The sequence below is a fragment of the Rhipicephalus microplus genome, chromosome 9 (genome assembly GCF_043290135.1).
Source record: "Rhipicephalus microplus isolate Deutch F79 chromosome 9, USDA_Rmic, whole genome shotgun sequence".
In the NCBI taxonomy this organism is placed as follows: Eukaryota; Metazoa; Arthropoda; class Arachnida; order Ixodida; family Ixodidae; genus Rhipicephalus; species Rhipicephalus microplus.
Window position 1 is genome coordinate 8,124,424 of NC_134708.1, and position 1,143,588 is coordinate 9,268,011.

Sequence of the window (1,143,588 nt, forward strand, 5' to 3'; positions counted from 1 at the left end):
CTTACGCGTATATAACTCTGAGTAATTCCAGCTGTGGGGAAAACAGGCAAGCTTCAGCTACCTAGTTCGAAATCGCCGGCGAATTCAGATAGTGTTCCGAAGTTGTGAGACGTAACCCCCGTCCACCGTGCCCCGTCATTGATGAATATCGGTCTTAGAAAATTAATTTCGAAAAAGGAGGTCGATCGAGCTATCAAAGAAACAATAGACAAGGTTCTTGTGTTGAGATTTGGGGAAGAAGCTGACTGTCTGCGGATTGATGACGTTGTAAGTTAAACTGGCCACTGGTTTCGTGGTGCACGCGTTCATTGAAAGTGCTGCTGCGCGTGAATTGCTTTTTGACCGCACCGTTGTTGTGCAGCTGAACAAAGCGGCGCCTCTGCTGTCTCGTATGGCAGAGGTGTACGCCGTCGAGCCCCACTCCGTGCCAGTCTATACGAGGTACTTCGACGTCACCATCACGCCAGCCACGGTATTTTTCTTCAATGGTCAGCACATAAAAATAGAGAGCAGCAGGTAAGCTAACGGCATGGCCAACATCTGGAAAACTTATTGATGGAAATTGCTCAACAAGAATGTTCACGTACGCCTTATAGAGCTGTGCTTAGACGAATATGCACGCGGCGAAAGGAAGTTAAGAATTTCATAAAAATGAAGAAAAAAAAATCGCAGTTCCTTCTGCAGTTGAACCCAACCAATTATATTACAGCTCTTTCCGTAGCAGTATTTTCTGTCTCATCTCAAGTCTTCGTTGGTTATGTGTTAAAGTTAACACAAAAAATAAAATAAAGCTGCTTCTAGCGATAGCTTTGCCAGTGTGTACATCATAGTAATGAGATACAAAGCACTGAAGTTCCCCATATTCGTTTGAACTGATATGCTGCGAGAAACTCAAGCGCATAGACATTGCTTTGTACAGGCACAAAACTGAACCCAGCATGTCACTATAACTTTTGTTGCCATGGGTCTGTTCAAAAAGTCTGTGCTCACTCTGAGGCACAGTATCTCTAGTGATTCTGAACTCGCCATCCGAGTCATATTTGAAGTCTTTGGCAATACTGGTGTTGGACCTATTCCAAGAATCCAGTCCTTGTTCGTGAGATATCACAGCCGCCAGCATTTCTCATGCATGTCACCACTTATTAACCACTGTTGCCATAGTAAACAATAGCCAAAGGTGCAAAACATATTTGTCTGCTCTTCTACCACCTTTTCTAGCTGAAAATTGCAGCTATTGCTGACTATGACTCAGCTTTGCTGCTAAGAAGAGTACTTGTTGGCTTAGGCAAGTGTGAGTTACCATTAGTGATTATTGGTGCAACTTGTAATGACAAAAGTGGCTTTGGCTTTAAAGAGTTAGTCATATTCCCATATCACATCAATTTTACTGTGAGTGGACTCTTTCAGAAGCTGCCTTGCAATCTTGAAGGAAAAATTTGCTGTAATAAAATTGCTAATAACTTGTGGGGACTGTTATTACAAATTGCAAATGTATTGGGGAGACCGATGAGTTCAAGAAACACGTGAAACAGTACAAGTATGACTGCTGCAACTCGTGCATGGCCATGAATGCCCTTGCTGAACACATGAAATCTACAGCTCATGATGTCAACTGGAAGTTGCATCTAATTTAGTTAAGAAAAAGAATGTTACGTCACATTCAGCTGCATCTGAAATTTCTTGCACATTGACCACTGTGCACATGCTGAATAGAAGCGATGAGATGCTTCTGACAATGTACACGCACTGCTGGCTTGCGTCACCCACTGAAGTGTACTTGAATACACTGTGCATCTCTTATGGGCTTTCATTGTGAACAAAGCTACCCAATGGGAGCCAAAACTTCATTCAATTTTCACTTATTCGTTTTGTCAAGTGTAGTTTTGTGAATCTCAACATGCTCACAGTTGGTGCAAGATGGACCTGTTCGATTTCTGACTTTCCGCTTTCAGGAGTGCCGACCACACCAAGTTTGTGGGCTCCTTCAAGACCAAGCAGGATGTAATTGACCTGGTGGAAGTGGTCTACCGGGGTGCCATGCGAGGCAAGCTCATTGTGACATCCCCGATCGAGACTTCCCACACACCTCAGTACAACCTGCTTTACAAGGACATCTGACCACCATGTGGGTTGCACCTGTGCTGCGAGCAGTGAGCCGCGAGCTGCGAGTGGCAGCGAGGCTGCACGGGCTCAGGTCTAGTGCAGGAACTCTACTGCTGAGGTGAGTAAGTCTGTATGACCATACAGTTTCCTAAAATTAACTAGAGGGGAATCTGGTGCTGCTATTATTCAGCGACCACGGGAATGATGGGTAGTACACAGATTTGCCTAGTATTCATGCTTGTGGGCCTCGAACGCACTTGTGGCTTGATTTATCGGAATGTTTCGGTTTTGTTTCGAATAAAAGAACAAACCGTTTTGAACTTCGTGAGCTGATTTGAATTGGTGAGCCTGAAAGTTTAAGGTGGTGAAGTGCAACTGCTGAACATTTTGCTGATTGTCGTTTCGTGACAAAGCAGCTCCAAGCCACGTGAAGCCCACCGGAGCCGAAAGTATGAAAATTAGGCAAATCCATGTACGGCCCATCATTCCCATGTGTGCTGAAGTGCCATGCATTGCAGCTTCCATACACACTAGCGCCAATGTTCCCTCTACTGTATTTGTAGAAAAACTATGTGAATGACCCCTTCAGTAGCAGTGGCTATGTTTGTGCACGACACCTATTTATGCTAGTTGTGTCAACTTGTAGCCAAAAGAGAGCAAAATAAATTGCTAACTGGATGATTTGAACCATCTGCATAGTCAATATGTCTTGACTTGAGCTCACTGTTCATTGAATCACTGTAACCTATCACTTTAGTGAAGGCACTACAATGTTTGACTGGTTGTTTGACGAGCTGCATTTCAGAACCAATTTCAAAGGTACCTATTACTTTTCTTGAGATGAATGCAACCAGAAAATAATTGTGCATGCAATTTGTGTCTACAATTTCATTCTATTTATGTAAATATGAAAAGTGGCTGGAGGATAATTAGACACCTATTACATGCTAATTATAACGAATTACCAAAATTCACACACATTACTTCATTCTCTTCCCTGGAATGTCATAGCTTTGAATTGTGCTATCTGAGTTTGATGCATGCACAGACAGCGCATCATAATTGCCGCCTGAAGGATCATCATTGGAAGGATCATCATTGGAATGCAGCGCTTATGATCTTGAAGAGAAGGAAACAGAATTATCCCACTCTTCAGCTTTGTCTTTGTCAAGCTTTGCATTGGCCCCACCACAGTGGCCTAGCAGTTGCAGTGCTTGACTGCTGAACCGCAGGTTGTGGGATTGAATCTCGGCCATGGATTTCGATGAGGCAAAATACTAGAGGTCCATGTACTCAGGTTTAGGTGCATGTTAAAGAACCTCAAGTCGCGGAAATTTTTGGAGCCCTTCACAACGGCATCAATGTTTATGGACGTAAAAACACAACAATTATTGTTAAGCCTTGCATTGCGCTCTGCAACACAAAGCAACAAGTGCCTACTGGGCCAAAGATTCTCCCAGACTCTTTCTTTGTTTAAACGTATCAGTTTCTTTGAGCACAGTCTCTTCTTATTGAGTATCATTGATAACAATTATCTGCTGTCACACACTCCATGCCGTATTTTTTTTACAATTTTCTGTGATAACTCCAACGAAAACCAGCTCTGGCAGTAGTGGACGGTGTTGCCGCCGAAATAGTCTGTTACGAACCTATAGCAGCTTATGCTGTCAAATGCTTTCATTATACTCAGTATTTGTCATAAGCAGAAATTGATTTTGTCGCTTGCTAATATCAGTCAGAAAAAAACTCACATGGCCCCTTGTGCACTTACCAAAGGTGCCTCGAAGGCAAAAGCCATCTTCTTTTTCTTTTCTGACGATGTATTAAGCAGCAGCGAACATGAGACCTGGCCTCGTGTGCTACTGCCAAGTGCCATTTTTATTGTCTTCTCCTGAGATTGAGCACTCTCAAGCTTTGTTTGCTGCCCAGAGGAGGGCGCTGCAACGTCGTCATGGGGCGTTACATTATATGACGTCACGCCAGAATTTGTGATGCCATGATGACATCAAAATTTTTTCCAGTTTGTGATGATGTCGTACGGTGACGTCATCACATGATAATATTTTGCATCCCTCATCCCCGTTGCTGCAAGACGGTGACCACTGGCGGTCAAATTTACCATTTCATGAGGCATCCAAGGCTTTCACCATAAAGCACTGTATGTATATATTTACTTTGCTATACCTGCAATAGTTACGCTGAGGTTCAGCCGAATTGTGTTCAAATATATTTTTGTTTTCTCAGGGGTGCCTGCTTGCAGCAGCGCCTTCCCGTGCCATGGCAGCGCAGGGGACTGGGATTTGTAGCCGTGCCTGTTGGCCTGGGCGGCTACCTGATGGCGAACAAAAGCAATGGCAAAGCTCAAGAGGAAAGGTTGTTTCGTGCTGCCAAGCTTGGCAATGCGGACGAGCTTCGACGACTCTTGGCCGACAAGAGTGTGGACCCAAACTGCCGCCACGCGCTAGGCTGGACGCCGCTGCACGTTGCGGCCATCAGTGGACATGGCGACTGCGTCCTGGCCCTTCTCGAAGCTGGCGCCGACATTGACGCTGGCGATGAATTCAGTAATGTCTACCAAATGGCTCGTGAGAAGCAGCTTCATTCCTTAGAGGTAACCGAAGTTCCGTTGATTAACTGTGCTGTAGTTTGGAACTGGGGGAATGCGTGCAAATGAATTAAATCGAAGTGCCATTATTATTAGTAAAGTAGATGCTCTCAATTGAAGAATAAATTTGATTATGAACGCTGCACAATATCGCTGGTTGCCACATTTGTAAAAGAGTTGGTTAGCGCAGTTCCCTCAACACATCAACCCAATGCTCTGCCAATCAATGAAGAGACTAGCATCTGTTTATATAATAAGGTAAAGGAGTCATAGAGTGAAGCTTTTAGTTTGGGATGGCATTGGTTACTGCCACTCAGCGTGCCTGCTAGATTGGCTGTCGCTACTTCTGCAGCCCTGGGCTGGTTATCACAGACCACCAGGAGGCAGGTAATGGTTGATGATTAAGATTTGCTAGTTCACTGTGGGCCACAATGTAGGAAAGAGAGCTGACTTAGTGCGGCAAACTAGCTTGGGGAAACTTTATTTGAGTTTCCACCACGTTCGCAGGTGGCGCTAAGCGAACAGGGTCTACCAACCACTAATCGCATTTGTACAATTCATACCGACAACAGTGTCGTATTTTTACAAAACACCAATAAAGACAATCTAGCATAAAACATGGCCTCGCGGACAAGTGAGCTGGAGCCCAGAAATTTTACTCACATTATACCAGCCTCCGTGCACCGGGCGCCGTCTCGTGAACGAAAGGTGAACATGACAATTTTTCGATGCGGCTTCCCCACTGTGCTTCTGAGCCCATGTGTCACCTCTCCTTCATACATACACTATGGCGAGAGCATTTCCAGGTGCAGGGATATGTTTTGCTTTGCAGAAATGACAGTACGAGGGATATGTGAAGCTTAGAAGCATTAATACTAATAATATTAAAACAATATTATTATGAGGTTTACCATTTCAAAACCATAAACGCATGCTTATGAGGGGTGTTGTAGGGCAGGGATCTCAAAAACACGGCCCGCGACCTGTGCATGTGACTGTTCATAATAAAACGACGTGACTGTTCATAACATTGCAAAATGGTGCTTTGTGCGAGTAAAGCTACAGAGACGTCATAATTAGGCTTTTTTTCTTGAGGCACCCCATGTGGTCGCCTTGTATTAAAAGATAACTGGGAAAAAAAAAAGTATACCTCAGAACCAGCGTCTAAATTTCAGTCATTGTGTGAATCCCCGTTAGAAATTACTTACCCCTGTAGATGGTTTTATGCAGCGATGTACGGGTGCTGCCATGTTTAATCATGTGACTGTAACTGGCTTTCTCCCAGCCAGTTGCCCAGCCCCACGCAACGCATTGGGCCAGCAAAGCAGCTGTGGCTGTAAGACAGCACCTAAGTGCCAGTGGGGCTAGAAACCAACATGGCAGTACCCATGTAGACGCGACCGCCCACTTCGATATAAACTTGCGCTTGCTACTCGCTGACTGTCTTCACTGTAAATAAATGTTGAAATCAGCTATCGCTTCGAGTAATCTCATGCAGGGGCCAAAGTATCATTTGTATTCTGGCTTTATTGCTGAGATCAGAAGTGTTTATTCAGCCTCACCTGCTAATCCTTGTCTCCGACGATTTGAGAATTAATCTTGAAAGCATTGCAAAACACTGATGACTACATTGCTCTCGAAGCTTTAAAACATAAATAAAAAGCCAATGAATACATTGGTCGCAAACTTACGCAGCATGAAGACGTTATAAGTTTGTGGGGGAAGGAAACACAAGTGCAGTCATGTAGACTTTCCCGGCACTGCCGTCTGCTCGCCTTTACTCTCGTACGCAGACGACGCAATGAGCAGCGATGCCATAAGTCACGGTAGGGAGATGGCCACGGTGTGGTTGTGTCATGTAGTTTGTATTAAACAAACCAGCTGGGGAAAATCGTCTATACAGATATGGGAAAGGTCTTTCAGATGGCATCATTAGACGAAACTTTGTTCCAACCTCCCTCTCACCCCTTCCCACTTCGGACCTCTTCACAGTCACTCTGCCGGTTCCTTGAGGGACTGAATTTCATGACTGCGGCCCGGTAGCTGGTGTGAGTTTGAGACCCCACTTGTGGGAGACTGCTTTAGAAACTGACCATCTGGTGTTCTTTAATGTGCACCTGAATCTGAGTACATGGGCTTCATCAAAATGCAAACATTGCAGTCAGAATCCAGTGACTTTTGGGTCAATAGTCGAGCATCGTAATGCACTAGACCACCGTGGCGGGGGATCAATCGGAAGCACGGCTGGCAACTAACTATTTGTACCATAAAAATGGACTACACAGTGAGCAAAAGTTGCAGGAAAGGAGTTTTATGCAAAGTGTGTGAGGTATCCTAAGAATGCTGATCCCATGCAACCACTGCGAAGCAAGCATAGTGTGTCCATTTTTGTGGGCTTGGTTTGTTTGGCAGGTTTTGGTGGTTCGTGAAGACGAGTTCAGCAACCGGCTAAGCAACCGGGCTTCGTTCTGCGGATGCACAGCTCTGCATTATGCAGTCCTGACTGATGACACGAAGCTCGTGAAGACCCTGCTGGAGAAAGGTGCCGACCCAACGCTGGCCAACGACCAGAACCATTTGCCGGCCGACTACAGCCGCAACCCGGTCATGCGCAAGCTGCTCAAAGAATACACAGACGAGCACAACAAAAAGCGCAAGCAAAGGGAGGCTGAGGAACGACGGCGCTTTCCTCTTGAGCAACGAGTCAAGCAGGTCAGGTCTTGCAAACATATTTTTCTTCGAGTCAAGTGAAAAATTAAGTCATGTCAGGACCAATATTGTTTGCCACCGTGCCTTGTGGTCTTCTTTGTCTTGTGCTTTCGTCTTTTGCGCTATGAACATGTGCTTTTACATTTCTCTGGAATGTAGGCCTCACAATTTATGGTACACAATGAAATATGGCAAGAAATAGAGATTAGCCCGAATCGCACAGTAATACGAGATGTAATACCAGTAGTACCATAATACCAGATGCTTTTTCCAAATTTGTTGGCTGGTTTGTGAGTAGTTCCAAAGCGATTCAGGCTATGAAAGACTCTATATTGGAGAGCTCCAGATGATTGAGACTGCGTGTTGTTCTTTAAAAGTACAGTCAAATCACGCAGTGCGTGGGCCTCTAGCATTTTGCTTCCCTCAATATGTGACAACTGCAGCCTCTATTGAACCTACATCTTTTCAACTTCTGAACATTCAAAATACCGGCACAACTTTGTATAAATCCAGTGATGTCCCATCTAATAATTCTCGTTGCTAGAGTGTGGTTGGTGCATTGCATAAAGAAAATATATCCAGCCAAAAAATGGCATGTGAAATGCTTAAATCATTTCACATTGCAAATAATGGCGAGGCATGTTGCAGTGATAGCTCTGTAACTTGGCTCGGGGGTGAAAAATGTTTCCTGCAGAATTTTCTATAATTATTATAGAATAATAATGCAAAGATTACCTACAGTGATTGTACATTAGTTCATTGATTAGTTCATTGTATTTTGCACTGTTGTAAAAAGATTGTAACATGATCGTGTGAGTGCATATGCTGGAGCCACGTGATCGTAAATAAACAGTTGGTAGTCTAGCCACATTCCTGTCTTTTCCGTTTCTTGTGTTCATTTATTTCTTGGCTGGGTAGATTTTTTTGATGCAATGTCACATTGTTTGTTCCTTTCCATGCGTGCAGGTAATCGTGGGCCAAGAAGGTGCCATCGCTCTGGTTGCAGCTACCATCCGGCGCAAGGAGCTCGGATGGTTTGATGACGAACACCCACTCGTTTTTCTCTTCCTTGGCTCATCGGGTATTGGCAAAACGGAGCTGGCAAAGCAGATGGCGGAGTACTTGCACGGGGGAAGCACGGGCCGCTCGTCGTCTGGAGGAAAGGGCTTTATTCGGTTGGACATGTCTGAGTACCAAGAGAAGCATGAAGTGGCCAAGCTCATTGGCTCACCACCCGGCTATGTTGGCCACGACGATGGAGGGCAGCTCACGCAGCGTTTGCGTGAATGCCCCAACGCTGTTGTGCTGCTCGACGAGGTGTAGTACCTTGCTGTGTAGTGTTTACTGGCATCTGCATTTATTTCTGGGGAAGTGTGATTTCAAGCTGAGAGATTCGCACTTGTCATTATTAATGATTTCTAGAAGCATCTTCAAAGAAAATGCAAGATGTTGGTACTTTGTATAATAGTATGGAAAGTTCTGGAGACCGAGGGAATACATGCTGAACGGAATCGCTGCACTCTCCAACAGTTTCACGACTAACTTTTGGAGCGTGTAATAGGCACACGCATTCTTTCCTGCTTTCCTTGCCTGCTTCTTCCCTCGCTTCATCGCACTTGTACCAAAACGTGCGAGGGGGCGCAGGGTGCCAATCCATGCAATCGACATAAAAGTGCCAAGAGATGACACTGTGAGGGTAAGGACTTCATTTGTACAAACGAGGCATTTTCACTCTGATGCTGTCGGTCCGGTGTTTTTATGGTGACTGCAGATGTGACACCTTGTGCATCATCCGATATTGTGGTGGTTACGCATTTGAAGGAAGTGATTAAGGTAGCAAAGGACGCGCATGTGCAGTATGCACTCTGGAAACGAGGGATGACATTGTTAAAAGGCGCTGTGATGCAGTTTGGCACATGCTACCATGGTCTCGAGAATTTCGCTTTTGACATTTAATGAAGAGCACACCAAAACCAATTTGATTTAGGTATTCATTTGCCTATTTGTGTCTCATCGCTCACATTAGTACTAGGGTACAAGTGCCCAGCACAGAATTGACTTTTTTTGCTCAGGTGGACAAGGCACACCCAGATGTGCTGACCGTGTTGCTGCAGCTGTTTGACGAAGGCCGACTCACCGATGGCAAGGGCAGGACCGTTGTCTGCAAGGATGCCATCTTCGTCATGACTTCCAACTTGGCCAGCGAAGAGATAGCTCAACATGCTACCGACCTCCGCAGGGATGCTGAACTGCTTGCCCTGCAGCGCCAGAGTCTGCAGCCGAGCAGCGTCGCGGAGGATGTCAGCATCCGCAGTGATTTCAAGGAACGGGTGGTGCGACCCATTTTGAAACGCCACTTCCGTCGCGATGAGTTCCTTGGCCGGATCAACGAGATCGTCTACTTCCTGCCCTTTTCACGGAAGGAACTGACAGTGCTGGTGACGCGGGAGCTCGAGGGCTGGACTCGGCGGGCAAAGGACAAGCACGGCATCGAGCTTACTTGGGAGCGGCGTGTCGTCGAACTTTTGGCAGACGGGTACAACGTTCACTATGGCGCACGTTCAGTCAAACACGAGGTTGAAAGGCAAGTTGTGAACCGGCTTGCAGAGGCCCATGAGAAACAGTTGCTCGACTCCGGCTGTGCAGTTCACCTAGTGGTCGAGGATAGTGACGACGGAGGTCCGGCCAGGATCGCGCTATTGGTGCGACCAAAGTCACACCGAAACATGGAGCTAGACCTTCCTCTGAGTAACACTGCACCTCTCGGAGGCAGCTGAACTTTGACTGTTGTGACAGGTTGCATGAATGAGAGACATCCGAATCATAGTAAAAAATCGTCTTGTAAATGAACGAAAATTACCCGTGGCAGCTTTGGCTGTGCAGCAGCTACTCACCAAAAGTTTAATATTGTTGGCCAGCTTGTTTGTTTCCAGTAAATAGATTAAAAAACAGACATTACTCGTGTTTCTCTTTCATCATTCATTTAAATAAAATGAATATAGTTGCTGCTTTGGGCAGTAAAACCAGAAAATTGATGTCAACAGCTATCCATAAGCTGACCTACATATAGACATGGATCTTCATGAAGGGGGGGCCAAGAATCACCACTGTGCCCCCACTCGTTAAACGTGTTTGAAAGAAAACAAAGTCTTCTGCGGACAGAAGAAGGAAATGAAGCAATAACGTGCTTTCCTTAATGGCCTGCCATGAGTCTCCGGCTTTTTCGTGGTAAAAGTGCGCAGTAAACAGCTCTTTCAGTGCAACATAGAAGTTGCTAGGCTGCACTTAGTGTAAAAAATTTATGCGGTTGCACTTAACGTGAAAGCCATAGGTAGCACGGAGCAATCATTCGCCGGTCCTGCAGCAACAAACTCGAGGAGCTTATGTTGGGGGGCTAGTTGGCAAGACATTGTTTTGTGAACTCAAAGTACGCTTGGTATGCGACACTAGAGTATACGTTGACAGAACAAATGCAGCCTATGAGCGCTTTGGCGCTCTCGTTCATGGGCAAGCATGCCCATGAACTGTGCTGCCTGTAAGGCCTCCATGGTGGGAACTAAATCATATGCAATGCAGTGGAACCCTCTCCTCCCCCTCGTCTTTTTAACGTCTCTCCTACGCACCCTCACTTTCACGTCTACACTATACTATACACGGCTGTGCTATGCTTCCACCCCCTTTATGCTATGCATGGTTCTGCCTGTCTAATGCCATACATGACTACGCTCTGTTTTACTCTCTTCCTTCCTGCTGTACATCTTCACGCTCAGTTAGAAACTCCCTTGCTATACATGGCTACATTATACATAAATTTGTCTGCATAATGCCACTCATGCCTATGTTATGCTCCACTTTATGTTGTCCTTATGTTCTTTGTCCTCACATCACTGCTCAATCTGACTTCTCTTTCCTCTCCACTTGCGATACACGGCTATTCTTTACATGGTTTTGCCCGCCAAACACTTCACGGGGTAATAGTATTACCTTTCACTTTGTGGAAAACGACGAAGAGCGCCTGGTGCTCAGGCAACTGAGGCTTTCCGTTGGACTGAGCTATATTATTCGAGCGCGCCTTATATCTTTCACACATTCTTTTTCGCTCCGTGCTCTCTGTTGGCGAAGCGGGGTGGTGCCGCCACAGAGAAGAAGCTTGGCATCCGAGATTTTCGCGCGCTGGTGTGCAGCTTGTAGGCCATGGTTAAAACTTTTCCATTACTGAATACCTTGACCGAGCAAGCATCGGAGAGTTGCTGGCGCAGTTATGGTTTTAGCCTTCAGCTTCGTGTTAGCACGCGACAGTTCGTCGTGCAGCTTTCAGCCACACCAACGATGTTGATTGATTGATTGATTGATTGATTGATTTATTTATTTATTAATTTATTTATTTATTTGTGGAGTTTAACGTCCCAAAACCACCATATGATTTATGAGAGACGCCGTAGTGGAGGGCTCCGGAAATTTTGACCGCCTGGGGTTCTTTAACATGCACCCAAATCTGAGCACACGGGCCTACAACATTTCCGCCTCCATCGGAAATGCAGCCGCCGCAGCCGGGACACCAATGATGTTTCCCCGCCGACTACTTCGAGTGTAATAGCACCGGCTTATTAAAGAAAACTCACAATTTATCCACCGTGTGCATGATGATGAAAGGGGCGAAGCGACCGTCCGTTGGCCCGTATTTCCGTCCATGCTTCCGTCTGTCTGTCCGTTCACGCGTCCCCTCCTAGTCAAAATAGAGCACGTATCGGACGGACGGACGCTTCACCCCACTCATCATCATTCACTCCGTGGTTATACTGGCTACACAGGATGGCAGGACGACCGACCAGGTGATGCTATAAGGAGATTAGTCCCTAATAAAACTGCTGCAGTAAGCACTGCAGCGAAGCAAGGATGTCTACGGGCGAATATTGTGCCTTGATGGAGCGAAACTGAGGCCAGCCGGACGTGGAACGCCTGCGCGCATTCGCGGCCCAAGCAGGAAACCTCTGCGTCTTGCGTTGCTGAAGCGCGAGCGTTGATGTAGGTTTCAGAAGTGCACACCGTACTGTTCTCTTCTTAAATGACCATATTTTGCAGACGCGCATATCGAGTATCAGTTGTGTCAATTTTTTGTGTGCTTATATGTCACATGCGTGATTAACGACACGCTGTGTTCAGCTATATGTTAAAAAATCACAACATATCTACAGAGTGCATGATGATGAGTGGGACGAGGCGTCCGTCCGTCTGTCTGTGCGACCGTCCACGCGTTCATACATGCGTCCGGCCATCTGTGCGTCCATCCATGCGTCTGTCCTGCGTTCGTCCGTGCATCTGTCTGTGTCCGTCCGTCTATCTTAGCATACTGAATATCGACCCTAACACTCTGAAATGGATTGAATGCTTTCTTACTAACCGCACTCAGTATGTTACCGCTAATAATTGTTCCTCAAATCCCTGTGCAGTTAGATCTGGCGTACCGCAAGGTTCCGTTTTAGGTCCTTTACTCTTTTTAGTCTACATCAATGATCTAGCAAGTAACATTAAGTCATCCATAAAACTGTTTGCTGACGACTGCGTTTTGTACCGCAGAATAACTAACGAAGACGACAACGTTCTTCTTCAAGGTGATCTTAATCGCGTCTCTGACTGGTGCAATACGTGGCTAATGAACCGTAACGTTACCAGGTGTAAAAGCATGACAATCACACGTTCTTCTATCACTCCGAAGCTTTTCAACTACACATTAAATGGAACTAGATTAGAGCAGGTTTGTAGTTACAAATACCTTAGAGTTCACATAACAAATGATCTATCATGGCATTCTCACATTACCTACATTATCAACAACGCTAACCGGTCTCTTGGTTACCTCCGCAGAAACTTTCGCCAAGCACCAACACACCTTAAATTGCAGCTTTACCAAACAATAGTCCGACCAAAACTCGAGTACGCGTCTGCCATATGGGACCCAGCTCAATCAACATTAATTGAAGCCTTAGAAGCTGTCCAAAACCGATCAGCCCGCTTCATTCATAACAACTATGCTCGTACTGCCAGTGTGACCTTAATGAAATCTACTCTTGAACTCCCAGATCTGGTCACGAGAAGAACAATTTTCCGTCTGTCGCTGTTTCATAAAATTTTCTTTCATAATCGAGTACTTAGAGAGGAATTAATCTCAGGACCTGCATACATCTCATCCCGTGTTGACCATCAGAATAAAGTAGCCATTCCTTTCAGCCACACCAACCACTTTTTGCAGTCTTTTCTTCCGAAGACAAGCAGGGACTGGAACCGCCTTCCCCCCTCCATTGCTGCCACTAAGGATCAAGGGCTGTTCAAATCCGCAGTGTCGAAACACATTATGGCGTAACTGCACACTGTTTTTCGTTTTTCTTGTCTTAACTATTATTTGTTGTATTTCCTTCGCTGTTGTTATTATTATTATTTTTTTGTACCCACCCCCTCTGTAACACCCTCTGGGTCTTGAGGGTATACTAATAAATAAACTAATAAATAAATAAATATCTAGTGAACACTCCAAGTATGTGCCATCTCGCACCTTTTCATCATCTATTCCACATATAAGAGTCCCGCCATCCTGCGTACATTTCAAGGACTAAACGAGAGGTGGCACTCGCGCACTTTCTTGCGACCTGAGCTTCGTGTCTACTTCCCACCTTTCACCGCCTCCAGTTCATGGCTAAATACTAGTTAACCCTATTCATGGCACTGCAGCCCAACCCTCGCTAAACCTTGCTAAAACCAAGGAGGTTACGCCCAGCGAGTTCAACGTGGCAGCCCTTTCTGGTCAGATAGTGCTCAAAGTGCGTCCATCTGATACTAGCTTTTGGGGGGGGTGGGGGATAAGCATCAAATTCATGACAAATTTTATTAGGATTAAGTCACCAATACTCGTCTCTGTAAGTTATTTCATCAGAAACAATTATCCCTTTATTTATGACTAATGTGCGCTGGTTTCCTCCTAAATTGAAAAGGGTGCGCGTGTGTCGCTCCTCTAGTCCGGCTATGGAGGTGGCTACCTACTACTACAACTACTACATACATCGTGGACGCACAAGTCACGGCATAGCAAGCTTCGCCCCCAAAACTTCTGTTACAACAGTGAAATCATGATCACATGGGCGCCCCGCTGCGGTGGTCTAGTGAATAAGGTACTCGGCTGCTGACCCGCAGGTCGCGGGTTCGAATCCCGGCTGCATTTCCGATGGAGGCGGAAATAATGTAGGCCCGTGTGCTCAGATTTGGGTGCACGTTAAAGAACCCCGGGTGGTCGAAATTTCCGGAGCCCCCCAGTACGGCGTCTCTCATAATCATATGGTGGTTTTGGGACGTTAAACCCCACATATCTATCAATGATCATATGGGCCATGTGTGACTGTGGTTTTACCCTCTCCTTCCTCCGTTCCATCCTCCTCAGCTCTGCTTCCCTTTGCTGCCTTTTTCTCAATACGTGGCTATGCTACAGCTATTACAGGCGTGAGGCCGAGTGGCGATCTAAGACAGGACAGCATGCAATGACAGCATATTCCCATCCCATCCTCCTTTTCCTCCTCACCCATATCTCTCCTTTTCAGCCTCGCTTCCTTTTCGGACCCTAACCATACATGGCTATGTCATAGGTTTTGCTTGCGTGACGCCTAGCGCCGATCTAAGATATGACAGCATACGATGGCAGCATATTACCTTCCCACCCTCCTTTTCCTCCTCACCTACATCTTTCCTTATCAGCCTCAATCGCTTCTCTTTCCTGCCCCCTAGCCATATATATGCTACACGCGGTTTGGTCTACGTTACGCCTAGCGATATGGGGCGACATTATACGATGACAACACATAGGATAGCTCTTAAAATTTGCGTGGCCGCAAGATTTAGATGTAACGTGTGAGGCCCGACATTGTAAAAATGTGGGGCTGCATCGGCGCTCCATGTAAGATAACTGGCGGGGGGGGGGGGGGGGGGCTCCCTTGTGCACATGCCTATGGCGAGCAGCATGCCACAAACTACCACCTTGCCAAGCGAGACCAACACTGTATTTATCTTACAAGCCTGTGGCTGTGAAGCAAAAGCATGATCATTTACCATATTCACAAAAAAAAAAAAAACAATGGTGGCCCAACTGTACCTTTTGCTCCGTTTTGCTACAATCTTAGTACTTGTCTGTGCCTATACAATTACAACTTGCGCACAAAGTGCACAATTTTCACCTACTTGAATGAGGTCCAGAATTTTCTGGACCGAGCTTTCTTCGACCGGTGGCAAACTCCACGGCAGCTTTTCCATGCTGGTTGGTTGGTCGGTTCAACTTGATTGCTCCTAAAGGGACACTAAAGGCAAGTATCAAGTCGACGTTGGTTGTTAAAATAGCGGTCCAGAAACATCGTAGTATTACTTTCGTGCCAAGAAAGTGCTTATTTTGAAATAAAATAACGTTTTGGTGGTCTGCATCAGGTTAGTGCACTTCACATTACCCGCCTCAAGCAGAACGTCTTACGTGACTGTTGCTGTGCACAACGTTGCCCGACTTACTGCGCGGCTGCAGCAGAACGAAGGCAGGGGGCAGCGGGGGCCGCACAGCAACAACAGCCATCAAACAATTTCTTGCCATTGGCTCCGAGATGACAGACGTGCTAGTTTCAACTAGCTTTCAGAGTAAAATTTATCTGAACCAATTCATTGTTTGACAATAGCGACGCTTTAGAGAGCCCCGGGGGGTGTGAAAATGAATCACCGGTTTCCACCATGACGTGCCTCATGATCGTATCAGGGTTTTGACGCGTAGAACGCCTCCAGGTATTAAAACTAGTGCCTTTAATTGGCCCACATGACTTACACAAGCCCGCACAGACTTAGCGACTTTATGTGTGCAATCAATAAAACGCCGCGGCAAAAGGCGACCGGGCGCAATCGAAGCGTGGGTTGTCGGAACCGCCGTCCCGTTTAGTCGATGCACACAGTCACGCAAGCACAAAATAAAAGAATATAATCACTTTTATTCTTCAGTTTCTTGGAATGAGAGTCAATGTATTGCGATGGGATCGTCTCGAAAAAGGAATCTTCTTCGGAACCAACTGTGCTCTTGCTTCAAGAAAAAAAAAGTAACAATAGAATTGAGAGGGCGCATCTCCTTCGAAGTGGGTCTCCTTAGCCGGCTCCACGCAGTGTCCTCATAGTAACGATCGCGAAATAAATGCTGGCCGTGTGGATGAGTATCCTCTCTTTCCAAGCAGCGGCACGTTTTGTTGTATGGATTCAGACGAGCCGGCGCGCCAGTTGGCACGCAGCCAAGTCAAGACCCCACTGCCGGCCAAGCTGTCCACAGCACGGCGCCGCCCTCAAAAAACGGCGAGAAAAAAAGCCCGCTGATGAAAGAACCTTCTCGACCGGGTAAACAAATGGGAGACCGGTCATATACAATCGCCGAGAAACGCTTCCAGTGCACCGCCATCCTCCCCTTCACTTGACCGTCAAGAAAGGAACGGTGAAAATGAGTTTACTAAGGCGCCATGAGGATATCGGTGACTGACGCTCGCATCTGCTGCCCGCTGCTGAAGGCGGAGCAGTTGGTGGTGGCGATATTAATGTTACAGGGCGGGAGTGAAGGCCAGGATAGAGAAAGAGAGATGCCTTGAGCTGAGAAAGACGTTTGCACGCGGAGATCTGTGGACATCGTGCAGTCGAAGCGCGCGGGCATGCAGTGCACTCTACACATATTTAAGACACGCGTGCAACAGGCATTTCTACTACACGACACTTTTTTTTGCTTTCGTTTCAAGCGAAAAAATCATGTGTTTCTACGTATATGGTGCGCCTTCCGCACAGTTTGGGAGGAACCAAGTTTCAGGCAGTTGGTGTAGATTATTCAAGCCACAGCGAAGTTGCTCGTAGTACATGCCGCATTTGGCAAAGAAGAAAAAAAAAAGAACAAAAGAAACATTTTTCTCTGATTCAAGATGCGAAACTTGCGGTAACGCCCGTCCAGCGGCTTCCTAGCTAACGCTGTCCTGCACTTCCTGAAAGGAATGGTTTACAACCACAGAGTTTCGTGTATACTCTATACTTTCGCACATCTCTCCGTGTGACATCACGATTTGTACAGTACGATAACTCCAGAGAGATCACTGTCGGAGCAGAAAGTGACGACTGTAAATTAAACGTAATGGTCTAGTCGCTGGGTGCCAGATACTTTCCAGCCGCGGTAGCCTCCTCCCTTACTCTAATACGAGATATTTTACATACACCTGGAATGCGCAGCTGCATGACATATTGTCTTTGTCGATCTACTGCGCCTGCAAGCGTAACCTAACTACTATCGCATCGAGTGATTGGCGGCTTGAAGTGCGGTTTCTCCGAAATACGTGGAGCTTCGTACGTCCGGCTGACTGAATGACCGAGTTCAACGTTGCACAACGCGCGAATAGTGGCGGCGCTACAGCTTTTCACATGTGCGCAGTCATTCACAAAATGGCAATAATAACGAGCGTAACCGAGAACGGCATGATCCCGCGCTTCCTTTAACGCTGTTTCAATGGCAACAAAAATAAAATAGTGTAGCTATGAAGGATAGTGCACACACTCATGCCACATCTTAATATACGTCCTAAGCGGCACCGGTCAATGTGTCACATTCTTGATCACCTGCTGGGGAACACCGTTGAATTACGAGTTACGGTACAATGGAAAAATTTGTAAACAAGGGTTATGTGCTTGAGCAGGCGTTTCGAAAAGTAAACCTGTCTTCTTCAAGGCTAGAACTAGTCTTGAAGAAGACTAGTTTTAGCCTAGTTCTAGTCTAGGCTAGACTTCGAGGCTAGAAGACAAGTCCACTTGTCGCAACGTCGGCTCGAGCATAGAACCTCTGTTTACATATCTTTCCATCGCAAGCGTACATCCTCTCCTTTCTACAGTTTTTTTTTTTAGTTACGGTACGAGTACCACGTAATTTAGTTAACGTCGCAAGATTCACCGATCTTCTCGACAGGCGAATTCCATGTTTCACTAACGAAATTTTATTCCTCTGCTTACTTCGAAACATAGTTAATTTTAATAGGTTTCTCCAAACATGCGCTGCTACGTGTTGCACCTTTACACAGCCGAAGATACGCGCTCTTCATGAATGGAATGAAATTGATGCGACGCCCATTCACGTTTCTTTGCGCTGTGTCGCATGGACAGAAACTCAAGATACCTCGACCGCATAGCAAAACGAACCGGGACACATACGTAACAGCGCGCCACTGAAGATGTGCAGAAGGACGGAAGGAACTTTACTTTTTGAGTGTCAAGTGGCAGGAAACATAGCGGCGGAAAATTTTGCGCAGACAAAAGTGGCTGCGCTGTACACAAAAAGAGCAAGACGAGCATGTCTTAAGCCTTCGAGCTTGACCCCGTAGATTAGCGGGATGCGGCCAAGCATCTATGAAATGCTCGTGCTAGCATTCACAAAGCCGCGCTTACAAAAAGCGAAAAGAGCTTTCTACGTCGAAGCCAGCCCGATGCCGGCGTACACGTAGAGTGAAAAAGAATTGTTGACCCTGTGCGCGAATCTTGTTCCCGTCAGTCTGTAGCATTCATTCCCTGAAATGAGTCGGCCTTCGAAAATTGAATTTCATAGCACCTTTCGCAGCAGGACCCCGACGGATAAAATGCGAGGTGTTAGGTCACGTTAAGCCGAGGATAGTCAATCGTGCACCGCAGGAGAACACATGAGAATACGCGGAGGAAGATCACGTGGTGCGAGTAGATTCGCGAATACGTTCTTCATGCACCAATTATTTTTTGAAGTTTCAAAGCTGCAAGTGTAGATCGATGATACAGCACGTTTCATAGCGTTTCTATGCTCGTCTCGGGTGCGGCGCGATTTTGTCTCCGCGTAGGCGGCGTCCTGCAGCCGTGCCGCCACAGTGCAGACCGACCAACCAATTTCAATGCATAGACGTTGCGGATGGCTCACAACCGGTAGCTATTTCTTCTATACACTTGCATACAACACTCGCGAACACATGCTCAAAAAGTTGCATCGCACCGGAAAAAAAACGGGCTTGTGACAAACACGCTGTGAGTAGCCGGTAAGCGTGAAAGGCGCGGTTTTCAAACTCGCAAGCGCCACCGATATTGTACTGACGAATTAAAAAAAAAAAAAACCCGCGGCAGCAGAGAACAACCCAGCGTAACGTAATCTTTAACGGCATCCATAGTCACCCGATCGGACAGCTCACGAGGCTGCAGACATTTAAATACGGCATTGCAGCGAAAAATGGTTAACGTATGCGCACACTATGTGCAACTGTATTCGCCAACGTGATCGTATAGCAAGATGGCCGTCTTCGGTTCGCCTGTACCGAGTCCTTTGCTAGGCAGCGACCGAGGCACGGTCCGAGACACTCAAAACAACTCGGGCAGTCAGTGGCACGTGGCGTATTAGGCTTAATGAAGATTGCCATTTGTGGTGTCGCTAACGGTGCAATTGAGCTACGTCAAATACAAAAAAAAAACAAAGAAGAAGCACAACATGTCATTGCTGCCAGCAGCAATGTTTGAAGCGCTTCACTGGCGGCCGCTAATGCGAAAACAAGTCGTGTCCGTTCCCCTTTCGGAGAAATCCATCGTTCTTCGTGGCACACACAAGAGAAATGGTTGCGGCGTGACACGAAGGCGTGAGTGAGCAGCGTCGTTATTCGCACCAAGAATGTGATCTGAGAGAAGTCTAGATGTGAATAGAAAACAACAAGACGTGGAAATGGCTTCTGTCCGATGAGGTATGTACATGAGCGAGATGACGTCACACGTATCATCGTCGGTGGCTGCTGCCGCTGCGGCAGCGGGTGTTGATGACGATGGGGGTCTCCTCCGGGAATCCCGGGCGCTCGCGTGGCGCCACCTGGGGCCTCGGTGGGGAGACCCGGAGGAGATGGAGACAGGTGGCGCTCCCCACCGAGGCCCCAAAGAAGGGTCAGGGCGCCCGCGACGGCGCCCGGGAAGCACCGCGAGATGCTGCTGTCTCCTTTACGGAACCTTCCACGCACTGGGCCACCCTGCGAAAGACAAAACAAGGAATGAGAAAGACGAAAAGTATCCACTGGTGCTCCAGACAGACAATACGGAAGTGTCTTTGCTTAAAAGTGACACTGAAGTGAAACAATAAGCTATTTTTGACCGATAACTCCAGTGTCGTCAATTCGACCACCGTAGGTGTATTAATAGATTAGAAAATCGACGTCAAAAGTCTCACGTTTAAAGGAGTGGTGCTTTAAAATGTCAAGGCTATAAAAAGCCTCAGGTGGGTTTCCTTCGTATGCGAGGACACTACACATGAACGGTCGGACACAGCAAACGTTTAGAATATATTTTAATCAACTTCCGTGCACCTAAATGCTCATTCTCTTAATCTAGGTACATCGCAAGCGCGTCAAGCAGTCACGTCATACCACACCTGTAGTGAGCATAGGCGTGCGCAGGCTTCTCCTACAGGCGGGACGAAGGTTCATCGCACTGCCCTCTTCTTTATTATGCCAGTATATGATAATTTGTGCCACTCCACCCCTCCGCGGAGTCGTGGCGTCCTTTCCCTATTATGTCAATGTGCGGGGCTGACTTTCCACCCCCCCCTCTCTTTTTAGGTGACTATGGAAGCGCCATGTAGGGCGTTAACCTTTGTGCTTTGCATCTTTAACAACTAAACGAACAGTGTCACAGTAGACGCATGAAAGCGGTTTAGTTGGTGTATAATGTTCTTTATTGGCCTTATTAATTAACATCGCAACATACAAAAGCAACAAAACGTCGACTTAACAGCCCACGATGGCAGCGCCCATATGCCTTAGGTGAAATGGTCTATAGGTCAGCAATTGAAGCTCACTCATCTACACAGGTATGTTTTGCTCTGAGTTCTCACTCGGAGTCAGACTCTCCAAAATCTTCCCCACGCCGACTCAGTGGGGCTAAGACTAACGGATTGACCTTAGGCAGGGAGAGCATGAGTGAGTCGACTCATCAGTTAATTAGCATAATATTAGCTTCTTTTCATCTTGGTGTTAATGCTCTTTAAAGCGAATACCTCACGTATTACGTTCGTATCACAATGACGCTCAATCGTTCCTTGCTTTGAGAAGGGGAGGTACAGACTTCGTTTTGTAGAAAAAAAAATCAGTCTTGCGATTTCTCAAGCTGATAAAAAATTCTTTGTCTTTCAGAAGACGGGACATATCCAGCGAGTAAATGAATACGGGGTACTTTGCTGAACAATGATATCTGTACAGGCTAGGTACTTTGCTCCCCCCGCACACTCCCATGACTGCTACCCTCTGTGCACGTTTAATACCGTGAAGCTCTCCTCTCCGTCCATGAAGTTTGTTATACACAGTTACTAAGAATGATTTTGGGCATGCACTTGATTCTGTAAAGAACATCCGTTCTCGCATTTAACATGATGACCGACCGATGCCTATTTCCTTGTATGTACGCGAAACCGAAACTAAGGTTTAAGACGCCTCACGAGGGTTCTAAACGTATCTCAAGGTCTCAAAGCACACTTTAAGGACGTCTCCGTAGTCTCACTATGACTAAAATGGTGTGTAGACACGCGTAAAATAAAGCAATGCATACGAAACCTCGTTACATGTACAGCGTTAAATCTTAATATGCTCCTCCACAACACAATATGCAAGCTTCGCCGTATAACGGAATGCCTTGCGGCAAAGCAAACCTTAAAAAAAATTCAAGGTTTCAATCTCGCGCGTGATCAGCAAGCAGCCGCAGTGTAGGCTCGAAGCCGCACCTGGCTATGAGCGCGGCTCTCTTGCGGGGCTGCCATCCTCTTGCGCGGTGAGCAGGGGCGTCCTCTCAGCACGCACGGGCGAACACATCACGTCCACTGTATGCACACACAGTGCGCCCAGGCTGGGCGTGGTCGCGGTTCCCGTTGACGCCGTGGTCCGCTCCTCGGGCTTCTTCAGGATGGACTTGGCTGCTCCGCGGCTCGCCGTTGCCGCATGCTGCTCGGGCCGCATGCCGGGGTCTCCTGCGCCGCCGTACCTGCCCGACTGGCCACCGAACAGCGTCATCACTGCGCACGAAAAGTACGGGAGCTGGCGTACCTTTATTTGCCTTTATTAGCATCATAATTTTCATTAATCTTCAACTGTATCAACACTAGCAGAGGCCTCGGAGTTACCGCCGCCACACGGTGTACGCGGAAGAGACAGGCGGGGCACCTGGCTCTGACGCCACCTCGGAGCCGACGCGACAAGGCGCTAAAGGCCTGACCCCACATACGCGTTGCAGCGCGTCAGAGTGTGGCGTGTAGACTCGGTGTCACGCCTTCACCACGCCTGAGGGGAGTGGGCGAGCGCCAACACGAAGTTACCCACTTTCTTCATAGAAAGAGGGTGCAGGCCGAGTGTACAGGCCACGCGCTGACGCACAACAACGCGTGTGTGTGGTCAGGCCTTGACAGCGGGCGCGCGCGACGGAAGTGCTACTGAGCGTGAGGGAGGCGCAACGCACGTGCACTATGGAGTGATGTTAGCCCTTCCATTGGAATGACGCCTTAGTGTACAGTAATGAGCCGGACCCTGCTGCGCCACACATAACCAGCACTAAATAATAGGGTAATGCGTCTGTTATGTATGAACCACTAAACGATATATATATATATATATATATATATATATATATATATATATATATATATATATATATATATATATATATATATATATATATATATATATATATATATACGTGATGCTCATCACCCATATTACTAGTGCAAACAAGAAACAAAACATACAGCGATGTTGACTGGCGGAAGCGTATGCGTGTGACCAGCTTTTCCCGTGCGCACACTGCAGCGGCGCTCCAGAGTTCTCCGGTGAAGGCCTTACCTTTGGAGAAAGGTGACGCCTTGTGTGTGGCCGAGGGCGCGAAGACGTGCGGCTCGGGCCGCGGCAGCTCGATGGTGTCCGGTCGAAGCGCCCGAGTGGCGTCCACGGGGTCGAAGCGGGCCTTGGTGCGCACGCCTTGGAGGAACCGTGGTCGGACCAGCTGCACTGGCTGCTGTAGGCTGGCCATCGGTTCTTGGCTCAGGTCCGCCTGCGAGGCGAACGGCTGCGTGGCGCAGGACAGGTACGTGTCCGAGCTCTCCACGCTGCCGACGTCCCAGCGGTTGATAGTCTTGAGCTCTATGTTGGCCCGGAAGTCACCTTCGAGGAACTCCTTGAGCTCCTGCGAATCATCAAGTCACGCTCTCGCCGGCGCCCTCAGGCCGTAGCGGCACGAAGCCGGCCGGAGGAGAGAGAAGCACAGCGGATAGAAAAAGAGGGCCGAGGGGACGAGGAGGCCGAACCGGCCAGCAGCGAAGGGACGAGCGCCGGAGGCTGCTGGCGGCGGTTCGGCGACAGACAGACAAGCAGAGCGGCGGGCAGAGTTAGTGCGGCTGGCGGCCAAGTGGTTTGAGTGGTGCGTGCTTTGTTTTTGCGTGTGCGTTTTGTACGCTACCTGGCCCGGTATCCAAGCGGTAGAGATCCTAGCGCGGGGCACTACGCGCTCGAGCCACCTGCAAGGCAAGCCCGCAGCCCCCGGCGCTCGTCCCCGACGCCCCCGAGCCAAGACTCACGGGCGAGGCTGCCGCCAGCGTCTGGCCCGCCGCCTGCTGACGGCTGCCGCTGAGGGAGTTGAGCGGCTCCGGCACCAGCAAGGGGTCGGCCGCGCCCCGGGCTCCGCCTCCGGGTGGTCCCGAGCAGCCACCGCTGGCCGCCAGCGTATGCTCGTAGTTGCGGAAGCATCCAGCGTTCAGGCGGGACGCCGACTCTTCACCGAGGCTGATGGCGTCACCCTGCGCGGGGGTTCGGCGAGTGCGGAGAAGCTCGCCCGATTCACTCGCCGCGTTGGACGCTGTTCCGTGGTCGGCGTCATGGAGGCTGACCACGTGAGCTGGCCGCTGCTCACACTTGTAGAGATTCTTTTCACCACGACTACACTGTCCACGGCATTTTTCATTTGTCAACATGCCTCGACACTGTTTCTAACGGCATCCTTAGGCATTATTTTCTGTTTTATTCAGTATCAAGTAGGAAGAGACGCACGATAAGAATCTACTGATAAATAATATGAGTTACTGCACACTCACTGTTTCGTGCATGAACGCTGTGCAGTAATATAACTTGATTTCATTATATAAGCTTTTGGAAAGTGCTGTTCGATGGAGCAGACTCTTGAACGCTTCTAAGCAATGCTGAGTAATTTAAAACGCGTCCCTGAATAGTCGCCATCGCACAAACAAAATTACGTAGCAAGATAAGAAAAGAAACGGCCACGTTAGGCTAAATCGTACCTGGGAAACACCATGAGCCGTATCCACAAGGACGTCGACCAAGTCCATACTCTTGGCGAAGGCGTCGCGCAGGTTGACGTGGTGGAAGGAGACGATGCTGCCTTCACGCCTGGCACGCTCCAGCGCCTCCTTACGCTTGAGCGCTTTCTCCCGGCGCATCTGGTTCTTGTAGAACTCGGCGAAGTTGTTGACGATGATGGGGATGGGCAGCGCAATGACGAGCACGCCGCAGATACAGCAGACGCTACCGACAATCTTGCCCAGAGGCGTGGTCGGACAGATATCTCCGTAGCCGACAGTAGTCATGGTGATACTTGCCCACCAGAAAGTCTCCGGGATGCTGGTGAACTTGGTGTCGGCCACCTCCTTTTCAGCAAAGTAGGCTAGACTGGAGAAGATCATGATGCCGATCGCCAGGAACAGCATGAGCAAGCCGAGCTCCTTGTAGCTGTTGCGCAGCGTGAAGCCCAGGCTCTGCAACCCGGTCGAGTGGCGGGCCAACTTGAGGATTCGCAGGATGCGCATGATGCGAAAAATTTGCACCACACGACGCACGTCCTGGAACTGGTCCTGCTTCTTGCTGCTCGTCTCGGTGAGGAAGAGCGATATGAAGTACGGCAGGATGGCCAGCAGGTCGATGACGTTGAGCACGCCCTTGAAGAACTTCCACTTGTTGGGCGACGACAGGAACCGTAGCAGGTACTCGAGCGTGAACCAGGTGATGCAGACGGCCTCGACCAGCGCCAGCTTTGGGTTGTCCACCACCTCGCCCTTGAGGTCGCGCTCTTGCAGCTCGGGCAGCGTGTTGAGCGTCAGCGCAATCGTCGACAGGATGATGAAGAGGATCGACAGCACTGCCACCACCTGGGGGAACACACTCGCGTTTTCGCCGCCTCTTGGTTTTTCTCTGCCCCCGCCACCCTGGCCGCAGCGCCAGTGGCGCCTGCTGCATCGGCGACGCGCGGCCTCTCGCGCTGCCCATCCCCAGCAGAGCATAAAGAGAGCGAGACAGATAGACAGAGAGAGCACCTGCTGCGCGCGCACCAAAGGAAAGAAAACAGGGAAAGCAAGCAAACAAGGATAGCAGAACGGCAAACAAAGCAACAGCACAGAGAGACATACAGGCGCACTCTCACCCGGGCAGCCAGGGACGAGGTGGGCTTTTCGAGCAGGTCCCAGAGGAACTTCTGCAGCTGGGCTCGCCGTCCTTCGCCGAAGTACTCTTCGTCCCGTTGCCTCAGGGACTCGGCCTCCTTGCGCATCTCCTCGTGGACGTGCTCCTTGCGTTGGTGGTAACGGTGCTGACAGCAGGACTCCAGGTAGAGCTCGTCAATGCCCCAGTACTCGAGGTCGTCGCTAAAGGCCATCACGCACATCTCCTCGACCAAGTGCAGCTTTCCGGTGCGGAAGAAGTTGAGCACGGCGCCGAAAGAGCGCGGGTGCCGGTCGAAGAAGTACTCGTTGTCGGCGAGCGAGTAGTCGTCGCAGAGCTCGGCCAGCGCCTCGTGCGTGTTGCACTCGCGAAGGCGGCCGAGGCGAGTGTGCGGCAGCCGTTCGAGGGTGCGCCACAGCACCTCGTGGCGCACTCCTCCCACGTTGATGACCACGCGCCGGTTGAGGGCCTTGCTGCGCATGATCATGAACGGCTCCGGCGGCAGCGACGACAGCGACCGGGCACGCTGCATCGCGCGGCTCAGCAGGCGCCGCCGCCGCACGCCCGGCCGATCATCCGCCTGTGCGAAACAGGTGCGTCCAGGTTAGCACATTCAGTAGACACGCCACCGCCGCCACCACCATCATCATCGTCATTCTCAGCCTGCTTTTGTCCACTACAAAACGAAGGCTTCTCCCAATGATTTCCACTTCACCCTATCCTGTGCGAGCTGATTCCGCTTTATCTGTGCGAACTACTTTATCTAACTTTTTGCCTTCCCCGACTGCGCTTCCCATTCCTTGGGAATTATTGCGCTGCTCTTACCCCCGCGCCCCGCCACGGTGGTCTAGTGGCTAAGGTGAGCCGCATGGCGCGGGATCGAATCCTGGCTGCGGCGGCTGCATTTTTGATTGAGGCGAAAATGCTGTAGTGGTGAGTGCTCAGATTTGGGTGCACGTTAAAAAACCCCAGGTGGTCTAAATTTGCGGAGCCCTCCACTACGGCATCTCTCATAATTATATGGTGGTTTCGGGACGTTAAACCCCACATATCAATCAACCTCCTTACCCCCGTATTGAGAAACGCTCCTTGACTTGAAATCGACTTGCCATCAACTTCAATGCAGCGCGTTCCAAACACGTTTGTGCATTTGTGCTGCCTTGGCACCACCCAAAGCAGCGCGTTCAAAACGCATTTGTTTTGTAGTGAAGGTGGTGACCAGTCAAGGTCAAGTCAAGGAGCGTTTCTGAATGCGAGGGTTACTATCCACCAGCCGTTTGTCCCACGCATAACGTGGCCAGCAAAGCTCCATTTTCACTTTAATGACAGGGGTAGATTTGGATACAAAACAAGGTTCCATATTTGTCCTAATATGTCAAGAGACACGCTTCTTTACATCCGAAGAATGCAGGTTTATGTCTTGTTTTCATGTATAACGAAGGCAAGCAAGAGGTGATCCGCGGGTCGATCAGACCTGTCTTTTCAGTAATAAGAGAACTTATCATCATCTTTGCCAAGATCAACGCACTCGAGGACGGTTTGCACGGCAGGACCTTGCAACACTATGGCTGATCACCAATACTGGTTAAAGCCACGCAGCGTTGTGTGCGGCACAGTGTGCGATTCATCTTGGTGAAACAATGTTATAGAAGGTCAAAAGAAAAGAAGTGCCCTTTGAAGGAGGAAATGGTACTGATTTTACTCTTCAACTATTAGTGATTTGAATGACGCATTGGACAAAAATTCATGGAGAACACTCGAACAAGGATTGCGCATGAGCCTGAAATCGACGATGCAGCGACATCTAGCGTTCGGACATACTAGTTAAAAAAGAAAGAAAAAAATATCTTGATCATATTAATTTATCGAATTAGAGACTTTCTCACATAATTGACCCAAAATTCGTTCGTGTATGCGCTCCAAGTAGGAAAGCGATAACCGACCAAACAGCCTTCCGATTCCAATAACTTCCGACGGGAGTTCACATTGAGGCCCTAATGCGATGAAAGTCGCTCCACTAATGTTTTCTAAACACGACACGGTTCGGTTATTTCTCGTCTAGTTTCGCCGCTTCATGGTGACGGTCTTGTAGGCGAAGGATACGCGGGATCGAAACGCGACCAAACGAACCCTTCTTTTTTCGCCGCGTAGGTGGCTCCACCTGCCCATCTGTGCAGGTTGCCCCAGAAGTCAAAGGGCGTCTGGCACTTGACGCCGCTGCGCGCGAGTACAGCGGTGGTACAGAGCGGCAATCAATATCACTTATGTCCTTACACAAACCGGAAAGCGGCGCTGCCGTGGTAGACGTGCGGCTCTGTCGAGACGAAGGGTTGTGTTTAATGACGCGCCCGTGTGTGCGCCCTAGATTATTTTCCGCCAGGAATACTTGTGTACGATTGTGACCGTATAAGCCACGTCATCTCGCTAAACAGGCCTACAAAAGACCACGACGAACGGTTACGCGAGAGCGAACACCCATAAAGCATTATGTTCCGCAGATGAACGTCATCCGCTTTTAGATATATGTGGGGATGGGGACATTATTTGGACACATATACGCCTGCAGTCCTCGTCAATGAGATAGATAGATAGATAGATAGACAGATAGATAGATAGACAGATAGATAGATAGATAGATAGATAGATAGATAGATAGATAGATAGATAGATAGATAGATAGATAGATAGATAGATAGATAGATAGATAAACAGACAGACAGACAGACAGACAGACAGACAGACAGACAGACAGACAGATAGATAGATAGATAGATAGATAGATAGATAGATAGATAGATAGATAGATAGATAGATAGATAGATAGATAGATAGATAGATAGATAGATAGATAGAAGTCGGAGAGGCGCCTAAGTCGAAGTTATGAAAGTTTTGCTTAGCGGGAATCACTAGGCCGTATAAGAGAGGAGAAAGGAAAAGGTGGCCGGTAAAAGGTTTCATAAAGCAACATATTCAAAGGACGGCCAATGTGACTGACATTTATGACGTTAAGGCACGTACGTTAGGAAAATTCATTGTATAGTTAGACAACACAGCCACAAGTACGACAGGGAGGATGCGACGATCGAACATGCCGGAGGTAATGACGTTGGCACAAAAACTTGAGGAGCCAATGAGATATGCTAATGCAAAGCACCAGAGTCAAGATCTGAAAAATAGAATGATCATGTAGCAAAACAAAAACGATGAGAAAGAAATGTGTGAAATAGACCATGCATACCGTCGAAACTTATTACTGTAAGCAAATAGCTTTTTGGTACCACTGAATTAGACGACTAACTTTCAATCGCTGAAATGCATGGGACGAAGCAAGAAGACTGTGCGAATCGCATGTTGAGTACTTCAGTGGTATTAAAATGGGTTAATCACGATACGTAGGGCAATGCTGTTGATCAAGTGAATCCAAATGTTCCCTGCGGATCAATAAAAATATTGTACTATTCTAAAACCCATAGGTACTTATAAAAATGTGCAAACATCTATTGCAGTGCGATAACGTGGGCATCGGCAGAGAGGCACTTGCATTCCCACCACCCAGCCAAGCTTTACAAGCATTAGCTCTCAACCCAAGGCATGCAAGTCCCCCCCCCCCCCCTCACCCCACAGCTATGCCACACGAGTTGGCAACATCTAGACAACCTTAATTGCCGACGACTATGAGTGCTAGTGTTGTTGCTTAGAGAGTTTTAGTCTGTTTGCAAGCATCTTTCTGTTCACGTGTTATACCAGATACCATAGCCGAAAACATCTCAAAGAGGCCGGATAGGTGCTATCATCTGGCGGGGCCGTGATGAACGAGGGAAGCATAGAATTTTTACAGCAGAAACCTTGTGCATTTTACTTTCTGGTGGTGTAAATCTGTGACAGAAGCCTAATATAGACCGAGTTGACTTTTGAAACTTTTTACCACTGAAGGAGACTAGGTGAAAACAAACAAATGTGTCTATAATTGTGCGTGCCCGAAACGTCGCAAGACGTCGGTACCATCAACCAGTCCTTTGCGTATAACGAATTACCGCAGAAGCTTAAAGGTGAAAATCAACACGACGCCTCTCCCTGTGAACGGTGTGCTCCGCGAGCAGACGCGCCACTGAAAGCCACACAGCGGTAGACTTCAGAACTGCGAAGGGGAGAACATGGCCTCCGACATTGCGGGCTCTCGGCGTCGGGCCCGCAATCTCGGAGGCCATGGGAAGAAAGGGGGCGGCCGGCTTATCAAGGACAGTAGACGCCCGAGACCACCATTCCGCGTTAGTTCAAAAAAAAAAAAAAAGTCTGCCGCGTCGACGTAGGAAACGCACTACGCGAATCCAATTGCGATAACCCTGTTTTCTGAGGTGGCCCCAAAACTCGAGACAAGTATCACGGCTGTTCATGCGATGCGTCGTTTCAGACGCACTTCGAGTTGCCTAAAATTGACTTGCTTGCATTATTACCGAGCCTACTGTGCCCGCGCGACACACCCGAAATAGGGACAAGAAACGGATACTCGTTTGCGATATGCACAGTACACGAAACTAACCGACTGTAGCAGAAAGGCTGGACTTCTCGAGCCGGTGACGTATTTTTCAAGCAGTGTGACATTAGTGACATTGATGACAAAATTTTTGCAATAGTACGATGTCACCAAGTGCGATAGTTTGGAAGCATATTTGATATATCATTATTTTCCACGCCAGTGCACTTAATTTTCAGCAACCAGCTCAGACCGCAGAAAGTACAAGAAAGGAAAAAGAGACAAGCGCTCCCTTTGAACTGGGTTGTCAGTTAACCCAATTTCAAACCTGCGTTTAAGGCTTCCATCCTAGCAAGCGCTTACTTCATGTTCTGGCCCACGTATGCCGCACACGCTATGAGAAGGAACGCTCACGGGTGAAGAAATGAAAAAAATAAAAGCAGCAGTTCAGGAATAGTTGAGCGACGAGAAGTCGTCAAACAGAGGCAAAGACGGACTAGGATGTGAAAAAAATAGAGTAATGAAGCAAAACAAGACTACCACCAACGTAGAAAAGTCTTTCACATTGACGAATAATAGCAATGAAAAACTGTGATAGTACATTTAGCATCCCACCGAAAGACGTAAAAAAAAAAAACCGTTGTTCTATCATACAATGTATCGGTTCTACGTATCAACGCTTGTTCCTCGAGAGAACAGACATGAGTATCCGATATCCTTGTTTCCATTAGGCGGAAATGTGTGCCTTTGTGGGCCACATAATCGGACAGATAGCCAATGTTCAGTGAGAGCGGCGGTGTGGATGAAAAACGAAGCCGAGGGCGGGAGGGAGTTTGGTGGAGGAGAGAAGTTGACATGCGTATAGCATGCAATGAGCTAGCGCACGGCATGGTAAATTGGAAATCATTGTGCGAAGCTTTCGTCATGCAGTGGACATAAAGATTGTGATGTACAACCGGGTTTGACAGCAGAGTTTCCTTAAATAATACAAGAGGGATAATTGTATGGACAGCTTCACTGTCGCCATTCATTACGTGGCTTTTACCCCTTGGGGCAAGTGGAAAACGAAGGCAGAAGCTGTGGCCGAGCAAGTGTGCGTCTTACATGCATGGGCGAATATATTAGCACAGTATATATATATATATATATATATATATATATATATATATATATATATATATATATATATATATATATATATATATATATATATATATGATGGTCCAAGAAAGAACAATTACAGCAGGACAGAGCAAACGTAAAGCACGGGACGAAGAGAAACGTACAACGACACGAGCGCTGTTCCATCACCAACGTGATCAGCAAGCTTCACTAAAGAACAAACACACGTTACAGTTCATGCATGTTTCGTTTTTTTTTTTCTGTCCACTTAAAACGTTGTGCTCTATTTCCAGAACTGCATGTCGGCCAACCCACTGCAGAGCCAGTTCTCATACAAATACTACGCGCGTGCACTGTGCATTCTACTCTGCCTTATTTTAGTTTCATCTCGCACACGTGTCTTGCTTTAATAGTTGAAACCACTCGCGTGCTTGAAATAATCTCAAGGACAACTTACCTGCCCAAAGTTTTTTTTTTTTTTGGAACGTCGCCGAAAATCCCGCTAATTTTCCCAGTCCCAAAGGAACTACGAAAATTTTCGTAGTCCCATCATCGAATTAGACACCAACATTAAGGACATCTTTGCAAAACCCGAAAGTGATTACGCAAATACAGGCAGCTGCGAATCGCTTGAATACCAGTTGTTCTCATGGCGATACTTGGAGAGCACGCATTCGCATGATTGGCAATATTCGTTTCGAGTCCGGCAGCTATACGTAATGCACAGGGTGAGTAATGGCCGTGTGACAAATGCTCCACAGTCTGAGAGGGTCGATATATAACGTGTACATTTTGTTAACAAAATTTACGGCGCTGTAGCTGTCCGCGATTCAGAGGGAAATTTCGCAACAGCTATTACAAGAGAACTTGCGCAAGCGTCATTGGTGCACAAATGAGGAGGCCCCCCTCGATCGTATTAGGCATGCTTCTTGAGAGAATTGGAAAGCCATCAGCAATGATACACATCATAATCAGCTTACTTTTCTAGATTACTTTTTCTTTTCTTTACATATTATTATTATTATTATTATTATTATTATTATTATTATTATTATTATTATTATTATTATTATTATTATTATTATTATTGTGTCGACTGCTGAAACCCACACAGCACAAAAAGCTTGGAGTCTGAGCTCCTCGAAGAAGCGAATACAAAGGGTGATCTCTCTCTCTCTCTTTCTAACACACACACACACACACACACACACACACACACACACACACACACACACACAAAGATAGATAGATAGATAGATAGATAGATAGATAGATAGATAGATAGATAGATAGATAGATAGATAGATAGATAGATAGATAGATAGATAGATAGATAGATAGATATGTAGGTAGGTAGGTAGGTAGGTAGATAGATAGATATGTAGGTAGGTAGGTAGGTAGGTAGGTAGGTCGGTCGGTCGGTCGGTAGGTAGGTAGGTAGGTAGGTAGGTAGGTAGGTAGGTAGGTAGGTAGGTAGGTAGGTAGGTAGGTAGGTAGGTAAATAGGTAGGCAGGCAGGCAGGCAGGCAGGCAGGCAGGCAGGCAGGCAGGCAGGCAGGCAGGCAGGCAGGCAGGTTGCCAGGAATAGGTTTCCCATAGCTCTGCATTGAAATCTGGAAGCAGAATGGCTGGGCTAACAGCCGAACGAAGTCGATATGCGTGATTCGCAGTCCTCGTACGCCCGATGAACTTTTCGTGAGGAAACACGGCAAAAGAGCTTCGCCGTCAACGAGCAAACAGAGAAGCGTGTTCGAAGGATTGGACGCGCGTTTGCCTAGCACTCGTCCTTGGCAACGACTCGGCACACTCGCGCGCGGTTCGATGTATGAAGTGACAGCCGCACGTCGGTCGCCTCGACTGGCCGGAGAGCGTTCGTCAAGAGGACCGCGCCGGAGGCGAGACATGCGAGGGCGGCCGGTAAATTGACAGCTCGCGCAAATTTGCGCCGCGCCGTGTCTGCCGAATCGTGTTCCGTATACGGAAGACGCTCCGACACTTGACACCGACGCTGACAGAACGGACGTGGAACGTCTGTATGTGAACTTGGGGGAATGTTAAGCGCCTAAGTGTTTAAATTGGATTCGAGGCGAGAAACATGTAGTGATGTACAGCATTGTGCAAATACAAGCCGAGTTGTGATAAATAAATAAATAAATAAATAAATAAATAACCACTCCATTTTATAACAACAAAGTACCACGCGACAGTGCTGTAACTATGATAACGCACACGGCATTAGTTGGGCTAATCAAAGTGCACTCTCTTCTTTCCTTCTTATAGCGTGTAGTTTCTGTGGTATATACGCGTGTATGATGATGATAGTTGCCTAATAGGTCGCAAAATTTTGTGGCGGTTACCCGTTTGTTGGACTAACTGTTGTCTTGATCTTTCATAATAATAACTGACGGGGTTTAATGTACATCCCAGAAACAAGGCATGATTAGGAGAGACGCCGTATAGTGGAAGGCTCCGAGAATTGCGGCCACGGGGGTTCGTTATGGTGCACTTAAACCAGAAAACCCGGGCCCAGAGCCTTTTCGTCTCCATCGAAAAATGCGGCTGCCGCGGCCGGTATTCTATTGCGCGACCTACGCGGGTAAGTGGTCGAGTACCACTAGACCCCCGCGGCGGGCCTTGAATCTTTGGCGAACCATGCAGTGTTGGGTATATAGTGCAATTCCCCCAATGTGTGCGGTGCATACCAGTTTGTGATACCCACAGGCGTTACCACGGATCCCGGACACGAAAGCCTCGAGTATGTGAACGATTTAAGCGACAATATACAGGGATCTTCCGTAAAAAAATATATATACGAACCTTCGGTTCATGCCATATTGCAAGACATCTGACGTCGTCGAAGGAAGCCGGTCTCAGAGTGCGGGTGGTGGAACGACTGTAAGCCAGTGTAATCTCAGGGAAGGTGCGTAAATGTAGCCATGCCTGTGACAGAAGCGTGTGCCGCAGATAGCCCGCACGGTCGTATACTTGCAATGTGCGTTGCCGAGGCGGAGACTTTCCAACCTGTCCCTAGGATATAAAGGCTTAGTCGTGCATATGTGTATATGTGTAGCTCCGTGTATATGGCGCCAAATAAATATTTCTCATCCTTTTCGGCGCAAGCGCATTTGAGACAGTGTTGGCCATCGAATATTCTCAAGTCGGTCAACGTATACAGTAGGTATGCTAGAAGCACCAGACACTTGAAAGAAAGAAAGAAAGAAAGAAAGAAAGAAGGAAAGAAAGAAAGAAAGAAAGAAAGAAAGAAAGAAAGAAAGAAAGAAAGAAAGAAAGAAAGAAAGAAAACAGCCTTTTGCGGAATGCTATACAGCGGTCCCGGTGGGACGAACATGTCGGCTGCTATAGGGACAGCAACGCAACCGTTGATTCCTGTGTCCGACGCAGCGTTTAAACGATTGACGCTATCGTAGCCCGAGAGAACACGGTATTCAACCGCACGAGCGACGCCGACTCGGAGAACATGCCCCGCATGGTCGATCAGCGAGCGGCACGCGACGATTCGGGGCTAAATCGATGGCGTTCGCAAGGTCGCAGCTGTCTCGCATGTCGTTCCTGAAGGTGACTTTAAATCAGACGAATAACGTCCCCGGCTTTCGACAGGCAAGGTTAAACCATTTAGAGGGTTCCTGAACCACCCCGGGCTGAAAGGCGACGCAGTAGTTTCTTTCTTGCCTTCACGTCTTTTCCTGCAAGCTAGCGCTATCTCCTTGTCATGCATGTCTTCACAAAACACGTTGCATGCCAGCGCTAAACCTGTAGGACTTCGTGCTTTTCGACTGCACGCAGCTATGTCCGCTTGCAGACGGTGAACACGAGGTGAAGTCAGTTCATAAAGCGCGATAGTTGATTGATTGATATGCGGGGTTTAACGTCCCAAAACCACCATATGATTATGAGAGACGCCGTAGTGGAGGGCTCCGGAAATTTAGACCACCTGGGGTTCTTTAACGTGCACCCAAATCTGAGCACACGGCCCTACAACATTTCCGCCTCCACCGGAAATGCAGCAGCCGCAGCCGGGATTCGAGCCCGCGACCTGCGGGTCAGCAGCCGAGTACTTTAGCCACTAGACCACCGCGGCGGGGCTAAAGCGCGATAGTCATGTAATACAGGGCAGATCGGACATGTGACTTTGTGGTGAAGCAGAGAACGAAACGATTCATAGTATAGTGACCAACCGGGAGCTTCCTTCAACATGACGTCACGTAAACTGTTGACGTCACGAACCGTGTCGCGAGAACGGGAAATGCCGGGAAAGAACAGAGCGCTCGTTTTTTTTTTCTTTTGTATTTTCAGAGGCTCCCTTTAAGATGAAAACTTCAGCACAAAACAACACTATCCACAAAAGACAGAAGAGACAAGCACTAGTATACTAAGAAATGTTACAACCTTAAACCTTGCGTGCGCGCGTATACCAAGCCGTATTGCATGCGTGAAAACGGAGACATTTAGCGAAGATGTGCACCCATGAATTCATATTCTGAGAGGCGCAAAGGTATAGACGTATCACTGATACATTACGCGTGTTCACTGTTGCCTCAGCCCAGAACCAACGTCCGGCAAAATCGCAGTTAGTCCAGTAAGCGTCTGTGATTGTCTCTTCTATTCTTCGTTGTCCCTCCTGGTTTGCGCTGATGTTTGGATTATGTGTACCAAATATAATAGACCCAACGGAATTTTTATTAAAACTTACACCAGAACAAATTCACTCTAGTGTGTCCTGCATTTTATTAGTTCTGTGGCGGGTTTGTTTTCAAAGCGCAGCCTTAATGATGAATGAACACCCACCGACCCACCACATAGGTCTCCTCAATTCTTGCCCAAAGTTTTCAAACAAACCACAAGGGTTGCCTCAGAGAAAGTCAACGATTAATAAGTTTGTAGAGGGAAGGTATATAAGTATCACACATCGCACAACAACAAACCCTTAAGGGAGCAGATATTTTTATAGAGTGCACCATTGCAATTCCTTGATACTTGCCATAACACGTTCCCGCAACAGCGTTATACACACATGAAAACTGGACTATGTAAATGAATATTTGAACGTGAAATAAGTTCTAGTGCTCGCTGGATGGAAACCCCGCCCGCCACCGGTGACCGACATTTTGCCACGGCATGTGTGACGTCATGCGCTACCAAAGTTTCAGCCCTTGAAAAGCGTTCAATTTTGATGCCAAGCAGGAAAAAGGTCGAATATTTCCACAACACTGAAAGAAATCATTCGTCGGAATGCGAATTCGCTACAGTTGCCCGACCCTCAGGACAATCGCATGCTGATAAAAAAATATTCGGTATAATTAAGCACCGGAAAAAATGCGCGGTAATAATAATAATAATAATAATAATAATAATAATAATAATAATAATAATAATAATAATAATAATAATAATAATAATAATAATAATAATAATAATAATAATATAATAATAATAATAATAATAATATAGATAGATAGATAGATAGATAGATAGATAGATAGATAGATAGATAGATAGATAGATAGATAGATAGATAGATAGATAGATAGATAGATAGATGTCCTAAAACCGCAATATGATTACGAGCGACGCCGTATTGGAGGACTCCGGAAATATTTCGGTCATTTTCTTGAACATGCACTGATATAGCCTACGGATTAAGAAATAAGACAGATTACGGTCAAAAATTGGGTGTCCCAGACCCTTTATTAATATCGCGGGAGCGTTCACCCTCGTATATATGGCGGTGTCTAATATTGGCGATAAGCAACGAGACCAGCGATCCGGCGAACAGCGCCGGTTTACTGAACACACGGTAGCTCAGATAACGCTGGCAGAAAAAGTGTGGCAGGCGTCGCTGGCACATAAGCGTGCCTTGTGCACTTGTGCATTGCACATCGGACCTCGTTGAATTTTCGCCGTTATGAGGCGTTACCATCACCCAGGGTCAACGATTTCGCGATGCTATTTGTATAATTGCAAGTGCGTACGTAATAGAAACACGGAATTACGTTGCAAAATGAGCCTAACCAAGCCCAATGAAACCAACAGAGAAAGTAAAAACAGCGTGAAATAGACGAAACGAACGAATAATCACACAGGGCTAGTGCCTCGTCTAATTAGCTCTGTGTTTGCTTTTCACAATGAGCAACCAGTTAGTCCAGCGAAACAATCTTTTGAGACAATGAAGTAATCATCGTTGCAATGCAGTCCCCAATACCTTCCTTAATTATTTTCGTTGTCTCTCGGTTTTATTATAGGTTGTGCCTAACGAAGAAACGGGCACTCGATGTCAACCACGCCTCTTTAGTTCATTTGCAGCGAGGGCCTCGGTCGAGCAGACATGTGCCTTAGGTAATAAGCATGGGTTTTTCGGTCAGCTTCCATCTCGAAATAACATCACGTTCTACGTGAGTTCACTGGCAAGAACAGAGTGTTCCACACTTGCCGTCACGGTACCTAGTGGTGCTTGCTAACACAACATAAACATTTATACCCAATAAAGCGAATGGGAAATCAACCCCCGCAGTAGCTCACTTGGTACAGAACATCGGGCCCGTTATCTTAAAGCTGTAGTTTCTTTCACAATAACCTGCAGAAAAGTTGATTTTTCATTCACTTTAATTCATTTTCACCTATATCATTGTTCGTACAAGTGGTGTATCTCTACTATATTTTCATTCGAATCGTTGTCAATCAGTTTTATTTGCTCGTGTTTGTCAGAGAAACGAGGCTTCGACCACACCTCCTTTTTATCTTTATTGTAAAACGAGGCCACATTAGATACACCGGCGATGCTACTTTACGCACTAGCACTGCCACTCGCTGGTTTCAGCCACTCATACTTGAAATTTGCATCCCTCGCCTGACCAGGCCTAGGCGGACCTTAGCACATTATGCAGGTAGCTTGGAAGCTGACACATGAACAGCTGAGCTTTTCGTGCTTTAAACGAGATGAGAAAAATCTCGCACCCCTTTCACTCGACGCGTCCACACAAACTTCAGGCAAAGAGCCCGAACTATTTTTATCGTTCATATGAAAGTGCGCGACCTGCCATATTGGAAATTAACGCATGACTACGCTCTCCTGTTAGCTCAGAACCTTCAAGTCACATCAGAGCGGGCTGCAACGAAAAAACAAAACAAAAAACGAATGAATCAGACAAGAACATTTAATGTTTTTTTTTCTAGGATGATAGCGGGCAGAATTCCCGATGAAGAGTACACAAACGGAAGGAACACAAGCCCCGAGAGGAAAGACACTCAACTTAAGAGTGAATTTTGTTGACGGACGGGTAGCTTCTTCGACGCCTGCTGCGGCGAATGTACCGCAACTTGCACGTGTTTCTGATCAAACACGCAGAAGAAGAAAGCATCGAACGCAAAATAAATAAATGAGTTGTCCTGCTCGACGAGTTGATGGTTTTAGTAGTTGAACTTTCCGCGCCATACCCTCCTCATGTATCAGCTGTGTTGATGCGTCACTCACACCTTATGCCTCTTTCAAACTTTTGAGGTTACAACTCATTGTTACACCAGGCGTCTATATATTGCATTTCGGCTTGTGGGTTTCTCGACATATTGTTATCTCATGATAAACTCCTTCATTTCGTGTGTGTTCTTGCTTTTTTGTTTCGCGCAGAGGCATTCTATAGTTGTTCCGCATGCGCTAGATATGTCCAAGGGATTTCCGCGCTCTCTTAGATAGATATGTGGGGGTTTAACGTCCCAAAAACACCATATGATTATGAGAGACGCCGTAGTGGAAGGCTCCGGAATGTTCGACCGCCTGGGGTTCTCTAACGTGCACCCAAATCTGAGCACACGGGCCTACAACATTTCCGCCTCCATCGGAAATGCAGCCGCCGCAGCCGGGATTCGATCCCACGACCTGCGGGTCAGCGGCCGAGTACCTTAGCCCCTATATAGACCACCGCAGCGGTGCCTTTCCGCGCTCGGCTGCTGACCCGCAGGTCGCGTTTCAATCCCGGCCGCGGCATTTCGGCGGAGGCGAAGTCTATATAGAGGCCGTGTATTGTGCCACACACGACAGATGGTCAAAATTTCCGGAGCTGTTTACTAGAGCGTTACTCATAATGATATCGTTATGAAGAGACGATAGAAGAAGGGTGTATTTACAATATTTAGAAAGCCACCCTAACAAGGGTTAAAAAGAAAACCTAGATGGATACGCGGCACATGACAACGTATTGGTGTTGGCACCTAAAACCACCGATATTATTATTCTTGTCGGTGCCCGCGTTTCTTTAGCCGGTGTAGTTTTACATCGGCGATGCTCCGCTCTTCGTCCTACAGGAATGTCACACAACCCGCCCAACAGTTCACGCTTCTACGTCCAACCTTTTGTCTGCGTATATGCGAGAGCAACTTTTCAATTTTTCAACCGATAATGAATGAGAATAATGTTGCCTGTTTAACAGCAGATATGCAGCGTTAAACACTACCTAACGAATGAAAACACTAGCCGAGATTAGTGATGACTCAGCGAACACTAAACGAGATCAACCCCTTCTAACCACTACAGTATGCGAGCGAAACACGACAGGACATACATAACAACGCTGCTATAAACGTTCACGGTTTACAAATCCCGAGGGTTGTGAAGGTTACGCCGGCACATAAAATGAAAACAGGGCACTCGGAAGCTCGTTCATGAACACGAGACACGTGCACGATGTCGCGGCGTGAATACCAAGCGCGACGGCGACGACGTGCTGAGTCGACACCACACCCACGCCTCTCATTACGCTGCGGCGGCCGGCCTACCGGAAGCACCGACAATGACGCGCCGCCGGCGGGCGTCAATGCGGCGCACGAGCGAAGTCAGCTTTTCGATGAGGCCGAATCGACCGAGATTCCGCATCCCCCATGGAAGCCGAACGTCTATACGACGAAGGGTACACTTGATGGATGGTTGGCAGCGCGATATAGGCTATCAACGTCGCCCCGGCAGCCTCGCAGATGTGTTTCTCGAACTCGATCGTCTTTCGCCGGCTGATGTACTTTTCCGGTGCTGTGCTGAACCTTTTTATCGTCGCCATTGTTGAGCTCTGCACGAGTGTTAACTCTTGCTTGCCTCCAGCCTTCATACTTTGCTAGATTCACGAGGATGCATCGCGTTGAGAGGGTCCACCATCTTTTGACGCAGTTGATTGATGGCTTTTACCGGCAGCTTCTGGGTTATCATGAGCATATGTGATTGAATGTTTGACTGAATAACTGGTTCATTGATTGGCTCATTGATAGACTGATCGATAGATTCATCGATCGATCGATATAGCGGGATGCACCTTATACTACGCCGCGGGCGACGCCGATGTCGGGGCCGCTATAGGCCAAGCCTGTTGGGCAGCCCATGAACGTAAGTGATTGGCAAATAAAGTTGAATTGATGACGGTGATCATGGAATAAAAAGAAGCTTAGTGTATATTGCGGGCAAGTACGTTGAATTGAGACCCTCGTATAAACGAGTATTTGCATGCCTCATCAAGAGGTCATTGCACGATAGTTGATGTGTTGCTACTAATTTTGATGTACATTAAGCCTGAAAACTGCTATATTCATACACGGCTTGCACACGCCGACGCTGCGATTATTATTTACAAGCGACGCTTTGGACATAAACCAATGCTATATATATAGTAGAAAACATCCAAAGCAACCCCCCTCCTTTCCCTGCGGTCTCCTACCCATACGAGCCTCTTCCAGATTCTGATAGAATATTCGCATATTACATGTTGCATCACTGTGGACTATCTTGCAATGTATAACAACTTACTGTAACTTTTTAATGCAAACGTGCTTTTTCAATGTGGTAACCACCTCTCATTATGTAACATGGGGGCTAACAGCGTTTTACTTTGGCTCTCTGCAGCTTTTTATCTTAAATGCAGTTAGCTGAGCCAGTTGGTATACACTAATTGAACGCTTTCGTAATACAATACTGGCGAACATACGCAGAGAATACATTCGCGGTTGTCCTGTGCGGTCTGTGTGTGGTGACCAGTATTATGAAAGCATTTATCTTGGACTCCGAAGTTTTTTTAAACATAGCAATGAAAATAAATAAATAAATAAATAAATAAATAAAAATAAACCGGTGATAAATTATGACAAGGTATATATTGAACTATGTGTGTTGGTAATTTAATTCTGGATGAACGCCAAGCTCCGTTCGCGTTAAATGCCGTATGAATTCTGTTTTTGTGATGCTGGTACATGGCGCCCTCGCAAGACAATACATTTTGAAATCAATCTGAACACGAATAAAAAACAATACAAGTGACCTGCTAATGATGCGACCAGAACCGGTGTTCACCGGAGTCTCTGATGAAAACCGGAACATTGGACCATTGGCCGCAACGCAAAAAAAGTTTTGTGTGGATATATATATATATATATATATATATATATATATATATATATATATATATATATATATATATATATAAACAGCGCGGAACTGTATATCCATGGATGGACGTACCACGGGGGGGTTGTATAGTTAAGTGGTGTTGTGCATTAGGCAGAAACTCGACTCAGGGCTTTCAAGCGACAAATGCACTTTAGTGCAACCGTTTGAGAACCGTACAACTCGACGCGCACCACCCGGGGAAAGAAAGCGAAAATAAAATTTCCCAGCTTCTTCGCTAATGGCAGGTTCCGGCCGGACCCGGCTGCCAACGCATGCCACGGACGTTAACGCTAAGCGGAAGAAGGGAATTCACGCGGTCATTGCATGCTCAACAGTGTTTTTCTTGCGCTATACGGACGAGCACACTCAAAATAAGTAAATAAATGAATAGATAAACAAAGAAAAGAATGAGCAACGCCCCAAGTCAGTGGCGCTAAAACGGCCTCTGGAGTGACTCACCGAGCCCCGTACGACGGCATGCGAGCGACTGGCCGTTCCTATTCTAAGAACTTTTCTCTGAAAAGAGATTTCGTTTTGAAGTTACAACGTTCTTTCACGGACACGCCGAGACTGCAGTGAGGAGTGCATAGAGATTGATTTCCCGTAAAAGCAGAAATAATGAAATAACAAGGCGGCATTATTTTATTTTTTTCGACAACTAAGGAAGAGCTGAAACCGAAAATTCATAACATGCAAGCTTCACTGAAGTAATTAAGAAAGCGCGCCCTGGCACTTGCGCCGAAGATATAATAATCAATATCGAAACATAGGTAGCGATGGAAGTAACAAAATGAGGAAAAACCGTTCGACATCTGTCTGTCTCTTTTTAAATTAGGTGGGGTGACTTTTGTTAAGAGAATGAAAGAGAAAAAATAGTAGCAAAAGCAGCGGACTGAGGTTTTCGAGTTGCTTCCTTTGAAGCTCCACTACCGTCGTATTGCACGTTTGCTCATGAAATTCTCAGACGCCAGCAAGTTCAAACGTCCGATTTGACGTTATATATATCTTTCTCTAACCAGATTCAAGAAGGAATCACCTTCTTGCTTGATTTATGAATGGGGTTTAACGTCCCAAAACCACCATATGATTATGGGAGACGTCGTAGTGGGGGACTCCGGAAAGTTCTACCACCTGGCGTTCTTTAACGTGAACCCGAATATGAGAACACGGGAATACAGCATTTTCGCCTCCATCAAAAATGCAGCCACCGCAGCCGGGATTCGATATCGCGACATGCGGGTCAGCAGCCGAGTACCTAAGCCACTAGACCACCGCGGCGGGGCAGGATTACCTTCTTTGATCTGGTTACTTTCTATAAAGGCTGCCAACCACGCGCCAAGGATCTGAAGTCTGTTTCCTGCTGTCCTTCCTTCCGTTTCAATATCATTTCCGTTTCTATGTTTTTATATTATCCTCGGATCAATTTAGCAAAATGAGGAAATCGTTCACTGCTGGACTTTCTGAACAAATTAAATTTGTTCGTATACCTTTAACACCACATTTAGCCAAAGGGCGAGTTATTGAAGTAAATAAGATATATTGGGTTGGGCCAGGTGATAATTACTAACGGCTAGGAACTCCGCATTAAAATAGAAAGCACAAGGCGAATAAGGAGAGCCGACGAGGCTACAACGAGCAAAGTTATCTTTACAGTGGACAAAAAAAGTGATATAAACCGTGCAAAATTTAATGCACACGCACGAGAGATATTGCAAGACGATTTAATAGCAGCGCTGCTTCTAACCGGAGAGTCTGCTCGCCCCTCAGCAGTTAAAGATCACGTGACATAAGCAAAAACGTCATGCAAGACATCACCAGTGGCATGTCATTGTCGTGCCTGGCTCTGGCAGTAGCCGTGCCCGATTTTAGACCACGACATGACCGGTTATTTAGGCAGTGGGCCGGCTAAGCATACGCACCTAAAATTGGTGATCATTGGCCGGTCTTCTGGCTATCACATCTCGATTATTTATTTATTTATTTTTTGCATTTTATAAGAGTAAGTTCAGCAACGTCTTACATACTAGCTATTCTTTGTCAGTCACCGAAACTCTGACAAAATTTTCAACCACTTACTATCATGTGCCCATAAAAACACAAAGTAATTGACCCTTCTAATTATGTCGACCATTTAACAAGAGCGAAAGATGAACTCGGTGGTTACTTTGGTGCAACACAAACGTAGATGATCCGCCTTTGAAGCGCTGCAGCAAAAATTACGTCGATGCCTGTTTTGAAAGACTAAAGATTTCAACCTGAGAATTAACTCCTTTCCGTGGACAAGATGTGGTAATATTAATTGCTAATGTTCTCAGCCCCGAGTGGAACACATATATGCGAGCGACATTTCTTTTTATGGCAACAGAATGGTTGGTTAGGCCTGTCTTTATTTTTTTTTGCATACGTGTGCATCATGTTGACTTCTGAGTATGCAAACATTGTTACAATACATGCCGTGGCGTGTCAAAGACTGGAAACGGAGTCGTTTTTTTTCTTCCGCATAAAATTACCCACCTGTATAAGACCCCCCCCCCCCCCCACGCCCACTACAAAGACCTGTTTCTTACTTTTTATATTCTAGCGGTAGGGTTGCAACCCTATCAGTGATACAAAATAGAAACGCGAAGCCACACGGCACATTTTACTAGCCCCTCAATGACACGTGTCAAACACTGACAGTGGCCTAAATAGCGATATTAGCGCAACGTCGGGAAGAACTTTGCCTTGTATTCAAGTTGTATGGCGATAAAATGACGTCATGTGTGACGTTCCTGTCAAAGTCACGTGACATCAAGTTGCGGTGCACCCTCCCGCTTTTCGCGATCACGAGACACAAACAAGCGCACAGCAAGTTGCATCTTACAGGAAATGAAATTTGGGCTACTTTGGAGATATTCATCATTGAATAAGTAGCGTGTAAAAGGTGTACACAAGGAGAAACCGTAACACTATATTTGCACAGCGCAAGACTACCATCAGCGCTCTTTTTGTCTTTGTTTCTTCTTCTGTAGTTACGTCGTAACTACTGGTAGTCTTGCGCTGTGCAAATATGTTGATTTCCAATCACCAACTAACCCAAACATCTGTCTTATCAAATTACGTAACACCATACGTCATCGTCTTTAGTTCTACTTATTTAGCTAAGACACACCCTTTTTTATGAAAGTTTTTCTCGAACCTTTGTTGGAAGTCACTAGGCCTTTCATACACACACGTTCCAATTTCAGCGGAAAGACAGTACGCTTACGTTTTTTTTCACTCATACGCTGAACCACGCTGATCACATCTATATGCAGTAAGCGATATTGACTGCCGCAGTTTGCAGCTGTGCCACATACAGTCTTGATGTCGACATCGTTACGAGGTGATTGGTGTAAGTTAAATGAACAGGTTTGTTGCAGCCTAATTTCTCTCTCCAATAAAAATCGTGAAGAGCTTTCGAAAATTCTTGAACAAGTACAACGACTTCCAGTGATGCACTAGAAGCATGAAGCACGTACCCAGCGTAAGTTAGACGACACAAATTACCAGACGCTAGTGTATAGCTTGCTTAAAACTCTTATGACGGTAGAGGTAAGATTTAAACTGATTTCCCACATCCCTCAAGTTGAGACATTTTTAATAGTCCTTCTTTCTTTCATCTTACCCTTTTTCGTTTTCTTTCATTAATTCTATATTCATGAAAAAGAGTTCTTAGATATCCCTCCTATATTTTAATTTAGAGATGCCCCACCGCGGTGGCCTAGTGGCTAAGGTACTCGGCTGCTAACCCGCAGGTCGCGGGATCGAATCCCGGCTGCGGCGGCTGCATTTCCGATGGAGGCGGAAATGTTGTAGGCCCGTGTGCTCAGATTTGGGTGCACGTTAAAGAACCCCAGGTGGTCGAAATTTCCGGAGCCCTCCACTACGGCGTCTCTCATATTCAAATGGTGGTTTGGGGACGTTAAACCCCACAAATCAATCAATAATTTAGAGATGCTGCTGTCTCGAATTAGATACATAGCAGAAGTGGGTCCATATTTTGTACAAACAATAAAAGAACAAACGCTAAAAGTGTACAAACAGATTAGGGTGTGACATGCTCACATAACTTTTCAACAAAGTCATTCACCAGGTGTGATTACATGTTAGTGTGAACAAAGAAAAAGAACAACAGCTAAGATAAGAAAAAAACAGACTAAAACGTGACAGGGTTAGGTGGTTGCTCAACGAACTCATCATCTGTCAATGCGCGAAGCGAACCATCAAAGTTGTCCCTAATTTCAACTGTAAACGAAACAAACGGAAATTGAAAACAATCAATGTGTGTCCTGAAAAGCATAACGGTTAGTCAGTGGCTCTGTATAATGGTACGTGCATTGGTGAATATAAAAGGGAAGGGCGCACAAATTGGTGAGCCCTAACAACGTGAGCTGAGGAGCGCCGTTTAGGCCACACGTAGGCGCGACGCTATTCAGAATAAACTCTCAAACGGACACACAGAGAGCAGCTGGCGATGTTCCTCCACGCCGTCTTCCTTGAGGCAATGCCAAAGTATTCCTGATGCTAGGCGGAAACAACGCATTACTAGCGGCTCGTTTAGCCCTGCCAAGAGAAGCAGCCCGCGACAACTGCGCAATCAGTTTAGCCGAGAGGCAGGCCCTCGAGCAAAGCACGAGCGAATCAAATAAGGCCGCGGCTAGAACCAGGAGTACTCATCGGCGGTCGCGGTAACATTAATGGGACGCCGACTATAAGACCAAAATGCAAAGGAAAACACAAACCAGAGTGCGTTCTGTGTCTTTCTTTTTTGAGCGCGTGCTCAAAAATGCCGACAAGAACGATGTGAAAGTGACACGTCAGCTAGTGAAGACAAGAACACCGTCTTAAAAAACACTTCCCTTTTGAGGCCAGAATGAGGGATGTCAATGATGAATTGCAGTAGGGTTGACAGGTGGGCTAGTTGGTACAAATTCATAATGAAATAATTGGAAGCGCAAACCAACGGGACACAAGAGAAAAGAATCTTGATAGTTGTGTTAGTTCACCGTCTATATCATTGTTAGATTGTGAAATATCATTTCTGGACGACACCTGATCAAGGTGGAACCTTCTCCCCAGTTGTTTCCCTTTCTCATCCTTCTGGTATACAACTTCTTATCTGAATAAACTGAGTTTCAGTCTGCGCTTGTTTGTCCCTTCTCTTGTGTCCCGTTGGTTTGCGCTTCCAATTTTTCCATTATGAATGTCAATGATAATAATATCTGGAGCTTTACGTCCAGAAATCACAATATGATAGTGAGAGACGCCATGGTGGAGGGTTCCGAAAATTTCGACCACCCGGTGTTCTTGAATGTGCACTGCCTTGGCGCAGCACACGGTTCTCTGGTATTTCGCCTGCATCGAAATGCGACCGCCACGGCCGGGATCCACTGCTCTACCGCGGCGGACCAAAGAAATAATAAGCATCGTGCGACTATGTATGACTATTCGCGGCATGTACGCTTTTTGAACAACCTTTCAAAGTGATAGATTTTTTTTTTATTGCGACAAAGAATTGCCTTCAAGGCATAATATTTTTTGTTAAATGTGTGCTGTTAGGCCGGTGTTTTGTATGGAGTGAAGTAGTGTCTTGTGGAATCTGTTTTCATGTATCCAGCGGTTGTAACTGGCTGTGTCACTCTAGCGAAGGCCGGCTTGAGCGAAGTGACGGGGGCGTTCTGGCTGCAATCGTTTACATGTCCATATAAGGTGGTATGCATCTGCTTGCATCGCTGGAGTGGGACAATACGGACACGTATCACGAACTCGTAAATGTGACCAGTTTCCGTGACGATATAACGGCCGGTGTAAGGGCCACCCCTTCCTAAAGCCTTCTAAGCACAACTTCTTCCGCCCTAGTAAGGTGAGGAGGAAGAGAGCAGACACATGGTGGAATGAGAGCACATGTATCCTGCCGGAGAACATTTTTACGGGTATGGAGGAAGTTTAGGGGCTGAGGTGAAAGGGGAATGGCTGGAAGGTCCATGTCTGGAGGGCGGTGCGCCTGCTGGTCAGCAGCAATGTTGTGTGAGTTCGCAGCATGGCCTTGAATTCAATGTACTTTTACGCAAGTAGCCGTATTATGGTTCAGCTTATGAACGCAGAAGGAATACACTTTGTGAACGATTTATCAGCAAAAGGCAAGTGTAACGGGTAAAGATGAATGTACTTATCAAACTATTGGGGACCTGAGCGATTCGACTTCCACGTGTTGAACACGAGGTAGCGGTTTCAATATCCAACCCCAGAGACCGAAATCAGTTGAAAAACGGAGTACATTAACGAACATCAAGCGTACGCGTTAGGGCATTATTCGTAAAGTCTCAGCCATCTTGTGCTTCACCGACTACCGTTAAGCTTCGGTGCTTAACACCCAATGAAATATTCTCCGGTTCACAATATCCGACCAGCCCATAAATTAATAAAAAGAGTTATCAATTGACAGGAACTCGAAGTGTGAAGACAAGACACACTTATTCATATATGTACACATAGTTTGTTGTCATGTTCACATGCACAAGAGAAAATTCAAAACACGTTTAGCAACCAATAAAATGAAGACAGGGCATTCTGGAGAAACAAACGCCTTCTTTTTTTTTCGGCAACTGCAGCCTACACAGGGATATATATTTTTTGTTCTTCGGAGTCAAGACTCTTGCCTCTGTATCATCTGCACTTGTCATGGAGCCTAGTTACATTTGATGTCCTGGCAACCAGCGAGAGACTTTGTCGACTTGTTTTGTGCTGATTCATATATGCATAATTGAGGCTTGCACCGTGCTAAGCAGCAGTCGTGACCTTACGCCCATTACTAATGCATAAACAATGAGATGACATTGCAGTAGTGCGCACAAGAACATATCAGACCCGGCTCGCAGCTTGTTTGTTCAGCAAGAAACACAGCACAGCTTGAAGACAAAATTTAGATATGAACCACATGAACAATTCAATCGAGGGTGTACGAGACGTGACCTATTAACACTGCATGCGTTGCCCAGAGGCACCATGAATAGCGTCAATGTGAACAATACACATCGCCGGCACTAAATTAAACGCTCCCGTATATCAGCGGACCGTGAAGGCGCCACAACGGTAGGCAGTCATCGATAATACAAGACAGCTGATGTCACCACGATACGCCAATACTTGGGTTAGTAAAAAAAAAAAAAAGCACCACAGAGACGAAAAGATGCGCTCAGATTGGATGGGCGGGCCTGCAGATCGCCACGGAGCCAATCATGTGGAACAGGGAGGAAGGCTAAATAGTCAAAGCGCTGGACAGGCAAGTCTAAGAGAGGCCACAGGCAAGTCTAAGAGAGGCCGTAAAATCTGGAGTACCGTCGCTCGGCTACGCGATGTCAATTTCTACGCACGAACCTTGGCAGAGCACGGGCCTCCCACGCGTGCTCTCGACCACGCGTCATCGAAGGACGCGAGACAACAAAGAAGCCGCTAATCGTGCCACGCGAGAGGCTCTTCGCGCGACCGCCAGGGACAGTAGGCCGGCGGCGCTTACTCACCCAGGAAAGAGTGGAGCGGTGGCGCGCGCCCTCCTCACAGCTCCTCGCGTCGGTGCCGAACGACGACTGCGTTGACGGGCGGCCCGCAGCAACGTCGTGCCACCAGGGCCACCGCTCGGTCTAGAGCCGCTGACTCGCAGCAGCCGGTGGTGCAAGGGTACCGCATGGCGGCCCTCCGGCCTTGGGCGCGTCCTGGCCGCCCTACGACGACACCGGGGGCAAGGTCGAGCCAGCCGCACGCGACGCCACAAACGGACACGCTACGGGGATACACCCTCCGATTCGGTGCGGCACGGCGCGCCGGTCGTCCTGTCACAGAAGGCTTGCGTCGCCTATCGGTCCGCCGCTCTCCGCAGAAGCAGGACCCCTCCATGTACGACAGGGCGCCGCCGGTGCGGGCGCCACCGTGGCTTCATGGACGCAAAGAGAAACCACGCCAACTTTTCCAGAGAGTTCTCTCACACCCCTAGTGCAACACGAATCCCGTGAGGCGGCCGAGACAGACGCGGGTCACGAGTGACGACGGTGCAGCGGACGGCCGGCCGTAGGGCCTTCGGTCCATGCTACGGGGCGGCCGAACGGACGCGTCGTCTACTTGCCAGGGCGCTCTCGTACGGGCGGCCCCACCGTGGACTCGGAGAAAGGGTAAGAGAGGAGATGAGCAACAAGGAGGAGGGTCGCGCGAGAAAGCGCTGGTCACGTGGTGGCCGTTGGAAGAACCACACAGCACCACCGCCTCCCCCGGAACTACCGGCGGTCGCCGCCACCCCTTTTCTCCTCTACTTCACCCTCTCCCAGCGACCGCCGGCGCCGAGACGCCGCCGTGCGCCGCTACGGCGTTCGGCTCTTCCGATCATCTGTTCGCGTCCGCGGTCACTGGACCGTGCTCTACGGACGACAAAAGCATTCGTCTTTACGGTGGAAGCGGCCAAAAATGACGCCGACATACGATTGCTCGCGTGATGGAGAAGGTGAACCCGGACCGTCCTCTCCCTCAGTTCTTCGTAACTTTCTCGACGCTCACCTGAGGGCGGCTCGGTGCTCGCCCAGGGGATCGATGGGCGCGCCGCCATGCCGCCGTCGACGACGACGGCGACGCCAGAGGACGCCGTAAAAATAGCCGCGGAGGCAAGGGTGCGCCGACGCCAGCGCCTGGGGTTGGGCTCGCGGCAGCGAACGACCACACCGGTGTCGGCGCCGGCGACACAACAGGTTTCCATGACTACTGCCGGCTGCACACGCACACACCGGCCCGCCGCCGTCGGACCCCGCAGAACGGCCGATCAATCCGCCTGCCGCTCGCCCCGTTACCAATCCTTTATTTTTTACCTTCTTACCCCTGTAAAGCGTGTTTCGCCTGCAGCGCACTAAAGCCAACGGAGAAGCCAAATAAAAAAACTTGCGAAGTTGAGGGCACACAGGCGTGCTACTGTGGCGCCACTGGTGCCCTTTCTGCGTGCCGCTGTTAAGGTTAGAAAGTGCGAAGAAATAGCGCGGGATGCGAGAAGCACGTCACAACAGAGGCTTTGGCGCAAGTTAATGCGTCATCAGTGCACGTCAAGTACTTCGCTCCATGCAGAGCACGCACTAACGGCTGTACAATGCACCACTGATACAGATCTGACAGGGCCAACGCTTGTTTGGGGGTGAGCGAACGTGTTCAGCACAGCGCGGGAAAAGTTAAACAAAGGTAGTTTCCGAAGCACTGCATCACGCGGTTGCTTACGGTTTGTGCTTGCGCTACAGAAGACACGTGCTCTTCGACCAACGCCGGCACAGCGCGCATAAATACAGCGTGACATAAACTAACGGGTGGACAAGATAGCGTACCCTAACTAAAAAAAAGCAACATGCGGCGTAGAGCTAATCCCGCTTTACATTCCGGCTATGTCATTGAAGCTAAAGCAGTTAGAGACCGATGCTGAGCGGGAAAATGGTACTAAATCGAGCTAGACAAGCATCGTGATTGAGGGCGTGTAACCGGCTAAATCACGACGCACTCAAAAATGGAAGACGACGGGACGACGTTGCCTACGTTCTATTCTGCATGGCTATTCACTTTGAATCACGTACAAACTCGCCCAACTTTCCACATTGCTACAATCATTTCGGAGATGGTTGCAGCAACGTCCCAATGTAGTTTGCTCCACGATGACTACCTTGGAACTTTTCTAGATGACTACATTGACTTGTTCATTTCAAGGTAGTCTTCTGCTGTTGCAGGCAAGCAAAAATTTGCTGGTCTGGCATAGTTAGTTTCAAACGCCTTCATATAGGTACTCATGCAAAAAAAGGAGGGGGGGTAGGGGGCACTACAACACGGGTACAAAATAAGAGAACGAATAATATTTTGTACGCTCCCACACCTATTTTTTTATTTAAGATGGATCAATACTTTTTATTTAAGATGGATCAATACTTAAGAGCCCAAACGACATGGCTATTCAAGTTTATCGATAATCAACCTTTTTGAGATTCGACACGATCAGAGTTAAAGGGCTGTCTTCACCTTCCATCTTCGTTTTTGCACTTTTCACCACTATTGTGCAATACCAACACACCCAGTCGTTCACCCCAGCAAACGGAGATTCCACAGAGACAGCCGTTGAAAGCACACGTGGCAGAAATATCTTGTCGCATGTTCTGTCTTGTCACGATTGATGCCACGTTCAAAATACAAAAGTTTCGACCTACGAAATTTGCAATGGGCCTCAGCTGTACGGGCGGACGCCATGGTACTCCAGCTGCACGGCCCTCCCAGTGTGTATGATAATCATTGCAATTAATAATGAAGCAGGGTAATTCGACGTAAGATCGAACAAAGCATGGCTGGTTTACCTCTTGAATTTCTTTCAAAATTTTATATATTGTTGCCTTATGATTGGAAACAAGATATCAACAATTGGTTTTGCTGAATTTTTTCTCGAAGCACAGCAAATCAATAATGACGAAGAGGTGGAATGCCATGCCTACCTGCTCTTCAGTTTTTTTTTCGAATTTGGTGATGAATTACACAAAATAAATTAAGGCTACGTACTTCGAATTTATTTAGCTAATTATATGTGCATTTGCACTTACGTTCAGCTGTTATATGTGCATTGCGCTTACGTTCAGCTAGCCCGTCGAGTAGGGCCCTTGTGCAAGACTGAGCACAACATGTGGATCTGAAGATTGTATGAAATTTGTAATCGCGTACGGCTTTTTCAATTTGGCATGATATTGTATTGAGTAATTATGTCTTGCCGCTGCAAATTAGCAGTGATAAACACGGTACTGAATAATTAGAAATCAGTGTTGAATACGCGCGAAGTTCATTGACGCACTGCGGCACCAAGCTGTGATGTATAATTCGGTAGCTCTGCCAAAGTTTCGTTTCTTTGAAATGAGCTTCTTGTTTTTTTTTTTTGTATGGTAGTCTGCACAATAATTTTGCTAGGAGCTATAATTTGTCGCCATGAAACGCAAAGCAGCAGAGCAAAGCGCAAGCACTATCGGTGTTAAAGTAAGCTTTGGCAGTTTTATAAATAAGCATGCTGAGAAAGTAATGCGGTATTTTCACCATTCTTTTGAAAGCTTTTTTTTTGTAAATAAAAACTTGCAAATTCAGCAAAAAGGCGTTTTCTATATCAAATTAAAATTTTTTCATACAAAAATACGTGAGATACCAAGAGCAGTGAAAAATAACTTAACGTAAGCAAAAATATGCATATAATTAGCTAAATAAATCTGAAGTACGCAGCTCTAATTTATTTTGTTCAATTCATCACTGAATTAAAAAAAACAGAAGAGAAGCTATGCGTGGCATTCCACCTGATCGTCATTAATGATTTACTGTGCTTCAAAAAAATTTTTTTTTCACGCAAAACCAATGCGGATCTCTTTCCACTCATCAGGCGATAATATACAAAATTTGAAAAAAAAAACTTTAGTGGTCAACTGGCCATGCTTTATTCGACCTTACGTCGAATCGCCCAGCAGTTATTTCTAAAAATACTCTGCCAGCAGCTATTGGTTGCTCTGAATATCCACGCGCGTCTTAACATGTCCACTCGCTGCCGAGAATAAATAATTGACAAATAGGTATTCACACAACGCCGTTATCTGCAGCATTAAATGAAGTAAGCGGTGTTTTGATTCTTCAATACGAAATTCTGGAGCGACTCGGCTCTATCGAGCTTTCGTGTTCACTGAAGTGTATCGGCAAAGCAAAACTTTCTTTCAATTCGGAGGCTATCACCATAATTTCTCATATGATGGTCATGGTTATCAATAATGACAGAGATCTATAATATTTTTTCTCGACATTTTTCTTAATTATCTTTGCTGTTGTTTTTTCAGAAGTGTAGCAACATCCTGCATAGAATACGAGCCAGCATGGAACGAACAAATGGTGCTCTATATATAATCTAAAAAAATTAGATTTTCAAAGAGCTTGTCTTTTCGAAATGTCCCGTTTCGGCCAATTTTGACAAAAGTAGCTTTACTTACTTGGAATAAATCGGTCTAACTAAGTAAGAAAGTGTGCGAATTAGACCTACGCGCTTTTTGGCCAGAATTATTGCCCCCAGCTTTCTTCGCAGCGCACCATTGCGACATCCTTTCCAAAAAATAAAAATTAATAGGACGCAGGCATTCGTTTGCGCCTCGTTACGCTAATACGGAATGTCGCATGCGCAACCGAGCGAAGTGTGTAGTTGCAGCTCAGCGGACTCCACTGTAACACGAAAAACAAAAAACAAAAGCCACGTAGTACGCCTCTGCTCGTTCGTCCCACAGGCGGCAGTTTCCCAATACATTTTATGACAGCGCTCTCATAAATAATGCACGTCTCGCGCGTCGACAGAGACGACGCGACGAACGCGATATTGAAGGTGGCGCTGACCGCTTCGTCGCGTTGCACTCGGCGAAAAAGGCCGTGTCGACGTGTCGGACGAGCACCTTCTAGAACACCGACAAAACGCGCCAAGACTTTGATTGCGAGTATTCTTGGGCTACCGCTCGTGCTTCTATTCGTCCGTAGAGTAAGGGGTTACAATAAATGGGACCAGTATAGTGCAGAGCACTGAACGTGTGTCCTCGCGTACCGTTGAGAGTCAGCCGGTCCAAAAGACCAAAGACAAAGGAGACAAAGGAGAGCACAGGCCGAATCAGAGAGGGGGAATGAAATAGGGCCAATCGCTACCCCCTCCTAATCCTGGGTCAGCACCGCCACCGTCTCTCTGGTGTTTGCCGTAGACAAACTATCACCGATCAGGACAAATGAGTCGGGCCACTGTGAGCACAAGTTAACAGTATCTGTGATGTGATGGGGTTCATGTGATGATAGTAACTACTTCTGACTATTAGGTCAGGATCCACCCACTATTTGTGGTTGTACTTCAAGTGACCTCCCCGATACATTCCTTGGTATTATTTGTGAGGAATAAGAGGGAGTGCCGGTAGGCTGGGTGTGAATCTCTGAGGCTGTGCGTGGTTGACGGTGGAGGAACAAGGTGGCGTGCGCGAGTGTCACGTGAACAGTGAAGGGGTCTCTGAGGCTGTGCGTGGTTGACAGTGGAGGAACGAGGTGGCGTGCGCGATTGTCACGTGAACAGTGAGGGGGCGCACGGAAAGAGGGAGAAGGGGACGGGGCGGTCGAAGTCGGGACGGGTGCGGTCGGAGTATGGCACGAGAAATAAAGGGTTGTGTGAGCGTGGTTGCCTGTCGTGAAGTGTATCGTCGTGCGTGATAAGTGGGGGCTCGTCCGGGATCGACATGGCAACCGGAATGGACAGCGTGAATGTGCCGGAAGAGCTGCTGCAGCACTTGCTGGGACAAACAAACGGATCCGCCATACAGCGCGAGCAAATCGCGGCTGCCGTCAGACAAAGGCTTATGACGGCCGAGCCCATGCCTGCAGGCGCCATGACAGCAGCGGCGGCGGCGGCGATCCAGCCGGCGATTGACTGCGCTCCCCGGGCCTCGGGAAGTCAGCCCCCGCGGTTCGCTGGATTCGGCGATGCGCAGTCGCCCGAAGAATTCCTGGACCGCCTCGAGACCTTTTGCTTGGTGACTGGTGTCGCCGCCGACAAGAGGCTCACGCATATCGTGCCCGCTGCGCTGGAGGGGAGCGCGAAGTTGTGGCTGCGCTTCGTCAAATCATTTGCATCCTGGGATGACTTCAAGGCGGCGTTCGTTGCGGAATTTTCGTCTATTGATGCGAAGCGGCGCCTGAGGCAGGAGTTGGAGCTCCGCACTCAGCACCCCGAAGAAAATTTAAAAGAATTTATCTACACGATCGCGGAATTCTATGACAGGATCGGCGGCGAAGTGTCGGACACAGAAAAAGTCGACCGTGTGTTGCGGCAGATGCACCCGCAGCTCCAGGATTTGGTGGAGGGCAAGCAGTTTGCAACTCTCGCGGAGCTGGCAAGGGCCGCTGACGGCCTCATGGAGCGGTATTGGAGGCGATTCCAGTACAAACCACCGCCACCCCCAACCGATCAAGTTGCGAGGGACCTTGCCTTCCGGCCTGCTGGGAATACGGCTGGCCTCAGTGGCCTGTCAGGAGCGCAGCCCGGAGTAATGGCGGCGGCTGCGGCGCCGTTCCAGCATCCGTCGGCAGCATCATACTGGCCGTTGCACCCCGCTGCGATACAGCCGTCCTACTACCGGGACCAGCTGCACAGATCACCTGCTCCACATGTTCTCACGCCACCACAGCCGCAGCGATACCAACTGCTCGACGGCGGGGCAATTACGTGCCACCGCTGCGGAGGCATAGGCCACATGGGTCGCGAGTGCCCTTCGGGTCGGCGTAACGGTCCGCCCCGCTGCTATCAGTGCAACAGAATCGGGCATATCCGCTCCCAGTGCCCGGGAAACGGGAGACGGTAGGTGCTACTCCGGCGAGCACCTACGAGACAGCGCTGCGGATAGCGGCTGTGGCCGGCAACAGGGAGCCTCTCCTGGAGGTGCGGATTGGGCGGACCACATTCCTGGCCCTGCTAGATACAGGGTCCAGTGTGAGTTTGCTTGGTACGCCAGCGGCAAGGGTAGCGGAGGCGACGGGCGCCAAACACCGGGTACAAGAAAGAGCTCTTCGACTGGCCACAGGTTGGTCACAGTCAAGCACATCCTTAAAGTGCAAGATACATTGGGCCTCAAGCAACCGCATCCAACGCTTCCTGTGTGTGCCAGATTTGTGTCGGGACATTGTGCTTGGCAGAGACTTTTTGACTGCAACAGGCATGTCCCTACATGTGGCGTTGTCGGGGTGGACTATTGGAACTGATCCGCAGTGCATTGTGCCATTTGCTAAGCGCGACAAGGATATAACCGCCGCGCTCGCGATAGAAAATAGTGAATCTTATTGCTTGCAGGGCCTATTTGAGGAAGTGCTTCTGGTCCCGGGCATTGGGCACACTATTCCAGCTGAAGGCATACCAACCATGAATAAGGTGCTCGATGACTTCTCTCATTTGTTCACTACCATTCCTGGATGTACCGCCCTCGCTCAGCACTGCATTGACACTGGAGATAGTGCACCTGTGAGATGCAAGCTGCGCCCAGTAAATGCAAAAAAGCAGAAGATCATTGAAGACTGCGTAAATGACCTTTTGGAGCAGCGCCTTATAAGACATAGCACCAGCCCTTGGACTAGTGCCCCAGTGCTTGTTGCCAAGAAATCTGGTGGCTACCGGCTTGCTGTGGACTATCGGCCGTTAAATGCACGCACCCGCATACCTGCCTACCCAATGCCACGAACGGACTGGCTGCTAGCACAATTGGGTCGTGCAAGGTGGTTTTCGAGCTTCGACCTTTCCCAGGGTTTCTTTCAGATCCCTGTGTCTGAGGCCGACATAGAAAAAACAGCCTTCATCTGCCACCAGGGCACATATGAGTTCACGAGAATGCCCTTCGGGGTGGCAGGTGGCCCGGCAACTTTTCAAACCCTGATGGACCGGTTGTTGCACGGCATCAATCACAGCTTCGCCATGGCTTTTCTGGATGATGTTCTCGTCTACTCTGAAGATCTGGAGAGTCATGTTGAGCATGTTAGGGAAGTGTTGCAGCGCATTGGCAATGCTGGCCTTACGATTAACCCTGATGAAATGCAAGTCTGCCGTCAGTCCCTTAAGTTCTTGGGCCACGTCATCTCCCCTGGGCAGTGCAGACCAGATGAAGAGAAAGTGCGGGCGGTGCTGGATTATCCGCGACCTAGCACGATTAAACAGTTGCAGGCTTTCCTGGGACTTGCTGGTTATTACCGCAGCTTCATACCGCATTTCTCACTGACGGCACATCCACTCACTGTCCTTCTGAAGAAAAGCGAGCCATGGCGGTGGGATGAGCGTCAAGAGGAAGCCTTCACTGCGCTCAAGCAGTCCTTGGCTCATGATGCAGTTATGAGCCTTCCAGATCTCAATCGACCCTTCGTGGTTGAAACGGATGCAAGCGGCATTGGCATTGCAGCTGTCCTACTGCAGGCTGGCCCCGACGGACTGCAGCCCATTTCCTTCATCAGCAGGGTTCTCACAGAAGCCGAAGGCCACTATACTGTCCAGGAGTGGGAATGCCTTGCAGTGGTGTGGGCTGTGGACAAATTCAGGGCGTATCTCGAGTTTACAAACTTTGAGATACACTGCGACCACTCTTCCCTGTCGTGGATGTTCAGCACCGACCAAGCTTCGCCCAGGGTCAAACGCTGGGTCCTCCGGTTGCAGGGTTTCAACTGCCGAATCAGGCACAGACGGGGGCTGGCAAATATACCTGCAGATGCCCTGAGTAGAGCCCCCCTTCAATGTGAGGACCGTCCCAGCGACAGCTTGCACGAGAAACTGCTTCCTATTGCTGCACAAGAACCTGAAGGGAAAATTACATTTGAGCAAGTGGCAGTTGCCTTGGAAGATGATATGACTGCCTTAAGTGACACCGCGCAACTCGTACAAGAGCAGGCTCGTGACAGTCGTCTGTCAAAACTGAAAACTGTGGTCCAGGGGGTTATGCTTCCAAATTCAGACCCTGATCATCGCCTTCTCCATGATCTGGCGGAAACAACAGAACTAGAGCCAAGTGGCCTGCTTGTTCAGCAAAGAGGCAACAAGAAGGTACCATGGCTGCCCTCTCACCTCCGGCACCTGGCATTGAAAATGGCGCATGACCATCCCACTGCGGCCCACGCTGGATTTTTCAAAACCTTGAGACGTGTAGCAGCACGATTCGTCTGGCTGGGCATGCGGGCGGACATATCAAGGTATGTGCAGGGCTGTGCTATATGTCAGCGCACAAAACCCAGGCGCAAAAAGCCTGAAGGCCTGATGAGCAGTCAGTGGGCAACAGCACCGATGGAGGAGCTTAGCGTTGACATTATTGGACCCTTGCCGCCTACACCTCGTGGCCACAAATACTTGCTCGTAGTCATTGACAAGTTTACTAAATTCCCAGAGCTATTCCCTCTACGAGCAGCCACCAGTGCAAAAGTACTTGAGTGCATGCTTCAGGTCTTCTGCCGCCATGGGACACCAGTGGCAATCACCAGTGACAATGGGAAGCCCTTTGTCAGCACATTATGGCGCAACCTCCTGAAACACTGGGGAATCAGAGATCGGCATACTGTGCCTTACCGGCCGGCTGGACAGATGGTGGAGCGTCATAATGGCACAATTAAGCAATGTCTACGAGCCTACTGCACTAACCACAAAGACTGGGACCGTCATATACCCGAGATCAGCCTTGCCATGCGTACTGCAGAGAGCGTAGTCACCGGATATACTCCGGCATTGCTTTGCTATGGTCGAGAGTTGCGCACTCCGTGGGAACCTGCAGGGGACAAGGAGGACACGGAACCTCCAGAGGCAGCGCACCATGCCCTTGTTGCAGAACTCCAGCAGTGCCTTGGAGAAGCCCTGAAGTACACCAAGAAGCATCAAGCAGCTGCCTGGCAGACCCAGAGGTCAACTTATGACCGTCATCGGCAGTCAACAACCATCAGAGAGGGTGACCTCGTGCTCTTGGACACTCATACCTTGAGTAATGCAGCCAAAGGTGTTTCGGCCAAGTTGGCACCACGGCGAGGTGGACCTTATCGTGTGGTCAGGCAGGTTGGTGAAAATGACTTCATCCTGGGTGACCCAGTTACGAGGCGTCGTCGAACCATTGCCCATGCTGATCAGTTGGTACTGTACCATGAACCACTGCTTCTCCCTTCCGCCCCGAATTCACGATTCGAGGGGGGGGAGAGTTGTGAGGAATAAGAGGGAGTGCCGGTAGGCTGGGTGTGAATCTCTGAGGCTGTGCGTGGTTGACGGTGGAGGAACAAGGTGGCGTGCGCGAGTGTCACGTGAACAGTGAAGGGGTCTCTGAGGCTGTGCGTGGTTGACAGTGGAGGAACGAGGTGGCGTGCGCGATTGTCACGTGAACAGTGAGGGGGCGCACGGAAAGAGGGAGAAGGGGACGGGGCGGTCGAAGTCGGGACGGGTGCGGTCGGAGTATGGCACGAGAAATAAAGGGTTGTGTGAGCGTGGTTGCCTGTCGTGAAGTGTATCGTCGTGCGTGATATATTGTCTGTCAGATCTCATTAATATTGTGTCTAACAAAGAAAAAAGCACTTAAAATTTCTACTTTCCTTAATTTTCTCCTGAATAAACAAATCAAAAGTCCTTGGGCGTTCTGACTGGTTATTTTTGTTGTTGTTATGTATTAAGTGACCCAGACTTCAACCTCGTTGCCTACCGCGTTTAATCGCATACTATCTACAGATATTTGCCCTGGACACCACCGACCGGTATTTTATACGTTCTGCACAGATTTGGTGTCCACGGTATGGGTCAAATAAATAATATTATACGCCATCATCAGCCCGCGCGTCTCTTTGAGTCTAAAATAACAGTTTAAGGTCTAGAGACAATTTTGCGAGGTCTCGTTGTTCAGAGAGGTACGGCACAAGGGCACGCGCCCATCGCACTCCCACATACTTCAACGATTTACACTACGGCGACTTCCACATAAACACAAAATACCAGCTATAATGACAATTACACCGTATCAGCTTTATTAGAATCAAAGAAGGTGGGTGTAGGATAATAAATCAACGACAAACAAGTAAATAAGGAAGAAAACAATAACGACACGTATACGTACGATCGACAGCATGAAAAGAATATCTCTGTGGGCAGAGTTCAAAACGTACCGGACAGTCTCACAGATTTACACAGATAAAGATCAGTGCAAATATTCTTTACCCTATTACCGATAAAATAATAGCGAGATACCTGACTTCGTTCCACCAAGAGCCGTTCAAGGAGTACTGATGGGAACAAAGAAAAAGAGTGCACAAAATGGACAGCATAAGGAGAGACGACGCATGTACAAACACACCAAAGAGAACAAGTGCGCATGCGTCGTTTCACCATTTTCTTTGAGTGCTGTCCATTCCGCATATTACGATACCTACCACCCTTTCATTAATGCTATAGTGGTCATGTAGGTATCGTAATTAAACCGAATAAAAGATACAAGATGAAAGTGGTACAGGCTTACGCACCTACATCCAGCCATAATGACGCTTCAGTTGAAAGCTTTTATGAAGACGTGGAATCGGCAATAAGTAAGGTAAAAACACAGTATACTATACTGATGGGAGACCTTAATGCAAAAGTAGGGAAGAAGCAGGCTGGAGACCAGGCAGTAGGAGACTATGGCATCGGTACTAGAAACGCCAGAGGAAAGCTACTAGTAGAATTCGCAGAACGCAATAATTTACGGATTTTGAATACCTTCTACCAAAAACGAGGAAATCGCAAGTGGACATGGAGGAGCCCTAATGGCGAAAATAAGAACGAAATAGGCTTTATAATGAGTGCACACCCAGGAATCGTGCAGGATGTGGAAGTGGTTGGCAAGGTACGATGCAGTGACCATAGAATGGTACGGTCTCGAATTCGCCTAGACTTGAAGAAGGAACGACAGAAACTGATACGCAAGAAGCCAATCAATGAGCTAGCACTTAGAGGGAAAGTACAGAAATTCAGAGTCTCGCTTCAGAACAGGTACTCGGCTCTTAGTGAGGAAACCAACCTTAGCGTAGATACAATGAATGATAATCTGACGAGTATCACTACGGAGTGTGCAGTGGAAGTTGGAGGCAGGGTAGTTAGACAGGACACTCGCAAGCTTTCCCAGGAAACGAAGAATCTCATTAAGAAGCGCCTAATCATGAAAGTCTCAAGTAAAACAGACAAAATAGAACTGGCAGAGCTTTCAAAGTTGATTAATAGGCGTAAGGTATGCAATGTGAGAAGGTATAACATGGAGAAAATTGAACACGCACTGAAAAACGGAAGAAGTGTCAAAGCAGCGAAGAGTAAACTTGGGATAGGAAAAAATCGGATGTATGCACTAAGGGACAAAGAAGGCAAAATAACAACCAAAATGAATAGGATAGTTAAAATAGCGCAGGAATTTTACAGAGATCTGTACAGTAGCCGGGATAACCAAACTTTAATACTATAAGAACTAGCAGTAACCCAGATGACACACCACCAGTAATAATAGAAGAAGTCAGAAAAGCTTTGGAGAGCATGCAAAGAGGCAAAGCTGCTGGTGAGGATCAGGCAACATCACATCTGCTGAAAGATATATAAACATCCTGGAAGAAATCTACAGGGGATCAACTGCTACCATAGTGCTTCATAAAGAAAGCAACAGAATACCAATCAAGAAGGGTGTAAGGCAGGGGGACACAATATCCCCGATGCTATTTACCGCGTGCTTACAGGAGGTTTTCAGAAGCCTAGAATGGGAACAGTTAGGGATAAGAGTTAATGGAGAGTACCTTAGTAACCTGCGCTTTGCCGATGACATTGCATTGCTGAGTAACTCAGGGGACGAATTGCAACTCATGATTACGGATTTAGACTAGGAGAGCAGAAAGGTGGGTCGTAAAATTAATCTGCAGAAAACGAAAGTAATGTACAACAACCTAGGAAATGAGCAGCGCTTCGAGATAGGTAATAGTGCACTTGAAGTTGTAAAAGACTATGTCTACTTAGGGCAGGTAAAAACTGTGGAGCCAAACCACGAGGTTGAAGTAACTAGAAGAATAAGAATGGTGTGGAGCACATTCGGCAAGCACTCCCAAATTATGACAGGCAGTTTGCCACTATCCCTCAAGAGGAAGGTATATAACAGCTGTATCTTGCCGGTACTTAGCTGCGGAGCAGAAACTTGGAGACTTACAAAGAGGGTTCAGCTTAAGTTGAGGACGACGCAGCGAGCAATGGAAAGAAAAATAGTAGGTGTAACCTTAAGAGACAAGAAGGGAGCAAAGTGGATTAGGGAACAAACGGGGGTTAAGGATATCATAGCAGAAATTAAGAAGAGGAAATTGACATGGGCCGGACATGTAGCGCGTAGACAGGATAATCGCTGTTCATTAAGGGTAACTGAATGGATTCCCAGAGTAGGGAAGCGGGTTAGGGGCAGACAGAAGGTTAGATGGGCAGATGAGATTAAGAAGTTTGCGGGTATAAATTGGCAGCAGCAAGCACAGGACCGGGTTAACTGGCGGAACATGGGAGAGGCCTTTGTCCTGCAGTGGACGTAGTCAGGCTGATGATGATGATGATGATTCCGCATATTGTCTTACACTGAGACTAAACACCGGCTAGTCTCTCATCAGGAACTATTACCATAGCCATGCGCAGGGTTCCTCTTAAGGTGTGGGGGGGGGGGGGGCAGCGTAGGTTCGTAGAATCACTCCCCCCTCTCTCTTCTGCTAGTGTATGGTGCTGACATGGTGTAGCCCCCCCACCCCCTCCGAGCAGCAGCAGCCCCCCTCCCTATTATGTCAATGTATAGTGCTGACTTGAACGCCTCCACCCCCCCCCCCTTATGTGACTACGGGGCGCTCTCCTACCGGTCCCCCTTCCTTCCACGCTCGACTATGAATGCTACACCGTTAGGGTTTCGAGTATTTTTCACTTGACTTGAGAAACTATGTTCCTTCATTCTGTTTTCATGTGTTCTTTTCCTATATAGACACAATTTCATTCTTATCTTTCTGTCTGATTTTTCGTTATCAGAAAACTAACAAGCTTTTATTTTATCATTATAGTTCAGTCAGTCTAATGATTCGAGAACCTCTTCATGATTTGTTTTTTTTCTTTTACAAAACTGCTGCCTAGACGACGACGACGACGACGACGACGACGACAACGACAACAACAACAACAACAACAACAACAACAACAACAACAACAACAACAACAACAACAATAATAATAATAATAATAATAATAATAATAATAATAATAATAATAATAATAATAATAATAATAATAATAATACAGGATGAGGAGGAGGAGGAGGTACCAAGAATACCATGTAACCAGAGTGACAAGTGAAGAAATAAACTGAACTAAATGATGATGATGCGCGTGGCCTCGCTAGCCAATCACGTACAATATAGTGCACTCACAGCTTCGCTCTCTGACGGTCCTCGCGGCGAGGAACTGGCTTTAAATTTTGTCTTTCTTTAAGTCCCGAGCTCATTTGTTGGTATAAAACATTATCCGCTGGCCTAAGCCACGTCCCCTCTCATAACAGCTATTCCGCTAGACCAGAAACGGCAAACCAGAATCGCGCGCGCCTAATAGCTTTCCGCTCCGACGAGAGAGCTTGGCAGCATCGTCGACGGCGCGGCTCGCTTTATAGCAGCTTATACGTGCTTCGCATGCTCCCGTTGTTCCGTTTATTTTGCCGCGCAGCATTCGAAGTGAAGGCGCTTTTTACACCCTGTTCGCTGTTACAACACAGATTCAAGACGACGGAACGCCTCAAAATAAATCCACCGCCGCAGCTTGTTCGTCATCGGCTCGAAATATACGAGCGTTTTGTTCTTCCAGTTTGGATGGAAGCCGCTATACGGAGCTCACACGTGCTGTGCAAGCTCCGTATAATGAAAGGAACATCTGTATAAAACCGGATTCGGTGGTATATTGCACTCTCTGCAACGCTTGAATCGGTGAAAGTCTGGTGCACACTCGCGGTAACGCATCAAGTTAGAGTAGATTGATTGATTGATATGTAGGGTTTAACGTCCCAAAACCACTATATGATTATGAGAGACGCCGTAGTGGAGGGCTCCGGAAATTTAGACCACCTGGAGTTCTTTAACGTGCACCCAAATCTGAGCACACGGGCCTACAACATTTCCGCCTCCATCGGAAATGCAGCCGCCGCAGCCGGGATTCGAACCCGCGCCCTGCGGGTCAGCAGCCGAGTACCTTAGCCACTAGACCACCGCGGCGGGGCTCAAGTTAGAGTAGCGCTTCCGATTTGGACGCACCAAGTGTCAACCCAATGTCGGTTAGGATGGCATCGGTTATGTTCTTGCAAGACACGAAGAGGCGCTGTGTTAGAGACACGCATTAAATCGCATCTGCGTCCTCAGTCGACTGCACTGTTCCTCCCTGTCCGTGAAGCTACCCGGCACTCACGAAGTTCACAACCTCCAGGGTCGGTCGACCTTTCGACCAATCGACAACGTCGCGTGATGACTGCCTCATGTGACGTCACGATGGTATGTCATGCTAACGGCGCAAATATCTACCGGTTCATCACGTCATAATGACATCGCAAATACGCAAGCGCATTAGGGACTTACCAGAACGGAACCTAATCTAGTATTCACAAGGGAGTGCTTTAGAGTGGCGGCTGTGTAAAGAACCTGTTGTCGTGACGTCATAATGACGTCATAACAAGCGGCTCCATACGCGCACGCCACTCGGTCGGAAAAGGTGACGTTGGCAACATGGGTGTTTTTTTTTTGTTTTTTACAAGTTTTTCGTCTGCCGTGTTTAACACGAGATCACCGCGCAACGAGCCACTTTAGCATAAAAAATATTACGCCTATTCGAATCTCGTCAAGTGGGCGCTGCCGCTCAAAGCAGGAGCATAGTATTTACCCTTTCAGCCCTGGAATTTTCATGTTGGTGGGAGAATTCATTTGTGTGTCTTTGCTTAATGATTAGAACCTCAAGAGGACACGAACAAAATATTGAGCCAGTGGTGAAGGATATTTGTGGATTTGCAAACATGACGTCAAATTATGTCATCAAGACTAAGTGGTTTTGAAACGAGAAAATTACTTCTCGTTCTTTGGTTTTATTTCCAGTCTACACCGGCGGACCAACGTTCGAAGCAATATCTGGAAAACCTAACGCACGAATTGAGATCCTCACAGAAATACGTTTACAAAAATACGGCTTTTTACCTGCCTAAACTATAACCACAAATTCGGTCAAGCTTTTTTGTAGCTCCCAGCTACATAAAGATGCTACAATGGCGGCGTGAATCGCAGTGGGTATTCTTCAAATATTCGCCTTAGAATTAGCAGTTGCGGCTTCATTTCCGAGGAACTAGGAAAAATTTCGCGTGGCATCGTCAAGTGACGACGCCACCGGGCCGAAAGTGTACACGGCTCGGTCCGGCAGAAGGCGTACCATGGATGAGGGAGAGAGGGGCCAATTAATGTTCACGTATGCTTGTCCGTTAGTTTGTGCGTGTGCATGTAAATAAGGAACACTTTACGTCACCCAGCAAGACGACAGTAGTATCCTATCTTCTGCGCCGTTTGCATTCCACCCAATGAAAAAAAAAGCACTTTATGCATACACTTAAGACGACTCCAAGGCAAGAAACATATTTTAAAGAAATGTATTGATCCTGTCCCGCCATCCTTCGAAAGCTTTCTGCACCGAGCGTGGTTTTGCATCACCTCCGATATCGGGGACCCCTTACCATCGTAATACCATCTAACCACCTTTGACCAAGTTACGACGTCACGGGGTGGCCTCACAGTGACGTCAAAATGACGTCGCAAGTTTGGCATGTGTAACGTCACATGATGACTTCGTCATGAGATGATTCTTTCAGTCACTCGTCCCCGACGCCGACGGTCAAATTTCACGTTTGGCGAGACATGCAAGGCTTTCACCTTAATGGCAATAATCATAGCTGGAGTGTACAAGGCAAAAATACGATATGTTAACGAGAGCAGCCGTAGAGGGAAGCTCCGGAAACTTCGACAGTCTCGTGTTCTTTAAAGCACGCTATATTTAAGCCTACGGGCAGACTTCGCATTTGGCTTTGGCGCCCAACGAAATGCAGCCACCATGGCCGGGAGTCGGAACCACACCTCCGAACTAAGCGACACCCCGCGTGCAAAGTTAAGCCGACGGGTATCCACCAACTGCTGTATTTACCTACACCCTCTTCCCTGGGCATCACCGATAGCGTATCACACTCCCCAAGGCAAGCCTATTTCAGCCAGATGCAGGAAAAAAAGATGTCTCCGTACTCTCCGATCGCACACTTACTGCGTTATCCAGCTTTTCTCCACAATATCTTCACTTCACTAGGCCCCCGGATGCACGGTGAAATCTACGCATGCATCTATCTCTATGACAGGTTATACCTTTCAGTATACCACGGTGATATTTGCATCACAATGTTGTATAAGGAATGGAAAGAACGCAACGACAAAGGACACGCAGAAACAAAAAAAAAACGAGCGCTTTCTCATTTTTGTCGCCGTCTTACCTATCTGCGTTCCCCCTAGCTACCCATGAACCAGCTTATCCTAATCGAAGTTTCTGATTATCCAAGGACACCCATTTCTTTTGAATTTGGCTGTCAATGTTATTAAATCACGTCTTCGCTCCCTCACTTACTGCTCATTCACTCGAACAACGCACCATTATTTTCTCTTCTTTATTGTCCGAGCGCCCCAATTTTCCTAATTCTCCACCACACGGTGCTCTCCGCGAACGCAACTTTCCTTTCACCATATTTCCGGACAAGTACAGCCAATAGTCCACACGCGAAAAAAAAAGGAGCGACATCAGCGAAGTGAATCTTTACCGCGGCCCGTCACGTAAGCGTGCCGCTGTAGTACGGCGAGCGAGGCAATCAGACGTGCACCAAGTGTCAAGGCCCAACGCGAGAGTCACCGTCGCTGTTCGGTGCGCTTTTCCGCACGACTCCGAGGTGAGCCGGCGAAGCACGCACTGCGCGTGCACGCGCGCGTCTGCCGCCCCACATCAGCGGCCGCTCGCCCTTTCCTCGTCCTTGGCCCGTATGCGTGCAAAGAACAGGGCGGTGGTTCCCGCGCCGCACGATCGCAGCGCGCTGCGTCAGCCGCGGCCCAGTTTCGGTTTCGCCTCGCAGCGACTGCAGAAGCCTACGACGAGCATTGTCGACTTCCGAAAGGTCGTTGCGAAATTACGGCTGCTTTCCGTTGTAATCGCGAAAAGTTTTCCTGCTCGCTTGAGGATGCAGTTGGCTGTCGGCTAGTGTTGCTGCGCTAGCAGAAAGAAGAAAGATGGGAGGGGGATAGGATAGATCTTCGGCTCGTTCGGTGGTTTCCGGTGGTTCTACGGTAGTTCTCATTCCGCTTGTTCTTGTACTTTACGTTTTACAACTGCTATTCGCTATTTATTTACTTTGCATTTTTTGGTCATTTCCTTAGTTTTATCGCGTTGCCTGTATGCATTATATTGTTCACTTCTAAATTCTATAAGTATACATTACAGTGACTTTCTAGAATAACAAGGGTATTGTTCCACACCTGTTATAGACTTAGACCATAGTATAGATAAATAATATCTATACTATATTATTTATCCCTTCTATATACTTGCACAGAATGTCTGAATTTCATCATAAACCAACCAGTCCGCATTGAAGTATTGGCTGTAGGTCGTGCTATAACAAACAACACAAATGACTGGACATGTTTGTAAGACACGATGGAACTAAACATTGGTTTACTAGAGAGCGTCGCTTTCAAGAAACGAACGGGATAGTTTAATCAGAGTGTTTTCGTATCGCCTTCTCAATCGCTAGCCTGGCTTCCCTTTTCGGTGGACGAAGCAGCCGTGCCGCAAGCAAAGGAACACCTGTGTGGGTGACCTAAGTTTTTTCACGGTATCCAAGAATGCCTACCGCAAGATTAGTAAATCAGCGTTGTGGGCGAGTTTGTATGTCATACTGAAGTTCTATAGTGCACGAAAAAAAACATGAAGTAAAAAAGACATGACACAGACAAGCCCCTGTATATGTCCCAGCTTTCTCAGTCCATGTCATGCGCTACAAAACTTCACCACCACAAGAACAGTTACGATTCACCTATTACGCCACTATTTTTCCTTTTACAAACTTGCGAAGTACTCACTACGTGCAGCCGAAAGCTATTTTGTGCTCTGTATCACGTGATAAAGAAATACAGGTGGCGGAAGGGGGGGGGGGGCACGGTCATGATGTGCTACTTCCTGGCTACGCCATTGATATATAGTATATAGCAACGACCTTGAAGCTACCTAGAAACAACTTACATCACCTAACTAAGACATAGAAACATTTTTTTTCGCTCATCTTTTTCTTGATTATCATACATAGATTATCGCTCCTGATTATCGTCCATCTTTAAGTCGATTGAAAGGTTCAACGGAGGTGACTGAGTTCTCGTATCCAACTCTTTACTTCTCAGAATAAATCCAGGTGAAAATTTTGAAAAAAAAAAATCTGCGGTATGCTTGTTTATTTTCTCTTTATCCCTCGTTAAATGTTCTGCTCGAACGATGTTACATATCGTTTTAAAAAAATAAATAAATAAATAAATAAATAAAAGCTCCGAGTTGCATCCTACAAGCGACCAGTGTACTACAAGGACTCATTTTTCGGTTTTTCACATTTCAACTTCTGATCATCGGTTTCAAACTTCGAGTGACAAATTAGCTGTCTTCAAACGTACTATTCCTAGGAGCCGCAAGCGTTAGTAATTGCCGCGAGTGATATAATCTATCTATCTATCTATCTATCTATCTATCTATCTATCTATCTATCTATCTATCTATCTATCTATCTATCTCTCTATCTATCTATCTATCTATCTATCTATCTATCTATCTATCTATCTATCTATCTATCTATCTATCTATCTATCTATCTATCTATCTATCTATCTATCTATCTATCTATCTATCTATTTGCCGCCTACGTCTGGGTGCTCTCGTGATCACCCCCATTTACTTGGGGTGAACCAAAATTAGTGTACCAGACTAAGATGGTTTGACGAATACGACTGGCTCGTCATGGCATGAATAATGTCACAACCCCATCGCGTACATCGTCAAACACTTCGCACCAGACAGTGGCCCATACCCGCGGGCGAGTATGCGCCACTGGTATGCGGGAATGTGCCACAGGTTATGGACACTTAGTATCTACCCAGGAACGGCTGACAAAACACATGGGTGATTTTAATGCGTCAGCGTTAAGAAAAAGTTGACATCGGCAGCACTGACCCGACAAATGCATAGAATAAATGCTGACCCGCAGGTCACGGGATTGAATGCCGGCCGCATTTTCGATGGGGGCGAACATGCTTGAAGCCCGTGTGCTCAGATTTGGGTGCACGTTGAAGAGCCCCACGTGATCGAAATTTCCGGAGCCCTTCACTACAGCGTCTCTCATAATCATATGGTGGTTTTGGGACGTTAAATTCCCAAAAAAAATATAATGATGAAAGAAGTAATACTGTAACAAACTTGCAAATACTAAAAATAGATGAGTAAAGCACAAGACACTCTAGAGAGTGTGCAGTCATGTACTTCCTGCACTTTCCTTTTTTTTCTTTTTTTTTGGCATATTGAGCTGGCGGCGCCAGCGCTACTCTTCTCGTGCGGCATCGTATCGATTCAGCTCGCATATCGCGTGCCGCCACGGCGAGGCCACCTCGCGGTGAAGCGACCCCCTTCGGCGAGGGTAGTCGAGCGAAAAGCAAATCAGGAATAGCGTATCGTGCACGGGGCACAGGGCGGTCCGCGATGCAATACCCATTGTTTTGAATCTCAAGGTCACACCGCGCCCAGGTACGGCCGTGCCGAGCCCGCGACCACTCGCTTTCTCGTTCTTTTCTCTCTTTTTTTTTCAGGCTTCGTCAATTCGGCGAAACGTTATACGCACCACGGCTCTTTAATCGAAGGCGTTCCTGAACAGGTATGCATAGAACACATACTTGACGAAGCGGTTGCGGTTGTGCTGATGTCAGGAAGGTACAGTTATAGGAAAGATGTGGCTCAACGTTAAATTAAGACTGCGCGGATTTCGTTTCATCATACCCCGAAATACGCGTGTGTTCGGTCAAACAACCATTAAATCCTCACCACTATACTACAACACCTATGCGACTACTCGTGAAAGAGCTGTGAAAGTTTGATCAACGGCTAAAAGGCGCCGGCGATTTAAACATGATTCATAGTGCGCTAGCGCTATCATACATTTCTGAATGCACCATCACATACATACAACCTGGCTATACAGGGGGGACAATCTATAGCTATGGATGGGTGATGACATCAGCGCAGGTTTCTAAACACGAATGTCCGTCTTACGCCAAGCGACAGCATTGTATGCTATAGCGGCTTTCAGAGAGCGAAAATCTGCCGTTGGAAAAAAAAATATAAGCAAGCACACGTGCCGGAAAACTCGTTTTTTTTTACCAGCGACAATATTTAGCAAATTTTTCCTTGTCAACCCCGGCCGTACCAAAAAAAAAAAACTAACAATATCATAAACGAGTATGCTCCAAATAAATTGGGTCAATAACACTAGTCCCCACTTGTTCATTATAAATAAACAAGACAGCCCAACAAACGGGTGTGTATCACAAAAATTTGTTGGACCTATCGGAAAAATATCAACATAACCGGTATGTGCAACAGAAATCAGGTACATCTCTCTACGCGCAACTTTCTCTAAAGAAAGAAAAAAAATCCAACAGTTAGTCCAACATATAGTTCCGAGGCGATGGCTGCGAGCCGAAGATCTTAAGTACGTACAACAAGAAAATACCAGGAAACGGGAAAGACAATGTCGGCGGCGAGAAGACAACGAAGCGATAAAAGGCCTACACCAACGACGACGGACTTGTGTGATGTCTGTGACTGCAGCTGTGATTTTACTCGAAGCTGCCTGACAGAGGGCGTCATATCACAAGACGTAAAGATAATACAAGCCGGTACTACTTTCATCATGTGCACAGGTTGCGCACGCATGTTCTGTCCTTCCTTTTTTTCCCCTTTATTCTTCCGTTTCGTTTGAATAAAGCTCTCGATTGTCAGTCAGCGCTCGTGTTACCATTGCTTCTGCGTCTTTAGTCTCCTGCATTGTTTCAAAACGAATCAGGAAAATGGCATTGAATTGTCCAGAACGTTGCAGTTTTGAAAAAGTAACCAATTTAATTACAATAGTACAGAAAAGCGCGATTTGTTACAAGTAATCACTTACGTGTAACGCGTAAAATACGCACCACTTTGCAGCGTATATGTCTAAATATACGATGGTCAACAGAGTGACGCACGAAACTTTTCCTTCATTCTCAATATCCGCGGGTGTCCATATCATTGCACGACGCCCTCTCAAGCGTTATACGACCGAACATTTCCTCATTCTATACCTCACGTGGATGATTTAAGTTCCTTTTTATAGCCGCTTTTCTCTCCAAGCTACTGTAGCGACGTGCCCGGGTAGCGCGGACGCCGCTAGCCGAGCCAAAAGTGGGCGTGAAGCCCGCGAAGAATGACCCGACAACGCGTAGTTCACAAACAGCAAAAAGCCCCGTTTAATGCCCACCGATGCCTTTTAAGAGTGGGGGCGCCACCTTCCAGTTACTAGAAGCAACAGGTGGCGTCCTCTACATCCCTCCTTCCGGAGCTCTCAAACACAAGTGTTCCAAAATAGCACCACCAAGAAAAAGTCCTTGCAGCAGTCTCACAAATTCAGTCTCCGAGGTGGCACCACGTGCCGGCTGTATCGTGTGTAACGGTGACCTGGCGATCCTGCAGCAGGTGCAGCAACTGGAGTGTCCGATGCGTTATCGGTTGCTGCCCGCTGTGGTCCGGGAGACGGCGCCGATGTCGGGGCCGCAGGGTTGGGGATTCCCGTCTCACCTGAGAGGGCCGACTGAGGATTGCTGCAGGGGACAAGGTGTCTGCGGTTTCTGACTAGTATGCCACTGGGCGTCTGGACGATGTACGAGCGGGGTCTCTGAGCCGGGCTTAGGACCGTCGCCCTTGCCCGCGTGTCACGCACCCAGACTTCCTCCCCATCGTCGAGAGCACGAAGGTCATGCGCTGCGTGTCGGTTATTGTAGTCTCTCTGTTGTCTTCGTGGGCGGCATCTCTGTCATTGAATTCTTTCACCTGGGGCCAATCTGGAACAAGGCTTTGAGCCGTGGCTGGCACACGAGTTCGCAAAGAGCGTCCCATGAGCAGTTGGGCCGGGCTGTAGCCCGACACACCGGGAGTGTTACGGTATGCTAGCAGAGCCAGAAACGGGTCTGTGGCCTTCAGAAACAACTCCTTGATCGTGCGAACCATGCGCTCTGCTTCGCCGTTCGACTGCGGGTAGCGTGGACTGCTCGTGACATGCGTGAAACCGTATGTCTTCCCAAAGTCCTCAAAAGCTTTGCAGGAAAACTGTGGCCCATTGTCGCTGACAACAGTCACCGGGATGCCGTGTCGGGTAAATGTGCTCTTGATCGCAGAAATAACGGCTCCCGCAGAAGTGGACCGGAGTGTGAGGACCTCAGGGTACCGAGAACGGTAGTCGACAACCACCAAGAACTCTTGATTAGCAAAAAGAAACAATTCAATGGCCACCCTTTCCCACGGAGCTGATGGTGTCTCGGTCGCAATCATGGGCTCACAGCGTTGAACGCGTATAGAAGCACATGCTGGGCAGTTCTCTACGGCTGATTTAACCTGGCTGTTGAGACCGGGCCACCACACAGAGCCTCGGGCCACCGCCAAGCACGCTTTTGAGAGCGATCACCAAACTTTTCTGTTACAGGCCGATACAAGCGAGCCTTGGCGCAACACTTTTACAGCAAAGCGCCAGCGCTCTGCCCGTTGCTTTCACAAGCCACACTTTGACCGGCGCGGAACGCAACTACTCGGTAACGGGGAAGAAATGTGTGACCATCATTTTCGCATTAAAGAAGTATGACACATTTTTGGCTGGGACTGAGTCTGTTATTCAGACGGATCATCAAGTACTGTTCTGGCTGAAACGGTTACCTAATTCCTCCGGACGATTGGCGCGATGGACGCTTACTTTGCAGCGCTACGATTATGCCATTGAGTATAAGAAGGGCAGCATCGACACAGTTGTTGAAACACTTTCACGTGCGTCTATTGTCTATTGAAGCCTAGGCCGAGCCGGAAACATTGTGTGTGGTCACGACACCACGTGAAACTAAGCATTCCCGTAGGGGTCCTTTGGTGACGACTAAACAGGAGCTTGTCGTAAAGGGCCAGAAAATCTTGCGGCTCGTGATCCAGCTGACACAGGAAGCGACGAGGAGACAGTAACGAGGCGACGGTGTCACATGGTAACTTGGCCAGGCAAGAAACAGTGTATTACGTTACGCGCGTTCCCGTTCAGTTTGTCAAAGGGTGAAACCACGTGGTGATACCGCTACGCACAATTCAAACAGTTTAGAGTGCGTAGCCTTGGTAAATAGTAGCATGTGGCGTAATGCGTTCGTCTCTCATGAGTCCGCGACAAAACCATTACCTGCTTGTTGCGACGGACCATTTCACGAAATGGGTTGAATTGTTTCCTTTGCGCAAGCTGACTTCACAGAAAGTGTGGGACTGCCCTTCTCGAAACCTTCACCAGGTTCAGATTTCCCGCTCAGATGAACAAGGACAATGCGACGCACTTCACCAGCAAGGTGTTCGCGGATTCCTGTGACGCCCTGGGAATTCGTCACTGTATACCGAAGCCACCGCTGCCACCATGTAGCGAGGATGGTAGTCAGGTGAACATCGTTATAGCAGTTCCGTTGGTGCTATATAAAGAGAAGCGTAACGTAACATGACACGTAATTACGGGTGACGGCTGCCACCCAGTCGGGCTACAGTCACCAGCGCACGTCTGTGTATCATCCGGAAGCCAACATGACGGAAAGAGTGAACCGAAATCTTAAATCGATGCTTGTCGTGCATACCGAAAGTCACAAGGACTGCGACCTGAAACTATCAGAGACATATCCTTCGCAACTGGGATTGTGGATCTCTCACTCTCAACAGGTTTCACTCCTGCACAACTTCACCTGGACAAAGAATTGACTTTTCCGCAGGACAGTGCTTTGACATGTGCAACCACTTCTGCGACCTTATGCAAAATTCGCAGTTTACCCGAAGCAGAGGCTGGCCGACGCTGTATAACAAGCCAGACAGCACATCGATGTATGTCGCATGGAACAGGCCGGACAATGTGATAAGCGTCGGGAGAATATTAATTCCGAGCTTGGCGACTTTGTGTTGACACGCACACACAGTGATGCTTCGAAACGTTTTCAGATTTCCTTGCTAATAGATAGAACGGGCCTTACAAAATCACTCAGAAATTCAAGATTTCGTTTATGTTGAAAGATTTCATGTCAAGTGTATGGCACTATTGATGTCTCCGATATATCTCTCTTTCTCCATCTCTCTTTTTGCACGGTATGATCGAGCTGCTGGGGATCTATACATTCCGCATCAGAGCTAGCAAGTGGTACAATCCACTACAATCTGCGTCCGCGGTAACGTCGAAAAAAAGTTCGGGAAGATGACGCATTTTCATCCTTTGTGGTTGTTTTAATTTTTTTTCTTCTGACAGTCTGAAAACGCACGGATGTTACGTTCGCCTCGTTGTTTCGCGCAAGATGCGTATACTTTTGTTGGTGCCTAGCACAAAATATTTATTGTTTTTTTTTCTTTATCCTCGTTACACTTAAGGGTTGCTGTGGCCGGACATAATGAACCGACCTCCGAACACCCCCCCCCCCCCTTTCCTTCTTAATAAAGAGGCGGGGAGGGGGGAGCTGTGTAGGAACCACGCGCACCGTCTATCCAGAGATAGCGCCACGTGTTGCTCAACGGCGGTGAACGCAGTCCCCTTGCGCTCTTCAAAAGGGGCAGCCTGCACGCTGCCCTGGAGAGCTGTTCTCCTGCTGCCAGGAACGACTGTTGCTGTCACTTGAGCTGGCTGTTTGCTGCTGCCCGGGAATTCTGGTCACCGCGCAGCTGTCTCGGGTCCTTGGGCCGAGCTGACCACGTTATACGCCGCGTTTAGTTAAATAAATCGGTTTTTTTTTGTTTTCCTTTGTGAAGCCTCCGATCGTCCTTGCTTCGACTACGGACGGGATGCAGAAAGCCCGATATCCTTAAGATATAACAACCAAACGCTGGAGTAAGAGAATGCGGCCACTACAGCGAACGATGCAACCTTGGGAATGTGTGTCATTCCAACGCAAACAGGGATGAGAACACATCACTTAGCAAAATTATGAGTCGACCAACTGATTACTGTCAAGACGCGCGCGACCACTTTCGACTAATCGAAGTGCGCCTATCCTACAAAAGCCACGAATTCATTTCCGGGCCACCCAAGCCGCAATCATTGGCTGCCCTCGCACATAGGACAGAAGAGGCACCGGGCCCTAGGATTTCATGGGAATAGGGTTTGCCCGGTAGGCTTAGTTGTAGAGAGGAAGAAGATTATGTGCCGCAGTGGGTCACGCCTTTAGCGAGAGGAGCCAAGCGCGAGCGTTTGCCTCGAGTGTTGTGATTCCTGGGTCCGTTGCTGCCGCCCGCTTTCCGCATCAATAGACCTGCTGTGCAAGTACTACTTGCACCAATAAACCCCGTTTCAGAGTGGTGGAGGTGCGGGGTAACTAAACCTGGAACTCCGCAACAGGAAACTACCTGCCATCCCAGAAATGGCTGAAGTGGATAAACTGTTCAGCTGAGCACAACGCAATATGTACAGTACCGAACGAGACAGAATGAACAATGAGCGTGTGAACGAAAATTTCGAAATTATCGTAGTATGTAGACATATTATCATCGTCTCTCCATGACAAGGCAAAGCGCAGATTTTCGTCACTACTACTATACAAAAGCAAACACTTGTGCTCAAAGTGTGAGAGGTCGAGAGAGGCAAACGTCTTGCGAAAAGACATAGATTGTACAACTCTGAGACTTCGCCCCTATAGATTCGGTAGCGTTGCTAAGCTCACGAGTACGAGGACGCGGGTTCGACTCCCCGCTGCAGCCTAAGAATTCCCACTCAGATAAAATGGGACAGGTTCACATTTAGCTCGCTCAGCATTCTATCCGCCATAGCATTCGGAGCAGCTCTGAAAGAGTATTCAGTTCCGATCCGACAGCTCTGACAGTCACGTACCTACATATACATCTGACAGCCTACGACAGGAAAAACAAAAAAAGAAGCTGGAATCGAAATGCGCGGTCCAAACTGCGTTTACGCAACCAACATGTCAAAGAGGAATGCAAAGAGTGGCAGAGCGAGAGCGGTTACTCAGTGACAACATAACTTGAAATCGACTTGAATTCGACAAGTGCCTCAACAGTTGCTTGAAACGTTTGTGCCAAAAACTCGAAGGCTGGGAGAGACAGTGCTCATGAAATGGGAAAGTGGCACAAAATAGATCGAAAACCCGGTCATTTGTTCTTTCAGCTCCGAAATGCCTGGCTTCGAAGCGCATGTTTTGGGGTAAGAGTAATGTGAAGGCAACGCGCCTGCGACTCTCTGAGAACGCAGCACATAATGCTACCCACCACGGTAGTCTATAGTGGTTATGGCACTTGACTGCTAATCCACAGGTCATGGGATCGAATCCCGGCTGCGGCGGCCGCATCCTCGTTGGAGGCGAAAATGCTTGATACTCGTGTACTTATCTTCGGTGCAAGTTAAAGAACCCCAGGAATCAAAATTTACGGTGTCTCCGTGACGGCGTCTCTCATAGTCGCATTGTGATTTGGGGACGATATGCACCAGGAATTATTATATAATAACAAATTGAATGCTAGCTTAACCCCTCGCGCTTTAGCACATTCGCTATGATCACATCTCCAGTACTGAGTCGTAAGAGTATCGTCTAAGTGTCGGTAAATATCGCACGGAGCGTTGGGTTGACGTTAGTGATAACACATGTAATTAATATTTTTTTAACACGGCCGGCAAAGGCACTCACCTTAGGTGACTTGGTCGGCGTACCATGCTCGAACTGGTCCCATGCTTAGCGCACTCGGCCAATCGACGGGGACATAGTTGACAGTGTCTGGACGCGCTGAACTATAACACCACACGGACGTCTGCTTACTGCACGTCTCACCGCACACACAAGAGAAACAGCACACACGAGCAGTACACACACGCACAGCCCGAAAACAAGTGGCTAGCGATGCCACTTTGGCGTGTCACACGCCCGACATCCTAGCGTCGCCTCGTCGGACGGTCTCGGACACTGGTCAGGGTCTCCTTGGCCACAGCACCGAGCCACGTCGTGCTTGACCGGTCTTGCATGGGACTTGAGAGCTTAGATGATGCTTGCCAGAGAGTAGGTGGCGCTTACCACGGTGGCCGGGCACACGTGTTTTCTAGAACAGCATGCTCCGGGGAGCAGCGTGGTCAAGCCGACTAAGAGAGCGCCGGCTTGGTTGGACGCACGTGAAGTACCCTCTCTGTGTCCACTGACTTCGAAATACCTGAGGCACCATCAAGTTGAGTGGTTCGTGAGTTCCTCATAATCAATACGTTGCGAGCGTTGAAAAGGAGGAAGATGAAGCCGTAACTACTTCGTCTTTCTTCTCCTCGGCAATCACGGGCGGGCCATCACGAGCATGGCGCGGCGTTTCGCGGTATTTGAAACTTTGAAGTATAAACGAATGCCATCCAGTCACCTTGTCAGCCGTCGATGACGTTGATTATATCAATGCCCACGTCACTCTTACCGCATGCCACACGGCGACATGGCTAGTTGACAGTTCTCGAGCACCTCGAAACACAGCGCGAAAACCAATGCGGGCCCGATTAATTGGGCCCACCTGCAGGGGAGCACTTACCGGGATGCGACGCGACACTGATGGCAGAGTCTTAGCACACCTGCACGTCCCGAAACAGAGCTACAGGTGTTCAGAAAATAGTTCGGAACGGCGCGCAAGTGGCCGATCACCGCACGTCGACGTAAATGGATGGCTGGAAAAACCTCAATTTGTCGAAAAGCAGCTGCGGACGATTCCGCGCTAGATGGTCATCAACCCAAGGTCGATGGCTACCTCGGGTTGTGACCTATTCCACGACCCTTGTTTTAACGACTGGGTCTAAGTTAGTCAACACGGCTTCCCACTGTTCGAGAGAGTGATCACGCGTGATATCAGCCGGCGTCGGCACTCCATTCCCACAGTACATGCATGGTCACATGTTGCCGCTGCCTGGTACCATTTGCATTCCGGAATCTTCTTGGGGTACATTTTGTTCAACACGTTTTTTGTTGGCAAAAGATCGCGTCTGCAGTTGTCTCCAGACGCATTCCTGAGCCTTGGTCAACGGCCTGTGGAGGGGGGGGGGGGGGGGGCGGATGAAGTATTCGCTTTATTTTGTAATGATTCGTGATGTCGTGAAAGCACACCACCCATATCTCGCGAACCTCACAGGAACGGGTGGTTCATACGCCCGGCTGACGAAACCTCGAGCATTCATGTTTGTCGCATCGTTCTCAGGGTTTTCGGAGTGTGCTGGTACCCAGACGATTTCCGCCTCCCGAACTGCTCGCCACATGGCTCGATTCAGCAATCGTGCGGAGGGGACCGACATTCTGCTCTTGCCAGACTTCGGATGGCTGTTTTCGAATAAGGAAGAATCAGATCAGACTGATAGACCATTTCATCGAGATCAGCTAAACAGACGAGTCATTGAGGGTCCGCATAGGTGGATCAGTTGCTATAGGGTGCTCGGCTGCCTACTGAAAGGTCGTAGGTTCGATCCCAGCCACGGCGGTCGCATTTCGATGGGGCCGAAACGGTAAAGGGCCGTGTACTGTGCAATTTAAGTGCGCGTTAAAGAACACCAGGTGGTCAAAAGTTCAGGAGGCCTACACTACGGCGTCTCTCATAATCCATCTCGTAGTTTTAGGACGGAAAAGCCCATGCATATACCACTGAGTCGTCCAGGCTTACAGCACTCGAAAAAGGGTGACCGGTGCGTTAGCGCAAGCATTCTTTTAGATGATAGTGTGTTCTTATTTTTAAAACGCCCGATACCTTAACAATTTCTTTGTAGGGCTTGCTAAACATCCTACCGTGTGGCGCAAACCTAAAGCATGGTAATAAAAAGGCAACACGAAACAACCAACTATTTATTGGCGGCAAATGCTGAAAATGAAGAGGACACGCGCGCAGTGGCGTGAAAGAGTGACAACAACATGACAACAAATAAGCAGTCCATTCAAAAAAGATATCTCATATTGATACAGTGCGATTGACGTGTCAGTGGCACAGGCATCGCTTTTTCACGCCACTGTGAATGCGTGGAAGCCTCCTTGGTTTCCAGCCTTAGTCATAGTTCACAGTTCCTCGCTCCTATATTGTTTTTCCGTGTTTTTTTTAGATTTGCGCGAGACAATAATAGTATCTGAGATTTTATGCACCAAAACCTCCATATGATCATGAGTGACGTCACAGTGGAGGGCTCCGGAAATTTCGACCATATGTGGTGGTGTTTAACGAGCACTGACAGTACACGAGCTTCTACCATTTCGATCGCCTCGATTCAAATGCGACCGCCGCGGCCGGTATCGAACCTGCGACCTTAGGGTGAGCAGCCGAGCTTCATAATCGTTGCTCCACCACTGCGGACTAGCGTTGCCAGAAGTAACGCGTTCAGCAAACTCAGGCATTAACTCACCCAAGAACAATTTCCTGAGTCTATGGCTGCACACGTAGGAGCTTGCATTTATTAATTTTTTTTTCAGAATCGAGGTGAATCCTTCTTGACGTCTCTTGGTGACCGAATGGACCATATCAGTATCACGTGTGCATGCAGATTTGCATAAAGTGAAGTTACGTTGTTGTTGTTGTTGTTGTTGTTTTCCTCTGCAAATGGCTCGTACCCAAAGGAGGGGATTGGCCGATTATAAGGTGAATTTGCCCGATACTTTCAGCATTGCGTCCTTCCTAAAAAACTTTTGTTACTCGATTAGGATTTGAAGTGCCAATTGCAAATTTGCAAAAAAAAAATAAATAAAAAATAGTGAGACCGTAATTTAGCGAGAAAATCGTTTAGTCGCAGTGATGTATTCCTGAACGGCGAATAAAACATCCCTGTGGCTGAAACCCAGTGTAGAGGCCCCAAATGAAAGAAGATCAGGGTGCGATAATTGCAAGCCCAGTTTTTGAAGACGTTGTGCTAGTATGCTTGCGTGTAAGTGCTTTCATGTTTCTTCTTATTTTTATCGTGTTTTTTATCGTGTGTTTTGCGCTGTTTCAAGTTGTCATGCAGTCCGTGTCGACAAAAATGTGAGACAGACGCCAAGGCCGAGATCGACATCTTACACATAGCAAAAAAACAAAAAAGTAGTAGGAAAAATAGGGGGAGGGGTGATTGGCTGTTTCGTTGGCTTGCAAGCGTACGTGTTGATAGCGGTTCTTTCGGAGCCGTGTGCAATCACCTTAATTGATGTTCGGCGAGACGAAAACGGGCACGTCACGCATGGCCTGCGACTAATTCATCTTAATCGATTAACAAGCGCACGCACCCATGACGTTCTGGTCAGCGGAGCGGTGCATTGTTTCGACACGATTGTTCGAAGCGTGTACAGAGGAGTGTCAATACGGCTGCTATATACTCATTCCATACAAGGCCATTTCCGAACTTCGCCACAACAGTTTATATTGTACAGTCAAATAGTCAACATAGGCACACGTACGAGGGAGGGGGGGGGGGGTAACAATTAAGAGAGGCGATGCTACGACAAACCTTCGCTTATGTGTGCAGGTTAACGTACGCTGATTGCAGGTGACAAAACTGAACTGCGCTCGTGTCGTAGTCGCCTCGTAAAAAAAAAAAAAAAAAGCGCGCGATGCATCCGTCTGCTGGGAAAGGCGGGGTTTTTGAAAAAGAGTAGACGCTTACGTCACTCACACAGGGTGGCCTGCGTTCACAAGTGTGATTCCAAAATCGGCCACCAATTTTAAAATTTGTTTTATAAAAAAAACTAGATGACTTACTGTAGTATAATTTGGTACATATCACCACAGTAATGACTAGAACACGTGTTCAAAGTGTTATTGAAATTGGTCAATATCGCAAAAATGCTGGAATCCTTGTGTTCAAGCGATTACTAAAGGCAGAAAAATGAAGCGAGACTTACAGCAGAATTCGAGTAGAGCTTGCATGTAATGTGTCCATAGGAGAATTCTGGGTAAAATTATTAAGCGTGCAGCTGATAAATCTTACCAAACCTCCAATAAATTATCGAAGGTTCAACCGGCCCCGTCGGAAAAACTACGAGAACGGAAATAGCGCCAGACCTGACTATAGCTCCTCGAAACAAAAAGTCGATAATTTCAGTTGTTCGGCTATAGTTGGTTCGACATCTTGCTAAGGGGAGCACGGGTTTTGTTTAAAAAAAAACACACGACAGGAAAGACACTCACTTGCAAATTGAATTTATTCGAAAAAGCTTCACGCAGAGAAAGTTTATGCGCAGGCTCACTGAACAGCACTGAGTCGGTGCTTTCGCCCCCGGAGGGAAATGTTATGTGCCGCTGACCAGAGGACGAAGAGGAGAACGGGTTCTCTTGAATGCATTGTCTGATCTGAACGAGTGACAAACAATTGTTGCACTCCTTTCATTCTACCTAGGGTGTATTTTCTTTTTCCTTTTGGTGGGTGGTATCGATAGCGAATATGAAAAAAAAAATTTTGCTGAATTAAGTAATCGATTCTTGGCCGATCCCCCTGAGTGGGTACGAGCCATGCCTGTGGATTCATCATCATCATTATCATCATCATCATCATCGTCGTCGTCGTCGTCTCCTATTTGCTCCATCTTGGTATGGTGGCTAGCCACCATAATCTTCAATAATGTTGCCCCGATCACTTTTATAGTGTAAATACTATTAGTACAAACACATTTATTTTCGTGTCCCAGGAACAATACACTTCTAAGAAGTAAAGAAGAAAGAGGCTGCTCCCGCGAGGAGTAACCAACATGCCACAGCCCTTCCACCCTTCTGGGGGTAACTGCGAACTTTTCTCCTCAAGTGTGCAACAGTTATTTCGCGCAAAATAAAGGTCACATTTTGGTTGACTTAACCAGCGTTTCGAAGTTCGTCGAGGCACGTTATTAGATGTACAATCGACGTGCGAGCATCACATTCAGAAATAAATTTCCGAAAATTACCGCTAACACACGGGATAAGAACTCGCGACTACTCAGTCAACATGCGCGTACACTAACTACCACCACACCACAATACGGCACCGCCTAGAAGGCACCGATGGGTCGTTTGCACACGGCGCGAACATTGCTACAGTTACTTCACAAGGAGAAAAGCGCCCCTCCTTGCCGTGTGCACACATTTCGTCTTTTAGAGGAGCAAAGTGCCCTTTTAGGGGTAAGTGCGCAGTTCCCCCGGAAAACTTTTTTAGAGTGTATGACGTCATAGTACCACCGATTCCGCTGATCTGTGACGTCCCAACTGGAAGCTGCCTCTCCACACACCACTCGCTTGAAGTCACTGGGTTAATAAGACGGAAAAGGTACGGGCGATGTCGTCCTGGATATCGCGTTCACAATGAATTACAACAGCCCAATCTGGAAAGATGCCCAGCCCATCTGCAACGAGGTGAGAAGAAGGAGGATAGCAAGCGTATACTGCACCAGGCGCTCGTAATGAAAGACAGCTAGGAAACAAAATGGCCTCGACGGGAAAAAAAAGTATGACGCTAAGTACAAGCACATACAGTTCCTTCAACGTGTCTCACGCGGTGCCAGATTGTAAGTGTCGTCCCGAACTGCGGAACAGAACTGCGCAGTAAAAGCTCGGGAATGGAACACACAGCGTTCCAGTGTCTCGACGTCGTCCACCACTCTGCGCAAGAAATATATATTCCCCGCTCATGTTGCACACAGTTGGCTGTCCTCCAACTTTTTAGCGACATACTTGTTGTCCCACTCTCGACAGCCACTTTGGTGCGCGTTAACTCTATCGCCAAACAACGGAGGGCTAGATGTGGAGCGCCAAGGTATAGTGTCTTGTTAAAAGCATGTAACCAGTTGTAATCGAAGAGTGGATCACGGAGTAAAATTTATCCTGCGTGTAATTCCGGCCCGCAGACCTTCTAAACAAGCAAAAGTGAAAGTCAGGCGAGTTAATAATACAATACAGGAAAAAAATACAGCAGCAAATTCGGCCAGCTGGAACATACTCGTCGTGAGCGAACAACTTTATTCACTTCCCGCAGGTTACCGGGCTGTTCTTTTCTCTTTTTTTTTTTTTTGCGCTGATCGTGATGAGGAAAGACACAGCACCAGCCACGGGGTGCAGTGGTTATAGTGTTAACTGGCTGCTCATCCGCAGGTTGCAGGATCGGATCTCGACTGCCGCGGCCGCATTTTCGATGGAAGCAAAAAGCTTGAGACCCGTATGATTAAATTTAGGTGCACGTTAAGGGAACCCTACACTACCGAGAGGTCGAAATTCAATTGTGGTGGGGAATTGTGAACGGGTGTGCGACAAACACGGAGCTGTGAGAATTTTTTTGAAACGGTGCCGTAATAGCGGGGTTAGACGCGTTTGCTTATCGAAACGCGGCAATCGCTGCTTTTGCTCTTTCTTTCGCTACCCTCCGTTGATGTCCTCTCTCGTAGCCGCTGTGCCCTCTCGCAGAGCGGTGGTCGTTAGGGGCACTCATGAGATTGTATAAGTGCGGCCTCAATATCTTCCTCATCTTCAGTCACCGATTCGGGCGAGATTCTGGCGGTTATACCTTGGCGATGTAACACACCTCGTGCCTCCTACATACCAACCGATTCGCAAGCGGCATGTCCGGCTTTCTAGTAGGCATTCAAAAAAACTCCCACTCTATTCTCTTACGCACATCCAAAATTGCTTCACACAACAGCCACATCATACACCTGCTCTGGACTCCTGCGGTCATGCCTCACTGTCGGGTAATGAACGTGCTTATGCGGCTGCTCGAGAACTCGCCCTCCGAGCGGCCCCACGCAGTGAGACGGCCAACGCAGAGCCAGGTTCCTCACTTGTCACATATCGCGAAGTCGCACAACATTACGTACGCCAACGACAGCAATACCAACTACCACCAGACTCCTTCACACGCGAGGAGGCCGTCGCACTTCGCCAACTGCAGAACCTAACTCTTTCCAACCTCCACTTCAAGAATAAAATATACCCGACTCGTTATACTGATGCCTGTCCAGGCTGTGGTGCTATCCCCACAACTTCTCACGTTACCGTAGAGTGCTCCGCCGCTTACTTCCCTCTCTCCAATCCTTCGGTCCACCCGTACCCAGTGGGATGGCACCCTTCGCGACGGCGCTCCCGAAATCTGTCGGGCCCTCACTCTCAGGACCTGGGATGTCGCAGAGGTTACCATAGGAGTCCTGGAATAGAGACCCTTCCCGTTTTTTTTTTTTAACTTTTACAATAAAATGTTTTCATCATCATCCATCCATCACGCTTTTTTTTTGCCTCCCTGACTTGACCCCTTACCCACCTACACACTTTTTTATTCGTATTTTTTATTCTCCTCTCATCTATCCTCTTTTACCTTAATTAATTTTCTTCCATCTCACTGTCCCTTCAGTCCCTGTTCTCCCACGAGTGTATCGGTTGAGGTGTCCTGATGTGACAGGCAGTTATCGTGTAGTCCACCACCCATTTTTTCACCTTTCTGTATTTTTATAAAGAATTAACCCCCCCCCCCCCTCCAATTGCACTCACGTGTGGCATGCATATGCACACGTCATCTCTACAAGGAGCGCGAACAGCTGCTTGCAGACTAATTGGTCGCTCGACCAATCGCAGCACGAATGCGCATCGCGTCAGAGTGCGCTGCGTCGCGCTTCAAAATAAGGTGCCTAGATGAAAACAAGTTCATCTAGGGACCTTACTTGAAAGAAGGCCGGAAAGGCCCGGAGAGGAGGAAGGATTGTTCCAGCGCGGCGGCGGCTCGTAGCGCTGTCACGTGTGGCATCGCTGATCATGACGCGAGTAACGGCACTCTGCACACGATGCGCGTGTTTACCCGAAATGTTTAAAAAATTATATCGGAGGTGGTTTAGGGGCCTTTTAAGGATCGCAGGTGGTCTGAATTCATCGAGCTTTTGGGACGTAAAACTTCAAAAGTTATTATTAAGAAAAATACAGCGCGAACGGAAGGAAGGGAGACGAAAACAGGTAACGACACAAGCGCTGACTCTCCACTGGCGATTTATTTCAATACGCAGGTTATTTAAACATACAAGATCTACAGAATGATCATGCGCAGAGAAGCTGGCAAAAAAAAAAAAAAACTACAGCTGATGTCCACCATAGCCAAAATACAGACACCCCTTTCGTAGAAACGAGGGAGACGAAATCACAATTATTGGAGTACTGATAAGTATTCTAGATTGTTTTTCTATTGTTGCTCTTAAAAAGGCACTGGTGTCAAAATAAAAATGTGTATTGTGATAGCTAGAAACACATTCTAAACTAGCGCATGATACTTAGCGAAAATAATTGATCTTAACTGATTTTCATAAAAACAAACGACACAGAGCTTCGGTTACAAACAACACAGGAGTTGACGTCAAGGTGGTTGGATGAATGAAAGAACTTCGGGGTTTGAAGTAATGGGAAATCGCCGAACAGCGAATGTATCTGGAAAGGACAAAGTCGGACAGGGTGTTTTTATTTGTGAGGGGGGGAAGGGAGGGGTTAAGTTAGCATTTCTTAATGTTTATGGGCGCGTTTGTATGTGGTAAAAGTGAACATATTCGACAGAGATTTGTCTGGCTGGGTGAAAATTCATACAAATAAATTAAACTCTCCAACTACCTATATATTCCAAAGCTTCTAAAGTAAAAATTTAAAAACTAAAAACTGACCCGACGAGTGCGTCAATGAATACGCAAACATTGTTTGTTTGTTTTTCATTTCAGCGGGTCTCACCCCCCTTCCCTTCCCGTACGTCCCTGCCTAAGTCTATCTGAGCTGGCGCCAACGTTTTTACAGGAGTACGACCACCTGGGCTTCGATAAACATACGTCAAGCAGTCATGAAAAAAAAAATTAATTGATAAGAAATGACGGCCTGGTACCGGCACAGCCTTGAGCACTTCAATGAAAAAAATGCCAAAAATTCAAACGCGTCGTTATATCCACAACAGTTAATTGAAAAATTCTAGGGGCGTTCACTATTACTAACCTAAGTAGCTGCCCACTTTAGCTAGGCGCACCAAAAGATGGCGCTCCCTCCAATGTTTTCCTTTGATCGTACCACGCTTTATATGGAGCATCACGGCGACGGCAACTTTCCACACAATGTTGCATTAGTTCGCAATATGAAATTACGCTTCTGTTCGCGAGGAAAGTCAAATGTCGTTATATCAACATCTCATTGTTTTCAATACATGAAGGCCACGTTTTCAGGCAGATAATTTATACGAAGCGTTTCCCACGCTGCGAGCTACTTTTGAATAGGCAGTGCAGCTTATGGTAATTAGTTCGTTTCGAGGACGATCTGTAAGTCCAAATTTGTTTCGCCCCCGTGTCCTCCACGCACCGCACTTAGAGAACAGTGGCGATGGTCGATCGAAAAACACGATTTATACGAAGTCGATACACCAAAGTAAAAAAAAAATCGTAAGTTCTGCGAAACGTTACCCCAAAGGAAACAAAACCGCACACTGGTAACATAAATAAATCGCAGCCCCGCCGCGGTGGTCTAGTGGCTAAGGTACTCGGCTGCTGACCCGCAGGGCGCGGGTTCGAATCCCGGCTGCGGCGGCTGCATTTCCGATGGAGGCGGAAATGTTGTAGGCCCGTGTGCTCAGATTTGGGTGCACGTTAAAGAACCCCAGGTGGTCTAAATTTCCGGAGCCCTCCACTACGGCGTCTCTCAATCATGTAGTGGTTTTGGGACGTTAAACCCCACATATCAATCAATTAAATAAATCGCACCAGCGTTTCCACGACAGAAGAGCCGTGTGGCTGAAGCCAGCAGACCCCCCCCCCCCCCCCAAAAAAAAAATGCACAAAACAAACGCAAATCTGCGCGATCCCTACGTCCTGCGATTTCGTCAGACCATCAAGGCGACGGTGGCGCCGCCCTGCTGGCCACATCCGGCGATTAAGGGCGGGTACTTCCGCGCCCCTCGCATTCCCGAGCTACGATTCGGTGAGCGCTTGCAGGCGACTCACGTCCCCGCGTAGATGCGATGCGCACCCTGCGCTGGCGATGACGGAAGTCAACTACCCGTGGCTTCCCGCCAGCACTCTTCCACCCGGGGGCGTTTTCTCCGTCGCCTAGCGTTGGGCTAGGAAGGTTTTCAGCTACTTGTACATGAAGAATGTCGATACAAAATGGAGGAAGCGAACCAGGAAGTTGACTGGTAAATACTTAAAAAACAGCAGGTGGCCAAACCAAAAAGAACTATCGGTTAAGAAAAAACTGAAGGGAACGGAGACCGACATGTCGAGAATTGGCATGATTAAGAAGTCCGCGCTAGAGATCTATCGAACTTTTAAGCAGGAAATTGCCCAGGAAAGGATCTATGCTAATACTCGAGGTAGTTCTCTACTGTTTGAGGCGAGAACGGGAGTATTGCGAACCAAGACATATCGGGCCAAATACGAAGGGGTAGACACGGTATGCAGTGCGTGTGGAGATGAAGAGAAAACTGCCGAACACTTGATAATGTTCTGTGAAGGGCTTGACCCTATAGTTCAGGATGATGGCGCAGAGTTTTTCAAAGCACTGGGGTTTAGAGCCAGAGAGGGCAAAATAGACTTTAAGCGGGTAGAATTAACTAGACGGAGGTTATCTGATTGGTGGCTAAAGTGAAGGCACGAGTGAAAATTAAACCATTCACTGCAAAGTACCAGTCCTACACTCCACTATTTAAAGGGGCAAGAAAATAAATCTAGTTGGCGTTAGACGGCTAGGTGGCGTTAGCCGCCGCCCGATCTAACGGGTACAGCCACATCAATCCATTCATCTATCTATCCATCCATCCATCCATCCACATTGAAAGGAAAAGAGCGCTTAAACCACGCGCTTAAAAAGCGTTCATACCAATGTCGATGCACGCGTTGTCAACACTAACGACATTATTTTTGTGTCACAGTGTAGGTGCAGCCTTTTGATGGAAACAGGCCCGGCGATGCTGCGGGACTGTGTGAGCGCAGGCCGCCGTCGTGACGTCACAAACAGGCATGACGTCACATTTAGCCACACCTTTTGTACACATGAGGGAGACGAATTCATAACCGAGAAAACTTTTCAGCGCCAATTGAACGAGTAAACTAAACAAAAAAGGAACAGGACGGGCGCCAACTCCCAACTAACTTTATTCGACAGAGGAACGATTTTATAGCACAGTCAGTACACATGCACACTTGCGAGCACATCAAATTTTCTTCTTAACAAAAAACAAGCAAGTGATGTGTCCTCATTTTACTCTGTCTTCGTTTTTTTTTTTCCGCTGTTTACCTCAACCATGCAGCTATTAACCAAAGAACCGCAAGGCACTGCTGAGAATAAAGGCTAAACAGATGAGCTTTCTCGGCAGCCCCAGTGGTTTTCTGGTCGTTAACTGTGACGCGCGCTCGTGTGTATTGACTACACTGCAAAATCTTGGTTCCTCTGTGGAATAACATAAGTCGGAAGTTGGCGCCCGTCCTGTTTCGTGTACTCGTTCAATTCGCGCCGAAAAATTTATTCATTTATGAACAAGCATAGATCGAGTTTCATATTCTACGTGAATCAGTACCAGCTGTAAGTCAAACCAGAATTCTGCTAGAAAGACGAAATGACAAGCATTGAAAGGACACTAAAGAGAAAAGCCTTTTTTGTTCTCATTTTAGCAAATTGCTTTTTCAGTGTTCCAAAATCACTACGCTTGCCGAAAGAAGACGCTTCGTAAGCGAGAAAACGCGCACAAGGGAAGCGATTTCGCGACGCCATCTTGAAATTCCCGCTGCAAACGTCATGACGTCATAGATTGACGAAATCTAGTAGGTCTTGCGTAGTTCTTAATTACTAAAAATGCACATTGTCCCCCGAGTTAATGTGGTGTTAACCCGCACCGCACTAACACGTAAAGAGCAAAACGATTTCTCACGTATTAGTAATGCACAAAAATACCACTCGTTGGGTAAGCGAGACCCACCTTGAGATTTCCGCACCAAAAGCCATGACGTCCTACATTTTGAAGGCGTCTACTGGGTCCTACGTACGGTGTAATCGATAAAAATGAAGTACATTATCATCTGTGGGTACCATGGACATAGATACGAAGTTTCAAACAATTTCATCGAGCAATGTTTCGAAAATACGAAAAATTCATTTTGAAAATTTTGACGTCACGTGGGTGACTACGCGCGCGTGTGACTGGAATGACGTCGTCGCTATCGCGATTACTGCCGGCATAGACTACTTTACCAAAGATATGCAGGCGCCGCCATCTTGGGCTGTTGATGTTTTCCTATATTTGTTGATTGCGATGGAAATTAACAAGGCTATAAAAGATCCTATGCACCAACTGAAGCGTTTTCATGGGTTGTTACAAATTGCGTAGAAGGCGAGGAGCGACGTTATCATCCATGCGGATTACACCGGCATTCGGAATACAGAAGAGGTCGACGGGTGGGCTTCGCCATGGGCTGGGCGGCTAGTTCCTTTCCTCAACAATGGGTCTGCGTCTACTGCAACACTGTACGTTAAATTGTCAAAGATGCAAAACACAAAGGTTAGAAGCCCAACATGGCGGCACTAAACCTCCCCGTAAAATAGTCTATAAAAGGCAGCCAACTTATAACACCGAACTCTTTCTTTGTACCCGTTCTTGTTAATTAACCCTTATTGGGGAGATTATGTTCCACCAATGCCGCCATAGCAGGAAAAAATAGTCTCAGAAATCTGCGACGTCACGAGACAATCTAAGCGCGAAATTTTAAATAAAAATTCGAACGAGTTTTTTCGTTAGTAAACCTATGGTGGCAAAACTAACATTAGAGTTCTCATAGTACCACGTATCAATATTAACCAATTCACTGTTCCCCGGTAGTGTGACATTTAATTATTGAGAGTCAATTTCTGTCGCTTTGCAGCGACGCGAAGACTATCTTTCAGCGACCGTGAAAGGATCGCTATACTAGAATATGCGTGGTCAACTAAGCTACAAAAACAGTATACGGAACCCATAATTAGGGTAGCGTAATACATTATCGATACCAACGCCTCCCCATTTCAACACGAAAGTTCTTTATGTCGGCATTCATCGAGACTTCAGCGATGTATTTCCGTCATGGAAACGACGTTGCAAAATACGGATGATCAGACGGCAAAATAAGCTCCATGAACAGGGGTCGAACTTACGACCTGTCAGTTCGCAACATCATACGCCTGGCACGCTATCCACTGCACCATAGTCACAACTTCTGAAAACTCCCTAGTTTTTAGCCTTAAAAAACACTAAAGTCGAAAGCGTCTAAAACAAAAATATTATCAACAATAGTGCCCTACTTACCAAGAAATTAGGGTGAATGCACAAGAACACATGCGCCGCAGTAGGACATTCTCAAAATGCTCCCGATGACATCAAATCGATCTAGCTGCACGAAATAAAGAACCTTCCGTGCATGAAGAGACGCAATAAAATACTGCTTGTTCGTTTCTGTTTGATTCATGGAAAAAAGAAGCGCCGGACGTTACTATGGGGAATGGCGCGAGTGATTCAAAAGTTCAATTTTCGTGTAGTTACACAAGACAAGTGGTGCCATCTAGCGGGCTACAGTTGAACCAAAAACCATCTGCAATCTTGGAGCCAATGGCGGGAAATTGATCAAAAGCCGTTGTTGCTGCTTTGGCTATCTTTGCTTTCGGTCTGCTGCTACTAGCGCAGTAAAGCCGGGCAACGTTGTGCACGGCAACAGTTCGGGCCGGTCGGTCCGCTTCTTGAGGCGGGTAATTTGAAGTGTGCTAACCAGATGCGAACCACTAGAACGTGATTTTTATTTCAAAATAGGTCCTTGCTTGGCACAAAAGTAACACTACGAGGTTTTTGTACCGCTATTTCAACAATCAACGTCGACTTAATAGTTGCCTTTAGTGTCCCTTTAAGTTCGTAAGCTGCGTTTTCCAATGGAGATGGCCGTGCACTGATATTTGTTGCGAGATCTTCATGAAGAGAAAAAAAAAAACATGGTCGCATATCTGCGTGCTTCACTGCAAATGTCGTCGAAAGACGATAGTCTTCTGCCACCTTTCTTTCGTGCATAGCATCCCATTTTCAGCGCAGCCTAAGAAACACTAGGGTTTACTTATCTATGTATTTTCTAGTAAAGGAACCCACCATCCATTACTTGCATATTAATGTTGCACCTCACATATGCATAATATTTGCTTTTTGATCGACAATGTTCACAAGTATGAACGTAGCTACTAGTTCCAAGATGGCTGGACATTCAGAAAGAGCTTAAGCTTTGGCCGAATGGCTGAATTGTGGCAGGCTGACAAAAATTTGTGTTCAAGTATCCCTAGTAAAGGTATCCTCTTAAATAAATTGAGATATGGCGGAACAAAAACTATGCAGGCACATATATGAAAAACAGTGCCATACCTGGTGTGCAGTAGCGAACGCGGCTGTAAGAATGGCAGCATAATCTAAATAAGCAGCATATCTACCGCTTGCTTCCTGAAATCGTTGGGTCAAAATTTAACACAGCGGTTACGACCTTGATCTTGAGTCGTCTGCACATCAATATCACTGCGAACAAATTGTAACCGTAAAATTTCACACTAAAGACACTATTTATGAAAGCTTCCATAGAAAAACATCGCGGTTGGCACATGCCAGTGTCTAGTTCCATTGCTTCAGATATTGAGCGCCTGCACGCAGTATAGGAGGCCATGCCAGTTTTATATCAGGGTGTCAAATGCGCAGTCCGCAGACCTCTCACCATAGCGGCCCAGTCTGCGCATGGCCGTCTTGGTCCTATATTACAGCGAAGCTCCCTTGCCTACCTTGTGCCCCCCTCCCCATCCACCTAGGTGACAGGGGGGGGGAGGCTTCTCTCTGTCCCTCTCGTGCGCACGCCTATATATGGGTGTGACGCACACCGTGCTGCGCGTTTTTCTCTCGCACGCAGCATTAAGCACGAGACAGACGTGCGATTTTCCGTGCAATGCGGCGTGCGGCGTCGCATGGTGCGGCGTGCCGCATGCGACGTTTTGGGACACACGAGGGCGAAGAAGCTATCAGCGGCAGGCTCCACCCACCTGCGGCGCCTCGGCATGCAGGGTCGAACGACTTGGTATCCCCGTAATGAGGCTCAAAACAAACAACTTTACACAGCCACGTGTTGTTCCCCCCCAAAATAATTAATAAATCGCATTCGTGAACGACAAGCACGTCGTAACCACGGCAACAGCCGATTCTTCACGACTCCGACAGGTAGGCCTAGCATCGCGGGCGCCGGCCGTCGCCTACGCCGTTCACACGCGAGCTCATCGTCGGGCGCTTGTTTTTGACAACACTATCAAGCGTTGCGCTCGTATGTAATGCGTTAGCATACATTATTACTTTATCGATGCCATCGATGTGAAGAGCAAAGGTGGAAGCGAAGCGAGCCAGCGCAGAGGCGCGGGTAGCTGTGTTTACCTGCGAAATGACCTTTCATCGCTGCTCACGATCTCCCTAGCAGTTTCAAAACGGGCGTTGTCGTGCAGAAAAGGCACACTTCAAGTATCACTTTATTCAATACGGAATAATATCACGTCACCAGGGAAACAAACGTACTCGATGTTTGTCACACCGCCGCAGTCGGCGATGTCAGCAATCCACGCTCGCACCGCTCCATCGACTCGCCTGGAGCCTTGAAACACGGGTGATGGGAGCGGCGACATGGAGATGGCGCCACTAGCATCGTGACGCCACTCGTATGCTCGCGCTGTGATTGGCTGCTGCAATGCGGCGCTGCGACACTGCGACAAAAATATCTGGCCGGTTTGATGCTCACCGCACCGGATATGCGGCAGTGCGACGCGATGATACGTCACGAAACGTCACCACTCCGGCAGTCGCATCGTCGCACCGCACGCCGAATCGCAGAGAAAATCGCACGTCTATCTCGCGCTTTAGGATTGTTCAGGCCGAGGTGGAATGCTACCAGCGCGACCAAGTACGCTATGCACAGCAGCAGCGCTCGCAACGCTGCTTGTGTTCCAGCGCGGGTGTTTCGCCCAACTTACCCCGTCATGCACAAGTCCATGGATATATCATATATGAGAAACGCCTTCTTTTTCTTTTGAACGACAACATTAGCAGGTGTTTTGTTATATCAACAAGCACTGGTTTCATGAAACAAAGCATGATTACATTTATTGCTCTCTTGCTATATGACAGTCACGTAGAGTTGTGAAGGATCCTGTTGAAGGCATTGTACGAAGATTCCAAGTCAAAGATGAGTTGGCGCACTTGGCTCTCATTCAGCTCATCCGAAGCGGCCATCAAAGACATGGTCTGCAGCCTAGTTCATCACAGCAATGAGCAACAATAACACTCAGTGAGACATCGCTTGGAACACATGCAACTATAACATCCACACATATCAACTACTAGCTTTCAGAGAGAGAAGACAAGGATGAATATAAACAAAGACGGGCATAACTTTCCTTACGTGCATTGAATGTGATAGTGGCACAGAACAGATTAAGACGCGAGCCCAATGGTGCAGCTGGTCAGACGATGGTGTGTCAACTCTATCAATGTCCGTGTCACATGACATGATTCACCTTGAAATCTAAGGTAAATTGCCACGTGATGTGATAACTTGGTTGTGATAACTTGGTCATATGCTATTGTATGGCAAAGTCGATTTTGATAGTGGGCCATTCTATTTGTGTGGGCGTGTATTTGTGTATGCATTTTATATATTGTGTAAGAGTGGCAACGATCCTCCAGTGCATATTTCAGACTAATTTTGTAGTCTTGATGGTGGTATGCAGCGCAGCAGTACAGTCCTATGTTAATCACGCACTATTAAAACATATGCAGAAGATTCCCATCACTGGTCAAGAGCTATCTAGGCAGCATGTTTGAGTCAGTGCACTCCTCTGTACTGTTTCTCTGCATACTATACACTAAACAGGCTGTAGTACCTGGAAGTTCAAGTTAAAAATTTTCCTCACAGCTGCGCATTTCTGAGATAAGCCAAGTGTCATCATCCAATGCTTTGCAGCACCCACCCAATGCAAACGAGACAGAATGCCAGACAGGCAACCGCCACTCCGTCGAAATCAAGGACATTGAATAGTGGTGGGTAACATACACTGCAATCGAAGCATCTCCACTCATACTTATTTATTTTTTTTATATTTTTATTAGGCATTATATTTACTGGATGCATTTAACTAATTTTTCTCCAAATTTCTGACATTTTGAAAGAGGTTGATTCAGGGCCCTTGAACAAGGCACCCAAAAAGACACTACCATAAACATGCTAGTACGGGCATGTCTATAAACCCACGAGATAAGTAAATGAAACAAAAATAAAAACCTTTAGCATTTTTATTCTTAGCCCTATATTGCCACCCTGTCTCCAGGAAGAAGCCATACGATTCACATTGACTGCAAGTGACGCATTTTATGGCACGGAGCCTGCCATCAGGACTATTGTTCATTTCTTTCTTGTTTGTTTTATCTTGTACTCATGCTTTTCAACAGACACAAAAATTTTTGGCTTAGCTTTCACTGTTATTCAGAGCCACCATGCCTCTTTTCCTTTCTTTTTTTTTTTCTTTTAGTGCCATGCTGTAGTGGTGGCAGAAGAGAGCGTGGAAGTTAGCGGCTGTTATGACCGAGTAAACAGCTGTTAGATTCGAGTTCCCATTCGCCGTGTCCTCTCACGACAAAATTATGAGGTTGGTGACATTTCATGGGTACAATAAAACAGTCCAAATACAAAGTGGAGGTTGCACGTGCGTGTGCACGCACATACACACACACACACACACACACACCTGCGTGTCTCGCTAACATGTATTCAACAAGGTTGTTGTATAACAACTGAAGCAGCTTTTATATCCTTGCTTTTACTTTGAACTATATTATTTAGTCTAGGAAAACTTGAAACATTCGATCACATATTTGATACATTGCCCACACACCCTACATTTTCGCTGCTCCTGCATCTATTGGCCACTTAAAGGAACCAATGGTAGCACTGAAAGCGATTACGTTGAGCCACACATCTACGTAAGAACAGTTTTTCTTAACTGGTTTAGGTAACATAAGAAGAGACCTTCTGATCCTCAAACAAGTGGCTTACCATTCATCTACTTTGGCTTTGCCTTCAAAGTTGGCTGGTATGAGGCTGAGCCGGCTCATAGTCTCACTCAACTCTCTCAAGTCTGGTTGCAGCTGCAAGTAGTCAAGCAATAGGCAAAGCGTTCATCGACCAGTTCACCGAAGCAGACAGACTATCACCTCACCTCATCCATAGATTTGATCTCCAGGCGTAACTTATCAATAATTGTGATGAACAGCTGAAAGAAAACAAAGACAACCGGTTTGGACAATAAGCATGGACAAAGCCTGACTTTGACCTTAAAAACAACCAGCCATACACACAAAAAATAGACATGCTTTCTGACTGATGAAAAGCAGCCATTAAAAGAATGAAGCTGGTATTGATCAACACAATTTCACTTAGCCTTATCCCCTTCTAATGGATAAGGCTAAATCCAACTTCGAAACCGAGTGTTTCCTGAAATGGCTTGAAACCACATTCATGCAGGCTTCCCATGTGGAGAACTACCGGTCATTTAACTTTACTGTGCAGCACATAGTTGCAAAGGGTCACTCTGCTAGAGACACCACCATGTTTGGCGATCATCTGATGTGCCGCTTTCCAGGACCAATGTCAAGAGCTTTTTTGCTCAAAACGAATACAACCCAAAAACAAATGGAGCATGAAATTTGGGCCTAATATTTTATTCTTTTTTGCAAACATTGAAGTTGACTGATTGCAGAATACTTGAACATTTGATTACAGGATAATTACCATCAATTAGAAAAACTGATGAAAACAACACGTTCCTTCATTTTGTTTCTTGGAATGTCATGTTGAGTGCCTTGGAATCATGCAATATAAATTTGATGAATATGCCAGGAGTGGATCATAATTCACACCTTAAGGTATTATTCTGTAGAACAGAATGAACAAAATGTCCAAAGTTAATTTTCATATCTACAAGCTACAAAGCTGCTTCAGTGACAAGAGGTCCAGCCTAACAAGACAAGAATGGGGAGATCACATATATCAACACATCTGGTGCATTTCATCTTTGAGAAAGCTGCCAGCACCAGCCTTCATTATGACTGCCTTTATATAGTAACATGAAATTGTTTTTTCAGCAACTCTGTCTATTCTAGAAATGTCTCTTCATGGCATAATCCTTTGTATTCAATAAAATAACCACTAAAACAGCTATTGCATTATCCTTGACCCTGCCAGATCAAACTTTGAGTATGCTGACCTATGTGTCTCCACGCTAAATCCCCAGGTGGCTAAATGTGGTCACCACTATACAGGATGAATAAATGCTGTGTACTACTAATATCTCCTGGATTAGAGCACAGGAGGAGCCTCTAAAGCACACAACTTTATTTCAGCTAAGGTGCTAAAAAACATATGTTAGAGCTGCGCGCAAGCTTCACCACAGTAAGCAAGCTTTTGCTGCAGTGAAGTGCAGAAGGGGGCCTTAAAGGACCAGTTGGTACATGATACTGCAAGAAAACAATGCATAAATGGGACCAAGCTGAACAGCACTTGTGTTGTTTGTTTCTTCAACACGGACCCATTCTCGCACAATTTTTTTGCACTGCAGTGAAGTACCAAGATACTGACAGTGAGAGCGATATAACATGGTGCACTGGCACCAGTCTTACCGACACAATATCAGCAATGCATTTGCTTGTGTTCCCTTTGTCGTCCTTGATGGTAATAGGCCTGTCCTCACGGATTCGTTCCATGGCAGCAGGACAGTCCAGCTACACACAAACCAACCAAGAAGGCACTAAACAATAAAATTGCTAACAAATAGGCATGACGTTTTGTCACCCTTTCCTGCACACAGTATAACCCAGAAGCCTTGGAAATATGATAGCAATGCATGTTTTGGACAAGTACTGCTGACTGGGTAAGTTAGTGCATGAAAAGTCTGTTTTACAGCGAAAGCTGTTATGAGATCACAACTCAGGTCTCGCGCAGCGCCGTAGTTGTCCGCCGCTGCCGGTGTCCATAACCACACCACACGAATTTAGAAAAAAAAAAAAATACCAATGAGACAGTGCGGCTGAACCTGGGTTCGCTGGGTGCAAGTCCAGTATTCTACCACTGAACCATGCCGGTGCTTGGGACTTGGCAAACTTGCCTTAGGCAGGCTAGACGTCGGGAAAGCAATCGCATTATTACGACTTATAAAGCGTTTTAAAACAGCTAAAGAACAACCAGTTGTCGCACAATGCAAATAGCATAACGAGTAGGTCGTCCAGTGCTTCGACTCATTACAAAAGCTTGTCCTTGTTCTACTATTAACTGCGGCACATACCTACTTCAGGCATAATTCCTCATCATCGTCAGCCACTGCATTAACAATTGGCACAACATTCCTTGCAAGTGTTTAGCGAGCCCCGCCGCGGTGGTCTAGTGGCTAAGGTACTCGGCTGCTGACCCACAGGTCGCGGGTTCGTATCCCGGCTGTGGCGGCTGCATTTCCAATGGAGGCGGAAATGTTGTAGGCCAGTGTGCTCAGATTTGAGTGCACGTTAAAGAACCTCAGGTGGTCGATATTTTCGGAGCCCTCCACTGCAGTGTCTCTCATAATTATATGGTGGTTTTGGGACGTTAAACCCAACATATCATCAAGTGTTTAGCGAATACCCCGCTTCACAGAAGAATGAGGAAATATGGCAGAGCGAATGCCGGCCTACTACACAATTTTTTTTATTTTTAATGCCGTAGTGGGTATCAAGCAAGTGTACTTGCAGCAGTTACCCAATGAGTGTTTAGAAAAGGCTCTGAAAGGCCGCTCTTCTAGCTTTCGATGTGACTGTGCTGTGCTTTCTGCGCAGGCCTGGAGTCTTTTTTCCCTATGTTGACTGTATAGCATCTTTTTTCACGATACCGAGCTGCACTAAAGCAATATAAATTTTTCATGTTTTGTAGGTGGCCTTTAACTATGCTTTCCACAAGATTCTGCATTATTTTTGTAAAATGTGCTCTGCATTTCTGTGAACATAAGCTTGTGCACAGAATAGCTGTAGTCCAACAATGGTATTGTATGCAAGGGCTCAGTTTTTTGTTAGACACAACCTAACGAAACCAACAGACATTAAAGCCAAGAGAGGTATATGGCACACGCTTGTTACACTTCCACAAAGTTTTTTTTATTTATCATAGTACCCACAGTGCACATGGGCATTACTGAGGAGGGAGGGGAAAGACAGAACACAGATGTTCAATACAAAACACAGATGTTAATGCCTTGGCCATACAATAAATTAGAAGGCATTTCACTGTGCACTTACAGGGTGACACAACAAACAACACAATAGATTCATAATACAAAATCCATACTCATGCAACCGCGCAAGTTCACAACTGCAGAGCCTGCAGTAAACTTGAAAATACACCATGTGAGGTTATTTCTGTTATATCTGACGATGAGCTGTTCAACCAACCTATCGCTCTGAAAAAAAATGGCATTTTAAATGCTTGATTGATATGTGGGGTTTAAAGTCCCAAAACCACCATATGATTATGAGAGACGCCGTAGTGGAGGGCTTCGGAAATTTTGACCACCCGGGGTTCTTTAACGTGCACCCAAATATGAGTACACGGGCCTATAGCATTTCCCCCTCCATCGGAAATGCAGCCGCCGCAGCCGGGATTCGATCGCGCGACCTGCGGGTCAGCAGCCGAGTACCTTAGCCACTAGACCACCGCGGCGGGGCACAATTTCATCGCAACCGAAATGCGACCGCCGCGGTCGGGATCGAACCATCAACCTTTGGGTTATCAGCTGAGCACCCTAGCCACTGATCTACCGAGGCGCATGGTCCAATAGTAGTGAAACGCAATCAGGTCTGCAAAGGAACAGCTGGGGGTCAAGATGTGAAAAAGTTTTAACCTCAGATATTGTGTTTGCTTGTGTAGAAGTTCCAAACTATGACTTTCTTTTGCTCTCGAAATGCTAATATTTCTGATATAATAATAGCACTCAAAAGCGAACAGCCATGTTTTCAATACTCAACACGTCACGCGCCTTCCATTAATGAAGTCAGCTGATGCCTAATAAAACTGTCGCTCCTCTCCTTCCAGGTGTTTTACTACGGCAAGCAATGCATGCTTAGGTGAACCTTTCTTTCCTTTCGACACCGAGTCTCATTGGTCTACATTAGTCTCAAGAAACTGCTGTCGAGTGGACATTACTTTTTTGCAGCCAGATATCTAGCACCAAAAAACAGAGCAAGAGGTGCTGCTGGCCCCTCCACCAGTGAAAGTAATATGACAGTGCATTCAAGGCATATTACTTCTCAGCAGTGATTCATTGCAAGTGTGTCATTGCTGCCATGTGCACTAGCCATGAATGCTCCGTTCAATCCAACGAACCTCAAAGTTTTAGTAACTCTTCAGTAGTTTCAAGGCATTCTGAAGCCCTTTAGTTGAAACAAAAGCCTTTAAATTGATTTAAACTTCTCAGTTTCCAAGAAAAAATAACTTAGTTAATGAAGGAGAACAGGCCTGCACAGTACGAATGTGTACAGCACAGGGAAATGTTCACACCACCCCCCGTAACAGAAAATGGGTACAATACCAGGAACCTTGACCTAGATCAAAGACATTTTGAGATGCATTCTCTTGATAAGCAAACAGACAGGTTGCTTGTCATTACGATGAGGGACTGCACTAGATGGGGTGTGAACATATGTGTGGTGGAAATACAGCTCAGGCTCAATATTGCCTTCAGTGCATACAACAAACCCTTCTCTTTAGGTATTGTAAAAAACAAAGCAACAGCGGTCACACATTTCAAGTTACACATTACGTATGAACTCACCCGAAAGGCAGCCATGAATGCTTCAACTGTAGAGAACTCTGGTCCTTGCACTTGCTTGAACGCTGCCTTGTACTGGACCAGCAGTTTTGAACAAGCCGCAGTGTATCTGCGTTAACGTTTTCGGTTGTGCATACGCATTCACGTGAGGCACAAACACACGAACACGATCAGCGACTTACTCTTTTGGCGTCACGCAGTCTTTAATGTAGGCCTTCTCTAAGCATTGCAGCGTGTTGATTACAGCATACAAATCAGCCATGTTGTCATACCTGTTGGACAAATAAAAGTATCAGTTTAAAGCACGCGACATGAAATTCGCGTGGTTTCGGAAAGCTCATACGCACAGCTGTGCAGTCAATACGTTTAATTTAGTGTCGTCTAGTACTAATACCAAACGACCGTGTTTTGGAGGTCCGAAGTTAGTCCCATTTAACTTTCAAGAGCTGTGTTGTGAAAGACGCGACCTTCCCAGATCTGTTAAGTCGAAATGAAACTGCTTTCAACGGTTTATATTTTACGGTGTACTAGGCAGCTCGTTTCCAGGCTTTATCGTTCCCTGGGAGACAGTAGGACACTTCACGGAACCAAGGTAAATGCAAAAACGTACTCTGAAGTTTGTTTCCAGTTACGTAAGATGTGAGCCCCAAACGACTGCTAGGATCTGGTCGATAACAGGTTCGTACAGCCGAAAAAAAGAAAAAAAAAACTGAATTGCTGCAGTGCTCACTTCTCGCGCTCCCGCGAAGTCCTCTGAAGTCGCACTTCTTCGTACAGTTCGGGACGGTGCTCTGGAAATTAAACATCGGTGCAAGGTGAATGACTGAAGCGACGTTCAGGGCGGAACGAGAGACGGTACCTTGGTTGTTGGTTTGAGACATGAGAGCTGCGAAGGAAGCCATGATGTTGTAATGCCGCTTGAGTCAGACGATCGCTAGGCTTATTTGGCGGGCAGCGGTGCACGTTCACCGCGTACAGCTATCGTTTATACCTGTCAAAAGCGATATCTACCACAGCTGACATACCATACCTTGCACAACAACCGAGCAAGCGACTACATTCGACTTAGCATTGGCTTCTCTATTGGCTTGACTTGACGATACAAATAGCTCTACATGCAAATAAATGATAACTAATAAATAACCTATAAGTTTATTGTTTGTTGTAAGTTTTAATGTTGAGTTTATTATTTTAACAAAAACTTTTTGTTTATACTGAGAGCATTGCGTACAACTCTACTTCAATAAAGAGCATAGGCAGGGCACCCTAAGGCCTAGCGTCAGCTGCAGTTTTGTTCTTTAGTAAATTTGTATTTCGGTCACATCCACAGTCGCATCCAAAGCTGCTTTCTTTCCTGCCAGCAAGCGAGCTTGTGTAGGCGCTGTTCCACCATGGGTCACGAAAACATCTGGTATTCCCACCCCAGGAAGTATGGACCTGGCTCCCGGTACTGGTAAGTTGTTAAATGAACAATCTGCTACTCTTTTAAACGTTCGTTTGTGACAATACGTGCTTTAATTAAGCGCTGCACGCCTCTCGGATAGCTGCAGTCACTAGGCCTAGCGGCTGTATTATCCACGTGTGACCATGCGTTGTATTCGCAATTACTGTGACGAAGCCGCCGCGATGATAAGTTTCGTGCACCTAGAAACTGGAAACGTATGTTCGTTACCGCAATATGGCCCGTTTTAACACTTCACTGCGCAGTTTTTAGGTATGTGATTGATGCCCGGTCGGCGCTGCCGGCATGGCATTCGCGGTGTTCAGGGTTCGTACTTGACGCTTTCGCCAAAAGCCGAAAAACCTGATATGTAGTCGTGAGGTCAGTTTACTCATATAATATATATACACCAGTTCGCTTTAATAACTCAACGGCTTCACGACAACGTCAATGTTAGCACTCTTCGATCTCTATTGCCATTGCGGCTGTTACAGTGTGCCCGGTTGCAAACTAACGTTAATGTGGTCGCACAGTAACTTTCCATCATTTCTTCTATGCAGCCGGGTCTGTGCCAACCACCACGGGCTCATCCGCAAGTACGGCCTGAACATCTGTCGCCGTTGCTTCAGACAGTACGCAGCTGACATTGGGTTTAAAAAGGTAAGCCCATCTGACCTCGCTGCACCCTACGTTTTGCCTGAGGAAGCACACTTTCAGTTTTTAAATGCAAATAGCCGTGTTGAGAGTTCGTTTATCCTCGGTGTTGGCTTCTGTAATGAAGTAAGCACGTGCCCGACTCGAAGTACATTACTAATTTACGTAAATATTGCGATACGCGGAATCTAAATCTTCTCCGTATGTTTAGACAGTTTATTTGGTAGCATTAAACTGTTACAAAGTAAAACGTGATTTTCGAAAGCCGATTGTAACTTGGCAGCTTGACATTGCATTGCCTGCAATATGGCTTTGGAACTGTTTTCAAAGGCCTATTTATACTTGTAACCATGCTACAACTGTAATTCTCCTTGTGTGTATGCTCTAGACTGCTTTGCAGATTTTTTTTGTTTGTTCAATGCAAAACTGCTACAAATGAGGCCGCACTAGTCGTTCTAAGCCAGAATGTGAGCTTCGGCTGCGGCGGCTGCATTTCCGATGGAGGTGGAAATGTTGTAGGCCCGTGTGCTCAGATTTGGGTGCACGTTAAAGAACCCCAGGTGGTTGAAATTTCCGGAGCCCTCCACTACGGCGTCTCTCATAATCACATTGTAGCGATACTGAGGCAGACAGGTTAAAAAAAAAACAAGTGTATTTATTAGGGCGAACTTGTGCCCACGATTCTAAAGACTATGGTCGTCAAGTCCGAGTAGCCAAGTGGCACAGATCCAACTATCTTCCTTGTAGCCGGAGCGCATGCCTGCCGGGTCTTGCTGGTGCTGGTGCCACGATGATTGTGGCGGGCTACTTGAACGTGGCCAACCTGTCGCAGCAATATGGTGGTTTTGGGACGTTAAACCCCACATATCAATCAATCAAGAATTTATGAGCTTGAGGGGACCTGCACTACCAGGACACCTCAAAGTCCAGTTATTTCGAAGCCATTCACACCGAAGAGTGCTCTTGCTCCTTCTGGCACCTTTAACCAAACTAAATTCCCTCTGGTCAACTTTTACACTCTTTTATACTCGTGACACACGGGCAAAAGTTATGTACTTTAAAGTAAACCCCTTTTGTCACCTAAGGGGACCGTTTGCAGAAAGGAGTGGCGCTGATGACACACGGCACCGGACTACTGCTTTAGGCGGTGCCTCAGAAGAACGCTGCAGAAAAAATGGCGCTGTTTGTGGAAGCAGCAAGATTGGAAATATTAAAAATAATCTGCGCATGTACATCACATTCAGCGACGCCGGAGCATAAATCTTTTTTTTTTTTTTTTTTGTCTGGTGGCTTATACTGCGCATACCTGTAATTTTCTTTCGCTTTTTTTTGCGTTTTTAGCAGCAACTTAAGTTCGTCTGGCAACTATGAACAGTCCGTGTTTTGCTGTTTTTGTTTTTTGTCGTGCTTTTTACATGGCTGCGTCCAGCTGGTTCAGTGACGGCATGCCGCGTTTTATCGTGATCCTGCGATGTCTCAGCGCAGAGACAGAGATAAAGCAACAGTTGAGGTGGGCCTGACTCTTGTCACCCTCGGCTCCATCGAAGATGAGCTAAACGCTGTGAAGGCAATTTCGCTGTGAATTTGCGCCCGTGTACGGGGAATACCAGCGTCGGTGAGGCTCCCGGCAATCGCCTGGTACACTCCACCGTTGTGCTTTTGCCCTCGCAAGGCGTCCAAATGGTCCTCCCATAGCTTTATCAGCGCCCAGGTCTCCTTTTCAGTCCACTGGACGAGCGGTTTTTTCTTCACCGACTGAGCCGACTCCATTGTTACAAGATACTACGTCACCGACACAGCAACTGCCGCTGCCAACCCTAACATGATCGCGCTAGTGACGTAATGCAGGCGTTTGAGAGTATGGACAGACTATACGCCTTCACTTTTCAACAAATCGCACTGCTGCTGAAAATGACAACATTTTCTCAGCGCAAAAAGATACTGACAGGGCACCGCAGTGTTGCGACACGTTTTCTTCTATTGATAAATTATGCACACTGTATGCGAGAGTACTCCCTTCCTGCCAGAAAAGTAGATGCGGGATCTGCTTTTGCAAAAAGGATCTTTGCCGGAAAGGAGTTACTCCTTTGTCGTGTGTCACAGCGCCCGAACGCCTTTCTGAAAGATGTCCCCTTGTCTAAAGGACTTCAGGGTGCCCGTGTGTCAGGGGCATTAATGTGATACTGATCTCCGTGACTGCTATCCTCATGTTGTATCCAATTTGACGATTGAAAGCTAATCGTTGATTGTAGTTGTGCGTGCATATAAAGGATCGTATTCTACGTCCACTGTTAATCAATGGCCCTTCTTAGTGGTCTCTAACATTTGCCCTGTCCATTTTGCTTTTTACCTGCATATTTAATTTTTTCAAACCATCTTTTGGCATCCTCTGCTGTTTCCCACAAGTTGGTATTCATTCATGATTTTGTTGCTCTGACCATCTGTCCTTCGCATTGCATGGCCAGCTGTGGTCCAATCTTTTTTATTAATGTCAACTAGCATACCTACCAACTGTCCAGACTTTTTTGGGAGATTTCAGTATTTCAGTCTTTTCCTAAATTTGTACGGTTGGCTGAAAAACTTCTCAGAAATAGAAATTTGTGTGTGATCTGGCCGCATTAGCAGAATACCAACCAACTCGGATCTAGGCTTCTTGTAAAACTATTGCACAATAATTTAAACGAATTGGGAAATGTTGATTTAAACTTAAGTACAGTGGAACCTCAATGGTACGAATGTGAAAAATTTTCCTGCCGAATTTCACTGTGTGTCCAGTGGGAGAACATTTGGATGTTGCGAACACTTTTGGCGCGTCGCACCGGGTGACACAAACTTCGGTAGCAAACCATCGAGCTATGGCTGAGAGCAACGTGCTTGAAGCTTCAGAACAACATGTGCCGCCTTTGAAACCGCAGTCACTCGATGCTATCGGACAGAACTCCGAAAGTGCACGCACGTCTAACGCTCACCCCAGTGAAAACGACGTTTCTATTTGCAAACTAATGACAAATCAGCAACAGGTGCAATCATTGAAGCAAAAAGCGACAGTTTTGAAGGTACGTGCGTGGCTCGTGTACGCTGAACTACTGTTTGCAGTTTCCCCCTCAAGCGATCACTGCGACGCGATTATCATTAATGACTGCAATTTTTTAAGATCCACGGCTATTGCAGTGGTAGATGTGATGAATGGTTAGCAAAAAGGCATAAAACATTTCTGTGTTTATGTCAGTATTCGCATAAGTTTCGGGTGATAATGATATCTTTAATCCCTCTTGATACGTACATATTATAAGCGGTTATAAGATCGCAACGCCAATGTGCACACTTATGGGACTGATCGTCCCGTAAGCGTTGCCCCCCCCCCCTTTTTTTTTTTCGGTGATCTTTTTTGTTCGAAAAAAGATAGGGAGGCATACCCTTCGTTGCGGTAATCTTGCGGATGCAAAATTCTTGAACTTGGTAGGTATAAACTAGTAAATGGAATACCCCTATTTATTCGCTGGTTTTTTCTGCCATAATCCAATTCTGCCTATGATTTTCTGTGTCCATGCAGGCAGGATACTGGGTTTATAAATTCTGAGCTCTCATTAAGTTTCTGCTCCATATGCAAGCACTAACAAAATGCAATGATTGTATACTTTTGCTTCATTGGCAAGTTGCCCGTCATGTTGTGGAAACGTCTGCTGCATGGGCCCCTGCCAATCTTGTATTTACTTCCCATCACGAGGCTTGTGCATTACTTTTTGATCTGCATATGCATACTGTGCATAGATTTTAAGGCCCAGAAGGGCAAAGGAAGGTAATATTTGTTTGCATATATTTACCTGCACAACACTGAATCAGGCCTATATACTTTACAATGCAAGACGTGTTAAATAAGTGGGCTACGATTGTATCTACAATTAGTTGCAACCAGCGTAATTGGCCACTAGTGTTTTGGGCCACATGTCCAGTAGACTAATTTTATCGCACTAGCAAATATTTTTACATTGGACTACTTGTAGCTTTGTTGCGTGGTAATTGGACGTGGGCCTACACTTTGAAACATAAAAATATGTTTGCATCATCAATTGGCCTTTAAGCATGAGCATACCAAAGGTATACCACTGGAGCGATGAGTCACTTGCTGCCTGCGCATGTAAAAGTGTGATTTGCCAAATATTACCTTGTTGCACTGCTTGAAACCATGCTTAGTACTGTTTTTTCTTTCCTTTCAGCTGGACTAAACTCTGGAGGTGGCAATCGTGGGGTGCTAAAAAAATAAACCACCAGTCTGCCTGAGGCAGTCCTGGGCCCAAAAAAACAATGTCTTGGAGCCTGTTTTATTAGGAGTATGTTTATTGTATAAAAGAAACAAATGTGACACACCGGGACTACACGAGGTACAAGCAAAATAGGAAGGCACTTGTGAGCATGCTTTATGGCCAGCCCCAGTTGTCTGGGGATGACTAGGGGGGTGCCCGTTGTCTACATCTGGGCTCAGGTACATCTGCAACCAGCCAAGGGGGGCCACAGGAAATGGCCCTGTGCATTGCAAGAGGTTCTTTTTTTATGTGAAATATAAGTATTTCTGCACAAGCTCCTTCAACATGAGCCCTTGTCAAGCAAAATGAATTGAGAACTTGGCATGTAACACTATTGTAAACAGCTGGGTCAGTAGTATGAATTTTTGCAAGTTAAGCTGTATTCACATGATGGACATTATTTGGGTTGCTCTAAACCCAGGATTTACACCTGAGAGAATTTGCACAAGGAAGGATATTGGCATTGAGAGGATTGCAACACATTTTAGGCCTGTATAGACCAAAGTGGCCATGGTGACTTGGTACACACAATTCGTGGGCTTTAATGATTTGATCTGTCGTGCGAATACAGCTTTACAAACATAATAAATTCACTTTGCAACATCGCTTGCGTATGAGGCTACATAAAAAGCAGGTTGTCTTTCAAACAGAAACTTGTGTGAATGTTGTGCAGCTATACCACTGACACACTTGAGTGCTTGCACTGTCAAACATACTTGAGCATCTTTGGTTTTGTGCTTGTAAGGCAACTGTTGTGGTACAGTTTACCATTACAGAGACCGGGAGATAATTGAAAAAAATGTACTACATAGGTTATGATTTCTTTTTGTAAGAGGTTGTGTGGCTTTTGTACCACAACTATGTGTAATATACAGCTCCTTCTGAACACATTTTCTGCCACTACTAAATTTAGGAACCATTAATAGCTCGTACGGCTCCACATTATGAGTGAAATGCAAATAACTATGTGTATAATACATTTAAATGCGCATGAAAAACATCAATGTCAGGTCTCGATTTCCAGTTTGTACTAACTGCTTACATGACATTTTAAGTAAGTGATATCGAGTATCTAAGAAGATCATTGCACTGTTTGCGTGTTAAGGAAAGCACAACAAAAATTTCATTCCAATCTGGGGATAACAAGTGCCAAAAACTTGTCCAAACTCGAGCAGTTGCCTAAAGTTGCATCTTTATAAAAACTCATCTTAAATGCAAGCGGACCAGGCAGCTCCAGCCTCTTTCAAGGCTGGCTGTGTGGTTGCAATGCTGAGCATTCCTCTTCAATACAATAGAAATGAAAGCTCATCTATGTCCCAAGGATAAGCTTTTTAAAATTATTTCTTCCATCATGAGAGCTTCACAGCATGGTTATTTTGTGCATGTGGCTTTAGTGAACTCGTGCTAAATGCAGTGGTAAACAGCCATGTGATTACTTTTAGGGGACTTTAGACAATAAGCTCTTGCTGTTTTTTCAACAGCCACCTTGTGCTTTTTAAAAGAGATTTTAGACTACGTTGATATAACTACAATCTTGTTTTTTTTGTCATAAAAGTAGAGAAACTAAACTTGTGAAAGCAAGCAAAAGAATATTTAGGGAAGAGCTAGCATTTTTAGAGTAGCATCTCCCCTTGACTACCCTGGAGAAAATCTTTACGTATAGAGGAAGAGGTGGTTAGAGTGCAACAACAAAGGTGTGAGGCATAACCACCAAGCCTGCTGTTCAAGTTAATGACCACAGACATCATATGCTCCCGACCAAATTTGACAAGTACCTTGTTCTACAGCCAAGTATAGGAAACTAACAGTATTGCATATTTCAACACAAAATTTCGTTAATCAGTTTCTTTTTAGCTTGGTGAAATTCACACCAGTTGGCACTCCTACATATCTACAACACATTGCAACTTTCACAGGGTGATCAAAACAAAGACTGGAAGCGTGCCGGCAATTAAGTGATGCGAGGTTTCCATCTAGTACAGCTCCCATTTTAGCAACCTATGAGAAGCATCTATATCATTCACAGTTATGAACAGTTGCTATCGAACTTGAACAGTGAAAAGGATCTTTGAGTTCCGTACTACAAGCCCACAACTCAATTATTTCTTGCACCAAATCGAACTCAATTCATCAGATGCCTCACTCCCTGTAGATCCCCAGTGAACGTCCAACATGTAACAATCCATTCAGGTACAAAATGTTCCAACTGTCAAGCGCACATAATTGTGCAACATGGTCAACGTGCATTAATTCAAAACTACTAAGGAATAGAACTCTTACTAGTCGGTAATGTATATTTCAGTTTATCGTAGCAGTACTGTGCAAATGGGTACAGCACTATGATTCACCAGATATAAATCAGAAATGCAACTGATTTGCCAATGCCAGTTTTCAACGTTGCCGGGCAAAATATATTAACATTGTGCCAATTCCTTTTCTGTTTAAATGGCGCTCCTGTTAGACCATCAGCATGAGTGATAGAATATATATAAAAATAGTTGCATTACTAAAATAACAAAGTAATCATTGCTACCTCACACCAACTACACACGGCATCATTTTGATCGGTTTGCTTTGCCCTATACAACACAGAAGCATAGACAGACTACGACAAAGGTATAGTTCTAAGTATACAACTTTGAAATGCGTGGGGAAAATGACAGACCAACATAAAATTAACTGAAACGTTACATAAGAAGTAATCATTATTGCAAGTCATCTCTAGTTCACATGGTCAGGTAATAAAGAGGTATCCATCCAAAAATGATTGCAACAGCCACTAATAGATCGGGAATAACTTGCACCACTTTGTTACAAAACAAGAACAATAGCACTAGTGGTAAAGCTGCAGATACAGCAAGAAAATACTCGGCAGCTTATATATTGCATTGTGGGTACTCAAGCATAGCGCAGGCCGAGCCCCCCTTGGCTTAAAACAGGGTGCAGAAAAAAGCACAAAAAAATGAACACATACATCACTGGTCTCGAAAAAGGGGGACACCGGAGTTTCACCGGGAACAAGGGCAGATCTCCCCTGGAGGTAGTCAACACTCGTGTAAAGATAAAATATGCACGTGTGTATAAGGCAACATATATGGCTATATAAAAAGACTCGTAAAATACTTGTGTGTAAAAAAAGAGCTACGGATTAAAAAACAGGTACATTATCTGAACACATTGAAGGTGCTGCGCGAGCCACCTACGTCGCGGCGATCTCCAATTATTTCCGCCTCCGTTTTTTTCAGGGCTTCCCCGCGCCAATGTTGACTCGACTCTCACCGGTAATAATTCAGGTACGCACGAAAAAATGTGCATTGCCATTGACAGGAGTACGAGAAAAACACCGTGCACTCCCGTGGCATTGAACGTCTTGAGGTAGCCGCACATTAAGTGCGTGTATATAGACAGAGACATATTGAAGCACAAGAACTAACGGCATGCTAGTTTTGAACATAGGGATAACTGACACCGGTATTCCAAACTTTAAATGGCGAACTAGAGATGTCCACTAATCTCATTACTGTCATGTGATTGGCACTTGAATCCAGCAAGAATTGCTTGGAATGCTATAGTAAGCGTACATGCACTCGCAAAGCAGTACTACGAGCATTTGTCTTTTCAACCGCCGTGATTAACTCTAGAAGCATATCTTCTGAAGCACATGCAGGGTGGGAATGATGCCCCTATGACTTATATGTCAGTCATTTAGCATGACACACATCGACATCATATAATGGTGACAGAGTGTCAAATGGAGCTAATTCATTTCGCATTCTAACAACTGCCATAAGTAGAGCTTCAGCAAAGTGTACATGCAAACAGATCACTTGCTGCAATCATGCCAATACCTACATACTGGCATTCACATTTTTACTTGGCAGAGTTATTGCAATATGGAAAAAAAAAGATTAGTTCTGACACCAGACAAGGCTAGAGAGATCTGAGAGTTCTGCCGCGTCTCTTGCACCATTACACAGGCCTTGCTATGAATGGAGAACTTTGTTTTGCAAATGTGGAAAGACAGACCTTTCAAACACTGGCACAGTACGCATGCAAGTACTATGCAACATAGTACACATGCGATCCTTTCAAACATTAGCATAGCATGCATGCAACTTTCACTGGCATTACTGAGCAAGTAGGTACCACAAACAGAGAAAATTCAAGGCACTAATAACTAGAGCTTGTGCCTCAAACTTGAGCACTGTCTTGAAATTTCGTGGCACTACTGCAATGCTACATGATCAGATTAATGGCATACTTACTGCCTCAACATCAACATTTGTTTAAACATGATTCTACAAGGCACTGCACCTGCCAGTGCTGTGGTGACATTTCCCAATCACTCGCAACCCACTAACTGCAGCTGACATTCGTAGCAGTAACAGCGTGACTTCTAAGTCACATCATGGTACACTACTTGAGCATTTGCTTAGCGTAGCTGAGTGAAGCTGCTGTGGTTGCAACACAATTGACCCAACACGTACTGAAAGTGAGTTTAGCAGGACAAGACACTGCAGTTGTCAAAACTTTTCAGCAAGACAAGAGACAGAAAAGATTACTTTTAAAAGAGGGGAGGGTGGTGTTGCTTGTCTACAGGAATAACCTGATGGCCAGCACATCCCACAAAAAGGATAACACCATGGGAAAAAAAAAAGAAAGACCAGACAAAAGGGTCTACTGGAAGGCCTGGCTGAAATGGGGCAGAGGTGGTGGAGGCGCTGCAATGCTAGGCCCGCCGCAATAACCTGCCGTTAGCAAAAGTGTTGGATTGGCCGACGGAGGAGGCGGGCGGTGGTGGTGTGGCGGCTCCTCGGTCAAAGTGACAGCTGAGACAATGCTCGCGGCAGTAGTGGAAGGCGCAAAGGCCGTCATCCAGGGGGCAGCGGCCGCTTGGCCGTGGTGCGTCTTTTTGGTGTGGCGGACCAGGTGGTCCTTGCGACCAAACTTCTGTGGGCAGAACTGGCACTGGAAGTTGCGCTGGCCAGTGTGCACCACCAGGTGACGCTTGACATCCTTGCGAGTGAAGAATGAACGCTCGCAACGGTCGCACTTGAAGCGGCGCTCGGTAGGCGGCTTGACGAGCCGCGAGGAGGCCCCTGAGTGCACCTTCAGGTGCAGCAGGACGTCCTCGCGGCGTGCAAATGCCGCACCGCACAGACGGCAGACGGGGTCGCCGGCCTCGGCTGCATGCAGTGCCGAGTGCTTACGGAACGAGAGCGCCGAGCTGTACTTCTTGCCGCATAGCGCACATGTGTGCAGCGCCTTGTTGGGGTCGTGTACCTGCTGGTGCGTCTTAAGGTGGTCCTTGCGGTGGAAGCGGCGCTCGCATGATGGGCACTGGAAGGGCCGCTCGCCGCCGTGGATGAGCGCGTGTCGCAGCAGCTTGAACTTTGAGCTGAACAGGCGTCCACAGCCCGTGGTCGGGCAGCGATACTGGCGGCCCCCCGCCGGCCAGCTCTCGACCTTCATGCCATCAGCGGAGGCCTGCATACATCGGTACTTCTGTTTTCCTCAGATGAAACGGGAAATGACAAAGCCAAGAACTTCAAAAATTGTGAAAACATGTGGTACATGAAAAAGACACGGACCAAAGAAATGATGGCACAATGTACATATTCAAGATATCTCAGCCCATCGTTACATCCTGTCAACTCTAACAAATGGCAGAAAAGTGAAGATAAAAGCTGAAAAAAAAAATCATAAACAGGGGTTGTGTGTTTGAGTCAACGTTTCCACAAATAAACTTGTCTTCTAGCTTTGACGTTCTATTCTTGCCTTGAAGAAGACAAGTTCACGTGTCGAAATGTCGGCTTGCACACACAACCCCTGTTTATCAATTTTTTTTCATAGTCAATAACTGCACTATGGGATGCCATTCATGTGAAAACCTCAAGTACATCAGCACAAACAACGACAATGCCAGAGAAAGAACACATGGTCAAGCCCACAACAGTCGCATGAACATCCTGAGTAACGAGGGAAACATGCTTTATATGCGCTTCGCATCAGCTGCAAGTGTTAGCTGTGGCTTGACAATCCTGGACGGCGGCGGATTTGTAAAATCTTTTCCAAACAGAAGGTTGGTGCTTTAAACACTGCCAAAATGCAAGAAGGCTTGCAGACCCCCACCCCCTACAGACACACAGAAATCTATTAGTTGCAATTTTCGGGCATTACACATCAGTCGTTCATTGTCTAAACAATGAACAACAGAAAGGTGTGGTTTCTGTCATCTGTTCTTGCATCCATGAAGTTATACATGCGGCCTATGGAATAGCTATTCATGAATCTCAATGCCATTACAAGGTCTGTCGACATGACTTATGTGGCAGTTCATGGCTCGAAATCGCGCACTCTCATCGATATCTACTAGTGGGCACATTTTCGAACTTGTATTAACGTTGCTGAACGTGTCGGGGGGCCTCGTCGGAAGTAAGATGTAGGGACCTTTTGTGCTCGGCCTTTGAACGCCAGGTAGCTATATCCCACGGAGCAATTAAATGCATGCTGCATATAATTTAACCCGCTGAAGAGTGTCAGCTGACCTAACATACATAAGTCACGACCTCCTAATTTTATAGAGGGGGTCGTGACATAAATACACGTATCAACAAAAAACAATAATAGAATAAAATAAATCGATGCGTTCGCGTGACAAAAAAATACTGACACCTCTACGCCTGCGCCAAGACATAAAGCGCGCTACACCTGGCAAAATTCTGTACACAGCGTCAAATAGCCCAATACAGCATCGCCACGCACAAGAACCACGTTATATGACCAAAACATAACTGAATATACGAAAAGCGCAACTTAAAAGTAGTTCTAGCGTAACTACTTCTAAGTTGCGCTGTTCGTATATTCAGTTATGTCCTACCAACTTGCGCAAGTTTCCACGCTTCATGACAAAAACATCTATTTAAAACGCGCGGCATCGGCCATTACTAACGCCGCGCACGGCGCATGCGCGTCACGTGATCAGCATGTCCGGTGAAAGTGTTTTGGCTTCCGGCGAGCCGAAGCCAAGCACAAAGATTTGGTGCCCAAAGTGTTAAGTAGGCCATGCCCTAAATCCGAGTACCAACATGTGCGCGGGTTTGCCGGCACTACCACGTGTGCAAGTGCGAAGCGTGCTTAACGCGAAATCTGCCGAACGCAATCACCGCTGCTTTCTGGACGCCGATGATGAGTTGTTCGTCCGTTGTCTAACTCACGCTGATCGGTGTTCAACGGGTTAAATACCTCGCCCCTGAAGATTGCCGTAAGTTCGCCTTTGAGGTTGCTGGCGTTGAACAGATGGGGCGTCTCCTTTGCGCTATTAGTGTTAATTATTGGAATTCAAACAGCGTGTGAATCTACAAGTGCGAAATAGCTTTCACTAGCTGCTAGCGTAGGTTCTGCGTGCGCCAGACACGTGCGAATCGTTCGCGAGCTCCGCCCGATGTGCAGCCGCGTTAAAACCGTGAAACTAGCAGTTTTTTTCCAAGCTGCGATCCATACGACACCAATAAAGCGGCTGATCCGCGCCATACATTATTGTCGTGCGCATGCAGGATGCGGTGTAGCCCTAACTTCTGCTACTGCGGTAAATCGATTTGAGCCACGCGAAGTCCTTGAGCGATCGCGAATAAAACCGTTAATACACTGTTCACTGAATAAGGCTCGAGCATGCACAATGCCATTGATGACATGCAAATAAAGTGCAGTTGTACGCACCAAGCGTGGAGCCACTGCCCTTGAAAATGCTGGGCGAGCAGTGCGCAGTGCACGCTGCGACTACAGTGCTTGCAGCATTTTGATCACGTTGTTCAGATTACCAACTCGAGTACAATTTCGCCCTGTAAATTGTTTTTACGGGTTATTTCACTACATCTGCGCAAGACACTCATACCTAAATAAAGCAACTTTATTTGAAAGTCGCCATAGGCATCATGTGGGGGAAAACATGGCGCTGCCGTGAGAGTTGCCTTGTATCGTGAAGGAATGCAGAAAGCCTCGTGCTACGGCCATAGAGTAATATAGTTGATTTCAGTGCGTAGCCTCGGATCGTAAAATTTCGGCCCAGGCGCGCTGCGTACATCGCTCAAGTGTTGTCGCTCGTAAGGTCAATTTTCCACGTCGTGTCGTTCCTACAGCATGATGACCGGAGCGTCGTCGACGAGGACGCAGTCCTTCGAGAATGCAGCTGAACAGAGAAATAACAATCCCTGTTTTAAGGTGAGCGGCCCCTGCGTCGTTGAATGCGACGTCTGAACAGTTGCCCAATTTATTCGGATGTCACATTTAGGTACACGCGTTGACTTTGCCGTTACAGGAACAGAAGTTGAGCATGAAATGCCTTGAGGACAACGGCTACGACTATGACAAATGCCAGGCCTACTTTGCGAACTTCAAAGCATGCAAAGGGTTCTGGGTAGGCTTTGTCTTTTCTTGCGTGGCGTTTTTTTTTTTTTTTTCATGGTTCGCCCTGAAAAATCCGTCTACGGCGGTGACTGCACTGCTGCCCAGAATCGCCAGTTCAAACTCACTATGTGCGCTCTTCACAGTTGCCTGCAAGCGTTTATAAATGTGTTAACCTTAATACCATGCAAATGTGCAAACATCACACTACCTATAACACCAGTAAGCCAAACGATTACAACTTCAATGTTTTGAATAATTCCCATTTTTCTTTCCTTGCATACCACATCCATTCGCTCACCATACTGGAATGATACTGTCAGGGTGCTCCTTCATAAGCCATCTTGACTTTTCAGAAATTCGTGATAATGGCACAGTTATAACTTGAAAGATGCACTTTTACACAGCTTGTAGCGGTCATCTTGATGTCACAGATGTAGAAAAAAAAAACAAGAAACAACTTTAATGTTGACAGCCGTGTGGGTCAATCTTTTGAAGGAACCAAAGGGTTTTTATAATCCTGTACAAACACGTTGAGCCAGTAGAGCAAATCCTTGGGATCATTAATACGCTGATCTGAGTTCTCTTCGTACAGTGTGTAATTCATTACAAGAATAGAATTTGTGAAGCTTAGCCGATCGTAGCACTGCTGTCTTCAACTGCCCCTGCGGTAGATTTATTGCATGGGTCCAATCTGGTTGGATTTTTCCAGGAAAAAATATTGTTTATAAGAGCTGGAGCATACTATGATGAGCTGTGATAAGAGAAACAACTATAAAGAGAATACAATACCACAATTTGCAACTACTGTCGACTTCTGGCAGCTGGTGAATGACAGCTTCTTGTGTTGTAATGTGCTCCCTGTTTACTATGGTGCTCAAACCTAAATTTTGCCACAATTCCGAAAAACGACTAGCGGCCCTTGAACGTAAAAAGGTGCCTACAGCATACTTTTTACGTGACCGCAGCTTTAGCCTACGAAGATTAGGTTCTCACGGACAGCAGCATGTTGCCACAGATCTTCTGCACGTTACAGCATTATGCTTTGCAATTTTAAGCGAGAACAGGTGAAGGCTTGAATTACTAAGCACATTTTTTTCTGTACTCTCAATGAGCCAGCATGTCTCAAGGCTATCATCATCACAAGCAACAGAATGTTTAGTGGCTGTTTCAGTTGTACATCTTCTATACAAAAGCAGAGCCAATAAAACAGACTGGGAAGCTCTCCGAACCATGGAGAATGGAAAAACGAAGGAGGGAGCATTACGTCACACAACTGAAGTCCCAACATGTTATCAACGCGTCGCAACGTGCGATAGGTTTTAGTACTACCTTTGGCGTTCTGTTTTTGAACTTTCATCACGAGCCAGCCGGTCTGCACTAATCTCGTTGCTTGTGTGATCTTGATGCAAAAGGTCATGTGTTGGGTTGACATGGCTGGCTGCATGACTTAATACTCCCTCTTTTCTTTTTCGTTCCTTTATACTCTAAGCATTCATAATTAGAAATAATCAGTTGATGAGTGCTTAACACTGCAGTATCAAAGATGTTGACCATTTTATTGAGTCACTATGTACACAAAGAAGCAACTGTAGTGTGTGATGATTTCAGTTGGCCATCGTCAAGGATCGACGAAGGAAAGGCATCCATCCCGCAATGCCACCGCTCGAGGAACGCGATAGCATCAAGCAGGAGTACCTAAAGCAAGAAGCGCAGAGACGACGGAGCGGTGGGCGGCCAGGCAGCTAACTGCTCGTTTATTGACTACCTAGCGGTTGACCCAGCGATGCACCGTCTCCTCCCAGTCCGTGTTGGCTGCCTCCTCTTCGTCTTCGGTGCGCACGTAGCTGTCGTCGTCAGTGGTTCCCGGCTGGAGGCAGCTGGGGGACAGCTCCTGCGGACATGCCAACTGTTTTGCTGAATTGTGCAGAGTCTGTGTTTTGAAAGAAGCACCAGGCACAAAAACCTCAGCTTAGAGGGTGTGCCCAACAAGAGATCCAGTGCTAATACCCACAGTAATGTGCACTGACAAGTATGGCATGATCTACACAGGCTGTAGATTCTGTCGCACTGGCAGGTTTTCAAGGATTATAGGAAAAAATAAAGTACGAGCAAGCCCTACGGTATAGCTTTTAATAAAAACTAAATAAGCCCCACATGTACTGTAGGGTTGCTGCAAGTGGTCTAGTCTTACACTCCGCTAATGATGTCACATTCTAGCTCTATGTTAATAAAATGATTTGTTGCCACCTGTTCTGTGTTGACAAAGCAAGAAGAAAAAATATTGGGGGGCTCTCAAGCTTCGCCTTTAAGGGAGCACTGACATCAAATTTACTCGGTGAAGATCTTTGTGTCGAGTAGCTATCGAACCCCTAGAAGTGATTCGGGACCGATAACGCAACTGAAAGACGAATAACTATCACTTTCATGGATTTATGTCACTGGTACCTAGCACGATTGAAAGAGGACGGCAATTCCGCCATTTTTAGCGCTACAAACGCTATCAGTGGCGCTACCTCGTGGTCACCTCCAGATTGCGCCACAGCTGACCACTTCTCCACAGAAAAGAGTGACGTCAAGCTAAGCTGCTCCGCAAGCATTTCGTCTGCTAGGCGCACACATTCAGTCATGCCTCGTCACCTGCATTGTTGTCGTACAAAATATCGACTAGGATTGAATACGACAGCTTGCAATCACCGCGACGTCACGAATCATTTTCGCTTTAATCGACCCTTTGAAGCACAGCGATACCAAAATGGAGGACGTTCCAAGCAGCAATGGGGTGCCCGGGGATGCATGCTTCAGCCACGCTTGGTCGTGCTTCTAAATGAGTTTATATATTCGTGTGTGTGGCGTGCACAGCATTCAGGTCTACGCAAAGGGGTATTTGGAATATCGATATAGAGAATGCGCACCAGCGGAGAAAAAGAATATGTTCCCTGCTTGCCAGGTTCCTCTTTGCACCTCCAGATGGCCCCACCTATCGAGCCTCTCTCGGTGGCGGCGGCGGTGACCCACCCGGTATTACGCAGATGCAAAGAAGTCCACGAACTAAAATTCATTATTAACAATACCTGCGTGTTACTTGTTAGTGACGATATCTGTGTATACACTACTCCACCTCGACAGATTGTCATCGTATTGGCATGTAACATGCGTGTAATGAAAAAACGCCCTCATTTTGCTATTACCGCGCTACGACAAACAACTGCTATTCGCAATGATTCTTCAACATGCTGACTGATGAGCAAATGTCGAATCATGCTCTTTTATTTCATTATCTTTTATGGGTGGTTTTCATCTTGGTAATTTCGCAAAATCATTCAAAGTGGAGCGTCGAAGATCAGACATCACGAGTGAGTGCATCTTTAGGCTTTAGCGCCACGATAAGAACACTAGGATCGGAGACATCGCTACTAGTGCATCATCACTCGGGACGGTATGTGTGAAATGTATCACACCGAACACAAAGCACTAGTGTTGATTAGGCAGTGACACTTCATTCTTCATTAAGCTCTTGTACGGTGTTTGCTGTCAAAATAAAATAACTTCCACGCGATGAACACAATTCACATTCGTCCAAGAAGTCCTACGCACACCGAGCAATAGAATTAAGGGCACATCTCGATCTTAAAATTTGATGTCAGTGCTCTTTTAAGAGTTTAACGCGACAGTGATGGCCTGTCCCTAGCGTGTACCGAGTTCAAAATGACTTGTGTCAGTGCAGCTTTCGCATATGGCTGCATTCTCTGTAATGGTTAGCATGCTCTAAGGCACATGCAATAGTGCACGTGAAAGCTTTTCGAGCTTCCTGTGCACTCACTACATGGCCTTAAGGGAAAAGGCGCAGTAACGTATGTGCCTCTTGTAGTGGGTGGTCCGCTTTAAACCATAAATTCATTATAATCGCAATGTATGCTTGACCACGCATTATTACGGCCATATGACATGTTGCATTGCGAAGCATGTATACAAGGCACGTGTAAAGCATGCAAGTTACTTTCATTGCATTTCCAAGCAAAGGAAGTTACTTTCACTGTATTTCCAAGCAGACACGTAGCTCTGTGGTAGAACACCCACTTTACATCCAAACAATCCGGGTTCAGTCCTCACACAGACACTTAATTCTTTATTTTATTTGCATATTTCTCAATTTTTTGGTCACACACAAGATGATGACTTTTTCGCTCATAACCACTGATGCCGGCACCGGAATTTCTGCGTAACAAGCTCTTCAACGCTACCACATTAAAAATTGTGCAGCCCACGTATAAAAAATTTCAATCAAAAGACCCTTGCACTCATGCCATAACAAAGTAGCTTCCTGAACAAAGTTTAATTGAAATCGTGACTTATCTCATCCTCTCCTCAAAGCAGCAGGAAAAGAATGGTCAAGTTGCATTTGGACATACTGTCAGTAGTATATACTCTATAGAGCTTGCAGTGAAACATGGTGTTGAAATTTTGTTTTCTTTGGGTTTTAAACATCAATGCATACTTGAATAAGTAACCAAGTGATCACAGAGATGTTTGCCAAGCCAGCAAGTTTGGAAGTAGCAAATCACTAAGCAGATAAGCAGACATTTGGCTACATTAAAGGAAAAAGTTGGGCTAGCATAAATCGGGCTTGCTAAGCTATGGCAGACGTGCTGGCCCCTGCTTCAGCATGCAATTCTTGAGCATCACCAACCATTGGCAAACGGTGCCAAGAGCAGCACCAAACTTGCCACAAGATACTGAACCAGTAGTGTTCAACACCTACAAATGCACCTGGTTCAAATGTGCACTTTGTTTATGGCTTTGTGAACGAATTACCTGTGGGCTTACATCTGTGCAGCCATTGTGCTGGCTTCCATCAACATCAGGCCCAGGCTGGGAGGCTTCGTCTTCGGAACCCACACCTACAGAACAACATTCACTGACATACATACTCATGCCAAACCAGCACATAGTCTCACTGTTGTAAACTGGTGCTTACAAGCATTGTCGTAACTGCGTATTTTAAAGTGAAGGTTGAAATAGGCAAATGACATAATACAATAGGGCACTTAAAAACAGCCACAAGTTTTATCCAGCTTTGCCAATGACTGCTTCTCAGCCTCTCCTAATGGAGGTGCTAGCAGACGACTATGTGACTTCGCCCAGCAAGAGATGGTGGGCAAGCACAGTGTTGCCGGAGTTACAAATTGAACACTGAAACTTACTTGAAAATGTTCGTGCACTGCCATTTTGTGACTTTTTGTTCGCAACTGATATATGATCCCCAGTTCTATGCCAGCAGGGTTGCAGTATGTTAAACTATGTAAGTAAATAAAAACACACTGTACTATTCCATGCCGGGAAAACTGTTGGCCAGTTAAGCCATAAATACAAGCACAAGTATATCTGAGCGTAGAATAAGGCAGTTCAGATTATCACAATTTTGTGCATGATTATCTAGCATCATCATTTCACTTCGTTAATTTTTTATTCACTCTCCCCTGTGGCCATGGCACCTGCGTGACACTGAAACAGACATGCAGACAGTGCAGCCTCAACTCTGAAAAGCTCCACCCTCGAAGTTACCTGAATGTAACTCGCGCACGAGGGACGACATAGCGTGGGTGACCGAGTCGGCAGCCACGAGCAAGTGATCGCGCAGTTGCCGACCCTCAGGTGTACGGCCGAAGGCCATCTGCACGTCCGCACCCAGGCCAACCAAACTGTCCGGGGTCTGTAGGTGTGCGGCCACTATTGGAGGGCGCTCGGGTGGGGAGGCGGTGGACCGAGGAGAGCTGCCAGGTGTTGACCGGGGACTTCGTTGATGGTTCTGCATGCAAAAAGTCCAGCTTGTGGCGCCACCTTTTGCTCCTACACACAATGGCAATCGAACTACAAGAGTGGGCTATAATCTAGTATACAAATGTTCGCTATAATCAGGCACTTGTTATAGACTTATCCTGGCCTGAACCTGATGCAACGCCGCTAAGAACAGAGGGCCTCCATCCAATGATGCCACTGGACTATGATTTGTGGCTCTGTGGGTCCCACCATAGGACAATTAAGGTATATAGCAGAAACCAGACTTCATCTGTACATGTGATTCTGTATGACGTTAAGCAAACTTTTAAAATTAAAAAAGAAAACTTGAAAGCGTTAGCTTAGGGAAAAAGTATTGTGAGCACAGTCTCCTGTGGCCGCCTGTGAGAGCACCAATGTCCTCCAGCACTACGTACAGTTGGCGTTGAAAGCTTCAGGAACCCTCGAAAACTGAATTTTAACAGCTATTTCTTACTGTATTCAATCTAACTGTGTACTACATGTTATCCTAATTTAGATTGGGCCAGAAATTCAAACTCGATGGTGCCTGCCAAAGTAGCATGAACATTCAGCCTTTACATACCTTGTGGACTCCAAATTTTTCTTTTTGATTACAGATTATTAAGGAGGAATGTCCAGGCACCCTGATTACTTAATTAGCATGATTGAGTGATTTTCCTCAGTTCTCTTATGCCTGGCTCATTGCAAAGTAAAATCTACACGTTAACAGCTAAGTTGATACCCTGGCTCAATATTGGTGTTATTTCCGCAAACATCATCCATAGAATTTGAACTCTCATCTTAAAACCTGCAACACAATGAGAGTTAAAACCTCGCAGTAGGATGAAAAGCCATGTTCGAACTATGTGAAGCAGATGTGATCACTGTTCAACTTCAAGGTGCACTGACGCAAAATTTTTACATCTGGTTTCTTGGTTGCAATAAGTAGCTAACAATCCACTTATCACGGTGGAAAACCTTGTTTGCTCGAGTGCAGGATGAATAAATATTTTGAGAAGGGTTTTATAGCACCAAGTAAAAGTTACTGTTTCAAAATGCGAACCAAGTGAAGAGGGACCATGAGTGGTTTCCATGTAAACATAGCTGGATATGTGAGCCCACAAGTCTTTGCATGAGCATCATGCTGACAACTCTATGCAATGAATCTGCCCTCAGTGCTGCTATAATCTCCTCTGGGACCTTGTAAATAGAACAAGGACGTCAGCCTTTACACTTCTCTGCATATCCAAAAAGGAAGTGCTCCCTCTTTCTGTCGAAAATGTCTGGTAGAAGAGAGCGCTTGCAAGGATCGTGGCAGCCAACGCATACTGACGATGCAAATGGCTGTTAGCTGTTTACAATAAAACCAAGTTGGCGATGATGTTGTTAGGTGGCGAATTCGACATGCAGTTGGGTGTCACACACTTCAAAATTTATTTTAAATATATTGTAGGTTATATTAGCCGTTGATATATTGTAGATGATGTGTGTGTCTCCATACAAGGCTATCCAACAAGCTATCTCACCTTCAAAATTTCGTGTTACTACTCTTTAACCTTTTGTTGCCGAGTATCACGAATTGACGACATACCGAAAAACTTCAAGCAAGTCACGAAATGCATGCCACCTTTAATGCCGGCTATCAAGCACTCACGAGGAACGTAGCTTTCAGCATGAAAAATCTAGCGTCCTCTCGTCTAAGGTATTTTATGCTAGAACCAATGGTCTGTAGCTGATGCAGCAGAGCGCGAAGCGCCTGCAACAGCCCTCGTTTTGTTTTACAGCGAAAGCTGTTATGAGATCACAACTCGGGTCACGCGCAGTGCCGTAGTTGTCTGCTGCCGTTGTCTGTAACCACATCACACGAAATTAGAAAAAAAAAACCTATTACCAATAACACAGTGGGGCTGAAACTCTGGTCCGCTCGGTGCCAACCCAGTATTTTACCTCTGAGCCACGCCGATGCTTGGGACTTGTTGGCAAACTTGCCTTAGGCAGGCTTGATGTCAAGAAAGCAATTGCGTTAATACGACTTACAAAGCGTTTTACAACAGCGAAAGAACAACCAGTAGCCGCACAATGCAAATAGCGTAACGAGTGGGTTGTCCGATGCTTCAACACATTACAAAAGCTTGTTCTTGTTCACCTATTGCCTGTGTCACACACCCACTTCAGCCATGATTCATCATCGTCGTTAGCCACTGCATGAACAATTGGCACAAAATTCCTTGCAAGTGTTTAGCGCTTACCACGCTTCTCAGAAGAATGACAAAAAATAGTATAGCGAACGCCGTCCTACTACCCAAGAATTTTTAATATTGATGCTGTAGTGGGTATCAAGCAAGTGTGCTTGCAGCAGTCACCCAATGAATGTTTAGGAAAGGCTTTGAAAGGCCGCTCTTCTAGCTTTCGCTGTGACTGCGCTGCGCCTACCACGCAGGCCTGGTGTTTTTTTTTTTTTCTTTTCTTCGCCTGATTGAAACAAGTTGTACCTTCAATAATCTCGTTTATTTGGTGTGCACGCACCTAAGAGGTGGCACACGACATGTTACGTAGTTCTGAAGCATGTTTTTTTGTTGTAAGATCCTCGCTTCTGTGGCATATTGGGAATTAACGACATACATAAAAGTATGGATTAAAGTTGCATTTTGGGCAATTTAACAGCAGAATCATTTAAAAGTTACTATTTAAAGCTGGAAAATGCAAACGCTTTTTAATTTGGCAGTTTCATAATTCAGGCATTAAAGGATTAACGCACATGCAGCAGGAACAGTCTGATGGTGTGTCTTCCTTTTGCTGAAGAAAGAAATGTCCTATGGTGCAATTACTTTGAGCATCTTCATGAGGGCCTCCAGCTGAAGCATGAGGTCCCTGCGGCTGTCCTGCAGTTGTGCCAAATGTGCCTCGAGATGGGCCTTCCGCTGACGCAGGGCCTGCAGCTCCCCGACCAGCGCGGGGCTGCCGGCGCGCATCGAATCTTCTCGCTCCTGCTGCTGCCGTAGCCGCACTATCTGGCCCATCATTTCTCTGCACGTGAATTTCGTCAACATCAGGCATAACAGTTCTATGTGAATGGGTCTATTGAAACCATAGAGTTTCCTGTCAATACACTAGAGGGAACTCTGGCTCTAATGTTTATGAGAATTGCAACGCAAGGCTCAGCAATTCAAATGAACGCCTCGTCAGGAGACATACGAGTCTCCTTTTGCCTTGCCTCGTGTACATATTTCATGTCATGTAACTATGTCCGAAATAAACTGAAACTGAAACTGAAATCAGCCCACAAAGTTCACAACAATCCAACCCTTTATCTGAAACAAATGTCAAAACACAACAATAAACAAAGAAACAAGTGCATTCAAAGTCGTAATAAGCACGAAGATTAGACAAGTCCGTGAACTACCCATTGTTCTCATGGTGGCTTAATAATTCCAGTGCTAGAGTTCCCTCTAATTAATATTGGGGAAACTCCACAATTCAAACTTTTTCCCAAAAGAGACATTTGGCAGTAGTTACTATCAGCTCCGACTTTGCTTTAAACAAAACAAAATTTACGTTCACACAAGCCCAAACAGCTTCTTTAAAAAATGGCCCAGCATTTTACAATCATGGCATGAATAAAATTCTCAGAATTACCGTATTTACACGATTGTAAGACGACCCTTTTTTTCAAATTTGACAATCCAATGTTGGGGGGTCGTCTTAGAATCGAAACCCATGTATTGTCATCTCGAATAGTTTCCCGCTCAACCCAAAGCGCATAGTTTTCCGCGTGCTTATACAAAAGCTTTTCTTTTTTTAGCATCTACTGCGCGCATTACGAGTGCCTTTATGACGAGCGCACGGCTCTTGAGGGAGCACCGGTAATCGATGGAAGAGCCGCCGTAGGGGGGTATTGGTAGTTGACGAAAGAGCTCCTCTTTGTGATACAATTTTCTAAGCGGGCGCGTCGCCGCGTGCTCCTGTCGCTTGTGTCCACGACCGGCTCTCTCGAGTCACTTCTGTCTGACATGAGTGCCGTAGGCTCGAAGAACACTCGGCGCTCGTTTACGGCAGCGTTTAAGCGGGCTGCTATTCTTCATGCGGAGGAAACCAACAACTGTGCAGCAGGACGGAAGTTCGGAATCGGTCCTCTCCGCATGGGCGGCCGTCCCACGCGATGCCGTGTTGCGGTCGTTCGCGAAGTGTGGACTCACACTTGACGACGACGTGCTGTGGGACTGCAGCAGCAATGACGGCAGCAGCACCAGGGAAGACGACTCCAGCGACGATGAATGATCCTCCGCAACCACGTGAATAAATTTCCCTTGTGTAAAATGCGCGCGTTCTTTTGTTTTTTTTGAGATGCGATTTTGGGGGGGTCGTCTTACATTCTAGTCGTCTTACAATCGTGTAAATACGGTAACTGCTAGTATATTGCACGCTTGAAAAGCCACTCAGAATGAGTAGGGTTAAGAGACCATGTGAGTGTGTTGTGAAATAGCACAGTATGTCAAGAGGCAGCGTGACTGAGTAGCCTCGACAGGACATGTTTCGTACATAATTTGTTTCAGCAATGGTAGTACAGTGTGTTGCAACATTGTTTGCATGTTAGTTACATTTACGTTGACAGACGCTGTGAGATTGGTTTCTTTACTACAGTTGAACCCCACTACAACGAACGCCGCTTCAATAAAATTCTTGCTACAACGAAAAATTCACGATTCCCCATCAGCAGTCCATAGGAGTCAATGCATTAATATTGTTGCCACAACGAACACTTTTTCTTCTGTCGTCCCGCTTCAACGAAATTTCACGATGCGATTCCAGGCTCAGATATTTATTGCTGCTTTGCTTTGCCAAAAAGAGGGCAGTCTCATTGCTATCGCTATTGAGCAATGGTGGCGCCCATGCTTGCTGAACAGCAGTGGTTTCTGGTGGTGTCAATGCAAGTTTTAGACTTCGTCGACGTATTTTCAGTTTCTGAAAATGCATCGAAATGTTAAAAATTGGGTTTACTGTATAGCCACAGACGATCCAAAGCTGAAGCTCAGTCACTAAGTTCATGGTTTCCTTCGCGCAGCTGCTGGGTGCATCTGTGGAACGATGCCTTTTCCTATTCCAATGCTTATCATTTTGTTCGTGCTTGGCCAGTGTGGTAACTAATGAGAGCGGCTGTTCGTCTGCATTATCAACAAAATCAGCTAGCCACGAGTGATGGATGATAAGAATGGGATAAAATAAGGCAGAAGTCACCGTTTCACGATACCCTGCTGCCATCTCGGGATTTGGACGGCGGACAGCTGCTGGTGTTAACAAGTTAATGCAACTGTTTGGTTCGTTCACGAAAGCGATTGCAGTCATTGTTTCAGCGTGCTTTTCACCATGGCCTCGCTATGCATGGGTGAGAATCGCGTCGTGACGCTGCCGGGATGAAATAAAAAGCAGCGGACACTTTTTGAATTTTGAGAATAAACGTTCCTTTGTTTTGCTAGTTCGGATCGGCTATAATTTTTCGATTTCACTACAACGAAATGTTCGCTTTAACGAAATTTTTTCCACGCCCCTTCAGTTTCGTTGTAGCGAGGTTTGACTGTACTACTAAGCAGACTCGAAGCTATGCATTAAATACAGAAATGTCGCTTCCGAATCCCATGAGTCGTCTGGCTCGCCACATCCCATGTCGCGCCTGTTGAGCTGCTCTGGCGTTGCCTCCCTCTTACTTCCATTACACGATCCAATAGGCCTTGGCTTGGCATCTTCCATCGTGTGCTGTTTCCATGCCCCTCCATGGTTGCCAATAGGCCAAGTCATGCAAATATCTCAAAGACAAAGTGAATGAGTACTTCATGTGCCTGCAGCCAAGTTTGAGAGGCCATGTGGTATCCTTTGTACCATTTTGTTTAAGGCCACCATTGCATGAAACATACAAGGCTTTTGTCTTAGGGCTATTTTATATGACACAACGCAGTATTTTTCAGACTGTGAATGCACTTTCAGCAAAGAAGAGGGCCGATCGCTCTCACCACAGTGGTAAGCGGCGAGTGACAAATACGTTGAAGATTATTCACTTTGTTCACAGTGGCAGAGCAATTATTTAGTCGACATAGTGCTGGGCCAACTGAACCATTAATATTGCGTCGACATCTTTGTTCTGGTAATGGCCAATGTTGTGCACTTTAAATTAGATTTAGATTGGTTAGTGTTTGTAAGTGACCAGACATGCGTGCTCTTCGTTACTGTTCATAAAACTTAATAAGAAATAGTATCATAACACACAGGTTGTTATATTACATTTCAATAATTTCTGCAGCGCCTGCCACAAAGAATGGCAGCAAGCAACATTGCTCGCCACTCCAGTTGCAGAGTGAATGTCGCGGACCATTCGCAACCGATGAGAAAAAAATTACCATTAGCAGCGCTTGCGAATGGAGTGAACGAAGCCATTTTTTCCGCTGCAATCGTGGCACGGGAAGCAGCCTTTGTTAAGCACACAGAGCCAGAAAAATGCTCCGAGTCAGAGCAACACTTCACAAGGCAAGAGAGAGCACCTGTTTTTCGCCTCCAGCTGTGCCAGCAGCTCCCTTTGCCGTGCCGTGTCAGTCGAGCCAGTGGGCCTCTGGGCGAGGCGAGCAGCATAACGGGCTATCAGTCGGTGCTCCTCGTCTTGCCCACTGTCCATGGGTGGACCGATCAACGATGGGAGGCCATTATGACTGGCCGCGGGAGAGGGAGGCCTGCAAGTACAGAGGCTTAGGGTCACTGCCGAGTTACCGGTGTTGAAAGCAGAAAAGTGTATGCCATTCAAAAGACACTAAAGAACAAAACGCTTTGTTGCGTATTAGTAAAACACAATTTCACAATCCTGAAAACACCACTCTCACCATGTCATGGCACTTGGTAAGCGACAAAATGCGCAAAAAGAAACTGCAGGTGGAGATGCCACCTTGAGACTTCTGCACCAAACACTGTGATGTCATAGAATTTCCAAGGCATCTAATGGATCCTACATAGCGTCTAATTGATAAAATTGAAATACATTGAAATCTGTGGGTGCCACAAACTTAGCAAACAAAGTTTAAGAAAATTTCGTCAAGCCAATGTCGTGGAAATACGAAAAATACACTGCAGCATTCTTTGCATCATGCGCGAAGATTACGGCATAAAGCTCAAAAATGAAGCTTTAATCTTGATTTTCTTTGCAAACAATGAACTTATGACAATGAAACTTATGACATTATGTATAGGTCTCAGAGTGAAGGATATTAATTTAAAACAACGCACTGTTTTTTTTTTCTTAGTATCCCTTTAACCACTCATTCTATTCATTACCGCATGACAAAGGCAAGTGGCAGACTGCAAAGTACTCACGGATTGAAACAGGCCAATTTCGGATTAAGTAACTCGCAGACTTTCGTTTTCACCGTCTACAATTCAAGTCACATCGACGTCATTTCAACTGGAACATGTATATCAGAGCCACCATTATTTTTAGAGACCACATTCGTTGCAACGTGACACAGTTATCTCAAGCGACTGCGCATACCAGTCATCATACTAAAAAAATTTGACGTTTCATTTAAGTTCTTGAGTAATGTACATGCTGCACTTTGGGCATATCTTCTACAAAGATTGTGTGAAAGGCGAGAGGCAAGATCCCTGCTTGCTTCGGTTCTGCCATATTCCTTAACGACATGACATAACATCCTTGTTCACAGGTGCAACTTACTTTTGCCGTTTCTGCACACAAGGAAGATATCACTGAGCTTACGGTAAATTAAATAATCTTGCTACCAAATGTTTCTTCATATTGCTTTTACTACACAGAGCTGCTTTAGTAGATGCAGTACTGTGTTTGACAAGAAAGCCACAAAGCATTACAGCAAGAATTCTGAAATTCTGAAATTTTATTTTTTGCCTTTTTGAGAATGCTTGCTACCAGCAGATAACTACTGAATGCAACGTGAGTGGGTGATCGAAGTTATTTTTATGAAAAATGTAGCAGAAGTGACCATACAATGTATTGTCAGATGATTATATTGTCATTGCAATTTATTGCTATAATATACGCTATCACTCATTCTAACACTTCCACTAGCTTGACACTTATACTCTAGAACATAAGCATCAAATTATGTAAATTTCATACCTTTAAAATCATAATTCATGTCTAAAGCAGACTGCACACTTAGGGCCTTCCATTATTTTGTGGTATTCAAAATAATGAAGGGTAAGTGCTAGACAGTAGTGTTCCCACAAGCAGCAAAGCCAATTTATTTTTGTACGGTATGCCAACTCATCAGTGTGTTTCGCACATTTAAAAGAAAAATTCCATCAAGTGTGTACATTTATGCAATGTCCTTTAACCCTTTGGGTCAGGGCCCAACCACGGCTGTAGTGGTCCGTTGTCAGGCACTGCCAACCAATAGTGTTAGGGGTTTAAATTTTGAGGTTTTTCTCACTGCAATTCGCGTGCATTTTATGTTTACTTATTGAGCCACCTCAAGAGATATGTGAGCTTTGTTGATGTTCAGTGTTTTTCACACTAGGAAGCGTTACAATGTTCACAAAGGCTTCTGGAGCCTAAAGCATTCTCACTTTCATGCGATTTGCAGAGAAGCAAGGCCGCTTTTTCACCACGTGCATTTTAAGACGTTAAATTTCGAGAAAATGATGACAACTTTAGTAAGAAAGAAAACCACGTGCCTCCGTCAAATAGTGATGAAAGTGATTCGAAGAAAGTGAGTAATGAAGACGACGACTGCGGTGGATACAGCTCCTCTGTTGACACACATGGGAACAGTGCCTGACCACGTGTTGCGGGCTGGAAGGTGTATGCGGATAATGAGCCTTCTTTCACTCATTTTTCTTCACTGTAAGGATAATCTGCAATCCTGTGAGTTTTTCTTTCACTTTCACGGTTGGTGTTTTTCCTTGCAGCACCAAAATCTGGCAAATAGTTCCGCACTAGAACAGTCGGTATAAGTTCTGAACCGCACCTGGTTACTTGGCTAAGACAATGAGTGCAGTGTCCATCAGTGCGTGATGCATGGCATTCAAGAGATGCTCACACAATGTGCGCCAAATCCAGCGGGTGCTCCTCCTCAGGAAAATGCGGCAGTGGCCGGCTGGGTCGCTCGGGGACACACCGGAATGACTTGCGCAGGGAGTGACCAAGCTGCTTGCTGGCTGATTTCTGCATGAGAAAACAAAGCTCACTTTTTTTTTTTCTTAAAACTCATACAGTGTGCTTTTTCTCATGTACCTTGTATCTATTTGGTCTTTGCAGAAAGGACCCAACATCTTCTACAGAAGTTCAAACAGGGACAATTAAGGGGTCGACCATGTACCATTCGTTCAGAGCGGACAATAAGGGGGGAGTAGTCCTGTTGGCAAGCTATGATTTACGATTCAACCTCATAGCTGGAGGTAAGAAAAAAACTGACCTGAATAAAAACAGCAAATGTTACTCGCAATGAAATTACGAAAAGACTATAAACTATGACTTTTCCAAAACAAAAAGGGTCATCCACAGAACCCCTAGTAAGAAATAATAACTTTATGATTAGAAGCCGATGATGCTGCAGCTAGCTAATGTGAAAGACTAAAAAAGTAAGGCAGGAAATTATATTAAAAGGAATAGGGCTAAATGCAGCCAAATTATTTATATAGAAAGAACATTTCATTGCAACAGGAAAGAGAGGAAACAAGTGTGAAACATGAGTGGGCACTGCAAGTCTAGTTGCATTAATGAAGAGGATCACATATTGTAGTTCTTTGCATATAACTGGCACAAGATATACAAAAAATGCACTGTCAAAGTGCAGAGGCGGCACCGAAAGATGTGTGGGGCCACAGCCCCCCAAATTCATGCATGACCCCCCTCCTGACCCTTTAAGAAGAAATATATTAAAACCCAAGGAATAATTTCTCAGTCTCCCTGCCGCCCCAAAGCCCCGCCTCCCCGACCCCCAGTAAAAAAGAGGCAGATTTTTTTATTAATTTTTTTCTGAGGAGGGGTATGTTTTGGTCTGTATGCTATAGCGAAAAGAAGTTTCGGGGGGAGGGAAGCATGGGCCCGGCATGCAATACCCTGGCGCCACCCCTGCTAATGTCTGCGTGCGAATGACATGTAAAGTTTGGTGTGCAAGTTGGGTTCATGGCATTGCTTCAAGGTAATGACAGGAAGGCAGCTTCATGGCAATACCAGGAATATTTAAAAATTTACAATTTTTTGCGGTTTGTAATTTGTTGTGTGGATTATTTGCACAACAAATACAGTAATTTCAGTATGTGCAGACATGCTGTAATGTGCTATTTATTATATATGTCTGGCCTTAAGTGAACTCTTGAACTTAATACATGAACGAAAAATTGCAATGCGAAAGCGGGGACTCACATAGATGGCGTACTCCTTCATCTCGTGCTGGTTGGTGTGCGAACCCGAAGTGCGGCCGCGCCAGAAGCAGTCCTGGCAGAGTTGGTAGTTGTAGCAGCGCTGGCACTTGTATCGGAAGCCCAAAAAGGAGTCCCGGTTGCAGCCGTCACACTGCACTGGGTGCAGCACTGCACCACGCACAGTGGGGCTTCACTACACCAACATTACTTGCAGCGCACTTGCAGCAGACATTTCGATAAATGGTGACAGGCAATTAAAAAGGGGGAAAATGTATAACCATTGTATACGAGAACCTACGAGAAACTTCGAAACACTTTACAATAGTCCGCTGTTCCATAGGTGCACCATAATTCAAGCTTAAATATTGAGTTTGTATATTTTAGGGTATCCTTGTTTATTTAATGTTTATTACAAAGTAAAAGGAGTTGACACTGAAAAGTGGCGGTGCCTTTGCAGCAGCTGGCGCAAACGAAAGCCTACATTTAGCCAAGGGGAATGCATGACAATTAAGCATGTGCTGTGAACAGCTGTGCACGAACATGGGTCACAATGTTACTGCTTCAGAAATGGCCACATTTGTTTGCCGGTGTCTAAATGCTATCATACCGAGCTTTGCAGCATTTGCTGCATCAATGGCTTCACAGGTGCTGCAGATAGAAAAATCCTGATAAAACTGTTTATGGTGTTTTCAACGCTACCATTCCATTATTGAAGGGACATTAAAGGCAAATATTAAGTCGATGTTGATTGCTGAAATAGCGGCTCAGAAACCTCGTAGTGCTACTTTTGTGCAAAGAAAGTGCTTATTTTGAAATAAAATTACGCTTTACTGGGCCACATCACGTTAGCACACTTCAAATTACTTGCCTCAATTGGAACCTTTCACGTCACTCTTGCCGCGCACAACATTGCCCGGCTTGACTGCGCGACAACCGACACTAGCCAAAGCCATAGCAGCAACAACGGCCATTGAGTGATTTCGTGCTATGGCCTCCCAGATGGCACACGTGTTAGCTTCAACAGGGCCTCGCTAGTTAACACGACCTGTCCTGTTTATCCACGCAAGAAGTGAACTTTTGAACTACTTGCGCCATTCCGCATAGTAATGTCCGGCGGCTTTTTTTTTTTTTTTCGTGAATAAAACAGAAACGAACAAGCAGCATTTTATTACGTCTCTTGATGTACGGAAAGATTTTTATTCATTGCAGCTAGTTCAATTACTAGTTATTAATCGTAAACGATAATTCTGACGTCATCGGGACCATTTTCCGAATGTCCTACTCATGGCACGTGTTCTCATGCATATACTTTAATTTCTCGGTAAGTAGGGCACTGCTGTTGATAATAATTTCAGTTTAGGCGTTCTCATACATTAAGCTTTTACACTCACGTACATTGTTACTTGGCTTTAGTGTCTCTTTAAACACTCTGATTGGTAGGCTTTTCATTATACTAGGAAAAACAGGTACCATGAAAATTGTCAGTTAGTCCCTTTCATTGCACCGTTTCTTGCTCAGTTTCTTTTGGAGCCAAACAGTGTATGTACAAAAGTAGTTCAATCAAACAGTGGTCAACCCGTACATTGTCAAGACTAGAGCCCCTCACCGTTCTCGACATTGGCCATGCGATGGAGAAGGGGCATCCAAATCAGGCACTCAGGACCTCCATCGCTGGTCAACACAGACAGGAACTCGTTGAGCGTCACGCGGGACTGCACGGAGTTCAAGCCATATCACTTTACGACAGAGAGCAGGGCACTCTCTTTACGCATCTTTCCTAGCACTTAGCTGTGACTGTTCTGTTCGTCAAATTGTATACTTTTGCATACACTAACTCTCTCTCATATTTTGTATTTTAGAAGGCGAATTTGAGTTGTGCTCCCGTCAAGTTAGGAGCTCCAAAACTGCCTAGTAGATGTCAACGTACAGAAACACTTGAGATTTCAGATGCTAAAAATCTTTGGTATCCTATTTTTCTAGCTTCCTGCCCTAATTTAAAGTTCTAAACAGCATCAATTGAGCTCCCATCTCTTCATCTATCATCTCCATGTCGGAAGAATGAGTTTTTTTTGGAGTCAATACATTTGCAATCATAGCAGAGTGTGAAAGGCAACTTTGCTAAAATATCGGAGTGTGATGAGGTGAAGCATATAAGAAATTTTAAGGGGCTACTGTTATTCAGATGTGTACTGCAAACATTTGACTAAAGCAGAACCAAAAAAAACAACTTTGCCACAATACTAGAATGTAGTGAGGTGAAGCATATTGAAGATATGCTTCACCTTTTGAGAAATGTGTGAAGGAGTCATTTTTGATCGAACGTTTTTATGGCACATCAGCCATCACATCATCAGCAGTGGAATTTTGGGGGTCACACTTATCAACAACAGCCCATAGAGGACTATGGTGGCACCCAAAGAGCCTTCGTTTAAGGTGCATACACATGGCAAGGGCATGAACGACCAAAACTGCATCACCGCAGGGACAAGAAACAAGGTGCGGCTTCAGAGCAGAGGGTGGGAGCAGGAACTGATGTTAACTTGACAGCTGCTCGTTGAAACCTGGTTCAGGCCAGTTGATGAGCTCAGTGGTACGTAAAGCTGCCCACCGGCAAACTTGCATCACTGCACTACATGGTGGATTGGTCAGATAGAGGAATAAGGCGTGGTAATTGTTTTTCGAAATGCAAGGTGTGCGTGGTGTACAGCATTGTAATATTCAGACAATGTGGTAGCTGTGATCTGATATACAAATTGACAAGCCTGTTGGGAAGGGTGTAAAAAAAAAGATGAAGCCTGTTTACCGGCCCTTTATGGGTCCTTTACCCTCCTAGAGTTACATACTTAAACCTTGAGCTTGGAAAGTTATACCTTCAGCCGAATTATTATAACACCAATCCTGATCACTACGCTAAAACATCCTTACCCAATATTAAACAGCACTCAACAAAAACATGACAAACAAGGTGGTGTCGCTAACGCCTGACTTACCATGTGGGCCCACCGCAGACCGCCCGTGGTGCCGTCCACGGCAGACCCACCGCTCGAGGCAACCGTCTGTGCTGCCGCCTCACGCCACAAGGGACCAGGTTATTTCTTGCACGCCATCACCAAGGCGTCGCCGCTGGCGCTAACGTTTTCTAACGATGATGATGATGATAGTGGTAGTGATAACATACGCTCGCGAGCACAATGCCACCTACTGCTCAGTAGTTGTGAACCCAAAATGTGGCTTATGCGCAAAACACATTCGCCACGTGGTGCAAACAACTTTACAGGGGTGTCAGCACCCCCGCAAATGAAGTAGGGGAGGCCCTGTCCAGATGACCGAAGCGCGTTAGTCGATCACCTCAGCGATTAAAGAAATACTAGTCCCGCTCTTGCTCTCGGCAACGTCAGGCAGGGTCAACGGCTGTTCGGCTCCTGACATCAATCTGCAGGCTTGTGTGCATTTGTATGCTCATGTTTCTGTAATCATCTAGGTATCGCCCACGAGGACAAACCTACCTGGTGAAAAATGCTGGTTGGCAGTGACTCGCTATAGTGAAAACTGGGTGACTCGAGCACGGAAGCGGGCAGCACAAGGGCGTCTTTCAGGAGCTGTCCAAAACGGGACACGGGTAGCCGTCCGCTGCTATCGGCCAACAAGGAGAACAGGTCTGGGCATGTACGGAGGGGGGCCACAACCACAGGTGAGCGGCTTCAATGTGCCACAGTTTGCAGGCATTTTCCCGGCACAACACCCTTCACAAACCCTGTGTTACAGAACGCAGCCCCATGTTCACTAGTTAAGCTAAATGGGGTTATTACATGAGACTTCAAACCACCAAGCTACGACCAGGCTGCTTCAGCTCCCAGCAACAGCTTGAAGATAAACATACAAAATGCAATGCTGGCAGCTGAGGGAAAAGTAAAAATTTAAGAAAGACTTCGCACTGAGCCAGTTTAAACATTATCAACTTTGTCTGCTGAAGCTACAAAAACACTGGACAGAGAGTGACTGAGACATGCTTGAAATGCTCGCGCAAACTGGTTGAATTATAGGTCTGCACTTCTTTCGAGTTTAGCTTCTTTGAGTTCACAAACAATTTACAAAATATTTGCAGTCGGTTATGTTCAAACACTGGTGTCAACAGTCGCTTGCACCAGGGTGATTCCATGAGAGATAGACACGGGTCCAAAAGTTGATGTTTTAGATTTCATTGAGTATTTTATATTTCGTGCACCTCTCACCAGGTAGCCCGAAAGTCAACTTTGTTTTATGATTAACGGCATAACTTACAAGAAAAAAAAATATCAAACTTCACCAACACGGAGGCACCGATTTCGTCACCTGTCATTTTCGAAAATTGCAGATGCTATAAAAACACAAATATTTTTGTTTCAAGAAAGATATTTTTTACCTGAAATGCATGTCTAATGAAGAATGAATTCATACAATTTCAAGTTTGTAGACCTTAAGAAAATAGCTTTTAAAAATGTCTAATTTTGCGACAGTTTAAAATAAGTTATGTATTCCCCATTTTTTTTTTCTCCGAAAGTAATGCAAGCAGCGTTTTCAAAGTAATGCAACACGTTTTAAGGATATAGTGTGTTCATTAGGTACATAAAATATTGCTGCCGTAGGGCAAATGTATATTTTTATACATTGCCTCAAAATTTTCATATTGGCAAAAGTGTACTCCACTGAAATTTGAATAATAAAAAAAAACCATCTTCGATTTTTCTTAAAAACTCGTAAATAGACAACCGAAGGCCATCATACAGTAATATGGAAAAACATGTTGCATTATTTTGTTTTTAGCAACAATATTCGTGGTACAAATCAGAGCTTTTCGAGAATGCGCTGATAAGTTGAGAAATCTAGAAGTCTGAACATCGAGTCGGATAAGCATCAAACGCGAGTAAACGTGACCGCATTTAGTGAAGAAACGCTGTTTTAGCAGATAGGAGTAACTATTTTGAACACGGTATTCTACAGTATCTGAATTCACTCTTAGACGTAGAGCACTGAGACTTCTAATATGTGGTGCCTCTCCATTACTAACACACAGATGGAGCTGCTGTGACGGCCATGTGTTTGCAACACGTTGGGTAAGAGAACTGAATGTTGAATGAGTTCATAAACGATTCATAACAAATTTTTATCATTTGGGGCACGAAGACTGCCGCATTAGACTGAAGAACACGATTTAGGGCAAATTGTCATCCGTCGTCTGCTCTACAGATGAATTGCTGTGCGCCGCATCTCAGAGGCAATGCTTTAGATCATATGGTTCAAAGTAGGGACAAAGATTACGCCTCCCGTAATTTTATCGACAAAAACATTGTGAAATTCATTTTAACGTACTATACTTCAGTTTTGCGTTCGCACTGCGGATACTTGCGCACACATCAAACTGAAAGTGGTGCGTAACATGGCGCATGCTACAAACATTGGCCAACATCATTCGTTGCACAAGCGGTGAGGGAAGGTAATCTAGCAGCGCTTGTCTACCGGCCATGACTTGTTATCTTGTTTGTCAACAGAGGACGGCGAAAGTGAACGTGTTTTGTTTTGCTGTCGTTTGATGGTGCCACAGAGCATCGGCCACACGCTCATGTGTTCCCTTTCATGAAGGACAACAGTGTAAATGTATTAGTAGTCAATTCCTAATACATCCAGTTTGCCAACTCCGCTCTTTTAAAACCTCTTAATATGCTTTTTGCACAATGCCAAGTTTCTCAATTCACTCCTTTTAGAGACGAACTTTCATACACAACACTTTATGATTATCATGCTAAGCTAAATAATTTATGATTACCATGCATATGATGAACTCGTTCAATCTATTCATTAACCTCTCCAGTTGAAAGCCTAACATATCCCCAAATAAAAGCTGAATTTGTTTCAAACATGTGATATACAAAAAAAAAATTTCAAATTTGATCATAACAATGGCTTATATTGCGTGCCTCCCTCTTTGACCAGCCGCCTTGTATTGCACCTTCCCTAGAAAATTTAGTCCTTCTGTTTATAGTTCTGAGGAGTGCGCAAGAAAGAAAATTATGCGACTCGAACTTGGCCGCAGATTGCGTCGTGTGCATGCATGTTCTGTTGGGCAGAAATGAGTGCGCCGAGTGCACGTGCATGCATTCTGCACGAAGAGGAGCTTTCACTCACAGCGCAGCTTGTCCAGCAGCTTGCCCGCACACAGGATGGCCAAGGCCACCTTGAGGGAGAGCACCCGCAGGCAGCCCTGCTGCTCCCTGGGGGCAGCACAACGGCATCAAGGTAGGCAGCTCGAACCTGACATCAGTATTATTTAGAACTAGAAGACACACTTTCACGCAAAACGCCATGAGTCCTTCCTCTCGAGGCAAGTGAACTTCAGCTGAGACATATGCGCACATATGCGGGGACAAAAGTGCTTAAACCTTATCTTCCCCTATTAAAAAATTTTTCTGGGGGCATAGCGTCTGCATAGAAATTAATGTAGAATAAAATAATGCAAACACTAAAACAGTAGACATAAGTGCTGTGCCACAAGCTAACTCCTTGTCTCAAACATGGCAACACCCTTTAATGAGTAAGAAAAATATGCTATGGATGCCAGTGAGCAGCTATTCAAAGCGACACTAAATAGAAGAACAGTTTTCTCGTACACTAAACCACTCTTTCAAGACTAAAATCACCACACCTACTATACTTGGAAAGCGCGATAACGCATAAAAAGAAAATCCGGCTGGCATTGCCGTATTAAACTTTCTGCACCAGCCACTGTGACGTCACAGATTTTGTGGTGTCTGCAAAGGCCTATGTAGTTCCTAATCTGTAAAAACTAAATACAATGTTCTCTTAGGGATTCAAAGGCTTATTACACCAAGTTTTAAAAAGTTTAATTGAGCCAGAGTCAGAAAAATGTTAAAAGTACTATTTGTAGTCTGTGACGTCATGCACAGAAGTTTCTGCCCGAATTTGAATATTGAAACTCTAACCTTGATTTCCTTCTCTATTAACCTAAAATGGTGCAATCGATGTCATTAGAGTTTTCAGAGCACAACAGACCCTTTTCATAATTGTAACGCTAGCTTTTCTGTGATGCAGTTAGCCCAACTAATGGCAGCTAGTCACAAGTGCAAACAGTGTGCTCGTGCAGAATTTGTTTGTGCTATGTAGCAGAAAGTGTTGACTCAGTTCTCTTGATAAAATAAGGCATAACGGACAGGCCCCAGGACACGCAACTAGAGCCTCCTCTCCACTTGAAAGTAACAGGTGCCAACACTAATTGGGCGAATGTGCAGTGCAGAAAAGCGCACTTGCAAATTGTGAAAAGGGTCTAGTATTTGTCCACATAAGCTGATTCCTTGTTCCACTATAATCTCCCTTTAAACCTTCCAGGCCCAGTGATTCTCATAGGTATCTACAATTTTGTATGACCATCAGCAACCACCCAGTAAAGAAAAAGGGGTTATTCTAATGCTAGATCTCATATTTAGCATCTGCTCTAATTATCCTGCCAACCTGGTACCCACACACAAAAAAGACACATCACTTGAGAATAAAGAAATTACATAAAAATGGTCACACTGTTCCTGCAACTCGCTAAAGCAGCCTCTCTTTTCACCGTGCAGAAGTAGGTCATTTATTTTAGTTGTGTATTGAAAATATAAATTTTGGATATTGGGTATTATGCTATACTATCAAAATGACTTTAAGTAACAAATTGATAAATATAATTGAAATAGTACTAAATATTTAATTCATGAATTGATTAAATTGCCACTTACTCTTGACTAATGTGCAGGAACAGCTTTTTTTGCAGCAACCATGGCCATGCACAATGCAAATTGTGAAAACCAGTAGCTTACAATGAAAAGAAAAGATGATGACTTTGGCCTGAAAGGGCTAACAAAAATGCCAATGCCTGCAAATGCGAATGCCAATATACTGACGGGTCGTAGCTGGCCATCAGCCAGTTGAGTAGCAGGCTGACGCAGTGGGGCAGGTCGAGCTGCTGGCTGGGAGGGAGGCGCTTGTTGAGCTGGTAGTACAGGGAGTTCAGCAGGGCACGCACACGCGTCACTCCGAGGGGCGCTTGCGCATCCATCACGTTGAGTGCATTCTCGCGGAAGGCCTCGATCAGGTTCCACAGGTCCACTAAATGCACTGCACGACATTCAACAGGGTGTTTGCATGATGTGACCCACTAGGCATTTTAAAACTTAGGTTCGAACTTTAGTTCAGTTAAAACTTCAGTTCAGCTGTTTTGTACAGTCAAAGCCTGATATATGTGACATTTTTAACTGAGGTATTTTCTTTATAACTTCTTTTTGTCTACAATGGTCTAGATACTGCAAAAGCTGTTCTTTAAAAGTAAAGATTGATTGATATATTATTGAATGAATATTAGTGTTGCATGAACTGTGTACAAGGTGTTTGGTCTTCTGCCAGACAATATACCTGCAGTCACAACGTCTTTCTGTTTTCTTGTACAAGGACACAAAACAATTTTCGAAATTGAAAATGCTCATCCATGTACGGCTTGTGCAGGCAATACCATGTATAACATAGCCATGTATAGCATAGCCTTGTATAGCACAGCATATCAAGAGGCATAAAAGGCAATGATGGTGATGAGGAGGAAAGGGTAAACGAAAGCGTCTCTCATAATCATATAGTGGTTTTGGGACGTTAAACCCCACAAATCAATCAAGGGTAAACGAAAGCACAGTATTGTATATAGTATAGCAAAAGGCGGGAAAGAGAAGTGAGGATGAGGGAAACGTGAAGGGTAAAGTATAGCACAACCATATATGGCTTCGCTTAATGCGGAAGTCTTGAAAGAAACTTTTTGATTTCTTTATCAACTGAGATGAAACTTGCTGAGTCTATGTATGTCAGTCTACAGATAACAAATATATGCAATCATTTTTCTGGTATAATATGTATCTCATAAAGTATCAACCAATTTAGACACTTTTTGAGAGCAAGAGATTGTCTAAACTGAGAGAAATACAAAGTAAATAACCACGTCAGAGTGACCTGGATGGACTACTGAGTGAAAAAATGGGTGGTGTAAAGCTATTTGAACAAAAGCTCAAAGTACTATGCTGAACAGTCATGAGTGAGTCAATGTTACGCTAAGAGCTAAGCCACAGATGTTCAACATACCATAGCTTTTGCTCAAACGTGTTTAGAACAGCCATTCTTGTCCTCTTGCATACAGTTCTCGTTTGACACTATTCTGATATACTCATTTACTTTGTAACTCTCTCAGTTTACACCAATTGCACCAACCAAAATGGCACATGAAATTGGTGGCATTTCAAAACCACATATTGTATAAGCAAAAATATTGCATATTTGAAATCAGTACAAGGAGACACATAAACTGAGCAAGTTTCATCGAAATCAATAAAGGATTTTTAAAAGTTTTAAAGTGCAGTGAAAATATTTTTAATATTTACAGCCAGGAGTTTTCCGACCAGAGTGTCATTCACTGATACGCTTCTCAACCAACCACTTCAAGAGCACTTTTCATTCAATTCAGGGCAGTTTTAAAATACAGTTGACATTTAAGGACACATATGCAAGTTGTCATACAGTCTAACCCATACTATTTTGAGGCACCACTTAAATAAATGTTAGAAAAGTACATTGAGCACAGAAATTTCCGACACCATTTGAAAGTTTATGTTGAATGAAATATTTATCCATCAGTGGCTCAGAGTTGGTTTTAAGCTACTTTGACAAATCCAGCTGAGACATCAAGAGTGTCCATGTACAAGCAAAAACGTTGGGAATACGAAAAGGCAAGAAATATTTGGTAAAAGTTTAGGAGTGTTACTGAGGTAGTTTCTCACATTGACACCGTTTCTGGATGAAGCGAAGCTTGCAGGCTGTTCGGTAGGAGGCAAACCGGATCACGTCAAAGTTCTGGTTCTCTGCACGGGCCGTCAGATGAGCAGAATTATACAAGAAAGCAGCACACCATACAAAATTCAGTGTATATGAACAGCATGGAATGCATTTCTGTGATTATGATACAGAATGAGCCCAACTTCAAATAAGCATGGCTCTAAATCTCTCACTGCATTAATTGTGTTATCAGCATTACTTATGATATTTAGAAAGGCCAGGACGGTTCAGTGCATACCCACCTGACCAACCTGACCTTACTGATGCCTTCGAGCATACTCTTAAGAAATGCTTGGGAGCATTTCAATTTGCCAAGCTTGTGTGACGCGTACACTTCTAGCGAAAACTCCTCTGCAGAGCAGATTACACTAGACTCTCGTTAAACATAACCTCGAGGCACCAGAAAATTATGTTCCATTCAACAACAAGAGTTTCATTTACCGAGATAAACATGAGTGCAGAATTAAATTATGAACCCAATCATGTTATGGGCAGTTGTTCCTTTTAAGCAGCACTTCGGCATAAGTGATTTCTATTTACTGGTAGTCTATTGTATTTCCGTTACAGGTTGCACACGTGGGAAGAACTCAATTACAAGTGTATAATGTAAAAGGCAAAAACCTTCAAGCACACAATCAGATGAGTGCAGTTGTCACACAAATGCTTAAATGGCTTCCGTTTTCGTCACCGTCCTCATATGGTTGTGCGGTTAAGCGCTTTGCATCTTACCAATGCGCTCAAACAGCCACTTTAGTCAATTTAAAAGAATGGCTGCTGAATATTTTGTTGGAATCATACTGTCCTCATGCCAAGACTACTAATGTGGTGCAGTATGGTGCAGTCCCTGTAAATGGCAGAACACAGACTGCTCACTCATTTCAGCCATGAGCAACTTGACATCTGTCCCTGGCTCTTCGTCTGGGTATTCCATGTTGAGCCCTGTGATCTGGTTTTCCACCAGGAGAGCAGCAGGCTAATGTCACTCGTCAGTCAACTGTGGCCATGTGTCAACTGGCCAGCCGCCCTCCACTGGCCCATAGCACTGCAAAACACAAGTTCTTTTTACTCATCATATGTCAGAATACATCATGTCAGTTAAGGAGATATATAGCTGGCTCTGTACTTTTCTATGTATGTGTTTTCTTTCTTTTTTCTCAATAAAATTGCAGTTGTGAGTATGCCCTTGTTTATGTACGCCCTTTCTTCGACTCTGTTAGAGTTGCACTTTCAAATCATCATAACGAGAGATTTTTCTAGAACGGCAAAAGCAGACATAATTTTGTTCAACACAAGAATTCAACTAACCTGCCGACAAGTTCAAGTCATACAAACAGTAGGTGCTGATGCCAGGTCCACTATCACTTTGTTGTTGCATGAAACCAGGTCGCAGTCATCTGACAAACTATTTCAGGTATTTTACACCACAAATGTATGTGGTGTGTGAATAATGATGTTAAGAAAACACTGACCCTGGTTGCATTTAACAGTGACTGGTTATCTATAGTGACTGCTTATCAGAAAATCAAATTTGAAATTTTGGTACAGGTAAACAAGAATCAGACGCCACCATCTGCGAGTGCATACATCTCGGCACCTGTGCTGTGTGCACAAAAGAAAAATTGTGGATAATCTCTTGGCTGGAAGGTACGACTACGCATGAGCTCTAGTCATAACTTAAGATTCCTGAGTCTGCATGTACAGATTGCCACAATGAATATGCAAGCCCATTAAAGGTATCACATTTTATCAGAGATTTAATACATTTTGATGATAACAGTGAAAGCCTTTGTTTGTCATATTCTTGTTAGTTTACCTTCATGCGTCAATTTTTATTAAGCACACATTCCATGTTTTTTTTTTATCAAGTTTAAAGCTGCAAAGTAAATATGCCAATATTATGCAGGCATCAGAAACATCGATTAACTGTGCAAGAGATTGTGTATACAATCAAATTATCATATCTAACATGCATATGTTCTCAGTAAGTTATGTGAAATGCTGTAGAGGAGAACTATGCTTTAATTTTTATGGAAATTTGTTAACCTCAACTGAGTGCGTGGGAATGAGAGCTCACTTTTTTTTCCTTATTCATTTTTGATTAAATTCCTTATCTCATGCTGAGTTGTCATTAATGCCGTACATCGTTCAAAACTTTAACGCAGGTGATGCAATAGAAATCGAGTATGTTGATGTCTATGCCATGCAAATATTTGTACAAACTGCAGTCATCATGAAAATGTATGACATTTACTTTTGAAGAGCATAACATTTTCTTTTATGGTTGTCATCTACGACGAGTAAACCACCGCACGTTAGCCTGACAGAATCATGCACTATAGATAGTGACTCTTTCTTTCAAAAGATGCGATTTCGGAAATAACAATTTGCAGAAACTTTTATCCAAGGAATGCAGATGCATGCAGCGCTGTGGTGCAGAAAGGTACCTGCCAGCGGAACTTTTTTGCCAACCAGCGGCTGCTGCCAGGGTGGGAAAGTTGCAGTGACATCACGTTGTTTACAAACAAAGAGAGCTCTAATAACCCCAAAAAAATAATGAAACCCACTGTACTGTTTGTTTCTGTTCTTGACCAGCTGAACAGGTTGTTCATTTTCAAATGTTAATGTTTGTGTATTCCATTATATAAACTAGCAGTAGCACAGACAAAAGTCATCTAGCTTTATTGTTTCTAGGCATTTCAATTTCCCAGAATAACCTATTTAGATTGCTGTGGATTAGTGCACATAAGATAAAGGATTGCTTTGGAAGATACCCAGAAGGAGCGCCCACTTGACGCTGTAATCAGATTCTTGGCTTTTATAAAAACACACGCAAGATTCAATTGCCAAAAAATTTCTCTTGCACCAATTTTTTCAGTCACAACTGACGACATCCTTCATTAAACATTTGTGTTTAGACGGTTTGAACTTCAAGTTCATGACTTATAACATAGTAGTTGTTTACGTTAGTTTAGGTTAGGTGGTTTCGGCTAGGATAGCCCGGTAACTACAAATGACTGATCGCTACATTATGCCGTGTCTGCACGCGTTTTGCGACACCATTCACACTTATTTCTCTCTGTTAGTTGGGAGGATTATTAGCGTAAGCTACCAGTACGTACGCGTCTGAAGCAAGCGGGCTTAGAAAGCGAAACTTCGCGACGCAGCACCCAGAGTTCCGCCCGTGATCGCACGCTGTTCTCTGCGACAAGGATCTGAATCACGGCCTTCGAGCGAACTTAATAAGGCTGCTTCTGCACGCATGAGTAAACTAGAAGCCAGCGGTTCGTGACCTGATCGCTGGAGGTTCCAAGTGTGGCGTTTGCGACAACATAAATGTTCCGCGTGTTCATTTGCGTTTTCTTTTTTCTGTCTCGATTCTCCAAGACGATCGGATTGTCGCTGCATTGCAGCACACGTGTTCGAAGCCGCTTATCTCCTGCAATCAGCGAATCTTCAGTTCGCAAGCACCGCAGAGAGCAGTGATTTGGCACCGAGTACGACTCTGATGCAGCGCGACGCTGGAGAAGTAATACATTGAGCGAGTTAAGCGCAACGCGCGCGTCGTGGCGCTAAAGCCACGCCCAAGTCTATCTCGGCGCACTTTTTATTGGGAACTTATCTGTCCCCGTTCACTCAATGCGCGTACGGACGCTAGCGACCGAGCATTCAGGCGGCGGCTGAAAAAAAAAATCACATTTCGCGAGAAGGGGACGAGTTCAGTTTCAAATACAATGCGTACAATACTCACAGGAAAGGTACAAAATCTTCAGCCATTCATCAAACCTTTCGCTGTTCAATAATTTTTATACGAGATAGTTTTCTCTGGTCTAAGCGATTGGCTAACGTCAAACATGGAAAAGGCACGCCATTTTTGCGTAGCGCGGAAAACAAACAATAATTCAAAATTTTAAGAAGACGCAAGGCAAGCTGGTTCCCACGCATTCATATATAAAGTGATTTGTTTTGTTACAATATAAAAGTTAATTCGCAATATTTACAATTATTGAGATATAGTAGTGTACAATTAACATAGCCTTTGAGATTAAAAACTACGTGCTAGCTGATCTTAAATAAATGCGTAGTTGCAATGTTTGCTGTTTGGCTGCGCTACATGTGGCTAGGCTTCAAGCATCAAAGCAACTGCGGTTAGTTATCTAGCTTTGTAAGTAAAAGTTGCATGAATTGCATAGATAAATAGGACAACTAGGTAAGAAAACAAAGTCGCGTTATGGCGACACTAACGTAATTTAACTTTTTCAAGTGAATTAAACACGGTTGTGGCCTTGTGGAAGCCAGTACCTTGCCCACACGTCATCAAGGAACGAGATACCAACGGCGTGAGTGATCCTGTAGCGTTTACCTGCGAGTGATTGCGGTAGTGACCGTTCCTGTGCGCCGACGCCTACCTTGCGAACTGCTCGACTGTGGCGTTTTCCTGTGGCGCCCTTTCTACCGCGAGAAGATATCATTTCCTCTTGTGCCCACGTACTCGATTTCAGCTATGTCGAGAAAACGTTGCAGCGTGGTAACGCAAACTGTCCGTGCTGTGATCTACGTGTAGCTGTGCGCGATCACCTGTGAACGAACGTGAACTTCGTTTTGGAGGTCGTCGGGATGGGTAAGTTGACCGGCACGCCTACTGTCAAAAGTAGTTGCAATCACAAGCGCGTTAGCGCAACCGCTCATCGCTTAGGGTCAAATACGAGCAGCTGTGTTCCGGGGCGCGTAATTCGATTGCCGGAGCCCGCTTGCCGGTTTATAGCGGATGTCTAAAATGTACTGCTGCTTTCGTCATTTGGACATGAGCTTCTACGCTGCTGACCCGCATCGAATGACATGAGTCTGCCAAGTTGAACGTAGTAACTAATGTGATAGCATGTCTGCAGTACTTTTAATTCGCTCGCATGCCACGAGAACAAACAATGCATGTTGACAGCAGCGCAGCACCACCCTGACGTGGAACGGTGGCCCTTGCTTTCGGGTAGCAGACAGCCTGCAGTAGCGTATACCGTGCAAGCATGGCGGACGCCGCCGCATCTCCGCGGAGTTGCCTCGCTTTTAAAGAAGCCCGTGGGCGCTCGAGTTTCCGTGCCGTCGGGAGCCATTGGTCCAAGACCTGGGGCGCTGGTGTGCGTGCGCGTGTTTGTGTGGTTTCGCCGAGCGCGACCGCTGCCTGCGCAGACCCTGTGACGAACGCGCTGTCGGGTCGATACGCGGACGGAGGAGAGGGCTCGCTTGGCACCGCATTGGGAACCGCATCGCATTCGGTGTGCCGCCGCTGGGGGATCCTGTGTCCTTTTAAGGGGATCCCAGAGGTCGTGCCTTGGCGGCTCCAGAAGTTCTGTCGTCGCCAGCTGTTCCGATCGCGCCATGCTTACCCCCGTCCGACGATGCATCGCCTTCCGATCCGGACGAGGCGACGAGATCACCGCCGGCGAGGCCTCGCAGCCTCTCTGCGTGTTTGCCTCCTTACGGGCGGTCTGGAGCTTCGGCCGACTTCTCGGTTGAGCACGCGGCTATGCGACTCGTGCCGTAGTGGTCCGTAGTTTTTTGTTGTTGAGCGCGGTGTATCCACGAACAACATCGGTAGCTGGGCGCTGCTCGTGTATACCGACCGCCATGTAGGTTCGTAGCGATTTAGCTGCAGCAAAAGCACTCGTTTTGGCCTCGTTTCCGATTTGATGCACCTTCTCGTAGGATAGAGAAAAAAAAAGCGCTCAAGAGACATTTCGTCCTCCGGCGGCACTAACACACGCCCTTAGTGTATCCCACCATGTAGGAGTTCACATCGATAATGGAGTTTTGCGAGAGAAGCATTAGTTTCTGCATGTTAGAAGTACACCCACCCCACGTACGGTGCTTGATTGCTTAGGCACTGTTGTAGCCAACTCGAAGCGGCATGTCCTTCCTGACTCCAAGTTTGCGCTGGTGTATGGAAAGCCAATGGGTTGGCTCCATCCTCAAGCAGTGCGAACAACATGACTGTGAGTGCACCCTTTTTAAATTGGTACACGTATCATTACATGTGGCATGCACATATTCGTTATTCTATACCACCAGATAGTGAAGCCAGGGCATTGTACTGTTTTTTTATATCTATTATTGTGTTAATCGTGATGCAGATGCGATACACTTAAAATGTTGTAGTGCTGCATTTGACGAGAACAGGACAGTGGAGAACGTGACAGGACGGGCGCTTTCTCCAACTACTTTTATTGAAAACACACATATTGCACTCAATAGCAATACAAGGCAACGAACGCATGCGCAATCAATCGTAGAACAGTAGACAGTGTGGGAGCACCTCATCAGTATCATAGCATGCCGATCAATATGAGATACTAAACAAAAGGTGACAGTTTGTACAAATCCGTAGTACATAATCCTTGATGAGCTTAACCTGTAGTATGTGATTCCTGCACAAGTTTTCAGTACATGAACCTTGACGAGCAAACGGCTGACCAATAAGCCCTTGCGTACTACCTGAAGGCATCAAGACTGCCAGAACGAGATCCTCACTATGCTACATTAAAGTTTCCTTATGATACATTAAAGATACATTATCATACAAAAGTATGATACATTATGATACAAATTATACATTAAAGTTTCCTTCCTTTGTGCACTGCACATATTCAGTGACGTAAGGTCATTTAACTGCCTTGCAAGGTAGACTCAGTGAAACTCATTGATTTCAATGTTAAGTGATGGTAGGGGTCATCGAAAGTTCAGGTGTTTTGGAGACTTGATAGCCTTCCTTTGAGAAAAATTTCCCATAGTGACAACGGCTCGTTTATTTTCTGCAAAGTACAGCAGCTTTATCGTGAGGCAATTGCTGTAGGGAGACTGCAAATTGACTTGCACAAGACAAGTGGCATCAAAAGATTTTAGAACAGTTAAGATTTGTAAGCAGCCACAAGCAAAAAAAAAACTGTGTAAAGAAAATTTCATATTCAGAATGTTATATACTATGACAAATGATATGGAAAACTTGGTCTTTAATCTTAATCTGCTGAAAAAAGAATATGGGGATTCAGCGTGTGAGTTTTATTGATGCTGTGACGTGTATATGTCAAGTGATCATTCATAAACTACATCTTTATTTTTCTCCTATTGTTAGTTAGCAAAGAAAAAATGAAGTTTTCTTTCCTCTACCTAAACTTGTAATGAGCGGTAAGTTTTAATGCGGAGATGTATAAGTGTTCAAATTCTTTTACCACAGGTCGCTACTCTTATGAGTATCATGTTCACTTGTTTCCACTATTTAAATGCTTAATTTTTTTGTGTTTTGTTTTGTATTTTTCAATTCGTAGGTTGCTGTGGATGCTGTGCAGCATTACGGCCCCGCTACAAGCGGTTGGTGGATAATATCTTCCCAGCCAACCCAGAAGTGAGTTGTGCAACTCTAACCTCTCGCTTGTTCTTAAATTGCACTTGCCCACCAGCAGAAAATTCAGAATGTGGAGCTCTTTCTTGTGTTTTCTATTTTTTAGTGTGCTAATTCAGTCATGGCATTTCGTCTTCTGTTATCGTATTCTGTTAGGTATTAAAGTTTTAAGCAAGAGATGGGCTTTTCGATGTCATTGTATCATTTTCTTTTTCAAGTTCTTCTTTCTCTTATTCTTGTTTTCCTAACTTTAACACGTGCAATTGCTTGCAAGATCCCAGCGTGTGCATTGCGGGCGTTTCATTGATGACAAGAAATTTAGCAACACGTGCGTTTTAACCTTGCGTACCCTTTCATGTTATAAGGTGTACTCCTTTTGCCTCGGCACATAACGGTATAAATTGTTTTCAAGTGTCATGCCCAAGATATTTTGGGGAAAGTGGCTGGACGAAAGAATCGATAATATAAACTTTGCCAAACGCACACATCTTTTGTTTGTCGTGGCAAAACGGATTGCGAGTTTAATCTTTAACACTATCAAACGGCACCACCTTTGGATGGTGGCTGGGTAAACAGCACTCCTTTTAATGGGACAGTTCCATCACATCCGAGGTAACAATCCTTGAATAAATCTTGTAGGCTTGTGTGAATAGTAAATGCTAGGTTTGAATTTGAAGTGAATTTAAAATGAATCATCACCATCATCAGCCTGACTACGTCCACTGCAGGACAAAGGCCTCTCCCATGTTCCGCCAGTTAACCCGGTCCTGTGCTTGCTGCTGCCAATTTATACCCGCAAACTTCTTAATCTCATCTGCCCACCTAACCTTCTGTCTCCCCCTAACCCGCTTCCCTTCTCTGGGAATCCAGTTAGTTACCCTTAATGACCAGCGGTTATCCTGTCTACGCGCTACATGCCCGGCCCATGTCCATTTCCTCTTCTTTATTTCAACTATGATATCCTTAACCCCCGTTTGTCCCCTAATCCACTCTGCTCTCTTCTTGTCTCTTAAGGTTACACCTACCATTTTTCTTTCCATTGCTCGCTGCGTCGTCCTCAATTTAAGCTGAACGCTCTTCGTAAGTCTCCAGGTTTCTGCTCCGTAGCTAAGTACCGGCAAGATACAGCTGTTATATACCTTCCTCTTGAGGGATAGTGGCAATCTACCTGTCATAATTTGAGAGTTCTTGTCGAATGTGCTCCACCCCATTCTTATTCTTCTAGTTACTTCAATCTCGTGGTTAGGCTCTGTGGTTATTATCTGCCCTAAGTAGACATAGTCTTTTACAACTTCAAGTGCACTATTACCTATCTCGAAGCGCTGCTCCTTTCCGAGGTTGTTGTACATTACTTTCGTTTTCTGCAGATTAATTTTAAGACCCACCTTTCTGCTCTCCTTGTCTAACTCTGTAATCATGAGTTGCAATTCGTCCCCTGAGTTACTCAGCAATGCAATGTCATCGGCAAAGCGCAAGTTACTAAGGTATTCTCCATTAACTCTTATCCCTAACTGTTCCCATTCTAGGCTTCTGAAAACCTCCTGTAAGCACGCGGTGAATAGCATTCGGGAGACTGTGTCTCCCTGCCTTACACCCTTCTTGATTGGTATTCTGTTGCTTTCTTTATGAAGCACTATGGTAGCAGTTGATCCCCTGTAGATTTCTTCCAGGATGTTTATATATACTTCATCTACGCCCTGATTCCGCAGTGTCTGCATGACGGCTGATATTTCTACTGAATCAAACGCCTTCTCGTAATCTATGAAGGCTATGTATAGTGGTTGGTTATACTCTGAGCATTTCTCTATTACCTGATTGATAGTATGAATGTGGTCAATTGTTGGGTAGCCTGTTCTAAATCCTGCTTGTTCCTTTGGTTGATTGAATTCTAATGTTTTCTTTACTCTGTTAGCAATTACCTTTGTAAATAGCTTGTATACTACAGAGAGCAAGCTGATCGGCCTGTAATTCTTCAAGTCCTTGTCATCTCCTTTCTTATGTATTAAGATGATGTTAGCGTTCTTCCAAGACTCTGGTACCCTTCCCGTCAGGAGACACCTCGTAAACAGGGCGGCTAGTTTTTCTAACACAATCTGTCCTCCATCTTTCAGCAGGTCTGATCATACCTGATCCTCACCAGCAGCTTTGCCTCTTTGCATGCTCTCCAAAGCTTTTCTGACTTCTTCTATCATTACTGGTGGGGTGTCATCTGGGTTACTGCTAGTTCTTATAGTATTAAGGTCGTGGTTGTCTCGGCTACTGTACAGATCTCTGTAAAACTCCTCTGCTATTTTAACTATCCTATTATTATTGGTAGTTATTTTGCCTTCTTTGTCCCTTAGTGCATACATCCGACTTTTGCCTATCCCAAGTTTACTCTTCACTGCTTTGACGCTTCCTCCGTTTTTCAGAGCGTGTTCGATTCTCTTCATGTTATACCTTCTTACATCGCATACCTTACGCCTATTAATCAACTTCGAAAGCTCTGCCAGTTCTACTTTGTCTGTTGTACTTGAGACTTTCATGATTTGATGCTTCTTAATTAGGTTCTTCGTTTCCTGGGAAAGCTTGCCAGTGTCCTGTCTAACTACCCTGCCACCAACTTCCACTGCACACTCCGTAATGATACTCATCAGATTATCATTCATTGTATCTACGCTAAGGTTGGTTTCCTCACTAAGAGTCGAGTACCTGTTCTGCAGCGACACTCTGAATTCCTGTACTTTCCCTCTCAGTGCTAGCTCATTGATTGGCTTCTTGTGTATCAGTTTCTGTCGTTCCTTCTTCAAGTCTAGGCGAATTCGAGACCGTACCATTCTATGGTCACTGCATCGTATCTTGCCAACCACTTCCACATCATTCACGATTCCAGGGTGTGCAGTCATTATAAAGTCTATTTCGTTCTTATTTTCGCCATTAGGGCTTCTCCATGTCCACTTGCGGTTTTCTCGTTTTCGGTAGAAGGTATTCAAAATCCGCAAATTATTGCATTCTGCGAATTCTACTAGTAGCTCTCCTCTGGCGTTTCTAGTGCCGATGCCATAATCTCCTACTGCCTGGTCTCCAGCCTGCTTCTTTCCTACCTTTGCATTAAAGTCGCCCATCACTATAGCATACTGTGTTTTTACCTTACTCATTGCCGATTCCACGTCTTCATAGAAGCTTTCAACTGAAGCGTCATCATGGCTGGATGTAGGCGCGTAAGCCTGTACTACCTTCATCTTGTATCTTTTATTCAGTTTAATTACAATACCTACCACCCTTTCATTAATGCTATAGCATTCCTCTATGTTGCCAGCTATGTTTCTGTGAATTAGGAACCCCACTCCCAGTTCTCTTCTGTCTGCCAAGCCCCGATAGCAAAGGACGTGCCCATTCTGTAGCACAGTATAGGCTTCATCTGTCCTCCTAACCTCACTGAGCCCTATTATATCCCATTTAACTCCTTCTAGCTCCTCGAATAGTACAGCTAGACTTCCCTCACTAGATAAGGTTCTAGCGTTAAACGTTGCCAAGTTCAGGTTCCAATGGCGGCCTGTCCAGATCCAGAGATTCTTAGCACCCTCTGCTGCGTTGCAGATCTGACCGGCGCCCTGGTCAGTTGCTTCGCAGCTGCTGGGGACTGAGGGCCGTGAGTTATTTGACGTATGCATGTGGGAGGTAGTGGCCAGATACTGCACCAGGGTGGCCAATCCTTCTCTGGTGAGGGAGTGCATTCCCAGGGGTGGTTACAGGTGAGGCCGCACCCCAGGCCTCTTAACGCAGTTCCATTAACACGCGGATTTTTTTTTTTAAATCCGGTTGGGAACTGCGCGGCACCGGGATTTGAACCACGGACCTCTTGCATGCGAGGCGGATGCTCTAATCAATATGCCATTGCCGCACCATAATGAATATTCACAAAATGAATAGTGCTGTTCAATAATTTCAAATTGAATTGAAATGGTATTTGTCACATATAAAGAAAAGTGAGCATATTTGTCATTACCCAACTAACGTGCAAAATATTTATTTAAAAATTGAAAAAAGGCATGTGCAAATGTCATGCTGTTTGGTTCAAAGAAAGTGGAAGCAAAGTTGAATATTAGCAGGATTCGACTTTGGTAAAATGTAAGTGATAACTTGTAAAATATATTACGTTTCAAAATTTTCTATGCTTAGATCATATAAGCCGGTATAACAAGCTGTTAAACTTAAGTGGTGAATAGATGTGAGAGTAATATGTTCGTTTAACCTTTAAATTAGCGCTTCACGTCAGTGCGAATTTTTTTATGGGTGTATTTTCTGTATAGCACCCCTTCACTGCAGTGTAACCACTTTTACAGGCGGTTACATGCGGACTAATGTACACTTATTCGTTCATTTCGAATACATAGAAATTTCCAATGCCTTTTGCCCTTGTATCCAAGACATACACTTGTCTGAAATAAAGAGATGATTGATTGATTGAATATTTAAATTTAAATCAAAGGGAATTCGAATACTGTAGTATTTGCTCCAATATTCAAAGGGCTCGTATATTCACACAAGTATCTCATTTTGCTTATTTTCATTGTTTTGCGTAATTATTTCAGGATGGCCTGGTGCGCAATAACATGGAGAAGCTCACATTCTATGCGCTCTCCTCACCTGAAAAGCTGGACCGCATCGGCGAGTACTTGGCGTTGCGGGTGTCGCGCGACATCTCGCGCCACCGGCTCAAGTACGTCGAGATCTCGATGGAGGCGATGGACCAGCTTCTGGTCGCCTGCCATGCCCAGAGTCTCAACCTGTTTGTCGAAAGCTTCCTCAAGATGGTGCAGCGACTGCTGGAGTGTCAGAACCCGGATTTACAGCTGCTTGCCACTCAGTCGGTGCGTTTTCCTCCCATAACCCCGTCAGGGGCGAATTACAATGGACTGCCTGGAGATGCGTCACATTATGATGGCGAGATTCCAAGGGGCTCAGTATTGAATGCTTGGAAGGAAAATGAAGGAATGTGTTGTGTTGTCTTTGTTCTAGTAATTACTGTTAATTAGCATGAAATTAAATATATGTATGATTATACTGTGATCAGTAAGCTTCAATTCTTGCATAAAAAACAAAAACAAATATTAGGCCCAGAATTCATGCACAGTTTGATTTTTTAGTTGCACTCGTTTCCTGCAACATAAAAAAAATTCTTGTTGCCCGTCCTAGAACGCAGCACGTCGAGCAATCGTGGAGCATGGTAGCGCCTGCAGCAGGTTACGGATTCCCTGCAGTAATAAGAAACAAAATGAAGCTAAATGAGCATTAGCTGTCTACTCAGGTGGCCTCCAACAATGTGAACACTGCATTTCAAGCCATTTAAAAAAACGTAGTGTGTGACACACCACCGAAGTTTCTGGGCACAATGCACCTCTCCTTGTTTGCAAACAGTGCGACGTTGCTGTGAGCACGCCGCCCACCATCCTCTTCCTCAGAGCAGGTAATGGTTGGCAAGAAGTTCCGCCAGCAGGATCTTTGTGCATAGCATTGCTGCGTGTGTAAACATTCTTTCAACAGAAATTTATGTGAATAGCTATTTCCTGAAGTCGTAAGATTTAAAAGGAAGGGTCACTGCCTACAGGGCATGTTCATTTAACATGTGGTAATTTGCTCGTTGTAGATGGCAGTTACAAAAAAAAAATGTTCGAAAGTGAATGTTCTGCATGTTCACGGTGACTGGAGCTTTGAGAAATATTTGTGCAGCATAAATGTGAATGCACTCAATATCCGTCGTGACACGTGCACTGCAGTTTTAAACAAGATACAACATTGGCAGCAATATGGTTTCGAACTGCTGTGCGTGAGGTCACAAGTAACATTCTCACTCACTATGAAAAGCTATGATCTGAGATCAGTGAGAAAAAAAGACAAGAAACACATTGTGCACGTGTGTGTTAGGCTGAGGTTAACAAATGCCCATGAAAATTATAGCGAAGTTCTCCCCTACAGCATTCCTCATGCCCCACAGAAAGTTTGTGGGATCCAAACCCGAAAACTTAATGATATAGGTGCTCTCTTGCGCAGTTACCTCACTGCATCTGATGACTACAACGTATTTGTATACGTACTTTGCTCTTTTAAACCTGATACACAATTTGTATTGCGCATTCTCACTTCATAAAGATCAAGCCATAAAAGGCACCAAGTATATGAGAAACAAGATCTCTCTGCTATTTCCATTAGGATGTATGAGGTCTCCGGTAATACGAGTTATACATTTACTGGGTTTGCATAGTTTTCATGGTGCAGCATATATGACGCAGCATATATGGCCCAGCTTCGGCAATGCTAAAACATGTTAAATAGCTAATGCGTCGCATATTTCAGCTCGGAGATGTACCCACCCGCAGATTATTGTGTCAAACGCATTTTTACCTTGACCGAAATGTTGAATCGTGAAGTTTCATCGACAGCCAGTTACTGCCACCTGCCGGAAATGTGTGTCGATATTTTCCCAAACAATATGCATTGTTATTCACACAGCACACACCACACACAATATTTAAAGTGTCCATACTGATGAACCAATATTGTCCATGTCTTTGAACGCACACTACATGCTACAACAAGCACTGCACATGTCGATGACGATGCTGATGTTCTTAGCACGGGCCGCCACGTGCTTATACTTTATTAAGATAAACAGCCAGCCAGCGTGGCAGGTATTTCGTCACGCAGCTTAACACATACCTAGATGTTCTCTAGCACCTACCACATCTAATCTTGCCACAGTAAGCTGAAGTTTAGGCATTTAAAAAAATAAAAAGCTTGTCTCAGGCACTGCGCGACTGTACCACGCTTAGGCTCCAGCGGAAATGTTTTGCCAACGGCTGCCCTGCATGTGCGCCGGTGGCGTCACGCTGCGACGTACCCTGGTAGAGGTCTATTGTACAAGCGCCACTTGAAGGGCATAAACTGCTAATAGGTGACTGAAGTTGTGTCCTTGACCATCTTTGCCTCTGCATTTTAAATCATTCATCTGCTGTTTTTAGTTATTCAGTGTGATGTTAAGGACAATGCAGTGGGTTATAGCGAATGTTTCAGCTAACTTTTGCCTAGTATTACAAAAACAAGCACATGTGCTATGCGTGTTAAATCGACCCCATTAAGGCCAAACCTCATAAGCGCGAAAATGCACGTGACAGCGACAAGGGACGCGACGTAGATTGGCTTCGCGCGATCAGTCGCTAGCGCAGGCATACCTCATTCACGCGACGGCTTCGGCGAGCGAATTCCACTGTTGCTGGCATGAGGCCGTCTACTCGCACCAAGAAAACCGCGTAGCGAGCGGTATGCAATTTAAAAATAAGATATATTGTTGTGTAATGAAACGGAAAGTGTTTATTATTGCCTTGCAGCACTTTTTTATATGCACATGCGTAATAAACATTGCGTTATTTCTTGTTGCGCATACGTGACTCGGGCAGGGTCACGTGCTCCTATGTAGTGTTTGTCTTTTTCGGTTTTTCGCTATTGGCTGCTTGAGCCCAGCACTTCCGGGCGACGAGCGACGGTTTCCAAATCTGGAGAACCGAGCGATCGCGCGAAAACAAGCACGTGACAGTCGCGGGAACGCCCTGTTTCGTCGCTCGTCGCTGTCGCGTGCATTTTCGTGCTTATGAGGTTTGGCTCTTATTGTTCTGAGCCATACACAACATGTCGTAATATTTTTCCAATCTGCCAAGCTGCCTAATTAACAAAATTTGTTTAATTAAACTTTCACTTACCAACTCTAGCAAAAAACCTTCAATGCAAAAGTTGTAGCTCTTCTTAAACATCAGAATATTTCATTCACGCTAAGATGACTTCTGATCTGATAAGCTGGGAAGATAACAAAGATGACTTAATTAATCTTTAAAGCCCCTAATTATAAATATTCACTATAACAGTTTTAATTCTGTTCAGCAATCGGGGTTAATTCATCCATGCCAAGATAGCTGCCCAGTTTAATTGTCATTCAGCATTTTTTTTTTTTTTTGAATGCGCAAGATCAAAAAGTTCATGTGGCACAATTTAGCTGAAACACCCTGAACACCCTGAATATTGAAAATTGTAATAGCTTGCATAACTTTGGAGGTGCATGTAAAAGCGAACTTGTGCTTTCTTTTTTTGTTGCACTGTTTCCTTGAGCCAAACACACCAGGTTTTGATACAAAAAGATACATATTTTTTTCATTTTAGTCAAGTGCCAGCTTAATTCTGTGCACTTAGCATGTGGATTTGTTTCTTTCCCACGCTTGCAGTTTGTTAGGTTTGCCAATATAGAAGAGGACACGCCATCATATCATCGACGGTACGACTTCTTTGTGTCCAAGTTTTCCTCCCTCTGTCACGACAACAATCCAGATGTCGAGCTGAGGAAACAGTAAGAACTCTTGAACCTGTTTTTTTTTTTTAAGTATTTTGCCTATTGTTAATTAAATGGTTGAAGAAAAATGTGGGGTAGAGAGTCAATCATAGTGCATAAAGGAAAATTGGAAAGGTTATTATTATAACTGTAATATTTCAGTATGTTGAACATTCGCGAGTGAAATTGCAGCCTGACATTGACTCACTTGCGAATGTTCAACATGCCATAACTTTATCTCAGATGGGCTCAGAACATCTTTTTTTGTCTTCTTGTATACAGCACTCATAATAAATTGTCATAATATTCCAGTTTACTTGTTAACTTTCTCAGTTTAGAAGAATACGTGCCAAAGCAGATGAAATTTTTTAAACTGTATATTGTGTTAGAAAAATATGTGCATATTTAAAATCAGTACAGCTTTATACATAAACTGGGAAGTCTAATAAAAATTGATCAAGCATTTTGAAAAACCTTTTATAGAGACCTGTGTTCTGGGCATGAGTGTAGGATGAGAAAGCGACGGCAGAAATGATTGCATTGAGCGGAGCGTTCACTGACGAGGCTTTTGCATTTGTCCTTGTCTTGTCGTCTGATCTGTACACTATTTCTAATGCATGTCCAGGCTAGCAAAGCTTCAGACATTTAGGGCCAGGGCTTTTCAAGACGAGTCCCTCTTGTGTGTGTCTGTAGGCTGCGTCTAGCGGGACTACGGGGTCTACAAGGAGTGGTGCGGAAGACTGTCAGTGACGACCTCCAGGTGAATATCTGGGACGAAACCCACATGGAAAAGATTGTGCCTTCGCTGCTGTTCAACATGCAGGATGCCAAGTGAGTTGTGTAGACAAATGGTTGAAGACTTGCCTCCCAACTGATTGCTCCATGGAGTGTGGCAGGATGTGCACTTGCCACTTATGTCATGGCATTGAACCTAGAGCTAGAAGCTGTAGGCAGTATTGCATAGTGAAATAGTTTCTTGATCTGTTTAAAGCCAGGTCCAAACTAAATAAGGAACAACGAAGGGCTTCAACATGTCGTGGAGCTTTTAAAAGCATCTTTGATAATGGTTACTTCTCATTGTTTGAAGGTTCGATTCGTGCAAAAATGCTGCAATGGCTTACAGGCTGCCACTTTTTGTTTCTGGGCATGAGTTCGAAAATTTGATCCCTATTCATTACAGTCGTAATCTGATCGGGGCAGAATTTAAAAACATCACCATGTCTTAACGTTCAATGCACATTAAAGAAGCCTGTGTAGGTAAAGTTAATCTGAAGCACTGTAGTGTGTGTCTGTGTGTATGCATGTGTGTGTTTGTGTGTGTGTATTCTGATAGCAACATAACAGCACTAAATTGATTTAATTGTTTATAGGCATGCTCTGTATGCAGTTGGGTAGAAGGGGAAGAAAATGTCTGGCTTTTAGCTACACTCAATCATTTCATGAAGCTCAGCCAACCGACACTGCCAGAAAGCTGATACTTCAGCGCATTTGGGTCAAAAAGTTAAAATTGCAGCTTTTGTTCAAGTGTCGCTTATTGCTAAAAGCAATAAATAAGTGTTCAGTACTAGGGGAGCAAAAGGATCTAAGCACCCTATATCACTGCACCTATTGCTCTTGGCAGTACACAACACTTTAACAACGCTGCAGTTTTAGCTTATTAAGCTAAGTGTGCTGAAGTTGCAAATTAGCACTAGGTGTGCGTAGTTTCCAGAGCGCAAATGTCTCTTGCCACACATGATTGGCCAAGGCTCGCGCAAACATTGAGAAAGGAGGATGCCATGCAAACCTCGACCAATCGCTTGTAGCAGATATTTTTGTTTGCTTATAGAATGTTTACAGGATTGTGCCTTGGGTTGAAGGACGTTCGGTCTGTGAACGGTAACATTTTTTCAAAGAGCCGGTCCATTTCTTACGACTTATGGCCAGATGACAAACTTTTTTCCGGAAAGGGCGAGTGTTCCATATGTCGCGCAAAGAGTTGCTGCCAAAAAGAACATGAAGCCTGCGGAATGACCCTTCTTTTTCTGTAAGATCCAAATCTTGTCTCCAGCAAGACAGATACCTATTCCATGGCTATGGTACAAGTTTAAAGAGGGTGTACCACATTTGCTCCATCCGACTCTGTTCACCTGACAGATGTTTCCATGGTCTGGCATTTTACAACTCTCTCAACTTTAAGAAAATATATTGAAAATAAACTGGTTTTGCTAGCCAGACACTGGACAGGTGGTAAGCCAAGCTATGGTTAAATAAGCAAACTTACTATAGAATTCAATGCAGTTACAACTGAAACTGCTATTACTTCAATAGAAATAGTGGGGCCCTCTGAAGATAAACATCTAAATAATAATTCAGCTGCATTTTCGGGGGGTCCTGTTTGATCTCTGGCTGCTTTAAGGCTTCTCTGTTGCCTAGCTTGTAATAATAAGAGCATGGAAACTCATCATGTCTTCATGTTGACATGAATGCCATGAATCGGCAAGAAAAACAGGCGCTACATTTCGCCCTGATTTGAGAAGGTGTTGATTAATCGACATGGGCAATAACTTTTAGGCTGACATAGCTTTATGCTGGCATAGCCTTAGGTTGTATTATGTTTTGTTTTCCTTCTTTCGCGTTATCGTTCTTTTGTGCACCACCGTGCTAAGATATCTTTAGGCCAACACAGCTTTTAGCCTTATTGTTTCATTTTTGTACCAAACTATACTGTTCAGTAACGCTATTTTACTTTGCTATAAGCAGCAGCAAACTATTTCTCTTCATTTCCTTCCAGCTTAGAAAAGGCAAGAACTCCTTCCATTCACTCACATCAAGAAAGCGCAGAAGTCGGCGGCACTGCCAAGACAAGGTTTTGATTTGCTCTCATTCAAATTCTTCTCGCAAGTGTCGTTGGCCATAACGCTACTGTAAGCACAGCGAGAAATCGCCCATAACGCCGCCAGATTGCTTACGCTAACTCCTTTAAGTGCTCTGTAACGCTATAAAAAAATTTCGATGGTCATTTACGCTATTACTAAGACGACTTGGAGGCCTTATTGGTGATGTATCAAAGACTGATACGTCATATCAGAAGCATAATTCATTGGGCCTCATTTACATACTTCTCTGGCCTACTGCTCAATCCACTAGGCCCTGGCTCAGCATCTTCCCGTGTTATTCAACAGCCGTCAGTTGGCTCAATGATATAAACGGCACTCTTTTATACCTTTCGAGAAGCTGACAACACTCTGCAAAAGCTCTCCATGACATCTGCCTTACTAAGGGATCGTCTTCTTTATTTTGTTTATCGCCTCAGCTTCACAGTTTTGCAATGATGAGTTCTCAGCCTGTGTGCTTCAAGACATGCTTGAAAGGTCACACGATTTTTTGTACCGTTTCATGCTCACACTGCTGCCTTGTTCAAGGGCACCTTCACATCAGCAGACACAGCTTTCGCTTTAAGAAGGAAAACAGATTGGTATAAGATATGAGCAGTTATTTTGTGAGAATTGGAAGTTACACTTAAGCAATCTGTACCACTGCTTTCTTATGTTTGCCAGTGCGCGGGCTTCGGAGACGCCAGATAGTCCCCAAGTGGAGACACCCGTCACCTTGGCCGAGAACTGCTTCCGGGAAGTCATGGGGCGAGCCACATACGGTCACATCGCATCTGTCATCAAGCCAGTTCTGAAGTGAGTAGCGATCTTGCACAGCCTCGAATCATCATTGGCCAGGGAACAAAATGCACTTCTCTAAGTAGCTAGCTGCAGAAATGTCTACTAGGCCACATTTTCAAACTCTTTTTCTTTTTTAAAGTTTGAAAACGGCAACTGCAACTGGGTGCTATCCAGACATCTCCAAATAATTAACTGCTGCACATTTGAGCAAACCAGGTTTCTAGCTCTGAAGGTGGGTAATTAATGATTTATTACAAATGAAAATTTATTCTGTCAGGATACTCTGTTAAATTTTTCTAATTATTTTGATAAATCTGCCCAGTTATTTAGATTTCCTTGCATTGTATGAGATATGGGCATGTGTAGCTTTACTGATTATGAGCACTTATTTCTGTTCACTAATTATTTCTGTTCATTCCAAACATCAGAGTGAGTTTGGAGATATTTTATACCTCTGTTCAATGAGCAGCTCTGCACTTTGCTACCAATCAGTCACCTCATGGGCGAACAGAGGGGAGCACTATTTGTTTGTTCTGCTTGTCCAGGCACCTGGACAACCACCAACTCTGGGTACCCAACACCTTCTCTGTGTACACATTCAAGATCATCATGTACTCCATACAGGCAAGTGAAACGCTTGCCAAACTGCACATTATTCAACTGCCCCTTTTAATATGGTAGCGTTAAAAGACCCATGTCACACGAAATGAGGTGTCGACATCAGCGGTGTTGTCCGCAATGCACAAAATCCTGATGGATGCATCAAGTAAATATATCTTGGTTTGAGACCAAGTCGAACTCAGGCATATTGTAGGGCATTTAAGTATCATATCGTGTAGCCACATTACTGCTTGAAATTTTTCGTTAAAAAAGAAGGAACTTACGCAAGCATTATGTCATATAAGAAGTCGCATTAACTGATATCATGTTGCGGGGCAAAAGTGTGAAATTTAATTGGCTGTCATACCTGTGAATTGCGTAACGAGTATATGACTTGAAGCTGCCTACCCATTACAAAAGGGTCATCCGTAATTCCTTATCATCACCATTATCCAAATCCTGAACAAAGGGTGCGAACTGCTTAGGTATGCATACAGCCTTACACATGTGTAGTGGGTTCTCTGCGACTTCGAAAAATGGCGAATTGTGGTATAGTGGTCACTTTGCAATTGGTGTTTCTGTAGGCACCCTGGGAGAGTTCACAACGGGCAGTGTCGTGCATACAAATGCTCCTTCACTAATTAGGCTGCTGAGGTGATATTGATTGATTCATATGTGGGGTTTAACGTCGCGATACCACCATATGATTATGAGAGACGCCGTAGGGGAGGGCTCCGGAAATTTCGACCACCTGGAGTGCTTTAACGTGCACCCAAATCTGAGCACACGACCCTGGGGCTGCTGAGGTGTCCAACAAAAAGTGAAGTATGGCAAGCAAATGAGAAAGCATTGCTAGCATGACCCGACAATGCTATTGCATTCTACTTTTAAAGGCAAGGTCTATTACTAGAACGATGCTTTGCTTTTGATAGAAGATAATGCCTCTGTGCAGAATGTCCTCAGAGTCTGTATATATTTTTTACGTGCATGCTCCCAGGCACAGTACTCGTATGCGGTGATCCAAATCCTGATGAACCACCTGGACGAGATGTACCGAGTTGAAACTGGTGCCAGCACTGTGGACGAGACCGATCAGGACCAGGGTACCCCCGTCTCCAAGGGCCCCAAGGTCCGCACTGGCATTGTCAAGGTGCTCTTCCACATCGTCACCATCGCAGCCGGAGAAAGTGTTGGGCCCTCGGTCCTCGAAGTGTTCCACTCACTGCTCAATCACCTGCGGCATTCAATCACCATCCGCAGGTGAGCATTGGCAGGTGTCAAGAAATGCATTACTTGCACATACTTACATTGCAAAAGTGACAGACTAAATAAAGAGTTACTGGCAAATCATAAAACGCTGATCAAATATTTTTTATTCTGGCATTAAATCATCACATAGACAGGGTTGTCACTGGTGGCTACTTTTCGCCAAATTGGCAAATTTGAGATGCCCGTGGCGACATAAAATCATGATTGACGACATGGCAATGTTTTTGTGATTTTCGGCTTAGGTCTGGACTGAGTTATGTATTTTATTCTCAGCGTCTTCAAAACAAATGGGCGACAAAATTTTTGCTATTTGCTGTAGCTTTAGACTCACCAGTAGGAGGTCCACTTTATGTGCAGTTCAGTACGTCTGTTCTGTTCCTCGTGTGTATTTTCTCAATTCACCAAGATCCTTGAGGCTCTGGTGCATCCACCAGCAACCTCCAAGCACAATTTAGGTCAGTGGACTTCTCGCCTGCCGCGAGGTGGTGGTGTGTACTAAGTCCTTTAGGGGCTTCAAGAGCTTTAGGCTTCTTTAAAATTTGGCTTCTGAAGTGGCTAGGTGACGATAAGGCCGCGTGTTCCGACCACAGCTCCAACTGTTCTAAATAGATTGTCGAGTTCTTCCCGGCTGTAGTACCCCCTAATTTTTTATGTGCAGTTTAAATTTCTTAATAACATTCTTTTAGGGTCGGCCAAGAAGTCTGCCTCTTTGGACAGCCTTCAGAAACTGCACTGAAGGGAATGTTTAGCGTAAGCATGACCGCACAGAAAACGTGTCGCACGCAGGAATATGGTTGGTGAAAGATGAGGTGAGAAGTCAGACATGTTAGATATGTGGTGCAGAGAATGAAGGATGTGAGAGTGTTTAGTGAACATGTGGATCGTAAAGTACATTGTTGAATCTAACACAGTGCTCATTGGTTGTCAGGCGAGGTGGTGTAGTGCACGAGACAAGAAAAAGGGTCGAACACAATGACGCCCATAGAGCGCGGTGTCTTGGTGGCCATTTCTTTGTCTCGTCTTCTGCGCTACTCTACTCGACCCCTTTAAATCTTTGGCCAGCTGCATATAACCTTCTCGTTTTGCATCTTGTGCGTACAGCTCGGATGGGAGTGATGTTGAGGACGAGCGAGAGTTCCAGGAGGCAGTGATTGCCACGTTGGGCGAGTTTGCCAACAACTTGCCCGACTACCAGAAGATCGAAATCATGATGTTCATCCTTGGAAAGGTGCCCGCACCCCAGGGTCCTGACGAGGGCTTTGATGCCCATGACGGCGGTGTGGCACCCAACTTGAAAGACAACTCGGAGGTCTTGCTGCAGCACATTATGCTCAAGTCACTCCTCACGGTAAGCACCTTCTTAAAAAAACTATCATTGCATGTTTTCCTTCTGAAGAAAAAAATTGCAGTGCAAAAAAACACAAGGACAGGCAAAGAACTCAACATAATTCACTTGCTTTGTAATGTTCGAATAAATGCTGAAACTTTTTTTTTGCTATGCGAGTACAGGATCAATGCTTGTATGTGCTTTATGCTGTGTGGGTATTTGTAATATGGGTGGTTTGGGGGTTTTGGGAGCGCTTACTGCCACAGAATTTGTTTCATTTTATTATTTTTGCATGTTTGCCAATGTCAGTGTTTTGCAGTATATTACTTCATGTACTTCCCTTTTTTTTCCTTTTATCTTTTTCTTTTTTCGAGCTTGTGTTGTGTGAATTATTTATGCCCCACTACTGCCTAAGGCCTTCATGGAAGGCTGGCAGCAGGTAACAAGATGGATAAAATAAAAAAAAAAAAAACGCTGGTTCTTTTTCTGTCCTTGTGTTGCCTTGCACTACAATTTTTTTCTTCAGAAGTCATGAGCCAATTAGGCCAAATAAACATTTTGCTAACGCTGTTTCCGGTGTCGGCTAGTGTAGCCTAGTGTAGGCTTACAGTGGTGGGCTGCAGACGACGTGCGTAGGGTGGCGATGATGCGTTGGAGTCACGCGACAGAGTCTATCATCCCGTTGGTGCAGGAATCCTCAAGCGCTCCAAATCATTGGTCTCTCCGAGTAACCTGCAAAGATGGTGTTGCCACACCATAAATAGACCTTTCCAGGGAAAATCTGCTCTGCCACGAAGCCCCACTTCGAGGTTAAATGTCATAGCCTCACATCGACTCATCCTTTTTCAAGTTTAAAAGCTTGTTATACTACTCGCTTATATGTTCTAAGTATAGTAAATTTTCAAGCATAACATATTTTACAGGTTATCACTAGTATTCTGCCGAAAGCCAAATCCTGATACTATTCAAAGTTGCTTCCACTTCCTTTGAATAAAAAAAAAAAAAACATTTGCATGATCCATGTTTCAGTTTTCTTTTTTTTTATATATATTGTGCAAGTTGATTGGGCCATGACAAATGTGCCCATTTTTTTATATGTGATGTACAGTGTTTGGATTCGACTCAAAATTATTGACCAGATCATCAATCCCTTCGAATTCACGCCAAACCTAAAATTTACTATTTGCACAAGCGTAGTAGGAAGCGAAGACATACACGTTCTAAGATAAGCAGTTGCTGCCTTTAAGAAAACGAGACTGCTTGTTGAAACGTTAAAGGGGCCCTGCAACACTTTTTGAGCATGGTCAGAAAACGTTGCCGATCGGTAGTAGAGGTTCCCGAGAACACGCAAGCGAAAAAATATAGCACAGCATGCGGCCTGGAATTCACAATAAATCATCAAGGTCAGCTAAAAATTGCTTTCTCTTCTCTCGACAAATCACGGAATAAGCCCAAAAATCGCTCGTAGTAAGCCCATCTATCAGCTATTGGCTGATTTGAACATGGCGAGCTCGGTTGTTACAGAGATTGCCGCAAGATGCTGTCACTTGTCCACGCGTGCGCGCGGGATCGCACTTAACAAGTTGGGTATTGAAAAAAAAAAGAAAAAAAGTGCTCAAGGTCACAAGGCACGAGTGACGTTTTTTGTTTGCCCCTTCCATCCTTCCCTACTTAGCTTCCAGCGCTTCCGTCGGGACGAGAGAAAAGAGAATACAATTGCAGCATGTGACAAATCTTTGTAACTCCACTCGTATTGGATGGATTCTTAAAAATTTTGCGGCGTTGAATTTGTGAGTGAATACCCTTTTCCAGTGAATTAATTACATGGTTACTCAAAAAAGTGTTTCAGGGCCCCTTTAACTCCAGCTGCACCCCATGTTAAAAAAATTGGGGCACCCTTAAGCTTCGCCTTTAAGAGTTGGAACGATAGCAATATTCTGTTCCTAGTTCGTACTTCAAGCATTTAGGGTATGAAGTATTTTCGAACTTGCTATGCACCCACTACGTGGCCTTAAAGGGAATAGGCACAGTAACGTGGGTGCCTTTTGTAGTAGGTGGCCCACTTTAAACTATGAAGTCATTATGATAATCGCACGTTTTGACACTCGATGGCAATGTGTGCTTGTATTATGCATTATTACTGCATTATTTCATGTTGTATTGTGAAGCATGTATACAGGACATGTGTTTGTAAAGCATGAAAATTACTTTAATTGCATTTCCAAGCAAAGGAAGTTAGGAAGTTGTTTTTATTGCATTCACAAGCAAACACGTGGCTGTGTGGTAGAAACTGCTTGCCACGCAAACGACCCGAGTTCGATCCTCACTTGGACCCAGAATTTTTTATCATTTATTTTATTTGCATATTTCTCAATTTTTTGGTCATGCACAAGATGATGATTTTTTTGCTCACAACCAATGACATCGATGCTGGAATTTCTGCGAAAAGAGCTCTTTAAAGCTATTGCATTAAAAATTTTTTTTTTGCTTTGAGCTTCCTCCATGTTCCCCTCACACATCATGTTTTTGACGCTTGCAGGTGGGCCAAAAGTATCGGACAGTGCAACTGAGCCAGGCATTTCCAACGGCGTTCCTGCAGTCCCTGCTGCGCATGTCACTGGCCAGAGATCCCTCCGTGCGCCTCTTGGTGCAGAACATCCTTCACACACTGCTCGACAGGCATAAGAACCTCAAACATCTGAGCGTCATGCCAAACTGCCAGGTAAAGCCAGAAAGGTGCCCTTACTCACGCTCAATTGAGGATACCTTTTTTTCATAAGCTGTCACACTACATGACAGTCTAAAGGGGCTGATTGAATATTCTAAAAGAAGGCACTGTTGCATCCGCGCCGTAGCAAATTTCTGAAGTCAGCTATGCCGCAGTGCAGAGGCGTAGCCAGGCAGGGGGTGGCAGATTAGGCCCATGCCTCCCTCCCTCCCAATTTTTTTTTTTTTTTGCCATGGCATAGAGAGTGAAATATGACCATTTCAAAGGGGTGCCCACTTCGAAATCAACGCCTCCCCCCCCTCCCTCCTCCAGAAATTATCTGCTACACCCTTGACCCTACGTCATAACGTTGTGCTGCGATAAAGCACACTATAAATTTAAAGGGACGCTTGGGTATGTTGGGGTTGTGGGCAGAGGTTCAGTGGCTTGCCCATTAAAAAACCCCATTAATTTACCTTGCCTTGTGTAACAATTTGATGGAGGTGCTAGGCGCTGTGCTTTCTTTGTTCCATCCTTGGATAAAATAATCGTAGTAATTCCCGCACTATGTCCGGATTATCGAGGAGAATCATCAAGGAAACGCAGCGCCTCATGGCCGAACCAGTGCCCGGCATTAGTGCAATTCCGGACGAACAGAAAGCGAGGTACTTTCACGTTGTCGTAGCCGGTCTCGAAGGGTCACCGTTTGAAGGAGGAGTGTTTAAATTGGAACTGTTTCTTCCTGAAGAGTACCCGATGCTTGCTCCCAAAGTGCGCTTCATGGCAAAGATCTACCACCCCAACATAGACAAGTTAAGTCGTATATACCTGGACATACTCAAAGACAAGTGGAGCCCAGCGCTCCAGATCCGCACGGTGCTGTTGTCCATCCAAGTTTTGCTCAGTGCCCCTAACCCCGACGACCCCTTGGCGAATGACGTGGCCGAGCAATGGAGGCAACGTTGTCTTCATTCTCTATCGCGCTTCCCTTGTTTTTCCTTGTAGTGATAGTTCTTATCAATATATTATAAAAACGGGTATTGTTATAAGTAGGTTCGCCTGTATAGGACTTCCAATGTCAAATTGTCTTGATGAATACATAAAACACTCGGTGAATTTTCGCGGCCCCGCAGGACCCAGTGGGTGAACTGCACGTAGAGAAGTGTTCGCGGCAGGACACAGTGTTCATGAAGAAAAACGGACCTGACTTGCTAAGCCACATCTACGAGAACGCCCAGCTGTCCAACAACCTTCCCACAAACTACCAAGCCCTGTACACCACGCTGGCTCTGCTCTGTGTCGAGCTGGGCAGCGAGGATGTGCTCATCGAGTTGCTACGACTGATGTTTGCCATACAGGTGACTATGCATTGCATTTTTGCATACTAGTGTAGTCCACTAGTAATGTAGACAGATTACTGCAGTGTAATAGGCCCACTGTGAGTGCTTAGATATTTGCGCAAGCCACATGAGCTTTATCAAGTGCTCAGTTTAATTGTACATTGTAGTAACACAAGTGGAGTACTGTTGCTGGTTTAGTGTGATTTTTCTTTTTTGCACTGGCTGGATTATATATGGTAATGATTCTTTAGAATGATTTTTAGTTATGTCTAAGACCTTTTAATACAGAAAGCAGTCTAACCAAAAAACAAAAATCATCAGCAGTTACAATCGACAGCAGCCATGATACTTGTATTTGATGTGGCATGGCTGATAAGCAACCAACAACACACATATGTTGCTCTATTTAGGGCTCTCTTTATATATATATATATATATATATATATATATATATATATATATATATATATATATATATATATATATATATATATATATATATATATATATATATATATATATATATATATATATATATATATTCGGTTAGGCGACCCTACACAGCCCAGCGCTCTCAGCAGTGGTTCGGCGAGCGACCCCTACCCATCTGCTACAACTGTGGCGTCGAAGGCCACATTGCCAGGTACTGTAACTACCGGCAGCCGCCGAGGTACGACTGCCCACCGAGATCCCACCTGTCCGACTTTGCACAAGCACCAACGTTCCCTGGAAGCGCATCTTACGAGACACCAAGGCCGCTGCGAAACCGTTCTCCAGCCTCTGACCGCAGTCTGACACCCCCGCCAGCCCCTCGCTCCAATCGGTCGCCGTCTCCTAGGCGCCGCTACCCTTCGCCGCCTCCGGAAAACTAGGCAGCGCGGCCGCTGGGGGTGAGGTCGCTGGTGATTCGCTGCAAGAAGAGATACCTCCACCGGTGCTTATGTTTAAAAACAAAGTGCAAGTTTTTGTTGATGGTGTACATACGATGGCTTTGGTGGACACTGGAGCCGCTGTGTCGATCATGAGTGCTGCGTTCAAAGCTCGTTTGGGAAGAAAGGTGACCTTTTTGTTGGAGAAAGCGATAACGTTCTGTGGCGTGGGCGGCAACTCGTTGTGTCCGATTGGTGTTTGTACCGCGGCAGTGTTACTGAGTGATCAAGTGTTTGTGACAGAATTCACGGTTCTTCCGCGGAGCACTCATGACATCATTCTAGGCATAGATTTCTTGCGAATGTGCGGAGCCACTGTAGACTGTCGAAATGGCGAAGTTATCATAAGTGACGCTGTTCCTCATGGACTTATCGAGAATTCGGGTACGGAAAGCGGTGCGCTCCGAGTCTATGAAGATACCGTTATCCCGGCCTTCTGTGCTGTGCGCGTTCCAGTAGCTTCTTCGCATATTAACGACAATAAGACCAGTTTCGATGCGCTAGTGGAGCCTTTCCATCTAAGTTGTATAAAGAAGAACACGTTGGTACCCCACAGCATAGTTTCAGTGAGTGAAGGTCGTTCAGACCTTTGGACAACGAATTATTCAAACGAACCGGTGCTACTACCAGGAGGACTTAAGCTAGCGTCGTTTAAAGAATACTCGCCAACAACAGTAGCTGTCCTCAGTGACGTTCGACGGGATGAACAAGTGACCGCCTGCTCAGACAGTTCGAAAGTTTTACCTATGGTTGATAAGGCGCTGACTGCCGACAAGCGCAGAATGCTTGTGGACGTTTTGTTAAAGTACTTGCAAGTTTTTGATTTCTCCCAGAGTGACCATACGCCTTCCATTCCTCCATTTCGTATACGCCATAGGATAAATACAGAAACAGCACAGCCAATCCGACAAAAACCGTACCGAGTATCGCCGTCCGAGCGCAAGATAATAGACAATCAAGTGCGTGAAATGCTCCAAAAGGGCATCATTCAAGAATCATCGAGCCCTTGGGCAGCTCCTGTGATCCTTGTGAAAAAGAAAGACGGTACCTGGAGATTTTGTGTCGACTATCGCCGTTTGAACTCCATCACGAAGAAAGATGTTTATCCTCTTCCACGAATTGATGACGCCTTGGACTGTCTCCATTCGGCGTCATACTTCTCGTCTATCGATTTACGTTCAGGCTACTGGCAGATTCCCATGCATCCAGCGGACAAGGAAAAGACTGCTTTCATAACTCCAGACGGACTTTATGAATTTAACGTGATGCCGTTTGGATTATGTAATGCTCCTGCCACATTCGAAAGGTTCATGGATACCATTCTGCGTGGCCTAAAATGGAATGTCTGTATGTGCTACCTAGATGACATCGTGATCTTTGGGCGCACATTTCGTGAGCACAACGAACGCGTGGACATTGTTCTGGAATGCATTAGAAACGCTGGCCTTGTACTTAATTCGAAGAAGTGTCATTTCGGCGAGCGACAAACCTTAGTACTTGGGCACCTTGTGAACAAAGATGGGATCAGGCCTGACCCGAGCAAGACAGCAGCTGTGAAAGCGTGCAAACCACCTCGCTCAACGAAAGAGCTTCGCAGCTTCCTAGGCCTGTGCTCGTACTTTCGCCGATTTATTCCTGCATTCGCCGACGTTGCCTTCCCCTTGACCAATCTGCTACGTCAAGGTACTAGCTTTGAATGGACACATGACTGTGAGACGTCTTTCAACCAACTCAAGTTCTTACTCACATCGCAGCCCATTCTCCGGCACTTCGACCCTTCGGCGCCGACCGAAGTTCATACTGACGCCAGTGGCATTGGCATAGGTGCAGTTCTAGTACAACGACACAGTGGAAAGGAACATGTCATTGCGTATGCCAGCAGAACTTTAAGTAAACCAGAACGGAATTACACAGTGACTGAACAAGAATGTTTGGCACTCGTCTTCGCTGTACAGCGATTCCGTTCATACCTGTACGGTCGCCCCTTTCAAGTGGTCACAGACCATCATTCCTTGTGCTGGCTTGTAAGCCTCCGAGACCCATCTGGCCGCCTGGCACGCTGGGCCCTCCGCTTGCAAGAGTATGACTTCACGGTGTCATACAAGAGTGGCAGGAAGCACGCTGACGCTGACTGCCTTTCGCGGATGCCGCTTACTACAACACTTTGCGATGCCGACAATTTCGATCACCTAATTGCGTCAGTGACTCCAGTATTCCCGGACAAGACCACCTTTGAAAATGAACAGCGGAAGGATGTCAGCTTGGAGCCATTATTTGCTGAAGCACGAGCGTCCACTTTGGCCGGACGCTTTTGCGTTCGTGAAGGATTACTTTACAAGAGGACCTTCTCGGCCACGGGTTCCCGCTTCTTGCTGGTGGTGCCACACACACTCCGTTCCTCCATCCTGCGCGCCATGCACGACGACGCAACTTCGGGTCACCTGGGAATGACGCGAACACTCCTTCGTACACAGGAGCGATTTTACTGGCCACGCATGCGCCAGTCAGTTGAGCAGTACGTGGCCAGTTGCACTCAATGCCAGACGCACAAATCAGTCACGACTGCTCCGGCTGGACTTCTACAGCCTGTGACGCCTCCCAGCACTCCCTTTGAGCAAGTTGGCATTGACCTCGTGGGCCCTTTTCCACGCTCGGCAAAAGGCAACCGTTGGATTGTAGTGTGCGCCGATTACCTGACCCGCTACTGCGAAACGGCCGCCCTGCCATCTGCGACTGCTGGCGAAGTATCCTCCTTTCTCCTGCACTCTATCATACTGCGCCACGGACCTCCTCGCGTCATAATAAGCGACCGCGGCCGTCAGTTTACGGCAGACGTTGTTGAGGAACTGCTCCGTATGTGTGGCTCGGAACTTCGTCATTCGACACCTTACCATCCACAGACGAATGGCCTTACTGAACGAACGAACCGGACACTGGTGAATATGCTTTCAATGTACGTGGCGTCCAATCACAAGAACTGGGACGACGTCTTACCGTTCATCACGTATGCCTTCAACACTGCCCAACACGAAACCACCGGCCACAGCCCTTTCTTCCTTCTTTACGTTCGACCCCCTCGTTATACCCTGGACACTATCTTTTCGTTTTATGACAATGACGATCCTTCATTAGCTGAAACACTATGCCTTGCAGAAGAAACTCGGCGTCTTGCCCGCCTGCGTACTATAGCATCGCAAGACCGCTCAAAGCTCCGCTACGACAGCAAACACCGCCACGTCACATATGAACCGGGAGACCTTGTAATGGTGTGGAAGCCTATCCGCAAGCGTGGCTTGTCCACAAAACTTCTCGCCCACTACACTGGCCCATTCGTTGTCCTTGAGCGCCTCAGTGCAGTAGATTATAAAATAGCACGACTGACAGCTAGTGGGAGACGATCAACCAAGACCGAGGTTACCCATGTGGCTCGCCTCAAAGCTTTTAGACTGCGGGACGATGCATGAAACGCGCGGTGCGCTTCGTCTGCGAAGGGGGAAATATTACGACGTGTATGTGCCGGATTGATAAGAGGGAATAGAAGTGTGGACTTGGGAAGAAGAAGATCTCTCGCCAGTTTTATCCGGTGCGGCCTCGCCATCCCAGCTTCCGTTCAATAAACCCCCGTACCCCTACTTCAGGCGTAACAATATATATATATGGTGGGGTGAAATTCAATGGATCCGGTGGAAAATGCGGTAAAAAAAGAGGTCGACAAACGTGCGAAAAAACACTAGTTTTACTAACGTTTCGGCAGGTGGGCCTGCTGAAACGTTAGTAAAACTAGTGTTTTTTCACACGTTTGTCGACCTATATATATATATATATATATATATATATATATATATATATATACATACATACATACATACATACATAACATATTCAGGTAAAGGACAACAAACTTATAGGAAAAGTTTATTTACTCAACATTTTTGGCTAATGGGCCTGCGTTCGCCAGATTAGCACGCACCACGATGACCAATTACTCTGAAGAACACTTATTCAAAAAATTTTGTCTTTCTGCGCACACACCTATGCATACAAACATGTCTGTACGTGTGGCTTTACCACGGAACAGGCATCTCTAGCTGTGAAGCCTTGACACAAGTGCTTGTCGTGCATTCCACGCAGGACCTTCCGGGAAGTGGCTTGGTGAGCATGAGCGGCTCCCACATGGCATCCCTGCATGCCCTGGTGGCTGCCTTCATGTTTCTTGCTGGACAGCTCACTTCCATTCCTTCTCTCTGCACTCACGTCACAGAGGTGAGTCGATGAGCAGTGTTTGACATGGGTAGTGCGGGCTGACTGGTAGCCCATGTAAACTGATCGGTAGTGTTGGCTCTGTCGCGTGATGTGCGACACCCAAAAAGGGCGACATAACAGAGTAGGTAAGACCAAGCACTGTGCTTCTTTCAGCTGTCTTGTCTGCCCTGTTTGCGGTGCAAGTCTGGTGAGTCTGTTCACACAAGGAATTTTGTTGGCCACACTGTTAGAGACACTGTTGAAACATGTGTGCCTGTTCTACAATTGCCTGAAGCTCTCACAAAGCGATTTATTATGCACTTTATTATTGTTCTAAGAATACTGACACACCACATGCTCCATCATACACTCGCACCCAGATATAACGAAATACTGGTACGACGAAGTAAATGAAAAATAGTCTTGCGATAAAGTTTTAGGTATATACCTTTGTAACAAATTTCAAATATAACGGGCCTAATTTCGTTTAAGATGCAAGTCTGTTATAATTAGGTTTGACTCTACTATTAATGTGCAAAACACCCAGACTTAGCAGCATGGGAAATAATGCAACAGGCCCCTTTAATCTATCAGTTTAGCAGCAACATAAGCTTTCTTAAATTTATAACAACATATTTTGTGTGGTTGGGACATCGCTTCAGCCATGTGAATTGACTTAGATAAACTTTTGCATCCCCGCATAGTGCTGTATTTGTGCTGTTCAAGCTTGAATGCTGTCCTTCTGTGTTTTATTTGTGGCCCAAGACGCTGTGCTGTACTTTCGAATAATGGTGTATAGAGATGCTGCCGTGTATCCTGTCATGGCCGATATTTAAAAGGCCCCTAAACCATGCAAACATTACTACTTATTTGTGTCGCAGTTGTGCATGAGCCTATGACGAACGTGTAGCTGTTAGAACTTTTCGAAACGGTGCTACAATAGTGGAGTTTCATGCTTTTAGTTATCATAATGCTGCCCTATCTCATTTCACTTTTTCCTTTGCTACGCTGTACTTGTTGGCTCATCTCTCCTCTTAGCCGAATGGTCCTCCACACCGTGTGAGGGGAATAAGTAGAGAGCGTGCATAGCTGCTGATAGACAAACAGATTCTGTCTGCCGTGGACGTGCCGAAATTTACGTGGTGATGTCATGGCCAATGCTGCGAATACCGAAAGGTATCCCCTGTGTTGTGTTTGCAATTAGTAGATGTTTTACTGAACCATCCAGTACGAAGCATTCAGATGTATTTTTTTATCTTCATCAGCTACAAAAGCTTCAACATAATGAGTTTAGTTTCGTGTGTTGCCTTATGGATGCATAGTGGGCTCTTCGCAGATTGGCAAAGGGAAGAGTTATGGCGCAGTGGACACTTAACTACTGTACTTGCAGTAGGCATTCTAGGATAGTTGGAAACAGCCAATGTTACGCAGACAGTGTATTGAGCGTTCCATGTGCAACTACAAACTGCGCATGCGTATCAGCCATGGTGTCTCTTTATATGCCCGAGCCCTGAATAAAGGTCTTTCGTTTGGTCGCACTCGCCTCTGATGCATGGTGTCAGAACGCCTCTGATACAGACAGTCATTTATTTTCTTATGGCATGGGTGAGCCATGCACTGAGAACAGAAGTCAGGCCAGCAGTTGAGAGGGCAATGACGCACGTGGTGCCCAATCATGCTATCGCATTCTGCTCTTATTAAAGATGAAGCTCAAATGTCCCTCTTCAAGTTTTTTTATATGTGGCTCGCGTACAGTTCTGTCATGTTTGGCACTGCTAAACCTGATGACACTCTAAACTCAATAGACAGGTTTACTTGAAATGCTAAAAAAAATTATCAGAGGTCTGTTAAGGGCCCTCAAACATTTGTTTTGAGTGGTCAGTGTACACCTTGTGGGTGCAGGTGATCAAGGTGCGACGAGAACGCACGCCGCAGTTGTTGCCCCAGGGCCCACCCCTGACGATGCCGCTGGGTCAGGTCCCCGAGCAGGCTCTGTTCGACCGCAACATAGTTGCCGAGGCCCTGCGTAGCACGGGGCACGACCCGTCGAAGCTGTTCACCCCGTACGCACCACGCCACTCCAGTGTTCAGGGAGGTGAGTTGCAGTGCTGTCACATGCCGGCATTTACACTACCATGTCGTGCCATTTTCCAGACGCATGGCTCTTTTATTCAGTCTTTGCTGTAATTCTTCAAGGCTACAACCTTGAAGTTGCAACCTTTAAATTGAACTTTGCACCAGAGTTGTAGCCTTGTAGAAGACAGGCCTTCTTGTCGAAATATCGGTTCCGGTGACATCCGACGCTCACAAATTTTTCATCTTTTTCAAGCCTGAACTTCTGTCGTTTATTCATGTCATTTGCCTTTGGCACTTAAAATTTAGTATATACTCGAAATTTGACACTTAAAATTTGACGCCATCATGTAGCGGCTTTTTATGTTTTGGGAGAAGACATGGTTACTCAGGAAAAGAATGTCAACATTGATATTTATGTCCTGGTCATTACCTTTTTATTTGAATATACTGAAGTCATTTGCATATGCCTCACATGTCAGATGGTCAGTCACAATCAACTGCACAGTATTAATTCAAATTTTTTATGGTAATGAGCTTGCAGTGCTGTTCACTCTGCTAAAAATACAAATAGTACACTAGTTCATAAGCAGCCCCAGGAAAGCATTTTCTATTTATGTTTTATGCAATCAGTTATAGTGCGCAGTCCTCCAGGTCATGTCTCGGCTGTTGTTTCTAGCGAAGTACTGCTAATATGTGGGTTTTGCAGTTAATTATAGTCTCCCTGGCATGCATATTTCGCAAATGCATACACAGTTTGTACGTGCATGATATAGTCGAGTTTAAAGACTGAACTTGGACACATCTAAATTGCAAGCCTCGCACGCCAGCACCAGTATTCCTAGAGAAAGCAATTTAGTACACTTGTGCAAATATTCGACCACCTCGAATTTTCGAACTAATATTAAAGTATTGAACTTGATGCAATTCAAGCTTAAAATATTGAAAATTTCTAAGTTTTCTAAATGAAGGAATAGATCTATACTAGTCCTCATGTGACTCCCTGCAAAGGTGTTTTTCACTGCAGCAGAGGTGTGCTGTACCGCAAGTACATTTATCCAAGAGAAATATGTACTGCCATGAAGCCATACTTCAAGGTTGAATGAACATATTACCGTCACATCAATTCATCGTTCTTATATTTAAAAGCTTGTTACAGTGACATATATGCTCCAAGTGTAAAAAAAATTTTAAACATAACGTGTTTTACATGTTATATTTTGCACTGTACCGAAAGTCACATCTTGTTACCATTCGAAGTTGCTTCCACTCCTTCTTAAACCAAAAGGAATGGCATTCCCACATACCCTGTTTCAATTTTTAAAAATTTAGGGCAGGTTAGCTGGGTCATGACATGTGTGCTCATTTTCTTTATTTGTTGTATGCTATTCACATTTTATTCGGAATCTTTTGACCAAATCACTAGTCGCTTTGAATTTGCTTTGAACCTAAAGTTTTTTATTGGAACAAGTTATAATTTAAAAACATTCTTGCTACAATTCTGTGAAACTAGCTCCGCTATATTTTATAAGAGCAATCTCCAATGGTTCATAACGCAATACATAGCGAAGCTATGTATTGCTTTATGAATTATCCGAGATTGTTACTTTTCACCTAGAGCTTCGGTAAGTGTAAGCACATATAACTGAAACGGATGTAGTAGAACGAGAGCTCACTTATGTGGCAGCCTGATAGCAAATGTGTAAGTTTGTGTGATTGTGCCTTAACGCAAGATCTTTTCTTGATGTTTGCTCAGGGGAGGCCAACGTAACTCGAAGTGTCAGTGACCTGAACTCGAACAACATTGAAGTGGCCAGTGTCAACTCCTCTCCTGGCTTTATTAGAGTAAGTAATATGCTAATATGCATTTACATTAGTTGGCAGGCATTGTTTGTTATGGGAATAGAACTCTTTCATTGTGACCGCCAGTGTATGCATGCTTATAAATACAGTTGAATCTCATTACAGTGATATTGCACCAGTGCAAAAAAAAACTATGTTAGATCCAAACTTTTTTATAAACAAACATCTATGACACTGAACTTCACGACTCCTTTGCCACACTCGTTATGACTTACTCTTTATAAGTGCAGGAAATTTACAAAGTTTGATGCCATGGTCCTACAGGCTGCCTTTAAGGTCTGTGGAATCTTAATAATAAATTGTTTTCTATTTTATAGCAATTATTTGTAATTACAAAGTATTTAAGAATTGTTTATTCAGTCATGCCTTATTTATTTATGAAATAGGTCAAACGACCCAAATAAATTATGTGTGATAGTTACCTGAAGGCAGTCAGCATTTTAAAAAGGAACAAAAAGTTATTTCAAAATTCCTGTAGAAATGCCCCACGTCCATAATTTCATTTAGAACGGTGCTGTCTTCACTAATGTGATTGTGTGTAGCAGAATACTTGCCCTATAAGTTGTATGAAATAACTTAAGGTAGCACAAATCTTTAGTTCACCATGAACTCGGTGTTCGAGTTAGTTTTTTTCTGCCAACATTGGCAGTGATGCCAAAATTAAGTTGTATCTCCAAATGAGGATGCTTTGTATCAAAAGGGTTAGAGTCGAGAAATTACAACTTACAATTCCTACAGCCTAACTGTATCCACCTGCTGTTTGCCATGCTTTCTGTAGAGATTGTAGCATGACACTGTTGTCTAAGAGAGCTTCTCCCTTTGTGCAACGCAGAAGCATCCCGAGGAGGAGATAACGGTGGAGGCCCTGAAGAAGATGATGCAGGAGCCGGTCAACTCGCAAAAGGTGGCCGAGGAGCAGCGCTACAAGGTTCTTGAGCGCTTCCGCAGCACACCCTTCCTCGAGCTGCTGTCCAGTGCACAGCAGCATCACCAGGTACCCTCGCCATTTTGGTCAGGTCTTTGAACTGGTCTGAGGCACTTGAATGTCTCACTAGCACTGGCACAGAATACTAGTTGTCCACGATTTATCTTCACTGTATGTGCTTGTTGAGCATACTGTCATTTTTTTTATGAAAGAGAATGCACGACCCTGTAGCGAATTTCGCACAAGGACACACGAGTTTGTTGCAAAGACAACTTTTTATGCAGTGCCGGGGTGAAGTGAAAAGCAGGGCCATTCTTAGTGCTACCTGAACTGTTCTTGCTTTTTCGGACACCCCTCTTTCTGAATTTTTAATGCTATTTTTGTATTTTTATTCTCTTCCCGCAATAGGTAAAAATAGCAGTTTTTCTAACAAAAATGGGTTCACGTATGTTTTTTTATTTCTTTCTTCATGCAGTATTTCCTGTCTTCCAAAAGTTTCTGCCTTTCTTAATTAAGACTGGACTACACACAATAGCAAAGCTTCTGTTAGCCCACTCAACATTCTGTTTCTTGTAGTGTTTCCTTAAGATCAGGTTGCTTTTTTGTGTCTTGTACATACAGTGTTCTAGCAGATTTCTGTGAGCGTTTGTAGGTGAGTTCAGTGCTTTCTTTTGCTGGAACTTTTTATCAGACATGTGGAAAAAGCAGCCAACATTCGTCCTGCAGGCAACAATGCAAGCAGCCCAGTTTTTTGAAGCATACCAAGCTCCACCGGGTGACCACATTGGTTTGCAGCACGAAGGGATTAATCCCAAAGACATTGCGACACTAATAAAATCATCACAATAGCAGCGTTTGGTCTTGTTTAAATTGGAGGTTGCTTTTATTTTCTGCTTTATTGTCTGCCGCTTAACCTTTGGTTGAACATGAAAATGTGGTGAACCATCAACTGCTCAGTAACTGTTATCACTTGTACATGAGCCTAATAGGTAGTGGTATACCAATATTCACTAACTGAATTAAAAAGTCAGCATTTATATACTGATTATTATGATCTTGATAGCTTGTCAGTATTTCAGTATCATCAACTGTGTTTAATCAAATACAAATTTCTATCCAGTGAACATAGTAGACATAACAGAAGTTGCAGAACAAGGCAGACTATGTCACTCAGGGATACAGACTTTACTGGCCAAGTCAGTTATTTGTACTATGCAAAATTTCTTTGCTATTAAAAAAAACGAATATTCATAACACACCTTATGCACTTACAGGAAGCAAGGCATTATAATTTCAATGTAATGACAAAAACTTGCCAAAATAATGATTCAGCAGTGTAAGCATTGTTTTTTTAGAGTGGTGGGTACAGGAGCTTATTTTGCAGAAGTGTGTAGCAGTGGATTCGATTTTGACGTATTAGCTCTAGACTAAAAAATATTGGTTGCACACACACCCCCTAACATTGCAATCACATTCGATTCCTGCAATGACATTAAAGGGGGCAGTGCCCAGTTACACATCTGCCTATTCATGGTTCTTCGTAACCCGCACATTACCTCATGTAGCGATGACTTCATCCGTGACTATTACATGGCGGCTACTATATTTCATTGGTAAATTTTAAATTGAACACAGAAATTCATTATTGAAAATGTATAATTAATAAATACTTTTTTATTTTAACTATTTATGACAGCATTTGATGCTGTCACATAGTGAAACAAAGCAATCTGTTGTGTTGAAAAAGTATGAAGGTTTGTTATTATGACGTATGGAGTCCTTCGCTTGTGTGTTTTCCTTCCTTATCATCTACAACTAACCGATTGCGGCCAGTTGCCAACCGCAAGTTTGTAGCGGGCATTGTTACTCGTAAAGCTTTCTGCTGTGACTATTTGTTTAGTATGAAAAATATAGGAAAGGAGCATAAAGTCAAGTTGGGCTAGTTGGTCAGGATTCATTTGTTCACTCGGTTTCAGCGCCGTGTTGTCCATTTTCCTTCCATTGCCCTCGTAAGTGTTGCACTGTAGCCAAGTGTTAAAAAGTAATTGACACATCATCCCTGGTGTATTTTTATGCTGGAGAACTAATGTGAAAAGAATGAAAATTAACTTGGGAATGTGACACAGGCCTTATCTTGAATTACTAATGACAGTTAATTATCATGGCAATTACTTACGAGTGATGGAGTGCCTCTGTTAGTTGTTGAGATCAGTTGCTGATGCTGGTGTCCGTCCTGCTTCATGGAACTCACATTTAGCAACATGGGAATTGCAAGTGTTGCTAGGGCGTAATCGTAAGAAATATTCTAAGTAGTACGCTAGGAAATGAAATGGCTTTCACTTGTAGGCATTCCTTTTCTGTACAAGATGTGTAATTTTTTAGAGTTGATCACCTGTTGCAATTTTCAGACCATTGACCTCCATGGCAAGCTGAAGGAAATTTTGGGCAAGCTGCCAGGTTCCAATGCTGGCCCCAGTTCTGCTGGCAGGCATGCCACTATGGCAACTGGCCAGCATTCGCTGAATCTGGCTCAGGAGTCTCACGCAGCCCCGGTATACGAGATCAACTTCCCCGAGCTTTTTGTCTTCTAGTTCTCACAATGGATGGGGGTATTCTCCCGCATACGGTGCAATAAAAAGAGTCTGTTTTCTTGGTCTCTTGGTGTTTACCTGGCAAGCAGCAGCATGAAGTTCCTGTAGTCGACTACATCTTGCAATGCTGCATGCTATGGTGGTCTATTGGTTATGGACTACTGACCTGAAGGTCGCACAATGGAATCCAGGCTGTGCCAGCCACATTCGGTGGAGGTGAAATGCTGGAGGCCGGAGTTATTAGACTTATATGCACGTATAAAACGCCAGATACAGTAGTCAAGACTTTCGGAGCCCTCCACTATGGCGTCCCTGATAAGCTAATCGTGGTTTCTGGACTTGAAATTCCAACAATTATGATATGAAGGAAAGTGTAGGTTTAAGGGCTTGTTTCCTTTGTTAGATACAATATTAATGAGAACTAACAGACAATATAATGCCAGGGAAAGTATAAGGTTTAGAAGTAATTGTAGATGTGACGAAATAAAAGTGCACGAAAAGATAACGTTACACTGGCGGGATCCGAACCTGCAACCTTTGAAGGTCGCAGCTTCGGATCCTGCCGGTGGCAAGGTATCTTTTCATCCACTTTTCTTTCTTCACATTTACATTACAATTACTTCTAATATCCCCAGTACTTTCACTGGCATTATATTGTCTGTTTGTTCTCGTTACTAATGCCTCCAACATTCATGATGTATCTTTGACCGTTAGTTTGGTGGCTTAATGAACTTGTCCCCATCAGTATGTACTTGACAATATGAGATGGTTGATGTAACCTCACTAAACATGAACACTCGCTCTTTTGTGGTACTTGATGTAAAACTAGAATAATGACAAAGTGTTATGTTCACTCATTGTACAGAATGCAGAATACAAGCTGACATCCCGAGCAAAAGTACCTTAACTTAAGACTGATGCTAAAGCCATAAAAACATGAAAATTTTAATGTTCTGTCACCTGAGCCTTATGTTCAGGCTGTGGCAAAAATTTCAGGAGTCGCGCATAGTTGAGGACTAGATCTGCTAGAAGGTGCAAAAATTGTAGCCGTAGTGTCACTCACAAGCACAGCTCCTCACTAACCTGTTGCTCACAAACCTGTATCGCAGGTTGCCAAGGTCTGATTTATGGTGCAACTGAACTGATGGCTTGTGCACCTTTTGTAGAACATCTTTCTGAACAATGTTTGCCATGTAAAATTCTACACTGGATTTTGCACATTAAGGCAGTGCACTAGAATGGCTTAGTGGAGTAGTACATATCTTTAGCTTAAGTTCATAAAATCGAAGCTTTTTGCTCGCACCGGCCCCTCCAACGACGCACCATTCGTGAGACCAGAATTTTCGTGTGCACTAAGGACGCAAAGCGCATGTCACGAAGTCCCAGGTTGGATTTGCGTTCCACAGTGTCCATGCATTCAGACGTAGGGACAGGCTGGTAGAATGGTGATGCACCTGGGCGCAACCTGATGCAGTATGGGTGTTCTGGGGAGGGTCGGTAGGACATAATCGAGGAGAGAGCCAAGAGAAGGAGAGCAATGAGCAATAGTAAAACCAACTTTGAGTCTTTATCCAGATGCTCAGTCTTGAGCTTGACTGCTGTGTTGTTGACATCCGACGCGTTGTAGTCCAAAGCCTGCCTTCGGGCGCGCTTTTGGTGGACCCAACCGTAATCAATCTGAAAGCTATCCCGGAGCATTTCGGAAGCCAGAATGGGCTGTGTGACGGGACGTTTTGATGGTTTGGTTGTAGTAGTTCTTTTCCATAAGAGTCTTACAATCTCAGCTGCGATACCAGGACGACCTGTTTTACGCATCTCTGCAGTCGGCGAGGTCTTACTCGCGCCTCTTCGGAGGGGGGTATTTTGTTTGAAGGCATTGCTCTCTATGGTGGTATCAAACGGTGCGGTGCTTTTCTTTCCATTCTTGTCTTTCATTCCTGAGGTTTTGGTTAAAAGATCATCCCGAGAGCCAACTCCGACTTCGACAGTTGCTCCTGCATGTGCCCTTTTGATGAGCTCCGTGATTTTCGTAGGAACGACGCTGGCCGTGCATCCTCTTCGACGAGTCGATAAGCCAGATTCGTTTCCCGTGCTCGGTGAGGAGGGTGGTTTTTTCTTGTTGCGTATAACGATGCTGCTGCTGATGTTAGTTGTCTTTCCTCTGGACACGACTACCGAATGGGACACGACGATGCTTCCATTGTCTGTCCTCTCCACAGTAAGCGGCAGCGCGATCGCGGGAACGAATAAAGTAAGAAGTGCTATAAACATAGTTCACCATGTCTAACCATGACACCGCGCCACGGCTCGGTGCAGGTCTTGTTTATGCATCGGCATGCGACTACACATGCACGTTTTCCGCCCGCTAGCTGATTGTTCCCTCGCACTGGCCCTCACCCACTATCGAGGATTGATCAAGGAGCCGGCGGTTAATTTAAGTGTAAAGGTTAAAGGCAGAGCAAGGGGCTGCTTCTTACGATTGATTATGCAATTCTTTTCTTACATTATTTCTGCTTCACTTCACACCGATCCGTGGTTCAAGCAAAGCAAATGCGCGATTGAAAGCGGTGCCGCTATCGATCTCGCTCAAACCATCGTCTGATAAGTACTTTCGATCGCAATTGAGCCTTGATAGGGATCCACTTTTTTAGCCGCGATTGGTTCTCTTGCAGATCTTGCGCATATGTTTGCTCAAAAGCCCGCTGCTTTCACGACAACGCTACGTCAGCTTCGTTCACAAAGCTTAGAACTAACGTAAAGCGTAATTTGAATGCCACGCGCACTGATGCCGATAATGATGCATGCTGATCGCTATTATAGAGGAAAAAACAACAAGAAAACTACCAGCTGCGCAGACATTGACAGGTCTCGAAGGCTTTGCATCACCTCGCACAATTTACTGCTTCTCTATGTGCGTTACTTCTAGTACGACTAAAACGTTTTTTCTTATTATTTGATAACCTGCGGCTTTATTAAATGAACGAGCCTATCGCCTCACAAACAAACTGGCGCAATAATTTTAAAAATTTTCAACTACGGGTTGAGTTACAGGCATTTGGCGCACGTGCGCTTCAAGTGCTTTCTTCGGCAAGGTTCCATTTGGCGTTGCATAAGTGGTTGCCAGACTGGAAGGATGGTTGTTGCCAGACTGCCGCTAAATTTGACAGAAAATTTTTTTCCTGTAGTTGTGGCTTTTTCGCAAGAGTTTGGTGCTATCCGCGGTGCACTTCTTGGCTGAAAATTTTTCTCCTGTAGTTGTGGCTTCTCCGTCAGACAGACAGTAGGGAACAGCACAGAAGCGGCCGCCGACATCCGAGTGATGGGGAATTCGCAAGGACCTCGGCTTAATTATGGTGACCCACGATGCAGTAAGTCGTCACGTACAATCGCCCCGGCAAAAAAAAAAAAAAAAAAAACGAGCAGACCCACACTTCAGGTACAATGGTTGCAGGAAACAGCTAGCTGTCCCAGCTCCGCGGGACACTCACAATGCTGGGGCAAGGCTCTTTTTTTTTTTTCCTCTCGAGACGTACTTGGTCCTTGCACGTCTCAACGTGAAAGACCTTTTCCTTCGATTAATGGAGGTGATCGCTCGCCGATATCCTGTGCTCGACTTTTGCTAGGCTCGGTTCCTTCCGTTAATTAAAACGGAATTGAAACGGCCTCTTAATTGCACGGCAGCACCGCGCTCGACTTCTGCTAGGCGCGGTATATTCCGTAAAGAAAACGAATTCTGTAATGCGTGGTTCATTCCGTTAATTAAAACGGAATTAAAACGGCCTCTTAATTGCGCAGCAGCGCCGCGCTCGACTTCTGCTAGGCTCAGTCCATTCCGTTAATTAAAACGGCCAGCGTCGCTCATGCACTCGCGAAATTCACCGCGGATAGCACCAAATTCTTACGGAGAAGCCACAACTACAGGAGAAAAGTTTTCAGCCAAGAAGTGCACCGCGGATAGCACCAAACTCTTACGAAAAAACCACAACTACAGAAAAAAAATTTTCTGCCAAATTTAGCGGCAGTCTGGCAACAGCTACCCCAAAGTCTGGCAACAGATTTATGCAACGCCAAATGGAACCTTGCCCTTTCTTCATCTCCTTACCAGCGCGCTTAATGATGTTAAATACTTTGTAGCGACAAATACGGGCTCTGCTATATAACCGACGAAGAAGACGGTTGTTGTGGCGGAGGCTCGTGCTGCTGCAGCTGAAACCGCTGGTTGCTGTCTCGCTGCTGTTAAACCCATTAAACGGTTGCCTCACCCCGGCGTGGCGCCTAACAGTATTTTTACATTTGGTGGAAGTGCTATATATTATTATTATTATTATTATTATTATTATTATTATTATTATTATTATTATTATTATTATTATTATTATTATTATTATTATTATTATTATTATTATTATTATTATGTTGGGCTAGTGTGCGCGCGTGTAGGTGTCATATTCCGTGGCGGACACAGTAACTATATATCTCACGATGCTCAAATTAGCCAATGGCCGTGGACTTTGGTGGTATATGGAGTAGTGATTTGGTTGTATGACAGAGGGATCAAGTGATTTATAGCTGAATTTTAGAATTATTTGTAAATTTTAAGCCATGTGTTTTGCTATAGCGTTTGACTCGCATGTTCTGAGGAGCTTCGACTGCCAATCGGCAGCATTTGTGTTGCTAGGGCCCTTTAACCTTGAAAATTAGCGACAAATTTTAACTCTCTCCCCCTTTCTGGCACCATTTTTCACATCTATTGCTTGTGATCAATCATTAAAGAAAAAATGCACGAGCTTTCACGTGAAGGTTGAAGTTGGTTGCCACATATATAGGTACAAAACATCTGTAAACAGTAAGGATGGTGGAAAAAAAGCTACGTCCCACCTCCCAATACAATAACTGTGCAGCAACATGACAAGTACTTTCACGTGTTGCAATATTAAAATATAAATACCTAGAGCATGCTGATAAAAATAAGGAAGAAACACTCATTATATCGAGACGCAACGCAAGGTCAACATTCATACGAAGTTGTTGAAGCATTCTCAGGAACATTAAGCCATGCATACGTCACAGACACGCTTTCTCAATGTACTGGTACACCATCATGGTGACTTTGATGACGTCATAGCAGCACATAATCACATGACGCCGCTGGAACGTTTGTCACTGAGCATGAACAACAAAAGAACTTACATACAACGTATTGATAACATTAACGTGATTTCAGAAATTTTGCGTAGTACCATGTGGTACTCCAACATGCCGGTTTCAATGACGCCAGCGCAAAAAACCCTGTAATTTTCTACGTATTTGGTTTTTGCATGCTATGATTCCAATTCACTTTATCAATGGTTTATCAGTTGTCGTGCTCACAGGCATCACGATTGCACGTTCAAGGGATTGCACATTCAAAGGTGGTAAAATATTTATTGGTTTATTCGCTGTGTGTCATGTGGTGTGCGTATGTGTACAAAGAATGAATTGTCTTGTCCTAGGCTAGATCAGTGAAGTCTGTGGCTTTCAGCGGGGCGATTTTGTCAGCCAATGCCCGCTTGTACGCCGTGCTGAACGCGTAGGATATGTGCCTCGGCGCACGAGCGACCACTTCGCTTTCGAATTTCTGCACGACTTCGGCGATGTAGTCCATGTTCTGTCCCAGAGGCTTCATCCTAGCTGCAACTTCGGTCACCTGGAAATCCGTAATTTGCGAACCTGCGAGCACATGCGCAGGAATTATGATCGACATTTGAACACACGTCACAGGCATATGAAGAGAGAGAGAGAAAATGCCATTGCGAATGCGCTCGTTAACTTCACTGTGAAAAGAAGTAAATACCGTGCCCAATATTTTCCACACACACACACACACACACACACACACACACACGCATATATATATATATATATATATATATATATATATATATATATATATATATATATATATATATATATATATATATATATATATATATATATATACACCAAAAACAAAGGGATGCTGGGTCCGGGAAATATTATTCGTATAGGAAAGAAGACGCACGTACGAAGTTATTTTATTTGACGTTTCGGCAGTGGGTCCGGCCTTCATCATTTCGGCCGTGGGTCCGGCCTTCACCTGTTTCTGATGAAGGCCGGACCCACGGCCGAAACGTCAAATAAAATAACTTCGTACGTGCGTCTTCTTTCCTATACGAATATATATATATATATATATATATATATATATATATATATATATATATATATATATATATATATATATATATATATATATATATATATATATATATATATATATATATAATAAAAATAAATATGAAAATATAACCAACAGTGAGCACTGCTGGTTATATTTTCATCCACTTTTCTTTCCTCTTATTTACATTCCATTGGTTCTAATAACTTCCCCTGTACATTACTTGACATTACTGTCTGTTAGATCTCATATATATATATATATATATATATATATATATATAGTGCATCCTAGATTAATATCAAAACACCTTTATTAGACGTTTCGACTGGGGACAGATCTTTTCGAATACTCGTTGTAAAGACCAGCTCCAGATTAAACCATCTAATTTTTTTTGTAGGTTCACCTGTACTTCATATTACTAATTAACCACCGCATCTAATGCAAGTGAACTGGTGCATATATATTTAGAAACAAAAAAAATTCGAGCGTTCACATGCATGGGACCACCTATCGCGAGGCTCACTCTCACTCAATGCATAAAGTAGCACTCGACTGATACGTCGCGAAGACGATTTTTCTAAGGCCGAACAAGACTCGGATATGTAATAACACGTTCAAAGGAAATTAGTGCGTGGCGTACATTCCGTGCAGTTTTCCTGGCGTGCCTCGAGCTTGAAGTAGATGTTGCCGGTGTCGACGAGCAGTTCAGCGACCGCCATGTTGGTTCGGTCGTCGACGATTACCTGGACGTCGTAATGCGCGACGACACCGCGCAGGTTCAAGTTGCACCAGAGCTCGACGAAGGGGGCGCCATTTTCCTGGTCTCCACGCAGCCCGCAGTCTCCTACTCGTCGTACCTGCGCCCGCAGACTGGTATTCATGTATGTAGTACATACGCATACCACCAGCACCCTGCCGGGAGGAGCCAACGCCGCCTAGACTCTAGGTGGCGTTGGAGGAGCCCGACTCCTCCAACGGAAACTGACATGTGGAGAGTTGGCATGATTAAGAAGTCCGCATTAGAGATCTATCGAACTTTTAAGCAGGTAATTGCCAAGGAAAGAATCTGTGATAATACTCGGGGTAGTTCTCTACTGTTTGAGGCCAGGACGGGAGTATTGCGAACCAAGACATATGGGGCCAAATACGAAGGGGTAGACACGGTATGCAGTGCGTGTGGAGAGGAGGAGGAAACTGCCGAACACTTGATAATGTTCTGTAAAGGGCTTCACCCTATAGTTCAAGATGATGGCGCAGATTTTTTCAAAGCACCAGGGTTTAGGGACAGGGAGGGCAAAATAGACTTTAAGCGGGTAGAAATAACTAGAAGAAGGTTATCTGATTGGTGGCTAAAGGCAATGCACGAGCGAAAACTAAATCCTTCACTTCAAAGTACCAGTCCTCAACTTCACTATTTGAAGAAAAAAAAAGATAAATCTAGTGGTTAGTTAACCAAGTATTTCGGCTAGGCGGCGTTAGCCGCCGCCCGATCTAAAGGGTAGAGCCACATCCATCCATCCATCCATCCATCCATCCATCCATCCATCCATCCATCCATCCATCCTCCTCTAAAGTTATTCTAGACCATGGTTCCAGACTGATCAACCCAATTCTATCTGCCGCTTGGCTGTTGACCCGAAGGTCGTCGGTTCGATCCCGACCGCGGCGGTCGCATTTCGATAGAGGTGAAACGTTAGACGTGCGTGAATACTGTGCGATGTCAACTAGTGCACGTCAAAGACCACCGGATGGAGAAATTTTACCGAGCCATACAAATCATATCATGGTTTGGGGACATAACAGTCCAGATATGATTACTGTCGACACACATTCCTAGCCCTCTAAAGGCACATCATTCGAAAACCAATTGGTTGGTTGGTTGGTAAGAACTTTATTGGAAGTCCGGCAGAGCTTTCGCCGACCGGACCTTAGGTCTCCCGCGTGTAGACGTCAATCAGTGCGACTATTTTACCACGCACTTCATACACACGTTCAACGTTTATTAATTAAACTTAATTAGTTATTTTTACCTCAATTAACTTCTTAATGACATAATTTGTTATAGTATATCGATTGCACTAATTATGCTGATACACACTTAATCTGCTTTGATATCATATATACGCAGGCATGCGAATTCACTCGATTTCGTAAGGGTTTAACTTTCCTGAACGTCACGTGATCTTTTCTTGATCACTTTTCTCCATCAAGGCTACGCTCGCACAAGGCTTATAAGACTTTCACCTTGGTAAAGGAAATGTACGCAACAGAGATGACGGTTATTCTTTGGAGACGCGATACTCCCAAAAAGGGCTTAAAGAACTGTACTTATCACAGCGGGAGTTCATACTAATCACATACTTGCGGAAGCTTGCCATTTCAAGGTCAATTTCGAGCGTGAGAACTCTCCAAGACGCACGTGTAGGCTTTGGACGAGCAGTAACTCCCCAGAAAGGCAACTAACGTTTCCGTTTTCACCCTGCGGTGCACAATCTTGTCACCCAGCAGATCAACATTCTTTACTTTAACTCTATATTCTGAAGCTTTTGGCAAGGAACAATGCGCCAGGCTATGTATATAAAAAGGCGTAAAAAAAAAACTGACGCGTACACTCTAAAAAAATAACGAGTAAAAAGGGTGTCTTTTTGTCCCACAACAATAATCGTCATCAGGCTTGCGTGCCCTTCCTTTCTTGAAAATTCGGCGCTGGCCACTTTCCTATCGAGAATGCAATGTATCGCTGATGATGGGCATGTCGATCGTGACCGGAATGTACCGGGCGCGGGGCGATAGTGCAAGGATGGAACGCAATATAGATGACAATTATTGTTGTGGTACAAAAATACACCCTTTCTACTCGCTCTTTTTTCGAGTGTATTCTCGCGCATTAAAATCAAAGGGCGTATTAGGGTAGTCTTCTTTACTTCCGCTTTCTTGGTAGTTTGTGGCCATGAAATACGAGAACGCTATCAGCCTGACATAGCCTTCATGACAGGAATGTGGTGTGCGCAGAGTTTTCAGGAAAGAGAGCGCGAACTTGGGTGCGGGGGGGGGGGGGGGGGGGGAGGGGAGGATTGCAGACTTTAAGTACCCCGTCTTTTCTAAAGAGGTAGAAATATCCCTGTTATGCTTCAAATTTTACACACTAAACGTGTATCGTTCTTTAAACTGTGTCACCGGCTACGAAGGTTGTCTATACGTGCTGAAGTCCGCACTCACCCTTCTGCGCAGATTGATCAGTGTGCCGTTCTGCAGGTGGAATTCGACGTAGCCTGCGAATGTCCAGTTGTGCTGGTTGTCAACGTCGAACGAGATGTCCGGAAGCGGAAGCACGTCCACGCCGGCGCTGGACAGCAACTGGTCCAGCACGAAGTCGATGTGACCGGGGCTCGCGTAGGCGTAGACTGCGTGGGGTCAGAGCAGGATAAGAGGTTAAGGTGCGACAGGCAAGAAGGGCACATGCCTTCATGCATTGATGTTTCTTTTGAAATACGGTAGTACATCAATTAATATCGCTAACGTTTATGCGCATATCAGTATGAGTCACCGTTCATTCATTGGATAGTTTCGGATGGTTGATTGTGCCTTAGTGACCTGCCGCAGCCCACCGGGTGGGATCGGTCATGAAAGGGGCGGTACCTTATTTTGGAGATAAAATGGTTTTACAAGCCAAATATGTTTAGAAACGGATGATTTAAAGAATAACGCATTAGTAAAAAAACAAGGATTTAGATATATAATTTATAAGAATGCAATAAAGTGAAATTACACCTAAACTTAACATTCTTTTCATTTTGTTTCCTGCAGGAAATCGCATACGGGTTCGCAAACGCTCCTTTTCATTTTAGTTTCCCCAAAGGAACGAACCACAGGAAGGGATAAATTGCCGACCAGAGATGAGCTCAGTGAATGAAGAGGAGAAGAAATAGCATAGAGAGAAAGGCAAGAATGTTAACCATGACCGGTTCGATACTCTGCACATGGGAATGAGGCCGAAAGATGGAGAGGAAAGAGGGAAAGATAGCACTTAACACCGCGCGCACACACACACACATCACGCAGTCAGTCTCTGGCATGGTATGCGACATCACCGGGGCGGCCACTCGTCCAAGTCCGTATCTCTCGACGTGAATCAAATATTCGATTCTTTTTAAGGAGGACATATCTAGCTGCGCACATATGCTTTACGAGAATAGGTCGAGGCACTTCAGAAGCTGTGCCGATCTTGCATTTTGTCCTTTGTGGATTGTAATGGTACATATGAATTATTCAATTCGCGCTTCACACACCCCGCCGCGGTGGTCTAGTGGCTAAGGTACTCGGCTGCTGACCCGCAGGTCGCGAGATCGAATCCCGACTGCGGCGGCTGCATTTCCGATGGAGGCGGAAATGTTGTAGGCCCGTGTGCTCAGATTTGGGTGCACGTTAAAGAACCCCAGGTGGTCGAAATTTCCGGAGCCCTCCACTACGGCGTCTCTCATAATCATATGGTGGTTTTGAGACGTTAAACTCCACATATCAATCAATCAATCAATCTGGCCCTTCACGTGGTGGCGTCGCCTTTCTTGCTGCGAACACAAGCACGAAGCTCATTACCAACACTATATCTGGTTAGCTGGTTAGCTGAGCGTGGATACGAGTGGGTACGCAGTTTGGAAACTTATCAAGCTAAAAAAAGAAAAAAAAAGAAGCGTGGCTGAAACAGATGGGGATCCAGACAAACAATCGATAAGTAGTTCTTAAGAGCTGATTCTTTTTAAAGAAGCCCTTCGAATATTACTGATACCTTTAAGTCACAAGCAGAACACGTGACAGCGTAGGTCAATGTCTTCGATGGTCAAGCACTTGCTCCGGTGTTTTAGAAGATTGCAACTCTTGAAGAAGGTCTAGGTTTGTGATATCCGATGTTTACACTGGATAAGATCATACATGAGCTTCCGCTGTGAATCTTGTGCTGCGCGCGTGGTGTATTTAAAGAAACGTGATAGCATTATCGGCAAGGCACGGCCACGAGCTTTCTCAGGATTCGTTGAAGTTCGCTCAAGCTAACGCAGAGTTTGACATTTTTCTTTTAAGGGACACTGAAGAGAAACACAATATTCCTCATATTAGTAAATGACTCTTGCCAAAATCACCACGCTTTTTGCCAGTGGATGCCGCTTAATTGGTAAGCGAGAAAACGCATAGAAAGAACGTACGGGAGGCGCCGCCACCTTGAATTCCCCGCGCTAATTCATACGACGTCACTGATTTTGACGGTTCACTAGGGTTTATATGAAGTACATATTCTTCCGAGGCAGTCAGATACTTAGCTCTTAAAGTCTCAGAAAGTTTCGTCAGGCCAAACGTCACGTTCTTACGTCAATCTCTCGGATAATTCAGAGCAAAATTTGAGAATGGGATTGATACGTGGAATGAGTTTAACGTCCCAAAACCACCATATATGAGAGACACTGGGGTTCCTTAACGGGCACCAATATCTGAACACCTGGGCATACAGCATTTTCGCCTCCATAAAAAATGCTGCCGCCGCAGCCGGGATTCGATTCCGGGACCTGTGGGTCAGCAGCCGAGTATTTTAGCCACTAGACCACCACGGCGGGGCTTCGAAAAGAGGACATTGACCTTGATTTTCTACTTTATTATGAAAGCTCTGATTGCCGAATTTCAGGTTTTTCGAGTGAAAATGATTCATCTAAGCTGATTTATCGTTTCCCTCATGATTTGGTTTCCTGAGTGGCCCGTCGAAAAAAAAAAAAAATGTGTCGACAAGGAACGAGAAATTTCGGCAAGTGGAATCTAGATGAAGTCGACACGCGGCCATGTTTTAGGTCATATAAATTTGCTAATTTTGGTACGTACTGTTTTCCCTATTACAGCAGATAATTTCTCCTCGCATTTTAATATTCACTCGACGCACACATGTGGCATTTAGTTATAAATATCTCTGTGGGTCGGTGCTTATCATACGCCATTCAGTACTGATCAAAATGCCTTGAAGTCGCCGTCAGCTAGTGTATATATGCATTTTTTCCCGAATAATTTGGCTTGGGTTAGGTTATTCCCCCAACTTGGGGGCAATTAACCAGGAGAGTACGTGGAACACACGGGCTAATGCTTCCCCCGCAATGTTGCTCTCCAATGGAATTAACAGCATACGAAACAGCGCTCGACAGCACCCGCTTGCTCGCCCCCCCCCCCCCTTCCCCTCGGCTGCTTTTCTAATTTTTTTCTGTTTATAGGACGTTGTCCCTAAGAAGAAAATAAAAACATCCTGCCTACGTCACTGGCAGGTCCCCCAACATACCTGCAAGCAAAAGCACCGCTGCTATGCGCAAGGACATCGTCTCCTGTAAGTGAAGGAACAAGAGGTTAATGAATTTTGCCACAACGCTTTTCGCCCTTTCCGAGGCACTCTGCCCATGGATGCGATGTAAGTCGCGATAAAGAAAGACACGAAATCAGTTTAGACTTAGAAGGTACTAATGAAAACCATTATTTTCAATGCACATATGGTAGTCGGATAATTACAATCGATAAAAGACGAAATTGAAACCGAAAATTCGTTTGTCATATTGAGTTATGAACTTCAGAGCTTCATAGGTCAGTAAATTAAATGTGCGGTACAAATTCGAAGTTTTTTTTCTTTCTTCTCTTTTTATTTGGCCAGTGATTGTGCAGTAAAACGCGTTTTCAAAGCTCTGCCTTCACGTGGTATTACACGAAGTGGAGTCTTTCTGGTAACTTCTACAAAGGAACCTTTATAACGATGATAAATCGACATTATGATGTACGATTGAGCCATCGCAAAACGTTCAGCAAGTTTAACGCTGTAAAATCAATAGCGATTACAAAGAAAACTATAGGTTCAGATTACAAAAAAAAAAAAAACGCCACTTGATCACAGTACAATATAAGACTGTCGGTACGTCCGCTACGGCAAAGGGTATGACTTTCTCGCGAGGAATTGCGCTGAGATGGCTTATACTTACGAGATGTTGAGGTCTAGACGACTTGATATCTACTGAGCGGCGGTGTCTGTGATGCGCTCTCCTCGTAGCGGTTTCAAAATCAGCGTCCGCTGATAGCCGGGCGGACGGTCTCAAACTTGGGAGAAGGCGTCGTTGGAGCGGTTTCCTTTTCGGACGTCGTGCGGTTTTATCTTGGTTACACAAGGTAGCGGTCACTTGAGAAAAGCCCATTGAAGCCGAGGAGAGTCTTCATCCCACGCTTTAGCTACAATGATCGCATCGCGTACCAGTTTGTTCAAGAGCGGTTTGTTTCAAGCTTGAATATGTATTTTTCCCGCCAATAATTATGACAATTGTTGGGGTTTAAAGGGGCCATCTAACACTTTTCACAACCTCGTTGTTTTACTTGTTTTTCCAGCTGGTTGCGCACGCTCAAGGCTTGAGCGATAAGTGCCGCAAGAACAGCAGTGCAAAGTTATTCAGCGTATAGATATATCAAAACACAATGAAATGAATGCTTACCTTCAACTCGACTTTCGTGAGCTCACCTGACCGTGTTCCCCCACCCTGTGAGGTCGGAAGGCTGCGCAATGAAATGAACTAGAAACCCTATACCGTATACTGGAAGCTTCCACGTCATAGTGCCCGTTATGTCCAGCGTGAGGACGCCGTCGCGATAGAAACAATGTGGAACTTGAAAAGGGAATGACACCTGCGAAGCGAGGCAGCTCACGAACGCTTTCGTAATGTTTTGTATCTTTACTGATCTTTCGATTTGTGATAGAGTCTATATGTCAATGCTCTTACATTTTTTCTTTTAGTTTTTTTTTTCAAACAGCGGCGCCTGGGCGCTCGGCGCATTCTTTGACCGCGGCTTTGCAGTTTTCAAGCTGGAAAAGTGAGGAAGCTTTTTTTCTTTCCGCGTTCAAGGAAAGGGTTCGAATCCCGGCTGCGGCGGCTGCATTTCCGATGGAGGCGGAAATAGTGTAGGCCCGTGTGCTCAGATTTGGGTGCACGTTAAAGAACCCCAGGTGGTCCAAATTTCCGGAGCCCTCCACTACGGCGTCTCTCATAATAATTTGGTGGTTTTGTGACGTTAAACCCCACATGTCAATCAATCAATCAATCAATCGCGTTCAAGGAAAAACCAGGCTAAAGAAAAAAAGAAATGTAATAGTAATCCATATTTGATGCAATGCCGCGATAACATTTAGGGTTACATTTAACCAATCACAGGTCCGCGCCTTGCGTTGTCATTTCCGCTCGCAATATAGTTCTGGCGAGCGCCACTGTACGAGTTATGCAGTCAGCACCGATGTTTTCAAGCGTTAGAGGAGGGCCCCTGTAAATGAGGGATGTCGTAGTGGAGGGCTTCCGAAATTCGGACCATCTCGCGTTCTTGAACGTGCGCTGACATTGCGCAGTGCACGGTCCTCGAGCATTAATTTCGCCTTCACTGAAATGCGACCGCCAGGATCGAACCCGTAACCTTCGGGCCAGCAGTCGAGCACCTTAACCGACATATATGCACCACCGCAGTGGGCCACCTATAGGTCTGCCTGCCGTCCAAATACAATCGTGTAGTATAGTTACTTCATTATATGTGCAGAACGTACGTATCTTTTCGGACAATATGACCGAAATATTTGTTCTATTCCTACCACGTCGGAGAGGGAAAAATTCTTATACTAAAGACGGCAAAATGTGATGAGCAGTTAATGGATGAAATAATAATAATAATAATAATAATAATAATAATAATAATAATAATAATAATAATAATAATAATAATAATAATAATAATAATAATAATAATAATAAACTCGAGTGACCGCACTCGCAACAATGCGCGAAACGGCCGAAATTTGGCCTACATCTAAAATATTCGGAGGACTCATGAGCTTCGGCTAGAAGAGAAAGAGCGTAATAGCGTAATCGGCACCCGTACGTGGGAAGAACAATGCTTGTGCGCGTAACACATTGGCCGTTTCAAACTATGCCTGCTGCAGGAACTGTTGCGACGCACCCACTGCGCCGTATTTCTACCTCTTGGAAATTCACAAAGTACACTCGATACGCGCCCGCAAGTTGCCACGCGGACATGCGTAGATTCACACCTTGTAATGGATGGGCAGCTTCAAAGCACCCGCTGGTTGCGAAATTCACATTTTGCTTTCGACGCCGCAGTTACAAGTCTACCATTCTGACACGCAACATTAAAGGATACTAAATAGAGATAAAAAAACAAACAATTTTCCTCTGATTAATAAACTACAACTTCGCGATGCCGAAAACAGCACCACTCTTAATGCTTGAAGATGCTCGGTAAACGAGAAAATGCACAAAAAGAAAATGTGGGTGGCGACGCCACATTGAAATTCCCCCATCAACGCCGTGACGTCACTAACTTTGACGGTGTTTACTAAGTCCTGGGCAATTCCTAATCAGTGAAAATCAAGTACGCCGTCATCCGAGGGAGCCACGGACTTACCATATACCAAGTTTCAGGAAATGTCATTGAGCTGATGTCTCCAAAGATACGAAAAAGAGACTGAAATTTGTGACGTCACGTGCAGAGATTTCAGCGCTAAATTTAGACGCGAAACTCTGACTGATTTTCTCATATATTTATATTGTCATGGTGTTGGGACGTTGACGAAAGCAGCAGTCAGCGTGTTCAAGACTCTTGTCTTGTCTCCTAGGAGACAAGACAAGACGAAGCTCTTTATTCGGGCGAATCCTTTCCCAAGAAACGAAAAGTCAAACTGCAACAATACACACTGTATACACAGATAGCGGCTGACAGAGCGATCGGGCGTTGATAAGGCTGATCTGCGGTGGTAAGGTGTATCGGCATTTATAATGCGGCATGGAACATTCGTGCCTTATCACTCGTGCTTGCATAAGCTCTCGATTAAACTTGACTATGCGCGTAATCTTGACAGCAGCGCTGAACGGCGGATCATTTACATTAAATTATCAGTCTCCTTTATTTGTCTTCTCATTTTAAAACTTTCTTTCCTGTATTTTCAACAACATAGTAGTGGTGTCCTGAAAATTCCCTCGTGCTTCACTTTTTCACACGTGCTGAAAGCTGGCTTCACCACACTAAAAGGGTTAATGTAAAAAAGCGTGCTTTTGTTTCCCGATTCTTTGGGGTAGTGTGGTCGGAAAGGAGAGCTGGCACAGCCGTAGGCGTATGCAGGATTATCTATTAGGGAGGGTAAAGAAGGAGGGGAAAAGGGCACTTGCCCGCTATGTCCTTTTTCCTCCACCAGCTGCGATGCAACACGCACTTACGCACACTCAAGACAAGCGGCAGGCTAGTTGGTATGTTTTTTTTTTTTGGAGGAAAGAATAAATGCGGCAGATACGGTACGTGCCTCCATATTCGCCCCCTATCTAGGCTGTTTATTCCTACCAAAAACGTGCAAAATGCTACCGGCGTCCATGGCGGGGAAAGCAAAAGTTTTATTCCGGCTCCCCCCTTCCCTCGTCCACATAGGTCAAGTCCAAAAGAACCCGTGCTTCAGAATAGATGAAAAACAAAGAAAATGAAAATTTAGTGATCCTGAGCTTTTCAGAAAGGCCTGCATTGGTTCCACCAACGCGAAAGAGTTAGCCCACCTAGCTATCCTGCTATGTCGTGATGACATCATATGGTGACGCCATTACAAGATGAGATTTTTTTCTTAATCACTCGTGTCAATCACGATGGTCCATTTTCATGTTTCACAAGGCAACAAAGGTCTTTGCCTTAGTTAGATCACAGAAACTCAAGAGAAATTTCAATGTTTATTCTTCCATTTGGCATTCAGGTGGTCGTGACTGGGCACTCTTGCGAGGGTAGCCGTCGAAAAATCTTCCGCAGCTGCGCTCAAAGACCTTTTCGGGCAGCAGGAGAGCATAGAGAGATGGCAGTGGCGCCTCCCGTGCTGCTATCCTCTGCAGGCGCAAGCGCAACCTGCTCGCACTAGCACTCAGCACGCGCGGATACTGGCGCACCTGCTCAGCGGTGTAACCGCTCTGGAACAGAAGATCCAGCACCTGCACAAGTCGTTTTGGTAGACAGACCACACGTGTCAGTGTGCCATCACTATTCATTTGTATGATTAAACAAATTTGCAAGTGTATGATTAAACAAATTTAATTGTACACTGACAAATGTGCATTCAACTGAATAGAGACTACCGTGGAGATAGTGTTAAGAACTAAGTATGTACTTTCATTCGGTTTGCGGATATTTTTGGTGTACAACTGCCCTTTGTACTTGAGTGACATGTTTAATTATTAAAGATACTTTTAATGAAAAAATTAATTCGATTTCCACTTCCTTGGGACTTCTTTTGTGATGATTATTTGCTCATTTCCCAGGTAGTATCTGCCAACTCTGGTGCATGTACATATGAACTCACAAAATTGAAAACTATTTTTGGGGAGTGGAGGGGAGATTGAACCCATCCACTACCCCTCTCCCCTGGCTATAGTGATGCCTTCAAAGAATTTTAAGCAGTCCCAAGAAAAACAGCCTACATGGCTAACTCCATTTATTAAACTATACCTCTTTTAGCTTGGGAGGCCGTATGCTGAGCAGACGTGGGTGGCGTCGCACCAGTTCTTCCAGGCTCGTGCAGTCCAGCCTCTCGGCGAGATAGTCAGGTGTGTCCGGGTGAGTGCCGAGCGCGCTCCTGGACGCTCGGCACAGCTGCAAGTGACGCTGAAGAACGCTGTCGGGGCAACGCAGTAGCCACGTGCGAATCGGAATGCCCTGCTTCTGACACAGTGCCACACGGTGGGCTATCAGCGCCTCGCTGTAACGGAACACCCACGGGTCCTGCCACAGACAATGTCGAGATTCCTTCATCCGTAAATGATATAAGTATCACAAAAATGCTAGGCATGCATGAATATTTAAGCAATTCGAATGTTAGAATGAGTATTACAGTATTTGAGTTCGCCTGCACACGAATTCAAATTATTCGAAATGGACAAATTGTCATATATAAGCCGCATGTAACCCTTGTGAAGTCGGTTTCACTGCAGTAAAGAAGTGCAATACGGTGAACACACCTAACCGAAGAAAATTCGTATTTCCGCGAAGCTCCACACCAAGCTTAAATATAATTTTTAAAGCTTAATAGCTAGTTATACCAGTTTCTAAATGATACGCTATGGTATAGTAAATTTTAGACATTCCTTTAAAAAAAATGGCATCTGCTACTGTTTTGTTTCAATATATATATATATATATATATATATATATATATATATATATATATATATATATATATATATATATATTTTAGACATTCCTTTAAAAAAAATGGCATCTGCTACTGTTTTGTTTCAATATATATATATATATATATATATATATATATATATATATATATATATATATATATATATATATATATATATATATATATATATATATATATATATATATATATATATATATATATATATATATATACTGAAGAAGTTTTTCCTATGGACCAAACATACTTGGGAAGAGAAGAAACACAACTTAGCAATTGTCTCAATTTTAAACCTTTTTGTCTTTAATTTAAAAAAATTAAGACAACCGATAAGTTGTGTTTCTCCTCTTCCACACACACAGATATATATATATATATATATATATATATATATATATATATAGAGAGAGAGAGAGAGAGAACAATAGTGTATACCTAAGGGCTCATTTTTCCACGTTTTGTAACAATATTAACGAGATCTAACAGACAATACTGACAAGAAATGTATAGGAAAAGTTATTAGAACCAATGTAATATAAATGAAAAGAAAGAAAAGTGGGTGAAAAAATAACTTGCCGTGAGCATTATATATATATATATAATGTATTGTGCCGGTTTCTTAGGTGACGACAAATTCACTCATTTTTTCCTGCATCTTGTGCAAATAGTCGAAGACTTGGAACAAATACTTGGGTATTCGAATTCACATTTATGGAAAATTTTGAAATATTCAAATTAAGCCACAGTCAACTCACCTATAAAGATGTTTTCACTGCACAAAATAGGTGCTGCACCATGAACGCACCTACTTTTCATCGTCATTAATGTTGTGATATCGGCTTATATGCTACGAATATCGTAAATTTTGAAACTTAACATATTTTGCAAGTTTACACAGGCATTCTGTCAAAAGTACAAACTTGCTAGTACTCAAAGCTGCTTCCACTTCCTATGAATCATAAAGAATAATATCTGTAGAAGCCTTAATCCGATAAAAAAAATATAGTGGAAATTAGTCGGGCCATGACAAATATGCCCATTTTTCTTTGTAAGATGCGATATATACTATTTCGATTTGATTCAAAATCATTCAGTCAAATTACTGTTCACTTCAAATTTGCTTTGAACTTTAAATTAACAATTCACAGAAGCCTAGTAATACGTAACATACTATACCATTCAAGTTCAATTCAGAATCATTTGACCGAATCGCTATTGGCTTCGAACCTAAAACTTAGTACTCACACATGCCTACAAAATGCTCATTGTGTATTGTTATGAGCAGTTGTTTTATTTTCACCGTGAATCACTGGCTAAACAAGTGCTACTGTTTGTTGGAAGCCACACTGGAATGTATGGGAAACTCCATGATTGTTTGGAGAGCTCTGGTGATACTCCCCACACGACTTGAGCAGTTGAGTTTTTTTTTTTTTCTGGATGTAACATGAGTATCAGCATTGATGCTCAAATGTTTGATCATTCATAGACAAAAAAATCTACAATCACATTTTTTATAACTGTTTTCTCTGCTGTGATTGTACTGTGAGTGTTCCTTGCTCATGCTTTTACTGTTGTGTAGGCTGGGTATAATTTCGCCCAGCAAATAACTCAATATTTACTCCTTTCACTACTCGGCTCTAGAAAATCACACCCACACGAAAAAATACACCACTGCCAATATCAAAGGAGCCTCAGATATAGGAACTGTTACTGAGGAATTCTGATACACGAAATGTAATGGAAGAGAAACTGTATCGAGTGGTCACCATGATCTGACAACTTACAAACTAGCAATCAGCGAATGGTGCAAAGTTGAAGAATATACAAAAGCTGTTATGCAAAAAGCGGGAAAGAAAACATTGTGTAACGGGCAATGGCAACTAACAATAAATATGAAAAAAACAATTGCCAGCCATTCAGCTTACAACGTCAGTACAGAGTGCGTGCTCATTGGCGCAGGCTCATGATGATCCTTTCTTGATGAGGAAATGCTGTTGCTTTCTAAAGCAGCGGGAGCAGATGCCAGGCAGAGTAAAAATGTGTGTTTTAAAAAAATCGACAATACTCGCTGAAATTTTAGCCACTTGGGGTCACTTGTATTCAACTGCTCAGCTGGCTTAACTCTCTCTTGATCTCATCAAAATCTTTTGAGTGATTCAACGTATGCATGAGTTTACCGATCTATGGTGACCACTACCAGGAAGGATGCCCGTAATGTCATGCACAAGAAAGAAAGGGAGAGCAAAAAATTCACCAACGACTATGATACTGCCTAATGCGAAGTCTGAGTGCAGCTTCGTGTCGGGGCCACACCAGTTTTGTTTGAAGCTCTAGCTATCCGCAGTTGCAGTCTAACATTCATCACATATTTGCCACAGCAACTGCCAGAGCTCAAGTGCACTGCACACCACTCTGTGCACTGTAGGCGTCGCAAACCAAACGAAATGCCGACAGCCCTGTTACGGCAAGCAAAGGCAGCCACAGTGCATGTGCCAGCCCTGCATGCAAGTGAGTTCCAATTGAGAGGCCAGAGCTAGTGACGAAGGAAGAAATTTAGGTTAGAGGCCAGTAGCTCACGATATCGATAGACTCCGCGTTCGATAGACTCCCTTGAGTCTTTGTCCGATAGACTTTGTCCGATATCGATAGACTCCCTTGAGTCTTTGTCCGCTCTGTCCGTTACACTGATGCCAGCCTACAAAGGCAACGCCACTGAAAGCAACAATAGGCACCTAAGAGCTACGCTCTAAAAACTTAATGCTAGAGCAAGCTGCTACAACTGAATTTTATACTACCTTGAGCAAAGCTTCTTTAGAAATGCCACTCTGCTTGAGAATGGCCAGCTTGCGCTGGGCAAGCTCAAGCTCGTGGCTCAGCAAGCACGGCACCCGGCTTATCATTGTCAAGCTTTCACGCTTGGACAGGCCCAGTTCTTGGCGCAGCAGGTTCACTCGTGCCTTCAAGGTGGGGCACACTCCCCCGTTGTCCGAGACAGTCGAAAGAAGAGACTCCGGACAGGACAGCAGCGTCAGCACAGCTTCAGAGCTCAACTCGGCGCTTTTTTCCTGCGCCAACAGGAAGAGAGAATAAACACACACACATACAAAAGTTATATTCAATTCGAATACTGCACATCTTCCTGTTTCTCCATTAAAATCACTTATCATCGTGGCGATAGCACTGCTGTCTTCCTTTATACAAAACCATTTGAATAATTAATCATGTCCGTGCTTCAATGGATTCGTCCACACGTTTTTTATTAACTTACACTTCACCTACATCGCCATAAGGCATTTTGCAGGAGGAGGGGGACGTGGGATACAACATAACACAATTAGCAACAAGATACTCAAAAAAAAAAAAAACAATAACGCACGAATTATACTGAATTACGCCAAATATAAAAAAAACAGCATTTTCATTACACATTTTAAACATCGGAACGCTTCGGGATAATGAAATATTCTAATTTACAGTAATAACGTTGGCATTGTTGGGAGCTGGTATGGTTGGTGGTAAGAATAGCCACACGAGCACAACTCGTCAATGGCAGGCAAAACAGCTTGCCCTTCTCTGCATCCTGACGAGGAGCTTTTCGGGTGACTAATAAAGATAATTTTACCTCTTTTTGAATAACGGCCATGCGACGTTGCAAGGTGATGACGGAGACCTTCAGGATGGCGGGGTACCACCTGAGCGCCTTGAGCTCTACGTTCTTGTCGAGCAGCCAGCGGCACGCACTGGCCAGCCGGTCGTCCGACACACCGAGGAGAAGATCCTTGTGATCGTGCCGCCATGCCATGTACTCAGAATCACTGTCGAAGTTCAGCAGTGAACACAAATCGTGACTCGCCTTCTGCGTCAACGCTCGAGTGCACAGCGGTGCGATTCTCAAGCGACGACTGGTCAAGCGCGCTTCATGCTCGGAGCACCGCTGCAAACCACTGATTGTCACCGAGTTCAGTAGGCGTTTTGCCGGTAACGAAGGCGGGATGTGGTGCAGGCATCGACGTCCCACAACAAGTAAGCGAAACCAAATAATCCCGCACGCCGCCATGTATGCGGCTATCACACTGGTGAGGATTGGATGCGATTGGCTTTTTCACAAAGTGTCAAACCAGTGCATGTGGCTCAATTGGGCTCAATTTTGGCTCCCAATCAACACCTGCTATCTTATATTTGAGTTTAAAATATTTTACAACAACTTTTGAATTATGAAGTTTTCAAAATATAGTTTGCTACTTTTTGTTAATTTATATTTATTCATACGCGACACTACTAACACTACTGCGCTGCGGCGTGACTGTATGTCACTAGTTGTAAACAAGATGGCAGGCGTGAATGAAACGCGGAAAAGATAATCTGGCTATGTCGACGTGATAGTTAAAGAGTTAGAAGTCGTGCGGACTGCAACGTGTGTGGTTTGCTGTGTCGTCAAGAACTTGCGGGCCGCTCGTGGTCATTCTGTTCGGCACACTGTAAAGCTTCACGCGGCTCTCTGCGAGGCTCGGGCGCGACCTCATTCGGAGCTTGTCGCCTGCAAAAATGACGGCCCCGGCGAAGCCTTGGGAAACAAGCGCCGCAGGTCGACCGCCTGTACCGACCGCCGGCCACGTGAACAGCTCTTCCTTGTGAGTGACCTTAGAGCTGCTATTCCATTCGAAGCATGCAGGAAGAAATCAGCGGTTCCTCTTATCTTGCTGGTTCTTGTTTGGTCTGACTTGGGTTCCAGCGTAAGAGGAAAGTAGCGCTGTTGATGGTAATGAGCTTTCAAGGTGGGAAGTCGGCTGCGCAACATCGGTGATTCGATGGAAACAAGGCTGTGTTCCCAGTGATGCTTGCTCCGTGTTTAGTGCTGAAGTTTCATTGCAGGAAGCAGGCGTTTGAGCGCCATGAAGTTTCGTTTCACGTAGTAACCCTCAGCGTAAGCTATAAGCTATCCCAAGTTATTAAAACGCAATCTCCCGCTTTTGGTTGTGCAGCCTTGGGCAAGTCTGATGAATTTTCGCGAACCTAATTCACTGTTAACTGCTGGTTGCTCCCATCTTGAAGGTATTGTTCGCGTATGATCACTATGAAACCGCTCGGCGGTCTAGACGTTCCTCAAGGTGTGCGCGTTACCGCCTGGGGGAGATTAGGCGACAGGTAGAGAGTGAGTGTGTGTGCCGTCTTGCGTGTACGCCCGTACGCAACGGAGGAGGTCGCGTACCTTCCGGGTACAGCTTTGTGCACACATCGGTCGTATTGCTCGCTGGGCCTGTGTGTTGCGTCACAGTCCGCGATCGTCGCCGTCTACGGCCTTTGGAGATTGATGAAGGCCAGAACTGTAATGTCCCTATTTGTTGAAAACGTAACGGTTCAGTACAATAGACGCACACTCGCAAAACCATAGTGGACCTACCTTCTGTAGCTGCCACCTTGAGGAAGGGACGAAATATTATATTTTGCTGCATACTTATATAATATGACATTCTACAAGTACAAGACGCTTACCTGAGACGTTCAGGTGTCCAGGTTTCTCCTAAAGTCATTAGCGCAATGTTTTCGTTGGTTTTATGGTGAAATATCTTTAAATGTGCAGGAAAAGGAAAAGCACTGTCACGGCACGAGCGAATGGGTCTATGCCACTTTATAGTTAGGTTGTGGTCAACTATAGTGCACAGTACATTATTCACTGTATGGTTGTTCTCATCAGTGCAACCAAGTGTAGTTGTACGCTAGGTACTGGCCCTTATTGTTCTGCCTCTATCCCCTCTGAATATTACTCTCTGTAGCGAAGTAATCAATGAACCGATTTTGGAATCATCTTGCAACATTTGACAGAGCTTGTTTAAAAAATACAGCCAAAGCCTTGCCCTTCAGATTGCCCATATTATAGTGAGCTATTTCGCGACAAGGACAAAGAAGTTAAATTGTAGAGCTTAAGCTCCGTTACTTGGGTATAACACAACACTTTAAGGGAATATCAAAGGATAGATGTTGCACAGGCACCCTCTTTTAAAAGGTGGGACAAAGTTGTAATGCACTACAATATGACACAATGATGAGAGCTGCATTGCATGCAGGGTCAGTTTCTGATGTGTTCAGTCTTCAAAAAAGCATAAGGCAAGCAATTATAGCTTTAAGCATAAAATAGAGCATGCATGGGTATAAAAGCTTGGTACTGCATTGTTGGTTCGGTCAGTGAATGCAGTGGTGACCTAAACGCTCCGTATTGTTGTTGAATAAACAACCATTTTTATATGTCACACATTGAGGCAGCCTGCCTTTAAACGCATTGCAAACCATAAAATATTGCTGCGTCCTTGCTGACAAACATAAGGCAGTTTATATTTTTCTAGTTCCCTTTCATTTATCTTGCCAAGTGGTAAATACAAGAACAAAACAGCAGCACTGGTGCCTTGACAGGTGCAGGTCAATTCAAGGGGAATGGACAGCAAATACAGTTGTGCAATTACTACTCAGTTATTTTTAAAGCATACCGCACAAACTTTTGCAAGTAGCTTGAATTAGATTTTACTTGGTGTCATGTGTGTTTGGCAAGAAAATACAAAGGCATTCTAAAAATAATAAAAATATATCATTTTAATATTTAAATTTTTTGAAGGAACATTTGTGAAGAAGATTCTTCATGTAAAATGTGGGAAGGGTGTTCTTCTGAACCAAAATTGTAGGCACGACCATTCTCGAATTAAAAATTGACATATTTGATGACTAGAATATTAGGGCTTTTTTCTTAGAGAAAAACTTTTTGCAAAAGTAGAATTTTGGTGGCAACAATATTATTTTGCTTCAGAATGGGTGTATGGTATTCAGAAAGAAGTCACTAAAATTTACACTTTATAGCTGCAGTGGTTGCAGAGAAAATGTTGCTTTTCTGAAAGTTGTGTTATGAGAAAATACCTTTTAACGTTCGAGTTTCTACGGTGCAAATGTGGTATCAGCCACATTAAGGGTCATTCTCAAATGCTTTCCACTGCGCATAAGAACTTGTCACTTTGTGGAAGCACTTGTCATATATGCTGGAATACCGTGCTGTGAAAACTGAAAAATGCATTTTCAGTTGATTCTACGCTCCATCCCCCCTTAATGTGAAGCAACATCTGTTTCACCAGCATGAACATCTGAATCGCAGCTGTTCAAATGTGCCCTGTGCTATATTATGGAAGCGTAACAACACATGGTGCATGATACAGATGTAGCAGATGCACATGAGCAAAAAGTTTATGGAGTGATTATTCACAAATAGCGAACTATCTGCTGCACAGCTTCTTAGCATCTGTAAATCTGTGTAGAGTTGTTACTGCTACTAAAGAGGATTCAGGCAAATTTTGACAGGCCTTGAACTCTTTATGCCTCTTGAATTGAATGGTGCTGTCTAAAATGCCCCTTTGCTGAAATGAACGGCAGAAAAAACTTTTAATTAACTGCATTTTTCATATCTTCAGTGTCAAGGTAAGCAGGGTAAGAGTTAAACAAATTAGAATTTCACAACTTTTTGAGATTTTTACAAAGGTTGAATATTGTTCACTGCATGAGTGAACTCCCTAAATTCAGATATGAACAGTGAACTTTGAGAGCACCCATGGAGTCACTCGAACCATATGCCTGCCATCAAAGCACCATTGCAAGCAAGGGGAGACAACCGAATTTACTACACTATGACACACAGACATCCGATAGCAAACACGAAGACATCTAAGTTCCTGACTCCCTTTGCAAGGGAACTTTCCATTTATATTTACAATGACCTTTTCAGGAGTTCCACATTACATGCATTTGAAACTGCAGTATTTTAATTGTTTTTCTTCATTTCGATGTTTACTATGGTGTACCACTGCATACCTGTCTACAGTGGACAGCATGCACTGACAGAGAAAAGGTGCACGAAGGTGTGGTCTCACTTCACATGCTGCAGTTAATGAAATTTGGGTTTAAGTAGCTGAAGCGAGGGCTGTGGATATGTTCACAGCACCATGCTTGGAGTCACGCAGAAGTTGCCGCTATTTAGCTAAAAGAGCTTTCATCATACTGTGAGCGCTAATTTTACCACACCAGTGATGCATGTGCCTGCTGTGCTGTTCCACTCGCGTGCAGATCATGCCTGTCCTTATTTGAAAGGAATCAGCGGTGGCACTCTGCGCTAACACTTTGGGTGGAACATTTCTCAGCTCATGGTTACAGGCTAACACAACTCCACCATACAAGCATTAAATACACTAGTGGAGAGCTAGGCAATGTCAGAGGAACAAATGTCATGTCAATGAAAAGCTACTGTGTTCAGTTTGCAATGCAACTACATTTGGTGTTTCTGAAAAATGCCTCTTGAATGAGCCACGCCGTGGTGGTCTATTGGCTAACGTACTCGACTGCTGACCCGCAGGTTGCGGGATTGAATCCCGGCTGCGGCGGCTGCATTTCCGATGGAGGCGGAAATGTTGTAGGCCCGTGTGCTCAGATTTAGGTGCACGTTAAAGAACCCCAGGTGGTCGAAATTTCCGGAGCCCTCTACTACGGCGTCTCTCATAATCATGTGGTGGTTTTGGGACGTTAAACCCCACAAATCAAAAATCAATCAGCCTCTTGGATGAGTGCATATGTATTACAAGACAGTCTGAGGTGGTGCCTTGCTGCAGAGACAGTTCATGGGAGAATCAAGGAAATAAAAACCCAATACAGACCAGGCAGGTTGGCAACAGTTCATACTGTTGAACACATCGCCTGAAGATTGACCCCAGGTAAAAGTGAGGCACAGCACACCTGCTTTCTTTGTCCACCTCTGACACCCTTAAGATGAATCAAGGCTTATTGTTTGACAGTGACAACTAACCTTAAGACATGCACAATGGTTGTAAAGATTAGTGGCTTTCTCACTCCATTGCTATCATTGTTTTGCCAGGCAATACCAGCAGTAGGTCCGTTCAATAATTCTGTTCACCTAGACTAGTTTTTGCATGCCTGCAACCTGCCTTTTTAGAACTAAAGGCCAACATGCCGTTCATTTCTGGTAAGTTGTTTATAAGAAAGCTTTGTAGACTAATAAACGAATTGTGGCAAATTTATAAATTCATCAACAATCCAATTTTCTTGCCTTCAGATGAGGCTCAAGCAGAAACATGCAGCTGGTGGTTAGCCAATATGACGTAGGACACGTCCCATTTCTTCTTGAGATTCAACATGGTGAGGGTCTTACCCCATCTTGGAGGCCATGCAGAAAAATATGTAATCTAAGTTATGTTACTTCTACTTAATAATAATAAAATTGCTTCTTTTAATTTTGATATTAAGAATGCCTACTTGCAAGCTTTTAGTGACACAGACACTTGTATTCGAAGCGTAAGATTATTGCTTTGAAGGCAAGGCCTCTTATATAGTCCTTATGAATCCTTTTTTATGTAGTCCGTTTATTCGGGTTATATATTTATGAGGTCTTTTATATAGTCTAAAAGTTTGTTACAGTTGGCCTCTTATTGGCACCTAAACCATGTTGGTTCTCCTTGGCTTGGTGAGTGCACTGTTCCCTGTTCAGAAGTGGACTCATTTGTGCTGCATTTCGTTGTTGAAATTACTAGAAGAAGAAAAAAATGGAATGGAGTGCTTTCTTTCTTGCTTATTTTTTTTTTGTTTTTTTGTGTAGTGAACAGAAAATAGAGCAAAAGCAAGAATACCTGACAAATGCCTTTGCTCTACATACAATGTAGTACACAGGTCATCATACACGCTTTGTAAATAAGCTATCAGAAAGAGGGATAAAAGGATTACATATATAAAATAATATAAGCATATAATGATGAAGCAATTGATATGCATATGTCCAAATACACGATACCACACTTGTAGAATATTAGGAATACATAAATGAGTGCTCATAGTACTCAAAGCAAAGTCAACGAGCTTGCTTGCAAGCGTGAAAGTATGCTTGAAAGAAAATAAACTACGTTTACAAATGGTGCCAGGACATTTTATTTATGCAGTAAAGATTAAAAAAAATGCAGTATAAGCAAATATGAAGACAGAACAATGTTCAAGGAAATAATTGTGCTGTTTTTTATTAAAACCATAATCCTAAGCATTTGCTGATATCTGCAAGACAATTAATTTTATTCAGAAAAGTAGCACATTAAAGCGTGCTGCCTGTACTTGTTGCAGGGATGACAACCTTGCGAGTAGCAGTGGGCTGCCAAATGGACCCGTGGGCCAGCCCCACGCAAATCACCAGCCTCCAGCTGTACCTCCAAGGCCGAGCCAACAGCCAATCTCTGGATATGGTTATGGCTATGGATCGGCCATTTCCCCGTGAGTTTTGGGCGGCAGCATTTCTTTTGGTGTGGTTTTTCGGTCACTCACTTTTTTCTGCAACTTTGGGCTCATTAATTTTCCTCCAAATGTCATGGATGTGGTTGCGTGATTGCTAAAGCAAAATAACGTAGAAATAAATTTTCTGTAATTGTTCTGAATGCTACTCATTTGTCATTTGTGAAGTAGTTAATTTATTGGTCTTAAATTATATGCGGCCGTTAAATTTACTATAATACAGCAGCACTTTTGTTTATTTTTCATGTGCCTTTAGAGATGGAGAATTTCATTTGCTCAAACGTTGGATCCTATCAAAGCCTCTTATAGTTCGGCCCCTGTCTTAGGCTTGCACACTGATAAGTTCAGACGGTGCGTGCATTTTTGGCAGCCACATACAAAGGACACCCACGTGCCTAAATTTAAGTGAACATTAAAGACCTCCAGGTAGTTGAAGTTAATCCACAGTCCCCCATTGTCAGTACCCCACCATATCGTAGTTCTGGTGTGCAGAACCCCACCCTGCAATTATAATTAATATATTATGCTTGCAGAGAATCGCAGGCAGTCCAAATTATCGCCCTAGCTCTCTAGCTTCATAACTGCCTCATGACCTTTGTTTTAATGCTTTAGGTTTGAGGCCTGTGACCAGCATTTTTGTTTTGTTCGTGCAGATATTACTCCCGATATGGATATGGAGCTGGCACATATGGAACCGGTGCTTACGGTTACGGTAGCGGCTTATACGGGACTGGTGGGCTCTATGGGACCAGCGGCCTGTATGGTATGGGTGGAATGTATGGAGCAGGTGGTTCCTATGGTGCCGGTTCCTTGCAACAGTTGGCAGATGAAAGCACACGAGGCGCATTTCACTCGGTCGAAGCTGTGGTCCAGGTGAGACGTGACCAGTTCTGCGTACCTTAACCTGATATAGACGAGTTAATTGTATCGCTTTGTGAAAGCATGTGATGACTTGTGTGACACTTCTGCTCTTGTGCGCTCTTGTGAAATGGTTTATTTATGTAGAGTAGGACCTAAATGTGTTTGCCATGTAATAACTAATGCAAGGCCGCATCACACCTAGTTGCTGGCTGAGGATTTCTGAGGCTCTGCTTCGATATCTTCTTAAGCCTAATAACCTTGTGCATTTTAATGAAAATATAATGCCTAATTTATTACACTAAATATTGTTGGCAGGTGTATTATGCTTCAAGTTAGGCTAGGATAGGATAGATTAGGCTTCATCTACATTGGGCTGCTAGAAGCTGTTCTGCGTCTTCGTGCTTGTATTGAATGCGCTAGGCTTTGGTGTTTTTACTGGGCTGTAGTGTCAGAGCAGTGTCAGAGTAGGAAAACAAACTGACAAAGCTCAGAAATATTCCTGGATGCTTTAGAGCTTTGGATAGATGAGATGATGAAGCATTCTCGTGTTTTTAAAAATTCTTGGCAGGCATTTGCCTCCGTGAGCATGCTGCTGGAGTCGACGTACCAGGCCCTTTACAGCTCGTTCCGCGCGGTGGTCGGCGTCGCGGATCAGTTTGGTCGACTGAAGCTGCACTTGGCACAAACATTGTCGGCACTTGCCCTGGTCCGCTCCCTTCGATGGCTCTTTCTACGGGCGTGGTACATGTTGCGAGGCAAGTGGATCGACCCAGTATGTGTTACGCTCACTGGGGAAGTCCACATACAACAATATAACGCAAATAAGTGTTGGCTACTTTTTAATGCAATTCGAATAACTTCGCTTGCATGGCTGTGAAAAAGAGAGAGGGAATCTAATTTTCTGACAGGCTGTGACGTTTACATTCTTACCTGACATGTATCGTATATTTTCTTATTTCCAGTGAAAAATGTGCTGCATGCTGAAAGTGCGAATTGTGGCGGTGCCATCTGGTAGGCAGAAATCATAACAAGTATGCAGTTTCCTGTGGCATCAAGCTTAGAAGTGGCAAAACAAACAATGATCTAATCATCTTATCTTTATATTGAAAAAGTGCACTAACTGATCACAGACACAGCACAGAATTGAAAAATACAGGATACACGACACTGAGCAAGCACCAAGTATCAACATGCCCGCCTTGTAGCTGTACTCAGCTGATCTAAGTAACAGAAACAATGCATAGCAAATACTCTGCGCTGACCATGAGATGAAGCAAAGTTTGTCTTGACAGAGAAGCATAGTGGTCTAGTTGGTCTAGCTGGCCTAGTTCGTACTCCATAGTGCTGCGTGGTCATAGCATGAATAATAAACAGGTATCAAGACAAACAGTGACAAGCACCGACTTTCGACCAAGCTTTTTCTAAATAGACATATTACACAGGTGGGAAGTTCAGTGACATGTGGCACGCGTCACTATGTCCCCGGCTGCTCTGACATTAGTGACCAAAGAAGAGGACAGATTTTTGCCAGTACTGCAGTTTACAGTCAACACAGTAGTAAATGGTGCACATATCTGAAACAAAGGGGCACCAAAGTTTGGAAAATAAATTATACTATGATAAATGTAATGCTAATTTCACCATCATGTGTTTAATAATCAAACTCGGAACATTGCTTTTAAATTTCGCACTGCAATCTCTGTAAGTGATGTCATGTATTTTTTGTTGTTTTACGCATATATTGGTGACATTGACTCCATGAAATTTCCTGAAGCTGGGTATGTTGAGTCTCTGGCCATGTCAGAAGACAGTGTTCTTAATTTTTACAAATTAAGAACTAGTACATAGGCCCTAAGAGATGCTGTCAAAATGTATGACATCACGGCGGCTGGTGCGAGAATTTCAAGGTGGCGTCACCTTTCCTATTTTCTTTTTGCACATTTTCTCGCTTACCAAACGTTTTCTCGCAGCAAGCAGGCGGATTTTGGTATTGTGAAAGACAATTTACTCAGATGAGGAAAATCGTTCTTCCCTTTAGTATCACGTTGACCTACCCGATTCGCATCTTTGCAGGCCGCAATGGCATGACCGAGGCTGCCTGGAGTCAAGCAGCGAGGGCAGGCCCAGCGGTACCCTCCACAGGCCCTCCTCAACCGGGTGGCTCCTCTTGGCCCATTGTGGCTTTCTTTGGCTTTGTTGTAGGTGCACCCTGGCTCTTGTGGAGGATCTTCAGTGCAGCTGCTCATAGGAGTGAGTACACTCATGATGAAGGGAGCACAGGCGTACGCATGAGGGAGGCAGGGTGGGGTAAGACATGATATCTGTCATATATATATATATATATATATTGTAGCGAAGCCTCCGAACTATGAAATGGGTCGAACTCTTGAGTACCTTCTAGTGGGGCTACCCAACAAGGACGCCGCTCGCACTGAGAGCCCGTGCTTGGCCGTTACTGTCGCCATTGTGCTTGCTCGCTGTGGACCGGCTATTAAACGCCTTAACATTTTGGTGGAGAGTGCTGTGCCCTTCACACATCTTCGGTTCACATTCGATGCCCTTGGAGCTTAGATCCCGTACCGTGCCTTCAACCATGCAACAAGACGCCGCCCAGCAAACGCTTCCTCCTGCGCCGACGCCATGTTCCGGTGTCCCCCGCATCCGCGACCCACCTGTCTTCACCGGCGCGGATGGCACCGACGTCGAGGACTGGCTCGTCATGTACGAACGCGTCAGCGTCCCCAATCATTGGGACGAGGCAGGTAAACTCGGCAACCTGGTTTTCTACCTCGCGGGTGTGGCCGGCATGTGGTATAACAACCACGCGTCTGATTTCGCAACCTGGCCCGATTTTAAGACCGCTATCACCAACGTTTTTGGCCGCCCTGCCGTTCGTAAGCTGCAAGCCGAGCAGCGCTTACGCGAACGCGCTCAGCAGGCCGGTGAATCATTCACCAGCTACATCGAAGACGTCTTGGACCTATGCAAAAAATGCAACGACAGCATGTCCGAATCAGACAAGATCGGGAACGTCATGAAGGGCATTGCCGATGATGCCTTCACGATGCTGCTGGCCAAAAACCCAGGCACAGTAGCTGAGGTCATCACGCTGTGCCAAAGCTACGAGGAGCTCCGCCGGCAGCGTTCGATGACCCGTCGCTCCACACCACGAGATGCAGGGCTTGCAGGCTTGGAGGCGAGCTGTGACCAGGTGGCACTGCTGGCAGACCTCAAGTCCTTCATACGTGAAGAAATCGCACGGCAGTTCTCTCTCCTGCCCTTCGCCCACCCACCGGCTGCTCAACAATCGGCCACTACCATTTCCCCCCCCATCCGCCGAGCGATTGAGCAGGAAATAGCGGAGGTTATGCCTGCGTACCACCCACAACAGCTTCCGGCTCCTGTACCCCCAAGTTACGCCCAAGTGGTCGCCAGGCCGCCTCCAGTCGTTCAAGCGCCCGCCCCACTGACTTACGCCGAAGCTGCCGCACGACCTCCATCCTTTGCAGCGGGTATGCCGGCTACGTATGTTGACGTGACCTCTCAGACTCAGCTCCAGCACCCCCTGCAGCCTTTCCAGCCACCGTTCCGTCCATCGGCTCTTGCGTCATGGACAAGACCTACCCCGGCGAACCGATGGCGCACATCCGACAACCGGCCCATTTGCTATGCCTGCGGTTACGCCGGCCACGTAGCACGTTATTGCACTCGCGTACAGACGCCCCATATCTCGTCGCCTGTTGCTGGCCAGATTAGGCGTACCTATCACGAGGAAACGCCGTCTATGCCACCGCCAACTCGCCTAGCTTCATCTTCTCGTAGGTCACCGTCTCCACGACGTCGTTCCCCGTCCCCCATGCGGCCAAGTTCAGCTGCTCACGAGCGGGAAAACTAGTCGTCGCAGTCCCCGAGGCAAGGACTGCGATGCTATCGCATTGTGAAAGCCCTCAGAGCCACCCATCTAATGTCATTGACGTGCTTGTGGACGGTGTTCACGCATCTGCTCTTATTGACACAGGAGCTGCAGTATCTGTTATGGACGAAAAATTTTGCCGCTTGCTTCGTAAAGTGACGACGCCAATTTCTGGATTGTCCCTTCGTACCGCCGGTTTGCATCGTATCCATCCTACAGCAGGGTGCACAGCTCGCGTTGTCGTTCAGGACGTTCTGTATGTCGCCCAATTCATCATCATTCCCGCATGCTCTCATGACGTCATCCTGGGGTGGGATTTTCTCTCCCGCAACGACGCCGTCATCCATTGTGCCGCCGCCGAAATTGAACTCTCCCCCTTCTCGCATTTGACGCCGGAAGACAGTTCTTCGAAAGTGAGCAAGATTCTCGTGAAAGACGATACCATAGTGCCTCCAAGCTCCACGATGGGTGTATCTGTCTACTGCGCTAGACTCTCCGACACAATTGCACTCGTTTCGCCATCCGACCGTGCTTGCCGAAGGAAAGGGTTGCTAGTACCTTTCGCGACCGTGCAAATCACCCAGGGCAACGCCTCTATTTTCGTGACCAACCCATCCCCGTACACTGTTACCTTGGTTCGAGGGGAATGTCTCGGCAGAGTGGAACCAGTGGATAACGCACAAGTCCTGGACGTACCTGATGACTCGCGTTGTCCCAATTTGCGTACCATCAGTGCTGTTTCCACTTCTGATTCGTCATCTCCTGATGTATTTGGCCCTTGCATTGATGACAACCTCACGTCGGTACAGCGTTCCCAGCTTCTGAACCTGTTGCGAGAATATCGTTCTTCTTTCGATGTCGGGCGAAGTTCTCTCGGTCGTGCGTCCGCTGTTACGCATCGTATCGACACTGGTGCCCATCCACCATTACGGCAACGTCCCTACCGCGTGTCGCCTGCTGAACGTCGGGAAATTAACGAGCAGGTTGATGATATGCTCAGACGCGACGTTATTCGGCCCTCGGACAGCCCATGGGCGTCTCCTGTTGTTCTTGTTGCGAAGAAAGATGGTTCTGCGCGGTTCTGTGTAGACTACAGACGGCTCAATAAGATCACTCGCAAGGATGTTTACCCACTGCCGCGCATCGATGACGCAATTGACAGCCTTCACGGAGCCGAATTTTTTTCTTCTCTCGATCTGCGCTCGGGGTACTGGCAAGTACCCATGGCTGATGACGCTCGACCGAAGACTGCGTTCATCACACCCGACGGCTTGTACGAATTCAACGTCATGCCGTTTGGTCTATGTAATGCACCTGCGACCTTTGAGCGCATGATGGACACCGTTCTGCGCAACTTGAAATGGCACACGTGCTTGTGTTACCTCGATGACGTTGTGGTGTTCGCTCCAGATTTCTCTACGCACCTCCAACGTCTGAAAGAAGTTTTTGCACGTGTCAGCGATGCCGGCTTGCAACTAAATCTGAAGAAGTGCCGCTTTGCAGCACGGCAACTCACCATCCTTGGGTACGTCGTGTCCAAGGATGGCATTCTTCCTGACCCAGCCAAGCTTTGGGCCGTGGCCGAATTCCCCAAACCTGCGTCCGTCAAAGAACTGCGTAGTTTCGTGGGCCTGTGCTCGTACTTCCGACGCTTCATACGAAACTTTGCCACGATCATATCACCACTGACGAAGCTCCTTGGAAGTAACGGGTCCCTCAATTCGTGGTCGTCTGAGTGCGACGACGCGTTCGCGAAGCTCCGCCATGTGTTGACATCTCCTCCCATTCTACGCCACTACGACCCTACGGCCCCGACGGAGGTGCACACAGACGCCAGCGGTGTAGGCCTCGGCGCTGTCCTGGCGCAGCGCAAACCCGGATTCCCTGAATATGTCGTAGCATATGCAAGCCGTACGCTCACGAGAGCTGAGACAAACTACACCGTCACGGAGAAAGAGTGCCTGGCGATCGTCTGGGCTCTTACAAAGTTTCGACCGTATTTGTATGGTCGCCCATTCGATGTCGTCACCGACCATCATGCACTATGCTGGCTTTCATCATTGAAGGATCCCTCAGGCCGTCTCGCCCGTTGGGCTCTTCGTTTACAAGACTATGACATCCGCGTGCTGTACCGCAATGGACGCCAGCATGCTGATGCCGACGCCCTCTCGCGCTCCCCTCTGCCTGAAGGTGATGTGCTCTGCTCAGTATCCTCGGCTGCTGTTTCTGCCATTGACGTTGACATAATCGCTACCGAACAGCGAAAGGATAATTGGATCGGCCCGCTGATCGACTTGCTCTCTGATCCATCCGCAACGCTATCCACGCGTGCATTGCGTCGTCAAGCTCGCCATTTCGCCATTCGTGACGGCCTTCTACACCGACGCAATTACGACGCCGACGGCCGGCAGTGGTTACTCGTGATACCCCGCAGTCTGCGGTCAGAGATATGTGAATCCTTCCATTCTGATCCGCAATGCGCGCACTCTGGGGTATTCAAAACCTACCATCGCATTCGACAACGCTACTTCTGGCGCGGGATGTACCGCTATGTTCAGCAGTTCGTTCGCTCTTGCCTCACTTGCCAACGCCGTAAACCGTCAGCTCACATGTCGCACGCCAGTCTACAACCGTTACCTTGCCCTGACCGTCCCTTTGGGCGCGTAGGTATCGATTTGTATGGACCACTTCCTCTGACGTCGGCTGGTAACCGCTGGGCCATCGTTGCCGTTGACCATTTAACGCGATACGCCGAAACCGCCGCTCTCCCTGCGGCTGCTGCGCCCGATGTTGCGTCCTTCCTGCTGCATCGATTTATACCGCGCCACGGACCACCCCAAGAGCTTCTCAGCGATCGAGGCCGTGTCTTCTTGTCGGAAGTCGTCGAAGCCATTCTGACGGAGTGCCATTCTGTCCACCGCAAAACTACTGCTTACCACCCACAGACGAATGGCCTCACCGAACGCTTTAACCGCACCCTCGGCGACATGCTTTCTATGTACGTCGCTGCCAACCACACTAATTGGGATAATATACTGCCCTTCGTCACCTACGCCTACAACACCGCCCCTCAGAGCACGACTGGTTTTTCACCTTTCTACTTGCTGTACGGAAGGCACTCGTCGGACACCATGGACACGATACTCCCGTACACGCCGGATCCATCTGAGTGTACACCTATTTCCGAGACAGCCAGGCTTGCTGAAGAGTGTCGCGAGCTTGCCAAGACTTTTACGACGCAAGAGCAAGAGCGGCAGAAGAGTATCCGCGATGCCAGCACCACTTCTGAGCCCACGTTCCTTCCTGGTGCGCTTGTATGGCTCTCGATCCCGACCTCTGCCGCTGGCCTCTCTTCCAAACTACGTCCCAAATACGAAGGCCCCTACCGTGTCATCGAGCGCACCTCACCCGTCAACTATCTGATCGAACCCGTTGAACAATCTTCGGACATGCGCCGCCGTGGGCGAGACATCGTCAACGTGGAGCGCCTGAAGGCTTATTATGACCCGCTCATAATAACAAGCTGTTAGGTCGCCAGGTGGCTCCCTCTTCGACCCCGGGGTAATTGTAGCGAAGCCTCCGAACTATGAAATGGGTCGAACTCTTGAGTACCTTCTAGTGGGGCTACCCAACAAGGACGCCGCTCGCACTGAGAGCCCGTGCTTGGCCGTTACTGTCGCCATTGTGCTTGCTCGCTGTGGACCGGCTATTAAACGCCTTAACAATATATATATATATATATATATATATATATATATTTATTATGACATCTGGGTTCAGACAGCTTTTATTCAGCCAAGGGCTCAGCAGCAAATAGGCAGTCTGAGACTGAGCGCGCACACACCCAATTATGATTGAGAAAATGAGGACAGGGACCCAGACGGATGATGATGATTATGATAATGCATATTATGGTGACCCCCGCTACTCACCATAGCGGACGATCACCGCGGGTTCACGCTTAGCGAGCCACAGGGCCGCTACTCTGTTCACTCGCGTGTAGCGCACCGCTCCGCGCGCGCTCAACTAATAAGGCGTTTAGCGCGGCGCAGCAAATAGCCAGTGTTCTAGTGCAAAAGTACACAACACTTTATTGCCTCTGGCGGCATCCCGAACAACAGTACAACGTCCGCTCCCGGGACGCGGGTAGCAAAGGCACCCGCACGCGGACGTTCACAATAAGGGGAAAACCGCGAGCACGTCGCAGCTGGAAATGGCGAGCTTTGACACGCCGGTCGGGAAAAGGTCCCTCGCGGCTATGCTGCGCACTCTCACGATGGCCAATGGGCCTGGTCGCGAGGGTTAGGGCAAACCTCGTACGCGTAGGCCTACGGCAAGTGCGGCGCGTTGTGGTACGACCACTTCAAGCACTAGGCACCGCTCTGGGCTTAGCGTACGCTACCGAAGCCAGCACTCAAGTAAACACGCCTGCCGGGGTGCCCAAGGCCCCCTGGGCAGGCTACAGTTCGCGATTCCCAAAGGGGACGCGGACGAAGGAAAAACACGTGCTTACCCGGCGCCGACCCACGGAGAAGAGAACGCTCCTTGGGCGCGCGCGTACCGCGTGCCGTGCCCGCACGTGGCGCCATCTATCGTCACGTGGTGTTAACAGAGCGGGAAAGCAAAAGGGTGTGGCCGTGTGGCGGAATGCCCGCGAAATGGTCGCGGGCGCGCCTCAGATCCCCACATCCTCCTCTCCTTAATTCACCCTATATACCGGTCTGCAAAGGCAGCCGGTCGTCGCCCATACATACAAAGGCGTCATGCAATGAGCAACAGCTAGCCTCAGCCTCGCTCTGCAACTGCTGCTGAAGGGAAAAAAAATAAAACAACACAAGAATACACTCTAGAAATACAATGGCTCCGCAGAAGAGGGGTAATGGGAGTTCATGATGCTCACGCAGGAGCGCGTCCACAGCTCGGTGGAAAAGCGTCACGTAATGTTTGACTTGGGTGACTTCGTCTCGTCGATGTGTACGACAGCCCTGCGAGTCCGACGAACGCCGCCTCGGTGGAGGTTCGGATGGACCTCGCTGCGACAGCCGGCCCTTCTGCTGGAATAATGGTCGCCAAATCCATTGGCTGCGAGGCGTCCTGCGGCGTCGGTCGAGTCGTGCACAGCGTCTGCGACAGCTGGCCTCGTGCAGGAGCCTCGTGCAGGTCTCCGAACACCTCCAGAGTCCAAAGTGGTGTAGGGGTCGGTGACTTCCTAAGTTGTCGCCACACGCACACACACACGCACACACACACCTCCGATGGTCGGGTCTTTCCAAACGCGCACCGCAAGGGAAGCGCAGAGTGTAATTTGTCCCTCTTCCCACGCTAAAGCACCAATTCACAATCCCCTCCTCCAGCGAGAAGAAAAAAAAAGAAAACACGAAAAAACATCAAGTAAACAACAACACTCAAATGACAATCAGCAGCAGTAACTGGGCGGAACAGACTTCTTTGCAAGCACTGGCTGTAAAGAAGTTGGCTAACTGAGACTAGAAAGTAAAAATGAGGGCCTTCGGTTGCGGAAATAAGCCCGCCGTCCGGCGCGAAATCACTAAGGTGACCACTTCCTCACATTACCGGTGCGTGGTCCGAATGCGGTCTGCCGCGCTGGGTGTGCGCCGTTGCTTGCGCGAAGAGCCACTGGGCGCTGGCGCAGGCTCGTCAGACCTCGACGCAAAGGCTTTCAGGTCTGCGATATGGGCACGGCTGAGTTTTCCCGAAAGCGGGTCTTTCAGCAAGTACGCGAATGGAGTCCAAGCTTTTTCCACTCGGCACGGACAAAGCCACTTTGGAGCGAGCGAAGTTGAGAAACCCTTGCTCGCGTCGCTAAGAGCGTGGATGCGTTTCAGGACAAGGTCACCCACCTTAAATGAAAGCTGGCGACGTTTTCGGTCGTACTGGGCCTTTTGCTCGGCCCTGACCGATGCCAAACTCTGCCTCGCTCTACTGAGAGCTCGACAAAGCCTGTCCCGAAGTGTGGAAGCGTAAGCAGAACAGTCTGCCGGTTCTTCCTCGTCTCTGAGCTGGCATTATATGACACTGGTCACCGGATTTGCCAACTCCCTTCCGAAATTAAGGAAGGCGGGAGAGAGACCAGTAGAGCGACTCTCGGAGGTTCGGATTGCAAACGCGAGTTCACTCAAATGGTCTGCCCAGTCCCTTTGACTTTCGGCAAAGGCCGCCAACATCGGTTTGAGCGTACGATTGGTTCGCTCCGTCAAATTGGACTGGGGATGGTAGGGCGAAGTGGTGCAGTAATCTATTCCTAGGGAACGGCACGTATCACCAAACACCCGAGCGGTGAAATACGACGCATTGTCCGTGATCAATCTTTTTGGAAAGCCGAACCGACAAAACACTTCCTGTAGCCTCTCTAGCACCGCTCGCGCTGTCACTTTCCGCAGCGGAAACAGCTCCACCCATTTGGAAAAATGATCAACAACTACCATCAGATGTATGAACCCCTACTTACTCCTGGGGAACGGCCCCATTAGATCGCAGGTGGCTACTTACCACGGACGCTCACTCACAATCGGTTTCATCAAGCCGGGCGGCTTGCCACCCCTTGATTTCACCGTTTGACAGACGTGGCAGGAACAGCAATAGCAAAAAGTGTCACGCTTCATGCCAAGCCAAGTGACAACCGTGCTCAGTTTCGCAAAAACTTAAGAGCCACTCAGGTGACCGGCAATGGGCTCGTCATGAAAGGCTCGCAACAGTGTTGCTCTCAGACTTTTGGGCATAACCACCTTAACGGGTCGATGAACTCGGCGTCAGTGGCTATATAGTTCAGCAGGAGCCCGTCACGGTCCAGCAAAATGAATCCGCCGGGGACTCAGCGACACACGCTGTTTCAGCCCCCTAATCGCGCCCGCCGCAGAACAAGCAGCGTAACGGCGCTCCGCGCCTCTCAAGACGGTTTAACGGCGCCCGCCGCAAAGCAAGCAGCGTATACGGCGCTCCGTCCCTCCGAGGCTCGAAACGGATCACTCTGCTGAGCCTTCAGTAGCTCTTCGCTGCCGAAAGCAACTCTCATTCTCCCAAATGGGGGAGTCTGGTATCGCGCCCACTCAGGACCGCAGCAACCGCCACGTGCACGGCGTCACGGGTTCGCTCTCAACACGGTGGCCTTCGGAAAGTTCCCCCCCGCTCGGCCGCTTACCTGGATAGCAGCCAAGGTCGTCCTCATGGGGACTCCCCCTTTTCGCCGCTGTTTCGCCCCCGACGCTTGCATGTGCTAAGGCACCGCGAGCGGCCGTCGCACCGAAATCCAGGTTCTCGGCAGACAACAGGGGGCATGAGATAGCGCGTCAGCTATCACGTAGGAGTGTATTCACCACAAAAAGGGGCGACGACACAGGCGAGCGCCGAAGGGCGCCCGTTGATAGGGGCGGTGGCCTCTTTGTGCAACGCGGCATGCCACGGAGCAGACATGTTGCGACGAGCCCGAATCGCGCAGGCGAACTGGCTCGCTAAGACTAACCAAAGGCTTAATGAGCCTTTGGTACCGCGTCTGGTGCCAGTGTGGTGGCGCCGCTACTAACTAGGCTGCCAGGTTGCGTAGCAGCCAGCGGGCAAAATTCGGCAACGGCTGAGGCCGCGGTGCCGATTTGCGCTCCGGAAGCTCCACTGAGAGCCGTTTCGGAGCGCTGTGACATGGAACTGCCATGCATTCCAAAGGGAGCAGTAGTAGTTCAATTTGCCCATGGTCACTGTTCGGGTCGGGCTATGGCCCCGGACCCAAAACACGCTACCTCTCCAGTGGGAGCTGATACGTAGCGCCTCGTGTCATCCCGACTGGGGCTTGTGACAAGTGAGGGTGCGCAATTGTGATGCTCAAGGGGGGCACTGGCCCTGTTCTTGAGCAATGCGGTATCTGCTAAAAGCGTCAGCGGACAGAACTCACGCGGAGCAGACATAACGCGGGTTAACACGGCGAGTCTGATTCGCAAAGGCGGGCTGACTCGGCTAAGACTAATCAAAGGCCTAATGAGCCTTTGATACCGCGTTGGGCGCCAGTATGGTGACCCCCGCTACTCACCGTAGCGGACGATCACCGCGGGTTCACGCTTAGCGAGCCACAGGGCCGCTACTCCGTTCACTCGCGTGTAGCGCACCGCTCCGGGCGTGCTCAACTAATAAGGCGTTTAGCGCGGCGCGGCAAATAGCCAGTGTTCTAATGCAAAAACACAACACTTTATTGCCTCTGGCGGCACCCCGAACAACAGTACAATGTCCGCTCCCGGGACGCGGGTAGCAAAGGCACCCGCACGCGGACGTTCACAATAAGGAGAAAACCGTGAGCACGTCGCAGCTGGAAATGACGAGCTTTGACACGCCGGTCGGGAAAAGGTCCCTCGCGGCTATGCTGCGCACTCTCACGATGGCCAATGGGCTTGGTCGCGAGGGTTAGGGCAAACCTCGTACGCGTAGGCCTACGGCAAGTGCGGCTCGTTGTGGTACGACCACTTCAAGCACTAGGCACCGCTCTGGGCTTAGCGTACGCTACCGAAGCCAGCAGTCAAGTAAACACGCCTGCCGGGGTGCCCAAGGCCCCCCGGGCAGGCTACAGTTCGCGATTCCCAAAGGGGACGCGGACGAAGGAAAAACACGTGCTTACCCGGCGCCGACCCACGGAGAAAAGAACGCTCCCTGGGCGCGCGCGTACCGCGTGCCGTGCCCGCACGTGGCGCCATCTATCGTCACGTGGTGTTAACAGAGTGTGAAAGCAAAAGGGTGTGGCCGTGTGGCGGAATGCCCGCGAAATGGTCGCGGGCGCGCCTCAGATCCCCACATTATATAAGAAGAAGTGCATAATGAATGCCCACACTAATTCTCCCCACATCGAAGCGGCCAACCTGGCCGTAGCAAGTCAATGTGGCAGAGAACATCGCCTGAAGGGTTTCATGCGAGACACGTGCACGATCTCTGTGGTGCGGTGACGGCGGTCTGTTGGAAGGACGAGTGGGGTCACACGATAATTAACGAGCGAAGTCTGCTCGATAACTATGTAAGACCCAATGAAGTGTGGCTGAAACTTGTCGCACAGACCAGGTGTACGAATAGGTGTGAACAGGAGCACCTCGTCACCAGGTCGGAAGAGTACAAGGCGATGGGATGCGTCATGAGTGACTTTTCGATCTTGCTGTCTCGCTTCCGTGTTGATGCAAGCACGATCGCGACACCGGGCTAGTCTTGAAAAATGTATTCCTCGCTGGAAGACGGAGACGAGTTGACGTCAGTGTTGAAAAAGGAAATGTCGAGAAAGAAAGTAGGGGAACATCCATATACGAGGTAGAACGGCGAATAACCGGTGGTGCGCTGAATGGCCGTGCTGAAAGCAAAGGTGAGGAATGGTAGGAGAGTATCCTAGTTTTTGTGATCTCGACTGATCTAGACTGCTATCATATCAGCAAGAGTACAGTGAAACCTCTCAGTGAGACCGTTGGTCTGAGGGTGGTAGCTTGAAGCTGTCTTGTGTGTTATTCCAGAGGTGCGCAATACTTCATTTAGCACTTCTCACAGGAACACCCTTCCACGGTCACTCAGCAATACACGAGGGGCTCCGTGTCGCAGAATGATGGCGTGCAGAACGAAGTCGCCAACTTTCGAAGCAAAGGCAGTGGATACAGACTTGTCTCCGCGTAGCGCGTCAAGTGGTCAACGGAGGTCACTATCTATCGTTTGCCAGTAGATGTGACGGGAAGAGGGCCGTAAAAGTTGATAGCTACAACCTCAAATGACGTTGTGGGGCACGGAATTGGCTGTAGAGGCCCGGCCGGTGCAGTTGTCTGGATTTTACGACACTGGCACGGGACACAGGAACCGACGTAGCGCGCGATGCTAGTAGAAATACCGGGCCAGTAGAAGCGATTACGAATGCGATCATGAGTTTTTTTAATACCAAGATGTCCGGCAGTCAAGTCATCGTGGAATGCTTTAAGCACATCAAGTCGAAGAGAGTGTGGTAACACGGGAACCCAGCGTTGACCATCAGGGTGGTAGATGTGCCGGTACAGAACTCCATTCTCCAGCTTAAATCGCTAGAGTTGACGACGATGCCGCACGTTAGGTGGATGGAAAGTTCCTGAGAGCTGGTCCATAATACGCCTACAGTACGGATCAGACAACTGGCAGGAGTGAAGTGTGCGCTTGTCGTCCAATAATAGCTGGTCTATTTATGCGAGTGCGGGCGCTGCAGTAGATGTGATGGCCGAACTTTGACTGATGCTGAGCTGGGTATTTGGAAGGGGCAGCGCAAAAGGGCGTTGGCGTCTTGGGTGTTTTTTACCTGACTTGTAAATGATATCGAAGTCATACTTTTGTAAACGTAGAATCCACCGACCCAAGCGTCCAGACAAGTTCGTCAACGTGGAAAGCCAGCGTAGGGCGTGGTGGTCGCGTTAGAGCAGAACGGCACCTATACCGCTGCCACTAGCGTCCGTATGTAGGATGGTCGGTGCGGCTTCATCAAAGTGGCGGAGTACAGGTTCGAACGTGAGGGCACACTTTAACAGGTCGAATGCCGTTTGACATTCTTCCGACCACAAAAAGGGCACGTCCGAAGCAAGAAGCTGGTGAAGTGTAGCCGCTATTGATGCGAAGTTTCGTAAACGGCGAAAATAGGAAGCGAGATTAAGAAAACTTCGCAACTCCTTCGGCCTTTCGGGCGCGGAAAGCAAAGCACCGCAGCAATTTTGTCCGGATCTGGCCGAATTTCGTCTTTGCTCACGACGTGGCCCAAAACCTTGATAGCTTTTGTGGGGAAACGGTATTTTTTGTGTTGAGTTGGAGACCAGCGGCGACAAGGCGCATCAGAACGTCATCCAAACGTTGCAGGTGCTAAGGAAAAGTTTACGAAAAACTGACGATGTCGTCCAAGTAGCAGAGACAGGTCTTCCATTTAAGGCCGCGCAGCACGGTATCGATCATGCGCTCAAATGTAGCGGGCGCGTTGCACCGCCCGAAAGGCATAACATTGAATTCTTATAGCCCGTCGGGGGTTGCGAATGCCGTTTTCTCTTTATCCTCTTCGTGCATAGGAATTTGCCAGTATCCGGAATGCAGGTCGAGGCTGGAAAAGTATTTCGCACCTTGTAGAGAATCAAGGGCGTGATCAATGCGAGGCATTGGGTACAGATCCCTGCTAGTGATCTTGTTGAGCGCCCTGTAATCGACGCAAAAGCACATGGAGCCATCCTTCTTGTGAACAAGAACCACAGGCGACGACTAAGGGCTAGACGAAGGGCAAATTACCTCTCGTTTGAGCATGTCAGCTGCGTTTTCTTCGATGATTTTTCTCTCAGCAGGAGACTTGTGGTAGGGCTGGTGGCGTACAACAGATGTTCCAACTGTGTGGTTTCGATGCGTTGTACGGCCCAACGTCGAGGAGTAAACATAGAAGGAACTTGCGTGTTTCTCTAACAAAGCAAGCAGCTGTTGCGTCTGTGAAGGTGTCAAGTCGTCGCTAATGGCTGCAGTAAAGGCGGAAGAAGAAGCAGGCTCACTGCTAGGGCTGTCGTTGGAGGAGACGGCATGAAGTGGCGCGACGCACGCAGGCTCAAGATCTGTCACGCAGGCCAATGTGGTGTTCTGGGGAAGTAAAATTTTTTCAGATGTTGTATTCACAGCGGTGACAAGTGTGGAACCATTGAGAAACCGAACTACACCAGAAGCGAGAATGATGCCTTTACCAACGCAACTAAATGATGGTGAGACCAATACGTCGCCATGGTCGATGTCCTTGGAGGTAATAGCTACAATCCGCGCTTGACCTGATGGTGATTCGGTATCTTCCACAGCTGTCAAACGAAGTGGCCTCTGGGGGTCGTCGTTGAGCGTGCAGTCCGTATCGGTGAGGTGGACGAGGCGTTGGCCACAGCAAATAGCCGCGGAAGCAGAAGAAAGAAAATCCCACCCTAAAATTAATTGGTGAGAGCAGTCAGTCAGAACGGCGAACTGAATGTGGTGTCGGATACCATCAATAAAAACGCGGGCTGTACAGAAAGCGGAAGGGCGAATAGTATACCCCTGGGCAGCAACCAACGTGGGTCCATCGTAAGGGGTCATCACTTTTTTTAGACGTTGGCCTAAATCAACGCGCATAACAGAAAATGCCGCACCCGTGTCCACCAGAGCATCCACGTACACTCCTTCCACTACCACCGAAATGATCTTGCACGGGCCTGGTGGAGGAATATCAGTCCTAATTCAGAATGCAGTTTTTCCCCCAGAAACTGCATCACTCAGTTTTCCGAATGACTGGCAGTGACGAATGAGGCAGGCCGAAGTAGGGAGGAGGAGCGGCGAAAGGGTGATGGTGAACGGCGTCTGGAGTTCCGGCTGTTCTGAGGTGCACTCGATACGGGCGGAGAGGGAGACCGGCGTGTAGGTGATGAATGACATTAATCTTGAAACTAAAAAGTATCTCGTTCACGCATGTCGTAACCGCAGTGCTCGTCTTGCTCGCGCTTGCGGCAGAAACGAGAAATGTGGCCGCGATACCCACAGTAATAGCAAATTGGGCGAGATGAGTGCCAGGGAGAAGGGTAGAAACCATGCGGAGTACCAAAAGAGAGTGCCGTCAGGTGTGCAGAGGAAGGGTCAGGCGGGATCGAAAGAAAGTTGAGGGGAGAAGCGGCGGCGACAGGAAATGCGTCGCTCAGGAAATCCTGTGTGCACGTGTCGAATACTGCTTTTCATAACCAGGTAAAACGGTTAGTAGATGCTGGTTATCCTGACAAGGTGATTTCGGCTGTGTGTGAGTCAATGGTTCGGAGCGTTAAGCTCGTGAAACACAGAGGAGCTCAAGAAAATTCTGATAGAAAAAGAAAAAGAGCGGTTTTTTCTTATGTACACAAGTTGGCGCATGGGCTGAAAAACGTAGGCTCAAGATATGGTGTCGACGTTCTTTTTTTCGTCAAACATAAGATAGGTCGCATTTGCCCGATGGTTGATCATGCGCTGAGGAACAAACAGGCCAAAGGGAGATGTGCGGTGAATCATAGGAACAAGTACATCGCATGCGTAAAAAAAAGCTGTGTATTTAACTCCATTATCGTGTGGTAGGGAGTACGTGGGACAAACGAAACGATGTGTCAATGTTCGTTTAAGGGAGCATGAGTTATCTCTTCAAGCAATCGTGCGACTTCATCTGCCGGAACATTGCAGGTCATGTGGTTGTCGTCCCATTTTTGAGAGAACCACCATCATCTTCAAGCATCCTAACCAGCTAACAAGAGAAATCGCTGAGGCATATCATATAAAGATTAGGGGGAGCAAGTGCGTTAGTGAACCATCCGTCACACTGCATGAAAAAGAGTTATGTTATTTAGGCCAATCTTGTTTATTGCCATGAGTGTGATAAGGCTACCTCGGTGCACCTCGTATTCTGCGCATGTTGTGATGTAGGCTGCCAGTACCTATATATACACTTTTCACCCAGTTTTTTCTAATAAACAACAGTTGTGAGCCAGCGCTGTTTTTTCTTTCTCTTTTGCTCCTTCCCTGTCCTGTATTTTTTCTGGTGTTGCGCTGTAAGTAAGTTCACGATGGATCCTAACCAACTGGCCCAACTAACCGTCTTACCATCAGTTTCACTGTGAACATTAGGGAGTTTTAGAATAGCGCACCGCAAGCTTTTGCGGTGGGGTCGCTGCCAGTGCGCATGCATCGCAACGCAAGCCGCAGCTCACGCTTGCGATCTGCCCCCCAAAAATCCAAAATATTGTGCGGCTGGCAAGGCCCGAAAATCGCTGGCGTCAAGGCTATGGTGTAGCTTTCATGCATTTGGGTTTGCGGGGGGGGGGGGGGGGGGGGGGGATAAAGTCGCCATATTTTTCCCGGGGGGGGGGGGGGGGGGGGGGCAAACACTGTTCTAAAGCTTCCAAGGTGCCCGCAATGCCTGCTAACACTATTCTAAATCTCCCTGTTATCTTGGCTATGCTTCCTTGTTGCCATGACAGCTGGGAGGTGCACTGTGGCAATCAATAAATTACAATACCTGCAGATTGAAACACTTTTTTTTTCAGCATTAGGATTGCTATATGAGAAATTCCTTGTGATAACTGCGTCATATTGCTAAAATCTGACGCGTGCACCTTAAAATGCTGAGCAAGCACTCCCCTACAGTGAAGGATAATCCGACCAGATTTGAAGGGTCCCTGATTTGAAGGGACTTGCTCAGTCCCTGACCAAAGTTCAAGATGGCGGCAAGAGAGCTGCAAAGAATTTTTAAAAATATGCCCATCTACATTTTTAATGAAATGCTTCATTTCTTTACATGGTAATAGAATTTCATAAACAACATTAGATATGCATTCAGTGTACTCAGGTTCGTGGTTCTTTATACAGAAGCAATGCTTGTCTCGAAAAAGAGTGGCTGGCTGCAGGAACGAAGGGGTGAGGGGGGAGGCTTGCTCAGTCATTGGCATGAATTTCAGATCTCCCGAAAAAGGGAAGGGGCGCTTCTTCGGGTGGGGGGTTCTTGCTAGGCATTTTTACGATAGGTAATGCTGTCTGGGGTGTAATTCTTTGTCAAAATTACACCTATATGACATGAACTGTAGGCGCCAAAAACGAAACTACTTGCATAACGTAGTCCTCAATTTTCATGTTTCAATGCACGAGTGCTGCGCAGTTGGCAGGTGTCATCTCTGTTGTGCATTGCAGAGGTACTGTGGGCCTCTGGCGAGGAAGAACACCACGTAGCTGTTGCACTGTACGATTTCCAGCCCGAGGCACCGAGCGAGATAGCAATGAAGGCCGGCCAAGAGCTGCGCCTTGCGCCAAAAGGTACGTACTGTGTTAAGCGGATGTGTGACATTTATTCGAATTATATGATACTTGTGGACATCATTCCATGGTGCTAAAAGGAAAGCTACAGGACTGGAGCACCTGTACATGTGTTACTGCTTTTAATCTGGCTAAGTTCAGGTTATGTTTTTGGTTTCTCTGGACAAATACTTAATTGGCATTTAATATTTTGCCTTATGCAAAGAGAAAACCAGACATATAAGCTCAAATTGACATCCAGCATACCCCTGTGCTGTCGCAAGATAGTTTTTGTTGTCTCCTTGCCAGCGGTCAAGAAAGCTTTTAGGGGCGAAGTACCTTAGTGTGTCTGCTTGTCGGTATGTCATGTCATCACGGTCCATCATAAGTGAGTATGCACTAAGAAAAAAAATTGAACAAGTCCTGCTACTCGCGACCAGTCTGTACTGTGCATATTATGAGTGGAAGGTTCACCGTTACTGCTGAAAACATAATGATTGGCTTAGCAGCGGTGTAATAATCTTTGATGAAATTTACTTAGGCACTCAGGTTTATTATCTAAAGCTATAAACAAGCGTCCATCTTTACCATAAAGCCGTCTATTTGAAGTGCCACTTCTTGAAGTATATCTGCAAAGGGAACCACCAGTGTACACAGCTTGCTTCGTCCCTCTCCATGTTTCAACGAAGCTGAAACACCCTTCCGTAGATGCCCCTCTAGCACAATTTCTTTTCTCTGAGGTTCCCGAACATTTCAGGCATGCTCACCTACAAAGCTTTCCCTTTGTTGTCATGGAGTATTTCCCACACTAGTGTAAGGACACCTGTGCCACGCTAGTTTAACTTCTCTTCAAGATACTGGTCTCAACAAGATACTTCAATTGTGGGTGTTCTCTTTTGTGTTGTGTCTTTTCTGTATAGCTTAAGTGGCGAGGATATCTCTTCAAGAGTAGATGCATTCTTATGAATGCATAGAACACGTCTGTGGGATAAGGTAGTGACTCTAGAGCTGTTCAAAGTTACTGACTCTAAAGGAGTTGAAGGCTGCAGACTCTTGAAAAGTTTAAGTGTAGTGACTGTAGAGGAGTTCAAGTGTTGTGACTCCAAAGGTTTTTGAACAGTTGTCACTCAAGAGGAGTTCAAGAGTTTCGTGAAAAGGTTTTGACTGTACTGCTTGTTTCCTACTCACCACAGAGCTGCAGCCTAGAGTGCGTGGTTGGCTCCTGGCCAGCTTGGACGATGGTCGCCAAGTAGGACTGGTGCCGGCAAACTACATCAAGGTGCTCGGTGTGCGGCCGCCCAAGAAGGGTGCTTCCACAGAAGCTGCACCAGCACCACCCTGACTCGCTGCTTAGCCTTATTGTCGCTTTGTATATAGTGTATGGATGCTGTAACATTAAAGGGGTACTGACGAAATTTTCACTGGTCATTTTTTGCATCATGTGAAAGGCCGAACCCCCCAAGCCTAGAAAATGTACAGGAAAGCTTGACTGCACTTTGAAAAGTTAATTGTGGTGTGTTTTAAATGCAAAGTAGCTTATGGCAGAGCTCATTCTGAAGTGCGGCGTGACCACCCTTACTGCACATGCGCGAACTCTCTCCTCCTCGCACTCACACAAGGACAAGAAGAGTTGGCACATGCAAACTGGCACAGCGGACGTTCGCCGACAGCCCTCTCCTCGTGCTTACGCGAGGAGTGGGGAAGTAGTGGCAGAGCTCTGCCTCCACTTCCTTTCTACTCTCTCGTTTATCTTTCCGCCACAGCTGTGTGCCTGTGTATAATGCTGTGCGCGTTCGCACCATTGCACTTTCCTAACAGCCCTGGGTGTTCACTTTGCGGTGCACAAATGGGAGGAGTTGGGGGTAACATAAGCGGTACACAACATGTACACAGCTCCACACACATGAAACGTACACAGGAACGAAAATGGAAACAACAAATGTAAACGCAAGTGAATGCCAATGCTGCTTCGCATTCTCACATGGCTTACTTTAGTGAAAGATGGTGTAATTTTTTAAAAGCTAGTCTCGGTTCCTACTGTACCCTCACGTCGCAACATGTAAAGTGCTTCTCGTCACCTGCTCGTGCAAGATATTGTGAATCTTCCACAGCCGCTCTCAGTTGGTGGTGCACAAGTTGCCGTTTTGGATATTTCAGTGCCTGACATTATAACTAGCCACACCAGTGCGTGGTCACAAAAATCGACACTGTAGCCCGACACCTCACTAGTGTTGATGTGGGTAGGTGCGGCATTCATTTTCACAAATGAACTTTAGTGTCTAAATGAAGTATCTTGCCAGCACTCACCGAGCTTCACACATATGCAAAGCTATCTTCACCTACAGCGGACACTTGTTGAATAAAGCCTGATGGCATCAGGAAAATGTGTTCTTTTAGCAGGAGTTCCGCTTACTAAGAGATGAACAAGGGTACAGAATGCAAGCACAACAGAAAAATTATGCTAGACGCAGTTTTGAAACATTTAAGCAGAAATTCTGTTTCAAGAGATTTCTGTCTAGAGGGTCTTCACTATAGGCGATTGCCTACACATCGCAGGGTTAACATACTTTGAAAATTCATGTAGGTACTATGTAAGTTTTTGGATTCAGGTCATTAAAACCTTTTCACAAATATAAAGTTAGCATTCTCCAGCTAGGTACTGGGTAAAATAATAAATTATGGGGTTTTCACATGTCAAAACTAGAATCTGATTGAAACTTGGGACTTTAAATTAACTGATGACCTCCTTTTTTGTGCTTCAGTCTTAAGTACATGACTGTATTTACATTTTATGTGCCTCTTTGAAACACAGCCGGCTCAACCAGGACAGAAGCCACAGGCTCAAGCTAACGAGAGTCACTGTCAGTCAACGCAGCATAAATGTGCAAGCACAGATTGATTCTATGGCATTTTTTTAGACCACACTCAACAGAAAAGGCCAAGAAACACGCAACTGTCCCAGTCTTCTTATGAACCATGACCACTGCTGCTGCTTAGTCGGGCAAACAAAGTGACTAAAGCCTCAAGTGCAGTTTTGATCTCGTGGAGTTGTAATGTGCAAGGTGACAACTGCCATAGAAGGAAATGTTACTTCTAAGCAGAAAAATTGAGAAGCATTGCACTTTGCATTGCATAATTCAGGGGATTCAGGAAACCAGCTTGCACTTACTGTACTTCAAAATCTCATGGTGGTTTCTGCACATTTTCTTTTTAAAACAACGATAATCATTGAAGGAACCTGGCGCTCTGCAGATGCAATTGTTCATGTGAGTCCCCATTTTTGAGCTGTTATAAGTCACTATGTGCTTTCGCCCACACCTGTGCAGAACCCCATCTGTGCAGAACTCCAGACCTATGCTGATCACACAGCATAGTCGCAGCGGAAGTTCCAGTGGTAGCCCTTCTACAGCAGGTTTTGAACTGTCACGGGACTAGTACTGCAAGTGCGGTTACGTGGCATCTACTAAGCCATTAATCACAATTTTGTCGAGAAACCAGTTCCCCACTACATATGTGTCTGTAAGGCATGTGGACGGTGCCAATGATGAATTATGGCTGAGCCTTTACTAATTAATGCAAAACTTTAAATCACTCACTCATTACACAATTCACATTGTCTGATGCCCGGTTGTTGTTTCGCTCTTCTACCACGCAATATTATGTATATTTACACAATTACTTTCCCGACAGAACTGTATAGGGTCTTTTGACAATGGGGCTTCAAGTTCCGGCGTGGTTTTGCAGTACAACACTGGAATGCCATGCAGACTGTCTGGTTTCAAACCCTGCTCGGACCTCAGTTGCTTTTTCACATTGTGCATAATGGCTGTTACGAATGCTGGCAGTGGGCAACTGCCACCAAAGTTGGTCATTGCTGCAATCTCAAAACAGCTTTCGCTTTAAAACAGTTATGTAACACCAAAGTGTGGCGTAGGCCATTGTACTGCATGTTCAAGAGTTGAAAACACACCGCAATGCACAAAAAGAGTGGCTTTATTTTATACTGTTTTATCCGTTAAGTGAGACAACCGATGGTCGCCATCATCCCGCATATCCGTGTGTGTTAGGAAAGTTGTGCCTCTGCCGCCAGAAGTCTCGGCCCTGATGCCATCCATTTTCCAGCAAGGCACCGAGCAGTGCCCGCGCACGGCCAGGCCACAGTGGGTGTGGCTTACGAGACCAACGCTCGGCTAGTTCGTCGGTCACAGCCACAGTGCTGCAGCCGCGCTCCGCAGATTCACTCAAGACGTAGCGCACCAGGGAACCAATCTGTGCATGAGAGAGAGAATAAAACATTTACTATACTCAAATAGAACCAAGGAATAAATAAAACCTCTGCCAACAGAACCTCAGCATGCCTGCTCTTAAAGGGGCCCTGCAACACTTTTCCAAGTAACCAATCAAATGGCTTCATTTCTCACAAATTTACCACTGTAAAAAGTTTTAGGATCCATCAAGTACAAGGGAAGGTACATATTTGTCACACGCTGTAATTACTTTCTCATCTCTCGTCCCAACGAGCGTGCTGGAAGCTAAGCAGGGAGGGACGGTAAGGGGTAAAGAAGTTACATTATGCGCACGTTACTTTTTTTTAATGTACTATCAGCATCAAATGAAACCCGAACAGCGGTAAACGTAAATAGTGGCATAGTGCACACCGTCCAGTTATCATCATTGACAGGTACGCACATCCGGTTCGGCTGCTCTGCGTATATATGTGTGCCTGTCCATGGTGATAAGTGGACGGCGCGCACTATACTATCTCGAAGGCTTGCCGCTGTTCAGGTTTCATTTGATGCTGTTAGTACAGCTAACCTTCAGTGTGATCGCATGCACATGTCAGCATCCCACGGTAACCCGTGCAGCTAACGATGCTCAAATCAGCCAATGTCCGTTAATTTGGATACATGGTGTAGTCATTTGGGTACATAGCATTTGTAGAAAGAAGAGGGAGCAATTTTCAGCTTACATTTGGAACTAATCATAAATTTCAAGTGGCATAGTGTACATACTTCAATGTTTGGCTTGCATGCTCTCCAGAGCCTCGACTACAGATCAGCAGCGTTTTTCGATCATGCTGAAAAAATGTTGCAAGGCTTCTGGTAATTTAATAGAGGCGGTATAGTTTCATGGCAATATATAGATATTGTGTTTTCAATCTGTTTGCCCTTGAACTATAGACTATTTTCATAAATATACCATTAACGGTGGACTTTTCGTCAGTTTCGATTTCGCTAAAAGTTCTGGGGTTAAATTTGCCATGTTTAGGACAAGGGGAAGTGACTGTCTGTATGTGCATCTGTGAAGTGTGTTCGCGCGTGGTGCCAGACTGCTGCTTCTCGCCTTTTCCAAAATCTGCAAATAAGTGCAATCGTGCCTTGCTTTGAAAAGGTAGTGCAACTGACTTCGGTCTTGTAATAGGTGACCTGTCGACCGGTAGGACGAAAGATTTTATGCGACTGCCACGCCGGGTGGATGCTAACGCATCCATCTCGAACCTCAGTAGCTGGTGATGAGAAATATCACTCTTCAGTGTAAAAATCTGCTGGCAGCTTAAAGTTACACCTACGTAACCGTAGCAGCATCGCTGATGAACAAACTGTGGCTGGCCTGTGAAACAAGGTGGATGCGTCAGAGTGAAGTTTTGAGCAGGCACTCTCTGCTACACCACAGGTTCAAAACTGTAGATGCCAGCGTGGCTTCGAAAAAGTGCATCTGTGCTAACAAATAGTTCACTGTTTTTTTAGCACTGTTTTCTTTTTTCGTTTCATGTAGATGACATACTACATTATGCGGTTTTTAATGTGCTGTCTTATATCGCCTGACATCTTGTTGTTTCAGTATTTCATTTGTAGCCGATCACAATGCCTCATGCACAGGCTGCTGCTTGGCTTACAAGGCATAATTGTTCAGCGCTCCCAGTTCGCTGAAAGATTATGAACTACCAACTAGCCCACCTTTCTATCCTCTCGCAAGAGCATTCACAACTGTGAAAATCTAAAAAAACAGACACACAGATTTATGCATTTGGCTCACCGAATTTTATGCATAGCTTCAACAGCACTGCACTCGTGTGAAACTGAGTGTAGTCAGGTCCACCGAGGCATCACAACAACTTGGCTGACAGCAGCGGCCTTCTCTTCGCCAAAGTACACTGTACCTCCACAGTGGCTTGGTGTCACCGCTGCCCTTGCTACCATGCCCTGACTTCACTCACTACATAAACTGACTGTTGATTTATTTTCGCATGCTTCGTGGGCCCTGAACTGTGCTGCCAGGGATGTACTTCCAATTTTCTCGCAAATTTGGCAATGTTGAAATTTGAAAACACCAGCGTTGAGAACAGAAACCACTGCAATGCGCTTACGATGGTAGATACCACGTCATCCATCGTGCAGACAAGCATTTTACATACAAATCCGGAGCATGCCTACATGGCATAGCGCTTCCACGACCACACTGACAATGACACATGCACTGTGCGCAGATATGCAACACATGTGTTTGTTTATACCGTTCTGCCGCACATACCTCTCTGTTCTCATCGCGGTAGCCTCACTTACGGCATCACAGAACACCGCACCTTCAAAACATTCTCAGTAATACATTTGCGGCACAATTTGCAACACACAGGCTAGCTGTCATGCTCGCAAAATGTCGTGCACCGGCAGTCGCAGTAGGTTGCCACCGCAATCGCAGACAGTGTCTTATATGCAGCGGGGCCCTAAACATGGTGGCTTGTAGTAGTTCACATGAAGGGCGCTTAAGGCACTTATTTACGAAAGCGGTCCATTATACCTACGAAAACGCGACACACATACATACTATCAACCCTCATGTTTTAAAGGCGAGTCTGAATTCCAGTAACAAATGCATTGTTTGTTGCACTGTTATGAGATAGCCACCACTAACCGAAATAGCTAGTATGCAAGTAAATGGACTTATCAAGAAGTCTGCAGAAAAATGTTGCAATGCTGCATTACGCTAGCCAGTTCACAGACTCAGCGCTAGCAGCCAAGTACTGATCCGCAAACCCACCGAGTGTTCCCAATCGCGGCCGAAGTGTTTTTCCATCTCGGGGTCATTCTGCATGCGTCCGTACATCTCGTATGCCGAGCTCACCACTGCCTGCAAAAAGAAAGGAGCACCACTTTACGCATGCGAGCAACACACTTTCATAAGTGTTGAATCTTGACGTACCACAATAACTCACACAGCCTATAAGCGCCGACTACAGCCTCTGGAATGAGGAGACAACCGTGAAAAATGCTACAAGAGCAGCATTAAAAAAAGAAAAACCCATAAAGAAGAGCTAATGAAGCAGTGTTATTGACCAAAACCTCTGGTGCTGCTTTGTTTAAATTTAGTGTGACTTCACAGCAATGCAGTCCATGTTATGAAAAAATTGCACTGTGAGGCAACATTTTTGCTTTACAGTACATTATGCTCTTTGGTTCCAATTTTTCTCTAGCTACACTAACACTCAGAAATGAACAGCAAGTGGTAGTCTCCGATATTCTAGCCAACATTTGAAGGAAAAAATGAAGAGTTTCGCAAAATGAATAATGTTCAGGGAAATAATGTGTTTACATCTCTACAGAAAGATATTGTAATATTAATAAATCACAATATTCTGCAAAGGTGACTTCACGAAGGCATATTGCAGCTGCATTGGAATAGCTGTGAGAAGTTGGCTTGCCATATTGCTGGCAATATCTTAAAATTCTCTATGCCATTTATGAGACACCAGAAGGTAAGCACAAGTTATGCAGTCAGTGGAGAAATTAATAAACAAGCAAATTATGCCAGGTTACACACCATGCGGTTGAAGATGTACTCCGGCACGTAAAGTACACCGTGCTCATCCAAGAGGTCACAGTCTGAGTCTGAGAGCCGCTGCTCGTTTACCGGACCACATACTATCTTGGCCTCCATGCTTGGAATGGTGTCTGGAGTCAGGACCTGGAATGTGACTTCACTGTAAGACCTGTATTCCCTAGGTACAGAAGAAACTTTACGTAGTACCAGCACTATAAAAAAAGTATTTAACTGCAAAGCTACTGCACTTCACAACAATAAAATGGCATGCTACATACCTGCCAATTTCAAGAATTTTGAATATGGGAGATTTCTGCAACAGGGTGGGGAGTGATACGTTTTGCTTTCTTACTAGTGCTTTTCTCTCTCTCTCTCTCACACACACAGAGGCAAGCACGCCTGCACCCCCCCCCCCCCACACACACACAAAACCATTGCTGAAAGGGTACAGGTCCAGAACAGCCCTTTAACAGTAAGCACTGGCGTTGAGGTTTTATCATGGCTTATAAATAACCCAGATGGAGTGTCTAAACAATAGAATCTTGGCAATACGTGACAATTGGTACCAATTTTAAGCGGTATCGTAAATATTCTAAACGCCCGAAGATGGTATAAAAGAAAAAAAAAACTAGCAAAAGTGGTTTACAAACTTTGATATACACACACAAAAGATTTGTTTCCATTGAAACAACTCGCGTGCGTTTTTGTGGGACACAAGCAAACGGACCACTAAGGGACGGCGCAGTCGTCTTCCGTGAAAGTACGCGTCGAATCTTCGCTTGAGGCAAACTGGTAAGTTCTAAAGTTCGCTCCACCATAGTTATAAACAAAGATCGGCACGAACATAATTTCTTGTTATGCCTTCATCGCCTTTAATCTACCGCTGCATTAGCCGCGTACCTTCAAAGCTTGCAGTGACTATGGATGATCGCATCACAGCGATCACGGTTTTGTTTGCAGCGGTTGCGGCAAAAGGTAGTTCCGCTTTTATTTCACGTGCACTGGCCATGTACGTACCTTCAAAACTAAGTCGCTTGTTGCTATCTATGATTGCTTGCAAATGAGTTCTGCTGAAGCCCGCAAGGTGGCGGAAGGGTCAAGAAAGGAAAAGTACATAACCACCCGTTGCAGCAAAAAGCTACAAGAAAGTCCATACGGATTTCTCAGTAAGAAGAGCTTTTTAGTTTCAGAATTCGTCCTGGTCTCGGTCAAAAGTGCTCAAGGTCAGTACGTGACCCTGAGCACTTTTATTACATTCATTTCACGCATTACAGGGATCGCCTCCCGCGACGATCCCTGTAATTCATGAGCACACTATGCTCAAATCAGCCAATAGTTGATAAAAGGGCCTTTACGAGTTAGTTTTGAGATTCCGTCATTTGTCAAAAAAAGAGAGAGCAATTTTTAACCGAATTTGATAATTTATTGTGAATTCCAGGCAACGTGCTGCTATAATATTTGGCTCGCGTGTTCTCGGGTGCCTTTACCACTGATAGGCAGCGTTTTCTGACCATGCTCAAAAAGTGTTGCAGGGCCCCTTTGAATACACGTTGAAGCTCTTTATTGTTGCTTCATAGTGCAGTACATACAGGAGCCATTCCAAAAAATGAAATGAGGATGTGATGTACATACATGGGACATGGCGCAAGGTACGAAGATGTCGCACGGTTCGGCCAGCAGGCTTAGATCACCATGGGGAACACGTGACACCTGTAGCCGGTTACCCAGCTGCACACAGAGACAAAGCATGCCAAATGCTTATGAGACACAAACAAAGAAAAACTATCAGGCCTAGAACAGCTGTACACTAGGTTTCGTAAGCAATGGGCAATGTGACGAAGGCTGTGCATATACTGCAGTCACAGGAATGTGTTCGCCAGCTTGTTTTTGTGGTGAATTAACAGCAAAATCTCATGAAGTTCTCGCTTGTTATGCTTTCCTAGTTCTTAATGCTCTGCCACTCCCATAAGCTGGCACAAGGTTGCGTTTACGACCTTCCCATTTTTACACTTCCTTTCGTAGTGGTCGCACTAAAAAATTGTGATAGCATCCATGTTGACTACTAAGCATTGCCGATAAACATAGTCAGAGCATTTTGAGTGTATTACTGGCATACCTTAACAAGAAACAGCAATATTGTCTTCAACTTTGTCATGTAATTACCACATTGTTTCTATCTTGCCAATAGCCCAAATAATCATTGTAAAAAAACAAGCTCTCTGTCATGTCACCTCATCTTCCAGACAGTTTTGCATGCTGAAAAGATTTCCATGTATGATGAACTTGTCGGATGTTATGCCTTGGATGGACAGGCATTCTCTTTCAGTGGCCCCCTTATAACAGAAGAACCAGTTTAACAACCAGCTTACATAGCAACCGATAAATAAGAACTACAGTTCGACAATGTACGGGAACGTAAAATTGGACATTAAGTGTGCAGCATTTTGCTTGTAGTATGCAGCTGTGTTATGTTTTGGTTGCAAACACTAGCATATGTAGCATTCTAAAGCTGTTTATTTTTCAGAAACACATCACTTTTTCTGAGCTAAATCGGATTACATCTGTGAAGACTTCCACGACGAAACTGTGAAGCATTATGTGGTTCAAGATGAGACCATGTTTTATTGTGTTACATTACTTGTGATTTACATACATTTCTTGGGCACCATTTCAAGCAGTAAAACAACTCTTTCTCGACTTTTTTGCATTGCCTACTACCCATGAAACAGAGCATATGAGAGGGAAAGGCATGAGAGACTGCCATTTACATACTGCACCTAACTGCAGATGGCCACATGACAGGAACCATTAGAGTTCCCTCACTTTTTCACCAATCAATCTGCATTGCAAGAAAAGAGCACAGTGATATTCTTAGAGTGTCACGTGCTGCAATTGACCGCACTCACCCTTGGGGAAAGCAGATCGGCAATGTCGTCACACCGCTTTTGGTGGACATCCGTGACGTGCAGTTGTGCGAGGCCGTGGTCGGCCAAGCTGAGAGCCACCGCCCGTCCTGCATTGCAGGTGCAGGAACAAAATGTCATTTATTAAAATTTTTTTTAACATCGAACCTAATGTAGACTACATGAGACTTAACATTCATTAATGGTTTTTGACAAGGTCATGTTAAAGGAGCCCTGCGACACAATTTTAAGTGTGTCGTTTTGATCGCTTCTGCTGGAACTGTGGGATGCACCGATATCTTAGCACAAGTGGCAGTGTGAAAAATAAAGCCGTTATAATTTTATTTCTATGAAGAAACTACATGCAATTCGGACTAGAGTGACGACATTGGCCAGGGGATTTGATTGGTTTTAGACGACAAGTTGCATGTAATATTCATATGGTCTTAGCTGTGTCACACTATTATGGGCTGAAATTTTAAAAGCACTCCTTACACTTCCCCAATACATAATGATTTATGTCTTTAAATATAGAATCTTGAAAGCAATTCCAAAATTATGCTAGGTGAGCTGCACGAATGCCACCACGAGGCGAGTCTTTCGATATGTCCCTGTAAGAGGCGTGCAATGATTGGAACCGGCTTTTGACATCAGTAGGAGAGTGAAATGCAAAAGGCAAATTTTTTTTCTCGCTGTCTGCTAAGGTTCTGAATTTCGAACACTAACGACTCACCACTGTGCACGAATTTCGATAATTCTTGTTACAGTATCTCAGTATTGAGCACTAAACGCACTCCAGCGCTGCAGAATGCTGACGAAAAAACATTGCAGGGCCCCTTTAGGCATACTCCTATCATTTTACTCAATGAAGAAGAGGGAGTAATAGCAGAAAAAATTACATTAAACAGAGCATTAGTACATGCATGTGCATGTCTAGAAGGCCTGTGGCTAACTCCAATTCAAGCAGCCGCAGTTCCACATTTCTACATAAAGACCACTCTTTCAAAATAACATACATTTAGGTTGGAAAACGGTCTAGCTGTAATGTCAAAACATTTGCTCACTCTGCTTTGTCCTCATTTCCATACCTGCCTACTTTGCAATAACCTAAGGAAGATTACAAAAACTACCTCTGAAAAGGTCAATCAATGATGCATGCAAGTTGCAACAGTGCATAGTACAGTAGACTCATCAAACAGGGATCATGAAAGGGACCACAAAAATTTGTTCTGTTTAACAGGAGTTCCGCTTATCAAGAGACAATATTCAGGTACTAAATCAATGGTATCAGAGGCAGTTGTTTCGTTTAAAAGCTTTTCGTTTACTGAGAGTCTACTGTATATACGGGCATGTGACCTTTAGCCTTATCATGCCTTTATTAGCCGACATAAGTTGAAAGCCGTTACATCCTTGCTATGAAAATAGCTCTTTAATGTATTCAACATACTGGCATCAGAAATGCACAATGATGCATAATGTGTAACTTACACACAAGGATCACCAATCGTTTATTGTTGCAGTCAAGTGAATGCACATACACTTAAGAAAAAAAAATTGCATGCTGTCTAGAGCCAAGAACTTGCCAATGCTTCCAGCGCCTTGAACACAGATTCTCTTGCCTCGCAAGCTGCCCAATTGGTTGTGCTCCAACATGGCCTCCAGTGCGCACACAACTCCTACAAGCAGATCAATCAACCAGTCACTCACTCAATTATTAATTAAGCAATCAGTAAATATGATACAAACAATTACACACACTGTAAGCAGTGCATAGAGGTTCATGAAATCCACAAAAGTGATAACATCACTCTATAGCTGCATTTTAAATATCATTTCGGCAGAGCATGCGTAACTGTACACTTGGTTGTAACAAAACCAGCCTAAAACCTTGCGAATATTTCCAAAAGTACGCTATTTTAACTCAGTTTCATGTTATGTTTTAATTATCTTAACATTTGCACCCGAGAAAACATATCAAATGTTGATAATTAGTGATCAAAATCCTCTGATCTCTGTCATGCTCCAAGCTCAAAGGTCCAAGCACATCAAGACATATTTTCAGCTGGAGCACTGTACCCTGAATTAACAAGGTGAATGCATTCTTTACACTTTAATGGCAAACATATTTGACTGAGATCAGTCTGTCTGGGTAAAAAATTATATGAATAAACAGACTTTCCAGCCATGTTTTGGCTACAGTATTAATATTAAAATAAAAAAAAAATGGCTTTATATTTCGAGACCCACTCTGTCTTTTCATATGGGGGGTCATGACTGTCTGGCCGCCTTCGAAGCTAGTGACTTTCCTAAGTAGTTGTCCCTGTCTTCACTGTCAGTTTTTAATTTTAATATTAAAAACTATAGACTACACTTGGCCGGAGAGACTGTTCATTCGTATAATTCTTAGCACTCGATGTTGATCATTCGAAGTACCTTAAGAGAACAGGCACGAAGTGATGACAAACATCTGCATACAACACAAAAGAAAAGAAAATGCTCACTAAGCATTAGATTCAGGCTCAGAGAGCTTATGGCACCACTATACACCACAGTTTTCTGTAGCTATTATCCAACTCGACAGTTTACCAGTGTCAGTTCTTACCTCGAGCAAGCAGTGGGGCAGCGTTAGCAGAGCCACCCATGTCTCCCGGTACATTGACAGCCCAGTGGGTGCGCACATGAACATTGGCCATGTCCTGGCTATTCACTCCAATGTCCAGGCCTGCCACTGAAAAGGCACAAGTGAAGAACCATATACCTCGTCAGTTGACTCAACACCCACAGGTTGCTCTGCATTGTACGATGCTGGCAGGAGCACGAGATCAGAAGAAAAGAATTTCGTAGGAAGGGTGGCCAATGCAAGTATGAAACTGCAGCGGCTACATAGCTCTCCATCAAATTTCTGAAACATTGCTATTTGTACTGAATTAACTTGAGGAACTATTTTGGTTCCCGGTTCACCTGTAGAGTGCTACCTCTGTACACCATCATCAGTGGTGGTGTGAGCGATTGTACACACCAACTATGAAGGCGTGTCACACATCGCGTGTGTCTTTAAACAGCTTGAAACGCAGTGTCCACATTTGTGCAGGCCTGCTGGGTGGGCAAGTAACTGTCGTAACGCTGCAGAGGATCACTTTTATGGAGATACTACCATTTTCAATGATCATTCAACGAGTCGGGCCGTTCCACGACTAATGTCAAGACTATTATTTCTTTTGGCTCAAAACAATTACAGCCGAAAATTGCGGAACTCTTAAGCTTCACCTTTAAAAGTTGAACACGATAGCGATATCCCGTCCCTAGAGCATATTGCAAACACTTACTGTATGAAATTGGTGCAGTATCGTGTGAATAAGCGCAGTAACGTGTGTGCCTTTTATAGTGGGTGACTGGCTTAAAACCAAGAGGTCATTATGATAATCGCATGTTCTGACACCCGATAGAAATGTACACTAGTAGCACATATTATTACTGCCATATTTAATGGTGTATTGTGAAGCATGCATACAGGACGCTCAAGTTTATAAAGCATGAAAGTTACATTCACTGCATTTCCAAGCATTGGAGGTTATTTTCCCTGAATTCACGAGCAGAGGCATGGCTGTGTAATAGAACATCCGCTTGCCATGCAAACAAACCAGGTTCGATTCCCCCCCTTCCCCCCACTCGGTTTCCATTTTCACTCTGACCCAAGTTTTTGTTTATTTAATTTGCATCATTCTCGATTTTTCAGTCATAAGATGATTTTTCGCTCACAACTAATGCTGACACCAACACTGGAATGTCTGCAAAATGAGTTATTTAATGTTATCACATTAAAAGACAAACTGGGCATGCATTTTGGGAGTGATAGTATTTGATTCCTCTCACACTAGAATCGAAGCTGACTAGCGGTGAAATAATTGGATATTTAATTAAACACCAATGAACATCATTTGCTGAAACTCACACAAAACAGCACATTTCTTCATAATATTTCTTGGAATGTGCTGATGAGTGTGTTGGAATTATACTACATGTGACTTTGACTCATTTGCAGACAATGCATCATAATTCAAATATGTAGGGGATATAAATAAGGCAGAACTTCTGACAAAGACAGAAGTTTAAAGAGACCAAGAATTGGGAGCGCAGGAAAGATACTGCAGGTAACATTTTGACGAGCAGTCTCGTCTCTCTCGAAGCAACAACCTTCAAGGTTGCAGTCTTGGAGGTCTTCTTTAAGGTTGCAGCATTGAAGAAGACAAAACCGCTTGTCTACACATTGTCTCCAGCTTTACTCCCTTGCTCAAGAATGCTTAATCTCTGTATATAAGGCCTTTGAGTGCAGGGTGGATAATTACTACTTCAGCAGCACCATAAGATTCACCTGCTGGTTAAGCTGACACGTACATGAGTCTAGTTAAAACTACAGTAGAACCAGTAAAAAGATGCAACATTATAAGCTTGCCTATCTCTTGTGGACATTATCTTGTGCTGTGTTTTGTTCCTTGGTTGTGTTGTAATCTCCTAGAGTCTTTTACAGGTTCCACTCCAGGTATAATAAGTTTCACTCTGGTGGATCTTTATAGTAGTATTATCATTTTCCATGTGCCAAATGTATGTGCATATTTATGTTCTGCAGTTAGCTAAGTTTACAGTTGAGCGCAATGCACTACACTTCTAACTGCAGTATGCGAAAGTTGTTAAAGCATGGCATAAAGCACTAACCATAGCAGCCATTGAGAGACGACAGGAAGTCTCCGTAATCGAAGAAAAGCGCTTGCCGAAATTCCGGTTGCACGTGCTGCCGGTTCTCAGGTTGTGGAATGATGCCTTTGCCGCCACCCAGCCTGCGTAGGATGCACTTAAGTTGGCACAGAACACTTCTGAATATCAGCGCCAGGGCTTCTAAAAATCTTACATGGTGCTTTCTAGCAAATCTTAAGCCGCTCTTTACTGTCACTTAATCTTGGTTCACAGGCAACGTGTGCTCCTGTAGAGCAGGCTTGACATGGCAAGTTTTGCTTGAGTTTGCAAAATGTGTTTTCTTAAAAAGAATATGCATACTAATACCCCTCCAATGCATTTTGAATGAGAAGACTTGATCCGAAAAAGAATTTCGCCCGCAGACACATGCCAGCAGGCGATCTCTTTTTCGGAAGTGATCTTTTCTGGAAACAATGTTCGTCAATCTATGTCATCGCCCTGATAGAGTACTCTAAAAATTATTGGGTGCCAGCGATTATTAACCGGTGAAAAAAAACTGACAAATGTTAATTCTTTCACCTAGGTTCATATGAATAAATTTAATATACCACAGAATTCATAAAACGTGCTTTAAAACTTATTGTCATAGGTACTATTGTAAGTAGGTCGACAGATTCGGGGTTCCAGGGCAATGCTTGCATCACGTGCACTGTAGCAAGTGCGGCATCGTAACATGTATGGCTGACGCCGGCAACCTAACAGCCCTGGACACACACAAAAGACAACAGCTACAGTAATCAGAAAAGGACATTGTATTTTTTGTACCGATACATGTCATTTTGTTTTGACTGATTCCATTTTGAAAGATAGCATCACACTTTTAATTGGAAGTTTCAAAGAAAACATAGAAAAGAGATTGTCGATGCTGCGTGTCAGCGAGGCAAGTGTGACAGGGGTTCAAGGTCCCACAGTCAGGAGATCATACTAGGACACTGCGTACATGACTGATGAAAAAACTAATAAACGAGTAGAAAAATCTAAATTTAAATAACATAAAACTGAAAAAAGTCTCAAAATGAAGAAAATAAGACTTCGGTAAATGCAGCTCATAGTGTCGAATGCTTATACAGAGATGCTGTTCGAGACTGGGCAAAAAAATGTGCCAACACTGGTTTTCTTATATTTCTGAGCGATTTGTTCTGCGTGTTAATTTACGAGCAACATACACGCCCTCCGTTTTTTTTATTTCTTAAGCTAAAACTTGATGCTTGATGGGCACTAGCATATTCCTGGATTCAGTGTCCAATATTTTTTTCCTTTTATTTGCATTGTTTGCATTTCCTTGCAGGTTCTCTTTTAGAAACCTAAGAAGGAAAAAGAATAATAATAAGACTGTTGGAGTTGAACATCCCAGAAACAGGATATTGTTATGGGGGACGCCATATTGAAGGCCTCCGGAAGTTTGAACCACCTGGGGTTCTTTAACATGCACCTAAACCGCAGTACTACATGGACCTGTAGAATTTCTGCCTTCATCGAAAATGGGGCCACCACAGACAGGATTTGATCCCGCAACCTACGGGTCAGCAGTCAAGTACCATAACTATTACACCACCATATCAGGTAGGAAAAAATTAATTATCAAAATAAATCGGAAATTTTACATGCCAATCACACAAACCGATTACGAAGCCCCATGTTGGGGACTGGATTAAACATGGCCTCCCGGGGCTCTTTCTCATAGATCAAAGTAAACAGTGTTCCAACATGTTCACCACCATCAAAACTTGGCTGCTATGGCCACAAATTGAGCCCGCATCCTTCAGCGGTGTATTGTCTTAGCTGCTAAGCAGAGGGGAAAAGAAAATACATACCAGACACCAGCCAGGGCTGCTTTGATTCCCAAGAGGGTTGACTGGCGTAGGCCGTCCCTCAAAAGTTGCTCCATGCTCGAATATGGTTGCAATCGAATGCCTCCATACTGAAAACACAATGTGTGCAGCAGCAGGTTGTCATTCGACATTTCATAAAGAGTACATCTTTACAATCATGGAGCGAACCTCGCATTCTTGCACACTATTCCGGCAGTTTAATATTTTTAGAAAATACTTAATGGCGTACTCCAGCTCCATGGAATTATTTGGAACATTTCCCTGTATTAAAGAACACTCAGGAACAGTTTTGAATTATACTCTGTCCGAGAGCAAGATTGATATCAAGCAAGCAGAGAATAGGCTCGAGAAGTGAAAAAGCAGCTTCATATAGTCAAATAGTAATTAGATCTTGTCAATAGTGCAGTAGGGTCCACTGTTAACAGAAACACCAAATTTGTACTCTAGGCTTGAATCCAGCTTTGATATGGAGTCTCGAAAAAAATTTTTTTTTACCAAACTTGGTCGAGTAAGAACATTAAGCAACACGTTTTTGTCCCAGGGCACTCGATAAGCTAAATTTTTATTTTTAACACTAATTAGGATGTCCCTATTACATATTAATATTTCTGTAAATGCGACATGAGAAACCAATGTATAGTATGTTCGAGAGAGCCCACGACATTTTGTGATCATGAATGTTCACACATTGGAAAAAAATTTTTAAGGGCATTGTTTTACTAACAAGAACAGCTGAAATATTATTGTGTCTTCATACAGCTGTATGCAGCTCACAGAATACAGCTTACTCATAAAAACATCTAAGGTCTTCATTTTTTTTAAATTTTTTATGAGTTGTTGGCAAGTTGCCATAACCACTTAAAGGGGCCCCACAACACCTTCCCGAGTTGTCAGAAAATGGCCTCTTTATTGGGCTCGCTTGCTTTGAAAATCTGCTGCCACAATAACTGTTAAGTATAAATGTAGTTGACATAGAAGCTAAGCACTTTCCCCTCTTCTTTCATTCTTTTATGTGCACTGAGAACTATACATGGAGGGATTGCAAACGCATGATGCCGCATCCAAAAGTCAAGTCGCTGTGTGCGATGACCTAGCACCATTTCTCTTCTTTCTTCTTTTGAAGCTATCGGCTACTACTTCAAGTTGAGACAAGAACTCCCAAGATTGTCTGACCTGTCCATCCCGCTTGCTGAATAGTCGAACCTGCCAGCTGAATAGGAGGCGACAACATTGAAACAAAAAAAATTAATTTTTGAAAACATTTTTACAACTGCAATTGTGAATTTCCTGCTGCGTGTAGTACGATATTTGACTCCCTTGTTTTCAGAAGCCCCAACTAAATGTCAGCAACATTTTCAAACTGCCCAAGAAGTCTTGCAGGGCCCCTTTAAGGATAACCAATGTTTTCGTAGCGCTGGGATTATTTTATGTCGCACATTCAAGAAGTGTTCTGTTTAGGAGACAGATGACAAGGGTGTAGAGGTGGCAACTGTAGAGGAACACAGACAGACAAGGCTTATGTTGTGAATTCATACACCCAAGTTCACTTAGAAGAAAGGTTTGTCTTAGCTACTAGACACTTGTAAGATACAACCATGAATTGCAGTGTCATGTGAAGTTGTCGAATCATTGGTTGAACTTCATTTCAATCTCAAATAAAAAACTCCAATTCAACTTGATGAAATAGAGAAAGCTTTCTATTGAATTTTGCTTGGATACACTTATACTATCACCAATTAAAGAAGTATGCCGGTATCTCCTTAACAGCTTTGCAGTGGATAGCCGACAGAAATTAATTTATTTTTCAGGACTTCTTAAAAGTGCAATTTTCAATCACAGCTGAACTTGTGAAGGCACACTGGCATTGTTGTCGACTAACTCGCACAAGAGAATGACTTTACAAATTTCGTGTTTAATTAGAATGAATAAGCAGACACAAATTGATCCTGAGCCAATCATTAAATTAGTTACCGCTAACATCCAACCTTACCATAGCAAAATAATGTTAAACAAATTATCCAAAAGTTAAGAAAAAAAATACCATCTTGCAATGTTTTCCAAAATTCAGTACACACTATAGAATGTGCAGTTGCAGTATAGGGTAGGAAAGAGTACCAAGCTAAATTCTATAATAAGCCGAAGACGATGATACAAAGGTTGGAATAAAAAAAATGCATCTGAAAAAGAACAGTGACATAGAATTTTAACAACTTCTGCTTTGGATGGATTCAAGAGAAGTTACCAATATCAATCTTGTGTATCCGATATACACCGTGCAAAAATTATGATGCAATATAGTTTTATAAATACTTCGTGTGTCCTCATTAATTATTATACTGCTTGGCATAACCACCTTACCTAAATAATTGCTTCAATTGGTTTAAAATACTGAAAGTTATTTGATTGTGCTCCATCCTATTTTAAATTTGCTCCTCTAAAAGCCAGCACATTATATGCAAGATAATGCCCCCACAAATACAGCTTCACTTATTAGTAAAACCCCTAACGCAATGCTTCTTTCAAAGCAGAAGCATTCACATTGTTTAGAATACTACATATAGTTATAGTGATACAGTTACAATAAATGTTTCAATTGTTATAATAAACTAGCACAAATGTAACTTCCGATGACTCTACACCAGAGAGTTCCTAAACAGGAAAAGACCTTAACTTTATTTTGTGTACCCGGCAACGATAGAGTTTAAATTGATTAACAAACAGGAAACTTGGTCAACAAATAGCTCACCAAGCTTTTTTTTTTAACGAATTCCAGGCTCTTCATACATGAGACTGTACAAATTGGTCACTACATGTACCTCAATACAGATGGCTTTCCTCCACTTTTTTTTTTTTTTTAGGAAAACAGAAGTAATCACTGTGAAGTGAACACATGGCAGGTGTTTCTTTCTCGTCCATGGCCCAAGTGTACACTTGTTAACATCTGCACACGACGAGGTTTGTGAGTATTCCTCAGCTGCTGTGAAAATCGAAACTACTTTCAGACCTTTATTGATGCACACTAAATGCCAGCAGTTTCTAAGAGATTTGAAATATACACAACAGTAGGCGAACCTTCTACCCAAAAATAAAATTCTAGCCATATCATGGTGTGTCTCACTCATGGAAGTAGGAAAACAAGCCTTAATTTTTTTTATACAGTGCCCCTTACGAATGCAAGATCATTACCCAGCACTAATGGTCCTCTTACGCCAGCCCGACTTCTTAGACAGGTATGTTAATTGATTAGAGGGCTGCATAGTAAAAAATATTGCATGTATCATGCTAGCAGACCTGTCACTTAGACTGCATCATACTTGGCCATGCTAAGAGTTGGCTGGTGCATTAGTTCAAAATACAAATGAGGAAGAGGCCTGTGTGTGGGACCAATTCAAAAGCATTGCGAGCATAAATGCTCGAAATGGCTAAGTAGCTACTTAACAAATTTACTCGTGACCCACATTTTTCTATTTGTGGGTTGTTCCGTAGCTCAAATCAGAATGAAACAGTTCTACATTCGGTCCCTAAATTTACAGAGAAATCTTAATGCCAGTTGCTCTATGTGTTTCTGCCAAGCATACATATGGTTAACAAAGCACTTATACAATAATAGAGTACTAGGCTGGCTGTTACAGCTGTCTAGAGATAAGTGCTCCAGGCAAGCTTTAATCGAAAGTCGTGTTAACTAGCTGGACAAACCCTTATTGTCAGCACTGTCTACATTTGCTCCTCATGTGAAATTCATAAGACTGTCAGAGTCATAATAACACCTTCCGAAAGGCAATTTTTTCTTAGCACAAAAGCCACTGAAATAAAAACTATTGCGTATTTTAACGAACTCAATAAAAAGTGTTAATAATGCAACAGCGGGTGAAAAAACACACGAGATACAGGAAAGCACATCATTTTGATTTAGCATTCTCTAGACCCCTCATGTTAAGTAGCATCGCACTACTATGGCAACAAGGCTCCTGAAGGATAGCGGAAAAACCTTGAATTTTAACGACGCCAGATTGAAACATGGGATCGGTTCCCAGAGCAGATAGCCAGCAATCCTAGGTGCCCAAACCAAACCACATGCAAGGTAACTGGCGCATATTTTTACAGCATAGTGGTTATGGTCGAAGTTCACCGTGTGACGTAGATAAAATAAATATCATCATCTTGAACTGGCACGCGCTCCATCAACGCTCAAGTATTCTATACAGATGATCAAGAGAAGCCGAAACATGCGTGGCCTAGACTTTTTTTCCCCTGAAACTAAGTGCACCATTAATCACGTAGCGCGTAAAAAATGCGAGGCACAGGACAACGAAAGGGACACATTTTTTACGCGTTACCTAATTAGTTATGTATTACCAACAGGCTCAATTTCATTCTCTTATATGCACGACACTCTGACTGCATACTGCCTTTACAAAGCAGCGCAAACTAAACCCCGGTGAAGTGTGTATATATGATCGCACGGCTTGTCCACGGTCGGTGCGCCAGAGGAAGGCGGTCATGAGGCAGCCCGTCCGCAGACCCAGCTGCATGAGAATGGCCTCGTGCGATCGGAACTGCTGCTCGGACCCCGAGTTGAGCCAGTCGGCCAGGTCCTGGAGTTCGGGGTGCGACACGCGCACGGTGCCGCCATCGTCGCACACCGCGTAGCAGCGTTGGATGCCTCGACAACGCAGGAAGTCCACCAGCTCCGAAGGGCGAAGAGAGAGCAAATCGCCGCGACCCTGGGGCGCCGGGTTCCCCGTTGGTGTCGAACCACCACTGCACCAGCCGCGATGGTGCCGAGGTGGCAGCGGCGGCCGCCGCAGCAAGCGCCGAAGCAGCTGCGGACCTCGCAACATGAATTCGCGTGGCCGCCTCACATTCCTCGGAGCCAACTCAGGTGCCCGGTCCCTTACCAGTGCGCGCTTTCTCAAACTTCGCTCGGCGGCGAGTTGTTTACAATTTACGCTCGCTGCCTACGGCTGCGTATCTATCGCGAAGGCTAGCGGGGCGATTTAACGAGGCTCCGCTGCGGAGAGGGTAGCGCTGCGCTACGATTGGTCGCATTGGTGGGTGTTTTCCCTGACGTTGGCGACGGTCAACAAGTTTCGGTTTCGCTTAAGAAACTCTCGGCATAGTCCGTGGCGGTGGCCGCTCGATATCGAGCGGTGTTCTGTGGAGCGGCTGTGGCTGTTCAGTAGAAGTGTGGTTGGGGTGGCATGCAACGTTCCTGAGAGTACATTTTTTTTAGAAAAGTGGTAATTTAATTTCGTTATTGACATATATAATACGTTCTTGCTCACTAGACCTGTTTCTCTTACCACGGATGCTACGTGTTGTGCAATGTTGTAACGTGTACGCTGAGCACGTTCATTTCAACATACCTCCAAGACAGGTTTTAATTTTTTGTCTTGCCACATCTAGCCACTACCGATGAGTCAGAAGCACATGCAGATACTGATCGGAGGTCATTTTTATGGGGGACAGGCCTCGTCAAACCGAACGGCTGACTGACTGGCAGACATCTGTGGAGAGTTTTTATTGAAATAAAATCTGTCTTCTTAATTTACATTGTAATCGCGCATAACACACAAGGCCAGGGCTGTATGCAGAAATTCTTTTCGGAAAGGGAGGGGGCACCTTATTGATCTTTGGGTAAGCAAATGTTTGCTTTGCACTTTGCATGCATGGCGGGAAAAAAATCGGGAGAGAGGGGCACGGGTTTTTGTTGCACTAGAGTTACTGTATATGCTACCTTTAGGTAAAGGTAGCATCTCTACTAGGTAAAGGTAGCATCATCTTCTAACCACTACCACCAGGTAAAGGTATCATATAGAGTATATGCTACCTTTAGGTAAAGGTAGCATATTTTCTAGGTAAAGGTAGCATCATCTTCTAACCACTACCACCAGGTAAAGGTAGCATATACAGTAACCCTATGTTGCACGGGTACGGAGTGCCACCCCGTGGCTATGCCCCTGCACTCAAGGCACGTTGTAGGGGGGGTAAATGCCCATTTGAACTATTTAGAAACCTGAGCGCACCCCACATAAATTCGGTCACTGAAGCTGGGATCGAGATTTCAACAGATGTGATCCTATTCAGATATACTAGCGATGGAGTCACAGGATCGTTAAATATCAAATCTCGCGCCTTTTTTTTGATGGTTAAAGTTTGCATATAATTTTTTAATTAAATTTGTTGCGTTATCATTTTCACATTGACTACATTATTTATTTTATTTTTAGCAAATACAGTGTTTTTAAACTTTTTTTTCAATTATTAACCCACTAGCGCTAGTTTTAGCAAACGGCCAACAATTGCGGTGGCAGCGCTAAGCCTAAAAGATCAAAACAAGGTCACGTGACTAAATGTGCCAGCCATCTTGAGCGTCTTTTCATGACTACGACGCCGCGTACGGAGTCTTGCGCGCCCAGTGCGCATTGTGGCAGTGGTGTTGTGCTTGTGCTGCGCCGATTGTGTACAGCCCGCAAGACCTACCGCGTTGCAAGTTTGCCGCTGCACCCGCCGCCAGTCATGGCACATTGGGTGTCGGTTCTACGATCACTGCCTCTAGCACACCAATATCTTCGTAGCCAACAGCACTGCCCTGCAATGCAAAGAAGCGCGCATCTCAGTTCGCACTGCTTTTAGGCCATGGACTCAAAGAAGAGTCCCAATCGGTGAGTATTTCCGTCTCGGAGCCTCGGCTGAGAACACCCGCGAAGTCGGTTTACCGCAGCGAGTCAACTGCCAGCGGTGCGGCTTCATTGGAGGCCATCTCTCGCTTTGACGAATGAAGAAAGAAAAAGAAAGCCTGTTCGCACGCAAGACTCGAATATCCTCTTGTTTAAGTCTGATACACGCCTTTCCCTCGTCATATTGTTTGTTTTCATTCGTCGTACGCCCGCGTATACCGTTTTGGAAATTGGCGGGATCGTATGCGGTGTCAGCCGTGTCTTTCAACTCTGGCTGTTAATTTGCCCGCGGCTGAAAAGCGCGTTGTCTTGGATGAGCGGCGCATAAGTCACCGACCGCTGGGAAAGGAAACTGCCAGATTTTCCGCGCGCTGGCGTGTTGTTCACCCCGCAGTCGTTTTTCAGCCGCGTTCGCGTTTTTTTTTTTCCCCTACAAGCTGCGTCATCTAGTCAAACATGCCCGTCGTACACCGGTAACTGTTGCCCAACTACTCGTCATCTTGTATATGTGACAGAACGTATTACACTGTTGGCACAGATGACGCTAAGCGCTTCGCGAGAAATCACAGGAGGTGGTCACTGATTGCGCAAAGCTCCCCCGCCGGCGTTTTAGAATTGGCAAGGCATCAAAACGTACGCTGCGCGATAGGTGCACAAATACTATCTGTCCAGTTGTCACGGTAAAACAGGCTAGACAAGCTCTAATCAACTTGTTCGTGGCCTAGTACTCGAAGTTCAAATGACGAATGTGTCTCTTAGTACCTATTCATGTTCTGTATCGAGTGCAGGAGAGAGCAAAAGGCAAGGTTCTGTTTAGTGTCGCAGATAACTTGCAAGAGTGGTATCCACGTCTCTAGAAGTGTATTGTTTAAACTGTTCATTAGTTCCGTTGGGTCTTAAAGGGGCCCTGCAACACTTTTTGAGCATGGTAAGAAAACGCTGCCGGTCGGTAGTAGAGCTCCCGAGAACACGTGAGCCAATTATTATAGCACAGCGCGCGCCCTGAAATTAAGAATAAACCAATAAAGTCGGCTGAAAATTGCTTTCGCTTCGCTACAAATGACGGAGGACGCTCGAAAATCACTCGTAGAAGGCCATCTGGCAGCCATTGGCTGATTTGAACATGGCGCGCTCGGTTGTTACAGGGATCGCTGCAGGAGGCTGCCACTTGTCCACACGTGCTTGTGCGATCACACCGAAAGAACCGCGTATTCGAAAAAAAAAAATGCTCAAGGTCACAAGGCGAGCGTGATCTATTTTCTTTGCCCCTGCCATCCCTCCCTGCCTAGCTTCCCTCAGCAGAGCTGTTATGCTTGGCTTGCTCTGTGGCGTACAAACTTATCATGGATGAACACCCGCTCTCCTCTTTCCTTCGTCTTCCTCTTCTGCTTCGCTCCAAGAACACGTACATCAATTTGTCTGGCATGGGTGCCAGCCATAACTCTGATGGGGAGAGAAATGAAGAAAAAGAAATTTTTGGCAAAAAAAAAAATTCTCAGTGAGGTGAGATTTTAACTCGTGATCTGAAGGCAAGCATTGTAACCACTTGGCTGTTCAGTTTCTTTTTTCCATTTTTTTCTTTCCTCAATATAGACATGGTACTTAGAAACGATTCAATACAGAGAGTTCATATGTTCATTCTGCTTGTATTGCAACACAGACGAACAAGTAGCACTAAAGCATTTGCATTCAACTCTGAAGCGAATACATCAAGTAATGTCCTCTTCCAATTAGTCACTAAAACGGCGGTAAGGAGAAACATCTCGCCAATGCGATATACCATTCTGGCTGACTTTCCATTTGCCCATATACATCTGACAAACCATTCTAGTGAAATTGGTTGGTGGGGAAATTACAGGCTCTTTGTTCTTCTGCAACATGGGTGCACTACTAGCATAGCATAGTAGCCTTGTGTTGCAGAGCAGGTGGGTGGGAAAAAGATGTGAAGGTGAGGAAGAGGTGAGAACTCGCATAGAAAGAGAGTGAAATAAAGGGAAGAGATGAAAAGATTAAGAACAAAGTTATACAAAATTGTGTTCGCTGACAGAGGACTTTACAAAGTTGCAATTGTGTATCCTATACTCCGTTTCAGAAGTTCCCTTCAGCACTGTGGAGACCACAGGGCCCCTCAGCCAATAAGGAGGAGTAGCCCCTCCCAATATATTGATTCGTGCCATTTCGTCTGCTCACCGAATTGTTTGTACACACTCATTGATGATTGATATGTGGGGTTTAACGTCCCAAAACCACCATATGATTATGAGAGGCGCCGTAGTGGAGGGCTCGGGAAATTTCGACCACCTGGGGTTCTTTAACGTGCACCCAAATCTGAAAACATGGGCCTACAACATTTCCGCCTCCATACACACTCATTGCAGATAAGGCGGGTTTATTAACTTAAAGATACAGTAAAACTGCGAAACAAGCAGTCACACAAGGAACTTGGAGCGGGGATTTGTAGCTCTGCTGAAGATTAGTAGACGCTCATGCCGGGGGATAACTTCACTTTGTGGCTGTTTCTCTCTGACGCTCTTCCTGGCTCTTGTATAATTGCTTCTCTGTCGACGTGTTCGTTCGCGTCTCTTGCTCTAATGCTTCTTTTCTCTCTTTTTATTGGTTTCCATTGAAAAAGGATCTGACACGCATGAAACGCTGTGCCATGTTAGATGTCCATCAAAGATGTGTTCTTTGTCTGGTGACCCAGCCCAAGCACTTTCTTAGCGCATTAGTCTTAGCAGGTGCAGCTAAGCAAGCAGCATATCTCCCCAACAACGACAAAACGTACCTGATGTTTTATCCTCGGAGTAAGATGAAGCAAATCGATGACGAACTTCACCATTCATTTGTTGCTGTCAGCACAGTGGGCGTGTAGCAAGAGCAAGTTTGGATCGAAGCGGGCGGGCGCTTCCGCATGGGCGCTGCCGTGTTGATTTGTAAACACAGTTACCGGCGGAAAGTGACAAAAATAACGCGTTCGAACTAAATGCCAAGAGTAAATGTATCCGAAATGGATGTGGTGAAACACGCACCAAACAAATACCCATTTTAAGTCAACCCGGTCAATTTAAAAAAAGCCTTATTATATCTGGGACTAAGTTTTGCTGCGCAAGTGGGGGGCTTTCTTACACACCGAAGCTTTGGTAGCGCTGAACCAAAGAGGTGAAACGGAGTATAGACGTCATTCATTGCATACTGTTGATAATAAATAAACATGTGTGCATTTGTGATGTATGATCTGTATATTTCCTACGGTTCTTTCATAATAAAATTAGTTGGTAGTGAGCACCCGTTCCTGTCCACATGTCTCGTGTGTCATTTTTGTCGCTTCACTTTTATTTTTAGATGATGCACCAACTTGTCTCGCAATGCATTCTGTTATAATACACTGCTGATATTTAATCAGTACCAAACGCCTACATGTTTGTAGTATGACTGGTGGTCTTTGTATCTACATGTAACCTGCCATCGGTGGTGTCAAATAATATGTGTGGCAAGATGTCAGCTTTAAAATACTCAATTGATTTCACCTCAGGTTTATCCATCAGTATATTTTGACTAAAAACTGATGCAGCGGCACATTCCAATTCTTGATATGTAACTGTAACAAGTTCCTTTTGCATTAAAGAAACTTGTAATGTGAACTTGTTCCAAGATTGCGGTGGAATGAGGAACTAGCTTTTATGACTCTTTTAGACGAATGTGTACAACACTGGGTTAATCCAATTGTGATGTGTTCGCAGACGTCCGAAGCGGCAGGCGCCGCCATCCAAAGAGGAACAAGTGTGGGACTGCAGTGTTTGTACGTACCGCAACACGGCCGAGGCCTTCAAGTGCCTCATGTGCGACGTACGCAAAGGAACGTCTACCAGGTGAGTGGCCACTCCTTCCTGTTCAGTTTCTCTCGATGGTCTTCCTGCTCCACGTCTCACCGTCCTGTCAGTTGTTGCTTTGATTAAATGCTTTGTACGACAGGAGGAAAAAAAAATGCTCTGTTCAAACATTCAGATGGGTCCTTACCAGTCTTGAGCGGTAACTAGTTACAGACAGTGCATTACATGTGACCGGTTACTTTTACGAGTGACTGTAAATTTTAACTCGCTACATTTTCATTCAAGTACGAATTCTCAGAATTTCTAGCCTGCCATTGTACGTGGTCTTTCCTGACAACCATGATTCAGCAGAATGGTGCCCCTCCCCTTTTTCTTTTTCACAGAACACCTCTTTCCTTTAGTCTTACCGAATTCGTGATGGTGGCTTCTCAATACCCCCCCTCCTCTTTTGCAATTACCTTCTCCTCATCGTTTGCCTGTATTGAATGGGAGGGTACGAAGCAAATACAATCAAGTGTGAAGAAAATCGGTTGCAGCCTTGTAAAAGACAGTAGAATAGAATTAGTAGAATAGAATTGGAAAGCACTAATGGAACAATAACTAGCACTTTTTATTTCATTTAGTTCGCCTTCATGCATATTTGATTCACATTATGCACTTAATCACCTTAATCACGTGGCACACACTTGCTATGTTAATTCACATTATTTTTGTTTGGGTCATTAACTTTAAAGGGGCAATAAAGGGAAAAGTTTTTTTTTTTTTTCATATTAGTAAATCACACTTCGCAATTCGAAATCACTTTACTTGCCACGAGAGTGCGCTCGGTAAGCGCAAAAACTTGCAAAAAGGATATATGGGTGTTCCCGCCATTTTGACATTCTTGCCTCAAATGCCATGGTGTCATTGATTTTGATGGCACGTATTAGGTCCTATGTAGTTCCTAATCGGTGAACACGATTTGGTGCATTGACCTCTAAGGGGGCCACAGGCATAACATACGAAGTTTTAGGAAATTTTGTTTTGCCGATGTTGCCAAATATGACAAATAGTTTTAGAAGTTCGTGATATCACGTGCTGAGATTTTTGATGAGATATTCGAAAATGAAGCTTGGAGCTTCATTTTGTTTATTGATAAAAATATGGAGGGTAAATTCATTGTTTCACTTTTGTGTCATTTTAAAGGCCATTGATGCAGGCTGCCCACTTTTTTCAAACCCTACCAAGCTCCGCAGGGCGACAACATTGGCTTTCAGCACGAAGGGCTAAATCCCAGTGACATTGCACAATTGATAAAATGATCACAATGGCAGTCTTTGGTTTCCTTTAAATTAGAGATTGCTTTTATCTTCAAACTATCCTCTCTTTAAGTATAAAAACGTAGTGAATCATTATGACCCATTCGGTAACTGTCATCACTAAATGCTGAATTATAAGCAAATGCATATTTTGTTTCTTGTGCTTCTATATAAGCATAAATAAGAAGTTAAGGTCTTTTATAACATTTTTATAGTGCCTAAACTTGCCTATTTCTGAATTTTGAGCTTAAATTCCTATAAGTGCCTATAAATGATTTTTTTCAAAATCGGTGCCTGTATGAGCTTTATTTAACCTCAAATGTTGCTTTCGAATGCAGTTCGATACCGCTATTCATGTTACCAGGCAAAATTGAGCTTTTGGAACCTTATGGGTTGCAATCTGTACTCCATCTCAAAAGTTCCTTTCAGTACTGTCAAGACTGTGAGGCCCCTTAGCCAATAGGAAGGCTAATGCCTCTACACATGCATTCATCCGCTTTGCATCATCTGCTTGCCATATCCCTGATGTCTGCTCACGCGCGTAGGGAACAGGGGGTGGCTTCGTGCAGCCTCAGGATGATGGGAAACAAATGTGAAACCGTGGAATGTCATCTAGGGAAAGTAGAGCGTAGGTAAAAAAAAAAATCTGATGCCCATGTTGTTTGTGTTTTGTTTTTCGTTTACTTCTTAAAGGGCGCTTTACCAAGTCACATGAAAAATTTTGGTTAGACACAGGAAGTTGTCGCGTGCCCAATGAAAAGCATTGTACCACAATATTTTTTTTAATTTTTAATCTATTGATAAACATACGAAGGGGAAATCGCCAACATTACAGTTCTGAGAGTTCAATTAATCAATCTAAGCCAATTAATTCTATCACTTTAGTGTCACTTCAACCCTTCTGTAACTATTCACGAGATTTTCTAACAAAATGACCGATGACGACTATATTCTGTTGACGTCATCAACAAAAGTCAGTCTCGTCCAACACCAATGAGGTCTATACCTGCCATACTTGTGTTTCTGGACGTTCGATGGCCATGCTTGTCCGTGTTGGGACATTTACTTGTGTTCGAACTTTCATTTCATCGCCATTTTTCATTTTTGGCATGCAGTGAAACTACCTTCGAGTTATCTTTACTTGTGCAATTAGTCAAATGAAGGAACATCATCCAATTCAAATAGTGGTATTGTTTAGAGTATAAAGTTGGGCATGTTGGTAAGACATAGTTGATCGACGTAGCGCGTTTAAAAACATAGGACAAGGGAAGGGACAGAAGGGAGCGCTTACTTCCAACAAAATCTTTATTTCGAGGAGCGTACATATATATGCTCACGAAATTCGAAGACAACAGATACCTCTTTCATGCGGTAAATACTACATAGGACAAACTGGCAGGTGCATTAATGACTGGCTCCGCGAACACGCTTGCAACGTAAGAAATGGTCGAGATGGTTTTTTGGCACTACATTGCAGCATGTGTGGCTGCAAACCACTTTTTCATGGTACGGTAATCATAGGGAAAAACAGAAATAAAGTGACAAGGGAGATTATTGAAACAGAAAAGATTAGTAGATTAGGGCTGAACTGCGTCAGCACTCCTTCTCTTGGTCTTTGTGAAAAAGAATTGTCGTTTTTGAGATCATAAGTTTTTAGCACATGGCAGTAGAGGGTTTTTCATCTGTTTATCTGTTGTCTTCGAATTTCGTGAGCATATATATGTACGCTCTTCGAAATAAAGATTTTGTTGGAAGTAAGCGCTCTCTTCTGTCCCTTCCCTTGTCCTATGTTTCTAAACGCGCTACGTCAATCAACTAAGTGGTATTGTTTTATTCAGAAAGAAAAAGCTCTAAAAAATGAGTGGGAAAAATTCTTCACTGTTAAAGGCAAGTTTTTCTCTTTCAGTCGCGAGTGGGTTAATAACAAACGCCATGCGCCATGCAGGAAGCCGCGCTTGAATGCGCAGCTGGTGGCTCAGCAGCTCGGCCCAAGCAGCGGCCGCAGGGGCTCGAGCAGCCGGCGAGGGAGCGGGGGTCCCGGTGGGGATGCCAGCAACAGCTCGCGCGGTACCACCCGTCCCCGTCTCAAGAACGTAGACCGGTCCTCGGGCCAGCAGCGAGCCGTCACAGTCAACAACGTCACGGTCATCATCACCGAATTCCAGCCCAAGCGACTCTCTGATGCCTCCTCCTCAACGGACGGAGCACACTCGGACGGACACGCAGAAGCACGCTAAGCTTCAGGTCAGTGGGATATGCATGGCTTCATGTGGCTCAATTCTTTGAGGCGTTTTGTACTCAGTTGTACGAAGTGGCTAAGGAAGAGTGCGACACAAGAGTTTTCAACTTTGTTGCACAGGATCACTTTGCTGAAGGCAGCACCTCTTCTGACGAGTTCTTTGCATGCCGCTTTCTACAAGCCACTGGAAAAGAACATTTTTCTTTGTTCGAAATCAGTATTATTGAAAACAGAGTAGCACAATATTGCTAGCCTTAGATTTGATTCTATTTATGTGAAAACAGAACTTAAATTATTTTAAGATATTATATTTTATTACACTTTAATTAAGATTAATTACCGTGCTGTACAGCAGTCAGTGCGTTAGAATGTTTTTGTTGCAATAGATTGCAAATTGCCTTGAAATTGGGATTTGTAAATTTGATGCACATTATACACAGTTCTTCATAGGCGACTCCTGAAAAAGTTGAAGACCAAGTGTAATGTTAGACTACACAAAAAAACCTAGATTCAGACATTATAATTACATGGTGGCACAATTTTGAAATAGGATTACTGTCGAGGCATCGGGAAACAATTGCAAAACACAATTCTTTCAATCCTGAACTGAAATTTTGCACATAAAATTTAAGCTACATTGATTGTTACAAACTGAGGGGATATCTAAGGGCTCGTATCTTTGTTGGTGCGACCTTAGAGGGTCCCTGCAACACTTATTTAGCATGTTCAGGAAACGCTGCCTATCGGTAGTAGAGGCTTCTGAGGACACGCGAGCCAAGCATTATAGCCCAGTGCACTGCCTGGAATTTAATATTTTCAGTCAGCGAGGAAGCATTTTTTTTTCCTACAAATAATGCCATATAAACAGCCATTGGCTGGTTTGAGCATCACAAGCTGCATATCGTATTTACTCTCATAATAGGTGCTCTTACTTTTGAGAAAATCCAGCTCCAAGTATGGGGTGCGCCGAATACGGGAGGTAAGATTTTAGACTACAGCATAGACTGATAATAATGTGTGTTGCCAAAGTCGCCAATATCCGCACTACAACCGAAACAACTTTCTTCATATACTAGCGCGAAATGTGTTGAGCATTCAGTCTCGCGTGTCTGAGAGTTGAGGGATGTGATGCGATGTGCTTACAAGTATTCGAATTTCCAAATACTATTATTATGTACAGAAATTAAAGAAAAAATCTGATTTCTTGCCACCTGATTGGGGGTGCTCCTATAATTATGCGAGTAAATACAATAGTTATCCTGGTCACCACTAGAAGGTGCCATGTGCTTGTGCACGTACTAATGAACGCACTGTAAGTAAGGCGCTCATTGAAAGGAGAGAAAGAAAAAATGTGCTCAGGGGCTTGACATGCGTGTGATGTCACTTCTTTTCCCTTGTGCCATTACTCCCTGCTCAGCTTCCAGTGCGCTCCTCAGAACGAGAGAGAAAAGTACTCACATTATGCGACAAATCTCTGTAGCTTAAAGGCGAGTGAATGCTAGCTAGTTGGTATATATTCATTGTTAAAAACAGGGCTGTAAAACAACCCTGTTATGTCTTTTTAAAGATTCTGATAAAAAAAACCCGTCTAACACCCTAGTTATTTTTGCACGCTAACCTCAGTTACGACTAACTTCAGTTGGCCCATGTAATCCTCGAAAAGTAGTCATTATTTTGTGTCTGTGAAGCAGGTCACTTGACACAAAGTTCCATGGTTAACGATACAATCATCTAGTTCACCTTTGCACAATCAGTCCGTGAAATATCCCTTGAGGTGTTTCATCATGTCAATGTTTGTTTAAGTAATGGCTATTCTCCTAACTGTGGACTGAGTCACATATGGGCAGTTGGTGCGAAAGCCAAGACAATTCATTTCTTGATATGTTTGGTATAACTTTGTTGCGGGGTGTGTATTGATGGACTGTTTTAAATGCAAGCGTTTCTGTTCTTGAGAAAGGTCTGTCGCTCACTTTGGGAAGAATTTTTCGGCCGTTTTTGGAGTTATGCTATGCTGCCTTCGACCAGAGACATGAGTGGCGCCATTTTCTTAGTTTTAAGGGGAGACGCGGGTCGAAAAGTCGCGGTTTTCCGGAAAATTTTCGCTTTTTTTTTTTACGGCTGTATTGGCATCCTTGGACTATAATCTATTACTTCTGAAAATATCAAGCTGAAATTCGCACGAGAAATTATGAAAAAATGCTTCCAAGTGGGCAGCGGTGACGCGAGAAATGCGCGAAAGTCTCGAAAAACGGCGAAGTTCGCGTCGTCCTGTCGCGAAAACGACGCTTTGGCCGCCATTTGCAATCATGCACGCATGCTGCGAAGGCCGTATCCTTCATAATCCACTAGTAGCCAGTCTCGTGCCTTCACGCAAAATAAACAAAAAACGAGAAAAACAACGCGTACGTCACGCGTTTTGAATATCGCGGCACACAGCGCGAGGCCGCCATTGGACGGCGGTGCGCTCCACGCTCCTCCCCCTCCTATCTCTCCGGCAAAAGAGCGAAGCCTCGGATGTAGCGATCGAGTTTTTCTGCGTTTCTCTGCATTTTTGCGTCATGGCAAGCCCGAAGAAGTGCAGTTCAGATAATGGAAAGTTCAGAACTCGCCACAAGTATCGAGGGAAACGGCGTCGGACGCTTCGCAAAGCGACAGCGAACGACGATGTCGCCCCCGACCATCGCCCCGACGCTCCGACTTCGGATAGGCCTAACACCGTCACCGAACCCTGCGACAGTGGTTGTGAAATAGCCGCTGCCGTGGAATTTGTCAGTGCATCCCAAAGGAAGATTGGATTCTTCGAGAGTGAACGTAGACCGGTAGATGCTGCTACTGCGAACATGCTGCTTTGCGAAATCGATGCGCTGACGGCACTTGTGGCGGGTGCGCAATGCCCAACCTGCCGCGAACGGAAGCTCGGCGTGCGAGAGGCAGCTGGAAAGCGCAAAGGACTTTCGGCATTCCTCGAACTGTGCTGTCAAAATTCTGATTGCCCTGAATCTGCACTTTCGTTCACGCACGCGTCGAGACGTACTGCTTCGGCCAGAAACCAAGGAACGAGCGCTCGTTTTGACAGCGGCAGCTCGCGTGACAGCTTTGCTGTAAACGTGAAGGCAGTTCTGGCAGCACGTGCTATAGGCGCAGGCCACGACCAACTTTCACGTTTTTGTGCGATTCTCGGTCTTCCGAGCCCGATGCATCACAAGACATTCAACGGCATCTGCAAGAAGCTCCATGGTGCGGCGATGACGGCAGTGAGCAAAAACTTGCACCAGGCACGAAACATCACGAAGGACGCAGTCGGCGGCAGAGATGTGCCAGTCATGTTTGATGGCACCTGGCAGAAAAGAGGTCATAAAAGCCACAATGGAGTGGGCACAGTCGTGTCCCTGGACACGGGGCTCTGCCTCGATTTTGAAGTTCTTTCGAACTACTGCCATGCTTGCAGTATACACAGGGACCTTGGGGAGGATGAAGAGATATGGCAAGCTTTTCATCTTCCAGTTTGCCAAAAAAACACTGACTGCTCATCCCATGCAATGGAACCTGCGGCAGCTGTCAATATATGGCAGAGGACCTTGTCGTATGAAACTCCACTGCGATTCACCAGCTTCCTAAGTGATGGTGACAGCAAGGCCTACACTGCAGTCTGCGAGGCAAATGTATACTGTGACACCCCCATTGACAAAGAAGAGTGCACGAACCACGTTGCAAAGCGCTTGGGAACTGCCCTACGGAAATTGGCAACGCCACTGCCACGAGGCGAAAAACTGAAAGATGTGACAATAATAAAACTACAAACATATTACAAGATCGCCATCACGAGCAACAAGGACAGTGTCCGAAATATGTACACTGCCATATGGGCATCGTATTTTCATTGCTGCTCCAGTGATGGTGCCAGTAGCCACAACTTTTGCCCCGCGGGACCAAATTCGTGGTGCAAGCACAAGCGTGCGGAAGCACTGGGGGAGCCTGCACCACGCCACACCCCACTGTTGACGAAGGCTCAAGGATTGGCAATTATGCCTATCTACAAGCGCCTTACAGAGGAGAAACTCCTTATTCGGTGCCTTCATGGCAAGACACAGAATGCAGCCGAATCGCTGAACAGCAAGATATGGCTGCTATGTCCAAAAACAAAGTTCGCCTCCAGAACAACTGTGGAGACAGCCACCGCTCTTGCTGTACTCTGGTACAACAAAGGCCACAGGGGCTTTGAAGAAGTGCTCGAAGGCATTGGAATTCTCCCCTCACAAGATCTGGCCACACATGGTGACCACTGTGACGTCATGCGCATCAGGAAGATGAACCTGAAGCAAACTGCAGAAGCGAGGGCACACCGTCGCAACACAGCGAAGAGAGCTCGTGTTGAGGACACTGACCGCAAGAGCCGTGAAGGACCAAGCTATGGTGCAGGGGACTTCTAGACACTTGCAGTGCATTCAAGGCAAGGTACTTTTCATTGTGCCCCAATTTGATGCAAAAAGAATGATTTCCTAATAAATGCCAACTTTGCGAACTTTCAAACTTGTTTTTCTCATTTTCATTTTTTCTGACAGTTTCACGTTTTCCGGGCAGCCTTTTAGAAACTTATATTCATTGTATAGTAACGAAACTTGGCACACATATTCTTCAACACATGCAGAATGCAAATATCTACTCTAAATTGCAATGCCTGCCAGCATTAGTTGTGAAAATATTAGCTTATTGTTTCAAGGGAGATTGAAAATAATAAGTCATTCAATACAATTTTTTTTTTCTTTGTTCCAATATTTCTGTGACATATCTATATAGATATTTGCACTGTTCAATCTACCAAGAGTCAAATAAGATCAGACACAGTGCTTTTACTGAAAGTTTAGTACATAAAAGAGTGCCCGCAAAAAATGTAACTTTTTGCTATTGTTTATGGCATAACTCAATAATTATAGCAGCTACACAAAAAATGATTGCATATTTGAAATCTGCATGAAAAACTATACTAATAACAAACTTTTCAAGTCTCTATTACTAGAAATAAAAAAAAAACTTTTTCGAGGAGCGTCTCCCCTTAAGCTTCCGTAAAGGAGCCTTGCGACACAAATTAAGCCTTATGTGTTCATCGCCTCTTCTCAAAGTGTGAAATGCACTGGTAATGTTGCACAAGTGGCAATGCCAAAAACAAAGCTGTTGTAGCTCTATTTACGCGGGTAAAGCACGTTTCTGGACTAGAGCGACACACACAGGCTGTTTCTCTGATCGTGACATTTCACCACATGGGAGTGCCGATGTAGGCTGTGTGTTATGATTGGTTCGACACGACAAGCTGGGTGCAATATTCATACAATCCCAGATAGGCCACGCTACCGTGCACTAAAAATGATAAAAACACTCCTTATACTTACTTTCGTACAAAAGGATTTCTGTTTTTAAATGTGAAGATGTGAAAGCAATTGCAAAATGACGCTAGGAGCGCCGCACTACAGCCTCCACAGGTGAGCTGTCCGGAGTGGATATCCGTTGCTCGGGTGTGCAACTGATGGCAGCACTGCGAACTGCGCTTGTATGATTTCAAAGCGAGGACTCGTGCGCTTTCGAGGCCAGGCACCATATAGGACAAAGAACCAGTTCAGTTGGTTTTCTTGTGTGCACTGGCTGCCGACGCTGTTCGAACAACCGTGGGTCTCTGTTTTTAGTATTAATTTAAAAAAAACAGCACTTCGCTTCATATAATTGTGGCCACTTGTTTCAGCGGCAAGTGCTGTGCAATAGTGAAATACTGCTCTGCGCCTCTGTACGATCGTCTGCCCATAAAAAGGGCATTAGCTTTCACATTTATCTTAAGGACCCTAAGCTGAGGAAGAAGTGTATAGTCAAGCTCAGAATGGGAAAGCGCCCCATGCCTTCATCGACCCGAGTGCAGCAAGCGCCTCGCCGACAGTGACTTCTGCTATGTCCGCTGTACGCATCGCTCTTCGGTAAGCTAGTAACTGTGTCTGAGCCCCTCACCAGTGCTTCGGCCGTTTATAGCACGCACGCTACTAGCATAGGCCACTTACACCAAGTACAGTGCTGTCCTAAAATTTACTATCGTTGCACTGCAGAAAAAATATGCTAAGGAGAAGCGTAGGCACGCCCTTATTTAGGATAGTTATGAAAACCAACGTCCATTTCACGGGTGGACAAAGCATTTTGAGGCACAGAGCAGTACTTCACTATTGCACAGCACTCGATTACCACAGAGAAAAAATATATTCGTTAGTAACACACTGTGTTCAGAGAAACTGAATGAGGATTATTTGTCGTGAAATCGATCCCCACAGAGATGTATGGTGGTTTTGCGAGTCGACTTGTTTGCAGGACCAGATTCGTGACGGTGATGTGATCTCCGTTGACGGTCTCGACTGTGCATTCAGCTACGCGGCCTGCATTGTACACTGCCATGCCATCGATGAGACACCGCGACGTTCCACTTTCACAAGCTGTACCTACACACTTGTAGATGCTGGGGAAAGGCGCACTTATTCACTCTTTCATTACTGCGCCTATTCAAATCATTCAATTTGAACCATGCATTTTTCAAGTTTCAATTCTCATGCGCTCGCGGAGCTTGCCGGCACCTTACACCATCTAGGTAAGAAAGTGGGAAACAAACAACGAGATCCGCTATATTTAGGTTTTCGTTTGCTTTAGGGAAGTTTTTCTTTCACCACAAGAAGTTTCGGGTTGCTGCGTGAGCGCACCGATCATGTTGCAATTTTGTCGTGTGGACGTTTTTCAAAAGACACGTTTTTCACTAATCGAGCGCCTCACCAGTATATTTTGAGGATGTGATCAGTACTGATGTTATGGATGCGTCAAGTCGAGCCGCAACACCCTGCAAGTGAGTGTCGGCTTTATGTGTGGCATACATTTTGTTGTTTAATTAGCAGCTACGGGCAGCGTAGCGTGTACTCACAGCAATTTTACTCATTTTGATAGTCCTAACGTTCTACTAATATGATTCTTTGTTGGCATCTGTCAAGTGTATGCAGTGTCTGTCGAGATGAAACCCGGGGTCGAAGTCAGAGGCGTACTCCAGAGTTTCACAAGGCGCTTCACCCGGGTCGTTGATTTATTCCAGCTGTTTTACCCTGCACAGCTGACCAGCATGATCTGTGAATACACCAACAAATATGTCTGGATGCATATTTTGTAGAGGCAGACGTATGTGGAAAGAGGGAGTTCGTGGAGGAACTTCGCTCCCGATGAAGTGCATTGGAATCCTCATTTACAGTTGCCTCACGTTCACCTCTACTAGAATACCTCAGAGTTATTTTCAGGCCTCATTTCTCCTCATATTATGCCCGGAAACTTTTTTTTTTCGTTCATTGCCTTTGTAAGTGTCGTCATGGACGGACAACACTTACAACAGACAGACCCCATCTGCGTAAGCTGCACTGGATAGCCCATCTAGGGCATCACCCTTGCTAACTTTTTTCTGGAAAGAACAGTTTCTGGCAATAATTTTTGAAACTTGGACAACCTTTTTGCATTATAAGAAGCTACAAATTGTATATCTTGAATTATTTTTAAGTTTTTTTTTTTCAAAACGCTGCTTGCATAATCACTGTATAAAATTTTGTTTATAAACAATTTTTTCTTAATTGGCATAATAAATATATATGCATCATTTATGTTATTGAGCAGACCATTCATTTAGCTGTTTGGTACCAAAGAATGTAAATAAGGCATTATTATCTAGCCGCAAGAAATTTTTTACAATTTGTAAAAACGGCCGCTTTTCCTGTGGTAGCAAGAGAGTTTAAATTTTGAAAGAAACAACCAACAAATTAGTATCGTATGGTGGAAACTGCAGATGACGAGCGAGAACATTCACAGATAGTTTGACTTTCTTACTAACAATGTGGTTGGTGGCTTCAGCGTGCTCATCAGCCATCCAGGAGATTTCATGACCCTGTACAACTAAAACAAGTTCATAATTTCACTCGAAAACATTAGTTGGCAGGCATCAGTTGGATTTCGCGAGGTTGTTCGTTTGACAAAGTTCTCCTCCTGAAGTAGACAATCTGCTTATGGGAGCAGCATGGTTGAGAGCGAAGTCTTCGCTGTGAAGTCACTCTCGAGAGGGCGCCACTCCAAGATCTTGAGGCCAGTAAGATGGGTGCAGTGATTGGAAATGGCCTTTAACATCAACGGGAGAGCAAAATGCGAAAGGTAACATTCTCTCTTATAGTCTGCTGGGGTCTTGAAGTTTGAAGGCTAATAACTTCCGTTACTGGATAATAATTTCGATAATCCTGCTGCTTTCATTTGAGTATTCAGCACTGATTCTGATGCTGTAGAATTCAGATGAAAAAGTGTTGCAGGGCTTATTAAACTGAAGTGGGTAAACCTCAATTTGGTGCAAGCAGGGTTAGTGGGATAACCATGATTGAAAGGATTCCTGACAGTGAAATTTTCATTTTACTTTTTTACTGTAATTTGTAGCCTTCTGTTTGGTAAAGCCGAATTCAAATTGTAAATGCACTACGGTAATATATAAATAATACCAATATTATAATTGAGACAAATTTCTTTATTGAAACTTCAAAACGTCTGCCTAAAATCATCTAAAAGTAGTGCTTCACAGCGAGGGGTGCCTGAGAACACGTGCGCTCAATTTTCGGTGGTGCTGATTTTGTAGATTTGAAATCGGGGGATCCATGCGCAGTGAAGAATGAAACAGTTTGAGTGCTTTAAGTGTGTTCCCGTCAGAAAAAAAAAAAAGCATTTTTGGCGTAAGCAGCAAAAACCAGTTCAAGAGCAGCTTGACTACAGAGAGAGAGTAGCGACGAACAATAGCCCTCATTAGGTGCCAGGCATGGTTTCATGGTTGCACCATGAATGTTCTGTCACGTTGACAGCACTCTCTTGTGGATCGTCACAAAGAGTCATACGTCATACTACGTCATACTAGTGCTGATGTTGCAAGGTGCTGAAAACTCAGATGAGGTTTTGTACTCATTTTAAAATCAAATTACAATTTTTTATAGGCTACACTCGTTACTTATAATCGGTCAAAAATGTTCATGCATGCATGACTAGCAAACAACACAAGCATCTTGAGTTTTCAATGTTTGTCAGTGGTCGTAAGGAAAGTGAGGTTGCCGTAGCTGAGGGTAGCATTCTCGTGTAATTACAGTATAACTACACTTGTACTTGACGGATCCCAAACATTTTGTGACGGTCGGCGCATGAGCCAATAAACTCCTTTAATGAAACCAGTTTATAATTACTTGGGAAAGTGTTTCATGCCCTTTTAAACAGCCCCATGTGTTTGATTCAAACTGTGCAAATTATGATTCGGACACACAATGGGAACACATGACAGCGCTGCCTTCCAGCAATTTATCAGATTATATAATCAGCCGCTTCAGTGCGCATGTCAATTCATTGCGCGTGCCCCAGGTGGTTTGAGTCCTCCGCTATGGCGTGCTTCATAATCACACTAGGTTTTTGTCACATTGAATTCCAGAAATACTTGTTACATTTCTGCATTTCCCTTGTGGTATTGTGTAAATGCTAAGTATAAGAAGGCACATTGAAAGTTTCTTACTTATATTTGCACGTATTTTTATGTTGACCTACAATTAATTGTTAGGGATGGTGGGATACAACCTCGGGTACAACCTGGGCTGTTTCTCGAAAGCACCACTTTTAGCACTTTAGTATGTAATTGTCTGGTGCATCTCTGTTGCAACAACCAGACTCATTGTTCTGAAGGGATGTTGTGGATATTGAAAGCATCATTGCACTCTGCTTGCATGCAGGTGAGGCTGACATAATGGTCTGAACCTGCCAGCTACCTTCGCACCACACTTGTGTTCTCCTTCTGCCCATCCCTTTGTCAGCCCCGAGATTTGGTGCCAGTGACGCTGTTTATCCCTGTTGCCAAGGTGGTTGAGGGTGTGAAGTCAAGCATTCCGTCAGATCCTCTCCGGCCTGTTCAGTGTACAGCGCTACAGTGTCGTGACATTTCTGTTGCCTGCAATGTTATTTTCACGTCAACTCGTGACCGCCTCCTTTCTCGGATTCCAGGGCTGCCCAAGTTCGCACTGGGCTACCCTGTCAACTGCACTCATATACCACCCAGCTTCCCATCAGTGTAGACACTAAGTGTGCACTAGAGATACACTGGGTGGTTGTAGAACAACTGTGGGGTGTCTGACAGAGAATGGTGTTCGTAAGAGAAGTGCTCATACATATAGTGTGGCCAATTCAAGCCACTGGAAAAAGACTATAGTGCACATTAGCATTCACAGTTTGGACTTCAATATTAATGGTGCGTGTGTATGTGTGGCCAGGCTCTATTCCATGCGTTGGATCACTTGCCTGACCCCAACTGGTGTGGTTGTCATCTCGGACATGTGTGTGGGTTAGTGTGAGTGATTCCAAGATGTGTGCCAGTCGATTCCAAGTTGGGGCCTGTATTAGACTCTCTGCTGTGAAGAGGAAATCGCCAGGATTGCCTTGACTGGCGGAACAAAACATTGCGACTCTTCTGTTTGCAGCACGGAGTCTGCCGCTTGTGCTGCCATGTACATTTCTCTTAAATGTGTTCTGACAAAAAGCGATTACGTAATTAGGGTTTTTGAACTTCAATGGCAACGAGAAATGGGTTCTGCATGGGACAAGCTAAGTTGTGAAATTGAGTTGCACAGGTGCTTGCTGTTGTTGTGACGTGTAATATTTTTTTACATGACCAATAAGAAATCTGCATGTGCTTTTCTGCTTTCTTGCATCAATTTTTTATAACACATAGACACGTTAAATACTGAACAAAATTCTTGGATGTTGGTGCATCATTGAGCATCCTTTTAATCTGAGGAGCTCTGCTTGTTTGCTATGTAGAAAGCTTTTACAGTAGTAAAATTTGAAGTCGGCTTCACTTTGCAGTCCCTCTCACTGTTGATTCAGATATTTTTAGAGAACCTGTAATTGAACATGTTCTTATCATCTCCATCGTGTAAAGAAAGACGAGTACAGGGAGAACATTTCTAGTTAAAGGCCAACCTAAATGAAATTTGAGATTGTGTAGAAACTTTAATTAGATGGTACAGGTGTGGAGCATCATCCGGCCAAGGTTGTGCATTTGAAATATGAGTTGCGTTGGGTAAAAAAAAATCTCACAAGAACATGCGTTGCTTGTACTGAAGCCTTAAAAAAAAAAGCAACATTTCTTCAAGATAATGATGTAGAGCTCGGAATGTTCGAAGAACCAGCTCATCACTATGGTGTTACCTACTGCATTGGGCAGTGTTGTTTCGCAGGAACATTTTTAGAGGTACTGGTCTTATGATCTACGTAAGGAAGGATTGGCGTGCACCTATTTATAATAAGCACCATGCCATGGAGCAAATCTGTGCTTTTCTTTGAAAAAAGAAGTTGACATAAAACTTTGACTCGGCTTAGGATTCAAACATCAAATAGTCTTTCCCGGAGCTGGTTGCTCTACCATGCAAGCTAACCAGGAATCTAGTAACTAAATGCACGCATTGCCTGGTGAGGTGCAATTTATATTTGTCGGTTCTCAGCCCTGAAGCTCTGAGGAGGCTGCTTCAACAGCCATAAACTACCATTCGCTAACAATCGGTACAGTTAGTTTAATTGTAGTTTGCCTTCAATGAAATGTTCACTCAAATACAAGTCGTGATTTTATCTTGAGTGGCACACTGTAATATATTAGCAACAGAAGTTGCAGCCACAGTTTTAACTCCCCATCACGACCAGATGAGGATTCCTTAGCAGAGAAAAGAAATCTCAAGCTGTAGTATTTTAACAATGACGTGGGGCGCAACCACTTGTGCGGGGTTTTCGAAACTAATGCTAGAAGGAAGTGAGATGCTAGTGTGCTTGTCTGGCCACACTTGAGCCATAGTGAGGACGATGGGAAGTACAATAACTGGCCTGGCTTAGCTTATTGTTTGTCACCTCATGCGACTGTAGCTCTGTAAATACCTTCCCTGGCAATAAAAGCACTGCAGCATATCGCTGATGTTTTCTTTAGCACACTCCGGCAACCATGTGTGATCAGGATCTGTGCACACCTTTCAAAGTGCGTTAGGTTGCTTGCATGGTGTTTTCACCAGTGGTAACACACATCAGTGTGCCACTGCATCTGTTTTTTAATGAAAATTGTACAGTTCACCATGCCTGGTGCAACTTTGCATCAGTAGAGCGAAAAATTGTGAATTACTAGAAACACACAGGAAAAGGAACTGACATTGAATAGAATCTGTAGCTAAGCGAGGGAGTGAACATATTTTCAAGCGCTGTGCTTCCCTTCATTCCCACTGCGGTTTAGAGATAAGTGCCATTGCTCAGCAATCCTCATTGATTTGGAAGTATTAGTTTAATTCACCCCCCTATGGCACAATCATGTCATTCCATTAGGCTTCGCTCTCACAGCCGTCAAATGCAGGCATGGGTCTGGATTTCGTCGAGGCAGAGTGTTCTCTAGTTTTCTTCTTGAGGGCGGGCAGACATAAAAGTTGAGAGACAGTTTGAGGAAATGACTAAGCTTTGTAATTCGACATTGAGAAGAAGTCACAAATGCCTGTTCTACAGGGCAGCAGCTCGAAAGTGTCACAGCTTGCGAACGGGTCATACAGGTGTCCATTTCGCCAGAATCCACCACTTTGTGTTTGCATTTCACAGCAAGTTGGATATAGGCCAGTCGAGTGGAAATTAGTGTGGCAGAACTACGAAAACGTTTCATTGTTGATGTCTCTACTGCCTGTTCGTAGGCTGTTTCGTCGAGTCTGTGGTGCGTTTTCATGACGGCTGTTTGAACGAGGCCTCTTTCTTTTTATGAGCTAACTAGCACTGCCAAAGGTTTGGTGGCTTTGGGAAGTATGCACCCAGCTTTGCCCTTGGCAGGCAATATTTGTGTGTTCATGTCTCTAAAGCAGCTCCCGCCGCATCCCTTGCACTGCCCGTGTACTTTTGTATTGATATTTCCCCTGCCGATTGTCTGGCTTACGGCACATTTCATCGGAACCCTTTGTACCCCTCTCACCAACCAACTTGCCCCCTCCAGTGAAGTTTTATTTTTTACAAAGCTCTAGTTCTGTTCGAAGAGATGCTCGAAAGAAACATATTTTGCTTGTAGTTAGTAAATTGTTCTTCCACAGTACCAAAAGCATCACCCCTGCGGCAAGACAATGAATCAAGTGATGAAAATATACGCTGCTGCAATGCCTTGGAAGTTTACACACGTACTTGCCACAATGACATAGACTTTTGCAGCTTTTCTCAGTCCTTCCGCAACTGTTTACTGGTTATTCTAGCATATTCATAGACTTGACAGTGCGAGTTTTGGAAATTTTGATTAAGCCAGTGTGGCCAGATACAAAAAAATACTGAAATCCATTTCATGCTGACAATTTGGTGCTGAAGTTCTGAGAGTGGATTAAGAAATTGGATATTGATCTTTATGTCCTTTTCTTACAATGAATGTACAATGAGGTTGACTAGAGCTTTTGGTGATAATTTATCTCTATGAACAGATTCGGTCTTTTGCTTCATGTCCCTTCGAAGTGCTTGAACCTTACATTATGTTGCAACTGTGTTCACTCTAAGCTTAACGAGAGTATTTGGGGAGTCTTGGTCACAGTGCACACACTATAGAAATCAAGGATTTGGGGAGTTTTTCTCCTACACAACATAACAGTCATCTGACTTGCTCATATATCCTTTCCTGAAGACCCGGTGCTGGCCACTTTCCTATGGAGAATGCTATGTCACACTGATACTGCATGTGCCATTTGCGACTATGAACCACCGCTGTGATAACGCATAGAAAGTACTGATGTAGATGATGATTATTGTTGTGTAGCAGAAAACACTCCCCAAATACTAATTTTTTTTTTAATGTGCACTCGCTCCTTTCCTATCAAAAGTTCTACTGATCACTGCAGGCCTTTCTTAAATGAAAGTGCCAGACGTGCAGCAATAACACTGGGAAAGCACCAAAATACATGAAGATATTTGTCATGTGGCAGAAAGATGCCCCAAGTATGCCTTTGTATAATGTGTTGGTACTATTACAAGTCCGTTGCTAGGAATATTAAACTAGCAGCATAGCTTTGCCAGCAATGCTTAGTATGCAGCTCGTAACCACATTAGCGAAAACATAATTTTGTTGAAGTTGACCTTAAAAGGTAGATCCTGGAACTGGGACAGGTCTAGTCTGTGTCAAAACGATTGTGGAGTGAACGTTCCACTATTGCAACAGTAGAATTTCTAAACAATTTTGTTATGCTGCCGAGAAGGAAAATGTACAGCGTTATGTTGTTCAGCTAGCATGTCTTGCATTTCTTGCAACTGGAAATCTGAGCACCAGTTGTGTCCGCAGAGTAGAAGCAAGCATGTATTCCACGGCCTGAAATCTTTAGACGCCGATAACATGCTACGTGCAGCGGCAGCTAGCATCATCTTAGTCAGCTGCATATTCTTAAGCTGTGATGAAATATATTTTTTCTGGCGTACACGTATGCATATGTATTTTTCTCCCAGAGCTGCAGTGTTTCAGAAGTGCAAGCGGGTGTGTGCTCGGTATGAACAAGGAAAGGAACGCCTAATCTGTGTTCAAATTATGGGTCTTGCTAGTTGCTTTAATATAACATCACGCAATGCTCTTTTCCGAGAGACAGTGTGGTAAAACAAAAATCCTGCTCGTAGAATTTTCATTTTAAGCAAGCAAGCATAGAAATTGCAGACCTTGACCACAAATTTGTCGTTCTCTTTTCACATGCAAAAGTCGTGTAACAAAGCTGCCATTAGAAATTGTCCAGGTTACGCTGGTGCATACTCCAGCACAGTATAGATTGAGGTGCACTGGATGGGGGCAAGAAAATTGGTCATATGGACTGTGCACACCTTACAAAGGGAACTGTAGAGGTGATGGTGTGCATGTTTGTTGCTGTCTGTGCTGTATAGTAGCCTCTTGGTAAAGGAGGTTCCACATAACACTTGATATTACGATATAGCTGGCAGATTTTGGCTGTTGTCATTAAGAAATATTGTTTGATGCTGGCTCGTTCGTGTCCAGACTTCGCATCGAGATCACTTTTTGGTCTTTCTCTCTCTTTGTAATTATGTATTGGCTTTGGAGGCCTGCTTGAGTCTATGAGTAGTAGTAATAAAGAAAAAGCTGTTGTTTGGCTGAGCAAATAGAGGCTATCCAGTTGTGTTAAGGGTTTTTGGACGGTCATATATTGTTGCTCTTACTATTGATTTTACTCTGTCTTTTCATCACACAGAGTGGCTAAAAGCAGCGGCATGGTCATTGACAAGGGTTGAAATGAATGGGTATTATAAAATAATTGCATTAGTTATATGCACTTGAGTTCTTATAGGCAAATGAAGCATTTAATCACTGCAAGAACTCTATCATCTGCTTCATTTGGATATAGTGATACTTAGTGGCACTTCAGTATCCATATTGTATTAGATTATCTTGCTCTTTCCTTATTGTCTATTGTTTTGCCGCCGGGGTGTAACGTTGGTGCCACCTGGATTATTTATTCAGTGCTTTGATGTTGAATCATGGGTAGAATGTTTACACTATTGTCACTGTGGTTGCCACTGGAACGTTTTTGTACAAGTGGGTGCCGAAAGTGCGATCTTGATGCAAGGTGTGAGCAATAAGGACGAAGTTGGTTAATAAGAGTGGTTTCTGAAAGTTATTTTGCCGAAATGTGCATGTTAATATTTGCCATCTCGCAGTGCATAGACTGCGAACTGCTCAAGATGGCACGTTGCGGGGGGCCAAAAAACGCATGACCCTGCAGTGCTCTTTTTCTGGTCATGGGGAAAGAAAAAACAAAAGAATGTTTCTCGCTTGCTTGGATATCCTGTTGAGGACCTCATTTTGGTGCGGGATCTTATTTATTGCTCCAGGAGAGACCTTCCGTCTTGCACATCTGATGTGTGAGCTTGCTCTGCTGTGGACCCTTCAGATCGTGCAAGACTAGAGTTTTTAGAAGTGGAGAAAATAAAGTTTTTTTAACACTGCCTGCCTTGCTGCCTCATGTATAGGCATTCTTTCGGCTGCCCTATGCCCGCCTGCCTGACTCATTTTAGGAGAGAAATGTTACGTTAAGCTAAGTTGGTAGATTTTTCACTGGCAACCTTGGGTTTCTGTCCTTGCTTGCAAGTACATCTTTCAATTCTTGCGCATTAGTAGTTGTACAGATGTGAATGGGTCCTGATAGGCCAAGTACGAAACAATAAAAAGTAAGTGCAAGCCAAAAACAAACTGGAGGCAAGCGTTTGCTTTTCCAGTGCTCGTTTACTATCTGACATGAGCAGATGCAAGGTACTTCAGATACAATTCCAACTTGGACTTGCTCAAGCAGCACTTCCACAAGATTCAAATTTTGACAACCTTTTTACTGCAACTTGTAAGTTGGTGGAACAACTGTGATTTAGTAAGGGAATGGGCCATCTGGCAGTAGCGGGAAATGTTTATGCTCGAAAATGTGGAATCTAAATATCGGCATCATGAGTGATGCTGTCCAGGAGGGATTGTAATTCTGGTGTTTGTCTAATTCACATTCAACTTGTGCACTTCACAAGGATGCTTCGTACCTATATAAGTATAGAAATATGTCGCTGCAGCTCTGTAGCACTGGCTCACGAAGATAGCTCAGAAATTGCTAAATTGTACTCAATTATACTCGTGAATGGCGTACTATTTCATGAGAAACATTTCTTGAACTGTTCGCGGTTGTAGTCCGTGGCATGCTTGTGTGGAGGAAAGCAACCATGGTGCCTCTGGTGGGACCACGCGTAGACCCAGTTTTTTTTTTTTTTTTCATGCTAGGGCCAGCTTTTCCGATAAAAATGTTAGATTGTATGTTTACTATCAACAATGAGTTCTTTCTCAGGCCGATGGGCATTCTAAGAGGGCATAGTATCTTTGTCAATGGTATTACTTCTAAAAAAAAAAAAACGCCAGGCCTGCGCTGAACGCGTAGCATAGTCTAGGTGAAAGCTAGAACAGCGGCGTTTCAGAGCCTTTTATTGCGATAGCAATTATACGGACACACTCGGCTGGACTTTGTCGCCGGCGTTACTCACCGTATATGTATCTGTATCTATATATATGTAAACGTAAGAAAAATAATCTAGAAAAAGACTCCGGCGCGTGGAATCGAACGTGGGATCTGAATCGTGAGTGCGCGGTGTTTACCACAGAGAAGCGCCTCTTTCAATGTTCAAACGGCGAGCTATCCACTTACGGCTGCTGATTGGCCTCTCGAGGGGGAACCATTGTGTTTTCAGCATTACCAGCAATATGCCTCAATGAGCGCGCGTCGCCACATCGTCATGGCGCGGCGGCGCGTGCTCTCATTTCCCACGCGTACTTTGCGCCGCGGAGAGGAGGGTGGCGACGCTCACTCGCGCGCCCTTATCTCGAGGTGTGGAGTATCGTATGTCTTGGCTGGCCTTGGGCTTTCAGGAACGATTCTGTCATAGTTACCGAACGCACAAAGGCCACTGCAATCGTTGCAGTCTCCGTTTGAGAAAAGGGCGCGCTTTTCAGACACAGCGAAGTAACAAATGAGACGCTTATTCGCGTTCATCTGTCCCTGTTAGTACGTTTCTTGCGTCATTTGTGCGTGAGAAACGCGGGGCCTGTTTCGATCTGCTTGGCATTCTGCGCGTCACCTTCCAATTTGTTGCTATCGCGTTCATTGCTTCGCCTTTGCGGCAAAGCTGTGCCTTTTTTCTAAACACTTTTTGGGTAACTGCTACAAGCACACTTGCTGGCTACCCACTACGCCATAAATAAGCATAAATTTCGTGTAGTAGGCCGGCGTTCACTATGCTATCCTATACGTCACGCTTTGGAAAAGCGTAGTATCTGCTGCACACCTGTTGGAAATTTTGTGCAATTTTTTTATGCAGTGGCTGACGACGATGAAGAAATATACAGGAAGTGGGTATGCGCCACTGTTAATAGGTGATCAAGACCGAGTTTTCTAATTGGTTGGAGCATTGGACGACCCAGTCGTTATGCAATTCGCATTGTGTAACGCCTGTCTGTCTCTTAGATGTTCTAAAACGCTTCACTACTCATAATAACGCGATTCCTTTTCCGACATCAAGCCTGCCTAAGGCCAGTTTAGAAATGAGATCTAAGCACTGACGTGACTCAGTGGTAGGATACTGGGCAGGCGCGCAGCGGACCCGGGTGTCATTAATGTCTTTTATTGACCGAGTTTTTTTTTTCGATACTGGTTATGGACACCGGCGGCGGCGGACAACTACGGCGTTGCGCATGACCAGTGTTCTGGTCTCGTAACAGCTTTCGCTGTAAAAGTTTGGCAGATCCCACGCACCGTGGCAATCAATGTTACGCGAAGCATGCGGAGGGAAGGCGACTGTGTTGTAAATGTCTTATTGAGCAAAACGTTACGAAATGACGCTAAAGATATGTACAAATGTTGTACGCACAGACAGGTTAAACAGACGCATATTCACTGTTGCGGAACCATGCCAAAAGCAACCAGGGTATTAGCAACACCAGCGGAGGTAAGCTGATATGTAGCACTTAATTTTGTTCCAGCGAGGACGGCGGCCCTTGACACCGCTAGATAAGTGATCTTCAATGGACAGCACTTCACTTCAATTGTCGTTAACCCGACGTGACGTCTGTATGACAGTAGTACGCATGTACTGTTTATAAGATTTTATAGACAGCACTACAACCACAATTGACGTTTCACAAACATTAAACTCAACTTGAAAAGTAGTTCCGAGAACTTGGGTGGCTCTCTGGTAGAATACTTGATTGCAAAGCAGGAGGATGGGGCTACATTCCTGCTGGGACCCTGACATTTCTTTACATTCTTCGGGTCAACGCAGCCAATGTGTGTTCTTGCCGTTTTTGGGCAGATATGAAGCGTCAATCATCCGTGGCACATACCCGCATACCAGTGGCACGCGTATTCCCGTTGGTACGTGCCGCAGTCTGACGGAAAGTGTTTGACGACGTACGCGACGGATGTGCGCAGTCGTGGCCGAGTGGTTAAGACGACGGACTAGACGTACGCGACGAGATTGGGAAATTATTCGTGTCATGACCAGCGAGTTCTATTCGTCAAACCATCTTACCTTCCCGTACTAATTTTGGTTTACCCCAAGTTAAGGAGGTGATTACGGGAGCACTGAGACGTAGGCGGATAAATAGATTAATTGATTTATTGATACGTTGATAGACGCTAAAAGTGCTTGCAGCCCGCAAATAAATGTTTCGCATTTAATATGTATTTAACACTTGAGCTTCACGGATCACAAACCTTCGTTCAGTTACAGGGGGTGGGAAGGCTCGCAGCATCCATCCATCCATCCATCCATCCATCCATCCATCCATCCATCCATCCATCCATCCATCCATCCATCATGTGTGCGCCGTTCTGTCCGTACGGCCCGTCGTGGTGGTTTAGTGGCTAAGGTACTCGGCTGCTGACTCGCAGGTCGTGGGATAGAATCTCGGCTGCGGCGGCTGCATTTTCGATGGAGGCTGAAATGCTGTAGGCCCGTGTGCTCAGATTTGGGTACACGTTAAAGAACCCCTGGTGGTCGAAATTCCCGGAGCCCTCCATTACAGCGTTTCTCATAATCATATGGTGGTTTTGGGACATTAAACCCCACATATCAATCAATCAATCAATCAATCAATCAATCTCTCCGTACGTCTTTTGCTGTAGCAAGCAGGCCACTTTGTCCGTTATGAAGTTGTCCAGAATCACAACGACAAAAAAAAATTACAACATATCCGCGGAGTGTATGGTGATGAGTGGGGCGAAGCTTTGGAGGGTTTTATCGGTAAACCGTGAATTATCTGTCTGTTCGATAGATGGATGTGGCTCTACCCTTTAGATCGTGCGGCGGCTAACATCACCTAGCCGTAATACTCATAGTTAACTAACCACTAGATTTATCTTTTTTTTTTCTTTAAATAGTGAAGTTGACGACTGGTACTTTGCAGTGAAGGGTTTAATTTTCACTCGTGCATTGACTTTAGCCACCAATCAGATAACCTCCTTATAGTTAATTCTACCCTTTAAAAGTTTATTTTGACCTCCCTGTCCCTAAACCCCGGTGCTTTGAAAAACTCTGCGCCATCATCCTAAACTTCTGTTCATCCGTCCACGCTACCGCCACCTGTTGAGTGAGTCATAGAACTAGGTGGCCTCGTACCACGACAACGAGACAAGCATGTGCAGACCCACGGCGTTAAGAGCGTCGCCCCTTCTTAAAAAAATAATACTCGCAGGGTGTTGGTTTTTATGCATTCTCGAAAGACGACTCGACGGTGAAAGTCGCCATCTCCTTTCTGTCTTAATTGATGTATTGGATCCCCCCCCCCCCCCTTCCGTTGGCATTACCTCGGGGATCGGAGGCATGTCGGGCGTTACGCAGCTCACCTGACCTTCGTTGCACTGGCTCCGTGATTGGCCCACTTGTGACCAAACGCCGGCTCGTGAGGCAGTATACTCCGACACTGAGGTCATTCGGTGATTTTTCGCGAAGATTCTCCAGGATGGCTTAAAGTGCTTTGCTGCAAATTTATTTCATAGAGCCATGACATCAAAAAAAAAAAAAAAACGAGGTATTCGTATTGGAACACTTCCTTCAGTGCGCAACCATAAATGGGCAAGGAAACGTGGATACACTGTGGTTATCTGGAGAACTTGCTTATACCAGTTTTAATAGCTACATTTTTACATTGAGTTTTATTCCGTTAAAACTGTACACATTATCAAAAAATACACCTAGCACGAAGGGAAACAGTAAATGAATTGTATTGTGAATTCTCGGAATGTTTGGGATACGAGCCGAAGCATAGCCAGCCACTGATTTCCAAGTTCACGGCTTCATGCCGGCAGATCGACTTTGCTGCCACTGTTATTAGCCGTGTTCGTGCCACTGTAGCCGTCTTCTGTACGTAAGATTCCTTGTGGAAGGTTCAATTCTACAAGAGGCCAACTCGTGCACCGCCCACCCTTCCCAAACCACCACGATCTTACATCTTCGTACATGGACGTCTCTTGGCGATCGATGTGTAATTTTTTACAGAGCTCGCAGAATCCCCCGTCGGCATCAACGTCGAAGTGCTCTTTCCAGGCGAAGTAAGCGGCGTACTCCGTGTAATTTTTCGACAGTCTTACGAGGTACTTGGCCAGATGCTCGGGAGATCGGAAGGAAAGGGCGTTGATGTAGGAATGTGGCGGCGCTATTTCGCTGTACTTTGCGCCGCCGAACACGACTGGTATGATGTCGTGCCTGAGTGCGTTGAAAAACTTCTCGGTGACGTAATCTTCGCATATCGAGTTCTCGAAAGCAAGTGCGAAAAAATAGGTGCGCTGGAAGTCGCGGTAACAGGAATCGTTACGCGACGCGGGGCACTTGTAGTCGCCGCAGAGGCCGTAGACGTCAACATCCACATGTCTTCTCAATTCGGCGACGAAGCGTTCTCGTCCACCTGGAGTGACGCAGTTGCTGACGATCCACACGGCAATCTTTCTCTTCGATTTCCAGAGCGTTTTCAAGTCTTTTTTAGTACGTGTAGCATTGGTCAACAAGCGAGGTGTAATCCTGCCGTAGGGCAAGTACACATCGGAGTCTCTCCTGTACGTCATGGTCCAGTTAAACATGCCGTATGTGAACTTGAAGTCAGCGAATCCGGTATGCGGGGGTGATTCCATCAGGAAGAAGACCCACCTCTGCCAGGTGAGGCGCTTTGACGGGAGCTGTGTGATCTTCATGTTCCGCATATGGAAGACGACGGCGTCGCTGTCTTCAATGAGACAAGGGTCATTTGTGATGAGACACTTAGCTGCACAGTTTCCCACAAAGTCTTCGCCGATTCTGGTGTCGTCCAGTGTCTCGGACCAGACACTAAAATATATGGTCCACATAAGTATCCGCGGCAAGACCTTCGTGACGTTGCTGTTGCTTGGTGAGTTAACGAGAGGGCAAGCGTGATCCACGGCCCCTGGCATCCTTAGATATATTGACTGCGTCACGGCGTAGTAACACAGGAACGATGCCGCCAACAGGAAAACTAAACGCTTCTTCTGAACAAGGGTTATGACAGGGCACCGGTGGTCTGAAGGCTCCCGGGTGAGACATGCTAAGACCTGCAAGCAGCAAAAACGAATAAAAGTGCTGATTAACTTGACACAGTCACCCCATCAAATTATTTACAGGCCATAGAGGCACGCAAACGTTTTTTTTTTTCGTTTTACACACATTTATAACCACTGTGTAATTCCTGAAAGGCCATGCAAGTAAGGAACAGAAGCGTGACCAGTCGAGCAAGAAACAGCTATAGTTATTATTTGGTTTCGATACGTGAAACACACACGAACACTGTGATTATAGGGATAGAAGTAGTGAAAGCAAACAGCTCATGATGCTATTGACATGTCATAATGAAAAGGCTCTATTGCAAATTAGATGAAGTGCGATATATAAAACCTACAGCCTCAACCCACAACCTTGGCATCATCGATGCCGAAGCAGTGCCTTCGGTATACTCCCCGCTAGCGAGCTTTTTCGTCCTATTTTGTCATTTTCCGTCAACCACATTTTATACAACTTGAGAAAACAGCCTACATATCACAGCCAGTGTTTCACTTCGCCTAATTATTCGTTAATTCTATACGGTTGTGTCCCATCAGCATAGGCGTGTGCAGGTTTTCCGCGGAGGGGTTCATCTCCCTCCCTATTCTGCATCGCTCGAGTCCAGCGAACATGCTTATCAATTGACGAAAAAAAAATTCCGCAATATCCACGAAGTGAATGATGATGAGTGGGTGAAGCTCTGGAGGTAAATTTGGCGTATCATGAATTCTCTGTACGTTTGGTCCACTCGATCATCATGTAAAGGCGTGACGAACGTGGGGTTGGTACGAAGCATACACGACATTATGTTTTATTCGTCACTGAAACGGTAGTGACATGCGGCTTCTGTTGACCCTTTATTATAATCGTTTTGTGCTCAGTGAAGGGATGTAACAGCGGTTCTTGGATTAGATGTGCCGCGATTTTTTTTTTTCATTTCTGCTGTACAATGGTGTTGGCGCGGGATTGCTTGTTTCTGATGATGGAGATGGTCAAATTGTTGTCGAACCACAGGCGGTTGCAAACCTTGCAGCTGTGGCCGAAACTGAGATCTAGAAAGTCGATCGCGCTTGAAGCGCGCATCGGCGCCACCTATTTCAGGTAGCGTTCGCTTCAGGCGCTTAGCTGCAGCATCCCTCGCCCGTAGTTCCTCAGGACTCAGGAGTGGTGACGGTGCGGACAAGGGATGCTGGCTCCACTCCCACGTGTGGGAGTGGAGCGAGCGCTGCAGAGCCGTTAGCGGGCGCTCGAGTACAAGCGGCTGGCATAAAAATGACGCGATGACATGCTTCTCACGATGACCTGCCTTTGGCTTTACGGAAGATGGGGAGTAAACAGGTCTTGGAATGCAACATCGGGGTCCTCAGCCACCACTATCTTCAGACGCCTGCTTGACCAGACCCAAGCTAAATGTATGGAAACAGACCCTCACTGGTAGGTGACTTAGAATGTCCGCCCCCCCTCCCCACCTGCGCCCTCGGGCCCACGCCTCCGTCCATCAAGGAAGAGGGCGAAACTTTCATTCAAAACCAACGAAAATGGTTTTCTCGGTTGAAAAAGGCGACGACGGTTAGTTGGCCAGAAACCCCTGTTCCTCGGCGCCTGCCTCTGCTCGGCCTCTGATCAAGACCTGCTCGGTCTGGATCACGGGGCGTCATGATCGGGGATAATCAAGGAAACGGGGCCCTCAATCTTCTTACCCTCTTTTGTTTATTCATGAAATTGTAAATCTGAGCATTTTGAAATATGCCATGTCATTCTTGTTCTTGCTCACCTATTGACCGTGGCGCATGCCCACTGGGGGGGGGGGGGTTCAAACGTCCCTGTATGCATCACGTCTTTTTGCACTCTCGTGATGGCTTGGTGTCATTCAGAAAATGCATATTGTGCTCATGATGTCAAGAGCAGTCATTCTGATTTCTGACATGTCGCCTTAGAAGACGACAGCAATGAAGTGCGCGCATGACTATACAGACGCTGTGTCACGAGCGCGAGCCTTGTGTTGAACGCTGGCCAGTAGTGACTCGAACGCCCGAGCTACGATTCTGAACCTGTTCATGTTTCTTGTAGTTAAATGAATCGTCTAAAGCCACAAGCGGCTGTACAGACGTAACAGTTTCGAATACATCCCATTAAACCCTATACAACACATATAAATGCTGATTTACGCCAAGCTACTAAAACGATCACGTTTGCCTAAGACGTAGGTAGGTAGATAGGTGGGTGGGTTGGCAGGCGCGTTGGCAGGCGGGTATGTTTAAAGAGTCAAAAGGTCAAAATGTGTTCAGTTCACCATAAAATGCTTCGCTTTAAAGCCGGAAAACAGTACCTTCTGATCCGCCCGGTCCATGTGTTAAGATGCGCAGAACCACAAGGCTACCTAGAGCAGTAGTGTTGACAATGGACCTCTACCCAACGTTGCTGGATATCTAGTAAAGTTGACCTCTACCGGGGTACGTCACTGCTTGACGTCACTGGCGCACGGGCAATGCGGCGGTTGGCAAAACCGCAGAAGGGAACTTTATTGGCAAAACACTCCCGCCAGTGGCTGAGTAGAGTACAGTCGCTCGGTGCTTGGGGTAAAGTGACCTAGAATAAGGAAAGTGTCCAAAGCGCCGGCTCCCGCGTGGGCATTTTGCGGTGAACTGCCGCGCCGCGCCGCTGCTGCGCTGGACCCATTAAAGTCCCTACATGAAACAAGTTTCCAAGGTAGCGTCACTCATTGTCCTCGAGCCGTCCTCCTCACTGTCTCGCTTACCCGTCCCTTTCTCTGCCATCCTCGTCTGTAATTGGTGCATTCTTTTCACGTGATCTTGCGAATGGCTGGCGGTGTCATTTATTATTCTGCAAAAGATTCAAAACGAGTACGCATGCGCATATGGCTGGAGCCGGTTTCTCACCGTGACTCTAAGGCGTAATCGTAGCCATGACAAACTGAAGAGGGGGGGGGGGGGGGGCGTTTCATTTGGCGCCAAGTCGGCCAAGATTGTTTCGCGGGGCTCGTTCACTGAAATATCCGAGATTTTCAACAATGCCCCATGGGTTGCCGTAAAACAACAGAAAGTGTTTTCGCTCTCTTCGACTTACCTAGTGCTATCCGAAATAAAACGCCGTGAAGTGTAGCTATGAAACATTTCAATGCACCTTCAGGAACATTTCACGCTTGACCAGTTCGAGCCACTTTCTCTAGAACGCAGAATAAAGGAGCCGAAACGCGCTCTTTCGGGACACCTCACCAGTACAACTCGCTTTTCAGGAATATCCGTGCACCGCACCAGAATCACCTGGCATCATGATGGGCTAAAAAAAAAAACCGTCATCGCAATGCTCCTATTCAAGCGTTCGTACCAGTCTGGCTGTGGCTTTTCCTTGCGTGTGCACAAGCCGGCTGTAATCACTCGTCACAACGTCATGCCCAATGGTCACTGACAGCAGCAGGAAGCGCGTTTACTGTGCCACAGCACGAACAAAACAGGTTCGGAAAACTGGATGCGAAACGCCATGGCTAGTGGTGCCAGTTGAGTAACGCACATCCCGCTGTCTCTTGTTGCACCGTTTATCTTCATTAAGGTAACCGTTTATTCTACGACTAATTTCGCTCTATTTTGTTTTATTTGCATCTATTCAACGTAGCGACTAAACCCAAACATTCGCGTTTTGATGAAAGTTTTGAACATTCTAGGGGGCGCTCCATGAACATAGGCGAGGAGGAAAGGGAAAGGTGCCGCTACCTTGGAAACTTGTTTCATCTAGGTACCTTAGGACCCATGGGCTTTCCGAGCTCGGGAGCTCGCTGAAAGCGAGGGGCGTCTGCGACGCGTGGTAGTTTCTAAATGCCTATGTCTATGTCAAATGGCTGTATGGCTATGTCTAAATGGCTATGTCAGGCATCCGGCGTTGTCCGCAGCGTCCGCGGTGGTGTCCGCGCGCCGGCAGATGTTATCTCTCTGCTCTCACTCGCTCTCCCATAGCAACAGCTGCGAGCGCGTGCTTATCCTCGCCCCTGGCCAGGCGCTGCCCAACAACGCCGACTAAATTTCAAAGCCGAAAGACTGCCGCAGGGACGTCAAAGGTGGGGGGCCCAGTTGCTCAACTGAGCATGCTCAGTAAGACTTTTTTTTCCACATCTTTTATTCGGCCCAATCAAGCCGCAGCAGCTGCGAGAGCGGGAGCGTTGGTTCTCCTAAAACGTGAACGAAACACAGGCTTTCCGCCGCGTTCGTGGCGTAACTGCCCCCCCCCCCCCTCTGACGTCACTGCGGCAGCCTTTCGGCCTTGAAATTTAGTCGGCGTTGTGCCCAAGCGACCGGAGCTGTGGAGCGAGAGAGTGTAGGGAGTGTAGGTTCAGTGATTCGCCGCTCTTTCCATCGCCGTTCGCTCTCTCTCCTCCATGCGTCCCTCTTTCCCGTTCGCTCGCGCCTCACTCTCGACCGTTCGCTGGCTGGGCGCAACACAAGAACCCCCGGCAATGTGTGCTCGAGGCGCCGCAGTGAAACGCCAACGCCGAGCCGAGAAAGCTTTTTGTTTTGTTCACCTCATAGTATTTTTTGACCGAGCATGATAGCTCTGGAAACGCATACCACGCTTCTCGCGACAGAAAAACGCCACGTGCGGTGAACGGTGCTATTGGCTGTATGGAAAAAAAGAGAAAAGTGAGACCCATAACTGTCTACATCAGGGTGCGACACCTCAACAGTAGCTCACAAGGGATGGGGGTGAAGAGGGATTAAAAGGATAGGATTAAAGGTATAGAGCGAGAAAGAAAGGTGCGCTGGGACAGTGAGCGAGGGCATATCGAGGGATAGGAGAGATAGGAAAGATGGAAACACGGTCACAGGAGTCCGAGGACGGGGCACCACTTGCGAGAGCTCTTCTCGGCGTCAGGAGATGACGTAGGGCGAGCCCAGTCGGCCAGAGCTACGCTGACGTCGGAGATCGCGAGCGCACAACCGGTCGGCACGGAATCCAGCGAGCCTCTCGCGTGCGAAATGCCGTTATGGACGATATTCAATGCATTCGCATTTCCTCACGATTCCCTTCGGAAAGTGTGGGGCACTTTTACTTTGGCTTTCTACACAGGTCACTTGAAGTCTACTTAACTTTAATAATGCGGTGTGGAACGCAGCTTACCTATCTTCAAGCGTTGTGTTGGGGCTTGGGCAGCCTGGGGCAGTGACAGAATGCAAAAACTCATGTGTCAAGCGGTATCAGCGTGGCCTAGTTCCAGTGATAGTGCTTGAAAACATTGGTGCATGCGCAAAAATGTGCAAAATGAACGAAGCAAAAACGTGCAAAATGAACGAAAAGAAACTTTTGTTTGCACAACTAATTGCCAATGGCATGCGCAAGCAAGAAGTAAGAGTAACAAAAAAAAAGAGTAAATTACACGCTCAGTGATCTGAAATACTTCGCCCACCGACCGCTTCGCTCACGACTGTATACGAGCCCCAGTGCTCATGGTCACCTGTTGTTTTCTATCTATATGCACCGCTTTATTCTATAATTTGTTAGCCTCGACTAGCACTTTCTTGCGAACAGAGCTCACCGGGAAGACGTGAGGGGAAAAAAAGGAAGAGTAAGGATGGCCGTACGATCGCAAGATTGTCCAATTTTCGTTTCTGAGGTAGTGTACAAGGCTCAGTGAGCGCAAAACTTGAGTCATGTTCCGACATTTGAAAGAAAAGCATTGCCAGGTAAAGTTATATTACTCCACAAGTTCGTGCATAAAAGACGCATTATAGAAAATGGTCTACCAATATCCAGATATATAATAAAAGTTACAAATATCCGTAATTCTACTGTACAATTTGAATAGCTTCCTGAACAAAAATCCGGGAAGTTTACAATTGCGAAAGTTAAATATGCGAATGAGTTTAAAAAATGGCCTCAAATATACAGATACCTTCGTCCGTTCCCGTATGACGAGTCTGATAAGCGCGCGCGCTGGAGAGACCAAGCTCCGTGCAGGCGGCAGTTCGTGGAGGAGACGACCTTGTTTCATCTAGGGGCCTTACCCAACGCGAGCCCGTGGCGCCATCTCGCCACTTATAACGAAAATGAGCTAAAGTTTTGAAGCTCTGAAGACTGCCGAACGGTGTATGTTGTATATAAATGCCTTACCGTTAGCAACATAGCATTCCAGACAATTTACACTGTGGCGAAGTGGTTAGCGCCGTGCGTTGCGAGTTGATATATTTCTGGCTCGATTCCGCGTGACGGATGCTTGCCTTCTGTTTCTAAAGACGATAGTCTTTCTTAGGGACCTTCGATGAAAAAATTTTGGTCTGTCTGTCCGTCTGTCTCTCTGTCTGTATGTACATTTGTCTGTTTGTCTGCCCTAACGATACCCCAAAAGGCACCAAACGGCCAACCCCATCCGCAGCGCCCACCAATATTGCCCAAGGTTTAGCGTTCATAGTTGTGCGATTGTCAATTAAAAAAGCAAATATTGCGGATATCTGAGGCGCCATAACAGCATGGTTATGTTTTGCATGTCTGCCTTTATATTAGAAGAAACACACACAAGTAACTCTAAGGACTGTAGCGTTTAATGCGCTGCGCTGACCGTGCAACGCGATGCTCAAGAAGGTGTTTTCAACGCTTTGCTACGACGGGACGGTGGTGGCACCTGCCAGTCGCTTTCCATTCAACACCTTATCACCTTCGTGACTGGCGCGAATCTTTCTCCGCGGTCACGCACGCCTTCGTTTTCGAAGATAACTGCCAGATGGCACTCGTGTGTGCCTAGATGCATGCGCTTGTTCGCCTCCGTTACACGCTCGATTTTCTTGCGCAAAACGTCAAATAAGCGTTTTGTTCACTCTCTCCAGATGCAAGACTATCGTCTTTCGACGACATTTACAGTGTGACATGTAGATTCGGGCCAATTTTTTGTTTGCAATTTCTTAGCATATATTTTCAACATCACTTCTGTGACGCAAGTACGTCAGTGGAGCTGTGGTGGACGCCGGCACAAAACACTTTCGTGTTAGAAACTAAGATGCAGTGTGATTCTGAAATCGTTGACGTGTGTCTATGCAGATGTTCTTCGTACCCCGTAGATAGAAAGCGTCAGCTGCTATGAGCTCTCGGCGCACTTAAAGTGGACGTCCCGGCAGGATGGCACAATCACCACACCCATTCTGTTTTTCTCAGTCCAGTACACTGCGAACTACAAACATGGATCGGGGGACTACACCGATACGCGCATTCAAGCGAGTAATAGGGAGTGGAGAGGGTCGCTCCGTCCCAAAGACATTTGCAAGTTCCGAGTAAACGCTCACAACAATGTCGGACCATCGCCGCCTTCCGAGCCTTCGTGGGTGTGGTGTGGCACTAACACGGGCGTTCGCCGCATGAACCCCGAACGTGTGATCGCCCGTTGGGACGACTCAGGCAACCTATAGTTGTCTCGCCTGAAAAGCACTATATATATGTATATACAAACCCGCTTTCGCGTACATGGTGATGCACCACGCCGACTTTTAGAGTGACCCGAGCTGAAGCGGAACACTGGTCATAGACCGGAATCAAAACAAGTTGGCCCTAAATTACTTTTGCACCACAAAAGTTCTGGCGCTATCTGGGCGGCAGTAAAAAACGCTTGGAACAAATTGAACAAAACAACGTCCTTAAAACTCAACCGAGGACCATTGCTAACACAATGAACGAGCATTTCCATTCTGCCCAGACTGAAACAAACGGGCTGTTCACGAATGTGACTGATATTTATCCTGAATTTATATCTTGCGAAGGCGTTCTTGCACTTCTGCTGGATATAAATAAAAAGCCGTCAGAAGGGCCAGACCTAATTCCAAATGCTTTTTTGCGCCGTTATGCCGAGCCGATATCGCACATTTTGACCACCATCTTCGTTTATGCTTGCGCCACTCAGTCTTGCCTGATGATTGGCGCCTAGCTCGCGTTGTGGCTGTCTTTAAAAAAGGAAATAGCTTGAAAATGGAAAATTATCGACCCATCTCACTAACATAAACCTGCTGCAAAATTTTGGAACACATAATCGCCTCTTTTATTAACAAATTTCTGGAAACAAACAGCGTCCTTTCCGAGTTCCAACATGGGTTCCGCAAAGGCCTTTCTACCACTACTCAACTTGTTACAACCACTCATGAAATCGCACAAGCTTTAGATTCATCCAGCCAAATAGATTTAGTCTTTCTTGACCTCAGTGAAGCCTTTGATCGCGTACCCCATGCATAAACTACCCACTAAGCTTTCTTCTCTGGGCCTTCCTGCGTTTATAATTAACTGGATCAAATCATATTTAACAAACAGAACACAGTTTGTGGAAGTCGACGGGTGCGCATCTGAAAGACTTGGTGTGACACCTGGCGTTCCACAGGGCAGTGTTTTGGGACCGGTTCTTTTTTTAATTTACATCAATGACATAACATCTGCTATTGACCCGAGAGTTTCCATAAAATTGTTTGCAGACGACAGTCTTATTTTCAAGGAAATCACGGGCACCGATGACCAAGTCTTGTTAAACAGCAGTTTGGCGGGAATTGGTCAGTGGTGCACTACCTGTTGTGTGAGCTTGAACGCTGACAAAACAGTTCTACTTCGCGTAACGAAGAAAAAACAACCCTTTCAGTTTTCCTATTCATTAAATGGTGCATGCACCAGTGGCAGAAAAAAGCCAGTACAAATACCTCGGGATAACGTTCACCAATACTCTGTCGTGGTCAACGCGCATAGAAAACATCTGCGCATCTGCCACACGCAAGTTAGGCCTTTTACGGCATAAACTCAAAGCGTCACCAACTAATGTCAAATTACTGGCCTTCAAAATGATAATACTTCCTAAACTGCAATACGCTTCGGTCGTATGGGACCCCTTCCTTAAAAAAGATAAGTACCGGCTTGAAATGGTGCAAAGACGCGCTATACGCTTCATTTTCAACAAATATAGGACCACCGACTCGCCAACTTCTCTAATGCTGGCGAATAGCATTTCAACCCTGGAAGATAGACGAAAAATCGATAGGCTGAAACTGCTGTTTGCTCTTTATACTGGTTCCACAAAGGTAAATGCATCGGTATACATTCAGCCATTTCAATCGCGCCCCACGAGACATCGGCGCACGCACAATTTGCTTCCATATCGAGCCCACACGAACATGTTCAAGAATTCGTTTTTCCCACGTACAGTATCGGAATGGAATTCACTGCCTGAAGTGGTTTTCACATCTCAGTCTATTTGCCATTTTGAGCGTGCCATATTGTCTGTACTGTAGTCTGTACTCCACTTGCTTTACTGTTTATCGCAATTGTGAATGTATAATAGGGAGATAGACTCATCACCGTTGTTCTGAAGGTCGTATTAACCTGCGTTTAAGCTCACCTATATATCTCTGTATAATGTACTTATCTTCTGTATTTTGTGCACATCATTCATCTATCTCGCTTACGTGTGTTTTTCACTTAATTTTTGTGCCTCTCCTGCTTGGTCTTTTTCAAGACCGCAGTATGTTGTAAATAAATAAATAAATGGTCTGCGCAAGAATTACCCTTACCGCATCTCAGTGGAGGCGCACAACTTGAGAGGAAAAGCACGGGTTGTAGCCAAGGATGTCCTCGTCAGCCCAGGTGACAAGGGGCAGGACGCAAAGGCCAAGTGATCCAGTATCGTAAACATGGTAACATTCGTCCTTGCTGTCATCCCTGAATTTATCACGAGAACTTGTTTGTGGCAACAGGCATAGTGTGTCCGGGAGGCAATGTGAGCTCTGTCGCCATTCACTTTGAGGTCGTTTCAATAATTAGCAAAAAAAAAAAATAAAAGAAAAAACGAGACGATTCACACAGAGAGGATTGACAAGACCGAGAAATTTGAAGTTTTTGGGCTCTTCACTCCCTAATAGTGAACTCAAATAAACTAAAATTAATTCAATTTTACTTTTGCACCAAAATGCTCAACAATTAACAGTATGTCTTAGCGGCTCTTATACCAAACCATCTGTTTCATTCATCCTCAGATGGCTTCTTCGGTCAATTATTAACAATAAAGTAAGCGTTGAACAAATACAGTGAACTTCATTTGAACTAACTTCAGGGGACCCCTGAAAGAAGTTTGTTAAACTGAAGGTTTGCTGGACTGAAATAGCTATGCTGCAACTTGTTATCAACAGACAAGGTAGCGTAAGTTTTTAAAATGAAATAGGAACCCTGCTTACTGTAATGTAAACTTCTGCTATCTAGCTTGTTTTGAGAAACATTTAGTAATCTTTTGCTGCATTTGTGCACTTAAAAGTGGTAATGAATACATACATTCAGAGGTCAGTGGTCATGAATACATACAATCACTGCTACCCAGCTCTCATAAACCTTCTCAGACACACCTGGGCAGCGAAGGGCATTACTTTTTTTTAAGCCTGTGCATCTATTCGTGCTTCCTCCGCAAAGGTTACTTATTCCTCCTGTTCTTCCTGAGTTAAGACGCTCGCTACGATCTCTTGTAGACAGAGTGGCGCGGGTCTGTCTCGACGTGAGAGCCTCTCAGGAGACGTAGTTCCCAAAACGCAAACCGATGTCTGTACCCATGCAGCGTTAAAAAATATGTATGACGTGAGAGACTATAGGTGGTGCCATGATTTTTTCCCCTAAAGCTGAAATGCACTCTGCGATGATATTGTTAAACTATAAAACGTTTTAGCACAGGGTCCAATGGCGCTTCGGTGCGGACCTTCAAAAAAAAAAAAAGTTCGTACAACTGAACAGTTCATTTAAGTGATGCTCGTTTAGGTGGAATTTTACTGTATATCATATGCAGTTCACAATATTGCGCAACTATTTCAAGACTAATTATTTATCAGCACCGTGATAAAATCATCGAATAGTGTTGATTAAAAGGAATTGAATCAAAACTAGTGATGTTATTTTTTTTATGGTAAAGTACTGACAGAAACGACTTTCAAGACAGTAAATTGTGGTTATATTTATAGTAGTTACCAAGGGTATCTGATTAGATTTGAAGGTCGTAGATAAATTGCGAACACCTCTCGAACATCGATCGGTAGAGAAGGCTGACGAAACGTGTCAAAAAGGAGATTTTGGGCAGTTACACACTAATGGTGAGGAAACAGCTAAGCTTGCGGACAATCATTCGTCCTTTCCTTTCCTTCAAACTCGCGCCACTCCCATATCACTCTTACTACCTTTTCCCACCACTTTGCTATATCATGCTATACTTTACTCTATCCCCTTCTTTTCGTCCCCCTCACCTTCACATCACTTTTCCTCACTACCCTTTCTGACTCCGCCCACTACACAAGGCTCTTCTATACATTACCCTCTCCCTTCCCTTTCGTTCTTCTCAACCTCGCATCACTGCTCCTCACTATACCTTCTCCCACCCCCCTGTTATGCCATACAATGCATGGCTGTGCCAAGCTTTACCTTCTCCCATCCTCCTTTTCCTCATCACCTACGCGTCACTGCTCTTCACTACTGTTTCCCATCCTTTGGTACATCATGTTATGCATGACTATGCTTTACTTTAGCCTTTCCCTTCCTTTCCGTATTCCTCACATTCACTTCCCTTTCCCACCCTTTTGCTGTGCTATAGCTAGGAGCTGCTTGGCACATACCCGCTCTCTGTGGCGCATACCCGCCCAATTTCGTGCAGACGATCCCGGACTTTTCCGCACATTCACACCCTGCGTGGCAGGACACCTGCCGCTCGCGCGGTGTAGCAGGTGTCCCGCCACACGCGGTGTGGCTGTGCGGAGAAGTGCGGGATGGTCCGCAACAAAGGACAAATGAGCGAATCGGCGACGCTATCACTTGCGGCAGGTGTCCCGGCACGTGTGTTGCGGCTGTGCGGTGAGCGCGCACGTATAGAACAGCTGCGCTGTTAAAATCGTGCGGACATCGAGTTTTGCATGTTCTTGTTTTACACGTGCAAAGGGATGGGGGTCAACGCCTTACTGGAGTTCAACGAAACTTCGCACATGCGATCCTCTGTTTATCCTCTTCGTTTTCCTGCCCTTGGCGTGGTGTGCTCAGCGCCGTTCTTCACTAACTTATTACAACTCTGCTAGATGACAGCTTTATTCCTTGTTCGTGTGCTGCTCAAACCGTACTGTGAGGTTATGGGCATTCGGTCCGATATTCAAATGAGTGAGCGACCGCAAATTTCATTGCTGTCGACGTAGCAAGCACTGCATGCTGTGTGTGTGTATTAGTGTGTGTACGCGTGTGCGTATGCGCGTGCGTGCGTGCATGAAACGGCCGGGTCAAATGTCACTATAACCACGCGCCAAACGGCACCCCACGGCGACGAGGAAGTTGCCATAGCCAATCAGATTGGTCGTTCTTGAACGACACTTCGCTGCACGTGTCCGCGTGGCGCAAAAAAAAAAAAAGAAAAAAAGGGGAAGAACTAATAAAAAGTAGATGCCGGGAACGCTGGTTTTCTTCCATTACATCTCTTTCTGCACATGTTGCCATTTTTCGCGCTTTTCTTGCTCTTTTTTTCCTTTCTGGATATGTTGTGAGTTAAATAAAAGATAATCCCTCTAAAGAAACCAACGTAAGCTTTCTTGTTTTTGATTTATGCACTTTGCTTTGAATTACCCGACTCTCGACCAATCTAGCTCTCAGGAGTTGGCGTGAGCTGTTAAGTAACAAGTTTAGAAATGCACACCTGTATATTCACACGTTTATAGACGAAGCTGATGGGTGCTAGGAGAGATGCGTTGATCTAGCCGGGTGCATACGTATTAGAGGTGAAAACAACATTCTGGCGTTTGCGTAGTCGGACACGAACGCCCTCAAGGACATCCGGTACAGACGCTTGTCGTACGTCTTGCCAATCGCCGTACACAAGTCTTCGAGCGTCCACCTGACACGTCTCGTCGAAAGCGCCTGCGAGAAGTGCAATCAATTCGTCCTTGTCGACCAGAAGTTGTTATTGTAAGTGTTCTGTTTGTTCATATTCTTTGTAGAGAGAATAAAGCTTTTGTTGAGCCTAGTTGGCACTATATAGATAACATTTGTGCAAACTTAATCTTGACTTTTCGAGTTGCTCATCTTAACTCCTGCTCAGCTGTGGTCCGCGATTTCGCGAGACGTTGATTGTGGGCAGTAGTAAGAATAAAATTACGTGGCATGCCTTGGAAGCGCATAACATCATGAAAAACGGAGCTTATTGTATCAGTGACATGTCTATATCTTTGTACCCCTCAGAATATGAATTCATGGGAGCGCATCTTCGTTAAACATCTGCTTTTTACCTATGAAATATGTCTTTTTTGTGGCATTTATATGCGTCATTGCGTGAAGAACAAATCAGTTGTTACCGCCAGTGCTTCTATCTTTTATTCTCTGTGGTCCATCTTTGTTTGCGCTGAAGCTCTCACCTGTAATCCTTATTGTATAGGTGCTTTGTGTAGCCATTGTACGCCGGTTCAATTGTTTTAGTTTGTTTCCTGTTCTGTGTTTCGATGATTCAGTACATGTTTTCGTGCCACACCGAATATCGGCGCTTGCTAACTGCCATCGGAAGAGCGTGCGACACCAGCCAGCAAGAAAGGTTGCTTTCCAATCCAAATCGTAATAGCCGCCATGTCAGGTGATGACGTCGTTTCCTCTGCACTCGAACGTCTACGACAAAACTCGCGAAAAACCACTCGAATGCTTACTCACTTTGCATACCTGACTTTCCTCTTTCTCTGTCTTCCTAATTTCTCTTCCTACATCTCTGCCCTCCTCCCGAACGAGTATATTCAACTGACAATTATACCATGAGTTGTATTTTTGAAATATTATAAGCATAATCATGAGCAGGATTCGCCTTCGTGGAAGAGGGGGAGGAGAAGTGTCATCGCATGCACCGTACACCGTTCCTACTAAATCCCTGTGTGTACGGGTGAAACTGTGCCGCCCACCCTGGCCCCTAGAGTAGAAGGGGGGTGAGGGGGGGGGACACGCATGCCTATGATTGTCAGAGTTAGTGTATTCAATAGAGACGCTTGTCCTGTGTAGTTGCTCTTCTTCGCTGTCTCCGTGTGGTGTTTCGCTGGTTATTTTTTCCTATTACTATGAACCAACTCTACCAGAAAGCTACGTTACTGAACATCTCTTCTTCTACCCTATAGGCTCTTTTCTACGTGTCTCCCCATCTCAAAAAAAAAAAAAAAAAAACCAGTGCTTAATTTGTCATGTGTAGTTGTTCTTCTTCGCTGTCTTCGTGGGGTTTTTCGCTGGTCATTTTTGTTTCCAATTGAGACTATTCAACGCAGAAAGTCGGGCTCGTTGGTGGGTGTAGAACTTGTGCATTTTACAAACGCAGTAGAATAAGCACAAGAGAAAGAGACACGCAAGCAGGACGGGGGCACAAAATCAACTCAAAGTTCACTGACACATAACGATGAATATGTACAGATATGCGCAGAACCCACATAGACGTGCAGAGGCCGCTATATACTCACGCAGATGCCTGAAATGTCGCTTCAGATACGCTGTTGCTTTCTCATGCAAAACCAGTGAAAGTGTGCTCACACATTTACCAGTTTCTATACTGATGCAATGCCATTATATCCTGACCCATCTTTCTAAAATGTCGTTACATCCCCACAAGACGAGATTTCGTCCAATTCTCGACTTCACTAATGCAGTATGCCTCGTAGATTTCGCGAGCTTGCTGGGCAGCAAAGCTGAGTAAGATACGGGCGCCTTTGAAGTCAGACTGTTTAATAATTGATGATATGTGGGTTTTAACGTCCAAAACCACCATATAGAGAACACCACAAAACCACCACCAGAGACGCCGTAGAGGAGGGCTTCAGAAATTTTGATCACCTGGGTTTTTTTTTTAACGTGCACCTAAATTTGAGCACACGGGCCAGCATTTTCGCCTCCATCGAAAATGCAGCTACCGCAGGACAGTTCAATTGAGACGAAGAATGAGTATTTCGCGTATGGCGGACTCGTTAGCTCAAGCGGCATTGAATGGCCCAATACTTTCTGGCTATACGATATCCAAAATTTTCACTCAGTGCTGATGCCATAGAATCAGTAACACCATGAATTGAATTTAGACATTTAAAATATCAATGAAAAACCTACTGGTGTCATACTGTACAACCGGAAGTTATGTTAACAAGATTACAATGTCGTGTGCCACCTTTAAATATATATTCACACAGGGCTGGTCTGATGATATCTCCCCTGTGCAGCTTTTGTTCAGATGTGGAATCAATACAGCATTATTTTTTTGTCATTCGCTAACCTATGGCTGCCTTTCACCATTGACAGCCTTTGGTGCCTCGGTTCTGGACTACAGCCACAGGAACACCTTTGATGCCGTTTGCAGTTATGTTAATGAAAAAAAAAAAACGAATACGCCTATGAATTCTCAGTTGCATATTTGTTATTATAGTATTCTTAAGCAAATTATAAACATAAATTTATAACGTGTTCGAAATTACTGCAATTTCCATTCAAGATATAGAGTATTCTGTCTGGTCGAAATGGCAAAAAGGAATTATTGCGCTCTTTCTGTTTTTACATTTGCTTTATCCTCCTTTTGTTAGGGTTATGTATAACTTTATAGGATAAAATTTATTGTCACCAAGTCTTGGCCAATCCCCCTGAGTGGGCAATAGCCATAGGGGAGGCATCATCATCATCATCATCATCATCATCATCATCATCATCATCATCATCATCATCATCATCATCATCATCATCATCAGGGAGTTATAGGCAATACAAAAGAGCCTTTATTAAGCTTTGAAGTAGTCAGCGATGGCGTCGAAGTACTAACTGGGTCAGTAGGAGCTGCTATCGACCAAGCGGTACTTACAAAAACAACATCAGTATGAGCTGTCAACGACTCCTCCTTTTCCTGCCAGTGATGAGCGTAGCAAAAAGATGAAAAATTAGACGAACTTAGCCGTCGCGTTATCAACGACGCCTCAAATGGCGCAGCGGCTTGCGAGGTAACAGCCCCTGGATAGTCAACACACGTGTTATGTTTCATTCGTCCTCCTCACACGAGATTGTGAGGCCGTAAATAAACCGTCCGATGTCTTGGCTGATTCGTACCGGGTCTGTTTTGCAGCGGGGCTTACAGACACCGGTGATGCCCTAAAGCAAGAACGGTCTTCCGTGTGACCTGAAAACCGTCCAGCAAGTAAGGAATATAGACTTGTTCTTCCAAATCAAGGGCACCGAGATGTTCTAAACAGTAACCGTATGGAAATTACTCAGAACTGTAAACAGATAGCGAACTTTCCCATTTTTAGTGTATTTTGCACTTGTACTTTGTGGATTTTTGTGGATACTAAGTTGTCAAGTCGTCCGGATTAGTTATTACACGCCTATAGTAAGCGTACTGAAGATGTATTTTGTTTCTGATTGATTGATTTGTGGGGTTTAACGTCCCAATTCCACCATATGATTATGAGAGACGCCGTAGTGGAGGGCTCCGGAAATTCTGACCACCTGGGGTTCTTTAACGTGCACCCAAATCTGAGCACACGGGCCTACAACATTTCCGCCTCCATCGGAAATGCAGCCGCCGCAGCCGGGATTCGAACCCGCGTCCTGCGGGTCAGCAGCCGAGTACCTTAGCCACTAGACCACCGCGGCGGGGCGGTATTTTGTTTCTTTTTTGTTTTGTTTATACGAAGTTACGAAGTAGAGTACTTATCAAAGACGTAACTTTTCAGCTGAGAAAGAGACGGCAGTGAATAATTTATTTATTAGGATGTAACCTATAGGTTTTTTTTTACTTGATAGCCAGTGTTTGTTTTTTTTTTTGCTCTTTGTAAATGCGAACCATTGCCCCGCCGCGGTGGTCTAGTGGCTAAGGTACTCGGCTGCTGACCCGCAGGTCGCGGGTTCGATTCCCGGCTGCGGCGGCTGCATTTCCGATGGAGGCGGAAATGTTGTAGGCCCGTGTGCTCAGATTTGGGTGCACGTTAAAGAACCCCAGGTGGTCGAAATTTCCGGAGCCCTCCACTACGGCGTCTCTCATAATCATATGGTGGTTTGGGACGTTAAACCCCACAAATCAATCAATAAATGCGAACCATTTCGTATAACTTGCAGCTTGTTTTTAGCCAATTCATGCGCAGGAGTCTTGTTGACCGGTGTGATGTCACACAATTACTCCTAATCAGCTTAATCACTACTCTGCAGCGATAAGGAAAGGTTTGATATCTCTGTTAACTGTGCTGCGTCGTGGTCACTTCGTTAGTAGCGTTCCACCGGCTGATCGCGATTTGGTGGGTTCGACCAGCGACGTCACAACTACCACACACAGACGCACACGGACTGCGAAATCACCCGTGTTCCTATAGATTCATGAGACTTGCAACTTCAGAGGTCGGAAACTGCACGGAAAAAAGACAGCCCTCTGCGTAATAGTAAAACCGGACAAGGCATTGAGAGCTTATGAAATGGAAGCACTGACGCTTCGTTACCGAAGTCGTTCATGCTGGTGTAGCGATACGCCGGTGGTTGATTCTTGGAAGCAACATGCCGCGGGCGAAGCATGTAAATGAGTCAAGGGGGTCCTGGCCCACCTTGTGCTCAAGCTGGGGGGACACCCATTGTAAATGCCCCGCTTGAAATTTCTTTTCAAACATAACGTATCTGAATGGCTTGACGGATAAGTATATTGGATGACACTTTTTGAACTCTTTTATTTTTTGTTGCGTGTACCGCTGCTCCGAATACTTTTCAGCTGTGCGAGAATATTGGAATCGCAACTGCCGCTCCATCGGTTTCAGAAGACACTTGTTAGAACACTGTCATTACGGGATGCTGGGAACCATTGTTTTATTTTTTTGAAATTGATTTCGAGGGGCATGGTTTTATTTTTGTGTAAGTAAAAACATAAACCCTTCAACACTCACAAAAACAAAATGGCCGCTTAGGCAAGGTTCCGCCTTGTGATTTTTCTGGATTCACGCCACTGCCAGTTGCTATGTTATCACTTGGAGTAGATAAATTTTCCTGGACATATATACGCTATACCCAGACAATCACTTGGGCCCAGGGACACGAGGGTGTTACTGGAAACTTCTATCAAATACCTTGGTGGCTCGAGGTTTCACTAATTACCGAGCTGCCGGTGGCAAAACCGTAAAGGACCCAGTTACAAATAGATCCTGCAATATTACAGAGATTTGCGGAAACATTACCCAGCACCACGCAAGAACCTTTCGGCCATGGATTCTGCGACGTTATGCCGACTCCAAACTAACGCATACATAAACATACACAGCTTGCATGCGTACTACTCCACAGCATAGAGACATATGCCCGTGGTGCGGAAGCACACCGATGCTCTACCACGTCACCCGGGAATGTATGGCACACACCGAAGAACAGGAAGGGGATAACAGCAGAGAGAAGCAATGCTGTCCAGCCCGCGGCCCTTGAGGACCAGCTGAGGCTAGCCAGGAGGTCTGAAAGGATGGCGAGAGCCAGTGGTGCCTTGGGCTGACCACGTGGAGTTGCCCTGTTTTAGCGGTAATAAAGTCTTTTCCACAAATAGTTTTGCTCTTCTTCAAGGAAACTCTATGGCTACAATGTCCGAGCCAAAGCGGTTTCGCGTGCGCGTACAAGAGCTGTGCTGCGCATGCCCGAGGAGCAGTGACTGTGCGCATTTCGCTGGTCTGCGCATTCCAGAGGAGTGATGTTATAGCCGTGGCAGACGCATTCTGATCGTACCCCATGGCTCGTGCAACTAGAGTCTGCGGCGGCGGGGTGTTTACCAGTATCAGTGGTTTGTCCATGGAGAAGGACAGCGAAATTGCTGCTCAGCGGCGCAGAAGCTTAACTCATCGGATCCCGAAGTAGTTGCCTGCAGCGATTTGCCTTTGAGCGTAGGACGAACAGAAGGCTAAACGTTCCGTATTGAAACCGGGGCAGAGAGAGGAACGTCTAGCCAAGCGGCGTCACCAAGAGGCTGATTGATCGACTACACGGTGAAAGCATCAGTATGACTCGCATACCTTCGAGACGGACTTCGTACACAATCCGTTTGAATATGTGTGCAGATTTTGTGCAGTCTACTGCCGCACATGATAGACTTGAAGCCGGTAATCAGTACCATGTGAAATGTTGAGATTAGCGGTGCCCCCTTAGCATATAGTATACATTTTTTTAGACGCCTGACCTATTGTCAAAGCGTGTGTCATGTCACCAAAAAGGCGCCTATCGAACATTTGTAGAGGGCTACAAACTAGGGGAGATTGTGGTTCTTCTAGTGTATCTTTAATGTCTGCGTGCATAATACTTTTGAAATATAGTATTTTCAAAACAGGTCTAGCCCTCTGTACTGAGATATTTCTTCGCATCTTCGATTATTGTTTGACAGGCTGTAGCTCCCGAGTTGTCCTACCCAAATATGACGCTATAGCCACGTTTTTCATTGTGTCACAGTTTATGAGCAACAATAACTATGACGTTGTGGCATCTTCAGATTAGGGACAGTGGGCGAAAAGAATAAAAACCGAGACAAAGCCTTATAAAATAGAATGTTGTTCTCTCAGACTCAGCATCGCGGTCTGCCGGCGGTAATTAGATACTTCTGTAAACAGCTCAGAAACAGGGCGCCGATTAAGAGGCACAGGACGCACGCGCTGACTTCCGACAGGGTCTTATTTCCCAAATGCGACACGTGTTCTCCTCGAGTTCTGCCTTACCGATAAGAAATCAACGTGAAAGGTTTCAGACAAGGGTAAATGGGTGCGCGTCCTACATTTCGCCCTTCAGGTGAAGGTCTCCGGTTGCCTTTCTCTCTGTACTGTGAATCGAAGGAAAGGCTTACCGCTTGACCCCGTCTCTGGCGCGCACGTGTGCGTCAATCACCGCTGAACGCCACGAGACAGAAAGCATCGTGCTTCGGCCAATCGTGATCTTCTGCAGGTCACACAACTGAATCAATCTTGATTGATAAGTTCATTCGTATCTCAATCACGTTCAATAAGATATAAGCAAATACGTGGCTGCTATAGCCGCGAACTACTCACGCAGGAAGCAGACGAATGGGAGTTTCCTGGAGATACTTGTTAACTTGAGCTGACTTTTAAACTGATGATGACCCAAACGTCGTTGTTATGCAGCTTTCATCCGCTATAGCTTCAATCGAGACCACGTCAGTTATGCGATTGCGTGACCGTGTCGTGTGTTCGATGACGGCACGATAACATATCGGACCAAAGACGGAAGTTGTGCGTGAATCGTTGTAGAAGACAAAAGCAGAACCAGTGATGACAAATCTAAGTTCCTTTGGTTGTACCCGTCCTTACTATTTTCTTGAACGTTTCAAAGACGATGCGTTTCTGTTTGATACTTTCTTCGCCTGCCGTAGTTCATGCGCTGTGGGCCTGTGCAACTCCAGTCTGCCCTCTGCCATTCTATTACAACCCATTATGTTGCATGCACGCAGGAATGACCGTTCCGTCAACGCGGCTGCTGCCACAGCTGGCAGTCCTCCTGCTTGCTGTAACGGCAGCGACCGGTGATCTATCCTTTCCGCCGACATTGGTGAAGCAGCCAACGCGCGAGCAGCTTTTTCGTGTGCCCCACTCTGCGGATGAACCGGACGAGCCGTTTCTGCTGGAGTGCGAGGCCACGGGCGATCCCGAGCCCACTTATCAATGGACCAAGAACGGCGAGAAGTTCGACCCTGTTTCGCTCGGGAACCGCATCACACAACAGCCCCACCGTGGCTCGCTCGTCTTCACAGCCCCCGAAAACACGGACGAAGGGCTGTACCAGTGCCACGCCACCAACGATCTCGGCACGGCAGTCTCCGGCACCGTCTCAGTGCGCAAGACAGAGCTCGGAAAGTTCCCCGATAACCCACCGAAACATGTGCGAGTCCGGGAGGGCGACCCGCTGTCGCTCGCTTGCGACCCACCGGCGGGTTATCCGCGACCCTATGTCTCGTGGGTAATACAACACGCCAACGGTACCCTGCAAGCGCTCAATTCATCACGCATGATCGTAGATCCCCAGGGAGATTTGCATTTCTCGCACGTCGAGACGCAGGACGCTTTTCCCCATGCTGTCTACGCTTGCGTCGCCTCGTCACGCTCTCTGCTCGAGTACAAGCTCGGCAACAAGATCCTGTTGAACGTGGAGTCCAGACCGAGCAGTGAACAAGCGAGATCGCCCACTAAGCAGTATGTGTCACCCGAAGAAATGGTAGCGCTGCAGGGCCGTTTCCTCGAACTTCACTGTGTCTACGGAGGTACACCGGAGCCTCAAACCTCGTGGAAAAAGCGGGGAGGGGATCTGTCGCCTGAACGCGTGTCCTATTCAAATAATGGCAGGACGCTGAAACTTCATTCCGTAAGCTTGGAGGATGAAGACACTTATGAGTGCGAGGCCGGCAATGGCGTAGGCGAGGTACAGACACACGCCATCCATGTTAAGGTGGAGGCAGAACCCATCTGGCTTCAAGTACCGAACTCCGCCATCAAAGCCTCCGGAGAGAGCGCCACCTTTAATTGTTGTTCCTCGGGCTTACCGGAACCAAAACTGCACTGGTTCAGGAATGGCGTGCCCATCGAGATGCTGGAAGGCAACAGCAACATGAGGCTAGGCAGTGATAGATGCACGCTCATTATCGAGCACCTTACAATGCTTCACACCGCTGTCTACCAGTGCAACGCTTCCAATATTCATGGATACGCGTTTCACAATTTCTTCCTCAATGTTATCGGTGAGTGATGACTTGCACATATTTTTTTTTCTGAAGCTGCAGTGCTATGCAGGCAGTATACTGTTATGTAGTCCTCAGCTACAGTGCTTATCATAGCGAGCTATAGATAATTTTGTTATTGTTCTTGCCATGGTCTTCATTTTGATGCTGTACAGTGTCAGTTTTTATGAAAGGGAACACGGGAACGCGTGGCCTGCGCGCTCCGGCGGCTGCTGGCAGCGCGTTCAAGCGGGAACGAGAGCAACCACAGTCTCTTCTCACGTCATCTCGCGGCAAGGAAAACAACCAGTCGTTGCTGATATGAAACCAGCGGCAAGATTGCGACCCCCCGCCCCCCTTTATGGTGATGATAAACGTCTCTCGCGTAATCGCCTTGAAGGGGGAAGGGTTGCAATCTTGCCGTTCGTTATCAGCAACGAATGGTTGTTTGGCTCGCCGCGAGATGACGCGAGAAGAAACTGTGGTTGCTCTCGCTCCCGCTTGAACGCGCTGCCAGCAGCCGCTGGCGCGCGCAGGCCACGCGTTGCCGTGTTCCCTTTCACAAAAATTGACGTTGTACATTCAATAGCTCAGTAGGAGAAGCTTCCGGTGTGAATTGATTACACGACCTTAATGGTCCAGTATTGTTGCGAGATCGTATAGTACAATGCTGGCCCATTAACGCTTGGTTATCAACTTAACGTAGGCTACAACGAGTGCGTATCTGAGCGTCCACGTAAGCGTGCTGCTGATCACACCCGTAACGAAAGGCATGAAATATTTATTTCGAATGAAAAAAAAAAGACATACACAAACAATTTTATTTGAATAAACCATCTCTTCGTTACTGTGAGTGCAGGGTACCCTTCGTTCCGGGCCCTCTCCTTCTCCGCACTGGTTATTGGCTCGCCAGGGCAGGTCAACGATGGCATATTGGTTTCCAAAGTCCATTTAGATTAGCGTTTTATATTTTTTAAACATTAAACAAAGGTTTCTCTCTATTTATCTCATTTGGAGTGTGGAGGCGCAACACTACGTATCAGAGAGAGGAATAATTTGTTAAACATTTAAATCTAATACAAGAAATGTATTGCGTTAAATCGTAATACATAAGAAACAGTACCAGTCGTGGTTGTTTCAAGATGCCTAGATGAGGTAATCTTAAGATGGCTTTGCTTTCAATCATTGATTTTGTTTGTATTTTATCGTAATTTTTCTTCGTTTTATTTCTTTTGGTACCTGTAGCGTTCGTTTGTCACGCTATGCCCTGGTTTGTGTTCTTCAGAGGTTACTCCGCTCATCTTGGAACCGCCCGAACCGCTGACAGTCGGTGTGGTGACGTCGAAGGCGATTCTGCGGTGCCGTGTTGCAGAAGCTGCACGGCCCGAACTGAAGTGGACGAAAGGTTCGCAGGAACTGACCGGAGGCCGTTACCACATCCTCGACTCCGGAGACCTGCAGATTGATGGCCTCACGTTCGCGGATCAGGGCAAATACACGTGCTCTGCCAGTGACAGGTCTCGCAATCACGTGCGCCACACCTCCGGAAGACTGGAGGTCAAGTTCAAGACCCGCATTACCGAGCCACCGCAGGACTACGAGGTAACTTGCTGGAATGTTGGCACGGAATTTAAATATTTTTGGTATGTTGCTCTAAACGAAAATCTGGCTGTCGAGAACCCTTAAAGAGACCCTGAAACGGTTTTGACAATTTTTTTACAAACACACTGGCTGGTAGACCAAGTCCCAAGGTAATTTAGAGACCGATTTGAGCTCTCTGTGTAAACTGCGTAATTTATTACAACACTTTACAGCTGTGAATCGCTGCCCCGCCACGGTGGTCTAGTGGCTAAGCTACTGGGCTGCTGACCCGCAGGTCGTGGGATCGAATCCCGGCTGCGGCGGCTGCATTTCCGATGGAGGCGGAAATGTTGTAGGCCCGTGTGTTCAGATTTGGGTGCACGTTAAAGAACCCCAGGTGGTCGAAATTTCCCGAGCCCTCCACTACGGCGTCTCTCATAATCATATGGTGGTTTTGGGACGTCAAACCCCACAAATCAATCAGCTGTGAATCGCTCCCGAGATCGCTGCAACTCGGCCAAACGCGTTTTCAACTGTCCATACACCAAGCGACACGCTCTGCCCCACTGACGTCATCGTTTCCAGCTGATCAGATTGGCTGTTGAACGCGCAGCACAGACTACCGGTATCGGATCGGCAGCGGGATTTACACATATTCGGTCTCACGCCACATCGTGACGCAGGCGCCGTGAAGGCGGAGCTTAGCTCCGAGCGCTCGAAGGAAGACGGTTGAGGGCAGTGGCAAGACGCAGCTGTTATATACATTCCTCTTGACGATTAGTGGCAGATTACTATTCATGATTTGAGAATGATTGCCCAATGTGATCCACGCCGTCCTTATTCTACTTATTTCACCTTCATGGCCCGGCTCCGTGGTTACTACCTGGCCTAAGTAGACATATTCATTTAGAACTTCCAGCGCCTCTCCACCTATCGCAAAATGCTGTTTTCTGTCGAAGCTGTTGCACATCAGTTTTGTGCACATTAATTTTCAAACCTATTCTTGTGCTTTGCGTGTCCAGTTCAGTAATCATGAGCTGTAATTCGTCCCCTGAGTTACCCATCAATGCAATGTCATCCGCGAATCGTAGTTTACTAGGATACTCTCTATTAACTCTTATCCCTAACTCCTCCTCATCTAGAGCCTTGAAAACCGGCCGTAATCACGCGGTGCATAGCATTAGAGATATCACATTTCTTTGTCTTACACCCTTCTGTATTGTGATTATATGGTTTTCTTTATGGAGAACTTGATATGGAGGCTGTGGATCCGCTGTAGATTTATTCCAGTTTGTTTATGTAGAGTTCGTCCATGCCCTGATTCAGTAGTGCCTGCATCACTGCTGATGTCTCGACTGAGTCAAACGCCTTCTCGTAATATATGAAGGCTATGTACAGGGGCTGCTTGTATTCCATGCCTCTATCACATTATTGATAGTATTAATATGGTCTATTGTGAAGTAGCTTGTACGAAATCTTGCTTGTTAATTTAGTTGATTGAACTCAAATGTCGCCCTAATTCTATTGACTATTATTTTTATAAATATTTCGTAGAGGTCGGACGGTAAGTTGATCAGCCTGTAATTTTTCAAGTTCTTGACGTCTCTTTTCTCATGCATTACGATGTTTGCGTTCTTCCAAGACGGGTACGCTTTCCTTCAAGACACTTCGTATATAAGGTGGCCAGTTTTTGTATCACAATTTCCCCGCCATCTTTCGGCAGGTTCCTTGTTACCTTATCCTCGGTTCAGCGAACTGGGAGCGCCAGTTCGCTGAACCATAATGAATTACCAACTAGCCCACCTTTCCATCCTATTACCTTGTCCTCGCCAGCTGATTTGCCTCTTTTCATTCCTTCTAGAGTTTTCATTACTTCCCCCGTCGTTAGTGGTAAGATGTCGAATTCCTATGGGCTATTATTGCTTCTTCCGATACCATCCTGGTTGTTTTGGATTATGTATAGCTCTCTGTAGAACTCCTCCGCCACCTCAACTATCCTATCCATATCCTTGTTGACATTGCCTTTCTTGTTCCTTAATACATACATCTGATTTTTGCCTATGCACCAGTTTCCCTTCGCAGCTTTTAGGCTTCTGCCGCTTCTACAGCCTGCTCGATTCTATCCATGTTGTACCTTCTGATGTCCGCAAGTTTACGCCTATTGATTAATTTCGAAAGCTCCACTAGCTCTATTTTGTCGGTTGCACTTGACGCTTTCATGGTTTGTCATCTCTTAATGAGATTTTTCGTCTCTTATGATAATTTGCCAGTGTCCTGTCTAGAGACTGTACCTCCAACTTCCATTGCACACTTTATAATGATGCTAGTAAGATTATCGTCCATTGTATCAATGCTAACGCCGGTTACCTCGTTTCGAGTCTCGAATCTATTCTGAAGTGGAGCTCTGAATTTCTGTACTTTTCCTTTCAGCGAGATCATTAATTGGGTTCTTGCGTATAAGTTTACGGCTGTGCTTTTTTTTTAAATTTAGGTTAATTTGAGCTCTTACCGTTCTATGGTCACTGCATCGGACCTTGCCAACTACTTCTACATCCTGTACAATGCCTGAGTGTGCACACAGAGTGACATCTATTTCATTTTTTTTTTAAGTTTCGCCATTAGGACTCCGCCAAGTCTGCTTGTGGTTAGCCCGTTTTTCTGTTCTCAAAATAACTTCCGCTACTGATATTTCGCGCTTTCAAATTTTAGCAGCAGCGTGTCTTTTACCTACAGGTGGCATCTGGCGGGGCTGCTACCTTCCGCTGCAGCGCCCAAGCGGATCCAAGTCTGGAGCTAAGTGTCGATTGGTTGTTCAACGACCAACCCATTGACTTTGAGGTTGGCCGACGATTGGCTAAATTGAACGACAACTCGCTGACCATCACGCGCGCCACCAAGCTCGACTCTGGCAACTACACCTGTGTGGCACGCACTGGGCTGGACAGCGACCGTGCAACGGCTACACTGATCGTCCAGGGTAAGCGGCCAACAGTTCATGCGCTGCAATATGGAAGAAAATATTGCTGAGCGTGCTTAGGTCTGTTATTTTAACGTATAGTCTAGATGCACGCACAATAAGAAGACACGAAGGCCGTCTGCCTTTTCATCATCCTGTGCCCCGCCACCCTTCGAAAGATTTCTGCACATTACGTAATTTTGCACTGCCTCCACAATCGGAGGCAACCTCGCCTTGTTTTGCGTTGCGTCTGTGATCGAACCCCTTTGACCAAGCTGCGATCAAATTGAACAAGTCTGAGCTGCGATGCGATGTGAGGTCGTCATCATGTGACGGGAAGTCGTGGTAACGTCACTGTCACGTCTTAATGACGTCGCATATTTTTGTCTATCTGTGACGTCATCGCGCGATGATTTTTTGCCTCACTCGTCCCCGCAACCACGGGGGGCGAGTTGCCGCCGACGGTCAAATTTCGCGTTTGAAATGCGTTACGAACACTCGTCGCAGGTCGCGCCGTATAGTGCTTCGAAATTTTGCGGTTTTTTCAGACTTTACCAGGGTAGCTATGTGGGCCTGTTGGTTTGTCATTAGTTTATACCTGACATGACATGACAAGGACTTTATTTAAGTCCTGAGGGACGTATGTTTAAAAGAGCCATAGCCCCCTCCCCCTCCCCCAATATCAAGTCGGGACCGGAAGTCGGAAGTTTCGTCGCGAGGTTGTGGGCCCTCTCCTTTGTGATGAGTGGAGAGGCATTAATGGCTGGGCACTACCAGAGCATGTGATCTAAAGAACGTGAGACATGGCCACATTTGGGGCAAGAGGGTGAATGGTCGGGGATACGAACAGATTTGCAGCACTGTAGGTGGTTACTCGCACAACTAATGTTACCGGTAACATGTTACTTTTTTTGGTAACTTAGTAACGTATTCGTTACAATTTTAGACCTGTAACTGATAACGTACTTACGTTACATATTTTAGGCAACGTGCGGTGTCACGTTACTCGTTACTTTTTTTAATCATGTAGGTGCATTTTGTCGCAGCTTACCGCGATGAATTCTTTTGTCGCAACGTCGAACAGCTATCCGCCTGCACGTTTTGACAAAGAAAACGAATGTGGAATCGCTTTATTTTTTCTTTTGTATAAATTACAAATGTAAGTTTATAAAACGCCCCAACTTCAAGAGGGAAGTTTTGGGCCTTCCATGACAAACTGTAGGAATGTGCTTTTCCTGAAGTTGGATTGTAGCAGGTGGATTGCTTGCCCCTTTGCCCTTCCTTGCACAAAAGACATGCTGCTGGGAAGCGCATGAACTGGTTTACTGCATACCACGCGCTGATTGCCAAGTTTTGTACTTGGGAAAAGCAAAGAACTCGTTCGAGTTCCAACGGCAGTATAAAACCGAGTTCTGCAGGTCGCTGAGCACAGCGTGGTGAACGACCACCGCATCGAATTGGCCATGTTTAGCATGGGAGACTGATAGCCCAATTTATAAGCTGCTTTTACAGCGGGTAACTTGACCGGACCACAGTTGCGCTACCGACGGAGCCTGCCTATAAATATAAGTGGAATTCTGCACCTCATGGACAATAGGCGTGCCCTCATGCCAGGAATAAAACTTCTCAAATGAATGCAAGTGAAGCGTGAAACGTCGAATTCTCTCTTGCAAAGAGAAAAAAACTTTTAATTTTGTTCTCGCTACCTTGGTTGGCTCGGTTTCTTCCTCTGCTTCAACGAAAGCCCCTTAATACCGCTGTCACACGAACACTACGGCTAAAAACAGTTACAGGCAGGTACATGGCAAACGTAACCACTGTTAAGTTATCGCAAAGCAGGGGTTTTGGGCCTTTCCACGCGTTACCCGCACGTGTTCTCAGCAGTACCAACGCGTCACCAGATCGTCACAACACGGGGACGCGCGCTCATGCATTCACCTCCAATGCGTACTTTGCCCTGCGGAGAGGGGAGGGTAGACGCTCACGCGTGCTTATATCGCGGTGGGGAAAATCGTACGCCTTGAGCTTTGAGCGGAACGATTCTGTTGTAGTTACCGGGCGCACAAAGGTCACTGCACTCGCTGTAGAATCTCCGTTTGCGAAAAGGGCGCTTTTTTGTGACACAGTGGAGTAACCAACCGAGACACTTATTCTCTTTCATCTGTACCTGTGAGTACGTTTCGAGCGTCATTTGTGCGTGAGCAAGCGGGGCACGTTTCGATCTGCTTGCCGTTCTTCACGTGGCATTCCAATCTGAAACTATCGCACTCATTGGTTCGCCTTTCAAGCAAAGCTGTGACTTTTGTTATTTCCTTTTGTATGTTTTCGTGTATGTTTCATGTGACTGGGGGTTGTGCATACGTTATGTACCGCTTGTGCCCCCCCCCCCCACTCATGTGTGCATTACCGCGTATGTACCGCAAAGTGAGCACCCAGTGCTGCTAGGAGAGGGCTACGAAGCGAGGAAGCGCAGCACTATATACGAACACGCAGCTGTGGTAGAGAGATAAGCGGGAGAGGAGAAACGAAGTGGAGGCAGTGCTCTGTCACCTCCTCGCAACTCCTTGCTCTCACGCGAGGAGAGTGGAAGAGTCGGCGCATGCGAAATAAGAGCCTGTCCTCGCGCTAGCTGCCTACCCGCCCCGCCTATGACGGGACACCTGTCGCACCCAAGCGAAGGATGAAAGAGCACCGCCGGTTTGCTCATTTACCCCCCCCCCCCCCCATGATTAGGTGCGGCAGGTGCCCCGGCACGTGCGTTGCGACTGAGCGGGTAGCGCGTGCATAGGACCTAAGGCTGCTCGCGACACGCACCGGATTGAACTCTGCCATGCACTGCTTCGCATCCAAAAAAAGGTCACTCTGTCCCGAAATTACGCCCTGTGTCGTCTCATCTCGTGTCTGTGGCCTTTATACGCAATTGTACCCTCTAATGTCTCAGACTGTTCAGTAAAGATTGCGCATAGGGCACGAGTAACTAAGGTTATGGTATCCTTAACGCTACAGCAACAGCGATAACGCTGCAAGGTTCGATAATGGATTGATAAATCCCGACACATTTTACAGACGTGCATATGTCGACGCCCGATGCCAATGATTTACGTTATCCTGGTACAGCGAGTGTTGCTTTTACTTTGATTGTTTATTTTATTGAGAACAAGTACAATTGATAAGATCTTTCACGTTTACGTATACTGCGTCCTGCTTTTTTAACCCTCATATCCACGGGGCAATATTCATGGATTATATAAACGACGGCTCTGCATGCTGCAACTAAATCGTGACATTTCTTTTCAATTTCGCTCTTTTCGTAAATTTTATGACATCATCACATAGTCTCTAAGGACTGTTTCTAAGTTCTGTCTTGATGCTTTCGGGATGGTTTTCTTCCGGTCGGCATACAGCCGAGAGTCATGTTGACCATTTCAGCTGAGCAGGGTATACTTACCCTTTGATCAATTGCTTACATTTACCTCCGCATCACCACCAGCACAAACGGAGCCTCGTGTTATTATATGGTGGGCCGAATGATGGAATACTATAGAAAATGTATTTTTCTCACAGCAACAGCTTCTATGCCTTTGATATGACTGACAGCGTTTTGCTTTCAATCCTTCCTGTAGATGTGCCGGGCCCACCACGTCTGGTGCACGTCGAGTGCCATAGTCGTGACGTTCTTCTGGAATGGCAGCCCACCGGTGATGGCCGGGCGCCCATACTCTCCTATTCCATTCAGTATAACACCTCCTTCAGTCCGGACGTTTGGGAAGACTCATTTAAGAACGTCCCTGCCTCCGATACAATGTTTACGCTGTCCATGAGTCCATGGGTAAACTACTCCTTCCGGGTAGTGGCTCGCAACAAGGTTGGATTCTCGCTGCCCTCAGAAGTATCAGAAACGTGCACCACCCACGAGGACGTGCCGTACAAAAACCCTGATCATGTCGCGGGACGCGGAGAACGCCCTGACAACCTGGTCATTACCTGGACGCCCATGCACCCCGTAGAGCACAATGCACCAGGCTTCCACTACAAGGTACTTTGGAAGCGTGATGACAATCCCTATGCCACGTGGAATTCACACCTTATCGACGACTGGAGACAAAACAGGCATGTCGTGACTAATCAGCCAACGTTCAAGCCATATCGCATCAAGGTTGAAGCGTACAACAGGCTGGGCCAGGCAAACACTGTTGCCACGGAATCCATCGGATACTCGGGCGAGGATGTTCCTCTGGCTGCACCAAAAGAGTTCCGGCTTGTAGAAATTCGTGACGGCCGTACAGCCGTGTTTTCATGGAGCCCCGTGAGTCCGGAGTCTGTGCGGGGTCACTTCCGTGGCTATAAAATCCAAACATGGACGACCGACGAAGGAAAAGATGAACTGAAGGAAATAGAACTGTCGGCCAACGTGAGCACGGCCATGGCAAGCCTCTTCCGTCCCTTTTCGCGCAACGTGGTCCAAGTTCTGGCGTACAACAGCATGTACAACGGACCGCCATCAGATACAGTGGACTTCCTCACACCTGAGGCCGTCCCGGGCCCAGTAGCCTCGTTCGAAGGCCAGCCGTTGGGTTCGAGAGCCGCGTACCTCTCTTGGAAGCCACCTTTGGAACCGAACGGCTTAATCAAGGGGTACCGCATCTACTACGAAGAAATTCGGGGAGGCATGGTGGGACCCAAGACTGAGCGGCGGCCGCCTGTGACTGGCCCGCAGAGGTTGCACGCCAAACTGACGGGCCTCAAACCACGCACCAAATACCGCATCACCATTCGTGCGGAGACGTATGCCGGGCAGGGAAGCCCGTACTTCTTCGAGCTCGAAACTCCGAACGAGTCCGAGAATCTTCCCGATGCAGCCGACTTTACGTGGACCTACCTGCCAGGCGACGATGAAAGAGCAGGTGTGAGGGTATGTGATATCAAGTTTTTTTTTGTAATAGATAGATAGATATGCACGCAAATCTCCGAATACGTGCTATAATAATAATAATAATAATAATAATAATAATAATAATAATAATAATAATAATAATAATAATAATAATAATAATAATAATAATAATAATAATAATAATAATAATAATAATAATAATAATAATAATAATAATAATAATTGTGGGTAGTAGACCAGTATTCGCTGTGCTATCCTTCGTCATTCTTATAAGAAGCGTGGTATCCGCTAAACACTTGCAAGGGATTTTGTGCCAATTGTTCGAGAAGTGGCTGACAACGATGAGGAATTATGCCTGAAGTGGGCATGTGCCACAGTTATTAGGTGATGAAGTATGTTTTGTAATGTGTTAGAACATCGGACGACCCACTCGTTACGCTATTTGCATTGTGCGACGACTGGGTGTTCTTTCGCCGGTTTAAAACACTTTGTAACTCGTATTAACGCGATTGCTTTCCCGACATGAAGCCTGTCTAAGCAAGTTTGCCAACAAGTCCGAAGCGTGGCTCAGTGGTAGAATACTGGGCTAGCACGCAGTGGACCCGGGTACGAATCCCTCTGTGTCCATGGTACTAGATTTTTTTTCTTATTTCGTGCGACAGAGGTTACGGACACCGGCGGCGGCAGCGGACAACTACGGCGCCGCGCGTGACCCGAGTTTTGATATCACGGCAGATTTCGCTGTAATAATAATACCGAGTTTTACATGCCAAAGCCACAATATGATTATGAGGCACGCCATAGTCGAGGGCTCCAGACGCTTTGAGCATCCGGTGTTCCTTAACGTGCGCTGACATCTCACAGCACACGAGCCTCCAGCAACTCGCCTCCATCGAAATGGGATAGCCGCGGCCGGAATTGAACCTGCGACCTGTGGGTTGGCAGACAAGAATCGTAACCGCTGTGCCACCGCTGTGAACACGAATATTAGAAGAGATGGTCGCAGAGTTTGAAAGAAAAGGTGCCAGGGGGACCTTCGACGATAACATATACGTGATAATTATAGAAAGAGGTAACTGCACAACAAGAACACTAGTTAGGTAAGCTGATTACACCTAACGATTACATACACATACATATTAACAATGCTAACCACTGGAAACATGAGCACGTAATCATCTAAGGAAGAAACAGAAAGGGAAAGAAAGGCAGGGATTTTAACAACTCTGGGAGGACTGGCATGCTACCCTACACAGGGGAAAGGGTGTGGGGGTGCTAACACTCTTTGTAAAGTTGTTTGCGCCTCGTGGCGCACGTGTCTCGCACATAAGCCGCATTCGGGGGTGACAACTGTTGAGCGGTAGGTGGCGTTGTGATCGCGAGCGTTTATCACCACCATCATCATCATGGTTAGAACGGGGGCGCCGGTGGTGACGCCTGGCGGTAAGCCTGCGTGGCGGCACAGGAGAGAGAAGCGGCTGTCTTTGGCGGGTGGCGGCTGGCACGAAAAGTTTTCTCTTGCGGTGGGTCTGCCGTGGACGGCACCGCAGGTCGTCTGCGGTGGGCCCACGTGGTGAGTCAAGCGTTGGCGAAGCCGCCTTGTGTGTGTTCTTGTGCTTATGTTTTTTAGTGTTCTTTAATATTGCGTAAGGTTTTTTAGCGTGTTGATCACAATTGATGTATATTAATTCGGCTGGCGATATCGTCGATCTAAAAGTAGTTGAATAAATGTGTGTTCTTTTGGTTTGGTCCGACCGTGTCTACTGTGTCCGTTCACTTCGAGACCCCACAAGGGGTTGGGAAGTTTTAAAGATAGAGACAGAGAGAGCATACGCACAAAGCCACGCTTCGCAGTCATCATAACACACTAAGTTTATAATCGCTTGTGCAAGTTTGTTGCCTTCAAGAAGTTGAGCACCGCCGTCGTCACCTTCGCTAATAGTGACCTCTCAGGTCGACACTCTTTAATGGTTTCTGCCTTCATTAATCTCAGATCTATGCGAGCTAGAGTGGCTGATAGAGATGTTCTCTGCTATTCGGAGCGAAAACAGTCGCAGGAGATGTGTTGTAATGTTTCCTCGCTACCACAGTCGTCGCAGTTGTCGGCTGATCATAATCAAATAGTAACAGGGATAGTCAGCCTGATATAAATGACGCAACTTCATTCACCATCAATATTGGCAATTTACGATACAACCGAGTTTAATAATATCTACAATTAATCAACAATTACATAATTGAATAACCAGTCAAATATTCGATTATTCACTTGTCTCGTCCCTTCAGTATAATACCAAGCAGTTTGAAGCATTGGGCTGACACAATGCAACCGTGAAGATGAATGTCGAGGGGTATAACCTTAAGCTGTATTATTTTCTATCGTTCTGATTACGTTATTGGCTGTTATATAGTGGCGACAGTCTTTATAGCGAGCGAAGGCCTACGTGGCCGTGCTTCCGACATTACAAATCTGTATTCAACGAGATCAAATAAAAGCCCGATTGTTTCCTACCATGAACTTGTAGCGAAGCAGCCTCATGTCCAGGTCTTCAGTCCCTTCTACGGTATATGTAAACACCCTAGTGTTTAAAGGAAAAAGGGCCTTGTTTCTTTGTTGGACACAACGGATAAAACCCAGACAGAACGAGGCCAAGCAAAGCGTGGGTGACAAACACCATTTCTTGTTTTTTAACGGTATAGTTTAATGGTTACGACCTGAACTGAAAAGGATTAAACGGGACGAAAAACAGCCCTTTCCACAGGTGGGATCGGAACCTGCAAACTTCGAATTACGTATATTGAAACCGGTAAGCACACGAAGACTACAACAACACAAGTTATGAGGCTAAGAACATGTGACATCAGAGAATCTAATCTCGCTCTTATGCGGGAAAATGAGTGTGACCAACACAATCACTTCCTTTTTTCTTCATATGGTACGTTCACAAAGTTCATGGGGGGATCACAGACTGTACACACACACTCGTCCAACAAGTTTTTATTAACTACGAATCACACGTACAAACAACGAACAATAAGTGGTTTTCGTTTCAACTGTAGTGAAGAACATTATCGTCAGTGATGATAGTTATTAGCATTGAACTTCGTATTATGCATATGTGATCAACGTAAATGCTCACGAATGACCGACGTCGATGGGCAAACGCCGTGGCGACGAGCCTTCAGTGAAATATATGGATGTGATATGCAGGTGACGTGGCTGCCGGCCATGACCAAACACCTTGGCAGGGACTTCTACGTCCAGTACCGACACAAGGGTGAGAATACTTGGCAGAACACCGAGGTTGAGGAGTACGAGGACACCATAGTGCTCGAGGGTCTGGACAAGAATGCCTTCTACGAAGTGCGCATAGTTGTCGTCGACGGAAAGTACCAGAAGTACTCGCAGATCGAAGAGGTGTGGACAGGAACACTCGGCAAGTGTGAACATCGTTGCTGGGGGCTTTCTTTTCCCCGCTGCGGTGGCCTAGTGGCTAAGGTACTCGCCTGCTGACCCGCGGGTCGCGGGATCGAATCCCGGCTGCGGTGGCTGCATTTCCGATGGAGGCGGAAAAGGTCCGTGTGCTCATATTTGGGCGCGCGTTAAAGAACACCAGGTGGTCTAAATTTCTGGAGCCCTCCACTACGGCGTCTCTCATAATCATTGTGTGGTTTTGGGACGTTAAACCTCACGTATCAAACAATCAGTCACCAAAGCGTTACCTCGCTTGGAGCTTCTTACTAATTTGCCAGCACCACTAATGTCAGAATCAGAGCTGACAGTGACGTGCCGCTTTAGTAATGATGTCACAAGTGACGTTTTCTGTTATGTTGCGTGAATCCCCCTTATGTGGCGGTGACTAGAAGTTTTGCTGCCGTGCTGCTTGGGATATTGAAACACGCCGCTTGACATGGCTCCTAGAGCTTTGAAACTGTTCGTTATGTAGCGCAGTCCATTAACCACCACCATACGTATTGGCATCGAAAACGTACTTGCGAACTCTTTTAAAGCTGGTCATTAGGAATATGTACAAGGTCGATGCCAGTCTAAGTAAACAACTCAGTAGTATCCAAGCTGGCAAAATTAGTTCGCTTGTTGTACTTCAAAAGGCAAATGCCGGGTGTAAGACGTCTGACGGTCGTGTCGATTAACACAGTAATTATGTACTAAACGCCTAGTTATATGTGAGGTCTTGAAAATTAATTAGGCTGTCATCTTGCATGCGGATGACTCTGTACTCATCTGACTATCCTGGCATCGTTGAGGTCGTTGGGGTGTGTCCATTTATTTGTTTTGCACTCTTTTGCACTTGTAAACGCTTTCTCGCTTTTGTTTGCGCCTCTTTACGCAGATGTGCCCAGTCCCCCGGAGATAGTGCACGTGGAATGCGAAGCTTCCTCAGCACTGCTAAAGTGGACACCCCGAGGGGACAACCAGGCGTCCACCATATCGTACTCAGTACAGTACTCAACCTCCTTCAACTCTACTCGGGGTTCCTGGCAGGACGTCGCTGCAAATATTCCCGCTTCGGACACTAGCGTCCGCATGGCGCTTAGCCCGTGGGCCAACTACACATTTAAGGTCTTGGCAAGCAACAAGGTCGGGCCCTCAGCGCCCTCTGAACCATCGGCGACGACGTGCGCGACACCCGAAAACGTGCCTTTCAAGAACCCCGACTCTGTGACGGGCCGGTGGAACATCTATGGCGACCTCATTATATCTTGGATGTCCATGGCACCAATCGATCACAATGCACCGGGATTCTTCTACAGGGTGTCTTGGAAGAGGAACGACCTTCCCAACGCCACCTGGAGCTCGCATGACGTCAAAGACTGGACGCAAGAAAGACTCGTCCTACGGGGCCAGTCCAGGTCTACGCCTTATAGCGTCCGCGTCGAAGCACACAACAGCCTTGGCCAGGCGAACGTCTTGCCCAGAGAAATAGGGGTACCGACTAGTAACAAGACGAACCTCGCAGGCATGATGGACGCTGTCCTTGCGTACTTTCAAAGCGTGTTCAGAATGACAACGTGACACTGTTTATTTGCGCCGGTCGATACATGTCCTTAGACAACGAGGAACAAAGCGAACAGCAGGACAATGGGATATAAATGGGTTCTGCGATGGCTTACAGCCAATGTTTTAGCCGTCGACGACGTAAGCTGACTTCGAGTTCCACAAAGAAACGCTTAAATTACGCTTAAATGACGAGGACAAAGAAAGAATGACAGCCCCGCCGTGGTGGTCTAGTGGCTAAGGTACTCGGCTGCTGACCCGCAGGTCGCGGGATTGAATCCCGGCTGCGGCGGCTGCATTTCCGATGGAGGCGGAAATGTTAGGTCCGTTCGATTCACTTGCACCGGTCGGAACCGGTTCACGGCTGTGCACGCGAAGTTCAGAAATTGTGCAGCGTGAGTTCAGCGGTGTAGGCACAGCACGACACCCGAAACAAATGACGATGTGCCGACCAGGTGTTGGCCTTATTTCTTTTCGGTTAATTTACACCGTTCAGAAAACACTGACCTATGGCGAAATGCAAATGCGGACAGTTTATGAGGCGCGAACATCTTGGCAAAACACACCGCATTTGTAGAGGCGGGTACGGCGCCTGAGCCACCTACGTCTAAGTGCTGCGTCTTCTGCTCAGCTGCATGCGCGCCTGCACCAAGCCGGCACCATCAGCGAAGGAGGTGCAGGAAAATCGTGAACCGGTGCTGCACCTCTTCTGCACCTTTCGAAACGAATGGCAGGGTTCAGCGGTCGTCAATGCTGCACCGCTGAAACGAATGGCAAGGTGCAGCACCTCGTGAACTGGTTCACGTGGTGCAGGCAAATCGAACGGACCTGTTGTAGGCCCGTGTGCTCAGATTTGGGTGCACGCTAAAGAACCCCAGGTGGTCAAAATTTCCGGAGCCCTCCACTACGGCGTCTCTCATAATCATAAGGTGGTTTTGGGACGTTAAACCCCACAAATCAATCAAATCAGAGAAAGAATGACATACAATTCAATATAGTAACAATTTGTAGCAGCAAGCTTTGTAAGGCAAAGCCATGCTAGCACATGCGCAGTTTACTTCGTCACGTCAACGTGAAAAAAGAAAGCGCAAAAGGAAAGTAAGAAGAGAGCTAAAGTCTTCACAGATGTGATACCCGTCAGGAAACGATTAAAGCGACAGGTGCACGTGACCTACAATCTAAGAAACGCGTAATTCCTTCCTGCAAAAGGACAACGATGCCGTGCTAACACACGAGTCATCCTTCCTAAGAATTACGTGGCTTCCACAACAAGTCGCAGCAAAAAAAAAAAAATGCTGCGTTGGGTCTTGTCTCGCGTCAGGACGGAGAGGCCTTTTGTTTTCAAGCGGGGACCGATGCCTCGAGGCTGAACTTTCTGGATTGAGCGTGCATCGTGTGCTCCTGATACGTTTCCGGAAGACAATTTGATGTGGCGTCTCGAGGGACGTTAATTGCTTCCGTTCTCAGCCCGGTTTTGGCTGATTCCGTACCTACGAATGAGGTTCCGACCCCCTGTGACCTGAGATTTCACGACACAAACTTTACGTTTCTCTGGGTCATATGGCAATTTTGGGACGTTAGACCCCACATATCAATCAATCAGGCTGGGAACGTCAACACGGATTGATCGGGGAGCGCTCAAAGCTAAGTTCCGCTCGCCTGCACTTCTATTTTTGTCTGTTCAAAGCATTCCTCGATGCAGAAAAAAATCAATTAAAAAACAATGTCAGCCAGCGTGCTAGTCATTCATCAAAATACTTCCCTGTGGCGAAAAATGCAAGGAACTTTCACGTTCTTAGATGCAGGTGCCCGTTGAACAGCCCCGGATGGTCGAAATTATTCAGGAGCTCTCGACTAGGGCGTCCCTGGTTTTGGTGTATAAACCTTTAGTAATAATTATGACTCCTCTATCAAAAGATGATAGTTACTGCACCAGAAACGCATGTCATGCGTGTGGCTGTTTTCATTTACATAGAAAACCGTTGGACCATAGTGGCACTCGTTCTACGTGAACGTAATAAAAAAAAAATATTTGAAACGCACAACTATTCCATACCAGGCACACAAGAGCAATGGAGTTTTTCCGCGAAACATATAAATATTTGAACCACGCAAATATTTCATAAACAGCACACTTAAGCAACACGGTTATTCTTGGCTAGATATGTATGAGAACTCACATATTTATGCCAATAATGACTTTCAGATGGCACTCAGAGGCACGTGCTCCGCACAACTCCGATAGTCAGAACGGCAGCTCAGTACAAAACACTTTCTACCCATCGCAGGGACCTCTCAGCAGTTTGATGTCAGCTTCATCGATGGAATAAAATTCAACACACGCGAACAAAAAAAAAAAGACTTCTGGCTTCAAAAATGGTCACACGTGCCAACAAAAATATCGGCAGCACGCGCGTCACTGCCGAGCGTTCCGCCGAGACGGCTGAACCGCTCGTCGTAGCGCCATCTAGGAAGGCACCGCTGAAGCTGCTAGATAACTGATAACGGCCCGAACTTAGCTGAACGTTCTGGGATGTCGCTTTTTCACGCGTTGCGAGGAGTGTGTCAGCACCTGTATATTTTTACACCGTGGCTTTGAAGCATGCGCATATGCCCAGAGCCATAGCGGACACATAGCTGGAGGGTTCGCACTATGTCATCGCGAAGGCTTGCCGCGTAGTTCTCCAAAATATTATGAATTACTTTGGGAGAAAAGGGCACCGCGAGTGCTGGGTGGAACACGCAGAAAGCAACGGCATGCACAGGCACGGCATCTCGAATTGGAAGTTGACGCAGACGGGCGCCGTAGCCCACAATTCTTTGCATGAGCCACGATTTTGACCGTGGCAACTTGAAGGTGAAAGCTACCGAAATCATCCTGTTCTTGTGAGCCGATATTGTAATATGCCCACCCCTCCCCCGGCCAACCTCATAACATATTTCTGCACACCAAGTGGATTCGCAGTGCCTCCAGGATTGGCACACCTTTGACCAAGCGACGATGTCATGTGAGACTAGCATCGTGCGACGTCATCATATAGGGGCAACATATGACGTCACACAATGTTGGTACATGTTACGTCATAAGGAGTTCATAGAAAGACATCTAACAATGATAATTTTTTTTTTTGTATCACGCGAGTAGACACCGACGATACCTTTTCACGCTAAATATGACGAGGCGCCTAAACCATTCGTTTCGAAAATTTCAGCGTCCACACGCGAACACTGCTAGTGTGAAGGGAAATGGAGCACCAATGACTGCAACTTGTTTGCTTTCTTATATTATTTTCTTTATATTGGTCTCACTTTCTTTGTGCTATGCGATAAGTCAGCGCTCAGCCTTCCACGCGTGCGTCTTCCTGTCGATAAGCGTGGGAGAGTTAGCCGCCGAACAATCGCATGCAGGCAAGCGTGGGAAACAGCTCACGCAAGCCATACGAGTCTCGGCGCGAACGACGCCGCTTACGTTCAGCGCACGCCCTTCCAGCGACCATATCTGAAACCGGAGCACCACTGGCGGGAAAACATTCAGGTAAGACTGCATTATGATAACGCTCGGCTGCTCAACCGAACGTCGCGCCGGGTTCCATGCCGACCAGGGCGATCGCATTTCGGCGGAGACGAAACGGTAGAGGCCCGTGTACCGGGCGATGTTGATTGATTGATTGATTGATTGATTGATTGATTGATTGATTGATATGTTGGGTTCAACGTCCCAAAACCACTATATGATTATGAGAAACGCCGTAGTGGAGGGCTCCAGAAATTTCGACCACCTGGGGTTCTTTAACGTGCACCCAAATCTGAGCACACGGGCCTACAACATTTCCGCCTCCATCGGAAATGCAGCCGCCGCAGCCGGGATTTGAACCCGCGACCTGCGGGTCAGCAGCCGAGTACCTTAGCCACTAGACCACCGCGGCGGGGCTAACTGTACCTAATACAGAAGCAATTTTCATGTACATTTTTAGAATGTCAAAAACTGTAAAGTTCAGTATAAAATAAAAATAATCATTTCAAGGAGTGTCAACTTACCTTATTGGGACGTTTCGTTAAGGCGTGAAAACTGTCACGGTTACATAGGGCGCAACTTGAAGTACCTTCCCGGAAGCTAATGATCGCTCAAACTATGATGAGTGGCGCGCACCTACAAACCCGTCGCAACACTGTTTCACAATCTACCTGTCGCAACTACGCCGCCACTCCAACGTTTCACTAATGAGCTGTCTCCGTCGATGATACGTTTCTGTCTGGCCGACATACTTCCGCCTCCAAAACAAAGGATCGTTGAATTGCGTAGGCTGCACACGGCGCCTTCCGCATGCAGCGGACGGGAAAACCCATATATGGATTCGCTGAGAACGCCATGCAGGGCACAAGCGTTGCGGTGGTCCAACCGCCATATGGCTGGCGGCATGTACGCTGCTCTTTCCTGAAATTGAACCTGTATCGCTAATCACCAATCAAATCGCGAAACTGCATAACGGACACACGATCCACGGTCTATTGTTAGCAATGTTTGCTTCATCTTATGCGTCACTGTAGGCTCACATTCATTCATCCTATGAGCTTGTGCACGCGGCTGGGCATGTGGCGGGGGGGGGGGGGGGACTGCCTTTCTATGTGCAAGCGCGCCAAACTGCACAAATGGCACAAGATCCGTGCTGCCTAGATGCGTGTGCCAATGAGGGGTGAGGTGGAGTGCCACTCCCTAATTATCTCGAGGGAGAAGGGGGTCCAATTAGTTCCATATTCTAACTCTTCAAATTATTTCTTTCATTGGTTAATGTGCAAGCTCATGCTTTCTTGATTTTCATTTTTGCATACATCCGTCCGTTACGTACTAAGCTCAATTGTTTTCTCTCGTACACTTGGGAGGGAAAGGGGTTCACTGCGGTGGAACTTGGCCACGCTTTGGTGAATAACACTGCGCACGCCTTCGGTTATACGAGTAACCGGTCGCATCACCATACGCACTCCTTTATACTTACCCTTGAATAACATGATCGAAAATTCGAAATTGTTATAGTCTCGTTGACACTATATATAACGCAACCAGAGCCTGCAGTTACGAGTACAGTGAATGTATACGTACGTGTTGTCGCCGAGGGCATATGCCCGAAAGAAAGTCTTCGAATTAATTAACCAGTTAATGAATGAATGAATGAATGAATCTGCTCGACGATATGTCGCCCGCCAAAACTAAACATACTTACTCTAAATGCGGTGCATTGATAATTGAATACAGCATGCCAAGGCGCCTTTGCTTCGGACACTGTACAAAAATAAATAACGCGACAAAGTATGTCCCTAAACCACGACGTGATTATGAGACACAGACACCGTAGTGGAGGGCTCCGCAAATTTCGGCAATCTGGTGTTCTTTAACATCCACTTAAATCGCACAGTATACATGGGCCTCTAGCATATTGCCTGCACCGAAATGCGACTGCCGAGGCCGGAATCGAACCCGCGACCTTCGGAGCACCTAAGCCACTGATACACCGTGGTGGACTAACGCAACAACAGTAGTATTAGTAGTAGTAGTAGTAGTAATAGTAGTAGTATACTGAGAAGTGCTTTCTTTACCACCACCACCGCACTGCTGCTGCTACTGCTGCTACTACTACTACTACTACTACTACTACTACTACTACTACTACTACTACTACTACTACTACTACTACTACTACTACTACTAGTAATGTGGTGGTTGTGGTGGTAAAAAGAGCACTTCTCATTTATGCTCGTTATCAGCATTTTAATTGCTCGCTGTGCACAGTATAGCTTATAAGCCGCCGATTTCTTCTAGAATATTTTCTGATTCCAGCTATGCCACTGTTATCCCCTGAGCGATCCAGTTGTGAACCGTACGAATTCATTTGTTAATTTATTGAATATGCGTACGAGCAGGATATTTGCGGCCGAACCGACCACATTTCAATGCTGAACGATGGTAACTAATTGAAAACGATGTTAACTGGCTTGCATCCCTGATTCTAACACCAAAGGGGCAAAGGCAGCATCAGAAATAGATAAGCATATTCATCGCGTACGCAACACATCGTCGCAGAATGCCAATACCTTGGTGACATAAGATGCTGCAACTACGCGTCGATGTATGCCATGTCAGCAGGGATTAAAGTTATCTTCCTTTCGCACCACTCACGTGCCATTCATTTGGGTGTGGCCGACACTTCGAAATATTTATAAACTAATAAAAAACATCATATTTATGTATAGCGGGTATTCGAATGTTTCTCCACCTTTATTTCTTTGCGTAAACTGGGCCTTGGAGAACCGTGTTCGTTGTGATATCATCATCCCCGTGAAGAAATTATTAGAGTATACTCATTAGTAGTCAACGTTGGCAACGTGGCAAAGGAAAGTGTAAATTGTGAATTAGCACCGCACCGTAAATTTTGGGGAAGGCTGTGTTGCAAACGCCACGCTGGGCGTGACCTCTTCGCCTTGCCCCACTGTGCTGCTTTTATTAAAGTGACCTGGCTGACAGCCAATATTTGAGTCGCGCCCACGCCTCGACCTTCACGGGAGGCGTCCTAATTCACTAATAATTAAACGCGCACACCGTCATGCGTGCGGCACGCTATCACAGAAAGGAGCTAAAAGCGGCTTTGTGGGCGCATTAGCATAGAGAAATAAAAAAAGGTGAAGAGTGGACACTCCCGCAGACCCCAGCGGCCCAATCGACTCTAGCACACCTAGTGGTTGATGAGAGCAAGTGGCGTGCGCTTCCGGTTTCGGTTTCACTGGCGCAAATTTCGAATTACTTTGCATAACCGACGTTTGGCTATGTCGAAAGTTCATGATTTCAGACCACTATTCATCGCCCAAATGGATAGTTTTTGTAGGTCGTTTTGATTTAGCGATTCCCTGTTTTGTTTTGTTCAGTGGTTCGTGCGAATCGGTCGTGACGTAATTTTTATTTCGATTAAGTTATAATAAAAAGAGATGCAGGTAATGATAATTCACTACGGTTTTATTCATCGCGCTTGTGTTTTTCATTTGGAACGAGTGATCAATGTATATATCAGTCAATGAGACAGTGTATCCGTAATGTTTTATTCAAAGGCAAGGTAGAGTCTGAGAATATAAAAAGCACAATATGACAAAGGTAGACAACAAATGCATCTCGCCTTACAAATAAATTGTAACAAATACGGAGAGAACACAGACAATGCACACATCGTTAGAGTTGGCAGAAGCCGAGAAGCTGGTGAAGTATGACACACCGGGCCAGTGGGTAAGTAAGGATCTATGGCAAAAAACACAGCGCACAATGCTGATGAAGAAGGAAGAAGTGACATATACACAGCAATGAAGTCGCGAATCACGCCTGGGGTTAACCGAAATAAAGCATATAAAAAAAGAGCACACATAAACCACACGACACAATATAGCAGAAAGGCAAAGGTGCAGTATGCTGGCTGTGCTTAAGAACAGCTAGTCCAAAATGAAAAAAAGCAGACTTGATGCCTGCTTGTCCTCAGAAAGGTAGGGCTTTGCAGCTTGCTCACTACGTGAAAGACAAACTTTATGCTACAACACTGGCAGGTTTTGTGGCTTTTGTTATGCGTCGCCTTCATCAAAAAACTTAAGATCCCAAGTGATTTGCGTCTGGGTGTTGCTGTGACGCTTGCGAGCTAAAATAGATTGTAGTCATCACTTATCCAGAATTGTGGACCTTAATTGGTGCTACGAGAGCGGTATTACAGGGCTAATAAATTGCAGAAGGAAACCACTTTGGCTCATTATTTTTCACAAAGGCTCTACATCGTACGTTATCACTCACAAGCTATATAAAAATAAAATGGCAGCGTCCGCAGCCCCATCAAACGCTACAAGTTTGGGTATTCTTTTGAAAATTTTGATGGGCAAGATGAGGAGGTTGATGAGAAGCTAAAATACGAAAAGCGTGATAACATGAACCGTGCCCACTTCATACTGTGTTCCTTACCCGCTCGAAGACATTTCAACAAGCGGTTTTGTTATCGATATATTACTTGAGCTGGAGAGATAAAGCATACACAGTGACCAAGCGACCCACAGTAAAGTGTACAGTTCGCCCGTATTTGCTACAAAAAATACAGACAGGATACCCAACATTCTTTTTAAGGTTATGCAAATCACTTCGAGCGAATACACAGTGTTCGTACTCCTCATAGCGGGTAACCAAAACAATGAATGCAACGAAGGAGTGGTTAGTCCAGTTGAACTGAAAATAAGCATATAAGACCATAATGAAGTCTGCTGTAACGAAGTAATAACATAAAAAAGCTATTGCAGGATTCGGCTCAACTCGAATACTTTAGTGTAAACCCGCCGCTAATTGCTAACCTTTGAACTTGTCAAGCTGCATGCCCGAGATTGAAGACTGGAACCTAACCCTGTCTAAGTTTCGGTTCACAAAACGCACATGCCAACATAAACGAACCCGTCAAAACATTTTCAGAAACTTAGCGCGACACCCAGCAGAGCAGAAATGAAAATCGCCAACACTTGACAGATGGTGATACAAAACATCGCACACTTTCAGGTGATGTGCAGTGGCCTCAATTATGGCAAGAAAGTGAGATTCAAGTTGTTGTACGTATGCAAAAGCTGCTTCTGATGGCACAGTGAGATTCCCAAAAAGTTTGCTGGGGACGTGGTATGCTTTGAGCATTGTCAAATACTGGTGGGTACCCTTAAGCGTCTCACTGTCGTCTTTCAGTAACTGTGGGCAACTGCAACCGTCACATGCATTCCGAAGGAAGTGTTTGATGAGAAAACCAGCTACATAATATGCAGCGGAGTCATCGATAATATGGGAGTGAATGTTTGTCGCAAGTTCAGAGAGATCGTCTAGAGCGGGAAAGTCGTCAGGCTGTGGCTGTGCACACTCCTCATTATCCACAAGAGACGCACTGGTGAGGGAGAATGGCGAGAGCTGCTCCTGGAGGAGGTCACATTCATCATCCTCGACATTTCCGTATTCTGACAGCTTGAAGAGTTTTCTTATGCAGATATGCTTCAGGCCACAAATAAATTGTGCTACATTGGGGTTGGTGTTGCAACCCTGTTTTTGCCTAATGTGGCCAAATATGTTCTCCAGAGGATCCTGTTGAAGCCTGCGTGTTAACAGGTATTCAAAATTGTAATTTTTGGAGAGGTCGTCCCATAGTTGACAAATTGCCTGAATTGTAATTTGCCAACCTACGATGGTTTGTGGTTGACGTCTGCCAACAAACTGCCATGATGCAATCCAGGGAAGCTGGCCTCGGAGGAAGTCAATCAGCTCTGAATCATTTTTCATGATTGCATGCCGCAGCTTTTGCGAAGTTCTTTTTTTACTCGAGCTGTTCAAGGCATCGAAAATCCTGTCCATACGATCACAAAATTGAGCTGTAGTGATGGCCGAGGCAGGAAGCACCTTCGCATACACCATTGCCGTGATAGCAATCGAAACTGATGCACTGAGGACCTGAGTTGCTCTGCTGACCTTCATATTAGAAAAAGGTTTCTTATGAACGTGCCGTTCAGTCAACTTTGGAGCCAATCGCAACCGCAACTCATGTGAGGATTGGTAAAGGCTTACAATGTGCGACCAGTTAACGATGTCATCCCCAATGTATAACTTGTGTGCTTGGACATTATTGCGCGTTGTTTTAATTAAATGCGGAACATCAAAAATGTAATATACCCGCTCACCATTAACTTCAAAAAAAGGCTTTGCTACAGTCACTCTTAGTTGGTTAGCGAGACTTACATTTGAACTGCCCTGGTCACAAATGACTGCTTTCACTGCAATATTATTGCTCCTAAGCTCCAAAATGAGTGACACCAGCAAGTTATGCATAACAGATGATGGTGTTGATGTGTGCCCTATAGTAAAAGCAACCGGTTGAACCCACTTTCTCGAAACACCAACAAGAAGAAAAACCAGTGCTCGATCAGCGATGGTTGAAGTGCGATGAGTGCCATCATCTGTAAAACCCTGGACAATGTCTCTTGAAGCATCATAGTACAAATTCTTTTTGAGTGCTATTTCGTCGAAAACTAAAGCGCACACTCGGTCCCGTTCATTCCAAGCTTGAGTATTTGTTGCAATGGAAGAAAGGATTCCTGGAATTATGCCTGGAGTCATCTTTACATTAGCTAGCCACCTCCTTAATGAACGCCGGGAGGGCAAAGAAAAATACGGAGCCAAAAATCGGTATGCTCGCGGACCTCGGAAGTTTAAGTGAAGAGCGAATTTCTTGAACCACACGGGAAACCGCTTGCCCTTGCGTTTGGGCCTCAAGTGAACATGTGCAGAAAGAAGTTTAAAAACCTCCTCGGTGACGTGTGGTCGGATAACTTCCAGGGCCTTCGAAGTCGATGACTGTGCTTGGTGAGGCTGTCTCTGCAGTCTTTTGATAGTTTTCCGCTGTGCTGCTACTTTGGCTTGCAGATGTTTAATGGTTTGCTTGTACTTCATTGATGGAGACATTGTCGCTGGCACACAGGAACGCACTGCAATAAACAAAAAAATTGATGTAAAAGCGAAGAACAACTATTCCCATACGAGCACTTTCCTCGCTCTTTCAGACCCAAGGTGCACAACTTTCTGTGGTACAAAGTTTTCGATTCCACTACCTAAAAACAAACCATTCACAATGTTGACAATGCACAAAAAAATTAAAATCACTGAGAGCCCACCCTTACATTTTGTAAGTGCACACGTAGTGTCCTTTTGAGGATAGTTTCCTCAGAATGTCCTAAACATAAAATAGCACACTAAAAACTGCTGCAATAAAAGCATAGTCACCATTTTCTCTAAGGCACTCAGGCGTGGAGCTGTTGGCGGAGACGTCTTCTGGAGGGTCTTGTGAAGCTTGTTCAGTGCCTCGGACAGTGCTGTCGGAACAATCTTGCGAGCGGCCTGCGGAAGTCTCTATATCAATCCACTCTGGTGTTGAAGTGAACATACAACTTACCGGCCACACAAGTTCCTTTTGTGACAGCTGAACGACTGGTTAAGGTTTTCTCCGGCAAGACGAAATCATCAGAAATTTTTTCACCAGCTACAAGGGAGCTGCCACCTGCAGAGGTTTGGTCAACAGTCCATTTGGGTAAAAAAAAAAAGAAATCGCGACACTGAACGCACCTTGTTCATCGGGGCACCTCAATGTGTGGGAGCCGCTTTTTGAAGCCTCTACCGCAGGTCCTGAAGAGATGAAATTACGACAATGTGTCAGTAAGAGGCTTAAAATAACACAAACTGAAGCTCATCCGCACCTTGCAGTGCAGCTTCTGCAGCCATGTCACAGTCACTACTTGAAGCGACGCTCAGAGAACCTGCATATATGTGCAGTTGGTACAAGTTACAAAGCTTGTAGCATGGGGAAACTTAAACAGCTCTTTCAAACGCATAAATTGGTCGAACGTGGAAGAAAAGAGACGGCACCAACTAGGAAACAAGTAATTTGTGATTTTTGGAATTATCAACAGTGGCAGCTTTCACTGATGAAAGGTATACGTACATGTGCACTCAGGCTTGAAGATAACGTGAAATAGCCCTTTAAAGTCTTTCAAAACAAGTTGCGCAGGTCCAGAGCATCAAAAAATGACAGAAATGTAAAGCTGCTGTTAGGAAGGTAATAGCCCACAATTCACAGAATTTAAGACTTTCCAAGTGTTACTTCTGTAGTGAGGTTTCTCCATCGGCTACAAAGATCTTCACGGTTAACTGTCGCCACTGATTCAATACAAGTGGCTGCTATTGCACATATTTGAGTTTCAGTCAATCACTTACATGGTGCAGCTGGTTGCACACTGGGAACAGCCATTCTTGTAAGCCTTGTGTGCCCAGGGTCCATGAAACTTTGAGCAGTAAAATGGTCGCTACAAACCCTGTACGTTGCGTACAATAGGCTGGCCGGCTTACTCAGGAGATCATCGCGTCCAGCATACTGCATCCATGCTTTCATCCTGCATTGGCAATGAACTATCAGCTGAAAGGGGAAGTGCTTGAATAGTGATTTTTTATTGTTACCCTCACTTAGCAAGTACGAACAGTAAGCCTACAGACATGCAAACCATACAAAAGCTTTAACACACCTGCCGTCCCGTGGTACGCGGAAGAAACTCGTCCCAGGCTTCTTGTGGGTTCTGCCATTGTTGAAGCACCACGATACACAGCAGTAGCTGCCGTAGCTTGGACCGCCGGACGGCATGGCGTCAGCGCGGTCTGAAAATGTTAGTAAGTGGATGCTTCGCTGTCAAATTACAAAAAAGATATGTGCACGTCATAAGTGTACCAGCAAACTCCTTTGATTGATTAGCTAATCGATGCACAATACAAAACCAGTGATACATCTCTGACCCATAAAACTCTGACTTACAAAGATATACGTCAAGACCACGAACAAAGATCTTCAGAAGTTTCCAGGCCGCTATCCCTTGTAATGCAATGGTATCGCGGCCTGGAAACTTTAGAACACCTACGTGCGTACGCAGTATCAGCAGTACATTGGGAAGAAAAATCGTAGTGGAAATTTGTGCGGTAAAATTATATTGGAAACGTCAAAAAAATTTGTGGGCAGCTTGCACTAGTGGCACAAGGCTAGCGAAGAAACGAAGATGATGGCCACTTGGCTAGTCCAGATTTGCCTCCGGCACACCAAGAATTATTCGTGTTCCGAGCCTTCGGCAAATGCGTCGTGAAGCATGCGAGGCCCAGCAAACGCTTCTCAATATTTTGCACCGAGCCTACGACCTAGCTGCCCAGCTATGCTCAGCGCACAGACGCTCGCGTCCGTGGCAAACGCAGCACGCGTCGCCTCGGCTTGACGCCGTGCCGCCTTTGCTATACTGCATACGTTGCACAATGTTCCCGTCTAACCACCGCATAGAGCCACAAACTTTCTTTTTAGCGAACCTCCCAGTCCTTACAAGCTTCAGAAAATGGTTACAACTGCGTGAATGAGACGCCACGTAAGAAACAAACTCGCACACACGAAGCGCAACGTGTGTGTGTGCATCTTTCTATGTTTGTTGCATGGTGTCTTTTTCGCGCAGGCGTAACCGTTTTCTGAAAAAATGACCCAACAAGACCAACAACATGTCATTCAACAAGCTTCGCTTGAAAACGTGCCTCACCTGTTATCTCACGCTTGAAAACGCCGACGCAGCAGACGTTGACGAAAGCGACGAAAGCTTCTCGCTGTCAGTCATGCATGGGCTTGTCGCTGGGTAGATGGTGTTTATGACAGTACGGCTGAAGAAAAATAATCGCGTAAGGTGTGTTGAATAAATCGTTTTTATGTATAAAAAACATACCAAATTTGAGCGTATAATTATTAATTTGTGAAAACAATTCTGTTGCATTGATTATAACTGTGTTTTTTTTTTTGCGCTTGCGCCCTGTGACGTTTGGTGGGAGCACTAGTTCGTTACGTAGTCGTGACGCACTTCCTGAGGCCAGGTTTTGCGGAGTGTCCGCTCTTGTCTTCTTCTTTCTCTATGGCATTAGCGAGCAGACGGCGTCTGGAGGACTGTAGAGTGGTTACAACTTAGTGAATAAACCCAAGTCACCACTGCAAACATTGATGTAGAAAGACCGCAAGAGCGCGCTGCTAGCAGGTCTTCAAGTACGTTTGCTCATCCCCGCGCTCATCAAGACACTCTCTCTATATATAAAAAACTTGCTTTCTTTAGAGAAATTTTATACAATTTTTTTAGAGGTAATGGTTCATTTACAAAATGAAGTAATCGAAAAGTTTATAGCGCTGTTTTACAGATAGCAAAGTTCTAAATTGCACTGGGAAGTATCCACATTTTAAACTAAATTTTTATAATGTAGTGTCAAACACACTGAGTGAACAGGGCTTATAAATTCACATGTACAATTTACAAATTATAATACTTAAGCTTTTGAAAGGACTTGATGGTCTCACTGGTTTGATAGTTTTTTCTCTTTAAGCTTCTAAATGCCAATCGTTATTACCAATCGTTGCGCTTCAGTGTACATTTTCATAAATTACATACTGCAAACTCGCACGAAAGTACACTTTATTTCTGTAATTTGGACAGAGTGTGCCGGCTGGAAGTGCTCACAATGTTGCAAAATTATTGCGCGTTGCGACTGCAACGCTTAGCAGAGGTTGGTTTCGTTAAAATTGCCACTTCTTTACTACGTATGGTTCACCTACTGACAATTTTGTTCACTGCGCTAACGAAGCAAAGAGCGCATGCGTAATGGCACCGCCCATTGTTTTGCGTGATGTCACTGGTTCTTGGTTGTATACGTCACCGGTCTGGCCCGTGTTGTTGTGCGTGCGTTTGCCCGTTCCCACGGCAGCGCGCGAAAGAAGGTGTATGTATGTGCGTGTTGCCCGCGTTTCGCTGGCAACGATTCTGTGTGTGTCAAGGGGGACGCCGACCGTTCGGAACTTGTCGTCGGCCTGTGTGTGTGTGTGTGTTTGAGTGTGTGTGCTGTGGACCGTCGTGGAGAGCGCCCGCAAGGTCTCCGGGACCGGGCACTCCTAGGTTCAAGCTAGGTCCGATTCCATTTTCATTTCCTCGTTCGCCGAAGTACACTTTGTAACCGCATGAGTGAGACCCGGGCTGCCGACCGGTGCAAGGAAACGAGGCTGTATCTTTAGGCCTAGTTCCACGGGCGCCCGTCAGTCGTTCTTGGGAATCGGTAGCTGAAGGGTTTCGTCGTGTTCGATTCCTTCCGCGATGTAGCGATAGTCGTGCTCCTGACGAGGCGTATGCGACCCCGCCGGTGCGTTGTCCGGACGAGTGGCGAAGCTTTGCTCGGGGCGTGGCCCTGCCTCAGGGACTTCTAAGCCGATGGGCCTCCTTCTAGCTGCTTGTAGCGAGTTGACCCCATGTCACGCTGGCTGATGCCTCTGATTCGTCTGCCCCGTTCGAGGTACACCCTATAATATGTCGGCCTGTCTCGTCAAAAGTGCGTTATTACTACGGCATGCTTTCTAAACGACGCCTCGGTCGTGTTGCTCGGCTCGGATCACCGGCAGCGCATGACCGAACCGCTCGGTTCAGCTCCTGACCGATCTTTAGGCCATGTGAAACCATCAAAAAAAGGGTCACTATCGCGGACACCGGGCGTAACGATTCCCGGACTATCTGTGCGGCGGTTACATGGCTACTTTCGATCGCAATCGAGCCTGATAGGGATCGAATTTCATGACCGCGATTGACATCTCATCCTTTCACACGCACAAACAAGCCAGTTACTGTAAAAAAAAAAAAACTCGATCGCGATATAAACTGCGTGGGACATCAGTGTGATGTCAGTGTTTGCACCCGCGTGCCTGCAACGAATCCGGAAGTGAACCGTTGATTGAAACGCGCGACAGCGTCCTTGTCAGCGCACTTGTAAATAATTACGCGACCCTATAAATAGCGTCGAGTACTGGCTGTACGCGGGATAGCGATCTCAACGCGCGCATCCTGCCCTCATTGTACTCGCCGGCATTCGATAGCCTGTAATGATGGTTGCACGTTCAATCCATCCCTTCGGCATGTTTGCAGCTGCCCTCTGAGACCGGTTTAGTCTGCGATCGATCGCAGCTCTTCTTTCAAAGACGGGCGTTTCCAAGACGAGTGGACTTGCGTGTTTTGTGCAGACCGCGCCGCACGCTTTTAGGCTGTCTCCCTCATTCATTTTCACGCTGAGAGCTGTGATGGCGATTGGACGCACCATCGAAATTCGCATAGAGCTCTGATCTATTGTGGGCTGCGCGTGCTTTGGGTGCCTAAACTCCTCTTCTGAATGCGCAGTGATGGCTGGACTCGCTTCTGAGTTAACGGAACGCCCTGTACTGTAACACGGAACTGGAATATCTGTTACACCAGTGTTACCCAGTGACTTTAATATCGACCGGGCCTCATCCAGATATAATTCTATCACTGTGACTGGCTGCTTTATGCAAGCTACAGAAAATGGTCAAATGCTGTTGAGAAATTTTATCCCGATCGAGCTTAATAGCACTCCAGTGCACCGAGTGACAACAGTATTAATCTCGTTTCTAAAGAAATCTGTTTCTACGAGTCCAATCTTTCTCTAGGGCATCACATCCAAATGCCTTTTTACATGCAAGTACAAGGGAGTGCACTGATTGCTCATAGTGGCAGTATACTGTAATAACGTAGGCCAGCTTTGGTCTCAACGTCCTCATTTGATGTGTTTCATGTTTGTTGTGGTTGAAAATGTTTGTTTTTCTTCATGCTTCATTTTTTTTTTTATGTGAAGAGGTATTTCACTTTAATGTGTTTGCTGCTCACTCTAACAGTATCTGTTGCTTCAAGCATTGTGTCATTATAATTAACACTTGTCTCATGCTGCTTGATATACATATGCCTCCAGCAAGCAGATGTGTCAAGAAATTTGAGCTAATGCCTGAAGCAGCTCGTGTCCTTTAGTAGTGCTTCAGCTGAAAAATCAAATTATTGCTAGCAGTTTTGGTTTTGCAATGTATTAAAAGCAACACCATGCATATGTGTGGCCTCCTCAGATTTTTACCTACTACGTGGGACCAAGTAGATGCAGTCAAAATTTCTGTCACGGCATTTAGTGTTGAAATTTTAAAGTGCTGCCATTACCAGCATTTTTCTTTTTCGTCTTTTCTCGCTCACAGCATACTATCTTGTGGTAAGTGTGATGATTTTGGAATTGTGAAACAATAATCTACTAACATGAGGAAAACAGTTTTTCTAAGTTGTGTCCCTGTAAGTCCGAAAACACTTGTGAGCCGTATTTTGGGGTGCATGTTAAGGAACTCCGGATTCTGGTTACCCTTCGTGCCCACTACCGGTGCTTTGCACAATCAGATGAAAAACCAATATTGTTACATTCATGAGCATAAAATTTTCACTTTTGAGTTTCTTTCTGACACTGTGGATTTCTCACTCAGGGATGGCACATGTACCAGCACTGCTGCTGCTGCTAGGTGCAGTGGTGGCGGGTGCGGTGGTGCCCTCACCTCCTACGATGGTGAAACAGCCCAAGCATGAGCAACTCTACCAGGTGTCACAGTCTCAGGACGAGCTGGACAAGCCGTTCCTGCTCGAGTGCGAAGCTCAGGGCCACCCAGAACCCACCTACGAGTGGACCAAGAACAACAAAGAGTTTGACTACGTCTCGTATGACAAGCGAATCTCGCAGCAGCCTCGCCGCGGCACGCTCGTCTTCACCAAACCGGACGACGTAGACGAAGGACTGTACCAGTGCCGCGCAACCAACCTCCACGGCACGTCCGTGTCCAACGCCGTGTTCCTGCGCAAGGCTGAACTGAACAACTTTGCAGAGGAGACCACGAAGGAAGTCTACGTGGTGGAGGGCGACCCTCTGTCGCTCGACTGTAACCCTCCCACCGGTTACCCGCGCCCGAACATCTTCTGGCTCATACAGTACTCGAGCGGTGCACTCCGCAATGTCAACTCATCGCGGATCACTGCTGATCCCGAGGGTGACCTTCATTTCTCGCGCGTCGAACTGGGTGACGCTCTTTCCGATGCCGTGTACACGTGCAGTGCCACATCGGTGTTCAGGCGAGAGTACAAGATTGGCAACAAGATTCAGCTGAAAGTTGAGCCAACGTCAAGCGCTGGAAAGGCCGAGCATGCTCCTGTGAAGCAATACCTGTCGCCACCAAACCTTGTCGCACTTAGGGGCCATGAGCTGAAGCTGTACTGCGTCTATGGTGGCACGCCGTTGCCCCAGATCTCGTGGTCCAAGCGGGGCTCTAATCCCACATCACGACGCTTCACCTACTCCAACTATGGAAAGACATTGGAAATCCGTTCTGTGAGCTTTGAAGACGAGGGCACGTATGAGTGCCAAGCCAACAACGGGGTGGGCGTGGCCCAGACACATGCAATGCATGTCAAAGTGGAGGCAGCGCCTTACTGGCTGCGTGTGCCGGACAACACCAACGCCGCGGAAGAAGAAAGCGTCAGCTTTGAGTGTGCGGCTACAGGCATACCCGAGCCTAAGCTGCAGTGGTTCGTGAATGGTGTGCCTGTTGAGAAGGCCGAGCCAAATCCCCGCCGCAAGGTTGAAGGTACCCTGCTTACCATCGAGGCACTTACCAAGCGAGACACAGCCGTCTACCAGTGCAACGCCTCCAATCCTCACGGATATGCCTTCCGGGACTTCTATCTGAATGTGCTGGGTAAGTGCCTGCACGCTTCCTTGTTTCCTTTTGCTATTTTGTTGAGAGAAGCAAGCCATCTTCTGTTGACAAAAAATTTATCTGAGTCAGTGTTGTTATTGCCTTGACATGCATAGGTGAAATAGTTTTGCTGTGTGGTAATCAATCTTATTTTTCCTCAGCATTTCCGTCTTGTAGTAAGTTCGTGCACAACGTGCTTGGAGCTATGACACCTCTGAGGCTGACATGGCTGTGTATCTTAGGTGGTGGGGCAGATGAATGCTTTGCTGCCACTGGTTTGCTAAGATATATGTGGATTTTTTTTTACTGACCGTACACTTATATCTTATTCAACTTTTGAGAGCAACTATCTGCCTGCAGTGCACTTGATGAGCCCTTTGTCTGGTGAAGAAACCTGCAGTGTTTCGTGTGTCTAAAACAAATTAGTCGGTTGTCGCGTAAGCTCCAGCTGTAAACAGTACCTGTGAACCAGCTTCATTTAGAGTTTGATTTCTTTCAAATACCATAGCATACCTTTGTGCCTGTCTCTGATTCTCACTAGTTTGGAAAAGAATAGGTTATCTCGTCCCTAAACTTCATTCTTTCAACCTATCTGCAGCTCCGCTATGGTGCTTGAGTGGAAGCCTGTTTCGCACTGTTCTGCTGTCGGCGTATCCTGCACATTCACAGTCACATTTAAAAGAGACATTGCGGTTTTTGTCATGTTTGGTTGATGCGAAGAATTTGTGCTTTTCAAACAACAGACTTGAAGAATTGCATGGGCATGTTACTAGCAATAGAAAAGCATTTTAGTCTGCTGATGTTTTTTTTTTTTATTGTTTATATATGCGACCAATATAAAAATAATTTAAAACATCTTTGGTAGCTAAAATTTCATAGCTGTGTGGAAGTAGTGTCATGTTTCAGTAAAGTAACACGAAATGGGGCATAGACAAAGAAACTGTATTACTGGACAAGCGTGAATTTGAAACGAAGTATGTTTATTGTATAAAGAACAGCATGCTTTTGCTATATCTTGGTGGCATGTCACCTTGAGTCTACAGTGCATAATTTCTTGGGGAGCTTGCTCAGTATCTGTGGCATCTTTATCTTGTATTTTTCTACAGTCCAACAGTTTGTTGTAATTATGGCAGAGGCTATTCACATGCATTTCTTGCAAGTAGCCTCCAGTCTGTAGTTTTTGGCTGCTATTGAACACGCAATAAAATGGCAAGCCTGAATTCTGACACGGTCAACCATGACACAGTCTGACACGGTCAGACGGAATCAAATGAATCAAGCACACAATTAGGCCAGAGAAAGCATAGAGAACATTAGTTCTCTTACTGTAGTGTGCCAGTCGTGACGGATATTGAAATGAATGGAGGTAGGTTCAAAATCACCCTCTTCATCGATAGAATCTTCACCCAAAACCTTCAAATTACGTGCGGCTTGAGATACAACTGACAGAAATGATGATTTTCATCAACTTCTTGTGTCTATATACGTCACAATTGGTTTATTACAGTGAAGACTTTAACAACCTGTATTCTTTCCCTGGCCACATTGTCTGTTTGAGTGATTAGGTCGTAGTGGACACATAAACAACCTCTTAAAAAAATTCCTTTCTTTCGTTTGGTTTTTGTGCTTGTCATTCATATGGTAAGCTCTAATCCTCAATTCTCCTTGCAGCGCTTCCGCCGACCATCACAGAAGCACCCGAACAGCTGACGCTGGCCGTGGTAACATCGAGGGTGACGCTGCGATGCCGCGTCTTTGGGGCCCCACGACCCGAAGTGAAGTGGATGAAGGAAGCACAAGAGCTGACCGGAGGGCGATATCGTGTCCTTGACTCGGGCGACTTACAGATTGACGACCTACTAGTCACCGACCAGGGCGAATATACCTGCTACGCCAGCAACAAATTCGGTGACGCTTCAGCATCTGGGTCACTAGAGGTCAAAGGCAAAACGCTTATCACACAGCCACCTGAGAATTACGAGGTAACTGAGCTACTCGTAAAGCTTGTATCACGAAATATGAGAGCAGGCAATTGGCCGTGCATTGTGGCTGAGAAATCATGTTCTATGAATTGCAGATGGGCTAGGCTTGTGCGAATAGGGAATTCTATGTTTGAAGTGAATTCCAAGCGAATAGTAGTTTTGGTGGAATAATTCCGAACCGAATTTGAATAATACATATTACATAAAAAGAAAAATGGACATATTTATCATGACCTAACTAACCTGCACAGTATTTTTTAAAATTGAAACAAGGCCGATGCAAATGTCATTCTTTTTATTTCAGAGAAAGTGGGAACAACTTTGAATAGTAGCAGGATTTGACTTTCGGTAGAATGCATGTGATAACTTGTAAAGTATGTTACATTTTAAGACTTGCCATACCTAGAGCTTGTAAGTTCATACAGCGAGCTTTTGAACTTAAAAATAAGCCTGTGTGAAGGTAATATCTTCCTTTAACCTTGAAGTGGAGCTTCGTGCCAGTGCGAATTCCTCTGAACATACTGTAGCGATGCTGAGGCAGACAGGTTAAAAAACAAGCGTATTTATTAGGGCGAACTTGTGCCCACGATTCTAAAGACTGGGGTGTTCAAGTCCGAGTAGCCGAGTGGCACAGATACAGCTATCTTCCTCTTCCTCGTTGCCGGAGCGCACGAACGCGTGGCGCATGCCAGCCGGGTCTTGCTTGTGCTCTTGCCACGATGATTGCGGCGAGCTACTTGAACGTGGTTAACCTGTCGCGGCATTATCCCCTTCCTCAGACGCATCGTCCCGATGCTTAAAACAGTGAAAAGATACATGCGCACTCTCACTCGTTTTTCGACGATCTGTCATGATAGGGTTTCATGCGTACTACGTGTACCACTTCCGTGGGATTGCGGCGTCTTGAAGTCACGTGTCCAGCGGTTCTGACTTCGTAAGTGACGTTGCTGATACGGTTGAGTACTTCATAAGGGCCGAAGTATCGGCAAAGAAGCTTTTCAGAGAGTCCGCGGCGGCGCACTGGTATCCATATCCACACTTTGTCACCGGGATGATAAAGTGCGTCACTGCTTCGCTTGTTGTACCGACTAGAATCGACGTGCTGTTGGTGGCGTATTGGGTATCTTGCCATTTGCCGTGCTTCTTCGGCTCTTTGCAGGAAGTCATCTAAGTTAGGTGGATAGCTGCTTTCGTCCTGTAGTGGTAACATGGCATCCAGCGGGGTGGTCACTCTTCGGCGGACTACTAGTTCGAAAGGAGCTACGTGGGTTGTTTCTTGAACGGCTGTATTATATGCGAATGTTACGTAGGGTAATATTTTATCCCACTGTTTATGTTCAACATCGACATACATTGATAGCATGTCGGTCAGAGTTCGGTTGAGGCGTTCGGTTAAGCCATTTGACTGAGGGTGATACGCCGTTGTTCTTCTGTGATCGGTATTTGTCATGCGCATCAGGCATTGCATTAGGTCTGCCGTTAATGTGGTGCCCCGATCCGTAATAACGACGATGGGCGCGCCATGTCTGAGCACTATGTTGTTCACAAAGAACTTGGCGACTTCGGCAGCTGTCGCACTGTACAGAGAGTCAGTCTCAGCATAACGGGTCAGATAGTTTGTGGCTACGACTATCCATTTCTTGCCTGCACACGATGTCGGGAAAGGTCCTAGGAAGTCCATGCCGACTTGTTGGAATGGGGCATCTGGAGGGTCTATTGGCTGGAGAAGGCCGGCTGGTTTTACGGGTGGAGTTTTGCGCCGTTGACATTGACGACAAGTTTTCACGTAGTGCTGCACTGATGCAAGCAACTTAGGCCAATAGTATTTCAGGCGAATCCTGGCGAATGTTCGGCTCACACCCATGTGTCCAGCTCGTCGTGGCAAGCGTGCAGAATTTCCTCTCGCATGGCTGTGGGCACGACTAGTAAAAACGTTTCACCATTAGGTTCGAAGTTCCTCCTGTAAAGGACACTTCCTCGAAGGCAGAACGCGGAGAGCCCTCTGGAGAATATGCGAGGGACTTGAACGTCGAGACCCTGCAGGTGTTGTATAAGCGCCACCAAATCCGGGTCATCTTGTTGTAGTTGAGCGATTTCGGATGCGTCGACAACGCCTAGAAACGGGAAGTCTTCCTCTTCAGGTACACTTGGATCGACGGGAGAGCGTGACAGGCAGTCGGCATCACTGTGTTTCCTTCCAGATTTGTACACGACCGTAATGTCATACTCCTGCAGCCTGAGGCTCCATCTTGCTAGTCGACCTGACGGGTCCTTGAGATTTGCCAGCCAGCATAGAGCATGGTGGTCACTGACAGCTCTGAACGGTCTACCATAAAGGTATGGTCGAAACTTGTTTATTGCCCAGATGACTGCGAGGCACTCTTTTTCAGTTGCAGAGTAGTTAGCCCCAGCTTTTGATAGTTTGCGGCTGGCATAGGCTAATACTTTCTCTTGACCATTTTGCCATTGGACAAGGATGGCGCCGAGGCCGACAATATGTTTTCACGGCTTAGCATCATGTCGCTGTAGGGAAATGACTTTTGCAGAAAGTTAAATGTGGAGTAACAGACGCTTTGTTAGGTGGTTTCACAGCTTAGCACTCTTTCACTGCAGCCACCTTTACAGGGGTTACATGTGGACTAATATACATCTATCAATTTGTTTCATACTTTGAAGTTTCAATAACTTAAATTTGATTTGATTGTAATTCGAGTACTGTATTATTGTTCGAATATTCAAAAATTTCGAATATTCGCACAAGCCTACAGATGGCAGTTTAGACCATTAGATGGTGGGATTAGGAAATGTTGTGGCGTCGAGCAGGTTAAGTTGCTGGGAAATAGCTGTATATGAATATTTCTTGTGGAGACCATTATTTTTTCTACAGTTTTATTGAAATGGAATCACAGAAAATACGTCTGTTCCTTTGCATGGTAAGAGATAGCTAGACATGACAGATGCATTTGGCAGCCTATATGGGAGCTTTTACTGAAAAGGTACTCTCAATCTGTTGTGAAGGCACCTAACTTACGGGAATATTGTTGAGTATTTCTTGAGACCATTTTAGGGGATATTGTAAAAGCTGCATGGCCAGCTTATGGTCTTTTCATGCCTGAATGATGCCAAACGAATAGTATGGAGTGTCCCACGTCTATCACCAGGACTTCAGGTGGCTCCTGTTGAAACTTTCTTAGCTGTTCTGTAGGTACAAGGTCAATGAAACTCCATATTACCTGTAGATTACCTGTCACGTTGAGTGGGGTTTAATTTGAATACCCCATATTGTTAGTTCGTCTGTCACTGGCCACACCGTGGAAGTGGACCTTAGTTGCCACATGGAGATTGTGCATTTAAATATCGCTTAGTTGCATTTTATCCTTTCCTTTACTTGAACAACCATCTCCTTCATAATAGCCAACCGTAAGACCATTAGGAAGTATTGTTACGTTGTTTTTGTCTTTCTTTTTGCTCGCTCTAGCGTATAACAGTGCCAACTGTTGTTTTCACTAGCTTGCGAGTTTGAAGTGGAAGTTATCAACATAAGTTATAGGATGGTCGCCTGCACAGCTTTTGAATAATCTAGAAATCAAAGTTCAGTTCCAATTTCTCAAAAGACAGGTGGGAGCGTGTTGCAGTTTGTGGTTGCGCTGCTGTTCGCATACCTTTTTTTTATCCTCTGAGTTATGTTTTAGTATGTAGCTTCCCTTGCTATAAGCTCTACGTCAAGGTGGCTACCGACATCTCTCAGTTTTCGCCTCCCACGCTTCCTCCTGTTTGTGTATGAGTGCATCTCATTCTTTCGTGCAGGTGGCAGCAGACAAGAGTGCAACCTTCCGGTGCAATGCAGAAGCAGATCCAAGCTTGGAGCTCAAGATCGAGTGGCTTTTCAATGGCCAGCCCGTGGATCCGGAAGCAGACGCGCGTATGGTGCAGGCGGGTGACAACTCGCTCACCATCACGCGCACCATCGAACTCGACTCTGGCATCTACACTTGCGTTGCACGCACTGAGCTCGACAGCGATCGTGCGCAGGCTACCCTCACCGTCCAGGGTGAGTGTCCACTTTTCCCGCATGCTGGAGGACTTAAAAATGGTGTAATAATCAGGAATACTGACTGTTACATACCGCTTCTGTGGAATCTAGCAAGGTGGTTGAATTGTTAAAGGATCCCTGACAGCAAAATTTTGGTTTCAGCTTCAAACAAGTAGTTGTCGACTTCCCTTTCTTATCGGGATTAGTGTAGGCATCACTTATATGTGGTGGAATTATTGTGGCTACTGTCAGAATGATGGTGATTTATCCAGAGTGCTTCAGCTAACTTGCACCAAACATAAAAAAAAACAAAACATGCTCTGCGCGTGTTGCTTAGGCTCAATATTGTTCTGAGCCATATGCAGCACATCATATTTTTTTCCGGTATGCCAAGCTGGGTAATTAACAAACTAACTTTTTATTGAGCACTTCTAGTCCGACATTTGCTTTACTAAGGTTGTAGCACTTCTTCGGAAACATCGGAATATTTCATCTTTGCTGATATACGTGTCAGCTTGTCTGGGTAATTAAGAAATATTTCTCAATTAACCTTTAAATTAGTAACATTAATAAATATCTTCTGTTGTAAAATTGTACAGTAAAGGCTCATTATTTCACCCCTTGTAAATTTGGCAAATCGGATAATTTGGCTGTTTTCTCAGGATATGCATTGCTTAATGGCATCAAACTCCTGTTCAATCAAATTTGGTTGCAACCCAGTTATTTCGGAGGGCTCTCTGGGCACGCCAACTGCAAAGCGCTACAGACTTGTGACGCAAAAGAGCAAAAGTGGCTTTCTCTGACAACCAAAGTGGGGCGATGCTGTCAGCATCGCTATCTCCATAGGTTACTGACCACCATTTAATTCTCATACAGATGCTGTCCTCAGCACCTGCATTTTAACTTAAAGCGATGCACTTGCAATGTCACTTTGAAAGGGGGATGGAGGGCAAAATTAACTGAAAATGCGATTTTCGACTTTTCGTAGCACGGTAATCTAGCATTACTGGCAAGTGCTTCCAGGAAGTGACGCGTTTTTGCGTGCAGTGGAAAGCATATAAGAACGGCTCCAAATGCGCCCATGTCTGCACCGAGGCAACTCGAACTATAAGTGGCGTTATCTCAAAACACTTCTTTTTGCTAAGAAAGAAACATTTTCTCTGTAACCACACCAGCTATTCAGTGCAAACCTTTGTGACCTCTTTCTGGATAACATGTGCCCATACTGAAGCGAAATAATGTTGTGGACACCAGAATTAAATTTCTTACTAAAGCTTTTCTTTAAGAAAAAAGTCCTAAACTTCCTGTCGTTCTTTGAGAAAATAAAAATAGTAAAATGATATATTTTTTTGATATTTTTAGAATGGCTTTGCGGTTTCTTGCCTAATTCACAAAAAATCTTGTAAAATCTACATTCAAGCTACTTGAAAATTTTTGTGGAGTTTGCTTTACACCTGTCTTTGCTATCCATCTCCCCTCAAAGCTCAGGCAAGGCTGTTCAGGATGAAGAGCTGTCAACTGCGGTCGATAGAAGGGCGTAAAACTCACTTCCCACATTGTGATAGACTATAATGTGCCGAACATTTTACTTGCGAGAGATCTTTACATTTGCGCTCTGGTGGTGGCGGCGGTACATAATAAGGGAGGTGTGCAAATCATTTTTAGGCCTAATTAAACACGAGGTCTAATGCTGTGTTGCATTAAAACGAAATTGCTGGATAATGATAATTGCAGCTTTTACACTTCCGTGCAAAGTAAGTGCAGGATTTATGTGTTCTTCAGAAAAATAAAGGTTTATTGGTTTATTGTTTAGTGTTTTCTTGATACTTCCGATGATTTGGCATTCCACTGATTGGGACATTTTTTCTGGAGGCATGAAATTCAAATGAACAAGCTTTTAACATAAATCCTGTTCAACAACGTTGGATTTTTTGTGTGTGCTAAAGTAACTGACCTGTTCAATTCTCCCCGCCTCCCCCCAACTTTTTTTTTGGGGTGTGCAGAATTAAAATGTTTTCTTGGCGCAAGTGAACTTAAACACTACGTGCATGGTGCTTTATGCGTCATGGGTTAGATAGGGATAGGCAAAGAGCATTAATACATGATATAGTGTCCAATCAGCAATAGTTTAAGGCAGTTGTATAAGGGCTTAAAAGTAAGTAAAATGCAACAACCTTTTAAATTATGGTGTTGAAGTGACAGGAGTGCAATGAAATAAAACTGTACTGTGAACTGGAAAGGTACTGTCAGAGAAGAAAGTGTAATAAAGCTAATAACCTATCAAAGCAAATTGTTTCAGATATGAAGTGAAAGGAGTCCAATGTAATAAAACTCTACTGTGAATTGGAAAGAGACTGTCAGAGAAGAAAGTGTATTAAAGCAAACAACCTATCAAAACAAATTGTTTTCAGATCTGTTTGCCACCCTTCAGGTGCTATGCTCATGCCAAAAATGTGGTCTTTTAGCCTTATTTTTTTCGAAACAATTGTGAAAATGAGAAGTTCACAGAAAGGTAGAGGCCTAATGCTCCTAACAGTGGCCACGTCGGTGACTTTTCCTGTGTGGCCACAGTTTATTATTATAATAATCGGGCACAGCAGTGAATAATCAATGGCTATAATCAAACTTAGCAGTCACTGAAGCCAATAGAAATAAGTGTAAGACAGTTACAAGTGCCAATTAATTTATAGCAGTACATTCACAGAGCAGGAAGGAACGATGACTCACCATAAGTTGGTTACGATCCAGCATCATTCACATGTTGTGTACTGTATCAATGGAGTAACAGTTCTGTGCATAGGTTTGTGACTGGAGCTGTCATAAAGTGCCTTTTTAGCTAATGGATGACATGAGCCCTTGCGTGCATACAACCCTTGTGACATCCTTCCATTTTCTCTCGGGCATATTCATACACATAACACACAAAAATATTCATAACTTTGCTCCATCTTTGGTTTCAGTCACTTCCCTGCATGACGCATGTGACTTGCTTATGTTTCTTGACAAGTTAGTCCATACGCAGTGTTGACATTTAACTTTTTTTTATTGGTTTCCCTGTAGCATACTGTAGATTCTCAGTAAATTGAAATTTGTTGCATGAAACTGCTGAAAGTGAAAAGCTAAATTGAGTATGATTGGTGTTATACTTAAATTGTGCACCAGCAATAATCTCTTGGTAAAAGGAATCCTGGCCCCTTGAGGTGCCTTTTAACGAGAGTTTCTGACAAAGGCTGACGGCGTTGTGCTTTCTTACCATTTCTTTCAGACGTGCCCAATCCACCACAGATGGTCAGGATCGACTGCGACGGTCTCATGGCTCTCGTGGAGTGGAAGCCAACGGGAGATCGGCGAGCTCCAATCTTGTCCTACTCCATCCAATATAACACCTCCTTCAGTCCAGATACTTGGGAAGATGCCTTCGTGAACATACCTGCCCCCGACACCAAGTTCAAGGTGTCCATGAGTCCCTGGGCAAACTACACGTTTCGGGTGGTGGCTCGCAACAAGATCGGGCCCTCGCTGCCCTCAGGGGCATCGTCGAGGTGCACGACTCCTGAAGACGTGCCACACAAGAATCCGGACCGTGTCATGGGTCGGGGGGACCGCTTCGATAACCTGCTCATCACTTGGACACCCATGCCCCCTATAGAGCACAATGCGCCTGGCTTCTTCTACAAGGTGCTTTGGAAGCGCGATGACATACCCGACGCCACGTGGAGCTCTCGGATTATTGAGGACTGGAAGCTAAACCGCCATGTCGAGTATGGACAGCCCACGTTCAAGCCGTACCGCATCAAGGTCGAGGCCCACAACCGGCGCGGCCAGGCACACACGGCAGCCACCGAAGTGATCGGGTACTCAGGAGAGAACGTGCCATTAGCTGCGCCTCAGGACTTTAAGCTGGCCAATGTTGTTGATGCCCGCACAGCGAACTTCACTTGGAGTCCGGTCAGCCCCGAGTCAGTGCGAGGCCACTTCCGTGGCTACAAGATCCAGACCTGGACTCCTGACGAAGGCGAGGAGAAGCTGCGGGAGGTGGTGGTGCCGGCAAACGTGACGACTGCCACGGTCAGTCTGTTCCGGCCGTTCTCGCGCAATCTCGTCCACGTTCTGGTGTTCAACGACATGTACAATGGTCCCCCGTCGGATAGCATAGAGTTCTCAACACCCGAGGGTGTTCCGGGACCCGTCGCTTCATTCGAGGGCATCCCCATGGGCTCGACGGGCATCTACTTGCTTTGGAAGCGCCCTCTGGAAACCAATGGTGTATTGACGGGCTACCACATCTATTATGAAGAAGTTCGGGGCACCCAGCTTGGTCCCAAGATGGAGCGCCAGCCGCCCGTGCGCGACCCCCTGGAATCGCGTGCCAAACTGGCGGGACTTAAACCACGCACGAAGTACCGTATTACCATCCATGCAGCTACTGCGCAAGGCCAAGGTGATCCCAATTTCATTGAGCTGGAGACGGCTGATGAGTCCGAGCGTGTCCCTGACATGCCAGACTTTACCTGGGCCTACTTACCGGACCGCGATGGACATGCAGCTGTGCAGGTAAAGTCCATGCTCGCAGGTTGTTATGTGTCCCTTCATATTTGTAGTGTCATTGGTTATAATGCAGTTGCATAGAGTGAAAGGCTTGAAGGACTAAGAACAAAGAAACAACACGTATGAGAACAGGAGAAGTATACATGTCTCGCTCCTGTTGTCCGTAGTCCTTCATGCTTTTCACTCAGTGCAAACTACATTAGAGTGTCGTACCAACTAGCCCACGTTGAAGCTTTGCTGAGCATCATTTGTTTCAACAATGACATGCAACTATGGCAAATCTTATTTTATTTGAAGGCATGCCGATGCCTACAGCATGTAATGCATACTTCAGACATACTGAAACCACTTTTGAACAGTGTACTTTGAGTCATTGGCTTACTATGTTTATAGTAATCAGTACTGTAAGGATACTTCTTTATGACGGTGTTGAACTTCAGTAGTGGCTTGCTGGGCGAGTTGGTACTCATTTAAAGGTTTCATTTAATGGTTAGCTATTAGGTAATCTGGTTTGGTGGCATGCAGCAAGATAGACAGCCTTGTGATGCATGTTTTTTTTTTTTTTTTGCCGCTTGCCACAGTTGGATCATTGTGCTCTTGTACTCCCTTATAAAGTTCACAAGGCAGAACAGATAAGCCTGTGTAGTAGAGCACCTATTGGCCAGGTACGAAATGGGAAACACATCAGTGTGCACATGATAGCGAAGGGTGCCGCTGTTAGATTCTTGCCAAATCGGTGCTATGAATGCACATCCGCACGTTTAAATAGTTGCTTCATCAGACTAGTCTCCTGGTCTCTTAATTGCAGTTGCAGTAGGAATTCAATCCTTTTCGACAAGGACCACACTTGCATCAGAAAGCATGTTTAGTTGTTTATGCCCCGAATATTTTGAAAGCCGTGACATGGCAAGAGACTTGAAATAGTCAAGCTCAGGAAAAGCAAGTCTTTTGTGTCACCAGGCTGTGTTGTAGTGCCCCATGATTTTTAATGTTTTGACACGCATTCAGTCTGAACAGGATTTGTATAGTAGTGTTTACATGCTAGTCACTTCAGTGGCCAGATATTTTATGTTAAGTAAGCAAATGTTATGCTGAACAAGTGTTGTGAAACTGCACTGCATAGGTAACACAATGAAACACTCATGGAAGGCATGTAAAGCACAAGAACGGGTGGGTAAAAACTTAACAATTGCTCAATCTTTCTTGAGGCGCCACCTGAGGTTGTACTCAATAAAATGGGAGCGGGAAACAAGGGAAGGAGTGAAAGCGTGAGCATGAAGAAAAAAATATATATAACACAGCGGTAAGACAGTTTGTCTGAAAGGGTGTGCACAGCATGCCTCATTGCAAGTGCCAGCACGCATCATTGAAGAATTCTATTTTGAATTGCTTAGCGATGAAGCTTGGGCACATAGGCATGTGCAGAGTTGACAATCATATACCAACTGGGCCATAACAGTGCTTTACTGAACGTTGCATGCAGGTGACATGGTTACCAGCCATGGCGGGCCACCCGGGCAGCCACTTCTATGTTCAGTACCGACGAAAGGGTGACGAGACGTGGGAGACCACCATGGTGGAGAAGAACGAGGACAACATCCTGGTCAAGGGCCTGGAGACAGGCGCCCTGTACGAGATGCGCGTCATTGCCGTTGATGGGAAACACCAACGACCTTCGCGAACCGAGGAAGTCGAGACTGGAGGACTTGGTAGGGGCACGTTTTGCACAAGTTTCAAATGCAGTTTCAGTTCCAAGGAGTTCATGGGTGTAAAGTTGTAGCTTTAGTTTCAATCAAAGGAAGTTTAAACTGAAGGTCTTGGTTGTTGTACAGTCATAAAAGTTGATGTTACAGCTGCATTACAGTTGCAGTTCTGATTCGAGACCTTTGCGAATTAGGAAAATTTAAATTGATAGACTTGTTGGGTGTACAGTTGCAGAAGTTGTAATAGACCGATCTCACTGTGACTTTCACTCTGCCACCGCTGCCGCAGTGCATGCCGGTACTTGGAGTACTCAGTACATTTGGGTATATCGGCGAGCTGCGTCAACGAGCTTTGGCAGCCGTATTTAGATGAATCATGATGGTTAGGTGCTTGTGCTGTGTGCTGAAATGCTATAAAAGCAGCCTGTAGCAAAAGGACTGATATTTCCCGCTTCTTTAAAGGATATCAAACTCGACAATCACCGAAGTCCGACGGAGCGGCAAATATCGCGCCCTTTCAGCGTGTAGTTCAAAGTGCTCATGAGTTCAATGTGCATAACATAACGCATGGTAGTTTAGCAGTGCTGAAAATAACAGTAATATTGCCAAAAGCACTTTCACTTGGGCGAGTTGGTGCATAATTGGATAGGCTTCAGCGCAATTTAGACGAAGACCGTAGGAGACATATGAGAACACCACCCGTCTGTGTTCTGTGTGTCTTTTGTGGTCTTCGTCTAAATTGCGCTGAAGCCTGTCCAAGTAATATTGCATCATAACAAGCTTTCTGAATCGCCGTTGAGCCGATCAGTGACTGCAAAATTTCATGCAACGCGTGCTCAATTCCTTGTCCAGGTGATCATCGTCAGTGGTGGCAAATTGAATACATGTTTTCAGGGCCACACAGAGATCACTTAAACGGGCTTCTCACCAAATCGATGATGACAGTGAAGGTTATTGCTTGAATGAGAGCTGTGACACTAACGACGCTTATAAGTGCATGCTGTATATGTACACAGCTGCACGCCATGCAATGCATGGCGAAAAATCTGCCATGCCAGCATCGTAGCCAATGCCGCTGCCGGAATGAGCCCACTCCTTTCAAAACGTGATATTATGAATGTGATGTAAAGCGCCAACAGCGGAAGCAAAGCTTAGCTTTCTATAGGAGCATAGGCGTACTGCAGTTTCAAAGTGGTAGCCCTATCGATGATATGGGCGCCGAGCTGTCGATTCTCTGAGGCCCTAACATGTAGCTGCCCAGTGGATTACTACTTCTTCGCCGCTATTGTCACCATGGCTTCTTACTGACTGATCCATGTCCTGTGCAGTAAGAAATATTTTGCCATTTACAAGATTTTTTTTTTCATGATTATGAACTTTTCAAGTGTAATGTGGCCAGTTGCCATCCAATGCATGGACACGGTTCCATAATCATTCCCGCTCAATGCATCACTGTGATCGAAGGCCTGCATTGACAACATTGTGTACATGAAAAGTGGTGCTTGGACAGAAAAGATGGGCAAAAGGTTGTTTTATTTTTCGTCCCACTAGTTTGTTCTTGCTCCGTGTTTGGATTGCGCAGCTTGCGGAAGTTCTTTTTTGCATACTGTAACTTGTAGGGCTCGCGGGCCGACGTTCACTGAAGAGTGTTTTTGCTCGCATGACGACAGGGACTGCATTCTCGTTTTTTAATTACTAGTATGGATTCAGCGAGGTGACGCAAGCGCATCAGCACGCCAAGATGACCTGGCCACATCTAAGCACTGTCGACTGCTTTTTTTTTTAAAACACAATGATTTGCGCTGTAACGTGAAATACAGTATCACGCACTGGAGGTCTGCACACAGGTTTTCATGCGTTGAACTGTCTAATGCACCGAAGATTCGTGCCAAACACTAAAATACTTGAAGCACGCTACAAGCAGCCGCCCCAGCAGCGCCCCGAGTACTCCAACTAAGATGGCGGCAACGCCGCTGTCAGAAACCGGCGCACGCGCAGATCATCCGGTGAGATCGGTCTATTACAGTGGCAGCTTTGGTTCCTCTTGTAGACCTTTGCAGATAAGTGAATTTGAAACTCGAGGATTTGGTAGGTGTACATTGGCAAGATTTTGACTATGAGACTTGTTAACCTTCTCAATCAGATGTTGCATTCAAGCTTTTAACCTTGCAGACAACAATCATTCTTGAAAATCAGTAAATCAATGAACATGTCTTTTGAGCATCCTTTTAATGTCTACAAATGAGCATCATTCATTCGTTCACTTGTTATGTATACTTGTATGTTCATTTATTTAGGGTGTAAAGGCATTAAAGAGGGAAGAAGCGTAATGGAGTAGCAGAAAAAAAGAATGATTTGCAGGCTTAATGCAGTGAGAACATAGAAACAGCAAGTGCTTTTACTGCACAAAGCATTGTGGTGTACACGTATCCCGAAGGAGTACGGCCACCAGCGTGGGTCCGGTCTTAGCGAGCCGCAGGGCACGCGTTAACCGTCGCCGTGGCAAGAACGCGATACTGCTCAAAGTCGCAACACTTTATTGTGGCAACACCAAGCGCAGTACAACCCGTTGCAAAAAGGCGCGGCGGGAAAGCAAATAGGCTTATACACACCACGGGCACAAAGTACTACACAGGGTGCCACGAGCACGTCTCCGCGGTAAAGGTGATCCACGGAGACACCGGGACCAAGGCCGGTTGCTCGAGTGAGGGCAAAGGCGCTCGCGTTGGCTTCGGAGGGAGACGGGTCGGCGTAGCTAGGCCACGCACTAGGACACCGTACTGCCCTTCGGCCGTGAGTACAAAGCGGGCCAACAAAAAGTGAGCGTTCGCCTCGGGCGCGAGGCGCCGTCGGCGAAGTCCGATGAGCCCCGAGCGACGGGACTCGACGGACGGAAAAGAATGCGTGGCTCACCGTTTGAAGTCCCGGAGAGTACTGTCTGCTCCTGACGCAGCGCGCGAAAACCTCTCGGGAGCCTCCACGCGCTGCGCCACAGTCAACATGCGCTACCGGGTGAGGGAGTTAAACGTCACTCCGCTCACCCACCATGGCAGACAGCAAAGGAGGGCAGACATGTCGGGACATGAAAACGGCAGAAAAGGCGGCAAAGCCCGCACAAAGGCAGCGAGCTAGCCTCAATTCCCACAGCATGCACACTACACTGTAGTACAGTACTCTCGTTAAACGGAACCTGAAAGAACCAGGAAATTGTGTTCCATTTAACAGGAGTTATGTTTACGGAGAATACAAGTACGAAACCAATCATATTCGAAAGTGCTTTTCTGTGAAAGCTTCAGTTCGATTTAAGAGATTTCTGTTTACTGAGAGTCTACTGTAAGTACAACACAAGGAAACAAGTCCAAGAAAACTTACAAAAAAATTTTATAGCGAGTTTTAAGAATGAATAAAGCCGACGAAAATTCTTATAGTGACTTTTGAAAGGGACGATCAGTAGTAACAACCATCATAAGCTTGCAGTGAATGGGAACCTTTTAAACGGAATTGCTGCTTTAAATGGAACTGCTTATAATACAATTGGTTTCGAATTTGAGTTCTGCGCGCTCTTTCACCGCCCATTAAGCGAAACTTACGTTAAGGATAGAACAAAGTTAAGTGGAACACCCTCAGGTTCCATAACATAGGGAACCTGAAAGGACAGAAACATATTTTTCATTTAATGAGATTCTTCTGTGCATGCCTGGAAATGTGCTTCCACGTGTCAGAACTTTTCTTGAATCAAGGCAACTTATCTTTATAGCATCTCACATTGTCCTCTGAGCTGTTGAACTGCAGAGGCATTTTATAACTCAGTTTTTGCTTGTATATACTCGTAGATCATTGTAATGAAGTTGAATCTTAGCCAGAAATAAGTTTGTTCTATCTGAAAATGTGTTGTAAATGTAACTTTCTAACCCTATGTCTAATGGAAGACTGTTCTTCATATACTTCGTCACTATAGTCATTTTTTATGTATTCATGTTTGTTATACAGAGGTTTGTGTGTAGTGATATCCTACGCATGTGTTTACAGCCATCCGGGCGCCAGGCAGTCCCGATGCCGTGGCCGGTGCAGCTTGGTTCATTGGCATGATGTGTGCATTGGCCCTGCTTCTGCTGCTTCTCATCCTTGTGTGCCTGGTGAAGCGTAACCGTGGTGGCAAGTATTCAGTCCACGACAAGGAAGTGGCCCAGGGTCGTGACCTTGACTATGACGGTGGCTTCCACGAATACACCAAGCCGTGAGTCTTTTTTCACACCTCCGAGACCCTAAGTTTACTAAACACTGTGCAGCTGCGGCTGGTCTACTGGTCATTTCGTTCGGCAGTGTACACACATGAACATTTAGTAAAATTGTAGCTTTACATTGACTCGCAAGCAAATGTGTAACATCCCTCAACTTTTTTTCAAAAGGGGGTGGAGCAAGCATGCTGGCCTTATTGCATACAATTCTTATTCTATATTGTTATGATATGCTGATTTACATGGCAACTATCTCTTGCTCCCCAAAAGGCATATGGAATATCTAAAATATTAATGAAACCCATATAGTATGTGTTTGTCACTCATTGCAGTAACGTAGTGCGGCATCACAATTACAGTTTTGAAAGTAAGACATTTTGGTGCTCCAAGCATGTGAATTTCACTGTCAAATTCTAATGTTAATATGACAGGTGCCTTGGTACTTCTCAGTTCTGAACTTTCAGACCGATTTTGGACTGTCTGGTGAGCCATTGACGCTGTGTAAGAGCTGTTGCTCCCACGTCGCAAAACGTCCATGCACCTACTGTAAAGGCACTCGCTCATTAATTAGAACTTGCACTGCAATTTCGGTGATAACTGCTGCTGGTGATTGAAGTCTTTTGTAACCATACTGTCGAATACGTTCAGAATTTATCGGCAGAACTAGCCTGCTTTGTACTGCTGAGCGAAATTGAAATGATCTTCACACAGCAACAGCCCTCCTCCCCATGCGCGAAGTTGGAATATAATTGACTTTGGATAAACCAGGATTCAGATAAAATGTATTAATTTTGCTGGATTCTCGTAGTGCATGGTAATGAGACTAGACTGTATTATGCTATAAATATGCTGTATTTATTCGAATATAGGTCGACCTTTTTTTTTTTCTGAAAATGTTGTTCATAACGAGCTATCAACCTATATTCATGACCTTAAGAATCTCAACCTATATTCATGATCTAACTAACCAAGAGCACCGAGCTTATGGCGTTCAACTGGCCCGCACCCGCTGTTCTTCTAGCGGTTCCTGCTTCATAAGCACCCTATATGCCATAAAATCTGAAATAAAGACCCCTCCCCCCCCCCCCCCCCCTCCATTTCGACTACCTAAGTCAGTCTTTCTCAGCCATGGGTATGTCGGGGACGCCTTGTGGACTGGTGGAAGTGATGGGGGACTCCTTGCTGCGGAGTGTAGGGAAAGGGGGTGTATGTAGGTAAATTAACACAACTGGAGTGTGAAACAGGGGCCTTTTATTGCTACCAAAAACATGAAACGAATTTGCCACATCACTTCATTTTGGACAGTTCATCAATACGTGGCACAGTCGCACTTAAACAGAGTTGCATATGTGAAAAAAAAGTGTTAAAAATGTAAAAAAAAAGCAAGTGATGGTTTCGCGGATCATAGAAATGGCTTCCCAGACCCCCTAGGATTCGCGGACCCCCATTTGAGAACCACTGATCAAATTGAGAAAAAAAAGTTATTGATGCAATTGTCACATACTGCCTTTTCAAAGCCCCCGCCAAATGCAGTTGCTCCGCCATGTTTGCGATGAAAACCACGATTTCCCTAGGTATAAATCGTGAAGTCTCTAGCCTGCTAGCTGTGCTTCCGGTACAGCCTTCCGGCGCGCAGCCGCACTTGCACTGGCCTGAGGCCTCGCCGCCTCGTGCTTACGAAAGCCGTGACGGGGTGATCGTTCACATTCGTTTAGGTGCTGCGCCATGCTCCCTACCGGGCTGCAAATATTAGGTGCCTTCTTCTCTTAACCACCACAACCGTTTGCTTCTGCACGGTTGCGACGATGTCAGGTCAACAGAGCTACACAGGCGATTTCAAGTGCCAAATGAAACTTTCTGCCGAGGACTGAAGGGGAAAAATGGATCTTAAAGATAACGTGGGTTATTTTTTCACCAAATTAGGTGAAACTGCACAGCCTTGTTCAGTTTCTTGAGCTTGCTTTAACTGTCCAGGTATATTTTATGCAGGTTAACTATTTTGTTGAGATAATTAGTAATTACATTGTATTTCTTGCAGAAACAATGCAAATACATATACATAAAATTATATAGTTATTAACACATATATGGATACTAGAAAGCCTAAGGAGTGCAACGCTGCAAACTGATTGAAAATTGAACAAGTAGTTCTAGAATTACAGCACAACAAATTTTACTGTATGCATGTAACCAAAGCAAAAAAAAATTAATGAAAATTAAAAAAATTGGAGCTGAATATTAAAAATCGAATCTCAGCGTTGCTTTCTGTGCACATTTAACTACATCGTTCAAAAAGAATTATAGTTCTAGCTGCCTTAGGTCCGTTTTTACAGAAGCAAACAGGGAAAGTGGTCAAATCTGTGTTCTGAGAAAATGAGAAAAAACGGTGAAAACTTTTATTCCACCGTTTCGAGTGGAAGATATCATGGCACACATACTCTTAGTCAGTTAATATGCACCGGGCATGCAATCAGACTGATTGTTAGCATGAGCGTGTCGTTTTTATCAAGTTCTGCTGCAAGTTCTCACCGTGTGTTCGTCTGCCGACTTGGCCGCTTATCAGTTCGGTGACAGTACTGACGCTGATGTGCGACAAATGTCCGCACGTCATCCGCGATTCTTCGTATGATAAAGCGATGTTTTCCAGCTTATCCAGATTGAGTTGTAGATGTCCCAAACCGTACTCGTGCACTCGCTTATCAATTTGAAGGCTGCAAGAGTAGCGAAGTGTTAGTTTTCACGTAAGATTGCCACATTTTCGAGTGGAGACCGCGGCGCAATATGTTCATCCTTGCGGATGCGTCGTTAAAAGCACTCTACCTGTTGCCAGAAGCCCCCGTTACGTGGGCGGCGAGGAAGTTCACCGTGAACAGATTGATTTTCTGTTGTTTGTCGACGCGTGGCAAATTCCACTCTGATGACCCGTGACGCAGTTCACACACCAACGAAGTTGTTTCGTCTGACGGGGGAGCCACGTCATCAGTGCGCTTAGCAATAAGACTGCACTTCCATTCAGTCACTGCAAAGATTGCTACCTCTCGTAGCTTCACTTCTGCTTTATTACTTGCCGTCCTGTAATTGTTGAGGCTCCAAAACATGGCCGCTTTCAGCAACGTCGACAACGGGTGGGCTCGTACGTAAGTTAGGCTCACATCGGTGACTCGGCGATTGCCATTGACCGCCGTGAGTTTGTTATCCTCGCTATCCTGAGCCATAGCAGGGCTCTTTCTGAAGTTCACAGCAAATGAACGATCGCCTCACCCGCTTCACAAATTAATCTGGCACGGAACTTCTTTACTGCAGAAGGCACTCAACAGCACCATGACAAAATGGTGCATGCCTGTGCGCATCACGATGAAAAAGCAGACGCCGGAAACGCCACTCGGCGAATCGAATGAATCGGATGCCTAGGTTTTGTCACGTGTCCCAAGCTGCCAATAGAATCGTGCGCTGGCACTTCTTGATGACGCGTTTTTGCTGAAAATTTAGGCGAGCCAGCGGTGGCGGGAAATTGAAGATGAAGAACGACACTTTTAATCGAGATCAAGATGACCTCGATGGCTCGTGTGTAACCGCAACGGTTTGGCGTGGAAAAGGCGGGATTTTACCGTCTATTTGCACTCAGATTCATCTCACAGGGGTGTTATAAATTGATTTTGTGGCAGAAATAATCATTCCAGAAGCTAGAAATTATCAGATAAGTCCAAAAATAGTTGCAGATTCTGAAAATGTCAACTTCAAAAAGTCGATTTCTGCGATTTTCGCGATTTTCGGCCTTTCAAGACCTGTGTCCACCCCCTTAAGTAATTATGCTGCGCAGCGTGAGTTCTGTGTAAATGAGAAGTTGATTAGGGGTTGGGGAAAGCAGCAGGACCGTCTGTTTGCGTGCAACGGGCGGTATAATGCTTTACGCGACCCAGCTATCGCTAGCGACAACAGTGAGGACGAAGTCGTTTGGTAAGCTGTGGATGCTTGCGAAGAATCTCATGACAACATTTTGCACATCTGACAAGATGACGGCCCCAGCAGTGATTAGGGCACTAAGTTATGTAAATAAAGGTGTGCTATGTTTCAGTTTTTCTGTTTCTAAATTGAAAAAAAAAAAAAAAACATGGGTCGCTTTATATTTGAGTGTATATTTTTTTCTCGTTGAACACTATCTGTAGGGGCCGACCTATATTCATGCCCCACCTATTTTCGAGTACATACTGGCTGTGTATTTCAAATTGGTGCATAAATATGTAAAAATGCAACAACATTAATCAAAATCAACTGAGAACTAAAGAAAAGATTTTAATAGCAGTAGCCTACCTGCATAGAGTGAACTTTCTTGTACACTGTTTACGCTGAGTGCCAATGCTGAGCCGCAACAGTATACCTCTCTCATGCTGAACACATATGACAGGTGGTTGGCATCACTACCAATTCAGTCATTTTTGGCATCCAGAAGTCAGATGCAATCAAGCTTTGTCTGGCCCATGCTCCCCACATGTGATTGCTGTTAACTGCGGGCGGCTGGCTGCGAACTTGAAATGAAGACCGCTTTGGTCAGTGGTGAACAGCTTTGTTATGCTTGCTGCATTTTTCATGGAAAATTGCTTTACATTGGTCGGGAATTATGCTATACACTCTGATTGGGACCTATAGGGGGTGCTTTGAAAGTCGTGCGCAGCGCCACTTGTGGTGTGGCAGGCGCACAGCCTTGAGAATCGTATAGCAGACAGCAGCTCCTCATTGCTTTGACATCTATGGCTGGCACGTTGGTTCTTTGAGCCGGATTTCAAGATATCGTAGGGAGACATTCTTCTGCAATGCCACTATGAATAAATGGGAAAAGCTGCACGAAAGTGGCCACGTTTTCCCCGTTAGTGAGCACCTTGCTGCCTGCCTTCAGTACTAACAATAAATGTGTGCGTCAAGTGTATGCGATGCAAAGGGCTTGCTTCATAAGGCTCGCGGCAAGCTGTCATGTTTTCACACTTAGAATATTATGGGTGCGTGCGTACTGCCTGCGTACTTGCAAAATACTCGGAGCATTTAGAAATATCAATGGCTCATGGCCATTCGCCGGGGAAATCATGGCAAGTGTCCGATGGGGTGCTCGTTTGTTGCGGCTTCATGTCACGGACATTTTCAGCCACTGAGTCTCGCGAATTGTTTTGCTTGAAGTTGTCGCGACATCATTCTCGCTCATCATGATCATGGTCTTTACGTCACCGCTCGTGCAACTACGCTAAGGGCTTGAGGCGCGGGCAGTATAGAGAATGGGCTACAATTTCAGCCAGAGAGAATGCCGCAGCCTCGTTTTGTCTTTCTCTTCACCTTGTAAAGTGGCGATCACTTCAGCCACCGTGACATATTTCTCATTCACTGCAACATCTTCTATTGTTTATTTTGCTTTCGAAACAATTTTTTCATCACTAGAGCATTGGCAAAGCTTCGTTTTCACCCTGTAGTTCTGCTGCTCTTTGCCCTGCATAATTTCTTCCCAACAGATTGTTTACCAAAAAAAAAAAAGACTTCCTGATGAACCACTTCGCAGGATGTAATTAAATTTATTACTTCCAGGTGTTCTTTTCTTTGGGGCTTCAGCACTAGGTGCAGCGTTTGCGATGACGAACGTGATTTACTACGTGAAACGAAACGAACTGAATGCCAAGGTTATCTAAACCAAGCTTATTCTTCAACTGTGTTAGTGTTTTTTTTCTCCATATATTAAGCTAATTACTTGTTTCAAAAATGATGTATTGCTAAGCATTTTGAGATTATCAACAAATTGTTTTATATAACAAGGCACCGCAAATTTTATGGCCGATCCCCTGTGTGCATAGGGTGCGCCAGTTTAATAAGAGTGAACCAACCCATCAAAGTTTTACCTTGACCCTACCTCGTTCGCATAGCGCTGCTGGGCGGCTGGTTGTGTTTATGGTAATATTCTTCGTAACTCAGTTTGCCCCTTAACTTATGGTTCTATCAGCCAGCAAAGCACTAATTGACTGCTCATTGCATTCCCCAAAACTGCGAAGGGTAAATGTCGAGTTATTAATATTTAAGGTCCATTGAAGCATTCCATCAGCCTTGAGGTGAATTAAAATGCCTTGCATAACTTTCTTTTCTTACCAGCTCTATGGCAGAAGGAACATCACAAAGGATCATTGCACCTGCAGAGGTGGTGCCTGAGACCAATTCAAGCACTAAGCAGCAGGACTAGAGACGGCAGAGAGAGCGGGACCCAAACACTTTTTGTGTCTCACAACTGTGATCCACTTGATTCGCTGCCCAAAAAAGCAGGGACGATTCGAGAAACTGTAAGACGTCATTCCCGCAGGACGCGATGTGTACCTTTTGGTGCAATCGACTATGCAGCAATCCGTAATTTCAATAAACTACGTGCTAGTAGGCATTGGGAGAGCGTTTGGTTCTGCTCGGGCTCTTGCCTCCTCTGACAGCCATGGGGCAGCGCGTCAGTCGCCATGCACAGAGTGTATACTGCTAATATTACTTATTTCTTCAGCTATCGAAGCACGCCACAATGCAGTATTCAGCTTGACTGTGCATGCATGTGCTCTGTGGTTACTTCAGTTTTGTCATTTTTTCAAGCAATAGGAAGAAATGTCTCAAAGGTATACCTTACATTGATTGTATATCTTGAAGTAGCGAATAGACGCAACAATAATGTTGTCTTTAGGCCTGCCAATTAGCTAGATAAATTTGTAAGAGAAAGAATGAGTGAGTAAAAAAGAAGGGTAACGATATTTATTTGGTAAAACACGACCAAATTCACTAATTGCTGTACAGGTGTGGTACAAGGTTCCTTTCAGCTGCAGCGACTTCTACGTAGGACATACCTCCATTAAACAGAATTTATCTGAGCATAACAGATCGCTAATCGGCCACTCACCTTCTAATCTTCCTTTAAATTGTTGAGAGTGTAAGCGCACACCGAAATTCGATGAATATGCTGTTTTTACTCTCATAAGAATGAAAAAATGTGTCTTATTATCGAGGCATGGGGTATCGATAACAGTGGCAGTGCATGCGTCGCTTAACTTGCACAAAGATGAAATTTAATGCCTTGAGAGTTATCAGTTATCTTTCATGTTATCAGTTATTTTTCACTCACGCATGCTAGATTAGTATGTTCGGCGATGGCATGGGCATACACAGATAAGTTTTCATGCCTTTTTTTATTTACACCGCGCATCTTCAGTTTTCGTTGCCGTTTCTGGTGTCTTGACTTTTATCCTGTGTCTTTGTCTGCCCTAACATGTAGGATGAAAGCTTTCTCAGGCAGGTATGACTGTCGTTCCAATTACACTCATTGAAATTAATGTCTATGTTGTGATCCTTGCAAATTATATTCCATACGTGGGAAATCAGCAGCATAGGGCATGGCCTTGTCTTGAAATTGTCTTCATTGCCTTCCAGTGCCCAGCAGGCCCCGGTGCGTGGCAGCCGGACTTCGCTGCACTCTAGCACCAAGGAGAGCGATAGCGACAGCATGGCCGAGTATGGAGAGGGTGACCCGGGCCAGTTTGGGGAGGATGGCTCCTTCATCGGCGAGTACGGTCCCAAGCAGCGCCGTCAGCTGCAGCAACTGCAACAGCAACGGCCGCCCGAGACCACGTCTCCTTCGGCATTGGCCACATTTGTCTGAAAGCTCTCTTTGGCTTTGCTCTCTCGCTATCTCTCTCTCCACTGGCTGCACCCATTCCAACTGTGCCTGTCATCCCGAATCCCAGCTGAGCAAGGTTGAGAAAGGCGCTAAACGCTGTGGCCAATATGTCAGCCCTCAATTTTGTGGGCATTTTGCATCACTGCCTTTGGCATAGCCAAGTAATTCTCAACAGCAGCAACATCTTTTAGGGTAAATTCATGAAGTTGGCATTCAGACAGTGTTTCTAACTAAGGACTGGCGCTGCGCCGTGACGCTGTAGGTTGCGTTAAACACTTTTAGTGTTATTCCTGTCTGGGGTGTGCTTTTAGCGTTTCGGAAACATACAGCATTTCCTGTGTTCCTCTTTAATGCTAGTGATAGAAAAACATTGGGTATGGACACCGGTGAAAGTAAAGCAACACCTGCTTGAATAAGGAATGCTGTTGAGCACTCCTAGAAAGTTTCGATCGCTTTTTTGTCATGTAGTCTGGTCTTACGATGATAGTTGCTAAGATTCTTGGGGCTCTCTTCAATGGCACTGCGTGGCCGGTAATACGTTGAGCCACACTCCTGTCACCATCTGCCTGTACATAGATAGCTTTTTAGGTAGGTGCGTGTTGAACAGTTCATGTGCAAAAAAACAAAAAGGGGGGGGGGGGCTCATACTGACTTGATTATTGTGAGCCAGAACTGTCGTCTGCAAAAAGTTGACTCCCTTTTTATGTTGTCTTGTCCCTAAACAATCATAATCTAACATGCAAGTGCTTTCTTTTCAACGATGTGCTTATGGTACATTTAAGTCACGAGCACGTTGAACACATCAATATAGTGATCCTGGTGGGAAAGTATCGGGCGTGCAGCTATAATGTAAAGAAGCTGACGAGGCAAATAGCAATCGTTTTACAATGTTGTATTTTAAAGGTTGTAGAAACGTGGTCACCTTGAAAAGATGACACCTGCACAGTGCTTTGAAAGTGTATCGCAACACCACTGTCGAGAACTTAAGGGGTACGCGGACTATCCGGGTGTGCGCTGCATGTGGTGTGGGGTGCAGCCAGTGGGAGAGGGCAGCGCGCTGCTGGTTGGCTTCTTCGCGCTGTTGCCGGCAACCCTGCGCGGGCCCCTGGCACAGAATAAAGTTACCGTCCTCCGCGGTCACAAGACCCTGATGAGAGGAGTGGTTGATGGAAAGGAGGGGGGCCCAAGCACAGACCCGGGCTTCAGCCTCTTGCAGTGCACATTCCATTTTAGAGTCTTCTCTAGATAGGCCTACTGTGTTCCTTTTCATGTCCTGTTCATTTCTTTTACAAGTCCTTAGCATCTTCAAGAGGCTATTTGCGCTGTTTTTAGTTTGTACATAGTGTAATGTGCGTTTTTCATGTTTTTAGATGGCACCACAAACACAAAAAACGTATTGCAAGAAGGCAGCTGCTCTTATGCTAGCTGATCTCTGTTTCTTTGTGCCCAAAGCTTTGAAGAAGGGCTGCCAGTGTTGTTGTGTCGTCCTTATTCATTGCTCGGGAGGGAACTGCGGGAAGGGAAGGGTAAGGCCAGGTTCTTGTAGCTATCACGCTACATCACGTCACCGCAAAGGTATTGGTGTACACGGCGAGATGTCTTTCTCATCAGCTTGTCGAAATGACGGCATTGTCATTATCTGACTCTCTTGCCATTGCTATTGTCCCACTTTTGAAGAAACGGGGTTGATAGAACGTCGTCATGATGCACAGCAATGCCGTGATGGAGTGTTCGATGGCCGCATGAAACCGACCTAAGGAAGCTTGGGTGTATGCTTTGGCTGTCCACTGCAAGCTGATGGTTACGCCGAGAAGGGCGTAATGGCACGCAACTATTTGTCCCAAAGAGGTCAAGATCTGAAGATCAGGAATCTCATTGCAAGATGTTTGTCAGATAACGAAATTTTCAAAAGGCGGTGCTTCTTACAATAGCAGGTTTTCAGCATAACAGTCTCAGTTTTATTCAAGTCGAACAAAAAGGTGACAGCACAGCACTGTTATTAACGTTGAACAAAAGATGAATGCACGAGGTGCGCAGTCACCTGGCTGCTATTGTGTATTACTAGCTATAACTATCACATTGTGTATTATTGATGTGCAGCAGTTTTGTGAGGTATTAAAGCACAAGTGAGGCTTTAAAGTTTATTATCTACCAGCTGAGCAGGACATCTACGGTCACCTACCTCTTCAGGCAGCTGAACTTAGCACATGCTGCCTGAGATCACTGGTTATAAGTTATGTGATTGCGTGAGTACCAGGATCTGACAATATTCCTAAGCTCTGTGCTGTGACTCGGGTGCTCTCTACAAAAGTTTGTTTTTATGTTCATGAGGTTTCAAACAACTTCATTCAGAGGCTCGGAAGTTAGTGAACATGTAGCTTTTGAAGGCATCTAGGTTAATGGCGCGTGCCTGATGGACATCAAGTGCGGTAGACGTACAAAGCAGCACCCATGCCATTCAGTGCAAATGCGCAGGGCAAGCAGCTATGACGTTTTTTCTCACTGCCTAAGCGAAACTTAAAAGCAAGTTGTCACATAGGGCATCTGTTCACGAGCGACATTAAAGGCTAGTGTCGCCGGCATCTTTTTTTATATATACATATATATTACGTTTCTCATGACTGCACTCCTGGCTCATTTGGCAGGGCCTCGTGGTGCAACGGGCAGCTGTGATGGCACGCTGTCCATTCAGTTACCCAATGGTATTCGCACTGACAGGCTGACGAATCTCATTTTTCAGTTGTTTTTTTTTTTTTGCCGAATCTCATATTTTCTTTCATGTGCATGCGTTGTGAGTCACCTGTTTCATATTGGAGTACCTTTCTTGCCTAGTGGTAGGTGTACACGACGCCGCGCCTTCGTTTTTAGATTTCCTTATTTTTGTCCCATCCCACGTCCTCTGTGCGCCAATGATGTCTGCTGTGTGGTAGGTAACTATGTGTCCACTTTTACTATGTGACGTGGTGTACATCGTTTTGCAGATCTGTATTTTGAGCTTTGTGAGAGACGGCACGATTGAAACAAGTTGTGTTATTTTGCTGGAAGAAAATAAAGAACTGGCATTCCGCTACAGACTTGGTGCCTGTTTTTCATTTGTGGACACAGCTATTCGTAATCCCAAGCATCACCCTGGTGGTACTGCCACTGCTGTATATTTTACCTCAAGTTGCATCATACTGCATCACCACACCTCGATGTTGGCACAGCGTGCAACACACAGTGCGCAGTTTAAGGGGTTTGCTTTCATGTTTTCGTTTAGAAATCTTGCTCTTGCAGTTTTGTGAACAGTTGCGAATATTGCCATAAGGACTGAAAGGTGTTTTGTGGTGCTGTCGAAAGACTGCATTACTGATATTTATTTATTAATACTGTAAGCCTTAACAGGCTCTTACAGGAGTGGGCCGAAAAGGTTTCAAATTGCTACTACGTATGTACACATCTACCGAAGAACAAAGTTAATAGTAATAACAAAAGGCAATGAGAACCACAGCAAGAAAGGATAGTTACACAGACGACTAGATGGTACTACATATAGCAGTAGTGTAGAAACATTTGAAATTTATAGCATTGATTGAATGCTTTAAATTTCAAATGGTGGATGTGGCAGCCGCCGCGGGATGACGCCACATCCACCGCGCGCGTAAGGTTCCTAGATGAAACTAGGGACATGTGCGTGTAGTCGCAATCACACTGGAAGTAGTACTGAAAGTAAGCTGCAAGTTGTGGGAATTGAGGCTGGCCCGCTGCCTTTGCGCGGGCTTTACCGCCTTTCCTGCCATTCTCATGTCCCGACATGTCTGCCCTCCTTTGCTGTCTGCCGCGCCGGGAAGGGCGGAGTGACGTTTACCTCCCTCACCCGGTAGCGGATGTTGACTGTGGCGCCGCGCGGGGAGCCTCCCGAGAGGTTTTCGCGCGCTGCGTCGGGAGCAGTGAGTACAGTCCGGGACTTCAAACGGTGAGCCACGCATTCTTTTCCGTCCGTCGAGTCCCGTCGCTCGGGGCTCGTCGGACTTCGCTGACGGCGCCTCGCGCCCGATGCGAACGCTCACCTTTTGTTGCCCCGCTGCGTACTCACGGCCGAAGGGCAGTACGGTGTCCTAGTGCGTGGCCTAGCTACGCCGACCCGTCTCCCTTCGAAGCCAACGCGAGCGGCTTTGCCCTCGCTCGAGCAACCGGGCCCCTTTGTCCCGGTGTCTCCGTGGATTACCTTTACCGCGGAGACGTGCTCGTGGCACCCTGTGTAGTACTTTGTGCCCGTGGCGTGGATAAGCCTACTTGCTTTCCCGCCGCGCCTTTTTGCAACGGGCTGTACTGCGTTTTGTGTTGCCACAATAAAGTGTTGCGACTTGAGCAGTATCGTGTTTCCCGCCACGGCGACGGTTAACGCGTGCCCTGCGGCTCGCTAAGACCGGACCCACGCTGGTGGCCGTACTCCTTCGGGATACGTGTACACCAACGCATGAAAGGCGGGCAGCCTGCGCTGCTCCACCTGAAACCTCCATACACGGACGCTTTTCGACCCAACGTAATGTTGGAGGTGCGGCTCGCAGAAACGTATCCTACGATAACGTAGCGAGCCGATCACGACAGCTCGAAGCTGCTCCGTCTGGGAATACAGACCGTGATGGAGTGCGCTGTTACGGCTGCCGTGAAAGAGGGCACATAGCAAGGGAATGCACCGGATCCAGGCCTCCTGCGAGGCAGGGAAACGGGCTTCCGGGTCGTTCGTGAATGCACGACCGACCCAACCTTTGCTTCTTCCCTCTGCGTGCAGGGCAAGCACTTTTCTTGCTGATACGCACGCGCCGTTCATTCCGGTCACCATTGCCGGCCGTAAATTTTCGGCTTTGCTGGACACGGGCGCTAGCGCCTCGTTGTTTGGCGAACAGGTGTCCCACTTGCAGAAGCACTCGGTGCGCTTGCGGGACAGCCGAACGACATTCACCCTTGCGAAAGGCGTGGCCCATTCGGCAGGCGCTGCAAGGTTGACTGTCCGATGGGGAGATCGAATGAGACGCTGCCGTCTTATTCATCTTCCAGGGCTCAATGTTCCAGTGATTCTCGGTCGGGACTTTCTCCTTAAAACCGGTATCGTTGTGGACATTGCGAATGGCGGCTATCGTGATGGCCCATTTTGCCAACTCAAGCCGTTCATCAGCCCGCCTGCGCTTACCGTCGCCTTTGCGGCAGAAGCGTCGGAAACGTGCCCTGCGCAGAGTTCGGGGCCAAGCCCCCGCTCACCGCATTTGCCCTCTCACAGTCCCCTTTGGGAACGAGAGGCGCGGCACGAACCGTGTCGTGCGCCAACTCCGGGGTCGTACCCTGGCGTTCCGCGCTCGTCGGCTCGAAACCCCTGCTTGGATCGACCGGCACGACACGAAGAGGCACTACATCCTTTGGTCGCCTGCGCGACTCAGTTGGATGAAGCACAGAAGGCTCGTCTGTCGACACTGTTATGTCAGTACGACGAGCTCTTCACCGATCAACCTGGCTGCACCGATTTTGTGAGCCATGTGATCGAAACTGGTGACGCGCTTCCTTTGAAGTGTAACCCCAGGCCCGTCAATCTCGCCAAAAGGCAGATTATCGATGGGTTGCTAGATGACATGCTTGCGGCTGGCATTATTCGCCGCTCGTCTAGCTCCTGGGCGTCTCCAATTGTGCTAGTGCCTAAGAAAGATGGCAGTCATCGCCTGTGCGTCGACTATCGCCGTCTGAATGGAGTGACTCGTAAGGATGCCTATCCGCTCCCCACGATAAACTCCATCGTAGGTAACCTGGGTGATGCACGGTACTTTACTACGCTTGACGCCTCTAAAGGTTATCTACAGGTCCGAATGGGTACCCGTGACCAGTGTAAAATTGCGTTCACGTCCCACAGAGGGTTGTTCGAGTTTACTCGTATGCCCTTTGGTCTTTGCAATGCTCCTGCGACGTTTCAAAGACTCATGGACCGCGTCCTCGGGGAAGCAAAGTGGTCATACTGCATGTGCTACCTCGACGACATCGTGATTTATTCACGAACCTTCGAAGAGCACTTGGCCCATGTTGCCGATGTACTCGAGAGGGTGAGGACCGCCGGGATGACACTTAACCCCGCTAAGGTCCAATTAGCGCAGACCCGTGTTCAGTTGCTCGGGTTTACGCTGGGCGAAGGCTCCATAGAGCCGGATCGGGAGAAACTTCGAGCTATTCTCGAATTTCCCGTGCCCAAGGACGTACGTGGCCTTCGCCGCTTTCTAGGAATGGTCAACTTTTACCGTTCCTTTATTCCGTCCTGTGCCCGACTGCAGGCGCCCTTGAGCAAACTCTTGGGTAAGTCTGCCGAGTGGCAATGGGGACTTGAGCAGCAGGAGGCGTTTTGCCGACTGTCTAACGCCATAGCGGAGACAGCGCAGCTCAAGCTCCCCGACCTGACCAGACCGTTCGTTGTACAAACTGATGCGAGCGATCTGGGTTTAGGAGCTGTTCTCCTACAGGAATACGATGGCTTGATGCAGCCGTTGGCCTTTACCAGCCGCTCCTTGGTCTCTGCGGAGAAAAATTATTCCGTGACCGAAAAGGAGTGCCTCGCCATCGTGTTTGCACTGCGGAAGTTTGACGTCTATCTTGATGGGACGAAATTCGTAGTGCAAACGGATCACAGTGCGCTCAGCTGGCTGATGCGGCTCCGTGAGCCTGCCGGCAGGCTGGCGCGCTGGGCTCTCCTGATACAGCACTATGACTTTTCGGTGCAGTATCGAAAGGGGAGCACCAACGTGGTAGCTGACGCGCTATCTCGTGCCCCACTGTCGGCCGAGGACCTTGATCCCGGTGCGACCGCTGCTAGCGGTGCCTTAGCACTTGCAAGCGTCGGGGGCGAAACAGCAGCTTCGCCGCCGTTCGGCGTGAAGGGTGAGTCCCCATGCGGACAAACCTTGGCTGCTAACCAGGTAAGCGGCGCACCGCGAAGCGGCCGAGCGGGGGAGCTTTCCGAAGGCCACAAGGCCGAGAGCGAACCCGTAACGCCGACTCAAGCGGTTGTTGCTGCGGTCCTGAGTGGGCGCGATACCAGACTCCCCCATTTTGGGAGAATGGGCATCGCTTTCAGCAGAGAAGAGCTTCTGAAGGCCCAGCAAAGTGACCCGTTTTGTCGCGAAATATGCGACGGTCTCAGAGAGATGGAGCGCCGTGACGCTGCTTGTCCTGCAGCGGGCGCCGATAACGACTGTCTCGACGAGACGGAGCGCCGTGACGCTGCTTGCCCTGCAGCGGGCGCGAATAGGGGGCTCGAACCAGCGTGTGTCGCTGAGTCCCCGGCGGATTCATATTTGCTGGACCATGACGGGCTCCTGCTGAAGTATATAGCCACTGACGACGAGTCCATAGACCCGTTTAAGGTGGTTATGCCCAAAAGTCTGAGAGCCGCACTGTTGCGATCCTCTCACGACGAACCCATGGCCGGTCACTTGAGTGGCTCGAAAGTTTTTGCAAAACTGAGCCACGTTGTGACCTGGCCTGGCATGAAGCGAGACATTTTTCGCTATTGCCGTTCTTGCCGCGTCTGTCAAACGGTGAAATCAAGGGGTGGCAAACCGCCCGGTCTGATGAAACCGATTGTCAGTGAGCGTCCGTGGCAAGTGGCCACCTGCGATCTAATGGGACCATTTCCCAGAAGTAAGCAGGGGTTCATTCACCTGATGGTAGTCGCTGATCATTTCTCGAAATGGGTGGAACTTTTTCCACTTCGGAAGGTGACAGCGCGAGCGGTGCTTGAGAAGCTGCAGGAAGTGTTTTGCCGGTTCGGCTTCCCGGAAAGGCTCATCACTGACAATGCTTCGTATTTCACCGCTCGGGTGTTTGGTGTCACGTGCCGTTCCCCCGGAATTGATCACTGCACCACTTCACCCTACCATCCCCAGTCCAATTTGACGGAGCGCGTCAATCGTACGCTCAAACCGATGTTGGCGGCCTTTGCCGAAAGTCAAAGGGAGTGGGAAGACCATTTGAGTGAGCTCGCGTTCGCTATTCGAACATCCGAGAGTCGCTCAACTGGTTTCTCGCCCGCCTTCTTAAATTTTGGAAGGGAGTTGGCAAATCCGGTGACCAGCGTCACTCAATGCCAGCTCGAGGACGAGGAGGCGCCGGCAGACTGCTCTGCTTACGCGTCGGCACTTCGGGACAGGCTTTGTCGAGCTTTCTGCAAAGCAAGGCAAAGTTTGGCGTCGGCCAGGGCTCAGCAGAAGGCCCAATATGACCGCAAGCATCGCGACCTAGTTTTTGAGGTGGGCGATCTTGTCCTGAAGCGCAACCACGCCCTTAGCGATGCCAGTAAGGGGTTCTCAACCTCGCTCGCTCCTAAGTGGCTTGGTCCGTACCGAGTGGAGAAAGCTTGCACTCCACTCGCGTACTTGCTGAAAGATCCCCATACGGGAAAACTCAGCCGTGCCCATATCGCAGATCTGAAACCCTTTGTTTCACGGTCTGACGAGCTCGCGCCAGAGCCCTGCGGCACTTCGCGCCAGCAACGAGGCACACCCGGAGCGGCGGACCGCATTCGGACCCCGCACCGGTATAATCTGAGGAAGCGGTCACCTTTGTGATTTCGCGCCGGACGGCGGACTTCTCCGCAACCGAAGGCCCTCAGTTTACTGTCTAGCCTCAGTATAGGTTAGCTTCTTTACGGCCTTTTCTCGTAAAGAAGTTGACCCCGCCCTGTCTGCTGCCAGTGTTTTTTTTTTTAAGTGTCCATGTGTATTTTATGTTTTTTATGTCTAATATTAAGTGTTATTTGTGTTTTATGTTTTTCGCCAGATGTTGAGTGTCGTTTTGCTCTGTTTTTTACTTTTTTTTTCGTGTTCGTTTCGTCTACCGCGAAGGGATCTGTGTGTGACCTTGTGTGTCGGTGCTTGCCGAGAGAGAGAGACGAAGGGCGCTTTGCGCCTACGCTCGCGCAGCTGTCGGCGGTGTGTGTGCGTGCTTCCGTGCGTGTGTAAGTGCGTGACGCTTCAGTGCGAGCCCGCGAAGAGTGCTTGATGGCTTCCCCCCATCGATGCGGACGCTGGAGGTGCTGGGGGGTCATTGACCCACTGACGTCAGACCGTCTGGCTGTGCTCTGCTCTCAGCCGTCGCCGAAAAAGCCACGCTGCCTTTCCACCATGGCTCCTGCGCGAGGCCAGCTGAAAGCAGCTATATGCTGCCCGCCAACGCCAGGGCGCCTCGCAGCCATTTTTGGTTCGGCCTCCCTGACCACCGGAGAGGCCCGGCTTCCCGCAACATCCAGCTCCGTCATCGAGCCAGAAATGCGGGGCCTCCGAACAACCGAAGCGGCTTTCGTCGGACTCGCGGCTTATCAAGAGCAGCAACAAGCCATCAGTGAGCCCCCTCCCGTACCTCTGACCTCGCACTCGGGCATCGCACCCAGCGGACACTGTCACGCCTTTCCGCCCCTCCGCGCAGTGGACGCTATCCCCCTTCAGCACCACGAACACTAGTGCCACGTTTCTGTGCTCCCTTCCGCAGTTATTTGTATAGTGTCATGTGTTTATTTTGTTATTTATGTTTTTGTTCCTCATTTGTAATCTTTTTTTTTTTAGCAGCAGTAACAGGGCTGGACTGAGGTTAGCTGTCGCTCATAGCAGTGTCATTTTAACTGCATGAGTGACGTCCGGCTGCCTTTTGCAGACCGGTAAAGGGCAAATTTAGGAGAGGGGGATGTGGGAATTGAGGCTGGCCCGCTGCCTTTGCGCGGGCTTTACCGCCTTTCCTGCCATTCTCATGTCCCGACATGTCTGCCCTCCTTTGCTGTCTGCCGCGCCGGGAAGGGCGGAGTGACGTTTACCTCCCTCACCCGGTAGCGGATGTTGACTGTGGCGCCGCGCGGGGAGCCTCCCGAGAGGTTTTCGCGCGCTGCGTCGGGAGCAGTGAGTACAGTCCGGGACTTCAAACGGTGAGCCACGCATTCTTTTCCGTCCGTCGAGTCCCGTCGCTCGGGGCTCGTCGGACTTCGCTGACGGCGCCTCGCGCCCGATGCGAACGCTCACCTTTTGTTGCCCCGCTGCGTACTCACGGCCGAAGGGCAGTACGGTGTCCTAGTGCGTGGCCTAGCTACGCCGACCCGTCTCCCTTCGAAGCCAACGCGAGCGGCTTTGCCCTCGCTCGAGCAACCGGGCCCCTTTGTCCCGGTGTCTCCGTGGATTACCTTTACCGCGGAGACGTGCTCGTGGCACCCTGTGTAGTACTTTGTGCCCGTGGCGTGGATAAGCCTACTTGCTTTCCCGCCGCGCCTTTTTGCAACGGGCTGTACTGCGTTTTGTGTTGCCACAATAAAGTGTTGCGACTTGAGCAGTATCGTGTTTCCCGCCACGGCGACGGTTAACGCGTGCCCTGCGGCTCGCTAAGACCGGACCCACGCTGGTGGCCGTACTCCTTCGGTATACGTGTACACCACAAAGTTCAAAGGAAAAAAATTGAAAGTGTACAAGGGTCACTGCGTGCGCTGACGAATAGAATAGGAGCATCTTCGTGCCCCCTTGTCGTCGTCCTCCCTGCGCAGCTTCTAGTGCGCTCACTTGTATGGAACAGAAAGCGTTTAAAGCGTGCGACTTATCACTGTAACTTTACTCTAAATAAGTTATATATATATATATATATATATATATATATATATATATATATATATATATATATATATATATAGGCAGGCATGGTGGTTGAGTGGCCGTAGCGTTGCATATAGTCTAGTAGATCCTCCGTGAGCGGTCACAACGTGGTTTATTTCGACGTTTCGGCTGATGAAGGCCAGACTCTAGGCCGAAACGTCGAAATAAACCACGTTGTGACCGCTCACGGAGGATCTACTAGACTATATATATATATATATATATATATATATATAAGTTGCAGTTGATTCGTGAGGCAAAAAAATTGAAATACACTTTGCAAATTCCAAATTGTGTTCGGCGAAAGCCTTTGCCCATCGAGACTGGGTCGGTGAGAATGGAACGCGATGCGCCCGTCTGCCTTCTTGCATGAGGAATGCTACGAGCGCGCGACGAGAGCGGACACGCGTCGCATCGGCTCTTTTCGCGAGGACCGGTGGAACCCTGCTTCACACTTCATCAAGATTGATCCTATCTCAAGATACAGCCAGAAAGTTTTTTCGGGGAGGGGAGGGTTCAGACATACCTTATGTATGTGTGTGTGCGCATTTGTATGTGTTCAGTATATACGCAAGCGAAATTTAAAAATCTGGTTTAGCCAACACCCTCTTGGCCACGCCCATGACCCGTATATTCTTCTAGCCCAGAAGTGCGTGTTCAGGGGTGTGGGCAGGAGTTAGATGTCCGCCCCCCCCCCCCCCTATTTTGAAGTTTCCCATGAACATACATAAGGCATGGTTTAACTCCCTCCCTCCCTATCCTCTAAAAATTCTGTTTACTCTCCTGGATTTCACACATCCCATCATGTGGCTACGCGAGAGGTAGCACTGTCTCGATTGAGGAGTAATTAAGTCACGCGAGTGTCTACTGAAGTGGTCCCCTATAGCATCTCCATCTCTCTATAGTTAAAACTGCTAAGCGCGAAAGTAGACATGATTGACACAGGTGAGACGAGAACAGTGTTGCTGTGTTTTCATGCTGAGCTGCCTTAATAGCCCGCTCCCACACATTGTTCCATCTTTCCGTTGTGGGTATGTGTCATAATCTGGAAGCCGTCATCAGCATCATGAAGTAGACAGCCAAAGAAGCATCTAGAACTGTGCCTTGGTGTGCCGGTCGCCAATTATGAGTGAGTGCTGATGTTACTGTCCTAAGTAACTCTATCCACGGTGCTAACATGTAGACTTTATGCTCCGTCCGCTGCCAGAATTCACACCGGTAGTATCGTACATACTTTAACTGTACATGTGACGAAAATGAGTGAAACTGGCGTTGTGACGGGCACTCCTTAATTCTCGGACACACCAAATTCCACTGTGCAGACCCGCTTTTACACACCGCCTGCTGTGTGCAATCGATATGATGCAAACTTAAAAGAAAAAAAAAAAAGACGAGAACGAAGCTTTAGTAAGTACATAGGAAAAATTGCCAGCTCCTTTTCCACTTGTCGCCTAATATCCTTCACTGGAGCGGACTTTAAATTGAAACAATAAATTGGTTTAGGTCAACAAATTATTCTCTGAGAACTCTGATGTCATTAATCCTACCGTCATAAGTTAATAATGAAAAAGTAAAATCAAGGTAAAAGTGCCATTTTAAATTTAGCACTGAAATCTACGCGCGTGACGTCACGAATTTAAAAGTGTATTTGTCGTTGTCTGGTTTCCTGCATATCTCGAACCCCTACTGCACTCTCAAGTAAACCTGAATGACACTGCTCGTTCCCGGGCGCGCGCACTAACCCTCCGCGCTGGAGAGGACGTAGGTCCGCAGGTTGGCAGTGAGATGTTCAGGGACGCTTTACTTGCCTGCCGAAAATAGCTCAGTTGGGAGAGCGTTAGACTGAAGATCTAAAGGGACGCTTTACTTACATTCAGTGAAGTGGCTAAACACTACCAGTTGAGTAGGCGGTCATTTGCTCCACCACACAACAAGTTGTCTAGACCTCAAGCCACCACGTTTAGAATGCTCCAGACCAGGTCCTATCCAAGCCTATTTTTCCTCAGCATAGTCTACTCAGACGCTTTTGACTCTACCTGTCCTGATTGTGGTGAGGTTAGTGACTTAGCACATATGCTCTGGCAGTGCCCCTCGTTACGGGGCCCAAGTCGGCTCACAGAAGAAGATTGGGACTCTGCCTTACGAAGTCCAGAGTTGCTACCACAACTACGGGCTGTCCAGAGAGCCCACGACGCAGCGGTGAGGCTAGGCCTCCCCGTTCCTAGGTGGGAGCGGCCCGCGACGTTGCTCTAAAGGAGCAGCGTTTCTCAGGACCCAATAAAGTTCTTTGTCTGTCTGTCTGTCGTTGTATTCTGTCGAGCAACATTGGCTCGACAGAATTTCCCCAAACTTGGCGTGTAGAGTCTCTGGCCACAGCAGCAGACAATGTGTTTCATTTTTCACCTGTTAGGAGCTTCGTAGGCTTTTGTACACACCGTCAGAATCTATGACGTCACGACGTTTCGTGCAAAAATTTCAGTGACGTTAACACCCGCATTTTCTTTTTGCACGTTTTATCGCTTACCAAAAGTCTTCTCGCGGTAAGCGTAATGATTTTGGTATCGTGAAAGGGAAACTTATAGTACGGAAACTTTTTTTTTTCGAAGCTCTGACCCTCCCCAATCGATCCAGATGTCTATCCAGATGATACTTGCCAATTGTGTGGCTGGGCTCGCACAGCCACATTCTCTGGGAATGTGCAATTTTAGTAGAAGAAAGTGCAATCTCCCCAGATGAGACGGCTGCGCAACTCTAACCTCCAGGGTCAGCTGTGGCCTATCCAGCAAGCGCTTGAGGCGGCCAGGAGACAGGTCACTGGTACTCCTCGGGGCCGTCCTAGGTCCAGGCCACGAATTTGCCGGAGTTAATTCTAATAAAGTTTTTACCACCAACTCTTTAGAGGGCCCCTTAACCACCTCCGATATATTTTCAAACTTTTTAATTAAACTCGCTCATCGTGCGCAAGTGCCACCGTGATCAATGATTCTGTAGACGTGGCAGCGCTACAAGCCACCAGCGCGCCACAAATTCCAAGAAAAAAAAATCCCTCCTTCCCGGGCCTTTCGGGCCTCAGCGCGTGACGCGCCATACGAATATCTCCGACGTGCCGTTCAAATGTTCTAAGTTGGTTCGAATATCCACGCTAGCCACAAATATACTAAAGTGATTATTTGGGCCTGTTGATACACAATCAACGATATTTATATAGGTGATTATAACAGAAGAAAAGAAGAGAAAAGTGCCGACTCGTAACTCACTCTTCTCACGAGCACACCTCAACAGGTCAGCACAGGAATGGAATATGGGGAATAAAACATAGGGAGGGTAAGATTGAGGAAGCGAAAAAAATGGCAGCATATCCACGGGGTGAATGATGGAGAGGGGGGTGAGGCATCCGTCCGTCCATGCGTCCGTTTGTGTGACCACCTGTGCGTCCGTCTGTTCGTGCGTCCGCACGTCCATACCTGCGTTCGTTCATGCGTCCATCCTTCCGTGCAGCCATCCATGCGTCCGTCCATGCATTTGTCTGTGTGTCCATTCTTTCATCTAGTCAACACTCTCAAGTACCACCATCTCGCATTTTTTAATCATATATTCCGCATATAGAAGCACCGCCATCCAGTGAACATTCCAAGGACTAAACGAGAGGTGGCACACTCACACTCATGGCTTGCGCTTCGTGTATACTTCCCACCTTTAATCACCTCAAGTTAATGGTATACACTATACTCCGTTTCATTCATCATGTGCAACGCTGTCAAAGCTAGCGCTTTTGTTAGCGCTGTGTACTGCCGCGACCAAAAAGTAGTGCGTCGCTTGGGGTGTACGAGAATCAATAAATGCTTCTCGGGAAACTTCTAAGCATACATATTTGTCATCGGGTTAAAAAACAAACGACTGTGTTGTCGGATAAACAATCCAAATATGCGAGTTGGTAATTTATGTTTGTCGCTTTTGTATCAGGTTTTCGCTCTCCGCGCGACCCGCGCCGCCGTTTTTTTTTTTTATTTGTTGTGGCAGCTTCGAAAAAATGGCACTTTGAAACTCATGCACTTCAAAAATAGAACCGAAAATGGCAAAAATGGAACCCATGCACTTCAAAACTACGGTGAACTCTCCGGAGCGACGCGTCAGACCACTCGGCTACGAAACCGCGCGGAGCAACACCTCGTGTTTTCTTTACGGACTACTTGCCTAGCCTTCACAGCGTTGCACCTGGTGTATGAAACGGAGTTTAGTTCACTATATTCATGGCACTGCGGCCCAACGCTCGCTAAACCTTTCTAAACCAAGAAAGTTACGCACAGAGAGCCTAACTTAGCAACCCTTTCTTGTCAGATAGAGCTCAATGTACATGCCAATGGCTGCTAATGGGGAATGAGAGACAGGAGAATTCGGCTTTTAGTTAACGCGCACGCTGCGAATTTTTTATTGTTCAACAACGCACAGGAGAAATCTCCCACTGGCACCACCTTGCAGGTCAACGCGTAAGACATGTTACGCACTACTACTACTACTACTACAACTGAGTTGGAAGTTAGCGCTCGTGTCTTTCGTGTCCTTATTGTCTCTGTGTCGTCGTTTGTTCTCAGTTGGAAGTTAGCGCTCGTGTCTTCGTGTCATTCTTGTCTCTGTGTTGTCGTTTTGTTCTCGCGCTATAACTATCGTCAGGCCTTGTGTCGTCAGTCACCAAAGGGGAGGAGGAGCCCTGCTCCTTCTGTTTCGGGCTGCTCTCTTCTACAGAAGTGTTGGGAGAGGAGGCCGGCGTGTTGTGTGACCGCGACGAGGAGGAGGTGGGGGAGGACGTGTCAGTGATGGGGGAAGAACCACTGCTGGCTGCGTCGCTCTTCTGAGGGGAGGGAGACTGCTCACTTTCTGTATTTTCTGGGTAGCCACCCTCCTTGCTGCTGCTGACTTGTATTTCTGCCTCCTGGCACGCAGACCAGTTTTGCCGGATGGCGGGCGTCCCTAAAATGGCGGCGGTGGCTGTCAGCCTTCTTGTTACTGGGCGCTTTTTCGGTATGAAGTTTTTCACCCTTCGTGCCCGGAGCCTTGGACCAGCGTTGCTCGCGGTCTGCTGCGGAGGTTTGGACAGCAGGCTCGTGGCTGCCTTGAGTCTCCCTGCCCTGGTACTTGCGCTGGAGGTAGGTGAGGGATGCGGCGGTCCTGGTCGGCCGGCCGTCCCTGTGTGCAAGACCTGTGCCACGGTTTTGAGCCGTAGGTCGCAGGCCTTGGCTCTTTCTGCCAAGCCGAGGGCATAACCTGACGGGAAGCCCTCAGGCAGGCCGTCCGCCATTAGCGATGACATTGAGGGACCTTCCAGAGTGGTGCCATAGAAATAAAATAAACGATGATAAAAAAAAGGGGGGGGGTGATTGAGAAATCACATGCTAAACCTTGGAGCCCCCTGGCTGCACTCGAGAGTGCTATTCACAATTTAGACGAGAAATAAGGAAATATGCCCTCCGGAAAGGACTGGGGACGAGAAAAAACATGTCTGCTCCGTGTGAGGCTCTCCACGACTCGCGATCAACGAAGCGAAAAAAAAGTGAGTTTTTTTTTTTTTCATCAACGAAGCGAAAAGGCAGCGCGTAACCCAGGACTGCGCTTCGTCCGTCTCTTCACTGTGATGTGCTACACGCTGTTTTCTCGCTTCGTTAGCCACAAATATGCTATGATTTCTCAAGCAAAAGCCCATGGCTTCCGGTTAGTCTGCAAGCAGCTCTCCGTGCAGCTTGTTGTCGTTCGTCTTGTTGCCCGCGTGCGTGCGCACTAGTCCATCGTGTTGGCGACCCTTTGAAGACGTGCGCGCAACGCTGGGTACTTACGGCTGGAGTAACTGTATATGGTCCCTACAGTTACTCTAATTACGGCCGGCAGCGGCGGTTCGCTAACAAGCACGCAGTTGACGGAGTTGCCAAGGAACGCGGCAACCGGAAGTAGGGGGCCTTTCAAGCAGCGCGTCATCAATGACGTTTGCCGCGCGAGATTGGGAGGGGCACTCAGCGAGAGGGCAAACACGCTTTGGGAGAGGATTCTGGTGAGGGCAGCACAGGAGAGAGTGAAGGAAAAAAGAGTCGCAATTTCGACAATCAAACGCGTCTAACGGCACCGTTTCCGAAAATTTGTGCACAATTTCCCCACCACAACTGAATTTGTACCTCTGGGTGAGTCAGGAGCCCGTTAAACTCACTTTAACCTTACCAAAAAAAAAAAAAAAAACCTATGTAAATTTATATGGGACCCGTATGCTTTTACATCAGGCCTGTATAAATGTACGTGGACAAAGGACCCATAATAATGTATTTAGGAATAGTAAAGGACCTTACATGTCTTATACAAAGCTTTATTAGATTAATGAGGGATCTGTAAGATATCCATATAGTGTATAGGATCACCTACGTCCTAAGTGACGCATATGGTGCTATATAGAATTAATCAGCTCATATAAAGTGGCCAATATAGGCCTATACAAACTTAAAGACAAAGACGTGTCCTATAAACAACCCATACTGAGATAAGACCAACATGGCGCTTACAAACGACCCATACAGTGTTATCTAGGATCAAAATAAGACCAATAAATGGTCCCGTATAATGGCATGCAGGACCCAGAAGTTATACTACAAGAACTATATAACATTCATTAATAAATGAATATAAACAGCTTGAGTAAGACTAAATCGGTGCTGAAGTGGAAGAAATGACCCTATAAATTGCTCTATTCTTCTTAACGAAGTCACGTTTTTATATTATTTATTTATTTATTTATTTATTATCAGTGAATGAAGTAATAAGTATAAATTGTACGACAAGCAAATATATCTGCTAATGAATATAACGGGAACTACGAGGGGACCACAAAAAACTGTCCTTTTGTTTTCTGGTAGAATGGCGCAACCGGCCAAGGAATCGGCCACGAAAGGTGCGACAGTATAATCAGTGAAAAAAAAAAAGAATTAGAAAGAAAAGAAAGAGGAGGAAGAGCAAAAACACTTGTGGTAATTATGGTTTCTTTTATGCCTCTTTAACTAATGCTATGTGAATAATGCTATGTGATATTGTGTCAAAGCACGAAAAAACAAGCCTTTAAGGATACACTCATTTCCTTTATTTATTAACGAGGGTCTGGTACTGGCAGACTTGGCGGATTAGGTTGTACGAGGGACTATTGGTCAACTGCCCTCTCGTAATAAGTTCACGTGCTACGTGACGCCACACAGGTTCATAAAGATTGTGCCACACTTGCCGCCATGGCTACAGATGGCGCTGACTGACACTCCCACGTTTAAATTTACATTTATACCTAATAAAGTGGCTGGGATGACAGCCGCCGTGGTAGCTCAGCGGTAGAGCATCGAACGCGTTATTCGAAGGATGCAGGTTTGCTTCCTGCTTAATGCAAGTTATCTTTTCAGCCACTTTTTTTTCTTCACATTTACCTTACGATTCAGTCTAATAACCTCCCCTATACGTTTCTTGGCATGATTGTCTGTTAGATTTCCTTATATTGTGTCAAAACACGGAAAAACGAGCTTTTAAGTTTACTCCTATTTCCCTTTTTCCTTTATATATATATATATATATATATATATATATATATATATATATATATATGTATGTATGTATGTTTCCGTTCGTTTTTTGCGCAGTATATTATGGATCACTACCAACTCGCTCAACTAGCCAGTCTTATGAAGTTCATTGTGCAACCTGAGTGTACCTTTTAGTTGCGTGATGCTCTTATCGCAAGTTCAATATCTCACCTGTAGATACGTTTAAAGAGACTTATGGTAATTAAAAAAACGCGTTTGACATCTTTTGTAACACCACATGTCCCCTGAAAAACTCGACAGGTGGAGAACATGAAGAAGAGGATTCATTTGGAAATGAGTACACGACGAATGACGAGCGTAAGTACGGGATGTGGCCGCAATTTTAACATAGAGAACAAATGCCTCCTTGACAAGAGTAACTGAACTCACTTCCTTCCTCTTACCTATTTAGCAACAGCGAATGAACATGGGGAGGAAGGTATGTATTAGTCATTATGTATTATGTATAATCAGTATGTATTAGGCAGGTGGTCTGCATCTATCTAGCTCATTTGATTTCATACATGCGCTTCAGAAAAAAAATGTTCAATTTCAGCAGAAAAAGATTCCATGTAAGTATATTCTATATTACTTTGATTTATATTCCGTAACTAAGTGGTATGAGGATTGCGCCACCTTCAGTTGTGTTATTAGTAAAGCGATTACGGATTTTACCTAGATCTAGAACGCGCTTGGTTTTTGTCACGGACCTCGGCACTTACGAGTGGTGAAGCGAGCTAAGGAAAAACGTATTTGATAATATCATATCGGAAGTAAACGGATCAGCTAAGAACTGAAGAAAGTGTTGGACGTATTAACAAGCACTAACGAATAATCATGTCAAGAGAAGTATAGGGGATGTCATTAGAAGTAATTGTAGTGTAAATTATAAGAAAGAAGATAGAAGTATAGGGAATCAGAAGTAATTGTAAATGTGAAACAAATGTGGACGAAAAGATAATATTTCTAATAATGATCGAAAAGATTTCAATAACATTCTGTATACTTTACTTGGCATCATTTTCTGTTAGTCCTCATTAGTATTGTGTCCTACAAAGAACACTAGCCCTCTTCTTTAATACACTAAACGTCTATTAAAGTCAGGGGATTGAGCTGGCTCGGTCAGGTCTATATGCCGCCGCACTGAGGTATTCATTTTAATATGTGACATTCATTAAGTCTATAAGAGTTGTGTTATTTCTTGTCTTATGGCTTCTGCCGAAAGGAATAATTTATGCAACTACTCGAGGAAGTTGCCTTTATCTTGAAGAACAATATTCTGAAAAATAACTGGTGTGTGAACGTGGTTATAACGTAATTTTACCCGGAATATTTGTACCGCAATCAGCCATGCAGCAAAGCTGTTGGACATGCTGGGAAGAATAGCTGGGGCAAAGAATCACTACATCCAAGGAGCTTAGTTGTGTTTTTGTCTGGGGCCACCTTGCACAGACCATTAGTGATGTAATTTCGCCAGGATAGATAGATAGATAGATAGACAGACAGATAGATAGATAGATAGATAGATAGATAGATAGATAGATAGATAGATAGATAGATAGATAGATAGATAGATCTTGTTGCCTGTTAAATATAAACGTTTTGTCGCAAAAATATCATTTTTACGGCTGCCACATGCAGGCACGACATAGGCATGGTGGCGTGCGCCGTCTTCAGCGTCGCCGTCTTGCTCATTTTCCTCACAGCCACGGTCGGCCTGCTGGCGATGCCAGAAGGTGAGCTTCATTGGTGCAGGTTCTTGACAGCCGCAGAGGGCTGCTTACCGCACTCCTGCAGTTTACAGCTTGCTAAAGGGCTCTAAACCACCCGACATAGAGGTCAAAATTCAGGTGTGGTGTTGTTGTTGTGCACTAGTCTTTAACGAACACGCGACCGCGAGAATTGTCCGAAACGCTGCCGCGGTTATAGCGGAGTTTATTAGGGCTTACCGAAACGCAGTGGTCACTGATTTCACTCTTTCGTTTGCTACTCTCCATTCGTCGGCTGGTTTCCTCTCCTATATAGCCGCTTTGCCCTCCTCGCTGACTGCTCCTTCCAATTTCACGTGAGCCATGACTCATGAAATTTGCCGACGCGCTCTTGGAAGCAGCCTCGACTTCCGGTTCCGCGACTCCATCAATCGCGTGCTTTTCGTCTATCCGCTGTTGTTAAGTTCGTGCAGTTTATCAGACCACCCTGCACGACTGTTTTTGGCGCACTTACAATTCCGCACTTGCGGTACCGGCTGCTGATGCCGATTCTCAAACACGCACACGTGGGCAACACGACGAACAGGGCGGGCAGCTTATTGACGACTGACATTGTTGCCGACTAACCGGAAGTCGTAGGTTTTTGTTCGACCAATCACAGCATCGATTGATACCACAGGTGTGCAACGTGGCGACGCCGCACACGTCTCAGGCGGGAAGCCGGAAAAGCCCACAGAGGAGATTCGATTGTTTCTTGCTATTTGCGGCGCGCCCGCTGTTTGTAGCGCTATCACGTGCGACGTCATGGATTGTTATGGCATCTGAACACGTCGTGCGTGTTCGCATACTAAAGAAATAACGGAAGTGGCTTAGGGGCCCTCTGGAGGGACAAGCTAGTGGGTAGATTTAAAGAGTGTGAAGAGGGTCCGAGTGCATGCCAGGTGCCTTCGCTGACCCGTTCTCGGCCGTTCGTATTCCCCTCCTCCATAACGTCACTTCCGGATTTTGCCACGTCACTTCTAGGTCACACACAACACCGTCACGTCATGACACGTCCAGTTCGGCACGCCACATCCAGGTTCTTGTAAATATTTTTTTTATTTCACTCGCATTTACCATTCCCTCACCTGACCAGCCCGCTTGACAGCTTGATTACCTCTTGGATTACTGCAATTCACATTATTTATCTGCATTCGCATTTATATACTTATCTCGACCTTAACTGCAGATCGGCTTCACCGTGATCACGATTTTCTTTTCCACTCACGACACTCCTGATGCCAACACGTGATGCTCACTCGAATCGTTTTCTTTGTTTTCTTCTTCCCACTCAGCCGCCGAGCCTCAGCGCTTGAAGTCGCGCAACGCCAGTGACGTCGGTTTGGCTGGTTCGGTCGAATCCAATTCCAGCAAAGCTGACAACGCTTCGACTTCGACGTCAGCGGGTGGCCTGCCGAACCATCCGTCACGTAGGTTTAAGTTATGTGCTTGCGCAACGTGGGTTCGGGTGCAGAGCGTCTAAATATTCAGCAGAGGTTGGCAGCATATTTGCAGACAGCAGTGACTCTGGCGACTCCCACTGACTAAAAGCACGTCACAGGATAGACAGGTTGACTAGTTGGAGGGAGCACGGGAACACACCAAAGACAGAGAAGCGCTCGTGCTGTGTGGCTCTTCTCTCCCTGCTGTGTGTTCCGCGCTCCCAGTGAGCTGAAAGAATATGAAAGAAGTCACAGTTTCAGCCCAATGATGAAGCGACGATTGCAGTATACAATTTCGGATGTCATACGAAGTAAAACTAACAGCTAAACTCTTTTGCACCTGGCCTGGCGTTATTCATTAAGACAATGTGGCAGCTGCAGTCTATAGATATTTATAGGAAGTTTAGCTCAAGCGAGAAAAGAAGCGATATTCGGCCGTCTATCGCTGCCATGCAAACTTGAGGACACCGAACAAGAACGCGAACTCAAAGTAAGTTGTGAGAACAGTTAGATTAACGCTGCCTGAAAAAATGAATGAATAAAACGGTAAACTACAGCACCGCATTTCGGATTCACCCATTGTGCATCTTTTACAAATAACGTGAACTATAGCGCCATCTGTCATTTAAGACACGATGGTGCGTGAGCTGTCGAACGCAGTAGTTCATTACCGGGATGAGCATGCAGCAACGGTTTTAGTAACGGAAACGGACCCGCCCAGGGAGAGCATTCGACCCGCATCTCAAGGAGAAGAAATATAAAATTTTACCAGTGAAATCAATCTGCGCCCCATCTATCGTTGATTGGTGCAAACATACCACATACAACGATACCGCATACAATGCTTGGTGGCGCTGAAATCAGTCGAAGCTTAGAAATAATGTATATGGTGTACCTTCAGGTAGCATATTATGGAGCATACACAGTAATTCTATCGAAGCTGGCCGAGGCTTCGAGGCGGAACGCTCAAGTTAACCGCTTGCGCAATGCCGTGAGCCATCTGCTGATTCCCGTCAAGGTAGGGCGCGCTTGACAGTGCCCTCCTGTTCCAGACTGCGGAATCTACTGGCGGAACTTGTATTCAAAACGAGCCCTTTGAAGGAAATTTATTACGGTGCATCCATTTATTTATGGGATTTTTTTCTTCATATTTTTGGGATATGTACGCTTCCTGCAAGCTTACGTGCATAGCACAATCCTCGCCTGGACCTTTAACTCCGTTCGGCAACTCAGGCGGGACTGCTGTGGTAACAATTATACCAAAGCAGACGCGGGAGTTCTCTTCCCCCTAATCGTTTCCCTTTCGCCTACTTAACTACCTCACAATGCGGAGGAGGAGAGGGCCAAAAGAGCTAAGTGACAAGAATAAATTTTGTTGAGATTTCGATTCACGCAGTTTGGTTGTCTTCCTTCACTACGCGTGGACGCCTCCCAACACCTTCTTTGATGGAAAGTAGTCAGCAAATTAACCTTGTCAGCCTGCAGGCAAGTTTCAAGTAATCGAAAGATTGAAGTTCTGTGAATACTTTATCATTTCGACGCGGAATTGCAAACACACACAAAAAAATCAGTTTTTTCAACACTCTAAGAAATTTCAAAAAAATCGCAAAACTGAATATTTCCGATAGCCATGTATTTATTTCTTCCTTCAAGGCAGCCAGAAAACTTTGTGTGCCCCAAGGCTTGGAAACCAAAGCACAGCATTTAATACTGAATAATGGGCTGCGTAATGTACAGACTCACTTTTAAACCGTGTTGTCAAGTGAGCGCAGTAGCCGAGTTGGTAACGTGTCTAGGTTTAAACTGAAAAGGCGCTGGTTCGAATCACAGTGCCAGTATACTGCTAAAGAAAAAGCGACAAGGTGATGTGCATGGGTGACTAAGCTAAAACGCCGGTCTGTTCTTTATTTTTAATCATGACCAGCCGTAATGAGCAGACCAAGCTTTAAACATGGTTTCCTGTGCCATGCTGGTTGCCGAGTTCGTATAGTGTCCAGTTCATAACCAAGAGGTTGGTGGTTCGAATCACAAGCTGGGATCGCTGTCCCCAGGAAGTCATCCCGATACATTATTACCGAAATTCAATCGTATGTGCTGTCAATTAATTTTCGAAGCTGGACAGAAGTAATGCGGAGAACAAAATTCCGGGTGGGCCTTATAGACCAGGAACTTATGATGGACCTTTTTTCTTACTCAAAAAAAGAAAACGTTTGGTTTTTCGAAAATAGGGGACCCACTCTAGAGCGTCGTAGGACCGTGATGCCCCGGGTTACCATGCCGCAAAGTTGCCACAAGGTGGAGTTTGACAAAACTTCAGTAAAATGTTAAGGGCTCTTACTAATTGTAGTTAGAAATGAGGCTAATACCGGGATTCAAACCACCGACCTCCTGATTACGAACTGAACAGTTTAGCTCTCAGCCACTGTGGCGTGGTGTGATATCCAACCTGCAATGTTAGGCTGATCTTCGTCTTTAAAACATTTCCGAACTGATAGCCGCATATGACCAGCAATTAAACATGTGAACTTCCCCTGAATTGGTAAATCGATGCATTTATAATGGCTCCGACATAGAAACGAGCCATTTAATGTCAACTACAGACTAAAATAATGTGCACCCTATTCGCGTGTTTATATCATAACCAGAAGGACACTGGTTCGAATCCCGCTGTTGTCTCCATTTGCAACATGAATTCGTTAGAGGCATCAAAATTTTATTATTTGAAGTTTTATTTGCTTGAGGTAATTGGAGCCTCACCCTTTGAATTAGGTGACCTCCGGCTGGCACTGAATATCGAACCCGGTACCTCCCATAGTGAAAGCAGACCGTCATACGTATTTTCCGAGTTAAAGGTTCCCTGGTACGTTCACTTTCCTGCAATATATGTCCAAAAGCAATCGAAAAGGTTTAGGCCCTTATCAAATATGATAAGACACAACTTTTGCCCGACGTCACAGCTTGAAACGATGCACCCAGTATGCATATTTTCTGAGCTAAATGTTCGTGGTACGTTTGTTGTGACGTCAGACAAAAGTTGCGTCTTATCATGGGTGATAAGGGCCTAAACTTTTTCGACTGGTTTTGGACATGGATTGCGGAAAAGCATACACACCAGGGAACATTTAGCTCGGAAAATACGCATACTGGGTTCATCGTTTCGAGCTGTGACGTCAGACAAAAGTTGTGTCTTATCATGGGTGATAAGGGCCTAAACTTTTTCGACTGCTTTTGGACATGGATTGCGGAAAAGCATACACACCAGGGAACATTTAGCTCGGAAAATACGCATACTGGGTTCATCGTTTCGAGCTGTGACGTCAGACAAAAGTTGTGTCTTATCATGGGTGATAAGTGCCTAAACTTTTTCGACTGCTTTTGGACATGGATTGCGGAAAAGCATACACACCAGGGAACATTTAGCTCGGAAAATACGCATACTGGGTTCATCGTTTCGAGCTGTGACGTCAGACAAAAGTTGTGTCTTATCATGGGTGATAAGGGCCTAAACTTTTTCGACTGCTTTTGGACATGGATTGCGGAAAAGCATACACACCAGGGAACATTTAGCTCGGAAAATACGCATACTGGGTTCATCGTTTCGAGCTGTGACGTCAGACAAAAGTTGTGTCTTATCATGGGTGATAAGTGCCTAAACTTTTTCGACTGCTTTTGGACATGGATTGCGGAAAAGCATACACACCAGGGAACATTTAGCTCGGAAAATACGCATACTGGGTTCATCGTTTCGAGCTGTGACGTCAGACAAAAGTTGTGTCTTATCATGGGTGATAAGTGCCTAAACTTTTTCGACTGCTTTTGGACATGGATTGCGGAAAAGCATACACACCAGGGAACATTTAGCTCGGAAAATACGCATACTGGGTTCATCGTTTCGAGCTGTGACGTCAGACAAAAGTTGTGTCTTATCATGGGTGATAAGGGCCTAAACTTTTTCGACTGCTTTTGGACATGGATTGCGGAAAAGCATACACACCAGGGAACATTTAGCTCGGAAAATACGCATACTGGGTTCATCGTTTCGAGCTGTGACGTCAGACAAAAGTTGTGTCTTATCATGGGTGATAAGGGCCTAAACTTTTTCGACTGCTTTTGGACATGGATTGCGGAAAAGCATACACACCAGGGAACATTTAGCTCGGAAAATACGCATACTGGGTTCATCGTTTCGAGCTGTGACGTCAGACAAAAGTTGTGTCTTATCATGGGTGATAAGTGCCTAAACTTTTTCGACTGCTTTTGGACATGGATTGCGGAAAAGCATACACACCAGGGAACATTTAGCTCGGAAAATACGCATACTGGGTTCATCGTTTCGAGCTGTGACGTCAGACAAAAGTTGTGTCTTATCATGGGTGATAAGGGCCTAAACTTTTTCGACTGCTTTTGGACATGTATGGCAGGAAAGCGAACGTACCACGGAACATTTTACTCGGAAAATACGTATGAGAGTCTGCTTCCACTATGGGAGGTACCGGGTTCGATACCCAATGCCAGCTGGAGGTCACCTAATTCAAAGGGTGAGGGTCCAATTAACTTCAGAAAATAAAACTTCAGATAATAAAATTTTGATGCCTCTAATGAATCCATGATGCAGATGGAAACTACAGCGGGATTCGAACCAGTGACCTTCTTGTTATGATATGAACACGCGAATAGGGTGCACATTATTTTAGCCCGTAGTTGACATCATAGTAAATGGCTCGTTTCTACGTCGGAGCCATTATAAATGCATCTATTTACCAATTCAGGGAAAGTTCACATGTTTAATTGCTGGTCATATGCGGTTATCAGTTCCGAAATATCTCAAAGACGATGATCAGCCTAACATTGCAGGTTGGATATCACACCACGTCACAGTGGCTGAGAGCTAAACTGTTCAGTTCGTAATCAGGAGGTCGGTGGTGGGAATCCCGGTATTAGCCTAATTCCTAACTACAATTAGTAAGAGACCTTAACATTTTACTAAAATTTTGTCGAACTCCACCTTGTGGCAATTTGGCGGCATGGTAACCCGGGGCATCACGGTCCTACGCCGCTCTAGAGTGGGTCCCCTATTTCCGAAAAACCAAACGTCTTTTTTTTTTTTTGTAAAAAAGAGCCCGTGATAATTTTCTGGTCTATAACGCCCACCCGCAATTTTGTTCTCCGCATTACTTATGTCCAGCTTCGAGAATTATGTGACGGCATATATAGCTGAATCTCGGCAATAATTCCTGGGGCCACCAATCCCAGCTTGTGATTCGAACCACCAACCTCTTTCTTATGAACTGAACACTATACGCACTCGGCCACCATCACGGCACAGGAAGCCATGTTTAAAACTTGCTCTGCTCATTACAGTAGGTCACATGATTAAAAATAAAGAACGGACTTCGGCATTTTAGCTTCGTCACCCACACCGCCTTGTCGCTTTTCTTTAATAGTATACCGGCACCGTGGTTTGAACCAGGGCCCTTTGAGTTTAAACCTAGACACGTTACCGACTCGGCTACTGCGGGCACTTGATAAGATGCTTTAAAAGTTGTTCTGTACATTTTTCAATATTAAATGCAGAATTTGGGCTTACGAGCTTTGGTGCTCACGTAGTTTTCTGGCCGTCTTGAAGGAATAAGTTAATATAACTATCGGAAATATTCAGTTTTGCGATTCTTTTGCAATTTATTAGAGTGAATTGACAAAACCGACTTATTTTTTGTGAATCCCCGTCGAAATGATAAGGTCTTTGCAAAACTTCAATCTTTCGATTACTTGAAACTTGCTAGTGGGCTGACAAGGTTAATTTGCTGAGTACTTTCCATCGAAGAAGGTGTTGGGAGGCGTCCACGCGTAGCGAAGTAAGACAACCAGACGGCGTGAATCAACGAACTTTATTCTTTTCGCTAAGCTCTCCTGGCCTTCTGCTTTTCTCCGTGTGTGTGCCCGCAGACACACGTACACACAACACACACATGCAAAGAAAAACAAGACACAAAATATTTAGGTCAGTGCATATTCGCGAAAGAAGGTTCGTAATAATGTAAAACGTGATCAGCAACAATACGAATACGAAAAATAAGAATAAGACAGAATGTGCGCCACACTGACAACTGAAACCCGGCACAAGAGTTCTTGACAAATCCCTACCAGGAATCCAAAAGCTTTTTTTTTTTTTTTGCATGTTCGTGAGGTCTTTTCGGTTGGCATGTTATAAAGGCGTAGTGCTTTTATGTTCTTGGCACGATCACTCATTCACCCTTACGCCTGCTTAGCACACTGCGCGATCTTTTTAATTAAACCTAATTAGCTGCGTAATTAACTGGAAAGACGCATTGACCGTGCTTTGGCACTATAATAAACTTGAATACCACCGGCTGTCACGTCACCAGTTATTGATAATTTCGCTCAAATCGAGTGCCACAAAAAAGTAGCCAAAAAGGAGCAAAGAGAATTTTTCTCTCACCACCAGCCTGAAAAATCCAGCTAAATTGTTTGAAAGTAGCCGAACCTGGCCCCCCTGCGTGGTGGGCACCCCGAAGCGTGCTACCCAGTCGCACAGCAAAGCATTTGCAACCGTCTCGGCGGTGATGTCCGCGATGGGGACGGCTTTCGCTCCGGCGAGTGGATTTGTCCATGCATGTCAGCTGGGAAGTCCGTCCGTGGCAAGGTGCCAGTGGGCTGACGATGTCCAGGTGTACACGATCAAGGCTACGACGTTGAGATACGGCGTTGAGAGTGTTTCCAGTGCTGTCAATGTGTGGCGTTTAATCTTGGAGCGCTAACAAGCAACGCATTCACCTTCCCAGCGTCAGAGGTTTCGATTAATGCATGGCCAGACAAACCTTGCTGTCAGCGGTCCTTGGGTGGCTCTGATTTCTTGATGAGACAGTCTGGGCAAAGACTTGAACACGTGGCGACGAAGGCTTGCAGGCAGAGGCGTAGCAAAGGGAGGAGAGGAGCGTTGGGGGATTCAAACTCCTTAACTCCCGATTTGTTGTCAAATTTAGCTTGTGTATACACACATGCACACATAAAAAATGCACGTACGAACATACATGAGGTGTGGTTGAAGCTCCCCCTCCCCCCTGAAAAAGATTTCTCGCTACGCCGCTGCTTGCAACCTACCACGTGTAAAAAGAAGCTTCCTAATTGAAGGTTGTCCTGATGCGCCTGTTTCACCGCAATAATTCTCAAAAAGCAGTCGAAAAAGCTGAGGCCCTTATCAGCCATAATAAGGCTCAATTTCGTCGAACGCCACACATTCCAACCTCCCATGCTCCAAAGAGCCTCCCTATCTAAGCGTTCCCATGATGTATACTTGCTTCACCGCAATTGGTGTCGAAAAGCACTCGAAGAAGTTGTGGCCCTTATCACCCATGATAAGGCTCCACTTTTGTATGACGTCACATCTTAAAGCGATGGGCCCACCATGCGTATTTTTGGCTACAGAGGTGTCAGAAACGTTCCAAAATATTTTAGCATGGTGTATGTTGTTGGGAAGCCCACTTTCTCTCACCTCTCGCTTATATCAAGGTGCAGCAAGCGCACCAGGGAAACCTGAACTTCGGAAGGCTCCTGTACATAAGAAGGAAGCCAGACGGTGCACCAAACCAGACACAGCAATAAAAGAGAGGTTTGCTCGATTGGAGAAAGTGTGCTCATTATCACAATCTTTCGGCTAACGACACTCAAATTACGTCTGTCGTTCTACTTAGTAGTTGGGCTCTTCTTAGCATGAACAATTAACGCACCTCAGAGATAGATTTCATGCGGCTAAACAGAGTCGATGAGGTTTCTAAAACGCTTGGGCATTTTTATGCCGAGTCAAAGAGAAAGCTATGTCTTGCCGTCTGTTTCTCAATTACGTAACATGAATTCATGTAAAAAATAAATTAAAAAACATTGTAAAGGGAGCTCATAACTTTAAACCAGAAACCTCACGCTCTTTGTGCGAGCGTCTTATCCACTGGGCTAAACACCAGCTCCCGCAAACAGTGAATGTATTTGAGTCATATGAATGCATTCTAACGGCGGTGTAAAAAAGTAAAAGCGGAAGATCTACTACGATGTCCTGGCTGAAATGTTTCGGGGTGGTCGAATAAAACCCCTCTCAGAAACATCGTATGAAGCCGACATTCATCTTTGCACTATTTCACACTTGAGGTACTCATGCTTTTGATGAAAAAAAAATAATCCAGCATCAACTTTATTAAAAATGTGAGGAAACAATGAACGATAAAGACAAGTACATCATTCCCAAAGATAACAGTGGCGGATTCAGAAGAGTGTGGGGTAGAGTAAGGGTTCTCGCACTACCCCCCTCCCAAACACTGTGTGTCGCCCACCTACTATCCCTGATTAAGACAGGTGAGTGGGATCACTGCGAGCACAAATTAATTGTGACGGGGTTCTTGTAATCATGGCAACTTCCAAAAACAATGAAGTCGGGACCCGTCCCTTTCCAGTATTGCTTTTGCTTCTGAATATATTTTCAATTCCGCTATGCTAAAAAATCACTTTCAGTGCCGATGTTGAAGGGCTGTTTTACACCGACATGATTATGAAGTAGGAACAGCGCGATATTCTACATGGGGATACACAAAAGGAGCGACAAAGACTAGTGCTTGTTTGCGTCACTTTTTTGTGTGGGTCGTGTAGAATATCGCGCTGTTCCTACTTCATGATGCGAAACCAACTAGCCCATCGCTTCACTTTACTGAAACGTCAAGACACCCTGACTTTTAAGTCACGCATTGACAGCAGCTCGTGACGTTCTAGGGACATCTCAGTCGGCTGCTGTCAGTTGCACGTGGTGAACGTCAGCTGCGATGAAGTGTACTAGATGCGTTGAGTAAACAGTCATCGAGTGACAGCGATTTCGGCGACATTGTTTACTCGTCAACACGATATCCATGTGGTGGGGCTGGCTTGCGGTTGCTGAGAGGCAAAAACGTTAAAATCTAACAAAACTATCATATGCGTGTTACCCGGCTGTGGCGTCAAGCGAACGTGGGAAGGAAAAGAAAAATGTGCCTTTTGCGATCCCCAGTATTGTAAACTATGTGGAACATGACAAATTTCGGCGCAACATCTGGTTTGCAGATTGCTTGAGCTTGACGTGCATTGAACCCTTGACTATACAGCAACATGTGGCACAATATGTTAAAATTTCGTTTCGCCAGAAAAGTGCAGCATTGATATCGACAGCGATACATTAATCACCGGTAAAACAGATTTGGAAGAGAGAGAGAGGGGGGGGGGGGTTGCGCGTATCCGAGAGTAACTCTTTCACTTACAAGGCGTGGTTTCCTATGGTCACGCGATTATCTTTAGAGGGGCTCAAGAGATGGCTCATGCATAGCGTGTTACGTGTTGTGCTCTCATCGCAAAGCTTGCGCTGAAGCCATGAACAGCACGACGGCCACCTCGCACATTGTGGCGGCCGAGCTGGCAAAAAAGTGAGGTTGTGTTGCGTTTCACCATATAACGTTTCGATTCGTTACTATATATCGCATTCATTGCTTCGCCCTTGTGGCAAAACTCTGACTTAGTGATAAGTATATTTAATAAGTCAAATTTTATTTCTACTCACAAGAGGCGTACAGCGCAGCTGCATATGACCTTTAGTGCGGGGGACTATGCGGTGATACGGGACAATTTTTTGTTGTTGTTCTGTTGTGAATTAACGAGGTATTATTGAATTGTTTCGCAGCGACAAAAGCGACGAGCACCACCGCGGAAAATAAAAGGCACAAAGGTGAGCGTCACCCATCTCGAGTTTATTAATGTGAATAATGAAACACGCTTAATTTTACTGCAGTTGGTAACAGAGTGCGTATGTGAAGGGGATTCGCGAGAGCTTTTTACATGGAATTAGTAATGAGACAGGCACACTGTAAGACTTACACTGTAAGCCCGTATACACGCATGTAGAATATTGTTACGAGGCATTGTTGACGAGGACGCCACCAAGGACCATCTTGCAATGAAAGAAAAATGAAAAAGAGGAAGGTTACATGTGACGCGAGATGCTCTCAGCCACTCTGTGTCACAGCTCATTGTAAATAGTGTAATATTTTGCCTCTGCTGTTCACTCATGATTTCCGAAACAGTACAAGCCCATACAAGCCTATATAGTATAAGCCTAAAGAGTTCATAGGCTTAAATGACCTTTAGGGTGTACAAAGGATGCATAAACCCATGCACACTAAAGAGTATATAGACTTGTGCAACCTTTATGCATTAGATTCGCAAACTTACCACCTTGGGCGCTACTGACTTGTCAAGGACCTTGTGTTACCCGTACACGTGCATGTCGTTCGTGTGGCGAAACAATACGAGGTCTACAGGTGTACAGCGTTGGACTAATCAAAGGCAGGCAATATAGGCGACATTATATAGGCCTCAGAAAGCACTAACTTTTCTGAGGGTGTATATGCTACTCAGGCGCTGCGGAGTTGTCGACACTCCGTACCTGCTGGCCTCTCAGAATTGCATGCTGCCGGTGTCAGTGTTATAACGTCCCTTATATTCAATAATTGTGCTGAGCCATTGGGGTATGTCATATACTTAAATGACTTTTTTAACGTGATAACGTTAAAGAGCTCGTTTCTCAGAAATTCTGGCGTTGGCGTCGTTATTTGTGAGCAAAAAACAACAATCTTGTCCGTGACCAAAAAAAAAAATCGAGAAAGATGCAAATAAAAGAAGTAATACAAATATTACGTTCCAAGTGGGGTCAAACCCGAGTTGTTTGCGAAGCAAGCTGGTGTTCTACCACACAGCCACACATATGCTTCCAAATATAGTGGAAAGGGCTTCTGCTTAGACATGCAGCGAAAATAACATTCTTGCGACATGAACACTCGCGTTCTGCATACAAGCTTCACAATACAGCATCTAACGTCGCAGTAATATTGCGTGGTGCAAGCGTGCATTGTCATTGGACGTCAGAACAGGCGATTCTCCAAACTACCTTATGGTTTGAAGCCGGCCACCCACGACAAAAGGCACACATATTGCTGCGCGTATTCCCTGAAAGGTACACAAAGAGCGAAACGATTTTTTTATATTAGTAAAGTACAATTTCGCAGTCCTTAAGCCATCATTGTCACCACGAGATGACGCTTAGTAGGCAAGAAAAGGCGCAAAAAAAAAAAGAAATACGCGTGGCGACGCCACTTTAAGATTGCCGCACTAAACACCATAACGTAAGAAATTTCGAAGGCGTCTACTGGGCCCTACGTAGCTTCCAATCGACAAAAATGAAGTACATCGTAACCTATGGGCGCCATAGGCTTAGGATACGAGGTATCAGAAAATTTCATCAAGCCTATGCTACGAAAATGCCGAAAATACATTTTGAAATGCCTTACATCACGCGTGGGAATTTTGGCGCGAAGTTTACACTTGAAACTTCAACTTCGATTTTTTTCCGACAGTAGTGTACTCATGATAGTGAAACTTGTGGAATTATAGAGTCGTCAGAGTGCAGCTTATCAATCTAAACCAAGTCATTGTTGCTCTTCAGTGTCCCTTTAAGACCACGTAGAGGGTGCATAGCAAGTTCGAATACATTTGTCGAGCATATTTGCGCGTTGTTTAAAGCATGCTACTCCTCACACCGAATGCAGACATACGCGAAAGCTTGACTGACACAAGCCACTTTCAACTTTATGGATGTTGTTTGCTCTGCACTATGTCAAAGGCGAAGCTTTTGCGCTAGGAGGAATTAAAATTTATTCGTAGCAAAAGTGCCCCTTGCTTTTCTTTCCAATACTTGCAGGGAAACGAAGCAGCGCGCCTAAGCCGACTGCACAATGTAAGTTCCAATGACAGCAATACACCCTTTGACAACTGAAGATTCATTTAGAGCCCGTAACCATGGGTGCTGATGCTTGTAATAATAAACAGATTGTCCTGTCAAAATAAGTTCATATGAGGCATAAGTACTGTGCGCGTTGCTTGTGCCGAGTTGAGGGAATATACAAGCCCGGTATTGGTACTGAAAGGCAAATAAAACCGCACATTTCAAGTCTTGGAATTTCAGGGCGAGAACAAAAAGCTGAGCGCTCGACAATCACTGAACGTTAAGGTTAGGGCAACTAGACATGATGTAAACTAAAAGATATAGGTATGTGTGTGCGAATAGCACATTTTAAAGCGAATCAAATACGAATCGAATACTATTCGAATAGTTTTCGAATATAGCGATGCAACAATTCTCAAGGCAAGTGTAAACTGGTGAGCTTACATTTTCCGTACAGCCCCAGAATGCAAGAAAATTTTATTTGAAACAAATAGTCATACATATTTAGAAAGGAACATCACTATTGCTTTTAACAAAAAAAAACAAAAAAAAAGAAAACGAACGTATTTAAACTGAGCAGCAAGTATTTTGTAACTGTAGACTGAAATGCAGCAGTGATTACACGCAGTATTCAAGGTCGTACTTTGTAAACAGGTTTTATATAGGACTGCTACTTAAATGTTAAGCAATTTTCTTGCGTTAACATTATCATGAATTTCATAGCAAAAATAGTTCATTGCTGACACTTTTGCTTCCGTGACTCTGGAGTTGTAGGCAAAACGCCTTCATCTTGTGATCCATGTGGTGCCGACAGTGCTGTTAATTAGATGGGCTGCATGCATCTGGGAATAAGATTATGAAAACAAGACAAGTTACCCCTTGCTGTTACCATGTTTCGTTCCTTCTAGGATTTTTCGTCGCTGCTAAATATTCGAAAAACACTTGAAAAGTGTTCGATATTTCGAACGTGCGCTATTCGACCCGAGTACTCGATCGAATAGAATGATGTTTGATTCGTTATTCTAAATTTATGAATATTCGCACACCTACAGGTATAAACTGTAGCTGTAGCTGTGGTTGTGGCTGTGGCTGTGGCTGGGCTGGGCTGTGGCTGGGCTGTGGCTGTGGCTGGGCTGTGGCTGGGCTGTGACTGGGCTGTGACTGGGCTGTGACTGGGCTGTGACTGGGCTGTGACTGGGCTGTGACTGGGCTGTGAGCCTGTGGCTGGGCTGTGGCTCGGCGGGGCTGGGATATTTCGCACGGAAATATTCAGAGAAAAAAGTAAATGTTCCCCTAAAACACGAAACATAAAAAGCGGAAAGTTATGAATTACCAACTTTCCCAAAAATGGTGTTCTCTCTAAAAAAACATCGTTACGTAGTTGAGTCGCTGCTCTAAAAGTCGTACACTAGCAAACAAAATGAGGATAGTTAGTGCACCATTGTTTCAAAATTGTGTTTTTAGCAGTAGCTGCAAAGGTAGACCTTGAAAACGTATCCTTTGTAAAAGAAAGTGATTATGCCTGTGGTACAAGTTAAGGCGTAGCACTACGTAAAAACAAAGAAAAAAATCAAACACGTGTGTTAAACACCTTTTTTTTTGTTTTCAGCTAAAGAAATTACTCGAGTGACAAGTACTGGTAAGTTTCAGTCCAGAGTCATTCACTGTTACAGTAAAAGCAACTTGCTCAGAATTGTGAGACGAAACATTGACGATTTAGCTGGCCGAAGACCTAATCCACAATTTTACCCATGATTGAGGTCTAGCATAATTGTGCTGCACTGTCGATCTGCATGGTGTGGCTTCCAATCCCGATCACGGTGGCCACATTTTCGAGAGAGGCTGGAATGCTTGAGGCCCATCCACTTAGATTTAGGGGCGCCATAAAGGACGCTCAAGGTGGTCGAAATTTCCAGATCCCTGCACTACGGCGTTTATCATATTCATACCATGGTTTGCGTGTGCTGCCGAATGTGCTGTTTCTATCTTCCCTCTCTGCTCTCTTTCATCTCCCCCATCCCTCTCCAATGCACAGGGTAGCAAACCGGCTGCCTATAGGCTGGTTAACCTCCTTGCCTTTCTTTTCCCTCTATTTTCCTTCCTTCCATACCATGGTTTCGAGATGTTAAACCCCCAACAATTATTATTATTCCGCAGGTTTGTGTTGTGTTATTGCTGTAGACCATCGCTTCGAAATGGGGAAATCGAGAGGGAAAGGGAACGCAGGGGTGCGGGAAGGATGTTGTACGCCAAGGAAATGAAGGTTGTTGAAGCCGCTGGGGTGGTTGTTTCAGTAAAGCATATTTGCATTTAACATGAATTTGAACAGTGAAACCGGTGTTGTGCCCTTAAAGTGAGACCGTTTATTATTATCCTCACGTGCAATAGATAAGGAAAGAAATACCACGACCGCGACTACCACTGCGTCTACGACCCAGACAAGTAAGTCGCTTCCTTTCTAATCTTCTTACAAGAGCATTTACTCAGAGAGAAAGAAGGAAAAGAAGGCGCGAGCTTTCTGATCCACCATTTTACCAATGCACATACGCATGCGCCTTTCCCCTAGTGGAAAAGTCGCGAAACGTTCTTTTATCTCGGAGGCTTCGCTTCGGGGAGTACCGGTTGTCTCTGCCTCTACTAAAGCACGACCAGAACGGTAGAAGGTGGCACAGGAAAATGAAAGAGGGAGGTCAAGTGCATGGACCTGCATGCGTACGATGTTGGTACTTTGTACGAAGGTTATAATATATAGAGTTTTTTATTTACAGTGTATTAACCATGCACATACTGTGGAGGCGAAAATGATCGACGTCCGTGTGCTTAGATTTGGGTGCACGTTAAGGAACACTAGGTGGTCTAAATTTTCGTAGCCCTCCACTACGGCGTCTTTCATAATCGTATGGTATAGTTTTGGGACGTTAAACCCCATTGATTATTATTATTGTGACGCCTTTGGCTCATTAAAGATGTGCAGAAACTTTTTAAAAAAGTGAAACGGACAAAAAAAAGAATGCGGACACTAAGATGAGGAAGACAAGGACACAGGGGCGCACGCAGAAATTTATTTGCAAGGTCATCCGCGGGAAGCGTTGGGGGAGGGAGGAAGGGGTATGTAAAGCAGGAGCAGCCAGCTTTTCTTTAACCTACGTGTTATGAGCAACAAGATAAGTTTAGGAAGTATAACTTTGGTTACGCACAAAGAAAACAAGGACATGAAGGACACCGACGAGTGCAAACTAACAAGTGATCTTATCTATACTTCGTAGTCAATAAATACGCCTATCCACCGCGATGTGGGTATCAACAATCATTGCATTATCACGCTTTGCAGATTAAAACAGGTCACACAGGAACTTCATTTCACCATACAATAAAAAAAACGGAGGTCTGGCTAACACATGCATCACCTCTTGTCTTGATATAAAAGACTTCCCTGGCTGTGTTATCGCGAGTTCTGCCCAAAACTCTGATGACTAAAGAATTCGGGGCACCCACGCAATCCTGGACATTCGCAGGCAAATTCGCAGCCTCTTCGCTGATTATAGACAAGTCGTGTTCCCTTGCACTAACGTTGATGCACCATCCAGTTTGCCCTACTTGCGACTTTCCACATAAAAGCGGAAGCTCATGAACAACGCCAACCGCGCAGGCTACATAAGGCAGCTTGTGTTTCATTCCATACTTTCCAGGATTCTTCTTAGCCGAAGAAATTCTCAGGCAGAGCTTTGCCAGCTTGCTCGGGGCCAAAAAAACCACCGTCACATGGTGCCTGCTCACAACCTTAAAGTTCTGAGAAATGCTGAAAAAATACTGTCAGCGTAGCTCGGTATCTTGAGTGGCCATTAAAGGTGAAGCGCCGAACTGGCCCGCTTCACGCTCTGGCTCTTGCTTTTTCAGCGCCAAGAACCGTGACATCATCACCGGCTGAGACAGGTAAGCAGTATGCTGCATGGACACTCGGGCAAAAACACTGAAAATAGATCAATTAGAAAAATATTTTAAAAATTACAATAAGAACTAACAGACAATGATGGCAGGGAAGGTGCGCAGGATATTATTAGTAATTGCAATCCAAATGTGAAGAACGAAAAATGAACAAAAAAGTAACGCCGCGGGCAAGGACCGAATCTGCGACCTTTGAATGTCGCAGTATAGAAGGTCGCAGGTTCGGCTTCAGCCAGCAGCACGTTATGTGCTACCATAGCTCAGCGTGCTTGTACATACTGGTAAAGGGACACCAAAGAGAATATTTTTAGCATTTTAGTAAACTGCAATTTGACAACATCGAAAACACTACAGTTACCGCTAGAAAACGCTTCGTAAGTGAAAAAACTCACGAAAAAAAAAATGGGTGGCGACGCCGTACCAAACATCGTGATGTCGTAAATTTTTAGGGTGTCTACAAGGTTCTACGTTGTTCGTAATCGTTATAAATTAAGTAAATTCTCCTCTCAGTGGGCAATCGATCTAACATTTCAATTTTCAGGAAATTTTGTTCTGCCAATGCCGCCACATCACGAAATACTCACTTTGAAATTCGTAATGTTAAGCGCGAATATTTCGGCGCCAAACTTAAAAATGAAGCTGCGACCTCGATTCTCTCCTGTAGTAATACACACGTGATGGTGAAATTAACGTTATTATAGTTATTGGATGACAATTTATCAACTTAAATTGATTCTTTGTTCCACTTTAATGTGCCAGTCTACCAAAAATTTCTTTGTTGTACGCAGGATATTAATGAGAACTGACAAAATTGTCTGTTAATTCTCATTAATATTGTGCCTAATAAACGAAATGAGCCCTTAAAGCCACACTTAGTATCGTTGTACGCAGTCGCGTCCATTCCATACAACACCCTGATATGCGTCCTGAACGCCGACATGAGCCAGAAGGAAGTGTCGCAGCTACCCGAGGACGGCCTGTGCGACCTAAGCTTCTACCAGGCGATCGAAAAAGAGCACGCCATCGTCAGTGGTCCCGGCGGTCCCTTCAACGAAAGCCTCAATCTCGTCATACGAGCGGCCGCCGCTCACGCCAAGACCGAATACGGCGTCAGCTTCGACTATACGTAAGACGAGAAACTGTGGCACCGGGCTTACGTCAGTCCGGTAGACCATCCTGCATGTATTTCCGTACCCCTCCCTCCCTCCCTCCCTCCCTCCCTCCCTCCCTCCCTCCCTCTATCTTTCTTTCTCTCCCTTCTTTCTTGCAAGCACGGCCGTGGCACTAAAATTCTTTATTACAGGGTTTAGTGCCAGGGCCACCCTAAAAGTGGAGTTCAGGGGCCGGTGACATCTATAAAATGTAGGCCGGCAACCATTCATGCTGCGCAGCAGGAGAGGAAGGTCGACGGTGAGGAGCAAGGCAAAAGTTTTCGCCAGGTCAACCACAGGGCCAAAGAGGTCGATTGCGCCGTTGGTGTGGTGTACGATATTCCTCTTTCGTGTGGAAAACGTCATATGTCCGACAGAGGGGACGTTGTGTATAACCAATAGGCCTATGGATCGCAATGCTTCCCTAAATGAACGCCCATGCTAACCCTTCTTTGTATTGTAGCGAATGCAGCTGCGCACCCTCGTTCGGTGATACGACAGCGAAATCTAAATTCAGGGATAAGGTAGCGTGTAAAACTGAAGAAGCGTATTTCATCAAAAAGCATGCGATTCATGCGTCGCGAAACCCTCGGTCACGGTATACTTGCCGCTGAGGTAGCTTTCCTGGAGACGCGTCATTAATACAGTCTTTGTCTGCTCATCTAATCGTTTCTTGTACGTGTGTTCATGTAGCCGCTTATATATGTCTGTTGTTGCAACGAATTGTTAGAGTGCGCTGTGCTATAGGTGTCTTCTTTTTGTGCTTAATTTGTTTCGCGCACCTCAGTTATGATGAATTACCAACCCATACAGGAGTCCGTGCTTCTCATATGCAATGTAGGCTTCCTAGTACGACGGGCCTACATACTCTTGGAATCTTGGCATCCCAGGAAGAGTAGCCCCGCTACACCACTGCCCCAATAAAAAAAAAAAACTACGTTGGTTCGGCACGCAAGCCTCCTGTGGAGATCACCATTATACTTTTAGTGTCGTGCCCTTCCCCTCCGCCGCCCCTTCTCAGAGAACTGGCTTGTACGACGCTTTTAGTAGTTCGTCTTTATCCACGCATTTTTGTTTCCCACGTCTCGCGTCAATTTATTTCAGTTCAATGAAGGTTACGCAAGAGCTGTTATCGACTGACGTCGCCAGGACGTCTCTGAGAGACCTGTGGATCAAGAGGATATACCACTTCGCCTTCCTCTCGTTGACGTACTTCGATCTTACCATGCGTTCGTACAGGAAAGTCTTTTACTACCTTAAGGTAAGCATGGAAAGTAGTTCTGCCAATTTAAGTCATTTTCGTTTCTTTGTACCTCCGCATATAGTTTTGAATGGTCAATCCACAGCCTTGTTTAACACGTCTGACTGTTGTTAGTACGCGCTTCACCATGCGTGTGTCATTATCTTTGGAAACTTCATCGAGCTCCTGGAAGCACGATTAAGCCATGCATTCGTACCAACAGGGCCCCATAACAGCGTTACTTGTTTTCCATTTACTTATTTCATGTCCACTAACAGCTTAACTTTAATTATGTTAACATGTTCCCATTATTGCTTGCAAGATTATTTTTTGTTATGCTCAGGCGGCCACATTACAATTTACTACGGGGCCTCCTTCTGCAAATACATGCCCCATAATTATCTCCGGTTATTAACATAAGTAAGCTGACTGATTCTTATTGCACGAGTGTTCGTGATGAGAATTTTGTAATGACGTAATATTTACCAAGATTCAAAAAACTGTGCCAGGATCGTCTAAATCGTGGTGGAACATTGGGAGCTATACGTTTTCAGCTATAGCTACAACCTTCGCAGAGTATATTTAGTGTGACAGACAAACGGCGAGACGGATGGGTTAATACAGTGGGAATTCATTTTAAAATGGGATGTGACAGTGAATAACGCCCCGAAGCTTACGACTTGTGATATTATGTGTTAGCTGTCGTTATACCATTTATATCACAACGGCCCTTTGCTGCACCCTTGGGTGTACTTACAAAATTTTCCTGTATTGTGCCTCAAGCACAAAGCTTCAAAGCAATGCGAATACGTCCTCATTTTTTTCTGAATGCTTATTAGGACAAGCTTACAAAATGCAGTTTATGGCAGCTGCACCACTTTCAGAAGTATTTCTGCATTCACATACTCACCATGTGTAAAGTTAGCTGGGTTAACCTGTCTTTTTCGACTTCGTAATAATATTTGTTGGGGTTCAACACCCCGAAACCTCGATGTGATTATGAAAGACGCCGTAGCTGAGGGCTCCAGTAACTTTGACCACCTGCAAATTCTTTAACATGCACATAAATCTATAAGCACGCAGGCCTTGTGCATTTTCGCCTCCGTCGAAGATACGGCCGCCACAGCCTGGATTCGATCCCGCGACCTGCGGGTTTCTCGTCGTAAATAGGGAGGTTTGAAGTAGCGTACGCAAAGCTTTGGTGTAGCATTTGTTGCCGCTTTGCGTGCGTAGTACGTTATACCATATTGCGGGCTTCCGTTATGTGACGGAAATGGCGACCGATGGGAACAGACGCTGTTTTTGCGTACTCCACTATGAGAAAGTTTAATGACTGTACCAACAGGACCAACTGTATTGTTCTAGTTGTATTTTTCGTTTTTTCCTGTTTCTCTCACTCAGCAAGCTTACGTAACATTGCCGTCATCGGCGATATTTTCGCTAACGTGGTTTCAAACAGCAGTCTACTATGCCTTATTTTTTCGATTTAGTGTACAGTTATCTCGTGTTGACCTACGCGGCTGCTTGTCGAATATGATTATTTGAGTTACAGCTTAGGTTTGCTAGTGCACACATTAACTGTCGTGCCAACTGCTCTATAGAGTACTCCATGGCGATTCTTGTCTCAAGAGCTCCAGTTATTTGCCGCCTGGGTAGAAACATCCCGTTTGACGTCATCGGTAGAGCGGCTTGTCGCTGTTGACCCTGGCTTTAAGCTCTGTGATTCTGGCAAAACGATCAGGACCGGTTACAGATCAACTGTAGTGACAAAGGCCGGCGACTTTGCTAGCAAAAGCCATGCTTATGCGATACCAAACAAAATATTGCCTTTCACACAAAGTGTGCGGTTAATATCTAGCCATACGCGACGCTTTAGGACATTCGACTCAAGGCTGTTGAGGTGCATATTCTGTATCTTTTCTTAAAGGGACACTATGAAGAGCCCTTATTAGTAAAGTGACTTCACAACCCAAAAAACACCGATTTTACAACGACACGACCCTTGGTGGTGAGCGAAAAAAAAAAAAAACCACGCGAAAAGAAACTATGGGCGTGAAGACGTCACCTAGATATTTCCGCACCCAACACTGCGACGTCGTCAATTTTCGAAGGTGTCTGCTGGGTCCTACGTATATTCTAATCAAGAAAATTGAAGCACATTGTAATCTGTGGGTGCCGTAAGCTTAGCATGCGAAGTCTCAGTAAATTTCATCGATCCAATGCCGCGAAAATACGAAAAATACATTGCGGAAGTTCTTACGTCACACGCGAAGTTTACAGCGCGAAATTTAAAAATGAAACTTCAACTTCAATTTTTTTTCGCTAACAGTAAACTTTGACAATAAAACTTATGATATTAGAGTTTTCAGAGTGCAGCTTATTAATTTAAAACAACTCCTTGTTTCTCCTAGGTGCCCCCTCAAGCATCTCCTTGCGATAATAATGGTAGTCGTGGTGCTGTGGGTATCTAATTCAATAACACGAAAGAGACGTTCTCTTTCGAGTCCGGGCACTCTTGGCAAAATGATGTTCAGGCTCCTTTACACCAGCGACTATCAACAGCCACGACTATATGTTAGCCACAAAGCGATTGGTCGCAAACGGCCATTTCGGCCGCAAAAGCGTCTGCTTTAGCCCACTTGCTCATTGCCCTATTTCGGGGGCAAAACACCTTATAGAGTCTCGGCTTGTTGGAGTGTCATGTCATCGCTATGGTATGTCATAAACGAGTGTGCGCAACCAAAACTGCGTAGATCTAAATACTCGCCATCGATCGGTACAGTGTATCTATTATGGGTTAAAGTCTCGTCGGTATAGACTATTTTACTTATAGGCTTCAGTGCTGCCATGTTGGAATGTTAACCTTTGTGTTTTGCATGTTTAACAACTAAAGGAACAGTTATATGGGCGCATACACCTGAAGATATCTGAGTTGATGCACGCAATGTTTTACGAACTTATTAATTTGCATCACAATACACAAAAACAGGAAAACATCAACTTCACAGCCCAAGATGGCGGCGCCCATATGTCTGAGGTAAAGTAGTCTATACTGCCTGAAACATTATGTTTGCCTTCGCAGCGGTGTCAGAATCAGCGACGAAGTTGACCAAAGTGCCCGAGTTTCTTATCTAAAACCGAATACACAAATGTTTTGATTGATATGTGGGGTTTAACGTCCCAAAACCACCATATGATTATGAGAGACGCCGTAGTGGAGGGCTCCGGAAATTTCGACCACCTGGGGTTCTTTAACGTGTACCTAAATCTGAGCACACGGGCCTACAACATTTCCGCCTCCATCGGAAATGCAGCCGCCGCAGCCGGGATTTCATCCCGCGACCTGCGGGTCAGTAGCCCAGTACCTTAGCCACTAGACCACCTCGGCGGGGCAGACACAAATGTGCACCTGTGCGAAAAAGTTATCTACTTGAAACGCCACTTCTTCAACATGACAAACCTGAAAGTGATACTGCGTTTAAACGAGTGGCTAGAAAAAAAAATGGTACAGAGTAAAGATTCTGTCGCGACCAACAGCAGCGCACATTGCATGCTTCTTCGCTTCCTTGGTTTCAGGTTAGTGGAGCTCAAACAACTCCATTTGCCGCCACAATTTTTAATCGCACTATTGAAGTCGCTAATCTCTGAGCCAATAATGTGCGCCGTAACATAACCTCAGCTTGTCTTTGCGGGGCAGCAGGCGTGAATTAATTGCGTTAGACGCAGGTGTTAATGAGCCTTTTATGTATAACAGTTGCATTGTTTCCTGTATTGTCTTGTTTTACTTTTTTTTTTAGAACGTGAACACAATTCTTCACAATGGACACCCACCACTGCGACCGTCTTTCTTCCTCATCGGTGAAAGTTTCGCCACCATCACTTGGCTGAACTACGCGTTTAATAACATCAGGTAATCAGTTGCTGATTGATGATTGATATATGGGGTTTACCGTCCCAAAACCGCAATATGATTATGAGAGACGTTGTAGTGGAGGGCTGCGCAAATTTCGACCACCTTCTTTAACGTGCACCCAAATCTGAGCACACGGGCTTAAAGCAAGGTAATCAATCACTGGCGCCCACCTCCGCAACTTAGGGAGAGCCTTGCACATTGGTTGATGCCTATCTTTAATACAGGACTTTTATTAACTACTACTACCAATACTACTACTACCATTACTACTACTACCACTACTACTACTACTACTACTACTACTGCTACTATAGAATCTAGGTGATGAGGGCTTTCGTGGTATTAAAACATGTAAGCTTTAGATTTTAATTCATCGCGAAGGAAGGACAAGTGAAAAAAGTTGTGTGGTCGCTAATCATTAGGCTTAATGAAATGTAAAAAAAATAAGAGGAACCTCCTCCCTGAATGGAAACTGCTTGAGATACGGGAAACATTCGTAAAAGAACAGTCTGAGACTCCTCTTTTCTTAACTTGTTTGTGTTCCTTAGCCTAACGTGTACCTGGCGTTGCGGCTTTGCTGTGTTTCCAATTGCGGTTGTTTGGTGCCAAGTTTTAGAACATGGGCATGGTTTTTCTGAATTTTTCGACTGCCTCTTCATATAACGCGACTTATATCAAAATCAGCCGACGTGCTGTATTGTTTCGCTTGTAGGCGATGTCGTGTACTTACAAGCAGCAGCGGCCCTGTTCCTCCTCACGACTGAAAAAAAATAAAATAAAATTCAGATGACAAAGGGAGATTAAGTTTGATGCAATTTGCGAAGTTTCATGTCCACAAGTTTACTTACCTGTGATAGCTGTGATAAAAAATGACATTCTCGAAGGGTAAATAATCGTTGGAAATTAGTCGCGAACACGATAAAAGCGCCATTGATAAATGCCATTTCAGTCTATTGATGAGTGGTCTAGTGTTTTGAAAAGGATTTTCAATGAGCTGTGGTATAAATAGCGGTTGCACTACCCTGCATTAAAAAATAATATCTCAAGAGCAAAACTTGTACGAAGTTAGGCCGCGCGCTGTCCAAGCAGCTCGCTGCCTTGTTCTTTTGCTTGTACATCAGCCTCCAACTGCTGCTTCGCATATGCAAAAAAACACACTGTACCTCAAAGTAGCGACCGAGTCTTGAATACCACTTGGCAGTTTGTTGCTGTGTAGTTCGCTTGAGAAGTCACGTCCACGAGTGGGAACGTTGAGGACATTGATCTCGATGCTGTAACTCACAAATGACTGTGACGAACTTCTATTCAGGGACAGGATGCACGTCCATGGAGCAATCGTGTACGGGCACATAATGTTCAATGACCGTGGCACTGGTCAAGTTCTACCGCCAAGCTTTTGGAACTCGACGCGTATCGTAAAGCAGAATGTTTATAAATATAATTTGGTAAGTGCGCTTTGTACAACATAAATTAACCTGTAGAAGCTTGTATATACATTCTGTATCTTATCGGTACTTACCTACGAAGAAGAAACCTGGAGACTTACAAAGAGGGTTCAGCCCAAATTGAGGAAGACGCAGCGAGCAATGGAAATGAAAATGATATGCGTAACCTTAAGGGACAAGAAAAGAACAGAATGTATCAAAGAACAAACGGGTGTTAAGGAAATCATAGTCGAGATCAAGAAGAAATGGTAATGGGCAGGGCATGGAGCGCGATGGCTAGATAACCGCTGGTCATTAAGGGTAACTGAGTGGATTACAAGAGAAGGTAAGCGGGTGAAGGGGAGACACAGTGTTTGGTGGGAAGATGAGATTAGGAAGTTTACAGGTGTAAAGTGGCAGCAGCAAGCACAGAGCCGAGTTGACTGGTGGAACATGGGAGAGGCCTTTGTACTGCAATATGCATGGTCAGGCTGACGATGATGATGATGATGATGATGATGATCTTATAGCAGAAGCCGTGCATTACGTTCTTCCATTCCCTTCATCTTGGTTACGCCCTTGGTATAAATGCTCCGAGGACTGTCCAGAGGCACTGCATGACACTGCGTGGCACCAACGCAACGTGTGCGGTGTATACAGTAAGCATGGTCATACGCCTGCGTCTTCTTCACAACCGCCCTCGCAGCGAGTTACAGCTTATATTCCGAGCTTGTATCTATGACGTCCGTCGCTTTGCCTCTCGCGTCTTCCCATCCTCTACTTGCAATAACCCTTGTTCGATGGCCACTAAACCCACTCCGCGAATTGAACTCCAACTGGGAGATTGTCTGTGAAGGCTCCAAAGCGAAGCGCCTTGCTTTTGTGCCAGTACGCTCCAGAGAAAGTGGATTATTCGTGAAACAGCTCTGAAAATGCGACCAAACCAATCGTAAGTTCTACACATATCGATACGCTATCGGCGTAGGCAGTAACTTCTACTTATTCAATGCCTGACATGAAAAACACCCTGATTTCAGGGCACATCGCGACTTTGACGTCATTTTATACAGCGACTCTCAGGGTAAAGTGAAGGTGTAGAACCGTAGTAGAGGTGTGTATATGAAAAGTGTTTAATGATTAAGAGTACATGGTACTCTATTTTAGGAAAGCAGAAAACCATTCCAACACCGTTTAAAAAAGTGTCTAACGATGTGGGATACGTGGTGCTCTGTGTGTTTTGACTAAACTGTGGACACTTTAAGGCACTAGGCTACGCACTCAGCTATAGGCCGTGTTTAGAAAAAGTTGTTAACGATTTAGAGTACGAGGTATAATATTATGAGAGAGCATAAAGCTGTCCCATGGGCCTCACACTTGATGAGGTCGTGGCGACAACCTCTGTTTAGAAAAGTTGTTAACAATTCAGAGTACTTATGGGAGAGCAAAAAAGCCGTCGCGTGCGCCTCACATTTCGTAAGGCTGTGTCGACAGAAATACTACGAATTCCTATCCCTAATGACGTTAGGCAAGTGCTCTGAAGGGCCTGGACAATAATAAAATTCATGTATATTGTAATTTGAATTATTTCTGCAGCGTTTCAGATAGAAGATTTCTTCTTACTGGAAGGCGTTTATGCAGTTTGTTTTTGGTTGGAAACCTAAAAGGACCGGGATCATTCAATGATAGATTCTCACATCTGTGTTCTCCAAACTTGATGTTTTAGGTAGTAACGATTTTCTCGCAAAAGTGTGACGCAGCACTGCAAACAGTTCTTTCTTTGTTTTTCTCGTGTGAAGTAATACGCGTAGTGAAAAGCACAAGAAAGCTCTCGGTACCAAACAGCATAATGTGAGAAATGTTAGTGTAAGGCTTCAATGACAAATTTGATACGCACTTTACAAAGTAATGATGGTGTTCGCACCTTTAGTAGCAGCGAAGCTGACAGCACGGTGTAAGAATATACAGTTGCTGACACACTGCACGCAAAGCGTGAAAAAGCGCAATTCTAGCGCGTACAGCTAATGTTCGGGCCGTAATCAGTTATCCAGCAGCTTCAGCGGTACCTTCATAGATGGCGCTACGACGAGGGGGGTCAGCCGTCTCGGCGGAACGCTCGGCAGAAATGCGGATGCTGCGAATCTTTTTGTTGGCACGTGTGACCATGCTGTTTTGAAGCCAGGTTTCTCTTTTGTTTGCCTGCCTTGAATGTTATTCCATCGATGAAGGTGACATAAAACTGCTGACGAGGTTCCTGCAGTGGGTAGAACGTGTTTTGTACAGAACTGCCGTTCTCTCTGTCGGACTTGTGCGGATGCAAGCTGTTTCTAGTGTGACTATAATTTTACTAGGATGATAAGGTAAGTATTCTGAGTAGAACCGAGGGTAGTTTTTTATATCTAGCTTGTTGCAAGTGACGTCACACTCAGTTACGACAGGCCGCTGATATATTACCGCCGAGAAATGGCGCTACGTGAACGCGTCCTCAAATACTGCAGATATGTCGCGAAGTGCTGCACCACAGCAGGAACTGGCTGTATGAAAATAAATTGCTTGTACGTTATTTGTGGGGCCTCTCGTGTGTATCGACCATTTTCCAGGATACGGCGCACTGGGCTCTTGGGATGCTTCCCCACCAGAAGCTCGGTTACACCAGGTTCTTCCTCTCGACGACAGTCGGCGCCCGATACTACACGCCCGCCAAGGATGCCAAGTACGAGATACTGGCAGCCACCTACTTATCTGACAACGAGCCGCCGTACATTGACATCGGCCTGGTAAGCAGCGAAATATTAAAACACTGTCGAACTTCCTATCGGGCTAGTTGGTGTTATATCCGTGGTTGTCGGCAGGTGGGAGCAAAAGGACTCCCCTCAAGAAATATACACGAACACTCTCCCCCCCCCCCCCCCGACAAAATCCTGCCGATGCCCATGGTTGTATCCCATACGCCATATATTTTTTTTTTTATCGCGAACAGGATAAAAAGAAAACTAGCTGAGAAGAGGACAATGCACAGGCCAAGCGCTATCTCAGCTAGTTCTTTCTTTTTTTCCTGTTCACACTAAAAAATGTGCTGTCTGGCTTGGTGAGAAATTCGTATCACGAATTTAATTGTCATCATTCCAAGCATATTCTTTATATTGTCGCCCCGCCGCGGTGGTCTAGTGGCTAAGGTACTCGGCTGCTGACCCGCAGGTCGCGGGTTCGATTCCCGGCTGTGGCGGCTGCATTTCCGATGGAGGCGGAAATGTTGTAGGCCCGTGTGCTCAGATTTGGGCGCACGTTAAAGAACCCCGGGTGGTCGAAATTTCCGGAGCCCTCCACTACGGCGTCTCTCATAGTCATATGGTGGTTTTGGAACGTTAAACCCCACATATCAATCAATCAATCTTTATATTGTAGTCTGCAATCTACGGCATGCGGCACAGTATTACATGTCCCATGGCACTACATCAGAAACACACCCTCTGTTTTCGTAATCACTTCCGATAAGAAGGCCGATATGGCCATTTTGACCTAAAATGGTATTTTCGCTTGTAACCTACGTTTGATCGTAGCATTGTGACATGGTGTGCTGAAAATAATCATGACTTTGAATTCAGTTTTGTTTTGTCAATTCACCAAACTTTTCTCTTTCCCTGCAAAACTTTTCCCCCTCTCCACCCACCCCATTTGCACCTCGGAAACCCGCTGTGTCGGCTTTATGCAACTCGGTGGTCCGCCTCAGATTGTTGGGATGTCTTGCTTAAAAGATAAATGAAAACTTGATTTCTTTTACATAGCATTTCTCATTGTGCATACTACAATAAAGCTATTTATATAAGCTGCGAAACTTTCAATGTATAACCAGATGAAGCGTAGAGGCTTTTCATAATGGCAAGCTAGGTACGTCTTGTTATAATAGACACTTTTAGTTGGGAGTATGTAGCGAGCCCACGTCCGCAGCACTGCCACGGGAGAGAACTGCGCATGTGCAGTACGTAACGTACCTATTTCAGAGATGCGCGCGTACGCCAGAAAATCGATCATGCATACGTAACGCAACGCTTACTACGTTGCGTTCTCGCGAGACCTCGAAGAAACCAGAACGAGAGTATATGGTGGCAGCAGTGGCGTTCGACGCAGACAGCAGCAGTGGACCAGATGCAAGGCATGTGCACTTCACAATGAAAGACGATGTTGTCGTGCCAGACAGGACGAATTCAAGCGGCGCGTTTCGGCATCCTGATGACTCGGAAGAAATCGTCTGGCGTTTCACAAAAATCCTCGAGAATCGTCTTCGATAGGTTGTGTGCGGGAACGCGTCTTTTTCTGTCAACAGTCTGGGCCAATGAACCCGTAAATAAAACGGCAGCTTGGTACGTACTTTTATTCATGGTGCAACAGAACACGCCTTGGACTTGGTGCGAGCTTTCACTACCTAAATGTGCCGGCAGTAATCGTAAGGCCACGAATACTTGGAGCGCGAACACTTCCTGCAGGGTACGCTATAAGCCTCATCTGCAGCAGCGCTGAATAGAACACAGGGGTTGATCCAGTGTGGCCGTGCCCGATCAGAAGCATTGCGCAGCCAAGGTCAAAACAACAAAGGTGAATGTGCACATTCAGTGCACCTAGGAACGATGCCAAAAATCTTCACAGCAAACGACACGGCCTGAATTGTATACGCTGGTGGCCCTTACCCAGGCCGCCAGGGTGTTTTTTGCGCAGATCACAGAGGCCACGTTGTTACTGGGACATATCATACTTCTAGCGTGGGTGGCGCTAACAAGCATTCAAAACCCTTGCATCTCGAATACGGCTTATCTAGTTGAGTGAAACGCATCAAGGTACGCTGAACTAAAAGTGTCGTTGCACGCTTCACTTGCAGCGTACGCAACGTATAATTAGAGAGTTGCAGTACTGCGTACGCTGCGTACGGGGCGGCGTTGCGTACGTAAGGACGCCACGTTCTGCGTAGTGCGCATGCGCAGACCGCAACGTGAACGTATCGCGTTACGCACGCACGCATGAGATGCGTGCGTGCGTACGTATGAGGTGATCGCGCCGCTCTCGAACAAGTTCGCGACAGCGCGAGACTTCGTTTTGCAACGTTCATCACCAGCAATGCGTCGCTTCGGAAGTTGACATCTGTTGTACCACGGGGCCTAATCAAGTGTGAGGCTCATGCGACAGCTTTATGCTCTCCCATATACTTATTACTCTCAATCGTTAGCGACTTTTTCTGAACACACAATTCCGCTGAGCTAGCCCAGCTTCACCGGAACGGCTTTCTGCTTTCCCATAGTCGGGTACCAAGTACTCAAAAGTGTTGAACACTTCCTGTAAACACAATGGTCTTTTGGCTGAGACCAGTATCAGTATGGCTTTCCTGCGTTGCGTGATCAATGACGTGGTGCCACCATACTAAGAGCACCGCTTCTGCCGTAATGATCTTTTGAGCCCTATAGTTTTTGTCAATACGGCCTCATTAAGTGTGAGGCCCATAGGATGGCTTTCTGCTATCTCTAAACCGTTAAGCCCTTCTTTTTCTTCCCCCCCCCCCCCCTGGCTCTCCCAATAGTGTAGTACTCTAAAGCGTTCGCAATCTATTCTAAACACTAACCTTCCGAGTACAGTACAAAGGAATGACAAAGATTTAGTTTTCCCTTGATAAATTCACACCGTTAGTCTTGTTTGGTTAACAACCACAAGCCCAGCCCTTAGCGTTTCATTAATGTGGTCCGTATACGGACCACCGAGAAATTACCGGGTCAAGACAAATGAGACGAGGAAGTTGCACTCACGGTTGAAGGAAGCGCAGAACATTAAATCACCTGCACATCGGCGACGCTCCAAACGAGCGGCCTGCTCAGCGTCCATGGCGGGGAAAAAAAAAAAACTGTATGATGCCCTGGCGCCCTATCCCCTTCTCCTCACACCACTGCTCCTCACCCTTATTACCTGTACTACCCCTTTATGTATTATATCGTCACGTGGCCGTGACGTTGACGAATACAGAAGTCTTTATGCCCAGGATGAAACTGTATTTCGCTAGACCTGCAGCTGGTAAATTGAAGGTCAGATTACATCAACACACTGCACTGATATCGGCGAACAGAGCATCGGCCATCGACCCACCGACAAGCGGTGACGCGCGTCGGCATTTATACACGTGCCGTAGAATATGTGCAATTCCGCTTAATATCAGTTGCAACGTGTTTCCGGTGATGAAAATGACGCCAACACTGCACCATGTCTTTTGGCTCTTTGCAACTTGCAACGGTTAACTTGCAACCTTTGTCCCAGAAAACCGGGGACTAAAGGCGAGCCGTTGTGTGAACCACGTACGTCATCGCTCCATTTTCGTATTTTGCATATATCAATTTCGAAGCTTGTTTTCTACGATATTCGACGTGTGGAGGGATAATGGGGCATCGGGGATTCCCCTTCCCTCCACCCTTACTGGAGAACTGAGCGCAGGTCTGTGAAATTTTTTCTTTTGTTTTTTTCCTCGTATTATCTGGCACCCAGGTCTGTCGGAACAAAGACTGGTCGGCGGCTTTCCGCGAGGAGAATCCCACCGGTGCGTATTACGCCAACACGAAGATCCAGAGGATCGCCACGTACGACAACGAGAAATCGTTTCGGGTGAAGGTGAGGCCTGGTGCGCATTACGCGCTATAAGCTGATCAAGCGGTTTAGTTCGTTTGACCACTGAACACAAGATAGCTAGACTCCGTAGTTCCTGTATACAGCCGTTTTTCGTTAGTCCGAAGTCCGTCATATTGGGTACGCAAAGATAGTTCGTTGGGTACGATGCTTAATGTGCGCATCCAAGAGGATAGCGTAAAACGTGTGCGCAGCGGTGACAGACACTAACGCTAAGGTTGCGTTGCCATATTCTAAAGCTCTCTTTAGGATGGTTTAAAAAGCGGCTTGAGGTTGAGCTGTTCATCGGCAAAAAAATAAAATAAAAAATAAAGTGGTGGTGGGGGGGGGGGGGAGGCAAGACACTAGAGGAAGTCTGGAACAGGGCAAACACATCAGTTTTACCGCCATGGCGAGGCAGTGGGTGCGATAGCAACAAATTGTAACATTATACAAAATGAGACTGACAGGAAACTCTTTTGAACCCGTCATCACATAACTACAAAGCAGTGGAGTAGCCAGAAATGATTTTCGGGGGTGGGGAGAAGAGCTAGGGTTTAACCGTACCTTACGTATGTTGGGGCGTGAGTCTGTATGTTGGCGTATATATATATTCGCAAGCACAATTGAAAATTTTCAGGGGGCTAAACCAGCCCACTAAGAGGGAGCGCTTGTCTGTGTTCTTTCTTCCGTCCTCGTTCCGCGTGCGCTGTTCAGCCAAGATGATACCACCAAGAGGCGTTGAACTTCCCCTCCTTATGGCTACGCAACCGCAGCAAAATGGTGCCGTATGAGAGCACGCTTTAAAGACTGCGTTGCTGGGCTTGTTGGTTCACAATATTAAAACTAGAATTGCAAAATCGACGAAGACAGGAAGCAACACAGATAGACAGGGCAGGTAGCATTGTCCAGTGTATCGGTGTTCCTTTCTGTCCTCGCCGATTTCGCGCTTCCAAGTTTTAAGAGTAAGAGAACGCGGACGCTCCATGGAGTGATGCTCTTTTTGCACAGTCTTTTCGTGTGTAGAGCGCAGCACCTATAGAAGGGTACAAGAGCCGGGCGCCGATGCTTGCCGAGATAGAGCGCGTGCCAGCGATCGCGACCACGCCTTAGAATCAAAGCTCACGGCGCTTGCTCTAGCGACCCCCCCCCCTCCCCCCTTCCCACCTACGTTCTCAAGCATCGACTGGCTTTTCTGTTTTGGTTCCTCTCCTATATTTTAACGTGATAGCGTTAAGGAGTCCGTTTCGCAGAAGTTCCGGTGTCGGCGCCAGCAGCTTAGCAATGAGTGGAAAGTCAGTTGTACGTGACCAAAAAAAATCCAGAGACGCAAATAAAATACATAATAAAAATGTTTGCTTCTGTTGAAAAACCCAGACCTCCTGCGTGGCAAGCTGGTGTTTTACAAAAGAGCGGCGCCATTCCTTGAAACTGCTTCAGAAAAAAAAAACAAACAAACGCATGCTTTATGAGTGCCATGAAGCGGGAGGAGTCTCATGATGTTGCGCGGATAGAATCGCATCAGGCATCAAACATCTGAATTGCGCAACGCGACGAGTGGGTGTTTTATGATCCACCCATTACAATGCACTCAGACATATCTGAAAACCATCGCCAGCAAAAGTAAGAACATACTGAGCAGATATGAGGTTCGCATGTTGACTTATATGGACGCAAGGGCCCTTCAACGGTTCGTAAAAAAAGAATTGTGGCGCCTAACAACTGTACTTGCAGTAGGCATTCTATAGGATAGCCTGAAACAGCCTATGTTAGGCACAGGGGCGTTCGTTTCCTTGTGACAAGTTCGACGCATGCGCTGAGATGCCAAGAGAGGCTATGGAAGTGGATACTCATGGGGCCCACTATAGCCATAGAACTGCACTCTTCGAGTCAAAGGTCATAGCGTCCTCCAATTTTCAGCTTACCCTTTTTTTATTCAGAATTAGGTTATAGCGTTTACCCATTGAAAAACGCTAGAACACGACGACAAAAAGCGCTGATGTTTTGCCGTATTCGGGACATTAGGCTCGCTCCCGTTCGCGTTTGTCGGTCGTGGTGCTCTGTTGGTGTTCTGTATACAGTAAACGGATTTCGTTATAGAGTTAAAACAAACTTCCCACGATTTTCCAGCGACATTTTTGTTCCGGAGATTCCGCGTCTTTGATGAAAACTGATTTTGATGTGGTACTAGAAACATTTCATATAGTTCTTCAGCGCCATCTCGTAACAACGTACAAGCGGCAGAATTCACGTGTGTATTCATGACAGACGACGCTTGCACTAGAAAAAAATAAAACGAAGGAGTTTCAAAGCTTAAGAAACAATGAATCTGGTTAATTTTGCAGGGGCCTAACGTGGCCTTCTTGGCTGGCGCTAGGTCTTTCTCTGGTGCAGACGAAGTACAGTCGAACCACAGCCTGTCACACACCATGTGCAAACAACAGCGCAAGAACTAAGGCGCAACGCCGGTGGCGGCACCACCACTATATACGAAACTATAAGTAAGCTACGAAACTCGGGCGTTTCGTAGCTTACTTTTGGCTCGCACGGTGGGCTAGCTTATATCAGACAACCGATGTTTTACCTCGAACATTAGGAGCTTCCTGTCACCGCGCCAGGAGTGGGATGTGTTCACGCGATGCTTTTTCACGAGTCCATCTGACAATGGCTCTCCCGTTTTTGTACGCAGCTGTGCAGGGGCAAGAAGCTCGTAGTCGAGGAGAAGTACGGCTTGGCCGTGTACGACGCAAACTTGGACGACCCGGGAAACGTCTGCGGAGACGGCGCCTACTCGCGCGTGCGCTATCTCAAGACGTTGATGAACTTCTTCAACAAGAAGTTTAACACCAGCAGCGCCTACGACGAGTGCTTGTGGCAGTAGCTCTCCTTCTACAGCAAGCGCCTGCTATACGTATTACCCGCGTATATCAAGGAATCAAGAGACTTTGCCTTCAGTGTGTGTGAAACGACCTAGCCTGATATTGACTGCGGAAAAAAATGATTTTATAGCCGTATTTATGTAATTGTTCAGTTATGAATCGATGAACTTGAATACAAGCGGCTCTTCAATTGAACGTTCAAAGTCCTCATATCGTAATTATAGAGTTTGATACAAATTTCCCTGCAGACTTCAGTTTGTAGCATTAATACATATAATTGGTTTTCTAGCTTATTTGTTCATCCATGTGCAGGTTTTATGTACACATACCTATCTGAAGTGAGCAAGTAGATGAAAAGTAGAAATAAAAACGTAATCTTTATACAGAATGCCATAGTTAACGGCTTTCAGATGGGAAGGATTTCTCAGTAAACTGCAACGCACTTTCTATCTATCTATCTATCTATCTATCTATCTATCTATCTATCTATCTATCTATCTATCTATCTATCTATCTATCTATCTATCTATCTATCTATCTATCTATCTATCTATCTATCTATCTATCTATCTATCTATCTATCTATCTATCTATCTATCTATCTATCTATCTATCTATCTATCTATCTATCTATCTATCTATCTATCTATCTATCTATCTATCTATCTATCTATCTATCTATCTATCTATCTATCTATCTATCTATCTATCTATCTATCTATCTATCTATCTATCTATCTATCTATCTATCTATCTATCTATCTATCTATCTATCTATCTATCTATCTATCTATCTATCTATCTATCTATCTATCTATCTATCTATCTATCTATCTAAAGGTATTTAACAAATATATACGACTGTCTGGTCAAGACGTGAGTCACTTGAGAATTCCGTCGCATACGTCCTCAAGCACTTACCTGCAGACACGTGTGCCACATACCCGTATACCCCGAATCGCGGTAGGCGGGTACACGCTATACAGGTGATCGACATCTTATACCTGCTCAGGAACGACGATTTCCCCAGGAATGACGAGAACAGGCATTGATAATTTAAGTGCAAGTGTATGACGGCACAGATCGCCAATGTGTTTATTGCCATCATGACGTCACTAGACGTCACGTTGGGACGTCATGTGGGGACGTTACCGTCGCTTGGCCAAATGTGGGAAGATCGCGGGGGCACGGCGAAGTGCAGGAAGCTTGCAATGCATCTGATCTCTGATATAATGCAAGACAACTTGGGGGGGGGGGGGTAGAGGATGACGAGGATGGCTCTTACCTAGATGGTCGTCCTAATGCATTAACGGCCGCGTCATGACTTCTCATCATGTTTAGGCTTACAGATTGACTTGTGACGCTTGCCTTGTGATCATTACTGATCTGCAAGAAATATAGGCCAACCGGCGGAATCTGTTCCCCTCATAATTGATGGTCTTGACCCTCGCAGTCTCCGTATTTTGAGCGTTGGGTCCAGCCCACTTCTGCAATACCGCTACTGAATCTATCCACACTTGCGGTTTCGATTTGTCGGGTGGTGTGCAACTGCATTAAGCCTAATACAGTGACATCACTACAGAAGTCGTTTGTCCGTATACGTCTTACTGTTGACGTTTTCACGATTAACAGAGCACTTGCCGGTGATGGCACGGCGATGCAGCGACACTCTGGGGCATTTTATCCGACTGCAATCACTTTGTGAGAACGGTCTGTGTTCTCGTCAGAACGGAACAACAGATGTGCTGTGAGTTAATTACTATCTCACTAACAATAACATACACCGGCAGTCAGAGTGAGTAAATCACTGCTATTAGCTTTGTGTGGCTCCGGCTGGTTTCCGCAAGACGCTTCATAATATCTGGGGTTTCACGTTCTAAAACCCCCAATATGATTATGAAAGACACCTTTGTGGGCGGCTACTAAAATTTAACTATCTGGTGTTCTTTAACGTGCACTGGTATCGCACAATACACGGATCTCTACCGTTTTGCTTTTTTTTTTTTAAATGAAGCTGCCTCGGCCGGAATCCATCCCACGACCCTTGGGTCAGCAGCCACTGATGAACCGTGGCACACCACAGCAGCATGCCGACAACGGTGCAGGAATGCAGATCGAGAACATCCACTCTTACCTGGCTTGCTCGTCCCGCTTCGTTATCGGCGATGGCCTAGAAGTATCGCTGGATGGTTGTTCTTCAGGCTTTTTGACACGGCTCTCCTGAACAATCACTCCAGATACGTCTATTGCATAGTATTTCTATCACGTGGTCGCGGACAGAGCTCTGGACGGCTGCATCAACGCTGCTAAAATCTTTTCATTGCCTTCCCGTGCGTGAAAACTTAAGCTTAGCTCCGCTAAAAAAATAAGCGGCCACGTACAGAAAAGAGACGTGACAAGCGCTTGTCTCGCCTGTTCGGGAGATTTATGAAGTGTCCACGATTCATTTCATTGGGCCATCATGTGTAAGCACACCGTCCATCTACTAACCAACTGGAGATAAATTATCTTCGTGATTGAACTTCGCAGTTACATGTACTAGTCGAGACGCACGTGCATTGCCTCCCTTACCTTCGTCTGCCTTTCTGTTCCCCTTTTCAAGGCGTATATATTCGTTCACACGGAATAAACGCTCATGTTGTAAGCCAACGCTCTGCCCTCTTGTCGTTCTGTTCTTTACGATGTGCCATCGGTTTCCTGTCCGCGGCCGTGCGCGTTTTTTTTTTTTCGCACTGTGAACCCTAAGTATGCACAACCAACTAGCCCGGTCAGCACTTTATTAACGTGCGTGCAACTTATGCGCTGTACCAGTGTTGTTCAGGCCAAACAAAAAATTCAAATTGCGTGTTAATGCATAGACATTTAACACGCAATTTGAACTTTCGTCCCAATGCGAGCGCTTTGCAGTGGTTTAAAAGCAGGGCGCACTTACGGCTCTAATATAGTTCTTCTACGGTTAATCCTTGCGGCACTTCAGATCACTCTCTATAGCGGGCTCCCAGGCATCTAATGAACAACTTGCCGTAACATATAGTAACGCATAGTAACGCGGCTACACACAGCCATCATTTTCCGAAGCGGGTGGGAGGGAAAAATAAGTTAGTGCACCCTACCAATTCACTCTTCTCTAGGCCTATCGATCTGAATTGAAGGTCTGTTGACTTGAGCAAAATGTTTTTTTTTTTACATTTGTAGGCGTGTTCTGAACGCAAAAAAACAAGAATACTTACCGCACTTGTAGATTTCGTTGAAATGGAACCGCCGAGTAAAAGGAAAGCCGAAGTACTCGGAATAGTGTAGACCACATAGCAATTCACTGAAGACTTCGATCACTTTATTTCCTTTTCAAACAGTCATTTGAGCTTGTTGTCGTGGAAACAGAATATTTGATAATACATCCAAATTATATGCATGGTTAATTTGAGGGTTATTGTGGCGCGAGCCATGACGTCCTTGTGGCAATGTAGGCGATTAACATACAGTCACAACGGAGAACCTGTCCGACTTGCGAACAGTTGACATGAATGCAACACAAGACAGGTTCACGCTGCGACATCTCGAGGAAAATATGCACTGACCCATGCCCGAGAGAGCGTGGCATCTTTGATAGCAACAAATTCTGCTACGTTCCATGGCGCAAGGACCTTAAATTTTAATGCATTTATTTAATATTGGAGTAAACACACAAACTGAAAAGCATGACACGTCGAAGCAGACGCTTTTCCACATCCATCGAAGCGAAATGACTCGGGTACACTGGCTAAGCTATGCGATCACTACGGGTTAGCACCACGAACCAGTTTTATTGCGAGTCGAAAAATGCTAGCCTTTGCCTTGACGACAAAGTTCGTTGGAGAGGACACCCGCCCCTTCCCCACCTATTCACATTGTGCACTTATGCAGTGGCGTGTTGAAGCTCTGAATTTGTCTTAGCGATATGAAAATAAAGGTAGACCAAGTATAAAAACATCGCGGCCAACAAAAAAAAAAGGTTCATCTGCAGGAAAACAGAAAACGAGTACTTGAACTGATCACACATAAGGATGATTATAGATTATGTCAGTTCAATGGATAAATCACTCATATTAGTCAACCAGTCAAGGCTTAATGAACACGCTCAGTGACCAATTCCAATGAGGGTGTTATATGGAAAGATAGTGACCACTATACGAGTTAGACTACCGCAACGCGTCGCACGACATTGTCGGTTCTTCACCAAAGGATGCAACCCGATTTGCCGCTTGAAACTACATCTTTGTGGGCACAAGGAGAATATGGGAACCGAGAAATTTTATGAAACACTTGCTCTTGGCAAGAGAAGTCCGAAAACAATTTATCTGAATGGACGAAACAACTGCGATCCATTAAACTATTGGACCAGAACTAAATGTCTGCTTCGAACGCTTCTTCACAAAGTTTTTGCACGAAATTGATTGATTGGTTATAGCCAGCCTCAAGGTCAACTACCCAAGTATCAAGCATCGGGACAAAACCAAACGGACTTCTAGTGCAACACGACGAATTCTGTGCAAATCAGTTCGCTGACTGATGGGCAAGTTTCAACGCCGGAAGAAAGCCCAACGGGCTTCGACCTCTGCAACACTTAATTTCGTGCTAATGAGTTCGAATTAAACTTCCCAAGTTTGAACCTCAGGCAAAGGCCAGAAGAGCTACTCATACTAATCGAATAATTTTGAAGAAGTCAGCTCATTAAACGAAAACACCCTGATACCAACCTTGGAAAAATACAGATTCTTTAACCGTTCTTAAGACGTATGCCTGTAGGAAATGGCGAACGATAACTTTGGTGCCCCATACAACCAGTATGGCCGACAAAAAATTCCATAGTTCTCAAAGATTCACTAATTATTTGCCAGGGACACCAAGTATTTAAACCATGATGTAGAACAACCTGCAGTGAAAAAGTAAGTTCGATCTATTCGCAACTCAACAAGACGACTGGAAAGCAGTAGCGAACTTAAATGTAGTGAGCAAACGAAAGTGCGCTATATCAATCACGTAGTCACCATCTGTCTACTCTATAAAAGCACGCAATGTAAATTATTGTCCTTACCCTCTCTATCAAACATTTACAGGTGACAGGAATTTAAAGCACGTGACGTCTTTTTACTCTTCGAATTCCTATTGTAACAGTTATGTGCGCCATCTATTGGTTGAAGTGAACAATTCTTTATAGGGCAGCTTGCTGCGCTGAACTATTTACATCATTTTCTGTAGGTTAAAGAAAAAAAAATACACAGGAGCATTCCATAGATGGTCAAGTGAGGATGACTGCAGCGTTTCAGGAGAACACCCACACGCTGTGGAGGACACCAACCAAGTCCCGTACGAAGGCTTGTCCGGAGATCCCGGTATAGAACCATCAGGCGGGCGGACGAAGTCGCTCTTGGGGGCAGTGGCACACAAATGTTACCGATGTCAAGAGTGGGCCGTACCGATCTTCTGTAGCGCGCCACGAGCGACAACACACGCTGCGATCCTGAAACGACATGCGAAATGCGTGTTAGTACAATGCCGAAAATGCGAAGACACTCAGCCACACTACCATTCAGCCACCGTTTCTGCAAGTGAACTTCAAGAAGGCAGCTGTTCACTTGACGAAGCGTTCGCTCCACGGACATCTGCCATATTTGCCAATACTCTGATTTAGGTTCTTTTTTCATGGAGTATATTGTAAAATTTTACCGTAGTGTACGTTTCTTTCTTTAACATTATTCACACTATTTCTGCAGCTTTACGGTTAATCACATTCACTAACAAGGAGTTTGTCGTTCACTGATGACGGGTTTGTCGATTGTTCATGTTCGGCGTCCAATCTTGCATCTGTTGAGAGCAAAGCTAAGGAGAAAAGCTAAGACGTTGCATTGCCCTGAAGTCACTTAAAAATCTGAATGTTTATAATATATAGGGGCACATGGAAACACGCATAATTAGAGAAAAAGCGGTTACGTACACTTATAGTGCTCTCATTCCAACCTTCAGCTACAGCGAAGAGCACGAATATCGCTAAGCTAGATAACACAGGCGTAATGTTCCCTGCAAGGAGCAGCAAAGAGCACATGTTTGCACCCAAAGGAGAATGACATTCAATTGGTGTTGCCTTGATATACTGCGCCCTTTTTCCCACGCCTTCTCTTATTGTAGAAGTGCTAAGTAGTAAGCAGTGCTGTATAGCAGTTCTAAAGTAAGTGGTTAGTTCAAAGGCTGTCACTAACAAACCCCTAAATGAAAAAAAAAAAACTCGCCTCATTTTTATTTACCAAACACAGACCTTTAATAAAAACGGTTTCAATAAGGCACATTAGAGTGCCAAAATTAAAGTTGTGACAACCCGAGAAACACTCAAGATTTACTAATGACTGCTTAGACATGCAAAGTTATAGGCGATTACTGAGAATATCTAAAAAAAAAGATAATCTGTGAAACTACACTATTCACATCGGATGTGTGGATGTTTCAAGTCGGAACGGAGCATTAAATTACGCGCCTCACGTGTCAATGATAGAGTTGATTTGCAAAATAAAGCCTGCCCCCACCTTTTGCAAGAGTAGCAGCAGTGTTCCAAGTGCCAAGATTACGCCATCGGCGAAGCAGTGCGAAAGTGCCCAGGGGTACGGCCATGTGTAGATTGATGGCCAAGGTGATCTCAGGAACGGATAGCATTGAAAGCAATGTGCAGGATCGAGCTCCTTGGCCTTGCCACGGGTAGAGAAGTAAAAGGCACAGGTAAGCTGCAACGAAACGCGGGAAGTTGTTAAGCACAAGTAAACGCAGCAGCAGTAAGCGTCGCGTGAATGTAACACCTACCAAGGGAATTCCAAGGGAAGCATCCCTTTTCCACCGGCCAGGATCACGCCAACAGCGAAGCGGTGAGAAAATGCCCAAAGGTTCGACCATAGGATTTCTGATGCCCAAGATGATCCCGGGAACCGATAGCTTTGAAAGTAAACTGTAAGGGAGAGCTCCATGTCCTTGTCACGGGTAGCGATGCAAGACGGCAGGAGGAAAGCTGCAACGAGTAGCGGTGACACAGCAATGCAATTGTAAGCACAGCTGTTGTAGAAGTCGTGATGAAGTGCTATTTACCAAGAGCAGGCCGTGAGGTTCATTGACGTGCGTGCTGGCTGGAGCATCGACGGTTGAATGTGGAACTGCTGCGGACACGACAACAGGACGAGTGATGCTGGAAGCAATCTCCCCGTGGACCGAGGCTGGGCAGTCTTCGGTGCACTGCACGTTCAGAAACTGATCTGCAGGCCTTGGCGTACCTGAAAAGGTGCAAAAGTCGCTTGTTAAACACTGGGAATAAAAAATCATTTGACTCACCAGACTAGTGTGCAACGCTCCTCACATGTGCGCGCGGCGGCAGGACACGATGAAAAGCCTGCAAGCAAACCTTCAAAGTGCACAGTAAGCATAGCGCCATGATAACAAAATCAACTTGGGTCGCTTTGTTAGAAGAACAACGCCCTTTCGTGCAGTTAATTAACTGCAGGCAAGGCGATTCCGGATGCCATTTGCTTCCGCGAAAACACATTTCGCTCGAGCGCACTATCTCGCGCGGGCTACTCGACACGAAATCGTGGTCGCTTGACAAAAGACATTCGGAACGGGACCAGTGTCCCCGTCGAAATCGAAAGAGGACACCTGCCATATCCTGCGGCGCCCCCCTCACCCGTACCCAGTCCTCTTCGATTCCGTCACGGAGAAGACCCGATATTACAGCAACAGCCGGCCACCAAATCTGGGGGCTCTGCATGGTTAAACGCCAAAATCAACTAGTCATCGCCTGCCCAGAATATTCATCGGCATCTCTCGTAATAATTGGACAATACTCGTTGCAACGATGGCTTCAAGTGACGGTGGTCGATTAATTCGCCGTGGCCTGATGTATACGGCACACCGCAGGGACGAGGCATCTGAAACATTCAAGAAGCCCTCTTTAGAAACGGGAAAATTGGAGCAACTGGTGTACTCACCGTGGCAAGGTTCGCACGCGTGCGTTGTCCGTGCTTCGAGAACTCGGCCAAAGCGGGCGGAGCGTCCAACAAAGCAAGCGAGGAGCGTACACAACAATAACGGGCAAACGTTGCCCACGCACGCGAATCAAGTGAATGAAGAAAGACGAGAACTCACATTGGCTGCAGACGGAAGCGCTGATCTGCAACCTGAAGTCTTGCAGCACGAACAATTAAAGCTATCGAGCTAACGAGGTTATTCCGCATGCCGTTTGCTTCCTCAAACCACATTTCGCCTAACAAAAAAAAAAAACCAACTACAGTTGTACCACGGGCGAATTAAGTGCGAAATAGTGGTCAAGGTCACAACGACATTCGGAACGGGCAAATGTCACTGACGAAATCGAAAGAGGACGGCTATCAAGCTACCCTGCCTAGTGTTAGCTGCCTGCCTAACCGCGAGCTCAACCTGAAGCTATATATCGGTGCTGCCACACCAGCGACGCGCTCCGTCCTCTCAAATTTCGTCATGGCGAACACCCGATACGCGGCCGCAGCACGCCCAGGCCAAGATTCGGGCTTAATTTTACGACGCAGCTAACCTCGCGCAACTTTAGCGAGCCCCGTAACCGGGATACCTGGCGGATACCAATTCGAGAAACTCAACTGACATACTCTTTAAGCTGCGGACCACCCTCGCGAGCTCGGGGAATCCCTATCTTACTTGTTGATGACCAATCATTCCGTGAAGAAGGATGGCCCCACTGGTCCACGGAGAAGTGTCCACCATGAATCAAAGTTTTGTCCAGGTGACGCTGGCGGTTGGTAAACGCGCACAACGAAAAATAAGTCCACGGCGGGCATGACTTGCAGCCTCACTTCTCTGGCGTCACCGCTGGTGCCATTAGCATTAGGCCTATGGTGACGAAGCGAATTTGCCGAGGTATGAAGTATTCGCTGAGCGTCACGTGTATGCAGTCTTGACGGTTGCACCATGGGCCAGAAGTATCGTGCAGGAGGAACTTCAGAGTCGCAATAAATGTCCGCAGGAAGCTGGTAGCTACTCTTGCGCATGCTGAGCAGTCTCTGGTAGCAACCGGAACACATTGACGGTGTCAGAAGGCTTGCCAGGCACGAAGCTTTTCGAAAAGTTCCTCACTTTTTCGATGCCCGGAGGTCAAAGCCAGTTCTTCTAGAGTCCACGTAGAAGACGCAAGATAACACGGGCGTCAAGACGTCAAGCCGAACCTCTGTCACAGTGTGGGATACGACGGCGATGCGGCGCAAAGCTCAGCGAGACACCGCCACCAAAGGTCGAAAAAAGGAAGCAAAATGGCGGTCCAAAGCCACGGAAAGCCGCTCTCCGACCACGCGGATCACAATCCCATGATGCTTGGCTCACGGTTCGACATGCCTGGAAAATTTTCTTCATTCGCGCATTGGTCAGTCTGTTCTGACGTCACTGTTGCACGCCGCCGTTGTTATCACGGCGATCGGCGCGACTGGCGATGTAGAAAAGAAAATGCCAAGAAAAAAAGTCGCGCCAGCATGCTGCGGCCGAACATGGCATGTTCGAGACGCTTCCCCCGAGTTCTGCGACAGCAACTGCGTAGTTAGCGCTGGCGCCTTCGTTTTAGCGATGTAAAACGCGAACGTTTATGAAAGCGCTGCACTTTGGTATGATTTTAAGGATGGCACGTGGGCATTACCTTTATTTTCAGTGGCCACACGCAAAAAGTGTACTCCTGAAATTCAAGAAAGAGCTGATATTGTGGAATATATACTCATGCAAGGCCGTTTAGGATTTTCGATGGCACTATGACCACGAGCGTTGCAAATCCTTCCGACTTAATTAAATTATGAACTCTTTTACGTTCCGCAATCCACTTATGAGGCCCGCAGAAAGGGACTGCGCCGGGATCAATATTGTGGGCCTAAATCGAAGTACAGCAGATCAAATCTTTGTCTACCGGGCGAAAAGGACAGTTATTTTAATGTACCATCCCAATTAAGTCCCTTCCCACCCCTCACCCCCATAAAAAAATTGGTTTTGTCAAGTGCATGCCCAGAAAGCATTTTTTTTCATCTTCGTTCCATCATATTGTAGCGAAACGTCGGGGTTGTTCAAAGTCTATCTATCTATCTATCTATCTATCTATCTATCTATCTATCTATCTATCTATCTATCTATCTATCTATCTATCTATCTATCTATCTATCTATCTATCTATCTATCTATCTATCTATCTATCTATCTATCTATCTATCTATCTATCTATCTATTTATTTATTTATCTATCTATCTATCTATCTATTTATCTATCTATCTATCAGCGGAGCTGTTTAGGCTTGGCACAAATCCGTCGTGAACCGCAAACTTCTGGGTGCTCTCTTGATCACCTCTCTAGATTGCTGTAATCAACGCCTCTTCCAGAAAGATGCCTGCGACGTGACACGTTTTCCCATGTTGACGGGAGGTTCCTCGTAGTTCAATGCATTTTCCGCGAGGAGCGATCGCAGGCGACACTAGAACTTTCGCTGAATTCGGAAGCGACGCCATCACAGAGGCACGACCGTGTTGCCTCCGGGACGGCAGTAGGAATTGCTTTAATCTCCAAGGCTGTGAGTTTTAAAGTGGCCGCCGCAGCGAGTGCTTGCAGCCGACACTGTTTAAAGTACCTGGATATATTTAGGAAAGTACCGTCTTTTTTTTTTTTTTTTTTTAACAGAGCCGCCGCGCCCCGCAACCGCCTCTCCCGCCTCTGGGGCCGACGTTCGAGAAAGGTCGCGAACATCGCGCGTGTTATCAGCGTGACATGGTGTTTTAGATAGGAAAGTTGCGTGAGCCAAGGAATGGGGCCGGCGCTTCCACGGTGGCCGTTTGAGAGAGGGCATAGATAAGGTTTGGACACTTTGAAGAGGATATAGAGGAGAGTGTCACTATACTTTCTCTATAGGTCCGTTCGATTCACCTGCAACACGTGAACCAGTTCTCGAGGTGCTGCACCGTGCCATTCGTTTCAGCGGTATAGCAATGACAGCCTCTGAACCCTGCCATTCGTTTCGAAAGGTACAGAAGAGGTGTAGCACTGGTTCACGATTTTCTTGCACCTCCTACGCTGACGGTGCCGGCTTGGTGCAGCCGCGCGTGCAGCTGAGCAGGCGTAGGTGGCTTAGGCGCCGTACCCGCCTATACAAAAGGGGTGGGTTTTGTCAAGATGTTTGCACCTCACAAACTGTCCGCATGTTCGATTTGCCATCTGTCAGTGTTTGCTGAACGGTGTAACTTAAGCGAAAAGAAATAAGGCCTGCACCTTGTCGGCACATTCGGCTGTCGTGCTGTGCCTGCACCGCTGAACTCACGCTGCACAATTTCTGAACTTCGCGTGCACAGCAGTGAACCGGTTCTGACTGGTACAGGTGAATAGAACGGACCTTATATTAACACTGTTTGGTGGAGCGGAGGAGGAGAGAACCGGAGATGGCCGGGAACCAGCTCTTCGGCTCACGTCGCAGGCATCTGGTCATGACAGGAAAATTAGGGATAGCGATATTCTGTCCCTAGTGCGTACTTCATACACTTAGTGCATGAAACTTTTTCGAACCTGCTATGCACCCCCTATACGTAGCCTTAAGGGTGCAGTAGCGTGTGTTTTTTTTGTAGTGGGTGATTGGCTTTAAGCTATGAAGTTATTATGATAATCCCATGTTCTGATGACCGACGGCAATGTACGCTTGTACCAGCATTATTACGGAAATATTTCACGTTGTATTGTGAAGCATGTATCCAGGGCTCGTGTGTTTGTAAAGCGTTAAAGTTGCGTTCACTGCATTTCCAAGCAGATTAAGTTATTTTCAGTGTATTCGCAAGCAGAGGCGCGGGTGTGTGCTAGAACATCTGCTTGCCACGCTAACGGCCCATGTTGAGGCCCCACTCAGGCCCAGAATTTTTTAAATTTATTTTATTGGCATCTTTCTCAATTTTTGGGTTCCGCAGGATGATAAAGATGATGAGTTTTCGCTCGCGGCCGATGACGCCGACTCCGGAGTTTCTGCGAAACGGGCTCTTTAACGCTATCGCGTTGATAACCCAAAATATATGTCCCGTACGTCTAACCACCTCCTAGAGACACGTGGGGCACTTACCTGTGTACCACGGGTCACGGTATGCAAGCGTGCGCTACACGTGATTGACAGTTTATGTCTGTATACTTAGTTCAAACGACAAAAACAGACATTGACAGCTTGGATGCGAAAGCGTTAGGAAAAACGGACATCAACAGCTTTGACCCGACGAATGCAAATGGAAATCAGGATCCCAGCTGAAATATAGAACCGTGGCAGCCAGGTATCTACCACAGAGTCATGCCAAGCCTCTAAACATTGAAGAACGCTCTATGCAGGCGATGATGTTGGTGCAGCGTTAACTATGGTTCCAGTGCTGGCCGTGTAACTTAATAAACATTACATATGTACTGCTATGGTACTATTGGCGTCAAATGAAACACGAACTTTTCTGCTTTTCAAATAGGTCCGTTTGTGAAACGTAGCAGTGTCCAGGACTATACCATCTTCGCGAGCACCAGCGCATTATATGAGCCCATCACTTACATAGTTGCTATAGTCATGTTCCTGTTGACATTGCTGCGCAACTGCAAACAACTGGTTATATAAATATCTGCAACACTTGTCTATGCGTGAATGAATATATTTCGTCTCATGCGAATGAATAAAAAAAATAACGACACGGCCACCTTCCCTCCATATGCCTCGCATAACGTCGGTTTCCAGGATACGTGGGATCTGCCAAAAGTTTTTCAACATTACCCGCGATACGCAACGCTTTATCACCATAGATGAGCTTTGTATTTTAAGTATACATTACCTGCGTTCGTTAAATGTTAAAGCAGACAGGCTCGTGCAAAATGGGGGGGGGGGGGGGAGAACAACCCTCTACATCTCCTTGCCACGGGTCTAATCACATGTTCATGATGCTGATGCAGGAGGTGTTTTTCCGTAAACAAATAATCAAAATAGGAGCTTTTCCTGGAATAGTGAACACCTTTAGCAAATGCCCCCACTCTCTTTCCTCTGAAATAGAAATCCTGGCTGCGGACCTGCAAGCGATAGCATAGCGATAGCACCACTGTTCTTGCACAAGGTGGGGACGGATGAAGACTGACTCCTGCAACCAGCAAACGGAGTCGCGTTTATTAGCGCAGCACGTTTCGGGATGGAAAAAAAAAGGCAGATCCCACGTGCAGTGGGAATCGATGATATGCGAAGCACGAATGAAGAAGGTTGATATGTCACTTTAAAATCACCACAACGTTACGAGTTGGAGGTAAATTAATGCCGTACACGACCTCTGTGTCAGAATTATCATGTTTGGATGTGTCGTTTAGCTTCGTCATCTATTCACGTCACGTGATGCCAAATTTAGTATATGGGAAGCTAGCGAAACAGCCGCGAGCACGCTATAAACGTGGTATGTTGCCATGTTCCTGCATGACACGCATCTCATGATTATCATGTTTGCACCAGTCACTTACCTTCGTCATTTCGTCATACATTGACGTCACGTAGTACCAAATTTGGCATATGTGAAGCTGGCTAAACGGCCGCGAGCGCATCATGAGTGTGGCATGTAGTCATGTTGTTACATGATACACATCTCAATATTATCATGTTTGCACGAGTCACATACCTCCGTCATCCATTCACGTACCATAATACTAAGTTTTGTACATATGACGATAGCGAAATGGCCGCGAACGCATCATGAGCATGGCATGTAGTCATGTTGTTACATGATACGTATATCATGATTTTTATGTTAGGGTCTGTCGCTTGTGTTCGCCATACAATCATGTCATACCATACCAGTTTTGCTACATGTCATGTGAACGAAACCACCGCAAGAGCAGCAAGACCATGAAATGTAAATCATGACATTCATGACATACATGTCATGATTTTATTGTTATGACTAGTAAAATATGCTCGTCATAGAGTCATGTTATGCCATACCAAGTTTTGTATCGATACCATTATCCAAACGGCCAGTAGAGCTAAAAGTCGTGGGCGGATAGATAGATAGATAGATAGATAGATAGATAGATAGATAGATAGATAGATAGATAGATAGATAGACAGATAGATAGATAGATAGATAGATAGATAGATAGATAGATAGACAGACAGATAGATAGATAGATAGATAGATAGATAGATAGATAGATAGATAGATAGATAGATAGATAGATAGATAGATAGATAGATATATAGATAGATAGATAGATAGATAGATAGATATATAGATAGATAGATAGATAGATAGATAGATAGATAGATAGATAGATAGATAGATAGATAGATAGATAGATACGCTCAATGTAACTGAATTTCGCTAAGAAATGCTTCGCATCATTTAATAAAGTTCAATACGTTAAACACAACGAGCGTTCCATAGACGCGCGGTGCGGCTATAGTGTTAGCGCCAAGTCCGGGTGCAAGGGCACGAGCTGCACGCGATCAATGTGCAGCATGTGCCGACCACGCACTGCGCGTCAGCCAGGGTTGTCGCCGTTATCCTTCCACACGGGGCACTGCGGCGAAGCGTACTCGCGCGTGCACTTGAACGCTTCGCGGAATTCTTTCACATCGACGAGGGCCAGGTTCACCCTCACGTGAGGTGGCAGGCTCACGCGGTGGCGCATGCGCTCGCCGAACTGCGCCGCCTCGATGCCGGGAACGCAGAATCCGGCCGCGTAGTTGACGAAGAACAGGCGCCACAACGCCCGATTAGAGAAGCGCCGTCCGCCGGGACCGAAATGCGTCGTTCCGTGCGAGAAACGCCGGAAGGCGACCATCAGAGGCTTGACTGCGGCGTTGTCCGCGAGAATCTCCGCGAGGAAGTAGCGGACGTTGCTCGTGGAGACGCGAACCCTACGCAGCTCGCTTTTGTAGCGCCTCAGAAGGCAGTACTGGAGCTCGTCGAACCTGTCCCGCGTCCAGCTGGACCACTTCGGGTCATCGAGTGAGCACGTGAATAGCGCTCGCGTCACGTCGGCCGCAAGTAGCGGGAGCAGCGTGGACGGGTAGGCGGATCGCGAGATCAGCGCCGCGGAGGACACGCCACTCGACGTCAGGTACACGCCAGACGTCGACTCCGGAACCCGCGTCCATGCAGCCTCGAGGTCACCCGAGCGCGTCTCGTGGCGTGCATCATAGTTGTCGTCGCCCTTGCTCGACCTCCAGTATCCCTGCAGGCTTCTTTTCTGCAACTCGCCGTAGTATCGGACAAGATCGTTCGGCCCATACGTGATGTTCGCGGGCACGTAGTAATGGTCAAGTTGTTGTGCGCCCTCGTGGCCCGCGAGGTAGCTGACCTGTATAGTCTTGAGCCGCTTTACGGCATCGGTGACGTCCCGACTCTGCATAAAAACGGTGCCCTCGCGGAAGGTGTGCGCGAGCGAGGATACCATGTTCTTGGTAGTGGTGGCCAACTGACGGTCCAGGTCAGGAGTCTTGGCCAGTATGTTCCGCAGAATCCACCGAATGCCATGCGGGTAGAGTCGGTTCACCAGATGGAAACAACCCTGCACCTTGGGATTCACGCGGTGCTGGAAGCTCGGATAGCCCATGCGCGCCAGCTCTTTTGGGATCGATTCTTGTGGCAGAAGCGGAGCCAGGTGCGCAACGACGGTGAAGCCGAGGAAATTTAGAATCGTCCGGGGAGTGGGCTTGAGCAAGACAGCCGGCAGGCTCTTGACGTACGCTTCGTTGAGCACCACGACGTCGTCAACCTGGCGTTTCCACAAGTGCGAAAGGTACACGTCCACGCGGAAGTTCGGAAGACGCTGGAACTCATCGACGGGGAAGACAGGGTCTTTTTTCCACAGTGGCTTGGAGACGGGCTTGGGCGCCTCTAATAGTTGCGCCTCAAAGCGTTCGACGGCTTCGGCGAGAGCTTCGCTACGTGGCAATGTCTTCCACAGCGTCAAAACTTGTCGGATTATTTCCTTGTAAGCAAGGGACGCATCTGTACGCTGCATTATGTATTGCGGAAAAAGAAAGTTCCTCGGTGCACCCAGGTGGAGGACGTAATCGCCGTCATCTGACAGCTTCCGCAAAAAGACATGGACGATGGGAAACACGGCCATTTGTCGGTCGATAAGGCTCAATATTTTTTCGAGCTGTACAGGCTGCGGGGGTGGTTGGACGTAGGGCCAGTCCTCAAGGCCGACGTCTCTCAGCAGGCCTCTGATTCCGTCCCACTGGTAAACGTCTTTGGGTACCGAGTTCTTCAGACAACCACTCAGCACAATGCTAGAGTGGTCGAGGAAGCTGTGCTCGCCATGAGTAACGTCCTTGGTGATCGTGGTTGGTAAGGAATGGGCGTGTTCCTGAAGGTACCTGGAATGTGTTGTGTGGTTACATAAGTAACAAAGTGAGTTGTGCAACATGTAAATAGACGGCCATTCGACTATACATTATTTCAATCAGCCTTGAGTGCATCATGGTTGTGCGGAACATTTGACGCTGTAGTGCTACATTTGCTTATAGCAGAAACAACTTGCGTTGCAAGTAAATCATCGGGTCTTCATTTTTTTTTTGTTGAAGCAAGTTTTTATAAATCATCAAAAAAAAATAAATTAATAAATGGCGCAGAAAGTAAATCAGTCAGCGAGTCCACTTCAAATGCGTGCAGCGTAAGAGATAAAAGCTAAAGTAAGTGTGGTGCCCTAGAGGAGTTCCGTGAATGTCAGCCGGGGTTTCGGCTCCTGCTTTCTTCTTCCCGGCCCGCGCTCCGGGCACCTTGGTCTCCGTGCGTCGTGTACGACGCACGATCCTACATTTTACCGACGACGCAAGTGTTCTGTAGCCGTGGGTGCATGCAGAATGTTTCTAACGCGCGCAAAGCGATTACAGTTCAAGTACGCGATGTATAGCTGTCAACTTCACGCGGTTGTGCCTAGTTCCATTGCTTCGCCCGATTCTATACTGTATAACGTGTTGCTGCATTTCGTGCGTCTGCATGTTCCGGCATCAGTACGATCGTCCATCTGAGGTGCCGTGCCAGAAATCAGCTGCGTTGCCTTTCAATGCTGATGTAGATGAGATACAGGGTTTCATGCAGGCGTCTGCAGATGATGTTTACGCGAGTCAGCGGAGGCCGTTCTTTCATACATACCACCGTGCCATACGCCGAAACGCCATAAACTTCCAGACCATTTAAAGGTCATTATCGTATAAATTCTGCATATTCTGACCATTCTAGGTACGAATTGTATTATCTCATTTTATTCTGACGTTATCTTGTGCTACTGTGATGTAGCCATTGTTCCACTGCATTTTCTTGATACCGGCGAGGCAACATTCTTCCCGGATCTTCGCGGAGGGGTAGAAGACATACTCTGATGCTCTGAATGGTGCAAGCTCATAGTCAATGTATAAAGATGTCATTTATCACTTCTGTGAATATTATCTGTACATGTTCCGTTGCAGACTTCCAACTGCCTGCATACATTTTTTTGTATAATGATGATCCTTAGTTCTGTATAATAATTCCCTTTCTAACTAGGGAGGGGGCTGTTGTATAATGGTTTGAGTTCTAGCTTTAGTACACGTGTTAGGGGGCGCTGCTTTGTTGTATATATTGTGGTACCCTTGTTAATAGAGGAGTTCCGTGAGTGTCAGCCTTGGTCTAGGCTCCTGCTTTCTCCTTCTTCCCGGCCAGCGCTACGGACGCCCTGCCCTGCGTCGCGTCCGACGCACGATATTACAGTATACAACACACAGCGCCTCACACACATAATGCCACCTGCGGGCTTTCTTCAGCCGCTGTCAGTAGTAAACTGCTTTTGTGAACTCTCCCAACGAATGAGCAATACTTCAGCCCGACCAAAAATTTGCACATGTTAGAGCCGTAGTGTGCACCGGAACAGTGTAATAAAAAAAAAAAAATCTTGAAGTGGTTTTGCTCAAGCTGCACCAAGACACTGTGGCGTATGCTGGAGTGCTTGAAGTAACTGAATACAGTGGAATACAACTTGGAAGCGACGCGAAGGTGACCAAAGTGTGACTGCTGATCGCCTCCGTGAGGTCCGATCGTCTCCGCTCACGGGTCTTCCGACACACGACGTCAGTCTGGTGAGCGCGCCCCCTGGCGCCGGCATTTGTGCACCCAACCTCGAGAAAATGCCACGGAATTATCAAAATGTATTCGATTATATAGTTTATGCGAATTTATGTTTGCCCCGCCACGGTGGTCCAGTGGCTAAGGTACTCGGCTGCTGACCCGCCGGTCGCGGGTTCAAATCCCGGCTGCGGCGGCTGCATTTCCGATGGAGGCGGAAATGTTATAAGCCCGTGTGCTCAGATTTGGGTGCACGTTAAAGAACCCCAGGTGGTCGAAATCTCCGGAGCCCTCCACTACGGCGTCTCTCATAATCATTGGTGTTTTTTGGCGTTAAACCCCACAAATCAATCAATCAATCAGCGAACGTATGTTTGACCACGGCCGGTATAGCGGGAAAGAGATTATCTAGGCCTGGGACACCGCGGCTACGGCGGCACGCAACAGGCCGCACCTCCTTCATTTTTTCTTTTTTTTTCTGGTGCCCGTGGTTGGACTTTATAAGGTTGCTACTTATCTCGGGTGACACATGCCATCGCTTATTTTTATTTTTTTGCGAAAGGGAAGGGTGGCGTGTCCCCCATACATGGGATTTGCACACGCCTATGGTGACAGATATAACATTCTGCTAGCTATTACTTTTTAGCGCCACACGTTCGATGTATACAGATTACAGTTACATTGCCTGCGCCAAATCCTGTTAGATAACAGTATGCGAAAAGAAATTCTTCAGAACTGACGTACCTCGTCACCTCGTTGATCATAAACGCTCGTCCAGCCGCCCTGTACGGAAGATCCTCGCTCAAACGTTCCCAAGCGGACGAGCAGACGTATGCGTAGAAGTCTTTGTGGTATAAGGCGTAATATGTATAAGGTATAAGGCCAAAATATGTTACATCGTGCATAATGAATAGCACAGCATAAACGGAGACATCTTGTTTATTTCATCTTCTTCTTTCTCCCCCCGTGGCGGCCACCGAGCGCGTGCCACCGCACAGCGCTGTAGTCGGTAGCGACGCCTTATACCACATATCCCCTCTTGCAAAAAAAAAAAAAAAAAAATAAAATAAAATAAAATAAAAATAAATGGTAGAAACACACAAAACTGTTTTTGTCTACTTCCTAACGAAGTCCTTCAATTTCTTTGGGGTCTTCTTTTTACGCTTGCTTTTCCTTGCAGGCGCATTAAATCCTGGACTGGTCAAAGCTTGCGTGCCGTCTGGTGGAGATGATACGGGGTCTGCCCTTTCATGACCATCCGCTCTTGATGTGTCCCATTGGGGCGCACTAGATGACCGATCAGATGCAGGGGACCAGTTCATAAGGGCAGCGGTTTCAGGCTGTAATGCATGAGAAGACCGATTAAATGCAGGTGTCCAGTTCATAACAGCAGGGGTGCCCGATTTCATTTTGTTGACCGCTCCGGAGTGAACTGCGATTAACTTAGATGCGTTCCACACACGCCCATCGTCCAAAAGGTACGAGGCCGGTCCCCGTTTTCCAATGATCTTCTTGGGCGCGGAAAATTGTGAAGACAGCTTACCGTGAGCTGCAGTTGTCTTAACGCGCACGTAATCACCAACGACGAAACTGGGTTCCTTGGCTCCACGTTTTTCATCGGTGTAGCTCTTCGAGATCATTTGCTTCTTTTTGACATGCTCTCGTAGCTGTTCAATCGCCCTTGACGGGTCCGTGCTGAAGCATCTGTCGGGCAATCCCAATATGTCAAGTCTGGTGCGAGGTTGGCGTCGATGAAGAAGAACAGCGGGTGTCGCACCAGTAGTCGCGTGAGGCGTACAGCGATATACTTGCAGGTAATCAAGCATGGCTGTTCGTACGTCACGACGTTCAAGCAGGGCTAGTTGAATGTACGACTTCAGCACCCTATTGAATCTCTCCACCAAGCCGTTAGCTTGTGGGTAATACACGGAAGAGTTGTAGTGCGTTATTCCACGCTCCGTGAGAAACTCGTCAAAGCTTGCTGAAGAGAACTGTGGTCCATGATCGGATACAATACTACGTGGGTAGCCTTCTCGCGCAAAAAGTTCAAGTAAAAACTTCTTCACTGTAGACGTGGTCGCATCTCGCACGAACGCCACTTCAGGCCACTTGCTATAATAGTCAATAACAGTAATCGCAAAACGGCAGTCGGCCGAAGCTTGCGTGAAAGGTCCCACAATGTCGATGGCAATTTTTTCCCACGCCGCGTCAGGAAGAGGAACAGGTTGCAGTGGCGCTGGAAAGGTACGTGCGGACTTGTCACAAGACTGGCAAATCACGCATGTGCGCACCAGTTCTTCAATGTGACTATCCATGCATGGCCACCAATAGGACTCTCTCAGGCGAGCTTTGGTACGACTAATGCCTGGATGTGACTCGTGGGCCAGATCCATAAGGCGGCGTGTCAACGTTGCAGGCACGACAATCCTGTCACCCCGGCATAGGATATCACTTACAACAGAGAGTTCAGCCTTCACGTAAAAGTAAGGTAGCAATTCTTTTGACAGTGATTTCTTGTCAGGCCAAGAAGTAGTCGTGAAGTGCTTAACTTCACAGATAATCTGATCATTGGCACTTGCTTCTTGAAGTTCTGGCATGGTAACTACGGGAGACAACAAACAGATAAATTCCTCTTCTGGTGCATCGCGGATTAAACTCTGGACGGGTAGCCTGGAGAGAGCGTCAGCCACGACGTTTTTATTTTATTTTATTTTATTTTTTTTTTTTTTGCAAGAGGGGATATGTGGTATAAGGCGTCGCTACCGACTACAGCGCTGTGCGGTGGCACGCGCTCGGTGGCCGCCACGGGGGGAGAAAGAAGAAGATGAAATAAACAAGATGTCTCCGTTTATGCTGTGCTATTCATTATGCACGATGTAACATATTTTGGCCAAAATATGTTACATCGTGCATAATGAATAGCACAGCATAAACGGAGACATCTTGTTTATTTCATCTTCTTCTTTCTCCCCCCGTGGCGGCCACCGAGCGCGTGCCACCGCACAGCGCTGTAGTCGGTAGCGACGCCTTATACCACAGTCTTCGCACGGGTCGACCGTCCCGTTGAGCATGTCGTTCACCAGTCGGCTCTCCCACCGGCACGACTCGGTGTCGCAGTCCACGGACGTCACGTCCCCGTCGGGCATGCTAGCGTCACCGTAGCCGGCGAGACGGAAAGACCTTTTGCCCGTGGACATAGTCCGCGGGAGTGCCGTGACGAGATCACCCGTTGCCTCTTCTTCCTTTTTCGCCCCATCGGCACCGATCCGTTCCTTCTTCCCTCCGTTGTCTCCCGCCGGACGCAACGATTCGTTGTCACCGTCATCGTGGTGTCGGTCACTGCCTCTCGGAATCACCAGGATGGCCACGATAACGAAGAAGGACACGATCAGCACGGATACGAATCCGAAGACTACGGGTGGCACGTTCTTCTGCTCCTCTTTGAGGCTTCTTCTGGTCCTGGACGAATATTCGAAATCTCCTGGTTCGCTGGAGGACGCAGCTGCACCGTGGAAAAGCCCTGCGGTGTTCTCGAGACTCTCTTCCGACTCGTCATCGCGGTCTTCGGAGCTTTCCTCGCTCTTAAGGTCCTTCGACTCCGCTGTCGTTACTAGGTTCTTCGTGTTCTCGATTGATGAAATCTTGTTTTCGATTGGCGAAGTCTTCTTGCTCTCGACTGATGGACTCTTCTTGTTCAAGATTGATGGATTCTTTTTGCTTTTTACGGGTGAACGCTTCTTGATCGCTGGCTTCAACGGCACCCTTTTCCTGTCTTCTTTCGGTATTGTGCTTCCGGACCGTGCGGGCAGCGGATCGCTTGACGAGTAAACAGTCTTGGCGGCTTGAAGCTTTTCCACTGGCTCGTTCGTCGCCTGTGTATCGACAACAGGAACGTTATTGGCGAAACTCATATCGCAGGTTGCGACGCTTTCCATTTGCCCAGCATCACTTTCGGGCAGTGGTCTGTTGTCCAGTTCGGGGAACCGCGGGCAGTTCGGGAACAGCACGTGGTCCAGAGAGCGGTCCGGCATCTTCAAAGGACGTGGACGCAAATAAGAAAGGTGCTTGTGTGTCCTTTCAGCCATTTTGGGTGAGACCCCACCTTGACTACGGAACTCAGTCCTGGCTAATAGCTCCGATGAGTTAGCCAATCACTCAGCTTCGACTTGCAGGCATTCAAAGATAGATGCATCACCTACCCTGACAAAAGAGGCTGCCTTCGCGCACGACGTCTTGCAGCGCCAGACTCGACAGCTATTGAACCGAGATGGAACAATTATCCTGATGAACGTAGCCACCAAAATTGTGACCACACGCGCGGGCTACACCTAAGAACGTGCGGCTACAAACTTCTTTTGCTTCGCTCGGGACAGAGCCCCAAGCGAAGCACCAAATGTGCTTTCGCTCGGGGCTCTGTCCCTGGGCTACAGTGACGGGGAGGTTGCCGATGCCTTGCAGGAGTTTATTAAATGTTCAAAGGGATTTAAATCGTAGGGCGATCTTATACTCCATTTTCTAAATTGCGGTTTAAATTTCTAATTATTATTTTCTGAATCACGCATCTCAGAGTTACTTATGCATTTACTCATCTATTGGTAGTATTTCCAAGTTTGTTACATTATTACTTCTTTCATTATTACCTAGACGGCGTTTAATCAAATAATTAGGAATTTCTTCTGAAAAATACCTGGTTCTTAGCCTGGGTGCGTGCCACTGTCCAAGGTTCCACTCTCCTCTACTCAGTCTAACACGACAACAGCGGGCAAGTAGTACTCGCTGTTTAGCCTATCGGCGCACCATAAACAAGACGTCAAAGAAGACACATAAAGGGTGCCGACTTTGAACAGCTGAAGACAGTGAGCTAACGAATCGGTTTTACAAGCCACGCACCGTCCGATGCATGGCCTATGGCTCGGAGTGGGTTGCGCCAAGATATTGTTGAGGGACCACCCAACCTGTGTGCGCGGTGCGCGTGAACTAGAAGCATGCCGTGTAGATGAAGCTTCTCGACAAATGTTGGTAAACAATGTGCCATGTCCAGAGGAAAACAACAACAACAAAAAAGCAACAAGCAATACTTCGCGTGTCGGACGCGACACAACAGAGACAAAAGGCCCGGTGCACGGAGCTCCGGCCGGGAAGAGTCACAGTCGTGAAACCATAATTTGATATGTAAACATCATTATACACTACAGTCACTCTATATTAGCATATACAGTAACCCTATTGTACACTAGAGTTACCATAAGTGTAATCTGCCTTTAGGAATAGCGTAATTCTAGTGTCCCGTAAGATTTTATAAAAATACCCAATTCTTGGCCAAAATCTATAAACGTTGTAGTGGGTGTGAGCCACAGTAGAAAGAGAACAAGAATGAAGCGGTCGGGAAGCGAGTCAACGCCGTCAAGGCCCTCCAAGCTAGCGGGCATCCTGAAACCTAGACCGGGTCTGTTCGAGCCACCGAAGGCCCACCCGAACAAAACGATCAGGTTCAACACGGAGTCGCCGCACGTCGAGACGCCACCGTCCGAACAAGAGACCGCGGTCAGCGTCGCCGAGTCCTTGGACAACAGTGACGCAAGCGCCAGCAGCGAGTCGTCCTTGTCAAACTCGCAGGAGACCGGAGACGAAGCGCAACAAGCGACCACGCAGCCGCGACACCACGGCGCCGCCGACCGCGTGCTCGCGCTGCCCTCCTGGTTCACCGAGAACGTGAAACGTTGCATCACGACGTTCACGACGCGCGCCGGACCGGCGGGCGGAGACGAGACGTCGAGCGACGGCGATGCCGGAGGCAGACGTCCTCGTCGCCGGAGAGCCGCCACCGAGAGGTACTTGCCTCAGTCGCGGGACGACATGCGCTGGCGCGTGGCGTTGTCGCGATACGCACTGCTCACGCTGCTCGGCGCTGCGGCGCTCCTGTTGGTGATCGCCGCGGTGCACGTCTTGCGCGGCGACGCGCCAAGTCGAGCCGTCGAGCAGCAGGGCGACGCCGGGACTCTGGAGGCCGGCCAGGACGACGAGAGGCCCCGACGGCGCGCCCTGAAGACGAGCGCCCGAGAGGACACCGCGGGACAGGGTTACGAGAACAACGTGGAGGAATCGGACGCCTCGCTTACCGCGACGGATGAACCTCCGAGAACCTACGAGCAGGCCACGTCCGCCGGTGCGGACTCGCAGGTAGACGGTCAACGGTCTTCAACACCAGAACAACGGACTGCACAAAGCGCGCGCGACTGATGTTCTCAAGCGGAGAACCTGCCGTCTAGAAATTGTTAACAATCGCGCGATTCGAGCAGCTTTTGACAAAATAAACATTATAAAGTACCTGCCTCTAACGTAGCCTCCAACCAAACGTACAGATCCGCATCCTTTCAGTGGAGTGCCATAAAATTTTCTAAGCATAACTACGGTGAGGAAACACAGATGTTGCTAGAGGAGACTTAGCAAATCTATCTGACGTGGCAAACTTTTCAGATCGGATAGATAATGAGAGTTCATCGTACGTGGGAGAGAAAACGCCGATCACGTGTGCTCCTACAGTGAACTACACGACGCTGACACGTAGTACGCCTTCACTTATGCTCAACTCAGGAAGAAAGAAAAAAAAAAAACTTTTCCCCTAAAACATTGATTGCCCTTCGCCTAAGCTTGTCGCTGCCACCACATCGGAGTTAAACGCACACGCGCCCCATTAATAAATGAACGAGTGAAGGGGCCTTCTCTGCATAAGGTTTCATGAAGCAGAGAAGACTGCTTTCAGTAAGGCACTCTTCAAACTTTATATTAAAAAAAATGACGAAACGTGCTGAAATGCAGTGCTTTTCAACGAAAATGGGATGCATATCTCGCCAGTTATAAGTTTACTACACCAAATTACGCTGTAGAATTCTGAAACTGAATTGACTGAAGCTGGACTCAAGGCTTCCCCATTGTGCATGTTTTGCACTGAAATCGAAACTATAGAACATTAAAAAATTTATTCTGTCGTCGCTATTTTAATCAGTAAAAGACATTCCTAGAATCCCCATTTCAGTAGTTATAATTAGCAGTAAATGCTCCAGTAACTATCATTTGGCGGCACCACATGCATGCCTGCTTTACTGTGTTTGAATACATAAAAATAATAAGATTACCGCGCAAGTCTCTTTTTATTTATTCCTATTCTTGCCATGAAGTCCCTCACTATTTCTGTCAGGAAGCTTAGATAGTCGGACCGCTTGTTGAGGAAGCACTTTCATTTATTCGATGTTTTATTCTTAAACTGAATTCCCAGCTTGGTTTACTTTCACAGACCTTTAAAGGGGCCCTGCAACACTTTTTGAGCATGGTGGGTAGTAGAGGCTCCCGAGAACACGCGAGCCAAAAGCGCAGCGCGCGTCGTGGAACTCACAAAAAAAATTTATCAAATTTGGCAAAATATTGCGTTCTCTTCCCTGGACAAATGACGGAAAACGCTCAAAAATCACTCGTAAAATGCCCATCTATCAGCCGCTGGCTGATTTGAACATGACGCGCTCGGTCGTTACAGAGATTGCCGCGGGAGGCCACCACTTGTCCACACATGCCCGCACGATCGCACTGAAAAAGCCGCGTATTCGAAAAAAATAAAGTGCTCAAGGCCACGAGGCGCCATGACGTTTTTTGTGTGCCCCTCACAACCCTCCCTGCTTAGCTTCCAGCGCTTTCGCTGGGACGAGAGAAGAGGGAATGAGATTGTAGCGTGCGACAAATCTTTGTAACTCCACTCGGATGTATTCTTAAAATTTTTGCGGCGTTAAATTCGTGAGGCAATAAGCTCTTCGACTGAATTAATTCCATGGTTACTCAAAAAAGTGTTCCAGGGCCCCTTTCATTAAGCATCCTGCCGGCGCTTTTTGGCCAATCCACCTCTGTGGGTGAGCGCCATCGATACGAGGTCACCATCACGTGTCTGCAGAGTATTATTTTTAAACATCAACGCAACGATTTCTCTCAGACACGGCCGGGTGGATATCTAGTGCTCAGCAATGTTATGACAGGTGCTACTCAGCAGTTGCAGTGCTCGGCTACTGACGTGAAAGACATGGGCTCGACCCCCGGTTGCATTTAAATGTAGGCGTAATGCTACATGCCCGTGTTATGCATAGCTTCACTGCACGTTAATGGTGCAAATCACCCGGAGCACCCTATTATGGCATCTTCCATAGACTGTGTCATTTTTGGATATCATTAAAAAGAAGACTAACTATAATGGTTGGTGTTTACCTTCAAAATAAAAAAAAAAAAGACCGTGAAGACCCAGACCGAGCTTGGATGGCAGTTGACGAAGTGGACCATCTGGTTGATATGACTGCGACCCTGAGAGTAATACGAAATGTGGATACTTTCGGGCCTGGAACCTTTTCTGAGCATTGTCAGAAAACGCAGCCAATCGTCAGTCGAGGCTCTCGAGAACACGCGTGCCATATCTTATAGCACAGCATGCGGCCTGGAATTTCGATACATTCTCAAAACTCAACTGTGCAGCGACGGTGCTGCTACCTAAAGCCTGATCTTGCCACGAGTAACAAAAGTTAGTTCTGCAGGACAGGGACCACACTTTTTGCAAGCTGAAGGCACTCACCAGAGACAGGAGGAGCCAACAGAAACATTATTTATTAGAACACTGCAGGGCACCACCAAAAGAGAGAACGTCAAAGAAAATGGGTGCACAGCTAAAACTGACACTCTGCTTCTGTGGTGCACGTGTGACCAAAAGAAGCCAGGTCAGCTAAACTGCGCTGGATGGTGCTTGCGTGACGCGCTTCTGTCATGCAACGCTTGGCCACGCAGTTGACAAACACATACCTCCTCAACCTCAACAAATCAGTTTCAACATGGCTTTCGCTTGGTCCCCAACACCCCCATCAACCACAGCCATCTCTCTCGTTCTCCACGCCGTACAGAGTCGCCGTGTGTCAGATCATCCCATTAAACACAGTGCATGAAGGGTCATCACACACAGCACACTGCAATGTCCCTCTGGGCATGCCACCAGTGCAGAGCAATGGAAGCAGCTCCCATTGTCAGCGTGTTGGTTAAAATTCACTGGCAGCATGTCCCAACAGCCTAGACCGTGCTAGGGGACACCAAGTTCCAAAAACGTCATGGGGAGCAGCAGGGGTGCTGAGGTCACTGGGCCGAGCCAAGCCGATCCCAAAGCCAGTGGAGGGCCACCTGAGCCTGCTTCTGCATGGCTGTTGCCAACTCTACTGCCTGACTTTGCAATTTTTCCGGTGACCACGATCCCCTGCAAAGTTTAGTTCGATCAAGGAATATCCCATGAGCAGTGATAACAACCTAAAGACACTAAAAAGACATGAAAAAGAAAAGTTGTGAGCAACACAAGAGGGACCATTCAGTTTGTACAGAATGAGTATTTCTGACCAGTGAATAGGTGTAGCAGTTGTATAACCATGTAGCTTGCTACACAATCAGACAGGCCTGGCCTACAATGTACAGTAAACTTGTGATAATTCGAACTCTGATAATTCATACTTTCGGTTATTTCAAACAAAACTAAATTTTTGGGGTTGGCCCTCTATTCTTTCAATGTATTTAAAAGCCTGTTAATTCAAACTGCATCATTTCAAATCAAACTGCATCATACCAAAAATATCTGCTGCTTTCACACTACTATTTAAAAATTTGCGTGCTTATATAATCCTAACAGTCTTAAAAGTGAAAATAAGCACCTCAGGCCTTCAAGGAAAAAAGCTTTGCTAGTAAACGAATGCTTGAGACAAAGCGCACGGACGGTAAACCGTTACGCTTCACAACTGGTATAGAGAGCTTTTTGTTGAAGGCACATACCTACAGCAAAAAACAGTTGGCAATTCACAATTTCTTTAAAAAGTCTGATCTGCAGTAAATGGCCAATAAACTTGTCGACCTTACACCTCTGCTTTCTGTTCATTGCGTGCCCTTAGAGTTTAAAAATACTTCATAATCTTTATTATGTGATAAAATCAATGCCTAATCATAATGTGTGGTTTCACCTCACCCAGAGTCATCTACCTGAGAACTTCTGATAATCCAAACTTCTTAATAATTCCAACAAAATCCAGAGGTCCCTTCGAGTTTAAATTAACAAGAAACGACCTTATATGTCACGCTTAACTCACGTGAGCAAGTTGTCCGTTAGCCACATGGCCGCGATGCGGGCACCGTTGACCACGTGCTCTAGCACCCAGCCCCCAGCACTGCCCACCACTCTCCACGTCTCGTGTGCCGCTCCTAGAACACTTGCCATGCACAGTGGAACCCAATCGTTGCCCTGTTAGGATGAAAATGCATGAACATCAGCGTTCAGTTACATAGACTGCGAAAAAAGCGCTTAGCAGTTGTGTACACAATTGACTGCGGCTAACACAGGTACCCGAGATTTTAAGGCGACATTAAAAGGGCACTACAGAAATTTCCAAACTTCCGAGAGCTTCTTTTGTGCCCCCCCCCCCCCCCCCGTTCAAGAAAATGCTTGGTAGAGAAAATACCTCTTCATGTCTAGATATAGAGCAATCTATGCTGCCCAACAGTAAGCATGAAATTCTGACACTGTATAGTATATTGCCATCACTCTTTACTGCCCGACAGCAGAAACTACGGTTTCTTGTGCAAAACACATCAAGCATGCATCAACATCACATGAATATGCCATCTTCTCTAGCGGATAAAATGAGTTTTGCGAGCGAGCAAAGCATTAAAATGTAACGAAGCCACTTGAACACAAGTGCATGGGCAGGACAAAGGAGGGCAGAAACTGAACTATTTGGAACCATGTGATTATTCATTCATTCATTGATCTTTATTACATAAGGGGTAGATTAACATACAACTGATAGTGTTGTGACAATGGTCAATGTGAAGTTACATTATTATTATAACTAAATATATTATTAATATTAATTTAATGTTAATATTTCTTATAAATTTAACTAACAGACAACACTCAATGTACATTTCATGTAGCAAACAATGACAGGTTGTCAAAAATGTGCTGTAAAAGGAGCTACAATTTAATATACTAGTATTTGTGACAGAAGTCAAATCAAACCGGAAAAGCTGAGCGCCACATTTTAGAAGTAACCATAGTCCCAACAACTGTTGCCAAATAAGCAGTAGATGATCCGCATGAGATAAAATCAATCGTGCTCATTTTCACATTTCAACACATTAACCTGCATGTCTGGCTGAAAAAAAACAAAAAAAAAACAGGTAAATGAGCTATATGCTCAATGTGTCGGTTCTTTTCGTGCAAATGAGATCAGAGCCGATAATGCTGAGTAGTGACACATTCGGATCATAGTGCACTGATTTTCTGCAGTTTCTTAAAGACTTACGAGTCGGTAAATAGTAAAAGAGCATTATTCTCATTCTCTCAGTCTCACAAAGATTACTAGTTGGAGCAGTATAGAGCAGCAATTCTCTTTTGGAGCGATTTGGAGCAATCGGAGCAGACCGCTGTATCTTCCCAAGACGTATTAGAGCAAAATAAAAAACCGAAGAACACGTCTTGGTAGCTTTAACACGATAGCGGTAGAGAGCTCGTGCTGCAGAAATTCTGCCGCCAGCGTCGGCACCGTTGGTTGTGGGCGAAAAATCGAGAAAGAAGCAAATACAGTCGACTCCCGATAATTCGAAGTCGCTTAATTGGAATTATCGATTAATTGGAAGTGGAGTAGGGGTCCCGTTAGTTTTACATGCAGTTCAACAGGAAGAAATTCTCGGTAATTGGAAGCTAGAGGTCTAAAATTTCAGTTAATTCGAATTTATTTTCAATCGAATTCCTGGAGGAAATCGTAATGTTTGTTAAATTTCCTATTTTCGACGTGCTAAACAACAATGCGTGTGCGACCGGCATCCAAGGGCATCGCAGTTGACCACAGCGCCGCAGCTCAAAGCGTCAGCTGATGGCATCGCAATTGCATGCAGCGCCCCAGATCACGAAGCGGCTGCTCCGGCGGTTCCGGTTCCAGGCCTCATTGTTCATCTCGTTACAGTCTTGTGCGGACTCAGCGTTTCCACGTGCGACAAAGCTCCACGTGCATTTACTATGGCAACTCGCGGGCCTTATCAGACGTTTGACTTGGCGTCTTGTACAGTGGGGGAAGAAGACACAAGTGAGCTTGAGGTTGATGGTCCCCTGCCAGCTCTCAGCGACGTCCCTTTCGAGGAGTACATTGCCACTGACAGTTCGGTAGAAACGTGCGGTACACTGTCGGATGCTGAGATCGTGGAGATGGTTCGGCCCAGCTAGCCTAGTCACGAAACTGAGCTTGACGACGCTGACGCCGCAAGTGAGCCACTACTGTGGGCTGCTGATCTAGCCGCAGGCCTTGCTCTCGCGCAGCGGTTTTCCACTGCTGAGAGCAACGCCGAGGAACCACTCGGGCACATATACAGCCTGCAGGACTTGCTTTCTGCTGCAAAATTTAGCAAACAGAAGCAAACGGCAATCACAGATTTTTTCTCATAAACTGCTTTAAAATAAATGTATTTTTTGTTCATTGTGGGCTATTGGAATTCTGCTTATTTCGAAGTTTTTCGCAGTTCCCGTGAACTTCGTACTAACGAGAGTCGGCTGTAATTTAAAGAATAAAATTTTTGATCTTATTGAGGATAAAACCCGGGCCGTTTACGTGACAAGCAGGTGTCTTACCACAAAGCTGCGTCGTTACTTGCAGCTGCTTCGAGAAAAAAACACTACATAAATGACATGTAGTGGAAGGAGTCTCCCTAACGCATTGTGTTCGACAGGTGTCACGACGGAAACGAGCCCATTTGGCAATTTGTAGGCGCATTTGGGAGGCCATCAAACTACGTCGAAAAAGGTCGGGATAGTGCAGCCATCGCCGATAAAAACACACAGGAACTTTCAAACAGCTCTAAAAGTGAATAACTATGTCCATCTAGCGGAAAACATATCATGCTTTTCCAAAGGCGTTGATCAAGCAAACAGCAAGCACTAGATAATGTGCTGCCATCTGTGAGGCATGGTGAGACTCTTTATGGCGAGCGTGTGGCGTATATCTTGGAAACTATGCGATTCTTGCTTTAGATCAAAAACCTGTATCTACCATTCATGTGTGTGCTGGTACAATCTACTGTGCGTGTGTGTGTGCACACGTGTGCAGGTGTAACAAAACATATTAATAAGTATGCATTTAGCGGTTGAAAGGCACACTAGGGGCCGGATTTCGCTATCACGTTCAACTTTTAAAAGCGAAGCTTAAGGGTCCTCCAATTTTTTCTTTTTGTGTCTCTCGGTTTTCATTTTGCACTAATATGACTGAGCCAGACTGCGTACAGAGGGGAATAAAAATTCAAGAGCGGCCGCACTCACCCAGAGAAGCAGACTATGTGTGTGGACAAGTAGTTGCGAGCGGAACGGCTCGCTGGCCGTCCACGCTGTAGCGGTCAGCTCTGCAAGCTGCTCCCACGCAGCCTCCAGAGGAGGTCCGAGACGACGGCTAGCTTCCGCATACCACACTGGCAACTTCTCGGCGGCCCACCTGCAAAAAAAAAAAGCACGCAAAAAAGCATTTCTTCATCATATAAATAGGTACGAGACGTGTAAAACAGAAACAGTAGTTCCCTGCTGGGGATTTGTCAGACACAGAAACTCTCATTAAATCGAACCAGGAGGGATCCGGAAAAACTGTTCCCATTAAACAGTAGTTCTGTTCACTGACAGGTGAACAAGAGGCTAGAATCGAATTGAATTTATTTCACCAGGAGACCAGGTGAAAAAGCTGCTTTCAGCAGCTTGAGAGGAACCTGGCCACCTCACACACTGAGCAGTTACAGGAGTTGAAGTAGAAGCATGCCATATACACTCAAACCTCGTTATAGCAAAACCAGATATAGCAAAATATTGGTTATAACAAAATAAATAAAGAATAGTGTTTCAATATATATAGTGTTAAAAATAAACCCTTATAACAAATTTTCGAATATAACAAACTTATTTTCATGTAAGATGCCAGTTTGTTATAATGAGGTTTGAGTGTACATAATGCATGAACATAACAGTGAAAACAATGAACAACCGTGGTAAGGAATATTGAACAAGGGTATTATGCAAACATTTGAAAAACTAAGAAAAATATAGCCAGTGATAAAGACATCAAAAAACAATAAACAGGTGAACCTATATGAACCTATGGCAGCGCAAGCAATCACAAATATGTCACGTGGTCTTTCTAGCGACAGAGTTCAAGTACGAAACCAGTCATGTTGGCGGCAGTTGTTCCATTTAAGCAGCCGTTCTGTTCAAGGGAGTTTTGTTTACTGAATGTCTACATAAGGTAACCAACATATGTTCCACACAACCTCATAAAAACAACAGACAATGAAGCTACGGAAGGCATAGAAGACAGTGTATGTTTCAACTAATATGCTAATTATAACATAAATGAACAGGAATCAAAGTGCATGACAAATTAATTTTCCACATGTAGGGAGTGAACCTACACTTTTCGGAATACCTGCAACCTAATGGTTTCACTAGGTCACATCTAACGCAAGAATTGAGCCCTCAATCAACCTACCCCTCTGTCATTCCAACACATGGCACCATGAAATGTAATATTAGCCATGCTATCAGTTAGCCAATCCGATTCTAGCAAATAGTACCAAACACTGTCATTGTTCGCTGCTTTTAATAAATCAAGGAAAATTATGCTAATGCATGTCTTTGCACTGTTCTTCCTTATGCTGTCTCTCTTATACACACAGTTTCTTCTGCATGTTTTCAATTTCAACTCCAGAACCAATCTCCGCAAATTTCTACAGCCTGGCCCAACACTACGCTTCTCTGCTAGGCACTCGAGGGACACTCACGTAGAGCCCTGGTGTAAGTAGACGGCCGCTTCTTTGGAGCCCTTCTGCCATGCTGACAGAACGCCAGTGTCCTTCAGCAACACATGCGTTTGGGAACCTGGACAAAGAACACAATCTCTTCTTATTGGTTCACTCATTTATTGCAATATTTATAAAGCGTGGTGTTGAAATCGAGAGTCCCTCGGAAACCGATCTGGTCGGCATGAAACACGATGAAGGAAAGTATGCACATCGACCAAATAAAAGTTCAAAAGAAACGTTTCCGTAAAAAATTCTGTACAACAGTTGAAATGTCCCTTTTTTTCGACTTTCATTCGGTCTGTGTACTTCCTTTTCTTCAAAGTGTGGTGTTACATTTTTCACAATTCTTCACCTGCGAATGTGCTCACTTATTCTGGAAGAACCAACATCCATTCTATCTTTTTTTCTTTCTCTGCTCTCGTCTTTCATCAGCGGTAAGCATGAAATGCAGGGATTATATGGTTCCGTGCTAATCATCTGTGAAACTCAAAGCGAGAGCTGAGAACTAAAAATTACAGGTCCTGTGTTACCTGCTTATTGCAGTCATTCATGCAACTATTTCAACCCTGTCAAGCATAATAATCAAGATGTTAATACGAGGATGACTCGGCAATTATACATGTTTTTCTATTTTTAATTATTCTTCCTATATAAGCGCTTTTCTTTATTCTCATTTACTACTATATAATCTTCCGTACTACAACTCAGCTTAGTTAATGAAACCTCAGGATACACTTATTTCTACAACATCTTGCAGTAAACGCAGCTTCCAAGCAGAGTGTTTTCTAAGACTGGTGTAAAACCAATATTTACATTGTAATGATCACATTAATAAGCTCCTTTATTACAGCCAATTAAATGTATTAAAAAGACTCACGCTCAAAGCGCCCGCCATGCTGTATCCAAATGTCCCAGAAGATAAGGCCACTGACACTCAACACAAAGGTGGTTAGTAGTAGCCGAACCCACGGGAAGCTCTGGCCACCCATCTTGCGTTCAAGTGCCTGTGTAACAAACAGTCCACTTTTGAAGTAACACTAAAGCAACACTGGGACAACATTAGGACAGCGCTTAAACCTGGCCTGAAATGTTTAATGAAAGCACCAAGCACACTTCATTCATGCGTTTGGCAAGCCTTGCCAAACATACTAATATGCCATAATATGCAAATTTCTCAGTAATAATGAGAAAATATATAACAAAATTATCAAGTATGTTCAATGTCATGCTGTCACATTAATTGATTTTGCTCATATATATGACAATAATATTTAATTCCTTTCTCTAGAGTGCTGCAATGAAGGCTTTTTCACAAGTCCTATTGTTATTCTCTTAGTTGCTTGCATTACATTTCAGCTTTCATGTGCATATTCGGCCATTAATTGCTAATGGCTAAGGTAAGTGGCTAAGGTACTCGGCTGCTGACCCACATGTCGCGGGATCGAATCCTGGCTGTGGTGGCTGCATTTCTGATGGAGACGGAAATGTTGTAGGCCCATGTGCTCAGATTTGGGTGCACGTTAAAGAACCCCAGGTGGTCGAAATTTCTGGAGCCCTCCACTACGGCGTCTCTCATAATCACATGGTGGTTTTGGGCTGTGAACCCTACATATCATATATTACTTGCTATCTCTACCACGTTTGGCATCCATGTACTTACACAAAATATTTTCTGCAACTTGTTTTATCAAAAACCACTTAGCGGGAAGGACCACTCTTGAAGATTGCTGCGGTAGCGGGCCATTGTCATTTTTATTGCTGTATATGACTACTAGTGCATATCATATCTGCCTGTGACACCTTGTTCATTATCTTAGTCCCTTCGGTAACAATTGCTTTTCAATTGACCTTCACGGTAAAAATAACATCAATGAGCTGGTCTATCGACAGCAGAGTCAACTGACTACTCAAGACAATGCCTTGGAAACTACGGTAGAAGCTCTTCTTAAAATGATTGATTGGGCATGTTGGTGATTTATGATGCTTTGAAATATGAGCGTGATATGTGACAAGGACAGCTATGACACAGACAAGCACTTGTCCATGTTTTAGCTGTCCCTCTCTACGTATCCCGCTAGTTTTAACATTGAAGTGTTTTAGGAAGGGGTCCACCAAGGTTTCAGTGACATACTTCTGTCACAGAAAAGACGCCAGAAAAATGACTTTCAGAAGGCAAAGAAAAAAGTTTCATCAACACGAGTCGAATACGCGACCTCTCGATCGGCAAAAACAGTGGCCGGGCATGCTATCCACTGCATCAAAGTCAGATACTTTGAAAACAAGTCTTTTATATCTACCATTGCCCTCTCACAGTTCTCTAGGTGAAGTGTAATGTTGAGTCATGACAGTCGAATTGACAATCAGTTCCTTGAATGCGTCAGTTCTACATGTCTGTCCTATTCGATGCCTTTCCAATAGAAGTGCAATTTCACCTACCCCTTAACACACTGCGAGCTGTCGACCTTACCCAAAGCGCTGGCGTCATAGCGTCTATCCATACCAACAATGGTTCTGCAATGCATAGAGTAACGCACTCGCTTTGCCTGGATGAAACTTCGCGTTCTGCGCTTACACTGGTCAAGAGGGAAGACAAAATGCGCGTTGTACTTCCTTCTAATCAGACAGTGGCATTCAATAACATACTGTGAGTAGGTGACCTCAGCTGTTGTTGGTTCTAGTTCACTATAACCTTAACCCAAGTTTGGCATACAATCAGTTGTGCTCTCCTGGCTGTCGCACCACTTTCTTTGGTTCTGCTTTCACCGTTAACTATTAGAGCTACCACAGGCATCCATGACCGCAAGGGTACCTAAAATGGTTGCTTGGACGAGATGGTACGACATTGTTCACATAATAACAAGCAAGGGTATGTTCCATCATTAATAATGAACGTTAGTCTCGAGATGAACATGCGTTGTTAGGCATCAACATGGAATAATTTACAATAAAGAATGGTGCTTAAATTTAGCTGTAAAACACCAACAGACATTGTATAAGCTCTTTCATATCGATGTGCAGTAAGCACTAAACTACTTCTGTAAGGAGACGTTTTACTTTCGTGTTATACTGGTTCGTAAGATGGAAAGATCAACCATGTTTTTTCAAGCTATTAGAAGCTATTCAACACAATCTCGAAGTTTTAATGAGAAAGAAAACTTCCCTAGATTTTGTGTTGCCGTTCTCTCTACACCAATGCCTCCTTGAATCTATCTAGTGACACAGTTGCTCCAAAGTATGGACGGTCCTATGTTTTTTAGATAGGTGTAGACTCACTAACACTTTGCCGGTGGCCGCCTTTGGCTTGCCGTTTTTAGGACCCCCCCCCCCCCCCCCACACACACACACCAAGGGATGTGATGTTGGAAGGGCTACGAAAGCAAGCTGCTGTTCTGTTTAGACAGTTGACAATTGTTATCCCCATTACGAGCACATAGAGAACAAGTCTCTCTCGTCAACTGACGATGACACCATGAGCGAAAAATACAAAAAAAAAATCGAGAAAGCCCCTACAGATGGTAATGACATGAAGGCAGATGCACAGGACAAAGCCAACTTGTGCCGCCGCACCGCTACAATTGGTTTTCCTGGCACAGGCACACACAGCGAATGGCCTTATTCGTTTGCCCGGGGAAAATGGCAAACAATGAATCTACCCAAAGACGAGAGAGAGAAAAAAAAAAAAACAGTGGCTGCAGCGAAAGAAACACCGGAACGAAGGGCACAGCTACGAGTTTGCTGCGCTTGGCTAGCTGCCACAGAACAATTGCACGGACCGCACTGAGGCGGGGCAGGAAGGAAACGAAAGCAAGACATTTTCCGCACTCCGCGAGAGTTGCACCGCAATCCCGCGGAAGACGCAGTGCATGCACTGCGGAGAAGCATCAACACGCGTCCTCACGGAAAACGGGAGAACTATCGGTTCTCTCATTACGTACTTCGATTCGATCGAGGAAAGCGATACGGCCACCGCAGGGTTCGGCGATTGCGAAAAGTTCGTGTTCGCTTCGCGGCAACGTCGCGAATACTGACCTTTTCCTTATTTTCCTGTAGGCATGCGGCGGCCGCAGCTTCCGAAACTCATCGGGGGGGACGCACAGGGCCAAGAAAAGCGGCGTTTCTCGGCCACTCAACGCCGGCGAACAATCGGAGAAACGCTTCGCGGAGCGTACGACTTCGAACCCCGCACCGAACCTCCCCGCGGTGCCGTTGCAGTGGCCGCTATCGACCACGCACTCGCTTGCCGCTGCAGCCGGCGAGCGGATCACGACGCGCTGGCGCCGAGACGGTGCTGCCATCTGAGAGCGCTTGTTTGTTTACACCACATTTTTACCGCCACATGTTTCAAAACCGTAGTCCATAAAACGCGAGAGTAGTTGCAAGTTCCAGGCGTTTCATCTTCCCTCTATACTGCCAACCTACACCGCGAACTGAACGACTCGACGACACCTATCGATCAAAAAACAAAACAATGCCGTTCAACACAAATTATGGCAAAACAAAGCCCCCGAGATCAACAACAATCTTTTATGGTTGTCAAAGCAAAGCCTTTGAGATAAGCACTCACTTTTTTTTTCTTTATAGTTCGCTCGAACAACGACAGGTGCCACAGCGGTCGGTAAAGCCCGCAAGCCGGTTCTTGAATCGTGACTCGAGCAAACAGCCTCTAGACAGCAGAGTAGGCGTTCTGAGTTTACTTTTTTTCAGCCGTGGTCGCAAGCGTAGGAGCGGGGGCGCGTACACTTCGGAGGGCACGCGTAGAGCCGCCGACTGCCGTCGCGGAGGCGTATCGCAGCGCAAACGCACCGAAGGGAAGGACGAGAGAGATCAGAAACCGCCAAGCGAGACACGGACAGCGTACGCCGGGCCACCGCTCGGGTCAGTGAACCGGGCAGTCGTCGCTTATTCGGCGCGATCAACGTGGAGGAGGAAGAAGCGTAAATATCGTCGCTGCTCGACCCAAAGCTCCTTGAAAAAACATGTAGCGTTGGCTCGACCTGTACTCTCTGTCTACGTGGCCAGCGCGGCGGCGAGAAACGGAGCGCGATGAAAAGCGCACCGAAACCGACCCTGTCGCTGTTTCTAACTACGAGACCGCAAATTTGCACTAACAGGACGTTCCACCAAGCAAGAGACCACCGTTTTAATCTGCGCGTTCGGGGCAGCATTTGCATAGGCAGCGTTGTGGATAGAATTAGCTCACTGGCTACTCAGCCGCCTTTTCATTCTTGTTGTTTCCATCAAAGTATCTACATATACGCACAAATGTGGTGCGTTTAACCACCTCATGTGGCAGTTTAAGCATGTTTTGGTAATCCATTTTTAAAATTAAAAGCGCACGGAAAAAAACGGGACAAAAAAAAAAAAAGCACGACAGATTGGGAAGATGGACGAACTGTGGACAAGCATGCCATCGATTGCTCTGACAAAAAAAAAAGAAAAAAAAGAGAGAATTTAATTTTTCCGAGCGAGATTATGCCATTTTGAATGCATCATCATCTGATTGGTGGTGGTGGGGTTGGAGGGGGGGGGTGGGGGCTTCGAATTCCTGTGAAATGGTATAGGCCGATTAGGTGACACTATAGGTAGCAGTGGTACTGCAACAATAAATTTGTTAGAAGTAGCACCTGTTCATGTGTGGGCGTGCATGCCTTTTTTCATCAATGTTTCTGTGCACATTTAGCTTTTTTGTTGTATTACAGTTTTCCTTTTGAATCAAATGAAAGGCCAAGCCCTCAAGAGCCTAAAAAATGTACTGCTAACGCTAGTGCACCTTGTAAGCTTTGCGCAACAAGGTGTCACGTCCACTATGGCCACAAGATAGCTTTCTGCAATTAATCATCTCAGTGTCACACACATCTATTAAACATTACAAGAAATGTGCATCTTTTTATTTTGCTTTTCATAAACTGAAGCAAAGCGGCTATAAGATGCTTTTCATAGTTTGAATTTCATGCTGGCATAACAGCTAGCACACAGCGTCCCAAGGCTGATTTACACGGCCAATAGACAGACATCATGTGATTGATCAACTTGAGAAAGACTTCTTTAAAAGGCAACTGATGATCATGTGAACAAATGGTTGGCTTATGGTGCTTAATTTCTTGGAGCAACATAGGCTATGAAAGCCACAATCTGGAGAACTCTGGATCATTTCAACCAGCAGGGGTTCTTCAACATGCGCTAACATAGTTCAGAACACAGTTCTCTAGCACAGTGGTTCTCAAATGGGGGTCCACAGACCCTACAGAGTCCCCGAAGCCATTTCTATGATTCACAAAACCCTCACCCGGTTTTGTTTTACATTTTTAAAAAAATTTTTACATATGCACCTCTGTTCAAGCGCGACTGTGCCACGTATTGATGAACTGTCCAAAATGAAGTGATGTGGCATGTTTGTTTGTTTTCGGTAGCAATAAGAAACACCTGTTTCACGCTCCAGTTTCGTTAATTTACCTACGTACCCCATCCCCCTCCCTCCCCTCTGCTGCAAGGGGTACCCCATCACCTTCACCAGTCCACAAGGGGTCTTTGACACATCCATGGCTGAGAACTACTGCTCTAGCAGATAGCCTCAACAAAATGCAACCATCACAGCCTGAACTGAACTCTTAATCTTTCAGCCAAAAGCCAACAAGAGTGGCCAGGAAGTCAGCACACCGTATCACTTATGACTCATAAATGATGCTGGTCACGCAAACCCACGTTGTCACTGCCTCATAATAGAAAGATACCTACAGATCTGTGCGGTTCCTGCACATCTTACTAGTTCCGAGACTTTGCGACCACAGTGACATGAGCGAAAAATCAAGTATGGCGAACAATAAAGTGTTAGATCAGGCTGGCTGGTGCATACTAGAGAAACTGGGTAATAGCATAACAGTTGAAATATAGATAGTGAGCATTTGGTTTGTCTCAGTCCGTTCATCTCCTCCTAACGCAGTAACCCAGTTTTCTATGGTAAGTAACTTGAGCAAAACCTGTCGTTTTCGAAAAACTCTGTTGTGAGACCTCTGTAACTCGCCAGCACAGACAAGCTTTCAGTACTCTCAAATGTTCCCCGATTTTTCTTACCTGGCACTGGGCGAGGGCTTCCCTGAGGGCAGCCTCCGACGTTGGTGTTGTGGAGCGCCAAGAGATGAGGGTGGCGTGCAGACGACGCTGCGTCGGGCGAGGCAAGCGACGCCAGCTGTCCTTGGCCTCGAGGTGCTGCAGCAGCAGCACAGACTGGGACGCCTGGCGCTCAAACAGCTGCCGCCACACCGACAGGCACTCGGGGTCATTGCAGAGGCACTCTTCGAGGCTGGTCAACAGCTACGCATATAGGCAGCAACCATCCACTAATTCAGGCGCCATGGGGCAGCACCATGACAGTGTTCAGTGTAGTGAAACTAGTGCACAGACACACAAGAACAGCTATTTACGTGTACAGTTTTAGAAAGCAGCAGCGTTTCCAATTCAAAGGCAGATAAAGCCTGCATAAATGGGTGCACACTCTAGGCTGACATGCCTTCATGATAGGGTTGCAAGATGGTGAGACGAGGGTCCTGTTCTTGAACATAGAAGGTGAACAGCAGTGTTCATTTTGGCATGTGAGCAAACTTTCAGGGCCATCAAGTTAGTATTATTTTTTTATAAGGGTGTCTACCACTAGAATTTTTCATTTCTACCTACAACACATATTTTACAAATGAGCCCACCTACTTGTAACTTTTTCTTCGAAATTGGCCTCTTTAAAAAAAAAAAAAAGGTGACTTCGTCAGTAGCGTGGAGAAAAAAGAAAGGCTTTAAGGACTTGGACAGATGAGAGATGGGTCCATACGTCCATACTAACAGAACATTTGGTTTGGCACACCATACATGAGCTCTCAACTCGTGCCCACAATTCATTCTCTTTTTTGAATGAATATCCAACAGTCCTTATCGACAAGTGGCAATAACTCCTTGGAAACATGATGATCTCAAGCATGAACTTAATGCAATTGAGAACTTAGCTAAATTGGATGCGTAGGCGAGCTGTTTCATGATAACAGCACATTAGGTTTATGTAACTTTGTTACCATTTTTGTTGAGTTAATTTGGAGTAAATCTTTCAGAAATAGACCACCCAAAAGACACAAATGGTGTGTGTGTGTCTTTTCTTGCTGTTCAAATATGTCATAAATGAAACTGTAGCCTGAAATTCAAGTAATAGGCCTCCTTCACGAAGACAGTTTGACTAAGATAAGTACAAAAACTTGACAAGCATTAATCACACAGACACTACGAGTACATTGTATTATACCCTCCCACAGCCACACTATTTCTGTATTCTTGGATATTTAAGCCATTCTGAGTTTCGATTGGAATAAAAGAGACAGAAAATAGAAAAGTGCTGAAGGATCCAGTTAAAGAGGTAGAAGGAAACAATAAAGACGGACACTACAGCAAATAAAAAAGACTAACGGTACATCCACACGTACCAACGTATCGCCATGAATTGCTTTCGAGCTACACCACTGCTCAAGGTCCGAGACCCATCAGATAGTGTGTTGGAGGTCAAACAAGACAAAGTGCACTTGACCTGTTTACCGACTGAGAGTAGGCTATCTATGTTCAGATAGTGCCACGAAAAATCTTTCCTGGCTTTCTATTCACGCTAGCTCTAACGGAGTGAAAACAATGCGATCTAACACCAGTCATGCCGCAAAAAAGGCATTGTTTCGTCAATTGAAATGGTACTGCACTAGATTGCATCCTATATTGCCACAGACGTAAAGCAGTGCACATGCCCTCACGCAGTGTTTAAAAAGCAGTGTGCACAACCTTCACTGAGTTAAATAAATTTCAACAGGGCCTTGCCAGGGACACTAACTATATAGAAGGTAAACAGAGTCGATCTCGCTACAGGAGGAGCCTTCACAAAAAAAGAAGAAGCATGCAGGGTATTGAAAAAGGTTTTTTTGATGAGGCACTAGTGGTGCCAAGCTTGAAACCAGGCATGTAAGGAAAGGCGTTTTCACTTCACTAACGTCGTTGGTATGCAGCTTACCCAAAGGTGGTGCTTCTTTGTCTTCTCTACACACCCGGTTTCAGTTTTCTACTACTACCTACTTCTTCACAACATGTTTAGCTTCAGTTATTTATGCCATGTAGGACTGAATGTTGTCCTCTTCATTTTTAGGGTACCGATTGTGACTAGTGACGTTTGCCCAATTTTAGTGACGTATCCTCGTCTAAAGATGAACCATGACCACATGACACACTGTGACGATATGACACGTCGCAAGCCAAGCCCTTAAGGTTCTCCACACCAAAAGACAGCAGGCAACTTTGCCATAAAATGTTCACAAGTGGGTTATTCAAGGCAACATTCTGCTCTGCCATGTCTATTGCAACCCCTTGTCCTCTCTACTCGTTCTAGAGGGCTATTGTGGCCTGCTTTTCCGATTGGCTAAAAAATGGAGACTTTACAAAGCCGGTAAGTGACAGACTGCCTTTCATTTTGCAAGATAAGCTACTGTGAAATCAATGACAGTTCTGGAACAACAACATCCACGAAAATGTCAATGGTGCAGACACTGTACTCAAGAACAAGAAGGAAGTTCGAGATCAAGAAGGAAGAGCGTTCAGGTAACCGGAAGGCCTTATGTTTATAATGACAAGAAAACAATGATAGTTACAGTGACAACAGCAAATAAGGTCTGTACAAGAAAAAAGCAACAGGTAAACACTGAGGAGTGCTGCAGCATCAAGAAGCTGAGTAAAACATCGACACGGATGAACAACCAAACCACAAGGAACCTGTGTATTTTTTCTTGCAGTTTGGCCAATTATTCCTGTTCATTCATTTCACATACAAGTTGTTTTTTCATTTTTTTTCAATGATCAAAGTATTTCACATCCCTACTTGGCCAGCCTCATCTATGCCTCCATCTACCTATGTTCAGGCATAGCTAATAAAAGAAGTTCACGTGTTTCACAGCAGATCAACTGTCTGATAATAAAATCCAACCGCATTTTCTTGCTCTTTCTTCTGGAGAACTCTGAGAAGGAAACATGTCACTTCTAATAATACAGTAATGCAGTTTGAGAATTACTAACCCCTAGGGAAATTGAACAAAAAACAAAGCAACAGTAACAATAGCTATTGAAATTGCATTAAATTAAGGTTCTTAGAAGAAAAAAATTCGGTAGACAACTAAGTTGTTTCATTCAGATTGAATGATGACAAGAAAGAGAAACAAAGGAAAAAGGCAGGGAGGTTAACCAAGCTTGGTAAGGTTGGCCACCCTACACGTGGGGTGGGAGAAAGGGGAATAATAGAAGAAGGAACTAGAGAAAGAAAGAAAAAACAATGAACGGTTAGTGAGTACACACACAACACAAACTTGCGCTGGTAGTCCATAGACACTCGTCAAGTTCAGTCGCTTTCTGGTAGCTCAGCTGGGCAGCCATTACAACAGCGGATAGCCAAACCTAGATAAAGTATGAAAAAACCAGTCTACATTTACCAGTAATGGCTTAATTGGCCAACACTAACCAAACAAAGTGGATGCTTGGACGTGCTGATACAACATACTAGAAAATGAACAGTGCAAGAGAAGAAGTCTCCCCCTTTACTGGTCCTTTAATTTTTCACTGTTTATTTTGTACTAAGCAACGTTCGCTTGCACTAAACTATATTAGCCATCCTTCAGTCCGCATTAGCCATGCTGGCCATAATGCGTCAATACAATGGTTGAATTCAGTCATGAATATACACCATGCCTCATGACAGAATGTGGGTTAAGACACCTAGAAAAAAAAAAGCAGGTAGTACCTATATTGCTGTTATGTCCGATGTTGTGGTCAGACTAAGGAAGTACACGTGGGGAGCGGTGATCCAAAAAGCATGGACTATCTAGACGGGTAAAAACGTGTTTATTATCACTCGGAGGTGGCAGCCGAACGGGCGTGAGAAACGAGCCTCGCTTGCAACGAGAGGGGGAGCAGTCGATAACCAGACGCCTGCCGATAAGATGAACCGCTTAGATAATAAGGGCTCGCTCGGGAACAAAGGTGTGTGTGGAAGTCGGGACACAACATTCTGGGAGTCATCGTGGGTGCGTTTGGAGAAGCCTGCACTTGCTGTGTGTCGTTGTCCTTGCACCCTTGCAACCGGACGGTGCGGATCCAACTGGTGTGACATGCGAGGCTAGGTGTCACTATGCTTTCGTCGGGGTGCCTGCTTGAAAGGGAGTCACCCTTGGCAAATTCCCTGAACGATGTAGCTGATGAAAGTGGCGGCGCGTGGCCTTTTCACCTATGTTGACGAGCCATGACCGCAAATCTATGCGTTTGAGGCCCATTGGTTCAATTCAGCCGGGTTTTTTGTTGAGCTGGCCTGCATATACGCATTGTCCAATTTCAATTTTCCTGCTACGCGAGAGCTTTTCTTTCCCCGATGGTGTTTCCAATGAGGGTTCTAGGACAATTGCTGTCAGCTAGGTTCTCATTTCTCGTCCAAACATCAATCTTCCTGGTGTATGCTTTGTAGTGCTTTGAAGAGTGTTGTGGTGAACTCTGCCAATGACCACTCCGAGAGAGGAGAAACAATTTAATCCTAAAAGGCTTTATATGAAGCCACAGATGACTAGCAAGGAGAGCTTGTGGGTCTCATCGTTGTAGCAGACCTTGGCACAGCCCAGTAGTGGAAGAGAAGAGAATGTCTGTACCATGTTCTCAGCTGCATTTCGTTTTGTAGGAAAGCTGGTGCGTTATCACTCCAAGCAGCTGAAAAATTGTCTGCACTGATGAACATGCATGCTGCTCCGGAACACAACTCAAACTTGATGGGGCGCTGGTGTACCATGATTCCCGTCATTATGTCTGGTCTCGTGCCGAGGTTTACAACGGAGTTCGAGTCATATAGTGCCGATGACGTAAGAGCTGTTCTGGTTGCGTTCTCTTCTGGCTGGCACACTTATGCTTCTATTTTGTTGTTCCGTTGCACTGAAGTCTTTGGTCGGAGCTGTTTGTGCTTGCTTATGCATGCCTTTTCAATGTGCTCCATTTTTGGCAAAAGTTGCAGGTAGCAGTCTTGAATCGGTACACCTGGGGATCGTGCACGTCATGGCATTGCCGACAACGTTGTATTTTCCTTCTTGAATTAGCCGTAGCTGTGGACTGGCTTGACTGCTCACTGGTGTGATGCACCGGTTTGACGTTCCATTATATATCTCTCTGCTGGTGACCGGTGCTCTCCGCTCACTGAGCAATGTCGTATGCCTTGGTGAAGGTGGGACGCGTCTCCGTGAACAGGCATTATTGTAGGCCTTCGTCGCGCAGTCGACACACAAAAGGGTCGCGCAACATTACGTCTAAGGGGAGTATAGTGGTGTTAGCAGGTGTGGCAGTCAATCCACACTCCTACACAGTAGCTGAAGTTGTCAATGTTAACGTCCCGAAATTGTAGTCAGTCGCGAGCTTTTTGAGACGCTTAATTTTTCACCTTCCAGTTGGTTTTGCCGTTGGAAGCGGGCTCGACTGTATACCTCCAATGGCCTTAGGTCATAGTGCTTTTGTAGCGCAGCTACGACGTCGTCTTAGACTACGGTTGCTGAAGTGAGTGGCTAAATCAGGGCACAGACTGCGTAGTATGTCTTCTCCCCGCACAGCGTTAGCAGGTTGGCACTTTTCAATACTGCAACAGTGATGTTGTTAGCCTCGGAGTAAAACTGCTGGCGTCCAAACCACGATGACCATGATGAGCCATTGTATTCAGGCAGCTGATTCTGGAGCCCGTGCGTAGTCATGACTTGCAGCTTGTCAAAAGCGTTTCATAGCGCAAATCCAGATTCACTTCGCGTTCAACTCTTAAAGACGAAGCTTAAATGTCCCCCATTTTTTTTTTGTTGGTTTTCATTTTGCACTAATATGACTGAGCCAGACTGCGTACAGAGGAGAATAAAAATTCAAGAGCGGCCGCACTCACCCAAAGACGCAGACTATGTGTGCGAACAAACCACGATGACTATAATGAGCCGTTCAATTCAGGCAGCTGATTTTAGAGCCCATGCGAAGTCACGACTTGCAGCTTGTCAAAAGCGTTTTGTAGTGCAGGTCCATATTCACTTCGCCTTAAACTCTTAAACACGATGCTTACAGGTCCCCCAATTTTTTTTGTGTGTGTTTGTTGGTTTTCAGTTTGCACTAATATGACTGAGCCAGACTGCGTACAGAGGAGAATAAAAATTCAAGAGCGGCTGCACTCACCCAGGGAAGCAGACTATGTGTGCGGACAAACCACGATGACCATGATGAGCCGTTGAATTCAGGCAGCTGATTTTGGAGCCCGTGCGTAGTCGCGACTTGCAGCTTGTCAAAGGTGTTTCATAGCGCAGGTCCAGATTCACTTCCTCATCGCCACTGTTATGCCTTGGGTTGTCGTTGGTCCAAGGATGTATGCAGGGGACACGGTGGTTCAAAAAGCATAGACTGTCTGGACGGGTAAAAACTTGTTTATTCTCACTCGGAGGTGACAGCCGAACTGCCGTGAGAAACAAGTCATGACTCGCTAGTAACAAGAGAGGGAGAGTAGTCGAGAACTGGACACATGCAGGTAAGGCATACCACTTAAATTGTCGGGGCTCGCTTCGGTACAAAGGTGCGTGTGGAAGTCGGTGCACAACAACAGCCTTCTTGAGTATGGGCAGAAAATCCTGCTGATTGGTAGTTGAGGCTCCTAACATACAAGACAAATATTATAGCACAGCACGCGGCCTGGAGTCTACAATAAATTTTCAAAGCCAGCTTAAAAACACTTTTTGTTCTCTCAACAAATGATGCTGCATACTCAAAATCACAGCGTCACAGGCCAAGCATCAGCCATTGGTTGATTTGAGCTTGGTGCACTCGGTCGTTGCTGCGGTCACCGTAAGAGGCCGCAACTTGTCTGCGCATGTGTGCACGTATGCACTGAACGGCCGCAAGTTCAAAGAAAAAAAAAGAATGAACGGCCGCAAGTTCAAAGAAAAAAAAAGAATGAACGGCCGCAAGTTCAAAGAAAAAAAAAAAAAGAAAAGTGATCAAAGCCATGAGGCACATGTGACGTTCTTTCTTCCCCGTGCCATCCCTCCCTGCTTAGCTTCCAGTGCTTTCATCAAAACGAGAGAAGAAAGAAAGTAATATTTGCAGCGTGCAAAAAATCTTTAACTCTGCTCGTCCGGATAGATTCTAAGAATTTTTGCGGCAATCAATTCGTGAGGCAATAAGCTCCCTTATTGAATCCATTTCATGCCTACTAGAAAAAATGCTGCAGGGCTCCTTTAAAAAAGAACGCGCACCTATATTAAGCAAAGGCTGCACTCACCTCAGCATTGAGCTGAGCTGAGCCAGTACCCAGCCGACGCAGGTACGAGGGGAAGTAGGCACTGCGGTTGGGTGCAGCCGCATAACACAGGTCGCGCATCCGTGGATATAACCGGTCCCGCAGGGCACGCTCCCGCTCGGGCGACAGCGGTAGACGGCCCCCAACACCGTACACGGCGTCCAGCAATGGGAAGAGGGAACGCACACCGAAATTACAGGCACGGCTGGCATTTGCATCCCCGTTCTTGGAAGCCGGGTGGCGAGAGAGGAGTGCCGACAAGAAGTCGATGGCGTATGGCGCATATGCCCGCGTACCTAACACCGGCATCAGCAGTTCCAGCCACACTGCATATTTGAAATAACACCATTTGAGAGCCTAGTTGGTGCATAATGATTGGTGCATAATTATTCTGCATAAGAAAAGACATGACACTAAAAGGTAGTTACATGCGGGACAAGCACTACTTTCAAGCCTTTATTCCACAATGGCGTCATGAAGTATATATAAAAACAGTTTCCACATACATGCTAAAGAGTGCTTAACAGTACAAACGACAGGAGGGGATAGAAAAGACGAGACAGAACGTTGAACTGCCGTCAATTTATTTCTTGCGAAGGTTTTCGCTTTTATACAGTTAGCAGTTGCACCAGTCGTGCGCGGAACAACTTTTCTTTATCAGTGAGCGCAACAGAAGGGGTGCTAACACAAGCATCTTTCAATGAGCATATCTTTTCTGCCTCTATGATCTCGCATGTGGTGCGATCCCTGCATGTTGCAACAATAGTACACTCTGAAAATATTGGCAGGCAGCCACACGTGCTGCAGTGAACGGACAGCCATCCTTGTCTTCCAGAGAAACTCGGTTGACATGGAAATATGCCGCAGAAGTTCTTGGAGATTCTTCGCAACGTTAACAGGTGTGCTGGAGATCTGTACGTGAGCAAATAAGTACTAATTGTACAGCCGTACTTGTCTTTGTAACTCTTCCCTCAAGATCTTGCAGATCCTTGACCTGTGTCCTTGTGTCGGCCCACCGAACAGGCGACGAACTTCTTCTGAAAGAACATTTTTCTTGATGCAGAAAGAAAGACTCAGCTCCTTCAGCTCCGCAACCTGGTGCCCACAAGATAGCAACCGCCGAAACGACCGACCTACAATCAGGAAGACTTGGACTTCCCTTAGCATGTCTATAACGTGCTTTCGTTGGGACCGAAGTTCGTTATGGAGCCTAAGCGTTTCCCACGCGACCTTTTGGCTACCGTACGACAAGTCTCTCAACGTTCTCCACCACAAGAGCAAGACCGCTGCATAGCGGACGGTGTGGATGTCCTGAGTCAGTGTAAGGCAGCGTTTTGACTCTTCCCGTAAACATCGTAGTAGACTTTATGCAAGAGCAATCATTATGTATGTTACCTGCTGACAAAGAGGGCGGCTTTGCTGTAATGTCCCTTAAAAAGTACCGGGAAAAAGCTTCTCGCACGGTCTCGGCGCCCTCTTTGACTGTCATGCTGAAGTGTCAGCGAAAAAGGTCAAAAGTAAAGCTAAGAGCCTGCTTCACAAGTTAAATCTTGTAAGTGTGCATGAGAACATGTCAGATGCCAAGGAAGATTTTCTTGAAGCCTTCATCAGCGCGAAAACGCATCAGGTCGACATGCCTTTTAGGCTAATAGTATCTGAAAAAGGTGCCTGGCAAAAATGTGTTGTACTCTACCTGCAGAAAACTTCGAAATGCCTAGAAGTGAACAATCTGTTTCTGGTAAAAAGTTCATGTGAAATCCAGAATTTTATTTCGTCACATTGAAATAAGAGTCTCTTTACCTTCTCTGTAGACGTCAAGGAGTTGTATCATTCTATTCCGCATGACCCATTGTTACAATGCATTGGAGAATATATAGATCGGTTTGGCACCTCCAAATTCCAGACTCAGTCTGGCGTCAGTGTCAGTGCGTTTTCGAGCTTCTTAGGTTTTACCTTCGGTTGACGTAGATCCTATAGGATGAAAAGCCTCATCTTCAAAAATCAGGTATCTGTATTGGTTCTTGCATCGCTCCCATCGTCAGTGACCTGTTTTTAGGCAAATTAGACATCCGTTTCGGAAGTTTTCACTAACACTAATGTGACACTCATTTTTAGATACGTGAATGATTTTTTAATGTTTATGGACACCGATGTTGCATCGTATAAGAATGGCGCTCTTGCAGTTTTAGACCTGATGCGAAGTGGTTTCAAACATTTTGAGCTTACTCATGAACTTTCTGAGAATTGTGAAATCAGGTTCCTTGACTTTAAGCTATTCCTGAATAATCGCCGTACTTGCTGGATGTATTAACCGCGTGAAAATAAGCCTGTTTTGCCATTTCATTCTGCGCATTCTAAATTAGTTAAGCGAGGTATTGCAAAATATTGCTTCATGAATGCCTTGCAAAAATCCTGTGTGTACAAGATTACCGAAAGCTTTGTTGAGCAATCTTCAAGGCAGACATCGGCTGGACCACGTGCAAGTTTCCGTTGCCGAAGGCCTTCTGCGTCACAGCTGTCACAGCTAGACAGGCTTTCGCCGTGGTTTCGTATATGCATAATATAGCACACAATCTAAAGAAGTGGCACAGCTAGTTAATGTGAAGGTGGTCTTTATGGTCCCTCAAAAATTGAGTCGCCCGTGCAAGCTGTCCATTCCTTCGTCCAGACCAACCCTCGGTTGCACGAGAAAACATGCAAATAAATTTAGAGATTGTATCTAATGTGGTGTATAAGCTGCTGTTATCGTGTAAGACGTTACGTCGGTCAAACAGGTCATTGTATAAATGAGAGGCTGAAGGAACATCTGTACAATGTGGATCATTATAAACAAGGACGGCTGTCCCTTCACTGCAGCACGTGTGGCTGCCAGCCAATATTTTCAGAGTGTACTATTGTTGCAACATGCAGGGATCGCACCACACGCGAGATCATAGAGGCAGAAAAGATATGCTCATTGAAAGATGCTTGTGTTAGCACCCCTTCAGTCGCACACACCAATAAAAAAAAGTTCTTCCTTCGCTTGTCGGTGTGATGTACTTATGCATTATCATTGTGTTTCGCGTATGACTGGTGCAACTGAAAACGGTATAAAAGCGAAGACCTTCGCAAGAAATAAATTGTCGGCAGTTCAGCGCTCTGTCTTGTCTCTTCTATTTTCTCCTGTCGTTTGCGCTGTTAGGCACTCTTTATCATGTTATACCAGCACCCCCAATCCTACTGTCCTTTAAGCCACACACATGCACTGCATTCGAATAGAATAAATTTAGATACTCTGAAGCATATATCACCTGTTAAATTTGTTTTTCTTGCTCTTGATTTTCATTTAAAACATCTGCACACAAGTAAACCGTGTGCATGTACGGCATGCAATTTCATGAGAATGCTGTGAATTAAAGAGCTGGAAGTAGCACCTGTCTTCTGTGTCACTTGCTTTTTGTGTCGTATATTGTGCTAGATAAATTTGCCTATTAGAAAGCCTAGTGAGAAAATAAGCGAAACTACTTGTGGATGCTAGAAAATAACTTTAAAGGAGTACTGACATGATTGTTAGGCACCCAAAAGGGACAGCTCTCATTTCCATGATGTGCACTATCAATGTGCACAATCAATGATCTCCACACACTGGAGCCAGGCAATGCGCACGAAATATTTTACATATTACGGTCACTCAGCATCTGCAAGCCAGCCCCATTGCATTAGACATGATCCCGATATCAATACAGTTCATTAGTTTTGTAACGTCCTCATCCGGCATACAGCCTAAATCGCAGAAATCGCTGTTGGAGTCACTCGACGACTATGTACATAGCATTGTTTACGTGAATTACACACGAGTGATGACAAATTACAGAGCCGGTGCTAGTGTTTTATGAGTTGCAGTGTTCCCGTGACGTCAGACTTGTGTTGACACGTCCGTGTAAAGCCACTTCGTAGTGAAACCGGAAGTGTTTTTATATTGGCAGTATTAAAAAAATATTCAATATACAGTTAAACCTTGTTATAACGAAATTGGAGGGCCGCCGCTATTTGCTCGTTATAACCAATATTTCTTTATAGCCGTAGCGGGCATTCACCGCAAAAATTATGCACTGTACTTACCCAAAAAAAAATAGCGGGCGAAATAGCATCCCGCCGCATGGTGGTATGCAACAAAATAACCGCATTCCCAAATAAAAAGGAGAAAGCCATGCACCTGTTTTAATGCACTTTAAAATACACAGTGTTGCGTCCCGCTGCCAGTGACGTCTTCGAGGCGAGCGCGATGTCGCCGGAGTCTGTTGCGTCCCGCTGCCAGTGACGTCTTCGAGGCGAGCGCGATGTCGCCGCTACTCAGTTCCGCGAACGCAGCGACTGTTGAGGCTGACCATTGTGTCGCGGGACGGTGCGCTGGCGCCACGGCTGGGCCCTGCGGAATGCGGCGGCGGTTTCGGGGAACGAAAGATTCGTCGCTGCTTCTTGGAGGGATGGGTCCACCCGGAACAACTGAGCATAGAGCTGAGGGGAAGTCGGGTTCCGGGTGGACGATTCACCCCCTTGATCCCCCCCTCTGACTGCGGGCCGCCCCTGCCTTTCGTGAAGTGGACTGATGGACCGAGATAGAGGGAGAGGGGCGGCAACGAGAGGGATAAAAAGGACGGAGGAGACGGCGGGCGAGAAGGGGGAACAACGATGACCAGTTAACTTTTCTTTGAATGCAAATAAATCCTTTTTTTCAAGTTTCCTAAATGGACGTCCTGCTTTCATGACCTGCCTGATCTTGGTCATCCCACCCAATCTACCCCGACGACGCTACAAACTGGATGGCAGCGGTGGAATCAAGAAAAGGCATGCAGAAAACTGCGGACGGAAGATCGACTTCTGTGGATCCGGGATCAGCAGAACGAGACCTCGTGGCTCCGGGAGGCACAACCGTCGCAGTAACGGCATGAAGTTTTGGACGACTCCAGGAAACTAAGGACGAGCAGCAGAAGGCAGACCAGACGATCTGGGATCGGCGGTCCTGTGAACGTGGCTCTGGGAGACACGTCCTTCGCCAGCTCGAGGTTGGAAGTAGCTGCGGACGGAAGATCGACTTCTGCGGATCCGGGATCGGCAGAGCGAGACTTCGTGGCTCCGGGAGGCACAACCGTCGCAGTAACGACTACCGGAAACTAAGGACGAGCAGCAGAAGGCAGACCCGACGATCTGGGATCGGCGGACCTGGGAACGTGGCTCCGGGAGACACGGCCTTCGGCAGCTCGAGGTTAGGTGAGTGCTTGAGCGATCACGTTTTGCCGGACGATAAGAACAGGGTTCTATCGGGCAATTGGCTCTGAAGGGCCGCCACAAGTGTGCGGTGAATATTGCAGAAGTATTGGTTGGCTCTTGTGAAGATATGGATATCGGAGTGTTAAAGAAAGAAGAGCTGTTGCTGTTAGCAGTAGAGCTCAGCTTGGATATCAATAGCAGGTTAAGGAAGCCCGAAATTCGCAGTGCGATAATCGAAGGGGGTTTCGAGGAGGACGAGCTCAGCGAGGCCTGGGAAAAGATATGTGAGGAGAAGAAACAAAGGGAGGAAGAAAAGAGGGAAAGAGCGGAAGAGAAGGAAAGGCAGGAAAGGAGAGAACAAAGACAGGCCGAAATTGAGCTCGAGAGAATAAAGCTAGAGCAGGCGAGATTAGCACGCAGTGCAGATGCGGCGCCGCCGCATACTGAGAACCTGAAGATGACGAGTTTGCTTCAGCCGTACAAAACAGGCGAGGACATTGGTCTCTACCTGATTAATTTTGAACGGATCTGTGAGAAACATTCATTTCACCAGGACACCTGGCCAGAGCGGTTGCTTGCGTTGTTACCGGGTGAGGCCTCGCAGGTCGTGGCCAGACTGAGCGCAGCCGAGGCAGGCGTATACAGTTCAGTGAAGTCGACATTACTCGCAAAATACAGGCTCTCCACAGAGGAATTTCGGAGGAGATTTAGACGGGAAAGAAAGAAGCCTGGTGAAAGCTTTGTTGAGTTTGCGTGTAGCCTGAGTGATAATTTTTCAGAGTGGGTGAAAGGAGCAGGTGCGGATAACTTAAGTAAACTGAGGGATCTAATTTGTTTGGAGCAGTTTTATGACACCCTGCCGGATAACGTGCGCCTGTGGGTCAAGGATAGGCAGGAAGGTGTGTCTGTTAGGAGTGCAGCACAGCTTGCCGACGAGTACGTGGCCAGTCGAGGCTTCAGGACCCCGATCAACAGCGCACATCACTATCAAAGGCCTGCACCACGGCCCCAAGCTTACACTCGAGGACCGCAAAGCGCAACAAAAGAGCGAGAGGAAACTAATCAAAATTCGGCGCGTGCTGAAGGCAAGCTGAAAGAGCCGGAAAAGAACAGAAAGGAGGTCAGAAATCATTTAGAAGAGTTAGAGTCGCGAGCTAAGGCGCTATGTTTCAAGTGCAACGAAACAGGTCACTTTGCCCGAAACTGCTCAAAAGGTAGGCCAGTGTTTGCTTGCGTAAGCGATCACCCGAGTAACCTAGATCTTTTGAAACCTTACACGACAGATTTAATGGTTAATGACAAAAGGTGTAGGGTACTCAGAGACTCCGCGGCCACTATGGACGTAGTCCATCCGAACTACGTAAAAAGTGAAGACTACTTATCCGAATGCGCGTGGATAAGACAGGCCGTCAGCGAAGATTCAGTGTGTTTACCTATGGCAAAGGTACACATTCGGGGTCCTTTTGGAGCGATCGAGACAGTAGCAGCAGTCTCCCGTGGGCTACCAGAGGGCTACCCGTACCTTTTCTCGAACAGCTCGGAGTCACTACTCAACGACAGGGGGTGCACTTTTGCTGATGCCCAGGTCATGGCTTTGACGAGATCGAAAGCACGCGTATTGGCTCAGCAGCTGCGTTACGGGGAAGGGGAAGGTGCCAAAGCGAAAGAGTTAACAACTGAATCCGAAGAAGTTAAGCCCGACGAGGCACTTATCCCTATTCCTCCGACCGAAAATCCGGAAAATGGTCAGATTAAGAAGCCGATAATTGAGAAAAGAAAGAAACCTTCGAAAGGAAAAGATCATAGTTTGCAGGGGTCCGTGTTGGCCCCAATCTCGCACAGCTACGAGCGCATGCTAGGGGTTGACAGGGAAGCGTTACGGCTGTCTCAGAAAACTGACCCTAGTATAGCGGTTATGAACAACGGAAACAGTGAAGGTGTTTCGTCAAGAAACATCTCTTTCGAAGTGAGGAACGGTATCCTATATCGTAAATACCGAGATAGGCGAGGGCAGTGCTACGATCAATTGGTGGTGCCATCACCATACCGCAAGGACCTACTCAGTCTTTGTCACGATCACTCATGGGCAGGACACCTGGGCATAAATAAAACCAAGAAAAGATTGCTACAGGAATTTTATTGGCCGGGGTGTTTCAGGGACGTGCAGAATTTCGTGAAGACTTGTGACGCTTGCCAGAGAGCCGGTAGGTCTAACGACAAATGGAAGGCCCCGATGGTAAAAGTGCCCATTATTTCTGAGCCCTTCCGCAGAGTTGTTGTAGATTTGGTGGGGCCGTTGCCGAAAACAAGTGCGGGGAACAGATACATTCTCACACTATTGTGTCCTGCAACGAAGTTCCCCGAGGCGGTGCCCTTACAGGAGGCAACTTCGGTCGAGGTAGTCGATGCGTTGCTTTCTATATTTTCGCGCCTCGGTTTCCCTGCCGAAATGCAATCGGATCAGGGAACCGTTTTCACGAGTGCTCTCACGACCATGTTTCTCGAGAAATGTGGCGTTGAAATTTTGCATAGCTCGGTTTACCACCCACAAAGCAACAGTGTGGAGAGATGGCATGCTACCCTAAAAAAAGTATTGAGAGCTGTTTGCCATGAAAGGAAGTGTGATTGGGATGGTTGTTTACCGGGCACGCTATTTGCGTTGCGCACAGTGCCACACGAGGGAACCGGGTTCGCACCGGCAGAGCTGGTGTATGGCCGGAATCTTCGAGGTCCGCTGAGGCTAGTCCGCGAACTGTGGGAGGATGATCGGGGGCCTAAATGTGTGATCGAGTATGTGTTGAACCTAATGCAAAGGTTACATAAGTGTCGCGAGATCGTGAAGGGCAACCTAGAGGCGAGGCGAGACGCTTCAAAGCGCTACTATGATAGAAATGCCAGGACGCGATCATTCAACCCGGGCGACAAAGTGATGATATTGAGGCCTAATCGCCAGAATAAACTGGAAGTCCACTGGGATGGACCTGCCGAGGTTATCAGTCGCCTTTCGGAAGTAAACTACACCGTGAGATTACCTGGAAGAAAACGCGAGGACAGGGTCTACCACGTAAACCTAATGAAGCCATTTTTAGAGCGAGCAGCAATTGTTAGCATCGCCATGAATGTTTCAGAAGAGGTTTCTCTAGAGGTACCTTGTTTTCCTGGGAACACGGGCCCTAGTGTAGAAGAGATAATCGCGTGTGCAGTTAACAAAGACGAGTTGGGTACAGCTAAAGTCGAGGATCTGAAGAGCCTTATTCAGGAATATCTGGAATGTTTTGGGGAAAGGCTCGGAAGGACTCATTTGGTACAACATGATATCGAGCTGACTACAGAGGTCCCTTTTAGCTCGAAGGCGTACCGCGTGTCTCCGCGACAGCTGGACTTAATGAAGGCGGAAGTTAAAAGGATGCTTCGCCTTGGCGTGATCAAAGAAGCATATAGTGACTATTGCTCCCCTTTGATGTGGTCGAGGTGCCGGGGAAAGAACCACGGCCATGCGTCGATTATCGCAGGTTGAATGCGATCACAAAAGACCAGGTGTACCCGTTGCCTAACATAGAGGAAAGGGTGGAGCTGGTAAGCCGGGCTACCTTCATTTCAACCCTAGATTTAGTGAGAGGATATTGGCAGGTGCCCTTAACTGAACGAGCAAGTCGGTATGCAGCATTTGTAACACCCTTTGGCGTTTATCAGCCCGTCACCATGGCCTTTGGTTTGAAAAACGCACCCTTCTGTTTTTCAAGGTTAATGGATCGGGTGCTAGAAGGACTAGAAGAATTTGCGGTGCCATATCTAGACGACGTGGCCGTATTTTCTAATGATTGGGAGTCTCATTTGCAGCACACACGAACGGTGCTTGAAAGAATCAAAGGGGCGGGCCTGACTATTAAAGCCGAGAAGTGTCAGTTCGGCCAAGCCCGTGTCACGTATTTGGGACACGACATAGGGCAGGGAAAACGGGAACCAATGAAAGCCAAAGTAGCTGCGATAGTCAACTTCCCAAGACCCGTAAACAAAAGGGAGGTGCGAACATTTCTAGGAATGACAGGCTATTACCAGCACTACATTCCAAATTATTCGGAGCTCGCCAGCACGCTAACCGACAGCCTGCGAAAACCTGAACCGGAAGTGGTAACTTGGAGCACCGAGAGGGAGGAGGCCTTCCAAAACTTGAAGAAAGCTTTGTCTTCTCGGCCCGTGCTTGTCGCGCCAGACTTTAGCCGAGAATTCATTCTCCAATGCGACGCCAGCAACCGAGGTCTAGGTGTCGTCTTGGCCCAACTTAACGAGGGAGGTGAAGAGCATCCGGTGCTCTATCTCAGTCGGAAGCTGACTCCCCGAGAAGAGGCTTTCAGTGCCTCGGAGAAAGAATGTTTGTCCATTGTGTGGGCCATTCAAAAACTAGGATGCTATATTCAAGGCACAAAATTCACGGTCGAGACTGACCACTGCCCGCTTTCATGGCTGAAGCAAATGTCCAATAAAAACGGGAGGCTGTTGAGATGGAGCCTCATACTACAGGAGTATAACTTCGAGGTCAAATATAGAAAGGGGAACCAGAATAAGAACGCCGATGGACTGAGCCGTGGATTTTAGAGTCGAACACTGATTTTCTTGTTGCTGTTTCTTTTTTTATTGATGTGTTTCTATCGCGGCTGAGGTCACGGCATTTAGATTTTTTTCCAAGGGCTGACCACCACAAAAAAAAAAAAAAAGAAAGAAAGAGAGGGCAATCATGGGGTAAAATTATGGCAGTCTTGGCGTCCGGTGGGCGTGTCGCTCGGGCACGCCGACCAGAGTGTGTGTGCTTGTGTTGTGTATCCCTGGAACAGGGTTATTGGTGATGCGAGTGCTGAGGCCCAGAGAGGCCGAGTGTTTGCACATGTCGTCTCGACGCTTCAGGTGACCCGACAGTTGGCCACCCTCGAGTCGAGTCTTTCGGCGGCGGAGGAGTCTGTTGCGTCCCGCTGCCAGTGACGTCTTCGAGGCGAGCGCGATGTCGCCGGAGTCTGTTGCGTCCCGCTGCCAGTGACGTCTTCGAGGCGAGCGCGATGTCGCCGCTACTCAGTTCCGCGAACGCAGCGACTGTTGAGGCTGACCATTGTGTCGCGGGACGGTGCGCTGGCGCCACGGCTGGGCCCTGCGGAATGCGGCGGCGGTTTCGGGGAACGAAAGATTCGTCGCTGCTTCTTGGAGGGATGGGTCCACCCGGAACAACTGAGCATAGAGCTGAGGGGAAGTCGGGTTCCGGGTGGACGATTCACCCCCTTGATCCCCCCCTCTGACTGCGGGCCGCCCCTGCCTTTCGTGAAGTGGACTGATGGACCGAGATAGAGGGAGAGGGGCGGCAACGAGAGGGATAAAAAGGACGGAGGAGACGGCGGGCGAGAAGGGGGAACAACGATGACCAGTTAACTTTTCTTTGAATGCAAATAAATCCTTTTTTTCAAGTTTCCTAAATGGACGTCCTGCTTTCATGACCTGCCTGATCTTGGTCATCCCACCCAATCTACCCCGACGACGCTACAACAGCTTGCATTTCAGGCAGACTTAGGTGCAAAGAAGTCCGTAATTGGACGTTGATGCATCTTCCTGATGCGAACGATGGCTCGCTCAGCTGCGGCCGCAATGTTCAAGCCATCTCATCTTTGCCACCCTCGTGAGCGCCGAAGTAGCGGCGCAGTACGTCCACCGCGCCTAATGCCTCCGACGCCGTCGGCACGTTTGTCTCCTGTTCGTCGACAGAGTCATCGTCACTGGTTTCGTTACGATCACTGACAGCGCGCACAATATCGTCATCCAGGAGCTGCTCCGTTGCCACCACTTCCGAGTCCGCACTCACATAGTCGCAAAACGACTCGCTGTCAGGCACGACACCGACGTCACGAAGTGCCGTCCGTGATGCAGCGACTTCATCTGATGTGGCAAAACCGTCCGGCACAGTGGGCTCGTCTGATGGCTCATCGCTGGCGTCTGGTGCGGCGGCAAATGAGGCGTGTCGAAAGCAGTTTGCGATCATGGTCGCTGTCACACTCATCCACGCCGCCTGAAGCATTTCGAGCGCAGCGTACAAGTCAACATCGGTGTCTCGCTTCACCCTCATTTTGAGCAGGAGCTTGTCTATCACACGCTTGCGGTAACCTGCCTTCAGCGACATAATCACACCTTGGTCAAGTGGCTGTATTTTTGCTGTGCAGTTGGCAGGAAGGAACAGCAGCTCGATGTTTTGTAGCACAGCAGCGGTATGGTGGGCGGTGCAGTTATCTAAAACAAGGCACACCTTGCGGTTCGCCTTTGCCAGCTTCTCGTCCCATTCGCAAAGCCATTTTGAAAAAATCTCCCTGGTCATCCAGGCTTTGCGATTCGCTACGTATTTGACTGGGAGCTGCCTCTTCCCCTTAAAGCTGTGAGGGGATGCACTTTTGCCAATTACGAAAATTGGCAGCTTCTCAGAGCCGGTCACATTTGCACAAAGTAGCGCAGTGATCCGCAGCTTACTTTGTTTGCCGCCATGGCATGGCTCGCTTTTGAGGGCTAACGTCTTGTGCGGCAACATCTTGAAAAAGAGAGCGGTTTCGTCCGCATTAAAAATATGCTCCGCACTGTATTTTTCTAGCAGCCGCACAATGTTATCTTTCGCCCACTTGGTAGCCTCTGCTTCGTCGACAGATTGCGATTCGGTGCAGACCGCTCTCCCGACAATGTCGTGGCGCTCCTTGAAGCGTTGGAGCCAACCCGAACTTGCTACGAAGTTGTCATGGCCCATGATGCAGGCAATGTCTCTTGCTTTTCTTTGCAGCAAGGCACCGCTCACCAGCAGATTCACAGCCCGCGTGTCCAAGAACCATTTAAAAACGGCCCTTTCGACCACTTCAAAGGCAGGTGCCCTCATCCTCTTAGCGCTTCCTTTCACGCCACGTACAACAGCGTCGATGATAGACTCCTGCTTGCTCAAGATGGTTGACAGTGTGCTCGTCCATACGCCAAAGTCTCTTGCCACGTTGCCTTTCTTGGTCCCCGATTCGACGGCTCTTATCATAGCCGCCTTCTGATCTAGCGTTATGCGCTTTCGCTTCCTGCCTGGCGCATTCATGTTGCTGGAATCACGAGCGCAGCACGACAAAAGATAAGGCGGAAGCGGTCGAAAAAGAGAAGAAACACGCACGCAAAAGCAACGCGGCTCACGTCGGCGAGCGACGACACTTGCAGAGAAAGTGACTGTGAAGAGGAAGGGGCAGAAGGGGCACTCTTTTGCGCTGCCCTCTAGGAACCGGTTACTCAAGGGGAATGGGGGTATGTAAGATTAGGAAGCGCGCCTCAGCGCCATGAGAAAGGGGAGGGGGAGAATATAAAGAAGACAAAAGAAAAGGGCGAGACGTTCGCGGAGCTGCGGAGCGCTCCGCTGTCGGCGGTAGCCAAGCGGCGCACGTGCAGCGACCTCTCCTCCGGAAACAGCGCGTGCCGTCTGCTTTGCGCGCGTTGCTGGAGGGCGCGTGGCGGGAGTTTTGAACTGCTAAATACAGTTCTCCCGTTGCGCGCCATCTCAAATTCCCATTGTGCACTGTCGTGACATCGGCTCAAAATTTTACTTCCTAACAAAATTTGTTCGTTATATCCCATAACAGGCAAATTTTGCCTCGTTAAAACGAGGTTTTGAATACATTGGTTTGTATGGGGACTTTCAAGGGGAATTAGTATTTGCTCGTTATATCCATTATTTCGTTATAGCCCATCTCATTATAACGAGGTTTAACTGTATTCCAAAGCACAAGGAAATTGTTTTTAGAGTTTTCAACACCCATGTTTTCATTTAGAGCGACCAAGGCAAAAATATTATATTTTGTGTCAGTGCTCCTTTAAAGGGACCCTGCAACACTTTTCTAACTAGCCATGGAATCAATTCACTGAGGAGGCTTACTGACTCACAAATTCACCCCCGCAAAAATTTTTAGAATCCGTCCAGTAGGAGCTGATTTACTAAGATTTGTCGCACACACTGCAATTGCATTCTCTCTTCTCTCGTCCGACGAAAGCGCTAGAACCTAAGCAGGAAGGGTTGGCACGAAGGAAAAAAATGCGTCACGTGCGCCTCGTTGCCTTCAGCGCTTTTTCTTTTCTGTTCATTTTTCTTCTTCGACTGTGCAGCTTCTCAGTGCGATGACGCATGGACAAGTCGCGGCCTCCTGCAGCAGCTCCAGTAACGACAGAGCGAGCCATGATGAAATCAGCCAAACGCCGATATTTGGAGATGGAAATAGTGATTTTAAGCCGGTAGCCTCATTTGTCGAGAGAAGAGAAAGTGGTTTTTAGCTGACTTTGAGAATTAATTGGAAATTCAAAGCCATGTGCTACAATATAATATTTCGTATGCATGCTCTCGAGAGGCTAGACTACCTATCAGCAGCATTTTCTGATCATGCTCCCAAGGTGTTGCAGGGCCCCTTTAGGACAAGGCGTCCTCCATTCTAACAAGGCGTACTGCTTCCCACATAACTAAGCTTTCAAGACTTAAGTATAGCACTGGATTCGGACAGTCCTTTACACTATTCATGACGCCTTCTCAGGGAAATTGTTCACATCGTTCACGCCCTTTCTAAACATTGCAGGGCAACTTCACACTAGCCAAGACTAAGGAATCAAAATTATGCTGGGGCACAGGTAATGCAAAAAAATCTAGATGACAACTGACCGGCCAATCCCGCTCCAAGATTGGAAAGTCCCGCCTGTGAAGCAGCCCACAGGAGAGCAAGGCACGCCAGAGGACGTCCCTGGTGCTGAGAGCGCAAGGTCTTCAGCTGCAAGTATAGTTTAAGGAAACAGAATTATTGATCACCGTTATACCAAATCACAATAGCTTGTATCTTATACAGTACGATTTTCCTTCATACTATACTCCTGGTAGGCATGGGATGCTTCAGAAGAACTTGAACTTAGTCTTGTTTATGTTTATAACATGGTCTTTGCAGCTATAGAGACGAGAACAAGGAAACAAAATGTGATTAATCGCATGTGTTGCTCATTTCGTCGTCTATGGTTTCTTTCATTGTCATTCGCCCCGCTGCGGTGGTCTAGTGGCAAAGGTACTCGGTTTCTGACCCGCAGGTCGCGCGATTGAATCCTGGCTGTGGCAGCTGCATTTCCGATGGAGGCGGAAATGTTGTAGGTCGGTGTACTCAGATTTCGGTGCACATTAAAGAACCCCAGGTGGTCAAAATTTCCGGAGCCCTCCACTACGGCGTCTCTCATAATCATATGGTGGTATTAGGACGTCAAACCCCACTAATCAATCATTTCATTGTCATTGTCTTTCCTTGGCGGCAAGGCCATCAGGAGTACAACATTTTCATTTTGTTTAGAATGGTTCGCTCACTTGCCACGAGTCAGTGATAAAAACAAATGACCAAATATAAGTAAACGTATCTTTTAAAGTAAATATTTCCGAAGTAACTTTCACGTGCTGGGATGGCATCGGCTGGTTTCAATTTCATCACGTAACACCCCCTTGCAATATTTTTCTTTTCTTCTTGAATTTCTGTCAAATATTCTGTGTATTAAGAAACAGGCCTAGTTCACAATACTACAGCTGCAAAATAAAAAAAAAGTGCAGCTTGCTGCGTGCACAGGTTACAACAGGGAAGATCAGTTTCCTCGATTGCTGCCGCAGCTATGACCAGGCAATCCAGAACTACCTTCAAGCAGGACATGCTGAAAAAGTGAACAAAGTGGGTGAGTCCCCGCCGGGGCCCATTTATTACATGCCACACTGAGGCGTTGTCCAGCCAGCTGGCAAAACAACCAAGTTAAGGGTCGTGTTCAAATGCGACCTTCTAAGCAGCATTGAAGTCACCATTGAGCAAGGTTTTCTACGGAGGACCCAACCTAAATCCAAGTTCATCAGACATTCTCATTCGATTTCAAGTGCACAATGTGGCCATAATGTCCGACATAGAAAAGGCTTTTCTCAAAATTGAGCTGGCAGAGAAGGATCGCGACGCCCTCCGATTTCTGTAGTATCAAAGTACACCAAAGAAAGGCGAAATGATACCCCTCAGTCGAAGAACACCGAATGACAAGGGTACCATTCGGTGCTACGTGCAGCTTATTCCTCCTCCCAGCTACCTTACGTCATCATTTGAGAAGTGTCGAAAAGAAATTCCCCTGCACTGCTAAGATACTGAGTGACAACCTGTATGTCGATGACTTTGTTACTGGTGCTGACAGTGAAGAAGAGGCAGAATAGATATACAAGGAAGCACAGTCTACATACATATTTTAACATGGCACATGACTACGCGGACACAAGAGAATAAGGAACAAACCGATTGTATTCCCAGCAGTACGTATTATGTATTACAACATAATTGCCAGGTTGTGCGCGGTATTCTCGTGTGGTGCACAGTAGTGATGCGTCGATGAAGACGATGACAAGTCAGGCCAGAAGACAAAAACAGTGATCGGAAGCCAAGCCGGACAGGCAGAGAAAGAAGTGAAGAAAGAAGAGGGTGGTTGGGGAACGTGACTGCATTCGCGGGCCGAGGCACTCGTCGAGTCCTGGTCCCGAAGCAAACCACTGCCTGCAGTTTGTCCGTGGGTTGCTCGCCTGGACTGGTGTTTCGGTAGCTGGCGCCGGTTCCTTGTGCTGGGACCCGGGCGCATTCAAGACCTGAACCTACTATTGTCCTTGAGACGAGTTCTCTCTACGACAGAGATTCTGCTGTATTTCAACCACGCCTAGCCTGTCCCTGCTGTCGGCGAGAAACTCCCCCGCAGCAACTTGTCGACCAAGCAGCCTGGACCCACATATGGTGAAACTTTGCCAGCTTTGTTTAGTGAAGTGGGGAACTGCGTTAACTGACTTGTGAGCAGTGCTCATTTTTGTAGTCTTTTTGCATAGCTTAATTACTGCTAACTTCTACGTCATCTTTCACGTCATAAACATCTTTTCCCCCTCGTGTAAAGGCCTTCATCAATATAAGCAACAAGTATTTAAGTTGCCATAATCAGTCGAACCTGACTTCACAATAATACATATTACTATAACATGTATTATTATATTATTAAAACAGGTATTATTAACCTCTATTATTAAAACATGTATTATTGCATAACAGAAGCACAGAATCACACCAGGCATCAAAATATATTAATTGCACAATGAATGGTTGGCTTAAATAAATCATTATCAGCATCAAGAAAGCGTGCAGCTGCAGCAGATGTTGTCTTATGTGCACGTAGTGGGTACTTAGCCCATTCACAAAAGGAACAACTATGGCGTAGTAAGCATTTTATAATTTTACTTGCAGTAGGCATTTTGGGGTAATTTGAGAACTCCAAAGAATGCGTACAGAGATTCCTTTTCTTGCAGCACCATTGAGGTGTCTCTGAGCGGAGAGTCAGTCTAGTGATGAAGAAAGCGATGTGAATGGGGCCTGATTCTGCTATCACGTTCTATTCTTAATGGCCAAGCTCAAGCGTTTCCCAGTTGTATGATGTACCTACAGAGCACATTCAGTGCAGTGACCGTTTGCAATGAATGTATCAGGCAGTATGCTTTGACAACAATGTATGAAAAGAAATTTCTGATACACATGTGTCTAGATTCTTTGCTGGCAAAACTGGATGTTAGACACTTTCTAAGCAGGCAAAATGATGCACCAGGAACGTATAAGTAGGATTACAGTGTAATAAGTGTGTGAACTTGAGCTTGCTGGTACAGATTCATAGTGGAAAACAGCACAATACAACAAATATGAGAAAGACCAGCGCTAGTATTCCTTGTCTTTCTCATCTCTGCTATATCATTCTACTGTGCTTTACATGGAGGTACAGCTGCAATGAGCCGCTGCAAGAACCATCACCTTTGGCAAGGCACCGGTCACAATGTGCGGGTGTCTCGACGCAAGCAGCTGCAAGCAGATCAGGAAGCCGAGCACACTGCTGCTGCCGGCATTCTGACCACCAGAGGGGGCCGCCAATGCCTGCAGGGCTCCGTTCAGGCAATGGTCCCAGAGGAGAGAACGAGCCTCGTCGGTGGTTCCGAGTATCACGTCCTCCAGTTGGCGCCTCACGTCTCCCGCCAGCTCGTTCAGGGGGAACCCTACGTGCAGAAGCGCAGCATTTCATAAGAAACACAGAGAGGCTATAAGAAAGAAAACCATAGAGGGCGGGCCAAATGCAAAGTGACCAACAATTAATAAAGCACCTTGGAATGCAAGTAATGTCTGCTATTTGTACGATTAGAAAGAGAAAAAAGGCAACAGTGTCTCCCAGATCAGAATCCACATAGCTACCCTACGTGAAGAAAGAGAATGATAGACTGAAAAAAAGGAAAAATCATAGTGTGTTCAAGAGCACAATAGCGAATTGAGGGTAACAACAGCATCAACATGCGGCACGTGGTCATAACAAAGGCATAAAGCAGAGAAAATACCATATCGAATAAAGCTAGCCATGTATCCCACAATTCAAAGCTCAATGGTACAATATAACACCAATGCTATGACAATGACTGGTTCTCCGAACTGAATTCTGTAAACTACTGAAATTTATTCATGACCACATAATTTCCCATCGGTGTGGCAGCTTGGGCTAGTTGGTATGGCATGACGATAGTTATAGCGCGAGAACAAAACGACGACACCGACACCGTCTTTCGTGTCCTTCTTGTCTCGGTGTCGTCGTTTTGTTCTCGCACTATAACTATCGTCATTCCCACCGGTGTTTTGGTAGGGTCTTCTGCGCTAAGCTGAAGAGCTGTGAATGACTCGATCTGAGCGACCTTTTTGATGAAAATGCAAACAGCAACACAAGTAGAGAACACAGACATACCTGCTGGCCGTCCTTCAAAGGGGGGCTGCGACTCAGAGGCGGGAGCCCCTTCCAGCTGGCTGTTCAGGTAAAAAACTACATCCTTGGCCCACAAAAGAGGATTTGTCGGGAAGCGCAACCGGTCCTCTGTCACCAGCTGAGAGACCTCAGAAGCTGACACCTGAGAAGACAAGAGTGGACAGGTTGTAGGATGCAGCAACATGACCAAATAAAAATAAGCAAACTCGATTTAATCATAGTCACGATGTGACAATGGAAGTCAGAGCAGACATAATAAGCCCTTCATTTAGTCGAATTGTGCCCAGGAAAACAAAAATGTAGCAGCGAGCCTGGTCATCAGAAAGCTGGCATACAGTTCAAAACATTGGCTCTCGCCACATGCTTCATGATATAACCCAGCGTAATCACTAGCACTCGTTAAGTTCTAGAATGTTAACTACTCATTGATAAAAAGGTGTCATAACAGTTTTTAAATATAACGAGTTGTATGTTCAACTGCTGCGGATAGCCATGTCATGTCGCAGTGAATCTCATGTCCAAAGATAATGTTGCTTCTGATCAACGCATTAGAGTCAAAATTACACCGACGTGACGGAAACTGAACATGGTGTAAATGAACGTATGCGCGTTACTTAGCCCCAAATTTTCTCGTTTCAATTGGCGAGTACTGTACACTGCCATTAGCATCATGCATGCAATCAAATTCGAACCAAGGATAACATTTGTTTGATGGTGAAAACAAGTCAAAACAAAAAACGAACAAGTGCACATGTTATTTTATGCTCCTACATGAAGGCTGCTTCAATTCCTGTAGTTGAGAAAACAAAACTTCGTATATTATGAGCTCATAATGGGACTGCCAACACTCTTCTTAAAACGTCATGCTTTTCATGCAGGTTGGTGTTTTTCAACTATGGATTCAATAAATTGTTGTAAGGCAGTTGGGACATTAAGAATATGAAAATGGTACTCCATGTCATGTCATGTCGCAGTGAATCTCATGTCCAAAGATAATGTTGCTTCTGATCAACGCATTAGAGTCAAAATTACACCGACGTGACGGAAACTGAACATGGTGTAAATGAACGTATGCGCGTTACTTAGCCCCAAATTTTCTCGTTTCAATTGGCGAGTACTGTACACTGCCATTAGCATCATGCATGCAATCAAATTCGAACCAAGGATAACATTTGTTTGATGGTGAAAACAAGTCAAAACAAAAAACGAACAAGTGCACATGTTATTTTATGCTCCTACATGAAGGCTGCTTCAATTCCTGTAGTTGAGAAAACAAAACTTCGTATATTATGAGCTCATAATGGGACTGCCAACACTCTTCTTAAAACGTCATGCTTTTCATGCAGGTTGGTGTTTTTCAACTATGGATTCAATAAATTGTTGTAAGGCAGTTGGGACATTAAGAATATGAAAATGGTACTCCATGTCATGTCATGTCGCAGTGAATCTCATGTCCAAAGATAATGTTGCTTCTGATCAACGCATTAGAGTCAAAATTACACCGACGTGACGGAAACTGAACATGGTGTAAATGAACGTATGCGCGTTACTTAGCCCCAAATTTTCTCGTTTCAATTGGCGAGTACTGTACACTGCCATTAGCATCATGCATGCAATCAAATTCGAACCAAGGATAACATTTGTTTGATGGTGAAAACCAGTCAGAACAAAAAACGAACAAGTGCACATGTTATTTTATGCTCCTACATGAAGGCTGCTTCAATTCCTGTAGTTGAGAAAACAAAACTTCATATATTATGAGCTCATAATGGGACTGCCAACACTCTTCTTAAAACGTCATGCTTTTCATGCAGGTTGGTGTTTTTCAACTATGGATTCAATAAATTGTTGTAAGGCAGTTGGGACATTAAGAATATGAAAATGGTACTCCATGTCATGTCATGTCGCAGTGAATCTCATGTCCAAAGATAATGTTGCTTCTGATCAACGCATTAGAGTCAAAATTACACCGACGTGACGGAAACTGAACATGGTGTAAATGAACGTATGCGCGTTACTTAGCCCCAAATTTTCTCGTTTCAATTGGCGAGTACTGTACACTGCCATTAGCATCATGCATGCAATCAAAATCGAACCAAGGATAACATTTGTTTGATGGTGAAAACAAGTCAAAACAAAAAACGAACAAGTGCACATGTTATTTTATGCTCCTACATGAAGGCTGCTTCAATTCCTGTAGTTGAGAAAACAAAACTTCGTATATTATGAGCTCATAATGGGACTGCCAACACTCTTCTTAAAACGTCATGCTTTTCATGCAGGTTGGTGTTTTTCAACTATGGATTCAATAAATTGTTGTAAGGCAGTTGGGACATTAAGAATATGAAAATGGTACTCCATGTCATGTCATGTCGCAGTGAATCTCATGTCCAAAGATAATGTTGCTTCTGATCAACGCATTAGAGTCAAAATTACACCGACGTGACGGAAACTGAACATGGTGTAAATGAACGTATGCGCGTTACTTAGCCCCAAATTTTCTCGTTTCAATTGGTGAGTACTGTACACTGCCATTAGCATCCTGCATGCAATCAAAATCGAACCAAGGATAACATTTGTTTGATGGTGAAAACAAGTCAAAACAAAAAATGAACAAGTGCACATGTTATTTTATGCTCCTACATGAAGGCTGCTTCAATTCCTGTAGTTGAGAAAACAAAACTTCGTATATTATGAGCTCATAATGGGACTGCCAACACTCTTCTTAAAACGTCATGCTTTTCATGCAGGTTGGTGTTTTTCAACTATGGATTCAATAAATTGTTGTAAGGCAGTTGGGACATTAAGAATATGAAAATGGTACTCCATGTCATGTCATGTCGCAGTGAATCTCATGTCCAAAGATAATGTTGCTTCTGATCAACGCATTAGAGTCAAAATTACACCGACGTGACGGAAACTGAACATGGTGTAAATGAACGTATGTGCGTTACTTAGCCCCAAATTTTCTCGTTTCAATTGGCGAGTACTGTACACTGCCATTAGCATCATGCATGCAATCAAATTCGAACCAAGGATAACATTTGTTTGATGGTGAAAACCAGTCAGAACAAAAAACGAACAAGTGCACATGTTATTTTATGCTCCTACATGAAGGCTGCTTCAATTCCTGTAGTTGAGAAAACAAAACTTCATATATTATGAGCTCATAATGGGACTGCCAACACTCTTCTTAAAACGTCATGCTTTTCATGCAGGTTGGTGTTTTTCAACTATGGATTCAATAAATTGTTGTAAGGCAGTTGGGACATTAAGAATATGAAAATGGTACTCCATGTCATGTCATGTCGCAGTGAATCTCATGTCCAAAGATAATGTTGCTTCTGATCAACGCATTAGAGTCAAAATTACACCGACGTGACGGAAACTGAACATGGTGTAAATGAACGTATGCGCGTTACTTAGCCCCAAATTTTCTCGTTTCAATTGGCGAGTACTGTACACTGCCATTAGCATCATGCATGCAATCAAATTCGAACCAAGGATAACATTTGTTTGATGGTGAAAACCAGTCAGAACAAAAAACGAACAAGTGCACATGTTATTTTATGCTCCTACATGAAGGCTGCTTCAATTCCTGTAGTTGAGAAAACAAAACTTCATATATTATGAGCTCATAATGGGACTGCCAACACTCTTCTTAAAACGTCATGCTTTTCATGCAGGTTGGTGTTTTTCAACTATGGATTCAATAAATTGTTGTAAGGCAGTTGGGACATTAAGAATATGAAAATGGTACTCATTATGCACCTCTGATGTATTCATTTCAACACAAAATTAATTTCGTTATAATACAACACTAACACACAACACCAAAGTTGTAGCTTTATACTTAATGCTTCAATCATAAAGCGAGATGACACCAATTACGAACGTTACTTGTGCTTGCAATGTGCAAGACAGCCTCTAAAATACATTTTTCACAATGTACTCTTGATAACCTCAAGATGCTGCACTGTTCTTTCTGAGCTAATTAAGCTGCAAGGGGACATATGTGGCAAGATTTCGATCGCATGCTATACTTCAAAATAATCTAGCACTGTAGTGAAAGCTGTGCAATGTGCCCAAAGCAGCCAAAGACCCCGACAACACCAAAAGACAGAAGGTCACAAATTTTCAGCATTGTGCTCCTGATCAACTAACAGCGACTTAAATTATGTGATATGATGAACTCGGTATAGTTGGTACGTGACTTCGAGACAGGCAGCACTCAATACGGCACTGAATAATAAGTACACTAAGGAAACAGAAGGACAATAAGGACACAGGACAGCGCAACATCTATACCCTGGGTTTTTTTTTTTCTTTTTTTTGAGTGTGTGAGGCCACCTTGCAACCTTCTAGGCTTTTAAAAGCTGGATTTCATGAATAGACCTTCAAAACGGTGGTCAGTGCACTACTCTGTGCTATTATTGTGTAGCGCTGTTTTCAGTGCTGTCTTTTTCTAGGTCAAGTAAGCTCTCTCGTGATACGACTACATAAAACAGATTGTACACTGCTAGTTACTCATTAATAAGTAAGCTCTCAATTATACTCGGTTACAACCTAACAAGTAATGACAGCTCCAGCCACAGAACCACAGTGCAACTGCCATTCATCATGCCAGCTGGTTTCCGTTCAAGCTATAACTACCTCTTCTCAGCTAATGTAAATACTATGCATATTTAGAGGTAAACATTCGTAGTTACTACATAAGACTTTATTTTTAGTTGAGCAGCGATGTTAGAATGCCTGACGAAATTTACCAGGACGTTCAAGAGGATAAAACCAGCACCAGTAATGTAGGTCTTCATGAGAAATTTCAAAAACAAGTAAGGTCTAATGGATGGAGCACTCATGCAAGTTCTCTGTGTCAGGAACAGAAATGACTGTGGGCACAGCTGACATTTTTCCTCGGGTTGTGGCTGTGTATGGCACTGCTAAACAAAACTTAGCAAAATTAGTCAACAAGACTGGACGGCAGGCTCGCCGGCACAGCGTTGAAACATATTTAATTAGCGCAAACATGAACAATAAGCACAAGGCACGAAAAAGCATGTAAGTGTAGTGAGTATTTGTGCCATGTTTCTTCTGCATTACTAGAATGCATTGCAAAGCCTTCAGAAGCTTTTGAGCACCTGTTTGAGCAGGACACTGAGGCTTGTGGGCCGCTGTGCACCGGCTTCTTTCGTCTTCTTCTTTGGTGGCTTCTTAGCAGGCTTGGGAGGTGGGGCAGCGGGTTTCTTCTGCTCCTCCTTTTCTTGAAGTGCTTCGTACAGTGTGGAGCTCTCTTTCAGCGGGGCTGCATGTGCAAAACATGAAGAAAGCATTTGATACGGATGGCCTACAGTCGTCCTTACATTTTACCCAACAGTGACACTGATTGTGCACAGTAGCCCCCCCCCCCCCCCAAAAAGACAGAAATAGTCGTACAGCGAAACAAGCTAAGAAAGGGCATTACGTGAAGCAGCCAGCCAGCCACTGCCTTTGCTCTTTTACCTGAAGTAGCAGACCTACATTACATATAACTTCAGTACTGGATGTACAAGACTTCGGTATCAGGGGTACATGTGGTTTGAGTATATGGTGTGCACACGACTTCAGTATTGAAACTACACATTACCAGTGCCTAGCATAAAAATGACTTCAGTATTAAAACTACACATGACTTGTTTCCTACATGAACGTGATTTCAGTATCGGATCGACATTGACTTAAATATTCGGCCTACACATCAGCGTCATACCTACACATGACTGCAGTATCATACCTACACGTGCTTCAGTATTGGGCCTACACAGCGTTCGGGCCGAAAATGTTTGCATGGCTGTGGTGCTGTAGTTTCGTCTGCACTGCACATTCACTGTGGCATAGTAATCAGGCATTCAGTTCATCCTTTTTCTTTTTGCTTTAATTGCCTCCTTCTATGCTTTTTCATTAACTTTTTTCCATGAGACAGCACTGTTTCAAGCGCAGTGAGCAGGGCACTTTTGCAACTACTTCATATTGCAAAGTAAAAAAAAAACGAAGGACGCTTGAGCTATACCTAGCTTGCGATAGCTAAATTGGGCCTCGTGCACATAACCTTCTGAACAGCTAGCCTGCTTCGGTTCTCAGTGCATGCCTCAGCCATGTCAGAAGATAACGAACACTGCTCATAACATTGGCCATTTCAAAATGTCATTGACCGCTTGTTGCAAGCAGAGTCATGAAGTGCCCACTACGCCATAATTATTTCTTTTACGAATCAATGAAGTGCCCACTATGCGCTTGTAGGGCAACACACAAACCTATGAAGCCGTTCACTTCTGATGGTTCTGTTACTGATCATAATTAAATACGTCTGAGCACTGTGTAATGGGTGGGCCTTCAAAGAATCCACTCATTGCTCAGTTCACATCTTTAGACACCTAGTGTAATTTTACACTTCTGCCATGCGATATATGATGATAAAGGGACCCTAGGCAACTAAAAAGTCGACACTGATTGTTGAAATAGCAGCTCAGAAGTCTTGTTCTTGTGCCAAAGAAGCCCTTATTTTTAAATAAAATCCTGTTTTAGTGGTCCGAATCGGGTTAGCACACTTCAAATTACCCGCCTTGAGCAGAATGTCTCACGTCATTGTTGTCGCGCACAACGTTGTCCGGCATTACGGCGCGGTCACTGACACTAGTAGCAGCAGAACGAAAGTAGCCGGAGACACAGCAGCAAGAACGGCCATTGAAAAATTTTCTGCCATGGCCTCCGTGATGACAGGCGTGCTCGATTCAACTGGGCCCTGCTAGATAGCACGACCTGTCCAGTTTAACGAGGCAAAAATCGAACTTTTGAACTACTCACGCCATGCCCCATAGCAACGTCCAGCGGTTATTTTTTCAATGAAGCGAGGTGGTCCTTGGTGGACGGATTGGGGTAGAGAATTTGAAAGTAAGCTGATGAGAATAAAATAAAACAAGTGTGCAAACTTGAAACAACGTAAAGTCACAATTACACTTTTTTTTTCCCCGATACTGAGATATGCTCACCTGGTCCATTGTTAAAGGGAGTCCAGGCGACATGCTAACATTGATTTCTAATAATTCCAGGATCCTCAAGCTTTGTGCCAGAGGTGTTGTGGTTCACTACACTGGAATCGTTTTTTTTATGCACCTGGAGAATGATATGACTCCAGAGTGTACTTGCAATTGAAATGCTGGTGTAATATAATAGTTTGGGGCAATTAATAAACTTCCATTATTCAAAAGAGAAGATGATTGCATGTTAATTTTGCCTGGTTACCAGTTTGACATCATCTGGTGCCACTGCAGTGATCATGTCAAAGTATGACATAGTCACCTTTTTACAGTGCGACACACACACACACACACATATATTGATTGATTGATTGATATGTGGGGTTTAACGTCCCAAAACCACCTTATGATTATGAGAGACGCTGTAGTGAAGGGCTCCGGAAATTTCGACCACCTGGGGTTCTTTAACGTGCACCCAAATATGAGCACACGGGGCCTAATATATATATATATATATATATATATATATATATATATATATATATATATATATATATATATATATATATATATATATATATATATATATATATATATATATATATAAACGGGGGTACTGGCAAGGCTATGCTTGCTACCAGAGGAAAGTTTAATTAAGAACTATATATAACAGCAAATGCTATTATGAAAAGCTTGCTGCGATACTCTTTATGTACTCGCAGCCTTTTCAAATACTTAAATACTACGACAAAAATGCAACACAGAATATATTTGAAACATGTGAACAAATAATGCGAAGAAATGGGCAGCGAAACGTTAGATGACTTCTCAATTGCCATGCATATGATACAGAAACATTGACCTACATATCAGATCATTCCTTCACCTACTGCCATGGTGTTTGTTTTTACCGTCGTAACTTTATTGTGCTACGTTCTACCACAGAAATGCTTCGTAGCGCGATATTCAAGCAGTTACGTTCAAGTCTGTGCACAGAGCGTCGACGAGCACTGCTCGCCAAACGTACGTCGTTCATTTCGGGAAACGAGTACTGCATTGTGGTCCTGCTACGTTACTCGGGTGCGGCAGGAAAAGTATGCAGTCGGTGAATGCGAAACTAGCTGACGTGTTTAATTACCGAGCCTCTAAATGTGGAGCACATTCATCCCACATCTGTCTTTTGCAGAAGCGCCTGACTGCATCTGTCAACGCGCTGTCCAAGTTGGTTTAGGAAATCTGCGACATTAACGGTTGCCAAGGCACGCTGCATCATTTGACGGGGTGACCGGCATTTCGGGAAGTCAACAATGACGTTATTCACCAACGCGACGGCCAGAGCGGCGATTGAATTTGAGCGCAGCGCTCTGCAGGGGGTCACGGGGGCACGGGCCAGCGCGGCCGTCGCGTGGAAGTCGCACGTGGGTGACGTGGACTTACCTAGGGGCTCGATTCGCGGCATGTTCTCGGCCAGTTTCTTCTTCTGAGCCTTGGACATCTTGCCGTCGGCGCCACCGCCGCCTCCGGCCGACGACTTGTTCTTGCTCGACTTGCTGCTCACGACTTGCCACTGGCCTGCGGACGCTGACATCTTGTTCTCGTTTTCGCTCCCACGACGCGCCCGTCCACACACGTTCAGAAACTCACGGAGGAGAATCAAAACCAGAAGAACGCGAAGACGACGACCACCGGTGGCCGGATAAACATGTTGCCAGCTGACGCAGCTAAATCGGCCGTCGAGGCTAGTGATCTTTTTTAGTTTCTTCAGCTTCGTAGAGCTGGCGCAACAGTACAAGAGCAAAATGATGATGGTGATAATGCTATATTTCAAAGCGCAAGCGACCGTAGCGTCCTCTTGCCGAACGCGTCGTTGGCGTCATCGCTAGCGCCGGCTAGCGCGCCCTGACGGTTTCGGTCGTGGGCGGCGACTGCTGGGTTTCGCCGCGGTGTGTGTGTCATCGCCGCCGTGCCGCTTCTGATCTGTGGCCTGTAGCACCGCCCGCCATCAAGATGATGTCCCTCATCAACCGTATCCTGGACTGGTTCAAGAGCCTTTTCTGGAAGGAGGAGATGGAGCTCACGCTCGTCGGCCTCCAGTACTCGGGCAAGACCACCTTCGTGAACGTCATTGCCGTAAGCTGACTGCCGCCATGGCCATAGTGGTAGTGGGGGGTGCCACTCTTGTTGAGCCACCTGATCCGAAGCTTTGCCTTTGCAGTCGGGCCAGTTCTGCGAGGATATGATCCCCACCGTGGGCTTCAACATGCGCAAGGTGACCAAAGGGAACGTCACTATCAAGGTAGGAGCACCGCTGCTACCCTTATCTGAGACGAGCGAAAACTCGCGCATTGTCTACCTGCCTTGCTGTTACTCTGCATTTATCGCCACCGATATGTTTTCACCAGGCGAACCCCAAATCAAGTGATGTTCGGGGCTTTTGCGCCCAACATTAAATACGCCTACTTTCTACTACGCAGGTGTTATGAGTTGAATTTGTGCTTCCGTACTCAGCTGTTGTCTAGTTGTTCCCGTGACACATGACGTCTATTGTGACTATGCGCAACGGTGGTCAGGCTTTTCAGGCGTCAAATGAAAGAACAAGATCCCGTTTCAGTTAGGTCTTCCTAAGGCAAAGCAATTGTTGAGCTATTAAATATGCAGCAGTATTTGACGTTTATTGTGTAGTAAACAAAACGTGGAGCGACGGGCAAGAAAGCTAGGTTTTTGTCGGTGGTCTCCGTAGTAGCATCGCCCCTTTTTTTTTTTTTTTTTTTTTTTAGCAGCGCAACGTCAAAAAAACTGTCGTGACCCGGCGCCGGCTAGCACGCGGAAACAGTCTTGACTGCTAAACTTCGTTCCGCCAGACCGCAAGCCTGGGAAAAAAAAAAAAAAAACTGCAATAAAGGAATGTGGCAATGTCGTGGCCATTGCACCGACTCAAATAGGCTAGGGTGCTACTCGTTTCTGCGCTGTTGCGTAAGTTTTGTTTTCATCGACTTAGGGCTCGGGTACAAGAAAAGACAAGTCTTGAAAAAGTCGAGCGCTGCAGATGACTATTTATTCCGTCCACTATCACACCCCCGTGATAAAGCGACACCGGATAACGCCTCGCGGGCTTTGTTTGAAAAGATACTTGCTAACAGTGCAATCTGCAGCCAAACCATTGGGAGGCATTCGCATGAGTACCAGCCATCACTGTGTTATCTAAGGATGCCACATGAGAGATATACTTGATCCCCTGGGTGTTATCCCATGCTGTAAAATTTATTGCTGGCAGCACATTTGCTTTTGCCGGCCGCAAATGCATGACATTGTAATGAGAAGCTTCCGTAATGTTGGTACATTTTCTGTGAATGTTAGATGTCGACAGCTTTTTAGCACCTCCGCACTCTTGCAGTCTTTGCCATGTCATTTTTGCAAGTTTACTTATTTTGCGCACACTTTGCAGGAGACAGCAGAAACCGTTGACATGTAATGTATGTCAGATTGCTCTATTGTTCTTCGTGTGCTTTCTGGCGGAACTGACTGTTGGCTTTGACAAGGGCTTCTTTTTTAATTGCTTGTTATAGTTTATTTTTCTGCCACGAAGCCTTGTAGTATGTGGGGTTTACTTTAGCCATTGTTGGTACACAAGGTTGATCAAGTGGGAAAAATTATGCAGTTTTATTATAAAAGTTCTTTTGTAAATATTGTTCAGAGCATGTCTGTCTGTTTAGCTTGTCCTATTGTAAATGCATCTCGTACATTTACTATGAGTATGAGGTGTGTTAGGTATATGCACTGTGCATTGTACAAGTTGAAACAAAACTTCCATTGTTAGTGTCATTTCATCGATAATTTACATAACGGGTAAAAAGAAAGTTTGAGTTAGTTGACTGGCTCTTTAAACTAGCTTACATCTTTGGCGGTTAAATAACTGTTGAAAGGCTAGTTGAGGACAATTGAAATTGGGAATGTTATGTAGAGTGTGTTGTAAAATGTTTATATCTGTGATAGGGGAAGCGTGTAAGACTGGTAAGTTAGATTTGTGGTCCATTATTCTTCAATATCATGTGAACCTGCTTTTATAGCCTGGAATATTATACGCATGAGGAAGAGGGCAGTGGCACGAAAGACATTGCTGCTAAGTGATTAGACAGTAGAATATACTACTAAGATAAAGCTTGAATGAGTTGGTCATGTGGTATTGGAGTAGATGAATTGGCAATATGTTTAGAGCTACGAAAAGGGTACGAAGGGAACATATACATACCTTGCATCAGACGTCACAGACATGTTCTCTGTGCTTGGGTACCTGTAGATGGCGGCCACATTGACTTAGTTGCTCGCTCCCCGCATTCTTTCGTGCACTCCCTGCTTTCTTCAATTCGATAGCCGCACCAAGGGGGAACAGAAAATTGGAGGAGGCACCGGCACTATTTTCATGTCTGTTTCTTCCTCCGCACATTCGAGCAAGAGTTCACTCATGTCAACCAGGTAGTACCTGAAGGTGGCAATCACAGTAGCGTAAATATGAGTTATGTATAGTGGAGAAACAATTTGGTGTCATAAGACAACAAAAATAATAGTTTGCCGTTGAGATAGCCAGGAACGGCATTTATTCTGAAATGGACATGACAGGCTGATCGTGATTTTAGTTTCCAGAGTTGAATGGCAAGGAAAAGTTCGGGACATCAGGGAAACCACCTTGAGTGGATGCTCTTGAGGGAGTGAACATTGAAGTACGTCCTGGCAGTGGCAATAGATGCAAGCAGAGTCAAAAGTTGTCAGGTTTAATTATGTGGCAGCCCAACATTCTAGGTTGCTGTCAGTTGACTGTGCAAGTTGCAAAACCTGCTACTATAATCACTGCTCCAATAGGGCAAGCCCATCTTTTCTATATATGCGTGGATGCAACGGTCATGATTTATGGACTTCTGATACAGTTAATGCATCTACTGAAAAAAATAAGGATCATAACCCTATCACATTTACTGTGCACAAAGTGGAAATGGCGCTTCAAATCGCCAACCGTGATTTCAATGAAGGCGATAATGCTTGATGCTCGTGTACTTAGATTTAGGCGCATGTTAAAGAATTGCAGATGGTTGAAATTTGGGGAGTACACCACGACAGCAACTCGTAATTGAATTATGGTTTTAGAACAATCAACCCCAAGAATTATTATTGTGGCGTTTACATAAAAGGTACGCACAGCACAGGCAATGTTTCGTGTGCGCCCATAATCCGTCTTGCGATTTTGCACTGTTAGCTCAAGGGCGCCTGGCTAAGTGCCATTTTAAAGGATTATCACGTTCAATCTGCAGAAACGTAAGCGGCAATGTGCTTGTGTGGTTATACAGATCTGGGACATTGGTGGCCAACCGCGGTTCCGAAGCATGTGGGAGCGGTACTGCCGTGGTGTCAACGCTATTGTGTACATGGTCGATGCGCACGATCGAGAGAAGATGGAGGCAAGCCGCAATGAGCTGCATCAGCTGCTGGACAAGCCCCAGCTGGCGGGCATTCCCGTGCTTGTTCTGGGCAACAAGCGTGACCTACCAGGAGCCCTGGACGAGCGAGAGCTCATCGACCAGATGTGAGCCTCTTTACTTATTCACGGTTTTCTGCAGGCGCCAACCTTTTGATTATCGCACAGGGGAAGCTTAGTGTGCACTAAATTCAACTTGATTGTTTCAGATGGTATGCACACAATTGAGTACGCAATTTCGTTTTTGCTATTTGTGTCAACTAGAAGCTTAGGAAGAAAGGTGTATATCATGCTTTGGATAAATTAAACCTCTTACACAATAAATTCGTCCTAGTTTAACTTCATTTTGCAGTGTACTGTTTGATATTGTCACTTTGCTGAAGGCACTTGCATGTTTTATGAGTCGTTTGACGAGACGCTTCCTGCGAGCCATGTAAAAGAAAAAAAGTGGATGCTACCAAGAATGAACTTGCACTACATTTCTAGTCTAAGATTTCATTCTATTTATGCCGAAACAGAGCATCAATTACTTTAGGATAAATATATTTACTTACAACCTAATTAGGATTACTTGCTATGACATGCATAAAGTAATAATTATTATGGCATTGTTTTTTTGCAATAGAATATTTGACTGCATTGAAATAATGTATTGATTTGAAACATGTACAGACAGTTCATTATGGGTGGTATCTGAAAGGGTTAAGGCCGATTTACTTAAATTGAGATGGACATTAAAAAATCATCATATCTTTCAAATTTTCAGAACCCTTCACTACAGAGCCCCACATTATTGTTGCGCTATGATCAATGTTAGAGGGCTCCTAAACCACGCAAGAGGGCGATATTCATCTGTGGTGTGCAGTTGTGCATGAGTCTATAGCAAGTATGTGGCCTAGAGAAATTTCAGAAATAGTGTCGTAATGGTGGAGTGCAATAGGGCTGAAAGCTGGGTTAGTTGGTGGCTTATCATTATAGCGTATCATGAAGTAGCACACTTTTCATCAAGGTATTGTTGTTTCTTTCTGGTCCGCTTTGTCCTTGCCGAATGTATGCTACTTCACCGCAGTGGCGTACATTCAGAAATATCACAAGGGGGAGGGGGGACACACAGCCTGCCATGGCATCCATTCTGTTTATACAAGTGTTTTTTTTTTACTCATGCAAAGTTAAAAAAAATCACACCTTGAAATCAACTTTGGAGACCAACATGTATTGCCAGCTGGCGTAATTGCATCGCGCAATTGTGTTTTCTCTAAAACTGATGAAGCAGCTGTAGCAATTTCAGTAATCTCGCAAAGCTGCGGAGCTTTTAACACCGGTACATTGCAAAAGAAAAACGAGCACTAAAAATGTTGAACACTCCATACTTAGCTGTCCTCTTCGCCTTGTGAGGAGGACAAGCAGGGAGCATGCGTACGTGCAGGCAATCGAGCTGGTTCCTAATTATGCTGGCATGACCAGAATCTCCTGGTGATATCATGGCCAAAATAGGGTTTATGAAAGGCCTGGAGCTCAGAGTTGCCTTTTTTTATCCTGTGATGTGCCCACGGCACGTAGTGCTGCCATTGTTTACAGTTTGGCACTGTTGAATCTGATTGCACTTAAAACACGATGCGTGCATTTACATGAAATGTTCTAAGTAAGATCGACATTTTCGTTATTACTGGCATGAAAATATGAAGTAACACACCAATACATAGTGCTCATGTCCATGTCATTCTGTCCTGCTGCTTCAAGGAACTGAAAATATAAGAATTAGCCAGGGACAGTTCAAGCATAAAGCAAAGGTTAAGCAAAAGAAGTCATTGAAAGAAAGGCAGGAAATATTATTTGACGGCAAACTTGCTCTGCGAAGGAATTATATGGCTTATAGTATAGGTTGTATCTTCTTTATGTACATTTCATTTTTCTTCTGGCATTGTCAATCTCTTGTGAATACTTGTCATTGTATGCATTGGCCAGCTTATTGGCCTGCTGTATTGATGAATAGATCAATGAAAATGTGTACGTAATAATAATTTCAATTAGTAACCATGTGAAGGAGGCCATTTCATGTATAGATGACTTGTGGAAGAAACTAGTATTTAAACACATTGGTGCAGTATTAATATGGCTTTGTATTTTACGCACCTTCGGAGCATGGTGGCAACGTCATAGCACGAAATTGGGAGGTAGAAGTTATAGTTATCTGTTCAACAAAACAATGTGGGGAAGCAGTGAACACTGGCTTGGTAATGTACCAGGCACAAGAGTATTTCGGGTAAAACTGGATTCAAAAAGAACATGTAGCCATTTTACGGAGCCCTTGCACCCATGCATATTTGACAGTTTGCAACATTGCCACATATTCATTATGTGGCATAATTGCATAAAAGCCAACTCAATGTTTGTCTGCTATCCTTTCTTGAAGGACATCAGCAGTGAAATTATGTAGTTTCCATGAGATGGGGGGGGGGTGGTCTGTTTTCATAGTAAAGAAACATCAGACTCGAATTGTTGGTATTTTTTTTAGTGTGCATGCTTGGGCTGATCCGAGATCACTTCTTTGTGACTTTGATGGTCCAAGAATGATTAAGGCTGTTTAAGGAGTACTACTGCAGCCAAAAATGAAGGGTGCCAGTTTTTAATTGACTACGTTGATGAAGAGGAATTGCTTTGTTTCAGGAACCTGTCAGCCATTCAAGATCGTGAAATTTGCTGCTATTCGATTTCCTGCAAGGAACGTGACAACATTGGTGAGCTTCCACGAGCATTGCTGTATCACTTTCTGCACATTCAACTTTCACATTAATCATATTTTACATTAATTCATTAAGTGGACACACACACAGTCTATTCTTACGCACCATTTATTTTAACTGACCTATTGGAATTGCTTTGTTAGTCTCTGGATATTTGCCTCGCACATAATTGTACGAAACTGCATGCACAGTTGTGAATTTTTTTGGCTATTTTTCACAACACATGTGACAGTCACATTATATTGATTGTATGGCAGATAAGGCAGATATGGAAATTTGCTACTTCTTTATTCTTGAAATGAACTTCCGTGTGTTTCTTGTGGGTTTTAGTGCACGATGTCGTCTTTTATTAACCTTATACCCACAGGATCAGCAAGGAAGATGCATTCCGTTTTATGATTGCACTCGAATATTGATATGATTAACACATATATAACAAATTATTGCTTATTACAAGATGAATGAAAAGGGATATAACGAAGTTAGATCTGACATTATAATCAGGTTTTAGTATAGTAGGCTGATGTTTTTACTATTCCTATTACTGTCAAATGTGCAGTTTAGTATTGACAAGGAGCTTTTTTCCTGTATTTCATTTTGCAACTGTTTTTGTTTGGCTTCTACAACAAATCATTTCCTGGTTAACTTTGTTATCCATGCACCCATTTTTTTTGCAGACATCACGCTGCAGTGGCTCATCTCGCACTCCAAGTCGTCCAGTCACTGACGCACCGGGGTCTGCAATGGGCCTTCCTCTGTACATAGACCTGCCTGTGTTTAATATTAATTAATGGGCTCCTCCCTACGGTTGAGGTGCCAGTTTCCCCCCCGCCGTACCGTGTGTCGTATGGCATGAATAAATATTCAGAATTTTTTTCTGGTCTTGTATGTGCCGAGAAACATTTATGTATTGATCGATTGATACCAGGAGGAGGTAGAAAGTTTGGTGTGCAAGTGCAACTAATGGTATCTTCATTATATGACGCTGGTGCCCCCTGGTGCACAGTTTCGTCTGATCGCCATAGCAGTTGGGCACATCAGCGCGTTCTTGTGAGATTGGTTGAAGATGGCATAGGTTTGCAGTCATAACATAGCCGCAGAAAGCACAGCACTTGGTTAATTGGAGAAACACATGATAGGCCTTTGCCCTGCAGTGTAGTCAGGCTGATAATGGTTGATTGAATATTGTTTTCTTTAACTTCATCCACCCACATTCTGCGATGAAGTATCACTTCTGAGTGAAGATATAGGCAGATACCAGAGGTGTTTGTTTTTGGAAATTTAAGTAAGTACGTTAATTTAGTTGCACACTTTCGGCACTCGTTACCATAGGTAATGTTGGCTAACTGATGGCCGATCGGGACAGATAGGTAGTTTTGGCTATCCATTGCTATAACAGCAAATTATGTTCAATCTCGGATTCAATGATTGTGATCTCTACAGATCTTGTACTTGAACGCTTTCAAGGCCTGGAGGAATTTCAAAAAGGAGGTGCGAGTGTTAAAAATTAACAAAAAAAGGCAGCAACAAATGCGGTAAGGTTGTTCCACCCGTCGGACATTCATGGTCCGAATTAGTAAAGGCAAGGAAGTTAGTGTTGCTAGGTGGCCTCCCGACCTGCATTTGGTGACCAAGGTGAGGTGGACTTTAGGATGGGCAAGGAACAACTTATCCAAGCGTTGGATGAGTGCAGTAGCCTTGGGGTCATAAGCTCTGTTTAACCTCGGCAGTTTCACGGCGACGCTTGGGGTAAGTATGCCTCTCGTGCGAGACATGGCCATGAAACAGCTGTGGTGGCCAAAGATGTCTTTACGAAGAGGCCAGTTCGTTTGGCGAAATCGGTAATTGTGTGAAGCATAACTGTAGGTTTGATGCACGGGGCTGCTACTAAACACAATACTCTAGTAGTATATTAATCCTACATTCTACCTGTTTATTTCCCTAAATTTTATTTGCTGAAAAGGAAGTGTTGTACTTGCTTGAGCTCCATAAAACGTTTTCGTCACCTCTCCTAGTGACTGCTGCTTAGTTTGTAGCTACATAAGAAAATACTTTTACTCTGGCCACGGCTAGCCGTTGCTATCTCTACCAAAGATGATTTGTGCAGCTGTGTCGTCCAAGTGTATTTTTTCAATTCAACATCAAGGACCTTCAGAATGTCGTAGGTGGGTATTCTTAGTAGCAGTCATTTGTTTTTCTGAGAAATTTTGTTTTTATTTCCTGAAGAGCAGAGCTTCGGCGCTAGAGGTAAAACTTCAAGTGTCTGACCCCCCCCCCCCCCCCCCCCCCTACGGCAGGTTACCGTTCAAGAGCCACAAAAAAGGGAGAGCTGCGAGTCTAAACTTTGCTTCCACTAAACGGTTATACTACACATCAACCTAGTTATAGCGAACACAATACACACTGGTTGGTCACGCTTCATTTCGGATACGTTTGTTCGCTTCATAACGTTACGGAATACGCGAGAGCCGCCCCGACATCGTCTGTAACGAAGAACTATAATGGTTTGCGCGAGGCTCGAAAGCTGGCATGAAATGCAAAATATGTTTGAAAGCCAATTTACAATCATTTTTTAAAACGTGTTCTTGGCATAAAAAATTTGCTTATGAACGCGATTACCAGAGCCGTGGAAATTTAGCTCGACCAGCTAAAATAAAAGCGCATTTCACAGGTTCAATCAGCTAAAACGTATGCTCACGGATAGTGGTAAGGATTATCTTTTAGTGGATTTGAAGTCCACAATATTGGGTTTTTGTATCTAGGATTTTCGCGCCAGCCGCATTGCCGATTATCTCTAGTACTACCTCGAATAGCGTATATAACGAACCAATTTCTGGTTTCAATGTTAATTTGTTATAGTGAGGTTCGGCTAGAATGGCACTTCATCCCGTACGTGAAAGCACATCAAAATTAGAATGGTAGTTCTTTGTCACTTTTAGTACGTGCCTATCAAAAAGCGAAATACCAGATAAGTGATGCATCTGGAGCATAAGACCTGATTTCTTGTTTCAAACAGAAGCACCCAGTAGAAAACATGGACCGTCATGGAAATCGGTATAACAAGAAACTAAAGCATGCGGAAGGGGATGGTGCGTTGCAGGAGCTAATCACGGAGGCAACGGTCATCGTGCATTACTTGACTTTACTGCTGCAAGAGAGCAACACTACCCGCTCTACTAAGAGCACTGCGAAAGCAAAATGTAAGATAATACCATTTTATGGAGAAGTTTCAGTGCCACCATACATGTTGGGCTGTTAACCTTTGTGTTTTGCATCTTTAGCAGCTAAACAAACAGTGTTACGGTAGACGCATACACATGGACTTCGTTGAGTTGCTGCATACGATGTTTCGTAGGCTCAATAATTCACGTAGCAATCTACAAAAGAACAAGAAAGTATCAGCTTAACAGCTCAAGATGGCGGCGCCCAGATGTCTTAGGTAAAATAGTCTACATGGCGCGTTTGTAAAGCCTTCAGAGTGTGACTGTCGCGCAGTGGATAGCATGCCCGGCATCTGCTGCCGTTGACCTAGAGGTGATGTGTTCGACGCCCATCGATAGAAGTTTTCTTAGCCACTTGATCATGGGCTTTTTTCGACGTCATTCCCGTGACCGAAATACGTCATTCAAGACTTGGTGAAACGCGGCGTAAAACACTTCTGTGTCAGAATGGAATAGGAGCTTCACAAATGTCAGAGAAGTCAGCTCGCTCACCGTCATCCTCCCTGTCCCGACGTGAAGCAGCCTGGATATGCTCAAAATCGTAGACGCTGTGCCGCAAATCTGCATTTAGGCAGTGAATAATGAAACAAAGAAAAATAATTTGCGAGTGCGGTTGCATACTACTCTTTGAGAACACAGCAACGACAAACAATCCAGTCATCAACACCAGCCTGCCAACTACGCTGGGCCATAGCCAGAAACTTTTTCGGGAAGAAGGGGTGGAAGAGGGTCAGTCACCCTTCATGCAAATTCGAGCGCTTTTTGTGTGCAAGTGTATGTTTGTACATGCAAAAGGGAAATATTCATAGCGAAGAGGGTTGAATCTCCAACCCATTTTTTCCTGGGTACGCCAATGCAACTACGCGTTGTAGCGCCGCCAGAACTGAATTTCTATACAACAGTCTTTTTTACAGTGCCAGGGGCTTGCACGGTTTTCAAAGAGAATTTCTCTTTATAGTCGCGTCGCCAACTAACGAGTTTAATTATGTTCCGTAATTTTCGCGAATATTCGCTTTCAAAGAAATCCCGGTAACAGCGAATTACTATTTTCCTGACATTACTATATACAGCGAAATACTGTTTTGCCAACGTTAGCTTGTAGTGCATATAATAGTTGACTTTATGAATGTTCAACGTGTCATGCGCAAGCAAAATCAAAACTGGCGGGATGGAGGCGGGTGAAGGATGATTTCGGACATCCTTCCTGAACCAGATGGCAGGGGCCACGAGGGGATCGGTACACGGGTGTTTTTGCTCGTCGCCTCCACCAGAATGTGGCCGCCACGGCCGGGATCCGAACACGCGTTCTCCAGCTTAGCAGCGCGACAAACTGGGGCAAATGTCAAACATAAGAAAGCGGAAAGAGCACAAAATGAACGCGTGGACCCGTCGGCTAGAGTCCCCTGCACTAATACTACTCGTCGTATTATCTTCATAAAGACATGTACGCTCTGCAGCAGATCGTGTCACTTGCCACCGGTCTGGAGAATCAGGTAGGCCACGGTGAACGTGTAGAGGAACGTGTTCATCAAAGAGAACAGCACCGCCATCTGCATGCTGCGAAATCGGAATAGATCTAAGTGTATACCAGATGTATACTGTTTTTGCGAAATTCTTGCCGTCGCTCGCACAACTTTGCAGCGAAATTGGCAGTTGGTAACAACATATGGTTCTTGTTTGGTCGCTTAGAAGAGATCTAACTGTATATGTTGCATATCATTGCGGGACTTACCAAACGCGGTTCTCCCCCTCCTAAAAAAGTCGTCTTCTTGAAGCGATAAGGAAAAGTTGTCCTACACTTGACGCGACAAAACTGTTTTGTTTCTTCGTTTGCTTTTGTAAGTGTCCAGCTTTCATATCGCATGTCATCTACGATACACCCCGCTGTCTTGTGGAAGTTGTAACCCCACGGCAAGGATCTCGCCACGTCCTTTTCCTGTAGCGCTAATTGAATGTCCTGCTTTCACTAGGCCTGTGCGAAGCAGAAAATAAATGTACGAGGCCGGTTGCCCCACAGCGAAGAGAGGGAATTCTCGCCCCCGCTGATAACGCTCCATCAACTGCAGCTATAACCGCATTGGACCGAGATACCAGGCTGATTGTTAGATTAAGCAAATTATATTAAGATATAATAATAAAAGGAAGCGAAAACAACCCAGTTGGCTACCAAGGAATATTAGTTTACGATTGGTGCTTAGATGTTCCGCACTTTATCGTCAATGTCATACCTGGTCGATTACGTGTGTGCGCCAATCTGGCCATATCCGAGTATTTGACTACGTGGAACACTGAACATTCCCTACATATTGCGGCACTTGCCGACTTAGAGCCTTTATCGTAACACAAACTATGTAGTGTGAGGAGCCCGTAGCCGGAAACACACCGCGTTTGGTGATGCACGTCGCATACTAATTCAGTCAGCAGTTTCCTTCTTTCTGTAGTTGTTAGGAGAGCGAAAAGCATACAGTGATTTCTCGTTCACCGCCATCTGGCTTCATGGCATTAGAAGAGAAGAGAGTCCGCAGGTTGACCTAGAACATGCAGAAATCGTTCGACAACCCCGCTTATCAGCGCACTAGACCACACACTCCGAGCCGTCGCGCGCGAACCAGAATAAAAAGAGCGATGGTTTCTACACTCTAAAAAAAGAGCGAGTAAAAAGGGTGCCTTTTTGTCCCACAACAATAATCGTCATCTACATTGCGTTCCATCCCTGCGCTATCGCCCCGCGCCCGGTACATTCCGGTCACGATCGGCATGCCCATTATCAGGGTTACATCGCATTCTCGATAGGAAAGTGGCCAGCGCCGAGTTTTCAAGGAAGGAAGCGCACGCAAGCCTGATGACGATTATTGTTGTGGGACAAAAAGACACCCTGTTTACTCGATATTTTTTTACAGTGTATACGGTTATACTCCTCGCCCCATGCAAATGTGTGTATTTAAAATATTACGCTGACAAGCCCGCATGATTCGTGAAAGGTTTATTTTGAAAGCGATATGTTCAAGTAAGGCAATACTACACGACGGTTGGTTTCGCAAAATATGGAGATACGTATACACAGTAAACCAGTTTGCACCCTTAAGGGTGCTTAGCGCGTCTATAACTAACACCTTACAAAAAGCGTGTTTTGACAAACCAAAACAACTATGTCATGGGTGTTTTGGTATTTCAAAATATCGATGACATGAATGTTTTGGTTTGTCAAAACACCCTTATTGTAGGGTTTTAGTTATAAATACGCAAAGCCCCGTTAAACGTACAAACTAGTTGACTGTGTATCAAAGGCGTTGCTTTCCGTTATCACTAAGAAGACAGTGGTGAACACCGTCTGAATAGCTAGGTAGGCGCACCCTAAGCCCAAGACAAGGCGGAACTACTTTTCAGAAACCTAACTTCAATGCTTATTGAAAACAAAATGGCTTATTGTTTACACGTAGTCATTAATTGCACATAGTACAGTACAAGAGTAGCCCAGTTCTGCGGCAGAAGGGTAGATAGTGAACGAACGCCTTGCCCTCCCTTTCCCCGCTCTCTCCATTAACTGACGCCATTAGAATTAAATATCACGAGTTCACATAACGTTGCATTAGACAGTTTCGTGTTAAGCTTAGCAGTTCATAATTCAGTTAACGCGTGGTAATTAGCAAATTTCGGAGCTTCAAAATTAAAATAAAGCATTTTTCTCTGGTTATTTTTACCTCAAACTATCAACGGTGCTCTTTACAGTAGAAAGGAGAACATTAATATAAAAAAGAAAAAAAAAACACCGCATATAGATCAACGCTCTTCTTCTGGACCAAGATAAGCTACAATCTAATTCTTAGTTTATGTGCCCCGCCGCTTTCTATGGACATCGAGGAAAAGACGTTACTTGGTCGTAGTATAGGAGGGCGTTCGTACAGTCCAAACACGCAATCTTTTCTCGTCAATGTTCTTTTGCTCTAACGCCAGGCGATATCGACAAAGACTGGCATTCCTAAGCAAATTCAATAATCAAAGCAAAATTACAGATAGCACAAGAACTCACATGCCACCACAGGTGCTGTCCTCCAAAGTGCTCGACAAAAACCGGAACTGAAAGACAAATAGCAAGTCTCCATGAACAGAGCGTTCTGAGCAACGCAAAGCTGATCCATTCTTTAAACCACCGGCAACAGTCTAACTGAGGCACCATTTAACCCACGCTTAAACAATTATTCTATACCAAGTGTAGGCATGCCGCAGCACCTGGCGTGACTTTCGCCTCCTCCTCTTGTCGCTCTCTATCTAGATTGTAACGTTCCTATCTTACTGAAACTTCCCATCTGGACTGTAAAGATGTTTTGGTACTATAACAAACACGATTGTTCTTCCAGTTCAAATAAACATGATTTTTATTCGAGTTTTGCACAAATTGTCCATACATAACTTTTTCCCCTTGCCTGAAAAGTCCCCTCACTCCCGACAAAATAGCAATCTGCATGCACCCCCCCCCCCCCCCTCCCTGAGTGTCGGTCTCTGCTTTTGTTCACAGAGTGAATCTCGTAGTTAAGAAGTATAGAGCTCTCAAAAAGCCTTTGCCCGGTCAGAGTGAACTTCTAAGTTAAGAAGTTCTAGAGCTCTCAAATGTGTTGAACAGCCACTGTGCCTCTGGCATGTACACTTAAAAAAAAATGTATGTGCTACTGTTTTCGGCAAGACACGTTAACTCTCTTTTGGATATCTCGACTCTCCCACTATATTTTGTGTATGTTTGTGCGTACGTTAGTTTGTGTGTATATGCCCTTTTCAAAGTGAAAAAACTTCGCGGACATGTTCGTGGACGCACCCAACATGTAGGCAGAGTAGAGACACACAGCATGAGCCCTCGGACAGTGGACCTCTTCTCAGTCTGTCGTGTGTATTCCCGCTCTCCCAGTTCGCTGAAAGAATATGAACGACCGACTAGCCCTCCTTTCTATACTCTTGCAACGTACTTTGTGAACAATGCTTGAAAGGCGACATGATCTGTCTTCGCACTGAAAATCAGTGAAGGCCTTATTGAGTTTTTTGCGTGGTAGTGGCCTATTGAAAAGACTGTAGCACTCCAGCACACTTTTCTCTCTTTTTCGCGCGTCTATATCGCTTCTCGCTTTCTTTTCCATCTTTCTTCTCCATTATCCCTTTCCTTAGTGCAGTGTAGCAAACCGGATGCTCCAATTACGGGTTCACATCCCTGCCTTTCCCTCATTTTATTCTCTCTCTCCGACCCCCCCCCCCCACCTCACCTTCTTCCGGCTACGCCAGTGCTTCTCGGCTATTCTCAAGGGTTAATAGACACATGGCGTGCAAGTATACATATAAACTCACAAGAGTGTCCTTTTTCCATTTTTCACGCGCAGAAACACTCTTGCAAATATGTATACATAGTGTTCATGTGATGTCATTTCCGCCGTTGTCGCCCTCTCCCGCCATGCCTGGGTACCTACGGCAGTTCGCGTGCTGCAGCGCGGTTTGTGGGGGGCTCGTTATCTGTTGCTGTGTACGATGTTGAAAGGGGAGCATTGTGGTTTTTTTGTGGTCGTACTTTAACGAGCCCATCGGATCAGGAATGCCTCGTTTGTTCACTCGATACAAGATCAGAAAATCAAGATGTGCGACACGTATACCAGCCACTGCGTACACCGGCTGCCCGCCACGACCTATATGAGGGCCCGTTATCTCGCTTTCACTACGAACACCACAAATCGCGTGGTTCAAGAACAAGTGAAAGCCCAAAGTCTCTTGAGCCGCAATTTTAAGAGTGGATGAGCGAAGCGCAGCAGCTCCCATCGAAAACGAGTCGTGCAGAGCTAGGCAAGTTTACAAGAGATATAATAATAATATTAATATTTTGCTGCGGCCCACGCCACCAAAGTAGCAGCGTCCCCCGTCCCCGTCCTCGTCTCCCAAGTGTTTTAAACAGTGCTGATGTTGAGCTTATTTGATTGAAATTTGTGGAAACAGCCGAGGAGAATATTATTCGAGGCAGATAGAGACTTCGCGTGGTGCATGCCGCGGTAATGCCGGTCATCACTTTTTTTTTTTTGCGTATGTTTTGACACCTTTTTCACCTTGTATTTTACTTTTTTTGTACGCTAATGTACAGTGGAGTCCCTGAAAATGATGGAGACCGTGTTAGGGAATTACTTGACCAACTTTTCCAAATCCTGACCCCCCAATCGAACCAATCGGCTATACTTCAAAGTGAACTAATATTGTTTCGCATCCATTTTCACAGTTTGTTTCAATGCAATACCCGAATTTACGCGATAGCCATCGCAATTTTTACCGCCTCCCTGACATGCTGATTGTGCACGCTGTGGTCACGGACAAGTTTGTATGTACAGTATCTTGGTAAGCTATCTCTGTTTGCAGGTAAGTGCTTGGCTATGGCACTTACCCGGAATGAAGTGACACCTGAAGACGCAAATATCACCAAGTTTTTTCAAGTACTTTTTTTTTTGTTAATCCGCGCCAGCCAAACACGCCCGTACTTTTCGGGAAATCGCAATGTGCGTTCTCAATTTTGGGTAAGAACTTTCGGCGAAGAAACACCCCGAAGCTCTGCTCCCTCTTCGGGGGCTACTAAATCAAATTGCCTCACTAGGAGCCCTCAAGCTTGCATCGTGAGGCAAAACTAAATGGGCGCAAGCACGAGGAGACAACACGGCAGTTGTAGGCGACGGAGTCGGTAGGCACTTGGGCATGTAGGTGGCGCATTTCGAAAGTGACGAAGGGGCGCTGCGTGACGCACGTGCACACTATGTATAAATTGGGCTCACAGGTTGTGACGCACAGCCACATAACAGCGCTAAGCTTCTAAACAGTTTCAGACAATGCAACCGGAAGCAGGTTACAAGGTCTGCGCGGGGAGGGTTGCGACTAAATTGAAACTTCGTGCGTGAGCAGCGTCACGATTAAAAAAAAAACGACGCACAAAAAAAAAAAACTTACCATTTTGAACCGTGAAGGGTGGTCTTCTTTCTTTACTGCGGCAACCGCGACGACTGCACCACCCATCTGCCTTAATTTATCACTTTCGGTGGTTCTTTGCTGTGGTGCTACCCAAATGGACTTTAACCACAAGAATATTTGCGCAGCTGCATGCGATTTCCTGCGGAAGACAAGACGAATTGTATGTTAAGTTTATGTATAGCTTCAATTTATTTTTCAGCAATGTTAGTCTGATAGTATTATTCTAGCCTTTATCTTTTAACCTAATCTTTTAACTATAAATTTCTATAAATTTCTAAACATATCCAGATTGTAAAAAAATTTTATCTCTAAAACAAGGTACCATCCATTCAAGGCCAATCACCTGGTGTGGGTCGTGCCGAGTTATTAAGGAACAACCCATCAACCTACGCACGTTCCCACGTCGATCACAGCCTAAGCGTGACGATGCTAGGATTCCCCGTAAAGGGAGGTGCGGGGGAGGGGGGGGGGAAGCGAAGATTCATCACAGCGCCGCCCTACCTGTAATTCCAATGTATGGGGCAGACTTTAATTGTCCCCTGCCCCCCACGTGCGCACGTCTGCGGTCGCAGTAGTGGGTTAGACAAGAAGATGAAAATCTATGTGGCTGGAACAGAGGCGAACATGACAAGTTGTTGATAAATCATCTTTCTACGTATTAAGTTACAAAACGAGCTTAATAATTGTTGAAAATGGGCTAAATAAAATAGAATAGACTTTTGATGCCACTTTTGTTGCAATCCTTCTCTGTTAATTTCACTTGAGTTATGGTTGTTATCCACAGTATCACAGGATGAATGAATGAAAACACGTTTATTCCACTTTGTTCGCGCAGAAGGCGCTGCGGTGGACAGAAACAGGGCACTGTAGTAGAGGGCGGGGGTAGAGCTGCCTCCCTTTCATTAACGGACGTCATGGAAACAGCTAAGTGGGGTCGCTTGAGCGGCTTGAATCTTGTAACTGTCGCGGAGCCGGTCACCGGCCGGTGGTGCGACCGGGTCCTGGAGGAACATTATGAGTGCACGCCAGAACTCGATGGCACGATCTGACTTGATTATTCTGCAGGTTGAAACACGGAGTCGTATCCTGGGCCTCAAAGAACTTGCTAAAGCGACTGACATAACGATGATTATGATAATGATTGGCATACTCCTGGGATGATTGGCCCTACCCACTCAGGGGGGATCGGCAAAAAATCGGGCGGTACCTACACCTAGATATTTTTCAATGCGCTAGAATAAATTAGAGAGACAATTACAATGTAGCGTTAATTCCAATTTTAACTTAGATTACGTTGCGTGACCTCCCAATCACCAAAGATCATTTTACCAGGGATGTAGAATTATAAGCGCAGTGATATTGTCCTACTGGCTCTGTTTCTTTTTCTTTTGCTACATAACTCCTTTTACTTAAGACTTTAGGAGCTATCTTTATACTGAAATAAACTGTTCATTCCTTCATTCATTCATTCATTCATTCATTCATTCAATTCAACCGTCCATTAGCAGCCTTAACATCTGTTTTGTCATGGATATTGATTTTATAAACAAACTGTTCATTCATTCATTCAATACAGCCGTCCATTAGCAGCTTTAATATCTGTTTTATCAAGGATATTGATTTTATAAACTTAGTATTGTAAGATATTGTTTCCTTCCTGTCGTCCGATTTTAAGTCTGTCCCGTGAAGTCCATACATGTGATGGACTTGTAAGTATTGTAAGTATTGTTAGTATTGTAAGATATTGTTTCCTTCCTGTCGTCCGATTTTAAGTCTGTCCCGTGAAGTCCATACATGTGATGGTTCAAAATCATCATTATTGTTACTATATGGCCGACAGCGCGAATACAAACTTGCGTAAAGGCGTGGTTGAGTGTTTCAGAGAAGACACGCTTTCCTGATTTCTGGAGCACTATAGCAATAAATCTTGTTTAATAGTAAATGTCTTTGTTCTGGCCCCTTTTTAATAAAGCGGCTTGTAATTTAGATAATGACGCTTTGTATTAATACGATACGCCTTTGTCTACTTTATGTGGTCACTGCTCAGTATACCTATATTGTGAATTTAGAATGCTTCGATGACGTTGTGTGACACCGAATGCTACGAAGTGGATGTTTTTAATCAACTGGACCACCGTGCCAATCTCAAGAGCTAGTGCGGAAGGCTACACGTGCCCTAAGCTCGGGAGAATTCAGCTTTCTCACAGACCTTGTGCACCGTAATCATCTCAGGAAAGAAAAAAAAAAACGCTGACCTGAAACTCATTGAGGTGAGAGGCAGCACACTTTTTTGTAAACATATTTTCTTCAAGTATTTCTTTTTTTGCTCTACAAGCGGTGCACACTGTTGCACAAAATCAATTTTTCGTATTTCGTAATATTCTGTATATAGCCCAATGTACATATGATCGCTCTTCTGGTGTTTTAGGGAAACACAAGAACTAATAATAATAATAATAATAATAATAATAATAATAATAATAATAATAATAATAATAATAATAATAATAATAATAATAATAATAATAATAATAATAATAATAATAATAATAATAATGATCTGGAAAGCCGTAGGAGAGGGCTTCAAAAATTTCGACCACTCGGGGTTTTTTAACGCGCACATGCAAATGCACACAGGGCATCTGGCATTTAGCCTCGATCGTATTACGGCTGCCTCAGCGGGTTTTCTGTTCCAGCGACTTTCGGCTCATTAGCAGGGCACCTTGAACAACACTAAATGCTAACAAATGCGTGCTTTAAACTAACTGGATGCACTGAATTTCACTTGTGAATGAATGACAGTGAATTTTTTTCTATGTATTTGTTTAATCTGGGATGATGCTACCGCGACTCTGCGCGAAATAGTCAAATTCCGTTGTCCGCTCTGCCTCCTTGCGGCGCTCGATAACGATCAGCGTATACTGTCTGGCGACGCTGGCTGAGCTAGAGAAGCCTGTGCAGCGCGTCGGTGAGCGGGAAGGGCCGTGCGCCGCACGCGCTGCTGGCGTCGTCGGCGTCCACGTCAAGCACGACGACGCCAGCGTTAGCGAAGCGTTCCACGACGCGCGGCACGGTCAGCGCCCAAGGCGTTAGCGCCGCCATCCAGGTGCGGTTGCGGTGAGCGACGACGCACTCGCCCGTCGCGCTGCCGTAGCCCGACCAGCCATGGTCCCTGAAAAAATTGGGATGGTGGCAGTTGAGGCGGGCGCAGCGAGCCACGGAGAGGAAAATGGCAGGTGTAAGGAACAATGAGAGAACAGATTGGATGAGAGCGGAAACGTATGTGATGGACGTCTTAGCCGAAACAAGAAGTAAAAATAGTCACATCATATCCAGGGAGTGAATGACGATGAGTGGGGCGAAGCGTCCACCCGTCCGTGCGTCCGGAAGCTTGGAGGGACGAACAGAAGCACGCACCTACGGACGGACGCACGGGTGGACGGACAGACAGATGGACAGACGGGCGGAATCACGGACGGAAGCGCGGACGGATGAACGGAAGCACGGACGGACAGGCAGGCGGACGGAAGCGTAGACGCACACACAGACGGACATAAGCAAATACGGACAAACGGAAGCACGGACGGACGGGCGGGCGGACACTTCGCCCGACTCATCATCATTCATTTAGTACATATGCTGTGAAAACCACTAACGCCATCTAGTTATATTGTTCCCAAGGACATATACACACAACGCCATCTATTGAGCAACTCACAAACTAGAGATGGCTACTACTACTACTACTACTGCTGCTTCTTCTACTGCTACTACAGAGGAGGGAACGACCCACAGCCTAAGGAGCTTCGCCTATAGAAAGCCGCCCGTATCTTGCCACGGGGGGGGGGGGGGGCGAGTAAATGTGATGCAAAGTGGGGGGAGGGGTATCGCGTGAATGTTGTGTAATTAAGTACGGTTTTGGAATGCTTAATTGTTATTTCGTCTTTATTATTCTTATTTATTGAATGAAGGAGAAGCATTGTCTTCAACGAGTAATGGGGTGCTGATGTGTGATCCAGTGCCACACATACGGTGTGGCCAGTGAACGGTTTTCCAGCACGAGCTGTCTCACATGTCTCACGTAATGCGGTTCGGTGAGCCTTGTAAGAGGTCTGGCTCACGATTGTATAACATGATGCATTACGGAGTATAAAACAGTATTTCCCCTTAGAGAGAATAACATGTTGCCGAACATATTTAAGGATCCCGGATTGAATAGGGGAGGTCAAAGTGGGTCAAAGTATGGTCAAAGTGGGACCCTCAGTGTACTCAAACAGTAAGATTAATGAACAAAACCAATACAATACAGATAAGAATACTCCAATAGCTTCTTTAAATATTATTTATCTCAGCAATTAGGGGCTTCGCCTCATAAAGTGCCCTACAACGGAGAAGCCCACTTTAAAAAGCGAAACTTGCGGTTTCGTGTGACCACTCATACACGGCAACTGCAAGGGCACTTCCTGAAGTATCCGCAAGGACTCTAGTATTAGCAGTTGTTGCTCACAGGCTGTCAGTTACAATAAGCGGGCGAAGATCTCACACTGCACTCTTGCAATAAGTCTGAGCGTTTTTTTTCTTCACGAAGCACACTGCCAAATCGCACATATGCCTGAAAAAAAAAGTTGAACACGTTGTATATATAGTCTCACGTAATGCAAGTCTTTCTCGCTTTTTCTTTTTCAGGCTTAGTTAGAATTGAGATTTTTTCACAAATCCCGTGCTCAGGTGTATATTACCCGCGGAGTAAAGCGTGAAAATATAGGGTTAACCAATGCTCGTACATTTCGTTTCCACCGTCAGCAGTTTGTGCCCTATCAGTATAATTTTAAGGGCGAAGCTCCTTAAAGCGGCACCCGTTCGTCTCTCGTAGTCGTAGTCGTAGTCGTAGTGTGTAACCAGTGTTACATTTTGACCTGCAAGGTGGTGCCGGTGGGAGATTTCTCCTGTGCTTTGTTGAACAATAAAAAGTTCGCGGCGTGCGTGTTAACTAAAAGCCGAATGCTCCTGTCTCTCATTCCCCATTAGCAGCCATTGGCATGTACATTGAGTACTATCTGACGAGAAAGGGTTGCTACGTTATACTCGCTGGGTGTGACCTCCTTAGCTTTAGAAAGGTTTAGCAAGCGTTGATCCGCAGTGCCATGAATACAATGAACTAGTACATACCATGGACTCAAGGTGGTTAAAGGTGGGAAGTAGATACGAAGCGCAAGCCGTAAGAAAGTAAAAGCCGAATTCGCCTGTCTCTCATTCCCCATTAGCAGCCATTGGCATGTACATTAATGACTATCTGACAAGAAAGGGTTGCTAGGTTATACTCGCTGGGCGGAACCTTCTTGGTTTTAGAAAGGTTTAGCGAGCGTGGGGACGCAGTGCCACGAATACAGTGAACTAGTATATATCATGAACTCGAGGTGGTTAAAGGTGGGAAGTAGACCCGAAGCGCAAGCCGTAAGAAAGTGTGCGTGTGCCACCTCTTGTTTAGTCCTTGGAATGTCCGCTGGATGGCGGTGCTTCTATATGAGGAATATATGATGAAAAGATGCGTGATGGTGGTACTAGAAGTGTTGAATAGATGGACGAACGGACACACAAGACAGATGTAAGGATGGACGCATGAATGGACGCAGACGCGGATGCATGGACGAACGCAGGGACGGACGAACGAACAGACGCACGCACGGACGGGCGGGCGGATGGACACACGGACGGTCACACTGACGGACGCATGGACGGACGGAAGCAAGAACGAATGGACGGACGAATGCTTCGCCCCATTCTCCACCATTCACTCCATGGATATGCTGCCATTTTTTTTACTCAAGTGCTTGCACCAAGGCCAAGACTATATTTAGCGGCAAAATATGCCGCAACATAATGCCGTTATCTCGACCAATTACTCACAGAAGTAGTTATACTTTAAATTAGCCGCGTATATTTTTTTTTACTTCACTGCAAATGTCGCCGAAGGACGATTGCCTTCTGCTGGTCTTACTACCCGAGTGCTGGTCTCATTCGCGCGTGATATGGCGCTGCGTGAAATATAGACGCCATCTGGCAGTGTCAGCTCCAGATGGCAGTTCCATATTGGATCGGCAGAGGGGTTTTTCATGCATAGCGTCGCATTTTCAGCATAGGCTAAGAAACACTAGGGCTTTTAGAATTACGCATTCAGGTATTTTTAGTAATGGAGCACACCACATAACACTTACGCATTGATGTTGCACCTCAGTTATGCATAATGTTTGCTTTTTGATCGACAGTGCTCACAAGTATTAACACAGCCACATGTTCAAGATGACTGGGCGTTCAGCAATCGCTCAAAAGTTGTCCGCGTGACTGGATCGTGTGTCAGACAGACAGGCAAAGAGACAGACCAAAATTTCTACTTTCAGGTATCCCAAGAAAGACTATCGTCTGTAAAACTCTCGGCGTCCCATACGCATTCGTCTAAGATGACTCAAAGACGAAATTCGCCTTAATCTTTCCTTCTTAGTCGATGCATTGAGCATGCCTCACCATAGGCCAACCTCCGAAGGCTCTTCGCCCCCACCGTGGTTTTGCATTGCCTCCAAGATCGAGGACACTCCAAGCTTTTTATCTTTCACCTGGTTTTACACTGCATCCGTGATCGACACACCTAACAAGCGCCGAGGTCACATGATCATGTGACGCCACAAATTTTGCTGATCTGTCACGTTGATATGACGTCATATTGTGACGTACTCACGCGATGGTTTTGTTACATCACTCGTGCTGGAGCCGACGGTCAATTTTCGCGCTTGATGAATCCGTGAGTACTGTAGATCGAGCTACAGAAAGGCGGTGTTTAACATCGATCCCGTTTCCAGTGTGGTTCCTGGCCTGCATGGCCCGTGCCAGAGCGACTTGGTGAGCGTACTTAATGGCGAGGCAGACGTCCCTGTAGGCGGCGCTGCTCACGAGCGACGCGGCGGCTCCTTCACGGGTGATAGCTTCGCCGCCCGCAGGAAGCGTGTACCGGACGCCCGACAGCCGGACTCCCAGCATCACGTCGGCCGAGCTTTCGCCGTCATCTAGCACGCGTCGGGCAAGGCCCCGCTGCGCAGAACGAAAACAAAATAGTTGTGGCATTGTAGGAACAACAGACAGTTAGTGGCGTTGAAGCTACGATATCTGCACGTCAGCACCTTCAGAACTGAAAAAGAGGGTAGCATAAGCTAACCTAACCTTACCCCGCCTGACCTAACTATAGCCCCACCTAACATAACAGTTCTGATACAAGTGCGCTGCATAGTGTTTTCAAACAAACAAAAAGAAAATGGTCCATCATATCTGTGTTCACAGTAGACCACGAATAGTTATGCCCATTTAGCACAACCAAATAAGAGGTAAGGGGTCAAAGTCAGCGCAAACTTTCGACTGTTTACTCGTGATACGTTACAATTCAACTCGGATTTATCACTTTCAAAATAGTAGTACAAGATAACAAACATACAGGCAAGCGTATCCAAGTAGTAGAACCTTCGGCTAATCTTGCGAAATTGATGGTAATGACTGACACAGCAAATGTACGCAATTACTGCGAAAATCAAGACCACATATGTGATATCATGCGCAGCCTACTGAAACAATTGGAACGCTCTGCACCCCAATTAGAGCCTGCTGTAAAAGAAAAAAATCTAATTTCTGTTCGCGAGATTATAAGACTAATGTACCTCCACTACATGACGGCCCTCGGGTTTCGATGTGAAACGTCATTAACGATTAAAGAGCCGTGGTGTCCTTGCTTTTTGCCCAGAACCCGAATCCTACCCAGTCGCGGCTCACACGTACGTGAAATTCAGTGGACAAGTGCGCCATTTTCGACTTTTTTAAACATAACCCGTCTGGCCCGCGCGCTCATTAACGCAACTTTCCCGTCTGGCAGACATGTACCTTGCCGCAAGCCAGTGAAGTTACATATACTACTCCGGCGGTACATTTTATGTATGATTTGACGTGATTCTTGCGCAACCACCCTTGTTGCTCGCATCCAAGAATTATATAATACTGTCCGAGGTTTTATGTCCGAAAACCGCGATGTGATTATCGGGGACGCCATGGTGAATGGCTCCGGGCAGTTCTACCTTCTGGTTTCCTTCAACGTGCAGTGGAATCGCACAGCGCACGGGCCTCAACCATTTTCGCCTCCATCGAAATTGAGGCCGCTGCTACCGGGATCGAACCTGCGACCTTCGGGTCAGCAGCCGAGCACCGTACCAACTTATTCACCGCTGCGAACGCTTCCATCAGAGAGTATACGTGTGGGTACGGCTGTTCGTTCAATTTGCCTGCTTCCTTCTTTGTGAGGTTCATCGCTAGAAACTCATAAATAGTGCTTCAACGCGTAGTGCTTCAACGCGTTGTCGCCATTGTACTTGGCGACATCCTTGAGATTGTATACTTTCTTGCCCAGCCATGCCACAATGCAGCAATAGAAGGGATCCTGAACAGAAGGCTCCATAATCTGGGAACCAAACAAAAATATGATGGGCTGTACTATTACTGCGACTACAGAGCGGCGGGTGAAGAATGGAGGTACGAAGCAACGCAAAAAAATTAGTCTAGTACTCATCGTGACTTACAGCACGAAACACCCGGACATAGACTACACCAGGACATAGACTAGAAAAAAAAGGGGGCACGCTACAGCGCTTTCTAGCCTATCCCCAAGTGTTTCGAGCTGTAACCCACGATGAATCTTCAACTAGCCCAGTTTTCCACCTGGTCTAGTTCTTTCTCCCATTTTTTGCGCTAATTGCTATCAAGAAATGAATATGTGCTCTGGGGCATATGCTCTGGGAGTGTAGGTCGCTTGGCCCTGGCATCTACCGGGAACGCTTTGCAGGGTTAATAATGCCGCCTGATCGTATACCCCTCAAGTCCTGCCTGTCCGGCACGTCCATGACAGGGATTGAAGAGCTCTGGTATCAACAAAGCAGGTGGGAACACCCTGTGCAGGACAAATTAATTAAGTTAATTCTTTCCATATATCCATCCATCCATCCTGTTTTTTTGAAAGTTTTCAAGGTTTAGTTTATACCGGACACTGGGTTCTGCTGGTGTTTACTGAAGCCGGTATCAGGACGACCGGACCGATTTTGGCGTCCGCAAACATCTTCGGTCCATCTTCGCCGTCGGGGCACGTCACGGCCACAGTGTAGCCATGGTAGTCCAGACGCTCGTACAGGGCCCGGAAGATGGCGACCTCGTCCGGTCCACCTGCGAGGCGGTTCCACGAAGTCGCTAACATTTAACGCAACCTTTTTACGTGTCAAGCACCGTCACTTGACAGGAGACATCAGGGCCCCGCAGAGTCGTCATAAACGCACAGATACCTGTCGCCGTAGCTGCTTGCCTTTTTTGTTTATTGCCTATCAGAAATAGGAATTCACTATCTTGCTGGCCAATTAGAGAGGGGGGTAGAAAACCCCTTTTCCCCATTTCTGTAATTTCTGAAGGTGTGCTCTCAAGAGGAGTACGTGGACTTATCAAGTCCTCCCTCGGCTGAACCCTTACCTCCCCCCCCCCACTGGATCCATGTTTTGCTCATTTAATGCAATGCCGTGGAATTGTTCCGCCGTGATTTCGTATCGTTAGCAATTCATTATTCAATACATACATCTACGCATGAAAAAAATGCACCATCCAAAAACACACGGATTACGAAATAGCAAACAAGTGAATGGTTCTGATCATTCTGTGCTTTTATACTAATACTTTTCAAACACACTCATGGTTTACTTATTGTTCATTAAAAATGAATGAACAAAATAAATAAATAAAATCATCGGTACCCTGATCCGTATCGCGTCAGTTGACAGCTTCAGGTTGCAGAAATGTTCAGCAAAATATACATGTACCCGTCACCAAATGCACCCCAAATAGACGCATTAAAAATAACGATTCCTACACAAATGAGCAACGTTGAAATAGTTCTGCATATGCTTTACACTTCAAAACAAGAAAACAAGTAAAGAGAGATATTCGCGCCTTAATCTGTACCTTGTTGGCACGTTCAACCAACACCAGGTGGTGTTGGTTCAACTCGGAGACGCGTGAAATAGTATGCAATAAGTTCAACTTGGAGAATTGTGCAATACTATATAACGTGTTAAATGCCTAACCCTAATTTCATTACCAATTGATTGACCTTACAGTGCAGCGTGTAGAGGAGCACTCCGTCGAGCCGGTTGAACTCGACGAAGCGGAGCACCTGCACGGCGAGCCTCCTGGCGGCGTCACGACGAACCAGCGAGCTCAGCACACCGGGATCCTGTTGCGGACCACCCAGGGCCACCATCAGACTCGGTCTGTGGAACAACACGCGCAAGAAACCGTTCCCTCTCGACGGGTGGCTTTCTATGCTTCGCGAAAGGCTCACCGTGCACCTTTTATGTGATCCTTGATGTTATTGCGATTGTCACAAACGACTCCAATTTTCGGATTATCCGCGGGCCCCATCTTCCAAGGAAGGGCGCTTTTGTGTTCGGGGGACGACATCCGGCGACTAACGACCCAGCGTGGCGCCGGCTCGTCTACCCTGCACCTGTACCGAAAGGGGCACCGGCGGTCCAAACAAGGAAAATTACTCCCAGATGAGACGGGAGCACGTGTACGCCCCTGACGTGGTTTGAACTGCATCGGAAGGGCAGTTGACGTACAGCCAGCAACAAGTGCGGTCGTCGGTGTCGCGAGTCTCGCGTAGGCGGCGGGCATGGAGTGACCCGCGCAACGTATTGGGACGGCTGCAATTCCGGGCACCCTCGTCGTCTACCAAGCCGGCGAGACCTTCAGCGGCACCCGTCAACTCCCCTACGTGCACCAAGAGCTGGCCTGGTCCGTATGGAAATTTTTATTGTGACTTTTTTGAAACTGTTAAATTATTTTAACCAGCCTTTGTTTTTAATATTTGTAGGGTGCGCTGCGTCGCACGTTGAAATTCAAAAGCGCCACCATGAGCATTCTGTAATTATTGCCTTGTATCTCCTTTGATTCATGTCATTAGTTTGTTAACATTCCGCTTATTTGTCTTTAGCCTGTGTCTTTTGTAGTGTTTTTTTTTTGCCCATTTTGTTATGTAGCTGTTCTTTCCATCGCGTATCAGTTTTCCTCCTTTGTTATTTTTGTTAACTCCTGCATTTGCCCTTGTTTCAATTAAATGCTAGTTTGTTTTGCATAAAGTCTCGGTGTCTGCTCTATGAGTGCGTCGGTCAGGCTCACACATCACCGCACGTGCAACCCCGCACGGGTCGACCGACCCGCAAATAAATTCGAAATGTGCCACTTCGAGGCCTTTCAGGCGTCGCAGGCCGAAGCGTAAAGTGGAAGCCTGCGAGTCTGCCGCACGTCGACGTCGGATCGGCGGGGCCTCACCCGAAGTGCGTGACAGCGATATATCAAATAATGATATTGTTACCAATTGCTTGCATGTGTACATGACTGTTTTTTGTATTTTTTCTAATGCATATCCAGATGTTTCGTGTTCTACTTCATTTAAGTTGTATACATTTTGTTTTCTACGTTTATTCATATTTGATTCGAAATTATTAAATTAAAATTAATGTGCTCTACGAATACGTCTTACAATGTGCTACGATTAATATGGTAAATATCATGTACAAAGTCGACCACATATAAGGTGAACACTTAATTAGCATTCAAGCCAGTAAACCGGTAAAACAAGAATGTTTATTCTACTTCTCGAGGCAAATGCCGGTTGCATGACGTCTACTCATGATGTCCATAAACACGATAACTGTTTTCTGAATTATGTACTAAACATCCGCTTCTGTGAGGTCTGGAATACTAATAAAGTATTCACCTTATGTGCGTAAAACCATGCACTTGTTTTGTTTTACTAAAAGCTTCCCTGCCAAGAGTAACCAGGGCCGGAGTCCTTTTCAGGATGCTATAAAGCGCCTTCTTGTTGCGCATGGTTCTTGCATTTCGTAGTTCGTGTTTGTAAAATAAAGGTGCAAAAAGCGACAGACGAGCACACAGATACAAACGAGTGCTAACTTCCGTCTGGTTTATTCAAGCAGAAATGCATAATTTACAGCACTGACACATCGCAAGAAGAAATAAGATTTTGTTGTTAGTTTTCCTGTATAATCTATTGGCTGTATAACATAGTTGCAGTTAATAATAGTTGCTTTCCAGTGTTCAATAATGTTCTAGTGTCTTGTCTATGTATTCTTTTCTTTAACATTGTTCGTCAGTGCCCGCTCCCTTCTGCAATGCTGTAAAGCCCTGAGGGTACAATAAATAAATAAATAAATAAATAAATAGTCACAACATGTGCAAAAATTCTTTTTCTTTATGAAGAACTGTTGACGTGATGCTAACGCACCGACTGCCAAGCTTATGGATCAAATCCGCTTCTGCAATTTTCCCTGTGATCTGTTCCCAATTTTTAGACACAACGCTCAATTTGACGTGCAAAGGAACGCAAACGCAGACAGAAGAATGATGAGCTATATTGCTTTGCTTATATTTTTCGACATTGTACTTGTTTTCAAATAACCTAGAGCTGAGGCAACTGCCCATATGGCCTATGAGGAGTTTACAGCAATACTGCGACGTTCAGCAATGTGTACGACGTTCATTGCGTACTATAGTTTCATGCTTACTAATGCTGCATCTTGTTTCTCTTCGGGTCAGTGATCCTGCATTGGCCCGAATCGTTTGAATTGAAGCAGCCTTTCAATAGTTCTTCGTAAAGAAAATAAATTTCTGCGCATAATGTCATTATCAGTCCCTTGTAATGTGTCGTTGCTATAAATTCTAGGTTTCTGCATAAGTAAATCAGTTGGAAGTCGTCGCACTCGTTTGTCTACGCGTGTTCGCCCGTCGTTTTTTTTTTGCACTGCTATATTACGATTGTGAACAGCCAACTAGTCCAGCTTACTGCCGCGCTCTTTTCCGTAACGACCAAGTGTTAAATAAACCATGTTTGTTTCTATGTAAATGTTTACGGCCAGCTCGCTGCCCACCTCGCGTTCCCGTTTGTGTCCTGTAGCTTGAGGAATTCGGCGAATCGAAGGTTGTTCGCCGATGGTTCCCCGGTCGGCGCCGTCAGGGTCAGGCAACAGAGCAACACGGCCGAGCAAAGGTGCAGCGGCAAATGGTGCGACTTGAACCTCGAGTCGCTGCCGTTGTAGGCGCACCACAAGTTCTTCTTGACTTCGGACGCACTTCCCTGGTGGACATCAAATCGAGACCGGGTCGTCGGCACCTGCAGCAAATGTCCTCAACGAGCTGTGCTTGGGGTATGACAAATTGAAACATTCATACTCATGGCTACAGTGTTCTATTATAGTTGAATAAAGTTTATTCTCTAATAAAGTTTATTCTCTCTCTTCTATTATAGTTCACTGTACCCATGGCCTCTGATTTCGAATTTAGCTAACTGAACCTAACTTTCGTTGCAACAAATTTGCGATGTCAGATTCGGATTTTTTACTACATATATATATATATATATATATACTGCAGTCCACAGTCCAATCAGGAGAGAGAGTCCAATCAGGAGGAGTCCAATCAGTGAACATAGTGAAAGAAGCAAACAGGTTGTAATAACCATTACTACTCAAAACAAGTACGCATTAACAAGGATGGTCAGATATGCACTTCTGGAAAATATTGCACAAATAGTAGAAACGATACAGCGGGAAGCCATGTTATGACGGGGTTTTGTTGGTTAGTTGGCACGACTTCATAGCGTAAAATGTACTGCTTACGGGGTGGACTTCAGAATATCCCTGTCATATAAAGGGAAAACGGACGCAGGCCCTGCGAGCAAATCTCGCACAAAGATTTATATCATCGTATTGCGCTAAGTTTGAGCATATGGGAAAAACACGATAGCAAAAGAGGACATGACAGGATACAAGATGAGCGCTAAATTTCTTTCCTTAATTCATTACAATGCACCAACTTTCCCAGTCTGCAGCGCATGTCAATCTTTCCCGAGTTCGGCAAAACTCGGTATCTTTTCAAGCTCTGGCGACACTCCCTTTCGAACGAGAAAGCAGTACGGAAAGATGAATTTTAACCCTTAGCGTGGGCTGAGTTTAATTCGTTTCAATAAAATGCGGCGACTTATCAAAGGTGGTCGACAAAGCTTGGTGGTGTCTCTTTAAAAGAAGTGCAGTAGCATTGCCAGAAGCGCACCAGTTCCGTGCCCCCTCCCTCCAAATTCGTTTTCGCCGTGGCGTACATATGAAATGATCATTTGCCTGCAAAAAACAAACAAACAAGAAAATGCCTAAACTCCGGAACAATATTCATTTCATTTGTTTGTCGTTTCCCTTATAGTGTAGAAGTACACACTTGCAAGATAAGTAACTAAATTTTACTGACGATATTTTTTTTCGGCACGGGCAGTTTAAATTCATTTTCGAGTTTTTAGTGTCTGCACTAAATATCCTTTAGAATAATCAGCATCTAAGATTAGATCCATGGATCTAATCTAATCCGGTGTTGTAATGTGCTTGACTGCAGCCAAGCACATTACAACACCGTGGCCATATATTTGATTGCCAAGGCCATGTGTTTAATCCTCATGGTCCGCTAAGGTAATTTCATGTCCCGTCCTAGCGATATTTTCGAATTTCTGTATGTACCTAACAACACGCATCGACACACTTTTTTCAGTTCATCTCAGGCGGAGGTGGCGGGACTCTGTGTGCAGTTTCTGAGTTATTCGGCTTTCACCAGGCGTAGTCGTCATAACTTTAGTTCCCCAGTCTCGTGAACACATGCACGAATGAGAGAGGGTCTCGATATCGTGAGAATTACCAGTTTACGGCCGGAGTGCGAAGCCGGTGCCGTGCCGTACCGTGGTGACTCCCGCCGCAGCTGCAAGCGATTCCAGGCAGAGGTCACGGCGGCCGATTTGCGCAAGCGGGGCGTCGACTTGGTTTGCTCTACAACTTTAGAACGAACCGCAGATGTCACGGTACTGAAAACCGCAGATGTCACGGTTCTGGGAGGCAAGTGGAGAGTGCTCATTGTGAATTCAGGGTGAACGTACACAAGCAGACGAGGCGCAGGGAGTGGTGGCAGCATAGTTCTTGCATGCCCCCCCTCCCCCACAGGGCCCATCTTTGCCATATGGCCCTAGTGGGTACGTGTTCCTGAAGCTAAAGTTACAGCACAAACGAAGATATGCTCCATAAAAATTAAAAAAATGGAACTCAAAATTTCACCGTGCACAGCACGCTCGCGGCTTACGTGACTGGCCCTAGAAGCTTACCACATAATAAAGAGCTTAACCCGTTCAACTGTGTATCAGTGGCACTTTTTATCGTGAACCCATCTGAATACGGCTTCATCCCTTCACATATCCAATACACTGACTTTGTTTCACTCTTGTTTTAGAGTTATGGCTATGTGCGCGTGTACGGTAAGGTTGCCCTGGACATATATATGCATTGACTTGTAAAGGCATAAAGCAGTTGATAGCACGTGTGAGCTGTGTCTTCTTTGTGGGTCATCTTGTGTGCCTGCACTATAGCCTCAGGATCCCCAACGCATATGTTCCCTCCATTCTTGCCTGCCCCCCCCCCCCCTTGCCGCGAATGCAGCTTGTCATGGGCGTTGTGAGCGCAAACACAGAGACGAAATGCGTGACCGCCCCGCCGCGGTGGTCTAGTGGCTAAGGTACTCGGCTACAGACCCGCAGGTCGCGGGTTCGATTCCCGGCTGCGGCGGCTGCATTTCCGATGGAGGCGGAAATGTTGTAGGCCCGTGTGCTCAGATTTGGGCGCACGTTAAAGAACCCCAGGTGGTCAAAATTACCGGAGCCCTCCACTACGGCGTCTCTCATAATCATATGGTGGTTTTGGGACGTTAAACCCCACAAATCATCAAATGCGTGACCCACGACGCTGGAAATCTAGTAGATTGCAATTGGCACTAAATAGCATCAACTGGTTCCAGCTAGTCCCATGTGTATCACTTCCAGCAAATGAAGCAACTGGTTCCATCTACAAGCCAACTGGAGCCACGACCACTAGTACTGGAAGTAGTTGGAACCCACTTGGGGCTCAACTAACATGGTTCTACATACAGGCCACTTTGCTTGCAGATGGGCTCTAACTGGAACCGTATTAACAAGAGTACACATCTTGAAAACAGCGCAGCGACACGAGGCAGAAGAAAGATACAACGCGGTGGCTGCTTCATGCACATACCCTACAGTGTCTACGGTCTCGTTAGCCACCACTTCGAAGGCTAAGACCCCACTGTCCGGAGGAATAGGATAGTCACTCATGTGACTCGGCGGCGGCCGGACCAAGGTGTCGGCAGAGTGATCCTCCGTGACGTGCATCAGTACCATGGCGAGCCAGGAGAGTAAGAGCAGCAGAAAGAAGATTCCAGACGTCACCTGCTGACGACGGCTGCCCAGGTACAGAGGCCGCCCGTCTTCGACAACGTCTTGCGGAGCGGGCGGCTTCGAGGGTGACACTGCCGTCGGCAGTCCGCACTTGTTGCTAAGCTCCGACGAAGGTGGTATACGTGGCTCTGCCATCGTTGCCTCTCCTTGAAGATAGGTCGTTGAAGATGGCTGACACGCGGCCATTTTGTTCTTGTTCTTGTTCACCTATTAGCTGTGGCACACAGCCACTGAGGGGGATTGATTATGATTATGATGATGATTCCCGAAAGAATGGCAGAACCCACCACGAGAGATCGGCCACGAAAGGTGCGGCAGTGGTTTAGCTAATGTTTATACGGTAGGCTTGATCATGAACTAGTAGGAGACGAGAGGGCAACCCCCCCCCCCCAAAAAAAAAAAACCTGCAAACTAGTAAATATTTAGGTTTGAGATTTATAGCGTGATTATAATACAATAGAATAATTTTGCGGTTGTCTACTGAACAATAATAAATGTTACGTCCTTTTGTATAGATGAAAATACTGTGTGTGCCTTTTGTAGTGAAACGCCGCGGCTTTTAATCCACGAACTCGATATGGTAACATGTCCTGGCGCCCGATGCCAATATACACTTGTACCAAGCAGTATTACTTCGACATTAGATGTTTCTTTGTGAAGTATCCATGATGCATGTGCGTAAAGCATGAAAGTTATTTTCACTGCATTTCCAAGCAGACGCGTGGCTGTTTGGCAGACCTGTTGGCCACGCAAACAGCCTGGGCTCGATCCTCACTCGGAACCAGGATCGTCATTTGACCCCGGGAATGCTTATTTTTATTCTATTTTTGGACCTTTCTCGATTTATCGCCCACGGAATTAGGATGATTTCTCACTCATGATCAACGACGCCAACACCGAAATTTCTTGCGAAACAATCTTTTAAAGCTACGGCGTTAATATTTCTAAACAAGGAGGCGAGCGGGAGAGAATACAGATGAAAGAAACACAGTTCTTATTGAGGATATAAAACAATTTGTCTGGTTATGATAAATCGTGGTGTTTGAACGCACAAAACGTTGTTCAGTTTATCAAACACAAACGAAGTTTAGCCAGCTATTAGTTACACGCCGTCAAAACCATCTGCGAACAGCGACTTAACCACCACCACCACCATCATCATCATCGTCGTCGTCGTCGTCATTTCGAGCATCACCATCAATTAGTGCTAGTTACCATTTTACTTACTCAAGTGGTCATCTGACCTTCATGACACCGGCAGCATTTCAGACGAAACAGGCTTGCCCTAGAAGAGCTTAGCTGATAGCAGTGTGGAAGGTGTCAGTCATTAGGGCTTCAAATGATGTTGCAGCTTCAACATATGGCTTACGCCTTCCACGGATAATGACAATTATGATGATGACTTACAGAACTGACCCACGCCCACCCTGAAGGATTGGGTGATAGGCCGCGACACGTGGTTTGCAAAGTTTATGTCAACGTCCCTGATGTCATTTCACAACATGCCAGAGGCGCATAAAAAGGCGAGACACGTGGTTTAGAAAGGCGAGACACGTCGCGTGTAATCTGACAAGCTTTCATGCCGAACAGTTAGCTGTGTAATTGGGATACGTCCACAAATCCAAGTGCAGATACGTAGGTTTCCGTACGCACGCGCACTAGCCGTGGCGACGATGATGTAGAAGAAGACAGCGCGTGCTGAAGTCCGGTCCGCCCGTTTCGCAGGTCCCGCCAGCCAGAAAGGTCACGTCGAAGCGGCCGCATAACCACGAGTCAGGTGCGTTTTCTCGTATACGTACTTAAAAAGAAGTCAGTCCTGTGAGTGCAACTCCGTTAGCTATGTCCTGTCCGTACGTTCGCACAGCTTTGTCGGATCACCTTCGGTGGCGCAAACGGCCACTTAACGTCACAAAAACAGCCGAGCGATTGTCCCAAACACATTTACGGAACAGTAATTTACGCTCACGTACAATCACTCAAACACAACACGCACCTACGAACGCGAATCGACCACGTAACAATACACAAAATGCTGAGAGTATACGATGTTAAATTGAAAAAAAAAATATCTCCAACGCGATATATTGGAAGACGCTTAGGCTTCTTAAACTGAAGCCCTTTAGCGTTACTCTACGCTCAGTCTCTGAAGCGAAGTGCTCCCTATACGTGCCTACAATTACGCGCACCTGCGTAGCTAGCCTAGCGGTGAGCTTTGTTAATTCTGTATCTGATGATGCAGATGTATATGAATTATCATGTAGGATTCTTTTACATCGATTGGGCGACTAGCTTTTAACCATTCGCTCGGTACATAATGCACTGACTTGATTTGGCGCTTGGAGTGATTCCGCGGCTATATTAACGTGCCTCCTCAACCGATGTGACGGCTGTGTCACCATGTCCACAGTGCCACGGCGCATGTGCTCCTCTGGCGGGAAATTTGAAAACGTTGTAGTAGGGTCTCCACACCCCCTTCGATATCGGAGGCTTTTATCACGATCCTAGTTGGGCCTCCCCGCTAAGCACAGACTCCTTATCAAAACGGCAAAGGGCAGCACCGGAAAATGAAGAAAGCGTGTTGACGAAGCCTTAAACATTTTCGGTGTTTTTCCGAGGCAGCTTTTTTTTTTTTCAGCGCTTTTCCTTTGATACGAGCTCTCCCGTTACTATGGACGCTGACTATTGCTTTAGCGCAATTAATTGTGCACCAGAGCTACGCGAATGACGGGGTCATACCACCTTGTCCCCTGTTGGTGTTAGCCATCCCGTGTGATGAGAATTAGGACAATGTATGAAACACGCCCAGGGGACAATGTTGTTGAGAAGTGTGCGCACATGTGCTGCTACAGAAGCGTAAACATACCAAAACTGTATTAAGTGGCCCATTCTCATTTGGAAAGTGAAGCATTTGACATGCATTGACAGATGCATAACCACTGGAATTCGCACAGTCACTCAACGAATTGCCCAAACTTCTGTCTAGGTATCCAGTTTTATCTACAGGTAAACCATTTTTGCAAGATGGAGTACCCACGCCAGAAATGGGCCAGCAATGTGGAGTTCCTGTTGGCCAGCACGGGGATGTCCATCGGGCTGGGAAATATTTGGAGATTTCCGTACGTTGCCTACGAGAACGGCGGAGGTAAGTGCGTGCGCATGCGCACATTGACGCGCTCTACAGCTGTGGCATTGACATAGCTTCATAGAGCTATAGACTCAATGGTATTGAAACTAGGGCTAGTTGGTATAAGGCCGCATTTTTGCGGTACAGCGCGAGACCGACGAGGACGGAAGACACTGCTGTCTCGGTCAAAATACACAAAATGTCGCATCCGGGGTCGGCATTCAATACCGCGATCTTCGAATCAGCAGCATGCAGTCAAATTTCATAAACATTAGACCACCTTGGTGGCTAATTTTGAAACTTTTGTAATACTCACATTTGTACGTTATGCTTTCTTTGCTTTGCGCGCGTCAAGTTTCTTTTTTCGAAAGCCCTGAAGCAAGTGTCGTGTGCATTAAAGAACCCCAGGTGGTCTAAATTTCCGGAGCCCTCCACTACGGCGTCTCTCATAATCATATAGTGGTTTTGGGACGTTAAACCCCACATATCAATCAATCAAGTGTCGTGTGCAGGGGCGTTCCTGCTTCCCTACCTGCTGATCATGACGGTGGTGGGCCGCTCCATGTTCTACATGGAGATGCTCATGGGGCAGTTCCGGAGTTCCGGCGCCACGCAGGTCTTCGACTGCGTCCCAATGGCCAGGGGTGAGCACCCGTTTCTCATTTTCTTATCAAATAGTTCTCCGTGTAAGCACTGGATGCCCCTATCACGCTGTCGCGAAAAGAAGCTGGTCATTTTCCCTCAACGCATGTGAATCCCTGTTGTGTGGCAACATGCAAGCGCCACATACCCCGTTTCAGCGTCTGTCTGCGCATATAGACCATATCAAAAGCAGTTCTTTCTGGGCAATAAATTTAGTTGAATACCAGCGTTCTTACTGTCCCTTTTTCTCTTCCCTATACCACCTAAACGTTGGAAACGCGTCATAGTGAGGTAACGATCGCGCAGGCGTCGGCTGGGCCATGGTGTACACGTGCTTCGTGATCTGCCTCTACTACAACCTGCTGCTGTCCTACTCGCTCAACTACCTGTGGTACTCGTTCGCCGGCAAAGAGCTTCCCTGGACCCGCTGCGACCCCGCCTGGGCAAACGAGCACTGCGTCGACAGCGACAACATGCTGGTGAGCTCGTCCTCTGTAAGAATGCTGAATTAGCTCATTACAAAGAAGTCGACGGGACAGGTATTCCAGCTTGTTCACTCTCTACTAGAAAGGTGGTATAAAAAAAAGTGGCGAGGCTTGCAGCCAGTCGCGCATGGTTTGAACCAGTGAAGCTGAACCATTCCTGGTGTGATTGCTTCTAGTTCGTAGGTAGGATTCATCTATAGGCGATGCTGGGCTGCTTTATGCGTTGATTCTAGGCTTTAACTATAGGTGATGGTGGGTTTTAAAGGTTGATTCAAAGTTGTTGCTAAGCTTTAGCCAAGTGATGCTAAACTGTTTCTGAGCGCAGAGAGATGTCAGTTAAACCAGAAAATAAATTCCAGACTCGGCACCGATGCCCAAACTCCCGAGATAAAATGGCGCTGAAATCTCGCGTTCGCACTTTTAATCGGTCTACGGGCGTCGTCATTAACGTAAGGCTTCCATCACTTCGAATTCTTAGGAACGCCCCCCCCCCCCTCCCCCAAGACCTCCTAAACCTTTTTTTTTTCTCACAGAAAGCCTGCAGGTACGTGAACAAGACGTTGTACAAAATCTACGTGGTGCTCAACGGCACGGACCTGGAGACCAGCGTGGTGCTCGGAGGCGCCAACGGCTCGGTGCTTGTGCCCAAGCAACTCTACACCAACGCCGTCGCAAACTGCACTGACCAGATGGTCACCGCACCAGAGGAGTTCTACGAGTTAGTTACCGCTTGCCTTAAGTAAACAGTGAAATATTTAATCGGTTCAGATTCATAAAATCCGCTCGGAAAACACTAAAACGGCTATTTTCTTCATCATAAGCATATCAATAGCAGGGAAAGTCAAGGTCGAAGTTCCAGTTTCAAATGTCATGTCCAAATCTTCACGCTGGACTTCAGGGATTTGAAAGCGAATTTTTCGTAATGCCTTTAGAGGATTTGTGGGCATCTCTACGCGGTGCCATCTATCGGTAGCAGCACGACCAAATGAAAAATAGACGGGGAAAAAGTCGTATCTATTGAACGAAACTAGTAAAACACAATTTTGGGATTTATACAGCATGCAGATGCTGGTAATAATAAATGCCTGAATTTAACGTCCCAAAACTACCATATGGTTATGACAGACGCCGTAGTGGATGACTCCGGAAACTTCGACCGCCTGGAATTCTTTAACGTGCACCCAAATCTGAGCAGATGGGCATAGAGCATTGTCGCCTTCATCGAAAATGCAGGCGCCGCCGCCGGGATTCGATCCCGCGACCTGCGGGTCAGCAGCCGAGTACCTTAGCCACTAGACTACCGCGGAGGACGTCTGCGGATGATTAAGAAGTGAGAAGACCACGGAAGACGCCGTCAAAATATGTGACGTCACTGCAGTTGGTGCCAATATTTCAAGGTGGCGTCGCCACTCGCACTTCCCGCGCGTTTTCGCACTAACCATCCACCTGCCAAGCGTCTTTTTGCAAGCGTTTTCTCACGGAAACAGTGGTTATGATGTAGTTACGAAAGATTAGCTAGTACGAAAAAAATCGCTTTTTTTTAGTGTGCCTTTAACATTTTACCAGCGAGAATATCTTTTAGAGGAATGCAATGGGAGGCTCCTTCGATGTTCCTGGAAGATAATTAATAATAATGAGAACTGATGGTGTTTAAAGTCCAAAACCCGCGAAAACATTATGCGATACGCAGCAATGTGGACCTCCGAAATTTCGCCCACCTAGGGCTCTTCAACCTGAATCTAACTACACGGGCCTTTAGCCTTTTAGCCTCTATCGAAAATGCGGCCGTGGCGGCCAGAATTCGATTCTACGACCTTCGAGTCCGCTTTCGAGCACCGTATAACCTACTTGACTATCGTCACGATTCCTTGAAAGATTCTGCGACCTTAAAGGAAAAGTTAGCTTATTTTCTCATTCAAACTGTTGTTTTCCGCACCGAGTACTTCGATTAAATCACTTCAGTGGTAACCTATTAAAATTAACTTCGGCCTCTAATGCACCCTCTTATTGAAATAAAAGTTGGCTCCGACGTCAAGCTTCATTTCACCTTTCACAACATACATTCTTTGGCTAAAGGAATGCGTCGAGTTGCGCTTAGATGCAACGACGGGAATTACGCTTGCTCAATTTTTATAATGTATAGCGAAACCGGTATACAGCTTATTAAATAACATTTGAAAAACGATGCTTCGACATTTGCATTAGTGCTTTCTCACCATACAAACTCGGGGGCAGCATAAGGGTAGAATCTATCGCATGGAAGTAGGTAGCATTCAGGTATAGCGTAGGTTTAAGGTGACGCAGCAAGGTTGCGCAGGCTGTCCACACAATCCACTCACTCTTGCAGGAACTACGTTCTCGGCGTGAGCTCTGGGATTCACGATCTGGGGCGGATCCAAGTGGGGCTCGTGATCGGGCTTGCGCTATCGTGGGTCGCTGTGTTCTTCTGCGTCTTCAAGGGAGTCCGGTCCTCAGGAAAGGTAAGCCTGCCCTTTCATTGTAGAGAGACTAAATAGCGAAACGATTTTTCTAGTGTTAGTAAAGTACAATTTAACGATCCTGAAAAACGCCTCCCCCCACCCCCTTCACGCGGCACGACGCTTGGTATTCGAAAAAAAAAAACGTGCAAAACGAAAGTGCAAATGAAGACCCCACTTTGAGATTCCAGCATCAAGCAACGTGACGTAGTAAATCTTGAATGCGCCTGCTGGGTCCTACATACTCGATGAAAGTTAAGTACATTGTCTTGATCTAGCATACGAAGTTTATGAAAACTTCACAGAAGCAATGTCGGAAAAATACGAGAAATACATTTTGAAATTCGCTAGGTCATACGCGAAGATTTCGGCGCGAAATTTGAAAATTAAACACCAACCTTGATTTTATCCGCTTATGAAAATAAAACTATGACATTAGAGCTTTCAAAGTGCAGTTTGTTCATCTAAACTCAGTTATTATTTGGCTTTAGTGTCCCTTTAAGGCGCAATTCCCATACGTAACGTGGGCCCGAAAGAAAAACCGGTGAGGGAGAAGCGAAGCAATGAATGATCACGTGACGTCTACGGCAGCTACAAGAGTGCGAATGTGCGCGAAAGCACTACTGTGGATATATATGACCATAACCAAGGTTAATTAAGTGATTAGTGTGTTAACTAGTCATAGTTCGCTAGCGGAAGTAGGTGAGTGGAAGTTAGTTATACGATGATGAAGCAAGTTAAGCAAATTAAGGGACAAAAAGAGAGCAGAGTGGGTCAGAGAACAAACTGATGTTAATCTCGGTCGATATCAAAAGGAAATGGGCATGTCATGTAGCGCGTAGGTATTAAGAATAACGAACTGGATTCCTGGAGGAACCAGACGCGTGGAAGGGAAATCAAAAGAGCAGACCATGGTGTTTGAAACGTGGAATGCTTTAACTGGACCGCGCCACATCTTGATCACTTACTGAATTCGCTTTGTACCTTATTAACCACTGATCCTTATGTTCAGTACATCTTGTGTTGTTTTCCGCTTTCTGAATTCGCTACCTCATGTTCTACGACAGTACTTATAGGCTGCAGCATGCTGAAACCAACGCCACTTATAATGTCCCGCAATGTATCGCCAGGTAACGCGGGGCCTCTTCGCTCATGAGACATCTAAAGCTTGGTCTGCAGATGAAACTTTCATCAGCTGCAGACGCGTATTGATGAATGTGTCGCCGCAGGTGTCGTACTTCACGGCCATCACGCCATTCTTCATCCTCGGCGTGCTGCTGCTGAGGGGCGTCACCCTCGAAGGAGCGGGCAACGGCCTCTACTACTACTTCTACCCGCAGTGGGAGAAGCTCAAGCTGTTCAAGGTGAGATTACGAGAGGACCCCGCCGTAAAGACCTTGTGGTAGCCGTACTACACTGCTGATCCTAAGGTCGCGGGATCGAATCCCGGCCACGGCAGCCGCGTTTTCATTAACGGCGAAAATGCTTGAGACCCTCGCACTGTGCGATGTCGGGGAGCGCTGAAGAGCCCCAGGTGGTCTCCGGAGCCCTGCACTACGGCCTCCTTCATAATCATACCGTGGTTTTGAGACGTTAAACCCAGATATTACTATTGTTATTATTAGTTTACAAGATAGAGGTGCAGTAGCTATCTGCTCTGATGGATGGTAATTAAAAGACGTCTCGCTGTAAAAATTAAGAGCGTGGGTTCAATTGCGGCCACTACGACCCCGTTTTAACGGGAGCGAAGAAAAAGAACACCGGTGTACTTCGATGTTGATGCATGTTAAATACCACCAGATGGTCGAATTTAATGTGAAGTGATGTGAACCACAGCATTCCTCGTATTCATATATACGCTGGTTTTGGCAGGTAAAATTGTTAAGGGCAGGACAAAATAACAGTCTACGTATGGTTACGCCATCATCTTAGCGAATAATCTGAAATAGCGTTTGAGGTTCACGCACTATAAAAAAAATTGTATTCGAACATATCGTCACATAATTGGCTGACATATCATCAGCCTAACTCACAGCCTATTTCATGATGATATAACCCTGCCTGTTGTGTTTTAGGTTTTACTCTGTTTGATAATTGAAATCTGATTGTATTCCTTCCGATACCTGGGGCTTACAAGAACAAAAAACAAACTTTCTTTTGCTACAGCCCTCCCGCAGTTTCTTCATATTTTCTTCGCATTTTCGCTGCGCATAGCATAGATGCACCATTACTGAGGCCTACCCCCGTATTCTAGAACGCCCCTTCACTCAACGCTCTATCTTCACTCGAGAAAGCCAATGGAAGCGTCATCTCTAGGCAGGGAGAGTCACTGCATATCAGTAATAATTTGCTGCTATTCTCGAGTAGAGAAGCGCCATTCTCAGCCGAGCTGCGGCGCAGCGCTCAACTCTGTCAAGTGAAGGGTGAAAGTCGAGTCGAGGAGCGTTTGTGAATACGGGGGCTAGAGCTTTTCTGGGCACCTTCAGAAATCAGATACTTCTTTCATACATTTTTGGAAGTGTTTATGAACAGCTCGATACCTTACTAATGGTGCACTTTCTGCTATACACAAAGAACAGAAAAAAGAAAATGCGAAGTAATTGGTACAGGATTGCAGGAAAAGAAAGCCATCCATTTCATGTGTACCTCGATGTCGAAGGAGAGCGCTGCTGCAAAAACGTGGACGACACCACGCACTCTCCCAAGCAAGGCCAATTAATTTCATAATTACCGACAAAGTGTACGCCCACGTGGCCGTCATATTCTATCCAAAACGGGGGGGGGGGGATGAAGTGGCCGGATAGAGCCGTGAGACCGCAGATATTAGCAGCACAAAAAGACGAGACATCCAAGGAAGAGAGAGACACTCATTGCGCTGAACTTAAATAACTCATCACTTTGAACGCAAGGTATTTTTATGGCACGCACCGAAGCCACAGAACAAAAGGTAGATAAAAGAAAGCAATGAAAAAGCATCGTGACAAAAGGTCGGAAAGATACTCAGGCAATGGTGACAGCGCAGTCAAAATTAATACAAAAAGAAAGTAAAATAAATGTACTTAAGCCTCAAACCAACAGGTAAACACGGCAAAGCTTAACAAATAATGGGAGTAACCCGAGGCAAATGTGTTATATATATATATATATATATATATATATATATATATATATATATATATATATATATATATATATATATATATATATATATATATATATATATATATATATATATATATATATATATATATATATATATATATATATATATATATATATATATAGTGACGAACTGCAGAGTGCAACAATGAAATTGGTTTATTCAAAGCTCTAGCGCTACATGACTGGGCAGACGCCCTATATGCATCGCACCGCGACGCGAGGCGAGCGTCCATGCCCCTCGAGTAGATCACGCGCCTCCTGGATACATGAAACTCTCGAAGCCCGTGCCACCTGAGCTCGTGAGCGTCACTCTTTCCACGCGACATCCGGCGCATAGCAACAGTAGGGCATCTTCACGCCGTCCGCTGTTTGTGTCGGGCGTCAGAGATGGCGCTTGTAAGCAAGCCGAAGTAAAGCCGAACTAGGGTGCCTGAATGCTTTCCCTCGCCCGCCGCTCCGTGGGAAAGCATTCAGGCACCCTAGGAAGAAGCAATGAGGTGACTACCGACATTACAAAATGTAAAAAAAAAAAGCTGCTTTAAGAAAAAGCTACTAAAAAGCATGCACTGTAGGTAGTGTACTTAGTTCTTGGAGAGGGTCTTAAACATTAACCAATTCGCCCAAGCAGCAGTTTTAGCGAAGCCGTAGAATCGTATGCGTCCTCTCACGCACGTTTTGTCACGGCCGCTGGATGAACCGATAACCTCTATCTGTCTATGACGTCCATCGAGTTCTTTTTCCAAATTTCGCGCAGACGTGGAGAGCCGCGGCCGTGCAGATCTTCTTTTCCATCAGTCTCGCCCAGGGCCTGAACATGTGCCTCGCCAGTTACAACGACTTCCACAACAACATCGTTAGGTGAGACCAAGAAACTTAGCTTTCATTGACGCAGGCAATAAGGGGGGAAGGGGAAGAGGGCAACGATAAAAGCGTGACCTTGACTTATGTACAAGTGTTGTAGATGTGGTTAGTTGGTTTGTCGTACTTGAACTGGCCAATCGCACCACGATAAAGAAGAAATGGTCGAACTGGCCAAAACAAAAGGACCGTATACCACACTGACAGTACAATAACCAGGCGGTATTCCGTCGAACTCTCGACTATATATTATGTCGAAGGACAGCAGTGTTCCGTCCTTTTGTGTTGTCCGGCTCGGCCGTTTCTGCTTTCCTTTCCCGTGATGCGCTGTACCAATTCTAGATTTACCTACGGGCAGAAAAATTCCGTATGGCAAAAAATTGATCCAGAGTCCTATGCTACGGCGTGTGCGACCTTTTGCGTGGGTGCGCGCAGGTTTCATTAAAGGGAAACCAAATATCACCGCACCCCCCCCCCCCTCACCCGTCCAATGGTCGAGCGCGAAACAGAGCAAGCGTCGAAATGAATGCAAAAAAAATCAAAGAAATGACACGATTATACGCTTCTCACAACGGCTTTCCTATTGTTATCGGCTTTCCCGGGGGTAAGCGCTGGAAGTGAACAGTTAATGAGATGGAGCATCAGTTAATGAGATGCAGCATTCCTCAGATTCCATTATGGTTTAAGACCTCCATGGCCATAACTTTACACATGGCGCCCCCTCTAAATGATTAGGAAGGGGGGGAGGGGTTCTTCCCTACTCCCCTGGTCTTATCCCCTACCCCTTGCGCGTACGCCTATGTTTAGCAATTATATAAGATTTAATTAATTAATTAAATCTTTTACTGTGTGTTCAAAACGAGCAGATGTTTTATGGAATAGAATAAACTCTTTGATGGGCCGAAATTCGAAAACAGAAGAAATTAAGGAGGTACTCCATGACGGAAACTTGGTCAGTGGAGAGGCTATGGTCAATGTTTTTAATGATTACTTCGTTTACAGAGACTTTAGCGACAGATCAACCGCTACTTGCCGAACTCTGGGTCCAGAAATTGCAAACACGTTTTTCTTAGCAGGTACTATCGAACCAGAAGTCCGCACAGTATTTCTCGGCTTAAAAAACAGTCGCAGCTGCGACGCTGATGGCATACAAATAAAACCAGTGAAATATGTTATCGATCAGATCAGTCCAGCACTAATACACATATTCAATCTCTGTATTTCGACAGGGGTTTTTCCTTCGAAAATGCAAACGGCACGCGTAATAGCTCTCTACAAAAAGGGGAACAAGCATAACGTTGCAAATTATCGACCGATATCTATTCTCCCCGTATTTTCTAAAGGTTTCGAAAAAAATATTTTTAGTCGCTGATCCTGTTTTTGCACCAAATATGTCCTAACAAAATCACAATATGGCTTCCAAAAACATAAGTCTACAGAACTCGCCCTACTGGATCAAAAAGAATATATTCTACAACAATTTGAACAAAAAAATAAAGTGGTCGGAATTTTTGTGGATTTCACACAAGCATTTGACTACATTCACCACGGCATTTTATTTGAAAAATTAAACCATTATGGCATTCGCGGGCTCCCACTCATGTTACTTAAAAGCTATCTGGCGCATAGATGTCAATTTGTTTCGATAAATGACTTAGTATCAGATAAGAAAAATATAATTTCAGGGGTACCACAAGGGAGCATTCTTGGCCCTTTATTATTCACTTTATATATTAATGACATAGTCCATATCTCCCCAGAAGTTAAGTTTATTATCTATGCAGATGACACGAGTATATTTGTCACCTCATCATCAGATGTTATTCTTTCTAATAAAGCTAATGACGTCTTACAGAAGTTAGACAACTGGACAAGTAACAATAAGTTAAAAATAAATGCAACTAAAACAAAAGCGGTAGTTTTTCATTCGAAAGGTCAACAAGTGACTTTGAAGAATAATATTGTATTTAGAGGCTCAGATATAGAAATAGTGAAGTCAGTGAAAGTACTTGGGGTACATTTCTCCAGTTCTTTGCAATGGGATGACCACGTAAATAATATTCAAATAAAATTAGGCCGGATAACTGGAATACTCAGCCGTATCCGGTACCTCATCCCCAATTCGGTGAAGTTATTGATATACAAATCGCTGTTTAGTTCTTATCTTAACTATTGCTATTTGGTTTGGGGAACAACTACAGAAACAAACTTAACAAAATTACTGAGAATACAGAAGAAAATACTGAGGCTGATAGACAACGCTACAGCTCTAGCACCTAGTGACCCACTGTTTAAAAAATATAAGATAATCAAAGTGAATGACCTATATCAATACAGACTACTACGAGAGTACTGTCTTAGCTGCAAACGCGCAAACTTTTTGTTTACGGAAATGGCGAATCTTTGCTTAAAGGAAAAGGCGTATGTAACAAGAAATACAGAAATGTGGAACGTTCCGTACTTTCGCACTAATTATGGTTTTCAGATGCTTCGATGTACTCTACCGCGAATTCTGAATACTTATATTAGCAAAGGTATAGATGTGTCTCATTTAAGTGTCGCAGAATTAGCGGCTCTTTTTGTTCTATAAATTATGTAGCAAACTATGTTATATGTTCTATAAACTATGTATTTATTCAGGTGCAGAAGATTGCTGCAAGTTTCTTTGTTGTGTAAGCTATGTATCAACTACGTTTTCAGGTTTCCTTCCTTTGTGGCATGATCTTTACGTAAAACAATGTGAAAGTGTATGATATTGTGATGTCCTTCATCTGCTGCCATTGTTCACAAAGGGGGCGGAGGATCCCTCAAGCCGTCATTACGGCTTTTCCCTCCGCTTCCTGTTACACTGTACTGTGACGAAGCAAATAAAGCAATCAGCAATCAATTAACCTGGAGTTTATCAGCTAAGACGGTTGACTCGTTGCGCAGTTCTTGACCCAGTCGTTCATGTGCAAGGTACTTATATGCGCCTCGGTCACTTGTCGCAGGGATGTATACGTCATTGCGGCGACGGACTCCTTCGTCAGCATCTTCGGCGGCGTGGTCATCTTCTCTGTGCTGGGAAACATGGCGCACCAACTGGACGTGCCCGTGCCCGATGTTGTACAGTCGTGTGAGATGCTCGAAACACTTCCTTTGTTTGTTTGTTTTTCATCAACAGCTGTACTAGTTTGAAAATACACCAAAAGGAAACGCGTTCGATTCCATAATATATTGTCACGTGACTATACTGAAGGACTAAGAACAGTATCGACGACGAAGACGCGAAAGCGGAACAAAGCGACGTATTGGGCTAGTTGGTTTTTCATGACTGAAAAAATTGCGCTATACAGTTGCTGCGGAGAACGAAGTTAGGGAGGAGACAAAAAACGAAGTGGGCAGTACAAGCGCAAGCTATCAACTGATAGTTTATTGAAAGAACTTGGAATGAAGAAGATTTCAGGAAAAAGAAAAAAATGGTTTACGAGGAGGGTAAGGCACGGGAATCTTGCTCGACTGTCTTCAGATGCAACACGTGCGGTGATTACGATTAGCAGATGCGGAGACGATTCAAAGTTTTTACCCGAGTATGCTGAATAAATGGCTATTTAGCGAATAGTTAGCGAAAGCGGAGACTGCCACGCGCTCGGGCACAGTGGGAATATAATCTGAATACACCTTCCTCCTCTTTCGGCCTTAGCACGGCGATTTTGGTCGTATAAGAAACGAAAACTGATTCGCCATAGTATTTCTAGGCTATGGCATGCTAAATATAAAAGCGGGATCCCTTGAAACCCATCAGTCGTCTCACTTCGTTTAGGCCCAGTCGTCAACGTCTGACATTGTCAGAAAAAATCAATAAATACAATTTAAATAATTAAAAAAATACACTAGCCGTGGAATGCTTAATAGCGAAGCAGTTTGTTGATCTTAGGGCCTTAACGTTGTCTTCTTTGCTGATGTCCCCCTCTTTTCTTGGCGCAGACAAAGTGTAGTCGAGCCACAGCCTGTCACAGACAATGTAAGAATGTCCAAACTCCAGCCCAAGAAGTAACGTGCAAAGCTGGCTGTGGCACACCCCGCAGAAGCTCGGGCCTCTTGTCCCTCATAATCGACTCGCGTGGACTGTCTCCGTCGGTGGGGGCGGTTATATATATATATATATATATATATATATATATATATATATATATATATATATATATATATATATATATATATATATATATATATATATATATATATATATATATATATATATATATATATTCTGCGCTCTCTTTAGCGTTAGACAAATGGGCTATAAAGGATAACATTGCACGCAGCGTTCGGCCTGGCGTTCGTGGTGTATCCGCAGGCGCTCAGCCTCATCGAGTTTCCACGCTTCTGGTCTGTGGCATTCTTCGCCATGCTGTTCTTGCTCGCCATCGACTCAGAGGTACGAAGTAATAACCATAACGTCAAGGTACGGGAAAAGTTTTTCAACGAAAATCGCAGAGGCATTCGAAAGTAAGGCTTTAACTTCAAGGGCAGACGTGTGTTGTACATTAAAGTGAAATCACTCTGCCGAAATATGGAATTTCACCCGAGCGATCGGTAACTCGAACTGGATGTATGCAGTAACATTACAACGCCGAATAACTGAAAGCGCCTCTTCTTGCTTCTGGGCTGTGCACTTTCTCTCGTGAAGCTTGTGTGCGATTGCGCCACATATCGATGCGCAACTACATTAAACGTGGCGCCACCATTGTCGGTAAAACGTCTTTGTCCGTTTATTATAGGAACATTGGCACTTCAATCAAACCGACTAGCAGGAGCAACAGCACATCCACAACACGACAGTATATTGTCAGAGGAACAGACTTTCCACTGTGCATTTGACGTTTCCTGACCTCACAAGCTTCCTTAACGGCAAAGCTGTTACGGTAGAAGTTTACCGCATGTCGTACATAGAAAGTTATCATTTCTGTGAACCGGCATGTGCTTATACAATCGTAGAAGCACTTTGTATACAGGTGGTTAACAAGAGAAGCTGAAACGTGCGTCCCCTAATCGGTGTTCGCCGAAAGCGTGTTTACTTGCTATTTTTTATTGCACCAGCGTGGTGTGCAAGTTGCGCCATTTCTGTGGCACGCATTCACTATAGTATTTATTTATTTATTTATTATTTATTTATTTATTTATTTATTTATTTATTTATTTATTTATTTATTGCAGCAGCAAAGCGAGTTTTTATGACAGAGGTCCGCTTACAGTCACAGACAGAAAAAGATGGAATAAAAAAAAAGAAAGAGCAAGGGTTATAGGGACATAGTCGAGATGGTAAACGCCTAAAAAAGTCGGGGCGACCCCTGTGACCACCAGTTCTGTTGTGTCCCAACCTACGCAAGTTTGTGCAAGCTGTGCTAATATTTCTTTCTTTCAACTGCGGAGCAGTTGATATTAAATTAGCGCAGCCTGTACGTCACTCGTGAACGCCATCGCCGCAGAAGAGCTACTTGATCTGGCCAAGCCAGTGAAGCAACAACGAAACGTCAGCGTCGGGAGTTTGATACACCTTTACGGAAGAGTTTATGAAACTGACGTCGGAAGAGAACCAGAGTTGAAACACGAGGTTAGATGCACCGTGCTCGCAGCAGTAAACAGCGGAAAATCAGTACGAAGGATACCGTAGAACAACAACAACGAAAAAGATGATCACAAAAGAAATGAGGTAATCCCAAGAAGTGACTTGGAAAGGATATATCGCACAATCACACGAGAACAATAGAAGAGAGCAGATAAACACACAATAACGCAAGAGCGAATGAAGACAAGATAAACACAATGAAAACGCGCGCGAATTGGGGCTCCGCAAGTCTTACAGCTTTCATTTGGGGTGGAACTGGCTTTGGCCCTCAATGTTATGGTGTCGAGAGCTAGTTTCGCAGAACATCCCTTGTCGGCGTCGTCAGACAGTAGAAAAGGCAATGCGCACCGGCTTATCGTGCTCTACTTTTGAAAGCGAGGCTCAAACGTCTTTTTTTTTTTTGCCTCGTCTTGTTCAGTTGGTCGCTTTTATTGAACGCCTGTCTAACTAAGCATAACGACTGTTGCCAGAACGCAATGTGTATACACGCCGCTGTTCCTCTGCGCCTTCCAGTTCGGCTTCCTGGAGGCCGCCCTGACTCCGCTGAAAGACGAGATACAGGCGTTCCGCATCTACGAGACGGCCGTGGCCACCGCCTCCTGCGTCTTCCTTTTCCTCATGGGACTGCCCATCGCGACGCAGGTACTTGAAGGAACTCATCACGAAAGACAGGGAACGCAACACGAACGCAGGGAGCCAATACATCACAGACGCTGACTAACAACTGACGATGCGCACGGAATGCGGAAAAGAAAAAAAAAAGCAAAAAAACTTGTACCGGCATCGGAATGCGTCTGCTGATTAAGGCATGTCACGCGTGCGTGAGCGAGCCATCGATTAATTTGCATAAAGATGAAATTAGATGCCTTAACAGCTATCTTTAATTAATATGCACAAAACTAAAGTAATGTGCTACAACCTCAGAGGAGAACAGCGCTTCGAGATGGGCAGCAGTCCACTTGAAGTTGTAAAAACTTGCGTCTACTTAGGACATGTAGTAACCGTGGAGCCGAACCACGAGATTGAAGTAACTAGAAGAATAAGGATGGGGAGGAGCACATTTGTCATACATTCTCAAATTATGACTGGTAGCTTAAAACAGCTGCATGTTGCCGGTACTTGGCTACGGAGCAGAAACCTGGAGACTTAAGGTTCAGCTGAAACTGAGGACGACGCAGCTACCGATGCAAAAAAAAAAAAGATCGGTGTAACCTCAAGAGACAAGAAGAGAGTAGAGTGGATCAGATAACAAACCAGGGTTAAGGTTATTATAGTTCAAATCAAGAAGAAAAAAATGAACGTGGGCTGGGCACATAGCATGTAGGCAGGATAACAGATGAAAGTAACAAAGCTACATAAATGATTTTTTTTTCACCTGACTGCTGCGGATATTTAAGCTCGAAGCACCAGCGAGTTGTGTTCAATGGCACCGCCTGGTGGCATTCTCTCACTATTTCAGGGAGGTCTGTACATTCTGACGCTCATGGACGAGTTCGTCTCCAGTCACTTGATCCCTTGGGTGGGCGTAGCCGAAATGATTACCCTCGTCTTTGGATACGGTGAGCGGCATTCTCTTAACTTATTGAAACATGGGACTCTTTCTGCAAGAACACGTTGCTATCACGTAGAATTCAGTAGCCTCGCGGTCATACTGAAAGAAAGCCGTGCGTTCGAAGAACGCAAAGAAAAAGTGTTGAAGATCATCACGCGTGTTGACGAAGAGGCGCATCTTCTTGCAATACCCCTCACTGCGTAGCTTTCTGCAGGGTGGCCTGTGCGAAAGGAGAAAGAAAGCGCCTGACACGTGCCATATATATCCAACTCCATTTGTACTTGACTGGTCCGAAAATTTCCGCGGCAGTTGATTTGATCCCAGGCTTTCTTGTACTTTCACCTGCAACGACTCGAAGGCGAATGCCTTCTTCTTATTCTTCTCTGTCGATTTACAACAAAGAAGCAGGGAACAGGAGGCGTGGCTTAACTAGCAACCGCCAAGCGTCGTCTTCCTTTTCTTCTCTTATAATCGCACGCTCCTCTCTTTTGTTTGCTGCCAAAGTATATGACGTAACGATGACGTCACAAATTCCAGCACTATGTGACGTCTTGATAGTGTCAATTGGTGACGTCATCATGGGCTGATGATCTTTTGCATCACTTTTCCCCGACGCCGCGAGGCGGTTGCCGCCAACCGTCAAATTTCCCGTTTGATAAGGCATCGATGGCTTTCGCCTTAATTTCACTGTAACCATTCCACGTTAACTCGAAAAAGTGTTACAGCCGGATCTCCTAACGATGCACTGGACACTATTCATTCCTGGCTGTAAGTCCAGTAAGTCTGTACGTTTGGTTATATTGGTGAACAAAAATGAAGCCGTTTCCGTTCAAAACAACAGCATAGACGTTATCCGCAAGACAGATAACGTCTTGCGTTATCCGCAAGACGTTATTGCGCACAGTCATCTGTCGCGGCATGTGCCATTGCGTGTCGCTGAAGTGCGCGACGAACACGCGCACTCTATCTGCTGCAGGCATCTCGCGCATGATCGCTGACATGGAGTTCATGCTCGGAGGGGCGCCGGGCATTTTCATGTACATCACGTGGAAGTACTGTCTGCCCGTGGCTGTAATTGTGAGTGCGTCTCTCTTTTTACCCTTTTAGCACGGAAGTGTTTTGTGCCGGAGTCCACCACTACTACGCTGACGTACTTCCGTCACGGAAGTGAAGTTGAAAAATGTACTAAGAGATTGCAAAGAAAAAAAAAATACCAGTCACGCAAAATCGAACCATAGCCCTCTCGATTCTCAACGCACGGCGCTAACGATTATGCCACGGAGCGTACGTCGTCTGGAAGGCTAACGGCATGCCATTTATATAAACCATACACTGTTTGGCAGTCCTCAGAGCTTCAAAACTTTAGTTCGTTTTCGTCATCAGTGGCGAGATGGGGCAACGGGCTCGCGATGGACAAGAAGGTCGCCGCCTAGCTTCTCCAAGCTCCGCCTCCACAGAGCGTGTTCTCTCCTGCGCGCGAGCTTATCAGATTCGTAATTCGGGACAGGACGAAGGTCACTCCACACGCGGCGCGGCCGCGTTTACTAAAGCAGCGCGTTGCTGACACATGGCGCAGGAAGAATTGTGACAGTTCGTGTAGTAGTAGTAGTAGTAGTAGTAGTAGTAGTAGTAGTAGTAGTAGTAGTAGTAGTAGTAGTAGTAGTAGTAGTAGTAGTAGTAGTAGTAGTAGTAGTAGTAGTAGTAGTAGTAGTAGTAGTAGTAGTAGTAGTAGTAGTAGTAGTAGTAGTAGTAGTAGTAGTAGTAGTAGTAGTAGTAGTAGTAGTAGTAGTAGTAGTAGTAGTAGTAGTAGTAGTAGTTGTTGTTGTTGTTGTTGTTGTTGTTGTTGTTGTTGTTGTTGTTGTTGTTGTTGTTGTTGTTGTTGTTGTTGTTGTTGTTGTTGTTGTTGTTGTTGTTGTTGTTGTTGTTGTTGTTGTTGTTGTTGTTGTTGTTGTTGTTGTTGTTGTTGTTGTTGTTGTTGTTGTTGTTGTTGTTGTTGTTGTTGTTGTTGTTGTTGTTGTTGTTGTTGTTGTTGTAGTTGTAGTTGTAGTTGTAGTTGTAGTTGTAGTAGGAGTAGTTGTAGTAGGAGTAGTAGTAGTTGTAGTAGGAGTAGTTGTTGTAGTAGGAGTAGTAGTAGGAGTAGTAGTAGGAGTAGTAGTAGGAGTAGTAGTAGGAGTAGTAGTAGGAGTAGTAGTTGTTGTTGTAGTTGTAGTTGTTGTTGTAGTTGTAGTTGTAGTTGTAGTTGTAGTTGTAGTTGTTGTTGTAGTTGTAGTTGTAGTTGTAGTTGTAGTAGTTGTAGTAGTTGTAGTAGTTGTAGTAGTTGTAGTAGTTGTAGTAGTTGTAGTAGTTGTTGTAGTTGTAGTAGTTGTAGTAGTTGTAGTAGTTGTTGTAGTTGTAGTAGTTGTAGTAGTTGTTGTAGTTGTAGTAGTTGTTGTAGTTGTTGTAGTTGTTGTAGTTGTAGTAGTTGTTGTAGTTGTTGTAGTAGTTGTTGTAGTAGTTGTTGTAGTAGTTGTAGTTGTAGTAGTAGGAGTAGTAGTTGTTGTAGTTGTAGTTGTAGTAGTTGTTGTAGTTGTTGTAGTTGTTGTAGTTGTAGTAGTTGTTGTAGTTGTTGTAGTTGTTGTAGTAGTTGTTGTAGTAGTTGTAGTTGTAGTAGTAGGAGTAGTAGTTGTTGTAGTTGTAGTTGTAGTTGTAGTAGTTGTTGTAGTTGTAGTTGTAGTTGTAGTAGTAGTAGTTGTTGTTGTAGTAGTAGTAGTAGTAGTAGTAGTAGTAGTTGTTGTTGTAGTAGTTGTAGTAGTTGTTGTAGTAGTTGTTGTAGTTGTAGTAGTTGTTGTAGTAGTTGTAGTAGTTGTTGTAGTAGTTGTAGTAGTTGTAGTAGTTGTTGTAGTAGTTGTAGTAGTTGTTGTAGTAGTTGTTGTTGTTGTAGAAGAAGAAGAAAACTTTATTATGTACATAATCCAGACAGGCTAGAACTCCAGCGCCCCGAGGAATATACAGGGTGGAGAGCTAAGTCTGCCCGGCAGGGTGGTGCCCCAATTCCAGGGCCCAACTGGCGCGAGCCATTCGTTCGGCTCTTTGGATCAGTCGCAGCTGACCCACCAGGGCTGGGCTATAGACAGCAGCGCCTCCAATTTTTCCCATGGGCCAATGATGTCGTATTCTTCGTCGTGCTCTGCACACTCCCACGTGTTGCGATTGTCTTGCGTATACTGGTGCGCTTGTTACATGTTTCTTTCCGTTTGCACAACGCGCTTTAAGTGTCGAGCTGTGACAGTCGTTAGTCCGCGCTCATCCTGCGCATGCTAATTTCATTCGTGCTTCCTGCTCGAGGTGTGTGCTGCAAGTTTCGAGCTGATTGTCATTCTAACGTGACCTGGCAATTTGTTGCTGTGGCTGAAACAACAACAAACGCTCGACTAAATCTGTAAAAACACGTTTCACTTTCGTGTTATACCCATACCTATACAGGGGGATCAGCCACATTTTTTTTATTCTTTTTGCATATTTTCTATAATTTTCCTGCAAAGTGTCGCTGGTAAATATTTATTGATGCTGCAAATGATGTGGCGTCATTCAAGCTTGTAGTTATCGCGTAGCGCATGCATATTCCTAAACGAAAATGGATACAAGCACCTACAATGTAAATTAATTATCTCATAGTCATATTATGGTTTTGGCACGTTAAACCATGATGACGATATGTGGGGTTCAACTTCCCAAAAGCACCATATATGATTATGAGAGACGCCGTAGTGGAATGCTCCGGAAATTTCGACCACCTGGGATTCTTTAACGTGCACCCAAATCTGAGCACACGGGCCTACAGCATTTTCGCCTCGATCGGAAATGCAGCCGCGGCAGCCGGAATTCGAACCCACGACCTGCGAGTCGGCAGCCGAGTACCTTAGCCACTAGACCACCATGGCGGGACTGGCACGTTAAACCAGAGTGTTGTTGTTGATGTTGTTTATTTGCGCAGCACACTATTAATCCTGAGGAAGCGTTTCGTTGCCTTCGCTTCATACTTGGGAAAGATCGGGAAGTGTGGGAGAGGGAAGAGAGAGAGAAGGGATTGCGCATGCGCAGTGTTTGTGGGGGGAGGGGATGCCGCGGGAGGGAGTGAGGGACGGACAGAGCTTCTCCATGAGCTGCTTCGCATCTTAAACGACTTCGTCGTACTTTTCACCAGGTTCTGGCTACGACGTCGCTCACCAACTTCGAGCCGGTGACGGTGAAGCGGCGTGGTCACCCGTACGAGTTCCCGATGTGGTCCCAGATTGCCGGATTCATGTTGGCCGGCATCGGTCTGGCCTTGATACCCATCGTCGCTCTCAAGGAGCTCTGGGCCGCCAATTGGGTGAGGGAACTTCCGAGATTTAGTAGTTCACGCACTGATCTCTTCATAAGACACCGATGTAAGGGACAAATGGGTGTGAGAGGCACCAGTGTGCACGCATCGAAATAGGGGTCGGTAAGAAAACGAGAACTTGGTACTGCGCTTATAAGATACAGCTCGTATAAATGAAGGAAATGAGCGTAAATTGAAGAGTTTTATTTGTTAGACACAATGTTAATAGGAAGAAATTCACATATGATACAATTGTTCCCCGGTACATGTCTCTTATGAAGGGGTTCAATTGTACTTCATGAAGGGGTTCAACTGTGCAGTTCAACTGTAGGCGAGGAAAAAGAGTCGACTCTCGTCCATCGAGTAATGGAGTGCGCAAAAAAAAAAAAAGAATAGCCTTTCAGGTTTACGACTATATTTCGAAAATCTGGCGACGCAGGACTTTCGGAAGGCGCTCGCCCCTCTCGACAGCTGGGGTCCCAAGAGCTACGAAGTCCGCCGCCGCTACCGGCTATTCATGGTCGACAAGGGTTTCATGAAGGCCGACGAAGCCGAGCGGCTCAACGAGAGCGAGAGAGAGCTACGAGAGCTCGAAATCAAGGAGAAGGCGCGGGAAGAGGCCAAGGAGGCTGCCGAGGCGCTGAAGCCAGCAGACAAGCCCGAGCCAGGTGCAGCCGGTGAGGCTGCCAAGCCGGAGATCAAGGAGCCGCCAACAGAGGAGCCACCAAAAGCGGTGCCAAAAGCGGACGCCAAAGGAAAAGCGAAAGCAGATGCCAAAGGAGAAGCGAAGGCAGATGTCAAAGGAGCGGCAAAGAAATAGACCAATAGCCATCCAAAGCCTTGTAGGTGTGTTAGGCTGAGATGTGACTGAGTCTGTGAGAATAAACGAGGTTATACGAGGCGATAACTACGAGCAACAAAAGTTAATGCGAATGAAAAAAAAAAGCGAGGCATGTAGGGAAGAGTATCAGCTCCACTAACGTGCAACCTAGGGAAAGGCGAATCATGCAGCGTTTTATGATGAGGCATTAGGGGTGCCAAGCCTGAAACCGGGCATGTAGGGAAGAGTGCTTCCACTCCACTAACTTCTTCGGTAAATTGCATCGGAGTGCAGCTTACCCTAACGTGCTGCTGCTTGCTTCTACATGCCTTGTGACAGTACCCGACGCCATGTAGCGAAGAGTGTTCCGGCTCCACCTATATTGTCGGCTATTAAATTTGTTGGGCCGACTGTGGCTTACTTTATTCTTAGTGGGCCGGTGGCGAGTATTGGGATTTATCCTATTTTTGTGCATGCCCATTTGTATTAGACAATGGCTAAATGACACACTGTGACGACATTAGACGCCGACAAACAAGGATCCTGAGGCGCTTCGCACCTAAAACTGGCACGGTCCCTTAAAAATTCGCCCAAGACGACTTATTAAATGAAAAAAACATGGACATATTGCTATTGTTACCCGGGCATCCCACGTGCCAGCTCGGTATTCTACAACTGAGCCACAATGGTACAACCCATTGCAAAAGTAATGACGTAGTGGGTTCTCTGCAAGTAAGCTTGTTACCCAAAGAGTGCTTAAAAAAATTTCTGAAAGGCCGCTCTTCCAACTTTCGCTGTGACTGCACTGCGCATTCCACGCAGGTCTGGCAGTTTCTTATCAGTCGATGTATTCATCCTACTTCGCGCGGCTTCAGAATCCTTCGCAACTATCGTGGTTTTCCACAACCTCCGAAATCGGGAGCAGTTCAAGCTTTTCACATGACCTTTGCGATCATTATGGCAATATTCGCGTGGAAACGATAAAGTACATACAAGTAGCATTAAGCTGTCATAATCAACATCGAACAGTCCTGAATATTTAAGCCTTGTCTGTTAACTGTACGTGAGATGTTTATAAGCTGACAAGAGGGCAAAATTGCACGCATATTCTATCATATACCATGCCAATTACGTGAATTAATTTTTGTAGGTTCACAAGCAAGCTTGCGAAATTTTGACACATTAGGTCGAGCACTTAAATTATAATCGTATTTTTTTATATATATAAACCCGCGATCGACCCGAGAGTTGGAACAACAATGGCGCACTCGTGATCCATGACGTAACACCATCCTTGCTACGCGAGCATCCGAATTCCGGCGAATCATTGTGTTCCGTGGCAAGCTGCACGTGCATTCGACAGCTTTCAGCTTTGTTCAGCTTGGCATTGAAAAAAATTGCCCGCAGCTTCCCTCGGGGGAACACTGAGGAGGATGCGGACCATATAATTGGTTAACGGGGTGTTAAAGTGCAACTTACTTGGGTCGATGGCTAAATTGGTTAACGTGGTTGTGAAATGGGGTGTTAAATTGCGACTTACTTGGGTCGATGGCTAAATTGGTTAACGTGGTTGTAGGAGGGGGTGTTAAATGAGTGAACACGTACACACGTATGCGAAAGGGCGGCGCTGGTCGAAGGGACGTCGATCATTGTGTTTGTGGATTCGTTGGAATTCATTTCACCGCGACCTTGGACGTCGACGCGCCGTACAAACCAACCGACGAGCGGCAACTGAGCGAGCGAGCGCCGACCTTGAGTATATATACAGCACGACGGCGCATGCACTGTCAGCTGTTGAATGTTCTCGAAGCGCGACGCCACATGCGCGTCCACTGGAGAATCAGGAGAATTGTAGATGTCGAACGCGGTGTGTAGAGGAGGAAGGGTGCACAGATGGTGGAGGAGTGAAGCGCGCGCGGTGTGTAGAGGAGGAAGGGATGCACAGATGGTGGAAGAGTGGGCGACGGCGCGACGGCGCATGCGCGCGCGTCAGCTGTCGAATGTTCGAGAAGCGGTGCGGACGGCGCGGACGGCGCACTACAAGGCGCGAGTATAAGATGCTCCGCATCTAAAAGGGTAGGCATATTTTCGAAGCTACCATCTGATGCTTGCCATGATCGCAATGTGCCGACGATTTTCGAACACATTTTCATAAAACGGTCTATCACGTAATCTAGCTCACATTCTACCGTGTTTTACATCATCCCGAAAGCGAAACTTCGATCAAGGCGCCGAAAAAAGCCGTGCTGCTAGGAACAACAATTATGTAGTAAAAAATGAAACAATTTCGAAGCTCGCCACAAACAATGTTAATTACGGTGAGGTTTCCGGTTCAATGTTAATTAAAGTGAGGTTTCCACTTCAATGAAATTTTGAAAGCGATCAGCACGCCTTTCATAAATCTCGTTAGGTTAATAACGCACGGACACAAAATACATACATATATATATATATATATATATATATATATATATATATATATATATATATATATATATATATATATATATATATATATATATATATATAGTGAATCTCAACATGAAAACAAAAACATTACAAAAGCTTCCAGAGTTTTTCTATTTAGATGTGATATACCACTACACGCTTACAAATATTCACACAGGCAGAAACACACAGACCACTTACTTCTCTAAACGAATGTTTTCATGAATCGAGGCGAAAAAGATGACACTTCCCGTGCCACATACACGGCATGAAATGCACTAGAATAAAAGTGACGAAAACACAAAATAGTAATACGCCGCGACCGCGTGAGACGTCGGAATATTCGTTCAGTCATTCGGGAAAAATTTAGGTTTCAGCTGCAACGTGAACTTTCTAAGAAATCAACCACAAATAACCATTAAACGCGAACACGCTCGGATGCGGAATCTGCAGCCTGAACAAAAATCTAGCATAAAAATAGAATGGTTTACGGAAAGTATCAGCAGTCTTAGTTTTATATTTAGAGATTACATACCACGTCTAGATTGCATTTATTTATACGAATACATTTTCTTCACGAATTAAAAAAGTGAAATGACACTGTGTGTGTAATATATACAGCGAGAAATGTACCACTAAAAGTGAAACGAAAACACGGAACTAATTCGCCTAGACGGCTTCAGACGTCGCCATTTTCGTCGACTCGTCCACGACGTTTTTTAGAGGGCTGCCACGCTCGAATTAATGGCAGCAGATGGCGCGGCGTTCGTGTCAAGCCTCACGACGTCAAGCTTTAGCCGGCGCGCTATTGGGCAGAGGCGCAACAGCTTCCGTCGGCGTGGCAGGCTGATCGTGACTGGCAGTGTTGGCCGACTGCGGCGAAACGGCGCCCTTTTTGGTTCCTTCGCCCAGCGACGGCTGCGCAGGCTGCTTCGGCTCCTGCTCGGTTGGACCTCCCATTCCGCGCTCTTGCAGAAAGTGAACGTACTCCCGGTGGTCAGTGGGGTCCCTGGGTCCCCAGTTGGGGGACGGAAGCAGAGCCTTGTGCAGGTCCTGCGTCCGCGCGCTCGACATCACGAAGGGTCGAAGGTAGCGCGCCAAGGCAGGCACAAATAGATTGAGCCAGTTACAGGCCGCAATAATCGTTGTACAGAGAATCTATAATGATGATGATGCCGACTTTCGATACAAAAAAAAAAATTGTGAGCATCATCAGCATCATCCGATTTTAGTTTTATTTGAAAGGCATTATCATCATTTCGCTATTAGCGCACCCTTCAGTCCATTTACCGCTCACTCGTTTTCTCTTTAGAAGGTATTCAAGATTCGTAAATTGTTGCGTTCTGCGAACTCTACCAATAAGTCGGCTCGGGTATCTCTAGAACCGATGTCACATTCACCCACTGCCTAGTCTCCATCCTGCTTCTTTTCCATCTTGACATTTAAGTTTATAGCAAACTGTGTCTTCAACTTCTTTAGCTTTAGGTTATTAGTTACTAAATGGTCATCATGGCTGAATGGAGCCATGAAGACCTGCCAACGTTTTATACCCACAAACTTCTTAAGCATCTGTCATTTCTGTCCAGCTTTCACGCGTTCATCTTCTACTGGAATTAAGTGTTACTCTTAATGACCAGTGTTTATCTTGCCTACGCACCACATGCCCCGACCATGTCTACTTCTTCTTGACTTTAACTACGATGTCTTTAACACCGGTTTGTTCCCCGAAGCACAGTGTTTTCTCCTTGGCCCACTACGCGCACCAAAAACAACGCCGCCAAGTATGCTGACTCACGTATCCGCAGCTGCGCAGGTGGTGGACGGCGAACGCGGCGATTATCTGGACGGCCACGAGGACGGCGCACGTGCCGACCACGTTCACCCACACCGGGAACGTGTACTCGCCCAGCGTCACCGGCTCGCCGTACAGGAACAGGTCGGCGATCACGATCCACTGAGGGCAGAGCACACACTCGATCAACGCCAACTCTGACGCCCCTTTTGACCAAGTGCACCGTAAGAACAAGACGACCGCATAATTCATTTGCTGCAATTAGGGTTAGCCTTGCGTGCCTCATCGAACACGAAGATCGACCGTCGGGGTCATCAATGAGAGCGATGTAAAAAAAAATTGCTTCCAAATCTGCACGTTACACCGCAAATTTCGTCGAAAGACGATAGTGTTGCGTCTTGAGAGAGTGAACAAAACGTTTATTTGATGTTCTGCGCATGAAAATCGGTGAATCTCATGGCGCTGCGCTAAAGTGCCTCGAACGTGTAGCGGAGGCGAACGAGCGCATAGAGGCACATTAGACACAAGCGCCATCTGGCAGTTATCTTCGAAAACGAAGGCGTGCAGCCTGCGGAGAAAGATGCGCGCCAGTCTCGGAGGTGATAAGGTGTAGAACGCAAAGCGAGGGGCAGGTGCCACCACCGTGACGTCGTAGCAAAGCGTTGGAAACACCCTTTTGAGCATCGTGTTTGAACACTGTCAGCGCAGCGCGATTAAACGCTACATTTCTTAGAGTTACTTGTGTGTGCCGCTTCTAGTATAAAGGCAGACATACAAAACATCGAAGCGTTGTTGTGGCGCCTCAGATATGCACAATAATTGCTTTTTAATTGACAATCGCACAACTATGAACGCTATACCTTTAGCAATATTGGTGGGCGCTGCGAATGGGGTTGGCCGTTTGGTGCCGTTTGAGGCATCGTCAGGGCGGACAAACAGAAAAATGTACAGACAGACAGACAGACCAAAATTGTTTCGTCGAAGGTCCCCAAGAAAAACTATCGTCTTTAACAAAGGAATCATCGCGTGATGACGTCTCCATATAACGTCGAATACCAACATAAATTGCGATATATCATGACGTCACATTTTTCCATCACTACGTGAGATCGTCGCTTGGTCAAAAGTGGGCCAGTCACAAAGGCAACGCTAAACCATATTAATATTATTATCTGGTGCTTAACGTTCCAAAACGACGAAGTGATTATGAGAGATACCGCTATAAAAGGTTCCGGAAATTTCGACCATCTGCTGTTCTTTGCCGTGCGCTGACATTGCGCAGCACAAGGGCCTCTATCATTACGCCTCCATCAGGAAGTGACCACCACGGCCGGATTCGAACCCGCGACCTCCGGATCAGCAGCCGAGCATTGTAACCACTGATCCACCGCGGCGGACACGAGTGCTAAACCAGGTGAGGTTTAGAAGAGCTTGTGTCGGGGCTACTTGGAAAGGCAGCGCTGTGATGTTGAGAATACGAAAAAAACAAAGTGAACCAGACGGAGCTCATCTAATAACTCAATTCAAAACGAAAAGACCAAAAAATTGGCTCCCGCATCTTCAACGGGGGAACTCGAGTAAATGCGTCGCAGAGTGGTTGGGGTATCGCGTGAACGTTGCGTAATTGGGTATGGTTTGAGAATGCTTAATCGTTATTTAGTCTTTATTATTCTTATTTATTGAATGAAGGAGAAGCGTAGCCTTCAACGAGTGGTGGCACACCGATGTTGGGTTGTGTCCCCCCGCTGCTGGTTGAAGATACTGTTGCTTCGATCGCACCTACTCGAGTCAAGCAAAGCGTCAAGTCAAGCGAAAGCCAAGTAAGGACGCCTTTGACCGAATTCCGAGCACGCGCACCGCCGCTCATATACACAGCGCCCGCGTTCGAGGGAGACGAGACACGAGACGAGCAAGCGCACTGACGGTGTGGACGACGCCGAAGCGCGACATCGTGCGACTAAGAAATGCTCGGCATAAAAAAAAAATCTGCAAGGGAGGGGAGAGAAACATGCGAAGGAGATGGCACTGTATACGCAAACAATGCATGAACGTGACTGCAAGGTCGTTGTGTGTCAATTGAAAAAAGAGAACAAACTTTGTGCATAGCAGTATACGTACAAGTGTCCACAGGAATGCAAACAAGATTCGGCCACATATCGGATGCATCTCTTCACGCCGGCGTCTGGAGCCATCTTTGCAGTAGCACACGTGCATTTATTTAATTCAATCTTTACGTTCTCTCTGCTTAGTATTTGCATCAAAGAAGACACTAGTGGTCCAATGAAATTTATATTTGCGTCGCTAAACTTGCCACTTATCTATCTTTGAGTGCTATAAAGGGCGGGCTAACAAATGCACCACACTTACCCGGCATCATACTGTAAGTTTTAATGATAGCTCTTCCAATTTTGTCTTTGATTTTTGACAAAATAGTAGTTTTCTCGAAATCTAAGGTACAATTATAATTAGATCAGCGCTCAGCGAGACTCCCCTCGATTGCGAACCTACTGCGCAAATTCCTGTGGTCCCGAAGCCTTTTATTCGGGCATCTGCCCGTCTTCCCAATGTGCGATACCCCGCAGGTCAAATGAATCCTGTATGCTACTCCTATCTTGTACTCATCACACTTATTGACGTGTCTGACACTACATGCTTCATCTCGAGCATCGCCTCCACAATTTCGAAAGTTGACTTTGCTACACAAGCATACCAGTTTTTGGGGGCGGAGAATACCACGAGCACACCAAACCGGGAAGCAATGTTTTTTTTAATCTATGCGCTACCGTGTGCATGTACGGCAACACTACCGCCGGATTCTTGTTTTCTTTTAGCGTTCCGGGGCTGTTAATCTCTTTTAGGCAGCATTCCATTGCTGCCGACCAGACCCCGTTTTGGATAACCACTCTTTTAAAAGCCCTCTATTTGCAAAATTATGCTTTCACTTGTTCTGCGCTGACACGAGCAATTTAGTCGCCTGCAACGTGCACGACTTAGCAATGCCCCTTTTTATATATTTCGTGTGATTAGACTCAAATGGCAAGATAGGCTTACCACTGCGTGTCTTGTACATGCAAAGCGTGTGCTCCAACCCAGCCCCGATTTCCAAATCTAGGAACCGCGGCTGGTCGCCTACCGTCAACTCGAACGTGACTGCAAGGTCGTTGTGTGCCGATTGAAAAAAAAAAACTGAATAAACTTTGTGCATAGCAGTATGCGTACACGTGTCCACAGGAATGTAAACGAGATTTGACCACATATCGGATGCATCTCTTCACATCAGCGTCGTCCAGACTGAGCTTGATTTGACAAAGACTGAAACTATTGTCGACCCGATGCTCACGCCTTCCTATTGGTTCAACATTTGCTCTTTGAACTGCACGAACGGTTCTTGTGTGGAATGGCCCCTAGGGCATTCTTTATTTCGCTGTCGACGTACACGAGTTCTCTTCGATCCTCCAGGATGAAAGGCACCGCAAGAAATCTTGCAATGCTTTTGATTCTGGAGGCATGCAGCTCTAAACCACGTTAGTTTCAAAAAGCTTTCGAAGCGAAACTGGGTATATGATTGATCGAGAAGAAAATCAAGATGGCTTTCATCTTGAGTCATCTCAGGGACGCATAATGGACGCAGCAGTTTTTTCTACTTGATAATTATGCGGTCGATATTTTAACAATATTTCTCGCGTGTTTCGAAGCTGCCGCTGTTAAAGTATCTTCATTTAATTTTTGTGTAAGAAAAAAAAACAAGGAACAATATCCGTCCAGTATTTTTTTGGACACAATAAACGTGGTAATCACAGCGTCTCAGCCGAAGATGTCCGTTTTTCTCGCTTTCTGTATTAATGAGCAATGTTACGTGTGTGCGTGCAAAACCATAGATCACACAGACAATCGTCTAAATAAAGCCAGCCTAGTCTTGAATATTGTGAAAGCGCTTTCTTTCTTTAGCACGTATGCTCTCCTTTGTAATCGGCACCCATGAAACTTGGTTCGCTGTGCAAGAGAGTGAAAAAGCCCAGCCCTGCAAGCCAGGAGTGCAACAGAAAACATGACGCGAGCTTTGTTTCGGGCAAGGTCGACGATTTATGAGGTTCCTACATCGTGCGACAGCGTTTTCATTGGGCAGACAAATCGATGTGTAAATATCACTTACTTGAACGCTCTAACATTAGAACTAAAACAGGGAGACATTGGCCAATACGTTCTGCTAAATGTGGACGCACACGAAACTTCATCAGATGCCCATAGTGCGCCGGTACCAAGATGATCGCGCCCGCGAAATATATGATGCCTTCTCCCTCAATGCTGCAGGTCATTTATGTTACTGTCGCGTATCAGCTCTCCATCTATCACGTTAACGGACAAGGAGACTAACTATCGCCACAGTTGAGCGTTGCATGCCCTTATGACAAATCCCGGAATATGCGCACGTGCTGTAGGAAAATCACGCTCTCCTCCGCTTTCTTCCCTTTCCAGAATGCGTATATATTTGTGCTGCAAAAATAAGCGCAGTTGTTGGTCTTTCTCGTCTTTGTTGTTTCGCGGTGTTTTTTTTTTTTTTTACTATGAAGTTCAAGTTCAGACGCTTCTCTTCTCTTCTCGCGTCATGTTTTCTGTACGGTAAATGAAAAAAAAAGGAAACGAATACCGTATACAAGGAACGACTCTTACTTTTCTCTGATATGAATGAATGAATGAACGTTTAACGGACGGAATACTGCACAAGACGAACGATATATGGCCATGTCTCCCCTTGTGTCCGTCTCGTTTTCGCCTTATTCCTTCCTTTATATATGCACCAACTAGCCCAACAAAACGTTCCACTCAAATGAATGAACGAATGAATGAATAACATTGTGTTCGGTACTTGTCTCGCGATGACGAGCAACCAACTATAGCTCGAAATATTATTTTAAAAACTATATAAAAACACAGAAAGATGCGCGTTCGTGCGTGTGTTCAAGTCGTAAACGGTGAATAAACCTACGAACGTGCAGACAAAAGCAGAAATCGCAAATGGTGCACGCGAACTGACCGTGAGGCACAGCGGGCAGAGCACGGCCCAGCAGATCTTGAGCGCCATGCCGGGCGGGTCGCCGGTCATGAACTCGATGTCGGTGCAGAAGCGCCGAAGTCCTGCAGGCGGCATGTAGAACACGGCGAGGTCTTAAAGAGGGCGCACGCAACGCCTTTATTTATTATTTTAGGGGCGAAGCTCCTTAGGGCTAAAGCCCTAGGGGCTTTACTTAGGGCGTGGGCTGTGCGCCCCCTGTAGCCTGTATGTAGCCACCTCTAGTTTAGTTCTTGCAGTGTTCACTAGATGGCGGTACCATCCCCTGTATGTAGCCACCTCTAGTTTAGTTCTTGCAGTGTTCACTAGATGGCGGTACCGTCTCCTGTATGTTGGTGGAACAAGGAAATCCGGGAGGCGATCGAGAAGCGACGCGAAGCATCACGGGAGCATAGAAAGGCAAAAAAGGAGAAGCGGCCGCAGGACGAAGTCAAAAAAATATGGGAAATATATTTAGAGAAAAAATCCCTTGTACAGAAATTGGTAGAGGCAAAAATTAAAGGTGAAAGTGAACGCTGGATGACAGAGATACACGAAAAAAAGGAGGCCGCGCCTAGGATTTTTTGGAGCCACATAAAGGCGCTAGGTAGGAAGTCTGTCACAACGCAACAACATATTCTAGATGAAGGAGGAAATCAATTGGAAGGGTACGAAGCGCTAGGTTACATCCAAAAGGTAACAGCCGATTCGTTTCAAAAGAGCGTCCAGGGGATCTCCCCGGTGAGTAAAAGTGTGGCGGAGAAAGCAACAGAGGAAGAGCTAGTACTTGATAATTTCAACTGGAAAAAGGCCGAAGGAAAAATTCCAAAGCACACTGCCGCGGGTTTAGATGGGATTCCCGTTAGCCTCATTAACGAACTAGGACATAACACTAAAGAAGCATTGTTAAAAGCAGTAGAAAAAAGCTTAAAGGACGGACAAATACCGGACAGTTGGCGACAAAGTAGAATGAACTTAATCTATAAAGGCAAGGGAGAAAAGGACAAGATTCGCTCGTATAGACCACTAACCATTACATCGGTACTATACAGGTTGGCGATGCAAGCAGTAAAAATGAAAATAGAAACATCGGCCGAACATAACGATATTTTGGGAGAACTTCAGAACGGATTTCGAGTCGACAGGCGGTTAGACGATAACCTGTTTGTTCTCACTCAGTGTATAGAAATATCTAAAATAGAGAATAGGCCCTTGTACGTGGCTTTTCTAGACATCACTGGGGCATACGACAACGTTAATCAGGAAATTTTGTGGGATATATTGAAAGGAATGGGCATGGGCGACGACTGTATACAGCTTTTGAGGGAGATATACCGAGAAAATACAGTTTGCATAGAGTGGGAAGGAATGCGTAGCAAAGAGAACGTTGAGGTTAGCAAGGGTCTGAGACAGGGATGTCCTTTGTCCCCGCTGTTATTCATGCTGTACATGGTGAGTATGGAAAAAGCGCTAGAAGGTAGCAACATTGGTTTTAATCTGTCACACAAACAGGGCGGCATGATGATTGAGCAGAAGCTTCCAGGTTTATTTTATGCGGACGATATCGTCTTATTTGCGGACAGTCGAGATGATATACAGCAGCTGGCGAATATATGCGGAAGGGAAGGTGAAGCTCTTGGACTAGGATTCAGTGTAACGAAGTGTGGATTGATGGTATTCAATGATCCCTGTGATCAGACGGTGTCCATACAAGGCCAAGAAATACCGAGGGTAAGTGAATACAAGTACCTTGGAGTATGGGTAAATGAGAGTGATAGATACATGGAGGTACAGGAAAAAGCCTCGGCAGCAAAAGGAAAGAGGAATGCGGCAATAATGAAGCACAGAGCGCTGTGGGGATACAATAGGTATGAGGTGCTTCGAGGTCTGTGGAAGGGTGTAATGGTTCCAGGGCTTACTTTTGGGAACTCAGTGGTGTGCATGAGGGCAGAGGTGCAATCGGGAATGGATGTAAATCAAAGGACTGTGGGACGCCTCGCGTTGGGTGCTCACGGGAAGACGACAAACGAGGCTGTAAAGGGCGATATGGGGTGGGCAGGTTTTGAGGCGAGGGAAGCGCAGAGCAAAATAAGGTTCGAAGAAAGGCTAAGAAATATGAAGGAGAGTAGATGGGCAGAGAAGGTGTTCCGTTATTTGTATAGGAAGAGCGTGGACACACAGTGGAGAAAAAGAACTAGAAGACTCACTAGTAAATATACGGCTGGTATTGTAAGCCATATGTCAACAAAGAGCGTTAAGGGAAAAGTCAGGGAGGCGGAGAGGATTTACTGGATGGCAGCTATGGAGAAAAAACCGGCTTTGAGTAACTACCGAAAGGGCAAAAATGAAATAAGGAGGGAGGCATTTTACGATAATTCAAGGGGAAGCGCTTTACTGTTTGAAGCGAGATCGGGTTGCCTTAGAACGCGTAGTTATAAAGCAAGATTCAGTAAAGAAGAAGAACAATGCACATGCTGCGGGAAAGATAAGGAAACGGCGGAGCATGTTCTGATTGAATGTGGAGATATCCACCCAGGTGTACGTTTGGGCACGAGCCTACAGGAAGCCTTGGGTTTTAGGGACAACAATGGAAAGCTGAACACACCCGCGATTGAAATAAGTAAGAGACGGTTAGAGTATTGGTGGCAGAAAATTAGAGAGAAAGGACAAAAATAAATATTGGAAAAATAAAATATGGACAGTGTGCCGTAAATGGCAGAGAACTTAAGCTGAAAATTTACCTTTTTTTTCCATTAAGATAGAATTTATCGAAGTAGAGGCATTAGGCCAACATAAAAAAAAGAAAAAAGGTTTTTTTTTTTTTTTTGTCGAGCCTGGTGGCATACTTGTCACCACCTCGTTATAAAGGGGACGCTCATAGCATCCATCCATCCATGTAGCCACCTCTCGTTTAGTTCTTGTAGTGTTTACTAGATGGTGGTACTTGTAGCTGATGATGAAAAGATGCAAGCTGTTATAAACTAGAAAGCGGTACTCGTAGTTGATGAAAGACGCGAGATCTTATAAAATAGGAATGATGTCACACATGGCGCGTGTCATTGGTTGAAGGCAATCGTTCGATTTAGTGCGGAGACGTACACTAGGGGGAGCGATGTAATAAAATCGAGTGGGCAAAATGTACAGAGGATTCATGGTTTACCAGGTTTACCTCCGGAGCTTCGCCCACTCATCATCATTCACTTCGTGGATATGGCGGAATTTTTCGTTTTTGCGGGAGTCGGACCTATAGTACATGATAATAATCACCTCAAATAATAATCACGTCTCAAAACCACCATCTGCTTACAAAGGACACCATAGAGGGCTAATTAAATTTCGACTTTGCTTGGTGTCCTTGAACATGCACCAAAATCGAATTTACACGGACCTCCTCGATGAAAATGGAGCCGCCGCGGCCAGAATTCGATCTTACGGCATTCGGATAGAGTACGATAACTACTAGACCACCAGAGCAGGTAGGCCTACAGCACAGATCTAAACACTCTGCTGAGGTATGCTATCGTGCGCAGCATGAGCGGCAACGCGCGAACGCGTGGCAAATACCCCCGAACTCTACGCGAGGCGATTCGAGGCGTCTGCTCTCGTAAATAAAGCCTACAGCTTAAAACAGCAGCCGATTGCGTAGCACAAGCCGGTCTCGAGTATATTAAGCCGAGCGCAGCAGTGCGTTGGCTGTAGCTTGGCACAAAATACCGCTTTTCCATTCGTTTGAGTGTGTGTTTGTAACACACAAAAGAAGATACATCGAAACGTCTTTTTTTTAAAAGAACGGTACTGCCTGTTGCTGCGCGTGAGTGCTACGACAGGCACCCCAACATGCACGTTTGATCCCTCTACAACGGTTTCGGTATTTTCATTAAAATACGCAACTGTCCTCGGTCACCCACCCTTGCACTCTACCAAGAGAGAAGTAGCTATTCATTTGTAAACGGCATCGATGGCACTATCTTCAGCAGTATTCACCATAGCTCTACTCAGCACCACTGGGGTAAGGGTGGTGGTGGTAGTGGTTAGAAGATGAGAAAAGGCACCTAATTTCTGCAACCCGGTCGGGAGCACGGCGCAGTGCCTAGGGGTAAGGGAGAGGGGATGTATACGCCGGATGGTTGCAAGCACAACTCCCTCGCACCACCAAAGACGCGCCTTGCCTCCACCTCTCCTGCTGGCCCGTGAAAAGAGTTGGATGTTGTACCTCTACACCTCCACTATCACCCGATCTGAAGAGCGAAATTCGTTGCTACCGGAACGATGTGAAATAAACCCATTTCTTTATCGTAGTCTTCAGAAAGTTTTTATTAACCCTACAGGGCAGGCAAATATGTCAACGTTCGGCTTTAAATGATCCACTGTGCATAACAAAGTTAAAGTAACACTTAATATTCACTGTGTTTTCTCCGCCACCCGTGTTTTCTAACATAGCTCTGATTAAAAGAAAAATCCCTTGCTTTGAACTTCGGAATTGTGCTCGCTCGTACCGTATCCGAAGACGACGACCAGGAGTTCGGCAAGGCCGATCCAGGGGAGCAGGTATCCCCCCAGGTAGGTGTCCATCATGGTGAGGATGTAGAGGCCCCCCTGGCTGGCCATGGGCATGCCGAACACGCACATCAGGGCGCACACGGCGAACGACAGCAGAGGGCCGTACGAGCGCAGCACGGGGAACTCGTCCTTGAAAGGCGTCAGCAGGCACTCGACCGACGAGAACTGTGCGGCAGATTGGAACGCCGTCGTCGGCGCAGGCTGTGCGACGCACACCGCGATGCACAGCAGGGGGCACGCTGACGTGACGCTACGACATAGCTATTAACCAGCAGATGGCGTCAGCACTACTGGCCAGTTACGTACTGATAGCGTCCTCATCAAATCGCAACGCGGTGCGTATCGGGGTGCTATGGTGCTCCGTTTCGTCCAATCATCGTAGCGCCTGGGAGTCGCGGTGCGATTTCTCGAAGAATAGCATAAGGCAGGCATTTTAGCAGCGTTAAGGCGGAAGCCATAGATGCCGAATCCAACGTATCCTCTATTTTCTCACGAAGCGCTGCCTCACCAAACGCTAAAAATTGACCGCCGGCGTCGACACGAACGGCGCAGAAAGACGTGCGATGCGGGACGAGATCACAGGCGGCCGAAATTTGTGACAACATTGAGACGCAAGCGTTACGTCGTAATGACGCCATATAACACGGCGTGATATGATGACGTCATCACACGACACCGTAGTACAGTGGCCTGTAGCCGTAGCGTGGTTAAAGGTTGGTCGCTTCCGGAAGCAGCGGGAAACCATTCTATACCTGCAGGGAGCTCTCGTGGTGATGTGTCAATGCAATGATACTGAGAAGAAAAGGATGGATGGCTTTTGTCTTCGAGTCATAGGCGATTGAATAAAGGACCACGGGCATTTTCCTTTTTATTCTAGCAGTCATAAATGACGCAGCGTGTACATAATAATACGCAATAGCAATAATGCTAAATGGCAGGAACGTAGCATAAGATATAGCAGACCCTCGAGGCAATGTCTTGGCTATAAGTATACAGATCACACAGATTGCTGGGTCCCGAGGCAAAGAAAAGTTAATTATAATTTTTTGTATTTAATGTCCCAAAACCACTATACGATTATGATAGACGCGTAGTGGAGGGCTCCAGAAATTCAGAACACCTGGCGTTTTTTAACGCGCCCCTAAATCGAACGGAAATGCGGCAGCCCCGGCAGGGATGATCCCGTGACCTGCGGGTCAGCAGCCGAGTGCCTAAACCACTAGACCACCGTGGCGGGCAAAGAGAAGGTCAGAGAACTGCTTGAGGCAATAGCAAGTTTACTAATTAGCTAAACCTACCTCTGTGTCAATGGCAAGGAAGAAGAGCATAGCGTAGAAGGCGGCCGACCAGAATTGCGGGTAAGCGATCATGCTCAGCGCCTGCGGGTAAGCGATGAACGCCAGTCCGACGCCTGCGCGGTTAAAGGAACACGACAACGTGTCACTGCTTTGTACGTGGAACGAACTAACGCCTTCTCGACGATACCTGCCCACAGCACTAGCAATTAGAAGTACAAGTGATGACGTGAAGAAGTGTCTACATGCGCGGCCCCTAGAGGTGTTTAGCTCGTGCACACAATGCGAAGTAACATGGAATATAAGCATAAATTCTTCAACCTACGGCATGGCATGCTCATGGTATACCAGTGTCATAGCCAAGTACAGTCAACCACAAAAGTTTGCGGACCACAAGAGCACGTGCCAAACTGCCTGTCCGTGCGCCTTTTGCCGCAGTTCCAGGCCGGCAACGGCTCTTGTTATTCACTGGCCTTTAAATTTTCTACTGCGCGTAGCACATTGCTAGTTCGCAGTTTTCAAGCGAAGAGCGTATCTGTGGTATGGCCGTCACATTTCTATTTTCATGGCGGGATAAAAGCTATCACGGCGTGCCTCGAATGGCGTTCAGTTGGCCATGTGATAAAGATTGGGACTGATAACAGTTACGCGCATAGACTGTTCTCGATGCAGAAGCACGTAGACGCAGATGCCGAAAAAGTGCGTCCCGTTGAAAAATGAATGTGAAAATTATTTGTACTCAAACAGAAAAAAGACATGACATGCATAGATTATGCCAGGGATGCTGCGCAGGCGGTGAAGCGCTGTCGATCACTGCTGGCGTAGCGGAAGTGTCGCCAAGAGGCTCTTGGCCAGGTGGTCACATGGTCCACAAACATTTGTGGTCTACTATACATGTGTATCGAAGCTGACGTGATATGTCCACATGCACTGCAGCTAGAAGCGTTTGGCTTTTTGACTATATATAAGCGAATTAACATACAATATAAGCATAAATTCAGCAACGTATGGCGCGGCGTGCTCATGTTATACCAGTGTCATGGACAAGTACCTTACTTCGCCGTGGCCGGGATTCGCACCCGCGTCGTCGGACGCGACAGCCTACATGCCATGGCGAGTGAAAATGCTCACCGGAAGAGACGACGTCGGTGACGGGCACCTCCATGTTGTACGCCATGTTTCCGAGCACCGCAAAGACGACCATGCCGCCCATCATGCTCACTATGAAATCGGCCAACGCCACCACCAGCACGTCCCTGCGAGGCGACAGGAAAGTGTGACCCGCCTGATTTGAGATAACTGCCGTTCCATGGCTTATCGCTGTAGTGGCGGATGCAGACTGAACTGCTGAATCATTCCGCAAACACGAGACGCGGCTACACTCTCAAAAGTGATTGACTAAAAAGCGTCTTTTTTTCGCAACAATAATCGTCACTTTTCTTGCGTTCCTTTCCTTGCATTCTCACCGCGTGGCCGGTAGTTTCAGGTGACGAACGACATGCGCGCTAGCAACATGACATGGCATTCTTGATGGGAAAGTGGCAGGCAAGCCGGATGACGGTTATCGTTGTGGGACAAAAGCACACCCATCTTACTCGATCATTTTAATTTTAGAGTGTAGGTGCGCCATCGGCTGTCTGCCCGCTGCAGATTACACGCCCCGTTCTTGCCTCTCGAATGAGCAAACTCGGAAAAACAGTTCAACATGAGTCTTTCGCTCAACGTTCAACACAGTATCCGACTGTAGGCAGTTTGTGAATAGGTAATAATTATTAATAGTGGAAACCACGATATTATTATGGGAGACGCCATAGTGGAGTGCTCCGAAAATTTCGACCTCCTGTAGGTTCATCAACTTGCACGTAAACCTGAGTATACACGGGCCTTGAGTATCGGAGTGTGAGTAACAACTTTATTAATCGAAGGGGTGAGGGGTAAGGGAGGCTAAGCCACGAAGGCTGCCAGGCTGTGCTTCTCGATGACTTCTTCCGCTCGTTTCAGGACCCGTGTCTGGATGTCTATGTCGTTGCTGGAGAGAAGGGCCTCCCATTGTCCCTCGGTGGGGGGTGAGCAAAGGAGGTCGGCGGGCGGGGGATCCTCCGGGAAATGCCCCTGCTGCAGCCGAGATTTGATCCTGCAACCTTCGGCTCAGCAGTCAAGTAAGTTAACCACTAAATCACCATGGCGGCTACATTTAGCATATCGTACGCAAAGATAGTGTTATTTTCGGTAGTCCTTTAACTATACTAAATGAACCGAGCTACTGTAGACATGCACGAATGAAAAAGCTTGGGTTGGATCGTTCGACGTTTCTATGGCCCATTTGTTATGTGGTAATACACAAAAACAAGAAAATATTTATTTGACAGCGCCAGGTGTGGCGGCTCTAAGGCGTATTGTTCCCATATTTCAATTGCGTCAGTTGTATCGCATCTCTTCGTCGGGCAATAATCTTCGCGCATACACGACTGTAAGAAACTTCATGCAGAATAGATCAAAGAGAACTTCACTCAAATCTCAGAATTCTGTGCATGTATATGGAGCCCTTCGCGTTCACTTATATTGATCGTGCACTTCAATTGCAACAAAAGTTCAGGCCTCATAACAATTCCTAGTTTCATATAAGAGCCTGCGTGGAATGTTTGTGTCTGAAGTTCGAGCGCGAGCATCTCGAAAAGCTGAAGTGCACTTTTAACGTCAGAACCCGAAAAGAAAGTAATACACTTTCATTACTAAGGTGCACTGGTCCCAATCGACGACTGATAAGCGCAAAACCTAGAACACATGTCACTTCGGCATGATCTCCGAAATGTGGAGCCGGGCCAGTGAAACATCTCGGAGGCGACGTGCAGCGTGGCGTAATCGTGGACGTGGTTCGCGCTGGGCATTGCTGACGGTTTGTGCTGGCGTAGACCAAACACAGCAATAGGGAAATAAGAACAAAATTGCCAGGCTTGCGCCGAACGCTCAGCCCAGTCACAGCGAAAGCTGAAAGAGCGGCCTTGAGCTTCTTTTAAAACACTCTTTGGGCAACGGCCACAAACACACCGACAGGGTACCCACTACACTATAAATCATAATATTTGCGTAGTAGGGTTGGTTGGTCGGTCGGTCGTACTGGCGCAACCCGCCACGGGGAGTAGGTAATGAAATGAACAGTGCCTTATCCTATAATTTTTTTTTACCAGGCGAATACGTTTGGATGTTTTAAAAAAAGAACATGTTGGTAAAGTGTGGATTAAAAATATATTAAAATAGGAAATCGCAACAAGCTAGCGTTGATTGATTTGTGGCGTTTAACGTTCCAAAACCACTATATGATTATGTGAGAGGCCGTAGTGGAGGACTCCGGAAATTTCGACCTCCTGGGGTTCTTTAACGTGCACCCAAATCTGAGCACACGGGCCTACAACATTTCCGCCTCCATCGGAAATGCAGCCGCCGCAGCCGGGATTCGATCCTGACGCGACCTGCGGGTCGGCAGCAGAGTACCTTAGCCACTAGACCACCGCGGTGGGGCAACAAGCTAACAGAGTTGAAAATAAAGTGAATTATTGATTTAGAGTTACATTTTATTCGTTTTGCTTCCCTTAAAAAAACAGCTCTTTGCAAACATTCCTGTGGCTAAACCACTTTCCAGTTGCTTCAAAGGACCACCGGAAGGAATAAATTTAAGGTCATCCTGTACAGAGGGGTTCTTCTACCAGTCTTTTCCTTTGAATCGCAGATAACCTGCATGTGAAGAGGAAAGATGCAGATGCAGAGATTTACACTCGCAGTGGAGGTAGAAGGGTGACCGTGCCACAACAGACCCATCTAGGTAAAAATTCAGTAGGGGAGCTTTACATCGTAGTCTCGTAATTTTTCCACTCTTCTAGAAGAGCAACAGCAATTTTTCTAAGGGCACTTAAGGTGATAAAAAACTCAGATTTTGCCAAACGAGACTCTTCAGAGTTAACCGATGTGGCTAATTTTTGTAATCGTGCCACGGTGACAAATGCTAACGTCGGCAATATCGAAATTATGGGACCATTGTGTGCTGACACTGCAAGTGCATTGCATGTTCATATTCATTGAGGGTTACACCTCGATTACCTGGTACCCATACCAAGCGAATGTAGTAGGGAAACATTCACTACGCCATCCTGCGTCGTCCTTTGGAGAAACGAGGTACCCGATACACACTAAACCCCGGAAATTTTGTGCCATTTTTGATGCTGTGGCTCACCACGATAAATAATTACGCCTAAAGCTATTGTAATGGGCTGGAGCATTCGACTACCCACTCGTTACGCAATTCGCATTGAGCGATGCCTCGTTTTATTTTTTTGATGCTGCTCTGAAACGCTCTATTACACACATTAACACCACTTCTTTCCCTACAGGAAGCCTGACTAGGGCCAGTTTGCAACGAAGTTTCAAGAAAAAAACACAGAGGACCCGGGTTCAAACCCACTCTGTCCTTCGTTGTTTTGCACACTTTATTTTTTATTTCGCGATAGTGTTTACGGCCACGGGCGGCGGTGGGAGACAACCGCGGCGCACGTCCCCCTTTCTGTGATCTCATAACATCTTTCTCTGTAGAACGTGCGTGGCAATATAAACACACACACAAGAACATACCAAAAGGTGCTTGACACTTTTTCATATCTATACCTCCCCCCCCCCCGCCCGTTTCTTAACCCCCTCCCCTCACCACCACCAACAAAAAAAAAATGGCGATGCCCCTAGATAAGCGCGTGAACTTACGTTAAAACAGCCATCGGGTGCATGTAACGTCCGATAGGCGTTGTTTGAAAGCTGATGCTACGAAAAAAGAAAGCTTTAACATGGCTGGCCTCGCGGCTCTGCTATGATTGCTTCAGCTGCACGTGCAACGTGCTCGTAATGAATTTAGCCACGTTGAGAGTTCGTTACAGTCGGCCTTCACATGAACGGTACTGAGGGATACCCACTCGTGAAGGCGGTTCTTGAATTCGTTGAATCCTCCGAAGCAGATGATCATGCCCTCGGCGAGGCTTAGCGAGTAGAAGATCTGCTCCGCGGCATTCTTCCACACCTGCAACGCCAAATCAACGAACGTGATAAACGAGTTCAGCTATACATTGCATTCATACTGATATTGGCAGCCAAAATCAGCGGGAAACAGTATACGAATCTACATCAACTAGCCCGCTTTCAACTTTTCTGCGATAAATTGTTTCACTCCCTTAGTCCAGTTGGTTAGTACATCAATTACCTCTAACGTATGCGTACTTGCAAAGGCATTCATTAAATATACTTGACTGCAGCGCAAAATACAAGGGGGACAGAAAAGAAGAAAGCGAAGCGCCGTCAAGTGTTGGCTGCTCACGCACACACAGAAATTTCTTTTTAGAGCGAAAGTTGTATATATGGCTACAAGAAAAAAGAAAACTGACCGATATAGCTGTGTCATGAGCGGGCAAATACGGCCACCGCAGCCGGGATTCAGTGCCGCAACCTGCTGGTCAGCAGCCGAGTACCCAAGCCACTAGTAGGCTGGCATTCACTATACTATTTTTCGGCATTATTCTGAGAAGCGTGGTATCCGCTAAACACTTGCAAGAAATTTTGTGCCAATTGTCCAAGCAGTGGCTGATGACGATGAGGAATTACGGCTGAAGTGGCTATGCGCCAAAGTTGATGGGGAAACAAGAACGAGCTTTTGTGATAATTTGGAGCATTCGACGGCCCACTCGTTACGCTATTCGCATTGTGCGACGACTGGTTGTTCTTTTGCTGTTATAAAACGCTTCGTAAGTCGTATTGACGCGGTTGCTTTCTCGACATCAAGCCTGCCTAAGGCAAGTTTGACAAGTCACAAGAACTGGTGTAGCTCAGTAGTAGAATACTAGGCTGGCACCCAGCAGACCGAGGTTCGAGCCCCACTGTGCCAGTGGTGCTAGGTCATGCCTGCCCAAGGCAAGTTTGACAAGTTACTAGCACCGACGTAACTCAGCGCTTGAATAATGGGCTGGAACCAAGCGGACCTGGGTTCAAGCCCCACTGTGTCATTAGTGCAAGGTTTTTTTTTTTCTTCTTCAATTGCGAGCGATGTGGTTACGGACACCGGCGGCGGCGGCGGCGGACAACAACAACTGCGCGTGACCTGAAAAGTGATCTCATAACAACTTTCGCTGGAATATAACATAAGGATAGAGAGAGAGAGAGAGAGAGAGAACTCCATGTCTGCAATGTTTTCGCAAAAAGTTAACTATGTACCAAACACCGTGTCTAGCGCAACCGTCACGATGCTGGACGATCTCTGAACAGCGTAACGCAAGTAGTTGCCGGTTCGAAAACGCCTCATGTGTCACAATAAAACCTGGCAGAGCGCCAGTGCCGACCTTTGCGCGCAAGATGCTGGACCAGTCGGGCACCAGGTAGAAACGGATCCCGTCCGCAGCTCCCGGAAGTGTGATGCCGCGCACGAACAGCATGCCCAGGATGAGAAAGGGAGCCAGTGACGTCACGTAGACAGCCTACAGCGCCGGCAATCAAAGGTGACTTTCGTGCAGTATGGCAATGATGAACTACTACACTGTTGAGAAGCTGTCGAATTACTGTCGACAATTTTCGATAACTTGGACGTCATAACCCTCGAGCTCCTTCAGTTTTGTTTTAAATACGGAACCGCCAAGTCAAACCTGCCTGCAAGTTTTGTTTTCCTTCGCGCAAAGCTCCGTTATGAACCCTTACGCTATAGTGCCAAATCAATTGTCGTTTCATGGATGCGCGGTTGCTCATTGAAGATACGTGGATGAGTTTGCAAAACACCTCGAAGACAACAGTGCGAACGACAGCACGAAGTGCATTGATCGATTTATTTGATCGACTGATTTATTTATTTTTTTCGCGATACTCCATGTGCTTTCGAGAAGGTGATACAGTTTTAGTTTTTTTTTCTTTCCCTTGTCAAAAGTTATCAATCAAACAATCAATGAAACCAGTGGAACTTTTTTGAAGACAGGAAATCGCTCATACAAGCATTGTTGTAATACATACGCACTTATCAGGTTGTGACTAATAGCTTGTTATAGATATGCGCTTGTTAAAAAAGGAGACGATGAGTACCAACTCAAACAACTACTTCCAACATGCACATATTTAGATGTTTTGAATTGAGAGAAAAAAAAAAGACTTGCATGTTAGACTGAAATTAAGTTATCCTGATTCTACGCGGTTGTTCGAGATACATATATGCGACAACGAAACGATGACATATCTGTTCCGCACTTTTCCCGACGTCTTGATTCCCTTGAAGACGCACAGGTACACGCACAGCCACGACACCACCAGGGCGCCGGCCAGTCGAGGCTGTAGCGAGCCCAGCTCCTCGATGCCACTGCTCAACCCAAGCACGTTGCGACTGCATCATCATAAGGGGAGGAAGCGGGAGCAGCAATACATGACGTTACAGTCGGCGCGTGATGCAGCACATAGAACAATTATGACACCACGAAGCGAAAGCCTGTTGTCATCTCGCACCCGGGACACTGATCTGTGGCCACGTGTGATTCCTGTCGATATTAGGAACCATGAGTTAAAAAAAAAACGTTTTGGAGAGCGCCAAATTGGTGACCTTTATTTTTTTTTCTTGAACTTGTTTGCCAAGCATCAAATTTCTTTTTGTCTTTGGGTTAGGGAATCAAACTAATTTAGACAACCAGTTATTACAATAGCAAATTCCCAATCCCCGCAATTATGAATAAGCGTTATATTATGGAACATTCTCTGACTATGTCAACATTCGGGAAAAATTAAAGCAATACTTTTTCGGGAGAAAAAAAAACCTCACTTGGTTCGAGTGCTATACCATGCTAACATTATTCTTTTCATTTATTCATTTGTTGTTGTGTTGTAAAAAATATGTTTCCGATTATTGAAGTAGTGAATTAATGAATAATATATATATATATATATATATATATATATATATATATATATATATATATATATATATATATATATATATATATATATATATATATATATATATATATATATATATATATATTTATTTATTTATTTATTTATACTTAAGGGCTCGTTTTTCCGTGTTTTGACACAATGTTAATGAAATCTAACAGACAATAATGCCAAGGAAAGTATAGGGGAGGTTACTAGACTGAATTGTAAGGTAAATGGGATGAAAGAAAAGTGGGTGAAAAGATAACTTGCCGTGAGCAGGAACCGAACCTGCGACCTTCGAATAACGCGTTCGATGCTCTACCGCTAAGCTACCGCGGCGGCTATCCTCCCAACTACTTTATTGGGTATATATGTGAATTTAAACGTGGGAGCGTCAGTCAGCGCCATCTGTAGCCATGGTGGCGAGTGTGGCACACTCTTTATGAGCCTGTGTGGCGTCTCGTAGCACGTGAACTTATTACGAGCTGGCAGCTGACCAATAGTCCTTCGTATACAACCTAAGGCAAAGAGTCTGCCAGTACGAGACCATCGTTAATGAATAAGGGAAATAAGTGTATACTTAAGGGCTCGTTTTTCCATGTTTTGACATAATAATGAAATCTAAGAGACAATAATGCCAAGGAAAGTATAGGGGAGGTTCTTAGACCTAATTGTAAGGTAAATGGGAAGAGGGTGAAAAGATAACTTGCCGTGGGCAGGAACCGCACCTGCGACCTTCGAATAACGCAGGTTCGGAGGTCGCAGGTTCGGTTCCCGCCCACGACAAGTCTGCGCAAGTTCCACGAGGAGAGCACCCACTAGAAGAACTGCTCGGGCGCCGTCTGGGTGGCCGTAGTGCAGCTGTTGGCGAGGAGCTCGTACGCCTGCCTCGGCACGAGCACCACCTGGGCTCCGTGGTGGATCGCGTGCGCGTCGGGACCCGTGTAGTTCGCTTCGGCGTACAGCCTCAGCAAACGAGGCTCGACCGTCCGACAAGGCACCTGCGCGAGCCAGGTGTGTACCAACACTCTTGCGTTGCCAAGGCGTGGAGGGCGCGGAAGCGTCTACAACTATACGCACAAGCTTTGTGCACGTTGTCGCCATTGAACTGAACACACTCTCAGGTACCTCGCAAACTAGCCAAAGCAACCAAGTTGCTGTTCCCATAAATGTTTTCGAGGGGAGTGGGTGATTCAATCACTGTTTCTGTGCGGTCGTTCGTGTGTTTATACGGGTGCGGGCGTACACACATAAGAACTTGAAAAATCTCGAGGGGGTTTCCCATGGTTACGCCGATGACCATGACGCTGAATTCGTATTATCCGGAAAATCCAGGAGAACATCATTTTAGACATGTCCTGGCAAGACGTCTATATCCTCGATATGAGTACACAAAGAGTACCAACAGGAGGCTCAGCTTTGTTTATTTCAGCACATAACTGTGTAATTACTCGTTATCATTGCTGCTAGTTGTTCGTTTACGGCAGGCCGAATGCTTTGCCGAGCGATGTGCAATTATCATCGCCACGTATCGCAGCTGAGCCTGTGCACTTATTCATCTCGCGGTGACGAGAAGTGATTGAACAAGTGTAACGTTGTTTGACCCAACATCACGACAGGCGAAATTACGCTCGTCAAGACTTTTCAGGAAGAAATCTGGCAACTATAGTGACAGTACTTGTTATTTTTTTCTCATCACGTCAGACTTCCCTGCCCCCTCCCCCGAGCTTGTATAATTTTCGTCATATCTCTTAATCACCTCCTTTCCTAGATTTGAGATGAGACCAAGGACCCTCTAACAAGCGACCGAATGAAAACTGATTGGCAAATATAGAGCAGGGGTTCGACCACTGAATACGAGGGTCCTCTATTTATCGACACACTCGCCGTCTTTTGCTGCCAGTTCCTGCAAAATGGCTGGGTAAGGTGAATGAGCGAGCTTTAACGCGCCTACATACAGGTACCCTACTATGCCCTGACTGCCCTGCAGTTATAAAACACTTCTATCCGAACACGGATGGGTGGATACCCACACTGTGGGAAGACCTGTAACATCTCCCACATGGTGTGGACATGTACGAAAAATTCCCACCTGTCCCTTTCTCGAGAGGCATAGGTGACTGCCGTTGTCAGCTGCTCCTCCCCGAGGTCTCAACGGACTCTGGTGAGACGGGCGCGAGTCGGGGCCTCGTCATGCGGTGTCCCGGACTACAGGGACGCCAACCATGTAGCGGGGTCATGCCTTGACCCCCAAACTCCCCTTTTTTCTTCTTTTGACAACAAATGTTTGCATATCTCTCTCCCGCAAGCTGATTCCTTTCTTCCGGTAGACCCCTCCCCTTCTGAGCCCTTCTTTCGCTTCCCCGCCTCGCTTCCTAGAACAAATAAATGTCCAGTATCCGGCCATGGAAGCTGCCTGTGTGGCCATTTCAGCTATTAGGGCAAGAAAATGGGTGTATATCTAGACGACAGGTATTCAAACCGACAAACACGGCCCACGTGGCCTAGAGTTTGGCTATCGTTTCTGCGATTCAAGAATTGGTCTCATACATTGAAGAGAGTCAATTAAGAATGCCTATGCGTGAACTGACGCGGTCCTGATGGCGCGGCCAACAACTTACTACGCCCGGTGAAGGGTTGTAACAGTCGCTGTCGGCCCAGTCGGAGTAGTCGCAGCTCGCCCAGGGCAGCGTCTCGTGGAAGGAGTAGATCAGGTAGAGCAGCCCGTATCCCAGCAGCACGTTGTAGTACAGACTGATGAACGCGCACGCGTACACCATGGCCCAACCCACGCCTGCGCACGTGGTTTGATCCAAGGCGTCACTTGCAATTATACCCGCCGTAGTATCAGTAACCAAGTGATGACGTTATCAACGCCTCTAGGTGCCGAGAGTTTCGCTAAAAATTATCTACTCGATAGCTCCAAGAATATGGAAAGAAACCATAAAAAATGTTTTAGTCTAGCGAAATCCCTAGCTCCAGGTTAGAACTTGATCATGACCGGGGCTCGCTTTAATTTTTAAAGGAACCCAGTAGGAGATTTATTTTACAGTTTCGGGTGCCACTTTAGGGATAATGAAAAATTATTTCAATCACCTTTATTAATACACGTGTGTACGAAGCTGCATAAGTAAGCGAAGTTGAATAAATAAGAAAAAACCGATGACATCATACATGTCAATGCATTCGTTAATGTAAAGAAAAAATTCTCTACTCCAGACGATCTATTGAAGCAATGGCGTTAAAAGAGCTCGTTTCACAGAAATACCGGCGTCGGCGTCATTGGTTGTGAGCGAAAAGTCATCATCTTGTGCATGACCGAGAAATCGAGAAAGATGCAAACAAAATAAGTAATGAAAAGTTTCGAGTCCGAATGGGAATCGAGCCCGGGTCATTTGCGTAGAATGTGGGTGTTCTACCACATAGCCATGAGTTGTTGTTTTTTTTTATTGCTACACAGCCTGTGAATGTGTCTGCATGTGAATACTGTGAAAATAACTTTCTCTGCTTGTAAATGCCGTAAAAGTAACCTTCATGATTTACCAAGCATACGCGTTCAGTATACATGCTTCGCAATACATAAAATATTGCAGTAATGCATTATACAAGCGTACATTGCTATTGGGCGTAAAAGCATGTGATTATCATAATGACTTCATTTTTTAAAAGTAGTCGCCCATTACAAAAGGCACACACGTCACTGCACCTATTCCCATAAAGCTACGTAGTGGTGCATAGAAAATTCGAAATGATTTCATGATCTAAGTGTTTGAAGTACGCACTATATAGGGACAGGACATTGCTAATGCGTTCAACTTTTAAAGGCAAAGCTTAAGGGTCCCCCAATTATTGGCACTTAAGGCTGATGATCTAGCACTCACTGTTAGTCGCCTCGCACACTCCATTAATAAATAATAAATTAAGAGTGATTTGACTCTTATTTACTGCACATGTGACTCTCACAAGTATGACTCTCTTTAAGCCCGTTGACTCTCCCTGCAAGAGTCGTGGGACGCACGACTCTGCGAACGAGAATCTACGCGGCTCTCTAAAAAGAAGGTAAGCGGAAATACGAGTGAAAAGAAAAGTGGAAATTCAAGGGTGTGTGCGTGTTAGTGTGGGTGTGCGAGCGTTTTGGTGTCCTTTTGTGCGCCGCTTCAACAAAAGGGCTCGCTTTTCTTTGTTAGACACAGTATATGATAACAGACAATGATGCCAAGGAAAGCATCATTATATGTTAGTCATTATTATACCTGTGAGAGTCCCGTATGTGGTAAAAGAGAGTCGACGGACTCTTTATTTCTGAGCGTGTGTAATAAATAGCAGGGGCCCATCGGTATTGACGTCGTTAGCTATAGCATCTACAAGACACGCGCAGAAGTGCATCCTCACCCTTGGCAAGGGGGAATCCTCCGAAGGCGCGAGCCTGTGATTCGCTGGCGAATTGACCCAGGACGAGCTCCAGGTAGTACATGGGACGACCCAGCAGGAGCATGAGGACAATATACGGCACCATGAAAGCGCCTGCACGCGGAACGGCAAGAAGATCGCGGTGACTGTGGTCGACCTGAGCATGTGATTAGATCATGATCATGCATTTGGTAGGCGCTTTATTATGTGCTTTCACACGCCATTGTAGGTGGGAAATGCAAGAGGCGAGGACGAGAAACATGCGCGTTCTCCGCAACGCTCAGTCGAACAAAAATCGCTTCGATGCCCGCTGGACATCAGCGGTCAATCTTCGTGATGACCCTTTCTTTTTACAGCTAGATATTACAGTGCTTGATAATGATGACATTTCTCCTCCCCACACTTTGTCGAATTCGAAAGCAAGCAAGCTTCGCAATGGATGCAAAAAGTCAGTTTCGCAGCAAGTCTGAAGCAATTATTGTGATAGCAAAAAAAGCATGTAATAGGAAATGAGGTTGGCAACTAACTATTTTGGATGCTATCTCACGCAAAGACTCTGGTGTAAGAGAATGCGCCCGATCCAGGCACTTTTCGCGCCGTCTCTTGGCATTGGCAGCGCAGCACGTACGCCCACTGATGGCTGCTGGTTAGCCCGATAACGCGCGCGTTAGCCACGATCGCGCTTGTAAAACCAAAAGTCACAGTTGCTGCTCGTGCGCCCCCTCCAAGCGCGTAGCCAGAATTGTTTTTCGTGGAGGGGGGCACCTCTTTGGTCTCGAGAGGGGGCACCCTCTTGGAATGGTCATTTTTCGCTCTCTATGCCATGGCGAAAAAAGCTTGTGGGGAAAGGGTACGGGTTCGGTGTGTCCTCTCTGGCTACGCGCAACGTTCTAGCAACGTTAACTACGCTCCCACTCCCCCGCCTTTGCATCTTTTCACGCTCATTAAAAAAAGGCTGGAGCGTTTCCTCTCTGCTTCAGCATTCAACGGTCGGTCTATAACAGGCGAGGAGATGTTATTGCACGCGCCTCGCAGCGACGGAAACGGACTGGCTTGTTTTATTTCTGCGTCAGCCGCGATCGATGGCATTTACACGCGACATGACGCCAACGGCGACGGCAAGAGCCCGCCTAGACTGTTCATATAATTGCTATCGCAATAAAATGAAAGAGCCCACCTAGACTGTTCATATAATTGCTATCGCAATAAAATGAAAGTGAAGCACGGAAGTACATAGCCTGCCTTCGGTTCCCGGCCTTTTTTTTTTTATAAGATGCTCTGTATGCAAAATGAGAAACAACAAAAAGTGTTGCGCACCACAATTTCTTGTTTATTATTTTTCTTATCTCGCAGCACATCACAAGAATGAATGGATTGTATAATTCTTGGAATTATATATCAGGAGACTTCGGCCGCAGTTATATCGTTGAAAACCTGCATGTGCATAAGCAGCGCATTTGAAACTATAACGACATATGCCCGACCGAGTCGGACAGCCTTGCAGCCCCTCTCCCCTAATAAATGATTAGAGGATGGCGCGTTTGCCTTCACCCTGTGCGCACTGGTGCAAACTGACTATATGGTTAAGGTAGTGAGGAATGTGCTATCGAGTTACCGCGCTGTATTGACATTACTGCAATGAAGTGGCGTAAATAAAAAAATCACAAGGTGATCACACACCTTGCCATGGCGGATTAAAAGCATGCCTTAAAATCATTTGAAAAGCGAACATAGGTTTCCAACTCAATCGCATTGTTCTATTGACTCTTCTCTGAAATCGGCAGCTGCGTATCGCAAAGCTGGAGGGCATACTGAACACCGGTACACGCTACAAGAAAAACGGGCGCTAATCAAAGTTGGTACAGGAGTTATTCACTAAGCTCTTTCCACCAGGCGGCGTCAGCGAGTGAGCCGCCACAGTAGTGGTCCGTCAGCAATCCGGCATATGACAGCGTGATGTTTCGCGGCGTTGTGCCTCACTGACCCGTTTTCTTAGAAAATCACTAACATAACCGAAAACTTTCGTAATGGTCCGGCAGTAGCTGTCATGCCTTTCAGATGTACGATGCCTGAAAAATTGATTTCCATGGGCAACACTTGCAAAATGTCTACTACCCCGTCCCCCAGCCCCACAACCAGACTGAGCACAAGGGGCGGGGGTTGAGAATTAGCACACCTGATCCACCCGCGGTTTACGACTCTGCTACTACGCGTGTACTAATATATACCGACCTCCGCCGTTCTCGAAGGCCACGTAGGGAAAGCGCCAGACGTTGCCCAGGCCGACGGACAGGCCGACGGAGGAGAGGATGAACTCGATCTTGTTGGACCATTTCTCGCGCTGCTCGCCAGCCATGGCCGCGGTCGTCGGATCAAGTACCGAGAGAGCTGGACAAGATGGCGGAGGGACACTGTCACTGATTGTGGCCTACGTATCCGGCAGGCCGCAATGACCGTCGATGATGAAATGGACAGCTTGACTGCGCGAGGCCAAAATGCTGCCAAAAGGGCACTGGCGTGAGGTGCTGGATCGCTTGCCTGCTCAAAATACGGAGGCGAGGTGCACAGCAACCGAACAAGCGGCTGAACACCTCGAGCACGTCTTCTTCTTCTGCGATGCGCGGTGTTGATGATGATGATACTTGTTACTCTGGCGCACACCCTTAAAGGGGGATCGGCCAAGAATCGGGCGGCAGGATCTTAAGTAAAAAGCTTATGGTTTTTCGCACGTATTTATCGCGGTCGAGCATAATGGAAGTGACCATAACCAAACTTCGCTGCTGGGTTACCTTCCTCAACTTCTACCTGCATAGAGCAAGTCAAGCGCTGTCTCCTCTGTGTATCTTCTGTAAGGAGGAGGAAATAATCAGTCATTACTTCTATCCTGTCGCCGGTATACGTCATTGAGATGAATATCCATAGCACCACCTCTTCGCAGCTTGGGTCTGGAAATATCCGAATCAGTTGTTTTATCATTCGGCGCCTCTACTCTGGGCTACATTCACAGGGATGTTTACTACGCCATAGAGGAATTAATCAGTCAGACTAAAAGAATATAGAGCTAAATTCTTTATTATTTTAAACATTTAAATATTATTATTCAGTAATTGCTTGTTATGTAACCTATCCCTAGAATATACGAGTAGTATTGCGAAGAAACAAATATGTATATGTATGTATATATATATATATATATATATATATATATATATATATATATATATATATATATATATATATATATATATATATATATATATATATATTGGTGTGTGTGTTTAACCAAACCCCATTATATTGCAAGCAAAAGGTCTTGCCTGTTTACAGTCCACACCCACCCCCCTCCCCTAAAAGAATGAAACCAAGTTTAAAATTTGTAGCAACGCTCCTGGCAGGTATTCAATATTCAATTCAAACTATATCCGTCTCCTTGTGTGGGTGTGAGCCTCGAAGTAGGGCATCATAATCATTACCCGCAAGTACGGTGCACTAAAATATCTTCCAGTACACTGTGCCGCAAGCATGGCTGCCTACCTATAGGCGTGCCCACTGGGAGAGACGAAGGCTGCCCTTCTCCTTAATCACCTTCCCTTTGTCGAACAGGAATAGCTGATGTCGCATATTCAAAGAATTGCTGACTTTCTACCTTTACCACGTTGAGACGGGGTCCCATTTCAGGGAAGCCTTTATGAAAGCGCATCATCACTACCGTTGCGGAGCTCGTATTCTTTAGGACTCGCCCAACGGAGAGAGGGTTGCGGAGACACTTGGACCTTTTAAAGGAAAGACCTGCGCAAGCCTATAACTTTTTTTTTTTTTCGCGTGCGGCGTCCTCTGGCGCATCTAGTGTCGGAGGTCAGGTTATTCCAATTTCGAAGACCCACTGGAGCGGCAGGCAACACAATGTGGTAGTTTGTGTGCCGTGCGCGCCAGGGCGTGCGACCTGACCTGCCATAGCGGACTCGTTTGAGAGCGAGCCTATGCAAATGAGCATGCCCTTTCCGAACATAGCACGCTTTCGATCATAACCTGAGCATGAGGGGAGGAGGTAGAGCTCCCTTATTCACTTAAAAGGGAGGCGCTGGGTAAGCCCCATACATTGACATAACAGGCAGGTGGTGCTGCGACAAACCTTCACCCTTCGATCAATCGAACCTTCAATCAATCCTCAAGCACATAGCGATATTACTTAACTTTATGTCTAGGTGGCGTGGGCCACCACCCGATCTAAATGGCACAGCCGGATAGATCAATCCATCCATCCCACACTGAAGGGGAACCCTGCGCACGTCTGTTTTCGACCGCACTAGCCACCATAACTACACAGAGAACATGACTCGGTCATAGGTCCTTTAGCCGGTCAACAGATGTGTGGGATGACACTTTTATTTACATTATTTGGGCAGTATCAGTCAGCTCGACCAACTTCAGTCATAATAGGTCTCCTTGAGGGTCTAGCTGGTAAGAAATTGCTACCGATAAAATTACTACCAAGAAAACCGCGATTAGCTACCACTAAAAAATTGATCAGCGCAAGAAAACGTCGTACCTTCCGTGCACATATGGAAGACTGTGCGAGCGGACGTCCCCACCGAAGAGCGAGTAAACTCAGTCCAATCCTTATTTACTTTTTGTCCTATTTGAACTCATGTGTGTTTCGTTAATATTTAGCGCAACTATCTTTTTGTATTTCTATCACCACTCCCTTCTGCATCTCTTTAAGCTTCCACTGTTCTCTGAACAGCTGCCCCTTTTTAAAAAGAATAAACATGGAGCTTAGTTACAAATTAAAGGGACACTGAACATAAACAATGTCTTGGTTTAGACTGATGAACTGCACTCTGAGAACTATAATACCTTATGTTCTACTGTCATAAGCGGAGAAAGTCAATGTTGAAGCACCATTTCAGGCATGATGTAGCAAATTTTAAAATGCATTTGTTTCGTATTTTCGCGACATTGGCTCAATTAAATTTCTCGAAACTTCGTACGCTAGGTCTAGGGCACCCACGGAAAACACTGTACTTCATTTTTATCAAGTGGACGCGACATCACGGTGTTTGGCGCGGAAATGTCACAGTGAAATCTCCCTCCACATTGTCTTTTGGTGCGTTTTCTCGCTCACCAAACGTCATGTCGCGTTAGGAGGCGCGTTTTCGGGATTGCGAAATGGTACTTTACAAATAAGCGAAAAATCACTTTGCTTTTACGCGTCCCTTTGATGTGATGATTATTATTTTCATCAATGCATACTTTCCAGGCAGTGGATACAATCTAACGAAAATGAAGAAGAAAAATAGACAAACAATGCGAAATGATAAATGAGGGATGCCTGATTAAGAAAATGAACAATAACCACATTCCTCAAAGGGATACTGAACAAAAATGGGAAAAACTGACGAAACTTTGAAATTCCAGTCTGAAGGTGCCACTGTTTCAATAAACGGCGTTTGTTTCCCATATTTTTGAATGGTTGTATATTTAATGGATTGTGAGCAGTGACGGCGTACTCACCGAGGCGCATGCAGGATGCACGTGTTTTTGTCCTCCTCTCCCTTTTCTCCAGCTGTCTTCACAAAAGCGCTGGCACTTAGCCCCAGCCGGAAGCATTGTTTGCTCCGTTGCTGTTCCTACCAGTTCTAGGAACCGAAGTGGAAGATGAGCGAGTCGAGAGACGCGGGCCATGGCTGGCATTGTCAACGGGTAGGAGGCGTCGGCATTGTTGCTTTGCCAGCTTCCGGTGAGCTTGACGTCACCCAACGTCACATCCTCTAGTTCACGGCGCTGCCGCTAGGCGCGGCCGTTTGTGAAAAATGCTATAAATTCATTATTTTCCCGTAGTTTCTGCTTGGAATGAAGGTTGTTATTATCGATTTCAGGATCCAGTCTATCGATTTGGCTGAAAATATTGGCGGCAAAAAGTTTGTTCAGTATCCCTTTTAAAAAATTTTTCATGTCCTATATAAAGGTAATGGAGGCAGTGTTTTATGGACATTAAGTCAAAACAGAGTAGGAAAGATTCAGACATTTTAAAATTGTAAATGACGACTATCAAATGTTTAATTGTGATCAATAACAATAAATATATCCACACTACTGCACTCATTTCAATTACATATTTACAACCAAGGAGTTAAAAGTAGGTAATGTGCCATATGCCCAACATAGTATTTTGCATACAAATAGCTCAGATATGCAGTAGTAGACGTGAAGTCTTGGCATAAATCCTTGTATTGTGAACAAGAGATACGTACATATCCTGAAACGTCATTCTTCTTTTATTTTGACATGTGTCAGTGACCTGTTTCTTAAACAAGGCCTTTACCTGACCAGAGGATGTTCTGTCGAACTCTCGACTATATCCTGAAACAACATGTAGGCAGGCCCATTCGCAGTACTTGCAAATTTTCCAGGTAAAAAACTAGATAGCTCCGACTTTCAGGAGCAGAAGTAAAGTTTCTTGAGCATACACGAACAAGTGCAGCAAACTATGACAACCTACTTTTGGTAAACCATGCACACAGCACATACAATGAACCTGCAAGCATGCTTTTCCTTAATATCCTCTCCATAGTAGAGGTTTCTAGATTTTTAAAAGCAGCTGGCATGGGATTATGAAGAGAATTGAGGAAGCCAAGATATTTTATTAATTTGACTTGCCTAACCACGATCCGTGTGTCCTCATGTGTTATCAGTTCTGGGCCCTCAAATTTTTTCCATCTGACTTATTGATAACAAACACTCGCACCTTGTAAACAACGCTCTCCTCCATGCATTACCAATTAATGCCAACATCATCATCCATATATACATCTAGTTATGCTAGTTCAAATAGTAAGTTTTAGGTATAATGATTTGGTCGAATAATTTTGAGTCAAATGTGGATAGTATCTATCACATATTATAAAAGAAAATGTGCATATTAGTCCTGACCCAACTAACCTACATGATATATATATTTTTAAATTGAAACAAGGCATGCACAAAGGTCATTTTTTTTGGTTTAAAAGAAGAGGAAGCAACTCTGAAAACATTTGAATATCTTCATAAGAGGCATGCACTGGAGAAAAATTTTTGACTTCTATGTGTGGTCTCTCTTATAAGCAGGTTGTTATGTTAGCAGTTTCTTATCAGCCCCTATTTTCACACAGGACCACTGGTGTCTCTTATACACATTCGCTTTTTACATCAGTGTCCTTTGTATAGGGGTTCGAAGGAAGTAGCAGGATTTCGTTTTCAGTAGAATGCAAGTGATGACTGGTAAAATATATTGTTTTAAAATTTAGTAAACTTAAAGCATATAAGGCAGCATAACAAGCTTTTAAACTTTAAAGAATGAGGAATCGATGTAAGCATGCAAATGTCAATCAATTGGGAATGATTAAAAATAAAAAAATTATTTTGTCTTCAGCCGTCTTAGGCGAGGCACATAGGATCCCGCAAGTTTTTATATTCATTTACTTCAGTAATTAGTGATCCTGTATGGAGACTCCAAGACTGGGATGGCTTCAAAACTCTATTCCACAGTCTTCCAAATCACGACGAAGGGTGTAGCCAGAAGGCCGTTCCATGAGTTGGTGGTAGTATGTGAGAGTCCCCGGCAGTGATCAGTGCTCTGGTGGCTTCAGTGAGAGATGCACGAAGGAAAATGCTTCGGAAATGACTTAGGGCAAATGTAGATGAAGCAGCAGCCACTTCAGAACAAATCAAGATCATTGTAGAGGACAGGCTTCCTATGTTCAGTCGTGCCACCTTTCTGGTTGTAATTGGATGCTGCAAAGAGAGGGAACAGACAGAGAAAATGTTACAAGGCAATTCATTCTGCATCACGAAAACGCAAAAGGCAAATGTCTTTCACTCAACAAATCTGATAGTTAACTTGCAATTTACACGAATGTAAGTGCTGGAATAGAAGACAGCAAGGTCAATCGTAGGTATAGCAGAAAAAGCTGCCCCTGCTAGATCAACAAAAATGTATTGCCTATACACTACGCAGCACAACCCAATCCATAAAAAACCTCCCATTGTCTTGAACAGAGTGACAACTGGAACTTGCTGCCGTTGCTTAATCAAGTTTGCAACCATAAATGCATACAAACACAAAATTACAAGGTGTCAAAAGCTCAAATCAGTGAAAAAACTTATGCAAGGAAAGAACTTTTTCAATTTGTTGAAATTATGCAATCTGAAATCAAGAGAACTGGGAGCTTGCTAATAGTGCCTAACTGTATTTTGTACTACGCACTTATTAGAAGCAAGTTTGTATGTTAACAATACAAATCATACCTGGCGTCAATTTCTCATGCCACATTAACAATTAACTATGGTAACAAGGTGACAAAATGCACATAAACACTGGCACAGCTAGACTAAACAATAACTTCTGGCCAGTAAATAACATATCAACCATTATGGTCAGTAAACAATTGAGATTCATTTTTGATCTAAGTCGTTGCTCCTTTACAAAAGTTATGCCATCACGCTCAAAATTTTCTGACTCATCATTTCTGCATGCATAAATTCACGACAACACTGCCACGACACACTACACACCACTGGCGATGTACGGTGGAAACTCTATTCAAGCAATAGTTGTAGACGTCGCTGCTTACCCACAGAATTCCACGATGCTGGCGATCCGTCTGACGACTGCGGTATCAGAGGCTGCCTCCGAGCAAAGGAAACCCTCAATTTGATTCCAGAGACTGCAGCTCCGTTCATCTGCAAGACAAAAAAGGAATTTCAAAAATTAAATTTATGCCAGCTCCACACAAGGGGTGCAAAGAGCGAAGGAAGTGCGGAGCTGGGCGTCCTTCTTTGTATTTTCTCTTTCTTTCTCTCCTTTTCTATTTTTTTCTCTTTATTTCTTCCACTTTCTAGCTTCTAGCTTCATATTCTTTCCTTATCCTTTTCTATTTCACAATTGTTTTCTCTTTTTTTGTACTATTTTATACATGGTTTTGCCCGCATTTCCACTAACGGCACTAGTCGTTTTGCTGAAAAGCGACCGTAATCAAGGTGCTCCAGGAACAAGAGAAGGAAGACTGCTCCTTGACGCGAGCGCACGCTCACTCACCGTCATCAAGCCGATTGAAGAATAAGAGGAAGACATCGCTTTTGTGCAAGTGCGCGCTCAATATGCTACACACGAAGCGTTACGCCATGCGACAATGACAGCATACTACGGCACGCGTCAGCTCCGCCCCCTAAAGTGCTTTGCGCTTAAGAGAGATACTGTAGGTTAAATTCTTGTAACTCTAGTCTAGACCACAGTGTTAATGTGCACCTGGGCTTAAGAGATTAGAAAACTGGTGGAGACTAACTGCATAGAGATTGAATGAAAAAGACACATAACTAGGATTTGGAACCACTATATCCTATTCACATCTTTTTTTATTAAGTGCTTTTTGATATTCAAGATGTGAAATAATGTAAATATACAAATAAATTTTACACACCCACCTCAAGAACAGCTTTTTCAGCACAGTCAATCTTCTCAAAGGTGACGAACCCACAGCTAAACAACAGAGCAAAAAGTTACATAATCAAGACAGCAGAATATACAGCATTCTAATGCAGTTCTGCCCTACACAGCTTCATGAACACTCTCACCGCACACTTCACTCATACTAGCAAAAGCTGATGTTGGCTTTTGGAAAATTTGAGGCTTTATTCAAAACCTAGCAGAAAGAAGGATGTAGGAACGACACCAAAGTCAGCGCTAGGCGTTTCTTCACACGATCTAGGATATTTGAAGAGGAGTCACTTGTGCTACAATCGGAAGTATCTGCACACTTTAGTTCCACCTAAAAACCTTGTTCCCAGAGGCAACCGTCAATAAGATGCAGACAACCTTATTTTTACAATGACATGCCGTAGTTTGGCTTGTGTTATTATAGTGTACAAATTTTTAAGAGCAAGTGTCAAGTATAAAATAAATTTAATGATTTAATAATGAGTTAATTACAGCGATCTTTATTAAACTACTCAAATGACCATGTAGAGTTCGTTTAGTAACATTTTATACTATACACAAGCACTGGCTCAATATTGTTTATAACTACAAAAATTTCCTGCCACGAATCCGAGTTGTCACACAACATACAGCTGCCGAAATCTAATCTTCAATAAAGAGGAACAATCACTTCAGCAGGTAGGGGCAGGTTACGTTATCGTATCAGAGGCCTCTGAGCCCATCTTATGCAGAATTCAGCCGATTCTGACACTGCTTTCACAGTCGTATTATTGGAACTCGATGTCATATACAATCCTGTGACTAGACTGGCAGGACAAGCTCAAGGTTTTCATCATGATTTCCTTTTAGGCCAAGCTGTAATGTAACTTCACTGCACCTAAATAACTTATATATAAGTACAGTTAATATGATGTACTGGTGAAGCAATTCAGGCAAAGCTGCAGAAACAGTAATCATTCAATTTTTTTAACCACATCTTTTAAAAAGCACCATGGTGCACTTAGTGGCTGGAAGCTCTGACGAAAGCCCAACACATGACCGTTTAGTTTTTGGCTGATTGTGGCTGGCAGTGTATAGTCATGTAAAAGGAGTACACTTTGTGTCATGAATCACTTTGAGCAAGTGAAAATGTTGGCATTTTTTTTTCAGTTACACTAAAGAGAGAAAGAATGTTTTGTAAATTATGGTTTAACAATTCTAAAATCATTATGCTAGCTGCAAGAAGCTTGGTAAGTGAATAAGAATGCCAAAAAAAATGTGGCTGGCTGGCTGGCTATGTCACCTTGAAATTTCTGCACTAAACGCCTTGACATCGTAGGTTTTGATGGTGTCTACTAGGTTCTATGCGATTCCTAGAGTAAAAACAACATGAATTGTCAGCTGAGGTAGCAAGTTTCAGGAAATTTCATTGAACCAATGTCACTAAAATATAAAAAATTCACTTCAAAATCCATATTGCCATGCGTAGAGATTCCGGTGCAAAACTTTGACCTTGATTTACTTCTATTTCAATAAAGGGACGACAGCGAAATTAACAACATTAGAGTTCTTAGAGCACACTTCATCTGTCTACGCCCATTCATTGTTTCTCTTAAGTGTTTCTTCAAAAAGAAACACGCATCTTATAGAAGAGTCCACACATAATACTCACTTCTTGTCAAGCTCCATCGAGATATTCAAGAGTGCACCAAATGGTGCAAACGCTCCCCGCAAAAGGTCTTCACTTACACCTGCACCATGCACATAAAGTGTATTCTTTTGGCGCGGTTTCTCAGGTGCCGACTCCCGTGGCGACTCCAAGTGTTTTGGATCATCCTCATCCAAATTCCCTCCACTCACAAAACTTTCATACAGCGACTTCATGGCTGGTCTCGATGATGACGATGACGACGATGTGCCCTGTGCCACGCAAAAAACTGTGGTTTAGTTACACTGGGCTTATCGCACATTGAGTGGGCTTAAAGAGAGCCATTACTAACTGGGGAGTTAAATTAAAGTACTTTATTTAAAGTACTTCAATTAATTAATTTATTAGTGTAACCAACATCACCCAAGTGATCATTATTGTAGGGGGGTGAGGAAAAAAACACAGTTGCAGTGCTTTTTATATGCAAAACAATAACAAAACACAGACAATGGGGCAAAGCCCTTTGTCCTGCAGTCATTTTGCGTGGGAATATCCCAGTGGATTCACAACTAGCCCACCAACACATTGGGTGGAACACCTCAATCACGATGACAATAACTGTAACACATACCAATGCATCCTGGAACATACGCTGGCATATGGCCATGCAAAATCCCCAGAACATGGGGTGTTACTGGGCCCAATGTTTTGACAAGTAGACTTGTCTTCTTCAAGACTGGCTTTGGCCAGTAACACTGCTATTCCTACGGTAGTGTGCTGCATATGACTGAACAACACCACCAGCCTAGAACAGGCTATATGTTTGATAAGGCACTGACTACACTCGATCCTGTAGGCAGAGACCAATAAGGTTCACATTTGTCAGTTGATCCGAATGGGAGGGAAATAAGTGAAAATAATAAAAGCATTTAACGTAGCATTGCCTCAGTTCACATTTTCATTTTTGAATTTCCAGTCTGTTGTATAAACACTGCAAAGCCTAAAGGCACAGGATAGCAACCAAAAAGTATGCAAGGAACACACAGTAGCCTCCACGTCATCTTCTGTGGGATGGTTCGCAGCGTAAGGCTGATAACCGATGCCTCCTGGGCGGTCATTCAGGCTGCGCTTGCGTTCCGATGCCTTGGAGCGCTTGAATCCATGCCGCTCCTTGTTTTCAACTTTGATGGCACTGATGGCCTGCAACATAGCATCAACATTGTAGATATACCAGCACATTAAGTGCGCATAAGATGCCTAAGTAATAATGTAAAATTTTTCAAATGTTTTGAGCTGCTTGCAATAGTCTACTAAACTACAGGTCTATAAAAAAACTGAGGAGGAGCGAAATATGTAGGGAAGGATGTTTCAGCAAGAACTATGTGAAACCCGAGGACGAGCAAAGCATGCACTGTTTTTGTTCTTCCCCACAAGCCCAGTTTTTGTTCCGAATCGTATTTAGGGAAAAGTGCTCGAGCTTCACTAACGTTGTCGACTATATGAAGGGTTAGCTGTTGCCTTTTTAATTCTTCGAGGACTGGTGGCAAGTAGTGGAACTGGCCCAAGTTATGTGGCACATACCAATTTTTATGATGAACTGTGACTACTTACATGACACACTGTGACAACATTAGATGCTGCCAATACGAGACTGTATCGTGCTTAGCCATGTCATGATTGCATCACGAACTTCGTCGACCTTGTGTCGTCGTGATGCCGTGATTGAATGACATCACGTGAAGTTAATTGCCGTGACTACATGACACACCGTGACGTTGGGAGATGCCAGTAAGCCAGGCCCCTGAAGTGCTTGGCACCTAACGCAAATGTTATTTTCTAAACGCAGGACAATCAATATCAAACTATAAAAGCTATGTACTTTTATCATCACAGAAAAGCTGAATCCACATGTTCAATAAAGGCAAGCCAAGTGGGTTTCAATAGCAACATAAACAAGTGAGGACGATTCAGATAAACTGCATTTTTTTTTTGCTTTATTAATTCCAATCGTTGAAAGCTAAACAAAAAGTAGCTTGAGATATTTATGGCAGCAAGTTTTTCAATGGTCGGAAGCCAACGAACACTGCTTTCTCAATAGCATTCTAGTCCCTCTATACATTGGAAAGAGTTCTACAGATCGCTGTTTGGACTAGAGGCGCTGCCCATCTATACAGTTTCGTTTTTTCAGCTAAGATTTCCTGTTCATCAGAGAGATCCCAGTTTGTCACATTATACCACCCATGCCAGCTTTGCCCACTGAAGTACTTTTCTGTCGCAGCACATACAAGACGGCAACGCAAAGAAGTGCCGCAAACAGCAACAGCTTAGTACCACTGTTTTGTTTATAATGTGACAAATAAATTATACACTGCCAACTAGGTCAAGTTAAGATACTTCAAAATAACACAAGCTTGATGAAAACCAGCAGAGATTGAAGCCAAGGAAGGATTAACTGCACTGTTTTAAGCATATTCTAATAATCGTGATATCCACACAACAAAAGTAAAGTGGAGGTATAGACAGCTTGCTGCTGGCAGGAACAGAACCAGCAACTTTCAGATTCAAAGGTCACCAGTTCTGTCTCAGCCAGTGGCAAGTGGTATTTTCGCCCATTTTACATATATATATATATATCACAATTATTACAATACACTATTACAATACACGATTACTTGTACTTTTTAAGTACAAGTAATTGTCCCTATACGTTCTCTGGCTTTATCATCCGCTGGTTATCATTAAAGGACTAGTCAACAGGCTCAGACTTTTTTTTTACCCCCCCCCCCCCCAAAGGAGCTCAGCAATTTGTAAAGCAAACTGTGACGACCATGTTCTCCAAATATAACGGCGTCGTGCAGAGCCTCCATTTAAAAAAACACAGCTCCTGCGCTCCTTTCCTACGCCCGACCAATCCTCCTTTCACGCGCAGTTAATGCAAAGTCACCGATCGGCGACTTGACGTAGCATGCACCTCGTCCATTGGTATAAACTAGTCATGACGATGGGCTACAACTTCCCTCACCTATAAGGAAGAAGGGTGGAAGTCCGCATGAAAACTTGAGACCAACTGAAACAGATGTTCTAACCCCTGTAACTTCATTAATATAGCACGTATTTGCAAAAATTTGCAGCAGCACATTCACTAAGCTAAAAGTGGACACATTTCTCTATATAACAATTTTTGTACCTTGGGGTTGTTTGCTAGCCCATTAATGTTGCGTCAAACGAAAAAATGAGCCTTGCAAAATTTTCTTGCTTCAATTAAAAGTAGCATTGAAAGATGTGCATTGAGTGAAACATCCGTGAAAACCTTCAGCAAGAAGATATGTTTTCTTTTAATTTTAACTCTTCCTAATTATTTGTACTTTCTCTATTGTAAAGAACAATGTGTACATACCCCTGATTTCAGTAACTTCTTAGCGACCTCCTTTGCATCTGGTTTAGACTCCGACGCTGCACATGAGGAAAAATAATGTTTATGCGCATGATCAGTGACAATGTGTCCTTACAACTCCACAAGTTCTATAAAGCTCACTGAAGGAGCACTGACACAAAAGTTTCATTTTGCTTTTTCTGTTGTAGTAGGTGGTCAACAAGCCCCTTATCTCAGCTGGAAGGCTCATTTGCTTTTGCGTAAGACAGTTAATTGTTTTGAGATGGTTTTATAGCGTTCAGTTGCAGTTTCGGTTTCTGAGAGCGTCAATGAGGCAGGACCCAGAAGTGTTTTCGTGTAAACAAAGTCGGCTATGTGAGCGTACAAAAGCACGTGCACTTGAGTACCGCGTTAACTATTTTCTATGGAGGCTTCGTGGGTGCTTCTACAATACCCTCTGAAGCGTTCCAAATACGCCTTATCGCCCCACGATACACTGCTAAGGCGAGGACACGAGCCTTTGTACTCGCGCGCAAGTCTGTCTCGCCGTTCCATTGAAATGGTCTACGAGGAGAGAACACTCTCAAGTATTGTGGCGGTTAACACAAACTCAAGACACAGGGGGTGGTTGGTCTTTACACAAAAACCAAAGGTGCATTTTGTGTGCAGAGGCACGACACACTTTGAAATTGACTTTAAATTCATTCCATGCTATATTATCCCTTGATATTTAGTAGATGATGCGTATGTGTCCACACAAATCTGTGCCACAAGTTATCTCACCTTCAAAATTTTGAGTCAGTGCTCTTATAGGTTCTTATATGGAACAAGCCAGTACTTACTTTGGTCATGGCCTTGCATGAACATGCGGTGTCGAGAAAAAAAAAAGAGTAAGACAAATGAGACAACATTCTGGTCTGAAACGACATAACAAGTGTACAAAACAGCAAAGAGTGCGGTACAACCAGTTCAGTACTACGAAATATGATGGCTTACTTTGGGCATGTGAACTAGTGACGTTTGTAAAAAAGAAACTAACTTAGGCACAAATATTGAAGAACACTGCCATTTTAGAGTTGAAAAGCATTGCGTGCGGAAAAACCATGACTGTGCAAGGTTCTTATGTACAAAATTAAATTAGCTTCGCACTATTTTACGCCGACACCACTGAGAACACTGTTAAACAATAGCTCGCCAAAGTTTCTTTACAAACATTGCCTGCCTACTCTCAGGGCCGTGTTTCAGGAATTGTAGACGGGATTACGGCACTTAAAATAGAATGCACCGTAGACAAACCTTTTCGCAGCGTGGTTTGGACCGGTGGCGGTTCTTGCTTGGGCGTTTTGGTTTGCTGCAATGCCTTTTTCTGCAACCACAGGAACACAATCGCGCATTACGCTATATGCACGAGCGACTTTAGCAGCAAGGAACACCTGTCCCGTTATTTCTTATTGTACGACAACTCAGAAGACAAGCGCAAGACGGTAGAGACTATTACCCGCAAATTCTTGGAAGTAGTAACATCCTATGCATGCACCATTGTTTTTCGCTAAAGTGGCTCCCTCGACTGCGATCAAGCATTGGCAGGAGTCGAGTGTCTCGACATCGATTGGCTCCCTTCAGAACCTTGCCGGCTTACTGATCGAATAAGCCAACCACGATCGACAACGCTCGTATGACACACGATAAGCTACAAGTTTCAGTGTACCGAGCTTCGCATCCATCTAAAGCAGGAACACAGGAACGCCGAAGTACTGCCACATAACACCTACATACTACGTACTGCGGCGTTACCGTAAAGCGACAACGCACTCACTTTGCGTTTCAGCTTTTGGTACTTCTTCTGTAGCATGTCCTCTTCCTCGGTGTATTGAGACGGGAAATGCAAGTAAACCATCGCACTGCCGTGTTTTTGGGAAGCTACACGATGCGCGGTATTCAAGCTAGCGGCATATGGGAGAAAACAGCAAAATCAATCGTAAACTTTTCAACCCCGAAGTATCTCCACAGAACTATCGCTGAACTCCGAAACTAGTGTGTGCTCTGATGGCGATGACGATGTTGCTTGCGTTGCTGCTGATATTCATTAGGCCAAAGAGTTTCTTACAAAAAATAACTAGAAAAATAAGGACGGGCTCTGTGTTAATTTACGCACTTAAATTTTCAAATAAGTTGTGTTTAAGTCCAAGCAGCATGCACTTGTGGTTTGATTGACATTTAAAGAATTCATTCTAAAGGCTTCAATGCATCCTTCATTCGACCTTCGCTACCTTTTGCTATCACATTCTTCGTACGCACATGTAGTCCACCTTTTCCAATAATCGGCAATCGGTCAATGCCAGAAGAAGAAGAAGAAGAAGAAGGTGTTTAATGAGAAGCAGGAGGAGAGGTCGGCTTTGAAAGCGGGTTTCTCGCCTGCTACTCCACACGAGGGTAAGAGGAAAGGGAAAGAAGTAGGAGGGTCCGAAGCGCGCTGTCAGGTGCATGTTTAGCTGCTTCCCACAGAGAGTCTCTGCATGGCCGAGACCAACCACAACTATGCAGCCAGTCTCGACCTCTCGATAGACTTGTGGCAGACTCTGGCACTCAGTTCCAGCGTGGTCGAGGCCGACCTCCAAGATGCAGCCAGTATCGACCACCAGATCTACTTCTGGCAGATACCCGGGACAAATTGCAGCATGGCCGAGAGCGTCGGTCGCAACGGGGCAGCCAGTGCCGGCCGCCTGAGTCCACAGCAATTTTTCAAGAGACATCGTGGCGTGCAAAAGAGCGACCAGCTCGAGGAAGCCAGCGCCGTCCACCAGAGACGCTTCCCCAGACCGTCGCTCCATCTTGCATAGTGGTCCGGGCTGACCACCACGATGCAGCCAAGCCTGCCCACCAGAAACTTTGCCGCCAGCTCCGCGCGCGCGCAGTCATGGCCGAGTGTCATGACCAAGAAAGACACTGGGGCTCCGGCGCGCGGATAGCTAGAGCAAGGAAGAGAAGAACGAAGTCAGAATAAGAACAGTTGGCCCAGGATCGGGTGTTGTCTCTTGTTCTCTGTCTCGCTCATCACAATATATATATATATATATATATATATTGCCACGAGGAATTGCTAAGGCGCAGTACAACGCAGACGTTGTTAAAAGAGGAACGCTGACGGCATCGCTACGACTCATGAAGCCCGCCGGAAGGCACGAGCCGGCCCAGCCTGTGCACGAGCTGCTACCGAGCAGCGGAAAAGAAAAGAGGAGAAGAAGAGGACGACGAGCGTTCGCTGCTTTCTCCCAGCTACTGTGTAGTTCTTTTGGCTTTGGGCACAAGTTCGCCCTTATTAAACCTTGTAAATAGGACGTCCCGGTTGTGAGGTTGTTATATCCGTTACATTTTCTGGTGGAGGAGCCTGGGTACATGATTCCGAGCCCCACGCAAGAGCGAAGTCCAAGCACTGACCAGCCGCAACCAGTGGAGCTTACACCGGTGCACCAACGAGTCAGCCGCCGTATCCGAGGAGAGTTGCCAGAATTTGGGCCACTCCCTTCTGTATCAAGGGCATCGGTGACGGAGACAAGCGCCGCCACCACCATGACGAGCCAAGTTACGCCGGCACAACTCATCGTAAGCCAACCGGTCATTCCAAAGGTGTTTCATGGTGACCCATACGAGGACGCCGAAGACTGGTTAGAGCATTTCGAGAGAGTGGGAAATCTAAATCAGTGGAACGAGGAAGGCAAGCTGCGTAACGTCTACATTGCGTTGGAAGACTCTGCACGAGTGTGGTACGAAAACCACGAGGCATCTCTGACGTCGTGGCAAGAGTTTCGGCGGCAGCTACTGAGTACGTTCGCCAACAGTGATCGCCGGGAAAGGGCGGAAGCAGCTCTCCGCACACGGATTCAACGAACGAACGAAACTGTCGCGATGTACATCGAAGACATGTCCCGCCTTTTCAAGCGAGCTGATCCTGGCATGACGGAAGACAAGAAGGTACGCCACCTCATGCACGGGGTAAAGCAAGAATTGTTCGCGGGACTCATCCGCAATCCGCCCCGTACTGTTGCTGAGTTTCGGTCGGAAGCAACAACCATCGAAACGACGCTTCAGCAGAGAGCCCGACAGTACAACCGCGACGTAGCCGGTGCATCCGCAGGAGTCTACTCAGCAGGCGTCGTGGATAATCTTGACACATTGCGCGAGCTCGTCCGGTCTGTTGTCAGGGAAGAATTAAGGAAACTGCAGTCACCTGATGTCACCCCCGAGCTGTCTCTTGCTGAAGTTGTCCGAGATGAAATTCGACAGGCCATGCGGGAGCCGCGGAGTGATGTGCCAGCGACACGACGGGCGGTAACGTACTCCGAGGTGCTCAGGCGACCTACTCCGCACTGTTCGCCGATCGAGACACCAAGTACTTATGTGCAGACAATGCGCAGCCCGCCTGAAATCGTAGAGGCAACACGCACTCCACCTCGTGCGAGAGAGATGATGCCACGGAAGAGCGATGTGTGGCGAGATGCCACACGTAGGCCCTTGTGTTTCCACTGTGGAGAGGCTGGCCACCTGTACCGATTCTGCCGATATCGTCAAGCTGGTCTTAGGGGATTCGCCATCAATGCACCGTGTCCGCGAAACGGCGAAAGACCTTCCGAGATTGAAGAATACCTATGCTCACGTCGGGAATTTGACCCGCCTCGTCGTCATCAACCACGCTCACCATCCCCTATGCGCTACCGCTCGTCTAGCCCACGTCCCTTCCCAAGCACGTCTAGGCAGCGTTCGCCTAGCCCAAATCCGGGAAACTGAAGAGGGCGACCTGTGGAGGCGAGGCCGCTGGCGACTTGGGATATGAAGATCCTCCACTGCGGTACGAGCCTGATAACGACGACTGTTTCCAGGTAAAGGAGTGCAGTACAGAGAAAATTACTTCAGACTTGCCGTTGGTGATTGACGGACTAGAGCTCAATGCTTTGATCGATACTGGTGCGGATTATTCTGTGATAAGTTACGAATTAGCGAAGCGACTCAAGAAAGTTCTGACCGAATGGGGTGGACCTCAAGTACGTACTGCAGGTGGTCACCTCATAACCCCTTCCGGCCGATGTACCGCAAGGGTCATGATACGGGGCTTCACTTACGTCGGTGACTTTGTCGTCCTACCTGTGTGCTCGAGGGAAGTGATACTGGGAATGGATTTCCTACAAGCTAATGGTGCGATTATCAATTTACAGAGGTCGAGCGTGTCCTTTTCGACGGAGCAAGCTTTAAAGGTAGCACGATCAGATGAACGATGTACCACTCCACTGCGCGTCGTCGACGATGATGTGACTGTACCGCCACGGAGCAGTATAATGGTTCTCGTGCATAATGATGCATTCAGCGACTACGAGGGTGTGGCGGAGAGCAACGTGGATGTTTTCTTGAAAAGAGGCGTTTGTGTGGCACGAGGGATTATCCAGCTGCGAAACGGGTGCACAGACATCCTCTTGACGAATTTCGGTAACGAATTCCAGCACATCGCAAAAGGGACGGCAATAGCGTTTCTTCATGAGTTCTGTGAAGTGACAGAAATATGCAGTCTTGAAACGACGTCACCGAATGTGAAACTTCCATCTGATGCCTGCGACACAATATACGTAAATCCTAATCTTTCAGAGATTCAACGTCAACATCTATACGACCTCGTGCGGGAATTTGGCAGCTGTTTCTCCAACAGTTCAAAGGTACGGCGCACGAGCATTACAAAACACAGGATCATAACGGACGAGACAACCAGGCCGGTATGCCGGCACCCGTATCGTGTTTCCCCTAAGGAAAGGGAAGTCATCAAGAAGCAGGTACGAGAAATGCTTGAAGATGATGTTATCCAGCCTTCTAACAGCCCGTGGTCATCTCCCGTGGTGCTTGTCAAGAAGAAGGATAACACGCTACGGTTTTGTGTCGACTACAGGAAACTGAATGCTGTGACTAAACGGGATGTATATCCCCTTCCACGCATCGACGACACGTTAGATCGACTTCGGTGTGCCAAGTTCTTCTCATCACTAGATCTGAAAAGTGGATACTGGCAAATCGAGGTTGATGAACGTGATCGCGAAAAGACTGCTTTTGTTACCCCGGACGGACTTTACGAATTTAAGGCTCTCCCGTTTGGTCTCTGTTGTGCGCCGGCAACGTTCCAACGCATGATGGACACTGTGCTTTCCGGATTGAAGTGGCAGTGTTGCCTAGTGTACCTAGACGACGTGGTCATCTTCGCGGCTACATTTGAGGAGCACATCAAGCGCCTTCGGTCAGTGTTAGAGGCAATCCGTTCGGCAGATTTGACAATCAAGCCAGAGAAGTGCCGATTAGGTTTCGAAGAGCTTCGTTTTCTTGGGCATGTCGTCAGCGCCCAAGGTGTTCGCCCTGATCCTGATAAGACGACCGCCGTCGCAAGGTTTCCGGTGCCAACAGACAAAAAGTCAGTACGGAGATTTCTAGGTCTATGTGCGTACTATAGACGATTTGTGAGAATTTTTTCAAAGATCGCAGAACCCTTAACGAGACTTACGAAAGAAGATGTGCCTTTCCAGTGGCAAAACGAGCAACAAAGCGCCTTCAACGAATTGAGAAAGAGGTTAGAAAACCCCCCGATTCTTTCTCACTTTGATGAGACAGCCGACACGGAAATACACACAGATGCCAGTAACATCGGCCTTGGATGCGTTCTAATACAGTGGCAGAAAGGTGAAGAAAAAGTGATAGCTTATGCCAGTCGGACTCTAACAAAAGCAGAGACAAACTATTCGGCCACGGAAAAAGAATGCCTTGCCGTCATCTGGGCCATCAGTAAATTTCGGCCGTACCTATATGGTAGACCATTCAAGGCAGTCAGCGATCACCATGCGCTTTGCTGGCTGGCGAACATAAAGGAACCATCCGGACGACTAGCAAGGTGGAGCCTCAGACTGCAAGAATACGATATAACCGTGGTATACCGATCTGGCAAAAAACATACCGATGCCGACTGTTTGTCACGGGCTCCTACAGACACACCACCATCAGAAGAAGACGACTTTCCGTTCGTAGGAATTGTCGAGACCACTCAAATAGCCGAACTCCAACGTACAGACAAAGAATTACTCCCGCTTATCGAACACATGCAAGGAATTGACGTACAAGTACCCCGTATATTTTCTCGAAGCCTCGCATCGTTCTGCCTCCGAGGAAACGTTCTCTACAAGAGAAACTTCAAGCCCAACCGCGAAAAGTTCCTGCTTGTCGTTCCAGCAACTATGCGACAAGAAATACTTCGAGCGTGTCACGATGAGCCCACATCTGGACATTTGGGTGTGACGCGAACGCTTGCAAGGATCAGTCTCCATTATTATTGGCCCAAGCTACTAGCTTCAGTGCAACACTACGTCAAAACATGCCGCGAGTGCCAAAGACGAAAAACACCAAGTTCTAAACCAGCGGGCCTTCTACAACCTATAGATCCACCGAAAGCGCCTTTCCGCCAAGTTGGAATGGACCTCCTTGGACCCTTCCCGACATCTTTACTCGGCAAGAAATGGATCGTTGTGGCCACTGATTATTTAACTAGATACGCCGAAACAGACTCTTTGGAACGAGGAACGGCAGCAGAAGTGGCCCAATTCTTCGTACACAAAATAGTCCTGCGACATGGCGCTCCAACGGTTGTAATCACCGATCGCGGAACGGCTTTCACGGCGCAACTTTTGAAGTGCCTGCTCAACATGACTCACACTGTTCATAGGAAAACCACTGCATATCATCCTCAATGCAATGGCCTGACCGAACGCCTTAACAGAACTCTAGCGGACATGATATCCATGTATGTGGATGTCGAGCACAAAAAGTGGGACGAAATTTTACCATACGTCACTTTCGCCTACAATACGGCTGTGCAAGAGACCACCAAAATCACCCCATTTGAACTAGTTTACGGTCGTGCTGTTACCACAACACTGGATGCTATGTTACCAATAGACCAAGATGACTACCCCCCCGATCTTGACGACTTTCTACAAAGAGCGGAAGAAGCCCGCCAGTTAGCAAGATACCGAATACGCCACCAACACCGCATCGATGCCGACCGCTACAACCGAGGAAGACTTGACACGCGATATGACGTTGGCGACAAAGTGTGGATATGGACTCCAGTACGACGACGAGGCCTCTCCGAAAAACTCATTTCCCGGTATTTTGGCCCCTACGAGATCGTACAGCGACACAATGACCTCGTCTACGAAGTCAAGCCTGCAGGCCACCTGCATCCGAGACGACGCAATCCCACGGAGCGTGTACACATTGTACGGATGAAACCGTACTACGACCGATTCCAAACCTAGCCACCCCAATCCCTTGACGTACTGCAACCTCATTTTTACAAACTTGTACACACAAAAAAAAAAAAAAAAAGTACTGAACAGCCTCATCGCAAGCATCGGGGCGATGCCGCTTGAGAGGGGGGATAATGCCACGAGGAATTGCTAAGGCGCAGTACAACGCAGACGTTGTTAAAAGAGGAACGCTGACGGCATCGCTACGACTCATGAAGCCCGCCGGAAGGCACGAGCCGGCCCAGCCTGTGCACGAGCTGCTACCGAGCAGCGGAAAAGAAAAGAGGAGAAGAAGAGGACGACGAGCGTTCGCTGCTTTCTCCCAGCTACTGTGTAGTTCTTTTGGCTTTGGGCACAAGTTCGCCCTTATTAAACCTTGTAAATAGGACGTCCCGGTTGTGAGGTTGTTATATCCGTTACAATATGAAACACAAGCTAGAATGAAGTTTCAAGTTGCCTTTAAAATGGAGTTGAATGCCTACTCTGCTTGAAAACAAAATGAGAGGCATGAAGAATAATTCCTAGCAAGGAATGGTTCCTAAAGTTCTACACAGTGTACAGGATTTAGCGAGGGCCCAGAGTCGAGATCCCCATTGCGACAAGTCAATCCATTTTGTGTGTTTGGTACAACTGAGGTATACAAACAAGTATTTTCTATTCTTTACTACAGTATATGACTGGGAAAGGCCACCAAGTCTTGGATTAAACAGTAATCCAGGTTGAAATGGTCAGGTTGAAATGTCCTTCTCCACCATGTTGTACACTATCTGCAAATAACCACCCCATGTTCAATGGTGATGTGCCTTCCATTTCCCTAGATTTATTGTTTTTGATTGCACGAACTCATCTCTAAACACATGCATGTATTTCTACAATGTTCATTGTTTATTAGTGTTGTATTTATTTGCAAAGCAATTTGTGCAATAAAAGTACAGTTATTACCATGGGTTGGCTCACTCAAATTCATACACACCCACATCAAGCTACAAGTCTGAGTGAATCCAGGTGACTAATAGTTTATTAAGCTCGAGTCAGATAAGTGAGTAGGGGTCGAAGGGAAATATTTGAGAGTATGAGCGAGCTCCACAGTCTACTGCCGAACTGTGGTCACTTCACTGTTACCATCAGCCTTGTATTGGCTTACATTTATAGTCAAATCTAGTAACACATACCTCAATGCACATTCTTGATCAGAGGCACAAGTTGGGGGCGGTGGGCGCCATGGCCTTCTTCCAAAAACTGTTTCAGATTGTTCTTGAACGAAACATGTTGCGAGAGTATCGCATTTCATAAAATGTCCTTACAAGATAACAATTACTGATAGCCTCCATTTGAACATACAATATAAAAAGGTGCATAGTAGAGCAGCAATTTAGAGTTACTGGCATTAAAGAGCATTTACACTACAATAGGAAAAGCTAATTGAGTAATTGTGTTGGCTAGTTTGAGTCCATGCGAGCCGGAGCGAGTTTGGTTGAGGAAAATTTCGGGGAGTCCGAGTACGAGAGAGTTCTCCAAGCGAAATATTTCTTGAGCAAGTGAGCAAGTACCAATGTTTTGCCTATGCTTATTACGTTCAACTGCTACATGGTGTCTGTCCTATTGTTTCCAAATTAATGAATCCTACTTGTGAGGATATAATGCATTATTTCGTTTGCACAATGTGCCAAAGTTTTTTTTTTGTCTTTTTCCAAAATTCCATTAGTTTTCACTTTGGATTATCTATTACATATGATGAACTCCACCCCTTATACCTTAAGGAAAAGAAAGTGTGTTGAACTGAACTGCGATAAGGCTATGTCCACGCGAGTATTTGACCCAATTTGCCATCATATTCCCACTTTGTACAGTTTTGTTCTTGCAGATTTAACATAGGTGTTGACCTAATGTGCATGGAAATTAAAAAAAAAGATCTACGAACAGTCTGAAATTTAAGTACCTTGCGTATAAAACAGTCCGCAGTCTTCAGTTCAACATATTCCGACTTGAGGCTTGGAGTCAACAATTGTGGACCAGTCTGTATTTGCATACAAAATCAACCCCTCACCTGCACTGCGTAGTTCTGGTCATGCCAAATGTGCAAGATGGGTTTAAAATAAATTGAAAAAAAAAATTTAAGGGAATATAGAATGTGGAGGTAAGATCAATCTTTCTGGCATTCCTGATGGTATTAACCAGGTTTTCTCCCCCCCCCCCCCCCCACCAGACTGTGATAGTCTTAGACAGTGGCGGATCTAGAGGTGTGGTGGTAGGGGCGATCGCCCCTACTTCTCCAGACGCCTATGTTGGCACCCCACCCTTTTTCTTCAGTGCTTGTCGTCAAACCCCTATCACCAATTACAACAAATTAGTAAGACCATTCCGAGCATACATTATAAATATTTATGCTATGACGAGGGTTTTGTGCTACTAAAAACAAGAGAGTCGGGATCCCGTCCCCCTGCACCGGTGTTACTTAAAGTGACAGACCCCCTGAAATGAGTCGCTGGAGCTGCCCCTGATAGTGAAAATAGTGATCACATAAACATGCAGTCATTATATAGACTCATCAGATAGGCAGTCATTAGACCCCTTCAGACCATACCTGCAAAACAAATGCCAACAGATCTACGCAGTCGACATATGTCCTCCGATACCCAAGCAGATGTCCTTTGAAGACTTTGAAGTCTGTGCAGAAAATGCACAAGAACACACAACCAGAGACAATCGCATTGAAAAACAATATTTTACTATCAAAAAAACAATATAGTGTTAAACATACACAGGACAAAAAAAAAAAGAAAGGCGTAAGCAGAGCAACCAGACAACAAAAACTGCAACAAAACAGTGTGTACAAGAGTTTGTGTGAAGTTCCACATTCTGCATCTCCTTTCCGTCCTCCTTATCATCTCTTTCACATCTCTCATCAGCAAATTGCTGCAGAAGAGCTCCCAACATTTCGCAAGATGTTGTCCCCGTACGACACCAACCTAGAACTTTTGAGCAACAGCTCTTCGTGAGCTGCAGAAGCCCTGTGGTCTCTACAACTGTCATTGTCTCTGTGAAAGATTTCCCACATAAAGCAGGGAAAAATAAACACAAACAGTAGCAAAAAAGGCATTTCCTCTTAAACTCCCATTTCCAGCACAATTCCTCCCGAAACATTCCCAGAAAAATGCTCGCACCAAGTGGGAAAAAAAAAACAACAAAAAAGCTGCAGACAATGGCACCAACAACTACAAAATAATGTGAAGCACCAAAGCAGCTATCTTTATAAGGATAGCAAATGCAAAATGATAGTACAAAAAAGCTAAAAAGCAGTGTATACAAAGTTTTGCATTAACGTTAAACGCAGAGGCTGTGCGTATTTACCACTTCATATGGAATTACAGTCCATTATATGCTAAGGATTATATGGCAGACCTTTCTCAATACAGCTACAGAAGACAGCATTTGTACATGTACTGATCTCACATTAACTCAACATGGTATTGCAGCTCAAATATTTTGCCCTAGTTGCGGCAAGTGACTCATGGCGTCTTAGTTTGTAAAGACCATGGGTGGTGTTTTGAGATTTAACAATGAAACAGTTGACGCGTGGCTCCGGTAGACTGATTAAGAGCTCAAAACGTCAAACTTATTCAACCGTAACAGAAAGCTTGAAAAACATTGCCCTGTTGGCCTAAAAGGCATTTCAGCCTTTTACCTTCACATATCAATATTATGTGATACATTCTAGACAGTTTAGCTGCACCTGCCTTGTCGCACAGTTCTCTAGTTTATGTTACCCACATTAACCCACCGCATGTTTTGAATTTTCTTAGCATTTCTGTGCAATGTAAGACCATTTAACTTAAGGCAAATGGAGTTTTCAATCAGACCCATTTTGAAGTGAAATTAGATGCAGGCCTTGTCCCTTCTACATGAAACATTCATTGTACAGACAGGGCAGCATCACATTGCTTATTTAGATTAGTTTGGAAGAAAATTTCTGTAGGATACATTTACATCATATTCAAGTCTGCTATAGATACAACTGTAACTTTGCTACTGGCTAATTGCATTGCTGCTTTTGTAAATGAATATAGAAGCAATATTGTAACGAGCAACAAGACTGTATGCTTTCCATCGATGTATTTGCACAAAATCAGAACACACTTGCATAGCAGCAATATTATTATAGTTGATCTTCAGTAATTTAGATTTACAATGCTAGTATGTCTAGTATGTCTCCTATGCTGTAAAGTTTCGACACCACAAAAGAGTTGATAATAATTGCAATTGCCATTCAAAATATAAGCACAGGAGGTTTTAGACAGGAAGCATTCAGTGATGACGCACTGCAAATTAAAGAGAGACTGAACCAATGCACTAAATTCACAATGCCAGAAACTTCATTGGAATAAAAAACGCAAGAAACACCAAATTTCTGCAAGATTTTCTCTTAGAGATTTCACAGTATGCCATTCCATTTCACAGTATGTGAATACCATGAATGTGTCTTAGGTGACAGGAATGGTAAGCAAATACAATTCGATACAACTTCAATAAGGACATATCAGAAAATCACTGAAGCACAACACACTTCACATTCCAACACAAGGCAGATCTCGCATAATGGCAGCAATAAGGGCCCCTTGTGCAATCTTTAAAGTAGGTCTGTGTTAATAAGTAAAAGAAAAGAAGTTTAAAAGTGATCCTAGGTGGCCCTGATTGCAATGTGAACATGAGAATCTCCAAACAAAGTGCCTACTCATTAGGACATCTAATCAATAAAGGGTAATGGAAGCATTAAAGAAATCAATTTTCTGCAAAACACAAGTTCAACTAAGAGAAACATAATTTTTAATGCATGAAATGACTACAGATATTGCATACTGATAACCAAAACCTTTAAGAAGTAAGTGTAGAAGATGCAATGACAGCGACCGGTAAGAGGATGTTACACTGCAAGATTAACAAATAAATGTTACTGGTTATTAAGTGTCAAATAATAGTTTGCTGGTGCCTTGTTTCGTTTTGCTACTTCACCTAAACACAATTGAAGCTTGCAGCAGTACTAGCACAGCTACACCTTCAAAGTATTCCAGGATAAAACCACGGCAGAAGTGTCAGAGACAAAGACCTTAGAGCAGCACTGTTTTTCTGTCACGCGGGAATGTTGTGTTGTGCTTATTTCGAGTGCATTCATGTATATAAAGATAACATAGATAACATTTCAATGAAGCAAGATAGCAAAGCATGATTATACATTGCTGCTAACGAGCGTGGCATCAGCCACTATAGATCAATCGGGACCTTTACAATACAAAGCTCTGGCCACTGTAGTGAAGTTGTATACAAAAGCAATTGAAAATGACAAATTGCTAACAGATGTGGCAATATCTGTCAACTTGTACATTGAAAAATGTTTTGCCAGAATGTGAAGTCACGTAATCGTGCCACAATGGCATGGACAAAAATAAATGCAGCAGTGAAAAAAAAAACTAAAAGCTTGGGCATACTTCCCTTTACAGCTCTTCGAAACACTAAGACCAAAACACGCTTGGTTGTCCAAACTAGAAGCAGAAAAGCTCTATCAATTTTTGACAGTCTTATGCACTACTGGTAAAACTTTCAGAAGAGCTACATGCATGTTAGGCAGCGGTTAAATAGCCAGCCTCAAAAGCAGCAAGTGACCCTTGACCAGTCTTTTTTTTCTTCATTTTTTTAGTTGCCTTACGCCACGTTCTCGCAACAATCCAATCCGTAGCGAACAACTTTGAAAGATGAAAGCCTTCAGATGCAGGGCATAAACTTAGTGAATAAAACAAACTCAAAGCTCAGAAGGTCAGCCAGATAAACTGGCTTACCTTCATTTAAGCATAATTTTTCAAGACTTGGGGACGAAACACTAAGAATTTCGAGCACTAAGTAGCAGAGGGAACAGCCATTATTATCAGGGCCCTACATTTGTAAAATTGTATACCAAGGCACTAGCGTACTACGGGCAGGCAGGCCACTACGTTAGAATGTCACTAAATGTGCGTTTCTGTCCTCCCGTTGGTAATATTTCAACCGATGGGAACTTTCCTGCTCTCTTCAAACCTGTAATAATGCGGACTGAAATGATGCGTTTCTACTGTGTTCTGCACATCACGCAAAACTAGAGAACAGATCATGAAAATCATTTCGTCAGTCAGACTTACAAGGTGTTCAAACTTGACACACGTTCATAAATGCCTGTGTCAACAAGGAGCTACACAATCAAGTGGACGTGGTTCCAATTCTTCAGGAGGTTGACTGCAGCAGATGCACAATTAATCATACTGCCAAAGCCCACCTTTATTTGTGCCGATCATATCTTGTGGGACGGCCTACGAACTTGCCGACAGGCTACAATAACTTGTTCTCCTTTGGCCTGGTTGGCAAGTGTCCACTTACTATGTATCTGCATCTGTCAGGTACCGACATTCAACAATGCTCGGCTACATTTTGGCAGCTGTGACGTATGACCCCCATGTGCAGACAATTTGTTGATCTGTGCTCAATAAAGTCATGGCAACTTTCCTGACTGAGGCCCCTTGATGGGAAAGTAAGAAAGAAGTGATACTGGGCGTGGAACCTTTTCACACGGAAGCCAACGCTTATCATTCACTCAAGCCACTTCCCCGAGGAATCAAATTGCCGATAAAACTGTTCCAAAATAGACAATAGATGTTAATTACACACATTTAATATCTCAGGTGATTTTAATATAAATGTGACGTTTTCAAGTTTCGCCTCAGAAGTTTGAGAATGGTTAAGCAGTAGTACCGTACAAGTCACCATCATGTTTCTTAACCAACTGATTATGAAGATCAAGTCCAAGGACACTGACTTTTCAACGACTAGCAAGTGCACAGATGAAAGTTTATGCAAAGAAATAAGACGCTACACTGGTAGTAAACTCTAAAAACTTCAAACCAGGATTTGTTTGCCCCAGTAATATTCAAAAAGCTGCAAGAGTTACTGCTAGCAATAACGCTGATAAGGAGACATTTGATAAGTGGTAAAGCGATTAGCTCACTACCTTCTAAAGCAAAACAGTAATGCCATATGACTAAGATTGCGCAAACGCACCTAGTATGCAGTAAAGAAGCTTGTAGTAGTTGATAACTGGATTATCCATGTGAATTACTGTTGAACAAAGAATACCCATTCAGTGCCATCAGCTACGAATTGGGGCATAAAAAAAAACGGGTGCTGAGACGTTTGAAGAAAATGCCAATACTGAGACTGCCACAGTCGGCAACACTGGTATCTTGTTATCCGCAATCGTATCTCTCAAGTCTTGAGTGTGGCAGATGCAGCAAAAACTTACACTAAGTCTAAGAAAAATGAAATAAATGAGGATGTTTGCGCTTCCCACGTCAGAAATCCAGAGAAAAAAGTAAAACGAGGGGCTAGCCTCGTTTCGGGGGGAGTGGACGCAAACGTGAAGACAGTCTGACCGTGTGCCGGTTGGGCTACATCCCAAACAAGTGCGGTGCTCGATTCCTAAAATGTTCTATGTATGACCACTAGGATTATCAGCTGCAAAGTGATCTCGCCATCTTGAACAGGCACTAAGAAAGTCTATAAGCGTTTATGTACAAGAGGGAGAGAAGTGTCATCGATCCACGTGTATCTCGCTGTCTCGTAATAGGCACTAAATGACAGAGAGAATCTAGCCTATTTACAAGAGGGACGAACGTATTGAGTCATACTTCTTCCCTCTCCTTTTTGCTGACCTGTTCCAATATTCCCTTTCTCCCTTTTACCCTCAATCTTATTACGGTTGTAAACTCCATTCGCATTCGTTTTTCAACACATGCGGTTTTCCCCTTTTCGGTCAGGTGCGTTCCAAGGCTTCTTTCCTCCCTTCCTTGTTCCGGCTGTGCCCACTGGAATGCTCGGCTGTTCCCTTGCTCTACTGTATGACGACATGGCATTTAGTACCTAGAAAAAGAAGGAGAAACAAGCATTACAGAACACTATATCAATCATCAAAGCTTAACGAAACTCGGCAGCGACAGGGAGACTATAAGATACAAACTACCATGATTATGCAATGCCAACTTGTTCAATGCAGTACTTTATTCTACAGCCTTTTAGTTCTTAAGAAACAAAAAGCAAGAATAATTTTACACAAAAATGCCCCACTACTACACTACCTAAATAAGGGTGAAGGTAGTGCTTCAATTAATTGTTTCTGGAAAAAAACCTACACAGCACCAAAACAGTCGTTGAGACACGAAAGAAGAAAAAAAAAAGGTAAGGAAAAATTTTTACAACTACTCTGTAACTTTGATTATATGTCCCCCGTTACACGACGACCCACTTTTTACTATGGATCAGTTTGGTCCCGGCAAAATCCCCATAAGTATTATGTATTAAAAACCTTGTTGTATTAAACAATTATTATTATTAAACAATTATTAAACCATTATTAAACCCAACAATAATACAACCTTGTTGTATTAAAAACCTTCATAAGATGCAGTTTTATGCCAACCCCGCATCTTGCAACAACTTTCAGATTTTGAAGTGAAAAACCATCATTAGTCGCATCGAACATTGACAGAATCCTCGCAAGTACAAATTATGGTCCTGCGTTCCCCTCGATTGATTATTCGAAAAGTAAAGATTGAGACAGGCTGTCTTCTTAGAATGGGAAATTTATTCTCCTGACAGTTCATGCACTTCTGCATATGCCTCAATTGCGTGTGTACTCGGGGCTGTTACCTTGAGATGCTCTGTTCAGAGTAGCTTCAGCTGGTTGAAGAGCTCAATTCTGAGATCCTGATATTTTCATGTTTTCAGTCTGTGTTGGAAACGTTTACTGGTCGTTGTACAGCTGATCTGCTGCCTTGGTTTGTGGCAGCCACAGTCACAAGCTTGAGCACGGAAAAGGGCGTGATGCAGCTATTTTCACCGTGCAAAATAAGTTTCACTCAGCGTCAATGTTCATTACAACAGCGGGACATCACTGGTAGCACTCCATTTGTCAACAAATTGCAATGCCTCTGTCGAACACGAAGGCATTTATACGCAACCATGTGAAACCGTGTTTCTTTGCCATTAAGCGATGGCGATGACACTGTGTCTAACTCCTTAACGGGGGGCTGTTGGCAAGCCAGTTTAAGTTTCATTTTCGTGCGAAGGCTATTTTCAAATTCAACTTATCAGGAGAAAAATGCACGTTGGATTCCATTTTTTAAAATTGTAGATAAAAATTCTCTCGCACCTGCCTCAGCCAAGTAATGCTGCCATTGGCTAGAATAGTTTAATCCACGTTCCTTGGAAAAGCACACGGTCGTGTTGTGGGCTCATTCAGGCGATTTGTGCCTGTTTTTTTAGCAAGGCTGCGTGCCGTTGCCTGTATTTTTACTTTTTCAATTATTATACGACGGTTTTGTGTGGTCCTATGAAAGTCGTGTAATCGGGGTTCCACTGTATGACCGTCAAGATAAATTACCAGAGGACACACTGGCAGGCTTCAGTATTTTACACCAATCACACAATTTCACATGTAACGACAGATACGCAACCAATAGTAATATCTGGCATTATAGTATGTCCCTAAACCACGGTACGATTATGAGAGACGCCATAGAGGAAGGCTACGAAGATTTCAACTGTCCGGTGTTCTTAAATGTGCACTTACATCACACAGTACATGGGTCTTTAGCATTACGCTTCGACTGAAATGCGAACACAGTGATCAAGATCGAACCTGTGACCTCCAGGTCAGCTCTTGAGCACAGTCGCCACTATACCACCAAGGTCGACTGTTACACAACCAATACTTTGCAACAAAGAAACACAAATATATGCAGAAGTGCACCTGTAGTAGTTGGGCTTGAAAGGCCCAGCCTTGTTGAGGCCCATGTATTTAGCCTGGTCGTCAGTCAGCTCAGTCAGATGGGCATCAAATGTCGGGAGGTGGAGGCTGGCAACGTACTCGTCTGCAATTGGATTTTATTAACATGTAAATGTGCTCGTTGAGTGAGGTTAACACACAGCAGTCATGCTACATTACTATTCGAGTACCAACACTAGGCTTGAAAAGGGTGATTGGACATTTTGCTGAACCATACTAAACTAAGAATAAAATCCTCTAATGGTCAGCTAAGTTCAAATAAACAAATTCCATCATGGTAAAAATCGCACTTAATTAATGAAGCTCATGACTGATGTAAGCACGAGTGACACATATAGTAGTAAAAATGTGATAATGCTCCTCCAGAGTATCGTAACAAATGAAGTAAAATAGGAAGAAGTTTATGAATACAGATGAACAGTAATGATCATTTTTCAGAAATCTTAACACAGGAAACCTGCCGAAGTTGGCAAATAACACATAACACTCAAATAATGAATGACTAAAAAAAATTAAAATGCATAATGATGTTGACTTTTATGCGTACTGACTGATTTCTGTTTTTTTTCTTACTTCTTTTAATGCTGCCGTGTCTCAAGGTTTGTTTTGTATTTCTTAACTCTGAAGTGATTTTATTAGTGTGCAGTATTCTCCCAGCAATTTATCGGCACTTTCAAAATATGTGAACTAAATTGAATTGAAAAAGCAATACTAAAACAGTAGCTGGAGTATTGTTCCGTAACGCCTCGACCAGGTGAAGTCTTTTTTCCTGTACAGCTGCTTAGTGTAGCCTCGTAAGATGGAAGTCAACACATGACTATGAATCACAGTACAAAGTGAAGGGGACACACCCATCTTCTTGGGCAGCAGGTAGACGTCGCTCTTGTAGCGCCCATGAGGGGCGTTGTAGAGCTCGATCAGAGCCAAAGCTTGAGTTGCCGCAGTAATGGACACCACAAAAGAGGGGATACTGGAGCAGCTCAAGTTCACCAAACGTCCCTGCACAGCGAGTTACGTGAAAGCACTTGGCACAGCTGTTTAACACAAAGACATGACACCGCTCTAAACAGGGTTATCGATGACCTCAGCTGAACAGAAGTTTATATCGTACGTAATCATGACTGTTTGGCTCATAAAACGCTCACAGCTTAGAACATAAAGAGCAGGGCTCGTCAAAGGTGCTTTTCTATTCAATACATTGATATGCGTACTCAGTTACAGAAGCCTGTCAGTGAACAAATATCTCAAATGGAATTGCTGCTTAAGTAAATGAAACTGCATCTAATATGACTGGTTCTATAGGTGAGTTCTACACCCCTGCTCATCTCTCAGTAAAGTGTAATCCTGTCTAAACGAAACACATTTTCTTGGTCTTTTCAGGTTTATTTTTAATGGAAGTTTTCTGGACACAAAACAAAAAGATGATTATTTTTCACTATGCAATATTTACTAAGTAATTTCTGCATTTTGAACAATTTACAAATGAATTTAATATGATAAAAAATGGAATAATTATGGGTCTGTTCAACGAACAAAAAAATGAGCCCTGTATCTCCCAATGGTTCTCATATATACAGATCCAAAAACAAAAGATTCCATACATCACTGCCATCTGCATAAAAAATGCAATTTTTGAGTAATGTCATTGTAACACGACATCACCTCCCATCCAACTCTGTATAGGTCGAGAAGAACATGCTGTGCAACTTGGACACAAAGTTCTACCAACCTGGCGCCATTCTCAACATTTCCAAATGCTTTTGTTCACCCAGAGTACTGCAGCTCACCTCAGCGAGTAGCACAATGCGCTTTCCATCTGGCCAGATGATGTGGTCCACCTGAGAACGAACTTTCTCCCAAGTCAGCTCGGGAGTCCGCAGGCTTTGCTACAGGCATAAAGAACATTTGTTTAAAACTGTGGGCACGGGAAGAATGCCTCTGGCAGAGAGAGTAAGAAAAAAAAAATGAAAGAAAGAGGAAAGCGATGCAATAACGAGATACATATAACCGAGCACGCACCACATCGATTTCAGTGTTGGAGTGTCCCATGTTGCAGACGATGCAGCTATTCTTCATCTTGTCCATGTGTTCTCTCTGGACAACATTCTTGTTACCAGTGGCAGTGATGAGAATGTCTATGTTGCGAACAACTTCGTTGATCTTCACCACACGGAAGCCGTCCATGCTGCAAACCACAGAAGAAAAGCGTTTTCGCTCTCCTGTAAGCAACATTGCTTTGCACTAAATGACACTAATGTGTACTGCACCCTTTCACTAAACTAAAAAATGTAAAAATGCCATTGTCAATTTTACAACAGATTATAATGATGGATGTACGCTGCAAAGAATATACATACAATTCACACGAAAAAAAGTGGTGAGTGTCAACATTTGAGCGATGCAATAGTATATAAATGTTCAAAATAAGCAATACAATTAGTACAGTATCTTTAAGTCATATTTTCGTCACAATGGGGCTTGAACTCGTGCAGATGAGCAAGCCGTCCAACATATTTTTGAATAGCAAAATGAAAAGCAGGTCATGGTGAATCGGTGATAGACCATCACATATTGCATTATTGTCTTGTGCATAACATTTACGACCTTGCAACTTCCATAATTCTTGCTCTTGTTTAAAGTGCCAAAAACGAACTTTGAGCGAGTGCTTATCAAACATCTCAAAACATAAGTTCGAACAGCATATTTAAATCTGGACAGAGAAGAACACGCATGCACACAGTGCTGATGTTAAGCTAAGTATGCTTATTTTCATGTGCGCATAATGTATGTATATACACACACACACACCGTAGAAAGGGACGTATAATATGAGGCTTTTTTTTCTCCATATATCGCATTTACTTGTGTAACCCTCGCACTGGCATAGTTCTTGTACCTTCCACAATGCCCAATAAAAATGCAATTTTTTTTTCTGCAAGTAATTATCGAACCCTTTGAAAATTGCAGCCAAGTGCCATCTGCTCCTTCCAACCACTGATGATGATGGCACACTACCGCCTGGCACCATCTCTTAAGGATTATGCGTACTGCCAACGGGCGGATCCCCAATTCAAGCGAAGCCAAGCCGAAGTGGCAAGTGTGTGCTGCGGCGTATTAGTGTACATTGTGTACGTTTTGCGGTTATTTTATGGGGCTATATGGAAGCTACATGGCTGCTTTCAAGTTGAAAGTGAGTAGGGAGTTATAAAAGCGGTTGTTAGCGAAGACGTTGCGAGAACTGCCTTGCTTCAGCATGCAGCAATTTGTGGGAACACGGGTACAAATTCTGATCGCTATTGCACGTCTTATTTGCATACAAAGATGAACGCAAACAAGTGTTTCAATAGCACTAGCCGGAGCGTTCATCAGCTTGAAAAAACAACAAGGGGCACAGTTTACGGCTCATTTTTCTTTCATCAGCATTCAGAGTTTCTGTGTGCAGCAAGGGACGCACTAATACGCCGGCATTGCAATTATCAGCCAATACACGCCTCACATTGATACGACTTACGTACAAACATACGTAAACACACGTGGACTGTGCGCTGAGCCTCTAACATGGTGATATGCACACGATGGCCAACAGATGGCAGCAGTTTTGCATAAGGTCTATTATGTTGCGCCGTTTGCAAAACTTCCAGTTGGGGCAAATCGGTCATGCCGATCAAACGCCAGTTTACCTGGACATGCCATCGCCTCTTACTGTTCATGAGAAGGGCTCAAAAGAAATGTGTTCATACCATCAGCAATGAGAAAACGCATGTCACAGTCACGTTATCGTGCACGTCGGATGGCCACAAGTTCCCACCCTACATCATCATTAAGCGCAAGACAATGCCAAAAAATGAGGAGCTGCTGAAGAATGTCATCGTGAGATGTCACGATAAAGGCTAGATGAACGAGGATCTTGTCCTTGACTGGACTGGATAAAGTCTGTCTGGTGTAGATGGCTTGGTGCTCTGCTGTCTTTTCCATTCATCCTGGTGCTGGATGGGTTTAACTGCCATTTACCCATACAACAGAGAAGATCTTGCGCGGCTGCGGCACGGAACTTGCCGTGAACCTGGGTGGGATGACGTCTTGACTGCAACCTCTCGATGTTTGGGTGAATAAACCATTAAAGGATGTGGTTAGGCGTTGTTATGCGGAGTGGATGCACACAGGTGAGCCTGCAGCCCCGCCGGCCGGCCAGCTGAAAGGGGCATCACCAGCCACGCCATGCAAACAAATTGTGGATGCTTCAGCATCCCAGAGGACCTTGAGTGCCATTTTTTCAAGATGTGCAACATCTTTAACGCCCTAAATGACACAGAAGATGAGTACCTGTGTAACGATTTGTTGAACAGAAACGTTCGAGGGAAGTGCAGTTGAAGACGACAGCAACTGAAACATTGGGTCAGTGTTCTATAAATGTTATCTCAGACCTTTTATGTTTTGTAGTATAATTGGGTAAATAAATATATATTTTTAATCCTGCATTCCCTAAAAATTTGACCTCGTATTATATTCGGGTTCGTATCATACGTGGGTATTCATGGTAAACATACACATTTAGATTTGGGTCTTTGTTCGGCATCTTTATAGATCACCATTATTATTTTCTTTTTATCTGCTCACATAGGTCACGTACACATAAAATATTTTCCATTGAATGTCATTGCTGTGTATGTGTGTATGTTGTTTTCTGCCTGTGTTGAGTTGTACTGCAAAAACATGTGATATCTTCAACCAAGCAGACTGCCAACGCACTTTGGCTGCTAAATGCTTACGTTCTAAACAAGTGTCTTTCAATAACAAAAGAAGAGTGCACTGACCAGGCTTGCAAGGCACAGATGGGATCGATCTCGGTGACGTACACGATGGCGCCCATGCCCTTCAGGGCAGAGCAGCAGCCCTTGCCAACTTCACCATAACCACACACCAGCACCTGCTTGCCGCCAAACATAACATCGGTGGACCGCTTGAGCCTGCGAATGTAGGTGCCATCCATGTGAAAAATGCAACACATGGTTGTCAGCTCAAAGAAGGAGCTGGACTGGGCTGCTTGCTGTATACTGAACTTTTGAAACAGCTTTAAAGTCACAAATGCTGTTTTACATGAAGGAACACAGAATTTTTTTCAATAACTGCAAGTAAAATAATTCTCATACATCTGTACCGGTTAGGTGACTCGAGTGAGTTTAGCTTAGCTTTTAGATCACCAATATTTATGAATTTTTCCAGATTTCTCTCGCTATACTGCAGATAAACTCGTTTTTGTTTGGAAGCTCTGCGATTTTCTTTTCAAGACACGATCTCAAGGAATCGTCTAATGCAGCCAGCAAGAAATTTTGACAGACCTTAATATGCTGCAACACTTTCTTTAAAACAAGGTTCCGGGGCTTGTACCCAAAGTATCGTCCATAATAGTCTGTGGTATTCATAGGCGGAGAATATGGAGAGGAGGGGGGGGGGGGGGGCGCTGGCGGGCTCAAGCCTCTTTTGAGCTGCCTCATTGGGACGCTGAGCCCTCTCCTGGTGCGGGCTAGGGATATCTTTTTTAGAACTTGGCTTAGGCTGCCATCCACCACCAACAAAGTGTTGGTCATCATGTCTTGCAGCTATTCTACAGAGGACTGTTTATGTCCATTCCTTTGCTTTCAAGCTTCTAAAATTTTGAACATGGGGCAGTTACAAGTAGGAGACTGGCACCGTGGTGCACAGAGAATGAAGTCACAGGATGATGAAAAATGCAGCCCTTGTGCAAAATAAGTACGCAATCTATGCGTACGCTTGATAGGTCTCTCTCTCTATGTGTGTGCGTGCGCGTGCGTGCGTGTGTGTGTGTGTGTGGAGAGAGAGAGAGAAATGTGAAAGAGCAAGTCAGGAGCACTGCACACTCTGGGAATATGAAAACTCTCCACCTATGGTAATGTTATACTATTCATATAAAAATGAAGAAAATGTGCTTACGCATCAAGGATGGATTCTCTGCAGCTGTATAGGTTGTCGAACTTTGTCTGCATAAAAAAACAGGGCAACAAAGAATTGAATAAATACGTAGCACAATGACCTGAACTGCCAGAATACAGGTTTCAAATTAATAGGAAGACTCCTATTGCAGAGCATTTTGCAAATGTGATGAAATCATGTTGATATGCTGAAATATTAATAAAGCAAATACAGATGAAGAAAAGTCATGGTGTGTATAAAAAGCAGGCCTTTTTTATAGTATAATACATTTTTTTTGAAAATTTAAGAGTAAAAAATAAAGCACAATATCTACGAATCGAATGTGCATCACATATAATATTACACATTGCAGTGAAGTACATTCATTAATTCTACCAGCATGATAAGTGGGCAAACGTTTTTCTTGCATTAGGAGCTTATGCAAATTTATCACAATGTGGGCACATGTTAGATTTTAAGTAGAGTATGTTCAAATTTGCTTTATATATAGCAGCACACATACGAATAGCATCCACACTAGAAGCATTAGTTGATAGTTTACAATACCGTGATTACAATCAGCCTGGAAAAATTATTTCTTAGAAAAGAAATGATAAAAAAATGATGTGTTAAATTGAAAATACATTTTTACAGTCACTAGATTTGAAATTCTTTTATATCCAACAAACCACATTAAAATTATCTGAAATAGGTGTATCAATTAAAATAATTACTTTTTAAACTACGTAATTACACGTGAGCTCCTCCGCTAAATGTAACTTTTCCCTATAATGTTATACTTGTCATACGAAATGCCGATCTTTAGCACGAGAAACAGAATGCATATCCCTATGCCATTTGTAATATGCTGTAATAGCATTTTATGATGATGATGACGATGATGTGTGGCGCTTTATAGCGCAAGGGCCAATTGATGGCCAAAGAGCACCATTTCAATGAGTATAGTGATGTGGACAATGATATGTTGCGTGGCTGTATAGGGGCCTTAAAATTCCTCTCGATAATGCGGGTAAAAACATAAGTATTAAAAACATGACAGTGACGTGATATGCATAGTAGAAAGGGTGACAAAGGTTTTGATAATAGAAACATGTAAAAATATTTGGCACTAGCACAAGTGCCTCATCAGCGCCCTTGTGTCCAAGGGTTGCGAGGCAAGTGCTTTCTTGTGTAGCCACCGCAGCAAAAACCTCTCTGCAGAGGTCGTGCTACGGAATGCCCGGGTATATGATATGAAAACTATGAATTTCTTTTAAAAACGCTAACAATGATTTATGGCTAAAAAGCAGTTCCCTACCGACGAACATTGCAGGGTGTAAAGGTATATGTTGTCGGTAGGGTAATCGAAAACGTTTTCTTAGAGTTTCTAAGTGTTTGCACTGGATTAACATGTGAAGGACTGTTAATGCTTCACCACATCCGTCACACAATGGTGGATCGCCACCGGACAAAAGATATGTGTCGTGTATGTGTGTCCTATCCTGAGCCTCGTTAGTATTACCTCTGTATGACGCAATTTTGATACTGGCAGCCAATGACCAAGATGTGGCTTAATAATGTGTAGTTTGTTTTGTGTGTGTCTATCCCACTTGCTCAGCCAGTAGTCCCTGAGGTTTCGTTTGAGAGACGGCTTAAGATCAAGGACCGGGATTGATATGGGTGTAGGGGCAGTGCTTTTGTGGACGGATGCAGCGAGCTGATCCGCCCTCATGTTGCCTTGGATCTGACGGTGCCCTGGCCCCCAGCAGACTACAACATGTTGTTTGAGTGTGTAGAGTGTGCACAAAATGGAGTAAAGTGAGACAAGGACTGGGTTTTTTTTGTTTTTTAGGAGTGTGTAGAGCCGTTATCACACTGAGGAAGTCCGCATAAATTACTGCTTTTTTGTTTTTGTAGTTGCTTGATGTGTTTAGCCACCACAAGTATCGCATAAGCTTCCGCTGTGAAGATACTTGTGCCTGGATGTAGAGGACCAGCATCCGAAAAGGATGGATCGACAGCAGCGTAGGACACAGAGGAGTTAGACTTGGAGGCATCTGTAAAGAACTCGGGACGTTTGTATTTGTGTTGAAGTTCTAGGAAGTATGTTCGGATATGGGCAATAGGTACATGTTTTGTAACTTCTAGAAAAGACACATCGCAGTCTATAGTCTGCCACTGCCACGGTGGCGGGTATGCTACAGGAGCCATTAAACTGTGTTCAAGTGACACTCCAGTTTTCCTCAGCTAGACCCTTCAGGCAAACTGAGAAGGGCTGCCTCATCGAAGGCCTGTTTTGAAACAGAATAGAGCTCGACAAATCATTAATAGTGGAGTATGAGGGGTGCTTCTTGTCTGCTTTCATCTTAAGAAAATATACAAAGGACATGCAAGTTCTTTGTAGATGAAGCGACCATTCATTTGACTCAACGTAAAGGCTTTCTACAGGGCAGGTGCGAAAAGCAGCCGTAGAAAAGCGGATGGCCAAATGGTGCACGGGATCCAGCATATTCAAAGCACTTTGAGTCGCAGATTGATAAACAACGGCCCCATAATTTAAGCGTGTGCGAATGAGGCTCCTATACAAATTCATGAGACATTGCCTGTCGCTACCCCACGTAGTACGTAACAACACTTTCAGAACACTCATGGCTTTTATACATTTTGTTTTTAGATACTTAATTTGCGGTATGAAGGTCAGCTTGTGGTCCAAAATTAGGCCTAAGAATTTATGCTCGGCATTAACAGACAGACGTTGACCATTCAATTGAATGTCAGGTTCTGAGTGCATACCTCTCTTTCGGGAAAACAAGACACATGTGCTTTTTTGTGGGTTCAGTCGGAATCCATTTTCTTCTGCCCATTTAGAGACCTTGTTCAAAGCTAGCTGAACCTGCCATTCACACATTGCCAGGTTGCATGACTTAAAGCCAAGCTGGACGTTATCGACATATGTACAATAGAACATATTGCGGGGGATGGACAGGTGCAAGGAATTCATTTTGATAATAAAAAGTGTACAACTAAGTACACCACCTTGCGGTACTCCCGTTTCTTGAACAAATGTTTGGGAGAGAACACTTCCCACACGCACACAGAATGTCCGATTGGACAAGTAACTCTCGATTATGGAAAGCATTCTACCGCGGACACCCAGGTGAGACAAGTCTCTTAATATGCCAAAACCCCATGTTGTGTCGTAAGCCTTCTCGATATCGAGAAACACAGAAAGAAAGTATTGTTTGTGGATGAAGGCGTCTCGAATCTGTGCCTCGATACGCACCAGATGGTCGGTGGTGGATCTACCCTCTCGAAACCCACATTGGTATTGGTCAAGCAGATTGTGTGTTTCAAGGAAATATAAAAGTCGGCGGTTTATCACTTTTTCAAAAATTTTACAAAAGCAGCTCGTTAGTGCAATTGGCCTATAACTTGAAACTGAGGAAGGGTCCTTGCCCTGTTTCAAAATAGGAATAACAATGGCCTCTTTCCAGGGAGTAGGTATGGTGCCATAAAGCCAGATAGCATTGTATAGGGAGAGTAAAGTTTTTCGCGTTTCAAGCGGCAGGTTTTTCAACTTTTCATACATGACATGGTCGTGGCCTGGGGCAGAATTACTGCAGGAGTTTAGTGATGTTTGTAGCCCAGCTAAGTTGAAAAGTTGGTTGTATGCCTCGTATTTTGTACACTTGTATTCCAGTTTCTGCTTTTCTATTTTTGCTTTATATCTTTGAAAAGCTTCAGTATAGTGTGACGAGCTAGAGACCTGCTCGAAGTGTGCACCTAGGACGTTCGCCTGATCTTCCAGGCTGTCACCCTGTGTGTTTACGAGTGGCAGTAAATGCACTTGTCTTCCTGCTACTCTACCAACCATGTTCCAGACTTTAGCCTCTTGGGCATATGAATTAATCCCCGATAAAAACTTGTGCCAGCTTTCTCTTCTGGCCTGCCGATGCGTTCTCCTGGCCTGAGACTTCATTTTCTCAAAAGTGGCAAGATTTACGGCTGTCGGTGAGTTCCGAAGCAACTTCCATGCTTTGTTTTGCTGCCTGCGTGCATTTCGGCACTTTGAGTTCCACCATGGCACACGTCCTTTTCCAGGGTGTCCATTCGTTTGTGGTATGCTTTTTGTTGCTGCATCAATCAGAGACGCTGTAAAGTAGTCGACAGCTGCATCAATCCTTAAAGTGCATATGTCGCGCCAGTTTAAATGAGTGATGGTATAGAACTGTTCCCAGTTGGCTTTGCTTAATAGCCATTTCGGAACCTGCGGCGGGCATTCAGTTGATGTAGGTGTGCTGAAAACTATGGGAAAATGGTCACTTCCGTAGGGATTAGTGATGACTTTCCAGTGAAGTAGAGGCACAAGCGATGGAGATACTATGCTTAGGTCTATTGAGGAATAGGTATTGTAGGTATTGTTAGCAAGGTTATAATAGGTTGGTTCTTTTCGATTCAGGAGACACGCGCTTGAAGAGAGAAGAAACTGTTCCATCAGTTGACCTCGGGCGTCACAACGAGAGTCGCCCCATTGCCTGTTATGTGCATTAAAGTCCCCTAGAACAAGATAGGGTTCGGGAAGTTCATCTATCAAGGACTGGAATTCATGTTTGTGTAGTTAAAAATGTGGAGGTATGTATATAGAGCAAATGGTGACGAGTTTGCTTAGAAGCACCACTCGAACAGCCACTGCCTCAAGATGCGTTTGGAGTTGCAAGTGTTTACATGCTAAACCTTGTTTAACTATAACAGCTACACCTCCAGATGATGCCACGGCATCATCACGGTCCTTTCGGAAAATAATGTAACTGCGTAGAAAGTTGGTGTATTTAGATTTTAAGTGTGTTTCCTGTACACACAGCACTTTTGGTGGGTGAATGTGTAGAAGTTCTTGGACATCGTCGAGGTTTGTGAGAAGGCCTCTGACATTCCATTGTACAATCTGTGTTTCCATATTTGATAGAAAGTGGCGCTGTGTGTACCGAAATGAAGTGGCTGTTCAAGTGGGAAGTTGTAACTTAAGTAGCAGGGCCGTCCTCGGGCCCTGTTATTGGTTTCTTGGTTCTTTTAGCGCGCTCTAGGAAGCCACACCGCATTTCTGGCACTTGAGGTACCGTGTTTGAGTTCATTGCCTCACGTGAAGCACTGGACGCCCGCGTACGCGAGCTGCTGTTGCGCATTTGCGACCTCGCCTGGTGAGACGTGGTCGATCGACCCGACGACCTTGGAGTCGCCTGAGTCTCTGGCTTGGTAGGTGGAGCAGGCTTGGCTGCTTCCACCATGGGGGCGGCCACCAAACCCGATGGCTCACTTTGCGTGGGCCTAGGTAGTGGCGGAGGGTGATGCGACGCTGCCCCCTGACGCGCCGCATCAGCGTAAGTTGTGCCGTGAAAAGCCGAACACCTTCGGCGTGCTTCCTTGAAGGAAATATTTTCGAGAATCTTCAGTGTAATAATGCCTTTTTCTTTTTTCCACTGTGGACAAGAACGTGAATATGACGCGTGGTCTCTGTCACAGTTTACACAATATAGGGTTTCATTACATTTGTCAGAGATGTGGCCTTGGGCACCGCATTTGGCACAAGTGGGTCGACCACTACAGCTCTGAGAGCCATGGCCGAACCTTTGACACTGGTAACATCGGCGGGGGTTCGGTATGTAGGGTCTGATCGGTGTCTTTGTATAGCCAGTATCTATTGTTTGTGGTAGTTCACTGGTGGCAGCGGTCAGTACCAAGTGTTTCGTGGGGGTTTCCTGATTGTTCCTTCGAATGACGATTCGCTTCACATTGGTCACATTCTGTTCTTTTCAGCCCTCGAGGAGTTCAGCCTCCTTCAGGTCAAGGAGATCTGTGTTAGAAACAACTCCACGTGCAGAGTTCATGGATCGATGAGGTGTTACGCTGATGGGAATGTCGCCGAATGTTGCAAGGTTCTTTAGTTTGTCAAATTGTGTTTTTTCACGGAATTCTAAAAGAAGGTCGCCACTAGCCATTTTTGTAACTTTGTAGCCATCACCTAATGTGGCTGTCAGGGACCGCGATACTATGAACGGGACACTGTTCTGGCTGTTTTGTTGGGCTTCTCACTGTGTACATGACAACGAGGGAATACTTCTTTGGGTCGGCTGAGAAAGGAAAATTATTCGGTGCGTACGCGCTTTGAAGCGGCACGATCATTGAGAAGTGGAAAGCTTTTATGCATGATAGAGGAATGTGATTCAGTAACTATGGCGGCCACCCACCACGGAGCCCAACGAGGGGACGCTACAAGATTCATGCAATACGAAACATGCAGACGCCAGCCGTACACCCCTACGATAACCTAATGCGCGTAGGCTAAGGTTGGCTAGTTGCACAAGGTTAACCCAAGCCGCCCATGAAATTGGGGAAGTAACAGAAGAAATTAGAAGACAGGATAGATTTAAAGAGGAGAAAAGATGAAGGTGAGGGGGAGAGAGAGATAGGAAAAGGCGACTGCCGATTTCCCCTGGGTGGGTCAGCCCAGGGGTGCCGTCTACGTGAAGCCGGGGCCAAAGGGGTGTGTTGCCTCTGCCGGGGGGCCTTAAAGGTTCAATCACCCGGCGTCGGCTCAACCCCCAGGATCCCCTTTTCCCCGGGCACGGCACACGCACGGCTAGGCGTGGGAGGGAGTCGTAACTCCCCGTTGGCTCGGGTCAATGGTGTCGCTACACACCAAACGCCTGCTTTCACAGGCGCCCCTGCGGGGTAATAGCATTTTATTCATGTATAGTTTGACTAATTACTACCCAAACTACCCAATAGCTCAAATTTCATTTCAGTATTTTTCTTTCTTTCCACTTCTAGAAATTATAGTGAACATTTTGTTCCTCTTTTCTTCATGGCATTACTAAGTTAAAGAACACAAGAGTGAATCTATGACCGAGTTTAGATTGATTAATGATACTCTGAGAGCACCGATGTTAATTTTTTATTAGAGGAGAGAATGAAGGTCAAAGTATCACTTTTAAATAGTGTTGTGCCAAAATGTCTGTGCGTGACATCATGAATTTCCAGAGTATTTGTTGCATTTTGACAACATAGGCAAAATGAAATTTTTTGAAACTTAGTATGTTATGTACTTTATTACACAGTGAGTGTACATAATTTTTACCAATTAAGAACTACTCATAAATGACCTACTCGATACCATCAATATCTATGATGGCACGACGTTTGCTGCAGGAATTTCAAGGTAGCATTGCTACTCGGATTTTTTCCGTATGCACATTTTCTCGCTTGCCAAGCATAATCTGATGGTAGCACAAATACATGTTACACTAGTGCTAGAAATAAACTTTCAAAAACTAAGGGAGTAATGCTTGCTCGCCTTGGTGACAGAGTCGTTGACGTTCATGGCCGGCACAGTGAGCCTGCCGGACTTTGAGAGCTGGTACAGGCGGTGCACGCCTGTCACACTCTCCTCAACGATGCCCTTGATCAGCTTGAACATGGCCGGATACTTCTTGAGCATAAGGTGAGTCGCATCACCACCATCATCCAAAATCTGGGCGAGGTACAGATGAGAACCCGATGAGAAACACCGATCACACTGTAATCGTGCTTCTGAAGTTGTGAACCCACAGTTACGGTGAACATTAGAGCTGCATTATGTCTCGTCGCTTATAAACATCAAGCCTCACAGAGGCCAAGAAAGATTGAGAAAATTATATTGATGAGAACAATAATAATTGTTGGTGTTGTACATCCTGCAACTGCAGTATGATTATGAGGGACGTCGTAGAAAAGAGATTTCGTAATGTCAACTATCTGGGTTTCTTAGGGTGCACTTCATTCTGAACGCACAGGCTTGTGTTGAATAAATCATTTTTTGAATTGCTATTGAAAACTTTATGTAACTCCTTATTTCAAAGTTTATATTAAATGAGAATACACCAAAGGTATTCATATATCATTCATAAGAGCTTTTAACAAACTAAACAAAATTGCATCCATTACACGACCAATGTGAAATAAAGTACACTGACATTGCTATCACGTCATCACCTCTAATACTCATACTACCTGAAAATTACGTCAATTGCCTTAATGCTCTTACTACAAGCCATAGTGCGCAAACCTGCAAGCAAGAAATGTTCTGTGGATGCACTTATGTTGAACAGCGATGCTACTGCAGCACAAGCATGTCTTCAGGGCGGTTTAGAGGTATTAACTACAGCTCATTACATTGCTCACTTATGCTGCAATGTGACGGCCTTAAAACAGGAATATAGGGATATACAGTACAGCACTTTGAGGGTCTTAATTTTTGTCGCATAAGGTAATGAATCCAATGATTCAGAAAAATTAAAAAACATGTGATTCTCATTTTATAATTATTTTTTATTGTAAGGCAATATATCCAATGAATCACAAACATAGAAAACATGCGAAGAGAGAGATGCCTTACCATGTTTGGCTGCCAGTTTTCTGAATGAACACATCTGTCTATGCACCACCAGAAGTCGTCCTCAGATTCGCCCTTCCAGGCAAAAACAGATATGTCTGAAAAATAATTACAGAAAGAGCACTATTTTGGTCAACCAAATATACAGTGAAGCAGAAGACCATGAATGGCTAGTGTGCTTGGTACTTGAGCCAAGGTGGCAATCATACACATACAATATGTTTTTACAAATACTGTGCATGTTCTACATCCCGAGGGGCTCCTATAGAAGCCATTGGTGACCCACTTTCATTTTATAACAAGAAAAAAATAGCACGTCTCTAAACATTTTACAAAAAAAAAAATCTAACACAGTCAAACCTTTCTATAAGAGGCACTGATCTAAGAGACAAATGGGCATAAAAGAGACAAATGTGCCTACGTTGAAATAGAGATTGATAAGAAAATGCATACGTGTTATCCTAATTATAAGAGACACCTCATATAAAATACAAGAATTGTTGCACGGGGCATGTCTCCTATACAGGGGTTAAAATGTGCTGACACATTATGTTGTTACATGCAGCTGCCCCAGCATGCGGCAGCAAATGAGCGCAATGAGAAAAACCAACCTCTTCATCAACAAAGAAACACAGATGGCTTCCGATAAAAAGACTACATTATTTATATGATTGGCACCACTTAAAAAAAGCACACAGTCAGATGATGAACTTCGATCATCCACCTCGTGTTAAACCTCTCCTTCTACTCTTTCATAGCATGTTTTAGCGTGTTAGTGGGTCAGTGTGTTACTGGGCTGATGAGTATAGTAACCTTTGATGTGATTTCCGGCTCAACTTATCAGTGTGGTACTGATGCCATACATTTACTGGTATCTTGAATAAAAATGAGCAATGCAAAATGGTTAGGACAAGCCACAGATCGTTCACCAGAGGTGAAAAAAAGACAGCCTTTGGACCGAACTTTAATTGTGTAGCACATTGCTGGCAGGTTAATTTCATGCGGCACTGTGGGATAGAAATAGAAGAAACGAAAACTACCAAAGATGGGAACAGAGAGGGTTACTCAGTACAAGGGAACACGACAGAATGCACACCAACTTCTAACAGTAAACACAGAGGATGTTTATCAGCTTGTAACCTTGGTAGTCGGCAAAAAGCTGCTAAAGTTCGCAACTGATGAACGTCTCACTAGTTTGTGTCACTGCCCTCGCCGTTAAGCACACCTTCTTTTCTCCTGTTTTGAAAGATGGAGAAGTTTTGTGCGTGGGCAGCAAATGTTTTTCTCTTGACTTACCTGCTTCAGCAAGAGCAGCTGCAACTTCATTCTGAGGAAAAACAAAGAGCGTGCTGAGAACAATGCAGTCAGAGTAATGCCTAATATTTATTTGAGTATGTTGAATGTGCCCTCACCTGGGTAGAGTAGATGTTGCATGGAGCCCACCTCACACTTGCGCCAAGTGCGACCAGTGTTTCGATAAGTACCTGCAGTGAGGAGGGTCTCTCAGTTTTGCAAAATGAAGGCTTTCAATTAAAATTAGCAAGAGACAAAAAAAATCAGGGGTGTGGACACACAAATTTAAGGTGACAGCTCCGTTTATAAAATCAACCCTTTACTCAACAGCTTACTTATGCAACTGAGTTTGGATACTCGTGTCATGCTTATGAATGCATGTGACTTAACTTGAGCCTCTCTGCACTGAGAATCAACGTAAAAACAACTTAGCATCACCTAGCTAAAGCCTAGAAACAACCCGCGCTACCTAGCTATGGGACTGCTGGCTTTGTATTAATTATGCCCTGTCTGCACACTATTGCTTTTGTTATTTGTATTTGAACTAGGCGTAGAAAGGACCAACTAATTCTGGAATGTTGACACTTTCATACCTTCATCATTTAGTAAAACCTGCACCTAATGACAAACTAGTAACACCCATACATACACAAACAAAAAGAGATGCTAGAACACATTACTTCAGAAACTTCAGAAAAGATGGAACTTGCCTTATATTATGGGATTTTGCTGAACTTTCAAAGTCCTACCTCACAGTAAATGTGGCGTTTATGGCATTTCGCAGAACTAATTTAATGCTAGCTTGTTAAAGCATAGCTTTGGCATATCACTCCCAATGCTTTGTTAATATTGATCAATCATTTCTAGTAACGAGAGAAGCGATATGTGCCCAATTTTTCTAACCACAGCCTTCAAAGCATGCAGAGAAGTTATTGGAGTGAGATAGCGATATAATAGCAGACATCCATTGTTTTGTTAGACCATTATAAGATGAATAGCCAACAGTTCAATACCAGCAAATATGAGTCAGGGCCAGTATTACACAAGTACAAACAGCAAGTTTCATATAAACTATACACTTTTTTAAATAAGTTATTGTTATAATGTATATGTACGCATCATCGCACAGTTGTGAGCAGTAGGGGGGCAGGAAGGAGTGACACTCCCCCCTCCAAAAATCACCTGAGGGGGGGCACATAGTCATCTGCCCCATACCTCAAAAGAGTTGACTGTTGGGCAAGTTGATGCTTTGACATAGAAACCATCGTGAGGGGGCAAGTAAACACAGACAGACGAGAACACTTGTCCTCGTCTGTCTTTTTTCTGTGTGTTGTGTTTAGTTGTGCCCTCACGATGGTTTCTATGCCTCGTACCTGTACTCAACGAGAACACCCTCATCATTTTTTAAAGTGACAGGTTATGACCATGCATATTTTTGACAATAATGGCACAGAAAACCACCCAAAAAGCCAAAAACCAAAAGCAAACCGTTATGAGTAGCACGCCTTTGCATCATTTTCATTGTGCATACACTGCAAAGCTCGTTTCGTTTCAAATCTGACCAACGGAGGGGTGGGGGTTACTGCGTCGAAACTTTGCCTCCTCTAACGGGAAACCCTGCATGTGCCTATGCATAATGATATGGCACCATAAAATAGTTTGAATGTTGTACCTTACATAATTGGAGATTCTATGTTCGACAATTCGAGCTTCAAAAATGCCTTTTTTTTAATACTGCCCCTAAAAAAAACACCTATACCTGCAATACTTCTTGATGTGAAATTTGAGCAGAGCTGAGCGCATGTTGGAATTGCGCATGTGCCTCGGTGGTAGCGGTGATAAGCTTCAGCTTCAACGACCTGAATGCGTGTAATTCCGTGGTGCATACAGCAAACACTGGTGTCACTTCAGTCCCGTGTGGTACTCTGCTTCCCTCCTCACCCTTCTGCCATTCTCACGGCATTCACATTTATCTTTCATTATTTGATCTCACAGTTATGACGGAAGTGCCACGTCAATGCTCAAGGCAGAAACAGGGACCTATGAGCTCGACTCCGGAACTGCTTCTGAAATGCATGGTGCAAATGAATTAAGCAAAGTGCAAGCAAAGTGCATGGTGCACTTACACCACCCATTTTCCACTAGCTAGCTTTGTCGCCGATTCTGCAGCTTCTGCATTGCCAATTTATTCAACATATAATGCTCCACATAATAAAAACCGAGAGCCACACTCACGGCAGTCTGCGCATTGATGTGTGTGCAGCCGACAATCTTGGCACCCTGGAGCGGCTTGTCCTGCTCAGCCCGCTTGCGCAGAGCCATGATGCCTGGCATCTCTTGCTCAGCAATCTCGATCTCGCGTCGCCCGAACGCTGCCTGGGAGATGTTTTTGACACAGAAGTCGCTGAAGCCCTTGGAGTTCTTCTGGACTTTCTCGCGGGGCGAGACGCCTTCATCGTCCGAGCTCGTGTCTGTGTACGAAGCTGCGCAAACCAGAAGACAAAGAATGACTATTAATGCACTGTTGACTGACTGCTACTGGGCAAATTATGGGTAGACTGAACTTATTGAGACAAAGTGAACCTGCCTTTATGCCTTTTTGCACAGGCATATTTTGTCCAAATTATCAAAACAAATTCAACCAGCTCATTTTTTAATTAACTCTGATGTACTTTACTGACCCACTAATGGATGCATAGTATACATAATATGAAAGACAATTTTTGCACTGAGAAATAGAAGAAAGGCGGTCAAAAGTAATAGCTACAGTAAAATAATTTCTGCGAACAACATAAGTGTATAATCGCAGTGGAGTGCAACGATATGGCAGATGGTATGCAAAATGTTACTGAAGTAACATTGTGCATGAAGAATTCTGCTTAAAACATTGTGTGCACAAATTCACACTTCTAGCTTTTTGGCTCATGCTAAAAGCTGCTTTCTTCTGTGGCACTACCACTAGCCTTGTATAACTTTAAAAACTTGGTCTATAGGTTTTGCAAGTGAAGTAGCATCAAAATTTTCTTTCCACTAGTCTGACTAAAGCTATCAGAAATACATACTTCAAGTAAGTATGTTTAGGGAACTGTTTTAAACAAAGTTAAAAAGGCAATAGTCATGCATCTAAACTGCAATTTGGGTCGCATGCTTGTCTTGTTTAGGAACCAAGTTGGAACTGACAAACTGCATGAAAGCACGGAAGCTTTGTTGGTGGTTAATTAAAATAATTAACAAAATGAGGAAATGTAGGAGAGAAATTTGGTACATAACTGCATTTTCCCAAAATAAATATCAGCTAAAGGTTATGCATGATTCATTGCACTAACATTCAATTTCAGTCTGAAGAGCAGCACCTTTGAGCTTAAAAAAATGGTTCAAAACCATTACAATGGATACACTCAGGTCATATCGGTTGATGTTACACACCTGACAAGGCGCAAAGAGTATGCCATGCAAGTCGATGCAGAGAAATAGTTGCATCTGAATAAGCATGCCCTCTTCAGCAATCCAAGAATGCAGAGACTACATTAGTAATCTGATTCTTATGTCTTTTCTTTGCAAAAGCATGCACGATGTAAATGTCTGAAGTAGTTTGCTGCAGTAAAGGCAACAGCATTGGAAAGTGGATCTGTGAATGTGCTTTTGCTAAACATCACTGGAGGCCGGCTGCTTGCACAAGAAGACAAACAGTACGACAGCAACGTCATAGCTGATGTGTGCAACATTGCACTTTCCTGAAAAGGGTATTCAGCATTTTGTGCTTGTGACATGCGGACGAACCATGGTACACGTCGTAAAAGCTTCTCTAATCTGAACAAATCCAATAGAATATTGAATATATTTGACCATACAAGTACCCTTCTTCATAATTGAACTATTTAGTCATATTACAGCCTGCCCTACATTCCATAGTTAATAACTATCAGCAGTAAGAAAAAGTGCAATATCATGGCATTCTTACTTTGTCACCCTCGCATACACAGGTAAGCTCATGAAGGACCGTCGAAAGCATAGCACAACAGGCGTAGGACTCCGATATCTCCGAATGTAACAACGGAGAAGAGTTGCAAGCATTCCGCACGCTCCGTGTGAAGTGTCGGAGGCGATGACGCAGTCACTTACACCGGCTCTTGAGGGCCTAGTTTGCTATCCCTAACAAACAAACAAGCAAAAGAAAAACCTAAATCTTACCACAACGCGTAGCCAGAGGCCCGAGTTCTAATCTACCCGCATACTTTCGCGCTGACAGTTATTCCTCACAAAAGGACGTACATTGGCTTCTCGCGAGCACCTCCGGCACACTTTCGAAGCGCAGCGACAACGCCGACTTCACCATCACGTCTTCCTTTGGAATGCTCTTGCGCCTCCCGTCTGGCTTCATGACGACCGCTTGGGGCGCAGCTACGATGATGATGATGATCATGATGCCTCCAAATATGGCTCATACCCACTCAAAGGGATCGGCCATGAATTGATTACATAGGTTGATTAAACGAATTACTTGAACTGATTACATGAAGTGATTACACGAGTTACATGACTCCGGAAACGAAACGTCACCCTTCTTCCGTCGCGACGAACGGCTTTCGAAACTGATGATGATGGTGATCTCTCCCCGATGGTACTCGCACACATAGGGGCATGGGCCAAGAATCAGGCGGAATAATGTTTAAGGTAAACACCTAAGAATATAAGTGACATAGAAAATTTAGATTAGAAATAAAACACGAAATAAATTGAAATACTTAACGCGCAAGCAATGAGAATATCACATCGGCTTTCCGACGAAAATGATTAAGGATTTCAAACCAAGACTATGAATAGATGAAAATGTGCTAACGCGGTAATCTTTTTGTTCCGCCTATCTCATCGGACAATACAGAGCAGTCATCCCTGTATTAACTTATTCAAGTGCCGCCAAATGATAAAATATTAGCAAGGCAGAAACGAGCGCGATCAGGCATGGCCGCGCGCCCTAGCAAGCATATAGGTGCAGCCCACCCTAACATCACACACACACTAAATAGAAAGAATGATGAAGTAATGTATACTTCTCAAAAAACGTTTATTCGGTGCGCCAGACTTCTATATATTGTCGCGAGAGCAAGGTTTCGCGGAGAATCTTGTTCTTTTACGGCTTACAAACGGAGCAGTCAAGGTCGCCCCCGTTCGGGATTAGAAGGGGAAAGCTTACTAGGAAAAGCATCTAGCAGGAGGCAGGTCCGGCGCCACCGTCTGAGTCTAAGCCATTGTTAACAGGCACGCGTGTCATTGAGAATGACATGGGGACGCGACCACTTAGCCTGACCGAGACATAGTGGCGGCAGGTAAACGACCATATTCTCCCGCGCTGTTGTTAGGATGTCGGGGCGCCTCGCTGTCGCATGTACACCTGGTAAGCAATGGTGTACCCATCGCTCTTAAGGACGCTTCTAGGAAGCAACAGTTAATGAAAGAACTGACGGGGCCCGAGCGTGGGAACGGCCGCCGACGGTAGTCGGCCGAAGGAGGCAGCACGAGTAATGTTGGGCAGCACGGCCTGGTATGGGAGAGAGTGTCCCGTGCGGAGAACCTATCCCTTTGCGTGTTTCATTTGGTAAGGAGGTTTTTACAAATGTAGTGCCTTTTATGAAAGTGTTTCTGTGATTGGTTGTGATGCTGCGAGTCCCAACATGTGATTGGTTTTTGTGAAGACTCTTTGTTCGACCAAGGGTTAAAAAGAGGATGTTTGAACTTGAAAAGTGAGCGGAGTCGGGGTCAACAGCGGTTCTCACCACCGGAGACCAGCTATGCAGGCCGAGGGGTATGCCACCATTTTCTATGTTTTGTCTTTGTGACCCAGTGCATTTTGTAAATTGAAGTTGTGTTAGCTAAATAAACCCCCAATGAGTGCTCCCCGAAATCATCGTGTTGACTTCTCATCGATTGCCTCCGCGGAGTTTCACCCACACTTATTCGTCTCCCTGGTCGTCCGATGCACCTAACTTGAACAACCCCGACGTTTCACTACAATATAGAGCACGAGGTTTTTAGTTTTGCAAAAATGCACTGTCCGGCTGGCACAAAAAGCGTGATTAAACCCATCCATTTTGGTTAGCGTGAAAAAAAAAAAAAACTGGACTCATCCATCTACCTACATACGGGAATCGATATAACACAAAAGGGAAACGTGTCTTTACAGAGGTAGTTGAGGGTTTATTGTGCATTGTTTCAACAACAACTACAATTTGCAAAGTCACGTAAAAAACGGAAAGAATCTCGAAACTTGCAGCGCACACCTCAAGCAGCAAGCACGCACGAAATTAGCGTGCACAGGACAAGCGCGACTGTCAGAGCTCTGTCACAACTTCTGTCGCAGCTCGACACTTAAAGCGCACTGTTCAATCGCAAAAGCGTGCGTAACGAGCGCACACTTATACACAGGACAAGCGCGAACAACTCACACTTCTTCCTGCGTCACGTGTCAGCAGCGCGCTCCTTTCGTAAAGGCGACCGCGCAGCGTGCGAAGTGACCTTCGTACTCTTCCGAATCAAGAGTCTGATAAGCGCGCGCGCAGGAGAGACCACGCTCTGTGCAGGCGGCGCCTCGTGGAGGCGACTACCTTTAGAGCGCACCCAACGCAAGTCCGTCGCGCCATATCGCCACTGATAACAAAAAAAGCGCAAACGTTTCGAAGCTCTGCGAACTGTCAAACGGTGTATGGTGTATACAATTGCCGTTAGCACTCCAAACAGCGTACGCTCCGTGGCGTAGTGGTTAGCGCCACGCGCTGGTTGCTGGTTCAATTTTGCGCTACGAATGCTTGTCCTCAGGTTTCTTTATCTGCAATCTCTTAGTGCATGTCATTCAACGTCACTTCCGTGACGGAAGTGCGTAAGCAGAGCCGTGGTGGACCCTGGCATAAAACACTTCCGTGTTAAAAACAGAAGAAAGCTCGGCAGGGAGCCGGCCTAGCGTGCAAACAAAACCATCTCCGAAGACACTACTGCCTCGCACTCCAAGGTCTCGGCGGAAGTGCAAATATGACCCCCCCCCCCCCTTTTTTTTTCTCATTTCTTTTGGCTGGGATTCAAAAGTGCCATGTGAGCTTCCTCCTAATCTTCTTTTCGCCTTTACGTTGGTTAAAGTAAAAAGTGCAAGTTCACAATGTCGACAATCTACAACCAACTTGGAAGAGATAGGTGAACTATTGGGCTAACTGTTCAAGCGATATACTGAACAAACCGCGGTAATGATTGATAAAGTTCCAACAGAACTTGGATTAACGCCGCAGTCTCGCTCGTATGGCTGAAGCATTGCTGATGCGCAGTGCTTCGAAAGATACCAGAACCGCCAAAAGGCCCGACCTTGGCAAATATCAGTGGAAATGTCCACACTTTCACCGAAGAAGATGCCAAAGCGCTAAAAGGGCCTCTAAATTCGAAAGAATGTCGTACGACCACCATTGCAACAGCAGTATATTTTAGTGTGTACGGCTGTCACTTACAGTAAATATCAGTACTGTAAACCAGTGCAAAGCACCACCTTTGTGCCCCACCCTATCTTCGTCAACGCAGTGCGCTTCAACGCCGACGCCTCGAACATTGCGTTCCCCTGTAAAGGGTACTTCGCCTTTAGCATCATAAAGATGCGGGTAAGCCTCCTGTAAACAAAACTGCCCGTACTGACGAAGGAGGCGTGCTTTCAGAACTTACTAGTAAGAGGAAACGACAGAACTAATACAGTACCCTACACAACGAACCAAAACATGGTCACCGCAATAATTAGTATCAGTTTTACTTCTTTTTTTCTTTCCCTTGTACTGCTGTGCGCGGTTTATTGATGCAAATCTAGAAAAGTGAGCGGTGCGTAATTACTCAGAATCGATACACCAAGGACAGATAGTTCCTGCTTGCAATCTTTACCGATTAAAAGGCAGTGGCCGAAAATGTACTTCTTATTTTCACTTAAAAAGACTGCACGGGCAAATACGGACACAAAGCGAACAAGTAGAACACAGCGGCAGACCACTGTCATCATCAATGATCAGTAAGCGGAAGACTGAGTTAGTTGGTGTATGATCTAGCAGTAACTGGATTGACTGGGGCGTATGAGTTATCTAGTTAATAACTGAATCATTGATTAATTGACTTACTAATTGACTGAAGGATTGACCGACATACTGGTGCAAATTAGCGAGTTATCCAACGATTGCTTGACTGGAGTGAATGAGCGAGTAAGTGAAGGAGCAAGCGAGTTAGCGTGACCTTCAGTTATTTATTAATTAATTGATTGATTGATTGATTTTTGTGTTGTCTTGACTTCTCTCTTGCGTCCGTGTTCGCAACCCCAGTTTTTTTTTAAACACGGATACCTATCAACTAGTTCAGCTCTCTCGTGTTCCAATATTTCCTTTCTAGTCGTTCGATCAAGAGCAATACTCGGTAGCAGCACTATACATGGGCACATCCTCTAACGGCCCGCGTGAAGTGGCACGCACTGCGAAGGTTTTTCCAGCGAGTGTAAGCGAACCGGCAGCGATACTGCCGCCTCGATCAACGGCAAATAAAAGCGGAGCGCACGTCCTACAAGTCCCGTCAAATCACTTCGGAACGATTCGGATGAAAGATGGGCTAGACATTGCGTCTCACTGTCGCGTAACATTGCAGTTACAGACAACACGCGCTGGCATTCAAGTAATTGGAATCCGGACGTCACGGGGCTTCACGTGATAACGAAGCCGAACGCCAGGCTATGTGCTGAGGCAAACATGAATTGCTCCCAGCGGAAATGCGACGGCATGCAAGTGGCGGACAGGGAACAAACGGCACTCAGCTGCAGACCGCTGTCATCAATGGGGTTTGATTCTCGATTGATATGTGGAGTTTAACGTCCCAAAACCACCATATGATTATGAGAGACGCCGTAGTGGAGGGCTCCGGAAATTTCGACCACCTGGGGTTCTTTAACGTGCACCCGAGCCTGAGCACACGGGTCTACAACATTTCCGCCTCCATCGGAAAATCAATGGGGATTGAACGAGAGACAGAGCGGACGATTGTTGTGTTACCAGTGACCAATAAATTGACAGGAGTAGTGAGTGAGTGAGTGAAAGAGTTATACAGCAAATGATCAAACAATAGGAGTGAGCGAGTAGGTGAGCATGAGTTTTCACGCTCGTAAGTTACGCCAACTGTCCAATATAAAAGTGCAGCATCAACCCATGAAATCTGAAAGCTCATTCTTCCATCCATTGCGAACTACTCATCCGACAGGAAGACACCGTCAGAAGTGCTAAATGGCCCCGCCGCAGTGGTATAGTGGCTATAAGGTACTCGGCTGCTGATTCGGTCGCGAGATGGAATCCCGGCCGCGGCGGCTACATTCCCGATGGAGGCGGAAATGTTGTAGGCCCGTGTGCTCAGATTTGAGTGCACGTTAAAGAACCCCATGTGGTGGAAATTTCCGGAGCTCTCCACTACTTAGCGATTCCCCCACCCCATATGTAGTACCATACCGGTCCTTACGGTATCTAAATAAATAAATAAATAAATAAATAAATAAATAAATAAATAAATAAATAAATAAATAAATAAATAAATAAATGTGATATGTAAAAATATAAAAGGTTCCTTAAGCAGCACGCGGTTGCCCCAGCAACGGCGTGAAAAAGAAGAAGCGCCTGGCTTGACTATATACACGCGATGAAAAAAAAATGAGGGGTTTAGATATAAAATTTACTTTGAAAACTCCAATGTCGTCAATCACCCACACAGCTTTGCTAGACGATAATATCAAGATCACAGAGTCAATTTTAAAATTCACGCTGAAGTCTCTAAGCCTGACCTCACGGATTTCAGAGCTGACTTTGAAATTTATTGAGTGAGTGAGTGAGTGAGTGAGAAAGAGACCGGAAAAGTAACAGAAAAGTATCAAGGTGTCCCCTGCAAAGATATAAATCAGTATAGAAAGAGTATTTCCCTCACTCAAAATATAAACTTACGCGGAGAAGTTCGAGTACGCAAACGAAGTTGACACTAAGTAGAGCCGACTTGGTTACTGGAATAGATTACGTTGTTCTTTAACAAAGCTGTGTTTGTGGCATACGTTGCTTTTGCCCTTCAAGCATGTTCCTGGATTAACCACGGATAACCCACATGCTGATGAGTCGACACAGGTGAAATTGTCAAGTGTTCAATGGCTTACAGCGACATCCTGCCACGTGGAAAGCTCAATCCTCGATGTCAAGCGAGCGAGCGATAAAAAAAAGAAGCGTGCACAGATGGCGAAACGAGAGAGCGCGCGTTGGGCGCCGCTGGGAAAGAGTGAGCGAGGCGCCCCCTATCCACTGCTGCGCGCATTAGTCGGGTAGAGAGTGGAGCAGAGCGCCAGGACGGGCGGCCCGGAAATACGGGTCGACGCGGCTGCCGTCCCTGTGTATGCCGGTTAATCACCGAGCCGTGGGGCTAATGATCGATCAGTCAGGGTACGCAGGCAGCCACCCCGCCTCGCCCACCACAATCACTACTATACGGCCACTGTTACGGCACGCGGAAGCAGAGCTCGCGGCGACGTGCACTCTGCCACGGCTCGAAACCTTGTCAGTGTGGTTTCTGTAGGTCACGTGAGGATTAAACTACGCGCTGCTGCTGCTGCCGTTGCTGCCGCGAAAAACTCTCGGTCGTTAATGCCAACGTCGACAGCAAAGGACGCGGGTATGCGACCAATTGACAGGCCATGAAAGAAGGAGCAAATTAAACGAATCTTTCGTAAGAGTGACGCCCCACGATCAACAACTAGGGTTTCAGCGATGTGGCCTGGTTGCCACGTCATGCTTTTCAGCAACAGTGTGTATACGTTCCATCTTTTCTCGTTGTGCTTTTTCGCGTTGAAAACACCCAGATAACCTCGGGAACCTTATACAAAAGTACAAGGATTGCTGACATACGACAAATGTGACCAGACAGCTGTCAGTGCCACGTATTCGGTGATTAACAAGCTATCAAAAGTGTAAACCGGTGTAAGCGGCATCATAGCCGAAATCAAGAAGAAGAAGAAATGGTCATTGGCAGGGCACGTAGCGCAAAGACAAGATAACCGCTGGTCATTATGGATCACAGACTAGATTCCAAGGGAAGGCAAATGCAGGAAGGGGAGACAGAAATTAGGCGGGTCGATGAGATCGGAAAGTGCGCGGGTATAAAGTGGCAGCAGCAAGCACAGGACCGAGTTGACTGGCGAAACATGGGAGAAACCTTTGTCTTGCAGTCAGCGTAGTCAGGCTGATGATTATGATTGTGAAAAGTGCAGATGCATACATAAAAACATATAAAAAACACTTATTCAACGTTTCGAGCAAGGACTACACAGCATCAAGTGTGGTCCTCGGTCGAAACGTCCAATAAATGCTTTTTTGTGTGTTTGTACGCTTTCAAGAGCGGATGCGGCGAGGCAGATTCGTCAACTGGCCCGCAGTCTCGCACTGACTGAGTGGAACACACCAAGCATACGACGTACAAGACTGCATGAGCTCGACCCTTCACTACAACTCCGGCCTCCACCCGGCCTACATCGACGTGCACCTTCGCTTCTCTATCGCCTTTGGCTGGGAGTTGCTTTCACGAAAGCCTATACCACGTTAATCGGAATTACTGACAGTGCGGTGTGCGATGTTTGCGGCACCGACGAAAATATCGAACACCTGCTGTGCCATTGTCCTCGATTTGCCTCAGATAGACAAATACTTGCCAACGCAATGCGGCGACTGGATGATCGGCCTCTTTCTGTGCAGGTGCTATTACAGCAACGTCCACATGCCTCGACAGCCCACAAGGCAGTGAAAGCCCTGCTGTGTTTCCTGAGAAAGACAGGCTTGTGTGAACGCCTCTGACAAGCGGTAGAGTTCTACACGCTGCACTAAAATTACTGTCAGTCTCTCCCCCACCCCCTTTTTTTTCTTTTCCATCTCTTCTCTCTTTCTCGTCTTTCTTGTCCCCTTCCCTAATCCCCCAGTGTAGGGTAGCCAACCGGATGTCTTTCTGGTTAACCTCCCTGCCTTCTCCCTTTTTGTTGCTTCCTTCCTTCCTTCCTTCCTGTACGTGCGCCTGCACTCATTATCCCCCCCCCCCCCCCGAACACACCTCAACACGAAGTAGATACGTTTTTTAAGTATTCTGCTAAACCCCATTTATGCCAATTCAAGGAGAGAAAGCTCTAACAATACATGACCATATGACGACGTAATTCTATCTCTCTTTTTGTGCGAACAAAAGGTGAAACTAAACAAAATACAAAAAATGCAAGGTCCTTTATAAAAAATTCCGCCATATCCACGAAGTGAATGATGATGAGTGGGCGAAGCTCCGGAGGTAAACCTGGTAAACCATGAATCCTCTGTACAGTTTGCCCACTCGATTTTATTACATCGCTCCCCCTAGCGTACGTCGCCGCACTAAATCGAACGATTGCCTTCAACCAATGACACGCGCCATATGTGACATCATTCCTACTTTATAAGATCTCGCGTCTTTCATCAACTACAAGTACCGCTTTCTAGTTTATAACATCTTGCATCTTTTCATCATCAGCTACAAGTACCACCATCTAGTAAACACTACAAGAACTAAACGAGAGGTGGCTACATACAGGAGACGGTACCGCCATCTAGTGAACACTGCAAGAACTAAACTAGAGGTGGTTACATACAGGGGACAGTACCGCCATCTAGTGAACACTGCAAGAACTAAACTAGAGGTGGCTACATACAGGCTACAGGGGACGCACAGCCCACGCCCTAAGGAGCTTCGACCCTAAAAGCACCTCTACCCCCCCCCCCCCCTTAACTGCGAGGAACAAACTCACCGATACCGGAGAGTGCAGCCCGAGACTGGAAATCAAAATGGCCACAACGACGTGTGCTCTGTCAAATTCAATCAAACTGCGCGCACTTCACTTATTGGTTCAAGATTTTTTTTGCTATAGCCTTTCCTCGTAGCTCGTCGGTGATCGAGCAGCGCGAAGTGAAAGGCGCACCGATGCGATTCGGAACAGCGCTGGCATCAATTGAATTTCACTTGGAACGTGGATCGAATTCACACACGCGCCGACTCCACTACGAATACTTGACTGCGGATGCAACAGAGGAAGCAAGAACGGACACATATATAGATAGAGGTGATATATGTTTTAGATAAATATCATATCGTATACAAACACACGCGCTGTGAGAAATATAACTAAAGATAACTTGAAACAGAGAGATATGAAAGATATTTTAGGCAGAAATAAGAGGTAAGTGGGTTGACAATCAAGAGTAGAAGATAAATACAGACAGATATGGAGATTAAATTTAGAGTGTTACATAACGAGCGGACGCATAGGATCGAACTCTAGAATTTTGCGTACCGGGCCGATCATACATATCATGAGGCATTTTACTCCATGAATTTAGATGGCCCACGAAACTCTACAGTACAGACAAAGAGGTGACAATAATTTGAAAGAAGGCACAGAAAGGCCCGTAATTTGTAAGGGCGAAACACCTTATGGTGTAGGCTTGTCCGTGTGTCCATCATGGCTGAGCCCATGCAAGGCACCCACTATACGCCCACGGTAACATTTATGAAGTAGAGAAGAAAAAAAAGGAAGGACAATCGAGCCGAATGTTCACGAGTACACAATAGCATAAGCCTATAGGCGAACCAAATCGAGCTTTTGTCAACAGTGCCGCGAAATCGCTGGTGACGTTCCTGCGGGTAAGCAGCGTGACCCATGCGTGTGTCAGTTGCTGCATGTGCTGTTATGCAATTATCAGTACTGCTATATGTGTCTGAATCATTCAACCAGCGCAGTGGAGTAGCATAACGGGTAAATAGTCAAAGCTAACATATCCAGCATCTCATTAAAACAGTGCTCTCTCTCTCTCTCTCTTTCTTGCGCTAATTTGCGAAGCAAAGGGTTTGTGTTCCGAGTATACACCACGACTGAGCCCAGGAAGCACTGCCTAATTAAAATGCGACGTGCGTCGAGAGTTCAGTCGCACCAAACGAAACCGAGGCACAAGCATTCTAAAACGGCAACAAGCGCCCGGGTAACGAAGGAACAAACGCAAGAGTACACACACGCCCGGGAAAGAAGAGGTAAAAAAAGAAAGAAAGAAAGCGAAAGAACACAAGCGTGACAGCAATGAAAGGACCAGGTAATGAGACGCGAACGCCCTGACGCAAATTTCACAGCGAGCTGAGGTCTGCAAAGGAAGAGCTGACAGCGAAAAGAAGGGACACACGCCGGAGCCGGACGACCGGAATTTGCCACCAACCCAGTGAACGAGACAGAAAACACACACACACACACACACACACACACACACACACACACACACACACACACACACACACACACACACACACACACACACACACACACACACACACACACACACACACACACACACACACACACACACACACACACACACACACACACACACACACACACACACACACAGCATGTTTGCAGGGACATGAATAGCCTAGGGCGGTGCAGTACCCTGCGTCGTCCTTCGAGATCTTTTTCGCTCGTCGGTTCCTTCGCTGGTGCGCGCTCTTGACCATGCCAGGAGGACTTCTTCGCGAGGTGTGTTTACCGAAGTCCGAATGGGGGCAGTATACGCCCGCATCTTCCGATGTGGACGTAAAGCTAGCCCTCAAGCCGAAGTCCACTCAGCACGTTGTCAAAGAGTGCTACACGTTACCGCCTCTCTCTCACTCTCTCACTGTCACTCACTCGCAAGACACCAACAGGAGTGCGCGTGTTACTAGATCGTTCGGCGAGGTAAGGCGATTGCGGCGACTACGGGGAAATGCCGTTCATTGCGTCTTGTATAGTGTGAATATATCCTGTTTCTTTTTTCTTTTCCTTCGCAAGGAGGTCCTGGGTATCACGTTTCCTGCTCGGTATCGTCAGTATCACTCTATTTTTGCTTACCCCAAAAGGCGGACTCATAAGGTACGGGAACTCGATAAGTGCGAGTTATACCACCCGAGTCGGAGCTACCTCCTGCCCATCGACGACGCGATAACATGGTACAAGACATGCTTTTAGCGAAGGAGCGTCTCGATCTTCAGTGAGCCTTTCTAACCGTGTAGATGCATCGGAACTATATTCGTCATTTACGGCTACGAATAAACAGTAGTAGTATACTGAGGGGAACAGCGCAAGAAAAAAACAAAACGGGACAGTATCATGTACCAACTGGCCCTTCAAGAAACCCTTTTGCAGTAGTAGTATACTCGCAGCAAAGATTGTTAGCGTATGTTAAGTATGCATAATGACACTGTCACATAAGACTTGACCATGCACGAACACACTATGTCATAGACAGGACGCATTCTCTGTATTCCTGCGTGACCTTGTTATTGGCGCCAAGTTTACTATCCATACCAACTGTATGAACAGTAAATGTTATGTAATGTTAAACATTACGTAAGGCAAACGGGGCGACGCCTTAATGACCGGCTTAGGGAACATTGCAACAATGCAAAGAATGGCGGCGATGGCTTGTTAACAACACATTGTAGAGAACGTGTGGGTGCGTTCCGCTTTTTCACGAGTGTTCCATTATCTGAAGGCACCCTGCCACAACGGGTAATTAATCGTATAATCGGCAACTATTCATGGGCTGGGTGACAATTGTGTAAGTACGCCGTACCTATCCCTGACAAAAAGAAAACAAAAAACTTGAATGCATTTTTGAGCATGCGTGATTGCTGGTTGTATGCATAAATGTGTGATCCGGATTGAAAAAAAAAATAATTTGTTGAAAATTAGCGCCTGTGTCTTTCCTCTCCATCTTGTCCCCTTTAAAAAAAAATCTGCATTACATCACTTCAAAAAATAACGGAGTAATAAACATAACGTCCAGCAAGCAGGACTCGGACAACAATAACAACAACAAAATGAGTCCTAGAAGTCTTTCACGAGTGAAAAGAACGAAGTAATGGCATCAGCACGGAACATTGCACCTTTTTCCATGCTCTCTCTTTATACCGTTTGCAGTTGACAAGCGACCGTGTCACAGATAGCTCCCATGATCGCTGAAGGGAAGAGTCCCACAGAGAGACGCGCAAAGTATAAACACAGCAAGAAAACTGGACTCTTAACGAAGTGCCACTGGGTATGCAGTTCGATGTAGCCGCGTGCTCAGATTCGACAGTTATGTGCAGTGCGTTCAAAGCAACGGACGTATACTTGCGGCTTGTGTTGAGAGGGCACTAAGTGTGCTCGAAATTACCAACAGTGATAGCGTTGCCTCCCCCCCCCCTTTTTTTTTTTTTGGTGCAATGATAGTTCGCCACCACCATCTCAGCTACCTGAAGGCAGGAGACGCAGGAAACGGTTCGTGAAAATTTCTTCCTATAGAACATCGTATACACCTCTTTTCAGTATTAATAGTGTAACTTTTACTGTTTCAAAAAGAATAGTGATAGAGTGTAGATGTTAGCTCAGGCTGATATCACCGGGTGAAGAGATTGTAGGTGCTTAGTCACAAGGATTCGTTAATCAGAAACTCCCAACAGTGCTTAGCGGATGACAGAGTACCAAAGGTGATCTACTGGCACGGTCGTAAGTCCAAACTATAGTCACAGAGAAACGAAGCAGGCGAATTAATTTCACGGAAAGCCGAACGTGTTGTTCGAGGTGTATGCGTTCGAAGTAGCGCCGTGTATGTGTTCTGCGTCTTCTTCTCTGTCCCGTCCCGGATGCGCTATACCTCGAACAATATGAGTAACCAACAAGCCCGCCGTGCAACCTTCGCCGAACGTATCCGCTCGAGCAAAGCTGTGCGGAACTACAGCTAAAAAAAAAAAAAAACGCTGCGTTACACGCGACAAGCGCTATTATACGCGTGTTTCCCCCACGACTGGGATCCGTTGCTCGCCAGGCGTTTAGCGCACCGCACGCAAAGACGAGAGACGCGTGCGGTACAGGATAAAGGCGGCCCCAGGAGGTATAGAGAAAATTTCGGAAGACCGTTCGGAACATCCCGCATTGTTTGCAGCCCTCGGGGTAAACGCCAGTCTCGGAAAGAGACTCCCAGTGCACACTCGCAAAGCCAACACCAAAATATAAACGACGAGGCAGATTTTTCTGTAGTTCCAAACTGCAAACAAAGGGGTCGAAACCAACACAAAGCCGCTCTTTTTTGATCTGCCTCATCCGTTCGAAGTGTAATTTAGGAGCGAGCCGCGAACAAAGCAATGGCAACAACAATACTTCCAAGCAGCGACACACACCCTTAACGACAGGAATTGTGCGACGTCATGAGGGAGCAGGGACAGCGTTAAAGGAAAACATAGGGGGTGAGGGGGACCGAACTTCCTTGTTTCTCCTCTCTCCCTAGTAAATGATTTTTGTGCGCGCCCGTGGCAGGAGCGCTGCTACTTCTATCATGCCCCGAGAGACAGCAAGGTATAGTACGATATGACTTGCCACGAAGGGCTCCCAATTAAGAAACTTAATGCGCAAGTACAAGTCAACAGTATGTGATGTTCAAGACAGAATATAATATACACTAAGCGCTGTTAGAAGTTGCCGTGAAGTCGTTTACTGCATGCGTATGTGCCATTGCTCCTTCCATCTGGGCAAATGCGGAACATTTCTCTAAGATTAAAAGTTGGGGTTTTACGTGCCGAGACCACGATAAATGTTTATGAGGATTGCCTTAGTGGAGCGCATCGAAAATTTAGACCGCCCGGTGTTCTCCAACACGCACCTAAATCCAAATACACGGGTTAGCATTTCGCCTTCGTAGAAAATGCCACAGCCGCGGCCGGCATATATGATGATACGTGGGGTTCAACGTCCCAAAACCACCATATGATTATGAGAGACGCCAGAGTGGAGGACTCAGGAAATTTCGACCACGTGGGGTTCTTTAACGTGCACCCAAATCTGAGCACACGGGCATACAGCATTCTCTTGTTATATGAGAAATACAGTGAGCATACTCATCTATATACTGACGCTTCAAATAAAGCGGATGGGTCTGCAGGGTCGGTGATCTCTCCTGCAACAGCGACAACGGTGAAGTTTCGTTTATCCCACCAGACATCATCGACAGCTGCGGAACTTGCTGCTCTACGGAGCGCAATTCAAGTCATTAAACACCAAGAAGCCAAGAAATGGAGCGTGTTCATCTGACTCTAAGGCAGCACTACAGTGTTTGATATTCGCCTTACGCCGGGGACCTCATGAACAACTAGTGCTGGAAATTAGAAAGCTGCTTCACCACCTCTTTGACGAAGGACACAGAATCACGTTTCAGTGGCTTCCAAGTCACTGCGGCATATTGGGCAACGAACATGCCGATGCAGCTGCCCGATCAGCACACGAAGATGGTGAAGAAAAATCTATACCATTTTCAAGGACTGATGCTGCAATGACCATCCGAAAAATCGCTAATGCAGAATTAAAATCCCTGTGGAACACCGAGTGCTTACGGCACACGCGACTGCGTAGACTGGACACGTCTCGTCGACTCCGGCCTCCGTCTGGACTCTCCCGACTCGAGACAACGGTGCTTTGCCGACTATGGCTTGGTGTCGCCTTCACCAAAGCTTTCGCCTTCCGAATCGGCATGGAAGACAGTGCTGCTTGCGGTCATTGCGGCAGCGATGAAACTATAGAGCACGTTCTCTGTCACTGCCCTCGTTACAGCGTGCAAAGACAGCAACTAGCTGCTGCGTTAGCTCGCCTTGACGACAGACACTTGTCTGAACAATCAGTGCTGGAAAGACGACATGATTTGTGTGCTCACAGGAAATCAGTGAAGGCCCTACTGAACTTTTTGCGTGGCAGCGGCCTATTGTATAGACTGTAGCACCCCAGCTCCCCACCCCCACCCCCCCTTTTTTTTTCTTTCGCGCGCGTCTATTTCCCTCTTCGCTTTCTTTCCAATCTTTCTTCCCCATTCCCCCTTCCCCTAGTGCAGGGTAGCAAACCGGATGCTCCATTTTCTGGTTAACCTCCCTGCCTTTCCCTCATTTTATTTTCTCTCTCTCTCTTTGAACTTCGCCCCACCATGGTGGTCTAGTGGCTAAGGTACTCGTATGCTGGCCCAGAGGTCGCGGGATCGAAGCCCGGCTGCGGCGGCTTCGATGTAGGCGGAAATGCTCTAGGCTCGTGTGCTCAGATTTGGGTGCACGTTGAAGAACACCAGGTGGTCGAAACTTCTGGAGCCTTCCATTGCGGCGTCTCGCATAATCATATGGCGGTTTTGGGACAATAAACTCCACATATCAATCTTTTGAACTTGGCCATTAACAGCACAGTTTTAAAAAACTTTTTTATGGCAAAACGTGTTGTCCTTTAAGTTTCGTGACCACGTTTAAAAGAGATGGCCGCTAGAAATGACAACTGCTTGAAAAAGACCTCAACTTTTTCCAATAACAAAAAGACAATTGCTATGTTAGCGAATGTAGTAACACCATTGAGTTGGTGCAAGTATTTAATCATTTCAGGACTTCTCCCCCGTTAAGTTGATGTGCTAACTGCACTGACTGAATGGGAGAGAAGAAGATAGAGAGAAGGGTCAATTTCATAGCATGGTCGCTCCCTGATTTAATGAATATATGATTCTGCTCTACTACATTGATCATTATAATCGCAGTGGCGGATCCGGAAGAAAGAAAGGAAGAGCAGCAAAAAAAAAAAAAGACCAGGAGGTTAACCATGCTCATGCCCGGTTTGCTACCCTACGCTGGGGAATGGGAAAGGGGAGTATAAAGATGACACAGAGAGAAAAAATAACATCACAATAAATCACTAATAACCCATTTATGACTAGATAAAGATTATGACTAGAAAATCAGTGAAGGCCTTACTGAACTTTTTGCGTGGCAGCGGCCTATTGTATAGACTGTAGCACCCCAGCTCCCCCCCCCCCTTTTTTTTTTTTTTTGCGCGCGTCTATTTCCCTTTTCGTTTAACCATATGGTGTAGTAGCGCAATTTTCACGGGGACGAAGAGGACAAGAACACACGACACTCTAGGAGTGTCGTGTGTTCTTGTCCTCTTCGTCCCCGTGAAAATTGCGCTACTACACCATATGGTTAAATGATGTCTCACCAACTAGCCCAGCTCTCAACCCTACTGAACTTCATTCCCTTTTCGCTTTCTTTCCAATCTTTCTTCCCCATTCCCCTTCCCCTAGTGCAGGGTAGCAAACCGGATGCTCCATTTTTTGGTTAACCTCCCTGCCTTTCCCTCATTTTATTCTCTCTCTCTCTCTCTTCGCCTGTATCGAAAATGCGACCGCCGTAGCCGGGATTCGATCCCGCGACCTCCGCATCAACAGCTGAGTACCACCTTAGCCTTTATAGACCACCGTGGCGGGGCAACGGCCGGCATTCGGTCCCGTGATACACCGCGACACCTTTACTACCCAGACAGACGTCTTTAGATACCGGATTTTCGTGAAAATTATATATATACATATATATATATATATATATATATATATATATATATATATATATATATATATATATATATATATATATATATATATATATATATAGGTACGCTACGTAAATAGTGTGCAGCTGGTTTGACCGAATCTCTGAGTCAATTTATGCCGACAGCGAGAAGGAAGTCGGGTCTCGGCGGGAGCGAGTTTCAGCCACGTTCTCCGAGTTTGCACAGGCGTCTCGAGTGGACCCTGCGGCGAGAATTACACGAGACAGTACGCGCGACTGAGAAACCTGTGCTCAATCAGGGCACGTTTTCACTGACAGGGCTTCTAATAGTTAATCGGCGGAACAAAACTTTCTACTCATCTGACCCCCCTTTTTTTTGTTTTGCACAAAAAAATGGTTAGACAGTTCTGTGCAGTGACGCAAGCAGCCTTTTTAAAAAGGACGTCTTCTTCACTTTTTTTACTCAAGCGACATAATACAACAAATTCAAGCACGCAACCTTTAACGATCACAAACGCAGGCTGAAAAAAGTGCGCAATACTCTGCCACCCTGACCGAAAATATATACCGTCCATCATTTCATGATCAACTGCGGAAACGTGGTATGAAATGGTATCGTGACGTCATATTTACTTACGTAGCGAGGTCTTCTTTCATGATTTCTATGTGTGTGTGCGTGCGTGCATGCGTGAGTGATCTTTTTTTTTTTTGTCTTTGAAGCATTCATGGTGGTTTTTCGTTCTGCGTAGGAATGTCTGATTCAACTCCACAGACATTTTTCAACATTCATTCATTCGTTCATTCATTCATTCATTCATTCATTCATCCGTTCATTCATTCATTCATTCGTTCATTCATTCCTCAGAGTGAAACGCGGTTTTTTTTTTTTTTGAAGTTTATTCAGACACTCATGGTCTGGGATGAAGGGGCTAAAGGCAGATGCAACTGCCTGACAAAGGCCCCCCTACCCATACATTGCTCAGGGGTGGAAAGCCGTGGTACATGCGCTAATACAGGTAACAAGAAAAGGAAAAAAACAAAACAAAAAAGAACAGGCGCACAGGCGATCAAAACACAATAGGTAGAATAGTTACCTTCGGTACACACTAATGATGCGTGACATGAAAATGTTTATACAAGCCCTGATGATGATCAATGTTACAAAACAGTATAGAACAAAATAGGAAAAAATCAAGAGACAGCGAATGCACAATATAAAAATAAGATTAGGAGCAAATGCAGAATATAAAGAGAAGATTGGGTTGTAGCGATTCGGATCAAATTATAGTATAACAGATACACAGGAATGTACGGAACACGCATACGAAACGGGGAAATCTAAACGTGCAGGTGTTCGAACTGCACGGCGGGAAACGGGGCGGAAAAGACACGGCGAGTACAGCGCGAACGATATCGGGTGGTCCCGGTTTTTAAGGAAACACCTGAGCGACCCAGAGATGAGCAAGTAGGCCAATTGCCGCCTCCACGCGCTTAGCCGTGTTGCGAGCACTGAGAAGATGATGCTTAAGAGAGAAAGGAAGAGAAAAGGGAGCCCCGTAACTGTCTGCTTCAGTGAGCGACACCTCAACAGTAGCTCACAAGGGATGGGGGTGAGGAGGGATAAAAGGGGTAGGAGTAAAGGTGTAGAAAAGAGGAAGAGACGTGAGGTGGTAAGCCAGAAGGAGCGACAACAAACTGAAGGGATAGGAAAGACAGGAAAGATGGAAACACGGTCACAGGAGTCCGAGCATGGGGCACCCCTTGCGAGAGCTCTTGTCGGCGTCGGTAGATGGCGTTGAGCAAGTCCAGTCGGTCAGAGCTGCACTGTCGTCGAAGGTCGTCGGAGTCAGGAGGTGACGTAGGGCAAGCCCAGTCGGCTAGAGCTGCGCTGACGCCGGAGATCGCGAGGGCACAACCGGTCGGCACGGAATCCAGCAAGCGAGTCCGCGAGCCCTGAGCAAGGCTACATATATACTGGGAAGGTGGCGTTGAAAGGCAGCGCAGGTACCAAGGCGGGGAGAGAGAAATTTGAGTGCCTCGATGCGCTAGTTCGCCTCCGCTCCACCGAGGCGCTCTAGAAGAAACCAGAACGCTACGCTTGATGGAGGGCATAGAGTTTCCTAAAATTAACCAGAGGGCACTCTGGCGCTGCGATCGTTCAGCGACCATGGGAGTGATGGTATAGTACACACATTTGCCTAGTCTTCGTACTTGCGGACGGCGAATCGTACTTGCGACTTCGTTTACTGCAGTGTTTCGGTTTTGTTTTGAAACAAAGAGTGAACTCTTTTGAACCTCGTGTCCCAATTTGGAAAGGTAAGTCGAAAAAAAATAGGCTGATGGAGCGCAATCGCTGAACATTTGCTGATTTTTGTTTCGTGAGAAAACAGCTCCAAGCCACACGAACACACACGGAGCCAAAAGTAGCCCAGAAGTACGAAGTTTAGACAAATGTGTGTACTACCCATCATAACCATGCTCACTGAAGCGCCATGCGTTGCAGCTCCCATAGACGCTAGCGCCAGAGTCCCTCTAGTGTATGTTAGGAAACTATGATGGAGGGTACCTGCATTAACGGGTACGCATTCGCGGCGCGCCATACCTAATCCGCTGCATCCTCGTGTTTACGCAACTGCACATGCGCGAATGCCGAGAGCGTCAGCGGGTGTTGACAGGCAAATTTATCCAAGAGTCAGAGCCCCCATTGCCAGGCGTTCTTCCATCTTTAGAGAACTCCAGTTGAATGGTGCAATGCTTACATTTCTTCTGCACAATTCAATGCGAACATGCTGTAATCTCGATGTCACAGACATTGATCTAGCTGCCGCACGGCGAAACTGGTACATAGGTGCAACTATTCGGCACTCTCTCATTTTAAGTATATAGGTTAAAGGGTTAACTATTGCGTAACGGGTTTTATGACCTTGATTGCAGTGCGTGTTATGGCATGTGTGGAGTCGACGATAAAAGTTCGGAGACCACCATAGGCCTGGCAAAAGCTGGAATTTCCTAACGATTCGCGACTGCATTCGATCTACAATTGTATTCAGAGTGAATGTTGCTAGCGCGTTTTGTAACAGGCTGGAAATCTATACTACAAGGTTGGCTGTCGAAGCAGCGGAAATATTCAGCTTTCTCCTCGGGTCTCATGGTCTATGAAGTTATGACGCTCTGTAGCTCCGATGAAAGCGTCATACACGACTTCTCCCTAAGTCCTGTAGAGTGGTTCATTGATGTGGGAATCTATGAATGGAGAACATTCGTTACCATCGATATAGTAGGGTTCCTTATGGCATTGTCTGCCTGTAATGTAGCAAAATCAGTCAGCATCGGATGACGCCATCTCAATTCACAGATGACGTCACGCTATTTTAAGTGATTTTGTGAAGCACGTTGTTTAATGTACACTTCTGTCTTAGAGCGAAGTTGACCTTACATAACCGTGTTTCAGAAGAAAAAAATAAAAATGGAAACACTGAGATAGCGCGAAAGAGATCACGGTACGACGTCAATGCGTCAATTTGAAAAAAAGAAAAAAACCTCAGGTGTTGAAATTTCATACAAGCTGCTAGTGTGAGCAGATAACATAAACTAACATGCGAAATACATGCAACGCTTAATGAATAAATCACTAAATACTGTAATTCTAAAACTGCATCATTTGCGTATAGAATATCACGTTACTTTCTGGATACATTGAATATACAAAAGCACAATTGAAACAACGTTCTTCAATGAAGTCGGCTAGTTCGTTTAAAAAGTAGTTTGACTAAAGCTGTTTATTTTATTTTATTTATTGTATTTTTTCACCGTGAGAGAGTAGCAGCATTTAATAATACGCGGTATTAATAATACTGCTCGCGTTCATTTTGACTATGCCACCCAATAAGAAATGTATTTTGCGCTTGACAATTACACTCCACTCTAGGTAAGTATATTAAGAAAAACTTTAAAAAATACCAACACAAAAGTACATAATCTACAGTTGTAGGTTCTGCATCGTAAAAAGCAAACCACCCCCCCCCCCTCCCCCCTCCAAAAAATATTATATTCGGTATTTTTAGTTGGCGATTTGAGATGCGACTACATCCAGCTCTCTCATATAAAATTCAAATCTCGAAAATGAAAAACGCGACAACTATGAAAGGTCAATTTACAGCGTTAGAGACTTTTAGAGGCACCCGCCAAGTACTAATTATGCTGCAGAGCCGAGCTCTTTTTCAGCGTGATTTTCATTGCGTTTTTTTTTTTAATATTGTCCCTTTCGTTATTTGTTTTCTTTATTACGTGGTAACTGTCTGTAGCTGCCACACCACCGCAAGCAGCTGTGTGATGGAATTGGCCAAGCCCCGCGAATAGCACACGCGCTGGTACGGATTCCACCGCATCAATTAGTGAAATTTCTTTCTCGAAAACCAGGCGGGGTCACGACAAAAATGAAAACAATTAATATTAATTTTAAAAAATGAATAAGGTTAGGGCGTCGGCAAAGATGGGCTCGCGAAATGAGCCGCCGAGTCAGCGGACTGCAGGAGCACGTGGTGAACTTATAACAACCATTTTTATCTTGAAAGTAAGGATTTTTTATTTTTCTGTTATCTCTGACAAAGACGTTGATTATGCAGAGACGACGAAAATCGTTTTTGATGGCGAAAACAGTCGACATTTAAAATGTTCTTTTTTCTTTCTTTTTTTTCATTTTGAAGAAGTGATGCGTAATAAAGAGAGGTTGAACCCAACATGAAAAACTTAGGTTATTGAATTTACTCATAATGGCCTGATCAAATTTATCAGATTTTGCCTATACATAGAAGCGGAAGAGACGGTCGATAAAGTTGCAGCGGCAGATTGTACTTGACGACTGACTGAGGTTCAGGCTCTACTCAAAGTCGCCGAAGTTCGCTAAGAAATGCTTCGCATTTAATACTCGACTTCGAAGAGTGTAGACACTTTTGAAAAAAAGAAAACATGAATACTCAGGAAGCGTGCTTCCTTATAGGTGGATACGGAACCACCAATCACTTTAAACGTAAATAACTAAATTGAAGCAACGGAGTTATGGAGCTCGTTCCACAGAAATTCCACTGACGGTGTCGGCATCGTTGGTTACGGTCGAAAAAATCAGCGTTGTCCGTGACCGAATCAGTGACAAAGATGCAAGTAAGATAATGAAAATCAGCTGTTCAAAAGAATCCAGCCCGGGCGTTCTTCGTGGCACGCAGGTAGTCTATAGTGTAGAGTTGCGTCACTTCTTGAAACTGCTTCGGAAAAAAACACCACACGATTCTCATGCTTAGAAAACAGCGCGAAAAAAGACACAGATTGATTTGTGGGGTTTAACGTCCCAAAACAACCATATGAAATTGATTGATTGATTGATTGATTGATGTGGAGTTTAACGTCCCAAAACCACCATATGATTATGAGAGACGCCGTAGTGGAGGGCTCCGGAAATTTCGACCGTGCACCTGGGATTCTTTAACGTGCACCCAAATCTGAGCACACGGGCCTACAACATTTCCGCCTCCATCGGAAATGCAGCCGCCGCAGCCGGGATTCGAACCCGCGCCCTGCGGGTCAGCAGCCGTGTACCTTAGCCACTAGACCACCGCGGCGGGGCAACCATTTGAAAAAGACACAGGGAACACAGAAAGGGAACGCACACAGCGCTTTTTTGTCTGTCCCGTGTCTTTTCGCGTTGTTTGCTAAGCATGTACAACTACCAAGCCCAGATCGTCCCGCCATATACGATTGCCCTGTATACTGGGAAGAGTCTCCTTAACACATGTATATACTATTGCGTGGCAGAAGCGCAGAGTCACGCCATGAGGCGTCGGAGCATGCGAATGACGCAACGAGCGGGTGTTTAGGAGGCCCTCCCATTACAAAGGGCTCGGGAATAATCATCATTAGGAGCACTATCATCCTCAAAGTGAGCAGCTGTGCAGGTTCACGTGAGCAAAGTGAGCAGCTGTGCCCGTCGGACGCGTACGTAGTGCACGGGGGGCCCTTCGCTGATTCGTAAAAGGATGAATTATGTCTTACTGGGCACCTGTGTACAACTGCACTTGCTGTAGGCATTCTGTGGTATATAGTTTGAAACGACCACTTCACACGCGCACAGACGTGGGTTTCCTCGCGGAATTGTTCAAGCATTCACCGAAAGCTGAAACGAGGCTGCACAAATTGAGAAGGCGGTGCGAACATTACGCTATGACGTTCTACACTCTTTATGGCGAAGACTCTCGAACCCAACTTTTAAACCGATAATGAACTTAACATTACGCGTTCATTAATTTCACGGCAATACCTTTGACAGGCAGGAAAGTGAAGTGTTGGGCTAGTTGGTTTTGCACGATTAAAATACTGCGCCACAGTTACTCGGCATCAGAAGTTAGACAGGAGGCACGCTACGTAGTGGACACGACAAGCGATATCGTGTCCACTTCGTAACGCGAGTCGTCTCCAACTTGCGGTATTTTAATCCAGCTTAACAGGGCAAGTGGCTTGTCCTCGTTAAAAAAAAAAGAAAAAAAAACGCCACTATGGAAGCTTGCGACGAAAAAAACCCTTAAACAAAATTTGTAAACAGGGTTTGTGTGCTCGAGCAGACGTTTCGACAGGTGGACTTGTCTAGGATGGATCGAATCAGTTCCAACCTTGAGGAACCCAATTTCATTAGTCGAAACGTCACCTCGAGAACACACTAAGAGATTTAGAGATTTTTTTTCACTGTCCTCGTTAAAGCGGAATGGTTCATTCGACGAAGTCGAGTCCTGTTGACGAAACACGGGCCCCAGCAACATTCCTTGTGCAGCAGCGAGTTCTCATCACTCCTAAATAACGCTAAAAAACTTGTACTGCGACATCAAGACGAATCGCAACGTCGTTCTGAGTGCGCATTCGACGCGGGGATCATGCGGCGAGCCACTCACCGGACTTGCCGCGGTTCTTGAAAGTGTTGATGCGGGCCACACGGCGTCTCTGGGCGTAGGGCGAGGAGGAAAAAGTGGTCTCCTTGACCTCCCCTTCCACGGCGTGGTTGGCGGTTGCCATAGCGACGAGTCGAGGCGATACCTTCCCGTTAACTGTGCACACCGAAAGCGAAGTACCGCGTCGTCCGTTACGGAGCTGTCACCGCTGCAGATGCCGAAAACTCACCAGAGTGTATGTGCGACTGCGAAGTTAGACATAACAGTCGTGTGCAAGTTGCCAGTTAATACAACAATGAAATGCGGACGAAATCGCAACCCGAGACGGAAGACTTGATGGTAACAGAACTGAAGCGGGCGCACAAGAGATTGCAAGAAAGTGTTCTCACAAGAGATTGAAAGAAGTGGAGCCTTGCTAGGTTGTTTGCGAATTGATGCAAGACCGTTGGAAAAGTGACGAAGTCAATGAGGAGGATGCAAAACCTTAAAAGAACTGAACATATATTTAAGGTGCACGCAAAGGTACATAGGGCCAGTTGACAACACCACTGTATTTGGAGAAGTAAAAAAAAAAAAAAACTTGAAGAGGGTGCTAACACTTCGAACAATCTACCGATACGCTAAAAAAAGCATTTATAACTGAACGAAATGTACTTAGGGTGAACGCACAAGTGAGCCAGCCGGCAACATTGCAGTACGTACCTCTACTGCGCGGGCTTTTCAGATTCAGTCACTGAAACCGATGAACGAAACGAAACGGACCATCAACACTTAAAAAAGCGGCTAGGGGAACCCGAAGAAAAAAAAAAAACGAAGCAAAACAGAAGGGACGCTCAACGCAGAAAAAGCGCGACGCGACCTTCGAAAAGAAGAACGCTTCTTCGCAACGCTTACGTCGGCGTCGGCTGCGCGCTCCTACGCGACGCGAAGCACGGCCGCTAAGTTATACAGTCGCGGCCGCAGGCAGACGCTAAGTGCGCCAAGCGCACGTTTTGGCCGCCGCTTCTTCTCGAAATAGATGTTCCCAGTTCGGACTACGGGCCGGAGCCCCGCGAGGGAGGCACCGATGCGACGCTTAAACGCTTAGGCGAGTCTCGGGCGAGCGCTAGAACGAAAATGCCACGACGCTGGCTCGGACCGCGGGTTCTGGCCACGGTGGTTGAGGCGCAACTCGGCCGGTAATGACTCAACGCGCTAGCGGCTAACTGCGCAACGTTCCAACGGAAAGACACGGCAACGGACACCTTTACGGTAATTGACCCATCGGAAAATGGCAGCGAGGGGATTGGAGAGTGCTTGTAGATTGCCGCTTTAGGAACACTTTCCCAGAAGGAAAGGTTGTCGATGGCGTCCGAGTGCGGTGTAACTAAGATTTCCACAGGCGCGGTGAGAGCGAGAGAGTTAATATTTAATCGTTGGGCCTTCTCGCCCCAAAACCACGACATGAGACGCCGTAGACGAAGGCACCGGAAATTTAGGAAATTTCCACCACCTGGGGTACTTTAACGTGCACCTGAATCCAAGTACACACGGGCATCGAACGTTTTCGCCTCCATCGAAAATGCAGCCGCCGTGGCTTGGATTCTATCCCGCGACCTACGGAAGAGCAGTCGAGCACTATACCCCTAGAGGACCACCACGGCACGTCGAGAGAAAGAAAAGTGGAGAGGTGCATTACTAGTAGCCGGTTCGCTACCCTGCGCAGGGGTGGGGAAATACCAGAAATAGGACGGGTAGATAGATACTGAACAAAACACCAATGCTCTCAAGGAGAGGCCTATAGGGCGCAGCGTGCACATGCTCTGAAGACCGTGTTGTTCTTGCCTTCGCAAGTCCTATACACTCTCAGTCTGCGAGGAAGTAAGGAATACAGATGACGGCCACATAGCTGACCTATTTCAGGGGATGTGCAAAGAAGGTATCTGCGAGCCTTATAGAACGTTTTCACGGCATAATAAAACCAGATATGCGAGCTCTGTTTGAAACTACAGCGTCGACTGAAACACCAGGTGTTAGATGTAGCAACCGAGTGGCGCTCTCAAACGGAGACTTTCAGAAGACACATAAAACATAACAAAACGGTGATTGATGCTTTTTTTTTTTACTAGGCAGGCTACGCAATGGCGTGTGCGAAATCGCTTAAAGACTAAAGCAACGCTGAGAGGGCGTGAAGACAGCAGCCGCTGCCCATCGAGAGTTTGAACGAGTACCGTGAAAATGGCACTGCTCCAATAAACCTTTTGCGTAAGTGGTGCTGATAATGCTGACAATTAAAAACAGAAGAACTGCCAAACCATAGAACGAAGATTTGCGAAGGCAAAACGTGCAAGGCCTAGAGAAGCCAACGAGATCACACTCATCGTGGACAATATACTGGAGGCACAGTCTAGCGGAACCGCCTGCACAACCACTGGTCACCTCTAATTGTAGTCTTCTGCTACGTACCTCGATACAATGCGTATACCCACGTAGACGCGAGCACTACAGGCCGCTATCGTACGTCCCTGTCCTGGCTTGAAGACTTCCAGCCGTCGACTTCGGATGGGTCGCCGTGCGAACGCAGGGCGTCAGTGCTCCACGCGGGACGTCGAGGTATAGAGCGCGTGGCTTGTGCAGCCCGTCTCGTAGCAGCACTGTCCTATTGTTCTTCGGCGGCCCGCCTCGCTGCCGCAGGAAGTCCCCGTGTCGGATTGCCACCGCGAACGCGCCAGGCAAATCCGTCTGCTTGCGGACAACTGACACCGATCTATAGCTGCTGCTATAGCGACATCCCACGATCCCACGCCACGCAGCGCAAGACGCACCTGCCTGGAAGCATGAGAGCGGATGGATGCTCTCGGGTATCATTGCGATCTCACGACCGCAATGACACCCGAGAGCATCCGTTGCCGCTCCCAGGCAGGTGCATATTGCAGGTACGCATCGAAGGAACAAAAAAACAAAAAGCCCCGAGGCACTGGCGCCGACAAAAGTGAAAAGTGAGAACCTCGCAGCATTGTCTTGGACCTTTTGGTATTCTTCGTCACGTGATTCGGTATTCGGGTTACGGATTCATTGTTGGATGAGATCACTTATGCACACACCAAGGAAGTCGATCCAGAGGCATGTCGTGGCGTCGGCTGCTCGTTTTTTTTGTTTTTTTTTTCGTTTCGTCAGATTGGCTTGCGTAATTGGAGCGTGAAATCAACAGAACAAGTCAGTATTGTACGTGATAACCCAAACGCGTCTGTTCTTTGGTTGGCACTCATACGCGCATTGTACAGTGTGACCCGAAGTAGAGTGTGACCAACACTAAAGCGCGCATTGTAGCCCCCCACGCGAGTCCTCATCGGTCGACGCACGCAAACGTTATGCTCAGTGAGGTTAACGAATGCGATGGCTGCTTGAGGCTTATTCTGGTGACATACGAGAGGGCACATGGCTGCTCGGAAGAATGTTTTTTTTTTTATATTAGGATGGTTCTTCAGAGTCCCACCCTGAAGTGACTGGTCAGTTGAGAGTATACCGCGCTGCGTCGTCTTTCTCGTGTCTTTGTGTTGCTCTATAGAAGTTACTATGGAAAGGGACCACCTATGTAGACTGTCAACACATTAAGAAAATATGCGATTCCCAATGTGTATGTATGCGCACACGTTCACTTTGCATGTAATTTCTGTACAGCTATTTTCCAACAAAAACTGGAAAGTTAAAGACGACGCTTCCCATCTTTTCGTCATCAAATTATTATTATTATTATTACTATTATTATTATTATTATTATTATTATTATTATTATTATTATTATTATTATTATTATTATTATTATTATTATTATTATTATTATTATTATTATTATTATTATATTTCCTACGCGTATGGAGTCTGATGCCACCAGCTGCTTGCACATGTCTAATCAACGCAGACAACAAGAAATAATTAGAGTGTACGCAGAAGATCTGTTGTATACTTAAGATTGAATGTTCATTGAGAACTAATGTTTTTTTTCTTTTTTTGTCATTTAAGCGACTGGTCGACACTCGCTATTCCTCCCCTCGAGTCAATAAGGAAGAATTATCGCAAAACTTTTTCCCAGTGTTTCTTGTTTTACTTGGTTTCTTTAAACTGTGTAAGCATCACTTATATATGCATGCGAGCGACACATTGAGCCCGGCGCGGCGTTCCTCCGTTGAATCGACGAGAAGGATGCGTCAATGGCGTCGAACACAACGATCGACATCGACGACAGCATTCACAGTAATACGCCTGTGAATCATCGCATCAGACACTATGGCGTGCGTCAGGTTTAGTTACAGCGCAAATCGAGAGAAGCTGTCGACTGTATACAAAACAAAATCATACGCATATAAACGCGCCGGTTTGTTTACGTTAGCAACGCATGCCAAAATCGACGTCCCCTCGCTGCATTTAAAATGTAAGCAATCGGCACGAACCACCACTTAGTCATCGATGACAACAGCTTCGCGAATCAAGAATAATATTAATTAAAAAACGGTGTCATAACTTCTTGTAGGTGCACGAAACAGCATAAGTGAACAACGTTGCGCCAGTTGATGTTGCACAACGGAAGCTAAAAACAGCGCTAGAGTAATATATATATATATATATATATATATATATATATATATATATATATATATATATATATATATGTATATATATATATATATGTATATATGTATATATATATATATATATATATATATATATATATATATATATATATATATATATATATATATATATATCGAACAGCAAATACTGCTAGCACGGGCACTGCACCTCACGCTGCCGGGACGATGGGTGATGAGTACACGTGCTAGCAGGCTTTGCATTTCCATGTATTGCCTTGCTGCAATAAAATTGTTAGCGCATTCTCTGTCCTCGTCATCTAAACGCTGTATTGCTCTTTGGTTGCACAAAAATATTGTCACCGATGTCAAAAGACGTAGCTGCAGGTGGTGTCCTTTCAATATGTGTGTGCTTTATGATAAAGTTTTATTCAATACAGCGCTGTCATGTCGATTACTTCCTGCCGAATACCCTCGTTTCTTACTCTGTCCATTCAAGATGCATAACTAGCTCCAACACGGCCAAACAGATTCTTGTACGGTCTAAAATTTATAAGGAAGGCGGGCCACGAGTTTTAATAGGTCGCGCCAGGCGCTGTCTACGTGTGTACTACATGGTCCAGGTTATATACGCAAACACACTCACAGGATGAGCAGGTGGAGACGGCGCTGGAGCGGCGGCTGTCCAGGTACCGACCCACGGGGAGCGACATTCGCCGCCTGGAACGGTCCTTGTACGCCGGGAACTCCAGCATGGCCTGGCGGCACGTCACGGTTCACACACACACAAACTCAGTCACGTGGTCGCGGAAACCGCGTCTCTCTTATATGTCATTCATCTATCACCATTGGATACGAATCTGATGGCAGCAGTAGGGGCAGCAACGGCGGCGGCAGCAGCAGCGGCGACTACGTCATGTGACGTCACGATTTGTGTGCTCGCGTTATGCAAACCGATGATCTGACGTCACGTCGCATTATGCGAACCGATCAACGCGAAAAATTGATACAGAATGCAAAGCGCGTTTTAAAGTTAAGAATACAGAAGTTCCGCTGAGTAAAAAAGAAAAAAAAAACGTAGTTGTCGGGTATGCAAGACCTGCGCGGTATTGTGTGGAAACGACTTGGGTGAACTCCAGCTTAGTGCATAGACACTTGGATATGAACATTAAATCAACACAATACACGGCGAAATGCACACAGCGTTGGTGGAAGTTTGCAGTTTCAAACATGTGAGTTGCAGTAGTAGAGGCAGCAACGGTTGAGTGGAAAGAACTTGCTGAGTCTTGGCACTGGTCAGATACTCAAACCTCGGCACTATGTAACGAGAACAAGAGGCGTACTCAGTGCGGAAATCTTATAGGAAAGACGGCACATGCGCGTGCTTTCATCGAATCAAAACCAGCCCCGAAGACTCCAAACAAACATGTGCGCAAGGCATGGACGCTATAAATAGAATCCTTTGTTTGCCTTGTATTATAGTACAAGCATGCTCTGAGAAGAGACAACAAAAGGATTCAATAATTCTATGGAAATGTCTTTGTCCAACCAACTCGCGCAATGTTTGTGTGATCGAATAAGGTGATGCATTGAAAACGCGTCTCAAAACAGTGATCAATAGGTAAACGAAAGTGCGACAACACACACACACACACACACACACACACACGCACACACACACACACACACACACACACGCACGCACGCACACACGCACGCACACACACACACACACGCACGCACGCACGCACACACACAGTTAACCTCTGCGCTGGCGTAGCCGGATGCGAAGGCACAGCGATGGAGTTGCCCCCCCCCCCCCCCCCCGCTCTAAAGTTTTTAATCGCACACGCAGGAGCACGCGCATGATCATGCAAGAAGGCTAGGAGAAGCTCCCCCCTTCCGAGAAAAAAATTTCTCGCAAACGGTTAACTCTGTGCCTGCCGTTTTGTCGCACTGCCTTAACTACACAACCATACTAACTAGCAGTATTGTTTTTCTCCCTGAAGTCATCAATTGTGGCGAAAGGAAAAACACAAGAAATAAAGGAAGCAAGGCACGAAAGCTGCCTCGACAGTGCGCCATAATTATATACCTACGATGAGCTGGACAACAACGGAAGTGCGACCGCGTTCGAGAGGTCGTAATGGACGAACAAAATACGTGACCACAACAAATTGACCGTCCTTCGGGAGAACGGTGCGGAGAAATTTCGTATACGGCACGAAAACACTGATCTGGCAAAGACAAAGAAAGAGAGGAACTATTTGCACCGCAAAAAAAAAAAAAACTTTAATGCGGTAGGTTGCACAATTTTTTTTGTGTCCAATAGAAAAACAATGGTGAGGAAATGCAAAGAAAAAGTGGAACCACTCGACACCAACCCCATTGCAGAAGAGCTATAGCAGCGAAAACATACGGAAAGCGGTGTAAGTCAGAAAAACGACAAGCAACAATACTTATATATACTAGTCAGCCACATCGCAATTCCGTTGCAGTCAGTGGAGCGAATGGTTCGGACAGCAGATGGCGTACCATCGAAATTCCGTTCCCAGTTTCTCGCTACAACGACAAAAGAAAAGGTCGGGGAAGGCGGCGTGCTCAAGCACTGAAACGACAGCCTCGTTCAAATCACGGAGAAACTGCAGGCTGGTGTGAGGAGACCATCGAGCGCGACGTGTTTCCCGTGCACTTCGATGGGCCTCGCCGAAGCCATAAGCGGCATATCCCGGAGCTGAGAGCAGCGCTGGCCAACACTCGCAGGTTTCGTGCACATAAATACTTAATAATGTGTGCCAGGGGACGACCGCAGCCGTAGATCAATCAACCTTTTGCATTACAGAGAGAGAGAGAATAAAATACTTATTTGCGTCCAAGGAAAGAATGTCGGTGAGTGGGATCCTTAGTCCTGGATACCATCGGCACGGGCCGCTGTCCTCGCTCGTCTCCCGAGGGCCTCTTGGGTCATCGGATTCGAGCTGGACAGAGCTGCCTCCCACCCTACAGTGTTGTGTTGTGCTCTGGGTTGTAGAGGTGGATTGTGTAGGCATTCCCATACCATGTGGTACAGGGTGGCTGTTTTATTGACGCAGAACCTGCACTGTGGTGCGTATGTGCCGGGACCTATCTTGGACAGTATGTATAGATTGGGGTAAGACAAGGTCTGCAGGCGACGCCACGCTACCCGAGATTCTTTACTGAGCTTCGGCCCCGGGGGCAAAAGTTTCGGTCTTTCGAGTCTTTGATGTTCGAGAATATCTGAGTATGTTAGGAGCGGTTACATACGCATAGCCGAGGGTGGGTGCGATATGCCGGGGCCGGAGGTCCGGAATAGTAGGGCAGCACATTTTACTGTGCTTCCCTCTTCCGTGTTGCTAGAGGGGCACGGCAGGGTGATGCGAGACAACTGGCCTAGCCAGAACAAAAGCCATCGAAATCGAAAGGCGAGCGGAGATCCCACAAAGGCGCACGCGGCGTTGCATCGCGAGAAAGGCTGATTGGCGAGAGCACCGGGCGCAGTGTCCGAAAGTTGCACGCTCGTTCCCTGCCAACGGCAAGTCGTCTTTTCGTCCACTTTACCGACTTCACATCTATAATCAAATGTACACACACACTTGAAACAGTACAATTAACGTCCTCTGCGCCTTCCATGGCTTCATTATCTGCTGATTAACTTCATTATCTGTCTATTTTCATTAACGTTGCGTAAAACAAAAAAACGAGTCCTCAAAATTCCTCCCCTTCATTCATTGGGGAAACCAAGGGAGGTCAGAACGTTTCGTTCTGAAAAATGATCCGTTTACGGAGGCAATGCGAAATCATACGAGGTGTCTCCAATCTTGGAGGCAGTGCGATATTAAATAAGGTACAGAGAGCTTTCGAAGTGTAGCGGGGCAGGATCAATACATCCACTGAGAAGAGAAATAGTTTTCGTGGTTTCGATTCTCGGCCACAGCCAGCCGTTTGATGGGCGCCAGTCATCTATAAGATGATCATGATGGCCATCTTCATCACACGTATTCATCTTCCGTATTCTTTACGGCTCCACACGCGAGACAGGACTTCGGCGCTGTAGCGCCGCAGCACAGTGCACGCATCTGCCGTATTACTAGCAGACTGGCAACCGCTGTACGGCATTACACGCTTCAGCGACACTGTATTCCATGGAGACTATACGATGAGAGAGAGAGAAATAGACTATTGGGCTGTCCTGCGTGGGGAGGGTGAGAGCACCGCGCAGGGTTCCGCACCCTCCTGTCTATTTAGACCTCAACGACGGCAGGCCCAGCGCGTATACGATGACGTGTCTGACTGAAAGCGACTGGGAGTCGGTAGCAATCCCCCGCCAGTGATGCAGGGAAAGAAACGGACACTTTTCGTCCTGCAAGAATGCGTCTTTCGGAGGAAACGGGAACAACCGCAGTCGCGCTGTAGCAATCACCGGCGGCGCTCGCGTCATTATACGCGGTCGACACACCACTGGCGCGCGTCCTCCTGCAGGACCGCGCCGGGTCCGCCGCTCCTGTGCGACCATTAGCCAGGTTGGCCGGGTTCTTGCACGGATCGAGCCTCTCCTCCCACCGTCCCGTTGTCGCATCCAGACACGAGGAATCGTGATTGCGTCGCTACGTTTTGCGGTCGATGAGCGATGTCGCCGCCATGTGTGGCTTGCGTTTCGGCGATGACATGTACACCGACACAGCAAGCGCGTACGCGTGAGAACGTGGTATTCGAGACTTACAAGCAGCGTGCTATTCCCGCTCTCTGAAACATGCAGAACATTTTTTTTGTTTCTTTTTAAAGGGGCCCTGCAACACTTTCTGAACATGGTCGGAAAACGCAGCCGATCGGTAGTCGAGAGTTCCAAGAACACACGAGTCAAGTATTCTAGCAAAGCACGCCGGCCTGCAGTTCACAACAAATTCTCAAAGCCAGCTAAAGATTGCTTTCTCTTCACTGATTTGAGCATGACGCACTCAGTCTTTACTGAGATGTGCTCAAGGTAACGATGCGCGCTTGACGTATTTTCTTTCTCCGTGTCGTCCCTCCCTGCTTAGCTTCCGGCACTTTTTGTCGGAACAAAAGAGAATGCGATTGCAGCAAGCGACAAATATTTGTAACTCCACTCGTACAGGGCGGATTCTAAAAACATTTACGGCGCTAAACTCGCGAGGCAATAAACTCATTTAGTGAATTAATTCCATGGCTGCTTGAAAATGTGTTGCAAAGTTCCTCTAAGGTGAAAGCCTTACATGCCTTATCGAACGCAAAGAGTTGCCGTCGGAGTCAACACGAGGGATGCAAAAAAGGCAACAAAATACGTCACTGTGTTATTACGTCACCATAGCCGACAATGTGGCGTCACAGGATGGCATTTTTTTTTCGCAACGCCATGACAACTTAACGTGACATTACATAACGACATCTCACGACATGCGCGATTGGCCAAAGGTTGGACAATCTCGGAGTCAATGCGAAACGATGTGACGTGCAGAAAGCGTCCAGTGCCTCCCATCCCGATGGCAGGGCAGAATTGGCGGTTTATGCAGAAATATTTCGAAGAAACGAGGGATGGGGGAAAGGTGAGGGAAAAGGAAGGCATCAAAATTGACCGAGAAAAAAAAAACAAGATGGCTTTCGCCTTGCAATTGTCTTAAGCATTACGGACTCTCTTATTGGAATGACAGCAAACTTGCGCCACATTCGGTAGTTGCGTGACCGAATTTTCTGCGTATGTGTGGAGTTTACGTGGTTGTGAAACACCGAACTCATCTCTGTAACAATCTCACGGAAGCACGAACCGTGAATTTGTTTTGCAGCATTGTACGTTACATGTCGTACACGCAGAGAAAATGGCGCCAAAAAGCAGCGAACTTCCAAAACATGCACTGCATTGCTAATGCAATCCAAGTTGCTCACGTTCAGATACAGGCTTAAGAGCTTTACCGGAACGTTCTGCATTTTCACCAGCATGTGCGCTTTGTCTGCGTGGTACTGTGTACACACTTTGAGTAAAACTTCCAACTGGATACTGCAGTTCCAGAAGGGATGCGAACGAGCAGATGCAGCCACCATAGAGTTGTTGCAGGTAATGCGGGATCATTAGTACTGTGTATTTTCACCTGCAATGCCGGTGCAGATCAAACAATGTTAGGGCGGAATAACGAGAAGATGTAGAAGAACCGATCCGATGATATCGGTTACGCGATCTTCTCATCGTGTACTGCGACATCAAATTCCGTAATGCGGTAAAGCCCGGACAATTGAGTCGTTAACAGACAACGCTGTAAACGAGGAAACGCAGGATACGAGTGCCACGCATGCTCGCACCGCAAAGAAGCGACCGCGCGACGCCAGAGCATCGTTTCACACAATGATCGGCGTGTAGTACACACGCGCATAAGCTCACCCTTCCAGATGATCTTCAGCGGCGACATCCAAGCATTCCCGCGAGCCTCGACGGAGCGGTACGACGTGCGCCACGACAACGGGGCCTTATCCCCAAAGGGGAGCAGGAAGTCCCGCATGCCGACCAACAAACTGAATCGGCTCCTCGAGTCCCTGCACCGCGGGGCGAACTGGCGCGCGACCTTTAAAAATAATAAAAAAAGGCGGCGAGCAGCTGCTGCCGTTCGGGGTGCGCTCGGAGATGAGAACCCCGGGCGGCCACCACACAGTACGCCGGCCCCGCCCACTGCTTCATCAAAGATTCACCGGGCTTCAGAACCGCAGTCTGGGTCGCGTCGCTCTTTCAATGCCGACGACGACGCATGCAAAGGTCGCCGCCTTCACGGCGACCGACAATGGCCGGGGTGTCTTTGTTTTTCCTTGTTTGTTGACTTTTATGCACTGTACAAGTGTACTCTTCTGCAGGGAGATTAGCGATAAGGTTTTGCTCTCCGTACCTGAGGCCCGTAACGCGCGCTGACATTTACAGCCCGGCGCGTCGGCCAAAGGGCGCCATGACACGCGAGCGTACGGGACGCGTGTAAACAGTTTACCAGCTGCATAGGTGAATAATTGATTGATTTGTGGGGTTTAACGTCCCAAAACCACCATATGATTATGAGAGACGCCGTAGTGGAGGAGGGCTCCGGAAATTTCGACCACCTGGTGTTCTTTAACGTGTACATAGGTGAATACGAGATCGACGATCGGTTCAGGTGTTCTATTAGCAAGACGCGACTAAAACCGCCTCATTAGTCATTGAGTTAATGAAGAGGAAGGGGTCATCAGAAATATTTTTCTTAGAAGGTGGTGGAGGAGGGGGGGGGGGTGTTTATAACCAACCTGTGCTTATGGTGATGCGTGTGCATACGTGAGCGCGTGTACGGACACATGCAGAATTCAAAACTTTTGAGGGCGGGAGTGGAGGCTGAACCTAATTTATTTTCACCAAGGATAGAAATTTGATTCAGGACGACTTATCAGCGTTTCTGATGCAATAAACATCACTTCGAACTTCTAGGCAACTCGTTTCTGTGACAAACAAATGAAATGGCAGGAAACATGACGCAGAGAGAAACGAAAACAAGCAAACTGCTTCCCCGCCCAGTGTGAATTAATAATTAGGACGAAGGAAGAACCGTACTACCCTGAGAAATGCTGATGGCGATGACATGATATATAGAAACATAGTGGATGCCGTAAAGTTGACGAAGCATGCAGCCAAGCCCAATAACATGATTTACACATTTGTTTCCTTTGTCTCTTTTTTTGTGCCTAAATAAATCAGGCCGCACAGTACTCTAGCGCACTTACGCAGAAATGAATGACCGCCTGAAGTAAAATTTCAAACACAAGCCCGCAGATTTCCCACTTAAAGGCACACTCAATCTCGTAGCAAGAAGCCCGTTTTTGTGAACTATGTTTCTGGTACAGCCCAGGTCGTAAGAGATAGATTCCAGATCATTTCAACACTGAGGAAAAATAGGTGAAAAAGACAGCAATAAAAATAAAAGGAGAGGGGAAGAGGGGGCACCGAAACGAGGTAACAGCGGACTCCCCGTCAGCACTTTGGCACCATAATGATAAAGGCTCCGTCGGGACTTGGCACGGGTTGGGCGGACTTCGGTTAACTCCGTTCGCTCCGCACGAAGACAACGAAGAGATAGAGAAAGAAAAAAAAAAACATGATCGTAAATATGGTACGGGATACCGTGCGGTGACGAAAGAGAAGCTTCCCAAAACGTACAAAATGGCTGCGACATGACGACACCTTAACGTGTGTTCGTGTGTCCGCGTGATTGAGTTAGCACATCCAACCAAAACGAAAACAAGAAAAAAAGAACCAAGAGGAGGCAATGATTCTATAATAGACGCAACACACACACACACACACACACACACACACGCACACACGCACAGGTTGTGGTTCAGTAGAGTCATGCGAGCCGCTTCATTATTGTTACGGCTTAACAAATAACCCATCAGTACGTCATCAGTATATTATTTTACATATCCGTTTGTTTCCTAGGTCGTCAGAAACGTTCCAGTGCCGGGATGAAGGTACGGCCTAATTTCAACCGCCCCACCACCTCCAAAACCAAACATATAATGGATAACACTGCGTACGCCTATGAATGAATATATTCAACGCCTATGAAGAGTCGTTATAAATAGCCTGCCACTCCATCACCACCGCCTCTGCTCTTTCTCGGCATCGTGCCTAGTGCACGATCACGTGACACACCGAAGCACAGCGCGTGGGGTTGCGGGATAACCAGTTTCACTGAAGGCAGGCCGAGTGGCTATATCAGCGCCGACCGCTAAGGCAAGCTTACTTAGCCCAAAAAAGAAAAGAAAGGTAAGGGGGAGGGGGGGGGGGCGTCGGTGTTTGCATCACTGCTTGATTTAGCAAGCGCTTTCGCCACAGAGCGTTGGCGCTCGGAAATGCGCGATCCGAAGGCCAGCGTGGAAACTATCGCAGTCAAAGTTGAAACGAACTGAGAGAAATCTCTTCGGGACTGGGCGCGAATTGGTTCAAATGCCGGCGCGAGCCGGTTCAAGTGCTGTTTGACCCCACTTGCCACTGATAGGGCCAAGTTGCGGCCGAGAGTGCGGCGGCATGTGCGCGCGCCTGATCCCGAAACGCAAATGCGTCACTGCGGGGCCTCGGGCGGAATTCGCAGAACCGCGTTGAACGCGCCTATAATGAGGTATGAAGCTGTCGCGATCCGTTTCATGACAAAATAAAACGATCAGAAGCAAACTGTAGCCGTTCCACACCATCGTAGCTAGTATTAAAGAGGAACAGAAGTAAGACACGTGACAAATAGCATACGGTGATGCTCGCAACTAAGGCCAACACCTTCCATGCATCGTCAAACGAAGAGAGAACTGTAGGCTTGAAAACACGTGTAGTATGCCAAACAGCTGATGACGTCACCCGGGAGAGCCAATGTCAATTAAGGCACGTCAATGTGAATTAAGAGTGATACGAAAGTGATTGAATTAAGAGCAAACTAAAATGAAATGTCGTGAGGATTAATTATAGGAATCGCGTATGCAGCCTACAGACTTTAGCGAAAGCATGAAGGAACGCATATCAAACGTTATATTGGACTATCACGGGCGTGCGCACGGGAAAAGGGAGAGAGCGGGGGGGGGGAGATACGGGGGGGAGATACGGGGGGGGGGGGGCATGTCACGTAAGAAGAGTGGCGCATGGTATGTCCCTTATATTGATTAGAGGGGTGTGTAGCTACGATGTGTCCTCCTCCCCCCTCGAAGTCCCCGTAACCCTGCACAACCTTTCTAGCCACTACGCTTTCATATGAGGAACTTACAGATGTCACAAAAAAGTACGCGAGTCCCTTCCCTTACTTTAGACAGCTCAGAGCAAAGCCACGGACGTTGCGTTCCTTCCGAAGACGCAGCGCGCGTTCACCCTGCGTTTCACGTTTTACGCTACACAACCTGGCAAACAAATGCAGGAATAACATAGGGGAAGGGAGACAGTTTCAATGTGTAAAGATTGGCGACTTGACCATACATATACATACAAGCGGAAAACCAACCTAGATGGAGTTGCATTGCCATAACACGGATCACATATTTTCACATTTTCTCCTGTACGGGAACAGTCGATATCCAATTCGACCTTTGTCTCAACGCAAGAAAACCAGGATACATTTTTTTTCCTTGAGTCGACAGCAAACACACAAGACCATTAAAATCGTGCTTCACATAGGACTTAAATTATTACATATACTTGGCACGACGTTGAATTAACATGGGATTTCTTCATAAAAAATACCCCCCCCCCCTTAAATGCCCCTCTCCCTTCTCGGTAAGGTAGAAATGAAAGATTCGACAGTCCGAACCGACCGATCGCGCGGCTGCACCCAAGACAAACAGTACAGCAGCACTCGGGTTAAAAGAAACGCCATCGAAAAGGAACTGTCTTCTTTGTCGCGCTGTGGACAGCCTGTACACCGCATCGGAGGGACAGCCAGAGAAGAGGTTGGGAACGGGGGGCTCAGACTCGCATCGTAAATCAAATCGACCCGAGCCGTCGCAACATTGAGTCGCTCCACCGACCGTCCGGCAAAAATGGGAAACTGTACGAGACAAGCAAAAGCCATCGATTGACGTCGCTTATATGTATATCTGCATTTCAAGCTACTATATCTGGTATAACCCTAGGGAATGACTTATTTTTCTTTTTCATCAGTATCATTCACATTTTCTTTATTTAGATCTCCAGCAGTGGTTCTACGACTTGCTTTCATATCAACATTCGGATCTCATGTGATTTCATGCGCCACATTTCCGTCTTCCTTTTTTTTTTCTCGGTAACTATCATATATTTTAGAGAATTTCACGGATTACGGTTCCTGCTTCGCCCTACCAGCTAGCTTCCTACATCAACCCTTAGCATTGCTCACTGCACTTTAGATTATTACCACTTTTCGAAAAAGAAAGGGTGTTATTGAATTTCGAGAAACGTGACCGGTATTGCATTATAACATGCAGAGTACTATTACCGGCTACTCAGTGTCCATAACAGCAGGGCTCAATATTTCTAGTAAGCAACTGTTTACCTGTCGACGTTTCGATCGGAGACCGATTTTCATCAAGGCATCAAAGGTCTTGCTTAAGATCAACCTCCGATCGAAACGTCACGTCAACAAAAATCTTTTTTTCCTATTTGTTTGCGACAACCGTAGACAGAGTTTTCATATTCTACGTCATGATGTTCTCCGCCTTTCTTCACTGTTGCGTTTCATTTCACTGCAAGGAAACAGAAGAAAGGGAAGGCGTATTGTGCTTTAGCTATGGAGCTCAGGGAGGGGCAAGGAAAGGCAAATCAGTCCATAAGGAATGTACACAAACACATTATATATATATATATATATATATATATATATATATATATATATATATATATATATATATATATTGCTTAGAGTAAACGCATACTTAGATAAATCTACGCCTTTTCCGGTTTTCCCGTGTTCGTTCTTTTCCACGTTCCATCGTCTCACCTTACTTAGTAGCGGACTGTGAGAACTATAGGGGCCCAAAGCAACGTCTGAAAAAACAAACAAAGGAAAGTGACTAGAGCGTTACCCCCTTTCGGCGTTTCCCCTCTTTGCGGCACGAGTCGTGACGCCAGCAGTTTGTTCACGTGACGTCAGGATCCAGCTCTCGATTAACCAATATACGAGATACGCCTGTTGTGAATTCTCTCTTACCCTGCTTCACCGTACAGACGCATTCCCGTTCTATATGTCTATCATGCACGATGAACACATTTCGCTTCGTTTTTTTTTTTTTTTGCGATTGCGCGAGCAGAGATAACATGATGTTATCGAAAAAGTGCGCCATTCAGACTGGCTCGACGCTTAGTGCTCAAATTCCGCGCGTCTTATGAAGCAGCAAGTGGCGAGGAGGAGATAGCGCTTGCAGCATGTGCACTAAAGGTTTAGGGGCTTTTTAAAAATTCACTGCAGGCCCTACAGGTATTCAAGTAAAATTCTCTACAGTTACGGCTACACTTCTCGACGTGCCACATTCTAATAGGCGGATTTGACTATTGTAGGCATTCCTGCCTTAGCTACGGCAGGATGGATGTAGCGTAACAATTTTAGTTTACACATATGCTTGGCGTCAACATTATTTACCGGAAGTATACGTGATAGGCTGCTCTGATAGCGAGTTCAAAGGTTGAAAGCAAATTCAAGCTCCTCATTACAGTAGTTTTCGGTGACTGCTTCTTTCTTTCTTTCTTTGAAAGATAAACATTTAATTGAATTGAATTGAATTGTGGGCCCGGATTTCACTGACGGAAAGGATGTTCATTTAGTCCACATCGGTTGATTTTATTTACATCACAATTGCTACACTGCAGTTAAGAACAATTTATGTCACCTGTATGCTTTCATGGGCCTAGTTTGCTGTTGGATTTGATTGGTTGAACCCAACCTGAAACATAATGGTTCTGTTGTAGCGACTTACAGGGTTTACTACAATTCCGGAATAAAGCATTACCAATTAGTAAACATTAACACATTACATTCATTATTTCCTTTTGACGAAGACCCTGACGCGAATGAACCTTTTTTTTTTCTCAGAGGTTCGCCATAACGCCACAAGATGTCGCTACCAACTGCACTACTGCCATCGATGTCTCCGGCACCCGCAAAAAGTAAACGCTAAGAAGTCTTCCGAAAAACTTATCTGTATTAGCGGAGCATAACGATACGAAAGCTGCCCTGAGGCACGACTCGAGAACAGTTTACTCCGACGGGGCGTGGAAGGGGTTTACTACAAGAGCAGGTCCGCGAGGACCATGGCACGAGAGTGAGGGAGAGGTAGGCTTATACTCTGAGGAAGAATGAAAGCTGAGATAGAGGGGATATTATGTTTAGTCTACGACGCTTCATCCTTCCTCCTCCGAAGACAAGAGGATGTGTCGAGCCCATGGCGCGGCCCGCTGCTTCCGAGAGGGAATTCCACGCACAACTATTCATCACCGACCCTCACCTCCTATTTCTCTTTTTTAGCTTCCTTCGATCGCCGCCCATACACTCACGCCATTAAGCAGTGCGGTGCAGCACTGATTAGCCTACAACTGCGAGGTACACAGCGGATCGCGAATGTAAGATTAACACCACGGTCCCATAAAAATTGAACTGCAATGAAGAGGAATAACCAGCGCTGCAGCCTCTTTACAACAGAACAAACATTCGCAGTTCCACCGGGAGTATAAGGCATTAAATGGGTGTAAAGTTTCATAATTCTAATTCAAATAAAAAATCACGAAAAATTCGGGGAAACGGTATTAATGGAAACACCCACGCCATATATATTGGTGTTTCACCACACCCGCGGAGTTTTGAGGGATACGGTGGGACGTACGAATAACTTAGAACGTTGAGCCGTGTATCATCAAGTCCAGCTGGTATTCTGGAATGGTGCAAGTGTATTTGTGCAATATAAGCAAGGTGTAAACTCTTTGGCAATACCACGTTGCCGGACTTTGGTTGCGACGGGTTCCAATGCTCCGATTTACACAAAACGCCTCATAGACACGGTGCTCTTCAAAATAACGATTACATGCCTACCAAGAAATATACACCAGCAGCAACGTAGAGCAACTCTGGCTTCTGAAGTTGTAGTTCGGTGTTAGACTAGCAGCGCTTAGCGCCGCCATGTTGTCGCCACCCAACCCATCACATTTACGTCATCGGTACTCTTAAGAGTTCCCGTATATGTTACCTTTACTGTAAATGTTACAGTATATAGCATATCCTAGTAGTTTTTCTTCATAAGCTACCTAAAGGCACCTTATCAAGGTCGCATGTGCATTAACTCGTTCTAGGCACTCTTTTACACAACCACCACCAAAAAGACACCATATAAAAGAAGGTGGTGTATGTTACACTTGAAATAATAATAATAATAATCAAAAACTACGTGACAAAATCGCGTGTTTCCGCTAGCCTCGACAAGCCAGCCTCCTTCGACATCGCCCCTTCCGACAAGTGCGCGGTGCGCCCCCTTGGTAGCATTAAACCCGCACAGCGACCGCAACATGTACACGCTACCAAAGAAGCCGACCAATAGTAGCGCATGCCCTTCACGTGAGGGCCTCAAGATCACCACGGCAGGCTTCTTCAGTGTTTTTTTTTTTCCTACCTCCATGCTGGCCCACCTCAAACGCTAAGAGGTTTAAGAACAGTGAGAAGAACTCTTCTACACTTAGTTATGGTAAAACAGTGTAGCAAACAGGATATTGAATATAATACATAAAAAGAAAGCGTTTACTGTTTGGTTCTGTTGTTCTTTTTTGTTTCTTCTCATTGCCGTTTTATAAAATCTGCCTTTCAGTGCATTATGTAAAATTTTGTTTTCACTGGCATTGGTAGCTACGGCTAGCCAAGCATCTTGATTAAACGTGCTTTTTTAATTGTTCTCCTGGTTATATATTCCCAGCTTTCTCAAAAAAAAAAAAATCGACAGCCCTCTGTTGTGTGCTCACTGCCCCGCTCATTGCGCAGTTCTTCCGTAATGCCGTATATGAACCAGCTAGCCCACTTCATAACCCTTCTGCGCCTAGTGTGCGCGCGCACGCTGTGCACCATTCCAGGCACTGCACGGGTCAATAGGTGCCCACTGGGAGCGCCGCTGCTTGATTCTCCCTCCCTTTCGTATCCTCCTTTCCCGATCCGTGTCAAGCCTCTTCATCTCATCCTGGTTCTTGTGTAAGGTACACAAAGGACGACGTAGGGGGAGGCTTAGGACACGGGCCAACTGCTCGATCGCTCGGCTCCGTGGGGGGCCCCGTCGCGTAGACGTGACGTGCCATTCAGTCTGGGGCCGCGCCACTGGTGGTACGGCCGTCAATAAGCGAGCCTCGGCTTAACCGTGGCTTCAAGAAAAGGATGGCTGACGAAGCTACGGATAGGTATCACTCATCTCCTGCAGTTTGGGCGACGTTTGCTCATACGGTTGTGCAGTGGAAGTTAAATGTCCTTTAAAATAAAAATCCCACCCATCCACCCATCCACCCACCCACCCATCCACCCATCCACCCATCCATCCATCCATCCACCCATCCACCCACCCACCCATCCACCCATCCATCCATCCATCCATCCATCCATCCATCCATCCATCCATCCATCCATCCATCCATCCATCCGTTGACCTGACTTTCCTATTTTTACTTTTTTTGGGTGAGTGGGAGGAGGACTGTTTTTTCTGATACGCTGCATATGGCATCGTTAACTAAAATATAAAGCCGTTTTTTTTACGTGCTGAGGCAAGCGTAATAACCGATGAACCAGTAATGCGATTGCCAAATTAATATAGTACTATCAGCCATCATTGCGACAAATATAACAAATTCGCGCATACTACGAAGTGAACGTAGAGCTTATGAAGATTTGAGGGCGGTATCAATGCGCACGCTTTAACAAAGATCAGACGCAACGAAGGTATGACCGCACAGCATTCCGTCACAAAAGAGATTCCACTGAATAAGTAACTAGTAAAGAGAAATCAGAAAAAAAAATATTTGGGCACTTGAATAAGGACATGCCATACAGCACGATGCGACAGGAACTTGCGCATCCGCAAACAGCCACCACGAAACTCGCACGGTTGGAAATACAAAAACGAAAGATTACTTAAGAAAAAAAAAAGAAACAAAAACACAGGACGCTGCAGCGCGTGGTGACTGCACGTCCGCGCAAGCGTGCGATGCAACTCTGCGAAAAAACGGATTCATTCGTCTTATACACTTCGCCTTATCTGCAAAGCCACGCGCCGTCGACTCAGCACAAGCAAGCGTCGCATTGAGGGCGCGGACGCTGCATGCGGAGAGGAAAACAAGCCTCTCACGGAATCCAGCGGCAAACATACGGACGCGGTTTTCCAATAGCGGCTATAGCTGCGCATCGAATTCGGACGCACGCGATCACTGTAGCAAACGCTTGCTAACGCCATTTTTCTTTCTTTCCTTCCTTCTCTCCTTATCTCCTTTATCTCTCTCTCTCCTTATCTCCTCTATCTCTCTCTCCTCATCTCCTCTATCTCTCTCCTTATCTCCCCTCTCTCCTTATCTCCTTTATCTCCTTATCTCCTTTATCTCGCTCTCTCTCTTTATCTCCTTTATCTCTCTCCTTATCTCCTTTATCTCTCCTTATCTACCCTCTCCTTATCTCCTTTATCTCGCTCTCTCTCCTCATCTCCTTTATCTCTCTCCTTATCTCCTTTATTTCTCTCTCTCCTTATCTCCTTTATTTCTCTCTCTCTCCTTATCTCCTTTATCTCTCTCTCCTTATCTCCTTTATCTCTCTCTCTCTCTCTCCTTATCTCCTTCCTTCCTAACATTTTTCTTCTTTATTTTTCTTTCTACCCTTAGTTTCGAAAGGTCGGAATCCCAATAAAAGACTGCGACAGAAGCCACGATGAGTGCGCGAACATCCGTCGTCATATTGCGGGCGAACCAAAGCGTACGCGCTCGTCTTCGCCTTTGAGAGCCGAGCTCGTCTCGAGTTTTCGGAAACCTTGCGAAGAATATCCCCCCACCACTCCCCCCCCCTTTTTTTTTCTAGACTTATTCTATCGCGGGTGCCTTCGGCTGCCGTCTTGAAAGCTCGTGCATTTTTGCGGCTTCGTCTATCGAGAGAGCTCTTGGGGTTACTACCTTCGCGAATGAGTTTAATTTTTTTTTTCTCGTTCTCCAACTAGCACAAGTGTTGCGTTCCAGTGTCTGCACATGTGTATCATGAGACCCCATCTATTTTGAGCTATGTTTCCAACCCTATGCATCACGTTCAAAAGCACTTAAAACAAACAGGAATTTGCTACACTCCGGTTGGTCAGGCTTGTGTAAACCACTGCTCTAATTGGATTGGCCCAAGCTCGTCAGATGATAGTGCCTAAACCACGACATTATTATGAAAGACACCGTAGAGGAAGGCCCCAAAAATTTCGCCTCTGGTGTTTTTTCCTTAACGCGCACTGACATCGCACACTACACGGGACATTTCGCCTCTGCCGAAATGCCACCGCCGGAATCAAACCCGCAACCTTTAGGTCAGCAGCCGCGCACTGTAACTGCTGATCCTCTCTGGCAGACATTGAAATAAGGTCTCATAAACATAACGTTGCAGTTATAACAGCAAAAACTCAAGACAAGTCCCCACAATAAAAAAACCATACGACGAACACGGTACCTCACTATGTTGGAACACTGCGTCGTAATTCAACGTAAACGCCATAGGTCACTGCTTCGTGTAGCTTTAAAAAAAAGATGAAACCACGCACAAGTCCACACTACCCAAAACAAACCGGAGCACCTTGTTTTAGCGTCGTCACTGTCAAAAAAGAGGGCGTGCGCCTAAACTTCTCCGCACGTATACTACACCTATTATGATATTGTGCGATGGTCCACTTGCCCGGCCGTAGAAAACAGACGAGCGATACAGCTACAGCTTTCATACCTTTCTCTTTCCTTCTGTGTATCTTCCCCGCCCCCTTCCTTTCTCCATCTGTTTTGGTTCTGTTCGCGCGGCTGTGAGCCTTCATATACGATATGAAGTTATACGAAGAAAAAAAAAAACGAACACAACAGCACTACACAGTGTCCAAATGCCTTGAGCGCAAGCGCAGATATCTGAGAAGTGGAGATGAAACGCCATGAACCGATATTTTCGCCTTCGCGGTATCTCGTGGCACGTCTGCAAAAAACGAGAAACGGCGAGAAAACGACGTGTCTGGCGAGCCAGGCGTTCTTGGGAGGCTTTTCTTTTTTTTTTTTTTTTCAACACTTGCCTCCAGAAGCCGAAGGGTCGCAATAAAAGTGCACACAGTCAGCTTTCCAGCTCGAAACAATTGGAAGTGATAATCGAAGAAAAAAAAACCAAGACCGCTTGTGCTGCATTAAGATAAAAAGAAAATGAAATTAGAGTCTGATATAGAATACTGTTTTTAGGAAATGCGTTCAATGGATGTATAGAACACTAATGATGATAACTGTTGGTTGTTTTACGCCCCAAATTCAATGCATGATTACGAAAGACGTCGTAATGGAGGGCTCTGGAAATCCCCCCCCCCCCCCCCCCCCAGGGTTCTTTAACGTGCACCTGGAAGGCTCAAGCGCGCAGGTCTCAAGCATTTTCGCCCCTACCGGAAATGCGGTCCGCGTAGCTTGGGATTCGATCCCGCGACCTGCGGGTCAGAAGTCAAAGCATCATAACCACTGGACCACCACGGCAGGTCGCACTGCAGCTGGCAGAATTACTTAACGAATCCACAATTTTTTTTTCCTCTCCTTGCTTGGACTTGATATTTGTCCCCGGATAAAATCTTATTGATACGATTAGCTCTAAAATCACGATAAGATTATAAAACACGACGTAGCGGAGGGCAACGAAAATCTCGACCACTCTGTGTTCTCCGACATCGACTCGCACTCTTACACCTATGATATTTTATATATAGGTATTTTGAAGACCCGAATGTAAAAGACTGGTTGCAATTTTCCTTATATCTGTTCGGCTATCATGCACGAACTTATAAAAGAAGTGCCATTTTTTGGGCGTGTTGGTAAAGGGAGCTTGACGACATATTGAGCGCTAAGAGACAGGGACAGGAGAGAGTGGACATTGTGGTGTCCACTCTCTCCTGTCCCTGTCTCTTAGCGCTCAATATGTCGTTATAAAAGAAGTTAGTAGCTTAAACGCGATAACATCACATAGAGCTGATTTCACAGAAATTCCGGTGTCGGAATCGGCGTAGCTAGTTCTGAGCGAAAAATCAGCGTTGTCAATGACCGAAAAATTGAGAAAGATGCAGATAAAATTACAAAAAAAAACTCTTTGGTTTGAGTGTAAATAGAACCCAGGCCCCCTGCGTCCCTAGCAGGTGATTACTGAGCCATGTCGGTGCATGAAACTACTTTGGACAAAAAACGCTATATTTGTCATGTGGCAGGAAGAGTCTCCTCAAAGCATGTAATACTGCGTGGGAGAAGCGTACAATTGCTCCAGGCATCAAAGCGTGTCAACTGCGCAGGGAATTGGCGTTTTAAAGACCCACGCATCCCAAAGCGTTCAGACATGTTTAATCACCATTATGAGTAATATCGTCAACCAAGTGAGCAACTGCGTACACTACGGATGCACCCTTTTCTAATTCGCAAAAGATGGAATTATGAGGTAGAGGATATGAACAAGCGTAATTGCAGTAGGCATTCAATGATACTTTGAAACGTCCAGTGTTACGCGCACAGATGTCTGTTTCCTATAGGGCACGGTATCCACCGAGAACCGGAGACAGGCAGGCAACAATGCGCAGCGACGCTATCGCGATCAGCTCTCGAAAATGAAGCTTCCTCCAAGCTTGGTTGGTTCTTCAGGAACCTTTCCTCCCTAATCCTTTGCCCAGCATACCAGACCGAACGACGTATTATGGAAGCCAAGCTCTGTCAGCTGGATTCACGGCCGCTTACAGAAGAGAAGATCCTGGGACCTTGGCCGACGTCTTCCCATACGCGCAAAGCCACGAAAGCCATCTTGTACTTTTTAAGGACCACCAGACTTCACGACCGCTTGTGAAAGAACAGTGTGACACCATACTGTGTAGCCTCGAGCTGACTGTTCATCCTTCTCTTTCTTACTCCTCTTCTTTTCTCTCTCTCTCTTTCCTTTCCATTATTCTCCCTTTCCCCCACCCCAAGTGTAGGGTAGACAACCGAGCCAAGCTTGGTTAACCTCCCTGCCTTTCCTTGCTATCTCTCTCTTTCCTTGCTCCATCTCAAAGTAGGAAAGAAAGGGAGTGGGTTGCCACTGAAAGCGGCTAAAAAGGGTTATGGAAAGCAGGAGCCGTTTCAATGGAGGCAAAACCACAGGACAGCGGCGCCATAATAGCAGCCGAGGGAGCATCTAATGACCACTGCCTGATGGCCCTTCGGGGGCCTCTCGGACTGACCTCTCAAAAGAAGGGCTCAAGAACACGGAGAAAGGGGAAGCGATTTGGCGACCGCAGCGCGCCCTGACGCCGCGGAGGAACTCCCGGCACCAGTGCCATCTGCAATGCTGCGCGTCTTTGGAAAGCTGTGCGCCGTACTGGAAGGTTTCGCTACCACACCGACACAGCGGCTTTAGAAGCGAAGAAGCAAGGTTGTTACACACGCCTACGCATACAATTTATATCAATAACTAGCATTAACGAAACGCTCGACGTTACTATATCGAATTAAGCTATTGCGCTACGTGCGTGGGATATCCCAAGTAGTTCATCTCGAACGCTAAATGAGAACGAATTCCTGACAAATATGTTAAGTGGATGCTAAAAAATTTTAATCTCAATTTATCCACATATTATTGGACGCACAATCTCTAGAGAACGCCTTACTTTTACTAACGAAAATTATTCAGTTTATTTTTGCGCTAAGTAATTCTCGTTATTATTCCTCAACTAGCCCTTCAAAAAGTTATTTTCACTTTCTACCGAGTTGTGTTTGTTTTTTCATCTTGGATAAGGAAAAGTGCCAAACGAAATCGCGGGTAGCGTTGCGATCATGAAAGTTCCTGGGCAGCTCTGAATGACCATAAATTTTCGCACCAGCTGCTGTTCGCGTTCATTTGATAGTCGATCAGTGTTTTCTGCTCGCCATAGTGAGAACAGACGACGGCTCTGAAAACGCGTACTGCAAGGCGGAATACATCGTACGGCTCGTTACTCCGATTGGCTGGCGCTGTTTCCAGTTCACGCCCCGCTGCACAGATTTAACGAGACAAATAACGGAAAACGAGGCGAAAGTCACGTACGACAAGATGCAGTAGAACCTCCGAAGAGCCACGCGATTTTGCGCAGGCGGTAAACAGACGAAGAAAAATGGAAGGGCAAGCAACGCGAACACAGTTATTATTGTTAGCTTTGCAAACGTAAAAATCATCACAAAGGAGAGAGTGATAGCGTAAAAGTCCCACGAGGAGAGACACAATGCCTGTCCGTTTGAAAATGGTCCGAAAGCACAGTCTCTTTGAACGCATTCGTGACGTGAAAAAAGAGCAGCGAAAAAAAGAAGCAGGCTTGCTGAAGACGAAGGCCTTTATGTAAGTGGCCGAGAAGGGATCGAAACAGACTGAGCCCGATGCGAACTAAAAGGGAAGTTCCTTCAAATGCATCCGTAGTCTAAGAAAAGCCTTAAAAAAAAGGAGGGGGGGCGAAGGGGGGGGGGGCGTTATGTGAGGTTAGCATAGACGGCGACTGAATACAAGTATATCGAGAAAGCGAAGAGCGCGACTTCGCAACGTCTGACGACATAAAGCAAAAGAGGCATACTCATTTTTAACAGAGCAACGAATGTAGAAGACAGTGTTGTCAAGTGAGTTGTGATTGCAACGAATATAAATAAACAAACTGATAAAAACCGCACAGATCATACTTGGGCCCGAGAAACTGAGTGCGCGATTTGAAACCAAGCCGGAAGCAGACACAAACGCCTATATATATATATATATATATATATATATATATATATATATATATATATATATATATATATATATTATAACACGCCGAGCGCGCGTCAGATTTCAGTCCGCGTTTGGAAGGCAAGCTAGAGGCAGACACGAACGCCATTTTGTATAATCGCGTACGTTGCTAAATGTACTAAGTGTTTTGAGTGCAAAAATAAAAGGGCGAACAAACGGCCGAAAACGACACGACAACCATCAGCGCCAGGTGCCAGAATACGAGTACTTGTTGCAACACAAAATAACGGGTCACAGACCGACACCAATGCCTAAGTCTACAGAGCAGTCGATGAGTTCCGAGGAACATGTTCTCTTCGTTTCTGTCTCGTCTTTTTTTTTTTTTTACCACTGCGCCTTCCAACGCTCGTTACGATGTTTACACTGTCAACACCTGCACGAAGGCTTTACGCAGTATCAACGACCGAAGCCGTTTCGGATGCTTAGACAGTGTCACTTCAATGCCTGAGCGGCGGACATTTACACACTAGATGCCGTCTGGGGATCGCGCACCCGATGCCTTGGAAGCTCCGCGAGCCTCTTTATCGTCGTCGTCGTCGTCGTCGTCGTCGTCGTCGTCGTTGTTGTTGTTGTTGTTGTTAGTGGCGCATACCCACTGTGGGGGATTGGCCAAGAATCGAGTAGTTTCAAAATTTACTGAACCTTTTTATATGCACACATTACGAGCGCGCACGCGTGCGTGCGTGTGTGAAAGATGAAAATAAACAAAACAAACAAAAAAGATATCTAACAAGAACTGATAAAGACAGAAGTGCTTCCGTATGTGAAGTTACCTTAAAGAGACGCTTAAGTGAGAATAAATCAGTTTATACCGACGAGTAATACTCTGAAAGCGCTAATGTCATTTATTTCGCCATCATAACATTATTATTGAGAGAAAATAGGCGAACTTTTCATTATATATTTTCGCGTCGAAATCCCTCAACGTGACGTAGAATTTTAAAGCGTCTTTTCGTATTTTGGTGACACCGGTTCAACGAAATATTTTGAACCACGGTATGCTTAAGCCTCTGCCCACGTGCACCTCTCTCACAGAACAATGCACATAAATTTTGCTGATTAGGCACTGCGAAGGTGCGAGTAGACGGTGTGAAAGTCTATGACATCATGGAAATTAGCGCGACAAATTCAAAATGGCATCGCCACAATTTTTTTTTTTAGCACTTTCTAGCTTACCAGGCGTATTCGCGGGGCAACTGAACGTGACCATCTCAGCTGGCGGAAGAGTAATTGACAAATGCGATAAAATTCGTTTTTCTCTTTAATTAACTCGTCATAGCCAGAGCTAAGGCTGAGAAAAAATACGACAGGGGCTTTCCTTCTTTTTTTTTTTCCTTGAACTGGTCAAACATGCGCCGTAAGAATTCGCCTTTAGACTTGGTGGGCCGTGTTTCATTCGCTGCACGCCGTTCTGGTGCCGAGTACTGAAGTGGCATACAAATAGCGTTAAACGCGACCGTACGCGTCTTTATACATCCGATGTTTACTTCTGCGGAAGCCTTTGTTCACAGAGGCGCCGCATATGAATTACGAAGCAAATATGCGTGCGTACTCATAGACGACATTGTACAACTGCGCCTTAAGCCAAGCTCCAGAAATCAAAAGAGAGAAAGAAAAGCTTGCTTGGAAGCCAAGCGCATTATGCAAACAAGCTTGAAAGCAAACCTCCTATACGTGAGCTATCCTTGTTTTTTTTTTTTTTGTGTCATTGACTTATACCGGTATTCTTCGTTTTCTCCTCTCCGCCATATTAACTCGCGTTTTCTCGAATTAGCATATTACATAAAAAATCCCACCTTCTGCTTGATAGTACGCAAACAAAGTACGTATAAAACGAGCACTGGAACAGAACGATCAGGAGTAACCTAAAAACTACTGGAAATGGGGCGGGGGGGGGGGTTTACTTGGTGCGACAATTCAACTGAGTTGAAACTGCGATACAATAACGGCGCTCGCGCACATGTGCGTTGTTAACACTGGCAATTCTTGTGTCTTCAATAAATTAGCTCGTTAGTCTGAGCTCGCCTTGTGTAACTTTTTTATACTTCTGTAACGCGATACGCGCGGCATTATCTCGGTTTAAAGATAAAAAAGTAGTACAGAAGTATGATTAGCGTTTAAATATTACAAACTTATCGAAGAGTATCGCATGACATATACACCGTATATCCAATGATCCCATATGAGCCCATATACACCATGCATAATGTTCAAAGGAGTAAAAAAGAAATAAAAAAAAACATCATCACGCTTCGCCGAACGAGCCTGAACGCGGTTACTCTGCATCCACTACTTATTGTAGCGATCAAGCTATGCCTTGACCCAGCGGGTCATTCCCCACGCCGGATTAGTGCCAAAAGGACAGTCTTGCCACGGCTGGACGGAGGAAGCAACAGAGACAGCGGCGCCAACTGTGTGGAATGTTGCCAAAGAGGATTTTGGAGCCGCCGCACTATCTCCCGCCTGGGCCACGCATCGTTAGCGCGTTAACCGGCAGACGACGACGGCGCTGGTCAAAGGGCTCTCCCCAGAGGATTCCACGAACCTGGCACCTCTCGAAAGGGCGCGCTAAGATCTCCTCGTGGGAACGCAGCCCGAGGCCGGCACCAAAGGGGTCGAGGCGCCCGTGCGTCTTCCGCTTTCCCCCTCCCTGTTCTACGGCAGCGCTGCGACTAGTGGCAAGAGTGTGTGTGTATGTGCAAGCCTGTGTTGTGCCTCTATGAACAGACATGATGGGCGGTACTTCATTGAGAAGAACTGCCACTTCACCATTGGTCCGCATTGTTTTATATAGTGATCCCCAATCTAGGGACCTAGGGAACGGGGGTCAACAAAAAGGGCGTGGAGTGCCTCGCCCAACGTTCTTCTCTTCTCTTCTGTCATCTCGACAACTCACTGTAAAGATTTAAATAAATCCGTTAAGTTTGCTCAAAGCTCTCCCCTAGTCCTTGGCTCGACGGAGCGACGGCGATCGGCCCCGCTACCCGCAGACGGCGGTCGCCGCGACGCGCAACAACTGGTGGCAGCGGTGGGATGCCATCAGCAGCGACCTTCCTTCCCTTCCGACGCGCAACATTATACTAAAAAAAAAAGTGGGAAAAAAAAAAAACGCCAGGCCTGCACGGAAGAGTTTTGCTTCTTTTACTCTAGCAAGCAAAAAAAAAAAATTCCACCCACCACAGCAGGGTTTCTTGTAGTTGCTTAATTTAAACCGCTTTTACGCCGTACCTCTTCAACTGCAAAGCGTTAAATAATATTCTAAGAGGCGGCGACAGAGACGAGGGCGAACCTGAATCTAACAAGCCTTACTGGAGAATGACGAGCGTATATGAAACATCGAAGACGCGTGCCGCGCACATGTGTAGCAAGCGGCTTTATTATGGTCGGACAGGCAGGCACGACCTGCTGGCGAGCCGAGGTTAACGGCGTCTTTGATTGACGACCGTGCGTCACCTCCTGCGCTCTGCTAAACACGGAAGACTATTATGAGTCAAGTCGCGATCACGCTTAGCATAAACACTGAAGCACGTGTTGCACAGCAACCTGTACTGGCGCCTAAGCAAGAGCTCGGCACATGCGCAGTATACGTGTAAGCAGTGAGGATATTTCGCTATTCCGCACATTGCTTACTTCGTGAAAGGTAATCATATGACGCGTATAGTGAGCACGGTGCAGAAATCTGAGCCTCACCGTTTATACGCACTGCGCAGGCGCCGCTCTTCACGAAGGTGCAGATAAACGTCGCTGATAATAGAACTGTACGGCACGCATTCCCGCAATGACAACAGACTAGAACACGGTATACAGTTGAACCTCGTAAAAGCGAACACAAATAAAGCGAATTATCGGTTATAACGAATCATATACGAACACCGGTTACTCTTCGCTTAAACGACCACCAATTTTTTTTTTTGATTAACGCCACCAAAAACGCGAAACCAACAGCGATAATGGCTATCCAAAACTATAAATGTTGCATAAAAAGCTAAATGAATGTTGAAAGATCATTTCCAACTACACATCGTTAATGTGGATGTGACGTCACCCTTTTCAAGTTACTATGAAAGCAGGCTGTTTTTTCAATCGAGCTTTGACATCGTCACACATGCAATGGCTTCGGCGCCGACTTTTTTTATTATTCATTGCGTCAAATGAAACGTATACCATGATCAGAGGAAGCCGGTATATAGCCAGGCGCACAAACGACGCAACCATTAAAGCAGTAAAGCAACAATATATGTTTGCACCATAAGCTATGAAAAAAAAAAGCCGCTGAAGATTGCGCAGCGATGAACGATAAGGTATTCTCACAAGAATCGTGGAACCTTCTAATTTCACTGCCTCTATTCCGACTAGAACAATAATACGAAGTTTGACAGTGTCGGCAGCCGTAGACATCTTGAAAAAAGATGGCAAAAGGAAAACAAAGAAATACTGATAACAAACGCGGAATGGAAGAAACGCCGGTAGACGGACCAAAATCAATGCGACGGCCAGAGGGGCACACTGCCGTATATCTCGAGATAGCAAAGCCACGCGATATATACATGCTACCATGAACGGCCACTATAAGCCAAACAACAAATGACCGACGGTCAAGCTGTTCGCCCACGAACAATGCGGATACGCGCCTGTCCAGCCGGAGGAATTACGATGCAGCGCAAAGTCATATCCCCCCTTCCCCCCCCACCAAAAAAAAAAAACAAACAACAAAGCAGGCTTAAGCTGGGAAAGGTAGATGGCCGACGAAATCGAGAGAGAATGGCATTGAGAAAAGGGGGATAGGGTAACGGCTTGCGCGCATCTGCACTGCCAAACCATGCATTTTTTATTTTGTCAGTTTTTTTTTCTTTCTTTGAGCGAAAAGCTGCAGCACTTGGTGAGTTAAAATTCACGACAGACAAGACTAAATACGAGGGAAAAACTGCCCCCTTAAATGTGTCGTATATATAGTACACATACATACATACATACATATAAATGAACGAATTCACTATACCAAAAAGAAAGGGGCTGTTAAAGCCTCCCACCCACCCAAACAAAATGCTCCAGGAAACTCGCACGCGAATACGTTCTCGACTAATAATAATAATAATAATAATAATAATAATAATAATAATAATAATAATAATAATAATAATAATAATAATAATAATAATAATATCAACTTTTACGTCCATAAACCACGATATGACTATGAGGACGCCGTATGTTAACAGTGCTACGGAAATTTCGGGTTCTGTAATGCACCCCTAAATCCAAGCCAACGGGCACCGAGCCTTTTCGCGAATAAGCACCCGAGAATCCGAGGGACGGAGCCCGCATGAGTACAGCGCATGCGCAAAGCATTCGCCGACGTCTGGTCGGCTATTTCCAAGGAAGTTGGAATGCTCCAACCTCCTGGGCTGTTTCCGAAGGCAACATTCTGAATTGGCTCGAGAACACTGTGCACCGTTTCCGTAGCAGATGAACCTGCAGGAACGGGCAAAGAAAAACAAGAAAATGAAGAGCAATGATAACAATACAGAGTAGAAGACGAGGGAGAAAAAAGGAGAAAGAGAAGTGCAAGGAGGAGAACAAGAGAAAGACGGAGCCTAGGAAGAACAAGAACGAGATGGAGAAGAAACCGGCAATGGAGGCGAGAAGAAACGGCGCAATGCTGACTGGAATGTTGGGAAGCAGGCTGGAAGAACGCAGAAACCGCTGGCTGGCCGAGCAAAGGCGCCAGCCTGTGTGACAGGATGGAGAAGACGGAGGGGGGGAAGGGCTTCCGAAAAAAAGAAAAAAAAGGAGCTGCAGTGACCGCCCGATTCGTGTTGCCAGCCCAAGCATCTACCGACGTAGCTACGCAGTGGACCAACACGGGCGAGTCACAGCAGGCGCCAAGGAGTTAGAAAAAGAGTAAACATGAATGATAAGAAATGAGAGAGAGGAAAAGTGGAGGAAAAAGAAGCAGAAACACACGAGTGCAGCTGTGAACATGTGCCAAATGAAGTGGACGAGAATTGAGCGAGAAACACTGAATCAAGTGCCCATTCACAGAGCGAGAGAGGTCGAAAGGGGGGAGGGGGGTGATGAAGCTTTCAACGTAGAAATTGTTCTATAGAGAATCCGCTAGAAGCTAAGCAAAAGTAAAATACTCGCGAGATCACGTTCATTTATAACCGGAATGTAGTGTGCAAAAAAGGAAACAACGAACTTGCTTTCAATCGAGAAAAGAAAGAAAGAAAGAAAGAAAAAAAGAAAGAAAAAAAGAAAGAAAAAAAGAAAGAAAGAAAGAAAAAAGAAAGAAAGAAAGAAAGAAAGAAAGAAAGAAAGAAAGAAAGAAAGAAAGAAAGAAAGAAAGAAAGAAAGAAAGAAAGAAAGGAGCCGATTTCACGCTACGTGAAAGCCGGTAGAGCAGCAAAACACAGCAGCTTTCACGATGATGAAAAAAGAAGCGTGCCGTCGAGTCCTTTCGCAGAAACGCCTGGACGCCTTGTGCAACCAGGCAGCCAGAGAAAAACAGTGTGCGAAATTCGCAGCGCCTCCACAGCTGGTTCTGACAATAAGGTAAGACTTAACGAAAGCTACAGTGGCAAAGCCAAGTTTCAGTATATGTCCGCGTCGTATGCAGCACTGTCTTGTTCATTTTGTGAGCTATATGTGTTAAAAAGGTGTCGCCTGAAATGTCCATTCATCGTGAAAGCAGGTAAATCGCGCCAACACCAACACGGAAGATAAGATCAAGATGTTATGTACCTGTAATCATTTCTGCACTATTGCCATGTACCAGGGCATTTGTAAAGCCGTTCTCACGGCTTTTAGCCTTGGAGACCTTCCAGTTTTGTTTGATAAATAAGTATTTAAATTTAACATGCTTGCAACAAACGTACACAAGGTACCAATAAACAGTTTCCCGGTCATCCCTGTGAAAAGAAAAAAAACAAAATCTACGTTCCCTTTTAAAACAACTTGAAGTCGAAAACCCTATTTTCCCTTCCCGCCGATGTAATGATGCTGCAACGCTTCTTTTCGAAAGCTTTCTGCGCCTGACTTGGTTTTGCGTGGCCCCCGTGATCGGACCAGCTTTGATCACGTTACGATGCGATGTGATAACATGATCGAGTGACGCCATAATGAATTAGCGAAATTTGGCGATCTGCCATACGTAATCGTGAAGTCGTATGATGACATCTTTTCGTGACGATTCTTTACATCACCGGTTCCTGCCAACGCCGCTAAACGCGAAACATCGCCAACGGGCGAATTTCGTGACTGATGAGGCATCTGAAGCTTGCTCTTTAAAAGACGTTCATTCATGGCCACAGTTACGAGAGAACGTAAAAGAATTCATCTCCTACAGAGAGGTGTACACGATGCGATATCAGTTAAAGTAACTCGACAGTGCCCCGCAAATTGGCGGGATACGGGCATGGATCCCGCCTATAAGCTTCGGTAAAGGGTTGCTGGCTCTTGGCGGCTTCCTCGACTCGCTGAACGGCTTAGAGTTGTTGCTCCAAGTCCTAGCTAAGCAACACAGACTCCCAGAGCGCGCGGAGGCCATCGCTATTTTAAGGCTGCATCGCGGTTATTGTTTATTATGTCTGGACACCCCCATCGTAAGGTGTCTCTGGAGTCGCAATGTCTGCATGTGTCTGTTGGGTATAAATCTGGGTGTATTCGTACACGATAGCTAGACTCGGGTAGGATCGGGTTTGTAACTGCCGCCATTCGACAGAGTGTTTCTTGTTCACCTTCGAGGAAGGCGGCGGGAATGGACGCCTCAACGATATGGTAAAAATAATGCGCACAAGTCGCCCACAGCTCGCCGATGCGACTTACACATCTTCACTTCGACACGCAACAATTTCCGGACGTGCACGCAATCTCTTCACGCGGCAGCTGTTTCGTAGCCGGTATGTCTAATACGTAATAAGCGAGTATGCGCCAACGAGGAAGTGTCGGCATGCAGCGACATGACATAGATGGAGGGAGATAATTCGCGAGCCCCGCAGCAGTCATTACGTCAGCTATCGCGAGAGAGCCATGACACGCTAATGGATCCGCAAGAAACACGTCGGCAATTTTTTTTTTTCAAAAGGAAACAGACTGCACGAACAGAAAAAAAAGAAGATATGGGCGAAAAAAAAAATATGCACACTACAGCGGCTCGCCGCGCAGTGGCGCCACAACAGCGCTCATTAAACTGCGTGAACATACAAACAAGATGTGAAAGCCATTTTCACCCCAAGCGAGAGCCAGCTGCGTGCACGAACTGCGGAGCATTTATACGGGTGTGCTTCCCTTGCGTTTATATGCTTTTTTGAGTTATTATCTAATGTTTTATATATTTTTAGGGGCGAAGCTCCTTAGGGCGTGGGCTGTGCGTCCCCTGTAGCCTGTATGTAGCAACCTCTCGTTTAGTTCTTGCAGTGTCCACTAGATGGCGGTACCGTCTCCTGTATGCCGCCTCTTCTCGTTTAGTTCTTGCAGTGTTCACTAGATGGCGGCTCCGTCTCCTGCATGTAGCCACCTCTCGTTTAGTTCTTTCAGTGCTCACTAGATGGCGGGACTTGTAGCTGATGATAAAAAGATGCAAGATGTTATAAACTAGACGGCGGTACTTGTAGTTGATGATTAAAGATGCGAGATGTTATAAAATAGGAATGATGTCACATATGGCACGTGTCATTGGTGGAAGGCAATCGTTCGATTTAGTGCGGCGACGTACGCTAGGGGGAGCATTGTAATAAAATCGAGTAGGCAAAATGTACGGAAGATTCATGGTTTACCAGGTTTTCCTCCAGAGCTTCGCCCACTCATCATCATTCACTTCGTGGATATGGCGGCACTTTTTTTCTGTTCGTTCCTTGCGATTATGTAATTTATTGCTCGATTATTTATTTTGTGTCCCACGCTCTTCTTTCCAATGTTTTTCTACAGTTTGCTGGTCGAGCACGGAACGTCGAAGTCCCGGCGTTGGCGTTCTGCTGTCGCTTCGCTGTCCCGGATAAACAAATAAAGGACTGACCCACGTGGCCTGACCACACGGGCACATTGCAGCGTGTCAGCGCGTGGCGTGTAGACTCGGCACCTCGCCCCCTCCCTATGTCGCGCCCTCTCCCTATGGGCAATGAGGGCGAAGCTCGCCTCTCACCACTTCCCTATATAAAGCAAGAGGGCATCTCCCTAATATGGGGAAAGAGGGCGAAGCTCGCGGAGAAAGACGGCGCACGTTCCTGTCGCCTCTCGCCAATTCCCTATAAAGGGAGAGGGCGCGACATTAGGTATACAAGCGACGCGTTGACGCGCTGCGACGCGAACGTGCGGTCAGGCCTGGCGCTTACGGGCAGGCAAGCGCTGGCGTTACACACGTACAGCCTGCTCGGGGTTATGTGTATCATATGTACACGTGGGACCTGCGCGACTCCAACGCGGGACACGAGGCGACGGCAGGGCGGTTCCTTAAATGGACACTAAAACAAAAAAGGATGAATCGGTTTAAATTAATATATTCTACTCTGAGAACACTGATCAAGTTAGTTTCACCGTCGCATACATATCAATGTACGGAAGAAAATCAAGACAAGCTCACTTTTTCAAAGCTTTGCGCCGACATTGCCGCCGATGTCACTGATTTCGATGTTTATTTTGCAGGCTCTACGAAATTTCCTGAAACATGGTATGTGTCAAATCTGTGACCCAATTAGAAGACAATATACTTCATTCTCACTGATTAAAACCTACTCAGGACCTGGTAATAGCGGTCAATGTCCATGGCATCACGACGTTTGGTGCGGGAATTTCAAGGTGGTGTCGCGAACAGCATTTTATTCAAGTTTGCCGCGTTTCCTCGCTAATGAAACTGTGTCGCGACAAATAGTATAGTTTTGGAACTGTCAAAGAGTAACTAACCCAATATGAGAAATATCGTTTCTCCCAATTAGTATCCCTCGAAAGAGCCCCGCTGTTACAAAACAGGGGGAAAGAAGGATGTAAACAACAGCGGATAGCCGCGATGCGGCGTAACAACAACGCTCATTAAGTTGCAGCAGGAATGTACAAAGAAAAAAACTGCGTTATTCATGGCCACGAAACTGCCGTGCGTCTGGCGATCAACGCCGCCATCATCGCCCAGGAAGCGTAAGCTTTTCCGCGTGTCTATTAGACATGCGCAAGCAAGCGAGGTCCCGAGCGTAACACTCTTGGCTCGAAGAGTTCATCACTCGGGCGCTAAAGGCGAAAAATAAAAGCCGACCATTGAATACCAACTATAGATAGAACCAGGCCGCGCTGACGCGCCACTAATGACCTGCCGGAGTGGCAGCCGATGGATGCGTACACAGGCGCTGCAACCGCCGAGTCGACAGTCACGGTATCGCCGAGTGTTCTCGCGTCAACCCTGTTTTTCTGTTCCCGTCTTGCGTTCTTGTTTTGCCTGTCGTTACAAGTTGAACGGCGCTGCTAAGCTCCCAAGCAGAATATGCGTTTAAACGGGGTTGGTTTAGCTGAGACGGGCAGTCGCCGCCCAAGAGGGAATGCTGCCAGAGCCGACGTGTCGGCAAGACGAGATGACTTCGCCATGACAGCGAGTGCATTGCTTAAATGATAATGAAGAATTTTCCGTGTCAAAACCATTACGTAATTATGAGAGACGTTGCGGTGGAGGGCTTCAAAAATTTCGACCACCCGAGGCTCTTTGTAGAGGCTCGTTAACGTGGAATGACGCAGCTAAGTACACAAACCATTGGTACATTCCAAAGCCTCTATCCCAATGGGACATACGCAGCCGGGTTCGAACCCGAGACACCTGAACCACGTAACCACCGTACCGGATCACAAAAGCATAACTTAACGGAGATTTTGCATAAGCCTAACGTATTCTTCTCAATCCCAACTAGTAGTTAAAAAAATCTCGCCAATGCGACCGCGATAGAAGGGAGCAGCGACTGGCTTTTGGGTATAAAACACCCCAACGCAACGATAAGTTCAGCTATAGACAGAACTACAGATAAGTTAAGCTATTCCAAGTTTGTAAACAGTGGTGCGCCGTCGACATACTCAAGTATACTTTGAAAGAAAGGATGTCAGATGTTTATTATTTTTTATTTGGGCATAAGACATACAGGGTTTGCCCGCGAGGTAAGGCAAAAGGAGGACTTAAACCCCCCGACTAGGCCGTACCTCACTGGGGCAGCAGAGGCAGCGGATTCGAAAGTTGCAATTTCACTAGAACATAATAAGTCAACATGAACATAATCACTAGTACAATAAGAACATGATCGCTAATTACAGTAAGAACGTAATGACAGTAATGATATTAATGTAGCGACATTGCGAAGCCTGGGCCTCGCGACGTCGTTACAAGCATCTCACCTACCACTGTTTAAAACATAGGTCTATACGCTAGCGCAGTGAGACCAGCAGGCAGGCCATCGCTTCTTCAAGTATAGCGTAACGGTTATGAAGATAATTTCGACGTCTTTCACAAGCAAATGCCGTTAAGAGGCTCTTTGGAGCATGCCGCCTCATCAGGGATACACATTCACCGTAATCCCATTTATTCCACGATTTCCCCACCACGTAAGCATTAGATCCCTTCGAAAATGACGTAACGAAGAGGTTTTAGAACCATCCGCTGTCCTCCGCTGCCAAGAGAAATTAAGGCGCTCTTTTTGTACAATGACAGCTGCCAAGAAGTGCGCGATAATTAGCGATAAGAGTGAATTCAGTTGACGGCGCTTCGTTTGGTCGCGTACAATTCCCGCAAAATACCCAAGAAGAGGACTTCAATGCATGGTGGTATAAATTATCTCGACTCGTCTTGAAAGAAATATTCTCGCAACGCTTGCAGGAGCGCGTCTATATTTATGAAAAGGAGTGCATGTGTTCGCGCGCGTCGAGAAGCCAAAAAAAATTAGAAATGAGCTACGAATGTCGAGTATTCATTTCCCCTCATCGTACAAGAAAAGTAACCGTGCGTGTAGTTGTCGTCAATACGAACACCACACTATTAGCGAAGACGGTTAATCATGACCATCAGGGGATGACTGATGATCAGTGATGATTATTACTTGATTTGGTGATGAGGACCAGATGGACACACTGAATGGCTTTCACCTTATAGAGTCATCTTAGATGAATGCATAATAACTTATTTTGTAACATCTAACAGCTGGAAGAGCATGGACTAATACGGATGAGCAAGAAAGCGTGTACAACACGCACCACGTGCGAATGAATTTGCAAGCAGGTGGAGGCGCATGGAAGAACATACGAGACCTGAGTATTACGTTAAAGGGCGTCGCAACCTCCTGGTCAGCGTATACTCGCCACGTCTAACGCTGTACGAGTGCCAGCACAGAATATATTGACAGGATGGCATGGATGCAGCAGTATAACGTGCAGGTGCTCCAAGATGACGGATTTGATGTCGTCAAAGCAGTCTAATCACATGGGGGCTGACACGGAGTCTATATACTAATAACAATAACGCGACGTCTCAAACATCGCGTTCCACCGTGTTCGTTATTTAAAGTGGCTGTTTCAGTGACGCAAGGGCAAGCGGTCTATGAGTGTCTTATTGCTTCCAATCGGTCATACTGATCACAGGACGAGCAGTCGTACAGGAACCAAATTGCAACTCCACGGGAACGCGACACCCAAGAGCATCAAGAGTGAGCGATGCGCCTTATCTCTCAAAAATTGCGAAGGCGCGCCTTTTTTTTTTTTTTTTGTCGATGTTCCCGCGAATCGCACGGCCTCCCATTGCTACAAGGACAGAATCTATAGGGTCGCGAATAAGCATGCATCCGCGCTACAATAAATGGAAAAAATAAACGAATTTCCCTAAGCCCAACGTTGATCGAATACAGGAAACGGGTGCGCGAGCTCTGGTTACGCGGGAAGATGGATAACCACGAAACACACATAGATGGAATCGATCGGGTCTACGCGCTGAACGAGGCTTCGGGAGAAACTGCACACTCGGGCGAATTCGGCATTCCCATCGTAGCCCAACCAGGCGTGAAAGCGTGTTTCCACGTAGCTTGAACAGCACAGTAGACGAACTTCCCGCCACCATCTGGTAGGGCCACGTGACCTGAGCGGAAACGTCACGCATGACGTCGTTGGTGCAGGAAAATATCACTGCTGACTGGTTCTGGCATTATTGATGCTGGCAGTAGAAGCCGCGAAAAACAAAGTGAAGATCGCTCATAATCGCCCAAAAAATGCGTTTTGCGCTTAGGACTGGCTCGGACACAGACTAATTTTTTTTTTCTCTCAACCGGAGTCACCCGGACTACGTCTCACCAGAATTTTGCACAAACAAAATCACTTGTACTCAGCCTCAATGCAAATTTTGTCAATCAGACTCACTCGGACTCATGCTCACAGTTGAATCTCAGCCTGAGTGAGCCGACTCACGAGCGACTTTGACAACCTAAGGCTAGCGATAGGCGTACGCTATCTATCGCATTCGCGCACTGTTCCGTAATGTATTCGCAGCCTTGAGCGAATTAGCGAACGATACGTATAATCAAGGACAAATCCTCTAAGATAAGCCACTTTGCTGCTCGATAGCTAGTAACTATATACGCAACGTTTTCACAACAAGCAAGTTTCACTAAACAACTCGAGGTATATATGGCTTATGCTTATAAACGCATAAAGAAACGCCCGTGGCGTTGTTACATGCAATCACGCACGATACACCAACGTTGACGATTTGACCCCAGTCTGTCTCTCACAGTGCGTGTGACGCACTTGCCCGAAACGGTACACTGAATAAGGAATAAAGAAAACAGCATTTCAGGCATAACGCCAGGCTGACTTAGCCTTGTATTAGCGTGGTACGCATAAGAAGGGACGACGACAAAGATGTAAAGTAAGGTATAGGCGCTACCTTTCTTTAGCACCTACTTTTCTTTACGTCTGTGTAGTCCTTGCTTTTTATATGTACCGCGCAAATACAGGCTAAGTTCATGGATGACCAACTCGCCCGAGCTACGACACTTCTGACAGGCTGACAGCAGCGACGGCTTCATAGACGTGCCATCTAGTGCAACGTGCTTATGCATGCAAGAAAGCTGACGCATAGAACGCTGCATAATCCTGAAATGTGCGCTTTTTTTTAAACAGTGAAGTTGTTTCTTTAACAGTGAAGTTGTTTTGAACATTATTTTTTATTTACTGAAACCCTCAAGGCATTAAATAGAAAAGTGGTTACAATAAACGATACAAAAAAGGCAATAAAACGTTTTAGTACAAACGCTCGATAAATACAGTTTTAGGTAAAGTTTAACAAAGGCATATCACGCGTTCACAAAGAAGTGATAAACAATGATAGAAAATGCACCGAGGTTACAAAACATACACGTAGCAAAAAGTCGTGTACTAGACGGCTGCATGCACTCGCTTTGCGCAAGCAAAGTAAAAAGAAAAGGAGGGTGGAGAGGAGAATCTATTTATACAATATTAAGTAAAGCTGCTGTAAACAAATGATTATCATGAATTGATGCGACGTCATCAGGAAGGCGGATATACTCAGAGCAGGGGCGTAGCAAAGAGTTGGCCCCTAGGCTCTCGCCCCCCTCCCCCCCTCCGAAAATTCTTTAGCCGTGGCACAGAGAGCGAAGAATGGCCATTTCACGCCAAAAAGTAAGTCTGTGCCTTCGCCCCCCACCCCCGAAAAAAAAAAGAATTCTGGCTACGCCCCTAACTCGGAGAATGATCGAAGAATGAATGACTAAAAGGAGGTTTTTGTGTGACACGTTTGAAGGCCGACTTTGTAACGACGACCGACCGAGGTGATACACATTGGGCCTGAGAAATGAGTTCATTTGGAAGAGTTGGATGACGGAACAGCTTGTGAAAAGGAACCAGACGTGCGATTTTCAACGAGAAGATCATAACGTAAGAGAAAGATAGCAGACAACTCTGCAGTTCGGTAGCAATTACATAAGACGTAGGTATCATCGACCAAAAACTCGGCGGGGACACAGCAGAAATAGCTGGGTTTTGTGCCAAAGAGCTCCTGGCATAGTATAGACAAGCATGAGAAATTTTCAAATCATGAAGCATTTCGTGCTTCCATACAAATGCAGGTAAGCTAATGTGGCTGATGCTTTTGTATATGTACACTATACCGATGTGCATAGCGAGGCATAGCGAACCAGTGTCCCAAGGGATCCTCACCGACCTCCTCTGAAATAGTGCAACCAGTCTCTGTACTGGTGTCGTCCATTTTTTTTCTAGGAGAAATGAAGATACCACCACCACCACCACCACCCACAAGCATACGTACACATTACCATATCGATGCACAGTACAGTAAGTACAGTATAGCAAGGGGCGGTATATACAAGTGAGGCTGAGGTTGAGTGATGCGAACATTAGGGAGGGGAAGAGGAGAAAATGTGAGGGAAATAAGCAAAGAGATAAAGACCCGAGGAAAGGTGAAAGCAAGAAGATGCAGAAGGTTAAGAAAGAAGAAGATGGGGGAAAATGAGGAAAGCACTCAATCTGCGATCGCCAGGGGGTGACGCTCGCTTGCCTGCACAGCTGTCTATTCACATTTCACAGGCGGTGAACTTCCTTCTTCCCAGCTGGTGTTGTTAGCTTACTTATAGGTCGGTTAGGAAAAGGGCATTTGCTTACTCTCCGGCTGAGCAAACTTCGCGCCGTCAGCGCGTCGTATAAACCCGGCGATGACGCAATAAATCACATCCTACGAAGTTTCTCGCTAAAGCGTAACTTTTTCGCCATCCTGCTTCTAGTCTCGCTCGTTGGGTAAGAAGACAAAGAAGACGTCGGTTTCGCATTTCCCGTCATCTGGGAGAAAGGCAACCAGAAAAACGCGAGTATTAATAAAAATGATCGGTATAACCATTGAAAAAAAAAAAGCAAGAAAGCGCGAGAAACAGCTTTGCTTCGTATCGATTCTAAAGGAGAGGCAGTGCGCGTTCGAAATTTAATTTTCTGCTGTACCCTTTCTTCATAGAAATAGAAAAAGGAATCAGAATGTCGCGTATATTACGCGACCGAATATATATTACCAGAAAGTAAGAGCAACCATAGAATTACATGCATGATTCAAGCGCGAACATTTTCTACGAGAAAAGAAGAGATACAGTATAAAAGCCTGTATGTAACTGGAGTATGATCGTCTATAAAGAGGAGGAAAGCCTACCGTGGAATTCTTTATATAATTCCACCGCAAACATCTGCTGCGAGGTGCAATTTTCATATTGCCAAAGACGTGGATATAAAAGGAAAAAGAAAACCCGGCGGGCATAATATATTGACAAGAAACGCTTTCTTAATAAAGTTTGCAAGAAAGAACGCGTGCACTATGAGTAAACCAGAGAGGCGAATTCGAAATGCAGGAATCCGAAGAACAACAAATGACTCTCGTGGTGTGCAAGATTGAACATCGTATACGAAACCGAAAATTACACGCGCGACAGTACATCATCGCCGGCTTTGCTGCGAGGACGCTGAGTCATAAGAAATGCAGGAGGCTAGGTATAATGAAGGGTATGCTAAGATGCAACGTACCAAACATGCACGACCGCGGCGACAGCTGGTGCGGCATCCTGGCTATAGCCACTGGTCCCGCCGGCCGTATGCAGATCGCCGCGCCAATATTGTGCGTCAAATTGGAAACTTCAGAGCTGCTGGCGTTCATGGACACTGTACAGTTATCCTAAAGTTTTAGTGACACAACAGCAATTACCGAATCGGACCATATTCTCGAGGCGATCAATTAATTTAGTTGTATGCACACTGGACGGTCCCAACTGCCCATGCACATAAAGATTGCAGTTTACGCTTATAAACTAACCTATAGTATAGAAAGTAACTCAAACACCCATTCAGTTGACGGAAGCGAACAAGTATGAATTGATTGATTGACATGCGGGGTTTAACGTCCCGAAACCACATTATGATTAAGAGAGACGCCGTAGTCGAGGGCTCCTGAAATTTCGTTCACCTGGGGTTCTTTAACGTGTACTCAAATCTGAGCACAAGGGCCTACAGCATTTTCGCCTCCATCGAAAATTCAACCACCACTGCCGGGATTTGATACCGCGACCTGCGGGTCAGCAGCCGAGAACATTAGCCACTAGACCACCGCGGCGGGGCAACGAGCATGAAGTTCCGCTCATCAAAAATATAAAAAAAGGAATTATAAGCAGACTTTCAACCATTAGTAACAAGTTTTCAGATGGCTATAAAACGCCTATAACGCTAGACTCTACAAAAGGTCGTAACGACAACAGTCGGTAATACCTGTTTCGCATATTGATTTACACAACTTCATTTAATAGCACGAAGATTTTCTTTTTTTAGTTCACAGACTCATTATGTTCACTCCTACGGTAACTGAATACATCAGGACGTCTTGAGGGGCTAGTTGGTTCATTCTATTCAGGTAAAAATTGCGCTGAAATAGAAAGGACACCACAAAGAAGGAACACTTAAACAGATCGAGCGCAATCTGTTTGCGCTCGATCTGTTTAAGTGTTCCTTCTTTGTGGTGTCCTTTCTATTTCAGCGCAATTTTTACCTGAATAACTGAATACAAAACGCGTGCGCTGCTTTATCAGCACGGCCTTTGTATAGTAAAAAAAAAAAAAAAAACTTCGCAGCATGCTGCTTTCAAAGTGGTCCACGGACCCACAGATTCACCGGAGCTCATCGCGCACACTGTGCCTCCTCCAATTTCGTACACCTTTCATCACAGATTATTGCCATTGTTCTCTTCTAAACATCATGGCGTAGTTGTTGTAGAGTGTTTGCGCTCTCAATTTACCGCCGCACTCAGAGTAGCGGCGCGAACGCAGGCCTGCATTTACATCCGCCCCCTTTACACACGCACACTGCACAAAATTAGCCACAGTGTTCGCGCGCTTTTGTTGCGTGTTTGTTTATGCACTTCAGCGAGCGGAGACACTCGAGGAACAAACGGGACGGAGATGGTAATAGTGGTGGGTGCCACAGGATTGGAGCGACGTGAAGGAAAAGAGGGCGAGGGCACCAGTACACGGTTCAATGGGGCCTCGCTAATCGATAAACGATTGAGGCAAAGAATAGTTTGCAGAGGCCGGTGAGGTACGTTGCGCCTCGTGGCGAATTACGTTACGTGTGGTGCGTGGGTTTGTAAACCAACACTGAGGCCTTAACAAGAGAACGTAAATTGACCGTCCATAACTTTGTTTTGCAATCACTGCTGGTCGCGCTGACCACGTTGCCGGCACGACAGTGTTCAGCTGTGCATCGACTGTTCGTAAATGTTTTTTTTTTCACGAATTACCCTCTTACGATTGCGAAATCCCCACTCACGGCACAAAAAGAAAATGCGAGTGGCGACGCCACCTCGAAATTTCTGCATCACAGGCCGTGACGTCATGAATTTCGACGGTGTTTACTGAAGCTTACGTCTATATCTCATATAGGTAAAGCACACTGTCTGCTGATGCGGCCAGAGCCTTTAAATACCCACTTCAGGGAAATTTCGTCGAGCTAATATTCGCAAAACTCGGCAAACGCATTTTGAAAGGCGTGCAATCACGCGCGTAGAATTCAGTGCTTTATTTAAAAATGGTACTTTGACCTACGTTTCCTTCTCTGATAATGAGCTTACGATCGTAGGATTTACGACACTAGAGTTCTCAGAGAATACATTATTCATTTAAACGAATTCATTGCATTTCAGTTTGCATTTAACGGCATTGCGTAAGGGTTCGTGAAACGACCACATCTATCCCGACGTATCGGAGGCGCATCCAAGTTAGCCGCAAAGCCACCGCCTTGGCTCAGTCGTTCGCAGCTCAATCTTTCAGTCATAAAGCACTGAACCAATCAGAAGCGCAGGGACAGGACGTTTGCTTATTTTTATGGGCCATAGCAATACGAGCCGTATACAAACAGAAGTGAACTCTGGGTGGCGAAGGGTATAAACCTATTCTATGCTTGCAAACAGTGGTGTAGGCGCCGTCGACATACTGAGGCACTTGTAGCAACGTAGCAGCGCATGGTTTCCGCCCAGTCCAAAGCTCGCCACCCACCCTCTATGATCCCGTGACAACTGGAACAGCAGCTGCGAAACTCTTTGCAAGCGCAGTGAGTCGGAAAGCCTACGCGCCACGACGTCGCAACAAGCGCCTCAGTATGTCGACGGCGCCTGCACCACTGTTTACAAGCATGGAATAGGTCTATTTGTCGAAGGCAGATGTGAACGACGTAAGTCGATTTTGGGTCACCAGTGGCCATTGGTCGTCCGATCGGTACACGTCACAGATCTTTATGAGCCGTTGGTTTAGTGCAATGAAATGCGAGGGCACACGAGACACAACGCGCTGTGTCTTCTAGTCCTCGTGCTTCCCGGCGCTAAACAGAAAGAGAATTGCATACAAGCTCGTCGTGCAAACTTGTAAAGTACAGTCGGTCTCGACAGGTCTTGCGCAAACAAGCTCATCGAGCACGGCACTAATTAGTGAAGGAATAGGTCGTATGTCTCCTGCTGGCGATTCCCCGAAAGTCATCCAACGTGGTCGCTGATCCACGACCCCCCACCTTCCTCTACTTTCTCATCGCGTCTTCGTAATTTTTATTTTCCCTCGCAAGTCGCTTATAGGAAAGTTGAGTCAAGTTACAACGAGCTTCTGGCTGCAGACAGGTTCTCTTTTGTCTGCAGAATGCAACACGGTGAGCGTGGGCATTTAATGTCAAGATTTGAAAACGAAGATCCTCCCCCCCCCCCCCCACACACACACAACAAAAAAAAATATCATAAAGGAAACAAAATAGGAATGTTCCCGGAAATCATTTGTCCTGTTCCAGCTGGGAGTGATTTGACCGCACTCCCGTGTTCCATTAAGCACGTCTCGAGCAATCGAAAAAAAAAAAAAAGATTCAACGTTGTTTTTCGTTAGGAAGATTACAGAAACGGATTAGGCGCACGTCGAGAGGACGGTTCCTTCTTTCAGAGGGGACAAGAACGACGCGTCTCGTTCACCTGAGACAATGCAGATCGCACAGCAGTGGACAGTGCGTGGAAAACAAGAAAATATTAGCTAGTATTGCCCCCTTCCCCTCTCCTTCAGCGTGCCATGTTTCAAAAAATTTAATTAAGGCAATGCAGCCAAAATGCAATAATAAAATAATAAGTACTTTTAAACAACTGATGTCACTTTAATGTCGATGTGTAGATATACTGGCGCGAAACTTGCATATGAAACTTTGACCTTCATTTAAACATCTACTATCAAACTTATGATGGTCTAATTAACGACAGTGTAGATTTCCAAGAATGATTTATTAGCATATTTGATTAACCGTTTCACTTTAGTGCAGCTTTCAAAACTTATTCATACAATCTATCGCTCTGGTTCAAAACAACGCATTAATAACGTTACTATAGAAACGCACCAGCACGCGCCCAATTCAACGTGTACAGTGCGTCCCCCTACTGCGCTAGTATTTCATAAAGGCGAGGAAGGCGCATAGCGGTATACGCGACCTACACGCCTCTTTATGCGTACGCCCTGCTACCTGCGCCTAATAAGCGGATTAGTAAACATTGTGCCAGCGGAAGAGGTTCCTTCACGCACCGCTAATTTGGGGCCTAATTTCCTCTCGCAGCGATATCAGCGCTCCCAAACGACTACCCCCCCCCCCCCCAAAACACACACACGCACGCACACGCACACACAGGCGCGCACGTGGCGGCAAAATATACGAACAGAATATACGTGTCATGGCCGAAGATAAAGCCACGACAAAAACGTCATCATATGCAGACCGCTTATCTCACTTCCACCATGAGCTTTTGGAGCGATGCTCAAAAGCCTGGAAGACACGCAAAAAATTGGGAGACACTCAACAAGAAAGAAAAAACCGGAAGGTTGAAAAAGTACACAGATAGGTAACAATAACCAGACCAACGTAACAGAAAGAAAGAAAAAAAGAGTAACTAGCAAAGGAAACAATAAGAAACGAGGCTGGAGCACCCGGAGAATGACCTTAATATTCACTAGTAAACGAAACAACAGCAAAAATATGGAGCTACACAAAAGAAAACGAGACTCCCGTGTCTTGCAAGCATTGAGGATCAGATGAGCGCGACGGGGATGTTTTCGAAAGCACGCGCAGTCTTCACAACAGTCAAGCGCAACAACACGTGAGGAAAATGAAAAGGCAACTTCAAGGGCATTTTGAGAGTGCCGCTTAGGTGAGCGGCAATATTATTATTATTATTATTATTATTATTATTATTATTATTATTATTATTATTATTATTATTATTATTATTATTATTTGGCAGTTGTATCGACAGGCTATCCTTGCAATATTGGCTAAGGAGAAAATAAGACAGCGTCTACACAACTAAAGCTTAAAGAAACTACACAGAATTTATTTTTATTTATTATTTTGTACGACTAAAGAAAGAACACTACATCGTGAACACTTCGCCGGTAATGCTCGGGGTTTCAAGTCCCAAACCTTGCCAAGAAGCAAAGTTCAACACATGCGAGCACAAACTTGCCGGGTATGCAGATTGGGCGTCTCGGATATCGATTACTTACATTATTAATGTAGATAAAAGCGTGAGGGCATTTGTGTATGCTTACGAATCATATTGTTTGTGAGCACGGTCGCACTGGATTGCGAGAAGAAAAAAAATATAGAAGAAGAACGTTGTTGCTAGGCGCGCAGCCCAACGCTCGAATGCCTGCGACTTTCCTTTCGCGCGACCTTTCTTGCTCAGCTGGCGAATGCGAAGCAGTTGTAGCCTATTTAATAGTCGTGAATTCAACCAGTGTTCGGCTCAGGCACGAATATTAATTAGGCGACTGGTTATTGAAGTAGAGAGAAAAAAATGAATTGTCACCCGAAAAAAAAAGTCAATTAGCTGCCATAATTTAGGACGAGGAAGAGCGCAAGAAGAAGAGAAACGTCGAGACGATGTCCGCAACGATTTAGCGAACTCGAGGTTCATAGTTGAGTCCGAGAGGGGCGAGTTCACCAGAGCTGTGCGAAACGCGCATCGGTCATGACGAGCTTCTTACAGCCACTACCCTCGAAAACAAAAAAAAGTGTACAATTACCGCATCTGAGCGGCCCTGAAATTTAAGGCAGAAGCCCGTGATTCGACAAGGAAGAAACGAAAGATGTGATGCACTAGCTTATATGAAAACTAACGGGAGTAGCCGGGATTGTAGGTGCCTATAACAAGACGAAGATGCGGAGTTGAACCGATTGCTTGGACGAAAAGATAAGGATAACGCTCAGTTAATTAGCTCGTGTAAGTGAACAGACCCAGAGGCAATAAAAAAATGCAGTTTGGGAAATTGGACGATATTATCAGTGATCGCTAGACTATCTGTATGATCCAAATTTGTACCAGCTACGGTGGTCTACTATATAGTTATGGAGCTCCACTGCTGACCCACAGGTCGCGGGATCGAATCCCGACCGCGGCGACCGAATTTCCTGCGGGGGCAAAAATTTTTGAGGCGCACGTAGTCAGATTTAGGCGTACATTAAAGAACCCCAGGTGGCCGAAATTTTTGGAGCCCGCCACTACGACATACCTCATAACCATACCTGCATGGTTTTGGGACCTTACACGCTAACAATATTTAAATCTGTTCGTGTATCTGCGAAAACATTCTTTTTACTGCGCCTAAGAACAAACTACAAAAAAAAGAACGCTTTCGTCAAGGTTGTGCCGTTCTGAAGACGCAGGCAACCTTGCAGACATTAACATCACTGACTCGATGAAACGAAGGACGCCTATATACCGTTAGACGCCCCGCCGCGGTGGTCTAGTGGCTAAGGTACTCGGCTGCTGACCCACAGGGCGCGGGTTCGAATCCCGGCTGCGGCGGCTGCATTTCCGATGGAGGCGGAAATGTTGTAGGCCCGTGTGCTCAGATTTGGGTGCACGTTAAAGAACCCCAGGTGGTCAAAATTTCCGGAGCCCTCCACTACGGCGTCTCTCATAATCATATCGTGGTTTTGGGACGTTAAACCCCACAAATCAATCAATATATACCGTTAGAGAATCAATTGCGTTTACTGCCCAGAAATAAGTGTCCCCGTTCTTCGACGCTCATAAGACAAAAGTTCAACGCGCAATAAAGCACTCGCGCTCGGCATGCAGAGAAAAGTTTCCCATGCAGGGAACAGAGCGAGACAATTGGAAGCGAACACGGGGACAAAAGAGTACGCCGTACCTGTACAACCTGAACGTTGTCCGAGCCGCTGCGGACGAGCGACGCTTATCAGTTTCTCCTTAACGCACCGCTGACTTGCCCTTTTCAAAGACCCGAATCGATGCTCACCTTGGCAACAAAAGCGTTCAGCGTGGACGAAACTAAACGACAGCGTCAACCTACCAGACAAGCGGGTTTTTTGGAAAAATATGACCTCGAAAGTTTCTTCCCCATACATCCAGTGTGACCTACAACAGCGATAACTTCTCACGAAATTCTGCTACCGTACTTACTATAGCACTGGCTAGTTTCGGCTATGCAAAGGCCAAGGTCGCTTACTAATGCCGAATGTCGATTATACCCCTTCCCCTCCCGCTTTTCAGATTTTTTTTTATTTTCGGACGGGGAGGGGGCACCACCTTGATCTGAAACGGGGGCCGGGCAAGCACAAAATGTGGTCAAGTGTTATTTAGGGCTCTATTTCATGGCAACAATTTTTCTTTGAGGAGAGAGGGGAGGGGGGGGGGGCACGGGCTTGAAGTGCGAGTCGTTAAAAAAAATTACGCACCATCGGGTGCACGCGTTCACACGCTGTCATAGCATATGCGCAGAGCGAGAAGTCTCAAAGGGGCACATGACACGCCAAATCGCGTGCCGTCCCGTGAACGTCATTGCGTAACTGAAGAAGGAAAAAAAAAAACTTGCAATGACCGTCAAATAAGCGTTTATTTCAGTGATTGGTGACAGGTCCAACGGGCGACAATCTTTGACGGGTGAAAGCTTGGGCATGTTGGTAGCACGTAATGAACCTACAAGAACAGCGAAACCGACCACGTCTTCCGAAGTCTTGCAAAGGCTGGTGTGTCTGTGTGTTAGCCTATATACTGCTGCGCTAATTGACTAAGTGACCGCTTATGAACGTGCAGTAGACAGGCGCACATGTACCCCCGCGGTGCTCTTTGACCTCTCCTCTTTTTCCTCTTTTCTGATCCCCATCCCCCAGTGGAGAGTAGCAAACAGGACATGCGTCCGGTTGACCTCCTTGCCTTTCTTTTTCCCCTCCTCCTCCTCCTCCTCCTCATCCTCCTCCTCCTCCTCACATTCAACATGTGACAACATTTTGTCTTTTTCAAGCAGTCTTAGTCGAGCCCTTACTTCCGGTTTTCCTTTTCCGAATATTTAGAAGGTCTTCGAATAATAAAACAGGTACGAAACCGATGGTGCTGCTTCAAGATAAAGGTTAATGTGTTACCACAGCATGATCCTACTTTAGATAAGGGCCTTTTAACCGATTAACCAAGATAATTAATAAACATTATTTAAAAATTCCATTAAACGAGCGGCCTTTTTTCTAGCGAGGAGCTGCTATCGTAGCGGCACCTGGCGGAGCAGGTCTCAACGACGCGCTCCTTCCTGCGTGGCCCCCGAGATCAGCCATGGCAGTGCGACGAAAAACTAATTCAACCGATAAATACACAAGAGCACACCGACGCCGACGTGCCAGTGCCACTATCAGACGTTATGTGAAACATTAGGGTACACTCCAATTTTGTTCTTTTTCCTGTAACACGTTCAGTCGGCTCTGATCCCTCGGCCGTGTAGCCTAACCTGAACCGCCCTGGCCTATGTATTCACAATGTGACGCAGCTGGCTTGCTAATATATTTGTTACGCATGATTGGTCACAGGGTATGGTGTTGCGCTGCTATTAGCTTAAGGTCGCGGTTTCCGTCCCAGTCACACTTCCGTAAGGGAGGGCGGGCGAAATGCAAGAAGCATCGGTGTTAGTAGAATAAAAGATCCAGTAGGTTAATTCATAAAGCCTTAAATTCGGGCGTGTTTTATTATCACACCCCTCTTTGGAAAGTAAAGCCACCACTTTTTCTTTGTAATGTTTTGTTGCGATACCGAAGCTACACGTCTATAACTTAATCTACAAGAGTTCACCACACACTCAAACTGGGAACAATAAACAGAAGGATGATGGAGAGAAAATAAATATAAAACTTTCCAAACATTCTACTATATATATATATATATATATATATATATATATATATATATATATCACCCGTCGCCAGGAACGCTATTCGGGGGGGGGGGGGGGCATTTGTTAGGGTTTCGCAAAAACGCTTTTCAAACACCCCCCCCCCCCATCAGATTTTTTTGAGGGGGAGGGTGCATGCCCGCAGGGCATCTCAACCGCCTCCCCCCCCCCCCCCCCGGCTACAGGCCTGTTTTAGTCGTATGGCCGTTCCGGGGCGTTAAATACCAACAATTCTTAGACTATTATCATCATCATCAGCCAACACACGACGCACCCGACAGCGCCGAACCGTACAGCCTGCAACAGCTGTAAGCGCTTGCACATTGCGCAGGGACATTGCGAAGGCACGAACGCAGGGACCACTTTCGCCTGATTGAGCGCCCTCCAATCGAGGCTGGAAATCTCGCGGAAATGGATGCTTCAATGTCACTATACGTTCCTTCTCGTACTTTATTTTTTTTTTCTGTCGCTACCCACTTCTCAACATCTAAGAGACGATACAGGTGCCGTTAATCGATATCGCTTGGAGAACGTAAAGGCCACGGCCAACACTATCCTATTTCAATCGCTCTTTCGCCCATCCCAGTTACTGTATCCCACACCGTAGAAATTGTTGCTCGAGCTCTCGGATCATGTTATTTCGAACACGAAATGATATACCGCAGCGTTTCGCATTTCTGCGTATCGTACTGGATTGTGCCGGTCGGTATATATTCCTGCAGTATAGCGCTCCGAAACTGGGGACGTCCGGGACAGGCGACATTGCCTATGCACGTGTAACGCACGTTATACACAAAGACGCCATATGGAGGTTGCGGAACGCGGCAGTGTGGTACGCGCACGAGCCTGACCCGATTTGTTCTCTGGCATCGTTTCTTCCCGCGCCATTGTCGAGGCTGACGTCACCGGCGATAAGCGCATGCGCACACGCACACGCACACACACACACACACACACACACACACACGCACGCACACACACACACACACACACACACACACACACACACACGCACACACACACACACACAGGAGCAGCGTTGAACAAGAAAACATAGCTCGGCCCTCATCTGATGTGGACTACGCAGGACAGAGATGCAAGAAAGGAAGATCGTGACGGGCGAAAAAACGGATTAATAGAATAAAGATATAAAAATTGGATGTTGAGCTGAGAAACGTGTGTACCTATAAAGAATGGGGAAGAGAAATGGTCGAGTGCGCGGGTTCGGTTCTCGGCTACGGCGGCTCCATTTCAATGGAGGTGAAGTATACAGCGGCACAGGTGTACTTGATTTAGGTGCAGTCATATTTACCCAGGCGGTCAAAGTAACTCCGGAGTCCCCCTTGCCACCCTGCTGCGTCGTAATCTGCTTCTGGCAAGTACAAATTCCAGAAGTTACTTTGCCTAGACGCCTCATCAAACGCTAGAGTTGAGCATTGGCGTCCCGCTGCGTCGGCGTCAAAACGAGTAAAGCAGAATACCATCATCGAGCGATGGCGTCATCACACCACTTCATCACAACTTGTCACAGATCGCTAAAATTTGTGACGTCCTTATAGCGTCACTATATCGTCGCAAAAATGACGTCGCGTGATGACGTCATCACATGACATTGTCGCTTGGTCAAAGGTGGCCTTATCGTGCAAAACCGGGAGACGTGTAGGGAAGGAACAACGGTCAAGGATTCGACGACGTACAACGCGAGCACAAGATGACGGGAAACGCAGAGGGCAAGACTTGTCCTCCTCTTCTTGTGGAAGCGTAGTAAGGTGCTGGAACCCTTGGCTTTTGTCGTCATGTACCAACAACACGGACGGAAAACCACCAGCTAAGCATGCAAAGCTGGCAATGACTCCTACCTTGAAGGAAGTGCGAAACCACGTTAAGTGCAGAAAGCTTTCGTTGGGGCGCGGCGGAGCATTACAATACAAGAAGAAGAGGTAGTAGTGAAGGAGCAGACTGCTTTCGCCTTCGTGTCGTCTAAGGCGAATGCTTAAAAAAGCCTCTGAGGGCTGTTTTTTTCTTTTTGCGTAGGTGAAGGCCGAGATGTGTAATTCATATTTACATATGCAGGCCCCGGAATACGATTTCCCCACGCTTTGGTTGGATGGTCGGACAAATCAGCGAGGCGTAAGCACGGCTTGAAATGCCACCGAGCACGGGGCCACCCAGCAGGAGGCCGTACGCAAGAGAGCTACGCCCCGTCTAAAACTCTAACGTCACCCGGACAAAAAATAACATAGAATAAAAATGGTGACTAGCCAGCTCCTACAATACTGAACCTCCAGTGATTGCTCTTGTGTGACCGTAGCCAAGCTACTCAACTGGTTCCTCCCTCGCCCTTCCAACACTTGGTCCAATTGGTTGGACCAATTGGTCAATTTGGATGGAGCCACGTTCCAACCAAATGCAACGGCGAAATCCATGTTCGAACTGGATATCGATGCTCTCTTTGCACGCGTCTACAAAAGGTGAAAACACACACAAACACACAAACACACACACACACACACACACACAGAGAGAGAGAGAGAGAGAGAGAGAGAGAGAGAAAGTTATGTAACACCGTGAAAGCAGACTGTCAAACATAGAAAGCATCGTGAGTTGGCTAACAGTGAACTCTTTTAAAGAGTGTTAAAAAAGTTAAACGAAGAAAAACAAGGTTATATAACAAAGAAGCAAGAGCCCACTACTTTCAAATACTAAAACATAAAAAATTGTTGGCGTTCTTACGTCCCGAAAACCCGAATGTGATTATGATGAACCCCGCAGTGGAGGGCTCCGGAAATTTCGACCACCTGCAACCTCTTTAACGTGCCCGTAAATCCAAGAACATGAGCCTCAAGCATAAATCGTCCACCGCGGCTGGGATTCGAACCCAAGACCTCCGGGTGAGCCGTCGGGCATTAAAAAAAATATTAGCACCGTATATCCGCGGCAGATAAAGTACAGGAATGGGATTGCATGATGACAATCTCGCTGATCTAAAAGGGCGAGCTCATTGACACCTCGACAGTTCGTGATAACGTGATCTCTTTAGCAGAAGCGTTACGTTTGACGTCAAACCACCGACGCACAATTTGAAGAAAAAAAAAGCAATCTTCCACCTGGGCTTGTATCCGTGCTGCTATTTCGCCAGTGTCAGTGTCACTGCAGGTGGCCAGAAACAATGTCGTGTCACTTAACGGATCTCACTATAGAAGTAATAAGATAAACCAATCAATTTTCCTGTGCTTTGTACAATTATTAAGCATCTCACACGTTCACAAGAGTGCACGCTTTTATTTCATGAAAGTGTACGCACTGCACCGCATCTAAACAGAACGGCCATTCACGATACGCCTTCGAAACGACGAAAGCCAACAGCAGCGCATCGCAGGGGCCTTTAATTGGGTGCACCGCTGCGCGTACGACCTGTCGCTCGTAAGTGCCGCATTTGTTGTTGCCCCCGCTTTCCCTGATGCTGCCATACTGCTATACGTGTTGAAACCAAACGCGCAGTTTTCTCTTTATATTTTTCTTTATATTCCCGGTGCTCGGGCAGTTGACGTAAGTCAAGCGCTGCATTTGCTTTCGCGTATTCTTCCCCGTCGGCGTCTCGGTCGGAACGACACAGTTTGACGTACTCGACCTCTACAGGCGCGTGCGTCCGCAAAAACAAAAATAAAAAAAAGAACAAGACGAACGAGTGCTCGCAGCTGCATGTGTGCAGTCGTCGCCGTCAAACTCGGCAGCTGCGTAAGCAGCAAGGCGAAGCTGCCGCCCCTTGCGCCCACCGATCGTCGCTGCCGTCGGAGGCAAACTCACGTATCCCTATATACGCGAAGTTTTCTGCACAGAAGACACACGGTGCCGGCTGAATGAAGATGAAGCAAATCCGTGTGCTACCCATCTTTCCCAAACTGGCTGAAATACCATGGGAGTTCATTATATAATTAAATTAAAAATTTATTATTATTATTATTATTATTATTATTATTATTATTATTATTATTATTATTATTATTATTATTATTATTATTATTATTATTATTATTATTATTATTATATTGCTGCTGCTGCTGCTGTTTTTTTTTTCGCCGCTGCTGCCCCGTCAAACCGCCAAAGTTTAACTCATTTCGACAGCCCTACTTCACACTTCGCACGTAAATTCGTTAAAAAAGGAAATGAATATATTTAATTACTATTTGTGGTCCGCTGTAAAGAATTCATCTTTAAACAGACAAAAATTCATATCATGTTTATTGTATCTCTACTTGTTTCCTTTAAAAATTTGCACATAGGGTGTCCCAGCTGCGCTCTGTGAGCTAGTTGTTTATTTTTCAAAAAAAAAAAACGGTTAACTGAGACATTTGTACGCAAAGTCGTGGTGATGCCGGCAAAGGGCATTCAAACTCAACGCGATAATTGACTTGTCATCTACCGGAGACTCATTTGATTGTTGTTTTTGTTTGTTCGTTAAAACACTTTAGAGGACGGGCTTATCATCCATTCGTGTATCTCATGTGTCGTGATCACACTCGCACAAGAGCGTTGGAATTGTGGAATCGAAGTTTTATTGCTGACACTTGTTTCATAAAGTTGCCACACACTGTGTGGACCCATAGCCATTGGCTAGTTTGGGTTCAAAATGATGCCCTTTATAAGGAAAAGCTATCAACACAAGACAAAGCTATAGCAGCGCTCAAAACCAAGTTAAAGTGAACTAACACGATCTAAAGCCATACAACTAACATAAACAAGTTATAAGTAAACTGGATAATTAACTGAATATCGCCAAAAACGTTTCGGAAACCTGCGGCTGATTCGAGAATCGCACAAGAGAGAGCGCCACCGTAAAAATCCCCCCCCCCCCCCACTCTACTCTCTTCGCCGGCACTCTGGCATCGTTACATTTATCTGATGCGGGAAACAACCCGACACAGCTCCCTTCAGACGACGCGAATCTCAATTGCCCAACTCACCGATGTAGGACTGTATGTACCTATATTTTGTTTTACTTCTCCCATCGCAAGAGCAAAGTGGAAAGGGGTATCCGTCGCCAAGCAATGGTGACAACTCCTTTACTTACTCTTCTATTTAAATTTAAAGAGAGAAAAAAGCAGCAAACCGATAAAACGTTGCTAAATGTTGAGCGCACGTCGCATACTGAGTGTAAAATTTCCCTCGTGCCCTGGATCTGACGTGATCGGCAGTTTGGTAAACGGATTGATTGATTGATTGGTTGATATGTGGGGTTTAACATCCCAAAGTTTGGTAAACGGAGCACTGGGCACTTTGCGAACGGGAATCGCCGTGTGCCAGTGCTACGTACTTCCTGAAGCTTCACAGTACTTCGCCTGACATCAGCTGGGACACCCTGCGTATTACACGATGAGTGATGGAGGACGGTCCGTCCCAACTCTCGTTCTCCTCACCACGGCAGAGCAGACGGCCTCCACGGCCTCCAGGTCGCAGATGGAACTGCGTCGACGCTGGTACGGCATGCTGGCGCTGGATGTGGCGGTGGCAATCGCCACGCGGACAGCGACTCCAGGAGCGACTCCAGGAACGACTCCAGGAACGACTCCAGGAACGACTCCAGGAACGACTCCAGGAACGACGGGACTCGCAGCCAACGCCGTTCAGCTGCGACTGCGCATTGGTGCACCAAACCCGCGCGTGCCTTCGAAGTCGGGCGCAAATATACTCTCCGTCAGTCGCTTCAGCTTTTCCTCCTCGCCAACCAAACAGAACGCGCCGTGGAGGGGTCAGCCAGTCACGAAATTTTTTTCCTTTCCGATTTACACGAAGCCGTTTTGTGACCAGTAAACCGAGATTTAGCATAATGACATAAAAGTTATTTGATTGCTTCTTAAATCATAAAAAGAAGAGAGGAGGAAAGAAGAGAGGGAAGAATGGTATGTAAATCAGCACGGGAACACGCATACATACACAAGGGAAATCGATGAAAGTTACAGGAAAAGAGAGAAAGGGGGACATGGGTGAGGAGGCACACACGTACGAAGTCACACTCCTCGCAGTCCCAATATATACCTGTTGCAACAGAATCGAAAGTTGGGCTATTTCTGTTTATTCGTGCGCTTGAACTGACAGTTATACCCTGTTGGTCTATCACCGCCGGTGCATATCTGTTGCCTTCAAGAGCTCAGCCACCTTCATCTTCAATGTATTCTCAGGACGACATTCTCGCATGGTTACTACCGTCATCAGTCTACTTAAGTGATTTATACAAGTTTTCACTGTAGCAACGATTACAGACTGAATCACGCTTGTAGAGCGGCGAGTTGGCCGCACTGGACGCTTCTTTCTTTTTTAATGTGCAGATACCAACGCCAGTGATGCCAAACAATCCTGCCGCATGCTATAGATTTTTATGCTACCGTTCAAACATGAAGAGAAGCTTGCAGCTAACACGACGTAGCAACTGTGGACGTTGCCAGCGTTTCCAACCACGCTCTCTTCCGCGCTAGGCAAGGGCGATTCAGACTGCACGTCGTTGCTACTTACGAGGGCGCTCATGTCAATCGCGTAACCATGGCGACACTTTCTAGATGTATAGATGCGAATGCGCATTGAGCTGGCTCAATTTCTGGGACGTCTGTCGACTCGCTTGCCACAATTTGCGGCTACGCGTTTACCCAGGCTTTTCCTTTTTTTTTTCTTTCTGACGCTGCCAAAAGTATCAGCGTCCTCAAAGCGCCCGGCTGATTACACAAGGAAAAAAACGGCACTTTGCGCCCAGTTTGTGGATTGTTTCCGCAAAGGGGAACAATCATTTGTGCGATGCAATAGCTGCTCGTGCCGTGCACCAGCAACACGTGCCAACAATGCCGAAAGCAAGCCAACATTACGGTAACAATATAGGGTCGCACTAGAGCAACAGTTGCGAGTGTTAATGTGCGTAGGGAGGCCCACTATACTCCTCACGCAAAGTACGCAACCGTCGCGACGCTTTCCTATAGGTGCCTTCTTAAAAATATTTTTCATAGACTTCTAACTTTCGCGTGTAGTCTTGCTTACAGTGTCACTTGATAAGATTTAAAGCTCCATTCCTATAGTAGTTCAACTATTTACCTTCAGGAATTTTTCTATTTCAACCAATTGGAACTGTTTCTGAAATGAACTAACGTGACGTGGCTAACCTGGCTTTCTGCGGCGGTAGTACTTCAACATGGTAATTTTGATGGCGTCTGAACAGGCCATGCATATTTTTCTTTTATAGAGGCCGTAAATCATGCCAACTATTACCGTTACTAATATAGTCCCGTTACGCTACAGTGCAACGGTCTGCAGATAGTCGACTCGGGCTGCTTACGGTATACAGCTTCAGAAATCACTCCTTCGCTGCAATTATTTACTGACATACGTAAGAGAAAGCGCAAAGAAAAAAAGAAGGCACCATTCAAGCTGTCTATGAGACTCTTTTTGCTATGGTATTTAGTGATATGGTTCCACACTTTCCCATGTATGTAATTAATAAATGTCCGCGCTGGGCTCTGCGAAATCCATTATTGACAGCGCATAGGCCGACGCAGCGGCATCACTATCTCCCGTGAGGAACGTTCACTAAAGCCCTCTCAGCTGAAGAAAAGAAAGGAGCCGAACGCAGTCCCTAATGGGCGGCCTACTGAAGAATGCACGACGCAAGCGAGCTAAGCTGGGCACTACCGACGCCAGCCTGCGAACCTTGTCCATAAAAGTAAGAACCTGTTCGCGGAAAGAACATTTCAGGTAAGCTTCATGGGATGATTTAGGTGCGCTGATAGACTATAGGGACGCTAAGTGCACACGTCAGCTTAAAAGCTGACACCGAGTGCTCAAGAGAATGACACGTATGTATTTACTATCTACGAAGGGAGCGCCAGGTACTTTGGCACGTGTGCCCTTATAGAAGCGCATGGCTTGTTTGATTTATCGCGTAGAATTTTCTGCATTTCTGGGAACTCTCTGGGATCTCTCTGGGAACTCTGGTGCTGCGATTGTTCAGCCACCATGAGAATGACTGGTACAGGACAAAGATTTGCCTAGTCTACATGCTTCAGGCTTGGAACGTACTTGTGGCTTGGTTTACTGCTGTATGGCGGCTTTTGGTTAGAATAGATGAATGCCTATAGTAGTGAACATCGTCAGCTGATTTGAATCGGCGAGCCTAAAAGCGGTCAGGCCAGTGAAGTGGATGGGAACTGGTGAACTTTTGCTGAACCTCGTCTATCAAGTAAGCGGATGCAGGCCATCCGTGTCGCACGGGGCCGAAGGAACGAAGCTTGAGAATATATGTATGCACCATCCATTATCCCAATGCTGGATGAAGCGCCATAAGCTACAGTTCCCATAGACACTAGTGCCGAATTTTCCTCCAGTGTACTATACGAAACCCTCATTAATCAAAGCACTGGGGGAGTATAAATTCACACGTTAACAACGGTTTCACACTCGGGAACGCCAATTTGGAAATATGGTAAGTACCTTCGTGTAGTCGAATACTAGCGTCTTGGCTAAGATAAAAAAAAAACTTTTCCCCCTCCTCCCCCTCACTCTCTGATGGACAGCAAGTAACGTGAATGTATTGGACAGTGTCCAGTACGGGCGTAGTGGGTCACGCGCTTCATGCAATGTTTACTGGGCTAGCGAAGATTTGTGTCGAACGCTCCTGTGCGCTGGTATTTTACGGTTTCGCGAAAATCTGAGACCACAGATCGTCATAAGATTAGTGGCGCGTGGATAAGAAGGGAAATAGCGAACACAAGCAATGATATCCATCATAAATTGAGTGTTTCTCAACCACGTATATTGCGTTGCGAATGCGCAAAATTTTCCTTTTGTTTTACATTGCGTACATCCTCCTATGCGCAAGATACATTGTTTTTCCCCTCTGACTATGTTTTATAAAGTTGACAAGCGCAGAATGTCTCACTGAAAAATCTCGCCGATGATTGGGGGGAAAATTGAGCCACATTTATATCGCTGCAAGCTTCCATCGCAGCACAGCACGAGCACCATCATTCGAGAAATGAAACACTGGAAAACAAATGAAAAAAGGCATTTTCTTTTCCCACCATGCTCGACGTCGATGACACTGCCAAGATTTATGCAGACTCCACAAGCACTCCGCTTGAGCCACAACCGGACGTTGTAATTTTTAACAGTTTAACGTTAAGCATGTTGCATTTCATTGTCTTCTTTTTCGCATTTTTTTTTAGCAGCACTGACAGTCGTATAGTGAACACGATGACAGGGAACAGCTAAATATGCGACAGTTGAACATGCACACCGAACGTAAACTTTAGAGATAACGTCAGACGAAAACGTTATTGCTGGCTGAACATGCACATTCTAGGCTTCAATTTGAACATCGTCAGTAATCACCGCGAGAAAGTTTTGCTCCAGACGACGCAGGCAATAGAAATACTATACCGGGTACACTGCGCAGACAGTGTATAACGAACGAGGCTGCCCCATCAACTCTTCGCTGGCTGAAAAGTAGTCTGACGTTACTTTAAAGTCACGTGTGCACGCGATCGTGATAAGATCAAATGGTAGGACTGGCTGCCACCCCCCACCATCCCTTACGGAAAGCGCAGTTCTGTTCGGCTGGAAAAGTACGAAGCTGAAAGCGAGATAGATTCGCAGGAACTCCAGGCTTAGAACATTGCCGTTACCTTTTTTGCTTCCGCGACGGCCGCACGGACTCCTTCGTTTTCCTGCGACCGCTCAGAGAGAGAGAGCTCCCGCGAGACGCACCGATTACAACACCTTGTCCAGGTGATATACTGCGGCAAAGGTGGACTAGCCTTCTCCACCGTTTCACTTATCCGCCCACACTGACGAAGACGAGGTGACGCGAGGAACACCCAAGAGACGTTACACTTTCACCGACGAATGCGGAACGCCAAAGCCCGAACGACGGTGAACGACAAGGCAACGGGGGGGGGGGGGGGGGGGGATACACGGCACCGCGCAACAAGCTGCGCGAAAGAATACGTGAGCACATGAGTGATCTGAAGCTGCCAAAGCGAAAAATTAAGAAAACAACGAAAGACGGGCGAAAAATAACAGTGACAAAAAAAGGATTCTTGGCTCGGAATTGGCGAAAGCCTGCTATCCTGAGTGAGAGCCACGAGTTGAGAAGGGGAATGACGTCATCAAGGGGAGAAACGTGCTACTGAAGCGCCAGAAGACTGGAGAAAAAGAAAATAAATAATGAAAGAAAGAAAGAAAGAATGAAAGAAAGAAAGAAAAGAAAGAAAGGGAGTCCGTCATCACTGGCAAAACAATAGCGCGGAGTCAAAGCGCCATCGTCTTAGCTTCATGCTCCACCATCGCGCTTAGTTGACCTCCCTCGCCAAGATCCTCCTCCTCCTCCCCATGTTCTTGTGTGAGAGAGACTATTCCTTCGAAATCTCATTGCGGGTTCGTGGGTTCCTAGAAGAAGGGAAAATCTGGGGAGGGGGGGGGGGACACCAAGCGCAAGTGCCAAGATCATTCGCCTCACCGACACACAGCGCGGTGCGTTGTATAAAGAGGTTACAGACAGCAATAACGATGCAACCGTCTTTCGGCGCACGTGCGCTGTCAACGAAGCGAGCGCGTTTTGGGTTTCCACGTGCCCGCTGAGATCGCACGTGCGGCGCGCCTCGCGGTTTCAATTTTCAAGCACAGCTTTTCGACTCACTCCCACTTTTTTTTTTATCGCGCGAGAAACTAACTAAGCTGTCCTAAACTGAAACGCGTGCGTGGACTGGTTTATTTTATTTGCGACAAAATTATATGAACATCCTTCCAGGTCCACTCTTGGCGCGCCGCCATCACGTTCAGTATGAAATCCAAGAGCGTGATGATATGATGATATGTGGGGTTTAACCGTCCCAAAGCCACCACATGATTATGAGAGACGCCGTAGTGGAGGGCCCCGGAAATTTAGACCACCTGGGGTTCTTTAACGTGCACCCAAGTCTGAGCACACGGACCTACGACATTTCCGCCTCCATCGGAAATGCGGCCGCCGCAGCCGGGATTCGATCCCGCGACCTGCGGGTCAGCAGCCGAGTACCTTAGCCGCTAGACCACCACGGCGGGGCTGAAATCCAACAGCAATAACGTCCGTCCCCCTGTGCGTCGTATGTTTTACTTTATAAGCGATTGAATGCGTATGAATTGAAGCCTTCGATCGTGGCTGAAGCGGAGAGTATGAGCGTCAGCCAACCCTCGCCGCGCGAAAAGCTTATAGGGGACAGGGACCCGGCGCAAGTGCACGTTGCCGTCCAGCATCAACTTTGCAGCTTCACCGGCCGGACGCGGTCACGCCCAATCATGAGTGGGATATCGGCAGGCGGTTCATGCCTTTTCGTGTGTTACGTTTTCATCGCTTAGCCTGTGTTGAAGGGATAGCGTGACGGTCGCATCGCTGGTTGAAGCGACTGCGTTTTCTTACAGCAGCGCAGCGTCCTGTTCGATAATACCGAATCGGACGCTACTAAATTCAGCCGCCATAGCATTCGTATAACAGTCCGATTTGCTGCTATAGCACTCAGTCTTTCCCATTTTGCGGCGAAACTGACTGCGCACAGAAGACGGAGTTTTGTAAAAACTATGACTTGCGACTGTAGCCTCATCCCCATTCCATCTAACACGCACATTGAGCGTCTTGAGATTGCGTGAGTGTTGTCTAGTTCTCTCTCTCTCTCTCTCTTTCATATTCTCAGTGTATATAAAAACATTGGTTGACACATGACCATCAATGAAAAGTTGACACTGTCCTTAAAATTAGCCATTCGATTTTGGCGAGGTACAGTTCGTCTGCTGACTTATTAAACATCAATTTGCATAAGTACATACACCGCTGTCCTAATTAAACATGAAACGTACGTCACGCCTTCGTACGTCACGCAGCTGCCTCAGCTCACCTCTGCGAAGCGGTGTGAAAATCACGAATTCTACTACGAACGACATTCTGATTTACTTAAAGGATAGCTTATCTATTTCTTTAACTCGCATCGAATGACACGTTAATTTTGTACTATTTGTGAAAGAAAGTACGCTAGGAGTAAGTTATCACGAGGTATAACTGAAGAAAGGGACAGCTTATTGGGCGAACTTGAGCATAGGAAAAAAAAAAAACAACTCAGTGTACAAGCACTATTTGATTGATAGCAGTGAGCACAAGCGTCGGTCGTCCATAATCTGGTCGTTGGTGCCACATTCTTAATGCATACAGGATCGAGGATTCTAGCGATGTACGTGGCTGCGTTAGTTCCAGATTACACTTCACAGCTAGCGTTGTGCGCACAATCTTATAAATACAGTATTTTAAAAGTGCTGCTACACGGCCACTTTTAATCGCGATCTGACCCAGTCGGGATCAAGATAATCGCCATCAGCACATCGCGATCCGGCTCGCAGATTGCGATTCGACTGGCATCTCGGCGAAGCTCGATACAGATTAGTTTGAACCGTGAAGCAGACACCATTGCCAACCACAGTCAAGAAATTGCATGCATATTGGTCTTGATTGCGATCAAAAGTGCCCTTGTGACATCAATATAATCGGGAAGGAATTCCCATCCGTACATTTCAGAGCTGCCTGCGCAGAGCGGTGGTTACACGTCTAATAGGGGTCTAATAACACGTAAAAATGCAAAAATGAGCACCCGTGGCACTATCCAGTGCGGCAAGAAAAAACCAGCGCGGTGAAAGTGGCGTGCCTGACTTCAGTCGGCAGTCCATGCTTGCCAATTAGTTTAGTCGTACGAACTAGACCTCGCTTTCGTAAAGAACGTAAAGAAGGAGCACGCATGATTAGGCACAGCGTGCATGCTACAAAAGCGCGCAGCTATCAGCTGCGGGAGGACACACGCTGGGATGTGACGGAACGAAACGAGCGCAAGCTTTAGTCTTAGCTCCGTGCCAGAAGTGCAAGAAGCAAGAGCTCAAGCCAGGACGGGTAAGCAGCGATGACAAGGTGACGCAGAACTGCGACGTAACGGAGAACATCCAATGGGAGTAAAGCAATGTCACTCGGGAACGAAATAAGGGTGCTATCTATAGGAGTATTGGCGTATTGTCTAATTTCGCAGCGGTGGTATATTTTTGAACCAATCGTATATAGTCGATCAGAAATTATCGAGTTCGGAAAACTCCGATGTCGGGCATGTTGGTGCTAAACTTTGAAATCATAATATCTGGGGTTTTACGAGCCAAATCCACGATAGGATTGCGAGGGACTGGAAGGCTCCGGAAATTTCGATCACAAGTTATTTCACTCCCTTACATTTCGCCTCTACCGACATGCGAACGTCGGGACCGGGTGTCGAACCCTTGACCTTCGGTTCAGCAGGCAAGCTCCGTAACCAGTACGCCGCGGCGAATTAAGCTTTATTATAAGGCGGCTATTACGGTCAAACGCAACAACGAATGAGAAATTTTTGCTCTCGCCATACACCTTTTCACAGGAAGGAAAAAAACACCGCCATGATGGGCTGTGCGCAGGAAGGAGTGCAAAGGCTGAGGGCGACGCGTTGTCAGTGCATTTTCGCGGGGACGCGCCAATTTGCACAGCCCAAGGAGGGCTATGGCGGCGCCCAGGGAGGCGTTTTTTGAAAAGGTGAATACCATCCCTATTCACACGTGCACTACACCTGATGCCCATAAAACGTGATTTAAAATAAAGGGGAGTGGGCACTCTTATGTAAGGTAAATCGTGTTCGGGGCTGTTCATGCTCGCCGGTAGCTATATAGCGCTTGCGCAGCTGCTGCGCAAATAGGCAGCACGGAGCTGGTTCGTTCTGACAGCTCCCACTGTGAGGGAAAAGACGCTCCCCGTACACTCCATCAGCGCTGGGGGGTCTTCCAGTGCACAGCCACGTTGGCACGCTCGCACAAAGAGCCTCGCCTTCTTTCTGCACGGACGTCTCATTGTCTACGCAAGAAGTCGTCGGTGGAAGACGCGGTGAGCTATATACCGATTACGCCGTCGTCGTCGTCGCGGGACTTCCCGACGTCAGCAGTGCGACGAGGAAAACAAAGGCGACGACGCGGGCTGGGCCCTTGTCTCGCAAGGTGCGCCTTCTTTCATAAGCTGCGCAGCGTCTTAACTGCCGCCGCTGCAACGGGATCCGGACGAAAGGCGGCAGCACGTGTTCCTCGCGTACGCGGCGAAGACAAGTAAGCCTGGATCCTTTATACTTCTTCACCACTTAGACGCGACCAGGACAGCTTCGATAGGGGGGTTCCAGGAACAACGTAACATTCGTCGACAAAGGTTTACCGGACACTGGCAGAGACCGTCCTCTGCACGCAAGGCATTGAGAGCGTTGTTGCGCTTTCTGCGGGCAAGTGGTCTTAGAGACAGACTGTAAACAGCGTCATGGATCGTCTGATGACCTTCTCTCTCTTTTTTTTTTAGAACGTCTCTTTTCTCTCATCTTTTATCCCCCTTACCCCCTTCCCCAGTACAGGGTAGCCAGCCGGTCTGAGAACTGGCTAACCTCCCTGTCCTTCCTCATTTATTCCTCTTCTCCTCCTCCTCCTCCTCACCGGACGTGGGTTCCGCGGCAAACGCGCATTAGACTACTGCTCTGCTATATGCATGAAGTCTCTAATTCAGTGAAAAAAAAATGTGCAATCGACATGAACGAAAAAAAAAAGAGGATTTGATAAAGGGCTCGCTTCCTTTGTTGAGCACAACCAGGCGAAACCGGAAGACAATGACACCAACGAAGGTACCAGGACATTATTTGTAGTCTTCAACTGTACCGTGATAATCATGATGTAAAAAATAAACTAAGGTGTGCGAAAAGACAGCCAGAAGGTTCAATGCTTGCCAGCGGCAAGTTGTGCTTTCGTCAAATTTCATGATCTTTATATGACAGATATACTATACGAATGTTACAAATGATGTCATCTATCATTGTCTGTAGGAGTAATTGGGTTGAAAATTGCAAGAGAATGGCATGGAATGAACAGATGTCTTCCATTGCAACGCCCAAATGCCAGAAACGATCGGATGCTGCAACGGTTCCCAATCCGTCGTCATCATCATCATCATCAGCTTGAAAAAATCCGCTGCAGGGCAAATACGTTACCCGTGTTTCTCGCGTTAACCCGGTCGTGTGCCACGTTATAAGCCCCAACCTATAATTTCATACGGTCACTTATAGCTTTCTGTCTCCCCATGGTGTATTTGCTTCCTCTTGAAATCCAGTCTGATAACCTTAATGACCAGCAGTTATATTGTTTTACGCTACATGTCCTGCCCAAGCCCATTTATCCTTCCTGACTTCGACGAAGATCTCATCTCTTATTCTCCATTCAGGTTACACCTATTTTCCTTTCCATGGTTCGCTGTGCCGTCCTGTATTTAGGTTGAACCCTCTTCGTTAGCCTCCGGGTTTTGGCATAGTTAAGTACCATTCAATACACGGGACATGAGTAGAGGAACAAAGGAAGACTGCAATGCCATTGCGTGTCCTGCCTCATAGCACTGGTAAACGTGAACATAAACTATGATGGGCGTCTATTGTTAAATAGCACCTATATCATACGACCCAAAACAGCGAAGTGATTATGTCGCAGTGGAAGGCTCCGGAAATTTTGATCATCCGGTGTTGTGTGACGTGCACTCACACCACACAGCACACGGGCCTCTGGCCTCCATCGGAAATGCGACCACCGCGGCCGAGATCAATCTATTCGTGCCTACCTCGCAGTACAGAAGTTTGTGCTAAAGGTAAGGTATTCATCGAGGTCACAACTCGCAGTTGAATGCCGTCCGGAAATTTCGAAGAATGCGAACCTCAACAGATTATGTCGCACTCTCTCTTTTTGCTTCTTACCACACGTTTTGACCACAGCGCACAGAGGCTTTGCAGTGACGCGGGCGCAAAAACACGAGCCATCTTGGCCAACGTTTACGAATGTGAAGCATGCCAAACATGCCCACTTACGGAAACGCATTAAACTCCGAACACAGTTTGAAACGAAGTTGATGTAACTTGACGCTATAATTTGGAATGTTGTGCACGCCATTTTGATAATTCAAAATTCGGATTTACACGCTGGAAGCATAGGCATACCCCGCAAGGTTGCCAGCCCGACAGCTGCAGTGTTCTTTTCGAGGCAGAGCATTCGTAGTTAAGATTGAATTTGGAATTCGGAAACAAATTGCAAATTCTTTAATTAGTCTACTATTGAAGGTAAGAGGACCGAACGTTGGGCGAGTTAGTAATCCAAAACTACAAAAACTGCGCGAAAAGGAGACAAAAACACAGACGGCAAACGCACGTGTGCGTGTGCCTTTTTTTTTTTTTCCTCCGATGTCAAAATCAAAGTCAACAAAATTGGTCAAATGTTTTTTATCTTGAAATCTGTTTAAACATTACGGAAGACGTGCAAACAACCACGGAAACTCCTCAAAAATTGATACCGCCGGAAAGTAAAAGTCATCGAGGAAAATCATCAAGCGCACGCGATGAAATGCGCACGCTTAGTTTGCCACTGAACTTAGCACGCTCCTGTCACCGTCACTTTGCTGCTTACAACAGCAAGCATAAGCCAAAAAAAAAAGGAGATAAAAACATCATGGAGGACGATCTAAAGCACCATATCCATCACAGCGACGAGCAGCTGCGCACGTATACATTTCTGGCGGAACGACGTGCGCGGTAACTTACGTTGAATCCTCCTGCTACCCGGCGTTTATCGCCGCGCGCGCACAACGATCAAGCAACGAAGCACGGCGATTAGTTGTCCGCATGTACCGCGTTTAGCGGCACGTACTGCGTTTAAAAAATATCGCCGTTCATGCCGGAAACACTCGTGGAATGTTCGCGACAAAACCACCTCCCGATATCCTAATGAGCCGGCACTCAACCAATACTGATTGTTGGAGATTAAGTCCCGAAGTTCCGATATGATTACGAGGAACGCCGTATATAGTGGAGGGCTCTGGAAATTTCGATCACAGGGGGTTCTTTAACGCGTAGTTAAATATAAGCGCATGCTGGTCTTGAGTACTTCGCCTCCATCTAAAATGCGAGCACTGCGGCCTGGATCAGATTCCGCGACCTCGGGATCAGAAGCCAAGCACAGTAACCCCTAAACCACCGCGGTACCTGCAGATTCTACTTACATGCAGAGACATAGGAATTATCAGCAGCACACGTTTACTTTTGGCTTATCTGCGCGGTTGTGAAAGTTCTTGTAACTTAACGCAAGCTTGTTGAAGGCTTTGTAAAGTACATCCGACTCGACATTATAGTGCTTCCTTTACGACTTTTTTTCCTATAAATATCCTCGCAAGATTATTTGCGATCAGATACGAACAGCCTAAGTAGTAGCCGGCGCCCTAATCGGGCGCCAACATCTTTTTTACGTCACGTCATTAAAAAAAATTGCATCAATTTACTTTTTCAGTGTCTACACGATGCTGCAACACAGACGGTTTATTTCTTCCAGGCAATAAATCTTGGCAATACATAAAGCCAATCTTATCTTTGCGAGCGTTAGAGGGCAACTACTGCTCGCTTTTTCTACCCACTTTGAAGCGAAATTAACTTCACCAAATAATTTATGCAGTTTTCAATCACCAATCATGTGAGCGCAAACACGCAAAGTATTTCGAGGGGCTATAAAAAAGCCATAACCTGAGTTTTTATACTGAAGTAAACAGCACACAAGTCATGGTGAACTCTGTGCGATTGGCTAGCAGGAGAAAGAATGAGTGGGGATAAGCTTCAAACACCGCTAACTTAAAAATAACATTTTCGGTTGCATAGAATATCAGACATACGTTCAGTCGCGATTGCGCGCCAGTATACAAACAAGGAAATCCGTCATATCAGCCCCGTCACACCGAAACCAGGAATCAGGATGCAAGCACTGCCATCAATGACGCCGATCACACTGCTGCCTCCACCGTTGCTGCCTTTGAAGTTCAATCACAAAAATACACGCCAGACAGTAGTAGATCGTTTTCGGCACATCTAACATTAAAAAAAACAAAACAAAAATGCGTACCTCACATTTCTGCGCGGGCATGCCAAAAGATGCACTGCAAAAATTGTCAAACGCTGATGTCGAGACGACTTGCTGTACCACATAGACTCGTGTAAAAGCCACATCAGCTTAGTTGTTTTTTTACTTTCCCTAATAATTGTCGCTTGAGTTAAGTTCCACTGCGTGCGAAAAATCACCAAATCGAATAAAGCTAAAATGGCATAACTTCCGTTCAGCAGATATTCCGAGATTGCTTTGCTCGTTAACTAGATAGCGAACAAAAATCTGTCAAAATATCTATCGAATAACTTAATTGCACCTTTAACATACCGCCAAGAACAATAACTTCCTGGCAAAAAACTGGATGTGGAAACACAGGCACAAGAAATTAAGACAACACAGACATCTCTCTCTCTCTTCGATAAAACTTCATTTGAGCCTGGTCGGTACATATCTCTGAATTGAAATGACCAGCGCAAATACAGAACACGTCTCAAAGGTAAAAGATGCACACACGAGCACTGTTTTTTTTTCTTTTTTTCGTGCGCAGGAACACTCGAAGGGACGAAATTTAGGACCTTTCGCGAACAATTGGTGTATACTTCATCCGGATGGCGAACCAAGAACCTTGACACTTTTCTTACACCGCTCGTGTGTGTGTCTTCTTTTCTTTGTGCGGGCTTGTTCTGCGTTTGCGTTGGTAATTTTAATTCCCTCTCTGACTTCTCTTTTGCGTCCATGTTTTCACCCCCAAATTTTTGTTTTGTCAAAATCAATACGCATTAGCTGAACACTCCTTTATAGTAACTTTGGGGCACCGATCCGAAGATGACCACGACGTATCGCCGCAACTAGTACCACCGCAACTAACTAGTGCATGCGCAACGTTTGACTGCTTTCTTATCGGTTTCGTTTACGAACGCTATAGTGACTGTCTTTACACACGACTAAGCGGCAACTGTTCGCCTTACACGGGCGTCCACGAATTTTTTATTTTTATTTTGTTCTAGCCGCGATACTCTTCCTGCTATTAGATGCGCCACTTGGAAGAAGGCTCATCGCTCGTAATGGTCGATAGCGGACCTTTGAGGAACCATGCGTAGCCTTCGGAATAAAACCGCGAAAGCAGGCCCTTCTGTATACTCGTGAAAGGCAGTCACTCACGCGTAAATCACGCAGCTTTTTTTTTTTTCTCCTTTCCTTATTCATACAGTAGGCAACTCCTTTCGCGGGCTTAGGGAAAAAACGCGCGCCTACAATAGGCAAGGTTGGACTCTGAATAGAACAAACGAATCCAGATATGGCGTCTGTCCTTCACGCGCGTTTAATAATAGCAACGGCCGAGCAGGTGGCATTTCCCACTTTCACGGTGGTTCACCTATATGGGCTCTATAGGTGCCAAAGTGGCAACAGCCACAATTTTTTTTTTTTAGTTGAACCCGACATTGCGGGACCCGTCCTATCCTTCCCTTGGGACGGGGTCAAGCGTCGGGCTCACTTAAAAAACGAGAACAGAATGCGGCTACGGCTGTTGCAGCATCTGGGATTATTTCACTTCGCGAGGTTGAGGATCCGACTGAGAATTCGCCTCGCAAATCTGACAAGCACTTCGAAAGCCGTGTAAATCAATAGCGTTGCTTAAGATTGGAAATATTTGATTTAGAACTATCTAAGGTAAATAACTTGCATGAGCATACCGAGGTCTAGCACAGCTTACAGCGATTAAGCAAGGTCATAAGAGACATCTCTGTTTCTGTGTTTGCAGTATCGACAAAGCTACGAAACGTCACACGTGACAGCGTCTAAGCTCCGCGAAGCTTTTTTTTCGGCTGAGTATGTAATTTAAGTATGATTAACACGACTACCATGAAAGATGTAAAGAGTGAAAACACGGCCACAAAAGAAACCAAATTAACACAGGCGCGTATTTTCTAACGTTCACTTGGAGCCTCGACATTTTTTCACAGTGAATCCCAATTAGCTAGTTCCAATTAATGCTCTGTTACACGAATATATGCTACCGCGTCTGACACCCCAATGCACACTCGAAGCAGCCAGTAACGTGACACGAACCTAAAGTATTCGCGACAATATTGAGTCGAGAGGAACAGCAGTTGTCAATCAACGCAATCAAATATTATTTATCTTGTTACCTTTGCCGACATCTTATCCGGTGGATCCCCGTTCATTGTAGGTGCTCAGAAAGCCGGTGTTTGCACACACGCTGATGACCAGGAAGGAACAAATAAAAGACGACGCAACTTGTCGCCTCGTCCGGTGTTTTGCAAGTGACGCAAAAGCCAATGGTCGCCGGCACTGCTGCTGCAATTTCCAGTACGCTGGTTGAAATTAAGAGCGGGAGGGGGGGCAGAGTTTTTTGTCGCTCGCTAAGACGATCGCAGGAGGGGGTGGAACAAAGATGCAAAAGAGGGTTAGGTTAGGGGACTCATAGCAGCACAATGTACAACTTTGTTAACGCAGAAGCTGGAACAAGCCTCCCGCACAGGCTACGGTTTTGTTTATCTATTTTTACAGCACGACGAAGGGTTGATAGGCGTTATACCGCCGTGCTTCGGCACGATGAACTTGGAGGCGGGCGTCTTGGCACAACACAGACACGTCCACGAAACGTTCCGAGGAACCCACCGAGAACAACGGAACACCTACAAAGGTAACATAAAGTGATGGGGACGGGAGTAGCGCTGCTCCAAAGCGCGCTGCGCCTTACTAAAAGGCGCCCGCGGAATACGCCGGCGAAGCAGACGGCGAAATCGCGCCTTTGACGCGGCGCCACACAGGAACCCAGCGCGCGGCGTTAGCGCAAGCCGACCTCCTCCTCATCCCTTCCTTCTCGTCCGCAGCGCAAGCTTCGCCTCGCCGCCGCACCGGAAGCAAGAGGCGCCTCACTCGCAAACGACGATCCGGCGACAGACGGCGCCACTGACACCGTGAAGTCACTTCCGGATTTCGCGCGGCTCGTTTAATTTTTCATATTTTCCTCTAAGCCTATCTTTCTCTCTCCCTCCCTCCTTCCCTCTCTCTCCCAGAGCTCATCGCGTCACTGTGTCTTCCGCTGAGCACCGACCAAGCACCTCTAATATCTTTATTACAAGCACAATATATATTTATTTTTTTTTTTCGCTATCATCACGAAACCGCAACCTCCGGTTACTGTGCTCGTCTGATTTTAGCGTTTGCTGTTGGCGTTTCCTTCGGATGGAGTTACCGTCGTATTCCGGCGGAAAACGGCGAAACGGCGGATGTCGCGCACCTGTTCGTGCGATAGCGAGATAACCGCTATCGAGTACAAAGCGTGTCCCAGGCAAAGCGATAAGCCGATTCGTCTTTGCATGTACAAAAGAGAAACATGTAATGCCAGGTTCACTGAAGGGCCACAGTAATCGAAAGTGATGAAATTGGTGTTTATGAGTGGTGAGGGGCATGCTGTTAATAAACTGAGATGCAAAAAAAAATAGAGTAAAGTAAGTGCGCAACGGATAAAAGTACGGCACTGTAGGTATATCCACGTTCTAGGAGCGAACGACAACAGTGACTAGATTACAAACGACTATAATTGCTGGAACTTGACGCATTGCCGTTCCATTAAAACACCAGTTTTCATTAAAACACCAAGTTAGAAAAACAGCGCCAGCTTCATATAGTTCGTCGTGTTAATTAGATTTGCAATCATCGCGGCTGTGAAAAGTACAAAAGCGGTCGAACACAAACACAACACGACGAATGTCGCAAGCTTTTTTGCGCTAAATTTTATAGACCACAGTATATCAAATTAACACTCCTATCATTTAAAACTTTCTTTCCAAGCTTACTGGCTAAATCTAAGAAAAAAATAGAATAAACAAAGCATGAAAACACAAGCACCGCAGCGCGCAAATCTTGTGTTTTGTATATTTGTGGTTTATATATTCAGGCTTCTTAGTTAAGCTTCGAAATATGTCTATTTCTCTATGCTTTCTTGCGAACGCCGCCATCTGCAGTGCGTTTGAAAGCTGTATAATTCCTCATTTTGTTAATGTTGTGCATTTTTGCCAGTTGTGTTCTGTTGCCGTCACCGTCTCCACCTTTAGTATGTAGGGGGTGGGGGGGGGGGGTGAGAACTTAGTCGAGCGCATGGTCTCTTTTATTCTCATCTTGTCTATCAACTTTGTATTGATGGACAATTATTATTATTATTATTATTATTATTATTATTATTATTATTATTATTATTATTAGACTTAACACTATCTACAGACGACGCGTATCTAATCCGCTCGCAGACATCGTACACATAGAACCTTCGCCGCCAAGGCGCTGAGCTGCTGGCGCGGGGGTTCGACTCCCGGCGCCGTTTGGGCGACTTGAAAAGAAGAAAACCCTACGACTTAAGGGCGCATTGAACAAGGCAGGACGGTGAAAATTAACTTGCAGTTGCCCACTTCGACGGGCCTCATAATTACATCCGTATGGTTAGTATACGTATAACCACTAAACTTACTTTGTTATTCTCCGCCCACTCTCAGGGAGTGGGCGGAGAATTTTAGTCATGCCTCGTGAAGCTGGCGTCTTCGTTGATAATGCGTGTTTTTTTATTCTATTTCTTTTTTGTTTGCTTGGGAACGGAATAGTTAGAAAAAACAAACGATAAGATTCAACGGTGAGCATAGAGCTGCCTCGTGACCTGCCGGGGTTCCGTTTGTTTACCCACCGCCCACTTCAATCCCTCGGCAGTTTTTTCGGCGGGGGCCGCCCCAATCTTGGGACTCGAGGACTCTAAAATTAAACGGACCCGCGCCAACGAAACTCGAAAATAGCGTAAAGAAAAGTCAGGCGTCTCGATGGAAAGAGAGAAAATCAGAGAGAAGATGAGGGAGAAGCCCGAGAGATGTGAGACCCCCAAGAGACAACGCAGCTCGGAAACAGCGCAAAGAAAACAAGCCACACATCACGATAAGGAGATAGAGGGAGAGAGAGAGAGAGAAATATAGGGAAAAAAGTAAGGGTGCAGCGAGAAGCCCGAACGACAACCAAACTCAGTTCTCTCCGCTTTCTTGTTCGTCTTTCTTTAGCCCTCTCTTTAGCACAGGTAGCAAACCGGATGCTAAATTGTGGTTGACCTCTCTGCCTTTCCCTAATTTCATTATCTCTCTCTCACGAAAATAGAGTGAAGGGAACAACCTACACATCTCGATGAGGAGAAAGAAGAGGAAAAATTAAAAAAAAAAACTTCTCTCCTTGAAGGCGGCACCTTCCAATTCTCATAACTGCTGTACTCAATGTACACATGAATATGCAGTCGATATTGCGTAAAATATACAACCACGCCCACGCATGCACAATGCATAGGGCGTCAGTATACAAACAAACTCAACGCCACAATAAATTTAGTTGAAAGTTGGCGCTAGTTGCGTCTTCATCACTGGTGTGCGCGTTCCTTTTGCTGCGCAGTCAGCGAAGCAGGAAGAAGGGATATCGAAGCGAGAAGCCCGAGAGCGAATGCAAAAGAAGAAAAAAAGGGGGGGGGGGACAAGTTTTCACGACAGGTTGGCTCGCAAGCAGACGCAGCGGAGATAAAAGGAAAGAGTTAGAGAGAAGGAAAGGGAAAGACGGAGAAGGAATACTGAAGTGAGATGAGAGAGTCTCGAAAGTTGGCTCCACCTCGTGGCACGATGGATGATTCGCGCGATCGGGGATGCCACATCCACCGGCGGCATCACAGGGGAAACGGCCACGTGTGAGTGCCGAGAAAAGTTTTCTTGGGGCGAGAAATGATAAACAGACCAGGCGGCCGGGAGTCCTAAAAATAGTTTTCGTTTCTACCTGCCGCAAAATGCCGCACTGCGCGAGTGACTGATGCTTCTTGGACGCACCGCTGCAGCTTCGGGGCAGGCTAGCTTTGCTCGCGAAACGACGTAGGCGTCACCGTAATGCGGGAGCGACGTATAAAAAGTAAAGCTGCGTATCTGCCACGAGTTCTCGATAATTCAGGCAGTAGCGCCAACAACTACACGGACGGTAAAGAAGCAAGACGAGACATGTCCCGTCTTGCTGTTTTCCCGTCCGTCGTGTGGTTCTTGGCGTTACTGCCTGAATTATGTACAACCAACCAGCGTATCAGTCTGTCATTATGAGTGCTCAATGTTTCATTGGAAGCCATAGAGAGCATAGACGAGAAGAGCACCTGCAGGACTGTGAAATCGTTGAGCAAAATAAATGATAATAATAACTGTGTACAAAGAAAGCGTTCAAAGCAACGCTATCTACAACGTTTTCTTCCTGAACGTTTTTTTTTTGTTGTTTTTTGTCCAACTTTACAATTACCAACCAACTGGTCCATTAGTCGACGCTTCCAAAAGTACAGGAATGGGTAAATCATACAAAAAGTCGCTTGTACAAGGACTTAGCGTCGGTGTTATTCAGCGGAGAATATAATCCGAACCCACGAAAGCGTGAAAGTGTTCGCTGCATTGTAAATAGGTTGCGTTTTCCGCAAATTGCCTTGTTCCATTAAACATACGCATAATCAAGTAATGTCATTTCACAATGAGAATATATCTGATAAATAAATGAAAATGCATAAATGAAGAACCAGCTGGAGTCTACCGAATCTCTCGTTCCATAACAAGCATTGACACCTTGAAAGTAATATATAATTATATCATAGTGCTCTAAGTGAAAAAAAAAAAAGAGCTGAGCCGGTAGGTATTCTTTCTAGCAGACGAGCGAACACCGACACCAAAATAGTTGTACCTTGACTTCTTTTTGTGTACGTTTACTTTTACGAAATCGGATTGTTTGTGTTGGACGGTGGTGGCTCCCAAGGGACGGCTTTCAGCTCTCCCATAAGTAGAGTTCCGAGTACTCTAAATCGTTAAGCACTTTTTTCCAAATACACCCTGTTTTTCTTTTTGCAATAAATATCGCAATGTCATCAGCCCACACATTATCTTTATCTCCGATAGCGACCAACCCTGTGCTCTAAATGTGCGTCCACCACCATCTAAACGACTAATTTATGATAAAAACCGGACAAAATAAACGTTTACTACGCTTAACACGATGTGCTTAATATAAGACCCCTTACTTCAAAAAAGAAAGAAAAACTATTTGAACAATCGCGATGAGGATCTTGAACGGAAATAATGCGAGGACTAGGCAAAACATTTACAAATAAAAACACATAAACAAACAAACATATAAAGAGCACGAACGCTCAAAAAGAATAACAAGTAGGCACCGTGCCGCTGGACGCCCTAAACACAAACAACAGCAAAAAATACACAAAGCACAATTTGTTTTAGTAGCAAACCGCGTCTGTAAAGAGCAAGAGCGGAGCGGCCCGCCCGAATTGCCACTTTAGGGCTGTGCAGGCGGCGTCAGCGAAATGTGGCCAATAAACAAACGACCAAGCATACAGTCACGTGAGGAACTACAGCGCATCCCTGAACAAATTCACAAAAGGACACGGTCTTCGCATCGAATAGCATCACATGATCGCTGGCGAAAACGGGGCGACCACTTCGCGATAACCACTTCGCGTTTTGTCGCTCGCCGTTTAGTCGCTCGTGTTGTTCTTGGAACAAAAGAACGCGGCAGTATCGAAGACAGGCTCGATAATCGAAACGTAATCGCCATTTTTATTCGAGCGGCTATGTTTTACTCTGTTTCGAGCTTTTTTTTTTTTATCTCGAAAAAGAAAAGAACGTGCTCGGCGTTTTAGAAGGGTCAGCCAGGCACACATAAACAGCGTGATCGGGAAATCGTGGTCAAGGAAAATGTAGGTCAGAGAAAATTTAAAAAAAAACTAAACAACGGTGAAAATAAATTCCTAGAAATGAAAACCCAAATAAAAAAACAAAAAATTTGAAAATAAACTAAAAAAAGCCAGGCTTGCGAGAAAGGCGCAGCACAGTCACAGCGAAAGCTACTAGAAGAGCGACCTTTCAGAGCCCTTAAATTTCTAAAAACTCGTTAAATACCTACTGCAAGCACACTTGCTGGGTACCCACCACGGCGATAATACTATTCTTGGCAGGCCGGCATTCGCTATGCTATTTTTCGTCATTCTTCTGAGAAGCGTAGAACACTTGCAAGGAATTTAAACACGCCCCGCCGCGGTGGTTTAGTGGCTAAGGTACTCGGCTGCTGACCCGCAAGTCGCGGGTTCAAATCCCGGCTGCGGCGGCTGCATTTCCGATGGAGGCGGAAATGTTGTAGGCCCGTGTGCTCAGATTTGGGTGCACGTTAAAGAACCCCAGGTGGTCAAAATTTCCGGAGCCCTCCACTACGGCGTCTCTCATAATCAAATGGTGGTTTTGGGACGTTAAACCCCACAAATCAATCAATCAAGGAATTTAAACACTTGCAAGTGTTTAAACACTAAACACTTGCAAGGAATTTAGTTCCAATTGTTCATGCTGTGGCTGACGACGATGAGGAATTGTGCCTGAAGTGCAAATGAGCCACAGTTAATAGCTGATCAAGAACAAGCTTATATGTAATAAGTTGGAATATTGGACGACCCGCTCATTACGCTATTCGCGTTCTGTGACGCCTGGTTGTTCTTTTGCTGTTCTCAGAACGCCTTATTACTGATATAAACGCGATTCTTTTCCCGACATCAAACCTGCCTAAGACAAGTTGACGAACAAGCCCCAAGCACCGTTGTGGCTCAGTGGTAGAATACAGGGCTGGCGCGCAGCAGACCCTGGTTCGAGCCCCACTGTCCTTTCTAGGCTGTTTTTCTTATTTCGTGCGAAGTGGTTACAGAGACCGGCGGCGTACAACTACAGCGCCGCGCGTGACTTAAGTTGTGATCTCATAACATCATTCGTTATAAAAAATAAATAAATATCGTAATATATATTATTGCCACTTTACGATCCAAAACTACGGTTAAGAGGCTCAACGTGGAAGAGGGGGTGGGAAAATTTCGCCAAACGGTGTTCCTGAATGTGCCATGACATCAAATGGGCATATAGCATTTCACTTCAATGCAAGGGCCGCAGGTCAGGGATCGAACCCGCAACCTTCGGGTGAGCAGCCGAACACTGTAACCATTGTATCACCGCGGCGTCTCATGAAGGGTGTAAATGAAGAATAAAATGACCGCAGATGCAATAAAAAAATAAACGAAAAAAAAAGATTAGTCAAAGAACGAATTAATCTATCCGATGAATAGAAAGATAAACAATCAACGATATAGACGAAATAAAGGTCATCTGCTCTAGTAAATGGCGTAAAACAATCGAGGCTAAGCAAAAAATTAGGGAGAAGGTAAGATTATATGATATATATATATATATATATATATATATATATATATATATATATATATATATATATATATATATATATATATATATATATATATATATATATACGCACGCGCACGTCAAAACGAACGTGCGGATATACATGAGCGTTAGTTGCACACTCCCCCCAAAAAATTTCCGCCTACCCAACTACATATATCACACCATGGGAGAAAAATGCAAACACACAAAATGTGAACAGTAAATTGTGTTCTTCCAGCTGTCGCTTCGCTGGAAAAGCATTACGAAAAGAAAAAAAAAGGTAAGGAAAAGATGCGACGTATACGGCACATCTGAACACGACCGCAAGCTCCGGGCGTATAAGGTATGATATGCAAATCTTTAGCAACGGAGCGATGTGTGCAGTTTAAGAGGGTGTAAAAGGTGCGGCATACTATCGGAAAACGAGCAGCAGCGATAAAACAAAAAGAAGAAAGAAATGAAAACATCAAAAAATAAACAACACCTGCGAACAAGCAGGACGATGAAATAAGCAGGACGATAAAAGCTCACAATCGGGCAAGAACAGCACATCGGCGAATTTTAATGGTACAAATTTTGACGAGCGCATACGTCGGCTCGTTGAAGCGCAAAATGGGCCCCTGTCAAGAGGAACCGTTTATAAGGGTGCGTTATGAGATCGCACGAACTTCACGACTGCGCTACGTTGTTACTCTTTCTTCAAAGTACCTCCCCCCCACACACACAAAAAAACACGAGTTTGCGTGAACGTAACGACGAAAAAATATCATATATGTATTTCAGTTCCGTAGCGATATGCTAATGCCACTAAAAGACAGAGGTAGAAAAGAAAAAAGAAATAATGAGTAAACAGAAGAAAGTGATGAAGGGCAAAAGAGCGAAACACAAGGAAAAAAATATTTATTTTTTGTTTATTTATTTATTTATTTATTTATTTATTCAACTGAAAATGTTAAGAAGAAAAAAAAGAAAAAAGGCAAAAAAGGAAAGAAACAAAGAATGCCCACATATATGAAAAGAAATAAAGAAAAGAAAATAGGAAAAAAGAAATATGGAATGGAATGTGCCGAGACCTAGTTTCTTGCAAATTCTGTAACCAGTTTGTTCTCAACGGCGCCGAGGTGGGCATATTTTTCATAAGCGACGAGAAACTTTGTATACGGTGACCTGCTTGCTTTCACAAATGCAAGGCAGAAAAAAAAATGAAGACTACAGAAGAGGGAGAGAGCACGGAGATGGATAGAGAATGTCACATCCGGATATAAATAAAAATAATGGCGAGTGAAACGATAAAAAACCACGTCGTATCCGGGCATTACTTTCATTTAAGTAGTAAGATAAACATAAAGAAGAAACATCACGAAGAACGATAAGCCCAACGACTGACGCAGAGGTCGTTCCTTGGGAAAGCGCTCGAGCGAGGGGTCCACGACTGGTTCGAGCACAATCCCCGCCAAAGCCCGCCAGCTGCTCTGCGTTCGGCTTCTCCTGCGACACGGCTGTCGAAGGTGAAGAGTGCTTCGCTGAAGATATAAGTAGCCGTTTCAGCGAACAGATACCTTAATGGGAACATCGAAATGGACACAACTCTTTGAGCTGCTATCTGTCAGCAGATTAAACAATACAGGAACATAAGGCTAAGCATTAAAAGAAGATACCAGCAGTTTTGTCACTTGTTGTGCCAACACAAGCGATACTATTTGGTAGAACGTGAGCACAGAATTGCATATAGTACTAAGAGTGCAGTTTTTTTTTTACATCACCATAATTGCCGTCAAATCTATTATCTGCCTTCTTTTGGAAGTGAGGAAAAAGTCCAAATCTCCACTAAAGTCACAGTTCCAGCTGGAAAATGACGACATTTTGAGATATTAAGAGCCGATTCCACGATACGTTTTTGTCTGATGCCGTGATAGAGGACTCTGGAAATGATTCCGGCTAATAAATATGGCCTTGAACCACATTAGCACGTAATCTTCCAACGGTTTCAGCATTCAGGTTTATGTAGAAAATGACACACACACACACACACACACACACACGCACGCACACACACACACACACACACACACACACACACACACACACACACACACGCACACACACACGTGTTCGTGTTATTATTCGTGCATAACAACCGCGATCGCCTACATCGGCGATGCGTTAACGACCGCCTGAGCGCTGGAGCCGCAACATTTACGCTTAAGTGACCCGCAACAAAGTTTTGTAAGAGCTACTACCCAATCGATGTCTATAGGCTTGTGCGTACACGCGCAGGAATTCTGCCACGAAGATCAGCACTTGTTCGACCGAAAATGTAATTAGAAGAAATGATCGCAAAAAGTACAGGTTGTTCTGTGTCGCCGAAACGATTGGCAGCGCGGTCATTAAATTCCACGTGGACCTAAACACGCCAGCAATGTTTCCCGCCACGGTTTCCACAGCATGAAAAAAAAAAAAAAGAGAGAACCAGAAAGCAACGATAGAATATCAAACTTCACGAGGTCGTTAATATGTCAATAGTGATGCGGCTGCATCGTGCATACGACACTCAATTAGTTATCGATTGCAGTGGTCATTACCGTTATTGCGATGGACACGCTCTGAGGACACGGCTTGAACTTTGCGCAAAACACTGTCGGTCGAAGTTGTTTCCTCGAATAACAAAAGGCGATGCCCACTTCTTGTCCACATTTTTTTTTTTTTCAAAGCTCGGAGGCGAAAGCTTTAGGACGTCTCTAACCAGACGAAAAGGAGGACGCACGGCGGAAAGCACCGCGCAACTTCAAACACATTGAGAATTAAACTGTGCCGGAATAAGGTCGAGCCGGAACCGAACCCATGCCCTCTGCATGTCAGTCAAACACTACCACATATCCACGCCAGCGCTTGCGCTGTTGAACTTTCATTAAAACCTCTTAGATGCCCCGCCAAGCGCCAAATTTGACCATCGGCGTCTCGCGGACGAGTGATTCAAAATTTAATACGTCACCACGTCAGCACATCGCATCATCGCTTGGTCAACGGTGGTTCAATCACGGAGCAATGCAAAACCAGATGAGGTGCATCCGATCTGAGAGGCAGTGCGAAACCACGTTATGTACAGAAAGCTTTCGAAGAGCAGCAGGGCAGCATCAGTACGTAGGCCAAGCGGGAAAATTGTGGATTTTGCCTTCGAGTGGTTTTAAGAGAATACATAAAACCCCGCGACTCCCTTTTTCGTTTCCCTTTTTTTTTTACATCGCAACGTAAATTTACGAAATGATTAAACGTCCAACGCACAAACTCAGCAGTTTTCATAAGTACGCGTCTACCATAGCGTTGTTTGTTTGACTAAATAAAAAAAAAACGGCGAGGTTAACATCCTATTACGGCGGCACCGGCACCCACTTGTAATGTAGTCTATACAGGCCCATTCTTTCTTTTTGTGCGGAGTAACAAAATTCATCACCTCATCATGCAGCATTCGTCAATTTCTTTATGCGTTCCCGTAATCTAACACGCCCGCCATCACGAAGAGTCGAGTGGCAATCCGAGTACGCGCGCAACGAAGAACTGATCTGTGATCCTCGGGCTCACCTATACTTTGGAGAGAATTCGTTCTGTAAATCAAATATCCTGTCTTGGTTCAGATGATAACGGTTCTGTGACACGTCACGGGGGTTTTTCTGAGGCGCAAGATAGCGAATAAAAGCTTAAGGATGACGTTCAAAAGGGACGCAAGGTCTAAATGCTGACGAAAACTATATTTTGTCGAAGTTTATACCAATTAATAGCAACAAACGGCGAACAGCTATGAACATAAAGAAGAAATTCGCATTATGAACGAAATACTCGTAAGCAAAGGTGTTTGACCGCGTTATCCTAAATACCATGTTTCAATCTTTATGCTTGCACAGTTCCTTGTATATTCTTTGCAATACGAATTTTTTATTGTGCTCTCATATAGCCTATGAAGCAAACACACGTTACATATACAGTTAAATACCTTTATATTTTATTTGTTTCGTAGATTTTTCTCATGTGCACCTTTTTAATCTTGTTCAGCTTAGAGCCATGATGCTGTAGCGTTGTCGAGAATGACTTCTGAACGAATTTTAGCGCCTTTTTTTACCAAGAGAGTGTTTCATGCCGGGGTTCACCAAAACTTTAGTGACGTATTTCCGACACGGAAATGACGCCGGAAAATTAGCTCGATCATATGTAAAAAAAAAAAAATGCGTGTTGAACCCACCGCCACTCGGTCTGCGACAACAAATGCCGGGCAGACAGAAAGACATCCCGAGCGTATAGACTTCTAAATAACTACGTAATCATATTAGGCACATTCTCTACCACGCATGCGCACACAACCTTCGTGCTATTGCGGTGAAAATAGCGCAGTATGAAGGGGGAGGAGGTAGCACTGTTTGAGTGACGTCAGCGGCTATACCGTCACGTGACCAGTGCGTGAAAGCCGCGTGCACTACGCTTCGTGCAACTGCAACTACCGCTGGCAACAAGGTCGCACGTGCTGGCGCAGGAAATGACGTGGAAAGCGCACGTCACACTTACCGAAACGGAAGTGACGTGACGGGAGTGGGCGGGGCAGCGACGATCCGCTCGACAGTCACGTGAGGCGTGAAAAAATTAAGCGTGACGAGAAAAAAATGAGGGTTTCGACAAGGAAACGAAAAAAAAATGCACACAACACATGAGAAATACAGGTAGCGACGAGGGAAAATCCTCTGAAGAGAAGCATTGGAAGGACACTTCCTAATTGTGGAACGCTCGTTTAGATTTCCATGCCTAAACGTAGCGCAAGGAAAACACGGACACACGTACACACAAAAACACCTTTTTTTTTTTGCTATACACTACGTTAAAAATTTAGTGCATGCGAATGATATTTATAACAACCCTGCATTTTATCAGCTTAAGTTTCAGCATTTGCGTCTTTTCAACTGAGCTTTGCGAGCTCTACTGGCTAAACACCGAAACATTTTCAAATAGCTTTTTATAAACGCACCATGAGAAATTTCCGACATTGATATTTTCATTGGCTTACACCCTTTGAACTTCAGGGCGGTGCAGGCCATCCCCAGATTAATTACCTTTACTTTTTTTTATGGAAGACCAACATAGCGCGCAAACGCACATGCCCAAAACAATTTAGCGCGTTGTAGGTGTATCGCTCTCATTCTTGAACATTTAAAACGCAAAGAAAAGGTACAAATAAGGACGACGAAAGGGTCAGGAAAACAATTTGGTAAGAAAATCGTTAAATATACGATTACACACACCGTTAATTTTCGGGCACTACCACGTGGGAAGCAATTTAGGGGGTCGACCTGTTCGGCGGCCATTTCGTCACGGCGTGTCATGTATAGGCACGGTCCTCCATAAAAACGGGTACGTTCCACAAAGATAGAGTAAATACCACTACGTGCAACCAAATATGAACAAGGCAACAGTTACCCCAACAAAAAGCCGACGACGCTAGCGGGGCTATAACACACTTCCCTGCATACCACAGGGAACCGGGCATGCAGAGAAGCACCGCCACAATTAGGCTATACTATGTAGTCCGAATGAAAAAATAAAATAAAAATTATCGCACTCTTTCTGCTTCTAAGTACGTTCTTTCCTCCTTTTGCTATAGGAGGAGGAGGAGGAAGCAACAAAAAGGGAGAAGGCAGGGAGGTTAACCAGAAAGACATCCGGTTGGATTGTTTATTACTTGAAAGGCCTGAAAGTTCATACAACCAATTTTTGGCCAATCTCCCCGAGTGGGTATGAGCCATAGTTGAGGCATCGTCAGCGTCACCAAGCTTCATTCCAACGCAGTTTTCCGGCGACGTCAGTGGAATGCCCAGTTCCAGGCTCGGGACCACTAGCGCCTCCTCAAAGAAATCTCTCTCAAAAAAAAAAAAACACTTCATGCTTCGCCCCTACCAAGATTTCGCGTTCGCGACACTGAAACAGTCAACAGCCTTCCATAACTACTCCCCACTTTCTATTATTATTATTATTATTATTATTATTATTATTATTATTATTATTATTATTATTATTATTATTATTATTATTATTATTATTATTATTGGGATCAACGCTGGCTAGACGTAGCGCCAAGGCTAGACCAATTCTCTCGCCAACCACATTCTGCCAAAGTTCGAGCACGCAGCGCCATCGATCGCAGTTGGAGCAGCTGTCATCGCTGAAAAAAAAAAAAAAGCGGAAGCAAAAACTCCAGCGCCTAAAATGATCCTACGCGTTCACTGCACAAATATGCCGAAGACAGCACGTGTCGGAATTTCAAAACGCGCGAAGAGCGGGTAAGCGCGAAAATAATTCTCTAAAATAAGTTTTTTTCTTCTCTTTTTTGGCAATGCAAACAGAGGACAAGGCGAGGCGTCTTTTCTCGACAGCTTCAATAGAATCGAGTTTATATTCTTGGCAGCGAGAGATCGGGAAATGGTTTCAGTGAATAAGTAACACAACTCAATAGTGACATAGCATAACGAAAAAAATAGATAAATAAAAAAGATTCGATAGATGCGAAGCACTTCTTATACGATTCTAGAAGCCCGTTCCCTCGTGGTTCTGGAAGGCCTCGCGCGAGCATTGCTGTCTAGCGCAGGACTCACAATGCGAGGCGCGATGACAGCGCCGCTCAGCACAAGGCAAGGGTTTCATTCTTGACGCACGACAGAGGGCGCATTGCATTGAAAATGAGCCAAAGACTCAGCTGAAGCGTCTATCCAGAGCACGCACGCTTTGAAGGGGCAGCGATACGTCACGTTTGCTTTCTCGGTATCCGTGGTAAACGTTTATGTAAGTTGTTGTATTGAGATAAAGATAGACGTGCATACTCTTGTCGCCATTTTCTCGAGTCTGATATCCCTTTTCACTTGCTTAAAATAGTGGGCGTAATTTGATACCCCCCCTCCCCAAATAAAGTTTAGTGGGTGGTCAGTTTAACTTGACGTTTGAATAAAACCCGCCAAAGGATGCACCCCTGCGTTGTGGTGTATAAGAAACACCCATCAGAAATCCCTGCATCCCCGCACTTTCAAAGAAGTTTCTGACATTCACCGTTAGGGGCAACATTCACTTTGTCGCGTTGACATTCTACAATACCCGGCACCCTTTGATAAAGCTGCAAAGCAAACGTAGAAGCACTCTGAAATTTCCTTTCTCGTACAACTGCCGTAGTTGTTGCTCTGTATACGGTTCCCGCCGTTTCGACGAAAGACGCTTCGGGGGAAAACAAAAAGTAAAGGGCTTTTCTTCTTCTTTTTTTTTCCTTTTAGCTTTATCCATACTCTTATCGCGTCATTCACGTGAATAACGCATATTTCAGTAATTTACCTTGACAACGCCCACTTTAGCTCAAAGCGGCGCGCCCTCCTATAATTTTTTACACGACTGGAATTCAGTGTTCGCCATATCGTATCCAGCATTTACTCTTGATTTAAAAAAAAAGACAACTGACGAAACGCAATGTTGTTCCTGTGAGATTTCATAAGATTGTGACGGAAGTAAAGCCTCATCATCCTACCCCAGCTCCTTCTCTAGGTGCACGCCGGGTGAGTTTTGCTTGATCATTTACGGTCCATTTAATTTAATACATTCTTGCAAACACCTCCTGCCACCCGATTTTCGGCCCGTCCCGTTTAGCGGGCGCATTCGATAAGAGTTTCTTCTTCTTCTTCTTCTTCTTCTTCTTCTTCTTCTTCTTCTTCTTCTTCTTCTTCTTCTTCTTCTTCTTCTTCTTCTTCTTCTTCTTCTTCTTCTTCTTCTTCTTCTTCTTCTTCTTCTTCTTCTTCTTCTTCTTCTTCTTCTTCTTCTTCTTCTTCTTCTTCTTCTTCTTCTTCTTCTTCTTCTTATGTTTTGCGGAACCCAACACGGCTGCTCTTTCGGGTGCGAACTTCGTAAAGCTGCCTCTTTTGAAGAACGCCCGTCATCCAATTCTCATATACGACTTTTATGAGCGCAAGGTTGGCACAAATAGATAAATGTATAGCGAGCGAAACACAGAAGCAAAGGAAGGAAGGCGGTTCATCTACTACTTATATACCGGTACTCCCTAAGGTCCCTCTTAGTACTCCCTGGTTCCGGCCTGTTCCGGACCTTAGAGCCTTTTCGCTTCACTGACATATACCCTCGAGCACTCCACATATAAGAAAACACATGGTGTAGCGCAGGATATGAAATTGGAAAATGCAGCAGTCCTACCGCATCGGTGAGACCAGAAGGGGAAAACTGAGGGGTGGGGAGACCATTGACACAGGAAGCATGACGAAGAGGCAGTAAAGACAGACTCTTATTTTTCCCTGTCTTCCCTATTCTCTTCCCTGTATTCCCCATCCACTTCGACTTGTCTCAGATAGCGACAACGGTCCTGCTCGAGGCAATCGACGTCGGGTGTGTCGGTATTGGACGACCTTCCTTTTTTTTTCCCTCTATATATATACGCGCATTTCTGCCCCGCACGCCAATTTCCTGTTCCGTTTCACTTCAAGCGCGGTCGCTCGATACACGCGGTGAAGTTGCGCCGCACGTTTCCGCCTCGTAGGCGTACACGGCGCCAATGCAAGGTTACGTATCTACGGCACGTTGCGCCAAGGTTCCCGAGGGAGGGCGGCCCTGTCTTATGTCCTCGTATGTGTTAGTGATATATTTGACCCCTTTATTTATTGCGCACGAATCGAACTACATCTATATTCGCGAATCGTAAGATGTATATTCTGTATATTCTGGTTCTGTACATTCAATTATCGACTGGGCGCGTTTAAAAAAAAGACTTGATTTGCATACCGTTCAATAGGAAATGGCGGCACTCGCAAGACAATGTACACCTTTATTTCTGTCCCCTAATTTCCGAAACCCAACCAGTGTTCTGTCTCTTTCTATATAGCCGTATTTGTCGAAAGACGGTGAAGTCTCGGTTCGGCCTCCAGTTGAGATAAATGCCTTTTATTTTTCGTTTTTGTTCTGCTTATTTTTTTTAAAGTACGGCAACGTTTCAATTCGTGCTACATTTTTTTCTTCGCCTACCCTCTTCCCTTCCTATTGAACTTTGTTCACTAGAAAGTTCACTTTCGATTCACCTGAAAGGAAGGCGTGTTATGCCTGACTTCACCTAAAACTTGTCGACGTTGTTTCCATCACGGATGCAAGGAAAGTGAGTGACCGCGATAATTTCCTGACATTCGCACGAGATCCTTCTTTAAACCACGTCTTCATTCTCATTATTTTTATATTCATTCGGTTCTTTTATTCGCTTACATGAAGATGACTACCGGTCACACACGCAACCTCGCAAAATGACGCCTATTGACCAATTTCGCTTTAAAACGATCCTCATCTTGCAATTTACACCAAGTTAGGAACTTTCGGTATAGGAAAGCTCCAGTAAGACGGTTCGCATCGTGCGTATCGAAGCAATGCGTCTGAGACGAAGATACAAAGGAAATCGGTAGTATACGTATGTCCAAAAGGTCACGTCGGATCTGTTGCTGGCATTCAAAGCGAAATACTTACAAGCCCAATCGAACGGCAAAAGTGATAAGTGACGTCACTTAACATGACGCCACACGATGACGTCCTCACATGCAATCATCGCTTGGTCAAATGCGGACCGACCCCCGACTCAGTCAGGAATCACGTGAGGTGCAGAAAGCTTTCAGTGGGAATGCATGCATGCAATCGACTGAGAAGAACAAAACAAAGATTGCTCTCGCCTTCCAGTTTTCTTAGGCGACCGCCTAGAGAACAACGTGACTTTTTCTTTTCCAATAGATAATGCGCAAATACATCACCTGCATATCGCAGCCTCCAACAAAAACTACAGCTACTTCCACGAAAGACACGTTCCGCATTCGTGTTACCGCCGATTCCTACGAAAGAGGCATGAGTTATTTTTTTAACCTCGCGTTTTACACGTCGATCGCATTCTAAGATTACCCGGCTCGAGTTTATATCAGAATCCCGCCCACACGACTAGCTTCATGCATGGTAATAAGGGCTGCAGCGCGAGCACGAAGGTGCTAGAAGAAACGTGAAACGAAAGGCGAGGCAAGGAAAGCAAAGAGGACAAAACGCGCTGCAGCCCTTATGACCATGAATTCTAACCAACTATAGCCCAAATAGCCGTTCTAGCTTCATGCATTCTCGCGAACAGATCCGAGCCCCTTCCGTCCCTCCCGGGACGGTAAGCCAACGAGTGACACCGTCAAAAAGCTGGCGGCGTTCCTCGGGGTTCGGCGGCTGCTCGCTGTCAACCGTGCCCGGTGCCCTGTCCGTGCGACGAAACAGACGTGCACGCCCGTTCTGCTCGCGTGTCGAGCGTCACGGACTGCGCACCGAGAAAATACGACTTTCCTCTTTCCCCTCTCATTTCTCTGTGCCCCGCGGCAGCTTCGCAAACACTGCGAGTGTCGTTGGCCAAGTTTTATTCTCGGTCCTACAGCGCTTCTCTTACCAGCCAGTCGATCGCTTTCTGCAGGCACGACGATCACGAGACGCGCTTTGATGTCGCCAACGGCAGCCGTTCGAATTTAGCTGAATTTATGCTTCTCAGTGTACTATCTTGTTCTTGCCTACCACCGTGACCCTCGCACTTGATGCAGCTATAAATGTAGGCCTGTCCTTGCTCTCTTTTTACAGAGAAGCTAAGTATACCCTGTAACGTCCTCTTCATCATAGTATTAATAACATCATAGTAGTAATAACCGATAGTAGCAGCAGCAGTAGTAGTAGTAGTGGTTGATCATAGTAGTAATAACCGATAGTAGCGGCAGCAGTAGTAGTAGTAGTGGTTGATCATAGTAGTAATAAGAGGTAGTAGTAATAGTGGTTGATCATAGTAGTAATAAGAGGTAGTAGTAGTAGTGGTTGATCATACTAGTAATAACAGGTAGTAGTAGTAGCAGCAGCAGTAGTAGTAGTAGTAGTGGTTGATCATAGTAGTAATAACAGGTAATAGTAGTAGTGGTTGATCATAGTAGTAATAACAGGTAGTAGTAGTAGTAGTAGTAGTAGTAGTAGTAGTAGTAGTAGTAGTAGTAGTAGTAGTAGTAGTAGTAGTAGTAGTAGTAGTAGTAGTAGTTGTTGTTGTTGTTGTTGTTGTTGTTGTTGTAGAAGGAAGAGGAGGAGGAAGAGAAGGAAGAGGAGGATAAAGAAGAATATTATCATACAGGTAATGTGACCCCAGAGAGAAAGATGTAATACTTGCACTGCCGGCGTGTCAGTGCAACAACACACGTTTCTTCCATTTCGTCCATCCCATGAATCTATCGAATTCACACAACTACCAAGAAGAATTATGCTAAACCCCCCGCGTGAGAAGCTAGAAAACAAGCACTAAAGGTGTGCAGGGGTTAAATATATAACAGCCGCGCGCAAGAGCAACTACAGCATGGTTACGCCAAATGAACCCAAAGCGAGGCTTTGCATCGCTTGAGCGACTATGTGTGGGACAGAGTGGGAAAGCGGGGCTGTATCGGCGAAAAGCCCGTAACCGGGGGAGCTGAATAATCTGCTTATTCACCGGGAACGGGCCACTTTATTTATATGCAGGGGCGCACTCGTCCACCTATGCACCGTCTCAGACGAACAAGGATAAGGACGTGCCGATTCACTCAGTTTCTAGCACTTTATTAGGCACGAAGAGGTTTATACACTCACTGCATGGGATCGCTCAATCGTAACTACTGATTTGCATACCTTCGAGTGGTTCTTGCGCGCGCGGCACCAAATTCCTTAAAGATTCATGCGAGAAAGATTCCGCTCTCAAGATGTCGTCATGGTTCGTCGTGAGCTGATTTTTTTTTTAAGAGAGAACAAGGAACACAGGCGATAAGTTGTGCGCCAATAAGCTCTTAACGAGTTTCTTTAGAACGAGTTAACTACACGACTATTTCTACTTAAGCGGAAGTAAAAAAAAAAAAGTCAATAGTAATAGTGCAAAAAAAAAGCAAAGAAAGCTTGTTCTCACAGCCCAAAAAAACCCGGTGGCTTTAGAGTGGTTATAGAAAGTATAATTAGAGCATACATATACGCACTTTCTACTTGTAGTAATCTTCATGACGGTTTTATTACTATTGTTTTTAATGTCGTCATTCACGTGCACGGATGTCCATTTTCGACTTAAAAAATCGGGCCGATCTGCCAGTGTTTTCCACTCGAAGCTTTCGCAGCAGAAACTAGTGCGGACAAACACAAACACGACAAAAAAAGACAGAGACAAAGCGAACACTTGCTATCAACTGAAAGCTAACCTCGTAGTAGTAAAATTAAGTACACGGGCAGCCAATAAACAGTAAAATAAATAAAAAATACAAAAGAACGCGGTTTTCGAATTCCATTGGCAAGCAGGTTTCTGCAAAAGACAACCTTGTTTATCGCGGACCACAGATGGAGCTGGTTGAAACCATTAGTTAAGGTACTAAGTGTTTACTTCTCGAAATCGCTGCAGTGCAATGTTCACGTAAATGCAGCATCACAAAAGTTAGGTGCGATTGCTGGTATTTCGAGTCGAAATCGCTATCTAATTAAGAAACAAGAGAAGTTGTCGACTTATAATGCCCTTTTCGCCTCGTATTTAAACTACTGCCATTTGGTTTGGGGGATAACTACAGAATCAAAACACGGCTCTGCTATACTATGTTATACATGATTGTGCTTCGTCTCTCAAGTATAGCGTGTATGTGCAACACAAATTGGAGACGTCCCTTAACTCACCACATTGGCCCACTAAAAATTGGGGGGAACGCACAGGCGGAAAACGCCGATCAGGGACCGCACGTTTCAGCTTTTTTTTCAAATCCACCTGCACAGAGTGCTTGTGATGATGATGATGATGACAATGATTATGATGATGGTGATTATTATTATTATTATTATTATTATTATTATTATTATTATTATTATTATTATTATTATTATTATTATTATTATTATTATTATTATTATTATTATTATTACGATGATGGTGGTCGAACAGCATGGATCACACCAACTCTGGGCGATTGGCCAAGAAACGAGTAATTAGAAAGGGGGATGACATATTGCTTGTGAATCTAATGAATTATAGAGTGATTGTGACTGAGCGTGCGTTGGCTCACGATGATGATAATTTACTATCTATGACACACGGCACACCTCGACCACTGCGTTTTTACTGTAAAACGCAGACATATAAGAGAGGTGAACGCAAAACGGCGCTAAGAGTGAAGAGCTGGAAATTGGCTTCTTTCTTCAAAACGTAACAAAGGAAAGTACTTGCAATGTTATCCTACATGCTGTGTGTCTTTGTTTTTGTTTTCCATTGTTTATCGGTGAAAAAGAAGCAAGGGGGGGGGGGGGTCTTTGCGCTGCGTTTATTGCGACCATAAATACATTAAGGCTCCATCTAACCGAGGTAATGGAACGTGCCCACAATGCCGTCGGCCACAGATGACATCGTCGCTGCGTCTCCTATGTTCCTTCTCTATAGAGGCTCGACAAGAAAAAAAAAAGGGGGGGGGGGGGTGAAGACAACACAAAGGAACAACTCACGCAGTTAGTCGTGATGATGGTGTCGCCGAAAGAAAGAGAAGTGCAGGACACCTCAAGCGCGGCCATTCCTCCCTCGCTTTTTCGCCTTTCATCGAGACACGCTGGCGGCTGATGCAAAATACACTATGTCTAAAGCGAATGACACGAAAAAGGTTGTCCGGGACGGAAAAGCTGCCGCGACACGACGCAAGTCTGGAGCTGCCGATCGGTGGTAAGACCCCCTCATAAACGTAAAGCTGGACCGCAGTCTGTAAGAAGGCAATGGCGACGCGCGACGCTAAGAATAATCTGGGAGAAAGGAACAAACTTGAACACTCGACTTTTAGTTTTTGCTGACCGGTTTCAGTGGCTCTTGGTGGTCCGTAACCTTAGTCTGGGACCCCACCCCAGTCATCCTTCTCGCCCTTCGACTAAAGCCGAGCCTTCTAGGCTCTAACCTCGAGGTTACAATCGAACGAAAATATAAACAAGACCGCTTTCGACTTCGAGTCACCTGCAGCAAATGCGCCGCGGACTTAGCGAATTACTTTCGTGATCCATTGTAATCGGCTTGTGTCATATCGCGAGCGTAATGTTGACTCGTTTTCATGTCACACCTCGCATTAGACACACAATAGACGACAGGAGAGCCACACAACACGACCGCTCATGTTCTGTGGCTTCGCCCCTTCGTCTCTCCGCGCTCGCAGTTCGCTGAAAGACCACGAATTAAGGCCACCTTTCGATCTTTTTCGCATTTGTGGTGACGTCACCGGTCTCATCCATCGTGGTGCACATCAGCGGTGCTGATGCGGTTCATTCCGTGAGCTCCGTAAATGTGTGTGTGGTGAAATCTGTTAATCAGACATACTAGAAGCAGTCAACGCGATTAACTATACCTGTGGTATCAGTTCATTTCTTCTCTCTCTCTCTCTCTCACGCATTATGGTCATTACGACACTGGTCATCATCAACATTATTGTCATTACGTCTTACCTCTCTTTTACTTCTGAATTAAACGCATCCTGACGTTCTTCAATATTGCCGCATAAAACTTGACAGAGTAGTATCTGGGGCTTATACTAAACTACGAAGCAAGCAACAAGACAGTGAAGCCCATCTACTTGCCAGTGCCTCCATAATGAGGATAAATCACCGTGCCGCTCACTTCCTGCTCCGCGGAGAGTAATCAAAACCGATGACCATCGCAAATCGGTGCATCTATTTAGCCAATAAGCGCTGACCGGAACCGTGCAGGTCGGCAGAGCGAAGACAATTTTCGTTCGCCGCAGATTCCGTTCGACTCTCTTTCTTTCTTTCTTTCTCTCTCTCTCTTCGTTAATGGTAGCGAACGCGTCTTTTCCGAGAAGAGAGCCCGGGAGCAGCAAAAAACTGAAGCGATACCTAGCTGCAACGCACTAAACCCATTACCGAAACTGTGACAGGCCTAACGAGTATTCGAAGTTTCCCCACACGCTCGGCTCTGAACCGAGGGTTGCGGATAGACCGATCGGAACTGAATATACAATGACGTCAGAAAAAAGTGGACCAAACGGAAGTCAACTCACTTCCCAATCAATGCCGATTTCTCTACGCGTCAGACTGGAACTGTGCGTAGTTTCCGCTAAGGTTCGTTCCGGTGCCACACTTCCGGCTCAGAGAGTACAGGAAGGTTTGTGTGGCCAAAATTTAGTCTTAAAATAATAAAAATGAAATAATAGATAAAGCCCTGCCCTGCTGCACCGAAGTAATGCAGGCTACCAAATTTAAAAAAAAAAGATGAATAGGACAACTGTGAAATGGTGCATTCTATGTTTCGTGACCTTAATCATTCGCATCTCAATATACATGAACAAGAAAACACCAACTTAACAGCCCGAGATGGCGGCACCCTTAGGGCAAAATAGCTCAAAACACGCACAGCGACTAGTCAACAAACCACTTGCGAAGAGCAGGGACATTGTGCGCGCGCGTTATGTCCGCTCCACCGCAATACGCGTTCCAAGAGCCATCAAATGCGCGGGAATGACGACAGGCGGGAGAGATAGCGGCTGTAATGTAACGCCGATCACGGACGCCACGCAAAATATGCGAGGGCATCGTTGCCGATCAATGCGCCCCTATTCGAATGGCGAGCCTCCGAGTCCTCGAGGGTGCGCTCAGCGTGGTTAAGTATACGGTTAAGTTAAGTGCCTTAGGATAAATGCAATTCGGGTTATGGTTATACGTGAACAAACTGAATGGCTGATATTTATCTGTCTCGTGCCCCCTGCGTTGTTACATGAAAGAGTTCCCTCTATATATGCCTCTTGGTGCGTTCGGGTTCAGGGATGCTGCTGTTCCTGTAATACAATCGGGAACGAGATTAAAATTTTACCGTGCAGATGCTCGGCTTTCTTTTTTTCCCCTTTTTTTATGGTACTTTTCACGCAAGTCCATTAATTACGGGACAGCACTCGTCGAGTGCTTTCTGTTTCTGTCTTGAGCGCTGCATGAGCCATGCGAGTAAGAGCAACTTGTCCACCACGCACCGTTAATTGGTTTTGTAATTCATTTATTTAACCATAAAGCACAAATGCATTAGCAGTGCAAGATGGACGAGACACTTGCTTGTTTCGTTTTTGGTGCGTGTAAGAAGCGACACGCCAATTTCGATTCACTGCACATTTAGAGCAGCGGCGTATTAAGCATGCCGTCAGAACAGATGTCTCCGAAATTTAATATACTCCCCCCCCCCCTCCCAACCCCAATTTGTCTCTCCCTGCAGAAGCTCAAATATATATTCGTGTACACATAGAGAATAAAAGAACAAAGCACCGGATTTGCCGTGACTGGCACGTTGATCTTTCACAAAAGCAAACGAGCTCCTTCGAAGGAGAAAATGCGGAACGGCAGCGCAAAATCCGATAATAAGTGTCTGCAGCACCATTATGCGCAACAAACCTCGAAAAATATTTAAAAACAGAAAGCCTAGCTGCCGAAGATTATGTTTTGGGCTAAAATAATACTATTAAATGCATGCAACTAGCTTTTACAATATAAGATGCACAACATCACGGCAGTAGAAAAATAATAATAAAATATACCTGCTCATAATGTTCTACAATAAAATTAGTTATGAAATTAGTTTGTCAAATAATCATTTTTTGGCTATTTAAAATGCTTCGATGGAACAGCGTAACACCCAATAATCAAAGTTGAAGTTTTCGATACGGAACTAGAATAAATACCCTGCCTGTGAAACATTGTGCTGCTGCTGGGAATTACGAGAACCACGCGGCCACTTCTGTAATTTATTCGTCCACAAGAGATCTCTTCTTTTGTGTGTATCAGGTTGACAGCATATGCAGAGCATATACTAATTTTGGTATCGGCGGACGAAACAGCGCCCTTTCTACCAGGTGGTTGCTTACTGACCTACAAAATTGATTCCGCTCGGAATGCGTCCGTGCCTGGAAATATTAAAAAGGGCTATTTCAATTGTTCAAACAGAAACGAATCTATACTCGCGAGTGACGCTGAAAAACCGTGCAAGCCGTGTGAAACCAATACTGACCAAAGTTTTCACGAGGTACGCCCTGAGTACCGAAACAGGGGCGGTATATTACAAAGATAGAAACGTACACGCTGATGATGCACGAGAACATCGATCAACAATGACACGAAGAAACCGACGTTTCCTTCAAAGAAGTAAGCGAGAAAGGCAGCGGGCATCTTGACACGAGAGCGCTGTTAATAAAAGAGCGTCCTTCATTAATCTTGTCTCAGACCTTATTCAGGCTTCACGAAATGCAAGACAAGGCGCCACTCGAAGCGCAGTGGCGCGGCAGGCGATTCTTCACAGCTGTACTTTCTCTTGTTTTCAATTCAGCATGAAGCCCACCGCGGCGTTTCCTTAGACCATCACTCTTTTCACCAAAGCATTGAGAACGACGGCCACGAGGACCATGACGTAACACGTATACAGACAGAATCACACACGTACAGCGGTGCAGCGCGTGGCTGCGGACGCCACTCTTGTTGGCAGCTGCTACCTGACGTTAGTTGCATGATTCAGTTCATACTTGAATTACAGCACAACGACCTAACATATAGTGTGGCTACGTTAGATATCACTAAGGCAGCGGTTTTCGCAAACTTCTACAGAAAGCGGCAGCTGAAGCAGCCGGCTTGGTGCTTAGAGAAGCGCGACTCCCGTCAGTATACGTACGTACAAATGCAGTTAACTCAGAAATTTCGGGGTTAAGAGACACAAGGAAATCGGCTGAATACAACGCAGCTTGTGCAGGCAGTCGTTAATTTCTGGCATGTTCTAAGACACGCTCACTACACGCAGTACTGCATACTTACACCGAATAAAAATGGTCGGGTAGCGAAATTTTCCAAGTTTTCTGAGACCTGCAGTAAACACTAAACTTTGGACAGCGACGGTGATTTGTGGGGTTTAACGTCCCAAAATTACCATATGATTATGAGAGGCGCCGTAGTGGAGGGCTCCGGAAATTTTGACCACCTGGGGTTCTTTAACGTGCACCCAAATCTGAGCACACGGGCCTCGACATTTCCGCCTCCATCGGAAATGCAGCCGCCGCAGCCGGGATATGAACCCGCGACCTGCGGGTCAGCAGCCGAGTACCTTAGCCACTAGACCACCGCGGCGGGGCTGGACAGCGACTGTAGCTTTTCGCGTGTGAGTGTGCGTGTGATTGAGTGGGCGAGTGAATGAGCGAGACTGAAGTGAGCGAGCGGGTGAATGAGATTAGTTGATTGATTAATTGATTGATTGATTCATTGATTGATTGATTGATTGATTGATTGATTGATTGATTGATTGATTGATTGATTGATTGATTGATTGATGTGTAGGGTTTGACTTCCCAAAACCAGCATATGATTATGGGAGACGCCATAGCGGAGGACTCCGGAAATTCCGAGCACCCGGGGTTTCTTTAACGTGCACCCGAATCTGAGTGAATGAGAGGAGTGTGCGACCGAGAGCGTGCGCGAGTGGGTGAGCTAGTGAGTAAGCGAGACGGCGAAGCCCCCTCTCTGCACAAAGGCGAATTCGAATAACGCACCAATGAATAGCGCCCCATCGCCCCAGCCGTGACATTATAGGCGGCTCGAAATGCTTCGGCGACGACGACTGTTCGTATAGCGGCTGGTCCTGACGGGGGATCCACTTCTCGGAGTCAACGGCGATCGAAGAGAGCCACGTGCAAGCAAAGGTGAACAAGAGAAGACACAGCAAGAACACGCACGCCACTGCGCGGAAGGTCAATATCGCACCGTGACACTCTTCTATCATTAATCTTGGTGCGACGTTCGAGCGCCACACGTCGGTGAAATTTCGTTCGAGAGTTTGCATGGGCGCGAGTTTCTCATCTTTTTTCTTTCCCCAATGACCCTTATTTCTGTTCTCATTTTTATTAGACAGTGATAAATTATACACGAAAAGCAGGGAGCTCAACCAGCAGGACTATATCCAGTTTTTTTTTCTAATCGTGCAGCGATACAAAGTGAGATTAATAATTCGATTTATATCAATAACGTAACGCGTCTTCTGCAACAAACCGTCTGCTACCGTTAACAAGGATTTTTTTCGGCTGAGTTAAATTAAAAGATTAACGTATGAATAGTTATTTTGCGAACGTTAAATTGTCGCCCCGGCTCATAAAGAAGTCAGACGTTTCGAAAGGGTTCATATTTATAAGCCCATAGTTAAGACCCTCTGCGGGACCACGGTTATTATATTTATTTAATATCGCGTTTCGCTTCAAGGTGGTGGTGTTAAACAGCCACCATCCAGCCCTTTGAAGACAGTGCAGCACCGACTTGCCTTTCGCGCAAACAAAGCTCACCCAACTGGCTAACTAACCACCCAAACAGCCAGCCACCCAAATAACTAGGCTATATACCCATAAAACACCAAAAAGGTAACTAAATGTTTGAGCTAAATACTCACATAAAGAAATAAATGAAAGAAATAAATGAAATGAAGTGAAAGCCCTGCTGTGTTTCCTGAGAAAGACAGGCTTGTGTGAACGCCTCTGACATGCGGTAGAGTTCTACACGCTGCAGTGAAATTACTGTCAGTCTCTCCCTTTTTTTTCTTTTCCCTCTCTTCCCTCTTTCTCATCTTTTTGTTCCCTTCTCTAATCCCCCGGTGTAGGGTAGCCAACCGGATGTCTTTCTGGTTAACCTCCCCGCCTTCTCCCTTTTGTTGCTTCCTCCTACTAAATGAACAGCCTGCAAGATCGCGTACGTTTTGTTTCATCTACAGCATTCTTCATGTTTGTTTTATCTCGTAAGCTGCGTAGACGTTCGACCAGACAGCGTCAGCGACTACTATACTCACGGACCACTTTTCTTGGTGAAGGGAAGGCTATATACGGAGCCAAACTCGGCGTCTGCTACCGCGGTAGAATATAGTTCCAATTTACGTCCATGTTTTTCCAGTGAGACTCGTGACCAGCATTACCTTAATTTCTGTCGGATGTTGTTAACTTATGCAGCATCATTTTGCATTTTCGCGCTTGTGAAAACGTCGCTGGCTTTACCTGTACCTCGCGGTGAAAATGGCGTCTTCGTCTTCAGGTGAGCGCTCATCACCCGTCAGCTATTTCGACGATTCGACGAAGGAACGTGCGACGAATTTCCCTCGTTAACGGCTGTCTGAGAAAACGAAGCGAATAGAATGCAATGTCATCCGATCACAGACGTCGTTCGAAGCCCGAGCCGAACTGGACTTCTTCGAGGAGGAGTACATGTACAGTCGCTCCGCCCCCGCCGCTTTCTTTCATTGCCAAGAAAAGTTGTCCGCGACTATACAAGGACATTCACTGAAGAGTACCGCACTGGACACTATAGACTTCGAGAAAAGCGCTACATGTGTTATGCGAATACTGTACGTTCGCATCCACTCTCCCTATACCTGTCATGATCTCCATCACTCTTGCGCCCTTTCCCTTTCCCCTGTGCAGTGTGGCAGGCGAAAGTGTACATGTTCAAGACGCATCTCTCTCGTAAGTGCGTCATTCCATATATGCTGTAACAAATACAGGAACAAGCTCGTACACGATAAAGAATAGATAAGGCAACGCCAAGCTAAAACTAACGGCACAGCCGCCACTTCTTAATCACGAATTGGTCCGCCGCTTATCCGTGCGTGTAACCTTACACGCGCGTGAATAAAGATGGCCCGTTTAAAAGCGTCTCGGTTACGTCTTTCACGCTGCGACGCACATAGCGCTCAGAAAGCGGTGCTAACTTTAGACCCGCCGGGCTGGCCTTGGCATTCGAACTTTGTTTTGAATGAGGCGGCCGGTACGGCAAACGAAGCGGCCGCAACCGACCGTTTGAGCGCCGGCCGGTATACACATACACGGGACTGGCAGCGCGCGTTAAACACTCCCATTTCCACAAGCTGCGCTAACTCGGCGGCGTGCAGCTGGAATCACCGGCAAAAAAGGCTGCACAAACTACAAACACCTCTGAGACAGGCTAGCTGTTTCTATACGGGGTGCAAAGCAACCCCCTACGGGAGACAGACCATCAATCAAACACCATCGCAGAAGCAACTCGAGACTAAATGTTTTTTAACCTAAAGAGAAGACAGTTGAAGAACAGGCAAAAGCTAACTTGGATGCCTCAACAAGCGCCATAACTCACCGCTGCAGTATACACGACTCGAGTGATGCAAAGAACCATCATCGCCTGATTACGACACTCTATAAAGCCACGTTTGACGTCTACAGACGTCACAAATGATGTCACCGAATGACATCGTCGCGTGGCCAAAAGTGGGCCGATCTCGGAGGCAATGTAAAACTAAGTGAGGAGCACAAAATTTAAAATGACCCTAATCCCAGAGGCATTGTTAAACTACATTGGCTGCAGAGAGCTTCCGCAAAGTATTGGGGAGAGTGATTGTCACAGTCAAATGAAAAAAAAAAAAAAAGATGGTCTTCGAAGCGAATACATTCAGAGCATGCGACGTTTTTCAGTACATGAGAGAGTTTTCGAATAGGGGCCCCAAAGAAATAGCGCCAAAGCCACTGTGCATGCGCAAAACCCAAACCGCGTATGGGTTTTGCGTTGAAGGCGCTATTTCTCGAATTTAGCGGGAGCCCGAAAGCCTGCCCCAGAAGCTTTGCGTAGGACAAACGTGACAGCACCCATTGACCTGTCGTGCAGTACCTGTCGTGCAGTACTAGAGTCACGAAGAATTGGGTGAGTGTCCAAAGCGTTGTAGAGGCTATTCAAAAAGCCATTTGCTCCTGCTTGACCCAAAGCATGCATTGATTGATATGTGGGGTTTAAAGTCCCAAAACCACCGTATGATTAGACGCCGTAGTGGAGGGCTCCGGAAATTTCGGTCACCTGGGGTTCTTTAACGTGCACCCAAATCTGAGCACACGGGCCTACAACATTTCCGCCTGCATCGGAAATGCAGCGGCCACCTGCCGGGATTCGATTCCGCGACCTGTGGGTCAGGCGCCGAATACCTTAGCCACTAGACCACCTCGGCGGGGCCCAAAACATGCATACGCGAAAAGCTGTGAGGCCCCAAACTTATGGGGCCCCCTATTCGAAAACTCCCTAATCATAACAAACGAGCGCTAGTCCCACAGCTGCGTCATTTTCGGCGTGTACTTCGTAATACCAACACGTTGAAACGAAGGAGCGAAATGAGCTAGCAAAGTAGAGACGAAGAAGTACGGCAACGACCCGGGCGGTTTGCCCGGCGCGGTCGAGAACGAACGGAGCGCCGCCGCGGGGCAAGCGAGCGTGCACGGCCGAGCAGAGAACCCCGTCGCAACTCTTGCATTATGAAAATGAACGTGAGGCGAACCGGGCGCTCTACTCGCCAAATGCACCGCTGATGCAGCACGCGGGTTTGCCGCACGTGGTGCCATACACAGGTAGATGCATAAACCACCCCCGGTTGCGCGCTCCACTGCGTACTCTTCATCGTAGAACACGGGAGTGCATCCCACTCCGCTGTGTTTGTACCTAATTTGACATTGAGAACTGCAAGAAATTTCTTGCGGTCGCCGGAACGGGAAAGCTATAGACCCCCTTCTTAGCCGCGCGAAGGCCACCAGTGCGTGAGAATATACGTGTAATGGCGTTATGCAAGCGCGGTTACTTAGTCGCTGGAGCGGGCTGGGCAGTAAAGGCATATAATGAACGAGCAGATGCTGCCAGGAACTTCAAAGCTCGACTGCGAAGAACGGTGAGTCACCGAGGCAGTATACAGTAAGTTTGGAGGGTCCCTGCTGTCTTCACCTTGTTCACTGCTTTCTTTTAATTGGTTATGTTAACCCTTGAATGCTATACGTTATGAGTGAACCTCGAATGTCATACGCAGTGAGGTTAGTAGCTAATTAATCGGGGATGATTTCTAGCGTAACTCTACAAAACACCGACGCAGGACATACAGCCGCATTAGTGAGCGAAGCCGTTTACGCGTTGTTCTTTCATACTTCAGCGCAGAGTAAGGCTTTAGTACAAAGCTATGAGCCGCCTACTGATCTTTAAACATGGGGCGCACGGCCACGCCTTTATGATCAAAGTTCGCAGTTGCTACCCGAGCGACACGAATTATCGATCTGCATTATTATTATTATTATTATTATTATTATTATTATTATTATTATTATTATTATTATTATTATTATTATCATTGTTGTTGTTGTTGTTGTTAGTAGTAGTAGTAGTAGTAGTAGTAGTAGTAGTAGTAGTAGTAGTAGTAGTAGTAGTAGTAGTAGTAGTCACCATTAAGCCTGTCCGATTTGCCGGACATGTTTATAGCTCAGGTGTAAAGCATTTAAATTTTAGTACGCGACATCTGTAGTAAACTGCTATTAAACAAAGACTGAAGGCAAAAAAGTCGCAACCAGACAGGTACTGTCTACTACGGTATACACAGGACAAAACAAAGCAAACGAAAAACAGGGAGGGGGGGGGGGGGGAATGGGCAAGTCCCGGACGAAGCTATACGATCAACGGAGAGGACACACATTAAGCCGAGAATTTTCATGCAAGGGCTGCGACGGCATGCAGCGGTTGACTCGGCGCGCCCGATAGCAGCCGAAAAAGAAATAAAAGAATAAAATGCATAAGAACAACGCGCGAGGACGTCGAGGACGAAGAGCCCGGACCGACGTCAGCGTGACGTCTGCTCTGCGGAACCGACAACTACCTTCAATGGAGGCACCAAACCAGGGAGGAGGAGGTAAGGGAAGTGGGGACACGGGCGACGATACAGCCGGTACGCAATGGTGAAAGTGGGGTTTCCGTTGTAGGGAACGATATATTTGAGCAAAAACTAACCGTCAATTTTTTTTTTGTTTTCTTTATATTGACAGCATACCCCCTTGACCCTTTCTTCACCTTTTACCTCTTCTACATGCGGTATAGTTCACCACTTTCTGCTCCCCTATACGACTGCTGGTCTACCCCACCTTTTCAGAACATCAATGGCGAAAAGAGGGCAGGATGGGAGAGGCTACGATGTTTTAGGGAGTCACAGGAGTATAGGGAATACGAGGTTAGGCTAAGGGCGTTTCGTTCATTCTGTATGGTTGTCCACAAGCTTTTTTTTTTTCGGTTCCCCTCCTGTCCCTTCTCCTTTTTCTTTCCTGAACCCAGGCGCTCTTCCCTGCGCACCTCACCAACGCCCTCAAACGTACATTTCCTGTGCTACCTTTTTTCCCCCTCAACACTACGACTAGTAAGTGCTAAGGCTCGCCCTCCACGCGTTTTCCTTGACCCCGTTCGATTTTGGGGCGTAGGGAGGGCCTCGGAGAGGAGTGGGGGAGGGAGGGAAGCACATTACGGAAGAGATGGTTGCTCGCCGCCCGCCCTGATTTTCGTCGACGCCCAGCGAGCGGCGGGGATCCAAAGCCGGGCGATTCGAAGTCCGGAGATTCCGCATTCGGATCACGGAAACCGACGACGCGGTTAAAGGCAGAGTCGCCGAGTAGCTTACGAAAGCGATCACTGAGTGGCCAAAATGAATCAGAGCTAAACAATCGCGAAACGGCAAATGGTGGAAACAACGCATGGACAAGTGGGAGATTTAGAGAAGCGATACTAAATAGTGTTAATCAGACCTGTCAATTGGCTATGAAAGGCTACTATATAAACAACTTTTAGTATTGATTCGTTCACTTATTTTGTCAACACCGTTTCCGGCCGTGATTTCGTCTTCTCATTTTGCAATACAGTTAATTGACTGCCTTTTCGTATACCAGCTATATTTGAATATATATAGTGGACTAAAAACGAACGCTGTGCACATTACATTTCAATAAATGATTCATTTATTGACTGACATTGGTTGATTTATTGAGTGATTGATTGATTGATTCATTTATTCATAGACCGACTGACTAAATGATTCATTTAATAACAGACTTTGATCGATTGGTTGATTATTTGAACAAAGCAAACAACACATATAGATTAAAAAAAAAGATTGGAGTGCGAAGCTAGAAACTACAACTGCCTTCAGGAATGCGACAGTATAGTACACCTTAAAAACCGTAACAGTACGCGTCAAACATAGCCGCTTCCTTCGAAAAAGCATTTCAGGCTCAAACCAGTATACGAAAACCGAAGTGTGAGAGTTAAGTGGCTAATCTTGAGAGCAGCAAAAAAAAACTTGGCAGGAGCACTCATATTAACGCACACGCAATATACCTTTTTTTCTATAAATCTAAGATACTGGCGGCGACGTGTCAAGTTTATTTAATTACGGGAAAAATTAACGACCGCGAGTTCAGGGGTAACACGAATAACAAATAAACATGACACGACTCGAGTACGGCAAAATTTAATAAAACTGAGGCGGCGCCTCTTACCTCTTAATGAAGCAAAGCAGAAGGCGCTTTTTTTGTTCAAGCTTTCTTAACGATCACGGGCAGCGCTTCCGCCCAAGTCATCCGTGTGAGATCTTCGCAAAACATAAGCAAGCGCAACACGCACACAAAAGAATAAAACTACAGCACAATAACTGTAACGTAACGTGCATGTAAGAACGACCATATATGTGCACGTAAGAGTTAAGAAATCTGCAAGAAGAATGGCTCGTTTGGAAGCACACTTTCTTCCAGTGCGTCTCAGCCTCGAGCTCGTTAGATTTCGACCTTGGGGTTTTCATGTTCTCTAACTACAACCGGCAGGGCCGCGTTGAACCGGGGCCCACCGTTCATTCAAAACGTCGAGGCTCCACGTGAAGATGAAAGAATACGCTCTTCAGAATGGGAGAGGCGCATTAACGTCGACTGCCTGGCATATTCATCTCTCGTTTCTATTTCCTTTCTGTCACAGAACCCTCTTCAAGTTTGCAACTCGTGCTTTTGATCGTTCCACGGCCAGTGTACGCGGTGTAGTTGGAGGGTAATCGTAATCACTAGCCACACTGAATAACGCCAGACAATATATATATATATATATATATATATATATATATATATATATATATATATATATATATATATATATATATATATATATATATATATATATATATATATATATATATATATATATATATATATATATGTATGTATGTATGTATGTATGTGTGTGTGTGTGTGCGTGTGTGTGTGTGTGTGTGTGTGTGTGTGTGTGTGTGTGTGTGCGTGTGCGCGCGCGCGCGTGTGTGTGTGTGTGTGTGTGTGTGTGTGTGTGTGTGTGTGTGTGTGTGTGTGTGTGTGTGTGTGTGTGACGCAAGCAAGGATAAATTTACAAAAACCACGTATAGGGGCCAATAAGCTTAAACGTATCGCGTTCAGAAAATTTAATTTATATGGAACCTCACGGCGACGACTACCCTGACGGCAAAAATGCACCTACAGTGCTTACATAGTTACATAATTATGTTTTAATTCTGACTTAACGATTAACAGGGTCCGGACAATTCTTACACAGCTTGCACATATACCCTGATTCCCCCATCATTCAGGCGGCGGCTCTATGTCGCATTGATCTTTCTTGGCAACAAAAACGTGACAAAAGAAAAAAAAAAGAGTAGTACAGCCCGAATACGATGCAGCATCGCCTTTGCAAATGCCTGCCGCAGGCGTAGTGCCGTTCCCAGTGGATCTGAGATTAAATACGTCCATTTTATCCGGCTACTTCTTTCCGAAGTAAAAAGTGACGAAAGAGGGGGAAAGAAGGAAAACGCAGGGAGGTCAACTAGAAGCACAAATTACGCTTACCACGCAATTTAAAATCATTGCAATCAAACATGAGTGAAAATGAAAAAAAAAGAAAGCGCGACATGCAAAGAAAGTGCTTTAGAGACAGGGACCACTTGAAAGCAAAATATAATGCAAGAAATCCAGGAAAATATGTGAAGTCGTGAGATCACATTTTTTTTTTTTTGAACTGTATAACATATTGCGGCGGCAGAGCGACGTAGCGATTCCTGGCAGAAGCCACAATGTCCCAAACGTCGTGCCTTTACATAACGAGCATAGAGTAGGACGCCTGACGTATGGAACTATAAGCTCTTTGACGCAGGAAGAAACAAAAGAAACGACAAAAGAAAGAAAGGGGGGGGGGGGGGGAATCACTGAGACATGTGTGTGCTGCTTGAACCATAACTCGCACCAGTGCCTCGGGCCTCGCCCCACCCAACGCAATCTCTGCAAGATCCTCCCCGTCACGCAGACGACTAGGCAGCGTCAACGCATAATCCTGGCTTCAGTGCTGCCGAAAAAAAAAAGTGCCGAGAGCTTTTCTTTTTTTTTTCTTTAGAAACGCCGGGAATGAAAGCGGGAGACATTGGGAATCGCGCCGGCGATATAAACACACGACGTGAACGGTGAAATTCGGGAGATGTAGGGAGTCAGGAGGACGCGAGAGATCGCGAGCAGCGACAGCAATTCACTACGGCCACCCATCGCTACCACCTCTTCCTTTCCACTCCCTATATGTATATACTTCTTTGTGAGGCCTATATATGTGCGTTTATGCCTGTCCGCAAGTGCACGCGAGATGGCGGCGCATTCGACCCAGTCTAGCGCCTCCCGTAGCGCGTAATGCCCTTCGTCGTGCAGTGCGGAGATGGTGGAGGGCCACGAGGGGTCGATGGGGACAAAAAGGAAGAGCGCGAAACGGAGAAGTCGGCAGAAGTTATCCAGAGCCTCGCGCGCGAGCGGCGCTCCCCAAACGACTCCCTTCCTCGTATACAAGCTCCTTCTGGCCGAGAGATATCGCCCGCGCACCTCGCTCCCCTAACTCCCCTTTTCTCTTCCTCTTCCCACGAAGAATGGCGCGACGGCCCCCGAAGACGTTGAAGAACAAGGCGCTAGCAGCAGCGGCAACGCAGAGGCCTCGACCGGTCTGGCTCATTCCCCTTTTTTCTCGCTTCTCCGCTCCACGCAACGCGTCGGCAGACTGCGAGAAACGTAATGGAGAATCGGGAAGAATGGGACACGAGAACAGTGGGCACGCATAGAGAGAAAAAGAGGATAGAAAAACAAAAGGGTGGAGAGAGCGCGCATGATGGGGCTTCCGGAGACGTTCCTATCCAGAAAGTTCGAAGACAATGACGGCACAGGAGCGAGGTGCACCTCGACTCTAAAGAAGACCACGAGTCCCGAAAGGAAAAGGGTTCGCGAGGAAGTAAAAGGGATCAATATCACTTCGCTTTAGTTCGCTACGTTTCCGCTACGCCCAGGGTGGTCAAACAATAACTGTTACGTACCCTGTTTCGCTACTTCGTGGTGGCTATTACATTAAGGCGTTAAACCGCGAAACGCTATGGCGTCAGTTTTATTCTCTGCACTAAGAGGTGCCTTTCGATAAGGAACGAAATGCAAAAAACAAGACATCCGTGTATCTGGATTCAGGTGCAACTAAAGAAACCCTTACGTCGAAGAATTTAATCGATTTGTCCATAAAATACCCTACTTCCAGTATCGTGGCGTTGTAAAGTAGAACTCCTGAATTTAATTAATTATTTTATTAATAACGCTCTCATGAAGAAATTGTGCCGACCACGTAATGCACTTAAGACCGGCAACCAGTGTACAGCAAGATCAATCGAGAAATTATCAAGGAATGTGAAACAGGCCGAAAGTTAGATGGAGTGACGAATTTAATAGGTTCGCCGGTACAATATCACGCAGGATAAGGTAAACTGGGTGTCACTGGGACAGGCCTTTGTCCAGCAGTGGACATAAACAGGCTGATTATGAATACGACGAAGATCTTACAAATGCGGAGGCCCTCGAAGAATCACAGTGACGAGTACTCGTTCACGCATTTTCACTTCGAGAAGCCATGAGGCGAAAGAAGAAGACGCTGGAAAGACAGGAAGGAAACGGCACAAATGAGGACGGGTCAATAACGCAGGCCGACTGCTCATCTGCACTAAGGTTATCGACGAACGATAGCGCGCCCCATGAAATGACGCTCCTTCTTCGCTTCCTTTCTTGTTGAAGAATACGCAAAGGCGCGAAAATGTCAAGTCGAGAAGCCTATGAAGACAAAGGAGCAGCACCGAGCGGAGACGAAATTGAGCGCGGTAATAAATAGGGCGCGCGAAGAGCGCGAGCGCCAATTACGCGCGGCAGGGTGCGCCACCGTCGCAGCGTAGTGTACTCCTCTCTGCGTACGGAGGGAAAGATGAGGGACCGCGCGTAGCAGGAAAGCACGGCGTGTACACTCGCGACGCGCCGGCATTTCGAGAGATAACGAGAACAGCGCGCGTCGAGAGACGTGAAAAATGACGCCCATGGAAGTTCAGGGAGTTTAGGGAAGGGAGCACAAAAGTGTTATAACTATACGTCACAAGAACGTGCAATTTTTTGCGCTTCTTTCCAAGATCCGCCTCAACCTGACATTGAAGAGATGGGACCGTAATATCCAGATAGGAATGGGAAGGGCCTCCCCGAAGGGGGAAGCGGGGAACACGAGGAAGGCAGTAGCACATCGAGCGCAGCAACAGATAAATCGTGAAGTGGGATAGGGATAAGCAATAGGCAAGATTGAGAAAAGGCGAGGATGAGAAATAAACACGCGAAATCAATGGGAAAATCGACGAAAACTTCACTTCACTTCAGTTCACTTTATTACCTTAAAGACACCCTAGAGGGGGTATTACATTAGGGGTGGGAAACATACAACAAATGTAATACATATGCAGGATGGGTACAAGTATGAATAGAAGTAACCAATACAGAAATAAAATAATACATGTGCAGGATCAGTATACATATTAACAGGCGTAACACCTTGTTAAAAAAAGAAGACAAAGTGAGAACCAGTGGCACAAAAAGGAACAATATAATGTATTCTAATTGAAAAGAAACGAGTGGCATTTTGTGTAAATGTTGAGTGGCACATTATGGTGGCGACATCAGTGGAAAGGCCATTCCAGTCGGAAGCTGCACGAAAAAAGAAGGAGGCGGAAAATGTCGTGGTACGGGCGCGTGGCCGGCCGACATGAAAGGAATGAGAAAACTGGGAGGCTAGGCTATGTACTATCGACGTCAAATGAAACCCGAACAGCAACAAGCCTTCGTGATGGTATAGTGCGTGCCCTCCACTTATCATCACGAGCAGGCACACATTTATGCGCAGATATGCCGAAGATGATGCGCGCGTCAACGGTGATAACTGGACGGCACGCACTATACCGTCACGAAGACTTGCCGCTGGTCGGGTTTCATTTGACGACGCCGATAGTACAGTCGCCCGCAATTAACAGCTGCAATACAGAAGCGCATGGCCACACGAGCTCACATATTGAACAAGGCGTCAAGGTTTTTTTTTTATTTTATTTTATTGATGGGAGCACCGTCACTACCCAACGACACATGGCTACATGCATGTGCCCGCTCTGCCGCGTACCAGACATCCTGGCACACTTGCTCCTGGAATGCCAAAGCCATGCTAACCGCGACGTGACACTGGAGCGGGACCAAGCCCCAAGAATAAACGACGACCACCTAATGGAAACATGGGAGGCCAAGCTCGTCTTCGAGGACCTAAAGGACCAGCGACAACTCGTCGCCAGGGCCAAGAGGGCAGTCGAAGCCAGAGGGTTCCTGGACTAGGGAACCCTCCCAACTGGGAACTGATGCGCAGAAAAGATAGAGAAATAGACAGACTAATCAGAAACTAATAAGAGTTTATTAGCGACAAGTGTAGCCTTATTTATACCAATGTCTCTAATATTTATTGCGTATTACGAACCAAAGCGGAGACAAACGAATACACACACATGTCGTATGAGTGAGATATGCATTTTCTTTGGCTGGTAGCGAGATAGATGGCATTCTGATACGTTTGTCATTCAAACATGAGATATTGTGTGATCGTATGAAAGTTTAGGGCTTCAAGTTGCTTTTATTTCCATAACTAATGATATTTCTTGATGGGCGGTCATCTCCAAGCTACGGAACACCATGTAGTTAAAAAAAATAAAAGGCTAGTGGAAGACATGCGTAATCTTCAATATAGCGATGTCACTCGCTCTCGCGTTGCGAGCCACATTGCGGACGAATGTACAGTCCACGTAAAAAGTTTGGGTATCACGAGACAGGAGAAAATGCTGAACATTCCCGCTGCTGCGGTGGGCAGCCTTGATTTTGGATTTCAGGCCTGTTCTAATAAAACGCGCAAACTATATGAACTGTGTAGCTCGTGTTTGACACTTGCGACGCGCAGTCTGTGAGCATGAAGACGCAAAAAAACGTAGTACACAACACGAGCGCGAACTGTTTGGGTGAGAGAAGGAAAGCAAGCGGTGGCATGCGCAAAGCACGCAACATGATTGATTTGTAGGGTTTAACGTCTCAAAACCACCATATGATTATGAGAGACGCCGTAGTGGAGGGCTCCGGAAATTTAGACCACCTGGGGTTCTTTAACGTGCACCCAAATCTGAGCACACGGGCAAAGCACGCAACAGGAGACTACCCATCCGCGTCACGTCATCAATTCCATCCTTGTGCCATATATAAATTTCTGCGTGGAAATGACACTTCCTAATCGGCCAAACGTATCGATGGCGCTCTAACACACAAATCTTCGCCAAGGTTTCGCATCGTGAAGGCTTCAGTGATCTCTCTTTCTCTCGTCTCTCTAGATCGCGATACAACTGTAGTGTTTTTCGATATCTAGCCGATACTGGCACCTGTTGCAATGGGTAGCTAAGTTATTAGGGTGACAATTGTGCGTTCTTGTCACTGTGCTCGCGTAAACGCGTGCTAGTGCCCCTACCGGTTTATCTAATCTATACCATATTCCGTGTGGAAATTCAGCACAATATACTACATCTTCTTCACAATGTACAAACTCGTTTACGTGTTTAAAAGAACATGAGTTATTTTCCTTTTGGATAGCGCTTAATCTAGTGATAGAGTAAAATAGTTTGTTAGGTGCCGTAAATGCCATGGGGATGCCACACCGACTTGCGATCTTTTAGGGGCGAAGCTCCTTAGGGCGTGGGCTGTGCGTCGCCTGTAGCCTGTATGTAGCCACCTCTCGTTTAGTTCTTGCAGTGTCCACTAGATGGCGGTACCGTCTCCTGTATGTCGCCTCTTCTCGTTTAGTTCTTGCAGTGTTCACTAGATGGCGGCTCCGTCTCCTGCATGTAGCCATCTCTCGTTTAGTTCTTTCAGTGCTCACTAGATGGCGGGACTTGTAGCTGATGATGAAAAGATGCAAGATGTTATAAACTAGACGGCGGTACTTTTAGTTGATGATGAAAGATGCGAGATCTTATAAAATAGGAATGATGTCACATATGGCACGTGTCATTGGTGGAAGGCAATCGTTCGATTTAGTGCGGCGACGTACGCTAGGGGGAGCATTGTAATAAAATCGAGTAGGCAAAATGATACGGAAGATTAATGGTTTACCAGGTTTTCCTCCAGAGCTTCGCCCACTCATCATCATTCACTTCGTGGATATGGCGGCACTTTTTTTTCGTTCAATGCGAAATATGCATGTGTAGCTAGAAATCGATGTGTACCTCGACCAACTGCAGTCACAAAGTGCTGAGAAACTACGAACTTTTCTCAGAGTTAGTGATCTCAAAACTTTTGCGGCCGACCGTGGCGGCCCGGTATTACCCTGCACAGTGGAGAGGTGAAGGGGAAGAAAAGGTGAGCAGAGACGGAAAACGAACAACGAACACCAAGGAGAATACGGGCAGCGTCAGAAAGTGTGGGGAAGGAGGAAAACGAAACTTCGCGAAAAGGAACCTAGATGGAAGAGGGTAAAAGACGAGTGCCGTAATAGGGACACTAGCGGAGACGAGTGTCAACACGAGGGGAGCATAGGGAATCAAAAAGAAGGAGCATAGGGACCGGGCCAGCCAGGAGTGATAGAACGGATGCCCCTGCCGAGAGGGTCATCGTCAATCATAGTTATGCGCGAGCAGCGCCACCACACTGTACACCAGCAAGCGGGGCGGGCCCTGCTGGGCGCCCGTGATAGCGGCGGCCGACGGCCTTTTTTGCCAAGGCCCATCTTTGGACGGGCGCGAGCGGGAGGCGTATATTTCAACACAGCCGACCGTGGACTCTGCAGAGCTCTTCCCTATGGTACGCCGTCATTGCGACAGCCGAGCTTCGTGTGTTGGCTTACGTCACAGTGAGAACGCGTAATGCTAAGCTTCCAGTCGCGCAGCAAATACTGGCGCCACGCCATTTATCCTACGCGGTATCCAATAATAATAATAATAATAATAATAATAATAATAATAATAATAATAATAATAATAATAATAATAATAATAATAATAATAATAATAATAATAATAATAATAATAATAATAATTGTTGAACATTTACGTCCCAAAACCACGATATGATTATGAGAGCCCTGAAATTTCAACAACCTGCAAGGTGTTCTTAAGCGTTCACCTAAATCTAAGCACGCGGGCTTCTATAGCATTCCGCCTCAATCTAAACACGGCCGGGATTCGATCCCACGACCTTCGGGTGACAGGATAGAATCCTGGCCGCGTTTTGGCGCTATAGCCTTACCAGCCGTCAGGCATCATGGCAGCAGTGAGGCACCATAATCTACCAGACCACCGCAGAATCCGCAGCGTCTAACACGGCGTGACACGGATGAAACGCTGTTATCTAAATAATAGACAACATATATCATCGAGCCAATAAAAATCGATTCAGCGCACATGTAAACAACCCATTACGGGTTATCAGACATGACCTTCTCTGTGAAGCAGGATAAATAGCCTTGAGCTACCATTTTTCAAAAGATTTGCGTCATTAGTCATGCTCGTCATCTTCGATTGTCGGCGAGGCATCATTAAAAATATGATCTGTGGGCCGTCGTCTAGGTCTGGTCCTCCCTTCTCCTCTCGCACCTGAAAGGGGAGGAGGACCTTTCTGCTAATTAAATAAAGTTTGTTCATCATCATCATCATCATCATCATCATCATCATCATCTGTGTGCTGAGCAACCTCATTAAAACTTTTTTTAAAAAATGAGGAAAAGCGGTTAATGTTGCATGTACTTCCATTCCGCGTGCTGCGCTACGTGAATGTTGTACTATGCTGTTACGAATCACTAACTACATTTCCTTCTAACGATATTGTTATCCAGTGACGCCGAATGCACTCCGCGTATGAAATACTATACGATATGGAATAAAGAGAGAAGCGGTGAAGAGGTTGAACGACGCCAGTTTAAATGAGGTGGTGTCATTGATTCGTTACGCCACACCTTGCTTAACGTCTGCGTTATATTTCGCACTTTCTTTTTGTATGCTAAGGTTCCTGTACATTGCAATTATGAGTATCCCCTCACAGTTGTTGAACGACAATGCTAAACCTGAAATTCGCTATTGCGACGGCCGACCAAACTGTTCTGAATGAGTTCGTGTTGTGCAGTGAAGCTATAGCAGCGGCTCTGTAAAGGTGTAAGCGTTCTCAAAATAGACGCAGTGAGAGAGAAAAAACGAAACTACGGGCAACAAAAGACAACTGCAGAGCTACGTCGGTGCAACGGCAGTAGAGGTTGTTAATCGGCTCTCAACCCACGCGCTACACGAAATAACAACGCCACGAAAACAGGACGTACCCTGTTAGAGCCAATGAAAGTGGCATAGAAAAAAAAAAAACGACGACCAGCTTTCATCCCCATCTCTCCCCCTCCGCCCACCAAAAAATAAAGCACGCTAGGAGGCAATGAAAGAAAACGTAAAACTGCACGACAGAGAGGGCGCTTCATGAAAGAGCAGCGAATAGAGAAATACGAGCTCTCCTTTAACGATAACATCGCGAGAGCGGACTCGTTTGGATAATTAACAACTGCTCGCCCAGCATCGGACAAAGGCTAGGCCAGAAGCTAATCTGCATGCGAAACGCGTTAAATGTGCCACGCCTCTACGGCACCCGGTTGGATCCTTTGTGTACCACTGCCAAAAGACTCGCCGAATGGCTGCAGAAAACAACCGAATGCCCACAGGTTCCCTGAGACGACTCGAAAGCTAGAGCCGTCTTTTTCTTCTTTCTTCTGGTATGGTCCCTTGAGTATTCTAGGGACCCTACTTCTGGGTCGATGTATTGATCCTCCTCCACCACCGCCAACCTTTAAAGCTCTCTGCATTAGGCGTGGTTGTGCACGGCCTCCGGGATCGGGGGCATTGAAAGGTCCTTGCATCTCACCCGGTTTTACATTGCCTTCGTGATCGGTCCACCTATTATTCAGCGACAACGCTGTGTAATGAAGTCATCACGTGTAACGTCGTGAAGGCGTCAAAGCCTTTGCGATATGCGGCGTCATCATGCGATGATTTCTCACGTCCTTCGAGTTAACGCCGACGTTATGCTTCGACGGCCTTCACTGAGCAAAATAGTGGCCTTACTTTTCGTAAACGCACAAGCAAAACACACGGATCCCTGTGTCATAGACTTATTCCGTGTTTGTAAACAGGGCTATACGCACCATCGACGTACCGAGCCGCTTGTGGCGACGTGTATTCTCCGCCCAGCACAAAGATCGTCACCGCACTCTGGAAGCCTGACCATAGCGCCCTCTCCACATATAGAGAGAGGGCGCTGCAAGGAGGGATAGGAGGGGCAAAGAAAAAACGTCACTTGCGCCTCGTGACCTTGAGCTTTTTTTTCTTCTTTTTTTCGAATACGCGGCTTTCTCAGTGCGATCGCACGCGCGGACAAGTGACGGCCTCTCACAGCGACTTCTTTAACAATTGAGCACACCATATTCAAATGATCCAACGGCTGATAGATGGGCTTGCTGGGGTTATTTTCCGTGATTTGTACAGAGAAGAGAAAGCTATTTTTAACTGACTCCGATAATTTATTGTGAATTCCAGGCCACGTGCTACACTGTAATATTTGGCTCGCGTGTTGTCGGTAGCCTCTGCTACCAATCGGCAGAGTTTTCCGACCATGCTCAAAAAGTGTTGCAGGGCCCCTTTAAGATCACGTGACAGCTGGCGCACCATCGCGCAAAAAGCTCCCCCAACGCGTTACGCTCGGAGGCAGCTTTGCAGGTGCTGTGCTTGTTGTCACGAGATCATATAGAGCGCGGTGGCGAGCTTTGGCTGGGCGGAGCCTACACGTTGTTAGAAGCGCTCGAGTACGTCGACGCCACTGTTTAAAAACATAGAATAGGTCTACATACAGTTTCGTTGTAAGAAGTGTGGGAATCGAGCACGCCTTCTCGTTTTAACGCCTCGCTTCCGTGCAAGCGCGAGCGCTGGTTCTGTGCGGCTCGAGCGTCGGGAACATGGCCACCGTAGTTTCCTCACCAGGCCTTTTTTGTATGGCGCGAGTCGTGCGTCGGTTTTCCCTGCACGGAGACGCGTGGCCAAACTTGCCACGCGGACAACGAGCCTCCCCCCTTACGTCACGCTAGCAGACGTCACGGTCCTCCGCCGATTCTCATTGGCAGACCGTGACAGTCCCTCCTCCGGTTGCTTGCGTTCGCCCAGGAGGTGGTCCGTGCTCAACGTTGGTCCGTAACGTTGGTCCGTGCTCGGATTCTCGTGCACACGCGCAGCTGCTGCCCTTTGTGTGATAGCCCCAGCGCCTTCCGGCAAGCGTACACAGTTCCCTGGCAGCCCTTGATTGTCGCACTGTGTCGCATCTTGGGTAAATATACACGTGTTTGTCGACGACCTTCCTGGAGTGTCATTTCTGCGCCGAGTCGGAGAATCGACGAACCCGGCCCTAGCGTCTTCGTGCGCCACGCCAGTGGAGAGCGTCGTCTCCCTTTCCGGTCGTTACGTCGGGTAAGCCGCTAGCAAACCTATCTCTACAGAAAGTATCCCGGAATGGCAGCTCCCAAATTCTAAATAATTTCAGGAAGACTCCAAAGGCACGAACGAAGAAGCGAAGAAAAAGGCGGCGTTCTTCGCACCTCGCACAGAGCGTCGCCGACCACATAGAGAGCGCTGCAAACTCACGACTCTACTTCGAGTCTTAAAATTGGATTATATCCGACCTTGAGCTGGCAAAACTGTTGCTCTGGATAAGGCGGGAAAAAGAATTTTACGCCGGCTCCAAACAAACACGTTGCTATGCCCGGCGATATTACAATATTTTGACCCCGCAGTCACCGGCAGATGCAAGCACTGTGGGCAGACCAGCCTATGTCTACCACATGGTGTGGGCCTGTCGGCTAAACACAGCCATTTCTCCTCTCCCCATCTCTAAGCGAGAGGACTGGGAGGCGACGCTACTTAGCTGCTCTGACCTCGGGTCCCAACAGGTCCTGATTGCCCGAGCAAGGGCAGCAGTATTGTGCAATGACGTCCCGGACTGAGGATGTCTCCTAGTCTGTAAGGCCCTTCCGGGGGCTCATGCCCTCTTTTATAATATATTTTTTTTCACAACCACCAGAGCACGTGCACACCAAAGTGGCCCTGGCTTCGATAGTCATTTACTCTCTGGCCTGTCTCTTTCCCGACGGTCACTACACCACACGTAGTTATGCTTGCTCGCTTTTTTTCTGTTTTTATTCAGTGTGCGTAGTGCGTATAAGCTTACAGGAGGTGCACCGAAGGAACCTTGTGGTGAAACAGTACCTTGCAATAGGATGGAAAGGTGGGCTGGTTGGTAATTCATGATGGTTTGATAACAGATCTTCGTCAAGGAACTTGTCCCACCGATGTACAAGTGCTTTTTGGATGGGTGAACCCATTTTTTGGTCATACTAAAAGGATATGCCGAATTCTCCGCTCCGAATGGTATAGACAAGTGCGGTGTTGAGCGCTCGTGCTGGGTGCCTCTTCTTTGCTTTGTGTCTGTGTTTGCCCCCGCGCTCCCATTTCGCTGAACCATCATGAAACAGTACCTTCTGGAATCTGTTATCAAGTATCCAGCAGCCATAGCTGGTCGTGCCACAGTATAGCGAAGGCCTGTGTCAACCACTCGAAAAATTCAGGGGAACTACGCGGTAAGAGATCCTTAGCCTCGTTAAAACAGAGCAGTCGAGCGTCAAAAGATTTTTTGCTCTGAGAAACCATCAGCCCTTCGCATTGCACTTCAATGAAGAAATGGAGGCGAAATAGCTTCACCTAAAAGACGAAAGTATGCGCCCAGTAAATATCATGTGTCACCAGTACCGAATACGTGATGTAAAAAGAACATAACTAGCTTATAATGTCTGCGTCATTCGCGTTCAATATTTATTTCGACGTCGAAGCGAATGTTTCTCTATAATTGATGGAGCTACACGAGCCGCGCATAACGGACATGCTGCAGGTTAAATGTTGGAGTGAAGGCTTAGCGAAATGTTTTCGCGGGCCAGATCGTGCGTAAATAACGCGCAAAAAAATACACAAGAAAAATAAAAACGCACTACGCCGGACTTGTGGTATCCGAGCTGTGTATCTTCGTGGCTTTGCGTTCGCAACCTTCACCCCCTCCCCCCAATATTTTTCTTTGTCCCCTTCTAATTTAACAAGTATAACTAGATTAAAAAAACAGAGGGTTCTCTCTCTCTTTTTTACCGAGATGAATGCGTGCCAACTAGCCCAAACCTCCATTTTGCTTTCATAAGCGCACATATAAAACAACCAACATTCAAAGTTCTGCACGCGAACGGTACCATGACGTTCTCACAAAACTTTCCGTGCAAAAAAAAAAGAAATAAAAACGAAAAGAAAAAATCAGTTGTCTTTAAACACCTTTTATCAGCTTCGTTATCATTTTTTTCGGCTTTCTGTAGATTCCAGAAATTACTCGGCTGGGGTTCTCTTATTGAAGAAAATGCGATCCCTGTTATCTCCGCGCTCTCTGGCGTAAATAATATCTCGTTTCCTCATAAAAAACGAATAAAAGGGAAACGCGGGCCACCGCTAAAGCGAGCTTCTCTGCGCTACAAGCCATTTGGAAGCGAAGCAGTGTTCCAGATCGCCACGTGTGCTTAGGCTAGACTCGCTAAAACAGAAAATAAAAGTAAAGGAAAACGTTTGAACCGTATTCTCGTTTTCTGTATTTGCGCGGCTAAATGGAAATACAAAAGTCTGGTAAAGTACGCTTTTTTTTTTTTCCTTCTTTCGGTTGAACAGGCGCTCTGCGTTACAACAACGAAGCTTTATTGAAACAAGTAGTCTGTACGCACCAGAACCAGAACGCTTAGGCAAAGATCCACCACGGCGCTGCGTCCCAGCAGTTGACGACAGTTTGCAGGACATTGCTTTCACTAAAGATATTATTACGAGGGAGGCAGTGGGCATGGCTCCGCGCGCGAGATCCTAGCAACCCTGAGGTGTCACGCCTATCTGTAAATATTGCAGATACACTCCTTTCTATCTTCCGTGTATTTGTAATCCCCGTAAGAATATGGATACCTACTAATAATAATAATAATAATAACGATGATAACACCTGGGGTTTGTCATACCCAAAACCACGATATGATTATGAGAGACGCGATATATATATTGGAAAGCTCCGGAAATGTCGACCGCCTGGGGTTCTTTAACGTGCACCCAAATCTGAGCACACGGGCCTCGAGAATACTCACTGCCGTTGATGGATGGTTGGATGGTAAAACTTTATTTCGTCAGAAAGCAACTGAGGATGATTCCGTGTTAGATGGCCATCAACCCAAGGTTGGCGGCGACCTGTGTGGCCCACTCCACGACCCTTAACTGGACCACTGCCGTTGAAAATGCGCGCGGTCGGGAGTCGTTCCCACGACCTACGGGTCGGTATATGGTCGGGCATACACCATAACAACAAGACCAACGTGGCTGGTATACGTGGATACCTGGTCTGTTAGAACACCCAAAAAATGCGCCGACAACTAATTTCTACGGCAGCCGTTTTCTTGAGCGCAACGGAAAACTCACCGGTTAGAGTGCCTTAATCATGTAATAAACTGAAACGCGGAAAACGCGGCGAGACATTTATATTCTGAATCGGGCTTCTCAAGCACGCTGCATGCCCGCCGATATTTGGCTATAGCAGTCGGCGGTTTCACAAGGAATTAAATGTATTTGACACTGCTACACTACTGGCTTTATTTTACTCACCCGTCGCGATTAACAACGCTTTGTTCTCAAGTATTTAATTAAGCTATAAGGACGCAAGTTGTATCAAGCATTTATTTTTTTTTTCCTTCGTAAGACACCCTATGCGGTCAGTGCGTGTTCAAATACAACCACGAAACAAAATAGTTATACTTCAACATCGGCGTCCAAATCTGCGTCATTACGCAACTCCGCTTAAGAAGTGATCTTTATATTAGTTACGTGAAATTCTTTCTTTGCAATAACAGTTAGTTGTAGGCGACCTTCTGTCACCACAATCACCACGATGTAATTATCGCAATTTTACCAATGCGTACGCGTTCCGCATAGGAATGGCTGACACTGGTGCATGCGACCATTGTGGCAGTAATGAAACAACTTGGCACATTCTGTGTGAATGCCCACAATAATGTTCGCAGAGACAGTCACTCTGCAATACACTAGATGAACTGGACAATCAGCCTCTTTCGGAAGAAAGACTCCTGCGCTGCCGACAGGACTTTGTGTCGCAGAAGAAGGCTGTGAAGGCGCTCCTGCGCTTCTTGCGTTCAACCGGCCTGTCCAAACGACTGTGATCGGAACTCCCTCAATGTGTGCGCATGTGTGTTTTTTTGTTTTTTATAACTTATTTTATATCTCTCTATAGCTATCCTCTTTCCGACCCTTTTCCCCACCCCCGTACAGGGTAGCAAACCAGTTCGTCTAGGTTAATTTTTCTGTCTCTTCCTTTTAATTATTTCTCTCTCTCTCTCGCAATTACCGCAAGTGCTTTCCTTTCTTTTTCGTAGCGGTCCTGCCACGCTATACAACGTTCCCGCCGATACATCATGGTATATATAGTTAAAAATACCTCTGGTATAAAGTACCAAAACATGTTAGTAGACCACAGTTCTAGTCGCATATTTCGCTTGTTTTATGTCAGCTGTGTTTCAAGTGCGGGAAAGTGCCAGTGACTGCCATGTGAGCGCAGTCATAAAGTTTTGCTAAAGTTAACTAGAAGCGACTCTGGCGCTGCGATCATTATGCGACCATGGGAATGATGGGTAGTACACACATTTGCCCAGTCTTCGTACTTGCGGGCGGCGAATCGTACTTGCGACTTCGTTTACTGATGTGTTTCGGTTTTGTTTTGAAAGAAAGATTGAACCATTTTGAACTTCGTGACCCGATTTTGAAAGGTAAGTCTAAAGGATAAAATGGCGAAGCACAACCGCTGAACGTTTGCTAATATTTGTTTCGTAAGAGAACAGCTCCAAGCCACACGAACACACACGGAGCCAAAAGCAGGCCAGAAGTACGAATATTAGACAAATGTGTGTACTACCCATCATTCCCATGCTCGCTGAAGCGCTGTGCATTGCAGCTCCCATAGACACTAGCGCCAGAGTTCCCTCTAGTGAATATTAGGAAACTCTATGAGCGCAGTGGCTTTGACAAGGGGTACAGACCCGCAAACTTTCAGTTCTTTTCCTGCATCATATGAAAGGTCAAGCCCTTCAGAAGCATAAAAAAGTGTACTGCTAAATGTGAGCCCACCCTGAAAAAAAAAATATTTCAGTGTGTTATTAAAAGTTAGCTTCGGCTCCTATTGTACTCCGACGTCACAACTGTTCGCGCGAAATATCGTGGCTCTGCCACACTGCAGCTAAAAAAAAAAAAAACACACACAGCGCCGCGGACGGAACACAAACGACGACTACAAGTTCCATTCGTTCCGTGTTTTTTTTTTTTGCGCTGTAGTGTGGCAGAATTGCGTACCAACAAAGTCAACTCGCCACTTCGATTAAGATATTCTGACGTTCCCACGGTCGTTTAACGTCATGGTTGCGTGGGTGACGAACTAGTGCACATTTTCAATGCTTTGGTGTGCACAATCGGCCATTTTGGTAGTTTTGGTACCTGACGTGATCGCAACTAGCCAGACTGCTGCGTCAACGCCTCCTCTATTTTATCAATGCTGCAGCCAGATGTGCCCGATCCTGCCGTCCACCACCCTCTCCTCTCGCCCTTTCGTGCTCTCGCCCATCGCCCAGCCTTCGCGTGTCTTTGCGGTCATGGCGGAGAGAGCCCATCATGTAGTGCTTCACGACGGAAACCATATGAAGTATTTTTTTTTGTTCATTTGTGTGCAGATCCGTGGGGCGGTTCCTTGCATTCCTTGTGTCCACAATGTTGACGGTCACGTTGGCTCCGGTAAAAGATACGGTGCGTTGAGATAACATGCCGTCGTTCATGGCGCTATGCGGGCTACCAATGGGTAGGTAGGTAGTAAACTTTATTCACTCAGTTGAATGGGTAAGCGTCACTGGAATGCAACCTTACGCGCTGCGATGTCAAGCGATGGTGTCGTTGCTACGAGCCACAACGAAGAAGCACGAAGGAACAAATCTGACAGCCGTATGATATTGTAGTGGGAAACACGTCTATCACATCTCCGCGGGAAAGCGCTCGGAAGCACGTGTGACGCAAGCATCGCTACCAATTATGTAGCGTCGCTTCACGAGCACTCCCTGAACTAAGGCGGAGGCGCGGAGGCTACCATTTATAAGCTTGCGTTTGCACTAGCATGGAAAGATATAGAGGAGGCGCTGGGTGCGTGGAGTCGTCAGAATTAGTGCTGCAGCCTGACGTCAAGCTAGTGTCGATGCCGGTAGATGCGCCATGGCGAAATTGGCTTTAACTTCAAAGTAAAGTTACCTTAAGAGCCTCTGCTAAGCGTCGCACTTCTCAGGAGCCGTCCCCGAATCCAGTCATGAGTTATGACATTTGTACGACATAGTGAACTCACCTTCGAAAAAAAAAAAAACGTCATTATCCCTTTAGGAAGTGTGAACACTTTTACGAAGCGTGAGCATTACTTTCGCGTAGCGAATGCACATTTTCATGCTAAAAACTTTCATTATTTATCATGAAAGAGCAGAGGGGCAGCCATATCCATATCTCTAACCCCAACCTCTTATTAAAAGCATATACCAAAAAGATATCCAGAAAAGATGCCGCAGGCATAGTCCTTCAAGGACGTGCTTTTTTGTTTTTGTTCTTCAATGCGTCTGTGACGCTCGCGTGTTATTCTAAAGATAGCTGGACATATACTAAGCAATATCAAAATGTACAGACGTGAAGTTCACTCACACTCGTCGTCCGTGAGCAGTAGTACGTCCTGGAGCACGGCGTATTTTCCGTCGTCCCTCCTCAGCCACTGCAGTCGTACGACACACACGCACACGAAAAACAAGCAGTCTCGGTTCATTATACACGTTCGCACCAATACAGAGGTCAATGCCACATTAAAGTGATTGACTATCACACGACATCGATCGGAGAGGATCCTGAAACGCCATCCTAATCAGGATGGAATGCGACATGCGTCTAAACGGGGAGAAAGTGTATAAGTCAACAACTAAAGAGGAGCACAGTGACGTAAATTAAGGCAGGCACAAATGACAAGCTTCGCATGCGCAGGTTAGCGAGAATCTACACCTAAAGGTCCGGAACGCGTGGGGATTTACGTCAATGATAACTGTTTGGACATTGAATTTCTTCCCTACATGTGAGTTAATCAGCGGTTGACTCCCGCTTGCTGTCGACACGCCAGGCCTCCTTGATGATCATTTATTTGATTGATTGACATGTGGGGTTTAACGTCCCAAAACCACAGTATGATTATGAGGGACGCCATAGTGGAGGGCTCCGGAAATTTCGACCACCTGCAGGGTTCTTTAACGTGCATCCAAATCAGAGCACACGGGTCTACAACATTTCCGCCTCCATCGGAAATGCAGCCGCCGCAAGCCGGGATTCGAACCCGCGACCTGCGGGTCAGCAGCCGAGTACCTTAGCCACTAGACCACCGCGGCGGGGCAGTCCAAGCCTCGTCCACCAGACGCGTTTGTTCACTCCTGCACCGGTAGCAAAGTGCACATTCATCGAAATCTGGCACGTAACAGTGATTTCCTGTCATATTGATAGCCCCGCCGCGGTGGTCTAGTCGCTAAGGTACTCGGCTGCTGACCCGCAGGTCGCGGGATCAAATCCCGGCTGCGGCGGCTGCATTTCCGATGGAGGCGGAAATGTCGAGGCCCGTGTGCTCAGATTTGGGTGCACGTTAAAGAACGCTGCAGGCGGTCGAAATTTCCGGAGCCCTCCACTACGGCGTCTCTCATAGCCATATGGTGGTTTGGGGACGTTAAACCCCACATATCAATCAATCATACTGATAGTAGTGGAAGCGTATGCGTGATTCAGCCGTCGATTAAGTTGCGTAGAAAGCAAATCATGTTCGTGAACAGTTATCTTTCACGTAGACTGCACGCATATCAGATTCATGGGCGTCACCGCTTGCTTTTCTCGGCATACGCTGATAAGTTTTTGAGCATCTCTTTTCTTTTTTTTTTTTTTTTTCGGCTGATGTGCGCCTCTTCAGCTGTGACTCGACGTTCATGTCGTTCTCACTTTTCTCTCTTATGGCGTGTTTTTCTCGATGAATCCCTACCGACTACTCTGCTGAAACGTTCCGTATGCCATTCCAATAATTCCCCATGTTCCCATACGAAGTCCATATGTTTGAGTACATTTTCCGTATGTTTTCTATACATTTTTGCAAGAATCTTACAGAAACGTACGAAATCATTGGAATGACATGCGGAACGTCTCGGTATGGGCAGCTTTCTCATCCGAATCACGCCGTTCCTGATTGAATTGTCTGATTCCACAAGAGGGAACCGCCAGTAGAACGTGTAACATCACCACGTCAAGGAATAACCGTCGACGGGAATGCAGAGCGGTAAGTAAAAAAGCTTAATGACGTATCAGTCGTAATTTAAGCCATTTGTAGAAGTGGCACCGCCAGCGAAGAAACCAAGCTAACGGTGCCCAGTAATTAGTACATTACCTGTATTAGCAGAAATTAGTAGTAGTAGTAGTAGTAGTAGTAGTAGTAGTAGTAGTACAACTATACCAACAAGAGAACTTCAAGGGTAACCTGTCATACTTTGGCCAAGATCACGCAGTATATTTTGAAAGGTTTTGTAACGTAACGTGAAGATAATTAGTTGTTAGCAACTTTATTGGCAGTCCTCCAAAACTTTTGACGGCTGCACCTTAGGTCTTCAAAGTAGAGACGACGAGGCCCTGCCTCACCGCCACCTCAACGGGTCTACTGGAAGGCCCAAAAATACTACTTTTTAGTTTCTAAAGAGGACTTCGATCTCCCTATGCAGCATAAATTAAAGGCTGTTTCAGGATCCCCTCTCAAGCGCTTGCGTTGTGTCCTGTTAATCACGAGTGCCTTTGCGCGGTTTTAAGTAATTATATCATTTTCTTCATCCCTCAAAAATCTTCAAAAAAAAAACGCTGAGGTTTGACTTTCCTAAACCTATAGCCCACAACCGAAAGGTAGGCTTGGCTTAGCTTCGCGATGGATATATGCAATCACTGTATCATTAAACTTTCCCCTGGTGACGTGGTACCAGTACGACAGCGGCGAGGCTCCAAGCGACCGCACATGCAACGCCTCTCCGCAGCGGATCACGTGGGGTGACGTCATGCCTGCCACAGTGGCGCTACGGAACCTCAAGGCCATTTCAATGCAACGAATGACCTGTGGAAACAGCATCGTACAGCTTTTCACTACGATGCACCGAAACTGAACAGTAGACGACTTTCTCGGCGAACTTGTAGGCGGCGGCATGCAAAGGACGTCACAGTGACGACATAAGCACAAGCACGTGACGCACACGAAACAAACGCCATTCCTGCGCCACTATGCAGGGACAAATTTCCAGATGAAGCATAAAAAAACAAGAACTAAAGAAAACAATAATTTTTTTCGGTCTACTGAGCTTGCTTTTGACACAAAGGAGAGGAAAACAAGCAATCTTTTGGGTGTGTGCGTGTGTGATACAACAGCTGAATAACCTGACTGGTGCCGTAAAAAGTAGCCCCGATTGAAGCCTGAAGAAAGCCATTACAAATCCAAGCCTCGAAAAAAAAAGATTTAATTTACTCTGCCCCATCTACCAGAACCGAATCCTTTAGCTACAATGTCAACTCTGTATCGATTTTATTTCCACGCTTTCGTCGCCCCTTCCTTGCATACAATATGTCGGGTCTAGAGTGAATGACGATAAAAAAATCTGGTATATATATATATATATATATATATATATATATATATATATATATATATATATATATATATATATATATATATATATATATATATATATCCTTGGCTACGGTGCTCTTCTGGCATGGGATCGATACTGGCCGCGGCGGGGTCGCATTTCGGTGGCGGCAAAACGGTCAAGGATGGCCGAAATTCGCAGATCCTTCCACTACAGCATCTCCTATAATCATGTCGTGGTTTCTGCCCGTGAAACCCCAAATATATATATATTAGTAATGCTATTAACATGCTTGTTCCATGAAAGATTACTAAATCGCTTGCGATCATTCACCTTGCTCTTAAGCAAGGTGAATGACGATATCTTTGACAAATTACTTGGCTCAAAGTGTAGCTCCATTGAGAGAATTCACCGTCTAGGAAAGAAAATACCTGGAAGAAGCCGTCCAGTCATCTTGAAAGTAGGAGACTTCAGGGACAAAACCAAAATACTGAAAAACTGCCGCAACCTCAAGGGGACACAATTCAGTATCAGCGAAGATTACTCTAAACGAGTAGTTGAAATCAGAAAACAACTATGGATTTCATCAGCGGATGAAAGAGCAAAGGGAGCAAAGGTTAAACTAATCATCGACAAATTGAAAGTAAACAACGTTCTCTATGGCTGGAATGAGGTTACCAACGAGCGATTCAGGTATGCTAGCCCAGGTATTACCAGCTCTGACTGACGCCAATCGAGACCAACCGCATCTGTTAAGGTTATTAATGTAAACGCCAGAAGTTTGCTGAATAAAGCTGATGCAGTTGAAGCCGCAATCCTGGAGCATGAACCGGATATAATGGTCGTAACAGAGACTTGGTTACACACGGATGTAGCAGATTTTGAAGTAACACCTACAGGTTACACAATTGTTAGAAAAGACCGGCAAGGAAGAGGTGGTGGAGTTGCGTTTCTTATTAAAGACAACATTAGGTTTTCAGTGTTGGATGATAACTATGACATAGAAATGTTGTGGATTAGGTGTGGGTTCAGCGAGCGAACTGTGTATATTGGAGGAATTTATAGAGCGCCAAATTCCCCTCTTGATATAATCGCAAAGCTAAGAAATTTTATGGATTCTAATTTTAGTCTCCAAGATAACGTATTATTATTAGGGGACTTTAATCTTCCGGATATTAATTGGCTATCCCAGTCTCCTGGATCGGAACAGGTTGCAAGTGCTGAGCAACTACTGGAGCTGGCATTCTGCTACGGGCTAACGCAAACTGTCACTGAACTTACTCGGATAGGGACTACAAGGTCATCTATCCTTGATTTGGTTTTTGTGTCCCCAAAGCTGTTGCCGTTACTCAGCCGTTGTGAAGTTGTAGAAGGCCTATCCGACCACAGAATGGTAGTAACGCACCTAGCATTGTCCCCAGACACCTTGGGTAAACCCACACTTAGCACTGTATTGAATTTTATGGCGGCTGATGATGTGTCTATTCTGGACTATCTTGAAAGGTCCTTTGACGAATTTCAGGTCCTTTACAACACTGACTGCAGCACTGATAGGCTATGGCATTTCTTTTCAACTGTTGTAGGGAAGTGCATAGACAGCTATGTACCTAGGATTAGAAAACGCATTTGTAAAACCAATCCCTGGATCACCAGAGAAATCATTCACATAAAAAGAAAACTAAAACGGAAACGGAAATCTTGTGCAAAAAATTGTACCCCTGAAGGAACAGCTTGCATTTCTTCAATGAGACAAGAACTGAAACGTCTGATCAAGCAGTCCAAGGATCGGTTTTTCAATGTGACATTGACGAAATACTTGAAGGAAGCCCCCTCAAGGTTTTGGCGCTTTGTAACTCCCCCAGCAAGCTCTCCGAGGCCACCTGAAATTACTCAACAACATGTTGATGATTTCAATTCTTTTTTTGCTTCTGTGTTTACTCATGATAATGGCAATTTGCCCGAGTTTTCTACGTCACCATTGCAGCGGCCGATCGATGATGTGGAAATTAGCGAAGAGGGTGTTCTAAATCTTTTACTTAATATAAATACAAGAAAAACCCCCGGCCCTGATGGTATACCAAACGAATTTCTGTACAGATACGCTGAATGGGCGGCTCGCTTCCTTACAAAAATTTTTCAGTCGTCCCTGCGCAGTGGCTCTTTCCCACTAGCGTGGAAGCAGGCTAAAATTACCCCTGTTCACAAAAGTGGCTCCTCTCGAGACGAGCGCAACTACCGTCCTATTTCGCTTATCAGTACATGTTCAAAGATACTCGAGCACATTATTAACAAACACTTGATGTCCTATCTTGATACGCACAATCTATTATCTTCGAAGCAGCATGGCTTCCGCCGAGGCTTATCTACAACAACTCAGTTAATCGGATTTGTTCATGATCTTTCAAAAACAATCAATTTGCGTGGTCAAACTGATGTGGTATATTTGGATTTCGCAAAGGCATTTGATAAAGTGTCGCACTCAAAGCTCCTGTTTAAAATTGACAAAACGTTTCAAAATAGTCACTTGACAAAATGGTTTTCATCCTATCTCAGCTGCCGTCAGCAGTTTGTTCAAATAAAAAATAAACAGTCTAGAGCAGTTGCAGTGAATTCTGGAGTTCCCCAGGGGAGCGTGCTGGGTCCCCTTTTATTTTTGTTATATATAAATGACCTACCAAACCGCGTTACGGTCCCGATAAGGTTGTTTGCCGATGACTGTGTTGTTTATAGTAGAATCGAGACTGAACATGACCAAGTTAATCTAAACAACAATCTTCAAAGAATAAAGGATTGGTGCGAAGAATGGCAAATGAGTTTGAACACAGAAAAAACAGTCTTTATGACTATAACTAGAAAGAAAGCACCTCTAGATTACAACTACCAGATTGGCAATGCTTTCCTCAAGCGTGTACAAAACTATAAATATCTTGGGTTATGGTTCACGCCCGACCTCCGGTGGAACACTCATATTGATAATGTATGCTCCAGGGCTACCAAGGCATTGTATAGCCTTAGACGTAACCTTTATACCGCCCCATCTGATATAAAGTGTCTTGCTTACAAAACTCTTGTCAGACCCATTATCGAATATTCTAAAATTGTCTGGGACCCTTACACAAAGACAAACTGCAATAAAATAACAAAAATACAGCGACTTGGTGCGAGATTTATTTTTAATAAATATAGCCGACATCATTCTCCTACTGAACTCTGTAAAAAAGCTGGACTGGATAGTCCTGAACTTAGGACGAGGATTGAGCGTCTGAAATTCCTCTTCCAGTTAATTCATAATCAATTTAAACTAAACTATTCAGATTACTTCCAGGTCAACACACAAGAACACTCCAGACATCGCCATAATATGTATATACCACCCCTAGTCCCACGTAACGATTGCTTTAAGTTCAGTTACTTTCCACGTGCTATTGAAGATTGGAATATGCTGCCAGAGTCTATAATTGGTTGTTCCTCGCTTACATCATTTGAACTGAATCTAAAACGTTTATTTTCCGAATAACAGTGACATATGTTTTTTTTTTTGCGTGTGTGTGTACTTTTTGTTGGTTGCATGATCCTGCAGTAGTTGTCTTTCAAATCTTCAGCGCGGTGCAAAAGTGCCGCCTCAAATGCGTCATGTGCTGTTCTGCGCGTATGTATTGCATCGCATGTGTGTTCCATTTATGTATGTTATGTATAACTTCGAGTTGCTGGTCACAATAATACCGAGAAATTATCTCGAGACCTGTACGGTACTTCTTTTTTGCAAATAATTGTTTGTACTTCCACCCTGTAACGGCCCACTTCTGGGCTAACAGTATAAATAAATGAAATGAAATGAAATGAAATGATCAATGTTTAAGCGGGATAACAGCAACGTTTGTGATCGTTTCATATTTCTAGCTTCGGACGTCCCCATTGTGTATACTTTAGCAATCTAGCCATCAAGTTCTTCGAGTTCTTAACTATTGCCGCTAGTAATTACTATAATGAAACAACGCGTGCATTCCGACACTAACACGTACGCCTTAGGTTTACCAGAAGGGATAGAGCACACCCTGTAACGAGCTCTGAACTACTCTCGCAAGCAAAAAAAAAAAAAAAGAAGAAACGAAAAAAAAAAACATCTAAGCGCCACATGCTCTGGGAATGCGCCGGTAACAATGGTAGAGAAACGGCCGCCGTTCGCGATGCGCCTATGGCGGCTGCCAATACCAGGCAACAGGAAGCCTCGAGCTCACTCGTTCCCGCCGCCGTCCCGTCTGCGGGAGCCGCGGGGGACCTTCTCCGTCGGCGACGCCGCCGCTGGGAGGCGGCGCTCAGAAGCTCGGAGCTCAACGACCAGCTCTGGGCTGTCCGGCAGGCCGAAGATGCCGCCCGAGTTCAGGGACTCAGCGCCGCCATCTGAGGCCACCAAGACCAAGCTGCCGGCCAAGTTCTAATAAAGTTTCCTCTCTCTCTCTCTCTAAGCGGAGTGTTGCCACATACATAGGTACCGAAAATTGCATGCGAAGAGATATGCGCTCCAACCAAAGAGTCGAGCCCCTGCAAGTGTTGCGACATCAGTTTCCGAAAGTCTCTGCACTCGCCATCACCACGTGCTCGGAGGCGTCATTGTAATACGCATATCGCCAACTGTAGCGGCACCCTAGCTTCGTTAGCGAAAGGGTCACGGAGGGAAAGCGCCACGGTCAACGCTCATTAGACTCGGCGCTCAGAGTTTTCCAGAATCGATTCGCTTGCTGCGCACAGCCGTCGACGCACCGAAGATGGCGAGCTGTGCTGCGGCTCCCTGTTTCATTCGACTATACGATCACTGGTCGTTCCTGTTCAGAAGCGAACCAGCGCGAAAAAGCGAGTCCGAATGTTTTCGCAGCTGCCGCCTTCTTCGTTGAAGGCGCCAGAGAGAGTTCGACAGGCTGCCACCCGTCATCCTTCTTCGGCGCTTAGAATACGAACTTGAAACTCGACTACTACACATGAGCGCATTGAAGCGCAAAAGCTAGCTGCAATTAACAAGCGACATGGCGTTCCATGGGCCCGAGTGTTTGTTTGTTTGCTTGTTTGTGAGTGAGTGAATGAGTAAGTGAGTGAGTGAGTGGGTGAGGGAGGGAGGGAGGGAGGAAGGGAGGAAGGGAGGGAGTGTAAGAGCAAGTGGGTGTGAGAGTGAATGGAGTGAGTGAGTGAGATTAATAGCGAGTGGGTATGAGAGTGAGTGGGTGAGTTAGAGAGTACGCCAGAGATTGTGAAAGAGAGAGAGTGAGTTAGTGAAGACACGTGGGCGAGGAAGAGGCGACTGAGTGAGTGCGAAGACGAGTGGGTGTGAGAGTGAGTCGGCGAGTGTACGAGCGAGCGCGCGGGCAATAGAAAATGGATAGTCAGCAAATCTGGAATTCGTCGTTGAAGCCAAACACAGGCTATTCACAATTATATAAATATATATATATATATAGGCGAATAGGAATAAAAATAGCGTACACGAAACAAACAAGCTACGCAAGAAAAAAGACGATAATTGTCAGCGCACCGAGTCACAAACATGCAGCCGAACAAAAGAAGAGACCAAAGTTCCGGCACTAGAAAAAAAAAGAAAAGAAGGAAAAGAAAGCAAACAGACCCCCCGAGAGAGTAATCCACAATTATATCCAAAGTAAGGAGCCTTGCAGCCCTCACAGGCTAATCGACGACGCCGGACGGTCATATTTATGGCAGGCCCGGTTCTCGTGACAGTCGTTCTAACCATTTTGTCCTCCCCCACCCAAACTGTCTTCGCCTCGATGAGCGCCGAGATAGAAGCGCACTCGTATACAACACGGTCACGTTAGTAACAATAAGTAAGAAGCGAAGAAAGATAATATCTACTTAATGGACCCAGCGTTCAGTGCAGCGAGCGAAGGAGGAAGAGGCGAAGGAAAATGAGAGAGGAGTGTAATAATTGCCAGTGCAGCGAGCGAAGGAGGAAGAGGCGAAGGAAAATGAGAGAGGGGCGTAATAACTGCGTTTAGAGCGTGATTTGCCGGCATCTGCGCGAGATGTTGCGCAGTACGAGATATATCCATCACGTCTGTGTGTCTGCCTGTGCCAGCCTGCGTGTGTGTGTGTGTGTGTGTATACGTGTGCGTGCGTGCGTGTCTTTGACATTTTGATTCGCCTGTCGTGTGTGTTCTTTCTTCAAACCTGCGGCGTCGATAAAGTACACACGTTGCGACGTCTCATTCTCTTGTAGACCCCGATATATCGCGGCTCGGAGCTAGCAAGGGAGAGAGACAACTATTCGCGGCGTATACCCGAAGATAGCTCTCACGAGTGTATATACTACACGCTGCCGCCGCAGTCAATACGGGAACATGGAAGCCAGGCGAGCGACACTTGCCATATACCAGAGGCGCACGCGACAATGCAATCAACACAAAAATAGCGGCGCAGTTCGCAAACATTTCGACCGTGTCGTGCCTATAGACCTTTTCAAAAACGCCGCCCTAGGTGCCGCCATAGTCCTCTTTGGGCTGCGCGAATTGGCGCGACCCCTCAAAAACGCACTGACAAGGCTGCGCCCTTCGCCTTTGTACTCTCGCGCGCAGCCCATCATGGCGGTGTTTTTTTTTTTTTCTCCTGTAAAAAGGTGTATAGGGTTTGTCATTAAAACGAAGACAAAGATAAAAGCAGCAGGTGCCGAGGGGAGCGGTGAGTGGGTAAACGTAACTTCCATGTGGTGACGGTGAACGCTTATACGCTGTCAGCTTTACGCTCTGATCGAATCGAAGGCGGAAAGCGACGGTCACTTGAACGAAGTCTTATATACGTAACCGCGTAGTACGTCCTTGGCACGCAACATTCGTAAAAAAATTACAGAATGAAGTGCTAGTCCGAATGTCGGACTGCGCGACGTGTATAGTATGCCGCCGCAACACGCCCATATTCAACTCCCTAACCTTGAGATAAGAGAATGTGTAGTGTCATATTGCACTTGTGGGCTAGCGTATTGATCGTTACGGAGAAGTGTGGCAGCGCACACGGGTGAGAAGATCAAGGCTGTGAGATATCAATATGAAATATAGGCCGCAGAGCGGTCGGCGTTCCACAACAACAACAACAAACAACAACAACAACAACAGAACAACAACAACAACAACAATAATAATAATAATAATAATAATAATAATAATAATAATAATAATAATAATAATAATAATAATAATATTAATAATAATAATAATAATAGGCGAGATTTTACGTCAAACGCACGACCTTTGGATCAACAGCCGAGCGCCACTGATCCATCGTGGCGGACAGGTATAGTCGAACGGGAAACCTCAAAGGGCGCTATTCTAGATCGATCCATTGCGTATCGCCGTGTGCAAATAACGCACGTGCTCCGCTTGAAATGTGAGCCCGGAGAAGACAAAGAAGAGTTTTGGGGGAAAAAAACAAGAAAAAAAACACGAGCTAGCGTTTAAACCCGAATTCGAGGGGGCCGCCTTCGATTTGTCGTGATGAGTTTTCGATACCCCCGCAGGATTTTTGCAGAAGCTGCAGGAAACAAGGCCCGAAAGCAAAAACAAAAAGGAAATAAAATGAGCAACGATCAAAACAAAAAAAAAACTATGGGAGAGCAAAGTTCAGTCTACGAACACACTTGAACAAGAACAAGCAGATTCCGTAAATTACGAATAAAGCTGTACGGAGCTATAGGGAGAGGCCTGCAAATGGCTCTCCCGAGCTTCAGATCCATACAACCTCCGTACACATTGGCTTGCCCCCCACCGACTAACCAACTTTCAGAAGAAAAAAAAATTGAAAAACGGAAAAAACAGAAAGCAATAAAAAAATAGCAGATGCGCGGAAACCGATACAGGTGCATTTTCGACGTGCCAGTTGAAAATGAACATAAATAGAAAAAAAATGGAATAAAGGGGGAAAATCAAAAAACGGGTAAGAAAAAAACCCCGAAAAATTGCGACCTATTCCCGACGATCAATCCTCGTTTATCAACGGTCGTCGGAAGTGGAAGGCTGCACCGTGTTTTTTTTTTTTCTTCTTTTTTTTCTTTTCCTAATGTGAAAAAAAAAATGGCGAAGTAAAGTGTTCCGGGAACGAAGACCGTAAATGTGGGAAGAAATTGAAGCTCTTGGAAAACGCGCTCTCACTTCTTCAACTGATATTGCCATCGCAGCTCACCTTCTACGTCTGCTAGGCCAATCTTTTGTTTAATTTTTTATATGTACTATAACAGGAGGTCCCTCTGACAGCTTCTACCTTGAGACCTTCTTTAACATTATATTGACTCTGTATATGTGTCGCATTTTGTGTTTATTGTTGCATTTTGTGTGTTTTTTTTTTTGTAAAACGAAATGTTGTAGGCCCGTGTACTCAGATTTGGGTGCACGTTAAAGAACCCCAGGTGGTCAAAATTTCCGGAGCCCTCCACTACGGCGTCTCTCATAATCATATGGTGGTTTTGGGACGTTAAACCGCACAAATCCTAATCCTTTTTTGTAAATGAATATACCAGAAGGTTTAGCAGAAGAGGGGAGCGTATACCAGAAGTGGGCGTTGGCGCCGTTACGTACTGTCTACGTAAACTGCTTTTATTTTTTTAGTTTGTTTGATACTTTATGTCCCAACACTTGTCTGGCTATCAACTCGGAAATTGTACACCGATTGAAAATAAAACAGGAGGGGGGCGGGGGGCTCGCAAAATGGCAACGTCGGGTCGGATAACAAGACCGGAGTGAAAGCAAAAGAATACTGGAAAGCAAGAACGGGTGAAATCTATTAACAGACTGTCATACCGAAAATTTAAAAAAAAAACGGTATAGTACTTTCTCTCCTGTTTCTTGTAAGGCAATGTCGATACAGATTGTGTTGTGTGTGTATAAGACCTTGTATGCTTGTTTTGTTTGTCCTATGAAACACTATATTATCTATTTTTTTACCAATTATCCAAGATGGTCTTCCAATTTTGATCGTCAGGTGGTTGTCCTACTGAACCCTTTTACCAACGGAAACCTCCATCTACTGGGTATAGCTTAGATATTGATTGATTTATTTATTGATTGAATAATTAATTGATTCATTTTGACAACAGAATAAAACTGGTGCCAGGGGCAGCTACAGGATTTTGCTGAGCAGCGGGACACAGCGGAGGGGGGGGGGGGGGGTGCCAGTTTAGGTTTACTTATAGTAAGTCTGCTACCAGAAGCTCAACATGATGGGACGTCAAAAGTCATACTCGGTTTACACATTTAAATAAAGAGAGAGGGGGGGGGGGGACCGAGCCCTTATGGTCTCGCCATCGATTGGGGCTACGAGAGACACCACCGTGCGGAATTCGGGATGGATAATCGGCCAGTTAGCGTTCTTTAACGCATCGCCAAACCACGCGGTGGGTACGACTTATGCGAACCTCGGTGCAATCCAAAGTTACCAGCGCAGTCGGGAATCGAACACACGACCCCCGTTTATTGCCATGAGTGTGATAACGCTACCTCGGTGCACCTCGTATTCTGCGCATGTTGTGATGTATAGGCTGCCAGTACCCATATATATATATACACTTTTCACCCCGTTTTTTTCCAATAAACAACAGTTGTGAGTCAGCGCCGTCTTTTCTTTCTCTTTTACTCCATCCCTGTCCTGTATTTTTTTCTGGTGTTGCGCTGTAAGTAAGTTCACGACCCCTCGTATACGCATTCCACGTAACCTCAAAGTCACTGCGCCACATCGCGCATCGCTATTTCTTCCTAATCACTACCTGCTTGCTTGCCCGCATTCACCGGTTCACCCGCCGCGGCACCTGCAATGGCACAACGCGCCATTCCATTCTCTCCACGTGCGCACGTGCGAGTTGACGGCCGCTGCGCAACGGCCGCATACATAAAAGCAGGCGGGACCTGCATGCTAGCGATTCGAGCACGCGACAAAAGGGGACTCGCTCGCACGGCCGGTGTTGACGGCGGAATCGCCGTTGCGCGAGGAACGCGGCTTCGCAACGAAGCGAGGACGCGGCAATTATGCAAGAGAGTGGCTGTTTCGACAGCGAAGGAAAGCCCCCGCCGTGTAGTCGTACACATTGTGCATAATCGTACAGCGAAGGATGGCCGATACCGCTCCATTGCAAAACGGAAGCTTCAAGGTTAATTGTCCGCAAAGAAAATGCACGTGAAGTTTTTATCATCGCAGTGTTTCGGTATTATTCATTACTGATTACACACAACAATAATTAATAATAAAATTTCTGCAGGCTATCACTTCCCAACACCACACCATGGTTAAGAGAGACGCCGCAGTGGAGGGCTTTGGGAATTTCGGCGAGCTGGAGTGCTTCGATTGATATGATTGATATGTGGGGTTTAACGTCCCAAAACCGCCATATGATTATGAAAGACGCCGTAGTGAAGGGCTCCGGAAATTTCGACCACCTGGGGTTCTTTAACGCGCACCCAAATCTGAGCACACGGGCCTACAACATTTCCGCCTCAATCGGAAATGCAGCCGCCACAGCCGGGATTTGAACCCGCGACCTGCGGGTCAGCAGCCGAGTACCTTAGCCACTAGACCACCGCGGCGGGGCGAGCTGGAGTGCTTTAGCACGCATCTAAATCAAAGCACACGGCGTTTTGCCTACATCGAAGCGCGGTCGCAGCGGCCGGGATTCGATCCAGCGACATCTGGGTCAGCAGTCAATCACTACAACCGCTAGACCGCCTTGGCGGGTGATCGGTGGCCGTACAGTTACTCGTAACATAAGAAAAAAATTGAACTCCACCTGCAGAACACCAAAGGTATCGCATTTCACCTTTGTAGGAATGCAGTGACAGTTCCCAAGTTTTAAAAAAAAATGAACAAGACAAAACTCTTTAGTGACAGATTTGACACACCAGAGGCACTGGCCCCCACACAACTCCCTCGCAGTGCTACTACTTCCACTAATCTACAAAGAATGGGATAGAATAGAGTAAAACAGGACAGAATCGATGTTCACTTTATAAATGATACAGATCATGAGGAGGGCAAAAAAAAAGATGCTTTTAGGCAGCTTGACAACGTTCTCACCCCTTAAATGTTGAACGGGGCTCATTACCAGCAAGACCCGGCCGAGCACTCTTTGCGAGCACATCGTTAATTTTAAAGCAATCCCCGAACCTTGCAATCGCGCTAACGCGCACAAACACTACATTTCTCACCGGCTATCTCCCACCGGATTAACTTACCTAATGATGTGTAAAGTGTTGGACACAACGTGAATGACAATTCTAACAGACAACGATGCCAAGAAAATATACTGTATGTCGTTAGTACTAAACGTAACGTAAATCTGAAGAAAGGAAAGTGGACGAAAATAAAACTTGCTACAGACAGGTACCGAACCTGCGACCTTCGAATAACGCGTCCGATGCTTTATGCAAAACGAAGCGCGCGTTCGTAGAGATTCGGACGCGTTATTCGAAGGTCGCACAATGTGCCCTAGAAATATCCCCTTTACTTTACATGGCATCGTTGACAACAAACAACTAAGGAACAAGGCCCTAAATTTGCACTTCTCTCCCTGATCGTCTCGTTTATAAGAGCTCATTCAGTATATTGAAATTTGCATCATGATTTTTTGACACAGTGTATGTACTTGCATGTGTTCATGTTAACCCATTCTTGCGTGACAGTGAAGGGCTTGCAGTATATCCAATTTTTTGAATGTGGCAATTCACGAATCACGAAAAAAAAAAGCGACAGGTAAGCTTTTTGTCAGTTTTTTTTTCCTCATTTCTTTATTATGGGTGCACGGACACTTGAACACTTCCGTGTTAGGCAAATCGCATCCCTTGTTTGTCCCTGCTGACATTATTCATAAATGCAAATATTCCCCGCGCGTCAACACCTTTCTAATATAGCCGTGCAACTACACTGCTACACGCACACAGCACGCAAAGAAGAGCTCTGTGTAGGTAAGTGAATTGTAAATAAACAAATACGGACATGCACACAGACATCCAGGCAACGCAACAGGTAAGGAGGCGTCAAAAAAACAAAAGCAACACACACACACACACACACACACACACACACACACACACACACACACACACAACATGAACAGAAGCGTTCATTCGCTGAGAAAGAAGTCTGCAGTTGAAAGATCGTCAACGATATCAATAACACAGGGCAAACATCAGCTACATCTTCAACATCCCACAGTCGGGGAGGTCTAACATTATCAGCGATTCGGGTGGCAAACACCCGAAACTAGTTCTTTAATTAAACTAGAGTGCATACCAAATAGAGACGGTGCGTATATGCTGAAAACCACCGCGCATGCACAAAACCTTGTTTTCGATTTTGTTTTACAACTGGTAATTAAGCCGGAGGCGTGCAACTCTGAATCTCTCGAGCGCTCGTGTTTTTTTTTTTTTTTTTTTTTTTGCACAGCTGCCAAAATTATAGTCTGCCTGAGCATCTCAACACGTCAGGTTACAAAACTATCAAGCAACGTGACGTCATAAATCTGCTAAGACTGAAGCCTGAAGAGAACATTTGAGAAAGAGTGGTGTTACTGGATCCGAGGTTTCGACAAGCGTACTTGGTCTTCTCCAAGGCGGCAACGGTTTCAGCCTTGGAGAAGACCAAGTACGCTTGTCAAAAAGTCCGGTCCAGCAACACACCTCGTTCACGAATTTTGCATTTCTTCAGGCTTCGCACTTCCTCTAAACTATCAGCTTTTTTGAAGACTGTCACACGGATTCTTCAAGCCGCGCTAATTGAGCAGAAAGAGATCAGCGAACCTTTTGTCCCAGCACAGTCACTCGTGATTTGCAAACTAATCCTTAAAGATGCAAGCAATAAACCAATGCGGAAATGATAGACAGAGTAACCGTAGCTATAAAAGCGAAAAGAGTGGACCTACGTCGTCAAATGTGACTGCTTTCTTCTTTCCAGCGGTAACGACGGAAGACTGCTGTTCCGGCGACGCTGTCTCCATTTCCGTGTCTCGGGTCATCTGCGCTCCTCTTTGAGTTCACCACTCGGAAAGCGAGGCACTTCAGAAACACAGTGTGGAGAAGATGAAACACTACGTGTTTCCAGACATAGCGCACATTCAACTCGTTGTCTTCTTGAATTAAAAAGTCCAACGGTAATACTTTTCCACGGATTCTTTCTAACAGAATCCTGCGGCGAAAGAGGGCCTAAAGGTCATTAAACTTCAGCGCTAGCTTGAGTGAGCGCACGGCAGCACACCTTTGGAGCGAGGCGGTATAATCTGATCTCCAGCAGACTATAGGCGTGCCAAACACACTGTACCACCGGCTCTAGAAGGAGACTCGGGAAATTTTTGACCAAGACTTCAGTGTCGGGAACTCCAGACCTGTCATCGGGCTCGTAGATAGATGTGATTCCAGAAGACCTGTCACTTTTTCACGGCGAGGGAACCACGAGAAACTCAAGAGTCACCAACAACAAACCGGAGCTCAGTGGCCACTCGCACCGCAGCATGCACAGTAAGCCCCGTAGAGCCAACGCCGAAAGAAGTCCGACGTCTAGATCATCAAAAGGTCCTCAACTTGTCCGGCGAGACGATCCCAACGACTCGCCAAGTCGGTCGTCAAAGCAGACAACGTCTCGAGGGGTGATATGCGAAACTGCCGGCATCCACACCACTTGTGCGAAGATTAGAAGAAACGCGGAAAAGACGGTGTGCAAAGTTCGAACGCTGTGACGTGCCGGAAGGAGGGGGAGACGGGAAGGGCGATACGAAAAAGAGAAGAGCTTCCCAGAGCGACAGCGAAACTATCAGCGTGCTCTCTCTCACTAACACGCAGCTGATAAAGGCGGCGGTGGGAAGACTGAGACAGCTTGTATACGTACGTCCCATTCTCCTCGGCCATCGACATCTGTGGCAGACAAATAAGGGAAAGCAGAGATACGAGCGTTTGTCAACGCACGAGCCCTATACCGTGGCAGCCGATGCCCTCGCATACGAAAGCCGTTACAGTGGAGAAAGGAAATCAGTGGGCGGGTTGGCTATTTTGCTCGTCGTACAAACGGCGGCGACCGCAGACTTGCGATGCCAAACATTTTCCGTAGTCGAATATCTGTACGATAAGAAGGAGGAGGAGGGGTCGGCAGGCGGCTGAACAGGTCAACTAAGCGAGGGAGGAGGGGATGCTGTGATCGGAAAACAAGTGGTCAACACTCGACAGTCTAGATTGCCAGTTGAATGACATTCACACCGACCATACAGACACATGACATGACAAACAACTTTATTTGGTCCTGAGAGGCAAGGCAGCGGGCCAACTATGTAGGTCCCCACCCAGCCGTTGGCTAGTCCCATGTCGGAACAGAGAGGCCATGCCTCTCCGCTCGTTCACGGGCCCTCTGGACAGCCTGAAGCTGGACGTCTTGTCTGGGGTCTGTGATTGCCGTCGTCCAGTCTTCTTCTGTTTTAAAATCCTGTAACGCAGGGCACTGCCAGAGCATGTGACTCAAAGAGCAAAATTCACCACAATCTGGGCAAAGTGGATCAATATCCGGATGAAGCATGCTCAGAAAGCCCCTAGAGGGGTAAGACCCCGTCTGGAGCATGCGGAGCGTGCTTGCTTGGGATCTGTGGAGTGCGGAGCGTGCTTGCTTGTGATCTGTGGAGCCGACCATACAGAGAATGCTGTTTACCATTTCCTTGCGTAAAGAAAAAAGATCGCCACAAAACATGGGGGCGTGAGAGAGAAAAAAACGGGAAGTGCGCCGTCAAAATAATAATAATTATTGAGTTTTAACGTCCCAAAATCACCATATGATTATGTGAGACGCCGTAGTGTAGGGCTCCGGAAACTTCGACCACCTGGGGTTCTCTAACGGGCAGCTAAATCTAAGCACACGGGCCTCGAGCACTTTCACCTCCATCGAAAATTCGGCCGCCCCTGCCGGGATTCGACCCCGCGACCTGCAAGTCAGCAGCCAAAAGCCTTAGCCACTGGACCACCGTGGCGGGTCGAGGTGTAACTGTCAGTTCAAGGGTCGAGGTGCGCAGTCCTGCCTCATTGCCTTGAGTATTGAAACCATACTGTGTTATGAAGACTGTGTTATAAGACTGTGTTATAAGACTGTGTTATAAGACTGTGTTGTAAGACTGTGTTATGGTTACATTAGCGGTCTGATTACCGTGCCACAAAGCAAGAAGCCGACTTAAATAGAGCTGCGTAGCAATGGCGGGCTAGTTGGCTACACATGATCTTGAGAAAACAGGCGCACACATCAAAGCCTGCGTTGCGCGTTATCGGAAAATTCGCGTATAAAAGTTCTGGTGTGTACACCTATAACCACAAGATTCCTCAAAGCACGCGAGCATGCAGTGGCGTCCCTGTCGGAAGCACCAGGTATACAAAAGCTTCAGCACACAGGACAAATGCGGTTCATTCGTTTAAAGAGTGAATGGCTCAAACGGCCGAATACATAACCAGGATCATGTAACTCAGAAGTGTGGCAGTTTGGGCTAGTATGACATGGCGATAGTTATAGCGCGAGAACAGAACAACGACAGAGAGTTATGGCGCTCGTGTCCTTCTTGCCTCTTTGTCGTCGTTCTCTTCTCGCGCTATAACTATCACCAGGACCATATTACAGCCACATTTTTTTTTTTTTGAAGAAAACTTCAACGTTAGAAAACTTTAATGCCGCAACGAAGGACCACGGTCTTTGCGATGGAGCCGTACGCGGCAAAAGCCCTCAATTTATATATTTATTTATTTATTTATTTATTTATTTATTTATTTATTTATCTATTCATTTTTAATGACCATGTGGTTTTATCCTTAATGCACAGGAATCGTTTTTTTTTTTTGCATCTTGCACTAACAAGAGCGCTGCCACTGCGGTTGGAATCTGATCCGAAGCATCGTACGCAGAAGCAGATCGGAACTCCCGCAGCGTGCATAGCTGGTATAAAATGAAAACCTGGAAAGGTGAAGGCGCGACGAGTCGCACTTCCCTGGCCTTTCATCTCGTGTTTGCTTGCCTGCTATTACCATCTTGACGAGCACATTCAGGTTGGTATCATAAGAGATGAAATGAATAAATGAATAAAGTAGTGAATAGGTGAATAAGTGAATAGATAGATGAAATAAATAGAGAGAAATGAATGAATGGACACCAGGCAAGACGGCGAGGCAGTGTCGGAGCTCACAATAAGGGCGTCGAAGACTGCGTCTTCCAGCGTAAAGACATCCCGCATTCCCTCCGTCCACGTGCGCTTAGATACGAATGCTGGATACACTTCGCGAAGTTCCGTGCAGCGGAGCGAAAGCTACGGGTCCGCGCTGGACAACCGAAATAGAGCATCGGGAGCTCCACTCCACTCACTATCCGTCCGGCAAATGTTGCCGAATTTTACGCCGGTGGAGAGCGAAACGGAAATGGACATGTAGCAAGCAGTGGAAGAGCTCACTTGTGCGGCTTCGCTGCGAACAAACGAATCGTGTGCTTCCACAAGAGCAGTATACGCTTTCGCCCCGCCGCGGTGGTCTAGTGGCTAAGGTACTCGGCTGCTGACCCGCAGGTCGCGGGTTCGAATCCCGGCTGCAGCGGCTGCATTCCCGATGGAAGCGGAAATGTTGTAGGCCCGTGTGCTCAGATTTGGGTGCACGTTAAAGAACCCCAGGTGGTCTAAATCTCCGGAGCCCCCCACTACGGCGTCTCTCATAATCATATGGTGGTTTTGGGACGTTACACCCCACATATCAATCAATCAGTATACACTTTCGACGATTCATCAAGGGAGAAAACTGACCATCGGCGTCCCGCGGCTTCGACGGAGTGATGCAAATATCATCATACAGCAATGACATCGCCATATGACCGTGTCATGACATCACAAAGCACCGTAATGTCAGACGTCATCGTGATGTCAAATGACGCAACATCACCTGACGACGTTATCAAATGACCTCGACGCTTGCTAAAACACGGGGTCGTAAACGGATGGCGCAGTGCATACCGTGCAGAAAGCTTTCGAATGTAGGCAGGAAACATCATTGTACATCGACTGAGAAGGAAAGCAAGGCTTCGGTGCGGGTCTTGAGCGTGTGCATGACTGTCACGGACGGCTATTTTCGGCGACACCGCGTCACGGCAATTAACGGGCGCCGTACTCCCCGACTGACCGTGAGAAACGGCGGCACATGAAAGGGAACCGATAAGTGCAAAATTGGGGTGCTCTCCTTAGAACGTCGCCGCCGACAGTTAATCCTTTTGTAACCGTGGCGACGTCTGCAAGGTCGTAGAAGGCCGCGGTATACCCCGAACAAGGATTAGACTACAAGACGCGCCGACTGAGAGCTAAGTGGTTGACCGTTCCCACGGAGAAAAGCGTGGGAAACGCTCTGGTGGCCAAGCCGTATGACAACAACCCGACAGGTTGTCACTCTCGCTAGTTGCGGGCCCTCTCCCTATTAAAAAGGGGTGGGGTCAAAATATTTTTGGGGCGGAGTTTCCCCTCAATTAAACGCGCATGATTGGACCCAGGTAGAGGCCTCTTGTCCCCAAGGAAGAGAGCGAGGAGACACGAGGGGGATTTAAGCGCAGGATTTTGCCCTGCTAGGCAGACTAGTCGCTGACCAAGATGGTGTAGAAACTGATCAACAAGCATCTCTTCTAGAAGTTTTTAGTGTGGCTCTGTATCGGCTGGCCACCTAAACTTAGCCGTTCGTCTAGTTGTGACGCGATATTAACGTCGGCAACGTAGACATCGGGACTTCGCCTCGAGTTAGCTCAACCTGCTCGAAGTCACCTGCAAGCACTAGCCTCCCGGAGCCACCAGCGTTGCAACACCGCCGACATCGCAGTCGTGCCAGAACTCTCTTCGACTTCTCGCTTCCGATCGTCGGGGACGCAACGCTGCCGGTCATCACACGTATGCCTCCACCTGTTTATACCTTCGAACTTTCTCCTCCGTCGTTCTATTCTTGTTAGTTTGTGTAGTTTGTCATAGTTCTCTCCCGTAAGCTGATCTATTGTTTCTGTTATATATTTCTTTAGTTGTATCAAGTGTTGATGTATTTTGTTAGTTGTATTGAAGTGTTGTATTAGATTCCGTGTGCTGCAATATTACTAGAGTAAAGTTGTTTTGTTTTCTCACGTCTCTGATCTCTTCACTGTCTCTGCTTGCGTACGGAACGAACCAACCTGCTGTCATTCCCGTCGCCGACTTCGCGCTGGCGACGCTAGAGTGGCAGCTTGTAACAATGACATACTCTGCGAGTCTTCAGTAATCAGCGTAACTGCAGCCGGTTGCCATCCGGGCAGGGCCACCAGCATCGACGGTACTGCACGGATTTCGTGAGCAGCGGCACATGCGCGTTTACGCGGTCTGTACAGCTCGCGCAACGGCGGCCGTTATCGCACCCAGAACGGTCGTAAAGTGCACAGCGGGGCGAGGCATACCACGGGCCGCAGCACCGGTAAACAACACTCGCGGCGACTGCATACGGCGGAGAAATAAAAAGGTAAGGGAAACAGAATCGACGTAAACTGCAAGCCGCGACAGCGAGGCGCCACGGGTCGCGGTAGACCAGCTAGCACCTATGATAAGACTCAATTGATATGTCCTTACAGAACATTGCGATAATAACGCCACACATAAGAAAGCACCATCAATTTACACAAGCTCCTTTGTTCAATCTACCTACAATGGGCTGTAGTCCGCATACCTGAATATTCTCTGAATCTACTGCCGAGTACGCGAACTAAATGCGAAGAAATCAACAGGATGGAAAGGTGGGCTAGTTGGTAATTCATGATGGTTCAGCGAACTGGGAGCGCGGGCGTAAACGCAGACACAAAGCAAAGAGGAGGCACACACGGCACGAGTGCCTCCTCTTTGCTTTGTGTCTGTGTTTACGCCCGCGCTCCCAGTTCGCTGAACCATCATGAAGAAATCAACGTGCACAGGGAGAAACAACTTGGCGTTGGAAGGGGCTGAACCTGCATTCTCCGAAGGTTTAATGTACGGCCCCTGTCTGTTGTGTCTGCGATTCACTCACAAGCTCTGATATTGCAAGTTTGCAAGTTGGGCGTCTTTAAGTTAGCCCTGGAACTACGGATGAATATCCTTTTTTTCTCTTTTACAGTTCTTTCCTTACGACTCGTAGCAAAAGCAATGCGCAGGAGCTGTACCTGACCGGACCCTCTTCGAGCGATCGCTCATGACCGCACATCAACGAGGAGACGCGAAGCACTGCACCTCGCGGCACCCACAGCAAGAGCAGCGATAAAGCGAAAAAGAACACAATACGCACACCGCGCTGCACGACGAACAATTACTTACCTCTGTTCAAACAGAAGACGCTTTCCTCTTCGTGTGTGTGTGTGTGTATGGGGGGGGGGGGTGATATACGGAGCGAATGTAACCCGCGGGAGCTATTTCGGAGGGCGCGGAGAAATTGAGCACGCGGGTCCCCCCCTCCTTTGTTCACACATCGCGCACTTCGAACAAGCCCGCCATTGTCAGTTGAGAGGGTGAGAATAGACAGTGGGCTGCTATAAACACTGCATCAAGGGTGCCGGAAAATACAAAAGCAAGCAAACGCGTCACTGCTCGCGATGGTGCGGTCGTTTAGAAAGACAGACAATGGATTTATTTATTTATTTATTTATTTTTATTCATTTGTTTATTGAAGATACCTCAAAGACCCCACACGCAGAGTTTTACATGAGGCGTGGGAAAAACAAGCAAGCTAGTTAAAATGTACAAATAATGACTCAACAGAATTCTCGAAATGGGCTTGGTTGACGTGAGCGGCGATCTATGAGAAATGATTTGTTTCCGTCGATGGCAGTCTAAAGGAGAAATGGTTGTTAGGTGCGTGGCGGTGCGGACACGGGGACGGTATACGGCTTCATCGTGGCAGGTGCGTCGAGAGATGCGGCGAACTGGATGCACGGGAGAACAGTTACGTAACACATGAATCAAAAAAATATAATAGAGTGAAAGCCTTGCAACATTGCGGCGCATCTGGATAGTATACGCGGGCCTACTTTTTTTCTTCGGGTTCACTAGTGGTGCCGGAATGACCATTGCGCCAGTAATGTACGAATACGCACGAATACGGTGCCCGAAAGTGTGGCACGCAACGCTGCCACCCACATTTTTCAAAGAGAAGGCCCTCAGAAAATGCGACAATTCACAGCGTCGGCGTCAACACGAGTTGTGCAAGAAATAATCACCATGCGATGACGTCAGGGGATCAGTAATGAAGATTAAGTGAATGTGTTGATAGAGAGAGCAGAGTTTTTTTGTTTTTTTTTTTTTGTGAACAACTGGCACCACTGCAGCATATAGCGGGGCCGGTGTAAAATACGCGTCTCCGAAGCGATCCTATATCTGTGTAAGTGGTTCTTAAAAGAGAGAAAAGAAGACGAAAGTGAGCCCCGTAACTGTCTCTCAGGGGGAGGACACCTCAACAGTAGCTCACGAGGGATGGGGGTCAGGAGGGATTACAATGGATGTGGAAAAATAAAAGGTATAGAGATAGAGAGAGGGGCAGGGACAGCCACATACGGAAATAAGGAGAATACAGGAAAGATGGACACGGTCGCAAGAGTCCGAGGACGGGGCACCACTCGGCGAGAGCTCTTGTCGGCGGCGGGAGATGGTGTAGGGCGAGCCAGTCGGCCAGAGTTGCGCTGTCGTCGGAGATCGCGGGGGCACAACCGGTCGACAAGGAAGAAAACTCAAATATTTTATCACAAACATGCACACTTGAGTGAACGTGCGTGGTCGTGGCGTTGCTCGTCTTTCACAAGAGTGTGAGAGAGTATCACGGTGACATCATTAGAACAACTCAGTGACGACGAGCAGCACCACGACCATGCAAGCACCGAAAACGAGCAGTCCTTAGTGTCCCCCCCTCCCCTCCCCCCTCTGGAACGCAGGGACCAGATAGACGGAACAAAACCCAGAGAAGATAAAATGAAGGTACTACGTGTCCCATCTCGGAAGCAAGACGCGAGAAGCGACGGAAGCAAGAGGCCTGGGGATTGCCGAGGAAGAGCAGACGGTCACCACAGGAACACGGAACTGAAATCAGTGCCCAAGTAGAAGGAAAAGTGCAGGCTCGAAGCGACAGGATGAGCTCAGGAGCCGGAAGAGAACGCCGAAGGAGAGATAGAAAAATGAGAGGACGCTGGCAAGGCAAAGGAGCAACCTCAGTTTGTGCATGCGGAATCCAGGGGCGACGGACGGTGTAATGAGTGAAAGAGCGGAACCAGAAGAATAAAATTAGAGGAAGTAAAAAGAGTACAGGCACAAATAACTATAATTACTAGACAATGGACCACGGTAAGACGGATTCTCCACCATGTAACCTGGCAAAGTTGGGTGTCGAATCGCCAAAACTGAGGGCGCGGGACCGATCACCGGCCGTACTTCAAGTCAGGAGAGATGCAAGAACAGCCGTGTACTTCGATTAAGCGCGCGTTAAAAAGAAAGAGAAGCCCGCGCGTTCAAGTGTAATCTGAACCCCTATACTTCCTCACTGCACCAACCCAACCAATGTTCCCATGTTCCGGTTCGTAATTATTATCTCAAAGTTTTGACACGTAAAAATTTAATTTTATTTTATTTTGGTCCCATGCATAAACTGACACTACTTTTTAGCCCCCTTCACGGGATTTATGAAACGCCCTGATAAATAAATTAATCAAATGGAATTTGAAACAGCCGCTACAGATCGTCAAATATAACCTTTCTTCTTTCACTCAAGTAAACACATAACGCGACTTGAAATACGTAAAGTTACAACAAAAGAAAAAAAAGTGGATTAGCATCCACTTTTTTTTTTTGCAAGCGCGAAAAACTAAAGAAAAAAAATCTAAACAGAGACAGGGACTGGAGAATACGCTCGTGTTGCGTTTCTTTAGCTCCTATCGTCTCGTTAGCATTTTGTCTTTTCTATTGTTTCTCGTTTTGGGCATCCACGGAAACAAAACGACACTGCCGGAATCTCACCACGACAGCGGCGCCATTCATTCTACGGAACGGTCAAGGATAAACGGATTAAAGATACGGTGCACCGTCCGGCGATAAGAGGGAAGAACAATGAGCTAAACAAGAGCACAGAAACGCAATAAAGGCCAGAGGTGTGCGGAAACCGGAGAGCGGACTATAGAACGAATAGCTTCCAAAAAGAATATATATATATATATAGCTTTGCGAAGAGGCACTTGAAAACTTGAAAAAGCGAAAGAATATATATATACATATATATATATATATATATATATATATATATATATATATATATATATATATATATATATATATATATATATATATATATATATATATATATATATATATATATATATTCTTTCGCTTTTTCAAGTTTTCAAGTGCCTCTTCGCAAAGCTCACAAGGGCCATCGAGCAAGCGAGACAGCCAGGGTTCTCTCCCCGGAGCGTTTTCTGTGCTTAGCAGTGAGTCCCGTGAGCAGGCCGAAATAAATATGCTTATCATGCACGAGGGCGACGGCACGCAGTGAAACACCGGCTGGTCGGGGGTCGAGAATCTCGCGCGACGGGCCTCGCATACGGCGAGGAAGAAGGAGAGAGGTTTATTTACAGAAAGCCAGAGAGGTCAGCATGAGCGTAAGTATGCTGCTGCTCTGCTCTAACTCTACACACCGGGGGAAAGGACGTGGGAGGAAAGACAGAAACGGATGACGACTGTGAGTTCGAGAAGTGCGCATGGAAGTGTGCCGTGCTACCGTCGGACGTCCACTCCAGTCGCTTGTAGGAAGACTGTCACCGCTCCTGAGACTACACTTGTACTCAAAAGCGTCGGCCGATTTTTTTTTAATTTTTTTAGTAGGGAACGGAGTTCACCAACTTTATCTGGAGTGGGCGCCGGGCAGGCAGACGTGATCGAGTGTCATTTGTGGGGTCTGTATGCCATGGCAAAAAAAAAAATAAATAAGTAAATACATGAGCGGGGAAGAGCGTGGAAGGGCACGGTGTGCCACCCTCTGGCTGCTTTATTGATTTCATTGTAGGCTCCAGTCCATCAACCTACCACTACTTCATCAGTTAATGACCTATTACGATATAATTATGTCGTTCACTTGCATATGCTGGGCAGATACGAATAAGTGCTTCTGGCACTTTATTAAGAAAAAAGAAATAAAGAAGTTAAGTGAAACGTCACAAAGATACTAATGAGGTAAGAAAAATAAAGGAATTGTGCAGGGGTGTAAATAGGCTGCTCAGAAGTGGGTGAGGGAATCGAATAGCGGGATTAGGCTGCGCAGGAGAGCACTTGGCAGGATGACGTCAGCGGACGTGTGGAGCGCGTTTGTTGCAGCACCAACGGGTTGGAAATCGGGAGTGGCGCAGCGCAAATTGACCTCAACTTTTTTTCTTCTCTTTTTATTCTGTTTTTTTTTTTCTTTTTCATGACACCACCATTTTCTCTCACTGGAAAGAAAACTAGAACGGACAAGCGCTCGAACAAAACCCAAAAGCGCCGTTGAGAACAGCGCGGGATACGTGAACAGAGAGACAAATTATGTAGCATGTCAATCAGCAGTCTTCAGCTTTCCGCTTTGTTTAAACAAAATACAAACAAAAAAGCTGCGTGAGACAGGCTTTCCGCTCCTCCGTTGAAGCTTCGGAACCACGGATACCAAGAAAATATTTGCAAAATAAATGCAATATGCCACCATTTAGAAGCCACGCCGGACCATGATTGGATATTATTAAACATCAACATCTAGAACACACTGGCAGAGCCCTAACAGACAGGGAGGCATAGCACTCTCTGGTTTTTTTATTTATTTATCACATACACACACCCACACACGAACATACAAGAAAGGTATTTAACCGCCGCATCCCACCTCCCCCCGCGAAAAAAAGTATTTTTGGTTGCACCCCTGCTAGAACACACAATGTATGCAGTAGGCTGCCAAATGTTTATACTATTTATACAGAGACCCCAATTTCAGTAACTATATACACGTATACAAAGCGCACCTATCAGGCGCATTCTGATGTATTGACGAGAACGTTGCGGTGATGACTGCGGGGAAAGCCACGCAACTAGTTAATTTAAACCTTAGTTTTTCATGTAGAACCAGAACGAAAGAAAAAAGAAGGGAACAGTTACAAACAATAAACCGCCATCATCCTTTTTTTCGCTTCTTCCTCAAGCGGACGCCGTATTCGCGTTTATTAATCGGGGAAAATGCCTGTTATTCAAGAGCGCGGTGAAGCCTCTCAAAAGAGAGAGGGTGGGGATCGACAGAGACGAAGTGCTGTCGGAATAAGCGCATTCGGGACGTTTAATTAAACGCATTCCTCCCCAGAGGGATCAGCGTTCGCCGCCGTATTCCACATTGAATGGGAATTATGGGTACTACATGAATTTGCCTTGTCTTCGTGCTTTACGTTCCTTCTGGCTTCACGTGGCTTGAAGCTGCTTTGTCACGAAACAACAAACAACTAACAGTTTATCAGTTAGGCTTCTCCACCTTAATGTTTTCTGGCTTATCAATTCAACTCGGGTCACGAAGTTCAGAACGGTTTGTTATTTCATTAGAAAGAAAACCGAAACACTGTAATAAACGAAGCCACAACTGCGTTTGAAGCCAGCAAGCACGAAGACTAGGCAAATCCAAGTACATCGTCCCCCATGGCCCCTGAACAATCGCAGCGCTGGAGTCCCCTCTAGTTAACTTTAGAAAACTCTATGGATTGTAATTAAGGCGGAAACCTTGGATACCTAATCTAGCGCGAATAGTGACCGTCGGCATAGCTGGCGCCAACACGAGTGACGCAAAATGTCGTATGATGACGTCACACTACGAAGCCACAGGTCACCAGAATTTGTGATAACATATGTAACCTGGTGTCACGGCATGACGTCATTCTCACCCTCGCTTATTATTATTATTATTATTATTATTAGTAGTAGTAGTAGTAGTAGTAGTAGTAGTAGTAGTAGTAGTAGTAGTAGTAGTAGTAGTAGTAGTAGTGGTAGTAGCAGTAGTAGCAGTAGTAGCAGTAACAGAAAACGTTATTGTATACGCTTGGTCCAGCATTTCGAGAAGTGAATAGTTTATTCTAGGAACCATGGCTTGAACAGGGCGAGCCGATCTCGGAGGCAATGTGAAACCCTGTCAGGTGCAAAACGCCTTTGGAGTGTGGCGGTGGAGGATCGACGCAATGACGACAAGGGAAAAGATAAATGGTTCTCGCCTTGGCATCGTTTTAGGCAAATGTATACAGGACCACGCGACTTTCATGTTGGTTTCCTATCAATAACTATACTTTAGAAAATGCTACCCCAGGGAGTGTTAATCATCCGCTTGGTAACCACACCACCATCTTTTGCCAGCCTCGACCGACGAACACGTTGCATGCAGCGACGACAAGGCGCGTTTCGCAAGCAGCGTCGTGAACGAGGTGCATCCGTCACTGTAGTTGGCTTCGTGAAGCAATCCAGAGTTTTGAATGATGCATTCGCATTAGCGACAAGCCCGCTAACCACCATGGGCCTCCATATCGCCCGATGGCCGGAGGGTAGTCGCCGTCCAAGAGTCCTCTCAGACGGCGATATGGCACCGTTACGACGCCGCGATGCTATAAAGCGGGTTGTACGCGGTGGCGCGGTTGTTTACGGCTCACCGCTGCTGCGCGGGACGAATGGGCCACGGCACGGCCATCAATCTCGGCTTGTCCTGCGGCGCTGCAACGGACAGAAGTGACCCCTCGCCCTCATGACCGCCAGCAAGGGCGATACGGCAATCGCTTCGACATATACAGCACTGTACCATCGCTGAGAGACGGGGGAAAAAAGGTGGGGGGGGGGGGGGTTACACAATTCTCAATCATTGCCCTGAGGCTGAATGTGGATAACGTTGACGTTCAACTTTTCTTCGTTCCCGCGTATCGTTTTTTCGACTGGAATTTCTTACGGCCTGATCTTCTTAGCCTAAACTTCGTCCGTTTGTTTCTTTGATACATTCTCATGGGTGTCGGCCGGATTTCGCCTTGCGGGGTGCGTTCGGTACCTGGCTTTCTGTGCCACACTTCACTTCCCCTTCAGGTGATTGGGGTATGGAGGGAACCCTCTTTTCCGTGTGCCCACGCTGACGCGTTTAGCCCTCACTGTGTTTTCCTTCACTTTGCGTACCGCTAAAAGTTGAGAACATCATACAAAACTCAGGGTCGCCAAGGGGAGGCAGTTTCTTTGAACCTTCCCCACACTTTCCGTGACGTCACTGTTTGTTGGTGTCCTTAGGTTGCATATATGATAAAGGTGAACGAGCCATTGATCAGTTCACCCTTCCGTGGTGCCAACGGGGTCATCCAACACGATATCTGCGAGGGGGTCCGTGACAACTCCTTTTTCAACAAGACTGATCGGCCTACGTGTTTTTTCGCGCTCCAAAACGCGACGCTAACGGACGCGACATCTCTCTGCGGCACGAGCGTGCACGCCAGTGGTCGTTCGGTGACAAGGGCATGCAGGAATCGAGCAAATGCAATAACGAGCAGATTTTTTTTTTTTTTTTTTTTGCGGGAGAACAAAATCGGATCTGATCGGCCACCCAAACGACTCGAACGTCGCGCACGTGAGCTTGACGAACGAAGAACGAAGCGACGGATGGGCGGCGACTGAAGGGGCGGGGGGTCTATAATCCATTAGACAAACGCTTGTCACGAAGAATCGGCGAGCCACGAAACGAAGACCGGGAAAGTAAGAATAAAGTGACACTGCGATAAAAGAAGTAAACAAATAGAAGACAAGGCAAATCCCGTCCAGGCGTACTTGAGGTCCAGCGGGAAGCTTCACATATGCGAGCGAGCAGGGCCTTGAAAAGGCTGCATGCTGACCAACGCGCTCAGGGAAGCGCAGGGTGATATGCATCGGCTGACCGCAAGGCGCGACAGTGCGCGTATAAATGTGAACGCCGGGTCCATGCATGTGGGCACGGAGAGAACGAGAGAGAAAAAAGCACGTTCTGTTGTGCATTCGCCTAAGACAACTCGAAAGCGAAAGACCTCTTTTTATTGATTAGATTACGTTGATTCTTCTCTTAGGCATCCATGGTTGGCCCAACTCTGAGCAAGCGACGATGTCATGCGTCAACGCCATGACAAGGGCAAACGTTTTGGTGACCTCTGACGCCGTGATGAGGTCGTAAGGTGACGTCGTTACCTAATGATACTTTGCATACCTCGTGTTGACGTCGGCACGATAATTATTCGCGTATCAATGCGAGCAGGCTGTGTTGATCCCCGAATAATGAAGGCCACGAGTATGAAAACAAGTTATCCACGCAAGATGGAGAAGATAAAGGTCATCCCGTGTAAGTAAACAAGTGAGACCTTAAGGCCAAGCCGATGAAGGATATACCCAGACGGAATTGTTTGAGTCATACAGAGAGCCCTGAAGACAGTGTTCCTATATAGCATGACGTTGGTAGACTCCAGTTGGACGCATCGGGCATCAGCGAAGTTTCGTGACTGCAAGACAACGCGAAAAATGTAGACACGGCTAGGAAGAACAGACAGACCCTTGGGTATGTTTTATAGTCAAGAAACTATAACAAAAGGCCAAACCCGCTTACAGTGAAGTTTGGCGCAAACGCGGGCACCGCCCCTCCGGTACTGCACGAAGGGGCCGACCGCGACTTCCTCGAGAGTGCGCCACGAAACGGAATCCCGGCAGTGCCCTCGCAAGCTCGGACAGAATCGAGGCTGAAGCCCCAATATGCCCACATCCCATTACCGAGACAATGTAGTGGGAGATAGAAAGAGCTTATTGGATCTGGGGAATAGAACGAGGAATTTACAAGCTTGTTACAGGCACGAACGTCGGGAGCAGTGGGGTGAAAGCTATAGATCGTCAGAGGGAAACTAGAAAAGACTTCAGGACTCTCTTACCGAAAATTGGATGCAAACGACGAAATTGGTAAAGGAGATTACACTGGAGCAAGAAAAATTGACAATGTCCCTCGTGGAGTATTCTGGAAAAAATGTTTACCGCCTGATGTCTATTACCGTGATTCATAGATATATAAGCCCATGTTTTTTTTTTATTTATTTTCCCCGGCTCCTCCACACCACAGGTCAAGGCGCATCCACATCGCAGGTCAGGGGGGGAGGGGGGTGCAGAAAACGACCCCGTTCTCTCCTGTGATGGGTAGTGATGGTGAGTGGGAGATATAGGCGCATACAGGGCTGCATTGCCGACTCCATGTCACTTCGCGAACGAACGAAACAAACATAGAAACGAAAAGAAATGTCAGGAAAGTGTCACTAAATCTGCAACCCAAACGAACACCACCTTCATGACTGTCAACCTGGTTCGTAGTCTGAGTGTGTTTTCGTTGGGCGGATGAAGGGGGTTGGGGTTACAGGTGGCATTGGAGGTTGAATCCCATTTATTTGTTTCCGCACGTGTGCGTGTGCATATATACAAATACAAACTTAAAATTGCGAAATTGGGTAACCCGACCCCTTCCCTTCCTTCTTTTACAGGCCACACCAACACCGTGAACACCTGTCCAACTGCACTGAACAGTCGGTCGAACCAACTACTGGATGGGTTAGAATCTGAACGCCGCGCGGCGCCACCGGCCCCCAAAATCGGCGGAAGAAGAGCGAGGATAGGGTGGAACGCAGCCAGCTGGCGGCCGGAGGAGGAACATCAGCAACAGCAGCGCCACACGTCGACCGAAAGACGACGCAGGGTGGCAAACCACGCGCGCGCGCCGCACCGGAGGAGCACGACCGAGGTTTCTCCTACACGGACGGACGGCGGGCCACTACGAGCGAGGGAAGGCTATGCCAGTGACGTGCAGCAGCGTGGACCGCGGCCGCCGACTGAACGCGACGACGTCCCAGCACAGATGGCGAGAGCGGAGCACCGCCGACATCGCGGGATTCCGGTAAGCCGAGCAGGGGCCAGAGATGGCTCCGTTACGATATCCGATATCTCACCTCATAGTCCGCTTCTACCTCGTACGCCTTCCTCTACTGTTTGAAAGCAGCAAACCCTCAACCCTGTATGGTCACGGGAATGAGATTTGAAAACTCCAGACGAGAGGAAGAATTATAGAAAATAAAGGCTACTAATATTTACGACTGCGATGTCAGGCCAGTGTCGACTTTTCTATATGAAATGGTGAGCCGTCGGAGCTTTTCGATAAAGCCAATTTCTAAGAGCTGATTGAATACTGACCTAAAAGCCTGTCGATGTATTGAATGATCGGGCATTCTACCAATAGTCTGCGGCGTAACTTGAACAAATCGCGATAAATCATGGTCATTTATTTGTCCCTGAAAAAAAAAACTGCCTCTCACCATGGTAATTTAATATTATACCTTTTTATATACTTCCGTATCTAGATCTTAATTTGAAATGTACTTCGCATCACATCGGCTAGCAATATGAACCAAGAGCGCGGAGAGAGAGAGAGAGAGAGAGATAAAGATACAAGGAAAGGCAGGGAGGTTAACCAGACGCACATCCGGTTTGCTACCCTGCACTGGGGATTGAGGGGATAAAGGGGAGAAAAGAGGTTGCAGAAAGATGAGAAGGTAAACACAATCACGAGCACACTCGGGGAGGACACACAGTCTACAGGCGGTCGCTCAGGTTTGTTGACTTTAAGTAATGTAGCAGTGCTGTAGTCGCTTTCTGCGCAACTGAGGCAGATGCCCAAGGTCCTAGTATCTTCTCCACACAAAATGGTCCGGGGTCAAGCCGATTCTCCCTCTTGGTTCTGCGCAATTGAAGATAATTAGGAGGGTGATTGCAAGTTCGTGCCTTGAACTAGCTCTTACCAACTTATTATTATTATTATTATTATTATTATTATTATTATTATTATTATTATTATTATTATTATTATTATTATTATTATTATTATTATTATTATTATTATTATTATTTACTGTGACCTGAGCAAGGCTTTTGACGTAGTCAGCCACTCACTGCTTTTGGTTAAACTTGCAAACTATGAGCCGTATGTTGTTAATCTCCTCCTCAGCTATCCGCTAAATAGATCATGTTATGTTGCCGTAAATAACCAAACGTCTTCCTTGTACAGTGACTATAGTGGAGTCCCTCAAGAGTCGGTATTAGGTCCACTCTTATGTTTATATTTACGTCAACGCTCTTTCTTCTCAACTTCGTTATTCTTCTTTATCTTGTATGCTGATGACATCAAGGTATTTAAGGAAATTCATTCAGTTAACGACTGTCACTTTCGGCAGTCAGATTTGTGCTCTTTCTTCGACTCAGTTTGATAACAATAACCTTTGTCTGAATACCTCAAAACCAAATACATCCGTACGTTTCACAAAGCATCCATCGTGTCATAGCCATACCCTGTCAACACCACGTCCTTATGTAAGGTTTATGGATTCAGTGATCTTGGTGTTCTTTCGGCAGCATGCTGAATTCTTCTGCTCATACTAAACGTGCTGCCACGCTTGGCCTTCGTTCTCTCGACTGCGTTTGTAGACTCCCTCGAGAATTCAGTCCTCCTACAGCATTCCAGAAATTGTTCCAGAATTGTAAACTGTAACTGTAATTCCAGAAAATTTTCAAATAAGCAACCTAATTAGCACGACTGGAAAATTCTACAAGCGCCTTGGCGAAAAGAAGCCCGAATCCGCTTATTATAAGCGGAACTGGCAACCCCGCCCAGAAGGCACCGCGGGAAGCCAGGCATCAGTGAGCGGCGCGTCATTGAGGCCTTGCGGGATAAACAGCGACCGAGCCTTCACTGAACTTTTTTTTCTTCGTGCTACTCTGGCGTGACTAATTCGCTTCTGTCTTCTATTCACCTGTCAGCGTAACTGTACGCGTTTTAGATACCGACATCCGGCAAAGCAGAAGTTCGCGATCGACGCGACTAACGTTGGAAAGCACCGTTACAAAGGCTAAGTAAAACGGACAAGCTAGCGAAACAATACTGGCACTCTTTTATTCTATGATACTAAGGAGACGCTGGCGCTTTTGTGTCGCACCGGCTACTCCTTTTAACGGTCGACAGGATGTGCGAAAAGCACGTCAGCGAAAACAAAAATTGTCGCAAAGAGCAGCTAGGCAGAGTTATTAAATGTTTATGCAAATAATACGAACAATAGCACGACATACACTCGCATCACCAGTAAACAGGGCGTGGCACTCTCGATTAATATTTCGCCTTCATCGAATTGCGGGCGTCGCGGTCAAGGTCGGACCCGCGGTCATCAACCGAACACCATAACCACTACTCCACGGCGGCGGATTAAGTGTTTATATAATGTCGCGGGACAAAGAGACACCCTTTCTGCTAGCTGTATTGGTTTGTTTGTTTTAACCCGGATGCATTTCTTAGTCGGGCTATGTCAGGCGTCCGTCGGGTTCCGTCCACCACCCTCTCCCATAGCAACAGCAGTGGGGGCGAGCGTGCTTATCCTCGCCCCTAGCAACCGGAGCATGTGGTGAGAGAGTGTGTAGGAGAGAGCAATGCAAGTGCTTCGCCGCTCCTTCTCTCGCCGTTCACACACTCTCCTACCGCACCTCACTATCGAACGTTCGCTGGCTGGGCGCCTCTCAAGGACATCCGGAAATGTGTGCACGAGACGCCGCTGTGAAACGCCGAACCGAAAACGCTGTTTGCTTTGTTCACTTCGTAGTATTCTTTAACAGTACACGCTCGCTACTAGAGCTGAAAACGCATACCGCGTTTCTCGCGACATATAAGAGAGTTTTAGTACTGCGTACGTGGCGGCGTTGCGTACGTAAGGACGCCACGTTCTGCGTAGTGCGCATGCGCAGACCGCAACGCGCACGTATCGCGTTACGTACGCAGCCGCTACGTACGCACGCATGAGATGCGTGCGTGCGTACGTATGAAATGATCGCGCCGCTCTCGAACAAGTTCGCGATAGCGCGAGACTTCGTTTTGCAAAATGGCGGCATCGAAGGCAAGCACCGACCGGCTCTGTGCCTTGAAATGTGGCCACAATCTGGCTATAACACTTGGATTGGCTCACATTGGCTGTCAACAACACGTGCTTCTATTTTGATCTACCAGATGGCGCAACACGCTTCACACTCGTTACGTACGCGGGTACTACGGCGTACTAAAAGCCGATTAGTGGCAAACGACGCCACGTAACGCAAGGCGCTTGCGTGATGCGCACGTAGCACCATTCCGCAGTACTAAAACTCTCTATAAACGCCACGAGCGACGAACGGCACTATATTGGCTCCACGGTGTAAAAAAAAAAAGGAAACATTCTTCTAACGCTGGGTTCTCACGTGCGAAACGCCGTTATGAACGCTACGCAATGCATTCGCATTTCCTCACGATTCCCTTCGAGGAAAGTGGGGCATTTTTTTTTTCTAAATGTAACAGATATATATACAAACAACGTGTGAGCCAGATCACCCGAGGCGGCCCTTGCGTAAGCGTTTTCATATCGCTTCCTGTTTCGCGCTCGCTTCCTTCTCACCCGCATCGCTGCCCTGAGGGCCTACCAATAACGTACGCTAGAGGGAACGCTACATTCGAGACTCGGCAATGAAATAAGCGAATGCCAGGCTATGGAAACGTGTGTTTCCGGATATTCAGGCTCTCACTCTCTCGTCTTCTTGCGTAACACCACACGTGCAAGGCGTTTACGTACAGTTTAGAAAAATTGCCCCACTTTTTTCCTGGGGGGGGGGGGGGGGAGGTGATGCTCGAGAAGCGCCTATAATGTGTCGGTATATGATAGCCACAAATCAAAGATAGGAAGAAAGAAAGAGAATGAGATAAAGAATAAAAGAGAAAGAAATATAGAAAGAGAACGAGAAAAAAAGGCAGTAAAGAGAGAAAAAAAAGGGAAGATTGCATGTACATTTAATCTCTCTAAGCCCGTCTCTGAATTCATTTAACGTTCAAACAAATATCATCACCCACTCAGCAGATTTCAAATGTATTTTCGCTTTAGCTCCCGACACTTCTGTTTACACCAGCGGCTCAAGAGCGCGTTAACTCTTTTAGGGAGAAAAATGTGGGACACGCGACTCTCCAAAGAGGGAGTAAACGCAGCTCTTGAAAGAGTTACGTATACTATAGTTACCTGTACGGCAAAAAAAAAAAAAAGTTTTCTTTTTCTATTGGGCGAATCAGTAAACCATCGCCATAAACAGTAAAAAATTAAAAAGCACGACCCTCACAGCGAACTGCATTATTTCTGAAGCGCCTCTCCCACAAACACCTCATAAACTTAAGAATGTCTGCCTATGTATGAGGAGGAGGGGGGCGCAATTGAGAGCCGTGCTCGGGAACTTTTTTTCCAGGGGGTGGGGGACGGGGGGGGGGAAGGTTTAGTAGAACGTCTTTCACAAATCGGAGTTAATGTTTTAGTGAAATCCAAAAGGTTAAGGCATAAAAAAAATTTCAGAGGAAGAGTAAGAACCCCCCATCACCCCCCACCCCCGTTTAGTCACGGTCCTGACGTCATAGGCAAGAAACGCGCGCTTAATACGATTACCGCTTGTTGCGTACTATGCGCATATATCCGCCGAGCAAGAACTTTTGCTGCTGGGGACTGGCGAAGAATTACTATTATTCGTTTTTCTGCAAGTTTACATGAAAAGTCGCGAGTATAATGCGTAGTATGAAGGTTGTAGGTTCGTATCCCAACGCCGGAAAAGGTGATTTTCGGTCCACTTTGTTTAATTTCAATTTACACCATTATTTCAACGCTATATACAGTTAAACGCAACAATGAATGCTCCCTATTCTTTGAATGCCAAACTGTATGTTGGATTAATTTGTTCGCGTTGAACAAAAAGACACGAGGCATTGCACACTTCCTCAAGGACTGACGCCCATTTGCTTTAATTATTTTGAACACATCACTTTTCATTCTTTCTGTTTCTTTTTCATTAATATGCACGATAACGCGCCGCCATTCATCTAATGACAAAAAAAAAACTCCCAAGCATTTCCCCGAGGGTGAACATGGTTAAGTGCGAATACACGGGGTGATGCTATGAGGGGTATTTATTAATTCGCACTATTATATTTATTAATCACACTATGGTGCCTCTATGGTGTAAGGGTTCCTGGGAATCGCAATTTGACCACACGGGGGAGTTTACGTTAACTCACTGGCGAATGCCAACGGATTTTAACTTTACTCCCCCTCACGACCCGCTCTCGACGGGAGACTGAGAGAGAAGGCGGGCGCGCGAGAGAGGGGGGTGCGCGCGCAGCTGCAGCGAGTGAGGAGAGCGGAGGAGCGAGCGAAGGGGGAAGGGGTATAAGGCGCGTTACTGACACCGATATCAGCGTCGCGTCCGTGGCTTATTCGGTAGGTGGTGGTGGTGGTGAAAACATTTAATAACCATTAAATGGTTACAGAGAGGTGATTGGGTTGGGGCCTTATTGGCCTCCTACCCTCACAGCACTAGGTGGAACCCCTATTCCGGGGCTCCATTGGCAAGTAACGCCGCCCGCGCCCGTTGAACCAGAGCCTCTTGAGCCTTCAGGTCTTGACAGCCGAGCAGGGCCGCCTCCCAGTCCTCTCTCGTGGGATTGGGGTTGGGGGGGATAGATGGATTAGACTGGCACGCCCAGACAATGTGAAAGGTGTCAGCCACCTCACCACAGAACTGGCACGTACCATTTAAGGATGAATTGAAATGTTTTAGCACCGCCGGGCACAGTACGGTATTGGTAAACAGTTTTAAAAGGAGGCGCTCGTCAGCGCGATGCAGTCCCTTACAAGGGTCTGGATAGCGCCGGTGCTCCTCCTTGTAGTAATTGGTAATATCTTTGAATGAAAGGGCCGAATTGTCTGATTGCGAGTAGGCTTCCAAAGACAGGGAGATAGCCCGGGAAGAGAGTGCGCGGGCGGCCTGATCGGCCTGTTCGTTACCCCTGAGTCCTTGGTGACCGGGTGCCCAAACCAGATTTCGCGGAGTTGGATTAACGTATCGGCAGCTAGGTTCCAGTATGCGCCGAGCAAGCGGTGAAGCCCACCCTAGCTGATAGTTCCCACAGGCCCCTCGTGAGTCGGTGATGATATGTTTAGAAGAGGGATAGGTGAGAGCCAGAGCGATGGCAATCTCCTCCGCGTGTGTTGCGCTTATTCGGTAGAGCGTCGCGCTGCGGCCCGCCAAGTCCTCTTTCTTTTAAAGATAGAGAGAAGACTGCGGACGCCGCCGACGGCGGTGGATGGTTTGGGGTCGCTTATAAAGTGTATTCACACTTAAAAGTACAGGAATGTAGTTTCAAATGCGAACCATTTCTTAGCGTACTGCAAACACTTTTGGCGTCTGTCTGCGTGCTTACCTGTCTATCTATGTATATCTATTGAGCCGCTTATGTCTGGGTGCCCCCCTACCCTTCGCTTGCAATGAACCAAAATTAGCATGGGAGGGTGGGTAAGATAGTTTGACGAATATGACGCACTGGTCGAGATTAATTGATCGATATGTGGGGTTTAACGTCCCAAAACCATATGGTTATGAGAGACGCCGTAAGGGAGGGCTCCGGAAATTTTGCCCACCTGGGGTTCTTTAAGGTGCACCCAAATCTGAGCACACTGGCCTACAACATTTCCGCCTCCATCGAGAATGCAGCCGCCGCAGCCGGGATTCGATCCCGCGACCGGCGGGTCAGCAGCCGAGTACCTTAGCCACTAGACCACCACGGCGGGGAGGTTTCCACCAAAGAGGAACAACGAGCAATGGACCCGTTTCCTCTAATCGGAAGGTGTCGAAGGGACAAACATTCATCACAGACTATTCTCGCAATACGAGAAAAGAGCGCTATGATATAAAACTGCGTATTTAAGGATCGAGAATTCGCAATTAGCCGCAAACGCCGAGGTTTGTTGTCGAAGAAAGCTTCGTTGCAGTATGACAATGCGTGGCCACAGACGGCCCATCCCACTATTGAAACCATCACCAAGATAAAAGCAAATGTGTTCCATCGACACTGCAACTGCAACTGCAAGGACCCAACTCCATGCAAAGACTCAACTGCAAGGACCCATCTCCATGTGACTTTTGTGCGTTTAGGCCAAGGATGCCGCACGTGGTCTAGGCGAAAGTGACTTAACTACGAAGCGGAAACCTTACATTCGAAAAGAATTCGTAAGCTCGCCGACCGTTGGACCGAGTGCATTGATAAGGAGTGAGATAATTTGCACATCATGCTTATAAAACTTTAGCTTCACGTTAAAAAAAATACTGTAGAATGAAAAGTGTAGATAATTTTCTTGCTTGCCCTCGTATATATGCACAGACACACGGTTCTATTACTCCCATAAGGCGCGTTACGTGTCATTGTGGTTGGTCGGTGAAGCGGACGCGGTTCGATTATTGACGACTACTGGGGATTGTGTTTGGAACTGTAATAGTGACTAAAAATAATAAAAGTCGCCCGCGAAACGTCTTGTGTTACGCACAACTCGTACTTACAGCCGCTTAAAGCCATTTTACGTTTTCTTACTTTTTCTTTTTCGAAAGCGAGAATGTAGGCGTTGCACTTGCATGGTTTTAACAACACACACAAAAAAACTTTTTTTTTCCAAATCGGCCTAATGTCTTGTTTACTTCGATTAAACGTATCTTGCTGTATAAGAAAAAAAGAAAGACTTAAATTCACATCCTATTTCCCTGCTCTTTATGATAGAATGTGCTTATCTTTCCCCTATTTATCTTTTTTTCTTTACTTATCTCTCTAGTTTTTTGCAAGCGATACGGTAACCGCCTCTCACTTTTATCGCAGGAGCGTTCAGCTTTCCTCTGTTGTCCCTGAAACCCGAGGCACAATGCGGGCTCGTGCCCAAACGTCCGCATACGTCAGAGATGTAGTCGTGCTGCCCGGTGAACTTTGATGCCTGCAGCGGGCGCGAAAGGAGCCTATGTCAGAGATATCCACCCAGGTGTACTGTCGGCGTCAAAATGAAACCCGAACGGGGGCAAGTCTTCGCGATGGTATAGTGTGTGCCGTCCAGGTATCACCGTCGACTCGCGCATCCTGTTGGGCAACTCTGCGCACACATGTGTGCCTGCCTATCATCATCATCATCATCATCATCATCATCATCATCATCATCAGCCTGACTGCGTCCACTGCAGGACAAAGGACTCTCCCATGTTCCGCCAGTTAACCCGGTCCTGTGCTTGCTGCTGCCAATTTATACCCGCAAACTTCTTAATCTCGTCTGCCCACCTAACCTTCTGTCTCCCCCTAACCCGCTTCCCTTCTCTGGGAATCCAGTTAGTTACCCTTAATGACCAGCGGTTATCCTGTCTACGCGCTACATGCCCGACTCATGTCCATTTCCTCTCCTTTATTTCAACTATACCTATACCTATGCCTGTCTATGCATGGTGATAAGTGAACGGCACACACTATACCGTCACGAAGGCTCGCCCCTGTTCGGGTTTCATTTGACGCCGACTTGGGTGGATATCTCTAACATGGGCTCCTTTCGCGCCCGCTACAGGCATCAAAGTTCACCGGGCAGCACAACTACATCTCTGACGTACGCGATGTCCACTGCTGCGTTTGTCATGCCCGAGCTGTGGGTTCTAGGGCGAGCAAGTAACTTAGTATACGAAGTTGCGGAAAATTGAAAGTACCTTACGCAAAAGTTCTGCTTCAACCATTGCTTGCGGGAAGGTCAACTTTTGCTGCCAAAACATCCATCTCTCTATACACTATCAAGCTATGAATCTACCTCGACCGCTCTTGAGGTAGATTCAAAGACACAGAACGTGTGCGGTCAAGTTAGGCGTTGAAAGAACGGGTATCAACGTAGAAAAAAAAGTGTGCTGTAAACTTGCGATCAATCTTTTTTTTTTAATTTCAAGGTTAAAAGAAATCAAGATTTTCTATCCCAATGTTCTTTTTCCCAGAAAATTGTCTTTTCTGTTTATTGTTACAGATGACCAACAGCAATACTATTAACAGCTATAGGTCATATATAAGAAAGAAAAAGGTTGGTTTGGTTGGTAACAAATTCATGGATAGTCCGACATAGCTTTCGCCGACAGGGCCTTAGGTCTCCCACGAGGTGACGTCGAGGCCTTGCTTCTCCGCCGCCTAGTGGGCCTGCTGGACGACGGCTCAAAGTTGGTCGCCAAGGCCACCATATTATTTGTTTTTGTTCTTCGTGAGCACAGTTCCGTGTTCCCAATAACTTTCTTTTTTGTTTCTTTTTGCAGTAGGGGCATGATGGTACACTGCTGTTTTTTTTTTTAATTTGCTATTGCAATAGAGAGTTGTTGTTGTTGTTACATATGTCAGCGTTCAAACACTAATGTTTCCACTGGAAAATTACAATTTATTGATTAATTGATAATTACTGCTATCACTGAAACTTCATTTGAAAAAAAAAAAGAACTCGCGCATTACCCTGAAATGCTCCTCCCTCACAGAGGTTATTGAAAAATACAAGCGAATACATCAGGACGACCGCGCCATCGGGCAGAGAGACAGAATAAAACGTTTTTTTTTTTTTAATATTTATTGTTCTGCGCGGGAAGGTCGGTGATAGGGAGCTTTAGTCCCGGAACCCATCGGAGCGGGGCAGCTCGCCTAGCCGTACGTATCGCCATCTCTCGGAGAGAAAACACACTTTGAGCCACCGTCCGCTGGTCACCAAGCGCCCCCTGTTGCTGGAGACGTTCACCTGCCGTCGGATTTCCAAACAGGCTCGGCGACAGCCAGCGCTTCTCCGTTTGCGACATCTTTGAGGCTACGATGTTGTCTCCTCTGTTTCGCTCTTTGTGCGATGGATGGCACCACGGTGAGCATTTCATTAGGATGACTTGTTGCGTGTTCAAAGGCGGAAGGACACGTTTTTCACAGGGATTGTGAGGCATGCATTCACTGGCCAAAGATGCAACTTCAGTCATATTGAATACACGTTCATAACAAAACAGAAAACAAAAAAAGCCATTCCTAAAATCTTTATTACCCAAATGCATGACCGATCGCATAAATGAAACGAGAAGATCACTGTGTCAGACTATTTCTATCTCTTCATGAATCTTGGCCGCAAATCCGTCATTATCTTGGCCATAAATTCTATTTGACAGTAAAGACCGCTAGCTTGCTAAGCTTTTTTTCATTCGTTCGGTCTTTCATTTTTGATCTCGAGTTCCAGCGTTTGTTTTTAGACTCATCGGTGTTTACCTTAAATATCTTGCCCCCCTGTTTCTTGACTCATCCCCATTTGTGGGTGAGAGCCACCGAAAAGAGGATATCAACATCACCATCATCATCAATCGTCGGACAATTTGTGGCCATAACGTGTTAAATTGACCCGCCAGCCAGCGTACCTTGGCGTGAAATTGTTCAAAGTAATTGCATATGCGTGACGAAACATTGCATCTCGCGTGAAAACAGTTCAAAGTAATTGCGTAGCGTATTCAAACGAAATACTCTCCAAATTCGTCACTTCCCATCTTAAATTGCTTCCCTGCATGACAGCTTGCGTTACCAAAATTATGAAAAAGCTTATTGCTTCACCGCCATACACCAATCCTTGTACTCAGGTGAAGTGTACCCATGTTACTCCGTCATTATCGAACGCATACAAAATATTAGCCGATTCTACTCGATTAAGTCCGTCCGAACCAATAACTCAGACAACCAAATCGGTGTATAACGGTATATGTCTAATAAAGCCGTGTATTCTGTGGACCATAACACGTTTCGCTGGTTATCTTTCGCAGTTCTTTCGCGGTTTGCATTTCAATGCATGAGTTGTGCTTTTTTTTTATTATTAAATCACCGAACTTCAGCCAAACACCGATTTACTGGAAAGTTCAATACCCCATCCTAATTTTTTTTCCAAATACTCCATCGCTTATATGAAATCTTAAAGCTGAAAAGGTTTTTCCGCATTAATCAATAGAACTATGCTATTTGACATAACCGCCTACCTCCACTAATTAAAGAGTTCATGAACTTTACTTTCTCAGTTACAATCCCAAATTATGTATTCTACAATATCATGATGTCTACAGCTACAGAAAAAGCAGCTGTGAAGGAAGCAAGCGAATATCACTCTTCCACGATGTTTGATGATTCTGGACACAGTTCTTGAGGCATAGTACGGTACACAGGAGAGGTATTACAGAAAAACACCGACGCATATTTATCAGATGAATGACAGAACCGAAACAACGAAATATTAAACACCGTGGCATCATTTTTTTTTTTTTTACATACGTATGGACGCCCTAGCTAGTATCATGTCCAAAACACCTACCTACAATACGTAGTTATGCGAATATTTACACAGAATACGGCTTCGACATATTAATAGCAAACTGTGTGTCCACGCAAGTTTTATGCGACCACACGACGCTATTGAATTTGGCTCCTAGGTAGAGAAGTTCAAGCCATATGTCACGTGAACTCAGATGACGTGTGAACATCGCTGATGTGTGTGAGTGGACATGCGCATGCGCAAATTTCGCGCATTCATTGACAACTTCAGGATGTAAATTATTACGTAAGAAGTGGCCGGAGCCGCACCAGCCTCATCCCCGTAAACGCATTCAATTAAAAATACATTCGTCGTCGCGGTGCCCTCGTCCGTGCATACGGCGCGGCCGATTCACGAGCAACACCGTACCACGTGACCCTCCAATCGAGACAGACGGGAAACGCGACGGGAACCCGCACTCACCCGAGCTGTAGCTGTCGGTGGACGACGCCGACAGGGAGCGGCTCCGGTAGCGGCTGCGTGGCTTGATCCCTCCCACCAGCTTGGACTCCTGTAGCATAAACAAAGAAGGGGGGGGGGGGGGGAGAGAAGGTTGACACGCTTACAGTTAGAATTCATAACAAATTGAGCTAAATTATAAGTTTCGTGAAAAAAAAATGGGACACCAACGCACCAGTGGTGCGAAGACTGAGAAAGCAGCGGAACAGGCTGGCGTTACCCTTCTCCTTTCCCTCCTTCTTAGCCCCACTTTCCTTTTCCACCTTTTGTTATACTATAATATACTATACTATATAGGGCTATGCTATATGGCCTGCCCTCTCACCTCATTTCCCTCTTCCACATATCCATGTACACTGCTTTTCAACTCATTGTTCTACTATACAATACTGTACTTTACTACACTATACAAAGCTATGCTATATGGAGTGCCCTTTCAACTCCTCACTTCCTTTCTCCGCATCTCCACTTTCCCTTTCCATTACTTGCTATACTACACTATATATGGCAAGTCTGTTCCTTCGTCTCTCTATGTTTATTTATTTCCCTGTCTTTCTATCTTGTTCTCTTCATTTCATTTATTTCCTCCTCCCTCACGTTGTGCTCGTTCTCTCGTGTTATATCTTTTTCAATACTCTGTGCCTTTCCTTCTATTTCTTTCTTTCTCCTTTTGTTCGTTCCCTCACCCATTGCATCCCATGCCGGACGAATCGGTGCACGTGTTCTGGGTGCGAGCAGAAGAAGAGGACGAAGAAGGCGCGTGCCTGTTTATGGTTTATGATATCAATAGTTATCAGGCCACGCCTTGCGGCATAACGCAAACCTTAACAGCTCCGCTGTGAAAAAAAAAATAAAACGCGATATGAGTGTGTTGAGAATGAAGTCATTACACGGGGACATACTGAATAAGTACTTTTTACAAGCTAGTTGATCAGTTCTGAACTTCTAGATTGCACAGCTCGACACAGTAGCAACAAGAGACAACAATATCACCGCACAGCCACATTATCATAATCACCACACAACCATGTACTTTTGCGTGACTGTGCCGCACAGTGCGTGTACAAGAGAATCAAAACAAAAGAAATCATGGGAATGTGGAATTCCTTACAAACCTTCTAAATAGCGCGGCGTTCTTACTTCGCGAACATTTTTGACGTTGTTCTTTTCTTTTCTTCTTTTTTGGGGGGAGGGGGGTACTAAAAATATTTCAGGGGCATATTTCCGCAGCTTCGTCATAAATGCAGCACGCTTACTGCAGGACTCACTTGGACCACATTGAGTTCTTTTACGTTCAGGTACGGCTGCGATCTAGTCCTTTACACCAGTGGCGTAGCCAGCGGATGGCACACCGCCCCCCCCCCCTCCGAAATTCATATTCACCATCCCCCCCCCCCCCCCCACTCCGAAATTTTTTTCGTCATGTCATACAGAGAGGAAAATGACCATATAAAAGGGGTACCCCTCCACCTCGAAATCAAAAAGGTGCACCCCATCCCGCAAAAAAAAAAAAAAAAAAATCTGGCTACGCCCCTGCTGTACACCCATGTAAATGTCACCGCAGTGGCTGGGATTCGAACCCACGCCCTCGAGCTCAGCTGCGCAGCACCTTAAAGAGACGGGTCACGCTCATGACCTCGCACGCACAAGCTAACAGGCAAGGCTTCGCCTCACAGCAACCATGCTTGCGACAAAGACCCCTTGCCGAAACGCGATCACCTTCAGACAATTGCACCGTCAACGACATTCTCGTCTGCAGAATCTATCAGCACGTGAATACGATATGAAAACACAGCCGTGCATATATGCGCGTGCGTATATTTCTATAGTTGCCAGTTTATACAAACAATACGCAATTTACAAAACTCATTTTCACAAAAATTCGTCGCGCGCACAGAACGAAGGTAGCGGGAAATTGTACGAAACGGGAATCTCTGTATTCACAGAACAGTTCTTCGACTATATAACTGTTCAAAAATAAATAATAAAACTTGTCGAACCTATAAATACTCACGCTGAAAAAAATGGAGACAAATGACTAATGAAAAACATTTACGAGCGAAAAGTATAATCAAATCGACCACTTCTTGACACTCTGGTAGGAATCCGTTAGACGGTCATTCTATCGAATAAATAGGGACTAATCGATTGAAACAATGTCTAGGTTGAAATACTTTCGTACGCTATAAAAAGGCATCAATCAACACTGATCAAATTATCAGCATAACTAAAGCGTACATAAATTAAACTGGTGATTTCATGTTCTCCTGTACCTGCATGTATAGTGCACACGCTACCTGATGTTTTCTTGTGTTTGTTGCGTTCCGTAGTTCGGCATAGTGTTATATTGTGTCGATGATGGTCTCACGAGTATACGACCGGTACATAGTTTCCGCAATTATTGAATATACTTACTGCAGTCATATATTTGCCTTCCTAACCAATGTGCGAATTGTTGCTATGGTTTATTTAATGTTTAAATGTGCATGAGAAGAATATAGGCGACTGGCGGAAAGGGGGAATCGATGCTCTGTCAGGCTTTACAATCCTTTACGCTAGTGCTGCACGCAACTATGCTCAGCGTGATTAATTAAAACGTGAAAATAAAAATGACTGGAGCGAAGCAAGAATGTGATAAGTAAACCAATACATCAAATTATCCAGTAAAATATCATCTGAATGGTAAAAAAACAGTTCATATTGGTATATCGGTGTAAAACGAACGCCCGAACAACAACGCCGTGAAACTACACCGAAGATAGTTCGGAACGGATAAATTTGTAACAAAAAAGTTATCCTGGCACAATTTATTCAAACTGAGGCCTTCGACGCCTCGTCAAACATGAAATTTGACCGTGAGTGTCAGCGTCAATCCAAGTGACGCAAAATATCATCATCACGTAATGACGTCACCACACGACATGACCCTATGAATAGACAAGAAACAAAGGAACAGAAAGGAAAGCAAATGGAGAGAGAGAAAAGAGAGAGCACAACGACGTCACACTTCACAGTCATCATAACACAGTAAGTTTATAATCACCGGTGCAAGTCTGTTGGCTTCTAGATTTTGGAAAATTTTATGACGTCATTGTGACGTCGTAAACGTGGTATTACACGACGACGGACGTCCTCGCGATACATGGTCGCTTGTTGAAACAGGGGCCGGTCCCGGAGGCTGTGCAGTACCATGTGCGGTGCAGAACGCTTGCAATGCCTCCAATGCAGGAGGCATGCGATGCAAAACCACGTTACGTGCAGAGAAAAGCTTTCGCTGGGTGGCGGGGACGACGAAGAAGTCCGCTTAATCTGCCAGACAATTAATAAAGTTTTTCATCCATCCATTCCATTTCAGCTTTCACAACGTCGTCGTCCAAGTGGGGGTTATTGTAGAGAGTTTTCTGGCAAGACTAAGGAAGCAACATATTTTTACATTCAAACACACCTTCCATTTCTTCAAGAAGCTGTGAATGTTCGTTGCATATACGATGCAGGCGTGAACGTGCACCCGCATGCACAAAGAAAAATAATTATGAGCAAAATGAAAGAGCACAAGAAGTAAGCCAAGCTACTTACCGCTTAGTGCGTGACCTTCAGGAATTCAGTTTCTTTATCGCTTAACTTAAATTTCTTTATCGTGTTTCGGCCTGTATTCTGCGCTGTACAATTCAAAAAGTTACCCGCCACGGTGGTCTAGTGTACAAGGTACTCGGCTGCTGACCCGCAGGTCACGGGATCGAATCCCGACTGCGGCGGCTGCATTTTCGATGGAGGTGAAAATGCTTGAGGTCCGTGTGCCCAGGTAGTCGGAACTTCCGGAGCCTTTCACTACGGCGTCTTTCACAATCATATGGTGGTTTTCGCACGTTTCACCCCATTATTCATTACTGTTTCAAAAAAATCACGACCAACAAGCCTGACTTTCCGTTCATGCAGTCGCCTTTAGCGAGTGAATACGGGGGAACTCTGCGAGTGTATTTCTTTCGAGAGCCACCACAACTACCCGGCCACGTGCCATCGGTGAACCGAGACGGACACCGATGAAGCGGAAAAAAAAAACACGACCAGAGGCGAAGAAAAGGACATTATTCTTCTGTCAAGGTCGCCCAGTCGACAAAGAAAGAGCGTTTGCAATGCAATGCCTTCGTTCAGGGTTCTCTCGTGGGTGATGTTGTTACAGCTCTGTTTCTGTTGTAACTTACAGGTAAGCGCTTGCAACGCGAACAATGAGACTTATATAAAAGGAAACGAGCTACTGGGCCGCAACTAACGCGGACAAAGGGAAATTATAGCCACTTGCGAAGCTCTCTTTGTCCACCTCATTTGGCGCAAGACGCAGTGCTCCGGGTGGTGGACATTCAGAGCAAAGCAGGCCGCAGTGGGAAACGGAGCGCACGACCCCGCTAAAACGAAAAGATGTAAAGAAATCGCCGGGATATTAAGCGAATCATACGTGAAGAAACCTTGACACTCGAACTGCTATACTGCAGCAGGACAGGCATAAAACCCGTAAACGTATAGAGGAAGTTGTAAGAACGGTCGAGCCCAAGCAAAGCGAACCCGCGTAATGCGAATGATTCTATGTATCCACTACTCATATATTCACGCGGTCACTTGTACATACACACTAATCTTAAATTCTCTTTTTATTTTTTTTATTTTCATTGTCCGTTTTAAAGCCAACGGCGCCACCGGTCAGTTTTCGCTTTTATGGCATCTAACGCTTTTTTGCCTTTTAAAAAGCCTCCAAGTGATTATCACGGCATGCACAGCGGCCTATCTGTCGTGCCAAATCCGGACAGGCATGCCTTATCGTGTTGTCCAAGTGACAGAGCGCTGAATCTAATATATCTGAGAAACACAAGGCCCGCCTCCCGTTATAGCCCTTGCCGCGTTTTTCTGACAACTTCTCACTCTCAGGTGGCACTATTTTAGGGGTGTTTATATGTTGTTTCTGTATATTTACATTCCTTATAATACAGCATCGAATTTTGCTGTTCTATGAGCAAGTGCCTAAAGGCGTTGCTACAAATGACAGGGCGAGATCTGTGGTGCATTTATATAATGTAACAAGTTCTACATTGCTAAAATAGTATCTAATGTTTTCACACCCTTATATAAGAGCCTAATATTGCTTACTCGTGATATTCGGTATTCGAGACTGTGCGGTACTTGGACTAGTTTCGTCAGTAGTGTTTAAAAGTGCTAATTGACATGACTATCAAGCGTGTTTCCATGAATCTCTTTTGATGCTTCTGAACCACAGCATGCTTGCAAAATTTTACTGGGTCAAAATAGTGCGCGTGCGTTGTCGTTGTCTCACAGGCTTTAATTTACTGCATGGCGCTATAATTCATGGGTCGACTACTTCCAGAGTTGTCAGATGCTACAGAGCTAATAGGCAAGAATAATTACAAAAGCCCCCCCCCCCCCCAAAAAAAAAAGCGGCACAAATTTCTCGAAAAAAGTCAGCAAATATCAAAATTTATTTATTTTTTATTCAATTCGAAGAGTTTCTTAGCGAACTTCGGCAACTTTGAGCGTATCTATCTATCTATCTATCTATCTATCTATCTATCTATCTATCTATCTATCTATCTATCTATCTATCTATCTATCTATCTATCTATCTATCTATCTATCTGTCTGTCTGTCTGTCTGTCTGTCTGTCTGTCTGTCTGTCTGTCTGTCTGTCTGTCTGTCTGTCTGTCTGTCTGTCTGTCTGTCTGTCTGTCTGTCTGTCTGTCTGTCTGTCTGTCTGTCTGTCTGTCTGTCTGTCTGTCTGTCTGTCTGTCTGTCTGTCTGTCTGTCTGTCTGTCTGTCTGTCTGTCTGTCTGTCTGTCTGTCTGTCTGTCTGTCTGTCTGTCTGTCTGTCTGTCTGTCTGTCTGTCTGTCTGTCTGTCTGTCTGTCTGTCTGTCTGTCTGTCTGTCTGTCTGTCTGTCTGTCTGTCTGTCTGTCTGTCTGTCTGTCTGTCTGTCTGTCTGTCTGTCTGTCTGTCTGTCTAATCTAGCCGCTTACGTTTGCCTGGCGTGAACCAAAATTAGCAAGGGAGGCTAAGATGTTTTGACGAATATGACGCGCTGTTCAAGACATGATTAATGTCACAATCCCGTCGCGTACGTGGTCAAACACTTCCCGTCAAACAGTAGCACATACCCACTGGCAGGTATGTGCCGCAGGTGTGCGGGTATGTGCCATAAGTGAATTGACACTTAGTGAATTGACCCAGGAATTGACCCAGGAATTGACCCAGGAATTGACCCTTAAGTGAATTGACCCAGGAATCACAAGAACACACATGGGAATTTTCAACGTGCGAGCGTGAGGAAATACCCGACATTGATACCGTCGACACGGCGAATGCAAAGAATAAATGTCAGGGTCCCAGCTGGAGTCAAACCCAAGCATTCTGCGTGGCAATCCAGCATTTTACCACAGACCTACGCCAGATCTCAGAATTAATTTTCAAACAGACGCTAATCTTCGTGAAACGTCAATAGTGGTTGCAGTGCTGCCCACCCACTTTAATAAACATTACATATTTTTTGTTTTGGTTTGTTTATTCTGGTTTGTTTTTGGTTTGTTTATTCCAGGTTTTTGCGAACGGACTCCCCCACAGACCTAATGCTAGCTAATAATATTCCTTCCCTTCAGGATCGTAGAAAGAAGTCCCGCCTTGATTTTCTGTCTCTTTTATATAATCGCAAACTTTCCCTTGATCCAACCCCTTTTCTTTCTCCATTAAACACAAGACCGACAAGACATCACGAACCAAATGCACTAACTCCGTACTTCGCGAGAACGGACACGTTCAAATTTTCATTTTTTCCACGCACCATTTCAGACTGGAACCAGACAATCGAATGTAGTACTTGCGATACTGAGTAACTGTGTACTGTTTTTTTTGTTTTGTTTTGCGTATATTGTATTTCTCTTTGTATTACGCCATGCCCTCCTGCTTGGACCGAAGTGTGGTCCGCAGTATGTATTAAATAAAATAAATAAATAAATAAATATGCACCACTTGGATACAGCCGCCACGTCGGGTTAACGTCAATTGTGGTTAGTTGCCATGCACTGAGGTTGATTTATGTAGCAGTGCCAGGGGTCAGCATCCTCGCGAGCATCAGCGCTTCATATCAGCTTCTGGTGTTGCTAATACGCATGTTCCAGTTGGCATCGTTGCGCAAGTGCAAACAACTGGTTATATAAACATTTGCAACTCTTCAACATATGTCTGCGCATGCAACATTTGTACATATATTTAGCGTCATTTGATGACGTGTCGCTCAATAAAAAAATTGCAACACGGCCACCTTCCCTGCGCATGCTTCGCATAACGTCGATTCCCAGGTACGTGGGATCTGCCGATTTTTTTATTCTGGAAAATATTTCTGATAGTAACAAAAAATGTAATTGAAGTACGGACTGTAGTTGAAAATATCTCTTCATTTCGAACAGCAAGAATATGCTGAAATATGAACGAATGTACACATTAATTTTTAACACTGTTTCCAGGGTAGTCTACATACAGATGAATACACGCTTTGCAGTGCATGACTAGCGTACACTAACTACACTAGCTTGAGAAACGCATAATAAGCCGAAAAAACGCGACGAGCGAGTGGAAAATTCTACAAGCGACTCGGGAAAAAAAAAGCCCAAATCCGCTTATAACAAGAGGGACTGGCAACTTCGATCGCTCCGAACTAAGGCTGGGCACATGAATTGGCACTATATATTCCAGACAGTAAATTAATAAAAGTCGTATAACAGAGTGGTTTATTCCCAGAACGTGCGTGCAAGGGCAAACTATGCTCAAGGACCTGCTCATTACACGAGCTACCGGCCTGGACAGGTTATCCAACACCACTTTATCGATGGCCAATCGAACGGCCTTCCGGTATACGGATGTGGAAGAACGTGCAGGCAATACAGGATATGGACATGTAAAAAAGAAAAAAAAAAGAAAGAAAAACAGCATATCGTCATAACTTACGGCAGCCACCCATTCACCCACCCAGCTTGCCTATCTCTCTCTCTCTCTTTTTCTCTCTCTCTCTCTCTCTCTGTTCAAGGCGGGAAAAAAAATGTGGAGAAAGGGCATGTATCGAAGGGTGTTTCAGCTCCAATAACGCGAAACATGGACAGGGTCAAAGCACGAAGTGTGCGCCGGTGTCTCGCACAGCGAAATCATTACTCCCGACTGCTTTATACTCGACACCGGTCCACTTGCGCACCATCCATTTGCTGATGGAGTAACATAGCAAACACGTGTTTTACGAAGTGGTGTTTCGAACTGATGACTTTAGCGTAAACGCATGTTTGTGTATTTGGTTCTAGAAAAGAAACTTGAGCGCTTTCGTAAATTTCGTCGGGAATCCTAACGCCGCCGCTAAGCCAAACGTGACGTTTAAAGCAGTAACGAGGAACCTTTATTGTAACGGGCACAGTATACACCGGTGACAAGTGGTGGGATTCAGCCAATTTTTATGGCGCACACCCGTTTATGATAAACCGTGATATGACGCGCCGAGATTCTATAACCTTAAAACAACCCTCGATGAGAGAAGGAAAGTCGCGATAGGTCAAGTGGCGATAACGATGCAGGCCGGGCTATAGTGCGAGACAAATGCGAACAGAACGTAATTACGAATCCTTATCTAATCTCGAGGCGAGCGGCACAGGCTTGCACATTTATGGAGATTGTTAATTACGGGCAGTACAGCGCCTCAAGCACAATACAGTAGCGGTAAATCCTGCAAGAGTGAGTGATTACGTGCCTGCTATACTGAGCTTCTTTTTTTAATTACTGCTCGCTCACTCTAATAGTGCACTTTATTCTGATAGAGGTCATATATGAAGTGACGATGTGAAGACCGTTTATGGAATATTTGAAGAGCACGGCGTATACAACATAAAATCTCACCGTCTACTTAGTGCATTGAACTAAGACAAATGGAAGGTGAAATCCATCCACTGTGGCTTTCTTACAGCGCAGTTTATATCTACGTCCAATAGTATGTAACTTCCGCTAATTGCCCCGCCGTGGTGGTCTGGTGGCTAAGGTACTCGGCTGCTGACCCGCAGAGCGCGGGTTCGAATCCCGGCTGCGGCGGCTGCATTTCCGATGAAGGCGGAAATGTTGTAGGCCCGTGTGCTCAGATTTGGGTGCACGTTAAAGAACCCCAGGTGGTCGAAATTTCCGGAGCCCTCCACTACGGCGTCTCTCATAATCATATGGTGGTTTTGGGGACGTTAAACCCCACATATCGATCAATCAATTTCCGCTAATTAAATTTCACCTATATATTAGCTCATTATGTTTATATATTGATAATGAAAACTCATTAAAAATAATTTTCACTCATCTACTAATTAGGTGTCACTAAGTACACCACTACTCACTTTATTTGCTTTATTGTCATATATGCACAGTTATATGCCAGTCGCTTTCGTGGGGTTTTCGGGGCGCCAGATGTCACGTGATTTTTGCCTTCACTTTTCCCAGGCGGATTTTTCGTTCAAGGCCATGTTCTGATTAGACATGTTAGGCTCAAAAACAAAGCGGGAAAGATATTTTTAAAAAGTGTTATGCTCACGCGCAAGGAGCATGCAGTAGTGAAGCATATTGAACGGGCGCACAGTACATGCGCTAATGTAACATCACTAAAAGGGCACCCATTACAAGTAATTACTTTACATGTAATGCGCCATTTAACGGATGTACACCTCACATTTGTAAAGCGCTGGTGCACGTGCATCTCAAGGACGAAGCTAAGCATTACACCAGACAAAGTATCACACAAGGACGACATAAATAGCGTTGTACAAGCACATAAAGAGGTGAGAAAGGAACAGGTTTCTAATTTTTTTACTAAACCTGATGTGTAGTTTATCACGATAACAACCAGGGGTTTCACGTTCCGAAACCGCGATACGATTATGACCTGATTGGTGGTCCTTAACGTGATCAGACATCGCACAATACCTCAACCATTTCGCCTGCACCAAAATGGCGACCGCCGGGTTCGAACCCGCGACCTTCTGGTCGGCAGCCGAGCCCCGTATACTCACTCATTCACTGCGGCAGAATTAGTTTATAAAGATGCTAGTTGTATCCACATCAAGTTTATTTCTCCCAATTATTAAAGCTGGAATGGCGACGGAAGTGGCACACACGTGCGCCCAGCAGTGAAGAACACGTGGCCGCTCCTTCTGCTTAAAAGCTGAGAGAGATGCAGGCCAGTATAGGTCGAGGACGAAACAACGCACGGGAGCAAGGCCAAGTGACGCGAGCGTTTATCTTCGTCCCGATTGCAGCATTTAGTGGGACACGCTTATATCGCAATCCGCGGTTTGTGGTGTAGTATGCACCATAAAAGACAGCAAAAGCCTGGGCTCTTTCGAAGAGTGCTGTTTCTTGGGCGGGTCGAAAATTCATACTCGGAAAGAGCAGCGCTATAGTGGACACGGACGAAAAGTATAGAAACGCTGACACACGAACGAAAGCTTTCAAATATGAAACAGGACTCTTTCCTTGTTCGTTCTTTAATTCAGAGAAGCGGCGAACAATCCGTAAACGTATATACGATATGGTGTCGCTGAAAAAACGAGAAATTTGCCCAAGTAGAAGATATCAAAACGGCCCGCCCCGGTGGTCTAGTTGCTAATGTACTCGGCTGCTGACCCGCAGGTCGCGGGTTCGAATCCCGGCTGCGGCGGCTGCATTTCCGATGGAGGCGTAAATGTTGTAGGCCCGTGTGCTCAGATTTGGGTGCACTTTAAAGAACCCCATGTGGTCGAAATCTCCGGAGCCCTCCACTACGGCGTATCTCATGATCATATGGTGGTTTTGGGACGTGAAACCCCACATATCAATCAATCAATCAGAATATATCAAAACGAAAGCACCTTCATATATAAGATATGCGAATTGCTGAGTGTCGCTCCAAAAGGAAAGCGAGCGGACCTCTCTGCTTTTATGTGCATAAATAATCTCGTAAAAACTCATAGGGCCCCTCGTGCATTAACCTAAGACGACTGCAATGTCATCTTTTTTCTCATTCGATGTACACAAAAGAGCAGGGACCACGGACCGCGGTGGTTGCATGTGCCACTGCCTATAGCGCTGTCTTCCATGTTCCTCTCTTGAGGTCGCGCGCTCAATGGCATGACGGCGCTACAATGACATCACGTGGCGTTACGTCGCTTGACGTTACGCAGAAATTTGTGACCTCATGACGACGTCATATGGCGAGGTCATCACGCGGTGATGATGATCTCTTGCATCACTCTTCCCCTACGACGCGGTACGGTCGCCACCGACGGTCAAATTTCCCGTTTGATGAGGCTAGTTGGTAGGACAGGCTCAATTTAAACGACTGTGGCGTACGAACAGAAACCCAGAAGAGAAGTTACTATACCACAAACACTGTACTGTGTTGTCTTTACTTCTCTCTTGTGTCTGTGTTAGAAAGAAAGAAAGAAAGAAAGAAAGAAAGAAAGAAAGAAAGAAAGAAAGAAAGAAAGAAAGAAAGAAAGAAAGAAAGAAAGAAAGAAAGAAAGAAAGAAAGAAAGACGGGAAATCCCAAGTTGCCGTCCCACGAAGCAAGTATATGTATAGACCATTCAGAGGAGACACAGCGAGTTGCGTAACGCACAAATCCCACGGCACATCAGACCTCAGATGACGTCAGGCGAGACACGCAAGGATGCGCTACAAATTTCCATCGCCGCTATCGCAGACACACGTGGTAACGCTTTCCGCTCGTTCAGGCAACGGCGCGGGTCGGGACTGACGTCGCATGCAGTTTGCGTGCATCGACTTGCGTAGCACACGGTTGCTTGCTATCTCCCGCATCACGAGTGTTTTATTGCGGCTTTTATCGCTTTTTTTTTGTATCTCGTTCGCATGTCCCACGAGCCACTTCTTAATTCTTATATACGACCGGGAAAGTTCCTACCGAGATTGCGTACACCGGCGCAGAAGGTGCTTCTTGTCGCTATATGTACTAAAAGGGACACTAAAGAAGAGCAATGACTAAGTTTAGATTGACACACTGCACTCTCAGAACTATAATAAGCTCATTATTAGCGCAGGAAATCAAGGTTGAAGTTTCATTTTTGAGTGTCGCGCCAAAATATCCACGCGTGGCGTGAGAAGCTTTAAAATGTAGTTTCGATGTTTCCATCGCATTGGCTCGGTGAAATTTTCTGAAACTTCGTATGCTACGGCACCCACATATTACATTGCGCTTCATTTTTTTATCAACTAGAAGCTACGTAGAACCAAGGAGACGCGTTCGAATTCCCTACGTTACGGTGTTTGATGCGGTAACTTCGTTTTCGTGCGTTTTCTAGCTTACTAAGCGTCGTGTGGCGGTAAGGTGTTTTCGGTGTTGTGAAATTCTACTTTCATCATCATCATAATCATCAGCCTGACTACGTCCACTGCAGGACAAAGGCCTCTCCCATGTTCCGCCAGTTAACCCGGTCTTGTGCTTGCTGCTGCCAGTTTATACCCGCAAACTTCTTAATCTCATCTGCCCACCTAACCTTCTGTCTCCCCCTAACCCGCTTGCCTTCTCTGGGAATCCAGTCAGTTACCCTTAATAACCAGCGGTTATCCTGTCTACGCGCTACATGCCCGGCCCATGTCCATTACCTCTTCTTTATTTCAACTATGATATCCTTAACCCCCGTTTGTCCCCTAATCCCTTCTGCTCTCTTCTTTTCTCTTAAGGTTACACCTTAAGTCGATGCGGCGATGGCGTAGTGGTTAGAGTATCTTTAGTATATGCCCTGAAATCGCAGAATACACGGCCATCTAGCATATCACCGCCCCATAGAAATGTGACCACCGCGATCGGAATCGAACCCACGACAATCGACTAGGCAGCGGAGCGCCGTAACCATTGTACTACCGTAGACGCGAATATGGCACCTCAAAATAGATACAGCAGATCAGTCACGCAACACGTGCAGTCTGTGTGTCCGCGCTTCGGTACTACCAATGCGTATCCGTGTATAGGCCTACATCTGTGCTTGCGTGCCAACACCACCTACCGATCACGATTTAAAAAATACTGTAAAAACTCAATCATTGGTTCTAGAGTGATTGAAGACAAGGTCATGTTGTTGTCGTCGTCGACGTTGTTGTTGTTGTTGTTGTTGTTGTTGTTGTTGTTGTTGTTGTTGTTGTTGTTGATGATGATGATGATGATGACGTTATCGTCTTCGTATTTAACAGCTGATGGCCACCGATAGCCGACTTTCACAACTAGCCGATGTTACTAGACACGAGTAAAATAAGGCGGTTGATTTCAATATGAAATTGTATTCGACGTCGTAATCAGCTCGAAAATATGAAAGAAAAATGCTTAGAAAGCCATAGTAAGCAATGGACGTGACTTTTCACTTTTAAATGTGAAGCATTTCTTAGCGAACTTCGGCGACCTTGAGCGTATGTATGTATGTATGTATGTATGTATGTATGTATGTATGTATGTATGTATGTATGTATGTATGTATGTATGTATGTATGTATGTATGCATGCATGCATGCATGCATGCATGCATGCATGCATGTATGTATGTATGTATGTATGCATGTATGTATGTATGTATGTATGTATGTATGTATGTATGTATGCATGTATGTATGTATGTATGTATGTATGTATGTATGTATGTATGTATGTATGCATGCATGTATGTATTACGTATGTATTACGTATGTACGTATGTACGTATATCTATCTATCCATCCGCTTACGTTTAGGTGATCTCGTGGTCAACCTCTTAACTTGGAGTGAACGAAAATTAGCATAGGAGGGTAAGATGGTTTGACAAATTAAAAGCACTGGTCAAGACATGAATAATGCCACAATCCCGTCACGTACGTTGTCAAACATTTCCCGCTGCAGGCAGAGTCACATACTCACGAGTGGGTATGTGCCGCTGGCATGCGTGTATGCGCCACAGATGATTGACACTTAGTATCTACTCAGGAACGACGAGAACACACATGGGAAATTTTAACGGGCGAGCGTTAAGCAAAACCTGACATCGGTATATAGCGTCGACCCGACGAATGCAGAGAATAAATGTCAGGGTCCCAGCTGGAATCGAACCCAAGCATTCTGCTTGGCAATGAAGCATTTCACCACACAGCTACGCCAGGTCTCGGAACTATTTTTCAAATAGACGCTAATATTCGTGAAAAGTCAATAGTGGTTGCACTGCTGCCTAGCCAATTTCATAAGCATTACATATGTCCTTTGATACAGCCGTGAAGTCGGGTTAACGACAATTGTAGTTAGGTGCCGTGCGCTTAAGTTGATTTATGTAGCAGTGTCCAGGGCCAGCATCAGCGATTCATGTCAGCTTCTGGTTTTGCTGATACGCATGTTCTAGCTGACATCATTGCACAAGTGCGAACAATTAGTTATATAAACATGTGCAACTCTTCAACATATGTCGTGCAACATTTGTACATATATTTAGCGTCATTTCATGACGTGACGCTCAACAAAAAAAAATACAACACGCGTCACCTTCTTTCCGCATACCTCGCATAACGTCGTTTCCCAGGTACGTGGGATCTGCCGAATTTTGCGGAGCAGATTTCGGGACAGAAAAAGTAACAGTTTGAATGAGCCGCAAGTTTTAGCCGAGCAGCAACAATGCTAGTTTAAGTACACTTGACTGTGACGCTAAATACATCTCTTGAAAAAAAAAAGGGGGGGGGGGGCAGAAAAGAAAAAGGGAAGTTTAGATCACTTCATACTATATATAACATGGCAGATACGTGGGCTAGTAAACTATCCGATTCATAATTCGAAAAAGAACTCACATATACTTTTGTAGCACATGCTGCACCATGGTCACTGGGCGAGTACGCGTAAAAGTGTGCAGTCTCATATGTCGTTTCGATAAGCTCCTTGAGTTTGTTCTTGTTTGCCGTTCCTATAAGTTAACTGTTGGGGTATTGCACATGCTAAACCCCGGACATGATTATTAAGAAAGACGCCGTGGGAAAGAACCCGGGGAAATTTCGATCACCTGGAGTTTTTTTAAGGAGCCCCTTAATCCAAGTACACTGGCCTCTATAGCTTTTATTCTGTAGCAAAATACGACCGCCGCGACCGGGATTCGTTTCTATCACCTTCGGGTCAGCGTCGAAACACGATAACAACTTAGGAACTATATAAAGACTATCGCGACGTGTAAAGTTTCTGGTGTGGAACTACCGAATCTGTATTATAACCACTTGATTGATTGATATGTGGGGTTTAACGTCCCAAAACCACCATATGATTATGAGAGACGCCGTAGTGGAGGACTCCGGAAATTTCGACCACCTGGGGTTCTTTAACGTGCACCCAAATCTGAGCACACGGGCCTACAACATTTCTGCCTCCATCAGAAATGCAGCCGCCGCAGCCGGAATTATAACCACTTGACGGCACCTATAGTTAGGCGAATTGAATGATTAACATCACTTCAGGTAAACTATAGACTGCGCCTGTGCGATGTTTTCCTTCTTTTGTTATCGTATTCTAGGCGAATCTGGCGCGAATTATAAGCACCTCACCCAGATGTTAGTCCTTCTCAGACGCCACAATGCTGTCATTCATCGGTCATCGCTGCCATTCAGTCAGCCCAATCTATAATGCACATAGGGCTGAATAAGTCTACTGCACTTACACGTACTCCTGTGTGTGATTACGTCACGTCAACTTACGGAGATCCGGGCGCGCACCGCCGAAGACACCCTTCCACCAGCGTTGGTGCACACGAGCTCGCCACCACTTTCGTGCAGGGACCACGCTGCAGCCCCGTTCACGGGCATCAAGTCGGTGCGAAACCAACGCTGACGCAAGAACAGGGACATGCTAACAACCGTCCCTCAACGACTCAGCCGGGAAGAGTTCCACTATGCCGCATATATAGTCTGTGAATCAGCACGCGTCCAGTACGCCACTACACACACACGACAACGTATAGTCCATGTATAATCACAGTAGAGTTTGGGCTAAGTTGAAGTCACCACAAAAGCTGGGGCCTCTGGCACCAACGTGTCGAAAAGCGGTCTTGTCTTGCCTTCCATCAAGGCAGCAAACTTCACGAGTATATGCGTGCCCTTCGTACCACCTCTCTCAACCAAGACACCACAGAGTCGCGCTGGACTCGTACCACGAGCAAAACATCCCGGGCTTTTCGAAAGCGTGATAGGATAACTAAGTCAGCTACCACAGAAGACTTCCGAAAGTCTCACGGCAGGTTGACACGTTCGTGGCCAAACGTACTGAACGTTAGAGGCGTCTTCCAAGCCGACGTGCATCCACGCATACGCGTGCCTATGCCAAATGTTTAAAAACTTGTCAGATCATGCCAGACCGTTCCTTGCCGATATCACGCACCAGTGCCAGAAGGTCTTTATGGATCCTGAAAACCGAAATACGGTCCTATTCGTTACCGCGGCACGCAAATCATTCACTACAAGTACCGATGTGTATCTCAAGGGCAATTTTCGGGGATGTCAGAAGGAACCACCGTCAGATGCCTCGACGACACGGTACTACAGTGTCGAACAGCAAAATAGGACTTCCCACGCTGGCCTTCAGAACACTTTTCTTCCAAAGTCGATATAGGTCGAAACACTAATTCGCACAACACAGTACGTTGGAACGCAGGAAAGTAGTGACGATAAGCTTTGAACCAGCTACGTCACAAAACGGCGTCATCAACTGCGTGTAGTAGCAAACAGGTCCTCAGAACACATGGCCCCCAGTACATTCCATCAGAAGGCACACTTCTTTGGTCCTCGAATGAATGTGCACTGCGTATACACGCCGTCTACAGTGGTGGTGGTGGAGGTAAGAACAAGAAGGCACCTAATTTCTGCAGCCCCGGTTGGGCGCACGGCGCAGCGCGTTGCTGTCAACAGTGGAGGTGACAAGCCTGCAGAGGTCTTGTATACCGTCCTCCTCTCCGCGTCTGCGCCAGGACTGTAGGCGTGACAAGAGAGCGTTCCTTCTTGTTTGCGTGCCTGTGGTTTCTTACTGGCTTTCTTAGCTGTACGGCCGCATCCAGCGATCCGTAGCTTCGCGCTATGCTTTCCTCGACACGGCTCACGCAGACCCCCCCCCCCCCCAACCCCCCTTTCAAAAAAAAAAAGAAAGACGCGCAGTAGTGGTCGAAACGATGTGTGCAGGCACGTCACTGGTAGAAGCGTGGGGACGAAGAAGCGTCTCACTGCGTGGAAGTTAAAACGAGAGCTCTATAGGGTGATCAACGAAGCGTTCGTCCGACGCCCACTGCCGACCCACTGGATCGTGCACCCAGCACCCACTGTTGCACGCGAGGGCATCGGCTTCGAGGGATGTGGTCGACGGTGCCGCACTCGCATGCTGGATATGTGCTCCATAGTGAACGGGGTAGCTTTATACCGGCGCCTCGGAAAAACGTTGATTGATTGATTGATTGATTGATTGATTGATTGATTGATTGATTGATTGATTGATTGATTGATTGATTGATTGACTGATTGATTGTGCAAGTCGTCTGAGTAACTTGCTTGCGAAGTGTGAAACCAGCGCTAACTAAGCAAAGAGGACGGGGCTACGAGCCATCCCCGTATCGTTTGATAGAAAGGGCATGGATCGAGGCTCCCAGCAATACGAAGCCAACATTATGAAGCCATGGGAACCACGCGGAGCCCTATTTAAGTTGAGAAAGCTTCAAATAATGCCCTGCGAACTTTTCCTCGCCTCGCCACAGGTGTTTCCTTCACAAAGGACAGAAAGACCAGACGTACATAGAGTGACATGGTCCTAGTATGTTGTCCTGAAATACTAACACACTCAAAGTAGCTGTGCATTTGGTCATGGGGAGCGCCACCATCAATGCAATCAACCGACAATAAAAAGAACAACATGAATTTCGCCTTCGAGTCGTCATAACAAAATGCATAAGAAACTATGCGAGTTTTTGAAAAGGAAGAACCCACTATGAAATACTATAGAACACACACACACGCACGCATGCAAGCACCAATATTGCCCCGTAGTCGAACCCATTAATCCCAAAATGGCACACATAAACCCACTTTGTCCACTTCCGCATATGCCCCGTTTCAAAACTGCGCCTGTACAATGAGCATTCATTCGACGGTGTGAATCTTATGGGCTCGTTTCCTTATGCTCAACACAATCTAATGAAAACCAACAGATAATGAACCTAAGAAAGGTATACGGTAGATTATCTATTTGTTTTAACTGTATACAGTATAGTAATTAAGACACAAGTAGGAGTGGATGGGAAATCAACTTGTCGCAGGCATATAGGGACCGAATTTACCCCATTCGGACGACGCGCAAGAACAGTGTTACAAGAAACACTCGCTCGCTTCGCAAGACTTACGCGGAGGCACTGCTCGCACAGGCCATCCTTACGGGGCCTGTCGTCCCGCTTGACCAGGATGCTGACCGGAGCCTTGGGCACCACGTCGGGGGCTCCGGGCGCCTTCAGTACCACGTCCGGCGTCACCGTCACCTGCCAGTTGCGCTTCCAGTTCCCGCACGATACCTGGCTGTACGGCACGTCGGCCAGCACACGCTTCACCTGAAGCATCGGCATGACCGCAGTAATCCAAAAAAAAGGCACCCAGCCGTCGTATCAGTAGAGGTTCACGCGATGCAACCACCGCGATCACTTGTAACGAGGTCTAGAGTCACAATAACCGTTGACGACAGAACAGTTGCGAAGCAGGCGGAATTTGCACACCGAACTCTTGTTTACTTGCTCCTCGGAGGGTCGTAACCGACGAAGCACGAAGCTAACTGATCACGCGATGAAGATCACGTCGACGCCTTTAAACGCAGGCTTACTGGCACAGTCACTGTCTGGAGGCACAAACACTGAGGTCAGTGACCTCTGATGCGATTTCCGCACGCACCACACACGCCCAAGGAAACCTTGTTCAGAAGTGATATTGAACTCGTAACAGTCACACCGTCATGTTTCTTCAAGAAGAAGTGAACTGAGATTGTGTACTCCAGTATTGTTGAAAATTCAGTCGCTTGAAAGCTTCTTAAAAATAGCAAGGGATATTACACCATGTTAGGAGTCGGAAATCCCCGTGCAAATGCACTTGGTATACAGGCGTTGCAGGTTGTGTCTTGGAAGGAATGCGGGATGCTTCACCACGATGGGGCTCTGAAATCTCCGATGAAAGGAAAGTACGATATCGAACTAGAAGTGGCACCGACAGGTGTCGAACGTCCAGCGAAGATCGCTTCCGACGGCGAATGACGGCCACGCGAATCCCACCGGTAATAGTAAAAGGAATGCCGGGCCAGAAGTCTCCGACGAAGTGGCAGCATTTGTCGATCCAGGAAATTCCCGAAGCCTCGTCGGACGTTTGAAGGGTGCAATGAGCGGCCTAGTCTGGTGCACTAAATCCGAAAAGATGCCACAAGTTGTGAAAAAAAAAAGAAAAACGGACCGCACAGCACTGCTACGCGTTCGCCCGCTTCTCCCGCTTAACACAAGGGCGTTTTGCCTTTCACTCGGGTGGTGGTCGTCTCTGACAGAAACCACGTTTGGGTCAGGAGAAACCACACTTCGATTCCACTTGCGTCACCTTGAACGTTGAGGCCGAAAAAAAAGCTGGCACGGACCAAAGAACGGGTAAGCCCGTCAAACAATCACAGTGAACTTCCGGTAATCCGTTCGCCCCTCCCGGGCGAGTAAAAGCCAAATCTGGACGATCCTCCGGCGAGAGACGAAGATTTACACCCTCGTATTAAGCAACAAACAAACAAACAAACAAAAAAATGTCACCCGGAAATAGAAACGCCGAAAGGCGGTTTGGTTTCTTGCCCAGACTTTGACTGCCAAGATGTGAAGCTCGTGAGGTAACAAAACAAAAAGGCCAGTGCAAATGGGCGATGCAGAAAGGAAGAAAGGCCTTAACGCCGTTAGTGCAGTGCGAAATAAGCATCAAAAAACGAATTTGTCTCAAAGGTCGTTGGCTCACCCTACAGCTGTGTGGACGCTTCGCCCAGCAGACAGCGCGCCCGCGACTTACGGAACCGAGATAGTCGGAGACTCGAGATCGCGTTAGTAGCTGGGCGCGGATGGAAGAAGCTAGAAAGAAAGAAATGCGCAGAGTTGTTTCTCGCCTCTCGGGCGAGCACGGTTATAAAGAAAGAGAAAACAGAAATCTCAGGAACACGAGGACGGTCGGGGAATTCCGTCGCCCGCGCGCTTTTGCTAATTGGCGGCAGAAAAAAAACAAAAACGGCGAGAGGTGTGGATGGAAAACGAAGCCAGGAAACTGCGAAAACAAGACTAAAATACGAAGCTAAAGTTTCTGAAGGAATAAATGCCGAGCTACGCGAAAACAAAAACCGCGAATGAGGAAACCTAAGACGAGTTGGTCGAGCATGGAACGCCCGCTTCTGGTTGAAGTCGGCTTATCGCGATACGCACGGTCGGCACAAGTTTACCAACTCTCTCGCTTCGCGTTCTTCAAAAGTTGTACACTCTCGAAACCTGTACACCCCGGTGTGTTCGATGTACGCCACTCTGTACACTACGCACCACTCTGTACACCCCGCTCTGTGCACTGTTGTACACCCCACTCACGGGTCGCGTGCTCTTGTTGCAACGACAATGCTTCCAGCGGGATTGGCACACACCACAGCTCAAACCATAAACGCAGCCACTCGAAACTACTGCACCAAGGAGACTGCTGTCCGCAGCTAGCACAACCAACTCGCTTATCCTTTCAGAGGTTTTTTTTTTTTTTTTTCAAGTCGCAAGACCAGCCCGCAAGCGCCTTCGCCAACGACGACGCCTCTTCTGTAGCACACCTCAATAAGAAAGAATACACGAACGGAAAAGAAGGAGATACTCGGTTGTGTGTGTGTGTGTGTGATAATACAGGGTGAATAAGACGTGAAACGCTTTTCCTACGAGGGAGGACAATGCCTGTTCTTTCTGCGAGCGCGCACCGAACTAAAGAGTGGGCCTTCTTACGCAAGGCGCGCGAAGTCCCCAAGGCCGCGTCCAGAGCCCGCCCCTGTTGTACCTGATATAGGCTCGTTGGGGATGCACACTTAAACGGCACGGCCGTTCAATCAGCTCGTCCTCTCCGCTCTCCTAAAGGGCAGTGGTAGTGCCGGCAAGTACAGACACGTCTCTGGAATCCGCTCGGCCTTTGTAGCTTGCCTCGTTTATCTGCGAACAAGCCGAATTCTTGAAGAAAAAAAAAAACGCAAGCCGACAGCTGGAATGCCAATACGTATCGTGTTCCTTCTCCTACGCGCATCCGATTGGTTTTCTGATGTGGTTACCGTGGCAACGGCTCCGGTATCGAGCTATCCAAAGTCACGCAAGACGAAAAAAAAAAATTGCCGGCTAACAGGAATGCGCGACACGAGACTAGAGGAACCCGACGGACGCTATTCGACAAGGACCAACCCGTCGGGGAGCTACATCCCAATTCACCTTTCTTCACGTGCCACGACACATGCGCAGTTCTCTGGTGGGAAAGTCACGAAATGCTGCGGTAGGGCCTCTGCACGTCTTTCGATCTCGGAGGCTTTCGTTCTGGTTATGGCTTGGTTGTCCCGGTTCAACCCTGCAATGCTTCACCCCCTGCCGTTACAGAGGGCAAATCAAGAAAATTGAAAACAATAGGACGATATATTTAGAAAGATGCTATCAACAAACAGTCTGGTGCAGTTTTCAGTGGAGAACCGACAAAAACAGCAGTAGGGGAATCCTGCAGGAGTTGGTGTATTGCCGTACACAGGCTAATGTTGCAGAGCGTTGCACCAATCAAGGTGGCGTGATGATAAAGATGCACAGAATGGAACACCAACCCTTATCGCGCGTCGGCAGGGCAAACAAGGCAATGAACGCGCGAACACGTGGCAGCACAAATAGGGACAATGATGACGCTAGACGCGCGGCTGTTAAGTGATGGCCTCTATCAGATTAGAAGGCGAACGCCTCGTCTAAGCCGGACCTCCGCTAACAGCTGATGTCGAAAGACAGCTAGGAAAACAAATGGGCGCAAGAGAAACACAGCCGCTCAGCAAACAGTGAGCTGCTTGTACAAAGACAGCTACGAAACAATACGCTCTTTAATTGTCGTTAGTGTCGTTCTTCGCCTTCCCGTTCGGTTGTTATAATTTGGTGCCCCCTTACACTGGAATATCAAATGATACAAACTCGTCCAAATTGCAATCTTATAACGCTGTTTGAATTAGCATAAAGCGGTGCAAGGGCTAAAACGGGCAGGGATTGCGCGTACCACTGCTGTGCCTGTTGAAGCAAGGGAGTGATGAAGCAGGGACTCAAACAAGTATAAGAACGCTCAAACGAGAAGGCGTCAGAGACAAACAGCTCTTTTGTGGAAACACCGTGCCGTCGCCAATTCAAGAGGTGGGGTACGAGTACAAGGCGCTTAACTCGCTTATCAGCGCTCTCTCTTTCCGGGACGTTCCAGCCCAAGCAAAAAACGGCAACATATAATAACGTAGGCTAAGCTTTCTGGTCCCCAGCTGTACGACGACTACGTACACAATTCTTTCTAAACGCAGTTCCCCTCAATCGCCGGAGGTGGCAATTACGGCTCCGGGAGGCGCAGTGACCCTAATGAGGGAAAAAGAAATCGTCGCCTATACGCTAATTAAAACAAAAAAAAACAGTGGCACGAGGAAAGGCTAAGCTAACGTCACGAGACGGTGGGGGACACCAACAACGTGTCGTCCCTCCGATTCCGAGAAGGTAGCACTTCGCCTGACGTCGAAGGCTGCCGTGCGGGGAAGTTAATCGCACGTGCGAAACCCGATATCACTTTCTATGGGGCTTAATTTGAACACAGCGGGGACCTCCGAAGTCTTTATCGTGAATCAAGGTCGGGGCTTACGAAGACGTGATTGGAGCTCGAATTGATGCCCTAATTATCGCGTTAACGCACGAAACGGAAACTGTAAGCTTGTTTGTTGAGCCTCTGTTGACTGAACGACTCACGTGAACTCTCCCTCTCTGCAGGCTAGCGAGTAAAGTCACGTGGTTAGAACAGTCTAATGGCTCAAACAACAAGTACAGCTGTCAGAATATCACGCCTGGTGCTCACTCATGATTGGGCAAAATCTCGATGGAACAAGTCAGTCTTGATTAGAACATGTCGCGTGGTTAAAAAAAAAACGGGCAGGCAAACAAAATCGGAAAACAACAACTGTCGAAAGATCACTGCTCGTGTGCGCATAAAAATGAGCGAAATGCGCGTCTCCCCAACAACAGTTGCGACAGTACCGCGTTCATACAATCAGCGGAGTCCTTTGGAAACCGGCCAAACCTGGACAACCTTGCAGACGAGAATACGAGGGTATACCTGGCGGTGTCGACTTGGGACGCCGCTGCCGCAGAAAATGCACCGCCGTCTTCACTTATAGAAGAGGTGATGCGCAGTAAATAATTCAAACGCACCCTTCTTCACTTGAACGAAAACGCCCGGCGTAAATACAGAATTAGGCATACGAAGCTCGTACAAATGGGTGTCGATCCGAAGCCGACTCCTGGTATGCGTGACGTCCGAGAATTCCACACGTCGCAAGGACAAAAGAGAGAAACCACCGAATGTCTATACGCATAGCTTCAGCGTGGCACACTACGCAAGAAAAACGGCCGTTCGGATGCACTCAGACCACTAAGAGCGCCGGAACGGCATCGGTGTATTACGCGTACAACGATATGTGACGCAAGTCTGGTATGCGCGGACAAGTAAAAGCACTAAAAGAAACACGTTTACCTATAGTACACCGGAGCAAGGCCTATCTCTCAACAGTCCACTAGCAGGAACTGGCGTAACTCAGTTTGTTTACACGTCTCTCCACAATTAATAACAGCCGCAGTTGGGCGAGGGGCTGCATTGGTAATGAAAGCAAGACCAAGATCGCTCTGAGCAGAAACCAGGCCTTGCCTAGTACCTTCTAGCAGACGAAGCCCTATAGTGTCGTCTGCTACACACAAACAATAGGGAGAGAGAGAAAGAGAAAGAGGGAAGTATGCAGTAAAGGCTATGGAACAATCAAATGCCTTTCTTTCTGCAAACCGTGAGAATGCTTGCGTTTGGAGGAGGATCGGGAGAGGAGAAAATAAGCAAGGCCGTACGGAAAGGCAATTACGACCACGTCTCTTTTTTTCGGCAAGCGCTGTGTCCACCAATACGTCAGTCACGGAATGACCAACCCCGGCAAATTGTACAATTGCAGGGGCGGGGCACACCACCGTATATGGTAAAAAAGCGCCCGAGCCGCACGGATTTCCTTCTTTCCCAGCCCTTTGTACCACGTGACTATGCCCTTTCCCAGGCCGAAATGGCCACCCGTTCCTCTGTGCGTTTATCCTGTGCGGACGCACAAACGTTCGGCAATCACGGAAGACGCACGAACGATAACTATATACAAAGAAACGCGGCAACAAAAGCGAAAAGCAGAAGCATTGGCGTTGTCATGCAACAACTGCGCGACCGTTCTTCCGAAAGTCGACGCTATAGGAGCGACAACAATCGAGGCTTATTCGGAAAGTTTCGAAATCGATAGCAAAATTGGGGGAGGTGACACTCGGCGAAAACGGAGTAATCCTCCACCCGCGCGAGCTAGCTGTGATTACGACGCCACTCACGTAACCACGTGAGTCAGCTGATTTTGCCGAGTCGCCGTAACTGTGACGCGGAGTTACGCACGCGTGAATCACGAAAGGATCGGGAAAGTGCGCAGAAAAACACGCCCGCTAAAGAAGGCGGCTATACTTGCTTCACTAAAGTCCACGACTTCTAGTGACGCGTCACTTCTTGAAGCCGCGCGAAGGTGATTTACTAAGTGGCCATAAAGTTATAAAAATGCGAGCGAGACGCCGATAGAGGAAAGTATGCAATTCTAAGAACGGATAAAGTATTCTACAGTGCGTACTTTTTGAACAAAGTTCTTCTGCGAGTTCGGCGAATGGCGAGTCCACGATGGCACCTGGTGGGACCGTTGTCAACAGTGACCGACAAAAATCTATGACGTCATCAAATTTGTGTCAGCGTGCTCGTAGCTAAAACCGGCTCCTTTTCGAATCTGAACGATCGGCTGCTGTAGTTCACGCTACAGTTCGTGACTCGTTTCGATGACAAATTGAAAATTACGTACGCTACAAGACCCTTTCGTTGTTTCGCAGTTTTCAAGATAACGGGCTCCCTAAACTGAAGCGAACAACTTGCATGCAAATCAAATCTGCCCGCGTGCGAACTGTTCTCGATCGCGCTGCTTGCACAGAATCTCACAAGTGCTCGTGAAAGAGTTAAATATATGTGGAATCAAAACAAAGCCCAGAGATTCGAAACCTCGGCCAACGCGAACACAAAAGGCTGCGTTTACCGTATGGGCTTGATCAACCTCACACACCACTAACACAGGGCGGGTAAAAAAGGGGAGTTGAGACAGGGGAGAGACTCTCAGTTGCTCATGCTAATAGCGCTGAAAGGACTACTCCCTTAACACCTGCAAAGCTGAGCTCTGACGTATTCGCAAGTGAAATTCCTCCGGGGGATTTGCAACGTAAAAATATCGGGGAAGCCTTGCACTGATGGCATTCGCAAAGAATCCGACACGCGAAAGGCTGGCAAGAGCAAGCACTCGATCGGGTCTTGCAGAAAATAACAAGTTTCACTTCTTCGAATAAGTCGCAAAACAAATACGAGTTGTTCCAACGAAGAGCGAGGCAGGCTTCAGAGGCGCTCTTGCACAAGACCTGCGTGAAGTTCGAAAACAGCCTTCGTTCGTTTTAGTCACGGACGCTGCAGGTATGCAGATGGTCGATAGTGAAACAATTTGCACAGAACAAGTCGAAAGCTTCTTGCCGTTCGAACGGCTGGTGTCTTACGGAACGGTTGACGTCGTTTTTTATCTTTTTTTTTCTCCTCACTACGATGTCTTCAGAGCCGTGTCGCAGCACACAATTATACACACCGGAAACTGCACACGGCACTTGCACCACACTCAAAATCACGAGGAGTGCTGTAGCGTAGCACACTTTGGGGAGCAAGACAGAGATCGCGCTAAAGCATCAACACTTCACACACAATCCGGCAGCGACGAAACATCCACGAACACGTTAGAGACGATAGCCGGTTACTGCGCGCATGCGTCGTTGGCACCAAGCAACGTCCGTTGATTGGTCAACACATTCGTGTGCCGCCTCTTCCGCCAGTCGATGACGATTGCCTGCCGGACGTCCGACGAACTTAGTGTGAGTGAGAATATTAAGTGTCCTCTGCTCGTCAACCGTCCATTCGAAGCAGACGTGTCGTCAAGTCGTAGCCCCAACTAGGTTGCAGATATAACGCTAATGAGCACGGTGAAGACGAGACGTGAAACAAACGAGGTAAAAGAGAAAAACGATGAGGGGATCACGACGACGGCGCGCAGAATAATTGCTCGAGAAAAACAGTTCATTCACCGGTCTACACTTATCCACCACGCATGCGCAGACGGCGTCGCACACAACTTCCTAGTCGTCGTCTTCGACGTCTACTGTGCTGCCTGCAAACGCGCGCTGCACAACCGCACGGGCGAGAAAGGGTACGAAATACAAAGGAACAACAAATAAGAGGTGAACACGTGAATGCAGCTAAAACCGAGTGCTAGACCGACGACGGGGCACGCGACACAAAACGTTGCCGCCACCACAACCGATTACGCCCAAACCGGGCATGCCCTTGAAGCCAGCGCTGCAGGCTTTTCGCTGCTTATTTTTTTTTTTTACATTTGCTCGGACTTTAGCCTCTTGTTTATTCTTTCCTCTGTTCCCTCTTTCAAGGTGGACTGCAGACGCCCAATGCTTTCTATGTATAGCCTATCACTCGATCCAAGCACTGCCTTGTGCTTTTCTTTCTTTCTTTTTGTAACGAAGAGTCGCCCACCGTTCAGGCAGTTCCGGCTAACTTCATCTATACAAGTTCCTCTACGCCCTCGTTTTTTTTCTTCTAATAATCCCTCATAAAGTATTCTCGCCTCGTCAAGAGCGCATCAGAAATCAGCTTCGTTATAGATAGATGATGTAACTTCTTTTAGTATGCCACACTCGAGCGCGTGCGAGCCTCTTGCATCTATATACCCCCGAACCTGGCAGCCCCTCGCTTGACCAGAGCATTCGGAAGATCACTCGGACCGGTACTGAACGATCTTTCCAGCACGAAACGCTGCCTTCGGCGATTCGCGTCGTGCAGAACATAAACCGCTTCGAGGAGCTGGAGACCTGTTGAGTAACTACAGGGAAAAAACAAAAACTGATACAATTATACTGAACGATTAGCTGCATCTACTTGCTGTCTTGCTGTTTCGGCGTGCGTGTGGTTCCTTACACTACAGCGTGAATTAATATACCACCACCATCAGTGTGTAGTTTCGAACTTCTTGAAACTTGCAACGTGAAAGCCAGAATAAAATAAATGAGGACAATGCTGCAGAAATAACGCCTCGAGTTCAAACCCCTGACAAAAGGCAAAGTTCTGTATCGTTTACGGGGATCCGAACGGTTATATACAAACTATTAAACGAAGTAAACAGCGTAAGTGCGAAAATCATGCAGTTCGCCACGCTTTCTACGAAATTTTGGTGCCAAATCAGATAGAATAGGTAAACATGCGTTTCAATTTTTTTTTAACATTTCTCTATCGCAGATGCGGGTAGAGGGAAGGAGCATGGCAAAACGACCTCGATGGCTGTTGCGGCCAAAGGTGATGCCGTCGATACGTCACCGGGGGTCATGGAGATTAGGCTGTGATTTCGAGTCGAGGCATCTTGGAGCATGACGTCACCTGAAGACAGAGCGCCGCAAGCATTGCACAACGTTGCACCACTGCCGCCATAACTCATCAAGATCGAAAATCAAGGCGTACGCCTGAACGAACGACGAAGATCCATCGTCGCAACAAGTAAAGAGGGTGTCCGACGGAACGTATGTGCAACAGAAAACTACGTCGTGTAATGGAAGCTATCATCGAAATCCACTAAAGACACCAAGCTCTTCACGTATACTGGGACACTGGCGGGACATCGCCAAAACACTAGTTCTCTCAACGTTTTTACCGGAGTTCGTGCGAAGCGAGACATTGGAAGAATACAGTTTTCTCTTCCATAGCATGCAATAAGAACAACGGAAGAAAAGAACGGCGCGGGTACAGCGCTGACATTGGGATTTGCCAGTGATTTTTGGTTGGCAGGACAGTCAGTTACTGGCCACCCCAACCGATCGCGAAGGTGGTCCAATGTCTTCCTGTCCCGAATCAACGCACAGTCACAGCACCACAAAGATGTTTACGAAGCAGATGCGAGCTACAGCAAATGGTCTCACCAGACTTCTCTGTCTACTGCCTAAAGAAGCTCGCTTAGCTATGCGGACCATCGCACGAACGCTCCACAGTCATCAATCAATAAGGACAACGGTACACTTGTCCTCGTATCTGCACGTGACACTTCGAGAGAAAGTCCTTCTAGACCGTGACAGCCCTGTTCTCAGCCAGTAATCCCAAATCGCAACGGTGAATGCTGTAGGCCGCTACATCTGATGTCTGACTTCATGGAAGCACAGCCGTCAGCAACAGATCGAAAGACATCAACAAAACAAATGTGGCGGTTCTCACAACATTGCCCTGTCCAACATGGCTTCCGTTCACGACTGCCGGGTCCACGAAGAGTCCCGCACTAATGTATCCACGGAAGGCATCTAGAATCACAGCCCACACAATCACAACATCTTGCGTCCAGGTCCCTACTTCGCAGCTGCCTCCGACGTCCCTCCAGCCATACGTGAAGCACCGGTGACGTCACACTATTCGCAGAAGACTCCGGCTGAACGCCCCGAAACACAACCCGCGAAGACAGTCCGACGGCTGCATAATCAGCGAAGAAAGGCCGACGTATCGAATCGCCTCGTCGCCGGTGGTGATGGACCCCTCAAGATTCGAGGTAGGTGAAAAGCGCATGCGCACACACGAGATGCGACGTCCCACGCACACTAATGGAGTCATGACACAATGGTCCGAGGGCACACATACGCGGAATTACGTGAGGCATGTAAACACACAGCGGCACTCGCTTAACGCATTAGGCGTGGTTACATTTGGCCGTCTACGTAGACATTGGCGCAACAGGGAATGCAGCATAGTGTGGTGCTGTCGCGTGCGAGTAAGTCCTCGACGTTCCAGGAGAAGTAAAAAGGGGTGGAGGTGAAAAGAGAGAAGGGCTGCACGCATCACGGACCGTTGAGCAGATGTTATAAGCCTATTTCTTCTGCTTTTTCTCGCTCGTCCTCCGTGCCCCACTTGCTTGTTTGTCATCTACTCTTTCTTTTTGGGCATTTCACGCTTTCGACAGTGCATCGTTTACAAAGCTACCTCCAGCGACACGCATACAACGTTTGTTTTTATTCTTTCTTCATCCTCGCAACAATCCGTGGCCCACTGTCCTTTTTTATTATTATTATTATTCTTTCTCTCGCGTGACACGATCGAGTTCAGAGAAAGCAGACGCCCTAGCACTGACGCTTATCAGACCAGTCCTTGCAAGCGTTTTGACCCCAAAGAAGGGAGGCCCTGACGCGGATTCACCAGCAGGTTGCCGTCAACGCGCCGCCAGAGTTCACTCTTATCGGTGTCGCAATGGGTTGTCGTCAAACTCTAGGCACACAGGTAGTCTAGAAACAGGGGCGCGCCAAGATTTTTTCATTGGGAAGAGGGGGGGCCCCTGGGAAAAGTGAGTTTGTCCAGGAGGCAGGGACTCGGGTGGGGGCATAGGTAACACGTTGAAGTCATCGCAATATTGAAATCCATTATCGAAACAAAAGCTACAGTCACCACGCTACAGTCAATACAGTCACCAGTATCAAAACACGATTAGCACAATAATCATATTTGCCAGAAGTTCAGGGGAAGATGAAAGCATGAAAAAGGTCATGACAAGGTCAATTTAAATTTCGTAGTTATGCTTGTACAGATGTGAAAAGTACGTCCCGTAAAATAAAAAACTACTTCAGTGCAAAAGAAGCCAGTATAGAAGTCACAGGCCGTAAACCCCGACCGCCATATTGCCATGTTGCGTGTGACGTCATGCGCTGGAAGGGTCGCCGTCTTCCACCAAAGTTTCAAGCAGTGCGAATCATTCAGTTTCAGTGCTAAGCTGAAGAAAGCTGAAAGAGCTGTAGTTCACGCGCAGCTGACCACGTAATACTGTCGTTGGCCGGAATGCAGATCCTCGCACAGCTATAGTTCCTTCTTACGTCACGGCTTGCGAGTGCGGCAGTATTGTCCGACTATCAGGCTGCTCGCGTTTTAGTTCGATTACGAACTAAGTTGGCGACCACATGCGGTAAAACGTCGCCAACTTTTTTTATTATTATATGACGTCGCCAATACAGCGTTATTATATCGATTGAGCTAACTGAAAACGATAACGAAGGTCTACCAAGGCCAGCCACAGAATCAGCTCTGTGGCGTACTTTGTTCTACATGGGGCAGCCTTGTTTAATAACAGTAAACAACTTTCTATGACTTTATCATAAGATTTACTATCATAACTCGCATCTGTCTTCACTGATGACACCGCATCTTTTATATCTGCGCGTCTAGACCATGGTCAGAATGTTTGGGTGCACAAGAGTAACACAGTTGCCCACTCGGTGACCGTGATGATGATGATGATATGTGGGGTTTAACGTCGCAAAACCGCCATGTGATCACGAGAGACGCCGCAGGGGAGGGCTCAGGAAAATGCCGACCATCTGGGGTTCTTTAACGTGCAACTAAATCTGAGCGAACGGGCCTAGTACAGCACCATTGCCTTCATCGAAAATGCAGCCGGCGCAGCCAGGATTCGATCCCGCGACCTGCGGCGGTCAGCAGCCGAGTACCTTAGCCACTAGAACACGGCGGCGGGGCACAGTTACCAATTCACTGTCATTTTTGCATAAGACTGCTAAAGAGTGGAACCAGCTTCCCGGGTCTGTGGCAAGCTTCCATCATCTCATACGTACGTTTTAAAAATGCCTCAACTAATTAAACGCCTAGATATATCCGTTGTGTAATATACATTTTTTTGTGCTACTGCGAGTCGCCTTATGCATTTACAGTGTGCTAATGTACTTATGGGCTAATTAGGTTACGTAATACTTGTTGGTGCGTTGCGTAACGTTTGCACGTTCTGTGTTATCATTTTTGCCTATTAATAACTTATACATGTATATATAATAACCCCGCCCCTCGGCAAGTGTGCCGTGTTCCTTGAGGAAATAAAACATGAAACATAGAAATCAAATATATTTAGTCCCACACCGACTACAGGAACGACTAACACAATGGTCTTGCACGCGCTTCATTATGGATTCACCGCAGCACGGCAACGTGAAATGGCGAAGCACACACAACGTGCAGCTGCAGAAAGACTCGAGCATTTGCGCCGATATACTCATTGTAAACAATACGTCACTCTTTAATATACTTTGACAGTACGTCTATGGCAACGAAGAAGCCTCAGAAAGGCCGACACTGCAGCTTCTACGGCCCAAGTCAATGGGCCTCCATGGCTTAAATGCTTATGGATTTTGTACCTTTAGAACAGATTTATATGTTTGGTTAGAACAACAGAATGGGTACTGTTGCGGACCGGGGTCTGCCCGGTCTTTTGCGGTAGCGTGGTGTAGCTTCGGGTTGAGGAAACGAACGCTCACAAGATTGGGATACGAAAAAAACAAACAGGTTTATGGCACTATTTACAATTATTTACAGCCTGGAAAGGTTAGGGGTTTCACAAACCACAAGCGTGGTGGTTGAACCGGTACATGGTTCAGAGCGACGTCCTGCACTCTGCGGCGTCGTTTTAAGCCCTGTCGGGCTCCTCCTTCTTGAGTGGAACACCAATCACACACACACAAGACACCGTCCACAGGGCATAATTGAGTAGCACATGGTCCGCCGAATAGTTATCGCCCCTCTTGACGCAATGCTCTGAGGATGGGGGAAATGGGGTTCCTTCCCGGAACAATTTGGCGGTTGGGTTGTTTCTTTTGCCTTTCCCAGGAAGGGCAGCCAAGGAGTAAACACTTGAATCGCGGAGACACGACCTGTGCGGTTGGCCTGCTTCGCCGTCTCGCTAAACAAGCCGGACCGGAGGAATCGCTTCTAATCCCTTTGTCGCTCCCTGCCGCTGGATGCTGGTTCCGAGAGAACTGGGGTTCCAGGCGTGGGAGCGCTGCCCGGCTACGTTTCTCGGCGACAGCATGGCGCCTACTGACGACGGTCATAACAGTACAAAGGTATGAGAAACAACATATCAAGGCGATAGAAAGCTAGGCAGGGCGATGAAATGGAAATATTTCCAGGCATTCAACGGAACCAGCTCTCGCAAGACAGTATAAATAGAAAATGATTGACACTCAGGCCTTTCTCTAGGAGGGGAGAGAAGATTATGATGATGATTTCGCTTACACCACCCCGTGTCCCTTTCAGTGCCCTGGATACCCCACGCAAGCACCTTAGTTATGAATCTGAAGCATTTTCCGAGGCGCATCCAATCACCGGTATGTTCGTCGCTTTCGCATCAGAAGTGGTTTACCCGCAATACGCGTCTGCACTACGGTGAAACTCGGTAAGAAGCTTTCGCAATAATAGAACGCATACAAGACCATTCAACAACCGCAAGATCTCCCTCCTAAGAAAATCGAAACTAGCCGCCACAGCCGAGAACGCGCCGCTCCGAGAGCGAAGTAAAGAATGGTGGCGCCACCTACCGCTACCGACCAGAGACGCGTGGCAAGCTCGAACGAGCGGGCGGGAATTCCTCCGCCATCCGAAACAGCGACTATGTCGCCCCTTCGCTCGTACCTGCGGCACTGTAGCCAGTGACTAATTGCGCATAAAGATTGGAAACGAATCACAATTTCATTTCCGAATGCAATATACTACGGTTTCGCAAGGTGCCGATGTGGGAAACTGCGGTGTCATGATCACAGCCTTAGGGTTATTTATTTGACATGATGGATGGGAGGTAAATCTTTATCAATTGTCCGGCAGATTAACGGCCCGGCTCAGGCCGCGGGGTGAAAACTTGCCGCTCATGCTTCGATAAGCACGGTACAGTCAGGGGCGGATCCAGCGACTCATTTTAGGGGGGGGGGGGGGGGGGCGGTCATTTAAAGTAACACTGAAGAGGGGGGCGTGGTCGCTACTTTTTTTGTTTTTATTAGCACAAGAACTCTATAAAAGCAGAAATACTATTCATGAGTGCTCAAAGGGATCCCACTAATTTGCCCTAATTGGTGATAGCAGGTGGACGGCGAGCCCCGAAGAGAGGGGGAGGGGGTACTGCAAGGCATTGGGGGCGGGGGGGGGCATCACCCCTTGCCCCCCCCCCCTGGATCCGCCACTGGGTACAGAAGGGTGTCAAAAGGAGGGTGGAGGGCAGGTTCAGGCTGTGATTTGATAAGCTGAGAACCCATTATACACGGCACAATCACGACGATCAGTTCGCGCACGTACTTTTCTCATTTTGCCAATAGGAGCGACTGGATATCTTCTTTTTTTTTAATACGGGATAAAGTCTTGCGCAGCCGCACGGCCCTCTAGTGCGTTTCGGCGGAGCTACTTGCGCATGCTGCTGTCAACTATGCAAAGAGGTCTAGTTGGCATGCCAAAGGTTATATAGTGGCGTGCTGAGAGCCTCATATCTTTTTATAATGTGACTGACTTGCCTCAGTCACATTAAAACAGATCTGCTAACGCTTATCTCAGCGGCGGCTACATGTCGCAAAGCCTATCCTCCACGGCGAAGATCTGTACAGGACGCGAAGATAAAAGCATGAAGCCGCGCGCACATCGAAGTTTGCTCGGAACCACTTGAGTAGCAGCGTGTGGGCGCGTACCTAATCTGTAATTAGTGGACTTCGCGAAATTTTGCCTCAAAATACAGCCGAAAATCGAGCCCGCTTCGGCAACATATCTACACGTCAACGCAGTGTATATCTGTTGCTAAGCAACCATGCTAAGAACATGCTGACCAACCACGGCTGGTACGACGTACGACGACCAACGCGGCGCCCTCAAAACTGCCTCACCTCTTGGGTCCAGCAGTCGGGCGTTTTTCACTTGTCGATCCGGTGCACGGTCACAGGATCGCGGACGGTATTTCGCGAACGGGAAAGCGGAAACGAAGTCTTTTAACACGCACACACAAACTGGTCCCGGAAGCTATGCCTCGGCACGAGACAAAACGGATGTGACGCGGGAAACGAGATGTACTTCCGACTGAACCCGCGCAACGGCTCCGCAGCAAGTGATTCGGCACGTAGCGAGCTGAGCAAAAAGAAGGGAGAAAAACTAACAAATCACAGCTTCACCGCAAGCGCGGAGCAATGAATGCGATAGCAACATAATGTTATGTTGCACGAAGTACAGGCTGGCAGCTGAATCTTCTACAAAACGCTGGTGTAAACGAACGCGGCCGCTCCAGGGATAGCTGTGGTGTACGAGCTATTGGCTGATCCGAGAGAAACAGCGCTACCGATCGCGCCCTTACGATCAACGCTCGCAGTAGCATCTGATGCTATACGTACCCGGCCCACCCCATCCCCTTACGTTCCTTCACGCTCTTTCAAAACGGGCGGGGTGTTTTCTCTCTGCTTCAATAGCAATGTACGGCCGCGTTTGCACGTTATCATCGCTTCCATATTACTCATCATCGCTTCCATATTACTAGCGAACCGGCATTATGACTCCACACAACCGCTTGTTTATTTCTCTGGTGTCATTCTGCAGGTTCGCTAGTAATATGGAAGCATACAGTCAATCCCAAATGCCTCAATGATGTTATCGCATGCGCCTACCACGCAAAGGAGATGAGTCGGCCCGTTTCATCTCAGCTTCAGTTAATTTCATCGCCCCCGCTTGCGCGCTTTCACCCACGGATAGCATATACGATGCGCGGGAACTCTTCCTGCTTCAACTTAATACATAACATGACGGCAACGGCAAAAACCTGTCGATATAATTTGTCCGTATAATTTCTATCCCGAGAAACTACCAGTGTAAAGCTCGAACCCGTTCTGAATTGACCAATGCCGCCACGGTTCATGCATGCTTCCCCTAGCGGGACAGTCACGAAACACCGTGATAGGAGTGTGGCAGCATGGGCTAGTTATGACGACAGTTATAACGCTAACATGACGATAGTTATGGCACGAGAACAGAACGACGACACAGAGACAAGAATGGATTTGATTGATATGTGGGGTTTAAAGTCCCAAAACCACCATGTGATTATGAGAGACGCCGTAGTGGAGGGCTCCGGAAATTTCGACCACCTGGGGTTCTTTAACGTGCACCCAAATCTGAGCACACGGGCCTACAACATTTCCGCCTCCATCGGAAATGCAGCTGCCGCAACCGGGATTCGAACCCGCGACCTGCAGGTCAGCAGCCGAGTACCTTAGCCACTAGACCACCGCGGCGGGGCAGAGACAAGAATGGAGATGTCCTTCATGTCCTTCTTGTCTCTGTGTGTCGTCGTTCTGTTCTCGCGCTATAACTATATCGTCACCGTGATAGGGTCTTGCGCAAAACGGAGAGGGGGCGAGCATGCACGGGTGTTGAATGGCCCCCCAAACAACTTTTGAAAATACAAAGAAACAAGCGCGTTATTCTCTCCTGGCATTCTCTTGACTTCTCGGCCCACCATCAATCTGTTCACGCGGCGTCGTTATGTAATGAGCTCTCGATTGGTCGATATGCAAGGGATCAGCTGTGAATCGTCTCTTTTCCCGATTTGTCATGCCGTGGCACGCCCGTTCTGTCTTGAAATGATTTCCCTTCGTTTTGCAGAGATTACAGTGTGTGCGAGGAGAATGGAGAACCTGTAGGAAAGGTAGTTAAGGCGAGAAAGAGACCTCTCTCCCGTCTTTGTACTCAGTGTGGTGTCAGGGGCCCTTTAAAACCGACCGCCTTGCATCCTGCCCGCAGGGGCGCAGCAATTCACCAATCCACGCTGCATGTGCCGCCATCTTGCGGCATTATGCGATGCTGCGCGCGCGCGTCTCGGAGCCTTCAGTGGCCGCGGTCATCATGTGCGCGAGGGGAGAATCAGTCCGGGGCGCAATCCGGGCAAACAGCTGCGGGTTTTCCGATTTCGTGGATCATCCGCACCCGCTTTCCGCATCAGCGATCGGTGTGAACGTGCCTTTCAACAAGACCAGGAAGCGCAATTTCACATCGACAACCGCCACGACGATCACCACGTGATACCATTACACCGCCAGTAACGTGTCCAAGGTGCCCCGGCATTTCATGCACGTCATACAGCTCAAAACGGGCAGAAGGTGCGGGCAGTGACAGTGTACGAAAGAGTTGCTAGTGCTCAGCCCTGTGTGACCGCATGTGAGTGCGCGTGCAATTTTTTTTTTTTTTTTTTTTTTGCACCAGTGACTTCTCGTTTATTCGCTTCAGGCGTGTAAAAATACGTACGCGATCGTTTCTGGGTGTCCATTCGCTCGCCGATGCGGCAGAAGCGGTGGTGGCTGTAGAAGTGGTAGTAGTGTAGGCTGTAGCAGACTGGTCACGAAACTCCGCCCGAAGGTTGATATAGGGACAAAATCTGTCGCTAGAGGCGCCACCCGTCGTATGGGGGCCACAAGCCGCCGCCACTGCTGGGCTTGTATGCGCACTGCGGCCGACGTTTCGACGCGATTATGTGCGTGCTGTTCTTCCTGTTACCTTTTTTTAAACGTCTCTGAACGCATCAATGCCACCAGATAAATAAGTTGAAACGGGATCCAGTGTCGACGACGAATGAGAGCTGTTTACTTTGGAACGCACGCGTAGTTTACTTATAAGTGCGGGCCCACCTTATAAACAGCAGCGCATTAAAAGTGTTCTCACACCGCGCGATAACGCATTGTGTCAATAATTGTCTCATAGCCCAATTATATGCATACTTACGATGCCTCGAAGCGGTACTTGCGAGCTATAGCTCGCAAATGTTGAAAGACGATGCTTATGCTCCATGCTCTTGATGCGAGCAGCTACTGCTTGATCTGCTCGACAACATGTTTGTATTTGCGCCCGGCCAAAGGGCGATTATGTTTATGCGGTAGGTGAGCTTTATATTCTGGTAGGGCCGCTAATAGGGGGAGGAAGGTGAACGAAATGAAACACGACTGGGAAGTACAGGAGCAATCACATTGTTTTATATCCGGCTCGCCTCTCGCGCGCTACTACCCAAGTGAACTGAATGGTTGAGCCAGAAGTTTTATTCCAGACCTTTCAATTGAGTTTATACCCAAATGCGCTGTTGTTTTGAACACACGTTTGTGAGCGCCGATCGCTTTTTTGACGCGGGGACTTTCGATGCCGAGGGCTTTCGCGACCGTTCTAAACGTGCCCAACATTTGATTGATCACTTCTGTTCACGCAGTTTACACGGGACACCCGCCGCTTGACGTTTCCTCGTGTTTACTGTTTAGGGCATTATTATTTACCGGCCGACAACCCATGATTTCTCCGGCAACGGAAGTACAGCAGCCTAATCTGGAAGTTCCTTTTGATGCCAGTGCTAGCCGCTTGGCCGCCTCTGCCACTACCGAGGTACCTCATCACACATTTGTTTTTATTTTTTGGGTGGGAGGGGGGGAAGGGCGGTTATGATTTAAGGCATGCAATAAATCTTAAATTTGGTGCTAATGATACACCGCCTAGTAGTCAGGTGTGTACTTATGAATGGGAGATTAACGAATGGTGCATGTAATGGGGAGAAAGTTGGAAAACATTTATTTACACAAAATACACTGAGAACAACACTTTGGAGAAGAAAAGCACTAGAAACTATTGCAGCTGTTCTGAGCAATGTTACGCAATCTGTGACTCTACTGTACAATGTGTATTTCGTTTCATTAACAGCTGCACTCTGCCTTAGCTCACTGCCTAAAATAAACTGTATTTGAATATACACTATTTACACTATATGCAGATAAATATGAATAGTACGAAAATATTACAGTGTAATGTAAACAAGATATACAACACTATATACAAATGGGAAGGCGTGCTCACATACACAGCCATTATGCTTAACACTGTGGCTTCCACCCACCACTTGCAGGGCATGAACTGCGCACAGTTGCCCGCGAGGCTTTGTTTTTTTCTCGAGTGAAGAAATGTAATCTACATCTCAAAAAAAGTGTACAACCTCAGATGTTGTCCCTAAAAAGTGCAACAGACAACCTACACTTGCTGACGCTGTGCGGCTGTCGAGCAAAATGCCCTCAACAATCCTCGCGTACACGTCACCGCATGCAATGTTTTGCACCGTGTACGTCTCTACATGTTCTTCAACAATTTTCAGGAGAGCAAGAAGACGGCTGCTAGGTACTTTCAAATAGCCCCTCGATTTTGTTTGTGGCTTCGTCAGGTACGCCGGGAGCCCGTCAAAAATTCTTGGAACGGCGTTCGTGCGAAGCCTCGGTCTCTCTCGCTGAAGCGACACGACCACCCCGTTCACGATGTGCTCGTCGGTTCTCACAACGTCGCTAGCATCAAAATGCTTTTCGCACACCCGAACGTTCTTACTTTCGAAGCTGAAACCGCCAGCTTCCAACCGCGGTTTAGCTCGCTTCCATTTCTCTCGGAGTTCGGTGCTACTTGGGAAACAGAAGAGCGACGCCTTTTCTTTGTTGCTTCGGTATCCGGAGCTGCAACCCGTCACACAGCACGTCTTAGGCATTGTTCATTCAAATTTTCATGCTGTCCACCTTGAGCACGGTGCACTGGCACATGAAGTTCGCGTTTCGCTGATGCAGAAACCGCGAGCTGCCACCACACAACGCCTTCGGGATGCCGCCGCGGCCATGCGTTCCGCCGGGCGCAGCGGGGCGATGGCCCCCCTAGGACGGCTTGCGCCGCGTAGCGGCCGCTCTTGGCACCATATCAAGCTCTCCCATAGAGTGACGGAGAAGTTTCGTGACCAGAACGGTATTAAGGGACTGTGGCTGTAGTAATGTTCGTGTTAGTTGTACGTGATCCCCTTAGGTCTGCGGCTTGCCCCTCGGGACAACTCGTTTCTGGGTCCTCCTACGTGGTCAGACAAGGAGCATTTGAGAAGCATCGTCAATCATTGTCCGAGAGTCGCGCGGTTGTGAACAATGCGCGCGGCATCCCGACGGGGTACACAGCGGTGCACTGCTAAAGGGCCTCACCCATAACTTTCTTTAACATTTTAAGAAAACGAGCACGTCGGGTTCAAAAAACCAACACGATCAACTATGCCAAGCACGGCAGCGCTACGAGCCGTGGGCGCCCGACAAACCACAAAAACCCTTCTCCTCTCCGGGCCTTTCGGCAGTGTTCAACGTTGGTCGTGACGTCAACACTCGCGCCTGATCACGTCATCCATGAAAAGAACTTTTTTGTCTGTTTGCAGGCACGCGCGATCACTGTTTTCCTTTTCGCACGGAGGGGAGCAGGAACGGAGAAACAAGGAGCACTCTCAGCCATGAGGAGAGACGAGCGGAACATACAAGGCGTAGGACCTTTCATGTATGGAACGCGTGTCAATCAGCTACGACGGCACATATCGAAAAATTTTTACGGCTACGTATTCGTTGTAGACTCGCGCACAGCTAACAGCACAACTGAATTCCAACCTATGGTTGGTTTAGAGCCCCCTAAAAGGAACATCGGAGCGCGTGGCTAAGGTGCCTAGATGACCGCTAGGTGGCCCCGCTGGCTGCAAAGACTCGCGCAGGCGCAGTGCCCGAAGCTGAGTGGTTCTCTATCGCCGTCCGCGATAGAGTATATGCTCCCTGTGGGATCTTGAAGGTAGCACATAGAGTTACTCTATAGTCCGCGACTGTCGAGCGTCGCACGCAAACACTGGGCCAAGAACTCGAGGGTTGAACCTGACCCGACAGAGGTCTCCGCGGTGTGTAACCACGGATGGACGCTCGCGCGTTGGGCGCGCAGGATCAATTGAGCATAGACTAGAACATTAGAAGTGTAGACCGCGCCCTGCAACGCCGCACCTACACCACGCAGGATCCTGTGAATAGCGTATTTTCTCTCTCTCTCCGGTTTGCCCCTATATCTCTTCAAGAGTGGACCGCTGCGAACATGTTTTACCGCGAAAACAAGAAAAAGGAAAGCCACCGACATACATTTCGCTTTCTTTAACGTTGTGTCATATTTATTATTTATTTATTTATTTACTTTATTGGCAGGTTCTGTCCTTTGTGTGCTTGGATTTCTCATATCGACCTCACGCTTCCGATTGTTAGCCAGGGGGTTAGCTGAACTGGAAGGGGGACCGCCCCGGAAAGGCGTTGGTTCCGGGTTCGATCCACGGACCCTGAAAGAGTATAATTTTTCGTCAATGAAGAAGCTTCGCTATCTCAGTAATCCCAACGACCTCCGTTATACGTTTGTGCAACAAACTGCTGGATAGCAATATCTTCGGTTTCATATATATATATATATATATATATATATATATATATATATATATATTCTTGTGTGTGTTGCTATCCGCTATTTTAACAGCAACATGTTTCATTCCATCTCAACTAAATGAGAGAGATGTTTCTGGGAATTCCTCATCACGATCAGCGCACAAAAGAGCACTAAAACAGAAGAAAGTGCACGCAAAAGCGCGTTTTTGTGTTTGTGTGCTTTTTTGTAAGCTATTAGTAATGTGTATGTTCCAACTAGCCCAATTTGCTACTTCTGTTAACTTTTACATGGCCTGGCTATGCCATAAGCTCACAATCGGAAACATCTGCGAGCATATGATGGACATGTTTTTAAGAACGTAGAGCTGCCATGACGCCATCTTCTGGCAAATAAGAAAAAAAAAGGAAGTGAGTTTAAACAGGAGCTCCGTCGACTAGCGCTTTTTTTTTTTCTCTTCCCCTGCCTCTCTCCTGATAATCTCAACTACTTCGTGTTTATCGCCAATCGTTTTAGAATTGTACTTAGTTTTGCTCTGCAATTGTTTAACATATGTAAAGCATTGTGTATTCTTTTTTATCTTGTTCTAGGTCGATCATGTGATTTCCGATTCCTGTCTCCTGTGTAAACTTATTTGCTTTTATTCATTCATTTATTTATTTACTTTTTTTCCTGTTGAACATTGTACCCTATCTTGTTACTTGTCCCCCCTTATGTAATGCCTTCGGGCCTTTAAAGGCGAAATAAATGAAATGAAATGAAGTGTGTAACCATGGGAGCACGCGCATTCGGCGCACAGAATCAATTGAGCGATGCAGCGATAACAGAGGCCAAATTCAAGCGTGCTCCATTGACCGCGTATAGAGGCGTGCACACGGCGAAGAAATGAAGAGAGCCTCTGGCGAAGCGCTTGTTCGAGCGAAGCTACAGTTACAGCTCACAGATTTCGGTGACGTCATGCGCGCAAAGTCGACATGCCAAGCGGCCGAAACAGCAACTTGGCCCCTCCAGGATGCGCCGGCCACATGCGCGTTTGTATCCCACAATCGACGCTCCTTCGATGTGTACCTTTATCGGCGGTGTCAGTTCACGTGACCACGTTTCAAAGTCTCCTAGATGGGAACGCCAGGCCGCCTCGCCGTTGCCTGTGTATACCGACACGAGTGTTGCGCTCATCAGCACGCGGGTAAAAAGTCTCAATCCGCTAGGAGCGAGTATTGTATGTAGAGATGGCAGTGTGTACACATGCACACTGGTGTAGTTAAGGGGAACGGTTCGGGTGCGTATGTGTACACGCACACGTACGAACGCACGCAAGGACACACATAAGGCATGGTTCAATCGAATTCTCCCATCCCCAAGAAACGGTCCAGAAAGAGAGAATTCCTGCCAGAACGTCACAGGTCAAACGTTTCCCTAGACGCGGTATCGCCATAACCAAAGCAAGCGCTCGTGCGAAGCAAAAGTTTGAATCAGAAGCGGTGTAAAAGAACTTTGGGCAGTATCCTTAAATTACCAATAACTCAGTGTTAGTACCTCGTTTTGTTAGCGGTGCTTAAAAAAGCCAAAAGTGGTAGTGTTTTCCAAACAAAGACACCGTGCCGCAAAGGTCTATACTCGTCTTCTAAGTGTGTGTGTGTGTGTGTGTGTTCTTTTTTTTAATTTCTCGTTATCCTTCCATTCCTCAGGAGGAGTCATCGCACTCGGCTCCTGCAGCTGCCGCCAAAACAACACCGACAAAGGGTTCGTAAATCGCCGTCACCGGGCACTAAGCGGTGCACCAAACAAGCGTGTGACGTCAAAAGGGTGACGTCAAGGATACGAGACACCAGGCGGCGCGACGCCCACGGAAGCAGACAACGTGAAGTGATCGATGCAGAAGAAGCACGGTAAAAACTACGCCGAGCGAAGCTTTTAATGGGAAGTCAAAGCGAGAGAATAAATCAGTTCGTTCTGATAAATTATTTGATGTTTTTACTTGCCCAGTATTCACGTACTCGCAAAGGGGTCTAAGCAGGCACGTATATATATATATATATATATATATATATATATATATATATATATATATATATATATATATATATATATATATATATATATATATATATATATATATATATATATATATATATATATCGGGGGGAACCTTGATTTTGGGAGGGGCACCCTCTTAAAATGGCCATTTGTCGTTCTCTATGCCATAGCGAAAAAAATCGAGGGGGAGGGGGGGCGGTGTGCCACCTGGCACCTGGCTACGTCCCTGGGTTTAGGGAATACCGGGTTGGATGGATGAATACGATGAACGTCCCTTTTATAAAGGGGCTTTGACCTGTGCACCACCAAGCTTGTTTTATGTCGCCTTGTTCCTTTACATACTTTAATATCAAATTGATCTCGATATAAACAAAAACAGCATAAATTCACAGCCCAGCAATCTGCACACCAGACGAATTATGTATTTTTCCCACTATTTATTTTTGTCCTTTCTCTCTAGTTTTCCGCCACCAATACCGTGACCGACTCTTGCTTATTGCTATCGGGGACGTATACCTTTTCACTGTTGTCCCCCAAACCAAAGACCTCATGCAAGGCAGCAACCAAACATGCACCAAGAGTAACAATGGCATCGACATGAACGTGTCGCGTCTTCCTCCTTGACCGATATGTTGTTTTTGCCGGTGCAGTTCCACTGCGACAACTTGTGACACTTCATGCAACCATAATCATAGACATATTTTTCCCAAGTCAACAGAAAAAAAAAAGAAAAAAAATCATTCGGTAGAAGGGCGCTGCCGAGAGTTAACACCCGTAGCGAAGTGCAATGCACTAGCACTCTGCAATAACAATTCTATGCTTGCGTGGTTCATCTAGGCCCCACCAGAAGGCACCACCTATGCGGCCTCTTGCGTCCGCAGCTACAGCAACCGGGTATACCGCTAACCAAAAAGAAGGCTGCAGAAAAATAAAGAATCTCTATTTTCTGACATGGCTAGAATCGTTAACTCGTATGGCACATTTTTATCACTAAAACCGATGCTGAAGGTCAGTGCGACACCTCCTTTATTTATTTCAATGCCAGTGCCACAGGTCTCGCAGAAGCTTCCTTCCTGTAATTTTTAAATAATATTGGACACGTTTCTTGAAACACTCTGCATGTGTATATATACTAGTAAAAATCAGCACCTTTGCGGTGGAAGCTATGTAGTTATAGTACAAATTGGTACGTGCAAGTGCATCGGTGTAGTTATGTATCATTCAATATGCCTAAGATAAACTAAGGGTTAGCTCATTTCTAAGTACTGTTATGAATCTTATCAAAGCTGTTATTGTTGTAGACTTGAGCTAACCGCCTAATACCGGCCACGGCCGCACTGGTCGGAGGTTCATTAGGAAGTAAATGAATAAAGCTTCTAGATTAATAAGTAGCTCAAAGGAACAGCAAACAAGTTTCACGGAGCGGCGCAATTAACCTTCTCATCACAATTTCCGGCACTACAAAGAGGAGGGTCTACATATTTGCACCTCGACAGCTCGGGGTCACGTGACCCAAGGTTGAACGTCACATGTGACGTCATTGGAAAAGCGATCGGCTTCAACTGGCTACGCCTTGTCGAGCGACATTGAGGTCAAGTGACAAAAAAAAAAAAAACGGGGTTGGGAGATTTCTTTACGGGAGAGACGAAAGCAGGCGGGGAAGGCACGTTTTGTTGCCATCAATACGCTTCCACGCTGCGAGCCTTCTCGGATTAAGGAGCCCGGCAAAGGAAGCCCGCGTAATCGAAGTCACTCCTCGGTGGCGCTCGTATAGACGTATCATGTGTCGTTGTGTAGATACACAATAAAAAAAATTTACACCCAAAAGGGTATAAAAGGGTGCTTTTTTACGAGAAAGCACCCTTTTTAGAAGGAGCTGAATTAACACCCTAAGGGTGTCGTCCACTGGACAAGCTCATTTACACCCTTCTGGGTATAAAAATTTTTACTGTTTATGAGAGTATAGTGAGTCTTGTCGAGGGGAGTGCCAAGTGTGTTGTGTATGGGTATCCTGCATGAACGGCCGGTTATGTGTCACGGGCGGCAAACATACTTAGGAACATGTTTTCCGGCATTTGCTGATACAGCTGTTAGCGTCATACACTTTACATCCACAAAATCCACTGAAGTCTACAGGGTACAGTCCGGAGTCTTCCCGATGGCCTTTCGGTTGCCTCGCGGCTTTTAATTTTTTCATACGTACACATAATATATGACACCCTCTGGCGCCATGTATATCCTACATCTAGTTGTTGACAGCCCACACTTGAGCATTTAACCTTAGCCGCTTTGCATATGCGAGAATTTTGGCTCTTTTCAAAATTGTGGCCCATCAGGAAACGTCGTGAGTGCAGTCCGGAGCGCGCCTTTTCGGTGTTCTGACCAGCGATATGCACTGTACTACGTTACGCACGCCAACACACGACTCGCCATAAGATACGAGCGCTCGCTCTTGTCCCTTGCCTAGCTGATCCATCTGAAGGTCGCGGGGCGGAATCCGTGGTGGTAGCATTTTCGATGGAGCCAATTATGTTTGAGACCCGTGTGCTCAGATTCAGGTGCCCAATAAAGAACGGCCCAGGTGGTCGAAATTACCGCAGCCCTACACTACGTCGTCCCTGTGGGATTTTAAACTCTGACAAATATTATTACTATTCGACCAAGTTGCGACGCAGTGTGAATTGGTGCAACGCAGAAGTAAACGTGATAACGCGGCTCAGCGGCGCAATGGAGCCATCTACAAATCAAGCCGCCAAGTTGACGAACTACGCAGAGTGGATGACGACCAAAAGAATGTAAGATAACTTGAAGTGGTGCAAGCGAACCATAATGTAAACAAAACGGGTCTCTCTCGCTTTTTTTTTTGTCACGTGACCTGGAACTTGCTTGAGAAGACGTAGCCAGTTTAGTGCCATTTGAAGCCAATCGCTTTGCCAATGACGTCATATGTGACGTTAACCTTGGGTCACGTGACCGCGAGCTGTTGAGGTGCAAATAGACTCTGCCACTACAAATGGAAGTCCTATAACGCGTGGATTATCATAATGCTATATAATAGCTATAACGAAAAAAACTACGCCGCTACCAGTGCGCCACCTGAGACAGTACTGCAACACATCGCAGCAACTTCTGATGTCGCGAACGTGCAGTGCAGGTGGTATGATAAATTCCGACGCACGGCACACAATGAAAAAAAGAAAGCAAAGAACGTACCCTAAAACTGCGTGTTCTTTTATTTTTCGCAGACCCTAGTTAGTGACAACTAAAAAAATGGCAGCATATCCACGGAGTGAATGATGGAGAGTGGGGCGAAGCATTCGTCCGTCCATTCGTTCTTGCTTCCGTCCGTCCATGCGTGCGTCAGTGTGGCCGCCCGTGCGTGCGTCTGTTCGTGCGTCCGCACGCTCATCTGTGCGTCCGTCCTTGCGTTTGTCCATGCACCCACTCCTACGTCCGTCCATGCGTCCATCCGTCCGTGCAGCCATCCATGCGTCCGTCTCGCATCTGTCTGTGTGTCCGTTCGTCCACCTATTCAACACTCCAAGTACCACCATCTCGCATCTTTTCATCATATATTCCTCATATAGAAGCACCGCCATCCAGCAGACATTCCAAGGACTGAACGAGAGGAGGCACACGCACACTTTCTTACGGCTTGCGCTTCGGGTCTACTTCCCGCCTTTAACCACCTCGAGTTCATGGTATATACTGGTTTACTGCATTCATGGCCCTGCGGCCCAACGATCGCTAAACCTTTCTAAAACCAAGGAGGTTACGCCCAGCGAGTATAACGTAGCAACCCTTTCTTGTCAGATAGTGCTCAATGTACATGCAAATGGCTGCTAATGGGGAATGAGAGACAGGATAATGCGGCTTTTAGTTAACGCGCACGCTGCGAATTTTTTTATTGTTCAACAACGTACAGAATAAATCTCCCACCGGCACCACCTTGGAGGTCAAAATGTAACACTGGTTACACACTACTACTACGACTACGAGGGAGGAACGGGTGCTGCTATAAAAAGCTTCGCCCCTGAAATTATCTGCAAGATAAACGAAAAGGAAATAAAAAAATACCGTACCCAGCGCGGATGGCACGAGTATCCCGCGCATTTATAGTATATAGCATCCGGGATCGCGGCACTCAACAGGTTTCCCTCGAATTTCACCTGGCGTTTTCAGCCTCTCTTTCAAGGTATACGTTTCTTTTTTATTGAATCTCTCTCTCCTTGGTCGTTGGCGCGGTTCGCAACAATATGCCTTCAAGCTCTGTCAAGCGTGTGCTCAAGCGTGAGCCCTCTTAGGTTAGCTCTTTTACTGTTGTGTTCATTCTTTCGTCCTTGAGTCCAGTTCGCGTTGCAACGATTTCTATTAATCTCTTTAACACCGATAGACGCGCACGTACATACAAAACTTCTTCACTCACTACATTCGGTGCTGGCCGCATCCGCATCGCCGCTCGTTAAAACGATACACGAGACATGCCGTGGCCAGGACAGCCTTGAGAAAGAAGGGGAAACAAAAAGAATAAAGCAAGAAGCAGGCACGTAGCCAGAGATTTCTGCAACTATTGAGGATCAGAGATATAAGCTGGCTGAAGCGCTCAGATCGAACAGTCTCACTATAGGCATGTCGCTTCGTTGGCTATTTTCGTGACGTTAAAAACGTCTCTGAACATGCATGCGTGTTCGCAAATACGTGAACGGCCATTTTTTTCGGTGTCGGGTAAAGTCCGTCCAACCCACTATCATTACGACAATTACATGGCTTCGTTGCGGTTTTATAAGACCGGCCAACGCCTCCAGGCACCATCGTACGGGCGATTTCTATTATGACAACAATTAACGCATTCATCGCAAACCACTGTGACAGGCCCTTAAGAGCCTGGTCCTTCATTTGACGCATAAAAAAAAACGGCAGCTGAAAGCATTCGAGTCAGTGCCCCTTTGAAAGACGGGAAACGGAGCTGTCATGATTGTAATTGAAAGCACACCTCAACGCAGTGGCGTAGCCAAGGGGGTGCAACACCGGACACAGTACAAGAACTGCCCAGAGCAACATCGCATGCATTCATGATTTGATGTCATTTATTCGCTGGCAAAATTGTTAAAATTTACTTGGCGGACACGACTAAAGGCTGAGTAATCACCTGACTAGGCCGTGTCACACTCGCAGCAAAGCAGAAGCAACATACCAGGAAACATTGTTAGTACAGATTTCATACTGATCTATGCCTGCACGACTAGACAGAATTACGAGTAGAGTGCACAAGAATGTAAACACAGCTGTCGCTATAGAGCGGTGGCAATACAACGAACGCGCGCTCATAATCAACTTCAGGCAACAATAAAAAAAGTAATCATGGACCAACGCAATCGAGCTATAGTAAGGAAGCGGAGGGGAGAGGCTTTGTGATGTGAGCGCTCAAAGAAAGAAATTTTTACATGCGAACGTTGATTTAATGCGTCTCCGGGACGAACCGGGGCGCATATATGACAACAAAAAGGCGCTGTCTACACAGCTACAAGATAGCTGATCGGGTGAGTTGAAATATATCATAGTGGCCAGCGCGAAGAAGACAACAGGACTAGGAGGGGCTACACTCTTGTGTAGTGTATGCTTTCGTCTATTAATATGAAAAAAAAAAAAGCTTGGGGAACGCTAAACTTGACAGTGGAGCAAAGACCATAGAAGCGGGACTACTGCACATTCGTATTGTTTAGCTATAGTACAACGGCAAACTGCGAATAATTTCGGTTTCTAAATATTAACGCGTTTATAAAAGCGTAGGCACGAAAAGTGAGAATGGGGGAGAGACATTTCAATAGTTCTGTGTATACGTTTCAGCGTCCCATTTCCAGAATTGTTCTCTTCTACGTTTCGGCTTTCATACCTCATATATCGTCTATACAATACGTCCCGCTGTCTTGCGAAAGCTGCAACCCCGTGACAAGAATCACGCCCTTTTCCTGTAGTGTTCGCCGGATGTCCGGGATTTAAAACGGCCGATGCGATGTACAAAGTGGATGTATCATGCCTGTCTCCCCGCTGCGGAGTGAATGAATTCTCGCCCGTGCTAATAATTTTCTTACAACATGTCCTGTCTGCTTTAAGTGAGAAGAAGCAGCAGACGGTGCCACCACAATGACACCAACCTTCCCTATTTCATCGTTTCAATATTAATAATAAGAAACGCTGCATCAAACGCTACATTAAGCCGAGCTACAAGGCTGATTGCTGGACCACGCACATCACATTAAAATTTAATAATAAAAGGAAGCGACAGCAACCCAGGTGGCTATACCCAAGAATGTATAGTTCACGAGAGGTGTTTACATGTTCCGCACTTTATCAGCCAGGGTCATACATGACCGCTCACGTTTACTCGCCAGTCTGGCCACATCCGATTTTCATTTGAACACACGTGAAACACAGAACATTCTGGATATACTACGGCACTTTCCAATGTAAAGCCTGCAACGTAACACAGACGATGTGCCGTGAAGGGTCCGTAGCCAATAACGTTCCACATTTGGTGATGCACGTCGCATATTTATTTTCAGACAGCAGTTTCATTTTTTTCTGTAGATGTAAAAACAACCAAAAGCAGCACAGTGGTTTCCCGTTCACCTTTGTGTGGCTGACATTGCAATAGCCTCCGCAGTCCCAATAATCCACAAACGAAAAAAAAAACGCTTTTGCAAAACTGTATTGTTTTTGGCTTCCTGCTCTTAAAAACAAGCACAGAAAAAATACGAAATAAAAAAAAATGAACCCTTCTCTCGAAATTGGATGGTGCCCGAAATGGGATGGTGCCCATTTGACCTCCCGAAGTGTTGAAGTCTCCACGATTGCGCGCAACAAACACATCAGACTGAAATGATTTTCAATGTGATCTTCAGGGCTTTTGCATAGTGTTAAACATTCATATAAACATTGTCGCTACAACTAAGACAAAAAAAAAAAGCTTCCACTTATCACGAGGACGCAGCCAAGTGCTCGTGCAGTAGTCAGCCAATTTCGTTCACTCGCTTTCCGAATACGACAGACACAAGGCGCCACTTCTAGGGCTCAGCGAAAGCAACTCGTCCTTATTATGGCAAGACACATTTGGACACGCGAATATCGAATTGTGGTGATCTGTAGCCTCTAAAACAACGCTACCCGATTGGGAAGCTTCGGACCGAGGAGGATAGATGAGAACATATTCCGCAGGTCAAACTAAAACATGCAAAAACTGTTCGACGACGCCACATGTGGCCGCGCGCAACGCACGTGCCATATTTACTTCGGAAAACGGGCGTGCCACGGTTTAAGAAATGGACAGAGGAGGAGGAGGAAAAAACCTTTATTGATGCTGGCTGTGCCTGATAGCCCTTATCCCCACCGGGCTGGTTGCCATCCCTAGTCCGGGACGTCATTAGTCGAGGCCGCCACCCGAGCCCGCTGGACTAGAGTTAGCTGTTCCTCTAGTGTGGAGCTATTGAGTAGGGTCGTCTCCCAGTCCTCTTTGGTGGGGTTGGGAAAGGGGGTTAATTTTGGGTTCATTTGGCAGGCCCGGACCATATGGTAAGTGTTGGCCACTTTCCCACAGTACTGGCACTGCCCACTTATTTTAGGGTCATAATATTTTAGTATGGCTGGACAGAGCAGCGTGTTTGTCGGCGCCGCAGGATGCGCTCCTCCGTTTTCGAGAGTCCCTTCGCTGGTGCGGGATACAAGCGGCGTTGCTCAATGTAGTATTCTTTGATTTCTCGAAACCGTGTTAAAGGTGTGGGATCTTCAGGTCTATCAGGGGAACGGGGAGTTTCCCGGGAAGTAAGCCCGCGGGCCGCTGCATGTGCAGCCTCGTTACCCTGTAGACCCTGATGTCCCGGAGTACATGGAAGACGTTTTGGGGTAGGATCGCGGTTCCTGATGCTGAATTTTAAGTCTATTAGCCAATGGAGAGATTTCTCCTGCAAGATAGCTCTCGCAGGCTCTTCGAGAGTCTGTAACTATTTGATTTGTGTATGGATGGGATACTGCCAGTGCAATGGCCACCTCCTCCGCCTTACTTAAGCTTGTGGCTTTGAAAGTGAGGCCGTCCACCTGCGTTCCTTGATGTATTACCGCCGCCGTGTTGTATCCCCTAGATGACGGCCTATAAATTCCTTCCATTCCTTCCATTCCTATAAATTGAACCGTATACCTGTACTTTACCTATACGACTTCCAGCAACTGTTTTAAGTCTCGAAATACATTAAGCAGTAAATATTTTAGCGATTCAAAGGAGATTATCAATAAACTTGGGTACTGCTATGCGTTTCGATTCTGCGGCTTTCACAGTAATCTCACTGAAAAAGTTTATGCCTAAATCTATTTCATGCTCGTACACATAAATACGTGTTTTGGGAATACCCGGAATACCAGCTTTCGGCTGGGCGGAGCCTATACGCGCCACGACATTGCTACAAGTGCCTCGGTATGTCGACGTCACCTAGCTGTTGACCATAGCCTCCTAGCTTTCCCTTGCCTGCCGGATGAACGCGAAACGCCAGTCATCTATGGCGGCGCTGCCTACGTAGGAGTAAGGGTCTTTGCACTTGGCCTTTAAGATCGGCAATTTTGGCGTTTGGTATACTAATTTCAGAGGTTATGCCTTATATCTAAGGAGTTGCTTGTTGAATGACGGTGTCACTTACGTAGGGTAATTATAACTTTATTAACGTCTTTTTAAAATTTTTTACGTTATTTTTGTTGCATATAAGCTCCAAAAACGTAAAAACTTTTTTTTGAAAACACCCCTACTTAGGTGGCGCCACCACCATAGTTCCGATGACGGCCGCTTTCCAAGTGACCGCCGATAATCCGGCAGGCAAGGGAAATCTATAGGAGGCTATGCTGTTAACAAACATGGAATAGGTCTATAGCCCGGCGTCTTGTTTGCGCCGGCCATCAGGGGCTTACCACACTCTCGTTACGCGACACCACGCGCAGCGAGCTTTTTTTAGGTCCAACAAGACACCCGAGCCCAGACAACAACAACAACAAAAAATCTGCGACCGAGACGCGACGGCGCGGTTCTGCGTCCGTGAGGCAACCGACCATTCCAACCAGTATACGTATTACAATAACATACAGCACACAACGCGATATGCGAATCGGCGCACGTACGCGCTCCATGGACGACGACTGCGTCAAACGTCCGGCGGCAGCACACGCTATATATACGGCTCTGTGAGGAGGTATAAATGTAATAAATGCGCATTTTCAAAACGCCGCTGGCCGTCAAATGGCCGCTTCGAGTCGTACAGCTACGCGGCAAGTGTGCCCTCACACGATTGGCATGCAAGGCGTCGGCTCTGGCGAAACATTTATTAGAGTCCATGCGGCGCGCAATAGACCATACAGAACTTGGGGAAATTCTGGCGGAACAAGACGAAAACTTTATTTTGAGGGACGGGAGCATGTTGGTTGGGCCCCACTGCTTCGGACTATATATCTACAGTGGTGTTGCCTCAAAGAGATTTCAATGTATCTGGATTTCGGTCACACTGCCAAGAGACGTGACAGAATGTTGGCAAACGGGCGCACCACAAACAAGAGGCAGGGTACAACGTGGGATATCTTTTGCTGGGCCGCGATGAATTTTAAAAGAATCCCGTCTGCACCTTGCGGAGGTATAGTGTTTTGTAGATTGGAACATCAAGTCTAAAAATTCGTCCTGTCTGTTGCAGAAAAAAAGTGGAAATTTAAGGAACGAAGAGTAAAACAGCGCTAAAGACGGCACGAGAAAACGACACAGACGTCGTATCAGCGCCGTGTCTGTGCATGTGTTCTTTTCATCCCCTCTTTAGAGCAGTTTTGCACCAACCGGCCGAATAAAGCACACTGCTAAAGCAAGCTTAAGGGTTCGTTTGTCTTTGTTAGACACAACAGTAATGAAGACTAACAGAAAACGGTGCCAAGGAGAGTATCGGCGTTGTTATTAACAGTAATTGTAATGCACGTGCGAAGAAATAAAAGTGGACGAAAAGATAATTTGCCGCTGGCGGGTACTCAACCTGCGAGTCTCAAATAACGCGCCCGATGCTCCACCAACTAAGCTACAGCGGCGATCATCCCCCGTACACTTTATGGGGCATTTATGTACATTTAAACCTGGAAGTGCGTCGCTAGTAGCCAATATGGTCCTTTTCCTGCCTGGTGGGCAGAAAAAGAGAGTTCCACATTCGTCGGCATGTACAGCAGCTATGCACGACCGAGGTGGACTATAGCCGCCATGTGCATGCGGCGCTGAAGAAACGATAGGCACATCGTACCTTGCAGCCACATGCATCGATTCGATCTGCTATATAGCGTAGATTGAATCGATGTTTCAATGCGACGGGCACGTTCGTCACAGCAGTTATAGAACAGACTACATCGAACATATGCCCTCGCACACTGCTGTCACCACCACTGCCATTCAAACAGATTGAGGCCACATCAATAAAGAAAAGTGCTTCTGCACAGGCTCCATACTACGCGTGATAACCGTCATCGTCGTCAACCTAGTTCATCTCTCTATTCCAGAGACCACCAATTACTTGTCTTGCGCAAGACTTCGAGATGCACGGCTGCAAGCCTCCTGACCTCACCGTCCGACAGCCCGTTGCGCAGGCATCCATTATCGGACTATGAAGAGAGCAGCCAGCGACCACATGTCTTACCACCATCCCTTCGTGCACCCGCTCCTCGCTTCGTTCTATTCATGCCGATAAGATGATCTGCGGCCACGGTGGCTACAACCATTTGCGCAATAATACAAACCATTGTTTTGCTGTGAATTGACGTTACAAGCCAAGATTTTCCGTTTCGTCGAGCACTGCACTCACCCTTAGCATCTTGCCTCTCGAAGTGCCTCTGTCATTCTTCTGCAAATTAAATTCAACGAGAAAACAGGCCAGGAAAAGCATAGCGAACATTATATGTTGTATTTAACTGCAGTGCATAGTGTAGTAATTGTGACGCATATCGAAAGGTACTGAAGAGGACGGAAATATTAATATGTGGGGTTTAACGTTCCCAAACCACAATGTGATTATGAGAAACGCCGTATATAGTGGAAGGCTCCGAAAATTTTGACCACCTGGAGTCCTTGAACGTGCACCCTAATATGAGCACACGGGATTACATCACCCTCGCCTTCATCGAAAACGCAGCCGCCGCTGCCGGGATTCGATCCCGCGACCTGCCGCGGCGGTCGTGACCACCGACCACCGTAGCGAAGTGAGGACGAAAAGAACTCTCTCCGTCTGTGATGATGATGTGCGCTGTTTATTGGCACAATGGACAGTTATGGCCAAAGAGCACAATGTAAGGCAACACGTCATGTGTGTCGTGCGTCTCCACCTCCATTTCTTACGTCTGTAAACAGGATTCAAAACCGAAACCTTCGACTTACGCGTAATTCGAAGATGGTAAACAGCTTCTACGTCTGTCGAGATAACGTGCCTTTTTCATCGTTCCCTTTAATTCACTTCAACTGGCGCCATAATTAGTACAATACAGTAAACGACAACAATCAATAAAAGAAAACGAAAGGCTTCACAGGCTGCGGGCACCTTTTCGATCCAATTGAAATGCAAGTTTCAGAAATAATTGTTGCAGTAATTTTATCCTTTGGTTGGGATTACATTAGATTATAGTGACAAGGAGGGGGGGGGGGTCGCTTTGCTGTGTTTGCGTACACAGTGGAAAGAAAAAGATTACCTCGCTATTATTATTTCCGGCTCTGAGCCCATCTTATGGCATGACCACTCGGCCGTGCAGTATTTTCATTCATTATTTTCGACTTGCTTTTATAAACTTAATTTCCATGGGAGGTTTTTACATCCACATCCCACTAACTCAAAAGATCCAGCCGCCCGGTTCTTGGCCGACCCCGCTTTGTGGGCGAGTGCCAGAAGTGAGAGAATCGTCATCGTCATCACGTCCGCTTGTGGCGCGCTAACGAAGACGATAGTTCCAAAAGTTGCGAGCGTGAGGGAAGCAAGGAAAAATAATAATAAAATAATAAAAGGCATCAGCACGACGCCGTTCGGCTGACACGGACTATTGGCGTTTCCCCCGCAATCGAGAGCCTTGATGGCCGCTTAGGATCGAGAGATCCGAAAGGTCGTCACGGCTTTCCCCGCCTTCCCTCTGCGCGGTCACGGCGCATACAGTAAACACACAGGCAAGCAGACAGGCTTGATATACGGCTCTCGGCTGCAGCTAGCGACGAAGACGGTTCTTCAAGGAGACGCGGGAACTCGCAGCCAGTCCTCCGATGCGTTAGAGTACCGTGTTCACGCCGATGTAAGCACACGCCGAGACTCGCTCGAGGCGTCTTGCGCACGAATAAGACGGCGTTCTGGGAGAGAGCTGTCTCATTCAAGGCGGCTACAGGGACGGTAAAAGCAGGAGCAGAAACGTGCACCGAAAAGGCCTACCTAATACAAACAACGCGATATACCACGTGACGGGATGTCACTGACTAACCCTTTCATAGCTAACACGTCATAGATGATGAGGCGCCTCTGGCAAAGACAGCTTTAACTATGAAACCATCGTACCCAAAGTGTTTATCTTGTGGATATTACGTTTATCTTGCGGATTTTACCATCGCTAAACATTATGTCGGCAATTCGGCACGTTAGTTAACGGTTGCTGCCTTTTTTTTCATACCTTTATTTTACACTTTACATATATTTAGCAGCGGCTAGGGTATATTAACTTACTAGTCGATGTTAGTAACGGCAATGCTTGTAACAGCAACTGCCCTTGCCGTTAATAAATGCAGGGTAGCAACATATGTGACAAGCGCTTAATATCTGAAGTTAGTTTTTTCAAAGAGCTTAGCATTCCACCTTCATCGAAATACGCCCCGCCGTGGTGGTCTAGTGGCTAAGGTACTCGGCTGCTGACCCGCAGGTCGCGGGATCAAATCCAGGCTGCGGCGGCTGCATTTCCGATGGAGGCGGAAATGTTGTAGGCCCGTGTACTCAGATTTGGGTGCACGTTAAAGAACCCCAGGTGGTCGAAATTTCCGGAGCCCTCCACTACGGCGTCTCTCATAATCATATGGTGGTTTTGGGACGTTAAACACCACAAATCAATCAGTCAATCATCGAAATACGACCGCCGCGGCCGAGATTGAATCCTCGACGTTTCGGATACACCCCCGCGGTGGACAGATTCATAAAACACAAAATAACTGCATTTTAGCCATCCATAGAGCGCTCTAACAGAATAAAAAAAAAGGGGGGGGGGAAGGGGGGATATGCAGTATTTTGACAAGCGACAAGGCCGTCCACATCTCAGGTGGACGCCACTGTAGCGTTCGAACCGAAATGAAAAGTGACGTTTAGTACAAAATTCGAAAATTATTGTTCTATTTGTCGAGAAGACGGTTACACGTCACAAAACTGAAATTTTTCTCGTCAAATACAGGAATCGTTCTAGTTTTATACGTAGTTTTTAGACACTACGCGTGCACTACAGATGTGTTCACCGATGTGCTCACCGTTACAAAATAACGGCACGTCAAGTGCAAAGAGTGAAGACAGGATAATGTTCACGTGTCGTTGATATTGTTGCCATAGAACGGTGTCTTTATTTACGCTGCATTTTCAATTTAAAAAAAACCTACGTTAAAATGAGTGCTTCTTCCGTTATTAGTTACTCCTGTTAATTGTCTGCGTTTTCTAGCACTAGGTTTTTTTTTTTTCGATCATGCGTATATGTGTCAACTTGCCCGAAATCTTGTTCTTACGTCGCCGAGTCGTCTCCACACTGAGCGCGCGCGGGCGCTTTGAAGCAGAACTTGATGCACGGTGCTGTCGCAAAGGGAGTTGCACTTTTTTGTGTGTGCGAAGCTCGCATCGTCAAATACAAACAAAAAAAGGCGAGCTGTCGACGTTCGCTATCGTCGCAGACGTTGGCACGCCCGAAAAAAACAACAACCCCACGTAGTACGTTGTCGGTATTCGTCGGCGTGCGCGCGGTTATACACACAACGCCCATCCTGCCAACCGGTGCAGAAGACTGCGCTTCGTTTGCCATCGTGCACGGGACGCTTTCCGGCGAATTCGCGTCGCCACCTCGTGAGGTTAGCGAACGCGAGAAGATCTGCTCCATCGCCCTTTGAAAACACTCAAATCGAAATATAGTTGGTACTGATCCATTGATTATGCGGGACTCGCTCTCTTGATTTCGAGCCGACCGGTTGTGCCCCCGCGATCTCGGACGACAGCGCAGCTATGGCCGACTGGGCTCGCCCTACTACGCCATCTCCTGACGCCGACAAGAGCTCTCGCCGAGTGGTGCCCCGTCCTCGGACTCCTGCGACCGTGTTTCCATCTTTCCTATCTTCTCCTTACTTCCCGATGTCGCTCTCTTGCACCACCCTCTCTCATTCCCCCTCTCTCTATCTATATACCTTTTAATCCTTCATTTCCCCCCACCCCTCGTGAGCTACCGTGGAGGTGTCCTCCCCCTGAGAGACAGTTACGGGGCTCACTTTTCTCTTCTCTTCATTTGAGAATCACTTCCCATTGGTTATGAAGCACAAACACCGGATCGTCCCACCACGCATGCACGTTCGAGGAAAACAGCAGTGAATACGCAGAGGCCACAGCAACGTTCAGTGGCGCAGCTATGGGGTCAATAGTTCTAGTGCACTGTATACAGTCAGAATGGGGTGCTGTGAGGTGTATACACGCGCCTCCTCCCCACCCTTTGTGTATATGGGTGGGGAGGAGTGTATACACCTCCTCCGATTCCCTGAAGTCGAAAGGATGTAAGGAAGTCGGCGCATCGTCCCGTCATCTCTCTTGGCCCGTCTCTTTCGTGCGCCACAAGTTTTCATCGAAATTCTTAAATTTCGTATGTGTGCTCACCCGCGCACGCAACATGATGCTCGTGGTCATTGAAGCGGTGCCAACGGTGCACCGACGCAAAGCCAAACAGTGACGTAAGTACTGTTCCGAGTACTGGTACTCGAAAAAAACCAATTTCACGTTTGCCGTTGCTACAGAGTAGGCTCATGACCCCCTTCAACCATTTCCGCCGTGCTGCAAGTCATACTGAGAGCCACCGTGCAGAATTCAATATCGTTATATTCAATTGCCAGGTAGTTCTGAAATGTTTCTATCCAACGATGATGAGGCGCATTTGACGAATATATAGGCCCATCTGTGGAAACATTGGCGAGCCTGTATAGATAGGTATACGGAACAAAATATGAAATAATGCCAAGAACTTGAAGGACACTTTGTAAATCCCAAAGCGTGTTCGGAGAAAGCCTGCGGCCATTTCCCTGACTACGCCGTCTCTAATTATTTTTTTTTACACTCTGTCAGCAATCACGTGATAGCTGTGGCCTTTCCCCTTACACTCTTTCAGTTTCCCACGGCATGTAAGAAAGGGGGTTTCTGCTCCACTAAAATCGCCTGCTATTTGTTAGGGCTAACAGTTGTCATCTTTATTTTTAGGGGGCCGCTGGCGAGCACACAGTTTTACCCATTGTAGCGCTCAGCAGTTTTCATGATGGACCGTGAACAGAGGTGTAAGCAGAAACCTTATTCCAAAAAAAAAAAGGGGGGGGGGGGGCGGGAAACACGTGTTCGGTGTGCCACCTCCTGGCTACGCCACTGACGGTGACTAAATGACATACCGTGACCACAGGAGAAGACGCCGACACCCCTAAGTCGCTCCACGCCGAAAATTCAATCGGCCGAAATACATAATGTGCCGAATCGTGTGGAGATGGCACAGCACTTCCCTTCCTCCACCTGTCCTTTGAATCCCCGTCCACGCGCTCCAATAACGCGCCGAGACGTGTCCCACCCGGGAACACTGTCCATATACCGTTCGTATAATGCACCTTAATTGAAGGTTGCGCCCCGCCGCGGTGGCCTAGTGGCTAAGGTACTCGGCTGCTGACCCGCAGGTCGCGGGATCGAATCCCGGCTGCGGCGGCTGCATTTCCGGTGGCGGTGGAAATGTTGTAGGCCCGTGTGCTCTGAATTGGGTGCGCGTTAAAGAACCCCAGGTGGTCGAAATTTCCGGAGCCCTCCACTACGGCGTCTCTCATAATCATATGGTGGTTTTGGGACGTTAAAACACACATATCAATCAATCAATGAATCAATCGAAGGTTGCGTCTATCTATTTCAGCACCAACTCATTCGATTGGGCTGAAACTCCCGGAGGCAGAAATTTCGTTCGATATCCCTCCGACTCCTGTTCAGGCGGCCCGCACGTCACATTCGAAGAAAATTGTCGAAGGGCTCGTTTTTTAGTCGTCAAGCACAACATTAATGAGAACTAAAAATCAACTAAGCCAAGGATAGCATGGGGCATAAAATGTAATGAAAGTGTGAAGAAAGAAAAGTGGACGAAAAACAAAACTTACCACTAGAAGGGAGCGAACCTGCGACCTTCGAATAACGCGTTCGATGCTCTGCCAATCGACCTTTATAGCGGCAGTCATCCGTTTGTCCGCTTTATTAGGTATATATGAACGTGCACTTAAACCTGATAGTGTTAGTCAGTGCCGCTGCTCAGCGCCGATATCACAATCCCTACTAGCAATATCCCGAATGCTTTTCCTTGATATCACTGTCATTTAGTCTTCATGAATGCTAAGAGGGAATGGGCAATTTATTCCAGTCAGATACAGACCACTGACATTGTATCCTAGAGAAAGCAGTAAACATACCACGTGATTCGAGAAAACAAAAAAGAAGAAGGGAAGTCAGGGTCGGTGTAGGAGCAAAAGCGAGATAATTTCTTAAGCGCTGTGAAAACGCGCCGGCTTGTACGAGAGAAATTCGTCACGATACCGTTAATCTCAGAAGATAAAATGCCTCGCAGCTTACTATCCTGCATGAAAGCTCCCAAAAATGTCGCTATATCTTTTATTCATTCTCTTTCGACAGGGTATTCAAAATATAGAGCACCGAAAGAAGTTTCGCGAACAAAAAAGTTTTTTTTTTTTTTTAGCGAAAAGGTACTAGCTTTCGCAGGCACACGTATACGTCATGCCTGGTTACCCCGAAGTATAAGTAAGCGTATGGAATTCAGGCGTGAATAAAACATGAAGTTACGCAAAGGAGCGGAGACGCGTTAGCTGCAAGCGTGTGTCACGACGATCGCATGGCGACGTCTGCTGTCACTAAGCACTCTTTTTATGGAAGGTCACCATATAAAATGACGCTGCTTTCCCTCTGCCAAGGAGTAACGGTGTCTTCGCAAATGTCCTTGCAAATACAGTTGTCGGCGAGCTTAACACGAACGCTTCGTATCGTCTCCTAGAACAGTACGACGCTAGCGCCGCGTAGCTTTGGGTTTCGTTGCCAGGATGTTACCCATGCATGCAGGCATACTATCCAAGCAACACGAGGTACCATCTCGGCAACAGCACCCATGGAGAGCTTCGCGCCTGGCATCTCTGCAAGTAGTCCAGGTCACGCGTCGGACCGTTCCTGTTAAGCCTGCTGACGGCTGTGTACGTATGCAATGTGTGGAAAGCGTCGCTGCGCCCATACACAGACATCTACATCACCAACGTATCTCACGTCCACTTGAATTTATCGACAAGGGAGTTTTCAACTTGGTTCTCTAAGCTATCAGATTCTAGGCATGTCCCCCAGCGTGGATGTGAGACAGAAGTTTAGAATCTACATTCTACGTCTAGCAGAAATCTAATTTCAATACTTTCTTTTCTTGAGAGAGAGAGAGAGAGAGAGAGAGGAAGGAGGAGCTTCGTAGGAGCTCTCAGTAAAGCCTCCTTCACCAATGGCCCTCACCACCATGGTTTACAATACAAAGTACTGCTTGTGCATCACTTGGTGATGTACAGTATACTCACGGATTCAAACGCGCAATCATTTTTTTTTTTTTAGTATGACGACTGGTCTGCACAACTACTCTAGATAACCGTGTCATGCCGCTGTGAATCTGGTCTAGACTAGATGGTGACCTCGACATAAAAAAAAATAATGGTAATGGGGGCTCTGGTGGACGCGTTCGAATCGAAATTACGCCCATGTGACGCGAACTGAAAACGGTCGAAACGAAAATGTGTGAGTTACTTCGCTCAAAATTGACCCGTTTTCAATCGCGTGTTTTGTTTTGTTTTAAATAAAAAACGGTCAGCAACTAGTCGTTGTTTTTTTCCTCTGCACACGGCTCGTACCCAAAGGAGGGGATTGGCCGATTATAAGGAGAATTTGCCCGATAATTTCTGCATTTCTTCATTGCTAAAAACTTTAGTTATTTAATTATAATTTGAAGTGCCAATTGCGAATTTGAAGAAAAAAGTTGAGGAAAATAAAAATAGCGAGGCCACACTTTCGCGAGAAAATCGTTTAGTCCAGCCCTAGTCACAGCGAAAGCTGGACGAGCGGCCTTTCAGAGCCTTCTTTTTTTTTAACACTGTTCGGGTAGCTGCAACAATCACATTTGCAGGGTACCCACTACGCCATTACTCATTGTGTAGTAGACAGGCATTCGTTGTTTGTTTTCTTGTTTCCTTAAATGCATAGCTCATACCCGCTCAGGGGGATTCGGCCACGAACTATACCATCCTTCGTCATTTTTCGGAGAAGCGTGGTATACCACGCTTGCAAGGAACTTCGCGCAATTTTGTGTGTGTGTGTGCTGTGGCTGACGAAGGTGAAAAATTTATACCAGAAGTTTTTGTAATCCCCACAATCGCCCCGCAGTATAGGTATGCGCAAGATCAAGCTTTTGTAAAGGGTTTGCAGCATTCGTTGCACAATTCGCATTGTGTGACACCCGGTTGTTCCTTTGCTGTTCTAAAAACGCTTTATGACTCATATTAACGCGCCGCTTTTCCCGACATCACGCCTGCCTGAGGTATTGCGAAGGAGTTCCAAGCACCAGCTTGGCCCAGTAGTAGATAACTGGGCTGGCACACAGGACCCGGGTTCGAATCCCATTGTGTCCTTACTGTCTTTTTTTTTATTTCGTGCTATTTATTTTATTTACAGATACTGCTGTCTCGATACACGAGACATAGCAGGAGTGGGTACATTAGGAAAAGGAACGAACATACATTAAGCAATACCAAAGAAACATACAAAGCATTTAAAACATTACAAAATATGGTTAGGCAGTTCTTTCAAAAACAGTTCAATTGGTTTTTCGCGTAGGGAACCAGCTAGGTTGTTCCTTCGCTAAAAAAACGCTATAGTGGTTACCTATAGTGGTTACGCTATATGCTATAGTGGTTACCGACAACTGCGGCGTCAGAAAACTATACGGCGCGCAAGCAACCCGTGTTGTGGTCTCATAACAGCTTTCGCTCTAAAAAAAAGAAAGCCGTTGGAGCATTTTCGCCAATTTCAGGTTTATTCTAGAGTGCCCCATGGGCCTAGTATTTTCTGCAGCAAAAAAAAAAAAAAAAAAAAAACGTGTGTGCCGTATTTCGGACAGTCGAGCAACAGGTCATAACCATTCTCGTCGTCATGGCCGCACGAACACGCTGACGATGGTGCACGCTATCAAAGCCCATTCACAGATGAGCATTCGCGTATCGACATTACAGTACTCACGGACTAAATCTTTACTCCACGAGTACTGTATTTCTGATATGCGAATTCTCATTTGTGAACGAGCTTCGATCGGCAACGTGTAGCTCCGCCTTTCTTCAATAAAATTAGTCCCGCACGAGAAGCTTTAAAAGAATGCTCGAGTGGAAATAATGTCCCGGAAGTGAAGCCGGACCTTTGTCATCTCACTACGGGCACGACAAAACGTTAGCCGACAGCAAAGAAAAAATAGTGATTCTCTCGCAATCCATACGAGTTGATTTGATTTATTTGTGGGGTTTAACGTCCCAAAACCACCGTATGATTATGAGAGACGCCGTAGTGGAGGGCTTCGGAAATTTATACCACCTGGGGTTCTTTAGCGTGCACTCAAATCTGAGCACGTGGGCCTACGACGCTTCCGCCTCTATCGGAAATGCAGCCGCCGCAGCCGCGATTCGATCCCGCGACCTGCGGGTGAGCAGCCGAGTACCTTAGCCACTAGAATACCAAGGCGGGGCATCCCAGCGAGTTCTAAAACGGCTAAGTGTCCCATACAGATACTGCTGAATGTGCCTCCTTATGTTGTTACTGGTTACCTTTCTTTAATTATTATAATTATTGAAATGTCAACAAATTAAGGAGTTGTTGCAGCCATTTCTTGGCGGCGGAGGCGACCCTCTTTCAATTTGTGCTAGGAGATTGAAATATAGTCTTGCGTTCGGTGTATTTTCGAGTTCTCGTTTTAGAGCAGCCAGCTGCAGAAACCTCGAAGTCTTCGCATATTGTATCAGAGATCACGCTGCCAATACTGATCCCGTTGCGATACTGTCGTGGGGAAGAGCAACCTCTTATTTTACAATTGATCTAGCACTTTTGTTAGTAAGACAAAAACACTTTACCTTTTCACACGAAAATGTCATGTCTTAGTATGGGGCAAATGTTTGCGTCACAGCTGCCGCATAGAAGCTTCGTTGAACTCACAAACTTCGTTCACCATTCTCGATCTCATGCCTGCGAATTTGCTGGCTTCACCCAAAATCACACTACCCGATCGTCTACCATCCTCGAGTGGGCTATCCCTTTCCCTTTGATCGCACTGTAACCATGACAACGCGCCGGCGCTCCTACTCCCAGTGTGCCTTGTAACACGGTCCCTATAAGTCCGCCACATAAACGCTAATGGACCACCGGCGAACTGCGGGCACGTAATGCAACGTTACGTAAGGCAACCGCACTTCAAGCTGTCAGACACGCTTCTAGCGTAATTGCCAACAGCGCAAAAATAAATAAATAGAATCCACAGATAGCCACCAGCCAAGCTAAGTGCGCATGTTCGTCAAATCCTTCGCACTGTGCCTTTGTTGCTCTTTTGCACGTTTCCGATATATTCGTTTTCTTCCCTTTATCTAGTCTACAAATATGGATGGAAAACGGAAAGAACCGCACTGCCTCCTTCCATTACGCAAACGAGGTACAAGCACAGTTTTATTAAGCAATTAAGGAATAAAAATCTGTACCTTGAAAACTAAAATAGCTATAAAGAGTTATAACAAAGGTCCATTTCACGACGATAGTTATAGTGCGAGAACAAAACGACGACACAGAGACAAGAAGGACACGAAAGACACTTGTCTCTGTGTCATCGTTTTTTTTTCTCGCGCTATAACTATCGTCATGCCATACCAACTAGCCCAAGCTGCCACACTGCTAAGTTCCATTTCACATTATGTTTTAGTTCAATGAACGCTAAACAGGAGCATAATGTCGGCTGTGTGTTGTTTAATTATTGCGAAAGACTTCCGACAGCGCTATGTGTGTTTTTTAAATACCCTTGCGAGTCCCGCCACAACACGGACTCTTGAGTTTACGGTGGCGCCATCCGAGCTCCCTTCGTGCAACAGGTTTAACTCAGATTCAACCTGCAATCTGACAGGACGTCGCTCGTAGAGCAACAACGTTCCCGTTTTAGCAACTGATCGAATCTGCCAATTAGCGGCCTCAGGGCAGCTTCTGATCGTCGCGTGCTTCGTCGGAGGAGTTTCGGCAACATGACGCTGGCTTCTGTCGTACTTCACTTTCATTAGTGAAGAAATTGAGTCTTGGGTATATTTTACGAAAAGGGCGTGTGCAATAATCAAATACGTTAACCTGAGTTGTGCTGCTGCACGGTCGAATGCTCTAACGCAATTCTACGAATGTATGAATATATTTGTAGTGAAAAGAACAAGTGCCCAGCGGAAGCCCGTGCCAGGCACATCTGAGCGCTCTTACATTGCGCAGGTGGTACGGCCTTGTGCATTCATTGCCCTCGAATTTTATTGCCGCGTGCAAAACATCGGCAATCTTTCAGGAAACGGTCGCAAATCGAAAACACCGTCGTAGACGACACACCAATAAAGCGCCTGGCGCGGCTACGTTTCCCACCCGTACATTATTGCAGACAGCTTTTTTTTTTTTTTATACGAGGGGGCGGGGAAACAAAACACTAACAGGGAGCGCCGTGGCGAACATTCGACGCATCCCACTTTTGCAACATGTCGCGACTGGTACGATAAAAGTTGAAGAAAAAGCTAAAGTTTACATGGCGCAATAGACGGGTGTAGAAATAGAAAGCGCAAGAAGGAGCCGGCAGTTTGAGCAACAGCTTTTTTTATTACGTGTCAAGGGGGTGTCGCAACTTGATCATCCGATGGAGGGTGAAAAATACCAGATACAAAAAAGAAATTGATGCGCACAATCTTCTCGCTCGTGGGAACAAAGGAATAAATTATCTCACCATGTCTCGGCGACTCGCTAATGCATCTCCAGCAGCGTCTCAACCTCGCACCCCCTCGTCTTTATCTACAACGTGGTGATGTCGAGGAGCCTTTTCTCACAGGCGCACTCGGTTTCAAAGCGGGCCGCAGACTTAGACGTCGTTGTGCAAGAAACACACTGGCGTACCCTATTTCAAAGTGACCGCAATCAGACGGGATGCAATGCAGGCCGCTTCGTATGGCTCATAGGAACGGCGGCCAACACGCCGCGTACCATACGCACGCAATTCCGATGAAAAGCATCACGCACTGGGGCCAGGCACCTCGACACACACACACCACACAAGTTTTCGCGAACAGGCCAGCCGCGCTTTATAAAGGCGGTTGTCATTCATACTTCCTGACGGGTTTTTGACGCATCGCTACGTTGCACGCATCGCAAAACGAGTGGGGGAGTTGAAACTGCGGCGAAACCACACTGCCGCCCGTCAAAGGAACGCGCTCGTCACTGGCCCAGAAACCTGGGAGCCACGGACTTATGACGGACGGCGAAATACAAACGCACAACACACACACACACGTTGAAGGACCAGCGAGCGAGCGTGCAAGGCTGCTTCACGGCGGCCGCAGCGCACGTTGTCCGAGTTTCCAACCAGCAACGCTCCGTCGGGGGCACCGACGGTTGCTTACCCTGGGTTTGCTCGTACCGTCGATGGCCTTACGGTCCCTGATGTAGGGTGAACCAGCCTGCTTGGAAAGCAGGCCGGCCGAATCTTGGAGCTCCACTTCGAAGCGAGTTGACTCCACGACGTCGGCCATGTTGCGTCGGTTTTTTTTTTTCGCTCCTCCAGAACGAGTCCGGTCAGCCGGCTTTACGGGATGTTTCCTGGCGCGCACGAAACTTGGGTTCACACGGCGGAGAAAAGCGCGAGGTTTCGCGCTGCAAGGTTAATGACCGCTTCTGGGGTCCTCACTGGCCTGGTCAAAGCTCGGGAGGTCCACCATCGCACTGCAACGACCGGTGCTCCGCAAAATGCGCTCGCCTCCGACGCGACGAAAGGGAGAAATAGAAAAAAAAAAAAGGTGGTCTGGCCTCTCATCCTCGCTCATTCATTTCTCTCTCCGCCACGCCTCTTCGCCTTTTTTCGAACCTCCTCACCTGCGCCTCCACTTTCTCTCCCCTACCATAGAAAGCCGCTGCTGCCGCCGCATGCGAGCGTGCGTTGTTTCCTGTCTTGTTTTAAAAATTAGCGTTCCCAGCAGAGAAACACACCAAAAGATAGCCAACGGAACTGATCCGATTCTCAGCGTTAACGTTTAGAGAAGCGTAGAACGTGTTGACGGCTCTCGGATGCACAGCAAGTCGCTTTTCAACTTGGGCGAGTGCCGATAATGCCCTTTGTTCGGGCCTGAGCGTCGCTTCACCGTCTGCAACGGTTCGGATGTGTTGCTCCCGAAGGTGTCAGCGGTAAGCACTTCCTACTCCTTGTGACTCAAGCTTAGCAGTTTGTTATCTCAAGTTGTTACGGTGTCTATTGTGCTCAACGTAACTATAGCGGCGATCACTGCTTGCTTGGTTCAAGTCGCCGGTAAGTTTTGTGATCCGCCATTAATACCAAAGTCATAGTCAACAGTACCGGTGTTTGCGACTCGTAGCGACTTATTCGCAGAGCTGGTTTGAAGTAGTAGCTTCAATACTGATAAAGTAGAAGTCGTGGATAGTTGAATAGGCTTTTCATATTTGTCAGTTGAAGTAAACGTCACCTGTTAGCATCATTGCCGCGATGCGTCAAAAGGAAACGTTTTGACAGCCGTGTAACCCGCGATCAAATGCAATAAAATCACGTCCTTGTACGTCAGCAAAAGTTACTTGTGACATGAAGTAAACCGTGAGAGATAAAAGTTGTCTCTTCAATTTAAAGCAACCCCACCGTGGGTGACCATGTGGTGTTCATCGTATCAAAGCGTCAGCGTGTTTCTGTAGACATCATTTGTTGTGTTTTGCATTCCCCGATATCCGCATTTTCATGCCGTTTGGTGATCTGGGTTACGTTGATCGTTCGCTACGCTTTGAATAAAAACGGCGTACAAAACGAGATCTCCTGCGTCCTACGGTTTCTCGTAACCATGGCAACACCATCATTCTCCCGTGGCTTGGCTTCCCTGCTAACCGAGGGTCAGTAAATCCCCGTCGGTGCGTTGCACGACTTCGTTATCCGTTTCGTGTATTCACCTTGCTCTAAATCGGGAGTTTCATTATGTTTTTGTGTTTATTCTTCACTGCGTGGAGTTAATTCAGAGCAAATGCTGCTCGTTTGCTTCCGTCAGATGTCGCGCCGGGGTGAAGACTCCTACGTGCTCCGACTCGTCCCTAGGCCTAATTAATAACTGTGCGAACAAGTGCCGTCGGGTTCCCCCAATCGTTGCGTCAATGTACACTGCCGCCGCCACCGGCTCCTCCGCCCGTTATATTTTTGTTTCGTTCTGTCGTTAAGACTGTCAGCTTTGACTGTTTACTCGTAATTTGCCTTCCCCAATATTATCGAACCGCTAGTCGCTTCGCACTGATCGCTAGTGCCCGATAGCCGATTCGTTATCACACCCCGTCGTGTCGACGAAACCGTGCTCGACTATGCAATCGGCACCCTTGCCAGAAATGTGCCGCAGTGCGATAGTCAAGGTACGCTTACGAAGCTTGCGCTGACTTGTTTTTCGTTCGTTTTTGTTTCGCCGGACTGTGGACGGTGTCATCCGATGCGCATGCTAGTCTCATCAGCACCTCTGCCCTCCTGCGATCGCTTAGATTGCGCTCGCTACGAGAGTGTTAGTTCACTGCAACCTGATGCGAGACCGACGCTTGCGTCACGCTTCTATGTAGTGGCACTATGTAGTAGTTCGCCGCCATCGAGTGATCGAACATTTCCAGCATGACGGGGAACGATCGCAGTGTCTAAGGGAAGGGCCCCAAATGGCGCCTCGCGCGGGCTTTGCCAGCGGCAGTGTCATGAACTTCGCCGAAAACGCCCATTGCAGCTTCGTAATGCACAAACTGAGGCAGCAGCAGGAGAGGGGGCGCTTCTGCGATGTCGTCTTGCACGTGGACGGCCGCCAGTATCGGGCGCACCGCAGCGTTCTGGCCGCCAGCAGCCCGTATTTCGACTCTATCCTGAGAATGCAGAAAGTGGCAGTGGAGCACCTCAGCATCTCCTGCCGAAACCAGTCCGCCTTCCAGTCGTTCCTGCGGTACATGTACTCTGGCTGCGTCAGCGTCCACCGGGGTAACGTCGCCGAACTTCTGCAGCTCTCCAACCACTTTCTCGTCTTCAAGCTGAAAAACTACTGCGCCGAATACCTGGAGCACAACCTCAATCTGGCCAACTGCCTCACCATCCGTGAGATGGCAGAAGCCAACAATGTTCCTACGCTGCTCAAGGCTGTGGCAAGTTTCGTAAGTGAGAACGTGGAAGACGTCCTCAATGACCCCAGGCTACTCCGTCTCGACAGGGAGCGGTTCGTGGCCTTCATCTCCGATAGAAGGCTCTGTCTGCCGCAAGGTGCTCCACTGCTCAACCTAGTCACGCGCTGGGTCTCACACGACCTGGAAGAGCGAGAAGGCTGGCTTCGTCTCCTCCTCACGTATGTTGACTGGGCAGTTGTTGACCAGAACACGTTGTCTCAGTGCCTAAGCCGCGACCCTGTGTTTAAGCTCAGTCGTCGGTGCCTCCATTTTCTGCTCGAGACGCTAGACAGTAACATGGTGGAGGCACCCAAGTGCAGTAGTGTGGAGAAGCGGGAACAGCTGCGGCTGGAGTTCTCGCAGGGGCCCGAGAGTGACTGGGAGAGTTTCATGAACCTTGCCGTCTCTGCAGCCATCGAAGCTCTGTGCGCGGAGATGTCGGGGGAGGCACGGGGCTCGCCTGGTGCTCTGAGGTCGGCCGCGGAGGAAGAGGACGACGAGGACACGCTGTCCTCAGATGACTGTGGCGAGCTGCTGGACGAAGATGACGGCAGTGAGAACACGCTGGGGATGGGTGAGTGGTTCCCGTGCTATGCAATTGTGTGTATTCTTTGATCACTCTAGCATTTGCTCGCACACACTGTTTGAAAGACAACAGGAAACAAAAGGACTCATTCTTGAGAAGCGCGATAGAGACTCAGGTGCCTGTCCCGTGTGTATTCTTCTGCACTTCTTAAGGATGAACAGTTTCCAACGAAGCCTAATAGCTCTGCTGCAACAAAACAACATGCAAAACACATTTTGCTTCTTGTGAGCAGCAAGTTATCTTTTTTCCACAAGGAAGTGCACTGGCAGGTTATGTAGAAGACTTATAATACCAGTAGCATTCACAACACTTGCCGCCATAGTACACTGACTATCACCACCAAGCATGACATTGCAGGCTTAGTACAAATCCTAACAAGTCGCAAAATGCAGCAATGTTAGTGTACCACTTAAACTTAATGCAAGTAAAGTATGCATTACAGAAGGCAAAAAGTAGTCTAGGACTTGTCTAGAGCAGTAATTAATTATTGCATCACCGCTTATGCAAGTGTCATTGACTGCACTGCTGCAGCCAATTGCATAGAGAGGTGCCATAACTGCATCTGCTATTATGATTTTATTATATCCTCCTTCTCTGGTTGCTTTAACTACAGGGGGAGACAAGATCCACCTTCGTCAACAGCAGGCAGCTGTTGATGACGAGAACAGCACGGAAGGCGAGAGCGATGAAAAACACCACATTCTCCGAAACCTGCTAGTTGGGAAGAAAGATGCAGAAGCTGCAAAGACCTCCGAGCCCGAGGCCACTACGGACGACTCGAGTAATGGACAAACACCAAAGCTGTCATCCTCCGTTTGGAAAGCAGGTGTCAAGTGCGAGCACTGCAGCTACGTCAGCTACGGCGCGGCCAGACTGGAACAGCACGTCGCCAAGGCACACGGCAAGGGCAAGACGTATGCCTGTCCCCTGTGCACATACACGTGCAAGTGGAATCGCGAGTATTACACCCACATGAAGCACCATTTCAGCAGCAACGGCGAGGGGCCGTTCCAGTGTGACTCTTGCGCGTACAAGTGCGAGCGGATACAGCTGCTACTCCTACACCGGATGAGGCACACGGACGAGAGGCCGTACCAGTGCGGCGTCTGCGACTACCGGTGTCGGCAGAAGACCAACCTGGTGGCCCACATGCGCTGTCACACCGGTGAGCGTCCGTTCGCGTGCGACCTGTGCGGCCGTGCCTTCGCACTCAAGTGCACTCTAGAACAGCACCTGCAAAGCCACCGTGACGACCGACCTTATCTCTGTGATGTGTGTGGCTTCACGGCCAAGTACCAGTCCCACCTGCTCTCCCATAGACGCCTGCACACTGGAAATGTCTTTCGTTGCCAGTTTGCCGGTTGCACGTACGTCTCTCCGAAACGCAGCCAGCTGGAAGCCCACATGCGGACGCACACGGCGGTGCGGTCGCACGTGTGCGCTGTGTGTGGGCGTGCCTTCATTGAGCGCAGCCACCTCGTTCGGCATGAGCGGATACACCTCGATGACAAGCCGTTCAAGTGTCTGGAGTGTGACTACACCAGCTCGCGGCGCGATAAGCTCAAGGAGCACCACGAGAAACACCACGGCGAGAACGCCACAGCTAAGGCTCCCTACAGACCTCGCAAGACATCTAGTAGTGCAGGGCAGATGTTGGTCGACTCGGTGCAACTCGGCCTCGACGACACCTATGTTTCGACGGACTCACAGCTGGATCCTACAGACCCCGACGATCGTTACCTCGTAGTTCAGATGCAGGCATCGGGGCTCTCACTGTCCCAGATCCAGGCCCTCCAGTCACACTCCAGTCTGGACGACTCGTCTAGCATGATGTTTGTGGACCAACAGGGTTCGCTCCTAGATGCACAATTGGGGGACCTCAGTGTGGAGAATCCTGAGGAAATTTTGTCGGTGACTTTGAACGAACCTCTGAACTCCTCTTCCGAGATTAGTGCCGCTTCCTCGGAACTCAGTAATGTGAATCCGTTCATGACATTCTTTTAATTTATTTCATAAGAACTAAAACAAGCTTCTCATGCATCATTGAGTTGTTTCAAGCAAGTGTGTTGTCCGAGAATGCAGACATGTTCATGTTTTCCAAGTGTTTATATTATAATCTATTTCCAGAGTAGCATTCAGGTGAAGGTGGTGTGCTGTGTGTGCGCATTATTTCATCTTTATTGTATGCAAGGTTCACAACATGAATCTAACAGTAGTTAGACAAGTGTAAATATGTTCTATAAATGCACGCAGGTACTAGTTCCTGTAAAGGCGGCGTCATTCAATGCAACCACTGTGTATGCTGCCACCTATTTTCCTTGTGCCAAGATCTCTGGCGGTTGGTAAACACCCATAGGCGTGTGCACGAGGGGGGTAGAGAGGATGGCACGCACCCTAGTAACATGACGGGGTGGATGCAAAGCTAGCCCCATACATTGACATAATAGAGAGTGATAGCCGAGCGGGCCCAGGGGCAAGTGAAGCACAAGACGACAGGAAGAATAGCCGAGCGAGTGCTCCCTCTACTTGTTTCAGCGGAGTGCACTGCTGTGCCATCTGTTGAACACTGTTGAAGCTATACTGTCGATCGAGCAGAGGCTTTGCTTGGAGAATGCTCGCATGCTGGTAAAGGAGCGAGTGAGTGGCTCGTTTAGCATGTCGTGCATGCGCACTTTCAGTCACTGCTTATTCGCCCAGTCGCTTGGCTATTACTCTCTGATAGATTGACGGGTGCTGCGACGAGGGGCAGGAGTCGGCTCTATACATTGACATAATAGGGAAGGGGGCACTGCGACTAACCCCCAACCCTGCGCGTGCCTATGTGCACACCAGTTTGGCGCGTTGAGCATCCCAACTTGTGTGGTTTCTGAACCGATTGTTGATGCCACAAGCTTTCTAAGGGTAGAGAGTTTGTAACTCTGTTGATGCTAGTCCCAGTGCTCATTATCATTGTCACCCATGCACATCTTCTCGGAATTCTTCCTGGACAACCAAGGACAGCTGTTTGTGTGTAGACTGACTACCCTAGCTCCTTTATATGCACAATCAGTGTTGCATCTTTATTAGTGTGTGAACTAGTTTAGTAATGATGATCTCGTACTCTTTAACTGGTGTCTGCTCGACCAATGAAGCATCACTTTTATTGTATTTATTGTCAATATGATTGATGCAGTGAAATCGTCGTAGATGGTATTCAGACGGTTGACATTATGAAAAGCCTTCACTGGTTAATGCATTGACATGGATGGGTGTTCTAAAAGTAACTGCTCAGAGGTTTGTAATTGTAGTGTGGTTTTTAATGGGAAGATGCCAGTGAATAACAGTACTCTACCAAGTTTGATGTGCTGACACTTCAAAGATGCAATTTAGAACATAGTCTACCATTAGATACAGTTGTGTTGGTTGCCACACGTGCAAATAGTCACTTTCATAAAATGAAGAGACAGTAACGGGATCAACATAAAAAAACTACACAGTCTCCTGCTAAAAGAAACCATGTGTAGATGCGAAGCAGCGAGCGCTATTGCTTGCACTGGTGATGGTGTTGATGCTGGCGGTAAACACGGCGTTGCGCGGAAGAGAAACCTGGGGAGGTGCAAAGCACGCAGTGATGGATCGGTGTTCCCTACTAAAACATGCCAATCGCTGCTAATGGGCAAAGAGAAACAGAGAACCGCAGTCTGCTTTTTAGTTAACGCGCACGCTGCGAATTTTTATTCTTCAACAACGCACAGGAGAAATCTCCCACCGACAAGGTCAAGACCCGGGGACTGTGTAACGAAGTGGCCAGTGAAGGATTGTGTAGTGTCTTTTCTAAACAAACTCGCCAGCAGACACTGCCTGCGTGGACATTGTAAGAGAAGGTAGGGGGAGGGGATGCGAATTCACAATTGGAGTGTAAACGCAACAGGGAGGGATGCCTAGAGAGTGAGGGGTGAGCGAGGGTAAGCAAGCATGCGCTGTTGGGGCTGAGAAAGGGGGGGAAAGGTGCATGCGCAGTAAGGGGGGTCATGCCACACTCCGAATCGAACTCAGTTTAATATGCTTAGCATCTAACAAATTGTTTGAAATAGGATTAGTATGAACGTACACCTGACACCCACGGAATTGCTGTGGAAGTTTAAAAAATGGTTAGGTTTGGAATGTCTTTGGCGAGCTAGTTTTGGGTCTACTTGGTCGGAAGCTTCCGATTCTGGCCTGGCCGCATGACGTCGGGCTTGCTGTGCCCTGACGCAAATTTTTGGCTCTCCAGGCGTTGCCCGCATGTTGCATTTGATTTCAGCTGCTGTAGCCTGGTGCACTGTGCCTGCATCTTTGAATTTGGGAGGCCAGAATTCTCGCTGAGCCATTGCAGTCACATATGCAGATGAGGTAGCTACATGGGCTGCCGAAAATCTTGTCCTAGTAGCACCCCTCTAACTGCAAAACAAGATTAGAGGTGTTTTGCAAGTGACAATCCTATCTATTCTCACTGCCTCATAAGCTTCCAACGGGACAGCATTGAAGAGCTCTTTTTGCAGGAATTCTGGCGTCGGCGGTCTTGGTAGTGAGCAAAAAAAAAAATCTTGTGCGTTGACGAAAAGTCAAGAAAGATGCAAATCAAATAAAAAAAATTTAAGCCTCGGTGAGGACAGAACCTGTTTTTGTTTTTTTTTTACAAGCCGGTGTTCTACCAAACAGTTACCCGTCTGCTTGGGTATATTGTGAAAACTTCCTCTGCTTGGAAATGCAGTGAAAGTAACTTTCATGTTTTACAAACACACGCGTCCTGTATACATGCTTTACAATAAAATGCATAATATCGCAGTAACGTGCGGTACAAGTGTAGATTGCCGTCGAGCATCAAAACATATGATTATCATAATGACTTCTTCGTTTTTCAAGCAGGCACACACATTACTGCGCCTATTCCCTCAAGGCACATTGCGGGTGCATTGCAAGTTCAAAAGTATTTCGTTTGCATAATTGCTCGTGGTTTGCCAGAATGCCAAAAAAACTTGGAGATTACCAAAGTTGAACCGTCTGATCTCTCTACAGTGGAACCCTGCAATTATTTTCAAGGCCGGTAAATGCTTTGCATACAAACTAGTTGAACACAATGTTATTATAGACTCCATTCCAACTTTTTGTCTGGGCTGTCAAAACATTTGCATATTTGCGAGGTTCCACTGTAGCAGGCATGAATTCTGTACTGTTGAGTTTTCCCAAGGGTGTGTGTCATCACATTTCAGTTCTTCGGAGAAGCTTTTGCATCCTTTTGTCATTAAGTGAACATGTGTTTTAGCGTGTGGACTCTTGCTTGACAAGTGCCAATGGGTAAATTATTTGATGAAGACTTGTGACAGACTCGACAAAGTTATGCTGCCACTGCTTTGGTGCAGTCAAATAACAATAAAAGGTTAATGATGAAATGGACACATGGTTCTGGTCTTTATTAATATCACCGACTTTATAAATCTCGGAGCTTCCATATGAAACTGTGCGATGGAAGTTATTAATGAACAGACCTGGATGATACAAGTGTACAACTGAGTACAGACCTGCTCAGATAACCGAGAAAATGCAAGTCATAGTTGGTCTTGGGTTTTTATGCAGAGAGATGAGACCTTGTAATCAGCATTTCTGTTTCAGCCATCTTTCATGAATTGGCACTGTTAGCTAAAGCTAATGTGTACTAGGCACAGCTCTGCAACAACTGAACGTATCACATGACTTGGCTAGCACTCATAGTGATCACTAGATGCGACTGATGTGTATGGTTTGACATCAACCTTTATAGGGAGGTTTCACACTGTCTGCAATATTCTCATTTTAACAGCAACGTGGTGGAGGAACGCTTGAGTACAGTTTACTTTGGACACCGGTGTAAAGCATTTTTGGTCATTTGTATTGCTTATGTCAAACCCAATCCACAGTGGCAAAGTTCCTGGTAAACCATGCTGTTTTGGTTTACAATACATTTCTCTTTTCGTAGACGCTTGCCCTTCAGAATTGTAAATATGGCTGGTGTGAATGGTCGGAAACACCTTGTGAAGACTCGCCAAATTGTTCTATATACAAAGCACTTGTGATCATAACTTTGATATCAAAATGTGAAGGAATCGAAATTTTTCCCTTGGAACACTTAGCAGATTTACAAGAACCTCTAAGTAAACTGCAAGATTAAAATATATTTGGTGGTGATAAAAATGTTAGTTTTATAAGAGATTATGCAAACATATGCCAAGGCACAATTGTAAATATGCCAACAGTCACGGTTGCAAAACTGAAGTTCCGACCAGGTTTCAACACCAAAATTTATGCAGTTTCCTGGTTAATGTTATAATTGACTGCTATCTCCATATTTTACAAATCATTGTGGAATCAAAACTAATTTTACGTCACCTGGTCAGACAGAACCTCTTATAAGTGGATGATAGGGAAGTTTTAGTTGACCCACCGTTAAACTAAATTATCGCAGCGCAGCTACCGATTCTTTCGTTAAGGAACTGTCGTCGAGAAATTCATGACGAAATGTCATTTTTGTAAGCAGTCGTTTGAGAGTTAATATTCACACATGAGAATTGCAGCCAATGTGAGCACACTTCCATTTCTTAAATTTTGTTTTGCACTTACCGCAAGCCTGTTATTTGCTCACTGAACACGTTGGTTGCGAGGAATACTAGACCCTGTGAGGAAAAAGAAACGAGACTAGTGGAATAGGGGTTAAAAGTTTAGGCATTTCTTGCATAAAGTGGTGCGTGGCATTCACTTTACCATCGGTCCAAAATAAAGCAAAGTTAGGATACAGCTGCCTGTGGCAGATGGCAAAGATTCCATGGCATAATCATTACTGTCACATTACATTATTGTATGAAATTCAAAAAGGAGTGAACTTGCTTAAGTGTTAGTGATGGGCTAGTTAGCTGGACATGATTTTGAAAATGTCAGTGCGAAGTTCAAGAAAATATGGACAGGCAATCAAATATGCAGACAACGCAGTGGTCTCTATTGTGTTCATCTTTATTTTTCTACGTTTTCCAAAATTTTGTGCTGGTGTTCTCAACAAAAAATAGAAGTGTCGGAGAGCATGGGCACATAGGAATGCCGAGGAGACATAACACTGTTAAGGTAACTGGAAGATTGTACTGGAATGAATGGTAGAATACAAGAATATAGAGTAAATTGAGAGATCAAAATCCAGTCAGTGGTGATGGAAAGACTTGGGTTGTAATAAAGTGATTAGGAAAATAAATGCTAATGTATAAAGTGTAAATCATGATGAACAAAAAACGCGTCACACAGCAGCCCGTGAACAGAGCCGTAAAGTCATTTCTTTCTCTTGCTCGTGCTATTGCGGGGAGTGCTCTTGAGAAGCGCCATGTTATACGTGCCCTCTGGCCTCATGGGACAGTAAGATCGCGTGTGGCTCTTATCACCAGTGGCACCGCATATCTCGCACCGATAATCGCGCAGGATCGGGCACACCACAGCATTGGTCAGGGGGTCACGCAGTATGTGCGTACGTGCAAACGATCGAGTCTCGCCGAGACGGCGGCAGAACGCACACTCCACCGGCAGTTGTCCAGAGGGGCGACGTCGCCGCTGTGAGCTGACCTGGACAGTTGCCTTACTGGTGGACTCGACACAGCTGAGGCGCTCTTCCCTGGCCACATCACCCTCCAACACGACCTGTGGGCACATCTTCTCTGCAGAAGAAATCGATCCACTTTCAGCAAACTTTGCGATTTCCAAAAAACATATCTCGAGCCAAAATAAATGCGACAGAAGAAGCAGCTTGTCGACTGCTTTGCATGGAATCTATTTGCTTCACAAAACAAGTGACAGAACTTATCCATTTAGAACATATGAAGGTATTCGGATAGTTGGGATTGCACAAGGGAAAACCCTAGACGAAAAAAACCTTAGAAGAATGCCCGAGACCATCAATCATGTGCACATCATTTTTTAGAATCGATGAAGACTTGTGATAGTAGAAGCAGAATATGCACTGAAATGACAGCAGCAATTGCAAACACAGCCTGCATACGCACAGTCTGTTGATATAATGATGCTCACTCATTTTGCATGTCCCTGAATAATATAGCGGTTGTGCTCATCTATGTTTTACCGCTGAATTTCGTAACTTCAGAATTAATACTAGGGGCTGCTTTTTTTTTCATAAACCCAAAGCCGGAGTTGGAATGGGTGCCTCACGCGAAGAACTTAAATTTTTCCAACTTGACACAACTGTACAACTCAACCAATCAAAAAGGTAATTTAACGTACTATATTACTACTGCCATAAATGTTCTCTCTAGCAGTCTTAAGATGCCCGAGGCTATGGAAGAATTAATTCTGAAAGCGTCAAACAGATATTGCATTTTACCCCCAGATTTTAAGGGTTTTGTACTGATGTCATGAAAGACCCAGCATAGAACGGGAAAAACATATGGACATCAACTTAACAGGCTATATAATTGGAACACAATTACGTCATGTGCTTTACAAGTAAACTCACAGTTTCATTAGAGACCAACCTCTGTCTTCTACAGGGTAGATAATCCTTGCAGTTCAGCGACCTCCCTTCTTAAACTGCAAGGGTAGCCCTATTGTGAGAAGTTGAAAGGTGGAAAGGGTATAATAAAGAAGAAAGTTTAAAGTAAAAAGCGTTTAACATCAGCCTTTAACGAGTGCTGCTGTTAGATCATTTTTAACAAATACTGAAAGACAAACCTCCAACCTCTGTCTTCTGTAGGGTGGATTATCCTTCCAGTTCAGCGGCCTCCTCTCTTAAACTTGAAGGGTAGTCCTATTGTGGGAAGTTGAAAGGCTATGGTAAAGAAGAAAGTTCGTAGTGGAAAGCGTTTAACATCGGCCTTTGCTTCTGTTAGATCATTTTTAACAAATACTAAAGTGACGATTCGTATTACCTGTCATGGTTGCCATGTAAAAAAGGAACAGAGTTAGAGTTCCTTTAAGGTAAAAGTAACTAGTTACTGGTAATGTTACTACAGTAACTAGTTGCCACACAAGGCTGTGCTGAGGCTAATCTGAAGAGCATAAGGGATGCATCCAATCACTTGCCTATAGGGGCGCACATGGTTCTTCATAGGAAAGCGTGTGTAGTGCCTCCCTCAACTCTCTTTACCGCCTTGAACGGGTTTGAATGTGACAAAGCAAGATCCGCAATAGATGCACGAAGAAGTGAAGCAATGACGTGCTGATCTCAACAGCATAGCTGCCTTGCCTTGTTGCAGTGTCTAAAACAGGCAAAAGAGTCCTTGGAACGCTACATAAAGGCTGCCTGGCCATCACTGTTTAGAAGCGGCATGACAATAACCCTGTGGGTTATCTTTTCCCTACTGTGAAGACTAGGGGAGCTCATCCATACGATGAGGCTACTCCAGTTCACTTTGCAGAGTTCTTCTGGACTTCAACAAACATAATTAAATGCAGGCTTGCATATGAAATGTATCGTCCTTGGCTCCAAACACTTGGTGGGGATAAGGTTTAAACAGCAACCGAAGGGGTCCAACCGAGTAAAGGCACGCTGCTGTTTTGTGGCCCTCCTTTAGCATTTTGGTGTCTGGGCTGGCTGCTTCCCCCCCTTTTTTTTTTGTCCCGTGCTCACGACATGTGGCAACGAAAAGCAAAATTTGTCACGGCCGCTGGATACAAACGGGCACTATGAGCGTTTGTATCCAGCAGCCGTGTGTGGAATGTTCAGAAATATGTGCAGCCATAAGCGTGCGCACGGGGGAGGGGGGGGGGGGACAGAGCCAGCTCCATACATTAGGGAGTTTTCGAATAGAAGCCCCAGAGAAATAGCGTCAAGGCCACTGTGCATGCGCGAAACCTAAACCGGGTTTTAGGTTGGGGACGCTATTCCTGAAATTTAACGGGAGCCCCAAAGCCTGCCCCATAAGTTTTGCGTCAGACAAAAGTGATGGCACCTACTAAAGTGACATAACCAATAATTGGGAGAGCATCTTAAGCGCCGCAGACCCTATTCGAAAACTCTTCGCTCCTGCTTGACCCAAAGCGTGCATACGTAAAGGGGTTTGGGGCCCTAAATTTTTGGTTCCCCTATTCGAAAACTATTCGGGAGGGGGGGGATATGATGAACCTTCGCCCCCACACCAATTCTTGCACTCCCCTGCTAATAAGCACAATTAAACATTGCTCACACAAGTCCCATTTTTCTATCGCCCACTAAACAAGATGTAACAAAACAGCTCTCATGTTTCTTGTACGTTAGAGGCCACGAACCAACTGACATCAGGTGTCGGCTGACGCCGTTTTGAAGTACCCGCGTTAACCCGACTGCGACGGGCCTTAATCGGCGCTCCTCGAGCGGTCCCACGAGTAGTTCTCGACAAAAAGTGTACAATATAGTTTTTTTTTAATAAAGCGAACTTAACTGATTTGTAGAAGCACATGTCCGAGCGAGTACGCTGAACTCGATGAGGTCGTCCAATCATCGTCACCGATTTGAACGCTCTGGGTTTTTCGCGCGAGATTCAAAAGGGCGAGTCCGTCATGCTCACCTGCAGTTCCCGGCGTCTGGCTGCCAGTGTTCTGACGGCGGCCTTCAGTGTCCTGCGGAACTCTCCGATGACCTCCGTGACCTGGTGTCGTCTCGGAGGCCGCACTGCCCCAAACACGGCTCTCCTGCCCGTCCGTTTCATCCGGCGGCGGCGGCGGTATTACATACTTGTGCCGCTGGTCGGCAGGAATGTCGGCGAAAAAACCTGCGCATAGGGGGCGTCGTGAATGGTTTATTCTCGCCTTCGCTACCCTTCTTACAAGTTCTGTCTCATCCTCGCCACTTACTTATTCATAGAACACGTGGACAATGTCAGCACAAAGCGTCTAGGTGATGTCGCTCTTTTTTCGTCTACACGGCATATTATCTCCACTTGCGCAGTAGAAGACGCACAGAACGAAGTGACAGCAGTGAGATAAGATTACCGCGTACGCGAGCGTTACGCAAGTCAGGGGGAACTTGAGACACACACCCCCCCCCCCCCCCCTTTTTTTTTTTTTTTGTGGCAAGTGAACTGTAGCGGTACATCACAAATTCGACATGTGCTGAAGTTGTCTCTCTCTTCCTCTCTATTTTTTTTTTTTCTCGGAAGGTGTGCCTCGTGCGGGGAAATTGCAACGCTCCAACTTCCTCGCGGCGACGCCCGTTTCAACCGGGTCAACGCCGCTCGCCCCGCTACTGTTTTGCATCCCATCAGGGCTCCCTTCGGGGAAATGGTCAATAACTTCCATGTAAATGTAAAAGGCTAAGATTGAGGCCCGCCCCCTCTTAGGTAAATACCCCCAGTACGCACGCCTATGTGGGCGCAATGTCGCCTTATTGGTGAATCATCTTAATAGCTTTGATGTACAGCGAAACCATGCACAGGCACCCGAGAAGTTCCCAAACATTGTCTGGTGTCCCCGAGTGCCTTTCTCGTGTAGAGATGCAAAGTGCGAGGGGGGGGGGGGACGCGAAAATTCCAAAAAAAAAATATTCGCGCAGTAGGAAAAATTGGCCAAAATTTCTATTGGGTGAAACTTACATAAATAAAGCTTGGGCAACACCCAGCGTACGTGAAACCAACACATTGCACACGATACCAAAGCACCAAACGACGGCTGACCACTTGGTCGTTCGGCTGTGGTCATGTTCGGGGCGGTTTCTGATGTGCCGGTACCCGCTATTGTTGAGTTTTAAGTATCCCCCTACACTTCCGCGACCTGCGGCGGAAGTCTGCTTATAAAGCCGTGTGTAAGCAGATCCCGCAACGGTTGGGCAAGTTTCTGATGTGGATGTAGTACTTCATGGTGGAGGATACCAGTGGCGAGAAACGGGTACTCGATGTTTGCAAGCACTACAATAGTAGGGATACATTTTTAGCAATGCGACATCTTAAAATGATAAAAAAAAAATCTAGAGACGAAGCTAGTAATACTGACTCTTAATACGAATTTGTACTTCAACTTTTTACCATCTTAATGTTTCCATAGTCGAAGTCACGAAGAAGTAGACATTTGCGGGTTCTTTGTCATGTCTGTCGTAACAATTATGCGAAGCCGCACCCATTCACAGAGTGCTAAATGAGTTTGCGGTGATGCTTCTGGCCTGCCATTGATCTGTTAAATGCTGTATTCGTTTGTGAAAAGAGACAAAGCATTTCATTTTTGTTATTTGCATAATAATAATGAGAACAGACAGACTGTTTGTTCTCATTAATCTCGTGTCGTTTCGACCTACTTCAAATCTGCAAATCAAGTTACACTTGGCGTATCGTACTTTGGTCGGTGTGCTTCATTTCCTGCATCATGTTTTTTTTTTTTTTTTTCGTCGAACTCGTCGAAATAACAGAACGCGACATCGCCTATTAGCAAAAATTAACAAGTCAATAAATAAATAAATATTACTTTGCACTCTGTTGTCTATGTGGGGAAGAAAGCTGCAGCTGCCGGGTTTTCGTCAACGTATAGCGCCCGCGCACGTAAGGTATAAACGCGAAATATACATTAAAGTCATAATTTTTGGGGTTATGACCCGAAGCCACGGTATGGTTATGAAAGACGCCGTAGTGGAGGTCTCCGCAGATTTTCGATCATCTGGAGTTCCTTAACGGCTACCTGTACATATAATTAAGCACATGGCCTGCATAGCACTTCACCTCCATCAAAATGCAGCCACCGTGGCCGGTCGGGATTGGATACCGCAGGCGAGATGGTATAAACGATGGCAGAGCCACAATTACGGCGTCGAGCTGTTTTCACAGCAAAATTGGGCACATTTTCGTTGCAACAAACAAAAGATGCGTTTGCGAACTCCTCGGCATATATATTGCACCCCGCTGGGAGAATGGAAGTCTATATGAAAGCAAGTTTCTGTTCCCTCTATACCCACGTCACAGAAAAATTGACCTCATGCAGGGCATTGGGCTGCCTACACATATATAGGAAGACACGAAAGCTCTCAGGCAAGCGAGTTGATTCACAAAGATTGTGACAGAGCCGCGACCGCAAAAGAAATAACAAAAAAAAAACGTGACAGTGAACCCACATGCCATGCGGCAGTCAGCGTTGTGTCCTGCGTGTTCATTATACCGCTAAAATTTTCCACTTCTGACGTCACAGACGTGACAATTTCAATTATACAGCTATTTACATATCCGGGTGTAGGCGTAGGTGTGTAAACTATCGAGATTAATGTAAATATGCGCGTACGCGCGCACATAGAACGCGCACGAACACACGACAAGTGGTTGGACCGCGAGTTGAACTTCCACCCATACCCTCTGAAAAAAAAAATGCGGATACACGCCCCTGCATGTAACGATTTGCAGGGGCGTAGCCAGAGGGTGGCACACCGGGACTATCCCTTCCCCCCCTCCTCCGATATTTCTTTTTTTCACGATGGCATGGAAAGCGAGAAATTCCTTCCACGAAATCAAGGAGCCCCCCCCCTCCAATAAAATCATTACAATAAGAGAAAATTCTGGCTACGCGCCTGCTAACCGTGCCTGCCAGAAATGAAGCGCTAAATTCACGCGCTAACTTCCGAACTAGTTTTTACTGAGTGTGCAGATACGCGCTTTCAGCTACAGGCCTAAAGAAAAAGATCACATATAAAAATAGGATGTGGGGTTCTACGTCTCAAAACCACGATATCATTATGAGAGACGCCGTAGTGGAGGCCTCCCGAAATGTTGGCCATCTGGCGTTGTTTAAGGCGCACTCACATCGCACAGAACACGATCCTCCTGCCATTAAAAGAAAAAAAAATACGCCTCAATCCCCTTTGGGCCTTAAAACAACACGTCATCAGAAAATAACGATACATAGTTATAGCGCGAGAACAAAACGACGACACAGAGACAAGAAGGACACTCTGTGTCGTCGTTTTGTTCTCGCGCTATAACTATCGTCAAGCCATACCAACTAGCCCAAGCTGCCACACTTCTAAGTCATCAGAAAGGCTTCACATGCAAATACATCCGCTTCACATGGTTGTCCGAACGGAAGGCTATAACATAAGCACCAAAGCAGTGACTCGTACTAACCTACGACCCGTGGTCGCGGGGTGTAGAACAGGCGAATCACTTCATCCTGCAGCACTCCGTGCGGGTTGTTGGGAACTGAGCGGTCGTTCATCCCGAGTCGCGACGGGACGGTGGGGCTCGCGCGGTCCGAATGAGGTTTCGGCAGACTGGCGCTTTACACAACCCGTCCAGATTGTGGGACACGCCGCAAACGGGCAAGTTAGTCACTAAATGACACAGCGAGCGATTATCTCAACTTAAAGCTGGGAGGAGGGAGATAGGGGATGAAGAGAGACGTCTCTTCTGCTGTGCTTGCAAGGAACGATTCATAGCTTCGCACCGTTCCACCATTCTCGACTATCACGTTCTCCCCGGAGCGCATTCAGACGCCTATCTGTCCCGCTAATTCTCTTCGAGAGAAGATTTCAAGTTCTCTCGGTTGCGATAAGAGATGGGGAAGGCAAGACGGCGGCATATCCTTTCGTGCCTTTCCGCGCAACAGCTGACTTCGCGGGGCCACCGCTCGCTTCTCCTTTCAAAGGGTATACGTTGCTGCCGTCAAGTGCGCGTTTGAGCCCGCTGTGAAGAATCGGAAACCGCCAGATCGGGCCGTTCCCTCCTTTGTTTTAGCCGACCACGTATCGCAATACGCCCGGGATGATGATCAAGGTCGGCGGCAGGCCACCTTATGAGACATGGTCCACTTACAACCCACGTGTTTTCAGTGTGCGAGATGAACTGATGGTCTGAAAAAGAAAACCCCTCTATATCGGCATACCAAAGACTGCTCTCTCTTTTTCTTTATCGAAGTGTTCAAGAGAGGTGTGTAGAGTTGAAACTTGCAATATAAAAAAAAAGAGGCTGAAATGGCCACATGAAATATTCAAATATTATCTAGCGCAGTAAGACGGTAAGTTGGGCCAGTTGATTGGGATTCATCGTAAACATGTAGCGCCGTATTTTCTTTCTCTTTTGCTACTTCCTTGTGTCTGGTGTTGCGCTGTAAACAAGTTCGATGAATGGTCTAACGGTGTGCTGAACTGCTAGCCAGAAGGTCGCCGGATCGAATCCTGCGTTGCGGCGGTCGCATTTCAATGGACGCGAACTTGCGTATGTCGGCATACTAATGAGTCGGCTCACTCAGACTCAGATGGAGCCGTGAGTCCGAGTGTGAGTGAATACGGATGATTCTAAAGGGCTAGATATATTGTTTGAGCGAGTCTGAGTGAGTTTCACCTTTTTTTTTCTCCCGTCGACCTATGATTCTACCTGTAGCTCGTCTTCCGCGTCACTATCAAGTTTGCCTGGATTCACGTTTGTATGCGTACACCTAGGCATTGTCGTTAATACAGAATTTCAATATTTATTGATCAGAGGCGTCAATTTTGTGGGAGGGGAACGGGGTTCACTTGCATACCCTCTCCTTTTGCCAGTCATCCAGGGATTGAGGTTTTTGATAAATATATCTTATACTGTCATCTCTATCAAGAAAAAAATATCTTCAGTGATTTGTAACCATTCATAACTCGTATTCGGAATCACTATTATCAAAAGGCGCCAACAAGGACACTGATTACGCGAGATATTGGTGTTAAAGAGGACTCATGCGTCGACTCATTCGGACTCAGGTCGATACGTGAGTCTTAGTGAGTGTTGGTAAGCAAAATATCCGTGAGGTTAATTCCGAGTGAGTCTGGTTAAAAAAAAAAACTTGATGCCACAGGCCAGTCGCTCTGCGCTCGTTTGCTTCTGTGATCGGCTCTCTCCCAATCACGCGCTACCTTCCAAGTAGAAAAGTGAAGGAAGCCCGTTTGATATAAAACTTCTAGGATATTATTTCAAGTGTTAATCGACGACGTTTGTCTCAGTCATCACGACGAATGCCAGTTGACTCAGAAGGCGATATGGCTCGAAACGACCAGCTGCTTTTTTTTTTTGAGATTGCTTAGCAGCCGCGTTTTATCTGCCTTTCTTGCCATCAATCGTTTGAAGATTTCTTGTGAAGATACGTGCTATCGATGTACATACAAACCAAAGAAGGGACGAACTGCAAGAAAGAAAAAGTGTACTTCAATCTCCAATAATACTCGTGCAACAATAGCGCATTCTATTATTCTTCTTTTCCTTGGTGCATGCGCGTACAGAATGCTCTTGGCCGACTTACAGCCGAACAGCGCGCAGTTAATGGCTCTTACTAGAAATGTTGCAAAATACGCCTAGCACTCAATCATAAGTCTGATAACACAGTATGTACTGCATTTTTTTTATTAATATACTTGTTTGTATTGGCTGGCTTTGATTGATTTGTGGGGTTTAACGTCCCAAAACCACCATTTGATTATGAGAGACGCCGTAGTGGAGGGCTCCGGAAATTTTGACCACCTGGGGTTCTTTAACGTGCACCCAAATCTGAGTACACGGGCCTACAACATTTCCGACTCCATCGGAAATGCAGCCGCCACAGCCGGGTGTATTGGCTGGCTTGCGAAAATTGTCAGGGCGTCGTGCTTGACGTCGACGAAGGCAGAGACGAGTTGTCCAAAACGAAACGTTTTATTTGACCGAACCTGTGACTGGCAAACGGGTAAGTCCAATTACAGCGATGCTCACCAGCTGGCACCGATAGCGGCGAACAGAGCGTCGGCCGTCGATCAACTGACTAGCGGTGGAGTGCGTCGGCATTTATGCATGTGCTGCCGAATATTCTAGCGTTATCGCTGGTGGCCACGTAGGTTCCAAAATAATCTGCAATGTTCGCGTTGCGCTCGCAATCTTGACAAAGTGATCTTCTACACTCCCGAAGCTTCAGAGCGTCGGCCGTCGATTAACTGACTAGCGGTGGAGTGCGTCGGCATTTATGCATGTGCGGCCGAATATTCTAGCGTTATCGCTGGTGGCCACGTAGGTTCCAGAATAATCTGTAATATTCGCGTTGCGCTCGCAATCTTGACAAAGTAATCTTCTACAGTCCCGAAGCTTCTCGAATACTCCAGGCGCGGTTCGCGCTGAACATTACTTACAGAGTAACGGGGCAATAACAAAACTTGAGGAATGATTGTTGATTGATTGATATGTGGGGTTTAACGTGTCAACACCACCACATGATTATGAGAGACGCCGTAGTGGAGGGCTCTGGAAGTTTCGACCACCTGGGGTTCTTTAACGTGCACCCAAATCTGAGCACACGGGCCTACAGCATTTCTGCCTCCAACGGAAATGCAGCCGCCGCAGCCGGAGGCAGGATTGTGACAATATTTGTATTTACACCTACGCTAATTGTTACAAGTGCGACTAATAATGTATTTTTATTTCTGTTTTTACACTTCTATAACACGAATAATGCGCCCACTGTCACCTTATTTTGTGCATGTAGTCTTATACTTACTGCTGATATGAATGTCTTTCTTTTATTTTTTCCCTCCTGTAAAATCCTTGAAATAAAACAAAATGAAAAACAAAACAAAATAAAACACTAGAGAACAGAGATCTCTTACGTCGTCTTTGAACGAAACTTAACCAAAAAGCTTGACATACAGTGTGCCACTGTAGCTAGGTCAGGGCGGATTGTTCTTCGTGTACCACTGGTATCCTCCTCGAAGTCGGCGTCGCACAAAAACAACCGGATAATGGACAGGTGTTCCGGGTTGAAAAAAAAAAAAAAGCGCCACCATGCTGGGCATCGGCTGCGGCACGCGAGTGCAGTCTGACGACACATCATCGGAAGAACATTTTCGGCAGGTCACGCCCGTTTAGAGTAGTCTAAATAGAATTATGGAGGCGGCTGTTAAAAGGCTTTGACGCACGCATTCGCCGCACCAAAGATAACCGGGCGTAGCGCAGAGCAATGCAAGGATTTTTTTTTTCAACCACCCTAAAGGCCCAGAAGGCATTACACGGGAAGAAAGGGGGGGGGGGTAACAATGAATGGAGAAAATATTAGAAAAAAATCACTAAACAATATATTAAAAATACATGAACAAGAGTAAGCAAAACCAAAAACATTTGAAGGTTAAACAATGGCCAAAGAAAAGCAATCATAACAAAAAAGCAACCACAATTCAAGTGCCTAACAATAAATAATATTTCATAGGAGTGGGGACACGAGTCTTGATAACGATTAGCTTATAGTTTTAAGAATGACTTTATAATGACTCATGATCGACAATGTGTGCAATGTCAGTACGCAGAACGTTCCATGCACGAATGGCGATAAGAAGTATAGGGAGTGATAGAACAGATAAGTGCGAGCGAAAGCGGCTTCATTTTTATACTGGTGATCTAGTGGTGAATATATATGACGAGCTCCATGGCCTGATATCGAATGTGTCGTGGGATAACTGATTGTGGTGTAGCTTATGAAAAAAGGAACACAGTGCCAGCATGCTGCTCTTTTCTGGCGGAGCTAAGTTGAGTGAAGACGTGATGTCGGTTATGCTTGATGTGCGCAAGTAGTTTTTGGCAAACGCTGGGAACACTATTGGCGGATGCTGGAAAACGCAGGATAGTTCGCCGTCATTTGGCGAAACACTTGCTCCGGAACGACGTAGTTTGTCGACATCTTTTACTGCAGACAAAGGCGGCATTTGATCCCTTCAAAAGGTACAAATTTATCCTATTGCAAAGTTCAGCTGCTAGTCAAGGTCACATGAGAAAAGATTTTTTCCCACTTGGGCATTTGAGATCGGACGCGCCAGAATCCTGACGGCTCCAATGGCGAGCGCTGAGAAAGGGCGTATACTATCGACGTCCCTGAAAGCTGGCGCTCCATGATAAAAGCTTGTGGTGGAATGAGTTTCAGCTGTAGTGAATGACGCACGAAGCAGTCCCTACAAGAAAGGGACGGCGTGCAAAGCCTTCCTGGCTTTCTGGGAACAACGGAAATAACTTCCTCGAAGGGCGCACCGCACTTTCTGGGCGGTCAAGCTTACGCTACACATATTCGCCTCCATCGTGTTGCCTTGCCACCCCTACCCTTGCTTCTGGACTGCTGCTTCTGTTGATGACGACCGTTCCACTGCTCAATTAATCTTTCCTCTTCTTTCCACTTTTCTCCCTTTTCCCTTCGCCGCAGACACTGCGCCGTGCTCCCGACGGGGTTTCAGAAATTAGGTGCCTTTTCTCATCTTCTAACCACTACCACTACCCATCGTGTTGCTGGAAGCTGCCCAGAGAAGCCGTGACTTCTTGGTCTGGCTGAAAAATGTGCTAACATGATTAAACCATACATGCCGAATTAGACTACACTGCAGCGATCAAGAAGTCATCCAGTTCTTCAGAACAGTTAGAGCTTCGGTTGGAACACGCGGTCTAGCTACCTCAGAAACGAAACTTGAGAGAATCTTAAAGAACCTAGAGAACTTAAGTCTAATGCCACCGCCTCGTGGCACACGAAGCAGTCCGTTGACTTACATTTCGCGGTTAGCAACAAATCGCGCGGCAAGTGCGCATTTTACTGGAGAGTCCAAAACCACGAAAAAAAAGTCACTGATGTTGGGAAAAGAATGAGCACAAAATGCGTAACTCAGTCGAGGCCTAATTCCAAAATCACCGAAAGTTCACCAAAGTTCGCCACCAAGAGTTCGTCTGTGTGGCCGCCCGGGCGTCCATCCGCCCTTCCGTGCGTGCGTCTGTTCGTGCGTCCACACGTTCATCTGTGCGTCCGTCCCTGCGTTCGTTCATGCATCCGCTCCTGCGTCCATCCGTCCGTGCAGCCGTCCGTGCGTCCGTCCAAGCATCTGTCTGTGTGTCAGTTCTTCCACCTATTCAACACTCCAAGTACCACCATCTCGCATCTTTTCATCATATATTCCGCATATAGAAGCACCGCCATCCAGCGGACATTCCAAGGACTAAACGAGAGGTGGTACACGCACACTTTCTTACGGCTTGCGCTTCGTGTTTACTCCCCGCCTTTAAGCACCTCGAGTTCATGGTATATGGCACTGCGGCCCAACGCTCGCTAAACCTTTCTAAAAGCAAGGAGGTTACGCCCAGCGAGTATAACGTATCAACCCTTTCTTGTCAGATAGTGCCTAATGTACATTCCAATGACTGCTAATGGGGAATGAAAGACAGGGGAATTCAGCTTTTAATTAACGCGCACGCTGCGAATTTTTTATTGTTCAACAACGCACAGGAGAAATCTCCCACCGGCACCATCTTGCAGGTCAAAGCGTAAGAGATGTTACGTACTACGACGAGGAACGAACGGGTGCCGCTTAAGATAGCTTCGCCCCTAAAACATAAAGGGGGGGGGGGGGGTCCAACACCCCAGAACACTGCTGGATATGCCAATGATCCAGGACAACAGCACTGTGAATTCTGCAAACTATCTGTGATTGAGGTGAGCGTTGCTGTGCGGTACTTTTACACTTTGCTTCGTAGAAAGATACAGTTCTCAACAGATCTGACACCGTCAGGACTAGGGGCGTAGCCAGATTTTTTTGGGGGGGAAGGGGGGGGGGGGGGCTCATTTATGTCTTTACTGGCGTTTGTGTATGGGTGCGGGTAAGATCACACACGCAAAATCGAAAATGTTTGGCAGGGTTCCAATTCGCCCCCTACCCTCACTCTTTCAGTTACGAAAATGAAGGAAGAACAAGAGAGGATGCATGGAGGTTAACCCGGCACATGATAGGTTTGCTACCCTACGCTGGGCAAACGGGAGTATAAAGATGAGAAAGAGGGCAAAGAAAATGGAAAGGTGGGGGAAAATATTCGCTTGTAAGAGACAAAACTTTCCGACGTGTTGCGACAATTGGACGATCGTCCACTCTCTGTGCAGATGCTGCTGGAGCACCGTCCTCGTCGGCTCACAAGGCAGCCAAAGCCCTATCACGCTTCCTGGGGACTATACGCACCATGTGAACGCCTTTGACTTCTTTTTTTTTTTGCACGGTGCCACCGCTTCAATAATGTGTGCTCGAAACATTTTGCTCAAGAGGACTTCTATGCCCCATCGCCATTAAGAACTCGTCTGCGAGATGATGCTGTTCCCAGAATTCTGGTGAGAGAAAACTGCAACCAAATTATTTTGACACCATAAGCATTTCCATAACGATCATATAACTTAATGCTTAAGTAGTCTCAGTGGTTGTTTATTTGCATTTAATTGTTTGAAGCATCGTGAAAAATTGAGTCTTTCCGAAGATCCCCCCCCCCCCCTCTTTTTTTTCTTGTCACATATCTGTTCAGGACCGCGCGCTGCTGCTCTGTAATGTAAGTACGTCTCTTGCCTCACGGGATGCTTAGGCGGGCTGTGGTTGCGCTAGGATTCTAGCCACCCTAGTTGCTCTTCAACTGTGTCTCTAGAATACACTTCTTCCGTGATAGAATACGAAACGATGGATGGATTGATGGATATGGCTGTACCCTTTAAAATAGGCGGTGACTAGCGCCACCAAGCCGTAATACTTAATGAACCAAAAACTAGATTTATTTTTTTTTTAATGAGTTTAAGGATTCGTACTTTGCAGTGAAGAGTTTAATTTTCACTCATGCCTTAACTTTAGCCACCAATCAGATAACCTCCTTCTAGTTAAGTCTACGCGCTTAAAGTCTATTTTGCCCTCCCGGTCCCTAAACCCCAGTGCTTTGAAAAACTCTGTGCCATCATCCTGAACTATAGGGTGAAGCCCTTTACAGAACATTATCAAGTGTTCGGCAGTTTCTTCTTCCTCTCCACACGCACTGCATACCGCGTCTACCCCTTCGCATTTGGCCCGATATGTCTTGGTTCGCATTACCCCCGTCCTGGCCTCAAACAGTAGAGAACTACCCCGAGTATCATCATAGATCCTTCCCTTGGCAATGGACCATTTGCGGAAAAGCGAGCGCCACCTGCCGTCTAAACAGGGAAGCAGCTCTCGCGCTTTTGGTTGGAAAGGCATTCGTGAACTAACATGTGCTAGGCAGCGTTCGGCGGCTCGCGTGCGCTTGTTTTATTGATTTAGTGTTGTTTCTTTGCCGGAAACGTGCGCTGCTTACGGAAACAACACGATAGAAGAAGAAAACATCCCGTTTGCGTTTGTGGAAACGGGATGGAGCGAGGATTTTTCGCGTTGCAGCCTGAGCAACGACGACGTGTGGCGGTACCTTCACTCCGCTACTTCGACCGTTCGCCAGGCTCATCGCGGCTGGTCCTTCAAGGAAGAAGGATACGTCAAACACTTGAAGTTCAACTTCCAAACATCTGATGACGAACTAGGTCTGGTGAGAGCGGCGTGCGCACCGTCCATGAAGTCCGGCGTGTATGTAACAACGGCATGGCTCGTCGTGGCTACCGGTCGCATCGTCGGCTATGGCGACGCACAGCAGCATCGCCGCGACTTCTCACGTAGGTGAACACACTGGGGACGAAGTCAGGATGGTTCTTGAACTTTGACGGCCGTCCTGCAGTAAACGTGATTTCTGATTGCACAAACCAAGTTATAAGCACTTAAAATTACCGTACCTGTTATGAAATGTGCGCTGCAGATCCGAGAATGTTTGTTGGGCGCCCACGGCGAACCGTCGGCATTCTGTCTCCTCACAGCAGCTACCCAAGCATCTCTCTTTTCGGCACGTAGCCTCGCGGACGGGAACCTGTAGGAATGCGTGCTTCCTTTCTGAGTAAAATAATTCGTGCAGCCGTAGGCCACACAGTGCGCTGGCATTTCTGTGCGCTGATAAAGCGAGGCGACTTAGTTCAGTGACGGCACAGAGATGCACGAGTGACGGCCGGCCCGGCTCGTGTTTTCCAACCAAAACCAAAGCGCCCATAGAGGGCGCCAGCTGCGCCGTTACCGCGCATGCGCAGAAGCTTTTCCGCAAATGGTCAATTTCCTGCTTAAAAGTTCGACAGATCTCTAGTGCTGACTTCTTCATCATGCCGATTCTCCACATATCGGTCTCAGCTTCCTTCATCTTCTTCTTAACCGATAGTTCTTTTTCGAACGCCGAAAAATGTGCGCGCACTCGTGTGGCAGGCCTTCGATGCCGACAGTTGCGGGCCAACATGAAACACGAAACACGCGCGGCACGAAAAACCGCACGTACAGGATGAACAAAAACACGTGTTTCGGATAAAGGGAGGAAGGCGTTATCTTAAGGAAGCTCGCCTCGGCGCTATCGTGTACCAATGTAATTAACGGCGCTGCGAGCTAACCGCTTTGCGCCGAACTGAAGAAAGCTATCGCGGCACCTGCGTCGCCGACCGTAACCTACGTTCTGCGCAGTGACCAGGGGTTTTCACCTTTGCAGGTCCTGGAAAATGTGTATGGCTATGCTACTGTTCCGTGTTGCGCAAGTTCCATCTTTCTTTCGGTATCGCCTAATATTACTTGCACTGAGCCCGGATGAAATCGTTCGTCGACCACATTTTGTGAAAGTACCCTAGCTCGTAAAGTTATTTCCGCGACACACTTTGACATCATCTACACTAGGAGTTAAGGCCGCAAGATTGCCTTTATAAAGCAGGAAGTAACCACAGTACACTCTGATTAATTAATATTCAAATTAGCTGTTGCAGCTTACGTACGCATTCAGCCAAAGTTTAGGCTTCATGGACGTTTGCTTGAGCATTTTTGCAAACTTCATTTACAGACGTCAGTATGTTTTGAGCAGGTTCATAATAATAACAATGTTTGCAGTGAATGTATTTCTCTACGCATGTCTCGGCTACAGCAACCAGGAGACACATATGCCACAGCTCAAAGCACAACATCCGTGCCAGCGCATTCCAAAGAGGAAGCATCAACAGAAGTATCAGCTGTACGTTCATTACCTTTCCTTTACTGCAATTTGAAATGAAGCAACAACTCTGTTCCCGAGTGTGCCATGAAAATAAGCTGCAAAGTGTGGGCCTTGCTGCCCATGGCTGCTTAAAGTGCAAGCGAGGAGGCTGCTGTGGGGCCTTCCCTAATCTTCAAAACTCACACGGATGTACTGTCGCGTGCAGAAGTACGTACATTAATACATAATTTTATTTCTCTCAGCTACTGCTTCTTATGGTGATTCGAATGCATTTAAAAAGACAATATTAGTGCCATGTCAGTGATAGTGTAAAGCCCTATCGGAAGCACAGGTATGTTAGGCACTGACAACTTTCCACATAGATACCAGCCACCAATAACCCAATATATATGTATACCTGCAAACAGCAGTGCCGGCTCAATTGGAACACCCTCAAGCTAGACAGCTTGAACATGTTCAGTTTGAAAATCTGCGATTATTGGCTTCTGTTCATGTTCAGTTCTTGAAGTATGAGCTTTTTTTTTTACAATGAATCAACAGCAAAAACAGAAACATGAGAAGAGTCTTTAATCGATGATGATTCTAGGGCCCCACCAATAGATTGTCAAATTGCCTGAACAAATGCTCTACTCAATGTAACTTCCGTTTCATTTGAAGTATGATAGCAGTTTCACAAGTCACAAAACAAATGATCGAGACACTAATCATTCTCACAGGCAACCACAGCTATTAGTGAGAAGCTCAACGCAGTGCTTCCAGGGTCCTCGGGACTCTGCAGCAGGGTTTTAGCACTTGAGAAGCCTTCAAAGGTAATCATAGTCTAAGGAGAGCAGGAGACTGTGATATATGTGCCTGTGAATTTAGTACCATTTTATGAGAAACTAGCAAATTTTTTGCTCATATGCCAAATGTGTGTTTCACAACTGTATTATACTTTCACGTATACCTTCATTCATTCATATAATAATTCTTTTTATAAAGCACATAACCTGTCATAGTGATGGGCACGACATGATTCTTTTTCTCTTGTTCTTTCTTTTCTATTTTTTTTATTATTACTCTATTTTTCCCCTACCCAACATTGAGCCAAGCATGGTTGTAACTTCCTTGACCTCCTACTTCGTTTCACTCTCTCTCTTTCAGACTTCCACAAAAGCGGTTTCTTTTTTTATACAACAGCTTAAGAGCTAGACATTAATGTTATGTTTAGAAAAACTTAGAGAAATAACCATTTTGCCGCGTCAGCGTAGCGAGCGTCTGGATCGTGCTGGTGTCTACTGCGAATGGTGTCGACTCGAGCGATTCATCTTTCCCGATGGTACTCGGGATGCATGTTACGCGGTACTTGGGCTATGCTGAATGATTTTTGCATGTACGGCGGCATCTTCTCTTTGCGGTCTGCCTCGCAGATGTAGCTCTCGCTGTAGCCCAAGCGCGCAAGGACCGATCTGCCAGTCGACGTAAGCTTAAGTCTCTCGAGTTGGCTGGTCCATTGGGCTTCTGCCAGTACTTACCAGGTATTGTGTATACCCATTCTTAGGAGTCTGGTGGTCGTTATAAATTCATTAGGTTGTGTTTTACAACAAAATGAGTTCCCCTCAAAAAAAAAAAAAGCCTTGCTTTCAATCAAGCTGTCATGCAAATGACTTGCTTCTTCTTCATAAGAGGACACACCAGAGAATGCATACCTGCAAGCCTGTGCAGCACAGTTTGCTGCACTACATTCATTAAGAAAAACCATAAAAAAATTGCAACAATCAAGGCGGCAACTTCAAAAAAAGAATGCAGTGATGAAGTCGGTCCTAGATTCCCTGATCAAAGATAACATCCTCCTAAAGGAACAAGTGGACACTCTACACAGTCTTGGATCTGCCAACAAGCACCTTCTTGAGAGACAAATTGCAAAGTGCACAGGGGTCGCCACAGCACAGCAGTATTCTCCTGAGCTAAGGTCATTTGCTCTCACATTGAACTTTTATTCTCCTCGTGCATACACCTATGCGAGGAAGGTTTTTGATACGTGCCTACCACACCCAAGAACCACAAGGAAATGGTATCAGACTGTTGATGGTAACCCTAGATTTTTAACCGAGGCCTTTCATGCACTGCAAATTAAGTGCAATGAAACGCAATCAAGAGGCCACCAGACAGTGTGCACTCTACTTATGGATGAGATGTCGATTAGGCAACAAATACAACGGAACACTGGTAGATTTGAAGGCTTTGTCGATATTGGCGCTAGGGACGATAGCGACTCACTGCCACAAGCAAGGGCAGCTTTTGTTGTAATGGCAGTGTGTATGAATGGCAGGTGGAAGGTACCTTTAGGGTATTCTTTAGTGGATGGCATTGCTGGAGAACAGCGAGCGAATCTTGTCAAGCAATGCCAGCTACTTATACATGATGCTGGGGCAATAGTTGGAGATGTTACATGCAATGGAGCAGCTGCTAATATTGCAATGCTGCATTAACTTGGCTGCGACCTTAGCAATCTCAACAACTTAAAAACAACTTTTCCACACCCAGCCACACATCAGCCAATAGCAGTTTTCTTAGACCCATGCCATATGCTAAAGCTTGTGCGAAATGCCTTAGCTCATAAACGGTCTTTTGCTGATCAATATGGCAGAACCGTGGCATGGAGGCACATGGAAAAACTACACGGTTTGCAGCAAAAAGAGGGCCTGCACCTAGCCAACAGGCTGCACAAGGCACACATTGAATGGCAAAGGCAGCCAAAGAAGTTAGGCTTGCTGCCCAAGTGCTAAGCATTTCTGTGGCAAATGCTCTAGCAGAGTGCAGAGCACTAAAGATAGAGGGTTTGGAAGACAGCGCAAGAACTGAGAAGTTCCTCCAAATCATTAACAACACCTTTGATGTCTTAAACTCAAAAAGCATTTATTAAAAAGGCTGAAAAAAAACCTATAAATGAGAAATATGTGAAAACAAATTCAAGAACTTTTCAAAGTGACAACACAGTACTTGTGTTCTTTAAGGGAGTCACCAAATGGAAGAAAAGTAGTAGAGGCGAGTAGAAAAACTGGATTTCTTGGATTCCTAATCTGTATGCAAAGCCTGCTTGCCCTTTTCAATTATCTTGTCCTAGAAAAAAATTTTGTGAAATATATTCCAGCTCATAAAATTTGTCAGGACCACTTGGAACTTTTTTTTGGTCTTATCAGAGCACATGGTGGCCACAATGACAACCCTAACACGCAGCAGTTTCGTGCTGCATTCAAGAAAGTTATTATTGAGAATGAGCTCTCTGATGTTGCAATGAGAAACTGCCTTCTTATTGACAATGTTCGCATATTAACATGCAGTTCTGCAACAGTTTCATCTACACACCTCTCGAATTACTCGACACAACGCAAAAGGCTTGTTGATGACGAGACTGTACTTAAAAATAATTCCACTGACCATGACTCTGTCCCTGACCCCCCAGAACATCAGTGAATGTGGGAGCCGCATATTAACATGCAGTTCTGCAACAGTTTCACCTACACACCTCTCGAATTACTCGACACAACGCAAAAGGCTTGTTGATGACGAGACTGTACTTAAAAGTAATTCCACTGACCACGACTATGTCCCTGCTCCCCAGAACATCAGTGAATGTGGGAGCCGCATAGTTGCTTACATGGCCGGCTATGTTGCCCATAAGCTCTCTACCAAGCTAATGTGCAAGCAGTGCTCTTCGGCTTTACTTGCAGATAAACCTCCATGTTTTCTCTCATGAAGAGAAAGACTAGGGGAGGGTTGCAGTACCCTTCAAAAAGTGTCATCAGAATATGCCGCAAGTGTGAGTCGCTTGTGCGAATGCTACTTCACTGCAAGATGTTGGCATCGAAGACATCACTGCATGATCTCTTGCATGAGGTTCTTGAAGATTTTCACGGAACAAAGATGTTTAATGAACTCCATGGGCACATGTTCGATAACAACCCACTGGAGAACCATTATGTTCACCTTGTGCGAAGTGTGGCCGAGTGCTATTTAAATATGCGTCTTGTTCATCTTGGCAGAGAAACAACACAAACTTTGCAAGATGGTCGCGCCCGACAAATGTACAGGAAGCTGACCCAATTCAAAGCGCAGTAATGACTTAGGTCACACATTTTAACCTTTTCTAGTTTCTTCTTCTTCACCACTTCTCATGGCTCTTACCCAATGCAGAGGATTGGCTGTGTTAGGTGAATTTTTTTTTTCAAGTGCTTCCTTGCAATACTTCTCGTGTAAGCTAGGAATAGTTAATACAACAAATCCAATTACAGAATATCAGTATCCAAATGTTTAAAAGGGTGAAGAATTTTGAGCACAATAATCTTTTAGTCTGACTGATAAATTTTTCTATGGTGTAGTAAACATCCCTGTGACTGTAGCCCAGAGTAGAGGTGCCAAATGATAGAACAACTGATTCAGATATTTCCAGACCCAAGTTTCGAAGAGATGTCGCTATGTATCTCTTCCTCAATGACATGAACAGGAGACAGAAAGAGTAATAACTAATTGTTTACTCCTCTTTACAGAAGAGACACAAAGGAGACAGCGCTTGACTTGCTCTATCTTGTTTTCTTGCTTGATGTTTGGCTCGTACCCACTACGGGGGGGGGGGGGGGGGGGAATTAGCCATTTAACTGGCAGTTGTTATATTGAGGATAAAAGAATTTTAAATTTTATTAAAAAAAAATGAATGAAACAGACATCTAGGAAATATGAAATTTAACAATCCTAAAGTCAATTACGAATAAAGTAGAACAGTAGATACATTCAAATATGTTGGAGCCATAATTCTAATGATTTTAAGCATGACTGTAATGTTGTGTGCAAAGAATTAACATCACTTGCAGTAGCGAAAAACGCAATGTCGTCTGCATATATGTACACATGGACATTATTGTGAATTGGGACTTAACTTAATAGAATATTAAATAGAACGGGAGAGAGGACGGAACCTTGAGGAACCCTTCTGTCCTGGTGATATTTTGGGACAGATATACCTCTGTGGTAAAAATAAAATGTCCTAACCACTAGAGACTCGCACACCAATTTAATATATCCCAGGAAGTGCGAGGTTTCTAATGAATTGAGCAAGATAGCATGTTCAACACTGTCATATGCCTTAGCAAAATCTAGTGTTACTAATGCTGAAAACTGACGCCTGTGACGAGCAAGCTTAATGCATCCCTCTAAATCTATATGTGCATCCCATATGAAACATCCAGGTCGGAATCTTATCCGACAAAGGCTCAGTAATGAGTTGTTTGAAATAAATATATAGATTCTAAATTATAAAGCTCTTTCAATTATTTTATAACATGAGAGGTTCATGCAATCGGCATTATGTAATCGATATGTGCACCCACTCTTTTTTTTTTTAAGCAACATAATTATTTTTACGATTCTTCAGTCTGGAGGAATCCAGCCCTTCGCAAGTGAATGGTTGACGAGATTAAGGAGATCTTGAGGAGACACCTCAAGTAGCATTCAGCATGTATGTCGTAATGCCATCTGGCCCAGGAGCTGGATTGAGGAGAGACTGAACAACATGGGCAAGTTCTTCTATAGTTAAACTCACAAAAGTATCCACAAAACAAGGTTTGGCAAAGAATAATTGTGAATCTGATGAAAAGCACATTTTTCATCCCAATGCGATTCCATCTAAGAGATTAGCCAATTCTTTAGAAGTCAGTACAACATACTTTATATTTATGGATGAAGGAATAACTTTTTCAGACCTAAGAAATCTAAAGAGAGTTTTTTGTTGCAGCTTTTAAAAAGAAATGCATAATGTTTTTCTTCATAAGTTCAGAGGTACTGTACACATGACGAATTGCAGTTTGTATTGTTTCCTGTTGAGATTTCACCACGATAACAATTCCTTTAAACATTTCTTTGGTATACTTGTAATACCTTCAATTCATAGGGCATTGGTTGATAACTTTTTCCAAGCTGTTTGTTTGTTGCCTGTGAGCACTGGCACATGCCCACTCTGGGGGTTTGGCCATGAAAGCTTGTAGTAGCTTATATGTGATACACTGATTGTGAACCCTGTTACTTTCTCAGCATTCCTTTTATTTTCCTCCTCAGTTGGAGGTACTGCACACATGAGCCGCTGTTTGTATCGATAACACCACGATAACAGTTCTTTTAAACACTGCATTGGCATACTTGTAATTGCTCCAATATGTAGTGCACTGGTTTATAAGAAGTTTTTTTTATGCCATTTGTTTCTGCTTGTTTGTTGCCTGTGAGCACTGGCACATATACTCTCGAGGATTGGCCACGAAAGCTTGTAAGTAACTTATATGCATGTGATACACTGATTGTGAACCTATTGCTTTATCGTTTTCTTCTTTTTTTTATCTTTAGTCGGAGGTACTGCACACATAATGAATCGCTGTTTTTATCGTATCCTTCTCAGTACATGGCATCGAATACACTAAAGTGCAATAAATATTTTATTGTTCTCGGACTGTGTACACTTATTATGCGGTGTGCGCGTACACCACCGCAGTGCATACTTTTTGGACCAAGGAGGTCGATTACGTGCATGTTGGAGTTGCGGGGATGATCCGCTAAATCGGCGCTGAAGATAATTCAGAGCCGCACGCACTTCGCTAATGCACGTACATTGTACACCTGGCTGTTCGGCCACTCGATCGCAAGATTGGGCGACGTGAAAAGAACAAAAAAAACTTTCTTTAACAAGACTGTTTTGAAATGAGAGTGCACTACTTAGACGGGGACAGAAAGACAGCATCTAAGTAGTGCGCTCTTATTTCAAAACAGTCGTGTATCACCAACTCGCCCAATCAACAATATTGACTAATTCCCTAACGCCCACCATAATTTCCAATAGCTTATCCGTCACCTCTTGAAATGCTGTCAAATGAAGAGCGCAAAAGTTCTGCCAAGTAAGTTCGAACACGATGCTGCAGGCGCTGAATGCATTTTTGTTACGGCTTCCTCCGCGATTAGGACAATGTGGACGGTGGCACAATGTCGCTCCTCGCAGCATTTCGGCCCGCAACGCCAGGCCTTTCACCCACGAACATTCAGGCGAATGTATACTTACAACATTTGACAACGTACAGGCTGCAATCAATCGTCCAAATTTCAACGAACCTTCGAATCTGCGGAAGAACGAACCCACACTGAGGAGCGTCTGCCGTTTTGTTTGCCCCATACGCGTTTGTTTGTCCCATATTTTTGACGTCACTTCCGCCACACTGCTCGGAATGCATTGGGATAGAATAGGGCCTCTCCTATATTTTTTCTTCCTCCATGTACCGAATTGACCTACGGCACAAAGTGCTTAGCATCTTAAAAAAACAAAACAAACAAACAAACACGAGGAAGCTCATTCAGCTCCGCCCGCTAGTGCGATGCTTTCTCTCCATTTCGTTCTCCCTTGCTCAGCCTTTTTTCCTCTTTAACCTTGTGGGCTCTGAAAAGGGCGTTACTCTTGAAACACACGGAGACAGCATGCCACAGGTTTTTGACAGCATTACGCCAAGCTACATTAGAAAGCGACAGCATACCACAGCCCCCAAATTTTCGAAAGAGAGATGATGAGCGAGATAGAATCATGTGGTTACATACACATCTATTAAATATGAAGGGATAGAGGAAGAGGCGATTCGAAGAAATTTTGTGAATTTATGGGCTAGTGAAATGAAAAAAATTTTTCGCTGTATATGTAAACTTTTATGATTATTTCAAATATGAACTAACCTAGCCTAACCTACCCTAACCCAACCTAACCTAACCTAACCCAACCTAACCTAACCCAACCCAAACTAGTTTTGGGAGATGATTTAGACTCCAACCAAAAGTTTTGAAGAAACCCGATGTTTCAAAACCGACTTGGTTCATTCCTCAGGGGTGACTGCAGGACTACGTAGCAGCGGTGTCTTCAAAGCACTCGCAGGGCGCATAATTAGCCCTCCCCTCTCTCGCTCTCGTTTCGCCGTGCAGCGCAGTCCATGTGTATACACTGGGGGAAGGGTTCCGAAAGAGCGGTTGATGTTATGGGCTGTCCTCTGCATGTGCCACAACTCGAGTAATAACCTTCTTTTCCGATTCAGCTCGCTTTCAAGGACGGCCGTTACTTCAAAATTTATCCAGTGATCCGTCAGCATGTTCGGCGACTGCGCTGTACTCTTTGTAGACTTTCTGCACATCGTTGGCGTGTTGCTTCAACCATTCCGGTAGGTTTTTCGTCTCGCCGACATACGAAGAAGGGCACTTGGCGCACGAAATTTCGTAAACGACACCGGGTTCTAAATCATCTCGCAGTTTCATACCCAACCAGACAGACTTCTGTCGAATGTTAACATTCAAGTCAATTAGCCAAGACTTCAGACACGATACCATGCAGCTCGTCAAGTGCTACATACGCATTAAGGAAGGCATCTCAGTCTTCAAGACTGATGTTGACTTCAGCCGCACCTGCTAAGTTGTTCCTCAAAGCCTGTGCCTAAAACGACCTGTCTCGAACCCTGAACGTTTTGAAGTCGTCACGAGAGCCGAACAACGACTGATCAACGCCTGCCTTCATGGAATTAACGCCTCTCTGCAGAAAAAAAAAATTGGACCTGTTCTTTGCCAAGCGTCAACTTGAGCACCTCATCCTTGAGTTGATGTCTGCGGTCGGCGCATTCGCAGACTCCATTGCGGCATCAATGGCAAAAAAGCACCGGACCACTCAGGATAAGAAACTCTCCTAACTGTTCGACCGAAGTTCCACCCAAAGCATACAAAATTCCAGGTTTGTCATCAATCTTTCATTTCGTCCACTGACTGATCAGAAAACTTCTGTTCTGACAAAGGGACACGGCTATAGCATGCCGACGCCTTGTCTACCGAAACTTGTCGCGGCTTTAGAGAAAGCAGTCTCGAGCGTGAGGCTGGGCACCGGAGTAGAAATTAGGCTGAAATCAATTGGGATCCTTTCAAAATTACCGTTACAAAGGAAAAAAAAATGGCAGCATATCCACGGGGTGAATGATGGAGAGCGGGGCGAAGCATCCATCCACCCATTTGTTCTTCCTTCCGTCCGCCCATGCGTCCGTCTGTGTGACCGTCCATGCGTGTATCCACCCATCCGTACGTGCGTCTGTTCGTGCGTCCACACGTCCATTCGTTCGTTCGTCCCTGCATTCGTCCATACATCCACCCCTGCGTCTGTCTGTGTGTCCGTTCGTCCATCTAGTCAACACTCCAAGTACCGCCATCTCGCATCTTTTCATGATATATGCATCCGTTTGTGTAACCATCCACGCATCCATCCACCCGTCCGTGTGTCTGTTCGGGCGTCCATACGTGCATCTGCCCCTGCGTCCATCTGTCCGTGCAGCCATCCGTATGTCCTTCCATGCATCTGTCTGTGTGTCCGTTCGTCCATCTAGTCAACACTCCAAGTACCACCATCTCGCATCTTTTCATTATATATTCCGCATATAGAAGCACCGCCATCCAGCAGACATTCAAAAAACGAGATGGCGCACGCAAAATTTCTTACGGCTTGCGCTTCTTGTCTACTTCCCACCTTTAACCACCTGGAGTTCATGGTATATACTAGTTCACTGTATTCATGGCACTGCGGCTCAACACTCGCTATACCTTTCTAAAACCAAGGAGGTTATGCCCAGCGAGTATAACCTAGCAACCCTTTCTTGTCAGATAGTGCTCAATGTACATGCCAATGGCTGCTAATTGGGAATGAGAGACAGGAGAATTTGGCTTTTAGTTAACGCGCACGCTGCGAATTTTTTATTGTTAAACAACGCACAGGAGAAATCTCCCACCAGCACCACCTTGCAGGTCAAAGCGTAAGACTGGTTACGCACTACGACTACCTTGCATGATTGATTGATTTGTGGGGTTTAACGTCCCAAAACCACCATATGATTATGAGAGACGCCGTAGTGGAGGGCTCCGGAAATTTTGACCACCTGGGGTTCTTTAACGTGCACCCAAATCTGAGCACACGGGCCTCGACATTTCCGCCTCCATCGGAAATGCAGCCGCCGCAGCCGGGATTTGAACCCACGACTACCTTGCAGGTCAAACGTAAGACATGTTACGTACTATGACGAGGGAGGAACGGGTGCCGCTTTGACGAGCTTCGCCCCTAAAAGAACTTGACCACAGAGGAGAATGAGACCCTTCAGGAACTTCGATGGTATCGGAGCATTGCCATTTTGCCCTCCGACAAGGGCAATTCGACGGTGGTGTTGGACAGCGGGGACTGCGATCGGAAGATTTTAGCTCTTTTAGAAGGGGATGCATACACGCGGCTAAACAAGCTACTCGTGGAAATTTTCAACCATCACACAGATCTTGGAACACTTCACCTGCGACTGATCTGCCCTAACGGATTTGCAGAGTTTCTATGGACTACAAAAAATTCACAAGCCTGACGTCCCCCTCCGACCGATTGTAGATTTCACTTCCTCCCCATACCTAGCCCTTTCGAATTTTCTACACCGAATCTTCGCCCCCCTAACCCGGAAGACACCAAGTCATGTCCATGACTCCAGCCACTTCGTGCAGCTAGCGTCAGATGTGAGCATCGACGATGACGAGAGCCTGGTCTCATTTGACGTTTTATTGTTCACTAATGTGCCAGTGCCCTTAGCTGTCTCCTCTGCCCATTCTGCACTTGAGGGGGACGCAAGCTTGAGTGAAAGGACTCCTTTGGCGATTGACGAGCTCTGCTGTCTACTGTTCTTCCTGTCCAGTATGTACTTCTCCTACAAAAAAAAAAACTATTTTCAGGCAGAACAGTGGAGCCGCGATGGGAGCTCCCATCTCCGTCGCGATGTCCAACCTGACCATGGAGTATATAGAAGAGAAAGCCCTCAGCTTCTTCTTTCCGCGACCCAAGCTTTTTCTCCGTTATATGGAAGATTGCTTTTGCATCATGAAGACGTCTGAAAAATTCAAACAGCGTGAACTTATTTACAGCGCAACACCAGAAAAAATACAGGACAGGGAAGGAGCAAAAGAGAAAGAAAAGACTAAAAGAATAAACAACTGTTGTGAGTCAGCGCCGTCTTTTCTTTCTCTTTTGCTCCTTTTCTGTCCTGTATTTTTTTTCTGGTGTTGCGTTGCAAGTTCACGATGGATCCTAACCAACTGGCCCAACTTACCGTCTCACTTCAAACAGCACCTAAATTCCGTGCACCCAGCCATACAATTCACAACCGAGTGTGAAAGCGACCGCTGCCCACCCTTTCTCGACGTCCAGGTGGCAAGAAAGCGCAACGACCTGGAGTTCTCCGTTCACAGAAAGTCAACGCACACACGCCGCTACCTTCAATTTGATTCTTCCCAACCTGCCTGCCACAAGGCCTCAGTTGTGACCACGCTACTCCAGAGAGCTAAGAACTTAAGCTCCGATGACACGGAGCGAAAGAAACAAGAGGCCCGTGTAATTGCGGACCTAGAAAAAAACTTCATTTGAGCCGCCACCCGCCGCGCAGCGCAACAGAGGATACGAAAACCCCAATCTACCTTAATTGGCAGCTCCCGAAACGCGTACCGGTCCCATACGTTCGGGAACCAGCGAAATGTTGGCGTGGATTTTCAAGAAGGAAGGGGTTCGCATCGCGCACGTGCCTAGGTGTGCGCTGGGCCGCCTCCTCCCCCGTCTGAATGCCGGCCAACAATGGATAGGACCCCCGGTGTCGTTTACAAAATTCCGTGCGCCGAGTGCTCTTCTTCATATATCTGTGAGACGAAAAACCTACCGGATCGACTGAAGCAACACGGCAACGATGTGCGGAAGCTCTACAAAGAACGCAGCACAGTCGCCGAACATGCTGAGACGTTAGATCACCAGATAAATTTCGAAGCAACGGTCGTCCTTGAAAGCGAGCCGATTCGGAAGAGGTTATTCTCGAGTCGCGGCACATATAGAGGACAGCCCTAACATCAACTGCTCTTTCAGAACCCTTTCTCCAGTGTATACACATGGACTGCGCTCCACGACAAAACGAGAGAGAGAGAGAGGGGTCACTATGCGCCTCGCGAGTGCTTTGAAGACTCCGCTCCTACGTAGTCTCACAGTCACTCCTGAGGAAGGAACCAAGTCGGTTTCGAAACGTCGGGTTTCTTCAAAACTTTTGGTTAGAGTCTAAATCGTCTCCCAGTTTCATACCAACCAGACAGACTTCCGTCGATTGTTTACATTCAGGTCAATGAACTAGTTTTGTAGTAGTAAGTTTCAGTTTTCTTTCGTGCCATGACAAAGTGTAATAATTTATTTGGGCAAATTTTTTAATGTAGCGTTAAACTTTTATGGCTTTGAGCCATCAATGGCTATCATTACTCCTCATTTATTGTAGAATACAAATAAATAACATTTTAACGCGAGTCTGACCGGCTAGGTGGAAGTTTGAGGAAGTTGAAACACCTCCAGCCACGATCTTGGAGAAAATCCCACGTTTCGAGACCGGCTTGGTCCCTTCCTCAGGAGCGACATTAAGTGTCGATGTGCCTTGTCCTAGGCTCGTTTTTCCCTCACGTCTCAGAGGCCATGCATGTAGATTGGATGCATTGTTTCTAAGGACCGGTTCACATTCCCCGGTGTGGTGTATTGCCAGGACTCTAGCAAGAGCCTCCTTTCTAGATTCTTTTCCGTTTGTGACAGAAACGTCATCAAAGTCAATCTTGAGGTCGTGCTTCTCGCATTACTCTGTGAGGGCACTGCATTGCACCTCCATCTCCCTGATGTCGTTCCTGCGCTGGCATATTCTTTCCAAAAAGCACTTATTCTCGCCTATGTAGCTTACTGGACATTCCGCACACGACACCAGAGAACACCTTTGACGACATACCACGCCCTGGTGTTGCTCTTTGAAGAATCATCTGCCCATACTAATCACTTGCTTAAGCCTCGTAATAATATTTAGACAGGCAAAACCAGCTTTTAAGGGAGGTACCTGCACCCTTCACATGTTGAGAATTATCCAGACAAAATTTCATCCCGATTTGGCTATCAGAATTACCCACTTTCAAGGTGTATGTCAAAGCTCTTCTATGTGTGAAAGAATTTTAAATATAATTTATTAAAATTTATATTACTAACAATTTTAACCTATTTTGAGTTTAAATACAATATTTAGTTTTTTTGTTGTTGTAGACGAGAAACCGAACATGTGAAAGCAAATAAGAACGAAAAGCATGTAATGTTTGAAAAACGCATTTTTCAGCTCTCATCTCTTCTTGAAACAATTTATTAAGTGCATGCCACACGACAAAGAGATGCAGGGCCCCTCGCCCCACCGACATCAACGCGATGTAAATACACAACACCGTAATGTAAACAAAGCTAAGTTACGAGTTCGTGTTGAATGGTTGCCGACATGCATGCGCACACACCATGCAATTTTCCTTTATGCTTTCCTTTTAACCCCCCCCCCCCCCCCATATTTACTTGGCAATAGTTTCCAACCGCTGACTACAGTTAGTGTGTATGGTTTCTTTAGGAGGCCGAAGACCTACAAAGAGCTCCATATTTTCAAATTAATAAATAAACAAAACAATAATAAACACACTCTAATAGTTTGACAATTCGGATTTGCCCTATAAGTTCTATTTTAAGATTGTTCTTTGAATGCTCAGAAATTTTGAAGCAGAATCATCAATTGAATGGAGTGAACATCAACCATGAATAGCAACCGCGTAAGGTATGGTGTTATTAACACTAGTTTTAAGGCTGTAAGGCTAACAAACAGTGATGTTTTGTATTAAATATTTGTTTGTGCATTTAAAGCTTACAGAAATTTAGGACACATTGTCTTTTACGTTGGACATTGTCTACATGCGAAGACACCATCCTTTCATTGCTAAACAACGTCCAGTGGCCATCGCGCACCGTAGTCATCACAGTAACAACGGCTTTTCCGAAGCCAATGCATGTATTAACCACTCGGAGAAGCACAGGTGGCGTCATGTTTTTAGGGAGAATGTAGTCTCTTTGCCAGTTGCTTTATTTTGAGGGGTTACGACGACGGAAGGTGCCAACAGCCCAAGCACACCAGGTGCTCCACACCTAGCAGCAGCCAGCTAGCAAACCTGGGTGAAGGTGCTGTACCAGGACTAGTCAGTCATACTACAACCCACACTGACGCAGGCTAGACAGACTCCCTGAAGCTAGAAAGAAGAAAAACAGAATCGGTGAAAAATATATCTTTTATTTTTCCAAACTGCAAACAACAAAATACGATAAACCTTAAACACACAAACATATGAACTGGAACAAAGATTGCACACTATGGAGAACAGAAGTGCAAATTGTGGATGTGCACAAACGAATTCATTAATCAATGATAGAACAATATCACAAAAATTTTCTGGTTATCATAACGAAGTGGAAAATGTATCAAATGTGCTTATTTGTCAGCGTACAAACTTCCAGGATTCTTGTATAAATGTGCTGAAACTTCAAACGAGGATTGCATAACGTATGCTGAAAGTCTTTCTTATGCCAGAATAAAAAATAAAATGATGAGAATGAATTAAACAGAAGATGATGGGGGGCGAAACGGCAAAGCTATGAAGTTAGGCATACTGGCCAGGCACTTTTGCAACCTACCACACTCTTGCACTAGCAGACCATAGCTGTCTTAGTCCTCAGTTCACATTATCGCTGCTTTGGATTTCCAGCAGTTCTGCGTTGGTGCAGGCACCAGGGATTGGGCAGTCATCCAGGCTCAGCCGCCTTCTGAAACGACGTCGGGTGAAGGGAGTGGAGTCTGCCGAGGAGGTACCATTTGGAACGATGTTTTGTCTTCCGTCGCCCCCTGCACCGATGTTCAAAGCAGTGGCTTTAGGAACGGTGGCTGCACCCATCGCAGAGCGGTCATCCTTGCTCGCTAGTCGTGATGAGGGAAGTGTAACGCTCTCTTTCAGAGCCAGGCCAACTTTCGAAGCTGGAGTATCCATATTTTTTAATGGCTTCTCCAGATGTGCCTCGCTGCTGACTGTCTCAGCAATATGCGTATCACCAGATCCTGCCAAGGTGGACTGCTTGTCTGACACACTGGCAGTGCTCAAGCTGGAGATTGCATTCTCCAATTTCACCGGTGTGCCTTTATGCAAGTCTGCGATCAGTTCTGTCGCAGCTGTATGTGATGTTCCTTTGGTTTCATCGGTGGCGATCTCCTCAGAAAGCGCATCTTTGAAGATTTCTGCCTCGCGCTTGCTTTTAGACAATGCATCTTCAAAAGCTTCGGCATCACCCTTTTCCTTGTATCGGGGGCTGGCCTCGGAAAGAGCTGAGAGATCTTTTTCACCAAATTGAGGTACTTTTGAAAGCATGTCAGCATTGAGAACTGCCAAAAGAGCGGCACCACCAACACCGACTCCTTCTGGAAGCACAGCCGCCTCATACAGTTCAGTAGAGCCACCCACTGCACTGCATAGAGGTTCAGGTTCTCCAGCTACATTTTCATCATTGTCTACTCGCAAACTTGAGTCATTGCACTCTGGTTCTGAGAGTGTGTCTTCTTTGGGCAGTTCTTCGCTGCTCTGCAAGTTCTCGGGAGTTTCATTTGGTGCTCCGTCTGACGGCCCTTCTTGTTCTTGAGACTCTGCTTCAACAAAAACCCCCCCTGTCTCCTTATCTGACATGCCTTGGCAAGCTTCTATCTCTGAAAACTGGGAAGGTTCCGACACAGAAACGCTGTCAGAGAAAGGATCTGTGGAGACCTGATCATTCTGTTTGTTTTCTCCTTCGACAATGGGGGCCTTGGGAACACTCTCAGGTCCTTCAGAAGTTCCTTCTTTGAAAACAGATTCGTTGTGACTGTTGGCAGTGACGTCTCTGCTGCCACCTCTGGAGGCATCATGCACGGCACCTTGCAACTTCTCTAAGATGTCTATGCCCATATCCAGAAGACGAACCACGTAGCGGCCATTCCTCTCACCCAGAAATTCAGCCAAGAGAGATGAGGTTGGCCCTTCGTCAGCTAGAACCTTCAGCTTATCCAGTGCTTCTACGCCCAACTTATCCTCGGGGACATCAAGAGTGCAATTGATGGCAAAGAGGGGCTCGGACAGCAGCGCGTCGGGGAGCTCGCGAATTCCCGCTCGCTCCACAGTGTCCGTGTTTCCGTAGTCAACAAACTTGACTGGAACGCTTGATGCGCCCTCGGCTTCACCCTTGTCCTTGAGTACAGTGATCCTGTAGGGAAGATCGTCAGACCAGTAGGCCATGCATGGCTGTGACAGATCGACCGAAGTGTTCTCATTCTCTGGAACTTCCTGCAGTTCTTGCGTCAGGGTCTCCAAGGCGCCTTGACGATCATTGAAGTGAACAAAAAAGTCGGTTGCAGACTCTATATGCATGATGCTGACCAGAGCTTTCTGGTGAAGTGGAACTTCGGGACTCCTGTACCTTCTCTGAAGCGGAAGCTTAGACATCAGGTTGATGCCGTCCCGGGTGAACAGCTGAACTGACATTGGCGTTCCAGACTTCACTGTTTCAACGAAAAGAATGGAGCCAAGGACCAGATCTATGAACTTCTCCAGGACATTCGAGTCATCGGCACCTTTTACATCAGCAAGCTGGCATTCAACGCAGAAGGGCTCGACCAGCAACTCTTCAGAGCACAGTGACACCACCGAATTCACTGTCTCTACATTACCGTAATCCACGAAGCGAACCCTGAAGCCACCCTCTTCCGCGGGGCCTTCCACTCTAGCCCTGTACCAGAGGTTGTCTGCAGAGTAAAGAGCAGCATAGAGGGTGCTACTGTCTGGTGTCTCTACTATGGTTTGGGGAGTGGAAGCCAGTACTACTTGCAGCTTGTCCACAAAGTCTGGGAGACTGTCCAGCTGGGTTGAGTACTGCACATAGAAAGAGTTCAAGCTGTCAACGTGGCTCACTGTGCAAGCTTTACGCTCCTTCACAGCAGCTGGAGGCTCGCTGGAGGGTGTGGCCTCCGAAAAAACGACAGGCTTCTGTTGAGCATCTGTTTTCACCGCCACAGGTTCAGAAGAAAGAAACCTACTCTTGAGTATCGTGGTAATATCCTGGCCCTCCTTAGCGAGCCTCACAGTGACTTCTGGGCCCCAGGCCATCACCTCCAGTTCTAGCTCTGAACCCTCAACCATCTCCTTGAATGCACCGAACACGCCAGGAATGCCGGCAAAATCTATTGCCCCATCCAACTTGCATTTGTAGCAAAACGGTGGCACTTCGAGAAATTCTGCAGCAATCTCTCTGACTTCAGGGACAATATCAGTGTTGCCATAGTCGACCAACTGCACGCACGAGCTGTCACCTGCAACCCTAGCACGATACCAGGCTTCGTCCTGGGGGTAGAAGATCACGCAGGGAAGTCTGGGCAGCGGCGCCACGACCGGCTCAGGATTTTTGGTGTAGTGAGCGTCGAGGCGCATGGAAAGTTCTTCCAGTGCCTCCTCTTGTTCCTTGCGCATCACGTAGAAACAGGAAATGTCTTCAGCATGCATCACGTAAGCTGCCATCTTGCCAGATATTTTTGAGAGCGGAGGATAGCATGGCACAATCGTGCGATTGCTTGAGCCTGCGTGAGGGGTTTCACCCCGCGGTGAGAGGAGAGAGAAAAGCACATTCAGAAGCAGACCCACCACAAACAAGCATGCAAGCAAGCAAGCCACACCAAGAGCAATCTGGTCATTAGCGCAGCAGCTTCACTTCCCAAAATATTTCCGCATGCAGTGCAGCCCCTTGCATTCCAAAGCCATGGACCACTATATTGAAAGTTCCAGAGCTAGAACTGAATTGATGCAAGCTTCCTAAAATGCTTAAAAGTGTTGATACACAACCATGCCATGGAACTGTTAATATGTTTCAAGTTTGGTAAAACATATAAGCTGAATTACAATAACTAAGGCATTCTGTAGCAAAGCATGATGGATGGACTTACTGCAGTTATTACTATTGCTTTCCTTTTCTTCCCCCAACCAACAATGGCCATTCACTATTTACAATTGATGAGCATAGTTCCAGCTACACTTCCTTTTGTGCTCACTTGACACCCACTGCCACCGTAACATTTTAATGTAACAGACATATAAGCCTGTGCTGCATCTTATTACTATCAAATAATATTTGCATAGTTAGCAGTTAGACCGAATTTTTCGCTCCTCGTTAGACCTATTCTCACTACCTGCGGCATCACTACCACTAATATGCAGTTCGCTGCAATTATCCCCAGCTTTATCACCACCGCTAACTTGTTGACCACCAACTTCCTTGTGACCTGTATTTTTGCTTATATCAGCATTGTCAGTGGTACTTTTAAAACCATCATGAGCATCTTCCTCGCTGCTGCTCTGCTGGCTATGGACACTGCCTTTGCTGGTAGACTCTGTATCATCGTTAGCGCTACCAAACACGTCATCGCCAGCGTCGTAGTCAGGCTCACCCCGACGCGAAGGTGGCCGAGATGTATTGGCCGGAGGTGACGTCCTAGTTGGCGGTGGACCTCTCTTCGCAGCCGAACTGGTCACTTTGGGCTCGGGAGCCACGGGTTCGACAGAGGGAGGTGCTGTGTCAGCCACAACTACCCCGGCTTCAACCGGAGGCTGGCTTTCCTGCACCTGCCCTTCTGGAGCCGACACGTCTGGAATGGGAGCTTCCTCTGAAGCCGAGACGTCTTCTGGAATGGCTTCTGAAATGGGAGCTTCCTCCGGAGCAGCGACGTTTTCTGAAATAGGAGTTTCTTCTGGAGCCGAGCAGCCTTGCAGAGCTGAAGCAGTCTCTGGTGCTGGAGTGTACACTAGTGGAGGTGGTGATGCTTCCTCTTGTGGTGGCGGCGCAAAGCTGTCCAAGACATTCACTTCACTGTCTTCTGAGGTGTCAAACAGTGACCCAACCACCTTTGCAGGCTCCAGCTGCTGCTCAACCTGAAAAAAAAAACAAGAACGCCCAGAGTGCGACATTCTGCATTTACTCCATGTTCTCAGCATCATACGTTACACAACTCACTTGACCACAGTAACAAAGCACATATAATTAGAATTGTGAGAATAAAAAATCCTGGGTTCAAAACGAAATTGAATATAGAGACTCGAAAGCAAACTGAAGCGAATATTTTTCCAATACAGTATCGACCGCTTGCACTGTTAAGACGCGAATATCCGCCCTATAATCAAAACAACCTTTTGCGAGGGCGCTGTTGTGCAATACATGCTGAGCATGCAACCTCGCATGTCCGAAAATCGAAGCATGTGATGCATGGTGCTACAACCATTCAAATTTCCAAATGTTGAAAAAGAAAAGACAACCTATTGGCAATGCGCCAATTTTTTGCCACCGTATTTACTAACGAACTACCTTTAGGTAGTTCACTTAGGAGGGGGGGTTAAGGCTTTGGTATCACGAAAAATAGCAACAAAAAAAAAATCGATTTTATGAAAATCAAGCTTTCTGTTACTGAAACCCTTTTTCTATCTGATTCCAAAATATCTACACTGAAAAATTGTGGAGAAGAGCATAAGAAAATTTGTTTCACCTTCATAGGTAGTCAAACTTTTTTCTGGATATCGCGAGAAAACAGCGATTAAAAAAAAATTGTAGCTCCGTGATAGCCCAGCCGGAAGCAGACTACTTGGGCTCATGGGAAAAAGCATTTCTCAGTGTTTAAATTTCCCACCTCAGCTGGCTCCTTCTTATAAAAACAAGTACACAAAAAGCACAAAAAGGTTGTTTTGAAATATTTGAAATCACCATGAAAAACTATATTAATAAAATTTTCAAGTGTCTATGACTAGAAATAAAAAGTTTTTTCGAAGAGCGTCTCCCCTTAATGTGCTTTGTTTTATCTGTATTACCTTGCATCTGCCATACAGAGCACCAATCTACACTCAAACTTTGTTATAACGAAGTTGAAGGGGAGCAACAATTATTTTGTTATATCCATTATTTCGTTATATCAATTATAACAGTTGGTGGCAATGTATGCTCAGAAGGGTGCACACCTATAAGAATGCAAAGAAGGAAACAGCCTCGCAGCTGTGTGTACCGCTACACGACCACGCTTGCGACGGAAAATAAACACAGCCGAAGCTCATTAATTCGAACAGCTTAATTCTAACTTCCGGGTAATTCGAACTCGCGCTGTGGTACCGTGAAAGCTATGTGTATTCCAATGGGCAAAAACGCCCTGTAATTTGAACATGCAGGCACTTAAGACGGTTAATTCGAACATACCACGCTAAGAAAATGCTCTTGGCATCATGCCCAATCCCGCGGCGACATCTCTGAACGCTGTGCACTAAAGAAAAAAAGAAAAGGAAAGAAAAGACTGTGGCGGATTGTTTGCTCTTTCTGAAATGCCGATTTGCGATGTGCCTGAGCCACGCTTCTCCCATTTCCGTCTCTGCACGTAGAGACCCTTCTCCTTTCAAGGTCGCGCGCGGAGAGAGCAAAAAAAGAAAAAAAGAAAGAAAGCTGTTGCGGAGACACATTCGTTGCCGTCGTCTTTAAAAAGTGTTGGCGCTGGACTTAGCTACGTACTACTACGCTTTGCAAACTACGTGCGAAATTGATTGACGTGCTGCAAGGCAAACGTGTCCAGACGCGCATCACCGATTACTTCAATTAGTGACGGATGTCCTCTAATTTGTGAATAAATGCAAGTCTTCTAAAGTTTCCCCATCGTGTGTTCTTATAAGTGAGAGAAAAATCGCTTTGCACCGCGGTGCTGATTCTCGGTCATGTAACCCGCTGAGCGCTTCCTCAATCCTCTCCGCTGGCTGTGCGAGAGGGAGGGCTCTCTCAGCCACGCATGACGTGGCTGTAAGGTCGGCGTGGGCGTTTTGAAAGAGCCGCGCCGAACGAGCGTCAAACTCCGTAGAAAACGATATACTAAACACACTACGGTCGGTCTTTTTTTTTTTTTTATAGACTATTAGATCGACTAATTTAGTTCGATATATCCATTTACTGGACAATTTTACTTCGTTACAATGAGGTTTAAAATGCATGGTTCTCACTGGAGCTTTCAAGGGAAACTTTATTTACTTTATTATATCCATTAATTTGTTATATCTTGTTACGTTATAATGAGGTTTGCGTGTATGTATCTCTGCCCTTCAATTGCAGCCACCGTAAAGAGTTTTGTCAATTTCATACCAAACTGCAACTTAGGTAGCACACGACCGCTACGAAAATGCAACCAACGCTGATTAGGCCTACCCTGCCGTTAGGTATTTTGTCGTGGGAAGTTTATCCAAGATGTGAAGATCAAGTGTCTAAACGATCGCACTCAAGAACAGCATTCGTGATACAAAATTTGCATTCGCGGCTGGGACATCAATGATGAAAACCCGCCAAGCTTATGCAAGACCCCGCACTAGCAGCAGGGGAGAAAGCTCGCATAATAGAGCTGTAAAAGTTTTCGCATTTGTGGACTAGGGAACTAGCAAGCTCGCTAACGGCAACGCTTTTCTTGACAGGAAACTTTTGAGCACAGTTGATAAAGAAGTAACCGCACGGGCAATGCTGAGCCGCGCAGCAGGAATCACGCAGCCGGAGCCACACTGGCGATGCTAGTACACTGTAGCCGCGTCAGCGCTGATGCAAAGGCGTCCTGGGCGACGGCCCTTCTCAGCGAGCACACGTGGCGTGCCGTGGTTTTTCTCCATTTCTTTTTTCCTACTTTTGCGCTTCGTTCACTGCACGTTCCCTCCACCTTTGCAACAACCTCTTAGCTCGCTCCCCACCAGCACATCCAGTGTGACTCCTTTCGGATGAACAGTTGCTACCGCGACTGTCACAACAATTTTCCGGCAACCTCCTTATAACCAGTCTTTATCTCGGGGGGAGGGGCGGCTACACAATGAGCGGTAGGCGTGTAAATAGAGTTCTATGAGAGAGCAAATGGGAGTCAAAAAAAGACCGCAATGTAAGCGGTTACATTATAAGTGGTTTACACTGTGTATATATTATAGCTTGCTTTTTCTGAATGCGAAGTTGAGCGGGAAAACCCGCTGAACGCAAGCAACAAATAAGAAGGTACCTGCAACACAAGCTCCTTGTACAGTATTTTAGCTGACAGTTCGGTGGCGTCAACAGGGAAACTGCAATTCAGCACACACTGGAAGGCACAGCCGGGCTGAGTGGTCAACTCTGGTAGTATCTGCTTTACCTAGAGAGAAAAAATACAGAGATGTACACAAAAGAATCTAGAGATAAAAAGGCAGCTCTTGTAATATTTTAAATCCATTATCTTCCATACAATCAAATTCGTTATTCCACTTTTTAGACTGCACAAATTGATTGGGGAATAATTTACTCGGTTGTGGTGACAGGCTCAAAGCTTTGCAAGGCACTTGGTGGGCTGCACTACAATGTCGGAGAGCTGGAGTATTAGTTGTTCGAAGCCAAGGTTCACCTTAGCGGCTTGCCAATGGCTGCAGGACATAAGAAGTTAGCACAGCTTGTTGCGCAAAGCTGGGTCAGAGCAGAGCTGGTGGGCACCTAACTAGACCTGGCAAGGCTTTTACACAAAAAAAATCTTTCACATCTTTAGCAGCCCTTTTTTTCTCTCGGTACTTGTTCTCTAGCCTTTTTTTTCCCCTTACTTTCGATTTTTATTTTCGTCCTTTATTTAAATATCTTCCTCTATTGTTTTCTGTCCTCCCTTTCCATCTATTTTTATCCATGTGCATTCTCCCATCCTCACTGTCACTTCCCTTTTCCACATCTCTTTTTACGCTATGCCATTGACCTCATCTGGTATCGCGCGCATTCCCGTGTTCTTCACGCCCCATATGTTTGTAAGCAGCAGTAGGTGTTCCCGACATGTTTAGGCACTTAAGATAGCTGGTATTTTGGTGGTGTCCTCAAAGGTAGAACATAATTTTTTTATGTTCATTTTTAGGGCTACTAAAACTTTCTCTATTGCGGCTGCATGGTGATCAATGACTGCATTGCAGCTGCTGTGCTAGTTGTCATGGAAAGCCTACGTGCCGTGATCTTGCTTTGAAGAGGCTACGATGCCCATTCTTCGCACATAATCTGTATTATGTAGATTAATCTTTGGGCTTCACAAAGAACAAGCACACTTTTTGGTGCATTTCGTCGGGCATTCAATTTGTAACGACCATTTTAACACACAAGCGGCCCAAGTTTCGGCCAACACTGGTGTAGTCACAAGCTGAGACGTAACAAGCCGCTTGTTTTGCAAGCATCTATTTTTCGGCCAACGATGTTTCGTGGTCAGGTACGCATGCAACGGGGCTACAAGAGCTTTTTTTTTTTTTTAAATTTGGTAATAAAAATTGAACAGTTTGCAGAGGCTGAAACTTATGACTATGTGAGACAAGCACGCAAAAAGTGCAACGTCGCCATTAATTCAGCGTAACGTCATCGTAAGCTTTGGAGTGCCGAGAAGGCCTCCGCTCTGCCGCACGAGTGTGGGTGTAGTTTTTTTGTGCATAAAAATTGACCTTTAGGTGTTAAGCTCACAGAGGTGATCGCAAAAGATCACCTAGTCCGTATCCCACAACAGTGGCTCTCGGATTTATAAAACTGAATTAATGGCTACTGTAAAAAAAAAAAAGAAAAAAAAGAAAAAGGAATACAGGTCAAACCGGAATATAGGTTGACCCATCGCAACCCTGAATATCCGAAAAACAAATTTTTTAAAATTAATCACAAAGTATCACAGTGGGCCCTTACCTTGAAAAATACGACACAAACAGCTGCACTGTGGTGACGTATCTTTTTATTTTGACACTAATCTGATCATAGTTGAAATCAAGAAGAAGAAATGAACATGGGCCGGGCATGTAGCGCGTAGACAGGATAACCGCTGGTCATTAAGGGTAACTAACTGGATTCCCAGAGAAGGCAAGCGGGTTAGAGGGAGACAAAGTTATGTGGGCAGATGAGATTAAGAAGTTTGCGGGTATAAATTGGCAGCAGCAAGCACAGGACCGCGTTAACTGGCAGAACATGGGAGAGGCCTTTGTCCTGCAGTGGACGTAGTTAGGCTGATGATGATGAATCTGATGTAGTTAAACGCCAGAAAGCCACAAAGTGCCGTCACTCAGACTCGTAACTTGAGTCCAATGACATTTGTTTCTCACTACTACTTCTCAGAGTGCATCGTCCTCCATACCATCCAATACATTGCTAATGCAGCATTTGCAAAAAAGCTTGTGCACTATCTCTTCCGGGAGAGATTCCATTCTGACAACAACCAGCCACAAGCGGTTACGAGCGCCGGACATCGTAGGTGGCCAGTGGGAATCTTCAGATTATCGTCCAGCATCCAGTCATTGTAAAGCGCGCGCACACGATCATTGAAGGGTTTATTGAGCACTATGTCCAGTGGCTGGAAGATTGATGTTAGTCCCCCAGGTATCATGACAAGGTCCGTCTTGCCATCGACCAGAACTCACTTTACATCGGCCGTGAGCTTGCTTCAAAACGAGTCGAGCACCAACATGCTTGGTCACAGAAAAAGCGCACTGGGTCGCCGATTCCACATGAGCCAGATCCACTCAAGCATGGGGGACTCATTCATGAATCCTTTTTCATTTGCTCTCATGATGGCATCTTAGGAAAAGTCTACTTTTTGTAGCCCTTTTCTCTTGAGAAGATATAAGGGGGCAGCTTCTTTCTATCGGCTGTGCAAGCAAGCATCCCTGTATATTGCGAACGCTCGTTCCCCGCTGTCAAGAGCTTCACTTACTTGGATCCTTTAGCGGTCACAGTCCGGTTCGAGGGCATATCGAACCAGATCAGAGTTTCGTCAATGTTGACCCTGTGTCCCACCATGTAGCAATGCTATGACGAAGAGCTGACACTTGATCAGCTTGCCATCGAAATCTTCGGGTAGTTTTTGGCACACGGAAGCACGCCTCCTCAGTGCAAAGACTTTCCGCTTCATAAATCGGTGCACCCACGTTGGCGAGCCCTTGAATTGCGTGATTGTGAGCCCAGAGTCACTTGCTAATAGCTTTCACGCGGATGCACTCCGCTGTCACGGGCAGCGAGCTTGCAAGCAGCTACCGAACGAATTCAGCGCGTAGTGTTTACAGTTTGGGGTGCACTGCAGTCCGTCCATGAAACAAGGTGTTTTTTTTTTTTGCAGAATGTGATGCACTGCTTTTGGCTCCTCCAGCATCGAGCGCTTTTCTTCAATGCACCGAATTTCCATTGTACCGCCAGGTTGCTGTGCGCTTCAGGATACCCGAAAATTTTTTTCTTAAAGCCTATTTATTGTGTACTGCCGTCGACTACCACTCATTTCTGAAGAAAGTAGAAAAAAGAAAACAGCAGACTGACAAGAATCACTGAAGCAAAACTGCGTTGCTGATACAACGTAGACATTGCCCAATGGCGCCACTGTTGATGCTCACAATGGCCAATGGAGGCTTTTGACTTTGGCTGCCCAATGTTGCGACACTTGTGGTGTACACGTATCCCGAAGGAGTACGGCCACCAGCATGGGTCCGGTCTTAGCGAGCCGCAGGGCACGCGTTAACCGTCGCCGTGGCGGGAAACACGATACTGCTCAAGTCGCAACACTTTATTGTGGCAACACCAAACGCAGTACAGCCCGTTGCAAAAAGGCGCGGCGGGAAAGCAAGAGTAGGCTTATCCACGCCACGGGCACAAAGTACTACACAGGGTGCCACGAGCTCGTCTCCGCGGTAAAGGTGATCCACGGAGACACCGGGACAAAGGCCCGGTTGCTCGAGCGAGGGCAAAGGCGCTCGCGTTGGCTTCGGAGGGAGACGGGTCGGCGTAGCTAGGCCACGCACTAGGACACCGTACTGCCCTTCGGCCGTGCGTACGCAGCGGGGCAACAAAAGGCGAGCGTTCGCCTTGGGCGCGAGGCGCCGTCAGCGAAGTCCGACGAGCCCCCGACTGACGGGAGTCGACGGACGGGAAAGATAGCGTGGCTCACCATTTGCTGTCCCGGAGAGTATCTGGCCGCTCCCGACGCAGCGCGCGAAAACCTCTCGGGGGTCCCCGCGCGGTGCCACAGTCCACATCCGCTTCCGGGTGAGGGAGTTAAACGTCACTCCGCCCTTCCTAGTGCGGCAGACAGCAAGGAGGGCAGACATGTCGGGACATGAGAACGGCAGAAAAGGCGGCAAAGCCCGCGCAAAGGCAGCGGGCTAGCCTCAATTCCCACACACTTCCACTTCGAGCTGTTGAGAAATCCCCCTGAATTTCGCATGCATTATAGTATGGGACCGGTACACCCGTACATTGAACTCTCGCACAGCAGGAACACCACTATGTTGAATGCTGCGTTGCGCCGAGGGCCAGAAAGTGCATTTTTCTTAACAAATATTGATCAATTCTCGCACTCACAAGTGATGAAAAGGCGGTGTTATTCGATTACGCTGGTTGAGTTTGTTGCGCAGCGCATGCAAGTGCACCAGTATGTTCGATGCGCGATCTGCAACGTCTTAACGTGTGGGCATAGTGCTTTTCAAAAAGACCGATTGAAGAGGACTCCGAAATGAGAATGCGAAGGGACTTGGAAATATAGTTACAATGTTCCCATTCCCTACGAGATGTACAACTTCGCATCCTTTTTTTTCAGTGTTTTCGGTTTTAGAATGCGCGTCTCGGAGGCTATGCTTTTACTAGCTTTTCACATAAAAGCAGCTGAAAGCAAGGACTGCCAGCTACAAAGCCATAAGTGCCATCAATATAGTCAACATGCCGATGTCGATAGTAGAACTCGGCATGGTTTTCCGTGCCTTGTAGACTTGTGTACTTCTCGCCTCATTCTTGATAAATTCTCATTCGAAAGTGGAACTGAATGTTGACCCGCACGCAGTGATAAAAATTGTGACTGACGCTTAGAGCAACACTTTCTTAGTGGACCAGGTGGCGACTTCGAGTCCATCATGACTGCTGACAACGGCGTGTGGTGCGTCAATGAATTCTGTGACTTTTCAGAATTTCCAGGCACCATCTCGAACTGAAAGGGACTTCATCGCTGCAGACAACAACGTAAATGTTTCTGACTGCATTTATGGCTGTAGTTGCCAGTGGTGCGGATGTATATTCGTGCAGTTGTGAATAAGTCAATGGCTTCGCTGCCGCCACTAATATCTACTCTGTCAGACTACAAAGCTTGCATCAGCATTCTGTGACAATAGACCCTGTTGTGGCCGAAGGAGCTGAATTCTCTCGTTTGAAAAAGCTTTGATAATATTGACGATGACTGAAACTTGACAACACGCAAAAAGCAAGACAAGTTAGCGGACAATTCTCATGCGAAAGAAAATGAGGTAACTTGCAGTTCACACCTTGTTCTTCATTATTCTGTGAGCAAATTGCTAGGTTACCACTTGTAATGATTTCTGAGGCCTGAAATGCTTCAATTTAGGCCTTAAATACGCATATTTTGTATTTCGAATTATTGATATATAGTAGACTCTCAGTAAACGGAAATCTGTTAAACGGAACTATTGCCTCTGCAATGCTTGGTTTTTGGCTTGTATTCTGCACCCATTTTCACCTCTCAGTAAACGGAACTCCTGCTAAATAGAACATATTTTTCTGGTCCCTTCAGGTTCCACTTACTGAGAGTCTACTGTATTCTACTATATCGCTATCCCCTTCAAGTTCAACATATCCGGGATCGACTGTATTTAGGTGGCCTCATGACACGGTTTGGGGCCACTTCAGTACCAATACAGTCCAGGAAAGCGTCCACAAGACAAACACATCCACTTCAGCAGAGTGCATTCAGTTACTTGAAAAAGTGCTGACGGTGCTCTTGACCAAGTCGACACACCGAACCCACCAGCACATTCCCAGTGTAAAGAGAACGAAAATGGACAAAATTTACAGCAACTGGACTTAGAAACACACTTGACAAGTCTGAACGTGTTCAGGTGTTTGAAGAATGATGCAGCGAATGCATACCGACATACCAGCCAAGTTCAAGGATTCTGAATCTAGGAGATTTCCGCAATAAGGGGGGTGGAGGTTGACGCACCAAATTATTTTGCACCATTTTTTGGCACCAAAACAAACAAAAAAAACATTGCACAAAAAAAAATGGAGGAAGGGGGGAGAATCCCAATTGCAAGCGCCAACATTGGCGTTGCCGTTTTATGATGGCCAGGAGAGGTCGAACACACAAGGTAGGTGGGAACACACTAAGGCGATTCTCTTAAAGGGGGGCGCAAATACTCTCGAAATTTTGCGTCATCAAAACAACTAGCAAAATCTATTTCTAGCAAAAGAAATCGTGTATGTCTTTCTGGGACACGTGAACAGACAGAACAGGCGCAGCTGGCTGCCACGAAAGCGCGGTTCAAAGCTTTGGCTTTGTTCGCTACTAGATTCTTTGGACAGGAACACCAAAACACTTCTAGCTTGTTTTTTTCTGACGTTTTTACTGCTTTTAATCTACCGCTATGCCTAACCACGTGCCCTCGGAGCCCGTAAATCGCTATCGCGTCGCCGCGACCGCAGCCAACGCATGTGCCTTCGAAACTAAGTCGTTTTATGCTATTTATGATCGCATCTGCCGCGGTATTGTCCCCAAGTTTGCGGAAAGCAGCGCTGCTTTGACTGGGTACTCGAGCATTTGACGCGCACACACACTTTCGGAGTTCTGTCAGTAACGTCGTCGCCATACATGGTCGTGTCAAGAACGACCGCCATTTCATCCACAGTGGTTGTGGCAACAACCACACACACTCTAAAAGACAGTGCGTGCGCTGGTCGCACGTGTAATTTTGAAGCTTAGAGCACGCTACTCTCGATCAGCCTATATGACATGCCACGATTAGAAAAGGTGTTCGGAACATTTGAATTTTGGCCCAATGGACACAGTGGAATTTGGCTGGAGAATTTCACGAATTGGTATCTGCCACGATTTAGCATCACTGAGACTACTGTACCTTTAGATGAGTGCCTCGCACATTCGCTTGTAATAAAATGCAGTTGCTTCGCAAGAAGCCTTGAGCGGCCTGACCTTCATTATTGTCAACGCGGCCAGATCACGCACAAAAATTTCTATTTCCGGGAGATGACAGCAGTACAAACGAAAGAAAAAGTCAGAATCTGGGAGTCTCTCAAACAATCCGGGAGACTTGGCAGGTATGGCATACCGACCTTCGTGGCGCATCAGGTGGGCAGCCATGTCAAACGCAATCCAAGTGCTAACGCCATTCAAATTCATGCACAGCCACCAAGATGCAAGTGCAAAGCGTATCAGGGGCAGCATTCGTTGCGAAGAAACGCAGTCAGTCTTTTTTACTCATGTCAAGAGTTGGGGAAGCTTCATGTTGTCAAAAGGACGTTGAGCACAAAAAGACTGGAAAGAGGCAGTGGGCATCTCGCCGAGCTTCAGCTAATCAGGGGAGCCCTAAGTGGGCACCACAAGAATAGCACCCTAGTATGTCCTATGTTGACAAGAAGCCTAGAGCACTTTAGCTCCAGGGGACTGTGTAAAAGCTAGGCTTGTGCGAATATTCGAATGCTTCGAATATTCAAACGAATAGTTGAGTATTCGAATTCGCTTCGATTAGAATTTAAATTATCGAATATTTTCTATGTATTCGCAATGATCAAATCGTCGTATATTAATCTGCACGTCACCGCTTGTAGAGGTGGTTTCACTGCACTGTAGGAGTGTTAAACAGTGAAAACGCTTATTTGAAGAACATTCGTTTTGCCGCGAAGCGCCCCTTCAAATTTAAAGGGGCGTTGCAACATTAACTGGACATTGTCAGAAAACGCTGCCGATCGGAAGTCGAGGCTACCGAAAACACGCGAGGCAAATATTGTAGCGCAGCACGTTGCCAGTAATTCACAATAAATTTTCAAAGCTAAAACTGCTTTCTTTCCTCGGGAAGTGACACTACAGGCTCAAAAATCACTTGTCACAGCCAAGAAGAAATATACAGCTCTGGTCACAGCCATTGGCTGATATGAGCATGGTGCACTTGTCGTTACTGGGGCTGCCGCTTGTCCACGAGTATGTGTGCGATCGCACTGAGAAGCCGCGTATTCGAAAAAAAAAAAAAAAAAAAGGTGCTCAAGGTCATGAGCTGCGTGTAGAGTATTTTCTTTCGCCGTGCCATTCCTCCCTGCTTAGCTTCTAGCTATTTCGTCAGGACGAGAAGAGAGAATCCCATTGCTACGCGCGCCAATTTTTGAACTCTGCTCATGCTGGACTGATTCTAGAAACTTTGCTGCAGTCAATTTGTGAGGCAACAAGCATGTTTACAGGCTCCATGGCTACTTGAAAAAGTGTTGCAGGGCCCCTTTAAAAGAACATGTAACCCTCAAATCAATTTTTCATTTTATTAAGCTTATTATGAAAGCCTATATAATCTTAGTATTATAAATTTTAAAACATTACGTATCTCACAGGTTATCACTCGCATCCTACCGAAACTACTAGTCAAGGTTGTTTTCACTTCCTTTGAACGAAAATATAAATGGCATTTGCATAGAGCCCCAGTTTCAATTTAAAAAAAACATTGTGCAGGTTAGTTTTGTCATGATAAATATTTCCTTTTTTTGTATGTCAGACATACCATTCGAATTCGATTCAAAATTATTCGATCGAAATCACTATTCGCTTCGAACCAAAAATTCACTATTCGCACAAGCCTAGTAAAAGCATCAGCAGCAAATGATAAGAGGCCAATAGACTTGCCAAGTAACATAGTAGAGGTCCAAAAGGTTGCCTGCAGGCAAGAACACCAACGCTTGTGCATTTTGGACGAAGTGACACTGGTACAAAATTTTCAAGGACTATTTTCTTTAAAGCATAATTTGGGAATTTAGCGTCGCTTGCGGAAAGGGTAAGACAGGATTAACTAAATCAATTTCGATCCAGTTTTTCCCCGGTTAATTCTTTAAGCCTTCTTGAGGGGATGATGATCTATCAGCTCATTTATGGCCACACCAGAAATGAGATTGGTTATGTTTCGGTCATGAAGACTAGGTGAAAGCAAAACATCTGCTCGAGCAATGTGGCTGATAAGGTTTTCGCAGTTTTGGACAATTGTGGAACAGTCGTGTGACGTTGCAAAGCAAAAGTGCCTCGTGACACCGATATAACGTGCCAGCAGAACATGCTCCTGTTGCATTTTACCAATGAGGAATGCGGGCTCATACCTCAGAGTGGTGCACCACCCTGGTACCACCCACGTCGACAAAGAACAGCTCCAGCTTGGCCGGGGAAGGGCGAGACTTCACCACGGCCCGCGCCCAGGGCGTGAGCACGGCATCACCTTCAGCTCCTTCATCTTTCGATGGCAGCCGTGCCACGCAGGCTTCACCGGGCACCGGATTACGGAACTTGGGTGCCACATCGCCAGCCTCCTGGAGGGCCTTGGCCATGGGTTCCACACTCTCCACAAAACAGCACCACACCTCCGACAACGACACCACAGCAGTAACCTGTAGCGTCGCGGGGAACGTGAATACAGAGATAAGCCGATACACAATATGCAACCACACTAATCATTATTTTGACCAAAGTAGCTCCATCTCGACTAGTCACCTAGTCTTTGTAACCATTCTCAATTTACATGTTATAGCTTGTCAGAGCAGAATGGATATACAGTTGAATTTGGTAAATGAAACCTGAAGGGATCAGGAAAATTTCTTCTGTTTAACAAGAGTTCAGTTCACTGAAAGAGGAACAAAAATGGGAATTCAAGTAGAAAATTAATCATATTACAAGCAGCTGTTTTTATTTAAGCAATAGTTACAATCAAGAGATTTCAGTGTTCTGCTTGTTCACTATAATAAAAAACTCCTCCAAAAAGGAACTGTTATGCTCAAACATTTCAGGGTAGCAAGTGGTCTTGAGATGGCATGCATTTGACGGAGGAACAGTTCACAAGTACACATTGACACATACTGACTGCTGCACTAAAATATTCAAGTAATAATCAAACACTCCAGTAATAGAGAAAGACTTAGTGAGTGAAGTTGTATTACTGCTGAAAAATTAACCACGAGTAATTGCTTAACTGCAACTAATAAAACAGCAGCATGCAATCAAACCAGAAGTTTTACACTCAAACCTCCTACAGCCTTTCACAAACATGGGTATAATGAATTGATGGCTATAATTAAGGAAATGAAGAATGTTCTCGTCACAAACTTTTTCGAACTTCACGTCAGATGTGACAAATTATAGGACAATCCCATGCGCAACAACCAACCTTGACGTCAACAAACTGCTTCGGATGAAAAACAAACTCAGCAGGTGAAACCACGGCTCTCAGTGGCTGCTTTTGACTGGCCTCGGATGCAGATCCCAGCTCGCGGGGCATAGCAGTGGCATCTGCAGCGAGCCCGGCTGCAACGAGAGATTCAACGAGAGACGGCCCACCGCCCTGGCGTTCGAGGTCAACAAGGTGAACACCGTCCTTCTGTGCAGCCGGCCGGCAGAGGAACACGCCGTCAAAAATGTGCTGCAGCGGCGTCTGGTCCTTCAGAATCGGCCATGCAGAGAGACCGCTAGGGGGAGCCACTGAACGGACCCGACATCGAATGGCCTGTGCCGGCAGTTTGGCATATTTTGCGAGGATCTGCAAGGAACGCATGGCGAGAGATGTGTCGCGAACAACATATTGATATGGCCTTTCTTAAGCATGCAGCCATGATTAAACAACAGCGCCACATTCTGCTTTGAAGTTAACTTGCACTCTGGATTATCGCATTTCGATAACAATACAATTTCAATTACCTTCACACTGATTATCTCTCCTTATTCACCACTGAAGGAACACGCTGTATTCCAGTAGGTGCAATTGACAACTGTTGTTGCTATCCAATGTACAGCAAAATGCGAGAAATGAAAGCAGATATAGTCGAACCCGCTACAACAAAACTGACGGGGTGCGAAAATTTCGTTGTAGTGAAAAAATAAAGGTACAGCCGGCCTGCACTAGCAAAACAAAGATATTTTTTATTCCCGAATCAAAGAAAAAAGTCGGCTACTTCATTTTCTTTTCCAGCAGTGTCTTGATGTGATTCTCACAGATGCATAGCGACACAATGTTGAAAAGCACACTGAAGCAACAGCTTCGGTGAGTGAACCAAACACTTTGAGACTAGCCACTTTCCACATTCAAAAGGTATCATCAGACAATGCCGAGAAGCAGGCATGGTATATTGGAGCAGTGATTTATGCCTTATTCTATGCTATTCTGATCATCCACTAGCCGCGAGTGACAGATTTTGTTGATAATGCGAATGAATCGTCGCACTGATCAGTGACCACACCAGCCAAGCGTAAAAAGAACGAAAAGCATTGGCATTAAAAAAGGCATCAGATAGCGCCCAGCACCACTAGCAATCGGGGACAACTGAGCAACTTGTCAGCGGCTAGGAAGCGAGCCAGTGCAATGGCCAGTAGCGAAAGCGAGGCAGTCGCATTGACATCGCTCGACTATCGACCAATGGCGGCCTCCATGCTCAGTAAACAGCAACAGTTTCTGGTGGAACCAACACCAGAAACACAATTCACGAGAAGCAGTTGCACTACATCGTGCCAGACGCGCTATGTTTAGATATTTAAGCTTACTTCAGGATACGCATACCGAAGAATGTTGTGCAACACGATCAAGAGGCATCTACCTTTTTTTTTTTGCGAAATATCAAACAATATGTTTCACGGCTCAATCTTAATTTGCGTGAATAAGAAGTTTCTAGCACACAGTGCCGAGACCTGTTGCCCAATAGCCACGGTGACTACATTAGGATACCTGAAGCGAATCGCAAACGAAAAAAAAAAGTATTTTCTATGCGTTACACCAGTTCCATGAGAGAAGCTATTGACATGCTAAACTTTCAACAATGGAGATGCGCAGATATTTAGGTTAGTAGTGGCATTATGAAAATTCCCTAAGGGGATCGTGAGGAAATGTGAATGCATTTCTTGCGTCGAAAGAGGGTACCGTTGCCATCTGAAATTCGCTTTCACAGACTTCTGCCATCGCCTTGAGAGGCACCCAGCCAGCGAACGGTCAAGAGCGAGGAGTAAGCGGACGGGAGAGTGGGGCGCCAGCATGCTCAGCTCGGCATTTCACAGCGGCAGTCTCGAGCACACATTCCCGGATATTCTTGAGAGGCGCCCAGCCAGCAAACGGTAGAGAGTGAGGCACAGGGAGAAGAGAAAACGAACAGTGAGAGAAGGAGCGGCGGAGCTCTCCACCTACCCTCTCTTACACTCTCTCGCACCGCATGCTCCAGCTGCTAAGGGGCAAGCGCCTGTGCCCGCAGCTGTTGCTATGGGAGAAAGTGAGTGAAGAGATAATGCCTGCCGGTGCGCAAACGTCGAATGCCTGATATAGCCAGACTAGGAAATGCATTCGCATTTAAAAGCTCTAGTGTTTGTTGCGATCAAAAATGGTTCTAGGCAACAAACAATCCGTAGCCGAGTAAGAAGGCGGACTAGTGAACACTCGTGCAAGCTGTATCCGAAAGCGCATAGCAAGGTGCAGAGATATGAAACTGTAGCAAAATGGCACAATTGGATCACCACAGCATTTGCTATGAAATAAAATAGGGATGATGACTGCCAGCAACTGCTCAGAAAATGAAAGCCGGGAAACTGGAGCTCTACGAAAATAGTGCTCAGAGCTAAAAAAATGGAGCTCTGAAGAAAAGAGGTTTGATTTTTCATTAGAGAATGCAGCTTTGTGGCCATCTTGAGCTCAAATCTGTCTTCTCCAATGATGCCATTATGGTGGCACTGTGCCATCGGAAACCTGCAGACTTGCATTTTCCAGAGCCCAATTTTCTCATAGTTTTTGATGACAGCACACTGGCAAAATGCCTTTTTTTTTCGACTTCTAGTGCTAAATTTGGTACAATATTTCATTCTGACATAAGACATGATCTCTGAATTACAAAAAAAATAATTGAATATCGGACATTTTGACCAAATTTACCATTGCTCTTAGCGATCTAAGTCCCCACTTACCGTTCACGGTGATTACGACACCAAATGCAAGTGCAGACTCCGCCCATGCAGGAAAGGAAGCAAACTTATTTCTGCTGCTCACAACCACCCACCACCAATGCAATGCCATGACAAAAGCCCAAGCTGGCTTTCTGCCCAGCCGCCTTGCTGGCGATTGGAGCGATGTGGTACCACCACGGTGCTTACTGCAGGCAGCTGAAGACCAGCTGAGGCCACTCACGATGGGAGGATTAAATATGACAGATTGCATCACGGGAGAACTAAAGAAATGTAAACTGCTAGAACGCTTTTGTCTTACTTAGAACAAGACGAATTTCAGCCTTTGTTTCTTCTCATTCTTTACCCCCCCCCCCCCCCCCCAAACTTTTCAGATCAGATGCTCAACCGCTTCAACCACTTTTCAAGTTCCACCATGGGCCATTATGAACATAAAAAAGCAATATAAAACAGTTAGATGCTAGAGATCCCATCAAGTGGAAAAAGTAGTAAGTCTCCTCATATATCTTGTCATAAAATCATTTGTTCATTCACTGAAACATACAGAGAAGAATGCAACTTGGTAAGTTGGCCTGATGAAGTTGGGGTTATAATTTTAACGCTAATGTAATCTACGACCACACAAGGGTCTAGACAATCGATTTCAACCATAGTAAAATCTGATTGCGAGAACCCCCTTTGAAGCACTTTTTTAGCCCCTTATGCATCCGACTGCTTATCTTGGACAGCTACCGTACTTAGTCTCTTGATAATTTACTACAAAAGATCAACTAAAAAAACAAGGTGTCCAAGACTAGGGGGTAGAAACAAAATATTCATTCGCCAACAGGCTGGGCTCTGCCGATAGCTCCAAAGTAAATTGGCTTCTGGTCTGTCTAGTTTGCTTGCAGAGCAAGACCACATGCTCAAGCGTGCCTCAAAATGACAATGCATGACAATGACAGGTGCAAAGGGAACACAACCTGCATGACAGAAAGACCATGGGTGATTGCAAACAATGAAGGGCTTCAGCATACCACCACGATACTGCTGGACACAGACAGGTGGCAGAATTGACAGCTAACCATAATGATACCTTTTAACAATCAATGAAGGGAAACTCTATGACAGCCAAAAGCATGTGGGCTCAGCTAAGGTGGGAAGCATGGGTAGTATATGAACTTGAAACATTTTGCCCTCCGGCTCGAAGCAACTTCGTGGCTCTCTGAAGTGACCATTCTAACCTGAATATAATGCAATATGTGGCTGAATAGGCCATTACCAAGAATGCGTCCAGGCATTTCCTTCACAATTATAAGTCCTTTGATAAAGAAAGCGTAATAACAAATGCTGAGGATGTTTGGGGTGTTGAGTGGGCCAGAACTTTGACACTTCATGAAGAAAGCAGGCGATGCTTCCAGTTGTGTGCGATTTTGCTGGAAGTGGCGGACAGTCTGTAGATTTTCTCTAAAAACCATCCCCACAGCCACGACTCACAAATTTAGGCCCATATTTGATGCAATTATGGTGCTAACCACCATTTTCGTAATGGTTGACCAATAACAGCACCAGATTTCCCTCTAGAAGCTATGGAAAGAAAGGTGGTCGCATGCTAAAGCTTTTCTGTCATGAAAAGTTTCACTCAAATTCGCTCAGCAATGCCTTGAGCACAATCAAGATCGAATATCACTACTATGTCTGCCTCACTCATGCTGCTTGCATGAACGAACCAATCGTGATCAATTCGACCCTGATAGTGAATGAAAGCGAAACTAAACAAAAGAAATGTGCAGGTGTGCACATGTACATGCATCTAGAAAGCAAGCAGGTGGAAAGCAGGCAGGTGCGCTTACCTTCTTCAGAGAACCCTGTGTGAGAGAAGCAAGGTGGCGAATTGTTAAAATGTTTCCAGACAAAGACCCAAGCAAGCGCTGAAATGGTGCTCATATCTCACCGAGGCACCCTCTTCAGATTCCAACGAGGCAAGCATGCTTACCTGACGCACCGAGCCCTCAGGAATTTCTTCACAGTTTCCGTAGTCGACGTACTGAACGCCCAGCATACCGGCCTTGGCATGCACCACTCGGGCGCGGTACCACTGCTGGTCTTCGGAGTACAGGGCCACGCAGGCCTGGCCTGGGCGAATGTCGTTGCTGACTGTGTCGCCGAAAGTGGCGTAGTGCGCCTGCGAGAGAGCATAGATGACGCAGAAGGTACAGCATGTGAAAAATACAAGGACTGCAGGGAAAGCGCAGCACAATCACAGCGAAGGTTGGAAGAGCAGCATTTCTAAACCAGTTGTAAACTCCTCGTCTCCTCTCACGACTCACACCCAAATGCAGGGTATTGGCCGAGTAGTAGGTGAATGGTTTCAGTATTTTATCAGTAGTGTAAAGAATAGACGGCTCATAACGTAAGTCGCGAACATCCGCACTATAAGTGGTACCGCATTATAACCAAAACAAATTTCGTTAAGGGCCGCACTTGCTCAAAAGGTGTTTAGCATGCAGCCTCACATGTGCAAGAATCGAAGCATGCGATGCGTGGTGCTTACAAGCATTTCAATTTCCAAATGCAAAAAAAGTCCAAAGATGCGCGTTGCTAACGAAATGAACGCGAAACAGAGGGGGGGTGTCTAACAAATGAAATCACTATCGCGGAAATTCGCAGACTACTCGGACCGCCCCAATTATGTATAATACACAGAAACTATGTCGAATCATGCTCGGAATTGCACGCGCTTCACGGGTGCGCACCTGATTTTAAGACATTGCAATCGAATTGCGAACCACCATTCGAGTGCCACACCATTCGAGCGCCACCCTCGTTTTCATTAACGATATGTATCCCTTGCGGTCAAGTGCAGCTACTGCAAAGAGTCTTGTTGAGTCCGTAACAAACAGCAACCTATAATGCAATGCAACTGCTGCTGATATGCATCCAATGCCGATGAGGCCTAGCCTGTTGTTCGGTAGGTTGTCGTAGAAAATTTGAGTAAAACATGAAGATACGGCGTCGAAAAGATAGCACTCAAGCACTGAACTGAGAACAGCGTACATGATACAAAGTTCGCATTTATAGCCGGGAGATAGAGGACAACAAAAACCCGCCAAGCTTACATAAGACAGTTCACTGGCAGCAAAGGGGAAAGCCCGCGTCGTAAAACAGTAAATGTTCTTAAAGTTACGGACGAGACAGCGAACGAGATAGCAAACACGACAGTTGTGAAAAGCTAGATAATGATGATGCTTTTTTCCAACAGGAAACTGTTAAGCGCACTTGATAAGAACAAGATCACACGTGCCCAGTCTAGCTGTGAGCAGCAGGAGCCACGCTAGTGATGCCTACACTGTAGCTGCGCCAGCGCCAGTGCAAAGGAAGCGAGCCCGCGCAGTGTGCCAGGGTCTTCCCTTCGCCCTTGGTTGGTACACTTCGGTTCCCCCCCTCCCATAATTACTTAATCGCTCTCTCCCCAGAGGTGCACCTAGCGCGTCTCCTCTCTGACGCGTATTCTCTACCGCATTTGTCACAAAGATGCGCCATTTTGTCATGGTGCTGTCGACTGCCTGCCGCAGTAAAGAAGTTCCTCGTTGCACTAATTTGTGAAGCGGGTGTGGCAATGGTTCGTTCGCTGTGAACTTTAGAAAGAGCCTCGCTATCACTCAGGACAGAGAGGATAGCAAACTCGCGGCGTTCAACAGCAGTTGACGAGTCACCCGTGTAGGCTTAACTCACATACGAGCCCGTCGATTGTAGACAACGTCGCTGAAAGCGGCAGTGTTTTGGAGCTTCAACAGTTACAGGATGGCAAGTAAAAAAGCATAAGCGAAGCTACGAGAGATAGCAATCTTTGCAATGATAGAACGGAAGCGCAGCCTTATCGCTAAAAGCACCGATGCCGCAGGTTCTCCTCGTCTGACGTGAACTGCGTGACGGGTCGCCAGAGTGGAGTTCGCCACGCGTCGGCAAATAGCAGAAAATCAATCAGTTTACGGTGAACGTGCTCGCCGCCCGCGCAATGAAGGCTACTGGCAACAGATAGAGTGCTTGTAACGACGCGTCCGACACGATGAACATATTGCGCCGCGGCCTTCACTCGAAAATGTGGCAATTTTACATGAAAAGGAAACTAACACCTCACTGCTCTTGGAGCCTTGAAATCGATGAGTGAGTGCATGAGTTCGGTCTGCGACATCGACAACTCAATCTGGACAAGCCGGAAAACCGCTTTACTATAGGACAGATCGCAGATTAGGCGCGCACATAGGCGTCACCGAACTGGTAAGCGGCCTAGTTGGCAGACGAGCCCAAGGCGACCCCATCAGCTCGCAAGTGTGCCTCTGTGGAAAACGTGCAGCGGGCATCGAAAAAAACGCCGTTTAGGTTGTAAATTCATTATAAATAAACAGCTTTTCCATGCTGCTGTCTGCCCATAATGGACTTGTCTTTTGCATGATTTCTCAGGATTAAAATTTTGCTGCAGTTGCAAACTTCTTTAAAAGATATCTCTGCCACCAAAGCAGCTAGGACTGCTATTTTTGTTGTGACATGTAGCTGTATCTTTAGTTTACACAATGGCAGGTGTGAATTTTTGATTAAGATCTTCAAAAAATGTAATTTTTGTCAGAGATTGGAGCATAAAGTGGGCGTGCATGCAACACTGAAGTGCAATGTGTGACAAACCTTGCTAAAAATATCAAATAAAAAAAGCATTCCTACCGTTGTGTAGCTTATGCTCACTAGTATACAGGCATGTGCCAATAGTAGCTCTGTGATACAAATTTCCTGTCTCATTATACCGGCAAACAATAGGTGATTAACTTTGAGATATCTTAAAAACTAATTGGTTTAGAGGAACAGTATTTGCATTTTTGAAATCAGCATCAAGGAACTCAATCACACTGTGAATTTTCTTTATAAACGCATTAAAATATCTGACATTTCGTCTCAAGTACAGTGTCCCCCCTTAACGTGGTAGGCTACATTCAAAAGCCATTTTTTTTCGCTAAATAAATTTTTAGGGTTTTGTTATTCTTGCACACCCAAACATTGGCATATATGTTGCAACAAAAATTTTCCTCCTAGCGTCATTAGTTTGCGAGTTACAGCAAGTTTTCTATACCCTATGCTCCTAAAACACAACCGAAACCACATTTCCAACTGTGGTTTCACTTTCGAAAAATCGCTTTCAAAAGCAAGTGTGGTTTCGTCTATATTAATGTTATTCAAAATACTTTATGCATTTTATTGTGACTGTTATATAATATGATGTCATTAAATACAACTTTGTGTTTAAAAGTCTTTGTTAATCTCTAACAACAGCCACAAGAGGGACGCACAATGCTCGTCGCAATTTTTGTTGTTTGCCTTGGTCAGACTACGTCAGGCTTCATTCTGCATTTGTTCCACGTGTCAACGCTACTAGGGCTGTATCCTTAGGCCACCTGGACCATACATATTACGACCAGCATGGGGAAGTGCAGAACACAGAAGACGAGGCTGCCTACCGACACAGATGCCAGTATTTCGGCGACCGCGAAGAAGCTTGGGGACATAAACAAGGTGTACCAGGCTCCACTAGAGAATTCTGCACTCCAAGGGAACAGGATAATGAACATTAGTATTCTTTCTTCAGTGTTTTCATCACTGGCATGTTCCGAATGCATGAACACAACACTGAAGCTCGAGGAACGCTCTCACCAAGGGATGTGCTCGGCTTGTGGGTTCAAGCGCCCGACTGTGGGTTCAAGCGCCCATTTCATACGTTGAGAAAGGTAGGTCGTGCCAATGAGAACAATTTACGTCTGGTTTACCCGATGCGCCAGTTAGGAAAAGGGCAAGCTGGTGCGAAAACTTTTTCCAAAGTGATGAGCATGCCTGCTCCTCCACGTCATTCTGCCTACGACAAATCGTCATCTCAGCTTTCTGCAGTGGCAGGAGAAGTGGCGTCAAAGTCGATGAATGATGCTGCTGTGGAAGTTTGTCGTGTTGTGGGGAGTGCCGAGTGTGGTGTTTCAGGTGATGGCACGTGGCAGAAGCGTGGCTATTCATCTTTGAGCGGTTGTGTGCCTGTGATTTCTGTTGACACGGGAAAGGTTATTGATGTTGAGGCCTTTTCTAGTTCGTGTAAGTTTTGTAAAACCAAAAGCAAGTTGAGGCAAGATAATGCTTCGTACCAGGAATGGAAGGCGAACCACACTTCCTGTCAAGCAAACCATGAAGGAAGTGCTGGCAGTATGGAGACGGTTGGTCTATACCGAAAATCAGGTCGAAAGGCAAAAGAGACTTGAAGTACCTGTAGTACTACGGCGATGGTGATTCCAAGAGCTATGCCGCTGTAAAAGACATGTATGGAAAGGACAGTGTGCAGAAACTGGAATGTATTGGGCATGTCCAGAAGCGTGTTGGCTGCCGCCTCAGAAAACTGAAGAAGACAGTTCACGGACTCTGTGGTGAGGGAAAGCTCACTGATGCCCTCCTTGACTGCCTGCAAAACTACTATGATATCGCCATAAGGGCTAATGTGGGGAACCTTTCTGCAATGAAAAAGGCTACCCTTGCCAGTCTTTCTCATTGCAGCTCTACCGACAAGCATCCGAGACATGGCCTGTGTCCACTTGGACCGAAAAGCTGGTGCGGATACCAAAGAGTCGAAGCACTCGACCAAGGAAAATATTGTAACGGTAGGATGAGAACGACGAAGAAGACAAAGAGGAGGACGATGTTGTCAGATCTGTGAGCCAACTGGGCGCCATCTTGTCCACCACCGAGTTTATTCCTCGTTTTATAAAGTAAAGTTATTCTCCCGTAACATCATTGGTGGGAGGTGCGGGGTACTCACTTCACGCAAAACGGAGCTTCGTAGCGGGCGCCTAGTGGTCTCCCCCATGGCGACTGCAGTCAACAATGCCGACCCTTCCCCGACTACCGTGCCTTCTCCAACTACGTCCGTGCTTTCTCCAACTGGACCGTCAACCCTCATCTTGGAGCCCCCGAGAGATCCAGGTACCTTTTCTGGCACTGATGGCATTGACGTAGAAGCCTGGCTGAAGTCATACGAACGAGTGGGTGTACGTATGCGATGGGATCCAACGCTCATGCTGGCCAACGTGATTTTTTATCTCAGAGGTACCGCAAAGGTCTGGTACGAGACGCACGAGGAAGAACTGACTAGCTGGGAGTTATGCAAGCAAAAGCTCCGGGAGCTATTTGGCAGGCCTGTGGGAAGTCAACGCGCCGCCCAAAACGAGCTCGCACGTCGAGTTCAGACGTGCACCGAATCATACCTCACGTACATTCAGGACGTGCTCGCTTTGTGCCGCAAGGTAGACTCGCAGATGTCCGAAGCCGATAAGGTTGGCCATATTATTAAGGGCATAGCAGATGACGCCTTTCACCTTCTTGTGTTCAAGAATTCATCTACGGTCCACGACATTATTTCTGAATGCCGGCGCTTTGAAGAAGCGAAGAGCCGCCGTGTTCTCCACCAGTTTGCCCGGCTTCCAAACACGGCTGCAACATCCACATGCGAAGACCCTCGCCTGCCTTCTACGGAAAGTCCCGGTGACGTTGTCCGTATTGTCCGTCGGGAAATAGAAGCCGCAGCTCCACTCGTGTCAGCCTCCCCCAACTCCGAAAGCTATCACGCCACCGTCTCTCTCATACAGACCGTCGTGAGGCAAGAACTGGCCAACGCCGGCTTAAACGTCTGCTCCATTCATCGTCCAGACTACGCCACACCAAATCCACCCGTGACTGTTCCGCCCAACCGACGTTTTTCTGCCAGCCCACATTATCGCGACCCGGCGGTATGGCGCACCCCAGACGACCGGCCGATATGCTTCAATTGCGGTCGTATAGGCCACATTTCGCGTCACTGCCGTGCTTGGTCCAGCTCTGCTCCGTGGCCTCACCCTCCGCCCCATCGCCCACCTGTCTGGAATTCACGCTCATCACCGAAAACAGAGCCGCTAACGCCTGAGAATTCCTCGCGCCCCCGATCCAGCCGCTCCCCTTCGCCACAACGCCGTTTCTCCCGCTCGCCCCCATCTCGCCGATCGCCGTCCCCAAGCTCGTTCCGGCGTTCACCTCCGGAAAACTGACGGGAGCAGCTCTTGGAGGTGATGCTGCAATACCGACCCGATCCCAAAATCCTCTACTGACCTTGCCCGCACATCAGAACCTTATCAATGTTGACGTCGACGGTGTACCTACTACAGCCCTCATTGACACTGGCGCACACGTGTCTATCATGAACGCTGACCTTAGAGCACGGCTGAAGAAAGTCCTTACTCCTGGCCCAACTCCTGTGGTCCGAACGGCCGATGGTGGAAAAGTCGCCGTAATTGGTGTGTGCTCAGCTCGCGTCAGCGTCGCCGGACACCACACATCAGTTCTGTTTTATGTTTTAGAACACTGCCCTAATGACATAATTTTGGGCCAAGACTTTTTGTCTGAACATTCGGCCTTGATAGACTGCTCTGCCGGTATAGTGCAACTCGCTCTACCTAATGTTGTTGATCCTCCAAGTTGCCCTCCAAGTCGGCTTTGTTCTACAGAACACCTGCGTCTCCCTCAACGAACAGTAGCTTACATAGGCGTCTCCCCTGTTCCACCTGTCCCAGACGGTGTTTATATTGTGTCCCCCAATGTTGACGTCCTGCTTTCGCACAACGTTGCGTTTCCTCACACCGTCATCACTATTACGGCCAATGCATCCTGCCTACCCTTAGTGAATTTTTCACTATGTACACAAGTCCTCCCTCGTGGTATATCTCTAGCCGAGATCGTGCCGGCGGCAGAGTGCCATATTTGCACTCTAAGTTATGACAGCATCCCGAGTGCCGAAAAAACTTCGTCTACTCCTCCATCAGACCAAAGTGTGTTAACCAAGATGATTGCCCCCGACTTGCCGAAAGAACAAGCTAACGACCTGCGTTCCCTGCTTGCATCTTTTTGGGACATCTTCGACCTTGGCGACCGCCCACTCGGCCAGACGTCCGTTGTTAAGCACCGGATTGATACAGGCGATACGAGTCCCATCCATCGGAGACCCTACCGTGTTTCCCATGCAGAGCGGCGCATCATCCAACAGGAGGTCGACAAAATGCTTTCTCGGAATATCATCGAGCCTTCATGCAGTCCCTGGGCGTCCCCTGTTGTACTTGTAAAGAAGAAGGACAACAGCTGGAGATTTTGCGTCGATTATCGCCATTTAAACAAAATAACGAAGAAGGACGTCTACCCTTTACCACGCATAGACGATGCCCTGGATTGCCTTCACGGCGCAAAATATTTTTCCTCCATTGACCTCCGCTCTGGGTACTGGCAGATTGCCGTTGATGACATGGACCGTGAGAAGACGGCGTTTATCACTCCCGACGGCCTTTACGAGTTTAAAGTGATGCCATTCGGTTTATGTAATGCGCCCGCCACATTCGAACGTATGATGGACGCTCTGTTGCACGGCTTCAAGTGGTCCATCTGCCTGTGCTACCTGGACGACGTTATCGTTTTTTCGCCTTCTTTTGCGACGCACCTTGAAAGGCTATCGAAAATCTTATCTGTCTTTCGTAAGGCGGGCCTGCAACTCAATTCGGCAAAGTGCCACTTCGGCCGTCGTGAAATTTCTGTCCTCGGACACCTCGTTGATTCCGTGGGGGTTCGCCCTGATCAAGATAAAATACGCGCAGTAAGAGATTTCCCTGTACCAACCTGTACCAAAGACGTTCGCAGTTTCGTTGGCCTCTGTTCTTACTTCCGCCGCTTTGTTAAAAACTTCGCCGACGTAGCACGCCCTCTCACTCAACTTCTCAAAAAAGACGCTGGCTTCATCTGGGGCCCTGAGCAAGCAGATGCGTTTCAAAATCTAGTGTGTCTGCTTACGTCTCCGCCTATCCTCGCCCACTTTGATATTTCATCTCCAACAGAAGTTCGTACAGACGCAAGTGGCTATGGCATCGGTGCAGTCCTCGCCCAGAAACAACAAGGACGAGACCGTGTTGTTGCTTATGCCAGCCGCCTTCTTTCGCCTGCTGAAAGAAAATATTCAATAACCGAACGGGAATGTTTGGCACTTGTTTGGGCAGTCGGTAAATTTCGCCCCTATTTGTACGGCCGGCCATTCACAGTAATCACAGATCACCACGCCTTGTGCTGGCTTTCGTCCCTTAAAGACCCTTCAGGCCGTCTTGGCCGTTGGGCGCTGCGCCTTCAAGAATTTGATTACTCAGTCCTGTATAAAACCGGCCGCCTGCATCAAGATGCGGACTGCTTGTCCCGCTATCCTGTCGACCCTCCAGACGGCGACTCCTCTAAAACCACCCTTCCTATCGACGTTTTCTCTCTATCCGCGTTTCATGACATTGGAATCGAGCAGCGACGAGATACTTTCTTGGACGGTATTATCCGAAGGCTCACATCGGTGAGGCCCGACCCTTCCCTTCGAATGTTTGAAATACATGATGGTGTATTGTACCGTTGCAATATGCGTCCTGACGGCCCCGAAAGACTACTCGTCGTTCCCATTCAATTGCGTCACACTGTTCTCGCCCAGCTTCATGATGCACCTACAGCGGGTCACCTCGGCGTGTCACGGACCTACGACAGAGTTCGCCGGCGCTTCTTCTGGCCTGGCATGTACCGCGACGTCTGCCGTTATATTGCAGCCTGCGACCCTTGTCAACGACGGAAAAAACCAAATGCCCCTCCGGCCGGACGTCTTCAGCCACTGCACATCCCACAAGACCCATTCTACCGTGTTGGCGTGGACCTGCTTGGCCCTTTTCCTACGTCAGCTGCGGGTAATCGGTGGATTGCAGTAGCAACCGATTATGCTACCCGATACGCGATCACACGGGCCCTTCCAACCAGCTGTGCAACTGACGTGGCCGATTTCCTTTTGGAGGACGTCATCTTACATCATGGCGCCCCTCGACAACTCCTTACCGACCGAGGCAGCTACTTCCTTTCCAAAGTGGTTGATGACCTCCTCCGCTCCTGCGCCACTAAACACAAGCTCTCGACTGCTTACCATCCACAAACAAATGGTCTAACGGAGCGCCTCAATCGCACTCTCACCGACATGCTCTCCATGTATGTCTCCGCCGATCACCGCGACTGGGACACTACGTTACCGTTTGTAACATTCGCGTACAATTCTTCCAGACACGACACCGCTGGGTTCTCTCCTTTTTTTCTGTTGTTCGGCCGTGACCCTGCGCTACCTTTCGACACCCTCCTGCCGGCCGGACTAAATGACAAGTCTCAGTACGCTCGTGATGCAATAATGAAGGCCCAAGCGGCACGCCAAGTTGCTCGACGACGCTTACTGGACTCCCAGGACAATCAGAAGAGCGTATACGACGCCCACCATCGTGACGTCCACTTCACACCCGGAGATCTCGTTCTGTTATGGTTCCCCTCGCGCCGCGTTGGACTTTCGGAGAAGTTACTCCCACGCTATTCAGGTCCCTACCGTATCTTACGCCAAGTAACTGACGTCACATACGAAATCACCCCTACGGACCCCGCCATCCTTCACCCTCACACTGACGTAGTGCATGTTACGCGACTCAAACCGTATTACTCCAGTGCCTCCTGATTAGCACCGGGTCGGTGCTCCAGCCGCCGGGGAAATCATGTAACGGTAGGATGAGAACGACGAAGAAGACAAAGAGGAGGACGATGTTGTCAGATCTGTGAGCCAACTGGGCGCCATCTTGTCCACCACCGAGTTTATTCCTCGTTTTATAAAGTAAAGTTATTCTCCCGTAACAATATGTACACAAAGGAGGACTTCCAAATGATGTGCTCAACAAAGTTAAAACTGTCTACAGTGATCTGTGCTCTGATGAACTTTTAATGAAGTTCCTTCATGGAAAGACTCAAAATGCTAATGAGTGTTTCAATGGTCTAATATGGCAGCGGGCACCCAATGAGGTCTATGTAAGCTTGCCTACAGTAACGTTTGCTTTCCATGATGCTCTGGCACACTTTAATAATGGCAGTGTAAGCACCCTAGATATCCTGTGGCAAGCTGGCATAGAACCAGGGTACCACACGACGAAAGCTTGCATCGCCAGGGATCACCTGCGCATGCAGAATGCTAAACGCAAGTCAGCAGATGGGACAAAACAGGCCAGGAAGAAAAGACGAGCAGCCACCCGCACAAAAGGAGACAATAATGCTTCTGCAGAAGGGCCCAGCTATGAATCTGATGCATTTTAGGCCTGCATGCGAAGATTGTGACCCTTTTTACAAGCTCGGAAATCTTTGTTAACGTTTTTCTGAAAATAACAATTTGCTCCAAATGTTGCGACGCAAACTTTCATAACGTATTTCTCAGCGTATACCTTGAACTGAAATTTTGCACAATGATTTACAACATATATATCTGTGCAGTGAACTAGAATAAAAGAAATCCATTGAATATTTTTCAGTTCACAGCTGAATTCTCCAACAGGTTCAGTCTAAACTGACTATTTTTCCCCCGTTTTTTTTTTTTTAGCATTACTTCCTTGATATTTACTGCATAATATTTATTCTAGTTCACTGCATAGCTCCAGCCATTAGTTACACAAATGTCAAAGCTTTACTGAATAAAGCCACCCATTAGTCACTTATCACAGCTTGCGTGGCTAACACTTTTAATGCAATTTTTGACAAAGATTACCTCCCAATAAAGAAATAATCAATATTTAACGCTGTAAGTAGCTGGGTAAATTAAATAAGACATGCTGGTCTTGAGGAAACAGTTATTTCAACGCTGCCTGCTCTTAAAAAATTTTTGTGCCGCACACCGTCATCGCTGCTCACAGAAGTCACCGCACTGAATTTCTTTTTCACGGTCGGCAGCTTCGGCTTACGAGCATCAAATCGCTGCGAAGTCTAGCGTTTCTGTTTGAACAATCGCCGGTCTATGACCGCATGTGAGAAGCAATCTTGAAACTGCGATGCGCCAAACTGGACAACAACGTTTTTCTCTCACGAGCGCGATGCGACCTCGAAACCCCTCCGCGACAAGTTGGAAACACTCGCAATAAGCAGCCCATCAGCACTATCAGTGCATAGAGCAGACGACCTTTAAGCCGATTGCTACACGCGACCAATACAAAGCCGCCGTACAGTCACGTGACACGCGCCGCCAATCGGAAACCGTTGTGATACCTTCAAACTTTGGCTTGCTGTGCGCTTGCTCTTGCCTGGTTCAGCTGGCCGAGGCGGCAAATTTGAAACAGAAGAATGGCGCTATCCATAGAGACAAAGATGGCGGCGCTAGGTTACGCGGTTGCGGAGATATCGCGGCTCGAAAAACGCCGTTTTTTCGCAATTTCCGTGAAATTCATCGCCACCCTAGCTTCAATAAAAATTTTTTACGTCATTTCTACGCCGTTTTCAGAGACGAAACTTCGACATTACATAGAAAAGGGGTCCCAGAATGTGAAAATGAGATTTTCAAAAAATCGATTTTTTGGCCCAATTTCGCGTCCCCCTGTAGCAGCGTCCCCCTCGTAAGGGGGGACACGGGCCTTAGGGCTCTCATTTATTTTTGAACCAAATGTGACAAAAGTTGGCATGCTTACTCAGTTTGTTCTACAGATTCTAAATATGTAGTTATTTTTTCTATAGCTTCATTAGTTCATTATTTAATTAGGATAACAATATCTATTGTTCCTACCACAATAAAAAAATAACCACCAGTCCGAAATTTACAAATAGCATAGGGATCAACACAAGCTACACACAACATAGCACAAGCTACACAACGTGGGAAGCACTTTTTTTATTTAGTCACTATTTTTACTTAATAGTATACTTAACTTCATAGCTCTGAATGTGGCCATTGTGTGGTCAAACAAAAGAATAATTTAAAAACTTGCATGAAGAGAAATCAAAATCTGCTTCCTATGTTATGTGCTCCAAACATATAGCTTCATGCTGCAAAAAATTATTCTGCTATCTGTAATAGTTTCCGATATATTGCAGGAATTTTTATGCAGGGTGTACAAAATTGCAATTTTGAGAAAATCAAGTAAACAAAGAATTCTAACATTTTTAACTGTAAAAATGTATGTACTTGAATCACATAGTCATTAACATATATATGGATACCAGAAAGCCTAAGGAGTGCAATGCTGCAAGCTGATCAATAATTGAACGAATACTTTTCGAATTACAGCACAATAAAGTTCATTGCATGTAATTAAAAACATTTTCTATAATAAAAAAAATTAAGCTAGCCATTAAAAATTGCCTCTCAACATTATCTTTTTATGCACATTTAGCTATATTGTGCAAAAACAAATACAGCCCTAGTTGTCTTAGGTTTACTTTTACCGAACAAGCAAAAGAAAGTGGTCAAAATCTGTGCTTCGAGAATAATGCTGTCGGAACTTTATTTCGCCGTTCTGAGTGAAAAATATCATGGCACACATACTTTTAGTCAGTTAAGGGGAACGTGCCTTTCGGAACGAACTTTCTTGTTTCTGGTTAGATCTTGATGAAAATTGGCACAGAGACTAAAAATGACCTCATAATGCTTCTATAAAAATTTCAAGACGATATCATGAAAACTTTCTGAGAAATAAATTTCATTACTGGACCTCGTGGAGCGGCTGGAGAGTTTAAAAAATGACATAGAAAGTTGGTAAACACTGTGTGCAGAGGTGAATGTATGCTCTAGGGGGCTGCGTTTTCAAAATAATTTTTTTGCAACACTAAAATTTGTAGTTCATGTTTTCTCCACTGATACTTCAATGAGCACATTTGCACTACAAACAAGAAACCCTACCAAAAATTTTTAAAAGGCTAAATTTTAAAAATAAAAACGCAGCCCCCTGAAGCACAGTTCAAGGAGCATTACAAAAAAAAAAAACAGAATCAAAATCTGTCAAGTAGTTGCGAAGATATCTGCTCCACAAGCTGAGCAACATGCCAAAAAAAAAAACAGTATTGAGAAAACGAGGTTCAAAGTCTTGAGTCACGGTTTACATGCCTAATAGGCACCAGGGTTGTATTTCTTAGTGTCCTTTGCAGTGCAATCCTTAGTGTCCGAATCGTGCTACTGGTGGTGCTAGTAGACGGCCTCGCATCCTCGCGCGAAGTGTTTGGCTGGGCATCCGCGATGAATACATCCTCGCGTGAAGTGCTAGGCTTGGCATCCGCGATGTCTGCAGCCTGTGCGGAACGACGAACGGATGTTTCCTCAGACAGCACAAAGCACTGCTCCACAGGCATATGAACAGTTTCGTCGCTGCTCGCGGACGATGCTCCGTGCGTGCTTGTGCTCGGCTGCGAGTCCTCGTCGTGCCGCACGCCGTCGTCGCTGCTCGCAGAAGTTGCCGGACTGAATTTCTTTTTCACGATCGGCGGCTTCGGCTTACGAGCACCAAATTGCTGCGCAGTCTTGCGTTTCTTCTTGAACGATCGCCGGTCCATGATCGCATGCGGGAAGTGATCTCAAAACTGCAATGCGCCAAACTGGATAACAACGTTTTTCTCCTTTCACGAGCGCCGGTCTTATCGCAGCGCGATGCGATCTTGAAACCACGCCGCAACGAGTTGAAACCAAATGCAGTAAGCGGCCCGTCAGCGCGTAGAGCAGACAACCTTTGCGCCGATTGCTACAAGCGACCGCACGAAACCACGCCGCGACGAGTTGAAAACAAATGCAGTAAGCGGCCCGTCAGCACGTAGGGCAGACGACCTTTGCGCCGAATGCTACAAGCGACCGCATGGGCGACCAATGCGGAGCCGCCGTACAGTCACGTGACGCGCGTCGCCAATCGGAAACTGTTGTGATACCTTTACACTTTGGCTTGCTGTAGGCTTGCTCTTGCCTGGTTCAGCTGGCTGAGGCGGCAAATTTGAAACGAAAGAATCGCGCTATCCATAGCGACAAAGATGGCGGCGCTAGGTTACGTGGTTGCGGAGATATCGCGATTCGAAAAACGCCGTTTTTTCGCAATTTCCGTGAAATTCATCGCACCCAAGCTTCGATAAAATTTTTTTACGTCATTTCTACGCTGTTTTCAGGGACGAAACTTCGACATTACATAGAAAAGGGGTCCCAGAATGTGAAAATGAGATTTTCAAAAAATCGATTTTTTGGCCAAACTTCGCGATGCCAAAGCCGCGTCCCTCCTTAATATGCAGCAGGAATGTAATAGGACTGATTGTTTGCACGAGCGTGTCGTTTCTTCTAGTCCTGTAGCAAGTTGTCGCCGTGTGTTCGTCTGCCTCAAGGCCACTTATCAGTTCGGTGGCTCTACTAACGGCGATGTGCGACGAACGTGCGCGCGTCATCAGCGATCCGTCGAATAACGCGGCGATGTTTTCCGCCTTGTCCAGAATGAGTTACCCGTGGCCGCGAACCAAACTTGCTCCCTCACTCATCAATTTCGAGCCTACACGAGTGCCGAGGTGTTAGTTTCCTTTTTCACGTAAGACTGCCATATTTTGAAGCGGAGAACACGACAATGTTGCGAACACGCCGTTAAAAGCAGTCTACCTGCTGCCAGTAGCCACCATTGCGCGGGCGGCAAGCACGTTAATCGCGAACGGATTGTTCTCTGCTGTTTGGCAACACACGGCGTACTCCACGCTGACGACCTGTCGCGCAGTTCAAGGTCAGTTCAAGGTCAGGCGGCGGGAACCGCAACATCGGTGCGTTCAGCAATAAGACTGCGCTTCCGTTCCGTCACTACACAGATTGATATCTTGTAGCTTCACTTCTGTTTTTTACTTGCCGTTCTCTAACTGATGAGGCTGCAAAACAGTAACGTTGCTGGCAACCAACGGGCTCGTACGTGAGTTAGGCCTATACTGGTGACTCGGCGACCGCCGTTGACCACGGAGAGTTTGTTATCCTCCTTGTCCTGAGCCATAGCAGAGCTCATTCTGGAGTTCAAAGTGAACGAACGATCACCACACCCATTTTACAAATTACTGTAGCACGGAACTTCTTTACTGCCGCAAACAGTCAGTAGCACCATGACAAAATTGCGCGTGTCTATATGCGTCACAATGATGAAGCAGACGCCGGAAACGCCCCTTGGCCAATCGTATGCCTAGGTTTTGTCATGTGCCCCAAGCAACCAATAGAATTGCGCGCTAGTGCTTCTCGATGACGCGTTTTTGTTGAAAAACCAATGAGCAAGGCGAGCCAGCAGTGGCGGGAAATTGAAGATGAAGAACGACCCTTCTTATCAAGACCAAAATGAACATGATAGCTCGTGTGTAACGGCAACAATTCGGCACGGAAAAAGCGCGATTTTAGCGTCAATTTGCACTCACATCCATCTCACAAGGATGTTAAAAATTGATCTTGCACCAGAAATAATGACACGAGAAGCTAGAAACTTCTCAGATAGGTGCAAAAATAGGTACAGGTTCCTAAAATGTCAGCTTCAAAAAGTCTATTTTATTTGCGATTTTTGACTTTCTAAGACTCGTGTACCCCCTTAAACTTAGGCACTCCTATTTACTTCACCAAAAAGCTGGCATCATACCCGTTATTTCTCTCTCACTCTTACCTGCATTTCACTCATGAGTTGCTCCAGGACATCCTGTGTCTCCTTGAGCTGAACAAAGACATCGCCAGGTGTCAAGACCCAGCAGACTTCCACGGGCACAGAGACACCCTCAGTCAGAGCCGGGTAGCTGAAGCCACCCATATGGTACAGCTTTGCAAGAACAAACACAAAAATACAAGGTGTCAGGGAAACCTACGACTGTGCAAAATAAGACAAACGAAAGACAGAGAAATGTCCCATCGAGCCACTCACAAAAAGTACAAGTTACAGCTCGTCACACTCACCTAGAGTTAAAATAATTTGAGGGTTCAGTTTTCGTTATTAAACACAAACGTTAGGGAGAACAGACAATAATGACAGGGAAAGTATAGGGGACGTTACTAAGAGTAATTATAATGCATATGTGAGAAAACAAAACTGGTAGGAGCTGAACCTGCGACCTTCAAGTAACAGATTTGATGCTCTACCACTGACCTAGGGTGGCGGTCGTCCCCCCATCCACTTTATAAGATATACATGTGCATTTAAAGATGGGAACATGGGAGTTTGTTGCACATTCATCTGAACCCCTTTCCAAACCCTTTCCCTACCATATGGAAAGAAGAAAAACATGCCAAAATTGAATTGACTAAAAGTATTGGTGAATTTTGTGGGGGTGCTATCACCCTATATAAAGCCATCAAATTATCCGATTTGCAGTCAAAACTGTCCGAAATAACAAATGCCCAGTCTCATAGAGTGATGCTTATATATACAAGGACCAGATGACATGTCCTAATTATCATAACCAGAGTCAAATTAGTGACATTTTACTCTACCTTGCATTGTAATTTGTGATTTGGGTCTGTGCACCTGGATCCCTGGATTGATTAATGATGCTAACACAGGTGGCCAACGTGGCCTCCATTTTTAGCTGAAATTAGCACAAGTGAGAATATTTTGAGGTTGGTCGGGCATTTTGGCGCAGCGTGACACAATTTCGGCAAATTTCACGATTTTGGTGCAGCTCGGCGCAAAATTGAAGAATTGTACCGAATTGCCGCAATTGGCACAGCTGTTGCACGCACACCTGCTCTTAGAATGGTTGATGTCATGACGTTCCATAAAAATTTTTATGACTTTTTATTTTACAAAGAACATTTGTATAGATGCTTGTAAATGCAGTCGTTTTTATAATGTGAAATGAGCTTGAGAATAAAAAAACGAGAAATTCGCAGAAAATTCACTGAGGAATATAACGCAAAAAATCACACAGGGGAGCCAAGAAGACGTCCTTAGTTTTTCAAAGCCTTTTTTTTTTTTTTACTTTTTTAGGGTCTGTATCATCTGCCTCTGTAACCTTTGTGTGGTAGCCTCGAAAACGGCAAGAGAAACCTCACCTGCGGTGATGACATCTGTAGAGGGGTCGCCTGCATTGATGGTGGCTGCGGCACTGATGCTGGCACTGATGCTGGCTGCGGGGGGAAAGCGGAGCTACCCGGTAGCTGCAGCAGCCCTTCCTGGGCCAGAAGATCACGGACATTCACATCGTTGGGAAGGATGACGTCCACGTCATGAACCTTGTTGTAGTCGCACCTGTGCACCCAGATGGTCACCTCCTGTCCACAAAGAAACCAAATCAGTGTAGCCCTTTGAGAAAAATCTTAAATTCGACAGAAACATTAAAAAAACGTCAGGCCTACACAGAGCGTAGAGCAGTCACACCAAAAGCTGGATAACACCAAAAGCTAGATGACAAAAAGCTTTAACACATTCGACAAGCGGATTTGTCTTCCTTGAGGCTCAAGTAGCCACTTGCCGAAAAGTCTGCTCCAGCATGCAAACTTTTCATGGACGTTCTTATTTTTTCATAACGAGCTACCATCTACCCCTTCCTGCTGTTGTTTTTAGATTTCCAAAAGCTGGAGTCATACCATAAGCTGTAAACTTTTTCGGCAATTACTAGGCTTGTGCGAATATTCGAATACTTCAAATATTTGAACAAATGTTGCAGTGTTTGAAATGAACAAATACACATACAGTAAACTCTTATTAAACGAAACTCGCGAAGCTCGGGTAAACGGAGAAACCCGAACAACGAAACTAATTAGGCACATTTGTTAGCAACTTTCTTATTTTTTAAATGAAATTTGATGAAAATTGGCATGCTTGTTGTAAATGTTTTTTTTTAGTGCAACGCTTAAAATTTAATGAACGTATATTTAGGACTTTATTATATACAATATATTTCTTTTCCTGGTCTTGTTCAGGGTCTGACTCGTTTTAAAAAAACATACAGCAAACTCGTTGAGAAAGTGCTATGTATTCTAAGATATCCCATTGAGGGCATGACAATCACAAATTTTTTTGTTGGCAACATTTTTTTTTATCTCTCATTTTTCGTGAGGTTACTTTGCAACAGGCAATGAGGCTGTGTGTAACATATCAATTAGCTAATTACCAAAAGGCCACAATAAAAAAGCAATACTGTCATGCCCTGGACTGTACTTCAAGGAATATAGAACAAAAGACAGAACTGAAAGACTCAGAGGTTGCCAGAAAATCAGCGGAAAGAGCCAAGGAGCAAGCAAAATTTTTTTAGAGAACAGCTTTTGAAATTGCACCAACGAAATTTCTTCATCCAAAGGCACAGGGGTGATAACGTTTCGAGTCATTTGCAACATACAGTTTCTTGAACGCACTGCCTTCAGTTTGAGGTGCCTTGCTTCCATAACACAAAAAGAATGCGAGCTTCGGCATGTTTTATGCGGAATCTCTTGCACATGTGGTCTTTCAGCTGTTCCCTTGTTTCCCTTTTTTTCCCCTGAAAATTCTTTTCTGACAACAAAGGACATGTTGCATAGATGGAGTTCTTTGTATGAAGTAGTGTATTAGACATGACGATCTCATTAGGTTATATACTGTTACAATTTGCAAGATTTCTTATATTGATGCTATCACTAACATAATTAGCACTCTTTATTGCATTTGATCATCAAATCATATCAATTGAATACAGTCGACTCCCGGTAATTTAAAGTCGCTCAATTGGAAGTTTTGGTTAATTAGAAATGAGCAAGTGGTTCCATCAGTTTTGCATGCAATCGTATAGAAAAAAATGCTCGATAATTCGAAGTTAAAAACCCATAATATTGGTTAATAAGAAGTTTTTTCAATCGACAGTCTCGTCACGACCGTAATTTTACAGTAAAATGGGGAACTTTTCATATGCCAAAACATCTGCCGGACCGCGCTGGTGTCTTTGCCATCACTACTGTCCGCAGCGCCACAGATCTTGAAGCGGCAATCTTTTTAACGCTGGCGAATCGCATCGGCGGCATCGACTGACTCTTTAGTTGACTTTTGTCGAGACTCGAGTGTGTCACCGCGTCACCCGCGCGCTGGGTTAATTCCACACGTGTTTCCGCGCTTCTGATTTTGAGTGTTGTGGTGGTGACGTACGTGTGATAATGGCAACTCGTGGCCCTTACCGAACGCTAGACCTAGCGACAAGTGTTGAAGTCTTGAAGGGAGTTGACCAGGGAGGCACCGCCAAACAAGACATTGCAAAAAAGTACGGCATTAAGCCTAACACGCTGTCGACTTTCATAAAGAATAAGCACTCAATATTGGATGCGTTTGAAAGTGAAAAATTCAAGACATCGCAGAAGCGGATGCGCACCGGCGCCTAGCCCGAGTTGGAGGAAGCACTGCTGATTTGGATCAGAGAGGCACGAAACAACAAACTTCCTCTCAGTGGTGAAGTCGTCACGGCAAAAGCGTCATCGCTTGCTGAAATGTTGGGCATCAACGACTTCGCTGCTTCGGATGGGTGGCTTACGCGTTTCAAACATCGCCACGACTTGATCTTTAAAAGCGTGTGTGGGGTGAAGGCGTCAGTCGAGGAAACGTGCCTGACATTGAAAGCGGGCAAGCTTCGCGAGTACCTCGAAGAATACCAGCCGGTAGACATTTTTAATGCAGACGAGACTGCGCTTTTTTATCGGCTGCTACCGGACAAGACCCTGACATTTAAAGACGATGACTGTTCTGGAGGCAAAAGAAGCAAAGAGAGAGTGTCAGTGCTTGTCGCGGCGAACATGACTGGCACAGAACGGTGTCGCCTGCTTGTGATCGGGATGGCTGCCAAGCCTAGGTGCTTTAAAGGCGTGAAGACGCTTCCTGTGGATTATGCCTCGAACAGAAAGGCGTGGATGACATCCGATATATTTAAGGACTGGATCACCAAACTCGACCGCAAGTTCGTGCAATCAAGCCGTAAGGTGTTGTTCCTTGTGGACCAATGTAGTGCCCACATGAACGTACCTGCCTTGAGTGCCGTTTTTAGTGCTTTTTGCTTAATAAACTAATAAAAGTGCCGTTTTTAGTGCTTTTTGCTTAATTCGAAGTTCATTTAATTCGAAGCTTTTTGCGGTTCCTATGAACTTCGTATTAACGGGAGTCGATTGTACTAAAGAGAGTGGCCCTCATCATGACAGTCTATTTCTTCCTCTCAAATAACAGGCTGCTATGGCCAAAACATAGGAATAGGAATTTGAGCAGCTTTGTAAACCTAGTCTGTGACATACTTCATCATTCACCTGGTCACGGAGAGTGTAATCTGCGAGGCCCTAATTATTTAAGAAGATTCAAGACCGCTTGTGGCGATGATACCAAGCACGGCTCTAAGAACGCCCAGTATTGCATAATCATTTATGTATTTCACCACCATATGCTCGATCGCAGAGTCCGGGAAGTTGGCACGCGATATGCTAGGTGGCGGCATTCAATGACGATGCCCAATGCTTAGGCCTAACGGCGACAAATTGGCGTGCAATGTGTTCAGTCTCGACCGCTGCGTGACGAGCTCGGCTGGTCAATCCGTGGCCGTTGCGCAATATGCCCAACTGTAGTTTTAAGGCGCCACTGGGTGGTTTGATTAGTTGCTTGCGACAAAGCACACTGCGGCTAGTCCACTAACGAGATGTGTTTGCTCGCAAAGTTTGCACTCGTCTCGTATCAACACCGTGAGCTAAGCTAGCTAGACCTAGCCATGACTCCGCATAGTAGACTTGACCGTGATGCCCAACGTTTCAAAAACATTTTCGATCGCGAGTATTAAAAGCGGCACCATGATGGTCTTCGTCAGGAAGTCCAAAATGCTGATAAGCTGAACCTACCAGTCGCCACGGGTCTGACGGTTAGGTTCGACACATCCACCTGCAATGTTCACGACGAGTGCAGGGTTCAATTCATCCACTCAGCAATGTATCTAGCTCTTTCTTTGTCGACAAGGTCTCACAACTAGCATGACCGAGTCGCATACGCAAACACAGCCACCGCCTCCTGAAGGAGATGAGGCATTCTGTGGGAGTGTTGTTCACTTGGTGCAGTATTCATGCTACACTTTTCAAACGTCATACAACCACCAGCATGGTTGCAAACCTTTTACCAGACACAAGAGACGCACCTGGTCAGCTAGAATTTCGTCCAGCCTGGCTGTCGCTGCAGTGGTATCCACGGCCACAGCTGCATTGAGCTTGCATCCCACTGCCTGGCACGGGACGGACATCAGGGCGTCCGGCAGTAGCTTGAGGCCCTCGTTTGCCACGCTTTCAACGTTGCCATAGTCGACAAAAAACACGGCAGCACCACCTGGGTGCAGCTCTCGAATGATGCCTCGATACCAGCCGCCGTCTTCGGAATAGAGGGCGCAGCAGGCATTTCCCACCTAATATACAAGATGGGAAAAGTTAGGATTCTATAGGAAAAAAAAAAAAATAATAACTGCCACTTTATAATGTTCTGATATAACTACAACTCAAAAACAATTTTACGTGCCCGCTAAGCCAGTTGTAGACAGCTTCTTAGATTTCAGTGAAGGTGAGCAGTAGGTCATGCCCAATTTTCTGTGGCACATACAGTGGAACTTCGATTAAACGTCCCTGGTCTCGCGAAGACCCACATTTTACAATGAATCTGTTGGGTCCCTGCAAAATTCCCTTAGGAATAATGTATTAAAAACCTTGGTTTAATGTATTAAATGTCTTATATAATGTATTAAAAACTTTGAGGACTATGTTTGTGGCATAACAATACCCATTTTTTGGGGCAAAACTGAGTGTAATTGCTATATTCTTAGTTTTTACAGCGAAAGCTGTTACGAGATCACTTTTCGGGTCACGCGCAGTTGCATGTTGTCCACCACCGCCACCGCCAGTGTCCCTAACCACATTGCATGAAATTAAAAAAAAAAAAAAAACTTGCACCAATGGCACAGTGCAGCTCGAACCCAGGTTTGCAGGGTGCCAGCCCAGTATTCTACCACTGAGCTACACCGAAGCTACACCGATGCTCAGAAGAATTACAAAAATAGCATAGCGAATGCCAGCCTACTACCCAAAAGTTTATTATTAATGCCCTAGTGGGTACCCAAGCAAGTGTGCTTGAGTAGTTACCCAATGAGTGTTTTGAAAAGGCTCTGAAAAGCCGCTCTTCTAGCTTTTGCTGTGACTGTGCTGCACCTACCGCGCAGGCCTGGCGTTTTTCGATTGTACGACGTCCGGATTCTACGACGGTTTTGCATGGTCCCCTGAAAGTCGTATAATCGGTGGTTCCACTGTACTCACTAGGCTAGTTACAAACAGCTTCTTCATCTTCAGTGTACTGGAGTGGCATTTACCCATGTTTTGTTGCAAATACCTGCAAGGACCCAAAAATGGGATTGCGCAGATTGTCCTAAAAAAACCTTGACCATCGTCAGCCTTGCTGCAAAAAACATCTAGTCTTTAAACAAATAATTCAGTGTCCCAATGAGCAGTGCACTGCCAGAGGAACGCATTTGAGTCGTGATAATTCACTTTGTGTTACAATGTTGATTGGCACAGTATACTTTCAATGTACTTTTAAACACTTCCAATTGAACTGTTTCATTGCGTAACTTCGGTTAGTGCGCACTTTGTGGTTGTCTGTGCTGCGAATCAGCTTTGCCTTCAAGAGTAGAACAAAATGGCATAACCGGACCCTATGCGCATTACTTTCAACCATGCCACTAGAAAAGGAACGCTTGTGCGCCAACAGTGGCCCTTACGAACTATTCTAGAATGTCTATTGAATGCAACAGTTGCTATGTGCCCGCTACATCATCATCCTCAAATTTGGATATGGGCGAAGTACCCACTGCTCATTCCTAAGGTGACACACTTTGTAAGGCGTGGGCAACTGACAGTGCCCCTTTAATGATAGGGCGGTTTAGCCCAATCATTAAAGGGGCACTGTTAAAAAAAAAAAAAAAATTTGGTTACTCTTTGTTTTTTTTTTTTTGCACTGCAGTGGACAGTGTGCTCGGCTTCCGCGTAAAGAAGAAGAAACAAAGAAACTTAAACACCGTGGCTGTGACTTCAGCTTAGTCAGCCAACAAATGGTCAGAAACCCGTGCGTACCGCCGCCGCTTCGTGCTTTGTCGGCAGCAGGGAAGTCGCAGAACATGCATGCTCGTACCAAAATGCGCAGTAAAATTCCTAGATTGTTCGTAAGAAAAATTCATTATATCAAGGTCGTCTCCCACTGTTACTTTCTTACATAGAGGTTGCAAATACACGTGCTTCTGTGGAGCAAGGGCGGGGAATAGAAAAGCTTTGTTATATCAAGGAATTCATTATATGGAGGTTCGTATAAGCAGGTTAAACTGTATCATATAGCTGGCAGAGTGGTCACAGTAAAGTAAAAAGTTGGGCCAGTGGTGCCAATCATCACTGCTGGCTCTATCCAATCGGCAAGAGCCGAAAAGAATAGCCAATGTGGTTTGCTCTCCCAAAACGACCCTGAGCACTGCGAAGCTGCATTTCATTTACTTAGGGCAAAAAATAGGCTCTGTAGTCCCACAAAGGCACGCACGTTGGAACGGCCTAATTGGTTACTAGATGACTTAAATGAAGAAAAAAGAGGGGAGAGAAAACGGTGCTTGTTTGTCTCCGTTCGTCAGCCTTTTTTGTGTGTTTTTATTTTACGATTAAGTGAAACAAGCCAGAAATATTTACAAGGTGAAACTTTAGCTAGAACAGGCATCCGCAAGTGACCAAATGATTGTCACCAAAACAACATGCACCAACGGAGGCAGGCATTTTAACTGGCAATGCCTGGTGGAGTTGAGCGACCACTCTGAAGCAGGAAATAAAAAATACAAAAAAAAGGGGCAACATGCTGTGCAAGGTTCTAGCACACTTTTTGGCAGCGTTTGTCAGCAGACGACAGCGACATTTCCAGCAACAGGCACACTGCAAGTCTGTAGCAAAAAACAAACATGCCCCGAGGCTATAGAGAACAGAAGAAATTCACGTATGTCTTTGCAAGAGAAAACAGTGGCAATTTTTTTTATCTGCTGCCGGATTCTACGGAAGTGTAGTGTCTCTCTGGAAGTATGACATTATCTGGTTGCCTAAAATAGTGCAAGGGCAACTTGCCTTGCGCATGGCCGGTGGAAGGCTCGGCTGCATGCCAGTAACGCTGCCTAACATCTCGGCCACGCTGTTGAGCTGGTCATCGTTCTTGCTCAGCTGGCAGTAGAACTCTGATGGTGACTTGACCACGACCACTGTGCCCCGCTCCTGGCAGCCAGGGTTGAGCTGCAACTGCATCAGACCCAGGGCAAGTGCCTCTCCTCCCCCGAATGTGTTCATGTTGGCCGGAGCTGACGCTTGAGCAGGCGCCACAACTGCGGGCAGATCTGTAGTGAATGAGGTTCAAGACATTTAACCCTTTCATGCTTAAATAATGAAACTTATGAGCAAAATAAAAATTGTTTACATTTTCCAGCTTTGAATGGCGACCTTTAAATAATTCTGCAGGAATATAAAATGAAACTTTATTACATACTTTTATGTATATCGCAAGTTCTCCATATGCCACAGAAGCAGGGACCTTGCAGAAGAAAATGTACTTTAAAATATCTTAACATGTCGTGTGCTACCTCTTGGGTGTGTACACACCAATAAAGCAATGTTATCGAAAATAGAACTGTTACCCAGGCTACAAAGAACAAAAAAGTGAGAGCACGCACTTCGTGCTGTTGATCTTCACATACAAAACAATTGGTTCTAGCAGTAAAATGACCGAGACCGTGCTAAATTTTTCATGTAGAAAGCTACGTTGCCCGTGAGTACTTGACTGCAGACATTAAAGGCAGCACACATTTCATGTCTTTTTTGCTCACAGTTTTTCGGTTTGTCAAAAATTCATGACACCAGGCAGTAAAATGAGCACTGACACAAAATTGTGAATGTGGGATAACTACTAGAATAAATTCGTGTGGGCACACATGCATCATCTATGAAATATCAATGATTAGAACTAAGGCCTAGAACTGAGCTGTGCAAATAGCAAAATATAGGGTGCGAAACGAATTCTAAGAATGAAGTGAAAGTTTGAATATTTCTGGCATATTTTTAATACTTTGAAGTGATAATCCAGAAAAAAAAAAGTTGGAGAACATTTCTAAGCATAGCCCTATACAGTGCCACAGGTAAATGGGTATGAGCCATGAACTGTAGCTTGAAATCGTTTGGAAGTGGAAAAGAAGAGACCATTGCTTCCTGGTCTGGGCGCGAGCAAGACACCGATTCACGTTTGTCTCTGTTATTTTGTTCGTGGCACTGGTGGACGTGCTGGGTAAATGCGCCTCGGCTACAGATTTTCAGCCGACACATCGAGCTACTTGGAGACAGCTGCAACTACCATGGCAAGAAGCGGTCGCCGCCTGCGAGGACTATCCCCTGAATACGGTCCTCTCTCTCAAGACCTCGACTACCAACCAGGCGAGTCAAACCAACGACGCTTATTCTTTTCCCCAGCATGTTTTTCATGCGCCCGAAACACCATGCTCATTTCATTGAGACATTTACAACCATGTTGATAACTGGCTTGACCATTTCAACCGAGTTGCCAGCTTCAACGAATGGGATGAAGCTTGCAAGCTGCGGAGAGTTTACTTTGCGCTGGAAGACTCTGCCGAAACGTGGTATGAGAATCACGAGGGTTCCCTTGTGACGTGGCAAGAGTTCAGCCGACAGTTTCGCGATGCGTACCGCAGCGCCGAAAGGAAGGAGAGAGCGAAGCAGGCCATCTCGTCTGGGAACCAACGACCTAACGAGAGAGTTTCGATGTTTGTAGAGGACATGCTTCGAATCTTCAAGCGTGCCGACCCTAAAATGTCCGAGAAAAAGAAGATGCAGCATTTAATCCGTGGGGTAAAAGAGCAGCTCTTCGCCAGGCTCGTGCGCAATCCACCGACAACTGTGGCTGTGGTATTGCAGATTTTTAAATCTCGTGTCAAAATCTTTTCCCGCGATGTCACGAATTTCAAAGTGCATTATCTGTATTCCGGCAATATTGGCCCAATGAAACTTCCTGGAATTTAGGTTTGTTGGGTCTCTGGCCCCTTTAGAGGTCAATATGCATTTTTATAGATAAGGAACGATATAAGTCCTGGTAGGTGCCGTCAAAATCTAAGACATCATGGCAATGGGTGCCGGAACTTCAAGGGGGCATTGCCACCCGCATGTTCTTTTTTTACGTTTTCACACTAACTAAGCACCTTAAATGGCCGCCATTGGAACCTGAACTTGGCAACGCTTAACGCTTAACGCTAGAACCTTATCTAGTGAGGGAAGTCTAGCTGTGCTATTCGAGGAGCTAGAGGGTGTTAAATGGGATATAATAGGGCTCAGTGAGGTTAGGAGGACAGATGAGGCCTATGCAGTGCTACGGAATGGGCACGTCCTTTGCTATCGTGGCTTGGCTGACAGAAGAGAACTGGGAGTGGGGTTCCTAACTCACAGAAACATAGCTGGGAACATAGAGAAATACTATAGCATTAACGAAAGGGTGGTAAGTATCGTAATTAAACTGAATAAACGATACAAGATGAAGGTGGTACGGGCTTATGCACTTACATCCAGCCATGATGACTCTTTAGTTGAAAGCTTCTATGAAGACATGAAATCATCAATGAGTAAGGTAAAAACACAATATACTATACTGATGGAAGACTAATGCAAAGGTAGGGAAGAAGCAGGCTGGAGACCAGGCAGTAGGAGATTATGGCATCGGTACTAGAAACGCCAGAGGAGAGCTACTAGTAGAATTCGGAGAACGCAATAATTTACAGATTTTGAATACCTTCTACCGAAAACGAGAAAACCGCAAGTGGACATGGAGGAGCCTTAATGGCGAAAATAAGAACGAAATAGACTTTATTATGAGTGCACACCCAGGCATCGTGCAGGATGTGGAAGTGGTTGGCAAGGTACGATGCAGTGACCATAGAATGGTACGGTCTCGAATTCGCCTAGACTTGAGAAAGGAACGACAGAAACTAATACGCAAGAAGCCAATCTATGAGCTAGCACTGAGAGGGAAAGTACAGGAATTCAGTCTCTCGCTTCAGAATAGGTACTCGGATCTTAGTGAGGAAACCAACCTCAGCGTAGATACAATGAATAATAATCTGACGAGTATCATTACGGAGTGTGCAGTGAAAGTTGGAGACAGGGTAGTTAGACAGGATACTGGTGAGCTTTCCCAGGAAACGAAAAATCTCAATAGGAAGCGTCAAATCATGAAAGTCTTAAGTACAACAGACAAAATAGAACTGGCAGATCTTTCGAAGTTGATTAATAGACGTAAGGTATGCGATGTAAGAAGGTATAACATGGAGAGAATTGAACACGCTCTGAAAAACGGAGGAAGCGTCAAATCGGTGAAGAGGAAACTGGGGATAGGCAAAAATTGGATGTATGCCCTAAGGGACAAAGAAGGCAAAATAACTACCAATATGGATAGGATTGTTAAAATAGTGAAGGAGTTTTACAGAGATCTGTACAGTAGCTGGGACCACCACGACCTTAATACTATAAGAACTAGCAGTAAAGTAACCCAGATGACACCTCACCAGTAATGATAGAAGTCAGAAAAGCTTTAAAGAGCATGCAAAGAGGTAAAGCTGCTGGTGAGGATCAGGTAACATCAGATCTGCTGAGAAATGGAGGACAGATTGTGTTAGAAAACTAGTCACCCTGTTTACGAGGTGTCTCCTGATGGGAAGAGTACCAGAGTCTTGAAAGAATGCTAACATCATCTTAATACATAAGAAAGGAGATGACAAGGACTTGAAGAATTACAGGCCGATTAGCTTGCTCTCTGTAGTATACAAGCTATTTACAAAAATATTGCTAACAGAGTAAAGAAAACATTAGAATTCAATCAACCAAAGGAAATAAGCAAGATTTCGAACAGGCTACTCAACAATCAACCACATTCATACTATCAATCAGTTAATATAGAATATAACCAACCACTATACATAGCCTTCATAGATTACAAGAAGGCGTTTGACTCAGTAGAAATATCAGCCATCATGCAGACACTGCAGAATCAGGGCGTCGATGAAGTATATATAAACATTCTGGAAAAAATCTACAGGGGATCAACTGCTACCATAGTGCTTCATAAAGAAAGCAACAGAATACCAATCAAGAAGGGTCTAAGGCAGGGGGACACAATCTCCCCAATGCTGTTTACCGCATGCTTACAGGAGGTTTTCAGAAGCCTAGAATGGGAACAGTTAGGGATAAGAGTTAATGGAGAGTGCCTTCGTAACCTGCGCTTCGCCGATGACCTTGCATTACTGAGTAACTCAGGGGACGAATTGCAACTCATGATTACGGAGTTAGACAAGGAGAGCAGAAAGGTGGCTCTTAAAATTAATCTGCAGAAAACGAAAGTAATGTACAACAACGTTGAAAGAGAACAGCGTTTCGAGATAGGTAATAGTGCGCTTGAAGTTGTAAAAGACTATGTCTACTTAGGGCAGGTAATAACCGCGGAGGAACCACGAGATTGATTGATATGTGGGATTTAACGTCCAAAAACCATCATATGATTATGAGAGACGCCGTAATGGAGGGCTCCGGAAATTTCGACCACCTGGGGTTCTTTAACGTGCACCCAAATCTGAGCACACGGGCCTACAACATTTCCGCCTCCATCGGAAATGCAGCCGCCGCAGCCGGGGTGCGAACCCGCGACCTGCGGGTCAGTATCCGAGTACCTTAGTCACTAGACCACCGCGGCGGGGCGAACCACGAGATTGAATTAACTAGAAGAATAAGAATGGGGTGGAGCACATTTGGCAAGTACTCTCAAATTACAACAGGTAGATTGCCACTATCCCTCAAGAGGAAGGTATATACCAGCTGTATCTTGCCGGTACTTAGCAACGTAGCAGAAACCTGGAGACTTACAAAGAGGGTTCAACTTAAATTGAGGACGACGCAGCGAGCAATGGAAAGAAAAATGGTAGGTGTAACCTTAAGAGACAAGAAGAGAGCAGAGCGGATTAGGGAACAAATGGGGGCTAAGAATATCATAGCTGAAATCAAGAAGAGGAAATGGACATGGGCCAGGCATGTAGAGCGTAGACAGAATAACCGCTGGTCGTTAAGGGTAACAACTGGATTCCCAGAAAAGGCAAGCGAGTTAGGGGGAGACAAAAGGTTAGTTGGGCAGATGAGATTAAGAAGTTTGCGGGTATAAATTGGCAGCAGCAAGCACAGGACCGGGTTAACTGACGGAACGTGGGAGAGGCCTTTGTCCTGCAGTGGACGTAGTCAGGCTGATGATGATGATGAAGCATCTTTCGACGGTAAGCTTAGTGATTTTGATATTGTGAGAAAATTGTGCCTTTACGTTAAAGAGCACGTGCAGAAAGTGCTCTCAACATACACCAATGATTATAATACAAAACTATTATGGCTCGGAAAATTTTCAATTAAAACAAATGAAAATAATAGGAAACATTTAACCAACCTAGCGATATTTAATTCACATAAAAAAATACACACATGCAGAAACGAAGGAAAACGACGTGTCAACAAGCCTTTGCATCTATCAGGAGGTGCAGTTGTTTGCACCATTTTTAAATGGCTTCCAGCAGCTCTATACACTTACCAATGCACCGTTTTGGTGGCTAGAGGAGGAGGAGTGAGCAACGGTGCACCGGAAACACAGCATTCTTTCAGGACAATGCACTGCCGGCTCTAGGAGCCGACAGCAGCGCCACCACATCAACGCTGTTCAGATTTTCATGGTAAAAACTGAATGATAAAGATTTGAATGCCTGCATTCGAGGAACGAGTTTCTGCAGATGCACGATGAACGCACACCCGCACTGCCTGTGCAATTCGCACACGCGAATGTGCCATATCGCGGCGACTGGTCTAACGTGCTCGCCGCCTCATAGACCGGCTCCAGCTGTGTTCACACAGTTCAAGTGCAAAAGGCTCTTGCAAACAATGATGCGCCACCTGCAGGTGTCATAAAAATGTGCCGCACCAATATGCACGGCGACACCCCGCCAATGCCGACACATCGCGCTCTAGCCTGTGAAGCATGGTTTTACTCCCGAAAGTGCGTGTTGTTTTTTCGTAATGAAATAGAAGAAAGCACTTTTTTTGATCAACCTACCCTACCATGACCTCAAACCAACTAGACCAGAAAGCTACATTTAGTTATAACATTCTTTTCACAACGAGCTGTCTGTTTCATTTCTGTAACGCCATAACTCACAGAGTGTTCACGTGAAAGCAATACACTGCATTGCTCTAGCCCTAGCTCGACTGCCTCCTTGTGCTGTTGCTAATTTCACAAAGACTGATATAGCAGAGCAGCAAGTTACTTGTCCGGTTGTTTGCCCCGCTTTTCCATCGACTAACGCGAGGTACAAGAGGCACCAGCAACTGTAGAATAATTTTTATCAACTTCAACCAGCAGCGAGTGGTATCTTTGAGCATGGGCATTTTTGCACTTTAGCAAGTATGAACCCCTAGCGTCTTTTGGGACAGCCCATAGGCATTCTCAGATATCCCATACCATCGTGTGTATCTACCAGTCAACAATACATTCCTTGACAGGCTATTTGTTTTGCAGCTGCACTTTGGGCAACCAAACAAGTCCAACACCAAGGCAATAGCCACCTTCCTTGGCTGCTTGTCAGCTAGTCTCTTGTAGCCTTTCCTAGTGATAGGCTGAGCTACAAGGAAATAGCAGACAGCACAAATGCCTTTTCACCACAGAAATGTGAATACATCCCTTGTTTTGCTAGCAAATGTTAAGATTGTCTGTCAAGTGCATGTGATAACAGCTGCATGTGCCCGTTATTTCAATATGCCAAACAGACTAAAACGAACATCCCAGTTACAAATCTTTTATGTGAGTGCATGTACACACACAAAGAAAAGATTTGTAGCTACGATGTATGAAATAGTAACTCCACAGAATGCAACATAAGGAAACTGCCCTATAGAATGTACAGAATCAGATTCGCATGACAGCTTGCTGCAAAGAACTGAACAGAGCATAGTGGCTTGCACAACTGCAAAATTACCTGCTCATGGGCTAGTTGGTAAATATCCGAGTTTTAACTTTATGCAGTGCAAATAAATGGAGACAAGAAAGGAACACCAAAACAACGCTGACTGGTTCTGCAGTCTTCAACTTCACCAGTCCACGTCATTTCGAGTTTGTTTCTTACCACCCTTTATTTTCCCCGCAAATGCAGCTGCAACAACGGCTGCACTACTTACAATAAGTAGCTCCATAAAAATCGAACAAACCTCTTTGTGGCAGATTCTGCCTATGGGTGGTAAACGCCACGGTGTGGACGTCGCCATGGCAGGCCAGGAAGCGCACCTCCACTTCTGTGTCAACCATGTCTTCTGAGACTTCCCCAGACTGCAGCTGGCAAGGTATACCAAACAAGGGAGCGACCGCAAACTCTGGCTTTAGGGCGCGCAAGTCCTGCAGCAACACGGTCTCCTCATTGCCATAGTCCAAATAGAAAACATCGTACTGTGAGCCATTGCCAAAAACTCTCTCAATCTTCGCCCTGTAGAACTGCCCGTCCTCGGAGAATCGACAGCATACGTGGTCCCCGGGCATTGGCATGAAGGCTGGGTCTGGAAATGACTTGGAATAATGGTCTCCCAGCGCCTTCTGCAAGGCGTCCAGCTCTTCGTCAGAGACCTTTGCAAACTGGCCAAAGAACTTCTGAGGGGGAGTGACGCTCGTGACAACGAGTTTCTCCACAGGACAAACAGTGGGCAACTGCACCTTTGCCGTGACTCCCTGCCTACTACTTTCAAGCTTCGCGCTCAGGGCCTTGACAACAGATTTCGGAGGGTCCCCAACGAATATATGTACAGCGTGTGTACCGTCGGGACGGACGTCGACAATCGAGACATTTGCCTCCACGTCGAGGAGGAGACTCTGCAGCAACGATGTCAAATCTTCGGAAAACTGTGGCATACAGGTGAAGCCGTCCAAGGTGAGCTTTGTCGCATACGCAGGCTGCAGTGTGTACTTGAGGTCTAGCTGTCGGAGCTCAGAGATATCGAGCACTGTGGTGTCTCCATAATCAGCGATCCAGACCTGGACTTGTGGGCCAGGCTGGACCACTACAGCCCTGTACCACGTTCCTTCATACCTGCAAGCTACAGCCAAGCCAGGCACGATATCTGCCGGTGAAAGCAAAGCAAGCGAAGAGGACTCAGCTTCCAGCTGTGTTGATATCTGCTCAATGTCATCTGCCATTTCCTTTAGCTGTGCATAGAAAATTTCAGTGGACTCAATATATGTGACATACATGACATGGCGACAGCCTGGATCAAGCCTCAGTTGCTGTATCTGGATGTAGGAAGTACTCGTTGGCGGTACATATCCTGACAGTCCATTATACGAGACACAATTCGCTGTTGGAGCTGTCACTTTGCTGCCATTCAGGCCTTCGAACATGACAGCATATACGCCGTGCCTCACTCCCTGCAAAAACACGCACGTCAGCTTTTGGTCCGCAGTCACTTCAACGAATGTGTCTTTGTCTAGCCCCGTGCTCGTCGCATCGCAATGGATTGCAAAGGCGGGTTCTTCCAGCAGTTCGGGAGGGATGACAAACAACTCTGATGCCGGCTTCAGTTCGTGGTTGCCATAATCGACAAAGGCCACTTTACAAGCACCCTGACCGCAGTCGACAATGAGGGAGCGGTAGAGCTGAGAATCCTCCGTGAAACGCGCCAGACAAACAGTATCTTTATGTACCAGCGAAGGATCAAGTGGGGCCACGTTGGCGTACGCGTCCTGAATCATTTCCGTGAACTCCGATGGTTCCCTGGTCGCGAGATGCACATACAGGTTGTCGATTGCTTCAACGTGCGAAACGTAAACCTGGTAAGGAACGCCCAATTTTATGGCAGGAAGGAGGAAGGCAGACCTCACAGCAGTCTGGGCCATGGCGTTGGCAAACGCCGACGAACGGACTAGCATGTCAGCCAGGCTTCTCCCGTCCGGCAAGGTCACCGAAACAATGGGCCTGACGCAGTTCACCTGAACCTGCCCGAGCCGACGGACAGCGACGGTAACTTCCGCGGACGAAAGTGTGTTCTTTGCCAATAGGACTAGCTCCTCTGCACCCTGCGGAGTGATAAAGCTCAAGTCGAGTTCGTCTAGGAAGCACTCGCTAACTGCGTGCGGCGTCCTGAAGATCGGGTCTGGGATTTGGCGCACGTCACCCACGCTTACCTCCTCGCAGTTGCCATAGTCAATGAACGTGACCTCAACTAAAGTCTCATTATGACACGGCCAGGACGACACCACGGCGCGGTACCACTTGTTCGAGCAGCGCGCGAAACACGGCGTTCCCAATGCTATCTGGCTCTGATGCATAAAGCCAGGCTTAGTAGACAGCGTCGGTTCGAGGCCCTCGAGGTAATCTTCGATATGCCTGATCACGTCGTAGTTACTCTGCACGAACAGTTTGAGCCATCGGTTCTCTGGTGCCACGTGCGTTATGGTAGCCTTATAAGTGGCATTATCGGCGCCAGCCCCGTTTTCCACGATCGCCGGACGCTCCATTGTGTCACGCTCGTTTCCCGCTCTTTACCTGCAAGTCATTGCCGGGGCCTTCGCAGAACGGTCGCCGCTGCTGCTCACCGTCGAGAAACGTGCGCGCGATGAGACCAAAACGCAAATCCAACTGTCAAACTTGCTGGCCACCAGGTACATTCCTTAGCGTCGCTAGTACACTCTAGCGTCGCTGTCTCTTACCGCGTGCATGCGCACGTGAGCGCTCCCACGAAATGTCAGTGGATACTCTCGAAGCAGGCCTTGTTTCAAGTAATGTTAGGTTACTTACAGTAAAAAATAACGTCCAGGTAGAAATGCGGTGCAGGGCAGTTTGAGGAACGTACGGGGGAAACGCCGCCGCACTAGAGGCCTCACGCCGCTGTGCAAGATAGTACCGAACTGAGTATTTCCACAGAAACGCTAGACGGCGCAGCCTCCGCGCCTCCACCCGAGCTCATTCTAGCAGGCGTTGGCTCATCCATCCATCCCTAAACGCTATCATCATCACCACTTTACCGTGGCTGCTTGCCGTTTCTCTCGTCCGAAGTTTATGCGAAGGAAGGTCGCCGAGCAAGGAGACGCCGATTTATTATAAGCGCGAAGCTCGTTTGTGACGATGTCTCTTCTATTTGGAAGAATCCGACGCCTCACGAATCTAGGCAATATTATGCGGCAGACTACGCCGTTGACGTCGACACAAGCGCGGCGTTACGACAGCCAAGACGCAGCGACCCAAGAAACTAGGCCCTCGGTGCGTAAGCCCCAGTACGTGCAGCGCTCAAAACTCGAGGACTTCGGAAGGTACGTGGCCGAGTGCCTGCCCAAGTACGTCCAGAAGGTGCAGATAACGCCTGGTGACGAGCTTGAGGTGATGATTGCTCCCGAAGGAGTTGTGCCCGTGCTCAGCTTTCTCAAAGAACACCACAACGCTCAGTACACAAACATAGTCGACATCTGCGGCGTCGACGTACCAACACGGGAGTATCGTTTTGAAGTTGTCTACCACCTTCTGTCGGTGTTCTTCAACTCGAGGATTCGTGTAAAGACGTACACAGACGAACTTACGCCGCTGGACTCCGCCACGGCCGTCTTCAAAGGCGCCAACTGGTACGAACGCGAGGTTTGGGACATGTTTGGAGTCTTTTTCGGCAACCACCCGGACCTGAGGAGGATACTGACGGACTACGGCTTTGAAGGGCACCCGTTCCGCAAGGACTTTCCGCTCTCGGGCTACGTGGAGGTCCGCTACGACGACGAAGTGCAGAGGGTCGTCGTCGAACCGCTCGAGATGACGCAGGAGTTCAGGAAGTTTGATTTGGCCACGCCGTGGGAAACATTTCCCAAGTTTCGTTCAGGAGAGGCTGCGCAAGAAGCTCTGCCAAGCGGTCAGGAGGAACCCAAAACTAGCAAATAGAAATTTTGCTCGGTCGGACTAGCCGGTGAGAAAAAAAAAAAAAAGAAAGGTGTCTCCGGACTTGAATTGCAATTTCGGCTGTAACAATAAAAACAAAGTGAAATTAACCATCGCAGTCTTAGAGTCTCTGATTTGTCTGAAATATGACGACGTCTTTACTGAACCGAAAAAAAAAAAAAAAAACACGCTGGAAGATCACTCCCGCTCGAACAACAACTCTATGCAAAATTCGCAAGCATGGCACTTACCTGTCAGATCAGCGCAGACAGAAAATACTTCTATATGGAGAGGGAAGTGCCGCGTTTCTAGACACGGAAGAGCACGCGTTGCAGGAACAAGTCTACTACTCGGCCTCAGCTTCCCTGGTAATTCCTGTCAAAAGACGCGAGCTGTCATTGACCGCAAACGCAGTTGTCAAAAGCTAAACTACACACACGGCACAGACGGTCACTGATGAAGACTACTGCAGTGTACGAGAGAATTTACACGACGCGCACTGCCGGCTTCGAAGACTCGCTCGCCGGTATAATTGCCATGCTAAAGTTCACACGTGCTGCAACCGGGTGCAAAGCAAGCGCGTTCGATTTGCATTTCGATATAAGTTCAGAGCAGTGAGCAACGATCGTTATTTTTCCAAAAGGAAAGATAGGCAGGCCGCGTTTGACTCACTTGTGTGCGATGTCACAGCGACGAACTCCGTTCGAAAGGGTCTGGTAGCGTTCCCTGGTTAAATAATAGCTACTACAGAAATGAAACAATAGTTGAGTAACCCCTGCTTACATAGCACTGGCGCGAGCTCCGCACCGCAAAAATTTCGTTCTCTACAGCGCTCCCTAGGTCATTCCCTAGAAAGCTCCCTAGCTGCACGGAGAGAGAAATGATGTGAGAGCATGGAGGAAGAGTCGTAGAGTATCATGCACGTTGGAGCGTGCGGAGTGAGCCGTTACGCGGGGCCTTTCACAGTGAATTTCCTCTAGCCGTACATCAGCGGTTGGATCATTCAGGAACTAGATAATGTAGTAACGGATTTATTCTGCCGAAATTCACAACCTTTAGCCGCTTTAGCCGGTGACCTAGAAAGACGAACTCCCATTCATGCTGCCGCCCTCACCGGGAAGGTGAGGAACTCCGCGTCTACCTGCGATACTACTGTGCCGATAGTTGCATACCGTGATAATCAGTCGAGCATTGTCTCCTATATATAGGCCACTAATCGTGGGCGCGGTCTCCTGTGTATGATTTCTTACTTTAACATCCCATAGTGGAGGCGTCGGCGAGGAGTCAAATGTATGCATGGTTTGAGCGTGTCGAATAACCATCCATCCGTGACAATTTTAGCTTGATCGTTTTAAATTCCGTTTAGCCCCCGTAATTGTGTCGAGGCCACTTGACGCACAATGTCGATATTTTGGGGGACCTTGCCGCGATGCTCTAGTGGCTGCTGACCCGCCGGTCGCGGGTTCATATCCCGGCTGCATTTCCGATGGAGGTGGAAATGCTGAAGGCTCTTGTGCTCAGATTTGGGTGCACGTTAAAGAACCCCAGGTGGTCGAAATTTCCGGAGCCCTCCACTACGGCGTCTATCATAATCATATGGTGGTTTTGGGACGTTAAACCCCGCATGCCAATCAATCAATATTTTGGGGGGGATAAACAAAAGCGACTGGCGGGCGCGCTTTTTTGGTTTAGGATTGCATGCCCGGCGTACGTACGCGCATTAAATACGCGATGTGTGTGTTTTTCTTGCAGTACTAAAAACACGTCGCGTGAGTTTTGCAGCGTTGTACAAAATGCCTGGAGGGGGTTCTGGCAGTATGAGATCGGGCATGTGGTTCCTGGTCAGTATCCCAAAGGAAGCCACCGAAAATGCGGCGCGCTCTTGCGCCGACAGCCGGGCAACATCAGAAGGTATAGGTGATGTGACATTTCGTTGCTTATGTATCAATGGAAATCACGTAGCTTCCCCTTCTCTGCTCTCTCGCTACACGTTGAATGTAACAACAGCGCTACAGGCAAGGAGTGGCAAAAAAAAAAAAAAAACAGTGACTGACTTTCAGCAATGCTTAACAGCTAAGCGAAGTGCATAGACATATGTATGGAATAGAGGCATGCTTAGAGGACAGGCAGTTAACAGCATCGATGTTTTGATTGTGCTCGAAGACAGTACACAATTTAAAATTGATTGAGGTATGCAATCTCTTGGTAAAACAACTAACGGAACTTACACAAGCTTTCAAACTCTCTGATGTGATGTGCTTCTATTATCTCTTGCATTAACTGCGAGAAATGGTTGCCTAATATGTCAAAACGCTCAAAGAGGGGTATTATTTTCGTCAGACCTTGCCGCTTGCCTAGGGGCAGCGCTGCAGGATTTTTTTACCGGGAAGGGAATTCACAACAGGCGAGTTCCTTCGAAGAGGCTGGGAACATATGTGTTGCGTTTTGACTACACTTGCTCAAAGGGTGGGCAGGCGGAAATTTTGAGGGGGCTTCAGCCCCTATACCCCTTTCTGGTGCCGCCCCTGTTATTTCCCTGTTCTTACATTCATTATACGCTACCGGCATGCTCGAGTCTCCACACATCTCGATATGTGTATGTGCACACTCCTGAAGTAGATGTTATATACGCTCACAATGAGAAAGGAAAACAAAATGAAATTAAAAACAAAAAAGGAGTGGAACTACAGAGTGCATGCCTCCTTTTTCATGCACTCGTATCTTTTTTAAAAAGTTACTTTCTGTTCTTCATTTGTAGATGATGACAGGGAAAACTTTTGCGATAGCAAGGAGCACCTTACCTTGAAGCAGGTATGTAATTTAAGGAGAATCGCAGCTATGAAGCAGGTATGTAATTTAAGGAGGACAGAAGGAAAGGACACAGCACTGAACTCACAACTAAATTTACTTTGAAAAAGAAAGAACATGTATACGGAACAGTGATTCATTAAAACTGTGTGCATGTGCACATGTGTTACAACACAACATGATTCAGGTCTTGCAGATAGTTGGATTCTTCATCTGGAAGAGCGATAGACGGATGACTCATGCACTAAATTTATCCATAAATTGGTTCATAAAATTTATGAGTGAGAGTGATGTCATCGTGCAACTGTGACTTGACCTACTTGGCATTATTCCGACAACTGCGGCGGGGAGAACGCAGTGCGGCTTGTTGGGACCGAGACACAGATGGACAGTGTTACACAGACTAGTCAAAGAGCTGCTTTGCATCTAAAAAAGGCTTTAGCCATTTCACAGGTGTACTGATTAAGATGCCTATATTTGATAATCGTTTTCCGCTAGTTGGTCACACATCCACATGATCTGCAATAAGCTGCAGAATGACACATGACTGCAGCACCTGAAAGCATCAACTCATGCTCTCATAAGCACTGGTTTAGGCAGCGCCCCGTTTGGCCTACGTATTTGCAGCCACAATACAGTGGAATGGCGTAAACCATACCAGTAGTGCAAGGTGCATATCTGTGCACATGACTTGATTTTTTCAAAATAAATTTAGTTGTGAGTTCAGCACTGTGTCTTTTCCTTTCTGTCTGTATCTAACCCGTGGCACTGTAAATTATTCTATGATGTAATTGAGTCTTAAGATATACCAGAATGTTTGGACAAAATAAGGTGCAGTGTGCCTTCTCTGCTTTAGGCTCTTGTAGACTGCCTAGAGTCATATGGAATTCGAAATGCCATTTGGAATGCAACTGCTGAGGACACGTACTACCAGGTAATGTGTACACATGCACAAGATTTTATTGTGCTCCTTAAATCCTGACTTAGTGGTCTTACTGTCTCAAGTGTAACTCTGCTGACCCTGTCCATTCCTTCATGTCCTCTAGGTGTCCTTTCCTTATGAAACCGGCAAACCAACAGATTGCATTCTGAGCGACTTGACGTCTCGTGGAATCGGTTCGAAATATGACTCAACTATTGGGTGAGGTTACCTTTTGTTACTGTGATAGTGGTGAAGTGCTCAGAATTGCCCATTATGTCTATCTGTTAATGACAGAAAGAGCCTTAGATGGCTTATAAACTGGGAAAATTGATTGCCATCGGGTACGTCAACATGATTTATCCTGTGATGATATCACCATATAACATCATCATGACATCACAGATTGCCAAAACTTGTGATGTCGTCATAATGTAAAAAAACATGATGTCGCACATGATAACGTCATCAGATGACGTCGTCGCTTGATCAAAGGTGGGCCAAACACGGAGGTAATGCAAAACCAGGTGAGGGACCAAAAGCTTGAATCGGTTTGGGGGAGATGAATTAATACATTACCTTAGAAGAAAAAGAGGATGGCTTGGAAAGTAGAGTCATAATAGGTGAACGCTTAAAGGACATGCACCCTATTATTTTTCTGTTAAACAATGTTGACCATCATTGTCAGTCAGTGGCATGCAGCAATTACTTCTGTCATTATTTGGGTACATAGCATCCCCAGCTTCACCACTTCACTTTACATAAAAAAAAAGGGATTTGAACCCATATCCCTGTTGGCTATGTAACTATTCGGGTGTCAAGCTTGTGGAACACTAAGCTATTGTGGAATGACTGTACACGAATTTCGATTCAAACTATTCTGCTCCACACAGACTATAAAAATAGCGACTGCTTTTTGGCTTAGGCTTGTGATGAAAAATCGTTGAACAGGGACCGTTGGTACAGCCAACATTTTGAAAAGTAGACTTGTCCTTATCAGCACTGAAGGCAAGAGTTGTTACCCGTGCAAGAACAAGTCCATGTGTCAAAATGTTTTGTAATGTGTTTTGTAACTGTGTATGTGTACAGATACTTGGTCACTATATTTATGACATAGATACATAATGTCCGCATTATTGGATCAATTCCTCAGAACGGAAGTGCAAAGGTGACACAAAAGGTTTTGTAGCTGGGATTGATAAAACAGTGGCACACCCATGTCTAGAAACATCTCTATGGCAGGTGCAGTCACATAGATGGAGCGGTTGTAGCAAAGCTGCAGTGAGAGTACTAGTGATGGATGTTCTGATTACAGATGGCGCTGTCTTGTCACTAGGTATTGCGGTTGGCATTAATATCACTATTTTTTGTTTGTATGCGTGCATGTGTACGTATGCGATTCTTGTATGGTGTAAGGGTATAATAATCATCATCGTAATCATATTTTATAAACTGTATCAAATTGTCACTAATTAAACACCAAACATATGTATGATCACATTGCAATCAATTATCACCCAAATATGGATGTGCTTTCAGTTTTTTTACTGAGTGATAAACACAGTATTTTTATTGAGGTCGTTTTACCTTCTATTTGCATACTGTGGCTGGCATTTGTATAATGTTTATTTACTGGTTTCACAAACTGAACTTGATCTATAAAGTCAGTACAAGCAGTTAAAATGTTGAATGCATGTGTTTGCGTCTTAAAATCTCATGGACTACTTTAGAGTTGGCTCTAAATTTTTGAAGTATTTTGACCTTTGAGCAGTGCTAGCAGCTGTACAATGATGATGCAGTTAACCCATTTCAAATGCAATAGACTCGGTCAGGCATCTCAGTCATTTAATCGTTACCATCTTTGCTCACATATGTTGTACACTAGTCTTCTGTGTACGAATAAGTTTGTGTACTATGTCACACTTGTCATGTTGAGTAGCATGGTAGGTTTATGGCCAGACAAACATCAGCAACACCCGTTACAATTTTTCTTTGTCTTTTTCTCTACATTCAATTTTATTCTATTATGATGCTTGGATAACCAATGCCATGCTTGAGTTTCTCTTAGGGTATCATCGCAACACTTTTAACGTGTTTAAACATCTAGCGCTGGACATTACTCGGAGTCTGAATCGTCTGTGCCTTCTCTTTTGTCATTGGCAGCGTGTTTCCATGTCCGATATTCTATAGAGCCACAGCACCAGAAAGTGATGACGAGGAACAAATTACCGTTGCTGATGCTAACTACGAGTCTGCGTAAGTAAGCGTTTCGATTTTGCAACATCTCAGACACAAATAGTTCGTTCTGGCTCAGTGATTGGTTTTACGGGGTACAGTATATTGATGCGTCAAGCCATGCTTACTGCTAGCACTTTCATGCTACAGTGCTGAGAGCCATGTAATGTTAATTAAAATTGAAGTGCACAAACGTCACAAACTGCAGAAGGGAGCACTCATAATGTATAAATTGGATGCTGATCTTGCTACATTGTGATATTGTTGGACAGTTATAATGCGTGATTGTGGTGAAGCCTTAAGTTATATGTGCTGTTGTAAGATTAAGCATCTGCAAACTATGGTATCATTACTCCGATTTTGCATGTAGGTTAAATTGTAATAAAAACTGTGCCTTCTGCAAGTTCGTTTTCTTGTGTTGATTTCCATATTAATGGAATGGTAACCTGGTAACAAATGTTTATGTTGCTTCTGCTCTAATAAATTAAAAACTGTTCACAGATTATACAGAAATTGGGTGCACAAAAAAGGGGCAGCAGTGATATAGCAGGACTACCCCACCTGTACGATAGAACTGCGATGACATATATGTTGTGTATCGGTCATGACAACCTACTTAGGCATGCATTCTGTTATGCATGTTATCTGCTATGACGTATAAAAATCTGCTTTTTTTAACTCATCAACATTATGCACAGAACTGCCAGTCATTTGCATATGCCAACAAAAGTATATATAGTATACGCAAATGCTTGCCTTGCTTGAAACTACGTGTATTGTGTGAGATCTCTGAGTTATGGCTGTATGAACGCAGCCTCATTTTGCAAGATCACATTAGACAAATAAACTTGTATTGTTATTGTATTCAGTACACTTCTTGCTTCAACAATTAAACTCAGTGTGTATTGCTTAGAGAGGTTGCCAAACTGCATTTTATTTGTTCTCAAGCCACATTACAGTACATATGATATATTTTCACATTGAAGAAAAATTATTTGTGGTTGAATGTCTTGCATTATTATTAAAAAAAGGTTTCAGAGAAAACAAGCAGTTTTGTTAAAAGGCTAGGCTATCACATGCTGTGCTTGTCGAGCAAGTTGTGAGTGAAACACAGCAACAGCTCTTGCCTTGAAAATGAATGTACTGCCACGTTCCATTCCCCAAGCTTTTGTTATCGTCCCAAAACACCACACGAAACTGCAGGCGCGGTTTGCGCTGAGAGCGGTCTTTTGCAGTACGTAGACCGTGACCATGACACATGAAGTGTATTCATTTATGCGCAGATGTTTAGAGCATTCCTTTTAGCATGGAGGTACTATTTGAAAAATTTGTTTATGCATACCGCAAACAGTGTGAAAGAAATTTTCCACGAAGATGTGAATTTGTCGCAAATTGAAAACAGGTTGTAAATGCGGAAAAAACAGCATTTCTATAGAATAGGTCGCTTGATTTGGTAGTTAAACGAGCTAACAAAGGAATTAAAAACTTATCCCATTTTTATTCGTCCCTGTTGTTTCTTTAGTTCTGCAGACGAAGTGTGCTAATAATAAAGTAGGCTGAATTGATTGCATTGTCTTTGGATTTGCTCTGATTGAGATGTTGATGCCTTCCCATTTTAGGGATGAAGAAAAAAAGGAGAAAGAGAAGGAGAGTGGATTTCGATCGATGCAGAGGAAGTTCCTGAAATCAGTGAAGGCACGACTTACGGTTGCTCAGGTGTGTAGTTCATTGAGCATGCTTTTGACGTGCCTCAAACTTACAGAGGTTAATCTTACATTGAGGAATGTAGTGCATGATACAATGATGACCTTTTTTTATTTGTCGACAACACACTTGGAAGTTTTGATTCCAGACCATATTTGGGAAAATGGGAAAATCTCCCTGTTCATACAGCAGGTGCTTGATGTATGTTTCATGCATCAGGGGCAATGCTACGTAAGCTAATGAGACTTCGTGCAGTTGATGTATTTGCACTAAAAAATTGTTCAATGATTTTCCCGGCATTGCCATTATTATTATTATTATTATTATTATTATTATTATTATTATTATTATTATTATTATTATCATCATCATCATCATCATCATCATCATTTTTAGGCTGAGTAACAAATGAAGATGTGTTATGCCATACAAACAAACAAAACACGTTATTTACATGGTTTTCAATAGGTTGTTTTGTACTGCTTAGCATCTTTGTTTTCATGTCATGGCCTCCGTGATTAATTCCAGTAACGTACAGTCAGAGCCACTCGCAGAGGCCATGCTTATGAAAAACCAAGCACGAGATGCTTGGACTTGTACCTTCTGCTGACGGAACTTTTTGCATAATGTGCGAAACGGAGTATAAAGCTAAAAGCTAAATGGTTGTTCAGCTTGCATGAGAAATAAAAAAGAAATCATGGAGTAAGGTTGTAATATAGATGCCAATACAGCTGACCTGGATTTTGGAGAGAAAAAAAGGCTTGTGCTTTTCTTTGATTTCTCATTGAAATGTCTCTAGCTTTGTTCTAGCATCAAATATGCTATTTTATTTGACCTACTGTTAGCTGTTGGTTAAGGGCCAAAACAGATCCCAGTTGTGAAGAAAAAAAATCATTGATTGAAGCAGAATAATAATGCTATATTTAGTTATTTTTTTATTTAGGATGTACAGAGTTGACATAATCTTGTATTAAGCTTCTTGGTTTATAAATGTGAATCTGCACGAAAATTTGAACTGAACATATGGGAAAGACCATATCTGCGTTTTTTCAGTTCTGCTTGCTTACTGTAAAATCCTATGCTTTGTCAGCTTTGCAAAGGGATATTTATTTGCCGAAATGGTGCTCATGACATGATGTGCTGTATAAAGAAGCGGTCTCAACTTTTGTAATATTTAGTGCATAAATTGTTAGTATAACGCATAAAATGTACAGACCCAAAAGTACGCCTTACAGTTGAAAGACAGGGGTTTCAAGACCACCTGTTAGAACATACATACAAAAAAATAAGTAGGCAATCATTTTAATGAAAAGACTATTTGTTAGAGGAAGATAAAATGGAGAAAAGCAGCTGCAAGGCCTGAAGCAGACATTGAAGTCTGTTCAGTGGAGGGGGAGAACAAAAACGTTTTAAAGCTCTGAAAGTTTTATAACCATTAAAGCATAGCCATTACCTTTGTTCTTTTACCCTTTATGATCATGAGTTGGCGTTTTTGCATATGCACCATCTTTCCAAGTTTAATCTTCTAATTGGCTTGTTTTTCATTTCAATGTTTGCATAGTAATTATTTTTAGTCGAGCATACATGTTACAACTTACCGGGCTATGGTTCACTATTATGAAATGTTGATGCTGTACGTGCATGCAATGACTTCCTGTAACCTACTGTCAGGTTGTCTTGCTTTTTTGCTCGAGTCGCATGCTTTGTCTTACCGTAATGCATGAAAATATGCATTCTTTCTAACGTAAACTGTCACATAGGTATTTATGCTGTCAATGCAAGAGTATTTAGTATCTGTATGGAGCTGCCTTTGAAGCCTTCCAGTTCTTAATGGTGAAATGCATTCCTATTCAAACTGTACAACGTGTTTGTGTCATGCCGCCGGCATATTTAATTGTTTTGCCTAACGTAGGGTGTTTATGTTTACTTTTTTGAATGCTTGCCACTTCAGCTTTGATCCTGGAAAACTTTTTGTGTGTCACTGAAAACGATCTCTCGTATGTCGTTTGAGTGAGCATGTTGTGTTTAAACAAGACACCTTAATAAGTTGTTGTTTTTGACACCCTAATTAGTTTATTCCAAATCTCTCAATGTCCCATCGAATGCCTAATTGCTTCTACTTCTATTGACTGAACTGTTGTTGCCATTGCCCAGAAACTTCGTATGTGAAGCTGTGGGCATGTTTGCAGTGTGCTTTGCTTTGGCTCAGCACAATTCCTCGAACATTTTTTGTAATTTTTCGCTGTGCTGATAATAAGTCATCAGTGTGGTCTGTCTTGCCTAGGTTGTTGCAGGGGTCAAGGCTCAGGGAGAGCTCACATTTGATTTTGTGGCATTCATAATTCTTGCAGGGTGAGAACATTTTTCATTGTATTACTAATTGGTTGTCACACTTCACTCAGGCCTGCCTTGTTTGCATATGCGGTCATTCTAATTAGTATTCTCAAATAACGGAACAGCTTCGAAGACCTTTGGTGGGAAATGATGAATGCATACCGAATCGCCCAAATTTCAGTTCTTAACTCTTGCATTGTTTAGAATAACATGATGCTGGGCTAGATAATATGCATTCATGTTAAAACACTGGGCATGCAAATGTGGATGTTGTAATAATGACGTAGAGACACGACAAACAGCTCATCATCAAGTACCACCCTGTAGTGCTTTTCACCCACAACACTTGTCTATCTGACACTGTATGTCGTCCTATGAGAGACTTACCATGCTGTTCAAGCTTATTTCGTCATAGACTCCACTGGTATAGAGCTTGTGTAAATACACAAGGATTAATTATTATTAATTAGATAGGTTTTACATATTTTAATATGCACTAAGAGGGCAAAAGTTGATCTATTCAAGTTTTCGTGAGCTTGATCCTTTTTTTTTCCCGCAGTATGATTGCTGCTCTTGGCCTGATGGATAACAACGTAGTCTCAATAATAGCTGCTATGCTGGTGTCACCCCTTATGGTAAGTTAAATTGCGAATGATTATCCCATTTTGTAAGTTGTGAACTGGTAGTAGTTTCTTATAATTTTTGTTCCTCACTTTTCCATTTATTCATCTGCAGTCTCATTTCACTTCCAAGCAATTGCCTTTTCATTTCAATTTTATTTAGTTTATTTAGCAGAAAAAACATTCAATTACAGTAACATGGAACATGTACAACAGAAAATATCCAGTTTTTACAGGTTATGTTATAAAAGCTCTTACATGGTGCAATTCGCTTGGTTTCTGAGTGACAGCGTTGTTCTCACTTTCGAAGTTGTACGTTGAAGAATGTGTAAGTGCAGGTCAGCTCTAGTTTCTTCATTATAATGCAATAATTTAGATAGCTTAGGGCAGGTGTTGGCATAGAGTGAAGTCAAATGGAGCAAAGCCACTTTTTAAGTTCAGTGTACTCCATGACCATATCAAGACGAGGTCAGAGGGCTGATGTTGCTTGGAGGAACTCGTTACGGAAATGCAGTGTACTTACTTAAAAGGACATTAGAGAGAAAAGTGTCTTTCTCTTATTTGCGAATTGCCCTTTCACAATATCAAAATCACCCCTTGTGCCACGAAAAGATGCTTTGTCCTCTGCGGGGGCCAAGCTAGGACTCAACCAGGCGCTTAGTCAGGAGGGTGCCCTTGGGGCCTGTGTTGCCCAGCATTTGGAGGGCATTTCACTAGAAATAATTAATGAAAATAGGTGTTTTTCAAGGCCTCTAACAAGTGCACCCCCGTCCCTGCCCTGAAAAAATGTTCCTGGCATCAGGCCTGGACTCAAGGTATAAGCTTCAGATAATTTCATAAGGCCATTGTCACCGAAATACAAAGAATACGCTTTTGGATTCGTGACGTCATGTGCAGATATTGCGGCATGAAATTTAAAAATCGGACCTTCATTTTCTTATCGATTATTGAAGCTATGATGTTGAAATTAATGACGTTTGAGTTTTCAGAGTAAGGTCTAAACTAATGATAGATTTACCATCGCAAAAAGGACAAAATACTTAACAGACACACAGCACTGTGCGTACGTGTTCCTTAAGTGTTTTGTATTTTTGTGCCGATGAATACATTCTAATTATAAATCAGCTCACTGAAGTAGCAGTTTTAACTAAACCAATTCATTGTTTCACTTTAGTTTCCCCATGTATTGAATGGTTCTCTAGTGTGGCCGAAAAAATTCCTAGCCAATGTACACTTGTAGATATGTGTAGATTCATACGTAAGAAGAAAGGTGCCTAGCAGGGGCGTAGCCAGGGGGCGGCACATCGGGCCCGTGCCCCTCCCCTTTTTCTTGAAATTTCTTTTTGCTGTGGCATAGACAGCAAAAAATGACCATTTCAAAGTGGCATCACCTCTGAAATGAAGGTGTGCACCCCCACCCCCCCCCCCCCCCCCCCTAAGAAAAAAAATTTCTGGCTACGCCTCTGGTGCCTGGGTTAGTCCTGCCTTGTTTGGTGTTCTCATATATTGCATGATCTCCCCAAGGGTCCCATAATGGCAATCACATTTGGCATCATAGTTCGTGACACGGCTCTCACCAAACTTGGCTTGAAGACAGAGCTTATAGGCCTGTTCATCTGCCTGTTCTTTGGTGAGTGGCAGCATGCCTCTTATTGATCTGTTCTCTGAAACGAGGTATCAAAACTAGGTTCTGTAGATTTTGCATTGCTTTCTCACAATATCAGTCTGCTATGTATTGTATTTATTTAATGTGTTCCCTATCTGGAGCTGTGCACATGTTGAAAATTCCTTGATTAATATAGCCCAATGAATCGAGCCATTTATTGAAATAGCAAGGTGAAATAACAAAAGCGTATAGACGTGATTATAAATGCTGCTATAGATATTTATTCCCATCTGAAGTTTTATCTCAGGGACTTTACATCAAGAACTAAGCCAAAGAATTAGAGGTGACAATTAAATAAACACAAAGAATAAAAAAGAACTCAAGACCAAAAACACTAAACTTAGCACTATGCTTAGCACTCCAAGTTATAACTGAGGATACTTTTGGTGAGATTTCATTGTGGACTCATAACGCAGAACAGGATGCACATTGAACTTCAGAAGACTTTATAGCCCAATCAACCATATAAAGATGTGCGCACGCATTGCTGTTTTTCTTAACAGTTAAGGGACCATTACATACTGTTGAGAAAACTAATCTCTTTATCTCGAAGGGATAGTGAGGCCGTGCTGATGCAGGCGTTGCCTCTTTGCCTTATGTAATAAGCCTCTATTACTTCTCTCTCCGTATTTTCTTTTGCTCTTATCCCCATTTATGAGCTAGTGCCAACCATAGCTCATACCAGTACTGCTGGAACCCCAAGTTACTCCACCACTTAAAGAATCCTAATTTTCTTCTTGGTTGTCGTACAACTTTAAAATGTAATTTCAAATTCATGCTTGGATATAGTGTAAAAATGTTTCATGAGACTTATAGTAGCACAGAGTGGGTTCTATTAGTATGAATTGTTTCTACCTCTATTGCCTAAATTGAATTCGAGTTCATTCAGCCACATGACAAGTACATGAAGATACATTGTATACATGGTTTAGTAAAAAGGAAAAAAAAATCTGCATGTCACAGCTTGTGAATACCGAACTAAGGAATGCCAAACAAAGCTTGGCGTTTTTTCTGTCTCTTGTTTCTTCTTGTTTCTGACCTGGTGCCACGTCTTTCAAGTAGCAAGTATATACCATTTTACTTGAGAAAAAAACACTGCATTTAATGCATGCAGGCTTCTTCTTTGGCCTTCTGAATGCCTTCTGGGGTGACATACCGCCTTACGAAGGCACCAGCTGGAGTCCGTCACGGTGGCCGAACCCCGAGATGAGTTCTAGGTATGACAACCTGTGTATTTCGTGACACTGTGTGATTAGCAGACAGCCTAAGACCAAGGCCGGCTACTGGGCTAGTTGGTATGGTAATATGGCTAAAGCAACCGAAACAGCACAAACAAAGAATGACATTGTGAAGTTTGTTTAGTCAACAATTTTGTTTCTCTTGCCTTTTTGCAAGTTGGGAGGTTTTCTGTGTGGCAACAACTGTGCAGTTTGTTTGAGTTTGCCCTCTTGTTATGATTGTTTCTATAAAGTTTTTAGTTGCGAGTAAGCACTCATTGTGTGTCTTTCTTTGTGTTGTTTGAGCTGATTTAACCTTAATACAGTGAACTCCCACTTAAGTGAACTTCGAAACAATGAACTAGTTCACCAAATTGAATATTGACCAGAATACAGAACAGCATTGGGCACATCATATTTAAGTAGAAAGTGCGAAATGCTATTCATTTCGAAAGTAATTCTGTAATGTTCATTTGAACTGGTACTATTAAAGTGCAAGAAAAGGCAAAGCTGTCCAGAGAGTCCAAGTTTTTATGCGTGGCCTCTGGCACAGCTTGTAACTGTGACATGGTGTAATGAGTGAAGTGCGCATTTTGAAAAATTGCCCGAACCTGATGATGAAGCACATTGGAAGATGAGGAAGATGACAGCAGCAACTACAGATGCCAGCTCCATTGGCAAAAATTACCAAAGACGACCACGTGAAAATTCGGCACGTTGGCACATGGAACGCTCACTAGGCCAATGAACAACTCTCACAGGGAGACCAAACCGAACGGCAAAGTTGCAGAACAAAAGAGCGACGTGGCCGAGACGTGGTGGAGTGTGGGTGTCCAGGGTTGGAGAATGGCGGCCAGCAAAGTATCCGTACAACGGCAGATGCGGGCTCCCACCTGAACCCATACTCCACCTTCTTCCGAGCCTCTGGCGTAGACTGAACTCACGTTCCTCATCGTCTGGCGTTGGCCAGGTATGACCAGCACCTCCTCTGTCAACTACCATCTTCGGCTGGCGAAAGCGGACAGGACATCTGGCCGTTGACCCTAAGTCGTCAAGTGTGTCCAGCTGCACCATTGCAATATTGCCAATGGTTAAGCATTGCCATCGCCTCATCTGCCTAGGACGCCTGTGCGAGCTGCTTCACCGACATTGGTCGCGCCTCTCATCACAAATGGTGTCACTTTGTTTAACTTTCATGCATTTGTCCCATGTTGCCAAGTAGCTATAAGTTGCTCATGTAGCATATATTGTGTGAGCTTAGGTTGCTGTATTTATTATTTTTTCATCTTGTGAGTATATTTAGTTCTGTGTGTGCATGTTTACAAATGGTCTCGTTTGTTCTCGATGACGTTAACGTTATCGGTTTATCTTTACAAACATGTACAAGAGCTTGCTCATTAAATAACCTCGGGACACATGGTCTCTGTGATGCTATCTCTGTGACACTGTCTTTGTGACGCGGTCTCGCAACTTTTATATTGATATGAAGTATCACTACCAGGAAAAACAAGGGAAGCGCGGGTAGAGAAGGAAGACGACATTGCCTCCACTGCAATCCCCCTGAGTGGGTACGAGCCATGGCGATGGAGATCATCATCATTATACTGTGATCGCGGACTCAGGGCCCATTAAAAACCCCCATTAAGTTACCTTACCTTGTGTAACAATATATATGCTGCAGCCTTCAAGTTTCAAGTTTTGTTTGTTTCAGTTATTGGCTAGAGATACAGGATTTGAACTTCCTTCAGTGATTAAAACTTCCTCGTCCCACTTTTCTTCTTTCGGCTCCAGATGAACACTGAAAACAAGTTCCAAATCTGATAGTTCTACACAGGTAACAAGCTCACTGCCACACTGCACATTGTGTCCAAACGAAGTGCTACTGTCTACATTCAGCTGCATTGCTGCAGAGCAAAAACTTCGTTCATTCGATTTTAAAGATGAGCTGGGATTCGTGGATCTAGTTTCTTCAGCACAAATATTCACTATTTAGGGAATTTGCTTAGTTGGAAGTTATCTTTTTTACATTGTATGCATAGTGAAACCACCAGGAATTTTCTAAATATATGTTTTTATAAAATATTCATTAAACCGACGGTAGTACAAGCGAGGGTTCATTGCAATATCAAAATGCCCATGACCTATGGGCAGACCAGATGGCTGGTACTGAGAAACCCTTCATCAGCGTTTGTTATAAGAAACACATATTATAGGCTTCAGCTATGATTGTCTGTTGTTGGTATCAAAATTTTGTTATCAAAGACAAAAAGATAATTCATCTTGACCAAGATGCACAGTTGTTGTTCGCATGAAAACTGATAGTAATCCCAGATATCATCCTAGATTAACAAGCTTCCTCCAAGTTACTTCACTTCAATGTTTTTAACTTGGGGAGGCATGTTACAGTTGTAAAATTGAAGTCTGCCATTGCCCATAACCATCATTCACTGGCATTTTGAGAAAGATAGAGTAGTAAACACATGTCAGGAAGTTGTATTGTTGTGCTGCATTTTTTCTGCAATACGAGAACATCATTTTTTTTTAAATTCAAATCTGTATTTTATAATGATGAGAGCCAATAACTGGTGGGACATAAAGCATGCAAACAAGACATAGCAAATGACTTTCATAACCTTGACAAATTAATTTCAATATTTAAAAGCTGTTCTGACATGCTAGACACCCTAGCAGTCAAGCAAATTATGTCACTGTTTACATTTATAGTATACATTTTTTTCTTGTTCATAGCTATTCGAACATTGAACTCGAAAGTATTGAACTTGAAGGGGATCACACAGTAGGTATATACAGTAGACTCGTAACAATCCAATCCAAACTTTGATGATTCATACTTTTGGTTAACTCAAACAAAATTCAATTTTTGGTTTGCCCTTTATTCTTTCTATGTATTTAAAGCCTCTTTAATTAAACACTGTCATTCGGTCAATTCATACCTTTTACAGTTTCATACTGGAAAATATCTGCTGCTTTTACACTACTATTTGAAAATTTGCATGCTTATATAATTTAACAATTTAGAAAAAAAATAAGCGTCTCGGGTCTTCACGAAAAAAGGTTTTGCGAGTAAAAAAATTTTTTAATGCAGCACACTCATGGTAAACAGTGATGCTTCTCAAATGGTATTGAGAGCTTTGTGCTGAAGGCATATATACCAAAGAGGCAGTTGGAAATTCACGATTTATTTAAAAGGTCTGATCAGCAGTAAATGCCAAATAAACTTGGGGACCTTACACCTCTGCTTTCTGTTCATTGGGTGCAGTTAGGGTTTAAAAATGATTTAAAAAATTTAGAATGTGATTTAAGAGGTCCCTTTGAGTTTGAATTAATGAGAGTTGACTATGAGAGATATAGACCCCAGAAAGTATGCCTCACTGTATGACAGTTGCTTCAGTTTATAGATGCTTCACCAAATTATGCTGCTGTACTGCACTTAAACTTATGTGTAAAACCAAGTTTTTCATTATGAACACCTAATAATGAGACCAATTAGTACACAAGCCATCTATATAGAGAGAATGAAACATTTATTACATTTTTTTGCATGAGTAGATGAAACGAATCTTCATTTTACCTTTGTTTCATGCACTTGCTTTCAACTTTTATGGTTTTTTTTTTCACATGTTTTAAAGCAGTGCAGTTTCATCTACGCAAATATTTGCAATTACTCGAGTAGCGACTGCGGTACTGTTACAAGAAGCACACTTGCATAGGTGCGGTGCATGGTACGATAAATCAAAGGTGGCGGTGAACATTTTTTATTAATACATAACACAGTGACACGCTTTCGAATAAGGTTTTGAAGATGAGTTTATGACTGCTCTGTACTGACCATATTTCAAGGTCACCGGAATTGATAAACACAAGTTACACTGTACTACAGTATATTTACTATTTTATCTCGTAGGGGTCATTGGAGAAGTCTTTGGGTAGGATCCCTGGTGGCCCTGCCGTCAGGTGGTGGCGTTGCCATGGCGATTCTGGGTGGAAATTCTGCATGCCTGGTGGGAGTAGCCATATCTGCCTCTCTCCTGCCACCAATCATCAACAGCGTCAGTATTTGTTCTGCCTAATTGTAATATAGGGAAGTTGTACTGTGATCACAATAATCATCCTCCTTAAGTGTATATATAATCATCATCACTGTGAGTGTCATCTTGTTCTGAGTGTTACTGAACACTAAGATTGGATCAAAGAGCGCCATGCGCACGACTGTCATGGAAAAGTAGATGAGGTGTTGAAATAACAACCACTGGTTTACTGATAGGAAATTTGCAATATACACAAGCTTTGTGCTGAAGACAAACAAACGTGCAGTAGTTGGGCAGAGATACAAAAGAAGTCGACACATCACTTGCGTCTGCGTGTGACGTGATGACTTTAGTGCCATGAATGGAGTCGCATGTTGGAATTTTTCGTAAACAGCAGCTTTAGGTAAGCCATGGTGAACATCATCTTGCAGAAAATCTGAATTTGTGTTTTCTTCGGTCAGCATTGTTTTCTTCTACTAATGGCTCTTGTGCTTTCCTTCAGGGAATCCTGTGGTCGTTGTCTTTAGTAAAGGTGTTCAAGTCACTGACACAAGATCCCATTGAGGTGAGCTTTATCATTCCACCGCAGTACCTCCAAATTGAATACAGCTCCACCTTCACTTCATCTTATCTTCCCAATGTGCCAAGCAGTCAGCCACCCAAACATGTGTTACTTGATATGAGAGCGTAGCACATTCCCTGACCGTTGTGTCAAGCACTGTGGCTTGGTGGATGATCAGGAGTATTAGATCTGATTCCGAGTGAAACATTGTGGCGCTGTTAAGACACCCTTTGCCTTCACTAGTGAAGCTCATCATCTACCTCCGTAGTGTAGCTTTGGTTTGCTTCACACATGTGTAATCATTATAGTGATAAAACTGCAATTTCACAGCATTGACATCTTGTGACACTATGTGCTGCCAATGTACACACGACTATGATCGCAGTTTCATTCTGTGCCCTTTCACCCGCTGGCATAGACATACCAGTAGTGAAGAATGTTGTGATGCATATCGCTTATTGTGCATTGTGATAAAACAAAACAGAGCGTTGCTAACAGTGTTTCTTCCTTCGTGACATGTGTTTCATATATTACCTGCTCGTGTCATTCCTATCCTAAAGAAAGGCGATCCATCATTAGTTCAAAACTACCGCCCCATATCACTAACCTCCTCTTGTTGTAAACTTTTAGAACACATTATTGCTAACGAAATCACTAGGTTTCTTGATGATCGAGCTATTTTAACTCCTATGCAGCATGGATTTAGGAAGGGCCTCTCCACTGTAACCCAATTAACTACTGTAATTCACAGTCTCGCTAGCGTTGTCGACAAATCAGGACAAACTGACATCATATTTCTGGATTTTAGGAAGGCGTTTGATCTCGTGTCACACGCGAAACTAATCGAAAAACTTGTTCATCTGGACGTTCCCTCATACCTAGTAAATTGGATTTCTGCTTACCTCACTAACCGTAGGCAATTTGTTGCAATTGATAATTGCTGTTCGAGTGACCTTGCGGTTACTTCTGGAGTTCCCCAAGGAAGTGTTCTTGGACCTTTATTGTTTAATATATACATTAATGACATAGTTGATTCTATTACTGAACCTGTACAGATAAAATTATTCGCTGATGACTGCTTACTGTTTAATGAAATTACCTGCCAGCAAGACCAAATCACCCTAAACTCTAACCTTCAAAAAATTTTAACATGGTGCGAACGCTGGGACATGCAGCTTAATATTGATAAAACAGTATTTATGAAAATCACCAAAAAAATTAATAAACTTTCGTTTACGTATAATCTTGCATCCATGCCTCTTACAGAGGTTGATGAATATAAGTACCTGGGTGTCATCATAACTAATAATCTCAGTTGGAACTCCCACATCTCTCACCTTTGCGACTCAGCCTTCAAAAAACTCTGCTACCTCAGACACAAATTAAAACATGCTCCTCCCGAGACCCGTCTAACCGCTTATACCTCTCTTGTCCGTCCTAAGCTTGAATATGCAGCTATCGTATGGGATCCTTACACTAAAACTAACATCGATGCGCTAGAAAGGATCCAACGTAAAGCAGTAAGATTCATCTTCTCCAAATATCGCACCAGTGACTCTCCAAGTGACCTAATGGCCCAACACAACATTCAGTCCTTGCAACTAAGAAGAAAAATTCACAGGCTTAAATTTCTATTCTTACTGTATAAAAATAAATTGTCTCTTTCTCCTGAACCTTACATAAAGCCTCTCACTGCTCGCCGAACAAGACATCGCCACTCTGCCACATTAACGCCTTACAATACCAGAACCAACATCTTTAAGTATTCCTTTTTTCCTCGAACAGTAGCCGACTGGAACAGCCTACCTCTTAGTACACTCAGCAACACCGACTCTATCGCATCCATTTCATCTTAGATCTAGCCCTTCCTCTTTCAATACAGTGATCCAGTATTTTACTAACTCCTTTGTACATTGATTAGATAGTTCTGTATTGTTTATCTTCTCATATTGTATATTATTTTTCTTTGTATCACATTTCTTTTAGTGCTCATTTACTTGTTAGTAGATTCACTTTGTTGTTGCTTTGTATAGATCCTACTTGTATATATTCTTGATATTTGCAGACTTTGTACTTTTGTTCGTACTTTTCCCCTCCTGCCTGGGCCTATTAAGGCCTGCAGTGTTCCTAAATAAATAAATAAATAAATATCAGGCCAAAGCTTTCTGTTGATTTGAACAGCTGCTTTTCACTGTATTGGATGTTTAGGTCAATGTCACGGGAACTACCCTGACAGTGCCCCCCGCCTTCATAGCACCAGTGGGCTACAGTCCTTACTACTTTGACAAGTACAGCATGCACAAGGAGTGTGCGCTGCTTGGAGTCATCTCCTTCTGCCTCACAGTGGTCAACATCCTCTGCATCATTCTTGCAGGCACCCTTGTCCTCAAGGTAAAAAATCTCCACCATAGCAAACTGGACAAGCTGGTGTTGATGCACATAGATAAACCCTAACTCATTCCTGGTTATTGACGAGTTGCATGAATCAGTTTAGCACTACTTGTTATCAACCTTGTATTGGTATAAAATTTAGTGGGTATAAAAAAGCATACAAAACAACATTAAATAAGAACAGGAAAGAAAGAGCCTTTTTGGCGATTTCATCTCTGCGGTCTGATGCTCTTTTCTATTGTGCTCTTAATTCTGTTATTTTGCATCACAGTACACAGTGGGAAAAGTTATGGGAGTATATTGTGTACAGCACTTTAGGCACGTGCTTTATTGTTTCATCTGTATCACTGGACACAGGTTTTCTTTTTTTTTTAGTCTTGGTTCTAACAAGCTATTGTAATCAGTAATCTCACGTCATGTGATGGTGTCATAGATGTCATTTTGACTATCTTGCACATTATCGAATACGTTATTGTAGGATTGCATATAAGATGAAAAGTGGTTGTAATTTCAGTTTACTTTCAGCTACAAATGTAAACTGCTGCATTCACTCTTTTCTTCGGTGCCAGGTCTTTCCTCAAGTAGTAGTACACTATCTTACATAGCTCTTACAATATTGTTGCATTTGCTTTATTTTGCAATATTGATTGTAGTGCATCTAATTTTTATGTCTAATGCCATGTTATCTAGTTTCCCGAGCATTGTAAAATATATCTATTGGCACAGATACCTTGGCAATGACAATTTTACAAATGTTGGCATGCTAAAAGATAATATGAGGAACAATTTTACAATTACAGTGTGCCTGCAAAAGTGATCAATTAAAGGAGGTTTAGTAAAGGTTTGTTAATCAATTCACATGACACTATGATTTGTAATCAATCAATCAATCAACCAGCTATTCATTTCAGACAAGTGTATGCCTAAGATACTAGGGCAAAAGGCAGATGTCCTTTGCCTGATGGGACCCCAGCACCCGAAAGCACCACTCAGAGCATGGTCAAAGAAATACAATAAAACACACCAATAATACATGTTTGCACACAACAATACGTAATACAGTAATGTTTGCATCCTCAAGTAATCTGCCTGAAAAGGCTGTATTGCACAATATTCTCCATTCATTTCTTTATAGATAATCAAACTAAAATGAACAAATGCCTCATGCTTTATCCAGCTTGTTCAATCGCAGCAACGTCGAACTTTGTAGAATTTCTTGTTTGTCACAGATCAAGGAGATTGCCCCGGCTAAAAGCCTGCAAGGCACAAGACGGTTTTGGAAGCATGATATTAAGGTAAGCCAAGTGTATCATTGCTGCGCAACTTACTTTCTTAATCTCAACATGATTTCATTAGAATGCGCTATTTATCTTCTACAGTTAAGGACATTTGCCATGATTCATAGACATCATCTTGTATTCATCTTTAACCAAAAGCCTCTATTCAGTGCGTCTTTTGCGATTTGTGTGTTGTCAATCACCACGGGTAACTAGTGTTAGCATTACCAAGGTCATGGAGGTGGAAACGCTCTAGCTCAAAAATTTCAACAAGTATAGTATTTCAGTGTATATTTGAAAGGAATCAGTTAATATGATAATAAGTCAGTTTTTTAGCAGCAAGAAGTTCAGTGCTGTACAAAAAAAAAGCTCAACATTTTATTTGTTGATTTATTTAATAATACTAGGTGTGCCATGGAAGTCACATGTAAATGTGGTTCTTATATCTTTTTACAGGTCGCCAGAGACTACAACAAGACCTTGGGAGGTGCAGCAGCGAGCAGCATGGGCAAGAAACTTCTTGAAGAGTGGAAGGTGAATTCTGAGATTACAAGCTGTATTGTTAATTTGATATAACATATGTGGGCTTCTGGTAGTAAGTTTAGCTTTCATCAAAAGGAAGGACTGTGCGAAAAGCACAGCACACAATAGAGAGAGATCAAGATACCTGCGCAATATCCCATTGCGCTGGTGTCAACATCTCTGTCTATTGTGTGTTGTGTTTTATTGTGCAATCCTTTCTCTTTTTTTTAAAGAATGCATCAACTAGCCCTAAACGCGTGCTACTTAGCTTAACTGTATGTTTATTGCTCCTTTACTCATTTATCACGACAGCATTGTTTCGCATAAGTACTTGTGTCGGTATCGGTGTTGTTGGCTGTGAGTGAAAAATCTAGCAAGCTACAAATAAAATGAATTATAAAAATGTTCGGTTTGAACGAAAACCGAATCCAGGTCTTCTGCATGGCAGGCTGATGTTCTACTACAGAACCATGCCATGGCTTGAAATTGCCTCCGAAAACACACTACATGAATGTCATGTAGTGGGGGGGGAGTCTTCTTAAGACATGTAATATTGTGTGACAGAAGCATAGAATCATGCACTGTAGAATCATGTGTCAGCTACGTGATGAGCAGGTGTTCGAAAGGCCCACTCTTTGCTAAGAGCTCAGCCGTATTTAATTATAATCATCATCAGCAAAAGCATCAACAAAGTGAGCAGCTTCGTAGGTTTGCGTGTTGCTTTACAAACACATAGTGGACCCATCGCTGATTTGCAAAAGGAAGAATTATCGTGTAGTGGGCACTTCGCAACTGTACTTGCAGTACGCATTCTAGGATAGTTTCAAATGGCCAATATTACGCGCACAGACGTTTGTTTACTTGAGGCATGGCTGAGGCATCCACGGAAAACCGAAGCCAGGTTATAAATTGAATGCCGGGTTAGCAATCGAGTGGCAAAGCCAGGTTAACAATTTAACATGGGGCTCGATTACACTGTTACATTCCACTCTTGATGGTAAAGCTCAAGCCACCATCAAGTTCTTTTTTTTTTAATACACTTCACTGCATCATATAGGTGCTTTGCTCTGAAGCTTGCTAAGGCAAATTTTTCAATACAATGCGTAAATAAAACGCTTGCTTCATAAGCGATCCATGTACTGAGACATACATGTTACCTTTTTTTTCTGCATGACATGTGATACAGTTCTGACTTTCATTAAGCTCTGAATTATTGGAGTGATAGACACACATGACCAGTGGCATCGCCAATTTAAACCCCCCTTCGCTCCCAAAGTTTTTCAATTTTGCTTGTGTATATACACTCAAACCTCATTGTAACGAGCTTGCATCTTACACAAAATTAACTTTGCTATAACCGAAGATTCGTTATAAAGGTATATTCCTAACACTACATTTATTAGAAGGCTATTCTTTATTTCCTTCTATACAACCACTATTTTGTTATATCCGGGTTATATCGAGGTTTAAGTGTATACACGCACACATACAAACACACGCAGGAACATAAACAAAGTATGGTCAACCCCCCCTTTTCGAAAAGTTTTCTGGCTGTGCCCGTGCATATGACAACCTACCATGCTTGTTCATTCTCGTTCATGTGTCATTTGTGCTTTGTAGCTCATCATTCAAGTCAGCTTGCTCTGTGCGCTTTGCAGAAACTGGATCCAAAGAATGGAGACCCCGCCGCGGCCAGCAGAAATCTACAAGACCTGCAGAGTATGATAGAGGTTTGTTGCCCAAATATTTTTTTAGATTTATGCATTGCTTCTAGCTTACCAAAATAACTACACTTAAATCTAGATATAATGAACTAGGATATAATGAAATATTGGTAATAACAAAGTAAATGAAAATTGGTGGCGAGATGGCATGACGTTTTCGCATGCGACATGCTCTCAAGGTAGCTGCCTCCATGAAGCACCGCCCCTATGGTCCCATGGAGCAAGTTCTTTCCTGCGCGCGCTTATCAAACTCGTAATTTGGAAGAAGACGGAGGTAATTTCGCATGCGGCCACGGTCGCATTTATGAAAGGGGCGTGCTGCTGGCACACGACGCAGGAAGAACTGTGACAGTTGTTAGTCTGCGCTCATCCTATGCGTGCTAATTTGTGCGTGCTTTCTGCTTGAGGTGTGCGCTGCAAGTTTCAAGCTGATTGCCGTTCCTAACGTAGCTTTGCAATTTGTTGCTGTTTCTGTAACAATGCTTAAGAAATGCTCGACTAACTCTGTAAAGACACGTTTCACTTTCATCTTATACAGGCTCCTATATAGGGGGACCAGCCACGTTTGTTTTATTTTCCACTGATGGATAAAACTGCCAATGACAAATTGCCCGGACCATTGTCAGCGCATTGTCTTGATGTATTTGAAAAGATATCTGCATTATTTCGTGGTATCAAAAAAGACGCATTTATGATAGAAGACAGGGTGTGCAAACACAGACACAAGAGACAAAGGAAGACTCCACGGACGTCATTATCAACTATTGCATTTCTTGACTTGTTTTTACTTGCCTTTGCTTTTCTCTTGGTTAAGAAAGGCACATCATTGTACTTGATGTGCCTGCTCAGTGTTGATGAAAGGCAAGCACAAATGCTCCCTCTCACACGCCACTCATCTTATGGTCTGTGTGGCTTTTCAGAGGCTTTTTATAAGATTACAAAACACTTGCCTATTTCCAGTACAAGTGCCAGTAAAATATGCTTGTTCCTTTGTGGCGACAGGAGGCTGAGGACGATGACGTGTACCAGACAGTCGTGCAGCAAATGGCCAATCATCCCCCACCACTGGTAAGGCGGAACCGTGGGATGGTTCTAGACATGGCTGCTCACTGAGTGTGCTAGTTTTAGAATCAACTGCCCTCATCGGTGATCTTTTCCCTTTTCCACTCCATGCTCTGAAACGGTTAGTTTCTCTTTCCACATCGCTCTGCTGAAGAGCTACCGTAAAATCGATTGAGCGAGCCTGGTCTAAGAGTTGTTCATGCAAATGAGCATGGACGACTCTTATGCCAGCCTTGAAGTGAAAAAGTTATGCAGTTCCAGCTATTTGTATCGGATTTCCAGCTGATAAAACGTGTGTAGATGTATCAATAAAAGACATGAAAAACTCTGTAGGAGAGTACATTCATGCTGCTAACGAAGAACCTTACCTGATAAAATGTACTTGGTTGATTGGTTTTTAATAGGCTTGTGTGAATCTTGAAATTCAGGTTTTAAGTGACTTCAAAGCAAAGAATGATTCTGGTCAAGTAATTTCGAATTGAATTTGAGTAGCATATATTGCATATTATGAAGAAAAATGGGCATACTAGTCATGACCTAACAAACCTGTACAGTACTTTTTGAAAATTAAACAAGGCCTGTGCAAATGCCATTCTTTTTGGCTCAATTGAAGTAGAAGCAACTTTGAATAGTAGCAGGTTTTGACTTTCAGTGAAATGCTAGTTATAACCCATATAATGGGTTAAGCTTCAAAATTCATGATAATTTGGGCATACAAGCCGGTATAACAAGATTTTCAACTTAAAAAGAAAAGAAATTGTGAATCGATTCCAGGGTAATAGATTCACTTAACCTTCAAGTAAAGCTTCGCTGCAGTGGGAACTTATTTTGGGCAGGTGTTCTATGGCTTAGCGCTTCTTTATTGGAACAAACAAATCATCTTTACAATTCATTACATTTAGATATGTGCTTTCACGGCTTAGCGCCCCTCTACTGCAGTGAAAGCACCTTTGCAGGACATCGGATTAATGTTGGTTTGTCTAGATATTTGTTAATTCAAAATTTTCTGCAATTTAATTTTTAACCAAAGCGATTTCAGTCACAGCAACATTCGTGCAAACATTCATAGCGTGCTAATATTCGCACAAGCTTAGTTGTTAAGGTTCAGCCTCCCGAAGCGACTGTAATTTTGTGCTGTGAGAGACACTGTAGCGGAGGGCTCTGGATAATTTTGACCATCTAGGGTTTTTAAATGTGCCCTGACATTTACATTAAATATAGATTCTTTGGGCAAAATTCTGAGATCACTCTTTGAGTGACAAGACCTGCCAATGAGATCCGGTGCAGTGATTTTTTAGCACGTATAAACCAATGAAGCCAAAGAGTATGAATAGTGTGTCACCTTTTAGTTGGCCTGTACTGACAAAGTTACACTAATAGTTAAGATTGAATGACCAATTAATTTGATTGATTGAGTGATTGATTCATTCATTGATCAATCATGGTACACTGGTGACAAGCATGGTTAAGAGTGTAGTGACTTTAATCAATAGCAAATATTGATTGATTGATCAAACGATTGATCATGGTACGCAGTCTGATAATAGGTATAGTCACGAGTGCTGTGGAATAACAATTTTTGGCAAAAGCTATGCAGGGTTTTTCATCAGCATTGCATATACGCAGAACATGGTGCGCTACCTGTCTAGAGCACTGTCCACACCCGAGCAAAAGGAGCACCCCAGCGGAGGGCGCATGAGTGTCTGGGAACTGGAGAGCTTGCTCGGTGCGGAGCCTTCGTCTTCACAAACGAAGCCCAGGGTCACCTTCAAGCTCAAACGTAGCAAGTCGGAGACCACGGTGCGGCCAAGTTGTTTTCTATCACCAAAAACTTGTTCATTTGGCATTTAACCTCAGAGCGTGTCGTGTTCGTGTCCCTTTTCTCATGTTTAGATTGTGCCGTGCTGTTACCCAATAGGAAATTTTCCCATGAAGTCCTTCTAAGTTTAAATAAATAACCAAGTTTGGTGAATATGTAGAGTACACTTCTGAAAGAGCAGTTGACTTTACAGGATATAACATGTGATTAAAATTTTATCAAACTATTTACCAGCAACTGCAAAATCGGATCTGCTTGCAGTCAATGGTTGAACTTGCAAGTTTACATCTTTCTGTTGTGTGTTGGCCATGACTATGCTTGCTAGTGCGAGTGCTTTTGCTTTTAAATGTTGCTCAATTTAGACAACTCAATATCTGTTGAGAGCTATACGCACTGCTATTAGCTCTCTGTTTGAATGCAATCGGAAATATCCTTGTTAGATAAAACCTAATGAAGGTAAAGAAGCCATAGGGCACATTATCTGTAGCTTTTTTACTGCGATGTAGTATGGCCTAAATGAACGTCAACTAAAGGGGATGAAAAAGCGGCTGGCTGTCTGTGGGAACCCAAGTGATGACTTTCGATTGACAGTGAACTCTTAGCGAACAATAATCTTTGAAACCAAGTTGCTGCTTAAATAGAACTGCCTCTAATATGTCTGGTTTCGTACTTGAATTTCACACCCTCATCTCTCAGTAAATAGAAATGAAACACACTTACCTGGTCTGTTCAGGTTAAATTTAATGAGAGCCTCTTGTACATGCCCAGTGCTCTACCAATTCAACTACAACAGTAGTCTTTCCTCCATTCACTTTATTAGATATTTCTGGGCATTTAGTTGTGAAGGCGTCAGCCAGTGCCTCTTATGACCATGGTCAATTGCTGTCATAAATAATGTAATAATTAATGCCATAATTATTGCACCAAAGCTGAAAATTGCAAAAACTGTCCCCTGTGCTGTTTTGGGCTAAATTGTCTCTTGATTTCGTCAGGTTGTGGAAATATCAGGTGGACCTGTTGTTTCTAATGCCACTTTTCATTTGCACTCGTAGGAAGCAGATTCCTCACCAAGTCGTGGTAAACAGCCGGGCCGCAAGAGGGCTGGCTTCTTCCCATTTCGTCGAGTGTCCCGCTTCCAAGTGTCAAAGGTGGACGAAAGTGCCGAGCGGCCAGTACCCCTGCTGAGCAAGATGAGGAGACTCTACCACAGCACGGAATCGGAGTCACCTACGTGATCACAGTCACACAAGCACATTGCGCAACGTGTGATCTACAACCACTAAGTGAGCCTTACTTGATGTTGTCTCGCCACATGCCGTCAGTGCATTGTTGGCCGAGTGTTTGCTGTTCTGGTCACCAAAATCTTAGAGCTCATGTGTTGTCAAGCTATGTTACCCTGCCATTCACCTCCTTGCCATGTTTTTATAACATTTTTTGATTCTAAATTAGCCTGATCTCACACACACAGTGGTGCTTGTTTGCATGATGCAGAAAGCTGGGCATTTTGTAATTTATACAATTGTCACACAATGTCTGCGATCAAGCATGGAACCAGTCACAATCGCTCACTTGCATGAGGCACAGGAAACCCCCAATGATGTTGAAAAATTAGTACTGAATTGGTCTTAATCACAATCAACTGTGATTATGTGACAGCACCCAAGGTGATTCTAGTGTTTCAAGAAGAAAAAATTGCCGTAGAGATGAGGAAAAAAATATGGTGCAGTATGATGCTGTTCTTGAACTAATCTTACTAAGTCAATAGCTACAGTAAAACAGATAGCTGGGTGAGTTTGTATGTATCCATTATATAACTTTTTTCGTGCATGTTAAAAAAGTTTTATCAATAACTACACCCTAGAAAGCCAAACAGATTTGGAAAGATTTAAAAATGTAATGATCTTATAATTTTAGCGCACCCTAAGAGTACCTACCCTGGAAAAGTAAATTTTCACTAGGGCTTAAATTTTGGCTGTGTCCTCAGCAAGCATATTTACATGCAAAAAGCCATGATCATAGGATCACACTATAGTTGTACATACTGCTGGAAAAAATTGTGCAGGTATAAATAGGGGCATTCATGCAGCTTTATGCATCACTGTGCGTCATGTTCAAACAGTCATTTTACATGTATGATTTGATTGTATAACTTTTATTTGAGACTGTATTACTGTTTTTTTATTAATTTCTGATTTTTTGTTCTTTAGAACAGTGTCTTAAAGGGGTACCGACACAAAAATTTTGGTCTCGCTTTTTTGCTGCAATGTGTTGCTGGGGTAATCATAACACGCACATCCTTTGCTGCAGTGTGCCACAGATAATTAATTGCAGGCTCCTCATTGCCAACCAGTTTCAGTTTCGGTTTGAGAGATCTCCAAAAAACGCCAGGCCTGCATGGAACGTGCATCACCGTCACAGCGAAAGTTTGAAGAATGGCCATTTTAGAGCCCTTTTTAAAGGGCCAGTCAACAGGCTTTTTTTTTACATTCCCCCAAACAAGCTCGCACACCCTTCCTACGCCTGACCAACCTCCTTCCACGCGCAGCAACGTCAATTCGGCGATCGGCGACGTTTAATTCATTACTGTTTGTGAGACCTGGTTTAGACGAAGCGACGAGCTGCGTGCTACGTCACGTCGCCGATAACCGAGTTGACGTAAATGCGCATGGAAGGAGGTTGGTCACGCATAGGAAAAATGCGCCAGCTCATTTAGGAGGTGTAAAAAAAAAAGTCTGAGCCTGCTGATTTGCCATTTAAATACTCCTTCGGTAACTGCTACAAGCACACTTGCAGGGTTACCCACTGCTCCATAATTCATGATATTTTTTGTGTAGAAGGGAGGCATTCACTGTGCCATTTTTCGGAGAAGCGTGGTGCCTGCTACAGACTTTCGAAGAATTTTGTGCAATTTTTTGATGCTGTGGATGAGGACGATAGAAAATTATGCCTGAGGCTCTTGTAATGGGTTGGTGCATTCGACGCTCATTACGCAATTCGAATTGCGTGACGCCTTTTTGTTTCTTTGCTGTTCTAAAACACTTTATTGCTCGTGTAAATGTGGTTTCTTTCCCAATATGAAGCCTGCCTAGGGTCAATTTGCAATGGAGTTTCAAGCACTGGCATGACTAAGTGGTAGAATATACTGGACTGGTACGCAGGGAATGGGTTTGAATTCCATTGTGTCCTTGCTGTTCTTTATTTGCTTGTTTTTTTCTTGTTATTTCATGTGATAGTAGTTCTGGACACTAGTGGCGGCAGACAACTACGGCGCCAAAAACGACCCTTGTGATTTCATAATAGCTTTCGCTGTAAAATGACAAGTGCCCAGGTGCGGCCATAACCACCTAGTGTGTGCAACGCTTGACTGCGTCACCTTACAGAACCAGGACGCACTTCCGCACGGTCCGCATTAATAAGTCCTTTCGAACATAAAATAGGACGGCAGTGTCATCAAGCACAAAGATTTCAGTGCATGCATTGTGGCTGCAGACTTGCGAGCAGCTTCAGAGAAGTATCGACTGCTGAAACTATATCCAGTGGTGGAAGTGGCTTTTGGCATTTTGGAGCAGCTTTCAAAGCAGGAAAAATGGAAGTTTGGAGCAAGAGTTAGTGTGCTTGGAGCACAAAAATGTCCTGTTTGTAGCAAGCTAACTACTGTTTGGAGCAGTCTCACCGCAGCAGGTAGGTACCGATATGTGCATGGAACACGACAAATAGATTTTATTTAAAAAATAATTGCATTTATTATTGATCATATATTGCACTTCACAAATTTACCAACTAAAATATGAACACATTTACTGAACACACAACACTTGCAGAATGATTGCCATTTTTGCACTATTAGGTATCATTTTACAGTTATTACAATGCAATACTATCACAGAAAATGTCTCACATGAGTCTTTAAACAGAGTACTTCAGCTCTAAAAAAGAAGTGAACATCACAGTGAAATTCACATGCCAACCTCATAACTGAGACTAGTCCTATAGGCGCCCACAGCTTTTCTTTTTCTTTGAATCTTCAAGCTTGCTAAGATTGCTAGCAAGTTTTGCCTGACCCTCCTTGAGCAATGCTTGTCCACTTTCAATATCATCGAACTTCTTAGCCTTCATCCCTTTTGCAATAAGCAGTTCTGCATTGGCTAACATCTTTTTTGCAGAATCGATATCCATCTGTATACTTCGCTGCTCATCCACTTTGCTTCCTACGGAGTCTTGGTGAAGCTTGGCTTTCTTGGCTGAGGGTTCACATTCTGCAGACACACGTTCCTGGTACTTTTTAAATGAGCCCTTTACCGCTTTGATCATATCAGGCTGTAGAGGAACGGCTGAGGCATCTCGGCCATACCGGCTACAAAATGATTTAGTAGCATGCAATCCATTTACACTTGCAATTGAAAAGTTACTTCGCCCATGGAGAAGACGGTGATTTTCACTAAATCCCCTTTGAACGTCAGCATTGCCATGCGCAAGCGACAGCATACCTTTAACAAATTTCACTGTTCGGGGTACTTGGGACCACCGTCTTTTATTTATTTATTTATTGTACCCTCAGGGCCTGAGGGCATTACAGAGGGAGATATACATAACGGAAGCAATGTAAAACAGCAAGGGAAAAAACTCACAGCAGATAAGTAAGTGAAATAAAGTAGGCATAAATGACAACAATTTGATAACGTAAAACGTCTACTAACAATAATAACCTTTTACATAAACACATATGTACTACGTATATACAAACATATATATATATACACACAAACATTTAGAGAAGATTAATAGTTTTACGAAACATATTTTTATCAGTTATATAAGCGATATCATGGGGCTGAATATGTGTTGCCATGCGTCGTCGTGATGCTCGTGTGGATTAGAGAAAAACTCTTCTGTGAAGAGGAACGTTAGTTCGTCCATCAGGGCAGACACTTCCTGCGGTGGTACCACTTCTGGCACTTGTTGTGCCAAATTCCTGAGTGCCACAATGGCGCTGTCCTCCTTGACAGCACTTGGATGAATGCTCTTGAGATCTTTAAGCACCTGATTGCCAAAGGGCAGCCTTGAAAGCAGATTCTTCGCAACCTGAATGTAAAAGCTACGTGCACCTATTCTAAACATCATCTTCTCTTCAGGCGTGAAAGAATTAATAGAATTTTCAGTCTCTGCACCAATTTCAACTACCTGTTTCCTATTCGCAGAGCACTCTACATTAAGGGATTGGAGTTCCACTCCTGTGAAGTCCCTGTATGCACCGATCAGTAGGAAACGTCCCAGAATTCTTTTCATAAGCTTCACCATTTCTTCATACAATATATGGAGGAGTGGCTTTCGTCGTTGAAATAACGTCAAGAACTCAACAAACACATCTGTGACATTTCGAAGAAAGATTGCCTTCCATCTCTGTATATCAGAAGAAACATGGAAAAAGAAAAACAGCAGCTATTACGTCATCACACCTTGTTCTATTGAGTGCAGCGTGGTGAGTTGAGGGAAGCAGGGGAGGGGGTCACCATGGAGTCACTCTTTAAATGCGAAGCATTTCTTAGCAAACTTCGGCGACTTTGGGCGTATCTATCTATCTATCTCGCCGCCTACGACTTTTAGCTCTCCTGGCCGTTTCGATAATGGTTTTGATACCAAACTTGGTGTAGCATAACATGTCTGTATGATGAGCATATCTGACTAGTCATAACATGAAAATCATGATATGGATGTCATGAATGTCATGATTTACATTTCATGGTCCTGCAGCTCTTGCGGCGGTTTCGTTCACATGGCATGTTGTAAAACTGGTATGGTATGACATTTTCGCATGGCATACACAAGCGACATATCCGAACATGAAAATCATAAAATGCGTATCATGTAACAACACGACTACATGCCACGCTCATGATGTGCTCGCAGCCGTTTCGCCAGCGTCACATATACCAAATTTTGTATTACGGTACGTGAATGGAGGACGAAGGTATGATACTGATGCAAACATGATAACCATGATATGCGTGTCATGTAACAACATGACTACATGCTACGCTCTTGATGCGCTCGCAGGTGACTCGTGCAAACATAATAATAATGAGATGTATGTCATGTGAGAACATGACTACATGCCACTGTCAAGATGCCAATACATTTCGACATGACGCGGTGCGCGTGCTCGCCGGCGTTCATTTCCAGCTTCACGGCGGCGTTACCACGCCAGGCACCGGTCCTGCCATATACTTGCAGGCGCGTGCCGCGCTGCGTTGCTTTCGCGCATGTTGGTTTCAGCGCGTCCGGCGTCCGTCCGTCAGGAAATGAGGGAGACGCAGTGTTGTCTTGGCAAAGCATGGGCATAGAGTAATGTTACTCTATGGCGTCGGCGGGAAATGCAGCGTGTCGCATTTTGCGCGAGTTGTCGTCGGACCACGCCGACGGGCGCTGGTTGCACGTGGTGTCAGACTAAAGAGTGCTTGCGTTTTGATAACATAGCGACACTGTGCCGAGCGCGTGCGCGTCAACGCTAGATTGGAGTATATTGGGCCTTTCATGATGCGCTCGCAGCCGTTTTGCTAGCCTCACATATACCAAATATGGTGTTACGTGACATCAATGGATGACGAAATAGATGACTGGTGCAAACATGATAACCCTGTCATGCGTGTCATGTAAGAACATGACAATATACCATGCTCATAGCATGCTCGCGGCCGTTTCACTAGCTCCACATATACTAAATTTGGTATCACGTTACATGAATGTATGAAGAAGGTAAACGACTCATCCAAACATGATGATCATGACACAGATGTCATGTACAGCATCATTTACCTCCACCTCATAACGTTGTGCTGATTTTAAAGTGACATAAACATTTCTCATTCATGCTTCGCATATCATTGATTCCCACTGTACGTGGTCTGCCAATTTTGATGGTGTCAATACCTTCAAAATTCAAACTTATATATTCATGTAAAGTAATTTCTAAGCCATATTCGCTGTTCATATTTTGCGGATAATGTATGCATGTTCACGGGAATTGATCATGCGGGCTATCTTGGCCATGAGATTTTGTGTCAGTACCTCTTTAAGTGTTGACCTTCAAAAAATGCCCAGATCTGTCTCGTGTTCTGTATGCATGACTGTATGGTTTGGTATGCAGATTTATGGTTGCCTTTTTGTTGGTATCTTTGAATATTTTATCTTTGTAGCACAACTTTGCTTGTTATTTAGAAACTCTTTCAGCACATTGGGGTAGGGTGCTGCCATTTTAAAACATAGTTAATTGAATAGGCATTATTATTATGTTTGTTATTGTTCCTTTTTCTCATAATTTGGAAAAATGCTTAGATGGCATTGTTGCATGATCTCACTGTTATAATTAGTTAGAAGATGGAGAACTAGAGCATTGTTTGTGTGAGTTGGCAAGCTATATGCTCAGTGATGTTCAGTGAAATTTACTTGCCCGGATGATGCTATGAGAAAGTCAGGCTTGTGGTGAAAGCTGCTTGCATTGGGAAGCTTTATTTTTGATGTCTTAGCCTTACACAGTGGGGCTAACCAGCTTTGTGCCCGGAATCCTTCTTGTACGATATGGTAAACTGATTGTTGTATTTGCTCCAGGCAATTAACATAAGATAACTCTTTATCTTATGCTGAGATGCAAAATCTAAAGCTTCTTGTTACTGTAAATACTATGTTACTGTATTTTCTTGTCTGCTGTTTTTGGGTTATAATTCTTGCACTGGGCAAACTATTGACACACACTATGCAAGATGTCAGTATTCAGACTCACGCATTGTACGTGTGGGAAATGGTGTTGCTGTCTGGATTACACTGATGTTAGACATAATTTTAAACCTTTGTAAGTTTTCGCAAACTGTTTTGTGCCTGAGCTCAAAGAAGCAGCAATATCGATATGTAGTGGGGTCTTTCATAATGAAAGCTTCCATTGTTAGACTTGCTTTCAATAACTGATAGAGGCAGCGTTATTCTCAGAATGTCCAGAGGAAATGCTACGGATTTTCTTGCATGTGAGCTATATTGAACAGCCATTGCGTTGTTTCTATCTGTAAATGCGACCGACTGCTTGAGAATGATCCTTGAGGTTTTCATTATGAACATGGCCCTGTCAACGTAGTGAGTGAAAGGCCTTTACTTTATGAAGTTGTCACTTCTGTACCTGTAGACATAATGCTTTTTTTTGGACACCAAGATGACTTTCCACTTGTCCATGCAGCGTGCTCGTTGTAGTATCTGTGTTGTCATGTCACACTTTCTATTGGGTTTTGTTCATATGATTTGATTGACGCTGTAGTGGAGGGCTCGGGGAATCACGGCCACCTGGGGTTCTTTAACGTGCACCCAAGTCTGAGCTCACGGGCCTACAGCGTGTGCTCCATCAAAAATGAAGCCACCGCAGCCGGGATTCGATCTCGTGACCTCGGCTCAGCAGCTTTAGCCACTAGACCACCGCGGCAGGGCGTGCTCATATGATTTGAAATTGATCATGTTCGATCTCTCTATATCCATGGCTCCTCATCACAGCAATCCCCTTTGCATTTAAAGCTGCCATGACACCAAATTTTCGGGGTTTATTTATTTGTAGCATGTTCAACTGAATGTATCTCACAACAGCTGAATGATATTAGAGTGTATTCAGTGTGGTAAAAATTTCAGTGTGAAAATAGTCAAGTTCTAGGTTACCATACATGCACTTGCACTTCATTCGCAGTTGCACCACACAAACTAGCATGTGGAAAGGTATAGCAAAATAAGGGAAACCTCGCAGCATATGACTGGTCTAGTATTGTGGCATCTTGCATGTACTGCCCAAGTGTGATGCAATCCTTTGGCACCAACTAGAGTACAGGCTATCCAAATTAACAGTTGAACATGCATGAACTGTTAAGGCACGCCTGCAATGCTTGACAGATCAAGCCACAACTGGTACAATGAAGATATTTTCATGTTGGATGCAAATTTATTACAATAAGGTCTGATTGTATGTTGGCGAAGGTCAGTGAAAGAAATAGTAGTGTCCATTTGTTATTAAACTTGGCAAACCGAGAGCGCTAATGTTATAACATACAATCTGAACTTTGCCGCAACAGTACTTACAGATGGGTAATCTAATGCATTATACATAGAAGTAGTGATGTGTATGTAAGAAAGCTTGTTACTTCAATGTTATTGCAAGCAGTGCTGTGGAATGGCATTGTATAATTTGCAATATGAGCTATGTGTGCCATGTGTGATGACAAGCACATATTAACGGGGTTATGACACGGTCATCCGTGCAACTGCAGTTTTTAGCACGAAATAGAAGTTAAGGGTCTATACCGCTTGTACATGTATACAGAAATTGACTGTAAAAATATATTTCATTTCAAAAAGAGCCCTAGTAGTCGCTGGTTATTAACGCTGCTTACTGTAGCTGGCTTCCATGGTGTGTGTCACGTCATGTGTTTCGTGGAGTAAGGCCATCGTATTCTACCTTAGTTGGAATAGCTCCATTGCATGTGCAACTGACCATGAAACACCGTGTTTGGCCGTAATACAGATGCTTTCAAAGCGGCATTATATGTCATCGCTTGCGAGTGCGCCGGTGTTGTGAGACTCTTAGGTGTTGTCAGACTCATGTCATGAAAATGCTTGTTATAAATTGAGTGCTCGACCAAACAAGCTGAAATGTATCCAGCTTGTTTGTGGAAACCCAAGGATTAACCCACATCACACAGATTATGAGCACAAATTGGGTGTCATGGCCCCTTGAAGTCTCTGTAAGTGAGCCAATTTGTCTTTGCTCTTGTGCATTAGAGTATAGTTCCGGTGAAACATGCGCTGGTTGTAGTTTAAGAAGCACATGAATTTCCTAATAATGTGCCCTGTGATGATGCTTGTGCCTTATGCATTTACCTAGAGCTTCTAGTATTTTAATGTCATAATGACTTTAGGGACATTCTTGTTGTTATGCTTTAGAATTTACAAGTGTCTGCACGCTTGGCAAGTTCTTGTTGTGATCAGGGAGCGGTAGAAATAGATGCAGTAGAGTTATTTCATTAACAGAATGCACGAAAATATAAATTGCAGACATAGCATTTGAGGTGAACCCAAGCTTTTTGTTTGGGTGAACATGATATGTGCCTTTTAGCTTTATTATCTACTACTTCTAAAATGTTCTTTTATTTATTGCAATAATATTGTGATTTTGCTTTTGTGAAATTCGATCCTTCCATGCAAAAACATTGAAAGTTTGAAAAACTTTATGCTTGTGTTACTCCTAAATCCCTAAATCCTATGATTGATTCGAGGAATAAAATTTTTCATTCTGCACTGGAGAACTTGTTTTCAATTGGTTCATTCAGGTTCATTTTTCCACTAAGTGCCTTTGGTAAAAATAGCGGATTGTATTGCTTTGCTTTGCCACTGAAGCATGTACGCAAGTGGAAGCTAGCTTGTAAAGAAGCCTTGCAACACTCTTTGAGCATGGTCAGAAAATGCTACTGATCGTTTGTCGTGGGTCTCGATAACATGCGAGCCAAACATTATAGTATAGCACACGGCCCAGAATTTGCAATCAATTATCAAAGTCAGCTAAAACTTGATTCCTTTTCTCTCTACAGATGATGCCATATACCCAAATTTCTGCACCATATGCCCAGGTTCACGGCAATAGATTGATTTGAAGTGTAGTTACTGTGACTACCATAAGGTGCTATCGCGTACTTGCTTGCGATCACACGGAAAGTAAGCCCTTATTCGAAAAAAACAAACAAGAAAACAAAGGTCATAACATGCACTACACTGTACATGCAACGACGAAGGGATTCTTACTCCTTTGTCATATCCTTTGTCATGCATAGCTTTCAGCGTGCTCGTTGGTAGGGAAGAAAAAAGCTTTTGAAACACATGCGACGAACACCTGTAGCTGAGCTCGTACTTGCTGGATATTAATACCTTTTGCGGGATATGATTTGTGAAGCATCATTTGCTAATAGTGAGACTACTCTATTATACCTCAGAAAAGCATTGCAGGACTCCTTTGAATGTTCTGTGTCGTTTTTGCTGGCTCAGTGTATGTGAGACAGGAAGAGATGCTAGGACTATTTTTTATATGCCACATTTGCATTGGAAAAGCCGGAAGCAGACTTGAGCGCAAAGTTAGTTGCTAAAGCTGCGCCACTTATGCACTACATAGCAGGCATATACGCAGCCACTTCAGAGACCGTTTTGCATTCTGTCCTTAAAACGGAATGAAAGAAAAGGGGGTTCATGATTGACCAGAGGACCACAGCGTTATCATAAAAAATTACAGATGAGGTCGTCAGAGGAAATGGTGGGCATGTTATTGTGTATTTCTTCTATGACAGTGGCAGATTGAATAGCTTGTAGTGACATGTCAAGTCAGTGCAGGAGATGCATTTTGCAGCGAGGTACAACTCTGTAAGAGTGATAATTGCATTGAATTTCACACTGTCAATTTTAAATAAAGCTGAATCGCAACCTATGGAAATCACTTTGGTTTAGGAAGTGTTCACTATCAACTTTATACCTCGTGCTGCCATTCTAAAATGAGAACTTGATTAATTAGTCTAGATGTTAGCAACAAAGCACTTATTCATTGAAAATGCAAACTGCTAAAATTAAACATTCGTATGGCAACTTATGACAACTAGTGAATGGGTTGATCAGTATTATGCGACTGTGTGGTTTAATATCTAAGATAAGCATCAAGAGGATAACAGCTCTATTTCTGGGGGTTGATGACATACACTAGAACTATATTTCCTAGTTTACTGACATCTTGGGGCTGCACAGCTTACCGAAGAAGAAAATCAGACTGTGCTACTCAATGCTGTTTTTGTCGCGCCGGCAGGTGGCGGCACACAGGTGTAGGCTGGCCACCACTACATGAACTCGAGCGCTAGAATGGTAGTAATGGTAGTGTATAGGTGTTCTGTGCTAGAATAAACTAGACTATCTTGTCACTACCTTCAGAGGGTAGAGGGGCTTGCTGTTGAGTCATGGTGCCGTACTAAATTCACTGGCATTGGGCTGTCGGATGCGAATGCCCAAAACAAAAAGACGTCACCCTTGGCCGCATATTCCGTTTGAATCGGGATCCGAACGAAACTTGCCTTCGTGCTTTTTTTTTTTTTTTTTTTTTTTAGCTGGTGTGACACAGGAGAACCTCACGGACCCTTCCTCGTCCGTGGAACGACGGCAACCAAACAACGTACAAGAACTGAGCGACACTGTTGAAACTTGCTCTCTGCTTCGGCGCGTAGGCCACATGAGAAGGTCAAGCAGACGCTCTATTGCAATGCCGCGGCTCAACCATCATCGACATCGCGATAAATCTTTGTGGCCAGCGGTGCCGGCGTTTTCGCTTTGTGTCAACTATTGTGCGTCAATGGGTCCCGTTCGGAGCGTGCAAGCAAACGGGACCACTCCGATTGTAGACTAGCAAAAGTACAGCTGTGTCGGCAACGATCACCGGCGATGGCAGCGGTGGAAGTACAGGTGACGCGCTACGTCGACAATGTTTTGGTTAGTACCAAGCGCTCAGCTGATACTGCTTCTCTGCACATTTGTGGACCCTAAACCTTCTTCAGTCGTCCTCTAACGCAACAAAACGTTTAAAGCAGTCACAGTTCTTGTTACTCGCTGTAACGTAGACCTATCAGAAAGAAAAAAAGAAGCGAAAGCAATGGGGACGGCTGAGTCTGAACGAATGCTGGAAGTAGGGTGCGGCAAAGGTGAGAAAATTATAAATTACAGAGAGATGGCAATAGAAGAAGGTCTCTGTGGTCTAATATTCTTAATAACGACTGATAACTCGCCCAATTTCCTCGAGGCATTTTGATTTCTGTGCGAGGTACTACATCATAGGTCCATGCCATGCTAGCGAAGGGGATCGTGAGTAAAGCAAGATTCGAAAAACATTGCCGGGTGACCACTAATGCTCGCAGGTGAATGCAGAAGTGCTTTTAAGGTGCACGCACACCTTGCTGCATGTCTTGTGCGCCTTGTGAAACGAGTTTTACTTTGCTGCTGTTCTGTTTGTTTCAGCAAAATGACACGCTGGAGGAGGTGTTCAACTGCTTCATCATCCACTCGCAAGAAGTACAAGAATTCAAGGAGAGGACTTATCAGGAGGACATCAAGACCTTGTTTTCCGGCATCGCACAGGTAACTAACTGTCTGGAGTGCCCGTGTTGTTTCGTTCGTCTTTTAACCTTGTCTAGTGTTGCGAATTCAATGATGAATGATAACATCTCGCCCAACTATCAACTCTTCTGCAACAAATTATTTGTAACTCTCACCGACCGTGATTCTGGTGCAGTGAACCACTCTCGTTTGTTTTTGTTTTCTCTTGTCATATCAAGGACTAGGAAAAGAAAAATTGCCATTTTATTGGGAAGATTTATGGCTTAGGGTGATATGATGATGTAATGTTTGTTGCTTGAGTAAATAACTGAAAATTTGAGAAGTAACATCTAGAATTTGTAACAACTTGATTTTTGCACTGTGCTACCATTTTCATGGAACTACACTTTGCAGTTAAAATCACATCCTCAGAGCAACATGGGCGCACATCAGCGATTTCGAGAAATGAAAAAATGCAGGGGTTTATCATCTATGCAGCTGACAGTATACCATATTAACGAGAACTAACAAGCAATGATGCCAAAGAAATTAAAGGGAATGTTATTTGAAATAATTGTTACGTAAATGTGAAGAAAGAAAAGGGGGCGAACAGATAATGTGCCAATAGCAGGGACTAAGCCTGCAACCTTCAAGTAATGCGTTTGATGCTCTACCACTGAGCTACGGTGACAGTCATCACTTTGTCCACTTTATAGGGTATATATGTGCATTTTGAACATAGGAGCATCGGTCAGTGCCACCTGTTGCCATTACGGCGAGAGTAGAACACTCGTTTTTGCCTGTTGACATCCAAGTACTCAACAGAGGAAGCTGCATAGCCTGATGTAATAGATAGGCAATGTAGTGGTAGAATTTGAATTTGCATCATATGGATTCTTTAAAGGCTGGCTGCAACTAAATTTCACTTGACTATATTGCCTGCAAGTGAGTACTGGTACAATATCACTACTAAAACATTAAAGTGCTCAACTGTACTGGCTGTGTTCTCAACCACTGAACTATCTAGATGAATTCATGGGGCCTGTAGTGGTACAGTTTTCTTGTTAGCAGCTTAAAAATAGCTTTTATGTGGATGTGCATGCACCTGGTGGTGGTAGCCATAACATAGCTTCTCGCACGTTGCCTCCGATATGTTTTCAAAGCCCCCTTATCTCTCAGTCAAGCTGCCCCGCCGCGGTGGTCTAGTGGCTAAGGTACTCGGCTGCTGACCCGCAGGGCACGGGTTCGAATCCCGGCTGCGGCGGCTGCATTTCCGATGGAGGCGGAAATGTTGTAGGCCCGTGTGCTCAGATTTGGGTGCACGTTAAAGAACCCCAGGTGGTCTAAATTTCCGGAGCCCTCCACTACGGCGTCTCTCATAATCATATAGTGGTTTTGGGACGTTAAACCCCACATATCAATCAATCAATCTCAGTCAAGCTGACCAGCCTCATATTCTGGTGTCAGGTCTAGCATGCTATACTGGTGGCTACTTAATTGTTTTGTTTTCAATTTTGGCTTGAAGAAAGACTTCTAGCTTTGCAAGCTTTCCAAGAAGGTTCTGTTGGCTTTTCAAGGGCTAAAAGTTTGCGCTTAGGTACTCCTGTGGGCTCACCACCTGGAACAACGCTCTTAATGCATTATAAGTTCTCCTAAATGGCAAGCACACAGTTTCCACTGCATGGTCATTCCATCATATGAATCTATATTCTACTGTTGTTTATTTGCTCTAGGAATCGCTGGATGCTGCGCTGAAACAGTATGTTACGCTGGTCTCCAACTTGAGCAATCACCGCCAGATGCAAACCTTGTTGTCTCTCCTACACCATGCGGTCACTGCGGGTGTCGTTCAGCCAAAGTGAGTTGACCTTTTTCTGAATGTGCGTGACACTTTTTCTGAGTACATGGATTGCATTGCAATTTTTATACTCTGAAGAAAGTGAAATCATGTTGTGATTATGCTATATAAAATGAGGTTGTGCCATGACCCAATTTTTTTAATTACATTAAGTACTGCCATGAAGATGCCTACAACTAATGCAGCAAGCCTCTTTGATATAATAACAAGAATTGAAAATCTACGTGATGTTTGGCAGCTACTCTAGCTGCAAATTATATTAGTATATAGGAAATGCAGATTTAATGGCTTTTTGTTGCCAATATAAAGAAGATGCGAAAGGGTATAACAAAGTTTACTCGAGCCTTTCTTTTGCTTACTTTCTCTTTTTCTTTGTCAGTGCTATTGTAATTGGGTGCAGTGTGTGAACAGAAAATTCACTTTGCACATGAGAGAGGTTGTGGTGGCGTTCTAATGCTGTGCACTTCTGCTGTTGATTACACTATATCTACATATTGGAATAATCAAAAGGTGAAATTCTTTTTAATAAGCATTCTAGTATAGAAAGATGGAGACGGTTAAGCTCAGTTATATTTAAAGAAACAGTTTATGGTTTGTAGCTGTCATTGGTTTGCCACATGGTTGGATCTAAGTTTGATCGAGTATGTCTCTTTCAGTTCATGGAATTCAAATTTTATATGTAAGTATAAATGCAGAAATTGCTGCTCTCCTGCACTTTACGGTATTGTGAACTTGAGCCGATTGATTGTATTAGGTTAACTGTGAAATAAATATGTACTGGATGCACGATAGGCCTTGTGGACTAGAAGTACTGGCGTTACTAGATAACATTTAAGACTATGTTTGAACGGTGTTTTTAGCATGAAGTTTATGTTCTTACAGGCCTGTATGTGATGCACTTTTGGCCACCGACAAATTCCACTACACTGCAGAAGAGTACTGGTGCCAGTCCTTGTGTCTGATTCAGAAGATTGTGGCCGGAATAGACTACAAGGTTTGTCCTTCATCGCTTAATCTGTGCTCATCCAATTTTACGGGGATTGAGCATCGCTAAACCAATTCTTCAACATTTTTCAGGGTGTTCGTGACCTCCTGAAGGCAATATTCGACAAGGCACTTTCAATTCCTCAGACGGTAAACATATCCATGATGAGGCAGCTGAACACAATCAGTGGAGTAAGTTTGTAATTCTCGCTTTTATCTTTCGGAGTGTCAGCAGGAAGACACAATGACTCAGATCTCAGAAAAGTGAACTAAGCAATGTTTTGATTACAGGTATTTTGTAAACCACTTCAGTGTTTCCAGGTGTTGTCCTGCAGGCTTGGGAAGCCTAACCACATGCATCATGTTCCATCTCATATAATTTCCTTCAATTCAAATTTACATTATCAAAAATTTTGAAGTATGCAAAATAACCAAATAGGAGCGTATTAGTGCACATGCAACTTTTCTGTAAAGGTTGTTTCGCTTCAGTGGAGGGGGCTGTACCATGAAAACAGCTTACAAAGGAAAGCCTGCTCTGCCGCAAACCCCTGCTGCAAAAATGAATGAACATATTATCCTCATATTGATTCGTCATTCTTTTAGTTCAAAAACTTGTGGCACTAATTTATATGCTCCAAGTATAGTAAATTTTAAAACATGATGTATTTTGGAGGTTATCACTTGCATTCTAAGAAGGTCAGATCCTGCTACTATTCGAACTTGTTTCCACTTCCTTTGAACCGAAAAGAATGACATTTGCACATGCCTCGTTTTAATTTTAATGTTGTACATGTTGGTTGGGCCATGTCAAGTATGCTCACTTTTTTTTATGAAATATGATATATAACATTCGAATTTGATTCTAAGTTATTTGACCTAATCACTATTTGCTTCGAATTCACTTTGAACTTAAAATTTACTACTTGCTCTAGCCTACTCGTAAAATGTCATGAACGCAGGGACAAAGCATTTGAAATGCAAATGCAAAGCCTAATGCTTCAGCGAAGTGCACTTCAGTGCAGTAAATTCTTGGTCATCTTGTTTGCATACCTGTTAGCACTATGGCTACACTTTTGGCTACACTTATCTATTCAGTTGAGTGTTGTTTGTCTTACACTTTTCAGGTATTGGAGCACATTTTCGACCGCAATGCTGCTCTGCTGCCAAGCTATCTGATCTTTGATGACGTCCAGAAGCGATTGGCATCAAAGACGAACTGGCCACACTGGGTAGGCTCATGCCAGAGTTCCTGAATAAGGTCTTCAAAAAAGAAAAAAGAAAAAGCCGAGCAGCTCAAACCACTACTCTACATTGCATGAGAATTACATAATGCATTAGCTTTCAGATTTGATCTGCATTTATTGCAGCATATGATGTGAAAATACTTCTTTTATTTTGAAATCTTATGATGATAAACTTTTAAGCCATGGGGACTAGGTGTCTAGTACTGTGCATATATGTATTAATGGTCATGCAGCAGAGTCTATCAATATATTGAGGTGTGTGATTATGTCACCATTCACTGTGACTTTCTACTAATAAAGGCAGTTTTGAAATTTAATGTACATGTATTGTGGTGCAATACTATGACTTGAGAGTGGTATCAGTGTGCTGAAACGTGCATGAAATTGAAACATGTTTGGTTTTTTAATTTTAACTGAGAATGATGTCTATATTCTTGGCAAAGTTCCTGTAACCAAGTTTTCATCTTGAATTGCCATTGTTTTTTTTTTTTCCAGAAATTTGCCAAACTTGTCTCTGACTTTGTAGACAGCTTCCAGCCCTGTGCCCAAATGGTCACCATTGTCGGTGAGTCGCCTCTCTGCTGCTGCATGACATGTTGATACATTGTTTCAGAAAATGCCGCAACAAAGAAGATAACACTTTTGAACTACCACATGAACAAAAGTGGTGACTTTGAACTGAGGTTTTATACGAAATTGCAGAACAAATATGTACACTCACATGGCTATACACAACAAAGCAAAAAAAAAAAAAAAGTACTCATTAAAGGAGTCCTGCAACACTTTTTGAGCATGATCAGAAAATGCTGCGTACAGTAGTAAAGGCTCCAAAAAACACGTGAGCCAAATATTATGGCGCAGCACGTGGCTTGGAATTCATAATAAATCATATAAAAAGTCAACTAAAAATTGCTTACTCTTTAGAAAAATTATGGAAGACGCTCAAAAATCGCTCGTAGAAGGCCATTTATCAGCCGTTGGCTGATTTAAACATGGCGGGCTCGGTCGTTACGGGGATCGCCGCGGAAGGCAACAACTTGCCTATGCGTGCGCGCACGATCACACAGAAAAAGCCATGTATTTGAAGAAGAAAAAAAACAGAGAAAAGTGCTCAAGGTCAAGAGGTGCACGTAATGTATTTTCTTTGCCCTTGCCATCCCTCCCAGCTTAGCTTGCAGCGCTTTCGTCGAGACGAGAGAAGAGAAATTGCGATTGTGACGCGTGACAAACCTTTGTAACTCCACTCGTACTGAACCGATTCTTAAAATTTTTGAAGTACTGGATTCGTAAGGCAATAAATTCTTTTAGTGAATTCATTCCATGGTTACTTAAAAAGTGTATCAGGGCCCCTTTAAGAAGCAAGATTTCTTTATCGTGGAGCTTGATTGAAGGAAAGCTGATATATGAATGTTTATTTTGAGTATTCGTGCGGTTAGAAAGTTTTTTTGTCTTCTCTGTAGCACTGTTTTTTTAAGCAATGCATTCATACCAATTTGCCTACCTGTCAGTCCTCCTTGACTTGTTCACAGTTTTTGTTATGAACACGCTGGAGCAAATAACCTAATGTGCCAGCTGCATTATTGGTATGTCATGCACTGCCATTTTCCATGTTGTGCCTGCTGAGTTTTGCAGATGCGTTTGAACTTTTACTTCCATTCATTCATTCATTCATTCATGGGGCCCCCTGAGGACCCTTGCTAGAATTTGTTACATAGGGGGCTGGGTAGGATGCATGTGAGATGTAACAGAATGTAGAAGTATGATTGCAGAATATAGGTACTGTAGGAAAACGAGAAAAGATGGCTGATGAAGCAGTATTTATATATGAATATCAAGCTATATTTATACAGTAGTAGATATTGTTGGAGAGAACAGTATAAAGCTTAGATGAATATATCTGCACGCAACCACAACCAATGTTCTCATTAATAAACGTTGGTAAACAAGCACTAAAACAAGGGTATATATACATTTACAGATAGCATAAACTACATTACATGACTGGCGACAGTTCCCTACACTATTGCTAAAGTCATGTTTAGTTTCAGTACGTAATGATAAGTTATTCCAGTCAATAGTGGTTCAAGGAGTGCAGGAAGGAGCAAAAAGCAGCATCTCACAAATGATTCTCTTGACTACACAAGAACGGTTATTGCGTGGGGAAATAGCTGAAGCTGGTTTGAAAAAGTGGTCATGCCGAGGTGTGTGGTTGTACAGTTTATGGAAGAGGGAACATTTTCCAAGAATCATTTGAACATAGATGGTATGTTGATGCTCAGATACTCTTGTACTGTCTACAATCGAAATGAAGCTTAATCATGAATAAATTTTAGTAAATTTATCTGGTGTTCATTCTTCATCTGATGAAAAAAACTTGGAACCCCTTTTTTCTTCCTTATGGGCCAGGTCGTTCCAAACTGCGTCCCGTGGTGGGCCATTCTGGGACATGCTGCACTGTCTGGAAGCTTGACCCTAACACGGCCAAGTTTACGATGAAAGGGCAACTGCCTTACAGTGCGGTGAGCAGCTCTTAGCTCCTCTTGTGCACTCTTTGATGGCGGGAAAAGTGTTTTCAACCAAAATGTGCTGTGTTGAATTTGGCTTAAAGGGGCCGCGACATAGTCACCCAACAATTTAGTGTTTTCAGAGAAAACTAGAAGTAGAGGGTCTATTCTGCCTATACATATCTAAAAAGCAGGCCATAAAAAATATTTCAGTTCAAAACAAGCCCTAGAAGTCCCCGGCTTTAAACCTAGACCACCACCGGTGACCGTCATTTTGCTATGGTGTGTGTGACGTGTGCAGCATGGCAGGTGGCATCGGCTACATAAATTTCAGCCGCTTCCACTCATTCACTTTCAATGCCAAACTGGAAAAAGCTAGAACATCTCGATTTCATACTTAGCTTATCACAAAACTATATTGCTCACTGGAATGCAGACGCTCGCACTGCTTGCTTTGCTCTCGAGTGCGCTACTGTTGCCCAACACTCAAGCCACCCACGTGTTTATAAAATTATTCAATTAGTATTTACTCGACAGAATGAGCTATGACTTCACCAACTTATTTGTGAATGCAGAGGAGTTATCCCACACAGCACAAAATATGATAGAAAATAGGGTGTCATGGCCCCTTTAATTGATTTAACTTTCATAGATTGGCAACATTTTTTGCTCTCTGGAGCCGCCATGAAAATATGTTCCAAATATACGACCTCGAAGGAAAATTCTATTCAAACCTAACAGGGCACCAGGTGGATCTGTATGTTGGCTTTTTTATGCAGTCCACTTGAATGGAAAAAATAATAATAATAATAATCATTTTCATAGGGATATACAGTGTGTGCATAGAGAAATATACTTTCGTGAAGAGTGGCCACTTGAGCCTTTCCGCGACCGAGCAAAGAAGGGTCGGAGCAACCTCTAGATGGCGTACCCATACATGCTTCTACTTTTTAGTCAACATGCCTCAGGAAGGGCTATGAAGACCCAAGTTTGGCATCAAATCTTCTTTCAAAAAAAAAAAAAAAAAAAAAATTCTGTTTCTGGAATTCTCTACATCGTGTCCCGCTGAGGAGGTTTAATGCGTTACCACGGAAAATAAGTAATGTCTGACTAGAAAGCATTGTCTTTCTTTATTTGCTTTGGACAAAGGGTACACAATCATGTCGTTTAGATGTACTGCACATGTATTTCCTTTGTAGAAGTATGAGTGTGTAGCCTTGTCGTAAAGACACTCGCTTTCAGAGCATGAGGATACGGGATCAAATCCTACCATCGAAAAAAAAATATTTTTGTTGTTTTATTATGTTGAAGAGATTATCGGGTCTGACCAGCCGCTCATGGGACTGGAAGCAGCGCACTAGCTCGGCCGCAAGGCTTTACGGGAGTGTCCGCTCTTTATGCAAGTATGCTTCTCTATGGTGTGTGTGGATACTTTGTTGCTTTCTGATATACCAAGTTGTGCCATTCTGAGAACACCTAGAAACACCTTATGCATCAATCAACACATGCAACAGTTCATGTGCAAATAAAGAGTTTTAATTTGTCTGCAAACTTCATAGCCATAAACACGAGAGGCTGTGTAGGTGGTGCCATCTGGCGAGGCCGAGATGAACTGGGTAAGCTTAGAATTTCTATTGTAAGAACCTGATGCGTCTTACTTATTTGCTGGTGTGAACTCCTAGCAGTGGCTTAATACCAAATTAGTCGCCTTTTCTAACATTTTTTTATTAAAGGGACTGGCAACTGCTCAGAACATAAAATGAGATGACTGCACGGATTGAAAAATTGTTCCTCCTAGTGTCTTAAAGTAAGCATATTTTTCTCGTCAGAAGGGGAGCTACATTTTTATTTCTTCATTGAAAATCGCCAACATAGCCTTGGTGCCACCTGGTGGCAGAAACTTCAGCTATCCTAGCTGCCCGGTCACGTGATCGTAAACTAGTGTACGTGGTCAATAATTTTCTTGTTGGTATTGAAATATTGTTTGCTTTTTTATAGTAAGATATTACTCCATAAAAACGTACTTATAGGCCTGCGTTAGTAGTGCGCAATAAAGTGGTGCTGCCTTCGCAAGACGTAATAATCCTGTGCTCTCTAACATTTTTTTATTAAAGAGACTGGCAACTGCTCAGAACATAAAATGAGATGACTGCACGGATTGAAAAATTGTTCCTAGTAGTGTCTCAAAGTAACCATATTTTTCTCGTCAGAAGGGGAGCTACATTTTTATTTCTTCATTGAAAATCGTCAACATAGCCTTGGTGCCACCTGGTGGCAGAAACTTCAGCTATCCTAGCTGCCCGGTCACGTGATCGTAAACTAGTGTACGTGGTCAATAATTTTCTTGTTGGTATTGAAATATTGTTTGCTTTTTTATAGTAAGATATTACTCCATAAAAACGTACTTATAGGCCTGCGTTAGTAGTGCGCAATAAAGTGGTGCTGCCTTCGCAAGACGTAATAATCCTGTGCTCTCTAACATTTTTTTATTAAAGAGACTGGCAACTGCTCAGAACATAAAATGAGATGACTGCACGGATTGAAAAATTGTTCCTAGTAGTGTCTCAAAGTAACCATATTTTTCTCGTCAGAAGGGGAGCTACATTTTTATTTCTTCATTGAAAATCGTCAACATAGCCTTGGTGCCACCTGGTGGCAGAAACTTCAGCTATCCTAGCTGCCCGGTCACGTGATCGTAAACTAGTGTACGTGGTCAATAATTTTCTTGTTGGTATTGAAATATTGTTTGCTTTTTTATAGTAAGATATTACTCCATAAAAACGTACTTATAGGCCTGCGTTAGTAGTGCGCAATAAAGTGGTGCTGCCTTCGCAAGACGTAATAATCCTGTGCTCGTCAGTGCTTGGGCAACTTTTCTAAGTGCTCATGAAACCGCGCATGCAGTTTCCAGGTTGCTAAGATTTCGGAGTGATGTGGTTTTTTTACCTATACTTGGTGTCAGAAATGACGTGCAGTGACGTTTTCGGTTACTTGGCTTGGCTCGTGTGTCGAGAAAGTAGCGACAATGGGACAAGCCATCTATGAAACAAATGCATCAATCTTGGGCACAGGTGTACGCGACGCGGTACAAATACGTAGAAGCTGTATAAAGATACATCGTTTAATTGTAACGGCTGCTTATTTTTAAAAATAGTTGTAAAGCTCAGAATAAACATGTTTAAGCCTAGTTACAGGAACTCCTGCGAAAGCAGAACAATGACAGCATGCACAAGTTGCTAGAAGGGCTATCAGCATCGCGATCAATTCTCAGCATTGCTGGACAAAAAGGCACTTCGGTGTTCAGAGCCTTTCAAATAGAAAAACATTGCTTTTAAAATAGCTGCGTGCTTTTGAGAGTAGCTACTGCAGCTGTGAACACTGCGAAGAGTAAGTTTTCGGTTGTGTGGTGAAAAGCTGGGTTGAAAAAAATCGGTTGTCGGTCCCTTTAAAAGAAGCAAAAACAAACAAGCATGTCTGCAATGGTTGGGCGAAGTGTCGTAATGGTCAATGCCGTCATCTGGGAATGCGGTGTTCCGTAAACCCTTTAGCGTACATCAGAATATTCAGCAAGTTAGAAACGTCTATCGTATTCAATTTGCAACCACCTTTTACCACGAAAGCTGTTAGGAGATCACAACAAGGACCGATTCTGGTATCGTAGTCGTCTGCTGCCACCAGTGTCTGTAACTACTGTCATGCAAAAAACTAAATAAAAATACCAAGAACCAAATGGGAATTGATCCCGGGCCCTTTGCATGGCAACGCTGTACTCTACCATTGAGGTACGCTGGTGCTTGAAACTTCGTAGCAAACTGACCCTATGCAGGCTTCACGTTGAGCAAGGAACTGCGTTAAAGTGTGTAATAAGGCATTTTAGAGCAGTAAAGTAATAACCAGGCATCACACAATGTGATTTGCATAACGAGTTGGTCACTTAGTGCTTCAAGCCGTTACAAAAGCCTCACACATAATTTCTTGTCATCAACCACAGCATGAACAAAGCACAAACAATGCTTTACAAGTGTGTAGCAGATACTACGCTTTTCCCGAAGAATGGCGAATAATGGCATAGGGGGCACTCCTCCACTGCAAAAAGAAATTTTGATTTATGGTGTAGAGGGTACCATGCGATTGTGCTTGGAGTAGCTGACTCACGAGTTTGAAAAAAAAAAAAAAAAAACTCTAGAAAGGCCACTATTCCAGCTTTCGCTGCGACTTTGCCGCATGTTCTACACAGGCCTGGCTGTTCTTTTCTTTTTTAAGTGGTCTTTATGAGTGGGTGTGACTGTTGTGTCGATTATGGAATTGCTGCAGGAAGTCCAGCAGCCCCAGACGGAGCTCCTCAGGTACGTGCTGGAGCAGCCGTACTCGAGGGAGATGGTGTGCAGCATGCTGGGACTTTCGAAGCAGGTGAGCACTGAATTGTTGACAAGACCTGGCTATAGCAGGAAACGCATTTGCGGTTTTCTCGTCGGTTGAAGAACCAGAATTTGAGATTGGGGAGGGAGGTAGTTGTAAAGCTTATACATTTTACGCCCCTTGATATGTGGGATTGACTGGCTCTTTAAAACAAAACGCATGGCAACATTGTAGATGTGTGAAAATACGAGTAGGGCTTTTTATTGTTTCGTATGAATGAGAACTCTCGCTATACAACAAGGAATGCTCCCTATGTAAGACGTACTGAGAAATCGAGGACTCCCAATGCAAGGATGCTGTACTAACCACTTCTATTATGACGAACTCCTGGTAAGGCTAATAGGTTTTTGTGAGGTGATCTATTTAACTTCTTAATGAGTCACAGTGTTATGTTTACTGTGTATGCAAAAACGGGAATAGGTATACCCGTCGCAGTGGTTTAGCGGTTATAGTGCTCACTTTCTTACCCGAAAGTTGTTGGATCCAATTTTGATCGTGGCGGCTGGATCTCAATGGAGACAAAATGCTAGGGGTTCATGTACTTTGATTTAGGTGCATGTTAACTAAAAACAGATGGTTAAAATTTCCAGAGCCCTCCAATGCAGCACCTCTCCTAGTAATATCGTGGTTTTGGGGTGTAAAGCTTTAACAATTAATATTTATTATGAAACGGGGTCGGTGAAAAAGACAAGAGATGAGCACTCGTCTTTCGTCTTTTTCATTGTTTCTGTTTTCGTCTGCACGTCAAAGTGCAAGGTTTGCGTGGTTCCTTTGAGTTTTCCTCAATGGCAAACTCAAAGGTGACACCCAAACAAGGTGACATACTTCATGCTTGATGAAGCTGCCACTTTCATAGAAAAGGCCTCGCATGTCGACTGAACGTTCGTCCGTTCCTCTTGCAGCAAAAGCAGCGCTGTCCTGTGCTGGAGCAAGAACTGGTGGCTCTTGTTGTTCGAGCAATGGAGAAGTCGGAACAGGAAGGTCCGGAGGAGCCTATCGAGCTCTTCTGGCAGAACCTATCCAGCCAGCTCATCTACTTCGTGCTTTTCCAGTATGCCAACTTCCCGCACATGGTGCTTGCGTTACACGACCAGGCGAGTCTCTCGTTCACTGTAGGGAGGGCATGCTGGAATGGCTTGAGAGCATTCTTCCCGATTCCTTCTGCCATCTGCAATGTATGCTTTGTTCAGCCCCTAAGGACACCATACTGTTTGCCCACAGGGCCTTAATGCATCCTATTTTTGAGTATTTCTGGGTAACCTACAATTCCTGCCAGTGTGTTGTACTGTTTTGTTATGAATGTATTCTTACATGCTTTATTTGGGACATGTATGCTAGTGTTTCTCTGACTTCATGACTCAGTGTTTTTGTCATTGTTAAAAACAGGAATTTTAGCAAGAAGCACATGATCAGAGTGCTGTAGCATTTCTTACGCTACCGTTAAATACTGCTCTAAATTATTATGCAACATTCTTTTTTTAACATTTCAAGTAAATGCTTGCATTTAGTTCAAAATGCCTGAGATCAACTATGCCAGATGTAGCTGTACTATCCGCCATGGGCATGCAAAAAAGTATTAAAAAATAATACAACAAAAAACAATGCTTTGCTCCTCAGCATGTCTTTGCAATACCTCTATCGCTGTTTGTGATGCCATCAGGGGGCACTAATGATGTCAGCAGGAGAGCAGATGCTGTCATGTTCTCGAAATTTTCATTGCTGCTAACGGGCATAAATGGTTTTGAACACTTCTTTGTCCACATCTTCATAAAGTTCTCATCAAAACTGGTCATTCAAACCGCTAAACACAGCTTATAACTCAAGCTACATTCATCTGCCGATATGTTCTGTAAACTTGCTCTAACGACTTCTTGCTTGTTTCTTGACATTTTAACTAAAACTGTTGTCTTGGCTTACTGTTATCACTGGTAAAAGAGAAATGAAAGCTAAAAGTAAAGAGATTCAGAAAAAGCGTAGATACCACGTGGCTTAGCAGGTTGTGCTGAAATGTGCTTCAGCCTTTTAAACTTAGCCATATCTTACCTAATGAGTACCATTTGTGACTGCAGCTGGTTGGCAAGAACCTGCGCAAGGGCAGAGACCATCTGATGTGGGTTCTACTGCAGTTCATTTCTGGAAGCATCACCAAGAACCCGGTGAGTAAGTGAGCAACATTGAGGATAATTTTATTGAACCATTTCTTCATGCATGCATAGCACAATTCTCAAGTTGCCTAAAGGAAGCGGTTGGCTGTAGTCAGTATCCTGCTGATATATGCACTGAAGCTTCATTACAACAAAGTTGCATCTTAAACAAAAATAAGTTTGTTATGTGCAAAAATTCGTTTTGAAGGTCTATTCCTGGCACTATATATATTGCAAGAGCACTGATCATTCACTTTGTTATAGGTGATCTTTTGTTATGTCTGGGTTCCTTATATTGTGGTGCGAGTGTATCTCTTTAGTAACCCTTATTTCGCATCAACAGCTTACGTACTCTGTCGTCCACCTGCAACATTTTCTATCTCACTGCAGCCCTTACCATAGTTATTTACTTGTGTGCATCTACTGTCAACCGCACAAGTTGAGCAAAAAAAAAAAAAGGCTCAACTAAGTGTCCCCAGCGTACTCGTGCATTCTTTCAGTATACGAAGGGCTCACTGCTGCAAGGAATGAGTGTGTGGATTTTGAACATGCGGGTTTCACTTTTGTTTGATGCAATTGTCAAAAGTTGTCAGGCGACATGAGTTTCAAATTCAAAGTGAAGCTAGCACAGAGGAAGGGTAACAAGCCATGGAAATTTGTCGGTGAGGCAAGCTTGTCAAGCAACAAAGGCAGCTGTAGTGAGGGACTGAGTAAATGTGTTCTGAATTGGTCACCAGTGGTTGTGCTATTCCTTACGGTGGTGTAGTGTAGTTTGAGGCTTCTCTGAGCAGCTCCTCTTACAAAGCATGCACCTAGTAAGCCTTTGTAAGCCTCCTCTTACTAAGCATGCACCTAGTAAAAAAAGCTTTTTTTTTTAAGTAATGTGCCTTATACGAATAAATACTGCTATCCTCAGCTCTCCTTTGTCCATGTTTCTTTTTCTTTGTACCGATTCTCTTTCTTGAACAGCAGTTGTGTGTCTTATATTCTACATGGCATGTGCGGCATTGCATTGGGGATGCATTTAAAAAAAATTCTGGCAGTCTCAATCATCACTTCGAACACCTTATGATCTGCTGTGGAACGTAGAAGTGTGGCAGCTTGTATGACATGATGATAGTTATAGCACGAGAACAGGACGACACAGAGACGAGACAAGACAAGACGTGCCCTTCGTGTCCTTCTTGTCTCTGTGTCGTCATTCTGTTCTCGCGCTTTAACTATCATCTGCTTTGGAACTTTGTGTTTCACTCATTTTTCGTCACTGCGTGCAGCTCAACGATTTCCTGCCGGTGATGAAGCTGTACGACCTGTTGTACCCGGAGAAGGAACCGTTGCCATTTCCAGATGTGACCAAGCCGCACTGCACGCGGGCACTGGCCATCACGTCCATCTGGGTGCACCTGACACGCAAGGCCCAGCTGGAGAAAGTGCGGCTGCAACGGCCCCTGCCGCATGCTTTGGCGACACACCTTGAGTATGCCTACTGTTTGTTGCTAATGTTATGACTTCTTGCTGTATATAAAGGCTTTAATGCTGATTTCAAATACGTAATTAGTTTTCACACAGTTTTTGTTGTTTTCGTTTTGTGCCATGACAATGTGTAAAATATAGTTTGTTTTGGACTAACTTTTTATGCCATTAAGCTATTGTAGTTCTGAGCCATCAATCGCCGATATTGCTGCTCATTAACTGTACAATGCAAAAAACTATTAAGAAAGTGCATACCATTAGACATTTCAATGGACAAGAAAAATTGTAATGTGAGAATTCCTGGAATTCTCAGTCCACACTGATTTCTTGCTTTAGCTTCATAATAGTTAGTGTACAGACGATATTACGTTTTAAAAGAAAAACTTGGACCCTTCACATGTTAAATATCTGGGCAAAATTTCATCCGGATCTGGCTGTCAGAAGTACCGAAAACATGTCTGATTTCAAATAGTTGCCCAAGAAAGGATCTCGAGAAATATGCGTTTTCATGTATAAGTCACAGCTCATCTATGGGGCAGAGATATGTTTTTTAAAGGGATTTCTTCCATCATGAGAGCTTGACAATCATTCTTATTTCGAGCATGTGGCTTTAGTGAACTCCTCATATGAAATGCAATGGCAAGCAGCCAGGTGACAATTTCCAGGACACTCTAGACAATGAGCTCTTTTTAGTTTTTGGTAGCCACATTGTGCTCTTTAAAAGCTACTTTAACCTGCTCTGAGTTTGATTAAAATCTTCAGTTCTTTTGTTGTCAAAGTAGAGAAATTAAGCTTGTGTAAGCAAATAAAAATGAAGAATATGTAATTTTGGAAAAAATTTGAGTTATTTGACTCGTATCTCCCCTTAATGAAGGAGCGCTATCATGTGCCCTATAACAGGAAACACACGAGCACGTGGTGAGTAGCCTAAAACTTTCAAGGCAATCCAAGTATCAGTTGGACTGATACTTGGATTGCTTTGTCAAAAATAAAGTGCAAAGCGCAACCCTTCTGCGCGAACTGTTCTTACTCCAACGGCATATCTGTTTTACCTTTGTGCGAAATGCATTTTACAAATGGCAGCTTGATGTTGTAACACCTTTTGTAGTGCAAAGAGCTTTACAGTTTTTAAAATCATATTTTGCTCTATCTTGATTGGTCTGTTACGTGCACACACATGAGAAAATTGAAAGGCAGTATTTTACGTAGAGGTATAGACACCATGCTGCTTCGCTTACCCATCTTATACTCGTTATTGGCCTGTTATATGCAAACAGGTGTGGTATTTTTATCAACAGTAGCGAGGACCACAGCAACCTCTTTAATTTGTCTCCGACAACGGTAGTCGCAAAGAGCCCTGCTTAGGGTTCGAGACTCTTTGCCACGTGCTTGCGTGTGCATACTCATACTTCCCACAACAGTACAGTTATGCAAACATAGTAGAACACTGCTTACACACTCTCCACTTGTACATTTTCTCATGTTTAAATTAATATCGATGATATCCAGTACCAGCAGGGAACCTACAGACTCCTATGCATTAGAATCCCCTTGTCACATGTAGTACTTTTATATGCAAATGCCTTTAGTTGGACAGGCTTGCACCACATCCTATTCCCTGATGAATACCTACACATAGCTCTATTTTCTGTCATTCATAGCATGCTTTACTCTCTTCGTCTTCATTCAGTCTGTTCTATAGTATAGTTTTAGCTTGCATTAGCGCTGTACATATAAGAAGGAAAGATGACACAGACGTAAAGGAAGGTGGGCATTAGTACCTACTTTTCTTTATGTCGGTTGCACCTTTTCTTGTTATATGTACTGTGCTAATACAAGCTAAGTTCATGGATAATCAAATCGCCTGAGCTACAACACTTATGATAGTACATATATGGTAGTCTGTGTTCAGCAGCTTACCAGGTGATGCTGACAATTACAACTTACCAAAAGGGAATCTCTTTATGCATTCACACTAGCAGCTGTTGAGCAAACCTACGTGCTTGTGCTGCCAGACTAATAAGTAGCAATTAAATAAAATCTATTGTTAGTTGGTAAAAACTTTTCAAATATTTGTCTTTTTTCAGGTATCTGCAACAACCCTTTGTGTCAAATACAACTCTTAGCTTTGGAAGTGACTACTGGATCTCTCTTCTCTGCAATGCATGTAAGTAACACATAATTGATTAATTGATGTGGGTAATGTTCTAGTAGAGCAATGGAATATCTCAAATGGGGGTCCGCGGACCTTAGGTGGTCTGTGAAGCCACTTATATGATCCGCGAAACCCTCGACCGCTTTTTTTTTTAACTTTTTTTTAGTTTAGTCTGGTCGTGACTCAAAGCAATAACCAAAACAGGCTGAATGTGCCTGCTGATATGCACCTCTGTTTAAGCGCGACTGTGCCACGTATTGATGAACTGTCCAAAATGAAGTGATGTGGCACGTTTGATGTTTATGGTAGCGATAAAAGGCAAGTGTTTCACGCCCCAGTTGTGTAAATTTACCTACGTACCCTTCCTGCCCTCCGCTGCAAGAGGTCCCCCATCACTTCCACCAGTCCACAAGGGGTCCCCGACACATCCATGGCTGGGAACCACTTTAGTAGAGCATTATGAGTCACTATGAATGAGAAGGCTGCCAACTCATTTAATCGTACAAATGCACATTTCAATCAAAGCTCGCAAACATAACAGCATTCTGCCTCAATCGGAAGGCAGCCACAGCATTGTGTCTCATCCGCGATCAATAATCGAAAGCCTTGTTGGCGTTCTTGTTCTTAAAAACTTAGCAATCGCTACTTCCCCTTTATGAATGAATCATATTGATAGCACATGCTGTTCATAATCTGTAAATATTAAGTGCACAGTGTTAAATAAAGACCAGGTAATCAAGAGAGACGAGGCTTTTCGTTTAGGTGAAAATGAGCTCCAAAGGAGAGTGTAAGCTTTCTTGAAAGTGTAGGACATCCTGTGTCATGATGACGCGACACCTGGCGTTCCTTTACAGACAGCACGAATCAGGAGTACTTCATGCGCCCGATGGGCATTCTGGCCGAGGCTATCCAGTGCAGCCAGCGCAACCAGGGCTCCATGTCATCGTCAAACTCCAACACGCCCAATCCGACACACCCGTTGGGCATGAATGTGCTCGATTCATTGACAGTTCACACAAAAATGAGGTGGGAACTCTTTTTATGCGAGTTACTTTCAATGTTGCTGGATTGCTCGATCGATACTTAAAATAACAATAATACAGGTGAAAAACTTCTTTTGCCTAATGTACTTGGACTAAACATTTTTCCATGTGTGCCATGAAAGAGTAGTTGTGTGTGACATAAAGTCAGAGGTTGGAAGGGCATGCACACTCTGTGCATAGTGAAGAGGCTTAAAGCATTGTTAGAAGACACTTAAAGGTCTCAAATAAGATAGAAGTTTAGAAAAACATGGAAGCTTAAAGAGGTCAAAAATTCTTTAACACGGGGTGTCACAGGAGCCTTTTGCTTTGACGAGTGTACTTGTCTTTTTCAAGGCTTCAACTCATTGCAGCCATCAAACTGCTTATCGAAACGTCAACTCCTGTGACACCCCACGGACAAGAATATTTCATCTCTTCAATTAATAGTGTCTTATTTTAATGTAGCTACTGTGCAACAAAATCAAGATGCTCATAGCCTTGAACCTTTCTTAAATGTTATCTTGCAATTCAAGTTGTGTATCTCTATTGCATTTTGCTTTCTAGCCTGATCCACAATGTGGTGACACATGTCATGAAGATTCCGCAAGCAAAGTCGACAGTCTCCCTTACGCCAGCACTCATAGAAACCTACAGTCGTCTGCTGGTGTACAGCGAGATCGAATCGCTTGGGATCAAGGGCTTCATCAGTAAGTTCATTGTTTGCGTTTCATTGTTGCCATACACTAAATCAGCTGGGCACTTCATGATGCCTCAGTGTGCATCTTGCCTTCGAACTTTGATACCCATGTTCATTAGGTAGGTCCACTGAGTAATGATGTACGTCTGCTCTCTTTTATTTGCAATGTCACCCATTGTATGTGTAATAGTGTCTCGACCTCGCAAACGGCTGCCATCAAGTCATCGAATGCATGCTTGTTTGATCTGCACAGATCACCTCTTGCCGACGGTGTTCCGTCAGCAGGCATGGGGCATCCTGCACACGCTGCTGGAGATGTTCAGCTACCGGCTGCACCACATTCAGCCACACTACCGCGTCCAGCTGCTGTCGCATCTGCACAGCCTGGCAGCTGTGCCGCAGACTAATCAGACGCAGCTGCACCTCTGGTAGGTTGCCTTCTGCTGGTAGTAGTCTGGCATTTCTGAAGCTTCGTTGAAGAAAGGCAAAGGACATGGACACCAGAATAAAATGTACAACAGCACAAACGCTTTATGTCATCGTATATTTCTTTTTGTTGTCCACGTTTCTTGCCACACTACAACAAAGCTTAGGATCCACTGCCAACAAGCCCACCTGCCCAACCTTATTGACTTGTCTGGTAAATTGGCCCTCATGTCAGGGATCCATCTCTCCAGCAGCAACGATGGAAGTTATCAGAGATGAAAGTGTTGTAAACAGCTTGGTCAAGCCTCTGCAACCACTTCAAGCACTTGCAAAAAGAGCATTATGAAAAGTGAAATGTGTAAAATTGCTCATTCTGTGATATAGCAAAAGATGCTTTTTATTTCTGCAGAAGACATACAGCATTTATTCTTGCATATAGAACACTCTATAAGGATGCTACAAACCCCACATAGTTTGAGAACACCCTCCACATTTGAGAGCAGAAACCAAGGGAGTGCAGCATCAGCAGAAGCTTATAGTTATTCTAAATCAGTTGAGCAATCTGAAATAGTCTCAGTGCATTGCGTTGTTTGATAAGGTGCGTGTAGGCTAAATCAAATGGTAGCTTGTGTGCCTCGGTCTGAAATTATTTTATTTTTGCTGCATCTGTAACCTTGAGAATTCCGCAAAAGTAAGTGTGAGAGAAAGATAAGAAAGATAACGCAGTAGTACAAGCAAAAGCAGACCATTCGCTGTGTAAACAGGATAATCCCAACTTGGCATAAAGGAGCAAACGATCATTTAAATAATTTGATTCTACTGAAAAGTGTTTGTGTGACATATTCAGTGTACATTGCCAACTATGCTAAAACTGATCGTTGAATCTGAACTTTCAGAGCGATTGCTTGCATGGACACGCATTGCTTAATTACCCGTACCTGTATGCCCTCCCCAACTAATCATTGTGTCCCCATTTCTTTTTTGCTTTCCATGCCCAGTGTTGAGAGCACTGCCCTCAAGCTGATCACTGGCCTTGGCAGTGCGGAGGTTCAACCACAGCTGTCTCGCTTCCAGACCGAGCCCAAGACGCTGCTCTCCTCCGAGTCGGAGGAACTGAACAAAGCACTCATTCTGACACTTGCCAGAGCAATACACATCACAGGTGAGAACGGGCACTGTGGTGTAGTAAGTTGGCGAGTCAAGCCTCTCTCGGCAGTCTTTCTCACCTCTGTATTACAAATAAGGCACTGAATAGGCCTTAAAAATAGTAGTGGTGAATTTCCTTTTTGTTTTTAAATTCTTGATAAAGTTGCATTTTGGTTCGTAAGAATATAAACTTGAGCGAGTCGGTAGGCGTTCATTTATGGTTCAAGCGGCGCGCACAAGACAAAGATGAAGAAAAAGAAGCACAATTTGTAGCACATTTTGGTGTTTTGTATGTGCATTCTCAGTGTAAGTAAATGCCTTCGTTTGCCCTTCTTGTGTGTCGAGTGGTTGACCGAGTGTTTATTTCTGGGTGGCAAATCACATATTACAAGTACGCATTGTCCTGTGCCCAATGGCTAGCTAAAGTTTCAAATATGCATAGCTCAAGCAAATCCAAATGAAGCTACAGAGAAAAAAAATTTGGTAAGGGTAAGTGTGAATTCTTGGTAACAATCCAAAAGAAGTCAAATTTGTAGAGATGTAGTCACTTCAACTGAGATCAAGGTAAAGACTTTGTGCATATAGAAGACAGTTGCTATCACAATTGAGAGACATCCAACTTCATGTCCATGCGAAATGTGCACTGAAAATTTTTGAGCAGTGCAAATATGGTGTGATGTAAGATCATTTTGAGAAAATATACGTAATGATCAGTACTAAACATAATAATTAGACCTTTGCAAATAGCAGCATTTTGGGTGCTAAGCAAATTCGAATATCAAAGTTTGAGTGTGAATCAAATCAATTATTTTTCAAACAGCTGTTGAATATTTGTTTATTAATTTTCGAATGTTTCGAAATTAAAGTATGAAAAAAAGGTTTCAGAGGATCGCTAAACACATTCTTATATGATACGAACATGGAAATGCTTCCTTTGGCCAGGTTGGTGAAGTGCTAAAGGGACAGTGTTGCCTAGTTTTATTAAGGATGAGGCATTGCAGAGACTGAATGGTAATAATTTAAATGATTTGGTGCAATTAGTGTGGTGTCACAACACTTTGTTCGTGAAAGAAAAAGACACCACTTCCTCCAGATCTTCCCTCTTCAACTTCTGCGGTGGTCCAAATGATTTGGGGGACATTGCTTTGCTCCCATCAAGTTCAAAGTTGCTAATCTGCCCTGCCGCAGTGGTCTAGTGACTAAGGTACTCGGCTGCTGACCCGCAGGTCACGAGATCAAATCCCGGCTGCGGCGGCTGTATTTTCGATGGAGGCAAAAATGCTGTAAGCCCGTGGGCTTAGATTAAGGTGCATGTTAAAGATCCCCAGGTGGTCAAAATTTCCACAGGCCTCCACTACGGCGTCTCTCATAATCATATAGTGGTTTTGGGACGTTAAACCCCACTTATCATAATCTGCCCTGCAGGCATCAACATATCAAAACATCTGAAATCGCGAATACTGAAAATCTTCGTCCGATGTTTTTTAACTTCATGGTTCGAAATGGCATTGATTAAAACTGTCACCTTTGCTGCGTAGGTTCGAATCAGCGCTTTCTAGAGTTAATTTCATTATGGCCTTAGTGGAACCCTAAAAGCAACTTTGCCGCTATACTAGAGTGTGATGTGGTGAAGTTAATAAAAAACAACTATGAAGGGGTCATTGTAGTGATGCAGTGCACCTCCATGTTGGGACCAGAGTTTTCTCAAGTCAGTACATTTCGACCATAGCAGAGTCTTCAATTCAGCTTTGTCGCAATGCGAGAGTGTGATGGGGTCAAGCATATATAAAAAAAAATTAGGAGGGTCTCATTGTGTAATCGGACGTTGAACTATTTGTCTTTGGAAGTATGAATGCTTCGAATAGTGAAGTTCCCTTTTGAATCGAATCAAATAACAAGCACTATTATAAACACATTCAAAAGTTTGAATACAGTAAAAGCTCGTTAATTCGGATTTCACGGGACCAAAAAAACTGTCCAAATTAACCGAATGCCGAATTAACGAATGAACAGGGAAAACAACATTTAAAATCAAGCTGCAGAAGCGTACCTTTATTTGTTGAAGTATTTTGTAATTGTCGTCTGCGTTTTCGCGCAGATTCCAGCTGACATCACAATTTTTCTTAACTGTTCCAAATGGCCAACAGCACGCAAGCTGTCGGGAGTGTTCAGGCAAGCGTCCTCTAATATTAACAGCGCCTCCGAGACTTCCCGTGAGGTGCGATGAGGTCGCGGCTGTATCTCCTCACATGATTCTTCGTCGAAATCGTGGTCTTCATGGGCGCCCGTGACATCATTAATAATCTCTTGATCGGTCAGGAGACCACTCGTGGCGACACCATGATCAATCGCGATGTAGTCCTGAATGGTCACATCTGTGGGAAGGACAGCATCGAAAGTCGGGTAGTCATCGTCGGTGGACTCGGTCGGTGGACTCTGCCACTTTTTCGGCGTTGCCATCACTGTAGCGCACGATGGCAGTGGCAAGCAAATACGGTCACAATGGAAGAAAAAGAGAACTCCGCAAGAAGAGATGGTTCCGACACGACAACACAAGGGAAAATGGCGTCGGAGGCGCTGAGTGGAGAAGAAAGAAGACGCCGACGTTCGGTGACGCTGCGATCGCCCCCACTAGTTGATGATGATGGCGATGCCACTCAGGTTTCAGTTTCACTCCAGTGGTGCCAGCGCTTCTTTATCACACTTTTGTGTAGCAGCAGCCATCAGCATTTGTCCGAATTAAGCGGTGCGGAGCCGAATGCCGACGAAATAACGAAGGTTTGGTCCCATAGATTAACATGCACTTTGGCCGGGACCAATAGAGCCGTGCGAATTATCCGAATTTCCGAATTAACGGGTGTCGAATTAACGAGCTTTTACTCTATATGCCCACCCCTAATAATAATACACATTAAAAGTTTATTAATGAGATATACAAGCACTTAATTTTAACCACGAAATAGACAGGCAAGTCTGATGTGATGGCATAGCAAGTATGATGCTCGGCTGCTGACCCGAAGGTCGTGGGATTAAGCCCGGCCGCAGTGCTGTGTCTCGATGGAGGCGAAATGTTTGGGGCCCGTCTGCTGTGCGGCGTCGGTGCACGTTAAAGAACAACAGGTGGGCGAAGTTTCCAGAGCCCTTCACTATATCGTCCCTCATAATCACATCGTAGTTCTGGGACGTCAAGCCCAGTTTTTATTACACTCAAAGCTCGATACAATGAACCTGGATACAATGAAATATCGGTTATAACGAAGTAAGTGAGGAATGGCTTTGTCATTGGTACAGTGCTACAAATATATGTTTTATAACGAATTGTTGGATATAGCGAAGTATTTTCGTGGCAGGTGTGACTGTCATAATGAGGTTTGAGTGCATTATAATATAGTATAGGCTACAAAGTTACCGTAATTACTCGAATCTAACGCGCACCTTTTTTCCGGTTAAGCGAGTTCATAAATCCCATGCGCGTTAGAATCGAGTACGAACAAAAAAATTACCGTCAATCTATTGCCATCGCAAATCCGAAATGGCCGCCCCCTACGTGCGTCGGCATGGCGCGTCGGCTGTTTCTGCCTATGTGTTTCACATGTGCGGCACTTCGTACGTGTGCTGAGGAGTTCGTCATCTAGTAGTGCATTAGCATCGACGGCGTGGAAGGGCCGATTCCAAAAACTCAGGTGCACCACGATGCCGCTTTTAAAAGAAAAGTCATCGCGTGTGCAGAAACGGACGGAAATCGGGCCGCATCGCGGTCGTTCCCGAAACGTGCATGCGGGACCGGCGGAAACAAAAGCAGAAGATTGTCGACAGCAAAGCTTCACGCAAAGGCTTCAGTGAACCACAGCAGGGTCGGTTTCCGCAAATTAAAGAGCTGCTCGGCAAGTATGTGCTTGAGCAGCGAGCGGCAGAGCGCCCCGTGACGACAGAACTGCCCCCAGTGCGGGCTATGCAATTAGTCTTAGAAAAAGGTCTAATGCGGAGCCAGTTTAAAGCGAGCAGGTGCTGGCTAATTAACTATATGAAGAGGAAAGGCTCTTCCCTCCGAAGGGGAACATGCATATGCGAAAACTTTTGCGGGGAAGTACGATGAAAAGCTTTACAGTTTTCAGAGGTTCGTCCTAAACTTGCGGCGCAACAACGGCTACCTGCTTGGGCAAATCTGGAATGCGGATCAGACGCCTCTTTACTTCGACATGCCTGGCACCACAACCGTCGAGAAGAAGGGGGCGAAGCAAGTTCGCATGCTGACACGGTAAAACTACAGTGACAGCAATGCTCTGTTACACGTCAGATGGGCACAAGCTTCGCCCGTACCTCATATTTAAATGGAAGACAATCCCGAAAGGAATCGTTTTTTCGAGTGGTGTGATCGTGCGGGCCAGCGAAAAAAAATGGGTGCGCGTTGCAATCAATGGCTTACGTTTTTTTTTTTTTTCGCGGTGGAAATCGGGTGCGCGTTACAATCGAGGGCGCGGTAAAATCGAGTAAATACGGTATGTTATGTCCAGGATCCGAGACCCTCTCCATGGTGTGGTGCAAGGAGCTGCTGACGACGGCGATGCAGAGCACGCCTCACAGCTGGTCGAGCCTGACTCTGCTCAGCTTTCCCCACAGCCTGTCCGAGTTCTTCCAGCAGCACCAAGCGCAGCGAGAGAACAAGGCCCAGCTCAAGCGCTCCGTCGAGGAGGAGTACCGCAAGTGGAAAAGTACGGACACCCCTTACCTGTTGCCACTGCTCTATTATTGCAATGGCAGTTATATATTTATTTATTTAGTCAGTACTGCCGACTTCTTTGCAAAGTCGTAGGCAGGAGTTGGTTGCATCTATACACATTCGATTATACATTCTTTAATGCAAAAAAACTAGAACAGTGCATCGTTAAAAAAAAAAACTTAAAAGAGTTGTAACTTACAAGCATTGAAAACATTACTAAATGCAATACTTTTATTTATTTTTTATTTTTGGGCAGAATGCATGAGTTTTGCTTGGAACTCGCTCATATGGATGCTCTTGACGGGTTTTTGCCGTTCATGTTCCGTGTAAAATCCAACTGCTGTGAACTTTGATTCTCAGTTTGCAGTCATGATCACTGGTGCACTCACTGTCTCAACAGGCATCAGAGCATGCCTCGTATAACATTCTATGGGCTACGCTCTGAACATGAAAAGACTGCATGAAAAGAGCATTTCTGTCTTACACCAGCATTTCGTAGAGTTACATGACATCAAATCCCAAATAGTTAACTGCCAGCCTTACTTTGTGTAACATTACGATTTGCTATTGCATTCCTTGCTTTGTTCTCGCAGTAAAACCAGGACTTTTTTCATTCTCTCTTGCAATTTGTAACTGTGTGGCTGGCAATAAATTTTTTGAAGCTGAGATATAATATGGTGTAAGTTGTCCCCTAGTTGTTCATTTCTTTCCATCTATCGGAAAGAGTGTACAAAACAGGAGGAATGGATCAAGGGTCCATTTTCTTTGTTAGTATACCAGTGTTACACTGTCACAATCGCGATTGGGCCTGATCCGGATTGAAATTCTTTATCGTGATTGGCTAGTTCACACAAACTGCAAAAGGCAGCCAATGGGCTCAATCATGATTAGTAGGGCACCACGTGACAACAGTATTAAAAATAAAAACACTCTAATTAAATGAACAGACAATGAAGCCAAGGAATGTATAGGGGTCAGTAGTCATTTAATTGTGGGGTAGCAATTATAATAAATGTAATGAAATCAAAAGTGGATGAAAAGACAACTTGTCACTGCTGATAGGGAGTTATTTTGCCGCAATTCGGTGTTAAAATCTTCGACCTCAGAGTTTCCTTGATGGCCTGAAGTTGCTTTGTGTAAATTTCACTCTTTGGCTTGACAATAAACCTCCTTCATCATGTAAATGATGGTAGACATTCTACTATCATCACTTTCTTTAAGCTTTAATATATCAAATCCTTCGTTCTGGCCTTGCTTTTTGCGCTTATCACTTTACAGGAATGAGTGATTATGGTAGTGGCTGAAAATGGAGTCTTTAAGGGGAGTAGAAATTGAAAACTCTAGCAGTTTTATTGCACGGTTGGAACACATATACACTCTAGACTCAGATGTGCAGCCGTTCGAATTATCTGAGAACTAAATTGTGCTTCCTGTGTCTTTCCAGCAATGAGCAATGAGAACGACATCATTGCACACTTCTCTCAGCAAGGCACGCCACATTTATTTTTGTGGTAAGACGCCTGTCTTTCATTTTTTCTCATGAAAGTACCTGTCTATCAGTCACATATATTACATAAGACCTGTGACATTTTGTACACTTGAGCAATGATGGTAATGTTTCATATCGTTGTTTACTTGAAGGAATGACTTGGCACTGAATGGAAAAGCCAAATCAATGTCAATGTCATAAAGGGAAATGCTGCTGGACTGCATGAATGATTTAAAAGCATACTGCTGAAGTTCCTGAGGAAATATCATAAAATTCTTAGCACACTCCACACCCTACAGTGAAAAATAATTTAACAAGATTTGGAGGGGAAGGGGGCTTGCTTGGCCGTGGACAGCAAATCAAGATGGCGGTGGGCCTCTAAGAAAAATACACACGTGGACATGTAACGTAGACCTTTATTGAATATGCATGCATTTATTGTTTTTATGCGACCAGAAGGAATCCATGTGTGAAATTTTATGTGTTATGACAAGGAGGAAAGCTGTTCTTCCAATGTCCCAACCATTTGTGACAAAAGACAATGCACCCCAGAGGCAAGGCACTATAAACGTACTGAGAAATCGCGCACATATCAAGGCTTAGAGCATGGGTCCTTAGGAGCCAGTGCTGCAAGATTCTGTAGCAGAGACGAGGTCGAACAAAAAAATTGTGTGTCAATGGCGCATGTTTCAAATCTTTCTTTAAGGTGAAGGGGGTGCTTGTTCAGGTTTGTGGTGCTTTTCGGTATATCAGAGTATGCACAATTTTTAGTGCTGTATCTTAGCTGTATTGTTTTACGTGTTTTTTGTTGAATTAAAATGTTAATATCTTTTGTTCACTGTCGCCTATTTTCAGCCTTCTTTGGAAGATGCTGCTGGAAAATGACCGCATCAGCCCACTGGCTTACAAGTGAGTTAGCCTAAAAATTCATCTAATTCGTGATAACGTTTCAAAGCATTTATATTAAAATGGTGTACCTCTTGAAATCTCCATATTGTATCATGGTTTACTTAGCTATTCGATGTCTGACTTCTTACAGAATTCTGGACAGAATTGGAGCTCGTGCCTTATCGTCACACCTGAGAACATTTGCTGACTTTCTGGTCTTTGAAGTCTCCAATTCAGTTGGAGGACAGCATGTTAACAAGGTATTAAAAAAAAGTGGGCGAGGGGGAATGGGGAGATAATTTTGTACGAGTTGACAGATCTAGCTATTGGTAGCATCACTTGATTTGCATGCACTATTTCTTATGCTTACAGTACTAATTATGACAGACTTCACCTAATTTGAAAGATTTCAATACAACATTGATATTTATTCGACACATCAAAATAGCGCAATAAAGGCATCGTGTGAAATGTTTCAGAAGCTGGCCTCATGTTAAAAGCACTCAATGAAATATTTGCTTGATGTACGCACGAAACAATCTAGAACAAAACCCAAACTTGCAATCAGTATTGACATCTTAACTATAAAAAAAAGTATGCTGTATCTACAACAAAAGATCTCAAGTAGACACTGAACTAGGGAACAGAATTAAGGAAAAAGAACAGAAAAATTTTCAAATCTGTACAAGTTTACTAGTACTCTTTCATACCAAGCAAAATATGCAAGGACAGCATAAATTAGGGAGTCCATCCTGGCTAGCTGGTGTAATAGATTTTACGGAAAAAAAAAAAATTTGCAACCTGGCAGGTCATGTAATGCATAGTAACAAAATTGCTGTTGTCGTGACAATTAAGAAACAGTAGTATTTGGGGCTTGCGAATCCAACTCCTTATTTGCCACACATCGTGCCCAGAAAAAGAAAAGTATATAATAATTTGAGGTGTGCAGTCTGTATTTGTGCACGCTGATTATTGATTGAACAAGATTAATTTGCCATAGGAGTGGTGGTGATGAGATTAAACACAGTTGAATGTGCTTTATCGAATTGGTGATGGCTAATTGTAATTGGTAATGTAGTGATGCTGACGATAATAAGAAGCTAGCCACACACAGTTGTATCAGCATCTTATAAGTTGTCTAATTTTGTCTGTTTTTTGCATGTCTTTATAGTTATTATTCGTAGTTGGGCCACAATAATACAACAAACATGGACATCCTAAATCAGTCACTACAATGATGTAAACCTGGCCGACATCAGCATACATGTTATAGTAGACTTTTAATGAATTTTCAATGTAGAGAAGGTGTATGGGTGCCATTTAAGGCATAACTTTGTCATGTTAATTGTTGTATATAGTGGATATGGACTGTAATTAACAAAGTTCTGTTTGTTATAGTGTATTGATGCCCTGAACGACCTCATTTGGAAGTATCATGTCATCTCACTGGACAGACTAATCCTTTGCCTGGTTAGTATATTGCAGCTCCTTACCCTAGCTAACGCCTGCTTCTGGTTAATCAGGTATGCAGTAATGGTGCCGTTGTTTTAACATGCAGGCACTTCGAAGCTTTGAAGGCAACGAAATCCAGGTGTGCTTCTTCATCATACAAATGCTGCTAATCCGACCGTCGGAGTTCAAGAACCGAGTTCTTGATTTCGTCAAGGATGTAAGTGCCTCTCTTTTTATTGTGTGTCCCAAATTAGGTAGGTCATGATTTCGCAGAATGCATTTCCATTTTCCTATTCTCAAATTTCAGAATTCCCCAGAGCATTGGAAGCAGACAGACTGGCACGAGAAGCACTTGGCATTTAACAGGGTACGTTTGAGTCTACAGATGCTTTAATTGAGAAATTTATAAGAAGTGGCTTACGGGGATTTTGTAAGTGGTGCTCCTGATTGCGATGTTCATTTCGTTGCTGGTGATTGTTTGCGAAGGAAGATAAAAATGTTTAAATTGGCCAGAAGAGGCTGTTAAGAAAAGTAGATGGAAATGAAATAACGCAAATGTTTGTACATTCTTGTTTTTTTAGGATAAAGGCAAGGGTATGTTGTTTATTTTTCTTTGTCCGTGTAGTATGCGAACGTCCTTGTTGTGAAAATATTGTTCATTTCAGGCACACTGTGGGGGGATTGGATTACTGTGACTGTAGTTGATTCTTAATGTATCCAAAATTATTAAACTTGAACTCTGTACCTTGGTAAAGAATGTAAATGCACTATAATTTAATTTTTATTTTGGTATTGTTGTAGGTTCTAAAATGTAGAAGATATGAAGTAGAGCTGGCATCAATGTCTTGAATTGATCGAAAAATTGTTGAACAGGGAAGGTTGCAGGAGGCAGTGTTTTGACAAGGGGACTTCGTCCTTGTCTTGGCTCAAGCATATCGGCTTCAACAACATTTCCTGCTCAACTTTTATCATTGGTTTGAGCTCTGAACTTCTTCCTTACATGATTGTGGCTTTACTTCAGGTAAATGTACGGTATTGTGAAGAGTTTTAAATGAGAAAGTTGTAGTGGGTGTTCGTGTGCCCAAGTTGAGTCAGTGTTCCACCTTCTTGAATTTCTGGAATAAAAGGTATAGTTTTTAGCAGAATAACTGTAATGAATTTGCCATCATTTCACAGCATGACATTGTATCAAAGTGGGGCAGTTGTAAAACGCAAACATTGGTGCACGTTTGCAGAAATACCCAGAGAAGTTCTACTTCGAGGGCCTGCAGGATTTGAGCGGACAAAGCCAGCAGCACACCTATCTGCCCGTCTACTTTGGAAACATCTGTCTACGCTTCATTCCAGTAAGTCTACATATAGTGCCTTCCTTTGCCTCCTAGCTTTGAAGTAGCAAGAGAGGGGGGTTTGAGAAAGTTTTAAAAATCCCCGGACTTCAAGGTCTTATTCTTATCACTATTTCCCAACTATTTACGTTGAAATTATTTGATGCTAGCTACTGTTTGTTTCAACATTGCTTCAATCGAGGAAATATTTATCTGTGCAAGCCTAGTAAAGACTAATTGGCTCATCCACTGCGGTGAATTGTAGGTTTGCTGAATACCAGAAACCTCTGCACTTGCAGATGTCCTAAAATTGTCTCGTAATGATGATAAAGAAAGCGGCGTACACTATAGGTAGAAACAACTGTGCAAAATTCAGACAGACACAAGATGAAGAAGGCACAACAGCGCTGACTTACAACTGACTTTATTTTTTACATGTGGGCACATATATATCTGAATCGTAAAAAATAGGAAGAAATAATATTATATGATGCCCCTATTTCCTGTCGATATGCGTCACTGCCAGGTGCCACACGCATGTGCTATACAAAGTGCAGCAGTGACGCAAATCGATAGGAGATAGGGGCATCATATCATGTTATTTCTTCCTTTTTTTTACTGTTCAGGTATATATGTGCTCACATGTAAAAAAAAATAGTTGTAAGTCAGCGCTGCTGTGCCTTCTTCATGTTGTGCCTGTCTGAATTTTGCACTGTTGTTCCCTTTTATAAGCATGAACCTACTCACCCAAGTTGCAACCCCAGCAAGCACACACTACAAGAAGTGCAAAGCTAGTTCTCTTTCATACACAACTCGACCTTTTATAGGTGATGGACATTGTCATCCACCGCTTCCTAGAGCTGTACCCAGTGGCCACCATCTCAGTCGAGTCTATCCTTGAGCACCTGGGCTGTCTGTACAAGTTTCACGGTGAGTGCGCAGCCTACGTTATCACGGTCTCAGGTGAAGGTTTTGGCAAATAAAACTATAGAAATTAAATAATTAAAATAAGCACTCTTGATGAGTTGACGTTGCCATGCTGTAGAGTCATGGCAGCGGAACAAATGTTAGCCACAAAACAATATACATGAGCATAAACGTGCAATTATTACAGTCGAATCCCATTATTTTGAACATGCTTAATTCTAACTTCTGGTTAATTCGAACTCACGATGAGTCCCGTCAAAGCTTTGTGTATTCCAATGGGCAAAAACGCCGGGTAATTCGAACGTGCAAGCACTTGCGACGGTTAATTCGAACATACCGCGCTCCGAAAATGCTCTCGCGGGATCAGCACCCCGCTCGATCCCACGGCGGCACCTGCGACACCTCAACGCTGTGCGCGAAGGAAATGAAAAGAAAAGGCTGCAGTGAATGTTTGCTCTCTCTCAAATGCCAATCTGCAACGCGCCCGTGTCACGCTTCACTGTGCCGTGCTCCCGACCGAGCTGCAGAAATTAGGTGGCTTTCTCTTCTTCTAACCACTACCACCCTTTTCCGTCCCTGTCACATAAAGACCCTTCTCCTTCCAACGCCGCATGCAAAGAGAGAAAGAAAAAAAAAAGAAAGCTGTTGCTGGGTTGAATGAACGTGTGGTTGAAGGAAAGAAAAAAGGCACTATCTTCTGCAGCCCTTGCCCTTTGCGGGAGCACGGCTCTGCGCCTTGAGAGGGGGGGGGGGGTCTCAGGCGCCAGTGCCACACTTCTCATTTTCCGTCCCTGCCACTTAACACTTAACGCGCATCATCGATTACTTCAATTATTAACGGATGTCCTGTGATTTGTGAATAAATGTAAGTCTTCTGAAACTTCCGCCTCGTGTGTTAGCTCAATGCACATGTGCCACTGCATGGAGAGCCCTCCGTTTAATTAGCTTTCATTAATTCAAACTTCCTTTAATTCGAACAAATATTTGGGCCCTTTTGAGTTCGAATTATGGAGATTCGACTGTATTTCAGTGTACAGACATCCACAGCTTGTTTTTGCCGAGTGAAGCGAAAATAACAGAAAAAGCAGGTTTCAGTGTGACCTGTTCTTTCAGAATCATAGAAATCAAGTGTAATTTACATTTGCTGGCCTCATCTGGTTCCTGTTGTGATTGAGGAACCAATTGCACAGCTGCATTTGATTGTCGTTCTGCTTATGGTCACCTAATGCGAGTGTGTGATAGCAGTGCTTTCAGCAAATTTTTGGCTGTCATATGACTAGCATGGTCTTTTTTGCAGCCAACTGTTTGTCTTGTGTGGGCTGTTTTCTTTAGTTGTGAGGTGTAGTTACATTCAGCGCATGCGACTTGGCGGCAAGTAGTAGATGTGACTGGTCTAGCCAACTGTTTTTCCAGACCGGCCGCTGACGTACCTGTACAACACCCTTCACTACTACGAGCAGAAGCTGAAGGATAGGCCGCCTCTGAAGAAGAAATTGGTCGCTGCGATCACGGGTATGATATACAGTGAAACATTATTAAAGAGACATTTAAAAAAGAAAGGATTAAGCTCTTATTTGTAAACAACTTTTTAGCAGTTCCAGGCATAAGATAAGCATCGTAGCACTAAGGTACTTGATAAGGGCCTTGCTTGGTAAAGGCCTTCCTTTCACTCTTTTTCATTCTCATTTGCGGCTACGCTGACACTGGCAACTCCACTCAACACAGGGACAGGCGTCTGAGAGCTGCACTCGAACATTGTAGCACTGCTGTGACTTCATATAGAGTGCATGCATGCAAATGATGCATTTAAGTGCATTCGTGTTATTTCGAAACCAGCAGGTGTCACATCCGTGTTTAAGCATCGCAAATGTGGGAGTTTTAATGCGACGTTTCGAGGTCCTAGTTGGTGCATACCGACAAAAAAATACTTTGCGCAAGAAAAACATGGCACAAAAAGAATACATGCTAGAGACAAGTGCTTACCTCTTGTCTATCTTTCTTTTATGCTGCATTTTTCTAGCACTAAGTAGTTTTTTGGGTGGATTTTTGCAGCTTTTGTTAAAGGTTCAAAATGTTTTTTTGGGGGGATGTGATACCTTGTTTTCACTCGCTTTCTTTTTGCTTTCCCTTGTCATTGCTCAACAAGGTTGTAAGTAGGAAGTGTTTATAGTGTTAGTAAGTGCAAACATGAAACACTGGACAGGGAAAAGAACATGCGCTGCTACAAAAAAGTTTAAAGTAATTGCCCTATGAGAATGAGCATGTGTAATCTGGCACACATACACATGCGAATGCAATATTATTATCTAGAATGTTATATTCTGTTTGATCATTGCATGGTCCTGTGCTGAGTATGCAGCTCAAGGGTGTAGCACTCTATATATTGTTTTGTCATCTTGTTTCAGGGTCACTCAAGGACATCCGCTCAGGTAACTGGGCTCTGAGCGAAGCTTACCTTAACTACCTGCAGAGGCCGACTGAGGACACTGCCTGGATACCAGACCTTGATTATTACATTGGACTCGTGGGTAGAATGGCCGACAGTATCCTTTGCAACATTGCACTGCATAAATTACACGTGTTTAATAATGGTCATAATTGTTGGGGCTGAACGTCCCAAAACCACGGTGGAGGACTCCATACAATTTCGGCCACCTGGGGTTTTCTAATGTGCAAGTACTCGGGCCTCAAGCATTTTTGTCTCCTTCAGAAATGCGGCTGCCATGACAGGGATACGATCCCACGACCTGCGAGGTCAGCGGTCGAGCACCATAGTCCTAGACATGTGCTTAAGCAGTAGTTACAAGACAAATCAAATCTTTGTCTCCAGAGGCTGAAGCAGAGTTATTTCCTGCGATGCAATGTTGCTTTTAATTCTAATGTGCATATTCTTGTAAGCTTAGTGCTTTGTCTGGTATAGTTATGTTCCCTCACGAGGCGTCCCCTCATGAGCGACTGGTGCGACCAACTTGCTCTGAATAAGACAATCTTTGTGAGATAAACATTATTCTCCTTTACTGTGAAGATCCTATCAACATGACTACACTGCATGCATTTATACTGCACATATCTTTGTATTGGCATGTCATTCTGACTAAGGGTTGGATATGGGAAACTTCTGGATTGTGTAGAATTAAGAGAATATTCCAGTGTTCTCTATTGCACGTTACACTCCATGACCAAACCTTCGACAGCTGTTGCCGGGAGGTCTCCCTTCCCGCACACAGACTGGCGTTTCAACGAGTTCCCCAATCCGGCTGCCCATGCCTTGCATGTAACATGCATTGAGCTCATGGCGTTGCCCATATCTGCAGCTGTAGTCGGGAATGCCTTGTTGGATGTTGTGCTCAAAGGGTGAGTAGTGCCACTGTGTTCGGTCGCAAATGTGTTTTGTGGTTTACTTTTTTACGTTAAACCTGGTCCAGCGTAAACTAAAGCATCATTCATTGTTACCTTACAATAAACCCTTTGTACATAACTGTGTACACTTGTTCTTGCCGATTGGGTCGATTAGGGGCTATGAAATAACATGGTGTAATTTGGATCGGATAAATGTTCCTGCATAATGAATGTCATTTCATTTAACTTAATTTAGCTGTGTACTATTGCATATGATCACTTTAATTAATGCACTACCATGTTCGACAAGTCACTCAAAGTGAGCTTTCCATAAGTCACATCAAACGTAGAATTTTCCTGGGCTTGGAATGGACACAACAGAAAATGAAAGTGGACCATATTTCTAGATGAAATTTCATTCTATTTGTCTGAAAGATTGCAAATAACATCAGGATAAATACAAATACTAGATACTTAATTGCTATTAAAGTTTGTTACTTTTAAGCTAGTAAATCAAAAGTTTAGGACATTATTTTTTATGCAATAGAATATCTTGTACCTTGAAATATTAAATTTTTTGCTTTTGCAGGGAATTCTTCATAGGGTCTGAAAGAGTCAAAGAGAAAAATGATTTCACTTTTAGCTGGCAGACCACCCTTCCACAATGGCGTACATGTACTATTTACTGTTAATAGATGCTTGGCAAACTAGAGATGTGTACTGATGCCAGTGCCACCTTGAAGTTTCTGCTTCAACTTGCTATAACTTCATAAGTTTTTTGACACGTACTAGGGCCTAGATATTTCTCTTTCATTGATTGCTTTGTTATAAAAAGGGAGTTAGCAAGGCAAGCTCCAGCAAATTTTATTGAGCCAATTTTGCCTAGTTAAGAAAAAGAAAAAAAAAAGAAAATTGGCATCAAATTGTCACATTCACAATCAGAATCTGGTGCTCACATAGAGTACTTCCAGAATCTCGTATTTTGGTGTGAACATTATTTTCTCTATAAGGTGTGAGCTTGTGATCACTAAATTAATGTCAAAAATAATTCATCAATTTGAATTTATTTAGTGTTTCTCTTCAGTGTCCGAATATGTATTGGTGCTAGAGTTCTTGTCAGCTACTGCTAAAAGTCTTATTTATTGCAGCCGATCTGTAGCTTTTATTTCGATAGCAATTATACGGACACTCTCGGCTGGATTTCGTTTTGGGTGTGGGCGTCGATGTCATGCACGGTATATATATTCGTATATATATGTATATATATATATATAAATAAATATATATATATATGAAACTCAAGAAAGAAAAAAGAATCTAGAAAAAAGACTGACGCGCGGAATCGAATGTGGGACTTCCGCGTCGTGAATGCAGAGCGTTACCGCTGAGCCACCGTGGAGTACCTCCTTGGACGTTTAAACAGCAAACTATTTATATCTATCATTTACTGCTGTTGGCAGGCGTCTTGGGGGCGGAACTATCGTGTTTTCAGCATTATCAGCAAGATGGCGCAGTGAGCATACGGCGGCTCTCATCTCTCACACGTACTTTAACACCCGTAGAGAGTAAGGGGGTGTACACTCGATTGCATGCCCTTATCTTGCAGTGGGGAGGATCGTACGTCTCTTATGTATTCTGTTGTAGTTACCGGGCGCACAAAGGTCACTGCAATCGATGCACATCCTTCGTTTGCAAAAAGGGTGCGCTTTTCAGACAGGGCGAAGTAACAACTGAGATGCTTATTCCCAATCGTCTGTACCTGTAAGTGCGTTTCGTGCATCATTTGTGCGTGAGAAACACGGGGCACATTTTGATCTGCTTGCCATTCTGCGCGTGACCTTCCATTTGTTGCTATCGTGTTCGTTGCTTCACCTTTGCGGCAAAGTTGTGACTTTTTTTTCTTATGTTTTTTAAAAGGCAGGTTTTGGTCAACGATACCTAAACTCTGAATATTTCGTAACTGGTGCAAAGCTAGAATCGTGAAAAAGAGGGTAAGAAATACTTGCTCCTCTTTCGCCCCCTCTTTTTCATGATTCTAGCTTTGCGCCAGTTATAAAATGTTCAGCAAACTAAGGCGTCGACTTGCCCAAAAAGAAGTTCTTTTAGAATACTTAAACTCGCGGCAACTGCATACAGCAACTCAAACTTCAGATCGAGACATGCATTTGGCAGTTCCATCATTTCACCGACAGAAGCAACTATTTTTGGCATGAATGTCTTCTTTAAAACACCTCTTGAACACTATGCCATGACACGTTTTGCTCTGGCCTTACTTCTAGGTTTTAAAAGATATCTGTTGGATACGCTTCTTTTAAAAGTCACGTAGTTTCTGTATATTTTTTGCTCTCATTAACTGGGGAAATGTATTTTAGTTTCAAGTAAGTTGGCTTAAAAATTGAGCACACTGATGTTGCATCGTCAGCTAACTGCTGCACATTTGACTGACTCAATAGTTAGTTAATGCACGGCTGTTTAGTAATAGCACTGCAGCATAATTAACTATGCATTCTTACTTTTGCATTTCTAGGCACACGGTACTCCTACGTAGCAGCATAGAAAACTGGATGAATGCCATCGGACTGATCCTTACTGCGCTTCCTGTGAGTCACCACCCAACATTTTGACTCCGTGTTCTCTGGGATGACATCGGGCATTGTGCATAAAGCTGCAAATATGAGAGGCTACTATGTCGCGATAATTCAGTGCCTCATGATGGCGCTGACAAGTAACATCAATCATCATCATCATCATTATTGGCATATGTTATGTCTGCTGTAGGATAAGAGCCTCTCTCAGTGATCACCAATTGATGAAATCTTGTGCAAGGTGATTTCGTTTTATCTCTGCAAACCTCTTATAATTTCATCATATTCTATAACTTGCTGCTGTCCTCGTCTGGGTTTCCCATCTCTAGTTAACCCTTTCATTGCTCTCATTGACAATCGGTTGGCTGTCCGATGTATTATGTTGCCAAGGCATTACACAAGTCCTTCAGAGGGCCACAGGTTACACATCTGTGGTATTGTCTCACAGTTCTAGCCTGCTTGCAAAAGCGTCTGGTGTGTGCCAAACACAGTATTAATTCAGCAAACGCGCGTGCTAAGCGTAAGCTTGACCTGTGCACTGGGCATTATTGTCTCATTTGTGTGCTGTACAGGAGCCGTACTGGGCCGTGCTCAACGACCGAATCCTGGCATCATTGCAAGGACCTCATCTGGCCACGTCCTCTGGCAGCAAGCAGAGCATCTTCCAGCTTCTCAGTTTCACCTCCAATCACAATAGCATCACTGAGGTGCAGTGCTGCTACCTGATGGCACTGGTGCATGCCGTCTGGTACCACGCCAGTGTTGGCCAGATCAGCCAGATTCCACAGTAAGTGCCTGTCAACTCACTCACTCGCTCACAAGCTCGCTTGCTGGTGTTGGAATTTGGAACTGAGGTGTGGCATGGAAAAGATTGAAAAAATTCAAAGCACATAGTCTATAAATGTGCAACTCTGCATCAAAAACAGTGATCATGCTTTTGTAAACGACGTCCGTTGGAGTAGCTGAAGCATGTATGTAATACATTTGATATACAAGTTAACAATTTTCATGGAATTGCTGCTGTGCTTTTAAAGTCCTTGAAAAATTTCTCTTTACAAGAGAGTGTTATATTTTAGTGCAGTGCTACTGCAGTGTCATTTGTCTGTTTATTATAGCTCTAGTTGAGGTAGTTCAAGTAATTGCAAAGTCATTTACTATCGCCGAGTTTCTGAGCTGAAGGTGCCTAAGTCTATTTTTTTTCTAAATATTGCTGCAGTTGTTCAGGAGACTTTTTAATGTTTATTAAAAACTCTTTGCCCTCATCCTTGTGGCCTGTTACTTTTTCAGAATCATGCGTGATCGATTCAAGCCCGTAGTTAAAACGGAAGAGCAGTTCCTTTTCCTGTGCCATCTTGTGGCTCCTTTCTTTCAGCGCATGGGAAATGAAAGGTCACGGATCGTCATGGATGTGAGCCAGCACTTTTTTCTCCTTTTTCTGCATCTTTGGTCAGCACATCGCTAATGGATGCGTAGAAAAGGGTGCTGCAGGGTGGGTGATGACAAACACTTAAGAGCAACACACTACAGCTGAAACACCTCTGCAATGAAAATGACCAGGGGGAGGGGGAGAGGAATAATAGTCTGAATGTCTCGACTATTATTCTGATTGTTGTGAAAGTATTGCGAATGTCCTCTTTCTGTATTTCCTCAAGTTAATGTGGTAAGTGCGAGTTATTTGCTAATACTGTGTTGAGGATGAATTCCAAATAGAAGCAGTGACCTAAGTGTGAAGTGAGTAACTCTAACAGTTCACAGTTATTAACAATTCGTAGCTCAAGGCAGCTAATGGACTGGGTCTGTCCTTTGTTTTATTTTTTACTTTTGATACGCAGTTTATAAAGAGCAGTGAAAGTTACAAAGAAGATTTAGGAATTGATTTATTGCTGCATGAAAATTTTTTTCAGTGTATCGTTACTTTTGTAAATATTATTGTGCAGCCAGCTAATCTTGATCTTCCTGCAGGTGGTTGAATGTGTTTCGAAACAATGATATGCAACATAATCATTTCAAAAAATGATACTTCTTATCACATATGTTTCCAAAAGCAGAGTCAATGCACCTGAATAAGCATGCTCCCCAGTGAATTTTCTGTAGCTCTTTTCCTTCTCTGGTACGTTTTGGATTCCGTTGAATTCACCAAGGTTTACTTCTCACATCTCTTGCATTAAATGTTTTTTTTTAACACAGATCACCATGGAGCTGTACGAAATGCTGGAAAATGTTGATAAGAACTGTGAGCAGCTGAACTACATTGACCAGATCACTGACCTCCTGTATCCTTTTTGCTGAATATCATTTATTGCCATTTCATTATTTTATGTTTTTCAATTTCCAACATGAATTCTGTGCATGGTGGTATCGGACGGAAACATTGCTGATAGGTTGACTTTGTTATATTGTCATCGTCTTTCTTGGGAACGACCACCAGTTCGCCGAACTGACTTGTGGCGCATGGCCGACCGTCGACCTATTTGCTTCCGCTGCGGAGAACCAGGTCACATTGCTCGCTATTGCCGTCATAGCGATTCCGGCTTCGGGAACTTTTCTTGTCCCGCTTCTTTCCGCTCTGAAGACCGTCGTGCCCACGATGCCGATCAACTGTCGACTGGCCAAGCAACTACACCGCGTCGCTGGCGATCTCCATCTCCTGCGCGTAACCGTGACTTCCCTCAGAGCTACGCGGACGTAACCAGAGGCCGTTCGCCTAGCCCGCGCCGGGGAAACTAACTGCTGCGACCTCCGGGGGCAAGGTTGCCAGTCGTCGAGACACCGAAAAGTTCCCCCTATCATCGCAAGAAGATATGACGACAACCACGACGAATACGACGACAAATACGACGACGAATGCTAATGCCGGTGAAGTTGTACGTGCTGATCTTGGCGTTTTCATTGACGGACATTACGTTACAGCACTGGTCGACACTGGCGCCGACTTCTCAATCATGCGACAAGAACTCGCTGACCGCCTTAGAAAGGTCAAGACACCATGGACAGGGCCACACATAAGGAGTGCTGGTGGTCAGCTGATGATTCCCACGGGTAAATGCACCGCTCGACTTCGCATTGGGGATTCTAGCTTCGTGGCCACTTTCGTCCTGTTGCCAGACTGCTGTAAAGAGCTAATTTTGGGCATGGATTTTCTTCGAGATCATGGCGCTGTTATCAACATTCCTCAACGTATGGTGACGTTTTGCGCACATCCAAATGTCAACGACAGCAGCGGCGACGAACTACGCGGCAGTTTGCAAATAGCCGACGATGTGACGCTCCCACCGAGATCCTGCCGCCTTGTGTCTGTGTCCAGTGGGTGGCCTTCCTATAAGCATGTGATAGTGGAGCACATAGTCGCTCTTTTGCTCACGCAAGGCATTTCCATCGCGAGAGGCATCCTAACGCTTACTGGTGGACAGGCTGAAGTGCTCCTTACAAACTTCAGCAACGAGCGCCGTCAAATCCAGAAGGGTACCGCAATTGCCTACTTCGACGATATAGAGCAAGCCGGGGATTGCTGTGCTTTGCAACCAGATGATGCGACAGTCCCTGCCTCGACAACTTTGTCGGTGGACATCTGCTCCACGCTACCGCCCTCTGATAGGAAGCGTCTGCTTGGACTTATACACAAATTCGAAGACTGCTTTTCGCGTATGTCAAAGGTCCAGCGGACACCATTGACCAAGCACCGCATCATTACCGAAGACAACACGCGACCGATTCGGCAGAACCCCTACCGTGTGGCTCCGAAAGAACGCGAGGAGATTCAGAAGCAAGTACAGAAGATGCTCGTGGATGACGTCATACAACCTTCAAAAAGTCCTTGGGCGTCCCCCGTGGTTTTGGTCAAGAAAAAAGACGGCAGCTTGCGTTTCTGTATTGATTATCGTAAGTTGAACCAAGTCACGAAGAAAGACGTCTATCCACTGCCTCGCATGGACGATTCACTCGATCGGCTGCGTCATGCGCGCTATTTCTCTTCAATGGACCTCCGAAGCGGCTACTGGCAGATAGAAGTCGACGAGAGGTCATGAAAAAACGGCCTTTGTGACGCCTGATGGCCTTTACGAATTTAAGGTGCTTCCTTTTGGGTTGTGCTCGGCGCCAACCACTTTTCAGCGTCTCATGGACACCGTACTATCGGGCCTGAAGTGGCAAACATGCTTGGTCTATCTGGCTATGTTGTTGTATTCTCAGCATCATTCGAGGAACATCTCAGCCGTCTATCCACCGTACTCCAAGCCATACGCTCGGCCGGCCTGACTTTAAAACCAGAAAAATGTCATTTTCGTTGCAACGAACTCAGCTTCCTAGGCCACGTCGTCAGTCACGAGGGTGTTCGACCTGACCCGGCCAAAATAGACGCCGTAGCGCAATTTCCTGCACCCCATGACAAAAAGGCTGTGAGACGCTTCTTAGGGTTGTGCGCCTATTACCGGCGATTTATCGAGGACTTTTTGTGTATGGCGGCGCCATTGACACGACTCACACGTGAGGACGTCCCCTTCTTTTGGGGTGAACAGGAGCAAATGGCATTCAATGAACTGCGACAACGCTTGCAAACACATCCAGTCCTTGCGCACTTCGACCAGGACGCCCCTACAGTACTTCACACTGACGCCAGCAATGTAGGTCTAGGTGCCGTTCTGGTGCAGTGGCAAGACGGCTGTGAAAGAGTAATAGCCTACGCCAGCAGAACTCTTTCTCGCACGGAGGAGAACTACTCGACCACCGAGAAGGATTGTCTCGCCGTGGTGTGGGCAGTCATCAAATTTCGTCCGTATTTGTACGGCCGCTCCTTCAAGGTTGTTAGCGACCATCACTCTTTGTGCTGGCTCACCAACCTTAAAGATCCATCTGGTCGTTTGGCGCGCTGGAGCCTAAGACTTCAAGAGTTTGACATGACCATTGTCTACAAATCTGGAAAGAGGCACACCGACGCCGACTGTCTCTTACGGTCGCCAGTGGAAACTGTCGCTCCTGATGACGAAAACATCGACGCGGCATTCTTGGGAGTTGTCAACACGGCCACTATTGCACGAGAGCAGCGCAGTGACCCTGAGCTGTTACCACTCATTGAACATTTAGAAGGACGACGTAAAGACATGCCGCGGTTATTTGCTAGAGGACTGCCATCTTTTTGCTTGCGAAACAATGTTCTCTATAAGAAAAACTTCTCACCAACCGGTAACCCGCACTTGCTTGTCGTGCCTGCCTTTCTTCGAAAAGAAATTATGGAAGCGTGCCATGATGAAGCAACTTCTGGTCATCTAGGCTACACCAGAACATTGTGCCGACTACGATGCAAGTACTACTGGCCAAAGTTACCTGCTGCTGTTAACCATCACGTGCGAACGTGCACCGACTGCCAAAGACGCAAAGCGCCTACCAGCAAGCCAGCCGGTCTTTTACATCCAGTCGAAGCACCAGAAAAGCCGTTCACCCAGATTGGAATGGATTTCCTGGGTCCCTTTCCAACTTACACAACAGGGAACAGATAGATTATTGTGGTCACTGATTACCTGTCCCGTTATGCAGAGACTAAAGCTATGCAGCGTGGCACAGCAGCAGAAGCCGCTCAGTTTTTCATCGAAAACATCGTCCTTCGGCATGGCGCTCCGACAACAGTGATCACAGACAGAGGACCTGCCTTCACCGCAGAGCTTTTGGAGTCGGTTCTCAGACTCAGCGGTACAGCTCACCGGAGAACAACTGCATACCATCCGCAGACAAACGGACTGACGGAGCGCCTCAATAGGACCCTCACAGACATGATCAGTATGTACGTTGACACGGAACATAAAAACTGGGATCAGATATTGCCGTACGTGACCTTTGCTTATAACACCGCTCGACAAGAAACCACTGGGATGACACCGTTCAGTCTGATCTATGGTCGCGAAGTCACGACAACATTGGACGCCATGTTGCCACATGAGTGTGACGACATCCATGTAGACGCCGAAGAATTCACTCAGCGTGCCGAAGAAGCCAGACAGCTCGCGCGCGTGCGCATCTGTCATCAGCAGCATCAAGATGCACAACGCTACGACACCCGACACAAGTTTGTTAGCTACTCACCAGGCGACAAAGTGTGGGTCTGGATTCCGATACGTCGACGTGGACTGTCTGAGAAACTACTAAGACGGTACTTTGGTCCATACAGCGTCACGCGACGCTTGAACGACGTGAACTACGAAGTCGTTCCCGACACTAATTGTAGTTCTAAGCGCCAAAAGCGTTTGCCCGAAGTCGTGCGTATGAAACCGTATTTATCGAGTTAATTAGCTCCCGGTTACCGTTTTCGTACGACCACTTCATACGCCTGGTAGAGCACCTAAGTTGCGCATCGGGACGATGCTTCTTTCGGAGGGAGGCAAATGTCACGTGCTTGCCCAAGAAAGACGATGACAGTTGTGCATGTGCCACGAAGGACTATGAAATGGACGAAGAAGAAGAACTCGCTTGCGCGTTCTAATTAAAAAGATCGACCTGCTTCTGGTGTCTCAGTCTTTACGGCAAGACCTCTGTTTTGACGTCGTGACAATATGGTCGTTGGCCAGCAGTTGTAGTAATAATTGTAGCTAAAACCAACGTGTCGTTCACAGAGCCAGCTTTTCAACTTAAGTGTGTTTTGTTCGAACATAAGTGCCCCTATTCAGCAGATAAAATTTCTTCGTGTCAACCACTTTTAGTCACTTGTGTTGTTTGTCTAGTAATTCAAAGCTTACAAAACATCAGCATCTTTACTGGGTGCATAACACTGAAGCAGCAATCGTAGAGAAGATGTTTGCCAGTGGCTCATTTTTAAAATTTTACATTTTCATATTTTACGTGCTTCAGACATTGGACAATGTCTAATAAATTTGTTAACATTTAAACTGAGACCACTTGCCCTTTTATCATCTTTTCTTTCTTTTTTTTTCAAGTGTGTTCATCAACTCTGACATGGAGTGTTCGTGAACACGTCCTGTTAGTAGCGTTCATAAGCTCTGAGAGACCCAACAAAATGAAATGTATGGTGGAGAAGCTTCTTCTGTTTTATAACTAGAAGCAAAACAGGGGAATAGATTGAAGGAACAGCTTTTTATTAGATGTGGTTGTATGAAGCTGAGGTAAGCATAGGGGCTGTTGTTTGTTGCATTTGTTGGAAGTGTTACTATTATGAAGGTTTAATAATAGCGGCAGAAAATCGACCACTATCGCTAAAGCGAAAGGTCTAGAACAACTGCGTACTGCCATTTATGACATATGGGGCTGAAACATGGAAAATAACGAGGTAACTAGAGCAAAAGCTGATGACCATGCAGCACGGTATGAAATGCCAATTTATAGGAATAATATTAAGAGATCGGAGGATGGCAGAATGCTAAAGGGGCCCGACAGGAGTTGCAGATATTCTGGTTGATATCAAGTGAAAAAAAAAAAACGAACCCGGGGCTGACCACGTAATGCATACTGCAGACAATCAGTAGACGATAGGAGCAACAGAAAAGTTACCAAGGGGTGGGAAACACTGTCGATGAAGGCAGAGAGTTAGATGGAGCGTCAAAATTAAGAACCTTGCGAGGTAAAAATGGAATCATCTCGCACGAATAAGATAAACTGGAGATCGTTAGGAGAGGCCTTTGTCCTGCAGTGAACTAAAACAAAAGGCTGTGAATTATGATGGTGATTTCATGAGATGAATGTAGAGGGATTAGTAGGGAAAGTTTGTTGAGGTTAGTGGCGATGCACGGAACGGTGACGGAGGCAGACTACAAACAGAGTTGTGTATTGCCTTTGACTGGTGTGCTCTGTAGGTACCACATCAAGTACATGTTCACTGGAGACTCCATCAAGACTGAAATAGAGAGGAGCATCCGCAACCTGCGACCAGCGCTGCAGCGTAGACTGCGCTTCATCACGCACCTCAACATCGAGGAAACTGCCGCGTCATGAATCTGTGCCTTCATTGCTGTGAGAGACACGAAAAAGGAAGCCACTAAATTAACTTGGACTGGTAGATAGTTTTATTTATACTGAACTTCATCGGCACATTTTTGATGAAGGAAAGATGGAGATAAAAACTAGGAATAAGCATGTCTCGACAGAACCTGTGACTACATGCACTTGCCATGCAAGTTTTTTTGGAGCATCATTTCTTGCATTTCATTCCTGCATGCCTTGCAATCTCTTATTCATGCTTGGTTGGGCTTATGTACCATCATTTCTCGCATTTCATTCTTACGTGCCTTCCAATTTTTTATTCATGCCTGATTGGGCTGATGTACCCTGTTGCAGACATACTGTCAAGGTTAGTTTATCTCTTTTTAGCGTCGTCGTCTCAAGCCATTCTTCGATTTTCTTGTTCACAAAGATGTGAAACGGATCTCGTGTCGCAGCTGAACTGATTTGAATCTAATTTATTGTGTTCAAAGTGCCAAGCTTACAATCATGTTTACTTTAATATATACTGCAGGTGTGCACACTGCATCACTCTATAACACCTATAGATAGCTCATGTTGTGTATTAGTTGTAAAGTTGTACACAAAACTATAGCTTTGCATATGGGTGTTAGCCGGTTCTTTTCAGGAGTTACCTCATCTTACAAAATTGAACTACATGCCATTAGAAAAAGTAAAACAAAAAAGAACGCTCATGGGAAACAAAAGTCGAATGTACATAGCTGAATTATGATCAAGAATTCAGATTATTTAAGGATTCTGTGCAGTGTTATACAATGAACTATTGCATATTGTTTCTGTTGTGTTCATATTTTGCTTATCTTATGTAGAAGATATGTTGTAAGGAAATCAAAGTTTGGTTGTGAGATAATGCTCTCTAAAAAATTATTCATTTCTCCATCCAACACAATTCATCTTTTATCTCCATTTTGCGCTTTTTATTTGTACATCTCGTGTGAATGAACACTAGTTTATGAAGAAAAGGTAGCTGCACCAATTTATGCCTGTATGCATACAGTCGTTTATTGTGTTCTATACTTGTCCTGATTAAAAAAAAAAAACATTTCAATATATCGGTGTGCCTGTGTAATTACTTAGAAACCACTTTTTTTCTTGCTGTCATTGTAGGAATGAAATTCGCTCTAAAATGTAAGGACTTCTTGAATCGGCCATGTTGAGTGACCCCTTTGTGCACGTAGCAAATGAGAGCTTGCTATTAAGCTTATTCCAAATTCGTTACTAATCAGTGAAAGACCAATATTTGCAACTTAAACTGACTGCACGTAAATCCCTAAGCTTGACATATACATATGCTGTTTTTCACTTAGAGACCACATCGCTCGCAATAGCAGCGATGTTTTGCATAGCCTTGGAGAAATGTGACGTTAGTTGCATGGCCTCCGAGGTTGCAAACGTGCAACAAGTTTTTCTTCGCGTTGCGCGCTTACAATTTCGGAGGCAATACCGTAAAAACCCGCATATAGCTCGGACCCGCATATAGTCCGGGGTGTAATTCGGGGATAGCAAACGTGAGAAAAAAAGTTTTCACCCGAATATAGTCCGAGGAAAATGGAAAAAATGCATTTATTGACATTTCATTCATCCTCGTCGTCGGACGCACTCTCTTCCGAAGCTCCCTTGTCGGAAATGTTCTCCCACAGCACATCATCCTCAGTGCCATCAAGCGCGTTGGAGATGGAGCACTTTTTGAAGGCGCGGCAAACGAGCGCCTCTGGAATGCAGGCCCAAGCCTCGACTATCCACGAGCAGAGCATCGCTGGCGAGGCCCGTTTCAGCCGTCCGGCAGGGGTCACTTCTGGTTCTCCGGACCTCATCCACTCCACGTACAGGCGCTTGACATGGTCCTTAAATGGCTTATTAAGGCACACATCAAGCGGCTGCAGCTGTGATGTCATCCCTCCCGGGATGACGACGAGCTCGGTGCGGGAGTCGCGCAGCAGTCGCTTTACGGAGTCGGCCAGGTGACACCGAAACGCGTCGAGCACAAGCATCGAAGGGAGCCCCAGCAGTGCTCCGGGCCGTCGACACCACACGGACTTTATCCAGTCAAGGACTAACGATTCGTCCATCCACCCCTTGTCCTGGCAGCGGACGACGACATTTTTCGGGAACTTCTCCCCCTTCGGCAGCGTCTTTCGTTTGAACACCACGTAGGGTGGCAGCTTGCGACCGTCAGCCGTGCAGGATAACATTACAGTCACCCGCGTTTTTTCGTTTCCAGTCGACCGCACGATAACTTGCCTGGAGCCTTTTTGATGCACCGTCAGCGCCGAGGGCATATCCAGGTAGACCGGCGTCTGATCCGCGTTGCCGATCTGGCCCAGCTGAAAGGGGACTGCCTTTCGCAACACAATTATGTACCTTTGAAAAGCCACGAGGTGCTCTTCGTAGCTCTCTGGTAGCTTCTGGGAGATCGACGTACGCCGACGTAGGGAGAACCCAGCGCGGCGCATGAAGCGAGACACCCAATGCTTGCTCGCTTTGAAATCCTCCGGCTGAATGCCTTTGTCTCGAGCGATCTCCCTTGCCTTCGCTTGTAGCAGCTCGATGTTGACAGCGAGATGTGCAGCTCGCTGCTCCCGCACAAAGTCTGTGAGTTCTCGTTCCACGTCAGGAAATGCTCCATTTTTTGGTCCGCGGAAACTTTTTCGCTGGCCGCTGCATGCAAAGAGGGCTTCCTTCTGCTTCCGCCAACCGCGAATGCTCCGCTCGTTGACTCCGAACTGCCGCTCCGCGGCACAGTTGCCGATGGTTTCGGCAGCAGCGATAACTTTTCTTTTAAAAGCAGCAGAGTACTGCCTGCGCGGTCCTGACATGGCGTAAAATCACAGGAGCAAAATCGAGGCCGTCATTATGGGCACCAAGTTGAAGCAAAGGCCACTGACCAACTGACCAGTTAAGACTAACGCCGCTAACACTACCTAGCGCAGAAGCGCGCAGACAGCTGATGATGATGATAGCACCGCGCTATGCCGAAACCGAAACTGAATTTGGGCCGAAAATTCTTGGGACCCGCATATAGTACGGGGCCGAAATTTCGCACCCTAAAATCTAGAAAAAAACCCCGGGCTATACGCGGGTTTTTACGGTATATTCTTTGGTAATCTTGAAGGTTTGTAAAATCATGGATGGATGAAACAGCCTATGCCCCTTCTTGGGCGTTCTGTTCCCCGTTTGTTGATTGGTTCGCTGCGCCGCCGCATTTGCAGTCTGGGCAGCCGTTCGTAGCTGACCGCTTGCGGCCGTTATCGGTGCTCCGTGCCGTTTTCGTTGTGTCCGCGCTACGGTGAAACCCCCTCAGTCCGCGTCAGAATGGGCGTCGAAGTGCAGACCATCTCTCCCGGCGACGGTGAGTGTTTGGAAGCCGTTGGCGTGCCCACTGCGACGCCAACATGGCGCTTGTGCTGCGGGTACGAAGGGGGGATGCCGCCACGAGGCCTTGTCCGCCCAGCGTAGAAACCGTGAAAAGAATAGTTCTCGAACCACATTTGCGGATTTGTGCCGCTAACTCGCGCTACCGGACGTTTCCCGACGGTTACTGAAAAGCAGCGTACCGTTGCACTGGCATAGCGTTAAACCAAACCCCTATTTCAGAGGGGGGGAAAGTGCCGGCTGCCCGGCTGCTTGCACGGGAAACTGTTCTGTATGTTCAAATGCAGCGCCCTAAGTTTGGCGAGCTTTCACTCGGTAGTAGAACGTGGCCCTTAGCACGGCAGTGCAGCCCAATGCTCCGATTTCGGTCGGCATGCTTTCGCCGCGGCCTTGCCCCGAGCGTGCGGACAGGGAAAAATCGCGCAGCGCCGCTGGGGAGATCGTTTTTCATCGACTGCTTTCTGCGGAAGTGCTCGTTTTTGGCGGCGCTTGGGGCTCGTCGTGTGACGCACTAGCAAGAGGAACAACGCAGCGTTCGCCTGTATTCACGACGCGCGGCGCATATGTTTTAATTACTCGATGGGCCAGGCACACATCGACCGTGCCAACTTGAAAAAGACGGAACATTCATCGGTGTGCCTTGGATGAACAGCAGCTGCAGAACACATTGATATGCGTGTTACGCACAAAACGAGACTGGTTGCCCGTACGCCGTACGTGCCGGCGTATTTTGCAACGTAACTGCTTTTCGAAAAAAAAAAAAAACTTTTTTTTTTGTAGCTCCATAGCATAGGTTGATAGAGCTTGAAATGCCAAGAATTTTGCGACTCACGCTGTTACTAAAACACAGTCGACTGAAGAAAAAAAAGTCTTTGTTTGCACGCACCTTTATATTCCATTGATAGGTAATATTATCCTTATTCAGTGTATGGGTCATTAGTAAATGGGACTATAGACATTAGAATGGGACTATTCAAAAAAGTGCTAGTTTGTTAACACCAACAAAGAGTACAGCATACACTAAAGTTATATATTGACATTGGTCATATGTGAGGAACTATTTCTTGAATATAAGAGTTATCGCATGAGTGCACCATTGGATATTGCGTACATTCATTGTGGCATAAAATAGACTGCCTCCCTGTTTTTACGATGACAATTTTTTTTTGCAGGCCAGACATTCCCAAAAACTGGTCAGACAGTAGTGGTCCATTACACAGGTGAGCCTACAAACTTTGCCTAACAAATGAAACTGAATAAGACCTGCCAAATAAAGCCACTAGATTGAGCAATTACAATCTCAGTATTACATGTACCATGCATACATTATTTAATATTCTGAAGAATTTTCTGCATTGCTTCTTGTACAACTATATGCATGCACTGCAGTGATATTTATGTAACAAGATTTTATGGTAAAAGGCTAGATTTTTGCAGCTGCTTTGTTATATTCGTAATTTAGCAATATTTTAAAACATTTTAGTTGCATTTAGTCGGGCGTAAAAGCTGATCTAGATGTGTTATGCAAAAAAAGCAGTTTCTTATCGCATTTGTTGACATATTTTTCTGATCTACACTGCACTAATTTCACCACCTTTCGGAAATATTGCTAAGCGGCTTTGCAGTAAGCTCATTTCATTTGATGATTGTATCTACTTCTTTGAATGTTCTTTCGTGTCCTTTTTTCTATTAATCCCAATTCATTTAGTCAGGTTATCAAGCTAGTCATTTTATATTGTTTTACTTATTTTTTATAAGTGCACAGAAATCAAACAGATCTGCTTAATGGAAGCATTTGCTCTTAATAGATACGTGCAGGCAAATCATGTGGAACTACAAAGGGTTGAGTGATCAGTTTTCTTGTACTTGCCTTATTGATCAACAGAAAGAATAATGTTATCCAATTCTGCCTACTGTAAAAAGTGTGAGATCTTAGTCGAGCGTTCCTCGCTTTTGGTCTCACACCTTCCATCAAGCTTAATTGCATAGATGCGAAGTAAATTATTATTATAGTGCGTTGGTCATTCTAGCATTGGTTCCTTGTATGTCCATGGAACAAACAAGTCTTTTTAATTGTAACGTGGTAGCACGGTTAATTGTGTAGGTACCTTGGCTGATGGTTCCAAGTTTGACTCCTCACGAGATAGGGGCAAGCCATTCAAGTTCCGCATTGGCAAAGGGGAAGTGATTCGAGGCTGGGACGAAGGCGTTGCTCAGGTGAGACAATCTTCAACTTTCACATAATAGCGCATCCATAAAAGAACAGCAGAATGTGCAAGAGAAAGTGTTGACATTAAAAATATCCGCCACTTGAAACTGAGATTCATTTGTCTTAACGTCAGTACTTTGGCCCAGTTGTAAAAGTAGACTTGCTGGGCAGTTTGCGTATTAGTATTGTCGTGGTACTGTTCTTCAACCGAATGTGTTACAAGATGTCTGCTATGTGCTACAGTAGTTGTCCCCTTACTTTTATTTACTGTGTTTTACCCAGACTTCAAAATTGAGATTTGTGCTGTCTAGGGGGGGGGGTGGGGATGCCTTTCTTTATATATATATATATATATATTTCAATGCCAAGCTTGATATGAAGTTCTTAAGACAGAATCGCAGTTCTTTAGAGCAGCGAAGCTCCTGGCTGTCGACGATGTTGTTGGTCGCATCTTCTACCTCACTTTAGCTGCGAGCTTCCGTTCATGCTTAAATTATAGCACAAGAGCAGTATGACCATGTTTGGTATCGTTACGGCGTCAGTCTTTTGTGCAAAAACGGCAGCGGGAACGGTCGGCTGGGCGCTGTAGTCGAGTGTGATTCCCTCTGTACAAACTTGCATACCTTTTATCCACTTATGTTCATTTTAACCAAGTGAATTCGTGTATCTCAGTTATGAACTGCCTTGACTGCTGTTTTTAATGTGCCTATTATCCCCGATTCTTTTTCTGACCAAATGGCTGGTGTATGGCCTGGTTGTGAAAGTTGAGTAAGTAGCTATAGCTCAGCCACACGCCTCTGCATGCATAGCCGTGGACGTATTACGATAGCATAGCCTCGACTAGAAACCGTCTGCGCGTGTAGGGACAATGGAACGAATGTAGAGGCGTGATGGTGTCCGTGATCAACGATGTGTGACTGAAGGCTCACTGATGCAAGAAAGACCTTTCAATCACGATTGGTACAGCCAGATGCTGTGCTGTGCGCATTTCACGACTCGTTGGGCATTGAAGCTGTTCGTGGTTTTCGCTCGCGATGCTGGAATAGATCTTGTGTGTAGGTGTCGGAGCACTGCGATTGTGAGCCTTTTTTATGTTGAACAGTATGCGATACTGCTACGGTCGACTTGTACCATATTACGATGGGCTTTCAAACACACACTTGTGTTGCACCTCAAGTTAACATCTGATATTATCTAAAAATAAGATTGTGCGTGCAATAGGCAGAAAACGAAGCTATTGTGATATCTTAATGAGTGAATAAGAATTCATGATTAGCAACCAGGCTCTGTCTTTAGAATCTGTGCAAGAATTCTCTTTATCTTTGTTATTTACTAGCAGGAGAGCCAATAGGCTCTCCTGCTAGTAAAAGAAAATTGAATGAAAAAAAGATGGGCTGGATTGCATAGAGCAGATATTCCCAAATAATGACTGTCGGCTTATCATTGTACTTAAAGCTGCATTCAGAGTTTCGCGATGTTGTCATGTCATGATGGAATGCCTCGTTAAAGTTGCAGACCATATGCTAAATGTACACTGAATTTGTAGCTGTAAATGTATACATTAATAGAATTACATCCACCACTGTACGTGTTCACCACTATACTTGTATTCATTCAGTATCTTGTCAAGAGCTGGGCAGAGAACTTTGTCTTTTTTTTTTCTTTCTTTTATTATGAGATCCCTGTACACTTCTTTTCTCGTCCCTCATCTGGTAACGAGCTGTCAATGAAGCGAGCTTCAATCAACACACTGAACTTGGCATTTTGACTGAAACCCCAGTTTTGTGTTTCTCTTGACGCAGATGAGCGTCGGCCAGCGAGCCAAGCTGATCTGCTCTCCAGACTATGCCTATGGAGCAATGGGCCACCCTGGCATATATCCTTGAAAGGTTAATATAGAACTACTAATGAACATGCTTAATGTGATTTGGATGGTACACTGTGGTTGTAATTGCCGTGGCATTAATTGCTGAGCACTGTGTTAAGGGTTTGGTCCTTAACTGCTCCAGTTGCACTCCTATCAGCGTTGTGCGCAAATGTTGTCATGTGTCCAAGTAAATGTTGAGTTGCACTATGGAATAACTACGTTAATTTGGATTTGAAATGTATTATTCCAAAGTACCCCTTCACTTCATTTAATAGAAAAAGCTTATTTTTATTTTTTTTTTTCAAATCGCGCTGCTCTTTGCTGGAACTGCATGTCAAGCTTGTCACGTGCCCAGAGTTCAGTCAACAAAGTAACAAAGTGGCATTTAGCATAGAGGAAATCTGTGTGTCCATTCTGTATTTATTCACGTAATGAACCCAGCTTTTTTTTCCAGAAAAGTTGGTGCTAATTTGGGGGGGGGGGGGGGGGGGGGTCATTACGCGGGAGAAAAAAGTCCCAGGAGTTCAAAAGCGAAAATTTCGCACGATTGTTTTGGCCTGTGAAATGAGCAACAAATCTTTTTGGTAGCCCAAAGCTCTTCCTGTTTTCCCCATAACGAACGTACATGGATCTATGCCGAAATGTCGTCCAGCCGCTTGGTTTTCATGCTGCAGCGCATGCAGCCGTGTACCTAGCCTACCAGCCGAACGCGCTCTGCGCAGCAGGTGTCCAATTCTCTGCGACGAACCCGACAATAAAAATGCAGTGTTGAATGGAGGCGCACAAACGTTGCGGGTGCACAACGTGCCGTCGCTGTGGTTGCGCTTTGCATGGCCTCTGAAATGGCGCGCCCACGACTTGCTTTTAAGCGGCGCGTTTGTCATCTCGGGGGGGGGGGGCCGTGGGCTTTGTTTCTTGCTTTGTTTTCGTGCCGCTGTGCTTGTGTGGCTCTATAAGCAAAAGGATTTCTCCTGCATTCGACAGATCACGCTCTACTGCAAAAGGCGCGACTTTTTTTTTTTTATTGACATTGTCCATGCTCGCTTTGCTCAACTGTTTAACATGGTTGCCTAACTATGTTTTGACATTGATTGCATCGTTATTTTGTGGCATAACAGCTTGATTTAACATTGTTTTGATCCTCAACGGCACTGGCTATCACATCAAAATAAAATGAAGATGCATTAAAGCTTTTTTTTTCAATTACCCAAGATAGGGCGTGGCTTCATTACACAAGTAAATACAGAATTTTTCGCCAACGCATATACAGCCGAGCCCACATATAACGGCTCCACTTAAAGCGAACTATATCTGCGCGACCGTGGAAACATACATTATTTCAGTGACACAAAATCACACTTACAACAAATGCCTCTGAGCGTTGTCGATCGGTTACAGCGAATGTGGAGTCAGCGTTCCGGCTGCTTCTCGGGAAACTGTCTTTGACTACCGCTAAGCTATCGACGAGGTGCCCAAATGTTCTCATTGTTAAATGCCGACCCTGCCTTTGCAGCGATCTGGTTATTGTCGCTGTCCCCGATCGTTTTATGTAACGCATCCCTCCGTCCAACAAAACGTTGAAAGTGTGGCCACTTGGCATAGGCGTAATCCGCGCTTTTAAGACACCACAGGTGCCGCATTGTGAAGCGCTTACTCATATCTGTTGATCGCCCGATAGCTAACTTGCCGCTACGGGTGTCCCTGTATTCAGCTGTGCAGATAGTGAAGGATTTGTGGGTGGTGGTGATGGCTACATGTGTGCGAAACTGTTTTTGCAAGGCTGACTTCGTCGACATCGGACTTGATGCCGAGCCTGAAGCTTCCGAACAGGGCCACTCCGGCGGCAACTTGTGGCAGCGCGTCGACTCCGACATGAGAGGGTGTGCAGAACATCTGTTGCAATGATTTTATTACGGTTGATAGTGATGCCAACACTGCAGAAACGTGCACAGTTCAGGGCATTGTGTATGAAGTGCACGGCAAGAGCGATTTAGAGGAATCAGGCGGCGAGGACAACGAAACTTTACAGCCAGTGCCCACAAGCGTGCTTTTAGCAATTGGCTACATTAATAGCCTCGGGCAGCTTATGGCACGGGCCTTGGCGAAGAGCATGCTGCTCAACCATCCTTACCACTTCTGTTATTTGAAACTTGCGCACCATGCACTTTTTTTTGCAAAAAAAAAAATTGTGTTTTCACTCGCAACTGTTTTATTTACTACGAACTCCAAAATACAGCGAACGGATGCCGCGTCATGCTCAGGTTCGTTATAAGCGGGCTTGACTGTAGTTACCTGCTAATATTCTTAGTAAAGATCTTAGAATTAGCTATGTCCTTGTATTTGTGTTTTATATTAGTGATGTTTAGCTGTAGTGTGAGTTGAGAGCTACTGTGTTCACCTCATACGCTAGTAACAGAAGTTCCAAAAGCAATAATTTATAACGCTTCAAGAAATAATCAGTATCTATGCCATTTTTTGTGGCACTGCACATGTGCTTCTTAACTAGCCCACCAACAGACATTATCAGGGGTGCAACAGCTGCGCCAGTTGTGCCAATTTGATATCAATCCCATTGTGACACCGAGCTGCACCAAAACCATGAAATTTGATTAAATTGCGCCATGCTGTGCCGAAGTACCCGACCAGCCTCAAAATGTTCTCAGTTGCGCTACTTTCAGCGAGAAGTGGAAGCCACGTTGGCCACCTGCAGTTTTCACCATCAATCGATCTAAGCGCGCAGTGAACCAAAGCGCAGACCCTAACCTGAAGTCGTGGTGTAAGATGCATATAATAATGATTTAAGTCGAGGCAGTCGCGAGACGCGATCAACCAGATAAAGTAACAAGGCCACCAGCCCATTGGTCTGCTGAACTCAGCGGATACCTATCGGCGGGACGACAGAAATTCAAGACAAAAATGTGTTGCCATAGCCGCCAACGCTTCACGGGCAATATGAACTTTCTAGTCGGCAAACCTAAAATCATGGCAAAAGATAAGTTAATGATTTAGGTCGGGGGGGGGGGGGGGGGAGGGGGTACTCAAGAGAGTTAGCAGCATCGTCCTGTCGATAGATATCCGGTGATAGAAAGTGCTGCAAGTGAGCCGAGAAGTTGCGCACTATACCCAACTCTATCGTAAAAAAAGAGGGGGGGGTGTAGGGGTGTTTCACTTTCACCGCAGTTAGCCGTACATTATTAGACTGCATATTTGTGAGTACTAGTTCGATCGCTGTCTGAAAAAAAAAATGCTGGTTATCATTTGGACCAGTGTAAAACATTTCTGTCACCCTTCTGTGCCAGTTTTTTTTTTTTTTTTGCATTCCTATTTTTTAGTATCACGAATCCTCGGAATTTCAATGTCGCCAGCTTGGGAGATCCACATTTGAATTCGAAGAGTCTGTCAAAGGATTTGACAGGTGTGGCAAATAGTTATGTTGACTTTGTCATTGTTTACTCAGTGTGGCGGTTCAAAATACTACATTTATTGAAATAACTGTGCTCATTTTACGGCTCCCAATTTAGGTGATGTTGAATGGTTTCTACACATCTTTTTCTAAATTTAATCCCACTTTCTTAGGTTGCTCCAAATTTGATGTTTCATGATAAAACCAAGATTTTTTTTCCCCCTAACCTGTTCCAACTTTGCATTTTAATGCTCGAAAAGTAGCATTTTGCTGCTCCAAAAATTGCTCCATATTCTATTTTGTCTGTTGCATCCTCCATTATCGATGTCTCTAGTTCATTCTTACATTGCTTTGTATAAAGTAATAGTGTTTTAGGCCCCACCATAGCTCTGAAAAAAAATTTACTGTGCTCTATGCAGGACTTTACAAAAACTTCGTAGAGTTAGCACAAATGTCTTTCGATGTTTGTTTTTCCCCAATGTTATTGAAAACTGAAATGCATAACCTGCACATATTGCGGATTGCACGGATGCAAAGACTTTTCAACATTTATCTAGAAATCGGAACGGAAAAGCGGCAATAAGCTTCAAACGCGAGTAAACGTGACCGCAATTGGTGAAGATTTGCTTGACAACTGTGTTACCTAGAAATCGTTGGATGGTGTGTTCAGGTTTTGTTATTATTGACAGTTGACATTACTTGAGTGTTTCGGTATAACAAATGTAATTTTTATGCACTTTCTCCCTGTAATGACTCACAAATGTGAGTTAACAGTATGCTCAAATCAATAAGAAAAAACTTGGCGCAAGAATGTTCATTGTGTGCAGGCGATGTGCCTAAATCAATGAAGTTATTTCATTCAATGAATCAACAAATTGTCCCTGAAAAACACAGTACAGTCAAGCCCAAAAATATGAAGCTTTTGTAAATTGAATTATCTTTCATTTAGAATTATCTTTAAACGTGACAATGCTTAAGCATCGGTGCAAAAGAATATGTACGGCTACATTGGACACAAATAGCCAGAAATCTTCGTATATGGAAAATCGCATCGAGCAGCCTGAAATGCCCCAAGAAGTTTGCATTTAAGTGAGTGATCAGTGCGATTAAGAGAGTGCTGCGCAGAGCAAAGAGAAGCTGTTGCTTGCAATCGTGTGCATCAAAGATGCGAACGTGTTTTTCCAGGCTTTTCATTGAACTATATATTGTATTAAACTCTTTCTTTTTGTGATTTCAGTGTATGCCGTATTATTGCCTGTATTGCATTTCCCAACACATCACCAGGTCTTCCTTGACTTCGCTGCACTATCCCGCCTAACGCTGTGCTCACCTTCGACGTTGAACTGCTGCGGCTTGAGTAAAACTGCTGATTACTCCACGCCCTGCCAGCTTTTGGAGCAAGCACTGGCATTCAGCCGGTCACTGTCTTCGCTCATCCCTTCCCCTAACCCTTACCACCAAGTGTTATGTTTGTTTTGTTTGTTTTTGTCTACTCCTTGCCCCCAGCAAAGTCTTGGACAAAGGCCTGGCCTTCCTCTTGTGGGCAGGCAAAGGGCAGCTGTGTCTGCACCATACATCAGGCCTCCTCCGAACAGTGGACGACACACTTCTTCTCTGTTAAACAGCATCCAAGAAAGGGAATGTTTTTGAGAAACGAGACGCACGCCCACTCGCTTGACGCATTTTGTTGCCGGGCTGTACAATGCTCATCGTGCCCAATGAACTAGCCCAAATCGCGCGGGAGACCAATTGTTTCCGTGTCGAGTTGCCGTTAGTGACCCAGGCCACCTTGTGAACAAAAAGAATGAGCTGAATCTGAAGACGTTGCAAAAACCGCTGTGGAAGACATTGCAAGACTGCTGTGGACAACACTGCGGTTTTGCGGTTGTGCAAAACCGCAGTGTTGGTAATACCAGGGTGGTCTGCTGTCTGAAGACGTCTGCCAATCGCCGCCGTGGTGGGTGTGCATGCTACAGAATCAACAGTGTGTGTGCCTCGCCATTTGAAATTTCGTGCTTTGGCAGTGTTTTGGGATGGCTGACCACTCCTCGAAAGCGTTTTGACGTTTGGACTGGTCTCTGGTTGTTGGGGACGTGGTGTTGGCACGTTGATGCTGCACTGCCACACTGCGCCCCGGAACTATGCACCCTCTCCCGTGCCCTGTACCTGTGTGTGAAAAATAGAAATGTTCTAAATGCACCTCACGCCCGTGTTCCTTGCTTCTTGCATGCAGGTTCTGAGTAAAATCAGTAAAACTACTGATTGGCAACCAACAGGACCTGCTGTCATTTAAAGGGACCATGCCACACTTTTTTTTCTGCATTCTGCAGTGCTTGAGTGGTGAATGCAGAGATAAATGCAACATGAATCATCGAAATTAGTGCTCTTTAACAGAAATTATTAGCCTCCAAACTTCAAAACCCTAGCACACTGCGAGACAGAGTTCTCTTTCGTATTTCACTCTCCCACTGACATCAAAGGCTGGTTCCTATCATTGTAGGCTTTTGACAGAGATGGACTGGATGGTTGGCCTTGTGGTGGCCGTTGTGCAGCCCACCTAGCGTTGTTTTGCAATTTTCAAAATTTCATATTTAAAAGAATCCTTTTGTACTTAAGGAAGTATAAAAAGCACTTTTCGAGTTTTTAGCGCCCAAAAAGGACTTGTCCATCCAGCCGGCCAATATTGTCACTTTCACTTGATGAAGCATCACTTCCGATAACAAAATTAGCCGTTATATGTCGCTATAGTGACGAATGTGTTCTTGTTGAAATAAAATAACGACTTTGATTTAGATGTTGCCACTCGGGCAACAATTTTAATGCACTCCGCAGTTCGAGAAGCAATGAAAACTATACAGTTTATTTGGTGACAAAAAGCTTCTCTAAGGCCTAGCTAGCACTTCTAGAACTTGCAGTTCTGCCAAGTTTGTGTTTTCCTGATCTGCCTTTAGTGTATCAGTAGTAATGCTTGTAGTAGCAGCAGTTGTAGCATTAGAATAAGTGTTTACTAGTTGAGGATTCTAGAAGTCAATTGTGGCATATGATTACATGGATTCCATTGAATACAATGGACAATGCCGTTTAAAAGACAGAACAACAAAATGCTGTTCCAGAGAATCGTAGTATTCGCCGTAATACTTGAACAGAATGGACCCACCATTGGCAAGCTGCATGGTCGTACCTTCACAGTGCGTAAGGATAACGGAATCTCGATTCAGCTGGCGATAAGCATGTTTCGTTTGTAGCTTCAGGCATGCATGGAAATTGCAGGAGGCAGCATTCCCTGTCATCCTCCCTAGTTTTACATTGGCAATACTACGGCCTCTATCCCTACCACTCCATTTATCATTTTCTTTACCACTGCAGTTATGCATAGTCTAGGCCAACCTCCGTATAGTGTCAAGCAGTGCAGTAAATCGTAAGCCGGGGGGGGGGGGGGGGACTGTAACACAGCACTAGTGTAGGTGTCGGCGTTTCCTTCGTTATTTTGTGTTCGTGTGTGCGCGCCCTCTTGAAGAGGCCCTGAAACATTTTCAAGTAACCGTGGAATGGATTCGCTATAGGAGCTTATTGCCTCACGAGTTCAACGCCGCAAAATGTTTAAGTATCTGTCTAGTACGAGCAGAGTTATGTCGTATGTCGCGGCCTCCCGCGGCGATCCCGCTAATGACCGAGTGCGCTATGTTCAAATCGGCCAATGGCTGATAGAGGGCCTTCTACGCGCGATTTTCGAGCGTCTTCCGTCATTTATTGAGGTGAGAGAAAGCAATTTTCAGCTGACTTTGATATTTATTGTGAATTCCAGGCCGCGTGCTGCCTTCTGATATTAGGCTCACGTGTTCTCGGGAACCTCTACTACCGATCGGCAACGTTTTCTGACAATGCTACAAAAGTGTTGCAGGGCCCCTGAAAGGGTCCCTAAACCACCTCCGATACATTCTTGTTAATCATTTCAAGTCATTCATTCAATCATTCAGTCAATCATTCAACATCAGGCGTACCTCAAGGATCAGTTCTTGGCCCCCTCCGGTTTCTGATATATATGAACGATTTACCCCTCAGCGTATCCCGCAAAATCCGCTTGTTTGCAGATGACTGTGTAATCTATCGGACAGTAACTAACACTCACGACCAAAATCTTCTCTAGAACGATCTTAACCACATTCAAGAATGGCGCGATAATTGGCTTTTGTCTCTTAACCCTAACAAATGCAAACTTGTTACGTTTCCCGCCGTAAGAATCCTTTCATTTTTTCATATCATATTGCCAAAGTCCCTGTACAATCACAACCGTCCTACAAGTATATAGGTGCCTCATTGCATCGCGATCTCACTTGGAAAAACGTCATTTTATCGGCAAATAAAACTCTGGGCTTCTTTAAGTGTCACCTACGTCATGCACCAAAACATGTGAAGTTGCTGGCATATCAGTCCCTCATCAGATCGAAACTCGAATATGCCTCTCCCATATGGAACCCGCCCCAGATATATGTCATTAACGACCTCTAATCTGTCCAAAATCGCGCCGTTCGATTTATTCACTCCAAGTACTCATACGACATCAGCATTTCAGCCTTGAAAGCACAATCCGGTTTATCACCCCTCTCTGTTCGCCCCCGTATCGCCACCCTTTCTCTCTTTCATAATTTTTTTTCATTCTTCCCTCAATGCAGCTCCTTACATCCTCCCCCCGACATACATTTCACACCGCACAAGCCATCTGCTTCAAGTGTCCCGTTATTGCAACAGAACTGCCACTTTTTCCGCTTCTTTTTTTCCCCGCGCCGTCAAGGATTGGAACGACCTTCCCTGCTCCATTGCTTCAACCACCTGCCCATCATCCTTCGCGACAAATGTTACAAACATGACCTACTACACTCCTGACCTGTTCAGATAGCGGGGTTCCTATGGGAGCGCGTGTCCCCGCTCTCGTTCAATCGCTCGCCGTAGGTGGCGCTACCTATAACCTGTTCGTCTGCTACTGTGCGGCCGGCAGGAGGGCGACGGACTGATACCATGCGTCTGCTTCTGTGACAAACTGCCTATACGTGTGATTGTTTTTTGCTGAAAAGGCTAACGTGTGCTATGTGTTACATTTTAGTAGTTAGGCTATACTGGTTGATTGACTTCTAAAGCTGTATATTTGCGTAGAAATGTCTTGCTGCATGGTTGTTTTTGCCATTCCAGCCTAAAAAAACTTCAATTTAGTATTCATAAAGCTTTTGACTAATAATGTACTCATTGGTAATAGAATATCAAACTGATTTTAGGTTGTTTAGGACGCGTCAGGTGAAACGCAGTGCCCCTGTTGAGCACTTACCTTGGACACTCGCCCTGGACAGGTGTTACACTTGTAGTCAATTGATAGAAGAGAATAATGCACATACGCCCACGGACGCATATCAAGGAGAGACACAGGAATTGAAGCTTTAACTCTTACTGTGACCTACACAACAAAAATTGTGCGTCAAATTTCGCTACGGGAGTTTGTCTGCTGGAACGGGGAGCGCTGGCCGATGCGCGTTTCTATGATTTTATATGTCCGTGCGATGAGACGATATGGTAAAGGCAGTGATGTGCCTATCGAGGGCAACACATTGCGACCCCAATAAAGTTTTTATCGTCATCATTATCATCATCTTGTCGAGCATAGTTAATAATAATAATAATAATAATAATAATAATAATAATAATGTTTTATTTTTCATCAATAGTTTGATGAAGGACAGCGGCAGGTAAAAGCTGCTCTTCGAAAGAGGCAGCTTGACATAGGCCCACAGACGCCTTTAGCACGACAGCACTGGCAAACAGTTAGCAATGTTATCTAAGCAACAATTACAAAAATATCAAGTTCAAATTCTAAAAATAAAAATAGCAACCATGATAACAATGTAGCAACTGCAAAGAAATCTTGAAAACTATACATGTGTATATCGTGCAATTGAGTTCGGGTACAGAGTAAGAAATCTATGCCAGCTTTCACATATTTATCAATTAACGTAGAAACTGTGTAGAACAACCTATCTGTGGAGTAGTTTGTTCTCGAAGTTTTTATTTTCCATGTTTCTTTATGTCATGTTTCGAACAAATTATTTGGCTGCAGTTTCGAGAGGTCGTACAAATAATGTCGACTTTCTTGAAATTGACGCCTGACCACCAATGCTAACTTAAAATCGTAGAGACGATGTAGGGGTGGTATTCCAGCCTGTTGAAACAATTCGCTTCTGCGAGCATCATACGACCAGTAAAAAATTATTCTAATATACGTCTTTTGCATCAGGTACAGTTTTTGTAAGCGCGTGTTAGTCGTAGTCCTTCATACCAAGAAACAATAAGCAAGATGCCAACAGAACAGTCATTTATAAAGTAAGAATTTTACCTTGTATAGTAGAACAGTTTTGCCACTGTACACCGTGCCCTCTACGCGAGATAACTGACCCAGCACACTGTAAATGCGATCGTTTCAAAGCATATTGCTCGAAAATGTAACTCCAAGAATTTTTATACAATTTACTAACTCAATAATAGTATCGCCATACTTGAAATGTATGTTTTCATTAACAGACTTATTTTTAGGGCGGAATAGTACCGCCTTTGTTGTACTAGTGGTTATGTTTGATTGATAGCGCCCAAGGGCGACACCCGCAGTTGGGGCGCGTACACATGCTGAAAATGTGCCATTATACTCGTTTGTCAATGAAAAGCAGATCCCTCAAAGTGATATCAAGGTTTCTGCTAAAAGAATTTGGCGAGTGTATGCGTGTGATTCGAGCAATGTTACAGCACTTCAAAATGAAACAAAACACATTTGTCGCTTTACTTATGCGTGCCACAATATGCCAGTTAAAGCTGATGTTTCAAACAAAGTTTCTGCACTTTCGAAGAATATCCTACTTGCTGGCACACAGTGACGGCTTGTGTCTGCAATAAAGAAAAACATATGTACGCGTACAGAGCTGCGTGCATTTGGGTCATAGTTCAATAAAATGTGCTAGCAAGGTTCTGGGCGCGTACATGATACAATGGAGGCATGCAACTAAACTTTTAAAATCTTGCGAGATTTTGGCTTTTCGGCTATTCTCTTTCTCTTTCCTTCTTTGGCTGTTTTGTCCCGCACGTAGTTTGAGAAGAAAGGACGGCTAAATTTTTGCAACACTAGCCGCGCCATGGCTTCTCGGTGCTCGCTAGTAGCGCCTTTATGGCTGAAAAGAGGGTTCAAGGCCACTGCAGGTAGCACAGTTTGCACAAAAAGTGCCATCGGCCTCTTTTTGGAAATGGCCAATGGCGCAAATGCTTCCGCGGCCCTTTCTAGAGTGCTCACAAAGGAAAGAAATGAGATCGTTGGGTATGAAAGCCCTCCCCTGTCTAAATTAAATATCACAGCAGTAGCTGGTCCAGATGAGCTGGGAGCCTTGATTTTGCCGATGCAGTCGTCGCAAGTAATGCAATCCTCAGCTGCTTTCACCAGGAAGCCCGCTATAAGGCCAAGCGTGCTGGCCCTTATGCCTGGCTGTGGGGCACCTGTGGGAAGGTAGAAATGAAAAGTGTGCAAGAATTTTATCAGTATATAGATAAGCATGCATGATTAAACCGACACGTGTCCGTATACAAAATATGAGAAATATATATATATATATATATATATATATATATATATATATATATATGTATATATATATATATATATATATATATATATATATATATATATATATATATATATATATATATATATATATGGATGTTAATGCGCTTTCAGATAACAACTGTTGCCCCACCGCGGTGGTCTAGTGGCTAAGGTACTCGGCTGCTGACCCGCAGGTCGCGGGACCGAATCCCGGCTTCGGCGGCTGCACTTTCGATGGAGGTGAAAATGCCGTAGGCCCGCGTTCTCAGATTTGGGCGCACGTTAAAGAACCCCAGGTGGTCGAAATTTCTGGAGCCCTTCACTACGGTGTCTCTCATAATAATATGGTGGTTTTGGAACGTTAAACCCCACATATCATCAAGATAACTGTTCATTCAGCCGACGTTTGCGTCGGGAGAGCCCCGTCTTTTTCAAGGTATAATAATATTTACACATTTTCCGCGTCGATTTATAGCTTGTCACGACAGGAGGGAAGAAGTCCGGAGAATAGTATAAACAACAACATAAAAAAAACTGAGGGAGAAACGTTTAAAAATAAAAAAAAATCTAGGAGAAGAAGCAAGAGAAAGACGACGGGATTAGGAAGGGACAGCATCTCAAGAGAGTAAGGCGAACGCAAACGAGCCATGCCATCATCTGTGTGCCAGTTATGACAGCGATTCAAAACCGCCGAAAATTTCTTCCCCGATTGCGGGAAAGGGACGTCGGTTAGTCGAGTTGTGTGGGCGCCTGGTGAAAGCATGTTATATTTTTAAATGTAAGCCATAGTACCTGCTTGTACCATGGACTTATCGTTACATACATACACAGTATAACTGATTGAGAAGCATGTTTTCATCTACATCGTGCACTGACGCAAACGCTGCCTCACGCGGCTTGCATGTAACACAGTAAGCAGCGCAGAGTTTATAATATATGCATAATATCGTATAGTGGGGAATTGTTGGACGGTGTGTAATAATTTTTAAATAATGTAAATCATTCCATTACACGGAATCAACGAGATATGAAAAGCGCACCACGGCAAGTCTGCAGGGCTTCTAGATGTGGCCGCATCGTCTGGGTTATAGTAGCAGATGTCGATGCCGCGCACTCGCCTGACGACCCTTGATTCTGGTTTACTAGCGAGTGCATTTCCAGAGGTTGTCCGGCTTGCTTTACTGCTGTGGAGCACGACGCCTGCCTTGCACTGGGCGATCCAAGAGGAGACGTTGTTTGCTCTGTACTGCCGCTTGGTGATGAGTGCATCATTCCCATCACGAGGACTTTCTGCAGTGATGAAAGCGCAGCACGGGCGTCTGTCTGATCGTTGCTTCCTTGAAGCTGTCTGATGGTGGAAAAAAGTGCTTCGACAGGGTCACTGGAGAATTTGGCAGTCAACACGTATAGGAAACCTGAACGGATGAGAAATTGTGTGCACTGTACTGTGGACATTGTGGTCAGTTGGAGAGCTTCGTATGTTTCAAGAGATATGAATGCCCTCTTATGTGGTGCCGCGGCTTTCCATGCTGCGAAAAAGGGCAGAAATTCCTGCTCCAGCCATATCAACCTGAAAATAAAGCAGTTTATTGTAGAAAATATGAAACCTAGCGGGATAAATGGAATGTACCTGTCATCATCTGGGGAACTGAACGGCATCCTGTTTTGGTCCCGGCTTACTACGTGGAAGGTTGTATTTCTTATGTTGTGTATGGTGAACCATTTAAATATCATTTCCATCAGCTCGATGGTTGGCAGGCAGTCTTCAAACCCGAAAATGCCAAATCTGCGGCCGTATTGTAAGAGGTATCGTAAGGCCGATGTCACCTAGAAACCAAGGAGACGCGACATATTAAAAATGATCGGAATTATTTAGAGAGAGGTTTCTAAGCTTGGACGTTCGTATACAGCAAGTGAGACGAGTTACAAGTGGCACTGCAGTCATCAATAACGTGCACTTTTAAGTGAGTTTGTGTTAGTGAACATATATTTATAGAAGCTCTAATGATACGTAATTATTGTGTGGTAAGCAATACGCGCAGGTACATTCGTTAAGAAAGGGAAATTGTATGTTCAGATAACCATGCGCTGTTAGCAGCAGCAGTAGCAGCAGCTCATGTGCATGTTTTTATGTGACCATACTGATAAATATGTTAGCAGTTATATACGTATTGAATTACATTTTCACCATTTGCTTCCGTTTGGGTTCTACAAACAAATAAACCAGAAACTAACATGAATATTCACGTATCGTTTGCGGTGAATTACTATTAAAAGGCAGTTTTTGTACTGCTTCATTTGAACGAAAAGCTGCAAAATTTTTTCTGCTTCTGCATGAACATTCACTTGACGTAATATGATGTAAAATGAGTTGTGGCGTAATATTAGCGCATAAAAGTTTGCCCGAGCGCGCCAAAGAATTTGAGAAGTATAAACGTCACTACTGATAGAAAACTGCGAGCATGATTCTAGCTCAATTAGATGTATTTTTTTGTGTAATACAGGTTGCAGGAAGCATACATAATTTACAGCTAACGAAAAGGCATTTCCTGCATGACCTGTGTGCGTCACGCATTGTGATGTCTACAAGGAATACAGAGAATCTGGGAGTGTGTGACACTAACGCTAAATGGGTTTACACCTTTTCTTATACATGCCTGTGGAGAGAACACTTCAACGGCCCTCTTCACGCTTAATTTCTCGAAGTTCGTCGGGTAAACGTGCTTCTGCGTAAGGTTCCGAACAAGCTTGAACGACGACTGTTTTTCTGTTATGTCCAGCAACTTTCTCAAATACGTGGGGCTGTAGTAATGCCCATTGTTGAACAGAACGCGTTTGGTGGACAACATCTGGTTGCGGAGATTTTTCAGGATGTGGCAGTGGTCAAAAGAAAGGAAGAGCCTCCGATTCATATCCATTGGATGTCTGCAACAACAACAAAAAAAAATGAATAAATAAATTGGAGAAAGGCGGCGTTTGCGGTGTGAATAATTAGTTGCATATACGGTTTTCTGTTTTTTACCAAAGTAATGTAAATGTTAGCCATTCGAAGGACGTGTGCGTTGTTAATTATTACCTTATTATAAAATTTCTCCACTCATGCCATGATCCTGCAGGTCTGTGTGTGTGTTTTATTGAGATTACCTACACCTTAAATCTTCCGAAACTTTAAGTATACTCACCCATTCATACAGTCGCATGCAGGTGCGCATACATTACGCAAACGCGTAACGTCAATTGATTTGTAAAGACGGGCTATTTACAGCGATTGTACTGTTGATAGCAATCTTGTTATGGACACGGCTTTCTTATATGGCAGCGCTGATTAAAAAAAAAGAAGGGGGGGGGGGGGCTCTGATGCTGATACAGGCTTTTTTTTTTGTGCGACCAAGTCTTTTGTTTTTTTTTTCACTCAAACACGGCATGCATGCGCGTGCATACATTGATTGATAGATATGTGGGGTTTAACGTCCCAAAACCACCATATGATTTTGAGAGACGCCGTAGTGGAGGGCTCCGGAAATTTCGACCACCTGGGGTTCTTTAACGTGCACCCAAATCTGAGAACGCGGGCCTACAACATTTCCGCCTCCATCGGAAAAGCAGCAGCCGCAGCTGGGATTCGATCCATGCATACATTGAGGGCACACTGCGAATACATATAAAAAAATATTTACACTAGGCATTGCGCACAGCTTAATGCGAGCTGAGAGCAAAAATATATACTTAGCAACTTACGGCACAACTGGCATCATACGACCATTCCCTAACATGGTGAACATCTTTTTGTTCGAAGCGTGGTTGTCAGCTACAAGTCGGACCACTTGGAATCCTGCTTCTTCGATGGACTTAATTACTTCAAGTGTTAGTTGATGCAGGTGGTCTCCTTTTACTGACTGCGTGAAATAATATCCCACGGGTAGCCTGAAAAAGATAAAAATTAGCAGTATTCTGTAGCGTCGGTGTCAGCTGGGCTTAAAATCTCACTCCGTTGGAGAGAGGAGGAGAGCCAATTGCTCATCTCGAGTGCTTGTCAAATAAGTGCACAATGCTAAAGTTGACTTGCCGGGGGAAAGGGGGGGGGGAGCCCTCCTTAAAAAATAGAAGACGACTCCCCCTGCCCCTCCCCAGACTTTCAGCCCTGGTCGCGGAATAGCACATCATTGGTTAATTAAAGACAACGTTTTCTTTTTATATCTATAGGTGGGGTTAGTCTTTCAGTCACAGCGAAACGTATAGTGATAGACAAAGTGATGATTCACTTACGTGTAGTGCGTTGATAAGCCTACAAATACAAAGGCGAGAAGGTGTGTGGCCAGCTCGTTCTGAATGCCCACTTCTTTTTCTAGGCCTCCCATTTCGACTAGGCCATGGACTTTGTCTCCTTTTTTTTCGTACGTCAGTGCTTGCTTTAAAGACATTTCATCCACAATCAAAGAGCCCATTTTTTCCTAACAAAAAAAATGGGGGGGGGGGGAATTCACTGTTAACAGACATGCGTTATATATCGGCGGAGACAGTTAATTATATAAATAACCTTCTTTGTTGTTCCGTACATGACCCATAATTTAACAGAAATGATTAGGGTTTAGAGCAAACATAGCGCACTGCCGTATACTCTTAAACAATACATCTTACGTTCGAGTAATCCTTGCCACAGGTCTGGTCCCTGTTTATTCACTTTAAATCACTTTTCATTCGGCTATACTAGCATGTATTTTGATCAGTCAAACACTGCCGCGTGCGCTGCTTCCTTCGTTATTCGCGTGCATATTGTAAATAATTCTGATCGAAGTAACGTACCCGTTCGGACAAGTGTGTGCTTTCCGTGTGCAGCCTTTGCTTCATTAGCGACGAAACAACTGCTCCAGTACAGTAGCCAATGTAACGCTTCAGTGTCATGCGACTTGGAAGGGTGAGGCACCCAGACCTCCGCAACATTTCGTACCCGCAGGGTGATTTAGCTTGCCACATTATGGCCTGCCTGATGGTCACCTCTTTCCAACGGTGATTTTTCTCACGCAGGCATTGCAATTGCTCCTTCAAAAATTCAGCCTTCTTGTCGTTCTCGTCCAGCATTTCCTGATGATGAAAGGGCAGTTGAAATGCGTAAATCACGCGCAAGATAACATACTGGAAGAAAGCGGAAGTGCAGGGGAGAATGGAAGCTTGACCCGCTGAAACATCGTAGAGCAGGGAATGCCGGCGCATCCAACAATTCGACATTTACGTACTGGACTTGCCCTTGTCAAGACAAGTTTAGATGTTGTGGGAGAGTGAGCAAACGTTCACACACACGCTACTAAAGGAGGCTGTTGCTGTCCTGACAAAGAATAGTGCACCTGATTGTCGAAACCTTGCATTTGGCATCATTCCTTATTCAACAATTCATAATCGCGAGAAAAGATATGCGTTTACTCTTAAGACAATAATAGATGTTTCATGTCACCACGTGGACATTCAATTGCAGCTATGCTACATTAATGAATTGCGCAACTTCAGACTTGCGTCATGTTCAGTAACCGGCCACCGACTCACACATACGGACTAGCGGAAACTGTTCACTTACACTTTCCAAACCATTCCTTCCTTTTTGAATGCAATGCTGCTCGCTCAAGTTTATAAGGCAGACATCACATGTGCGTCAAGCGTGGCTTCCTGTACGAGCATAAACCGATCGGCCCATAGCACCAACACAACACAGCTTGCAAATTACTGTCTTTCCAGTTGTCAGTCCAATGTCCCTAATTGTTTGCGACGACAGAAATTTGAACTCGTTGTTCGCAGGATAAAGGAATAAACTCGGGGTGCGCCAATCACGCAAGGGGGTACACACCGACCTTCGTATCTTAAACACTTGCTCATGTGCGCGCTTACCCACCAACCTTCTTTTATTCCGTGTCCTTATGTCAGGCCTACACCTTCGTATGACCAGAAAGATTGCCAGCATCGGCGTACACTAAAATGTCACGTAAATTTATATGAAGAAGAAAATCTATAAACAGAGTTTCTCTCGAGCAGACATCATGACAGCGGACTTGTCATCCTTAAGGCTATAATTGTATTTCAGTCTTTCAGAAAACAAGCCTGCTTGTCGAAACGCCGCCTCGAAACAACTTTGCTAAAACTACTGATTAAGCGAGTTGGTTCATGATTATTTTCAGTGTTTGTGTGTGTGTAAACAGCGATTAAAGAATGGGAACAACCCCTGTTCACAGGTTTTTTACTGCAAGCTTCCATCCTCCCCTTTCTGACGTTTCTTACAAAAAAGTATAGGGACACTAAGTTAATAGACTGATAAATGAGTACCTGATAATTCTCTATCGTTCCTGTTCCGATCATACGACTATTAGAACAGAAAAAATTAAGACTAGGTTTAATGTTCTGAGTTTGGCGAACAATCTTCGACACGTGCACGTCGCTTTATGTTGCGTCGCTCCTTGTGTACTTGGCCGCATTGGCTGAGAACATTTCTTTGAAACTTGCTACTTCAGACCTTGCATCTACTAACACAGCAGTCTTAGACATTACCTGAGGCCGTCAAAGTATGACGTCACTGCTAGCCGATGCGCGAGAACTTAAGGGTAGCATCGCCACCTTTACAATCTCTTATAGTTTCGAGAATTCCTTCGCTCACCGGACGTCCTCTCGTAGTACGGGTGATGTTGATAGAATTGACTTACTCCTAAATTGTTATTATGTTCAGAGTCATTTAAAATTAAGTGCGAATATAAAAGGATTAATATAACATTCGTCCACTGACGTAACTGCGTACCTGCAGCGTTAGAGCGCCATTCGCCTCGGCGAGGGCTTTCATCTCGAAAAAATCTTTCTTTAGCTTCTCTAGCTGTGAATGCAAATTACTGTTCATTTCTTTCAGCCTGCTGCACTTCCGCCGCAACGTCTTAGTTGCCGCGACCAGGGAGCGCATCTTCTTCAAACCGATCGACGTTTGCGACGTCATGGAGCGCCGCACTGGCCTCTTCTGGTGTTCCCCTTGTATAACTGAACTACAGTCCTCCATGTTGTCCTGACTTGATGGAAAATGCAACCACTCGGCCTCTTGTGCAGTTTCAATTGGGTTTTCAGAACTATATACTTCCCCAGGCTCCGCTGATGCTCGCTCTTCTTGAGAAGAATCTGCGTTGGACGTTCCCCTGTTAAGCCGAAAAAATAGCGAAGCATGACAGATATATTGTCCCGCTAAACGCATAAGGGAATACTGCTAACATTATTCTTATCCGTTGTTGTGTTAGACTTCAAGTTTTACTTACAGTATTTTTACTTGTATGGGTGCCAGCGTTGTTTCCCCCTGCGTTCGTTTTAGCCGCTTTTTCCGCGGCATTGGATCTTGCCCACGTGGATCAGGAGAAGCGGGAAATAAGGAAGGCACGGCTGTGGGCTTCAACATCTTCCTTTTCGTCACTGTTCTGTAATCTTCAGCGGTAAAATGCAGGCTGCATACCTTCGACCGGTCGCTGGGCTCCCAGCGATGCTTTCCTGAACCTTCATCAAAGGTAAAGGCGTATACGCATGGCTAGCAAGATTGCAAAATAACAGTCCATAACACCTTTTTTGTAATTAATTTTTCCAAAATGTAACAAGCCAAATGGGGAGGTTAAGAAAAAGCATAGCCACGATTTTATTCTGGGGAAGTACCTGTATACCCATTTAGTGCATTTTCATATTTTCTTGCAGCCTTTGTAAATGTCTTTTTAGATGACTACATTCGTCGATTGATGTTTAGTGATGGTACGTGGTCGAGTCCAGTGGCATACTTGAAGCCCTTTATTCGAAGAGCTCATTGGCTATACAAGGTTTCATAACAAAGCTGAATTTCCTAATGGCTGCTCAGTAACGAAGCGCGACCCAATACGACAGAGCCGAAACCGAGGCGCACTTGAGCGCCTTGGTCTTGGTTTAGAGCGCAAACCTCTAACCTGTACAATGACTCCGCCGTTGACGACGATGACTTCAGTGGTTTTTGTTCTTTTGCATTCTCCAAAACGAATCTTTGTCATGCATGATGTAATCTCAGATGCAGCACGCACATAAATAGAGTATCTGTCGCTGATTATTCCAGGTTCCTCATTTCGGTTTCACCGGCTGGGTCTCTTAACCCTCACAGAGCCGATGGGCTCATTGCACGAAGGACTTCAATTATGTCATTATACCCGACCGCCTGCCAGCCCTATATAGAGTGAACAGTTAATCGCCACATTTCGTTACCGGCGTAACGTTTCTAATTACCTTAAGTAAGCTTATACAGAAACGAACAAAGCTGTATGGGAAGATAGAGGTTTGAGATGAGAAATACATTTGACCAAATTCGGTCGCTAACTTCAGTGACACCCAGTGTTCAAGAGTTGTCCATCGCTAAACACACACACACACACACACACACACACACACACACACACACACACACACACACACACACACACACACAGAGAGACAAACTGTGGAGGCAGCACGTAAATATTTCATATCATTAATTTTTTTATGGATTTCGGCGGCATTTGTTGAGGCAGCCTTCGGGAAGGGTGCTCGAACCCCTCGCAACCCACCGCTACGCATTTTTACATAATTTACAGATTTCGTATATTTACTTTTTTCTTGTGTGCTATATTTAAATTTCTTGGCACTATTTGTGGAGCCTGCCATATTAGCCGCGGTACTTTAAAAAAGCTTTCATGTTTTTTAGCTCAGTGAATTAGCATAACACACGGAAATAAAGTTTACTAAAGCACCCTGGTGCTTCTTGCTAGCTTGCAACTCGTTCTGAATTGAAACGACTCTCAAAAACACAAGACTCACCTTTTCTTCCAATTGCCTCGATCCATTCTTCCCGTATGTCTGTGGCAGGAAACTCGTGAAAACTTACTTTACTTTGTTTGCCTTGTTCCGATTTGCAATATGGCACGCAGCAATACACCATACTTACATTTGAGGTGTCAGCTCATCTAAAAAAAAAAAACTGCACGCGGCCACTATTAGAGCTGACTACTGCAGCTATCTGCCGTCTGCAAGTTTCTGCACACGACCTACTGTGTTTCTGCGTATCTTCTGCAATTTGTGTATGCGTATCGTCTGGAACCATCGTGATTCAGTGTGAACAATGAATGCCTAACAATAGTTTTTTTATCTCGTTGGACTACGTTTTCATTCAAGAAATATTTTCATAATAAATTTTCCTTCATTTGTAGAAAAGTTCCCGTCTGCTTGCCACTGTGACCCTTTGTGTGCTTTTTTTACGGTTCTATTTCTGCTTCAAACGTCCACACGAATGCAGCCAACTCTGACGAGGAATCATATCGCTTTATTTGCCATATTTTACACATTCATACACAATTCATGCACAATAAGAACGATTTGCACTGCCACAGCGATGGCTGAAGCAGACGACAGCGAACAGGTGCTGCCTAGCGCCACGCCGCTCGTAGGTGACGGCCCTAGCGGCAGAAGGTATGAACTAGAACGTGGGCGCTGGAAGAGGTGCTCTCTGGGCAGGTCAGGAGTGTAGTAGGTCATGGTTACAAATCACCTGTGCTGCGAAAATTAACGTGTTCAAATCTTCTCTTTTCCTGTGGATCCGCCCCTTACGTAATATTCCCCAGTGGGGTCCTTAAGGAAATGAAAATGAATGAATGAATGAAAGTAAATACGCGAATCGTGTGCAGAATGCCGTTCCTTCATTCAACACGTGGCGGCGCTACGAGCGGCCGGTGCGCCACGATTTCTATGAAACAATCCCTCTTTCGGGCCTTCGCGTGACGTCAAAAAGTTGAATATCTGAAGCTCAGCACATTAATGCGGTGAATGGCCGAAAAAAAGCCTACGACTTCCGGTTAGTCTGCAAGTAGCTGACCGCGCTGCTTGCTCGTCGTGTTGTCCGCGTGCGTGCTTGCGAATCGGCTACTGCAGCACGTAACACAGGGTACATAGTGGAGATCAGTGGGTACATACCGGCCCGATTCGTACGAGGACGGTCTGGCACTGCAACGGTGGTTCTCCAACAAGCACGCAGTTGTCGTGGCAACCGGAAGTAGACAGTGTTTCGTGCGACGCACCGGCGATGACGTGTGCCACGCGAAATTGGGAAAGGCGCCGTGCGGAAGGGCAATTCTGTTTTGGGAGAGGATAGCTACAGAGGCTAGTGAAGGAAACAGCGAAAGAAGTGATCGCCGCGTTTCGATAATTGCATGCGTGTAACTCCGCTATTGCGGCACCGTTTCAGCAAATTCTCATGGCTTCTTGGTCGTTGTACACTCGTGCACAACTTCCCCACCACAACTGAATTTCGACCTCTTAGTGGTTAGGCGCTTTTAGGATGGGAGGGGGGAGAGTCCTGACTTCCTTCTATTGAAGCTGGGGAGGAACACCTCTCGCAAGTGCCCTTTTGATATTTACCTTTGAAATTTAATTTCAAAGAAAACTTTCGCAGAAAACTTGAACATGAGTGAGCCAGGGCCCACCTGGCTCGCTCATGTTAGATGGTGCTTGTTTAGCCCTGCTGGACAGGGCATAGCCGGACAGCGACAACGCTGCCTCATGAAATGAAGCGATTGTGGAGGAGGAGGGGGGGATATTCTAGAAACGTTTGCGAAATCGTGTGTGACTGCTCATGTTAGATGGTGCTTGTTTAGCCCTGCTGGACAGGGCATAGCCGGACAGCGACAACGCTGCCTCATGAAATGAAGCGATTGTGGAGGAGGAGGGGGGGATATTCTAGAAACGTTTGCGAAATCGTGTGTGACTGCTCATGTTAGATGGTGCTTGTTTAGCCCTGCTGGACAGGGCATAGCCGGACAGCGACAACACTGCCTCATGAAATGAAGCGATTGTGGAGGAGGAGGGGGGGATATTCTAGAAACGTTTGCGAAATCGTGTGTGACTGCTCATGTTAGATGGTGCTTGTTTAGCCTTGCTGGACAGGGCATAGCCGGACAGCGACAACGCTGCCTCATGAAATGAAGCGATTGTGGAGGAGGAGGGGGGGATATTCTAGAAACGTTTGCGAAATCGTGTGTGACTGCTCATGTTAGATGGTGCTTGTTTAGCCCTGCTGGACAGGGCATAGCCGGACAGCGACAACGCTGCCTCATGAAATGAAGCGATTGTGGAGGAGGAGGGGGGGATATTCTAGAAACGTTTGCGAAATCGTGTGTGACTGCTCATGTTAGATGGTGCTTGTTTAGCCCTGCTGGACAGGGCATAGCCGGACAGCGACAACGCTGCCTCATGAAATGAAGCGATTGTGGAGGAGGAGGGGGGGATATTCTAGAAACGTTTGCGAAATCGTGTGTGACTGCTCATGTTAGATGGTGCTTGTTTAGCCCTGCTGGACAGGGCATAGCCGGACAGCGACAACGCTGCCTCATGAAATGAAGCGATTGTGGAGGAGGAGGGGGGGATATTCTAGAAACGTTTGCGAAATCGTGTGTGACTGCTCATGTTAGATGGTGCTTGTTTAGCCCTGCTGGACAGGGCATAGCCGGACAGCGACAACGCTGCCTCATGAAATGAAGCGATTGTGGAGGAGGAGGGGGGATATTCTAGAAACGTTTGCGAAATCGTGTGTGACTGCTCATGTTAGATGGTGCTTGTTTAGCCCTGCTGGACAGGGCATAGCCGGACAGCGACAACGCTGCCTCATGAAATGAAGCGATTGTGGAGGAGGAGGGGGGGATATTCTAGAAACGTTTGCGAAATCGTGTGTGACTGCTCATGTTAGATGGTGCTTGTTTAGCCCTGCTGGACAGGGCATAGCCGGACAGCGACAACGCTGCCTCATGAAATGAAGCGATTGTGGAGGTGGAGGGGGGATATTCTAGAAACGTTTGCGAAATCGTGTGTGACTGCTCATGTTAGATGGTGCTTGTTTAGCCCTGCTGGACAGGGCATAGCCGGACAGCGACAACGCTGCCTCATGAAATGAAGCGATTGTGGAGGTGGAGGGGGGATATTCTAGAAACGTTTGCGAAATCGTGTGTGACTGCTCATGTTAGATGGTGCTTGTTTAGCCCTGCTGGACAGGGCATAGCCGGACAGCGACAACGCTGCCTCATGAAATGAAGCGATTGTGGAGGAGGAGGGGGGGATATTCTAGAAACGTTTGCGAAATCGTGTGTGACTGCTCATGTTAGATGGTGCTTGTTTAGCCCTGCTGGACAGGGCATAGCCGGACAGCGACAACGCTGCCTCATGAAATGAAGCGATTGTGGAGGTGGAGGGGGGATATTCTAGAAACGTTTGCGAAATCGTGTGTGACTGCTCATGTTAGATGGTGCTTGTTTAGCCCTGCTGGACAGGGCATAGCCGGACAGCGACAACGCTGCCTCATGAAATGAAGCGATTGTGGAGGAGGAGGGGGGATATTCTAGAAACGTTTGTGTGACTGCTCATGTTAGATGGTGCTTGTTTAGCCCTGCTGGACAGGGCATAGCCGGACAGCGACAACGCTGCCTCATGAAATGAAGCGATTGTGGAGGAGGAGGGGGGATATTCTAGAAACGTTTGCGAAATCGTGTGTGACTGCTCATGTTAGATGGTGCTTGTTTAGCCCTGCTGGACAGGGCATAGCCGGACAGCGACAACGCTGCCTCATGAAATGAAGCGATTGTGGAGGAGGAGGGGGGATATTCTAGAAACGTTTGCGAAATCGTGTGTGACTGCTCATGTTAGATGGTGCTTGTTTAGCCCTGCTGGACAGGGCATAGCCGGACAGCGACAACGCTGCCTCATGAAATGAAGCGATTGTGGAGGAGGAGGGGGGATATTCTAGAAACGTTTGCGAAATCGTGTGTGACTGCTCATGTTAGATGGTGCTTGTTTAGCCCTGCTGGACAGGGCATAGCCGGACAGCGACAACGCTGCCTCATGAAATGAAGCGATTGTGGAGGAGGAGGGGGGGATATTCTAGAAACGTTTGCGAAATCGTGTGTGACTGCTCATGTTAGATGGTGCTTGTTTAGCCCTGCTGGACAGGGCATAGCCGGACAGCGACAACGCTGCCTCATGAAATGAAGCGATAGTGGAGGAGGAGGGGGGGGGATATTCTAGAAACGTTTGCGAAATCGTGTGTGACTGATGAAAGTCTGCTCATTTTTTCTTTGTTGCCACTGTACACTGAGGATGCCACCTGCATAGGGCGTGAAACGTTTGTAATTTTCGTAATAATTGTTGTGCTAAGTCAAAGTGGACCTATGAGAATGAGTTATACAGAAGTTCCAGAAAAATCGAGAAAAGGAATAACAAAAAAAAACGGGAAATGAGGTTTGAAATTAATGCGACAATAATAAAAAGAACTGGTCGGGGCAAATCATGTCTGTCGCTCCATAGGGGAGGATGTGTGTGTATACAGGGAACTGTAGTTCGCCATGCACATACACATATTTAAGATATTTAAAAATGCTGTTTGATTTGTTGCCAAGAAGTCAGATGGCGTTGCTGCATATGAGAAGTGAGAACAACACATCAAGAAGCTTCCCTTTTTTGTCGACGCCTTGATAATATACAGTTATAGTTTACCGTTATCGGGATAGTAAGGTATAAGGGAAAGCGTCACCACGCCGCAAACGTTCGTTGCGAACAGAGCCTTATAGTTTAGCTGGATAGCGTTTACGTACCTTAGCTGGGATGGTCGTGCCACCTAGTGGAGGGTGAATGAGTTATACCCCTGTCACACGGGCACCCGTGAAGACCGTTTAACTCCCTCGTCTTTACGACAACGAAAATGCGGTCGGTGTCACACGGCCACCCTTACGCAAACGAAGGTGAACGGAGCATTTCGCAAAGGACGTTCAACGATCTCCCTTCCCAGCGAAACGAGGTACTCTCGTCCTCAGCAGTCTAGAGGTGAGAGAAAAAATTTCGAGCACTAAGTGGCTGCAGTGAAAGATTAATACATTTTAACAATATTAAACGTTCTTTCGTTGTAGTGCTCATTCACAACGCGTGTTTGTTTACAATATTTACGCCCGCCAGAGTTCACTTACTCTCAACACCGATGCCCTACACACCGTGCCTCGCGTGTCGGGCCGGCCGGCGCCAGCCGATCAACGTCATTACCAGCGCAATATCGCACCACTTTCTCACGTCGTCCGCTGTGTCACTCATGGCTGAAGAACACAAAATGTGCGCTCACGAGGCAAGGAAGCATAAGAAATTTCGTACCGGGCATGTACACAGGCAACAAAACAACTAAAAGCACAATGTGGCCAGCGTCACTAGCAGCATTGCTACATTTAGCAAATACGTTTTTATTTGAAATTATTTTTAATGGTTTGTTAGCCGCATACCTACTTAATAGTGTTTTTTTGTAAAAACCGCATAATGAGGATTCACAAAAAATTAATGGGGATCAAATTAGAATACTTTTTCGAAAATCAAACAGCGCCAGCTGAGCCCCCTCGCGGCAACTGTTACAACCTTGTCATTGCCGTGTGACACTGCCACAACTCCTTCTCCGTCGAACCCCCTAGGGAAGATTTACGTTGACGGTGTTCAACGGAGTTTGGTGGTGGCCGTGTGACAGGGGTATTAGACTGTGAAAAGGAAAAGAAAACGGAGATGCTTGCCTGTGTCACCGCTCGAAGCAATGTTCCAAGTTTTTTTTTATAATAATAAAGGTAAATATGAACCAAACTTGAAAATAATTATGTTGCCGATTTTTTTACATCGATCTTCTAGTTACGACTAGGAACACCCGAAATGGAAAGCTATCTCAAAAACTACGCTAACTTATCTATAATGTTCGGTGATCGAAGCTAACTGAAGGCAAGCGAAGCCACTTTCAACAGTGGTTTGCTTTGAACGAAGTGAATCTTTCAACTACGTTAAAATCGCTTCAGAGCGGGCGTCCAAAACCGACGCCATGTTTTGCGTACACTAAGTAAACCGCGCTAACACGGTAACGTTAAATCTGAACTATAGCGTGCGTACGGGGAGCGGTATATGGATCACGTATGTTGCTGCGTATGCGCAGTTAGATCCCGCTAAGCCTGGTAAAATATAACTGGCTAATGGGAAAGAAGTGGAAGACCGAGAATGGCCTGACGTGAATAGTGTAGAAAAAGAAGTCTGGGTTCGACGTCCTATCCGTGACGGATATACGTCGGTGAGGTCTTGGTGGACGCCGGCGTAAAACACTTTCGTGTTAATAAAACACCAACGAATTCCGTGTAACGATACCGAAAGGTTATAGACGAAATAAGAAGGCGAACATTTTACAATGAAAAGCAAAGCGCTTTCTTGCTGTTTTGAGTTCCGCATTCAAGGGTGGTACGCGAAAGTGTAATCGGGCCCCGTTCGCACCGCATTTTCAATTCCTCACCTGGATTCGCTCGTCAGTGGACACCTCAACCAAGACGCAAGGAAAGGAGTGTGCGTGCGTGTCACAATGGCCGTTTAATACTACCCTGTAGAATGTCTATACCACAAGTACAATTGCGAAGTGCATGGTACGCCATAATTAATCCTTTTACAAAATGGTGAATAAACCACTATGGCTCCGCAAGGCAACAAGCGCATCTGCGCAGCTTTACATTTTTTATGCTGCTGCTGATGTTGATGATTAACTGTGCCTGAAGTCTTTTAAGTAGTGGGCCTTTAAGCAATCCGCTTGTTGCGCAGTGAGGCGTGAGTGTGAAAAGGAGAGAAGGCGCAAGGGAGGTTAAATCATACCAGCCGTAAAAGCCGTGTCTAAAGCATATCAAATACAAGCCAGCGGGGAATGAGGGTGAGAAGGAAAGTAAAGTGAGGAGGAGGATACGGAGCTGAGGACGACGGAAAGCAGGAGGCGAGGTGATAAGGAATAGCATAGCGCCCTGAATAAGCGTAGCACTTGTATTGTAGTTACAGCGTGACAACGGTAGGAAGAAACGGGGACATGGTGTAGCAAAGGGTGGAGAGGAGAAGTGAGAAGGTGGGAAAGGAGGAGGGGAGCAGGTACATCTGCATTACAGACGAAGGTTTCATATCTCGCCATGCACGCCAAGCAGGCCGCACGGCGAAAACGCCATGTTTGTCGTTCGCACTTTCGTCGCTATCTTGTGGTTGCAGCTACGTTGGACAAAGTGGTAGCTGCCTGAATGACCGGCTGCGGGAACACCATTACAAGGCTAGGAACGAGGCAGGTGTTTTTTTTTTTTTTGCAATACATTGCAAGAAGTACAGTTGCCTTTCTTTGCTCAACACGTGCATATTTGCGGGAAGAAATGAAAATCAGCCTACGCGTGGCATTATAGCAGCGGGGCAGATTTAAACGACGGGTGACAAGAGCAATAGCAAGCCATTTATCATGCTGGCAGAAAAAAAAAAAGAAATTGATTTTTTTGTCCACGATGTTGCGTAGTAATGTTCTGTTGCTTCTGTTTATCGGCTGTGTTCATGCTTGCTATATGAGTATACTGTGAGGATACAGAAGATCTGTTGAAAGCGCTTAGTGTCGACCTGTGCGTTCAATTGTTGCGTGATCGTCTGCAGTGCGCTTTTGCGGTCTATTAAGGAAAAAAAAAGCGCAAGAGCATGTCTAGCCGCAAACTCAAGGGCATTACAAGATCCGTGCAGGCTGCACGCTTTGAAGGCCAGAACTAACTTACCCGTGAAGGGCCAACACTTCCTGGCGAATCGCTGCTGCTTGCTGCCCACAGCTTTTATGTGACCGCGATTGCCCCGCCGCGGTGGTCTAGTGGCTAAGGTACTCGGCTGCTGACCCGCAGGTCGCGGGTTCGATTCCCGGCTGCATTTCCGATGGAGGCGAAAGTGTTGTAGGCCCGTGTACTCAGATTTGGGTGCACGTTAAAGAACCCCAGGTGGTCAAAATTTCCGGAGCCCTCCACTACGGCGTCTCTTATAATCAAATGGTGGTTTTGGGACGTTGAACCCCACAAATCAATCAATCAGTTATGTGACCGCGTACACTTTTTTTTTAATGTACACCCACCAGGGGCGCAGCTGGGAATAAAAAGCGAAGACTTCGCTGGCCTAGTCGAGCGAGTTCCGCCGCGTACAAACGCTACCTCGCCGATCATGCATGTCCGCGTGATTAACCGTACGTTACTCGTAATGAGCTAAAGCGGAAACTAGAGTACCAGCGCGCAAATTGATAGGCCCAAACGAGGAATGAAAACGGAACTTCGGCGAGCCGAACGTCGGGCCAAGTATGCAGAAAGACGACAGTTGCAAGGTATAGGAGCGACAATGGATGCGGCGCGTTCTATTTTGGCTGCGTCTTTGGAAACGGACAAAATGCCGGTACTTAGTGTTCTCACTTTACAGCACGTTGGACTAGCTATATTGCTCGGTTGTCAAACTGTGCTTCGGCTACGAGAGTAAACAAGCATGACCAAGTGTAACAAGCATTCGCTCGCATAACCAGGCCTAGCCTAGTTAGCCCGTGGCCAGTTTCTCGTGGTGGTCGGGAATAAGAGGAGGGTCGACCCTTATTTAAGTATTTGAATGGCTCTGTACGTGTGCGCGTATGTAAATGCGTACAAAATATTGCAAAAAATGCAGGGTTCTGGAGGACTGGACGCCCTGAACAACGTTCTGGCTATACAACACCGACGTCCACAGAATACCACTTTGAATCAAACCCTCCCGACGTCGTGTTCAAGAGCCAGGAGCTGAAGTCGCCAAGCCGTAACGGCGAGTAGAACCAACACCACCTGTTGATTCAGCCAAATCGTAGGCCGCGCACAGCCAGACCCCTCAACCCCCATTTTTTTTCTCGCGTGTTAACGGAGGCCATCGGCCTCATTGCCATATTTCCGGCAGATGTCAGTGTGTGCGTGTGAGTGTGTGTGTGCGTGTGTGTGTGTGTGTGTGTGTGTGTGTGTGTGTGTGTGTGTGTGTGTGTGTGTGTGTGTGTGTGTTATATCGGCACATAGGTAACACCGTCAGCAAGTGTTCGCTCCCGCGTCCACACATCAGTGACCGAAACTCGACAGCGAATTGCCCTAAACTTAACCGTTTTAGCTGGCTAATGTTTTTTTTTTTCTTCTCAGAAAGGACTTTCATATCTGTCGTAATACGTACATTCAACACGTGCGCGACTGCATACACGTTTCACGTGGCTTTCCTTTTGCGGGTGTTGCGTGTAGTGTTTTGCATAGCTCCCCCCCCCCCCCCCCACATATATATGCATGCTGCAGTTAGTACCTTGCTGCACTCATAGTAGAGCGGTTGCTCAAATAAACACCGAATGATTGTAGAGCATGCCAAGTGTTTTTCACATGTGGCACCACATGCGATCAAATGGAAATGCACTGTGCGTTCTCGTTCTGTGTGGCTCTCTTACGCATATTGCTTAGCTGTGGCAATGGATAGTCCCGCACTTTTGGCCGCGTTTTAACGAAACAGGAGCTCCACGCGCTGAAGAACCGCTGCCATGCTTCGAGGATGGTGAGCACTCGTACATCTAGCAAAGGCAAATATTTTATTAACGTGAGAGTATTTCGTGTCATGACTCAAAGCAAATGTATTGACTTTAAATATATTGGCTTGACTAAACATCATCTAGGACTGATCTGCCTCACCCACAATCAGTAAATTATAGCATCAAGGACAGTCGGTGGGCACAGTGAAAATTAAAAAAAAAAAGACCAGTGAGAATTCAGCTACACATGCTCCGCGGACGATGGCTCCTGGAGGCCTAGCCTGGGCCAGTGATCCCTCGTTGGATCTTAAAGTTTACTACCTACCTATAGCGTCGTCGGCCATTTGTTCGCCCTTCTTCATATTTAGTGGACCGTCGGCGAGCACTGTAATTTATTCAACTTCTGTGGCGCATACCCATTTTTATGATGTCCCGTGACTTCATGACACACCATGAAGAGATTAGGTGACGACAAGCCGAGGCCCATAGATGCTTCGCCACGTAGTAACACGTAATTATCGCATCACAAATTTTGTCAAGGTTGTCTTGTCATGATGCCATGATAGGATGACGTCATCACACGAAGTTAAATTTATTTACTGGTTGCCGGGCCACTGTGGCAGGCATCAGTGGTAACCACCTCGACGACGACGCTGCCCGACGTGCCCACGATGGAGCGCCCACACTGTTAATACTCTTGTCAAGAGCAGACGCAGCTAGAGAACTTCGTCACATCGCGCATAATGCCACGCTTGCGCACTGGAATTCTCCACTTAACTCCGATCATCGCCCTAAGAACCTTAAGTCATTACTCCAGAAACAACTGCCATCCAAGATTTCTCGACGTGACGCTACAATGCTGTGCTGCTACAATGCTGTGACTGGGGTAGCGTTTACTAAGTCATTCAGCCATCGCATTGGCATGGCAGATTCATCCATGTGTGAAAGCTGAAACTGTATAGAGACTATTGAACATCTATTGTGCCACTGTGCCCAATTTGATGAAGATCGCCGGACTCTCCAGTGTGCCTTGAATAGACTCGATGATCGGCCATTTAATGAAGCAAGGATCTTAGGAGCCTGGTCGCGCAGCAGATCAGCTTGCACAGAAAGCCACATGAGCCCTCCTGAGATACTTGACAGCAACTTCATTGCGAGACCGCCTGTAAAACTAGGCATTGTGTGTGTGACGTGACATGTGTCTATCCTCTCTGTTTTTTACACCCCCTCCACATGTGTAGGGTAGCAAACTGGACGCATAGTCTAGTTAACCCCCTTACCTTTCCTACATTTCCTCTCTCTCTCTCTCTCTGATGGACTGCGACTACATGGCGCACCGTGACGCCGATGATAAGGTGGTTCGGACCTAATATTTCTACGCATAAACCTGCATTCTCCACTAAGCAACCACGAAACAAGTTTTTGTTTTCCGAATAAGAAAAATGTGTTCAAACCACCAAAGTCTACGCACACCTTTTCTTTTTTGCTAAACTTTCTGGCTATGCGTTCATGCGAGTTAGCAACTAGGCGAAATTTCTCGACAGGTCCAGGCCACTGCCACTTTTCGGCGTCGTTTTTATCCTCGCCTGGGTGCAGCGCTATGACCCGGGTGACGCCTCAGTCTCGATAACCTCGTCTTCTATTGGACAGCTCATGGACATCGGGGATTCAAGGACTATTGCCAAGGCAAAGACAAAAACGCAAGGAAGTGGTATGCATGCATGAAAGCCACGTTTCCTTTGTTAGTACCAATACAGTGTCATAATCTCGAAGCCCATGCTCGGTTACTTGCCCAGTCTGTGGGCATACTAGAGCGTGTGTTTAAATAATTCCACATTGATAGTTAAGACTGGAGATGTGAATTTTCATTGTCGTCTCGTGGGCGTGAGGCTCAACATGTCGTTACTTTTCTGGTTAGGCGTGCCTTTCATCCCGAACGGTGGCTGCCCCTTCGCCAGGAAACAAGCAGCCAGGAAGAAGTCGCCCAGAGAAGACGTGCTCAAGGCCGAGCTTGCCCTGTGCTTCGAGGAAGCCAGCCGAAGATTATTGACCAGGTGATTGACGCAGTGGTATTCGTAAAGGTATTCGTAGAAGAACACAAGCTTATTATTTACATAATAAACATATGCAATAAAAATTTCTCGTAAATTGATCGGTGAGACGGAGAAAGAATTATGGAAGTGCAAAGGCAGCACGGAGAAGGTGATCGATGTTCATGAGCGCGCGTACGGACGCATTCCTTGAAGGAACACTGAATTCAAACAATTAATTAATGTACATTGGTAATTTTTTTCTATGAAGACTATTGTGTCGTTAATTCCACCATCATTGCTTAAACAATAAAGGATGGAGTCAAGGTTAAAGTCTCACTTTTAAATTCGATCGGGGGGGGGGGGGGTCATAGGTGCGCACTCTATGCTTATTTACTTACGCACAATTCTCTACTTGTATGTAACCAATTGATGATATACCGCTACTGTTTATGTCACTCGAAGAAAGCTAGCAAAAAGCGCCGGATTGGGCTGCGCGAGCACTACGCTGCTCTGAATTCAAATGATGGCGCTAATCTTGCACGTCACTGTCACGAATGTGGTTGCCGCCCACTTTTCAGTGATATCCCTTGTCTAGAAAAATGAAAGGGCTTGGGAAAACGTGAAATTGGGAGGCATGCTATTTTAGGATAAGCGAAGATAGACGTATGAGCGCGCCGTCAATTTTCATCCTTGACAAGAGATTTAGTGTGTTGCGAGGATGACAAGAAAAATTATTGCGTTCTCTATATTTCACGGAGGACGTGGTAGGCGATATTGACGTGCTGCACATGCGCTGTGAAGTTTTCTGGATGAATTATACCCTTCAATAAAGTCACAGCTGTCAGATCCAACGGTCTTGGCGGCAGGGGCGGATTCAGCCAATCGCCTATAGGGGGGGGGGGGGGGCGGTCTCTTAAAGGAACACCTGAGATGGGGGCGTGGTAATTACTTTTTTTGTTTTTACTAGCACAAAAAATCTATCATAGCACAAATACTGTTAATGTGCGCTGAAAGGGATCTTACTCATTTGTCCTAATAGGTGATAGCAGGTAAGCTTTGAAGAGAGGGGGAGGGGGTACTTATAGGCTTCTGGGAGGGCAATCGCCCTTACCCCCCCCCCCCCCAACTCTGGATCCGCCACTGCTGGGTAGGGATTCCGAGAGCACCAAAAGATACCATGTAGTGATACAGGGGCCTTTCTGTGTGATTTCTTTGTGTGCGTATGCTCATATCGGTTTCTTGTTCGCATTTTCATCGAAATCAAGTCAGTTGGTAGTCCAGCATCCCTCCTGTCCTTTTTTATTGTCTTGGTTACTTCTGATTTCTTACGGTGCTACTGGAATTCCCACCGATACTGTGTACCAACAAGCCACCCCTAATGAGCTCCAACGGCGTTTGTGTCGGCCTCCTTCTATAGTCTCGTGCTTTTGCTGGCTTTCTTCAAGTCATCATCATCATCAGCCGGACTGCGTCCACTGCAGGACAAAGGCCTCTCCCATGTTCCGCCAGTTAACCCAGTCCTGTGCTTGCTGCTGCCAACTTATAGCCACAAACTTCTTAATCTCATCTGCCCACCTAACCTTATGTCTCCCCCTAACCAGCTTGCCTTCCTCTGAGAATTCAGTTAGTTACCCTTAATGACCAGCGGTTATCCTGTCTACGCGCTACATGCCCGGCCCATGATCATTTTTTCTTCTTGATTTCAACTATGATATCCCTAACCCCCGTTTGTCCCCTAATCCACTCTGCTCTCTTCTTGTCTCTTAAGGTTACACCTACCATTTGTCTTTTCATTTCTCGCTGCGTCGTCCTCAATTTAAGCTGAACCCTCTTTGCAAGTCTCCAGGTTTCTGCTCCGTAGCTAAGTACCGGCAAGATACAGCTGTTATATGCCTACCTCTTGAGGGATAGTATCTTCAAGTATCGCGAACCAAATGGCCCAGGTTCTCGACTGTTCTGCGCTGTTGATGTCGTCGCAGTTCTCGGAACCCTACGGACGGACTGGGTGCGAACGCAGCGATGGCGTCGGAAGCGAAATGTGCGTCGTCGCCGCTTTGCCGGCACCGCGGCGCAAAGCGGTGCGACGCCTCCCGTCCTTTCCGCGAGGCTGACGGCAGGTGCAACAACGTCGAGCATCCCGAATGGGGAGCCGCGGGAGCCTGCATGAGGCGGCTGCTGCCACCGGCCTACGCGGATGGTACGTCCCTTAGTTTCATTTGTTTTTTTTTTCATTTCAGTAACTTCAAGCACTACAGGAGGGTATTATAAGGGTCGTTGTTGCTGCCACAGCACCAACAACGACCATTGAAGAATCTCCTGCCGTGGCCTTCAAGATGCCAGACGTGCTTGGTTCAACTGGGCCCCGCTAGATGGCAAGGCCTGTCCAGTTAAACAATGCGAAAATTGAACGCCGGAAGCACTCGCACCATTCCTTATAGTAACTTAGAAGTATGGCAGCTTGGACTAGTTGGTATGGCATGACGATAGTTATAGCGCGAGAACAAAACGACGACACAGAGACAAGAAGGACGCGGTTTCCTTCGTGTCCTTCTTGTCTCTGTGTCGTCATTTTGTTCTCGCGCTATAACCACGTGGCTATAACTATCGTCATGCCTGATAGTAACGTCCGGCATTTTCTTTTTTTATGAACCAAACAGAAGAGAACAAGCAGCATTTTATTACGTCTCCTAATGCACGGAGGGACCTTTATTTTGTGCAACTAGTTCGATTACTAGTGATTAATTGTAAGCGGCATGTATCACGTTATCGGGACCATTTTGCGAATGTCCTACTCGTGGCGCATGTGCTCTTGTGCATTTACCTTAATTTATTGGTAAGTAGGGTACTGCTGTTAATAATACTGTCGTTTTACACGTTGTTATGCATTGAGCTTTCACTTTGACATAAATTGTTATTTGCCTTTAGTTTCCTTTTAAGGTACCAGAGAACACGCGCCGTGGATTCACGTGCCGCGGCCAAGTGCCACGTTCATTTTCGTTTGTTGGATTCGCGCATGATCTCTGGTTTTTGTTCGTCGCCCAAAGGAGGGCGCCACAACAGCATCGTCTGTAATCGTGTGGCGTTGTCGCATGACGTCACGCCAGAATTTTGTCCGTCACGATGACATCACACATTTTTGTGACCTGTGAGGTGGTGATGACGTCATGTGGTGACGTGAGCGCGGGTTTCTTTATTGCGTCACTCGTCCCCGACGTCAAGGATCGGTCGCCGTCAATGGTCGAATTTTCCGTTTAATAAGAAATCTAAGGCTTGCGACTTAATAAAGGAGTTAGCTGCTAGTCTCACTTCCTGTAACATTTCAATCTTCGCTATCTCCCTCATATTTTTTTTTTTGCCCTTGCGGTGAAACTGAGTTCTTTTGTTGTTGTTTTTTTACCAACACCCGGCTGTTCTGCGCTACATGTTCAGGTGTCAGCTCTCCGAGGGTGTCGGCGAGGAGCGGACGCGCACTGCCCAGCGCTCGCCGGGTGTCCTACACCGTGCACCCCGAGCGGAAGGTCTACGACGGCCGTTGGTCCTCGATGATGGTGCACTTCTCGCAGTTCGTCGCGCACGACATCAGCGCGACCTTCCTGGTCGACAAGGAAAGCCCCGAGTTCTCCGAGAACCTGGGTACAATGTCTTCTAGCGGGTCTTGCACTTTCCGCTAGCTTTGGCCTAACGCAAACGCAACGCAAGCTACAGCTGTAGCGGAAGCGATGTTGGAAGCATACTGCACTTGTGCAAATGGAGAAAAAATGCGCACGTCACACCTAGAATGCTGAGTTGTGTAGCAATACGTACAGAAGGTAGAGTAGTATTTCGGAAAGACTTTTATTCATTCCTGCGCAGCAATACGGAAATGTCACTGATACACACCATTCCTTCTCAAGGCTTAAAAATTTAGCTTGAAGAAGCTTGTCACCGCTCGTACCCTCTCACGCCTGAACACCTTCATCCCCCGTGGTCCATAGAACGCTAAATATGACTGTCGGTGAGACGGCTATCAGGACCGCAGCCAAGGAGTGGGAACATCAAACTCTTCCCCAAATTTTCCATTTTGTGTTGCGTATATATACACGTACATGTACAAACGCACGCACTAACATACATAAGGTGTGTTTGAGGCCCCCCTCCCCCCCTTGAAAAGTTCTGGCTACGGCCCTGCCTGTTATGCTGCATTTCTTTGTGAATAAGATAGCACTGCCACCAGTACAGTTGAAAGGTGATCATCATCTTGTACTTCCTGTATCGGCACAGTTGTTAAGCTCAGAGAAATGCCGGTGCCGTAAACACAAAACTCGGCAGGTATGTTCAAGTTCAAATTTATTAGTTATTATTGCATGCACAAAAAAAAAATGTCTTACGTAATACATACTGAATCAGGAGATCCTAAAGTGCGAGACTGTCAAGGGGACCTCCTATAATTAGTGGCGGACATAAAAAAGTAACAAGAGCAAAATAGCGAACAAATAAAAAGTTAAATCAATACAGAACGATGCATATTAAAAAAAGAAATATATATTAACCTAGAAGCATTATACAAAACTTAGAAATTCCCATACAGAACGGTGAACTGATGATAAAATTAATTTATTACAGATGAACAAAAGGTTAATTTAACAGTATGTTCTTCATGTTGTGTTTAAAAGAGTGACCTAGATGATTTTTGATCCATAGTTTGATCTTATTGTAGAAAAATAAGGTTATTGTTCTCGGAAAACATGCTATTATTGTTGCTGACAAGGACATGGTGAGGAGTACTATTTAATGATATTTCACGACCAATGAGACGGTATGTGATGAGCGACAATCTATGACAATCTGAGCCACAGAAGTCGGGTATGTGCCAAACAGATCGTAGCACAGCATAGCCATGCACAGTGTAGCGTAGCCAGGGTGTGGAAAAAGAGTATAGTGAGGCTGAGGAGGAATGACGTTATGGCTAGGAGGAGGAAAATGAAGAAAGAGGGCAATCTATAAGGAATAAGAAAGAAGAAAAACAAGCAGAGGGAGAAAACTAAAGATGCAGGAAAGAAAGGAGAAATGAAATCGGGGAACCTTTAAGCTTCGCTCTTGATACCTCAATGCAATAGCGATATTCTGTTCCTAGTGCGTACTTCATACATTTAGTGCATGAAACCTTTTCGAACTTCCTATGCACCCACTACGTGACTTTAAGGGTGCAGTAGCGTGTGCCTTTTGTAGAGGGTGACTGGCTTTAATCTATGAAGTCATTATGTTAATCCCATGTTCTGATGCGCGATGGCAATGTACGCCTGCATACCACGCATTATTATGGTGATATTTCATGTTTTATTGTGAAGAATGTATACAGGTTGCGTGTGTTTGCAAAGCACCAGTTACTTTCACTGCATTTCCAAACAGATGAAGTTATTTTGACTGTATACACAAGCTGAAACGTGGCTGTGTGGTCGAATACCCGCTTGCCACGCAAACAACACGGGTTCAATCTCCACGCAGACATAAAATTTTTGTTATTCATCTATTTGGTTATTTATATTTGCATCTTTTTCATTTTTTTTCGGTCAGACAAAGATGATATATTTTCGCTCACAACGAACGACGCCTACGCCGGTATTTCTGCGAAATGAGCTCTTTAATAACGCTATCACGTTAAAATATTATGATAAAAAAGAACTCATTCTGCGTCCCTCAACTGGTGATGGTCGCTCACCAACTCTGTTGTTAATTCAGATTTTGCAGGCGTAGAAATGGCTTTCATATTTTTTTTCGTCTGCTTCTTTTCAATTGTTATGAACCACATTTTTGTTGGAGTCGTGTGATGTCTACAGCTCTGCTTCCTGCTTTTAAGCGTGCCGAAAAGCTGGTGGGTGCGCCAATTTTTCACAAGTGGTGCCCGTAGTACAAGCGTGGAGCGCACAAAATGACAGCCGGAGAAACTAGAAACAAATGCCTCTTGCACAACGAGGGGAAAAAATCGACGAGTCAACTTGTTAACTAGCTTAAGCAGGGCAGCACATTTTTTTGTGTGTGGTCTGAAGTGCCGAACACGGAAAATTCAATTAATGAATAAATGTTACTTGCTAACAAATTTAAAAAAAATATATACAAACATTAAAAACATCTGTATCTTTGCATGCATCAAACTAGTTCGAATCCTTATGTTAAATATACAGATATGCGTTCGCAAAGTGTATATATTAATTACTTTTTTGTGTGTGTTTATAAAGGTATCTACGTGTCTGAATTAGATTTAAACATTGATACAGCTCTTCGTAAAATCGTTTTAGGTTAACAAAAGAATTTGTACGTTATTTTTTTCGTCAGGATTTTGTCAGAAAGACTGTTCTACAACGCACAACGCAACACTAGACAGCCGCCATCTTCCATACACATTTTGTTACAACTGGCTGTAATAAGTCGCTGGCTTCGTAGCCTCACGTTCGAAGCCGGAAGGGCACAAAAACTACAAAGCGTACATACGGTTATTTTTACAGTTAGGCGCCATAACTACATATTTATGCACCATGGGGTACACAGTAGCTGCATCTTATCAGCACTCGCATACGGAGCAGAAAACAGGAGGCTTACAAAGGGGATTCAGCTTAAATTGAAGAAAATGCGATGAGTGATGTAAATTGTGGGTATAACCTTAAGAGACAAGAAAAAAGCAGAGCGGGTCAGGGAACGAACCGGGTTAAAGATATGATAGTTGAAATCAAGAATAATAAATGGACGTGGGCCGGGCACGTAGCGCGTAAGCGGGATAACCACTGGTCACCAACGGTTACTGACTGGATTCTCAAAGAAGGCAAACGCGTGAGAGGGAGACAGAAAATTGAGTGGGCACATCGCATTAAGAAGTTTGCAGGCATAACGTGGCAGCCGAGAGCACATGACCGAACTGACTGGTGGAACATGGGAGATGCCTTTGTCCTGCAGTGGGCGTAGTCAGGCTGACGATGTTTATGTGTCATAATGGCTGTTTTATACTTCGTTAGCTCGTTATGAGACATGGAATCAAAATTTTTTTTTAAGGAGTGGCCTGAATCATTGCCGGTGCAACGATCCGCTGTCGTGCGCAGGACGTGACACGTTCGAGTGCTGTGGCGCGAACGCTAGTGTGAACCCCGAGTGCTTCCCCATTGACGTACCCGCCGAGGATCCTTTCTACAGTCGCTACGGGAGCCGCTGCATGAACTTCAAGCGATCGGCTCCGTGTCTCACATGCAGAATGGGTGAGCTACAGACTAGTTATGTGCAGTATGAGCCACTTCTACATTTTTTTTTTGCTATGACATCTTCTTGGGTAAGCACAAATCTTGGTGTCATAATGTATTAAATATTTAATTGTTTAAAAGCAGGTCTGCCATATTGTTTTGTGGTTGGAGTCGTTAAAGCCGTCAATTATTATGATTAAGGTTGTGAGTTTGGGACCCCCTTATGTACAAATGGGAATGATGAATAAAAAAACGTAAAATAAAATGTAAAAAACAGCAACATGATGCTGTTCTTGAGTGAGCGTTGAACACAATAAATTTGGGCATGTTGTAGTTTTAACAAAGATTTTTATTCAGTTTCTTTTTCACTCCCTGTTTAGTTGTTAATTTTACTCATTATGTCTTAAAATGTTGATTTTACTCATTATGTCTTAAAATGCGTGTTTGGACATCCTGTCGCTTCGCAATATCCTGATGTTCTGTATTTAGTGCTTCTAAAAATCTCGACGTGCTGCTGGAAAAGTGCCATCTGGCGCCTTTGCCGAGTGTTGAAATCTAGAATTTGACAAAAAGAAAAAAAATAAATAAAGAAAAGAAACGCCGTTTCGTAAAACCAGTTGGTGTGCCTTGCCGCTAGACTGGCGTAATGACGCATGCCTATCTCGCTGTTCCCAACATGACCTATATTTTGTGCAGGACGTCGGGACCAAGTTAACTTTGTTACATCATACATCGACGGCTCACCGGTTTACGGGGCTAACGAAAATCAGACGCGAGGCCTTCGTCTTCTAAGGAGCGGTGAGAGCATTAATTTATATCGGCTATTCTGTACATGCGGGTGTGTATGCAAGTGTGTGTCTTGGTCTGCGGGCGTGTCCCCAGGCAATTAGCTAAGGATAGAGTAATAACTTTATTTGCAGAACGCTTTCAGTTGAATTTGTTAAGGCTATAGGCCTATGGGTGTGCGCTTCGATAATGGTGCCACAATAAGAGAAGGAAAAAAAAAACGCATGTATTTAAAAAATCGTTCTTTGTCGTAGACGTATCACTCAGTGTTAATGGACTGTCGCCTTTCTGCATATCGAAATCGTTATCTCCCCCTACACTAATGCCTCTCGCGGGCGCTGTAGGTACTGTAAATAAATAAATAAATAAATAAATTATTGCTCATGAATTTGGACAATGGAAAAAGACTCGGTCTAAGAACTGTCCTGCGCAACACGCTTGAGATTTATTTGCACATTCATCTTTGGTTATTAAGGAATAGTTGAAGTTTCATGCATGCTATTTAAAGCACGATAACTTAATTAAAAAGGCGGAGGGAGAAGGGGGATGTTTTAATACTCGGGTAGTATTACACTACAAGTGTGTTATTAAAGTATTTGGAGAAATTATCAGGTGAATTGTGTTAACATGTGAGTAAGGATAGTTGCGCAATTATGTCTGGCATAATTACGTAATTATGTCGAGTTGATTGATCGACTGACTTACGATTGCCATTACTTGCGTACATCTCTGCAGGTCTACTTAAGGAACAACTCGTCAATGATTCAAGACTACTGCCCGCAAGTTCACGACCCCGGATTGACCAGTGCAGTAAATTGAAAGAGGGCCGTTTTTGCTTCGAGGCCGGTGAGCGAGGTCACGGCCCACTTTTGCTTCAATGGTGTGTGCCGACATAACCGCAAATGATGCTCACAGCGTCGTTATATCTTTATCAACAAAACAACATTTGCCTATAATAGCCAATTCCTATAGACTGTATAAATTAGTGGCGTACTTTTTCCCCCTGGGATTTGTTTAATGAAGTGGTCCTTACAATGAATAGAAAAATGCATTGTGGCTTTAACTTGGTTAACCTCGTAAGCACTACAGGATAGTGGAGCTGAGAGGACGCCTCAGTGATGGAGCGCAAAGTAATGCAAAGCTTTGGGGACATCTCGTTGCTGACGTCACACCATCAGCGCTCGGGATGACTGTAGGTTTTCTTCTTCCACGCCTGACCCCGCCCTTTCACATGTGCTTCTCGTCCCCGCTCGCCCGTTCCTCCTCTCCGCTTGACAACGTGCATGTCTACGGCTAGCCTGGTGGAGGGGGCAAAATTTTATTGATAAAAAAATTCGGGCACGTAGGTCCCAAACTTTTCGCACGATTCTCCCGCGCTATGATTTCAGGAGTTCAAGCATTGCTGCGACCCCACCTTGCGCGACTTTTCAACTCAGTTCAGTTTTTTTTTTCATCTGATTACTCGTTTATTTCCGCTCGTTCACAGGAGACCGCAGACTCAACCAGAACTCTGGCCTCTTACTGATGCACACGATGTGGTTCAGGGAACACAACCGCGTAGCGAGAAAAATGGCACACATCAATCCTCACTGGGACGACGAACAACTATTTCAAGTATCCAGGTGAGGAGATGGTGCCCCGCCGCTGTGGTCTAGTGGCTAAGGTCTAGTGGCTGATCCACAGGTCGCGGGATTGAATCCTGGCTGCGGCAGCTGCATTTCAGATGGAGGCGGAAATATTGTAGGCCCGTGTGCTCCCCCAGGTGGTCAAAATTTCCGAAGCCCTCCACTACGGCGTCTCTCATAATCATATGGTGGTTTTGGAACCACACAAATCACTCAAGGTGAGCAGATGGCGCTCGAAATGAAAGACGTTCAAGTCATGCGATACGACAAATGGGATGCGCTGCTGGGGGAACTGGTTGGTAGTCATCGACCGGCTGATTGCGCGCACCTCTGGACGTAATATTCAAACTAGCGCGAACAAAGGCAGCTCCCTTTCCACCTGTGGTCCAAAAGGCGCTGTCACCTCACGTAGATTTTCATGTAGTCTTTTTAACGTACACTGTGCCGTCGTCGTAGTAGTAATAGCAGTGCTAGTATGAGCAGCAGGAATAGTAATAGTATTAGTTGCAATAATATCGGGGGTTTTACGTCGTAAACAACAATATGATTACGATCGACGCCATAGTTTAATCATCCGAAAAATTTTTACCATCAAAGTGCGTCCGCTGCGGCCGGAGTCAAACCCGCGTCCTTCGGTTCAGCAGCCTATCACCATAATTACTGCCACTGTTCCGACGCGAGGTAGTAGTTGGTAATAGTTAGTAATACACGTCGCGTGAGCAAAGGGTGAGTGACTAAAAATATAAACACTATGAAGTGATTATTATTATGTTGATGCTTGATATAATGATTATCATGATCACCTACTCAAATGCAAGTGAATTTCTTCGCATTGTTTGGAACCGTAAGTAAGGCAGGATATCCGGGGAATACAAAATCTTGAAGAGGTGAAAAATTTTTTTAACACACTGTGTTGCTGTCTTCAGCAATATCATGTCTTATTATGTTTGGAAGCTTGTGACAGCCAGCGCAAAGAACGCGCGAAACAAAAGAAAATACACGACATTGAAATTTCGAAGCTGATGCGTATCTCAAAGTTGGTGTCCTTCTAAGAGTTCTTTATGAATGTACATGCCTTGAAAACTCAGGTACCCTTCTGTAATGCGTAATATATGTACTAAATGTTTGCTGTCAATGTTAATGAACATTTTATGAATTAGTCGAATTAGTCACAGGGTTCCTCATGCGTTTGCATACGACAACTCTAAGGTGAAAAACTCGGCTTTTTCTCCTCAGCCGGTTGCATAGACACTCGAAGGACTTCTGCACCGCATGAGGTTTTTTAGTTCTTCTAGGTTCGGCTCATGTTTGAACAAGTGACGTTATGTATGTGAAGATGTCGTCATATAGCGTCGTATAATAAGGTCATGCTGACGTCACAAATTTTACCAATATGTAACATCATGGTGACGTCATGTGGTTACGTCATCACATCATGACGCTTTTTTGAATACTCGTGTGGACGACGATGGTCAATTCTCGTTTTCGATGAGGCATTGAAGGCTTTTGCCCAAAGAAACAAAAACACTGACGCTGAGTTTGTTGTTGTTGTTGTTGTTGTTGTTGTTGCTGTTGTTGTTGTTGTTGTTGTTGTGGTTGTTGTTGTTGTTGAAACACTCCGCGTTTCATGTGTATGTCACAGACGAATCGTGGAGGCACGTTTGCAGCACACCGTTTATAACGAACTCCTAGGAGAACTCTTGGGCCCTGAAGGTGTTCAGCGGAACCAACTGAGTCCCTTAAGCGAGGGTTACACCAAATACGACGCTGCAGTGGACGCTACTGTTTACAACGAGTTCACAACGGCAGCGCTTCGGCTGGGTCATTCAATAATTGACGACGACAATGAGACGTGAGTGAAAATAGTAGACGAGACTCAATATTACCGCGTGAAATGCCCTTGGTTTTGTTCATTTATGCGTTTAGTTGCCGGCGTCTGGGAGCGCCTGTTTGTATTACCTGCATTCTAAGCAAAGTGCGTGTTGTTCCTTCTCTCTCTCTCTCTCTCTCTATCTATCTATCTTGTATGCTGCACAGACCATTCGATTTGATAGGAGAGAGCTTCGCCCTTTCGTCACTAGAGCAATGTTATCGGCATAATTATATGGGTCCGAAAAAAAATTTAAAAAATAAATAGCGCCGAGGCAAAAGCCTGCAAAAAAAAAACCCTGCTACATCATCCCCCCCCCAACGCTCATTTGTGCACATTGCTCGGTCGACAACTCCTTCGCGCTTTATATATTTTTATTCATTCTGCTGCGGAGCTCAAGTTCTCTCCAATAAACCATGTGGAACGAAAGAACATGACGTCGGTTTTGCCATTGTGGCGATTTTACGGGTGAAAATTGCTGAGGCTGTCCTGTATACCATACGTGCTCCGAAGTTGTATATGACAGTTTCTGTGTCACTTACAATGACAAACGAACAGCCATTGTTGTGGCGAGTGCTACAGCCTCTTCCTCCAAACATGAGGCTCGACTGAATGTGGCCGTTGCAACAGCTTTGCCGCTTAGCTTTGCTCCTGTAAAGCGTGCATCACCTTTAACATAAATGTGTAAGGTGCAGCGCAACAACTCTCTTGAGAAACAGCAGTTTTTTTTTTTTACATCAGAGTTGTTATGGTTCAGTTTCACCACATGCTGTAAACAAAAAAAATTTTCATCATCATAAACTAATACGTGCTAAGTCACCACATAAATACTATTTATAGATAGTTTATCAGAGAGGTTGCAAGGTACAGCCCCTAACAGGTGTTTGCTGCCCGTGTGTTCCCTTAAATTTAGTGGACTAGAGTGGTGAGGCATGCTACTGGGACTCGCCCAGTTGCTGTAGCATATTGCTAAAGCAGGAAACAAGAAAGCACATGTATAGCGTAATATAGTTAGAGGTGGGAAAGAGACCGGTGAGGGGTTAAAAGACTATAGCCAAGCCAGGTAGGTGCCCTGCAGCTATGCTGTGACACCGCCTAGCGCTACTTTTATTGCAATAGCAATTATATGGACACTCTCGGCTGGATTTTGCCGCCGGCGTTGGCGCCGTCACTCACCGTATATATATATATATATATATATATATATATATATATATATATATATATATATATATATATATATATATATATATATATATATTGGAGGAGCGTTTGTCGCCGGATATATATATATATCCGGCGACAAACGCCGGATATATATATATATATATATATATATCTATTGAGATCTAACAGACAGTAATGCCAAGGAATGTACAGGTGAAGTTATTAGAACCAATGGAATGTAAATAAGAAGAAAGAAAAGTGGATGAAAAAATAACCAGCCGTGGGCATTCCATTGGTTCTAATAACTTCCCCTGTACATTCCTTGGCATTACTGTATGTTAGATCTCAATATATATATATATATATATATATATATATATATATATATATATATATATATATATATATATATAAAATGCAAGAAAGAAAAATATGAAAAATAGTTTAGAAAAAGACTCTGCCACGTGGAATCGAACGTGGGACCTCTGAATCTTGAGTGCGAGATCAACGTCTCCTCTAGAAAGATGCCTGTGACTTGAGCCGAAAAGCTGGTTCCCGGTCCTTTCCTGTTCTTTCCTCCTCTGCTCCCTTAAACGTTGTCGGCTGCGAGTGCTCGCTGCGGCGGCCGTTTTAAACTATACCACCTCTGAGACTAAAGCAGTGTCTACTGCCGTCTCGGGGGCAACACAGTCGTGTCTTTGTGATGGCGTCGCTTCCTAATCCAGCGGAAGTAGTAGTGTCGGCTTTGAGCGCTCTTTGCGGAGAAAGCACTGAACTACGAGGAACCTCCCGACCCAGTGGGAAAGCGTGCGATGTCGCAAGCATCTTTCCGGGGGGGAATTAACTACCGAGCCACGGAAAAACATGTTCTCCAACGTCCAAACGGCAAGCTGTTTATATCTACCACCTACCACTGGTGACGGACTTCTCGGGGGGAACTATCGTGTTTTCAACATTACTAGCAAGATGGCACAATGAGCGCGCGTCGCCACATCCTCACGACGCGGCGGTGCGCGCCCTCATCTCCTACGCGTACTTTGCCCGGCGGAGAGGAGGGGGATGGATGATCACTCGCGCTCTTATCTCGCGGTCGGGAGCATCGTACGTCTTGGCTGGCCTTGGGCTTTTACCGGAACGATTCTGTTGTAGTTATCGGGCGCACAAAGGTCACTGCACAAAGGTCAATTTTTGCACAGTCTCCGTTTGCGAAAAGGGCGCGCTTTTCAGACACAGCGAAGTAACAACTGAGAGGCTTATTCGCATTCATCTGTACCTGAGAGTACGTTTGGTGCGTCATTTGTGCGTGAGTAACGCGGGGCACGTTTCGATCTGCTGTTCATTCAGCGCGTGACCTTCCAATTTGTTGCTATCGCGTTCATTGATTGCATCGCCTTTGCGTCAAAGCTGCGACTTTTTTTAGATTAACTAAAAGTGATTGCTCTTGAGGAAGATAAATTATTGGAGGAAACAAGAGTAAATATGGAAATTATTCATCAGGTTGTTTAACTTAAGTATAATGAAAAGTAAAGCCAAGAGTTGCTGTTATCAAAAGTTGGACGTCACAGTTGTTGCAGTTTTTTTATTTTGGCCCATTTGTAGTTAGTCGTTGATAGAGCACTAATGCGATAGTATTGCAGGTGGATCTCGCCAACGTCATAAGTTTGTAACAGAAAGCTAAGCAAGTGCATAATCGAGTGCTTCACTGCGTGAACTAAATTACGAGCGTGAATTTTTTCTCGTAAATTCTTACATTCTTACTGTATGACCTGGAAGGGCTCGTGATGGCTAACGAAATGAACTCAAAGCACAGTATCAATTACGCCATTTTTATATCTACAAGCTATCGCGTTCATTGCTTCGCCTCTGCGGCAATGCTGTGACTTTTTTTTACACTGGAAATCGTATGTGTGCATGCGGTTTCTGATAATTTCTTCTTTTTCTCGGTTATCTTTAATTAAACATCACTTTCGTGGTGTTGGGATAGCTGGTTATAGCACAGTCTACTTTCTCATTATCTCATTCAAATTTAACAAAAAGCATCCACCAAAAATTAATTAGAAGGAAATGCACCACATGGCACTGGAGTGTTATATTTTTCTTCTCATGCATTCATTTACCTAAACAAAACGTGATTCTTGGATTTGTTATCATTTCAGAGTACATCTTCCCGGAGAACATGAGTTGCGCTTACCGTTGCGCCTCAACTGGTTTAACCCTTTCGCCTTTTACGGTGCCGACGTCATGGATGCCGTCACCGCCAGCAGGTTGCGGAAGCCATCTCAGAAGATTGACAGGCAAGGCTGCTTCACTAAGAGCTGTCACAATGCTCTCGTTTGCTGCATCATTTTATTGCCTTTACTGTTCTAAAGAAATCAGTTTCTTTCTAATGGCGAAGCAACGAATGGGGTAACAATGAGCTGGAATGTGATGCAAAGTTAGGCTAGCAGCTAGCTCTTTTGGCTTCGATTTCGCGTAACCGTACGAAACGCTGGCGTTAGGGAATGCGGCCGCTCCATGCATCGAAGCGGTTTTCATGCTTTCTGTCGCGTCTACGTGAAGTGTAAGCGATGAGAACACATTACAGATAAGGGTATGCGAGCCGTCCACTGACGTTTGTCGAGATAGCGCCCTTTTGATCAATGTTCGCAGTAGGTGCTCAAGCGACGCGTGCACCCCTCCCTCGCCATCCCCCTAAGGGGAAGAAAGGAAAGGGGAAGGAAGAAAAAAAGTGCCGCCATATCCACGAAGTCAATGATGATGAGTGGGCGAAGCTCTGGAGGAAAACCTGGTAAACCATGAATCTTCCGTACATTTTGCCCACTCGATTTTATTACAATGCTCCCCCCCCCCTAGCATACGTCGCCGCACTAAATCGAACGATTGCCTTTCACCAATGACACGTGCCATATGTGACATCATTCCTATTTTATGACATCTCACATCTTTCATCATCAACTACAAGTACCGCCGTCTAGTTTATAACATCTTGCATCTTTTGATCATCAAATACAAGTACCGCCATCTAGTGAACACTGCAAGAACTAAACGAGAAGTGGCTACATACAAGAGACGGTACCGCCATCTTGTGGACACTGCAAGAACTAAACGAGAGGTGGCTACATACAGGGGACGCACAGCCCACGCCTTAAGGAGCTTCGCCCCTAAAAAGTAGGAAATGAACTGCAGCGTGCGCGAACCTTTTAGAAGCCAGAGCTTAGCATAATTAGCGTCACGCGAGCGTCTCATTTATTCTACGAGAACTTGTTGTTGGGCTAGTTGGTAGAGCATTTTGAAAAGTTAATTCGAGCGCGAAAACTTGACACGATCACTCACACACGCACACACCCATGCACTGTGTGTTTGATGCATGGGTGTGTGCGTGTGTAAGTGATCGTGTCAAGTTTTCGCGCTCGAATTAACTTTTCGAAAGTCTCATTTATTTATTCCTCGTTGGTGCAATGTCATAGCGAGTGTGCCTTGGGCGCAGATACGGCACTCACGATGTGACCAGGCACGCATTCCGGCGCCCGGACGGCCCGAAGCCCTTCGGCGTCGACCTGTTCGCATTCGACATACAGCGAGGTCGCGACCATGGACTGAGACCCTACGTCGACTACGTGCGCCACTGCGCACCGGACGTCCCGTTGGATGAATTCGAACACCTCGAAAGACTCATGCCCAGAGACGCGGTGGAGCTTTTTGCCGGCCTCTACGAGTAAGACTACGTCTGCTTCAAGTAACGTAAAATGTTCGAGCGCAAGAAGGAGACATTCGCGAGATTATTAGCGTTTGCTTTTGAGCTACTGGTGCATATCTAACTTGAGTAGATGGTGCAAATGTTTAGACACGAGTTTTACGTGTCTTCTTCCCCTCTGTCAAGCATCTGCTCCATCGATTCAACTTCAACACTCACGAGAACGGGAGAGACAGATACATCGAGCGAGTCCCACGAGAACGAGATAGAGACAGGATGAGAGATGCACAGGACAGCGCCCGTCCTGTCTCTATCTCGTTCTCGTGGGACTCGCTCGCTGGATTTCGTGCCTACCGGTTGTACCCCCGTGATCTCCGACGACAGCGCAGCTCTGACCGACTGGGCTCGCCCTACGCCATCTCCTGACGCCGACAAGGGCTCTCGCCGAGTGGTGCCCCGTCTTCAGACTCCTGCGACCATGTTCATCCTTTCTATCTGTTCCTTACATCCGTACGCGGCTGTCCCTGCGCCTCCCTTTCTCCTTCCGCTCTCTCTATCATCATACCTTTTAACCCTATCCTTTTAATCCCTTCTCACCCATATCCCTTGTGAGCTACTGTTGAGGTGTCCTTCCCATTGAGAGACAGTTACGGGGCTCACATTTGTCTTCTTTTCAATTAAATATTACTCCCCCCACCCCGTTCTCGTGAATGTCTCGTTTCTGCCATCAGAAATTTCCGAAGCACCGCCTCGCCTTACGTAAAGTTTTGTTAACACCTACTTTAAGGCCTGTATAGGTTTAAGGCTGGTTGCCGGGTGTTTTTACTGAGCTGCAACCGGAATGAACGTAAAGTTTTGTTAATACCTTCTTTAAGGCCTGTACAGGTTTAAGGCTGGTTGCCGGGTGTTTTTACTGAGCTGCAGCAAGAATGAGTGTAAATTTTTGTTAGTACCTACTGTAAGGTCTGTATAGGTTTAAGGCTTGTTGCCGGGTGTTTTTACTGAGCTGCAACGGGATTGAACGTAAAGTTTTGTTAATACCTTCTTTAAAGCTAAATAATCTAAGCCTCTATCTAAAATGCAGTAGCTGTGGCCGGAATTCGATCCCGTGAACTTTGCGTCAGCAGTCGAGTATCATTAATAATTAGAATGCTGCGGCGGGCGGATAATTAAACAGAATAAGAAAATAGAAAATATGTCGCCAGTCTTTATTACGCGCTCTAGAGGCCGTAATGCGTTAGCATAGGCTCATCCCTATCATGCCATTGATTGTAGACTGCTGGCCCGTTCCATTGAAGTTAATTGCAGCTTGCGTAGTTAGCTAAAACTTGACGTCACCCACTATTACATCTTCTATTATTGCACAATACAACTGAAGGACAGAAGTGTGAATTTGAGGGTTCGGTTTGTTTTTTTCTTTGTCAGACGTAATATTAATAACTAAGATACAATGATGCCAAGAAATAAATAGCGAGAGATGTTAATCGGAATCCAAACTTGAAAAAAAAAGAAAAGTGAATGAAAAGATGACTTGCCGCTGGCAGGATCCGAACCGGCGACCTTCTAATAACGCGTCCGATGCTCTACCTCTGAGCTAGGGTGGCGGTCATTCCCCCACTCACTTTATAGGGTATATATGTCAATTTATACTTCTTAGTGTCTGTCAGTGCCGCTAGTAGACGGCAAGTGTGGAACACTAACTTTCTGCCTTTTGACGTTACGTAGCACGTGATGCTACACCAATGTGATTCCCTTATGTGATGAAGCACCTGATGTGGTGTGACAATGTACCTGATGTGATCGTGTGCGACAGCGACATCGGGGACGTGGACCTGTTCTCTGCTGGCCTGGCGGAGCGCACAATGCCTGCGTCCATGGTGGGACCCACGTTCGCCTGCCTGATCGGTCCCATGTTCCGGAGGCTCAAGTATGGTGACAGGTTCTACTACGAACATGGCGGGCAGGCTGGTTCCTTCACTCCAGGCAAGTATTCGCAGCATTACAACACGTAGGTGGTCACACATGACAGAAAAAAAAAGAAACGGTACGGCCTCATACGAATTTGCTGAAGGCGACTCGAAGGCAAAGGCCATCTTTACTTCTCAGTCGATGAGCTGATGCTCGCCCCCCCCCCCCCCCCGTCTTCCCCACCCTCAACTCACGGGGGAGAGGGGGGTGAGAGGGCATCAATTAGAAGTTGTTTTGCATCCAACGTAGTTTGGCATCGCCTCTGAGATTGGCCCACCTTTGATTAAGTGACGATGCCATGTGATGACCTCACGGCGGGGCGCAAAAGACGCCATAGTGACGTCACCATGACGCCATCGCGTGACGACGACTTTTCGCATCACCCGACGCCAGCTATGCTGATGGACGACTCGAGCGTTTGGTGAGGCATCAAAGGCTTTCGCTTGTAAAAGATGAAACTGTTCGACACTCTCAAAAGAGATCTCTGTTACCGCAGAAAGTCACTCTGTACTCGACGGAATGTGGCAAGATTAAAATTTTCGCACTCTTTGATTCATGGAAAGCTTGGCGCTCTGGTGACAGATCAGGTTACACTATCGCACAACTGCAGCTCGACTCCTTTGTTCGCAAAACAAAAGTTCACACACAAAAACGCACGCACGCACACACATTATTTTCAAGAATGATTTGTGATTGCAATTATACCCACAGCATTTGAAACACATTCGCCACTTCAACTCGGTGGTCCCCTCAGAGGTCATGTATACCTTGTGGGGTCTCGACGAGGCGAGCGCCTCGCCATGCTCTTGGAGTGAACGGACACAGCAGACGCGGTCGGTACAAACCACGTAACATACATACATTTATTTAACTAATTTTAGAAGGATGATATCGTCCGCCGAATGATACATCAGTAATGAACACGCTAGGACATCGTTACACCATGATTTCCATACACTCCAAAACATGGCAAACACACAATAACACACCCAAGGCGGCGTCGCCAACGCTTGACTTACCACGAGGACCCCCGACGCGCAGGCCCGCGGTGCCCCGCGCCGAGGACCCACGCTAGAGACAACCGTTCGCGGCAACCGCCACGCGCAGAAGAGACTCGCTCAACTCCCGCCCGCCACCAAGGCGTGCCTTCCGCCGCCAGGGGTCACCGCCGGCGCTACCACTCTACCAACAGTGGTATGGATGGATGGATGGATAGATGGATGGATGAATGTGGCTGTACCCTTTAGATCGGGCGGCGGCTAACGCCGCCTAGCCGCAATGCTTAGTGAACCAAAAACTAGGTTTATCTTTTTTTTTTCTTTAAATAGTGAAGTTGAGGACTGGTACTTTGCAGTGAAGGGTTTAATTTTCACTCGTGTCTTGACTTTAGCCACCGATCAGACAATTTTCTTCTAGTTAATTCTACCCGCCTAACGTCTATTTTGCCCTCCCTGTACCTGAACCCCAGTGCTTTGAAAAACTTTGCGCCATCATCCTAAACTATAGGGTGAAGCCCTTTACGGAACATTATCAAGTGTTCGGCAGTTTCTTCTTCCTCTCCACACGCACTGCATACTGTGGTTACCCTTTCGTATTTGGCCCGATATGTCTTGGTTCGCAGTACTCCCGTCCTGGCCTCAAACAGTAGAGAACTACCTCGAGTATTATCATAGATCCTTTCTTTGGCAATTTTCTGCTTAAAAGTTCGATAGATCTCTAGTGCGGACTTCTTAATCATGCCGATTCTCCACATGTCAGTCTCTGTTTCCTTCACTTTCTTCTTAACCGATAGTTCTTTTTGGTTTGGCCACCTGCTGTTTTCTAAGTATTCACCAATCAATTTCCTGGTTCGCTTCCTCCATTTTGTATCGACATTCTTCATGTACAAGTAGCTGAAAACGTTCCTAGCCCAACGCTCCTCCCCCATTTCTCTCAATCGCTTCTCAAATTTATCTTGCTGCTAACTTCCCTGTCCTCAAATGATCTCCATCCCATATCACCTTATACTCCGTGATTTGGGGTATTCCTGTGAGCTCCTAAGATGGCGTTGTGTTCGTACTCAACGCGAATACAACGCCATCTATCGTCCGATGGTTTTCACACTTGAAATATGGCTTCTGTGCGAGACACGTTCCCCACTTGGCGCAAACAACTTTACAGGGGGTGTCAGCAACCCCACAACCTACCATATAGGAAGGAAGGAAGGAAGGAAGGAAGGAAGGAAGGAAGGAAGGAAGGAAGGAAGGAAGGAAGGAAGGAAGGAAGGGAGGGAGGAAGGGAGGAAGGGAGGGAGGGAGGGAGGAAGGAAGGAAGGAAGGAAGGAAGGAAGGAAGGGAGGGAGGAAGGGAGGGAGGAAGGAAGGATAAGAAAGAAGGTGGGCAGGTTAACCAGGCACTTGCCCAGTTTGCTACCCTACGCTGGGAAAATGGGAAATTGGAGTATAAAAATGAGAAAGAGAAAAAGGAACAAGAGGAGGAAATTGTCCGTACTTGTGCTGACATGTATACAGCGGTGGCACTATGCAAAAGTCAAAGGCGTTCACATAGACCCGTAGTCCCTAGAAAGCGCAAGAAGGCTTTGACTGCCTTGTGAGCCGACGAAAGACGAGGACGGTGCTCCAGCAGGATCTGCACAGGGAGCGGCCGATCGTTCAATTGTCGCGACGCGTCAGATTGTTGTGTCTCTTAGAGGCGATTCGAGGACAATGTCATAGCAGATGGTGCGGCAGACTTGGATGTGAAAATGTTTTGGTTAACGTTTTATTGTTCATAATTATCACAATTTTTCGCCCGTCCTGCTTGGATCATGAGGGTGTGCAACATTATGTGAATATGTAAAATGGAATGTTTCACAGCACTCAGAGTAAGTAACCCGGGCAGTACATGAGGTTATCGCACAGTCCTCCACCAATGAATGACGTCTCTCATAGTCGACGTGTCTCTTTGTACTCAAGCAATGAATGAATCAGTTTAAAATTTTCACAATCGTTGCCTAATCAATATGTTTGTGTGCCTCTGCACAGGTCAGCTTAGGACGATACGGCAAACACTGCTAGCCCATGTAATATGTGCCAACAGCGACACCCTTCAGGAAATTCAACCCAGTGCACTGAGGCTTGAGGGGCCTGGGTAAGCCATTTGAACTATACGCTGCAACATTGAACAGCAATGCCAACTCAGGCGATTGGTCTGTAGATATCGCTTCGTTTGTCGTGCCGTGAGGCTACTTGAAACTGATGCCACTTACAATGTACAGACGGGTCCTCCGTTAAAGGAACACATACGTGCACGGTATGCTTAGATTTCAGCCTTGCAAAAACATGGCGGCTTACATTTGCGCAAGACTACCTCTGATTCGCAGTTTTCATTTCATTTGACAGACTAGTGCCGTGCGTAAAAGTTGCTTTCTTATCCACTTGCTTGTTAGAATGCCGGTAATATCAGTGGTACTCATTGTAGTGGGTCCTTTAAGAGTGGACGGTACTGCGCATTATTGAAAGACATCTAAATTTCCAGCGTGCTGCTATATGTCAGTGTGCTGCTAATCGCTAAAACGACCAGAAACATTGAAATGAAATATTTCTCATTTTTATAGCTCTGCAGCACCCATATTTATGCAAACAGTATGCGTGAAACTATTGCTAAGCGGTCAGTTCGTATAGGAAAATTGATGCAGTTAATATATGCTCAAAGAATTACTCAAAACCTTGGCAGAAATGTAATTCTTTGAAAAACAGGGCAGAAAAACATAAAACACTAGATAAACGTTTCAAAATAGCGGACTTATAAGTTTTCTGCAGGTATTGGATGGAAGGTAAAAAAAAAAAGAGAGGTGAAATGGTATCCGAAGTGATAGGCAAAGAATTGGGAAAGCAGTGGCCTGTTTGGGTTTCTTTTTCTTTTTTTATTTACGCAGAAACGAATTGACGGACTGCTCGAAGCTCACCGATATCGACTTCCTGCAGTGGAAAGAAATAAAATGAGTCACGTGTTCAATGGCTCACAGTGCACGGAGGGCACCAAGCCTGTGGCTTATCATTATTTTTAAAATTTATCTAATGTGTGCTGTTCTTCTCCTTCTGTTCTGAATTATAACGTGTGCTTCATTCAATATTCAGATGAGCTTTTATATCTCTACGCGAATGCTGCATAGTTCCTAAACTGTCTTCACGTTGCGTTTTAACACCGTTAACTCTGGCTTTTCCACATAAAACGTGTTTATGTGTTTATGTTAGGGTTATCATTTGATAGCGATTAAGTGATGTTCCGTGCGGGGAGTTTTTCCTTTTTCGGGGAATTTCTGCCTGTCAGTTTGAGACAAAGGGGAAAAAAGAAATCTTCGTGATACTACAAAAAATTTCAGAAATTGTCAAATTCTCCTATGACAATCGATAATTAGCGGTCACTAGTGCGCCTTCATCTTTTGTACTTGGTTCTGTCGCATGTACCACGCTAGCATAGCCCTTCGGATGTTTCTGATATTTACGCGGAGCGGTTTCTAGATCACTTTTGTGGTAGACTTGAAGCCCACAATGTGCGGTGTACTTACAGTATATGAATGCTTTTGTTCTGTGGCAGTGGAGAGGCCAATCATGATTTCAAAAGTCACCATGTACGTCAGGTACGTGTAAATATAGTATGTGTGTGCGTGGATAGTGGCGAAAATCAGTACTGTTGTACAGGGAAATATGCTGGGAATTCCGTCAGCGTTTGCAGGAAAAAATATTCAAAACATGGAATTTTCATGTCTCTGAATGGAAATTCTACGGCGTAGCACGGAACATCACTGTCACGATTGCGTAATTGTGCGTAGAAGCTATAAAGAATTCGCTAAACTTCTTCACTAGCATAATTTTATTATGTTAATCACATGAGCAAATATAATCCTGAAGCACTCTTTGCTGGGCTAGTCAGTTTCCTAATAAAAAATCACAGCACATCCACGGAGTGAACGATGATGAGTAGGGCGACGCTTCGAAGAGTTTTAACGGCAAACCGTGAATTATGCGCTGACCACGTCCGCCCGCCCGCCCGCCCGTCCGCATATTGTCTGTGTCTGTCTGTCCGTCCGTCCACCTAGTGAACGCTCCAGGTACTGCCATTTCGCATCTTCTCATCATATATTCATCATATACAAGTGCCGCCGTCCAGCGGACATTCCGAGAACTAAAACAAGAGGTGGCTACTACATACAAAGGACGCACAACCCACGCCTTAGGGAGCTTCACATCAAATACATTATATGGGAATCTTGTGTGTCTACGGGACCTGCAACGCGTGGCGCTTCGGTCAGCACGGGAATGATAAGATTATTTTACCTATCACATGTGGGCGCCGATACCTTCGTCTGTTAGGTCAATGTTTTCCTGTTTTTGTATATTGTGATGTGAACGAATAAGGTCATGAAATCATCGTATGATTCATTACTATTTTCATGTGTATGCTTCTACAGAAACACTGTCCGTTTAGTTGTAAACGATGCACAACACAGAGGTCAACAGCAGCCCAACATGGCGGTACTGAAGCCCCTTCGTAAAATGGTCCGTCTAAGGTTCGTTCTTTCAGCCCCGCTTGGCTCTGTGCAACCTGGAGCCGATTTGTCACAAGACGAACTTCAGTTAACGTGCAGCACTTCCATCACTCTAGCCTTTTTAGACTCGCTAATTCAAATCGGCTCGCGAAGTTCTCAACAATCCATTTCTTCATTCGCACAACAATAAACAAAGCCACAGATGCGGTCGAAGACAACAACACGAATATTAGGCAAATCAATGTACTATAACATCGTTCCCATGCTGGCCGATCGGAACACCGGAGTTCTCTCTAGTGATTATTACAGAAAACTATGGGTGTACCAGAGAAACAAGCTCGTTTGTTTTAAGTCGAAAACATGAACGCTTTGGCAAATTTCATCAGAGATTCTGACACCGCTGTTTAGCCAGAGTTCATATTTAAGCTTCGAACGGCCAACATCGTTTTCAACGTATAGTGATACTTACTCTAGCGCAGACAAAGGTACCTACGGTTCGAAAGGAACAAAGATTGCGTGACCCTCTTTCTTATAGGTGATTCACAAGCTCGCCGATATATGTATTATGATATGGATTTTAGTAACGAAAGTTGTACGCTTCTTAAGAGGCCCCACGTGGCACGCGTTATTCCTATGCACACAGACACTGTTATACGGCCACAAAACGGTCGTTTATTGGCGGTCCACTGTTGGCGACGCGATTTCCACGCACGAAGCGCTACGCTTCGTCGACGAGAACGACATCTTGCTGAAGGCCGAGAACACAAACGAATTCCTCGCCCTCGGCTTAGATTTTGGCCGTTCTGCTCTGACACGCGAAGCCGCTGGGACAGGAGATTCCAGAAGTTCCGGCATCGAGCTGGCCTTGGCCTTCGCCGCCGACGCGTTGGAAAAGGCGAACGTCACTCTCTTCTTCGACCTCTTGGGGGCCGGCGTCGAGATCAGGGTGTCGGAGACCGCTTTCTCTGGCGTCGCGGGAGTCCCGGCCGGGAAGGGTCGCCGGAGACTGTCGTCCGGGCTGCCCACGTCGTTGACCAGGCACTCCAAGAATGTCGCGTCATCTGTGAGGAAAGTTACCGCGCGTTACTGTCAACACCGAACTCGCGAAACTGAGAGCTGTTAGGGAGCACATGCCCTTTTGTTGTTGTTTGTTGACAGAGCAATTGTACGGACACTCGGGGTGCATTTTTGCTATAGCCGTCATGTTTCGTATTAAGTGCGAATCGATATTGTCACTGTCGCTTTGCGCGTCGTACCTTAGGTATGTGAGTGAATGCTTCTGAAGGCTGCCGACGGGCGCGGCTCAACTCGAGATGAAATGCACCGGCTGCTGGCTCCGTCGTGTGGAGGAGCAAGATTGGTCTGGTGGAAATGGGGATGCGTCGCTAAGGCAGCAATTGCAAACGGGTACAGTCGCGCTATTTCGACGCAGATCAGCAGATGGCTCATAGCTTTGTGGTTGCCTTGCACCGTTTACCTCGTGGCGAAGCAGCATATAGTGCCAAAAGCGCTTTGCTTCCTCAAGTGGCCGAATTTCTTTACGCCAGCGTTTTGTAGAGTTGCGCCAGAGGGGACGCTAGGGGAGTTAGCTGCTGACCTTACTTTGTATCACGTTTCATTTGTTGCTGTCGCGTTTATTGCTTCGCCGTTGGAGTGAAACCGTGACTTATTTTTTTTATATTTCAATTATTACCCTACAGCTGCACTGTTGCATAGACGATATGAGTTGAGGGGGCCGAAAGGGAATGGAAGGGCGAGGGCTTATTCGATGCGCAACGCGGACACCTGGAAATTGTCACGTAGTGAAGGGAGGTATAGATCACACGAAAACCATGCTATAGTGGAACCATCGCCTTGCTGGTCATTCATCTGCAATGCACTAAAGGGAAGGAACCATAACAGTGGAATCACGAGTAAGTACACTGTGCGTTAACCGTACAGTGCAGTTTCTCCGCCTTTTTCATATCGCTGTCAGTGCATCGCAACTGACAAACACAAAGTTTGTGTTGTGTCGACATTCAGGGTGTAACAAACCTATTTCGAAAGAAGAGAGGGACATCTCGGGAGAGCCTCGGTCGAACCGTTTGCTGTAGCCGCTGTTCCATCTCATGAAGCTCGGTGGAGTGATGTCGCTGGAGGCCGAGGTTGCCGGCCTCGTTCTCCGGATCTGTCAAAGAGCCAGGGGAGGACGACAAGCCGCAGCCTTTGAAGCGTTATGCACACAACTACGTACACCACTCGTGCTTGCTATTTGTGTCAGGGGCCAAGAAAGATACGCGGACCTTTGAATATATAGAATTTCCTGCATTATTAACTTCTCTTAATTAACTTCATTTTTGCAGCGTATGCTGTTGCATGCTTTATTTATAAATTTTAATTATGACTTGGATTCCTGTGTTTGATCTAAGATTCATATTTTCGCTGATGACTGCGTAATATTTAAAGAAATAACTTCTAACAATGATGCAACAATGTGGCGGCCAAGGAAGAGCACGATACGCGGAGCTTTGAATGTATAGAATTTCCTGCATTATTAACTTCTCTTAATTAACTTAATTTCGCAGCGTATGCTGTTGCATGTTTTATTTATAAATTTATATTATGACTTAGATCCAATATTCATCTTTTTGCTGACGACTGCGTAATATTTAAAAAAATAACTTCTAATAATGATGCAACAATGTTGCGCCTTTTCCGTTTACGCTTCTTTGTTCCTGTGTTCGTCCGATTGTATGCGCAATGATACACACCATAGACATGCACCAGCTCGCACAGCAAGAAGTTCTTCTTAAATGATGCAACCATTCTTCAGTCTCACCTTGACGCTATGAGTTCATGGTGTAACACATGACAGATGGAACTAAGCATAATTTAAATTCAAGGCAATGCGCCTTACCAGGCGTACTAACCATTTCACCAGCCTATCTTATCGCTAACACCCCTCTAGGTTGTGTTTCATCTTACAAATATCTTGGTGTCCACATTTCATCTGACCTTACCTGGAACACGCACATTGCACACCTATAACAAGCAAAGCTAACAAGTTGCTCGGCTATCTCCGGCGAAAGTTTTCACGTGCACCACAATCCCTCAAACTCATTCTCTACAAAACACTTATCCTGCCTAAACTAGAATATGCAGCCTCATTATGACACCCCAGTCAGCATAAATAGATTGATTTAGTAAAAAAAAATCAAAACAATTCCACATCATTCATTTCATCTAACTGTAACAGAACAGCTAGCATCAGTTTAATGAAAACTAATCTAGAATTACCAACTCTAGCCTTACGGCATAAAATCGCACGCCTTTCTCTCTTTCATAGGATATATATTTTACGACACAAACTCCTTTCGGAACCACATTAAATATCATCTCCCATTGATCACCAACACAAAAGTTGACACTACATCTTGTAGGTCCTCCTCTTCACTCATTTGTGCCACACAACTGATGACTGGGATACCCGTCCTCCAGATGTTGTCACCATCAAGAAACTGTACGTGATATTGTTCTATAAGTTTTCTTATCTAAACTAGGCTTGCCATTTACACTTATATCATGTGTCTATCTTCTTTGATAGACCGGTTTTTTACTTTCGTTTATAATTAACGTATCGTTTATTTTGTTTTCTTTTTTTGTGCCGCTAGAATTTGTGTAACTACTTGTAATCTTTTTGAAAAGTACTTATGAATTGTTGTGAGTTCTTTTCCTGCGTTGTTTTTTCTTCTTTTTTTTTTGTCTTGTGACCTGTTTTTGAACAACTTACAATTTCCTGTATTTTTGCCCCACCCCCTTTGTAGTGCCACTGGCCCTGAGGGTACTCTAAATAAATAAATAAATAAATAAATAAATAAATAAATAAATAATGATCACTTCTTTGAAGGCACTAACACATTCGGCAAACCAAGCCTCCTGCCGCGTCAAAAGTACTTTTCTTTTGGCTCAGTATGGACAGAACCGAAGAAGAATTGGTACTATATTTTCATCCTGATAGTTCATTCGATTTATATGAAAACATACTATGAGTGGCTCCGAAATAAATAGACATTTCACTAGAATGGTATTAGGAGTGATTACTATAGCACGCATTGATTAACGTATTAGGAGAGTACTTTTGTTGCAACACTGAAGTCATCGATTGCCTTGATATAACGTGTCGATCTGGCCTCATTGCAGGCAGTTCTTTATAGGTGCACGAGTGGAAATTGCGGGACCGACTTCTTCTGTAAAGCGAAACCTCAGTAGTATTAAAAATGCTAAAACTTGAGCGTTTATGTCATACTTTACGAGTGAAATGTTCGTTATATGACGTCTAATCATGAATATTATTAATGCATTAATAATATTTTCTAATTATATTCTAAACAATGGCTTCGGTGATGTCTTGAATGCTGTTGAGGACCTCATTTTGGACGCAGTCAACTTTGTATATAGGCAGAACATTAAAGCTGCACGCAGTGAACCGTAACAAAATATTATTCCCACATTCGAGACAGCCATCCGCCGCAAAATGCTTTACGTTATGTATGTACATGAACGAAAAGAGGGGACCTCAAGGGCTGAATTCTTTTGGTTTGCTTATCCTGGGCTCTTATATGGTCTATAGAGAAGATGTGTGTAGAAAATCGGCATGACGTTACACTTCGGTCAACAGTTGTTCATATATTCGCACACGCAACACACTTGACAGTCGCTGTTCAATACAACCATCATCGAAGCTGTCGAACATGACAGTGATGTTCGTTTTACGGGTGCAAAAAGGGAATGCACTCTTTACTAGAGAAATGATAGAATCAAGTTAATCATTATAGCACTCATTCCTATTTATGTCAGCCTACCTTATGTCTACCGCAAACAATAAAAAAGTCTTCTCCGAATCACCTCCAATGAACCCTCTATATAAGTAAGGTGATTCACTTCCCAACTTTATAACGCCAGTTAGTTATCTGCTTTCATCGATCACCTGCGCTTAGCATCTCTATAGCTTTGTACCCATTATGTCTAAGAACAGTGAAAGCTGTCATGAGATCACAACAAAGGCCGTTTGGCCTGTGTTTGTCTGCCACCGCCCGCGCCGGTGTCCGAAACTACACTATCAAGTGAAATGAGAAAAAAAAATATGAAAAAAATATTTACAATAATAAGAGGTTCGAATATGGGCCACCTTCGCGGCAGACCTGTATTCTACCACTGAACCATGCAAAAGACTTCTCCGAAAAAGACCCGTTACATCGAGAACGAAGCTCATTAACTCTGAAGAAAGTTTAAGGACGCAGCCCACGTAGACACTAAAAGAAGGGGACAGGATAGAGCATCGCTTGCAACTGAATTTATTTGAAATAAAAAAATGCCTCTTTTTTTATATACTTGCAGACATGTGCATGGTTACAGCTGCGCAAATAAATGGCGAACTATCTTACGTTTATGACACCATGGTATAAAAAAAAACTGCTCTTCTGCATACGCACATTGACAGACGTGTCATTGATGCACACATCCCTTTTAACATTGCATGAAATACGCCTCCAAATGTTCCCTCGCCGCAGTGTTTTCGCTCCTTCATATTTTATACGAATATTTTCGAGGTTCTGCCCACTCACGCATGATTCACAGCACACAGGTAAATGGGCACTGGTCTTATCTTTAATCGATATATCGCGCTCTCTTGCCCTCTCATTAACGCAACGTCCGGTTTAGCCGATATGAACTTCGACGTATTTAAGTAGAATTTCGGAGACCGCGCACACCACGCAAGTTACAAACAGACTTGCATGCTTTTTACCACAAAGTGTCAGCTTTTGCGGCGCTGCGATGCGTATACACAGAGGCCGGTTAACTTTCCTAGAGCTGAAATAACAATCGGTACCTTGTACCTGTTCGCCACCATCTTAATGTTGCGGGAAACTTTGTACATGTACAGGTGGCTTTTCCTTCAGTTCTCCCTTCAGTTTCTGAAGGATGCTTCCCGTCACTGCTTATTGAAATGCTTTGTTGGGCGTGTTCGATTGTTCTGAAATATATTTGAGCGCAAATGGACAACACAGACTCACAATCGTCCTATGTTCTTTTGTGTCGTCCATTTGCGTTCAAATCTATTCCCGTTGCTGCTATATACCGTAAAAGAGCAAGGATATCCGGCTGAATCGGTCTCTGTAGATGGTCGTTAAAATGTTCCTGCATTTTGTGAGCACAAGACCGGTCCAATGCAGGTTCAAGGCACATTGATGCTATTGCGTTTTTTTTAAATTTCGTTCGTGCGCGCCGAGTCGTAGGGTGAAGTTTTTTACGAGAGCGACGACAGTATAACAAAAAACAAAAACAAAAAAATGTGTAGCTCCCTATAGCGTCAGGGTTAAGTCTGAAAAAAATCTGCAATTTGTCATCTAAAGGCAGCTCATGCATAAAGGAAAGCACTTTGCCATGTTGTCTAAACGAAATAACGTAATCCACAGCATGGGTAGTCGTTACAGATGGGTTCATTAGACTTCAAAATCACCAAGAAATTGTCACCATATCTAAAAAAGTTTAGCACTACCATCGTCAAGACTGAAAGCCAACTCTCGGTCAATAGATGATAAAAGAACATGACATGACACTGGCAGGACACACGACCCAATGCGGATACCTTGACGCTGGATATAGTACTATCCTCGTAAAAAGCAAAAGTTCGAGGAAAGATAAGAGTCTGACAAGGTAATAAAGTTATCAATTGAGATGCCTGCGCTATTCTCAGAAACAAGTACTTCGGTATGTTCTATATAAGACCGAACTCTTTGGAACTAATCAGCGTGCGGAATGGAATAGAACAAACCTTCAGCTTACCTAGAAGTGGCGAAGCGACTGGTGGAGTATTTTGCAGAAACTTCGCGAGTTCCACCAAATTGTTAACCGCGAAAGGATCTTCGACATCAAGTGCATGAAGATGCTTGAGTAAGTAGCAACTAAAGTTTGCTGTCAGCATTTCCGCTCACTCAATATGCATCTAGAGGACATGTCCGGCTTGTGTGTTTTAACGATAGGAAACACTGCTAAGAAGAGACTCTTTAAAGCACTAACCACTTCAGTCAGTCTCCCAAGATCCAGTCCTTTACACCAGGATGCAGCCTTCGCTTTTACCTTCTTGGCGAAGCTCTTATCTGCATTTAGATTCTTGGCCATAGCAGCTTTCTCGCTTGTTTTGGTGCCTAAAAGAATTTGGCTCATACCCACAAGGGGGATTGTCCACATTGTGCCTCATGATGGATATTCAAAGGCTATGCCACATGATATGATATAGTGTGGAAAAACTTTATTCAGGTCCGCCGGGGCGTGCCACATAACAATACGACATAAAAATAATCGGAGAAGGACGAAACGTATCGTAAGTAAAGAAGTAGGAATGGCAAAAAGGATTCGAGAAGCCAGAGATTGTTCTTGTTCGACTTCTACTGTGTCTCGCATGCACCCACTGTTGGGGATCGGCTAAGAATTGAGTAAATGAAGCATTTCGTCTCCTCCTTTTTTGTCTAGATGCATGGCGTCTTTAAAGTTAATTAAAAAAAACCATGAAACATCGTATGAATCAACATGACCAGTTTCATGTGTATGCGTCTACCACAACGCTGTCCGTTTAGTTGTTAATATAGAGTTCCTCACAAAGATACCTAGAGGGAAATGTGGTGCCACCGTCTATGCGAATTTCTTAAGGGGCGATATTGGAGCGCTGGGGATGACGGTACATGTGTCTGCGAGGCTTGTGTTGGCTGGTGTTGAGCGAGGTTTCGGCTCCAAAATGGAATACGACTGCGTAAATAAAGCTCCTCTAAAACAAAACGTTTATAAGCGGATCTCATTCACGCGTATCATATTCCAAAATAAAAGTCCCCTTACCTTGACGGCACAACCAAAGGGCGAAAGAAAGAAACAGACCACATGAAGGAGCAGAGGGATCGCTTGCTTTGTCGTCTGCCGGCCAGGTTTAGTGGACATTGGTTACTTCTTATGCTTCGTTCAATTGTACATTTACGCTGAAGGTTCGTTTGTTAAATGAAACACGTTTCTCGGCAATGACAAAAATAAATGCCTTATTACGTACTCTTTTAGTAATAAATCAATGATTTTAACGTGAAACCAGACACGTCTTCGAGGTATAGAAATCCGAATCAAGTTCCAAGCTCACACATTCCGTCATTCCCTTGCATCCAGCACTTCACTAGCACCAGATTTTCCTCTTTGTCAGAAACTCTATGGTTGTTAAAGATACATAACACAAAGGCAGACAAAGGTTAACAGCCCAAAATGGCGGCACTGAAGCCTCTATGTGAAATAATCCGCCTATAAGCTTCGTCCTTTCGGCTCCGTTTGTCTCCATGCAACCTGGAGCCGTTTTGCCGTAAGACGAACTTCAGCAAATGTGCAGAACTTCAACGACTATAACCTTTTGAGACTGGCTAATTCAAATCAGCTCACGAAGTTCTCAACAATTCATTCATTTATCCAAACGTCAAAACACAACAATAAACAGTCACAGATGCGGTCGAAGACACACGCACGAATATCAGGCAAATTGATGTAGTAACCGTCGTTCTCATGCCAGCCGGAAGATCGCACTGCTATAGAGTTCTCTCTAGTAATTATTAAAGGGTTCTATAGGTGTACCCAGACAGAAACAGGCTCGTCGCTTTGAAGCCAAAAACATGAACGTTCTGGCAAATTTTATCAGAAATTCTGACATCACTCTTTAGCCAGAGTACATATTCAGGTTACCAACGGCGAACTTTGAGTTTTTGACATACGTGATACTTACATTAGCGCAGAAAAAGGCACTTATGTTTACAAAGGTACGAAAATTGCGTGACCCTCTGACACATATAGGTGAGTGACAAGCGTGCCCAGCGTCTGCGAGTAAAGCTTGCATTTATTCTTTTGTTATGAACAATAGTAACGAAAATCGTACACGTCTTGAAGTCCCACTGGGCACGCCTTATTTCTATGTACACGGATACTGTGACGTTCACAAAACGGTCGTTCATCGCTGGTCGACATTGGACGGCGTGATTTCCACACACGAACCACTACGCTTCGTCGACGAAAACGGCATCTTGCTAAAGGCCGAGAACACGAACGAGTTCCTGGTTCTTGGCTTGGACTGCGCCTGTTCTTCCACTTCCACTCGCGGCGCTGCTGGGACCGGTGGTTCCAGAAGGTCTGGCATCGAGCTGGCCATGGCCTTCGCCGCCGCTGCGTCGGAAGAGGCGAACGTCACTTTCTTCTTCGACCTCTGGGGGGCTGGCGTCGACGAGGTCAGGGCGGCGCAGACCACCACTTCGGGCTTGGGGGGAGTCCTGGCCAAAAACGGTCGCCGGAGGCTGTCATCCGGGCTGCCCACGTCGTTTACGAGGCACTCCAGGAATGACGCGTCATCTGTGAGGAAAGTTACAGTGCATTACTGTCAACATTGAACTCACGAAACTGGGAGATGTTAGGGAGCACACGCTCTTTTGTTGTTGTTTGTGGACAGAGCAATTGCATGGACCCGCTGGATGCATTCTTGCTATCGCTATCGCCGTCATGTTCCGTATAAAGTGCGGATCGATATTGTCGCTTCGCGCGTCGTACGTTTGGTGTGTGAGTGAAAGCTTGCGAAGGTTGCCGACGGGCGCGGCTCAACTAGAGATGAAATGCACCGGCTGGCTCTGTCGTGTGGAGGGGCAAGATTGGTCTGGTGGAAATGGGGATGCGTCGCCAGGGCAGCAATTGCAAACGGGTACAGTCGCGCTATCTCGACGCAGATCAGCAGATGGCTCATAGCTTTGTAGTTGCCTCGCACCGTTTACCTCGCGGTGAAGCAGCAGACAGTGCCAAAAGCGCTTTGCTTCCTCAAGTGGCCGAATTTCTTTACGCCAGCGTTTTGTAGAGTTGCGCCAGAGGGGACGCTAGGGGAGTTAGCTGCTGACCTTACTTCGTATTACGTTTCATTTGTTGCTGTCGCGTTTATTGCTTCGCCGTTGGAGTGAAACTGTGACTTATTTTTTTTTTATGTTTCAAATATTACCCTACAGCTGCACTGTTGCATAGACGATATGAGTTGAGGGGGCCGAAAGAAAACGGAAGGGCAACGGCTTATTTGATGCGCAACGCGGACACCTTGAAATTGTCACGTAGTGAAGGGAGGTATAGATCACACGAAAACCATGCTATAGTGGAACCATCGCCTTGCTGGTCATTCATCTTCAATGCACTAAAAGTGACGCAACCATAACAGTGAAATCACGAGTAAGTGCCGTGCGCGTTAACCCACAGTGCAGTTTCTCCGCCTTCTTCATATCGCTGTCAGTGCATCGCAACTGACAAACACACAGGTTGTGTTGTGTCGACATTCAGGGTGTAACAAACCTATTTCGAAAGAAGAGAGGGACATCTCGGGAGAGCCTCGGTCGAACCGTTTGCTGTAGCCGCTGTTCCATCTCATGAAGCTCGGTGGAGTGATGTCGCTGGAGGCCGAGGTTGCCGGCCTCGTTCTCCGGATCTGTCAAAGAGCCAGGGGAGGACGACAAGCCGCAGCCTTTGAGGCGTTATGCACACAACTACGTACACCACTCGTGCTTGCTATTTGCGTCAGGGGCCAAGAAAGGGCAAGAAACGCGGAGCTTTGAATGTATAGAATTTCCTGCATAATTAACTTGTCTTACTTAACTTCATTTCGCAGCGTATGCTGTTGCATGCTTTTTTTATAAATTTTAATTATGACTTAGATTCCTGTGTTTTATCGAATAATCATATTTTCGCTGACGACTGCATAATATTTAAAGAAATAACTTCTAACAATGATGCAACAATGTTGCGCCTTTTCAGTTTACGCTTCTTTGTTCCTCTGTTCGTCCGATTGTATGCGCAACGATACACACCGTAGACATGCACTAGCTCGCACAGCAAGAAGTTCTTCTTAAATGATGCAACCATTCTTCAGTCTCGCCTTGACGCTATCAGTTCACGGTGTAACACATGGCAAATATGGAACTAAGCATAACTTAAATGCAAGGCAATGCGCCTTACCAGGCGCACTAACCCTTTGACCAGCCTATGATATCGCTAACGCCCCTCTAGATTGTGTTTCAACTTACAAATATCTTGGCGTCCACATTTCATCTGACCTTACCTGGAACACGCACACCTATAACAAGTAAAGCTAACAAAATACTCGGCTATCTCCGGCGAAATTTTTCACGTGCACCACAATCCCTCAAACTCATTCTCTACAAAACACTTATCCCGCCTAAACTAGAATATGCAGCCTCATTATGACTCCCCAGTCAGCATAAATAGATTGAATTGGTAGAAAAAAATTCAGAACAATTCCACACCATTCATTTCATCTAACTGTAACAGAACAGCTAGCATCAGTTTAATGAAAACTAATCTAGAATTACCATCTCTAGCCTTACAGCGTAAAATCGCGCGCCTTTCTCTCTTTGATAGGATATATATTTTATGACACTAACTCCTTTCGGCACCACATTACATATCATCTCGCATAGATCACCAACACAAAAGTCGACATTCCATCTTGTAGGTCCTCCTATTTCCTTCACTCATTTGTGCAACACACAAGTGATGCCTAGAATAACCTTCCTCCAGATGTTGTCACCATCAAGAAACTGTACGTGATATCGTTCTATAAGTTTTCTTATATAAACTAGGCTCGCCATTTGCACTTATATCATGTGTCTATCTTCGTTGATACACCGTTTTTTTTTACTTTCGTTTATAATTAACGTATCATTTATTTTTTATTTTTTTTGTGGCGCTATAATTTGTGTAACTACTTGTAATCTTTTTGAAAAGTACTTTTGAATTGTTGTGAGTTCTTTTCTTACGTTCTTTTTTCTTCTTTTTTTTTTTGTCTTGTGACCTGTTTCTGAACTACTTCTAATTTTCTGTATTTTTGCCCCACCACCTTTGTAGTGCCACTGGCCCTGAGGGTATTGTAAATAAATAAATAAATAAATAAATAAATAAATAAATAAATAAATAAATAAATAAATAAATAAATAAATAAATAAATAAATAATGATCCCTTCTTTGAAGGCACCACCACATATTCGGCAAAGCAAGCCTCCTGCCACGTCAAAAGTACTTTTTTTTTGGCTCAGTATTGACAGAACCGAAGAGGAATTGGTACTATATTTTCATCCTGATAGTTCACTCGATTTATATAAAAACATACTATGAGTGACTCCGAAATAAATAGACATTTCACTAGAATGGTATTAGGAATGATTACTATAACACGCATTGATTAACGTATTAGGACAGTACTTTTGTTGCAATAAGCCATCGATTGCCTTGATATAACGTGTCGATCTGACCTAATTGCAGGCAGTTCTTTATACGTGCACGAGTGGGAATTGCAGGACCGACTTCATCTGTAGGGTGAAAACCTCAGTAGTATTAAAACTGCTGAAGTCTGAGCGTTAATGTTATACTTTACGAGTGAAATGTTCGTTATGTGATGTCTATAATCATGAATATTATTAATGCATTAATATTTTTCTAATTATATTCTAAACATCGGGTTCTGTGAAGTCCTGAATGCTCATTTTGGAGGCGGTCAACTCTGTACATGGGCAGAACATTAAAGATACACGCAGTGAAGCGTAACAAAATATTATTCCGACTTGCGAGACGACTATCCGCCGCAAAATGGTTTACATTAGGTCTGTACATGAACGAAGGGAGGAGAATATAAGGGCTGAATTCTTTTTCTTTGCTTATCCTGGGCTCGTTTTTCTTATATGGTCTATAGAGAAGACGTGTGTAGAAAATCGGCATGACGGTACAATTCAGTCAACAGTTGTTCATATATTCACGCACGCAACACACTTGACAGTCGCTGTTGAATACAACCGTCATCGAAGCTGTCGAACATGATAGTGATGTTCGTTTTACCGGTTCAAAAAGGGAATGCACTCTTTACAAGAGAAATGATAGAATCAAGGTAATCATTATAGCACTCATTCCTATTTATGTCAGCCTACCTTATGTCTACCGCAAACAATAGGGAAGTCTTCTCCGAAGGACCTTCAATGAACCCTCTATATATACGTAAGGTGATTCACTTCCTAACTTTATAACGCTATTTGATTATCTGCTGTCATCGATCACTTGCGCTTAGCATCTCTATAGCTTTGTATCCATTATGTCTAATAACAGCGAAAGCTGTTATGAGATCACAACAAAGGCCATTTGGCCTGTGTTTGTCTGCCACCGCCCGCGCCGGTGTCCGAAACTATACTATCACGTGAAATGAAAAAAAAAAATATTTACAGTGGTATGGGGTTCGAACATAGGCCGCTTTCGTGGCAGTCCTTTAGTATACCACAGAACCATGCAAAATACTTCTCCGCAAAAAGACCCGTTACATCCAGAACGAAGCTCATTAACTCTGAAGAAAGTTTAAGGACGCAGCCCACGTAGACACTAAAAATAGGGGACAGGATAGAGCATCACTTGCAACTGAAATTATTTGAAATAAAAAAGTGCCTCTTTTTTATATAATTGCAGACATGTGAATGGTTACAGCTGCGCAAATAAACGGCGCACTATCTTACGTTTGTGACAGCATGATATAAAGAAAACTGCTCTTCTGCATACGCACATTGACAGACGTGTCATTGATGCACACATCCCTTTTAACATTGATGAAATGCGCCTCCAAATGTTCGCTCGCCGCAGTGTTTTCGCTCCTTCATATATTATACGAATATTTGCGAGGTCCGGCCCACTCACGCATGATTCACAGCACACAGGTAAATGGGCACTGGTCTTATCTTTAATCGATATCTCGTGCTCCCTTGCTCTCTCATTAACGCAGCGTCCGGTTTAGCCGATATGAACTTCGACGTATGTAAGTAGAATTTCGGAGACCGCGCACACCGCGCAAGTTACAAACAGACTTGCATGCTTTTTACCACAAAGTGTCACCTTTTGCGGCGCTGCGATGCGTAGACAGAGGACGGTTAACTTTCCTAGAGCCGAAATAACAATCGGTACCTTGTACCTGTTCGCCACCATCTTAATCTTGCGGGAAACTTTGTACATATACAGGTGGCTTTTCCTTCAGTTTTCCCTTCAGTTTCCGAAGGATGGTTCCCGTTACTGCCTAATTAAATGCTTTGTTGGGCGCGTTGGTTCGTTCTTGCGTATATTTGAGCAAAAGAACATAGGACGACTGTGGGTCTGTGTTGTCCATTTGCGTTCAAATCTGTTCCCGTTGCTGCTATATACCGTAAAAGAGCAAGGATATGCGGCTGAATTGGCCTCTATACACGGTCGTTAAAGCGTTCCTGCATTTTGTGAGCACAAGAACGGTCCAATGCAGATTCAAGGCGCATTGATGCTATTGCGTTTTTAAAAAAATGTTTCGTTCGTGCGCGCCGAGTCGTAGGGTGAAGTTTTTTGCAAGAGCGACGACAGTGTAACAAAAAACAAAAAATGTGTAGCTCCCTATAGCTTCAGGGTTAAGTCTTAAAAAAATCTGCAATTTGTCATCTAAAGGCAGCTCATGCATAAAGGAAAGCACTTTGCCATGTTGTCTAAACGAAATAACGTAATCCACAGCATGGGTAGTCATTACAGAAGGGGTAATTAGACTTCAAAATCACTAATAAAATTGTCAACATATCTAGAAAAGTGTAGCACAAGCATCGTCAAGACTGAAAGCCAACTCTCGGTCAACAGAAGATAAAAGCACATGAAGTGGAACTGGCAGGACACACGACCCAATGCGGATACCTTGACGCTGGATATAGTACTATCCCCGTAAGAAGCAAAGTTCGAGGAAAGATAAGAGTCCGACAACGTAATAAAGTTATCAATTGAGATGCCTGCGCTATTCCCAGAAACAAGTACTTCGTTCTGTTCGATATAAGACCGAACTCTCTGGAACTGATCAGCGTGCGGAATGGAATGGAACAAACCTTCAGCTTGCCTAGAAGTGGCGAAGCGACGGCTGGAATATTTTGCAGAAACTTCGCGAGTTCCATCGAATTTTTAACCGCGAAAGGATCTCCGACATCAAGTGCATTGAGATGCTTGAGTAAGTAGCGGCTAAATTTTGCTGTCAGCATTTCCGCTCACTCCCTATGCATCTAAAGGACATGTCCGGCTTGTGTGTTTTAACGATAAAAAACACTGCTAAGAAGAGACTCTTTAAGGCACTAACCACTTCAGTCAGTCTCCCAAGATCCAGTCCTTTACACCAGGATGCAGCCTTCGCTTTTACCTTCTTGGCGAAGCTCTTATCTGCGTTTAGATTCTTGGCCATAGCAGCTTTCTCGCTTGTTTTGGTGCCTAAAAGAACTTGGCTCATACCCACAAGGGGGATTGTCCACATTGTGCCTCATGATGGGAAATTCAAAGGCTATGCCACGTGATATGATATAGTGTGGAAAAACTTTATTCAGTTCCGTCGGGGCGTGCCACATAACAATACGACATAAAAATAATCGGAGAAGGACGAAACGTATCGTAAGTAAAGAAGTAGGAATGACAAAAGGATTCGAGAAGCCATAGATTGTTCTTGTTCGACTTCTACTGTGTATCGCATGCACCCACTGTTGGGGATCGGCTAAGAATTGAGTAAATGAAGCATTTAGTCTCCCCCTTCTTTGCCTAGATGCATTTCATCTTTAAACTTAATTAAAAAGACCATGAAACATCGTATGAATCAACATAAACAGTTTCATGTGTATGCTTCTACCGCAACACTGTCCGTTTAGTTGTTAACATAGAGTTCCTCACAAAGATACCTAGAGGGAAATGTGGTGCCACCGTCTATGCGAATTTCTTACGGGGCGATGTTGGAGCGCTGGGGATGACGGTACATGTGTCTGCGAGGCTTGTGTTGGCTGGTGTTGATTGAGATTTTGGCTCAAAAATGAAATACGACTGCGTAAATAAAGCTCCTTTAAAACAAAACTTTTATAAGCGGATCTCATTCGCGCGTATTATATTCTAAAATAAAAGTCCACTTACCTTGACGGCCCAACCAAAGGGCGAAAGAAAGAAACAGACGACAGGAAGGGGCAGAGGGAACGCTTGCTTTGTCGTCTGCCGGCCAGGTTTAGTGGCCATTGGTTACTTCTTATGCTTCGTTAAAGTGTACATCGACGCAGAAGGTTCATGTGTTGAATGAAACACGTTTCTCGGCAATGACAAAAATAAATGCCTTATTACGTGCTCTTTTACTAATAAGTAAATCATTTTACCGCGAAACCAGACACGTCTTCGAGGTATAGAAATCCGTATCAAGTTCCAAGCTCACACGTCCTGTCATTCCCTTGCATCCAGCAGCTCACTAGCGCCAGATTTTCCTCTTTGTCAGAAACTCTATGGTTGTTAAAGATACGTAACACAAAGGCATACAAAGGTTAACAGCCCAAAGTGGCGGCACTGAAGCCTCTTCGTAAAATAATCCGCCTAACTTCGTTCTTTCGGCTCCGTTTGTCTCTATGCAACCTGGAGCCGTTTTGCCGAAAGACGAACTTCAGCAAATGTGCAAAACTTCAACGACTACAACCTTTTTAGACTAGCTAATTCAAATCAGCTCACGAAGTTCTCAACAACTCATTCATTTATCCAAACGCCAAAACACAACAATAAACAAAGTCACAGATGCGGTCGAAGACACACGCACGAAGATCAGACAAATTGATGTACTAACCGTCGTTCTCATGCCAGCCGGAAGATCGCACTACTACAGAGTTCTCTCTAGTAATTATTAATAGGTTCTGTAGGTGTACCCAGACAGAAACAGGCTTGTCGCTTTGAAGCCAAAGACATGAACGTTCTGGCA

The 1,143,588-nt window shown here is 45.5% G+C and overlaps 37 protein-coding genes and 1 long non-coding RNA gene across 57 annotated transcripts; 18 read left to right on the forward strand and 20 right to left on the reverse strand.

Annotated features, from left to right (window-relative positions):
- The first annotated feature begins 1,952 nt into the window (after nucleotides 1-1,952).
- Nucleotides 1,953-10,380, forward strand: LOC119163417 (mitochondrial disaggregase). Its single transcript, XM_075873054.1, has 5 exons — nucleotides 1,953-2,221; nucleotides 4,348-4,714; nucleotides 7,121-7,420; nucleotides 8,384-8,734; nucleotides 9,490-10,380. Exons 1-5 carry the CDS (start codon nucleotides 2,124-2,126, stop codon nucleotides 10,192-10,194), a joined length of 1,821 nt encoding a protein of 606 aa, XP_075729169.1. The 5' UTR covers nucleotides 1,953-2,123; the 3' UTR covers nucleotides 10,195-10,380.
- A 9,703-nt stretch (nucleotides 10,381-20,083) lies between these two features.
- Shab (potassium voltage-gated channel shaker cognate b) lies at nucleotides 20,084-49,836 on the reverse strand. Its single transcript, XM_037415409.2, has 7 exons — nucleotides 49,483-49,836; nucleotides 25,895-26,491; nucleotides 24,759-25,622; nucleotides 24,042-24,260; nucleotides 23,311-23,650; nucleotides 22,203-22,490; nucleotides 20,084-20,460 (listed from the first exon to the last, which is right to left on the reverse strand). Exons 2-6 carry the CDS (start codon nucleotides 26,441-26,443, stop codon nucleotides 22,207-22,209), a joined length of 2,256 nt encoding a protein of 751 aa, XP_037271306.2. The 5' UTR covers nucleotides 26,444-26,491; nucleotides 49,483-49,836; the 3' UTR covers nucleotides 20,084-20,460; nucleotides 22,203-22,206.
- A 44,133-nt stretch (nucleotides 49,837-93,969) lies between these two features.
- Vps28 (vacuolar protein sorting 28) lies at nucleotides 93,970-101,773 on the reverse strand. Its single transcript, XM_037415410.2, has 8 exons — nucleotides 101,596-101,773; nucleotides 101,467-101,527; nucleotides 100,919-101,008; nucleotides 100,740-100,845; nucleotides 97,567-97,668; nucleotides 96,108-96,161; nucleotides 95,945-96,036; nucleotides 93,970-94,144 (listed from the first exon to the last, which is right to left on the reverse strand). Exons 1-8 carry the CDS (start codon nucleotides 101,636-101,638, stop codon nucleotides 94,021-94,023), a joined length of 672 nt encoding a protein of 223 aa, XP_037271307.1. The 5' UTR covers nucleotides 101,639-101,773; the 3' UTR covers nucleotides 93,970-94,020.
- Nucleotides 101,774-102,029: 256 nt separating this feature from the next.
- RpS29 (ribosomal protein S29) lies at nucleotides 102,030-107,137 on the forward strand. Its single transcript, XM_075873055.1, has 3 exons — nucleotides 102,030-102,189; nucleotides 102,738-102,837; nucleotides 107,049-107,137. The coding sequence occupies exons 1-3, from the start codon at nucleotides 102,128-102,130 to the stop codon at nucleotides 107,055-107,057; spliced, it is 171 nt and encodes a 56-aa protein (XP_075729170.1). The 5' UTR covers nucleotides 102,030-102,127; the 3' UTR covers nucleotides 107,058-107,137.
- A 4,527-nt stretch (nucleotides 107,138-111,664) lies between these two features.
- On the reverse strand, nucleotides 111,665-114,926 carry LOC119163420 (zinc finger protein PLAGL2). Its single transcript, XM_037415411.2, has 2 exons — nucleotides 114,855-114,926; nucleotides 111,665-112,622 (listed from the first exon to the last, which is right to left on the reverse strand). The coding sequence occupies exon 2, from the start codon at nucleotides 112,605-112,607 to the stop codon at nucleotides 111,813-111,815; it is 795 nt and encodes a 264-aa protein (XP_037271308.2). The 5' UTR covers nucleotides 112,608-112,622; nucleotides 114,855-114,926; the 3' UTR covers nucleotides 111,665-111,812.
- Nucleotides 114,211-117,787, forward strand: LOC119163423 (coiled-coil-helix-coiled-coil-helix domain-containing protein 7). 2 transcript variants are annotated; one of them, XM_037415414.2, is made up of 4 exons: nucleotides 114,211-114,399; nucleotides 115,274-115,355; nucleotides 115,453-115,551; nucleotides 117,150-117,787. In XM_037415414.2, the coding sequence occupies exons 2-4, from the start codon at nucleotides 115,275-115,277 to the stop codon at nucleotides 117,285-117,287; spliced, it is 318 nt and encodes a 105-aa protein (XP_037271311.1). In that variant the 5' UTR covers nucleotides 114,211-114,399; nucleotide 115,274; the 3' UTR covers nucleotides 117,288-117,787. The 2 variants fall into 2 exon arrangements, with proteins under 2 accessions (XP_037271311.1, XP_037271312.1); XM_037415415.2 differs by lacking the exon at nucleotides 114,211-114,399 and having other exon boundaries at nucleotides 115,055-115,355.
- On the reverse strand, nucleotides 117,079-145,497 carry LOC119163422 (dystrobrevin alpha). Of its 2 annotated transcripts, none has more exons than XM_037415413.2 (14): nucleotides 145,363-145,497; nucleotides 142,488-142,656; nucleotides 141,560-141,640; nucleotides 139,649-139,862; nucleotides 137,877-137,962; nucleotides 135,221-135,372; nucleotides 133,321-133,426; nucleotides 131,716-131,882; nucleotides 130,388-130,512; nucleotides 127,868-128,053; nucleotides 124,166-124,364; nucleotides 121,104-121,347; nucleotides 120,366-120,439; nucleotides 117,079-117,432 (listed from the first exon to the last, which is right to left on the reverse strand). In XM_037415413.2, exons 2-14 carry the CDS (start codon nucleotides 142,543-142,545, stop codon nucleotides 117,307-117,309), a joined length of 1,818 nt encoding a protein of 605 aa, XP_037271310.2. In that variant the 5' UTR covers nucleotides 142,546-142,656; nucleotides 145,363-145,497; the 3' UTR covers nucleotides 117,079-117,306. The 2 variants fall into 2 exon arrangements, with proteins under 2 accessions (XP_037271310.2, XP_037271309.2); XM_037415412.2 differs by having other exon boundaries at nucleotides 120,354-120,439.
- Nucleotides 145,498-145,827: 330 nt separating this feature from the next.
- Nucleotides 145,828-180,944, forward strand: stmA (Protein EFR3 homolog stmA). Of its 3 annotated transcripts, XM_075873056.1 has the most exons (18): nucleotides 145,883-146,232; nucleotides 147,499-147,598; nucleotides 148,928-149,004; nucleotides 153,576-153,854; nucleotides 157,254-157,375; nucleotides 158,051-158,188; nucleotides 160,131-160,205; nucleotides 160,897-161,028; nucleotides 161,559-161,637; nucleotides 162,611-162,873; nucleotides 163,984-164,230; nucleotides 166,749-166,931; nucleotides 168,050-168,274; nucleotides 173,317-173,448; nucleotides 175,330-175,522; nucleotides 177,257-177,345; nucleotides 178,196-178,357; nucleotides 180,697-180,944. In XM_075873056.1, exons 2-18 carry the CDS (start codon nucleotides 147,514-147,516, stop codon nucleotides 180,877-180,879), a joined length of 2,664 nt encoding a protein of 887 aa, XP_075729171.1. In that variant the 5' UTR covers nucleotides 145,883-146,232; nucleotides 147,499-147,513; the 3' UTR covers nucleotides 180,880-180,944. The 3 variants fall into 3 exon arrangements, with proteins under 3 accessions (XP_037271316.2, XP_075729171.1, XP_037271315.2); XM_037415419.2 differs by lacking the exon at nucleotides 147,499-147,598 and having other exon boundaries at nucleotides 145,828-146,232; XM_037415418.2 differs by lacking the exons at nucleotides 145,883-146,232; nucleotides 160,131-160,205 and having other exon boundaries at nucleotides 147,040-147,598.
- A 5,339-nt stretch (nucleotides 180,945-186,283) lies between these two features.
- LOC119164837 (uncharacterized) lies at nucleotides 186,284-194,295 on the reverse strand. Its single transcript, XM_075873057.1, has 5 exons — nucleotides 194,071-194,295; nucleotides 193,386-193,428; nucleotides 190,298-190,482; nucleotides 187,719-187,935; nucleotides 186,284-186,588 (listed from the first exon to the last, which is right to left on the reverse strand). Exons 1-5 carry the CDS (start codon nucleotides 194,278-194,280, stop codon nucleotides 186,368-186,370), a joined length of 876 nt encoding a protein of 291 aa, XP_075729172.1. The 5' UTR covers nucleotides 194,281-194,295; the 3' UTR covers nucleotides 186,284-186,367.
- A 3,530-nt stretch (nucleotides 194,296-197,825) lies between these two features.
- mTTF (mitochondrial transcription termination factor) lies at nucleotides 197,826-203,440 on the reverse strand. The gene is made up of 4 exons (XM_037415420.2): nucleotides 202,933-203,440; nucleotides 202,106-202,375; nucleotides 198,611-198,883; nucleotides 197,826-198,096 (listed from the first exon to the last, which is right to left on the reverse strand). Exons 1-4 carry the CDS (start codon nucleotides 203,365-203,367, stop codon nucleotides 197,845-197,847), a joined length of 1,230 nt encoding a protein of 409 aa, XP_037271317.2. The 5' UTR covers nucleotides 203,368-203,440; the 3' UTR covers nucleotides 197,826-197,844.
- An 11-nt stretch (nucleotides 203,441-203,451) lies between these two features.
- Pex13 (peroxisomal biogenesis factor 13) lies at nucleotides 203,452-230,582 on the forward strand. The gene is made up of 7 exons (XM_037415421.2): nucleotides 203,452-203,941; nucleotides 209,460-209,606; nucleotides 210,278-210,497; nucleotides 211,054-211,240; nucleotides 212,559-212,735; nucleotides 229,066-229,188; nucleotides 230,361-230,582. The coding sequence occupies exons 1-7, from the start codon at nucleotides 203,856-203,858 to the stop codon at nucleotides 230,507-230,509; spliced, it is 1,089 nt and encodes a 362-aa protein (XP_037271318.2). The 5' UTR covers nucleotides 203,452-203,855; the 3' UTR covers nucleotides 230,510-230,582.
- A 2,560-nt stretch (nucleotides 230,583-233,142) lies between these two features.
- Nucleotides 233,143-251,471, reverse strand: LOC119163427 (phenylalanine dehydrogenase). Its single transcript, XM_037415422.2, has 10 exons — nucleotides 250,936-251,471; nucleotides 246,455-246,561; nucleotides 244,602-244,723; nucleotides 242,491-242,616; nucleotides 241,472-241,564; nucleotides 239,892-239,998; nucleotides 238,618-238,713; nucleotides 236,986-237,129; nucleotides 236,206-236,295; nucleotides 233,143-233,436 (listed from the first exon to the last, which is right to left on the reverse strand). The coding sequence occupies exons 1-10, from the start codon at nucleotides 251,311-251,313 to the stop codon at nucleotides 233,209-233,211; spliced, it is 1,491 nt and encodes a 496-aa protein (XP_037271319.2). The 5' UTR covers nucleotides 251,314-251,471; the 3' UTR covers nucleotides 233,143-233,208.
- A 1,346-nt stretch (nucleotides 251,472-252,817) lies between these two features.
- RYBP (ring and YY1 binding protein) lies at nucleotides 252,818-276,562 on the forward strand. The gene is made up of 4 exons (XM_075873058.1): nucleotides 252,818-253,137; nucleotides 256,893-257,021; nucleotides 260,226-260,524; nucleotides 270,314-276,562. Exons 1-3 carry the CDS (start codon nucleotides 253,112-253,114, stop codon nucleotides 260,515-260,517), a joined length of 447 nt encoding a protein of 148 aa, XP_075729173.1. The 5' UTR covers nucleotides 252,818-253,111; the 3' UTR covers nucleotides 260,518-260,524; nucleotides 270,314-276,562.
- A 4,676-nt stretch (nucleotides 276,563-281,238) lies between these two features.
- Nucleotides 281,239-323,018, reverse strand: LOC119164839 (alpha-(1,3)-fucosyltransferase C-like). The gene is made up of 2 exons (XM_037417040.2): nucleotides 322,864-323,018; nucleotides 281,239-282,700 (listed from the first exon to the last, which is right to left on the reverse strand). Exon 2 carries the CDS (start codon nucleotides 282,560-282,562, stop codon nucleotides 281,435-281,437), a length of 1,128 nt encoding a protein of 375 aa, XP_037272937.2. The 5' UTR covers nucleotides 282,563-282,700; nucleotides 322,864-323,018; the 3' UTR covers nucleotides 281,239-281,434.
- On the forward strand, nucleotides 295,432-320,863 carry LOC119163431 (neuroglian-like). Of its 2 annotated transcripts, XM_075873063.1 has the most exons (8): nucleotides 295,432-295,622; nucleotides 298,774-298,845; nucleotides 303,118-304,398; nucleotides 305,663-305,979; nucleotides 308,692-308,935; nucleotides 312,538-313,826; nucleotides 317,020-317,245; nucleotides 318,161-320,863. In XM_075873063.1, exons 3-8 carry the CDS (start codon nucleotides 303,120-303,122, stop codon nucleotides 318,841-318,843), a joined length of 4,038 nt encoding a protein of 1,345 aa, XP_075729178.1. In that variant the 5' UTR covers nucleotides 295,432-295,622; nucleotides 298,774-298,845; nucleotides 303,118-303,119; the 3' UTR covers nucleotides 318,844-320,863. The 2 variants fall into 2 exon arrangements, with proteins under 2 accessions (XP_075729178.1, XP_075729179.1); XM_075873064.1 differs by lacking the exon at nucleotides 298,774-298,845.
- Nucleotides 321,018-364,269, forward strand: Nrg (Neuroglian). Of its 2 annotated transcripts, none has more exons than XM_075873062.1 (8): nucleotides 321,018-322,360; nucleotides 335,757-337,016; nucleotides 338,688-338,998; nucleotides 342,806-343,049; nucleotides 346,297-347,585; nucleotides 349,063-349,288; nucleotides 353,312-353,519; nucleotides 360,949-364,269. In XM_075873062.1, exons 1-8 carry the CDS (start codon nucleotides 322,228-322,230, stop codon nucleotides 361,175-361,177), a joined length of 3,900 nt encoding a protein of 1,299 aa, XP_075729177.1. In that variant the 5' UTR covers nucleotides 321,018-322,227; the 3' UTR covers nucleotides 361,178-364,269. The 2 variants fall into 2 exon arrangements, with proteins under 2 accessions (XP_075729177.1, XP_075729176.1); XM_075873061.1 differs by lacking the exon at nucleotides 321,018-322,360 and adding an exon at nucleotides 333,171-333,371.
- LOC142771512 (uncharacterized) lies at nucleotides 325,891-332,053 on the reverse strand. Of its 2 annotated transcripts, XM_075873059.1 has the most exons (8): nucleotides 331,972-332,053; nucleotides 330,931-331,060; nucleotides 330,626-330,801; nucleotides 330,109-330,168; nucleotides 329,978-330,037; nucleotides 329,808-329,912; nucleotides 329,639-329,752; nucleotides 325,891-329,343 (listed from the first exon to the last, which is right to left on the reverse strand). In XM_075873059.1, the coding sequence occupies exons 2-8, from the start codon at nucleotides 331,044-331,046 to the stop codon at nucleotides 327,287-327,289; spliced, it is 2,688 nt and encodes an 895-aa protein (XP_075729174.1). In that variant the 5' UTR covers nucleotides 331,047-331,060; nucleotides 331,972-332,053; the 3' UTR covers nucleotides 325,891-327,286. The 2 variants fall into 2 exon arrangements, with proteins under 2 accessions (XP_075729174.1, XP_075729175.1); XM_075873060.1 differs by having other exon boundaries at nucleotides 329,310-329,343; nucleotides 329,639-329,912.
- Nucleotides 364,270-382,481: 18,212 nt separating the features above from the next.
- Nucleotides 382,482-415,551, forward strand: LOC142771250 (uncharacterized). The gene is made up of 12 exons (XM_075872719.1): nucleotides 382,482-382,608; nucleotides 392,330-392,374; nucleotides 394,403-394,438; nucleotides 396,036-396,065; nucleotides 396,815-396,868; nucleotides 398,324-398,359; nucleotides 399,263-399,497; nucleotides 400,627-400,783; nucleotides 404,560-404,672; nucleotides 408,697-408,873; nucleotides 412,613-412,735; nucleotides 415,419-415,551. Exons 7-11 carry the CDS (start codon nucleotides 399,310-399,312, stop codon nucleotides 412,731-412,733), a joined length of 756 nt encoding a protein of 251 aa, XP_075728834.1. The 5' UTR covers nucleotides 382,482-382,608; nucleotides 392,330-392,374; nucleotides 394,403-394,438; nucleotides 396,036-396,065; nucleotides 396,815-396,868; nucleotides 398,324-398,359; nucleotides 399,263-399,309; the 3' UTR covers nucleotides 412,734-412,735; nucleotides 415,419-415,551.
- A 3,369-nt stretch (nucleotides 415,552-418,920) lies between these two features.
- LOC142771513 (uncharacterized) lies at nucleotides 418,921-425,088 on the reverse strand. Its single transcript, XM_075873065.1, has 5 exons — nucleotides 422,956-425,088; nucleotides 422,716-422,897; nucleotides 422,437-422,638; nucleotides 422,166-422,360; nucleotides 418,921-421,108 (listed from the first exon to the last, which is right to left on the reverse strand). Exons 3-5 carry the CDS (start codon nucleotides 422,524-422,526, stop codon nucleotides 420,992-420,994), a joined length of 402 nt encoding a protein of 133 aa, XP_075729180.1. The 5' UTR covers nucleotides 422,527-422,638; nucleotides 422,716-422,897; nucleotides 422,956-425,088; the 3' UTR covers nucleotides 418,921-420,991.
- Nucleotides 425,089-429,842: 4,754 nt separating this feature from the next.
- On the reverse strand, nucleotides 429,843-434,569 carry LOC142771515 (uncharacterized). Its single transcript, XM_075873066.1, has 2 exons — nucleotides 434,473-434,569; nucleotides 429,843-432,005 (listed from the first exon to the last, which is right to left on the reverse strand). The coding sequence occupies exons 1-2, from the start codon at nucleotides 434,490-434,492 to the stop codon at nucleotides 430,157-430,159; spliced, it is 1,869 nt and encodes a 622-aa protein (XP_075729181.1). The 5' UTR covers nucleotides 434,493-434,569; the 3' UTR covers nucleotides 429,843-430,156.
- Nucleotides 434,570-442,345: 7,776 nt separating this feature from the next.
- Nucleotides 442,346-489,784, reverse strand: Tmem214 (Transmembrane protein 214). The gene is made up of 12 exons (XM_037415426.2): nucleotides 489,505-489,784; nucleotides 486,193-486,356; nucleotides 481,037-481,196; nucleotides 480,067-480,305; nucleotides 476,898-477,003; nucleotides 462,941-463,284; nucleotides 455,683-455,922; nucleotides 449,489-449,615; nucleotides 448,591-448,687; nucleotides 447,092-447,260; nucleotides 443,874-444,025; nucleotides 442,346-442,999 (listed from the first exon to the last, which is right to left on the reverse strand). The coding sequence occupies exons 1-12, from the start codon at nucleotides 489,653-489,655 to the stop codon at nucleotides 442,882-442,884; spliced, it is 2,067 nt and encodes a 688-aa protein (XP_037271323.2). The 5' UTR covers nucleotides 489,656-489,784; the 3' UTR covers nucleotides 442,346-442,881.
- A 173-nt stretch (nucleotides 489,785-489,957) lies between these two features.
- On the forward strand, nucleotides 489,958-497,154 carry Arl8 (ADP-ribosylation factor-like protein 8). The gene is made up of 5 exons (XM_037415427.2): nucleotides 489,958-490,197; nucleotides 490,283-490,363; nucleotides 493,407-493,642; nucleotides 496,202-496,272; nucleotides 496,956-497,154. The coding sequence occupies exons 1-5, from the start codon at nucleotides 490,075-490,077 to the stop codon at nucleotides 497,003-497,005; spliced, it is 561 nt and encodes a 186-aa protein (XP_037271324.1). The 5' UTR covers nucleotides 489,958-490,074; the 3' UTR covers nucleotides 497,006-497,154.
- On the reverse strand, nucleotides 492,323-523,038 carry LOC142772165 (uncharacterized). Its single transcript, XM_075874313.1, has 10 exons — nucleotides 522,701-523,038; nucleotides 521,304-521,490; nucleotides 519,497-519,738; nucleotides 516,660-516,814; nucleotides 515,545-515,723; nucleotides 513,382-513,560; nucleotides 506,457-506,616; nucleotides 503,530-503,576; nucleotides 499,992-500,060; nucleotides 492,323-492,547 (listed from the first exon to the last, which is right to left on the reverse strand). The coding sequence occupies exons 1-9, from the start codon at nucleotides 523,036-523,038 to the stop codon at nucleotides 500,033-500,035; spliced, it is 1,515 nt and encodes a 504-aa protein (XP_075730428.1). The 3' UTR covers nucleotides 492,323-492,547; nucleotides 499,992-500,032.
- Nucleotides 523,039-525,899: 2,861 nt separating this feature from the next.
- Nucleotides 525,900-546,176, forward strand: LOC119164841 (sodium-dependent noradrenaline transporter). Its single transcript, XM_037417042.2, has 14 exons — nucleotides 525,900-526,045; nucleotides 526,540-526,671; nucleotides 526,976-527,148; nucleotides 527,688-527,872; nucleotides 529,502-529,634; nucleotides 530,861-530,995; nucleotides 533,548-533,651; nucleotides 536,642-536,766; nucleotides 537,959-538,071; nucleotides 539,776-539,904; nucleotides 540,722-540,821; nucleotides 541,791-541,891; nucleotides 544,998-545,165; nucleotides 545,596-546,176. Exons 1-14 carry the CDS (start codon nucleotides 525,925-525,927, stop codon nucleotides 545,974-545,976), a joined length of 2,100 nt encoding a protein of 699 aa, XP_037272939.2. The 5' UTR covers nucleotides 525,900-525,924; the 3' UTR covers nucleotides 545,977-546,176.
- Nucleotides 546,177-548,537: 2,361 nt separating this feature from the next.
- On the reverse strand, nucleotides 548,538-555,406 carry LOC142771251 (sodium- and chloride-dependent glycine transporter 2-like). Its single transcript, XM_075872720.1, has 3 exons — nucleotides 555,252-555,406; nucleotides 550,220-550,378; nucleotides 548,538-549,477 (listed from the first exon to the last, which is right to left on the reverse strand). Exons 1-3 carry the CDS (start codon nucleotides 555,363-555,365, stop codon nucleotides 549,211-549,213), a joined length of 540 nt encoding a protein of 179 aa, XP_075728835.1. The 5' UTR covers nucleotides 555,366-555,406; the 3' UTR covers nucleotides 548,538-549,210.
- A 5,663-nt stretch (nucleotides 555,407-561,069) lies between these two features.
- On the reverse strand, nucleotides 561,070-571,869 carry LOC119164843 (sodium- and chloride-dependent glycine transporter 1). Of its 2 annotated transcripts, XM_075872721.1 has the most exons (7): nucleotides 571,675-571,869; nucleotides 569,873-570,054; nucleotides 568,379-568,511; nucleotides 567,490-567,624; nucleotides 566,077-566,180; nucleotides 562,253-562,377; nucleotides 561,070-561,237 (listed from the first exon to the last, which is right to left on the reverse strand). In XM_075872721.1, the coding sequence occupies exons 1-7, from the start codon at nucleotides 571,831-571,833 to the stop codon at nucleotides 561,107-561,109; spliced, it is 969 nt and encodes a 322-aa protein (XP_075728836.1). In that variant the 5' UTR covers nucleotides 571,834-571,869; the 3' UTR covers nucleotides 561,070-561,106. The 2 variants fall into 2 exon arrangements, with proteins under 2 accessions (XP_075728836.1, XP_075728837.1); XM_075872722.1 differs by lacking the exons at nucleotides 561,070-561,237; nucleotides 562,253-562,377 and adding an exon at nucleotides 564,673-564,853.
- A 9,034-nt stretch (nucleotides 571,870-580,903) lies between these two features.
- Nucleotides 580,904-589,975, reverse strand: Nelf-E (negative elongation factor E). Of its 2 annotated transcripts, XM_037415430.2 has the most exons (9): nucleotides 589,755-589,975; nucleotides 589,235-589,304; nucleotides 588,781-588,792; nucleotides 587,963-588,018; nucleotides 585,610-585,765; nucleotides 584,590-584,837; nucleotides 582,926-582,980; nucleotides 582,076-582,184; nucleotides 580,904-581,236 (listed from the first exon to the last, which is right to left on the reverse strand). In XM_037415430.2, exons 1-9 carry the CDS (start codon nucleotides 589,833-589,835, stop codon nucleotides 581,160-581,162), a joined length of 864 nt encoding a protein of 287 aa, XP_037271327.2. In that variant the 5' UTR covers nucleotides 589,836-589,975; the 3' UTR covers nucleotides 580,904-581,159. The 2 variants fall into 2 exon arrangements, with proteins under 2 accessions (XP_037271327.2, XP_075729182.1); XM_075873067.1 differs by lacking the exon at nucleotides 588,781-588,792.
- Nucleotides 589,976-598,971: 8,996 nt separating this feature from the next.
- On the reverse strand, nucleotides 598,972-880,670 carry LOC119163436 (adenosylhomocysteinase-like 1). 7 transcript variants are annotated; one of them, XM_075873071.1, is made up of 15 exons: nucleotides 710,167-710,400; nucleotides 705,922-706,138; nucleotides 654,380-654,491; nucleotides 624,012-624,259; nucleotides 621,896-621,967; nucleotides 621,780-621,810; nucleotides 620,487-620,581; nucleotides 619,407-619,583; nucleotides 612,080-612,126; nucleotides 610,942-611,094; nucleotides 608,147-608,312; nucleotides 607,915-608,013; nucleotides 606,979-607,126; nucleotides 606,092-606,212; nucleotides 598,972-604,203 (listed from the first exon to the last, which is right to left on the reverse strand). In XM_075873071.1, exons 2-15 carry the CDS (start codon nucleotides 705,988-705,990, stop codon nucleotides 604,197-604,199), a joined length of 1,545 nt encoding a protein of 514 aa, XP_075729186.1. In that variant the 5' UTR covers nucleotides 705,991-706,138; nucleotides 710,167-710,400; the 3' UTR covers nucleotides 598,972-604,196. The 7 variants fall into 7 exon arrangements, with proteins under 7 accessions (XP_075729186.1, XP_075729185.1, XP_037271328.2 ...); XM_075873070.1 differs by lacking the exons at nucleotides 654,380-654,491; nucleotides 705,922-706,138; nucleotides 710,167-710,400 and adding exons at nucleotides 814,657-814,744; nucleotides 880,294-880,670; XM_037415431.2 differs by lacking the exons at nucleotides 654,380-654,491; nucleotides 705,922-706,138; nucleotides 710,167-710,400 and adding exons at nucleotides 814,657-814,744; nucleotides 833,123-833,353.
- LOC119163437 (uncharacterized) lies at nucleotides 713,875-857,206 on the forward strand. 3 transcript variants are annotated; one of them, XM_075873078.1, is made up of 5 exons: nucleotides 713,875-714,667; nucleotides 802,483-802,892; nucleotides 842,445-843,732; nucleotides 846,837-847,072; nucleotides 856,931-857,206. In XM_075873078.1, exons 3-5 carry the CDS (start codon nucleotides 843,712-843,714, stop codon nucleotides 857,133-857,135), a joined length of 462 nt encoding a protein of 153 aa, XP_075729193.1. In that variant the 5' UTR covers nucleotides 713,875-714,667; nucleotides 802,483-802,892; nucleotides 842,445-843,711; the 3' UTR covers nucleotides 857,136-857,206. The 3 variants fall into 3 exon arrangements, with proteins under 3 accessions (XP_075729193.1, XP_075729191.1, XP_075729192.1); XM_075873076.1 differs by lacking the exon at nucleotides 842,445-843,732; XM_075873077.1 differs by lacking the exon at nucleotides 842,445-843,732 and having other exon boundaries at nucleotides 713,875-714,562.
- Nucleotides 880,671-880,777: 107 nt separating the features above from the next.
- On the forward strand, nucleotides 880,778-889,061 carry LOC119163438 (uncharacterized). 2 transcript variants are annotated; one of them, XM_075873069.1, is made up of 3 exons: nucleotides 880,778-881,071; nucleotides 882,637-883,634; nucleotides 884,260-889,061. In XM_075873069.1, the coding sequence occupies exons 1-3, from the start codon at nucleotides 881,046-881,048 to the stop codon at nucleotides 885,648-885,650; spliced, it is 2,415 nt and encodes an 804-aa protein (XP_075729184.1). In that variant the 5' UTR covers nucleotides 880,778-881,045; the 3' UTR covers nucleotides 885,651-889,061. The 2 variants fall into 2 exon arrangements, with proteins under 2 accessions (XP_075729184.1, XP_075729183.1); XM_075873068.1 differs by lacking the exon at nucleotides 880,778-881,071 and having other exon boundaries at nucleotides 882,341-883,634.
- Nucleotides 889,062-890,627: 1,566 nt separating this feature from the next.
- LOC119165591 (uncharacterized) lies at nucleotides 890,628-897,791 on the reverse strand. Its single transcript, XM_075874330.1, has 3 exons — nucleotides 897,701-897,791; nucleotides 894,176-894,460; nucleotides 890,628-891,334 (listed from the first exon to the last, which is right to left on the reverse strand). The coding sequence occupies exons 1-3, from the start codon at nucleotides 897,789-897,791 to the stop codon at nucleotides 890,955-890,957; spliced, it is 756 nt and encodes a 251-aa protein (XP_075730445.1). The 3' UTR covers nucleotides 890,628-890,954.
- Nucleotides 897,792-905,576: 7,785 nt separating this feature from the next.
- On the reverse strand, nucleotides 905,577-906,455 carry LOC119167903 (uncharacterized). The gene is made up of 2 exons (XR_005109342.2): nucleotides 906,132-906,455; nucleotides 905,577-906,070 (listed from the first exon to the last, which is right to left on the reverse strand). It is a non-coding gene; the product is annotated as an uncharacterized LOC119167903 (long non-coding RNA).
- Nucleotides 906,456-921,598: 15,143 nt separating this feature from the next.
- Nucleotides 921,599-978,147, reverse strand: LOC119164844 (uncharacterized). Its single transcript, XM_075874332.1, has 14 exons — nucleotides 975,524-978,147; nucleotides 968,250-968,580; nucleotides 966,485-966,557; nucleotides 965,326-965,586; nucleotides 961,256-961,474; nucleotides 959,877-960,026; nucleotides 944,339-944,527; nucleotides 944,196-944,210; nucleotides 939,599-939,967; nucleotides 938,541-938,825; nucleotides 929,437-929,565; nucleotides 925,537-926,320; nucleotides 925,444-925,453; nucleotides 921,599-925,100 (listed from the first exon to the last, which is right to left on the reverse strand). The coding sequence occupies exons 1-14, from the start codon at nucleotides 977,814-977,816 to the stop codon at nucleotides 922,058-922,060; spliced, it is 8,151 nt and encodes a 2,716-aa protein (XP_075730447.1). The 5' UTR covers nucleotides 977,817-978,147; the 3' UTR covers nucleotides 921,599-922,057.
- On the forward strand, nucleotides 978,140-979,328 carry ND-30 (NADH:ubiquinone oxidoreductase core subunit S3). The gene has a single exon (XM_037415433.2). It carries the CDS (start codon nucleotides 978,424-978,426, stop codon nucleotides 979,219-979,221), a length of 798 nt encoding a protein of 265 aa, XP_037271330.1. The 5' UTR covers nucleotides 978,140-978,423; the 3' UTR covers nucleotides 979,222-979,328.
- A 763-nt stretch (nucleotides 979,329-980,091) lies between these two features.
- Nucleotides 980,092-1,008,773, forward strand: LOC119163441 (uncharacterized). 2 transcript variants are annotated; one of them, XM_075873079.1, is made up of 20 exons: nucleotides 980,092-980,339; nucleotides 980,971-981,135; nucleotides 981,977-982,029; nucleotides 982,883-982,960; nucleotides 983,073-983,167; nucleotides 985,109-985,201; nucleotides 986,800-986,896; nucleotides 989,169-989,236; nucleotides 989,778-989,853; nucleotides 991,363-991,468; nucleotides 992,619-992,721; nucleotides 996,647-996,791; nucleotides 997,273-997,335; nucleotides 999,541-999,723; nucleotides 1,000,953-1,001,018; nucleotides 1,001,457-1,001,534; nucleotides 1,003,181-1,003,252; nucleotides 1,004,249-1,004,314; nucleotides 1,005,935-1,006,108; nucleotides 1,007,180-1,008,773. In XM_075873079.1, the coding sequence occupies exons 2-20, from the start codon at nucleotides 981,012-981,014 to the stop codon at nucleotides 1,007,360-1,007,362; spliced, it is 1,923 nt and encodes a 640-aa protein (XP_075729194.1). In that variant the 5' UTR covers nucleotides 980,092-980,339; nucleotides 980,971-981,011; the 3' UTR covers nucleotides 1,007,363-1,008,773. The 2 variants fall into 2 exon arrangements, with proteins under 2 accessions (XP_075729194.1, XP_037271331.2); XM_037415434.2 differs by having other exon boundaries at nucleotides 980,971-981,129.
- Nucleotides 1,008,774-1,018,470: 9,697 nt separating this feature from the next.
- On the forward strand, nucleotides 1,018,471-1,064,029 carry MED23 (mediator complex subunit 23). Its single transcript, XM_037415440.2, has 34 exons — nucleotides 1,018,471-1,018,661; nucleotides 1,019,184-1,019,303; nucleotides 1,020,995-1,021,119; nucleotides 1,022,002-1,022,113; nucleotides 1,022,197-1,022,295; nucleotides 1,023,228-1,023,332; nucleotides 1,023,843-1,023,912; nucleotides 1,025,754-1,025,866; nucleotides 1,030,166-1,030,261; nucleotides 1,031,173-1,031,364; nucleotides 1,032,340-1,032,426; nucleotides 1,033,689-1,033,891; nucleotides 1,035,975-1,036,054; nucleotides 1,036,897-1,037,068; nucleotides 1,037,629-1,037,771; nucleotides 1,038,015-1,038,189; nucleotides 1,039,186-1,039,349; nucleotides 1,043,848-1,044,045; nucleotides 1,045,498-1,045,564; nucleotides 1,046,398-1,046,451; nucleotides 1,046,582-1,046,690; nucleotides 1,047,829-1,047,900; nucleotides 1,047,989-1,048,099; nucleotides 1,048,190-1,048,249; nucleotides 1,049,118-1,049,228; nucleotides 1,050,035-1,050,137; nucleotides 1,051,548-1,051,646; nucleotides 1,052,540-1,052,677; nucleotides 1,053,329-1,053,488; nucleotides 1,056,001-1,056,073; nucleotides 1,056,631-1,056,845; nucleotides 1,057,346-1,057,466; nucleotides 1,058,246-1,058,331; nucleotides 1,063,852-1,064,029. Exons 1-34 carry the CDS (start codon nucleotides 1,018,614-1,018,616, stop codon nucleotides 1,063,988-1,063,990), a joined length of 4,020 nt encoding a protein of 1,339 aa, XP_037271337.2. The 5' UTR covers nucleotides 1,018,471-1,018,613; the 3' UTR covers nucleotides 1,063,991-1,064,029.
- Nucleotides 1,064,030-1,067,194: 3,165 nt separating this feature from the next.
- Fkbp12 (peptidyl-prolyl cis-trans isomerase Fkbp12) lies at nucleotides 1,067,195-1,076,676 on the forward strand. Its single transcript, XM_037415439.2, has 5 exons — nucleotides 1,067,195-1,067,366; nucleotides 1,068,562-1,068,609; nucleotides 1,069,494-1,069,606; nucleotides 1,071,401-1,071,474; nucleotides 1,076,175-1,076,676. Exons 1-5 carry the CDS (start codon nucleotides 1,067,330-1,067,332, stop codon nucleotides 1,076,227-1,076,229), a joined length of 327 nt encoding a protein of 108 aa, XP_037271336.1. The 5' UTR covers nucleotides 1,067,195-1,067,329; the 3' UTR covers nucleotides 1,076,230-1,076,676.
- A 28,218-nt stretch (nucleotides 1,076,677-1,104,894) lies between these two features.
- On the forward strand, nucleotides 1,104,895-1,125,240 carry LOC119164845 (chorion peroxidase). Its single transcript, XM_075874333.1, has 12 exons — nucleotides 1,104,895-1,105,104; nucleotides 1,106,337-1,106,540; nucleotides 1,109,978-1,110,130; nucleotides 1,110,809-1,110,910; nucleotides 1,111,634-1,111,744; nucleotides 1,112,385-1,112,520; nucleotides 1,114,166-1,114,375; nucleotides 1,117,717-1,117,854; nucleotides 1,119,048-1,119,275; nucleotides 1,121,068-1,121,237; nucleotides 1,124,245-1,124,350; nucleotides 1,125,138-1,125,240. The coding sequence occupies exons 1-12, from the start codon at nucleotides 1,104,927-1,104,929 to the stop codon at nucleotides 1,125,202-1,125,204; spliced, it is 1,803 nt and encodes a 600-aa protein (XP_075730448.1). The 5' UTR covers nucleotides 1,104,895-1,104,926; the 3' UTR covers nucleotides 1,125,205-1,125,240.
- The last annotated feature ends 18,348 nt before the right edge of the window (nucleotides 1,125,241-1,143,588 follow it).

What these genes read in the sequence shown, in the direction of transcription:
- LOC119163422 (XM_037415412.2), bottom strand. Translation starts at nt 142,545, where the DNA reads ATGGAATACCCAGACGAAGAGCCAGGGACAGATGTCAAGTTGCTCATG. An exon ending in GTTGCTCATGGCTGAAATGA is followed by an intron (nt 141,641 to 142,487) that starts GTGAGCAGTCTG and finishes CGGCCCGTGCAG; the next exon opens with AGAACCAGAACTTTGACGTG. An exon ending in CTGGATTTGGCGCACATTGT is followed by an intron (nt 128,054 to 130,387) that starts GTGAGCATCTCT and finishes CTGTACTTGCAG; the next exon opens with GCCTCCCTCTCCCGCGGCCA.
- LOC119163417 (XM_075873054.1), top strand. Translation starts at nt 2,124, where the DNA reads ATGTGGGTTGCACCTGTGCTGCGAGCAGTGAGCCGCGAGCTGCGAGTG. An exon ending in GCAGGAACTCTACTGCTGAG is followed by an intron (nt 2,222 to 4,347) that starts GTGAGTAAGTCT and finishes TTGTTTTCTCAG; the next exon opens with GGGTGCCTGCTTGCAGCAGC. An exon ending in CTGTTGTGCTGCTCGACGAG is followed by an intron (nt 8,735 to 9,489) that starts GTGTAGTACCTT and finishes TTTTTTGCTCAG; the next exon opens with GTGGACAAGGCACACCCAGA.
- Pex13 (XM_037415421.2), top strand. Translation starts at nt 203,856, where the DNA reads ATGACGGCCCCGGCGAAGCCTTGGGAAACAAGCGCCGCAGGTCGACCG. An exon ending in TATGGATCGGCCATTTCCCC is followed by an intron (nt 209,607 to 210,277) that starts GTGAGTTTTGGG and finishes TTGTTCGTGCAG; the next exon opens with ATATTACTCCCGATATGGAT. An exon ending in CGGTCGAAGCTGTGGTCCAG is followed by an intron (nt 210,498 to 211,053) that starts GTGAGACGTGAC and finishes AATTCTTGGCAG; the next exon opens with GCATTTGCCTCCGTGAGCAT.
- Arl8 (XM_037415427.2), top strand. Translation starts at nt 490,075, where the DNA reads ATGATGTCCCTCATCAACCGTATCCTGGACTGGTTCAAGAGCCTTTTC. An exon ending in AAGGGAACGTCACTATCAAG is followed by an intron (nt 490,364 to 493,406) that starts GTAGGAGCACCG and finishes GTGGTTATACAG; the next exon opens with ATCTGGGACATTGGTGGCCA. An exon ending in CAAGGAACGTGACAACATTG is followed by an intron (nt 496,273 to 496,955) that starts GTGAGCTTCCAC and finishes TTTTTTTTGCAG; the next exon opens with ACATCACGCTGCAGTGGCTC.
- LOC142771250 (XM_075872719.1), top strand. Translation starts at nt 399,310, where the DNA reads ATGAGCCAGAAGGAAGTGTCGCAGCTACCCGAGGACGGCCTGTGCGAC. An exon ending in TACGCGTTTAATAACATCAG is followed by an intron (nt 404,673 to 408,696) that starts GTAATCAGTTGC and finishes ACCATTTTCCAG; the next exon opens with GATACGGCGCACTGGGCTCT. An exon ending in CGTACATTGACATCGGCCTG is followed by an intron (nt 408,874 to 412,612) that starts GTAAGCAGCGAA and finishes TCTGGCACCCAG; the next exon opens with GTCTGTCGGAACAAAGACTG.
- RYBP (XM_075873058.1), top strand. Translation starts at nt 253,112, where the DNA reads ATGGACTCAAAGAAGAGTCCCAATCG. An exon ending in TCAAAGAAGAGTCCCAATCG is followed by an intron (nt 253,138 to 256,892) that starts GTGAGTATTTCC and finishes ATGTGTTCGCAG; the next exon opens with ACGTCCGAAGCGGCAGGCGC. An exon ending in CGCAAAGGAACGTCTACCAG is followed by an intron (nt 257,022 to 260,225) that starts GTGAGTGGCCAC and finishes TGCGCCATGCAG; the next exon opens with GAAGCCGCGCTTGAATGCGC.
- LOC119164845 (XM_075874333.1), top strand. Translation starts at nt 1,104,927, where the DNA reads ATGGCGTCGGAAGCGAAATGTGCGTCGTCGCCGCTTTGCCGGCACCGC. An exon ending in GGCTGGTTCCTTCACTCCAG is followed by an intron (nt 1,121,238 to 1,124,244) that starts GCAAGTATTCGC and finishes GCCTCTGCACAG; the next exon opens with GTCAGCTTAGGACGATACGG. An exon ending in CTGAGGCTTGAGGGGCCTGG is followed by an intron (nt 1,124,351 to 1,125,137) that starts GTAAGCCATTTG and finishes TTATTTACGCAG; the next exon opens with AAACGAATTGACGGACTGCT.
- Vps28 (XM_037415410.2), bottom strand. Translation starts at nt 101,638, where the DNA reads ATGGCTTCCTTCGCAGCTCTCATGTCTCAAACCAACAACCAAG. An exon ending in AGATCAAATCTATGGATGAG is followed by an intron (nt 96,037 to 96,107) that starts GTGAGGTGATAG and finishes GACTACTTGCAG; the next exon opens with CTGCAACCAGACTTGAGAGA. An exon ending in AAAGCCAAAGTAGATGAATG is followed by an intron (nt 94,145 to 95,944) that starts GTAAGCCACTTG and finishes GTGATGAACTAG; the next exon opens with GCTGCAGACCATGTCTTTGA.
- Nelf-E (XM_037415430.2), bottom strand. Translation starts at nt 589,835, where the DNA reads ATGGTTTACTTGCATTTCCCGTCTCAATACACCGAGGAAGAGGACATG. An exon ending in AAGATGACGTGGAGGCTACT is followed by an intron (nt 584,838 to 585,609) that starts GTGTGTTCCTTG and finishes TGCGTGGCACAG; the next exon opens with GGCACATCGTCGTCATCGTC. An exon ending in TCGATGGAGCTTGACAAGAA is followed by an intron (nt 582,981 to 584,589) that starts GTGAGTATTATG and finishes TCTGTTGTTTAG; the next exon opens with CTGTGGGTTCGTCACCTTTG.
- LOC119163420 (XM_037415411.2), bottom strand. Translation starts at nt 112,607, where the DNA reads ATGAAGGTCGAGAGCTGGCCGGCGGGGGGCCGCCAGTATCGCTGCCCG.
- LOC119165591 (XM_075874330.1), bottom strand. Translation starts at nt 897,791, where the DNA reads ATGAACGACCGCTCAGTTCCCAACAACCCGCACGGAGTGCTGCAGGAT. An exon ending in CCCGCGACCACGGGTCGTAG is followed by an intron (nt 894,461 to 897,700) that starts GTTAGTACGAGT and finishes TCTATGAATAAG; the next exon opens with TAAGTGGCGAGGATGAGACA. An exon ending in CCAGACGCCGGGAACTGCAG is followed by an intron (nt 891,335 to 894,175) that starts GTGAGCATGACG and finishes TTTCTTCTGCAG; the next exon opens with AGAAGATGTGCCCACAGGTC.
- LOC142771513 (XM_075873065.1), bottom strand. Translation starts at nt 422,526, where the DNA reads ATGGTCGAACCTTTGGGCATTTTCTCACCGCTTCGCTGTTGGCGTGAT. An exon ending in CTTCCCTTGGAATTCCCTTG is followed by an intron (nt 422,361 to 422,436) that starts GTAGGTGTTACA and finishes GTTTCGTTGCAG; the next exon opens with CTTACCTGTGCCTTTTACTT. An exon ending in TGCTGCTACTCTTGCAAAAG is followed by an intron (nt 421,109 to 422,165) that starts GTGGGGGCAGGC and finishes ATGTCGTTTCAG; the next exon opens with GATCGCAGCGTGTGTTGTCG.
- MED23 (XM_037415440.2), top strand. Translation starts at nt 1,018,614, where the DNA reads ATGGCAGCGGTGGAAGTACAGGTGACGCGCTACGTCGACAATGTTTTG. An exon ending in TTCTTGATTTCGTCAAGGAT is followed by an intron (nt 1,048,100 to 1,048,189) that starts GTAAGTGCCTCT and finishes CTCAAATTTCAG; the next exon opens with AATTCCCCAGAGCATTGGAA. An exon ending in CTGTCTGTACAAGTTTCACG is followed by an intron (nt 1,050,138 to 1,051,547) that starts GTGAGTGCGCAG and finishes CTGTTTTTCCAG; the next exon opens with ACCGGCCGCTGACGTACCTG.
- LOC142771512 (XM_075873059.1), bottom strand. Translation starts at nt 331,046, where the DNA reads ATGCCGTCCGGCGGTCCAAGCTACGGCAGCTACTGCTGTGTATCGTGG. An exon ending in CGCGTACCACGGGACGGCAG is followed by an intron (nt 330,802 to 330,930) that starts GTGTGTTAAAGC and finishes TTGCCAATGCAG; the next exon opens with GATGAAAGCATGGATGCAGT. An exon ending in TGCAGAAGCTGCACTGCAAG is followed by an intron (nt 330,038 to 330,108) that starts GTGCGGATGAGC and finishes TCATCTCTTCAG; the next exon opens with GACCTGCGGTAGAGGCTTCA.
- Fkbp12 (XM_037415439.2), top strand. Translation starts at nt 1,067,330, where the DNA reads ATGGGCGTCGAAGTGCAGACCATCTCTCCCGGCGACG. An exon ending in GACCATCTCTCCCGGCGACG is followed by an intron (nt 1,067,367 to 1,068,561) that starts GTGAGTGTTTGG and finishes TTTTTTTTGCAG; the next exon opens with GCCAGACATTCCCAAAAACT. An exon ending in AGTAGTGGTCCATTACACAG is followed by an intron (nt 1,068,610 to 1,069,493) that starts GTGAGCCTACAA and finishes TTAATTGTGTAG; the next exon opens with GTACCTTGGCTGATGGTTCC.
- Nrg (XM_075873061.1), top strand. Translation starts at nt 333,194, where the DNA reads ATGTGCGTGTTGCCCGCGTTTCGCTGGCAACGATTCTGTGTGTGTCAA. An exon ending in CACTCCTAGGTTCAAGCTAG is followed by an intron (nt 333,372 to 335,756) that starts GTCCGATTCCAT and finishes TTTCTCACTCAG; the next exon opens with GGATGGCACATGTACCAGCA. An exon ending in GGCTACCCTCACCGTCCAGG is followed by an intron (nt 343,050 to 346,296) that starts GTGAGTGTCCAC and finishes CATTTCTTTCAG; the next exon opens with ACGTGCCCAATCCACCACAG.
- LOC142771515 (XM_075873066.1), bottom strand. Translation starts at nt 434,492, where the DNA reads ATGATCAACGAGGTGACGAG. An exon ending in ATGATCAACGAGGTGACGAG is followed by an intron (nt 432,006 to 434,472) that starts GTACGTCAGTTC and finishes AACACATTCCAG; the next exon opens with GTACCTTCAGGAACACGCCC.
- RpS29 (XM_075873055.1), top strand. Translation starts at nt 102,128, where the DNA reads ATGGGTCACGAAAACATCTGGTATTCCCACCCCAGGAAGTATGGACCT. An exon ending in GGACCTGGCTCCCGGTACTG is followed by an intron (nt 102,190 to 102,737) that starts GTAAGTTGTTAA and finishes TCTTCTATGCAG; the next exon opens with CCGGGTCTGTGCCAACCACC.
- LOC119164844 (XM_075874332.1), bottom strand. Translation starts at nt 977,816, where the DNA reads ATGGAGCGTCCGGCGATCGTGGAAAACGGGGCTGGCGCCGATAATGCC. An exon ending in GCAGAATCTGCCACAAAGAG is followed by an intron (nt 968,581 to 975,523) that starts GTTTGTTCGATT and finishes CATTCACTACAG; the next exon opens with ATCTGCCCGCAGTTGTGGCG. An exon ending in AGCAGTTTGTTGACGTCAAG is followed by an intron (nt 938,826 to 939,598) that starts GTTGGTTGTTGC and finishes GCGACGCTACAG; the next exon opens with GTTACTGCTGTGGTGTCGTT.
- LOC119163423 (XM_037415414.2), top strand. Translation starts at nt 115,275, where the DNA reads ATGATGACCGGAGCGTCGTCGACGAGGACGCAGTCCTTCGAGAATGCA. An exon ending in ATAACAATCCCTGTTTTAAG is followed by an intron (nt 115,356 to 115,452) that starts GTGAGCGGCCCC and finishes TTGCCGTTACAG; the next exon opens with GAACAGAAGTTGAGCATGAA. An exon ending in AAGCATGCAAAGGGTTCTGG is followed by an intron (nt 115,552 to 117,149) that starts GTAGGCTTTGTC and finishes TGATGATTTCAG; the next exon opens with TTGGCCATCGTCAAGGATCG.
- LOC119164841 (XM_037417042.2), top strand. Translation starts at nt 525,925, where the DNA reads ATGGAGTACCCACGCCAGAAATGGGCCAGCAATGTGGAGTTCCTGTTG. An exon ending in TGCCTACGAGAACGGCGGAG is followed by an intron (nt 526,046 to 526,539) that starts GTAAGTGCGTGC and finishes TGTCGTGTGCAG; the next exon opens with GGGCGTTCCTGCTTCCCTAC. An exon ending in GAGTCCGGTCCTCAGGAAAG is followed by an intron (nt 529,635 to 530,860) that starts GTAAGCCTGCCC and finishes GTGTCGCCGCAG; the next exon opens with GTGTCGTACTTCACGGCCAT.
- LOC119163436 (XM_037415431.2), bottom strand. Translation starts at nt 833,338, where the DNA reads ATGCCGATGCTTCAGGTGAAGCGTGTGCTGGCCGACGTGCCGTACAGC. An exon ending in AGAGAATCCATCCTTGATGC is followed by an intron (nt 611,095 to 612,079) that starts GTAAGCACATTT and finishes CTACATTCGCAG; the next exon opens with GCTCAAGCGGTCCACCGATG. An exon ending in CCTGCTGCCCAAGAAGATGG is followed by an intron (nt 606,213 to 606,978) that starts GTGTGTCCCCTT and finishes ATCCAATTGCAG; the next exon opens with ACGAGTACGTTGCCAGCCTC.
- LOC119164843 (XM_075872721.1), bottom strand. Translation starts at nt 571,833, where the DNA reads ATGGTGTACGCGTGCGCGTTCATCAGTCTGTACTACAACGTGCTGCTG. An exon ending in ACAACCCTTCACCGGGCGTA is followed by an intron (nt 570,055 to 571,674) that starts GTAAGTTGTTGG and finishes TGGCTCGCGCAG; the next exon opens with GTGCCTTGTCGGACGGTCGA. An exon ending in CCAGCATCTTGCGCGCAAAG is followed by an intron (nt 566,181 to 567,489) that starts GTCGGCACTGGC and finishes TTGGCGTTGCAG; the next exon opens with GTGTGGAAGAATGCCGCGGA.
- LOC119163437 (XM_075873076.1), top strand. Translation starts at nt 802,854, where the DNA reads ATGGCGAGAGCGGAGCACCGCCGACATCGCGGGATTCCG. An exon ending in GCCGACATCGCGGGATTCCG is followed by an intron (nt 802,893 to 846,836) that starts GTAAGCCGAGCA and finishes TGCCTTTCCCAG; the next exon opens with GAAGGGCAGCCAAGGAGTAA. An exon ending in ACGGTCATAACAGTACAAAG is followed by an intron (nt 847,073 to 856,930) that starts GTATGAGAAACA and finishes TCCATTCCTCAG; the next exon opens with GAGGAGTCATCGCACTCGGC.
- LOC142772165 (XM_075874313.1), bottom strand. Translation starts at nt 523,038, where the DNA reads ATGGCAGAGCCACGTATACCACCTTCGTCGGAGCTTAGCAACAAGTGC. An exon ending in CGCACTCCGGCCGTAAACTG is followed by an intron (nt 519,739 to 521,303) that starts GTAATTCTCACG and finishes CATTTGCTGCAG; the next exon opens with GTGCCGACGACCCGGTCTCG. An exon ending in GACGTCTGCCTCGCCATTAA is followed by an intron (nt 506,617 to 513,381) that starts GTACGCTCACCA and finishes TGTCTTCCGCAG; the next exon opens with GAAATCGCATGCAGCTGCGC.
- ND-30 (XM_037415433.2), top strand. Translation starts at nt 978,424, where the DNA reads ATGTCTCTTCTATTTGGAAGAATCCGACGCCTCACGAATCTAGGCAAT.
- Shab (XM_037415409.2), bottom strand. Translation starts at nt 26,443, where the DNA reads ATGCAGCGTGCCCGGTCGCTGTCGTCGCTGCCGCCGGAGCCGTTCATG. An exon ending in CGGCTCATGGTGTTTCCCAG is followed by an intron (nt 24,261 to 24,758) that starts GTACGATTTAGC and finishes ACCCCCGCGCAG; the next exon opens with GGTGACGCCATCAGCCTCGG. An exon ending in GGCGTCACCTTTCTCCAAAG is followed by an intron (nt 22,491 to 23,310) that starts GTAAGGCCTTCA and finishes TTTCGTGCGCAG; the next exon opens with TGATGACGCTGTTCGGTGGC.
- LOC119163427 (XM_037415422.2), bottom strand. Translation starts at nt 251,313, where the DNA reads ATGTTGCGAGGTCCGCAGCTGCTTCGGCGCTTGCTGCGGCGGCCGCCG. An exon ending in GCAGCCCTGGCTGGTGTCTG is followed by an intron (nt 244,724 to 246,454) that starts GTATGTATTTTC and finishes CATCCTACGCAG; the next exon opens with GCTGGGTGGCGGCAAAGGCA. An exon ending in TGCCCCACTGCTTGCTCGAG is followed by an intron (nt 241,565 to 242,490) that starts GTAAGAACTGAC and finishes ATCTGCTTGTAG; the next exon opens with GAGTTGTGTGCGCACTGGAG.
- Tmem214 (XM_037415426.2), bottom strand. Translation starts at nt 489,655, where the DNA reads ATGTCAGCGTCCGCAGGCCAGTGGCAAGTCGTGAGCAGCAAGTCGAGC. An exon ending in GCCGCGAATCGAGCCCCTAG is followed by an intron (nt 486,357 to 489,504) that starts GTAAGTCCACGT and finishes TTGCACATGCAG; the next exon opens with CCCCGCTGAAAGAGAGCTCC. An exon ending in CAGCTCAGCTCAATGCTGAG is followed by an intron (nt 455,923 to 462,940) that starts GTGAGTGCAGCC and finishes CTATATGCGTAG; the next exon opens with CTGTTGACCAGCCTCGAAGA.
- LOC142771251 (XM_075872720.1), bottom strand. Translation starts at nt 555,365, where the DNA reads ATGCCGCCTGCAGGACTTCGGCGCTTCTGCACCGACATCGAGTTCATG. An exon ending in TCTGCCCGCTGTGCCTCACG is followed by an intron (nt 550,379 to 555,251) that starts GTCAGTTCGCGT and finishes CTCTGCCCTCAG; the next exon opens with TGGATCGTGATCGCCGACCT. An exon ending in ACCTGCGCAGCTGCGGATAC is followed by an intron (nt 549,478 to 550,219) that starts GTGAGTCAGCAT and finishes GCGCGGACGCAG; the next exon opens with GACCTGCACAAGGCTCTGCT.
- LOC119163431 (XM_075873063.1), top strand. Translation starts at nt 303,120, where the DNA reads ATGACCGTTCCGTCAACGCGGCTGCTGCCACAGCTGGCAGTCCTCCTG. An exon ending in TTTCTTCCTCAATGTTATCG is followed by an intron (nt 304,399 to 305,662) that starts GTGAGTGATGAC and finishes TGTGTTCTTCAG; the next exon opens with AGGTTACTCCGCTCATCTTG. An exon ending in ATGAAAGAGCAGGTGTGAGG is followed by an intron (nt 313,827 to 317,019) that starts GTATGTGATATC and finishes TGTGATATGCAG; the next exon opens with GTGACGTGGCTGCCGGCCAT.
- mTTF (XM_037415420.2), bottom strand. Translation starts at nt 203,367, where the DNA reads ATGGCGGCGTGCGGGATTATTTGGTTTCGCTTACTTGTTGTGGGACGT. An exon ending in TGGCCGTTATTCAAAAAGAG is followed by an intron (nt 202,376 to 202,932) that starts GTAAAATTATCT and finishes CTGTTGGCGCAG; the next exon opens with GAAAAAAGCGCCGAGTTGAG. An exon ending in GGCCTCCCAAGCTAAAAGAG is followed by an intron (nt 198,097 to 198,610) that starts GTATAGTTTAAT and finishes CGACTTGTGCAG; the next exon opens with GTGCTGGATCTTCTGTTCCA.
- LOC119163438 (XM_075873068.1), top strand. Translation starts at nt 882,572, where the DNA reads ATGGCGCCTCGCGCGGGCTTTGCCAGCGGCAGTGTCATGAACTTCGCC. An exon ending in TGAGAACACGCTGGGGATGG is followed by an intron (nt 883,635 to 884,259) that starts GTGAGTGGTTCC and finishes CTTTAACTACAG; the next exon opens with GGGGAGACAAGATCCACCTT.
- LOC119164839 (XM_037417040.2), bottom strand. Translation starts at nt 282,562, where the DNA reads ATGCCAGGGGCCGTGGATCACGCTTGCCCTCTCGTTAACTCACCAAGC.
- stmA (XM_075873056.1), top strand. Translation starts at nt 147,514, where the DNA reads ATGTCCTTCCTGACTCCAAGTTTGCGCTGGTGTATGGAAAGCCAATGG. An exon ending in GCAGTGCGAACAACATGACT is followed by an intron (nt 147,599 to 148,927) that starts GTGAGTGCACCC and finishes TTCAATTCGTAG; the next exon opens with GTTGCTGTGGATGCTGTGCA. An exon ending in GACTGATGTTTGCCATACAG is followed by an intron (nt 168,275 to 173,316) that starts GTGACTATGCAT and finishes CATTCCACGCAG; the next exon opens with GACCTTCCGGGAAGTGGCTT.
- LOC119163441 (XM_075873079.1), top strand. Translation starts at nt 981,012, where the DNA reads ATGCCTGGAGGGGGTTCTGGCAGTATGAGATCGGGCATGTGGTTCCTG. An exon ending in GGCAACATCAGAAGGTATAG is followed by an intron (nt 981,136 to 981,976) that starts GTGATGTGACAT and finishes CTTCATTTGTAG; the next exon opens with ATGATGACAGGGAAAACTTT. An exon ending in GTAGCAAGTCGGAGACCACG is followed by an intron (nt 1,006,109 to 1,007,179) that starts GTGCGGCCAAGT and finishes TTGCACTCGTAG; the next exon opens with GAAGCAGATTCCTCACCAAG.
- LOC119164837 (XM_075873057.1), bottom strand. Translation starts at nt 194,280, where the DNA reads ATGGGCTTTTCTCAAGTGACCGCTACCTTGTGTAACCAAGATAAAACC. An exon ending in TGATCAATCTGCGCAGAAGG is followed by an intron (nt 187,936 to 190,297) that starts GTGAGTGCGGAC and finishes CTGCGGGCGCAG; the next exon opens with GTACGACGAGTAGGAGACTG. An exon ending in CCAGGAAAACTGCACGGAAT is followed by an intron (nt 186,589 to 187,718) that starts GTACGCCACGCA and finishes ATGTGCTCGCAG; the next exon opens with GTTCGCAAATTACGGATTTC.